We start from the raw sequence: 818,270 nt of genomic DNA, 5'->3' as shown, positions 1-818,270 counted from the left end.
GGTGGTGGCAAAGGTGGCGGAGTTGGGACCCGTTGGGCCGGGCCGGAGGCAGCAGCCCCCCCTGTTGCCAACTGGCTCATCTTCAGCAGCGGAGTGGCACGTGGCTTGCGCGCTGGAGCCGGCGTGTGGTTGAGTCACGTGGTGACAGGCTGCAGCACATGACTGGTGGGCCTTCCTCCCTCTTAGTACCAAAATATGTGTTTCCTGCGAGGCTGAACAGCCTCTCCAGACTTCTCAGGGCCTGAACGGTCGGCATGAGGGACTCTGGGGCATCTCCACCCCTCCGAACGGCACTGCCGGTTGCTCCGCGAGATGCATGAGCCTTGGCTGGGTTTCTCCTCCGCGCCCGCAAGAAGCGTGGGCGGTTGCGGGGGTGCGGCGAGGGCCGAGCCAGTCCCTCCGAGGAATGCCGCGTTGCCGCTCCACTCCCCTCCCACGGGCAGATGAACTCGAGCGCTGGGGTCGCGGGAGGCAGCCTTGGGAGCGTTGGCGTCGGAGCGGGCAGCAGCGTGGGGCAAACGGCGGACGTGCGGCCTCACGTGGAGGGCTCACTTAGGGCTCACCTCTTGCGCCACGATAGGCGCGAAGCACCCACCAGCAGTCGGCGAGGCCGGGTCCTGGCAGCACAGCGGGGCAACACCCGCGGGCGATTCTGGCCCAGGCCGAGGCTCCAGTGCAGGCAGCGCGATCGCCGCACAGACGGCGCCGCAGGACACGGCGGGCGCGTCCTCGGGGGCGAGGCGTGGGCAAAGTACCCGCCTCGTCGCCAGTGTAGTGTCTGGTAGGAGCAGGGATAACCTAAGCCACAAAGTGGGGCCTAACTTTATATGCGCTGTAAAGACACACAGACACTATCTGTAGGTTAGGGGCCGAAGACCACGAGACGGTCTCGCTCCCGTTTATTTATACCTGAGGGCTTGACCCGCCCCCAGGCTGTGTGCGTGCTTGTGTGCGTGTATGGACGGGCCGGGTGGCTCCGTCAGTACACAAGCCAATAGCGCTCAATTGGCTCATTATGTATGTGAAATAGAGGACTATCAAATCTTCTTTAATTAATTCATTGCATTCTTTTATGGATTTATTGCAAGTTTTAATTGTATTACATTTGGCAACGATCTGGAAAAACCTGCTTGTGCTACCTTAATGGATTGTTACTCAAAAAGCTTAAACTACTTCAAGGTAAAGCATCTGCTTTGAAATTGTAACTTGCGTATTAAAGAAAAAAGAAACCGGCACCCCTGAGCCCCATCAGTGACCATGTCATCGGTCGCCCTCTACCCAAGTGTCCCAGTTTCTGCTCGAGTTTCCATCTCTACCTTGTTGCATTGTCCTGTTTTCTTGGGAGTGTGGTGTCACTCCTGCTGCCATGGTAGAGTGTCTCCACTACGAGTAACCAATCTGTTAAAGTACAATTGCCCTATGCTTCCTTACTCAAGGACTGTCATAACAGAAAACACCCGCCATGTCTGTCGGATATGCCTTGCTGCGTGCCTGCTGTTTTGCTGTCTGCCTTTTCTGCTTTCTAGTGTTCTTAAAAGCCACAACGTGGAAGAAGACCTAATGTCCCTTGTTGATCCAACCCAGCTTTCTGCCCTCAGCAATCACATATTACTCATCTTGCCTGTTGTTTTTCTTACACACACTTGCAAGCTCCTATGTGGTAACCACCGTGTCTGCTCTTCCAGTTCTTCTTTGTGGTGTTAACCCGCTTACACCTTCATAAATAGGAGCATTTTGTAGGTATCTGTGGTGACAGGGACCCGTTACTGTCTTCGGAACAACAATTGTGAGTACTATATGTTTTTACATATTACCTCTCTCTGTGCTCCCGTCATGGCAGTTGAACCGCTGCCGTACATTTTAAATTGGCACAAGCCGCTTACAGCTCATATACACATAGAGTGAGCAGCCTTACCTGTGCCACATGTTCCTGCAATACCTCATCATCTTCTTCTGTGACGTGTGCCTGCCAAGTCTTCCTACCATTTGGTGACGTTTGGATGCACGGTGATGCCGGGAACCATCCGTTGCGGCGTCACCAGTGCGTCCCACCATTTTGTGTCAGGCGCCTTCCATCAATTAATCTGCAACTCTCAGCGCGCTACGCGCTCTGCCAACGTACTATGCTTTCCAATAAAGTTTATTGAAGTTGTCTTAGTGAAAGTCATCGCCGCCTGTAGTTCCCCTCAATTCTCCCCTGCCATGCCTTCTTCATTTTCTGAGTCAACTCCGCGTTAATCTACAATTAGCATTTACTTTTGTCTTCTCCATTAACTGATGTTCTGGTCAGTTTACATTGTTACTACATGATACTTTAATTTACAGTGCTTTGGTTCTAAGTTTCAGTAAAACAATTTTCATTGTTTGAGGTTTGCGTTTGATAGCCTGTGACCTTCCACTTATGCGTGGATACGTCACCTGCATTATTACTGTATGTTACTTAATCATGATAATGTTGTTTATACTGCTTTGTTTACAAGTTTCAGAAAGGAATTTTCATTAATTGAGCTATGCGTTGTAATAGCCTACTGGCTATGTGACCTTTCACCTTTCTTCAAATTCTTGCCCATGGATTTGTCACCTTCATTTTTAGTGCATGTTGTTTTATTTTAATTGACAGTACTATGTGATAGCATTTGACTATGTGACCTTCCATCTTTGTTCAAATTATTGCAGTGGATTTGTCACCTACATTTTTTCTACATGTTGTTTAATCTACAGTACTTTGTTCACAAGTTTCAGTGTGGGAATTGTTATTAATTAAGATATGTGTTGCAATAGTCTATTAGCTATGTGGCCTTCCACTTGTGTGTAGACTCATCGCCTACTTTTCCCTGTGTTTTACTTTACTTTACAGTACTTGATTTACAAATCCCCCTTCGTGGAATCTACTGCTTTGATTTTCTGACTGTGTTTTTCACTTTTTCACATGGTATCTGTGCGTTATTTCACACCTACTTACTGTCATGTTGGATTTATTTTATTCCAGCCTACACTCCTTGAGCTTGAGTGCAGTCGTCTCTATTCTTTTTCTGTGTGTGTAAGAATTTCCTTCTTGGTGTCACTTGTTGGGAGTACCTTTTTGTTCTTTTCGTTCTTGTGCTATTCGTTTTCAATGCTTGACATTCTCTGCTTATCATCTCCATCCTAGTCTGGCCAACCGGTGTGTCCTGCTGGTAACTTGGATGTCAAGTTCTTGTATTCTTCTGTTATTCGTTTTAGTATTACTGAGCATATGGTGGGAGATTTCCTTTTCTCACATTCGCTTCTTTGTGTATTCCTCGCTCTATTTTGTTTTTTCTACAACGTTTATGGCAAGATTTATCCTTATTGAAACCATTGTTTGACGTTTGCATTTCCTTATGACCATTCTCATTTGCTTCGTAAAGGGGAAAGAGGTGTCATGTCAATCATCGATAATTAATTAATTGCATTCTTTTATGGATTTATTGCAAGTTTTAATTTTGCTATTGCTATGCTTACTACTTGTATTATTAATTTGTTTCTGTTCCTTAAAGGGAGAAGGTGTGATGTATCTGGGTTTCAGTGCAATACATCTTTCCTGCTTATCTGTCTTGCTGCTCAGTCAGTGTTGATTTACTGTGGAATGTTGGTATGTGTGGTGATGTAGGAGAATGTTGGAATGCCTGTGTGTGGAGTGTCAGTTGGGAGTATGGGCTGAGCAGCAAGGAGGCTGATCTGGTGGGACTGTGTACTGAAGACCTAAACTTCATCAATAAACCTTTATTCCTTGTTCTTCACCTCGGCTAATGTACTTATTATGAGGACAAAATGTTCTAATGTTTCCCATCAATTAATGTGCAATACCGGCTGAAAAGATGGGACTGACTCAGGAGGTCATTACTTTCAAGTCCGAGGCACTAATGTAAGATCACTTATTTATTTTTATTTTGAAATGTTATAGAGTGTGGAGATGGCCGAAGGCATCATAGCACGTTACAACAATAGCGTGATACAAGGGTACAGCAAGTTACAGTTACAATAATTACTTTCCGACAAATTGCATCGGTAGCTGCGACCAGGACAAAAGCAGCAGTTGAACAGGGACCATCAAGCATTGATTAAGATGCCGGTGGGGCCACACAACTAAGGTAGTTTGTCTCCTGGATAGAGTACTTAAGTATGGTTGAGGGTGATTAACCCAGGTATCTGTCAAGTAGGAGGAACTTGATGGGTTAGTGTGTCTCCTATGAATAAAGGGAGAAAGTGTATGTCTGTGCAACCTAATGCCTAGTTTTATGTCTGGTCTGTCAATAGCGATAACCTGTTTTTTCTTTTTTTTTAAAATCGAAAGAATGGTCTGTTAGACTGCCCACTACTTACCATTGGTTTGCTTCATTGTCACTATTATTTTCTTCCTTTTCATTGGTGGGCGTATGTCAGCTTAACTTGGGTTTAACATTATTTCTATTTGTTTGCTTCAATTACTTACAAATAATCTTCATTATCCATAGTCTGTAAACAGTTCTTTAAATGGTCCTCATGAGTACTGGCACTTTTTCACTGCCAAGGAGAGTACTGGTACTCATGACAGGTAGGCTCAGTGGTACTAGCAGGGGTGTGGACTTCATATAACTGCATTACTGACAGTAATTCCAGTATAAAAGTGTGTAGACAAGTTTGAAAAGTTTAACAATGTGAAGCTACTTATGATGCTTTCAGGGTGCTCTCTGATTAGATGCAAATGTATGCAAAGGTTTCATAACAAGATTTAAGATTCTTTGCTTTCAAAATAAAATGTTTATACTAGCAATGCAAACGTGTTGATGCATGCTAGTATTTCCCCAAAATATTCATAATGGAAAATCAGTGTAACCAGTGTCAACAAAATTATAGGAAATGTGGAAATAAACAAGTACTGGGAAAGCCAATTGGTATGACATTGTTTTTGGTTTTGTCAATGCATGTGTTGTTTTGACATGACATTTGTAAAACTTTATTGTTGTTGAAGCTGCCGGGCCCTCATCATTAGGACAAGCATTGGCAAGAGCAAAAAATATTTTTATCTCCAAAACCACACATTGCCACTGTAGTTCCGGGCACCGAATAAAACTATTTTGCATGCCAAAATGCTCCTTGTGAAACATTGATGAAGCAAGGATTCGCATATGAAGCGACTTGCTCGTACTCATGAACCTCAAATAACGATAACAAAGTAACCAACCTGTTTGTTTTACTAATTTCGCACATTAACATTTACATGGGGTGTCCGAGCGAAGCTTGCTTATGTGTTTTCTAATCCTAATATGATTGCAAACTAAAATGGCTGCTGCTACGCGGGAATTTCTACTGCGCATGCATCTGTCATACCCATGTGACGTGACGTACTCGCAGTTGTGGAAGGAAGTCTGTCGCATCTGCGCACTAGTGTTAATATGGCTGTTCTGTGTTCTCATATGCAAGCGGCTTGCACTGCTGCTTTTGCTAAGCTGTTCGGTCTGCTTAATCCTAATGCTATAGTTTATTATAAAGTAATGGGTATAGTGTAGAAATTCATGGTGTACAGTGTAATCATTTATTTCTGCATTCTAAAATGTTTCCTTTTACTTTTCATGTATCGTATTCTTTGGGCCTGGGAGGTGCTTATTACTCCATCTTGGAAGTCCTTTCTGCGCATGACAGTCTGCAGCGAGAAGATGAACCCTGTGTCATTGAACACGCGCCAGATGGCAGCCACAGCCAAGATGCGCCTGGAAAGCTAACCCCTCACCTGCTAGTGAAAGCTGAACTGTACTCAAATTATTACAATGCATTTAATGTTAGATCCACCATTGTTAGATGGAAGGAATATGTAATGAGAACCTGAAATTTAATGGGCGTAAATGAAATTTGAATAGGGAGACAGAGAAAGTCTAAAATTTAGGTGGTGTGATGACCTGTCCTCCTCCTTTGTCCAATCAAAATTGGGGATCCTTACACTTGCAACATTGGGGGGTGGTACACTGACCTGAAAACCAGTATAATTAGCGTAGGTTTAGCTAGAGAAATTGTCCGACTTGTCTGAATAGCTGACCTGTCACTGACCCAACGCACTCAATAGGTGACTAAGATCAGAGGGCTGCGGAGCACGCTGACTGGAGGTTCGAGAACCCAATCGGGGTTTTTGGGAAGTGAAAGTGCTGGCGAAGCACTTTTCTGGTGAAAGCTGAACCCAATCGGGGTTTTGGCAGATTCCTTGCAGAGAGGGAGTAGCGCAGGCGTTGCAACCAAAACTGCGGGTGCTGGTCATAACCTTTGGTGGTCTGGTCCTGATCCAAATTCTGGGGTTTTCCTGTCCTGATTTACCATGAGCTGTACCTGCTCGCCTACTGGCACTGATGTCTTTGGGGTTTCTCCTGCCCTTCCCAACTGACCCGTGGCCAGGGTTGGTCTTCACACATTTCTAGGTAAATATAAGTCTGTGTGGGTAATTGTCAAATACCTTGCATCCCTTTTCTTACCTTCCCTGAATTTGCAAAGTTTTTATTGCATATGTTCATTTTCTTTCCCGTCCCTTGGTAAAAAACCTATTCAATGTTTTGCTGTCTATTGTTTGGCCACCTGAATAGCGTTCTACTGTTGTCTTTTTGTCATGCACTTCTTGATGTCTATGGGACTCGCGCCAAGCTCAATATTCCTCTTTCTCTTTCAGTACTTGTACCATTACAGTGGTGCAGCACTCTCGTCACTTTACCATATTGATAGAGGGAAAACAACTATTAAATTTGGTGAGAACTTGGCCATTATTGTTTGGCCACTTGAGTATTTATGACATTTGTTGCCTTCTCCCCTTCCTCCTTTCTATTTTTACCCTATAATCTGACCCCTTTTCTTCTTTATTATTGTGATGTCTTGCCTTTTTATGCACCCAATGGCGTTGACTTGTGGGGTGAAAAAATTAGCCCTATAGCCAATCAAGTTTTTAAATTCACATGTTACTTTGACTGGGTGCTATGTATTTCCCCTACTTACGGTTGCAATTGCTCATGAAGTTTCTGTGTTGCTATATATGTATATGTTATTCTGTTGTCTTAAGTGCCATCCGGTGTGTTCTTAGGTCCTGTATAACTTGTTTTTAATTTGTGTATTTTTTGTGATGTATTTTGTATATGTTAGTACGTATCAATAATGTATATGTATATTTCACAGTGTTTTCAGCCCTGAGCGAAACGCGTTGGCTGTCCTGTGCACTTTGAAAAAAAACGAAAAGAAAAAGAAAAATCTATTTTTGCACAACTCTGGCCTCTTGCAATTTACTTTACGACTGGTGCTGCCTCCACGCTTTTCAAATTTTCTATCTGGGATTCAGTGGGACCGAACCACAGCAGGTCCTGGAGGTTGGACAGCACAATAAGAGTGAACATTTTTTGGAACTTTTGAAATTTGAGGTGCTTGCCGTGTGATTCGCTGTGGAGACTCTCTCTTTTCTATTATTGATAGTTTAATTGCTATTAATTTGTGGCTCATGACTTTTGATGATGATTAGATAAAGAATATGAACCTACCCTGAGTCTGTGGTTATTATATAAAGACAAATGTTATGGTCATTTTGAGTGCCTTTTTCTTATCTAACTCCCTGATTCATCGTGTTTAGGTATTAGTGACAAGGTTGTGGAAATTCAATGGTATAGGAATTAGTATAATAAAATTATACTGGTAGTAGAGCGTGGGTTACCTGTCTGAGGTAATATTTTAAAATTTTGAATTATGGGCCCAGGTGAGTATTGGTTAAAATCCAAGTCGGGTGACCTGCGTATCAAAAGAGCAGAATGCCGTCCCTCACATTGAAGCCAGCTGGTACATAGAGAAAGCAGAGATAGAATTTTAATAAAAACAAAAATGTCTTGGTTAACACCAAACCTAAATTGGAGTACGATTCTTATAGAAAGTCACAAAAGTGCACCCATGGAATATGTCCTTACATTAGTGCAGATTTACAGCTTTCTTAATTCATAAGAATTTACAGAAGAAGGTCAGGGAATCATACTCCTAGAAAATATTTATGAACTTCATTTTAGCACAAGCAAATATGCATGTGTAGATAAACTCATGTGAAAATTGGCTGAGTGGTAACAAGTTCACTTTCCCACCAACCACTTTTTTCCCCAACCTTGGAAGAAGCTTACTTCTGCCTTTGTTAGGAGAACAATTCCAACATTTCTCTGTATGGGAAAAAATTAGAAAAGAGCTGATGAAATCCCATTAAACATGCAAGTTGGTTGGTTTGCACAGACTCAAAAGGGCATTCCAACCAAGGGGAACTATTGCTCACCAGAACCTCCAGCTCCAGAATTTAGATCTGCGGAAAGTTGGCAAAATAAGGGAATTGCTAGTACTCAGACCCTACTATACCAAGATCTCTATTATAATCAGAGAGGCTATTATATAACTCTTATATAATGACATTGCTGCCATAATTTGTCGCTGCACCACATGGCACCAAAGGGACAAGTGGATTTTGTTACAGGACAAGTAGATTTATGAAGCAACCTCTCCCATGGACAAGTAGATATTTTATTGAATTCCACACCCAAGTACTAGTGCTGGTTAGGATGAGCCTGTGATAGCAGAGACTGTCTGAACGCGTCTCTCACACTCTATAAGTCCAGATGGCTGACTGAGAGTCAGAAAGAAGAAAGCTGTGGGAGGTAAGGATTAAAAACAACATTTTTAATTCTGCTGTGAGGCCTTCGTGTTAAGTGAATGCCTGCTTTTGTGTGTGATAGAGTATAAGGGACAGAGAGAGGATCAGGAAATTCGCTGAAGATATTTAAAAAAAAATGTGAGCACTACTTTGTGTGTACATGATTGCTTCTTCTTGTGCCCGTGTGCGCACGCTTATGGGCATGAGAATGTGAGAATATTGCGTCTAACACAAACAAATAAGGACTGAAGCGGCAAATATCACAAAATGCAGAAACTAAAGCATAACATATTGTTTGGCCTTCATTTAATTTTGTGTAAGGAGTTAACCAGTTTATGTTAATACATTTATCATTTGTTTCGTATATGCTGAAACTGCTGTAACTCATTCTTTTTGCTATCCCGAAGTCCTTCACTGGATGTCTGGAGGTAGCTGTCCATTAACTCAATAGTGCTATTGCTAAGAGGGCGTGGCTGCACTGAAGGTTAAGAGGCTTATTCTCTTCTGGGCTGGGTCCCTTCCCAACAGGTCTTCACAACCCTCTTTAGCATATGTAAAGTTAACCCATTCTCTGTGTCACTGTGTAAAGAAGGGTTGGACCGTGAAAGGCATTCCTTCACACTTTATTCACAGTGTGTAGCTACAGCCTCTTAGAACAGTTTGGTCCATCCCTGTAGGGTGCTTTCAGATACAACAACCAAATAACCAGGGATGCAATTTAGTCAATTTTAATAAACTATTTGGCATATGCATCAAAATTCGGTATTACATGTCGTTAATAGCGAAAAATAAGGAATCGCTATTAAGGACATGCAAACCGCGATGCATCAATAAAATCGGTATTAATTACCGAATCGGTAAAAATCGCTATTAAATAGCGAAAGTACATTAGCGAGACTAGCAAATACCGAATTAGCAAATACCGATTCGGTATTAGTGAATCCGGTATTTGCGAAATCGGTAATAGCGAAAACAGGAAAAATACACGACGCATCGGAAGCAGGCTGATGACATCACAACCAGGAAGTAGGACAGCCCATGCTCCATTCAGTGTCCCGAGGAGCTCAGAGGAGAAGGCAGAGCACAAGAGCTGAGGAGCCAGACTGAACCAGCAGCAACCAGGACTAGGCAAGCAGGACAAGATGGAGAAGGAGGCCCCCAGCAGGGAAAAAACACACAGAAAGAGAAAACGCAAGTTCTCTGATAAGGAACTCGAAATCCTGATAGAGTGTGTGACCAGCAACAATGACAGACTATTTGGGAAGTTGTCGCTGAAGGTGCCTGGGCAGAAAAAAGAAAGATGTGGCTGCGCATCAAGGACAAGGTCAATGCCTGCGGAGTCACCCACCGCAGCATCGACGATTTAAAAAAACGCTGGTATGACCTGCGTAAAAGGGCCAAGGAGAGGATTGCGCAGAGGGTCAAGGATGCTGCAGGCACAGGTGGGGGCACATCCAATGTGACATCTAACACAGCCCTGGAGGACCTAGTGGAGTCTACCATTGAACCGGAAGCTGTTGTGGGGGTCACACGTCTGGACACCTCTGGTGCTGCGGAAGAAGGACAAGGTAAGATGCATGGCAGCGTAACAATGCAGTGTGTAGTAATTCCCTGCTCACTCCCCCATGCCAGACCCAGTGCACATGTAGCCGTCACCAAAACACATACCCTCACCACTGTGTTGCACCATGGGAGTTGTAGTCAATACATGAATTAGTGCATGTCTGATCTCAGAGGTGAATGAAAAGAATACAGCAGCAAAGGGCCAAATGTCTGTCGAAAAAAGTACTTTATAGTGAGACGACAAAGCTATTTTCACATACAATACCATAATAATAACTGTGCACTGTTTCACACACAGATGCATCCCCCATCGATTCTGACGACATTGGCCGCCTCGTCATCTCAGAGACACCAGTGTTGACTTATGCGGAGTGCTCACAGGGACCTGAAGCCATGTCCTCCCCTTCACCACCACCGCGGACAACACCTCCACCATCCTTGCGGTCAAAGACACCACACCACCACCGCCATCCACGCGGTCAAAGACACCACCACCACCACCAGTGCGGCCCACTCCGCAGAGCCGCAGGGCAGATGTTCCCTCCCTGCTCGTGATGGAGTCGGAGCAGAGTTCAGCACCCCAAAATGTCCCACGCCAGGCTGTCGTCACTCCAACCACCCAAACTGCAGCACGTCAGCGTGTCAGACAGAGGGCTGTGCCCCTGGGTAGGGCAGCTGCAAGACCAGTGGATCCGTCCGAAGGGTACGGAGTTGTGGAGACCCGGATGCTGCGTGTCCAGCGCCTGCAGGGGAGACACATGGGCGCTATGAAACTCTCCATGACGAAACTTTGCAACAAATTAGGCAACATGACTGACGCTGTGCGTGAGCACACCACTGCCGTAGCTGCCGGCAACAATGAAATCAAGCTTTGCCTGCAGGAACTGACACGTGCCGTAGTCACAGGCCAACAGAGTAAGCGCCTGCATCACAGGCAGATCATGCTTGCTATGAATTCCACTAAGAAGGCCATCAATAAGCTGTGCAACAGCACAGCTGTGCTGTCCCGCAGGTCCGTGTCCCTGCAAGTGGACCTAGGGCATTATTGTGGGGATGTGGCAAAGGCCCTTGAGAGGGGGACCACTGCAGTGGAGCAACTGCAGCCTGGGTCAGCCAGTGTCAGCAGTGTGGGAGTGGATGAGGGGAGTGAGGCAGCCTCCAGTGTCAGCAGCGTCTCCCTGCCGGAGACCAGCGGGAGGAGGCGCAGTGGGTGCAATGCAACAGCCACTGACACCCAACGTGGAGAAGCGGAGGAGCCACAGGACAAGAGACTGGGGGTACGCGGCAAACGCAGGTAGACATGTGGCAAAGTCACACTGTCCATGGTGAGGTAACCATGGGCCAACTATAGTGCCACAAGCATCACCCGTTTTGGGAAGGGACAATTTAAGTTTGACTTCAAGTGCAGCTGCATCATGTTTGTGTTACATATTTCTGCACCAGTCAGGTGATCATGACCATTAAACCCGTACAAATCTAATCCTGTTGTCAAGGCACTCTCTTACCTGTCTCAGAAATGATGCTGTGTGATGTATGTCCGCCTCCGTTGCCCTTCAGCTGTGTTGGGCACATGCGCCTTTTGGTGTTGGGGGGGGTTGCTGTGCACGTAGTTCATCCTCTCCGTCCACCTCTATGGGTACCCCCCTGCGGGTGGCGATGTTGTGCAGGATGGCACAGACAGCTATGATCTGGCAGCAGGTCACTGGGTCGTACTGCAAGGCACCTCCAGTCTTGTGCAGTATTCGGAAGCGACTCTTGAGGATGCCGAATGTTCGCTCAACCACATTCCTTGTGCTGATGTGTGCTCTGTTGTAGCGCTGCTCTTGCGGTGTAGCTGGGTTGAGGTAGGGAGTGAGTAGATATTCACGCAATGCGTAAGCGCTGTCACCTGCAGGATGGGGAGAGAATGGTCATCAGCATGAATGCAATTATACATGTGGGGATGGAGTGGATGGAGTGCACGATGATGCATCAATATGTACCTAGTAGGTGTCTCTCTCCGAATTCACCGTTGATCAGGCACCTGTGGAGGCCACAGTGACGGAATATGTAAGCGTCGTGTGTGCTCCTGGGGAATTGGGCTACAAGGTCCGTAATGATGTACTTAGCATTGCACACTACCTGCACATTTATAGAATGATATGACTTCCGGTTGCGGAATATGTATTCGGTGGCTGATGGAGGGCTGATGGAGGACAGATGGGGACATGCGTGCAGTCAGCACACCCTATTACATGGGGGAATTGTGCCACCTGGTATAATTCCCGTTTGGTGCGGGTCAGCTGTTGGGGGGTTGTGGGGAAGGTGATGTGGCGATTTATGAATGTCAGCATGGCCTCTAGGAACCGGTGGAAGAAGCGCGATAATGCGCTTTGCGACACGCCTCCAGTCTCAGCTATTACCCCCTGGAAGCTTCCAGACGCAAGCAGGTGCAGGCAGCATAGGACCTGGACATGGGCTGGTATGGCGTTGGTCCTACGGGTCTCGTGCTGCAGTAATGGTTCCAGGTCTGCTATTAGGCGAATGATCATGGCACGGTTGAGTCTGTACTTATCGTACACCTGTTCCTCGGTCTGCCCCAACAAAGTGATGCGCACCCTGAAGACCCTGTCCTGGATCATCCTCCTGCGCTGGGCCTGGGCGTTGATCCTCCTCCTCCTAGCAAGCACGTAGAGGGCAGCCATTTTGGATGACATGTGGGGTTTTCCAGGGCATTTGTGAAGGGTTACTGATTGTCAGCACCTGCTGATAAGGTGTATTTTTTTTTCCTATCTTTCAAATAACTTTACCTCCTGATTGTGATTCCCCTTATTTTGCTCATGCTAAATAGCGATTTTTGGGTTTTTCGGTATTAGCGATTATTCATGCATTCCATTGCGATTCTTTAATTGCGATTCGGTATTTCCGAGGTCAGCTTTGGTGTTCGTTATTTCCGATTGTCTGATTTGCGATTCGGTAATTTACCGAGGGGATTTTTTTGGATTCTTTATTTTTTTCCGATTTTGGGTTGATGCATAGCATTTTCTGGTTTTGCGTTGGGTAACAGCCTGTTTTACCGATTCGGTATTTTACAGAGAGGTATTTTGGTTGATGCATCTGCCAATTAGTCATTATAATAAGAGTTATGTTGTAAGTTCATAACAATTACTGATACAATCAGTGCATTTGGCTTACTGAAATGCTTTTCTGTCTTGAGGATAGATATGCATCTGGTGCCAAAATAACATATTTTGTCACACTATCTATGCTTGGTATACAACGACAGCCTGATTTCACCCACATTCATATATATTTTCTATAGAACGTCACTGGATAGGACATTTGTACAAACAGTAACTATAATAATTCTCCATTTGGAATTAACCATCAAAGACAAAGGCTCTCTTCAAATAGACCAGAGTTGTGCACAGAATCAAGGTGGCACTTTTAATCAGTTAATGAGATGTACAGACAATTCCCTGCACATAATGTTGGTGTATTAAAAGCACCAATCTCAAAACACTGGGGTGGCCCAGTATACCCAAATACACAGAGTAAGGCCAAGGTCACATCGCGTTGTGGCATTATCACAGGGCGCAGGCCTGGCATTACAAAGCACAGCCCCATTATGAAACAGCACTTGATAAATATACATCAATGTCCCAACTTCATAAACCGTCTCACCAACGTCCAATTTTGCAAATTCCTGGGGTTACAAATGCTGTTCTGCAACATTGTGCTAGTGTAATATCCCCACAATGATTTGTGCCCAGTTCTTAATCTGTCAAATTGAGTTTGAGGATCCTTTGGCATGGTCTGGAATGTTACGTCCCGATACACTCAGTGAAATGTACTGGCCACTGGCAAATTTATCACCTCATGGTTGAAAACTACCTTCTCCGGCAAACTCTTCTCCGCATGCTTTGTAATAGAATGAGCACATAGAGCCCTGAGAGGAAACCCCCCGCCCTCCAGGAACCTCCCCTTGTCACATCATTGTGAAGTTTCTCAACTTCCTAGATAGAAACACGATCCTACGAAAAACACGTAAATTGGGAGAGCTAAGTAAGTAGGAAGGCTCGAGGATCATTATCTTCCCTGACTCCAGCCTGGAAGTCCAAAGCCATTTGAGAATGTTTGAATCGGTAAAGGTGTAACTTTGTGCTCTACATCTCCAAAATATGCTCCTCTTCCCAGCTAAACTAAAAGTCCTCAAGGAAAATATTTCATCTTCCACTCCCTGGAGGAGGCCTGGGCCTGAATAGAGGAAAGACCAAGACTCCGACCCGGCCCTACAGAAACTGTGGAGTGACAAACATCGCATCTTCCAGACTCCAGACCTAAAGTCACTCCCTGGTCCGGTATAAAGCAGACCAGAAAAAACATGACAATGGGATGGAAGACCCCCTATATACCTAAACCACAACATCAGATCCAGCATTCGCTGTCCAAAACTGAAACTGATTCAAATCTGAATGTACATCCGTCTCGAAGCTGTGCCTTACGTAACTCCTCACGACCACCACTCGATGGACCATGTTCTTCGTCAGACACGGAGAGTATCCACCCCTTGGTCAGATACATTACTGCTCTTGAACATGACTCCACAGTGACAACACCTTTGGTGCAAGCTTACCCTACGGACACTGAACACCAGCAAGCAAAAGTAACAACTTACTGATTGGTGAAACTCACAACAACCTCACAGAGATTCCTCACTCTGAACGCCGAGAGGACATTCTTTAAGTTGGACTATACCTACTTCCATTAGCCAAAAGGGAGTGGCTTCTTCTGCTACTCTTCTTCACTTACATCTTTACCCTTTTCTTCTCATTTATTTTTTCCCCTATCCCCCATTCTTTTCTTTCTTTATTTTTTGTTTCTCCCTCCTTCCCCCATCTTTCTCCTATATTAGTATTTCCATCCTCCAAACTCTTGCTCCTGTTTGACTTGATTATTGTTATTTGAAAACTTGCAAGGGGGAGGGCGGCAGATCCCCCAAATTGGGCCTGCACTGTGTTTTCTCAGCCGGTTGCTGAGAAGCGCAGAAGTAGGAATGGGAGGATGGGTTGGGAGGGGGTTATGGACTTGATTGCTTTGCATGTCCTTTTTTCATGTTATTATTCCATGGAGCATGGCAAACGAGATGGGATGTTATCGAATTAAACACATGAGGGGTTTAACTCCCCTAATGCCTCCCCAGGCAAATGAGCGCTACTGATTTGGAATCCAAGCAACACGCTGTCCTCACCTGGAATGTCAATGGGATGGGCAGTAAAGTGCCGCCCTCCTGAGTGCTGAAAACATGGCTAGATCCTTGGGTACATATACTACTGTCCAGAACTGTGGGACAGATGTGACGTCACAATAATCAGTGCCTACACCGCAACTCCAAGGCTATACCTTGGCCAAACTCACAGATATCGTATTGGAGACCCCCTGTTCTAGGCACTTCTTAGGGGGCGATTTTAATGATCTAATAACTCCCGAACTCAACCAAACATGGGGAACGCCACGTTTGGGCGGGAACACTCCCCTAGCCCAGTTTGTCACCTTCCTGGGTCATACTGATTTATGGAAAAAGCACCAACCATTGAGGCGAGACTATTACTACTAAGGGCCCCACAAAGTATACTCTCGACTTGCTTATATTTTTACACCAGCGGGCGAATAAGAGCAGATTTATGGGGATGAATATCTAGGGAGGGGCCTTTCAGACCATTCCCCATAGTGGGTGAGTATAGGGCATAAATTCCACTCGGCCACTAATACCTAGAAACTGAACACTTAGTAACTTAGAGACATTAACACGACGCATGAAATTTATACCGAAACCGAACTATACTCCCCGGAACACCTAGATTTAGTTGACTCCGCTGTCACGGTATGGGAAGCTTACAAAGCATTGGTAAACAATATGGAGAGAAAGGGTATTAGTCAGTGAAGGCAGGATTGGGACTCCCAGTCCCCTGGATATATAGTTAAACAACAATAAGGGAGTTGAACCTTATGGGTAAGTCCCAGCCTCAGTAGAGGGAGGGAAGACAAATGTGTTACACACAAACCAAAAAGGGGGACGTCCTTTGTCCTTAAGAAGACCCCTCACTCACCAACCTAGTTGGTGACATGCTTCATCATTGGGGTCCCACCTGGATAGCCGAGTTCCATCCAGGTGTGCTGCGACACCTGATTACAGTGGAGCGGGTTTTCTTTTTATATGTGCAAAGAAGAAAATCGTGTGTTTAAAAAGTATCCAATGCTACCCACTCCAGGAGTTTATTCTGGAGTGTCTCGGGTACTATTAAAATATGGGACACCTGTTGCCCTGTTAGGTGGACTGTCGGTGTAAAAATTAGAGTAATGTGAATTAAAAAGAGGTCTACATGTTTCAACCTATGTGTCAATTTACAGGTTTTCGTCAGGACCAATGGACTACCAGCGGGACGGTATGCGCACGCTAAGGCGCACCCTATCCACGTAGGTAACAGAAGTGGAGTCTCAAAATGAGTCTCACAAATAAAAACGTAGTTTTCTTCCTGTGTTCCCCGGAAAAAAACCTGTGAAAAGAAAATAAGGGAAGGGTTGTGGGTAACAAACATACACGTATACCAAACATACACGTAGAACACACAACGGTAACTAGTCACTCCGTGATAAGTGCATCTCGTGTTATCAGGTGCTGACCCAGTGAAGCTGTTTTTGGGCCGTACTCATGTGGTGGTGACCCAAGGGTATAGGGCCGCATGATTGTGTGGATCCACCCACTGTATCGATGATACTGTAACCGTCTCCGCCCCGTGGTAGGTAAACCTCCTGAGAGGGTCCTTGCCGCGCGGTAGTGGGTACTGTGGGTGTCGTGCCTCGAGATCGAGGTTAAAGCATGGTCGCCGTGATCGTGATGACGACCCATGCGTGATTAAAACTACAAGTGGCACTTTCTCTGAACGTGTCGCACCATCCAGTGAGAGTTATAGTGATATTAATATGTGTGGTTGCTGAAATAATTAATTATCATTACCACGAGCACCACGATAACCAGAGTGGTAAGTGGTTCTTTCTACACCATCACTGACCCAATTGGAGCGTTTTTCTACAGCACGTGCTATTTTTTAACAACTGTTCTATCTTGTTTCCCAACAATGCCCGGCTGGGTACACTGTAAGTCCAATTTAATTAATTCATCACGCATGGGTTGCGTTGAGTTTAGACACCACGAGGTAATAATTCCCCACTTTTGGTCCACACATAATTAATTATTTCAGCAACCACACATATTAATATCACTTTCACCTTTCCCCTAGATGTCCCACACTAGTTAGTCCTGACGAGACCTCCATCAAGCAGGTCGAAACGCCGTCGACGCTATAGGGAAGGAACCCTTTAAGCACAGTGATCTATGATTGTAGATAGTCACTGTTAGCAACTATTGTATTATATTGCTTGGTCATTCCCTTTGTAGATATTCATAACGCAAAACTGTATATATCACTTATTATTTGTGTTTGTTCTGTTTTTTGTTCACAAAATCACTTGGGACGCACTGCACTTTTTGTACATATAAGTTTTTGTATATGTGTTGCTGTTGTAAATATGGACACTTTCATGAGTTGAAATATAAGAAGTCTTTCTTATAAAATTTGCATACGTGTGCTTCTTTCCTTGCCATACCCTCATCTGTTACAAGTTAATACTGCTTATTTAAGCTGTTTTACATTGTATATCGTACAAATTGTTATGCCACAGGAACCATTGTTCTTTGGATAAACACATTGCCCTGGTTCCGTTGTGAGTAGGGTCCCCTTGTTTCCCCTTTTTTCGCAAACAGACATTGTAGCATGCAGTACATTGAGTTCCAATGTGTTGGCACTTCCTGCATGACAGATTTCCCTGGTACTGTATTAGTACGCGGAGTGATGCTCAATTGCTTCCAGGCTTTAAAAGAATGAATTAAATGAATACAGATTCCTCAACAGGTGGCCAATATGTTGCTGACTATGTCCCCTTTTTTTTTAAAGTCCTGCATAATCAGGTTGATACAATGTGTCAAACACAGGACTCTGAAATATCCACCATATGCCATAGCCTTTACTATATTACTGCTGTTGTCCGTAGCAACAAATCCAGTTCTGAGACCTCTGGGTCAAAGCCTTTCAAATACCTTGCAGTTAAATTCTTAGCAGTTTACTGCTGTATGGGATTTCTCCATGGCAAACATTGTTACAGTTGTATGCTGCCAAATGGCCTTAAAACGTTCTTTAGTGCTGAGACCTGCAGATAGCTATTGCCTAACCCCCACAAAAGAGATCCAATGTGCAGCAATACAAATGTAATCAGTTGCCTGACAACTGGTCCACTTATCTGTCATCAGGTGGGTAGCGTGAACAGCACTCTGCTGCATAGCTTGGTCAACCAATTGCAGAACATCATGATGGAGCGCTGGAACAGCAACTTGACAAAATAGGTCCGGCTGGAAATATCCGTTCTAGGATGATCTCTACAAATGCTAAAAATCCCAGTCCTTCCACTAAAGAAGGGAGGAGCTCCAGTGCTGACACTTTTGCTAGCTTCCCATTGTACAAACATTCTGTAAGATGGTTGGGTATGTAGGGTACCTCCTAGCTAAACATGCCCTTAATAGTAGCTTCGATTTTTTTCTTTTGTGATGCTGCTGACACAGGCGACTTCCAAAGCGATTCGTGAGGTGGTAGACTCTATGGCCGTCTGCGGGAATCACTCTATGCGGCAGTGTCTGCATCTGAGTTTTGTGCAATTTGGAGGTTGCTGATGCGGGTAATGCTGGCACGCTACATGGGACAGGGTTGCTTTGTGTAATGTTATCATCCTCTTCTGCCTCATGACTACCTTCTTCTTCTATCACTTTGAAAAGACCCCCCCCCCCCGACACCAGCAACACCTTTTTTTATTAAGGTGATCTTCCCACCGGATTGTGTGATGTTTTCTCGTTTGGCCTTCAGTACCATAGTGGGAACCTGCCTTACCTCGGCAAACACTTGCATTACGAGATGGAGTATATTGCAGTGTTATCTTCCTGCTTGCTAATTGTAAAGAAGTCCTAAACTGGGGAGGATACCTTTTTCCGTGTGCCTCTGCCAATGCCTGAATAACTGGAAGTAGGTGGCTGTGTTGTTTGTCTCTCTGTAGAATGTACTTTGACAGTGGTAGTGGTGGATGCAGGTCTCAGTGGGATCTTACAGATATGGAAGCCGACAGTGGTGATAGTTGAATCACCTCTCTCTGAGCAGGTGAATAGGAGGGGTCATCTCAGTGTTCTATGAGCTGTCCTACATACTGACAATCAGTGGTTCGTCATCATTACTGTCACTTTCCATAATTGTAAGGCTTTCAGGACCTTTCCATTTCCCTTGTTTCTTGGGGCGGGTCTTAGACTCGGCCGAGGTCCAAACCATGTGCAGATCATTGGATGGGAGCTTGTCGAAGTTGGTGAAGTACCCTTCTGTTTCTTGCTGTAGAGCAACATCTTTGTCAGCAGTAAATTCAACTTCCAGTTCTGCTCCTACTTCAGGAAGAACGGCTGCTGTCTGTGGCTCCTGTTGTCCACTTTCCTGCGACGATTGAGTACTTTACTGTTGAGAGAAATCCAGTTCTTAGTCACTGCTTGTGCCATAACTGCAATGGCTACATCACTGAGAGATGTGTGTTTGGGCTTAGCCTTAGTTTGGGGTGGTGCCATTGATGCAGAAGTGCTGCTTCCAGCCTTTTGCTGCCTAGAAGAGAGTGCAGCAGGTATACTATGTTTCCTGAAAAATGTGGAGGGCTACATGCCAGTAGGCCGGAACACCCTTATTTGGGGCCATCTTCAAGTTCTTTCTTAACTCTGGCAGTTGCCACTTAGCTGCACATGTGGAAGTAGAGGAGGACTCATCTGGTGTGTCACTGCCAGTCAACAATTCAGCGAAATATGGCATTTGAATCTACAAACAATATAACATAGTGAGGTCATCACAAATAATTAACAATAGTATATTCATTCCAAACCATAAATAGAAACACAATATTTAAATAACCTATAGATTGAAAAAGTTACTTTATGTCCGTCTAAGGCCTATGAAATGTCTGTGGCTGGTATGGGGTGCTGGGGAGAATGGAATAATTATTTACAAAATTATTGTTGGTGTGCACCTATTGCCTCTCAGACTAGACACCTGGGGGCACACGGGGTGCCCCGACAAAAATGGATTAATCCTAAAAAACCTTATTGCTGGTGTGTCCCTATGGCATATGAGACACTTATGGCACACAGAGAATGCAGGGGAAAATTGAATAATCCTTAATAAATTATTGCTGGTGGGCGCCTATTGCCTGTGAGACACCGATGGAAGGAAGGGGGTGCAGGGGAATATTGAATAATCCATAAAACAGTTATTATTGGTGTGCTCCTATGGCCTATAAGACACCTATTGCAGGCAGGGGGTACTGGGGAAAATGGAATAACCCTTAAAAAGTATTTTTGGTGTGTGCATAAGAGACATGCAAGACAGGCAGCGGGTGCAGGGGGAAATGGAATAATCCTTACAAACATTATTGCTGATATGCGCCTATGAGACACCTCTGACTAGCAAGGCGTCCAAGGGAAAATTGAATAATCCTTAAAAAAAAGAATTATTGCTGGTTTACACCTATGAGACATCTATGCCGGCAGGGGGCGCAGAGGAAAATTGAATAATGCTTTTGTTACACATTCTTTCAGGAGGCAGGGGACTCAAGCTGGGATTGCACTCTGTGATACAAAATAATATTCTTTGCCTCCTTTTAAGACTTGTTCCAATAGTATTACTGCAATACAAGAGTTATCTTCTGTTTAACCAGAATGGTGGGAGGAGACATAATGGGAAGATAATAGAGCTAAGTACACTTTTAGCGTGAATCGGAAAGCAAAGGATACGATTGGCTAGCCAGGCTGAAACTACAAATCCCACGAGCACTTCTCACAGAATGGTGACGTACCGGTGTTGAGAAATGGAAACAATAAAAACAGCTTCCGCTCGCAGCGTGAAGCAGATTATTCGAATGAATACTTCATGGAAAATCGGGCTGCAGTATATACTTGAGTTTACTGATTTAGGGTGCTTTGCACCACTAATATTCTTAACTCCATTCTGATTCTGTTATTAGTAGCGTTGATCGGAGCGTGGAGAAATCGCTCCTTATAAGTAAGGCTCCCTGTTTTCCATTTTTACTTATTTTTACAGATACAAACAGACAGAAAACCATTTATTTTCCTATCTGTATTTATTTTTGAATGTGGATAAATATGGAAATTTCGTGTTTTTTTCAGTGATTCTAAATGCTGTCAATCATGACTACTATACCAATAGCTCTGTCGATCGAAAGATAATGAGGTTAGAAATTTGACGGAATTTTAGTAGAGCCCTCAACAGCAATAGATATGTACAACCTTGATATTAAAATTTGCATTTTTTCTTAAAAGAGCATATTCTATCTTCTGAGTGTGTTTATATCTGTGGGAAGTTAGCCTGACATATGATGTCCACTAGTTCTAGTGGGCACCCTGCACCAGTCTAATCGACCCTCATTGATGGTGGTTGTAAAGTCAACCGTATAGAAATCTATCCTAGGGGTAGCAGTGGCGTGCAGTCTTCAGGCTCAGATTTCAGAGAGCGAATTAAGCGAGTTGTTTTACCAATTATAATCCCTTGAGTACCAAAGTAAAGCACACCACACAAGGTATATATCAAATATATATGTATTTATTCTAAACACAACCCCTCTGCACTCTTTATGCGGTCAGAGGTAAAAGTACAATACAAGTTACTTAATTAGCATACAATAATTTGCACAGTATACTTTTTGCCCTAGGGGCCTCACAAACCATATACTAAAATAGTGGCATAAGAACCACGTGAGAATTAGAAAGCAGGCCTGGGGCCTGTAGAATCGCTGGGGCTACTCTAAACAACCAAAGGTAAGGAGGCCCACGGGAGACGCGTGCAGTGTCTAAACACATCCGCGGGTTACCATTGACATTCTATGGGAAACGAACAAGTTACAAATTTACAATTTAAGGACACTTCTAAATGAACTACGATGGAACCCTTTTAGACTAAGACACTAGGAGGGCCAATACCCTCGAGACTACCAGAGTACTCGTGTTACCTCACCCCTGGAAGCCGGGTGCATAGGTCTCTTTGGGTGTCGGGTTTCGTGGTCGATTTCAATGGAGATCTGCAAAGAAGTGCTGCAGGCGACCAGGGGAAAAGTGTCCAGGTGGATCCAAGGGTGGATTGAAGATCTGAAGAACCTGAAAGCAGAAGGGACAGAGTTTTGGTCACTTGCCAGTGACCAGGGCGCCGATAGAAAGATGCCACCAGATGCCAGCGGAATTCAGGTGAAAAGGTGATGTTTGTCTCTTCAGCCACGAGGACCAGGAGGCGTCAATGACGACCAGGAGCTGGATTCGAGCTGTCCCACGAAGGATCTAGTTGACTGTCGGTGTCCGGATTGGACCCAACAAGCCATGGCAAATGTAACCCACGCAGGATATCGAGATGGGCTTCGGTGCATACCAGCAAGGTCTGTGGAACTTCTCCTTTGCAGGGAAGTTGGAGCAAGCCTAGAGCAACCAGGAAAGCAAGTTAGATTAAAGGATTATCTTCTGGGGGGCTCACTAGCCAACGGACTAGGAACCACAAAGATGAGTCGAGCGGAAATGCACAAAGCGAGCCCACGGGCCACTCGTGGAGTGTGGAGCTCTGTGCTTCGGGGCAAAAGGTGCTCGGGTCTGGGGCTTCAAGCACCCCAATGCACAACTTCGGGATACCTCAGGAAGTCAATGCAGGTAGCAAAATGCAGGTTATCCAGGAGTTCCGGTCCCACGTCTCTCGTGTCCGCCACGGGTCACAGCTTTGCTGTGAGCGAAGGTTAGGGTCAGAGATGTCTGGAAGTCCGTGTCCTGTGTCGCAGATTCTTCGGGATCCGGCGGGAGCCTCAAAAATGCAGACCGGCAAAGATGCTTTTGGTGCCTGTTTGAACAGTGTGGTCACTTCTTGACCACAAGGGAGATATCTTCCGTCTTCCAGTCGAAATGGAATGTCGAAGGTCTAGGATATATGTTTCAGAATTTCGTGCAGGGTAGTCTAAAGTCCTAGGGACTGGGATCCTATACTTATACTAAGTTTAGGGGTTGGACTAACTTTAAGGTCCCTCCAATGGGTGGACCTAGGGTGGGGGTGGTTACACCCCTTACACTTTGTCCAGTCTCACGCCAGAGCTGGGGCTGAGTGCCCCAGCAACCGGTTTGAACTGGGAACTGCATGGAACACCTAGTGTGCCCCAGGCAGTGTCTGGAAAGTATTCACTGAATGCAGCCCTTGCTGCCCCAATACACAAAGAGCCTGTCTGGGCAGGAAACCTATTGTCCAGGCCTCCCCTTCTGGAGTTTCATCCAGCAGCAGGAGGGCAGACTTGTGTCTGTGGCAGCAGCATCCATTTTGTGATGCTGAGGCTCTGTTTAACTTTATCCGGGTAAACCAGTAACTACATGTCTTCTCCCTCTAAAAGGGTGGAATGCTACCCCCGCCGCCAGGACTGGCGGGGGGGGGGGATAGTATTCCAAAGTGTTACACAACATGTTTTGATAAAGCCAAACCAAAGTTAGCATTAACCGCGAAGATTACAATGCACTTAAGAGTATATGGTGTGGCTATATCATAGAACAGCTATAAGGAGATGGTTCCGAAAGCTGCAGAGGGGCTCAGCTCATGCTAGGGCACCCTCTCACATAAAACCAAGCACTCTGCCTCCAGGATTGTTAAGGCCTGCCATAGGAGTGACTTATAGGTGTATATGTGTCTATATGTATATATAGATATAGGTATACTATATCTAAGTAAGGGGTGATTACACCACCTTACCCAGGCTGTGTGAGCAGACCTGTGGTGTCAGTTTGGAAGGCAAACCTTAGGTGGCACAATACATGCTGCAGCCCCTGGTAAGCCTAGGGTGCACCTATGCCCTGGGTACCTATGGTACACTATCGAGAAGCTCACAAGGGCGACCGAGTAACCAATCTGGTGTGTACCTAAAGTACATGGTATCAATTTAGAGAGAGAACAGCTGGGCTGTGGGACTGATTAGCAGGTCCACAGCCCCACTAAAGTCGAAAAACAAGAGAATCACAGCAAAAAGCGGGGGTAACCATGGGAAGCAGCCCCTACTCTCCTACAATATCCATGAAACCTGTCAGTCGTGCAGGCGAGTGCATATTTATCGGTCAAATAAATGTAGAAATATACTAATTTCAGATTCGTTCTTTTCAAAAAACCCAAAATGCATATGGATAAATACAGATAAAATTAGCAAAAAAGAAATATGGATAAATACTTACAGAAATGTAAAAAGAAATACCATAGAACCGGGAGCCCGAATTATAAGCAACAAGGTTCAGTTGCTTATAAGGCCGCATTTGCCAAGCCGTTTTTGCTTTGGACAAAGTCGGAAGGTATTTGGAGATAGGAGTACACTGAAAGTTGCCTTCAAGTTGGTTCAGTGATGACAATTTGTGATCGAATAGCACTGTGGTATTAGAAGTTGATATAGTTTTACAAGGTGTCAAGTACCAGGGTAATAAGCAAGTGAATCAAAAGACTTGGTGACAGTTTTCTGTTTGCTACATTTTTGAGTACTACAGTGAGAGAATCTGGGATTGCTCAGAAGAATTACATTATAATGAATTAATAATCTTTAGCAATCTACAAACCTCATAAAATGAATACCAATGTAATAGATTTATAATTCATTTCATATTATATTTTTGAATTTTTTTTTTATTAGGGGATTTTGAGTCTTTGGTGTTGGTTCAATACCTGTGAGGATAGGCTTGCACGCATGTATGATTGGTATGTATCTATTCTATTGTGGATAGAAATGACTGAATAGCAAGATACTATTGGATAAATAATATTCTCCATGTTTTCTTTTTGCAACATTTTAATTTAGAGAAAATGATATTTAAATATTGAAGATATGTGATCTCTCATTCTCTATGTTCTCCATAATCACCACCAAGTTTTTTTCTTTTAAAGGTAACATAGTAGAGAGTGGGGTGTACTTGTTTGGTTACGGCAAACACAATATCACAGTAAAGGTGTACTATATTGTCTTTTAAGATCACCTTCCCTGCTGTTCCCTTCCCTTCCTACCCTCACTTGATCACCTTAAGATTCAGTGCTATTATAGTAAGCGAAATTAAAGCTATCGGGGTGTGCCTATTGAGTATTGAACCGATCCCGAGGGACTTGGTTACAAGGGCGTTGCAGCTTAAAAAAATGATTGCTGGTGTGCGCCTATGAAATGCCAATGGCAGGCAAGGGGTGCAGGGGAAAATTGAATAATTCTTACAAAGTTATTGCTTGTGTGCCGCTGCGGCCTATGAGACACCTATGGCGGGCAGGGTGTGCAGAGAAAAATCAAATAATTGAAAAAAATAATTGCTGTGTCTCCCTCAGGACTATACGAAATCCTATGGGAGGTAATGAGGCGCAGTGGAAAGTAGAAAAAAATTGATAGAAAAGATGGTACTACAGTCATCCTCAAGAACACTAACCTCAGATCAGGGAAAAAATTAACAAAAAAAGGGCATAGGCGCAACCTCTTTTTGTTTTCATGATGTCAATTTTACAAGGACTATGGTTTCTATAGGTCTTATTCCCATCTGTTACTGTTATAATCCCTTATCTTTTAAGGGTTTGCTTTCGGGTTATAGTCCTCCCGAACCTCACATATAGTTATGTTTTTATTTTATTGAACTTTCTATTATTAATATGCATTGTTGTCGTTACACTATATTTTCTTATTATGCATTGATGATGGTGTTTGACTTGGGCGAGGATTATCCTTTTACTTTTCCTCATCATCCTTGTTTTCTTTCTTCTTTTCTGTTTCTTTTGTGATGTTTTCTCCTGGTGCCTCATGTGGATTCTTAGCTTTCCTCAGCTTTTCTCCCTTGTTTGTTCTCTCTGTGTTTTCCACATCCTGTAGTCCTGAGTTTTGTTGGTTCATTCCTCTTCTGCCTTCTTACATGCCTGTTCTGGCCAGTGGGTATGTTTTGGTCGCAGTTATTTGTGGTTCTTTTTCTCCTTTTCTCTGACAGTGTTATTTTGTTCTTTTTCTTTTGTGTACAGAGGGGAGGATGGTTCTTATATCTTGGTTTGCCTCTCTTCTTTGCTGATCTTATCCTTTCCTGTTGCTCTCTCCTTTCAAAGGTTTCATGTTTCTTATTTCCTCAGTTTTTTCTTGTTTCTTCATTGTTGTATTTTTATATATAGAATAAAGGGGATATGTTGTATCTTGACTTTGATGTTATTCTAGCCCTGCCAATGGAATCTTGGTACAATGACATAACATGGAATACTCACAGTTGGCTGGGCTGAGCAGCATGCTGGCTGCTCCTGATGGGGTCTTGGTCTGGCCTTCTTGTGATCTTGTAACTATCCTTAAAAAACCTCTCTGAACCAACTCTACCTGAATGGACTTGATCACTACACCTCTTCTCTCAATGTCCCTGGAAAATTGCTTTGAAACATGGAAGAAAATGATTTATAAATTGGCTACACAAAATGGCCACCAGCCACACCGCCACCAATTGCCAAAGAATGAACAACGAAGAACACCTGTAGACCTTTGGCAAAAGCAAAGCACACTGGCTACACAAAATGGCTACCCTGCAACATGCAAAACACACAAGATGATGGACGGAATGTTGCACAATGGCAAAACATTCACCCCCAGTCACAGATCTGGATTTAATCCATCGTTATTTTGCTCACCAAGCCACCCCAGTTCAGACATGCCCATATGCAAATCAGTCCTGACCCTGTGCCTCATGGGAACAGTCCAGACTGAACTGCCAAGACCAGTCTTCCCTGGACCGGAATCAAGCATCCTAGGACCGGTTTCTGGCTATCAGCCGTCTTCAGCCGGGATAGCTTGCCTCCAGTGGCCTAGTGAGCATGGGACCCACGTCTGGGCATACCCTTCCCACATAGGGTGAACAGCAAAACACGCAAGATGATGGACGAAATGTTGCACAATGGCAAAACATTCACCCCCAGTCACAGATCTGGGTTTAATCCATCATTATTTTGCTCACCAAGCCACCCAGAAAATTGATAATAAACTAAAGGAAACCCTATGAGTACAGTTACATTAAAACTGTTACAAATTATGATCCATCATCTAATGAACTGAAGAGCTGGTGGGATAAATGCTTGTGAGAAGTTGGCCTGATAGGTAGTGTTTCCAATTCTGGAACCACTGGTTATCAGTCCAAACAAACCCCAAAGATGTCAGGTTGTAAGTCAACCTTGTAGACAAGCTATCCTAGTGGTAGCATGGACTAAGCAGCCTTAAAGGCTTAACTTAAGAGGTCGTGTTAAGCGAGCTGTTTTACCACATACAATCCTGTAATCAAATGAAAGGACACCACACAAGTATATATTATAAAAATATATGTATTTATTTCTAAATTACTCCCCAGTACTCTTTATGAGGAAAGGGGCACAAGCGTTAAATCAAAAGCACTGTTACACATATAAAGTTGCACGTTTATGGATGAGGGCGGGTGGCCACTCAGACCATATATCAAAAAAGTGGTATAAGTAACACTTTACGAACAATGGTTAGGCCTAGGGCCTAGAGATTCGCTGGGAGCAGTCAGGACAAGCAATGAAGAAGTCGGGGGTAGCCCACAGGAGACGGATGCAGCACGGAAAGTGCAGCGCGCACCAATGCACTGTCAATGGTGCGTAAAAGTCAATTAAAGTGAATAAAAAGATACTTCCGCTGAACCTAGGAACACAAAACTTTAGACACAGACCCTAGAGATGTGTACCAGTGTAAAGACACCGGCGTTGCAAAGTTACCTCACCCACAGGCCGTGGGTGCACAGGGTCGAAGTGGCGTCGGGTTCTGTCACGCAGGTTCTGGGTGCTTGGAGCTGTTGCAGCTGCAGGCGCTGTGAAGCAGAAGTGTCCGGTGCGATCCAAGGGTGGATCGATGTAGAAAAGTACCTGAAAGCAGAGGGGACAGAGTCTGGGTCACTCAGCAGTGACCAGGGTGGAACCAGGACGGAACCAGGCAATGTCGGGCGCAATCAGGCGGTTGTCGATAGGCTTCTCTCCGCTGTCACGTGGGCTCTGGGGCATCTGCGACGTCCAGGAGCAGGTCACGATCTGTCCCACGTAGGCTCTCGCCGTCAGCACCGTCGGCTTGAAGATTGTAGCAAACAGCACTTGGCAAAAGCAATCCACGCGGAACCGGGAGATTGCTTATCACTCGAACCAGGAGGGTCAGAGTGGGTGCTCCTTTTCACAGGAGCTGGTGCAGATCTGGAGCAACCAGAAAAGCAAGTCGTATTTCGAAGTTCGTCGGCACAGGGGCCACAAGCCAGCTGGCAAGTGACCGGGCCAACGCGTCGAGCGCACACAAGCAGAAGGGCCCCACGCAGCACTCGTCGAGTGTGGAGGGGTGAGCTTTGGTGCAAGTGGAGCTCGGGGCTGGGGCTTCTCAAACCCCGGTGTACAGCTTCGAGGGTCACTCGTGGGCCGCACGGTCAGCGTCTCGTGGCCTTTTCAAGATGGCGTGCCCCACGCTTCCGGTCGCCTCCACGGGTCTCAGCTCTGCAGGGACTGTGGATCGGGCAGGTAGAAGGCAGGCAAGCTTGATCTCGTTGATCTCTGTCGCTCGAGTTCCGGCGGGAACTGCAACAAAGCAAGGGTCGAGGGCTGGATGGTGCCTGTTTGCACAGGGTGGTCACTCCTTGACCACAAGGGAGATTCTTCAGTCTTCTCACGTCGTGTAGAAAGTCGAAGGGTCCAGATTTCGTTTCTTATGTTTCTTCAGGATGATCTGAGGTCCGTTGGGACTGCTCCCCCTCTTATTCGAATCTAGGGGGTTGGACATCCTGCTAGGTCCCCTCCTATGGGTGGGACCCAGGAAGGGGGTGGTTACACCCCTCTCCTTTGATCCTGGCCGCGCTGGGACAGGGGCTGGGAGGCCCCAGAACCGGTTTGGCCGGATCCTGCAAGGGGCAGCCTTGTGCTCCCCAGGCAGTGTCTGGTTTCATTGAAACCTCCCTACTCCAATCCACTATCTCCTGTCTGGGGTGGTTTGACACCGCCCTGTGACAGGAAACTCTTTGTCCAGGCCTCCTCTGCCGGGTTTCGGTCAGCAGCAGGAGGTCAGACCCGTGTCTGTGGCAGGGGCATCCATTTTGTGGATCTGAGGCTCATTTTAAATCAACCGCGTTTCAGTAAAGTAACATGTCTTCTCCCTCTAGAAGGGTGGAATGCTATCCCCGTCGCCAGAACTGGCGAGGGGATAGTATTCCAATTCGTATGACACCTTACACGACATGTTTTGATAAAGCCAAACCAAAGTTGCTATATAACCGCGAGGATTATAATGCGCTTAAGAGTATATGGTATGGCATTATCCCGGATCAGCTTAGGGAGTTGTTCCCGACAGCTGCAGACAGGCTCAGCTCACGCCAGAGCACCATCTCACATAAAACCACGCACTCTGCCTCCAGGATTGATGAGGCCTTCCATAGGAGTGGCTTACAGGCTATATATGTGTCCAGATATAGGTTTAGATATAGGTATACTATATCTAAGCAAGGGGTGATTACACCCACTTGCCCCAGCTGAGTGATCAGCCAGTTGTGTCAATTTAAGAACCAGCCAGGGGTGGCAAAAGCTATGCTTCAGCCCCTGGTAGGTCTTGGTGGCACCTATGCCCTGGGCACCTATAGTGCATGGTACAGGGGCTGACAAGGAGTCCATTTCCAATTGTGGTATGTACCTATAGCACATGTATTATAAATTTAGAGAGAGAACAGCAGGCTGGGGGTCTGATTAGCAGGCCCACAGCCTCAGTAAGTCGAAAACCAGTGAAGCAAAAAGCAAAAATTGGGGTGACCATAGGATAGCAGACCCTACTCTCCTACATAACCCCCCCCCAAACGCAGGGACATTAAACTTAACCTTGACCAGATAAGTCTTCATGTCCTAAGTGGAAGTACCTGGAGAGACCATCTGCATTACCATGGTCAGTCCCTGGGCGGTGCTCCACTGTAAAGTCCATCCCCTGTAGGGAAATGGACCACCTGAGCAGTTTGGGATTTTCACCCTTCATCTGATTTAGCCACAAGAGGGGCTTATGGTCTGTCTGAATTAGGAAGTGAGTACCAAACAAGTATGGCCTCAACTTCTTCAGGGCCCAAACCACAGCAAAGGCCTCCCTCTCAATAGCTGACCAACGTTTCTCCCTGGGGGTCAGCCTTCTGCTAATAAAAGCAATGGGCTGGTCTTGACCATCTTGATTAAGTTGTGAAAGCACAGCTCCCACCCCCAACTCAGAAGCATCTGTCTGTACAATGAACTGTTTGGAGTAGTCAGGACTCTTCAGGATAGGTGCAGAGCACATGGCCTTCTTCAGGTCATCAAATGCCTTTTGACAGCTAACTGTCCACTGAACCTTTTTGGGCATCTTCTTGGATGTCAAGTCATTCAATGGTGTCACAATGGACCCATAGTTCTTTACAAATTTTCTGTAATACCCAGTCAGGCCCAAGAAGGCTCTGACTTGTGTCTGGGTAGTTGGAGGAGTCCAGTCCTGTATGGTCTGGATCTTGCTCTCCAGTGGTTGAACTTGACCCCCACCTACTAGGTGGCCCAAGTACACAACCTTGCTCTGCCCTATCTGGCACTTAGTAGCCTTGATAGTCAGGCCTGCCTTTTGCAGGGCCTCCAGAACCTTCTTCAGGTGGATCAGGTGATCCTCCCAGGTGGAGCTAAAGACAGCAATATCATCTAGATATGCCGCGCAAAAGTCATCCAACCCAGCAAGGACTTGGTTCACCAACCTTTGGAAAGTGGCAGGTGCATTCTTCAAACCAAAGGGCATTACCACAAACTGATAATGTCCACTAGGGGTAGAGAATGCTGTTTTGGCTTTTGACTCTTCAGCTAGTCTGATTTGCCAGTAGCCAGCTGTCAAATCAAATGTGCTCAGAAACTTGGCAGAAGCCAATTTATCAATGAGCTCATCTGCTCTTGGAATGGGATGAGCATCTGTCCTAGTGACAGCATTGAGACCTCTGTAGTCCACACAAAACCTCATTTCTCTCTTCCCATCTTTGGTATGAGGTTTTGGCACAAGGACCACTGGGCTAGCCCATGGGCTCTCTGATGGCTCAATCACTCCAAGCTCCAACATCTTTTGCACCTCAGCCTTTATACAATCCCTGACATGGTCAGGTTGCCTGTAGATCTTATTCTTCACAGGCAGATTGTCACCAGTATCCACCTCATGGGTGCACCAGCTAGTCTGACTGGGTGTGAGTGAAAACAAGTGTCTGTGGGCCTGCAACACCTGTCTGCAGTCCACCTGTTGCTGCTCAGTGAGGCTGCCTGCCAAGGCTACTCCATCAACTGAACCATCATCAGGGTTCTGGGAAAGCAGGTCTGGGAGAGGGTCACTCTCTTCCTCCTGTTCCCCATCTGTGGCCATGAGGAGACTCATGTCCTCCCTGTCAACAAATGCTTTCAAACGATTGACATGGAGCACCCTGTGGGGGCTCCTAGGGGTGCCAAAGTCAACCAAGTAGGTGACTTCTCCCTTCTTTTCAATGATAGGGTAGGGTCCAGTCCATTGGTCCTGGAGAGCTGCTGGCCCCACTGGGTCCAACACCCACACCTTCTGCCCTGGCTGGTACTCAACCAGAACAGCCTTTTGGTCATGCCAGGCTTTCTGTAATTCCTGACTGGCCTCAAGGTTTTTGGATGCTCTCTCCATGTATTCAGCCATCCTGGAGCGGAGACCAAGTACATAATCCACAATGTCTAGTTTAGGCTTTTTGAGAGGTAACTCCCATCCTTCCTTCACCAAACTCAATGGACCTCTTACAGGGTGGCCAAACAAAAGTTCAAAAGGGCTGTAGCCAACCCCCTTCTGTGGGACCTCTCTGTAAGCAAAGAGCAAGCAGGGTAAAAGGATGTCCCATTTCCGCCTAAGCTTCTCTGGTAACCCTTTTATCATTCCCTTTAGGGTCTTGTTGAACCTTTCCACAAGCCCATTGCACTGTGGATGGTAGGGTGTGGTAAACTTATAGTTTACTCCACACTCTTTCCACATTGCTTTTAAGTATCCAGACATGAAGTTGGTACCTCTGTCTGAAAGAACCTCCTTTGGAAAGCCCACTCCTGAGAAAACTGCAATGAGGGCTTTTGCCACCACAGGAGCTGTGGTGGTCCTCAGGGGAATTGCTTCTGGGTACCTGGTGGCATGATCCACTACCACCAGTATAAATCTGTGCCCAGATGCTGTTTGAGGATCCATGGGACCCACAATGTCTATTCCAACTCTTTCAAAGGGTACCCCCACCACAGGTAGTGGTATCAGGGGGGCCTTTGTTGTGCCACCTGACTTACCACTGGCTTGGCAAGTGACACAGGAGCGACAAAACTCCTTGACATTTTCTGACATGTGAGGCCAGTGAAAGGGTGGAACAAGCCTGTCCCAAGTCTTATTCTGGCCTAAGTGTCCTGCAAGGGGAATATCATGGGCCAAGGTAAGAAGGAAGCCCCTAAACTTCAAAGGTATAACCAACCTCCTGGTTGTGCCAGGCTTGGGGTCTCTAGCCTCTGAATAAAGGAGTCCTTCATCCCAATACACTTTATGGGTACCTTGAGCATTCCCTGCAGCCTCAGCAGCAGCTTGCTGTCTGAGGGGTTCAAGTGAAGGGCAATCTAATTGGGCCTGCCCCAGGTCTGCCCTTGAGGGTCCCCCTGTCCCCAGAAACTCAACCTGATCAGGTTCAAGCTCCTCAGAGACAGTCTCCTCTTGGACTGCAGAATCAGTTTCCTGTGAAACCTGATCCTCAACCTGGGGCAAGTGGGAAGGCACTGCCTTAACCCTCTTGCTCCTTCTCTTGGGTTGTGGTTGGTCTATTGTTTCAAGATCCACCACTGGTTCAGGAAGGCACTTCTTAGCCTGAGACCTTGTCACTGCAAGGACATGAGCTGAAATCCCTAGCATTTCTGCATGAGTCCTGTACTCCACTTCTGACCAAACTGAGCTTTCAAGATCATTGCCTAACAGACAGTCTACTGGGAGGTCTGCACTCACAACAACTTTCTTTAGGCCATCTACCCCTCCCCAGGAGAAGTTCACAACAGCCACACTATGGGAAGTAGTGGAGTTGCTTGCATTGGTCACTAGGTAACTTTCACCTAGTACAATTTGTCCAGGGTCCACAAAGCCAGGTGCCACCATTGTGACACTGGCACAAGTGTCCCTGTAGGCCTGAGCCAGTTTCTCATTAATTAAGGGAGTCTGCCTATATTTGCCCAGGTTACTGGGGCTTACTGCAGTGGGCAAAGATATGTCCACATCATATAGGAGAACTGCCTGTGTGGGGATTCTGACTAGGCCAGATTCCACCTCAGTACCCAGGGTCAACCCTACTAAACCCTTTGGCTGTGTACCACCACTGCTGACTGTACTAGGGGGTGCAGTTGCTTTAGGAGCTGCAGTGGTGGGGACTGGATTTTTCTTAGTGCATTCACTGCCCCAGTGTGAAACTGATTTGCAGGTATTACACCAAGGTTTCTTTGGGCCATCGTTCTTCTTTTTCTTGTTTCCATTTTGGGAACCCCCCTCCTTATTGCTAGTTTGGGGGCCTGAAGACTTCTGGTCCTTTTCTTTATCTTTCTGATTCCCACCCTTCTGGTCTGTTTTCTTCTGGTCACCTTGGTTCTGGTTTTTCTGCTTAATCCTTGTTCTGACCCATTTGTCTGCCTTCTTTCCCAATTCTTGGGGAGAGGTCAAATCAGAGTCAACAAGGTATTGATGCAACAGCTGGTTCTGACAGTTATTAAGGATCTGTTCTCTCATCATAAGATTGTACAATCCTGTATAGTCTGAAACTTTACTTCCCTGCAGCCAACCCTCCAGAGCCTTAGTGGCACAATCTACAAAATCAGTCCAGTCCTGAGTCTGTGCTTTTTGGGTGTCTCTGAACAACAACCTGTATTGCTCAGTGGTTAGGCCAAACCCTTCAATAAGAGCACTCTTCAGAACAGAGTAGTTTTTGGCATCCTCAGGTCTAACAGTGAGGAGCCTATCCCTCCCTTTCTCAGAAAAGGAGTACCATAAAATTGCTGCCCACTGATCCTCAGGGACCTGCTGTACCATGCAGGCCCTCTCAAGAGCAGTCATCCATTTGTGGATATCATCCCCTTCCTTGTAGGGGGGCACAATTTTTGTCAGGTTTCTATTGTCATAGGCCCTGTCTTTTTCTTTAGGAACTTTGCTGCCACCAGTGGCATCTAAGCCACTTATTTTCTGTTCCCTAGCCAAGGTAAGTTTAGCTTGAGCTAAGGTCAGTTTAGCTTGAGCCAGAGCTACCTCCTCCCTCTCTATCTGGAGTTGGACAGCCCTCATTCTAGCCCTATGCTCTTTTCTCTGGGAGGAAGTCATTCCTCTTTGAGATTCTCTTGAGGCACTAGAAAGGTGAGAGTCCCTTGACAGAGATCTCTCCCTTCTATTACCTGGGAGAATTTGGTTATGAGATCTGGAGTGGTGCTGGCCCCCTCCATTCCCATGTAGGTCCAAGTTGGCCTGGTTAAGCCTGGCAACCTGTACCTGGTTTCCCCCCTGATCCTGATCTTCAGGCTCATCTATATCAGAGCCTTCTTCTGGGTCTTCCTCTTCCTCCTCTATTCCTTCTTGAAGATCCTCATTCTCAGGGGAGTTTATCCCTTCCTCTGTTTCTAAGGGAGTCTGACTCACCTTGTCTAGGTCATCCTTTTCTAGGAGAGCTACTAGGGAAGGAATGGTAGGGCCTCTGCCCTTTTTTAGCCCCCTGGCTGTGCACAAGGCACTCAGGTCTTTGTGGCTAAGGTTGTCATATCTGGATGTTGTCCCTATAGGATCAACTATTACAGGAGCAGAGCCTGAGGCTCTTTCTGTATCAGACATGACTGCTAGTGAGGTGTAAGTGGTGCACTTACCTACACTAAGTGGTTTCCTACTGTACCTTGCTAGTGAGTTGTAGTCAGGGTGTGCTAATCCCTTTAATCTACAACTACTAAGTTCAGTAGAACTTAATATGCTAAGCTTTTGATTTATATGTACCTAGAGGTACTTGATGTGATCTTTCAATTTGATAAAGATTGCAATGGTAAAACAAACAGCAAGCTCAAATCCGCACCGCTGCACACCAATGTGAGAAGTTGGCCTGATAGGTAGTGTTTCCAATTCTGGAACCACTGGTTATCAGTCCAAACAAACCCCAAAGATGTCAGGTTGTAAGTCAACCTTGTAGACAAGCTATCCTAGTGGTAGCATGGACTAAGCAGCCTTAAAGGCTTAACTTAAGAGGTCGTGTTAAGCGAGCTGTTTTACCACATACAATCCTGTAATCAAATGAAAGGACACCACACAAGTATATATTATAAAAATATATGTATTTATTTCTAAATTACTCCCCAGTACTCTTTATGAGGAAAGGGGCACAAGCGTTAAATCAAAAGCACTGTTACACATATAAAGTTGCACGTTTATGGATGAGGGCGGGTGGCCACTCAGACCATATATCAAAAAAGTGGTATAAGTAACACTTTACGAACAATGGTTAGGCCTAGGGCCTAGAGATTCGCTGGGAGCAGTCAGGACAAGCAATGAAGAAGTCGGGGGTAGCCCACAGGAGACGGATGCAGCACGGAAAGTGCAGCGCGCACCAATGCACTGTCAATGGTGCGTAAAAGTCAATTAAAGTGAATAAAAAGATACTTCCGCTGAACCTAGGAACACAAAACTTTAGACACAGACCCTAGAGATGTGTACCAGTGTAAAGACACCGGCGTTGCAAAGTTACCTCACCCACAGGCCGTGGGTGCACAGGGTCGAAGTGGCGTCGGGTTCTGTCACGCAGGTTCTGGGTGCTTGGAGCTGTTGCAGCTGCAGGCGCTGTGAAGCAGAAGTGTCCGGTGCGATCCAAGGGTGGATCGATGTAGAAAAGTACCTGAAAGCAGAGGGGACAGAGTCTGGGTCACTCAGCAGTGACCAGGGTGGAACCAGGACGGAACCAGGCAATGTCGGGCGCAATCAGGCGGTTGTCGATAGGCTTCTCTCCGCTGTCACGTGGGCTCTGGGGCATCTGCGACGTCCAGGAGCAGGTCACGATCTGTCCCACGTAGGCTCTCGCCGTCAGCACCGTCGGCTTGAAGATTGTAGCAAACAGCACTTGGCAAAAGCAATCCACGCGGAACCGGGAGATTGCTTATCACTCGAACCAGGAGGGTCAGAGTGGGTGCTCCTTTTCACAGGAGCTGGTGCAGATCTGGAGCAACCAGAAAAGCAAGTCGTATTTCGAAGTTCGTCGGCACAGGGGCCACAAGCCAGCTGGCAAGTGACCGGGCCAACGCGTCGAGCGCACACAAGCAGAAGGGCCCCACGCAGCACTCGTCGAGTGTGGAGGGGTGAGCTTTGGTGCAAGTGGAGCTCGGGGCTGGGGCTTCTCAAACCCCGGTGTACAGCTTCGAGGGTCACTCGTGGGCCGCACGGTCAGCGTCTCGTGGCCTTTTCAAGATGGCGTGCCCCACGCTTCCGGTCGCCTCCACGGGTCTCAGCTCTGCAGGGACTGTGGATCGGGCAGGTAGAAGGCAGGCAAGCTTGATCTCGTCGATCTCTGTCGCTCGAGTTCCGGCGGGAACTGCAACAAAGCAAGGGTCGAGGGCTGGATGGTGCCTGTTTGCACAGGGTGGTCACTCCTTGACCACAAGGGAGATTCTTCAGTCTTCTCACGTCGTGTAGAAAGTCGAAGGGTCCAGATTTCGTTTCTTATGTTTCTTCAGGATGATCTGAGGTCCGTTGGGACTGCTCCCCCTCTTATTCGAATCTAGGGGGTTGGACATCCTGCTAGGTCCCCTCCTATGGGTGGGACCCAGGAAGGGGGTGGTTACACCCCTCTCCTTTGATCCTGGCCGCGCTGGGACAGGGGCTGGGAGGCCCCAGAACCGGTTTGGCCGGATCCTGCAAGGGGCAGCCTTGTGCTCCCCAGGCAGTGTCTGGTTTCATTGAAACCTCCCTACTCCAATCCACTATCTCCTGTCTGGGGTGGTTTGACACCGCCCTGTGACAGGAAACTCTTTGTCCAGGCCTCCTCTGCCGGGTTTCGGTCAGCAGCAGGAGGTCAGACCCGTGTCTGTGGCAGGGGCATCCATTTTGTGGATCTGAGGCTCATTTTAAATCAACCGCGTTTCAGTAAAGTAACATGTCTTCTCCCTCTAGAAGGGTGGAATGCTATCCCCGTCGCCAGAACTGGCGAGGGGATAGTATTCCAATTCGTATGACACCTTACACGACATGTTTTGATAAAGCCAAACCAAAGTTGCTATATAACCGCGAGGATTATAATGCGCTTAAGAGTATATGGTATGGCATTATCCCGGATCAGCTTAGGGAGTTGTTCCCGACAGCTGCAGACAGGCTCAGCTCACGCCAGAGCACCATCTCACATAAAACCACGCACTCTGCCTCCAGGATTGATGAGGCCTTCCATAGGAGTGGCTTACAGGCTATATATGTGTCCAGATATAGGTTTAGATATAGGTATACTATATCTAAGCAAGGGGTGATTACACCCACTTGCCCCAGCTGAGTGATCAGCCAGTTGTGTCAATTTAAGAACCAGCCAGGGGTGGCAAAAGCTATGCTTCAGCCCCTGGTAGGTCTTGGTGGCACCTATGCCCTGGGCACCTATAGTGCATGGTACAGGGGCTGACAAGGAGTCCATTTCCAATTGTGGTATGTACCTATAGCACATGTATTATAAATTTAGAGAGAGAACAGCAGGCTGGGGGTCTGATTAGCAGGCCCACAGCCTCAGTAAGTCGAAAACCAGTGAAGCAAAAAGCAAAAATTGGGGTGACCATAGGATAGCAGACCCTACTCTCCTACAATGCTCCTATCACAGAACTTCGTATGGTTGGATTACAGTTAGTTGGCGTTGACGCGTTTCGATGGCATATATTTCAAATTTCACAACCACCTTCTTCAGGACTTTCATTAAGGGATTTTGCTTCTCATTTTTTCTAGGCGACTTTTTATCTATATATAAAAGGAAAGTATTAAAACAGGGACAGACCCTGACGAAAAACACAAGAAACACTTATTACATGCGCTAACCCGCTTCCTGTGCATGCTCTCAAGTAGCTGGGTCTTGAGTTATTTTAAAAGTTTGTTATCAATTTTGTGTTAGATTAAATTATATTGTTTTATTATAGTCCATCGCTGATGTTTTTAACTCGTTTTTAAATATTATTGGGATTTGTATTAGGGCTAGGGGCAGGGTCGGATTGGCAAGGCGGGCATTCGGGAAACGGCCGAAGGGCCGTTGTCTCAGTGCCCTCTGTGGGCCGGTTTTTTTCTCCCCTTTTTCAGTTCACAGAGAGTGCTCTCTGCTATCTGCTCTCTGTGAACTTGGGAAGGGGAGAAAAAAAAACGGCCCACAGAGCGCACGGAAACAGAGACAGAAATGAAAGCACTTCACTGTGTGCCATGCAGTGATTATTAGCTGTGGCCTCACTTCACCCCCTGCCCCTGAAAAGCAATCACGCCAAGGGTGGGCTGGGGAGCGGTGATTGTCTGCGAAAATCGGCCTCCCTGGGGGCCAGGTGTTGCTCAGGCCTTGAGCCATTTCCACCTCGGCCCCCCTGGGGCCCACGCAGCCGAGAAATGGTGTTAATCTTAACACCTCGCCCACAGCCCCTCAGAGTGGGCGAGGAAGAATGGGTCTGGCTGTGGGGGCTAGGTGATGTTTTGAACTCCCACCATCTTCACCTCAGCCTTCCCCTGTCTACCATTGTGCTCCCCTGCCAATACATTGCCCTGGGGCCTGGAGGGCTGGGGAGGGCTGATTAATTTACTAATTGCAGGGGCCATACTGCTGTTCATGTGCTCTTGAGCTAAGTAGGTTAGTAATAGCAGGGGCTTCCCTTCTTTTCAGGTGCTCCTGCACTGAAGTTCTTGAATAATTTTGTGACAGAAAGAGGCCTTGCTGTTTTTTTAGTTGCTCAGCATGTAGGCCATTGTCACCTTGGGCCTGTGTCCTGTGCAAGAGCAGTGTCCTCCCACTTTCATTCCTTATCTTTGCATAGGCATAGGTGGCCTAACGCCAGAGTTGCAGAGATGGGGATTCAAGTTTGAATCTCAGGGTCTGCTCAACAGCCTGTGATTCTGGGCAGATCACTTCCTCGCCCAGGCCCTTAAATAAAAAATCAGATCATGTGTACTGTAATTGGTACTCATGAATAGAACTCAAATAGCCTTTGTCTTGGGCTGAATTTACACTACATAAAACTGTCAAATGGTAAGAAAATTATAAAAAATAACCATTTGTTCATGCTTTATGATTCTGCAAAGGGACCATGATAATTAAAGAGGACACTTTATAAAAACATGTCCATATTTTTAACACAGCTTTTCCGATACAAAATTTCCATTTCATGTGCCAGTTAACAATTTAACTCTATTTTAAAGGCCTAATCCAAAATGCAGACAAGGGGCATATTTCTCTATATGCCAAAAATATCATTTAGTAAGTTTTGGTTAGTTTTTTTTGTAGTTTGTAGGTCATTCTGACAGTAAACACCCATTATCCCGAATCTTTCTTGCCGCATACCATCACTCCGCATACTTTTATTACGAATCTACTAGGACTCCGCAATGCCGTTATAACCCATGGCATTACATTTTATATGCTTTTACCACGCACACATTTACAACGAAACTCGTGAATGCATGAATGATAAAAGCATGTTTTTTTGTATATGTTAGGATAAGGTAAGTATGGGTATATAGGGTATATGTTTGGGGGTTCTGAGGTATATGTTTTAGGGTGATTGGGTATTTTAAGGGTTCAGGGATAGTTTTGGGGTACTGGGGTATTTTTAGGTTTCAGGACTAGGTTTTGGGGTACAGGGGTATTTTTAGGGTGAAGGGATAGGTTTGGGTTTTGGGGTACAGGGGTATTTTTAGGGTTCAGGGATAGGTTTGGGTTTTGGGGTACAGGGGTATTTTTAGGGTTCAGGGATAGGTTTGGGTTTTGGGGTACAGGGTATTTGTAGGGTTCAGGGATAGGTTTGGGGGTACGGGGTATTTTTGGGATTCAGGGATAGGTTTGGGTTTTGAGGTACAGGGGTATTTTTGGGATTCAGGGATAGGTTTGGGTTTTGAGGTACAGGGGTATTTTTAGGGTTCAGGGATAGGTTTGGGGTTTGGGGTAAAGGGGTATTTTTAGGGTTCAGGGATAGGCTTGGGTTTTAGGGTGCAGGGTGTATTTTTAGGGTTAGGATGGGTTATGATTATGGGGTGCAGGGGTATTTAAAGGGACCATGGTGGGATTAGTTTTTAGGGTATTGCACAACTTTTTCTGGTTGGTTGTGTTTTGTTATCATGCATGTGGGCCCCAGAACGTGCTTCAGAGTTGGTGCTACATAATGTCTTACACATGGAGGACATGCGAAAAATTGTGAGGGATTGTTACACGGTTGGAATATTTAAAACCAATAGCACTAGTTGTTTGCAGGTCTCTTGTACCATGATTCAGAGAACAGAGTGTGTGTATTGCTTCTTCTATATAAGGAGGAAATTATTAGATTTCCTCCAATGGAATGATGAAAATCCTCAGAACATCGCATTGGTTTTCATTGTTGCTGAAAGAATGGCATAAGTAAACATAACTAAAGCTACAATTGCAAACACAATGCCCGTATGGTTTATTGTGATATTGTGTGCTAGCTCACAAACCAACAACCAAATCACCCTTACCACTAAAAATGTGAGAAATAGGCAGGTTGCACACAGAATTCCACGTCAAATGTTGTTGCAATTTAATGTACACAATTTACCCAAGGAATGATTTTGCAGCATTATTCCAGATTGTATTACATTATGATATAGGCCTGAACATAGGTGCTCACAAACATTTTGCCAGGAGCAACAACATCTGGTCTGAGTTATGACCAAGAGCTATGTTGATACCAGATGAGTTGCAGTTGGGGGTAAGGTGAGTGTAAGGGAAGTGAGGCATATACATCTAGTTTCTGAATTGCACAATGTGATACCAACAACTTGGCATTAATACTGGTTTCGTATCTTAATCAGATCATGTGATCCTAGGCAATTGTTTTATTTCACTCCCCATGGCTCAGACTTTAAGGCAGCAACAGATATGACTAAAACTGTGTTTTTTGTATATAGACATCACCTGCTGACTGTGAAATAAATGTATGACTAGATTGTACAGATACATTTTTTCAGCATTCTTTACACCCCAGACTGCCTTTTCCTTGTTTGTGAATTCTTACTTTTGTTATTACATGTTCTATTACCAGAGATTCCAGTCTTACCCTTTCTCCTTGACTTTGTACTAGATTTCTGGTTTATGTGATGATTAGAGTCTAGGACATAGCTGGTTAGGAAAGAGTATCCAACGACATTGTGCAGGGCGTTAAGACTGCAAGTAAGTATTCAGTTATCTGAACTGCAGTGCTCCTAGTCTTTACCAATGTTACTTGCTCTGTAAGCTTTAAAAGGCTTAATTTACTAAATATTTGTCTACAAATTAGACCTCAAAGAGTAACCAAATGGTGTTTCATGAAAGGGCATGCCCCTCGAATGTGGGCCACGCCCCTTAAATATAGGCCACGCCCCTTACATGTAGGCCACGCCCCTTAAATGTAGGCCACGCCCCCTTAATGTGGGCCACTTTTTCGTCAGTGCCCGGGCCAAATTGTGATCCCAATCCGACCCTGGCTAGGGGTATTAGAAACTCCTGAAATGTATTTTTGGTAAATGTATATGTCTTTTCCAAAAATGTATCTTTTTTAAAATATGAACAGCGTGCTTTCAATGATTTTAAGAATAAAATAGTATAAGAACAACACCTTGATTTTCATGGGGCACATTCTTCATATTTGGGGTAGAAGTGTGAATCTTTATTTTATGTATGTATAGAGAATATGGTGTGTTTATACTGAGCGCGGTGTGAGTGAGCGAATAATCTTCCAAGGGAAGTTCTACTTACCACAGAAAATATTCACCAGCCTGATTTTCAAATCCTGCAGAGAATTAATGTATAGGCTATGTTTGCGCACACAGAGGAATTGAAATAATGCATGTTATTATCACAATCCAAGATGCTTATAGTGGAATGAGGTTCTAATTGTGCATTTGCTTAATACTGAACCTAACCCCAATCGGTATTTGCAGGTATGCTATTCAAAACATTTACCATAATGAAAAGAAAGGCTATGCAAATGCCACCACACTGCTTGCTGCACTGAAGAGCTGTGCATGCTGGGCACAGGGAAAGTAGCACCAGCACCTCAGTCAATGAAAACAGTGCTCCCATGCTGTTTATAATAGTAAACAGCATGAGAGCACATCAAGGATTAGCTGGGACAGATAAACTCATCGCTCCATGTATCGAGTCACAAAAGCCACATGGCTCCCCTTCCCTTGAAAACACATGGGGTACAGGAGTATGGGGTCTCCAGGGCCTAATAAGGCTAAAGAAAGGGGGGCACAGAGCCCTCCTCCCCTTTTAAAAACATTTGCCTGTGTGCGGCAGGGGGCTGACTTTACGTAAGGTAATAAAATATTACTTTATGTTAAAAAAGCCCTAGAAGTTCATTGAAAGAAACAAAGGTCAGAGTAATGGTATAGTCAGGTGAATATGTCAGTGACAACATTAACGTTTTGAACTTAAAAAATACACAGAAATTCACCAGTTATAGTTAGCAGAACTAACTATAACCTGCATCCCTGCCATGCGCTGCTTATGACCTCAAATATTACGTCACTCATGACATGTTCTATGAAATCATTTAAGACATCACTCATGACATCTCAAATTACATCATTTATGAAATCACTGATCACATCATCCAACCTTCTTTTGCACACATTGCTCTATAAAAGGGTATAACATTAAAGCTATGAACGTACGTGCAAAATAACTCAGAATAATATAAAGCATCATTACTGCTATCATATATACAACTCCCACAGGTAAGGCAAGCTCATGTCATGTGCAGCATTGACCCTATACTGCACATCATTGGTACCTGGGTTAATGTTGATGAACCACATATAAAAGGTTAACCTATCCTGTACACAGTGTTCAATCTGCGTAGAACTGTTCAGGGAAAACCACGTTTCTTCTGATACTGAAGCTGTGTTACTTAATGAATGCCCTACTATGGACAGTCTTTACCTTTATCAAACCCTGATAGTCAGTGAACCTACATTGAGAAATGAAGTAGATATAGGTTAAAAAAGCGGGTGCTGTTAACACTGTTTACTCTATGGAGAGAGTTTACTATGAACCACCCTGTTTGCAGAAAGTAAAACTCTCATGAGAAATACACCACAGAGTATTAAAAATACACCACAGAGTATTAAAAATTCAAAACGGTGTTACCTCTCGCGCTCTCAGAATCCACTGACACAAAAATCACGTCCTGGGTGCAATCAAAGTGGGGGTTTATTGCAATTCAGAAGCCCGCCGTGACGCGTTTCGCCGCCGTAGCGGCTTGTTCACACAGCGTTTTTCCCGCAACAAAGGACATTTCATACACAATGTTATCAACATAGCAGAAGGACTTCAAAAGTAAATTGCATTCATTAAAAGTATGAGTGCCATCTTTATGTGGTCATCCTTAACAATTAAAAGCATCAAATGTGCTGTTATAAACATAACTGTCATGAATGGGAGTTAATTGCTACATACTAGTATCGCGCGTCAAAAGTAATAGATTAGTACTCGCGCAAAATTGACATTACCCTTCCATATTTTATATTCAAATATTCGATATAAAACACTATGCCAAACATCATATGTACAACTTCATTATATAGTATTTTCTGCTTTCTGGTAAATCATGTGTTATTGTTTTTAGACCTGCTTGACAGATTTTGTTGTGTTTTAACCGCTAAGCATGTTGGGATCCGTAGTTCTCCACAGTGGTGAATACAATTAGTTCATGGGCGTTTACATGGGCGTGAACAGCCTAATGCCAGCGCGACTGTTGTCCTTTACTGATAACCATGTTATAATAGCATTACAATTCTAAATCCCCAAATAGTGGTTTTGCTTTTCATGTCCCAGAACACCATGGTTATTGTAATCAGTCCGTATTGTGTGTTAGACATATTGTCACTACGGGCTTTATTCCTATGGGAATTTTAATGCAAAAATCCATGTTGATTAGAATTGTACTGTGGGCATGTTGTACAAACATCCCTGTTGGTATTTCTTGCGACAAAACTAATCATAACAACTTTTGTACAAATTACACGATTTTGTCCCCATAGTGGGTATGTTAGGCATCTCCCATAAACATCAGATTTTAGTTGTCATCCTTTTTGTATGTCCTTCTACACAAAAATGTAAATGTTCGTTTGTTCAAAATCGCAAATCTCCGAAAGTACTTCACCGATTGCTTTGAATTTTTGACACAACGTTGGATTCGAACACGCGCGTGTTTTTATATACACAACGTTGGATTCCAATACGCATGTGTTGAATACACGCATGTTTGTAATCGAAAGCCCGAACAGAAACATAAAAATGTCAATGTTCGTTTGTTCAAAATCTTAAATCTCCGAAAGTTGTTCACAGATTGATTTGAAATTTTGACACAACGTTGTATTTGATTAAGCGCGTGTTTATATATACACAACATTGGATTCGAATACAAAAACTACAAGGGATGCATAGAGACAATAGTCTACAAATATTAGGTTGGACAGTTGGTCTCAGGATGGCAGACCGGGAATTGGGTGGAGGGAGGGGGAGGAGTTGGTTCACTTGGCAACATTAAGAAAAGACGCATACAGACAATAGTCTACATATATTAGGATGGACAGTTGGTGTCAGAATGGCAGACCGGGAAGTGGGTGGAGGGACAGACGAGGAGTTGGTTCACTTTGCAACATTAGCGCGTGTTTATATATACACAACGTTGGATTAGAATACACGAGTGTCCAATACATGCGTGTTTTTAATCGAAAGGCCGAACAGACCCTATTGATTTGGTTGCTGCGCAACTACTACAAGGGACGCATAGAGACAATAGTCTACCTATATTAGGATGGACAGTTGGTCTCAGGATGGCAGACCAGGAAGAGGGTGGAGGGAGGGGGGAGGAGTTGGTTCACTTTGCAACATTAAGAAAGGATGCATAGAGACAATAGTCTACATATATTAGCATGGACAGTTTGTGTCAGGATGGCAGACCGGGGAGTGGGTGGAGGTAGGGGGGAGGAGTTGGTTCACTTTGCAACATTAGCACGTGTTTATAGATACACAACGTTGGATTTGAATACTCACGTGTACAATAAGCGTGTGTTTTTAATCAAAAGGCCGAACAGACCCTATCAATTTGCTTGCTGCGCAATAACTACAAGGGACGCATAGAGACATTAATCACAAAAACATATTGTATACCCACAAGCATTGTGAAATTAAACATATTAGAAATGTGCGCTTACTCTTTTCTTTCTCTTCCATTTAACCAGACTGAGCCACAGCAACGCCTGGCCGGGTACAGCTAGTATGTATATATAGACATATGTATAATTTTAAACATATATATATATATATATATATATATATATATATATATATATATATATATATATATATATATATATATATATATATATATATATATATATATATATATATATATATATATAAAATCGCCATTCACAACCGCTTCCACGCAGAATAACGAAAGAGCAGAACCACCATATCCGTGCTTCTTTTCAGTGCTTTATTCGTGCAAAGTTCTAAGCCTACAATCCGCCATGACGCGTTTCGCCTCCACCAACGAGGCTTGATCACATGACGTGTCATAGACATAGACAAGGACATTTATAGCTCCGGATATCTAATGGGAGCAGCTGTTGCCATTTATATATTAGCAGAACAACTCAGCAGAACCCCACAGAGTATCCACAGCACAGAGAGTGTCCACAGCACAAGGTAACTTTTTATTTTTCTTCTCTTACACCATGTGCAATACAAAAGGACGGTCAATATATATATATGTATATGTGAGTGTGTGTATATACGCACACACAGACGCTCTTTGCGACTAACTTTTGTAGCTGATCCCATCAGTTTTATCTGTGGCCCTATGTATGCCCCCCTAAAATTCCCTTCTAGGGTTGCCACTGAATTCCAGATGGAAACCCTGTCTTGCAGGCCTTGTAAGTGCATGCCTATAAAGCATGCTGTCTAACCATGGGCTGTTCTGATGAAGTAGAAGAGAATCGTTTGTAAGAGATGAGCCACAGCCAAGCCAAGGGTTGGGTATAGCTCTAAGCTAAGGATGAAGGCACAAGATGAACCGGCAAAAATCATCTTGTGAATGCTGGCTTCAGTTTTCTCTTCCACTGTCACACTATGGGTGTTTACTTAACCTTCCTTTTGCCCCTTTACTTCTTTTACTACCTCTATCTTGCCATTCTCCATTCCTCCCTTTCACTTTCAATGTCTCCTATCTTTGTCTCCTCTCTTTTTTCTTGCTGTTTCTCCCTCCATCTCCCCCTTTATATTTTCTTCACTATCTCACTTTTTAATCCATGTTTCCCACAACCTCTCTTATCCTCTGACTTCTTCCCTTCATGTTTCTCCTTCTGTTTCTTTTCTCTCTCAACTTTTCATCTACTCACCTCCTCCTTCATACTCTGTTAGCCTCTTTATACCCAGAAAATGAAAGAAGACATCAGAGAAATAGCTGAGTGGGATGAGCACTTCCTGCTGTGTGTACAGTAAGAAGGTCCATTTCTGAAGGAATCTCTGCAGGCTCCCTTGCCATTCTTGTGAAAGGTCTAGTAAAGGTTTGTACAGACAAAGAATTTCTCTTCACCAATATGTCATCAATACATAATTATACCTGAAGGTATTTTCGATGGGAAACAGGAGGCCAATCTCTCATAATTTTAAGTTTCATGCAGTTTTCCGAAGGCCAATTTCAGTGTACCCTGATGACATCCAGTAGGTTCATGTTGGCTACTGGGGCTTAGCATACCTTGTACATGAAGACTGGAGAAGTCAGGGCAGGTGTATTAGAAACGTTTATTGAGTGATAATATAATCATTACAAAAAATAATAAGTTCCCTTGAATGTTGCTCTAAAGTGCGAACATGATCATGAGTAGGTGTTGGGTCACAGAGGTGGATCACTGTGGTACTAAGAAGACCAAATGGCCCAGCTATAGCCCAGTGGTAAAAAGGGTATAATAAAGAGACTCAAGAAAGCAAAAAATGTGCCATAAATACTACAGCAGATTATTCAAAGCAATTGTGTTGGCTCTGAAATAGTAACGGAATGAAAATAGTCAGTCCTCCAGTTCAAGGATTCGACAGACAGCCGAGGCTACTACTTTTATGAGTGTTCAGTTGTGACCGACCGTAATGGATGCCTCAATTTGCCTTGATTGCTTAAGGGCTGGTTGCTGCTTGAACTGACGATAAGCCAGATGGAGGAAAGTTGTAAAGCTGATGTTTAGAGCCGGGTTCTCAGGATTCAACGCGGTGATGATGCCCTGCCTGCATGTTATGTACCCCAATATAGGCCTAGGTAATTGTACTACCTTTTACTTACATATTGTCCTACCATTGTTCTGCATAACAGTTCTGGTGCTGACCCTTAACCTAGTTAGATGCCAAATAAATGTTGTGTGGTTTGCTCCAAAAACTAGCTTTATTTATTATGCATGAGCATTCTTAGTATCACAACAGGAATACTATCTTTTGCATAATAACTCTGTGCAAGGGTCACCACTATCGTCATCCTTGGCCGACATGCCCACAGTACCATGACACATCTAGGTAGAACCCATGATGGTACCTTTCAAGTATATAAGTACCACATCTTCGCTGGGCAAGCCAGAGAAGAACAACTTCCATGTTGACAAAAGTCGCTGGAGTCCCTGCATGCAAACACTTCAGCACGCAGCTGTCTGATATCCCTCACGGGGTGTCCACCTCGAGACCAAGAGGGGGTCCTTCATTCTCTCACATCAGGTAATGGGGTTAGCCCTTTCCAAGGGGAATTCTTGGCTAGACACGTACAAACATGCTAGGTACACTTAGTTACATATAGTTAGGGTTTGCATCATAAGAGTACGCATTATTACTGTCATGTATTTATATGCCTGCATATATTCACTGTTTTAGCACTATGGTGGAATTCTACAGTTTATCGACTCTATTGGTGCTTGTAATCATCTATATCTGTTTCTCTTTTAGCACACATATTTTGCACTAGAACTACGCTGGTTCAATAAATGCTTTTTGAAAACGTCCCCACAGTTTATGCTGTGCATCTCCCTGAGACAAAGTGAGCATGAGTAACTGAGCAAAAAGTACTGTACTGTTTCCACAATCCTGGAGCCGACAGGGTTTTCATGTTTGATAGTTGCCAGAAACTATTCGCTCCTTGATAAGAGGGGCATATATTGGCACTGTGAGCTAGCTGGTCTACAGGCGAACATATCCTGTGGAGGTGTCTAGAATCAGTCTGGACACCAATCCCATATTTATGTTGTCTAAACATAGATATCCTACATAGATTTATAGGAACTACACAAAATGGTGCCCAACGTTGGTTTGGTTCTTATTTAAAGGTCAAATTTGAGTAGTTCAGTTGTGCTATCTTAGAGACCTCTACTCATTTATCTCGAGACGTCTGGAGTGGGAAGGGAGAAATCCACGATAGCTGAATAGGTAGATCCTATTTATTGACTGTAGGTATATTAAAGCTTGAAGGTTTATAGTTCCCTACATTATGCATAAACCTTTATCTCTATTTCCTTGAAAAACCTTTCGAAATGTCTGTCCAAGGTGAGGCTGTTGCAGCATTACATGCAAATGCAGCGGAGGACAGAGAACAGGAAGGTGCAATAAACATCTCAGAAAATGTTAGAAATGCCCTTATTTAAAACTAGCAGATTATGGAGTCTCAGTATTAGGTGGGACTGCTACATTCGTGATTGAGGCACATGAGGCATACAGGACAAAGGTGTTCTATTCTTGAGTCAAGTTCCTACCTGCAGATGCACATACACATACATTTCATTGTATAGTGGATGAAATACCAGACAAATACAATCCCTATGAGGACTTAGAAGTCCTGTTAACATACCAGGAACATACAAACTGGTTTAAAGGCGCCCTCCCACAGAAAAGTGAGACTCTGTCCGCTCAGCAGAGACGGAGCAACTTGGCCGGTCCTAGCTGCTTACACACTGCATCCAGAAATTGACACATTACCCGTGGCAGACTTATGTCCACTTCACAAAAAAATAATAAAACTTTTTACAAACCTGATACAGTTCGTTATGAAAACACTCACACTTCAACCTGAAATGTTTATTCCAGTAGGTCAACTACAAGGGACTGCAACTAAATTCACCCCACAAACTCTGAACACGGTTATGGGAAGAATGCCCACCAAACATGCGCAATTGCAATTCTGGATAGCACAGAAAACAGCACAGCTAAAGGCAGTGTTTCCACACACAGGCCTACAGAAAAACAGTTTTCGCTGTCATCTATACCTGGACTCATGGCACCCCTTCAATAGCAGTGATACCAGAGGTATTAAGACAAATACAGAATGAGTACGGGGCAGACCCTGCCCTGAACCTAGGGATGAAATTAATAGGCAATTTTTCCCAGGTATCTACTATTATGTAGGTGAACATAAAAGGGAAGGCAGCAGCGGTGACTATATGCAGACACCTGAGGGAATGCACTCCTGTACAACAGGAGCCAGAATTACCTAAAATTATCGAAGAAACCTATGCTTCATTAGGTAGAGATCAATTGGGATCTAGACCTATGAAACCACAATTAATGGATAATCCTGAAAATGATAACCCCTAAGCAAACACCTGATTCTTCTAAAAAGAACAAATAGGACAGTAAACAACAACAAAAGTAGACAGAATGCATCACAATCACAGGATGGGTCTCCTAAACAGGAGCCCTCTGACAGGAGGTATGACCTTAGGAACCATGATAACATTAAAAAACCTGACAGGTATCAGGATACTGATACACGTTCCTCTTGCTCCTTTCAGGGTTCACCTAAAAACTCAGAGAGGAAATGACGATCAGAACACAGGTCAGAAGAGCGAGTCAAGCCAAGAGACACACTTCAGACAACATTATCAAAAAAGAAGATGAACCCAAGAGTAAACCTCAATTTAAAAAGAAGAAAGTAGCTGGCCTTAAAGTAAGAAATGCCCAGGCTACTAAGGACTCAACTTCTGAACGGGTAATGGGCTCTGACAATGCTAGACATCACCCCAGAAGTAACAGTAGCTCGCCGGAACATGATGGAATTTCAGCAGCATTGAAGGAGTATATGATGGTGGAAACACCTGATGCAAGGGTAAGCGTCCCACATCAGTTACATGAAATAACACTTCAGATGGAGGGGGACTAACCAAGGAAAGTGAAAGGTCTCTTTTGGGCGAACCTGACTTATGGATATAATATCCTTTTGGATTGGCCACCTGAGTTCGTTATGGACTGCCCAAAAGGAGAAATAATAATTTTAACGGCTTTCTCTGACCTTGTTCCAGAATCATTAAAACATTCATACGCTCAGGAGTGGGCGGTAGCACTAGCTCCTGCATTATACCGCAATCATGTAGATTGGGATGCTGAGTCATCTTACCATGTAATACCATTAAAAACTACTCCAACTCCACAGAGACAGTACACAATAAAACGTGATGTGAAAAAACAAGTCAGGGAGATCTTAGATCAACTTAAATACCAGGGTGTTACCGAGAATTGCACCTCTTCCATGAATAATCCTTTGTTTCAAGTAATGAAACCAAACAATTCATAGTTTTAGACTACAGGCATTTGAACACATGCACGAAAACATTTGCAGTACAAAATGCACACAGTTATTAATGCATAACATTGTGCGGAAAAAATACAAAACAACACTAGGTATCTCAAATGGATCATTCTGCCAAAATATAGTGCCTGAGAGCAGATATTTGACAGCATTTTCGGCCCTCGCTTCTCAACATCCATTCAGTAGTTGCCCCAAGGGTATAAGAATAGCCCTATGTTGTTCTCAGCAAGAGTATCAGAGTTACTTCAAAGTTTTAATGAGGAGGCAATGTCCTCTGTAGATGATATTTATCTGACGGATAATTAACTATTGGATCGTTCGGCAAGGGTGAACAACATCATTCTGGGGTTTGCCTCTGAAGGATACAAATGTAACTTTAAAAAAACAAAAATTGCCCACCTCAATGTCCTATTTTTACGATATGAGCTCTTAACTGAATTTGAAAAATCTATAGCCCATTTAGGATTCCATATTTAGGCAGAATATACAATTTGGATTACACAGAAAAAATAGAACCTTTCTACAATTTAAATAGACCTGATTTTTCAGTTCAACATTGAACAAAGGAACGCACAGAAATTCTCAGTTCGTTACAAGTTGACATGATAACTTCGAAACACTTACACACATTTGTAAACATTTGGTGATCTGTGTAATCGCGGGTCAATCTGGGTACACTTACCTAACCTTCAATGAAGGCGAAACTGTACCCATTGCATGCAAATCACATTTGTACACAAATGCTGAGATGCGTTTTGCATCGACAGAAAATTTTTTGACAGCAGTACAGACTGCTGTAGTGATAAAAAAAGCATTGGCTCAGGGGAAACAAATAATTGTCGTAACTCCAGTACCTACCTTAGAGGCTGTTACTAAAGCAAGCTTTCCAAACGCTAAAGCACTGCATCTGCGATGGATACAATGGGCTAATTCTCTCACTGCAACAGATGTACACTACAAATTTGAGTCTACATTAAAAACACAAGCATTTTTGCAGTACGAACAAGAATATCCTCTTTAGAATTAATTTATGCCTCTTGATCAGTATGAATATATTATTTACACTGATGTTTCTGCTCAACCTGCCGTAGGAAGTAATACAGGGCTGCATGCGTGATTGTAAAAGGAAGAATGTGGGATGGTAAGTTCAGTCCCAGCAATACGCAGACACAGTCCCTAGGAGATTGCACGGCACATCCGGCAGAACTAAAAGCCATGGTACTGGTGCTAAAAAATATGGATCGAGAATTCCCCACACTTATTGTATGCGATTCATTTTATTGTATCCAGTCATATAATTGAATATCGTCACTACTGGGGCCAGAATGGGTTTAAAGATTCAAAAGGTTGCACAATAAAGCACAAATTACTTTGGGAACAAGTGACAGAGCTGAAAAAGGGCTTGCCACTGGCTCAAGTGATTCATACGCTTTGGCTGATGAAGCCTTTAAGGCGACAGTGCAAACTGCTGCTGTTGCTGCAATCACTCATTCTAGCATGAGGATAGATGGATAATGGAAGCTGCCATTGCTTCGCGTAAAAACAGCTCAGCCTTGCCAAAAGGTTTTCCACTCAAGTACTCCTACATGTTAGATGCACAAAATATTCTGTATGCTCAAATTCCAGGAGTGGGGGATAGAGTAATACCAAACAGGCTTAATTCTACCCACACACGAGGGTGTGGGTTCAGCGCACGCAGGTTTACTGCAACAGTTTCACTACTGAAACAACGTTATTGGTGGCCGTATCTTACCAAATAGACCAAAAGATTTGTCCTTAAGTGCGACATCTGTCAGCAGATGAAGGGTTTGGTCCCAGTGCTCGGCTGACGCTAGAACTGTTATAAAGGATTTGCGAGTCTTTATAGTGACATGCACAATTGGCACATTACATTCTGACCATGGTCCTGCGTTCAGCTCTCGGGCTTACAAGGAAGCCATGGAAAGTTTGGGTGTTGCATTGTGGTACTTCTCTCCGTATCATTCCAAGGGAAATTCAATTGTGGAGAGGAAAAATCGGGACTTAAGGCAATCCTTAACAACAAGGGTATTAGATGCGGGTAGTTCTTGGGTCAATCACCTATATGGGGTCCAGAGAGCACTTATTACCATGCCAAGGAGGTCCCTAGGAGGCCATTCTCCATATGAGGTCCTGTTTGGGACTAGAATGTGGGCACCTGACATCGATTGTGGCAGCACAGAAGCAGATGGAAAAGCTTTTGACATCAACGATCGTTTGCCTGTTTTACGCAAACCTAATGAATTCCTAGCATTACAAAGCAACGTCCAAGTAAAACGTGAGAAGTAGGCCTGGCATATGCTGTCCACTAATACAAGTGGGCACCCTGTACCAGTCCAAACAACCCTTATGGTGATGTAAGAGGTCAAAAATAACCTTAGAAAGCTATCCAAGTTGTAGCTGTGGAGAGCAGCCTATAGGCTTAGACTTGAAGGAATGTTAAGCAGCTTGTTTTACCAAAATCTAACCTTATAGTATTGGTTGAATGAAAGGAGAACCACACAGTAATTATAAAATATGTATTTATTGTTATAACACATTCCAAGTATGACAAAGTATCTTCTACATGAAGATACTCACAAAGCACACAATGCTGTAGCACAGAAACAATCGTAAATAGCACTAATACACAGTGGGCTCCAGGGGGAGACCAAACCATATACTAAAATAGTGGTATAAGAACCATGACTCGAGTCAAGACAGTGTCTAGAGGATGTAGAATCACTGGGACCCCAAGGAACCACCCACGGTGAGTAAGAAGGGAATAAATGGAGGACGGGTGCAGTGTGAGAACATGAACCCGTGTGCCGTACAATTCTTTGGGAGAGTCGCTGTTTGCAGTTTTAAAGTTTAAGGACCTTTCTGAGTAGACTTTGAAGAAACCCTGTGGAACTTAGGAGGTTGGGGAGCCATCCCACCAGTGGCTACCGTAGTACCAGTGTTACCTATCCCATGGAAGCCGGGTGCATAGGTCTGAAGTGGTGTCAGAAACCGCAGTCGATCTCTATGGAGGACCTTGAAGAAAAGTCACTGCTAGGAAGAAGAAAAATGGCCATCGGAATCCAAAGGGGGATTCTTGTTGAAGAGTACCTGAAAGCAGAGGGGACAGAGATTGGGTCACTCTGGAGTGACCCGGGGCTCGGTAGACAAATGCCCACCGATGTTGGGTGCCTCAGGTGCATTGAGGGAGTTCTTGACTCTGCAGCCACCGGGACAAGGAGACAATGAGGACGACCAGGAGCTGGATATGAGCTGTTGCAAGAAGGATGTTGAGTGCTGAGGGGCCGGTGTCCGGCTGAAGCACCAACTAGCCTTGGCAGCGGCGACACCCGAAGATGGCCGAGAAAGGTTACGGTTCAAACCAGCAAGGACCAGGAGACTCACCAAACACTGGGGAGTCAGGGCAAGCCTGAAGTAACTAGGGGAGCCCAAGGAAAGCAAAGATAACCCTCAGAAGGACCCACAGGCTGGAGTCACGAGGGGACCTTGAGCAGTTTGACAAAGCGACAGCCCGCGGAGCACTCAGGCCGAAGTTCTTTGGTTGAAATGATGCTAGAGATTGGTGCTACTCGGAGCCCAGTGCACGGGTTTTGGAAACGTCAACAAGAGTATGCACATGCAAAAGTATGCAGTGCACAGGGGTACGGGTATTGCTGCCCCAGAAGGATTCTGATCTCAAACTTGGTGAGAGGCCAGCTCAGACCTCGAGGGACTTGGAAACCCACCTCCTGTGTTGCTGGAGCCTTCAGAGTCCATAGGAGCTCAGGAGCAGCAGACCGGTCTATTGTGATGTGGTGCCTGCGGTTGCAGGGGAGTGATTCCTTCACTCCAAGGGAGATGTCTTCAGTTGTCCTTGATGCTCCCTCCACAGGTCCTGCACGGAGGCTGTATGGTGCACGGGCACAGGCAATGCTTTGGAGGGACTAGGAGAGGAAGTCTGACCCAAACAAAGTCCAGGGAAGTCCAGATTGTCCAGACGGTCGCAGTTCTGTGGTTTCTGGTTCAGAATCTTTTCAATGTCAAATCTAGGGTCCTACAGCCAGGTAAGCCCTTTTGTACCCAAGGGAGAGGGTTGGAGAGATTCAGGCGACCCTCCCAGGCGAGGGTCTCAGGGGGTAGGTTACTCCCATGTCATTTGTCCAGTTTCGCGCCAGAGAAGGAGCCGACGGCTCCCAGGACTGGTTTGAACTGGACTATGCCCAAGGACACCAAATGGGCCCTTCATACAGACTTTCGGTCGCTGGCAAGCGCACCCACACAGGCCTAATACACTAAATCCTGTCTTGGAGGTGGTCACACCTGCCTGTGACAGGATGCCTATTGTTCTGCCTTCCTCTGCTCGGGCTTGGCTCAGCAGCATGAGTGCGGAAATGTGTCTCTGGTCGGCAGAAACCCTTTTGGACTGCCCGGAACTAGAAGGCTGGTACTGGGAACACCAGGGACGTCACAAAGCTCGTTTCTGAGGGGTGGAATCATACCTCCCACACTGGATACTGGTGTGGGGGAATGTTTCCACAATGTTTGATTCCAAACACGATAGGGTTACTTTCAGCCGTATTAGAGATGGTCATCATGCAGACGCATAATGCCACTCTATATGTTGTAAATGGTTGCAGCACTAACAACCCGGGAGAATGGTCTCCATAGGCTGCAGGGGTGTCCTGCTCATACAGTGGCACCATCTCACTTAGAACCAAGCACCCTGCCTTCAGGATTGTCCAGGCCTGCTATAGGGGTGACTTATAGGTTTTAAGTGTATTGACCCTTAGATATAGGAAACCTATATCTCAAGTAAGTGGTGCATGCACCAACTTACACAGGCTGCAATGGCAGGCCTGTAGTTCCATTTTGCATGGTCTCTCATGGGTGGCTTAATACATGCTTCATCCCAAGGGAGGACTCTGGGGTACCTATGCCCTGGGTACATGGGGACCATATACTAGGGACTGACAAGGGTACTTTAGTATCCAATCTAGAGTGTACCTAAGTACATGACATAACAGTTTAGGGAGAAAGCAGATAGACTGGGGTCCTGATTAGCAGGATCCCAGTCAGACTAGTCAAAAACAGTGTAACATGAAGCAAAAAGTGGGGGTAATCTTAAGAAGCAGATCCTACTTTTCTACACAGCCTACCCCCCACCCCCAAACATAAGGAGATGAGACTAACCTTGCCCAGGCTTCATTTTCTAAGTTGAAAGATCTGGTGATACAATCTGCATTGGCATGGTTACTCCCAGGTCTATGTTCCACTGTATAGTCCATCCCCTGTAGGGAAATGGACCACCTCAAAAGTCAAAAGTTTGGGGGTTTCACCCTTAATCTGTTTTAGCCATAGAAGGGGGTTATGGTCTTTTTGAACAATGAAGTGAGTGCCAAACAAGTATGACCTGAGGTTCGCCAGGCCCTAAACTACAGCAAAGGCTTCCTTCTCTATAGCTGACCAATGTTTCTCTCTAGGGCTCAACCTTCTGCTGATAAAAGCTACTGGCTAATCCTGACCCTCTGCATTAAATTGTGACAACACAGCCCCTTCCCCCAACTCATATGCATCTGTTTGGACAATAAATTGCTTGGAGTTGTCAGGACTTTGCAGAATTGGAGCAATGCACATGGCCTGCTTGTGATCATCAAATGCCTTCCTTATAGCTAACTGTCCACTGAACCTTCTTGGGCATTCTTTTTGATGTGAGATCATTCAAGGGAGTCACTATTGACCCATATCATGTACCAAATCTCCTGTAATACCCAGTCATGCCCAAGAAAGCTCTGACCTGAGTCTGGGTAGTTGGAGCAACCCAGTCCATGATGGACTGGCTTTTGTTCTGTAATTGATGAACCTGGCTTCCACCCACAAGGTGGCCCAGGTACACAACCTTGCTCTGCCCTATCTGGCACTTAATAGCCTTCATAGTGAGGCCTGCCTTCTGCAGAGCCTACAACATATTCTTCAGGTGGACCAGGTGATCCTCCCAGGTGGAGCTAAAGGCAGCTATATCATCAAGATATGCTGCACTATAGGCTTCCAGACCTGTAAGGAATTTATTCACCAGACTTTGGAATGCCGCAGGTGCAATCTTCAAACCAAAGGGCATTACAATAAATAGATAATGCCCACTACGGGTTGGGAATGCTGTTTTTGGTTTGACATCCGCAGCTAGTCTGATTTGCCAATAGCCAGCAGTTAGATCAAATGTAATCAAGAACTTGGCTGAGGCCAAAGTGTCAATAAGCTCATCTGCCCTAGGAATTGGATGAGCATCAGTCCTAGTGACTGCATTGAGTCCCCTGTAGTCAGCACAAAACCTCATCTCCCTTTTACCACCCTGGGTGTGAGTTGTTGGTACCAAGACCACTGTAGCCCAAGGGCTATCTGTGGGCTCAATTACTCCCAACACTAGCATCTTTTGGACCTCAGTCCTAATGCAGTTTCTGACATGGTCAGGATGCCTGTAAATCTTAGTTTTAACAGGTATACTTTCACTTGTGTCCACTTCATTGGTGCAGCAGGTGGTCTGAATAGGAGTCTGACAGAACATGTGTCGATTGAGGACCTTCCTACAATCAATGTGTTACTGGTCAGTGAGGCTGCCTGTCAAAACAGCACCATCAACTGACCCATCATTAGGGTTCTGTGAGAGGAAGTCAGAGAGTGGGTCACTTTCTTCCTCCTGACCCTCATCAGGTGCCATTAGCAAGCCCATGTCAGCCCTGTCTGTCGGGGTTCTCCTAATGGGGGGGGGGGGGCAAGTTCCACAGAAGCGAAGATGAAAGTCCTCCACACTTCCAAAAAGCAACGACAAGAGTGGGATATATACACACTCAATGCCAACTGCTCCCAAAAAGTGTGGGGGGAATAATCCGAGGAGTGTACCAACTCTCCCCCAGCTGGATGTTGTAGCTGCAGACTTGGAGACAGGAGAAGGCTGCAAAAAATACACAGTGCTTCTAAACTACAATGAAACAACCAGAATTATATACATGTGTTCAACATGAAGTTCCACTTACCCCTCGATAGTGGCAGTCAGACCTTGAATGAAGTGTCACCAGGAAACTCCAGAGTGGAAAATACGCCAGGGAAGTTATGTACCCCAACAGCAGCAGCGGACTCACACAGAAAAGGGGTTACAGCAAGAACGTGTGAGGATATGAGTTTCACCCGACATTCAGAGCAACAGCAGAGGAGTAAAACTCAGTACCAGGGGAATTCCTACCGGCTCAATGCACCAAAGATAGAGCGGGGAGGAAACGTTCTAAACTATGAGTTGAGCAAACCACGTCCGGCTCTTAAACTAAAGACAGAGCGGAACGGGTGTACACAAAACACAAACACGAATGAGAAGCTCAGCCCAACTCTTAAGCTAAAGACAGAGTGGGAAGGGGCTCTCAATTAGACAAAAATGTTACAGACTCACTCGAGACAAGAGGAAATGCTGTCCGGCTCGTAAACTAAAGACGGAGCGGAACGAGCACCTCACTAGACATACACACAATATGACAACACTCACGAACACAGGGGAATGCCAGGTAAAGATGATAGAGTCGTAACCCAGAATAGGGCGGAACCCGGAAGTGAAGGATTGCAGTGTCAAGACAGGCCACCCTTCACGAGAGGGAGAGGGTGTGTGCAAACTAAGAAAACAATCTAGTCAAAATTTAGGCAGAGCACAGTCAAGGGAAATAGGGAATAGACAACAAGGTACAGAAGTTCTCTCCAAAAGGATGGCCAGGAATCAAATATCGGGAACTGGAACAGGAATAAACCGAGAAACAAATGCTCCGGTAGCTTCCACGAAGTACGAAGAGCGAAAGCTAGGTAAAGGGGGCGTGGTCACATTAGAATCAGTAAGCCAAGCGTGGGGTCACGTAAGAGACGTCCTTTTACGCATGTCAGGGAGCGTCTCAAAAGTGCACGTCAGGGTTAAAAAGGAACACAATGCTGAACACACGCTACAGAGAGTCTGCAATGCCGACCACCCCTAACACTGTCACTGTCAATGTATGGCTGGAGCCTGTTCACATAGAGTACCCTATGGGTGCTCCTTGGAGTACCAAGGTCTACCAGGTAGGTGACTTCTCCATTCTGCTCTAGTATGGTATGGGGTCCACTCCATTTGTCTTGGAGGGCGGCTGGGGCCACAGGCTCCAGCACCCAAACCTTCTGTCCTGGCTGGTAAACAGCCAAGACACCCTTTTGGTCATGGCAAGCTTTTTGCAATTCTTGACTTGCCTCAAGGTTTTTACTTACTTTCTTCATGTACTCAGCCATCCTAGAGCGGAGACCAAGTACATTAGTCCACTATGTCTTGTTTGGGAGGTTTGAGAGGTAGCTCCCATCCCTCCTTCACTAAACGCAAGGGAACCCTAAATGGATGCCCAAACAAAAGTTTTAACGGGCTGTAGCCAACCCCCTTTTGTGGGACCTCTCTGTAGGCAAAGAGAAGGCAAGGCAGTAGGACATCCCATTTTCACCTAAGCTTTTCTGGGATGCCCATGAACATGCCCTTGGGAGTTTTATTGAACCTTTCAACCAACCCATTGCATTGTGGGTGATAGGGTGTGGTAAACTTGTAGTTCACTCCACACTCCATCAACATTGCAGTAATGTAACTTGACACCTCTGTCAGTTAAGACCTCCATAGGGAAACCCACTCTGGGCAGGACTCTGGACTGGACAGGACGGCCCTGGCCACGACAGGAGCTGTGGTGGTACTAAGGGATATGGCCTTTGGATACCTAGTGGCATGGTCTACCACCACCAGTATATAACTGTATCAAAATGCTGTAGGTGGGTTCATGGAACCAATGATATAAATCCCAGCCCTCTCAAAGGGAACCCCCACCACGGGTAGTGGTATAAGGGGGGACCTTTGTGGTACCAGCTGACTTACCACTGGCTTGACAAGTGGTACTGGAGCGACTAAACTCCTTTGTGTCCTCCGACATGTGAGGCCAGTGAAAGTGAGGGACAAGCCTGTTCCAAGTCTTACTTTGGCCTAGGTGTCCTGCTAAGGGAATGTCATGTGCTAGGGTAGGAAGCCCCTAAACTTCAGAGGTGTGACCAACCACCTGTTGGCACCAGGCTTGGGGTCTCTACACTCTGAATATAGGAGTACCTCATTCCAAAATATCTTGTGAGATCCACTGACACTCCCAGTAGCCTCAGCAGCAGCTTGTTGTATGAGGGGTTCAAGAGAGGGGTCGGTTTGCTGCTCCAAACTCGTCTGCCATGGAAGGGCCCCTGTCCCCAAGAACTCAACCTGATCAGGTTGCAGTTCCTCTGAGACAGTTCCTTCGCAGGGACTGAGATCATCTCCCTCAAGAGATGCATCCTCACACTGAGTCGGGGGCAAAGACACAGCCTTACCCTTCCTGCTCATTCTCTTGAAAGGTCCTTGGTTCATTGCTCCAGGAACCAAGGCCTGTTCAGTGTTAGCCAGCTTGGCCTGTGACCTGGTCACAGCAAACACATCTGCAGTGATGTCCAGCATTGCTGTATGAGTCCCTAACTCTACCTCAGCGCTGGCTGAAGTTTCCAAATCATTGCCCAACAAACACTCCACTGGAAGGTCTGAGCTAACCACAACTTATTTAGGGCCAGTTACCCCTCCCCAGCTGAAATTAACAACTGCCAAGGAATGATTAGTCATGACATATGTGGGTTACCAGGAGATATTCTGATCTTCTAGAAAATTTCCTGGTTGAACCGAATGCTGCCAGTGACCACAATCCTCTAACAGCCTCACTAAAAATTAAGGCCTCGAAGGGGATGGCTGTGGACTGTCCTATAAAAGATAACTGTAATCAAGGGGTACGGTTGAAATGGGATACTTTGGATCATGTAAAATTTGAGGAGATTTTAATTAAGTCTAACTTAACTGATGTGATGATCTGTTTAACTTATTTAGCTCCCCGGAATCCATTATAGGGAGTTTTGAAATTATATGTGAAGATGTGGCAAAAAATCTGCTGAGACCAGTAAAAAAAAATTAATCGCCCCGAACATAAATGGTTTGATTCGGAGTGCTCAATGGCAAATAGAGCCTTAAAAACAGCTTTAAGCGAAGTACCACAGGATAGGGTCTTGATTAAGGAAGTTAGACGGTCCTACAAAAACACAATAGAGCGTAGAAAAGAAGAATTGAGATGCCAGGCCTGGGAAGATTTAGAGAAGGCAGGAATGCTAAGAGACTCCAGGTCCTTTTGGGAGGTGATTAATCGTCCACTCTTCACGGATGTAAGCAGGAACGTGGAATCATACATAATGGGTTCATCTTGGGAGTCGCATTTTATGAAGATTTTTAACCCAAATGATATTAGTCCACAGGTCAGCCAGCCAGATATATTTTTTAATCCTGAATCCGCCCGGCAATTAAGTGCATCCCTAACTTTAGGCGAAGTGGAGGAGGCTCTTAGAATGGGCATTGCCTCTAAGGCCCCAGGCCCAGATGGGGTACCTTTGGACCTTATTAAAAGAAATCCGGCACTTTGGGGCCCTGTACTATTAAATGTCTTTAGAGCCGTTATAACTGGCCAGATCTCACAATCTTGGAAGAAAGCTGTGGTAGTGCCAATATTCAAAAATGGAAATAGAAAAGATCCGACCTGTTACAGGCCGATTTCCCTTATAGATGGCACATGTTAGGTGATGGGGAGGGTGATTCTGGCACGCTTGGAGTTATGGGCTGATAATGCTGAACTAATAACACATACTCAATATGGGTTTAGGAAAGGAATGGGAACTGTCGAACAGTGCCTCAACTTGTCGATGATCATGGGCAAGTACAGGAAGGCTAGGGGAGCGTTGATCCCCCTGGCTTTCATGGACTTGTCAAGTGCCTTCAACACGGTGTGCAGGAGCAAGTTGTGGGCACTGATGGAAGATATGGGCTTTGAGGAACCACTTGTCACTCTCCTCTGCAGACTACATGCTTCCACTTCTGTAGTCATCCGGTATGGCCCAGGGGGAGAGAAGACAAAGCCCATCGTGTCGACAGAGGGGGTCCGGCAAGGCTGCATCCTAGCCCCGTTTTTATTTTTGGTTTATACAAATGGGCTGGAGCAGTTTCTGTTAAACAAACATTTGGACTTCCCGAGAATAGCAGGTGCCCAAGTACCTTTATTGTCGTATGCTGACGATACGGTCATGATGGCCTTGACTACCAACAGCCTCCAAGGATGTTTGGATACTTTCACCGAATATATGACGTCACTAGATTTGAAGGTGAATTATAAGAAATCCTTTGTCATGGTATGCTGGCCCAAATCAACGAAAATACACAGTAGATGGGATAGCTATTGAGAAGGTAAAAAACTTTAGTTATCTGTGTTTAATTCGAACCTAAATTGGGACCAACTTTTAGTATCTTGGGTGCAACAAGCTTCAAGAGTTACTGAGGGGCTGTTTCGATTTGCGGTCAAACTTGGTCATAAGCCTGTTGCAGAGCTGATAACCCTATACAAATCAAAATGTCTGTCAGGAGCAACTTATGGTGCAGGAGTATGGGGATATCAAAAGAGTACACAGATCCAAATAATTGAGAACAAATTTTTGAAGAGACTCTTATTGATCCCGTCTAGTTCGCCTACCTCATTTTGTCACTCAGAGGTGGGCATGGATTATATTACAGATACAATACACATGGCACCCCTGTTTTTATTGGGGAAAATCTGGTCTTCAGAGGAACTTAATTTCTCCTGACTTGTCTTAAAAGATTGCATGAATCTAGACAATGCACTGGCGGTACCCTGGTTACGCTATGTTAAACAAACCTTTTATAAAATAGGGTTAGAAGATTTTTATGACAAACCTGAGTGTATACCCCTAAACATGAAAATGTCCATAAAAGAAGCTTTTGTATCTGAGCTGAATATATCTTCTAGGTCCTCAGATAGATCGGACCCCCCTTTTTTAAAACAGCAACAATTTAATTTGTCTTTTAGCTTACAGGGAAATGCACGTTTTTTAATGACTAGATTTCGTTTAGGCACACTGCACTTTCTTGTGGCTTTTCCAAAACTGGTGAGGTGGTGTGAGAGGCTACCCCCCTGTCCTTGTAACAACATAGCCCAACAAAATACTATGCACCTAATGTTATTTTGCACATTATATAAAGACCCTAGGGTGCGTTTTCTTAAACCAATCTTAAACGAAAATTGTTTCCGATCCCATAGAGAGGGTTTTAATTATTTACATTCCCTAGCAAACGCTTCCATTTGTAGCTCTGTGCTTAGTTTTATAAAAATTGTTTTTATAATAAGGAAATGATATGCAATGTAAAAGTACATAATTGGGTGTTTTATTGTCTGCAAAAGATATTATTTATGTTTTTTTTGTTGTAAATATTGTTTTATTTTATGATTGTATGTCTTCCTTGTGAACTTTTATGATTCATCTGGAATCGAATAAATGTTTCTGACTGACTGAATGACTGACTGACTGACTAGTCCTGACATTGTTAGCATTGGTAACTTGGTACATTGCTCCAAATATGATTTGGTTAGGGCCCACAAGGACCTCTGTCACTATAGTGACACTTGCACCTGTGTCCCGGTATGCTATGGTCTCCTTACCATTGATCAAAGGCTGCTGTCTGTTTTTGCCCAGGTATTGGGACTAAAACATAAGGTGGCAAGATCCATGCCACCATCACAGACTAGTACAGCCTGAGCTGGAGTTCTGACTAGGCCAGAATCCATCTCAGAGCCCAAGGTTAACCCTACTAACCCCTTGTTCCCTGTACCACCACCTGTACTTGTGCTAGGTTTGCAGTTGCCTTAGGGGCAGTGGTGGTAGGAGGATTTTCCTTGGCTTTTGGACAATCAACATCTTTTGTCCAATGGGTCTTTACCTTACACAAGTAACACCAAGGTTTCTTTTTTCCTTTACCTTTGTTGGATTGTGAACCCCCCCCCCCCCATGCAGGTTTTTGGGGCCCTGATGAAGACTTTTGATTTTTACCTTTGTCCCCACCCTTATCTGAAGTTTTAGTATCTTGCTTCTCTGGTCACCTCTATTGTTCTGGTTTTTCAGCTTCACCCTGGTTCTGACCCACTTATCTGCTTTCTTCTCCAATTATTTTTTATTTATAATTCTTTTTATTAAACATTCATCGGTTCAAGAAAACATTACAGAGGAATCAAACCATCCATGCACTGCAATGACACTGAATGAATCATGGTACACCATTACATGGAGAGGGAATGTCATGGGGAAAGTGGATCATCATGTTCAATACAGTGAAGTGGCGAACATATTTCTCCCCGGTATGTATTCCAAGGGCCCCAAACACGGGACCACTTTTTGGAGCAGCCCCAGGCCAAGTACACCGTCTTCTCCTTGTACATACACCAGTTGAGATAGTTTTCCCAAGCTTCTATTGTAGATGGTTGAGTTGCGCCCCTTAGCTGTGCAATATTTAGTTTTGCAAGCATGAGTCCTAGTGTGGCCCATTGTGTCTGATAAGTGTTCAGGTCAGTTGGTTCCCAAATGTTTAGTACGCATCTGCTCGCCTCTGGGTGGAGACTAACAGAGAGTACTAAGTTTATGATGTTGTGTACCCTGCTCCAGAAGGAGTTTATGGAAGCACACTCCCAGATTATGTGTATAAATGTTCCCAAGTGCCCACAACGCCTCCTGCACTCCCCACCGTCCACTCTCCCCATATGTATCAGACGAGGACCTATAATGTACACTTCTCGCCAAGAAGGGGGACTAGGGGGCTGTTTAACGTGATGAACCGGGCCTGTCGGCGCAGGGCACGCCTGAAATCTTCGAGTTCACCTGCCTTGTTGCACAGAGACACAGAATACTCTGTTGGAGTAGAAAGACTAAGTTTATTAGCTGCAGCTAGGCACAGTTGTCCAAGAAGTACACCAAGTAGGTTCTCAGGAGACTGCCCATTTTACTAAGGCAAGACGTCTCCTTTTATACCCAATATTCACATTATAAATGTACACCCACTGCACAAAATTCTAGCCAATAAGGTACATTTTCAAACAAGTATCACATAGCAAAAACTCAATTTACAGTATCCCAACCCAAAAGTTAATTATTAGAAATGTCCCAAATTCAATCTCCACAAGCCAGATAAACCTATAATTGAAAGCATAACCCATGAAATGAAGAAACATATAAAAGAAACAGTAACAGATGCTGAACAAGATAAGGCATGTGCAAGAAAACTAAAAGTTAACGATGTCCTGAACATTGATTGGCAATCTCAGACAAAGATCGATCAGGGAAATTGGCTTTGCGAGGTCAGTTTCATGTGAAGAGGTCAGTTTCAGGTGAAGAGGTCAGTTTCTTATTATTCATTTCAGAGTAAAAAAAACCTAGTTAATGTGTACATGAACTAAGAAGGCCAGGCCACTATGTTTGCTAGGCTACCTTCACAGGCCTACGTGAGGGCAACACGAAATGGTGGCCCAGAACAAAATGGAGTCAGACTCGAGAATTACAGAACCTCAGACTCTCCTTTTGCCATTACGTAGGCAATAACCTAAGACTCATGTTAATCTGAATCTAGGTCTATATCGATATTCATTAGGTCATCAAGGTGTTGCTGTAGCATCATTTTATTATTCTCTACTTCTGTCGGGACAGGTCTCCGAACACACATAGTAGCACAAAGACTACAAATCGCGGGACCACACTGGATACAAAGACAACAAGAGAAAAGGATTGCTAAAACTATACCAAGGAATGTCAGAATCTTCCATCCCCATTTGGACAGCAGTCCCCAAAACCATCCCGTCAATAACCAGTCTCCTTCGTCTACATGGATAGACTCAGAGATCTTATGCAACCTAGAGATGGCTTGGTACACTGTAGGGGCATTATCTGGTATGTAAACACAGCAACTGGATGCAATCAATTTACATACTCCTCCTCGATCTGCAAGTATGATGTCTAATACCATACGGTTCTGCAAAGTCATAAGGCGGTCCGCTTGAAGCTCAGCTGTAACATTACTAAGAGCACCTGCTGTCTCATTAATAGTAGCTTCAACAACGCGGACAAGCTGTCGAATATGCCTACTATTGATCATAGGACCCCAAAAGGGCAGGAAGCCCTTGAAGAAATCTCCTACTTCGTGTGCTGCAGTATCTTCCTGATTGAAGACACCTCTACCATATCTCATTCTATGATAGTCTGAAGCAGTAGTGCATGTAGGGGGAAGCAAAAACGCCACATAACATGTTCCTGAAAAATCAGGTGGCAACCATGTGTAGGCTCTGTCATGACAACCAAAATATGTGCCTTTAGCTGGCACAAACGGTGGAGAAGTCCGAGATGAATAGACATAAGCTTGAGCACACACACTCTTACCGAGCTGAGCTTTCGGATTCCGACTATTACCTTGCAAACAAAAATGGCCTTGTGGGGTACAATCCAAGTAGGGGGAGACCTTTTTCGTCTCTCCTTCTCTGTCAAGCTGGTACTATATCCAGTCACGTTCCAACCAACGTAAGCCTGCACCTCATCCTTAGGGATAGCATTATATGAATCAATATCTCGGATCATAGCTACTATTCCCCTTATCAAGGCACTATTGCTGGAGTTATCTTTAAGGGAACGTAAGGGGCGTACCTCATTTGCATAGATAAACATGGTCTGAAAAGCCCACACAGACCCATTAAAAGAAAAAGGCAAAACCAAATATGGCATACCTTTATCTGTCGTATGAGGCATAAGACCACAAACCCAACAATTAGTGGTATTTACTACTAACTGATGCTGATGCAACAACTGTATGAACGAGTTGTTGACAAATTCTGATCTCCTTGTTTGTTCATGTTCAGGCAACGTATAAACCTGGTGCAAAGAAACAGTAGTGAAAGAAAGCATAGGTTGGGAGGTGGGTGCAGATGTCTGTTGTGTAACATAGACAATCCAACACCACAAGCTAATGTGATACTTAAAAACATCAAAAAGCACAATATCATAAAACATTTGCTATGTATCAATGTACAAAATCTTGTCTTAAGATCTATTCTCTCAACATCTCTTTCAGTTACAACAGACTCCATCCTCTAACATGCTGCTCTCCGCAATTTTCCTTCTTCACTCAAGTGTGCGTCCAGGCGTCCTAGACGTCCCTAGAACCGCAGACCTTTTGTCAATACGCGGGCCACCCCTTAAGTCTTATACTGCGACCCTGCAGCTGAACCCGGATGGTGGTTCAAAAAAGAAAAAGAAAAATAGTCTCTTGTCTGAAAGAGTGTAATCCCCCAAAAAATTCAGATTTTATTTGTCCTTTTTAGACCTTAAGTTGTAGTGTTCTTTACCAGGCACAGTTTGATCCTGAAAGAGTGTCTCTGGATTAGTTGTGTTCAATCTCAGATGTGGTGGGACAGCTTCTTGCAAGACGTCATCATCTTCTTTCTCAGACTGAGTCCATTCCAGGTGTGCATCGCCAAAAGGTACAAACCGGGGGACCCTCTCTCCTTCACAATCCCCTATACCTTCGTGAACCCACTGATCATAAGGCAAAGGCAAGGGTACCCTTTTGCAATGCACACCATGGATCCAATTCTTTTTCCCAACAACTTTCACGGCCGTACGTGTCGTCAGTAGAACCTGTCTCGGCTCTCGCCAGCGAGGCTCCAAATTCCTCTTCCTTTGAAAAATTTTAAGGCACACCCAGTCGCCAGGTTTGAGGGTGTGCCCAGGATCCGAGGAAGCCTGCGGCAAGGTGTCTTGTACCTGCTGATGGAGCACACGCAATTTAGTGGTGAGGTCATGCAAATAGTCAATCAACATTGGGTATTCTATGTCAGAGTACTTTTTAGGCCTAGGGACACCCCAGACATTAGCCGGGCGTCCAAATACAATATCATATGGGTTAAGTCCCACATGAGAATGAACAGCTGTTCGAGTTGACAAGAGGGCTAACAGTAAAGCATCGGGCCAGGCAAGACCCGTGCTGGCTTGTATCTTTGCAAGTTTAAGCTTGAGAGTGCCATTATAGCACTCTACCAAACCCGCTGACTGAGGGTGGTTTGTCGCCTGGAATTTCTGCTTAATACCAAGACCTGCACATACTTTCTGCATGATTTGACCCACAAATTCACTTCCATTGTCACTCCAGACAATTCGAGGTAAACCAAACCTCGGGAAGTATTCTTTCAGAAGCACCTTAACTGTAGACAAGGCAGTATTATCCTTTAGGGGGTAGGCCTCTATCCATCTAGAAAAGGCATACACCACCACAAGGACGTACTTTAAGTTGTTGCATCTCTCCATGTGAAGGTAGTCTATCTGCAATACCTCAAAAGGATACGTTGGAGGAGCAAAATGGCCTGCTGGGGTTGGTGACCCTCTTCCTGGGTTGTGCATCAAACAAACAATGCAATGTTTAACAAGATTGTATGCACATTTAGGAATCCCTGCATTCTGTCATACCGGAGCCAAAAGCTTGCATATTCCTTTCGCACTGATGTGGGCTGGACCATGCGCCATAGTTACTACTGGAAGTACATAGGTGTCTGGTAACAGCCAACGTTGGTGTTCCAACAATTCTATCCAACACCCCGTCGCATCCAACATTCCCGTACCATCTCTCCACTTACTCAATTCTTTCTCTGTAGCCTCTACCTGAATCATTTTCACACTTTCTATTGTGTCCTCACACATTCCTCCTTGGCTGACCCATCTAGCAGGTCCAGCAACATACATATGACTCGTCACATCTCTCGCTGTCTCTTTCGCTATCTGATCCACAAAAGCGTTTCCTTCACCCACATCATCAGTGATCCTCTTATGCACACTACACTTCACAATTGCTATCTGAGTGGGTAAAGCAAGTGATTCCAAAAGGTCATTCACTAACTGAGCATGCTTTATTTTAGTACCGTGGGAGGTAAAGAATCCTCTTTCTCTCCAAAGGCGGCCAAAACTATGGGCCACCCCAAATGCATACTGGCTATCAGTGAACATATTCACTCTCTTCCCTTTAGCCAATACACAAGCTCTAGTCAGAGCTATCAATTCAGCTGCTTGGGCTGAATTCTGCCTAATGCGTGCTATCTCTAGAACTGTATGCAAAGTGGTAACAGCATAGGCTGCAGTCGATTCACCATTGGGGAGACTGAAGCAAGAACCATCCACCCATAGGATCCCATCCGGTTCTAGGAGCGGCGTATCTTTTAAATCAATCCTATTTTTTGTCTCCTCCTCTGTACGGAGAAGACAATCATGTTGCTCTTGAATGTCTTTCTCTACTGGGATCGGTAACAGTGTAGCTGGATTTAGGGTATTACATCGCTTGATGTGCACGTGACTAGCCAAGAGCGTCAGCTCATACCCAGATAAGCGGGCGCTCGTAAGGTGCTGAGTTTTTGTCCTGTTTAGAATTGTATCCACTGCATGTGGCACCATGACAATAAGCGTATTGTCTAGCACCAATCCAGCAGATTGGCGAATAGCAACTGCTGCTGCTGTTGTAGCTTTCAGACAACTAGGTAATGCTTTAGCTACAGGGTCTAAAGTAGCCGAAAAATAAGCACACAGGCGTTGCTTGTCACCAAATTGTTGTGTCAAAACTGACAACGCGCAACCTTCTCTCTCGTGCACATAAAGTGTGAAAGGTTTGCTGTAATCCGGAGTACCCAACACAGGAGCAGAACACAAGGAAGTATGCAAATCAGTAAATGTTTTCTGGCATTCCTCTGTCCAAGGGAGAGGTGGGGGTGTATTTTTAAGGGTACGTGCTAACAAAGGTTTCGCTAACAAAGAAAAATTCGGAATCCATTGTCTACAAGAGGAGGTAATGCCCAAAAAGGCACGCACCTCTCTCTGTGTGCATGGTACAGACATTTGTGCAATCGCTTGGATTCTTTCTGGGGTCAATCGCCGTCCCTCCTTCGACAAGAGATGACCTAAGTAGGTAACCAAACCATATGATGAAGGTCAGACAAGTGATGCAACAATGAAACAGTAACTTGTTTACAAATTTCTTCAGAATCAGCAGCAACCAACAGATCATCTACGTACTAAATAAGGGTGGCACTTGGAGGCAAAGTGAAAGCATCAAGCTGAGTTTTCAAAGCCTGACTATAAATGGAGGGACTTTCACAATAGCCTTGAGGTGCACGCTTGAACCGAAAGCTTCGGCCTCCTAAAGAGAAACCAAAAATATCCCTACTTTCCTCAGCAATGGGAATGCTAAAGAAAGCATTCTTAAGGTCAATGACCGAAAACCAGGCAGCCGAAGCAGGTATCATTGTCAATAAAGCAGTGATATCTAGGACGACAGGAAACCGGGAGGTCAACAATCTTGTTGACCTCCCGGAGATCGATCACAAAACGATAATTAGGTGGCTGGGAAGAGTTAGTACGTTTAAGGACAGGCAGAACAGGACTATTGCACACATTTTCTCTAGTCTCTTAAACCACACCTTTCTCAACCAAATCATAAATGATAGCCATCAACGCTCTCTTACCATCACTCGAAATTCTGTACTGAGGAATGCAAGGTAACCTAACATTGGACTTGAGGGTGACAACATAGGGTGGAATCTGCAAGAGACCAACATCATTGGGGCCTGTAGCTCAAAGAGTGTCAGGCAGGGAACGTAATTCAGAAGGGAGTTGGTCTCTAGACAAATATGTCGGGGAGGTCAATGTCTTACCTAAAGTAAGATGTACACCAGAAGGAGAACAATGCAGAGTCGCATACAATCTTTTTAACAAGTCCAACCCCAACAAATTCTCAACACAACCAGTCGTTAAAATAAGCGGAGCCTCCAAATCATAAGGACCAATGGAGATAGGCAAAGGACAAGAAACTGGGTTACGAACTGGGGCGCCAGAAAATCCTACAGAAACATTTGTTAAGCCAGACAAAGGTGCCCCAGGGAGTTTAGAGTGGATGATAGAACTCTTCGTTGCACCAGTTTCCAAGAGAAATGGTTCTGACACACCAAGCGTAACGACTTGAAAATAAGGCCCATTTTGGTCCACTGGAACTGAAACGACTCCCTCACTTTGTCTATGGCTGTCCTAGCTAGAGAAACCCTGATTCTCATCTTCCATATAATAATCGTCATTATAATAATGGGCAGACTGAGTATTTTGCTGATCAAAATAGCTCATGGAATTTTGAGGCGGAAAGGAACGTTGATCCTGGGACATGGTGTTTCGCCCCCTCCGCCTAGATGTCGACTGGAAGCCACCTCAGCCTCGCGGCCCAGGCGTACCACCAGCACGCTGCAATAAAACTGGGCAATTATTCTTAAAGTGACCTTCTTCTTTACAATAGGTACATTGATTAGGACCCAGTGGAGGCCGTGGAACAAAGGGCTCAGGTTTCTGCACCAATTTCTGAAACTGGGGAGTCGGCTGAAACTGGCCCTGAGCAGGACGAGGAGGATAAGCCTGTTGCAAAAGAACCTTCGTTTTTAGCTCTTTAGTCTTTTTATCCAATTTGTCCTTCTCTTCCTTATCCCTATTTTCATAATATTGGGCAGTAGCCAATATCTGGGCAGAAGAAGAGACAGCCCATGAACTTTCGGAATCTTTTAATTTATTAGAGAGTTCAGGAAGAAAATTAAATACAAATGTTTCTACAAACAATCGTTGGCCACCTTCCGTGCTCATATCCTGACCACTATGATCAATGAATGTTTCCTCAAACCTAGTGAAGAAATCAGACATACTCTCGTCTTTCTTTTGTTTGCATGCTGCTAACTTGTCCCAATTCACCCGCAAAGGAGGCCTCACAGTTTTCATTAAATTAATAATCCTACTAGGTAGTTCTGCAACTAACTGTTCGGGTTTGGCACCTCCTACCTGCCGACCATCTGCAGTAGTAATATTAACCAACGTATCTCCTAACTCTGGCGCGTGATCCTCGTGACGGATCTTCGCCCGCAAGGGTTGAGGAACTACATTACCCATCAACATATCTATATCAGGTAAATTCATAATACAAGCATCAACAGTCTGAGACAATTCTTTGTAATAACCCGCAGGGTTCTTACGGGGGTCAGGTAAGGACTGCTTAAGGGCCAGAAACTCAGATCTCTTCCAAGGTACATGTACCCTTATACGTTGGAAGTGAGCTGGTATAGGCTGATTACCATCCTGGGCTCCAACCGCTTCTCTCCACACTGGGGGAACCTCTCGCATAGGGTAATGTTTCAGTTTGCGCCTAACAGAAGGATCAGGTTCAGACAAGGACCGGGAAAAGAACATTGATCTAAAAGTGGTAAGTGTCCATACAGCATTCTCAACCTCAGGACCCACAATAATTCCCTTATCAAAATCAGTCCTAATATCCAGAAAACCCTTGGGAGCTAAACCCAATCCTGTATCCTCCCATTCCTGACCTAGAATGTCACACATGGCATTGAAAACGAATCTTTGTACAGGGGCATCCCACTGCTCAAAAGTATTCATGATATCTCGAACAGTATATTCGAGATCACTCAAGATCCTCTTGCGAGCAAGACCCATTAACGCATCTCGTTCTTGGGAATCTGGGAGTGAGCTTCGTGTCTGCCTACGGGGAAGAACAGGAGTCAAACTTACTGATCCAAAGAAAGGAGATAAAATGCCAGAAACGGTATCAATCATCCGTTTACGAACAGAAGCAGAAGGCGACAAACAAACAGGGGATAAGGCATGAGATGGAGCAGGAGAGGAAGCAACAGATAGAAGAGAAGTCGAGGGCAAAGAAGGCTGAGGCAAAGGAGTCGGAGGCAGAGGAACTGGAAACAAGGGAGCAGAAGGCAAAGGAAATGGCTGGAGTGGTAGTGCCACAAAAGGCTGTGGTTGAGGTGCAGGAGCTGGAGCTGGTGGGAGAATAACAGGTTGCTGGACGGGTAACAAAAGCGGGGGTGCATTGGCACCTTGTACATAGGGCGGGGGCGATCTTAACAAGTAAGACATCAAAGGATCCTTCTCAGGATCAACATCGGTATTTGGAGGAGAAGTTGGCAGAACCGGGTAACATTTATCAATCGCCATGCGATGTTGCCTATCTGAAACCTCTATTGCATAATCTATTTCATCATCTTTAAACTGTTGGGCAGCCTGCATAACAGTCATGCCTCTTTCTTTCCTATCTCTTTTTGCCTGTTTAATTTCTTTCTATTTGGTTTCCTTGCGCCAAAGGCGAAAAGAGTCAAACATAGCCGGCCGGGCTTTTCTTTTAAACAAAGTAGCTTCTAAGGGCCAGATGTAGGTAAAATAGATTTACCGATTTTTAATTACTGAATTTTATCGATTCGGTAATTAAAAATCGGTAAATCTAAGGGGTGGATATGTAGGTATTCCAGATGTGCTGGAATCCGATTCGGTAAATACCGAATCGGTAATGCCCATTCATTCCTATGTGTTACAAAAACACGGGTTTACCCAATGAGTCACTGGGACCTGGGTGAATGAGTGATATAAACAAAGTGGTCCCAGGTACTACAAATAGATATTAGCTTCAATGATTTCGAAGACTAAGTATCACAACATTGTTTTTAATCACAACGTGTACAGTTGAACAAAATTCATAAAATACATCAACAATTGATCACAGTAAATGCCCCTGGGGGAATGGGAAGGGAAGGTAGTGAGTGAGAGGTGAGGACACTATATAAACAATAAAACACTGGTCATTATAACCTCAATAAAAATATACTAATAATTTGTTACAGTAAACTGAATATAACAATTCATAAAACAATTACTCCAATGAACTCATGCCTCATCAGAACAGAATCACAAATGATATATCAAGAAAGGCTGAGCAAGAAAGGAAAGTGTCGACGTTTCGACCCCAATCAATGCAGGTGTACGGTGGAACCTTGCTAGAGGGTCTTCATCAGGACGAGGGTGGACAAGGGGCAGGAAATCTCTGAGATAAGAACACTAGCCTGGGATGATTGCCGTGCAGTGACGTTTCAGTAAACTGTATCCGTTTTCTGATGTACTGGGCTCTGATTGGGATGATGTAAGGTGCACGATAGTTTCACAATCTTAAAAAACGTCCGATTCCTTGGAACATGGTTTTCGAGTTCCCAGGGTAAGGTTAACTGGACAGTATAAGGTCTTCAACCTTGGTTTCAGCCGCTTCGGTCAGCCCGATATCTTAGGAATTGAATTTCCGAGCTCCTTGGAGTTTTTTTTTGAAAGACTCAAAGTTGAAAAGACAGCCGCGTAAATCGGTCCAGTATCTGAGCCCGATGATTCTCAAGACTCGTAAAAAGTGTCACTGAGGTCAACGCTAGGAGCTCGGAAATTCAATTCCTAAGATATCGGGCTGACCGAAGCGGCTGAAACCAAGGTTTAAGACCTTAGACTGTCCAAGTTAACCTTATCCTGGGAACTCGAAAACCATGTTCTTTGCTTTGGTGCCCATAGGAATGAATGGGCATTACCGATTCGGTATTTACCGAATCGGTAAATACCGATTTTCACAAGGGTGCAGGGGGTGTCACTTTGACACCCTCTGGCACCCCCAAAACAGGCTCGGGTGCCATGTGGCAGGCATACATGCCCTAAGGGCAGGTCTGCCTGTCACATGGCATAGGTGTGCATGCACACATGTGCATGCACACCGGAATCGGTATTTTACCATCAAATTGGATTTGATGGTAAAATACAGATTGGGGAAGGCCTCTGGGACTCTGAAGAGTCCCACCTACATCTGGGTGCCTCAGAATCGGTAAAATTACCGAATTTTTATTTTACCGAATCGGTAAAATTACCGAATCGGTAATTTTACCGATTAGGTAAAATAATGCCCCCTACATACCTGTCACCCATTTACCGATCGGTAACGGCCAAAAATACCGATTTTTGGCCATTACCGACCGACCTACATCTGGCCCCAGATTGTCTAAAATATCAGGCTCAAAACTACCATTATGCGGCCACTGTAAAATACCATCTTCCTTCGTATAGCGGACCCACACTTTATTAAAGGTGATGGGACCCACACCATGTTTAGAATAGAGCTCATAAGTAGGAGTTCCAACCGGAGGAATTGGACAAGAGTCCTCCTGTCGGGAGTCCATATCGCAACAAAAACAACACCATTTTTTAAACTTACTGAAACCAGGTATCGTTACTTCACTGGCTTCCTACAAACAACAAGGGGATAACCAAAACAGCACAAACGTACTCACCCCTTGGCTTCAATTATTGCAATATTTGAATCAAAGAACCCAAAAACAAAGAAGTGGGCGCTACCCATGAATACTTAACCAAATGTCTTCTTACGCCAACAGAGGTCCGTCTTACGTCTCGCAATACCAGTCATCACCAAAAGGGACCAAGGCAGGACAGCAGTCAGGACAGCGGTCACCAGCAGCCATTGGAAAGGAGAAGCCACACTTCAAAAGACTACTTTTCGACATACAGGGGTCGCTGGTGTGGGGGCGCCTCCTCTGGAATTTTCCTGCGGGGCTCCTCACGATCCTTGGGCTCAACCGCTACCTCTGAAGCCGCCCCACGTTGGTCTGCCAATTGAAGAACCGGGCCTTTGGGCCTGGCGGCTCAGAGCACGCCTGAAATCTTTGAGTTCACCTGCCTTGTTGCACAGAGACACAGAATACTCTGTTGGCGTAGAAAGACTAAGGGCCCGATGTAGGTAATATTTATTTACCACTTCTTAAATACCGAATGATACCGAATCTGTATTTAAGAAGTGGTAAAATAGAGGGGGGGGGATGTAGGTAATTCTGACTCGGTAAATACCGAATCGGTAAGATTCGGTATTTACCGATTCTGTAAATACCGAATCGGTAATGCCCATTGATTCCAATGGGCATTGAAGCCCATAGGAATCAATGGGCATTACCAAATCGGTATTTACCGATTCGGTAAATACCGATTTCAGCAAGGGTGCAGGGGGTGTCACTTTGACACCCTCTAGCACCCCAATTCCGGACTTGTGTGCCATGTGGCACACATACATGCCCTAAGGGCATGTCTGTTTGTCACATTGCACAGGTGTGCATGCACTGTGCATGCACACCTGAATTCGGTATTTTACCACCCAATAGGATTGGGTGGTAAAATACAGATTCTGAAGGGCCTGTGGCACTCTTAGGAGTGCCACCTACATGTGGATTCACCGAATCGGTAAATATACTGATTCGGTATTTTACAGATTCTGTAAATTGACCGATTCGGTAAATTTACAGAATCGGTAAAACATAGGGCCCTACATCTGAAAACCCATTTACCGGCCGGTAAATGGCCACCTACATCGGGCCCTAAGTTTATTAGCTGCAGCTAAGCACAGTTGTCCAAGAAGTACACCGAGTAGGTTCTCAGGAGACCACCCATTTTACTAAGGCAAGACGTCTCCTTTTATACCCAATATTCACATTATAAATGTACTCCCACTGCGCAAAATTCTAGCCAATAAGGTACATTTTCAAACAAAGTATCACATGGCAAAAACTCAATTTACAGTATCCCAACCCAAAAGTTAATTATTAGAAATGTCCCAAATTCAATCTCCACAAGCCGGACAAACCTATAATTGAAAGCATAACCCATGAAATGAAGAAACATAAAAAAGAAACAGTAACAGATGCTGAACAAGATAAGGCATGTGCAAGAAAACTAAAAGTTAACGATGTCCTGAACATTGATTGGCAATCTCAGACAAAGATCGATCAGGGAAATTGGCTTTGCGAGGTCAGTTTCATGTGAAGAGGTCAGTTTCAGGTGAAGAGGTCAGTTTCTTATAATCCATTTCAGAGTAAAAAAAAAACCTAGTTAATGTGTACATGAATTAAGAAGGCCAGGCCACTTTGTTCGCCAGGCTACCTTCACAGGCCTACGTGAGGGTAACACGAAATGGTGGCACAGAACAAAATGGAGTCAGACTCGAGAATTACAGAACCTCAAAAGAGGTCCAGCAACCTTGCCCTATCTGGTCAATAACGCCAAAAAGTGGGTGCTGTTCCTCTATTCGTGAAGCCTAAGCAGTAAGCGTGTACCATCCGTTAAAGAACGATGGTGGTATAGATGGGATACTAGGAGGTATCGGGAAACACAGGGAATCCCGCTCTTGCGGAACTAGGGTCCTCACACACCCAGCAAGCTAGGTGTCATGCTTCATCATCTGGACCTGCTCCTCATTGGATCGGCGCTGCAATACCCAACGGGCACCCGCGAAGGGGCTCTTTGTCGGAGATCTTTTGTTTCTTTGCCGTTTGATGAAGTGGGGGTGTGTGGCCCGTGAAAGTGTAGATACAGTGAAGTGTAGTGAGTGCGTTCTTTAAAAAAGGTTGGATATTCCAAAGGATAATTTTATTCAGGTTGGTTATCTGCCTTATTAAAAAATGTGTGAAGAGTGGCAGCTCCCCTGACATGATGATTCAGTTGAAGCTATGCTCATCTCTCTGTGGTCAACATGTTTCTTGCCTCGTGGTTATAAAATACCATGGCAATTCATCAGGACCTAAGAAGTGAAAATCTATCTACACTTTGTGGTGCTGCTAAATGCTAACTCCCTCTACGGAAGGGCTCTACCTCCAGATTTTCCAGTAGTGCTTGATGAGGACATAGGGAGAAATAAAATGGATGGAAACAGGGCGTGAGTTTATCACAAACAATATGTACCTATCCCTATAAAGATCAGTCTGTGTATTCATACAGCCTCCTATTAGATGCTATAAAAACAAGAAATGGAAAGCAAACACGGACACTGACTTCCTGAAAGTGCACCGTGATTAGCGTGGAAAAGGGGCAAGGATTCAACCCCAAGTGCAGATTAATATATATACAGGTGGCCCACTGTACATCAGGTAATCCTGGTGGAGATCCACCATACAGAAGAAGACTCATCTCTTTGTCAAAGACTCATGTCCAGGGTGCGTGGTTCGTGGGTTTCAACAATCCAACTTTCCACACAAGCAGGCACCACAGAGTGGTGGGGGGCATACTGAGAAGCCACAGAGAAACTCACCTCCCTGTAGTCATAGTAATGCCTCAGCCGGTGCGGCGCGTCAGAAAGACACCTCGGGGGATGGTGTCCTGCGAATTAAAATAAAATGCGCACATGGCATAGGTAGCGTGTTGGACCAAGAACCTCTGTGTATTTCATAGCGAACTGCCCCTCCAATCGTACGGACAGTTGTCAACATAGAACCTCTGCTCCACTGGGCAGAGCCGACCCACAAGTACTGGCGGCACCCCAGCATCATGCGCGCTTGAGGCTATTCATGGGGATGAAATGGCGGCCCTCATACTCACACAGCATGGCACCAGGGAACTCAACTGAGTGTGGGGGGCCGGTATATGGCAGCGGAGAACGTGGCCATGAAGACAAATAGCTCAACGCACAGAAAGTGGCGCGTCATGCTAAAAATGTGGTCTGTCCTGTAATCAACGGTAACCGCCCATAACAGGTACTTACATGTCCGACGCGGGATCACCGTGATTCACCTACCCTCTGCGACTGCACCGGGATGGTGGAGAGTGACTCCCGAGCAGGAATAAGACCTGTTTCCGGGTCACGTGCAGGCTGATGGGGGCGGGCAGAGTATGGACCATGGGACCTGGAATCATACCCAGTAAACTAGAGCACCCTAGCGGCATGTAGCGGCGACAATGTTGGGGTGAGCCAGGGGGTCTCTTGAGTAATCATAGCCGGCGTCATAAGCCTCGAAAAAGTGTGTAGCGGGGTGTTAATCAAGGGGGGTGGCACTCTAGCGTGAACAGGGTTGGTGAAGTAAGGCTCACAGTTAAATAATCGGAGTGTGATTCATTGTACGGGTATTATACAGTATTGTACTCCCTCTGCAGCTCGACAAAAGGCCTGACCGCACCCTTCCCCCAAACATCTTTGATACGTGAAATTCTGATGAGGTCCCACCTATCAAACCCTTTTGACCTCCATAAACCGCCAAGCCTCTCAGAGTTTCAAAGTGGAGTCGCTAATGTCAACCTGTTACCCTACCCAAGTGCGTTAGTAGCATCATGCCAAATCTGGACGGAGTGTTTGGTGGGGCCTGTTAGTGTGTATCGTTTTGGCCGTGAGTATAGTGCCCTGCCATAGTTCCCTCCGGGGAAGAGCTATCTATCCATGGCATAGCTGGGATCATCAGGGCGGCCGTAGATGCCATGACTGATGGCTGCTAGGTGGGCTACCCAGTAATACTTTTGGATATCGGGAAGGCTGATGCCCCCGTCGTACCAGTTCAGTGTCAGCTTATTCAGAGCTATACACGGCCTCCCTTCCCACAGCAGAGCTCTCTGAAGGCCATCTACGTTCTTGAAGTATTGTGCAGGGACGGGGTCTAGGGTGTTGTGTAGGGCATAGAGGAACCTGGGTAATGACATCATTTTAAACAGGGATGCCCTACCCAACAGAGAGAGGGGGAGTGATTTCCAATGGGCGATGTCCCTCCTGAGCCTTTGCAAGGGTGGAAGAATATTTTGAGTATATCGGAGCAAGGGGTCAAGGGAGACAAAGATCCCCAAATACTTGAAGCCAACAGTGGTAATCTTTATTGGGCAGTTCCTGGCGGGATGGGTTGGTCCCCTTTGAGAACGTATAGAAGGGATTTACCCCAGTTGACGGAAAAGCTAGAAAATCTGCCAAAGATAGCCAGTATGTATAGAACCTCTATCAGGGATCTCCGAGGGGTGACCAGGTAGAGCAATATATCATCAGCATTGAGTGAGATGCGGTCTTCCCAATCAGGCGACCATCTAAACCCTCGTATCATTGGGTCCGTATCATTGGGTCTCTGCGGATCCAGGCCGCAAGTGGTTCTAGAGCGAGAGCAAAGACAAGAGGCTAAAGTGGGCATCCCTGGCGAGTCCCCCGGCTGAGTTGAAACGTGGCTGAAAGTTTGTTGTTGACCACCTCCTGAGCCAAAGGTTCACTGTACAAAAGACGGACCCACTGGATATATTTTGGCCCGAACCCCAGCTTAGTCAACACTGCCCAGAGATAGGACCATTCAATAGTGTTGAACGCCATGGTTGCGTCTAGGGACACAAGCACAGTTGGCTTTTGGATGGTAGGCACTCTGCCCACCACGCTGTGTACTCTGCGCAAGTTCAGGGCTGTGTTTCTGTGGGGCATGAAGCCCGATTGATCCGGGTGGACCAGAGTATCGATCACTTTAACCAGGCGAGTAACCAAAAGTTTGGCCAAAATTTTGGGCTCAGCATTTAGGAGGGAAATAGGCCTGTACGAGGCGCAGTCAGTCTTGGGTTTAACTTCTTTATGTATTGCGACTATAGTGGCAATCCTCTGCTCTCTGGACAACGTTCCTCTCTCCCTGGATTCCTCAAACATGGATTTCAAATATGATGCCAAGTTTGTACAGCTCAATGGGAAGTCCATTGGGCCCAAGGACCTTCCCGGAGTTTAAGGATCGGATTGCTTGCGCTATCTCATCCATTGTCAGATCACTATCCATATATGTACGGTCCTCCAATGTAAGTTGGGAATGCCTAATGTCACGCAACAAGTCTTGGGAGTACTCTTCGGTGTGCGAGCAGACAGTCATGTAAACAGTACAAAAATGATTGGCGAAGCTATCCTCTATTTCCTGTGGCTCTGTAAGCGAAGCTTTAAGTTCCGGAACCAGCCTGCTCACCCATCCCTTTTTGTCAAGCCACGCTATAAGTCTCCCTGCCTTGTTACCCAGGTCATAGATCCTGCCCATTTGCTCCCTGCCCAGAGCGTTGGCCCTACCAGTCACTAAGGCCTTGTATTCATGCTGTTTCAGGTTCAGCAAATGGAGCTTTTCAGGCGTCACTCCGATTCCAACTCACCCTCCAGTCTGTGAATTTCAGCCTCAATGTCCAAGACTTCTTTGTGTTTCACTTTCTTCGTTCCAGATATTAAAGACAAGGCCTGACCACAGATTACGGTCTTAAAAGCTTCCCATAATGACTGGGATGAGGACACATACCCCTCATTGTCCAAAAAATAGTTATCTATGGATTTAAGGAGGTCTTTGCAGATTTTTGGGTTTTGTAAATACCATGGGTTAATGGGGGCTAGTCTCCCCACTGCGTTCTGATTGAGGACTATGTGTATCCATATCGGCGAATGATCAGATATGCCCCTAGCCAGATGCCTAATTTCGTGTATGTAGGAAACTTATGCTGCTGGGAGAGGCATTAATCTAGGTGGGAGAGTCTTTGGTGGGCCCCAGAATGGAAGGTGTACTGTGCTTGATCTAGAGGATATGTTCTCCACCCATCCACCAACCCCATGGCGTCTAGGAAGTCAGGCGGACAGTGTGAGGAAGGGCCTACCTCCCACGGGGATAGCAATCAAGCAAGCCTGAAACTACTGCATTCAAATCACCCCCTAGGATTAATAGGCCATCTGGAATGGTGAGTAGGACAGAGCCCAAGTCCGCAAAGGTGGTGTTCTGCAGTCCTGGTGGTATGTATATAGACATAAGAGTGAAGAGGCATCCCTCCCTCATGCCCGACACCCCAATGTACCTGCCTCGATCATCCATCCACGTGGTGCTCACAGCAAGGGGAAATTAATTCTTCACCATGATACCTACGCCCCGTGAGCCGGATGTGAATCCTGCATGTGCCACCATCTTATACCCCCATCTGTATCTCGCCTTACATGAATTTCCGATTAGGTGTGTCTCTTGTAATAGGACAACGTCTGGGGCCTGCTGTTTAATGTACTGAAGCACCACACTGCGTTTAATAATGTCCCCAAGACCATTAACATTCCAATTCAATATCTTAAGAGTTTTGTCTCCCTATGTACCCATTTGGTTAGTGCAAAGATATCAACATCCTCCCACATATAATCAACAGCAAGTACCGATGTGAGAACCTTAAAAACATATGAACATTAACCCTCAACCCATCAACCCCCCACCCTGCTTCCCTGCACTCTGGGCGACAAACTGCCCATATAAAACTCTGCAGAGTGCCTGTCGTCCTGTAGTTGAACTAAAAGTAGAAAGTGTAGGGACGTGACGTACCGCCTCCCTGTCCCCACTGCATAATGACCACAGGGATGCGTCCTCACAGTAGGGCCTCTGAGTGTGTCCCAGTCATATCAGCCATGGGGCTGGAGGGCATTGTCTTCTGCAGCAGAGTGATCACAAGTGGCACGGTCAGTACGGAATTCAAGCCAGTACGCTGCTTCCTCGGTTGTTCAAAGAACCAGGTTCTTCCCTCCGCTTCCACATGAAAGTGTGCTGGAAATAACATGGAGTATTTAAGCTTCTTGTCTCTGAGCTTCTGTTTTACAGCGATGAAGGACCTTCTCTGTTTTTGGACTCGTTGTGAAAAGTCCAGAAAGAAGTAGATGTCTGCATTCTCGTAGCGGAGGGCAGCCCCCGTCCTGGCATTTAGGGGAATTACATCCCTGTGCCTGAAATATAGCACTCTCGCCTATATCGGGCGCGGGGGCCCCCGGCTTGGGACGCCCTCCGGGTACTCTGTGCGCCTTCTGGATAATGAAGAACTTTTTGTGGCCCCTAAGGTCGTAGGTGCTGCAGAATGAGGTCTTCCACAAAGAGGTCAGGAGACTGCCCCTCAACCTTTTCCAGTACTCCTAAGATACGTAGGTTATTACGATGTAGACATCCCTCATAATCATCCAGCTTGAGTTCAGTAAATTTACAAAAAGAGTGTATGTCCTGAATTTCCCCTTGGAGTTGGGCAACATCTCCCACCAGGCTAGAGGTAGTAATGTCCACCTGTTTGACTTTTTCCTTAAGTGTGGTGAGATCAGCTCGGGTCAGGTTGACGTCAATAGCAATGGTGTCCATTTTATGTTCCAGAGAAGTCTTGACGCTGGAGATTGCGTCCATAACATCTTTAAGTGACAGTTCTTGATGCGTCTCCTCCGGGATCACTAGTAGAACTACCCCTCGATTGATGGCTCTGGAGCATGTCTTTAGGGAGGGTATAGCAGTCAAGTTTATTCAATTGCACCGTCTTGGGCCCTTTTTCACCTGCTGTTTTGCCCCTCTCCATTGCTGTCTCAAGCGGACTTCGGGGACTCTTGATACATTTGCCCCCAGCTCGGGTCCCCACCACAGTTCACTCTAGGGCACCGTCAAACCCCAGTCCCCAACCTCAAGACACCAGAAGAATCGATGTAGGGGTGCGAGGAGTGGCGACACCACCACAGGGTGGACCACCAGCGTCAAGTCTGTGTTGTAGTAGCAATTCCGGCAATGGGACCCAGTCAGATATATTCCAGCAGAAGCCAGGTTCACCACCCACCGGGGTGCGCTTGTTATTGAGGATATATGGGCCCTTATTCAGCCGCCCACTGAGCCCCAGGCTGCACAGGAATAGGTCAGGCTTTATGAACATACGCCACATCTGTATCCTGAGGAAAATGGGGAAGGGGTGCCACTCCATTAACTGCCTTGGAGACCCTCCACCTCCTCACCTCGCTCCCGGTGCACTGGAGAGGCAAAGGCCGATTGCGCCTCCCCATCCGGCCCTCGACTCGAATGGTGCATGCGGGCTGCAGCGTCATTCTTGGTGAATCGCCGGGTGCCGCAAGTAATCATGAGCTCTTCCGCAGGTCGGGTCTGTTATCTGGAAGGTCCCGGCAGGCGCTCAGCTCCCAGTGTACAGGCGTGACCAAGGCCGGCGCCGCAGGGCTCCACAGCGGCCTGATGCATAAATTGAGTCCCAGGCTTCACCTGCTCGGTAGGCCGACACTTTGCGGTACTCGCAATCGCTCTGTTTGGCAGGCGTAGGCAATTGGAGGCAGCGCAAGTTGTTCCGCTTGCCTTCCCACAAGTTTCCCGACCTCAGGGAACCGGATACATGTGGCGGATCGTTGTGGGGAGGACAGATACTACGGAGCTAGAGGTTTAGGCATCTCGCTCTGGGTCTTGGCAAACGCCCCTCTTCCCCAATTCTTGGGGGAAAGTCAGATCAAAGTCAACCAGCTACTGATGCATCAACTGATTTTGGCAATTATTAAGGATCTGCTCTCTCATAATCAAATTGTGCAATCCCTTGAAATCAAGGTACTATCCACAAAGTCTATCCAATCTTGATTCTGTGTCTTCTGGTTGTCTCTGAACTTAATTCTGTACTGTTCAGTGGTTAAGACAAAACTGTCAATGAGATTACTCTACAAGATTGAATAGTTGTCAGCATCCTCTTCTCTAACAGTGAGGAGCTTATCTCTACCTTTTTCAGCAAAGGAGAGCCACAAGATAGCTGTCCATTGCTCTCGAGGGACCCTCTAAACTTTACAGGCCCTATACAAAAGAGTTATCCATTTATGGATGTCATCCCCAACATGGTAGGGAGGGACAATCTTGTTCAGGTTCCTATTATCAAAGGAATGTTCCTTAATTCTAGGGACACTGTTGCTGCCACATGGGACTCTAGTCCCATTTGTTTTCTAGCTCTCTTGACTTCTAGGGACTCTTTTTCAACGGCCAATTGCTCTTGCCTGAGCCTAAGCCTAGCTTTCTCTAGTTCAAGAAATTGGTATTCCCTGTCAAAAGAGTAGTCCCTCCTGCTAGATACAGAGGTCCCTACAGACTGTCCTGAGTGATTAGTCTCTGCAGAGGGAGATCTAGATCTCCTTAGGAAACTCTGCACTCTTCAAGGAGGGGTGAGGAGGGGGCCTTCCTAGCGTTCTCCATCACCTCCCTGAAGATCTGGATTACCCAGGTGGGACGCATCTTGGTTCCACTGGTCAGGTATCTTCATTCCCTGCCCCACCCACTCTACCCTGTTCATCTGACACAGAAGTCTTCCTAAGGTCATCTAACAGTAACACCTCTATTAGACATTGAGTGTTGGCACATCTCCTTGTCTAAATCTTTCTAGAGGCACACAGGGCTTTCAATTCTTGGAATGAAAGCTCACTGTATCTAGAGGGCAGAGAGCCACTGACATCTCCTTTAGTAGACATACTAAGTGTGGTGAGGTGTTACACTACCTAACCTAGTCTAGTGGGAACTAAACTCTCTGAGGTTGGAAAAAGGGTGTGCTAGACCCTTGACGTACCTAACCCTAAGTTCAGTAGAACTTACTTATTCTAAGACAGTTTAGTGGTTTTCAGTTAACCAATAAAAAGATGTATATGGTATAACAATACAGGATTGAATCCCAACATCTGCACACCAATGTGAGAAGTTGACCTTGTATATGCTGTCCACTAATTAAAGTGGGCCTCCTGAACTAGTCCAGACCACCCTTTGGTGATTTAAGAGGTCAAAGATAACCTTAGAAAGCTATCCAAGTGGTAGCTATGGAGAGCAGCCTTCAGGCTTAGTCTTGAAGGAATGTTAAGCAGCTTGTTTTTTTACCAAAATGTAACCTAATAGTATTGGTTAAATGAAAGGAGAACAACATAGTAGTTGGAAAATATGTATTTATTGTTATAAGAGACTCTAAGTACAACACAGTATCTTCTGCACGAAGATACTCAAAAAGCACACAATACTGTAGCACAGGAAATTCGTAGCTAGCACTAGTACACAGTGGGCTCCAGGGGGAGGCCAAACCATATACTAAAATAGTGGTATAAGAACCACAATTCAAGTCAAGACAGTGTCTAGAGGATGTAGACTTGCTGGCATCCCAAGGAACCACCCAAGGTGAGTAAGTAGGGACCCCATGGAGGACGGGTGCAGTGTGGGAACACGACCGCGTGCACCGTACAGTTCTATGGGAGAGTCGCAGTTGCAGTTTTAAAGTTTAAGGACCCTTCTGAGTTGACTTTGAAGAAACCCAGTGGAACTTAGGAGGTTGGAGAGCCATCCCACCAGTGGATCTGGTAGTACCAGAGTTACCTATCCCAGGGAAACCGGTGCATAGGTCTGAAGTGACATCGGAAACCACTGTCAATCTCTATGGAGGACCTCGAAGAAGAGCCACTGCTGGGAAGAAGAAAAGTGTCAGTCAGAATTCAAAGATGGATTCTTGTTGAAGAGTACCTGAAAGCAGAGGGGACAGAGTCTATGTCACTCAGGAGTGACCAGGGGCTCAGTAGACGAATGTCCTCCGATGTCAGGTGCTTCAGGTGCGTTGAGAGGGTTCTTGACTCTGCAGCGACCGGTACCAGGAGATGTCGAGGACAACCAGGAGCCCGATACAAGCTGTCCCACAGAGGATGCGAGTGCTGAGGAGTCAGTGTCTGGCTGGAGCACCAACAAGCCTTGGCAGCGGCAACCCACAAAGATGGTCAAGAAAGGTTACGGTTCAGACCAGCAAGGTCTAGGAGACTCACCAAACACAGAAGAGTCAGGGCAAGCCTGGAGCAACCAGAAGAGCCCAAGAAAAGCAAAGATGCCCCTGGGGAGGACCCACAGGCCGGAGGCACAGGAGTCGTGGGGGACCTCAAGCAGTTTCACAAAGCAACAGCCGACGGAGCACTTAGTGCAAGGAGACCAAATTTCTTTTGTGAAAGTGTTGCCAGAGGTTGGGATGACTCGGAGCCCAGTGCACTTGTTTTGGAAACGTCAACAAGCATATGCACTTGCAAAAGTACACGGTGCACAGGGGTACGGGAATTGCAGCCCCCACAAGGGATTCTGACCTCAAACATGGTGAGAGGGCAGCTCGAAGCTCGAGGGACTAGGAAACCCACCTCCTGTTTTGCTGGAGCTTTTGGAGTCTGTAGTAGCTGAGGAGCAGCAGATCGGTCAGTCATGATGTGGTGCCTCCGGTTGCAGGGGAGTGACTCCTTCACTCCAAGGGAGATTTCTTCGATCATCCTTGATGCTCCACAGGCCCTGCACGGAGCCTGTATGGTGCACAGGCACAGACTATGCTTTGGACGGATTGGGCCCAAACATAGGCCAGCGAAGTCCAGAGTGTCCAGACGGTCGAAGTTCAGTGGTTTCTGGTTTAGAATGTTGTCCACATCAAATCTAGGGTCCCACAGCCAGGTAAGCCCTTTTGTACCCACGGGAGAGGGTTGGACAGATTTAGGGGACCCTCCCAAGGGACGGTCTGGACAGGGGGGAGATACTCCCATGTCCTTTTTCCTGTTTTGCGCCAGAGCAGGAGCCAACGGCTCCCAAGACTGGTTTCAACTGGACTATGCACAGGGACATCAAATGTGCCCCTCATGCAGACTTTTGGTCACTGGCAAGCACTCTCACCCAGGCCTAATAAACTAAATCCTGTTTGGGAAGTGGTCACACCTCCCTGTGACAGGATGCCTATTGTTCTGCCTTCCACTGCTCGAGCTTGGCTCAGCATCAGGAGGGCAGAAATGTATCTCTGGTTGGCAGCAACCCTTTTGGGCTCTACGGGACTAGGAGGCTGGTACCGGGAACACCAGGGACCTCACAAAACTTGTTTCTGATGGGTGGAATCATACCTCCCACACCAATTACTGGTGTGGGGTTATGATTCCACAATGTTTGATACCAAACACGATAGCATTACTTTCAGCCGTTTTAGAGTTTGTCATCATGCAGTCGCATAATGCCACTCTATATGTCGTAAATGCCTGTAGCACTAACAACCCGGGAGAATAGATTCCGTAGGTTGCAGGGGTGTCCTGCTCATGCAGTGGCACCCTCTCACTTAGAACCAAGCACCCTGCCTTCAGAATTGTCAAGGCCTTCTATAGGGGTGACTTATAGGTTTTAAGTCTAGTGACCCTTAGATATCGGAAACCTATATCTTAAGTAAGTGGTGCATGCACCAACTTACACAGGCTGCAATGGCAGGCCTATTGTTCCATTTTGCATGGCCTCTTGCTGGTGGCAGAATACATGCTTCAGCCCATGGGAGGCCTCTGGGGTGCCTATGCCCTGGGTACATGGGTACCATATACTAGAGACTGGCAATGGTAACCCAGTATCCAATCTGGAGTGTACCTAAGTACATGACATAACAGTTTAGGGAGAAAGCAGATAGACTGGGTCCTGAGTAGCAGGATCCGAGTCAGACTAGTCAATAACAGTGTAGCATGAAGCAAAAAGTGGGGGTAACCATAAGCAGCAGATCCTACTTTCCTACCGTTCCAAAGATCGAGGATCCGGTCAGAGAAGAAATTGTGGACAAAAAAGAATTTGGGCCCTAATACAGAACACTTGTACCTGTCCTGGCTGTAGAATCAACAAGAACAGTACTTCTTCCGCCTCTTGCCGGCAAGAAAGAAAAGAGATTTGTCTCCATTGATCTGATCAAACCGCACTATGTGGCCAATACTGAATAGCAGGACATGTGGGCTCCTGGGTAGCCACCGATCTCCTCTTCCTACCATACAGGAAGTTCAGACTGAAAGATTAATAACATTTGAAGATTCTACTCTACAAAGTAATAGAGTTACCAACAATGACATGAAACACATACCTGTTGAGATTGAACAGCCTAATACTGACATCTATATCAATCTGCCTCTACAGGAGACTTCAGTCAGTTCAACAAACCCTGCTGAGCTACCAAAGATAGATCAAACTGCATCTGGGTATTTAATTGATTTTTACACCTTTTCTCTGAATCTAAGTGAACACCGTCACCGCCAGCTCCAGTTTCCCGCAAAAAACAATGTCACGATTTCTACCTTTGGCTGAAAGAAACTTACTTTGTTTCACCCTGGCTATATCACTGGATAACAATTGGTCTACTGTTCCTAATCCTCTGGCTAGGTGAAGTGACTGTCTTTTTCTTGCTCCTGAATGGACATTATCTCTCAGAACGCTATGCAGTACAACATGTGAACTCGATCCAGAAACCACATACATCATCTCATCGTGAATAAAGAGACCTGTCCTTTGTGAACCTTACAGCTCCACCAGTTCCTGAAGGAATAGTTTGGGATAGGGTTTCATATAACGTATTTGGTCCCACTGAAGTTTAAAGAATTCCACATTCATTTAAAATTGATTTGCATGATATCATCACCTCCAGTACATTCTCTGATGATTGGGACTTTAAAACAGTGAAAAGTATGCTGTCTGATTTAGAACAATGTGCTGCATTTTCTCAAAATGAATTGAATGATGAGACGTCTGATTTTGATATCATGTACTGTTACCAACACTATGGTCATAATTTTTTGCAAAAAAAAGCAAGTATCCCACGTAATGTTTTCACAGACCACCAATGGGAAGGTTGCACAACACCGCCAAAAGGCAGTTCACAAACGTTTGAACAAAAGTTTGCTTATTTTTCTGGGTTTAACACATCAGACCCACGTTTGTGTTATTGTAAGCTTGTACCTACACCTGCAAAGAAAAATATGCTTACTAAAACGCAACAGATGTACTCTGCATCCTTTATTTCCCAAATGTCTGAACAGGGTTTCGACTTATGGAGAGAAACTATAGACATAAAATCAGTCTGGGGGCAGAAGAATGGCAGGTTTAGGGAACTGATGCATTATTTAGAGCGTGCCTCATACCACAGCAAATTATCTTCCTGAACGAAACTGTGCAACACACTTCCTGTCTTGGGTTAACCAAGATAAAGGACTTGAACACACCTCGGACTCCCTCACCTACACACTTTGAGGGATGGCAGAATTACACACAACATAGTGAGGATACACTTAATGACATTTTGTGTGATGGTTCATACAATTCATCAAACCCCAATTGGATGGGATGGTTGGTTTGGCCTATAGACACAAATAGGTGTCAGTCGAGATTCAGGGGTACAACCAAAGAGTTTTGTATCCATAGGCCTGACCAACGCTATGTACAACGAGAACATCCGGGGGTGGTGACATCCTACAGTGTTGGAAAGTTATGCCTAGAGTGGCTGAAAACCTCAACACTGTCCCAGGTGAAACAACACTTGTCCTTACTATCAGACGACATGGATCTTAGGGATTTCTTTTTAGGTTCCCATAAGCCATGTGAGACATGCTTCCTATAAGCTATTTACAATGAAGTATGGAAAATCTCTCAACAGGAGGCTGCTGAGAGACTGCGTGAAATTTACAGGGTTAACTTAGGAAAGGCTTTAGCAGTGGATGACAATGGCATGACCACACTAACATCCAGGATTTATTCACTGGGCACCATTGTGTCTTTTGCAATTGATATAATCAAACAGGATATGTCTATTTTACAGCATGGGCAATCGCAATTGCTGTCCTTTCTATTGCTGAGATGGATGCTACAATCCTTACAGTCTGGTCACGTGCCCTGGTGGTATATCAACAGCACGTCTCTGTTTTCTGCTATCTAACAGAAAGACAGACTACAATGGTACTTAGAAATGCTAAATATAAATTGCTGCACATTGAAAAATTGGACTAATACCTTTCACTGTGGCAGAGTCACCGTCCACAGAATGGTTAATCCATTGCGACATTACATTGCCTGTGACAACCTTCCAATTTCAATATTTTCTACAGTACCTCCAGGTGGCAGGTAAGAAGCGTTGGGTAAGGAATACATCCATGAATCTTGGGAATTACCATACGTATTTAGATGCAGGAGTAGGCACACTGAAGCCTTTCTCAGCGGTTCAGACTTCGAGAATTTGCTAAGTGTGTCTCTCGTTTGTCATGATATTATGCTTTATGGAGCCTATAATGCTTCGGTTGCAAACGTATCCTGTCACTTAAAAGGTTCCCCATCTGCAGCTATTCATCCGGTTTTTACTACTCTCGAATGGAAGTTATTTAATGCTGAATGATCAAGGTTGTTGTCGGATGCTGCTAGGCATTGCACATCTTGTCACAGTAAGTTCCAGGGCTGCTTTTTGTATGCATGTATTGTTTCCACCGACCCACACAGTCAGGGAGGCGTTGCTATGGCCTTCGTTGAATGTTTCCGTTATACAGTTTGAGCCTCTGAGCAGACTGAAAGCTATGCTTTTACAGAAGTATGTGGCCTTAACCTCAGCCCCAGAGACTTTTGAACTTAAGGTTGCAAGGTCCTCAGCTGCGATACAGCCACTAGTATGAACTAACTTCCCAGTCCATTTCAGGGAAATGGTACATAGTATCTTTAACATATGTGATACAACAGGAATTGTACACCTGTTTAAGATCATAGGTTCTGGACTGTTGAACACCTTTCAGTAGTGATTCCAGCTTTCATACACTCTGTGTTAGGAAGTGTTTTTGGAGGGCTTCCGCGGATCCTGCTTCTGATAGTGGGTATCCTGATTATAATTTTCATGCTATACAATGGACGTCCCAAATAGATGGAAAATCGCTCTTGGAGCGACGTTGCTGTGAACGCATGTTACGCCATCTGGGCATACCTCGGCTTCGGGAGCTAAGCAAGCATTGGTGCCTATCCTTCAGATCAGTCTGGGATGACTACGTCTTCCCTGTACTCCGCTGCCTATTCTGTGGATACAAATGTGTATTGGACCTCTGTCTAAAACTTCCATTGGTTGTGCCTCCGGACATGGATGTACTGCTGGACCCGTTAAAGGCCCACTTAGTGCAGTGTCCTCGGCATATTCCAATGTTGATGTCGGCATTATGAGAGCCACCATAGGATGCTTCAGCTCCTGTTGGAATAGACATTGGCTCTACTGCAAGGACATAGGCTTCGGATATTTCAAATGCTTCCTCAGCATCGGCTGTGGGAACCGGAAAAGATCACCTTTGCTCTGTTGACCTGAGCCAAGAGGTGTTATAGGAATTGTCACCTGCGAAAGCAAGCAGCAGTGATGTTCCGTCTCCCACACAGGACACATAAACATTTGGCTCTCCTTGTGATGGGAACAATTCAGCCTCTTTTCCAAAACAACCCAAATTGGACTTCAACAACAATTTTATTTTATTTTTTCACATTCTTGCTCCATCTGAGCACTATGGCTTTCAGGCATGCTCAGTTGGCCTAACTGTGTATGGACTACTTAGAGGACTTATTAAGCTTTTTAGCAGGTTGCACCATTTTTACACATATCATACTTTTTAGATGTTTTATACTCATATTTTAGCAATGTTTTTATGCTTTTTTTACAGGAACATTTTTTAGCATATGTTAGTATATTGTCTAGTCAGATGAGGAGTGGGTGTTATGAACCCCAATGTACCCCAATATAGGCCTAGGTAATTGTCCTACCATTGTTCTACATAACGCTTCTGGTGCTTGTCTTTTACCCAGTTAGGTGCTGAATAAATGTTGTGTGGTTTTCTCCGCAAACTAGCCTAATTTATTATGCAGGAGGATTATTAGTATCACAGCAGGATCCCCATCTTCTGCATAATAATTCTGTACAAGGGTCACCCCTATCATCATCCTCTTCGCAGCACCTCCCAAGTCGCACTTCCCCGCACAGACCGAGGGGGATAATCTTCGTAGAATGGACCTCCCAGGTTGCTCATCCTCACATGAGCTGCGGGGACTCCAACTCCACAACTTTGCTGTCCTTTTTAAAACACAGCATGGGGTCGCACTGTTGAGCATAAGATCTGGGCACACTTGGACTGTGAGGTGGCTTTCCAGTAGCACTTCAATACGTGGGCTTTGGGGACTTGTCGCACTTAACAACACAGAGATCTCTTCAAGGTGCAGCTCCCTAGACGCTGTTCACCACACAGACTGAGGAGAACTCCTCTTCATTAATGCGGTTCAAGAAATGGACCTCTTCCTTGTTGCTCTAGTGGGGAACACCTCTTAGTGGTGACACATTCCCACGATTACAACAGACCGGTAGATGGAAAGCTTAGCAGGAACTGGCACGCCAGGGTTGGGACCGACCGGTCTTGTGGTCACTGATGGGGCTCAGGGCTGCCAGCTTGCTGTACACGCCAAACTTAGTTACAAGCGGTGCTTCTCCAAGTTCTTCTTCAATTTCAGGTTACTTTAGGCTTCATAGTTTTAGTTTCCATTTGAGTAGCACACGCTGGTTCTCCTTGGTAAATCATTGCCAGAATCTTGTAATCAAACAAAGACCCAACTCCAGGGTAACTTCAGGTAGTATTTATTAAGGTAGTAAGTTCAGGATAAAAGATACAGAGATCCCCATCTGGAGCAGCCTTCCTGCTGCTCAGCCCATACTCCAACTGACAGCCTCACTCATTCAACAGTCCACAGCATTATCACGCACCAATATTCCACACCACACTCACACTGGCTGAGCAGCAGGTATAACAGAACTACAGGACATGCAGGTCCGGACTCCCAGTTTGTTCAACTCAGGCCTCAACTTTGTTCTGCACAGGGCCAACAGAGCTGGACAAATACATACAACATGCTTCAGAGATTTGTCTGATTTGTCACAGCCCCTACACGCAAGGTCAACTGAGTAGTGCTGCCAGGAAGGTAGGTGTTTCAAGAAGAGCCACTCGCCCAGTTTGAGGGCCAAACATCTTTGTTTCAGATATAGGGGGTATGAGCAGGCCAAGTGTGGCAGTGGAGGGGCCAGCTTGTAGGAATTAATTACTGCCCATGCATGCTTACGTTTGGCTAGAGTCTCTCTAGCTAACATTCTGAAGCACAGATGAATTTGCTTCTTGGTGCTTCGTTTGAATGCTTTTTTGGCAGTATTGAGAGATCACAGGTCTCTTGCTGATAGTTGTAACAAGCATTTGTTGTAGTACCAACTGTGTGACCTATTGAGGTTATTGGCACTCATGTCAATCCATAAAAGGCATAGGTTGATAAAGGGCCCCGAGCTATGCAGGGCATAGTATACAAGGCCTAGCTCGTCGGATCTGTGCAGCAGACAACGTTTTTGGCAACCGGAGCACCCTTTTATAGATTTTGATCACATGTTGGTTAAGAGCAATGTTGAACTTGCAAGAGAGATCTCATGCATGTACGACAAGGAGGCACCTATCTTGGCTCGCATCACTTCCAGCATTGGAGCTATACTGGGACTGGTCAGACTTATGTGGAACTTGGTGAGGCTAACTATGAGAGCCATGGCTTTCATGGCAGTTTCATTGCGATGTTCAGTTAGTGTGCCCCTTGGATCGATAAGGATTCCCAGGTGCCTGTAGATGTTGCCAGCTGGAATTTGGACATTGTTATACAACCAGCCACCACCTCTATAGAACTTTCTGCAAAATATAACCACTTGGGTTTTCTTTAGGTTTACCTCCAATTTATTCATGGTGGTGTAATAGTGTAGAGTGTTTAACAGCCGTTGCAGTCTGACTCTTGTAATGCTTAAGAGGACGAGGTCATTGTGGCCCCCGCATATGAAAAGTTGTTAATCTCAGCTCCGCCGATACTGGGGGAGACTGTTTGTTGCATCCAGCTCTACTGACAGATCGGATAAAAAGATTAAAAAGCAGGGGGGCTAACACACATTCCTGTTTCACTCCCCTTGACGAAGCAATTTTTCTGGATAGGTGCTATCCGGTGCCGATCTTTATTTGAATCCTGGTGTTGGTGTGGAGCTAGATGATTGGCTCCATTAATTTGGCAGGTATTCCCCATTTGGTTAGCTTGGTTAGCTTGGCCCAATGAGACTCCCTTGGTACATGGTCAAATGCTGCTTTGAAATCCACAAGGCAGCAAAAGAGTGCCATAGAGACTGTGTTCGCTTGGTCGATAAAAATGGCTAGAGCAAGGAAGTTGGTCAGTGTGCCTGAGTTAGCCACAAAAACATTTGATTTTTGGGTATCAGTCCTTTTGAGTTAGCCCACGTCTTCAGGTCTTCCAGCAGCAAGCCAGCTAAGAACTTCACCTTATTGTCCAGTAATGCAATCAGCCTGTAGTTACTTGGAGCTGATCTTGAGCTAGACTTATAAATAGGCTGGATAATCGTGCTCGCCAAGAGTCGGTATGGTTGAACTATGTAAAGAGTAACCAAACAGGCTGGCTAGCTGCTTGGACAAGAAGGGTATACTCTCATTTCTTTCATAACACTTTTTTATTAAGTCGTAAATTAAATAATCACATTCTTTACAATAGAATATAATATAGATTGATCAATAAGATAACATTCAAGCAGGTGACTTCCGTATGATATTTATAATACAAAAAAGATCATCATTTCTGGTCTGTGAACATCAGCCCCTAACTTTACAACCGACTGTGTCGCATGCTGTATAGTAGTCCACGTATCATAACCATAAAGCCAAATCACACATAGAGTAGTTCTTTGTATCCTCGCTCTCTTCACGATGCATTCTAAGAATGTTCCAACATCAGTAGTTCGTGGTGAAGGAGGTTCCAATATGAGACCCCTGAACTCTGCCCAAAGTTTCCTGATTTTGGGGTGCTTTTGCAGGCAGCCTGTGCTTTAAAACATAGGCTGTTCCTGACTCATATACCAATGAAGACCTGCCTTCCACGCTCCTAGTTTAGGCGGGCCGACTCTTTCCATGCCCTAGCTATATCTCTTTTTGCCAGGGTAAGGCCCAAGAATGTTATAGATGTTTCCCCCTATTTCTTCAGTGATATGCAGTAGGGCAAGCTTAGGATACAGAAGTATTTCCCATCCCAGCACCTCTGATAAACAGTTTGTGACCCCCCTCCAAAATCTACTAAGTGCAGTGCATTCCCAGATAGTATGTATAAGCGTGCCTTCTGCACTGCCACATTGTAGACATGTAAATGTAAATGCCAGCATTTGTATAGTGCACAGCTACCTCCGGAGAGGTGTCCCGGCGCTGGGGGCTGTCGGGAAGATTAAGCAAGCTATTGCCCAGACACATGGTGCGGGCTAACCTGCCGCCAGAGCCGGGGATCGAACTGTGAACCCTGTGGTCCGGAGTCTGTCACCCTGGCTGCTGCGCCACAACTCTTCCACATGCAGGGGAATCTACCAGCCACGCCATTCATAGCCTATATCTGGTCAAATAAGCACAATGTATATATTTAAACTGGCTAAGTCTGAGGTGAGAAGCTATTGCGGGCCCCTCGGGGATTCTAGGGCCTCTGTCCAGTCATCACTATCAAGGGGACCAAGGTCTGTCTGCCATTTTTCTCGGAGTGAATCTAAGGTCGTGGAGAGGTTTGTCACTAGAGCTTGATATATCTTTGCAGTTTTTGTGGTCCTCCAATTCACCCATAAATACCTTTGCCTCTATCGGATTAAACTCAGGGAGAGATTCCAAATGTGCAACATATGGGGTTAGGGCATGCCGTAGTTGCAAGTATTTGTAGATGAATGTGCGGCATAGCAAATTCATTCTTGAGCTGCTGGAAGGATCTCATGGTGGTGCCTCACATCGCATCTCCCAATGTGGAAATGCCGATGGCGTCCCTGTGTCTAAATCCCGGTGAGGTTGACGCCTGCGGCATAAGGCGGCTCTGCCAGAGGGGTGTCTCCCTCATCAGCCGTTTCCACCACCCCATCCTGCGCATCGATTCCTTCCAAACTCTGAAAACTACACATGTGGCAGGCAGAAATCGTCATAGCTCTTTTGGGGTATGTAAAAGCATATCATTTAGCAGCCATTTTTCCAGCAGGTATGTCGGGTCCTTGCTATTTCTAAGAGGTGAGATACTGATTTATATGTTTGAATGTCAGGGGGCGCCATCCCTCCACAATATGTCGATTGAAAGCAAGTTTTAAGCTCAACTCTAGCGGCTTGATCATTCCATAGGAAGCAGCTTAGTCTTGAACTGAGCTGATGGAACCAGGCGGACGATAACTGAAAGGGGTGGTTCTGCAGCTGATAAAGAAGGTGGGGGAGGGACAACATCTTAAATATCGGCGATCTTCCCAGTATAGTTAAGGGCATTCGCGCCCAGGACTCCATCTCGGCCTGTGTGCGTGTCCAGATGGGGACAATGTTTTTATTCCATGACACCGATTGGGAGGACGAGAGGTAGACCCTAAGGTACTTAAACCCGGTTGTGGCTAGCGTTACTTCTCCCACCCAGGTGCCCATTTTTTTTTTTTTTTTTAAACTTTATTATGTAAAGAAAGGACAGTTACAGACCCACAACCAGGGAGGCTGGTCAGTCGAGCATAATAACATCAACATCAAATTACACAGCTCATCAGCCGACAACCCGGGGGTACGGCAGCGATGCTTCATTATTACGTACAGGCCTGTGGTATAGCTAGGATCCGCGAAAGGTTTCACATTTTATATTTTATTTAAATAAAACCACTAACAGAAACACAGAAAAGAAAAAACGAGGCATGGCTATGTATAATCTGGTAATTCCCTATGGCAGTGGGAGACGGGTGAAAAACGTATGTCAATGAGAATGAGGATAAATATCGGGGAGGGCAGGGGGGGGAAACCTGATAGCAACTAATACAATGCAATCAACAAGAGCTGAGTAAAGGGAACGCACGATCAAGGAAGAAGGAGCGGATCCGGAAGGTCGGTGAATGGGGGGGTACAAATCTCACCACAGTATGCATTCCATTGTCTCCATATCCTACCCCATTTCTTGGGTCTGCCGCGGGAAACATACACAACTTTCTCTCTGAACATGGACCAGTCCATATTCTCCTTCCAGCGCAGGAGCGTCGGTGGCCTTGGGGATTCCCATAACTGGGCTATGTCACGTTTAGCAACCATATTACCCAGTGTGACCCATTGAGTCTGAGCAACAGTGCAATCATTCGGTTCCCAAACATTCAACAGACAGCGCCTGGCTTCAGGCAACAACACCACACCCGTCACTTCACCCATAACCACATGCACTCGGCGCCAAAATGCCGCCACCTCCGGGCATTCCCAGAGGACATGCAAAAAAAGTAGCTAGCATACCACATCCGCGCCTACACAACCCGTCCACAGAGAAACCCATATGCATCAGTCGTGGGCCCGTGACATACACCCAATGTAATATTTTAAGTTGCACCTGTCTGAGACGCGCCGGAATCGCAACCTCCTTAGGAGAAGAAATCGCCGCCTGCCAATCCTCATCATCCAGTTCTAATCCGTCCCCGGTCCAGATAGTCTGCAACTGCAAAAGGAGATCCGAGCAGTCATTGATAAGTTTCTTGTAAATGAGAGATATAGTGCTATCGGGGACGTACCCGTCAAGCACCCTATCCTCAAGAGGGGAGGCCTCCGGAATAGAAGCGTCAGCCGGAAAAACCGAGTGAATCGCATGACGGACCTGGAGGTACCGGAAATACTCTCTATCACTCAATTTATATTCTCGCTGTAGTGCCTCGAAGGTCTTGACTGCACCCTTGGCCCAGAGGTCACCCACCCTGCTGATACCAATGAGGTCCCAGCTGGCGAAACCCTTCGATATCCACAGACTACCTAGCGCTTCCGAGGCATACAATGGGGTAGACTTCGTCAACCTATCCGTCCATCTAGTGGCAGCGGTCGCGCTTCCCCAAACTCGCACAGCCACCGCCGTAGGGCCCGTGAGATGCTTGTGGTCGGCTCTGGAATAGAATGCCCGATTGTAATCTCCCCCAGGGAGTTGCCATCTGTCCATCTCAAAACCCGGATTAGGGACGGGGCCATACATGGTGTGGTTCACAGCACTCAACTGGGAGGCCCAGTAGTAGCACTTGATGTCGGGCAGTGCGATACCTTCATCATACCAGGGCAAAGTCAATTTTGCCAGTGCAATGCGTGGTCGCCCACCCCAAACCAACCGCCTCTGCAAGCCCTCGATCTCTCGGAAGTAGCTAGCAGGTACCAAATCAAGTGCATTTTGAATGGTATATAAAAAGCGAGGGAGAGACATCATTTTAAACAGGGCCGCCCTTCCCAAAGGGGATAGCGGCAGGCCACACCACGCCGCAACATCCGAACGAATCCAGGAAAGCGGAGGCAGCAAATTCCGCTCATAGCGGGTCTTGGGGTCCAGTGAAATGTAGATCCCCAAGTATTTGAAACCGTCCCTAGAAACCGGTATCGGACAATGGCGAGGAAGAAGAAGCTCATCGTCCGTGAGTGGATAAATACAGGATTTAGCCTAATTAATAACCAGACCGGAATTCCTCCCAAAGGAACGCAGCACGTCGAACAGAACTCCCAGCGACTTACGAGGAGAGGTAAGGTACAGCAATATATCATCCGCATAGAGCGATATACGGTCCTCTAAATCAGCCGACCAGCGGATGCCTTTAAGCGATGGTTCCCAACGCAGCCATGCAGCCAGGGGCTCAAGGGCAAGTGCGAAGAGGAGCGGCGACAAGGGACATCCCTGTCGCGTTCCCCGCCCAAGGGTAAAGGGCTCGGAAGCCCTGCCGTTAACCACCACCTGTGCCAGCGGCTACTCATACAAGAGTCTAACCCAGCCAATGAATTTAGGGCTGAACCCAAACTTGGCGAGAACAGCCCACAAATATGGCCATTCGACCGTGTCGAAGGCCATCGAGGCATCAAGGGAAACCAAAATGGCCGGTTCCCGAAGAGACCCCGCCCTTGCCAAGACGCCATGGAGGCGACGTAGGTTGAGCGCGGTGTTTCGGTGGGGTATAAACCCAGATTGGTCCGGATAGATCAAGTCTGCTATCACCGTAACCAACCGATTCGCCAGTAGTTTAGCAAGAATCTTGGGCTCGACGTTTAAAAGCGAGATCGGCCGGAATGATGAGCATTGGTCACGGGGTTTGCCGTCTTTATGAATGACAACAATGGATGCCAGTCTCTGATCATGAGGAAGAGAGCCGAGATCTCGTGATGACAAAAACATCTTACGGAGATACGGTGCCATTTTGTCAGGACAGAGTTTATACAATTCTACCGGTATGCCGTTGGGGCCCGAGGCCTTCCCGGACCGAAGTGAACGGATAGCGAGCGCTACTTCATCGGTGGAAAAATCCGCCTCCATAAGCTCAATGTCAGAGTCCGACAGGCCAGGCAGAGTGATATCTCGGAGCAAAAGATGCGAATCCTCTTCCGGTAGATCCGAGACCGGCGCATAAACCGCCTGAAAGTGACGGGCAAATGTTCGGACTATGTCAGTCGGGTCCACCACTCTAACACCATCCACACTCTCAACAACAGGCACCACTCTGTTCAATCTATCCCTTTTATCCAGCCATGCAATCAACTTTCCCGCCTTATCACCCACATCATACAGGCGCCCCTGTTGCTCACGGTGCATCGCCTTAGCGGCATCAGTGACCAGGGTCTTATAATCAAATTGTTTCAGGGCCAGGGAATGCAACACCTCCAGAGTGTCCCCAGTCCCAACCTGTCCTTCCAAAGCAGTGATCTCGTTTTCTAGTTCCACCACCGCGGCATTTCTACGCCTCCTTTCGCTGGCAATGAGGGACAGGGCCTGACCACGAATCACCGGCTTGTAGGCCTCCCACAATGTAACCGGGGAGGAAACCGATCCATCATTCTCAGCGAAATAGTAATCCATACATTTCACTATCTCTGACCTGATTTTAGGATTACGGAGGTGCCAGGGGTTAATCGGGGCGACTCGGCCCTCGGCGCCCAGTTGCACATCAATCGTTAGCAAAAGCGGAGAGTGATCAGAGATCCCCCTGGCCAAATGCCTAACCCCCCGTACCGAGACCATCTGTGCCGCTGGCATAAGAATATAATCTAATCTCGAGAGGCTCTTGTGCGCACCCGAGTAGAAGGTGTACTGGAGCTGACCTGGGTGTAGCTGCCGCCAGCAGTCAGCTAGTCCCAACATATCCAGCAGCTTCCCGAGCCAGAGCTGTGCCGCAGGCAAAGTCCTGGGGGGACTGCGATCCACATCACCACTAACCACTGAATTAAAATCGCCGCCACCACCAACATGTCGCCCGGGAGCCCCAGGATCACATCACCCAGATCAGCAAACGTGGCAGACTGCAGGCCAGGGGGAACACATACAGACAAAAAGGAGACAGTTTTCCCTTCCCACCGCCCCGTAATGGCCGCATAGCGGCCCCTGTCGTCTCGCACAATATCATCTATCTCCAGTGGGAGGGAAGTACGTACCATGACCCCCACCCCTCTCGAGCCAGAGGTGAACCCCGAGTGTGCTACCATACGGTAACCACGTCTGTTTAGTGCACGGCATGCATTACCCACCAAGTGTGTCTCCTGAAGCAAAATCACATCTGGGGTATAACGTTTCAAATATTGCAAGACAACGCCCCGCTTTATTCTATCTCCGAGACCATTAACGTTCCAACTCAGCATCCTAAGCTCCCCCCCCCCCCCATCCCGGCATTGAACACCCAGCCCCCCACGCCCGGGAAGAAGCACACAGAATCGACAACAGGAAATGTAGCAGCCTCGATCAAAACAAGGAGAAAAGGACCCCCCACCACCCCCGTAAACCCCGAAAAACACCACCCCTACCCTGCACCCCTGCATTAGACCAAAAAGCCGCCCCAACTTGCAGTGTGCCTGTCGCCCCATGAAACTAACCTACGAAAAGAGAGAGAAAGCCCCCAGAGGAGGAAGAGGAAACCCGAATCCCCCCACCCCCGGGTACCCACAGTAGTAGCAAGTCTATGAAAAAGCCACTGCTAGAGGTCCAAAGTAACCAGTTCGCCGCTGCAGACTCACTCCTCCTGTTTAGCTGGGCCGCCCTCGGCCCCTTCAGGGCCCTCGCCGCCCTTACGATGTGATGGCAAAGTGTCTAACCAGTCACTGGCCACTTCGGGGCGATCGAAGAAGAAGGCCCGCTCCTCATACTCAATCCTCAACCGGGCAGGAAAAAGCATGGCATATTTTAGACCAATATCCCTGAGTCGTCTCTTCACCCCGGTAAAACCCATGCACTGTTTCTGAACTGCCTGGGTGAAGTCTGGGTAAAAACTGACCGAGGCATTGTCAAATTTGGTAGGACCCGTGGTCCTCGAAGCTTGCAGGATAGCATCTCGGTCACGGAAATTAAAAATCCTGGCAATGATGGGTCTCGGCGCGGCTCCCAGCTTCGGCTTCCCGCCGGGAACTCTATGGGCCCGTTCCACTGTGAAAAAGTTACTGAGGCCCTTAGGCGCAAGATGTTTAAGGACCAGATCTTCCACCAGAAGGTCTGTGGAGACGTCTGGCGGGGTCTCCGGAACCCCCACAATACGAACGTTGTTGCGCCTGGCCCGGCCCTCAAAATCCTCCAGCCGGCGGGCAAACTGGTCGTTGGAAGTACGAAGCGTGCGAACCTCGGCCTGAAGGTCTGAGACATCAGTGATCAAACTCGCAGTTTTGATGTCCAGAGATTTGACCCGTTCGTTTGTCTTACCCAGGTCAGCTCTGATGAGATTAACCTCAATCGCCACCGTATCGATCTTGGCAGCAAGAGTCTCGTACTGATGGCCCATGTCGGTCCGAACACTGGTAATGGTGCCCATGATGTCTCCCAGTGTCGGTTCCTCCGACGGCGGGGTACCGTCCACGGTCCCTTCAAGAGCCTTACTCGCTCCACCTGGGGACCCTTTCGGGCGGGTAAAGCGCTCTATAGTCTGGGTTTGGATGAGGCCCCCACGATGCGTGCCCTTGGTGTTCCATTTTTCGGCATCCAGCTTGCCCGCCATAGTGGGTTTCGAACTCCCACGGAGTCGTTGCAATCTGGTCAAAATGATCACGCTTTCGATGAATCTCAAGGGCAAGAGGGCTAAAAACCAGAGCAGATTCAGGATCCGTAGCAGGGACGAGAAGATGAATGGGGCAGCCGTAGAGCGTTGCGACAATGGCCCAAAACAAAACCGAAAGCACCACAGGGGCTGTGGGCGTGCCCAACTGGCCATTGTTGTTGACTTGCCACCTGGGTACCTCGGTGACTCAAGGCCGGGGATGGTCTACGATGTAGGCCACAAACTTCAGGATGCAGCAAGTCCTGATCACGGCGTCCGATTTCAGTTCTGAAAAAGTCCTCAGAATCAGCAGGGCATAGTCAACAAGTACCCATCGATCAAGTCAGGATTTGTGGCAGGATAGATGCGGGAGGCAAAGAGGGTCTCAGGAGCCCTGTGCTCACGCGTCCATCTTGGATCCGCGCGAAGCTCCTCCCCCAGGTGCCCATTTTCGAGCCTACGCGGAGAGGTCACAATATCGACTTCCCAGCATTCATAAGCAGTCCCAAATGTTGTCCAAATATCTGCATAATGCAGAGCAGTCGAGGTCCCGTCTGATGCGGTTCCATTAGTAAAAGAAGGATATCATCCGCTTACAGGGTGATCGATCTTAAATCCCTCCCGGCCATTCAAATCCCTCAACCTGGGCATCGATTTGGACACACGAGGTTAGCGGTTCCATTGCTAATACAAATAAATAAGGGGATGGGGGCAACCCTGTCGGGTACTACGTCCTATAGGGAAGGGGTCAGGGACCGCACCCGCCACTCTAACTGAGGCCGTGAGGTCGGTATATAGTAGTCGAATGTAGGACATGCGTTGCAGCCCTATATTTAGGCGCTGCGGGAGGGCAAATAGGTACGTCCACTTCAGCGAATCGAATGCCCTATCTCTGTCGGCCAGCAGCAGTGCAGCCGGGCCTTCAAGATGATCAATCGCTGCTAATGCATTATGGGCCCGCCGGATGTTGTGTCGAGTCTCTCGACAAGGCATAAAACCTGCCTGGTCAGGATGAACCAGTTCTGACATATAGGGAAGGATGCGATTAGCAAGGGCTTTGGCCAATAGTTTTGCCACTACATCCAGTAGCGATATAGGGCAATATGATGAGTGTTGGTATGGAGGTTGGATGGGCTTAGGGAATACCGTGATTTGTGCATGCCGCCAGTCCGGCGGGGTCTCCCCTCACAAGAGCCACATGTAATGCCGCAAGATAATGAGTAATGAACTGGGATTGAAACAGCTTATAAAACTCGCATGGGAAGCTGTTTGGGCCCCGGGGCTTTGCCTGTGCGTAAGTCGGCAAGGGCTGCGCTCAGTTCTTGACCATCAGAGCGGCATCTAATTCTGCTTGTGCCTTGTCTGAAATGGTTTTAGGGGGGTAGATCGTCAAGATATTGATGGATCAAGGGTTCCAGCAGAGTGTCTTTGGGGGTATATAACTGCATAGTAGGTTGCGAAGCTGGATGCATTTTGGGAAGGGTCAGTGAGTGTTTGGCCATCGTCGCCTAGGATACCAGGTTTTGTTATTGGGTGGAGGGCCTGTTGGCATAGACAATGCAGGAGAGAGCTCGACTTATCTCCCCACTTGTATATTCTGCTGTGCGATGCCAGCTAAGCCTGCCTGGCCTCGTCCCGCAGTGTGTTAGCATGTGCTTGTTGCATGAGAAGAAGTTAGCAGCGAATCTGACCGCCATCTATTCCCCTACTCCTCCGCTCCAAGTCTAACAACTGACTCTCGGTCTGGAGCAATACCCACCGGCATTTCTTTCCGCTGGGCCGTGCAATAGGATATATCAGCACCCCTGAGGGTTGGCTTCACAGCTTCCCAGATGACCTCAGTGGAGTGTGCCGTGACTATGGGTATATTCTTTTTAAAGAGGGCCTGTGCCCAGAGTCCCTCATGTCTGGCTTTAGTTAGAATTTTGACCAGCTTTGTGGGGGAGGTGGAGATTAATTCCATTTGATTTTTCTTTACTCCTTGCAGATTGTCCTGACTCTCCGGGGTAGGATTTATCACTAGGGATGCCTTCAACTCATCCGCCTGGAAGTGCCCGGCCAGAAATGATGCCCATTCCTGCTCAGCGATATTTGTGCTCCCCAAGTTGGATTTCCATTGGTTTGGTTATTTGCTAACCCCCAGAATGGGCAGGTACTCAGAAATGGAGTGCATGATAGGACCGACGGTATCAGCATGAAAAGATGAGATGATTTCTTTACCAGTGCTCTGCTGCTGAATCTGCCCATGTGTACTGTCCAATTCATCCTTCCCCAACCCACCCACTGACTCGACCTCATTATTACACAGAGTCTTCTTCAGAGTTTATTTACTCAATTATAGCCAAAAGATCACTGATAAGAACCATGCATCGTGAGCATGACCCATAAATCACTGGTAAGCATCATAAACCACTGCCACAGATCACAGACAGGACTATAATTGTTACTCAACATTTGATTGTACACTGGGTGTGCAGCTCCATTGGGATGAAGTCAGCAGAGTCTAGACTTCCCTTCCTACTGATGTTTGACCTCCCACATTCAGGCCATGTCTGGGCTGCAAGTGCCGGGTCTGCTTTGGGACTATCCCTTTGCTTCCTCAGTTGCCTTCTCCTAGTGTCCCTGCCATTAGGCATCCAAAAGCTTACCAGTATGGTGGTAACCATATCCTGCTTTAGGCCTTCGGACCGCCTCAGGGGGTTCTTAAAACAGTTTAATGCTGCAGCTTCCAAAGCATGAATGAGTCTGATGTCCCACTCCAGTCTCTTTGGGTTTTCAGTTGGGTCATCCCCTTTCCTTGCATTGTCCACTCTGAAATGCATGACACATTCATGCTGCTGGGCTTTTGCACATTTTGCCAATGGGCTGGCCTGGGGCAGTTGGCTTTGATGGAGTAAGGATTCGCACATAAAGCGACTTGCTCTCTCTCATGAACCTCATTAACCTGTAATAGTATTAACCAATCCTGTTTGTTATTAATATTACACTTTTACAGTACACGCGGGTGTCCCAGAGACGCTTGCCTATGTGTCTAATTAATCCTAACTCTGCTTGGATACTACAGAATGGCCGCTTCGCAGAAATTCAGTCTGCGCATGCGTCGGTCATACCCATGTGATGTGACGCACTCGCAGTTTTGGAGGGAGAGTTCGCTCATGCGCATTGTAGCATAAATGGCCGCTTGTCTCTAAACACGCTTTCTGCTTGCCCATGCTGCTTTGCATTTCTATCTATTTCCGCTTAATCTTTAACCGCTGTAGTTATTATGAAGTAAGGGGTGCAGAGTAGATTATCATGGTGTACAGTGTATTCATTTTTTCTGTGTTTCTAATTTGTTTTCGCTTACTTTTCATGTACCGCACATTTGGGGCCTGGGAGTGGGGAACGGCGCCATCTTTGAAACCTCCTACAACCCTGTCACGTGAAGAGGGAAAAGCCGAACCGCGCAGAAGCAAGCCCAAGCCAGCTGGCTCCTGAAGCTGAGATGCGCCTGAGAACATCTTCCATGCACTGGGAAGAGAATTCGGCTGTACCTAAAATTGTTACAAATGTATATTCTTATGTGTGCTCTATTGTTTTACACCTTTCTCATACCCTGGGAACTGGAATATAAGGGGTGGGTACTGAAAAATAAATATTAAGTATGGGAACCCAGAATGAATTTTAGGTGGTGACTATGACCTAACCACCTCTCCTGACCAATCGTAAGTTGGGACCTTGCCACTTGCAACATTTGTGGGTGGTCTCGGGACCCAAAAAGGGTATATCTAGCCTAGTTTAGTTAGGGAAAATTGTCCGACTTGTCTGAATAGCTGACCTGTCACCGACCCCACGACTCTATAGGTGATTGATACAGAGAGCTGCGGAGCGCTCTGTCCGAAATTTCCACAAACTCCAAGGGGTGGAAATAGTCTTAAGTGCTGGCGGAGCACTTTGCTGGGAGATTCGAGAACCCAATCGGGGTTACTGGCGGATTCCGTGCAGTGAGGGGGTAGTGCAGGCGTTGCATCCGAAGCTGCAGGTGTTGGTCGAGCCTTTTGGTGAGCCCAGTCCTGACCCAAATCCTGAGGGGTATCCTGTCCTGGTTGTCCGTGAGCTCTACCTGCTCACCTACTGGCATCCTAAATCCAGGGTCCTTGTCCTCGTCTATTCCTGAAGCTGACCCGTGGCCAGGGTTAGTCCTCATTCCTGTCCTAGGTAAATATACCCGTGGGTGTCCGTCTACTATTCTTTCCTTCCTGCTCTTTAATAAAGCCTCTATGCCCATGATATTCTCTCTGTTCTCTCTAATATTGCTTATGCAAACTGTTCATTAGTATGTTCCATTTTTCCCTTTCCTGTAGGGCATATTGAAACTGTTTTTGCTTAAATAAAGTGTGATGAATATTATTGATGTGTAGGATCTAAGTTAGATAGACTAAGATTAGGGTTTGAATCACTTATAGGCTTTAGGAATTCACTGACTAATGTGTTTTAAACTTACCTTCCCTAGTTTAAGCTTGAAACTGAATAGCATGTTCCCTGTTACCCTTACCTAATAGAGTCCCATTCGCACTCAAAGGTGTTTTCCCTTATTCATGGTTATATCATTCTTCTAATCCTGATTATTGATGTTTTGATTTGCATCTGCCTTATACTCTTGTCACTTTGAATTTTACTTCTTATATAAAAACTCTTAAACCCTTCAGGTGTCTGTGGTCTTTTGAAGACTTACAAAGTGTTGTTTAATGAAAAGAATGAATGTTTAGAATTTTGTTGTCACCTATCCTCTAACAGCTCCTGATTCATTAGGAAGAGTAAGCACCTGTGGTAAGTCAGGTGCCATGGTAATAGTGTTACAGAAAACACATATAAAATACTGATAGTAGCGTGTAAACTCGCCCGACTCACAAAATTGTATTTCAATCACGTCATGGGCCCCAGTGCGTGAAAATCTGGCAAACTCAGAGCCGGGTGACCTGCGCGCTCTATCAGTATTTTTCTGGTAGCAGAGATATGGTTAGGACTAGTTAAGATAGGTAGATAAGATAGTTGCTGTTGAACCGTGAAAAATAAATGTTCTGCTGAATAATTTTTGCTGCTGTAATAAGGATTGTTATTGCATTTAAATGTCATAGAATAAGTTCATTATATTTCATGAAATATTAAGTATATATTACTAACCAATTGTGAGTGATTGTTTTCATGTTGTGGGGATCCCCGGGGAAAAGAAATAGCAAGTGGTGAGTAGAATCCACTTGGCTGTGAGGTCACTGGCTAGGAGGGAGATTAGTGCATGGTTAGGCAGAACTGGAAGCGCTAATTAGGATTTTCATAAATTCATTGATGTATAAATGATAGCTACCCAAACCTTGGTGAAACTCCTGTTGTGATATCACCTAGAAAGGGTCACAGACGGCAGGAGTAATAGGGTCTTTGGAGCTTGAATGATAGCAAGGGAGGACATTGGCGAAAATTGACTTAGTATATATCCCGGAAAGAAGTGGATTAGTCAAAAGAATAGCAGGTTCTCTATTGCTTGTGTGGAGAAGGATAGGCAGAAGAGATCTATCCGTAGTGAATGAAAAGTAGACAAAAGTGGTTTACTTGCAGTAAAAGAAAAACCCTCTTTCTTTTTAAAAGCCTCAAGCACAGTGGCAAACGTTTTACGTTGTTAACTAAAATCTGTATTTGCACTTTAAGAAAAATTCAAAGTTTCCGTTACCTTGTGAAGGAGGGAGTCAGTCGCAAGGCTGCACTGACGTCACTCCGTGCCGCGCTGGTATTGGTTGAACCAGCGGGTGTGTAGCGAAGCCTGAATTGTAAGGGAGGGGTGAGTGCCGCAGAGTGAGACTGCGTCTCACGAAGGGGCCGCGCACCCATTGGTTGATAGAATTTGCAACCTCAGTGCTGATTGGTTGCCGTAAGCTGAAAGACGCGCTAGCATTGGAAGTTCATGAGTAAACAAAATTAATCAATCCGAGCTTGAGGATAGTTTGGAGAGGTGTATGTGGTATCCCGAATTCTTACCTAATCCTCAAAACCTAGGTTTTCATAAGGAGCAGATGCTAAGAGGTAGACCTTACAATATGTACGGAGGAAAGAGAAAATTGACTCTTGCAGAAAAGATCAAGAATTATTTCAAGAAAGACAAACCCATTAGAACTAGGGAGGGTGTGATCATTCCACCTCCTAATACTCCCGCATCCTTTATGATGTTTGACAAAGGATACCATACTTGTGTGTGGTTAGAAAATTGGGTAAAGTACACTGAAGATGACGGAGTCCTAGCATTTCCCCTCGATGGTACTTTTAATGGTGGAATCCTGTTTAACTTGAGAACCCGAATGAATGAATTACACCCCCGACCCAGATTAACGGAGTACGAAGCTTTAGAGGAATGGGAGATTGAGGCTCTAGAGCGAGACAGACCCCGAATGGATAAGGGAGTGAGCAAGTGGTATCTAAAATTACAGCGAGAAACAAAAGAGCAGAAGATGAAGCAGTGGAGACAGAATATGATGGTTGAGGGACTGTTCCCGATGCTTGGGGTAACCGAACAAGCAGAAGGAAAAAAGGCAGAGAAAACTCGACACCTAATGACCATGGGGGATTCAGAAGATGAGTATCTGGAGGATTTGTTGATGAAAAATCCACCTCCTTATGCTGAAGCTTCAGGAACTCTAAGTTCGAAAAATCCTTTTTTCACCATCCCAGAAGTAGAAGGGCCAGCGAGACAGATGTAACTGGTACTAGTAGCAGACCCAGTAATAGCGATGACTTTTGCAGACCTAGTACAGCAGTCCCAAATTACCGACCTTTTGGTGAGGATAGATCAGGGTCAGCCATCCCCACTGCCCCGAATATATACCCTCCTTTGGTGCCCCAAATAATGCATGATAACTCGTCAGAAAGAGTTTGACAAGAATGAGAAAGGGATGCCCTGATTAAGCAGCGAAATGATCTAATTCAGACTATAGCTCAGATACATCCCAGTCCTGACGCCCTGACAATCCCTGTAACTATTGGTCCTGCTATACCCCTTTACGGGGATAGGCAGGCTAGTCCTAAAACTCCAGTCATTACTCCAATCCCAGCACCCCCAAGACAAGAGCCACTCATCGTTGATGATCAGGCAAGCGAATGTGAGTCTGTAATCTCCCTAATGGATCTGCCCATAAGGGAGCCTGGGAACAGTGAATCTCGGGCAGGGAGTCAGGCTAAGGCAAGGGAAGTCCTAATCGAAACAACATCAGGGATCCGGAGTGCCACAGTGGTGACTCCAGAGGAACTAGATAGATGGACTAAAGAAATGGACCGAGGAACTTCACCGCTCAAACCTTTGGACATTTACAGGCTAAGGGTAGAAATGGAGGAATTAATGGCCGGAAATGTGGGATTAGACAGATTAAATACTCTTAATGAAGAAGAGTTGCTGTTTGTCAGCAAAAGCCTTACCCGGAATACTAGAGTGCTCCATGAAAAACTAATGGACACTGCTGCGGATATGGGAATTGATGTAAGTCGATCCAAAGTCTTGCAGAAACCCTACAGAGAGGAATTCTCAGACAAAGATTTAGAGAACATGAATGTGTCAGGGAAGAAAACTCAGATAAAGGAATTGCTGAACATACTGCAGAAATGGGGAGATCTAGATAAATGGAAAGCCAGGTGGGCAAAGAAAAAGGAAGATAGTAGGGTAAAACCAAAAGCTTCTGAATACGTGTTAAAAGAAGTAGGTCAAGCAGAAAAACTGTGTCCCATGAGAGAAGTGCCAGGTGGGAAATATGTACATGTCCTGTGGTCACGACAAGACATTGTGTCTTTTACCAATGATTTCCCAAAATTAAGAGAGAAACCAGTTGAGTGGTACAGACAGGTTGAGCGTTTTGTGAAGGTTCAAAAGTGTCTCTGGAAGGACCTGGATGGGTTCTTTGACATTGTAGTACCTGTAGATTTATGGACTGAGTGCAAAATTGCCATCGATTGGCCCAGTGACGAATATGAGAGGGACTCCAAAACGGGAGCTCCCTCGCCAGAAGTAATGAGAAAATATGATAGGGTGATACAATACCTAAAAGAAAAGGTGTCAGCAAAAGAAACTGATTGGACTCGAATAGATACAACCACCCAAAATCGTGATGAAACAGTGCACTCCTATTATGAAAGGCTGCTACAGGTATTCAAGACCTACAGTGGAATCGATAATATTGAAATGAAGGATATGACTCATTTCATTTATCGATTTGTGTTGGGTTTGAGACCGGAAATATCCCAGTGGATTAAGACAATAAAATCTGTTGGCAGGGAAAGCCCATAGATGATGTCCTCAAGTACGCTAAGTACTGCGAAGATGAAATGGAGAACAAAAAGAAGGCCCTGAAGGAAAAGGTGATGTGGGCACAAGTAAAATTGGCCGAGCAACAAGAGAAACAGTTAAGCAAATTGAATAGTAATACTCCAAACACTAACTCTGGGGGGGGGAGGGAAACCTCGAGTAAAAATGAGTAAAGAAGAGGCTAAGAAGAAGTTCCCCTGTAACGGGTGCGGGCAGATAGGGCACTGGAGAGACGAGTGTCCACGTTTGCAGGCTGGTAATGCCCCCATAAATGGTTTAAATCCACAGGTGCAGAAAGAGGGGCCACAAAAGAATCAGCAACAGGTAAATCCACCTCCATTGCCTCGAGCTCCTAGACCTAATTATAAGAGTCAGGCTCAACAGAATGAGAGGGTTGAAGTATGGGAAGGACAGAATGAGAGAAATCCAGCAACTTCACAATTCCTGTTAAATGATACATTCCTCTGTGATGAACCATACTGACGGGGCCTGAGGGGGGAGGAAGGGGAGTGCGTTCTTGGCGCCTCCCTACCGGTAGACAAGACAGGGCCTTACATTGAAGGAAAGGTTGAAGGAAATGATGTCACCTTTCTGTTGGACACTGGTGCTACCCGTTCGACTGTGAGAACAGCGGACGTTCCTAACCTACCCCTCTCGGGAGAAGCAATCCAAGTAGTGGGCGTATCAAACCAGATAATTAGTACTCCTGTAACTGAACCAATGGAGATTTCCATAGGGAATTTCAAAGAAATGCACAGATTTGTTGTTTGCGACTCCAGTCCGGTAAACCTACTGTGACGAGATTTGCTGTGCAAGATGAACTGTACCATCTTCTGCACACCAAAAGGCGTCGAAATTCAGACCCCAGATGAAGACGGCCTGTACAAATTAATGTTGCTAAGGCCTAATGCAGCAGTTAAAGCTCTGACAATCCATGACTTACCTGAAGAACTCCAAATAAGGGTGATACCAGAGGTATGGGATTTCACCGGGAGAGATGTAGGATTAATGGCAAATGTAGACCCAGTTAAAATAGCCTTTAAACCCAATGCTACTTACCCAAAAACTAGACAGTATAAAATGAGTGCAGAAGTAAAAGCTGGAGTTGCCCAGGAGGTAAACCGGTTGCTAGAGGCAAACATAATACAGGAAGTAATGAGCAGTCCTTGTAATTCACCCATAATTGGAATTAAAAAGCCTAGCGGAAAGTACAGGGTAGTGCAGGACCTGCGAAAGGTAAACCAGATTGTTGTACCTTGTTGTCCCATTGTGCCAAACCCTGCAGTGATCCTGTATCAGATTCCTCGGAATGTAGAATGGTTCACTGTCATAGATTTGTGCCACGCATTCTTTTCCATCCCATTGCATCCAGACAGCAAATTTCTTTTCTCATTTGAGTTTGACAGTCATGTCTACGTCTGGAATCGTGTCCCTCAGGGGTATACAGAAAGCCCCTCAATATTTAATCAGATTCTAAAAAGATGCCTTGAATCCTTAGTCCTACCAAAAGAGTCTGTCTTGGTTCAGTTCATAGACGACCTTCTAGTGGCGTCTAAAAGTCAAAGCGACTGTGTTACTGATACCATTGCCCTGCTGAATCATTTGAGTAAAGGAGGACATAAAGTATCACCTGACAAATTACAGTTTTGTAAAAATTCAGTGAAGTATCTGGGACACCAGATAGAAAAAGGTATCCGAAGGGTCACTTCAGAAAGAATTAGGATAATTCGAGATATGGAATTACCCAGAACCCAGAAGGAAGTCAGAATGTTCCTAGGAGTTGTGGGATACTGCAGACAGTGGATTGTGGGATTTGCTGTTCTAGCCAAACCTTTGATAAAGATGACCAAGAAAGGGGCAGATGATCCAGTTAGTTGGGATGATGAAAGCATGACAGCCTGGATAAAATTACGAAATTGCCTGTGCTCTGCTCCTGCACTGGGAATGCCTGATTACTCCAAGAACTTTGAATTATTCTGTGACACCCGAGACAATTGTGCACTCTCAGTCCTAACACAAAAACATGGTCTGACTAGACGTCCAGTGGCCTACTTTTCAGCCACTCTGGACCCAGTGGCTGCTGGGCTTCCCGGGTGTCTGAAGGCAGTAGCTGCTACCTGCACGAGTCTGGAGCAGAGTGAAAACATTGTCATGGGACATCCTGTAAGGGTTTATGTTCCACATTCAGTTGTGATTCTGTTAACCCGAACCAAGACCCAGTATCTCACTCCTAGTCGGCTGACTAAGTATGAGAGAATTCTTATTGGTGCAGAAAATGTGATAATTTCCAGATGCAATATTTTAAACCCTGCAACCCTGCTGCCCCTCACCCAGAATGCAGAAGTGGAGGGTGAGATTGAGCATAATTGCATTGACTTAACTGAGTTTAGCACAAAACCACGTCCTGATATAAAAGAAACGGCCCTTCCCATAGAGGACCTAGTGATGTTTGTGGATGGCTCCTGTTTGAGACATGAGGATGGCGGGTTGAGTGCTGCCTATGCTGTAGTCACACTGGAAACGACCCTAGAAGCATCCTATCTAAGTGAAATAAAGTCAGCCCAAGTGGCCGAGCTAATCGCATTGGCCAGAGCTTGCAAGCAAGGGAAAAATAAACGAGTAACCGTATACACTGACAGTCAATATGGTTACGGGGTTGTTCATGACTTCGGCCAGCTATGGTTACAAAGAGAATTCATGACTTCCTCAGGTACCCCCATCAGAAATGGAAAAGTGGTGCAAACCCTACTGGAAGCAATCCAGTTGCCCAAAGAATTGGCAGTAGTCAAATGTGCTGCTCACAAGTCTGGTAATGACGATGTGACAGCCGGAAACAGATATGCTGACCAAATTGCCCAGTATTGTGCCCGATACAAAATGTCCCTAAAAATCAAATTATGGGGGGGTGGAAACAGCTGCCAACTTATGGTGTTTGAGAATGTATCTACCTGGAGGGAACTGAGAGAGTTGCAGCAAGCAGCAGAGGAGGAGGAAAAACAAAGATGGGAGACTGAGGAATGTCAGCTCAGGGAAAGAGATGGTGTTGTGGTTGATAAGACGGGTGTGCCTGTGTTACCAGATAGCATGGCTGCCCCAATGACCAGGATGATTCATGGAGATACCCATATTGGGAGGGATGCAATGTGCCGAATGTTTCACCAAGTGTTCTATAACTCAAGGTTCAGAAACATTGCGGATGGGCTTTGCCAGAGGTGCCTGGTGTGTCAGCAGTTCAACGCAGGAAAGAGGACTGTGGTAGAGCAAAGTACAATTGGAAAGGCAGAAGGTCCTTTTGTCAGACTACAGGCATACTTTATTCAGTTGCCCATGTGTAAAGGATACAAATATGTCTTGGTAATAGTTTGTCTATTCTCAAGGTGGGTGGAAGCATACCCAGCAAAGAAAAATGATGCCCTTACTGTAGCCAAATTGTTACTCAGGGAGCTAATACCTCGGTACAGTTTTCCAGAGACAATTGAAACAGACAGAGGTGGGCACTTTGCCAACGAAATCCTAAAAGAGCTCTATACAGCATTCAAGATTGAGCCCAAGCTACACTGTGCATATCGTCCAGAGGCTTCTGGAATAGTCGAACAAGTGAATGGCACTATAAAGTCAAGATTGGCCAAAATGTGTAATTCCACAAAATTTAACTGGATAGAAGCTTTACCCCTTGTCTTGATGGGATTGAGAAGTATTCCAAACCGAAAGACAGGCCTGAGCCCCCATGAAGTACTAATGGGAAGAGTGATGGGACAGGCATGGGTACCTGGACACAAACTACTGAGTATTTCTGATGATTTGGTGCTAGAATACTGCAGGCAGCTGGGTGACCAAGTGCGTTCTACCTTTCACCAGATTGGGGAGACTGCTGTCGAATGGCCAACCACTCCAGCCCATAAACTGAAACCTGGAGATTGGGTGGTGTTGAAGAAGCACACCCTGAAGAGTTGTCTTGGACCAAAGTGGGGAAAGCCAAGGCAAGTGATCCTTGTAACTACCACTGCTGTAAAGTGTGCTGGCGTGCCGAAGTGGATTCATGCCAGCCATACCAAGAAGGTAACCGAAGAAGTGGCGGCTGAGGCTGAAGGTGGTGCAGCTGAGGAGACTCCAGATGAGGGTCCGGATCTAGCTGACGTAATACTACCGAGCACCAGTCAAGACGAATGGTTACCGGCTGACGACCTGATTCTTGATCCAATAAGAACCAGAAAGTATTCCTACCTAGATAGAGAGTGGGATAGTGAGGACGAGACAGGGCTAGAAGAAGAAGGTCAGGTTATCGAGATTCACGTCAGACCTGATCAGGAAATAGGTCAAGTAGGGACAGACCAAGTCATCGACACTCCTCCAAAGACTCCAGAGACTGAAAAGGGACAGATAGTGATTAAAGCCGAAGTTCATGCGGAAGAAAATCAAGGGTTCGAAGTGCATGAACAGGAACAGATAGACATAGACGAACGTGTTCAGGAAGCAGAGTCCAAACCAGTTGAAAATCAAAATCTAATACCAAATATACCTGAACAAGGCCAGCTTAGAAACCAGGCAGAAGAAACTGATGAAAGACCTGGAACTAATCAGACAGGAAGGGAAAAGGACACTGCCAAAACAATAGTGCCACAACAGAGCGAAAATAAAAGAGTTCACGAAGAAGGTCAAGTTTCCTCGACCACTAAAAGGCTCAAGAAGAAAAGTGAACCGAGATACATAAAGAGGCTGAAACTAAGATTGAAAACAGTAGAGGAAAAAATAGAAGACCGAAAAAGAGCTGCTAGTGAAAGACAGAAAGAAGGAGCTCAGCAAAACAGACGCAGTACCATAGTGAAAAGACTAAATAAAAACTATCGGAGTCCTAAATGGACCTATTTGGTGTTGGAAGAGATCGATGACCCTGAAGAGAGTGACAGAAGCGATCAAGATTCGATCGAGGATCAGAGTTCTGAGGTAGAAGACCCACCTTGAAAAGTGAAACTGCGTAAGCCTTTTGTATTAAGAAACAAAGAGGGGTTGGAAAGCCACCTGTAAGCAAAAAAATGTCTGATTCAAATGTAAATGGAAGACCTAGAGGGAATTGTTGTAAAACTTGCTGTAAGATATGCTTATGCAGCGTAGCAATAGTTATAGTAGTATGGATAGGACTAACAGTCTTTATACCTTTTATGATAAGTAAAGATACTAACCTGTACCCTACTAAACCGATGACCCCAGATTCAGAAGTTGTACATACTGAAGAAACACCACGAAGTGTAGAAACACGTGACAATTCAGTTAGCCTGAGACAAACACGACCTGACTTAGAAGCACCAGATGAGGAAGGACTACATTTTCACAAAATGAGAAACAGATCACATTTAAATGTCTTTGCAAATCTTTTAGTGCATTACGTAGAAGCTATGGAAATAGAAGATTGTTATGTTTGCATGAAGCTACCTACTTCAGTAGCTGAAGGCGTGACCTATCATCATTTACCCCTGACCTATGGAATTTCCTGTAGTATATTAGCAAGCTTATTTTATAGAAGCACTTTACAGTACTACTATTCAAACACTGACGTGATTTTTTCTGAACTGCCTATTCGGGGACACCTGAATATTGTGCATGTCAGAAGCGAAGTGACTCGTTACATGGGAGAATACTTTCTGACTATAGGTGACATAGATTTGAATGAAGCTCGAAGAGATAATTTGACTTGTTCATTGCATGAGCAAGAGAAAATGTTTTTGAAAATGGCAGAAAAGAGAAGGGAGAGTTTCCAAAGAAATGCCAATGATAAGAAACAGAAAACTCCTAAATGTGCTGAAAACATGGAAGGCACCTCAAATGGCGAAGCAAATCCTGCACTGTTGTTGGATTTTGAACGAAAAGGGAAACTCTGTCTTCATAGAGAGAAGACTAGTTATTATAACAATGTATTCATCGGTTCCAGTGAATGCGAACACAATTACAAGGTAATTGGAGGTTGGGGTTTCAAAAATGGGTCAGAACCTGTGTTTCCTGGAATTTACTATATATGTGGAAACAAGGGTTATTTCAAATTACTGGATCACTGGTATGGAAGCTGCTATTTTGGCATTGTCTCCCCCAAAATATACCATGTGAACAACGCCGCTGGAAGCAATGAAAATACTAATGGTTTAGTGCGTAGTAGACGTGAAAGTGTAGGAGAAATTATAGGTGATATATTTAGTGCACTGATACCTGGAGTGGGAGTGGTTCTGAATACTCACCCTATCTGCAAATTGTCTACAGTAGTGGATCGGTTATCAACTGACACTGCTGCTGGATTTCTGCTGGTCAATACTGAAATGGTTGCGATCAGATCAATGGTTTTACAGAATCGCCTTGCTCTTGATACCTTATTGGCAAAAGAGGGCGGAGTCTGCAGAATGCTGAAGGCGCAACATTGTTGCACCTACATTCCTGATAAAAGTGTAGAAATAAAGAAATATGTACAAAACATAACTAATTTGGAAAAAGAACTCAAACCACTGGAGGTTGATAGTGCCTGGAAGAGACTAACTGATGGTCTCTCCTCTGTAGGTAGTTGGTTTACTAACATAGGTCGCAGCCTTGTAGGGAAAATACTGATGCCAATAGCTGGAATAAGTCTGATTGTGTTCATAATAGTAATTTGCTGCAAATGTCAAAAGTGTAGAAAGAAGTATACAGTAAATAAGAAAGGAGTCAAGAGAAATATTGACGAACTTGAGTTAGAAGAGTTAAGAAACCAGATATATAAGAAAGCCAAGAGTTTCCATCCTAATAAGGATGCTGAAAAGAGGCTCAACAACAAATTTGTTGAAATAGAAATGAGTGAGATGTGAGAAAAACGAAGTTGGCATCTGTTTCCATTAATATTGATGATAGTAAATATCATCAAAGAGGGAATTGATGGAGTAAGGATTCGCACATAAAGCGACTTGCTCTCTCTCATGAACCTCGTTAACCTGTAATAGTATTAACCAATCCTGTTTGTTATTAATATTACACTTTTACAGTACACGCGGGTGTCCCAGAGACGCTTGCCTATGTGTCTAATTAATCCTAACTCCGCTTGCATACTACAGAATGGCCGCTTCGCAGAAATTCAGTCTGCGCATGCGTCGGTCATACCCATGTGATGTGACGCACTCGCAGTTTTGGAGGGAGAGTTCGCTCATGCGCATTGTAGCATAAATGGCCGCTTGTCTCTAAACACGCTTTCTGCTTGCCCATGCTGCTTTGCATTTCTATCTATTTCCGCTTAATCTTTAACCGCTGTAGTTATTATGAAGTAAGGGGTGCAGAGTAGATTATCATGGTGTACAGTGTATTCATTTTTTCTGTGTTTCTAATTTGTTTTCGCTTACTTTTCATGTACCGCGTATTTGGGGCCTGGGAGTGGGGAACGGCGCCATCTTTGAAACCTCCTACAACCCTGTCACGTGAAGAGGGAAAAGCCGAACCGCGCTGAAGCAAGCCCAAGCCAGCTGGCTCCTGAAGCTGAGATGTGCCTGAGAACATCTTCCATGCACTGGGAAGAGAATTCGGCTGTACCTAAAATTGTTACAAATGTATATTCTTATGTGTGCTCTATTGTTTTACACCTTTCTCATACCCTGGGAACTGGAATGTAAGGGGTGGGTACTGAAAAATAAATATTAAGTATGGGAACCCAGAATTTTAGGTGATGACTATGACCTAACCACCTCTCCTGACCAAGTTGGGACCTTGTCACTTGCAACATTTGTGGGTGGTCTGGGGACCCAAAAAGGGTATATCTAGCCTAGTTTAGTTAGGGAAAATTGTCCGACTTGTCTGAATAGCTGACCTGTCACCGACCCCACGACTCTATAGGTGATTGATACAGAGAGCTGCGGGGCGCTCTGTCGGAAATTTCCACAAACTCCAAGGGGTGGAAATAGTCTTAAGTGCTGGCGGAGCACTTTGCTGGGAGATTCTTGAACCCAATCGGGGTTACTGGCGGATTCCGTGCAGTGAGGGGGTAGCGCAGGCGTTGCATCCGAAGCTGCAGGTGTTGGTCGTGCCCTTTGGTGAGCCCAGTCCTGACCCAAATCCTGAGGGGTATCCTGTCCTGGTTGTCCGTGAGCTGTACCTGCTCACCTACTGGCATCCTAAATCCTTGAGGGTCCTTGTCCTCGTCTATTCCTGAAGCTGACCCGTGGCCAGGGTTAGTCCTCATTCCTGTCCTAGGTAAATATACCCGTGGGTGTCCGTCTACTATCCTTTCCTTCCTGCTCTTTAATAAAGCCTCTATGCCCATGATATTCTCTCTGTTCTCTCTAATATTGCCTATGCAAACTGTTCATTAGTATGTTCCATTTTTCCCTTTCCTGTAGGGCATATTGAAACTGTTTTTGCTTAAATAAAGTGTGATGAATATTATTGATGTGTAGGATCTAAGTTAGATAGACTAAGATTAGGGTTTGAATCACTTATAGGCTTTAGGAATTCACTGACTAATGTGTTTTAAACTTACCTTCCCTAGTTTAAGCTTGAAACTGAATAGCATGTTCCCTGTTACCCTTACCCAATAGAGTCCCATTCGCACTCAAAGGTGTTTGCCCTTATTCATGGTTATATCATTCTTGTAATCCTGATTATTGATGTTTTGATTTGCATCTGCCTTATACTCTTGTCACTTTGAATTTTACTTCTTATATAAAAACTCTTAAACCCTTCAGGTGTCTGTGGTCTTTTGAAGACTTACAAAGTGTTGTTTAATGAAAAGAATAAATGTTTAGAATGTTGTTGTCACCTATCCTCTAACAGCTCCTGATTCATTAGGAAGAGTAAGTACCTGTGGTAAGTCAGGTGCCATGGTAATAGTGTTACAGAAAACACATATAAAATACTGATAGCAGCGTGTAAACTCGCCCGACTCACAAAATTGTATTTCAATCACGTCATGGCCCGAGTGCGTGAAAATCTGGCAAACTCAGAGCCGGGTGACCTGCGCGCTCTATCAGCTTCTTTGCGCCATCCTGTCGCCTCCTCCCTTTGTTCTTTGGCCTTCCTCCCCACTGTGTTCTATCTGCCAGGCAGAAATGGGGGGGGGGGGCAATCCTCGGGCTTTGCTAGCCCACTGACTGGCAGCCTTTCTTGGTTGGCCCCTTAGCCATAGAGCGCGTTTGGTTCAGCCTCTAAGAGCCTGCTATGCTGGCCACGCCTGCCATGGCCGACTGGGAACAGCAACCAGCCCTGGCATTCTGCTCGACTGGCCCTGGTAGCGGGGGGGGGGGGTGCTAATGAGAAGCACTGCTCCCACTGCACTGCATCCATTACAGGGGGCCAATATTGCAGCACTGCTGCAAAAGTGGCCCCCAGTGGACAAAACTGGCCCTACAGGTCCAAAACTGGCCCTCATCCTTCCGGCCCACCGTAAAAATACCTAGTGCCCGCTACGGCCAGTCCAGCCCTGATGCCTGCGCTCATTCTCTCTTCCCTTCAGGTGTTAATACATGGTCAGAGGGCAGGTGCAATATTGAAGGCACCTTTAACATTGTCCTTCCTTTCAAATGCCTCCTGCTGCGTCCATTCCTTTGGTAGCTCCAGCAGGGGTGTGTGGGGCTCTTTATGGGCCTTTTCTGTCTGCAATTGGCAGCTAAAATCTCATTACTAAAACTTCAAAGGAATACAGGGTCAATGGAAGAGCCAGTGGGAGCAAGGAAGAACGAAAAGTGGGTACAGAGTAAAGGGAATGAAGAAGGGAATATTGAGTGGAAAAAAGGGGTGAAAAGAAGAAACGGTCAAAGAAAGATAGGGGGAGTGCTAGGAATGATGGATGAATATATGGGTAGATTGATGAGTGAGTGGAAGGAGAAAGGGTGGCCCCAGTGAAAGGATGGCAGAGTCAAGGGAAATTTGAGTGTGGATGGGTGACTTTATTGATGGATGGGTATGTCAAAGGATGTATGTATGTATGTATGCATAGCTGATGGATGTGTGAACGGCTGGATGGATGGAATGGCCTAGGGATGGAATGAGAAAAGATTGAATGATTGATGAAAGAATGAATAGATGACAGAATGTAAAGCTAAAATAGTGGCTATCACCGGGCCGAGGAAGGGTGAAAGGGTGAATGGCTAGATGTTTGGATGGAAGAGACAAGGGAGCTCTTTTAGGGAGGGGGGGCTGACTTGCTTTGCTTGATTGGTGCCATCAGAGCTCCGGTTCAAAGTAAAGTGTGCATTTTCTAGCTACTCTCTTGCCTTCCACTTCCTACCAGACTATATGGGAAAGGGAAGAGAGTTATCAAGTGCAAAAAGCCCTGTCCAGTCCCTCGTCTGCACATAATGGGTTAATTAATTGTGCAGTGCACAGTGAACAATGAGGCCAGCGTCCATTCACAGAAACAGTAATGTGAGTAACAGTTCCTCTTTTCATCACAAGGGGCGTAACTTGATGAATATGATTGGGGGTGAGCTTCAGATTTTCCGCAACCATGCTGGGCCATCGTGTTAATACACATTATATGATAAGCAGAAAAAGTGGGGGCTGAAGGGGCATTGGAAAGAAAGAGGAGTACAGATTGCTAGGGGTACCTAAAACACAATATTTTATAAAGTAATCAGCATTTTTTAAAGCTTTCAAAACACAAGAGAGAGAGGGTTGGGTTTGTGTCAGTGTGGACATGTTAACGTTCCAGGTGAAATCCGACAGACACTCCACATCACCCGACTGAAGGCACTTGTATCCAACTGTTTACTGCAGAATACAATGTCTAGGTGGGTGTAGCATTTTGTTGAAATACAGAACAGCTTCAGCCTGGATACCAGCCTGTCATGGGGCTGTATGACACCCAAACGAAAATGTGAAAAGCCCATTCAACTGTGATGCGACTGAAGGCTCCTAAAACACTCCTGACCTCTATTCCTAACGTGGGGTGTCTGCGAAGGGCAAGTGTTGAAAAATCCGCCAGCGGGCAGGCCTCCTCAAAAACAGTAGCTGCTGCGCTGTTGCAGGAGGGTAGACGCATTCCCCTGGATATTAAAAGATTTTAGAGCGAGTCTGAGGCAAAGCCTAACCAACAATATCACACGCCCACGCCGAAATCTGCTCACCGTGTACCCCACAATCTCAGACCCTCACGAGGGGCACGTACTAATCTGTTCAGTGGTAATTCTTCTGTTTGTTTTCTCCAAAACCAAAATATGTACAACATGTGAGCATAGCTCTTCCCTGCTTGGTCCCTCACTAAGGGCCTTATTATTATGAAGGCCTTACGCCAACGTTGCATCACTTTTCAGTGTCACTGCGGGGGCGTAATCAATGCGCCGTACTGCGCCCTATTTACAAAGTGATGCATCTAGGCAGATGCATCACTTTGTAAATGCCTGCGCTACATTATACCTGCATCGGGTATAATGTATGCAGGATGGGCGTTCCCACGTAAAAAGGCTCGTAGAAGTTATGCTGTGAAATCTGTGAGAGTTCACTGCACCACTTCTATGACTTGACTGCGTCAAATCCTTACGCCTGTTTCAAGCAGGCATGAGGAGTGACACAGGGCCTTTCACATGGGACTCGCCCATGTGTAATGACACCATTGCTGCAGTTGCGTCAGTTGACTGACACATTCCAGCAATACATCATTACTGCGCCACCAGATATGTCACGATTCCTGAGGTATCTGGTCGATCTGGTCGGAGTGCCGTAGTGTACATATGGCACATCCATGGTGTCACAAGAAGGGCACAATGAAAAGTGTTGCATCGCAGTTTTTCCCCAGCAATGCAAAACTTTTGATAAATGAGGCCCTAGATTCACGGGTGAGTACGCTTGGGACCTGTGCCAAGTGCCCCAGCCAACAGAAGCGCCTAAACCAGCACAAGCCCACCATGTCTACTGCCTCTTCACTACTTGGTCCACAGGACAGGCCCTTGGAATCGGATCACTGTTCGCCACACATGCCACTTGCCCCGCGTATCCCTGTAGGAATGCTTCCAGTCAGTGTTCTCTGTCCACTGAGGTGTGTCTCCTGCTCCCATCGCCCCCTGTAGTGCAGGCCCCTACCTCAGGTGCTTCCATCCAGCCCAAGGCAATGAATTATATCAGTGAGCTATATTACACTCAGGGACCCCTCATTCCATTTTGCAGGGAGTCGAGGGGAAAACATATTTATTGTTACTTCACTGCTCCCCTCAATCCCTATGAAACCACTGAAACCTCGAGCAAGTCTTGAGCCGAAGCCTGGCTCCGGCTCAACTCGAGGTCCTGTTGGAACCTCAAGTCTGTAAGGAGCCCTGATTTCATATGGCTTCTACCTTCCTCCCTCTGCCCCTTCCTGTATCAGGGCTTTAAGTCAGCCGGGTCCTGCTTTGCTCAGCACCGGCAGTTCTAAAAAGCAGGTGCAGAGACAGGTCTCTATCGGGCTCTCCATTTTTGCCCTCAGGTTGAAAAAAATAAATCTTAACTCTGCAACAGTACCACCCTTCACTGACTTTGTGGCTTTGAGGTAACTTCAAAGAAACAGTCTCATCACTTTAGAACTGAAGCATTTTCAATGTTCTATACAACAAAGCCATAGTTGTTGCTTTTTTATCTTATGCAACTAACAGCCATTGGCATAGCGAATAACCGTGAATTGTAGGTGTAATGTTACTTGTTGTATTATATATCTGTATGCAAGGACAAGCAGCAAAATACTAGACGGGAAGCACACTATGCTAGGCACAGATTTTTACCTTGCATAATTTTAGGCCACACCATTTATTACATCAACCAGGTCCCTTTGAGTGACCCCATAGTTTTTTTCATTCCACTTAAAGCCCTGCCCTGTACCATGGATGTGGCGTTAGGGCCAGAGCTGTGGACTTTTAACTTGGCAAACCAGGTTTGAGTCTTGACATCACTTCATCTATTTATCTCTCTAAACAATGAATGGTGGATTTACGTAATGCGGGTGCTCATGTAAAGTGCTCTAGTACCTTCGGGTTGTGTTCCTGCTATATAAAAACTGCAGAAAAGTGCACAAAAAGGTAAAAACAAATCCTTACTATAGGGAAAGACAAAAAGATACCCATTTGCTTGCTTATTTGTACAAAGTAAAACCAGAAACCTGGAAAAATTGCGGCTTCCCCGCTCAAACTGTATGATCTTAAGTAAATATTTTATTTCACTGTTAATAAAGTACTTCTCAGTGCAATGCTAAAATGGGACATGTTAATGTCGAAGCTTCGACGTGCTAAAGAAATAAACTTTTTTGAATTTCAAAGAGACGTTATCTTTTTTTTTTTTTTTTTTAAATTTTTGAAAACCTTTATTTCACAAGAGCACACAGCTATTCAGCCTAACATCCCGGAGGCAAGGCAGCATAATAGGCAGAGCATAGTAGTGCAAGTCAGGTACGGCAGGAAATTATAGGTTTATTTTATAATTTTATAACAATAGGAAGAAGACGCCAAATGGCGCCGAAGAGTGGCAATGGGAGAAGAATACAGCAAGGAATAGAAGGCCGGGAGGAGAAAGAGACCAGCAGCTCAGAAGTACAGAAGAGTGGAGGATGATATGAGGGGGGGGGAAAAACAGGATCAATCCGGTATCGTACACAGTCGGTGTCATAGGTCACAGTGACAGGTGCTCATCCAATGAAACAGGCTCGGGCGGCAGACACACATCACCCCGGTAAGAGTTCCAAGCACCCCACACCCTGTTCCATTTGTTAGGTTTACCCCTGGCAACATAGACAGTCTTCTCCCGGAACATACACCAATCCATGTTGGCCTTCCATTGTACCACCAGGGGTGCCGTGTTGGCCCCCCACCTTTGAGCGATGTCTCTCTTGGCCACCATATTGCCTAGGGTCACCCACTGAGTTTGGGCTGTGTTGTGATCTGTTGGCTCCCAAATGTTGAGGAGGCACCTACGAGCTTCAGCCGCAATCCCCACTCCCAACACTTCGCTCATGACCCTGTGAATCCTCCTCCAGTAGGACGCTATGGCCGGACATTCCCACAAGATGTGTAAGAAGGTAGCGAGGGCACCACAGCCTCGACGACAGAGGCCGTCGGGTGAGTAACCCATGTGTATAAGGCGGGGGCCAGTAACGTATACCCTGTGCAGGATCTTAAATTGGACCAGACGAAGCCGAGATGAGATGGCAACCTCCTTAGGGGAGGACACTGCACTCTGCCAGTCCTCCTCGTCGATTTCCAGGCCATCCGCCACCCACTGGTCTTGCAACCCAAGGAGAAGGTCAGTGCGAACATTAATTAGTTTTTTGTAGGACAGTGAGATTGCGCTATCGGGCATATGGCCGTCCAGCACTCTGTCCTCCAGCGGTGAGCTTTCCGGGATATCCTCCCCAGGGGTCATAGCAGAAAGCAAGGCATGCCTCAGCTGGGCATATCGGAAGAACTCCGAGGCACCCAGCTGGTACTCAGTCTGTAGCTGGGGGAAGGTCTTGATAGTCCCTTTGGAAATCACAGTGATGCCAATGAGGTCCCATTTGTCAAAGCCCTTGGTGTGCCATAGTCTGCCCAACATATCGGATTCATACAAAGGAGTGAAGCTGGTCAGTCTGCCCTGCCATCCCTGCACCTTGGTGATCGTACGCCAAATAGAGACTGCCGTCCTCGTGGGACCGGACATACGCCGATCCAGGGATCTGGAGTAAAGTGCTCGGTAATAATTACCACCACTCATAAGCCACCTGTCCATAGCGTAGCCGGGGCTATTCACCGGCCCGTAAAACCCGTGATTGAGGGCTGCAAGCTGGGAGGCCCAATAATACCTACGAACATCCGGTAGTGCTATGCCCCTGTCGTACCACGGGAGCGTGAGCTTCGTGATCGCCACCCGAGGGCGGCCATCCCAAAGTAGGGCCCGCTGAAGACTCTCAACTTCCCCGAAACATCGGGCCGGTACCGGGTCTTGGGTGTTTTGTAGGGCATACAGAAATCTGGGCAAGGACATCATTTTAAACAGGGCCGCTCGGCCAAGCAGGGAGAGCGGGAGCTTACGCCAACCCTCCACGTCGCGTCGAAGGCGCTGCAGTGGGGGGAGCAAGTTCTGGTCGTATCGAACCTTCGGGTTCCCAGAGATGTAGATCCCTAGGTACTTGAAGCCCTGTGTGGCCACCTGAATATTGCAGCCTCTGGGGAGGCGCGGCGTGTCCCCTTTCAATACGTATAGGGAGGACTTGGCCCAATTGATAATCAGGCCAGAGTATCTCCCAAAGTGTCTGAGCACGTCACAGGCAACAATGAGAGACTTGTACGGGGACGTCAGATATAGGAGGATGTCGTCCGCGTACAGGGAGATACGGTCCTCGAAGTCAGGTGCCCAGGTGATACCATGGAGGTCAGGGTGGAAGCGCAGTGTGGCCGCCAAGGGCTCGAGAGCCAGGGCAAAAAGGAGAGGCGACAGGGGGCAACCCTGCCTGGTACCCCTGTGAAGGACAAAAGACGTCGACAGGCGACCATTCACGGATACATTAGCCATTGGGCTGGCATAAAGGAGTTTCACCCAGCTGAGGAAGACCGGGCCAAAACCGAACTTAGCTAACACTGCCCAGAGGTAATTCCACTCGATGGAGTCAAACGCCATGGTGGCATCGAGGGATGCCAGCACAGCTGGCTCCGTAAGAGTGTGTGCCCTAGCCACGGCGCCGTGAAGCCGTCTCAAATTTAGGGCAGTGTTGCGGTGCGGAATAAAGCCCGACTGGTCCGGGTGCACCAAGTCGCCAATAACCCCAACCAGTCGGTTGGCAAGCAATTTGGCGAGGACCTTGGGTTCGGTGTTCAGGAGGGAGATAGGCCGATATGAACGACACACATCCCTTGGTTTACCGTCTTTGTGGATGACCACAATAGTGGCCACCCTCTGGTCAAGGGGGAGAACGCCGGCTTCTCGCGCCTCCAGGAACATAGTACGGAGATGCGGGGAGACCACATCAGGCCGTATCTTGTAAAGCTCAGCCGGGATTCCGTTGGGACCCGGCGCCTTGCCAGATCTCAAGGAGCGAATCGCAAGGGCAATCTCGTCAGAAGATATGTCCCTGTCCAGATCATCGCGATCCGCCTCAGAGAGACAGGGAAGATCCACAGTCGAAAGAAGTTCTGCCGAGTCGGCCTCTGAGCAATCAGAAGTGGAGGTGTAAACACCCCTGAAATAGTCGGCAAAAGACTCGGCAATGGCGGAGGGGTCAGTGACAGGGGTTCCATCTGCCCCCAGGATCTCAGGTACAACCCGACTGGCCAACTCCCTCCTGTCCAACCAGGCCAACAGCCTGCCAGCCTTGTCTCCCACGTCATAGATACGGCCCTGCTGTTCCCTAGCCAGGGTCTGGGCGGCATTCGTATTGAGATCTCGGTACTCCAGTTGCTTTAGGGAAAGCGCCTGGAGGAGGTCTGGGTTAGGTTCAGGATCCAGTTGGGCTTCGAGGTTCAAGATCTCTTCCTCGATACAAAGGAGATCGGCATCTCTATTCCGACGGGCCTCCGCTATTAGAGCGAATGCCGCGCCTCTCAGGACGGTCTTGAACGCCTCCCATAGGGTCGCGGCCGACCCAACCGAACCCTCATTCTCGGAGAAGTAAAGGTCTATAGCCTTGGCCAGTAGGGCACGGGTCTTTGGGTTACGAAAGTACCAAGGATTGACCGTTGCCGGTCGCACCGACAGGGCGATATCGAAGTCAAAGGAGACCAGGAGCGGCGAGTGATCAGAAACTCCTCGCGCCAGAAAACGAGCCTCAGCCACGGCCGTAGCGTGAGCTGCCAAGGTAAGGATGTAGTCTATACGGGACAAGCTGCCATATGCGCTGGACAGGAAGGAGTACTGACAAAGCGTGGGGTGCAAGAGTCTCCAACTATCTACAAGGCCCATTGAATCTATAAACGAGGGCAACCACAGTTGAGAGTGGCGAAGGTCTCTAGACGGTTGCCGGTCCAGAGTGCCAGAGCAGACCGAATTGAAGTCACCCCCAACAATAAATAAGCCGTCAGGCAGAGCTAAAATGGCGCCACCAAGGTCCTGGAACGTGCTGGTCTGTAGGCCAGGCGGGACGTAAACCGAAAGTAGGATGAGGGCCCTCCCCTCCCACCGCCCCGCCACCGCTGCGTAGCGTCCCCTATCATCTATCGTAGTGACGTCAATCTCCAGCGGAAGGGAAGCTCGGACAAGAACGCCCGCCCCCCGAGAGCCTGAAGTGAACCCTGAGTGTGCCACCATCTTGTACCCCTTGCGATTGAGCGCCTTACATGAGTTCCCAATCAAATGTGTTTCCTGTAGAAAAACCACATCAGGCATGTGACGCTTGAGCATTTGAAGCACAATTCCCCGTTTGATTCGGTCACCCAACCCATTGACATTCCAACTGACAACTTTTAGTTTCCTACCCCCCATCATCGTGGCACCCTCCCCCACCCGGCCCGAGAGACCCTTGCAGAATCAAAAGTGCAACAATATACATCACCCATTGCCAAAAGAAAGAAAACAAAATCACACTAAGAGACATTCGAACTTGTCCCAAAACACCCCCCACCCTGCACCCCTGCATCAGACTAAAAAGCCCCCCCAACCAGCAGTGTGCCTGTCGCCCCATTAACTAGTCTACAAAAAGCCCCAAGAGAAGTAAGGATTCCCCGCGGACACCTCCCGCCGCCCCCCATGAAACGACAGGAGCTCAAATTGCTATTACACTGAAAAAGGGACGAATGTCACATTTAGCAGGACCACCAACCGCCAGTGTCCTCGTAGTAGAGCCAGTTCTCACAAATCAGCGCCACCAGCAGCGCCCCCTTCGCTGTTCTCCCGGTCGTCGTTACGCTGTGGTAGGGTGTCGAGCCATTCGCTTACGTTGTCCGGAAAGTCAAAGAACAATGCACGGCCTTCGTGCTCGACCCGCAGCTTGGCCGGGAACATCATCGAATACTTGAGTAACATGTCCCTCAGTCGCCGTTTCACTCCCCCGTAGCTCTGGCGTTGTCTCTGTACCGCCCTGGTAAAGTCAGGGTAAAAGTGCACCTCAGAGTTCTGGTACTGTAACGGTCCGTGCCTCCTGGACGCCTGTAAAATTGCGTCCCGATCCCTGAAGTTGAGGAACCTAGCAATGATGGGTCGAGGTGCCGCGCCCGACTTTGGCGGGCCACCTGGTACCCGATGTGCTCGCTCCACCGAGAAGAATTTGCTCAACCCGGGGGGAGTAAGATGGTTCTGTATCAGGTCCTCAACGAACAGGTCTGCCGATGCCTCTTCCGACCCTTCCGGAACGCCAATGATGCGGACATTCTGTCGCCTGGCACGACCTTCATAGTCATCCAGTCTCCTGGAGAATTGGTCAGAGGCGAGCCGTAGGGTCCGGACCTCGGTTTGCAGGTCCGAGACGTCGGTGGTAAGGCTCGAGGTTTTTAGGTCCAGCGATTTCACCCGATCGTTGGTTTTACCCAGGTCGGCCCTGATGAGGGTGAGATCCACCGCCAATGTGTCCACTTTGTGGGTCAAGACCTCGTGCTGTTTCTGTATTTCAGCTCGGAGGCCCGAGATGGCCCCCATAATGTCACTGAGGGTGGGCTCGGACCCGTCTGGCGAGCCCGATGAGGAGATGTCCCTAGCAGAGGCCCCCGGTGCAGGCGAAGTGCGTAGTTGAGCATATCTATCAATCCTGTTCTGCTGCACTTGGGACTTGCCACAAACTCCTCTGTTCGATGTCTTGTCCGGGTCGCCCTTGCCCGCCATGTTGGGTCCGATGAGACCGTGGGGCCACCACACACAGCTCCGAGCCTAAGGTGCGCCGAGCCGAGGTTGTAGAACAGATGTGGAGCACAGTCCAGTGGTAGGAGACACAGCAGTATCGGAAATTCCGCCCGTGGGGATCACCACCCAGCACTACGCATCCCAAGCATGCGGAGTGACGGAGACCGAGGAGACAATGGCGCTTCCTTGGCAAGGGACATCACACGACGTAGCTCAGCGTAGGAACCTCCGATTCGAAAGCGGGAGGCAGGCTCCGCATCAGCAGTCGGAATCCACCTACGTGGAACAGGATTTCGAGCAGGATTATTGCGGAGGGTCGGAGGGTCTACGGAGCTCCGAGCTTACGCGGCCATCTTGCTTGCCCGCGAAGCTCCTCCGCTAAAAGAGACGTTATCATATTTTACGTGATGTTTGGTCTATGTCTAATGTAGCTGATATTTTAGGGGTCGGCTTCTGCAGCTGCTCTAAAATCCGAGCCACACTCTTGGCTCGGCTCTCGCCATTAATTTAGTGGCTCACCCACCTCCAGGCCTTATCACACATTCTTAAAACTGCTCTGCGTGCAGCTAATGCAGGGTTGACCAGAGCCAGGGACTCCTTGTATTTTGATGAAGAAATGCAAAAAGGCTGTTGGCCACCCCTCGTCCACTCCACCCAGGGTGGCTTTGATATATATCTATATATTTATATATACTTCTAAAACTTTCTTACACAAGAGCATAGGTGGGTACTCCAGACCAGTCAAAAAATTATTTTCTTTTCTTAAATCTCCAACACCATACCTGTCCTGACGCGTTTCGGCTGTTCCAGCCTTTGTCAAAGTCACATTGTATTAGAAGTCAATCAATCATTTTTAAAGGCACAGTCAACCATGGACATAAAAGAATAACATCCATTACCCTCTGTGTCATAATCCTCTCGAGACTGTGTTTTTTAGATACCTATTGCATATTCATATATGTTCCTGTTTCTACAATCATTTTCGTTGTTTACTTTATTCGATAAAAAAATGTCATCATAAAAGTGTTCAATTTATACAGTACATTAAAAATGAAAGAATAAAAGAGTAGGGGCCCACCAATCCTATATAAAAATACATCATCCCAAACTACTCAATTGTGTTTAAAATTACTAAGATATAAATGTCCAGCACATTAAAAAGATAAAAATGCAAGGACCCACCAATCCTATGTAAACATACAACATCACATACTACTTAATTTATACAATTACTAAAATATACAATAGACCGTTGTCATGAGAACCATTAAAAGGCACATCCTGCCTTGGGTCCAACTGGCGGTTGGGTAGGGTGGGGGGTGGGCTTGGACCTCCTTATATGTGTCTGCCACGCACTTCCCAAATATTTAGCTACCCCACACACCATAGCAACGGAGGACGTATCAGTACAGAGGACCCGTAGGGCCATTTTATGACATCTAAGGCCCAACCCTATATACCGGGCAGGCAAAGAAAAAATGAGCCACAGACTCGTTGGGGGCTGCACAACCGGGACAGGCTTTTTGTAGAACACCTGAATCTTTCCACCCAGAAGAAAAGTCATTCACCGGTATGGTCCAGAGCCTCAGTTTTAGGTAAAGTGATCTGTCCAGTGGTTTCTCTATATAATCAAGGAAGGGTTCAAGTTTTCTTGTCCATTTGATCTCAAGGAAACGTTGGGAGAGAGGCCCCCCTTCAATTCTGCGTATGGCCATCTCCTGTACCCAGTCCCAATAGAGCTTCTTGATCACTACCTTGGGAGGCGGTGTTTGGCTCAACCATGCTTCACTTAAGCCCAGTTGCACAACCAGCTGTCTCAGGTTGCACAACCACTTAATCTTATTGCCTGTGTTGAGGAGAATAAGTTCATCTAGAACTGCAGCATAATTATGGAGCTCCTGGGTCCTTCTCAGATGCACCCAAAAGAGTAGTGGGCGCAGATGCACTATATCTTTTATGGGGCGCCTGCCTAGGTCTAACCGTAATGGAATTAATGGGGTGGAGACTGGGAGGGCCACCAGGTCTCTCATGAACTTATTTTCAGACGTGGCTAACTCTGATATATTCTCAAACCCCCACAACTCGGAACCATATAATGCTGCCGGCAATACTTGACCATCATAAATTGCAAGAGTCGGTGCCACAGGTTTACTAAACGACTCCCGCTGTTCCCTTAGAACCACCCCTGAGACACTTTTGTGGTTTAATAACATTTTGGCCAAGTGGTCTTTCCATTTCATCCGGCTGTTTACCATTACACCCAGATAGTCAAAGGAATCGACCAACTCCAAGGGGACGCCGTTAAGTGAAACATTATTCCTGAATCTCTTGGAAGGTGAAAGGGCCATAAGCTTTGTTTTAGAGGTATTTATGGTGAGGCCTCTATCAATGCAAAACACACTAAAGCGGTCCAGGAGTTTTTGAAGACCTGTGGGTGTTTTAGAGATCAAGATGGTGTCATCCGCGAAGAGTAGAGTGGGTGTTTTTTCCCCCGCCAGGGATGGCGCATCTGCCGCTTCCTCCCCCAGATGATCCACCACTCCATTCACAAAGAGGGAGAATAGGGTCGGTGCCATAACACATCCCTGGCGGACTCCACTCCTCACGGGCACCCTTTCTGTCAGTTGTCCCTGGGTGCCCCATCTGATCCTCGCATAATTCCCCTCGTGTAGCTTCACAATAAGACCCAAAAGTGACCCTGGGAAGCCCACCTTCCCCAATATATCCCACAGCCTTGCACGAGGGACCAGGTCGAATGCTGTCTTAAGATCTATGAATGTCAGATAGAGGCTACCCTTGTTGATGGTCACAGCTTTCCAATAGATCGAAAAAAAGCGGAAGACCTGGTCCATCGTGCCCACCTTCTGGCGAAACCCTGCTTGGAAGTGAGAGAGAACATGCTCCTCTTCCATCCAGACACCCACCCTAGAAATGATGACCCTGCCAACCACCTTCTGGATCACGTCAATCAGACTGATCGGTCTGTAATTGGCAGGGTCATCTCTTGCGCCCTTTTTGTACACTGTTACCACCTCTGCTCCCTTCCATGAATCTGGCACAGGATAACCCTTAGAGATCAAGTTCATTATAGGGCAATTAGTTTGCCCCATTCATCAGGGTCATTCAAAAGAAGGTCCCCTGGTATCCCGTCGGGCCAGCTGCCTTCCTAGGGGTCAGATGTCTAATGGCCACTCTTACTTCGCAGGGCAGAAATGGTTCTTCGAGCTCCGCCAGGGTTTGGGTCCTGAAATCTGAATCTGCGAGAGGTGAATCTAATACTTCTCTCCCATCATACAGCGCAGAGAAGTGGGAATACCATTGTTGTTCCATTATGTGGTTTGCGATAGATGGTACACTTTGCTGCCTAGCCTTGTTAATCAGATCCCAGAACAACATGGCATTCTTCATGTTGGCAGCGGATTTAAGATCCTGCCAGTGTTGTTCCTCCCACTCACGTTTAGCCAGCACTATCGCCCTTGCATAATCCTTCCTAGCCGCTCTAACTAGTGAGGGATTCTTTTTAAGCAAGGCGACAGTTAACTCCTTCCGTTTCGCCTTGCACTGGTCTGAATACCATGGATTACTGGAGGTGGCCGGTTTAATGTTCCCTCTACCCGTTTTGCCCTGGACTAGGAAGTATTGTCCTATCTCCTCTATCGTATTCTTGTGAGCCAAGGAAAAAGGCGGCCCCTGGTCACTGCCATTTCTCAGATTGAGGTCCTCCAACTCTGCTGTCAGTTCTACTACATGCGCACTAATCCTCTCAAGATTCCCTTCCTGTAGTTGAACTTTATCCCATTTCAACCTGCGGTTACCATTGCAAGGGACAACCTCGCTAGTTATCTTCAAGGAGGCTTTGTTCCCACTTCCCTTTGATTTACCCCACCTTATCTTCATACATAGGGGGTTATGGTCGCTGTCCTGCGAAGGTATGACCTCCATATCTATTAGGTCAGGCCACAGTGTAACATCCAGTAGGATGTAGTCAATTCTGGACGGGCCGTTAAGCCTATTAAAGGTCATTGCTCCATCACGGTCAGAGGTTGTTCCACCATTTAATGCTCTTAAATTAAATTCCATGGCCAGGGCATTGTTCTGTATTGCCCTAGCTGACCATTTTCTAATTGGAGCTAGTGAGAGGGCTGGGATAGACCATCTAGAGTCCTCCTCCTCTATACCCAGGGGATCATCCCTAGATAGGGGTTCAAATGTACAATAGAAATCCCCTCCCACTAAAATTTTAGAAGTTGTGGGACATTTGGCTAATATCTGTTCTAGGATCGCAAATGTATCTGAGGTTGTGTCCCCGGGAGTCCCTCTAGAATAGATATTAAGAAGGTCTATCCTACTCCCCTTGCTGTGTCCTGGGAAGGAGACATGTAAGATATCCCTGGTCACTGTTTCGTGGATGGTGATGTCCCAGTTCAATCCAATTTTTACCCAGATGTGAAGTCCACCCGCCGGTCTACCCTTGCAACAGCTTGATGCGGGCACGAAGAAGGTTGCATAACCGGATTTGTGCACTGAGAGCAGGCTCCAGGTTTCTTGGAACATGCATACATCGAACTTCTCGATGAACACATTCCATTCTGGTAGAAGCAACTTTTTTTGCAACCCAGCCACGTTCCAAGATAACAAATGAATAACCCTGTGGCCTATAACAGACAAGTCTGAGATGATTCCATTATTCCCACCCTGCTCGCAGGAATCAGGCTCACTAGTATCTTCTAAGGAACTAACTAATTCCAGGGGTAAATTGATATCACCGATACCCCTTGGGATCTTTGTTTGTGGGGTAGCAACAGCCCCGCAGCTATCATAGAAATGGGGAGCTATAGGGTCCACTTTCCCAGTCGCACAGTTGGTCGCAGCTATAGGGATCGTATTCCCCCTGTTTGAGAGTCTTGGTGGTAGTTCATGTCAATCCACCATGTCCAGGCAGCTAAACCTGTTCATGATCGGGAAGCCCCCCAGTTGTCCCTAAAAACTGGCTCTGTGGGAGGGTGCTCCCCCCAAGGCCCCTGATTCCAACCCCAATCATGATGCCCTACTCTATGCCTGTTGGTGTTAACTCTAGGGTCCCGAGTGGGCCCACTCATTGGGGGGTTGAAAAAGGACAGTCGTCTAGTGGCTATACCCTCAAATCTATCTTGTGTGTCCCATGCACAAACTTGAGCCCCAGTGTGTGGCTCCGCAAAATTAATTATCACACAATCTCCCTTGACAGATTTCCTCTGATGCCCCAGCCATGCCACCCTCCTCACTATCAAGATCTTGCTTCTGCGATGTGGGGGTAAGGGCCGGTTTTTGGTTAAGCCAGTATCGGACCTTATTATGGAGCGACCAGTTGGTTTCCTCATGGGGGGCCTCCAATTCTGGGGCCCCCGTCATAACCACCACGTAAGGTGTGGCCTCCGGGGGGAGGTTCACCACTCTTCCTCTGGCCGCTACTCTACCATTTTTGTTTCCCATTGGCGGCGTGTTGTGTACCCTGGGTGGAGTGGCCCCTTCACCGGGAAGATCGAGGCCTGGGTTGGATATACCTCCCTTTTCCACTTTCTTTTCAACAACTGGGGCTGGATTAGGCTTGGTGTTAGCCGCTAATAAAACAGGTTTTTTAGGAGCTTGTACATTAGCTTTTTTACTGCTTGGTGTGTTGCTCCCAACTTTCTGGGCCCCTGGGATTTTTTGGTAGATAGACTTGGAACAGAGATCAGCTAGTTGCTTTTCCATGTGGGATAACCTTTTCTCTATAGGAGAGAGATAACATTTAAAGAGCTCTTCTAATTGCAACAAAATTTGGGTGTCAACCGCTTCCCTACTAGCAATTCTCCCAACCGGGCTAGTTGGACCTTCTAAATTCCCTGCAGTCCCAGACTTTGTTATAACATCACTGACCTGGAGGTCCTGGTTTATGTTTGGTTTAGGGGTGACAACCCTGGTAGTTTTTTTCAGATGTCGTCCCATTCCTCTCAGGTTTTTTTTTTTGTTTTTTAGGGATGGCGCCCTCCCTCCTGCCCCTCAGTGCAGTAACGCTCATTTTTTAATTTTTTAATTTTTTAATTTATACTCTTTTTTTTAATAACATTTATAAAATTATTTTACTTATAAAAAAGCCAGCTTATCATTTCATTACTTCTTATACATCATACTTGAACGTTGGACCCTTGGAGGTTGATGAAGCAAACTCTTGGGCCAGTGCCCTAATTAATATGGTAAAGAGAATCGTACTGACAGGGTATTGTAGGAAGCCTCGGCTTAGACAGAGCATTCAGATCTCCCCAAATACATGCCATAAATCATGAATTATAAAAGCTATTACACAAGAAAGTTATAGTTACTAATTTGATAATGAATCTGACACAATGTAAATCAATCACTATATAGTATTTCTGCATATTTAGGTATATCCATATCAAATACATTATAAAAAGAATCCTTCTATATATACAAATACAATAAATAGCTATAAATGTATAAAACATGTGAAATGTCTAAAGTGTCTGAGTGCAACATTTCGCCAATAAACGGCACCTCAATTTAACATTAGAATCCTAAATTTGCCCATATATAGCACCTCAATTTAACATTAGAATTCTAAATGCCTAAAGTGCCTAAGTGTAAGTGGAGACTGTCTGTCTGTCTGTCTCTGTCTGTCTGTCTGTCTCTGTCTGTCTGTCCGTCCGTCCATCCATCCACACACAAACATGATGAGTGCGGTGGCAGAAGCAACATCAAAGCTCGACTCGATCTTGGCTCTAAAGAACAACAGGTCGCCTGGCTGAGCCAGAGATCTGGCTCGAGCCTTCAGTGGCTCGCCCACCTTTGCCCTGACGTCACAGTCAGAGTTTGTGACGTTCAGGCTCAGCAGAGCCGGAGATTCCAATGGGTGTCTTAGACAAGAGCCTTAGGCGACGGTGGAGGAGGCGCGCGAGAGGACTCCGGAAAGCAGCTTCGCTGGTTCAACCCCCGCTTCATTCCATGGGTGATCAAGAGACAGGTGAGAGAGGCGAGAGTGCAGGGGGTATGGAAAAAGGGGACATACGACACGTGGTTTACAGAACAGGGTCAGGGAGAAGAATCGAAGCAAGCAGGGCTGAACATAGTGAGCGTCGAAGAGGGAGGGGTTATCTGGCACAGAGGAAACGTTCATGGTTTTACTCTGTTTGATTTGGGTTAACAGTAAATAGTCAATTTTAGAGAGACTACCCCTATTTCTTCCCAATGCACCTGATTACTGACGTATTTTGCCTTGTCCCACGGTAGGGCAAGTTAAAAGCGCTAATAAACGAGCAGAGTCACAGGAAACACTGGGGAACGTCATGGTGTACAAGTAATTACTATAAATTAACAGTCAGATTATTAGTCGTTGATGAGATGCGTTGCAACACTCCCTGCAATGGTGACCTGCGTGGCACATTTGAGGTTTACATGTCATTTCCACTGAACACACTACTGCCGGTCAGTTTGTTGGAAGCTTTAGTGGGGACAGGGGCAAAGAGACTTTTGAGAGCCCCGCTCCTTCGGTTTGTAATCTAAGGACCACCTTGTAATGTTCACTGGTTAAAAGAAAACAGGCTGGATGTAGCCCCCCCTATGGCTAACCTACTATCAGTCAAGGGTCTTTAAACCCGGCTCCAGCGCCTCGAGGCTCCCGCCTCGCTCCCCTCTCTCTCCAATCCACTGCCTTTCTCTCTTTCTCTGCTTCTTTCACGTGTTGTGTCCTTGTTCCACTGCGTTCACTCGTTTTTCATCATCGCTGCTTTCTCTCATTTGTCATAATTTTTGCCTCGTTTTTGTGCCTCGTTTTTGTCTTTCTCTCATTTTATACCAATGTTCTTCATTGCTCTCATCCGACCGTTTCCCAATACTATTGTCCGTTTGGTGCCTGATGTTGCCTTTCTCTTATTTTGTGCTGATGTTTTTATTGCTTTCACCCTTTCTCTTTTGCCTGGTATTTTGCCCTTGTTTCAGCCTTCCTCTCATTTAGTGCTGATTTTTTTTTTATTGTTTTCACCCTTTCGCTTTGGTATTTGCCTTGTGTAGTGCCATTGTTTCTGCCTTTCTCTATTTTGTGCCCAGGTTTTCATTGCTTTCACACATTTTACTTTGCGTTTTGCCTTGTATTGCGCCCGTGATGCTGCATTTTTCTCATTTTGTACCTGTGTTTTTCATTGCTTTCTCCTTTTTTGTTTGCTTTTTGCCCTGCATTATGCCCTTGTTTTTGGTCTTCATTTCGTTTTGTGCCAGTTGTTTTCATTGCTTTCACTCGCTATTCTTTGCCTTGTTTAGTGCCCTTGTTTCTACCTTTCGCTCAGTCAATGCTTTCACACGTTTTCTTTGCATTTTATCCCTTTTTGTGCCCTATTGTCACTGCTCCTGCCCTTTCTGCACCCCCACTCTCCCTCATCAATGCTCCTTACCTGCACCTTTTCCCGCACCTACCACCTGTAGGAAAGTGGGTTTCTGTTGCAGTAACCCACCCATTTTTTGCCAGACTACTAATGCACTTTTACTTGGTGTGTCCTGGGTCCCTGTAAATCAGGTAGCCAGGGCCTGTGTTCTATCCCCAAAACTAACCCAATTGGCATCTCGGCCAGGTCAGTCCCTGGTGAATATTACCACAGGTAACCAGGGCACTGTGACCAGAGAAGGCCTCTAAGAGCTGCAACACTTATTGTGCCACCCTTAGAGGTCCTGTCCTACTACACTCACTCACTGCCTTTGCAGGCTGCGTATTTTGGTGCAAAATAAAGTGAAGAGTCAACATGGCAAACTTCTCTGTGTGCCCTGCCTACATCCCACTGCCATGGCATGGGTCAGTCACCCCTCTAACTGGGTGCACTATACCAGTGGTGAGGGTAAAGGGGCATGAGCCCTGTACCCCTACACTGTCTAAGTCCATTCTTAGACATTGTAAGTGAAGTGCTGCCATTAAGTGTATATGATGCTGGGAGTTTGTCATTACGAACTCCACAGCACCAGAATGGTTACACTGAAAACTGAGAAGTTTGGTATCAAACTTCTCACCACATTAAACCCACACTGATGCCAGTGTGGGATTTAATGAAAAATTCACACAGAGGGGATCTTAGAGATGCCCCCTGAAAACTAACCCACCACTAGTGTCCAGGCTTAGTGGCTGCTTTCTACTGCCACTACCAGACATGTTTCTGGACCTCTGGGTCAGGAGCCTGCTGCTCTCTGAAACCTGAAACAATGCACATCCTGGGACGAGGTGCCAATCCTCCTTCCCCAGGATGGGTAGGGTTCACAAAGGGGAAGCTTCAAAGGCTTACCGCCTTTGTGAGCTTCGCCATGCCAGTTGCAGCTTTCAGCAACTGGTCCCCACTGGTTCTGACTCCCACTTTTGGCAGGAGAATCAGCGGGAAAAACAAGTGAGGAAGAGAGGTGTGCCCACCTCTGCCAACTCCCATACTTCAGGTGGGGGAGGCGAGGTGAAGCACAACTCTCAGTCCATGCCATCTTGAAAATGGGGGGACTAAGGCAACCAGGGAAAGGATCATGCCCCCCTCCCACTGGAGGGTGGCATAATGGGGGGTGTACTTACCCCAGGGGAGGGACCCATTGGCCCCTGCCTTGTACCTACCTGTAAAACCCCTAAATCTATTATTTAGGGGCACTCCTGAACCTTGCTTCCTCAGATCCAGACTAGAAACAAGAAGAAAAGAAGAAGAAGGACCGAACAGCCGTACAGCAGCTAACAAGAGGAAGACGCCCACTGACTTGGCCCCCAGCCCTACCTGCCTGTATCCCCTTCGAACCTGCTCCTGTGAAATCTCAGTGTGTCATGCAGCCAGCAACCTCAAAACCCCTGGAGGACCTGCCTGCCTTCACTCCCAAAGACTGCTTCTTCCGAGAAACACCAGATTTGTTCAACTTCAACTTCTGTCAGCTGCCGGAAACCGCAAATCCGCCCCACTCAGCACCCGCCGTCCACGGCCCGAGCTCGAGTGGGCAAACACCACGAGGAGGTCACCCTGGTGATCCTGAGCCGAGATCCGGTGACCCCTGACCTGCCTCAAGCCTCCAGCCGATGCCTGGAGTCTAAATCCAGAAGGCCCCCCTAACTGCGACTAGGAGCTGGTAAGAAGATCTGAACCCGAAAGGCCCCCCTGCACTCGACGGCCCACGGCCTTGTGTGCCCAAACCGACAGGTGCCTAACTAACCCCTAACTTCCCAACTTACCTCTCGAAGTGGTGGTCGCACCCAGAAGTCCTTCGTCTCCCTGCCTGCAGTGCTTTTGCAAACCAGCGGTTCTCCATTGGAAACAACAGGGCATCCGACCTCGAACAGCACCCTGCATCCGGCCGCCCTAGTGTCACTGAGGGTGCACTCTTGGTGCTCATTTGTTTACCCATTTGCTCTGAGCTAAAGTCCAGGGGGCAGATTTACGTTTCAAATCAGCAGGGATGCGCTAGGAAAGATGCGTCACTCAAGTTTACCATTGCGCAACCACAGATACGCCGCATTTACAATGCGGCGCATCATGGCGCAAGGATAAACAGATGCGTGTCTCATCTGCCGGCGTAAGGTTGGTGCAGTGCTGGAGTTGCGTCACCGGCACGACGCAACTCCAGCACTGTGCCAACCCTGCCTAAATCCAACATGGTGCGTCAAGCCTTACGCCTGCTTCAAGCAGGCTCACGGTTTTCACGCAACATAGCTGTAAAAGTGACTCAGTGAAATCTTGTAGATTTCACTGCGTCACTTTTACATGACGTTCCGGCGAGGGGCTGCCCATCCTGCGCCGGAACGCCCACATGAAACCTGACTCAGGTTTCATGTAGCTCAGGGCTTTACAATGTGTCGCATCTCCCTAGATGCGCCACGTTGTAAATAGGGCGCAACGGGGTGCATGGTTTACACCGCAACGGCGGCGTAACAGTGACACAAGGGGCTTGTAAATCTGTCCCCAGGAGCTTTGCTCCCGCAACCCAGTGGCCTGCTTGCCAGCAGCCACCAACCGGAGGCCCCCTATCCCCCATTGGAAAACATTGAGCCTCAGCACTCTGCACCCGGCCGCCCTAGTGCCCCTGAGGGATGTAACAAGAGTGCATCCTTGACTGTGGGGGAACCCTTGTTCTAACCCCAGAATCTTAACTCCAAAGACCGATTACTTACCTAAAAAACGATAACCATATTTTCCTCCATGGGATAGCACTGACACTTTTTCCTAAAAAAAATCTGTGTGGAGTTTTGAAAACTAAAGAAATGCTTTAAAATTGTACGATTTAACAAAAACGCTTTTACTCACCTGTTTACAGGAAATGCCCCAGTGCTACATCCGGGCATACAGCACTGAGTAAGATAAGTAATACAAAAGTAACTTACCTACTATTTTACTGAAAATCTCATTCAAGTCTATGTACTATATTTACAAGTGATTGCATTTCTCTGAAACAATACTGTAAGTCAAGCCATAGTACATTTGCAATTGAACTGTATTACAATCAGCATTTACTACTGTAAAGAATGTATTGCTTACCTACGCCAGGCTTGCTTGGTTCTAGAAATAAAATAACTAAAAGAATATTTTTATATAAAAACAATTGGTCTGAAGTTCAGTCTTTGAGTGTGTGAATTCATTTTCTGACTGAGTGTGTACAACAAATGTTTAACACTGTCCTCTGACACTGCCTTACTGCTCGACCACACTACTACAAATAGAGAGTAAGGTTCTATCTAATTTTACCCCTGCCTACCTTTGGGGTTCCACTGGACTCTGTGCACACTATACCTCACTTTGGTATAGTATATACAGAGCCAGCTTCCTACACCAACTGCACCCCTTCCCAGCCTCAGCATACCGTCTCCCAGAACCTACTAAATGGCAGCTGCAGTGCGGACGTGCCCCTGGCTTGACAAATGCCAGCTCATCCGTTCCTGGACCGTACCCACCACCAGAAACCCTGGTTCCCCATGCCCACCACTACCACTCTGCACTCCTCCATGCCCCCACCTCTGGCTGCCACTTGCTGTGCTGCTGCCTCACCCCACTCTACAATACGAAAGGAGCCTTCATTGACACCTTCTGCCACTTTACCTGCACAACCACTCACCCTACACCCAACACAACCACACCAACAGTGCATAATACCCCACACACCCAAGCACCCATAAACAAAACTCACCCGCACACCAATCCTTGGTCTCATGAATGCTCCTCAGCACCCATGCACTGCAAATCCATCAGGAAGATCTCATCCCCGCTGGATGGTCCCGACTTGGACATCCTTTTTCTTACTTACACATTGCTGATTAAAGCATCGACATCAGATATCACCATAGCCGCCCGAAAGTTACAATATCATCAGGCAAGACCACCAACATAGACCTGGAAGAGGAATTGTCTTCCTATTCAGCTACGCCACCAGCACAGAAGCCGAAACTGACTACATGGAACACCTCAACTTTAAACTGCAAATTCACAACCAACTTTACCCTAGACGTTACCCCGGTCTACCAACCCCCAGCAGCCGAGGCTAACTTCACCAGCATCTTGCCGGTCTTTGTCGCTCCACTAGTCATCTTCTCCTGCACCTACATCCTCCTAGGAGGGTTCAAGTTTCTCCTCGAAGACCTGGCCGACCCCAACTCAATCGCACTTCTTGAAAGCCGCAGATATCTTGGACTCACCCAAAACGTATCAGCCCCCACCCATGATGTTCAAACACATCCTGGACCCCTTTTTTTTACCTCATTCAACTATGTCACAATCAATGCACCCACTTCTGTCACCTAGACTGACTACGCCAGCATCAGCAGAAGAACCACCACAACAGGCACAGAACGCTGACACTGGAACAACATATCTAAGGTGGATTGTGCTTTCACTCTTGACAAAACGCAACCAAAGCATACAGGTCACTTATCCAGCAACATCAACACCATTAACAAGTGGATCACTGCCTGTGCTGATCCTTGGCTCTTCGGAAAAGAAGCCAATTAGCAAGAACACAATGCAGGTTGGCTGGTACACTGGAGAACTCAGAATGATTAAATGCCACTGCAAACAGCTAGAATGGAGGTGGAGAGCAAGCCAAGAAGAATCTGACACTGAAATATTAAGATCCACCCAGAGATGCCACCACCAGCACATCCGTGAATCCTGAAGGAAGACCTCTCCAATAGCAGCAAATACATTTTTGCCATCATCAAGAACTTCACCACACCAGGAGCAACCACCAGCGACATCACCACAACCCAAGAACAATGAAACAACCTCTAAAAATTCATCTGCAACAAAATCACAACCATTTACACAAACTTCGATCCACACCCATAACCCATCAACTTTGCAAGTCATTTGGTATCGAACAAAGGCAACATCCTGACAACATTCAACATTGAACCCCGTCACCACTGAGGAAACAACAGCATCCATGAAGAGCATTCACTCAGGGGCGTGTCAGACCCTTGACCCTACCTTGCCTTTGACAAAGGTTCAACTCCCAGTTATCAAAGCTCTTAATCCCATCTTCAACACCTCTGTTGACAGAGCACCCTTCTTGGAAGCATACATCCATCAACGCCTGTCTGAAGCATCCCTCAGCAGTCCCATTCATACTTGCGAATAAAAGACCAAGCTCCCTTCTACCAAATGTGGCCAAGGTCATAGAAAAATCCATCAACATATGCCTTGCCAAAAACCTTGCCAACAACCAGCTCCTTGACATCAAGCAACCAGGCTTCAGACCTAACCACAGTACAGAGACTGCCCTCTTGACAGAACAGACAACACCCAGATGATCCTTGACAGAGGAGAAACCACATCCCTTATGCTACTTGATATTTCTGTAGCCTTCGACAGAGTCTCCCACTCGATCCTTATCAGACAACTTCACAAGGACCTGCCCTCCAATGTATCTGCACCTTTCTCATGAGAACACACACAGCATAATCCTCAGGAGTTTAGAAACTAATTTGTGGAGTTGTACAGGGCTCCTCACTCAGCCAGACCCTCTTCAACATCTACATGACACAGCTGGCAGACGTCATGGAAACATACAACATCAACATACTCATCTACCCCAACAATGCACAACTGACATTGTCCCCATACAACATCAACATACTCATCTACGCCAACAACACACAACTGACATTGCCCCGTGGACAAAATACCCATCACCAGGAACAACTTTAACTCAGGCATGACAGAAGTGGTCTCCTGGATGAAGTCCAACTGGCCCAAACTAAACAAGGACAAAAATGAATTGACGATCTTTGGAAAAGATACCTCGCGGTGGTACTCCACAGTGTGGCCACAGTAATTGTGTTCTATTAACTGCTTGTTTTCTCTGAGGTTGGGGGTGTCACATGATTGAGACTGTGTAAATTGGTCTCAGACTATCCTATTTGGTGTTTGTATTAAAAGCAATTCAAGTCACAGGCATGACTACCACCCCAGAAGATGGTCGCCTAACCTGTGTGCTCTGCACAGACTGCTTGCTTATCTTTCCTGCAATGTATTGCCCACACATCACAACAGGAAGATGGATGGGTATGTGCTTTTAAATACCCACTGTCCCTAAAACATCTGTCAGGTACAAGTAGCTATGCCAACAGCACCATGCCGATCTACTGACAGCATGACAGCGTGAGCCTCTCAGTCTCAAAACTGCGGTCTACTAGCTAGCAAGCTCAGCTAGCAACTAGTAACCAACACCAGATAGCTAAACTATGTTCAACTGTCACCCAAGAATATGCCAACGCTGGGACACTCCTGATCTCTGGATCAATGGATCCTCCTTACAAGAGAGGTATTACCAGCTTCTGCCTTCACACATTGGTGAATGGCAGCCCGACGCTTGGCGTCATTCCACCAACTGCGGCCATCATACCAACTCGGAGTTTCCGGTTGCCACTTAGAAATGTACGTAGGTGAAACTCAGCTCCAACATCTGGAGGTATCTCACAAGCGGGGACTGTGACCACAGAGTTGCTGGATCCAACTTGCCAAATTATGATAATTCATTACAACAGTGGCCCACCAATCACAGTTCACCTGCTGTTCCGAGTGCAACAAGGCCTAATCCCACTGCAACAAGGTGGATTCTGACAAGCAGTGGTGGTCTCTGACAAGCAGTGGTGGTCTCCGACACACACCTGCCCACTGCCAGCCACTAAACTGCCAAATGAATGGCCTATAAAATGACAAAATACTAATACTATTAAGACTAGACCTTACCCAAAGTGCAAAGCCAAAGACATCCCCAAAGCCAAAACCAAAATCATACCAAAGTCATCATCAGCTCCAGGGTGCTCCCAATGCATGATTACTCAAGGTAAGATGCTCTTCTTATCTATTAACACCATGTTAGCATTCACATTGGATGCAATGAAGACAATGTGATATAAATAATGTACCATCCTAAGTTTTCAAGTCCTATTGTCCTCATAATACCTTCTTATATAATCAACTAAAGTCTACATGAGAAGACATCTGACTCTGCATGCGAGTAAGCACAAGCTAATAGATGCGTAAATTACTTAACAGAGACATCAAAGAAATAACTATTATATCTTAGAGTCACTCAGGGTCATCAAGGAGCTCCTAAGAGCCTCTAAGATATCCTTTGAACAAATTAGCCACCTAGTAGCTTCTAGGGATCACTTGGAGGCATCCAGAAGCCCTAACTCGCACCAAAAGACACCTAGTGACACCTAGAAGCAGGATGTGGCACGAAAATACATCAAAAGGCACCGAAAGGCACTAGAAAGATCTTAAAGACTCCTAAAGTCGCCTATAACTGGGAGCAAGGACAAAGGCTAAGCCAAAACAAAAGATAATGACATAACTAAGACCGAGCAAAGACAAAGGCTAGGGCAAGATTCATCTAATGTAAAGGGGCATGAAGACGGCGAAGGCGGACTCTGAAAAAAAAGAGACTAAAGATTCCAAAGAGATCAGAACTGGCCAAAAAGAACAACACCATACCCACATATTCTGGATTCATCAGTTGAGAGCAAAAGTGACAATTTCTTGTAAATAATCCAGCAAAAATTGAACCCCCTTCATGACCTAGCACAATCTACAAAAACAAGTACGGACCTAATGTAAATAGACCTATCTGCAATGAGAAAGGACCTTGGGTACCCCGGTTGAATGGTGGAAGCCAAACCCAGAATTAGCTTGCTGGAAGACATGAAACTAAAATCTGCATTGCCTGGGAAGTAGTTAAAATTTGAATTTCACAAGACTATTCCAATGATACTGTGGAACTACCGAAATTCTTACTATTGAAAAGGAAAATTCTGAAGGATTTGTCAATTAATGTTTCCTTTGCAGGTGCAGCCTGTCTATATATTTTGCACATTAGAATGGTTTTGGTATTTGATGACACCAAGAGCCCCAAGAACTTCATCTCATCTGTCATGGACTCGTAGAAGAGCGACTGACTAACTGAATTTCTCACTACCTCCATGCCTTTTATTTATTTATTTATTTCATTTTTATAGCGCTACAGCTACCCAACAAAGGGTTTCCCGGCGCTGAAGATCCAGTGCATTGAGAAGTTCAGGTTTTAGATATTAAACAGCCAAGTTTTTAAGGCCTTCCTGAATTTCAAGTGGTTGGTTTCCTGCCTAAGGGTTAATGGAAGGGTGTTCCAAAGGGAGGGTCCGAGGTATGAAAAAGATTTGCCACCCATTCTCGCCAGCCTGATTTTAGGAATCACAAAGTGGTTGGCTGTAGCTGAGTGGAGGGTACGGGCAGGACGGTAAGGATGTATAAGATTTTGCAGATACTTGGGTGCCTTGTTAGTTGCGATCCTGTGCATAATACATAAGGATTTGAATTTAACCCGATTCTCGATTTTCAGCCAGTGCAGTTCGCGGATATACTTGGTGGTAGGTGTGGAGATAGGAATTTTCCACAGTAATCTTGCGGCAGCATTTTGCACTGTCTGTAGTCGTCGGGTTGTGGCCTTATTAGCCCCCAGGTATAGCACGTTGGCATAGTCAAGCCTGGAGGTTATCAGAGCATTGATGACCGTTTTTTGGGTATTTTTGGGCAGCATCCAACAGATTTTTTTCAACCACTTTAAAATCGCGAAGCATGTGGCTGATGTCTTTGCAGCTTGCTGGTTGAGATTAAGTGATTCATCAATGATGACTCCTAGGTTGCGGGCTGATTTGACTGGAGTCGGGGGGGTGCCCATCACATCAGGCCAGTGTTGGGGTCCCCAAAGTTCTTTATTCTTACCCAATACAAGTAGCTCTGTTTTCTCGCCATTAAGTTTGAGAAAGATTTTTCTCATCCACTCTGCAATGTTGGTAAGGCCGAGCTTTAATGATGAGATGTTGTTGGAATCAGAGGATGATAGAGAGAAAATAAGCTGAGAATCGTCAGCATAAGAGAACATGAGTAGTCCAGTCTCTTCTATCATTTTGGCCAGTGGACTCATGTAAATATTAAAGAGCAGTGGGCTCAATATAGAGCCCTGTGGCACTCCATGTTTAAGGATCATAGTGTCAGAGCAGGCGGATTGGTAGAAAACTTGGAAAGTGCGTTGTTCTAATAGAGATTTAATCCAAGTGCATGCAGCGCCTCTGATACCGGTAGCGTAAAGTGTTTGCTCAAGTACAGCATGTGACACAGCATCAAATGCTGCACTAAGATCCAGTAACAGCAGGGCAACCGCTTCTATCCGGTCCAACATTAAACGGATGTTCCCAGTTACACCTAACAGGGTCGTCTCTGTAGAGAATCCTGTGCGGAATCTTGACTGGTGAAGGGGAAGTAGATCATGGGTGTAATGAAATCAGTGAGGACTCTGTGAACATGTTTTTCTAATATTTTCGCAAAGGTTGGTAACAAGGAGATAGGTCTAAAGTTGGATGGCAAGTTGGGATCTGTTCCTGCTTTTTTCAGCAAGGGGTGAATCATTGCATGTTTCCACTGCTTCGGTACGGTTTCTTCCTGTAATGATTTATTAAGAAGATTGGTAATTGTCTCCAGGGCACCATTATTAAGTTTTTTCAGGACAGAGCAAGGTAATGGATCATTTGGAGAGCCTGATTTGATGGAATTTAATAGTTTACGAACCAGGTCTAAGTCTAGCAGCAGCCATTTGTCTAGAGTAGCTGGAGATGTTACGTGAGAGGGGAATGTACAGGAGGACAGCTCTCTTTTCACCGGGATGATGGGGGCTGAAATATTAGTTTCACGGCCAATGTCAGTAGAAGGCAAAATCACCTTGGTGTTGGCAATTTCCTTTGTGATTTGTTCTATGCCCTGGTATATCTTGTCCACTTTCTCTACAAAGAAAGCTGCAAGAGAGTCACATTGTGATTTATTTAGATCTGGTGGAGATTGTGAAGTGAGGGAGCCTGCTAGTTCTCTTACAGTTTTAAAGAGTGCTTTGGACTGGCATAGGGCTTCAGTAATTTTAGTGCAAGCATGTTCAGCTTTAGCTTTTGCGCATAGCCTCTGGTAGTTTGAGAGTTTGTTTTTATAAGCCAATTTGGCATCAGGGCAGTAGGATTTCCTCCAGTGACGTTCTGTAGTCTTGCATGAGCTTTTTTTCCTGTTTCAAGGTCTCTGTGAAGCAAGGAGCAGGGGGGCGATGGAAATTTTGTTTTAATTTAGTTTTGGGCAGAACGGAATCAATGGCTTTTATAAGCCAAGTTTGGACTGACGTTGAGAGCTCTCGTACTGTTGATTTTGTACAAGGGAGATGGCCCTCAAGAAAGGAGTTGAGGTTATCTATATCAAGCTTTTTCCATTTTCTGACTAATTGCGTAGGAACGGATGTTCTATCCCCGTTAGAGAATTTTACCAGAAGGGAAAATTTAGTCAGGAAATGGTCGGACCAGGGCACTGGGAGTGCCGTGAGTATAGATATGTCATTTGAGTTGGAGAAGATGGGATCCAGCAGATGCCCGGCTCTATGTGTGGGGCCGGAGTTCTTTAAAGTCAGATTAAGGGATGCTAGATCCGTTTTGAAATCATTGACTATTGAGCAATCATCTTTCTCCAGGTGAAGATTCATGTCTCCTAAAATAGTAAAGCTAGCCATTTTCATAACTAGAGGTCCAATAAGTTCAACAAAGTTAGGTATCCATTTAGAGGCGGTTCCTGGTGGCCTATAGATAAGAGCTCCTGAGAAAGTAAAGTTCGGTGTAAGTAAAAGTTTAAAAGTTGCGCCTTCACAGCCCTCACATGGGAGTTTATTGAATTCGCAGTTGTAACGGTTTTTAAAAATAATTGCAATCCCTCCCCCTGGTGGTTTTTCACGATCAAGTCTGACAATAGCATACGTTTCAGGGAGTGCCATAGCTAAGTCAGGTCCAGAGCTGTCTTGGAGCCAGGTTTCTGTTAGAAAAACGGCATCGGGAACCTCATCCAAAAGTAAATTGAAGATTTCAGATCGATGCTTAGGTAATGAGCGGCAGTTAATACTAAAGAATAAGAACTGTTCTGAGTTCATCTTAGCATTGTTTGTAGGTTTTCTAACCTGTAGGGCTTTTATTGGTACGTGGTCAGTAGATAAATGGCAACATTGGCATGTAGTTTTCTCTAGATCAGGTTCTATAGTCCTGCATAGAGGATGACGAGTGGGTCGTAGGGATAGTAAAAAGTCAGATGAATATTTTAGGCGAGAGTGGCCGATAGTATTAGCTAATACCGTTTTTTTAGAGGGACATTTTACGTATTCCCTGATACCTGATGGAGATGGCACCATATTTAATTGGCTCGTCCAGGGCACGTCCGAGGCGCGGACGGGCGCAGATGGGTTGACTCTGGTGTGACTCCGGCGCTGAGGAGGCGCGTCCGCATACGCGACCGCTAGCGCGGAGATCGACCGTTTCCTTAAGTACAGGAGACTGGAGCGCTCTCACCGCTCTCGCCCCCTCACCCAATATGGCCGCCGTAGAATATGTTTACTCTGCACCTCGATCTTCAGCCCTAAAGTCGGCTGGGATCGTCAAAACAAGGTGAAAATGGTGCCTAGTAGGTGCCAGGTGTGCTGAGTGCAAGCAGTGTGGAAATTCAGCAATTTAGGAATTAAAATTCGGCCTTTTTTGTAAGAACAGACACGTTGCACGCAGTAGCTCTAAATTGCTCCTAGCGTGATCAGAGAACAAACAAAGTAGTGGCAAAGCGCTGGAATCACGCGCCTGCCTCCTAGGGGCTCCTTAAGTACCCTTTCTGGGTGTGCGTTTCACTTGATGTAGTTGTTGTAATTGATGCCCAAGGCCACCCTGACTTTCTATCCTTTTTTTTGGCTTATAAATCATAGACCAGCTACACGGGTGTAATGACCAACTGATGTTGAAATGTCTCAACAAGCATTTGTTTATACTGGTTTTGTCCTTTCAGTTGGTGCTCTACTTGTATCCATGACATTGTTTAAACACTTTACTCATTTGGACCGCATAACATCACATCACAAAGGCTACGTACCTGCACTTAATCTCATAGTCTTGTAAACACTTCACACCAATAGCCCACATCTACAAAAAAATCAAAATTCTTTTATATCTTTTTCAAATAGTTTACACATGTATTACGACCTGTAAATCCGCTCTCACACTCATCCTCATGCTCACAACCATTCTACACCTACATTAAAACCCACACTTATACATGTGAGAAAATGGGTTGTTGGTTGACTGTGGTGTAAGCCCTGGTCAAGTAGCAACCACAATCCTTGTTAGGGTAAGGCACAAGCAAACCCCAAATTAACATGTGGTCACCCACTTGGTAGCTTGGCACAGAGCAGTCAGGCTTAACTCGCGGGAATGTGTAAAGTGTTTATGCAACATTTCAAATAGTAAAATGGTAAAAACACACCACAAAAGGAGCCCACAACAGATTTGTAAAAATGCTGTAATTTATAATAAATAAAACAAGACCAAAACAACAAAGATCTAATGACTAGAACCAGAGTAATTAATTTTTGAAGAATAAACTGCAAAATAGCGCCTAAAAGCATAAAGCGTCAACCAAGGATATCTGTTCGCGCTGGACTGGAACAAAGTGAAAAATTTGGGCCGACTGTGATGGAACGTGTGCTGGCTACAGGGACCCAGGTAAGCCAGCTGAACAGAGTATCTTAATTTCTAGTTGCAAAGCTTTGTGTGGATTGGCATTGAAGATGCACCACATAGCCGAAGCGATGCATCAGTTCCGAGATGTGGCGAGGCTGCAGTGCGAGGTCCTGTTGTATTGTCATTGAGGATCCCGTCGACTGGGCTTGCAATATGAAGTCCTGGCATCAGGGATGCAGCATGCAGTGGGTGATGTGCCAGTTCCGAAGAGCTGTGAGGCCGTAATGCGGAGACCGTCTTCGTCGTCAAGACTGCTGTCAACAAGAGAAGCAAGGACCTAAGCGGTGGATGCACCACAGTGTTGGGGCGATGCATCTGTTCCGTGGACTACGGAGTTGATGCAGGTCTTTGCGAGGTTTTCATTTCACACAGCAGTGGAGATGCATTAGTCCTCCTCAGGGATGCGCCACTAAGCAGAGGAGATGAGTTGGTTCTGCTTGGGGATGCGCCTCTCAGCAAAGCAGATGTGTTGATTCCACTGGCAAGCATCAGGGGTCCAAGACCGGCATGACACCACTTGGCAGTGTAGACTCACAGATGGCAGAGTCCAGGTACAGGGGCAAATTTGTTGGACGCCTGTTATGTCCATGAGGCTTCAGAGCAGGAGGCTGGCCAACCAGCCCTTTGAGTCACTCTGGGTTCTGGGTTCCAGAGATGCAAGTGCAGTCCTTCTCACCCAGGCAAAAGGGTAGCAGATCAGCATATCAGGGCAGCAGTTCCTTCAGAGCAGCAGTCCAGCAGAGTGGCAGTACTACAGCAGTCATTCATCCTGGCGGACTCTCCACAGGTCCAGAAGTGTACTGAAGTGGTGGTGTCTGAGGTCCTTCTTTTACACACAGTTGTGCCTTTGAAATATCTAGAGGCATGCCTTTCAGATGCACATATGCCCTGCCTACCCTTCTCTGGCTCCATACTAACTACAGGGGGTATGCAGCACTTTGTGTGGAGACAGGACACAGCCTATTCAGGTGTAAATGAGGCTGTGCCAGCTACTTCCTCCGATCCTGCCAGTTATGGCCCATTCAGTCATCCCTAAGCTCCCATTGTGTGCTGCTGCCTAGGAGGAATACACAAAGCCTAGAACCCTTCTTCCTAGTCAGGGTAAGGGGGATGCACTTCTAAAATAACTCCTGCTCTCCCCCTTGGTAGCTTGATACAAGCAGACAGGCTAATCTCTGAGGCAGTATGTAAAGCATATAACCAACAGTAATACAGTGAAAACACTACACAAGGACACCACACCCATTTAGAAAAATATCCAATAGTTTTATATATCAAAAACAAGACCAAAACAACAAACATCCAACATACAGTGCTTTAAAAATATGCACTTTGCTTGAATACTTGAAAAAAACAGTTCCTTGAAGTCTGTAGCTCCAGACGGTGCTACAGCAGTGCTGTAAACAACAGAATCCATCAGTTCCGTCTGACCCTGTCAGTCAGGGGTGTCAAAAGACTCCTAAACAGTGTCTTTTGTGTTGCGGCTGACACCTTGGTGTGGGCCGGTCGTGGCAACCGTCGCGGTGGGAAGTGGAGCGGTGCAGCGTGCGGTGCCCTCAAGTCGTGGTGAGGGCAGCAGCTTGGTGACGGTCGTCCAGCGGCGTCGGTGAGACCAGGGCTGCGGTGCCAAGTGAAAGCAGTGCTCGTTGCTGTGCTGTCAGATCACAGTGAAGGTGACAGAGCCTGTGGAGGGAAGCTGGCGTTGGTCGTTCTGTTTGCCGTGTGGGATGGGGCGGTGCGTAGTGGGACTTACGAGCTGTGCCCCTAAGCCACAATGCGGTCTTGGAGGTCTTGGTCAGAATGCAGCAAGGGCGTCGGTGAGACCAAGGCGGCAAAGTAAAGTGAAGTGGTGCAAAGTGCAGTGCCCACAGGTCACGGTGCAAGCAGCGGTGCGGTGGTGTTAGTCGTAGTTGGTGAGACCAGGGTTGTGGTGCGAGATGCAGCGGTGCCCTCTGCAGTGCCTTCAGGACACAAAGCCAGCGACGGAGTCATTGTTTTTCTCTTTTCTGTGGCAACTGAAACAGTTGTTCTAGTAAGGGTACCCAGAGGTTGGTGAAGTCTTTGCAGTCCCTGAGACTTCAGAACAGGAGGCAAGCTCTACATCAAGCCCTTGGAGATACGCAGCACAAGTAAAGAAGTGCAGTCCAGTTCTTTCACTGCCCAAGGCAGAAGTTGCAACTGCAGGCCAACCCAACAAAGCAAAGGGGCAGTACTCCTCCTGGCAGCTCTTCCAGCTCTTCTTCTGAGCAGGTTCATTGATTCCAGTGAGTTCTAAAGTTCTAGGGTCTGGGCCCCAATATTTATGCTCAAAATTCCTTTGTTCTCTCAAGCAGAGTATCTGAGCTTAGTCCAAACCAGTTTCATCCGCTCTGGCCCAGCTTCCCAGTAGGAGGAGGAGACAGCATTGTCCAAGACAGGCAGGGCCTATTCAGGTGCAAGGGAAATCTCCCCCCCCCCACTCTAAATGCAGACCAAGTCTGTTCAGGTGCTAGTGAAAACTCTTCCCACTGCTCTGAATGCACCCATGTCTATTCAGCCCAGCCCTGACTCATTCAGGAAAGGCAGGACACACATCAACCCCCCGTGGCCGTCTGAGAGAATGCATATCCCAGCCCCTGTCATTCAAAAGCCATACAGTCAATCCACAAACCAGCAGATGCACACTGGATGGCTAAGCGAGAATATATCCATTTTTTAAAAGTGGTATTTTCAAGCACAGAACATAAAAATCATTTTTACTAAAAGATGCATTTTTACATTCTGACTCCAGGCATACTAAACTCCATTTCCCTATCTTGTTCCAATCGGAAGTTATGCTTATAAGATGTTATAAACTAACTCCTATTCTATCCTAAGGGACAGATAGCTTTTCAATATTGAAAAACTAAATTGGTAGTATTTCACTATCAGGACATGGCACACACCTCAGGACATATCCTACCTTTCACACACAGTGCACCCTGCCCACAGGGCTACCTTTGGACTACCTTAGGGTTGACTCGCATGTAAAAAAGGGAAGGTTAGGGCCTGGCAAATGGGTGCACTTGCCAGGTCGGCATGGCAGTTCCAAACTGCATGCAGACACTGCAGTGGCAGGTCTGAGTTACATTTACAGGCTGCTCATGTGGGTGGCACAATCAGTGCTGCAGGCCCACTAGCAGCATTTGATTTACAGGCCTTGGACATACACAGTGCATTGTACTTGGGACTTACCAGTAAATCAAATATGCCAATCATGGAAACACTAATCCATGAAATAATTTACCTGGAGAGCATATGCAATTTAGCACTGAAAGGCCGGGGAAGTGCCCAGAGTCCTAAAGCCAACAAAAACAGGGTCAAAAGCAGGGGGGCCAGAAGCAAAAAGTCTGGGGGTAAACCAGCTGAAAAAGCCAAGTCTAACAACCATAAGTTAGGATTTTAAATTAGGATTCCAGAGACACCAAACTTGAACCATTCATCTCTTCCCATTTGAACATCCCACTTATAAAATGTAATAAGGCAACTCCAATGTTATCCAATAGGAGAGATAGGCCTTGCAGTAGTGAAAAATGGATGTAAGAGTTTTTTACTACCAGGACATGTAAAACATAGAAGTACATGTCCGAATTTCTAAATACATTGCACCCTGCCCTCCGGGATGTCCAGGGCCTACCCTAGGGGTGACTTATATGTATTAAAAAGGAAGGTTTGAACTTGGTAAAAGGTTTATTTTATCTGGGCGAAATGGCAGGTCAGACTGCACACACAGGCTCTGCAATTGCAGTCCTGAGACACGTGTAAAGGGCTACATAAGTAGGTGGTACAATTAGTGCTGCAGGCCCACTAGTAGCATTTAATTTATAGGTCCTGGGCACTTATGGCAACATATTACTAGGGACTAATAAGTAAATTAAATATGCCAAACGGCTATTGGTCAATCTTACCATGTGTAGAGGAGAGAGCACATGCACTTTAGCACTGGTTAGTCCGTGGTAAAGTGCTCAGAGTCCTAAGGCCCACAAAAACAAATTCAGCAGAAAGTGGTGTGTAAAGGCAAAAGGTTTTCATTTGACCCTGCAGAGAGGGCCAGGTCCAACAATACACGTTCTACGTTCAGACACCTAATCAAAGATACTTCTGATTGACAAACTCAATGAACCTATTTATAACTAATGAATTAGTATATTAACTAAAATGCAGTTTGATGTATTGATCGAGTTGACTGCTGATTAATTGCTGACTATTTACTTCCTGATTATTGGTTTGTTAATTAATTGTTGATTAATTGCAGATCAATTCCTATTTTATTGTTCATTATTCAATAGACTACGATATTGATCTGGCTGATTGGTTAGAGATTAATTGAAGACTAATTGCTTGCTGATTGTTTGTTGGTTGATTACTTATTGATCAATTGCTGTTTGCTAATCAGTTGCAGTTTTATTGCACGTTACTTGCTTATTAATTCTTCATTAGTTGCTCATTGCACCACGCATCCACAATGCAGGCTGGCTGCTAAAGCATCAGGGTTCAGTGGATGGATCAGCTACTCAGGGATCCCACTGTGGTTTGTACACATCTGGGAGATGGGGAGGGATTGAGCATGGGGCCCTAATGACCGTTTGTGGGATTGCAAATTTGCTGGTTATTGTGGTGCATTCGATTGAGTTTACCTCACCGTTTAGCCCCTTCTTCTATACTATTTCATCTATGTCTACCCGTAGGCTTACTTTTGTCTCTGTTCTCTTCCTACTCAGGACTGGACCTATAGTCAATCCACTGGCAGCAAGAGGATGACCATCCTCTGTAGCTAGGCCAACGGCTAAACTAGCTAGAGCCACTCATAGACTTACAAATTGACCAACAGCACAAAAAATACTTTGTTTGGGGGCATGTCATATTTATTGATTTTCAGAGGATTGACAAACATTCCAGCATGTTGCCACATGCACAACAGTTGTTTATTGAATTTCACAGGATTGACATACATTCCAGCATGTTGCCACATGCACAACAGTTGTGTATCTCTGTTCCAGGAACAGTACATGTGGGAAAGAAAACAACATCCCAAACTCCCTGTCCCCCGGTGCTGCTCATAAATCCGTACTGTAGTATTATTGCCTTTAAATATATTTCCTCCCCGGAAGCAATTGGTCTTGTCTCTAGTGTCCACATCTGTGATCCATTTACTTTCCCTTTCCATGTCTGCATTCCCAATTCCCCAACATCAGTTTCATCTGCCATCATAGCATGCAGGTCAAACAGTATCTGTGTCCATGAAGCCAAATCATCTCCCAGGTGCTCGTCTTTCCTCACATGTTTCATTCTGATTTCTTCCACCACTGCCCAGTCAGACATTTCAAAAAATCAATCCGGGGGGCTGTGTTACCATCCACTTAATGGCAATACGCCTTTATGCAAGTAGCAAACCCAACATTAAAAATTTACGACGTTTATTTTTCAATGGAGCTGGTATCAATCCCAACAATACAACTTTCTGGTGGCATGGCATCTCCCACCCAGTTGCCTCACTGAGGTTCTGCATGCCTTCTTCCCAGTAGTGAGTCAACGAGGAACAGCTCCACACCACATGCACAAAATCCACAGCAGGGACACCACATCTAGCACACCGATTCAACGTGTAAGGTGGGGCGTGAGATATGCCTGGTGAAAGGAATTATATTGTATCAATTTAAAGCGCGCAATAGTGCTTACCCTATGTACACCCATGTAAAGGTTCTCCCAATCCTTTATGGACAGGTTCTCTCCCAGCACTTCCTCCCATTTCACCTGTGCTTTTGGCACTTTTCTTGATAATTCCCGCTCAGCGCCCAATAATAAATGTAAGATCAGTCTGCTATCTCCTGCCATTTCCAGCAGAGTTGTTAGCACCCACGAGGGCAAAGACTCTTATAAAAAACACTGCCATATTTTACGCGCTGTTGCTGATATCTTGGCATGTTGTAAACATTGGCATGTGCCCAACGTGAATGAATCTACAGCATCGTCTCGCATTATAAATTGGCAGCGGAGGTATAAATCTCCCAGCACATCGCATCCTCCATCTTTCCATTTCTGTACAGACATGACCTCCCCTATCTTTGCAAACAGTTTTACTCCCTTAGTGGCATATCAAGTGCATAAGGCGTGCAACATAATATCTTTGTGACCACTTGTTCCCATACACGTCCCACATCAAATACGGTAAATGCGCCAGTACGCGGGCTCCACATGTAAGCAGTTCAGGTAGTGTAAAGTGTTCACGAGAATCCTCCAGCAGTCTCTTCTCCCAATTGTTCTCCTCGTCCAGCCAGTAAAATGCATGTTTAAGGTGTGCTACTAAATAATAAAGTTCTACATTGGGCAGCGCAATTCGTCCTGGATCCGATATCTGTTTCAGCATTGGTAACCCAATCCGTTTTCTTTTAGCAGCCCATAGTAGATCCACTATTAGACATTTTGGGAATCTTGTACAATGTACCTTGCAGGTTGTACAGGCAATGTGGCAATACTATCATCTTAACGAGTGCTTCCCTGCCCATCAGCGACCAAGGAGAGGTCTCTCCTGAAACTTAGCGATGCTCTCAAGCCCTCCAAAACTCTGCCAATATTTAGGTCAAAAGGTTTTTTTTGACTAGGCAATCTTGAGTCCCAAATAACGTATTCCTCCTACCCCCCCCCCCCCCCCCCCCCCATAGAAGCCCCAATACCGGGAGTGCCTCCGGCCGCATTGCGGTCAGACCACCAACTGAAAATAACTGAAATTTGTGGGCATTTACAAAAAGACCGGACACTGTCCCAAAGGCCCCTAAAAGACATAAGAGCTCTGGAACCGATTCCCCTGGATTATGCATGTATACCAGGACATCATCGGCATACAAGGATACAATATGTGTCGTCTCGTCCAAATAGATCCCCCAGGGTTTCAGAGTGCAGTGCAATAGCACCGCCATGGGCTCCATGGTTGGTGTAAATAGTCGGGCGACAGGGGACACCCCTGTCGGGTTTTTACAATGTAATTGGCAACGAAAAGACTGGCCCGTAAAGCAAAGACAACCTTTCATGCCAGTCCTTGCATCAAGTAATGCCTGATATCAGGATGCTACAGCTGAACACGAAAGTCATAAATTACCCAGTGAAAAGCCAGAAAACTTTAGATTATTGTCACAAATTGAAGAGAGACATAGTATTCCTGCAGCAAGCAAGGATAGGTGGCAGCGAGGCAATGCAAGTGCCCAACAAATGGGTTAACAACTTTGTTACCTCTCCAGCCCAGAAAAAGAAACATTGTCTAATTGCACTGATAGCTAGTAACTCTGGCCTAAAAATCCTAACAGAATGAGACTGAACACTGTGAACATTTATGCCCCAACAAATGACAAGGCTAAATTCTGGACCCAATTGTACAAAAATCTGGAGTACCCTCGGATTCAAATATTGTCTTTGGTGGTAACCTCAACCTTCACTGCAATGATGTAACAAGAAGGCTATCAAGATAAATATATTTTTAGACTAACCAGTCACACAATCAGCTTCTAAACATCTGCAACACTCATAACTAAATAACATTTAGAGACTTTCTACCCCAACGGAGAAGGAATTCACCTTTTGTTATAAACCCCACCATTTTGTCTCTAGCGTTGGTAGTTTTTAAGTGGATGAAGCATATACTTGCAAGGCATATACTTGGAATGCCTCAGAACCTACCCTTGAACCTATACTCATTTCGGACCATGATTGTGTCACACTCCTATACAACTTAACAGAACCGGAGGAAAACAACAAAATAAAGAGAGTGAGCAGCGTATTTACTATGGACAAAACACTCATAGAGTGGATTGGGAAATCAATTTACGAATTCCTTGAAAGAAACCCATGCAAAGGTCAAAATCTAATGGGATGCCCTTAAAGCTTACATAAGTCGTACAACGATCAATTTCATGGCTAAGAAAAATAAAGCTGACAGGTTGAAACTTGATAGTTTAGAAAATAAGGTTAGATCCCTGGAAAAAAGATGAATCCAAAACGAAAATAAATACACCCTAGGTAAACCTGAGTCTCTAAAATGAGATATAACAGAATTATGAGCCCACTTCCTCATTACAAGAGGTGAAGACCGAAGGTTCCTTGGCTAAAATAAACCCGGAAAACTAAAGCAAAGTAAAACAAGGAACAAAATCTGAGCTATTAAAGTTCACAGAACACATCATCTAACGTGAAAGAAATTAGGTTAGAATTTGTAAAATTCTACTACACACTTTACTCAAAGAGTAATTTCTCCAAATACAATGATGACTTAGACTAGCTTAAAAAAATCTGCAATACCCAAAGTAAATACTGAAGCTGGAACAATGTCGGACACAGGAGACTTCCCAGCCTCCTTTTATCAAAGCATGACATCTTAATACACCTGCTTAAAAATCTATATGTTTAGGAGCAGTAACTGGCACAGCCTGTTTTTAACTATCATTGTCATCCCAAAAGAAAGGAAAGACCCCACAGAACACAAGACTTCAGGCTGGTATCTTTATCAATGCAGACTGCAAGATTTACACAGAAATCCTGGACAATAGACTTCAAACTTGTCATAGATAAATCATCTTCCCACCCCAAACATGCTTCATCAAAGGCAGCCAAGCTGCTTTGAAGTAGGTAAAAAATTCACACAGCTGGCTCAAGCTCTCTTTGACAAACCTGCTGCAAGAATCAATATCAATGGCAACCTATTAGACTCCTTTGCAATACAACAAGGCAAGGGTGTCCCGTCTTACCCCTACTTGTATATTAAAACCCTCCTCACTGCAATATGAGAAACCAACAAAAGAAAGGGGATCCCTTTTAAATCTGGCCGAAGAAAAATATGCAGCCTATGCAGACGACATCTTAATTGTTTCTGAGAGATCTAATGAAGCAGCAATCCTACACTCAATAGAAAAATTTGACAAACGTGTCGCGCTACACTTTGAAAAACAAATTAGAATACTTCCGTTTAATAATCTTTGCAATTCCTCTGTAATCAAATCTACTGGCCTAGGATGGGAATATAGGGAAAGTACCACAATCGAATACTTAAGTTTCTGGTTTAGAAAAAAATCTCAAGGACTCCATAAGTTATAATGAAAACAAAACTATTGATACATTCAAGAACCTCTTATCGAACTGGTCCCAAAAATGTATTACCTGGTGGGGTAGACTTGAGACAACTAAAAGGATGATTTGACCACTTATACATTTTTTACTAGGTATGTCCCCCCCTTCCCATTTCTAACGTCTTCTTCAACTAAATAAACAGTCTTAACTTCAACTGTACTTGGTCCTCAAAAATATAAGAATTGCTCTTAAGAAATTAATACCTCCCAAAAGTATAGGTGGGTAAACTAGCAGACGTTTGCAGATTCCAAGCATCCTTTCTGGCCTGACAAGGCTTCCTTTGGTTCTCAGAAACACAGTAAAATACTCCCTCCTGGTTAAAAATTTTGAAAAATGTTATTCTCCTCTCCTCTTTCATCCCCTCTTTCTTTATCTCCCTTTTCTCTCTCTCATTTCTTTTTCTTCCTATATCCTCCTCTTTCCTCACCCTCTCCTCTCTCTCCTCTCCCCCGTACCGTCTTTATCTTTTACAGGTTTGTACTGTAGGCAATGGTTCCATATATTCCAATACATTGCCCATTTCCAACTAGCGATGTACACCAACCTCCACTCACACAAATATTCATGCCACTGTAACTTGGTAAACCCTGTGTCCTATAATTTTATATTGTTTGTCAAAATGAATGGGGCCTACAGCAGTAAGCTATGATTATTTTTGTATTCTTATGTTGTACTTGTTTTGCTTTCTTCCCTTTTGTTTGTACTTGAAAACCTTAATAAAATTATAACAAAAAAGCTATCAACGAGAATTGACATGTTGTATATTTTTTTAAGTGTTTCAGAAATTTGAATTCAAAGAAGACGAAAGTCAAAAGTGTATGACTTTTGGTGAAATCAGTAAATCAGAGGAGAATGTTTGCACCCAAGAGCTGTTGATAATCACACCTGAGGAAGAGCTCAGTTCCCTCGGTAGCGGCTTTCAAGATTTGCCCAATGGTGACTCTTTACTTGAGTATGAAAGGAGTGTTCTCACCTCAGAGTTATCTCAGGTACGACTCTTACATAGCATTATTGTACATGGTGCAGACTAAGACAACTGGTGGGTCATTTTTGTGTTTGGTCAGTTGCTAAAGGATGCTTTAAACAGACTATAACTCAAGCAACTGACTAGCAGTGGGGAAAAACATAGTTTAATATCGCCTATTTAAAGCAGCTTTGACTCATAATTGTTCCTACTAGTCCATATTGAGGTTTGTTGCTCGGATTTGATGCTCAGACCTTCTACACTATTCATTTGATATAATCGTTGCAGTCCAGAGGTCATTGTAGATTTATAATGCTTTACATATGTAAGCTGCTGTTACTCATTCAAGTGGATGAAAAGCTGCATTGTATGTGGCTATTTGCAGTTTCTTTGCATGCTAAAACCACCAGTTTTAACGAAGCTCCTGTCAGTTACTGGCCATCCACAAAAGATGTTTGGCTCCCAGTATGCGGCACCTTACAGACAAATATTGCCGTTTTGAGTTCCTCTTGTTTTTTCTAATGACACTTTATTGCTGCATAATTTGATCACTGCACACGATTTTCTTCAATTTGAGTACATTTACTTTTTTTCTTTTATCTTTTTAACTAATTTATTTTTGTCCACTTTGACTATTTGAATTTAAACTGTATAATTTTTAAGTCGACATCTTGTGGACATTCGCAAACCTTCCCTGGGAATGCATTCTGCCATTTGCTTACCATTGGCTTTGTGGTTTGTAACTCACATTTGCTTGCTTTCTACCTGCTGACTCTATATGATTCATGCTGCCCAGCTTTAGTTCCTCCCCTTCATTACCCAAACCATATTCACTGTATTCTTTCACCACTGCTGGATTTCTGTAAACAGGCCTTTAAATCTTGTTCTTATCTTGTCACATTTGCTGTGCATTCATAGACAGAGGTCAAATGCCAGGCTCTGTCTTCCATGGAGCTTTCTTTGACTTCAAAGTGAGAGGATTTATTTGACAATCATGTTTGCTACTATGGATGTTCTTGAGGAAGGCGGTCCCCTGTTCAGAATATATCAGAATTAGAAAGGCACAAATGAAGCACATTTTTGGGTAATTCTGAATTGAAGTGGAAACAAATATTTTGTAATCCGATCAAAACAAATCAATATACTAGGTGATGACATTTCCACCCATTATCATTTGCGCACTGTATATTTGTATCTGTAAAACTGTATGTCTGTGCAATTGTAATGGTAATTTCAATATAAATTGTGTTGTCTTTAGTGGCAATATGCTACTACACCATGCATACCCCACTCCACTCTATTCTGCACCACCCACACCTCTGCAGTCTACTCTGCTACACTCCACACTATGCCACTCCACACCATTCCACACTGCTCTCTACTCTGTACAACTCCACTGTACACCACTTCACTGTATGCCTCTCTACTCTACATCACTCTACTCTATGTCAATGCACTCTACCCCATCACTTCTCTACTATGCATCACTGACTGTTCCCACTGCATGCTACACCACTTCACTCTGTACCACTCTACTCTGCAACACTGAACTCTACACTTTATGCCACTGCACTATACACCACTGCACTCTACACCATTGTACTCTACATCAGTGCACTCAAACCAATTCACTCTAAGACACTCTAATCTACTCTGCACCACTGCACTCTAAGACACTGCACTCTACGACATTGTACTCTATTTTGAAACAATCCACATTATGCCACTCTAGTCCACTCTGCACCATTCCACTCCACTGCAATCTATCCTGCACCTCTCCATTCCATGCCACTCTATTCTATGCTGCTGCCCTCTACGCTACTTCACTCAATGCTAATGCACTCTACAACACTTTTTCCTCAAAACCAATACACTCTACGCCACTGCATTCTATGCCAATCTACTCTGCACCACTGCACTGTACATCACTATAGTCTACTCTGCAACTCTGTCAGTGCACTCTACACCACTCTACTCAACACCATTGCACTCTACGTCACTTTACTCTGCACCTCTCTACTCCACTGCACTCTACACCAATGCACTCCACCATTCTGTTCCACACTACTGCACTCTACAACACTCTACTTTGCAACACTGCACTCTCCTCCACTGAAATCTGCCCCCCTCTGCTCATCACCAATCTACTGCACACCACTCTATTGCACTCTATGCCAATCCACTCTACACCACTACACTCAATGCTTCTCTAATCTACCATGCACCACTCTACTCAAAGCCTCTCTATTCTACTCTGCACCACTCTAATCTATGCCAGTGCACTCTACCCCACTCTACTATGCACCACTGCACTCTTCGCCACTACACTCTACACCGCTCCAGTCTAGGCTGCCCACACTGCTCTGCAACACTCCACACTGCACCACTCCACTCTATTCTGCAACACTGCACTGTATGCCACTGCACTCTACGCCATGCACTCTACGTCACAACTCTATGGTACTGCACTCTACCTTGCACCACTCCCCACTCCACTCTACACCACTCCACTCTACTCTGAAGCAATCTACTCTATGCCACTACACCCTACTCCACTCTGCACCACTCCAATTCTATGCCTCTGCACTCTACACCACTCTACTCTACTCAGTACCATGCTACACTACTGTGCTCTCTGCCACTACTCTATGCCATTGCACTATACACTGCACCACTCCACTCTAAGCCACTTCACTCTACATTGAAACAACATACTCTATGCCACTGCCTTCTATGCCACTATACTCTCTACCACTCTACTCCACACTATGCCACTCCACTCTACGCCACTGCACTCTAAGCCACTCTACCCTAAACCACTGCACTCCTCCCCACTTCACTCAAGACCAATGTACTCTGCCCCACTGCATTGTATGCCAACTACTCTGCACCACTGCACACTATGCCACTATACTCTGCTCTGCATGCAACACTCTACATCACTGCATGCTACACCACTGCATTCTATGGCACTGCACTCTACGCTTCGCCACTGTCCACCACTCTACTCTACTTTGTACCACTCTACTCTACACCATTGCACTCTATTCTGTGTCACTGCACTGTCAGTGCACACTATGCCACTGTAGACTACTCTATACCACTCAACTCTACGTCATGCTACTGCACTCTACCCACTACAGTCTGTGCAACTACACTCTTCATCCTTTCATGCCACTCTAATCTATGCTGCAACACTGCACTCCAAACCACTGCACTCTACACCATTCTACTCTATGCCACTGCAATATACCCTGCACCACTCCACTGTGTACCACAAGCCCGAGCTCACATAAAATATAATTGGCATGTGTGCAGTAAAATATAGAACATAACAATAGTATATGACAGTCTGTCTTTAATGTTCTTGCTTCTGTTGGTCCAGCCAACACGTTTGTAGTCGCACGGGAGTGGCCCACGACTTTCTCAGGGCTAGTAGACCTTCTGTTAGAACAGTCAGCCTTTGAACCGGTTATAATTCCGTCCTGGCCAAGAGGGAAGGGATAATAGTTAAATTCCGTTCGCTTCTACTTTTCGTTCCCTTGGTAATTGCTAATCCGCGTGAGTGTTCGTGCCATGCGCGTCGGACCAAATCTGTCCCAGCATCCACAGTAAGAGGAATAACACTCTCGTGCTCAGACGTGTTTCCGCATATGGATGCCGGTGAACAGATGCGGAAACACGTCCGAGAACAAGAGTGTTATTCCTCTTACTGTGGATGCTGGGACTGATTTGGTCCGTCACGCATGGCACTAACACTCGCACGGATTTGCAATTTCCGAAGGAAGGAAAACTAGAAGCGAACAGAACTTTACTATTATCCCTGCCCTCTTGGCCGGAATTATAACCGGTTCAAAGGCTGACTGTTCTAACAGAAGGTCTATTAGCCCTGATGAAGTTGTGGGTCACTCCCGGGCGACGAAACACGTGTTGGCTGGACCAACAGAAGCAAGAACATTAAAGACAAACTTTCATATACTATTGTTATGTTCTATATTTTACTGCATAAATGGCAATTATATTTTATGTGTGCTCAGGCTTGTGGTAAATAGTTGTGTGATCCCCTTGGGTCACTTCTGCTGAAGGGTGGATGACCCTTCTTCCTTTGAGCACCAACAGATTTACATATTGTATACTACGATACTGGAATTAGTAAGCGCCACTATCACAGGGGGGAATTTCATCCTATCTAGGTATCCACCTGTGTGCCACTGCACTCTACTCTGAACCAATCTGTTGTACGTCACTGCACTCTACACCAATGCAATCTACTCTGCATCACTCTTCTCTACACCACTGTACTTTATGCCACCGCACACTACCCTGCACAACTCCACTCTACACCACTTATCTTTACTCTGAAACAATCTGCCCTATGCCACTGCACTCTACACCACTGCAATCTACTCTGCACAACACTTCTTTCACCACTGCACTCTATGCCACTTTAATCTATGTCACTTTACTCAAAACCAATGCACTCTATGCCACTGCAGGCTATCCCACTTCATGCTATTTCACTATACACTTTTGAACTCTATGTCACTGCACTCTACACCACTCTTTTCTACTCTGCACCATTCACTCTATGACACTCCACTCTACGCCACTGTCTTTTAGCCCACTAACATTTAGCCATGCTAATCAGCAGCCACACTGGTGTACAACATGGATAAAACATATTGTCACAGCCAATAGCTTTTGCATAGGCGGGATCCATTTACTTTGCCAATACTTGTTTTGGTTAGATGTTGCACATGTATTATATATAGTTTCTTTGACGGAGGCTTGCTTCTTGTGCAAAGCTATCATGCTACCTTGGAAAAGCCAGGAATTCCGAGTTACCCCTGGCAGATAAGGACCATCAATCCATAAGTATTTGGACAATACCAAAATATATTTGAAGTTTTTCGAGCAGTGACATTGACCTTCCTAATGACTTCCTCTCCACCATCCAATCCATTTGACAGCATGTTTGAAGCTCAGGACCTTACCAAACGTGTCTGTGTTCATCATTTGCCACATCAAGCAAGCATAATAACAAACACCACCTTTTCTTCAACTATTTCTTTAGAACAATAGGGCAACCAGCCGTGGAACGCCAATAGGTCCACCTGGAGGGGGAGCCAGGTGGAGCTATTGGCGTTCCACGGCCGGTTGAATGCAAGACAATGCTACGATTGAGGGAAACGAATTCCAGCATTTGAATACGAAATGGAAACATCATGGGTTCACAACCTGTAAGTCAAAAAACGTGGTATATGCGATAATATGCCTGTGCAATAAGATCTACATTGGAAAAATTAACCAACAGGTCAATTTGAGAATCAGCCAGCACAGGTCACGTATAAAAAAGAAAGTCTTGTCAGCTCCTATGGTTGAGCATTTCGTGGAGAAAGGGCACAACGAGAATGATTTCAAATGGTCTATTTTATTTACCATTAATCAGAAGAAATGCCAAACAGATGTGGACAGAGTCTTGTTACAGAAGGAGGCATATCTCATTCTAAAATTCAATAGCACATTAACAGGGCTAAATAACCTATCAGAGATATCACGCCTGTGAGTAACGTAATTCTTTTTCATTAGATGTCTGATAATTTCAGTAGTTTGCCTTTTCTTTGGGGCGTCTGAATACTCAGTCGAGCAACTTATGACAATACCTAACTGTTGTGATAGCCTTGTAATTAGAGCTAAGAGAGTGCTTGGTTGGTTTCCATGCTCATTGCCATGCGAAGAAACTCTGCCGTGTTTGGTTCAAAAGATTTTGCTTAGAAACCTAGCACCTGTGTCTAAATGGCACATGTTCAGCTAGATAGAAATAGAGCCTCAAAGTTGAGAGATGAGGGGGACAATAAAGATTTGAAAGGGCCTCTTTAACTATTAGAAACTACGAGTCCCATAATGCCCGGCCAGATCCACGAGGGAGTAATTATGGGCGGTCTAAGATGGCCCCTGCAACACCAGACTCGCGCGATTTCGTCTTGGTGGAGGTCCTGCGAACAGGTACTTGGCGCTCAGTTGTGCGATACAGCGGGATGCACAAGCAATAATCGCGCTATGCGTGCTGATAATGCGCTCTAGCTTACTAAAGATTCTTGTATTTGCATTTTTAGACGAAAGAGTGAGGAAACGCGCTCTTTGCTAAAAGGAGTCACAAGTGGACTTACATATTTCAGTAACATCCGCGCTGAGAGCGCTTTGAGAGAGGGCGTAGTGAAGATTGATTAATGACATTCGTCCCGTTTCTTTGAAAACAAGGTACGGGCTCTTAAAAACCTCTGGGTCACGTGTTTGAGCATATTCTTGAAAATAAAGACTCTAATATGGCAGTTTTCCTTTACTAGATTCCGCTTTTTAAATTGAATATAAGTGGAGTAACAACTGTGACTGAGACTTTTGAATCCCCGACAAGTGAGGCAGGATACAATTGTTTTCCTCACCTTAATAAGATTCAAACACGCATAGCAAGTAATGCTACAAAGTAGCCTTCATTTCCCATTGTAGGTTGTAACGTCCCTAATTCTAATAGAATAATACAACTGAATACGGAATATTGTTTGCCTAGGCTTGAAGACATCGTAAGGGTCAGGTCTCAGATACTAACAGGTATTTTTTATAAAAATATTTGGTGGTGCAACGTGAATAAGAGGAAAGAATGAGGAATGCAGTTAAATAATGAAAACTTTATTGTTTTTCTGCATTTGATACAGACAAGTGACAAAGCCCTGATGAAAGTCCAGGAACTGGTTTCCTTGGACTAGAAACGCGTCGGCACATCTGAAGGAACTATTAATAACATCAAGCATTTCAACTGGCTGCGGCCAGTTGTTAACCTCATAGATGCTATTAAACATTCCTCCCCAGTGCTGCGCTGTCCATTGGAACTAGTGCTGAATGGACGTCCAATGGTCGTGGGCAGCACTGGGGAGGTAGTGCTGCCGGCGGCCAATGCACCGAGGCAGCACTTAAGGGGTTAAGTTGTTTTGCAACTTAAAAGTGTTGCTCTTTCTTTTTGACTTTGTCCTTTTCTTCTTGTTTATGGATATAGATTAGCTCTATTCAAACATTTCAATCAATTCTTTTTTATGTTGTGTATTATGTGTAGAATGTATGATAACTCTATATAAGAAATGTACATATTGTTGTTTTGTAAATAGTTTTGTATGGGTATAATTGAAATATATTGAATGTATTTTTTCCTTTTCTGTATAATTCATATGAAAATAATTGAACAATATTGAAGTAAAAAGGTATAAATAAAATACCAGGTCAAACTTAAAATTTTTCGTTTGCCCTATTGTTGTAAAGAAATAGTTGAAGAAAAGGTGGGTTCAGGCAATTTGTGTTTGTTATTATATGATAAGGGTCCAGCCTACCCCACCCCTTACATGGACCTAACTCCTTAGCTTTTCAAAACATCAAGCAAGCAAGCACAAGTTCGGGTTTTACTTTATGCAAAGAACTGCAGCTACTTCGCTTGGCAACTACATCTGTAGAGTTCCATATAGACCCAAACCTTGTCATCACAACCAACAGTACAGAGATTTTTTGTACTCCTATCCTTGCTCTGCAGAGTCAATCAATTTCTTGAAGAATTTGATTTCAGGACATGCAAGCGTTAGTCACTGTGTACCTCAATGGAATTGTGTACGCTGTTAAATCTAATTTATTACCAACTGTATCATCAATTCGTTTTAAACACTTCTAATTGCATCTCTTCAAAATTATAGTCTATTCAATTGAAATTAATTGAGTTAGCACTTCTGTGAAAAGCAAAAGTTTGATTTTTTTACCATACAGACTAAAAAGATGGTAACAATCAACAACGCACCTTAAATTAGACCCATCTCTAATGGTGACACTAAACAAATGAAGTCAAATGGGACTAACCCTTTACCTTTAACCCCATTTCCCAAATCCTTAACACTATATCATTTACCCTTTGCCCTTAACCATAACCTTATAAATTCAACTTATACCCTTAACCATATAGTATGTACCCTAACTCCTGTACCACATACGCTCAACCTCATACCTCCAAACGTTTAACCCTATACCCTTTATAAGGGCCTTTCAGTATGCGGCAACACATTTCGCCACAGTTTTAGAAATCTTTGATATGCATAAGCTATATAGTTTTTTAATGTTAAAATGTACAAATTATGAGGCAGATGATTGATTACGTGGCAAATGCGTCAAATCCATAATTATGCGGAAAACGCTGCAGAATTTCATAATTCCAATGGCTCTGCATATACCTTACACCTTCTGTCCTTAACCCCTAATACTTAACCCTTAACCCCTTTCACACTGTCCTTACTTCGATATATTTTAGGACCAAACATTCAGAAGTGTTCCTTTGTTGAAATATTTATCATTAGAACGAATAATTTGGAAGTCAAGCAATGCTGTTCTCACCATCATCCCAGATTCCCTTCTGATACTCCCGAAGACCATCTAGCAACCATGCAGTGATAGGACTGATCAATGAAACTGAAGAAGTACAACAGTATGACACTATGGATGTCGTTTAGCTGTGGTCAAGTTCAGCAGCTGCTACCCTTGGCTTGCCCACCGGTACCTTTGGAATTGCTCTTGCTACACCCTGGTCTCAGGAGGCATGAAGGTAGTGTCAGGAACAGAAAGTAAACAGAGGTCAATCCTATGATGTCAAAAATCATGTGATGTAATTTCGGCTACCCCTGACATTTTGTTGAACTGACATCCATGTACCATGCACAAACTTGAGAAAACTACTGCTTCCTCAGACTATCTACATTAACATTCAAGTCTACGGCATCTCTTCCAAGGTGATGTACACTAACACTGAAACAAGAAGAGAGAGGTCCCACCTCCAATGGGACAGAACACCTAGCCAGACTTTCAAGTAAAAAAACTTCACCTTGGAATCTCAGTATCACACAGTCAAACATTCGTAAAAACCTTGTCATTCTAGAATTTGTTAACTCCCAGTTATACCCCCAGAACAGACACAATTACATACCACAAAGGTATTGGGTTGTGAAGAACTTTAATCACACATATATTAAAAACATGTCCAATTACTTTTCAATCTGAAATTATGGAACACAACACACCATATTATCAATTAATAAATTAACGATCAGGACATGGATTGAGGTGTCGACTACTGGGGCGGCCTGGCCTGAAATACAAAGGATCAGGGGTTCAAAACCTAATGGGGACCCCACATACATAGAAATTCTTTCATGGTGGAATATATATTCTTGAGAATTGTTTAATGGCATATTGGCTGTACATAATATGAATGCCCTGAAAAATTTCACTGGGGTGAATGAAACGCGTTGGCTTTGTTTTGGCTGTAACATTTTGATTTGGGTGACTGTTGTGAAAGTAAAATAAAGACTACCCTTTATCTTGAACTTGATCTTGAACTTGATCTTGAACTTATCAATTCTTTATCTTGAACTTGATCTTGAACTTATCAATTCTGGCTTCACACTTAGCAAGCATTTGCAATGCAATAGGTCTCGCACTTGTGAGAGTTTAAGCTTTTGGCATTTTAAATGACAGTGCCTTTTATTTATCTTTTTTTCATAACGAACATCTAAATAAAAGGCATGGTCATTTAAAATGCCAGTAGCTCAAACTTTTCTAAATGCGAGATCTTGGGTGCCGTTATCCCAGACAGCTTGGTAATTGAAAGCAGGCATGGTGTAGTGAAAGTCGCAGGAAAGTATATCATGCCTGCAGTAGGAGAAAGGCATTAAAGAAAACAGTAAAAAACAAACAGATGGGTAAATATTTCACCTCAATCCTAAATATCTCTCCTTCTCCCCTCTCTCGATGTATTGAGACTGAACTTTTTTGTCTGATGCCCGATGGAGCTACCTGGTTTAGCTATAGGTGAGATGGGCCGTGGATTCCCTCCTTGGTCATCACCTACCCAGTCGGTCTTTAGACAGACTTCTTTTCGTCTCTCTGTATTGTCTCTTCCCTTATCCTTCCCTTTTCACCTCCCCTGCCCCCTCCACTACTTTTCTCTCTCCTTTCTCTCCTCTCCTAGCCGTATTACCTATTTTTTGGAGATTTATTGTGTAATTGTTGAACTTTATCTGTTACATTGTTTATTCTCATGTAAAGCGCTCTGATACCTCTTGGTCTAGCCAGCGCTATATAAAACTCTTTAAATAAAATAAATAAATAAAATAAAGAAGATATGGAATAGTCTTAATTTTGATTTGAACTTCCTTGCATCAGTATTCTCTGTTGTTCTTCTAGATTGCGGCCATATGGCACACCATTGAACAGCGTCTGTTTATAATGTGTGCACATCATGTTCTTGTAATCACTAAATGTGGGATAAAGGGGAGGTGCTGTTCCTTTGCACTCGGTGCTCAGTGAATGCAATTGTATCATAACTGGATGGTGTCAAGGACAGGACTTTGTGAAGGTCTCACTAGGTTCTTTATCCTTATGAGTAAAGGCCCACTTCTCCCAGTAGCCCACTGTATTTAATATACGGAAGTATCTATTTACTCGGCTGCTGGCCAAATAGTATAACATCTCTGCTATTTCCCGAGCTGCCAGCAAAATAATATATAATCTCTGCTGGTTAGCCAGTCATAGACCAAATAGTAGAGAAGATGTACAATCTGACCAGCGGCCAGATAGAAAGTGTAAAGAAGGTCTTTTTTTGGCAGTCCAAAAAGAATAAATGGACTCCAGGCAATGAAAGTTTGGTGGCCATCTTATAATAGGAATGCAACATATGTGAAGTATTTAAAAGTATGTGCACATACAAATGTACAATTATTTGTAAAAATGTAAGTGCATGAATTAAGCTAAGATGTCTAAAAATGAAAAAAAAACTTCAAATTAATTTTGAATAAAACCATTTATGTTTTTTTAATATTTAAATAAGACAGGTAGAAATCAAACAGAAGCTTCAGGATATTGCACACAGATATTTTGCACTATAGTCAAGCAGAACAAGCAGCAACAAACAGATGGAGGGACATGTACTGTAGTTAATTGGTGCTTGGGAGCACAGTGCTTTGGGGCACTTGCAGGGAACAATTGTGTGAGACACTGTAATGGGGCTTTAGTGGAATTTGGAAATGAAAGGAGACAGGTAAGTAATGCATCTGGGTAATTCAGAGAAGGCGTTCTCTTTACTGCCTGTGAATAAACACACTTTTTCATACCATTCACCCAGCAGAGTAGGTTTAGGGAATTGATGCTTATTGGTTCCATGTTTTGAGCAGCCCCTTCAGCCACACTGACATTTTCGTCACCTGCACAATGCAGTTTTGGTAGTTTTGATTTTTTTTTGTCACGCCAACAACCCGGAGGCAGGCCGCTATATCGATGAGTGCCACACAGAAATCAATTAAATCAGGAGGAATCTTACAACAAATCGAGTGATGTGACACTAGGAGAGACATGCAATACAGTTGAGGGCATGTACCAAATCAGTGCAACAATAGCAAGGTAAGTGGTCTCACATTTTTGGGTGCCGTAGATCTTCCAAATTTACCCCAAACTCACGGTGCTGCCTCGCCACCCTGCGGAGTGCAACAGACCGTAGCCTGGTGAAACGGTAGCCTGAATAAAACATGTCTACGGGCACCTTTTTCTCCCACCCCTCCACAACAACCAAAGAAAAAGGAAAAAAACGATGAACTGTGGTGCAGAGCTGAAGAATCAAACATACATCACACCACGCATACACAGGGTCGTGCGCACTCGGGCTGGGCAACTGTACAAGGATGGCAACCGACGACAGGGGCAATGGCGGGACGGCTCCCAGGCATCTCCCGCGGGGAAAAAGGGGGGGAAGGGGGAGCCGAGCAAAACCTTGGGTCGCATGGTCACGGAGGGGTACATAGTGCTAAGTCGGACGAACCCATAGAATTCTCAAAGGAAGGCGGTCGTAGACCGTATCGCAGCCATTAAGCAAAGCCGCTCAAGCAGGAACCACCTGGCCAGAGGGGCTAAGTACACGGTCTCAAGACTTTACCCCATATCGTCAGAAACTCCCACGTCAGGTGAGTCCTCGGAAGCTACAGCATCCGCACGTTCTCTAGTCCACTGTAGGAAGGGCTCCCAAATGTCGTTGGCTCTGGAAGCGGTGGGCATCGTTTCCCAGTAATGTGTGAGCTGTGCATTACCATATGTCACATCCGAAACCCACGCTGTAAGCGTAGGCAAGGCCCTGCGACCCCAGTGTATTGCCACTTGTTGTTTGGCGTAGAGGAGTAGCAACGCATGCAGTTTCCTATAACAAGGTTCCGTGTCACGGACATATCCCAACAAGCCCAGAAGCGGGGAAGGCGTATCAGTTCTTTGCAAGATTTGGTTAATGGCAGTGAAGATGTCCGACCAGTACTCTTCAAGTCTAGGGCAGCTCCACGCCACATGGAGGAAGGACGCATCCACCCCGCCACACTTCCAGCATGATGCATCGGCTCGGATGCCCATGCGATGTAGCAGTATTGGCTTGCGGTAGTACCGGTGCAAGAACTTAAAATGTACTAACCGTAGCCGATAATTCGGAGACAACGCTGTAAGTTGTTTACAGCAGTATTCCCACATCTCATCAGACAGGGGGTCGTCCAGGTCAGCGTTCCAAGCCTGCTTGGCCGTAGGCACAGTTATCGGGGCCTGCTCTTGCATGCAGTTGTATAATCTAGACACCAGTTTTTTGGGGGAGGGTCTCGAGAGTAAATTTTGGAGGGCAGCAAGTTGTGGCGGCTCCTCGGGGAACTGGGGCCATATCTTCTTACATGATTCCCTGAGGGAGTGGTACAGAAGCGCGTCCGAGAAGGATTCAGATTGGCCTTCATCGCAGGCGCCCAACTCACCGAAGGACCCATTGGGATATATGTCCGCAAAGGTATTCAAACGTCACCCACGGATGCTGAGGGCGTCGCCCCTAGCACTTAGGCAAGGCAGCATCGGGTTGCCTCGTAGTGGGATTGCCGGCGCATAAAGCAGAGGAAGTTTCGCTCTATTACATAATTCGCGCCAGGACCAGCGAATCATTTCCACTGTGTCCACATCTTTCGAAGGGCGCGAGACTTTGCCGTACAGTGCCACGCGTAGCGGCGACGGGGCCACAGCGGCCAACTCCACCGCAAGATGCGGTTGATAAGGAGTGGGGAAGACCCAGAAATGCAAAAATTGCGCCTGCGCGCAGAGCGAGTATAACTTCAGATCGGGTGCCCCAAGGCCACCTTGTCGCAATGGGAGCGTCAGCAGGGCCCAAGAAGTTCTCGCCTGTCCTCCGGCCCACACCAGAGTCAGAAGTAGGGACCGGAAGCGTGCGGGAAAGTGCGCTGTCATGGGCAGTGGAATATTGACGAACAGATACAAAAATTTAGGGAGAATCACCATTTTTGCCAGTGCTATCCTCGCCACCAGGGAGAGAGGAAGCTTGTTCCAGACCTCTACCCTCCCCTCCAGCCAGTCAACCGCTCTGCCAAAGTTGAGGGACCACAATTCCTGTACGTCACGACTGATCCATATACCTAGGTATTTAACAGCGTCAGTTTCCCAACGCAGGGGATAGTCCGAGGGTGGCTGACTGGTTGCGTCGGTTAGGGGAAATGCAACGGATTTGGACCAATTTATGGATACTCCCGCCAGACCCTCAAAACGCACGAATTCGCGGAGCAATGGGTTCATGTTATCCGTGGGGTTAATGACGTACAGCGTGACGTCGTCCGCATATAAGGAAATCAGCAGACTACGCGAGCTAAATCCAATCCCCCTCGCCGTGTGGTGCTGGCGAACCCTGGCCGCTAGCGGCTCCATCGCAATAGCAAAAAGAAGAGGAGACAGCGGGCACCCCTGTCTGGTTCCTCTAGTGATGGCGAAGGGCTGAGATATGAGACCATTCACACTCACCGAGCCCTGGGCGTATCATACAGTAGTCTGATGAGAGTTATAAAGTTTCGGCTAAATCCCATCCTGCCCAGAATCCTGAACAAGTAAGGCCACTCCAAGGAGTCGAATGCTTTGGTGGCGTCAAGGAACACCACCGCAGCCTAAACAGAGGGGTGTAGATAATGCAGGATAGAGAAGATGGTTCTAAGGTTGTGTGAGGTGGCGCGGCCAGGAATAAACCCCGACTGATCGGGGAGTGCGATGATCGGTAATAACGGCTGTAGTTTGTCCGCGATGACCTTAGCATACATTTTAGCATCCACATTTATGAGAGATAGGGGACGATAGGAGTCAAGGAACAGGCCGTCTTTGTCAGGCTTCAACAGGGTGATAATTAAGGCCTCACGCATCGAGTCTGGGAGTGAGTTCCGTTCAAGGGCCTCAACAAACACAGAGTGTAGTTTCGGCGCTAATTCTTCCGCGTACGTCTTATAAAATGTCGTTGTTAGGCCATCAGGTCCAGGGGCTTTGTTAGCTGGCATGCTTTTAATTACTTGAATTATATCTTGAACTGTAACGGGGAGGTCCATATACTGTCTGTGGTGATCGTTGAACCAGACCAGGGCAATGGAGTCTAGGAAACTGTCCAGGGAAGCAGGGACTGTGGGTTGTCTAGATGTGTAGAGGGACGTGGTAAAATTCAGTGAAGGCGTGCAGCACCGCCTCCTGGCCTATAACCAGGGACCCCTCACTGTTGTGAATAGTGTGTATGTAGTGTGTTTGCGTCCGAGGGGCTATCAACCTAGCTAGAGTCCTACTCGGTCTGTCCCCTTCACCGTATCTGCGGGACTCGGCCTGTTTCCCCAGGAATTTCACCTCCCGCTGTGCCTCCTCGTGAAAGACTAGCAGCTTGGCCTTGAGGCGACCAGCAATCTCTAAAGTGGGGTTCTGGCAGAAGGCCTGATCTAGGTCTTTCAGCTCGCGTTCCAGCTGGGTTAGTGTCCCACGGATGGTACGCAGTACCCCGGCCTGTCTCGCTATGCATTTGCCCCGGATCACCGCTTTAAAAGCGTCCCATACAATGGCCTCTTAGGAGGCTGAACCCTCGTTTTCTTCAAAATATTTAACAATATCAGCCCTGATTTCTTCAGTGAACACTAAATCTGTAAGGGCGTGAGGGGGCAGGCGCCATGTAAATGCTCTATTTATGGCATTTGGTATGCACAACTCCAACATGCAGGGGGCGTGATCTGAAAGTGATCTAGCCTGGATGTCAACCTCCGCCACCCACGTCGCCACTTCCGGCGACACCAGCCAGAAGTCCAGGCGGGACCAAGCAGCATGATGGCACGTGATACAAGTCCCCGTTCTCACGTCTGGGTGTCGAACTCTCCACACATCTGACAGTAACCCCTCCTCCATCACATCAATTACAGCCTGACGCGCTCTAGCATGCGTGGGTCTACTCACACCCTTCCGGTCCAGTTCGTCATCCAGCACAACATTGAAGTCTCCTCCCACAACAATCAATTGGCAATCGAGCAATGTTATTTGTGCCCAGACGTTTATAAAGAAGTCTGGATCATCCACATTCGGACCATAAATGGCAGCCAGTACCAGCGGCCTCCCTTGCAATGATCCATGCACTATAACGTACCGTCCATCTTTATCCAGCACACAAGTGTGTTCTCGCCAATCCAACCCTCCACGAACAAGAATGGCCACCCCTATAGCATAGTTAGAGTAAATTGCGGAGTATACATGTGACCACCTAGAATGCTTCAATCTGGGCGACGGGGCAGTGTTAATGTGAGTTTCTTGAAGAAAACAAATGTCCACATTATTTCTGGCTAGCATACCATGCATCAACTTAGCTTTCTTATAATCCCCAAGGCCCCGAATATTCCAGGTCCACAGTTTAACCCCCCCCCATATCTGAATCTTGGCAGAAGTACCAGGGCTCCCACCCCGCCCACCCCCACAGTCCCCTTGAGTCCCGCACACAGTACGCACCGCAACCCTCTGCGCAAATAAGAAGACATCTGACAGTCCGCAATGCACCATTTCAGAACTAGAAACAACAAACCTTGTAACACCCCCCACCTCCCCCCACCCTCACCAACCCCCCAATCAGGTTGTGACAAACCCCACCCAGAGGCACGCATAGCGTGTTGAAAAACAATAAACATAAACAGCGGGAGACACCCCATGGGGGCGTGGTGCACCCGGCCTACACCCCTGTATTCGCAGGGTGGCTGCATACAAGTGGGGAGCTCCTGACCCTCTAGGGTAGCCCCTCCGAGGGGTCGACTACCGACACACCAGCAATACCCGTGGAATGTGTAGGGCACAAGCAGCTTCAGATACGCAACAGGGTTTACATTCAGGGCACACCCCCCTTATGAACTGAACCAAGCACAGCAGCAAACAGTGCAGGGGGGGTCGGATCACCCACGCAAAGTGTGAAATATGCAATCAAATTGTGGCACAGCTTATACATCAACAGCCCGCTCAGTCATTATCACTTAGCTGTTCAGAGGCATCCCCCAGTCTCGGCGATTTCCGTCTCGCCCCTGGACCGCAAATGTGTTTTGCAAACTTTAGCGCAGATTGCGCATCTGCGAAGAAGTGTGTGGTGCTGTCGTGGATCACCTTTAGCTTCGCCGGATACAAAAGGGAGTATTGTACACCAGCCTGCATCAACAGTCTCTTGTCTGGTATGAATTCCTTTCGGGCCGCTTGTACCAGGGGGGTAAAGTCAGGGTAGAAGGAGATGTTGTTCCCTTTGTGCGTGATCTTACCCTTCTCTCTGGCAAGGCGCAGGATGACGTCCCTATCCTGGAAATTCAGTAATTTAGCAAGAATAGGACGAGGCGGTGTTCCTACCGGTGGTTTCTTCCCAAGGGATCTATGCGCTCTCTCAACCGTGAAGACCGTCGATAGGTCTGGGTCGAATAATTCGTGCAATAGGTCCGCCACAAACACCTCCATTCTGCCAGTGTTCGCCGTCTCCGGAATTCCCGTGATGCGAATGTTAGACCTTCGGGAGCGTGCTTCCAAATCGTCCGACTTAGCTCGCAGGGCCTCCAGTTCCCTCTCAAGGCCCGTGATGTGTTGCTTGGCCTGTTGTTGGAATTCGCAGCATTCAGTTTGTCTGTTCTCCAGGCAGTCTAATCTAGTTTCATGGGCGTCCACTTTGGTCTTCACCGATTCCTGCTGCAAGGACATGGCATCCAGTTTGGTGTCAATGCTCTTAAGGCTTGATCTGACTTCCATTATCAGTGCCCCAAAGTCAATATCTGCAGTAGCCCCTTGCGATGATGACTCATCCCCCTCCTTCTCAGCCACATTTTGTTTAGTTTGGCGTCTGTTCTCAAAATTGAGCTTGGGCTGCTTTGCGTCATTCTTCCCCATCTTGGTGTCGATGGTGCGACACCCGGCCGGTACACGATCAGCGAGGCTCAGTGGGCTTTATCTGGGATGACTAGCAGGGCAATGTAGCAGCAGCAGCAGAGTGAGGGGGGTCAGAGGTGGACAGGACAGCCAGGCCTCTCAGTCCTCCCACGTGTGGCTCCGCAGGGCTTCCCACCTCCAGCGGTGTGTAGTGCCGTGAGCAGCTCGGTCCCAAAATGGCGGAGTCACCAAAATCCTCAGCGCGCCAGTGCAGTCCCAAGTGTGGCACTCGCCAGTGTTACGTCAAGGAGCAGGGGCACTCAGCTAGGCGGCAGGTTGTTGTGAGCGGTAGGAAAATGCCGCAGGTGGAGGCTGTGTTAGCGTCCCGTTTCGAAGAGCTAGAGCACCCGCCTCATCTACAGGGTGCGCATGTGGGGGGCACTGGTGGATCGTCTCCCCCCCCCCCAGATCCGCTCCGTCCCTCTTTCCTCGCAAGCGGCCGAAATAATCTCAGGCCTCGGCTCTCGAGCAGATTTCTAGGAGCTCCACTCCCCAGACACCAGCCTCGGCAATATGGCGGATCCGCCTCGGGAGCTCTGCCGAAGTCCACTTTCTAGGAGGGAGCTGCCGGGCTGCCCGCACTCGCTGGATCTATCGAGCCTCAGGACACTGCTCCAGAGCAGCGATGACTCACCGGTGTGTCATGGGACAACGGCGCTCCCGGTGTTAGGTCTGCGCGCCCCCTCTCACAGGGCACCCAGAGGCCTCCCAGTCCGCGGGCTTTAGTAGTCTCTGTCGCCCGGGATAGGTCACCTCGGCCGTGGATCGCGGGGTTGGTGTAGCCCGGTCAAATGTTCAACGGTCTCAGCTTCGCGACCCGACGTCCGATGTGCCCCAAAACCTGGTCGCAGGATCAGCTGGGTGTCCGACGTCGACCCACGGTCAGATCAGGGGCCCTCAAGTCCTCGGAGCAGGATAAAGTCAGGATAAGATGATGCAGCTGGCGGAGCTCACTCACAGAGCGGCCATTTCGCTGCCTGGCTAGCCACGCTCCCCCGGTAGTTTTGATTTTTAATGTGTTAAGCAGTAATTTAAGGGGGAAATGTCCTGTCTCTAATGGGCCCTCATTTATAAACTTGACGGTGCTTACCTCAGCAAATAAAATCTGAAAGGCTTGAAGGCTGTACATGACTAAAGTAATTGTGGAGGGGACACAGAGAAAAGAAGCAGTAGGAGTAGGAGGATGAACAGTAGGGCAATAAGTGCCAAGAGGCGGATCACTAGGAGTGTTAGGATGACCAGGCCCACCAGGACCAGGATAAGAAAAACCAGGCCCAGGGAATCCAAATCTATAAGGACCAGGGTTACCAATGCCGAAGCATCCAGGAACAAGACAGTGTAAAACAGCACTGGGTACCAGGACCAGGAGGGCCAGGAGAATGTGTAACGGGGTAACTTGACCCAGTGGGTGGGAACTAAAAAAACTGAAGGACCAGAGGTAGAAGGAACAGAAGGCATTGAACCATAATGGCTAGAAGGGCTATGAGGGACTGTGTGCCCAGACCAGGATCAGAGGGATGAGTACAACAAGGACCAGGAGCAGCAGACTAAAGCAGACCAGGAGAGCAATGGAGAGAAGGACCAGTGCCAGGAGGACCAATAACACAGACATCAGATCAAGAAGGACCAAAGGGCAAAGGGCTAGAAGTAAAAGGACCAGGACCAGGAAGACCACAATCAAAAAGGATCACACCAGCACGATCTGGAGACCTTAGATTAGATTGACCAGGGAGTTATAAAGGACAAGAAAGTCTAGGTCCAGTGGGACCAGGATCAGACGTTCCAGGAGTGTCAGACTCAGGGGATCCTAAACCAGAGTGACAAGAACAACATGAACCAAGGTGATCCCTAGGAACTAAGAGGACCAGTGCCAGAGGGATGAGGAAGGCCAGATTCAATAGGACCATTACCCGGAGGACCATCATAGAGGGGCCCATGGTCGGATGGACAAGAACAATGTAGAATAGGCAAGCCAGGAGACCAGGGAGAGTAGGAGTAGGATGGGGCAGGAGTACTGGAGACAAGGAGGACCAGGGAGAGCAAGGCCAGTGAAACATGCCTCAGAAGACCTGATACATGAAGGCCAGACAAAGCAGTACCAAAACTAAGACCAGGACTACATGGGCCAAGGAGACCAGTAGCAGAAGGATTAAGAACAGACAAACAAGAGGGCTGGATAAACCAGGGGAGTTGTACCAAGAGGACTGATGGACGTGAATCAGGGTGAGGAGGATGAAAAGGTCCAGGACCTGAAGTCTGTGAAACAGGATAACAAGATCCAAATGACTAGGGGCAGAAGTACATGGGAATGACAACCAGTGAAACCTGGAAGTATAGGGCCAGGAAGTTCTTAGACTAGCATGAACCAGAGTTCAAGGAACATATGAACTAGGAAAGACAGGGATGATCTGTGACAGGACCAGTTTTTGCGGAGCCAAGCTAGCAAGGAGGATGAGGGTCAGGAGGATCAGGACCATACTGAAGAGAACTAAGAAGATCAGGACAGGATACTAGGATAAGCATTACAGGGATTAAGAAGACCGAGTCGGGCAGTATCAAGGGCACTTGGAGGACTAGAGCATGAGGACTAGGTAAACTAAAAGGATCATGACAAGGCTGGAAACAGGGCTAAGAGAGTCATGAAGATCAGGAGACCAGGACACGGATTACCACATGGGGCAGAACAATCATTACAAGTAGAAGGACCAGTTTGAGGAGTATCTGAGGTAAGAAGGGCAACCAGCATCTGATAGACCAACTGGAATGGACAGTGGTGGGCTGGAGGAGGACTATGACCAAAGTGACCAGACTCAGGAGGACCCGAACAAGGAGAACCTGTACCAAGAGGAAATGGGTCAATGGCAGCAGTACCAGCAGGACTAATTGGACAAGGAACAGATCCAGGAGAACAAGGACAACCCAAACCAGGAGGACAAAGACTAAGAGTGCCAGAACATGAGAAGAAACATGAACCATGACATGTAGTACCAGGGCTTGGAGGTAGACGTGAGGAAAACCAGGACAAGGTGATGATGACCAAATGGACCACAAAGAAACAGGGCCAGATGGGCCAAGATTGGGGGAACTAGACAGAGCCATGATGGCCCTAAGGCAAAATTGGTGATAAGTACAATTGGGCAAGAAGGACTCAGAGGACCAGGCCCGAGGTGGACAAGACTAAGATAGCAGGTGGGGGAGGTCCAGAAAAACTAGATCCAGGAGAACCCAATCTTAAGGGAACAGGACCAAGAGGGTAAGGGACAACGGCCACAGAATATAAAGAAGGATAAGGACTATGAAAAACAAGAATAGCATTGCCCTGGCCAGGAGTGCGAGACAGCTGAGACCAGGGACACATTCAGCCAGAGTCAGACAGAAAAGTCCTAAGAGGACCAGGAAACAAAGGGCTAAGGGGACCAGGAAGATCAGGGCAAAGAAGTCCTTTAGTACCAGGACCTGTCAGGACTGAGCAGACTTCTGGTAAGGTGCCATCCTTAGCCCCTACCTACAAGATTAAAAGGTTTCAATCTGTGCTTCGTTCCTCCATTAGTTGGAGTCAAAGGGTTGCCAAAGTTCTACACTGTCCAGAATAGCCAGAACACAACCAACATGAGAGCGCACATTGAAAGGTTAGCGTTCTAGTGTATCAATCCTTCCTACCCACTTTCAGCCATTTCGTGTGCGAGCATATTGATTGCTGCGCACTTCAACTGTGGAATTTCCTGAGGTGGATGTCTTCTTCAGTAGCTCGTCAATACCACTCTTAGAAGGTCAGGAGAGTTATCAGTCATTTCTTCCCGACTTTTCAAGCACTGAATTCCGTCTCAGTGAAGTTCGAGACTTCATTCAGGTACCATTTCTCCTATCGTCTTTTCCCAGAGCTCCGTTTTCTGGTGTTCTGCTCTGGAGCCAGGTAAGCGTTTTGTCCTTATTGGTTTGTTCGCATTCACTGCGATAATGCCCGCATTTTTCCTGCACTCGTGAAACTCGGCAATTCAGAGTCAGAGTTATACTTGGGGTTTGTGTAGGCGCTTAAAGGGGTAGCGCCTTTCTAAAAAGACATTCAGAGACTTTTCTAATTCTGGAGTTATTCGATTTTGGTGCCAGAGAGTATTTATGTTTTTTCACATACCTAAAGACTCCACTTGCATGTGCAACTAATCAGTTCTTTGGACTCACTAGCTCCTTACTGCGTAGAGCTGCTGAGACTGTTCTTTTCTCCTAATTCAGTCAGGACTTGGTCTTCAAGTAGACAGACATCTATATATATTTACTTATCTCCGTTTACCGTGAAGCCAGCTTACGAGTTGGAGAACCTGCAAAAAAGAGAAAGAAAGCACAAGACTGTTAATTTTGCTGGTTATTTCAAAACTCTGCTCAATCTAGAGTTCTTCAAAATAGTTTCATATCCAGCACACAGAGAGGCCAAAATCCACACACATTCAGGTAAAGCTTAGTCTTGGGGAACACCTTGAATTACCTGGTAGTTAGAACTGTTGTTACCATCTGTATATTGTTTCAGGTGAACCCACTCTTTTTTGAAGAATAGCAGTGAAGACACCAGTGAGGCAGTCTCTCTTGTTTGTTTTCCCATTCCCCTTCCCCCCTTATCTCTGAGTCCAGAGTCCTCTGGGTAAGAGGTATAGGGGAGTTGGAAAATTTTCTTCGTAGAACATCTTCAGTCGTTTGCTCCCACGGAATCGGGAATTCCATGTACTGCTTCTTGACAGATTGAAGTGCCTTCAATTACCTTCCGTCCGGGCGTAATGGCTGAGGGTTTTGATGTTAAGACCCTGGCCTCTAGCTTAGAGGGGTTGCAGAAGCAATTAAGTGAGACTAGAGAGGAGGTGAGAAAGTCAAATCAGGAGGCTAGTTATTTACGTCAGAGGATAGATGTACTCACTGTTAGTCCCAGTCCCAATTTTGGGGGACAAAAGCCACAAACTTTCACTCCTTCACCTTCTTCCTCTGAATTAACTACTCAAGTAGTTCATGCCATGTCTCCAACCACACCTTTGGTCCCCCCAGAGAGATTTCAGGGCGATCCACATAAGGCACCGGTCTTTATTACACAGTGTTCCTTACATTTTTTGTGTAAGTCCATTATATTTAAGGAAGACCAATCTAAAGTGGCGTTCATGCTGTCTTATCTGAGTAGAGATGCTGCGGCATTATCCATACCATTGGTTTCTACTAATGATCCAGTTTTATATAATTTTGAAGAGTTTAAAGCTGAATTTTTGTGAATCTTTGATCGAAGAACCATCTCACAGACCAGAGATAATGAGTTTCTGGATTTGAAACAAGGAAACAGAGAGTTGGTGGCTTACTTGGCACAATTTAATACATTGATAGTGGAAACCAATTGGCCAGAGGCTAAGAGGGCAGCCATTTTTATAGGGGTCTGAAAGATGAGCTGAAAGATGGACTGGCTCAGATTCCTTAAAGAACAACAGATGTGCCTGAGTTAATAGATCTTGTTCTTCAAATTAATCAGCGACAATCTGAAAGACAAAGTGAACGTCGGAAAGAAACAAGGTAAATCCCACCCAGATTTGATCGGATTCGAACTGAAGGAGTCGAGACTAATGAGGGAGTTACTAATGAAGAACCCATGCAAATTGGCACAGTCCGAGGTCCCCTTAGCAAAGAGGAAAGAGAAAAAAGACTTTTGGGCAAGCTGTGTATGTATTTTGGTGGGTCGGGCCATTTTGTAAAGGAATGCCCTAAAAAGCCAAAGACCAATCAGTGGATAAAAAACAAGCTCCACCAGAAGACGGTTTTGCTCTGGTCAGAGCTGCTAAGGAGACAACTCCAAATCCTCAATTATTGGCAAATACCTTGCAATCTTCTGCCCCTCATTTAGTCATTTCCCATCAGATATCCTTTGGAGACGCTAGGATGGAAGAAGTTGCTGTCATGATTGACTCTGGGGCAACTGGAAATTTTTGTGACATTCAGTTTGCTAAGACTGTGGTTTTTCAGTTTGTGAAAAAGCTGAAACTAGAACCAGTTCAGCAGTGGATGGTACCAACATTTCCTCTGGTCCAATTGCTTTTGATACTGAAGTGATAACTGTGTTGGGCCCAGTAGAACATCGAAGTTACATAAGTTTTAATTTAATTGAGGCCCCACAGTTTCAGTTAATTCTCGGGTTGCCCTGGCTCACAGAACATGACCCACGAATTGACTGGGCAAAACGATCTGTAGAATTGAGTTCAGATTATTGTTTGGAACACTGTTTTCATCCAAATCCTAAAGAGAAAGAGCCGTCTCTGTCATCTTGCCTGGCAAATCAAACCCAGATGATCTGTACAGTGGAAGTTCCAGAAAAACCAGAAGAGTATCAAGACTTGAAATCGGTGTTCAATGAAAGAGAAGCTCAGAAACTCCCTCCCCATCGAGTATACGACTGCAAAAATGATTTGGGGCCGGGACCGTCTTTACCATGTAGTCGTATCTATGCCCTATCGGAGTCAGAGAACCAGCATTTAAAGGAATATCTGGATCAGAATGTATCCAGTGGGTTTATTCAACCGTCAAAGTCCCCTGTCTCCTCTCCTCTTTTTTTATCCCTAAGAAGGATGGAAGTATGAGGACTTGTATTGATTATCGAGCATTAAACCTAGTCACAAAGAAAAATCGATACCCGCTACCACTCATTTCTGAACTTCTGGATCCAGTTAGGGATGCTGATATTTTTACCAAATTGGATTTGAGAGGGGCCTACCATCTGGTTCGCATGGTAGAAGGAGATGAGTGGAAGACGGTGTTTCGAACGAGGTTCGGTCTATTCGAATACCAAGTCATGCCTATTGGCTTGTGCAACGCCCCGGCTGCCTTTCAGCACTTTGTGAATGACATTCTTCAAGAGTTCTTGAATTGTTTTGCAGTTGTTCATATTGACAACATTCTCATTTTTTCCAAGAGTTTTGAAGAACATATTCATCATGTACGAGTCATACTGGAACATTTATTGGAAACCCAGTTGTTTGTCAAGTTAGAAAAATGTGTTTTTCATTCCACCAGGGTAGACTTTTTGAGTTTTATACTCTCTCCAGAAGGAATTTCCATGGATGACACCAAACTGAAGGCAATCAAGGATTGGCCAGCTCTTAAATCCGTCAAGGAAATACAAAGCTTTTTGGGCTTTGCCAATTTCTATAGGCGATTCATTCAAACTTTTTCAGAAAAAGTGAGCCCCATCACGCGTTTGCTCATTAAGAATTAAAATTTTGTTTGGGGAAAAGAAACTGAGGAAGCCTTTCAACTATTAAAAGAAACCTTCATCACTGCTCCGATTCTGCAACATCCTGATCTGAATGAACCTTTCTATGTGGAAGTAGATGCATCAAATTTAGCCATTGGAGGAATCCTTTCGCAACGACAGAAGAACACCGGTCAACTTCATCTGGTCGCTTATCATTCTCGGAAATTATCGGCTGCTGAGGTCAATTATTCCATCACCGATAAGAAATTATTAGCAGTTAAAGATGCGTTTCAAGAGTGGCGACATTATTTGTTAGGGGCAAAACATGTACTCGCAGTCTTTACGGATCACCGTAATTTGCAGTTCCTGAAATCAGCCCTAACTCTTACACCAAGACAACTAAGGTGGTCAATCTTTTTTGCAGATTATGATTTTGTCCTAACCTTCAAGCCCGGAGCAGCTAATGGAAAGGCCAACGCTCTTTCGCGTTTTAATGTTGGAGGAGAGCCGGAAGTCAAGATTGAGAGTTATATCATTCCTAAAGAAAAGATCGTGGCTACCTCAGTGGATGACGAATTGGGAGACAGGATCAGAGAAGAACTCCGGAAAGGAGATTTTGAGAATTGGAAGTTGGAAGGGCCTGGTCGAGAGATCAAGGATGGGAAACCATTCTTTCAAGGAAAGCTTTTTGTACCAGGTGAAGATCTAAGAAAAGAGGTTATTCATTTGTTTAATGATCATCAATTGGCCAGGCACAAGGGAGTAACAAAGACTCTTGAACTTTTGAAGCAAACTTTTGATCGGCCCGGCATGGACACTCAGGTGAGGCAGTATGTTGCCACTTGTGAACACTGTATTAAGGGCAAGAGTGTTAGACAGTCACCTCAAGGTCTCCTCATGCCATTGCATGTTGCCCCTTATCCATGGCATACTGTATCCATGGATTTCATTGTAGATCTGCCATCCAGTCAGGGAAATTCAGTAATTTGGGTGGTGGTCGACCAATTTACAAAGATGAGTCATTTTGTTCCTCTAAAAAATCTTCCTAATGCTTCTCAATTGGCCACCTTGTTTATTCAACACATTGTAAAGTTGCATGGGATACCTAATGTGGTAATTTCGGACCGTGATCCGCAGTTTGTGTCCTGTTTTTGGAGATCATTTTTGAAAGGATTAGGGGTTGACTCTCGTCTGTCCAGCAGTTATCTACCAGAGACGGGTGGACAAACGGAGAGAGTGAATCAGGATCTTGAGCTGTATCTAGGTTTGTATTTGATGGAACAAGAGGGTGAGTGGCCTTCCTTACTTAGTACAGCGGAGATTGCGTATAACAACTCTGTTCATTCAGCCACTGGTTATTCACCTTTCTTTTTGAATTCTGGCAGACATCCCAATATGTTAATTGGAAGGGTAGATGTTGAGGTTCCTGCAGCTGGGAAAGTCATTCAGAATTTGCAAAAGGCTTATCGACTAACCTCAGCAAATCTTACCAATGCTAAGGAAGCTTACAAGAAACAGGCTGACAAGAGTCGAAGAGATGGTCCAACCTTTGAGCTGGAGATCAGGTTTGGATTTCAACTCGTCATATGCGACTGAGTGGGAATCGAAAGTTTCAACCAAGATTTGTAGGTCCTTATCCAGTAGTAGGGATGGTGAATGCAGTGAGTGTCAGAGTAGAGCTTCCTAGTAAACTAAAGATCCATCCTACTTTCCATGTCTCGTTGATTACACAAAATCCTCCAAATCTCAGACAAGTTCTTCCTCCTGCTCCCATCCAGGTTCAATCTGAAGACAAGTTTGAAGTAAAAAGAATCTTAGATTTCAAGAGGAAGGGAGGTAGATTATTATTTTATTTGGTGGATTGGAAAGGGTTTGGTCCAGAAGAAAGATCCTGGGAACCTAGCTACAATGCTCATGCCCCAGGATTAGTGTAAGAATTTCACAAGACACATCCACAGAAGCCTAGAGAGGGGTTTTGGTGGGGGGTACTGTCAGGACTGAGCAGACTTCTGGTAAAGTGCTGTCCTTAACCCCTACCTACAAGATTAAAAGGTTCCAATCGGTGCTTCGTTCCTCCATTAGTTGGAGTCAAAGGGTTGCCAAAGTTCTACACTGTCAAGAATAGCCAGAACACAAACAACATGAGAGCTCGCATTGACAGGTTTGCGTTCTAGTGTATCAATCCTTCCTACGCGCTTTCAGCCATTCCGTGCGCGAGCATATTGAATGCTGCGCACTTCAACTGTGGAATTTCCTGAGGCGGACGTCTTCCTCAGTAGCTCGTCAAGACCACTCTTAGAAGGCCAGGAGAGTTACCAGTCATTTCTTCCAGACTTTTCAAGCACTGAATTCCGTATCGCTTCGCGAGTAGGATGTTCAGTGAAGTTCAGGACTTCATTCAGGTACCATTTCTCCTATCGTCTTTTCCCGGAGCTCCGTTTTCTGGTGTTCAGCTCTGGAGCCGGGTAAGCATTTTGGCCTTATTGGTTTGTTCGCATTCACCGCGATAATGTCCTCATTTTCCATGCACTTGTGAAACTCCGCAATTCAGAGTCAGAGTTATACTTGGGGGTTTGTGTTTGTGTAGGCGCTTAACGGGGCAGCGTCTTTCCAAAAAGACATTCAGAGACTTTTCTAATTCTGAAGTCATCCGATTTAGGTGCCATAGAGTATTTTTGTTTTTTCACATACCTAAAGACTCCACTTGCATGTGCAACTAATCAGCTCTTTGGACTCACTAACTCCTAACTGCGCAGAGCTGCTGAGATTGTTCTTTTCTCCTAATTCAGTCAGGACCTGGTCTTCAAGTAGATAGAAATATATATATATATATATATATATATATATATATATATATATATATATATATATATATATATATATATATATATATATATATATATATATATTCAATGAAAAAACCATAGGTTATAGGCCATATATAGTTAGAAATTAGCATTTACAAAACCTTATTTTACTCGCATAAAACCATTGAAATTCCATATATAGTTAGCTAACTATAAGCGCTAACTATATATCGCGCACCCGCAATCCACTGCTGATGATGTCACATATTACATCATTCATGACATGGTCAGTGACATCACTGATGACATCACTGATGACATCTCAAATGACATCACTGATGACAACTCAAATGATATCAATGATGACATCTCAAATGACATCACTGATGACAACTCAAATGACATCACTGATGACATCTCATTTGTCATCACTGATCACATCACTCATGTGATAATACAATGAACCTCTTCAGACTCTAATATAACCTTACATACACTCAGTATAAACAGACACTCACAGACTGTCACTCATCCATGGACTTACTCACACACCTAGTCAGTCATGCAAAGAATCAATCACACCTCCATTTCCTCAACTATACAGTTATACACATCTTACTTATTCAAACATATAATAACACATATTTACTCTCTTATATAATCCCTGATACAAGCTCACAGTGATCGATACAGCCACTCACACATTCACTGGCTCTTATGTTCAGTTATTTATATATCTCAACTCTCACATGTATTGTGTTTTACATACGTACTTACTTGCACATGTAGCAATGAGAAATCCATTCACTCACCAACACACCCATGCACAGTCAACCGCTCATATAGCTGTTTCCACATGCACTCTTGAACTCATACTCCTAGTGAATCAACTGCTTACACATCTATGCACAGAGTCACGCACCTCCCAGCCACCCACACACACACTCAGCCTCCCATTCAAATATTTGGGCAACCAATCAATAACCCATATGGCTACTCTTATAGCTACTGATCAACACATGCAGCAGCTTACACAACAACAAACATACTGATGCACGAATTAAGACAGTTTAGTCACTAACCCATGTACTCAGTGAGACACATTTAATCACTCACTCATACAGTCAGTCATGCACCTACTAAATTCTTCATCCAGACACTTATACATCCACTCATTCTTCAATATGTGAAACATATTTTAACTTTACAGAAACATACAGTCACTGGATGTTGTAATCAGTGATGTCATCAGTGATGTCACTGACCATGTCATGAATGATGTAATATGTGACATCATCAGCAGTGGATTGCGGGTGCGCGATATATAGTTAGCGCTTATAGTTAGCTAACTATATATGGAATTTCAATGGTTTTATGCGAGTAAAATAAGGTTTTGTAAATGCTAATTCCTAACTATATATGGCCTATAACCTATGGTTTTTTCATTGAATTTTCAAGGTTTTGTAAATGCAAATTCCTAACTATATATCCACTATAACCTATGGTTTTTTCTGTGAATTTCATTGTTTTTTTAATAGCAAATATGAAAAGCTTTAAAATGTCAAGTACGTGATAGATAAAAACATTTTCGTATTTATGCACGCTGATGTGCTTTGAACGCTGCCCCCCCCCCCCTCCCCTCTTTTGCCTTTGTTAGTACTCTCTCTTTGCAGATACAGAAGGGTAGTTAACGCAGGCCTTTACCCCCGTTGTAATCCGTCGTACCTCCTTGTCTCTCCATTTGATTGATTGTTGTCCAAGCATTTACTGTTTTAGAATTGGTTCTCTTTGGATCATTCTCTATTTACAAACAAGCACAAAGTCGCAATACTCTGTTTAGTCTTTGCAGATAGTGAAAAATCGTGTAAAAAAATAAAAGTAATCGAGCAAAATCAGTAGGCCACTAATTGGATCTCTTTTTGACCTCGCTAAAATAGAAATATTAGGAACAACCCTTCTTGAGAAATACGAAAATAGTGAGATGAACTGAGCTCCACACCATGAGGGCTGCAAGACAGCTCGGCTCCATCACCCATCCCGCACAAAATAATGACAAACCCTATGCAAATATTAAAAATATAGACAACACACCAGCAAAGAAATAGGGTAAAACATTTTATTAAAAAACTATTTACATAACGTTGGTTTATAAGATGATGTCAGTAGTGGACCGATGTGTGAATAGATCGAAAACAGCACAAGGCTCCAAGATCCGGATAGCAAGCTCCTGGATGTTGGGTGCCATAGTTTAGAGTTCTGAATTTCAGCCTTTTTCAATGCCTGTGCTTTGTTGAATCAAAATGGCGGCTTGACACAAAGCTGACTCAAGCGTTGTTACTGATGCTATGCAGACCAAAACTGGTTTTCAGTTTGTACATTTTTCTAGATTTTTCAATCCAAGTTTGGTTGACTTTGTAGAACGATGGCTTCAGATTTTCAACATACGGTGTGGTGGCGCTGACTGGGAGGGGGCGCTTCGCTCCTGCCCCCTCCCCAAGTAAGATTTTCATACGTGAAAGTACGTTAATGGTTTTGGTCCCCGAGATGCTTCGATGTCACTACCATTCTCAAATAGCATAAGTTCTGGATGTTGGGTGCCATAGTTAAGAGTTCTGAGCAGCGCTTGTAACACTGTCTGAAGCTTATTTCCTCCTACTGCAGCTTCACTATTCTCAAAGTAAGTGAGTGTCGTTTGTGGACCTGACTGCATTAGAAAACAATATGATATGTTACCTTCCTAAACAGCTTGACGGAGGCCCCTGAGGGGCGCTGTGATGGCCATGGACTCGGAGAAGACGCTTGGCTCCGACACCCTCCCCAAGTCTTATAGCACTGGTGTAGCCTGAGATCGCCCCCGACATAGGCGGCCGGCTCCCGGGGTCCGGCGGTACTTTTTGCCTTTTGATGACTCTTCAATTCTGGACCTTGTCCCACAATCCGTTTGACCTGAAGACAAGCTGTAGTGAGGCGCCCCTTTATCGTTTTAGTTGCCATTCCGCCCGCTTTTGCTACACTGTGCCTCTTCCGCCATTCAGCTGTTTTCCGCCCGCTCTTGCGACTACAGCGTCTCGCTCACCATGTAGTTGAGATGCGCCCGCTCTAGCGGTGCAGCGATAGGCGGCTGCCACAGGACTCTCAAAATGGCGGCCGGCTCTTCGGTTTTGGGCCTGGTCCACTGAAATGGCCCTGGGACACCTTGGAACTCGGACGCTTGTCTGCTAGGGCTTGGATCCCATTCTCGAAAAGCGTCCCCTCAGCCGTGAAGATTCTACAAAAGTCTTGGGGGCCTCCGACTCCCGCAGGCTTCTGGTGGGGAGCGGCTGCCATGATTGCTCGTGGAATGGCCACGACGGAGCTACGAGATGGTAGTGGTCTCATGCTGACGCCAGCTTTAGTCTGAAACATCCAGAAACACTGTAGACTACCAATTCGATCAGTTCCGGTAGCGCCCCAACATGACCCGGAAGAGAAGAACTTGCCCTCCCCTCTTTGACTGATGGTTCTTGTTGCCTGTCCCCTCTGTTGTCATTTAACAGAACTTTTTGGACTGCTGAAAGGGGTTGTGTTCTGAACGCTGGTTGGTGGAGACATTTAGACTATATTCTTGACCTACGTTGTCGCGTAATGCGTTTTATGACACGCCGCGTTAGCGCACCCGGAAGTGATCCGAGGCGCGGCGCGCAGCGCGTAACGTAAGCATAACAGGTCATGTGACTTGTTAATAAAACTTTTCATTGGTTCATTTTACTTTTGTTAATTTAATGATGAAAAGCTTGGTCATATGACCTAAAAATTACGCTTTTTATTATTTTCGAACAATATTTTTTTTTCAAACATATGTTATAATATTCCAGGCTAATGTACTTTCCCGGAAAATTTACAACTGTCTGGCAAGTAAAATATATTCCTTTTTCGAGAAAAAGGGCGTTTCTTCCTTCCATGACGGAGCCGTTGAGTAAAAGAGATTCGGCCTGCTGTCTTAGTCGCCGATACGCCTGATTATCAGATTCTTATCGATCACTTTATGTTGCAGACATGAAAAACACAACTGCCCTTGACCATTTATCTTTACTGCGTTCCTACATATTATACCTTTTATCCGTCATGTAATTGGACTGCTTTATTTCACTTGCCTTTTACTGATTCGAAAACAGTCACTAAAAGTAAAAACTTTACAAATGAAAATACTACTACCGTGTTTTGTTTTAAAAACCTTTATTGTGAAAATGTCAGTATACAAATACGGGCCTATAACCACGTGGGCCGGCCACGGAGCAAACTCAAATCGTATATGATGAGGAGACATTTACACTGTAGAAGAACGTAACGAGCGGGCCATTAGGTGACAAGAACAAAGGTGTCTAACAGTTGCGGTATCGGTGGACGTACATTTTGTAATTAAAATACGACAGGGCCACTTACAATAACATTTTCTAGATATACATTTGCGGGCAAAGAGTTACGAGTCCCATTTATACCGGCGCCATTTTGGGCGAGGCCGGGCAGGTCCAAGATATAGTCAAAATGTCTCCACCAACCATCGGCCAGACCAGAACCCCTTTCGGCCCTTTATGTTACAAGATGATGTCTTCCATTCAGAAAATATTGGTGGCAGCATTTTGAAAGGAAACAGAAACAGCCGTTCTCCTAGTGAGTTTCACATTGTTACATTTAGGAAGAATGTTGAAGAGTAGTATGTGGAAAATCTGAAGCCATTTTTCTACAAACTCTCAATCAGACTTGGATGGAAAAAAAAACCTGAAGAATGTACAAACTGAAAACCAATTTTTGTCTGTATAGCACCAACAGTAACGCTTGAGTCAGCTTTGTGTCAAGCCGCCATTTTCATTCAATCAATAGCGTCCCCCTGCACACATTCAGGGACCTGGTCGTGTCTTCAGATGAAACGCATTGTAGGAAAAGAAGCAGAAAGGAAAAGGAAAAAAGTTCCGCCGGACCTAGTGAAGCTGCAGCAGGTGCAAATAAGCTTCAGACAGTCTTACAAGCACTGCTCAGAACTCTCAACTGAGGCACTCAACATCCAGGACTTGCCATTCGGATCTTGGCGCCTTGTATTTTTGTTTTGTTTTTGATGGAAGGGAAAGAACAAAAAACAGACATTGAAAAAGGCTCAACAGTGCAGGGCGCCTTGTGCTGGTTCCGACCTATTCACACATCGGTCCGCTACTGACATCACCTCATAAACCAACGGGGCACCCCACGCCGACTTTCGGCGCAGCATTGTAGGATGGACACACCAGTGCGGCAATTTGATGGATACCACCTCGGTGCCATCCAGATCTCGGCGCGTTCATTCATTCAATAGCGTCCCCCTGCACACATTCAGGGACCTGGTCGTGTCTTCAGAAGAAACGCATTGTAGGAAAAGAAGCAGAAAGGAAAAAGCAACAAGTTCCGCCGGACCTAGTGAAGCTGCAGCAGGTGCAAATAAGCTTCAGACAGTTCTACAAGCACTGCTCAGAAATCTCAACTGAGGCACTCAACATCCAGGACTTGCCATTCGGATCTTGGCGCCTTGTGCTGGTTCCGACCTATTCACACATCAGTCCACTACTGACATCACCTCATAAGCCAACGGGGCACCCCACGCCGACTTCCGGCGCAGCATTGTAGGATGGCCACACCAGTGCAGCCACTTGCTGGACACCACCTCGGTGCCATCCGGATCTCAGCGCGTTCGAGTCACTGTGCCGGAAGAGTGACCGGAACTCAGCTGAACACGCCGTCTTTCGGCGCAGCATTGTAGGATGGCCACACCAGTACGGCAATTTGCTGGACACCACCTCGGCGCCATCCGGATCTCGGCGCGTTCGAGTCACTGTACCGCAACAGTGACCGCAATTCAGCTGGACACGCCGTCTTTCGGCGCAGCATTGTAGGATGGCCACACCAGTGCGGCAATTTGCTGGACACCACCTCGGTGCCATCCGGATCTCGGCGCGTTGTGCTGCCTTCGGCCTATTCGCACATCGGTCCGCTACTGACGCCGCCTCACGTGCCAACGGATTTTCTACGCTTTTTGTAGCCCTATGTCGCATAACAGGTCATGTGACTTGTTTATAAAACTTTTCATTGGTTCATTTTACTTTTGGTTTCCTAAAGATGGAAGGCTTGGTCATATGACCTAAAAATAACATTTTTCATTGGTTTAGAACATTTTTTTTTCCCAAACGATGAAAGCCCCACCTTGTTTCTGGATCATTCAGACTGAAGCTGGCGTCAGCATGAGAGCACCACCATCTCGTGGCTCCGTCGTGGTCATTCCGCGAGCAATCATGGCAGCCGCTCCCCACCGAAAGCCTGCGGGAGTCGGGAGCCCCCAAGACTTTTATACAATCTTCACGGCTGAGGGGACGCTTTTCGAGAATGGAGCCCAAGCCCTAGCAGGCAAGCATCCGACTTCCAAGGTGTCCCAGGGCCATTTCAGTGGACCAGGCCCAAAACCGAAGAGCCGTCCGCCATTTTAAGAGTCATGTGGCAGCCGCCTATCGCTGCACCGCAAGAGTGGGAACAACTCAACTACATGGTGAGCGAGACGCTGTAGTCGCAAGAGCGGGCGGTAAACAGCTGAATGGCCGCCACCTGGGGAGGCCCGTTCACGCCGCCTCCCCCCCCCCCCCCCCGGGCCGCCGCACGCCAATTTTCGGAGCAGCATTGTAGGATACCAAAACCAGTGCGGCAGTTTACTGGACATCACCTGGGTGCCTGTCGTACATGTTGTGTCAGCCATGTGACACTGGACACAGACCGCTACTGACGAGGCCTCCCCCCGCACCACCCGGGACGCCCCACGCTGTTTTTCTGTGCTGCATTGTAGGATCCCTAAACCAGTGCGGCACCCAGGCGACATCACCTGGGTGCCGTCCAGAACTCTGCACGTTGTGCTGCCTTGGGACTATTCGCACAACAGACCGCTACTGACGAGGCCTCCCCCCGCCCCACCCGGGACGCCCCACGCCAATTTTCGGAGCAGCATTGTAGGATCCCTAAACCAGTGCGGCACCCAGGCGACATCACCTGGGTGCCGTCCAGAACTCTGCACGTTGTGCTGCCTTGGGACTATTCGCACAAAAGACAGCTTCTAACCATTGTTGCTTTTTGTGTTAATAAATGTTTAAATGTTTTTAGTTTTTGTTCTGTTCATTATCGTTAAAAGTTAATAAAGTTTTATAACCTTACTTTGTTGGAGTGTTATCTATTTTTTGAAAAACGGGTGAATGGGGCCTTGAATCGGGTTATTGTCATGTGTGGGCTTTGGAAGTGTGCTGCTGCAGGATCGGACATTTCAAACTCAAATGCACGTTCTTTTTCTTACCTTTCCGAAGCATGGAGCGCAATAGCAGGCAGAGAAAGGGTGATGCACGTGTTGAACACTACCTGACCTGGCAAGTTGCTGGCAGTGCCCCCCCGCCCGCTCCTGAAAGAGGGCACACACACACCGCCGCCCCGAGTACTTCAGAAATCTTTAAAAGACCATGCGCTTGTTCATGAGGCTTAAATGGTTTATCACCTCTTCTAGAACCCCTACATCGACCCTCTGACGTTTCATGGAAAAATTACCATGTAACACAATACCAAGCCCTATCAGCTGAAACCCCCAAGGAATCGTGGGGCATATTATCAAGGGGGTTTATCTCCGCTTTTTTGGCTTTAAAAACCATGAAAGCGGAGATAAAATTATTTCCCTATTATCAAGCTGTCGCTAACACCAGTTAGTGACACCTAAAAGGAGATAGCGACCATCTTGGGCCCGGCTTTGCATGTCAGTGATACTTATCACTAATGACATGCAAAGTGGCGTGCCAAGATGTTAGCGACTGGAAACAGTCCCTAACATCGCTACCTTCTATTACCAACTTTTGGAGATATTCGCACTAAGCGCGAATATCTCCAAAAGCTAACACCTGCCCTGAGCAGTTCTTAGCCATGTTATCCAATGGGAGGTGGATAACATGGCTAAGAGCATTAGGTCGATAATACATGAATATCGCTGACTTTTCTGCGATAATAGCAAGGTTTATCTGCGATAAAAATCGCCGATGTGCGGCGATAATTTTTGTCTCTAAACAAGTTATAGACAAAAATTATCGCTAGTTGTTAGTAATATGCCCCCGGGTTTTTGCTTGCAGAAATCGGGAGGCGGGAGACTAGCACTGAAATCAGTACTCACACGCCTGAATCAGGAGAATTGGCATGTCTGAATTCTCTACAGCTGGGGCCATAAACTACATCCGCAGGGGTAGGTGATAGCCTGGGACCAGCCTGGCATCTAAAATGGCTGCCGTGCACGACAAAATTGTGGCATTCGAAAAAAGGCAAGATGGCGCAGCCGCTGGAAGAGATATATCAACATATATCAGCCTCCTCAGCCACCCTCAGGAAACATAGGGGATTAGGATATGTCTCCCGCACCCCCTTATACCTAGTACTTTAATTAACGAAGCACAAAATGGCGAATTCCCGTTTCGCTACCAGTTTGCGGCCCAGTTCGCGGCCCGTGAAGCGCTTCTACCGTGAAAAATCATTTTTTTTTTATTTTCCCCACGGGACCCTTTAATAACCCCAACAACATTCCTAGGGGGTCAAGAGGGGGATACCTTGCCCCCTTTCATTAAATTCCCCCTTAGTTTTTCACCTTTTCTTCTCTCTCGATCCTACCGAGAGACAAGATGGCGGCCGCTCCGGACTGTCACGCAGCAAAAAAAAAAAAAAAGCTCACGCACAGCCGCTGGAAGAGATGTATCAACATATATCAGCCTCCTCACCCACCCTCAGGAAACATAGGGGATTAGGATACGTCTCCCGTACCCACTTATAACTAGTAATTTAATTTACGAAGCACAAAATGGCGAATTCCCGTTTCGCTACCAGTTCGCGGCCGCGCTTCTACCGTGAAAAATCATTTTTTTTTTATTTTCCCCACGGGACCCTTTAATAACCCCAACAACATTCCTAGGAGGTCAAGAGGGGGATACCTTGCCCCCTTTCCTTAAATTCCCCCTTCGTTTTCCACCTCTTCTTCTCTCTCGATCCTACCGAGAGACAAGATGGCGTCCGCTCCGGACTGTTTAGAATGTTGACAGACACCGGAGAGCCAATCAGCTTTCTGCGCGCAAAGTTCCGATAAGCGAAAAGTAAGCGGACCGGATCGCTGCCCAGAGCGCTGTTACAGATATATATCTTGGTTTGAACGTTAATTTCTCAAAAACTACTGGAGCACATATATTGAGACCTAGCAAAGGCACATCGGGCTAACAGTCCCTACAATTTTGCCAAGTTTCGTGCAAATCCATTCAGCCGTTCGAGCTAAAAGTGAGTCCAACCGCCCTATGGAAAACTCAATGCAAAAAACGCGTTTTGGGACCCCCCTTTTTTCTCAGCCCCCCCTTGACGAAACCCCACCAAATTTTCAGGAGCTGCTCAGAAACAAAATGTGCCATTTTCCTGAAAATTTCAGCCGATTCCATCCACAAACGCCAAAGTTATTAGACATAGAATTTTCAAAAGTCCCATAGGGAAAAAATTCTAACTATATATACCTACTGGCGAACGCCAGTAGGTAATATATATATATATATATATTTACCTCCGTTCCCCGTGAAGCCAGCTTCCCAGTTGGAGAACCTGCAAAAAGAGAAAGAAAGCACACGACTGTTAATATTGCTGGTTATTTCAAAACTCTGCTCAATCTAGAGTTATTCAGAATAGTTTCATATCCAGCACAGAGAGAGGCTAAAATCCACACACATTCAGGTAAAGATTAGTCTTAGGGAACACCTTGAATTGCCTGGTAATTAGAACTGTTGTAACCATCTGTTTATTGTTTTAGATGACCCCACTCTATTCTGAAGAATACCAGTGAAGACACAGGTGCGGCAGTCTCTCTTGTTTGTTTTCCCATTCTCCTTTCCACCTCATCTCTTAGTCCAGAGTCCTCTGGGTTAGAAGTGTAGGGGAGCTGGGAAATTTTCTTTGTAGAACATCTTCAGTCGTTCGCTCCCACGGAATCAGGAATTCCAGGTACTGCTTCTTGACAGGACCAGGTTGAGGAGTGAAAAGAGGACCAGGGACATCTGGAGAACAGGATGGTCACAGCGTAGAGGTCCAGGTCACAGGGAACAGGTTGTCCAGGACCAGGAGGACCATATAAAGGAAGACCATGATAAGTTTGTGTAGCAGCACAAGGACAAGCAGCAGGAAGACTGTGGCCAAGAGGATCAGGACCAGATCCATGGAGATAAGATCAAGGCAAATAGGATTGCAGACCAGAATAAGCAAGGAAGACGAGGAAGTCAGTACCAAGAATACCAGGGGGACCATGACCATAAGAACAGGGCCCAGAGTACCAAGTGGAGCAGAAAGTCCAGGACCGGGGAGTAGGAGGAACAGGGTGAGGAAGATCAGGAGGGCCAGAGCAGCCAGAGATAGAAAGACTAATGGGACTGGACCTGGATGTCCAAAAGGACCAACATGACAAGGATCAGAAGGGTGAAAACAAAGGGACCAGAACCAAGAGGGCACAGACCAATGGGTGCAGTGCCAGAAGGACCATGAGGACAAGGCACAGGACCAGCAGAACAAGGATGATCCAGTGCAGGAAGACAAGAGGTAAGAGAGAAGAGGCGAGATAGACTGAAAGAGCCAGCAGGACCAGGAACTGATGTACTGGAAATCAGATGAGCAGGGTGGATCAGAAGTAATAGGTTAAATGGCTGCGAGTCAAGTGGATCAGGAAATAAAAGAGAGAGCCAGGAGAAGGGGGCCGGAAAGCACCATGATGGCCAGAAGACCAGAACCAAAAGAATTAGGCATGCAAAGACCCATATAAGGTGGACCAGAAATAAAATGATCAAGTCTAGTGGGCACAAAACCCGGAAGAGAACATGGACTATAAGGACCATGAATAAGAAGACCATGTCTAGGAGTGAAAGTAGGACGACTAGGAGAAAATACCCTGAAGAATAAAGAGGAGAGAGCCAGGCGACCAAGTCAACAGGAAAAGAGCTAAGAGGACCAGGATAATGAGGACAAGTGATACCACAACCAAGGAGGAAAGTAAGATCAATTCACAGAGACCCTTAGTATCAGGACCTGGCATACCAGGACATGCAGGACCAGGATGAGGAAGGACTTCAAGCACTAGCACAATAGGGGGGCGATGGAGGCTCCAGATAGATAATATCAGATGAACCCCAGATCTTTGCTTTGATGTTCCGTGTGTGTATGTGAGGTGGGTATGTAGCAAGGGGCAGACTTACTACGACATCATGCAATGCAAGGCAGCAAGACAACTTGCTGTCCTGCGTTGCATGACAAGGAGAGAGCAGAAATGTGCCATATCTACTAAGATGTGATGTATTTCTGCTCTCTCCCTGCAGAAAGGTACATGGGTGTCTGCATTACAAGTAGGATTGTTTTTGTGCGGAATGGGCACCACCCTGTACAAATACAATCCTTTGAGACATTTCCTTCTTTCTATGTGTGCTGTAGATTTCAGCATGCATCAAAAGGAGCAATACAGATATTTTCGTGTGTTATGCCTCACTTGGGAAAACATACAATTTTGATGCAATCCCAGGCTTACTCACCTAAGTAAATCTGGGACTCTATTAATGTCCATACGTGGCTCAACGAGAACGCCCATGCCCCATCCATGGAACGCCTTCTCAACACAGGGTAACACAAGGCAGAGATTTGCACTGCACAGCGAACTCAGTATTTACTCAGCTGAGCAGAGCCACTCAAGGTGGCTTTGCATGGCTTAGTAACTCAAATTTAAGGGCTGTGCTGCCTTGTGTTGCCTTGCCCGATGCAAGGGCAACACAAGCCCTTAGTACATCTTCCCCACAAGTGCATAGTAGTAAGACTCATTGTGTGATGAAAGTCTTAATATGTGGATTAGTGGGATGCCTTTTGAATGATGTGATGGAACGTAGATATCGTTTCCCTACAGACAGAGAGTGCATTGACTGCATCTCTGTGGATAGAGGGCGGAGACCAAGAACTGAAGTGAGGGACAATAGAGAAAAGTCAACAACCAATAAGATCTGTCAGGTCCTTTTTAGCAAGGGGCTGCTGATTTAGTTCTTTGTAGGAGAGTAGGATCTGCTTCTTATGGTTACCCCTACTTTTTGCTGATGTTTCACTGTTTTTCGACTTTAGTCTGGCTGGAGCCCTGCTATCCAGGACCCCAGCCTAGCTGCTTCCTCTCTAAATTGATTGCAAGTACTTTAGGTACACTCTAGTTTGGTTACTGGGGTACCCTTATGAGTCCATAGTATATAGTACCTTAGGTACCTAGGGCATAGTTACCCCAGAGGCCTACCAGGGGCTGCAGCATGAATTATGCCACCCCTGGGAAGCCTTCCAAAATGACACCACAGGACTGCTACTGCAGCCGGGGTAAGGTGGTGCATGCACCCCATACTTAGATATAGGTTACCTATATCTAGCTTAAATCACTACACATATAAACCTATCAGTCACCCCTATGGCAGGCCTTATCAATTCTGAAGGCAGGGTGCTGGGTTTTGTGTGAGAGGGTGCCAATGCACGAGCAGGGCCCCTCTGCAGCCTTCGGAATCTATTCTCTGGGGCTGTTCTGTGATGCAGCCAGACCATATACTCTTAACTGCATTATAACCTCGCGGTAAATGCTAACTTTGGAATGGCTACACAGAAACATGTCGTGTTTGCTGTCAAACACTTTGGAATCATACCCCCCCCCCGCCAATCCTGGCGGCAGGGATGTGATTCCACCCTTCTAGAGGGAGAGACATGTCCACACCCATACACGCGGTACCAGTTTAAAAGAGCCCTAGCATCACAAAATGGATGCCACAGACACAAGTCTGGCCTCCTTCTGCTGGATGAAACTGCCGACAGAGAGGCCTGGACAGTAGGTTTCCTGTCACAGGGAGGTGTAACCGGCTGGGGAGGCCTGGACAATAGGTTTCCTGTCACAGGGAGGTGTAACCACCTCCCAGACAGGCTTTATTGTAGTGGGGCTGGGTGGGTGCACTCCAAGAGTGCTTTGAAGTCTGCACTGGGGGCACATTTGGTGTCCATGTGCATAGCCCAGTTCAAACCAACCAGTTGCAGTGGCTACTAGCCCCTGCTCTGGTGTGAAACTGGACAAAGAAAATGGGTGTAGCCACCCCTCTTTCCAAACCCTCCCATAGGTGGGTCCCCAGAGTATGTCCAACCCCTTCCTTGGGTATAAGAAAGGAACCCCTGGCTACAGGACTTTAGATTACACCTGGACGAAATTCTGATACTGAATCTGGGAACTTAGACAATCTGCACGACGCTGGATGACTGAAGAATCTCCCTTGAAGTAAAGGAGTTACTCCTCTGCTTGGCAGGCACCAAAGACGCATCTGACCGTTTTGCATCTCCAAAACTCCCTCCGGACTCTGAAGTTTTTGCAGCACAGGAGGTAGATTTCCAGACTTCCCCGACGTTGACCTGAGTCCCCAGCAAAGCTGAGACCCATAGCCTTCGTGGGCAACATGGAACTGGAACCCCTGGACCCTGGGCACATTTGCAAGTACATTAGCTTCTCAATGTTTTTGAGGCTGTGCATTGGGTTACTTGTAGCCCATACCCTAAGCACCTTTTCCACCAAATATTGCTGGCCTACATTCCACGAGTGTTCAGAGAGCTGGCTCTTTGTGTTTTTGCTTGAGGTACCTTCGCAATCTCTGGTCTGTTGACTGGTGGGTCGCTGAGAAGGCAACTTTGAATTTCATTGGGTTTCTCTGGTTGCTCCAGACATGCCCTGACTCTCCACCACTTGGTGAGTCCCTCGGACCTTTCTGGTCCGCACCTAAGCATCTTTTCTCTTTCTGCGTGGGTTGTTGTTGCCAAGGCTTGTTGGGTCCAATCCTGTCACTGACACCGCAGCACTTGACATCCTTTAGGGTACAGCTCAAATCCAGCTCCTGGTTGTCGTTGACGCCTCCTGGTCCTCGTGGCTGCAAAGTCAAGCTTCACCTCTTCAACCTGAAAATACCCGACATCTGTGGGCATTCGTCTATCGTGACCCTGGTCACTGGCAAGTGACCCAGATTCTGTCCCCTCTGCTTTCAGGTTCCTCACATCTTTGATCCAGGCTTGGATCACACCGGACACTCCTCTTCTTGACGGCAGCAGCACTTTGCAGCAGATCGCCACTGAAATCAACGACGATTCCCGACACCAAAAGACACCTATGCACCCGGCTTCCCTGGGTGAGGTAACTCGAGTACTCTGGTGCTCCCGTGGATGTTCACCCTAGAACCCGTCAAGTCTAAAGGAGTTTGCTCAAACTCCTCTCCTAAGTGCCCTTATCTTTAAATTTCCAACAGCGACTTTTCCCATAGAAGCTAACGGGGATTCTCGGCTGTGTTCTCACACTGCACGTGACCCCCGTGGGTCCCCTGTGTTACTACCTTGGGTGGTTCCTTGTGGTTTCAGCGATTCTACAGGCTCTAGGCCTTGTGTCTAGTCAAGTTGTGGTTCTTATACCACTTTCTTAATATATAGTTTGGTTCGCCCCTAGGGCCTAACATATATTGTGCTAATTTACTGTGATATATTAAGTGTAACGTATGTGCTTTGACCTCTAGCCTCATAAAGAGACTAGTAGGGTGTGTTTAGAATAAATTCCTATATTTTAAACAAGCTGCTTTACATTCCTTCAAGACTGAGCCTGAAGGCTGCTCTCCATAGCTACCACTAGGATAGCTTTCAAATAAGGTTGTCTTTAACCTATCACCTCTAAGGGGTTGTTTGGACTGGTGCAAGGTGCCCACTATAACTAGTGGACAGCATATGCCAGGCCAACTTCTCACATTCTTCCTGAGTGGCGACATTGAGCAAATGGTAAAAGTAAGCGGTAGGTAATAGGTTTTTGTTGTTAAAGTTTCAAAGCAGGGCTGCCCTTTCATCTCTGCCTAATGACTACTCAGAAAGGCTGATGACTGCCAGGTGCTGAGATCTTATGCTTCATTGTATCCCTATTTTGGATACTTCTGCTTGAAGCCAGTGCTATTGCTGACGCTGTGAGAGACATCACCTAGCACAAAGGCTGTATCTGAGCGACAGCCAGAAAATTATGTTTGAAAGGGAAAGACCCCAAATCAGTTCAGAAACGTCAATAGTGGTTCCACATTACCTGTCTGAAAAATGTGTATACAAATGGAAATGTGACATGATCAATCAGTAGATCACAAGAATGAAGGTGACAAAATGTCTCTGTTTATTCACTGTCTTATTTCTCACAATGTTTGTGAGAAAAAACAAAAAACCCTGAATAGTAAACACATATTTACTAATGACCCAGCGGGACACTAACCTGTGGACAATTATCACTAATACACACACATTCGGACCCATTAAACCATTCTCACTTACAATATTCGGTCGATGAAACCTCACTGGAGATCAATTTTTAAAGTTTTTCTATATGTCCGATTTGCCTACAAATGTAAGCATATTTATTCACTAAGCCTTTTCTTACACCTGGATCTATTTTAGTTGATTAGAATTGATGATTTAATTGAGTAGTATTTACCTGGTTTATTCATTAAATGCAAAACCAGAGGGGATGAACGACGGAGTGTTGAACATTACCAGCACTCACCCCCAGTCAAGTGATCTAGGTTTAATCCATCATCCTTCTTTAGCTCACTCCGCCTCCCCAGTTCAGACATGGCCATATGCAAATCAGTCTGACCCTGTGACTCATGGGAACAGTCCAGCCCGAACTGCCAAGCCATGTCTTCCCTGGACTGCAAACAAGCATCCTGCTACCGGTTTCTGGCTAATCAGCCGTCATCAGCCAGGCTAGCTTGAATCCAGTGGCAAAGTGAGCAAGGGACCCACGTCTGGGCATACCCTGCCAACTTAAGGCGAACAAAGCAAAACCAAAGGGGATGATGGACGGAGCGCTGAAACTTTCCAGACACCCCCCAGTCACAATATGAGTAATTTATTACGATAATATATGAGATGATTTATCCAGCAAGTTGTTTACGTGCAAATCCTTGCTCCATCTATCCCCTCTCTTTTGGCATTTATGCCATCAACAACTATCCATACCCAAATCAAATGCCAACCTTAGCATGTCACCATTCCCTTCTCTATCATATCCATTTCTATTTAATCTTTTCCTTTCATGTTCTTCATTTTCTTATGTAATTCTCAGCTTAATTCTTCAAGTCTAAGTTCTTCGTATTTCCTTTTCTTTCCCTGTTTATTTACGTTATATTTTCTTCTCCTTTTTACACATTTGCACAAGATTATTATTACCAAACTTATCATAGTTACTCCAAGTATAAGTAGTATTACTTTAGCTACAACTCCTTTACGAATATTAGCAAACCATGATCCTATTGATGTTAGACTATTCGTTAATTTCTTCCATACACTATTAACTTTCAGTGGTTTTATTTCTTCTTCCAAATTTGTAATATTCTTAATGTATTTCCCAATTTCTATACTTTTGTCAGGTATGTAAGTACAACAATGTTGTGCTTTCAGCATTTTACAGACTCCACCCACTTTTACCAATAGAATATCAAGGGCAAGTTAATTTTGCAAAACCAATGATCTGATTGCAACTAACGCGGTATTGATCATTAGAAACCCTCCAGCAGTATCAGTTGATAAGAAATCAACTACTGTGGATAATTAATAGATTCTTCTTGTATCTAGAATTACTCCCACTGAAGGTATCAGTGCACTAAATATATCTCCTACTATTTTTCTCAAAACTAGCTCTTTTACTACATATTAGTTCATTATTGTTTTTAGTTGCTTCCAGTGATTCTTTTCACATGGTAAACTTTAGAAAATACTATTACAAAATAGCAATTCCCATACCATCTTTCAGTTAGCTTAAAATAAGCTTTTTTTCCCACATTTGTACTAGATTCCAGGAAATACTGGATCCGTTCCTCCTTTTAGTCCCCATCCCCCAATAATCAAGAAAGTGTGTTCACATTCACTGGAACCAATAAATACATTGTTATAGTCCGTTTTAAACCTGTGGAGACAAATCTTCCCTTTCTTTTCGAAATCTAGTGCCATTGCAGGCTGAGCCTTGCCAGGTGAATAAACTTTTGCTTTTTCCGCCTAAGATGGGATTTTAGTTTTCTTTTCATTGGCCTTCTTCTGGAAATCTTGTCTCCTTTCTTCTACTAAATTCAAAAATATATTTTCTTCTTCTTTTAGTGAACATGTTAAATTATGCTTGTGAGCTTCTGCTATATCTATTGCATTTTGCGCAAAAAACAATTCTCCTATAAACTGTGCAGCTAATCTATTGAGCACTGGATTCATATTCTTTCTAAACAAACTTCTGAAAATATCACATCTAGGTTTGAATAATAATACTGCAATTTTCCTGTTTTATAGAACAGACTTGTGAATACACTACTGGTGAGTATTGATTTAGATTCCGTGTAAATTTCCTGATTCATGCCCTTATAAAGGTGCAATTCACATTGCCCTTATATAGTCATAGAAACCCAGTCCTTATTTAGGCATAGACCATGCTACCCAAATATAGGCCTTGCTACTTACATCCGTTCATCTACGTCACGATGAGTTCTAGGAAAACTAGACTCTTAAGCCACTGGGACTTTCCCCTTGCTTGAATATTGATTTCCCCAAGATCTCATTTATTATGCATGAACATCTATTCCTTAGGGGTTCATTCATGAGGTTCATATGCCCGACTTTAATTCAAAACTGACATTCCTAAACACCTTCAAGGTATCAATATAACTTCACTTGCTGTGACAAGGCACGGTGCGGTTCGACTACCTACTTGCAGGACTCGGCTCGCCACAGCAAGTCCTGAAGGAAGTCATCTCCCCAACTGATGCACTGACCATCCTCCTCGCCGAGAATCCAGCTCCAGTGTTTCTGACTCCCCTTGCGGGCTGTTAGAGAATCGAGTCCTGGGAAAGAGATACCAAACTCTCTCATTCTAAGGTATGGTGCTGATTAGAACCTAGAGAAACCTTTGGTAACTCTTGGCATAACTAAAGACAGCACCTATTTCTTCCCTCATACTAGACTTAGGTTAGGTACACTGGGGTAGGATTATTTTAGAAGCACCAGTTGAGTATTTTAGCCTGTGTTATTTATGTATGTATTTTTATATATGTCATAGCTATGGACCATGCTATTACAGTATTATTTTATATTACTGTTAACGCTGTACGCATTATACTTCACATTCTGTCTTACAATTGTAGCAGTTCATATCTTTTGCATGAGAAAGAAGACTGTTCAATAAACCCTTTTTATTGAAACACCAGTCTCTCTATTTCTGTGCAAACTCTGTAGAAATGAACCATGCATGACTCACTGAGTGAAACGGTTATCTATTGTTTTCACGACTCTGAAGATATTGTTCCGACTCTAAGGGAAACAAAGTTGTCATATTTATGCGGTTGTCAGAGACTAATCCCTTCTTGTTCATTCATGAAAATTCCTAGTGTCCTCTGAGTTAGCTGGCACACACAAGTAATTAAGTTTAATGTACTCGATAGAGACATACTGACCGTAATCCTATGTCAAATCTATAGTGTATATTATTCCAATGCGCAGAGCCTAGTAGGGATATAGGAACTATACTACACTACATGATATGCGATAGGTTAATGGTAGATGGTGGTAGGTGATACCTTCTGCTACTGAAGCTTGTAATTGTATACATACATAGCAACCACTATCCTCCATAGTGTCTACATATTCAAATAATAGCTTTGTGAAAACATTTAAATCTGTGTTATTATCTGTTACTATATGATGTGTTTCTAACACATCTGATGCTTCTAGTTCTACTCTATTTCCTTTCATGTTAGCTAGTCTTCCATCTGTAACTGTAGTATTTTTCTTTTCTATACTCATCAAATATGTATTGCTATTGTTAATCCTAGCCATACTATAATCACTAATAGGATACTACATATACATATTCTACAACATTTCTTTAAACAATTTCATTTTGGTCTTTCAGCAACTCTTTTTTTAGCCATTTTAAGAAAATCACTCTTTCAGAAAATGTTTACTTCTCTTAATTCATCTTCAAGGAGGTCTCACCACTCCCTCACTTTGATCTGCAATTATTTCTTCATCACTGTCTTCATTTAAATTTAAATTTTCAAGGTCTTCGAGAATAATGTAAGTCCATTTAGGTCCTTTGAATTTCTTGTTCAATGTTCTTAGTCTCTGACTCCTTCGCTTGGGTTTCTCGTTCTGTCCTGATTGACTTGATCAGGTTCTTCATCAATAGTCTTTAGGTGATACCTCAATCTTTTAACATATCTGGGCCAATTATCACCTTTTCTAACTCTTTTGGGTTGCACTGTATTTTCACTTTCTTCATCACTTTCTAGTATTCTTTTATTTGTATTTTGTTGGGGCACAACTTGGTTTTCTTCGTCTCCTGAATCCCTCTCTGGTTGAACGAATTCAGGACTTTTTGAAGTACTACCCTTCACCTGAACATGTTCTGCCTTATCTAAGTGACCCTGTGCAGTGTCTTCTTTAACTTGTTCTTCTCCCTGTTCTTGTTTCCCCATTCTTTTCTGGTTCTGCTCATGTTTTTCTTCTTCAGATCTGTGAAAATATTTGCTAAACTCAGTCTGTGTGTATTTTTCTATCCCTATCTATTCCTGCTCGGAATCTTCACAATCTCGTATTCTGTTTCCTGAACTTGATCTTCTGTATTTATTTGGTCCTCACTAGCCCCTAGCTTCTCTGTTTTCGTTCTGCTCCTTGTTCTTATTTATGCACCCGGTAAGTCGATTGCTGGAGCCCAATCCTCCTGACTGGTGCATGTTTTTTCTTGATCAGCTACTTCAAAGTTTGTTATTCTAGGCTCTTCAGCTGCACAAACTTCTGCACCTTCAACTTCGATTTCTTGTTGTTGAATTCCCTCATCAAGAGCTTGTACTCTTTTTCTATGGCTGGCATGCTGGCATCCTGTTAGGCAATCCTGCACATGTCACTGCTGTCGCTGTAACCAGTATGACCTGTTTTGGGGTACTCCACCTGAGGGCTAGACACGTCTCTCGGCTGTGATTCTTCACTACCACCCAGTCACCTGAATTTAGATCATGTGCTTGATCCAGCTGCCTGGCCTCTGCGTCTTCTCCAACCTGGTGAGAGACAGAACACACTAGGTCAGCCAATCTTTTAAAATAGTCCAATACCAGATCATCATTTAAGCTTAACAATCTGTGTCCAGGTATGAACGCTAGTCTCATTGTTCTTCCCATGAGTACTTCATGGGGGGACTCAACCCAGCATTTCTGTCTGGATTGTTTCTGAGTCCCATCAGAACAAGAGGCAATGCATCTGGCCAACACAGTAATGTGGATGGACACCCCTTTGCCAATCTTGATTTTATTGTGTCATTTAATTGTTTCACTATACCAGAAGCCTCTGGGCGGTAAGCACAGTTCAACTTTTGTTCAATCTTGAATGCTTCACAGATCAATTGAATGATTTCATTATTAAAGTGAGAACCTCTATCTGATTCCACCGTTACTGGAAAACCAAAACGTGGAATAAGCTCCCTCAACAACAATTTTGCAACTGTTATACTGTCATTTATCCTGGTCGGGTATGCTTCCACCTATTGTGAGAACAAACACACTATAAAATACAAAAGAACCCAGGGGTCTAGAGTCACAACAATTCTATGCTCTCTAAAGACTGTATTTCTCAATTCTGTCTATATAGTACAAAAGTGAATAATATACCAGTCCTTATTAGTTGTGTACAAACCAACGCAGAAGACCACTAGCAACGGTAGGTGAGACCCAAGATCCAGATAATGGATTACCATCAAAGTTCTTGTTAGTGACCTAATTTTATCATCTGGCCATCCACAGTACAGGGCTGGAGCGTCTCTAGATCATTTGAGACTAATTCCAGTACCGTCTGGTAGGACTGGGGTCAGACCCACAGTCACATGTCGACCATGCGTGGGATCACTAAATGGAAAAAGTGCAGTGCAAAATGTGAAGATGTGAAAAAGTGATATTAAAAAGAATAGTATACTTGATAAATGCTGTAAAGGTTGCTGTGCCTATGAATACCAGAACTTCCTGGTCAGGTAATAAAGTCAGCATAGGCATGTAACAGGACTCACCTCTCCGTCGTTGCCCGAACTGAATCTGAGGTTTGGGGGAGGCGATGCCTTAGAGAAGTGTCCGGTTATTTGTAGAAAAAGGAGTTGCCAATTATCCTATTAGCACTCGTTTCTGTTCTTTTGCGTGTGGAAGGGGCTCGGTTAGTGTCAGCCAATCGGATACTTAAAAGACTGGGCTTCGCGTTTTTCCGTGAGATATCCCGAAGGCTCATTAGCTATGATTTATGTTGTTATCTCATCAAGCTATGTGTGCCTAGCGGTTTTGTCAGGTGAAAGCAGCGATGCGTTGAAAGATCGCAATCGCTTAAACCGGGACTGGAAGCGGTGTATTGCTGCTCCTTCTGTGTGAATACAATGCGTCTTCTCGCGAGAGGTGGCTACTCCTGCGAGACCTCCTTAGAACTACAGAAAACCGGGGACTGTAGTTCGTACTATTCTTCCTTCAGTTCCGAAATTATCGGCATGAGAAAGACAAGATTTAAACGCTGTAAGACAGCGTATTACCATAAAAGCTGTTGCATTCTAGTTGGAAATTATTTTAAAATAACCTGGCCATAAAAATAGAAATGGCGTAATGTAATTAGAGTACCCGTATTTCGAGATTAGTAGCCAGGTATATCGCCAGCCATAGATGTTATATTTATTTCTTTGGCTGTATAGGCATCAATGGGACAGCTAAACCTATTGACACATATTAGTTTAATTGGGATAGTGTATTTACGACTCTAGTGATAGTCAATGATGTAGTCAATGGAGCGAGTCTGAACGAGATCGACCAGACCGAACAAAACAAAACAAAAGCAGTCTCAATTTATTGGATCTGTGGGGATGTTTGTACATCCCTTGTACAAAGGAAACAAAGTCTCTCTAAAAGGAAACAAAGTCTCTCAAATAGAGTGTGAACACCCGGTGCAAGGTCTAGATTGGTACAGGATATTTTAACTCTTCTCCTGATACATTACATCATAAGTACAGATATGGCAGCTAATAACAACCGTGAGGCACTACTAGAAGTCGGCGTAGTAAAACCACCTCTAGACCGACTAACACTGGTGACAACCTATAACACGAAATCTAACCAGTTACAACGTATAGTGAGACAGAACTGGAAAATCTTAAACTTTGGCAGTGAAAAAATTGAACCTCCTCTATTCTCCTTCAAACGATCTACCAACCTGCGAGATCGGTTGAGACACACACGGCCTAGAGAAGCACCTAAAAGACCCCTTGGTACACTCTGGGATACTGCAGCAGTTATTGGTCATCACCCGTGTGGCAATTGCAATGTTTGCCCACAAACCACAAAAACAACCCAAATTGATATAGGTACTGACCGCCCTTGGATCTTGAAAAATTTTACAAATTGTAACACCTCACATGTAATTTATTTAATTACATGTCCCTGTCATGAAAAATATGTAGGGATGACTACAAGAAAAGTACGCACTAGGATGCTAGAGCACAAAAGCGCTTTTCGTTGTAGGAAGAATGTCTCGAAACTCACAAAACACTTCATCGAACACAATCACAATGAGACTGACTTCTCTTGGATAATCCTGGAGAAGCCCTTCATACCCTCACATATTGGAGATAGATCGCAATTTCTATTTGTTAAAGAACAAAAATGGATTTTTAAATTATCCTCAGATTCTCAAGGTCTAAATGATGATATTCCTTGGACCACGCTATGATCCATTATTCCAGAACATATAGAAAGATCATATCTGTACTTATGATGTAATGTATCAGGAGAAGAGTTAAAATATCCTGTACCAATCTAGACCTTGCACCGGGTGTTCACACTCTATTTGAGAGACTTTGTTTCCTTTTAGAGAGACTTTGTTTCCTTTGTACAAGGGATGTACAAACATCCCCACAGATCCAATAAATTGAGACTGCTTTTGTTTTGTTCGGTCTGGTCGATCTCGTTCAGACTCGCACCATTGACTACATCATTGACTATCACTAGAGTCGTAAATACACTATCCCAATTAAACTAATATGTGCCAATAGGTTTAGCTGTCCCATTGATGCCTATACAGCCAAAGAAATAAATATAACATCTATGGCTGGCGAAATACCTGGCTACTAATCTCGAAATACGGGTACTCTAATTACATTACGCCATTTCTATTTTTATGGCCAGGTTATTTTAAAATAATTTCCAACTAGAATGCGACAGCTTTTATGGTAATACGCTGTCTTACAGCGTTTAAATCTTGTCTTTCTCATGCCGATAATTTCGGAACTGAAGGAAGAATAGTACGAACTACAGTCCCCGGTTTTCTGTAGTTCTAAGGAGGTCTCGCGGGAGTAGCCACCTCTCGCGAGAAGACGCATTGTATTCAAACAGAAGGAGCAGCAATACACCACTTCCAGTCCCGGTTTAAGCGATTGCGATCTTTCAATGCATCGCTGCTTTCACCTGACAAAACCGCTAGGCACACATAGCTTGATGAGATAACAACATAAATCATAGCTAATGAGCCTTCGGGATATCTCGCGGAAAAACGCGAAGCCCAGTCTTTTAAGTATCCGATTGGCTGACACTAACCGAGCCCCTTCCACACGCAAAAGAACAGAAACGAGTGCTAATAGGATAATTGGCAACTCCTTTTTCTACAAATAACCCGACACTTCTCTAAGGCATCGCCTCCCCCAAACCTCAGATTCAGTTCGGGGCAACGACGGAGAGGTGAGTCCTGTTACATGCCTATGCTGACTTTATTACCTGACCAGGAAGTTCTGGTATTCATAGGCACAGCAACCTTTACAGCATTTATCAAGTATACAGTCCAGTTGCTCTAGGGTGAGCAAGGAGGGTTAGAGGTTGCAAAGACTTTACCTCTTAGTTAAGACATTCCTAGGGGACCTTTATAAGATAGAAAAGCACAGTTTTGTTTTTGGATCTGATTTTAGGTTCTCCTCTCTTTTTCTTATTCTTAGAGCGTGGCCTCCCTTACTCTGAGCTTGGTCCAGGTGAGGTGAGGTGCCTTCCCCTATCAAGAAGGGTGAGTAATGGAACCCTTGTAGTCCTTTCATATTAATATCAAGAGGTACATTTCCAATGTAATTATACCACTGTGCAATTTGTGTTTTAGGTGATTGATACACCAGCTCACATGGAGGACTAAAAGAATGTATATCCTTTATATTGTCACTGTTTTGTTAGTCATTAATAAGAGCACATTATCACTTGCAGTAGCAATAATATATAAGAACAGAGGCCCTGATGAATGCCTAGAGAGTGAATCCCCGCCGAGGCAGAAACATGTTGGCCCCTTAACAGTCATTTGTTTATACTGTGATGTTGCACTGTTCTGGTTTTTAATAGAAAGAGACTTACAGACATTAAAGTTTTCTTACTGTAATTCCTCTATTCTTTTTAATATCACTTTTTCACATCTTCACATTTTGCACTGCACTTTTTCCATTTAGTGATCCCACGCATGGTCGACATGTGACTGTGGGTCTGACCCCAGTCCTACCAGACGGTACTGGAATTAGTCTCAAATGATCTAGAGACGCTCCAGCCCTGTACTGTGGATGGCCAGATGATAAAATTAGGTCACTAACAAGAACTTTGATGGTAATCCATTATCTGGATCTTGGGTCTCACCTACCGTTGCTAGTGGTCTTCTGCGTTGGTTTGTACACAACTAATAAGGACTGGTATATTATCCACTTTTGTACTATATAGACAGAATTGAGAAATACAGTCTTTAGAGAGCATAGAATTGTTGTGACTCTAGTCCCATGGGTTCTTTTGTATTTATTAATGTGCAAGGGGACTTGAACCTAGGCAGGTCTTTAAATTCCCTTAGACCCTCCAACCCCTGTTTTGTTTTCATTAGTTTGAGCAGCTGCTGGCTGCGGGTCTTCCTTCATTTAACTACACTAACTAGGTAGTTATCTAATTACGGTTGCCGAATTAGTTGTTGTCTCTGCACCCTTACTCTCCCAGTTCCCCGACACGGTTTTTGGACTAATTCACTTGATCTTGATCTTATCATTATGGCAGAACGTCAGAGACGAACCTTTGATGATTCAGTCTCACAAATTATCCTAGATAACATGCCTAGCATTTTAGAGTCTTTACCCGGTCCGTCCTCGGTTCCCACCGATGATTGGGCCAAAGCCCTTTCATTAAAAAAGTCATATTCACGTACAGCAGTACACGGAATTATAATGGCCGAATATCTCAGAGCTAGTTGTGCCCCACCCGGGTTGATTGTTAGAAATGCCCCAAGACTTTTTCTGACGGACAAGGCATTCCTCAAGGACTGGTCCTTAATAGCTTGGCGTTGTACCAGGGACAGGTTCATTTTAATAATCAGCACCGCCAAGAGGGTAGCTGATGCTATCCTCATAGAAATCCAGGTCCTTGAAGGGCAAATTAGAACCACCATTGCACCAGCAGTGTTCAAAAAACAATAGGAAGAATGCAACAAAAACAACAAAGAATTTAATGATTCCATTCTGAAGTCAAAAGTGGATAAATTCAAAAAAGATTTAGAGAAATTTAAAATGGAGGTCGACTCGTATATCCTTACACCAGCGACTCCTACAAAGCACCTGAATTTAGAAAGAATGGCAGATACTAGGGGTCTAGTTACTCAGGGTCTAGCAATGATTCAGGGAGCGACACAGACACGGCTGGTCCTCCTTTCCATCCAGGTAGAGGGCAAGGTCGCCCAATACGTTTCCAACAACAAAGAGGCCACCAATATCAACAACCATGGTGGCCACCCATGCCATGGGGTCACCCAGGGCCCTACCAATACCCCTTACAACCTCCAGCAGGACCCTTCCCAGGCTACCAAAATTTCAATAGTCCTCCTTTTTTAGGGTTTGGTCAACGCCGTTCAAGAGGCAAAAGAAGAAACAACATACAAACCCAGGTACAATGGGAAGACCAAACGGGACCTCACACAGGGACGCGGAGCCAAACGAGAGGGACTCCCCGTCCTTGACTCGTATTGACCAACCCAGCCTAGTATTCAACCTCAGCAGCATGACCCTCTCAACTTTGGAAGAGGCAGTCTTGAATAAAGGCTTGGGATATGTCTTCACAGACAATGGAGACCCCTTCAAACTTCAGGTGGAACTACATAACTTCTTTCGCAAACTGCGTTTGCATTATTTCTTTAGAGACAAAGAAGCCATGAGTGATGAGACAGTTGACAGAAACACTGGACTTAGGATTAAGTCCAATTTTCTCCCTCCCATCCACTCCATACCACCCCAAGTGGCGGTTTTCGAAAGGGCCATGAAGGAGGAAGTAAAGAAACTATGGCACACACCAACCAGAGTGTTCAAAAATCTATCTAACATCGAAGAGAGAGCACTAAAATCTTTGTCACAAGATCCCCTAATTACTATTAAGCCAGCAGACAAAGGGGGCTCAATAGTGGTACAGGACACTTCGGTGTACCGCATAGAATGCCTCCGCCAACTCAACGACAGGAATTCATATGCTCCCCTGGAAGTAGACCCTACTGATAGACTCAAGCATGAGATCAAGATCCTAGTTGAAGAAGCTCTTAATAAAGGTTGGATCACTACACATGAAGCACAGTTTTTGCAAACAGAGAATCCAACAATGCCTTACTTTTACACCCTACCAAAAGTCCAAAAGACACAAAGACCACCACCAGGGCGACCAATAATATCAGGTCAGGGGCCTCTTCTAGAGCCCCTATCGGCATTCGTGGATTTCTTTCTGAGGCCCTTGGTGCAGATGATGCCGACTTATCTTCAGGACACCAAGGATATACTACGAGCTATCCCAGACATTGAATTCAATGTAGAGACTGACGTCCTGGTCTCGCTAGACGTAGAGTCACTCTACACCTCCATCCCGCAGGATGAGACTCTTGATACCATCATGCGGATTCTGGAAGAGGCGAACCTGGAATCTATAGCACCTGTGCCTTTCATTATGTCCTTAGCGAAAATAGCTATGAAAGAGAATTTCTTTAAATTTGAGAACACCATATACTTACAGATCTCAGGCACCAGCATGGGGAGCATTTTTGCTCCCAGCCTGGCGAATCTATACGTCCATGCTTTTGAGCAAGAGTGTGTACTGACTCCTAACAACCCTTTCAAGTCATACATCCACTGGTGGAAACGCTACATAGATGATATCCTCGTCATTTGGCGAGGGGACCAACAATCGATTGTGGCATTCCACCAGTGGTTAAATAATCAGAATCGTTTTCTAAGGTTCACAGTGGAAAGCAACAAAGAAAGAATTTCTTTCCTGGATTTGTCCATTTTCGTTGCCACCACTGGCCTCGAAACTGAGCTCTACAAGAAACCACTGGCCAGAAACTCTTTGCTTTTGTACGGGAGCCAACATCCGAAGTCACTAAGGGACAATTTGCCCTATGGGCAATTTCTACGGGTACGTCGGAATTGCTCCACATCCACTACCTTTCAAAAACACGCCGAGGGCCTATCTAAACAACTTCAGGCACGGCACTATCCCAAGAAGCTGATTTCTCGCTCTTGGAAACGGGCAGCTAATAACCACCGTGAGGCACTACTAGAAGTCGGCGTAGTAAAACCACCTCTAGAACGACTAACACTGGTGACAACCTATAACACGAAATCCAACCAGTTACAACGTATAGTGAGACAGAACTGGAAAATCTTAAACTTTGGCAGTGAAAAAATTGAACCTCCTCTATTCTCCTTCAAAGGATCTACCAACCTGCGAGATCGGTTGATACACACACGGCCTAGAGAAGCACCTAAAAGACCCCTTGGTACACTCTGGGATACTGCAGCAGTTATTGGTCATCACCCGTGTGGCAATTGCACAGTTTGCCCACAAACCACAAAAACAACCCAAATTGATATAGGTACTGACCGCCCTTGGATCTTGAAAAATTTTACAAATTGTAACACCTCACATGTAATTTATTTAATTACATGTCCCTGTCATGAAAAATATGTAGGGATGACTACAAGAAAAGTACGCACTAGGATGCTAGAGCACAAAAGCGCTTTTCGTTGTAGGAAGAATGTCTCGAAACTCACAAAACACTTAATCGAACACAATCACAATGAGACTGACTTCTCTTGGATAATCCTGGAGAAGCCCTTCATACCCTCACATATTGGAGATAGATCGCAATTTCTATTTGTTAAAGAACAAAAATGGATTTTTAAATTATCCTCAGATTCTCAAGGTCTAAATGATGATATTCCTTGGACCACGCTATGATCCATTATTCCAGAACATATAGAAAGACCATATCTGTACTTATGAAGTAATGTATCAGGAGAAGAGTTAAAATGTCCTGTACCAATCTAGACCTTGCACCGGGTGTTCACACTCTATTTGAGAGACTTTGTTTCCTTTTAGAGAGACTTTGTTTCCTTTGTACAAGGGATGTACAAACATCCCCACAGATCCAATAAATTGAGACTGCTTTTGTTTTGTTTTGTTCGGTCTGGTCGATCTCGTTCAGACTCGCACCATTGACTACATCATTGACTATCACTAGAGTCGTAAAAACACTATCCCAATTAAACTAATATGTGTCAATAGGTTTAGCTGTCCCATTGATGCCTATACAGCCAAAGAAATAAATATAACATCTATGGCTGGCGATATACCTGGCTACTACTCTCGAAATACGGGTACTCTAATTACATTACGCCATTTCTATTTTTATGGCCAGGTTATTTTAAAATAATTTCCAACAAGAATGCGACAGCTTTTATGGTAATACGCTGTCTTACAGCGTTTAAATCTTGTCTTTCTCATGCCGATAATTTCGGAACTGAAGGAAGAATAGTACAAACTACAGTCCCCGGTTTTCTGTAGTTCTAAGGAGGTCTCGCGGGAGTAGCCACCTCCCGCGAGAAGACGCATTGTATTCACACAGAAGGAGCAGCAATACACCGCTTCCAGTCCCGGTTTAAGCGATTGCGATCTTTCAACGCATCGCTGCTTTCACCTGACAAAACCGCTAGGCACACATAGCTTGATGAGATAACAACATAAATCATAGCTAATGAGCCTTCGGGATATCTCGCGGAAAAACGCGAAGCCCAGTCTTTTAAGTATCCGATTGGCTGACACTAACCGAGCCCCTTCCACACGCAAAAGAACAGAAACGAGTGCTAATAGGATAATTGGCAACTCCTTTTTCTACAAATAACCGGACACTTCTCAAAGGCATCGCCTCCCCCAAACCTCAGATTCAGTTCGGGGCAACGACGGAGAGGTGAGTCCTGTTACATGCCTATGCTGACTTTATTACCTGACCAGGAAGTTCTGGTATTCATAGGCACAGCAACCTTTACAGCATTTATCAAGTATACAGTCCAGTTGCTCTAGGGTGAGCAAGGAGGGTTAGAGGTTGCAAAGACTTTACCTCTTAGTTGAGACATTCCTAGGGGACCTTTATAAGATAGAAAAGCACAGTTTTGTTTTTGGATCTGATTTTAGGTTCCCCTCTCTTTTTCTTATTCTTAGAGCGTGGCCTCCCTTACTCTGAGCTTGGTCCAGGTGAGGTGAGGTGCCTTCCCCTATCAAGAAGGGTGAGTAATGGAACCCTTTTAGTCCTTTCATATTAATATCAGGTGGTACATTTCCAATGTAATTATACCACTGTGCAATTTGTGTTTTAGGTGATTGATACACCAGCTGACATGGAGGACTAAAAGAATTTATATCCTTTATATTGTCACTGTTTTGTTAGTTCATGAATAAGAGCACATTATCACTTGCAGTAGCAATTATATATACGAAGAGAGGCCCTGATGAATGCCTAGGGAGTGAATCCCCGCCGAGGCAGAAACATGTTGGCCCCTTAACAGTCATTTGTTTATACTGTGATGTTGCACTGTTCTGGTTTTTAATAGACAGAGACTTACAGACATTAAAGTTTTCTTACTGTAATTCCTCTATTCTTTTTAATATCACTTTTTCACATCTTCACATTTTGCACTGCACTTTTTCCATTTAGTGATCCCACGCATGGTCGACATGTGACTGTGGGTCTGACCCCAGTCCTACCAGACGGTACTGGAATTAGTCTCAAATGATCTAGAGACGCTCCAGCCCTGTACTGTGGATGGCCAGATGATAAAATTAGGTCACTAACAAGAACTTTGATGGTAATCCATTATCTGGATCTTGGGTCTCACCTACCGTTGCTAGTGGTCTTCTGCGTTGGTTTGTACACAACTAATAAGGACTGGTATATTATCCACTTTTGTACTATATAGACAGAATTGAGAAATACAGTCTTTAGAGAGCATAGAATTGTTGTGACTCTAGACCCCTGGGTTCTTTTGTATTTTATTAATGTGCAAGGGGACTTGAACCTAGGCAGGTCTTTAAATTCCCTTAGACCCTCCAACCCCTGTTTTGTTTTCAACAACAAACACACTATGACTAGGATGTATTTTAGTCCAATGCATGGTAGTAACTGAATGAAATCAACTTGCAACCTCACAAATGGTCCCTCTACATTTACAATTCTTCCCCAACTGACCACTGTCTTCCTACCTGGGTTATTCTGTTGACAAATTAAGCACCTCTGGCAAATGCTCTCTCCAACAGTCCTAAACCTTGAGTTGTACCAATCCTGCCTAAAAAGTCTGATCTAAGCATCTCTACCTATATGGGTATCTCAATGGTACATTCTTGCTAATTGTGAGAGTAAACAATCTGGCATGACTGGTCTGCAATCTGGATAAATCCAGACACCATTTTCTTCTCTCCTTTGGCATCCTATTTTGATCCACTCTTCCTTTTCACTTACTTCTACCTCATCTTGTAAATTTCTCACTTCATCCCATGTTTCTAGAGCTGAGTTAAGCATAAGTTGGCATCTGATAACTGTAGTTTCAATTTTCTTGTTCTCTGCCATTTTTGTTTTAACACAGTATTGAGCAAACTGGTCAGCATAACGATTACCTGCAGTCACATAGTCATTTCCTGGCTGATGTGCAGCACATTTGACCACAGCTACTTCTTTTGGCAATTGTATTGCTTCTAAAAGCTTTTTCACATATTGTCCATTTTTGATAGGGGTTCCTGAAGAAGTCATGAAATCCCTTTGCATCCAAAGTTGGCCAAAGTCATGCACAGCGCGTAACCATACTGGCTATCAGTGTAGATGGTTACTCTCCAATTATTCCCAATTTTGCAGGCTTTCATTAAAGCAATCAATTCCGCTATTTGTGCAGAACTGACTCCAGGTAAGTAGGATACTTTGACTATTCCAGCCAATGTACAGATAGCATAAGCAGCACTCAACCCTCCTTCCTCATGCCTCATGCACGAGCCATCTACAAATAGTTCATTTTCACGATTAATCAGGAGTTCTTCCTGTATATCTGGGCAAGGTTTTGTACAATATTCTGTTACATCCAGGCAGTCATGATCAACATCATCCCTCACTTCTTCTCCGTACACATCAGGTAATAAAGTAGCTGCATTTAAAACTATACACCTGATTACTGTTACATTTTCTGCTCCTAAAATAGCTCTCTCATGTTTTGTCATTCGACTTGGAGTGAGATACTGAGTTGGAGTTCTGGTCAGAAGAATTTCAACTGAATGAGGGACGTATACCTTAACAGGATGTCCCATCACAATTGGTTCACTTTGTTCAAGACTTTTGCAAGCAGCAGCTATCGCTTTTAAACAACCAGGTAATGCAGAGGCTCCTGGATCCAAAGTAGCAGAAAAATATGCCACTGTACGTCTCATCAAACCATGTCTTTGGGTCAATACTGATAAAGCACAATTATCTCGTTCACAACAAAGCAATGCAAATTCTTTTGTGTAATCTGGCATTCCCAAAACAGGAGCTTCACATAAACATTTTCTTCATTTTACAAAGGCTCCCATGCTTTCATTATCCCATTTTACAGGATCTACAGGATCTTTTTCTCATTTTCTTGTCATTTGTATCAGTGGGTTGGCAAGTAAAGAAAACCATGCAAGCCATTGTCTACAGTATCCTACAGCACCAAGAAACATTCTAATTTCCTTTTGGGTTTGTGTTAACTTCATATGTTTTATTATTTTGATACTTTCAGGTGTCACCCTCCTTGCTCCTCTTTCTAATTGATGTCCCAAATATTTAACTCTATTTTGGCAAAACTGTAGTTTTTTTGGGGACACCTTGGGCCCTCCATCGACCAAATGATTTAACAATGCAATAGAATCTTGAACATAATCTTCTCGTGTTTTTGAGACCACCAATAAATCATCTATGTATTGGACCAACACTGAACTTCTGGGCATTACTAATGTTTCGATGCAGTAAGGATTTGATTAAAGATTGAAGGAATTTCAGTATCCCCTTGAGGAACACGATTCCACACATAGATACGATTTTCATATTTAAATGAAAAGAGGTATTGGCAATCTGGATGTAATGGGATAGAGAATTCGATTACTGCGAACCATCCTGCATTCCATGGTATTTGATACAGAATTACTGCTGAATTTGGCATTACTGGACAACAAGGTACCACTATATCATTTATCTTTCTTAGGTCTTGTACTATGCTATATTTTGCGATAGGTTTCTTAATGCCAATTATGGGTGAATTACAAGGACTGCTCATTATTTCTTTCAAAATGCCTTGTTGAATCATTCGTTCTATTTCTGCGATGACACCTAATTTAATTTTTGGGCTCATTCTATATTGTCTGGTATTTGGGTAAGTAGCACCTTCTTTTACAGTCACTTTCACTGGGTCCACCTCTGCCATCAATCCTACTTCTTTTCCAGTGAAATCCCATACCATTGGATTTACGGTCAATTTTAATTCATCTGGTAGATCATCTTTTGTCATCATGGAGTACATCTCATCTCCCTCTCTTCCTTGTTTTGCTAGCATCAATTTATAGATACTATCTTCATCAGGGGTTTGGATTGTCACACCATCCGGTGTACAATATATAGTACAATTAATCTTGCATAGTAAATCCCTGCCTAACAAATTTACGGGACTGGAATAGCAAACTACGAACTTGTGCATTTCTCTAAAATTTCCTATACACACTTATATGGGTTTTGTAACTGGGGTTCTGATCTGTCTGTTAGAAACTCCAACTACTTGGATGGCTTCGTCTGAGAGGGGCGGGGTTGGGATGTCTGCTGTTCTCACAGTAGAACAGGTAGCACCAGTGTCCAATAAGACAGTAATATCCTTTCCTTCTATCTTTCAGTCAATATATGGACCTGACTGATCTACCGGTAAGGATGCGCCAAGTACACATTCCTCTTCTTCCCTCCTAAGGCACAGTCATAATTCATCCTCTGATGAACTATTATTCTGCAAAAGAAATTGCGAAGTTACTGAATTTGGCTTACCACTTTCTCCTTGAAATCCAGCATCCACACTTTACTTTACTCTGTTCACTACATTTGGCATGGGGCAGATGGTAACTGATTCTGTGGATTTACAACCAGTTGCAGTTTACTCAATATCACTTCATTCTGCTTCTGTGGATTTAAATTTTGATTTGGGCCATTATTAGTTTGAATATTTTTACACTTGTTTTTCCAATGCCCCAATTTTCCGCGCCCATGTTATGTTATGTTATTAAGTCATTTATTGAGCGCACTAACACTGATTAGTTTCTTGGCGCTGACCCATGACAAGGAAACTTCTTCTTTGCTTCTTCTCTACTCAATTCCCCTCTCGGTTTTCCCCCATTATTTTCATTTGGTCCTGATCCTTTATTTTGTTCGTTATTTAATTTGAGTTCTTGTTGTTCTGCCAATTTTACTTGTGCCCAGATTACTTTTTCTTCTAACTTTTTTCGTCTATTATCTGTTTCCTCTCCACAATATTTTGCAAACTTTAAGACTTCATCTATGGGTTTCATTTGCCAGCACAGCATGTGTATTTGGATCATTTGGTAAATCTCTGGCCCCAATCCAGATACAAACCGATACACAAAATGTCCCATACTTTTATCACAAATATTTTCAAATCCACTATACTGCTTGAACACCTGCAACAGACGCTTGGACAGTCTCATTTATTTCTTGTGTGGTTCTATCTATTTTTATGTAATCTGTTTCTTTTGGAGGAATTTTCCCTTCCAAGAAAGTAATCACCTGGTTATATTTCTTCATTATTTCTTCTGAATGTGCACCTGCTTTCTCATCTCTTGGATACTCATCACTAGGCCAATCCACTGTGATTTTACACTCTGTCCATAAATCAGTTGGTACCACTATGTCAAACAGACCATCCAAATCTTTCAACAAACCTTCGAAACTTTCACAAACCTTTCAACTTGTCTGTACCATTCAACTGGCTTTTCTATTAATTTTGGGAAATCATTTGTAAACAATAAAATATCTTGACTAGTCCATGGAACATGTACATACCCCCCTCCGGGTACTTCTCTCATAGGACCCCATATTTCTGGCTTTTTAGGTTCTCTTAATACATATTCTGATGTGGTTTGCCTGTGCTTCCTCCTTCTTCTTAGTCCACCTTGCCTTCCACCTGTCTAATTCCCCCCACTTTTGTAAAATTGTCATCAGTTTTTTAATCTGTAGTTTCCTTAGTGTTTGTCAGTTAATTATGCTTTGTGAGGTTTCTGCAGTACCTTGGATCTCCCTATTTCAATTCCCATCTCCGAAACAAGTTCTGTTAATTTCTCATGAAATATTTTTACATTTCTGGTTATGTTTCTACATATGAATAATAATTCTTCTTCACAGTACATATTTAATCTGTCTGTTCTCACATTTCCAGCTATCATTCTTCTAACTCTATTTTTAATCTATAAATGTCCAAAATCTGGTTGTGGTACTGTTTTATCCACCCCTTGTGCCCATCTTTCTAATTCTTCTGGTGACACTAGGGTAGCACTTCTAGTTCCTGTGGAAGTTTCCATTCTTATTTCCTTTGAACAACTGGGGGTAAATCTTCTTGGAGTCTCATGTATCTGTTCTCTGATTGGTAAGCCCATGAATGATATTACGAACTCACATTCACTAGCTTGATCTTACATTATTATATTCTCTTTTCTTGGCTCCTTTAAAGGAGTTGCCATAACTGGTGGGTTGGAACAGTTTCTTTTATCCCCATATAATGGGACTACAGGACCTATAGTCACTGGTATGGTTAATGCTTCTGGGTGTATACTCAAATGGGTTATTTTCTGTATTAATTCTTCCTTATTTTTATTTATGGCTTCTCTTTCCCTTTCCTGTAATATTCTTTCATTTAATGAATCAAGCAAAACTTGAGGAACTAATGGGGTTTCTAAAGCTGGAGCGCTCAGTATATTTCTATTGGGTCTTTCCTGGTATGGTGTAGGATTCTTGGTTAAAATGTTTTCCATAAACTCATCTTCAGATTTACCACAACCTGTCATATTTCTAGTTTTCCCAGTACATTTGCCTCCAGATTGCTCATCTGGCATTAATACGGGATACAATCCTTCTGTAACCATTGCCTGTCTCCATTGTTTCATCTGATCTTCACACTTTATATGCAACGTTCTAGGATTTTAATAGGTTTATCCTTCTTGAAATAATTTTAAATTCTTTGCCTGAATGACATTTTATTTTTCTCTACGTACATTTTATAAGTTATTCTTTATATGAATTCTTGTCTAGCAAATCCAAATATTTTCTTTCCCGGGGATTTCCTGATTAAGGTTGGATCGTGGCTCCACATACAAATTTCACTTTAAATTAAGTATAATTTGTGTCTTTGTTTACACTCAGTTTCTCCAATCTTATTGCCGTTTTTATTCTTTAATCCAATCAAATTTACTTTGATAAAATTCCTTTTATCCAATACTAGCGCGGCTTTTAGTGTAACATCAGTTTCCACTCCTCACTACTGACCCCTCCTTTACAATCCTTTGTAACTCACACGCCTGCTGTCTCAACCAATCCCAGCACGGCACTTGATGAGGTCCGCGCTACAACTGACCCCTCCTTTACAATTCCTGTCGTGTTACAAAAACCAGCTGATTCGACCAATCCCAGCGCTGCACTTTGTGACGTCAGCGCAACTCCTGCAGCTGACCCTCCCTTCACAAAGGTAAAACAAAAACGTATTTTCTTTTAATCATTCACCAAAATTTTCATTAATAACAACTTAAAAAATTCGCTACTCTTTCGGTTTCACAAAACCAATGGTTAAATTCTTTTACTACGAGTAAAACCTTCTGCTTACTCTTCATGCACTATGATTAAACCCCTTCTGTTTACTTTTCCCATAAGCTCAGAGGAACCTGCTACTCTTTCAGTGTTACCCTTTCTAGGTGATATAACACCAGAATTTCACCAGCAAACTCTTTGCTAACAATCACTCTCACTGTTTCACAAATTAATTTACAAAATCGACAATTAACCTCACAGTAGGGTGATTTCCATTCATCACTTGCTCTACACTTCCCAGGATTTTCCAGACAACATTAAACAATATACAAACGGATTTGTTAATACTTAACTCTATAACTAATAATCACCAAACTCATCAATAGAAACCATACCTCTGCTACCAGCAAACTGATCCAGCGAGACACCAACCTGTGGACAATTATCACTAATAAACACACATTGAGGCCCATAAACCATACTCACTTACAATATCCGGTTGATGAAACCTCGCTGGGGATCAATTTTTAGGGCTTTTCTCTATGTCCGATTTGCCTACAAATTTAAGCCTATTTAATCACAAAGCCGTTTCTTACTCCTGGATCTATTTTAGTTGATTAGAATTGGTGATTTAATTAACCCCTTCGCTGCTAGGCCTTTTCCCCTCCTGTGCTAAGCCTTTATTTGGTGATTTGGGGTAGTGTGCGCTTAGGCGCCTGTAACTTTTTGACCACATAAGGTATCAATGCCAAATTTGCGTCCTTTTCTTCCAACATCATGTGGATTCTAAAGGTGCCCAGGGTTTGTGGATTCCATTGGAGGGGTCCCAGAAATTAAGCAAAATACAGTGAAATTTTAGTTTTTTTTAGTAAAATGGGAAAAACGGGCTGCAAATGAAAGCCTCTGGGTTTCTCCCTGCAAATGTTATCAAAAAAGGGTTTGTGGGGATGAAATCTCCATTTTCTCAGCTTTTAGGGAATTACAGTCTTTTGTCAGAGAGCCAACATTTTTCACACAATGTTGGCATTTTTCTGGGACATAGCCTATTTTTGCTATTTTTAGAGCTTTCAACCTCCTTCCAGTTAATGGTAGAAATGAGTTTGAAAGCAATAATGGATCCTAAAAAGCTATACATTTTCGAAAAGTAGACAACATTCTAAATTCAGAAAGGGGTCATTTGTCCAAATCCATGGAGGTTTCTTTATAGAAACTAACAGTTAAATATTGGAATAATTGAAAATTAGTTGAAACAAACTGCCTTTTGTCTCAACGTTTTCACCTATAACTTCTTGTAATTTTGACAGTTCTTTAAAAGTAATATACTGTTACATCCATTTGACCTTCCCGGTTATGGGGATATATAGGACTTGTAGTTTCACCAAGAACCCGACGAACCCAGAGCCAAAAACTGAGCAGCAACTTGCAATGGTATTTTATTATTTACTGGGTATAGAGCACTTATTCTTTGGAAATGTATACATGGAAAAATAGATATGAAAGACACCTATGTATTTATGAATTGGGTACAAATTGTAGAGTTTAGAAACAGTATATATTTAAACATTTTCAAAATTGGGAATACTCATACTAGCCTGAGAATTATTGGTCATTTTTCAAAAATATTTTCTTTTTACACAATGTCTTTCATTTGGAAGGGAGAAATGCATGAAAACTCAATAGGTAATAACAGTTGATTTACAAATCTGAATTACCCTAAGTCTCCCAATAAAAACGGTACCTCACTTGTGTGGGTCGGCCTTGTGCCTGCGACAGGAAACGGTGCAAAATGCAACGTGGTCACACCTCAATTTTGCAGTTAAAAATTGACCCTTTTATGGTAAAGTGGCTAGCTGTAGTTTTTGCACCCTAGCTCTGCCGGCACCTAGGGAAACCTAGCAAACCTATACATTTGTAAAAACTACACACCCAGGGGAATTCAGGATGGGGTGACTCGACTGCCTCCCACCAGGTTCTGTTACCCAGAAACCCTTGCAAAGCTCAAAAATTGACAAAATAAATGCATTTTCCTCACTTTTCTGTGGTGGAAAGTTCTGGAATCTGCATGGATCAACAAATTTCCACCCACACAACGTTTCCCCAGGTCTCATGAAAAAAATGGTAGCTCACTTGCCTGGGTCTGCCTAGTGCCTGCGACAGGAAACAGCGCAAAACGCAACATGGTTGCACCTCGATTTTGCAGTGAAAACGTGCCCTTTTTCGGCAAAGAGCCTACCTTTTGTTTTTGAACCCTAGCTCTGCCGGCACCTAGGGAAACCTAGCAAACCTATACATTTTTGAAAACTACACACCCAGGGGAATTCAGGATAGGGTGACTCGACTGCCTCCCACCAGGTTCTGCTACCCAGAATCCCTTGCAAATCTCAAAAATTGACAAAAAAATGCATTTTCCTCACATTTCTGTGGTGAAAAGATCTGAAATCTGCGTGGATCAACAAATTTCCACCCCCCCCCAGCGTTCCCCCAGGTCTCCCAAAAAAATGGTACCTCACTTGCCTGGGTCTGCCTAGTGCCTGCAACAGGAAACAGCGCAAAAGGCAACGTGGTTGCACCTCAATTTTGCAGTGAAAATGGACCATTTTTTGGCAAAGAGCCTTTCTTTCTTGTTTGAACCCTAGCTCTGCCGGCACCTAGGGAAGCCTAGCAAACCTATACATTTTTGAAAACTACACACCCAGGGGAATTCAGAATGGGGTGACTCGACTGCCTCCCACCAGGTTCTGTTACCCAGAGTCCCTTGCAAAGCTAAAAAATTGACAAAATAAATGCATTTTCCTCACTTTTCTGTGGTGGAAAGTTCTGTAATCTGCGTGGAGCAACAAATTTCCACCCACCTAGCATTCCCCCAGGTGTCCCGAAAAAAATGGTACCTCACTTGCCTGAGTCTGCCTAGTGCCTGCGTCAGGAATCAGCGCAAAACGCAACGTGGTCGCACCTCAATTTTGCAGTGAAAATGGACCCTTTTTTGGCAAACAGCCTACCTTTCGTTTTTGAACCCCAGCTCTGCGGGCTCCTAGGGAAACCTAGCAGACCTATACATTTTTTAAATCTACACACCCAGGGGAATTCAGAATGGGGTGACTTGACTGCCTCCCACCAGGTTCTGCTACCCAGAATCCCTTGCAAATCTCAAAAATTGACAAAAAAATGCATTTTCCTCACATTTCTGTGGTGAAAAGATCTGAAATCTGCGTGGATCAACAAATTTCCACCCCCCCCCAGCGTTCCCCCAGGTCTCCCAAAAAAATGGTACCTCACTTGCCTGGGTCTGCCTAGTGCCTGCAACAGGAAACAGCGCAAAAGGCAACGTGGTTGCACCTCAATTTTGCAGTGAAAATGGACCATTTTTTGGCAAAGAGCCTACCTTTTGTTTTTGAACCCTAGCTCTGCCGGCACCTAGGGAAACCTAGCAAACCTATACATTTTTGAAAACTACACACCCAGGGGAAGTCAGGATGGGGTGATTCGACTGCCTCCCAGCAGGTTATGTTACCCAGAATCCCTTGCAAAGCTACATAATTGACAAAAAAACGCATTTTCCTCACATTTCCGTGGTGGAAAGTTCTGGAATCTGCGTGGATCAACAAATTTCTACCCACCCAGCGTTCCCCCAGGTTTTTTGAAAAAAATGGTACCTCACTTGCCTGGGTCTGCCTAGTGCCTGCGACAGGAAACGGCGCAAAACGCAACATGGTTGCACCTCAATTTTGCAGTGAAAATGGGCCCTTTTTCGGCAAAGAGCCTACCTTTCTTTTTTGAACCCTAGCTCTGCCGGCACCTAGGGAAACCTAGCAAACCTATACATTTTTGAAAACTACACACCCAGGGAAATTCTGGATGGGGTGACTCGACTGCCTCCCACCAGGTTCTGTTACCCAGAATCCGTTGCAAAGCTCAAAAATTGACAAAAAAAATGCATTTTTCTCACATTTCTGTGGTGGAAAATTCAGGAATCTGCGTGGAGCAACAAATTTCCACCCACCCAGCGTTCCCCCGGGTGTCCCAAAAAAAATTGTACCTCACTTGCCTGGGTCTGCCTAGTGCCTGCGACAGGAAACAGCGCAAAACGCAACGTGGTCGCACCTCAATTTTGCAGTGAAAACGTGCCCTTTTTTGGCAAAGAGCCTACCTTTCTTTTTTGAACCCTAGCTCTGCCCGCACCTAGGGAAACCTAGCAAACCTATACAATTTTTAAATCTACACACCCAGGGGAATTCAGAATGGGGTGACATGACTGCCTCCCACCAGGTTGTGTTACCCAGAATCCCTTGCAAAGCTAAAACATTGACAAAATAAATGCATTTTCCTCACTTTTCTGTGCTGGAAAGTTCTGGAATCTGTGTGGATCAACCCATTTCTACCCACCCAGCGTTTCCCCAGGTCTCCCGAAAAAAATGGTACCTCACTTGCCTGGGTCTGCCTAGTGCCTGCGACAGGAAACAGAGAAAAACGCAACGTGGTCGCACCTCAATTTTGCAGTGAAAACGTGCCCTTTTTTGGCAAACAGCCTACCTTTCGTTTTTGAACCCCAGCTCTGCGGGCACCTAGGGAAACCTAGCAGACCTATACATTTTTGAAATCTACACACCCAGGGGAATTCAGAATGGGGTGACTTGACTGCCTCCCACCAGGTTCTGTTACCCTGAATCCCTTGCAAAGCTAAAACATTGACAAAATAAATGCATTTTCCTCACTTTTCTGTGGTGGAAAGTTCTGTAATCTGCGTGGATCAACAAATTTCCACCCACCCATCATTCCCCCAGGTTTCTAAAAAAAAATGGTACCTCACTTGCCTGGGTCTGCCTAGTGCCTGCGACAGGAAACGGCGCAAAACGCAACGTGGTCGCACCTCAATTTTGCAGTGAAAATGGACCCTTTTTTGGCAAAGAGCCTTTCTTTCTTGTTTGAACCCTAGCTCTGCCGGCACCTAGGGAAGCCTAGCAAACCTATACATTTTTGAAAACTACACACCCAGGGGAATTCAGAATGGGGTGACTCGACTGCCTCCCATCAGGTTCTGTTACCCAGAGTCCCTTGCAAAGCTAAAAAATTGACAAAATAAATGCATTTTCCTCACTTTTCTGTGGTGGAAAGTTCTGTAATCTGCGTGGAGCAACAAATTTCCACCCACCTAGCATTCCCCCAGGTGTCCCGAAAAAAATGGTACCTCACTTGCCTGAGTCTGCCTAGTGCCTGCGTCAGGAATCAGCGCAAAACGCAACGTGGTCGCACCTCAATTTTGCAGTGAAAATGGACCCTTTTTTGGCAAACAGCCTACCTTTCGTTTTTGAACCCCAGCTCTGCGGGCTCCTAGGGAAACCTAGCAGACCTATACATTTTTGAAATCTACACACCCAGGGGAATTCAGAATGGGGTGACTTGACTGCCTCCCACCAGGTTCTGTTACCCTGAATCCCTTGCAAAGCTAAAACATTGACAAAATAAATGCATTTTCCTCACTTTTCTGTGGTGGAAAGTTCTGTAATCTGCGTGGATCAACAAATTTCCACCCACCCAGCATTCCCCCAGGTTTCTAAAAAAAAATGGTACCTCACTTGCCTGGGTCTGCCTAGTGCCTGCGACAGGAAACGGCGCAAAACGCAACGTGGTCGCACCTCAATTTTGCAGTGAAAATGGACCCTTTTTTGGCAAAGAGCCTTTCTTTCTTGTTTGAACCCTAGCTCTGCCGGCACCTAGGGAAGCCTAGCAAACCTATACATTTTTGAAAACTACACACCCAGGGGAATTCAGAATGGGGTGACTCGACTGCCTCCCACCAGGTTCTGTTACCAAGAGTCCCTTGCAAAGCTAAAAAATTGACAAAAAAAAATGCATTTTTCTCACATTTCTGTGGTGGAAAATTCTGGAATCTGCGTGGAGCAACAAATTTCCACCCACCTAGCATTCCCCCAGGTGTCCCGAAAAAAATGGTACCTCACTTGCCTGAGTCTGCCTAGTGCCTGCGTCAGGAATCAGCGCAAAACGCAACGTGGTCGCACCTCAATTTTGCAGTGAAAATGGACCCTTTTTTGGCAAACAGCCTACCTTTCGTTTTTGAACCCCAGCTCTGCGGGCACCTAGGGAAACCTAGCAGACCTATACATTTTTGAAATCTACACACCCAGGGGAATTCAGAATGGGGTGACTTGACTGCCTCCCACCAGGTTCTGTTACCCTGAATCCCTTGCAAAGCTAAAACATTGACAAAATAAATGCATTTTCCTCACTTTTCTGTGGTGGAAAGTTCTGTAATCTGCGTGGATCAACAAATTTCCACCCACCCATCATTCCCCCAGGTTTCTAAAAAAAAATGGTACCTCACTTGCCTGGGTCTGCCTAGTGCCTGCGACAGGAAACGGCGCAAAACGCAACGTGGTCGCACCTCAATTTTGCAGTGAAAATGGACCCTTTTTTGGCAAAGAGCCTTTCTTTCTTGTTTGAACCCTAGCTCTGCCGGCACCTAGGGAAGCCTAGCAAACCTATACATTTTTGAAAACTACACACCCAGGGGAATTCAGAATGGGGTGACTCGACTGCCTCCCACCAGGTTCTGTTACCCAGAGTCCCTTGCAAAGCTAAAAAGTTGACAAAATAAATGCATTTTCCTCACTTTTCTGTGGTGGAAAGTTCTGTAATCTGCGTGGAGCAACAAATTTCCACCCACCTAGCATTCCCCCAGGTGTCCCGAAAAAAATGGTACCTCACTTGCCTGAGTCTGCCTAGTGCCTGCGTCAGGAATCAGCGCAAAACGCAACGTGGTCGCACCTCAATTTTGCAGTGAAAATGGACCCTTTTTTGGCAAACAGCCTACCTTTCGTTTTTGAACCCCAGCTCTGCGGGCTCCTAGGGAAACCTAGCAGACCTATACATTTTTGAAATCTACACACCCAGGGGAATTCAGAATGGGGTGACTTGACTGCCTCCCACCAGGTTCTGTTACCCTGAATCCCTTGCAAAGCTAAAACATTGACAAAATAAATGCATTTTCCTCACTTTTCTGTGGTGGAAAGTTCTGTAATCTGCGTGGATCAACAAATTTCCACCCACCCAGCATTCCCCCAGGTTTCTAAAAAAAAATGGTACCTCACTTGCCTGGGTCTGCCTAGTGCCTGCGACAGGAAACGGCGCAAAACGCAACGTGGTCGCACCTCAATTTTGCAGTGAAAATGGACCCTTTTTTGGCAAAGAGCCTTTCTTTCTTGTTTGAACCCTAGCTCTGCCGGCACCTAGGGAAGCCTAGCAAACCTATACATTTTTGAAAACTACACACCCAGGGGAATTCAGAATGGGGTGACTCGACTGCCTCCCACCAGGTTCTGTTACCAAGAGTCCCTTGCAAAGCTAAAAAATTGACAAAAAAAATGCATTTTTCTCACATTTCTGTGGTGGAAAATTCTGGAATCTGCGTGGAGCAACAAATTTCCACCCACCTAGCATTCCCCCAGGTGTCCCGAAAAAAATGGTACCTCACTTGCCTGAGTCTGCCTAGTGCCTGCGTCAGGAATCAGCGCAAAACGCAACGTGGTCGCACCTCAATTTTGCAGTGAAAATGGACCCTTTTTTGGCAAACAGCCTACCTTTCGTTTTTGAACCCCAGCTCTGCGGGCTCCTAGGGAAACCTAGCAGACCTATACATTTTTGAAATCTACACACCCAGGGGAATTCAGAATGGGGTGACTTGACTGCCTCCCACCAGGTTCTGTTACCCTGAATCCCTTGCAAAGCTAAAACATTGACAAAATAAATGCAGTTTCCTCACTTTTCTGTGGTGGAAAGTTCTGTAATCTGCGTGGATCAACAAATTTCCACCCACCCAGCATTCCCCCAGGTTTCTAAAAAAAAATGGTACCTCACTTGCCTGGTTCTGCCTAGTGCCTGCGACAGGAAACGGCGCAAAACGCAACGTGGTCGCACCTCAATTTTGCAGTGAAAATGGACCCTTTTTTGGCAAAGAGCCTTTCTTTCTTTTTTGAACCCTAGCTCTGCCGGCACCTAGGGAAGCCTAGCAAACCTATACATTTTTGAAAACTACACACCCAGGGGAATTCAGAATGGGGTGACTCGACTGCCTCCCACCAGGTTCTGTTACCCAGAGTCCCTTGCAAAGCTAAAAAATTGACAAACAAAATGCATTTTTCTCACATTTCTGTGGTGGGAAATTCTGGAATCTGCGTGGAGCAACAAATCTCCACCCACCTAGCATTCCCCCAGGTGTCCCGAAAAAAATGGTACCTCACTTGCCTGGGTCTGCATAGTGCCTGCGTCAGGAAACAGCGCAAAACGCAACGTGGTCCCACCTCAATTTTGCAGTGAAAATGTGCCCTTTTTTGGCAAAGAGCCTACCTTTCTTTTTTTAACCCTAGCTCTGCCCGCACCTAGGGAAACCTAGCAAACCTATACATTTTTGAAATCTACACACCCAGGGGAATTCAGAATGGGGTGACATGACTGCCTCCCACCAGGTTGTGTTACCCAGAATCCCTTGCAAAGCTAAACAATTGACAAAATAAATGCATTTTCCTCACTTTTCCGTGGTGGAAAGTTCTGGAATCTGCGTGGATCAACACATTTCTACCCACCCAGCGTTTCCCCAGGTCTCCCGAAAAAAATGGTACCTCACTTGCCTGGGTCTGCCTAGTGCCTGTGACAGGAAACAGAGAAAAACGCAATGTGGTCGCACCTCAATTTTGCAGTGAAAAGTGCCCTTTTTTGGCAAAGAGCCTACCTTTCGTTTTTGAACCCTAGCTCTGCAGGTACCTAGGGAAACCTAGCAAACCTATACATTTTTGAAAACTAAACACCCAGGGGAATTCAGAATGGGGTGACTCGGAGTGAGGTATCATTTTACTTGGGAGAACAAGGGGAACGCTGGGTGGTATGACATTTTTGCCGGCACGGAGATCCCACGCAAAAAAGTTTGGAAAAGTGATTTTTTTACCTAATTTTAAGGTTTGCAAGGAATTATGGGTAGGAAGACATCAGGGGACTCACGCATGCCATACCTCCCTGGACTCCCCCGGGTGTCTAGTTTTCAGAACTGTTTGGGTTTGGTAGTTTCCAAAGATGCCTGCCGAGCCCCGGGCCAAAAACTCAGGTGCCCCCCCAAAAAGAAGGTCATTTTGTTATAGGTTATTTAAATTTCTCCACCGTACGATTTGGACCTTTTCCTGTCGCAGCCACTATGCCTACCCACGCACGTGAGGTGCCATTTTTATCGGGAGACCTGGGGGAACGCTGGGTGGGAGGAAATTTGTGTGAGCCCAGTGATGCCACGCTTTCCCTCACAAAAAAAGTGTGAATAAACTGTTTTTTTCTGCTAAAATTGAGTTTTGCAAGGGATTCTGGGTAAAGGAACGTTGGAGGATCCATGCAAGCCATACCTCCTTGGATGTCCCCGGGTGCCTACTTTTCAGAAATGTGTGGGTTTTGTAGGTTTCCCTAGATGGCCGTCTAGAACGGGGCCAAAAACCCAGGTAAGCCCTCTTGCAAAAGCTGGTGGTTGCCCCAAAGCAGAACAGGCTAAAAATGAATTTTTAAAAAATATAGTGTGCAGGATTGACAAATTAAGCAACTCACCTTAGTCACAGGCCTTTGGCCCACCCACACAAGTGAGATATCATTTTACTCGGGAGATCAAGGGGAACACTGGGTGGTAGGACATTTGTGCCGGCACGGAGATCCCACGCAAAAAAGTTTGGAAAAGTGATTTTTTTACCCAATTTTAAGGTTTTCAATGAATTCTGGGTAGGTAGACATTGGGGGACTCACGCATACCATACCTCCTTGGACTCCTTTGGCTGTCTAGTTTTCAGAACTGTTTGGGTTTGGTAGTTTCCAAAGATGCCCGCCGAGCCCCGGGCCAAAAAGTCATGGGAACCCCCTTGCAAAACCAAATTGTTTTGCATGAATTACATTTTCAATTTGAGAGCGTGCGATTCTTGGGACAATATTGCATGGAAATTGTGACAGACATTTTCAAGTTTGCAGGAGATTGTGGATAAAAAAAACAATAGAATTCACCAGAAAGACATGACCATATACTCACATGGTTTAACAATAATATCTAAATGTAGTAAGTTATTTATAGCTATAATGTACACCTTAACAGAGTTACTCAAAAGTCAAACATTCAAGCCCGGCTATCTATTCCTCAAAGACACACACACATACAGGTTGGATTTGGCACGAGGGCGAGTGATGGTTCAGTACATAAAATTTTATGAACAAGATATTTCAACAAAATGAAATGCTCTGTCAATAAATAAATGCATAAAAACCGAACCAGTGACTCGCAACTCGTGAGCTGTAAAGCCACGACAAGGCACCAACCGCTTTACAGGCCATTCACGCACCTTTCATACCTGATACACACCAGACCATTGACACCATCCGGAAGGAAAAGCAACACATTACAACATTCACAAAAAGGTACAAGGTACACCCTACTTCAGAAAGAGAAAAAAGGCAAATATTACTGCACAGCCATCTAATCCACAAGTACACACACATACTGGTTGGATTTGGCACGAGGGTGAGTGATGATTCAGTACATACAATTGTATTCGCAAGTAATTTCACAAAAATGAAATACCCGGCGTATAATTGAAAGTATGATAAACTGAACCACTGACTCACAGCTCGTGAGCTGTAAAGCCACGTCAATGCACCAACCTCTTTACAGGCCATTCATATACCTTTCGTACATGTGACACATACAAAACATTCACACCGCCAGCCGCGGACCCATTACATTACAACACTCACACCAGCAGACAGCGCCATTCAAGGGCCCATCACTTTCACACGCCCACATTTCTGACACTGCAACTACACAAAAGGATGGACTGCGTAGAGTGTCATTCAACTAGCAGTGTGTGTAGTGACCAACAAAAAGTAACTACTCACACACCGCCAGCCGAGCGCCAGTCCACCCACACCACCATCCAAGCACCAGACCATGCACACCGCCAGCCAAACACCACTCAGCGCACACCGACAGCCAAGTACCACTCCACACACACCACCAGCTAAGCACCACTCCACGCACACCGCAAGCCAAGCACCACTCCACACACACCGCCAGCCAAGCACCACTCCGTGCACAGACAGCCAAGTACCACTCCATGCACACCACCAGCCAAGCGCCACTCCACACACACCACCAGCCAAGCGCCACTCCACACACACCGTCAGCCAAGCACCACTCCGTGCACAGACAGCCAAGTATCACTCCACGCACACCACCAGCCAAGTGCCACTCCACACACACCACCAGCCAAGCGCCACTCCACACACACCACCAGCCAAGCACCAATCCAAACACAACACCAGGCAAGCGCAAGAGCACGCACACCGCCAACCAAACACCAGACCACGCACACCGCCAGGACAGCACCACTCCACACAAATAGCCAGCCAAGCACCAGTCCAGGCACACCACCAGCCAAGCACCAATCCAAACACACCAACAGGCAAGCGCAAGACCATGCCCACCGCCAACCAAACACCAGACGACACACACCATCAGCCAAACACCAGTCCACACAGACCACCGGGCAAGCGCCACTCCACACACACCGCCAGCCAAGCTCCAGCCTAGGCACACCACCAGCCAAGCACCAATCCCAACACACCACCAGGCAAGCGCAAGACCACGCACACCGCCAACCAAACAACAGACCACGCACACCACCAGCCAAGCACCTGTCCACAGACACCGCCAGCCAAGCACCAGTCCACAGACACCGCCAGCCAAGCGCCAAACCATGCACACCGTCAGACAATGGACACTACACGAAACCAACATCATACTTTAGTTTTTTTTAAATACAAATAAAAAACTGAAACAAATTGCAAATTGATACAAATCTACTAACACAACAACTAAATCTAAATACACTACACAAATGCCAACTTTGAAACTGAACAATAAGTTTTAAAGAATAGAGACCAGCCTGTTCACTTTACCACTCATGGATGCTCCCCAAAATTATTTTGTGTGTGGTACATTCTAAAACAAGCAGGCACACACATCCCAGGGTTAGAAGGACAGTCGGGGCAGTACATACAAATCTCCTTCCGCAAACCTCTTCGCCAACAGACTCTACATCTCCGACTGGGAAAGTCTTTTGAGGTTGTAGGAGGAATTTGATCAGGAAAGTGGCGATCTTTCAATCTGGCAACATCCTCCATCACTCCAACTCTAGGAACATTTGCCTGTTCCACTAAAACAAGGCTGCCTATTACAGATTCCTGAAACTTTACAAAAGTCATCTTTGACTGAGGACAAGATTGCACGAACACAACAAAAGCATTAAAGGTTGCCAAGTGGAAAAGATGGATAGCCAACTTCTTGTACCAAATGTAAGACTTACGAAGAGCAGCATACGGTTCCAACCTCTGATCTACTCTGTCAACACCACTCATGTGCCTATTATAGTCCATAATGCACACAGGTTTGCGCACTTCTGCAACCTGACCCCAAACAGTCAATGCTTCAGTGCTTTCATCATGTATGGAAGTCAACATGTAGACATCTCTCCTGTCTGAAAACTTCACAGCTAAAAGCTCCTCACAATGCACTGCACTGTCCCCGAGCAAGCTTTTGACAAACAAGTTCTTTTGGGAAACCTTTATGGTTACAGCAGATCGTGCCACAAGCAACAGTGTCCACTTTGGCCAATTCCCTGAACAACCGCACACCAGTGTTGAAGTTATCTACATATAAATGATGGCCTTTGTTAAAAAAATCCTCTACCAAGTTCCCACACAATTTTCTCAGTCACTCCAAAAGTGGACGGACAACCAGGGGGGTTAATCCTGGATCCTTACCGGTGTACACCCTGAAATTAGAGACATATCCAGTCCGACTGTCACTCAGCATATAAAGCTTAATTCCATAGCGTGCCCTCTTACTAGGAATGTATTGCCTAAATACCAAGCGGCCCTTGAACAACACCAAAGACTCATCCACTGCAATTTCCTTCCCAGGATAAAAGATCTCAGAAAATTGATCAACAAAATGATCAAGGACAGGCTGAATCTTGAAAAGACGGTCACAATCAGGGTGATCTCGTGGCAAAGCATCACCATTGTCAACAAAATGCATCATCCGAAGCAGAAGCAAATACCTATCACGACTCATGACTGCCGGAAATATAGCTGTTGCCATCAAGGGACTAGTAGACCAATATGAAGCCATTGATGGTTTCCTAAGCAAGCGCATCAAAAAAGTTAAACCCCAAAACTTTTTCATCTCCTCCAAATTTGTGGGAGTCCACCGGGTAGCTCGAGCGTGGGGCTTAAGGCTGGCACTGTTCTCCCTCAAAAACTGTTCTGAATACAAACTAGTCTGCTCTACAATCTCTGCCAAAAACACATTATCCATAAACAACTTGAAAAATCAATTGGCAAAAAGTTTTCAGTGTTCACCCTACACCCTGGAACACCAGTAAATTCAGTCAATGCCGGCTGCACCATGCCTGGGGCAACCCAGAGGTCAGAACTTTCATCGACAAGTCTTGCAGCCTCAGGCTGCCGCCCAGCTGCCTCTTGTCTCGCTACACCAACTGGAATTCGAGCAGCCCCAGGCTGCCGCCCAGCTGCCTCTTGCAGCACTACACCAACGTTAAGTCTAGCAGCCCCACGCTGCATCCCAGATGCCTCTTGCCGCACTATCGGCACATCAATGTCCTCCTCTACCACAGGCCCTTCATCCACACCAAAAATAGCTTCATCAGCACTCAGGGTATCTTCATCATCAGACGATGCCATGCGCAGAGAAAACTCACTACCAGAATCTTCACCTCCCACCTCTGCCTCAGAATCAGAGTCACTCTCAGCACCATGGTCAGAGGAAGAATGAAAAAGCATTCCAACAACTTGCTGAGCGGTAATCCGGTGGCTAGCCATTATCCTTACAAATAAAGGAGTCTGCACAAACAACTCAACAACCCCAACACTGTGCAAAGTAAGTAAAAAAATGTAAGCCTTTATCACAAATATCTATATTTAGAAAAAAATATACAATTCACTTACAAGAGACAACTACACTCACCAGCACCTACTCTGAAAAGACACAGCAAATAGGCAACGATATCCCACTAGAAAGAAGAAAAAAAACTTACATCTACAGAAGTACACATCAAAACAAATGCAAAACATGTTTTACAATCACAAAAAACAGAAAACAAACATACTCGTATTACTACACACTTTGCAAAATAAACAATTACATTACAATTGAACAAAAAAAGTCTCTTACCAAACACATGCAACTACAGAAACAGCAGAACAACAGAACCACCAGTAACGGAACCGCACACTGCAACAATCTAAAGAGAAAATAAAACAATATACATTAGAATAAACAAAAACAACACACATTACAACAGGCTATGTCACAGGGTATGTCACAAATGGGGTGTCTGTCCCCATGGGGGGCAGAATATAAATCATTATAAACGAGGGCCCCCTGGAAGCAACCCTACAGAGGACAGAGAGGCCAAATAAAGACCCGGCAGAACATACTTTTGAAAACAAATGGGCCCAAGGAAGCAACCCTTGGCCAAGGGGTCGCTCCCTATAAAAAAAAACAATCCCTGGAGTTTAGTGGGCTTTTCTATACCCCCTGGGTCCAGAAACGGTAAAAAAAAACAGCCGATCTGCCCCCGGGGGGGGGGGGGGCAGAACAGTCTACAATTTTTATATTGCCCCCTGGAAGCGACCCTTGCCCAAGGGGTCGCTTCCTTTATAAATATAATATAATCCCTGGTGTCTGGTGGCCTTTTCTGCCCCCCCCCCCGGGTCCAGATCACGCGCTAACATGGGCGATCTGCCCCCAGGGGGGGCAGAAAAGTCTATACTAAATTTATATGCCCCTGGAAGCGACCCTTGACCAAGGGGTCGCTTCCTTTGCTAATATAAACACAATCCCTGGTGTCTAGTGGGCTTTTCTGCACCCCATGGGTCCAGATTCCCCTAAAAAACGGGCAGTCTGCCCCCAGGGGGGCAGAAAAGTCTAAACTAAAATAATATGCCCCAGGAAGCGACCCTTACCCAAGGGGTCGCTTCCTATCAACAAAAATAATAATCCCTGGTGTCTAGTGGGCTTTTCTGCCCCCCCCCTGGGTCCAGATCACGTGCTAAGATGGGCGATCTGCCCCCAGGGGGGGGAAGAAAAGTCTACACTACATTTTTATGCCCCTGGAAGCGACCCTTGCCCAAGGGGTCGATTCCTTTATAAATATAATATAATCCCTGGTGTCTAGTGGCCTTTTCTGCCCCCCCGGGTCCAGATCACGCGCTAACACGGGCGAGCTGCCCCCAGGGGGGGCAGAAAAGTCTATACTAAATTTTTATGCCCCTGGAAGCGACCCTTGACCAAGGGGTCACTTCCTTTGCTAATATAAACACAATCCCTGGTGTCTAGAGGGCTTTTCTGCACCCCCTAAGGTCCAGATGCCCCTAAAAAACGGGCAATCAGCCCCCAGGGGGGGCAGAAAAGTCTAAACTAAAATAATATGCCCCAGGAAGCGACCCTTACCCAAGGGGTCGCTTCCTATCAACAAAAATAATAATCCCTGGTGTCCAGTGGGCTTTTCTGCCCCCCCTGGGTCCAGATCACGCGCTAACATGGGCGATCTGCCCCCAGGGGGGTGCAGAAAAGTCTACACTAAATGTATATGCCCCTGGAAGGGACCCTTGCCCAAGGGGTCGCTTCCTTTACTAATATAAACACAATCCCTGGTGTCTAGTGGGCTTTCCTGCCCCCCCCCTGGGTCCAGATTCCCGTAAAAAATGGTCGATCTGCCCCCAGGGAGGCAGAAAAGTCTAAACAAATATAAAATGCCCCAGGAAGCGACCCTTACCCAAGGGGTCGCTTCCTTTCATCAATAAAAATAATCCCTGGTGTCCAGTGGGCTTTTCTGCCCCCCCGGTCCAGATCACGCGCTAAATCGAGCGATCTGCCCCCAGGGGGGGCAGAAAAGTCTGTTGCAAATTTATGTGCCCCTGGAAGCGACCCTTGCCCAAGGGGTCGCTTCCTTTTCCGAAAACAAACATCCCTGGTGTCTAGTGGGGCATTCCTGGTGCAGGATCGCGACGCTGTGCGCGATCCTGACCACGAATGCCCTGCATTGGGACATCAGGAGAGAGGAAACAGTGTTTTCTCCCCCCTGATGCCTCAAGGCACCGAGAAACGACCCCCACCGCCCCACCAGAGAGCAGGAAACACACCTACCTGCTCGACGCGCTGGAAGCAAATGGCTTCCAGCGCGTCTAGCACTTCCTGATGACGTCGGCGCGCGCAACAGCGCGCTGACGTCACCTGGAAGTGCGGGGGGGCAGCGGAAAGTCTTCCGCTGCCACCCCCACTACTGCCAACACGATCTGTGCCCCAGGGGGGGAGCGCCAGCGCTCCCCCCGAGGGCTGTATTGATGACGGAGCGGTTCCGTCATCAGCACAGCCCAACCGATGCTGAATTGGTAATTACTTTTAATTAGTTTTTTGTAGATATTAATTTATATTTTTTTAAATAATATATGAAGTATTTACTTTCCCTACTGTTGCACTCTCTGAAGTGGGAATAGTAATTTTAACCCCTACGCTATCCAATGCTTTCCCTACTGTTGCACTCTTTGGAGTGGGAATAGTAATTTTGACCCCTACGCTATCCAACGCTTTCCCTACTGTTGCACTCTTTGGACTGGGAATAGTAATTTTAACCCCTACACTATCCAACGCTTTCCCTACTGTTGCACTCTTTGGAGTGGGAATAGTAATTTTTACCCCTACGCTATCCAACGCTTTCCCTACTGTTGCACCCACTGGAGTGGGAATAGTAGTTTTTACCCCTATGCTATCCAACGCTTTCCCTACTGTTGTACTTACTGGAGTGGGAATGGTAATTTTTATCCCTACGCTATCCAACGCTTTCCCTCCTGTTGCACTCTCTGGAGTGGGAATGGTAATTTTTACACTTCCGCTATTGTACGGTAATAATATTAGATATTATTTAATTATATTATGTTACTATATATATATTTTTTAACAAATAGGATTTAATTTTTTTTTTATAACTTTCATTAATTATTTAATTATTATAAGTTAAGTACTTTTAAGTATATTTTAGTAATTAATTTTTAATAATAATTTAATTTAACATTGTTTTTAATAAAGTCGATATTTTTATAAACTATATTTTTTTAAACAATATTTTTTACTCGATATTTTTGTACTTACCTGTTTGTAGATACTAACTCGATATTCTGTCTGTCGATATTTTGTCAACGATATTTTTGATAGTCGATATTATGTCCCTCGATATTATGTCAGTGATCCCGCAGAAGCAAAGCTTTCCCTCCAAGCGTTATGACGTTATACAGTTGACGCATTCGCAGTAAATTTTCCCGCGTTAGCAGCCCTTTTAAGTCGTACTCGGGTTACTTGTTAGTAGACACATAGGCAAGCTTCCCCCTTTTCTTGTAAATGTAAAATTATTGTTTAAAATCAGTATTACAGACGTTATCAGTAATTTATTACGAGGTTATATGAGAGGATTACATTCGAGCAAGTCGCTTATTTGCAAAACCTTGCTTCATCACTAAGGCATATGGCTCCTGAGCTAGACCATAGTAGGTAGGATGGCTGGCGGATGACCTTGACTAAAGTGTGACTATAGGCACCGTCTCTCCCCGGTATACATGTCGCCCTAGGTGGGAGCAACATGAATAGTAGTGTGAAAAATCTTAAGTTACGAAAAGAGCACTCAATATATATATATGCGTTAGTGAGTATGCTTTCACTATTTAGGGTTTATTGGCCAAAAATACCTTGGTCCTGGAGAAAGCCACTGTGACTTAATCTGCACACACCATTGGCTAAAACATGTCGACCAAACATCAGGATGTAGTAGACCACTAATTTCTCAGATCACATCCACCACTGATTATAATTCTACCCCAGGAGTCCATTATTTAAAATTTACCACTCAAGGACGGATATCCTGTAGGTAGTTTTAACAGTTTCACTCACAAATTCACCTTATCACAAGATAAATACCTGCTTCGCTGTAATCAGGCGTCACAGCACACCTAATGTGTATTCGGCATTTTAGGTGGGAACCCGATGATGAAGAATGCCACCTACTCGGTTGATGGGTGAGGGTTTTTTTAAAAATTCTTATCGTTTTCCCTGCGACGTCAGTTGATTGACATGAATTATAGATGTCAGAGAGCATGCTCCATATTTGCTTAAGGTTAAAGGCCGGAGGATATTTGATAAGATCAAGGAAATTACCCCTTCATCAAATTTAGGCTGTTTGGGTTTGTAGATTGCGATACAGACTCTTTTCCTATTAAAAAACAAATTGTAGATAAAATACAATCAATGGATCTAAACATTCAATAGGTATTTTTCGAATGGGAGCATAGAAAGATAAAAACTAACAGTAGGGAGGCACATCATTTTAATTGTGTCCAATCTTCCCTATCAGGATAAAAATAAAGGAGACCATTTTTCTGTAAGGCAGTTAAGCTTAATTTTGAGTTTTTTATTGTTCATTCGAAGAGTTTGTTGGATAGAGTTAGAATGCCATATCCCAAGACTTAATTTTAGTGACTTTCCTTGAAAATCCTATGCCTTTAAACATATCATGAAAATAATATACATTAAGAGCCATGATTTCTGACTTGTCAATATTTAATTTAAAACCAGAAATATTAGAGAAGCAATTTAGTACTTTAAACAATTGGGGAGGGATGACTGAGGATTGTAGACAAACAGCAAAATATCACCAGCTAATCCAGATAATCTTACTTCACCCTGTGGATATTTATAACATGAAATGTGCTGAGATCTGCAAAAGTTCTAGAAAAGGTTCCTTGTCGATTTCCTCTTTGAAGAGAAAAACTAAGAGGATTGTATATTGTTAACAAAAACTGATTTTTTAGGAGACGTGTATAGTACTTATATACATTGCAAAATTATGGGACCTAAACTGTGCCATTGCAGCGCTTTAATAATAAAATCCCAGCCTGCTCTGTCAGAACACTTTCAGGCATCAAGAGAAATAGCGGCCAAGGTTCGTGAAATTTAGACGCACCGTAAAATATTTAAATAAGTTCTTGAGCTATCAGTAATAAAGCGACCATTGACAAAGCCAGATTGTTCAATGCATAGTAATTTCGGGAATACATGTAGTATTGCACTTTGCCTATATTCTAGAGTTCATTTTACAGTTGGTGTTAAAAAGAGAAATGGGTTGATAATTTTTACAGGAAGATAAATCACAATCTTGAAATCAGAGAAAGCACTGCATCCAGAACTGACCCTCCAGCATATCCCAAAAACAGAAAATGATTAAAGAGGGTAAAAAGTTTAGGAAGAACATTTCTGAGAACTGTAAGTAAAATTCTAAAGGGAATCCATCAGGACCAGGAGCTTTTCCTTTTGGAAGGTGAGCAGTAGCAGCAAGAATCTCATCAAGTTCATTTTCATAATCTAGATAGGTCTATTGTTTGATCAGGACATTTCTGAATTGAATTTAAAAAATCCAATGGATCACTAGATGTAATGTCCTCTGGGGTGTAATGATTCTAATAAAAGTTGACAAAACATTATAATAGATCCATATGATTGTGAAAAAGTTACCTTGTGCATCAGATATTGTGGCGAGATGGGATTTTTGCTTTTTATTTTTAAATACTTGGCTGGCATTATCCCTGATTTGTTTTGCCCGCTATAATATTTGCATGCATTCTAATCAGAGTACCAGAAACTTGTTCAATAGACTACTTGTTAAATTGAAGTTTCACTTTAGTCAGTGTTGTTAAAGAAATAATATGATTTAAAGAATAACAGTTATTTCCAAATTTTTGATCAATTGTAAAAGTTCTTTGGATTTTTGAAGTCCTTCTTTTTTTACTACATAATTATTTATGAAACCCCCAGCAGTTACTTTAAACGTGTCCCATACATTTTGAACAGACGAATATGCTATATTAGCAACAAAAAATTCTTCAGCAAACTCTTTAAATTGTTCGATAAATGTTTTGTTGGATGGTAAATGCAGTATTGGAAAAAAACACTTATTTGACTTAGGGCTCCAGAAAGAAAGCTATAAGGGCCAGATGTATCAAGAATTGCTTTTGCGATTTTTAAATAGCAAATTTTACCGATTTCCTATTTTAGAATTGCAAAATGCAATGTATTATGGAGTTGGAATTTTTTTTGCGACCCCTTAATATTCCCTATCAGTGAATCGCAAATTGCGATTCGCTATTAGTAAATGCCTTCCCATTCATCCCTATGGGCCTAAAGACATTCGCAATATGCGATTACCAAATATGTAATCGCAAATTGCGAATGCAATTGCAAGGGTGCCAGGGGAACGAAGGCCCCCCTGATGCACCCCCAAAAAAGTAAGTGTGCACATGTGGCGCACACATGGCACTTATAAAAATGCAATTTTGTAAATTTTTCTGAGGAGTTGCAAATTACCACGAGCTTGAAGTTGGTGGTAAATTACGATTCCTCAATGCAAAGTCGCATTCTGAGAATGCTTCTTGTATTGCATTTAGGGAATCGCAAATTGCGATTCCCTAACTGCATTCGCAAAATAGGTGATCACAAAAATTGCGATTACCTATTTTGCTAATGCCTTTTGGGTTGATACAACCCAAAAGGCTTTTTACCAATCACAAACGGCTGATACAGCAAATCGACCCGTTTGCGAACAGTAAAACCCTTGACACATCTGGCCCTAAATCAGTAGTAACTGGAGCTTGATCTGAAATTAGAATTACTCCAATCTCAGCAGTCAATAAAGATTTAGATAGATTTCTACTAAGAAGGGAATAATCAATTTGTGAAACAGAATGATGTGCAGGGGAGGTGAAAGTATATTCTAAAAGGTTGGGATTAGAAATCCTCCACAGATCCACAAAACCCCCATTAGATATAGAAAATTGAAACAGTTTTTGCATTTTTTTAGAGATGTATTTAGAAGTTGATTTCATATCCAAAAAGGGAATCAAAAATGTGGTTGTCTGCAGAACATGACATTCATTTTCCCAATACAAACTTTCAAAAGGTATGTCATTACCAGTTGGACCATACACATTAAAAATAGAAAAAAAGGATACAATTAATGTTAATATACGTGAATAACCATCTTCCAATATCATCATGTTCAGTAGATATAACATCTAAATGTAATGTCATTATGAAACAAAATGACCACCCCATTCTTTCTCCCATTAGCTGAAGAACAATACACATGACTGACCCAACATGTTCATAAATAATCAATATCCATGTCAGATGGATAAATCACCTGTAAAAACACCATTTTACACTTTATCTTAGATAATTATGAAATCATTGTCTGCCTTTCAATAGGACTATGTAAGCCCTTAACATTCAAAGTAGTACGTAAATTATGTGTCATATGTAGGAGTTATGCAATAGTTAATTAAGACATAAGCCATAAAAGATATAAATAGAGTATAAGCTCTACACATAAATATCAGGAAGATAAACTAGTTGGGGCAAGAAAAATCGCTATATCTGAAAGGAGCAATTGAGGTTCTTCAACAGACACTGCTTGGAGTGACACCTGAATAGTTAGTCACATATTATGATTTAGCGGCATGAAGCCTGAAATTACCAAGGTCAAATATGCGGGAATCAGTCTCATACCTTTATCCATGAACTGAAGTACTATAAGCCTTTGAAGAAACTTCAAAAGTCCACCTCAGGGACATCGTGCTTGATATACTCAGGTGTTCCTGTAGGAAACGTCATGTTTATTTAATATAGGGTGCTGATAAAGAGAAAAAAAATAATTCCATACAAATTCCTGGATGAAGGGACGAGGTAGAAAACCAGTAAATCAGCATGCACTGCATATAAACTGGTGCAGCGCTTTATGGTAAGGAACTGCAAGTGAGAAAGAATAGTAACACCCTTGTTAGCTGACAGGGCTTAAAAACAAATACTCACAGCACCACTCCCAAACAATTCAACTCAAGAAATCCATCAAAGTTGTCAGGTAAGTCTTCATGAAGCCGACAAGTATGTCCCATGAAGAATGGAAGACCGCGGAGCTCCGCGTTCAAGCCGCCATTTTATGAGTGGTCAAGCACGCTCTAAAAATAAAAAAGGCTATTTTGTAAGTTTAGTTATTGTGATATTTTGGCCAATAAAAGACAGGAGCAGTCCATTCAGTTATGAATTCTCTGGTCTCAGCAGCACTGTCACAATTTTATTCTGCTTAGAGCTAAAATTTGAGAGTTAATTCTGGCGCAATTTGTAATTTCAGGATGAGATTGGGGATCTAGTGAAGAAACACAATCCGAAATGTGCATTCTCTGTAGAAGATCCTCTTTTCCTTGAAGAAAGCATCCCTTTCTACCGTGAGATTGACGATCTGCCGTATGGTATGTTATCTTGTCAAATGATATGCAATAGCAGCGTTCATAATTTTTTTTAAATGTTAGCCCATTACATCGGGTGTGTGAAAGAGTATACACAGCCCTACTCTGTCCAGGTAAGTTATAGCTAAAACCACTGAGTGAAAAATAAAATATACAATTCCAATGGGCCTGGTATGACTCGGTACTTGGCCTTTTGGAATTTAAAGGCCACTCGTAATGAAGAGCTTAAGTAAGAAAGCCTTGTTTTAACTTCCTCTAAAAGTTAGTTCCTTATTACCGGACCAAGAACCAAAAATCTTTGAGTTCTGTGGATTTTCAGGAGCATCTGGCTGTGGGCAGGAATGTTTTCCAGTAAAAAACCTGGGCGTTACCATTTAGATATTTAAACACAAGACATGCCCCTTTAAACATGAATTGCTTGGATGCTGAGTGCCAGTGAAGAGAAGGCAAGCCTTGTTTTGTTGCTGACAGATTTCCAATGATTTAGGACTAGAATTGCTGCCATATTCTGAACAAATCCCTCCTCAAGATCGCTATTAAAGACAGAACTGACTGACACTTTTGATCAACTAAGAGCATTTGACAGAGGCACAAGAAAGCAGAAAGGACCACCAAAAATATTTGGGCCTCCGGGCCGAGATAAGAATCCAACACTCCTTGTTTTCTTCCTGTTTTTGGAAACGTGTTGAGAGGGCCTAAAAAGTTCAAAAGGCTAAGAGAGATTGCTTAGCACCCAGAGTTTGACTGGATCCATTAAAAATTATCGCAGTCTTGGCTTTTTTCAGGTTTAGCCCACTGTGGTTCATTCATTGTGCTACTTTGTCCTGCCCTGATTTTAAGATGAGAAACTCATCATCAGGCCTTTGATAGGGAGATAAATCTTTAGTAATTTAACATTATAAAACTTCATATTAAGGCGCATCCTGCTAGAAGACGGGAACATGAAGTGTGGACATGCATCAGGTTTAAACGTAAATGCTCTAGTCTAAACAAACATAAGAAGCAGACAGGGATAGAAAAAAACGCACCACCTGAAATCGTCACTTACGAATTACAAATACAAAAACAAGTTGCCCACTTCAATGATCAGCTGCTTATTGATCAAAATATAAACATAACTTGAAAAGAAGATGAGAGGCGTCCATACTAAAGAGCTGAATGTCAAAGAATTAACAGATAAGTAAATAAACAATCGCAAAGCTTGATTGATGAATTAGTTTCTTTTCTTTAATACATTCATAATTCTATCTTATTTTTTCTCACAAATGTGCAGCCTATTTACAAAAGACATTGCCAGTTAAAAAAACTTTTTAGAGAAGTCCCCACACACGGGTTTCTCATAGATCTTTAAGAGGAGTTAAGTTAAAGGAAAGAAACAAATTCATCAATCAAGATTTGCAATTGTTTATTTACTTACCTGTTAATTCGTTGACATTCAGCTCTTTACTAAGGTTGCCTCTCATCTTGTTTTCAAGTTAAAACATAAACGCATCATTGGTTGTTATGTAGTTTCCAAATTACTTTCAAGGTTCCAACCATCATTCACAAACCTGTTTTTTTTTAGTTCAAAATAAGTTTATTGATTGCATTACAAGGTAGGAATACAAAATATAATTAAAGAGTTATGAGGAAAAACAATAGGGAGAGAGGAAAAGAAGAAAAAACATAGAAATAATATTCAAAATACATTGCAATGTGAAATGAGTAATAGGAAACATAATAAACTAATCATGGGTATCGGAGAGTAAAAAGAAAGGGTACAGTAACTATAAAATGAAAGCAGAATAAATGCAATTATAAGTATGCAGTAAAACATCTTAGCAGAGAATAAGGAATGAAAAAGGAGCATCAAGGGGGTTTGGAAACCTCCTGCTGAGCAGGTTGTGGGCAGAAAGCAAGAGTTGTGCACTTATCTAAATACATCGTAACAGGAAGCCATAACTCAGTACGCTTGGTTGCCAACTGGGCAGGAAAAACAAAAGCAGTATCAAGTCTATGATTGTGACAAACATTATACCACCATGCTTTAAAGGTAATAGTGGAAGAAGACTTCCAATTAACAGTAATTTGTTGAAATGCAACAGCTAGTAATGAATCAACAATACGAACATGGAGATCAATAGTATCCCAACAAGGGGATAAACTACCCAAAAAGATATGAGTAGGGGAAAATGGAACACTAGTGCTAAAAATAGCATTAATTTGTGCCCAAACGTTTAACCAGAAGGCGTGAACATTTTTGCAAAGGAATAACATGTGGAATAAAGTGGCATTAGGCAGAGAGCAAGACCAGCATGTATCTGGAGTGGTAGGGAAATGCTTGTGAAGAGTAGAAGGAGTGTGAAGCAAGCGGTTATATATGAAAAATATAGATTGTGTTAATGATGCAGCCCTGAAAGTTTTACGAATCTTAGTCCAAATCTTGTCCCAAAGAGCTATTGGCCATGATAAGGAAAAATCGTTCTCCCAAAGCTCCTCTATTTTGGATTTTGGTCTGGGAAATGTATGTGTATGAAGGTGTTTGTAAATGACAGAGGCTTTAGGAAGGGCTCGTAAAATAGAATGAAGGCGAGAAATGGGATCAGGTGAAATGGGAGAAGAAGTAGACATGGACAATCTGTTATAAGTTTCCATGACCGTTGATTTAAGGAGGAGGTATTTGGGAGCAAATGAGAGGGGCAAATCAAAAGTGAGACGAAGATCATGAAAAGGCAGAAAGGTAGAATGTGAGAATAATTGTGATATCCAAAGCAAACCTTTTGGTTCTCCAGGATTTCCAGTAAAAGGGCTTACCTCGGAGTAGAAGGTATTTATTGTGCCAAATAGTGGATGAAAGGAAATCGGCACCATTTGCGGGAGGGGGAGGATTTGAGGATAAGAGGAGTTTAAGAGTGAATTTATGAATAGGAGTAGGGATTGAGGAAGGCTTGTGCGAAAAGGAAATGTACTCAGCAAAGGAGAAAGGGGAAAGGAACAGGCGTTCACCCTTCGTCCACAGAGGGCAAGGGGAATCTGGATCTTGGAGCCAAAAGGAAGACTGACGTAATAAAAAAGCCTTATGATAATCCGGAAAGTCTGGAAAATTAACTCCACCTTCAGAAGCGGGCGGATAAGTTTAGCAAGGGACATTCTGGGTTTATTATTATGCCATAAAAAGGAAGACAGGACTGAGTTAATTTTCTTAAAAAACTTAACTGGAATAGAAATGGGGATATTGGAGAGGGTATAAAGAACAATAGGGGAAAGCATCATTTTAATAGTATCTAGGCGACCCCACCAAGACAGATAGAGAGGATGCCACTTAGCTGTAAGGTCGGATCATTTCTGGATACATTTAGTAAGGCAAAGGGAAACGGTTTCAGGAATGGAAGAGGTAATATGTAATCCTAAATATTTAATATGAGAGGAACTCCAGGTGAAGTTGGAGACACTAAAATCCGGTTTAAAGGTGAATTTCGTTAAGGGAAGGATCTCGCATTTCTCATGGTTAAGTTTATAACCAGAAATTGAGGAATAGGTCCGTACTTCCTCCAAGGAAGCGGGGATGGAGACCGTGGGGTTCGAGATGAAAAGTAATATGTCATCTGCATAAGCAACAAGTTTGATGGAGAGATCTTTGGTCTGAAAGCCGTGGATATTGGGATTTTGGCGTAGTCTAGACAAGAAGGGTTCTAAAGCAAGGTTGAAAAGAAAAGGTGAGAGGGGACATCCTTGGCGAACGCCTCTGCCGAGGTCAAAATAAGGAGAAATTTGGCCATTAGCGTAGACTGCAGCTCGTGGACAAGAATACAATAGTGAGATTAGGGAGATAAAATTAGGGCCAAACCCGAACCATCGAAGAGTATGAAAGAGATAAGGCCATTCGACCCTATCAAACGCTTTCTCAGCGTCCAAGGCTATCGCCGCGAGGGGATGCTGAAGGTGGGAGGATTTTGTTAAAATGTTAAATAAAAGTCTGGTATTGTCGGTAATGTAACGACCTTTAACAAAGCCTGATTGTTCCTCACCTAAGAGGTCAGGGAGCAAATGGTCCAATCTTAACGCTAGTGATTTGGCAAAAATTTTATAGTCGATATTGACCAGGGAGATAGGTCTATAGTTTTTGGAATATTGGACGTCTTTTCCGGGTTTGGGTATTAAACAGATGTGTGCATCTGAAAAGGTTCCTGAGGAAGTACCCAATTCAGCAAAAGAGTGGAGAAGGGAGTGGAGCTTTGGAATCAATAATTTGGAAAAGTGGAGATAGAATTCAACGGTAAAACCATCTGGGCCAGGAGCGTTGTTAAGTTTTAGACGTTGGAGGGCAGTGAGCAATTCTTTCTGTGAAATGTCAGATTCTAAGGAGGAGAGGTCACGAGGGAAAGGCGTGGGTGGTTGAATGGTGGAAAAGAAGTGAGTGAGAGACTGAGGAGAAGATTGGGTGTCAGAAGTATATAAGGTCTAGTAAAATTGGGAAAATGTAGCAAAAATATCGGCATCCTTATGTTGTAAGTGTGCATTAGTATCATAAACCGATTCAATGTTCACCTTGTTATGCTTGACCTTTAAGTAATTAGCAAGAATTTTCCCAGCTTTATTTCTACCACCATAGAATTTGGCACTTGACTTAAGCAAATACAAAGATGCATCTTCAGTAGATTTTTCATTAAATTTAAGCTCAGCAGCGACCAGAGCTGTCAGACTATCTGAGGAGTGTGAAGTGAAATAGGCGTGTTCCAATCGCTTAATGTCATGGAGGAGGGAATTATTGAATTGGCGAGCAATCTTGCATTTTTTAGCGACAAAACTAATAATAAAGTCGCGTGCAGTTGCCTTAAAAGTATCCCAGAGATTGTGTTTCGAAACAGGTGGGATATCATTATAAAGAAAGAATTCATCAAAAAAGGTAGTGAAGGCAGTAGAAAACTTGGGATCTAAAAGGAGGGCATTATTAAAACGCCATCTCTTGGGCCCATCAACTTTAGGGATAACCTCAAGGCTAACTACCACAGGGGCATGATCAGAGAGCCATATCGGACCAATTTCCGCCGCTGTGAGCGTTTGAGCTAGATCGTGGGAAACAAAAATATAGTCAATTCTTGATTGCGATCGATGATAGGGCGAATAAAAAGTAAACTCTTGTAGAGTCGGGTTACATAAACGCCAGGAGTCCACAAGCTTATGCTGGGATATAGCTTGGGTAAAAAGTTTATGTGATTTTGTTGGAATATAAGTGGAATCAGACTTTCTGTCCAAAAAAGGGTCAAAAGGGTGGTTACAATCTCCCGCAAGGATGAAATTCTCTTCCATAAATTGGGTGATGCGTGGAGAAAATTCAGCCCAAAAAAGGGGTTCACCATTGGTGGGACCATAAACATTAAGGAGAGAGAGTGGAACACCTCTAAGTGATAGTCTGACATGTGTCCATCTGCCGTTAGTATCTGATTCTTGATGAATGATTGTAAAGGGGAGCGACCTGCGGACTAGAATTGCAACACCATTGCGCTTACCATCATCTTGAGAGTAAAATACTTCACCCACCCAACCTCTTTTCAGCTTAGCAGATTCTGTATGAGAAAGGTGAGTTTCTTGAAGGAATGCAATATCAACATTTAGTTTTGCTAGGTGGGATAAAATGCGCTGTCGTTTAATTGGGGAGTTGATACCTTTAACATTCCAAGAAATTATGTTTGAGGACATAATTCGTACAGTAAAACAATAAATTTGTTACATAAGAAACCCATGATGAAATCAATGAAAATGAGGAAGTCAAGAGAGAAAAAAGAATTGAATATAAGTGCGAGAAAAAAGAGGAAAGTAAGTTGAACAAGAAGAAGACTGTGCATTGAATACAAATGTAGTTATAGAAGAAAAACCCAAGATTAGGAAGGAAGAATTAGAAGGAAAGAAAGCAATATAGAAGAAGAGATGAAAGGGAGAAGAGAAAGTGGCGAAGATGAAAGTATGTGTGAGGAGAAAAAATAGGGGAAAAAATAGCAAGGAATGCGAAAAGATTGATTAAAGGAAAGAGGAAAAAAGAGAAAAAACACAATGTGAAAAGAGATAGGTTATAACCGCATTATTGACATGAAAGCTGAAATACATGAAGGGAAGCAAAAAAAGAAGGGAACAAAGTAACAAAAGGAACAAGCATTTACAATGCAATGGTTTCGCCTTTGGAAAAGTTAGAGTTATTGGCATTGTAAATGACAAAATTTGTATTTATGTGTTGGTTTTGAAAACAGATAAATAAATGGCATTGTCATTTACATTGCCATTAGCTTAATCTCTGCAGTCACCACTCTGCACTCCCTAGTCACTCCCTAGTCACTCTCCACTCCCTAGTCACTCTCCACTCCCTAGTCACTCTCCACTCCCTAGTTACTCTCCACTCCCTAGTCACTCTCCACTCTCATTTTAAGCCTAGATTTTCATGATGTCCACTTTATTGACTGGTCCGAAGTTACAATTAAAATGAGTACATTTCTCACAAGAATTACAAAGGTATGGAGAATTGTAGGCATCAGCAACAGGTACTGGATATCAGTTTGTGCATGAAGAATTCCGGAAAAGAGTAAGTTAAAACGCTACTCTACTGCCACTGAGAACTGTACCTAAACCAATAACGAGCACTGGCAAAGCCAAAGAGTCTGACTTTATTATCCGGCCTTAGCGCTTTTGGCTTTTGCAATGATGGTTTTGTTTGATAGCACTTTATCAGTTTTCTAACCAGGTAAGCCAAAGAATTGTTTTCAACACGTCGGCCATCTAGGAACAGTAAAATAATTAAGGTACGGGGGAAAAAAACATTAGGAAAACCATTAAAAAAAGACCAATCCTGCATATGTACATACAGACAGCATGCTCTGAATACTTTGCTAACTTTACCATTCTTTACCCTTCCCAAGATGACTAACGTGTTATGGAGCCATGAGTGACCTATCTTAGAACGCAAAATAATTAGAAAGAATTTAAAAAAAAAGTATTCAAAGATAACACCCTATGTTTGCACACCGATGAACAGAGTCTTGATTGCCTGCAGGCATTTCTTCAACAGTAAGCCTTGTCAGCCACTAACACATATGAAGTTGTAAGGCAGTGATCTATTTAACACTTTCCAATATGCCTGAACACATGTCTTTTCACTTTACGACTCACTAGTGTGAGGTATTAACTGGACCACTGCTGCTAACTCCAAGCTGCATTTCAAATAATATTGTAATCTTAAATGTAAATTAAGGAGTGAGGCCAAAAAAACGAACCAGTTATGAGGCTTGCAACCGTAGGATTATTGTGGATCGAGGACAGGACTGATGCAGCCTAGAAATCAGGCATGCTGCTTAATAGAGATGCTAGCATGGCAGTGAACAATCTGAAATGTAGAGACTGGAATGGAAATCCCGAATGCCATGGCTCTAAAACAAACACACAAAAACTATCCACTCGATCTATCAATGTTTTTGATTTGAGAAATAAGCTTTCAAGCGGCACCGATTTGGAAAAATGATACGGTGGTACCGTATTCCTTCTCAACTGTAACTCTCACCCCTCTGAAGAGTTAGTTCACTTTAGTCATGCCGACTATATAACGATGGTAAGGTCTGTACTGTGCGGGAACAGACATTCACTCTCATCAAGGTTCAAGGCTGCCGGCACAGCTTATGGGGTTTACTTGGACATGGGGGAGGGGTCCAATTTTTGTAAGCAAGGTGGTACAGATTCCGGTGAGATGATGCCAATCTTACAAGTGTGTCACTTTCACGCCCTTACATAAGTGTGTCTCATATGTGCCTAAAAATAGATTGGAACACCGAGGCTCAGTGTGTGTACAAACACAGGAGGAAACGCAGCACGCACAAGTGGCGCACAGAGGCAGCAAGCAAGCACACCAGAACGCCCGAGGTGTGGAGAGTGACCACACGCTGGACAGCGCAGACACGGAAGAGGCGCCTGCACACCCTGGGAATAGGGGTCCGACACCACAGAGACCAGGACTAAGTGATACCCTCCGTGCGCGAGTGCTGTAAACACGACACCGGGTTGTGACTGGCCTGTGAGCGGTTGCACCTTTGTTCATGCCGGGACCGTTTGACAACCACAACACAACCCGCAAGGGCATAGACGAACTCCGCAGGGTCCTCCTCTCTGCCAGACAATTATTTATTATACCGGGCAATCTACCCTCTCACTCCCAACCCCCAAAATAATAAAACAGGGGGGCGGGAAAGACACGGACAGCGGGAGTGGGGGCGGGAAAGAAACGGATAGCGGGGGGGGGCGGGAAAGGACCGGACAGGAAAGGAAACACTGACCTGGACTTCCTCGGCCGGCGGTCGGCCGCCAAATGGCCCAAACAAACCTCAACCAGCCAAAAAAAAAGCCCCGCCCACCGCCGCATGACGTGGCCAAAAGAGAAAAATTCTCGGGAACGCCCCCGAATCTGGTCCGGCCTTGACGGACAGATACGGCACCCAATGGCTAGCCTCCATTTATGGAGCTAGCCAATGGGAGCCGGGGGACGTTCCTAAAGCACTTATAGTTGACAATGGATTTCGCCTGCGCCGAAAAGCTGCGCAGAGCGCAGCCTTCGGCAGGCGAAACCCAAAAGGGAGAGAACATACCTACAAAAGGAGAAGACAAAAAGGAGGAGGATGAGGAGGGATGGAACCACACGGGTGAGGCAGTACATCCTAGATCATCCAGGCGAGGAACCGGGGAGACAACATCAGACGGGGGAAAGTTCCTGCAGAAATTGAGAAGAGTAACAAAGATTAGTAAAGAAACAACAGAAATTCGAAAACAACAATAGTGAACAACATCTAGACTAATTAGGGGAATGGAGCAAGAGAAGCAAGCACAGGCAAGGCCTAAGCAAGAACATCAGGGGAAACAAAAACAAGAAACAGCAATGTTCAGCTAGGATGAGACGAAGAGGGTCCAGATGAATCCATGGCTGTGGTCTTGTTCGCATTGATGAAACTCTGTAGACGTACTGGATCTTCATATGAGGTCGTCTTGTTATTGTAGGTGACTTTAAACAAGCAGGGATGGTACAGACCATACCTGGCCCCCATAGAACGAAGGACATCTCTCAAGCCTAAAAAGGCCTTCCGACGATTAGCAGTCGCCTTAGCATAGTCCTGAGCAAAGAACAAGGGGGAACCAGACCATGTTAATTTTGGTAAAGCCTTGGCAGCTGCAAGAACCTTCAGGAGGTCAGTATATTCTAGAAAATAGAGAATGACACCTCTTGGTCGCTGTGACATAGAAGGAGATGTAGGTAAGCGACCCAATCGGTGTGCACGCTGAATATTGAGGGTTGTACCTTCTGGCAAGTGAAGCAGCTTGGGAAGAAAGGAACGGAAGTAGGTGACTGCATCCGAGCCCTCAAGACCTTCAACCAAGCCGTAAATACGAAGGTTATTACGTCTGTTTCTGTTTTCCAACTCCTCCACCTGCCTTTGGAGGACACCAACTTGGGAGGTGAGATGGGAAACCACTGATTGCGTCTCCTGAAATGAGGTAACAGACTGTTCGACTGAAGAGACTCTGGCGTCAATTTGCCACCAATTATCTGTAAGAGTCTGAAGCTTGACATTGGTTTCCTCCATAAAAGGACGCAGAGTGCCTATTTCCTCCAGAAAAGGGCGGAAGGATCTAATTTCCTCCAGCAAGAGTTCCATTGAAACAGGTGTAGAGGACTTGAGAGGCGAAGGAGGGTCTTTCTTGAGTCTTTTGGTGTTAGTTTTCCCCGATGTTGGCTGGGATGGATCCATGGCAGTGTCTGAGCCAGATGAAGTGAAAGAATCCTCTAGTTTAGAAAAAGCTGAAAATACTTTGGAATTCTTCACAAAGGCCACCCTGATCGTAGATTTGGAAGTCATGCGTGACGTAGATTTCAGCCGTCCCATATGAAGTATGAGAAATTATGACAGCCTACAGAACACGCAGTACCTATAAAAGACAAGGGGGCTCCAACACAAGTGGATGTGTGTGAGTATATGGTGATGAAGAAGAAATTAGTCTAATGAGGGCACTGCTGGAGGTGACAAAAATTAGTCTAGAAAGATGCCAAAATGAAAAAATATAACCATTTCGTGTTGGTTAAAGACTGGATGGCCACGTGACCATGTCAACAGAACAAGGCTAACAAGCGAAAGCGAAGGCAGGAGCTGTAAATACATGAAGAGCAAGCGAGCAACAAGTCATGGCAAAGGCAATGCAGGCACGTAATCTGCTGCGACCGTAGGGTGAAAATAAAGCTCTGGGAATCAAAAGTCAAAAGTCATAGGAAGAGCCTTATCCACTGAGGGGGTGAAGAAGTCATAAGACGCGAATTATGAGGTCTGAAAGACCAATGACTCGTTAATGAAATAGGATAGGCTTTGTGGGGTACAAAATGGCGGTTTAGCAATAAAAAACTCACCAAAATGCTGGAATGATGAAATATGTCAAGCAAGGATCGCAGAACACGTTATCATGACCAAGGAAAGCCTTTGGTAATCTTCTTATGCCTCAAAGGCTCTGGGCGGCGATTTCCTGTGAGGAATGCGTGCTCGGTAAAAACAGCATCCAAAATGGCGGCCCCCCCCGCCTCCGCTCCGCTCGCGGCACAAAACATCGGAAAAAAGCCTTTAAATGATGAAGGACATCGTTCAGAGTGGAAGCGGAAGCTTCAGGAGCCCATCCGACGTCGTAACATGAGGTATCCGCAGGGGAAGATGACACAGGGTCGAAGTAATCCCCGGTGCCTCACGGAGCCTCACGCAGATGCCGCCATCACCGACGGGCGCCAAGCCACGCCCCCACAAACCTGTTTTGAGCGGTCAAAAGTATTACAAAAAGTGCACGCATTTGCTAGAAGAATATGTGTTTTGGTGACTCAATTGCTGACCTTGGAAACTGGGGATGGGGCTTCTGGTTAGGAGTGGAGCTAACACGAGTGGATAGGATAAAGTAGGTTAAAAACCTTTGTGCCACGCAGGATGAGATGGGGAAACATGTGGTAGTTAGGAATTCATACCTAAACACATTAGGCATTAATACATCCTTTGTGTGTTTTAAATTTGTAGACGTTAAAGACTACTCCATCAGGTGCATTGAGTACCCCCACCCCAAGGTGTTTTGTAGAAATCTAGAGTGAATTACACAAATATGTAAGCATATTAGGTCATTAACAACTTTATATAATTTGAGGACTACGTTAAGGGGAGCCTAAATACCCAAATAGCCACAACCTGCTACTACTGATAAAATGTTCAGTTTAGTACCCACAGACCACATATCCAGCTCTCTTGAAACTTTGGACTCCCAGGCAGGATTTTTTTTTTTTTTTTTTAATTTTTAAAACCTTTATTGAAAACAGAGCACACAGCTATTCAGCCTGACATCCCGGAGGCAAGGCAGCATGGGCAACAGGAGAGAAGTAGTGCCAAACAATCTTAAACATTATCATCGAAGGTTATTTTTATAGTAAGATGAAAGGTTCAACGAAAGGGCGCCCGAGGGCGCGAAAGTGGCAATAGAGGCAATGTGAAGCTGGGCGTCAGGGACAGGCAGGGGAGGAAAGGCAGGGAAGTAAACATCAAGGATAAGATGTCAGGATGGAAGGGAGGAGGGGGGGGAAAGGACCAGGAGAATACAGTATAACAGAGCTCAGTTGGCGCTACAGGTCAAGGTGACACATTGTCATGCAGGCTGACTGATTCAGGTGGCAAGCACACGTCTCCCCTGTACTCATTCCATGCCCCCCAAATTTTATTCCAAGTTTGAGGTCTCCCTCTTGCCACATAGACTGTCTTCTCCCGGAACATGCACCAGTCCATGTTAGCTTTCCACTGTACCAACAGGGGGGCCGCGGACGCACCCCACTTCTGAGCAATGTCCCTTTTGGCCACCATGTTCCCAAGGGTCACCCACCTAGTCTGCGCAACGCTGTGGTCAGAAGGCTCCCATACGTTCAGGAGGCACCTACGAGCTTCCGCGTGGGCAACCACGCCAGTAACCTCCTCCATGACTCGGTGCACTCTCCTCCAGTAGGAGGCTATCACTGGGCATTCCCAAAGGATGTGTAAAAAAGTGGCGAGGGCTCCGCAGCCCCTACGGCAGAGACCGTCAGGCGAGAATCCCATGCGCATTAATCGAGGCCCTGTCATATACACCCGGTGCAGGATCTTGAATTGCACGAGGCGAAGATGGGAGGAAATTGCAACCTCCTTAGGGGAGGAAATAGCGCTTTGCCAATCTTCATCGTCAAGTTCAAGGCCATCCGCCACCCACATGTCCCGCAAGCTAATGAGGAGATCCGTGCGCACGTTGATCAATTTTTTATAGGAAAGGGAGATCGCGCTGTCCGGCATGTGCCCATCCAGTATCCTGTCTTCCAGAGGGGAACTCTCAGGAATGTCGCCGTCCGGCGGTGAGGCCGCGAGCAGCGCATGTCTCAGTTGAGCGTAACGGAAAAACTCTGTCGTACCCAGCTGGTATTCGGTTTGTAACTGGGGGAAGGTCTTAATCGAGCCTCTGGAGAGCATGTCCTCAACCCTGCGGATGCCGATGAGGTCCCACTTATCAAACCCCTTGGTGTGCCATAGTCTACCCAGGATGTCCGAATCAAAGAGGGGAGTGAACCTAGTGAGTCTGCCTTGCCAACCTTGTGCTTTAGTGACCGCCCGCCAGGTGTGGACCGCCGTACGTGTAGGGCCCGTCAACCGCCGGTCGAATGACTTCGAGTATAGGGCCCGATAGTAGTTACCGTCGCCCATCAGCCATCTATCCATGGCATAGCCGGGACTATCCATAGGGCCATAGAACCCGTGGTTGAGGGCAGCAAATTGAGAAGACCAATAGTAACGGCGCACGTCTGGGAGAGCAATGCCACCATCGTACCATGGTAACGTGAGTTTGTGGATGGCAACACGGGGTCGACCATCCCAAAGAAGGGTCCGAAGGAGGCCTTCAAGGTCCCGAAAGTAGCGCGCCGGGACAGGGTCATGGGCGTTTTGCAGGGCGTACAAGAACCTGGGCAGGGACATCATCTTAAACAGCGCGGCACGGCCAAGGAGAGAGAGCGGAAGCTTACGCCAGCTGTCTACATCACGCTGCAGATGCTGGAGAGGAGGGAGTAAGTTGTGGTCGTATCGCAACTTGGAATTACCAGAGATGTAGATGCCCAAGTACTTGAAGCCGCGTGTGGCAATCTGAATGTTACAGCCTCCGGGGAGTCGTGGAGTATCACCTTTAAGGACATACAGGGACGATTTGGCCCAGTTTATAATCAGACCAGAGTACCGTCCGAAGCGCCTGATCACATCACAGGCCACGATAAGGGATCGGCAAGGGGAAGTCAAATAGAGCAAAATATCATCGGCATACAAGGACACCCTGTCTTCAAAGCCAGGGGCCCACGTAATGCCGCGTAAGTCAGGATGCACACGCAATAGGGCTGCGAGCGGTTCAAGGGCCAAGGCGAACAAAAGAGGCGACAGGGGACAACCCTGTCTAGTACCTCGATGCAGGGGGAATGGCGTCGACAGGCGGCCGTTGACCGTGACATTAGCCATCGGATCCGCATACAATAGCTTCACCCAGCTCACAAAGATCGGCCCAAATCCAAGTTTGGACAGCACTGCCCAGAGGTATGGCCACTCGAGAGAATCGAAAGCCATCGTGGCGTCAAGGGACGCGAGGACAGCTGGCTCTTCGAGGGTGTGGGCTCTAGCCATGACACCGTGGAGGCGACGTAAATTGAGAGCGGTGTTTCGGTGGGGGATGAATCCCGACTGGTCAGGGTGCACGAGGTCGCCAATAACACCAATCAGCCGGTTGGCGAGCAACTTGGCAAGGACCTTAGGTTCCACGTTAAGGAGAGAGATAGGACGGTACGATCGACAGACGTCACGTGGTTTACCCTCCTTGTGGATGACCACAATGGTGGCCAGCCGCTGATCCAGGGGGAGACAACCCCTCTCAAAGGATTCCAGGAACATTTTCCGCAAGTGCGGAGACACCGCATCCGGGCGGATTTTATACAGTTCAACCGGTATGCCGTTAGGCCCAGAGGCCTTACCCGTCCGTAGGGAGCGGATCGCCAAAGCAATCTCGTCAGCGGTGATGTCTCTGTCCAAGTCCGCTCTCTCGTCCTCAGAAAGGCAGGGAAGTTCAATATCCGAAAGGAAAGCCGACGAATCCGCCTCCGAAAAGTCCGAAGCAGACTCATAGACTCCCTGGAAGTAACCAGCGAATGAGTCGACAATGGCACTAGGGTCCGTAAGGACCACACCATCGTCTCCCAGGAGTTCAGGTACCACGCGACTAGCCATCTCCCTCCTGTCTAGCCAAGCCAGCAACTTCCCGGCCTTGTCGCCCACATCGTACACACGGCCCTGCTGTTCTCTGGCCAGGGTGAGTGCGGCATTCGCGGCCAAATCGTGGTACTCCGCTTGTTTCAGCGAGAGGGTATGCAAGATAGAGGGGTCCGGCTCGGGCCCCAACTGGGACTCGAGACGCAGGACCTCTTGCTCAACAGTGAGCAGGTCAGAATCCCTAGTCCGGCGGGCCTCAGCGATGAGCGCCTGGGCCTCACCCCGGAGCACCGTCTTAAAGGCCTCCCACAACGTGACGGCCGATCTAACCGAGCCCACGTTTTCGGAAAAATAAAGATCAATGGCTTTGGCCAGGAGAGAGCGGGTCTTGATGTTACGAAAATACCACGGATTGACCGCGGCCGGTCGTTCCGACAGGGCCACCCCAAAGTCGAAAGAGACCCATAGCGGGGAGTGATCAGAGACGCCTCGCGCCAAGAAGCGTGCTTCGGAAACGGCCGATACGTGCGACGCCAATGTGAGGACATAATCGATGCGGGAAAGACTCCCATGTGCACCCGAAAGAAAGGAAAATTGACGGAGCGTAGGATGTAAAAGACGCCAGCCATCTACCAGGCCCATAGACTCGAGAAAGGAGGACAGCCACATCTGTGGGTTCCGTAGGTCCCGGGGCGGTTGGCGATCAAGCAAACCAGAGCAGACCGAGTTAAAGTCACCTCCCACTATTAACCGGCCAGCCGGCATAGACAAGATGGCACCACCAAGGTCCTGAAAGGTACTGGATTGAAGCCCTGGGGGGACATATACAGAAAACAACGTGAGGGAACGCCCTTCCCATCTACCAGCCACTGCAGCGTAACGCCCCCTGTCATTAATCAAAGTGACATTTATCTCTAGGGAAAGGGACGCGCGCATGAGGATACCCGCCCCCCTGGAACCGGAAGAGAACCCCGAATGTGCCACCATTTTGTAGCCTTTGCGATTCAAAGCTTTACATGCGTTTCCCACCAGGTGTGTCTCTTGAAGGAGGACAACATCAGGCATGTGACGTTTGATCAGTTGTATCACCACCCCTCTCTTAATTCGGTCACCCAACCCGTTAACATTCCAACTGAGAATTCGCAACTTTCTACCCCCCATCCCCCCGCAGCCCGCCCCACCCAGTCCCGCAAGACACCCGCATCAAATACAGTTCAGGAGCACAAATGACCCATTGCCACACAAAAGAAAGAAAGGAAAAACCAACAAATAAGATAACTCTCCCCAACATACCCCCCACCCTGCACCCCTGCATCAGACTAAAAAGCCCCCCAACCAGCAGTGTGCCTGTTGCCCCATTAACTACTCTACGAAAGACCCAGAGGAGTAAGGAATCTCCATGAAGACGTCCCGCCACCCACCATAGAATGAAGGATAGACCGTTAATTAACGAGTCACATTTCTGGCAGTCATTCGAGGCAGGGGTAGCATCAGCTCCTTGTTCAGTCCTGCTGTTCCGCTCCGCCCGAGGCGCCCCCAACTTCATCCTCCTGTTCATCCCGATGTGGCGAAACCGTGTCCAACCATTCACTGACATTTTCAGGATAGTCAAAGAAAAGGGCACGTCCCTTATGTTCTACACGGAGTTTCGCGGGGAACATCATCGAGTATTTGAGACCCAAGTCCCTGAGGCGCCTCTTCACTCCCGCGTAGCTCAGGCGTTGGCGCTGTACCAGCCTGGTGAAGTCCGGATAAAAGTGCCCCTCCGCATTCTGGTATTGGAGTGGCCCATGCGATCTGGAAGCTTGCAGGATCGCATCGCGGTCCCTGAAGTTGAGGAGGCGCGCCACAATCGGTCGCGGTGTCGCCCCCGTCTTCGGCGGGCCACCCGGTACCCGGTGGGCACGTTCCACCGAGAAAAAGTTGCTCAGTCCAGAGGGCGCCAAATAGGTTTTAACCAAGTCCTCCACAAACAGGTCCGTCGCGGCATTCTCGGACCCCTCCGGTACACCAACTATGCGGACGTTCTGCCGCCTGGCTCACCCCTCAAAGTCCTCCAGCCGCCTCGAGAATAGATCAGTGGTCATCCGCAAGTTGCGGACCTCAGTCTGTAACTCGGAAACGTCGGAGGTTAGGCTGGAGGTCTTGATGTCGAGCGCCTTCACACGCTCGTTGGTCTTGCCCAAGTCGGCCCTTATAAGGGTAATATCAACGGCCATAGAGTCCACTTTGTGGTTCAGGGTTTCATGCTGTTGCTGCATGTCGGTCCGGAGGCTCGTGATGGCACCCATGATGTCCACGAGGGTGAGGTCCGATCCATCCGGCGGGCTCGTCGATGGGGCCCCTTTAGAAATGGCCCCCGATGTAGGTGGTGATTTGAGATTCACATATCGCTCAATGCGATTCTGCTGGGTTTGCGACTTGCCATGGCCACCCTTGTTCGATGTCCTGTCCGGGTCACCTCAGCCCGCCATGACGGGCACGAGAGAACAAAGGCAAGGTGTTCACAAGTCCGGGTCCGCAGCCGGAAAGCAGGTGGGGCCAAGGAGGCAAGACCCGGGTGTAGAAGGCACAAGTAGGGACACAATCACTCCACCACTGAGGGCGGCAGGCGGGCACTACGCAGTCCGATCATGCGAAGTGGCGAAGTCCGGAGGGACAATGGCACCGTCACGGAGCGGAGTTCAGCTCGACGTAACTTTGCACAGGAACCACATATTTGGACGCCGATTGCAGTCCCCGCCTCAGCAGACCACCAGCAATACAATTCCACCAACGTGGATCAGGATTTCAGGCAGGATAGTTGCGGTGGGTCGGACGGTCCACGGAGCTCCGAGCTTACGCGGCCATCTTGGTCGCCCGCGAAGCTCCTCCTCCAGGATTTGTTTTTTAATTTGCAGCAGTGCAAGCAGTAGACGTGTTAAGTTTACTGTCTGTGTGTATGTTATTATCTATGTGTGTGTGCTTCTGTGCACACATATTTTGCCTTCTTAGGAAGGAGGCAAGATGCTCACTGTCTTACTTTTAGATGGCATAAACCTTCATTGCACATTTTACCAAACAATTGCTTGATTCATATAATATTACCATGCAACCCCGAGTTTTGGTGTCAGATTGGTTTTCCTGTGAGTTAACCGCAATCTGCACACAGGCACATGAGCCCTAAATTCTTAAATTATGAATATGCTATTTGTGCCTCCAGGGGAGTCTTTTCTATGTAGATCTACGACCTTTAGGGAATATTAGGGGGAACTCAGTGTTGAAAGAGGTCTCCTTGTGAGATGAGTGTTGGTGATTCTTGTGGCGAATGACACTTCAGGATACTGACTTTGGTAGGGTTGGAGAGTGTACCTTCGCTTAGTGAAGAGAACCTCTTGAAAGAGACTCACCTCATTACACACACACTCATATATTGGGAGATATTGCAAATAGTGTGGTCATAAGTACAATTTGGTTGCCCTGACAGATTTTACATCATGAGCCGAAACAGATGGTGCAAGTTACAAGGCAAATTGTATTCTCTCTTTCTTGGGTGGGTACCTTGGGCATGGTAATGATAGATATAATAATAAAATATTTTGCTAATATTGTTATTAACACCTTGGCTGCTAGGGAGATTTTCCTCGGGTGCTGAACTCCTTGAATTCCCATTGTTCATGACGAGCTCAGCTCATCATAAGCACACAACCAGTGTACTGCATGACGAGCTGAGCTCGTCATGAGCATGGAAGGGGTTAAGCAATGCACCTAACATTGCACTCAAGTATGAGTAGTAAGTTGCCAACCAACATAAATTAGAAGGTCCCTATTTAAAAGGATAAGATAGGATATAGTTTTATAGAGTGCTTGATTGCCGAAGTGTCTTGGCGCTAGAAGGTGAGATTAAGAGATTGCAGAAGATATACCTAGGCTTAGAGTACTGGAAACAACCATATTTTTTTTTCGTCTTCCTAAAGAGAAGCCCATTCGACAATAATCTCATGGAGATAGGCAGCTGGTTCCACAGTTTAGCTGCGGAATGTGATCAGCTCCTCCCTCCCATCTGGCTTTACGAATTTTGGAAATACAGATGATACCTGCATCAGTGGATCTAAGGTTTCTGGTGGGGGTGTACCAGGATAAGAGCTTCTGCAGATCTGCTGCCCCTCCGCCATATAGTGTCTTATGGACCAAGCATAAGGCTTTAAACTCCGTCCTTTGCTGAATCAAGAGCCAATGTAATGACCTGATGGCAGCATAAGTGGGGTGACCCCTCGGAATGTTTAGCAGTAGCAGGGTAGCAGCATTTTGTATTGACTGCAGTTTTTGTCCTCTGCGCTATATTTATGCCCATATAGAGCGCATAACAATAATCTAATTGCGAGAGGATTAGGGTCACTACTACTGATTTCCTCAGTAAAGAAGGCATGCACATTTACTATTTCCTGTCCTTCCAATGGTGAAGGTGTGCTTGACGCATTGTTATAGATTATGGAGAATCGCTTAAAGGTAGGCAGAGTCAGAATGGGTTTGATGAACATGGTAGGCACAAAGTTTGTTATGAGGGATAGTCATACACAGGAAAAGCACAATGCACGCTAGGATGTATACGTAGGTGAGCTGGCAGAGGTCTCACCAACAATGGGACTGGAGCAGTGCAATCACTTGCCTGACCCACAATAGGTAGTCACGAGGTTCAGTCAAAACAGTTTTTTTTTTAACTTAAACAATCCCATCAAAGTGGGATTTGAGTGTCCTCAGTGGGGCTGGTCAAACCTTTGGAGGCAAACAACAGGCATGTGAGTAGTCGGGTCTCTGGCACAGGGTCGCCTGGTCCTTCCTCATGCTTTTCTTAGTAGACCTGCATGATCTGCACAGTAGTGCTGCAGTGTGATGTACTCCAGGCCAGTAAAATAGGGACACAGCCTATCTCCTACAACACATTGGTTGAATTTTTAATGTAGGGACGCATTGCTGGTAGGGCACGTGTTTGCTCAGGGTGTACTGTACATGCAGCTATCTGAGAGAAAAGCAGGCACATACATAGAAATCTGGTAAAACAGAATGTCTGGACTTCTCTGTAGTAAAACAGACTTTCTGCACTACTCAGTCTTTTCTCCACAGATGTTGCAAGGAGAACGGCGGTTTTCCACTTCTAAGTGCAAGAAGCCATGAATGTATTCTTCTTTGCGAACTACTACATCATCAGTTAACTCAGCTTGCCATTTTAGAACAGAAAGTTCAAACCACATTGGTGCCATTTTGAAGACACAAAGGGCCTTATTGCGAGTTTAGCGATCCTCCTGTACGACTGGAACCTTTGCGCCCACAGCAGTACCACCAAGCCCCTGGTGCACCCACCTTCCGTATTCTGACTTGAATCCAGGGCAGGCCGGCAAGCGGTGCCCCAGCGGTCTCACAGCAGCAACTGTGTTAGGCTTACACGAGAACCTTAACAGCAGACCACAACTGTGACAGTGCCTGCAGCACTTTCCTACATGGTGTGACATGCACCATGTTGCGCATGCTACACCGTGCAGGAACAGGGTTGTAATTCCGGGGGGCACAGCATGTGCCCCCACCACATGCACCCCAGGCACAGAAGCGGCAAAGGCCATGTTGGGCCCTCCCTAGTTGCATCTCTGCCACCCTTTTCATTGCGGGCTCACCGCCATGAAATGGGCGGTGGAAATGCAACTCGGAATATGCTTGGCTGTGCTGCAGCAACACCTCCAGCATGTTCCTGCCACTTTCCACTGTGCCACTGCCAACAGAACCTGGATCCCGGCAGCGGTCCTGTGGCGGTCCAACCGCCACACTTGAAATATGGCTGTCGAACCTGCAGTGTTGGCTGTGGTCGAACTGCCACCATGAATACGGCAATACTAGGACGCCGTACTCTGAATAAGGCCCATAGTCACTAGTCCTAACGTTTCCCTAAATGCAGATAGAGCTCCTTCCTTTACTGCAGTGTGACATGCCCAAAATCTTTCAGGTTAATTTTTGAGTAATTTCTTCTCAGTTCCAAAAAGCCCCTGCCCGTTATTTCCTGTTTAGAGCCTTCATTTCTACTTTGTTTCTTTTTGCTGTTTCAAAGGTTTTTCCAGTCAGTGTACGGGATTAATGTTTCACAGAGGTTGAAGGAGTGCTGTTCCTCTTAGAACAATAGCCCTTGTGTGCTAAATAACGCATTGTACTACACCCTGGCTAAAACTTATGTCATGGAGGTTCCATTTACACTAACTGAAAATAGTTGACCATTTCAGCACAGCCAGAATAGGGATGCCTATTAGCTTGAACAGTTGACTGGATTCAAGTAACATTTTAGTCTCATAAATTAGAATTTTGAAACAAGATCTCACCAAACTAAGGGCCTGATTTATATTTTGGTGGACGACCCGTCGTACCGCCAGGGGTACGGAGTGGACAGACTACTGCCTCCCCATGGCATAGGGCCCACCTGCCAAATTTATAAATGACTGCCAAGCTGGTGGTCATTTATACTGTGTTGATAGGAACCTCCGTCACAGCGGTTCCTGCCAATGCACTGTTTGGTGCAGGGTTGCGTCAGCAGGACGCAGCTTGGAAGCAAACAGTTTTCTTTTTACTTTTCAAAAATAAAATCCCAAAACAGAATTTTCTTTTTGAAAATAAAAAAGGTAATGCTCTCCTTATCATGAGAGTTATCTCTCTTGGCTGTGGGGCCATTATTTGCATTTTACTGTTCCTCACCTCCAGGGTTTGCCTGTTGGTGATGTTACAGACATTATAAAAATGGCTATATTGCCCATCCTGATTGGTTGGGCGGACATATAGCCATTTCTTCGACAACACTTACCCGTCGGACTCTCTGAGAGATTTGGTGACGGTTTGATGGAGTAGTCACTGTTGTAGTAAAACCTATGGTCTGCCCTCGTCTAAATCAGGTGGGCTGACCATTATGTTGGCGGTATGTATACTCCATCACTGTTGCAACGGAATATGCATACCTCCAACATAGAAATCAGACAATCAGTTTGTATTTATGAATTTCAACTATAGTTACGTATAACTTTGGATCATGCTATATGTAGCTGCATCGACAAAGGAGAAATAATTTTTTTTGATCCAATTCAGATGTTATCAGACACTCAAATCTGAAGGCATGTCTGCGTACATGTATTAATAAATCTGAGAATACATCTGAAAAAGATAGTTGTAAAAAAATAATTCTCTCAGAATTAGCTCACTTTGTTGGATGTACTCTTATCCACATACCTAGGAACACTTTCTATAGCAATCTTTCAAGACAAATAATGTATCTGTGTACAGCTCAAAAGAGGTCACTAGTTTTAGGCGACATTTCTGTTACCCGGATGGCTGTACCAAGCTGAAAACTTTGCCTTTTTAAATAGCAGCACACAAGTGCAGAGGCGACAAGGAAGCCTTATTGCCTAGGGTGGTCCCAGACACTGGTCAGACACGCAAAAAAGTTTGAGTGTTGGCACACAAAAGAGGGCAAAGTGATCTTTGTTTACTTCCTGTCTTCAGACTAGTTCCTCCATAGTTAGCCAGCAACTTTAACTGGTTGAAACTTCTCACTCTTGTGCCAGTAAGGCTGCTAGGCAGTAGGGTAATTCCAATCACCTCTCCCTAAGTGACATTCTGTGGTGAATAAGGTAGAAAACGTTAGACCTAGGATGCTGCCTTAGCTTGATACGCAAGGCACTGCTTGAAGACAAGCTGTTCTCATAATGGAATTATTTGTAAGTATTTAGCCCTTATTGTCCTTGCGGGAAGCACTTCTCATGTTAGCTCCATCAGACATACCTATTGATGAAATACACCGAACTCTGTGCCTATCTGTTGCTTAGCAGAGGAGCATCGCCCCACTGCTTTTAACCCCTTCGGTGCTCCTGACGGAATGAGCACCGAAGTTCCCTCGGGTGTCTAGTTTTCAGAAATGTATAGGTTTGGTAGGTTTCCCTAGGTGCCTACAGAGCTAGGGTTCAAAATCTACAGATAGGCACTTTCCAAAAAAAAAGGGTCTGTTTTCACCTGTGAAAATGTGTTGTGTCCACGTTGCGTTTTGGCCCATTTCCTGTCGCGGCCACTAGGCCTACCCACACAAGTGAGGTACCATTTTTCTCGGAAGACTCAGGGGAATGTGGGGTGGGTGGAATTTCGTGGATCCACACAGATTCCGGAACTTTCCACCACAGAAATGTGAGGAAAATGTGTCTTTTTTGACAAATGTTGAGGTTTGCAAGGGATGTTGGGTAACATAACCTGGTGAGAGCCAGTCAAGTCACCCCATCCTGGATCCCCCTGGGTGTCTAGCTTTAAAAAAATTAATAGGTTTGCTAGGTTTCCCTAGTTGCCGGAAGAGCTAGGGTTCAAAATCTACAGCTAGGCACTTTGCAAAAAAAGGGTCTGTTTTCACCTGTGAAAATGTGTTGTGTCCACTTTGCGTTTTGGCTCGTTTCCTGTCACGGCCACTAAGCCTACCCACACAAGTGAGGTACCATTTTTCTTGGAAGACTCAGGGGAATGTGGGGTGGGTGGAATTTCGTCGATCCACACAGATTCCGGAACTTTCCACCACAGAAATGTGAGGAAAATGTGTCTTTTTTGACAAATGTTGAGGTTTGCAAGGGATGTTGGGTAACATAACCTGGTGAGAGCCAGTCAAGTCACCCCATCCTGGATCCCCCTGGGTGTCTAGCTTTAAAAAAATTAATAGGTTTGCTAGGTTTTCCTAGGTGCTGGCAGAGTTAGGTTTCAAAATCTACAGCTAGGCACCTTGCAAAAAAGGGTCAGTTTTCACTGTGAAAATGTGGTGTGTGTCCTTTGCGTTTTGAGCCATTTCTTGTCACGGGCACTAGGCCTACCTTCACAAGTGAGGTACCATTTTTTTTGGGAGACTTAGGGTAACACAGAATTGTAGAGCAACTGTTATTACCTATTGACTTTCAATGCATTTATGCCTTCCAAATGAAAGACTTGTAAAAGAGAAGTTATTTTGAAAATTGACCTATAATTCTCATGCTAGTATGGGTATTTTGGAAATGTGCAAATATCTACTGTTTCTAAACTCTATATTTTGTTCCAATTTCAGAAATACATAGTTGTCTTTCATATCGATTTTTCCATGTATATATTTTCCCAAATTAATTGCTATATACCCAGTACATAATAAAAACAATTGCAAGACGATGCTCAATTATTGGCTCTGGGTTCGTCTGGTTCTTGGTGAACCTACAAGTCCTATATATCCCCAAACCAGAAAGGCCCAGCGGATGTAAAGGTATATTGCTTTCAAATAGCTGTCATAATTAGAAGAAGTTACAGGTGAAAACGTTGACAAAATGGCTGTTTTTTCAACTAATTTAAAATTTTTACCATATTCAACTATTAGTTTCTATAAAGAAACCTTAAAGGATCTACACAAATGACCCCTTGCTGAATTCAAAATTGTGTCTCCTTTTAAAAAATGTATAGGTTTCCAGAATCCATTATTGCTTTCATACCCATTTCTACCATTAACTGGAAGGAGTTTGAAAGCACAACAATGAGCAAAAATAGGCTATGTCCCAGAAAAATGCCAAACTGTGTTTACTGACCATATCCCCATTTTCCCTGAAAGCTGGGAAATTGTGATTTTAGCACCACAACCCCTTTGTTGATACCATTAGCAGGGAAGAAACCAGACACTTTCATCTATAGCTCTTTTTTCCAATTTTTTCAACAACAATTTTTGTTAGCTGTATTTGGGCTAATTTCTGGGTCCCCTTCAGGAGAATCTACAAACCCTGGGTACCTGTAGAATCTCCATGCTGTTGGAAGAAAAGGACACAGATTTGGCGTGGATACCTTATGTAGTCAACATGTTACAGGTGCCTAAGCGCAAACTACCCCAATTCGCCAAAAAAAGGGTTAGCAGGGCGGGAGGGAGGCCTAGCAGCAAAGGGGTTAAGCAGTGTTAGGAAATTAAAAATAAAATGCTAATAACTTGTTGTTATTATCATTTTATTGTTTCCAGATGCTTTGTGGGCAGGCAGGCGGGGCTGCTCTGCTCTGAGAGCAGGGGAGGTATGGTTCGCCCACTCCAAGTGCGCATAACGGCTTGGCTGGCCCTCTTGGGCCAGCCAATTATTTATGTGCACTTTGTTTGTTCTCCACGCAGGCTGCATTACATCCTGCATGGAGAACATGCACAGGCTCCAATTCCCTGGCTGAACACTGAACCAAGGTGCTCAGCTCAATCACAATGCTGCATTGCAGCAGTGTGACTGGTCAGGGGAGTCTGGGTGTGATTTCTGGTTGCTGTTCGGCCAGAGTCCCACAGAAGGTGAGACAGAGCAGAGACACGGGATGCGACAACAAGGTAAGTGTTTTTTTGTTTATTTTTTAAAATTCGCTTTTCTGCTCCAATCCCCCCGCCACCCCGCATCGCCACCCCTGATCTGTGCCGGCCGCCACTGATCTGTTCATAAGAATATGCATAGAAAGTGTTGATGTTTTAGCCATTTAAGAAAGGGCGTCGTCCTATTTTTAAGGTTTGATAGAGAGGGAGCCCAACTTTGCATAGCTCTAATTCTCCTGCCAGGTATTCAGGGTTTAAGGTAGGTAGTATGGTCAAGCCATAGTGATGTGGCCGGCATCAGACTGTCCGTTGAAGGCTATAGGCAAACCCAATTAAAAAATAAGGTTTTGGCTGCTAATTGCAACCATCTCTAGTTAATCCAAACATCAGTTACTGTGTGTGATGACTTCCCAATTACAAATGGATGGATAGTGAGTTTTGCTTCCACCAGAAGTGGAAGCTTCTAAAGTTTTTGGATAGGCACTACAAAAGTGTAGACACACACAGTTTCCTTGCCTCAGCATCTTTGGAATATGGTCATCTAAGAACTTGGTTATTTATCCTGTTTGTATTTGTCATATCTCTAGGTGGACTGTATTGAAAATGGCCTAGATGTATTTGAACACCACATACTTGAGCCTTTTTCTATCCAATGATGGGGCATGAGCTAAGATACATTATCATTCAACAATAGTTACCCTCGATTTTGTTGACCCCCCTTTATTGACTCCAGGATTTAATTGAGAAGCAACATCTCTCTTTTATAAGCCATGGTAGATCATAGTTGATTAATTGGCCTAAAAACGTTTTAAGGTGTAAAGATATTGCAACCTTTATACTTATGAATTTAGGTGCTCATTGTCTTGCTTAGGCTATGGCCCAGGATGATAATGACATTCTGATCCTGTCTTGCTCTACAAGCGAACACTTCAAGGAAGGCATTTTAAAACATCTGCACACTATATACGTCTAGGAGGTAACAGGCTAATCTTCAAGTGTTAACCTAAATCACCCCTGTTCTCCAGCTAGCAGCGGAAATAAAGTGGAGTGAATATGTAGTACCAGAATATCATTATCAAAATATCATTTGACACACATACTCTGTCCTAATTATATTTTAAATAAATATTACACCACTGTGGTTAACACTATAAAATCTGTAGCTCATGGGACAATATTTTTATTAGATTCCCCCCCCCCCCCCCAAACTTCTGTGTATGATATTCGGAGATACAGCTTTGAGTGAAGCTCTTCAGATTAACATTTTAAGTCAGGAGTTGCAGAACAAAGTAAATGATGCCCTATCTCCCCTTGACCATATAGAACAGATGTTACCATAACATTAGAATGATGTCATGTGAAAGGAAAGGAGCAAAAGAGAAGGTTTGATTTCAGATGTCCTTTATTTTTTACTCCTTTGGAGTTATCTTGAATGTGAGTATCATTATACCCTGATAAAAAAGAGATACAGACGCTTTTGTTTTCCATTGCAGACATGGAGCCAATTTGGTGCTATGATGCTTAAACAAAAGGGAGGAATATCTGTTCAGCTATCAGCTTATCCCTCTTACTGTTACTGTCTGAAACAGCACAAGCTAAATATCACAAGCTAAAAAACACGTGGTAAAAATGCCAGCAAAATACATGCAGGAAAACCCTGCCATCGCAAGTTCAGTGGCCCGATGGAATTGTCAGAGAAAGCCTCATCCAACTAAAAAGAGGTGGGAAATGATAGTAATCAAGAAAACCCACCAAAAAGCCTTTTTGCAAGGTTCAGATTGCACATCAAACGTGTTTTATGCAAGCCTATCAATGTACAACAGTGTCATAACTAGTAAAGTAAGGAGCTCCTGAACACAACCCACATACAGATGAGTCCAAACTACTACACAAGCCCATAAAAGCAGGCCACACACAGACTAACAATCTCCAGCTGAGCACTGCATAGTGCTTCACCAGATCCCAGTGCTCATTCATAATGGCATGCTGCTAAAGAGGGGCAAAGTACAAACCTTCAAATTGAAATACCAATTTATAGAGCCTTATAAAGCCCAGGATGCCCAGGACAAAGGTCAGTCCTTGAGCATGTCAGAGTTTCAGGTTTTTAGAACCTGTCATCTAGCTCTACCCATTACTCCCTCTCTCTGCCCCTGACCCCCCTACACTCGAATAGGCTGCACCCTCAGGAGCCACAGGTCGACCCTCTTCCCTCCCCATCCCCTGTGCCCTCCTCTCCCATTCTTTACTCCTCAAAGTATGCACCCCCTTCATCACTTAAACCAGACCTCTAGCTAATCCGCTCCTCGGCCAATCTGCACTATCCAACCTCATCTCCTCCCCCCTTTCCCTACCTGCCACCCCTCTTTTCAGTCCACCTCTCCTCCAACCTTCCCCCCAGTTAACTTTCCTTACGTCCCCCTTATTCCCTCCTCTTCTCCTCTTCTCTTCCCCCTCCTCCCCTCGTTATGTACCTCAATTTCTCCACAAACCCATTGCATCTCTCTCCTTCCCCCAATACTGTGCTACACCCTTTCCCCCTTGGTAACCCTTTCCCTTTCCCTCCCTCGGGCCTAGCAGAACCACTTCCTTTCTTCAACTTCCCTATCTCCCAACCCCCCTCACTCCGCCAGATGCCCGTTCCCTCACAGCCACCTCACCTAGCATACAGGACCTCTCCAACCCCCTCCCCTCGCTTCCTTCCAAACCTCCTTCCTTCCAATATGTCTCCACACATGCCTCCCCTCGCCCTCCGCCGCCTCGCACCTCACCTACCCCACCTAATTATGTCCTTAATTCCTATCCTTCTTGGAACGCCAACAAAGACAACTCTCCTTTCACCTCTGATGCACAAATGCCTGCTCTCAACCACCACCTTTCCCCACCTCTGAACCCTATACCCCAACTCTCCTCCGGTCCCCCCCTTTCCCCCTGCCTTCCACCACCAATTGCATCCCTTCCTGTTTCCATCGAGCCACCCAACATGCCGTGCTCTGCCCTACTCTCTCCGGAAAATAAGCTAGGCTCTCTCATCACCTCTGTCTCCCAACTTTAAGCTACCATTTCATTTCTAAGCTCCAAGATTTCCACTTTTCCATCCACCCCAATTCCTTTGGAAAACCCTCACCTTCCCACGAGATGCACCTCGCCCCCACACCCAATAATAGCCAAGCATAACCTGTCGTCTGCAAACATCACTAACTCAGACAAGCCCTCGAACGTCACCCTTCTCCCACTTTCATCTCCAAGTAGTCCTACTATCTACACTATTCCGACCATCTTCTCTGTCAGAACAACTCATCCACCTAAACCCTCCTGAGCACCCTCGTTTAAGTACAACATCCCTATCACCCCTCATAGCCCAAGTACCCCAGTCACCAAAACAGTCTCGACAGAGCTGCGCTGTCTGCTCCACAACTTCAGATGTGCAATAAAACACAACATCATACTTCACAATAGTGACATGCTCTTCCTCACAAAGACCTGGTTCAATGATACCTCTCACTCTATGTTTGATCTCCTAGTATCCACAGGCTATTCTATATTTAGAAATTACAAAATTGATAAAGTTGGGGGAAGTGTTGCAGTCATCTTTAGAAACTCCCTTCAACTTAAGGCTTTTCCTAACAGCTCCTTCCGCACTTTTGAATGCCTATCCTGTGAACTTCAATTGCACCACCGCTCACCCCTCAGATTCCATGCCATTTACCGCCCGCCTTGTAGCAGCCCCTCGTTTATGGAGGACCTCACTGACTTCATTAGCGACAAATTCTGGCAAAGTGACAATCAGATCTTTGTGGGTGACTTCAATCTCCACTGGGGCTCGTCTCTGCCCTATTGGACCACTTTGGTTAACCTCTCCCTCTGTCAAGGCTCCCTTCCTGTTTCCTTCAAAACTGGGCAGGTCACCCTTCTGCTTAAAAAGCCCACTGCTGATGCGAACGACCTCAACAACTTCCACCCCATCACTAACCTACCTTTTCTTGCGCAAATCACAGAAAGATGTGTAGCGAAACAACTCTCTTGTCATATCAAGGACAATGATCTTCTTGAAAATTTCCAGTCCGGCTTCATTCAAAACTGCAGCACAGAAACCGCCCTGCTGCAAGTGATTGATGATGCGTGGCAGATACTCGATTCTGTGGAGTCTTGTCTTCTTATTCTCCTTGACCTTACTGCAGCCTTTGACATTGTCATAGGAAGACTTGTATTCAATCTTCTGATTAGTCTAATCAAAATAATGAAAGCAAGAACGTAAAAGTCCAGATCAGTCTCTTTTCACTATGGGGTTCCTGGGGGTCAGGATTATAGCCTCCCAGTAGTTTGTCCTCCACTTCCGGCCGGTTGAGCACAGGTTATCAAAAAGAAAAAAAGGAGAAATTAAACAACTGTCACTCAGGGTCCTTTTGGTATTCGTGTGCACTGGGGAAGGTGTGGGGGAAGAACACCCGAACCGTCACCAGCGTCAAACAAAACGTTTGTGGAGTATAACAAAAGAAAAGGAAAACAAAACGTTCATCCCGGGGATTAGGGATTCAGGGTTCTCCTCCCTCCCCTGGGTTTTGGCCACTTGTTGGAGTCCCCCTCTTAAACCAGCCACGCATCCAGGAACGTACCTCTGGAAGCCACGCTCCCCTGTGAGCGTGGCTGGTGGTCTCGTGGTACTGGAGTGGGTCCGGCTCCCGCTCTTGGTTCTTCCCGGGATTACTGCGGTAGGGCTTGGTTGTCTGAGACTCTTCGCAGTACAGCGGGGCTCGGTCGGCGTCTTCTTTCTGCTCCACGATTCTCCAGCTCCTTCTGGACTCGCAGTTTCCCTGGTCCCAGTACGCAACGCTCTCCTCAGCATATGGATTGGTTAAAAAGGTTGCCTCCTCATCTTCCGGTATCCCTATTGGTGCACGTGACCTCGTACGTAGGATGGCAGCTCCTCCAGGAAGTGAGAGGAAGATGGGGGAAAGGGACCGCTGCAAACCTTGCTGAGCTTGTCCCATGGTGACTGAAAAACAAACACAGGAGAGACGTAAGGGGGCAGTTGATCATTCTCCTCCTCATGCATCGTACTCCGGGAGAGCATGTTGTGACACATCCTTGCCTAGGCAGTTCCCGCTCATGGAATTGAGGAACAATTCAGCATTTGCGTTGCAACTACCCTTCCGATGTAGGATCTCAAAGGTGTAAGGTTGAAGGGAAAGGAACCACCCTGGCATTGTTTCCTTTGTTGCGATACAGCCATTGAAGGGGTGCATGGTCAGTGAATAAAAGAAAAGAAGTCCCTTCCAGATAGTACCTCATTGTATCAATTGCCCACTTGACCACCAGGCACTCTTTCCCAATCGTTTGATAGTTTTTCTCACAGGGGAATAATTTGCGACTGATGAAGGCAACCGGGCGTTCAACCCCGTCTTTTGTCACTTGAGAAAGTACAGCACCCAGGCCTGTGTAAGAGGCATCGGTCTGGACAATGAATGGATGATGGAAATCAGGGGATATTAACACGGGACTAGAGGTGATGTTTTTTTTCTGCTCGGAGAAGGCCTGGAGGGCTTGGGAGGGAGGTGATAGGAGGTCTTTTTCTCTAAATCCCTTTCGGAGTAGATCGGTTAAGGGGTCGGCTATCTGGGAGTAGTGGGGGAGGAACCTGCGGTAATATCCGAGCAATCCTAGGAATGCTCGGACCCCTTTCTTTGTTGTGGGAAACGGGGTATTGGTGATGGCCTCGACCTTCTAATGTTGGGGTTCTATCAGCCTGTTCCCTAAGAGATGACCTAGATATCGGACTTTCTGGTATGCGACTCTTGATTTTTTTTGAGTTGATGTGTAACCCAGCAGTTTGGAGGGCCTGAAGGACGTTCTGACAGTGTTTCAAGTGCTGTTCCTAGGTAGGGCTGAAAATAATGATATCGTCGAGGTACACAGATGCATACCCCTGATGTTCTCTTAAGACAATATCCATTAAGCGCTGAAAAGTGGCGGGTGCTCCATGCAGGCCAAATGATAGAACCGTAAATTCATACAGGCCGGTTGGTGTGGAGAAGTCTGTTTTATGTCGATCCTGTGGAGGAAGGAGAACTTGCCAATAACCTTTGGTCAAATCCAAGGTCGTAATATATCTGGCTTCACCCAATTGTTCCACTAGTTCATCTACTCGTGGTAAGGGGTAGGAATCAAACTGGGTGATCGAATTCACTGCCCTAAAGTCAATACAGAATCTTATGCTACCGTCGGGTTTTGGAACCAAGACAATAGGCTAGGATCCACTCGCTCTTGGAGGGTTTTATAATGCCCGAAGCAAGCATGTTTTGTACTTCATTTTCAACAGATGCTCGTCGGGCTGCTGGGATCTTATAAGGTCTTTGTCTTATGACTGTCCCGGGTACAGAAGGGATGGAATGTTCAATTAGGGAGGTCTGCCCGGGGTTATCAGAAAAGATGTCAGAGAAGGAGGAAAGTAAAGTGTCTAGGGTCGCCCTTTGGTCTTTTTGTAGGTCCCTATTTATGTCGAGTAGGGGTAGAGTGCATTTGGTTTTTATTGTGACCATGTTGGGTTTAGGGAGGGGACCCAGCCTTTTTTTTACAGATTTATGTCGAAGATGTGTGTTTTATTTTTGGAGGGGCGAAGTTTGTATGTTGCAAGACCCAATTTCTCTATTATTTCATAGGGTCCCTTCCATTCAGACCGACCTTTGGGGAGAGAGGAGGGTAACAACACCAGGACCCAATCATGGATTTGTAGATGTGGCCACTTTTTGCCTTTATCATAGAACACCTGTTGTTTCCACTGAGCTTTCTCCTGGTTGCTATGTGCGAACTCCCGTAATTTGGACAATCTCGTTCTCAACCCTCTGGAATAGTCAAGTAATGCTTGGGTTTCCTCCGGGGTCTCCTTTTTCCACGCTTCCTTGGTCATCTCGAGGAGAGTACGAGGCTGTCTTCCGTATAGGAGTTTGAACGGAGAGCAGCCCAGACTGCTCTGTTTTTGACAGCGGATGACAAACACGGCTAGAGGCAGTAACTCATCCCAATCTGCTCCGTCTGTTTGAGAGTGGTAAACGGATGTTCTTATTTAGGTTATATCTAAACTCTTCCACACCTGACCCGTCAAACGTGAGACGAAGGCCTACCCTGATCTGTGAGGATTTCGCAGGGAAATCCTACCCGCGAGAAGAGGTCCATCAGTTTCTCACATATAGTCACGGTGTTTGGTGTTCGTAAAATAAAAGCCTCAGGGTATCGGGTGGCATAGTCGATAATGACAAGCACATATTGATTGCCCTTTCGAGATTTAGGTAAAGGACCAATAAGGTCCACACCTATGCGGTCAAACGGTTTCCCTATGATTGGTAAAGGCTGTAAAGGGGTGGTGGGGGCTGATAGCGGTTTTTCCGCTGGCACACTTCACATTCCTGGCAATATTTGGCTATTTGGGCGTGCATGCCTGGCCAATAAAAATGTTCCCTGATGGTCTGGATGGTTTTTTGTGTACCAGTATGTCCTGCTAGGAGATGGATGTGTGCAAAGAACATAACCTGTTCCCTAAATGTTTGGGGAACCAGAAGTTGGGGGGAAGCAGTCAAACTACTTTTTCTATATAGCAGATCGTTTTCTTTTAGGAAAGCTGGATAAGTAGTAATAGGAAGATTCGCCTGCTGCTATGCTACATGGAGAGTAGGGTCATTTCTTTGGGCATAGTGGAAGTTTTTATCCCCTTGCCATGGGGCCTAAGTAAGAAAAACAGGGTTCTTGTGTGTATAATTATTAACCTTCATACTAAGGTATTTCATAAACTCAGGATGGTCAATTCCTAATATGAGTTTCTCGGGTAAATTTGGCAGGACCCCAAAGATGGCCTGGAGATCCCTCCCGTCGGGCATTCTGACTTTTATGGAAGCAGCTGGGTATATTTTAACGTCTCCATGTACGGGCCTCATGGGTATTTGGCGTTGGGTCATAATATTCTCGGGTTTAATCATGGAACTCTGGACGACTGATTATCGGCACCCTGAGTCTTAGAGAGCTCTGATGGGTACCCCATCTATGACCAAACTTACATAGAATCCTGTACCCATTTTTTCAGTATACAGGACATGGTGGGGAAGGTAGTTAACGTCCATAGGTTCGTCAGTGTTCGATTTCTGGGGACAGAAGCGGGCTATATGTCCCCATGCACTGCATTCAAAACACTGAGGTCCGTTTGTAGTAGGCACTATGGGTTTTGATGGACGTATCTTAGTGACTTCAACTGGGGGTCTGCCGGTAACTTTCTGGTCTTGTTTGCCAGTCGTGGGATGCAATTTATTTTTTCCCTCCCATATGGAGGCCCTAGGTTGTGCCCTAGAATAGGTAGTGGCTATTTCTACGTTCTGTTCCATAGAAAGGCTGGTGTGCTGGTGGGCTTCTAGAAACTGCTCTAGGTAAATGAATGACATTATTTCCTCTTTGGTGTGTTCTTGAGGTTTAAACCATATGTCAGCGGCTATCTTCAGTCTGTGGAAGAGAGTTTTAGGTGTATCTCCTGGGTAGCCCTTTTCCCTCCTAAAACGCAACCGGTAAGCTTCTGCATCAAGCCCCAAGTGGTCTAGGATGACCTCCTTTATTTCTGTATAGCTGGCAGTGCCGGTAGGATTGGCTGCTTGATAAGCGGCCTGAGCTTCTCCTGTTAGTAGAGGAGCTAGAAAAAACGGGCACTTGTTTTCAGGCCAACCGGGTGCTCGGGTGGCTCGCTCGAAGTTTTGGAAGAATGAATCGGGGTCATCCCCAGCAACATATTTTTGTAATACAATGTTCGGAAAGGGCGAGGGAGACCCTTGGCGAGGGATTGTCTCTTGGGTGGACTCTTCTTGCGGGTCGGATAGTTTATAGAGGCCTTCCATTTGCTGATTCATAGTCGTAATGAACGGTTCTCGGTCTGCTTGTGCTGATGACATGTGCCTCTCGAGAGCTCCACTCAAATTTCGTCTGACCGGCGATGGGTTGATGTAGAAGGTTTTCCATTTTGTCTTTACAATGGACAGAATCCGACTTCTGACACCATGTGTGGAAAATCAGCCAATGACAGACCAAATATGTGGCATAGGAAGACTTTTATTCAATCTTCTGATTAGTCAAATAAAGATAATGAAAGCAAGAACGTAAAAGTCCAGATCAGTCTCTTTTCACTGTGGGGTTCCTGGGCATCAGGATTATAGCCTCCCAGTAGTTTGTCTTCCACTTCCGGCCATTTCTACGTTCTGTTCCATAGAAAAGGCTGGTGTGCTGGTGGGCTTCTAGAAACTGCTCTAGGTAAATAAATGACAGTATTTCCTCTTTGGTGTGTTCTTGAGGTTTAAACCATTTGTCAGCAGCTGTCATCAGTCTGTGGAAGAGAGTTTTAGGTGTATCTTCTGGGTAGCCCTTTTCCCTCCTAAAACGCACCCGGTAAGCTTCACCATCAAGCCCCAAGAGGTCTAGGATGACCTCCTTTATTTCTGTATAGCTGGCAGTTCTGGTAGGATCGGCTGCTTGATAAGCGGCCTGAGCTTCTCCTGTTAGTAGAGGAGCTAGAAAATACGGGCACTTGTTTTCAGGCCAACCGGATGCTCGGGCGGCTCGCTCGAAGTTTAGGAGGAATGAATCGGGGTCATCCCCAGCAACATATTTTTGTAATACAATGTTCGGAAAGGGGGAGGGAGACCCTTGGCGAGGGATTGTCTCTTGGGTGGGTTCTTCTTTCGGGTCGGATAGTTTATAGAGGCCTTCCATTTGCTGAATCATAGTCGTACTGAACAGTTCTTGGTCTGCTTGTGCTGATGACATGTGCCTCTCGAGAGCCCACTCTAATTTCGTCTGACCGGCGATGGGTTGATGTAGAAGGTTTTCCATTTTGTCTTTACAATGGACAGAATCCGACTTCTGACACCATGTGTGGAAATTCAGCCAATGACAGACCAAATATGTGGGATAGGAAGACTTTTATTCAATCTTCTGATTAGTCAAATAAAGATAATGAAAGCAAGAATGTAAAAGTCCAGATCAGTCTCTTTTCACTGTGGGGTTCCTTGGCGTCAGGATTATAGCCTCCCAGTAGTTTGTCCTCCACTTCCGGCCCGTTGAGCACAGGTTATGAAAAAGAAAAAAGGAGAAAAGAAACAACCGTCACTATGGGTCCTTTTGGTATTTGTGTGCACAGGGGAAGGTGTGGGGGAAGAACACCCAAACCGTCACCAGCGTCGAACGAAACGTTTGTGGAGTATAACATAAGAAAAGGAAAACAAAACGTTTGTCCCGGGGATTAGGGATTCAGGGTTCTCCTCCCTCCCCTGGATTTTGGCCACTTTTGGGAGTCTCCCTCTTAAACCAGCCACGCATCCAGGAACGTACCTATGGAAGCCACGCTCCACTGTGAGCGTGGCTGGCGGTCTAGTGGTACCGGAGTGGGTCCTGCTCTTGGTTCTCCCCGGGATGACTGCAGTGGGGCTTGGGTGTTTCCGACTCTTCGAAGTACAGCGGGGCTTGGTCGACGTCTTCTTTCTGCTCCACGATTCTCCGGCTCCTTCTGGACTTGCAGTATCCGTGGTCCCAGTACGCGACGCTCTCCTCAGCATCTGGATTGGTTAAAAAGGTCGCCTCCTCATCTTCCGGTATCCCTATTGGTGCACGTGACCTCGTTACCTAGGATGGCCGCTCCTCCAGGAAGTGAGAGGAAGATGGGTTAAAGGGACTGCCGCAATCCTGGCTGAGCATGTCCCATGGTGACTGAAAAACAAACACAGGAGAGACGTATGGGGGCCGTTGATCATCCTCCTCCTCATGCATCGTATCCCAGGAGAGCATGTCGTGACACTCTCTGATAGATCCCAAATGATCAAAATAGTGAATAGTCTTTCATCTCCTTTGGCGGTAGGTGAAGGTGTTCCTCAAGGCTCTATACTTGCACTCACATTGTTCAATCTCTATTTAGAACCATTGGGCAATCTCCTAAGCCAATCCGGGATCCACTATCATCTCTATGCGGATGACACTCAAATCTACCGCAAGGTTGCCTCCACTCACGATCTCTACATCTTAAGCTCTCTCTCGACTCCATTCAAAACTGGATGTTAACTCATCAACTGATTCTGAATCCCTCTAAAACTGAATTTCTCCTCCTCTCTTCCTCACTTTCTCCTCACCCGGTTCAATCATGGATGGATCAGATGAATCTACTTAACAATGAACCCATCATTGTCGACAGCGCAAAATCCCTTGGTGACATAATCGACACAAAACTCAATCTACTCTCCCACATAAATTCCATTGCAAAGTCTACTCGATACCAACTGCGCCTTCTTTGGGGGATCCGTCGCTTCTTCCCGGAGAATGACCTTAAAACCCTGGTCCAATCGCTGGTTTTCTCCAGACTGGACTACTGAAACTCTCCTCTTACTGGCCACCCCAAATCCCACTTGTCCCCCCTTAAATCTGTTCTCCATTCAGCATCTCGTTTCATATATGGGGCCAAAAGAAGTCACCACATCACACCCATTTTATCCACCCTCCGTTGACTTCCCATCGAGGCAAGATCTATCTGCAAGACAGCCTGTATCACCCACAAAGCCCTGCACTCCTCCTCTCCTCGCTACCTGACGAATAAACTGAAACTCTCTGGAGGCTCTAGACCATCACATAATGCGGAAAATCTATTGCTTGAACCTCCCACTTTCAAGAAGGAAAGGTTGATGGCCCAATCCTTTTCAGGCAATGCAGTGAGAATCTGGAACTCACTTCCGCCTCAGCTCCGGACCACCACCTCTTCCCAGGCCTGCAAAACTGACCTCAAAGCTCTCCTCCTTCAAAGACACTGCCAAGTTTAATTCACACTCTCTATTATCTGAAGGAAGTCCTTCCATTATAGGAAATTCTGTTCTACATGACTATAGAAGTGCCTTCCCAATGTGTTCTTGTGGTTTGAGAGTCTGCCATTTATTGCAGTATTATACTTCTACTTGTATTGTGTACTCCTTTGTAACATGCACACATCACTTTCCCTCTTGCAATGTATCGATTGCTACCTCTTGTATTTTGTTTGCTTTTGATACATGTACATGCCACCATTGCCTCAGGTAACGTAACGTTTGTTCTTGTGTTTTGAGTATCTGCCATTTAGTGCAGTACTATACCTCTATTTGTACTTTGTACACTTTTGTAACATACACACATGTCACTTTTTTTCCCTCTTGTAACGTATTGTTTGCTACCTCTTGTATTTTGTTTTGACTTGATGCATGCACAATAGTCACTATTGCCTTATGTAACGTAACGTTTGCATTTGTAACATGCTGACTTGTAATTTTTCCTCATGTTTCACTACTGTTCCTATTGTGAAGCGCTCTGACACCTTTGGTTATAGTCTGCGCTATATAAAAATGCATAAAGTAAAATAAATAAAATAGCATTAGACCGTGGTATGGGACCCCTGGGGTCCCTCAAAGCTTACTCAGGAGATCCATGACTGCTTACAAAATTAAATAATATTAGTAGATTAATAAAGTGTAAATAAATGAAGAAGCAAAATGTAAAATTGAAAATTTTAAAACGTTCTGTAAATGTAAAATAATTTGAAATTGAAAGGCTAAAAATTGAGTTAGTATCCTCAGACTGATTTGCGGGACAGGGCAACTACATCAAACAAAATATATGTAGGATGGATTTTCTTAGTTGAATGTAGAAAAGCTCCTACCTTCTCAGTACAATTAAAATTGTGGTATGTTTGTATTTTGTTTTAAATTAAATAAAATATTCAATTTGTGTAGTGTTTTGTGGTTCAGATCATCAAAATTGCTAAGGCTGGGGGTTTTGGCTTCCAGGAACGTCTCGGTGGGGGCCCAGGATTCCAATAATTATATTGTGGGGGTTACCGGATTCCACTAAGGACTAAGTGGGGGTCCACAGAAGTCAAAAGGTTAAGAAACACTGCCATAATTCACTTCCTGTCCCCCCACCCACCCTCGGAGAGGCATGGAGCCAAAGGCTGGATTATAGACTGCCATACTCCCCTCATCAAATTACTCCGAGCCCTGCATTTTTTCACAACTGGTTCCTACCATCATGCAAGATGCCTTTCTCCTTTCAATTCCCAGGCGTAAGGGCTTTTTCGGTGGCTGTTGTGATTCAGAAAGTCTTTGAAAGCCTGATGTACAGATTTATAACTATGGCTTTTCCTTTACATTATGTACCTGGGCATAAGGGCTAAGGAGTGTCTTGAGAAATGTTGTATTTCTGATATATTATTGACTTGGTGGGACTGGTTAGTGCTAGGTTTTCAGTTTTCTATGTTTGGCTCTGTTTTGGATTGTCATCAGTCTTTTAGTGCCAGGACACTTTTTAGGTATTTTATGGCTTATAAACTGTGATAATAACATAACATAACATGACATAGCATACCATAAAGTACGATGTACACATACGTGCAGCCCATATTTTCTGAGACACTGTCAAAGATCAAGCATTTTACTGCATTTCAGAGTATACACATTATTTTCCCTAAATACCCCTAAAGAGCAGATTCAGTGAAATCTAAATTAATGTGCAGTTCTGGGGTTCCCTTATATCTTGGGAGCCGTAGATTGCTCCTACATACTACTGGTTGCTCAAGGTGCCAGGGAAGACTTGTTGCTCAACCGCAAGATGCAGCACACAATCTGTGTGCTGATGGTTTGTGATGCTATCCTGTGCTTTGCACATTTGTGTGCCAGATATCTGGGCTATTTACATTCCTCTGTGATCCCGAGGAATATTTGCATTCCACAAACCATGGGGGGAAACATCATCAACTCAGGGTATGGGTGTTTGATAAGTATATCATATCCTCCCTTTGTAGTGGCAATTATGCAGTTAAATCACTATTTTGGTGAATGTCGTGGAATGATACAAATAGGCACTTGCATTTTAGTAGTCGTATGAGTGTTTTCATCTCCCAGTGAACTGACTGTGCCTCATATCATGTTTTGAGGTATGTGCTTCCATACTTGTAAATAAACTGAACTGGCATCTGTGCTCCTCCTTGTTGCAATGTGCCAACCTGGTCTCCTCTCCAAGAATGTCCCAGACAAATGTGAAAGTGGACATGGAACATGCAGTGTCACAATATGTCTGCAGGAGAGACTCTTGCCTCTAGACTGCTCATGTGCTGCATCAGCTTAAAAAACACCTTAGCTGTGAGGGCCATATGTTGCATGGAGACAGGTGCAAGGGCAATTGGGTCCACTTTGGATCCAGCGACTCTGTGGCGGTTTGTTGCCAGGCAATTCTAGGGCAGCCCTCTCCTTAGCATCATGACCTTCCTTGGTAATGGAGAGTAACTCCTCTGGCTGCAGATGGTTCAGCACCTCATCGCTTACCTAGATGAACACCACATTGTTGGTGTCAGAGACAGCTGCGGTGATAGCAGATTCAGCCTTTATGGTAGCAGAGGCAGTGATGGTGGTAGCAGAGCCAGCTGTATTAGTAGAGGAAGTAGCTCTACGGGTATCTGTGGTAGCCTTGCCACTGACTGTTGTGGTGGTAGCAGTGGCTGCCCTGCTTCTGACATCAGCGGTGAGTACAGGTGGAGGACAGGTGGAGGGGCACTCATTTCCATCAGATTCCTGTGGCACAGGTATGTACATATCCTTGCGCAGAGAAACTATCTTTCAGACTAATAACTGTAATAATTTTTTTTCTGGATTTGTGGCACCATGAAGGTTCTACCGCCCACTAACCGTCAGGGGCCATCTAGGTGTAATACTTAATGTATATATTTGAGGCAGTGGGGAGCAGATAATAATCATGTTCTTAAACAGTGAAAACCAAATATAATACTTAGGGCCTTATTATGAGTTAGGGGGTCCGACCACCGAAGGACCGTGTCCGTGACAGCTTGGAGACCGCTGCGCCTGTGGCTTTCTGACCGAAGTATTACGAGTTTCTCAAGGGGCTGGTGATGTGGCTACGGTGGTGGTCAATGTATTTCCATATACATCAATGCATGTGTGTACATTCCTACTGCTTTTGTGTCGAATGCACACATGCATGATATATGTGGAAAACCACCACCTACCCATTTCTGGAGACTGACCCATATGTGGGCAGTCCCAGTAATGGGTACATGGCACCAAAGCTCTTCCCTCTATTTTGCCAAAGATGTCATTGTATTCCTCAGGTTCAGATGTTCCTGTGTAGGGGGACCTGGAAAAGTGATCATTGTCAAAATATGCTAGGAAGAACTGGAAAGGGGTGAGTATGCACCCCAAACACTTTGTTCTCACTGACTTTTAGGCAGTGGTCCGACCGCTACAGTCGGCTCATCGGGAAGTCAGCTCGTAGTACTAATGGCGGTGTTGTGTCTCTATACCGCCCAATGGAGCCTGTCTTCCCCCGACAGTGACCCCGACAGTGTGTTGGCGGTGCAGGCAGTCCAGCCGCAGTCTTCTCAAAGCCAATCTGCACAACTCAGAATACAGCAGATGGCTCACTGCCCTCGGATTGCCACTGCCGGGGTGGCAGTCCATGGACCGCTGAACTCATAATACGGCCCTTAATCTAATGTAGCTGAAAAAATATTCAACAAAACAACAGATGCATGATCAAGGTTAAGTCATGATCCTAGCCATCAGATTTTATTTTTTCATTTTTCTTCAAATGCCTAAGTATTGCTGCCTTAGTCATTGGTGGATCTGGCCCTTTTTGCAGGGTTATCCCCACACTTTGTGTCTTCTTCCTTCTATTTTTCAGACGTCTTTTTGTTGGCTTTAGGACTCTGGGCACTTTACCGTTGCTAACCAGTGCTAAAGTGCATATGCTCTCTGTCTAAATTGCATTGACAATTGGTTTATCCATGATTGGCATATTTGATTTACCAGTAAGACCCTAGTAAAGTGCACCAGGTGTGCCCAGGTCCTATAAATCAAATGCTACTGGTGGGCCTGCAGCATTAATTGATCCACCCACATGAGTTGCCTGGTAACCATGCCTCAGACCTGCCACTGTAGTGTCTGTGTGTGCAGTTTAACTGCTATATTGACCTGGCAAGTGCACCCACTTGCCAGGCTCAAACCTTCCCTTTTACTACATGTAGGCCACCCCTAAGGTAGGCCATAGACAGCCCATGGGCAGGGTGGAGTGTATTTAAAAGGGGGGGACATGTACTGGTGTGTTTTACATGTTATAATAGTGAAATACCGCAAATTTAGTTTTTCAGTATTACAAGGACTATCTCTCTCATAGGGAAGCATGGGGATTGACTTGAAATACATTTTAAGTTTAATTTCCCATTGGTAGCTGATAGAGATTTGGATTTTGGGGACTCTGAACTCACAATTTAAAAGTAAATATTTTCGTAAAGTTGGTTTTTAATTTGCATGTTTGAAAATGCCCCTTTTAGAAAGTGGGCATTTTTTGTTGCTTAACCATTCTGTACCTCTACCTGTCTGTAGACTCCACATCTGGGTTAGGATGACAGTTGGGCTCTTGTGCATTCACTCTAGACACTCACACAGAGGGAGCAGAGGTGTGCCTTGCATATCCTGATGGACCATCACCAGGCTGATGGGCAGTCCCGAGCTAGAGTGGTGGAAGGTGTTGCCACTGACTCCTGAATATGGCTGTGCGTGTCCTCACACAAAGCGGCCTCCACCTCCCTGTATTGTTTCTGGAGGCAGGTCAGGGAAAGACAGGGTCTTGTGCACTAAAGACTTTCCTTGAAATGTGCCTACTTCAAAGGCAGAAAGGGGTGACATCTGACTGACACTCTCAAATCAGAACACTTCTGGACTAAAGGACATTCTGCCAGGAAGAAGAACTGGATGCTGTAGGAGGGACTGACAGAATATGGGGATCTGAAAAAGAAAATCCATGCATCGACTCTTAGCACCTGTTTTCTCGACATAACACTGCTGTGCGGCTGAAAAATCAACGTATCTCTGTGGCACGGTGGAAGAATCGAGGCAGGGCCTGCAGGGCGGCTGAAAAGTCACTGCAGCCCATGTCCCAAGCACCATGTCACCGACGTCCGTAGCATCTGCTCTGACCTGCTTTGTGGCTGAAGATTTGATGCATCACCTGCCTCATGGCTGCAAATTCGACGCAACGCCTGCTTCATCGCATCGACACATCGCTTCTGGATTTTCAACGAATTGTCCCTGGGCTCCGATTTCTTCATTGATATCACCCAGCAGTAAGGAACCGAGGCCGCGTGTACGCCGATCAATGCATCACCTCCCTTTCCAGTAGGGAACCAATGCGTCACCTGCCCTGGCAGTAAGGAACTGACGCATCTCCTCCCCCGGCAGTAAGGAACCAATGCATCACCTCCCCTGGGAGTAAGGAATCAACACATCGCTTTCTTTTTCTGGTACCTCACCTCCTCTATTCATGTTTTCCTCTTTAAATTATGACACATGTCAGGCACTTTGTGCTAAAAGTGCACATCCATCGATTCCTTTGACTACAATTGCTTAACATTTGAAAAGTGATATCTTTACTTGTAAATGTCATATTTTTGTTGATTTGGTCTTGATTTCTTCAGATAAATATTAGCTATTTTTCTAAACTGGTGTGGTGTCCGTTGTTAGTGTTTTTACTGTGTTACTTTGTTTGTATGTGCAAATGCTATTCACATTGCCTCTGAGATAGGCCTGACTACTCATGCTGGGCTACCAAGGGGGTGAGCAGGGGTTCTTAGCTGTGTGATACCCTTACCCTGATTAGAGTGAGGTTCCCCACTTGTACAGGGTACATACTGACTGCCACGAGAGACCCTATTTTTAACAGCCATGTTTTCCTACTTGTATTCACTATTCTCAAATGATGTGGCTGTTGAGAAGAAAAAGTATTGATTCGCTTTTCTTAACCAAAAAAGTTCCCGTTCTTGTAGTAGCTGAAGGCCATCTTCTTTCTATCTCATGATCTCAGTCTCCGGCACCTGTGTAGTCCCTTTGTTTCCCTTAAGCCAAATTAAATCCTGTTTGTAAAGTGGTTGCATGGTTGCATGAAGGCCTCCTTGTCGGCCGGTCCTATGATTCACAGATATTTTTCTCTTTTGATAATAAACATTTTCAAACTTCAATTGACTGGTGCACAGTTTTTCTTTGGCACAACCCTGACCAGAGGTCTTAACCTTCAAAACCAGAACTATCATCAATGGTGTGTAAGTCTTTGACACTTTCACGCATTGTTTCAATCTGTTCACAGATACCTACAGCAACACTGGTGATGTAAGTAATGAATTCAGCCCCAATGGTATTACATACAACACCCTTAGCAGCCAGGACAAAATCTACGGCAAGTCCATTTTGTAAAATTACAGTTTGTTAGGCCACTTACTTGGAAGTTATCAGTTCAGGGGCATTCAGAGTTGAATGAGCTACCTCCTCCAACACCTCTATGACTCTATAAATCTCATATATAGAGAGCCAAGTTCCATAGCTTGGGGATAGGATGGAGCAAAATTGATCAGCGTCTCAAATATCACTAGCTGTCACCACCACTATCTAGGGAAGGGGGATGCATAGCAAAATATCTGACGGTATGCACAGCATAAGAACGATAACAGGATCCGGACTAGTCCTTGGGAAGCCCACATAAGGCTTATTGCCGTTCACATAGTAAGTGGCAATCTGCTCAGATGTACTTCTGCGGGTAAACAGTAAATAGGAGGCAAATAGTGTTCTAAGGATCCTATGTTGAGTAAAGACTGGAAAGGATTGGTTCAGTATGTTTAGGTATAGGCATATTGCATTCACTCCGTTCCGGGGAACAACCTTTATAACGCAACTTTTAGCACTCAGTGCTATTACAACGCAGACTTTAAAACGAAAACCAATACAACGCATTACACTGGGGGGGCGCTCTAGGATTGGGAATAGTTTTAATTTACTATCCTACACCTTCCCTAGTGTCCACGGGGACTGGTGTTGGAATAGTAAATTAAAATGTTCACTATCCAGCACCCGACAGTGTAATGCGTTGTAAAACTTGCGTTGTTACAGCATGGGTGGTAAAAGCATACGTTGAAACAACTTACATCCCTCTGTTCCATGTAGACAGGAAATGGCATTTACAATGTGGTCGGCACTACATCTGCCATTACAACACAAGCGTTACCACGCATATGCCTACACCGCACATTGAGGTACAGGCCTATGCCTGGTAAAGGCGGTCAACGCTCTGGACTTGGAGCAACTGGGCGGGGTTGGAGGTATTGGAGACTTCCTGCCCACACTTCCTGCTTCCTTTCTTCCTACCTGTGGCTTGGTGAGTAGTTTGTTTTGTTTTTTTCAGGACTGGGGCCAGGTTTAGGGCTCAGGGCAGGGGGTCCGGGTCATTTTTTGGGTTGGGGCCAGTTTTAGGGCTCAGGGCGGGGTACTGTGGTGTTTTAAGGGCCGGGGTTGGGGTAGTTTTCAGGGCTAGGGGCCGGGTTTTATGGTTCAGGGCGGGGGGCTGGAGTGTAACCATTGCCATGCATATCCCTTTACGAAGCATGCCTTTACAACTAAATTTGTTGTAAAGGCATGTGTGGTAAAGACACTGTTGTGCTAAGACCGCATTGTTAATGCAATGCATGGTTCTGTCATACAACCCATGTAGATATTGCCATTTCTGACTGTACACCAGTCTATGTGTGACAGACGCAAGACGAACCACAGGTACTAAGATCAGTTGATAAAGAAAGGATTTAGATCAGCAAGGGTAACACACGTGCTGTGATTATCATATTCAGGGATGGAGTGCTCATACAGTTGTAGATCATCACATTATTCCCCCTACTTAGAAGGAAATGAGAACCTTGCCATGCCACATTGGATTCAGAGGGCACATGACAGCAGAGCCAACACAAATTATTTTTTTAGGTGTCGATTGAGCGTGTGCTCCATAAATGACAGTGGGCTTTATGCGGCTTACTTTGTTCAGGCCACTATCTGCCCCCTCTTGACATGGCATCCATGGCAATAGAGTGACATGGCAAGGATCAGAGTGAAGACCAAGCAGTGGTGAGAGAGCCCAGGATATTTTCCTTTCTAGCTGCCCTCCTGTCCAGTTGCAGCACATTCTCTTTGAGGAACAGCAACCCGAGCCTGAGTACTTGACCAAAGGCAGGGGTTCATTGATGCTGCCCCACTTGCTCCCCTGTCCACCTACGACTTGCTGGAGCTGAGGATAATGAGAACGAGGCGGACATTATGTTCCCACCACCAGACTCCTCTGCTATTAGCCTCCGGCAGCGCTCAGCTGGCCCCTGGTCACGTAAACCGTTCTCAAGGTCCCTGAAGTTGAGGCAACCAGGACAACATGCAGGGAGGACATCTGACCCCATTCAGAGTTCCCGGATCAAGAAAGTGGCGAGTAAGTGGAAAAGGAGGAGGTGTGGAAGGTGGAGGATCAAGAGATGAGCCCGACGCTGCCCACCTCCATTTTGGTGACTGCCGCAACTCGACAGGAGTCAATGGTGTTCCCCAAGGTGAACCTGCAACTCAGTCGGGTTACCTTAACAAGGCTGTCTCTCCTGCCTCATGCCACCAACACTATTGGCTGCTCGCCCTACCTGCTTGAACTACTCCAGTCTTTCTCCTACATCACTGTCGCCCTGCACACGAGTGCCTCTCTTCCATGTTCTGATCCCCCAACGCCTGCTAACAAACCTTACTGCCCTACAAAACCAAGCTCTTACAGCTGGGCGCCCAGTATGACGCCTTTGCACACCACCACCTGGCCTTCTACCTCTACCGCCAATACCAGTTCAAGAATCCCTCCAGGCACCTACGAACTGACCAACCTTTCAATATTTCTTTTGTGTCATTCTCTACTTTTTTCTCTGTGCCTGTCTCACCTTTGTTCCTTCTTCACTTCCCTTTCCTTCAATTCGTTATTCCTTGTTGCCTTTCTTGTTTCTCAGCTTCATTCCTTCTTTACTTTCCTCTTTTTCTTTCTATTTTTCTCTCCTCTTTTTTCCTCGTTGGTTACTCTTTCCTTATTCTTTCCTGAAGTACTTTGTGTCTTCTCCCTTTCTTATTTTTTCTTTTTCTTTCCTTACTTTTTTCCATATCTCCTTCTTTCAACTTTCCTTTTCTCTTATTTTACTTGCGTTTCACCTTTATTCCCTGTTTTCTTTCATGTCATTTTCTCCTTTCTTCTCTGTGCCTGTCTCACCTTTGTTCCTTCTTTCCTTTCCTTTCCTTTCCTTTCCTTTCCTTTCCTTTCCTTCACTTTGTTATTCCTTGTTGCCTTTCCTATTTCTCAGCTTCATTCCTTCTTTACTTTCCTCTTTTTCTTTCTGTCATTCTTTACTTACTTTCCTTAGTCCATTCTTTGTTTCTTCTTTCACTCCTATATTTCTTTCTACCATTCCTTCTTTCCTTCCCTTCTCTTCTTTGTTCCTTCTTTCAGTTCTTTTTTCTTCATTCTTTTCCTTCTTTCCTCCACTTCTCTCCTTCATTCCTTCTGTCTGTTTCTTTTCTCTTTGCTTCCTTCCATCTCTCTAGCATTCCTCCCCTTTTCCTTTCATCTCCTTATCTTTCCTTTATTTTCTCCTCAATTCCTTTATTCTGTTTCTTTCCTCTCATTCTTCCCATCCTCCCTTTGTTTTTCTCCTTCAGTCCTTTCATTCTGCACTTTCTTTATTCTTTGCTCCCTTCGGTTTGTTTCTTCCTTGTTTATTTACGTGCTTTCTTTCGCTCTGTTCTCACAATCTTTTTCGTTCTTTCATTCTCTCCTTTTTTCTTTTTGTCCTTTTTTAGGTTTTGCCTACCGTTGCAGCGTGCATGCGCTGCTCGCTCTGCGAGACATATTGTGGATGAGGAGATTTCAGAAGGGGAGCCCCTTATTTTCATTGGCTGGCATAATAGTTTATGTAAAACGGTGGCCTCTGATTGGAACTGAGCCTTTTTGGCTTCCGACCTTTCTCCTTTTTGTCCGCCCATGCAGACTGGATCATCTGCGTTTCGGCTGTCGTGAAGGTATTATCTTTAGTAGGCTTGTTTCTTCTCACCCTCGCCCTCCCTTGTTTAGCGAGTGAACAGAATGCCCAGTACCTCCAGGGACACCTTATGTCAGCCCTGTCACGAACCGACTAGCCTGGAAAGGTAGTTTAATTGAGGCGACCTTGGAGTAACACTACCAGAATACATTTGGTTGTTACAGGAAATCCCAGGTCCTGAAAACGTGCAATCATTGAGGCTTGGTTAGTTTTACTTTCATAGAGCTAAATACTGAGATGTATTCTTTAAAAAGTTCGGACACCCGAGGGACATCAGATAGCACAAGATCACACACCCAGAAGTGTAAAAGACAGGTTTTGCATGCCAGTCCCCTGGTTGAATGATCGACAACTTGTTATTTCTGTCTTCTGTTGGTGAAGCGCATTGCTCGCCTATAAGGCGTGATCGTCATTCGAGTACATTTAGTTGTCAACCCACGTCTCCTAGAGACACGCCCACCTCTCTCTTCTCCTGACTTTGTCCAGCGCTGTTGAAGAGACATTAGTCTGAAGGCAGATGCAGACGCTTGAAACTGCCACTGCACTCCTGCTGCAAGGCCTGAGAGTGGGAACAACCTCCTCTTCAGTGTTTTGTTTGGCTTCAAGGTGACCAGAGCTGGGGTTCAGCTCACTTAAGCATGGGCGAATTTTGCGAAACTCGCAATCCGCAAAATCCGCGAATTCCCGCGAATTTGCGGATTTTTTTTTTTGTGTTCGCCCGTGTTTCTGCCAGTTCGCGAGGGTTTTTACAATTTCGCAATTTGCGAACTTACCTGTCGGGTCGCAAGTTTTGCGAACTTGTTGTTTCTACGTGTCCAGCCTGTTTGGGACACTCTTCTTCATCACTGCCACTCTCTGTCACCACTGTCACTCTCTGACTACTCATGCCACCCTCTGGCCCACCCATGCCACCCTCTGTTTCATCACCACACCCTCTGGTTGTCCAGTGTACATTATTTTCGGCAAAGCAAAGCACACCTTCCCTGCCTCAAGTGACCTGAATTAATTTGGGGCTGATTAATGTGTCACAGAATATTTTTTTAGCTGGCACCTGCTTCCTTAGTGCGCCCTGATTAGTGATCTTTTGCACTTGCTAAGTGCTTTCATTGTTGCAAAATTAGTTACAACACCTGCCCTGCCCCAACTGACAATAATGAATTAGGGGCTGATTAATGGATTTTAACTTCCAGCCTGGCTCCTGCTTGTCTCCCTTAGCTGTAATTCAGGACCTTTGTGGCATATGTGTAACTATTCTGAGGTTCAGAGCAGGGTCACATAATAGTTGCAACTGCCAACTGAACTCTGGAGGGGCCCCTCAGGAAGCACTACAGGAAATGGCTACTAATGATGAGCCTGAACTTTTGAACCTGGTAAGTAGTTTCAGTTTTGCTAAGATCGTATTTCTGCAATTTAGCACTTATTCGCGGGGCGCGAAGTTGTACTGGGAAGCCGCGAACTCACGCGAACAGTGCGAGCAGTGCGAGCAAAATCCGCTGCTCGCGGATTTGCGGATTTTGCGGGAGATTCGCGAATCTCGCGGATTGCGAATTTCCCGAAAATCCGCAAAATCCGCGAGCGAAACGGATTTTCCGCCCATACCTAAGCTCACTACAGCACAGTGATATTGGAAGCAGCAGAGAAAATAAAATTAGTCTGAAATACGTTTAAATTAATGGAAAAGGTTCCCATTGTGGCAGCTAAAAATGCAAGCTGAGCCCGTAGTGGCGGCACAGCTGCAGGTCTGTGCAGACACCAGGGTCAGCTGAGGCCGGGCTCTGCATACTAAAGGGCCCAGCTGAGATGTTCCAGAGCCAGCTGCCTTCTGTAGTGCTTTTATCGAAATAACAGGATATATCTTTATTCCCCCTGCCATGCAGGGCTCTTGCATGGAAATCTTTTTTCAGGAAGCCTGTAGTTGTGATCTTTTAATGCACCAGCATAGCACCATATTTTGGTAATTATTAAACTTTTATTACTAGGCATTGACAAAGCCAATAGCCCTCCCCCACATTCAACACCAGGCAGTCGCAGAGTTGAAGTGCATTTCTGCTCTGTCTCTGCACTACTTTTCTATATGTGCGTCCCATGTTCTGTGCTCAGATTTTTACTCTGTGAGCAGGCGGAGCTATAAGGCCCCCTCCCTGCTGGTTTAAGAAAAACTGATGCCATATAGTGACTTCTCAGCCTTGATAGCCGACCACTGAGAGAGACTCTGAAGACCCCTTTAGATAGACATGTTTTGTCGTTTTCACGTCCAGAGTTCATATCCACATATGTTAAAAGGGGGAATCGAATTGCGGTTCTATTCAGTGCCTAGACAGAAATTAATGCTTCACAAAGGGAAAAAAAACAATGACATTTACAATGCCAAAAGCTCAAAATAATGTCATTGCGAGACCTATTGCATTGTAAATGCTTGTTATAAAAGCAGGTAACTTCAAATGGCAATTGCTCCATTCATTAATCTACTCATCTACCCCAAACTTGGCAGAAATAACCCTGACCAGGAACTTGTTTGAATATGAGGGTACCCTGTACCTGCAGACCCATGGTACTCTATGGACAGTGTTTTTGCCCCTAGTTTGGCTGGGATTTATGTGGGGTCCTTCGAAAAATCTGTGATTGATGACATCTCTTGCCCCTGGTCGACCAATATAAAACTCTGGCATCATTATGTTCACGATATCTTGGTGATCTGGAAGGGAGATGAACCATCTGTGCATCTCTTCCTGGAATGGCTGAATCTGAGGAATCCTCTGCTTCACTTCACATCTACTGTAACTAAGACAGGACTACCCTTCCTGGTTCTAATGATCGTACCTAAAGAAGGGATACTCCAGACAAGAGTCTTCCACAAACCAACGGATAAGAACTCATTACTAGGCTTTGATAGCTTCCACCTGAAATCCCTTAGGGAAAACTTACTGGTGGGGCAATTTTTCCGGATACGACAGAACTGCTCTGATAAGGCCAATTTCAACGTGGAGGCTTGTCTTCTATCTGAAAAACTGATGAGGAGGGGTGTTAGACCTGTCTGGCCTTTGCGTAGCCCCTCCTATTAATTATTTATTTTGTCCCCCTTTTGCCCCTCAAACCTTTCTTTTTATCCTTTTTTGCCCACTAGATTTTTATGTGTTGTCCTGGTGGATAGATGCTCTTTTGCCCTCATAGACTTTTACCTCAGGCCCAGGTGCCTATCTTGACTAGAATTCACCCAGATCGACAAAATGGTGGCCATCAACTGCCACAACTACCTTCCCCTGAGGAAAATCCCATAGGATAGCATTGAGGCCTTCTAGAATCTTCTGGAGCCTGCTGGGCCCTGGGTGGTCAGCCTATAAATAGGGCAGGGGCAAGGTAGCCATTTTGTGTAGACAGTGACCAGAGGGAGTGCAAGGTAGACAGGGATAGGAGGGAGGTGACTTTGTAAGGCGGTCAGCGCTATTGTAGGAATAGACCGTCTTGTGGGCCGGCTGTTTCCTTCAACCGACGCTAACCCTCGCGAATTGACTGAACCCTGTCCTGAGTGTTCTAATACCAAGTCGTGGAAGGAACTTTGCATCTGCCTCCCCAGAGTCTGGTGAATGGAGAACTAGTACCCAAGGACTGACCAGCGCTGTAAGGTCATCACCGGGAGATCACTGTGGTCTCAAAAGTAACTACCCCACCCAGAACTGGCTGTGGAGAGTGTCATTTATCGGTGGAGATTGCGCAGTGTGCGCAGGCACAGAACTCACCAGCGGGTGACGTTAGGTGTCGGCTGTCGTCACTTCAGTGAGCTGGTTGCCCCATCGCGTCGAGTCAGTTTCTGACTGCGGAGAAGAGGAAGGCGCAGCTGAGCGGAAGCCGCCTGTGAGGAGGTGGAGTCCCGTGGTGACGTCGAGAGTCAGAGGCGGAGAGACGCTGAGCGTAGCCGAGCGGAGTCCGGGACCTGACCCAGGAAGTCTCCGTCATCGCCTGAAGAGGTGGAGCCGACATCGGAGGAATCCCCGGACGTGAGGCAGGGCTAGCAGGGAGAAGCGGCCCCCGAGAGTCTTAGAGGGGCCTTCCCAACTCTGGCGGGAAAGCGAGTGACCGGAGCATCGGGGAACCTCAAGCCGAGCCAGTTCCTTCGTGAAAAGTAAGCTGGGAACTGGTGGGGAAGCGGGAGGCGGCACAGCGCGTGACCGGGGACCTGTAAACTGCCGGTGTCTAAAGAAACTGCCAACAGACTTACCGGCTTGGAACTTTGACTGTTAGTGAACGGGTCTTTTGTATAAAAGAGCGGCACAGTGACCTGGGTGCTCTGAGAAACGAACCACCCCCCCCCCTCCTCTTCCATGAGAGAAAGGGATTTTTGGATTGTAGGATTACATCAGAGTCCATAGAGCCGCAATTTAGTCATTCCCCAAGTGGTTGAAGTGCTCCGAGGAGCCAGAGTGTCCCCTCTATAAATTAAGTTTAAGTAAAGTCATAAGAATTGAATGAGTAAACTGTTTATCTTCTTTTGATTGTGTAGTTGGCTGTATCTTCGGCTGGGGACGCTGCTGGGGGTAGAACATGGTACTGCTGTAATCAAGCTAACTTGGCCCCTAAGCTCTTGTGGGTAATGTACTTAGCTGGCTACTTGACAAAGAGCCTTAATCTAATGCTGTGAATTAACTAGACTATATTATTCAGGATAAAAAGAGATGGTCATAACTGTGAATATTGCGGTTTAATCTAAACTGAATGTTTACTTTAATGAAATGAAGTAATTGATGAATATTGCCAATTGATGGTACACTTCGCCAATTAACTGAATGTATGTACTTAACTTTGAACTGTGAAAGAAAAGAAAGGAAAAGGTAGAAAGAGAAACTTTTATAAAAGGTACTGGTATTTTTCTACAAAGGTGTGGTGTCTTTTATTTTTAGAGGTGGATCATTGAGTCACTGTGAGTGAATTGTAAGCATTACACTAAAGCCTCGGAGGTTAGCTGTTTCCACTCTGTGCCAGGCTACCCTATGTAACCTGGGTGTTCCCTAGGTCAAACAAGGGGCTACCCAGAACGGGTGATCAAAAGGGCAAGATAGAGAGCGGCCAATGTTAACTGGGAACTCCTCTTGTCTAAAACTATCAGACCTACAACTAATAAACCAGTTAGTTTTTGTCTCCACATTTAACACGGCATCTCAGCAGATTAAAGGCACTGTCCTCAGAAAATGGAGGATTTTAAATTCTAATGGGTTGAGTGTGGAAAAGCCACTATTCTCATTCAAACGGAGTCGGAATTTAAAAGATCTGTTGGTTCATACCAGACCCTGGGGCCTTCAACACGGTGGAGCAAGCATATCTACGACCTTGCCCCCAGTTAGTGGACATACACGGTGTGGTTCATGTAGTGTGTGCCATTTGAACAGCAATACGAAGTGCATTGACGTTGGTCTAGCATACCCCTGGGTTCAGAGATCCCATACAAATTGTAACTCTGAAGGAGTAGTGTATCTGATTACTTGTCGATGCCAGAAGCAGTATGTTGGCATGACAAGTCGCAAGGTGAAGGCTTGAATTATGGAGCATCGGAGTACTATTAGATGTGAGAGATCTAATACGAAACTGACCGCACATTTCCTGGAGCAACAGCACACCACGGAAGATCTCAGGTGGTCCGTTATCGAGAAATTGCTGTTTAATTACTATACTGGGGAAAAGAACAGAGCCCTCTTATTGAGAGAACAGAAGTGGGTATATCGTTTGAAAAGCCACGTTGTGGGATTGAATGATGATATCCCGTGGCATGCCCTTACAAGATAACCCTTTGATATTCAATATTGGGGTTTATTAAGAGTACATGTATGGGACGCGAAACCCTATTTACCTGTTACTTTATTGGGAGTGGTATTTCTGTGTCCACTCCCCCTCTCTCCATCATCCCTCACGCTGAGGAGCTTGAAATGTATCTGAGGGAGAGTGCTAGTTACAGTAGGACTGATATTTCTGGTGTACACTGTCGGTCTGGAGTGAGATGAAGGTTTTTGTATGGTGAGGGAATGCCCTTTGGAATTTTATCTCTGGAGTAGTGGTGCGGGAGGTGGCGCTATTACTATACACTCCATTACACCGAACTCCACCATTAACAATGGCGCATTTAGTATCGGGCTCCAAAAAGAAACCTTCCTTTCCCTCCAGGTAGGGGCAGACAGGCACATACAATCTAGAGCGGCCCTGATTCCAGATTCGCAAATATTGCTCTCAATGTTTTCTCAGCACTTGTATACTGTAGAGGATTCCATCGGTTTGGCAATTTGGGACTGTATCATAGGTGGGTGTGACTATCACTAGCCTGACCACGCTCCCTCTAGCATTGTGAGTATGGACGCATACATGCACCACGTGACCATGTCGGCGTATGCGGAAATAGAACATATAATGCTCCGGCCGGCGTCCTCTCTTTGCACTACACGGCTGTGACATGCAAGCACAACAGGAGAGAATCAACTTCGGAACAGTAAAGGGGATCCACCTGGGGGTTACCTTTTGCTCTGATTACAAACATGGTTATCGCGTATAACATGCTACTGGTGCTTATGACTGTTTGCTTCGCATTATTTCTCTTCAATGCAGGTTGTGTTCTTAAAGGTTCCCCCTGCCCTCCGCCATTTCGAGTTCGAGAAACTGATGAACTCAGTGAGTGTAAATCGGGGCTTTGGGAACGGATCACTCCCCTGGGAAATAATTGTGAGGCTGTTGTAAATATGAGTAGATGGAGAGTAATGTCGTTTGTGTGTGGCAACAGCAAACATACATGGATACCTGGAACTGACAGGGACATACCGGAGGTGTGTATGTAAGAAGGGGGTGATATAATTACATATACGGCCCGGGCTTTGGAACCATTGGGAGGATTGACATACATAAAGAGTCAATAGTGTGTTATCTGTATGGGGGTTGTCTGTTGACACGTGATTGATGGATAGGATGTAAGTTATCAAGCCTATCTCACACTTTGTTTTTTTATGTTTTATTATTCAGTATTTTTAACCAGTGTAAAGGCAATTGCCTCCACACGTTTGGTTCTCTTTAGGCTTTGAACCCTGGGAATTGACCAGATTAAGGTAACGGGGCGAGAGTGACTGGGACTGGTAGAAGTCCTGAGGAAGACCGACTTGACCCTTGATTGTGGGCATATCAACACGGTGGAAACATGTTGACATCTTTGGCAGTTTAAGGAGGGGTGTTGTGGGTACCTAATCACCTCTATAACACGCCCATCCTTCACCATTTTAATCCTGGCCTGGGGACCCTGGAATAAAGGTGAATTATAGGTTACCCACGAGCCAGTTTTAACCACCTGTTTCACTGCACCTGTTCTATCACTGTTCCCAGTCTTTTGTTGTAGCACATATATACACCTTTTTTTGATTTAGTTTTATATTGTTTGTCTTCCCCCTCCCTATGCTCCATCTAGTGCGTTGCTACACTAGGGTGTATTGTAAGCAGACCCGATGATGAAGCATGTCACACACATGTGTGTGTGAGTGAGGGCAGTTTTTCAACAACACGATTTGTGCCACTGCACATGCATCACTTTTGATTTCTCTCTACCCCTCTTGGTGTTAGCTTCATCATTGGCTCACAGGTATACCCATGGGCAAGGTGACGGCTGCAGAGATACGTTTGCTTATTGAGTGTTGTCTAGACAGCATGGGCCTCAATTATGAGGTTTTGACGTAGGGAAGCGCAGCAGGTCTTCCTGCTACGCTTCCCTTTGGCAAAAGAAAAGAGCAGGAAAGCGCCGTATCTATAAGATACGGCGCATTTCTGTCCTTTTCCCCTGCGCCGGCGCACAATGGGCTGCCTGCGCCAGCGCAGGCACCTTTGCACAATGGTGCAAGGGTGCTGGTCTTGCGGGGCTGATTATTTTTGTACAGGAAGGAAAACCTCTCTGCACAAAAATAATCACAAGAGGCTTTTCCTCTTTCTTTGTGTGCTGCAGAATGCAGCACATATAAAAAAGAAAAACGAGGAGACATAAAGATATTTCTCCCCATTGTGCCTCCCATACGTCTCCCCTTCGGAGGCGTAAACTTTTGGCACTGCCTTAGATTTACGATTTCTTGTAAATCTGGGGCAGTGTCAAAAGGCCATGGATGTTGCTGGGAACACCCCCAGCAACACCCATTGTAGGCCCCTTTAACGAAGAACACTGCGTTAAAGGGACTGATATTTATCAGGCAGCAGTACGCCCAAAAAAAAGTGGCTTAGTGCTGCCTGATAAATATCACGCAGGCTTCTGCGCCACGGAACTTCACAAGAAGTGAAGTACCGATGGCGCAAGGGGCCTCATACATGAGGCCCCATGTACCTATTGCTAATAGTCCTAGGGAAGAGTGCATGGTATCTGTTAAAAAAATAACTCTGATTTAGTTGTGTGAATTTATGCATGTTAGGGAATACTTCGGCATCTTTTACTAGGGTACCGAAAACTCTAAGACTGGACTTAATGATAATCTGTGTACTGTTACCACCAAGCCAGTCAAGTTTCTGATCATCAACCTGAGGATTAGTTATCTATATTATGGAAGTCTTCAATGGCCCAGCTCTTGCAAAGAGAGCAAAGTCATCCTATGTGTTGGATGGTCAAGAGACCACAAACCCATGGAGTTGCTCACCTTTCAGAGGTGATTCATAAACAAGAGCAAATTTGACTAAAAGTCCTTGGGCACTTATCATGATACCTCTTAGGTGACATTAATGCTGTGTACTGCTGCAGATTGGGTGCCCAGCGAAGAAGTCACTTAACCTTTATTTACCTATAATTAATCTACCTATTAGGCAGTAGCTTGGGTGGTTTTCTTTGACCAGAGGTAGCTCTCACTATTGAAAAGTTTGGAAACCACTGCACAGCACAGGCTTTTAGCAAAGATGGCCAGCCAGACCCACTGAGAGATGGGAGACTTCCCACTAAATTGGTTGCAGGCCACAGCTGAGGGCAGGAGGGGCTGCATCCTGATGGCGTTTATGAGGTGCACTGGCCAGGACTGAATTAGTTTGTTCATTTGGTCCTGTGTCCTTCGAGACAGAGATGCGCTTACAGTTTGAAGGGTGGGTACAATCAGGTGGTCCTTGGCAATTGATGGCAGTGTAGAGCAGGATCTGGAGGAGAACTTGCAAGTGTGGCTGAAGAAATGACTTTCACTGGTGGACCTAAACATGAACCCAGTCGCCAGGATGTGGACCGTGATAGACTTCAACCAGGGTGGTGGGAAATGCAGATTGAACCAGGGAACAGATGCCACTGACACAGTGAATCCGTTATTCGATATATTCTAGAGTCATATAATTAGATAAATGCATATCACATACATTTGGAGACACTAGATGGGCAGAAGGAAGAATTGTGTCTTCCCATAAATATTTCATACCGATTTAACTTAGCCCTTTGGCTGTGGGTGGCCTGAATTGGCATGAGTGCTATGGGTACTGCCCATAGCCATTAAAGTATTATTTCTTCACACATGTTAGACACTTCTCAAAATCCCTCTAACTGCTCATCTTTCCCTGAGGACTCACGGTGGCATGCACAGTGAAGTGTCGTCAGATCCCCAAATGTTTGCATAGTTATTTCCTAATGAGGGCACAAAGTGAGTTTCTTTGTCGCTTCCCGCGTCAAATAGATCCCCAAAAGGGGTAATTTAGGGTTTGATTTACAAAGTTATGATTTTAGGAATTAGAAATATCTATTTTAACAAACTTCAATTTCCGATTCTCAAAATTATATGTACAAATCATCACTTTCAGCGAATAGTGATTTTCAATATTTGCTATCGCTTAGTACCAGTTTCTAATTTGCAAATGGCTGTTCATTGCAAACTGTGAAAGTTATTGAAAGGCAGCAGAATGGCAAGCCAGGGGCCACAAGAGGAGTTTAGAAAGAAAATGCAGTGATAAAGAATTAGAAGGCAACCCCCTAAAATTGTTGGAAACTTATACAAGACAGAAAACAACTAATGCTTTAATTATAAAATAATTAAATTGTAACAGCGTTCTATTGTGGACGTAACTTCGAACAGAGCCCATGTATAATCCTTGTACAATGAGTCTTTTACTTTTCTAATATAGAAAAGAAAACTTAGTTTATAAATATAAAATGAAACAATATAAAATGTTATTTTTAAACAAATATAAATAAATTGATATGTAAACATTTAATATGAATCAACATAAAGTTGAAAACCATATAATGTGCCCCCAAATAGAGCCACCTTCCCAGAGCACCCAGACACAGACAATTGAAGAACCATTAGTGGTGGAAGACCTGTGACGCAGAAAGTTCACCACTCACAAAGGAGCTGACATTACAGAAAAAACATTGTTGTCCATTCCTACAATGACTTGATCACCTACTGTTAGCACATAACTAGTAATACAAAAGGACATTAGTTTTTAGGCAAACTGGGCAGGGCCTTTAGGCAAGTTGAAATAGGAGGGCCTGGTTTGGAAGTAGTATCATGGGTGAAACCAATTTAACATTGTTATCTTGTGTTTCTGACATCTGTTTTTGGTCCAAGCTGTCTAGCCCTCCCCGACCACTACTTAATGGCGGCTGCACGAAGTGGGCGTGCCGCTTTGGCGCGCCGAAGGCAAGCTCGTCTGAACCCGGCCGCCACCCGACCGCGACCAACGCCAGGAATCCTGGATCTGCGCTCCACCAACGCTACGACCCAGTGGTACTCCACGCACTCAACGCAGGCCGCAACAACAACTGCAAGCTAGCTTTGCCGGACAACACCCACGGACCCTTCAGCTGCTACCGCAGCCATCAAACCTACAGCACCGCCATGAACACGGACCCAGCACAACCCGACCGCAGGAACACACCCAAACCGAAGACCCTGAAATGCATCCTCCTCAACGTCAGATCACTCCACAAACATGCCACCAAATCTGGGACCTCCTCAACAGCACCACCCCGGACGTAGCATTCCGCACCGAAACATGGACCAACACCTCCTCGGGACCGGACATCAAAATCGCCATCCCCCAAGTATACAAGATCTCCAGGAAGGACCGCCCCAACCACCCAGGAGGAGTGATCGCCATCGTTCACAAATCTACCCTCCGCCTGAGCACACTCCCCAACGAGTCCACAGACCTGATGGAACACCTTCACTTCAAGATACTGGCCAGCCCCACCACCACCCTCCGAGGAACCCTCTACCGACCCCCTGGACCCCGCGGTCCTTTTGCTGAATCCATCATGGACATCATCTCCCCGCAGGCCATCGCATCCACCAACTACACCCTGCTGGGAGACCTCAACTTCCACCTGGACAACTTACTGGACCCCAGCACCACATCCCTCCTGGACAACCTCCACAACATTGGACTCCACCAGATTGTGACCGAACCCATGCACTCAGCAGGACACACCTTCGACCCCCTCTTCACAACAGGAAACTCCATCACCTTCAGCCACACCACCGAACTCCCATGGACCGACCATCGATGCGTCCACTTCACCTTCAGATCACCCACCATCCACAAACACCAGCACCTGCTCCCACCAAGAAATTGGACCAGAATCACCGACGACCAGCTAACCTCATCACTCAGCAACTCCACCCCTACCGTCACGAAAAACGACGACCCCAACACTGCATTCGAACCCTGCAAAGATGGATCAGCCACAGCACCAACACCTTAGCCCCCCTCAAGGAAAACAACAACACCCACGCCAAGAAAGCTGGTTTACCACTGAACTTCGAGAGTCCTGACTCACCTGCCACCTCCACGAAAAGGTCTGGAGGAACACCAAATCCACATAAGCCCACAACAACTTCAGAGCCGCCACCAAAGTCCACCACAAACTCATCAGAAAAATTAGGAAAAAAGCGATCGAAGACAGAATCTCCACCCACACACAACAGCAAAGAACTCTTCAACATCATCAAAGAGTTTGCCCAACCTTCCAGCAAGTGCACCAACATCCCACCCTCACAAGACCTCTGCGACAAACTGAGCACCTTTTTCCACCACAAAATATTAAAGCGCATCTACGACAACTTTGATGAAGACAACCAACACACTGAACCCTCACCAACCACCCCCGACACCATGAAGCCAACGATCGACAACTGGACAGCCCTCACCACCGAAGACACACTGAAGACAATGAACTCAATCCACTTCGGGGCCCCGACAGTCCCCTGCCCCCACCACCTTTTCAAGAGAGCTGCGACACCATCGCACCCATGCTCGGCCACACCATCACCGCTCTCTGGCAACGCATCATTCCCCGACAACTGGAAACACGCCAAGATCAACCCCCTGCTCAAGAAACCCTTGGCGGACCCTACCGACCTCAAAAACTACAGACCCATCTACCTGCTCCCCTTCCCAGCGAAAGTAATCGAGAAAGCCATCAACAGCCAACTCGCCACATTCATCGAAGAGCACAACATCCTCGAGTTCTCCCAATCCGGCTTCAGAAAAACCACAGCACGCAAACCGCCCCAACAGACAACATCCGCACCCTACTGGACAAAGGAGAAACAGCATCCCTCATCATCCTGGACCTCTTAGCGGCATTCACAGTCTCTCAGCGCACCCTAATACACAGACTTCACGACACAGGGATTCAAGACAAGGCCCTCGACTAGATCCACTCCTTCCTCTCCGGCAGAACGCAGTGGGTCAGACTCCCCCCTTTTCTCTCGGACCCTACACCAACCACCTGCGGAGTCCCCCCAGTGTTTATCCCTCAGTCCTACGCTCTTCAACGTCTACATGGCTCCGCTCGTCCCCATCGTCAGAACCTACGGCCTCAACAATGTGTCATACGCAGACGACACCCAACTCATCCTCTCCCTATCCAACAAACCCAACACTGCCATACACAATTTTCGAGAAGGCATGGAAGCTGTCACCAAATGGATGAAAAACATCTGTCTTCAAATAAACATCAACAAAAAAGAAGTACTCATCATTGACCCACACCCCGACGCCTGGAACAACACCTAGTGGCCCCCGCCCTCGGAAGTCCGCCCATCCCCTCGGACCACGCACGCAACCTGGGAATCATCCTGGTCTCCGAACTCAAAATGGACCGCCAGATCAACTCTGTCTCGTCCTCCTGCTTCCACACTCTCCACCTCCTACGCAAGACCTTCAAATGGATCCCCCTAGAACACAGAAAGACTGTCACTCACACCATGGTCACCAGCAGACTCGACTATGGCAATGCACTCTACGCCAGAATAAACAAAAACCTCACACGCAAGCTACAGAACATCCAGAACGCCGCCGCAAAACTGGTCCTCAACCTGCCAGGACACTGCCACATCTTAAAGCATTTGCGCACACTCCACCAGCTTCCCATCGAAGCTAGAGTCACCTTCAAGATGCTCACCTACGCTCCCAAGGTCTTCCATGACACCGGACCATCATACCTGAACAGCTGCCTCCAATTCCATGCACGTGGTCAAAGTACATACAAGGTCAACAATAAAATTGCCAAACAACCATCACCCACACCACCAAAAAATTGTGGAGAAAGAGAGTGAGCCCCTCACGGTCGAACCGCCAATGGGGTTATCTGGCTAGTGCCGAGGGAGACTGAACTTCCATGCCCCTGAGTGTTGTTGAGAAAGGTTGCCGGCAATTTCAAGATAAGTTTACATGAATGTAGTTTGAGAGGATGTAGGCATCCTAGAATGTACGGATTGCGGCCATGCATACGACTTGGTACATTCCTGCAAGGGTGCAAGCAGGTAGTGCTATGTGTGGGGAGGTGAGAAGCAGCCTGAATTTTGTGAGATATCCTATAGGGAATAAGTGAGCAACCGCCGAGGGTAGGTTATGTAGTGGAGTGTAAAGAACATTCCCCTTGTTACGAATTTACATATATATCTTTACAGAAACCTGGACTGAGGCGGGTTCCCAGTAGGATACGGGATCTTGTTGGCACGGAAGTCCACCTGAGAGGGGTAGCAGGTATGCAGTAGAGATGCAACCCCCAGGTGATTATGCTCTAAACGATCCGAGTGCCACATCTTGTAACTCTTTTAACTTTTGTCCTTGACCTGTTTTGTCGATTGGCTTATTAGGTCTTGGACACACTGGCTTTTAACACTGTGATTTCTTATTTGTCAATTTTTTCTTAAAACCATCACAGGTCACTATATTTTAGAAGTGGAATTGAAAAGTGGATAACCCCTGTATGCCCTGACGAAGTTGCGTAAAATTCTGCAACGAAACATGTTGGCGATCCAGACTCACATCTAACGTGGTTTAGCATGAGTCTGTATTAATTTGGAGTATTCACAGCCCAGAATAAAGCATGAGTGGCTAGTGAGTTCTGCAATTTTAATTGTGTGAATAAATGTTTCTTTTTTCACTGGGGGTTTTTGTGAATGTGTACACAATAACAGCGATTGGAAGTTATTATTCGCTGTTTCACGAACACTTAGTACATTGCTTGATTGTGGTGAAGCAAAAGGATCATTACATTGTGTTTGTCCTTTTCCCCGTTGTGTTTGTGCTTTTTTCTTTCCACTGTCTTGAGAGTGAGCCACCGATGATGATAAGTGGGTAAACTGGTAATCACTAGCCAGATAACCCCATTGGCGGTTCTACCGTGAGGGGCTCACTCTCTTTCTCCACAATTTTTTGGTGGTGTGGGTGATGGTTGTTTGGCAGTTTTATTGTTGACCTTGTATGTACTTTTACCAAGTTTGACACCTATACATGAACTAAGAGCCTTCACACAAAAAGGGAAGGGGTACTGAGTGTCTTGAGGGATAGGCCATATTCTGATTTGGAACTGTTTGAGTGGGGGGCGGCCTATACCTCTGTTCCCCCTAAGACTCCAAGGGAGTTGATGTTTTGAGTAGGGCGGCCCAGCCGTGAGAGTCTAACTGCGACCGCAGTGAGTCTTTAGTACATTAAAGGTTTTTTAACACTAAGAAATTGATGTGAGCCAGAGTTATTGAGTTGTGGCCTTGGTGACGTTGAGTGTGATTCAGGAGTGGTCCCCCCTTTTTTTCACTGGCTAGAAGATATGAACTGTCTAGCGTTTTCTGATAAACAAATAGCACTAATATTGTCGGGTCCTTCACTCCTGCCTGACGCCCCGTTGGTCTCTAATTCCACAGCCCTGGAAGAATGGGACAAACTTTCCAATCTTAGGAAACGTCAGATCAGGGAATATTTGAGAGCTGGAGCAGCACCACCAAGCCTTTTGGTGAGGTTAGAGCCCAAGATATTTTTGGAAGATAAGCAGTTCCGCCTAGATTGGAGTTTTATTGCAAACAAATGCACAAGGGATTGGCTTATCTTAATTATTAACACCGCCAAGAGACTGAGTGAGGATCTATTAAAAGAAATACTTGATCTTGAAGAGACTCTACAGAACAATTCAGCGCTCACAGATGCTAAGGAGCAGCTAGAAAGGATCCAATGGGAATTAGCAAATTACAAGACCTATATGGTCAACCAGAAAATCAGGGGTTTAAAAAAGAACTTAGATCGATTTACACACTCTTGGGCTTTTCCCTATACTGAGGATCAGTATTACGACACCTCAGTAGATCAATCTAGACAATCCAACTTTCAAAGAACGGGTCAGTGCCCTCAAAGGGGTGGGAGCAGACAACAGCGGCGTACTCCCAACAATTGGGCTTTTGACAACACAAGTAGTGAAGAGGAGGATAGCGCCACTACCTCAGCTCCTACAACCACTAATAGAGTGAATTTCACACCTGACACTCGATCTGACGAGGACCTAGGAGCCCTGTTGAGGACTTTTTTAGGTCACAACCAGAGAGGAACACGGGGAGGAGGCACACAATCGGCGAGAGGCCAAGGAAGGGGCAGAGCTCAATTCCAGCCCACATGGCAACAGTATTCGCCAAGAATAACACGCAACAGGGGCAGAACCTTTCAGTAACTCGTCAACGGGGTACTGATATCATAATGAATGAAATTGTGGTTAATCTATCAAGTCATACACTCACATCAGAAGAAATGAGGGTCCTCAATAAAGGGATTGGGATTCGTCCCTACACCACGACATGATGCATTTACCTGTAGACTTGAATTACAGGAGATGATGAGAAAGATTAAACTGCATAAGTTCTTCGCAGAGAAGAAAAGGTGGATCCCTCCCTTTTCAGTACTAATCTCCACCGTCCTTCTACTTTTTGTCCCCCTTTGGCTTCATTGGGTCCCGAGGTGGCTGTCTTTGAACAGAAAGTGCTCCATGACATAACCCTGCTGGAGCAAGCTCCACAACAAAGACAGGGGTGCAACATGAACAAACAGGATTGGCAGGCCATCAAATCCTTACAAGATAATGGCCTACTGACGATTAAACAAGCAGATAAGGGCGGTGCGGTTGTTGTCCTAGATACTTGTGACTATGAGGCTGAGGTACTAAGATTGTTGGGGGTGCGGACTAATTGCCATCCCCTCGCCAGGGATCCCACTCCTAAACTACTTGATATTATCACTAAAATGGTAGCTGATGCCTTAGAAAAAAAGTGGCTAACACCTAAAGAGGCGGACTTTATTGTCAACAAAAAGTCCCAAATTCCGGTATTTTACATCTTGCCGAAGATTCACAAGCCCCAAAGACCCCCTCCCGGACGCCCGATAGTATCGGGGATCCAATCAGTATTAGAGCCATTGTCTCAATTTGCGGATTTCTTTCTACGTGAGGCTGTGATAACTCAGGAATCTTATGTTCAAGACACCACCGACATCCTGAACAGTCTGGAGGGTGTCCGGTTTGACCCTGACTCTCAGTTGTTAGTGACTATAGACATCGAGTCACTGTACACGAGTATCCCTCAGGACGCCACGCTGGTGGCAGCAGCACGGGCACTGGGGGAACTCGAGTGGTTTTATGACACTCCAGCCACTTTTGTGATGCAGTGTATTGAACTTGCACTGACGAGGAATTTCTTTGAATTTAAGAACCAGCTGTACCTGCAGGTGTCTGGGACTTCGATGGGGGCCACATTTGCCCCGAGCCTGGCCTGCATTTATGTGGGCCAGTTTGAGGCAAATGTGGTCCGCCACCATAACAACCCCTTCAGGGGTCATATATCCCTGTGGCGTCGATACATCGACGACGTCCTCTGTATGTTGACAGGTACAGAGGACCTTCTCCTAAGTTTCCTTACATGGTTGAATGAGGTGGATGATTGCTTGAAGTTTACATGGTCAATTAGTAAGACATCAGCAGTATATCTTGACGTCGCTATTACAGCTAGAGACCAGAAACTTTTCACGACAGTCCATCACAAATTGACAGATAAGAATTTGCTCCTGCATTATCAGTCTTTTCATCCTCGTGCCCTAAGGGATAACCTTCCTGTTGGGCAGTTTTTGCGCTATCGTCGCAACTGCTCCACCACTGAAGCTTTTGTTGAACAAACAGAGGACCTGGTGGGCAAACTCACAGCTAGGGCATACCCCAAAAAAGTTGTGAAACAAGCTCGTAAGAGAGTTTTAAACACCCCCTGTGAGGCACTCCTTGAGAGGAATACCAAGATCAAAGAGGATTGTATACCTGTGGTCACCACGTTCGACCCGATGTCAACTAAATTGAGGCAGATCGTGAGGAAGCATTGGACTATTTTAGACACCAATGTGGGTAAGATGCCTCCTCCACGTTTTGCTTTTAAAAGAGCAGCCACCGTAAGGACAAATTAGTCCACACTAGGACCTTGAGTGTCCCACACACGGATTCTCTACCAGCCGGACATCATCCTTGTACCAACTGTTCACTATGCAGTCTGACAAAAACAACTAAGGCCGTTGTTTTGAGGGATGGTAGAGTCTGGCATCACACGAGGTTTAGTAACTGCAACACTGTTAACGTGATTTACAGACTAACCTGTAGATGCGTTCCATTACATTGGACTGACTTCCAGAAAGGTGAAGGTCCGCATTCAAGAACATTTAAGCACCTTGAAAGCGAAGAAACTAACCACGCGCTTAGTACAACACTTCAGTGAGGCAGGACATGATCCCAAAGATCTACATTGGGTGGTTCTGGAAAGAGTGGTCTGCAATAGCCACAATGCAAAGAACATTTTGGCACGGTAAGAGGCCCAATGGATCTTTCAGGAGCAAGTGGATCAGGTGGGATTAAATGATTCCATTGAATGGAATAAGATCAGTCGGAGATGACCTCCAAACACACATACCTGGCCCCCCTCATTCTATGGAATACCGTTCTTTTGAGCACCTGTGATGTGGAATTGGTTGTCTCTGAAACTGGTTCTAACCTATAATGTACAGAATTTAGATTGATTCAGAGCCCTTAGCGGTTTCCAACTTGCTTCAACCTTAATGTGCAGAGCCCATAGCGAGTTCCAGTGTATGGGTGTGAGAGGTTTGAATATTGGAGATTAATTGCAGGACAATCCAAATTGAGTGTGGAATTATCTTTGTGCCCTTAACGATTGGCAGTAGTCTCTTAGGGTCAGAGTGGAAATGACTGGTTTGTCGACGTGCTTAATTTACCATGCATGACTCCTTAATTTTATTCTACATTATTTTGCGTGGTGGATTGAAACGGCATATAGGAGTGAACGGCAGCTTCTCTAGTAGGTGATTTCACCGCTATGGTAACACTTAATTCTTTGAGTGTTTTTTATAAATTTAAAGTGACGTCTCTATTATTGTATTTGGTAGTGGTATAGGTCCACTCCAAAATGGCCGCCGCCTGTGAGTTGCTGCACTGTTAAACTAATTCGACCCATGACCTTGGGCATCACGTAACGCGGAGCCCTGTGTAACTTAGTCTGCCGTGCGTCAAACGCGCTGAAACGAAGCTGAGTGATTGAGTGTTCACACATCGGCATGGGTAAGACGGACGTGCCGAGGGAGACCGAACTTCCATGTCCCTGAGTGTTGTTGAGAACGGTTGCCGGCAATTTCAAGATAAGTTTGCATGAATGTAGTTTGAAAGGATGTAGGCATCCTAGAATGTACGGATTGCGGCCATGCATACGACTTGGTACATTCCTGCAAGGGTGCAAGCAGGTAGTGCTATGTGTGGGGAGGTGAGAAGCAGCCTGAATTTTGTGAGATATCCTATAGGGAATAAGTGAGCAACCGCCGAGGGTAGGTTATGTAGTGGAGTGTAAAGAACATTCCCCTTGTTACGAATTTACATATATATCTTTACAGAAACCTGGACTGAGGTGGTTTCCAAGTAGGATACGTGATCTTGTTGACACGGAAGTCCACCTGAGAGGGGTAGCAGGTATGCAGTAGAGATGCAACCCCCAGGTGATTATGCTCTAAACGATCTGAGTGCCACATCTTGTAACTCTTTTAACTTTTGTCCTTGACCTGTTTTGTTGATTGGCTTATCAGGTCTTAGACACAATGGCTTTTAACACTGTGATTTCTTATTTGTCAATTTTTTCTTAAAACCATCACAGGTCACTATATTTTATAAGTGGAATTGAAAAGTGGATAACCCCTGTATGCCCTGACGAAGTTGCGTAAAATTCTGCAACGAAACATGCTGGCGATCCAGACTCACATCTAACGTGGTTTAGCGTGAGTCTGTTTTAATTTGGAGTATTCACAGCCCAGAATAAAGTATGAGTGGCTAGTGAGTTCTGCAATTTTAATTGTGTGAATAAATGTTTCTTTTTTCACTGGGGGTTTTTGTGAATGTGTACACAATAACAGCGATTGGAAGTTATTATTCGCTGTTTCACGAACACTTAGTACATTGCTTGACTGTGGTGAAGCAAAAGGATCATTACATGGTGTTTGTCCTTTTCCCTGTTGTGTTTGTGCTTTTTTCTTTCCACTGTCTTGAGAGTGAGCTACCCATGATGATAAGTGGGTACACTGGTAATCACTAGCCAGATAACCCCATTGGCGGTTGTAATGTCTGGATTTTCTGAGTAGGTGGGATCAGCCCCCAGGGGCCCCTCCAACCCAGCCAGAACGTACTCACCTTCCCTCCTCAGGACTCCTCTATATCCAGGCACCTGGTACCTACCTGAGGATGGGGAACTCGCAATATACAAGCTCATATTATTAAAAACACCACTAAATCTATAGGGATACTAAGAATACTCACTGATTACTAGGGATATCCATACCCTACACCACACTTATTCACATCAGTTGGTCTCGCGGCCACCCTGACCCAGACCGTTCTACCCTAGGGCAGATCTGACACACAATCTGGTGCGTCTACACACGGGCCTGCAGAACCCAATGCTCCCTTTTCCAAACTGTTCGCGATCCTGCGAAACTAAGCGCCAGTATCCTCCCTGGCGTTCTCACTTATTCAAGCCACAATCCTGTGGGTATCGGCACTGGTTCAACCCCCCAGTGTTCTCACTAACGCCGCATATCAACGACGACCACATTCCTATGAACACCTATACATATATATATATATATTGGGATATTATCTCAGCTGTCTACTCGGGATGAAACTACAATAATAACTTTGAATATAGTTCCAGATTATCGTGTACTCCCTGCTCTTGGTATCAAAGGTCCACTCACTCCCTATTTATGTGATCACCACTTACCTGATTGGGATTACTCATCCATTCACGTGCCTAGCAAACACCTAGAAGCTATATTTACCTTCAGTGAACAAGAATAGGGGCTACACACCAGTTTGTTATAAACTGGGGGTTGTTTTTATTATAGCAATATAAACATTTATACAGATCTAACAAAGACTATAGATAGAACACACCGCTTGAAAGAGAAGGAATACACATAACAGGAACACTCCGCTGAAAGGGAAAAGATTAGACATAAAATGTAAGTGTAGCTAATGTGATGAAAACAATATCACCTGATTAGTGTGAAGTCTTGTTCTAGCTGTCATCTGGGTTCCTCTCTCGTCTGTGCCTTGGCTCATCTCATGCTCTCTCTCTCTCCTGCACTCTTGGGTACACCTCTGCGCTGATCACTCTGTCTCTGGACTCCTCTCCCCCACACGAACTGTCTCTCCACCTTCCGTCTTCAATCTTAATGGTTCCTGCCGCTCTGATCACCGTTCATTCCACTAGCTTATTCACTCTGTCTCTGCGCCAATGTCCAATTCCATCTGCTCCCATAGGTTAATCCACGAGCTCTTCTCTATCTCTTCTAAAAGGCATTACTTCAGACTCCAGCTATTCACACCTCCTCCTGATAAGCAACTGCTTCTGACTGCTTCCTTCAGTTCCAGCTCACTATTCAACTCAGCTCTTCTCCAGCTTGAACCCTCTCTCTCTCTCTGCCAACTCCACTCCACTGCTCGCCTCTCTGCTGGACTCTCTGGCTGACTCTCTCCTCGACTCCTTCCTGCTTGACTCTCTCCTCGACTCTCCTCTGCTTGACTGCCTGACTCCGCCTCTGCACTTCACAAATATAGAATGCTGTTTCCTCATGGAAAGTTCCAGTCAGCAGCTTGCCGCCCACCAGATCTCTGCACCACTTCGCATCAAGGACACACACCCAGCTGGCCAGCCTTTTGTGGTGTCTTCAACACAGAGAATAATACAGCCTACCGATAAGGGCTGGCCCAGACCGGTTCTCTCCAAGTGAAAAACAGCCTTAACTATAAACTTCGCCTTTGCCCTGAAAAGCCTCCCTGCTTCCATCAAGATGGAGTCTCTCTAGCTTTAGGCCTGTAGGCCTGAAAGGGGTGAAATGCTCCTTAGCTCTGTCAGAATACCTACATAAACCATACCAATATGTCTAATATGTCAAAGCCAATAGGCAATAGACAGGTTAAAGTCAAGAATAAAGGCATATTAAGCAGCTATCCTCTTCTAGGTCTGGAAAAAGGGCTTAAAAGGGCAAACACAGGCTAAGAATACCTATACTAGATGCGAGCAAGACTAATGATCTATATCACTGCTAAATAAAGCCAAAAACTCTGCCATAACATTCCACCCTTAGATCCTTATCTTGCGAGCATCTTATAAACAACAACAACCATCTAAACAAACATCAACACAATCTATCCAACATAGGCTAAGAATACCTATCCTAGATGTGAGCAAGATTAAGATCTATATCACTGCTAAATATCTCTGCCATCCACCCTTAGATCCTTATCTTGCGAACATCTGACAAACAATAACATCTAGATAAACAAACATCAACACAATCTATCAACAAATCAAAACCTAAAAAACTCCCTAAAAACAATGACAACTCAAGGAAAATTCCACCTGAAACTCAATTGTAGGAAATAGAAACCTAAAAATGAATCAAAGCACCCTTGACTTGAATGTTGAAACATATCTGAGATTGGATCTGATAACAACAGAAACTAACCAAAGCATCCTCAAACTAAATGTGCCTCAACTTCTAATGATAACTGGTGAAATATAGTGATGTAGGGACTTATGTGTTGAATGAAAACAGCAAGGGGCCTAAATGGGGCCTACTTCGGACAACTTAAGACTAAATGAGGCCTACCTACTAATGTCAACTTAAGAACTAAATGTGTTTCAACTTCTAATGAGAGAACAAGAAAGGGCCTAAATGAGCCCTACGTACTATAGGCAACTTAAGCTAATGATGACTCATGAAACTATTGGTGTAGGGGCGAATATGTGAGATGAAAATAACAATAGGCCTAAATGAGGCCTACCTGCTGACATTTGTCAATTTAAAGTGAAATCAGAGGAGTACTGTTTCAAGGTCTGGGCAAACATTAATACATAATCATACTAAAAGACACACCACCCAGAACAATCCAAATTTTAAGGTAACCACCCTTTGATCAATCAAGGTGAAAATGTAAGAACAGTAAAAAACTACAACAACCCCAGTTGTACAGAATAGCAGGTGTAACTTTAAAAACACATGTGGGCACCGCTATTCAAAAAAGTCCTTCATTGAAATCACGCAAAAACTGTTTTGAAGAAAACAGAAAAACTATAATAGGTGACATATTTTTTTTTGTTTAAAAGTGGGACCTGCTTGTCCAAGGGATCATGCATCACATTCTTTTATAATACTGTTACAAATAAAACATGTTTCAGTTTTTTGTTTTTTTTTAAAAGTGGGGCCTGCTCGTAGTGATGACAACAAAAAAATGCAGGCTAGGGAATTAAATAACTTAGTCATTGGCAAAAACTGTTTTGAAGAAAACAGAAAAACTATAATAGGTGACATGTTTTTTTTTTTGCTTTAAAAGTGGGGCCTGATTGTCCAAGGGATTATTCAATGTCCAAATTCTTCAGTGTAGGCCACCACCCTGCATCCTCGGTATCCGGACACTTCCTCCAATGCGGCCATCCATCACCCGGTCTGGTCTGGTCTGGTCTGGTCTTGTTCCATCATCCAAAAACAATAAACTAAAATAAAAACATGAAAGTAAAAAGCTAAAACAATAAAAGGAGTGGGAGGGGGGTGGGCAGACGCACGCACCACATCCCAGCAACCTAAAAACAAGAGAACAAGTATCATTATTCTTGTAAAATAAAATTTTCCATTTAAAAAGCACCCCGGGTGCCTTTCATTATTGAAAAGAAAATATCCTAATTAAGTAAAAGCATTCAAAATTTAACTTTTAATAATATTGTGTGGGGCCTAACATACCCTAATCCTTACTAAGCCAGTCCCACCCTTCAGAGCAGGAGCCAGGCTACAGTGTGAAAAAAAAAAAAAAATTGAATTACCGCCAAATGATGAGCTCACAGCCTCAGCAGGGCACTGCAAGCCTCCCAGTTCCCCTGGTCAGAGAAGCCCGCCCAGGCCCGTCACGAGTAACTAACTCCAAGGGAAGAGCCAGGTCACCCCGCCCTTAAATAAACAAGCCGTGCGCGGAAGAAAATTGAATTGTAGCCAATCATAACAAACTGGGACATGATCGAAACTTGCAGAATGAAGGCACAAACCAGCTGGTCTGCCAAGGTCGAAAAACAAGTTTCTCATGCCTTATTTTCTAACTAACGGAAGCTCGAATTTAACAAAAAAAAACAATTCTGTTACAGTGTACTGCCAATTAAAAAAAAAAACTCCAGTTTTGAAAAAGACTTTTGTCCAAATAATACAGCTAAAGGCAAGACACTTAAAATATGGGCACTTATTTAGAAAGGGGCAACTACCTTTGGCACACAACATTATAAATTCTGCATTTGAGAAAAAAAACGAAATAACATGGTCCATTTGTCAAAGAGAAATAATTTGTAAAACAACATAAAATGCAGATACATTTCAACACACATTTATAAAAGCATACATTTTAATTTGCATTTGGGAAAATAATAATGTCACATTTTAACATTTTCTTTCGTCTTTCAAAGGCACATGGTTGCATTCCACTAATTAAAAGCACATGTTACCATGCACCGTCGGGCAAGATTTATTATTTTCAAACCAGCACATTCCTGTCTAGATGGAAACCCCTCACAGAAATAATTAATGAAAACAGCTCGTAGCATGCATTCTAACGGGCTATTTTTTTTTAACATTTCACTCATTTTAAAAGAACACAGCTTTCTCCGTAAGGTTGATTTATAACCACATCAGTTCCAAGGTGAACCCACACAAATACGTAGACGCATTTCAAAAGGAATGTGAAATGAACAGAACCCTTCTCAAAACACAAGATGTTACCTTCCCGTCAAGAAACTGACAAAGCACATGGGCAGACCAAGAAATCAAAAAAGTCAAAATCAAACCATCAAATAATCCACTGACTTTTATAGTCAGGTCAGATAACCATGCATGTTGACAGCATGTAAAAAATAAAGACTGCCATCTCAACTCAAGATATTAACCCTTTGGCAGCTCAAGCAGAATCATTTCCCAACGTCCATGGATACATGGGAAAATCATTAGCACATTTCTTCACGTTTACAGATGACACGTACACATATTTTCAAAAACGTTATCCCCAAGCACCCGAGAGAGATCCAGCTCCCTCCTGCCAAACGTAATGATAACATGCCCTGTCCAAGCCATGACCACATGGCGCTATTCACAAGCCATATTTACAAGACAAGCTTTTCACAAACAATGTTTCCAAGGCGCAATGCACAAGGAACACAGCAGATCAACATGAGAACATGCACCTCACAAGCCACATTAATATGGCGCTATTCACAAGTCATATTTACAAGGAGCTATATTCAAAGAACTTCACAAATCATATTACAATGAACACATTTCACATTGCACAGCATAAGCAGATGCAGCAAGCAATTTAATGGGCAATTTAAAAGCATTTTTACACACATTTATACAATTGGACCATCACATAGATGTAACTGGCTTCCTCATGTAATGCCATCCTTCAACTCTGACAGTTTAAACACCAAGATGAAAACCATTCCTTCCACCCTGAATAAACCAAATGCCATGATGTAATGCAATCTCCTCACGCTGCAACTGTTCAAGCCAATAGGTCTAACAGGCTACATAAACTGCAACATTACGCCAGATGGAACCGGCGTTCAGGGCACTCCTACACAACACATGGGAAACGATCTAAGCACATGGCCAGGCACACAGGCTTCGTAAACTGTCCGACTACGCCAGATGTTATGTCTGGCGCTCAGGGCACTCCCACACGACACATGGGAGACAAACTAAGCACATGGCCAGGCACACAGAGTTCGTAAGATGACGACTACGCCAGATGTTATGTCTGGCGCTCAGGGCACTCCCACACAACACATGGGAAACAATCTAAGCACATGGCCAGGCACACAGGCTTCGTAAGATGACGACTACGCCAGATGTAATGTCTGGATTTTCTGAGTAGGTGGGATCAGCCCCCAGGGGCCCCTCCAACCCAGCCAGAACGTACTCACCTTCCCTCCTCAGGACTCCTCTATATCCAGGCACCTGGTACCTACCTGAGGATGGGGAACTCGCAATATACAAGCTCATATTATTAAAAACACCACTAAATCTATAGGGATACTAAGAATACTCACTGATTACTAGGGATATCCATACCCTACACCACACTTATTCACATCAGTTGGTCTCGCGGCCACCCTGACCCAGACCGTTCTACCCTAGGGCAGATCTGACACACAATCTGGTGCGTCTACACACGGGCCTGCAGAACCCAATGCTCCCTTTTCCAAACTGTTCGCGATCCTGCGAAACTAAGCGCCAGTGTCCTCCCTGGCGTTCTCACTTATTCAAGCCACAATCCTGTGGGTATCGGCACTGGTTCGACCCCCCAGTGTTCTCACTAACGCCGCATATCAACGACGACCACATTCCTATGAACACCTATACATATATATATATATATTGGGATATTATCTCAGCTGTCTACTCGGGATGAAACTACAATAATAACTTTGAATATAGTTCCAGATTATCGTGTACTCCCTGCTCTTGGTATCAAAGGTCCACTCACTCCCTATTTATGTGATCACCACTTACCTGATTGGGATTACTCATCCATTCACGTGCCTAGCAAACACCTAGAAGCTATATTTACCTTCAGTGAACAAGAATAGGGGCTACACACCAGTTTGTTATAAACTGGGGGTTGTTTTTATTATAGCAATATAAACATTTATACAGATCTAACAAAGACTATAGATAGAACACACCGCTTGAAAGAGAAGGAATACACATAACAGGAACACTCCGCTGAAAGGGAAAAGATTAGACATAAAATGTAAGTGTAGCTAATGTGATGAAAACAATATCACCTGATTAGTGTGAAGTCTTGTTCTAGCTGTCATCTGGGTTCCTCTCTCGTCTGTGCCTTGGCTCATCTCATGCTCTCTCTCTCTCCTGCACTCTTGGGTACACCTCTGCGCTGATCACTCTGTCTCTGGACTCCTCTCCCCCACACGAACTGTCTCTCCACCTTCCGTCTTCAATCTTAATGGTTCCTGCCGCTCTGATCACCGTTCATTCCACTAGCTTATTCACTCTGTCTCTGCGCCAATGTCCAATTCCATCTGCTCCCATAGGTTAATCCACGAGCTCTTCTCTATCTCTTCTAAAAGGCATTACTTCAGACTCCAGCTATTCACACCTCCTCCTGATAAGCAACTGCTTCTGACTGCTTCCTTCAGTTCCAGCTCACTATTCAACTCAGCTCTTCTCCAGCTTGAACCCTCTCTCTCTCTCTGCCAACTCCACTCCACTGCTCGCCTCTCTGCTGGACTCTCTGGCTGACTCTCTCCTCGACTCCTTCCTGCTTGACTCTCTCCTCGACTCTCCTCTGCTTGACTGCCTGACTCCGCCTCTGCACTTCACAAATATAGAATGCTGTTTCCTCATGGAAAGTTCCAGTCAGCAGCTTGCCGCCCACCAGATCTCTGCACCACTTCGCATCAAGGACACACACCCAGCTGGCCAGCCTTTTGTGGTGTCTTCAACACAGAGAATAATACAGCCTACCGATAAGGGCTGGCCCAGACCGGTTCTCTCCAAGTGAAAAACAGCCTTAACTATAAACTTCGCCTTTGCCCTGAAAAGCCTCCCTGCTTCCATCAAGATGGAGTCTCTCTAGCTTTAGGCCTGTAGGCCTGAAAGGGGTGAAATGCTCCTTAGCTCTGTCAGAATACCTACATAAACCATACCAATATGTCTAATATGTCAAAGCCAATAGGCAATAGACAGGTTAAAGTCAAGAATAAAGGCATATTAAGCAGCTATCCTCTTCTAGGTCTGGAAAAAGGGCTTAAAAGGGCCAACACAGGCTAAGAATACCTATACTAGATGCGAGCAAGACTAATGATCTATATCACTGCTAAATAAAGCCAAAAACTCTGCCATAACAGCGGTTCTTCCGTGAGGGGCTCACTCTCTTTCTCCACAATTTTTTGGTGGTGTGGGTGATGGTTGTTTGGCAATTTTATTGTTGACCTTGTATGTACTTTGACCAAGTTTGACACCTATACATGAACTAAGAGCCTTCACACAAAAAGGGAAGGGGTAGTGATACTATTATGCACAAACCCTAACGGTTCTTGTAGTATAATTGTAAAATAAGAGTGTCTTGAGGGATAGGCCATATTCTGATTTGGAACTGTTTGAGTGGGGGGCAGCCTATACCTCTGTTCCCCCTAAGACTCCAAGGGAGTTGATCCAATTCCATGCACCCCAAAGGACCCAACGATCAGATCAGCTCTCCTACGCCGTGGTCCCCTGCACCAGAAAGACCAGATCAGGTGGCCGCTCCTTCTCTTTCCTCACGGCCAGAGCCTGGAACACCCTCCCTCTCCACCTCAGACAGACAACATCTCTTCCCATCTTCACAAGAAACCTCAATACCTGGCTCTTTGACAGACCCCCTCCTTGATGGACTGGAGCCTGTGACACCCCCCCCCCCATCGCCTTGAGACCCTCACGGATGAGTAGTAGCGCTTAACAAACCCATGATTGATTGGTTGATTGAAATATGAGCAAGCCCATTGCGCCACTGGTGCTTTAAAAAAAAGTGAAGCACCGGCGACACAATGGGCTTGTAAATAAGGGCCTCCATCTTCAGTTGACTGATACACAGCATACTTAATAGTACTTTCAGCTGCATTTGAAGAGCATGAAATATATCTTGCACATGAGGCACGAGGTGTTTGTGTGCGATCTTCGTCCTTAACTGCATGCTTGTTAACGCCGGTAAAGGAATTTGTGGGAGGCTGCTGAAATCTGCTGTGCCCTGTCCCAGTGAGGCGCTGCTCGCTGCTCCTGCTTGGAGCTTTGTGCTGGGAGATTGGAGGGACTGCAAGTCCCAGGACGCTTCGCTGTGCACACCTGTGCTGGAGATCTGACACGCCCTTTGACTCAGGCGAGATATGACCAACCACCTATCCCTGCAGCGCGGGAGCGTCCCTGGAGAAGCCCGGGCAAAGGGCGGGCCCTCTACGGCCCTCAGAGACTGGAGGAGGCTGGGCCACCCCCCTAACTCTTGACCTGTGAGCTACCGTTATGCGGACAGACTGCATTACAAGGTACAATTAAGCCCACAAGTTTTTCTATTTCGCACCCTGAGTTTCGCCCATTGACACTGAGTGGGTTATCACCCGTGCAACTTAGGAAGAGAACCCTGTTAGGGGAGATAACTCTAAAATTATTGCCAAGCACAGACCCGAATAGTATGAGGAAGGTGACCAAAACTACCAGGATGCCCACGCTACAATCCAACACCAAACAGAAGGCCGTCACACCCCAGCCACTACCCACACTAACAGCGATAGACAAAATGCCACAACAAACCATAGGGGTAGTAACCACTGCAATAGTTAACACGGAACGGAGGCTCTCTATACCACCGACCATAATTACCCAAGATGTACAAGATGTAGGAGATGACCTCTCAGTAGTCACAATAGATGCAACAGATGCCCCAGATATAAGTTTTTGTTTTACCTCCTCCTATGCAGATCTCCCGTGCGCACAGGCCCCTATCGAGACCAACAGAGGTACTGAGAACACCCAGATTAACCCAAGTCCTGCGCGTGTCATAGAAAAGGCAAGTGCAAGTAATCTAGAGCCAAAAAGAGCTAAATAAGCTTGTGTATGCAACAAAAAAAGGGGCGAAGTCACACGACTAACCATAATCTAGTGGCACCAATTACTAACCCTACACCAGGAATGCCTTGTTGGGTGGCAAAAATGGTAGCCAACCTTAACCACTTGGCTGCTAAGGCTTTTCCCCCCCGGTGCTGGACTATGAGTTTTCCCATTGTTTCATGACGAGCTCAGCTCGTCATCAGCACAGCTCCAGTGTGCCTCATGATGAGCTGAGCTCGTCATGAGCATGGAAAGGGTTAAGGCAGACCTAGAAGAAACAATCATTTCCCACATTAAACCCCTTTTGTCAAAGATTGACAGATTAACATCCATATTAAATAACAAGGGGGTAGGAACCGCTAGGCAATTGGGACATGACCTTATACCGGTCAAAGCAGGGCAAGAAGGGGGAATCGTTATTAACACTCCCAAGGATAAGGCAGTACCAGCTAATAAGCTCCCTATAAAGAAACCAAAGAAAGGTACTCAAACTAAAACCCCAAAAGTCAACAAAGCGCCTATTCCGTTGAACCGTAGCACTACTATTACCACCGCACAAGTACAAACAAAGCAAGGAAAGGGAATCCCCTCAGTCTCAAACAATAAAATGGGCCAAAATCCAAAGGATAGTACCACCACAAATAACTCGCTGCCTAAAGCCCCACCCAAAAAAACAAGATCGGCTAGCTTTCATACAATTAACCTTCCACCGGAAGCCTTGCCTTTCGTTTTTGTACTAACAGGAGTTCCCCCCCTGAAAGAGGGGAAAAGGGAAACACACTTTGAGTTAAAAAATAAATGTGTGCAATGGTTAAGGGCAAACAGACCTTTACCCCCAAATATCTCCGGCGAAATACTAGCGGTCAGAAGAGGGGAGTGGATAGGGAGAGGAATAAAAACGATAGCAGGGGACATCATAACAATCAATTTTAGAGACACTGCTGCAGTGAACTATATATGCAATGTACCCTCTAGTAGAACAAATACACAGATCTACCCGCTACACTTATCATACTTCTATCCAATCACACCCCAAAGACCCATGCAGACAAATAGGGCACCTGTGACTAGGGACCACCAGTTAGAACCCCAGCACAGATTTCATCAATGGCAAACACCCTATCAAGGCACACCCATCTACGATCCCTTCCTATCCCAGTATGTCCATTGGAATAGGTTCTGTGCACTGGACGAGGTGGATTGACTCGCACTCGAGGAATCTAGCATCTCACACACTGACATGAGGTTAGCTGGGGAAGGGCCCCTAGGGATGGGAAACTGCACATTAATCACCCTAGAAGAAAGTGGCTGTAGGAGGGCTAGCATAAGGAATGCCCAAGAACAAAAAGGGGGGGACAAAGCACATAGAACCAGCAGGAGAACACAAGAAAACTTGTTCAATAAGGGAACTGAAAGGATCTGCATTGTCGGATACTCAGGATAGTTTTAAAATTATATCATGGAACATTACAGGTCTGGCGGACAAATACGACTCCCAGGAATAGAGGAAGTACATAAATAACTTCCAAATTATATGCCTGCAAGGCACCTGGGCGGTCGACCCTAATCAGTACAGCATGGAGGGGTTTAAATGTTTTTCCGTCCCAGCTGTAAGATCATCATCAGGGAGAGCGATCGGAGGACTTTTAATATATGTAGACCTCCTCATTCAAGGGACCTGGTTCAACTACAACTGGGATTCACAAAACATGCAAGCGATAGGGTACCGCTCTAAAGGGAGCAATTTCCTACTGCTAAATTGGTATAATGCGGTGGGCTTGATGGGAAGAGGGAACGTAATAAAAGAACTGGATTCCCGTCTAGATGGGCAGATATCATCAAATAAGAGAGCAAACTCCCCCAGCATAATACTCACGGGGGATTTTAACTGTCACCTCTGTGAGAACCTGAGACCACTGAATAAGGACTGGTCACGGTGCACTGTCTTAAAAGGCCCACACTTTGCACACACCACAGAGGGATGGGAACTAGAGAAGATAACAAAAAGGCACAATCTGGTCCATACTATGGACTTGATAGAGTTAGGCAGCAATGGAGATCCTAACCCAACATTTAAGGGCAGAGGCTGCCACTCGTATATTGACTTTGTTATGGTTTCGCCCACAATAAAAAGAAGCACCAGTAGCATGGCAATTGACATAAGCATATTTAGTGATCACAATCCTCTGGTTTTGGAACTAAAAGGTATTAATTGCAAGAAACCATCATATAGAACAGACACTATAGAAAAGGCGGTGGATCAGTGGAGGAGGATCAAGTGGGCCAGGACAGATGGAGACAAATTTTATAGAAGCCTAATAACAGCAGGGCAAAATGAAATCGCACGCCATGTAGACGATCTATTAAAGACCACCAAAGGCAGCAATACAGTCCCTACTCCGCGCTGGTTTGACCAAGATTGCACTAAGGCTCACAAAAATCTCAAACTTAGCCTTAAGTCTCACCCCAGGGACAACACTAAAATAGCCCACTTCAGATCAGAATATAAAAAGGCCCTGAAATACCGTAAAAAAAGCTTACAAATACAAGCGTGGGAGGACTTAAGGGAGGCGGCAGAAAAGGGAGACATGTCAGGGTTCTGGAAAGTCATAAATACACTGTGCTTCCAGGATCCTGGCGGGCCCAAATTAACAAACACCATCTTACCAGAGCAATGGTACACTCACTTCCAGAGTCTGTATAACTACACAGGGCAACTACCCCATGATGAAGGACTAAGGCCAAACCCAACTATGCGATTAGACTTTTCCCTGGCAGAAGTGGAACTGACAATCTCAGGCCTAAGTAAAAACAAAGCACCTGGCCTGGATGGCATACCCCCTGACCTCTATCTGAGCAACACAGAGCTGTGGGCTCCCATACTCACGAGGATCCTGAACGAGGCAGTTGTGGCAGGACTGCCTCGTTCCTGGTCAATGGCAACAATTGTCCCAATTTACAAAAAAGGGAACCGGGATGACCCACAATGTTACCGTCCTATATCCCTTATCGACGTGACGGCTAAGGTGCTGGGCCGTGCTATTTTAAATCGACTACAGGAATGGACGGATGACAACCAAATCCTTACAGATATTCAATACGGGTTCAGAGAGGGTAGATCCACCACTGACCAATGCCTGAATCTATACCTCTTGACAGCCAAGTACATCATTGCCGGCAAGGCGGCTATATACATGGGGTTTATGGACCTCTCCGCCGCCTTTGACCGTGTAAACAGAGAAAAGCTATGGGCACTAATGACAAACTTAGGAGTGGAACAAAAGCTAGTTGATCTCCTGAAGGCCCTACATTGGAACACCTCTGCAAAGGTCCGATACAACCAAGAGGGAAGCAGGACGGAGCAATTCTTATGTACGAGTGGAGTGAGGCAGGGCTGTATTTTAGCGCCTTTTTTGTTTTCTGTATATATTAACAATCTGGTCAATGAACTATCCAAATTGCGTGTGGATTCCCCCCAAATAGGACATCGAGCGGTGCCCGTATTGCTCTATGCAGACGACATGGTGCTGCTAGCTAGAACACCGTTGGGGCTCCAGAAGCTGATTGATGGATTTGTCAATTTCATGGCTAAACTTGATCTATCAGCCAACTTGGAAAAATCCTATGTCATGACAGCGGGAGGCAGAGAAAAAAGGAACTTTACATATAAGATTGGGTCACACAAAATAGGCCAAGTCAAGACTTTCTCGTATCTAGGTGTGCTGTTCGATGAACATTTAAATTTTAAACCCCTGATGGATAAACATGCAGCGAAACTGGTGGCGTCATCAGGGGCCATAATGGGCTATGGGAGAAAGCTTGGCAGATGGTCCCCGGAGCAAGTGTTAAATCTGTATAGATCAATCTGTTGCTCCAAAGTAGTCTATGGATCAGAAGTGTGGGGTTTCTCAAACAAACATTTGCAGCAGATCCAGGTGGAGGAAAATAAGTTTCTCAAAAGAATTTTGAAAGTGCCACAGAGTACTCCAGCCTATATCACACATGAAGAACTAGGGGAGCCATATATTGAAGATCGAATTAAAATCAGACCACTTCTGACCTGGATTAAAATTTGGACTAACCCAGAAGCGGGCCTCACCAGACGAATTCTCAAAGACTGTCTGAACCGCGATAAAGGGGGCCACATCCCATGGCTGAAATATGTAAAAGACTCTCTTGAGGCAATTGGCTGCAAAAACGTATTTACTGCACCAGAATCTTTAAACACCCAGAGTAAAACATTGGTCAAAAAACTGTTTACAGAATGGACACTTACGAACAGGGCTGATGCTGAAAAGTGCAAAGCCACTATTTTATCCTATTGCTCATTGAAAAAGACGCATAGAATGGAACCATACCTCACCGTGATGCACAATGCTCAGGATAGATTTTATATGACCCGGTTCAGACTCAACATGTTATACCATCTACTCTCCGTCCCCTCTAGATTTACCTTAACACTGGAGGCGAAGGGTACCTGCGGCTGCGACGGTAGGTCTCCGCAGGATACCCTTCACTTTGTATTGCTATGTCCCTTTTATTCTGTTCCCAGACGCAAATTTCTAGTGGGGATCCTGAAAGAAGCTAAATTTAGACAAGCAAAAATGGCCCTAAAGTTTCTGTAGGAAGCCCCAGATGCTCATACATTGTTTTGCACAGTAAGCTTCATCAGGGTGGCAATGAGGCTAAGGAACACAAGAGAAACAACCGATTGCAACGCCCCATAAACAGAGACTTATTATGGAAATCCCCCTTTTTTTGCATGTAATGAATTGTAATTTTTTAAATCTTTTTAAACATTTTTTTTTAAAGTATTTTTTAAAAAAAACGTAATGTCTATGTACTTTTATGGTGTCTTTTTAAGTGCCGAATAAAGATCTTAACTGAACTGAACTGACTCATTTTTGCATTCTCACCCTGCAGATATGAGAAACCCTCGCTGCAACCAAACAAACTAACAGTCATGGGTAAACCCAAACACACACTTTGAGTTAGTGAAGACAGATACAATTTTCTGATCATCTAGTAAGAGAAATCAGTTCTGCTACTTGAGCAGAGTTTACCTGTGGTACACATTGACTCTCAACAATCTCATATAAACTGCAGACAGCATAGCCAACAACTACTTTCCCTTTATCATCTCTGATACAAGAACCATCAAGATAATTTACAAGAACACAGTTTGGAAAATGTGAGATCTACATAGGGGTTGGTAAGGTGGGCAGTGGTAAGAATGCAGTGTGTGATTCTCCCTAAAGGGTTGTGGAGTTCAGAGAAGCTGGGTTGAACACAGGGCATTATACCAAAGTGATGTATGAAGGATAGAGCAACAATAGATATACTTGAGCAGTCTAGATATGGAAAGGTTTTGAGTTTCACTCATGAACAACAGCCAATTGAATGTGTTCTTTGATCATACCAAGCCATTGCCTTCCGGACAATATAAAGAAGTTTTCTCATGTTTGATGCCAAGTTTATTTAGGAACTCCTTCCTTTCCACTGAGGTAAATTGCACACCATTGTCTGTGACTATTGTTTCCGGAATTCCTTCACTGCTGAACAATTCTCTCAAAAATTCAATGAGGAGAAATGTTGTGGCGCGCGAAACAAACTTATACTTGATCCAATATGAAGTGTAGACAATAAGTACAATCATGAATCTCCTTTGGGCACCCAAGTGATCCATTGGACTGATTATGTCCATGGCCAGTTTGCTCCATGGAATACTTGGCACTGCTACCTGGGATAATGGTACTTTACACGTTATTTTTGTTTTATCGCTCTTAGCACAGCTTATACATTTTTTTACCCTGTGGTCGACCATAGAATCCATGTTTGGAAACCAAATTGTATTTCTTATTCTGTTTTTTTCTTTACTCCTTCCTAAGTGACCTTCATGAGCTAAATCTATGATTTTGTCACGAAGACCAACATATTTTTCCATTGAGTATAGTTAGCTCATGTCTTACTTCCCGGAATGTTCTCAATCCATCTGCAATGTCCTTGCATTGTTCTGGCCAACCATTAATGATGAGATTTTTGAGCATGCACAGATCACTATCATTGCACATACAATTTTCCCATTCGCTTTCAGTTATGGCAGGTAATTGCAGAGCAAAAATGGGAACATCCAGTGGTTCATCTTGTACATCCACTTGTAAGGGTGCCCTGGAAAGATAGACTGTTCCCATGAGGCACAGGGTCAGACTGATTTGCATATGGCCATGTCTGAACTGGGGTGGCTGAGTGAGCTAAAGAATGGTGATGGATTAAACCCAGATCAGTTGACTGTGGGTGAGTGTTTGATTGGCTCAAGCGCTCCGTCCATCACCCCCATTTGTATCGCTTTGTTCGCCCTAAGTTGGCAGGGTATGCTCAGACGTGAGTCCTTTGCTCACTTGGCCACTGGATTCAAGATAGCCTGGCTGATGAGGATTATGAATCCGAAACCGGTCCCAGGATGCTTGTTTCCGGTCCAGGAAAGACATGGCTTGGCAGTTCGGGCTGGACTGTTCCCATGAGGCACAGGGTCAGACTGATTTGCATATGGCCATGTCTGAACTGGGGTGGCTGAGTGAGCTAAAGAATGGTGATGGATTAAACCCAGATCAGTTGACTGGGGGTGAGTGTTTGATTGGCTCAAGCGCTCCGTCCATCACCCCCTTTTGTGTCGCCTGGAAAGATAGTCGCCAATAATATTTTCTCCACCATGTAGGCATTCAATTTTGAATGAATAGCTTTCTAAACCTAGTATCCATTTGGAAATTCTTGGGGAACCACAATGAGTTTTTTTAACGGAGAAAACAGGCGAGGGCCTCTCTTTCGATTACAGAGTAGTTGCGTTCTGCAGAAGTTAAGCAACGTGAGGCAAAGGCAATGATGGTTTCGCCATGTTCCCCTTTTTGAGATAGTGTGTCTCCCAACCCCTTGTTAGAGGCATCTGTGGTGAGGATAGTTTTCTTTGTTGGATCAAATGAACTTAATGCAGGTGACCATAATATTTCATCCTTTAACTGGTTAACAGTAACACTGTGCTCTGCCTGCCATATAACATCATTGGCATATTTAGCCATGTATTCAATTAACCCCAGAAATGATTTTAGCTCTTCTTTGTTTTTAGGGTAAGGGGCATCTTTTACAGATTATATGAGGCTGTTTCTTTGGGGCTGAATCCTTCTTGCGATATGGTGTGTCCCAGGTAATCTACCGAACTGACTTTAAACTTACACTTATTTTGTTTTACAGTCAACCTGGAGTCTAACAGTTTCTGCAATACAGTTCTCAAAATGTAATCATGTTCTTCCGCAGATGATCCATATACTAGGATGTCATCCTGGAAGCAAAAGGCTTTGTCTATGCCATTTAATATCATTTGCATTATTTTCTGGAAAACTGCAGTAGCAGAGGCCAGAACAAAAGGCATTCTCATGAACATGTAAGCCCCAAAGGGAGTGGTTAACGCAGTAAGGGGTCTGGACTCCGGATGAAGGTCTACTTGATGGAATGCCATAGATAAAACAATAACCGAGAATACCTTGGCGTCGCCCATTGTGCTTAGCATCTCATTGATGTGTGGAAGAGGAAATATTTCCACCTATATATTGTCATTTAAGCTGCGGAGATCCATACACAAACGGCTGCCATCCCCACTGGCTTTGGTAACTAAGACAATGGGGGCCAACCATTCAGAGGCTTCCATAGGTTGTATGACTCCCAGTTCGCAGCTCCTCCTTCAAGGGCTCTTTCAACATAAGGGGAACTGGGCGAGGTTTGTGTACAATAGGTTTAGCACCAAGTTTAACCTTTATACGGTGTTGGAATTCTTTAAGTAACTAAAGCTTTTCTGAGAATAATTCAGGATATTCCTTACAAATTTCATTTGTTCCCTCATCACGTTCAATGAGTAGTACTTGGTCCTTGTTATTAGGATCAAGAATGATTCCTAACTCTCTCTGATTATGCCAACCTAAAAGATTGGACCCTTTTTTTACAATGTACACTTTGCCACATGTGGATCTCCCCTAGAAATTTGTAAGCATCTTCACCATCCCAACTAAAGGTATAGTTTCTCTGGTGTACCCTTCAGGTGAGATGTCAGGTTCTGATACGTCAAGGCTAGAGATGTCAAACAAGTCATTTATGTCATCTTGTTCAACTAAGGTGAAAGGGGAACACGAGTCGGCAAACATACTTAGGGGCTTATTGTTTAAATAAATGGTACATTTAGGATATCTATGAGAAGTGTCCAATTCAGTGTTTTTTACTTGAAAAACATACTTAGGTAATTGGTCCCCTTGATTGTAAACCACTTTAACCGGGTTGTTCTCTCCATCTGTACAAACTCTAGCAAGGTGCTCTCTCCTATTGCACTTTTTACATGTCACAATGCGAGCAGTACAAAGAACATTATTCGCAGGGTGATTGCTGCTGCCACATCTATAGCATTTTAAAGTATTGCTTTCTCTAGTAGGTTTATTAACTCTGACTTCTCTTTTTTTTAACGTTTATTTATAAAATGTTCTCATATATAATATCTGGGCAATCAGCAAGGCACTTCATAGTTACATTATACAATCGGTCAAGCAGGACAGTAAGGCAGCGAATGAAGGGACTATCCCGTACCTACAGAGTCATGCAATGGGGTGACATTGTACCAGTGCGTTAATCAACTATCGGTAATAACTCCCGTATATGTTCAAACAGAGTAGGCATTCATTGTTGTCTTGAAAACCAGGGCCCATCCCGGTGAAACATTATTCGGCCCCCATATACTCAAGGGACCATGATATATAATGGCAACATTCAAGTCGATTACAGTCCTTCACCTCCCCTATGTCCCTCCGGGGCTCCAGCATCCAGTAGGCACCCATCTTCCTCCCCTTCTGTCTCCTTCTGTGATGTGTAGGATTGTAGTGGTCCCCAGATATCTGCTGGACTAGATTTTATTGGTAGTGTTTCGACATATATACTGTATTGGTCCTGACTATGCAACATATCTTGGAGCCATTCCTTGAATTTCGGGGCTCTCCCCCTCCCCCACCGGCACGCAATCTCCGTTTAGCCAAAAGGAGAGCAGTATCGATAAACTTCCTGTGTGTTCTGGGTATACGTGATGTGTGTCCCAATAAAAATAGCAGTGGATCCCTGGGCAGCGTGGCAGATAACATACCCTCCAACGCACCGTGTATCTGTTTCCAATAGACTGCAACCTGTGGGCAAAGCCAGGCCAGATGGAAGAAGACGGCCCCTGACTGCCCACACCTCTCACATTGGTCTGAGTCCGCCAAATGAAATCACAGTTTCCGTGCAGGGGTATAGTAGATGCGATGTAGAAATTTATAGTGGATAATTTTAAATCTGCAACTGGACGTTATTCGGCCCGTCAATTCGCAACAATACTACCAGGTCTCATCAGGGATAGCCTCTCCTATGTCTTGTTCCCAGTATCCGCGCGCCTTCCCGTTAACCTCTAAGGTGTGTGTACGTATACTTCCATATAAACCAGAGACCAGGTGTGCACCTTCAGTACTGTTAAGTAGTATGGCCAACGGGGGGACTACCTCAGGTTCATTAGGATATTCAGATAAAAGGTTTTTCATCCCTTCTCGAAGTCGCACATAATAAAAAACCTCCAGGGGAGTGGGGTCAGTATCACTACAGAACTGCTCCCTAGTGCAGAATATTCCATTGAGAAACATGTCTCCCCATGTGGATTTCTGCAGTCGTCTGCACATGAGTTGGAACCCCTTCTCCTGCAACACTGCCAGTTGTGGATGATACATCAAAGGCATGCGTGGTGCATACAGCAAAGGGAGTTGTAATCTGCAGAGTATTCTATACCACGCATCTATCGTACAGGAGACTGTTGTGGGTGCATGTCCAGAACCTCAGCCGGCCCATGAACGATGCCAGTCAGGGCAGCGGGCGCGCAATCCAGTCCTCAACCGCTAGCTGCGGCATATAGCTAGTGGGTCTTAACCAGTGGTAAAGAAAATGTGCCTGGGCACTGAGGTAGTAAGCTTCAAAGTCAGGGACATCAAACCCCCCTTTAGCGTATGGTTGCATCATTACATTCCACTTAAGTCTAGGTTGCCGCCCTCCCCATACCAGCCTGATTAGTTCTGATTGCAGAGTCTTGAAAAAAAAATTGGGATATTTAGGAAGAAATAAAGAAAACGTGGCAATACCACCATTTTGATCAATGAGATGCGACCCGCCATAAACAGGGGCAAAGCTATCCACCGGGTAACGGTGTCTTTCAGTTTCATAACAGCCGTGCCATAGTTCATGCGCAATGTTTCCTCCTTATCTCTGGAGATCCACACCCCCAAGTATTTCAGGTCGTCATCACACCATTCAATTGGAAAATCTAACGGGAACTTGGTCACAGCAGGCGTCAGTGGCATAAACAGGGACTTACACCAGTTTATATTGACGCCCAATATTCTACCAAACACCAAGAATTCTCGCAATATCGCATTCAAGTTCGTCTGTGGGTCTTTGACGTAAAGTGTAACATCATCTGCATACAGCGACACAGATATCTGTCTTTGGAAACAACGGAAAGCACTCTCCTTTTGCATCTGTCGGATCCTGCATGCCAATGGTTCTATTGCGATGGCGAACAATAGAGGGGATAGGGGGCACCCCTGCCGAGTGCAGGTGAAAGATGCCCGTTGACGAGTATCCGCACTGTAGGCGCAGTATATAACAGTTTCACCCAAGCCATAAAGATAGGGGAAAAGCCCATTCTCCGTAACTGTCGTGCCTGGTAGAAGGTTGTCTCGGAAACACCATGCAGTTGAAGCTTAATCCTGAGCTCCCCCACACCGGTTCACTCCACACCAATTATATATATACACTTGGTGATAAGAGTAGATGCCAGTGCCAGGGACACAGGGAAACAAAACAAGGAAAGCTGGGGAAAACACAGGAATCCGAATCCCAGATGCAAGAGAACTGGTCAACACTCGTCTGAACCCATTCTGTTGATAAAGAAAGAGTGATTAGGTGTTCTTTCTATGTTATCAGAAAGTGTTTTATGTTAAAACGCTGAGATCTATGATACCTGGTGATTACTTGTAATGCTTCTAACCGTAATCAATCTTCCTTCTGTTAACTTCACAGTCAGGTAAGTAATGGGGGGTATAAACAAGGTATTCCTATAACATAGAGGATTGAGTTAGCAATAAGGGAGTATTCACAGAATACCTATAGGTGTGCGTCTATTAATGGAGTGTACCTAATAAGTCCAGTGCCTTTCTGAAAGTTGACTCTCTGTTCTCCATAAAAGTAAATCCTGTGTCTTAATAGTGAGTCCCTGTAAATATAAAAGATAATATCAGAACTCTACTACATAGTCTCTTGTCTGTATCTCTATAAGGAATGATAGATACCTGTCTTGCAAATGCGAAGTTCTTAATCACTTCAATCTCAATTCAACACTGAATTGTGCCACAAAGGAAATAAACCTCCTCGAGGTAACTATAAACGTGGACTAGTCTTCCACAATTAACAGTTGTAAACATCAATCGTCTCCGTGTCTACAACCACCAAATAACGAACACGCATAAGAGAAGATAACTAGAAATAATAAATGACTCTCCGACTTAGCTGATCAGAAGGAGAGTGTCCAGAAACGAAGCCCTACGCCGAGACGCGAGGAAATCCGTCGGAGCCCGAAAACGCCACCACCGTGACCCGGAAGCTAAGCTGAAACCCGGAAGGAACGCAAAGCGTCTTCACTATGGAGAGGGGAGATTAAATAGCGTGAAGGCGCATGCGCTAGACTTGCGCATGCGCTTACCGGTTGTCTGCTATCCCGCAACCATGTCTTTGCCAACCACGGCTCCCGTGGATCGGCAGGCATGACAGTAACACTGTGAATAGGTAGCACCACTCTACAGAATCGAAAGCTTTGGAAGCATCTAAAAACACTGCAGCCAAAGGGACCTCTGGTGCCACTGTGTTAACAAGGGAGAAGAGGGTCCTAAAGTTATGACTCATAGCTCTCGAAGGGATGAATCCCGATTGGTCCGGTAGTACTATGCGAGTCATGAGCAGCAATAGCCTGTTGGGTAGAACCTTAGCCAATATCTTCGCGTCACAGTTTATAAGTGACAGCGGCCGGTAGGAGTCACAGATTGAGGGCTCTTTACCAGGTTTCAGGAAAGAAGTGATAACCACCTCCTGCATTGATCTAGGCAGGACCCCCACCTCAAGGGACTCCTCAAAGACTTTGCGTAGCACCGGCGCCATAATATCAATGTAGCACTTGTAAAACTCCACCGGAATACCATCCAATCCCAATGCTTTCCCAATTTTTCAGGGACATAATAGCATCTTTTATTTCATCGACTTCCAAAGGGGCGCCCAGGAATTGTCTGTCTATGTCTCTCAACCAACAGAGGGCCACATCACCCAGAAAGGAATCAAAGTCCGTATTACTCGTGGCTTGGCAGGTATATAGCGCTGTATAGTGACTAGTGAAGGCCTCCCCTATTTGAGCATTGTCCCTCCGCATGTTCCCATTGCTATCAACTATCTCTAGAACAGTGTTGGTTCCTCAGGCATTCCGTATAATGGCGGTTAGTGACTTTCCAGGCCTCTCTCCCTCCCCATATCGTCTGGCAATCCAATATTTACTGCGGAATCGAGTTTCACGCTCCGCCTCATTCTCATATTCCGTTAATTTACTTCTGAACTCAGCTTGCACTCCCTGACTATCTCCCCGCTGCATGCGACATTCCAGATCTTTCAGCTCGCCCTCCAGTCTACTGATCGTTCGTTGAATGTCACGTAAGACCCCAAAGCCCTTTGCAATACACACACCACGCATAGTGACCTTAAAGGCCTCCCATAAATTCTCAACACTCTCAACAGACCCCCGATTTCGCGGAAAAAAATCAACAATGTCCTCCCGCAGTTTCTCCCTAAAGACCATATCTAGGAGCGCCTTGGGTTGTAGACGCCAATGCGGTGTAGGGCAGTCCATGCCCGGAACCTGCAGGGTAACAACCACAGGACAGTGGTCAGAGTACGTGCGAGCCAGGTGTTTCACACTCGACACAGTGCCCACCAAGTGATGTGTTAGTAAACAATAGTCCAGCCGCGCCCAGGACCCTGTATAAGAAGTGAAGGATGTGTCCTCTAGCGTTTGAGGATGTATGTGTCTCCAGCAAGCCTTCCTCCATTATGCCCTGCAGCACCTCTCTTGATTTAGGGTGATATTGTGCCAGTCCATCCGCCCTGTCAAGTGTCGGGACCAGTGCCACATTAAAATCTCCGCCCCAGATTACATGCACAGATCCTATGTCTAGTATCTTACCCCACAAAAGTATAAAGAATTCAGGTGTATCTATATTGGGAGCATAACAATTCACCACCGTGACCGTGGATTCTCCCATTCTACCCCAGACTATCACATATCTTCCTGCAGCATCAATTACTTTACCCTGTTGCAGGAATGGGACATTACGTTTAATCAGTATTGCAACTCCCCGAGCATATGAGGAGTAGGAAGAGAAGTACCTACCATCCCCCCACCGGTTTGCAAATGAGGGAGTGGCGTGTGGAGGGGTGTGCGTCTCCTGTAACAGCACCAGTTGCGCTCCGTGCCTGTCTAAATAAGATAATATTTGCTGACATTTTCTTGGATTATTGAGGCCCCTCACGTTCCATGATAGTATCGTCAACAGCTTATTTCTAGTATCACCAGGCGTCTCCATTGTCACAGTTTGATCCCCACATCAGCAATGTCATCAATTTTGGGACCATCCCAACATCACCACCACTCGCTGCCATCGCATGTTGTGCCTGCATAGTGCCCTGACCATATTGGTCAACCGTCTTCCCCCCCTAGCATCCCATGAGTTCCCACCCCCTCCCACTGAAGCAACCCCAACTTGCCAGTACGTGTAATCCTCCCGCAACCCTCACCCCTTTCCCCACCCCAACATCATCAATAAGAACAGAATACCCCGTAGGAGAACTCCCTTTAGGGGAACCGCCCGAGGGCAGCACGACCACTCTCCCCCCCTCACGCCCTCGGACCTGTTCCACCATTAGGCGTCAAACGAGGGAGGAGAGCGGTCCCCGGAATACATTACCACTGGGACTACTGCAGCACTGCTGTCCTCTGCGCCATGTCTATATTTGAAGCAAAGGCCATCATCCATAACCACCTTGAGAGTTAGATACAGTCAGAAATGTCTGCGGTAGTACAGCAACACAAATCAGTCCTCATTGTCCGTGCCATGCTCTCGTTCTCGCTGAGCAGCATCACGTGCCGGTCCGCCCTTGTTGCCTTTCCGCAATGACCGTAGGAAGTCCTCCCCCTGCTGAGGGCTCGTAAATAAGTGCTGTCTGCCCTGGTGTGTCACCCGAAGGCGGGCAGGGTACAACAGTGCGTAATCAATTTGTGCCACACGCAACTTTTTCTTAACCTCAATAATTTTTCGACGCTGCTCCTGCACCATTGGGGTGAAATCCGGAAAGATAAAGAAGGAGACAACATTGTATGTCAATTCCTGTTTAGTTTGTGCTGCCCTTAGCGCCACATTGCGGTCTCTATAGTTCAATAGGCGTGCGACAATGGGCCTTGGAGGTGCTCCAGGTTTTGGTCTAGGACCGAGGGACCTATGCGCTCTCTCCACTATAAACTGCGTAGAGAACTTCTCAGCACCTATAGAGGTAAGTAATAGCTTCTCAATAAAGTCCTCCATATGCCCAGTGTCTGTGAATTCGGGAATGCTCGTGACGCGGATGTTATTGCGTCACCCCCGAGCTTCCAAATCCTTGTTCTTAGCGGCAATATCCTGCAGGAGTTTGTCCATTCTCACCAGCTGTGTGGTGTGGCTAGCCGTTGTGTCAGCCGCCTCCGAGATTCTCCTCTCCGCTTCTTTAATGCGGTCGTCGTGTTGGTCCACCTTATGGACGAGGGCATCCATCCTGGAGGACATACAATCTACCTTATCCACAACAGTGGCAAAGCCTTGCCGCATTTCTTGCAGAATTTGGCGCATGTTCCGAGGAACCCTCGCTTCCGGCCTGCATATCTGGATTGTCCAAGGAGCTCTCTCCAGCCGGCGGTTTAGACCCCTTCTTCGCAGTTTCAAAAGTCAATTTTGGCTGTCGCGTATCAGGCTTCCCCATCACTCCCGATTTCCGTGAGCAAGCCAGGTGGACGGCACTGGGCGCTCACTACTGCCTCCAGATACACGAAGCCCTCAACAGGGTCAGCTCCCCTGGCAGCGATCGTAGTGGCTCTATCCACGTGGTCTTCCCGTCCCCGTTCCGTTCTCCGCGTCAGCACCACAAGCAAGTACTTGGCGTATTTGCAACTACCTCGGATTAAAACTGTGCACCTTCCCGCCGCCGGACTGCTACCAACTGTGCCACCCTGGCGCTGGCGTCGGTCCCCGTGCGATCTTAACCAGGCCACAGGAGGCGCCTCACTACATCAGCCACAGCTCCAGTGGCCTAGGGAGCAGAGCTAGGCGGCCGCCTCATGCCCACAGCGTACCTCTACAGCCGCACCGGGTTGTTCGCACGATGCCACACAGGTGTCTTCAGATACTGATGCTTCCCACTTCGACCAAAGCAGGGTCATTCAGAATTCGCCAGCACCCCACGCAGTACTCCGCCTCAAATGCTAATTATCGTATGTCGCTCACGTTTCTTTTAATCTGCATGCATGCGTTGTTGCATTCCGGGAGTCCCAGCTCCTAAATCCTTGTTGCCCAGCACAGTACCTCCTGGGGCAGGAACAGCGCAGCTGACGGTTCGCCACTCTGGGGGAGGCCTGGCATAGACGCGCCTCGTGAATTCTCTATGTCCAGCCCCACATTAATTTTCGGTAGATCAGCAATCTCTGTCGCTCGTGGACTTGGTCCCTATCACGGTTTCAGTAGCGGGGCATGGGAAGGGGTGTTACAGGCCTGTGTCTCGGTGCGGTCCCCTCGTCCACGGCTGCCTCTAGGCTTGCGCTTCCCAGCAGCAGCCCTTACACTTCCCCGGGGCCCACTGCACTTGTGGCGAGCCGGGGTCTATCCTGCTCGCAGTTGCCGGTCAGCGTCACCTCTGCGGTTCCAGGCCTGCAGTCGGGCAATATTTTAGAGCCTCTGCCGGCCGGCCCACAGCTTCGGATCACTCCGAAACTTTCACCGATCACAGTTCGAGGTGGCAGCAACAATCGGGTGCAGTGCAGCTTGTTTTCATCCCAGTTTAGGAGGATATTTGTAGGATGTTTGGTCCGGGGAGTAGGAGACTCACCGAATGGCGGCCATTCAACTTGTGCGCCCTCTAGCGCCCCTTTAACTCTGACTTCTCTGGTTCTGACCTCAAGTACTTCCTTTTCTATACCATTGTCAAAAGTACTATTGGTATTTTTAATTCTTGCAACTTCCTCATTGGGTGTTTTCATTTCTTTGATGCATTTAGCTGTGTGTTCTATGGATTGTGCTATGCTAATTGCCTCCCCTAAGGTTGGATTTTTGGCCAGAAGTTTCTCTTGTACATGATTATTATTGGTGCACCTAACTAAATGACCTCTGATAAGAGAGTCATTGAGTTCTCCAAATTCACATAACTTGGTTAGGTGTCTTAAAGCTGTTACGTAGTCAATGACAGATTCTTGTTTCCCTTGGATACGACTAAGAAATTGAGGTCGTTCCAAAAATACATTTATCTTGTCACCAAAATGCGTTTCTTACTTCAAGAGAGAAATTTTGAAAACATCTCGATCATCATCATCTTCTTCCCACTCTGGTTCTGGTAATGTTTCGTATATTATCCTACCTTGGGTACCTAGGTTATGTAATAAGACATGTTGTTTGCGAACTGCAGAAAACCTTTCACCGCCTATGACGATTAAGTACGAATCAAACAACTTAACCTAAATAAAAATACAAAGAATAATGATCTAGTGGCCATTAACCCTTTCCTTGCTGCCGTCGGCCATTGGCCGACGGCAGCACTACCTCCCCACTGCTGCCGTCGGCCAATGGCCGATGCGGCCCCGTCCGTTTTGCGGAAGTGCTGCACTGCGGGAAAATCGGGGCCGCGGTAAACGGGTTAAGCATATATTCCCCCTGGAGTTGGAAATATTGCGTATTGTCTCAAAAAATAAGTGAATTAAGTGCACGACTTGTGCTGACTCTGCCTGAGGCTTCAGATCTTTCGTTAAGGAAACGTGAAGTTTGTGGAGATCTTTATGGTGACCCTTGTGGGTCTTGTAATATACATCATGTAGGCTCATTGTATGATCCTTCTATTAGACCCTATTGACAGATTTTTTACAGACACAGTTGTCTTCTAATGGACCATGCTTTGAATTCTTACTTAGAAAGATCAGCTCCATCAAGGGGTGGTTTAAGGGAAAGAACTTCGACTAGGTTTGTGTGTTGCTCAGAGTGTGTTCATATTGTCAATTGATTTCGTTTAGAGGGAAATGTACAGCCGGTGTTGGTTCATGTCAGTTACTGGCTCTTTAGTGGTTAAGGCTTAACCAAGGGATATTGTCATTGAGTCCACATTCGTCAGTTCGTAAGCGATGGACCGATCTCTGTTCTTTTTCGAATAGTACCCTTTCTGCATTGTGTGTTTTTGTGGCCAGGGTTTCTAGAATCACCCATCTCAGGTCATTTGTCATATGCTTTGCCTCTATGTAGTGACCGCTTAATTTCGTCGTTATTCTTTGGCATTTGACGTTGCTTCTGTGTTAACCTATTCGTTGTTTGAGTTTACGACAAGTCATACCAATGTATCGTAGACCATATGGGCAGGTGAACATGTAAATGACGTGAGTAGTGTTGCAGTTCGTATGGTACCTGATGGTCCACTTAAGGTCTGGTAGAAGTTGTAGAGTTTTTGTTACTGAGGTTAAATCGCATACAGAGCAGGAACCGCTAGGGTAATGCCCCACCATCAGAGGATTGTCCCATAGTTGTGGTCTTAGGTCACCTCGTTTTGGTGGTAGTGGTCGGGTGTGAACCAGAATGTGTTTAATGTTCCTTGTCCTCTTCTTCGCGAACCTAGGCTTCGGCCAGTTTAGTGCTCCTGATGTAATGATTCTCCAGTTCTTGTTAACTATCTTCTTTATTTTGTTTGAAGCTACATTGTTGATGGTTACACAGGTAGTCAAGTCCTTTTCTGTTATTCTAGGGGTGGTACCCAGTAAGCTTTCTCTTGGTTGGGTTTATAGCCCTTTTTTTCATTTTTTGATGGTCTTCTCAGGGTATTCTCGAAGTCTCAACTTGGTGTACAGATCTTCTGCTTGTAACTTATAATCCTGGGTTTTGCTACAGTTGAGTCAAAGTCGTAGAAATTGACTATAGGGTAGATTTTCCCTCAGAGGACGGGGATGGAAACTCTTGTATGAGAGTAGACTGTTTTTCACTGTTGGCTTGAAGTAAGTTTTAGTTTGTAGAGTGCCATTCTCTGCAAAGATATTAATGTCTAGGAAATCAAGACTCTTGCTGTCGGCTATATAGGTGAATTTTAGCCACTCATCTCTGGTGTTCAAACAACTGTGGAATTCCTCCAAGCTAGCCCTGTTGCCTTCCCAGATCATGATAACGTCATCAATATAACGCTTTTAAAACAAAATCTTCTGTTGGACCAATAGAAGATCTTGTTTTGGAAGCATAATATATGACATCATCAGCAGTGGATTGCGGGCGCGCAAGTTATAGTGAGTCCAACTAACTATAACGTGGGAATTTCAATGATTTTGTATGAGTAAAATGTTCAGCTAACTATAACTGGTGTGAAACCTATGGTTTTTTCAGTGAAAAAAAAAAAAAAATATATATATATATATATATATATATATATACACATACATACATACACACACACACATACACATATATATCATCATGTAGAGATGAAATACCACAAGCTTAAAAGGTGTAATGGATGAATTTTTGTTTCTTTGACCTATTATTAATTAGTTAACAATACTTGCCCACAAGGGCTGAATGTATGTAAATAACCTGATTAATGAATGTATTTCCTGGGCATTAAGAAAATGAATTTTGTTTACTCTGTTTGAAATCTAAAAACGGAAGTATTTCTACTATGTTTATCAAAGTGTGAACCTTGCACCTTTAAATGTTTGTAGTGCACTTTATTGAATCACCCTTGACAAAGCAGTGAGGTAACTGCGAAACGCGTCGGGTTTGCCCGAAAGCCTAAAAATAAAGACCGTTCATGAAACGTGGCCACGGCACCAGTAAAGTTATTTATTTTCTTAGACTGGATTTTGTTGGAATCTTGTGGGAGTGGCATTCCCTGCCGTGTTGCCCGCCGTGTTTGGGGCTTGGATTTTGCCAAAACTACGCTGGGATATATATATATATATATACATACATACATACACACACACACATACACATATATATATAGCTTGAATCCGACAGCAACATTGTGATCCGCCAAGCGGATAAGGGTGGAAATGTAGTTTTGTAGCCCCGACTAATGTATATACAGGAAGCGGAGAAGCAGTTACAAGACCATTCCTGTTACAAAAAGAGCAACTTGGGAGCAGTAAGACTGGCATGGGAAGATCAAAATGCCAAGCTTGTTGCATGGAAGAGTGGGAATTTAATTCCAAAGGAAGAATTTGGGTTTCTAAAGAAAGAAATTCCAGTCATACCCTCATTTTACTTGCTTCCTAAAGTTCACAAGCATACAGAGATTCCTCCCGGGAGACCAATAATTTCAGCAATTAACAGTTCCACTGAACACATGTCAACATACATTGAATATTTTTTGCAGGACAGTGTAAAAAATCTTGATTCTTATGTGCAGGACTCATCTGACTTTGTCAGAAAATTGAATGACATTGCTTGGAATGCTAATTGTATACTTATGAGTTTGGATGTTACGTCCTTGTATACGTCTATACGACACATGGACAGTATCAGAGTTGTCAATTATTTTTTGAACAGAAGGGCGATTAACTTTTCTTCCCACAATTCTATGCTTATTGCCATGATCAAGATCTGCTTAGAACAGAATTATTTTCTGTTCAACAATCAGGTCTATCAACAGACTAGAGGGGTAGCTATGGGGGCCTGTTTTTCTCCCAGCCTGGCGTGCTTGCACATGGGCTGGTGGGAGGAACAGGTCCTCATGGTACAACATCAGGCCAGCATGACGAATCATGTTCCCCTCTATTTGAGGTATATAGATGACCTTTTCTTTATATGGCAAGGTACCATGCAGGAAGCACATCAATTCGTAGAACAACTAAATAGGAATTACCTGAATCTTGAATTTACATCCACCATAAGTACATCTCAGTTATGCTTGTTGGACATAGAGGTATACATTGATGCAGGAAAATTAGCGACGAGGCTGTACAGAAAGCAGCAGGCAACACTATCCTGCACGCGGCTAGTCAACATCCCCACCACTTGATACAAAGCATCCCCTTTGGAGAGATGCTTCGTATCAAAAGAATATGTAGTGACGAAAGGGAGTGTGCCAAAGCTATGGAAGCGAGTAAATTACGCTTCCTGGCGCGGGGATATTCTGAAAAAACTATTGCCAGGGCAATGGAGCGCTCTAGTATCATATCAAGAGCCCAGATACTGGCACCTAAACCCAAGCCGGGCTCTATTCATCCAGACACTCTATCAGAATCCTCAAGGGTGGTGGTCACATATAACCAGCAACACAAGGAGATGCGGCGGATCTTCAGTCGCAATTGGAACCTGGTGACGGGGGATCCTGTCATCGGGGGTTTAGTTGGTAGGAGACCAGAATTTTCCTTCAGAAAATCAACCTCTATGTCAGACAGGCTGGTCAAAAATCATCTGGAACAACCTATATCAAAAACTTTTATGAATCTAAGAAAGGGTTTTTTAAAATGTTCCAGCTGCAATGGGTGCAACAAATCACAATACTATACACCATTCAAAGATGATCCTGTGCTCATCACTAAACAGTTATCCTGCAAAACGGAGTTTGCTGTGTATGTGCTGCAGTGCCCCTGTGACCTCCGGTATGTAGGGAGTACCCGGCCTCCGGTTCACAGGAGAATACTGCAGCACATAAGAGCAATTTCCAACAAAGATCAATCCTATCCGGTGGCGCGCCATTTTCAAAATACCCATGAGAGTGACCCAAGACATCTCACTTACTATGTCATTGATTGTATCTTGCCCCTCAAGAGAGGAGGCAATAGGGATGCACTTCTGAGGGTCTTAGAAACTCGTTACATCTTGGAACTAAACAGTCGTACCCCTGGAGGTTTAAACGCTAGTGAGGACCTTTATACCTGTTTATGACTCCTTAATAATTGGCTTTACAAACATGGGCATTCACCCATTTACATTATTGAAGACAAAAAGACATATTTCATACTAAATGGTAGCCACTATCTATACTTCTATTGGGTTTCTGTACCATCGTGTGCTATGGTATGTAGCTGTTCAATAACATCAGTCTGATTTTATAGGGAGAGGCTCCTCCTTTCACAATTTCAGAAAAATTATTCACTTGCACTTAGCACTTTTATCAATTTATTTTGCACTTTGCTACAATGTCTGCTCTATGCCACATAATGGGAATAACAGGTAGATTTGTCCATGTTTACAAAGTTTATTGTTTACATGTAGCACTAGACTCTTTAATAGAGATTCCCACTTGGGATACATTTTATACATATTTTTTCAAAAGTTAGGAAACGTGGTCTTTGGAATAATGAAATCAACACTGTGTTTTTATGTCTTATATATTTATATGTATATATCTATTAATTTATTTATATATATATATATTTATTTATTTGCTCTATGTTGCACAATTGTACATATATTATGATATTACATTATTCATATACCCACTGTGGGTTGTATCCATGACCAGGAAAGCTATGAATTATTTGCATAGTCCCCTGTTTGTTTCCGTAAACTTTTGTAAACTTGTTTACATATGTGGGTGGTTACGTTTAGTCCACCTTTTGTGTCATTGATGTTGTATATTTTTCCCTTGTGGCTTTGCGATCACATCATGTGATCAAGACAGTGGATACTGTCGAAACGCGTAATGGCGGGCATGCTGAGCAAAATTGAGCAGGAATAAAACGCACTTTGTTTGGCATTATTTCTGGGTTCCTCTCTTCGTCTTTTCCAGTCTGTAAACGATCGTGGTAGTGCTGGAATTTCCTTGACGAGTTCTTCTTCCATATAGATATATATATACATGCATACACACACACACATACATATATATATATATATATATATATATATATATATATATATATATATATACATACATATACATACATACATATACTGGTGGTTGCCAGTAGGTAGTTATAGATAGTTCTGGTTTTCCATAGATTGAGAGTTTTTTAGGTTTGACAGTAACATTGGCCCCTTTTGATGAATCTCCACAAAATCATAAAACTTTCTTTAAAAAAAGTTTATCGACCACAGCGCATTTCTGGAAAGTTTCGGGGTGATCAGTCAAGTGGGAGCCGAGAAAAAGAGGGTCCCAAAACATAAAATCTCCATGCATTTTCCATAGACATATTTAGACATGTCTACAGCAAAAACTGCTGAACGGAATTACACCAAATTCAGCAGGAAGTTAGATCTTGTTCCACAGATTGTGCTTTTTGTGATTTTGCATAAATCAGTTCAGTAGTTTTTGAGAGATATAGGGTAAAAAATAATTTTATATTTTGGCAGTTGGGCTTGCGAGAGTCCCGTGGGTGCCCCTCAAGAGCACAAAATCAATCTGGAGCCCTGTGATTGGTCCAAAGGCCCATTTCTCCAATGAGCCTTCACACTCTTGCAGGTGTGAGAGGCTCCCTCAAGAGCGAACGCTCTGATTAGCTGGCTGTTGAAAAGCTAGCAATGGAATAGCCACCATTACTTTTTACCGTTAAAAATAGGAGTTGTTGTGGGAATGAAGTAAAAAAGCTATATAAGAAGGCAGCAGAAAGTTAGAGTTAGAGAGGAGGTGTCTAAGGGATAACTACTGTCAAGATAAGACATGTATAATTGTTTTTAACTAATGTTTTATGATATTGTGGGACTCTCGCAGATTTGTGAATAGTACAAAGGAGTAGAAAAGTTCTCAATACATTCTGTTAGCAGGAATGCATGTTGTGTCCTTGTATTTGAGAGGAAGTGTATAAGAGATAAGTAATGTTATGATTAGATGGTAAAATATTTTTTTAAATGGTACGATCTCGCAAGACTTACAGGATCGTGACAAGTAGGGAGGAGTAGGTGATGTTAGAATACGCTTTGCTATGCACACTTATCACTGTATAAGGAGTCTTACTGGAGGTGGTGTTTATCAGAGTCTACTCTTTATGCTCATTGGTTTGAGAACAGTTGTGAGTAGAGTTAAGGCTCATCCAAATACCCAACTACGCACACCCATTATCTGAGATAAAAGTCTAAAAGGAGAGCCCAGTCCCTCCTCCCACCGTACTACGCCCACCTATCATTACATAGACTGGCCAGTACCTCCACACACCCTACTTCGCATACCCATCATCTGCGACAAAGGTCTGAAAGGAGAGGGCAGTCCCTCCCCACACCCTATCTGCACACCTGTCATCTGAGAGAGTTGTCTAAAAAGAGTGGCCACACTCTCGCCACACCCTATTATGCACACCCATCATTACAGAGAGAGGTCTCAGCAGAGAGGCCAATCCTTCCACACATCCTACTACGAACACCGGTCATCTAAGAGTGATGTCTGAAAGGAGGGAACAGTCCCTCTCCACACCCTACTACGCACACTCATGACTTCAGAGAGAGGTCTCAACAGAGAGGCTAGACCCTCCACACAACCTACTACGCACACCTGTTATGTGAGGGAGAGATCTGAAAGAAGAGCCCGCTCCTGCCCTACACTCTACTAGGCACACCTATCATTACAAAGAAAGGTCTCACAGAGAGACCAATACCTCCACACACCCTACTGTAGGAGAAAACACTCATTACTGCTGCCAGCACACAAACAACTCACTTAGATGCTGAAAACAAGCATAATATGAAACATTGAGCCTATAGCATACACTTTACAGGTAGCATAGGACAAATTAACAATCAACCACAGATATATGGGAAACTCTTATTGACTGCAGTGTTCAATATCTATACAATTGCTGGCACAAAGCCAAAATAGTGAATATCAGTTTAAACAGTTTAAAAACAAATGTCCTATTATGGACAGTTTTTATCTGTATCAAAGCCATGACACTTAAAGAGCCTACATTAAGAAATGAAGTTGATATTAGTTGAAAAAAGAGCACTTTTATCACACTGTTTACAGACAGTGAAACTCGCATGAGAAATGCACCACAGAGTATTGAAACAAATCTACTATGAACAGTCCCCTGTTTTTAATGTCAATGGGTCTTTTGATCCCAAGAAACAGGTGGAACACAAATATGCAACTTTCTGCAGACATGTCACTGGAAAGCTTCATCAGATTGCCCCTTTAAAGAATATTAGGAAGTTGGGTAGACCTTCTGCCCCGTGGTACAATGAAAAACTGAGGACTTTAAAAAAAAGAATGCAAACAGGCAGAGCGGCAACTGAGGAAGGCGCATGCAGAAACAGATAAAGCTACTTGGAAGGAGAAAATAGGTAGCTATAAAAAGGAAATTGGGACTGCAAAAGCAGAACATTATGCAGAAGTTACCCTGAAGGCGCCCAATAGCACCAAGAGTATCTTTAAAATTGTGAAGGATATTGCCAGTCCAGATTGCACTAAAATTAAGATTCTGCCTACTCAGGAGTTATGAAACAGTTTAGCCACCTTTTTCGAGGAAAAAATAAGCAAAATCATTAAAGGACTGAAACTGGATAACCTGGTCATATCTGGTGAGATAAATAGTAGCTCATCACCAAGTAAGCAAGAAGGTTGGGATGGTGGGGATAAGTCAGCGGATCAGTTGGTCTTTTTAGATCATTTTGATCTTCGCTCCGAGGAGGAGTTTAACAAGATAGCCTTAAGAGTTTCCTCTGGCTTCCCTATGAATCCCCTCCCTCATAAAATCTGGAAGGAGTTAGAACCTGAACTCTTCCCAATACTTTGACAGTTGTGCAACCAACCCTTGAGTTGCGGGTTGGTACCGTTAAGCTGGAAGCAAGCAATAATAACACCTCTCTTGAAAAAACCTGCGCTTGACCCAGCCTGCACTAAGAGTTATAGGCCCATCTCCCTCCTAGCCTTTCCAGTGAAGATCACAGAGCGCCTGGTGAGTAGGGCACTCTCTCAGTTTCTGGAGAGTAATAACAAGTTGAAGGACATGCAGTTTGTTTTTCGCCCAGGTCGTGGGACGGAGACAGCTCTGGTGACCATTTTGGATGATCTTCGAATGCGAGCAGACAGGGTACAATTCGCTGTACTGATTTTAATGGACCTGTCTACCGCATTCGATACAGTCAACCATGCAGTTCTTCTAGCAAGATTGGAGAGTAGGGGTGGTGGGCGTAGCCCTGGAATGGTTTCAATCTTACCTGGCAAATAGACATCAGGCGGTGGCTCCCCCCCCTATCAATCGGATTTCGTTGATATTAGGCATGGGGTACCCCAGGGTTCTGCAATCAGCCCAATATTGTTTAACACTTATATGAGCCCTCTGATTGTGGTCATCAAGTCACATAATTACAGCCTTGTGAATTACGCAGAGGATACACAGCTTATTTTATTGCTGGAGCGAGATCAAGCGGTGTCGCTGGGAAATTTCACGCCCGTATGCAAGAAACGGTGCACTGGCTGAGAAATAACTCCTTGCAATTTAATGGCGATAAAACGGAGATACTTTGCTGTGCAGCAAGTAAAGTGCCATTTTCAATTCCATTGGTCTTTTGGCGCATCCTCACAGAGACATCTTTGTTAACCGTTGCAATGGTACGTAATCTAGGGGTTAGCTTCAATGATAAGCTGAACCTAGATACTGAAGTAAATAAAATCGTGGGAAGCAGCTTTTCGCTCATTAGAATACTCTGAAAGATTATTCTGTTGTTACCAACTCAGGCACGAGCACAAGTAGTAAGGAGTGTTTTTCTAAACCGGTTGGACTATGGCAATGCGTTGCTGCTGGAGTTCCCAAGGTATCTGATTGGGAGACTCCAGAGGATCCAGACTGTGGCTGCAAAGCTTGCCCTATCAAGACCACAATAGTCATCTCCATCTCTGGCGGAGCTGCATTGGCTCCCTGTACTCCAGAGGATACAATTCAAATCACTATTTGGGTGGGGCCTAAACCGTTGCAGACTAAGTTCAGCTGGTATGCCCCCACCCACAGTGTACGCTCCTCCTCGGCTAACCTGGTACAAATACCCAGGATTAAAAGAGTAAAATCGGGTGGAAGAGCTTTCAGTTTTGCTGCAGCACAGCCCTGGAATGGTCTTCCAAATGATCTAAGACAGATGCAGGATTTGTTGAAGTTCAGAAGGAAAATAAAAACCTGGCTATTCCTCAGAGCGTATGTCCCTGTATAGTAACTTGGTCCCTGGGAACTATGGCAGCAGTGCACATGAATCCCAGTGCCAGGATACCCGTCGGATTACAGTGCGCTTTACACGTCTGAATAACAATAAAAATAACAGTATACACTCTTTGCAACAGTTGTACAAAACAAAACACTGTTTGCTAAAAATAACCATAATCTGAAGGCTAAAAAACGTACTACCTGCATCCTTCAAATGGTGGTGAACATTTTACAGATAGCTCATCTATTCTACCAAAACTAGCACACATGCATATCTTTGTTCTTGGTACACACAGTCTTCTATGTTAAGTATAAAAGATCATGCTGACAAGATTCTTTCTAGTAACTCAAGGCAGCTTACAAAAGTTAGTATCTACTAAGGAAAAGTCTTTCTCCTATATGAAACTTTTTGTGTAGAACCAAAAAACGTGTGTGAAACATAATGAGCACAAATCAACTTTTATCTGCACACAGAGTTACTTTTGAATAAAAAAAAATGATAACATGTTCAATACCTCTGCACAGCTATGGTGCATTAAGAGCACATGCATTTTGTAAACACACACATTAGCTGAATTCAAGCTGCACACAATGACCCAGAAAAGTAATTAGATAGCTTCTTGCTACTATGTAAACTATAAAATAAACTAACACGCATTGGATGATGTAATCAGTGATGTCATTTGAGATTTCATCAGTGTTGTCATAAATGATGTCATAGAACAAGTCATGAGTGATGTAATAAGCGAGGTCGTAAGCAGTGCATGTCTGGGGCACAAGTTATAGTTAGTATATTTACTACACAACCCTAAACCCTAATACATCCTCTACCTATTATATATGTGGGTAACGATATTTTAGGGTTTAGGGGTGGGTAAGGGTATTGAGTGGTCAGGGTGATTTTGGGGTTTAAGGACGAGTAAGGGTATTGCGTGGTAAAGGTATAGTTAGGGGTTTGGGTTGGAAGGGTATTGGGTGGTAAAGTTGTTTTCTAGGTTTTAGGGGTGGGTAGTGTTAATGACTGGTAAGGGTATATTTGGGTTTAGGGGTGGGCAAGGTTATTGGGTGGTAAGGGTGATTTTAGGGTTGAGGGTGGGTAAGGGTATTGGTCGGTATTGGTAGTTTTGGTGTTGAGGGGTGGGTAAGAGTATTGGGTGGTAAAGGTATTTTTAGAGTTTAGGGGTAGGCAAGGGTATTGGGTGGTAAAGGTGTTTTTAGGATGTAAAGGTGGGTAGGAGTATTGGGTGTTAAGGGTATCCGTAAGGTGTAGGGGTGGGTAAGGGTATTGGGTTATAAGGATATTTTTAGGGTTTTGGGGTGGGTGAGCGTATTGGGGGTTAGGGTATTTTGTGGATTTAGGGGTGGGTATGGCTATGGGATGGTGAGAGTGTCTTTAGAGTTTAGGAGTAGGTACGGGTATTGGGTGGTAAAGTTATTTTTTAGGGTTCGGGTGGGTAAGGGTATTTGGTGGTAAGGTTTAGTGGTGGGTGAGTTTAAGGGTTGATAAGGGAATATATATATATATATATGTACACACAGATATATATGTGTGTGTGTGTGTATATATATATGCATCTATAAAAATAGGGGTTTCACTTACTGATATATGCTTACCATTTCTTTGTAAATGCATTTGTGGTAAGGCATATGCATTGTAAAGACTTGTGTGGGAAAGGCACGGTGTGGTAAACACATTGCATAGTAAAGGATGCTTGGTAAAGGCATGCGTGGTAAAGGCATTCGTAGTAATGTCATACAACCTTTCCACAGCTTAACCACCCTTTCTTCTTCCCCGACTTGCCATGAGGTTTCTGACTATCTATTTCCTTCTTTAAGGTGCACTCTAAAATGGTGGCTGGCAAGGAGGATTTGTATAATTTCTGTTTTACCACAATTACAGTCTGGTTCCTAAAGAGGAATGATTTAATGTTTTGGGGATCATAACTAGATGCTAGATGAATTTCTGAAATATACCAACAGTGAAGATTAATTGGTAGAGATTAATAAATTCTTTCTTTCTGTTTCCCAACTAGATGCAGATGTTGAAGACTATTCCATGAAAAGCAAGTTATCCTCAAGTAAAAGTGACACTGCACCCATCAGTCATGAATCTGACTTTGCATATGGCTGCAAGAAAGTCCTCAGCAACCATACCTTAATACTGGAGTTTGGCATTGAGGAGCTATCAGCCATTGATGAGCCACTCACAGAGACCAAGATTGTTGACCACGGAAAGGAGCAGGATGTAACAAAGCAGGATGTAATAAAAGATGGACCCACCAAAGAGTTTGAGTGTACAGATGTTATCCAGATGCCTATGGATGATCAGATCCTTCAGTGTGATGCAAGTCTACTAACTATCATGCAGGAGCCCTTGCTTGACTGTATCGTGAGAGAATCGCCCAACAAGGAAGTCTCCTCGTTCCTCACAAAATCGGATTCCTCTTTAGTTTCTCCTTTATTACAGGAGCAGAGTTCTTTTACTGATATTGTGAATCCGTTTCGCAACAAAAATGAGTCAAATAATTTTCATGAATGTGAGGTAAGATCCTAGTCAAATAAAATAGGACCCCAAAGAAAGATGAGCTTTATGTTACAAAGAGTGCATCTGTTGCCACACATACTAAAAGACAACGAAAAACATGTTCCTTTAGAGTCACTACTAGTCAACTTCATTCAGGTGGAGTTTGATTGCTGGGCATTATCACTGTTGTATACCTGTGCTGAACTTCTGTACTTGAGTTGCTCCAGAGACCTGAAAATATGCTTGCACTAAGATGCAAAAGAAATGTACGGTTTGGGGAGAACGGGACTGTAGGGAATTGTAGCAGGCCTACCTGAAAGTCTGTAATGTGGGAGCCTTGTATATGGTGCTATGATTGTAGGTGTCATTTATTATAATTTTAGCTCTGTGTGGAACCTACCAAGGTTTTGTTGTAATGGTCAGTTGACTTACTGTCATTGTCAAAGTAATATCTGTTTTGTTGATTTGCAACTTACGTACCCATAAATAAGTTTCCACCCTATAGCTATTCAAATACTTTAAGTTCATAAGTAGAAAGACTCACACATTCCATACTTAACTTTTGAAATACTTTCTTTATTACAAGTCATTGCTTCATTATCCAGTTTCATACAAAAGACAACAATATCAATAACATTATTAATGACATTGATAGAAATACTCTGCTATTGCACCACCCTTCAGTTGGTCAAATCTCCTCGACTGACGGGACTGAAGCACATGCCTTAGAACGAGAAAGAGAGTGGGCAGAAGTGTTGCCCTTCAGTTACACAGGTCTGGTTTCCTTCATGCCTGCTTACTCTCCTATTGTTGGGCAGACACACATTTCCTATTCTACCTAGAGAGTTTCCTCTTAGCTCAACCATGCTCACTTGTACTAATGGAAGACACACTTTGGATCAAAATTAAGAAAGTGCTCCATAGATTTGCTTACAGAGCTTCATCAGAGGTATTATGTTGAAAAGCCTTCATTTTAAGGGCACCTCATCAGGCGAAGTCTTCTTCCTTTACACAATTGTCAGGGCACCTAATCAGGGCTGTCCATTTGCCAGTCTTACGAATCCTTAAGCTTCTTCAAAGGCTGCTTGTGCCAGAGCAGTTTTGCAGTGTATTCAGGATCTACGTGTACATGTGAGATAGATGGTGTCAGCGGGTTACATGACTGCACTCTGAGATGATCTTCCCCTTGAGGGCTTGCTTGAGTGATACTTCTCATGACAAGACATAGTTGTACTGCATCTAGGTAAGGTTTCTGAGTAATAAACATTTATAAACATATATGTTTTGTATTTGACTAGGTTGGCATGGAACAGACTTCCACTAAAATCGCTGAAGCTTCAGACCAGATTCAGATCATGAGTTCTCAAGACTCTTTGGATGAGTACATTACTCTAATTAAGTCATTGATGTGTTCAACACAAAGTGTAAAAACAAGCAATAAGAACAATATGCGTAATCATAACATGAGCATGGAATCTAGCGAGGAACCCTTTCCTGTCAAAAGAGTAAGATATTGTTTGTCTATTGATAATAGTATCCTTTGTAACATAGGTGCTGTAGGTAGGGGCTCTCAAGCAGCAAATATGGTTAAGTTTAGTTGGTTGGCAGGGGGGAGGCTTCTGAATGTATCTTACCAGGTGATGGTTAAGGTATAAATGATGAGATGTGAACACACTTGATAGTAAATTACAGTGAACTTATATCAACTGAACACTAATCATTGATATCTACATTTTGTTGACGTAAGTTTACATTGAGGACACTTGTTTACATTTTATAACGATAGTACAGAGATCGAGGGTGATAAGAATTATGTTGTTATTTTGTTTAATAGTAATGTGGTAATTTTTTATAGTCCAGAAACATTCATGGACAGAGAATGGGAAGAGAATCCTCAGTGTATTCTTCTCAAATGCCTGTGGTCCTGTCTTACCACTATACCTCACATAAAATATAGGATAATCCTTCAATCTTTCAGGAAAATAGGGAGTCTAAATTGAAAATGTAAAATAATTTCCCAAGGGAAAATAATATAAGAATAGATCTGAACAGGGGGTGGAGTTACTCATGCACTTTGGATTTCTTACTTTATAATGTTAATACCTATGACCAAATATATTATGTTTATTTGTAACAAACACCACATGCCTTTGTTGTTGTTATTTGCTCAAAACATATTTAATACTAATTTAAATGTTGCATAGAAACTTAGGGCCTGCCTTATATTTTGGGGACATGTATTCCATCACAACTGATACCCCTTCTGCCTTATTACAAGTGCGTTATGTCCTAATGCAGTTGTAATAAGGTGGATCACGATGTTCGTCTCATTGTTCGGAGTAAGCCAGTTCCTAAATCAGACCTTTAATGTTTATTAATAAAAACTGATTCTCTACACATAGAGATTCTGAGTGATTTGGGAGGAGGTTGAAGTAACAAGAGAATACATTGTTAAATACTGGACATTTATATTGTAATGTGCCCCTGTTCAGTCATGAAATTAGACATAACATTGGAGTGGATAGTGCTTCTATGTCACCTCTAGTGATCACTCCGATATGGTTCTGCAGACACAGATGGTGCAGCACCGCTAGGTGCTCAAGAAGACAAAGGAATCAGCAGAAGGAAGTATTCTGCTGGATGACTGGGAAGGATGTCTATATAAGTAATATGTGAGAGGGTAAAGTACCTATTGGAAAAAAACCTTCACAGATGGGAAGTAGCATTCCTTTATGGCTTTAGAGAAAGTCCTCTTTAGGTTGTCTGTGGCAATCGCCACAAGAGCATCCTTGTTTGCATCTCTTCTCTTGTTCTCTGATGGAAGGTCTGCCCAGATCTTTGAGAGTGCCATTAGTTTATTTTGGATCAAGACTTTGAAGACTACCATGTTATGTTAAAGGAGGTTGAAGTTCTGAGTCTCGGAAAAGTGGAATCGAGCTCAGCAAAGACAGCATCCCTTGATAAAAAGCATTCAATCAAATTAGGGACACTAATAAACATTGTCATTATGAACAATGTGGCCTGTCAAGCAATAGCTGAGTCCTAATAGTGGCGGAGAGGTGAGATACAAAGGGGCATACTTACAAGCCCATATCGCCACAGGAACTGTTTAATTTCTCCTCATTTTTGTTGTTTCTATGTAAACATCTTCCTGCCTATAAACAATCATTCCCTCAGCGCAACCACCCTTGCATTATAGTTGCATTATTTTGACACAATATTATGTCTACACAATATTTTTGTTTTGGATATTCTGTCAGCGATATTGTGCACTTGGTAGTTGTTAACCTTTCCATGCTTGCAACAAGACGACTGATTGCAAAACATTTGTGCATGTTATAAGAGATGGGCGAGCCAACACATTAACTGGGAGAGACAGGGATGAGCCAATTGTTTGGCTTGGCTCTTAGAGCCCATGTACAAGCTGAGCCCTGAAAATGTTTGCTATGTATATCAGCAACACATAAAATATGGTAAAGACTCTTCAAAATTCAAAAAGTCTATTTCTTTAACATGTGGAAGCTGACATTAATACATCACGTACTGCACTGTGAACAACTTATTAAAACATGAACCGTTAATGAATTAAGAGGCAAGACAGTTGTCTTGTAAACCCTGTATGTGACCCAGATTACTATAGAAAACAAAAGAATATGATGGACTGAGGGCTGAAACTTTTCAGACACTCACCCCCAGTCACAGATCTGGGATGAAGTAAGCTAAGGAACAATGATGGATTCAACCCAGATGTGTGACTGGGGGTGAGTGTCTGATAAGTTTCCGTTCTTCATCCATCATATCCTTGTGTTTGCTTTGTCTGCCCTAAGTTGGCAAGGTATGCCCAGACATGGGTCCCTTGCTCACTTTGCCACTGGATTCAAGCTAGCCTGGCTGATGTTACCCCGATACTGGTCCCAGAATGCTTGTTTCCGGTTCAGGGGAGACCTGGCTTGGCAGTTCGGGCTGGACTGTTCCCATGAGGCAGGGTCACAACTGATTTGCATATAGCTGGGTCTGAACTGGGGAGGTGATGTGAGCTAAAGAACGATGATGGATTCATCCCAGATCTGTGACTGGTGGTGAGTGTCTGAAAAGTTTCTGCGCTCTGTCTATCATCTCCTTGTGTTTGCTTTGTTCGCCCTAAGTTGGCAGGGTATGCCCAGACGCGGGTCTCTTGTTCACTTTGCCACTGGATTCAAGCTAGCCGGGCTGATCAGGGGTGTTACCCCGAAACCAGTCCCAGTATGCTTGTTTCCGGTCCAGGGAAGACCCGGCTGGGCTGTTCCCATGAGGCACAGGGTCAAGACTGATTTGCATATAGCTGGGTCTGAACTGGGGTGGCGCAGTGAGCTAAAGAACGATGATGGATTAAACCCAGGTCTGTGACAGGGGGTGAGTGTCTGAAAGGTTTCAGCGCTCCATCAATCTTCTCCTTGTGTTTGCTTTGTTCACCCTAAATTGGCAGGGTATGCCTAGACGTGGGTCTCTTGCTCACTTTGCCACTGGATTCAAGCTATCCTGGCTGATGAGGGAGTGACCTTGAAACCAGTCTTCCCAGGATGCTTGTTTCTTCTGCCTTATGTATTTGTCTGCATTTTTTATAAAGCACAAACATGACCTGAAGGCATTTGAGTAGTTTACATGAGTGCCAGTTACATTACACAAGGCCACATTAATTTTCTGTAGACACAGGGAGATTAAGTGATTTGCCCAGAGTCACACGATTTTGAGCCAACTCCGAAACTCAAACCTGCTTTCCCAGTTTCATAGTCAGCATCTCTGGTTGTAACACCACATCCTGGGTAGAGGGAGTGTGGGAATCAGAAGCTACATGAAAGCTCATCTCATTATGGACTCGAGGTTCCAACAGGACCTTGAGGTGAACCAGATCCAGGCTTCAGGCTCGAGCCCGAGCCTGGCTTGAGCTTTCAGTGGTTAACACTCCTGTTAGTGCTGTTGTAATTTGCAAAGTGGAAAATCCTCCTTTGATGCCCCTTCCCCTTACAATTCTCAAGGGGTTGTAATAATTGATTTATGATTTGTAATAGCAGTTACAAATTGCAAAACACTTATTTGTGCATTGGTCATTGCGAATTTGCATTTGCACAGTCAGGTCCGGTAGCATTGAAAATACAATGGCCCCTATTTTTCTATTTTCTAGGTTTGGTGAAGCGCAACAGCTACCCCAGCAATGGGGCGTCCCGGCGGTATGAGACAAGCACGCACCAGCAAGACAGAAAAAGAAAGGGGGAGAGGGGGAAGGGGGGCCTAGAGAGCAGGGAAGAGGTAGGTCTTGATAGCTTTACGGAAGGCTGAGAGGCAATCTAAGGAACGAATGCTGAGGGGGAGATTGTTCCATAGTTTGGGACCAAGGACGCTAAAGGAGCGGCCTCCAGTTCGGCAAAGCCTAATCCTGGGGACGGTCAGAAGAAGTTGATTGGAAGAACGGAGTGCACGACCTGGGACATAAGGTCGGGCCAGATTCCGCAACAGGGGGGGATTACCTTGTTTGACGATCTTAAAGATCGTGGTAAGAGCCCTATGATGTCCGTTAGAGTTGCCTTCGACCGACACCGTCTTGATGTGAGAACCACCTGACCATAGGTCAGCGGTTCCGAACACCGGTTTAGGATTCGACCGCACATGGTGACACAAAAAATACCTATATTATTATTCTGCTGAACGTCTTTCTCTAAGGCCAACGTGCAGGATGCTTTACCAGTTGAAATGATCTGGGCTTGAAGATGGGGTGATCCTCTGTGAAAGCGTCTTTGCTAGTCAGAGAGTAGGAACTCAACACTAGGGAGTGCCCACTAAACAAGATCGCCAAGAGGAGGTAAAAGCTAGAGTTAGAAGAAAAAAACTGGAATTTGCAAACAAAAACAGTGCACCAATGAAAACTAAATGATCCGGCACAAGGCTAGATTAGACAGACAAGGAAGAGAATGCTGGACAAAAAACAAAATAAACAAGGGAAAAACATAGGGAAAAGAGACAGGTATGAAAACCTGCTAGACAAAAACACACCCAGAAACTTTGCACTAGGGTGTAAGTCTGAATGGATGCTATATATCTTCCTCACTGTGGTGTCTTGATACAATGAGCACTAGGAGCCTTGCGGTTTTAGGCGGACTCTAAACAGGAATAATGTAATCTGCTGGGAGGTGTTAATATGTGGTTGTTAGAACTGGGGTCACCAATTCCACCACGGTAGCTTGGCACGAGGCAGGAAGGTACCGAAGGCTATGTGTAAAGCAGTAGTGCAGCACACACTCACACTGAGACAGGGAGGCACACGCAATAAAATGACACCACACCAGATTGTTGTTTCAAACAAGACTCTTTTATCTAGTCTTCTTCAAGGCAGGTAAGTAATTCCTTCTATATAGTAGGTATCAAGTCAGGCATTGAACATTTCTGAAACATCAGGCAAGTATCTCTGCACATAAATAGGGGCGGTCTAGGTAATAACATTTCCAGTAAACATGGGCATGAACCATAACATTTCACAGGTCTGGTCTCAATACAAGAACATCTCTTTACGCAAGGGAATCATTGGAGTACTGCAACCGAAGGATAAATGGCACAACAAAATCATGTTTCACATTTCCTAACTTGGTCCACACTAGACTAATCAGTTCCCAGAAAAGGGGGTGGTCTTAGGCAGAACACAACAAGCTATCAGGTGGTTCTCAAGCCCAGTTCCCGAGGCCTTGGATCCCTTACACTCCCACTTCCTTCCGGCCTCCTGGGCCAATATGGCCTTAGTAGCATTACATTTGATTATGATTATGATATTTTTTACAGTATAGCTGGTACTTGTCAAATTAGAGACTGATGTAATTCTATGATGTACATGCATTTTATTTTGAATTGTTGCTATGTGGTTGTATTCATACATACCGAATAAAGCACTTTTGAAATTGAAAATTGAAATTGAAATTGAAGCATTACCCAGGGCCAACAGGGCACAGCTGCAGTCTCCGGCAAGGGAGGGGTGGTCACGGGGCTGCCTCTTGGGGTTTCTGGAGCTCCTCGACAGCCCGCTATCCCTGTGTACTGTCGCCCTCCCCCGGGGGGGGGGTAATACTTTTAGTTTCGGCCTCCTTGGAGGCTCTGGCTCCTCAGTGCAGCTCTGGGCAGTTCGGGGGGGGGGCTCTTGCGTTTTTGGAGCCCCTTCGCTGGTATGCGGGGACAAGCCAGAGCCTCCGATGACTCCTCCGGCCCGGGAACCGATCAGGGAGCAGAGGGGAAGAGTTGCGCCTGTAGCCGCCCATCACAGCTCGGCTCGCAGGGGGTGCAGCCGCCTCCACCAATGGCTGTGCGGCTGGCGGGGCGCGGCCTATGACGCGGCCAGTGCCCCATCACGTGACAGTGGTTTTGGCCTCACAGGCCCAGCGCGGGCCTCTGCAATGTCGCCGTGTGCCTCTCCTGCCTTCGGGGACCGCAATGGTGAAGGGGGCAGCAGCGGTGACTTCCCTCACAAGGCACCGGGCCGCAGCGGTGGTGACAGGCCCCCAGGCGCACTCTGGAGCAGCGCCCAACTGCCGCTCAGATACGGGGGGCCACAGACAAGACTTCAGGACTCCCAGCGCCCGGGCCGCAGCGGTGATCCTCGGCAGGAGAGCACTCGAGGGTCCAGCTCTAGAGGGCAGATACTGGGGCAATGGTTGCGCGCTTCCCGCTCGTTGCGGTGAACAGCAGGCAGGGGCCCCACACTAGTGCAGATAAGCCCGGAGCTGCGGCGGTGATATAGGCTACGTAGCACTTCTTTGGCAATAATATAGGGCACAGTTCTCGCGACAACAGTTCTGGGGATAGTGATAGAGCGGTAATTTCTTCTGGTAGTTTCTCAATGCAAAACCTTCATGCTACCTCTAATTTACCGCTCAAAAGGTGTTGGGCCCTTCACACCATGTATTACCTTCAGGAGACTTTAAATAAAGATGAACAGTCAAACATGCAATTATTATTTTAAGCCAATAAAGAGAGTTGTTGAGTATTTAAAGGGTTTTATTTTTTAGTCAAAAGTTAATTTTTCTCTGACCCTTTATTCATTAGTAAAATATCAATCAGGTTACAGAATTTGGAAAACAAGAAAAATAGCATTAATACAGAACATATTATAGTCTGCATATAAGCATTACATATAGGAAAGAAAATGTGGCACAAAATGTCATTCAAAACTTTTAAAGAGTTTCTAAGAAAAATAGTCTTGCAAGGCTGATCAAAAATCAAATAGTTTGCAAAAATCTCCCATTAAGAGAAATAAATGCATAAGTCAAATAAATCTTTTGAGACCTAATTAATTAGTCAAAGCATAAACTTATAGTTTAGCATCTAAATCTAAAAAGCCTTTCTATCTGTTGCTGCTCTGTGCATCTCTGTGTCTAAAGAGCAAAAAGGAGCGAGACAGCCCTTCCTTCACCAGACCTCAAAGGAATGTGGCCTGCAGTGCCAAAATATGACGTGCCAAGACTTGGGAAACAAATTACCAGGGAACACCCCACCTGACTCTCCTCGGACGCCCAAGGCTGAATCCCGTGACGATCTCGTACCTAACCCATAGAATGTCTGGTCTAATCTCTTCCTTCTGTCAAGAGCTCACACACCCCTCTAATGAGCCTAGAAGCCAAAGCCCCCCCCAAAGAGGCTTTTATACTCTAATCCTTAGCAGACTACACAAAATGTTTCATCTTCAGGAAAACATGTACGTGATTGGTCAGTCATGATGGCATGAGTTCTCACTACCCTGACTCATTCTAAAAAACCTGACTTTACCAGTTTTAACAAAAGAAGCATACATGATAAATACATTTTATAAGTTTGCAACAATTGCTAGGGAAGATGTTTCTATAGTTTTCCTTCCTTCCTGCCACAGTGCAGCAGGACGGATACTTTATCAAACTGGTACATTGGCACAATCACAAGAATGTACAGTTCAAGATGACCTTGACTCCTTCCGCAGTTTGAGTCAAGCTGGTGTCTGCGCATGCTCTCTTCTCTTTCAAAGCAAGCCATAGCCTTGCTGGTTTCACAGGCAGCCATTTAATGGTAGGCCCAAAAATAAAACAAACACAAATAGAATATTAATTTCATGTAAATCAGCCCATTATGTTTCCCAACTCCATACTAATACCCCTTATAAATGTTTGCCTAGCCAAGCTATTAGTGTAAAGCAGCTTTTCTATTATTTATGACAACATGCAAAATAAATGTGCAATGTACAACATAGCATTTTTGCGCTTTAGTGTAAAATGTAAAAGCACACACAGTTAATATAGCGCACACAGTTAATACAGCGCACACAGCAACATGCTTTAGTGTTTTAGATAGCTGTTCATGCAAAAAAGCATTTAGCCCCCTGTGTAGTGTTTGGTGCATTATTAATTCACACACATTATAAAATGTGGTGTTATTAACTGAAAATATTTATCAAAATATGCAACAAGTCAAAGTCTTTTAAAACAGGAATAGTGTATTTAGATTACATGGGATGCGCTGGGAAGAGAGAAACACATTCTATTAATCTTCAAAGCTAAAAAGGCCACTTTTCTCTACATTGCAAAAAACACATGTTAATTCAGCAAAAGCATTTTCAGACTGAATAGGCCTCACTTTCATGTTTTTCATGTGCCATGTTTTTAACCTGCACCAAAATGTGCATGGCAATTTAAATGCAGCCTGTCTGAAGCACAAAAAATAAAACAATGCCTGACTGCAGATGAAATCTGCTCTATCAATCCACCCTTCTGATGATTCAAATCTTAATAAAATTATTTATAATTCATCACACAATTTTCATTTCACAAGTGACAATATCTTTTTTTTTTTTTTAAATTGCAAAAGCTGAGCATATAACAATGTTACGTCTATTTCTAAGGCAAACACAAGTTTGGTCTGTAATCAGATCATATATAGCCAAGCTCAAATGTTTTAGTGCAGAGATCTGTAAGTAGGTTCTTGGAACAGTTAGTCTTCTTGAAATAAGTAACTAAAATAATAAAAAAGGAAAATTAAACAGGACAGTTTCAGCATTTCTTTGCTCATTGTCATCAGCTTGCCATCAGTATGGCTCATACAGCGTGGCATTCTCTACCTTTTCAATGCAAATGAGACTACTTAGGTGCTGAGAAATTCTGACAGAGCACCATCAATCTATTGCACCTTTTCAACCAATGCCTTTCACTCTTATTTTCACTTTGATCAGATTCAGATGTTTCACCACAGCATCTCTCAGATCAAAGCCGTTGCACCATCCATTATGCAGATCTTGTGTAGCAGCTGCAATCTGGTGAGAAACTGCACACTGTACATCAACCAGACCTACACAGCAATGGCTAGTGTTCACATCATTGTTTTCCACAAGTGCATTTGCATATGCATTTTCAAGCCACTTTGGTGATGCTGAAGCACCGTCTTTTGCAAAAGGCAACTCTGTGCTGCCATTGTGTTGCTTTATTATGCTTGACTCTTCAGGCAGATAGCTACAATCCATTCTTTGTCCAATCTGTTGTTCTGTACTCATTATCTTTGAGACCACATTATGATCTGATTTCAGAGAAACTGGCAATCTATACCTGGGCATCAGTCTTTGCAATAACACTTTTGCCACTTTGCAGTTTTCACTTTTCCCAAAAACAGTTCTGATACAAACCTGTTGTGCTGCTTCAAAAACATTTTCTTGAGCCTCTTTTAATTCAACTGTGAAGATTCCATAGAATGTACATGTTATCAGAACACAAATGTGTGCAACTTAATTAGCATTTCTCTCTCCCATGAGAACAGTGACTCTCATTTGAGCAGATATACTGCATGTTATGGTAAGGGCAATTAATTTCGAATTTTGGGCTGAGGTAACTACTGAAAGCCATGAAGCTTTGACAACATAATGTATAAGGAGCACAGCATGTGCTGCTTTTAATGTGTCACCTTTCAAACATGGGCCATCTACAAAATGGACATTGTTGGGCTGACTCAGACGTTCATCCTTAAAGTCTGAATTTGGCTTTATGCATATTTTCATGATATTTAGACACTCATATTCAGTTTCATCACAATCCAATTCATTTGCTGACATTTCTGTGAAGTTAGGGTCAAAGGTCATTGGGCAATACATCACAGACCTTTGAACACAGTCATCTTTTTCAATAGGCAATGAGGGAGCGCAGCCCTCCCTCTCACTGCAAATTGGTGTATTTTCTTTCAAATAAACTTTCATTCCTAGTGCTGGGGCGCAACATTCTTTCTCTTTCAACTCTAGGAATGTTTTTGTGCAATTGTTGTCCAATGGAAGCGGATCAGACACACCTTTGTGTGTCAGCCTCAGTAAAGGCTTAGCCACTAGGGAAAGGTTTAGTAACCACTCTCTACAGCAGCTAACCATTCCCAAAAATGTCCTGACTTCTTTCTGAATTTGAGGTGGATTCATCTGGTGAATTATTTTCACCCTCTCTGATGACACCTTTCTACCTCCCTTTCCAATTTTGTGTCCCATGTATTCATCTTCTTTTTGACAGTACTCCTGACTATTGTCATGCATTGGCACTGTGACATGAGCTTTGCAAACATCAATAAAAGTAAGCCATTCTTAAGCACATGGAATGTGAAAAAATATATTGGCTGGATTCGGTACCACAGGACAACATGGAAAAAATATGCTTTTAATCTCCTGCACTATTCTGTTCTTTTCATTTATTTTCTGTGATCCTGTGATCAGAAAGTTACACAAACTTCCAATCAATTCCATCAAAAATCCTTTTATTGGTAAAATTTCTGCAACTGATGGTGATCCTGAATACATGTAATTTAGTTCTAATTTTAATAAGACATGCTCTGCACATTTTATTAATCTGGCATCCTTCTCTGTGAACTCTCTTATTTCTGTTTTTATTATTTTTTCCAAAGCAGAAGGTAATTTTTCAACTGTCTTTTCTAAAAATAATGCTACAGCTGTCTCTTGTTGGGCCATTTTAAAATGTACATCCTCATCAGGAATCTGAAAATTAACATTATCTGGTGTACAGAAATCTGTGCTGCTTAATTTGTAAAATAATTGTTTTCCTGCTTGGCCTGAGTCACAGACAACAGTTTTGTCATTTTCCTCAAATGGGCCTAATTTTGGTTCAAATTCTTCTAGAACTGGGTTTGTAATTTCTTTGTTTAAAACTCCTGCAACTAAATCTGGACTTTCCTCTGCCTTCACAATTAACTTGGTAAATTCTGAATTGTCAGGGTTAAAACTCTCATTTTTAAACACAGCAACCTGTTGGACTGGGTTATGATTTTGTCTTTGGAAATAATTCACATTTGCTCTGGACATCTTATTTAAATTAATTTTAGCATTTTCCATATTTTGTGGGACCATCTTTGCTTTGACAATTCCTGCCATAGGTACCTGTTTCTGAACTGACATTTGCATTTGCTTAGCTGGTATAATTTGCATCTGCATTTCTCCATGTTTTTGTGCATCATGTTTAAATTTATTTTTCTTCTTCCAATGCTCAAATCTGCTATAAAGATGGCAAAAGGACATATTTTCCAGCAGTACAACATCCATACCTGAATTTGCACAAACCAAAACACCTTTACTTCCATTCTGTGTTCTTTTAATCTGTACCCAATCAACATCCTTTGCTGGCACTCCACCCTTCAGGAAACTAATCACTGCTATATTTTCCTCCATAACAACAGGAAATGATGGTGCATTCATGCAAACCCCTTTCATTGTCTCTTCACCTGGCCTCTGCACAACTTTAGATTCAAACCACAATTTAGTCTGCATGGCAATGTAAAAGAACATTTCCAAATTAATGCACAGCTCTTTTAAAATCTCAACAAATCCATCAACTTGTGGGTACCACAGCATAATTATGTCTCTCAATTGTGGGAATGTGTTCAGAAATGCTGCAAGATCACTTTTATTCTGTGGCATAGGAACATGCCCTTCTCCCACCATTTCTCTCAATGAGTAAGCAAAAGCTTCTCCCTCATTCTGCTTATTATTTTTATCAACTAAATCTGGTGGCTTCTTTTCCTTATCCATTTTCCTTGCTAGGTCTGGTGGTTTCTTTTTCTTCTCATATTTTCTTGCCCATTTGTCTCCTAATTTCTCAAACCCATTGCATCTAAAAATATATTTTATTTCTGCAATGTGCAATTGCATTTCTGAAGAACATATTTTCTCATTTGCTTAATCATCCATATGTACCCTAAAGCGTTTCTGAGGTGGACAACTTCCTGAAACATCAATTTCATAATTTTGAGCCAAATCTGTCAGGCCATTATGTGTAGTTAATGCACATGCAACTATTTCCTTATTCAGGGAAATTAATTCTTTTTCCTGACACTGGTTCACATTTTCATTATTTAAACAGCATGGACTGTTATTTTCTCCATGTTCAAGTGCTGAATTTAAAAGACTAAGCTGTTTCTCTTTTTCATGGTCTGTGTTAATATGTTCTCTCATGTTCTCTATATGTTTAATCACTGCTGCTTCCTCTAAGCAGGTTTGAAAAATCCAATTTTCAATTACATTTATTTTATTCTGGGCTGCAGATGTTGTAAATACCATTTTCCCCTTACCTTTCAGTGCTTGGGGTAATTTCTGTTTAATCTGTGAATTCTGAGTTTCTGAAATAAACCCTGCCTTAATCACTCCTTCTGCAGCTCTTTGAACTTTTTCAGTAGGGACCATATTAATTGGGACAGTCATAATTTTTCTAGGCATTATCTGTGCATCTGCAGTTTGTAATTCTTGGACTGAATCAGTCACATTTGAAGCAGTAACATCTGGAGGCATCACTTTCAGTACTGAATCAACAGGTAATGGGTCAATATAAAATGTCTGCACAGTTCTCTCAGTCTGTATTTCTCTCTGTTCAACAGAAGCAGTAGCCCCTGTAGTATTTACTGATGCACTATTTTCAGTATTTTTCATGGGAACCAAATAAAATGGTGGACACTCAGTTAACAATTCATCCATTATTTCATCCCCCGAAATCATTATTTATTTGAAGCTCTTTATCATCATTAATTCTCTTCTCCTGTATTTGGTGCTTTACCTTTTTATCCGCACTTGCTTTCTCTCTTGCTGTCTTTTCCCACAAGCTTAAGGCCTCAAATTGTGCAGCTTTAGATGGTGTCTTTATTTCACATAAGACTTCCCTTAATTTGTCAATAATTTGCAATTCAAAGTACCATCTTTTGGAAACCTCAAAGCACCCTCTTTTTCAGTAATCTTGCACCATTGGTGAACCCACATACATGGATTTTGTCCCAAATTGGTAGAAATAAAATGCACAGGTGTTCCTTCAGGAGCATCACCAATAAAAAACAACATTTTCACTTCACCTCTTAACAGCTTTTTTAAGCATTCAAACTATTTCATTTTTGCAATAGTTCAATGCAATTTCTTTTTTCCAAAGCTGTCAGTCTCAATTTTAGTCAGTTTTACTCCTACTACTGACCCTCCACAAAATCTTACTGCAATATTTCTCTTAATCAATAACTCTGTTAGTAACAACATAAATACATTCGCTACTCTGTCTGTTGTGCTAAATAAAGGATAGATTTATATTCACTGCTAGCAACACATTCCGCTTACCCTTCACAAAGTAAGACTTTCCGTTTACTCTTCAAACACTACAGGTAAATCTCTTCCACTTACCTTTCACACAAGCTCAGAAGAACCTGCTACTCCTTTGGACTTATCCTTCAGGATATATCTTAGGCCAAAGTTTCCCCAGCGAACCCTTTTGCTGTCACTCAAGCTCAGAAGAACCTGCTACTCTTTTGGACTTATCCTTCAGGATATATCTTAGGCCAAAGTTTCACCAGCGAACTCTTTGCTATCAATCACTCACACAGAAAATAGTCCCTAATTTAACACTGCCAGCCCTTCCTAGCTTCTCAGTGTTATTCCAACAGACGAGTAACCTCAGTGCAGTGTGGCTTCCATTTACCAACCGCCATTCATTCCCGGGATTCCACAGGTGTTCATACCTGCGTGTTCAGACAACATAGAACAAGACACTAACTTAACAGTTAAAACATGTAATCAATAACCAAAAAATTATATACTATGAAATTACCAATATAATCAATAACACCATCAATTCAAAATAAGCAAAATGTCACCAACGGAAAAAAAAAACTTAATATTTTCAACACTTCAAAAATACATCCTAGCATATTAACAACATTTCACAACCCTATTGATACTCACACCACTTCTTGCATCACCTTCCAGTACTGCTTTGCCAGTCTTCAGGTTCTGAGCATTGGAGTCAGGAATCAGGACTTGGACATTTATCTAACTTGTGCAATTATTTTACTTCCCTCTTAAGGTCAATGATCCATTAGTTGAGTAGTTGATGGTGAAATCAATAATCATTAATCACCAAACTAATCAATAATGACCATCCTCTGATTACCAAAAACTGATGGAGCGGTAATTTCTTCTGGTAGTTTCTCAATGCAAAACCTTCATGCTACCTCTAATTTACCGCTCAAAAGGTGTTGGGCCCTTCACACCATGTATTACCTTCAGGAGACTTTAAATAAAGATGAACAGTCAAACATGCAATTATTATTTTAAGCCAATAAAGAGAGTTGTTGAGTATTTAAAGGGTTTTATTTTCTAGTCAAAAGTAAATTTTTCTCTGACCCTTTATTCATTAGTAAAATATCAATCAGGTTACAGAGTTTGGAAAACAGGAAAAATAGCATTAATACAGAACATATTATAGTCTGCATATAAGCATTACATATAGGAAAGAAAATGTGGCGCAAAATGTCATTCACAACTCTTAAAGAGTTTCTAAGAAAAATAGTCTTGCAAGGCTAATCAAAAATCAAATAGTTTGCAAAAATCTCCCATTAAGAGAAATAAATGCATTAGTCAAATAAATCTTTTGAGATCTAATTAATTAGTCAAAGCATAAACTTATAGTTTAGCATCTAAATCTAAAAAGCCTTTCTATCTGTTGCTGCTCTGTGCATCTCTGTGTCTAAAGAGCAAAAAGGAGCGAGACAGCCCCTCCTTCACCAGACCTCAAAGGAATGTGGCCTGCAGTGCCAAAATATGACGTGCCAAGACTTGGGAAAAAAATCACCAGGGAACCCCCCAACTGACTCTCCTCGGACGCCCAAGGCTGAATCCCGTGACGATCTCGTACCTAACCCATAGATTGTCTGGTCTAATCTGTTCCTTCTGTCAAGAGCTCACACACCCCTCTAATGAGCCTAGAAGCCAAAGCCCCTCCAGAGAGGCTTTTATACTCTAATCCTTGGCAGACTACACAAAATGTTTCATCTTCAGGAAAACCTGTACGTGATTGGTCAGTCATGATGGCAGGAGATCTCACTACCCTGACTCATTCTAAAAAACCTGACTTTACCAGTTTTAACAAAAGAAGCATACATGATAAATACATTTTACATTTTCAACAATTGCTAGGGAAGATGTTTCTATAGTTTTCCTTCCTTCCTGCCACAGAGCAGCAGGACGGATACTTTATCAAACTGGTACATTGGCACAATCACAAGAATGTACAGTTCAAGATGTCCTTGACTCCTTCCGCAGTTTGAGTCAAGCTGGTGTCTGTGCATGCTCTCTTCTCTTTCAAAGCAAGCCATAGCCTTGCGGGTTTCACAGGCAGCCATTTAATGGTAGGCCCAAAAATAAAACAAACACAAATAGAATATTAATTTCATGTAAATCAGCCCATTATGTTTCCCAACTCCATACTAATACCCCTTATAAATGTTTACCTAGCCAAGCTATTAGTGTAAAGCAGCTTCTCTATTATTTATGACAACATGCAAAATAAACGTGCAATGTACAACATAGCATTTTTGCGCTTTAGTGTAAAATTTAAAAGCACACACAGTTAATATAGCGCACACAGTTAATACAGCGCACACAGCAACATGCTTTAGTGTTTTAGATAGCTTTTCATGCAAAAAAGCATTTAGCCCCCTGTGTAGTGTTGGGTGCATTATTAATTCACACACATTATAAAACGAGGTGTTATTAACTGAAAATATTTATCAAAATATGCAACAAGTCAAAGTCTTTTAAGACAGGAATAGTGTATATAGATTACATGGGATGCGCTGGGAAGAGAGACACACATTCTATTAATCATCAAAGCTAAAAAGGCCACTTTTCTCTACATTGCAAAAAACGCATGTTAATTCAGCAAAAGCATTTTCAGACTGAATAGGCCTCACTTTCATTTTTTCGTGTGCCATGTTTTTAACCTGCACCAAAATGTGCATGGCAATTTAAATGCAGCCTGTCTGAAGCACAAAAAATAAAACAATGCCTGACTGCAGATGAAATCTGCTCCATCAATAGCGCTTAGAGATGACAGCGCTTGGGGAGCGCAGCGCAGGTATAACCTTAACCTTGAGGCTACCAGCAGCAGCAGCCTTCAGAAGTTCAGCGCGGTAGAAGCACAGCAGGCAGGTGCTTCCTGACAGCGCTTGATGGTCCCAGCGCCCTTCTTGGGGGGATGGATGGCAGGTCCTTGTGTAGGTTCCTAGGGGGAAGAAAGGGGGTTGTGTTGGTGGGCTCAAAGACAGGATGGTTCCCTGCAGCACACTGGAGGTGGTTTCCTGGGTTCCCCCTAATGGGCTGGATCGGCAGGCTGGCAGAGTCCCTCATCTAACTTAGAACAGCAGTGCCTAGGCCCAGTCAGTCCCAGTAGTGTAGGTTCCTCCCCTAGGCCCAACCATCTAAACTCCTGCAGAGGTTCCCCCAGGTCCAGTGGTGCCCCAACTAACTTGTTCAGTTTCCCTCCTTTACTCTTATACCCTAGGTCAGGTGACCCTCCTCTAAAGGCGGCAAAGCGTAACCCCTCCCAGGGTTGGAAGGTTCAAGGAGCTTCCACATTCTAGGCTATGGAACAAAAAGGCAGGATGGTGGCGATACTGTATCATGATGTCCCAGCCTGCTTCTGACTACTAGTGCGTGTCTACAGAGGCCACTCCGCAGTAGCAGGTGCCTGTGGCAGCCATGTTGTTGGGAGAGAGCACCTGCACCTCAGCACTGTTTGGCAGTGGTAAGGCGCCCAGAGACCTAGGTCCAACAAAAGACAGTGGCAAAAATAAGGCAAAAGGGATAAAAAAAAATGGAGTAAGACCACCCTAGGGCTGACAGGTCTTACATGCGTCCCCCCTAGCTGAAAGTGGGGAGAGCTACCCAACTTCTAGGGAGTTCCCATAACGAATGCAAAAAAAGACGGGAGAGACCATCAGCGTTGGCGTGGTCTACTCCTGGCCGATGTTTCACCCAAAAGTCCATGCCCTGGAGGGGAATGGACTACCTTAGCAATTTGGGGTTTTCGCCTCTGAGAGCCAAAGAGGTATGGCCTCACCTTATTCAGGGCCCAAACCACAGCGAAGACTTCACGCTCTATCGTACTCCACTGTTGTTCCCTGGGGAGTAGCTTTCGGGAGATAAAGGCCACGGGCTGGTCTTGGCCTTCTTCGTTTAGCTGGGAGAGCAGAGCTCCTATGCCATGATCAGAGGCGTCTGTCTGCACAATAAATTCCTTGGAGAAATCTGGAGTTTTAAGCACCGGAGCTGTGCACATCGCGTGCTTCAGGGTGTCAAAAGCCTCTTGACAGTTAGCTGTCCAGATGACTTTACGTGGCTGCTTCCTAGATGTTAATTCAGTCAGGGGGGGCTAGGATGGTTCCATACCCCTTGACAAACCGGCGGTAGTAATCCGTGAGGCCGAGGAAAGCTCGGACCTCCTTTCGGGTTTTGGGGGGCTCCCAGGCCAGGATGGTGTCAATTTTGTCCTGAGGGGTTGCACCTTACCCCCGCCCACCAGGTGTCCCAGGTAGACGACAGATCCCTGTCCAATCTGGCACTTGCTAGCCTTGATGGTTAGGCCAGCCTGCTGTAGAGCCTATAGCACCTCCTGGAGATGCTTCAGATGGTCTTCCCAGCTGCTGCTGAAGACAGCTATGTCGTCCAGGTGCCAAAAGAACCTGGTTAATCAACTGCTGGAAAGTGGCCGTAGCATTCTTGAGCCCGAAGGGCATCACCTGGAATTGAAAGTGGCCCTCGGGGTGGAGAAAGCAGTCTTCTCCTTTGCTCCGTCCCCCATGGCAATCTGCCAATACCCTGATGTCAGGTCGATAGCACTTAGATTCCTTGCTGCTCCCAGTCGGTCAATCAGCTCATCCGCCCGAGGGATCGGGTGAGCATCCGTCTTGGTCGCGGAGTTCAGACCACAGTAGTCCACACAGAACCGAAGTTCTGGTTTGGTGCCCGGTGGGTCCGCCTTCGGCACCAACACCACCGGACTAGCCCAAGGGCTGCTGGAAGGCTCAATCACCCCCAGCTCCAACATCTTGGCCACCTCACTCTGGATGCTGGTCTTGATCTTGTCGGACAGCCGGTAAGAATTGGTTTTCACGGGTGGGCTGTACCCTGTGTCGACGTCATGGGTACACAGATGAGTGATTCCAGGAGTGAGGGAGTACAACGTGGCGTACTGCTCCAATACCTGGCGGCAGTCCCTCTGTTGTTCAGATGTCAAGGATGGGGAGAGGACCACTCCCTCCACTGATCCATCCTTCTCTTGGGCCGCCATAAGGTCGGGAAGAGGCTCGCTCTCTTCCTCTTCGCTCCCATCTGTCACCATAAGGAGAGCAAGCTCAGATCGCTCATGGTGCGGCTTTAGGCGGTTGATGTGGAACACCCTATGGGGTTGTCGGGGGGTCTTTAGGTCGACATTGTAAGTGGTCTGTCCTCGTTTTTCCACGATCTCGTATGGTCCAGTCCACCGGTCCTGGAGGGCGCTAAGCTCTCCGGGCTCCATGACCCACACCTTCTGTCCAGCATCCAACTCCACTGTCCAAGCGTTGCGGTCATACCACTACTTCATGACGGCTTGACTAGCCTCCAGGTTGTCTGAGGCTTTCTTCCACAGCTAGGCCATCTGGCTGCGGAATGCCAGCATGTAGCTGACCACGTCACGGGGAAGCTTCTTCGAAGTCTTCTCCCACCCCTCCTTCACAAGGCTGAGGGGCCTCCTAACAGGGTGGCCATGGAGCAGCTCAAAGGGGCTGAACCCGACTCCCTTCTGCGGCACCTCTCGGGAGGAAAATAGCAGACAGGGTAAGAGGACGTCCCACTTCCATCTCAAGTCCTCTGGCAGGCTCCGAATCATCCCCTTCAGGGTCTTTTTGTTGCGCTCTATGAGCCAGTTAGTCTCGTAAGGAGTGGAGAACCGGTAGGTCATTCCACACTCCTTCCACATGGCCTGCATGTAGGCCGACATGAAGTTCGTGCCCTTATCCGACACCACAACCTTGGGGAATCCCACACGTGTAAAAATCCCCATCAAAGCCCGCGCCACCACAGGTGCAGTGATGGTCCTCAGGGGGATATCCTCTGGGTACCGGGTGGCGTGGTCCACCAACACCAAGATGAACCGGTGTCCAGAAGAAGTCGGCGGGTCCATTGGCCCGACAATATCAATGCCTACCCGCTCAAAAGCGGTACCCACAACCGGGAGCAGTTCCAGAGGGACCTTCAACTTAGCCACTCGCTGGACAAGTCTTACAGGTCTTGCAAAATGTGTCAGAGGTAACTCGCATTCTGGGCCAGTGAAAATGTGGAACCAACCGTGCAAAGGTTTTGTCCTGACCCAGGTGTCCAGCTAGTGGTATCTCGTGTGCCAATTTTAGCAGGAAGGCTCGGTAGCATTGGGGGACCACTAAGGCCCTTCAAAGATCCATGCACCCGAGCCTTACGCTCACTGTAGAGGAGACCATCCTCCCAGTAAATGTTGTAATTGCCAGTCTCTTGGTGTGTCGCTTGGGCTGTGGCCTGCCGCCGCATGTCTTCAAGCGTGGGACACTCTCTCTGCACTCGACAGAATTCCTCCCGGGTAGGCCCTTCTTCCACCTGCCATTCTGCAGGGGCCGGCAAGTCCCCCACGGGAACAACATCCACCTCCGCGGACTCCGGGGTCACCTCCGCGGGCTCCCCATCCATCTCGCGGTGTGTGTCCTCCACCACATCATTGGGCTGGGCCATTGTTCCAGGCTCCAACCAGGTTGAGTTCCTTGCCGGGAAGCCATGGACATCGTGACCACGCAAGTCCGTCCTGGTAACCCCAACATTTCTGTGTGGGCTTGGAACTCCACCTCCTTCCAGGTGGTATACTTCAGATCGTTCCAAGCAGACGCTCAACTGGCAAGGCAGGGCTTACAGCAACTCTCAACTGGCCCAAGACCCCTCCCCACTCAAAGGGAACCTGAGCCACTGGGTAGTGACCCACACTGCCGTCAGCCAACACGGCCAGATGTAGTACGTTTGGGATCACTTGCTCCGGGGACACCAGCTGTCTCGGTACCATTATCATGCTGGCACCCGTGTCCCTCAGAGCCTCCACCTCCTGCCCGTTAACCCACACTCTCTGCCGGTTCTTGGCAGTGTTCGAGGGTAACTGTGTCTCTGGGACCATCTCTCTATCCCCGAGTGAGACCAGCGTCAAGCCTGTCCACTCCCCTCCCTCATCTAGGGACAACTCCTCCCCCAGCGCTACACTAGCCACCCCAGGCTCCTACCTCCTGTGAGAGCTGGAGACCTCTTGCGACACTGGGGATCCCCCTTGTAGTGTCCAACCTCCCCACACTCGTAGCACTGGACAGTTCTGGGCTGCTGACTCTTGTCAGGGTAAGTGGGTTTCTGGAATCTAGATTGGGGTGGGGAACCTACCCCTTTCCCAGGCTGTCTATTTTGTGGGCCTCTAGAGAACTCCTTCCTTTTATCTCCCCCCTCTCTCCTCTGGGGAAAACCCTGTTCCCCCTCATGGTGTCTCCCCCGGGTCCCTTGTGGGACACCCGAGTGCTCACCCAGGTATTCACCTCCTCCGCAAGTTCCTGAGGGTCAGTCAGCTTGCGGTCCACCAGGTGTTGGCGCAGCTCCGGAAAACATTTATCTAGAAGGTGCTCCCTTAAAAATAAATTGTACAACCCTTCGTAATCACTCACTTCGCTGCCACGCACCCAACCGTCTAAGGCATTCCATGCATAATCAAACAAAATCCACCAAGTTTGGTGTGTGAAGCTTATGGCTGTTGCAGAACCTCTGGCGATACTTCTCTGGGGTGAGGTCAAACTTTCTAAGCAGCGCCTCCTTCATGACAGGGTAGTTGGTTTGGTCCGCTTTCTCTAAAGTCAGGAGTGTATCCATTACCACTGGAAGTATGTACCGCTACAGGCCACCCCCCCAGTAACTCTCCCAAGGACACCTCATACGCCGCCAACCACTTATCAATGTCATCCCCCACACTGAAACTGGCTATCACCTCCTTCGGTAGATAGAACTTAGGCTCTCGTGGAACCTCAGCTGATACACTGCCACCATTCATATTGCCTTGCTCCCCTATCTGAATTGCTCGCAGATCCAATTCTTTTAGGCTAAGCTTGTGCTCAAGCTTTCTCTCCTCCATGGCTAGCCTCTTTTCCTCTCTCTCCTTCTCCATTCTGGCAAGCTCTAATCTCAGTTGCCTCTCCTCCCTCCTGTCCTCATACTCCTCCGGCGATGCACTCCACCCTGACACAATACTGCCTGCCCGAATGTCTTCCTGGCCACACATTCTCACTAATGTTAATGTGCAGTAGGTCTAACTCTCCTGGAGCGCCCCCCTCCCCTTGTGCGCCAAGCTCCTCCTGTCCCTCATCCACTCTCCCCTCCGGGTGAGCCATTACCCATGCCATCAAGGCTTTCCGAAGCTCCTCTCTCCTGGCGCCTCGCGAAACTGACACCCCCACCCCCTAACAGAAGTCCTTCAGCTGCACCAACGTATACACTTCTAGGTTGGCCAGATCAAACTCCATCCTGACAGGTGGGGACCCAGACAACTTAAGGGAAAGAAACACTAGGACGTAGGTAACAGGGCTAAAACAGGAGTCTGCGCAATGGAGGTCAACTTGTTAGGCTTGCATACAACAGGTGTCCAATTGCTGCGCACACTGAATCACTGGAGGGTGCTGCACAACCACAGGTCCTTATCCTGCCGCTGAACACCAATGTTAGAACTGGGGTCACCAATTCCTCCATGGTAGATTGGCACGAGGCAGGAAGGCACCCGAAGAAAAAACGGGGTAAGACCACTCTAGGGCTGACAGGTCTAATAGTGGTTATGAAATTTATGATGCAATGCTTGCAGTATGTGATTGTATGTTGAGGAATAACAACGTCTGTTACAGAGCTCTGTGTGCAGCGTGTTCATTTGTATGCTCCCGGGCTGGAAAGATGCTACAACTGGCAACAAGTAGGGGATAAATGCCCTGAAGAAAGGAGGCTGCTCTCCCTGAAAGTTTGTGAGGGCACAGCAAACTACTCGTGCATGCCACGTGTGCCTCAAATTCATGCAAAGCAGTCTGCAAGTGGCGTATGTGAAGTCAAAGCCCTGCTCCAGTCCATACACAACCATTGAAGAAGTTGAAGGCCCTGCAGAGGAGCACCTTCAGAAACCCCGCCAGAATGCACTGGATAGTCCGAAAGAAGAGACAGTGTGCCGCTCCATGACACAGAGCTATCATTCACACAGAAGTCCTTCAGCTGCACCAACGTATACACTTCTAGGTTGGCCAGATCAAACTCCATCCTGACAGGTGGGGACCCAGACAACTTAAGGGAAAGAAACACTAGGACGTAGGTAACAGGGCTAAAACAGGAGTCTGCGCAATGGAGGTCAACTTGTTAGGCTTGCATACAACAGGTGTCCAATTGCTGCGCACACTGAATCACTGGAGGGTGCTGCACAACCACAGGTCCTTATCCTGCCGCTGAACACCAATGTTAGAACTGGGGTCACCAATTCCTCCATGGTAGATTGGCACGAGGCAGGAAGGCACCCGAAGAAAAAACGGGGTAAGACCACTCTAGGGCTGACAGGTCTAACAGTGATTATGAAATTTATGATGCAATGCTTGCAGTATGTGATTGTATGTTGAGGAATAACTACGTCTGTTACAGAGCTCTGTGTGCAGCGTGTTCATTTGTATGCTCCCGGGCTGGAAAGATGCTACAACTGGCAACAAGTAGGGGATAAATGCCCTGAAGAAAGGAGGCTGCTCTCCCTGAAAGTTTGTGAGGGCACAGCAAACTACTCGTGCATGCCACGTGTGCCTCAAATTCATGCAAAGCAGTCTGCAAGTGGCGTATGTGAAGTCAAAGCCCTGCTCCAGTCCATACACAACCATTGAAGAAGTTGAAGGCCCTGCAGAGGAGCACCTTCAGAAACCCCGCCAGAATGCACTGGATAGTCCGAAAGAAGAGACAGTGTGCCGCTCCATGACACAGAGCTATCATTCACACGAAGCAAAAGCTAAAAGCAGTGACAACCAGGTATGGAAGCACAAACGTACTTATTAGTACAGGCAATTAAAGCACGTACAACCTCAAATCGGATGTGATGACCCAGGCACAAGGTGGATGCATGCAGAAGTTGCAGGTGGCATCCTGTGCAGTGAGCGCTGACTGAACAGAATATACTCTCAAAGGCAGTTGAGGAATGCGCAAAATATACTACAACACCATTCCTGAAGCTGCCACCACTATTCGACAGAGCATCAGTGCCAGGTGGACTTCACATGTTTCAAATCTTTCGATTATTTCATGGATGCACTTGAAGATGAAGAAGAAGATAATAAAATCATTAAACATTTGAAAAACCTTGCCAGTGATGGAGTGAAAGAAGTGCTAAAGAAAGTCTAACAAACTAATGCAAAGTCATACCAAAAGATAATAGCTTTCCATCAGAACCGAACATCACATTTACACACTTTGGAAGCAACTGTACTCCAATTACTCCACACATCACTATTTCTTTATCAGAAAGCACTACATGGAGAACATGCAGGAAATGTCAGCTGCATACTAAGCCCCGAAGAAGTCCAAGGGAGACGAAATGTGTTGGCTATCAATTGCATGATGTGTTTTTAAGAATAAAGAATAAAGAAAAAAATTCAAAGGCAGAACGATTCACACATTGGTTTATTGGGAAGACATCACTTTGTTTTCCCTAGTTGTGGACCATGGACAATAATCTTCATTACTTATAAATGTACCTGTAAAGTTGAGTGCTGAACCACGTTGTATGTTTTTGTCTTGGGGTTCCTCTTTCCTCTTATGGAGTCATATGAGGGTCACGTCTCTGGTTCATTGCACCACATTTTATGTTATTTTCATTACCATCACTGAGTGTTGACAAGTGCAGGACTTGGGTGCCTTGATCCTTCTTTGTGCTATTGCAAAAGATAATGGAAGCATTTGAAACCAAGCTCAATCTGATGCAGTGTCAACATTTTCAACGAAACATGACAACAGACTTGTGAAACGATGGACGACTTTGTTGAGAGACTTGACCCACTTCTCAAACACTGCAAGTTCTGTGACTTTAATGATGAGAAAGAAATGCGCCTCAGAGTCATTGATGGTTGTCTTTCAGGCTCCTTCAGTAGATACATGCTTAGAGAGATACTCAGCTTAGAAAAGATGCTAATGGCTGCAAAAGCAGAAGAACAAGCATATTGACAAGCTGTTGAAATGGAAGCAGGAACAGAGAACAATGATCAGCTTTGAATATGAAAAGTAAGCAGAAGCTGATTGGCAGCAGGAGGACTGGAGTAGTCGTGGCCACACACTTTAAAGTGTACATGTCACTTTGGCCAGTGGTCTTGTGCTCACTTTGAAACTCTCCACCCAGCTGTTTTAGACAGCTAGGCGCAGACCAAACACAGGCCTCTAGGACCTGAAGGAGCGTTAAGCCTACCCACTGCATCCAATCTTGGGGCTGCTCACATGCAGCATGAGAGCAGCGTCTATATTGGTTAGGGGGTTCTTAGTTCAACAGTCTTCGGAAGGACAGCGAGGAGAATACGGAGCCCACGGGTAAGTACAATTTAATTTAATGTTATTTAATTAATATAAAATATGTAATGCATGTACTTTAGTTTGTGTTTGTTTTATTTTGGAGGGAGAGGTTGTTTTTATTTTGGCTTCTAAGGGAGGTTTTTTGTTAGATTGGGCTTTTGTACAGAGGGAAATTCGTTTTTTTGTTTTTTTACAGGTGGTGGGGCACTTTGGTCACCCCATCACTATGTAAAGTAACCAGTCACTCCTGCATGAAGGTAAATGTCAAGCCATAGGATAGATATGCAAAGATTGCAGGAAAGAAAATCACTTCATAATGGTCTGCAAAGAGAAATAGAAATCAAATGCATCACAATGAGCAGAGAAAATGAAAGTCACAAGTTTCAAGAAGCATTCTTGCCACGCTTGCAAGGTCAAAAGGAAACATCAGCTACCACAAGGAGAGACCAAGCAAAGTCGATCATCATGAAGTTTATCATATAAAGGCTCTTCAATGTCATTATCAAGCGGTCGTGAAAAAGACGGATATGTGTTGATGATATCTATTAAGTAACAATATGCATATGTAGGATTAGCTGCTTGCAAAGAAGCCCTAAAGTCAAAGAAGAATCACAGAATGGAGCGACCAAATTCATTTGAACACTGTCCCAACATTACATCAAAGGTGGATTACCCCATAACCTTCATTATAGACTGTGGTGCATTGATTCATATCATGTCAGTAGATACGTTTACAGCTTACATCGTCAAACAAGAAGGTATACACTTGGGCTGCTTCCAAACCACCACAGTGTCAAGGGCCATTTACAGCAACCTTGAGACATAAAACAGCATCAGTGCAAGGGCCTATTCATGCTTTTCAAGGAACTTTATCAAGTGCATGCCTACTTAGCTTTGCCACTGCTGCTGTAATGGGACTGATATCGCTCAACTACAACCTCCAATGTCAGTCTGAAATCACGAGTCAGTTCCCTTTGTTATTTCGTGGCCTAGGAAGACTCAAGAAAATTAAAGCGCAACTTCATATTAATGAGGACATTTACCCTGTTGCCCAATGGCACTGCAGAGTCGCTTTTTTAATTACAAAAATGCTGTTGAGAAGGAACTAGAAACACTGTTGAAACATGACATGTTTGCACCCTCCACCTTTCATATGTAGTGGGTTTCCCCCATATTTGTGGGGCCAAAAATGGACAGAGGAGGAGCAGTGCGCATTTGTGTTGCTATGTGCCAGGCCAACAAAGTAATCTAGAGAGAAAGACCTCCTGTTCCACACATAACAGACATGGTAAAGCCAAAGTCTTCTCCAGTCTTGACCTGAACAAAGGATACCATCAACTTGAGCTCGAGGAGAACTGTAGGTACATCACAACTTTTTCAACTCATATTGGTTTGTTCAGATACAAAAGGCTGAGTTTTGGAGTGTCTTTTGCTGTGGGGATATATCTGGATGTTATTCGCTGAGTAATTCAACCTGCTATGCATGCTTTCAATTACAGTGATGACATATTGGTATTTGGGACAACACAAAAGGAGCATGATAATTACTTTCTGTTGCAGATGTCACTCAGAATGCAGCAAAGTGTGATTTTCACAAAACCAAACTTAAATTCTTTGGGCAAATATTTCCTGATGAGGAAATGACTCCTGACCAGGATAAAGCTTTGTCATCTACTTACCCCCGCAAGATGTAACCATGCTGCGATCCTTCTTAGGCATGGCCAGTTTTGCTCCATATATATTTGTGTCCCATTCCAGTGGTCTCCTAAATGCGACCAAAGTTTGAAAGAAATAAAACATGCAACTGAGAATGCAACCGAAATGCCCTATTTTGACTCCAAGTGATATAATAATGTCACAGTAGATGTGAGCCCGGTGGGGCTGGGAGCAGTACTCACTCAAAACAATGGCATCCAAATACAAAGAGACACATTGTGGCGGTGAACTACCATTACAACGCGGTCATTACAACGCAAACCATTACAACGCATTGCGCTGGGGGGCGCTCTAGGATAGGGAATAAGTTTAATTTACTATCCAACACCTTCCCTAGTGTCCACGGGGACTGGTGTTGGAATAGTAAATTAAACTTTTCACTATCCAGCACCCCAAAGCGCTATGCGTTGTAATGGATTGTGATGTAAAAACCGTGTTGTAAAGGCAGGCGTTTTAATAGCCTGCGTTGTAACGTCATACATCCCATTGTGGCCTATTCCTGTAGAAGTCTGTCTGAAATAGAACGTGCCTACTCTCAGCCAGAAAAGCAGAGCCTGGATGCAGTATGGGCCTGCGAACATTTTCATGAGTTTCTATATGGAAACCGTTTTACTATCATCACAGACCACCAAGCGCTGCTCACTAACTTTGGAAACCCAAAAGCTATGATGCCCTCTAGCATCGAGACCTGGGGGTTGTAACTGCAAGAGTATCTCAACTTTGTTGTGAGGTACAGCATGCCAGCAGCTCTATACATTGAACAGATTGTTTCTGGTACCAATGCAGATAAAGATATGCTCATTCTCAAAGAATTAATTACAAAGCAATCTTGGAAGAAAAGTACTCGACCCTTTGCTGATGATGTGAATTCCAACATTTTTCAAATGTCACTCGGGACGGTATCATATTGAAAAGCTTGAGAATTGTGATACCTGAGAGCCTGAGACAGCAAGTCATTGAGCTGGCCCATGAAGGACATTGTGGCATTGTTGCCACCAAAAGAGATCTAAGAGAAGAGTGTGGGGCACTCGCCTAGATGAACTAGTTGAGAAATACCTTAAAGCATGCCACCTTTGTAACTGTTTATCCCCCAAGGTGACATAGCATACATTAACGATTACTACCTTCTTGTGCATTCCTGGGAGAGAAAATTCGTAGTTGACTTCTTTTGGCCTATAGAAAATGGACATCATCTCATGTTAACAGTTATTTATAGAGCGCACGTTCACCGATTTGTTCCTTGGTGCTAGGTTTAGGAAAGCTGAGGCCATAATAACGGTCCCACATCTAAGTTAATCATACGCTTGAGCAAATAGCCAGGTCTTAAGAAGCCTCCTGAATTTCATGAGTTCTGTGCAAACTCTGATATTGGGTGGCAGAGAATTCCAGAAGCTAGGAGCCAACACTGCAAATCTACAACCACCTTGTCGCTTCCGTTTAAATGCCAGTATGGTTAACAGATTCATGTGTGACGAGCGCACGGGTACATGCCTTTGGATGAGGTTGGAAATTAATTTGGGGCTTGGGCCATGTAGGGAGTTAAAAATCAAGCTGCCCACTTTGAAAGCACAGCGTTGTGAAATGGGTAGCCAATGCAACTTTCTCATAAGGGGGGAGACATGTTCCCACCTGGGTTGCTGTAAGACCAGCCCGGCTGCCTGATTTTTAACCAACTGCAATCTCTTAGTGTGATACAGTGGTATGCCAAAATAGAGTGAGTTGGCATAGTTTAAGTGGGAGATCACCATGGCAAGAACAGCCTGTATTAGTGCTTCTCTCATGAGCAACCTGCTGATTTTCCTAATTTTCCTAAGTTGGTGATGGCAGGTCGAGGTTACTGATGTGATTTGGGTTTTCATTTATAGGTCGTTTTTTTATTATCAACCCAAGACTTTTTGCTGAGGAAGATGGAGTGGGGTCACCCAGCTCACATGGCTAAAACCGTTTTCTGTTGGTGAAAGACTTATCATTGACAGCCCATGACAAAGTCATCGAGCAGCTTGATGACATCTTTGCAGCGTGGGGCATCCCCACTATTCTCATATCCGTCAATGGCCAGCTCTTCAATAGCAAATAATTCAGGAGTTTCTTGTTTAACTCAATGTCAAGTATGAAAAAGTACACCTCTCTGGCCCCAACCCAATGGTGCTGTTGAACGATTCATTGACAGCCTCAAGAGGGTAATTTAATGAGTATTGATGGAAGGAATTGATCTAATCAAGCCATGTGTCAAGCCCATTGTGCCTTCAATCAACTCCTTACTCCACAGCTGGTGAGAGTCCTGCCACCTTGCTATTTGGAAGAGCCATCAGAACCAAATTACCACAATGGACTTCGGACCGATTGATGAATGCCAATGAGGTTCACGTCACAGGCACTTCTCGAACGTGAAAAATGAAAACATATACCGAACAGCGTTATTGTGCCCTGGAAACAGTTTATGACAAAGGGGACTGGGTACTGATGAAGCAGAAATGGTAGTGGAAAATTGACACCCTGTTTGCTGTCAACACTTTGAGGGTTGTAACATGCAAAGGAAACATGGTGACAGCGCATTGTCCAGGAAAGTCCATCATACAGGACTAATCACACCTACCTTAATTTTCGTCAGCTCCTGAGGTCATGAATGAGGCAACCCCACCTAAATGTACAGATCAAGCACCTGAGCCTATGTCATAAGTGTACTATTAGGTTGCACCTCAAATACCTCATACCACCCATACCACCAGTTCCTCAATGACTATTGAGGAACTGTGATGCGATTGCTGTCTGTACATTTTTATTGAACAAACAGGGAAATGTAACGTCTTGATACTATGAGTGCTAGGACCCCTGTGTTCATGGGCGGACTCTAAACAGGAATTACATAATCTTCTGGGAGGTGTTAAGGTGTGGTTATAAAAGTTATTATGCAAGTGTGGGCAGTGTGTGATTGTGTGTTGAGGAATAAAGACACCTGTTATAGAGCTCCGTGTGTGGTGCGTTCATTTTCATGCTTCTGGGCTGGGGAATATGCTACACTAGTCTGGAGGAAGAAATGAGACCCAAGACAGAAAGGTCCACCGTTGTAGATTGAGCAAATTGTCCCCAAATCAAAGAATTGGAGACCATAATCGATTGGGCTGATCTAGGAAGTTCCACCTATCATAGCTCATTAACATCCTGTTTCTGGTATTGGGGACACCATCAAGGGAAGTCCCCAGCCATCTAGAATACCATCTATGGAGTGCCTGTCACCACAACAGTTTTTGAGGCAGAAGAAACAGAAGACCACCACCAGGGTTTAGGTGCAGCACAAGTACATACCACGTGGTGCATGCCTATGAACAGTTTTAACAGTGTAGCCTCCTCCTAAGGCTCCCGATTTCTTGCTATGTAGCCAAAAAGAATTGTGTGCCAGAACTGGGGCACGAACAGAGGAGGCTTAGTCCCAGGACTTATCACAATTTGGATAGTCGTTCCAGCACACCAAAAGATGCAGTTTGCCATGAATGGAGTGAGAATCACAAATGCCTAACACCTTAAATTCAAGGAAGCCTTGTATTTGGACAAGAGGAGGAGGACAACCACAAGAAAAATATTTGGGAATACAGGGTTAACTGAGAGACATGGAATACCATATATATATGCCAAGTTGGTGGTACCTGTAAGTGTACAGCAACAAAGTTGAGAATCAGAGTAATAGAAAAAGGTCAGAGAAAGCATGGACTGAGCTTAGGATGGACCCCCAGGAGTAGCAACAAAATAGCCAGGCTCAGAATGTCTACGTTGATCTGCCTAGTCTTTCTTCTTATTCTTAGCTGACAACAAACTCATCTTAACCTTGTCTCTTACTATTTCTAAATGTTGTAAGAACAAAGGTGAAATCTTTGTAAACAAAAAAAAGCCAAAACTCCAGCTTCACTGTGCATGTTATTGTTTTAGGCAAACTGTGCGTAAGGCAATACAGATGCCCAAGTATTATATGTAATGTAAAATTTAAGAAACTGTTACAGAGTTTGATTGGATCACTGACACACTAGCCTGATGAACAATATCGTTGGCAAAAATATCATGTCAAAAATATCGTTTACCTCAATATTGTGCTACTATACTTATTGCATGTACATTTTTTTTTAAAAGGTCGCCACTCATGTTTTCATAAAACTAACAAAATATAAATGTTTTTATATAAATGCAGTTAAAGTAGTAAATGTTAAATATTTTAATATCTAAATTTAAAATTAAAATGTTAAAAGGTTTCCACACATTGGATGAGAAATCTCAGACAGATTCCCCTGGCCGACCTGGAATAAAGGGTAAGCTCACTCCTTCCCTCCAACCCATATGGCCTTTCTGCAACTGAGCTCAACGCGCATTACAACTTAGCAATGACTTCCATACTAGACCAAATAGCTCCCTTGAAGCAAAAAAGAGTCAGAAACACCATCTAGTTCTTGGTTGAATACAGACCTAAACTCCGAAAAGACTTTGGCTGAACAACCCGTCCACAATCCACCTCGATCACTTCAAGTCTGAATGCAGGAAGTACAAAAAACACACCAAGAATGAAAAAACTTCCTTCTTCTTTGATGCACTAGACAATGCCGAAAACCGGCCCAAAGAACTCTTCAATATCATTTGACAACAAACATCTAAGCCTCCTTCATCCACAATGCAGGCATCCAAAGAGTTATGTGATAACTTTGCCAACTTCTTCAATGAGAAAATCACCAAGATTGAGCCCTCAGTGGATGACTACCGCCGGCCTCCCAACTATAGCCTGCTCCCCGGAGAAGAAAAGAACAACCCACTCTGCCCCCCTCAATAACTGGAAATCTTTCAACCCCCCATCTCCGAAGCAGCGATCATCAAAATGATTACCAGTTCCAAACCCTCGTCACACATTGCTGACTCTATACCGGCCCAACTGGCTAAAAAGCTCAAACTCACCTTTGCCCCGCTCTGGACAAGGATTATAAATAGCTCCCTGAGAACCGGAGTCATGCCAGACTGCCTCAAAATCGGCCAAGTCAAGCCACTACTAAAAAAAACAGGCTCTTACCCAAGCGATCTCAATAACTTCAGACCTGTCTCCAATCTCCCGTTCATAGCAAAAATACTGGAAAGATGTGTTCTCCTTCAACTCAACCAACACATAGACAGCAATAGCCTGCTAGACCCTCATCAATCGGGCTTCAGAAAAGGTTGCAGTACAGAGACGACGATCCTGACTGTCATTGCCGAGGGATTCCTCTCCTTTGCCCTTTCCAGCTCCTACCCCATCGGCTTCTCCATTTATGAAGTTTCTGCCCATAGCTGGGTCTGATACAATGGCCATTCTCAAATCACTTAAGCCGGGTTCCCCGACAGACCCATGTCCGGCTAGAGTTCTGGCGGGGGTTGGTGAGGTGGTCTATCCAGAGGTAAATAAGATAATCAGTCTATCCCTACAGACTGCTACTGTACCTCTGAATTGGAAACAGGCAAAACGTTTGCCACTTTAAAAAAAACCTTCTTTAGATCCGCTTAAACTCGCTAGCTATCTCCCCATCTCTCTCCTCCCAGCACTGACTAAGGTTTGTGAAAAGGTGTTTTTTCCTCAGCTTGAGGCATATGTTGAAGCATCCGGTGCTCTCCATCTGGCGCAATCCGGTTTTAGGGCGTCATATAGCACCAAGACCGCACTGGTGGAAATGGCTGAGGCGATTAGGGAATGCCTGGACGCAGGCGGCAGGGCTGCCTTGATTTTGCTTGACCTCTCTGCCGCCTTTCGATACGGTGCCCCATCAATTACTTCTCACTCGACTCTCAAATATTGGCATCGTTGGCCCCGCCTGGAATTGGTTGAAATCCTTTCTGGAAGAAAGTACTCAGCAGATCTGGATGCCACCTTTCTCATCGGCTGCCAGGAAAATGCCTACTGGAGTCCCGCAGGATTCTACCTTGAGCCCTTTGGTCTTTAATATCCATCTGACTCATTTAACTTTGTCTGGCCGAGGAGTTGGGAGCAAAAATAATAGCTTACGCCGATGACACCCAGCTCCTGTTTACCTGGAAAGACTCCGACTTGTCGACAGAAACTGCCCAGAAATGTCTCTCATCTGTGTTTCAGTGGCTTGCAAATGCCCAACTGAAGTGCAACGAGGACAAGTCGGAGGTCCTTCTGTATGGTCAGTTCCCGCCCGCCTTTAGAGAAACCTTGTGGCCTCCAGACTTCCCTCGACCCAATTTAGAGGGCGTTCCAGCAAAAAACGTAGGGGTCTGGTTTGGAGAAGACCTTCGGTTTTCGGTGCAAATCAAGAAACTCACTGGAGTTTGCTTTGGCACGCTCAAATCATTAAGAAGTTTCTTCCCCTTGCTTCCAAGGCCAGCCAAGGAAATGGTCGCCCGCGCTCTCATTCTCTTCCGCATTGATTATGCCAATGCCCTGTACATTGGCATCCCTGGATATGCGTCCAAAAAATTGCAGACCATACAGAATGCCACGGCTAGACTTCTGTTTAACATCTCAAGAAGATGAAGCGTAAGACAGCATTTACGAGATCTGCATTGGCTTCCTGTGGCCCATAGAGTGCAATTTAAGGATCTCACTTTGGCCCATAGAACCCTGCACGGTCTTGGACCAAAGTATATCAGGAAGCGTTTTGCTTTCAATGTCCCCAGTTGATCTATGCGCTCAGCCACCCAACGACAGATGGCAATCCCCCGATTCCGCAAAATGCGGCTGGGGAGTCAGTCCCTTTCTGTTAAAGCAGCTACAGCATGGAACTCCCTTCCTTTGGAATTACGGTGTATTCAGGACTTCGGACTTTTTAAAAAACAACTTAAAACCTTCCTCAGCCGACTTAATCCTTCGTTCCATTAGGCCACGGTAACTGTGCAGACCAGGACACTTTTGAGTATTTGAGCTTGGTATAAATCCACTATAACATAACATTGATGATGTCTACAAATCCATAGATACAAACCGATGCAGTCTGCTCATACTCCTAGATTTATCGGCAGCCTTCGACACGGTTGACCACAAACTACTCATCCAGGTACTTCAAGAAAGGGTCGGAGCTGAAGAGATTGACTTGCAATGGTTTAACTCCTTCCTGCAAAACCATACCCAACAAATAAAATCAAAAAACTCCATGTCTGACCTACTCCCCATTAACAGGGGCGTCCCTCAATGATCAATCCTCTCCTCACAACTATTCAACATCTACATAGAGCCTCTCACCAACATACTCAAAAAAGCCAATATTCCCTTCCTCCTCTATGCGGATGACACCCAGATCTATCTAGAAACTTCCTCCATCGGTGACATTCAGAGACTAAACAACACCCTAAAAGAAGTTTAACACTGGCTATCCCTCAACCACCTGAAACTCAACCAAGATAAGACGGAAATCCTTCTCATATCAAATAAAGAGCAGACTCCCCAAATCACAGAATGGCTTAAATCTATTGATGCTCTCAACTGCCAGCTCACCCCAACCGACTCCGTTAAATTACTGGGACTCACTCTGGACCCAAACTTAGACATGAAGAAACATATCAAGAACACTACAAAGAGCGCCTTCCTCAACCTAAAACTTCTCTACCAAATAAAACCCTTCATCCCTCCCAATGATCTCAAACAGGCAACTCAATCCCTGGTGTTGACAAGGTTGGACTATAGGAACGCATCCCTCACAGGCACAGCAAAAGCCCACCTTTCTCCCCTCAGATCAACTCTTAATGAGCAGCCAGGATGGTCACTGGAGTAAAGAAATATGAACACATCTCCCCTGCTCTAAGAGAGCTAAAATGGCTCCTAATTGAAATGCGTGGCAACTTCAGAACTGCCCGTCTCACACACAAAGCTCTGCTCACTGGGAAACCTGCCTACCTGGCCACCAAACTCAATAAGGCCAGCCAGACAAGAACCCTCAGCAGTACTAACACTCTACTTCTCCTTCCCCCGAAAACTCAAAAGCAAAAAACCCTATCACGCTCCTTCTTTGGAAATACTCTCAAAATCTGGAACTCCATTCCAGTCCATATCAGGACCATCAGCTCCTTCTTAAAATTCAAAAGTCAGTTCAAAGACCTCTTCCTCAACCATTCTCTCCCGAATGGTTAACTGCCCCCTAACAGGGAATCACGCACACCGCAGCATTTAGCAACATCGATAATGAAGGCTTCCACACCACCTACCTCTCGACGTGCTCCTCTGTCCCCACTCCTTGAACTGGACTGGTCGGTTAACAATGGTAACATAATATTAATAATAAACAATCTTTATTCAGCAGTGAACATAAAAGATACCAACAATTTAAAAATAACAATAATGACAAGTCCATTAAAACCATATTTCATCACAATACCAATCACAGATATCCCTGTCTATCTCGATCATATCGGATATTCTTGGTCTAGTATTCGTGTATTCTGCAAGAATAGTAAATAAAAGAATGTTAGACAAGCATGCCTGAGCCCCATTTCTTTTAAATAGGGTTTAAGAGACAGTCGCCTAAGATGCATAAAATATTTAAATAAAAAGACTAAATATAACATATCCTATTGGATAAACACAACCAAAGAAAATACTGTAGATTAGAAAAGAGAAAAAACAAGGGCAATTCCATCACAACTGTATATCAGCACAGTACAAATCACAACCATCCCTATCTAACTCAATCATGTCAGGAGTTTCTTGATAGCTCTTAAAAATTTGTAACAACAAACAGTGTGCGGGCATTCTGGAAAAGATGCAAATGCAAAAGTGTGATACGAGCGTGCCTAAATCCCATTTATTTTAAATACAGTTTGAGATACAGTCGCTTAGGGTGAGTAAAATATTTCCATAAAAAAAAGTATAAAATATCCTGTGGAGACCTATTGTCGCAGCTATAGGGCCCTCTATCCTCGGCTCGCGAAACAAAGCCTGGAGCCGCGGCCACTAAATGGTGAAACATCTTTATAACAAGTAATTAAAAACCTATCATGGGCACTGGTTAAAATTGCAAGATAAGTCTCCATACCCTGCACCGATTGGACTAGAGCATGTGCTCTTACCATGGGTTTACCAAGCTCCTTCCATTCACGCTCTGCAATACCATTTTTAAAGAACAGATCTTTGATCAATTTTTTATCCTGTCTCTTCACTTTTTCATATTTCGTAAAAATATCTGATCTTCCCAAAGCACAGAATGTTTACTTAATATATCTTAACCAGCATGGTTCAAAGAAAAGCAGTCCAGAATTACTGCTTGGTTAAAAGATGCCTCCTCATTAGCCTAAACATTCACCCAGCACACCAAAGGCTTAACTGCAACTAGCTCAGTAATATACTTGGTCCCACGTTCATCATGTATAGAGTATGCTGGGGCTCCCTGGGGGACTTTTAAAATCGGTCTTAGGAATTTATTTTACAATGTCTGATGTATACCCCAAATCTCACTCCCGTACAGGACCTTTGAGATACAAAAGGAGCGAAGCAATTTTATGATCACCCCTGGGACCATGTGCCCAATCTATGTGCATAATTTGCGATAGCTCCAAGGTATTTTTTCATGTCCCTTATCTTCTCTGCCTCAGGATATTCATTTGGCGTCAAATAAAACAGCAAGCTATGTGAAGGCCGGGACTTTGTATAGACTATGGGTGCATGCCTTCTAAGTTTCACACTAGTCCCTTGGCACCCTAGCTCCATCACAAATGACTTGGAGAAATTAGGCGGCAAATCCAGCCAATTCATTAAGGAAACAAACCCATCAATTAGGACTTTAATCGCTCTGGGAGTGCATTCAATAAGCACAGCCTCGTCCACATACAGCAGAAATGGCACTGATCTGTGACCTATTCTCGCGGTATAGGCCTGCAAGCATATCAGGGCATATTCTAACCCTTAATATATAAAGTGAATAAAAACAGGGTAAGAGTACACCCTTGACGTACTCTTCTTGAGCATTTGAAATTATCAGTGAGTCCCTCCTCTAGGGTTAATCTAACTGTTGCTGTTGCATGGGCATAAAGAGTCATTAAAATGTTTATTATTGCGCGCTCGACTCCTAACTCGTCTAACAGCAATCACAGTTTATAGCGGTTCACTATCGAACGATGCAGTGAGGTCCATAAAACCTAGATAAATAGAACCTGATTTGGCGATTGTGAATTTAGATATGAAAAGGTAGAGGATCAGACATTGATCTACTGTTGATTCACCTGTGCGGAAGCCATATTGAACCTCCGAAATGATTTGGTTTTACTCTGCCCACTCAGATAGCTAATTTAATCAAACCGGACCCAGTACCTTTACAGTAGAGTCGATCAAGGATATGGGGCTATTAACAGTGAGGGTTATCCCAGTCACCTTTCTTAAATATCGGGACAATAGTGGCAGTAGACCATGACGGGGGCCTAGACGATAATGCTGTAGCATTTAATACTCTAGTTAGAACCCGTGCCCACACATCTATATTATCACAAAACAGGTCCGGGGAAATCCCATTCGGATCTGGGGCCTTATATTGGGACAATTCCTCAATTCCAATTCTAACGTCTTGAAGATGAAATATTAATCAGCACCTCGCATGAAAGGGGCTCTAGATCATTGGTACATTGCTCCCCTTCCTCGTGATTATAAACCACCTGGAAATGATCCTTCCATTGATAAGAAGTAATATGATGATCTAGATTGGGTTTATCCAGCTCAGAAAAACAAGGACTATTAATGACCTTCCAGAAGAGGGTACTATCTTTTCTTTCACTTGCTTGTATGAGCTCATTCCAAGCTTGTTTTTGTAATGAGGACCTCCGTTCCTTAAGCGCATTTTTATAGTTAATGGGCAACTGGACACCCGTAATCTTTCAGGGCCATTTTAAGGTTCCTGAGTGCCTTAGAGGACCCACTGTCAAGCCATCTTGGGCTGTCCGAACAGGGGTTGACTACTGGAGCTGTTAGCAAACTAGCATCTGACTGAGCAATTTAAAAAAATTAACTAATTATATTGTCTTCTGAGGGTGATGTTTCTAGGCACTTCAAGATCTCCTGCTGCTGCAATTTAAAAAGAGAATGGTTAAGAGCATTGGTATCCACCTACGACCACCGCAGGCGCCTACCCTGATCAGTTGGCAGTATTGTCCCCACAATCCTGCTGGCTTGTACTAACTGGGAATCTTGTACCACCAGCCACAAAGTCATAAGATTACGATCACTATAAGGACTATGTAAAATTGTAAAAAAAGATATAATACCCCCGAGAGATGATGAGACAAAAATAAAATAAATAGTTATAGCACAACTTCTGCCTTTATAAAATAGTGGTTATAACTATTAGGAGGGCTAGCTGCATTCTTTAATGTAAAAATTTGATCATAAATGTTTAAAACGGTATTGAAATCATAATCTTATGGGGAATGTTCCATATGCCGGTCCTCTGATACCGAGCATGTAGGAGTGTCTCCCATGCTTTTTCCGATGTCAGAACATAAATGACAGTTAAAGTCACCTAACAGAGTAAGATTCTCCTGTGGGAAGCCATCACCCGGTAGCGATTCCATCAGCCCAGTTAACTCCTCCAGGCTAGAGGGGCCCTTTTTTTTTGCATTATACAAACTTATGAATGTAAACCGCATTGCTCTCCCAACCACTAGTTGAAACTTTGGAGTCCCAACTCAGTTGTTTCATGAATGCGCAGGGCCCTAGTGCTATGAAAATGACCAATACTCCCTTTGCATTACTAGAGGTCGACCCTTCTGCTGGCAGGAAGAATGTCTTATATCCTTTCTTAAAATGTTTTATTATTTTCCACCTCCTAGGTCTCCCGAATACGAAAATGAAATTGAATCCACCTGGCGTCTTCAAATTTAGAGGCTAGGCTTGCCACATTCCAAGAGATCAAACTAACATCTCCCCCGGATGCCAAACTAAAAGATGTAGGAGAGGCAATACCTTCCACCTGGGGACCCATTCGGCAGGTGGATTTTAAGCAACTCAGGGAGTGACCTATATTCTCGCTTGGCCTGGCCTCATTAGACAAATTATCCTGTACTTGTATGTCTTTCGATATTATGTGCACTATACTATGTTCAGTGCCCTCTACTTGTCATTCCAGACCATCAAGATCAGACAGGGGTGCATAGACATTAGGAGACACCTCTAAACCCTCCCAAGCATGGTCACCTCCCTGCAGACCTGAAACATGGTTATTTATTGGGGTATTAAAAATAGGCCTATAAAAGAAACCTACGGGAAGGGAAGTGGTTTGATATCAGAGACATGAGAGGGAAACTGTGCAGAATGCCTCAAAATATTACCTGCCTGTACTGGGAATCTAAAAGTGACAATCACAGTATCACCTTCAAATGTTTTCTTGGATCGTCGGATGGTACTACTTATAATATTTGGTCTATTCCTGGCTTTCTCCAGCTCACTTGCGGCCAAATGCTGCTTTCCAGCATCCCTTCCCATACCACCAAATTTGGGTTAGACAATCTACAAGGAGCCTTGCCCTGAGCCATATCACTCATAGACCTTTTCTCCAGCGGGAGGTTATTAGATGGTGGCTGCATTTTAAGTTATTTTGCAAAGGCAATTGAGATTGTACTGACTGTGACTGGGCAATTGGTGGGGAGGGTACCTTGGTAATGGTGTTCAACATACTTTCCACTTTATCAAGTGTATCTTTAATGTCTGATAATACTTTATCCAGTTTGTCCCATAGCTGCGACAACCGATCTGTCAACAAATCTGTAAATATTTTTCTTAGGATGTTCCAGAATTCCCACCATATCTGTTTGGCTAAATGAGATTGCTGGTTCCTCCTCTCTCCGTGTTGGCTCATTGCTCCTCTTTACTTTGTTTAGGTACTGGTGATGCCTCTGGGTCTGATTCCCTCTTTGGTGGCTAGGGTCACCCTGCGACTATTCCCCATTGGGCCATGATAGGGGATGCTTGTGCATTGATCATCCACAACAGGCATTGGAGTGTATGTGGCAGTGACTTGTGAGTTATTAAAATTTGTGGCTTGAGGATTCAAGTTACCATATCTGATGTCTCACCCGACAAAAAAACTGGGGGACCGACAGATCCCAAAGAAAGTCTCTTCTCAGCATTGTCAATCTCCTTTGAGATTGCTCCCACCGCTTTCACCACTAAAGGAGTCAAAGGTAGCCCTCTTATTACTGTTAAAATGATCAACATAAGCAGCCTTTCTCTTCCCCTTAGTGGCACGCTAGTGGGAGGCTCTGCCTATAAAATGAGAGAGTCAAAGTACAAAAACAAAACAAGCCACTGTCCAGTCAATACTCGCAATAAAATGGTCTTCACTAACTGGTATTGGCGATTGAAGAAATCATGTATCCCTCACTCTGCCACCGCACCAGCCTCAGCCAGCCAAGAAGGTAGGCCCAGCCCAGCCTCGGTCAGTTGCGGATGGGCGCAGACGGGCCCGTCCTTGGCAGGCTTCGCCCGCGCACAGCCCGGGCCTGCCTGTTCACATCCTGTGCTGCGGGAGGGCCCCAGGTGATTTGTAGGCTCAGGGAGGACTGGCGCTGAATCCCGCACTGCCACCGAGATTGCTGGGGAACTGATTCCCACCCCAGCGTGGAGGATCAAAGATGCGTCAAGGGCCTCCACTGTCCCAAAAGGTAATGCTTCCCACGCTGTGGGAGAGCCCCAGGTGATTTGTAGGTGCTGGGAGGACTGGCCCGCCTCCTGTGTTGCTGCCGAGATTGCTGAGAGACAAAGATGCTTCGCTGGCCTCCACCTACCCAAAAGGTAATGCTTCCCATAATATATCAGCTAAAACACTTTAAAATATTCAAAAAACTATATTGTTCACAACTATATTACTGACAACAATATTAAAAACATCGATATTATTTACGGCGATTTTACTTACCTAAAGAAACTGTATATTTCTGTCAATTATATTGCTTACAACATGATATTTCTGTATCACAATATTTTATTTCCAATATATCTGCCTCCAGACATCCACAACTCGATAATTTGTCCAAACTCTGTTTGATTGGTGCGTTGTGTCAATCAATTGGTTTGAGAATGGAATCCTGAAGGCAGAGCTTTGGAAGTTCCTAGAACTGAACAGGCTCTTTTCTATAAACTAAAGATATACTGAGGCCTCTGTTAAAACTTAGGATATCATTCATAAATCAACGGGCCATAAGTTGGGCAGAAGGTATCTTCCTGAAAGCTAAATAATGGGCCATTTTCAAAATGTTATACCCTATGACTAAGATAGTAGTATTAGTATGACTAAGATAGTTGTATTACCTTCTGAAACTGCCAGTTCTACTATATTTATTTATTTTAAAAATTTATAAAGCGCGACTTATACCCATGGGTGTCTTGGCGCTATAACTCTGCTTATTGTCTCCGTGATAAACATTATCGGACTTCAAAAGTGGTACAATGAAAATTATTGGTCAAACAACCAAGTTTTCAGCAATTTTCTAAACTGAAGTAATGAAGGGGAAGATCTAATCATCATCGGAAGGGTATTCCAGAGTCTGGCGGCGGTGTTCGTGAAACATCTGTCACCCCAAGTGACCGTCCATGTCCGTGGCACTGTCAGTTGGTGCAGATGTTCAGATCTAAGTGATCTGTTAGGTTGATAGAAAAAAAGCTTCTGTTTAAGAAACACCGGGCCAAGACCGTGTAATGCTTTGAAGGTGAGGCATAAGGTTTTAAATCTGATCAGATTTCTTACAGTTAGCCAGTGGTAGTTCCTGATTACTTGCTTAATGGATTTAAATTTGGGAGTGCCAGATAATAGCTTTGCTGCTGCATTTTGGATAAGTTGTAATTTGGCCACCACCCGAGATTGAGCATTTGCAAATAATCCATTGCAGTAGTCCAAGGATGAAAGAACCAAGGAGCTCACCACTGTTTTTCTTGCATTGTCTGGAAGAAATGGTAAGATTTTTCTGAGAAGTCTGAGTTTGTGGAAGGCTGACGATGCTATTTGATTAGCATGGTTGGCAAAATTCAGCTTTTCATCGAAAATTATCCCTAGGTTCCTAACCTTTTGAACGGGTACTGGAAGAGCTTCAAGTGGGGGGGGGGGGGCACCAGACTGAAGACCACAGAGGAGATAACTTTCCAAAGATAATTACCTCAGTATTCTCTGAGTTGAGTCTTAAACATTTCTTCGCCATCCACTCCTTAATTGCCAACATGCCTTCCTGAAACCGAGCTGCTACTTCTTCACCATCATTCTTTTTTTTGTTGAAAATTCTTTATTGTCAGGAGTTTAAAAGAGATATTCATACCATCATTCTTTAGTTGCAGTGACATAACATCAGTATGCGCCCCCAATAGGGAAAGGACTTAACACAGTTTGCATCAACAACTATCAGTTTCGATTACGGCCTAGTAGTAGAGCAGTGAATAGAACAAGCATACGTATATCATGGCCCAATTTCACCCCCTATCCATAACGAACACCCCGATTATAGGATTTCGATTCATTAGTCTGACATCACCTATATGAGGTGTTAGAGAGAACATATAAGAAAAAAGAAAACAAACCCAACAACGGTCATCATTATACAATTGAGTGTGTTCGTTCACATATAATATCCTACCGGCTCAGACATTCAGCATTTCGCCTTCATTAGCGGTGCACACCCTCCGCCTCCCGGCCCCCCACTTTACTATGCTGGCATATCCTTTGCCACTAGTCCTCGTCCTCCTCTGATTCCGAGTCCTCACCCTCTGGTAATGCCTCACACGGGTCACCCCTATAGTTGTTCCATGGCATCCACACCCGATTCCACTTGCGGGGGCAGGCTCTTAGTACATATACGGCTCTCTCCTTCACCATGAGAAGGTCCATGTTTCTTATCCACCCTGCCACCGTCGGTAATTCCGGGGCGCCCCATCTCTGTGCAATGTCTCGTTTGGCCACTGTCACTGCCAGTGTGACCCACAGTTGTCCATACCTGTTTAAGTCTGTAGGGTCCCAAATGTTCAACAGGCACTTACGAGGTTCCGGCAGGACAGATACATTGATGGCCTGTGAGACTGTGCGCATAATCTGCCGCCATAGTTCCCTGATTTGTGGACATTCCCATAATGTGTGGAGGAGAGTCCCCTCCTCCCCGCATCCCCTGAGGCAGTATGGGTGTGGTGCCCTCTGTATTTTGTGGAGTAGTGTGCGGGTGTAGTAGGTGCGATGTAACACCTTGAGCTGCACTAGGCGGAATCTAGCCGAGATGCCTACTTCCCGCGGCGAGGCCAATGCCTCGTTCCATTCCGTTTCATCCATATCGCCCAATTCTTCCACCCACTTCTCTTTAAGCCTGTGTGCGGGATCCGGCAGGTTGTTAATCAATTTTTTGTACGTGAGTGAGGTCGCTTTTTGCTCCATGAATTCGGTGAGTAGCCTATCCTCTAGTGGCGAGGATTCTGGGAGTGTGGTGTCTGGTGGGATTGCTTGCAGTAGAGCATGCCTGATTTGTACATATCGGTATGTTTCAGTGGGCCCCAGGTCGTATTGTTGTTGGAGTTGCGGGAAGGGAATAACCGTGCCTTTGTCCCAGAGGTCCCCCACCACCGAGATCCCTATGTCGTCCCATCTCGCAAACCCCTTACAAGTCCGCAGGTCACCCAGTGTTTTAGTGTCCCATAGCGGAGTTAGCCTGGTGATTTTGCCCTTCCATCCTAGGCGTGATTGTGCCGTGTGCCAGAGTGTCGCTGTGTGGAACGTTGGGCCAAGCAGGGCTTTCACTTGCGGGTAGTTGTACAGCACCGAGAGCATGCCCTCAGTCCCCAGTTGTGACCAATCTGCCTTATATGCGGGGTCCTCCCGTGAGACGTGGATCCAATGATTAATAACCTTAAGCTGTGACGCCCAGTAATATAGTTGGAGATTGGGTAGCGCAATCCCCCCCTCGTACCAGCTCTTTACCAATTTTGCCTGCGCTATCCGCGCTGGGCCATTACTCCATAACAGGCTGGAGACCAAAGCCGCTACCTGTCGAAAGTACTGTGGGTTAACCACATAAGGGGAGTTTTCGAGCACATACAGAAATCTCGGGAGAGCCATCATTTTATAGAGCGCCGCGCGCCCTAGGAGGGTCAGTGGCAGTGCAGCCCAATATTTGACATCAGCACGCAATCTTTGCAAAGGTGGCTGCAAGTTTTCGATATAGAACTGTTTAGCATCATTCGTCACAAAAATACCCAAGTACTTAAAGGATGAGGTGGTTATTTTGAGGGGACAGTCAGCCGGCAGCACCGGATCCGGGCCCTTAAGGACATAGAGTACAGATTTGAACCAGTTCAGGGTATATCCCGAGGCCCTGCCATGATCATCGCAGACTGCAAACAGGGCGGGGACCCCTTCATTCGGCCCGGTCATGTAGATTAACATGTCGTCGGCATAGAGGGGGAGACCTTGTCCTCCCACCCGTCATTCCAAGTGATGCCCCGGAACAGCGGCGTCGCTCTGAGCAGGATTGCCAGTGGTTCCAGCACTATTGCAAACAATAGGGGCGATAGCGGGCATCCCTGTCTAGTTCCCCTCCCCAGTGGAAAGGTCGACGAAATGTGACCATTTGCAACCACCTGCGCCATCGGTTGGGTGTAGAGTAGTCGCACCCATGCCAGATATTGGGGGCCGAAATCCATTCGGGTTAGAACAGCAAACAGGTACTCCCACTCCACCAGATCAAACGCCATTTTAGCATCTAGGGAAAGTATCACAGCCTGCTCCGTAAGAAGATGCGCCTTCGCCAGTACCCCATGGACCCTCCGCAGATTCAGCGCTGTGCTTCTGTGTGGCATAAAACCCGATTGGTCAGGGTGTATCAGGGTACTCAGATGCTTGGTCAGATGACTGGCCAGGAGTTTCGCCAGGACCTTTGCTTCTGTGTTGAGCAGGGAGATGGGTCGGTACGAGGCACAGTCTGTCGGTGGCTTGGCTGGTTTGGGGATGGCCACGATGGTGGCCGTACGTTGGTCGAGTGGAAGCAGCGCCTTTTCCGCGCTGTCTTTATACATGTTTAAGAGGGGCTTGGCCAGCACCGAGTCCATTGCCTTGTACCACTCCACAGGAATTCCTTTTGGGCCTAGAGCCTTGCCGGACTGCAGCGCCTGTATTGCTAACTGGATCTCTCCCTCGGTCAGGTCAGCATCAAGTTCCTGCCGTGCTTCAGGTGTGAGCACAGGGATGGGAATGTGACTAAGTGACGCTGTGGCCTCCCGCTCAGTGACTGGCCGTGTCGGTGTGTAGATCCCCTGGAAGTGGCGAGCTAGAGCGTGGACTATTCGTTCCGGGTGAGTCTGCAGCATGCCCGCCGCATCGTAAAGCCGGTGTATCCCCCTGGTACTGCCACCCCGTTTGTCCAGCCATGCCAGCATCCTCCCTGCCTTATCACCCACATCATAGATTCGGTGTGCGGTGTTCGCAAGGTGCCCTTTGGTGATCGTAGTGAGGTGTGCCTGGTGCTGCTGCTGACGGAGCTGTAGTTCATGTGCTGTGTCAGGGGTGGGGTCCGCCATGTGCGCAATGTTCGCCGTGTGTGATGCCAATTCCAAATTAGCCAGTTCAGCTCTGGACTCCCTTTTATACCCAGTAATGGCTGATATGGACGCCCCTCGAAGGACCGTCTTGTATGCCTCCCACAGGACTGAGGGTGAGGTGACCGATCCTGTGTTGTCATTGAAATAATGTGTGGTGGTTAACTTAAGTTTCTTCCTGATGTCAGATAATTGGGGTAGATCGGGTACAGTCTAGCTCGCTTACATTCTTTAGTAGAAAGGTGAAGGGAGATCGGGGAGTGGTCGGAAATGCCTCTCGGCAGGATTTCAAGTCCATCCACGGAGCCCAGCCCTACCCCCAGAAAGAAGAAGTAGTCAATACGTGAGAGGCTATCGTGGGGTGCTGAGTAGTGTGTGTATTGCTTCGCTGTGGGGTTCAGGTGACGCCAAACGTCCGTGAGGCCCATGGCTGTCAAGAATCCCGGAAGTGTGGCAGCCCCTCTCTGGCGATCCCGTATGGGAAAGGTGTCTAGTAAGGGGTCTGTGATAGCATTGAAGTCCCCTTCCGGGAGATCGATAAGAAATTGGCCAAGTGCTGGTAAGGCTGTAGAGTGAAGGGCTGGGGGGATGTATACAGATATCACATTCAGGGCCCTCCCCTCCCACTGGCCTGAGAGTGCTGCAAACCGCCCCTGGTCATCTGTCTTGTGGCCAGTGACCAAAAAGGATGAGTTGTTTTTGAGGAGTATCCCGGTGCCCCTGGAGCCTGAGGTGAATTCGGAGTGTACTGCCATGGTGTATCCACGCCTGTTCAGAGCCTTGCAAGTGGTCCCTGCTAGATGTGTTTCCTGCAGCAGCACTAGTTCGGATTTATGACGTTTAATAGTTTGCAGCACCAGACCACGTTTAATTTTGTCCCCCAACCCCCTGACATTCCATGTAAGGAGCTTCAGTGGGGGCACCTGTGTCGTTACAGGGGTACCCACAGCGGGTGTAGCTTGGTCTTGTTGTGCCATTCGAGTTTATGAACCATGATATCAATGTGCAGCAAGATAATGAAGCCAGTGTGCGGAGGTGATGCCTGTCGTCTGTGGTTAGCAATGTACCTGTGCCTTGTAGAATCGCAATGATGATGACCAATAAGCTTAACTTTAACTTTAAACTCGTAACTCCCATCCCTCCACCCCCTCCCTGCTCCCCTGCACCACGGACGAAGTCCCGCCCGCATCCCCAACTTGGCAGAGTGCTTTTGTCCCCCCCCTATCTAGTCTTACTTGCTTGTGGGGTTGGTGAGTCCCCTACAGGCACCGGCCATAACCCGCCCTACTCAGTTCCATCGGCCCGAGGTCCCAAGGGCTGTGTCCAGATCGTGTTGCACCCAGCTCAGTCATTCAGCCCCTGCTAGGCTGACCAGAATCAAACGGGTCCCTCTCAAGATCAGAGTCTAGGCCCCTGGCTGCGTCCTGTTCAGTAGCCGGGCTGGCCGCACGGTGGTCCGTCGTCCTCTCACTGCGGCGGTCTTGGCGTTCCTTGTGCGGGCGTTGGGGCTTGCCCACCGGTCTCCAGCCATCCAGCCACTCTCGTGCCACCTCGGGGTTGTCGAAGAACCACGTCTTCCCCTCAGCCACAATCCGCAATTTGGCGGGGAAGAGCATTGAATAGGGCAGACCCCTGTCACGTAGCGTCTTCCTAACTTCATTGAAGGATTTTCTACGTCTGGCCACCTCGGCCGTGTAGTCTGGGAAGAACGCCAGAGTAGAGTTTAGAATTTTCACCGGCGGCGCTACCCTGGCTGCCTGCAGAATGGCGTCCCTGTCCCTAAAGTTGAAGAGTCTGGCCAGCACCGGCCGCGGTGTGGCCCCTGGTTTGGCCGCACCTCCCGGGACACGGTGTGCTCTCTCGATGGAGAAGAAGTTGGACAGGCCTTTAGGCTGCAGTTTGGTCTTGATGAGTTCTTCGATGTACATGTCCATGGCCCCCTTCCCCTCCGATTCCGGAAGGCCTAGGATGCGGACGTTATTCCTTCTCGAGCGCCCTTCCTGGTCATCCAATTTTTCTTGTAGTTGTTTAGTGGTCTTCTCCAGTCGCTCCATCGCCACCTGAAGATCTGAGGTGTCTTCAATGAGGGATTTTGTGACTACCTCCACTTGAGACACCCTCTCTGACATTTTCTTAAAATCTGCTCGCAGCAGGTTTACCTCGGTGGAGATGGTGCCTACTGTCGCCTGGACCTCAGTGAGGGTTCTCATAATGGCTTCCAGTGTAACTTTCCTAGTCCCATTTGCGTCAGTGGAGGCACCGGTGGAGTGTCGTCCAGGCCCCTGTGAGTGGCCGCTCTGGGATTAGGCAAATTTATCAAGCTTCGCTTGCGTCGTTGTCGTGCTCCTCGTGTTCTTGCCCGCCATTATGTTATGCTTGGCTCTACAGTTTCACCATCATTCTTGATGGCAAGCACCAACTGGGTGTCATCGGCATATGTGGTAAGGCTCATCTGGTAGTTTTTAATAACCCTAGCTAAGTCCGACACATAGATGTTAAAAAGTGTCGGACTTAGAGATGAGCCTTGCGGAATGCCACATGGTAGGGCAAGATCAGCAGATTTAAATGATCCCAATGTTACTGCCTGCGTTCTACCCGACAAAAAAAGAAGCCAGCAGAGCCTTAGTCATTGAGTGAATGCCCATTTCTTCGACACGGTCAATCAAGATGGAGTGATTGACCGTGTCGAAGGCCACAGATAGATCCTACAGGACCAATACCGCTGTGCCTCCTTGGTCCCTGATGGCCCTAATATCGTCAGCGGCCTTAATAAGTGCGGTCTCAGTCCCATGCATTTTGCGAAACCCAAATTGAGAGTCGTCAAGAAGGCTGTTGTGTTCGATATATTCTGACAATTGCTTATTCATTGCTTTCTCCGCTACTTTGGCTAGGAACGGCAGGCTAGCAATCGGTCTATAATTTTTCAATGTAGTTTTGTCTAGACCAATTTTTTTAAGGAGAGGTTTCAGTAAGGTGTTCTTTAACCTATCCGGAAAGACCCCTGATTGAAGCATTACATTGCAGACTTGTGTTATGACTTCACTAACAAGGTCAGTTATTGGGGGAATCATTTTAGGGGGGCAGGGATCTAAGGCTGAGCCCGTTTTTATAAGCCTGATGAAATCCGCTGTCTCCTCCTTCGTTATCTCCCTGAATTGAGAGAATGAACACTCAAGAGGCTTACATGGATACATAGGTTTAGGTTTAACAGGGGTTTTCGTTACTGAGAATTCAGAGTAAATATCATTTACTTTCGAAAAGAAAAAACCTGCTAGTGCCTTGCAGAATTCCTGCGAAAGAGGAGGGCTCAGATCTACCGATTTCCCTGCCAATGATTTTACCACCTCATACAATTGTCTACTTGAGTTTTTGGAATTTTCTATTTGTTGCTCAAAATATTTCTTTTTTGCCTCCTGAATCATTTTTTTTTAGACAGCTAATGTTTCTTTGTATATAGATTTGCTTTTATTATCATAAGTCTTTCGCCAGTTTCTTTCCTGATTCCTGCAGATCTGTTTTTGCTTTCTTAAGGTTTCTGAGAACCACGGGGCCGAAGGCACTTTCCTATTTTTAGAGATGGATTTCAATGGCACATGTGCCTCCACCGCATTGCCCAACCAGGTGAAAAACTGGTCCACTGCTGCGTTAGGGTCTGCCAGAATAACGGGACAGGAATTAGTCAAGGACATTCTAAAGATCTCATAATCAATGTCCTTCCAGACTCTAAACTTTTCCTGTGTTAGAGGGGCCCCTCTAGGGGTAATAACCCGAGTAATAGGAATTTGACACAGAATGACATAATGATCAGACCAGGTAAGGGGCAATACATCACCTATTACTAACTCATTAATGTTAGAGAAAATGCCATCTAATGTATGTCCAGCCTCATGTGTTGGTACATTTATGAACTGATTTAGTCCTAGCATTTCACAGTCTGCTAGTAGAGATAGAGTTTCAGAGTCCTCCGTTTTATCTAAATGGAAGTTTAGATCTCCCAGGGCTATGAAGGTGTCGTCAATTGCCAATGGTTCCATCCATGACATAAAGGAGGACAGAAACTCAGATCGTGCACCTGGAGGTCTGTAAATAAGTGCTCCTTTAAGATTGTATGAAGGAGTAAGCTTGATGGCAAAATGTAACGCTTCACATACTGGTGACGGTATGGGAAATATTCTGACCGGAAAAATAGTCCGGGAGATAATTGCCAGAACCCCTCCTCTTTTTCCCCCCTGTCTATCTATCTAAACTATATGCCATGGTCTGAAGTCAAAGGTCAAATGATGTAGGAGGCCATAAGGAATTGAGTGTGAGCTTTGTATTGAACAGGAACAAACATAACCAACTACCCATCTATTTTGGACTGTGACATAACAAGTGGCCACTCGCCCCACAATATATAGGCAAAGCTCCTTAAGAATGATTTTTGTCTCATTTCTTCTGATAAGGGACCATGAGTGATCTCTATCTGCATCGACTCTTTGCTTGATCATGTTTGAGCAGGAATCTCTGCTCTGTGAGGAAAAATTGACCTTGAACCAAAGGAGGTGGAATGTGAAAAATGTTTTTTGCCTTCCTTATTTCACTAAGACAATAAATCTATTGCCTCACTTATACATTTGGGAGAGAAATCTAGTTTAATTCATCCTTAATTTCTTCTTTTAGGTGGAACAAGGTCAACAAGGTTTATGTTGTTTCAACAGCCAGACTCTTAAAGCAGATAAAGTAGATTAGAAAATCCTAGGCCCCCCTTTTGGAGCTCACAGAGGGACTCCTTAACTGAACTTTTTAAATCTGGTCTCTCAAACATACGGCAAATACTTGTTTGAGTTTGGGTCATTTGAGTTTACCAATGGAGTAGCCCAAGCAAAGGCATTTTAGGTAGGGGTGGGAGGTAAACTCTGCTCCTCTGGAGGAGTTTGCAGAGTTTTGCCCATTTCGTGCTCTAAGAGTTTCGGAAAAATACGACCGTTTGCCATGTGGCAGAGTTTTTTTTGCACGTGCAAGAGAGAAAATCAGGCGCTAGACCACCTCTTAGTGAGATTTCTCAACACAGGCAGTCAAGCAGGTCACTGCTGCTCGCTTGAGAAAGCTGCCGCTTGTAGTGTGAAAGCTGCAGTTCGAGTAGAAAATGTACTCGAGCAGCAGAAAAAAGCTGCACCATCTGATTTTACAGCGCGGGACAAACTCCCGGGGCTACAAATCAATGCGAGCTAAGTGTTGTACTGCAAACTGCCACTCGCAGAACTCTGCAGAATGTCACTGTGTTTTTGACTAACTTTTGGCTTCACCCAGGCCTAATTTCCAGTCAGCAACCAATCAAATACTCAGACCTTCAAACCTTGTCTTGTGGAGATTTGGTGGCCAGAAGGTATAGTAAACCCTTAAGCAATCAAACAATTCCTTTAGTTAATTGGAATTCCCATCAAAGCATACATCTGTAGCAGGAGCTGGAGGAAACCAAGAGGGCACTCTGGCTGCTAAAGTATAAATAAATATAAATTAATGTTGAAAATAGTACATATTTATTATTTAATTATAAATTATTTAACAACCTCTTTTGAACTCAAAATTTTATTTAGTTTTTAAATTCAAAATAGATTATTAAATATTTTATAATTAAATAATATATCAGTGATGTCGTTTGAGATGTCATGAGTGATGTCATGAGTGATGTCACTGACCATGTCATGAGTGATGTTATATGTGACGTCATCAGCAGTGCATTGTGGGCACACGAGTTATAGTTAGCTGAACTAACTATAACGGGGGAATTTCAAAAGTTTTATATGAGTGAAATGTCCAGCTAACTATAACATGTATGAAACCTATGGTTTTTTCAGTGAATTTCCAAGGTTTTTTAAATGCTAGTTCCTAACTATAACGTGTGTGAAACCTATGTTTTTTTTCAGTAAATTTGCAAGGTTTTTTAAATGCTAATTCCTAACTATAACGTGGCTGAAACCTATGTTTTTTTCAGTGAATATATATATGCACTGTAAAACTAAACACCCACTTCCTTTACAAAGAAATGGAAACTTTGCATCTCTGCAACCTCTCTAATTTTTCACCCCAGTCATCTTCCGCTCAATGAACACAACAACCACAAATACACACACCTACTACCATTCTTAGCTGAGCTTATCAATTATTCTTCTTTAATTCAAATTCAAAGTGCAGGCCATTTATTCAGCCTTCTTGATAACTACTACCCATTAATAGCAGTGGGTAATTTGCACACTTCCGTCCTTTCTTGCGCCACTTTTGCATCATATTTCCCACAAGCTTGTAAATCTGCCGGACTGTGTGTACTTTATGCACTAGCTTTCTTCCTTAGATGTGGTACTAGTTTCTCTTGCTCCCACTGCGGAATCCAACACCCTATCTGTGTAATGACCTGGAAATTTAAAGATCCACTTCACTGACAATGCAGTGGGTAGTTTGCGTCTACCAGCCTTTCTTATTTTTCACGTTTTTCATCTTCCACTCAATCTACACATCATCCACACATACACACATCTAATTGCTGCATTCCTTAGCTGTGATTATCAACTTTTCTTCTATTTTATATTCATATTCAAAGTGCAAGCCCTTTATCGAGCCTTTTTGTTGAAACTACTGTTCCAGGTATTCTGCTCATACACAGAACTATGCATAAAGACTTAGGACCTCAGTGAATTACGGTGTACCAAAACCCACCTTACTACACAAACCTCCCACTCATTGTTTCTTTGCCCTAGAGGAAAAACACCAATGACTAGTCAACCCAGAACATGCGACTTAAATTTAATGAAGTAAAGCGGATAACAAGAGCACTCTTTCATTATAGTCTTACACCAGTCCAAAACAAGATGTACGTGCAACTTTGAAATGTTTATTCTAACGCCATAATCTCATGCACAGTACCTTAGATAATACAATCAAACATATAATCAGAAACAAGGTTGTCAGCTTTGTTACTATTCTATCAAATACAAACGGAAAAAGCATCCTATAATGTTAAAGGTAAACAAATTTAAAACATACCTACATTTCACCCTCCCTACCTAGCAGATTAGTTTATAACTACAGAAAGTCTCATAGGATTACATGAGCAGGCCCATACCTCTGGTAGTCAGCAGTAGTGGATCACATTCAGTGCTCCACAAACTGTCAAGATACGAATGTTCTCCAACTGTGTGTAACTTTACCTCCACAATGCATTATGAAACGCGCTAGTATCAGAGGTGGCCACAGCTGCAAAAGTGTTATGGCTCGAACGTGCAAGGATCATTCTGAATAACAGACACAGTATTCAAGATAACCTTGATGTTCCATGCTCTCACTATACACACAAACCCAGCGAGTCAGTTTACAAATCTAGTATACCAAATTATTCTCATATAAACCAAAATACTCAGCGTTCTCTAAACTATATCACAAGTACGTGTTGTGTGCAAATCAGAGCAGGGAGGCAGATAGTGTGTAACTTCTAATAAACCCATGCTAACTTAACAGGGTGTGACTGCAAGGCTCAGCCCCACGGCACCCTTCCTTGATCGAAGCACGTGATATAAACGTGGGCGAATTAGGAACGCAGAGTCCAAGCCAAAAAAGCAGAGTCAAGTTCACATTTCCCCCAAAAAATTATTCGCTCTTTGATAGAAAGCAGGAACTAAATAATAAAGAATACGTAGAAAAATCAAAGAGTCTTAATCCAACAGCGTGTAAGCACAGTATGTAGCAACAGCCTCCAACAGGAAGTCTTTGTTCTCATCTGAAAACATTTCAGCCATCCAATTCCATAGTGGGAATGAACATACAAGTTCCTCAAAAACCGGAGCCTCTATCACCATCAGAGGGAAACTCGAGTCATCTTCAATGTAACTGCATGCCAAAAAGTCATGCGCCGCTGCAAAAACATTTCAACGTCCCATTATTCCATGTATCGCTGCTAAGGCCAGAGCAATTCCTGAGCAACTAAGGGGCTCATCAGCTGATCATAATCCGCGTTGGGAGACACCGTGCTACAGAGACACAAATCCAGGGCCCAGTCGAAATCGCAGCTCAGGCAATGGAAAACAGGTTGAACGCATGTGAAAAAGGAAAATCGAAATGATAATCCATAAACTGCACTCAATGTAGCCAGAGGCAGCGCTCCGTAATAACTAATCATTCGGTTGCGAACCATCAACAGCCGGGACATAGTGTCGTCTGCCACAGGATGCCCATCCATATTTATGCAAACAGATTAATAAAAGCACACCGGCAACTAATGCGATTATTAAGCGCAATCCACCAAAGATGCTGGAAAAATCGAATGAAAAAATCCCTAAAAGACACCAAATATACTTTCTACACAAGTCACAAGGCAACTGCTTCTAACTTTAAAAAAGTAAGGTAACACAGTAGTTAAGGACACATTAAAGATACTCTAAATTAACTCCCCAAAAATTCAGGAACACGTCTGTATTTATTTATTAAATCATGCACTTCTGTGCGGGTGTTTGCTACATGAAGGACAAATGTTTCTGTAACAGATATAACAGCGACCTCTTTTTGAGACAGTAGCGCTCTTATACGACTCATTTGATTGACTCTGCTTTCAAGGTCGAAATCGACAGCCAGATGGAAACATCCAGCTTCCCATGCAGAGGAGTTAACACAACTTCTTTTAATCAAACCACACGCTCAGTTACCGTAATCATGTAAGCTATGACTGCTAACATTGCACAACAATCTCCATTATTTCAAAGTAAATAACTCCAGTTTCCAGTAAACTGAAAGTTGTTATGATAGCAGGTGTCGGACTACCTTTCAAAACTCAGTCCAAATTAGGCACATCTTGTTTACAAGAGCCATGCAATTCTATGTGTCTACAAATTAAGGAGTGATCTGGTACTATTGTGCAATCCTCGCCATTCACATAGACTTCTTTTCCCTCCCTCAGGCACCTATATGTAAATAGTATTAACCAAGCTGCCAAACCATCCATATCTGCCTATCGCATAGTATTTCATGCAAACCCCAAACTTAAACAGGTTAAAAAATAACGTTATGATACTGTGGATAAGCCACACTCCTGAATTGGATCTCCAATGAGTGACCACTTCTAACCATTCTCTTTGCTCTGATTTGACAGTGAGAGAGTGATCACACCATAGTTTTTACTGCTAATCATTCTCAGCATACGCTACGAATACGCTTTGGCGTTACGGTCGCATCCAGTGGCGTCACTAGGGGGGTGCGGTGGGTGCGGACCGCAACGGGTGACACCATGACATGGGGTGACACCGTCCCCATCAGCTCTTGGGCTCTACACTTGTGCAGCCGCACAGCAGCGCCACCTGGCCTCTGCACAGGAGAGGGGCGCACGTGGACGGAAGTCATGAATAAATGTCAAAATCTCCTCTGGGCTTTATTCCAGGCGGAAAGCAGGCGTCCGATGAATCAATTTAATGTTCTGATCCTGGGAGCAGCCGAGCTGCACTCACGTCAGGGGCAGGGGTCACATTTCTGAACAATTTACAAAGCAAACATGTATATTATTTCAAATAATACCTCCTCTCTTTACAAAAACGTAAATGTGAAAAAGAGGTGTGTGTGCTTGGTACTGGTTGCATGATTGTTTGAGGTATTTCAGTCATGGTTTTGTGTGGTTCACTTTGTGATCTCACCCTTAGAACGATGTGAAATTAATTAAGTCTTGCCTTTAAGTACAAGAGTGCATAGCATAGACTCAACGGAACGCAATGTATGCTTTGCAATGCATTATTTAAAATGCTGGTTTTTTTGTGCACATTAGAAGTGGTGCACCCAAAGAAAGGGTGTTTGTTCACAGATATTTATGAGCGCACTAGTGGGAATACGGGAAGGGGAATTCTTGCTGTGTTTTCCGAAATGTCATTTCCTGGTCATACAACTGAAAGCTGCCTTAGATACAAAAGCCTTGGAGCCACAAAACTGCCTTACCCGGGACTGAGCCTACCTTACTCCGTGCTACTCTACAACCCTGACACAACCATACTTGGCACTGCCCAAGCACCAGGAGGCCACGGTACTCAGTATCATTCTGGCCCTTGTGACTAACACATCAGTCTTCTCCAAAGGCACAAAGGACTCTTGTTAAAGGTATGATTTCCAACCCTGGTCACTGCGTAGCTACTAATTTTTACTGAGACACTCCAACAAATCCCTACTCTCGAATATGCCATGGGGTACAGATACACAAATGTTTTTGCACTACCAAAGAACTAATAGACAGACATTATGCAGCGCATTAACTCATGCCAAACATTTAGGATTAACCCAGGTTTCCATCTGCGCCCATACTGCTCCTTTTTGAGAGTTCAGGTACTGCAGTTGTCTAATTTTGAAAGATTTTGAAGTTATTCACTACATAAAATCTTATTGTGCGAGCAATTTAGCCACTTTTTTATGTTATCAGGGTGAAAAGGTTGAAGTCACTCCCACTGAGATATCTGCAGAGTCAGGTGGCATGTTATGTCAATTAATTTGACACTATGATTTTGCTGCAATGATACCTGTGCTGTGCTTTGCTTATCTGTACCTTTATAAGATGTATATTTACAAAGAGATATGGTTGTCCTGTGGATATGACTGAAGGATTGGGTAGAAGTGGAAATGGGATGTGATGGAGTCAGTAATCTTTCCTACTTCTTTAAGAATCTATGTTTTAGAGTAATATTAAAAGTAGAGAAAGAGGACATAAGCTCAAGGGAGTGGGGAGTTAGTTCAAGTGATGAGATCCAAGCAAGAGAACCCACAGGACCCTTTGCCACTGGATTCAAGCTAGACTGGCTGATAAAGGTTGTTACCCAGAAACCGGTCCCAGGATGCTTGTATCCGGTTCAGGGAAGACCGGGCTTGGCAGTTCGGGCGCCTGTTCCCGTGAGGCACAGGGTCAGACTGATTTGCGTATAACTGGGTCTGAACTGAGGTGGCTAAGTGGGCTAAAGAAGGATGATGGATTTAACCCAGATCTGTGACTGGGGGTGATTGTCTGAAAAGTATCAGCGCTCCGTCCATCATCTCCTTGTGTTTGCTATGGATTTGTATTGTGCCCGTTCTGTATGACGTGTATAAGGAAACTACATGTCCCATTGCAATAAACGTGTTCAGGGATAACAAGTTATCCACAGAAAGTGCTACAAATGACATGAACGTATTAGGCAGTGACTTCCCATAAGGGCTGGAGTATCCTCTTTTGATAAAGCATAGGTCTCAACTGCCAGGACTTGCGTGGTGATTTAGCGATGCTTGCTGGGCTCTTGCGTTGCACTGTAGGTTGGGTCCTAGGCTCTGAGTGGTTTTGGGCTACTGCAAGTAATGTCTAGAGTTTGAGATGTCATTGCAGTGCTTGGAGTACCCATTTAAGGCTTCAGTTAATGGGGCTCTACTGCTAGCGTCTAAGTAGGTAGCAGGGGCTCCTCTTAAGACTTGGCATGGGGCTCCGGAGAGAGTGCACTGACTGGTGCCCTCTGCGACGCCAGTCTATGGTCATCAATGGAGTCTTTTAAAGACAGTGCGACACTGCTGGAATCAGGCCACAAGTGTGTGGCCCCACCACATGGGCAGGTCAGCTGATCATGTCATGTGGGCTCTTGGACTGCCCACATGAGGGTAGAGTCCCACCAAGGAAATGAAATGAAATGAAAAAAGATTTATAAAACGCATGGATGCCCGGGAGCGTCCCAGCGCTGGGGTGCAGTGGAAGTCTGAGGGAAACTCACGGGGTTGACAGATGAACTTATGGATCTTGTGGGAAGAGGTGTGTCTTCAGGAGTTTACGAAACTTCATGTAGGTCGGTTCGGTTCGAAGACTAGTCCAACACCAAGGTGATTCTCCGGCGATCATATTTTGCCAGACAGTGGCTGCGGCCCCTAGTATCCATGTAACATCGCCTCCTCTTTACGCCTAGAAGTCTGTGTGGTGCTTAAAGTCATGAGGGGTGACACCATGAGTTACCCGCACCGGGTGACACCAACCCTAGTGACGCCACTGGTCGCATCTAAGCTTCCGTGTGACGTCATGTACGGCGCCCCGTACGCGAAACACGCAAATGTTTTTAATTGTTTAAAAACATATATTCATGCATTTAATGAACATACTAACAAAAGACTTAATCTAGGATAATTACGAAATCTTTTCTTTTTACTCTTAAAACTCCTATATTACTTCTATATTGTATGAGTGGAGCTGCCTGGCCCTCCGCCTGCTGCACTAGACTCCACCACGCCCAGACCCGGTTCATAAGCACGAGTGATCGTCACCACAAAACCCTTAGCACGCATATCGCTTTACAACACATATGCTTTTACAACTAGTATGCATTTACCACACATGATAAATGGATAATCTTAATAATGTTTTTTTTTGCTGACGAACACACGTTGTAATGGCTGTGGCTTACGTCCTTCAAATTAGTTTCTAGGTATACGTTTGACCAAGTCTGATAAGATCGGAGGCCAAGGACAAACACTGTGGTGTCTGTGGCAGGAAATCTCATCGATCACAGAGAAAATATGTGCAGGGTAAAATGAAAGTAATAGATATAATAAAAATAATGGAGGAAAACTACTAAAATGGCGGTTGAACGGAGTATGTAATCAATGTTTGGCGCCTCAACACTACATTTCAAATAAATATACATACAATTTGTTTATTATTATATTACAAAAGTATAGCACCAGATGACACACACGACCTGGGAAAAGAAAGCGGCAAATTTAATACCTAAAATCAGGAGAGGTTTGCTTGGCGAACTTGAAGAAAAAGAAAAAAAAGTGCACTTGCAAACAAGGCTGCGCATGCGTAGAGAGTACAACTGATGCAGGAAAAAAAAACGGAAAGTTTTACATACTGTCATAGAAATATAGCTCTAAAAATTGCCCACGGAATTTGCCCCCGAGATCTAATGAATAAAACGGACTTCTAGTTTTGTTTCCCTTTTCTACCACGTATGACTACCATACGTGTACGCCACAATTTTTTATTTAAAAAAAAAAAAAATTTGACCCTAAAAATCCATGTACGACCCCCTGAGCAAGCCTATAGGGTCAGAATGTTTCTACCCTGCCCCCTTTCCTTATTTCTCAACTTTGTTTTACTGTTTTCTTGTGACTCGCTTCTAGCAAAGAACAAAATGTCTGTCAACACTTCCTGGTTTTAAGTGTTCACAAACAGTTGACAGCTAATCAGCATGCAGCTCGCGCTCGTAATTAAACAGATCTCCGTACACGTGTAGAACTCTGTCTCTAGATATCGCTATGATTTTACTTGTAATTTTGTCAGAAACTACTGAACGGATTTACACCATTTAACAAAAAGCACAATCTGCGAACCGAACTCTACCTCTCTGCCAAATTTGTGTAATTCCGTTCAGCCGTTCGGGCTGTAGCCCTGGCTAAAGGTCCCTTTTAAAAATTGCATTGGGAAAACATGTTTCGGCACCCCCTCTTTTTTCTTGGCCCCTACTTGACGAATCACCCCCAAACTTTCAGGGAAGAAGCGGAACCGAGCAGGCCATTTTCTTGGAGAAATTCGCGAAGATTCGTCCACCGGCGCCAACGTTATTCCAAATAGAATGTTGTGGATTTCCTATGGAAACTAGGTCCTAACTATAACTACCTACTGGTGACTGCCAGTAATTAATATATAAATAAAAAATTACATTTATTCCCATATTACATCAAAACGAAACACACTTTTATATTGCTTGAACTTTTCCGCCCTTTCCAACTGACAAAACTTCCAACCCTTCCCACATTCTACAATCTGCCAGTTACCATAGAAACACTTCACGGAACACCTAACTCAGCACACAGGTGAAAAGTTCATCATACATTGTTGCAAATTAAAACAGCAAGTGTTCTTGACTCCAGAATATACCAATTTATCTTATGTAAAGTTCTTTTCTATCACTTTTTCTTAACCAATAAAAATCAGCCTTTTAAACCCAGAAACATTCAACCTAGCTTACTGCAGAATGTTCTCGAACAACTAATCAATCCTTTTCTTTTACAAAACTACATATTGTCCACCATTTTAGAAAAAATCTCACTTTTCAAACTGCTACTTCATTTACAGAGACCTTCAGAGTGCATCCAGACCTCTCTTCAAGATGCTTACAGTGTGGATTGTGGGACACAGCTATATTTTCTGGAGTCAAAGGTACACAGAACGGAAAGGAATTCACAAAGACCTATGTTTACCAAATGTTGACATTAAATGGATTGGACAGAGAGGGTTAAAGTGGTACCAATTGATGCCATTGGTGAAATCCTTTTTGCATCTCCAACACCCTGACGTCATTATTGTGCACTGTGGTGGCAATGACCTAGGCACTTTGACAGGGGTAGGTCTGGAAATGCTTATGAAGGACACCTATAGAGAATTGATGGCAATTTCCCCCCAAACTGCCTTGGTCTATTCTAATATATGCCAAAGGCAGAAATTTAACTGGTCCAACCACTATTGTCAACAGATTGAAAAAGCTAGGAATTATGTGAATAAATCTGTTTCTGCTTTTCTCCGAGACTATGGAATGGGGTCCATTTACAAAAACAATCTGCGTTTCAATATGCATGGCATCTATAGGAGAGATGGTGTTCATTTTACAGATGAAGGGAATAGAGTCTTCCTTATAAACTTAAGACTCTGCATCGGTACTTACTTGCAGGTACTAAAATTTCCCAATAAACACAAGGGCTCTTTTTAGAGCCACACAACACATAAACAAATACACTTCATAAATATCTAAAATAATTTTTATTTTTCATGCTTAGCTACGCTTATGGGACGACTTTCAATCTTCCAGCTGTACGTCGTCCATACGTGCTTGGTATGCGTACGATAAATCTACCATGAAAACAAATAGCCTTTATCACAAATTTTCTATAATCCCCGAGGACCCCATCTCCCGGGGCTAAAATCTAACGTTCCGGACCATGGGAACAGCCCCAAGGCCTCCACGGTCCCAACCGGCTCCCCACTTCCTGCGGTAGCCGTCATTGCTATTCGTCACAGAAAGCAGCTTACATGCTTCCATTCTACTTTTGAACATGATTTCAACAGTTATACATTTTATAAAATATTATAGTACTACACGCTAAAGCACCCTAAGGCCTCCACGGTCCCAACCGGCTCCCCACTTCCTGTGGGAGCCGGCATTGCTATTCGTCACAGAAAGCAGCTTACATGCTTACATTCTACTTTCAAACATGATTTCAACAGTTATACATTTTATAAAATATTACAGTACTACACGCTAAAGCAGAAAAGTCAGCACAATTATGACTGAATAGAAAATACAAAAAATATATACTTCTACACTCATCAAACTCGTAAGCAGAGTACACAGTTTAATTTAAAAGCAACCTACCACAATTAGTTTTTGAAATACATTGTACAATAAAATGCGTCACAAAATAGGCTACATACATGGTGACTATCGTAACGCAGCCGTGGCCCGTGGAGGGAGTTGCGGTGGGACAGGTAGGCGGGGCGGGGGATGATAAACAAAGGAATCTGGATGATTGCAGGTCAGTAAACAATTAAATTAATAAAACGAATTTCGTTCCGTGCCGTGCATCGCATGGCGCGCTACGAAATTTGTTTTATTAATTGAATTGTTTACTTACCTCTAATCATCCAGATTCCATTGTTTATCACCCCCCACCCTGCCCCTCTCCGCCCACCTGCCTGTCCCACCGCAACTCCCTCCACGGGCCGCGGCTGTCGTAACATCACTTAGAAAAAAGAAAGCCACTCTGACACTACCAGGAAAACACAACAGTATATGGCCCACATTTCCATTGTAGTGATTTCTTAGTTGCAGCTCTAGTTGTCAGATCGACACACACACTCCCTCATGGCTTGTATACACCCACACCACACCCATCCAACACATTCATCACTACACACGTGACCCTACCTATAAAAAAGACTGAGCCCAGAACATGGACTTCTATGAGAATTAACAAGGACGTATTATCAAGCCCATTCTCGCCGTTTTATCAGCACTCTCTGCCAATAAAACTACGATAATTTTATCACCGGTCCTTGAGAATATGCCCCCTGGTTCGTAGAAATATGACAATGAACGTCTATAAAAGCGCGATGTTATCTAACTCCAAATTAATATAGCAACAATTACAAATCATAACATCTTTTTTTTAATTTCTTTTAGATGTACACCTTCTCGATGGATTATCTAACAAGGTCGACAGCAATAGCACAAGATGAGCAAAGAACCTTGTTTCTAAAACAACGACAAGTATCTGTAAAAGGAGACAATCTATAGTAGGCAGCAGGTGCACAAAACACACATTGGCCTAACGAGGCTTCAGCTAGGATGACATACCTTCCTCCGCCGACACACAGTCGCACCCGAGTACGTCACAAGTCTTTTAAAGACATTTTGTTTGTTAATGAGGTATTGATGCCCCCCACCCCGCTTACAGCCCCTGCAGCTCCACTCTTCTTTTTTCTTGAACTTAACCCCCCCCCTCCGAAAATTTTGACTGTGGTTGCGCCTCTGCCTTCGGGTACCAACCCCCCCGTCGTGTGTGTCTCCCATGTTATAATGTCCTTTTTTCTCTTTCTCTTTCTTACTCTCTCACATTGGTTCTCTTTCTTTTTTAAAGTTTTGGACGCTACTATCTCCACTCTGCTGTATACAACCTTATCTGAATTGAAGTAGTTAACTGTCTTGATTACAGTGAAGGCTTCTTCCACACGTAGAGACCCATCTTTCAATCACCCCAAAGGCACACGGTGACAAAGAGTTTTTGGGGCATATTATCAAGGACCGGTGTTAAAATTATCGCTGTTTTATCAGCAGGAAACTGCTGATAAAACTGCGATAATGGGCTTGATAATATGCCCTTGTTAATTCCAATAGGAGACCATGTTAACACAAGAACATGGGCTTCCATGGGAATTAACAAGGGCGTATTATCAAGCCCATTATCGCCATTTCCTGCCGATAAAACGGCGATAATGCTGCCCCTTTGTTTCCAAAACAACAAATTATTTGTGAAAGGAGAGACTAGGTAGTCTGCAGCACCTTCACTGTGTAGAAATGTATAATTACCTCCGAGCAGTGAGAATAGATAGGTTACAAAAGTCTGACAAACATATCTACAAGTTTATTACGCCACTTTTCTGTCACGCTTAACATGGGGAAAGTGACACAAGGAGCTTGTAAATCTGCATCTGACTTTTCAAGAAAAAATCTTAACTCCAAACTCTGCGAGACAGTTTTAATGTTGTTTTCTCTCTCTTTCTCTCTCTCACTCTCTGTAATATCATTTCTCTTTCTCTCTTAAACTTATAGACACTACTGTCTGCTTGGACGTGTAGAAGAATTGTTCAAAAGAAGTTGTGAATTCCACTGTCTGAAGTTTTTGGCCTCAGTGTTTATACAACGGTAAGCACAGAGGCCTAGATCTACAAAGCCTTCATTGCAATGCACTAGAAATAAGTCTGCATCTTTACAATCCTGTTGTGCCACTTTTCTGTCAGTATGCAGTAGACACTTCCATATAGACACCACTTGAATGCGGCACTATAACAGAAGTGAATTGTACCAGGCACACTGCACACGTAAAACCGCAGTTACCTTGACTTGCAATGCTTCAGCTCATTTACTCACATCTACATAATTGTAAACTCTAATTTTCTATTTTGTTTTGCAGATTACCAATCGGACATCTTTTGGAGTCCATTTCACAATTTGTTTATAATATTGTTTTTTTTAAAGTTATTTTTCTAGTTGCTTCTAATATAGTTATAGTTAAGTTTTGTTTACAGTTTTCTTTTAATAAAAGTTAATAAAAAAAACTACATACTTCTTTTATTTTGTGGGGGGGGTATGACGGTCCACAATAAAAATAATGTTGAAATACTATAGTAAAATGTTCAAGATTAGGATTGAAAAGTATTGAGTTATATTTCCTCTGGATAGACTACAACTTAGAAAAGAAATCAAAATAATACAAAACAATGTGTACCACATTTACAAACCTCATGCGACATTTTCCCGTGCAAACCTATCCCCCTACAAAATTAAATGTGTGCGCCTCAATGACGCCCCTCAAACCATGAAAACAATGACCCCACAAAAATGTCTATATTGTATGAGGGACTGCGTTGCCCTCCGCCTACTGCCTTGCCGTCTACGAGGCCCAGACCCAATTGCTGCACTGTCCATTGGGAGGAAACAACCATTACAACGCAGTCATAAGCAAGCATGATCGTCACCAGGAAGCCATTAGCAGGCATGCCTTTACCACGCATGCTTTTACAACTAGTATACATTTACCACGCATGATAAAGGCATAATCATAATAATGTCTTTCTGTTGACGAACACGCGTTCTAATGGCTGTGGCTTACGTGCTTCAATTTAGTTCATAGGTATAGGTGTGACCAAGTCTAATAACATCTGAGGCCAAGGATAAATACCGTGGTGTCTGTGGCAGGAAATCTCATGGATCACAGAGAAAATAGGAAGACGATAAAATTAAAGTGATAGATATAATAAAAATAATGGTGAAAAACTACTAAAATGGCGGTGGACGGAGTACGTAATCAACATTTGGCGCCTCGGCATTACGTTTCAAATAAATATAGATAGAATATGATTATTAATATATTACAAAAGTACAGCAGTGGATGACACACATGACTCGGGAAAAGAAAGCGGCAAATTTAATACCTGAAATAAAGAAAGGTTTGCTTGTTGAACTTGAAGAAAAAGAAAAAAACGTGGGCTTGAAAACGAGGCTGCGGATGCGTACAGAGTACAACTGCTGCACAAAAAAAAGAAAGGTTTTACATACTATCATAGAAATATAGCTATTTTTTTAACCAGTAAACTTAGGGGCATATTATCAAGGACCGGTGTTAAAATTATCGCCGTTTTATCGGCATGAAACTGCCGATAAAACGGCGATAATGGGCTTGATAATACAACCATTTTATTTCCCATAGAAGCCCATGTTAACATCAGAACATCGGCTTCAATGGGAATTAACAAGGGCGTATTATCAAGCCCATTATCGCCATTTTATCGGCAGTTTCATGCCAATAAAACAGCGATAATTTTATCCCAGGTCTTTGATAATATGCCCCCTGGTTCTCAAAAATAACTCTGCTATTTTTTTCTTTTAGCCCCAATGCCCTCACGATCCCAGACAGCTCCCCGTGTCCTACCAATCTGCATTCCTACTTCAAAGAGAGAGCAGATTAACTTTCTTTCTCTTTCAAATAGAAAAAACGGTTTGCTATGGTATACTGGGAGCGGCGTTGCGGCGACGGCACCGCCCTACCATAGTAAACAGCAGTGTCTGGGAGTACGTACCCCAACACACTGCAAGAGCCGGTCCTGGGAAATGGTGCTCCCCAGGATCATCAATGGTTCCACTAAGGGGGCCGTGCCACGCCATCCCAACATTAATAAAAAAAAAATAGACAGTGCAGGTACCCGGAGCTGCAAGGTAATTTTACATATTACTGTCCCAGAAAGGGGGCATTCCCCGCGACGCGAACGGGGAGAGAGGGAGGGAGAGCTCAAAACATTTTTTTTTTAAAAAGCCCCGAGGGGTGCCGCTCCCCGAGACTGTGGGGAGGAGGACCGTAACACCCCCCGCATACTTCAAAATAAAAACAGAGGAGTGGCGTTCCCAGTGCTCGGCGCACCTTACAAGCCTCCCATTATGGACAAAATTGCCCCCGTAATTTACCCCCCAAGACCTAATGAATAAAACGGACTTCTAGGTTTTTTTCACCTTTTCCACCGCGTAAGAGTACCACACGAGTACCCCTCGATTTTTTATAAAAATTGAGCCTAAAGATCCATGTACCACCCCCTGAGCAAGCCTAGCACAAGATGGCCGCCAGCACTTCCTGGTTTCGACTGTTGACAGACAGTTGACAGCCAATCAGCATGCAGCTCGCGCTCGTACTTGAACGGATCTCTGTTCGCATGTAGAAATCTGTCTCTAGATATCGCTATAATTCTACTTTTAATTTTCTCAGAAACTACTGAACGGATTTACACCATTTAACAAAAAGCACAATCTGCGAAGCGAACTCTACCTCTCTGCCAAATTTGGTGTAATTCCGTTCAGCCATTTGGGCTGTAGCCCTGGCTAAAGGTCCCTATGGAAAATTGCATTGGGAAAACACGTTTTGGGACCCCCCTTTTTTCTCGGCCCCCACTTGACAATTCACCCCAAAACTTTCAGGGAAGGAGCGGAACCAAGCAGGCCATTTTCTTGAAGATTCGTCCACCGGCGCCAAAGTTATTCCAAATAGAATGTTGTGGATTTCCTATGGATCAAGGTACAGATGCCTTACTTTGAAAGCGGTTAAAAACATTACATTGAGCTAAAAGTGAAAAAGACGGGACATCATCCTAAAAACAAATTGTGGACCTAGCATGATAACCAATTGTACATTTCGGTGGTAAGTATTCCAATCAATCATAAAATATTGAAGTAGTCATAACAGGGAGAATGAGCAAAATAGCTATCATGGGGCTGTACAAAAGGAGAGGGTTAGCAGGATAAATATGTGCAACAATTCATAAACACTAGATGAAAGGGAGGGAAGATAAGGCAGTTCTCTATCTGGATTCAGATTTGCAGTTGCCTTATTTCTTAATGCCCCAGTGATATACAAGTACTTAGAGATCGCGAAGGCTACGCGTTCTCTAGTGTCACTTTTGAAGAGACTCTCTGCTTCCCAATAGTATCTCTCAGCCATGTGATTACGAACATCCAACAGGCATTTTTTTCGGACCTTCCTATATAAGAGACAAAATAGCATGAAATGGGACTCCGTTTCCAATATGCTCACACTTTTTTGGGGAACATTCGGCTTGGCAAGTAGCATTAGCCCATTAGACAGTTTGTGATCTCAATGGCAGAACCCTGCACCTGTAATGTACATACAGACATTTTAGCTGGTATGGGTGCATTCTGTTCAGATAAGGTTCAAGCCTGGGCGTACTTTTATGATTCAGGAATTTACCTGAGAGAGAGTTGGTCTGGTGCATTTCCCACGTTTGGAGTAGGACTGGCTCTCACTAAGACTATCTTATTTTTAAAGCATCTCCTTTTACTATTGTCTTCAGGGCAGTCCATAGCTCACTCATTCCTATTCTGTGCGTTAATTCTTTGATGTGTTTCAGCCATGGTGTTCTCAGATTTTTATTGAGAGCCAGAAGCTCTGTTACACACTCTCTATAGGCTGCCAATGCACTAGTGGTCCATAATCTAACCCAGTATAAGAGTGGTTTTTAAACAGCTGTTAAATGTATTGGATTGAGAGTCAGGTCTAAACGTAGCGCTGTAGTAGGAGAGCTTTAGGGAAGCTGAAAAAGTGTTTTGATAAACCTGTTTTCTATTTTTGTTAAACTCTCAGCATCTGCGTAGCCCCATATCTCGCCACCATATATTGCTGACGTCACCGCTGAGGATTTCTATACCATGATGACTGGAGAGACAACTCTGCTAGATGCTGCTTTCTACCGCCTCGCTATGGCAGAGGCTTTCTGATGGAGGGTGGTTTTACTTTTCTCCATCTGGGGGCCCCATGCTTGGGTGTAGCTTAGCCTCACCCCTAGATAGTCGAAGTGGTGAACTACCTCTAATGGGACCCCCTCGACAGTCACATTACCTCTGCACCCTTTGTGTGGATTGATCATCATAACTTTTGATTTGGACGAATTTAGCTCTAGGCCCCTTTCCCCGCAAAAAGTAACAAAAACATTTAGGTCCCGATGTACGACCGGCCAATTAGCGAGTCGCAAATTGCATTGAATTTACGACTTTCAATTTGCGACTCGTTAATTGGAATGCGCAACAGTGTCTCAGACTCTGTTTGCGATTCCTAATGGGGTTGCAAATTGCATGCCTCATTAATATTAATGAGTCAGGCGCAATTTGTGACCCCTTTAGGAATGGCTAGCATTCACAGTGATGGTGGCCTGCTGGGGTCAGCAGACCACCATGTCTGTGACTGCTTTTTCAATAAAGCAGTTTTTTTTATGCAGCCGTTTTCCTTAAAGGAAAACGGGATGCATTTAAAAAAGAAAAATGACACTTTTCAGTTTCATTTTTTAAGGGCAGGCAGTGGTCTCTGGGACTACTACCTCATCTTAAAAAAATATTATCCCACATACTCACACAGGGGAAGGGGTCCCCTGGGGACCTCTTCCCCTTTGCGAGTGGCTTACCGCCTATTTGAAGTTGGTGGTAAATTGCTTGTGTTTTGCTGCCCCAAATGCGGCTGCAAAACATCAGTACATAGCATGTTGACTCGCTATTAGGAAGGGATGCCACTTCCTAATAGCGAGAGTCGCAAATGCTATTTTGAAAGTCAGTAACCCTTTTACGTGGCCGCAAACGGGCCAATGTGCTGACCTTTAATCTAAAGCCTGCTTTAGACTCTTCCAAAACATTATTCTGTAGTATCCACTCTTGTAATTTGGATAAAGATTGAGCTATATATATATATATATAGACACAGTTTGGCTCACTGGTACACAGACCCCAAGCGCTTCTGAATCCGGTGCCAAATCCTCGGCAGAGCCACGCCACAACTTTATAAAACAACAATTCCTTTGCTGAAATTAATTAAAAACGCACTCGCAGGCTTCTTGATTTCCCAGGCTTTTCATCTTCCAAATCACATGTGGGTTGAGGAGACAACCGAAGCGTTTCGCTATCCCCGATAGCTTGATCACGGTACCGGGGATATCGGGGATAGCGAAACGCGTTGGTTGTCTCCTTAACCCTGATCTGATTTGGAACATTGAAAGCCTGGGGAATCAAGAAGCCTGCGAGTGCGTTTTCAATTAATTTCTGCAAAGGGATTGTTTATATATGTATATATATATATATATATATATATATATCAAGAGAGATTGAGAGAGAGAGAGAGAGAGAGATATCGATAAAGTTATAGATCTAAGTAGATATATATTTATATATATTCAAGTTCGTTCTGGTTGTTAACCAAAGCGCCTGGGACTTGCACTCGCCCTCCACATAAAGACAATCTCCAGTCCGGTGGTATCTCATGAAATATTTTTTTATGCAAGTTCTGAACCATCCAATTCATTTCGACGTTGAACATGCATTGTTTAGGGATGAACATGGCGTGTTTAACAATGAAACGCATTGGACTATCGGGCTATCTGTGCTATCTCCCAAGGTGCCCACCCTCGGGAGATAGCTGCTTGCTTTTGCTTGGCAGCTCTCGAAAAACAAAAGCAAGCACTCCGCTTCCAGCAAGGGGGAGCTGTAAATCCCCTCCTGCTTGCTGGAAGTGGAGTTTTCATCTCTTTCGCTGTCAGCAGACATACAGGGAGGGAACGAGATGAAAGGATTGCTTTTCCATGCCGGGAGCTGCCTTTCCAGCAGCTCTGTGTGTGTGTGACAACAATGCTGGCTCCTGCAGGGACCATCGGGGCCTTGAGGAATCGACCGGAGTCCCCAACATGCAGTCTGGGTGCCCTGGATGGGCCCAGGCATCCAGTGAGACGTGGTTGGGCCACTGGGGAAGGGGATGCTCAAGAAACAAACACATTGCCAAATGCACACAAAGTTGCTGGAGACACTTCCTCAAGGTGCATCACACAGCTGTAGTATAGAATACACACTGAACATTTACCCATCCATGTAGCATTTACTAAGTAACCAGGAGAAAGTGTTCCATTTGGGTAGAAATGTTGTGCAAAACTGTGGAGTCTTGTTGGATTAATGGGCAGGTGAGCTTCCGTTCTGGCCAGGATGCTCATTTCACAGAAATGTAAACTCAACAAGGAGCACCTAGAAATATAAACATAGCAGTTGACCCAGTTGAAGCTCCACTTCTGTAAAAGACAAATGATCCTTATTCCTGGACTTGGTGAATGTAAAGCAAGTGTTTTTTCTTGGCAATTTCACATTGAAAGATGAAATCCTTCGTGGAGGTGAATGCATTGTTGATCTATTGGAGTGCAATCTGTATGTGACTGTTAAAAGTGGGTTCTTTCTTGTCCTCTCATGGTGCAAGTAGAGTCCATGCTTCTTCCTTTAAAATTACTATGAGTCTGCAAAGATCTTCCAGCCTTTTGCCAGGATGACTGACATCTGACCAAAAGACCCCCCAGAGTGTTTCCCACTGATTTTGGTGGCACTTTCTTGATGCCGAGGAATATGAAGATATCTCCACTAAAGATAGAAGCACTTCATATAGTTAAAAAGAAAGACCCTTGTTTGGTGGAGATTTGCCTCTTTGTTCTTTTATCGTCTTCTCTATAGGAAGATTCATGTTATCACAAATTTCTGGATAAATACGCATGAGGAACAATCACATTGCCAAAGCACACACAAGGTCACTGGTAACATTTCCTTGTGCTCCATTAGGCAGCTGTATTGTAGAAAACATACTGGACATTTTCCCAAGAAGGTAGCACTTAGTAATTAACCAGTAGAAAGTACTCCACTTGGGTGGATATTTTGTGCAAAACTGTGGACTCTTTTTGAATAAAGGAGTAGGTACAGTTCCCGCTCACATACTCAGGCATTCACACACCCACTGACAGACCTACCCAGACACTGATGCACCCACTCAGACACTCACACACCCACTCACTGACCTACCGAGGCACTCTCACACACACTCATAGACCCACTTAGACACTCATGCAACCACTCTGAGACGTACCCAGACACTTTCACACCCACTTGCAAACTCACTCAGGCACTCATGCACCCACTCACAGAACCTCTAAGACACTCTCACAGCCACTCACAGACCAACTCAGACATGCATATCCACTCACAGACCCACTGTGATACTGATGCACCTACTTACAGAACCACTCATATTCTCTCACACCCACTCACATACCTGCTCAGAGTCTCACACACCGACTCACAGACCCACTCAGAGACTCTCATACCCACACACAGACTCACAAAAAACTCATGCACCCACTCACAGACATACTCAGACACTCCTGTACTCACACACAGACTGACTCTGACACTTCTGGAGGTACACATAAACCCACTCAGACATTATCACACCCACTCACAGACACACTAAGACACTAACTCACACACTTGTGAACCCACTTAGACACCCACTCAGACACTCACGCACACACTCACATACCCATTCACTCACCCAGTGAGACACTTATGCTGCTACTACCAGATGTACACAGATACTCACACACCCACTCACCCACTCACCCACTCAGTGAGACACTCACACACTCCCTCAAACACCCACTGAGACACTCATGGACTCTTTCATTCTCAAAGGTTACTGGTTACAGTTAGGAAATAACATTTAAAAAAGCTAGAAAGTCACTTAAAAAAACAAATGTTTAATGAATGTTATAGTTAGGAAACACAATTTGAAAAATAGAGAGTCACTAAAAAAACAAAGGTTACAGGGACATTATAGCTAGCCAACAATATTAAAATACCCTTAGAAATTTACTTGAAAAAGCAAAGGTTACAGGGACGTTAAAGTTAGGCTCAGATTTCACTCATACAAAACCAGTGAATATATCTAACATTCATTTATATCTATTTATATTTTTAACTACATATTTTTTCACAACAGATTTTATTGGGCTTTCTACCATGATGTGGCATGGAAGGCCCAGTACAGATACAGTAAGTCAAAAGAGAGGTGGCCCCTCACGTTCTAGGGAACAGGGCTCTTAATATAATTAGGCAGAGAAATAATCCCTGGAGTTAAGTTTCACACACCATTTACTCTGATAACTTTCACACCATCAACACTTTCAGAGATTGAAGGAAAAGGGGGTTTACACAATCACACTTGTCTACAAGGACTAGCTGGTAAGTTGAATTCCATATATTAAGTTTTATCTAAAGTACAATTATATACCCACAACTGAAATGTAGTGTTTACACTGATTTATTAAAAAGAGAATTATTCTCCAATTTCATTAAAACAATATTTTCACAAGTATAACATGAATTGTTTTGCTCATTAAAGATCACAATTCATACAAAATAAATAGCACCATCATGTGGAAAAATACACCTATTACAGAACTCTGTTAAAAACTTCAATTTGATCCAAAAAAGTTTAGTGATCTTTATGGGATCATTACGTAAGAAAACATTTTCTTTCTTCTCTAGTGTCCCTCGTTATTTTGGATTCTTTAGTTGGACTTAAGCGTCGACGCGTTTCGATGGCAAATTTGATTAAATAAACAAAAATCACCTTCTTCAGGACATGAAACAATGTCGGGTCACTTTTCTTCATGTAATTATTAGAAAAAAGATTGGTATCTACATGGGAGAAAGAAACGTATATCAACCTAAGTATATGTGCAAAACATTATGTCTTAACACCCACCCCTACAATTTTCTGGGCTTATCAATCACAGTTTATACCATAGGTCATCATCTCTCTTTTTTGTACATTGCATTTTTATATTCACATTACATTTCTTTCTACTTGGATACGCTACATTTCAGAATTACTCACCCTCGACCTTGAACCAGAGTAAAAAAATAATAATTCTGGATGTGTATCAGCCCATAAAATGAGGGGGAATGGGCAAAGAGTTAGCAAAAACGGGGATCGGAAGTGAGACTCACTCAACCGTTTCAGACATTTCATTCATACCATTCCAAACAATGAGGTTAATACTAACCATCAGTTGTTGTTAATATTTTCAGTGCGGACTGATGTATATAGGATATTTTCATACTCCTATCTGTGGATCTTTCAGGATGTTTTACCTATTTTAGTATACAAAGAAAGGTAACTGTCTTATTATATCCCAGGTTCCAAGATCTCAGTATGTAAATATATATTTTTTCTCCTTATATGTGGTTACCTCGTAGCAGAATATTTATTTCTTTTTCTGCTCATTCCATTTGTTCATATACTGGTTCATCTTTGTTTGGTATCCTGATCTTCACCATTCTGATCTCATTAAAAACACGTTGTCACTGTAATATAAAGGTACATATGGCCTCCTCTTAATGATATTCCTAAGGTTTGATGATGTAGTCTACATTTATGATCTTTCATCAATACCTGATAGCTTACCTCTTTTTTTATTGGTAGCAATACAAGCACCATCTGGTTGCGGTGGTATCTTGTTCCCCCTTCGATCTCGATGACATAGACGATTCGATAAGTCTATTGTCTTGATTCGGAACACTTTATCCTGTATTTGATGTGGATAAAAGGTAAAGATATATTGGTGTCTAGTACTTTAACTATTAAAGTGGACATGTCTATATTTTTCTACATTATTGGATGCCCCTAGTTTCTAGTGCTATTTCTAATTTGTATGCAGTCCCCTGGTATGGCAAAGTGGCTAATTGTTTGGAAGCAATGCCATCATTACTGATTTAATACCTACATCTTTGATGGAATTGCGGGCATATTGTTTCCCGTTTTTCATAGTTTTTGTATCTAGTATCTCCTTAACTCTCGGCTCGTATATTTTTATAGGATATTCCCCTTTTGAAGTTTCTGCAGCCCCACTGTTGTCTCTAGCATCCTACATTTAGTCAGAGGGCTTTATTTTGTCGAAATTCAAATGCGCTTATTGCGTAATTCGCCCCTATTTGAAACAAACCTACTTTCGAAATAACTATCGCTCGCTTCAGACCACCCTATTTTTGTCTAATCAGGGATCGTCTAACATTTACACGCACATGCCAGAGGGCCACTTCATAAGCTTTAGCATTTACCTAAAGTTCTATTAGGATGTAATCTATTTTGAACCCCAGCCACTCCTAGTCTTACCTTTAATGTGCCGTATATTCAGTCCGTATTGGGGGGAAAACAGGTAGGCTACATGCCGTTCCTTTTTTATGCTGGTTATGCTCAATATTGATGTTGAATTGCCACGAGATATCCAAATCTCGTGTGAGTTACGACGGCAGCCTCGCAAAAGTCTCGTATGTGTGCTGCTGCTATCGCGTGAAGTAGCACTCTACAATCTGTATGTACCTAGTGCGCGTGAATGGCGGCCATCTTATGTAAGGTAGTAAAGGTAGATGGATTTAAACTCCCCTCGATTTATCTCATGGATATACAGGCGATCACCATTTATATTGGCTATGTCTGGTTCCCTCATTATTATTAAAATGTTAGTGTCTAAAAAAGGCACTGTGTGTCATGAATTAAATCATTTCTCCTTTATGTCTTATACTGTAGTGTAGGTCCTATATTCCCAATAGGCTCTGCGCATTGGAATAATATATTCAGCAGTGTAGAGGTAGGACTGAGGTTGACTAGGTCTCTACTGACTATATTAGACTTAAGGTTTGCCAGCTAGCTCAGAGGCCACTAGAAACTTTCTCGAATAAACGAGGAGGAGTTTAACCTCCCTGGATAGACAAGAAGGGATTAGCTTCTGACAACCATATAACATGACAACTTTGCTCCCTCAGAATAAGAGTGTATCTCTAGAGTCATGTGAAAACAATAGACAGCTATTTCACTCAGTCAATTGTGCGTACTTAGTTTCACCAGAGTGCAGAGAAAAGAGAGACGGGCATTTTCAATAAAAGGTGTAATTTATTGAGCAGTCTTCTTTCTCATGCAAGAGAAATGAATTGCCATAATTGCAATACTTAATGTAAAGTAAAGTGCGTACAGTAAAAGAAGTATTATAAGTTAATACTGTAAAAGCATTGATATGGTTTCTTAGCCGTAAGATACTTTAAAATGGATAAAATATATACATACATATATAAATGTCAACGTACAGGAATTTATGTAGCGCAAATCACCGAGTGGTTTCTAAGCGCTTGCTTAGGGAACCCGTCCTGGTATTCCCCTGTGAGATAACCCCAGCAGGGTATCCGCAAGGTGAAAGCCAGGCATCCCGCCGCGAGGGGCCGTTGTGGAGATTAAGCAAGCTATTGCCCAGAGTCGCAGAGTGTGAACCCGTGAATCGAGTAGGCACCGGAGCGAGAATTGTCGAGTCCATGGACATTTTAGGAGTCAAGACCCCGCCGAGCCGGGAATTGAACCCTGGTCCCGGGCTGACCTTTGCTTCCAGGTCTGCCTCCTCTAACCAGCGAGCCACACTTCTCCACTATATACATTGTACTCAACTGGTGCTTCTAAATACGCCTGCCCCGGTGTACCTGACCTAAGCCTAATACGTGGGAAGGAGTAAGTAAGTAGCAGTTTAAGTTAAGTTGGTTTTGCCAAGAATCTGACTCAAGAATTCTCATTAAGGGTTTAGTCAGCTCCGTACCTGGGTAATAGAATGCAGGAGGTCTGGTATCTCTCTTTCAGGACTCAATATCCCAGCAGCCCGTGAAGGCGGCTGAGAACACCGGAGCTGGATTTCTCGGCAGCAGAAAAGACAGCGTCTCTCTCAGTGCGTCAAAAGGGAGGGGCAGCGTCCGTGGGCTCTCGCATCAGCTGGGCTCTCGGGCAAGTAGATGGCTGCTCTGCTCCAAAACCACACCGTGTGTTTGCTTAAGGCAACGTTGGTATATTTATACCTGAAAGGTGCCGGGTTTGACGTAAGGTTGGACATAAGACGTCAATAAAGATGTCACTAAGAACTGGCCATTCTTACAGTGCTTCACAGGAGTTCTAGGATGAAATCAAAACAAAAGCAAATGGGGATTTCCCAGGTTGCTGGAGGTTTGGTTTGTTTAGAGAACTCGTTGTGCTTTCTAGGAGTCCGGGGAAGTAGTGTGCTTAATGTGACTGCATGGGCTACAACTAAATGTGGATATGATTCCTATGCCATTATAGGGATATTATTGATTATAACCGTACAATGGCATAAAATAGAAATATCGATTTAGGTTCCTAGATAAAAACACAATAATACTTGGGCAAGGTTATAGTCTCATTATATTGTAATCCCTTTAGTATATTAAGAGATACAGCATGGGCTCACGGAGATAAAGCATCTTTTTTTCTAAACTAGCAACATTTCGTACTCAGAGGTTAGATATAAGTACGGTGCGGGGACCAGATGTTAAATATTGGTTTCCCAATCCTCCCTACTATTTAAACCCTTTCTGATGGTGTCAAATTTAATCATATACCATTGTTCCTGTTGTTTTCTACGTTTGGTACAGTTACCTACTCTCCTTTGTTGTACGATTTTCTCTAGGATAACCCATCTGATCTCTCCTGCACTATGACCCTTCTCCTTCCAATGATTTACAAGGGGTGCATTTTCCTTATTCGTATTAATGGCTGATCTGTGTTCTCATAATCTCTGCTGCATCTCTCTCCTTGTTTCACCTATGTATCCATATCCACACGGACATAGGATAAGGTATACTATGTTTTTACTTCTGCAGTTATTTAGGGTCTTTGTTTTGTGATTGACTGAGTTTAATGTTATAGATTTAGTAACATAACATAAACTGCATATACTGCAGTTCCCACATTTGTGGTTTCCTATGGCTTTATCGCCTCCAATTGTTAATTGGGTTTCAGTCTTATCCTCTCTGTAGGTGTGTACTAGGGTATTGCGGAGGTTTTTATTCCTTCTATATGCGAAAATGGGTTTTGGTAAGTAAATTTCTTCTCCATCATTTCCAATTTTCCAATTATGGTTAATAATGTTCTTAACTTTATTGCTTATATTGGAAAATTGACTCACCATAACAATCTTGTCCCTATGGTCTTCTTTCTTTTTTCTTTCTAACAGACTCTCCCTGTCGTAGAACCTCGCCGTCTTTAGAGAGTGATTAATTAGATTTTTGGGATAGCCCCTGTCCTTAAATTTAGTTTTGGTAGTTTCAGCATGTCTGTAAAAATCTTCCAAGGATGTGCAATTTCTGCGTAAACGGAGGAATTCTCCAAACGGTATACTCTCTTTCTGACACTTAGGGTGATAGCAATTAAATTGTAATAAAGTATTGCGATCTGTTTCTTTGGTAAAAAGCTCTACTGTTAAGTGTCCTTCCTCGTGTTTGATACTAATGTCTAAAAAGCTTACTCTTTGATTGCTATACTGTGCTGTAAATTTTAGATTCTTATCTCCTAGGTTGATCCATTCTAAGAAATCTATAAGATCCTCCTCTGGGCCAGTCCAGATGAAAAAAATATCATCAATGAATCTGGCCCAGTTGCAGATATTTTCATAGAATAGACAAACCTCGTTGTATATATGTCTCTTTTCAAACAAGCTTACATATATACAGGCTAGGCTCGACGCACAGGTTGCACCCATGCTGGTGCCCTTCCTCTGAATGTATAGATCTTTCTTGAATAAAAATATATTATTAAGAAGTACCATTGATACGCACTTTAAAAAAAAGTCTTTATTTGCTCCCCTAATTTCAGTTGTTTCTAACGTTTCTCTAATTACCTCTATGGTGTCTAGCTGTGGTATGTTATTGTATAGAGCTTCTATATTGAAAGCCACCATGTACTCACTGTCCTTATTGAAACCCATTCCTTCTATTTTTCTAATCATATCACAGGTATCTTTTATATACGATTTTTGGTCCTGTACTATTGGTTTAAAATATTGATCTGCGTACTTGCTAAGTGGTTCTAGCATGAAGTTGAGGCTACTATGGGCCTAAGGGGCGGGTCTCCTATGTTTTTATGGACTTTGAGGAGTCCGTAAAATGCTGGTATTTTGGGGTTGGTAACACTTAGAAACTTATATTCCTCTTTACTAATCTCTTCATTGTCCCTAGCGGTTTGTAGCAATGTCTCTACCTGTTTGGTCAGCTCGTCAAGTCTCGCTTGTGGTACTCTGTGATAGTGTTCCTCATTGTTGAGGAGTTCTAGTGCCCTACGGTTGTAGTCTTCAGTATCGAAGCCTACAACCCAACCCCCCTTATCTGCCAGTTTTATGGTGATAGTAGTATCATTAGAAAGGGTAATGATGGCATCTCTCTGCTCTTTAGATATATTATGTGCCTGAAAATGTTTTTCCTTCAGGAGGTTTCCTACCTCCATTTTAACCATAGTTTCAAACACATCAATATTTTTACCTACCATCCCTAAACTAGGGGTAAATGTCGATTTGGCTCTTAAACCTGAATCCGAGGGAGCCTCTCTTTCTGGCTTATTTTCAAATAACCTACGTAGACGTACCTTTCTGAAAACTGCTCTTAAGTCTTTCTCCATCTGAAATGTATTGACCCCTGTGGTGGGAACAAAATTAAAACCTTTCCCTAATACTTCCTCCTCAATTGTGCCAAGGTTCCTCCTAGAGAGGTTAATCACTGCGGATTGTTCTACTTCCAATATCTCTTGTTCCTTGTCCTCATGTATTCTTGAGAAAATAGAAGGAATGGGATTCAATAAGGACAGTGAGTACATGGTGACTTTAGATATAGAAGCTCTATACACTAACATACCACAGCTAGACACCATAGAGGTAATTAGAGAAATGTTAGAAACAACTGAAATTAGGGGAGCAAATAAAGACTTTATATTAAAGTGTGTATCAATGGTACTTCTTAATAATATATTTTTATTCAAGAAAGATCTATACATTCAAAGGAAGGGCACCAGCATGGGCGCAACCTGTGTGCCGAGCCTAGCCTGTATATATGTAAGCTTGTTTGAAAAGAGACATATATACAACGAGGTTTGTCTATTCTATGAAAATATCTGCAACTGGGCCATTGATGATATTTTTTTCATCTGGACTGGCCCAGAGGAGGATCTTATAGATTTCTTAGAATGGATCAACCTAGGAGATAAAAATCTAAAATTTACAGCACAGTATAGCAATCAAAGAATAAACTTTTTAGACATTGGTATCAAACATGAGGAAGGACACTTAACAGTAGAGCTTTTTACCAAAGAAACAGATCGCAATACTTTATTACAATTTAATAGCTATCACCCTAAGTGTCAGAAAGAGAGTATACCATTTGGAGAATTCCTCCGTTTACGCAGAAATTGCACATCCTTGGAAGATTTTTACAGACATGCTGAAACTACCGAAACTAAATTTAAGGAAAGGGGCTATCCCAAAAAACTCATTAATCACTCTCTAAAGAGGGCGAGGTTCTACGACAGGGAGAGTCTGTTAGAAAGAAAAACGAAAGAAGACCATAGGGACAAGATTGTTATGGTGAGTCAATTTTCCAATATAAGCAATAAAGTTAAGAACATTATTAACCATATTTGGAAAATTTTAAACGATGGAGAAGAAATTAACCAAAACCCATGTTCGCATATAGAAGGAATAAAAACCTCCGCAATACCCTAGTATACACCTACAGAGAGGATAAGACTGAAACCCAATTAACAATTGGAGGCGATAAAGCCATAGGAAACCAAAAATGTGGGAACTGCAGTATACGCAGTTTATGTTATGTTACTAAATCTATAACATTAAACTCAGTCAATCACGAAATAAAGACCCTAAATAACTACAGAAGTAAAAACATAGTATACCTTATCCTATTTCCCTGTGGATATGGATACATAGGTGAAACAGGGAGAGAGATGCGGCAGAGATTATGCGAACACAGATCAGCCATTAATACGAATAAGGAAAATGCACCCCTTGCAAATCATTGGCAGGAGAAGGGTCATAGTGCAGGAGAGATCAGATGGGTTATCCTAGAGAAAATCGTACAACAAAAGCGAGTAGGTAACTGTAACAAACGTAGAAAACAACAGGAACAATGGTATATGATTAAATTTGACACTATCAGAAAGGGTTTAAATAGTAGGGAGGATTGGGAAACCATTATTTAACATCTGGTCCCCGCACCGTACTTATATCTAACGTCTGAGTTCTAAATTTGGCTAGTTTAGAAAAAAGATGCTTTATCACCGTTAGCCCATGCTGTATCTCTTATTATAATACAGGGATTACAATATAATGAGACTATAACCTTGCCCAAGTATGAGACATAAAGGAGAAATGATTTAATTCATGACATACAGTGTCTTTTTTAGACACTAACATTTTAATAATAATAAAGAGGGAACCAGACATAGCATATATAAATGGTGATCGTCTGTATATCCATGAGATAAATCGAGGGGAGTTTAAATCCATCTACCTTTACTACCTTACATAAGATGGCCGCCATTCATGCGCACTAGGTACATACAGATTGTAGAGTGCTACTTCACACGATGGCAGCAGCGCACATACGAGACTTTCGCGAGGCTGCCGTCGTAACTCACACAAGATTTGGATATCTCATGGGAATTCAACATCCATATTGAGCATAACCAGCATAAAAAAGGAACGACATGTAGCGATACCTGTTTTCCCCCCAATACGGAGTGAATATACGGCACAATAAAGGTAAGACTAGGAGTGGCTGGGGTTCAAAATAGATTAAATCCTGATAGAACTTTAGGTAAATGCTAAAGCTTATGAAGTGGCCCACCGGCATGTGGGTGTAAATGTTAGCCGATCCCTGATTAAACAAAATTAGGGTGGTCTGAAGCGAGCGATAAATATTTCGAAAGTAGGTTTGTTTCAAAGAGGGGCGAATTACGCAATAAGCGCATTTGAATTTTGACAAAATAAAGCCCTCTGACTAAATGTAGGATGCTAGAGACAACAATGGGGCAACAGAAACTTCAAAAGGGGAATATCCTATAATAATATACTAGCCGAGAGTTAAGGAGATACTAGATACAAAAACTATGAAAAACGGGAAACAATGTGCCCGCAATTCCATCAAAAATGTAGGTATTAAATCAGTAATGATGGCATTGATTCCGATCAATTAGCCCCTTTGCCATACCAGGGGACCACATACAAATTAGAAATAGCACTAGAAACTAGGGGCATCCAATAATATAGAAAAATATAGACATGGCCATCTTTAATAGTTAAAGTACTAGACCCCGATATATCTTTACCTTTTATCCACACCAAATACAGGATAAAGTGTTCCGAATCAAGACAATAGACTTATCGAATCGTCTATGTCATCGAGATCGAAGGGGGAACAAGATACCACCGCAACCAGATAGTGCTTGTATTGCTACCAATAAAAAAAGAGGTAAGCTATCAGGTATTAATGAAAGATCATAAATGTAGACTATAACATCAAACCTTAGGAATATCATTAAGAGAATGCCATATGTACCTTTATATATGACAGTGACAACGTGTTTTAATGAGATCAGAATGGTGAAGATCAGGATACCAAACAAAGATGAACCAGTATATGAACAAATGGAATGAGAAGAAAAAGAAATAAATATTCTGCTACGAGGTAACCACATATAAGGAGAAAAAATATATATATTTACATTCTGAGATCTTGGAAACTGGGATATAATAAGACAGTTACCTTTCTTTGTATACTAAAATAGGTAAAACATCCTGAAAGATCCACAGATAGGACTATCAAAATATCCTATATACATCAGACCGCACTGAAAATATTAGCAACAACTGATGGTTAGTATTAACCTCATTGTTTGGAATGGTATGAATGAAATGTCTGAAACGGTTGAGTGAGTCTCGCTTCCGATCCCTGTTTTTGCTAATTCTTTCCCCCTCCCCCCTCATTTTATGGGCAGATACTGTCATGATCTGTCTAATTGCGCCTGCATGACTACGACTCCCAGAATGCTAAGAAGAGGGTGGAGTCAAACCCTTAGATTCCCAGCGTTCACCAGGGCGCGCTGTAAGAGATTACTATTCTGAACCTTATTTGTTTCGTTGTGGGTTCCTTGTTGAGGAACTATTGTTCGGAATTCGAGTACAGGAAGCGTTGAGACCTTGAAGGCATTCCTGATGCAAGTTTAACTGCCTTGGATGAGACGTCGGAAATCGAACGTTGTTTTCAGTCCTTTCTTCCCGCGTGCGGCTGCCGCGAGGAAGGATTTTGCGTGTTCTCGGCGGAGACACGTTTGTTTTGGGATTACTGGCAGAGGGAAGTCCTTCCATATCCCGATCCTCCACCCTTATCGCGTGTGGCTGCTGCGAGGAAGGGTACTATGCTCCAGTGTTCCTAACGGAGATCTGTTGGCTTGGACTTTTTACGCGGAAGGAAACCCAGCTCCTGTTTTTTGGCATTTTCCGTCCTTCTCGCGTGCGGCTGCCGCGAGGAAGGATTTATCCTCGTTCTGAGGAGACCATATGTTGCACGGAGTGCGAATACTGTGGAATGGTATATTGACTAACACATCGCATTGGCTACAGGACACTAAAGGTGCATATCAAATCACTCTACAAGCTGGTAAGCCTCGTAGGAGGTTGGATCTATTTTTAATCTTTTTAGTGTTCCATATTTAGTTGGGCCCAGCTAGGAATACTATTTGGTGTATATTTTTGTTCTATCCTTGGATGAACTGATATCGTTCTATTGACTTTAATGAATCCTTATCTTCCAGTGCCTTGAACTGACTTTTATTCATTGATGAGGAATTCCAGCTCTGGGTTACTGGAGAGAGTTCTTATACTTTACGGGGAAGTGAGATAAGGGTATGTGTGGTTGTGTGTATGTCCTTGAACTTATTCTAAAGTATAAAGAACAAACAGTAACCTTTGGTTTACTTACAGGAAGCAAATCATATAGATAATTATCTATGAAACAGAGAGGCAGAGGTCACCTCCTGATTATTGGGGTATGTATAGGTTCATTAGTGCGAATTGAATGAGAGTAGTTAGAATTGATGTTTTAATTCTTGCCTTTTGTCGTTTCAGCTACCCCTTCCGTTGCTGTTCCTTCCCTTACCCTTCCCTGAATTATCCCTCACTTGATTACCTCTACGCTCTGTGTTATTGTTTTAGTCAGAGTGTGGGGAAATCAGGAGGTGGGCCCCTTTCAGCATCACCCTGATCCCGAGGAGGAGCCGATTGTGACAGAATCTCTTACCCAAGAATTATACCACTCCCGGTCAGGGGGTGCTGAAAGATGACCACGTTAGAGGACGTGATGCAGGCATTGTTGGTTGTGCAGCAAGAGTTAATTAATTCTCGTGCCGAAACAGCTGCCCTTAAGAAAAGGTTGGATAGGCAAACCCAAAACCCTTTTGATGCTTCAGTGGGGACTCCACAGATACAGGTTACTGTGCCTCCGCCCAATCCATTGGCCAGCCCTGAACGATATGCGGGGGACCCCCTTAAGATACAAATGTTCTTAACCCAGATAACCTTGCATTTCTCATGTAGACCAGCTTCCTTTCCACTAACCATTCTAGAGTGGCTTTTGCTATCTCTTATTTAACGGGAGACACTGCTAATTGGGCGGTCCCCTTAGTACGCAAAGATGATCCCTTGTTAACTGATTGGACGGCCTTTCAAAGGGAATTCGAGAGAGTGTTTGACAGAATGGCAACCACACTCAGTGCAGATCGTGATCTGTTGGGTCTACGTCAAGGGAGAAAAGACCTTGTGTCCTATATGACTACTTTCAATAGACTAGTAGAGGAAACTGAATGCCAGAGGAGAAGAGAATGGCGCTATACTATCAGGGGTTGAATGAGGAAATGAAAGATGTGTTGGCACAAATCGACCCCCAGCCCACTAGTTGTATAGGTTTAATCAATCGTACATTGAGGCTGGATCATCGTCTCTCTGAGAGGGGAGGCGAGCGTCAGAGGGGTGATAGAACAGGGGATGGTTATGAGGTGGTTAGTCCCCCCAGTAAGAAAGAATCAGGACCAGAAGCGACGGAAGTTGGGGCTGTTCGCCCTCCCTTGACCAAAGCAGAAAGAAAAAGCAAACGAGCCCAAGGCTTATGTATGTATTGCAGTAAAAAAGGGCACTATGTGCGGGACTGTACTATGAAACCTCAGAAAAGGAGTCCTTATTTCCCTGCTAAAAAGGTGGCGGCTGTGTTAGCCGATGGTACTTTTGAAGGACAGGAAGTAAGTGGTAGCTCTGAGAGAGTGCAAACACCTACTAAAGAGTGGAGAATACCTTCTTTAGGGGTGGCAGATAGTGCGGATTCGGAGTCACATATAGTATTGTCTATGTTCCTGGGTACGGGACAACAACAGCATCCGGTAAGCACTATGGTAGATTCCGGTGCTACAGGGAATTTCATTGACTATGGTTTGGTGAAGAGGTTGGGGCTTAATAAAGTGCCCACTCACAAACCCGAGATAGTGTTGGCAGTGGATGGTACCCCTTTGAAATCCGGTACCATAGTGGAGCATACAGAATTGTTGGAACTGTCTCTTTGTGGACATACTTGGGATCATGTGGAAAACATTGTATTGAATATGATAGAGGCACCACAATATGAGATTATACTAGGGATGCCATGGTTATGGCAACACAATCCAACAATGGATTGGAAGTTAAAAACCATCCAGTTTAATTCAGATTTTTGTGTGTCCCAGTGTTTAAGAAGAAACAATGTAGCACACACGCTATCCTTAGCTCAGGTGTTTCAAGTGGCTACAGCAGAAGAGAAATTTATTTTATTTATTTATTATTGAAACTTATAAAGCGCATACGTATGCCCATGGGCGTCTTGGCGCTAAAATTACTGTTAGGATCTCTGGAGGTGGCCGCACAGTGGCAGAAAGGACTCGTTACTGGTTAAACAACCACGTCTTCAGCAGTTTCCTGAACTGGAGAAGGGAATGACACAATCTAATTGTTAGCGGAAGTGAGTTCCAGAGTCTAGCTGCTGTCACTGTGAAGCGCTTGTCTACCCAGGTGGCTGTCCTGGTGCGGGGTACTGCCAGTAGGTGCTGTGACATAGATTTCAATTGTGTAGATGGACAGTAGGCAGTGAGCTGTTCTCGCAGGAACATTGGGCCTTGTTTGTGGATGGCCTTAAATGTCAGATAGAGGGATTTAAATTTAATTCGGTTTCTGATTGTTAACCAGTGGTAGTTTCTGATGGTATGACTGGTAGATTTAAATTTAGGAGTCCTGGATTGTACTCTTGCTGCCGCATTTTGAATCAATTGTAGCTTGGAGAGAACCCGGTTTTGTGCGTTGGAAAATAGGCCGTTGCAGTAGTCTAAAGAGGAGAGCACGAGGGTGCTCACCACAGTTTTGCCAGCGTTTTCAGAGAGAAGTGGGATGATTTTGCGAATAAGCCTACGTTTGTGATGGGCATTTGCTGCCGTTTGGTTGGCATGTGCCACGAAGTTGAGCTTCTCGTCGAAAACTATTCCCAGGTTTCTGACCCTAGCTACTGGTACTGGTACGGCTCCCAAGGATGAGGGCCACCATTCTGCTGACCATAGGGGGGAAATCTTGCCGAAGACCACGACCTCCGTTTTTTCGGAGTTCAACCTAAGGCAGTTGGTGTTCATCCAGTCTTTAATTGCTGACATGCCTTCCTGAAAGCGTGCTGCCACCTGTTCTCCATTATTATTTATGGCAAGCACCAGCTGGGTGTCATCAGCATAGGAGGTAAGGCTCATCTGGTATGATTTAATAACCCTAGCTAAGTCCGACACATAAATATTATATAGTGTCGGACTTAGAGATGAGCCTTGAGGAACACCACATGGCAAGGCAAGTTCTGGTGATTTAAAAGATCCCAGCGTCACTGCTTGTGTACGGCTAGACAGAAATGAGGCCAGCAGATCTTTGGCTTTGGCACCAATGCCCAGCTTTTTGGCACGGTCAATCAAAACAGAGTGATTGACCGTGTCGAAGGCCGCTGAGAGGTCCAACATTATGAGGACAGCAGTCCATCCAAGGTCTCTAATGGTTCTGATATCATCAGCCGCCTTAATTAAGGCAGTCTCAGTTCCGTGGAGTTTACGGAAACCGAACTGCGTGTCATCAAGCAGGTTGTTATTCCCAAGATATTCTGACAGCTGGCCATTTGTTGCCTTCTCGACCACTTTGGCCAAGAATGGCAGACTGGCAATGGGTCTGTAGTTCTTCAACTGCTCTTTATCTAAACCTGTTTTTTTTAAGGAGTGGTTTTATAAGGGTTGTATTGCCTTTAGAATACCAACGGTATAAGGTTGTGTTCAGTGAAGTGGAGGCTGAGAGACTCCCACCTCATTGCGACTATGATTGTCGAATCGATTTGGTGGAGGGTGCAAAGATACCCACATGCCGTGTGTATGCGTTGTCTGACTCAGAAACTAAGCATTTGAAATCGTATCTGGAACATCTTTGTTCGCTGGGTTTTATTCGTCCATCACGTTCTCCAGCGGCCTCGCCTCTTTTCTTTATTTCGAAGGCCAATGGCGAGTTGCGCGCTTGCATCGATTTTAGACAGTTGAACAAAATCACAATTAAAAATCGCTATCCTCTTCCGCTCATTCCCGTCCTGTTAGACCAAGTAAAGGAGGCCAACATTTACACCCGGCTGGACCTGCGTGGGGTGTATCATTTGGTGTGTATTCGGGCCGGGGATGAGTGGAAGACAGCATTTAAAACTCGCTTTGGTTTATTTGAGTACATGGTGATGCCGTTTGGGCTCTGAAATGCCCCGGCGGCATTCCATTACTTTCTCAATGATATCATGGAAGACTACATCGATCACTTTGTTGTCATCTATATCGATGATATTTTGATCTATTCGGACACTCCAGCTCAACACGTTAGTCAGGTTATTCTAATCCTTCAAAGATTGCAGGAACACAGCTTGTACTGCAAACTCAGTAAGTGTGAGTTTGGGGTTACGGAAGTGGAGTTTTTGGGTGTGGTTTTGAGTCCCCAGGGTTTTAGGATGGCTGATAGAAAGGTGAAAGCTGTTCAGGAGTGGCCAACTCCTAGGAGTGTGAAAGACGTGCAATGCTTCCTAGGTTTTGCCAATTATTATCTGAGGTTTATTTCTCATTTCTCATAGCTAGCCTCTCCAGTAACCCGGTTGTTGAGAAAGGGCATTTCCTTCTGCTGGACCCCTAAAGCTGGGGAAGCGTTTGACCAGTTGAAATAGGCCTTCTGTACTGCACCCATACTGAGACATCCACAATCTGATGTTCCGTTCGTAGTGGAAGCTGATGCTTCGGATGTGGCGATAGGGGCTGTTCTGTCGCAAAGAGATAAACAATCTGGTCAACTGCACCCTATTGGATTTTTGTCCACAAAACTGAATCCAGCAGAGGTGAATTATACAGTGGCTGAGAAAGAGCTACTGGCTGTTAAGAGGGCTTTTCAGGAGTGGAGGCCATACCTGTGGGGGTCAACATCCTGTCACGGTGTATTCAGACCATCGAAACCTTCAGTATATGAAGACGGCCAGGCACCTCTCGCAAAGACAAATGCGCTGGATGTTGTTTTTTGCAGAGTACGAATTTACCATCACTTTTCGTCCAGGTGCGGAAAACAGAAAAGCGGATTCATTATCTCGACAAATAGATTCTGAAGCATCTGCAAAAGGAGAGCCTTTATCAATTCTATCTCCGGAGATGGTGTTGTGCTCCACTACAGTTGAGCAGTTCTTTGATGTGGTTCGTAATCAACGCTCTTTAACACAATGGCAGAAGTGGGCTGGTAAAGAAAAGCAACGTACATTGAAACATGGCTTACCAATGCGTAATAACACACTGTTTCTTCCCACACATGATCTGCGATTGTTGGCTTTCAATTGGTGTCATAATGCCATGGTTGCTGGTCATCCGGGCCATCAGAAAACCATTCATGCTTTGCAAAGACAGTTCTGGTGGGCAGGAATGTCAAAGGACGTGAAGGTCTGGATAGACAAGTGTGAGACATGAGCTAGAGCTAAAAGTGAACAAACCAGGAGTAAGGGATTGCTAATGCCGCTTCCTACCCCCTCAAGACCTTGTCAGGTGATAAGTATGGATTTGTACTGGGGTTGCCTTTGAACAAAGGATGTGACGCCATCCTGGTAGTGGTGGATAGCATGACTAAAATGGGACATTTCATTCCATGCCGGAATCTTCCTACGGCTGCACAAACGGCGCAGTTGTTGTTAACACAGGTGGTACGGTTGCATGGTATTCCTAAGGTCATCATTTCTGATCATGGCCCCAATTCGTCGCAAGGTTCTGGCATATGTGGTGTAAGGCGTTACAAATGAAGGATGCGTTGTCAACTAGTTTCCATCCCCAGTCTGATGGTCAAACGGAGAGACTGAACCAGACTCTTAAAAATATCTGTGATGCTATGCTGAAGAGCAGAAGAATCATGTGTGTCCTTGTTGTGGTTGGCTGAACTGTCATACAACAATGCTTGGCATTGTTCTACTGGAGAGTCCCCGTTTAGAGCCAACACGGGATATCATGCAGATACATTGCCAATCACCGTTCCTAGTGATGTGCAGAACCACCCCACCGTTGCTGCTCCGATGAAAGCCTTATTGAAAATCCATCGACGTGTGCAGATGCACTTGGAAAGTGGTAAATCCTCTTACAAGAAGTGGGAAGATCGGCATCGGCAGGAGGGTCCGGTATATCAAGTGGGTGACAAAGTATGGCTTTCGACGAAAAACATCCATTTTTGTTTCCGCAGTGTCTTTCACCCCCGTTTTATCGGGCCTTATGAGGTTCTCTGGGTAATAAATCCGGTGGCGTATAAACTGAAGTTACCTGCCTCCTTGAGGATTCATCTGGCCTTCCATTGTAGCTTATTGAAACCTGCCCGGGCCGGTCATCGTAAAGAAGTTCCTCCAGTGATGAGAGACGGTCAATTGGAGTACGAGGTGAGGCGTATCTTGGATTCACGCTTCCGGAGAGGGCAGTTGTGGTACTTGATATCGTGGAAAGGGTATACATCGGAGGATGATTCCTGGGAGCCGAGTTCAGGAGTACATGCACCTCGTGCAGTGAGGAGGTTTTATGCCCAGAACCCGGGGAAGCCTGGTGCTAGGAGGCGCTAGGAGGGAGGACATACTGTCATGATCTGTCTAATTGCACCTGCATGACTACGACTCCCAGAATGCTAAGAAGAGGGCGGAGTCAAACCCTTATATTCCCAGCGTTCACCAGGGCGCGCTGTAAGAGATTACTATTCTGAACCTTGTTTGTTTCGTTGTGGGTTCCTTGTTGAGGAACTATTGTTTGGAATTCGAGTACAGGAAGCGTTGAGACCTTGAAGGCGTTCCTGATGCAAGTTTAACCGCCTTGGACGAGACGTCGGAAATCGAACGTTGTTTTCAGTCCTTTCTTCCCGCGTGTGGCTGCTGCGAGGAAGGATTTTGCGTGTTCTCGGCGGAGACACGTTTGTTTTGGGATTACTGGCAGAGGGAAGTCCTTCTATATCCCGATCCTCCACCCTTATCGCGTGCGGCTGGTATCGTTCTATTGATTTTACTGAATCCTTATCCTCCAGTGCCTTGAACTGACTTTTATTCATTGATGAGGAATTCCAGCTCTGGGTTACTGGAGAGAGTTCTTATACTTTACGGGGAAGTGAGATAAGGGTATGTGTGGTTGTGTGTATGTCCTTGAACTTATTCTAAAGTATAAATGAACAAACAGTAACCTTTAGTTTACTTACAGGAAGCAAATCGTATAGAGAATTATCTATGAAACAGAGAGGCAGTGGTCACCTCCTGATTATTGGGGTATGTATAGGTTCAGTAGTGAGAATTGAATGAGAGTAGTTAGAATTGATGTTTTAATTCTCGCCTTTTGTCGTTTCAGCTATCCCTTCCTTTGCTGTTCCTTCCCTTACCCTTCCCTGAATTATCCCTCGCTTGATTACCTCTACGCTCTATGTTATTGTTTTAGTCAGAGTGTGGGGAAATCAGGAGGTGGACCCCTTTCAGCATCACCCTGATCCCGAGGAGGAGCCGATTGTGACAGATACATATCCAGAATATTTTTTTTTTACTCTGGTTCAAGGTCGAGGGTGATTAATTCTGAAATGTAGTGTATCCAAGTAGAAAGAAATGTAATGTGAATATAAAAATGCAATGTACAAAAAAGAGGGATGATGACCTATGGTATAAACTGTGATTGATAAGCCCAGAAGATTGTAGGGGTGGGTGTTAAGACATAATGTTTTGCACATATACGTAGGTTGATATACGTTTCTTTCTCCCATGTAGATACCGATCTTTTTTCTAATAATTACATGAAGAAAAGTGACCCGACATTGTTTCATGTCCCGAAGAAGGTGGTTTTTGTTTATTTCATCAAATTTGCCACCGAAACACGTCCACGCTTAAGTCCAACTACAGAATCCAAAATAACGAGGGACACTAGATAAGAAAGACATTTTCTTTCTTACGTAATGATCCCATAAAGATCACTAAACGTCTGTATTAGGTGTATTTTTCCACATGATGGTGCTATTTATTTTGTATGAATTGTGATCTTTATTGAGCAAAACAATTCTTTTTATACTTGTGAAAATGTTGTTGTAATGAAATTGGAGAATAATTCTCTTTTTAATAAATCAGTGTAAACACTACATTTCAGTTGTGGGTATATAATTGTACTTTAGATAAAACTTAATATATGGAATTCAACTTACCAGCTAGTCCTTGTAGACAAGTGTGATTGTGTAAACCCCCTTTTCCTTCAATCTCTGAAAGTGTTGATGGTGTGAAAGTTATCAGAGTAAACGGTGTGTGAAACTTAACTCCAGGTATTATTTCTCTGCCTAATTATATTAAGAGCCCTGTTCCCTAGAACGTGAGGGGCCACCTCTCTGCTGCGGGCAGATTAATCCCAGGTCTAGCGGCTTATAGATTTAAGACCTGCATATCGAAATAAGAGAACAAGATAGAGGAAATCATCAGTTTATGCTAAGAACATCGTAACAGTGCCCTTACAGTGGGTTAGTCCGTGTTAGCCTTATGCAGATGGTTGTTGGTTTGTTAGAAGGCATTTGGAAATCCTCTACTTAGTGACCATTACCCGGCACTATTCAAGTTCTATGATCAGTTTTAATCAAATTGTTGGTTGAGAAAGAGACATAACAAAATACTAGTCTTGATAAAGGTGGTGCGCAGAGAGCAACACACCGAAATGCGTCAAAGCAACTTACTCAAGTTAAATTCACAGAACGATTTGTCAGAACGGATCTATGTGATTCTGACTTTCATGTAAAGATTCCCATGAATTAACATCCCGATGTGTTAGGTTTAACATAATGGGTTTTCAGTCTCTTTCCCCTTTTTAAGATTGTGTATATTCTTTCCACGTGCTAATGTAAAAATTGAATTGTTTTTAATTTTTTTAATTGATACTTGATTTAAATAAATTTACACATTGTGATAGTAGAAATTTCAGTTCTTTTTATAATTGAGGGGTGTTTGTCTTGATAACCATTGTATTCTTGTATTTTACCATTTGAGACCATAGAGTGGAGTGTGAATGAATGACCATAGAATGTAGTGTTAACGAATGATTGTTATTATTGGATGAACCCAAGGGATAATTTTCTTTTGACATTTGTTGGTACCCTGTCCCTTGGATAGTTGGGCCATTCCCTTTTCTCTTATACTTTCTAGTCTCGTCGGCAGAGGCCATAGTGCCTATTCTCAACTTGCATTTTTACAGTTCATTACAAGCTGCAGTAGTGGCGTCTAGTTGGAAAAAGGTCAAAGTAATTTGCTTGTTGAAGAAACTGTCAACCAACCCCTCTATTTTGTCTAGATTTAAATGCTGAAAAAGCTGGTTAAAACTCAGTTAACCAACTATTTGAAGTAGAATTATCTCCTCCATGATACACAATTGGGCTTTTGACCACAGCATAGCATGGAAACCGCCCGGCTTGAGGTAGCGGAGGTTTTCAAGTTTACTCTGGATGAAGGTAAACGTGCTGCAGTAATTTCGCTTGATTTATCCTCAGCATTCAAATCAGTCACCCATCCGATTCTGCTTCAACGCTTGGCAGAGCGTGCCTCTAATTCCACCCGGGTAAGTGGGCTACCACCTTCTTGGCCCGGCCAAAACTTTTGTAAATACATTCCTTGATTTTATATTCATTTGTCACTATTCTAACCTGATTATGGCGGGGATTACAATTTTTGGATTATATCATCCCCACTCCTCACACAATCTCTACTCTTATTGAAGGCATTGCCATCATGAAATTTATTTGAAAAGATCTGGGCCCCACACCTCTTTAAAGCCACACACTGGACCTAATCTTTAGACCAGCTAACACTGTTTAAGGTGTGTAAACTCTATCCCAGGTCTGGTCTGACCACTATCTCATCAAATATATTCTGAAGTTAAAGCCCCATTGTCCTCATTGGCAAGTCAGGTCCTATAGTACCTCAATTTAAGCATCCCTGTAGTAAATGTTTGATTCCCAAGCTGCTACATTGAGGTTTAGAGACTGCAGAATGTTGACTCTGTAAGAAATGGTTACATCATTTATACCCAATGAGATGAGGCTGCACTGGATGCACTATTGCCCTTAATAGAAGTCACCTTGAAACAAGTCAGATCCTCAGCCCCCTGGTATACTACTGCATTATCGGATGCAAAAAAAGGGTGGAAGAAATCAGGAAGAGTGTGCCTAAGTGCCTAGTCTACTAAAATCAGAGTTAACTAACACTTGATTTGACAAATTGTTAAAGATTTTTAGCTTCTGCTACAGTGAAATTCACTCACCATATTTTAGCTGCAGAGAACTCTTTTAAGGAAACCTTCAAAATGATGAGGTCATTAGCTGCCCCTAATTGTGCGGACTTTGTTATTACACATTCTCAAAAGCTAGCAGACAAGCTCTAGAATACCTTCTGTGACGTGCAAGGGCCCTTAAAATATGAGTTAGAGCCTAATCTGGAATGCTTGTCAAAATCTGTCAATCTGCCTTCCGTCACTACTACTCTTCAAATGGGTGGCTCTGGCTCAATATGTGCTCAAGCTGAAACATATTTGGTTCCTTGACTATGTCATGTTGAGTGCCTGACTCGGTAACAGCTTACAGTCATTGCAGACCCTATTCTATCTGTCTCTCTTCTGAACCCTACTCTTCTTAAGTTTTACATGAAGACTGCATTTTTGCAACCTCTGGTGGTGGTTTGCATTTACATTGGTTCCCTGACCAATGGCTGGTTCTAGACAGAATGGAAAATGGCACTAATTGTCCCTCAGATGAAGAAACCTAAAGGGCATCAGACTATTCTTAGCAAATTCTGACCTATTTCTCTCCTTCCTTTTGCTATAAAAATCTTGGAAAAGCATGTTAACTCTCTGCTCTTGGATATCCTGGAACAACATCACATTCCTGAGATAACATAATTGAGATATCATCTGGAACTTAGTACTGAAACCTCACTAATGTTGCTTTTCGATGACCTGCGATTATCTGCAGACAAGGCATATCATGTTGCCTTAGTTCTTCTTGATATGCATGCCGCTATCGACACGGTGCCCTGTTCCATCCTAACTATGGCCGGATTTGGTTAAAGTTCTATTTAGAGGATAGACATTAGACGGCCTATCGCCCTCTATTTGTGTTAGCCTTTAGTGCTCTGGGTCAAGGTGAATGACAATTCTCTGCTCTAAGCCCAACCCAGTATTTCCATCCATCTGCTGGGCCCTTATTGCATGACCACTGTATCTTCATGGTTGTGCCTCAATGCCCTGAAGCTCAACACTGACAAGACAGAAGTCCTCTGGATCTCCCATACCTCTCTGACCAGACATTTTACACTCTTGTTCCGACCTCCATCTTGGGGCCTGATTACGATGTTGGGTAGACCACCACCAGGCGGTCCACCCGACATCTAGGGCAGTGGTCTGAGCCTAATCTCTATAATGAAGACAGTGCCTGTGGAGGCACTGTCGTAGGGATTAGAATGTCAGTTTCCAACAGCCTTTTCATGGTGGTCCCACCGCCATGAAAGGCTGTCAGAAATGGATTTTTATGCCCCTAGTGGGGCCACCATTCCCTGTAGGCCCCTTTGAAGTGACCTGGGGGGCACATGTGGTGCCCCTAAACATCCATGCACCATGTGCCAGGCACCACATGGTGCCTGGCACATGGTGCATAGATGTTAAAAAGTATCCCTTTTTCTACTGCAGCTTCTGCTGTGGCCCTTTTCTGGGCCACAGCACAAGCTGTGATAGAAAGAGAGATGTTTATGACCACTTGAATGGCGGTCGTATCATAATTCGGCTATCGTAATGAGGCCCTTGGTCTCGATGCAGCATGATTATAAAAGTCACAAACCGTGACACATTTGCAAACTGAAAGATGGAAAGTTAGTAGGAGCACCAAAAAAGGCTTGCTTTAAAATGTGAGATGAAGAAAACATATACACAAGATAATGTTAAAACATATAAACAAATTGCACTAATAAATTTCTAATGCACACGTTGCTTATTAATGTATATTGATGAATGCAATGTGAAGTGGCCTAGACATACAAAAGCTTTTTGTCGGGAATTTACTTGTTAGAAAAGTTGGTGCAAAACTTGTAGAACTGAATTACAAGTTTGACATTTTACACAGTAATACTAGAGCTTCTGTAGTTTATAAACAAAAAAAGATTTTTATAGTACGAGTTTAGATTAATCTGCACTTATATGAACATTGTAAAATGTTGTGCCAATAGGCTATTTCTAACATTAGCTATTTTCATGTAATAGTGATTTGTGAAAGTTCTAAAAAGTATTTATATGAATTGAGTTGATATCACTGTATGTAATACTGGTTTAAAGCTCTTTTCATTTAAATGTATGATACTAACTTAAAGGTCTTTTCAAAATGGTTTTATCTAGTGTTGACCCTTCCCCTGATTAAGTACAATGGTCATTTTCCATTAGGGAAAATGGTGCTTTATTTGTCCTGTACATGTGTATACCCCTACATTCCTGAATGTTTCTTCAACCTTCAAATTGAAATACTCCTGCTGGAACAGAATTTCAGCTATTGCTGTAAGTTGCAACTTTGTATTTCTTTCCACTAATGTTAGGTCTATGAGGACTTTCAAATCTCTCATTCTCAAGGCTAGCATGGGAAAGCATCTTGATATTTCAAATATTTCTGGTGACATGATGCGAATATGGACATGTGATGACCTTCCGATGATGGGGAGATGTTACCTCATTGGAACGATCTTAAAAATCTTATAAAAGAAGAAATTCCAAAGGAGGGGCACCAGACGTCCTTCTATTATCTTCCCTGTGCGGGAGGATGTATTGTGTAAATGTATTTGAGCTTATATAGCGCACAGCTACCCACAAAGGGTTTCCCGGCGCTTGCTTAGGGAACCCGTCCTGGTATTCCCTTGTGAGATAACCCCGGCAGGGTATCCACAAGGTGAAAGCCAGGCATCCTGCCGCGAGGGGCCGTTGTGGAGATTAAGGAAGCTATTGCCCAGAGTCGCAGAGTGTGAACCCGTGAGTTGAGGAGGCACCGGAGCGAGAATTATCGACTCCGTGGAATTTTTGAGCCCAAGACCCGCCGAGGCGGGGAATTAAACCCTGGTCCAGGGCCGATCTCAGCTTCCGGGTCTGCCGCCTCTAACCCCTGAGCCACACTTCTCCACGATGGATGCTATGCTGATCGATTTTTTATCTATCCTTTGCTTTTGAACTGCCTCACTGAAGCTACAATTGGTAGCTGATGGACTAAACCTTCTTTTCCGAACCATTACCATATTTTTTATTGTTTATTTTTGGATTTTTGCTAATAGATTCTCCCTTAATGGACTTTAATTTTGAACCCTTTCCCACCTTCGTAGGACTTGAGCTGTTAGATAATTAACTATCCTTCTACCCTAATGGTGGTAGGACTCTGTAACTCTGTGGTTAAATCTTATTATAACCATCCAAAGACATTCTGCTTAAATGTATGGTATATTAAAAGGAAGCTGTGATACACCTTATCTGAACTTCTAGCTAAAAAAATACTCATGGCAGTGAATTTTGAATCTTTAATACAATGACCAAATTAATCAATTATCTCTCTGAGTTTATTATTGAGTACTGTTGATTCTTCAATTCAAACTGTGCTGTTTCCTAATTACTTAATGTGTTGTAGGGAGAATCATCGAGCTCTGACAGAACGTCAGGTATTACTTCTGTTGATTTGAATTGCAGTTGCCGAGCTTTTAATCTGAATAATCCTAACTCGACTTAACTTCTTTAGGAGGTTGGGTCTACCTGTTGCTATTCTTTATTTCTGCATAGCATGGTTTTGAGTAAGCACGGGCAAATTTTGCAAATCTGGCGTTCGCGAATTTGCGTATTTGCAAACTCGCATTTCGCAAAATCCGCGAATTCTCCTGAATTTGCGGATTTTTTTGTTTTTATAGTGTTCGCAAGGGTTTCTGCCAGTTCGCGAGAATTTTGTACCAGTTTGCAATTGCGAACTTACTTGTCGGCACGCAACGGTCGCGACTATGTTGTTTCTACGTCTGGTTCATCATCACATGTTCACAGCACCCTCTGTTTCAACACTGCCACCCTCTGTTTCACCCATGCCACCCTCTGGTTCATCAATGCCACCCTCTGGTTCATCATCATCACTGTAGATTATGGGGGTAAAAAGCAATCACACCTGCCCTGCTTCAACTGACATGAATTAATTTGGGGTTGATTTATTAATGTGTCACTGTTTTAAAATTCCAGTCTGGCACCTACTTCCTTATCTGTATTTCCAGGACCTTTGTGGCCTACTTGTAGCTATTCTATGATCCGGCTGTGAGGGTCAGAGCAGGGTCATACAATTGTTGCAACTAGCAACTGAACTCTGGAGGGGCCCCAGTCAGGAAGCACTACAGGTAACGGTTACTAATGATGAATTTGAACTTTTGCACCTGCTGAGTGCTTTCAGTTTAGCAAAACTCGTTTTTCTGCAGAACAGCAAATGTAATGCCCCAAACAAACTTGCTTGTGAAAGTTGATTTCTGATCCAAAAGTGATCCAAAGAAAGTCAAAAGGCCTCAAATCCAAAAAAGGGCAGCCAAATGTCAACCTGAGGAGTTATTCTGATAAAAATCATCATTTTCAGAAGGTCTATGCTGCTTGCTAGTCGATTTCTTGAGCAGAATTGCAAATTTTGTAATTTCGCGAGTGCGAGATTGTTGCTGTCCGTCGCACCTACATGTTCGCAATTGCGAACTTACGCCGCACGCTGCAAAATTGTATCACAAAGAAAAAAAATCCGCTTCGTGCGAATCTGCTGATTTTTGGTAAATTCGCGAGCGTTCGCGGATCGCGAATTTACCGAAAATCCGCACGTTCCGCTCGCGGATTTTGCGGATTTTCGGTAAATTCGCGATCCGCGAACGCTCGCGAATTTACAGAAAATCCGCAAAATCCGCGACCGGAACGGATTTTCCGCCCATGCTTAGTTTTGAGAGTGGTGTATCTAAATCTGACTTCGAATTTGTGAGTTGGCTGTCAATTAATGGTCCTCACTGCACAGCTAACGTGGAGTTTGGTCACCCTAATTTCCACCTCTCCTATCGGCGGAGAAAGATTCATCAGAGCATCATTGCCTCTGTGATAAAATGAGGTGCTGTACACTCTCTAATAGTAAAGGTCCCAGTACAGTTAGAGTAGTATGGAAAATAAGCGTGTAATAAATATTTTTCATACACTATACGCTGCAACAGTCTGATTCCTCTAACCCGGGAAAATTCGTAAAAAATCTTGGCTTCAAACTTGATGAGAACCTGACCTTGGAAAGACATGCTAATCATATCACATCCTCCTATTTTCTTTTGCTGAGGGTGTTAAGAAAAACTGTTCCACTTCTCCCCCTCAAGCCTGCTGGATAATGGTCCAGGCAACTATTCTCAGTCACCTCAATTATTGCAATTCTTTTTTTTCTGTATGCACTGCAGGGCTTGGTAAATAAGATCCAGCACATTTGAAATGCTGCTCTAGGCCTGGCTCCCTGATGCAAAAAGGATCACCTTTAAGTCTCTCTGCCTTGTCCACAGAGCCATACATAACTCCAGACCACTCCATCTGAAAAAAATGTAACATAACACCTACATCCCAAATCAGTCTCTGCACTCACAAGATGCTTTTCTTCCTATCAGTCCCCAGAGTCCATCGACTCTGCACAGGCGGCAGGGCTTTCTCTGTGGTGGTGGCGAAATTGTGGAATGGTCTTGGTATCATATTGCAGAAAATAATACTGTATTTGCACGTCAGAAAAGCTTTGAAAACTTGGCTATATAGACTATAATGTGATACCTATAGATTGAAGGAGGGCTATGGTATAGGTGTGGCTATGGCTTCCTTTATGCCATTTGTCTAGGTATAGGGACCGGGAATGTTTTCTGATCTCTGTATATTCCTATGATTGTTGTCTTGGGACAGTTCAGCTATTTATTCTTTGTTCATTTTAATTGGTGAAATTCCTGGGTAGCGTTTGGAGTAAGTCTTTCAGTGTCAGGCAGGCGCGATCGGTGCAGGTAAGAGCGGTGTGGTGGGGGGGGGCGGGGCGGGTGGGAAGTCCACAGATGACGGAAAAGGGAAAATAAAAGAATCCACTTACCTTGTGCTCTCTGCATTGTCGAGTCAGTAATGCAATGAGCACAAGCTAAGTGGTTTTCTTTTTTTAAATGTTATTTACCCTATTCTGTTGTCTGTCGACTTCCCCTCCTTAGCCTGGCCCGGCCCGCCTCACCGCTCTTTCCTGCACTGGCCGTGCCTGGTACCAGGACACTTTTTGGGTATTTGTACACTTATAAACTCTTAACATTAAATAACATTGATTTATTTTGACCTGCACATATTGGATATCTAAATTGTTTCTTGGGGCTTGAAGAAGGTACATTAATGAGGAACATGTAGAGGTTCTGATTTTGAATGAGAAGGTTTTAAGTATTATCTGATGGTCAGGAGATTAGGGAATGTGTAGACCAGAATAACATGTTGTTCAAGAAGCAAAAGCCAGACACTGAGGAGTGCCTCTCTCCGCTAGTCTTGCAGTTTGTGTTTTTAGATCTCTAAGATATTGAGGTGGTTTTAACAGAGGTTTCTTGAGGTTATCTAGCCTTTGATTTTGTTCCATATATTTGCTGCTACAGAGCATTCAAGGTGTGAGTCGGTCTTACAGTGGTATCAGTGGAGGTTTCTGCTGTTCTGGGTAAAGTTTTGGTTTATGCCGAATTTTGTGCAGTGGCATCTGCTGACATGATTTTTTAAGTGTGTACTCAATGGACCACAGCAGATAAAATTGGTGGAGCCACCAACAGGCGATCATGAACATTCTGCATATTTGTAAGACCTTTCCACTTCCACAAACCATACTCCCATTCTGCTTAAAAAGTTTAAATTGCTTGCATGTGTAATGTTTTTTAGCTAATGCTTTATTGAAGATATTGTGTGAAAAGAACTATTGTTACACATTGCAATTAGTGAATTTATTAAATATACATTTGATTATGGTTATTGTTGACTTTTTATCAAAACCAGTAGGTTTGCTTTATCTCTGCTGATGTACTGACCCCCTGATAAAGCCAATAGGCCTGCTGCTATTTATATTTTTGTATTCTGACCCTTTGGCAAAGCCAGCAAGTCTGCCTCAATTAAAATGATCAGACCCAACGACTAAACAAACTGGCTTGAAAAGCCTTTCCCCAACCCCTCACCCTTCACCGCCTTTGGCCAAGCAAGGTGAGGAGGTGGGAGCCATTGGGCATTGGGTGCAGGGCCTGGCAACAGGCCAAGCCTAGCACCCAGCCCACGCCACACACAACCTGCGGCGGTACACAGCGGTGGGTTAACTGGCAGTGGGGGGCGGACCGCAGGGCCTGGCCTGTACGCGCTGTGCACGGCCATTGGCTGTGCACAGTGGGGGTGGTCGGTGGTCCATGGGGAGTTGACCTGTGGCTAGGCCCAGCACCCAACCCCATGCCGTGCACAGTGATGGACATCTTTCTTCACATTAAGGAAAACCATCAAAAATCAGTGAAAAATAAAAAGGTTAAAGCCATGTTACAGTTAGGAATTGTAATAATATCTTCCTTTACATAAAAAAACTTTGAAATTTACTGAGAAACCCAAAGGTTAAAGGGACGTTATAGCTAGGTGAAAATGTTAGTTACCACTGAAATTCACATGTTATAGTTGTTATAGTTATAGTTGTTGTGATTTATTGTATGATGTGGTTCTGTAACCTCACTAGTGTAATAAATTCACTACCTATACTGGGTCCATTCAAGATTCGTTTGAAAACACCATAGCTAAATCCTTGGTAGCTGTGGCCCTGGGTAGTCAGGCTTTATCAAAGGAACAAGTGTAAAACAGTAGGAAGTACCAAAACAGTTGAATAAAAAAGAAACAAGACTCAGTAAAAATCTAACACCAATTTATAAAACTAGGTTGTATTTTTATCATTAAATAGAAACCTCAATGGCAAAAATCCACCAGTGGGTTTCAGAGATATGAATTTTCAAATGAACAATAAATCAATGGTTTTCCACTTAGCACACAAAATCATTGTAATGGACCGCTCTAGTGGTTAATTATGCAAAACCTTAATAAAGTTGTAAGCCTCAATAGTCGAACCGCCATGGACTTTATTGGTACTGATGCAAGGGATTGAGGATGCCACCCATCGGTCCATGAACATGGTGGGGTAACTTTGGCCTTAAGGGTCGATATCCCTCGAAGTCCAGTTGAATTCCAGCCAGAAAACATTTGGTTTGGTCTCTGGGTAACTCCAAAATCAACAGCTACCTTTAACTGGCAATAACTTCCATTCTGGATGTCCAATCTGCACTAAGGCGACTCTCTCAGGTCCAGCAGATTCGGATGCAACTTTTGAGGGTTGAGACTTAGTCTTCCAGGCTGCAATTTGACTGTCAGCGATGATCAAGCATTAGTTGCTACTAACTCACCCTGGCAGGGTACTTCAGCTTTTGTGGCCCTGTAATTGTAACAGGAAGTCAGCCAACTGACTCTTGGAGTCACTTCTTCTGTTAGAGGCTCCGGGGGTGACTTTTCCTCCAGAAGGGCACTACAGGCACAGTCCTCTCTTTGTTAGCCCAAGGAGCAGCAGGTACGGTCCAGTCTTTCATTCAGTCTCTCTTTGCTGTGTCCGGGGAACAGCAAGGGAGTCCTTCTTTAGTCCTCTCTTCAGTACAGATGTGGCCTGAGGTCTGGGTGCTCCTTATCTCTTGTCATGTACCGGCCTGTCTGCAAAAGCAACAGAACAGGCCTTCATATGCGTGACTACCATTTGCCTATCAAAGGAGTCTTCTCCTTTTAAACTCACCTTTTGCACTTACACCCTGTTTGGCTTTCCTGCCAGGAGTATGCCACACCTCCTGCCTTAGCAAGTTCTTTATGTTTCTTCCTGAGAGTCATTTGCAATTCTATCACAGGACCAGAGGCTTCAGATTGTGCTTTCTCTTTCTTTACTGCAAATAAAACAGAAGCCAATAGGAAAAATTGTAACATATTGATAAAAGTGCATTCCCAGAATGCTTAGCGTAACCATAATAACAACCATAGAGACTAGCCCTATAAATCACTATTCACACTGGAACACTTCCTCTTTCTTTGCTGCTCGCATAGAGTTAAGTGCTCGGAAACTTTCTTGCCAAAACTCTTGGCTTTGTTGTTTCATTAGCGATATTTGGATGGTTATTAATGCATTATCCTACTTTGTATGAAGCGGTCTGTTTGTACCTTTAGCGTGTTGCTGCTCTAAAATTCTGTGCCTTTTCAAACTTGCTTTTGGACAGCGCGCCGCAGCTGCGCTTAGCAGGCGCTCGGAGGGTGGCGGTTGACAGCCTAGCGCGTTCCATATCGTCCGATTTCCTTTGCCCCTTCCAGATATACAGCGTCTGTTTGAAGCAGTCAGCGGCGCCTTCCCTGGTACGGGCCCGCGTTGTTTGTTGAGCCTTACGTCGCGTAGCCCAATTGGGGTCGTTTTGGGCTCCTTTTGGGCTACCCGATGCCCAAACTCGTTCCTCCTCAATCCGCACGCGTTTTCAAAGTGCAGTTCGAAGCAGAGGCTTGTCTTCTGGTACCCTTGCTGACGCCTTGCCTGGGCTGTAGAAATAGGAAGGCCCAAAAGCAGTGTGCAGGCTTTTATAGACAAAAACAACTCTTGACGCCCGCTGGGCTCGTATAATTGGAGTACAGCTTTGCTGAGGAGCATTATTTTTAGTTCGCAGTGTTTTGCACTGCGGTTGCTCGTTCTTGACCGATTGCTTTGGGAACCCATATATATTTAATACTACTGTCTTCTATTGTGTGTTTGGCAAAGGAGGACTGGGCTTAGTTCGATGAGGATGAGTATGGATACTATGAGGAGGAGCATGGGCCCCCCCTAGAAGACAACCTTGTCAATGCCCTTGATGCATCAATGCAAGACTCCATCAACAAGGTGGTTGAGGTAGCGGTTCCTAAGACCATTGATAAGGCGCTAGCGGGCGCATTAAAATGAATTATGGCGCAATTGAAAAATTTCGCGAAATGCCATGGTATGCTTCAGCAGGATACTGCACACCCTTCCACGTCGTCTGTGGGGGCAAAACCTGCTTACTCTACAGCGCCCAGTTGGCCACATGCGTAAGCCCTTACTAAATTGCCTCCTCCTTCTACCAGAGATCACCCGTACTCAAGATCTTCTACTCCACTCCCTTCGTCATCCAAGGTGGTTACGGTTACCAATACTGGTACAGACACTAACTCCACTGGACACACTGTGTCACCTAAGAAAAATAAGGGTAAGAAGGCTTCAATCCGCCCACAAACCCCTCATGTTTACAGGGCCACGAATCCTTTCCATTTCAACCCACAAGATATAGTGCACCCTCGGTCATCCGATTCGGCCCCTCCTCCGGAGATGGCAGACTACATCTACCAAAATCTGTACCGCAGTTTTGATAGGGAGGTCAGAAACCGGCTGCGGTCAGAATGCCCTCACCCAGATGTACCTGACAAAGTCAAGGAGACGCCTGATATTGACCCCAATATGTTGGCCTTCCTGAAGAAGTTCCAGAAGGACCCCAAGAAATGCATTGATCGAGCCTGGTGAGGTTGCCAGGATAAACTGTTAGGCGCCATCGGCCCCTTGTCGAAAATCCTGGAACTGGCACTTATAGCCAAAGAGTCTGATGATCCAATCGATCCAGATATTCTTGCTGGGTGGACGCAGCATGCTATCTGCTTCTTGTGCAACGCAAATTGCGCCATCTCGTCAGACCATAGAAAATCCCTCCTAATACACATGGACACTTATTTAACGGAGCTAGCATCAGCAGAACCAGGTGCATTGGTGGATGGCTTGCTATTCAGCGTTTGTAAAAGACGTCTCCAAATACGTGGGGACCTTCACCTCCTTAGACAAGGCCCAAGCAAACAGCAAGCGGGTGTTCCACACAGGCCTTTTTGGATGGGTCGGGTGAGGCAGGGGCCGCTTGCCATGCCGCCAATACCAGCAAGGCCCTTCCAGAGGTGGTTACGGCCGGGACCGGGCCGTGGAAAATATCAGGACCCCACCAGAGGCGGAACGTTTTACCCCACAGACATTTTAGCCGCCGCCTCTTCCATTGAAGTGGTCACAGAGGGAACGCCCAACCTCAGATTACAGCAGGAAAGTCTTCTATCTCTGTCTCTATATCCTCTGGGAGGTCGGATTCTCCACTTCCTTCACAACTGGCAGGTTATTACTCAGGACTCCTGGGTCCTTCAAACAGTGCAAGGTTTACACATAGATTTCTTTCAGACTTCCCGGCAAAGGTTCCACCTACCCCTCCGTATTTTTCCCAACAAGATTAGTTTTTTATAGATCACGAAATAGACGACTTGCTGGAGAAACATGCGGTTGCCTATTTCAAGGAAGGAGAGCCTGCGGGTTTCTGCAGCAACGTCTTTCTGGTCCAGAAGAGGGGCGGCAGTTTCAGGCTGGTGCTGAACCTGATGGATTTCAATTACTTTGTACTCTACCATCACTGCAAGATGGAAGGGATACATCTTTTAACGACATCCTGAGACAAGCGGATTGGTAAGTCCATCTCGATCTCAAAGACCCATATCTGACGGTTCCTGTTTTCCCTCCCCATCACAGGTTCCTGCAGTTTCAATGGCACGGCAGGCGCTTGCAATACTTGGTCCTGCCTTTTGGTCTTTCCTCGGATCCTTGGTGCTTCACCAAGTTATTAAATCCGGTGATATCACATCGGGAGCAGGGTAGACGCTTAATAGTTTACTTCAATTACATTCTGATAATGGCTCCCTCTGTGCAACTGGCGGCTCTCCATCTACAAATAACAATGACATTGTTAGAGAATCTGGGGTTTGTCATAAAAAAAGTGAAGTCAATCCTCCTTCCAGTGCAGTCTTTGGAGTTCTTGGGGTTTGTAATCAATACCCAGACAGCCCAGCTTCAGTTGCCCAAACAAAAGCTGAAGTATTTGAAGAGAGAATTGAGGAGGACTCCAGATGCACAGTTGATGTCCTTACGAGCAATCGCACGTCTGGTGGGCCAGTTAGCCTCTTCCATACAAGCGATTTTTTCGGGACCCTTGCATTATTGAGCCCTACAGCGTCTCAAGATCAGACTCCTCCGGGACCCTTGCATTATCGAGCCCTTCAGCGTCTCAAGATCAGACATCTCCAGAAGGGCCTCTCTTATTCGGATCAGGTTCCCCTGATGGGCAAAGTCCGGGCAGAGATTCAATGGTGGTTGACACAAGTGAATGCTTGGAATGGTCGGGCAATCTTTGGATCTCGGCCGGAGCTGATCATAGAGTCTGATGTCAGCAGGTCGGGTTGGGGAGCCCGCTGCAGGAAAGTGACCACGGGGGCAGATGGTCTCTCCAGGAGTTGCACTTGCACATCAATTGTCTCGAACTCCTAGTGGGGTCATTTGCGATTTGCACACTCTCTCCCAGGAAGGTATCATGTTGTATTCTATTGAGAATGTACAATATTTCCCCTGTGCGATATATAGACAAGTTGGGGGGAACCAGGTCCCCGATGTTGGCGGAGATCGCCAAGGATTTCTGGCATTACTGTCTAGCACATCAAATCACAGTGATTGCGGAATACCTTCAGGGTCGACACATTGCAGTAGCGGACTGGCTGTCCCGTCATCTGAAATATTACAGCGATTGGAAGCTTCACCCATACCTGTTTCGTCAACATCAGTCCCTGTGAGTTCCGTTCCACATAGATCTTTTTGCCTCCAGACTGAATCATCAGCTGGAGGCCTTCTTCAGCTGGAGGCCAGATCCCCTGGTGAGAGCGACAGATGCGTTCACACAGGACTGGTCTCAGAGTCTTTACTATGCATTTCCTCCGTTTATCTTGATACCCAGTGTAGCGAATCAAATATCTTGGTAGGAGGCGGAGACTGTGTTGGTCACCCCAATTTGGAAGTCTCAGCCATGGTTTCCATCCTGCTGGAGTTGGCATGCGATCTTCTAATTCAACTCCCTTGTTTTCCATTGATGCTCCAGAACCCTCAGGGAGTGCTCCATCTGCTTGTACTGCTGGGGCAGCTATCCTTGATGGCCTGGAGGCTTTGCAACAATAGTCGTTGCCAGGAATTTCGGCGCAGGCTTCCAGCTTTATCCAACAAGCCTGGGCCCGGTCGACCAGGAAGCAATATGATTTTGCATGGAAAGCCTGGCTGGGTTGGTGTTTGGAGAAACACCTGGATCCCGTGGAAGCAAATATCTCTCAAATTGTGAATTTTCTCTCCCAGAAAGCCGCTGATGGTTTATCCTATAGATCAGTGAACAATTTCCATTCAGCCATTTCCGCAGGCCATGCACATCTGGATGGCAGACCCGTGGGTATGCATCTGGTGGTGTGTAAGCTTCTCAAAGGAATACTTATCGTGAACCCTCCTAAGGCTAAGTATACCTCTTTATGGGATGTTTCTAAAGTGTGAATTTGTTTGAAAACTGGCCTAAAAATGAATTACTGTCCCGTAAACAATTGTCATCTAAGTTAGCCATATTGCTGTGTTTATCTGCATGCCACAGGGTTTCTGATGTTAGAGTGCTGGACTTAGAGGGTAGAATTTTTTCTCCTGAAGGCGTGTCATTTGTAATTACTGCTCGCACCTAGACTTTCTCCAAATCTATTGATTACAATGCTTTTCCTTTGAATGAGAAACTTTGTGTGGTAAAATACCTCAAGGTGTATGAGGATTGTACACGGTCTCTCTGACCAGCTGATTGTTCAAGGTTATTATTTGCTTTGCAGAAACCTTTCAAGCCCTTTACTTATGCTACTATTGCCAGATGGCTTAGAAATCTAATGTCATAAGTGGGTATTTACACTGAGTTATTTGGAGCGCATTTAGTCAGAGGTGCTATGGCCTTGAAATCAGTTATGCTGGGTACCAGTACACAAGATATCCTGATAGCGGTTTATTGGTCTTTCAGTTCTACTTTCAACCAATTTTACTATAAACCTGTGGGCAATGTGTCTTCTGTTGTATTGGATAAGCATTAAATTAGCATAATCTGAAGCCTCCGGTCCTGTAATAGAATTTAAAAAAAATTGCGCCAAGAATTTTCAATTCTATTAAGGACATGGAGGCGAAGATTATCCCGCCTAAAGTGTATATTACGATTCATAATTGTTAATTGTACCCTCCCTGGATTACAGGTTTATGACAGTTATTACAAGTACAATTTTTTGTTTCAGGCGCCAAACAGAAGGGCGAATAGGCCATTGTGGTGGACCTCTGGGACGTCATTGTCTACAGCCTTCATGTTCAAGATCCACAGTTCCTGTTCTTTCAGCAATCTTGTGTGATTTGGATACTTTTATTGATCTGGTTTGGACTTATTACTGTTCAATTTGGACTCTTCTCGCTGGGCAAAGAAAGAGGAAGTGTTACGGTGTGAAGAGTGATATATACGGCTAGTCTCTATGGTTGTTATTATGGTTACACTAAGCATTCTGGGAATGCACTTTTTTCAATATGTTAAAAATGTTCCTATTGGCAGTTGTTTATTTGCAGTAAAGAAAGAGAAAGCATAATCTTCGCCCCGTGTCCTTAATAGAATTGAAAATTCTTGACGCGAATGCTAGCACATTTTTTATTCTCCCCAGGAAGGCAGCAGCTTGTGTGAATCCATAAACAGTCGCGGGAAAATTTGGGGCAACAAAGTGGCAAATTTCTACAGCTGCCATTTCTGCAAGAGTTACAGTATATTCAATTTGAGCAACAAGTCTGGTTTAATGTAACGATCCTTTCGATACCTTGAATACCATATTTAGTAGTCCAATTTAGGAATAGGCACAGCTGAGTATGTCAGCATGTAACCCTGTACTCACCAATGGGGCTACTAACCTTTTTTACAGTAAAAACAACAATGTGGGGATTTTACTGTCTGTACATGTGAAAATGCATGTCCTACTTTTCAATATACAACACCTGGCCTTAGCAGCTGTGAGGACTGCCTATATATATATATATATATATATATATTCACTGAAAAAACCATAGGTTTCAGGCCTTATATAGTTAGGAATTAGCATATAAAAAACCTTTGAAATTTACTGAAAAAACCATAGGTTTCAGGCCTTATGTAGTTAGGAATTACCATTTAAAAACCATTGAAATTGCTCCTATATAGTTAGTTGTACTAACTATATTTCACGCACCCGCAATCCACTGCTGATGATGTCACATATTACATCATTCATGACATGGTCGATGACATCACTGATGACATCTGAAATGGCATCACTGATGACATCATCGAGTTACTGTATGTTTCTGTAAAGTTTAAATATATTTTACATATTGAAAAATAAGTGGATGTATAAGTGTCTGGATGAAGGATTTAGTAGGTGCATGACTGACTGTATGAGTGAGTGATTAATTTACTGAATGCATGGGTTAGTGACTAAACTCTCTGAATATGTGCATCAGAATGTCTGTTGTTGTGTAAGCTGCTGCATGTGTTGATCAGTAGCTATATGAGTGGCTATATGGGTTATTGATTGGTTGCCCAAGTATTTGTATGGGAGACTGAGTGTGTGTGTCGGTGGCTTGGAGGTGTGTGACTCTGTGCATAGATGTGTGAGCAGTTGATTCACTAGGTGTATGGGTTCAAGAGTGCATGTGGAAACAGGTGTATGGGCGGTTGACTGTGTGCATGTGTGTGTTGGTGAGTGAATGGATATCTCAGTGCTACATGTCCAAGTAAGTACATATGTAAAACACAGTGCATGTGAGAGTTGGCATATATAAATGACTATACATGAGAGCCAGTGATTGTGCAAGTGGCTGTATGGTACATTGTGCACTTGTATCAGTGATTGTATAAGAGAGTAAGTATGTGTTAGCATATGTTTGAATAAGTAAGGTGTTGTGTGTATAACTGTATAGTTGAGGAAATGGAAGTGTGATTGATTCTTTGCATGACTGACTAGGTGTGTGAGTAACTCCATGGATGAGTGGCAGTGTGTGAGTGTCTGTATAGGGGTATGAGTGCATATGTTAGTGTTGTATTGATGAGTGACTGTATGTATGAGTGATTCTATGGGTGAATAAGTGGATGTGTGTGTAAACCTAGCAATCAATGAGTGCGTATGTAGTAACTGGTATTGGTGTGTCAATGGTTTCAAGAATGGTAGTCTGGATTTAACACTGGGTGTATCAAAGGTTATATTAGAGTGTAAGGAGGTGCATCATATTATCACATGAATTATGTCATCAGTGATGTCATCAGTGATGTCACTGATCATGTCATGAATGATGTAATATGTGACATCATCAGCAGTGGATTGCGGATGCGCGAAATATAGTTAGTACAACTAACTATATAGGAGCAATTTCAATGGTTTTTTTAAATGCTAATTCCTAACTATATAAGGCCTGAAACCTATGGTTTTTTCAGTGAATTTCAAAGGTTTTTTATATGCTAATTCCTAACTATATAAGGCCTGAAACCTATGGTTTTTTCAGTGAATTTGCAAGGTTTTTTAAAAGCTAATTCTATTAGCGGATAACGTTTAAATATGTTAATATCCTTGTGCGACCACCTGAGCAGCCCTAGGTGGTCAGGGTGTTTCTACCCTGCCCCCTTTTTGCATTCTAAACGTTTGTTTTTCTGCTTCTTTTGTGCCTCAGTCTACCTAGCACAAGATGAATGCCAACACTTCCTGGTTAGAAGTGTTGACAGCCAATGAGCATGCTGCTTTCCTGTGAAAGGCATGCTGATTGGCTGCCACTGTCTGTCACACTCCAAACCAGGAAGTGTTGGCAGCCATCTTGTGCCTCGGTAGAACCAAGGCACAAGAAAGCAGTGAAACAAAGGTGCACAACACGCAAAGGGGGCAGGATAGAAGCACCCTGACCCCCTAGGCCTGCTCAGGGGGTCCCACAAGGCCCCCCTAGGCCCCAAAAAATATTTTTTTCCCCAGAAAATCGTGGGGGTACGTGCACCGTAAGCTTACAGTAAGCTTACTGTAAGCTTACTGTACTCTGTACGGTGCGCGTACCCCCGCGATGTTTTGAATTTTTTTTTAAATTATTTTTGGGCCTGGGGGGGCCTTGTGGGACCCCCTGAGCAGGCCTAGCGGGTCAGGGTGCTTCTACCCTGCCCCCTTTTTGAGTTCTACACGTTTGTTTTTCTGCTTTCCGGTGCCTCAGTCTATAGAGGCACAAGATGGCTGCCAACAATTTCTGTTTTGGAATGTTGACAGACAGTGGCAGCCAATCAGCATGCAGCTCATACTCGGAAAGGTACAGAGTACGGTAAGCTTACGTGCACTTACGGTGTTCCACATATAGATATATAATTTGGGAAAATTCTATTTTCCCAACAACTACTGGAGCGATTTTCACCAAATATAAAAAAGGCACTACTGCATACCAGTCCCTACCATTTTGCCAAGTTTGGTGTAATTCCATTCAGCCGTTCGGGCTGCAGCCGTGTCTAAAGGTCCTATGGAAAATTGCATTGGGCTACATTTCACATTAAATTTTTTTCAAAAACTACTGGAGGGATTTACACCAAACATACAAAAGGCACTGCTGCATACGAGTCCCTACCATTTTGCCAAATCTGGTGTAATTCCGTTCAGCCGTTCGAGCTGTAGCCTTGTCAGAATGTCCCTATTGAAATTAACATGGGGAAAACATGTTTTGGGACCCCCCTTTTTTCTCGGCCCCCTCTTGATAAACCCCCCCGAAACTTTCAGGGAAGGAGCAGAGCGCAGCGAGGAAAGTTTAAGGAAACTTACAGGCAGATCCCTCAATCGGCGCCAAAGTTATTCCCTATAGAATGTTCGGAATTTCCTATGGTAACTAGGTCCTAACTATATATACCTACTGGCGACCGCCAGTAGGTAATATATATATATACAAATGAAGTTTGGGATTTGCCATTACTTTGAATGGCAAAGTGGAGTTAGCAGTTTAAAACTGCTCTATCAGTCGGCAGTGGCAGGCTAAGAGACATGCTTTACTTTGTTATACTTGTTGTGGCACAATAAGTGCTGCAGTCCAAGACAATTTAACTTACAGATCCTGTGTAACCCAGTTCCATATACTGGGAATTTATAAGCAGGGCCACTGGAATTATGGGACAGAACAGCTCCATATTATGTGGCAGGGTTGGGTAAATTATGTGGAAAGAAAAGGCAAATTATTTGGCACATTGCTTGATGGTATTACTTTGTTATTTTGTAATTTTATACATGGTAATACTGTCTGGGCAAATATTTCACTTAATTAGAACCAGTTTAACAACTAATTGCATAAATAAGCAACTGAAAGATGACCAGTAAACCTTTGCGAAGGGTCTTCGAATGTGTGCCAACACACATCACCACGTTTTAGTAACTTTTGATCTGTTTAAGCTTGAAGCACAAAACAATTTGTGTTAAAAACAGATTATGCAACAGATGATGGATTATGTGGGAAATCCTCAATTATGCTGAAAAAGCAGGGGCCGCAGAATCATACAATTCCAGTGGCCCTGCTTATAAGTAAGTTAACCTATGCCAGTTGGGTAGAAGCCAATCAAGTATACACTTTTAAGGGTCAGAGCACATGCACCGAGGCTTGTACCGCATGGTCTAATGCATTACAGAGTCATTACACCAGTACCAAATCGTTAAAAAATTGGCCCTAAAGTGGGGGTAAACCCATAAAAAGTTATTTTCTCACATTAGTTATCTCAAGTAGTTATAACTTGTGATCTAAAGTAACTATCACTCTCACCCTTGCCATGTACTTGTAATTACCTCACATATTACATCTCTCAATACATGTACTATGATATCATTGATAACATCACAGCAACATCTGAAATGACATCATTGATAACAACACTGTGAATACCGGGGGTGCAATCTTGAATTCTGATGACAGGGTGAGCAGTTTCATATTCTTGAGGAGGTTGAGTTGTAGAAATGCACTGCATGTGAATGAACCGATGTGTATTTGCATGTTGAGGTTTATATCCAGGGTAATCTCAAGTGATTTTGTTGATTCAGTGGTGACAGGTTTACAATTGAAGGCACCTACGTTGTTGATACATTCTTGAGTGTCAGGGAGCTGTGGGGTGATGAGATAAGTATGAATTCTGTTTTCATGGAATTTGCTTGAGGTGACAGCAGGTTTAGGGTTTTACTAGAGTATTGTTGTGTTGGAAAAATATCCCCTAGGGAGGATATCTTTAAGTGTAGGTAAGTGTCATCAGCATACATGTGATGGGCAAGGCTTGCTTGTTGGAGGATCTCCATCAGGAGTTCCATATAGAGGTTGAAGAGTGTGATGGAGATAGTGGATCCTTGAGGGACTCCAAGTCTAACAGTGAATACATTTGTTAGTGAGCCACCTAATTTGATTCTTTGTGAGCAATTTTGTTGAAAAGAACTGCACCATTTGAGTATGTTTCCTGACAGCTCCAGTCTGCGTTCTAGTAACTCTAAAAGAATACTGGGCCCGATTCACACAAGTAAACTGAGAAAAATCTTAACTTTATGACTTTCGGTATTCACAAAAGGCATTTAGGGAGAAGTAAAGATAGGATTCCTAACTTTACTACTACTAAATGCTTTTTGTGAATACCGAAAGTCGTAAAGTTAGGATTTTGTCTCAGTTTAGGAGTAGTAAAGTTAGGAATCCTAACTTTACTATTCCTAAATGCCTTTTGTGAATATCGAAAGTCGTAAAGTTAGGATTTTTCTGATATTAAATTTGTGAATCGGGCCCACTGTTATTGACTGTGACGAATTCTGAGAAAAGATCGAGGAGGATGAGTAGGCAGGAGCAATGCTCATCCAGGATTTTCAGTGCATCACCCATGATATGCAGGATGGCCCTTTCTGCGATTTGTCCTGGTCTAAGTCCAGATTGAAGCCTATTAAGAAAGTTGAACTGTTCGATTTGCTGACAGAGTTGTTTTTGTACACATTTTTCCAACAGTTTCTCTAGAAAGGGAATGTTTGACATCAGGTAAAAACTATTTAGATCTGTCAGGAAAGTTCCTGTTTTTTTCAGGTGAGGTGTCACTTGCCCAAAATTCAAGAATTCAGGGCTTATGCCTTGGGTTAGTAATAAGTTTACAGTACTCGCCCAGAAGGGGAAGAAAAGTTGACTGAGACCCTATATGATTGCAGACGAGATTGGGTGGTTGAAATGTGAAGTAGGTTTAATTGACGCTATGATCCTGTGTATCTCCTCTTTATTGAGAGTTTTTAATTCACACCACATTGCTTCATTTTTGGTCTTAGTGGGATGGTCGAAACATTGAGCCTTCTTAATGATTGAATTTTTCTTTTGGAGGGGTGTATGTCCAGTTTCAAATCCTGAATGACACTAGTGATTAAGCTTTCATTATTTTCTCTTCTAAAAAGGTTGAGAATGCTTTACAGTTGTCTGTCGAGGTATTTCTAATGACAGTGGAATTATCAGTCCTGATTTCTTGTTTCAAGTTGGGATCTTAAGAATGATGCTTTTGCACTCCCAATGCAAAAAAGAACAATTGATGGACAGAATGCAGAACAATGTCGTACATTCACCCCAGTACAGAGATTTGGGCCTAAATCGATTGTTGTTTTTGCATACCATGCCATTCCAGTTTAGACCCAGCCATATGCAAATCAGTCTTAACCCAGCGCCCAATGGGAACAGTTAGCCCGAACTGCCAGGCCAGGTTCTCCCTGGACTGGAAACAAGCATCCTAGGACCAGTTGTGGGCTTTCAGCTCTCATCAGCCAGGATAGCTTGACTCCATTGGCATGGAGAGCAAGGGACCCACGTCTGGGCATACCCGTCCCACTTGGGGTGAAAAATACAAAAATAACAATTGATGGACAGAATGCAGAACAATGTCATTCATTCACCCCAGTACAGAGATAGGGACGTAAACCCATTGTTTTTTTGCTCACCATGCCTTTCCAGTTTTTCTTTTGCAAATATTTTCTTTCGCATATGTTGCCCTAAGTGGGAAGGGTATGCCCAGACATGGGTCTCGTGCTCACTACACCACTGGATTCAAGCTAGCCTGGCTGATGAAGGGTAATGCCCTGAAACAGGTACCAGGATGCTTGTTTCCGATCCAGGGAGGACCTGGTTTAGCAGTTCGGGCTGGACTGTTCCCACAAGGAACAGGGTTAAGACTTATTTGCATATGGCTGGGTCCAAACTGGGGTGGTGTGGTGAGAAAAAGAATGATGAATTAAACCAAGATCCTTGTGACTGGAGGTGAATGTTTGCATTGGCCAGCATTCCGTCCATCAATTTTGTCTTTTGCATGTCACCCAAAGTGGGAAGGGAATGCCCAGACGTTGGTCCCATGCACACTACACCAATGGATTCAAGCTTGCCTGGCTGATGAAGGGTGATGCCCTGACACCTGTCCCAGGATGCTTGTTTCTGGTCCCGGGAGGACCTGGCTTGGCAGTTCGGGCTGGACTGTTCCCACAAAGAACAGGGTCAAGACTGATTTGCATATGGCTGGGTCCAAACTGGGGTGGTGTGGTGAGCAAAAGAATGATGGATTAAACCCAGATCATTGTGCCTGGGGGGAATGTTTGCATTGTCCAGCATTCCGTCCATCAATTGTTCCTTTTGCATATGTCGCCCTAAGTTGGAAGGGTATGCCCAGATGTGGGTCCCGTGCTCACTACACCACTGGATTCAAGCTAGCCTGATGAAGGGTGATGCCCTGAAACCTGTCACAGGATGCTTGTTTCTGGTTCCGGGAGTACCTGGCTTGGCAGTTCGGGCTGGACTGTTCCCACAAGGAACAGGGTCAAGACTGATTTGCATATGGCTGGGTCCAAACTGGGGTGATGTGGTGAGCAAAAGAATGATGGATTAAACCCAGATCCTAGTGACTGCAGGTGAATGTTTACATTGTCCAGCATTCCGTCCATCAATTATTGCTTTTGCACTCCCAATGAGCATTTTGTATGAGTTTCTTATCTCCCGTAACTCTTTTATAAGCATTGATCAGGAGTTGTGCCTCATTAAACTTTCTGCGAGTCTGAGACTCCTCTTTCTTTTGTTTAGGTTATGCTTGAACCAGGGGTGGGAATATAGTTTTGTATCCTCTGAGCCAGAGTGGGGCTACTACCTCCATTATGTGTCTCATTGTTTATTTGTTGTGCTAAATTAGTTCTTGGACACTCTTCAATTCACTTAGGGGTGTTATATTCCTCTCGGAATGATAGAAAAGATCATCCCTGTTCATGTTTCTGCTATCTCATGCAGTGTTTGGGTGTGGGCCCTTGGCCTCTTGTTTTCTGTACGCATGCTGTGATGTGGAAAATGATTGGGTGATGGTTTGACCCATCAGTTGGGTTGATAAAGCTCCTTCATTTGATATGGTTTGATCAAGCGCAGCTCAATTATCATATGGGCTAGCACAACATTTTGATTGGTGCAATGTTTTTTAGATTGGAAGCCTGTAGGTTAACTTTGCCATTCCAATGGAGGTTAAAGTCTGCTAAAAAATAGTGTTTGGATATAGGAGGGAGTATACAGTAATTGCTTCCATTAGTTGTTCGAGAAACAACTGGTTCACCCCTGGGCGGTGGTATATGAGTATGCAATTTAGTTAGTGTTCTCCCTGCTGTGAAGATTTCGAATCCCATGTTTTCACATGAGGACAGGTCATCCACTAGGAAGGGATTATTTTGCATGAAGTTTAAATAAATGATTGCACTCCCACTGCTCTGCTGCTGCAGAATATCTAGACATTTGATGGTGAATTTAGGGTTGACTAGGATATCCATTAGGGGGGCAGAAGAGTGATTTAACGAGGTTTCAGTCAGGAATATCCTATTATGTTTGTGATAGAGGATTGGTTTGGGTATGTCTTTGGTATGTTTGTCCATTGATCTGCATTTGTGTAACATGCAATTCAGTGCATCCCTGGCACTTGGAACATGGTTATATGGTCTGGGATAAGTGGGATCAAAATCAGTTTCTCATGGTTCACAGTTAACACTTTGAAATGTGGCCTTCATGAATTGGTGTTCCCAACGATCAGTATATCAAAGACAGGCAATGTTGGGGTCTGCAAGGTTTCCTCGTAGGACTGAAGCAGAGATCTAATGTTAAACTTGGAAGGCTGACTGTGCGATCGCTTGGATTGATGAGTCTCATTTAGTACTGGAATGATGACAAGTCAAGAGTGATAATCTGGCTTTGTGGGCGATTGTCTTTTGGGAGTGGGTAAATACAAGTGATGTGTGAGCATCTTTATATCTTGCATGGATAGAAAAGCCACATTTAGGTTTGTCATGATGAATTTTAGCTGCTCACTAAGCTTGATGATTTTCTGATCTAGCCATTTGAAATGGGGTGCCTTTGTGAGGTAAGGTTCAGTCTGATGTTAAGGATATTCCCAGGGGTTGCCTCATCAATTTTTTCTATCTGGCATTCTATCTGACGAACTGCTCTCAGTGTGTGAGCATCAGACCATCTGGTGTTTAAGTTGGGTATTCTCTGTGGTGAGAGTGTGTGGCTATATTTGTTTGGGAGGGGTGCTGTATAGGACTCTGCCCCTCTGTTTTTTTTAGATGGGCAGACGAGTCATGTGAAGGATAGAGTCTACTAGACTTGCACCAAGCTGTGACTTGGTGGGGGCTGTAAGGGGCTGTATGGGAGACCCATTCAGTTAGGTAGTGAGGTAGGTTCAGGTGTTCCAATTCTATGAGTCCAAATGGAGTTTGGGGGTTACTGCCTGTGTTAGTTTATGGACCACATCAATAGAACGATGATTCAGTGTGGAGAGGTAGCTGGGGGATTTTGCCAGATTTGTTGCCTGGGATGGGAGGAAGGATATGACTCTTACGGACAAGGTTCTGGTGTTGTTGGTTGGGGTTGGTTTAATATGGTTTGGTTGAGTCATGGTAGGCAGAGTATGGAGTGGTTGCTTGATGGTTAGGTTGAAGTGGAGTTGTGAGAAATCAGGCACAGGGTAGCGAGTGATCAGTTGTTCTTTTTAGATTCAGGTCCGATGCTTAGATGAGTATTTTGCTGTTCATGTGGATTGATATGACTGCCTCAGCATTAAAAAAGAGGAGGGGGAGATGGATAATTTGAAACCGTCAGGTATTTTAGTCATGTTAGAGACCTCAAGGAGTGTGTTAATCGACTCTCTCTCCTGGGAAGTATGGCATGAGAAAAAGAGCATGGTAGATTTCAGAGCTCCTTTTTTCATACAGAAAAGGTGTCAGATATTAGAATTACAGGGAGGTCTTTTAGTAGCCCGTGAATTTATTTTGAAGGAGTTTGGGCAGGTTTTTGATAGCTTTTTTCAGGGGTAGAGTGAACTTGCCCAGTCATGCCCTGTCATGGTTGTAGTCTGAGTTGTGTGTCATGAGAGGAGACTTCAATTCAATCTGTCTTAGGATATGTGAGTGATCAGGGTGCTGCTTCTAACAAGACTTCACGGTCTCCTGCTCGCTATTGTTCAGGTTATTGTAGTCTACTTATATGGTCATAATCAAATGATTATATGCTACTGTATCTGGGTATACATATTTAATTGTGAGTCTAGAGAGATTTATTGTTTGCCTGTTGCAAACCTCATACTTTCTTTTTTGATGGGTGCTCCCTATCTCAGGATTGATTGGGCAGTTAGTAAAAGTTTGGATTGTCAAACTCATTTGAATAATTATTGCATCAGATTCTTGAAGACTACAAATATAGATGTCTCATTATGTGCCATGCACACAGGCAGTAACTATGCTACTAACACAATACAAGCTGTAGGGACCAAGGGACGGTTAAATCTGATGATATGCTGATCTGAATTAATTTGTCATGAGAACGTGGCTTTATTAAGGGCATGATTTTGATGTCAGTACGAAAGCCAATGGTTTCAATGCCAACCGCCTAACTTCAATCAAGGCGGTCGGAATTGAAACTGGCTGGTCATTCAGGCTAGCTTTAGATGTGCTCAAGGAGCCCATCGGCCAGTCGGAGTTGGCACGTAATCCCTATATGATGGTTTTTCCGCCGTCGGGATTACAATGTTGGTTTCCGACATGCTTTCCATGTCGGGCTTTCAACATAGAAACCCTGTTGGAAAGCGACTTTGGGGGCCCCTACCAGGGCCCCATTCTCCCTGCAGTCTCCGGTTGGTGGCCGAGGGTGCACCTATGTTGCCCCTGCTAATCCCTGCAGTGTGTGGGAGGCACCTTGCAGGGATTAACAGAATCTACGACCGCACCATGTAATAATTGTCGGTTTGTTCCGAATTCGTGATATTGGTTGGAGGAAACTCCTACCGACATTATAATCAGGGCTAAAGTGTGTAAAACATTTCAGAAATGTTTGGAAGAATAATGCATTCATAATAATATCTTTACTTATTTCATGGATTATTCATCGAGAAACCCCTTTTTGCCTATACCAAAGGCAAAAACGTATGTAGTTTACTAGCCACACCTAAGATTGCTTTGCCTCAACAAGATCAGCATGGGACTCGCAAGTGTAACAGCTGTACTCACTATAACAACGTTACTGTTGGGAACATATTAACTCATCCCTTATCTGGCAAAAAGATCAAGCTCAGACATTCCAGTGATTGCAATTTTTCTAATGTTATTTATTGTATCAAATGCCCATGTGGGAAAGCCTACATTGGCAAAACGGCGCACAAGCTCAAAATTCGGATTACGGAGCACAAGAGCAGAATACGTACAAAAAACATGACATCGAGTATAGCTACTCACTGGGAAGATGCAAAACATTCAATATCTCAATTACGTTTCCAAATAATTGAACAAGTACAGGTGAAACCTGGAATGGATATTAATACAATTTTGGTCCAAAGAGAGATTTATTGGATCCAAACATTAGGCACCATGCACCCTGCAGGTCTTAATGATCGGCTTGACATGAGTTGTTTCCTGTAATCCATATATACTACATTACCAGTCTGTTTTATATATCTACACACCTGGTGAAGGCTTGTCTATCACCCTACTCTTGTCATATTTCTTTTGTTCGTGAAAGTGTTCTTTTCTTTCCTTCTTTCACCCCGTTATGACCTGCATACATTTTGAATTACTTTTTGGATATCCTTCCCCTGTTTCACCTCCTCTGCCACCTTCCCAAGATGGCCCCTGGCCTCTCTGTTTCGCGTCCATTTTTCAGTTTATTTACTTGACCCCTGGTAGTATTCATCAGCATCCATTGAGATCTTGTTGATCCCTCTTTTCAATCCTTTTGCGCCGTTTTGCAGTTTCTTGGTTCCGTTTTTTATGTACGTTAGTGTACATGGTCATTGGATTTAGAAGCAATTCAGTATTGGTCTTAGTAAAAGTTTTTGCCTTCTCCAAGATGAGGCTCATGTTTTAGTTTCTATTTTAGTTCAGTCCGCTTTCTATGTGTATGTCGCGGCGTGTATTTCCGCCGGTCACCGTTTGAGCAGATTTACAGCGTCTTTTCTACGAACACTGCTACTTGAGTCAATATCGTCAGGTGAAGCTCTGGTTTACTTCCCAATCGGTAAGTTGTTGCAGCCATGGCTTTTTGATAACGTTTGCATTTTGAGAGTACATTGTCTCCCACAACGCGATCCCTCAGTGCGGTACAGATTCAGGTTCCCCTCTATTGGGGGTCCCTCACAGCATGGCCCAATAGCATTTCATTTATACTGGTGAGTGCTGTCCATGCATTTTTTGATTCTTCCTATGCTTAGTTTGCCATGAGTTTAACCGCTCGTTGTCATCTCATTACAGCCCTATATTTTGATCGTCTTTTGGCGAAACTCTTGGGTTACAGCATCTGGCCACTACTTTATCGTGTTTTAGGTGAGCACTTAGTGTTTTTCTACCACCATAAGTCTACCTCATACCACACTCCAGCTTTGTAATTATTGGTTTTATTTTTTATGTATTGGGATTCAACCGTTCAGCCAGGTATTTGGAATTCCATCTGGTTCACCATTTAGGTCGAGCCATTGGCTCTCCTTTTGGGTTCTTTTTTATTTTAAATAACTCCATCCACACGTCCAAGTTGTGAATTTATGTTTTACATTTGTCCTCACTGTATCCCTGCACATGGGTGGATTTCATCTTTACTTTAAACTTGCGACTTTCTATTCTTTAGATTGCATTTAGCATTCTCCTTTTTGTACTGGTACAATGGTACCTACATGTTTCTGCCTTTTGGAGACTGATATGTAAGAGTATATTGCAATGATATTCATGTTTGTTTCTACAGGTTTCCCCTGACGAAGGGACGCCATTGTCCTGAAATGCACCGGGCCTGCTTTTAAACATTTATGCATCAAGATTATATACCACAGCATAGCTATATGAATTGATTATTATGCAACAATGATATGATTTTGTTTTTCCATGATGCATTGTACATTTCCTTAATTCCTGTTAATGTTTTCAAATAATCTTTCTGAGTAACTTTGTATACACGAATACAACTCAAAGGATCATGATTGTGTTATAAATTGTTTCATTTTTTGGTGTTATATCACTTAGGATTACAGGGTCCGGTTGGGCTCTAGTGTACAGTGCACAGTGTTTACTACCGTTTGGGTTAGTATCTTATTCCTATTTAACTCATACGCTTGCAGGACAGCAAGCGTTACACTGTAGCACCACTGTTTATAGGTAGTTACATTAGGACTACATGGTCTATTGGTTAGAAAAGGTGTGCGCTTCCTCCCAACATACACTAAATGTACTCCAAGAATGCCACAAGGTTTGTGTGCCAAACTGTGGATGGTAGCCAATCCCAAGAAAAAAGTGTCTAACCATTCTTTGAACTTACTCCTTAAGAACTGGAGAATTTTCAAACAGCTTAGACTCGTAGACCTGCCTTACTCTTAAACTTATTCTACATTAATCCCTGGAAACGAGCCCTTTCTTTAAAATTGCCTTTGTGCTACATGCAAAACAGCACTCCTGTTCAATCCCTTTGTTCTGAAATTGTTCAAAGCTAGTGATAGTTCAAAATAAATGTACACCACTCTTGCCTACAGTTCCAAAATCAATATGCCTTTTCCTGCACCTTCCGTTGTACCCAGAACTGTTCTTTATCCTGGTTCCCCTTGATGTGCCACAATGTGTTAGTCAGATTGCTTCCTTTATTGCTCACCTTGACCCCCTTATTGGAGCTAGTTCAACTGCAACTGTACATTTGGCAATTAAATATCTATATGGCAGGTTAAGAAGTCAACAGGGAAAAAAGAGAAAAATGGCAAGCATGGCTAGGAAACCTAAAATTAAAATGATGGCATGTGTTGCACAAACAAAATCAAACACTGAGACATCAAGAAACAACCACACCTTGATAGGTCCTAACATTCCTGGATCCTCTGAGTACATAAATGAAGCAGTAAACAAGATACCCCTTAGTAAAAATAACCTGAAATCTCAAGTTCCAACTGGGAATTTGATATTGTATCTATTGCAATTGGAAGATCATGTACCCAAGGCAGCTGTAACTAAAGTTTGTTATGGGGACCCCTTTTAAACCGTTCTTGTCAAGTACTTTAAATATTTCAGTGCTTTTCCACGGACAAATGAAAGCTAAATCGAACCCGTACCATACCACAGACTCTAGACATTTTTCATACTGTGCCACAGGTGTCTACAGCAATTGATATTATACGGGGTTTAGACCTGAAAAACAAGCATGTTTCCTGAACAAGGTCTTCATGTGTGAATTTTCCTTCAACTAACTTTATGTTTGACTCTGGGCAACACATTAGAATATCTATGGCTTATCGCCTTGTGCCTTTACTCCTTTGTCCATTTACAATTACTCAGTGCAAAGCTAGAAGGAATAGTCTGGGTAAAGAAGGCTCTAAATCAAAAGGGTCAGTAGTTAGGAACTGTGCTTCTCCATCCACAACGTTTTTCCAATTCTTTATTGTTAGGGACCCTCAAAGGCCAGATACTATCGACTGAATCAACCAAGTGAAATGATGAGTATTGAAGATACTAGAGACTCTTCTGAATTTATGAATATTATGTGATGTTTATCTCTGAAACTGCCTGAGTGTACTTAGTTCTAAGGTTTTCTCCACAACCACTTTCTTAAAATGGAATATGGCTGACTTAGGTAAACTAGATTGCTACAAGTTTCCACCACTCTTAAATATGGATGTCATTACTAGCTCAGCTATACAAACTTTGTAAACATCTATTTGTAATTCATCAATTTAATAATGATTTATGCTTTTAATTGTCATTTGGGAGCTAGTCAGCTATATGTCTGCACGCTATATTTTATTCAATTCATGTTTTTATTTCTGGGATTTATAAGCTTCTGCATTAAATCTTCAGTGTAAATTGTAATACATAACGGCAATGCATCAATTGGAAACTCAATGTTATGCCAGGTCATCTAGATAGGAACAACTTTAACCAAGCTCTCTGTCGTATGGGTTTTCTCAACACTGACCTGCTCGTTTTTCTTTGTTTTCGAATAGCTCGAGATTGGTACCGCTGAATCCCCGGAAAAGCATCTGAATTCCTCATCTTTAGAGCAGGAGAATTTGTTTGCAACAACCCCAAAAGGAGATGCAGAAGATCAAGGCCATGAAAGCGTGGTAGTGATGCACTCAAACAGTGTTTTAAGTGTCAAGGTAGCCAACCTTCAGGGTGACATTGAAAAACTGAAAGAAGCCAACCACTTTCTAAGTGCCTATGAAACCATCCTGAAGATGTATGAACAAAAGAACTCAAGGCTTGTCTCTGAGAAACTGCAGCTGCAGCAAATGACAATAACCCTGAACAACGTTATTAAGAAGTTAGAGCAGGATGAGCAAAAGTGCCAGACTCAAATCTTGAATCTGCAGTACGAGAACTTAACTTTGATGACCAAAATTGAAGCACTGCAGATGGAAATTGTGGAACAAGAATCTTGCGATCAGACAATAAAAAACCTAAAGAGGAGCATTAAAGACCTCACAGATTCAAACAGCCAGATTCTGGTGGAGAAGCAGGCGACAGAACATTCACTCAGCTACTTGCAAGAGGCTTTCACCAATGCTCAGCAGCAGCTGCAGGAGTCAGAAGCTAATAGGAAAGATCTGAAAAAGCAACTAGATAAACTCAGGTCAGATCATATTATGCTCCAAGACAAGCACAAGGCAGGGGTGGAGCAGAGGACCAAATCCATGAACCAGTGCTTAGAAATGGACTACACCATCAGCAAGAAAGAAAAACAAATAGAAAAGTTGCATCATTCCAATGAGAAGCTGGAGAGCGAAGTGAAAGCTGCCACTTTGGCTTTGGAGAGACTTGAAGAGGAGAAGACGATCTTGGGAAAGCAGCTGCTATCTTTGCAGGAGCAGCGTAAGCTAGAGGCTGATGTTAGAATGGCAGAAAAGGAACAGTTTGAAGCAAAGTACTCTTGGCTTGTATCGGAAGTTCAACTTTTGCAAGCAAACTTTGAGAGTGAGCGGGTAGAAACTGAGAATCTTAAGCAACATATGGATGTGGTCCTGAAGGAGCACTTTCAGTTTAAGGAGCAAGCAGCTGAGGCTAAGGACCTCAATCGCCAAATGGTGGCAGAGATAGAGAGCTGGAAGCATCACTATGAGAAAGCCATCGCATCACACCATGAAAAGGTATTGATTTTACATCATGTCAGCAAACTCACACTTATCTATCCCCTTTTATCTCATGTAGAGAATAATGAACACTGATCTCATCAATGCACTCTTATTTTCCATAAACATTTGTTAACTCATGTAATAACTATGGGGTCTATTAAAAAACTGCATGTTGTACTACGTTTTGTAGTACTACAAAGCGTACTACGAAATGCTATTCATAAACCTATGTGGGAAGTTTACGCCTCTGCCTTTCCTATCTTTTTCTGTGCAGAGAGCTCCACCATGAGTGTGGAGTCTCTGCACGTTTGAGTACAGGTTTTAGTAGTAAATATGTGAGGGACAGAAGAGAGTGGCTGGAGAATGGGGAAAACTTTCCTACTGAAGAGAAGGGCAATAGAACAGGTAAGGAGAGGTTTACGGGAGGGTCAGCAAGGGATATAGGGAGGGACATGTACCCTTCAAGCAAAGAGTGTGCCCATTCCTATTCACAAAGTGTACTACTTTTACTACAGCCACAAAGGGACTCAAACAGTAGTAAATTACTCCAGATCCAAGCTGAAGTAAATCCAGTACTACACATGGCCAACCAATAGTAATGCAAGACGCTCTCATAGAAATCAGTGGAGTTAGGGACTTAAACCCCTTAGGGACAAAAATTAACAAAATAAATTAATTTGAATAGTTACAAATATAAATTTAATTTCATGTTAAAAATATATAAAAAGTATATATTTTTAATTTAATTCTAACATTTTTAATAACATTTTTGATGTTTAAAACTAACGTGACAATCATTTTTATTGAATATAATGACAATATCTTTACTGAATTCTGCTCATCACTTTTAACAACTCAATGCATACGAAAGAGATTTTTAACTTTCTGGGGGGAATTTATTTTCTAATTTAAACTTGAGAAAATGAAAAATAATTTTAATGGAATTAAATATTTTTTAAATAATAGCATTTGTAATTCAAAATTGAGTTACTAGTATATGTAGCATTGTTTTCCTTAGTACCACATTTAAAACACATATATAAAATTGATTTAAATTGTTGTTTAACATAAAAAATATTTTTCAAACTTTTTTATAAGTTCAATAAACTGTTTTACTTTGCTCTATACATACCTCAAAGAGGCTCCGTAGTCAGGCGGAGATCTCTGTATGGAAAAGTACATGGGAATGTTCCCTACACTTTACCATAGGGAAATCTCCAACCCAGTGGCAGAGACAGTACCAGGGGTTTGCCATATGTGTTGTTCGACTTACTAATGTTTTGTTTTTGGTAGTAACTTACACTTGTAAATTGGACTCCTTCCCTTATTTCAGGCGGTGAAGACATGTAAGTTTACACTTTTTAATAACTTTACGCTCTAATTTTGTGAATAGCAAAAAGTAGAAAAATTACAAAAAAGTGTAAGAGTAAATTTACAAGTGTAACTTACCCTTATGAATAACCTCAAAAATATTTACAAGTAGACTTTTAAAAAGCAATTGGTATGAACAACATTTTCTTAACTGTTAAATTTGTGACATAAATTCAGTGTCATCGATTTCGTAAATTTTGTCTGAGTGATTATTAAATTCAAGATAAGCAACACTGGGCTAGGTATTAATCTGGTTTGGCAATTCTTTGCCCTAAGGGAGAACGCTCTATCCCATTTGTTAATGTGATAGGACATAAACATCTCTCTTTTTGTACTTTTAAGTTAGTAGTTTGATGCAAAATGATAAAGGAATGAGTTTAATATATATGAGATAAACTACTCACTGCTGCACATTCTAAGGATATTACAAGTCACCTCGGAGGTCTATAACCTTATAAAGAAACGTGGCCTTCTGCCTCGTTCCTCTATATCGTCATGGAACTCCTCAGTGATTAACTATATCCTTATAATTTACTGCAGGGGGTAATTGATCACTTATATAATAGCTGACTTGTGGCGCACCCAATAGGCAATTAAAAAGGAGTTATGTACCGTTCAAATGTATTAACTTATTCAAGTTGCGTTTTGACGTTATACAGCCACTGCTGGAGCCAGCAGAGGAGGGGGAAAGGTAGGTCAGGCCACAGAGCATAATTTATGCAGCAACTTAAGGAACGAAATTAAAATATGTTTTTTTTGTCTTCTGCTTTGGTTTTCCAGCTATATATACAGTGACAAGCAGAAAGGAGATATTTATGACATGTTTATTTTTTGAACTCCTTAGGTAACTATAGAAATGTCTGAATCTTTCTGCATGTTTTTACATAGTCCGAGCTACTGCAGCTTTAAAAAAAAAAACCTGACTAGTATTAAACTGCTTCTAATATCTTTTTGCAACAAACATCAAAGCGGTTTACTGGTTTGCTGTAGAGGGCCCCTAGGTAACCCTCCCGCCCGGTCTGACATCTGTCTAGGTGGAAGGCCGGATTCAGGGGCGAGACATGTATCCAGTGGTTGGTGGCCACCAGTTGCGACGACCAATAGTAAAGGCGCAGGTTAGGCAAGGTGATGCCTCCGTCATACCAACTCTGGGTAAGCTTGTGGAGGGCGATGCGGGCCGCCCCACCATCCCACAACAGAAGTCGCATTTCACTTTCCACAGCATTGAAATAGGAGTCAGGAATCGGGAAGGGACAATTCTGCAGGGCATAGAGGAAGCGCGGGAGCACCAACATTTTAAATAAGGCCGCCCTGCCAGGGAGGGAGAGTGGTAGAGATCGCCAGTGAGCTACGTCACTGTGCAGCCTGTGTAGGGGACCCAATAAGTTCCAGTCATGGAACACTGTGGGATCCGGGGTAACAAAGATACCTAGATATTTAAAGCCATCTTGAGCCATCGTAATGGAAAACCCTCGGGGTAACCGGGGCGGGGGGCCGAGCAGCATGTATAAAGTCGATTTAGACCAATTGATCGAATAACCCGAATATTTTCTGAAATTAGTGAGGACATGGAATAGACTATTAATAGAGGACCGGGGGAAGTAACATATACCAGGATTTCGTTGGCATAGAGGGACATTTTATCGGTTATCTCGTCATTCCATTGGAGGCCTCTAATGGAAACGTCCGTGCGGACCCAGTGGGCCAGGGGTTCCAGGTTGAGGGCAAAAAGTAGTGGTGACAAGGGGCAGCCTTGTCGGGTCCCCCTGTAAAGTCTAAATCGTCGAGACGTATGGTTGTTAACTCGCACTTGGCCCAATAAGTCTGTATATAGGAGTTGTACCCATTGGATAAACTTGGGGCCAAAGCCAAATCTAAGCAGTACCTCAAAGAGATAGGACCACTTGATCGAATCAAACGCCATCGTGGTGTCGAGGGACATAATGGCGGCATCTTGCTGTATAAAAGGCTGCATTCTCAGAACAATATTGACCCTCCGTAGATTCAAGGCCGTATTGCGCCCCGGGAGGAAACCTGATTGGTCGTCATGGATGAGGGAGGGAAGCACGACGAGGAGCCGATTGGCTAGAAGCTTAGCCAGGATCTTAGCCTCCGCACTAATCAGAGAGATCGGTCTATAGGAGCCGCAGTCAGTGGGTGGTTTATTCGGCTTGAGGATGACCGCTATGGAGGCCAGTCTTTGATCAAGTGGCAGGGTGCCCCTATCCCGACTATCTTCAAACATATTTTTGAGATGTGGGACGATTCTGGGAGCCATGCCTTTCAGAAATTCAATGGGGACTCCATTAGGACCCATAGCTTTCCCAGAGTTAACGGCAAAAAGCGCCGTAGTTAGCTCGTCCATCGTAATGTCAGCGTATAGGGTCTCTTTTTCAGTCTCTGAGAGGGTAGGTAGGCGCATCTCCTCTAGGAGTTGTCTGGACTCCTCCGAGGTATAGCGCGCTCCAGCAGAATAAATATGTGCCAGGTGGTCGGTGAAAGCCTCCGCTATTTCCTGCGGATCTACGGTTGTCGACCCATCCGGTCTCACAATGGACGACACACAGACATTTCCCTGTTCGCGCCGTTCCAACCATGCAAGCATCTTCCCCACACGGTCACCAAATTCATATACACAGTGGCGTGTGTGAAGTAATCGGGCCTGTGCCTTTTCCTGTGCCAGTGCTTTATAGTCGAGTTGCTGGGCTTGGAGACGGCGGGCCATCTCGTCCGAGGGGGCAGTGTTGTGGGACATTTCAAGACGCAGAAGGTCAGATTCGGCCTGATGGATCTGTCCATTGTATTTCCGTAGATATCCAAGTTTGAGCGCCAGTGCTTTACCTTTAATGACCGCTAGGGATGCTTCCCAGATTGTGACTGCTGAGTGTACCAATCCAACGTTTTCTGTAAAATAGAAGTCAGTATGCTCAATCAGGCAGTCTTTAATGTCTGGAATCTGCAGAAGCCAGGGATTGATAATTATGGGACCCCGGGTGCATCGGTGGTGGTACACTAGATCCACACTAAGAGGATAGTGGTCAGAGATGCCCTGGGGAAAACCCTTTGGTCATGTGAAGAAGCCAACGTCTTTTGTGGGGCAGAAAAAATAGTCAATCCGGGACATGCTGTTGTGTGCGTTCGAATAATGCGTGAAATAAGGCGTATCGGGGTAATGGGTTCTACAAACATCCTCAAGTCCCATAGCCTGTACAAACTCTGAAGGGTCAGAACTATGCCTGTGTGAGCTGCGCCTAGGCTGTCGGTCAAGTTCGTCACTCATCGTCATGTTAAAGTGTCCCCCAATGAGAAGTGTGCCGGTAGGGAGTCCTATCAGTTGGGTGCCCAAGTCTTGGAGGATATCCCGACCCAGAGTCGGTGGGAGGTATGCCGATATGATGTTCAGAGGACGTCCCTCCCAGGCGGACTCAACGAGTGCAAAGCGGCCCAGAGGGTCAGCCCACGTCTTCGTGTAAGTGAGCGCTAGACTCTTTTTAACAAGAATCCCTGTACCCCGGGACCCAGAGGTGAACCCCGCGTGTACCAATAGTCTATAGCCTCCTCTCTGAAGTGCTTGACAAGTGTTGCCCACCCAGTGTGTCTCCTGCAACAATACTATGTCGGGGGAGTGGCGCCGTAAGTATTGGAGGACTATACCGCATTTATTTTATGCCCTAACCCGTTGACATTCCACAACATTATCATGATGGTTCTAGAAAGGGGCTGCGACATAATGGTGGATGTTGTGGGGTCTGTGTAGGTGTGACAAGAGGAGAACCAACTTGCACAACTGAGTGACCTTGGAACGTGAGACCAGGGGATCTCCGGACCTCTTGGGGACTATGTACTACCAGATGGATCTGATACGCCAAGGTTGGACCCTGAAGAAGATTTTGATTGTAACAAGGAAAGACTCTGCTATAAGGGAAAAATACAATAGTCAAAAACAATAACACACCCCCCTACCCCCCGTCCTCCCACAAACTCTCCCTGCCCCTCTGCCTGCGGACCTAAAACTATCCACTTCCCAACTCGGCAGAGTGCCTGTCGCCCTCCCAATCATGCGCGGGGTATTTGGTGAGCCGTACATGCCACACGCCATAAGTCATCATGGTAAACAAGAAAACAAATTCACAATTCGAACCAACCTGTGCGCGTACATAAGTCATAAAGAAAGGAACATAACATACGTTTAAGATGATCGTCCAGCCCTGTGAACAAAAGGGGAATTAGACGGTATAGAGCAGAAGTGAAGTCTTCAGTACACTGCTCTGAGTGGCATCTCTGTCCCCGACACTGGTGGTCTAGCCGGAGTATTAGCGGTCATCTAGGCCAGCCATCAAGTGTTTGGAGGCTAAATTGTTCATCGGTCTCGTCTTCCCTCGGTTGGTCTTGTCGCTCCGAAGGACGATCTTGGCGGTCTCCCGTCCCAGAGCTGCCACGATTAGTCTGGGGTTTTCCGACCTGGCGCCATCCCTCCAGCCATTCCCACGCCGCCTCTGGTGATTCAAAAAACCATGCTTTGCCCCCCGCTTCAACCCGGAGCTTCGCCGGGTAGAGCATGGAGTATTTGATGTTTCTGTCTCGCATAGCTCTCTTAACTTCCAGGAAACTGCGCCGACGTGCCTGCACTTTAACGGTGAAGTCCAGGAAAAATGTGATATGGGCTTCATCCAGTTGTACGGGGGCTCCCGCAGGGGCTGTCTGTAGGATTGAGTCCCTGTCCCGGAAGTTGAAGACTCCCGCTATGATGGGGCGTGGGGGGGCCCCCGGCTTTGGGCGGCCCCCCGGGTCCCTTTGGGCCCACTCAATTGAAAAATAGGCGGAGAAACGTTTGGGCTTGAGGTGTTTTTGGACGAGCTCCTCCACAAATAGGTCCGCCGCCTGTCCCTCCATTCACTCTGGAACTCCTAGGATGCGGATGTTGTTACGTCTCGCTCTACCTTCGTAGTCATCCAGGAGTTCGCCCATGACGAGCTGTTGTTTTTGCAGGTGTGCCACTTGTTGCTGGAGGGTCGATGTGTTGTCAATGAGAGCAGCAGTCTTGACCTCGACGTCCTTGACTTTAGAGTCTATCTTTTGGAGGTCCACCCGCAAGAGGGTGACCTCGATATTAACGGAGTCAATGCGGGTTTTAAGGGAGGTTCGTACCCCCGCGATAACCTCCATCACATCCTCCAGAGTGAGGGACTTTACTGCAAGCGATGAGGGCGCACCTTTTGGATAACCCTCGGGGGATGGTCCTTGCCTTCACCCATGGAGGCCCAGGTGAGTTTGTTAATCTGTTTCTGGGTGGAGGATCTATTTCCCCTGTTATTTGCCATGGGGAAGGCAGCGACGATCGGAGAGTCGTGAAGTTAGGCAATGCCCACACCCGATATTGCACAGATCAAAAATGTGTGGCCCCTTTGAGGGCGCCCAGTCCAAGCCAGCCAGGTGGGCTCTGTGCGTTCGTAACTCCCCCGGGTTCACCAGCCGGTTGGTAGGGCTCCGGCGCTCACAAACGTCGCCAATTTGAGGGGAGCAGAGGTGACAGCGTCACGAAGGGGAGGATGTTTCGAGGCGGGAGCGGTACCAGTGACCTACAAGGGCAGAACCATCAGGTAAAGGATGGCTGTAGTTCAGGGGTCCCCAGAGACAGTGCCACACAAGACAATGGCACCAGGTCCCAGTAATGGAGCGCTTGCCACTGCGAGGCAAAGTCCTGACCCGCGTCCCCAGATGCACTGAGTCGTGCTCCACAGAGTGGTGGGTCCCGGTCACTGTCTTCCTGGGCGAGCCTCGGGGGTCGGGGAAATCACCCCCTGTCAGCAGGAGGCAGTGTTGCGGCCAATGCGGGAGCTCAGGAGGGTCTGCAAGTCGAAGCGAGCGAGTCCCGGCACTGGGCCCAAAGCCGGGGACTCGCGTAGCCACTCACCCGGTCACCAGGGCAGGACGCGTCTCCAATCCGGGGGCTGCTGTCTGCCTATTATGCTCAGGCGAGACCCATTCTGGCAACAGACAGCTGCCACGCTCAGCTCCGGCATCACAAGACCCCTCCGGCAGCTTCCCTGGGTTCCGACAGCGGTATCAACAATGGACACCGCGGCGGGTCGCGGTCACAGCCGCCATTTTCAGGACGCGAGCCCGTCTCGCCACCTTAAGGTTTTCGCCGGTGTAGTCCGTCAGGGCACCCAGGAACAGGACAGCTCACGCACAGGTCAGCAACAAAGCTGATCCCCCGTTGTCATGGGGATCAGAAGGGCAAAAGACAGAGCAGTGTGTCGGACCAACTGGCGAGGGCCGAGGAGCCAGTTCAGAAAGCGGCCATTCCTCTCGGCTGCAGACCACGCCACCCGCATTACTTGCCTCTTTGACCTTTTTTTTCATTTCCTTTGTGGCCTCTTGCTCTTTTCCCCTTTAGTCCTTTTCCTTTAAACTTGAACTCTCTCAAGTGCTTCTTTTTCTTTTCCCCCCTCTTTGTTCCCCTTGAGCCAGTTTCCCCTTTGCGACGGCCTTTCCTGCCTCCTCTCCTGCGCACCGTTCCTGTTTCCTGCCACTTGCTCCACACCTGCTCCCTACCACTGTGGCTCCGCTCCTTACCTACTCCTATTTAATGGTGGCTACAGCGAGAATGCATGTAGTGGGCTTGCTTCTGGCATATTGAAGGCGTACCAAATCAAGGTTATCTCTGCCCACCTGCGTCCCGCTTGCACCCAGAGACAGGAACTCTGGCCCTCACCCCACCCGCTGCTACCCGCGCCAATACCCTCCTTGCTCTGACACTTGTGCGCACCTCCTAGTGTAGCTGGCAGGCCTCCAGGACAGACGTTGGAGATGCGTTTTCTGTGTTACATTGTAACTGATGCAGAATGACACAATTTGATGCTGGACTATGCATTGCAACAGTGTGCGGCTCCTAATTGGAACCGATGACGAGCGACGTGAAGACTCACATCAAGGACAGAAGGTACAAACCTGTTTCTGGCCCACGCTCCATCACACCCTGCACTATGTACCTTTAGGGCCTACCTTATGGGTGACTTTGTCCTGGTCCAGTACAGCCAGATAACCACGGTTGGTGCTTTGTGCTTTTTGGAGCTATTTGCACTTAAAATTGAATGGGTTTTTGTCATTCGGGTATCATTTTATTTAATAAATGCTACTCTATTTTTCTTTGGGATTTTTCTTGTGTTGTGATTTCGCTTTATTCATGTTTGCGTGCTGCGTAAATACTGTACACATTGGGGCATATTTATATTTTTTTCAGGCAATGCAGCAATACACCTTGCTGCACTGCCCTGTGCTGCACTGTGTGAAAGAGAGAGGGCAGGAATGTGCCATATCTAGTACGATGTCGCTTTGCACAGGTGCACTTTTGGCTGTCTAGCGCCAACACAGGCTCCCTTGCATCATGGTTCAATCATGCTTGCGTTGCAGGCAGGATAGTTTGTGTGCAGGAAGGGAAACCTACCTTCTCAAAAACAATCCTTTGAGGCTTTTTTCTCTTTCTATGCGTGCTGCAGAATTCAGCACACATACAAAGAGGAAAAAACAAGGCAAAATAAAGATATTTCTCCTTTGTATGCCACCCTCTAGCAGGCGTGGCGTTTTGATGCATTTCTAGTTCTACCACTCACTGGAAATCTGGGAATATGCCAAAATCCATGGGTGGATGCGTGGGAACAACCGAGCGCCACCCATGGAATGCGTCCATGGCATTGAAGTGGCATAGTGAGGCTTGGTAAATCTCACCTAGGATTTGCATTGCACTTGCCTTACCTTGCGCGGTGCAAAGGTGCTGCAAAACTTTTATTAATATGCCCCATTGCCTCTAAGTTAAATCTGACTGCTTTGTGCCAAGCTACCAGAGGCCCCTGACAAGGATTATTGTTGTTGCCTGAGTGGGGCTTCCACCTCCCTTAACCAACAACCCAATTTAGCAGTGATTGCCTCACTTTGTTTTTGAGCTGGGGTAACTGCAGTACATGCATGACCTCGAGACATGTTGTGGTATAGGAATGCACTTTAAAGAGTGCAAAAGCAGAAAACATCCACTGAGCTCTGCTCTGAGCCAACGCTTCTGTTCATTGTGAGGATTGTGGTGTATATATGGTATGGTTGTGAAATCTTACCATGAATACACTCACAAAACTGTCTTGGGTCCTTTCAGGCTTATTTTTCAAACCTTTATCTCAACACTCGGTAGCTGTGGCTTTGAGCAGCATGACTTTATCAAATGAACTGCTCTAAAGCATTTAGAAGCACCAAACAATGAAATAAGAAAGTCACACACCACGAAAGAAATCCAACCCCAATTTATAAATATAGAAACCCAAAACCAATTCACAAAAATAGATTATATTTGTATAAAGTTGTAGACACTAAGATGAGCAAATTCCATTGGAGGTTTCCAGAGATATAGATTTGTAACTAACATACAAATCTCAGCAATTTAGTCCCAAGAGCAAACAAGCAGTGCAAACTGTATAGTTTAGAAACTTTTCAAAAGTTTGAAATAGTTGTGTTTTGCTACTCCAGCCTGAGTGGGGTGATCAATTTCAGCAGGGAAAAGTTCAAGGGAGCCAATAAGGAGTATTTGGACAAATACCTGGTCATCAAAGCAGACGAAAGTCCAGTTCCACACTTTATATCAAGACCACCATAGACTTCATTGCAGCAGTCCTGATGTTGGGGATGCAGGATGCTTGGGGGCGGAAAGATGCTCTGGGTGCTGTGCAGTACACAGGGTTGTCCTTGAGGTCATTCCTAAGTCCACGGGTACGGTGGGGTGACTTTATCATTGAGGCCATTGTCTCTCGAAGTCCTCTTTGAGCAAGTAGAAAGCCAGTGGGGGCTGGGCTACCGGTCTCCATACAAAGCGGGTTCAGCGGTATCCTTTGGCAAAAGCTGGTGTCTTTCTTTGGCTACCAATCTGGACTCCGATTACACTCCTTGGTCCAGCAGACTCGGGTGCAACTTCTTCATGTCGAGGATCAGCCTCTTAGGTTGCCCAGCGGTGGTCATTTGTGATTTGAAGAATGCGGACACTGACTTGCCAGAATGGGCTATTTCTGCTTTTCTGACCATGTTGCTGGTTCCGGGGGGAGGGGAGGGAAGTAAGCCATCTGACCCTTGGAGTAACTTCTTTGGTCTACTGCTCATGAGTGATTTTTCCATGAGCCAGGAGCCAAGGGCACAGTCCTCTCTTTTCTAATCGAGGGTGTGGCAGGTGCAGTCCAGCAGTTAGTGCAGCCTCCCTTGCTAGGTCTAGGGAATGTCAGGGCAGTCTTTATTTGGCCCTTTCTCCAGTTTCGTCATGTTCAGAGGTTCAAGGTGCCAGGGGTGCCATATTTAGGCCCAGAAAGTGCCCTCGGGGATGGTGCGGTCACTCGCTAATGGGCTACCAGGATTCCTCCTGCCCTGTGACAACTTCCGGTTCCGTGTGGCATCTAGCAATAACAGAGTGCACTATTCTGCCCACTACCAAGATGTCTAAATTCTTCCTTGGATATTAGGGGCTTGGTAGCCCACCCTAGAGGTGTGGCTACTTGTGGCCTACACGCCCACAAGGAAACTGGTTTGCCCGCTGGTTTCCCCTCTCTGTTTCCGCCGCCAGCCTGTCTACCTAAACAAGGGGCAGCCCCACAAGTGTGTGAATGCCATTTGCCCACTAAAGGTGGCTTCCCCCTTTGAAGCTCCCCTTTTCGGCCAAAACCCTTTGTGGCTTACTTCAAGGGGGAGATAACACACCCTTCTGTAGCAGGCCTCCACTGTTTCTGAGACTGGGAGTCCTTTACAGTAGTTCCCAGGAGGGCAGAAGGCTGTCTGGTGGCCAGCAACTGTGCAAGGCCACCGGACAAAGTGGGCAATGGAGTGGCAACTTTCTAAAAGTTGCCTTGTCTTAAAAGTGACCTTAAATTTGATTTGGGCATCATGTCAGGTTTAATGCTGCAATTAATACCTCAAAGTACCCATTTTAGTAGCTCCATTCAAAAGTTAGATGGACCAAGGGGTCAGCCAGTAACCCTGTGTTAGCCAATGGGATTACTAACTTTAAAACAGCAAAAATGACAATTTGGAAGTTTTGCTATTAGGACATTTTGAAAGTGTATTTTATTTATATAAAGCTCCCTGCCTTAGGGCTCTATAGGTTGTGTATAGGGTGACTTACATATATTGTTACAGGAAGTGGGGGATTTACCACAGGTTTAAATTGAAATGTCTAACTAGCAGTTTTAAAACTGTTCTTCCAGGCTGCAGTGGTGGCAGGGAGCACATTTTGTGCTTTGTCAGATACAGGGTGGCACAATCAGTGCTGCAGCCCTGGGTGGTCACTCTAACTTACATGCCCTGGGTACCGTTGGTACCATACACTTGGGACTTGTAAGTAAGTCAGCTTATGCCAATTGGAAGCAGCCAATACAACATACATTTTGTACTGGGTTAGAGGTGACACTGAGGTCTGGTTAGCAGGCCTCAGTGCACTCTCAGAGTCAAAAAATCAGCAGCCTCTTCCCAAGCTTTTAGGGTGATAATTAAAAAAGAAGCATTTCATTACATTCTCAACACACCCCCTGGCGTGCCAACTAATCCAAGGATAAGCGAGCAGCTGAGGTTCAACTGAAACCAATTCAGATCTAAGAAACAAAGTATTTCAGTACTCCATCCTGGAAATAACAACTCACTGAACAACTGTTGTGCGGTACAAATCCAAAACAAATGCATTGGTCTTCCTTGGAATCCATAAAAGAAGCAAACAAATTAATGTGAGCTTGTTGATGTTCTCTTTGAAGGTGAGCTAGAAATCAAAGGCCATCCATAGATTTAAGGCAGAGTTTACTGGCATGGAGGAAATACTAATATCCTCGTCCAGCAGACCCTATCACAGGGAGAAGAATGGCGTCCAAAAATAAGGATGTCTGTTGTGCCTGATTTGAGTTTTAAAGAATTAGCATCTCTCCAATACTGAAAGGCATTGAGGAAGTCCTTATATTTTTTCTGAATTAAGGCCTTATCTCCGGGAAGACTAGTAATAAGTAACAATGCCTACAAGGGATTTCATTTGTTAAATCTTGGTCAAATTTTTAATAAACTCGTTATTTAGGTGTTAAGCTCCAATTGGTAACTCACCTTGGGTGAATCTAGACATCAATGAAATTGTTCATATCATGAATATTCAACTGAACACTTAAAAACACGGGTATATCTTTTTTTCAAAATTACACAATATTAATGTAAACAAAAATGTATAGGGTACATTCATAAAAAATAAAACACCATGATGGAGGGTACATAAAAGACTATATAAACAAGAGAGGGAGGGAAGAGGAAGTGCCTTAGCGGGCACTGGGAGTGGATACGTGCTCCTCTAGAATTGTTCGAAAAACATATGGATCCACCCCAAAGAGAATGTTCCAAGAAGAGTGTACTCACAGGTCATGCGTGTTTCCTACAGTGGTTGGAAGCACATAGTGTTTGTTTGAATACCTCTCACAAACCAAAAGGGCTCTTGGTGTCATGCTTCATCATGAGGTCTCCCCGCCCTGCTGCGAGATTGGAAAGGGGCGACCATTCGGTCCCCCCGAACGTATGGCAGAGTACCACGATCCCCCCGGGAAGCCATCTTGGGCGGGAGGCGAGACTCGGCTGGTATGCCCGAAGCGGCGTAGCCGGGGCGCGCCTTTTCCCGCCCTGGAGTGGGCTGGCCTAGACACTGACGCGGCCGGGCCACGCCCTCGGGGCAGGCCGGGGCGGGTTTACGCCCGCCCTGAAGACGGATAAAAGGAGCAACAAGCCAAGGAAGCATCCTCTTGTTCCTGTGCTCTGAAGCTGCACCACCTCGCTGCACGTGAGCTCGAGACGGAACGAAGAGCCAATTTTGAGCGTTGTAATCTTCTTGTTTGTTTTGCAGATACTCTGTCGGAGAATGCCTAAGAAGGCGGGAAAGCGAATGACTACCGAGCAGATGCTGCGTGTTCTCATGAAAGAGGTGACCGATCTAAAGAAGCGAATGGCGGAGAAAGACGAGGAAGGGGGGCCGAAACGTCCTCTGGCGGGAGCAGCTCCAGGAGGAAAAGGCAAGAGGCCCAGGAGGGGAACAGCTGGGGGAGACGTCCCAGTTCCCTGTACCCCACTCGAAGCACCCACTCCGGTCCCGGAGGAAGGGAATCCGATTCCCGTAGTGGTCACCCCCGTGTCCGGGGAGGATATGCCGCCCGAGCTGGCAGCACAATTAGCAGCGTGGTTGGGTAAAGGTAGCAAGGGCGCCACGGCTGACGACGCGCAGGTGTTGATGAAGCAGCTGCGGGAAACAAGGGAAGCGACGAAGGCACCATCGCCGGCTGCGGCAGTAGAGAAACCACCTGGGTCAGGTCCAGTCGCAGATACAGCTTCCGGTTCAGGTAAGCGGCCATTGCCGATTGCGAGGGATGAGTCGGCACCCTCTCGAAGGGAAAAGTTGGGTCAACATGTCCCTCTGGCTATCAAGGAGAAGATATGGGCAGGGGAGTATATAAACATCTTCTCGTTGCTTACCGATCATTATGAGATGGAGCATGTTAAGAGTCAGAAGGAGCTCATGCATCCGAGTGTTTGGCGCGCAAAGATGGCCGCCTTTAAGGTAAATGAAAACATTGGTAATTGGGGCAAAGCATGGGGGGTTTTTACATCCATCTTGGGTGAACGTAGGCCCGAATTGCTGCCCGAATTGCCGATTTATCAATCACGGATCATGGGGTATTCAGTATCTCACGAGGGCAACCATTGGTTTTGTTACGACAATATTTTCAGAAAAGCGAAAGAGCATGATAAAAACTTGACTTGGGATTGTTATGATTCTGTGTCCTGGTCCAAAATGGAGGATTCTGGTATGTTGAAGGTGCCATTGGTAGGGAGTAACGTGGGTGAATCCTCCCGCCAATATGCGGGGACGCCCTTTCGACCAGGTACAAGTAACGAAAATCACTCGAGGCCAATCGGCAACACACTTTGCTGGAACTTTAACAGGGGGAAATGTATTAGGCCCCAGGGGTCATGCAAATTTAGGCACGAATGTGGGGGGTGTGGGCAATCATCCCATCCTGAGTCCATGTGCAGAGCCAAAACGGGTGATAACGGGGGTAGAGGAGGCGCCAAACAGGTCTGACATAGTCCGAGGGGCGCCTTTACCTACTCCGATTGATACCATGGCAATGATTCCCTGGCTCAGTGAATACCCGGATCACGCTTCCGCTGGGGTGTTACGGGACGGATTTTCGTATGGTTTCCGCATCCCAGTGAGGGAGTTTCAGGGTATAGCAAAATGTAAAAACCAGATATCGGTCTTACAGCATACGACCGTGGTACAGGAAAAGATCGGGAAAGAGGTGGCTCGAGGTCGAGTCGCCGGTCCATTTAATGTGCCACCAGTTGCTAACTTTGTTTGTTCCCCTTTAGGGGTGGTCCCCAAGAAGGACCCGGGTGAGTTTCGGCTGATACATAATTTATCAGCCCCACGTGGTCTTTCCGTAAACGAGGCAATAGACCCGGAAGTGTGTTCGGTGCGGTACGCATCCTTCGACGAGGCCGTAGCCATATTGAATCGCCTGGGGCCCGGAGCGCTGATGGCAAAATCTGATATCGAGTCAGCGTTCCGGTTGCTCCCGGTACATCCAGACGATCAGCGTCTCCTTGGTTTCATGTTTCAGGGTCACTACTACATGGATAGGTGTATGCCGATGGGGTGCTCTATATCGTGTGCCTATTTCGAAAAGTTCAGTTGCTTCCTGCAATGGGTCTTCACAAAGAAGACGGGGTTTAAACATGTTATGCATTATCTCGATGACTTTCTGTTTCTGGGGGCAGCCGGGGATCCAGAATGTGGACAGGCTTTGACTGCATTTTGTGTCTTGATGAATCAGTTTGGCGTGCCATTGGCACCAGGTAAGACTGTGGGTCCCTCGACTTGCCTTGAGTTTCTGGGGATCGAGCTCGATTCCGAAGAAGGTTGTTTTCGTTTACCAGATGACAAAGTGTTAAGATTCAGGGCATCCTTGCAAATGTGTATAAGTGAGTCTAAGGTTAAGCTACATCAATTACAGCAATTGGTGGGACAGTTGAATTTTGCCCTAAGAGTTATACCGATGGCCCGCCCCTTTTCTCGCTCGATCGCTCAAGCCATGGTCGGCCTGAGGGAGGGTCATCATCGCACAAGGCTCTCGGCAGAGGTTCGCCAGGACATGCGCATTTGGTTGGCATTTCTGGCGGATTTCAATGGTCGAATTGTCTGGAACAAACCGGCCGTGTCCTCTGAGGAGCTAGGGCTGTGGACAGATTCGGCAGGGAGCATTGGTTTTGGTGCCATATTCGGCACTCAGTGGTCGGCACAAAAATGGCCGTCATGGTGGCATGATAGTGGTCTGACAAGCAACATTGCTTTCCTAGAACTTTTTCCCATACTGGTGGCCCTGAGAACTTGGCCCGAGGGGTTCAGAGATCACTCTGTGGTATTCTGGTCCGATAACATGACCGTTGTTGAGTGTATCAATAGCCAGGCAGCACGATGCAAATGGATTCTGAGATTGCTCAAGGAAATTGTGTTATTGTGTATGCAATTGAATGTACTATTTAGGGCAAGACATGTCCCGGGGGTGATGAACCAGGCGGCTGATGCGCTTTCTCGTTTTCATATGCAGGCCTTCTGGGGTTTTCTGCCCACAGCGGACCCGGTGGCAGCACCCTTTCCCGAAGCTCTCTGGTCTCTCGGTGCCCAGAACTACAGAACCTCGTGGGAGAGAGTTTAGCACCCAGGACGAGGAAGGCATATGAAGGGGCGTTCCGTTCCTATTGGGCCTTTTTGGGGGCGGCTAGAGGGGAGCTTTGGGGCCAGGAGGAGTTGGTAGTGAAATTCCTGCTGTCTTTACTTCAGGCAGGCAAATCAGTGGCTACGGCCCAGAGGCATCGGGCCGCCATTTCCTTTGTGGCTAGGGCTCATGGGATCCAGGACCCGACAGCGTCTTTCGTTGTGCAAAAAGCGCTACGTGGGTGGCAACGCCTTGAGGGTCGCAGAGTAGATGAAAGGCGCCCGATAGGTTTGGATAGGTTGGCCATGTTATTATCTAGACTCCCTGCAACATGTTCATCCCAGTATGAAACGGTGTTATTCCGAGCCGCTTTTACGCTGGCATTCCATGGGGCTATGCGAGTAAGCGAACTAGTGGCGAGGAACAAGCAGGACGTGATGGGGGGACTGTGCCGAGAGCACGTTCAGATCAGAGGGGAGACGATGACTCTCTCGTTCGTCAGGTCCAAGACCGATCAGGGTGCGATGGGTGATTGCATAATCATACAAAGGATCCCCGGGTCCTCCATGTGCCCGGTGAGTTGTGTAGAGGAATATTTGGCACAAAGGGTGGCATCATGGGGGGGGACCTTGTTGAGACACGCTGACACCACCCCACTGACGAGGTTTCAGTTTCAGCGGGTGCTTGCGATGTCGATTACTGCTGCGGGCTTGAACCCGGGTGAGTTTGGGACCCATTCCTTTCGGATAGGGGCTGCTACAGAGGCTACAGCCAGGGGTCTGAATGTCGAACAAGTTAAACGTGTGGGGCGTTGGTCCTCCAATTGTTATAAGAGGTATGTGCGGTTGCACATGTTGTGAAGCTGTAATGATGTACTCACGCTTCTTGTTTTTGTTTGGTTTCAGTTGCGCAAGCCTACGAGGCGGGGCGGACTATGCAGTCGACCCAACACCGGGCCAGCGGTCAGACTTCACCGGCTGTGAAAAAGGAGGTGTGGGTCGTGGGCCACTCATACGTGAGGCGTGCCGCGGACGTATTCAAAGCAGGTGACATGATTCACGTGGCTGGGGAATACGGGTACAGTGTGTCCTTCTACGGAAAGGGCGGACTCTGTATTGACCAGTTTCAATCATTTTTTGAGGGTTTGCTAGGGCGGACGAGGTCACCGCCGTCTATAATCATAGTACATCTTGGGGGCAATGATTTGGTCACCACTGGTAGACGACTTCTCCTTGAGGCGATGCTTTCCACTGTAAGTTGGTTGGCGAGGAGAGTACCAGGGTGCACGATTGCATGGTCACATATGATCCCACGAAAAGTATGGCTATTTCTGTTTCTGCTCTGAATCATTCAGTAAGGGAAATTAATAACAAAGTGAGTAGATTGTTCCGTTCCAATACACTGCATTCGATTTCGCATGGTTGTGTTACTGGTGACAGTATGTATTTGGGGGATGGTGTTCATTTGTCCCGGGTGGGGAACGAGTTACTCATAGGGGACTGTATAGCTTGGCTAAAGACTTTAAGACATGACCTTTAGGTAGGAGTGTTGTGGGGGTCCGGATAGCCGGTCAACTATCCGGCCTGTGGCGGTAAGGTCATGATCGGTGAGCACTAATTGGAAGATCCCTATGAGTGGGCGTCACCCATTACGGATGGGAGCACTCGAGGGAGGTGGCCATTGGCCCCTCAACGGGGTAGGCGGTCCCTTCTAAGGATGGGCCGCCGAAAGGAAAGGAAAGGCGGTCAAGGCCCCTTCCTGGGTAGGAGGGGCTACAGCCCCCTCCTGGAGAATTTCCCGGGGCCAGGTCATCTGCGACGGCAGATGCGGTAAGTTGTGTGGGGTTTGGGGGGGGTCTACGCTACCTTCTAGATACCTCACACGAGTCCTCGGACGACCTTTAAGTGGCGTCGAGTTTATTGGGGCCCCCGTCAAGTCAAGGGAAATTGGTAGTTGCACTCGAGGTACACCTCTGTGCGGTCGCCCCTCACAAGTGAGGGGGATATTTCTGGTTTAGGGATCTTGACACCGGTTACGACCTTGCCGTTGGCCCTTAAACGTTAGGATGTACAATTTCAAAATTTCAAGTTAAATGTTTTGTAGGATGTTAGTTCGGCTAGGAGAACCTTTGTATTAGAGAATATGTTAAGGTTAGCCAAACATCGCAATGTGGTAATGAAATTGTACATAATATGAAACTGTTATTTTAATGTTTTAATTTTGTTTCATATTTTAATAAATACGGCCGGGAGGGTCACTCCCTCCCGTCTTCCAAAAGTTCAGAACTGTTTCCGGTTTCCCATCCTTGGGGATTGTGTTGAGAGGGGGTGGCGGGTATCTCAGCCATATGGAAAGGGGCGACCATTCGGTCCCCCGAACGTATGGCAGAGTACCACGATCCCCCCGGGAAGCCATCTTGGGCGGGAGGCGAGACTCGGCTGGTATGCCCGAAGCGGCGTAGCCGGGGCGCGCCTTTTCCCGCCCTGGAGTGGGCTGGCCTAGACACTGACGCGGCCGGGCCACGCCCTCGGGGCAGGCCGGGGCGGGTTTACGCCCGCCCTGAAGACGGATAAAAGGAGCAACAAGCCAAGGAAGCATCCTCTTGTTCCTGTGCTCTGAAGCTGCACCACCTCGCTGCACGTGAGCTCGAGACGGAACGAAGAGCCAATTTTGACCCACCCACCAGCCCCTGAGGACAGCAAGTGGTTTTTGAATAAAGTTTGATGTGATAACTCTTTTGTTTGCAGGTACCGGATTATTATCGTGATAACTTTGAATATGCAATAAAGAAATGGTCAATTGTGGTATGTTTTGCAAATAAAGTAATCCTGCTCTAGTGTTGATCAGTAGCATGCTTTTAATAAAGTGGTTGCTTTTAACTGTCTTTTAAGTAATTTAGTTATTTAGTTTAGAACTGTCGTATTTATTTTGGTCGGGCGGTAAGGTCATGATCGGTGAGCACTAATTGGAAGATCCCTATGAGTGGGCGTCACCCATTACGGATGGGAGCGCTCGAGGGAGGTGGCCATTGGCCCCTCAACTGGGTAGGCGGTCCCTTCTAAGGATGGGCTGCCGAAAGGAAAGGAAAGGCGGTCAAGGCCCCTTCCTGGGTAGGAGGGGCTACAGCCCCCTCCTGGAGAATTTCCCGGGGCCAGGTCATCTGCGACGGCAGATGCGGTAAGTTGTGTGGGGTTTGGGGGGGGGTCTACGCTACCTTCTAGATACCTCACACGAGTCCTCGGACGACCTTTAAGTGGCGTTGAGTTTATTGGGGCCCCCGTCAAGTCAAGGGAAATTGGTAGTTGCACTCGAGGTACACCTCTGTGCGGTCGCCCCTCACAAGTGAGGGGGATATTTCTGGTTTAGGGATCTTGACACCGGTTACGACCTTGCCGTTGGCCCTTAAACGTTAGGATGTACAATTTCAAAATTTCAAGTTAAATGTTTTGTAGGATGTTAGTTCGGCTAGGAGAACCTTTGTATTAGAGAATATGTTAAGGTTAGCCAAACATCGCAATGTGGTAATGAAATGGTACATAATATGAAACTGTTATTTTAATGTTTTAATTTTGTTTCATATTTTAATAAATACGGCCGGGAGGGTCACTCCCTCCCGTCTTCCAAAAGTTCAGAACTGTTTCCGGTTTCCCATCCTTGGGGATTGTGTTGAGAGGGGGTGGCGGGTATCTCAGCCATAGGGGCGTGCTACTACCTACGACTACGTGGGAGCACTGATGTTCAGTACTATTTGAAGTGTAAAGAATTGTGAGTGGAAGGGTCAGGGGTGAGTGAAAACTGTGTTTTAAAAGGTACCTGAGTCTTAAGGACGAACATTTTTTAATAGACCTTTGGAGCTGGTTCCATTAAAAAGGTGGATCGGAGGTGTTCTGCTTTAATGAGCGATCCCTCCTGTGTTTGTCAACATGTTTTAAAGCTCACAGGCTTCTTATTCAGGACAAAAAATAGATCCCTTCTATTCTCAGTACGCTATCGAAACAATGTCGGTATAGTAGGAAAATCGGTGAAGTGATAGATATATACAAGTGATTATATTGAGTGGAAAAGGCACATAGTCATGCACAAGATACAGTACCCATTAGGTATTCTATGTGATAATCTGTAAGAAAATACACCTAATTAAAAATGCAAGACATGCTGCATCCGATTATTATTGTGGTGACCTGTAAGAAAAGTGATATATTTAGTGAAGAAGGTATATGCATGTATTCTCTTAACCTTTACCGTGTAGCAATGCACTAGTGCCATGTCCTACAAGTAAAAAGGACAACACAAGACACACAAACTCTTAACATAAATCACACACTCTATGTTCTGGTTTCCAGGGGTTGTGATTTGATTTTAGCTTCTAAACTTAGGATTTAGCAAATACTCTTAGTAGAGAAGTAATATCAATGAGTACATACTTGTTTTTGTAGAGACATTGTCCCATGAGCCATTTAGAATGGGTGGGAAAGGTACCTACATTCAGATTCTGTAAATGAAGGAGAAAGGGAGTGAATACCAGATGGAATGCCCCTTTGCAATAACAACTGGTCTTCACTACCAGCTATGCCGTACCCACTGACTCCAGGAAATCCCTCGCTTCGATAACACCAGTCCAGACAAAAGTATAAAACATGGTGTGCTAGATCAATGAAGAGAGGTGAATCTGGGCCACTTAACACCTTGCTTGTGTGTCAAGGTGGAAAATGTGTTCTGGGTTTGCAGAGGTATTCTGCGCTTCAGCCTGCTGTTAAACATGATGTGGTATCCACCATGCAATTGGTTCTTTATCATCCAACCTTGTGGGGGGGTCAAGATTGGAGATAATATACGTATAGACATTTTGCTACCTGGGGTGCAATTGGGTATATGTCGGGATTGAAAGCAGCGCAAGAATACGCAAGCGCCACTAACCTCACTCTGATGGCCAGCAGAGACGATAGACGATATTCCTCCCAACTCCGCACCGCACAAACCCCAACAATGGATTATACCCACTATTCGAGTCTGTACTGAAAGGGGCCGGGAGGTGGATTGGCATCGGGGGAATGGTACTTCTGGTATCGTCTGGTCGTTACACCACGAGGTTACTGGTACTGGGACACTGCAGGTAGAGGAGGGGACAGAGAGCAAGAGATTAATGCCACAAAGGTAACTGTATGAACTTTGATTCCCTCCCTTGGATGCAACACTCATCAGTTTCTCAACCCCATGTATCCGAGAATGAATCCAAGAATACGCTCTGGGCACTAGCGAAAAGATTGCCAGAAGTACGGAGAGGTTAGCTTCACTTCTCGACCTACAACAATTTGTAGGTAACAAAGGTATACAAGGAGGGCTAATAGTACTAAGCGTTAGAAGCCACGCTTTGTCAAGTCAAGTCAAGTCAAAGAATTTATATAGCGCACTACATACCCAGAGGGTCTCAAGGCGCTTAGGGAGGGGAAGAGGATTACTTGTCAAATATCCACGTTTTAAGTTGCTTTCTGAATGCTAGGTGGTTCTGGGTAAGGCGAAGGTAAGTGGGGAGTGAGTTCCATGTTTTAGCAGCCAGGTATGAGAAGGATCTGCCTCCCATGGTTGTCTTGTTGATGCGAGGTACAGTGGCGAGGGCTTGGCTGGAAGAACGTAGTTGGCGGGAGGGGGTGTAGAAGGACAGTCGTGAGTTGAGGCATTCTGGTCCGATGTCGTAGAGTGATTTGTGTGCGTGGGTTAGCAGTCGGAAAGTGATCCTCTTATTGACGGGTAGCCAGTGGAGGTCTTTCAGGTGACCAGAGATGTGTTCGTTACGCGGGATGTCCAATATGATCCTGGCTGAGGCGTTTTGGATTCGTTGGAGTTTCTTCTGGAGTTTAGCGGTGGTACCTGCGTAGAGGGTGTTTCCGTAGTCCAGTCGGCTCATGACCAGAGCATGGGTGACTGTTTTTCTGGTTTCGGTGGGAATCCAGCGAAATGTTTTTTTGAGCATGCGAAGAATGTTGAAGCAGGATGAGGATACGGCGCTGACTTGTCTGTTCATTGAAAGTGAAGAATCCAGGATAACGCCTAGGTTTCGTGCGTGGTCTGTCGGGATGGGTGCTTTTCCAAGGGCTTCCGGCCACCAAGAGTCGTCCCATGCAGAGGGGGATGTACCTAAGATGAGGACTTCAGTTTTATCTGAATTCAGTTTCAGACGGCTGTGTTTCATCCATTCGGCAACTTCTTTCATTCCTTCGTGTAGGTTAGTTTTGGCGGTGTTGGGGTCATTGGTGAGAGAAAGGATCAGTTGAGTGTCATCCGCGTAAGAGATGATGTTGAGGTTGTGTTGGCGTGCGATGGCCGCGAGGGGACTCATGTATACGTTGAATAGGGTGGGACTGAGTGAGGATCCTTGTGGTACGCCACAGATGACTTCAGAGGCCTCGGACTTGAATGGTGGAAGGCGGACTCTCTGGGTTCTTCCGGTGAGGAACGAGGTGATCCATTCAAGTGCTTTTCCTTGTATTCCGATGTTTCTGAGGCGTTGTAAAAGGGTGCTGTGGCAGACTGTGTCGAAGGCTGCGGAGAGGTCGAGGAGGATGAGGGCGACTGTGTCTCCATTGTCCAGTAGAGTTCGAATGTCGTCTGTTGCTGCGATGAGGGCGGTCTCAGTGCTGTGTTTTGCTTGGAAGCCAGATTGTGAGGAGTCGAGGGATTTGTTGGCTTCGAGGAAAGCGGCGAGCTGGTTGTTGACAGCTTTCTCAATGACTTTGGCCGGGAAAGGAAGGAGTGATATGGGGCGGTAATTTTTGAGTTCGGTGGGGTCCGCTGTGGGTTTTTTCAGAAGGGCGGTGAGTTCAGCGTGTTTCCAGCTTTCCGGGAAGGTGGCGGAGTTGAAGGAGCAGTTGATGACGTCTCGGAGGTGCGGTGCTATGACGGAGTCTGCTTTGTTGAAGATGTGGTGAGGACATGGGTCTGTGGGGTATCCTGAGTGGATGGAGTTCATTAGGCGAATGGTGTCCTCAGTGGAGATTGGGTTCCAGTCGTTAAGGGTGTTCAAGGGGGGGGAATGTTCATCATATGGTTGGGTGGGTTGGTTACCGGGTTGGTTGTCGAAGCTGTTGTGGATGTCTGCAATTTTGTTGTGGAAGAATGAGGCTAGGGAGTCACAGAGGGTTTGAGAGGGGGTGATGTCGTTGGAGTTGGCCGAGAGATTGGTAAATTCCTTGACGATGTTGAAAAGTTCCTTGCTGTTGTGGGCGTTGTTGTATAGTCGATCCTTGAATGCTGTTTTCTTGGCCTTTCGGATTAGTTGGTGGTGTATGCGGGTGGCGTTTTTGAAGGCATCCTTGGTGCTGGTGGTTGGATCTTTTTTCCAGGCCTTTTCAAGGGAGCGGCAGAGTTTCTTGGACTTCTTAAGATCATCGTTGAACCATGAGGCCTTCTTGCTGCCAGGTTTGCTTTGACGTTTTTTCAATGGTGCTAGGATGTCGGTGCTGTTGGATAACCATAGGGTGAAGTTGGTGGCGGCTTGGTCTGGGTTAGAAGAGTGGGCTGTGGTGTTTAGAAGGAGCGATGAGGAGATCTGGTCGATGGTGATTTTGTTCCAGTTTCTTTGCAGAGTTGGTTGGAGGTGGTTGATGGGTTTCGGCTTGTTGTAGGTGAAGTGAACGCAGCTGTGGTCAGTCCAGAGGAGATCCGTAGTATGGCTGAAGGAGACATGATTGCTGGAGGTGAAGATGGGGTCGAGTGTGTGACCTGCGATGTGGGTGGGGGAGGTGACCAGTTGTTTAAGTCCGAGGTTGTCGAGGTTGTCCAAGAGGGTGGTGGTGTTGCGGTCGTTGTGGTTTTCAAGGTGAAAGTTGAGGTCTCCCAGAAGGATGTAATCTTTGGAGGGGAGCGCGTGTGGAGTGATGAAGTCCGCGATGTCTTCACTGAATTTTGCGCGGGGTCCTGGTGGTCTGTAGAGGAGGGTGCCTCTGAGTGTGGTCTTGGGGTCGATGTGGATCTGGAAGTGAAGGTGTTCAGAGTTGGCGAGGTTGACGTCAGAGCTGGTAGAGATGCGGATGGATTTCTTATGGACGATAGCGATACCTCCTCCTGTGTGGCCGGTACGGTCCTTGCGTGTGATCTTATAATATTAAGGGATGGCAATGGTGATGTCTGGGGCGGAGGAAGCGTTCATCCATGTTTCTGTTAGGAAGGCGACGTCTGGAGAGATGGTGTCTCGTAGATTCCATAGGTCAATGGCGTGTCTGTGGACCGATCGGGTGTTGAGAAGGATGCATTGTAGGTGATTGGGGTCGGGAATCTGTGGTGTGGTCGTAGCGGGGATGTTGTCTGTGCCGATGAATTTGCAGGAGTTGCAAGAGAAAGGTCCATGAGTGTGTCCAGGAGCGGCTTGGACGCAGTTGGGGGCGCGACCGGGGTTAAGGGCTAGGAGGGTGGCGGCATCGTAGGTAATGCGGTAGGGCTGGGGAGCGCGGGGGCAGGGGGTCTGGCGCTGGGCGCGCCCCAGTCGCGCCGGACGGGTGTAGACGGGCTTACCTTTGGCGCACCTTCGGCGCGACTGGGGCGCGGTAGCTGCGCGTGAACGCTGCGCGCGGGAGCAACTGTCATATATGGATAGTGGAGGGGGAGGGGCGAGGGCGGCTCAGCTGGGAGGCGGGGCGGGCTACAGAGGACGGCTTTCAACAACGAGCACAACAACAAATACAAACAAAATGGCAGCGGAGGGGGTGAGCAATGCAAAGCGCCGGGAGTATCGCGCTAAAAGTTAAAGTCACTGTGGCAATTCCAAACGCTAGCAGAGCGAAGCGGCAGTCAAGGCAGTCAGCAAGCAATTATTTTAAAAGGGTTAACAATCTGAATGCAGCACAAGTACAATGCTAAGCGCCGGGAGTATCGCGCTAAGAAGTGAGATACACTGTGGCAAATTCTAAACGCTAGCAGAGCGAGGCGGCAGTCAAGGCAGTCAGCAAGCAATTATTTTAAAAGGGTTAACAAAGAAATTTCAGCGCAACGATACCAAATCTCTCCAGGGAGACTGGGGAGCGTGTGCCCAAGTAGCAGGTAGAGTCAGTAAAACCCAGACATAGAACACGGGAATCCCCAGTATATAAACAATAATGGCATGTGCCCTAATACCAATCCAAACAATAGCAATAAACGAAAGAACAGGAGGCGAGCCCGCACTCCTCAGGTATACATGCACGACAGAATACGGCTTGCAACAAGAATTCTCCTGGAATCCTGACCACGCTGGCTCTTCGTCGGCGTTGATTGCTCCAATGACGACTGACCACGCTGGCTCTTCGTCGGCGTCGTGCAGATCAGATGAATGACCACGCTGGCTCTTCGTCGGCGTCGTGCAGAACAGGATCTCTGACCACGCTTTTTTTTCATCAGCGTAGTACACAGGAAATCCACTTCGAGAGGGAACACCCAAAACTGCTACGAGAGAATACGGAACAAGATTGACAAGCCCCGTTGTGTTCCGGAGGTGGAGTTTATATAAGGTCCTCCCATTGATTCAACCCCCAGCGCCGGATGGCCTTCTGGGACTTGTAGTATTTCCGTAAGGGACTGTCAGTACGGAATCTTTTGCATTTGGCTGTGTCGATGGTTGCAATCCCTACAGAACCCCCTCTCGTGGACCGCCGTCCCGGCGGACGACCTGGCTTCCCGGGATACCGCTCATGGAATTGGTCAACCAAATCGGGACAATGTAGATGGTCCACAGGCTTCCAGGTCCTGTCTTCGGGGCCAAATCCTTTCCAATCAACCAGGTATTGAATCCTGCCACGGACCATGCGAGAGTCCAGGATGGACAGCACCTCGTATTCCTCATGTGCTTCGATTTTCACAGGACGAGGACGTTCAGTCAACCGCATGCTCGGAAGACAAGGACGTCGGAGCGACACATGAAACACAGGATGAATCGTCCACGATACTGGCAACGAGAGTTTCATGGCTACCGCATTTATTACCTCACAAATGCCATAGGGACCAACATATTTAGGCTTCAATTTCGTAAGTCCCTTAATATGCAGGTTGCGCGTAGAAAGCCAAACTTTGTCACCCACCTTATACTCAGGTTCAGGGGTTCGTCTCTTATCAGCAAAATGCTTCTGGGCTGTTTGGGCTTTTTCCAAATTGTTCCGAGCCTCGATCAGAATCGCCCGAAGATGAGCATGATGTTCATGGATGGCAGGAACCAAGGATTCAGCCGGCCATTCAAAGGGAAGCATGTTCGGATGGAATCCATAAAGGCAAAAGAACAACCCAAGGTGGTATGTACAGCGTTATTGTAGGCGAATTCCGCCAACCACAAAAGGATGGTCCAATCAGTGGCGTTCTGTAACGTAAAACATCGCAGGTATTGTTCAAGCGTCTGATTTAGACGTCCGTTTTACCATCCGTTTGTGTGTGGTAGCTTGACGAGAGACGAGCATCTATCTGCAGAATGGTACATAGAGCCTTCCAAAAACGAGAGGTGAATTGTGTTCCCCGATCCGTGATTAACACACTCGGCAATCCGTGTGGTCGGACTATGTGTTGCAGGAAGACTTTGGCTAATTCACTAGAGGAAGGCAGGCCAGGTAAAGAGATAAAATATCCCATTTTTGTAAGATGGTCAACTACCACCAGAACGACCGTTTGTTTCTCACAAGGGGGCATTTCCACAATAAAATCCATGGACAAGGTATGCCATGGCTTGGGTGGAATCGGTAATGGCTGCAACAGTCCCGGTGGTTTGATATGACTGGCTTTTCCCTGTGCACAGATCGCACAGTTCTTTACATATTCCTTAGAATCAGCTCTGACACCAGGCCACCAAAAGGATCGCTCCACTTTAGCGGTGGTCTTGTGAATGCCCATGTGTCCCCCTAAAGCAGAAACATGTGCCCATTCCAAGACTTTGCGTTGCAATGCAGTTAAGGGTACATACAAGGCATGGAAATGATAGGCTAACTGATCCTTTTCGCATCGATTGTCAGGCTCTTCTTGCACCCAAGCTGCTATATCCTGGTCAGTTAGAGCGACTCTAACGTCTTCTAGAAAATCTTCAGAAGTGATTAAGGCAATAGACATTTCCGAATATTCGGTCCCCTTAAGAATGAAAGGGGGTTCCGTAGGAACTACTGCTTCTTCATCTTCCAACCTGGAGAGCGCATCTGCTTTTCCGTTACGGGTCCCAGGTCTATATTTGATTACAAAATCAAAGTCTGAGAAGAAGAGGGTCCACCTCAGTTGAGGAGGTGTCAAAGCCTTTGCTGTTTTTAAGAACAACAGGTTACGATGATCTGTAATGATTTCGACAGTATGTAATGCCCCTAGGAGGTAGTGTCTCCATTCTTCACACGCTCTTTTGATGGCTAAGAGCTCTTTGTCAGTGATGGTATAATTGACTTCACACGGGGTGAGCTTCTTAGAGTAATATGCCACAGGGTGAAGCTGACCTGTGGTAGGGTGGCGTTGGGACAGGACTCCCCCAAGAGCATACTGGGATGCGTCAGTTTCCAACACAAATGGCATCTTAGGGTCCGGATGTCGAAGAATGGGAGCTTGCGTAAACCTCTCTTTTAGAAGTTGAAATGAGTTCTTGGCTGCCTCTCCCCATCTGAAAGGGACATTTTTCCTCAAAAGGGCAGTGATGGGATGAATGACTTTAGAAAAATCTTGAATGAAACGCCGATAGTAGTTGGCAAAACCAAGAAAGCTCTGCACAGACTTGAGGTTTCATGGCGTTTTCCAGGTTAGAATGGCCTTAACCTTACTCATGTCCATTCGAAACCCTTGAGCATCGATAACATAACCTAAGAAGGCAACTTGCTGAACATGAAAAAGGCATTTTTCCAGCTTGGCATACAGTGAGTTTTGTTGTAGCCGTTCCAACACAGTTCTTACATGTGTGATATGGTCTAACAGAGATGCAGAATAGATTAAAATATCATCAATGTAAACCACACAAAATGACTCCAAACAGCCCCTTAACACCTCGTCCATAAAGAACTGGAATGCGGCTGGGGCGTTGCATAGGCCAAAAGGCATCACTCGATATTCATAGAGACCAAACTTAGTTCTAAACGCAGTCTCCCACTCGTCCCCCTTCATTACGCGTACGAGATGGTAAGCCCCGCGGAGATCGAGTTTGGTGAAATAGCGAGCTCCCTTCAACTGATCCATCAACACTGGAATTAGGGGCAGAGGATAACGGTTCTTGATTGTTACTTTGTTGATGGCTCGATAGTCACTACAAGGTCGCAACTCCTCACAGTCCTTCTTGGGTATAAAGAACATGGGTGACGAGGCAGGGGGGGTGGAGTGTCTTATGAACCCAGATGCCAGATTGTCCTCGATATAGGTTTTTAGATATAGCGTCTTCTTTTCTATCAGGGCATACACCCTGCTGCAAGGGATATCCGCACCCGGAATGAGGTCGATCCTACAATCGTAGGTGCGATGGGGAGGCAATTGGGTGGCTTTTTGTTTGTCGAACAAGGCGTGGAAATCACTGTACTCATTGGGTAATGCTGTGGCACAGCAAAAGGAATCAACTGAACATGCACTTGCTAAGAAAGTAGCGGGTGAGGGATCAGGTGGGAAGTCATGGTTTATCCCATCCTGACAATGTTCCTTACAATACTCGGAAGTCATACAGACTGTACGGGACGCCCAGCTTACCAAAGGATTATGCAGCGTCAACCAGGGCATACCTAGAATGAGACGGAACTGTGGGGCATCAATAAGGTCGAACTGGATGTACTCACAATGCTCTTCTCCGAATCTCATTAACAAGGCAAGCGTATGGTACGTGACAGGGCCTGAAGTCAGTACAGTACCATCCACTGTTTTAACGGTTTCAGGTATATGTTTCTTTTCACAGGGGATACCCATGCGGAAGGCATAGTTCTGATCGATATAGTTCCCTGTTGCCCCTGAGTCTAACAAGGCATCGAGTCTTAAAGGGTCCTGATTAGCTACCCATAAAGAAACACTCACGTTCATATGGGCGACTGCAGGGTGTAGGGTATTTGCGACATAAGGGGAGACCGTATCATGTGGTCGTCTCACATCAGAGGTCTCTATCTGATCTGAGACCTTCAGTTTTCCGCCGGCTCACTGAAGCTAAGAGCAACCTGCCCTCGAGGAAGGGGATTTTTCCCTGGAACGTAATTCCTGGCTCTACAGTCATTGATGAGGTGCCCACCTTTGCCACAATATAGGCAAAGTTTGAGCCTCCGTCGCCTGTCCCTTTCTTCCCTGGTGAGAGGACCTCGTATTCTCCCAATTTGCATGGGTTCCGGTCCTTCTGGTGTCTTTGCTTTTTCTTCACCCCCCTGCCGAGGTTTAACCATGGGGTAAGAGTATCTATTATCCCCCTTGTTTCTATCCCCTTTTCGTTCCAGCAACCGGTGATCTAGTTGGACGGTCAAATCTATTAATTCCCCTCAGGTAGAAGGCAATTGCACCACCTGTGCTAATACGCCCTTCAGTTCTCCCCGGAGCCCTTGATAAAACAAGGAAATCCGCTTCTGAGCCGGCCAATCCGTTTCCACGATAAGGCGATTAAATGTGGTTATGTAGGACAACAGATCCTGGGATCCTTGTCTTAAGGTCATTAATTCATGATCTATGGACTACATGTGGGACTTTCTGTCAAACAATTTACGTAGTTCTAGGCAAAAATCGGAAAAATTATGCAAAACAGGGTCATTCCTTTCCAGCAAAGTAATGGTCCAACTGGACGCATTCCCTCCCATGTAGGACATCATGAAGGCTGTTTTGGAAGCCTCATCCTGGAAGACCATAGGCTTACATAGGAAATGTAGACGGCATTGATTCAAAAACGTCTCAAATTTTCGCGGGTCTCCATAAAACCTTTCGGGGAGAGCTAAAGGTATTCCAAGATTTTGGATTATATGGACCGTGGGAGTGGTCTCGGTAGAAGTGGATGGGGCTGCAAACGAACCCCCTGTTTGGAAGGAAGAAGGCGGCTGCAAGGTAGCCGGCCTAATCAACGGTTTCACCACTGGCTCTTTATGTGCAAGGTCGGACATGTCTTTGCGTAAATCAGAGACCTCTTTATATAAAGCCTGGTTCTCTGCACAGGAGGTTTGAACCTCTTGTTGAAGTTCTGTAAAGCTCTCCAACAAGGAAGTGAGAATAGTATTAGTATCCATCGTCTAGGCTGGGCTGTACTCTTGGGCTTGTCAATCTGTCGGGATTGAAAGCAGCGCAAGAATACGCAAGCGTCACTAACCTCACTCTGATGGCCAGCAGAGACAATAGACGATATTCCTCCCAACTCCGCACCGCACAAACCCCAACAATGGATTATACCCACTATTCGAGTCTGTACTGAAAGGGGCCGGGAGGTGGATTGGCATCGGGGGAATGGTACTTCTGGTATCGTCTGGTCGTTACACCACAAGGTTACTGGTACTGGGACACTGCAGGTAGAGGAGGGGACAGAGAGCAAGAGATTAATGCCACAAAGGTAACTGTATGAACTTTGATTCCCTCCCTTGGATGCAACACTCACCAGTTTCTCAACCCCATGTATCCGAGAATGAATCCAAGAATACGCTCTGCGCACTAGCGAAAAGATTGCCAGAAGTACGGAGAAGTTAGCTTCACTTCTCGACCTACAACAATTTGTAGGTAACAAAGGTATATAAGGAGGGCTAATAGTACTACGCGTTAGAAGCCACGCTTTGTAAGAACCACAATACACCTTGTGGAATGGTGTAGCCCAAGTAGCAGGTAGAGTCAGTAAAACCCGGACATAGAACACGGGAATCCCCAGTATATAAACAATAATGGCATGTGCCCTAGTACCAATCCAAACAATAGCAATAAACGAAAGAACAGGAGGCGAGCCCGCACTCCTCAGGTATACTTGCACGACAGAATACGGCTTGCAACAAGAATTCTCCTGGAATCCTGACCACGCTGGCTCTTCGTTGGCGTTGATTGCTCCAACGACGACTGACCACGCTGGCTCTTCGTCGGCGTCGTGCAGATCAGATGAATGACCACGCTGGCTCTTCATCGGCGTTGTGCAGAACAGGATCTCTGACCACGCAGGCTTTTCATCAGCGTAGTACACAGGAAATCCACTCCGAGAGGGAACACCCAAAACTGCTACGAGAGAATACGGAACAAGATTGACAAGCCCCGTTGTGTTCCGGAGGTGGAGTTTATATAAGGTCCTCCCATTGATTCAACCCCCAGCGCCGGATGGCCTTCTGGGACTTGTAGTATTTCCATAAGGGACTGTCAGTATGGAATCTTTTGCATTTGGCTGTGTCGATGGTTGCGATCGCTACAGTATAAGTACATTTATTACTACTAGAAACGGATGGTCAGTTTCTTGACAGGTGCTGCCTGATGGAACCTATTTGACCAGGGGTAAAGCAGAGTGTTTAGAATCCATGGTTTATCGAGAGGGCAGATATAGTGGCCTACTCGGGCTCACAAAAAGTGACCCCAGGGAATATCGTCATTTAAACCAATCATATGGGTACCCAAGTGGAATACCCATCATTGTTCTTTTTCCAACAGGCACCTCTCGCCATGTAGTTGTTCGATTACCGTCCACAGTAAGTCCTCTACAATGTGCCCTGAGGTGAGGTAGTGTGCAGCCATCTTCGTGGTACTCTTCTTACAGCGGACATTGCTGTTATGTTCTCCAATTCGGGTCTTTATCGGTCTGGATGTCATACCGATGTACTCTAAACACCATGGGCATGTAATTATGTATATGTTTTTACTATTGCAGTTGGTAAACTTTCTCTGTTCCCACTCCATTCAGTTTCTGAATTTGATGTATCGTCTCCTTTTGGTGGGTGACATGTACTGCAATTCCTGCATGGTGGTGCCCCTGGACTGGGGAGAGTAGAGGGTTAGTGATATTCATAGGTAGTTCTGTGCGTGGTCTTGTGTGGATGAGCATATCTCGCAGATTTTGGCCCTTTTATGCGAAAACATAGGCTTTGGTAGGATGAGGTTCCCACAGTTCAGTATACTCCAATGTTTGTTCACTATCTTGGGTGGGTGTTAAACGTGGTGACACAAATTGGTCTTCCTTCTTGTTCCTTTGGTATTCTGTCTTCCCAAAGCACATCTCTGTTGTTATTCCTTGCCCTTGTTGATGATTGTTGCTGGGTAGTTACATCTTTCTAGCTTGATTTTCAAGTCAGAGGCTTGTTTTGTGAAATCTTTTAGTTCTGTACAATTACTCTGGAGTCGGAGAAACTGTCCGTAGGGGAGGTTTTCCCGGAGATGGCGGGATGGAAACTGTTGTAAAGCAACAAGCAGTTTTTAGCAGTTGCTTTAAAATGTGTAGTGGCCTTGAGAGTTTCACTGTCCGAATATATGTTTAAATCCAGAAAGACCAGATTAGTATTGGAGGTTGTATTTGTGAATTTTTGGAAGTTGTTCTGTTGGTTGAGCCAGGTCATGAAAGCTTGGGTGGATGAAACATCCCCTTTGTATATCACAAGGACGTCATCAATATAAAGTTTCCTGGTTATGATGTTGTGAAAGAATGGGTTGTCAGGGTGCAAGATTTTGTTGGTCTCCAGATGGTGGCCATTGAGATCAGCTAGGCTAGGAGCGAATGTGCTCCCCATGCTGGTCCCATGCTTTTGTAGATAGAAAATGCCCTCATATAGAAAGAAATTCCCTGTGAGAGCCAGAGATACACACTCCATGACCACATTGCGTGGCGTCTGGTATTCCCATGAGTTGGTAAAGACGATATCCTCAATAATATTCAGTGTCTCATCATGAGATAAGCTTGTATATAAACTATTCACATCAAGCCCCATCAGTAGATTGTGATCCAGATCGAATGTGATACCTTGTAAAAGTTGTAGGACAGCTTTAGTGTCCTTTAGATAGGTCCCAGTTTTTTGGACCAAAGGACGGAAGAAGACGTCGGCAAATCTAGATAGAGGCTCAAGAGTAGTGTTGAATCTGGAGGGATGAAGGTAGACTTTGGTCTCAGTCCTGTGTCGGACCTGTCGTTGTCTGTGGTCTTCACATAAAAGGGGACGAAATCTGCGAGATGTGCTCATCCACATGAGACCAAGCACAAAACTACCTATGAATGTCACAAACCCTCTACTCCCCCCAGTCCAGGGGCATTGTCCATGCGGGAATTGCAGTACATGTCACCTCACCAAAAGGAGTAGATACATCAAGTTCAGAAACGGAACGGAGTGGGAAAAAAGAAAGTTTACCAACTGCAATAGTAAAGATGTTGTATACATGATTACATGCCCATGTGGCTTAGAGTACATCGGTATGACATCCAGACCGATAAAGATCTGAATTGGAGTACATAAAAGCAATGTCCGCTATAAGAAGAGTACCACGCTGATGGCTGCACACTATCAGACCTCCCAACTACATGGCGAGAGGGGCTTGTTGGAAAAAGAACAACGATGGATATTCCACTTGGGCAACCATATAATTGGTTTAAATGACGATATTCCGTGGGGTCACTTTTCGTGAGCCCAAGTAGGCCACTATACCTGCCCTCTCAATAGAACATTGATTCTAAACACTCTGCGTTACCCCATATCAAATAGGCTCCATCAGGCAGCACCTAACCCTTCCGTTTATATTAGTAGTTAATTTACTTATATCCAATTGCACCCCAGGTAGCAAAATGTCTATCCGTATATTATCTCCAATCTTGACCCTCCCAACCGATTGAATGATAAAGAAACAATTGCATGGTGGATACCTCATCATGTTTAATAGTAGGCTGAAGGTCAGAATACCTCTGAAAACCCGGAACACATTTTCCACCTTGACACATAAGCAAGGTGTTAAGTGTCCCGGATTCACCTCTCTTCATTGATCTATACACACTCTGTTGTATACTTTTGTCTGAACTGCATGTCTTTAGGCAGCGGTGAGTCTCATCGTGACATCGTCATGCTGAGCATAACTATATAACTAGTGAGGTCCGAACAGACTAATTTGCTCCAACTACCGGCAGGTTAGACCCAGAAAGTATCATTTACAGTCAGATGTAAGACCATGAGACAGGCCCGGTTTGTCTCGGCCGAGACGATATGGGGTAGCGACTTTTGCTACACTTCTGGCAGTATCCTATTCACGCTACTGTCATCGCTCTAGCACTCAGACACCAAGCGCCAGCACAGGAAGTGCGCGCCTCAGACAACCACTTCCGGGGCACTGACGGCAGTCAGCACAGCACTGCCTGACTCACTCATGGTGGCAAATCAAGCAATTAGAGACGTGATCGACGGAGTCGCGGGATGGTGTTATCGAAGCAAGGGATTTCCTAGAGTCAGTGAGTACGGCATAGCCGATAGTGAAGACCAGTTTTTACTGCGAAGGGGTATTCCGTTTGGCATTCACTCCCTTTCTTCTTCATCTACAGAATCTGATTGTAGGTACCCTTCCCACCCGTTCTAAAGGCTCATGGGGCAATGTCTCCACAAAAAAAAAGTATGTACTCATCTGTATTACTTCTCTACTAACAGTATTTGCTAAATGAGAAGTTTAGTAGCTAAAATCTAATCACAACCCCTGGAAACCAGAACATAGAGTGTGTGATTTATGTTAAGTGTTTGTGTGTCTTGTGTTTTCCTTTTTACTTGCAGGACGCAGCAATAGTGCATTGCTACATGGTAAAGGCTAAGAGAATACATTCATACACCCTCTTCACTATATATATATATATATATATATATATATATATATATATATATATATATATATATATATATATATATATATATATATATATATATATATATATATATATATATATATATATATATATGTATATATATATATATATATATATATATATATATATATATATATATATATATATATATATATATTCCGACAGAACTCCCAACGCGCCACTTCCAACCCTCAGATTGGCGAAGCGCACAAACAGGAGACGGACCACGGAATGGATGACAGGTATTTAATCCAGTTTTAAGAAGTTTCAAGCAGGAAATGCATAACGCGTTTCGGGCTGCAAGCCCTTGTTCACATGCATATATATATATATATATCTCCAAAACACCGTGCCCCATGACACGAGCCTGAACCTTGAAGGGCGGCCAGTGCAAACAGCGCGGGGCTTCTGGACAACATCCCAGTATAACCTCCTTCATACTTCAAAAGAGGTGCACCGACACTTGGCAGAGTTGCGTTTAAAATCTTTAATGGTGAGACAGCACGAAGATAAGAAGCAGTCAATCCCAACGTTTCTGCTCTTGTAGAGCCTTGATCACGGGAGGCAGTCTCATTTTTGAAAATGACCCACGTGGTTTTCCTTTTATCTAAGTGGGCCGTATTTTCACTAAAGATCGCGCACAGGGAAAAATCTTTGAATTGAAAGGTGAATAGTGCTGTCTTTTCTTCTTTTGTAGATGACCATAATGCGCAAACACTTCTTAAATAATGTACTTCCCTGAGCGCTATAGGCCAAGTCTGCCCCCAACACAATTCGTTTTTCAGTCTCACTCACTTTTCAAAGTGCTGATCCAGCCAGCAGTATCGGAAAAATTCCTTCTGCTCCCAACTCGCCACTCGCAGTAAACACGTTCACCGGGGCAAGCAGGTCAGGCTCCTACCAATAAATCAAAAACCCCGTGCCCCACGACACGAGCCTGAACCTTGAAGGGCGGCCAGTGCAAACATCGCGGGGCTTCTGGAAAACATCCCAGCATATCCTCCTTCATACTTCAAAAGAGGTGCACCGACACTTGGCAGAGTTGCGTTTAAAATCTTTAATGGTGAGACAGCACGAAGGTAAGAAGCAGTCAATCCCAACGTTTCTGCTCTTGTAGAGCCTTGATCACGGAAGGCAGTCTCATTTTTAAAAATGACCCACGTGGTTGGGCAGGGATATATATATATGTATATATATATATATATATATATATATATATATATATATATATATATATATATATATATATATATATATATATATATATATATATATATATATATATATATATATATATATATATATGTATGTATATATATATATATATATACAGATTCGTCAACCGACGCCAAAGCGCCAAAGTTATTCACAATAGAATTTTGAGATTTTGCATTGAAAAAACCATAGGTTTCACACCAGTTATAGTTAGCTGGAAATTTTACTGACATAAAACCATTGAAATTCCCACGTTATAGTTAGTTGGACTCACTATAACTTGCACGTGTAATGCACTGATGACACCATCCAGTGAATGTGTGTCTTTCAGATAAATAAATATGTTTTATATATGTATGTTAAGGTCGATGGAAGAATATTTGTTTAAATTATTGTCTTTATGGATGTTTTTAAAAAAAAAATGATTGGATATCTGCCTTATTAAGTGTATCTTAGTGAATACATATATTAGCGAGTGAAAGTAGGTCAGTCTCTCTGTCATCAGTGATGTCATGAGTGATGTCACTGACCATGTCATGAGTGATGTAATATGTGATGTCATCAGCAGTGCATTACACGTGCAAGTTATAGTGAGTCCAACTAACTATAACGTGGGAATTTCAATGGTTTTATGTCAGTAAAAATTTCCAGCTAACTATAACTGGTGTGAAACCTATGGTTTTTTCAGTGAATTTGATAGGTTTTTAAAATGCTAATTCCTAACTATAACTGGTCTGAAACCTATGGTTTTTTCAGTGAATTTCATAGGTTTTTTAAATGCTAATTCCTTTCTATATCGAGTTTCTAACCTTTTTTTTTACAATTTGCTGTTTTTTTGTAAGTATTCATTTTTTTTATATAATTTTTTTCTTTTGCGCTCTGGGTGCGCGCTCCGGGAAGCTTTCAGCTAAGCTCTCCGGAGAGGGAAAGCGGTTGCCACCGATGACCGGCATCGGTTTGACTCTGCAGGCGGACTTCAAAGTGGTCTGCCGACAGCATACGGAACAAGCAGGGATTTCCAAACGGAACATAACATATTAAAAACACCGCCTAATGGAGGGCAGAAAAATTACTGTTGTCAGCAGAACTACGAGATCCAGCATGCCTTAAAACTACGTGATGACCATTGAAGGTCACGACCACTGGGGGTCGATAAATGAAATTGTGGCAATTGCTTGTGGACTGGCAGCAGCGAGGGTGTGATGAGGTGACCTTTGAGAAAGTCCAATGGTTGGACGAAACGCGTCAGGATTTCACCTGCAAAAGAATAAAATACCTGTTTGATTAACCCGTTGGTGTGCGACTCCGTTTCCCGCGTTGGTGGGAGTTTGGTGAATATTTGGCGGTGTGGTTCTGCCGCGGGAGGACGCACAGTCAGCAAGCGCGCCAGAGGCTTTCCCGACTTGAACCAATCCTTTCTGGTCGTGACGAGCGAGAGGGAAAGCGGTTGCCACCGATGACCGGCATCGGTTTGACTCTGCAGGCGGACTTCAAAGTGGTCTGCCGACAGCATACGGAACAAGCAGGGATTTCCAAACGGAACATAACATATTAAAAACACCGCCTAATGGAGGGCAGAAAAATTACTGTTGCCAGCAGAACTACGAGATCCAGCATGCCTTAAAACTACGTGATGACCATTGAAGGTCACGACCACTGGGGGTCGATAAATGAAATTGTGGCAATTGCTTGTGGACTGGCAGCAGCGAGGGTGTGATGAGGTGACCTTTGAGAAAGTCCAATGGTTGGACGAAACGCGTCAGGATTTCACCTGCAAAAGAATAAAATACCTGTTTGATTAACCCGTTGGTGTGCGACTCCGTTTCCCGCGTTGGTGGGAGTTTGGTGAATATTTGGCGGTGTGGTTCTGCCGCGGGAGGACGCACAGTCAGCAAGCGCGCCAGAGGCTTTCCCGACTTGAACCAATCCTTTCTGGTCGTGACGAGCGAGAGGGAAAGCGGTTGCCACCGATGACCGGCATCGGTTTGACTCTGCAGGCGGACTTCAAAGTGGTCTGCCGACAGCATACGGAACAAGCAGGGATTTCCAAACGGAACATAACATATTAAAAACACCGCCTAATGGAGGGCAGAAAAATTACTGTTGCCAGCAGAACTACGAGATCCAGCATGCCTTAAAACTACGTGATGACCATTGAAGGTCACGACCACTGGGGGTCGATAAATGAAATTGTGGCAATTGCTTGTGGACTGGCAGCAGCGAGGGTGTGATGAGGTGACCTTTGAGAAAGTCCAATGGTTGGACGAAACGCGTCAGGATTTCACCTGCAAAAGAATAAAATACCTGTTTGATTAACCCGTTGGTGTGCGACTCCGTTTCCCGCGTTGGTGGGAGTTTGGTGAATATTTGGCGGTGTGGTTCTGCCGCGGGAGGACGCACAGTCAGCAAGCGCGCCAGAGGCTTTCCCGACTTGAACCAATCCTTTCTGGTCGTGACGAGCGAGAGGGAAAGCGGTTGCCACCGATGACCGGCATCGGTTTGACTCTGCAGGCGGACTTCAAAGTGGTCTGCCGACAGCATACGGAACAAGCAGGGATTTCCAAACGGAACATAACATATTAAAAACACCGCCTAATGGAGGGCAGAAAAATTACTGTTGCCAGCAGAACTACGAGATCCAGCATGCCTTAAAACTACGTGATGACCATTGAAGGTCACGACCACTGGGGGTCGATAAATGAAATTGTGGCAATTGCTTGTGGACTGGCAGCAGCGAGGGTGTGATGAGGTGACCTTTGAGAAAGTCCAATGGTTGGACGAAACGCGTCAGGATTTCACCTGCAAAAGAATAAAATACCTGTTTGATTAACCCGTTGGTGTGCGACTCCGTTTCCCGCGTTGGTGGGAGTTTGGTGAATATTTGGCGGTGTGGTTCTGCCGCGGGAGGACGCACAGTCAGCAAGCGCGCCAGAGGCTTTCCCGACTTGAACCAATCCTTTCTGGTCGTGACGAGCGAGAGGGAAAGCGGTTGCCACCGATGACCGGCATCGGTTTGACTCTGCAGGCGGACTTCAAAGTGGTCTGCCGACAGCATACGGAACAAGCAGGGATTTCCAAACGGAACATAACATATTAAAAACACCGCCTAATGGAGGGCAGAAAAATTACTGTTGCCAGCAGAACTACGAGATCCAGCATGCCTTAAAACTACGTGATGACCATTGAAGGTCACGACCACTGGGGGTCGATAAATGAAATTGTGGCAATTGCTTGTGGACTGGCAGCAGCGAGGGTGTGATGAGGTGACCTTTGAGAAAGTCCAATGGTTGGACGAAACGCGTCAGGATTTCACCTGCAAAAGAATAAAATACCTGTTTGATTAACCCGTTGGTGTGCGACTCCGTTTCCCGCGTTGGTGGGAGTTTGGTGAATATTTGGCGGTGTGGTTCTGCCGCGGGAGGACGCACAGTCAGCAAGCGCGCCAGAGGCTTTCCCGACTTGAACCAATCCTTTCTGGTCGTGACGAGCGAGAGGGAAAGCGGTTGCCACCGATGACCGGCATCGGTTTGACTCTGCAGGCGGACTTCAAAGTGGTCTGCCGACAGCATACGGAACAAGCAGGGATTTCCAAACGGAACATAACATATTAAAAACACCGCCTAATGGAGGGCAGAAAAATTACTGTTGCCAGCAGAACTACGAGATCCAGCATGCCTTAAAACTACGTGATGACCATTGAAGGTCACGACCACTGGGGGTCGATAAATGAAATTGTGGCAATTGCTTGTGGACTGGCAGCAGCGAGGGTGTGATGAGGTGACCTTTGAGAAAGTCCAATGGTTGGACGAAACGCGTCAGGATTTCACCTGCAAAAGAATAAAATACCTGTTTGATTAACCCGTTGGTGTGCGACTCCGTTTCCCGCGTTGGTGGGAGTTTGGTGAATATTTGGCGGTGTGGTTCTGCCGCGGGAGGACGCACAGTCAGCAAGCGCGCCAGAGGCTTTCCCGACTTGAACCAATCCTTTCTGGTCGTGACGAGCGAGAGGGAAAGCGGTTGCCACCGATGACCGGCATCGGTTTGACTCTGCAGGCGGACTTCAAAGTGGTCTGCCGACAGCATACGGAACAAGCAGGGATTTCCAAACGGAACATAACATATTAAAAACACCGCCTAATGGAGGGCAGAAAAATTACTGTTGCCAGCAGAACTACGAGATCCAGCATGCCTTAAAACTACGTGATGACCATTGAAGGTCACGACCACTGGGGGTCGATAAATGAAATTGTGGCAATTGCTTGTGGACTGGCAGCAGCGAGGGTGTGATGAGGTGACCTTTGAGAAAGTCCAATGGTTGGACGAAACGCGTCAGGATTTCACCTGCAAAAGAATAAAATACCTGTTTGATTAACCCGTTGGTGTGCGACTCCGTTTCCCGCGTTGGTGGGAGTTTGGTGAATATATATATATATATATATATATATATGTATGTATATATATATATATATATATACAGATTCGTCAACCGACGCCAAAGCGCCAAAGTTATTCACAATAGAATTTTGAGATTTTGCATTGAAAAAACCATAGGTTTCACACCAGTTATAGTTAGCTGGAAATTTTACTGACATAAAACCATTGAAATTCCCACGTTATAGTTAGTTGGACTCACTATAACTTGCACGTGTAATGCACTGATGACACCATCCAGTGAATGTGTGTCTTTCAGATAAATAAATATGTTTTATATATGTATGTTAAGGTCGATGGAAGAATATTTGTTTAAATTATTGTCTTTATGGATGTTTTTTTTAAAAAAATGATTGGATATCTGCCTTATTAAGTGTATCTTAGTGAATACATATATTAGCGAGTGAAAGTAGGTCAGTCTCTCTGTCATCAGTGATGTCATGAGTGATGTCACTGACCATGTCATGAGTGATGTAATATGTGATGTCATCAGCAGTGCATTACACGTGCAAGTTATAGTGAGTCCAACTAACTATAACGTGGGAATTTCAATGGTTTTATGTCAGTAAAATTTCCAGCTAACTATAACTGGTGTGAAACCTATGGTTTTTTCAGTGAATTTGATAGGTTTTTAAAATGCTAATCCCTAACTATAACTGGTCTGAAACCTATGGTTTTTTCAGTGAATTTCATAGGTTTTTTAAATGCTAATTCCTTTCTATATCGAGTTTCTAACCTTTTTTTTTTTTACAATTTGCTGTTTTTTTGTAAGTATTCATTTTTTTTATATAATTTTTTTCTTTTGCGCTCTGGGTGCGCGCTCCGGGAAGCTTTCAGCTAAGCTCTCCGGTAAGCTTTCCGGTGAGCTCACCTGAAAGCGCACCCAAAGCGCTACTGTCGTTCGTGGAAAAAAAATATGAATGAAAAGTTAATAATAATGCAAAACATTTCGTACCATACAAATAAAATCAGTTTTTTTTTATAAGAAAAATGATTATGCATTTCTGTAAAAGTTTGATGATGTCACTTTGGCGCGCAACGTAAGTGCCCTCGGAAGCGCCTACGTTCGCGCCGCGTAAAAGCACCCAGAAGCGCCTACGATCGCGCCACGTTTGCGCCCCGGAAGCGCCTACGATCGCGCTGCGTAAACGCACCCGGAAGTGCTCCGGAGCGCGCAGCGTAAACGCGTCGGGTCATGTGACCCTAAAATAACACTTTTCATTGGTTGCTAACAGTTTTTTTTTACAAAGAATGAAATCCCCACCCATTTCCTTCACTTCTTCTTTCACTTTTGTGACTGAAAGACCTGTTTTTTGCTCCTGGATCTTTCTTGATTTACAATGGCTGCCAGAGAATCCAGCAGTGAGGATGAACCTGAGTTCATCAATGAAGAGCCTCCTACCCCAAAGGTGAAGGAACATTTTATATGGAAATTTTTTAAGATTCCAGCTGACCAGAAGAAGGTGAATGCTCCAAAAGTGGAGTGCAGGATCTGCAAACAGGTCCTGTCACGGGGTGACCCCCCAAAAAAATACTCATTTGGGAACTTTACGATGATCCGACATGTGGAGAGGAGGCACCCCCAGAATTTTGCCCGGGAAAGTGTCAGGGCTCTGGCACAAGAGGTTCCCAGAGATGGGGCCTCTACATCAACCGGAGGAGCAACTTCTTCTGGGAGAGGGCAATCGCAGGAGCAGGTGCCAAACATACAACCTGCTTTTAACCATGGTGTCCTCAGATGCAGATACTGCAATCAACTGCTTACCTATGGGGAGCAAAGTGTCCAGCTCATGGTTCGAGCATTGGAGAACCATCACTGCCCTTCCCACCCCTAATTTTTTTGTTTTTTTTGCTCCTGTTGAGCAGTTTCCATTCCCTGTTTTTGTTCCTGTTCAGTTAAAAGAAGAAAACCAAAAGTTCTTTTCAGAACTACCTCCAATTCTCATCAAAGAGCTATATTCTTAAAAAAATGAAGAGTAAGTGAAATATAGTGCAGTGATAATTGAAAGGAGAATGAGTAAGAAAGAACAGAAAGGTATGAGAGGAAAAAAGAAGTGAAGTAGGAGGACTGAAAGAAGGTGAGTGTTAGAAAAGAAAGTTATGAGAAGAAGAGTGAATATGGGGAATGTTGATATTCAAAAAAAAATGTTGAAAAGGAGGGGTGTGGAAGGGTAAGAAAAGATGCATTGCTGGAGTTGAAGGTAGAAGGCCTCATTTATGAAGCCATGCGTCACTTTAACGCCACCAAAGCATCACTTTTTGTGACACAACATTCCAATAAAAAATGCACCTTATTTATTCATATTTACAAAGTGGTGTTTCTTGGTAAATACATCACTTTGTAAACCCCTGTGCCACATTATTCCTACGTCAGGTGTAATGTATGCAAAAGGGACATATTGACGCAAGAAAGGGTCGTAGAGGTGACACAGTGAATAAACTGGAGGCCTCATTTCTGAAAAGTGACGCATCGCTACGTGAAAACAGCGATGCGTCACTTTTCTGGACGCACTCCTTATGACATTCCAGATATGTCATATTTAATTTATGACTAATCAATTCACAAGGAGTTACAGATATGTCAGTATTTCTGACGTATCTGTAAACACAAAAGTAACGCATTGCTGGAGTGCGTCACAAAAGTGACGCAACTCCAGTAATGTGTCCTTTCACATGGAAAAAGCACCATGTGAAAGGTCTGCTGTGCTCCCGACATCGCCATCCCAGAGGGCTACAAGATCGTCCGGAGGGACCGAAACGCCAACCAGATGGGAGGAGGCATCGCCATCATCCACAGGAGCACCATCCGTCTCACGACCAGCACCGACAACTCCCTGACCACCGCCGAACACCTGCATTTCCAGATCCACACCAACCCGAACACCACCCTCAGAGGCACCCTGATCTACCGACCCCCTGGACCACGCACACAATTCAGCGAGGACATCGCCGACTTCGTCAGCCCACATGCCCTCCCCTCCGCTGACTACATCCTCCTGGGAGACCTCAACTTCCATCTGGAGAAGAACAACGACCGCAACACCAGCACCCTGCTCGACAACCTCACCAACCTGGGACTCAAGCAACTGGTGTCCACCCCCACCCACCTCGCCGGACACACACTCGACGCTGTCTTCTCATCCAGCAAGGACATCAACTTCAGCCACACCACAGAGCTTCAATGGACGGACCACAGCTGCGTCCACTTCACCTTCAAGAAAACAACGACCCACCACCACCAGCAACAGACCGCCCGCAGAAGCTGGAACAAGATCACAGCAGACCAGCTCGCCACCTCCCTGAGCCAGCACCCTCCTGCCAGCTCAGCGAACCCCAGCCAGGCCGCCGACAACCTCACGAAGTGGATCAGCAACTGCGCGGACGAACTCGCCCCACTGAGGACCCCGCCCAGCAGACCCGGCAGCAAGAAAGCCCCATGGTTCACCGACGAACTCAAGAGCTCCAAGAAGAACTGCCGAGCCCTCGAGAAAGTCTGGAGAAGGGAACCGACACCGGACAACAGGACCTCCTTCAAACTTGCCACCCGGAAACACCACCAGCTGATCCGCGCCGCCAAGAAAACAGCATTCAAGGACCGGTTGGACAACAACGCACACAACTGCAAGGAACTCTTCAACATCGTCAAAGAGCTTTCCAACCCCAGCGCAGGAAACAACGACATCACCCCATCGCAAGACCTCTGCAACTCCCTGGCTTCATACTTCCACAACAAGATCGCGGACATACACAACAGCTTCAACAACCAACCAACGCACACCATGACCGAACAACCACCCCCCACCCCCTCCGCGCCTGGACCCCGATCAGCACCGAAGACACCATCCGCACGATGACCTCCATCCACTCCGGATCACCGACCGACCCCTGCCCTCACCACGTCTTCAACAAAGCCGACGCTGTCATCGCACCCCACCTGCGAGACATCATCAACACATCCCTCGACACCACCATCTTCCCCGAGAGCTGGAAACACGCCGAACTCAGCGCCTACTCAAGAAACCAACAGCGGACCCCACCGACCTCAAGAATTACCGCCCCATCTCGCTCCTCCCGTTTCCAGCCAAAGTCATCGAGAAGACCGTCAACAAGCAGATGGCCGCTTTCCTCGAGACGAACGGATCCCTCGACCCCTCACAGTCCGGCTTCCGAGCCAACCACAGCACCGAGACCGCCCTCATCGCCGCCACCGACGACATCCGAGCCCTGATGGACAATGGAGAAACAGCGGCCCTCATCCTCCTAGACCTCTCCGCGGCATTCGACACGGTCTGCCACCGCACCCTAGTACGGCGCCTCAGCAACGTCGGAATCCAGGACAAGGCGCTGGAATGGATCATCTCCTTCCTCGACGGAAGAACACAGCGAGTCCGCCTACCACCGTACAAGTCAGAGGCCTCCGAAGTCATCTGCGGCGTCCCCCAAGGATCATCCCTGAGCCCCACCCTCTTCAACGTCTACATGAGCCCCCTCGCGGCCATCGTACGCAATCACCACCTCAGCATAATCTCCTACGCCGACGACACCCAGCTGATCCTCTCCCTGACCAACGACCCCGCCGCCGCCAGAGCCAACCTGCACGAAGGGATGAAAGAGGTAGCCGAGTGGATGACGACCAGCCGCCTGAAACTGAACTCGGACAAGACGGAGGTCCTCATCCTGGGCTCCTCTCCCTCCGCCTGGGACGACTCCTGGTGGCCTCCCGCCCTGGGCACCGCACCCAAACCGACAGACCATGCACGCAACCTGGGCTTCATCCTGGACTCCTCCCTCTCCATGACCAGGCAAGTCAACAACGTCTCCTCGGCATGCTTCAACATCCTACGCATGCTACGGAAGATCTTCTGGTGGATCCCCACCGAGACCAGGAAGACCGTCACCCAGGCCCTCGTCACCAGCCGACTGGACTACGGCAACGCCCTCTACGCCGGGACACCGCCAAGCTCCAGAAGAGACTCCAGCGGATCCAGAACGCCTCAGCCAGACTCATCCTCGACATCCCACGAACCAGCCACATCTCCGGACATCTGCGAGACCTTCACTGGCTCCCCGTCAACAAAAGAATCACCTTCCGCCTCCTCACCCACGCACACAAAGCCCTACACGACCAAGGCCCGAGCTACCTCAACAGCCGAGTCAACTTCTACGCTCCCAAACGCCACCTCCGATCAGCCAACCACGCCCTTGCCGCCGTCCCCCGCATCCGAAGAGCGACTACAGGAGGAAGGTCCTTCTCCCACCTGGCCGCGCCAAGACCTGGAACTCCCTCCCGACCGACCTGCGCCTGACCCAAGACCACCTCTCCTTCAGGAAGAAGCTGAAGACCTGGCTGTTCGAGCAGTAGCGGCTCCCCCCCCCCCCAGCGCCTTGAGACCCCACGGGTATGTAGCGCGCTTTATAAGTGTCACTGATTGATTGATTGACTGTGAAGCAGGCGCAAGATTTTGACGCAACAGCATCCTAAAAGTGACGCAGTGAAATCTCAAAGATTTCACTGCGTCGCTATTACAAAGCTTTTTGCGGGGGAACACCCCCTCTGCATGCATTATACCTGACGCAGATATAATGTGGCGCAGGATTTTAAAAAGTGACCCATCTACCTAGATGTGTCACTTTTTAAATATAGCGCAACGAGGCGCATTTTTTTACACCACTGGTACGATGCGTCACTTTTCTGTGCGCACTCCTTATGACATTCCAGATATGTCATATTTAATGTATGAGGAATCATGTCGCAAGGAGTTACAGATATGTCAGTATTTCTGACGTATCTGTAAACACAAAAGTAACGCATTGCTGGAGTGCGTCACAAAAGTGACGCAACTCCAGTAATGTGTCCTTTCACATGGAAAAAGCACCATGTGAAAGGTCTGCTGTGAAGCAGGCGCAAGATTTTGACGCAACAGCATCCTAAAAGTGACGCAGTGAAATCTCAAAGATTTCACTGCGTCGCTATTACAAAGCTTTTTGCGGGGGAACACCCCCTCTGCATGCATTATACCTGACGCAGATATAATGTGGCGCAGGATTTTAAAAAGTGACCCCTCTACCTAGATGCGTCACTTTTTAAATATAGCGCAACGAGGCGCATTTTTTTACACCACAGGTGCGATGCGTCACTTTTCTGTGCGCACTCCTTATGACATTCCAGATATGTCATATTTAATGTATGAGGAATCAAGTCGCAAGGAGGTACAGATATGTCAGTATTTCTGACGTATATGTAAACACAAAAGTAACGCATTGCTGGAGTGCGTCACAAAAGTGACACAACTCCAGTAATGTGTCCTTTCACATGGAAAAAGCACCATGTGAAAGGTCTTGCGTCAGTCTAACACCTGCTGTGAAGCAGGCGCAAGATTTTGACGCAACAGCATCCTAAAAGTGACGCAGTGAAATCTCATAGACGTAGATAATCTACCTAGATGCGTCACTTTTTAAATATAGCGCAATGAGGCACATTTTTTTTCACCGCTGGTGCGATGGTGCTTTCCCCTTGTGAAAGGACGCATTACTGGAGTTGCGTCACTTTTGTGACGCACTCCAGCAATGCGTCACTTTTATGTTCACTTTTAGTTCAAAAATACTGACGTATCTGTAACTCCTTGCGACATGATTCGTCTTACATTAAATATGTCACATCTAGAATGTCGTAAGGAGTGCGCACAGAAAAGTGACGCATCGCACCAGCGGTGTAAAAAAATGCACCTCGTTGCTCTATTTTTAAAACGTGACGCATCTAGGTACATGGGTCACTTTTTAAAACTCTGCGCCACATTATATCTGCGTCAGGTATAATGTATGCAGAGGGGGCATTCCCCCGCAAAAAGCTTGGTAATAACGAAGTACTGAAATCTATGAGATTTCACTGCGTCACTTTTAGGATGCTGTTGCGTCAAAATCTTGCGCCTGCCTCGCGTCACTTTTATGTTTACAGATATGTCAGAAATACTGACGTATCTGTAACTCCTTGCAACATGATTCGTCATACATTAAATATGACACATCTGGAATGTCATAAGGAGTGCGCACAGAAAAGTGACGCATCGCACCAGCAGTGTAAAAAAATGTGCCTCGTTGCACTATATTTAAAAAGTGACGCATCTAGATAGATGCGTCACTTTTTAAATATAGCGTAACAAGGCGCATTTTTTTACACCGCTGGTGCGTCACAAAAATTGACGCACAGGCGGCGCAAAACTGGCAGTGCAAGGCCTTCATAAATATGGTCCTGGATTTTCCCCGTGCTTCGCTCCCCGGTGCGCGTACCATGCGCTTCCCCCGCGCAAATCGAAAAAAAAAAAAAAAATGTAATGCCCCGCAGGACCCTATTTTAGCCCCCACATCAAACCTAGGGGGTCAGAGGGGGTCTACTCTTCCCCCTTATGGTCATTTGCCCCTTTTTTTTCAAACCCCTTGTGTCTCGATTTTACCGAGACACAAGATGGCGGCCGCTCCAGACTGTTTAGAATGTTTACAGACACCCAAGAGCCAATCAGCTTTCTGCGCGCAAGTCGCGTGTCGCGCCTGGAGCGCTCTCCGGTGCGCGCACCGGAGAGCGCCCATAGATATATATATTTTTTTGAACCTAAATTACTCAAAAACCACTGGAGCACATATCTTGAGACATAGCAAAGGCACATCAGGCTACCAGTCCCTACAATTTTGCCAAGTTTGGTGTATATCCATTCAGCCGTTCGAGCTAAAAGTGAAATCGACCGCCCTATGGAAATTAACATGGGGAAAACGCGTTTTGGGACCCCCCTTTTATCTCGGCCCCCGCTTGACGTATCCCCCCCAAACTTTCAGGGAAGAACCGGAGCTCGACGAGGCCATTTTCAGGAAATTTTCAGGCAGATTCGTCAACCGGTGCCAAAGTTATTCCAAATAGAATTTTGAGATTTAACATTGAAAAAAATCCTAACTATAACTACCTACTGGCGACCGCCAGTAGGTAATATATATATATATATATATATATATATATATATATATATATATATATATATATATATATATATATAAATATATATATATGTATATATATATATATATATATATGTTACCTACTGCCGGTCGCCAGTAGGTAGTTAGAGTTAGGATTTTTTTCAATGCAAAATCTCAAAATTCTATTGTGAATAACTTTGGCGTCGGTTGACGAATCTGCCGGAAAATTTCCTCAAATTTGCCTCGTCGAGCTCCGGTCCTTACCTGAAAGTTTGGGGGGATTCGTGAAGCGGGGCCGAGATAAAAGGGGGGTCCCAAAACGTGTTTTCCCCATGTTAATTTCCATAGGGTGGTCGAACTCACTTTTAGCCCGAACGGCTGAATGGATTTCCACCAAACCTGGCAAAATTGTAGGGACTGGTAGCCCGATGTGCCTTTGCTATGTCTCAAGATATGTGCTCCAGTGGTTTTTGAGTAATATTGGTAAAAAAAAATATATATATCTATAAGCGCGCCCCGGTACGCGCACCGGGGCGCGTACCGGGTGCGCCTCGCGAGGTGCGCACGGAAGGCTGATTGGCTCTCGGGTGTCTGTAAACATGCGAAACAGTCCGGAGTGGCCGCCATCTTGTGTCTCGGTAAAATCGAGACACAAGAGGTGGCAAAAACAAAGGAGGAAATGACCAAAAGGGGGCAGAGTAGACCCCCCCTGGCCCCCTAGGTTTGATATGGGGGCCAAAAAAGGGCCCCGCGGGGCAACATTTTTATTTTTTTGTTTTGTTGATTTTCACGGGGGGAGCGCCCGGTACGCGCACTGGGGAGCGCACCGGGGAGCATACCAGAATGACAGTTTCAAAAAAATGTAGCTGTTTTAAAAAAAAATCTTTTTGTTGTTTTTTTTTTTTAAGTACCTACATGTAGAGACTTAGGGACAGATTTACAAGCCACTTGCGCCACTTTTGCGTCACTTTTCTCATGTTAAACGTGGCGCAAAGGTGGTGCAAGGGGCTTGTAAATCTGCCCCTTAAATTGTTGTTTTCCTCTCACTCCACTCCCACACTCACCTTCTTTCAGTCCCCCTGCTTTACTTCCCTTCCCCTCTCTTCCCTTCATTCGCTCCCTCAGTAATTCCTCTTCTCTCACTCACCTTACTCCACTTCACTCACTCCTTCTCTCATTCCCTCTGTCCTCTCACTTTCTCACTCCTCTTCCCTCATTCCTTCTGTCTCACCCTCACTCCCTCTATCCTCTCACTCTGTCACTCCCCCTTCACTCACCCTCACTCACCTTGCATTCCTCACTGTAATCAACTCACCTTTACTCACTCCCCTTCTGACATTTATTCCATCAGTCTCTTTCTCCCTTTCATTCAGTCATTTCATCCAAACAGTTATGCAGTACACATTCATTGAAAAAAAGAACAACACAATATGTAAGGAATATAGCTCTTTTTGGAGAATTGGAGGTAGTTCTAAAAATAACTGTTTTTTTCTTCTTTTTTAGTTTTTATTTTTTTTACTTTTTCTGAACGTTTTAAAAAAATGTTGGTATTTTTTTCAGAACAAAAACAAAACTAGGGAATGCAAAACTGCTGAACAGGAGCAAAAAAAAAAAGGGGAAAAATTAGGGCTGAGGGGCGCAGCGGTGTTCCTCCCTCTTTCTAACAATCAGCTCAATGCTCTGCTCCCCATAACAGAGCAGTTGGTCACACTGCTTACAACGAATTGTATTATCTGTAAAAACAGGCTGAATATTTGGGATCATCACTGCTGGTCTTCCTCTCACCGATCATGTTGAAGCTCCGGTGGAAGTGGAGGGGCCATCGGTTGGTGGATTGCGAGCCAGGGCCCTGGTGCTCTCCTGTGCATAATTAATCTAGTGCCTCCTCTCAACATGCCTGATTAAAGTAGCATTCCCGAAACTATACTTCCGGGTGGGATCCCCACGTGATAGGACAGTGTCACACATTTTACAGGTGACTTTGGCTGCATTGCATTTTTTCTCCCCCTCTGGAAAAGAGAAAAACTTCCATATGAAGTGGTCTTTCACTTTTCTCTGTGGGGGGGCCTCAGGCAGGAATCCATCCGAAAGTCTGAGGACTGATCCTTGGAAGGGTTTTGGGAACCAGACATGGTTGAATTAGATTTTTTTGCAGGAACAGACAAGAGGTGTTGTCTCAGCAAAAGCAAACAGGTTGTGAGGGAAATGGGTGGGGTGTTTCCCTACTTGTAAAAAAAAACTGTTATTAACCAATGAAAAGTGTTATTTTCAGGTCACATGACCCGACGCGCTTACGCTACGCGCCCTGGGGAGCGCCCTGGGGCGCGCCCAGGGGCGCGTCACGTAAGCGCATCGGACGCCTACATTGCGTGATCATATTCGCTCGAGTGCTTCCGGGTGCGCTTACGCCGTGCGTATCACGCGGACCCGGCTACGCGATACGTCACGATTATGTTTTCGTTCGGGATATTGGCGCTTACGGGACGCTCCCCGGTGCGCGCCCCAGGGCGCTTCATAAAACTACGCTTTCCGGGGTGCTCACCGGGGCGCGCACCGAGAGCGCTCCAAACAAAAAAAACAAAAACAAAAAATATATATATATATATACAAAAATAAATTTGGCAAAATTATAGGGACGTAGCTTGTCTCAAGATATATGCTCAAGTGGTTTTTACGAATAGTTAGTTGGACTCACTAGTACTTGCGCGTGCAATGCACTGCTGATGACGTCACATATTACATCACTCATGACATGGTCAGTGACATCACTCATGACATCACTGATGACACCATCCTTGTGACAGAGTGACAGACCTCCTTTCACTGTAATGTAACCCTTGAAACACATATTCAAAAATAGAAACTAAATTTTTTTTTAAAATGGAGCTAACCATATCAGTTACAACAATCAATTCAGAAATTCCACCATCTATATACACATCTACTCATTCACAAATAGTTCAATATACTCACTCATACATATACTCACTCATCATATGTAGCGATACACCTATACATCCTGTTACACACTGACAGTCATCCAAAAGTTACTCACACACATACTCACACATGCAAATAAACAATTGAACATCCATTTATTTGCATATAGAGCTATACACACACTACCACCTTACTTCTATTGAAATTAAAACATATTTATTCTCTTAAACAATCCCTTATAAAAACACATACTTATTTAAACAGGAACTCTTACAATCTCTTACTCTCACATATACTCACTGATTTACATCAATATTCACATATACTAGATTAAAACATATGTAGTTACCGATAAAGACAATAGTGAGACAGTCATTCACTCACTAACATACACATATACACACTCATTCACCCATACAGTCCTGCACATATGCTGTCTTCAAAACGTATACAAACAGAGAGTCAGTCAATCATGCATCTATGTGCTAAGTAATATCCCCACCAAACCATATAGACACTCATACTGATACTAAAAAAAATATAATAACCCATGTACATACACATGTAGCTACTTACCAACCCATGCAGCTACTTATACACAAAGTGAAACACTAATACATATATTTAAAAATTTAAACATTACTCACTAATATTTATTTTTCAGAAAGACACACATTCACTGGATGGTATCATCAGTGATGTCATGAGTGATGTCACTGACCATGTCATGAGTGATGTAATATGTGACGTCATCAGCAGTGCATTGCACGCGCAAGTTATAGTGAGTCCAACTAACTATAACGTGGGAATTTCAATGATTTTATGTCAGTAAAATTTCCAGCTAACTATAAGTGGTGTGAAACCTATGGTTTTTTCAGTGAATATATATATATATATATTACCTACTGGCGGTCGCCAGTAGGTAGTTATAGTTAGGACCTAGCTACCATAGAAAATCTGCAACATTCTATTGTGAATAACTTTGGTGCTGGTTGAGGAATTTGCGTGTAATTTTCCCAAATTTTGGCCAGCTCCGCTCCGCTCCTTCCCTGAAAGTTTTAGGTGGATTCGTGAAGTGGGGGCTGAGAAAAAGGGGGGTCCCAAAATGTGTTTTCCCCATGTTAATTTCCATAGGACGGTCTGACAAGTCTACAGCCCGAACCACTCAATGGAATTACACCAAACTTGGCAAAATTGTAGGGACTGGTACGCAGATGTGCCTTTGCTATGTTTGGTGAAAATTGCTCCAGTGTTTTCTTTTTAAAATTAACTTCTAAAACACATATTTATCTATAGGCACGCTCCGAGCGCTCACTGGTACGCGTACCGGGGAGCGCACCCGGCGCGCTACAGGAGTGCGCGAGCAGAAAGGTGATTGGCTGTCGGATGTCTGTCAACATTCTAAACAGTCCGGAGAGTCCGCCATCTTGTGTCTCGGTAAAATCGAGACACCTGAGGTGAAAATAAAAAGGGGGAAATGATTAAAAGGGGGCAGGGTAGACACCCCCTAAACCCCTAGGTTTTCTGAGGGGGGCCTAGAAGGACCCTGAAGGGAAAAACTACTTTTTTTTTTTAATTTTCGCGGGGTAAGCGCTGGGTGCGTTCCCATGTACGCTCTCTGGTACGCGCACCCTGAGGGCACCACAGGGTAAAACGTTGAAAGAAAATAGTTTTAAATAAGAATTTGGATTGCTTAGAGGTAGGGTAGCTCTAAAAAGAGCTGTTGTGTTATGTGGGTGATTTAAGTCTCTTCCCTTCTTTCACTCCTTCACTCTTTTCCCTTCTCTTACTGTCCTTACTCCACTATACTAACTCTTTCTCTTACTCCCTCTGTCCTCTTAGTTCTAAACTCCCTTTCCCTCATTCTCTCTCTGTTAGTCTCATTTTCTCCATCCCCTTAGTCTCTCACTCCTCTTCTGTTATGCTCATACCCTGTAATTCAGCCATACTCCCACACTCACCTTCTTTCAGACCTTCTCCTTTACTTTCCTTCCTCTCTCTTCCCTTCTTTTGCTCCTTCACTCTTTTCCCTTCCTTTATTCTCCTTACTCCACTTTACTAACTCCTTCTCTTACTCTCTGTGTCCTCGTAGTTCTAAACTCCCATTCCCTCATTCTCTCTCTGTTAGCCTCATTCTTTCAGTCCCCTTAGTCTCTCACTCCTCTTCTGTCATGCTCACTCCGTATAACTCAGCCATACTCCCACACTCACCTTCTTTCAGACCTTCTCCTTTACTTTCCTTCCGCTCTCTTCCTTTTCTTCGCTCCTTCACTATATTCCCTTCTCTTACTCTCCTTACTCCACTTCACTAACTGCTTCTCATATTTCCTGTGTCCTCTTAGTTCTACACTCCCCTTCCTTCATTCTCTCTCTGTTAGCCTCATTCTCTCCATCCCCTTAGTTTCTCACTCCTCTTCTGTCACACTCACTCCCTATAACTCAGCCATACTCCCACACTCACCTTCTTTCAGACCTTCTCCTTTACTTTCCTTCCTCTCTCTTCTCTTCTTTTGCTCCTTCACTCTTTCCCCTTCCTTTATTCTCCTTACTCCACTTTACTAACTCCTTCTCTTGCTCCCTGTGTCCTCTTAGTTCAACACTCCCCTTCCCTCATTCTCTCTCTGTTAGCCTTATTCTCTCCGTCCCCTTAGTCTCTCACTCCTCTTCTGTTACGTTCAATCCCTGTAACTCAGCCACAGTCCCACACTCACCTTCTTTCCGACTTTCTCCTTTACTTTTCTTTCTCTCTCTTCCCTTGTTTTGCTCCTTCACTCTTTTTCCTTCCCTTACTCTCCTTACTCCACTTCACTAACTCCTTCTCTTACTCCCTCTGTCCTATTAGTTCTACTCTCCCCTTCCCTCATTCTCTCTCTGTTAGTCTCATTCTCTTCATCCCCTTAGTCTCTCACTCCTCTTCTGTCACGCTCACTCCCTATAACTCAGCCATACTCCCACACTCACCTTCTTTCAGACCTTCTCCTTTACTTTCCTTCCTCTCTCTTCCCTTCTTTCGCTCCTTCACTCTTTTCCCTTCCCTTACTTTCCTTACTCCACTTCACTAACTCCTTCTCTTACTCCCTCTGTCCTCTTAGTTCTACACTCCCCTTCCCTCATTCTCTCTCTGTTAGCCTCATTCTCTCCGTCCTCTTAGTCTCTCACACCTCTTCTGCCACGCTCACTCCCCATAACTCAGCCATACTCCCACACTCACCTTCTTTCAGACCTTCTCCTTTACTTTTCTTCCTCTCTCTTCCCTTCTTTTGCTCCTTCACTCTTTTCCCTTCCTTTATTCTCCTTACTCCACTTTACTAACTCCTTCTCTTACTCCATGTGTCCTCTTAGTTCTACACTCCCCTTCCCTCATTCTCTCTCTGTTAGCCTTATTCTCTTTGTCCCCTTAGTTTCTCACTCCTCTTCTGTCATGCTCACTCCCTATAACTCAGCCATACTTCCACATTCACCTTCTTTCAGACCTTCTCCTTTACTTTTCTTCCTCTCTCTTCCCTTCTTTTGCTCCTTCACTCTTTTCCCTTCCTTTATTCTCCTTACTCCACTTTACTAACTCCTTCTCTTACTCCATGTGTCCTCTTAGTTCTACACTCCCCTTCCCTCATTCTCTCTCTGTTAGCCTTATTCTCTTTGTCCCCTTAGTCTCTCACTCCTCTTCTGTTACGTTCACTCCCTGTAATTCAGCCACACTCCAACTCACCTTCTTTCAGACTTTCTCCTTGACTTTTCTTTCTCTCTCTTCCCTTGTTTTGCTCCTTCACTCTTTTTCCTTCCCTTACTCTCCTTCCTCCACTTCACTAACTCCTTCTCTTACTCCCTGTGTCCTCTTAGTTCAACACTCCCCTTCCCTCATTCTCTCTCTGTTAGCCTAATTCTCTCCATCCCCTTAGTTTCTCACTCTTCTTCTGTCATGCTCACTCCCTATAACTCAGCCATACTTCCACATTCACCTTCTTTCAGACCTTCTCCTTTACTTTCCTTCCTCTCTCTTCCCTTCTTTCGCTCCTTCACTCTTTTCCCTTCCCTAACTTTCCTTACTCCACTTCACTAACTCCTTCTCTTACTCCCTCTGTCCTCTTAGTTCTACACTCCCCTTCCCTCATTCTCTCTCTGTTAGCCTCATTCGCTCCGTCCTCTTAGTCTCTCACTCCTCTTCTGTCACGCTCACTCCCTATAACTCAGCCACACTCCCACACTCAATTTCTTTCAGACCTTCTCCTTTACTTTCCTTCCTTTCTCTTCCCTTCCTTCGCTCCTTCACTCTTTTCCCTTCCCTTACTATCCTTACTCCACTTCACTAACTCCTTGTCTTACTCCCTCTGTCCTCTTAGTTCTACACTCACCTTCCTTCATTCTCTCTCTGTTAGCCTCATTCTTTCCGTCCCCTTAGTCTCTCACTCCTCTTCTGTCATGCTCACACCCTATAACTCAGTTATACTCCCACACTCACCTTCTTACAATCCCCCTACTTCACTTCCCTTCCCATCTCGTCCCTTTGTTTGCTCCCTCACTCATTTTCCTTTCCTCTCTCACTGCACTCCACTTCACTCACTCCTTTTGTATTTGTTAAGAATACTGCTCTTTTTGGAGAATTGGAGGTAGTTATAAAAAGAACAGTTTTTTTTCTTCTTTTTAGGTTTTCTTTGTAAACAAAAACAAAAACAGGGAATGTCAAACTGCTCAACAGGAGCAAAAAAAAGTAAAAATTAGGGCTGGCGACGGCAGCAATGGTTTTCCCTTGTACATACAATGTTCATGATACTTTGTTCTCCGTAACAAAGCATTTCATCACAGTCCTTACATTTTATAGTGATGCCATGAGAAACAGGCTGAATGTTAGGAATCAGCTGCTTAGGTCTCCCTCTCACGTTTGATGTAGTTGGTCCTCCAGTAGATGTTGAAGCACCATCCCTTGGGGGATTTCTTGTCAGGGCCCGGACACTCTCCCGGGCATAGTTCTGGGGGTGCCTCCTCTGAACATGGGGAATCATTGTTGAGTTTCCAAAACTGTACTTCCTTGTAGGATCACCCCGTGAAAGCACAGTTTTGCAAATTTTGCACTCCACTTTTGGAGCATTCACCTTTTTTCACCTGGTGGTATGGTGAAAAACTTCCAAATAAAGTGCTCCTTCACCTTGGGCTCAGGAGGCACCTCCTCAATGAAGCCATCTGAGTCCTCACTTCTGCTGGATGGTCTAGCAGCCATTCTTTTCAAAAAGGAAGAACAGAAAAGAACAGGTCTTCCTGTCTCCAAAGTGAAAGAAGAAGTGAAGGAAATGGGTGGGGTTTTCATTAGTTGCAAAAAAACTGTTAACAACCAATGAAAAGAGTTATTTTAAGGTCACATGACTTGACGCGCTTACGCTGCGCGCACCGAAGTGCTTCCGGGGGCGCCTACGCGGCACGAATGTAGGCGCTTCTGGGTGCGCTTACGCGGCACGTACGTAGGCGCTTCCGGGGGCGCTTACGCGGCACGTCTAAATGACGTTTTGCTAGCATTACGGAAATACGTTTAAAGTTATAATGCCGGTATTTACAATCAAAAATGCTACTTTTATAAGTATGCTACTGAATGTCTTGCATTATTATTTAGTTAAATACATCCTTTTTTGTCCGCACGCGGCAATAGCGCTCTCGCTGCGCTCTCGGGTGAGCTTACCGGTGCGCGCACCCTGAGCGCCCCAAAACAATATGATGAAAAAAAAAAATCTACATGAAAAATATATTGAAAACATTTTTTTTGTGAAAAAAAAAAATTATAGTTATAAAAAACAGGTAATAAAAAAAATCAGTTTAAAATCGTAGGTTACAAACTCAATATACAAAGGAATTAGCTTTTAAAAAACTTTGAAATTCACTGAAAAAACCATAGGTTTCAAAATTGTTATAGTTAGGAATTAGCATTTAAAAAACCTTTGAAATTCACTGAAAAAGCCATAGGTTTCACAATCGTTATAGTTAGGAATTAGCATTTAAAAAACCTTTGAAATTCACTAAAAAAAACATAGTTTTCACACCAGTTATAGTTAGCTAAAAATTTTACTCATACAAAACCATTGAAATTTCCACGTTATAGTTAGCTGGACTCACTATAACTCGCGCACCCGCAATCCACTGCTGATGATGTCACATATTACATCATTCATGACATGGTCAGTGACATCACTGATGACATCACTGATGACATCTCAAATGACATCACTGATCTTATCACTGATGACATTATCCAGTGACTGTGTGTTTCTGTAAAGTTTAAATTTGTTTTACATATTGAAGAATGAGTGGATGTATAAGTATCTGGATGAAGGATTTAGTAGGTACGTGACTGATTGTATGAGTGAGTGATTAAATGTGTCCTACTGAATGCATGGGTTAGTGACTAAACTGTCTGAATGTGGGCATAAGTATGTCTGTTATTGTGTAAGCTGCTGCATGTGTTGATCAGTAGCTATATAAGTGGCAATATAGGTTATTTATTGGTTGACCAAGTATTTGTATGGGAGACTGAGTGTATGTGTGGGTGGCTGGGAGGTGTGTGACTCTGTGCATAGATGTGTGAGCAGTTGATTCACTAGGTGTATGGGTTTAAGAGTGCATGTGGAAACAGCTGTATGGGCAGTTGACTGTGTGCATGGGTGTGTTGGTGAGTGAATGGATATCTCAGTGCTACATGTCCAAGTAAGTACATATGTAAAACACAGTGCATGTGAGAGTTGGCATATATAAATGACTATACATAAGAGCCAGTGATTGTGCGAGTGGCTGTATGGATCAATGTGTACTTTTATCAGTGATTGTATAAGAGAGTATGTGTTAGTATATGTTTGAATAAGTAAGGTGTTATTTGCATAACCTTATAGATGAGGAAATGGGAGTGTGATTGATTGTTTGCATGACTGACTAGGTGTGTGAGTAACTCCATGGATGAGTGGCAGTGTGTGAGTCTCAGTATAGGTGTATGAGTGCATATGATAGTGTTATATTGATGAGTGACTGTATGGATGAGTGATTGTATGGGTGAATGAGTGGATGTGTGTGTAGACCTAGGAATCAGTGAGTGCATATGTAGTAACTGGTATTGGTGTGTCAATGGTTTCAAGAATGGTAGTCTGTATTTAACACTGGGTGTACCAAAGGTTATATTAGAGTGTGAGGAGATGCATTGTATTATCACATGAATGATGTCATCAGTGATGAGATCAGTGATGTCAATTGACATGTATATATATGTTTTGAAATTAAAGGTGTCAATTGAGAAGCCATCAGTGATGTCATCAGTGATGTCATTTGAGATGTCATCAGTGATGTCATCAGTGATGTCACTGACCATGTCATGAATGATGTAATATGTGACATCATCAGCAGTGGATTGCGGGCGCGCGAGATAGAGCCCAACTAACTATAAAGTGGGAATTTCAATGGTTTTGTATGAGTAAAATTTTTAGCTAACTATAACTGGTGTGAAACCTATGTTTTTCTATATATATATGCACGTCCTCGTACTTTACCAGTACCACGCACTCCACACAGGAAATGATGATCAATGCTCCGTCTGTCTCGTCATCTTAGATTTTATTATTAAACCATAAGCCAAAAAAGAAACCCTACGCGTTTCGGCGGTTAACCGCCTTGCTCACGGGTAAAGCCCTGCTACGTGGCCATTGCTTATATTTGGTGCACGTGATTACACACATAAACAAACAACATGAAAGGTGGACTAACAACGTTTTTTTAGGGGTCAGCCATCTTTGAACGGGTTGAGGTGAGTTATAACTCATAAACACAGTGTTGTAAGTTGTTATACATAGTAATTTGACCAAACAACAAAATAATAATTCAAGTTGATCATATGGCAGCATTACATTACTGATGATCATTTTACTAACAGTCTCAGGTTAATTCGTTGCATCAAAAAGGAACGAAAACGCATGTCTCTTGCTGCGCACAAAACTCGATCATTTTGAGCATTATATCGGGAAAAGCCTGTTTACGTTATGCCCGAATTTTTCAACCAATCAGTTCTATACCCCTTATTTATGTTGGTAAATTATGTTAGCCATTCTGGCACGAGCATAGGCATTTTTTATATATACAAGCCATACATTAATGCCTTATTCCAGGTAAGCACCCATACGAACATATTCATAAAACATAAGTTCTGACAATAAATGATTTGACATCTGAAAAATTATGGGCTTATTGCGTGTCCATTAACTAATTCCCAAGTGGGTTAATCTATGAAAGGAAGCCTAAGGTTATATATATATATATATCCCTGATTTCGCCTCCAGTACACAGGATTCCGAATCCAAAGAGACGATGCAGACCCAGATTTCGTGCAAGTATTCCTTTATTTCATAAATCGCCCAAACACCACCGCCATGACGCGTTTCGGTCCCTCTCGGACCTTGATCACATGACAGTGCAATTGTGTAAAGTGCTAGACATGGATGAAAGACTAGATTCCTGCGTAAATGCAGTTATGTCTGTAAAATACAGATCCATACCAGTTTTGGCTATTACAATTAACCTCCTGTGCAAATATTGCTGTGAAATACACGATAAAGTGCAAAAAGTGCTCCAAACTAGTGCAAATTCGCATTTCAAGTAAACATTCACAATAAATATCCACTTCCTCGAATATAAGCATCAATAAATAATTAAATTCATTAATATTGATAAAACCATTCCATCATTAAAAGATGCAGCTCAATTTAAAGGAACCTTGATAAAATGTCAGCATGAAAGAAATCTCTATGCTATATACAAAGGCCCTCGAGGTTGTTTCCACAAAACGGATATAGTTTGCTTGAAAAAAAACAAGGGGGGGGTCACATCTGTGACCAGCACATTTGGAGGACTGTGAACAGCCACTGCAAACAAACAGGTATAATACAGTTGTTCCTCTTGAATACAGCCCCAGTGGGCATATTACTATACATCCATGAACCATAACTTAAATCAAACAGTGTAGTGACTACCCTAAACCCCAAGAAAATTGTGAAAAAATATTTTTATATCAATAAACATCCTAATATACAGTGAAATGGTTAAAAGGATTCATTACTCATGCGGCCTAAGACTTGTTACTAGCAGACGGACACTAGCAGATATTTACAGTTTTAAAATTACTTTGAATGTCATCTACAAAAACGTATAAAAATCTTCAGTTGAATTCAACCCATTAGGGCTCTTAGTGTCCATCTCCAGTATGTATTTCGTTTCCAACCTCCTCAATTTAGCGTTTCTATCTCCACTACGTCTCAGGGGTAAAATGCAATCAATAATGTAATATTTCAACAAGTCAGAGTTTTTATCGTGAACTGCAGAAAAATGACGAGCCACAGGGTATGATTCATCCCCATTCTTGATGGCCCATAGGTGTTGGAGAATTCTCTTGTGACACTGAGGTCTCGTGCTCCCTACGTATTTCAAGCCGCAAGGGCATTCTAACACATAGACTACGTATTCTGATTTGCATGTGAGCTTTTTGTCTATTTTCCTCGGTGTACTGTGGAATGGGCTAAGATATTCAGTCTTATTAATGCCCTGCTTACATGCCTTGCACATTGCACATTTGATGAAGCCCTTACTTTTGGTCAGCCAGTCTACGGAGGATTTGATTTCCGGGCTACTCGAGACCAAGGTGTTACTCATTGAATTGGCTTTTCTAAAAGTCAGATTGGGGGAACGTGACAATCTCTCTCCCAACACTGGATCGTTCTTAATTAGAAGCCAATTCCTAGTTATAATCCTCCTAATGGCCTGATGCTGATCACTGAAAGTAAGAATGAGTCTCATGGGCTGCTCATCAATAGGAGTGTCTTTGGTTCTATCTCTGGTTACCAATGCCAGTGCTCTGCTTTGTGCGTTGCCCCTTCTGGTCGCACTGTCAATGACCTTGGGGCTGTAACCCCTTTCAATAAACCTTAGTCTGCACTCCTGCTGTGCTTTGAGGCAATCAGTCTCCCAACTGCAGATTCTCCTGATCCGCAACATCTCCCCATAGGGGATGCTGCGGATCAGGTGGGCCGGATGATTACTATCTGCATGTAGTACTGAATTGCCCGCCGTGCTTTTCCTGTGTAATCTAGTGTTGAGAAATTCTCAGTCACAAAAATCTCTACATCCAGGAACATAACAGAGGATTTGCTGATATAACTGGTGAACTGTAAATTCATGTCATTGACATTAAGCGAGTTCACGAAATCCTGCGCTTCACCCTCAGTCCCACGCCAGATAAACAAAAGATCATCAATATACCTGAACATATATGCTACATGACTGTTAATAAATGAAAGATCTCCATTTAAGAGTGTCTGTCTTTCCCATAACCCCATGTGCAGACAGGCGTAGCTAGGGGAAAAACATGCCCCCATAGCTACGCCCCTGATTTGTTGGTAAATCTGTTTGGAAAAAAGAAAGTAATTATTTTCCAGGCACATGGTAATGATAGTTATTAACATCCTATTGTGTTCCATGTAGCACATGGGACGTTTCTGAAGGAAATAATCTACAGCCTTCAAGCCGTCCCTATGGTGTATACTAGTATACAATGACGACACGTCCATAGAAATGAGCACCATGTCTTCACTCCATGTCACATTTTCCAGCTTTCTCAATAGGTCACCTGTATCTAGTATAAAGGACGGCAATGTTCGTACACAGTCCTGCAAAAAATGATCCACGTACTTACTGACATTCTCCATCAGGCTGCCACAAGCTGAAATAATGGGCCTGCCAGGTGGCTTCAAAATGTTCTTGTGGACTTTAGGTATCAAATACAGGACCGGTATTATGGGATTGTCGTTTTTCAGAAATTTATACTCATCTCCTGACAATAGCCCCGCACTTCTCCAGGCCATCGAGCAGGAGTAGAATTTGTCCCATGATGCTCTCACCACGCTCAAATCACAACGCCTATAACAGTTTTTATCGGCCAATTGTCTTTCTGCCTCCTCGCAGTACATTTTCCGAGGCCAGAGGACAATGTTGCCCCCCTTATCTGATTGGCGTACCACAATCTCATTGTTCTTATTGAGCTTGGCCATGAGTTTAAAATAGGCATTGTCCTTGGCCGTATATCTCTTTTTAGTCTCATTCTGTTTTTTGTGAAGGGTTTTCAATTCTTGTGTCACCTTATCATGGAAGATATCCACATTGTCACGAATCATGATTGGGCAAAATTTAGATTTTGCCTTAAACGATGTTAAAGGTTTGCGAGCTGTAATTGTTGGCATTTGACTCAGCTCCTCTCCCGTGACATCTCCCTCTTCACGTAATTGATATAGATTTTGCATCAGGCCAATGTCTTGAACTGCGATGTCTGGTATTTCCTCACTTGTATTCATGATTGTATTTTTGTTCTTGGTGCTGCCCTGGAGTAGATGAAACTTTTTAAGTTTAATTTTTCTCACAAATTTAAACATGTCTACTCGACAGTCAGCATAATTAAAGTTGCCTTTGGGACAAAACGACAAGCCCAATGATAGAACAGATGTTTCATTCTCTGTGAGTTGTATGTCCGTCAAATTTATGATGGTTTGGGATTTACCCTGTAAAGTAGAACATTCCATTATTGATTCCATTGCTTTTTTGTTTTCTTGGTGTAGCGCTTTTTGGGAACTGTGCCGCTGTTTCAACATGCAGTTTTGAACCCATAGATCGAGTGAATCAACTGTTCACACATGTATACACAGAGTCACACACCTCCCAGCCACCCCCACACACACACTCACTCTCCCATAGAAATACTTAGGCAACCAATCAATAACCCATATAGTTACTCATATAGCTACTGATTAACACATGCAGCACTTAATAGAACAACAGATATAATGATGCACACATTCAGACAGTTTAGTCACTAACCCATGCACTCAGTGAGACACATTAAATCATTTACTCATACAGTCAGTCATGCACCTACTAAATCCTTCATCCAGACACTTATACATCCACTCATTCTTCAATATCTAAGACATATTTTAACTTTACAGAAACTTACAGTCACTGGATGATGTCATCAGTGATGTCATTTGAGATGTCATCAGTGATGTCATCAGTGATGTCACTGACCATGCCATTAATGATGTAATATGTGACATCATCAGCAGTGGATTGCGGGTGTGCGATATATAGTTATTGCATCTAACTATATATGCGAATTTCTATGGTTTTGTGCGAGTAAATTAAGGTTTTGTAAATGCTAACCCCTAACTATATATGGCCTAAAACCTATGGTTTTTTCAGTGAATTTCAATGGTTTTTTAATAGCAAATATCTGTAGCTGTAACATATATTTTTATTCTCATTCACAAATATTTTTTATATATATTTGTATTATATTTTTTTAATTCAATTTATATTATAGTTTAAATTATTTTTTCTTGTTTCGTTGCCGGTCCGCGAATCGGTAAACGTTCCGTTAGTGCAAATACCGACTTAGAAATGCACATCGTGACGCGTCCCGTAAACGCAACATATCGCGTTACTACGTAATGCCCCTTATGACGTGCTGCGTTAGCGCACCCGGAAGCGTTCTGGAACGCGAACAAAGGCGCGAAACGTAAAGCCCCTGAATCGATCCATGGCGCGGTGCGGAACGCGGAACGTAAGCATAACAGGTCATGTGACTAGTTAATAAAACTTTTCATTGGTTGATTTTACTTTTAGTTTCCTAATGATGGAACGCTTGATCATATGACGTTTAACAAACACTTTTCATTGGTTTAGAACATTTTGTTTTCTCAAATGATGAAAGTCCCACCTTTTTTCCTCACTCCGACTTTCATTTTTATGAGAGAAAGACCTGTTTTTGTTTGCTAAGGCATGGCATTTCTATTAGCTGCAGTTGGTGGATCTCCACCACCTCCACCACCACCAAAGAAGAGAGAACCGACTAGCCAGGTCATCTTCGACCAGGAAGAAGAAGAAGAGGAAGACGAGGAACAGGAGCAAGGGACAAGTGGCTTTCTGAAAGAAATGCCAAGAACGTCCCGTGTGAAAGTGAATTTTATCTGGCAATTTTTTTCTTTTCCTTCTCATGAAAAGAAAGTTAATGCTAGGTACGTTACCTGCCTCATCTGCAAAAAAACACTCTCGAGAGGGACCAAAAAAAAATATAGCTATGGTAATCATACCATGCATTGGCACATGGAGACTTGGCACCCTCTTAATTATTCCAAAGCGCAATTTCGAGATTTGGTGGAAAACCCACGACCGGCAAAAACATCCACCAATGACTTTACAATAAGTGAGTCAGAGGCAAGGGAAACGGTTCCAAATCTGCAAAAGAACTTTGTGCACATGAGATTGACTTGTTTACAGTGTGGAAAATTAATTTCATGCGGAGAAATGAGTATTACTTTAATAAATAGATCATTTGAAAATCATCAATGTCCAAAACGTCCTAGAAAGTAATTTTTTTTTCTTGTTTCTCCTGTTGAGCCCTTTGAAGTAAATCATTTTTGTTTCTCCTTCCTCAAAAAAAATTTAAAAAAAATATAAAACATCAAAAATAATAAAAAAAGTTATTTTCAGAACTACCTTCCCTTTTCAAAAAAAATTGCTAGAATGTTTAGCACTCTAGCATCCTCTATTTCTATTGATACGCTTCCCGGTTAGCGTTCGAGTACGCGAACCGGGAGCGAAGTAAAAAAAATTTTTTTTTTAAAAAGACGAATTAATAAACAGAGAGTAATGTGAAAAGAAAGAAAAATAGAGTGAGTAACACACAGTTACTGTAGAAAGAGGGACTGATAAAAGAAGTGAAAAGAGTAGTATAAATAAGTAATAGAAAAAGAAATGAAAGAAGTAGCAAAGACAGGAAACTAAGGGTTAAAAAAAAGAAGCAGAGGAACTAATAAAAGTTAAATCTGATAGACATGTAACGTAAAAAGTACTAAACGCTTACCTTATAATTGTCATTACCGTACTGTATTGTCATTTTCATACTTTTTATCTGTGTAAGAAAGAACAAAAAAATTTAAATTAATACAAGATGGTAAAAAAAGAGTGAGCATAAGACAAAATGAATGTTAAATGTTAAATGTGGTATACTAGTAAAGTGTACAGCTGACCCAGCAAAGAAGCGTCCCAGCGCTGTATTTTGCTGGGGAACCCATCCTGGCTTTCCCTGTGAGATAAACCCTCCTGAGCATCCCCAAGGTGATGCCAGGCATCCCGGGCGCTGATGGGGCTGTTAGTTGAGATTAAGCAAGCTATCACCCAAAGTTGCTGAGTGGGACCCATGGTTGGAGTAGGCACCGAAGCAAAAATTATCGAGTCCGCTGACCAAGGCCCAAGATCCTGCCACGTCAGGAGTTGAACCCTGGTCCCAGGCCGACCTCTGCTTCTAGGTCTACCGCCTCTAATCAGTGAGCCACACCAATCCATATACATATTACAAAATCACAATTCAAAGTAGAAAATTAATTAAACATATTTAATGGTTTATTTTTGCTGTTATCAGAAAAAATCAAATTTCACTGAAAACAGTGAGTTGAAGGTATTCATCATATAACAGCGGGGAAAAAAAAACACAATCAAAATGATTGTGTTTAAAAAAACCAAATAATATAAATAAGCAGAAATAGGAACTTCTCCAAAGTAACTTACTTTCTATGACGTCAAAGGATATCCTATGAACAGCTTATACTCAGTTGTGCTGTTACTATTTTCTGCCCGCCACTTTCTGAAAGATAAACTCCATTGAGACATACAAAGCAATTTGAAACAGCACTCTAAGTTACAGCAACACCTAGAATCATTGTAGTCCAATTACCTACTCTAAATTCTGACTTCAAAAATCAAGTTAAAAGGCAACATTGCTTCATACTCAATTAGTAATGTTTGATGAAACAATAGCCATTTTTAAAATTTTAAATAAGCTGTGTAATATCCAGATATTGTCAAAGGACCAGCATATTATGTAATAACTGCAATGGAAATGTTCTTCCTGAAATCGATGACTGTGTAGCAAAAACATTTTAATTAGACTGGACAACTTATTTTCTTCTAGTTTATGTAGTTGAAATTGTAAAATGACATTTCATCCATAAGTTTTCAAAAATAATGTGGACAGCATTGCAGACTTACATTTCCTCTACTCCTTTTTTTGATCTGCTGCTTGACTTTGCTTATAAAAACAAATAGTTTTCGCTGTGTACTACAATTATCCACAAGGCCATATATGGAAAGGGGCGACCACTCGGTCCCCCCGAACGTATGGCAGAGTACCACGATCCCCCCGGGAAGCCATCTTGGGCGGGAGGCGAGTCTCGGCTGGTATGCCCGAAGCGGCGTAGCCGGGGCGCGCCTTTTCCCGCCCTAGAGTGGGTTGGCCTAGACACTGACGCGGCTGGCCACGCCCTAGGGGCAGGCAGGGGCGGGTTTACGCCCGCCCTGAAGACGGATAAAAGGAGAAGCAAGATCCGAAGGCATCCTCTTGTTCCTGTGCTCTGAAGCTGCACCTCCTCGCTGCACGTGAGCTCGAGACGGAACGAAGAGCCAATTTTGAGCGTTGTAATCGTTCTTGTTTGTTTTACAGATACTCTGTTGGAGAATGCCGAAGAAGGCGGGAAAGCGCATGACTACCGAACAGATGCTGCGTGTTCTCATGAAGGAGATGACCGAATTAAAGAGGCGAGTGGATAAGAACGAGGAAGGGGGACCAAAACGTCCTTTGGCGGGAGCAGCCCCGGGAGGGAAAAACAAGAGGCCCAGGAGGGGAGCAGCGGGAGAAGACATCCCGGGTCCCAGTGCCCCGCTCGAGGCACCAACTCCCGTGCCGAAGGAAGGGAATCCGATTCCCGTTGTGGTCACCCCCGTGTCCGAGGAAGATATGCCGCCCGAGTTGGCAGCACAATTGGCAGCGTGGTTGGGAAAAGGTAAAGAGGGCGCCACGGCTGTCGACGCACAGGAGCTAATGAAGCAACTGCGTGAGTCACGGGAAGCAGCGAAGGTGTCCACGCCGGCTGCAGCAGTAGAGAAGCCGCAGGGGACGGGTTCAGTAGCTGAGACAACGTCCGGTGCAGGTAAGCGGCCATTGCCGATTGCGAGGGATGAGTCGGCTCCCTCTCGTAGGGAAAAATTGGGTCAGCATGTTCCTTTGGCTATTAAGGAAAAGATATGGGCAGGGGAGTATGTAAACATATTCTCGTTGCTTACTGATCACTATGAGATGGAGCATGTCAAGGGCCAGAAGGAGCTCATGCATCCGAGTGTTTGGCGCGCAAAAATGGCCGCCTTTAAGGTAAATGAAAACATTGGCAATTGGGGCCAAGCGTGGGGGGTTTTTACATCGATCTTGGAGGAGCGAAGGCCTGATCTGTTACCCGAATTGCCGATTTATCAAGCACGAATCATGGGGTACTCGGTATCACACGAGGGTAATCATTGGTTTTGCTACGATAACCTGTTTAGAAAAGCTAAAGAACACGATAAAAACTTAACATGGGATTGTTATGATTCTGTGTCATGGTCCAAAATGAAGGAGACTGGTATGTTAAAATTGCCATTAGTGGGGAGTGTCGTCGGCGAGTCTTCCCGCCAGTATGCGGGGACGCCCTTTCGGTCAGGAGCGGGTACAGACAATTACTCGAAGCCTGCCGGTAACACAGGAAAAAAGGGGGTTTGTTGGAACTTCAACAGGGGAAAATGTACTAGGCCCCAGGGATCATGCAAATTCAGACATGAATGTAGTGGGTGTGGGCAATCATCCCATCCTGAGTCCACGTGCAGAGCCAAAACGGGTGATAACGGGGGTAGAGGAGGCGCCAAACAGGTCTAACATAGTCCGAGGGGCGCCTTTACCTACCCCGATTGATACCGTGGCAATGATTCCTTGGCTCAGTGAATACCCGGATCGTGCTTCTGCTGGGGTGTTGCGGAACGGGTTTTCTTATGGTTTCCGCATCCCAGTGGGGGACTTTCAGGGTGCATCGAAATGTAAAAATCAGCTATCGGTCTTTCAGCATACGACTGTGGTACAGAATAAGATCAGGAAGGAGGTGGCTCGAGGTCGAGTCGCCGGTCCGTTTAGTATACCACCGGTTCCTAATTTTGTTTGTTCCCCGTTAGGTGTGGTCCCAAAGAAGGACCCGGGTGAGTTTCGGCTGATACATAATTTATCAGCCCCACGTGGTCTCTCCGTCAATGACGCGATAGACCCGGAAGTGTGTTCGGTGCGGTACGCATCATTCGATGAGGCCGTAGCCATTTTGAATCGCCTGGGGCCCGGGGCGCTGATGGCTAAATCTGATATCGAGTCAGCGTTCCGGTTGCTCCCGGTACATCCAGACGATCAGCGTCTCTTAGGTTTCATGTTTCAGGGTCATTATTACATGGATAGGTGTATGCCGATGGGGTGCTCTATATCTTGTGCCTATTTCGAAAAATTCAGTAGCTTTCTACAATGGGTCTTCACAAGGAAGACAGGTTTCCGAAATGTGATGCATTACCTGGATGATTTTTTGTTCTTGGGGGCGGCCGGGGACCCGGAATGTGGGCAGGCTTTAGCACAGTTTTGTGACTTGATGAATCGGTTTGGCGTGCCATTGGCACCAGGTAAGACTGTGGGGCCTTCCACGTGCCTCGAGTTTCTGGGGATCGAGTTAGACTCTGCAGAAGGTTGTTTTCGTTTACCAGCTGACAAAGTGTCAAAGTTCAGGACATCCCTGCAGATGTGTATAAGGGGACCTAAGGTTAGGCTGCATCAATTACAGCAGTTAGTGGGCCAGTTGAATTTTGCCTTGAGGGTTATACCAATGGCCCGCCCCTTTTCCCGTTCGATCGCTCAAGCCATGGTCGGCCTGAAGGAGGGCCATCATCGCACAAGGCTCTCGGCAGAGGTCCGCCAGGACATGCGCATTTGGTTGGCATTTCTGGCGGATTTCAATGGTCGAGTCGTCTGGAATAAACCAGCCGTGTCCTCTGAGGAGCTGGGGTTGTGGACAGATTCGGCGGGGAGCATAGGTTTCGGTGCCATATTCGGCACGAGATGGTCTGCACAAAAATGGCCGATATGGTGGCATGACAGTGGACTGACAAGTAACATTGCTTTCCTGGAACTTTTCCCCATTTTAGTGGCCCTGAGAACTTGGCCCGAAGGGTTCAGAGATCACTCGGTGGTATTTTGGTCTGACAATATGACCGTGGTCGAGTGTATCAACAGCCAGGCAGCACGATGCAAGTGGATTTTGAGACTGCTCAAAGAAATTGTTTTACTTTGTATGCAATTGAATGTGTTATTTAGAGCAAGACATGTCCCAGGGGTAATGAACCAGGCGGCTGATGCACTGTCTCGTTTTCGTATGCAGGCTTTCTGGGGTTTCCTTCCCACAGCGGACCCGGAGCCGGCACCCTTTCCCGAAGCTCTCTGGTCTCTCGGTGCCCCGAACTTCGTAACCTCGTGGGAGAGAGTTTAGCTCCCAGGACAAGGAAGGCATATGAAGGGGCGTTCCGGTCCTATTTGGCCTTTTTGGGTACTGATAGGGAGGAGCTTTGGGGCCAGGAAGAGTGGGTGGTGGATTTTCTGATGTCCTTACATCGGGTCGGGAAATCGGTGGCCACGGCTCAGAGACATCGGGCGGCCATTTCCTTTGTTGCCAGGGCTCACGGGATCCAGGATCCGACAGCGTCTTTCGTTGTACAGAAAGCGCTACGGACAACGCCTTGAGGGTCGCAGAGTAGATGAGAGGCGCCCGATAGGTTTGGATAGGCTGGCCCAGTTATTGTCCAGTCTCCCTGCTACGTGTTCGTCTCAGTTCGAGACGGTGTTATTCCGAGCCGCTTTTACGCTGGCATTCCATGGGGCTATGCGGGTAAGCGAATTAGTGGCGAGGAACAAGCAGGATGTGACAGGAGGATTGTGCCAGGAGCACGTCCAGATCAGAGGGGAGACGATGACGGTCTCGTTTGTCAGGTCTAAGACTGATCAAAGTGGGATGGGTGACTGCGTAATCATACGCAGGATTCCCGGGTCCTCCATGTGCCCGGTAAAGTGTCTAGAAGATTATTTAGCACGAAGGGTGGCATCATGGGGGGGGACCTTGTTGAGACACGCTGACGCCACCCCACTGACAAAGTTTCAGTTTCAGCGGGTGCTTGCGATGTCGATTGCCGCTGCGGGCTTGAACCCGGGCGAGTTTGGGACCCATTCCTTTCGGATAGGGGCTGCTACAGAAGCAACAGCCAGGGGTCTGGATGTTGAACAAGTTAAACGGGTGGGGCGTTGGTCCTCCAATTGTTATAAGAGGTATGTGCGGTTGCACATGTTGTGAAGCTGTAGCAATGTACTCACGCTTCTTGTTTTTGTTTGGTTTTCAGTTGCGCAAGCCTACGAGGCGGGGCGGACTTTGCAGTCGACCCTACACCGGGCCAGCGGTCAGACATCACCGGCTGTGAGAAAGGAGGTGTGGGTTGTGGGCCACTCATACGTGAGGCGTGCCGCAGACGTATTCAAGGCAGGTGATATGATTCACGTAGCTGGGGAATACGGGTACAGTGTGTTCTTCTACGGAAGAGGCGGGCTCTGTATTGACCAGTTTCAATCATTTTTTGAGGGTTTGCTAGGGCGGACGAGGTCACCGCCGTCTGTAGTGATAGTACATCTTGGGGGTAATGATTTGGTCACCACTGGTAGACGACTTCTTCTTGAGGCGATGCTTTCCACTGTAAGTTGGTTAGCGAGGAGAGTTCCAGGGTGCACAATTGCATGGTCCCATATGATCCCACGAAAAGTGTGGCGGGGGGCTATTTCGGTTCCTGCTATAAATCATTCTGTTAGGAAGCTTAATAACAAAGTGAGTAGGTTGTTCCGTTCCAAGACACTGCATGCTATTTCCCATGGGTGTATTAATGATGACAGTATGTATTTGGGGGATGGAGTGCATTTGTCTCGGGTGGGGAATGAGTTACTCATAGGAGACTTCTTAGCATGGCTAAAAACGTTACACCATGACCTTTAGGTAGGAGTGTTGTGGGGGGTCCGGATAGCCGGTCAACTATCCGGCCTGTGGCGGTAAGGTCATGATCGGTGAGCACTAATTGGAAGATCCCTATGAGTGGGCGTCACCCAGCACGGATGGGAGCGCTCGGGGGAGGTGGCCATTGGCCCCTCAACGGGGAGGCGGTCCCTTCTAAGGATGGGTCACCGAAAGTAGAGGAAAGGCGGTCAAGGCCCCTTCCTGGGTAGGAGGGGTTACAGCCCCCTCCTGGGGAATTTCCCGGGGCCAGGACGTCTGCGACGGCAGATATGGTAAGTTGTGTGGGGTTTGGGGAGGGGTCTACGCGACCTTCTAGATACCTCACACGAGTCCTCGTACGACCTCTAAGTGGCGCCGAGTTTTATTGGGGCCCCCGTCAAGTCAAGGGAAATTGGTAATTGCACTTGAGGTACGCCTCTGGGCCGCCCCTCACAAGTGAGGGCGATATTTCTGGGTTAGGGATCTTGACACCGGTTACGACCTTGCCGTTGGCCCTTAAACGTTAGGATGTACAATTTCAAAATTTCAAGTAAATGTTTTGCAGGATGTTAGTTCGGCTAGGAGAACCTTTGTATTAGAGAATCTGTTAAGGTTAGCCAAACATCGCAATGTGGTAATGAAATTGTACATAATATGAAACTGTTTATTTAATGTTTTAATTTTGTTTCATATTTTAATAAATACGGCCGGGGGGGTTACTCCCCCCCGTCTTCCAAAGACTTCAGAACTGTTTCCGGTTTCCCATCCTTGGGGATTGTGTTGAGAGGGGGTGGCGGGTATCTCAGCCATATGGAAAGGGGCGACCACTCGGTCCCCCCGAACGTATGGCAGAGTACCACGATCCCCCCGGGAAGCCATCTTGGGCGGGAGGCGAGTCTCGGCTGGTATGCCCGAAGCGGCGTAGCCGGGGCGCGCCTTTTCCCGCCCTAGAGTGGGTTGGCCTAGACACTGACGCGGCTGGCCACGCCCTAGGGGCAGGCAGGGGCGGGTTTACGCCCGCCCTGAAGACGGATAAAAGGAGAAGCAAGATCCGAAGGCATCCTCTTGTTCCTGTGCTCTGAAGCTGCACCTCCTCGCTGCACGTGAGCTCGAGACGGAACGAAGAGCCAATTTTGACCCACCCACCAGCCCCTGATGACAGCAAGTGGTTTTGAATAAAGTTGATGGATAACTCTGATTTTCGTTTACAGGTTGTGGTATTATCGTGATGATTTTGAGTATGTAATAAAGAATGTCGATTTGTGTTACGTTTTGCAAATAAAGAAATTCTGCTTTAGTGTTCATTGGTAAGCATGCTTTTAATAAAAGTATAGTTGCTACTGTATTTTTAGTTTAGTCATTTAGTTAGCATTGTCGTATTTATTTTGGTCGGGCGGTAAGGTCATGATCGGTGAGCACTAATTGGAAGATCCCTATGAGTGGGCGTCACCCAGCACGGATGGGAGCGCTCGGGGGAGGTGGCCATTGGCCCCTCAACGGGGAGGCGGTCCCTTCTAAGGATGGGTCGCCGAAAGTAGAGGAAAGGCGGTCAAGGCCCCTTCCTGGGTAGGAGGGGTTACAGCCCCCTCCTGGGGAATTTCCCGGGGCCAGGACGTCTGCGACGGCAGATATGGTAAGTTGTGTGGGTTTGGGGAGGGGTCTACGCGACCTTCTAGATACCTCACACGAGTCCTCGTACGACCTCTAAGTGGCGTCGAGTTTTATTGGGGCCCCCGTCAAGTCAAGGGAAATTGGTAATTGCACTTGAGGTACGCCTCTGGGCCGCCCCTCACAAGTGAGGGCGATATTTCTGGGTTAGGGATCTTGACACCGGTTACGACCTTGCCGTTGGCCCTTAAACGTTAGGATGTACAATTTCAAAATTTCAAGTAAATGTTTTGCAGGATGTTAGTTCGGCTAGGAGAACCTTTGTATTAGAGAATCTGTTAAGGTTAGCCAAACATCGCAATGTGGTAATGAAATTGTACATAATATGAAACTGTTTATTTAATGTTTTAATTTTGTTTCATGTTTTAATAAATACGGCCGGGGGGGTTACTCCCCCCCGTCTTCCAAAGACTTCAGAACTGTTTCCGGTTTCCCATCCTTGGGGATTGTGTTGAGAGGGGGTGGCGGGTATCTCAGCCATATAGTAGGAGCCATTAGAACCTCTGTAAATTCCTCTAAACAAATCCCAAGCTTCCTTTCCTAAAATTTTGGTTGTAAGAACACCAGGTAAGAATTTTGAAGGTGGAAAGGCAATCTTTTTTTAAAAGTTAAAACAGAATCATTGCAGAATGACCACCCGTTTCCAGATTTTAAATAAGCTGTGTAATGTCCTGAATTAGTTGATGGACCGTTACGATATATAATTGCAGTAGTTTTAAAAGTCCTTCCTGATATTGACAACTGCGAAGCCACAAAATTATTAATTAAAGTTGTCAATTTAGTTCCATCAGGCCTACATCGTTGGAACATTAAAATGACATACTGGCCATAACTTCATAAAATTAACGTGGACAGCATTCCAGACTTACAATGGCTGCACTCCATGTTTTGATCGGCTGCATTTACTAGCTTATTGAAGGATACTGATTTACTGTCAGGCAAAGTTAAATATATAAATCTTTCTGAGTCTACACTAGTAGTACTTGATAGCCTACAGTTCTCGCAGTCATGCTGCCATTGATAAGAAAGGCCAAATAGATAATCTACATCTACACCCTCATCTTGCAATACATCAAGCATATACATTAAAAACTCCTGACAATCCTGCTGAATATTTTCAGAGAATTCTGTTTGACCTGAACATTCGTCTAACAGAAAACGAATTTCAGACACACTTTCTACTCTCGTTTTATCAGCACTACATTTTTCTAACACAGAATTCAACAAACAGCATAAACTTTGTTCCGAATTGATCACAATCTGTTCTTTGAAAGTCTCTAGTGAAAAGAGAACATTAACAACTACATTAGCATAGCAGTTGACACCAGAACTATTTTCAAATTTAAAACCAACAACATTTTCAACAGAATTCATTTTATTCCTGCTTCCACTTTTGGGTTCATCGACTTTTGCTCTTTTTGCTACAACCTCCCTACTATTACTGATATTTATTCGTTTCCGGCCTACCACACGTTTCTCAATCAAAGGATATTGAGGCAAATGTGGCGCATACTCTCTTCTTAACCTATTGTTTTCCTTAACACAATCTAGATCTGCACAAATGTTTGTGACATCACAGTCAATCAAGTACAAACCTGATAAAGTTTTGACTCGTGACAATGCTACATAAGCCATACCCTCTTTGAATACAGAACTGCCAATATTCACTAAAGCAGTGTCTACACTTAAACCTTGCGATTTATGAATTGTCACCGCATATGCCAAGCAAACAGGAAACTGCTTACGGCGAACATATAAGTCTTTAACAAGCAAAAACCTAGCAGATCAACGACCAATTACCTGTACTTCCTCAATGCCATCAAATTAAATTTTTAAAAATTCAATTCCATCTCTATTTCTGTATTTCTCAAAATCAACAACATTACCCATTGATCCATTTACCAGACCTCTTTCAACATGTAAACTCCTTCTCAAAATGATTCGGCAATTTAAGCACACATTCAAAGTCTTTTCAAAATCCGCAGTTTTAGATATAGTCTTCTCTAATGAATCCAATTTAGATTTCAAATTCTCTGACAAAATAATTGTTGCTCCCATATGCTCTATTTTGTCAATAGCTTCAAGTTTTACAATCTCTTGTTTTTCTAAATTCAACCTTTTGTTGTTGAAGATGGAACATTCTGCAAGAGTTGGCATCAAACATATTCCAGATTTCTTCACAGTAATTTTCTGAAAAACATCCTCTGGCAAAACGTCTTCTTCTGGATATAAATTTGACAGTAAGCGTGCATGTAAAGCTTGTTTACCACGCTCAGTCACTCTCCCGATTCTAACATCTTGTAGAATATTCTTGTAATCTTCGTCCTTCGCCTGACGCATATTTTCACGCAGCTCAGCATAACTGAAGTTTAACCATATGTTAACGTTGCCAATGCTCCCTAGGCACTTCTTGGTATCTTCATGTGTAAGCAGTTTAAACACTGGTTGTCCTTTCACTGGTGTCAGCTGCAGAAGATCACCAAAAACAATGATGTGTTTGCCACCGAATAACACATCATACTCTGTTTTAAGAACTTCCTGCATTCTTAAATGCACAAAAGCAAGCATGAGATTGGAAACCATGCTTACTTCGTCAATAATAAGAAGTTTCATCTTCTTCAAAACTCGAGATACTTCACAACAAGCATCTCCAGATAACTTGTGGTATTGTAATTTGTTATCATGCTCCACTGGCAGCATCAGTAGCCGATGCAAAGTAATCCCTTTAATGTCATGAGCTGCCAGTCCAGTTGGAGCGGTCACAACACATGACAGTGATGAATCAGTCCTTTTCTGCATATAACATGAAATTGCTTTAATAAGGAAACTTTTTCCAGTTCCGGCTTCTCCACTCACGTACAGTCGGACAGGCTTCAACGACGTACATGAGCACTCTTTCTTCTCATGACTTAATCCATGCTCAATTTGGTTGGTAACTTCGACATATATTTTCCTCTGCTCAACGTTAAGTTGTCTTTCCAATTCTTCTAAGTTAACCGCATCCTTCTGAGCATGTGCCATGGGTCTTTCCACTTCAATCATGGCAGTGGCAGCTTCATTTTCAATAACTGGTTCTCCTAGTGGATCCTGACTCAATGAAACAGAACTTTGACTGTCCTGAGAACTGTCTCTAGCAATCTCGGCTGCAATTGTTGCTTCCTGCTCAATTTCTGCATTCAACATTTGTAGATATTTTGGAAAAACAGGACATTCTATGGACTCCTTGGCTGCATTGAAAGAGTCTTTGTAACAGAGAAAATCCCCAAGCAGTTCCTCTTCTGCACGCCAAGGCTTGAAAAGTTGCAAAAGAGCTCAATAGAAAAACTCTTTTCTTTCGGGAGATTCGCAATCCAATTTTCGATGATTTATCAATTGACATTTTTTTTGCTTGACCAGACATCCCTCACTTCCAATTACAGCATACACACCTTTATCAATATCTTCTTTGATGTTCCTCTTGAAAACGTAATTTTGAAGAACTTCATACAGACAAGCATTCTCCAGATGACTGCTTCTATTTGGATAATATGTATCCAACATGTTGCTCTTCAAAATATCTGCACTGTTTGGCTCCTTCTCCGCCAAATACTCAATTTCCCGTACAGGTTTCAAAACTCGATTACGCGTTGCAGCAAGACCAAGACTCGCCCAAATGATACTCCTAGATTTGGCATAGAGATTTGCTGAAGATAACCGGTCAGAACATTCGTAAGCTCCAATTTCTCGATGCGACAACATCTTCAGACTGAAACTGTACAACTTCTTACTGAGGCTCTTTTCATGGGAAATATCCTCCCACATATCCTTCAGTTCTGTCTTTTCTTTTTTAGTGATGTAAGACGTCACATACCGAGCTACAGTTGTCAGCCACAAACTGTATATCCATGTTAGCATTCCTCATGGACAAAATCACTGGGTTGCAGTCGTTGATGTACTTGGACTCTTCGTTTCTTTTCAAATTGTATGTGTTTTTAGGTGATTTCCTCGTCACATTATGTCGCAGCGATGACATCAAATTGTTAACTCTTCCTTTTGATAACACCGACCGTGGAAATGCAAAACGACATTTGGTGTAGTATTTGTCCTTGTTTCTGAATTTACGACGACAGTACTTTCCACAACGATGACTTTGAAACCGTAAAACTTGTTCTCTTAGACTTTTGTCTTCATTTGTCTTTGGAACAGCACATGTAGCATACTGTTCTATGAAACTCATCACTAAGTCATCCGGATCTGTTCCAAATTTGGGTGCATCTTTGATCCATAGTAGCATATGTATATGAGGAGCACCTCTTGCTTGATACTCCTTTCTCCAAAAGAAATCCAACACCTCTCCAAGAGGTGGATTTTTCTTGTTCGTGATGAAAGACATCATAGCTTCAAATCTATGATTGAAGTACCTGCAAACATTCACAGGATCCAAAGAGCACAGTTCTCCGGGTGTCTTAAATTCAATATTTTCAATGTTTCCATTTACCTCTCGTAGAAATTCAAGTAAGTCTTCCCAGCCATACTCAGCACAGCTGAGAGTGAGGAACCATGTGGGAGTTCCTAAGTTCCTCAGCATACATTTTAAGTCACCATGACGGCGGTACCAATACTCATTAGTACCACGCTGACAAGCCATGAGATTAATCAGGTGAGAATCCAAAATACTGTCTTGCACATTGACTTTATCCATAAAGTCCCTTGCCGAGATATTTCGCAGTTGTATTCCACTTTTCAAGATGTGGTTCACTGCATAAGACAACCCAGAGAGATCACTTTCAAACAATAGATGAAATAAATAGGGAATGCATTGTCGAAACCTAGGATCTTCTGTATACAATCGTAAAGTCCGGTATTCTGAAGCAGGAATTTGAACAGGTCGCTCATCATAACGTCCTTCTCGACCTGTGGGAAATAACTGAGGGAAACACCGAGCTTCCAAACTTTCCTCCCAAACACTAATAGGACTCCCTTTGGCTTGTTTCATTTGAAACAACTCAATAGCATTCCCCATGACTTCCTTGGAATGCAAAGGATGAACACTATAATGTTCATATATTTCTTCCTTTTTAGAGGCTTCTATTTTCTCAATTTGACCAGGACACAAATCGCTGTCCTCTTCTTCACTTACTTCCTCTTCTGCAACACATACATTCTTGTAGTACTTATTATTTTTTATCAAATACAAAGTTGCCTTTTTAACTTTCCTAACATCCACTAAATCTTGCCAGATTTTCTTACTCTTTGTCAGAACACCATTAACTATGATAACCAGAGGTTCCTCTTCCACTTTCTCTACTCCAATTGTATTAATGTTTTTCTTCAAATCCAAAGGCAAATAAACAACCCTTCCCTTTAATCCTCTCTGTAAATCTGATGGAGGCAACTTCCCTGTCTTTTGCTCCATTCGTACAATAGCCTGGAAGGGATGGACACTTTGAATCAAAATAGATTCATAAGTATTTAAATCCTTCAATTCATAAGGAATGTCATCTAATTCCAGATTATTATAAACCGCTCTAGCAGGCATCTGGTTTTGGTTTAATTTGTTATAGCAATAAGTACACATATGTTGGTCTGCTCCCAAATCAAAACAATTTTCTACCATCAAGTATGTGGCAAAATCCTTCCATTCACTATTGTTTTCCATATCACTCTTTGCATATATATCCACTAACTTAGGGGGTCATTAGGATTGCGGTTTTTCCACATCCTCGGGGCCGGCGGAAGCCACCGCCGGCCCCGAGGATGCGGAAAAACCGCAGCGGACTGACCAAGGACCCACCGCCACATTAGGATGGCGGGTGGGTCCTGGTTTCCGTCCGCAGCTTTTCCGCCGCGGTCGGCTTACAACCGCGGCGGAAAAGCTTTAATATGGTAACGGTGTCTTCCAGACACCGTCCACCATATTAGGTTGGGCAGTACAATATGCTTTTCCGCGGCGGGTTTTCCGCCGTGGAAAAGCATACGGAACTTCACTGCGGGGGCCCGTTGCGGGCCCCCTAGGTAAAGGGGGGGTGGGGGGTGCACATGGGGGGTACCTATGGTACCCCCCTGCATTTGCGTGCACAAAGCAGCAGGCACCGCGCGGTGCCTGCCGCTTTGTGCACGCAAATGCTGTGAATGCTTTTTTAACATTGCGGCGGGTGCAGCTTGAAGCTGCACCCGCCGCAATGTTAAAGATTGAGGATGTGACCGCCACCCTGGCGGTCACATCCTAATCTGCACGGAGGGACCTCCGCAGCCCCTGCGGACGGTCCCTCCTACTCTATGGTGGCGGACGGACGCCATCATAATCGGCTCCTTAGTCTGATTCTAATAATAAGTCCGTCGACAACACACACAAGTGAAATTAGGCCTCTCACTTGATTTTACCATAAACGTGGAAATTTCCTTGTGAAACTTATCTGTACTGAAAATCTGTTCACTGTCTTCCACATTACCATCTTCTAGTGGTTCAATATCAACATTGTTCTCTTTACCAGCAAAATAACAGAACTCAATTTCTTGACAAATATTCTTCACATCTACTTCAGAACCATGCAAAAGAGCTTTGCTTAATTTTTTAAGCATAATTGCTGGACTCTTAGCATAATACAACATTCCAACTAATTTCCTCACTTTATTATGATGCACTGCAAGCATCCTGAAATGATGAAATACACTCTGGCATACTCTCCTAGAAAGACAAGCCAGTGAATGACCACGCAAACCTGTCACTTGTCTCACTCTGCAAGGATCTAATTCTTGCAACAACTTTATTTTTTGCTTTACACTTTTCTTATGAAATGTCCGTATAAAATCACAAAGCAAATTGATGGAATCCTGTCGCACACTGCAAATAGAACTACACTTCCAGGTGTACACTGGTCCCTTAGGACGTCTCCCTAAAACCTCATCACTTAGCGCCTCTTCTGCATCTGCAGACACAAGTATTTCTTTTTCAACCGGATGACCATCTTTTACCTCATATGCTCGACCACTGCTGTCAACTGCATGCACCAAAACATTGTCCTGAAAATAACTCTCCTCATTAAAAAATGCCTCACTATTTGAACTATGCATCCATTCTCCTAAGAAAACTTCACAAAAATTACTCCGTTTAACGTGTCTCTTCCATCTACTATTAGATTTGAAAACATAGATTACCTTGTTTAGTTTCCTAATTCTATTAATTACCAAAATAAATAACTTTCGCTTGATTTCGAAAACCTGATCAATAATTTTCTCTACATTTTTCTTTTTCTTATAAAATGACACTTTCTGTTGACCTTTTTTAAATTGTTTTACCAAATTGACAATTACCCTGTTACGGAACATTCGCTTACGAATGTCCCTGAAAATATTTGCCCTTCTACTGCCATGCACAGAGTTATCTCCTGCTCTAGCACAAACTTTTTTCACAGGCATTTCCTTTCCATTTAAATTGGCTCTCTTTTTCTGGACTAAAACTTGTTCTGTAGTTATACTTTTGTTTCTACAAATGTTTTTAAGGAATGTTTTCGTTCTCTTACCCGGTGTTCTCTTCGTCCGTTGAGTTAATATTAATGTAGAGGAATGCTGCAAAATTTTAGGTAACTGCTGTCTTTGACGTTTTGTAGCCTTTCGAATTCTATCCTTAGACGGCATTGTCTAATTCCCAAATAATCTGCAGTTGAATCTGTGGTGAAATATAATAAAAAATGTTATTAACCACTATGACCAAACAGTAAATCAATAACAGTAAGAACTAGATTCGACAATGCTATAAAAAAAATAAAAAAAGTATTCACAAGGGTGCAGGGGGTATCACTTTGACACCCTCTGGTACCCTCAAAACAGGCACAGGTGCCATTTGGCAGGCATACCAGCCCTAAGGGCAGGTCTGCCTTTCACATGACATAAGTGTGCATGCACACATGTGCATGCACACCGGAATCGGTATTTTACCATGAAGTTTGATTTCATGATAAAATACCGATTCGTTAAGGCCTTTGGGACTCAGAAGAGTCCCCCCAACATAGCAAATTTACAGAATCGGTAAAATTACCGATTCGGTATTTTACCGAACCAATAATTTTTCCGATTCTGTAAATGTAGATTTACCTACATGTGGCCTTGGATTTAGGCCCCTACATACCGATTGGCCATTTACCGGTCGGAAACGGACGAAATCGGCCGTAACCGGTCGGTAAATGGCCTAAAACGACCACCTACATCGGGCCCTAAGTGTGCATGCATTTGATTTCAAACAAAGTTTTTAAACCTTTTATGTAAAACAATAATACACCTACATTCATGGGGGACAGACTTAAAATGCCCTAATACACATGAAAAAGTTTTTTACAGATTCCTTAAAAGTTCGGTATTTACCGATTCGGTAAATACAGAATCGGTATTTGCTATTGAATCCTATGGGCCTTGAAGCCCATAGGATTCAATTCAAATACCGATTCGGTATTTACCGAATCGGTAAATACCGAATTTGTCAAGGGTGCAGGGGGTATCACTTTGACACCATCTAGCACCCCCAAAACGGGCATGTGTGCAATGTGGCACACAGACATGCCCTAAGGACACGTCTGTCTGTCACATGGCATATGTGTGCATGCACAGATGTGCATGTACATAGGAATCGGTATTTTACCATGGATTTATATTCCATGGTAAAATACCGATTCTGAAAGCCATGTGCCAATGGAAAATTGGCTACCCACATTTCAATCTTGCATTTTCAGTAAAATTACCGAATCTGTAAAATTACCGATTCGGTAAAATTACTGAATCGGTAAAATTACCGATTCGGTAAAATTACCGAAAACGCTACATTTAAGGGCCCCTACATGTCAATGCCCATTTACTGGTCGTTAACGGCCGAATTCGGCCGTTACCGATCGGTAAATGGCTATTTTCAGCCACCTACATCTAGCCCCTACATTCATGGGGAACAGACTTAAAATGCCCTAATACACATGAAAACGTTTTTTTTAAGGAACTTGCACCTTTTTTTCAATAACTTTTAACATGGGTATGTAACTCAAACAATCAAAATGAAAATTTGCCAGGCACACATGGGGGCGTATTTACAAGGGCCTTACACTACAAGGAAAATGACTTCAAATGACCAGACACACATGGGGACGTATTTACAAGGCCCTTGAACCCGGGGTAAGTGACTTGAAATTGCTAAGCACACATAGGAGAGTATCTACAATGCCCGTGCAACACTTATGCATCATTTTTTACATGTACACCGTAACATTAACAACACAATTACATCATATATCTGTTCCGCAAAAGCGACGCATTGCAGGAGTCACATCATTTTACCATCAAAAACAATTTCTCCGATTCTGTAAATGTAAATTTACCTACATGTGACCCTGGATTTAGGCGCCTACATACCTTTTCGCCATTTACAGGTCGGAAACGACCGAAATCGGCCGTAACCGGTCGGTAAATGGCCTAAACGACCACCTACATCGGGCCCTAAGTGTGCATGCATTTGATTTCAAACCTTTTATGTAAAACAATAATACACCTATAAATGAAAAATGCAAAATCGCCTTTGAAAGCAGAATGCAAACACTTGACGCAAAACATCATTTTAAATACAAAGCTGACTTTCTTATTTACGCAAAAAAGCATACTACTCTTTAACTAAAATATATAAACGATAACTCACCTTTACAAATTCTTTTTGAAATTGAAAACAGTCTCAGAAACACACCAATTATTCTGTTCCAGAATTAAAGGTATGCACTCCAGAGGCTGGAACCAACAAAGGCACTGAAACGCTGATATTCAACACACATATCTCTCATGTCAGCCAATAAAAACTCTTCCCTCACTTTTTTCAAATCAACACCCTTCCCCCCTCTGCCCTTTCTACCTCTTTTCCATAGCAACTACCGCCTGCCTGACCTATCATGGCCACAAGTTCACACAACAATGTTTCAAATGAACTCTGAACTCTCAGTACACCTGCTAATCCACTGCAATCTTTCATAACTACATTTTTCAATAACCATTCAAAATACCTCTTTCAAAAAACACATCCATGCACCGTAACTTTCTGTTTTCAGCAATGGAAATACACCACTCACTGCTAATGAATCATTTGCACTTAAACTCCACAGTTTTTTACATTACAAACATCACTATTTCAACTGCCATTTCATGCCCACACTTCATCTGACTGCAGCAAAAACTCCTCTAGCCATGTTTTCAGTCTGGATTCTGGGACATAGCTACATCCACTGGGCTCACAGGTATGCTGATAACAGAAATTTACACAACCTCAATTTACAAAATGTGGAAATCAAATGGATTGGTCGAAGAGGATTGAAATGTCACCAATTGATACCACTGGTGAAAACCTTTTTACATTTGCCAACCCCTGACCTCATAATAGTGCACTGTGGAGGAAACAATTTGGGCACTTTGACTGGGGTAGGTCTGGAAATGCTTTTAAAGGACACCTTTGAGCAATTGATGACACTTTTTCCTCAAACTGCCTTGGTATATTCTAATATATGCGAAAGACAAAAATGGAGGTGGTCCAATCAATTTTGTCCACAAATTGAGAAAACGAGGAAGCATGTAAATAAGTCTGTTTCAGCTTACATGAGGGACCATGGAATGGGCTGCATCTACAACAATAACTTGCGTTACTACATGCAAGATATCTACAGAGGAGATGGCGTGCATTTCTCAGATGAGGGAAACAGAGATTTCATACTAAATTTAAGAATGTGTATTGGTTCCTACTTATAACTTTCTAGAACATACACAAAACCCAAAAGCTCTTTTCAGAGCTACCTTAACTTAGTGTACTCTTTTAAAATTTCGAATGAACCTTTTTTTCACTTAATTTCACCTATATTCGCTTCCCGGTACGCTACCCAGTTCGCGTACCTGCAGCTAACCACCCTCAGAAAACTTAGGGAAACAGCATACGGCTAAAGTACCCCAATCTACCCATTCTGAACATTATTTACCCTCCATCTTGTATTTCAATTCTACCGAAACACAAAATGGAGGACTCCCGTAACACTGCAAGTTCGCATACCGGGAAACGCACTGACAAGCACTCGCTCAAAAAAGGTGGGAAAGTAATTTACAGAAAAACCACTGGAGACACTTTCACCAATTAAACAGTAGCTCATACTACATACCAATTCCTACCATTTTCACAAATTTAGTTGGAATACCATTTAGCCATTTAGCATGTAGAACTCTCTAAAATCCCTGAGGTAAATTACTTCACAAAACATATCGGAAGTGTTGGAAATGACAACCAATTAAAATATTACTTTCAATTTCTACTATTATATCATGACATTTGATTGGTTATGTACCTGAACATATATAAACAAAGAGAGAGAAACACAGCCATTTTGACTACTACTTCGTGAAGTGAAGAACAACAAAAAATCAACTGATAACTTCAAATTATATTTAAAAGGTAAGATATTATTTTTAAAACTGAAGTATGTTCTGTACTGAAAGCTAATTAGAAAAACATTTTCAAACAGTTTTATTCTTTCACTCTGTAATACTTATAGAATAAAATAGACTTCTCTGTTTTAGTTATGGCAGGGCCAGTCCAAGGATTTGCGAGGCCCTGAGCTAAAAGGGAACGTGCGCAAGGCCCCCTCCTAATTACATAACTGGCCACTTACAAGGAGAACATGCACAGACACTGTGGGGGCCCCCTTGTCCATCATTTTGACGCCCCCACAGTTTTAACTTTTAATCCACACGCTTTTCTCACACCTTCATAGGTGTGAGAATTGATTGTGGTCTAAAAGTTAAAACTGAGGGAGCGCCAGAATGCTGGACAATGGGCCCCCCACAGTGTCTGTGAATGGTCTCCTTGCAATTGAGGGAAGCGTCTCCTCCTCCCTCCCCTATACCTCCTGACACCATCCATGAGAGGCCCAAGGAGGGGCCCCCGCCAATGGACCTTAATTGCAGGCGACACCTTTCTTTGTGATAGATCTCCAGGAAAACAAAAGGACACATCACCAGTGCGTGGCCCCATGCTGGTGGGCTGAGTGCGAGGCCCTGAGATAAGGATAGAGTTAGACTTCTATAGTATAATTCAGTAGAGTTTATTTGATAATTTTCTCATATTTCTACTTCCAATTTGATACCATACACTGCCCAAAGAAAAAAACACTGTTTAAATAACCAAACTGCCTGTCTGTACTGAAACCCAACAATGCCCTTTCTGTACTGATATATTTTTTAAAAATTCATTTTTCAGAATTCAAAATGGAAGAACAACAAAACAACATGAAAACTGAAACAGAAAAAAAAATTGAGACAGAAGTTGACATGGATTTCTACGACGACACAATAAACAATGAACTTGTGCAATGTGTGGATGCAGTAGATTTTCTACTGAAAAATGAAGAAAAAAATGATCACGATTTTTTAGATTTTCTTTTAAATTTTGAAAAACAATCGGAAAAATAAATTTTAATTTCTTAATTCAAAAATTGTTTCACACATTATTTATTCTTATATGTATATTGAAAACTAGTAGCAAATTGATAAAAACGTGAAATCAGACTTTAAATATACTGTGCAACTTTTTAGTATTACATACTAACTTTATTCATAGTTACTTCCTTTCTCCCACTATATTATCTCCAATGTATATTTAACATTTCTTTATCATCTCCTGCCTCCATGTTGTTTCGACTTTCCAGACAGACTATGGTATGAATTCCATATACCACAATAACTTTTTTAACAACAGGCAAGATATCTACAAAGGAGACGGCGTTTATTAAATTATAGACTCTACATTGATACCTACATGTAGCTACGTAAATAAAAAAAAACAAAAAAAAACAACAAAACGAACAATCAATAAACATACAATAAGTTAAAAGTCAATCATTCTTGTTTCCTTATAGTACGCTCCCCAGACCGCTTTCCAGTACGCGAACAGGGCGCACCCCACGAAAAAAACAATTTTTTTTTAAAAAAAAATTTTGGCCCCGCGGGGCACTTTAATATCCCCCTAATCAATCCTAGGGGGTCAGAAGGGGTCTACCTTGCCCCATTTCCTTCATTTCCCCCTTCGTTTTGGCCTCCTCTTGTCTCTCGATCATACCGAGAGACAAGATGGCGGCCGCTACGGACTGTTTAGAATGTTGACAGACACCGGAGAACCAATCAGCTTCGCTTCGCAAAGCTCCGTTACGCGAAAAGTACACGATCTGGAGTGCTATCTAGGACGCTGTCACAGATATATCTGTTTTTTTAAACGTTAATTTCTCAAAATCCACTGGAGCACATATATTGAGACCCAGCAAAGGCACATCGGGCAAACAGTCCCTACAATTTTGCCAAGTTTGTGTAAATCCATTCAGCCGTTTGAGCTAAAAGTGAGGCCAAAGGCCCTATGGAAAAATGAATGGGAAAAATGCGTGTTGGGACCCCCCTTTTTTCTCGGCCCCCCCTTGACGAAACCCCCCCAAATTTTCAGGGGCTGATCAGAAACAAAATGTGCCATTTTCCTGAAAATTTCAGCCGATTCCGTCCACAAACGCCAAAGTTATTAGACATAGAATTTTCAAAAGTTCCATAGAGAAAAAATCCTAACTATATATACCTACTGGCGACCGCCAGTAGGTAATATATATATATATATATATATATATATATATGTATATATATATATATACACTGAAAAACCATAGGTTTCAGGCCTTATATAGTTAGGAATTAGCTTTTAAAAAACCTTTGAAATTCACTCAAAAAACTATAAGTTTTAGGGGTGTTATAGTTAGCTGGACATTTCACCTATACAAAACCATTGAAATTGCTCCTATATAGTTAGTTGTACTCACTATATTTCGCGCACCCGCAATGCACTGCTGATGATGTCACATATTAGATCATTCATGACATGGTCAGTGACATCACTGATGACATCTCAAATGACATCACTGATGACATCATTCATGACATCATCCAGTGAATGTGGTTTGCTTCGTTATTTAAATATGCATTATATACATAGCAATTTGCATTGAAGAATGAGTGGATATATATAAATAAATATTTGGATGGAGGATTTAGTAGCAGTGTAATTGACTGTTTACTTGACCAATTTATAGTGTCTCACTAAATATAGTGGATAGAGACTAAACTGTGTGAATATCAATATCACTTTGTCAGTTGTCAATCAATCAATCAAAGCATTTGTATAGCGCGCTTCTCACCCGGAGGGTCTCGAGGCGCTTGGGGGGATCCTCTACTGCTCGAACAGCCAGGTCTTGAGTTGCTTCCTGAAGGCAAGGTGGTCTTGGGTCAGGCGGAGGTGGTTGGGAGGGAGTTCCACGTCTTGGCGGCCAGGTAAGAGAAGGATCTTCCTCCCGTTGTGGCTCTTCGGATGCGGGGGACGGCGGCGAGGGCGTGGCTGGTCGATCGAAGCTGGCGGGTGGGAGTGTAGAAGTTCAGGCGGCCGTTGAGGTATCTTGGGCCTTGGTTGTGGAGAGCTTTGTATGCGTGGGTGAGGAGTTGGAACATGATTCTCTTGTTGTCGGGGAGCCAGTGCAGGTTTCTTAGGTGTGCGGAGATGTGGCTGTGTTGGGGGATGTCCAGGATGAGTCGTGCTGAGGCGTTCTGAATACGCTGGAGTCTTTTCTGGAGTTTTGCGGTGGTACCGGCGTAGAGGGAGTTGCAGTAGTCCAGTCGGCTGGTGACGAGGGCCTGGGTGACCGTCTTCCTGGTTTCGGTGGGGATCCACCGAAAGATCTTAAGTAGCATGCGTAGGATGTTGAAGCATGACGAGGAGACGGCATTGACTTGTCTGGTCATCGAGAGGGAGGTGTCCAGGATGAAGCCCAGGTTGCGTGCGTGGTCCGTTGGTTTGGGTGCGCTGCCCAGGGCAGGGGGCCACCAGGAGTCGTCCCAGGCGGAAGGAGAAGATCCAAGGATGAGGACTTCAGTCTTATCTGAGTTCAGTTTCAGGCTGCTGTTCATCACCCACTCGGCTACGTCTTTCATCCCTTCAGGTAGGTTGGTTCTGGCGGTGGCGGGGTCGTTGGTGAGGGAGAGGATCAGCTGGGTGTCGTCTGCGTAGGAGAGGATGTTGAGGTTGTGTTGGCGTGCGATGGCCGCGAGGGGGCTCATGTAGATGTTGAACAGCGTGGGGCTGAGTGATGATCCTTGTGGTACGCCGCAGCTGACTTCAGTGGCTTCTGATCTGAACGGGGGAGGCGGACTCTCTGTGTCCTTCTGGCGAGGAAGGAGATGATCCATTCCAGTGCCTTCTCTTGGATCCCGACGTTGCTGGCCACCGCCCAGACCAGCGTATACGATCGGAGCAACCCGCCATTTACCGACAGGTCAGTTACCCTTCGCTAGCACCTGGATACTTCTCACAGGCGCTAACCTTTCCCATTATCTGTTAATCTAACACGCTCTTTACTACCTTTCACCCACAGAACTAAGCGACACGACAACCGCAATACACGTAAGAATGGTCCAACATAGTTTATCTTCTCACGGGATTGTGGTTCTATTAAGGTGAACCTACTAAACAACACCCAAACTCACCATACCCCATCGACCTGCACAAACCAACGCTTCCCTGACTTAGCTAGTACTTTCACCATATGTTTGACAAACTGTTTTATTGTTGTTTTCTTATGTTTTGATTGTAGTGTCCTTTCCCTGATGAAGGGGTGCACGATAACCCCGAAATGCATTGGATGTGTATAAAGGATTGTGTCATGTGGTGAAAATGAACAATATTATTGAACCAATGTGAAGTTAAATCAAGGAAACTTTGATGAATAAATAACTCATTTAAACTACCACCAAAGCAGCGTGAATCCTCTGTGTTCCATAGAGGAAATATAGTGTGCATACAAGGATGGGACCAGTACTTGCATCAGACCATCTAGTCTCAAAATTGGGCGCAAGTTTTGCCCCTAAAAAGACCCCTGCCATAGTAGATAAATCAATATCGCTCCATGCCTGGTACGCAATCTGTTCCCAATATTTTTCCTTCAAGATTTTCTTAGGCGGGAATGAGACTTTCGTAGGGCTATCCCAGAGCATTTGCATGCCCAGAGCTACCAGACTATTTCCTAGATGACCAAGCCAGCTAATCTTATGGAAAGAGTCTGATTTTATAACATCTATCAACCCTGCGGCATATGTGGAGAGCTCAGGTGTCGACCAGAGCCTACTCCAATATAAAATAGGGCATAGCCTGGTGATATCAACAATAGCTTTCCTGCCCAAATCATATTTTAGTGGCAATAGGGGTGTGCTCTGAGGGAGACTAATAATGTTACGAAAAAACTTGCCAATGGTGCCAACTTCTCAAAGCCTCATAATTCTGCGCCATAGAGCACGGAGCTAACAGCTTTGGATTCGTAGACTTGTACAACAGGCTGGATTGGTTTAGTCAACGACATTTTATGCTCCAAGTTGAGAGCTCCTGCAATTTGGTGATGTCTGAGAGCAGCTATGTCTACATGGTGTTCCCATTTATGATCCTTACCCAAATGAACACCCAAATAAGTAAAAGCCTTGACCAGTTTGAGCGGTTTCCCGTTCATAAAAACGTTCCCCTTAAAAGTAGAATGTGGATTAAAAGTCATCATTTTAGTTTTGGCCACGTTAACTTCTAGGCCCCGAGCGGAACAAAACTCTTCAAAAATTACTAAGGCGCGCTGGAGGCCACTTGGGGTTTTGGAAATAATTAGCGTGACATCTTGAACATTAAAATCGGAACCTTAACACCAGCTAACAAAGGGGCATCTGTATTTACTGGTGACAAACAATCAACTATACCATTAATATACAAAGAGAACAGAGTTGGGGCCATGGCGCAGCCTTGCCTCACGCCGCCCTCAACCGGAAATTGGGTGGTGACCCTGCCATGACCTCCCCATTGGATTTTTGCATAATTGGCCTCGTGCAGCCGCATCACCATAGTTAAAATCTCCGCAGAGAGACCTAATTGCTTTAATATCACCCATAACTGTGAGCGGGGAACAAGGTCAAAGGCTACACGCAGGTCAACAAAGGCAGCATAGAGACTGCCTTTGCCCAAGATCACAGTCTTCCAATGGAGGAGAGTAAAACAAAAGACTTGATCGATAGTACTGTTGTATATACGAAAACCTGCTTGAAAGGGGGACAGTACATTATTCTCTTCGATCCAGTCCAAAATCTTATTCAGGGTCATCCACCCAATTATTTTTTGAATTGTATCTATCAGACTGATAGGTCTATAATTTCCAGGTTGCGTATTATCACCCTTTTTGTACACAGGAATTATCAGCGCCACTTTCCAGGAGGCCGGGACCGGGGCACCTTGTGCTGTAGTGTTTGCCAACCGTAGTATGTATCTACCCCAACGGGCCTTATAGTACAGAAAGACATCGGCGGGACGCCATCGGGTCCCGGAGCTCTACCTCCTGCCACAGCATTAAGGCCAATTAAACATCATTACTATTAAAAGCATCATCTTTAAAAAAAAATGAACTTAAATCTTCCACTTGATTTCCTACAGGGTTACACGCATACTGTGGTCTAAAATAATCAATCCACCCTTCTTGAGAGACATCATTTTCAGGCTGTTCAGATTTACCCCCTCTGCCCCACTTAATAATATTCCAGAATAATCTGGAATTCTTTTTGTCGCTTGCTTCTTTAAGCTCCTGCGATCGACGCTCATCCCATAGTTTCTTAGCCTTATGGATAACTGTTTTATACATTTGTCTGCCACGGCGGACAGAATCCAGATTGCCAGCCCTAATGGCATTGCCCAAGTCGGCTCTAGCTTTCCTACAATCATCATTATACCACCTTGATGATTTTGGAGTAGCCAATTTCTTAATTTTGACAGGCGCTAAAAAATGGGCACTAACACACTTAAACAGGCTCTCATGAATTGGAGTTGCTCAGATCAGTATTAACATCAACATCTTCCAGGGCCAGTAGAGCACTGTCAACCTCCTCAGCTATTTTATTCAAAACCTCTGGGTTGGAAGCTACGTTTAGCCAATTAAGACGCCTCATATCATTGGTAGGAACAATAGTTGGTGGACAAAGCTCAACCCGATCTGTATGAGGTAAGTCCCAATCCCACCAGTCGTGGGTTACACACAGGGGATTATGGTCACTTTCCAAGCGGTCATTGACCACCATGTCAACAATCGTGTACCAGAATTTCAGGCTACAAAGGACATAATCAATTCTGCTTTTGCTACGCCCATTGTTGAATGTAGCAGCCCCAGTCCTATCCTTCGAAGTCCTACCATTAAGTGCCCTAAGTCCCCTTTCATACAGACTGTGTTAATCTGTATGACTCCTCTGTCCACTTCTTAACAGGTTTAAGTTCTACTTTTGGTACCCCCCACTGACTATCTCCATCTTCGTCCGCAAGATGCCAATCAGTAGCTACCAAGGGCTCGAAAGTAGAATTTAGGTCACCCGCAACAATCACATTGGTGTCCTGCGAGTGGAGCTCAATGAGGGATCCAAGGCCACTATGACATGCGATCTACCCCCTCGGACGCCCCTCACATAGACATTATAAATGTCCAAGCGTCCCATAGAGCCCAAATCCAATCTTAAAACTTGAATGTCATTACTCCCTGAGGGTAATTCTTCAATAGCTAAAGGGAGTTGCTGCAGCACCCAAATGGTTAACCCACCCATTGCAAGCCCCTTGACCCCTTTTACTGCAGGGACAAAAAAAATTAAATAGCCAGGGCAAAAATGTGGCTGAGATGACCAGGTCTCCTGGTATAGTTAGACATCAAAACTTCCAATGAACCCTAACCATTCCGGTGATGACACTTTGGCGCCCAAGCCTGCTATATTCCAGGAAATTAGTGTGTCCCCCTTGGGACCACCGCCCACAGGTGATGAAATATTTGCTAATTAAAAAGATTTCCCCTAGACCCCCTATCCGTCCCTATGTCAAAGGAGGTACTTGACTGAGTTAGACTGGTAGGCCTATCCTTGCTAAAAACAGTATATCAGCTTGACCCAATGTCCATATCTGTCCACAGGAGAGTCATCACGCAGTACAGCGCAGGAAAGGGAGGAGAGGGCACCGACAACTGAGAGGAGGGAGAAGACAAAAGAAAGAGCCGGTCGTAGCACTGTTCAGAAAAACACAACCACAGCGCAGGCAGCCACTACACCTGAGCGACCCACCACACCACAGCCTCCGTCACCTCTGCTGTTTGGGTCACAAGAGTTGAGCCACCAGCACTTTCCCCCACACCAACATCACAGTCATCTGCGCAGGGAAGGGCAAGGAGGCTTGATGTGCCCCCTCTCAGGATTCTGGAGACGTCAGATGAGGAAGATGAGGAGGGTGTTACACCAACTAATCCACCTCTCGCTGACAACGCTGGGCAGTAGACTTCATCAGGAGCTGTGCTGGCCAGTGTCCGAGGCCGAAGGGCACGGGAGAGTGGCGAAGGCCAGGATAAGGAGGGGGTCTTATGTGGTCTTGAGGCCACCATGGTAAAAGTCCAGCGCCTGCACGCAAAGGCAATTTTAGCAGTTCACAGACAGGTGCGCAGTTTAAATTGCAAGATGTCAAACATAGACCAGGGTATTGGCAACATGACAGAGAGCCTGCAGTCTATGGCAAAGGGGATGACGGACATGACACAGTGCATGAGTGCTCTCTGCGACAAATTAGATAGAGACCACTCCGAGAGGCGCAGGGATCGTTAGTCCATGTGGCAACAGACAAAAGCCATGCACCGGTTTGCTACAGCAACCTCCCTGCTGTGCCGGCGTTCTGTCGCCATGCAGGATGCAATTGTGCACTGCTGCACGGATTTGTCGAGGGGGATGGGGAGAGTCAACTCTGCCATGGAGCTTATGCTCACACACCAGGCAGCCACTGCTGGAGACACAGGTGTTGGGGAAACAGAAGACTCCACCAGCAGGAGTGGCACTAGCACTCCTGTCCCTGACATTCGTAGGAGCAGCAGGCGCCAATCTGCTGACCCAGGCACCACTGAAAGCGTTGAGACCCAGCCTTGTGCATCCCGCACTGTAGTGCGTGGGCGCAAACATTGAAGATGCCCTCAACCCACAGGACAGGTCACGATGAGGTTAACTGTGACCACCTAGTCTGAAAAATAGACATTGTAGTACCATGGTGTGGTATCATTTAAATGCCGTAGTGACAATTAAACTACGTACTTCAAATACTAAGCCTGTGTGTGTCTCCTTACTTACTTAGAAATAGCAGTGTGTGATCTCTGCCCCTCTCAGTCTCCCATCTGTTGCAGGTGCTGCTCCTGCTGCATAGGGCTCAGCCTGTTTTGTACCATCATCAATGTCCTCATGATGTGTGATCTCAACCTCTGTGCCTTCCTTGGTGGCAAGATTGTGCAGCATGGCACAGGTCGCTATTATTTTGCAGAAGATGATTGGAGTGTACTGCTGTGCACCTCCACTCTTATGGAGGCAGCGGAACTTGCTTTCTAGAAGTCCAAATGTGCGTTCGACAACGCTGCATGTTGCTCTGTGTGCCACATTGTAACGCCTCTCACTCCTGGTAGATGGATTCATGTAGGGGGTGAGGACAAAGGACAGCAGAGCATAAGCACTATCACCTAGGTGGAAAAGAGAGTGCCATTAGTTACATACTCATGGTTAATTCACCTGCATTGACTATCAGGGTGTGTCACAGTTATTTACCTAGCAGGTATCCATCACCAAAATCGCCAGCAACAGGGCGTGTGTATATCCCACTGTTCTGGAAGATGTACGAGTCGTGGGTACTCCCTGGAAATTTGGCCACAATGTCTGTAATGAGGTTGCCAGCGTTGCATATCACCTGCACATTAATTGAGTGCATTGATTTCCGGTTTCTGTAAATGTGTTCTGTGGCTGCAGGTGGGCAGAGTGGGATGTGGGTGCCATCTATGCAGCCTATGACATGAGGGAAGTGTGCCAGTTGATAGAAGTCTGTTTTGGTCTTCGCATGTTCCGCAGGTGTGTCAGGGAAAGTAATGTAATTATGCATTCTCTGCATCATGGACACAAGGAACTTCCTAAAGAAACAGGACAGGCAGCTCTAGGGCACACCACCTGCTGCAGCAATCACACTCTGGTAAATCCCAGAGGCAAGCAGGTGTAGGCTACACAGCACCTGCACATGGGGTGGGATGGTGTACGCCCTTGGTATAGGGTGATCTGGGAGTGGGTGAAGGTCTCTGATCAAGTCCAGGATGGTTTGGGGGTGTAGCCTGTACCTTTGCAGTATCTCTGGCTCAGTCAGTTGGAAGAGCGTTATCCTCTGCCTGTACACTTGCTCCTTCCTTCTCCATACCCTCTCTCCTGCTGCCTGTAGCCGTAGGCGCCTCGCTATGACATTAAATGCCACCATTCTGGTAAAACTGTTGCATTTTGGGACCTTATTTTATAGCCTGCACCTTGTTACCACCTGCTTTCAATCCATGGTATTTACCGACTCTTAAATACTGAATTTCATGAAATTCAGTATTTTTTGAGTTTCCTACATCTCAATAGTCATTTTTTACCATTTCATTTTTACCGATTCGGAAATTAAGAATTTGGTAAATAAGGATTCGGTAAACTCCGAATCGGTAAATACCGACCTGTATTTACTGATTTGGTAATATTTTGACTCCTACATCTCATTTTCCAAATACTGGTCGGTAACGGCCCAAATTACCGAATTTCGTCCGTTACAGACCGGTATTTGGCTACCTACATTTGGGAAACGTGCATGACCGGTGAGTACACTCTTCTTGAAACATTCTCTTTGGGGTGGATTCATATGTTTTTGGGTACATAAAAGAAACTACAAATCATGAGTGTACACATCTATTCCAAATGAATATATGGAGAGAAAATAAATCTAAAACAATAGACAACAATTCCTCAGAAGCAACAAATGCTAGGGAAAAGATGTAACAATCGATGTTTCGGTCTGTTGTGGCAGAATCGTCCGCCAGACCATCTTTAGGACAAACAGTCAAATATTAAAAGAGACTAAATCGTAGTACCGGCTGCTTTTTGGATGCGGGAGACGGCTCAAGACAATGATTTATTCACGACTCGCTCTTTCAAAGTGCTGACCCTGTGCACTTTTTATTTAACCTGGAAAGGAATTATTGCATCTCTATTGGACACGATTAAGTACTTAGAAATTCGTGTCCTTGGAGTACCAATTTGTTTTGCGTCACTCATTTCTATAAATAAACTTGGAAAGTGATTATTTTCCTTCAGAGGAGCCTATTTGTAAGGCCCTTGTAGTGTTTTCAACAACTGACTTATGTGGTTCGAATTGATCACCGAACTGATTATAGGGACTCTTTTAATATTTGACTGTATGTCCTGAAGATGTTCTGACGGATGATTCTGCCACAACAGACCGAAACGTTGACTGCTACATCTATTTTAATAGCATTTGTTGCTTCTGAGGATTTGTTGTCTATTGTTTTAGATTCATTTTTTCTCCATATATTCATTTGGAATAGATGTGTACACTCATGATTTGTAGGTTCTTTTATGTACCCTGCATCATGGTGTTTTATTGTTTCTGAATGTACCCTATACATTTTTGTTTACATTAAAATTGTGTATTTTAAAAAAAAAGATATACCCATGTTTTTTGAGTGTTCAGTTGAATATTCATGATATGAACAATTTCATTGATGTCTAGATTCACTCAAGGTTGATTTACCAATTGGAGCTTAACACCTAAGTAACAAGTTTATTCAAAATTTGACTAAGATTAACAAATGAAATCCCTTGTAGGCATTGTTACTTATTACTAGTCTTTCTGCCCAAGCCTCCAAGGGTATATTGGGTTTCCCACTGGTTTGTTACTTTATCTCCTGTAAGACTACTGATCAATAGGATGTCATTGGTGTATATATAAAACATTACTCTCCACTATCCTGCCAAAAAGGGAGTAAGGAAGTAGACTAAAAACATGGTAACATAGTAGGGTCCATTGTGGATTTCTTGAGGAGAGACACCTGATTCTTGGTTTCTTTTCTCAGAATTAAGTACCATTCCAGTCACTAGGGAAAGGTTACATTACTTAGTGAGACTAGCCTAAAAAAAAGTACAAATTAGTTTCATAATTCTGGCGGGCAAGGATTAAGTGGAGAGCCTGACTAATTCCAAACAACTGTTTTCGATAAAATGTCCTGTTCAGTCACCAGTCAGAGAGTAGTGAAAAGAGAGGAGGGTTCTGGGTTTTCATACAATTCATTGACAAGGAAATGTAGGCTCCCTTATGTAATATGTGCAACTAAAAAGACTCAAAATTAACATCAAATTGGTTTGAAAGAAATTCAAGTAGGTTAGAACATAGAGTCTAAGAAGGAGTAATGAAAGTAGAACGAGCCATGATGTTTATAGATTGACCAATATATGAAAACCTTTGTTACATGGCCCATTGTGACATTGTCGTCTTCTTTAAGTTAGTATGAGCTCTGCAGACAGTCCACGGCTTTGCGCACGTTACCACATGGCTTTATTTTCGCAAAGACTTTGTTTGTAATGGGAACTGACTGCTTAGTGCATTCTCTGCCGGTTCCTGGGATTCATTCTGAACATTATGAGCAAGGTCGATAAACAATGCTCATTGTTATTCTGTTCTAGTCAGGCCCTAGCACCTAGACAAAACATACCAATACAGCTGTTTTTTGGAAATCGTAATTTGGTATTATTGGGATACAAGCATAGGGAGCAGACACTTAGAGAGGGCCCTTTTCCAGGTAGAAAAGCAAGACAACACCTATGATGTAGAAATACCATGTATAGCCTAAGGTATGGGGTCTGCAGACAAAACCCAGAGATCTTCTAACATCTAACAATACTGCCTCTAAGCAAGGGGAAGGAGGTTAGGCTAATTTGTCTTTTCATGATGACATCTCCCTTCATGATTTATGGACTAGCTGCTATGCTGACTGTATTTGTATTATGCATTTTCCTGCTTGTTGTATCATGTATACTGCATGTTAGAGCACAATAGTTAAAATAAATATTTTAAACTGGTTTGTGTATCTGTCAGATCTTATTGTGGACAGGTGCAAGAATGCGAGTGAAAGAGTGTGTTATACAACCGGGAGTCCTGAGAGATTCTGGAGTGTTGTGTTGTGTAATCACTTAATTCTCTGTGAGTGAGTAGGGCACGTGAGACACTATAGCTCATTGGTATTAAGGTGATAGGATGACACAGTCCCTACACACTAAAGTCCCATAATCCTATGCATAGTTCTGTTCTTGGGCAGAATCCCTGCAACATGGCACCGCCAATGTTTGGTCTGGTACTTATTCACGAAACCCCTGAGTAGCGCTTGTGCTTGTCCACAATACCCTCTCACTGGTACATGGAGACGTCCTTGGTGAGGGGGCTTAGATTCCTTTATTCGTAGGTTGACTCTATTTCTATAGGTTTTGCAAGCTTGAAGTTTAAAAGGTATTTTGACCCTATTTTGCACTGCCGTTTTATTTGCCCATTACTTTTTTTTTAACATGGCACTACCAGTTGCTATTGAGGCACATAACGTCGCGGCGGTTACAGCTTACTTAAATCGGCACAGAGTCCCCAATAAAGGGCTAACATTATTTTTGTGGTTGAAGCCGATCCAGCATACCACTTTGAGGTTTTTTATTCTTGGGTTACTTTTCCTGCGGTACATGCAAATGATAATTTGTTTCACTCTTACACAGCTGCTTCTCCACCAGCAGCGTATTGTCCCTATGCATTAATTGAAGCTCTATTGACGTCCTTGGAGCATACCATTTGGTTCAATGACACCCTTCCCCACCCTATCTCTTTTGTTCGAATAGGCCCCTTGTCTATCGATGGGGCTACTTGGCCTGTTTTAGCTGGTTTTATACCGCATCCCAATTATCTCAATGTTACTATCGCAGAGCTCTGTGTACTATATACACAGTTGGTTCATCTTTATAGACAGCTCATACAGCTTATGGCTCATGCACTTCAATATTTACAACAAGGGGTGGTGAGGGACAGAGTCTCAGAATTAAGCAGAAAGCTCTCACCCAGTCAAGAGATCAGGGCTAGATCCAACACCGTTTTTTAGCTCACTGCACCATCCCAGTTTCCGAACCTGGCTGTATGCAAATTAGTCTGTTCCTGTCCCAGTGCATGATGGGAACAGGGCAAACCAAACTACAAAAGCCAATTCTTACACGGGGAAGGAAACAAGCTCCCGGGGACCGGTTTCTGGCATTACAGCCGTCTTCGGCCCGGTTTGCTTGAATCCTGATGGTGCAATGAGCAAGGGTCTCACATCTGAGAATACCCTTCCACGCTTAGGGTGGACAAAAATATTTACAACAAGGGGTGGTGAGGGACAGAGTCTTGATTAAGCAGAAAGCTCTCACCCAGTCAAGAGATCAGGGCTAGATCCAACACCGTTTTTTAGCTCACTGCACCATCCCAGTTTCAGAACCTGGCTGTATGCAAATTAGTCTGTTCCTGTCCCAGTGCATGATGGGAACAGGGCAAACCAAACTACAAAAGCCAATTCTTACATTGGAAGGAAACAAGCTCCCGGGGACCGGTTTCTGGCATTTCAGCCGTCTTCGGCCCGGCTTGCTTGAATCCTGATGGTGCAATGAGCAAGGGACTCACATCTGAGTATACCCTTCCACGCTTATGGTGGACAAAAATTCATGGACAAGAGTTCATCACCACCCCCTTTTCTGAATCGTTTTTGGCCACTATAGGTGTGGCAGGGTATACTCAGACATGAGTCCCTTTCTCACTGCATCATCAGGATTCAAGCAAGCCGGGCCGAAGACGGCTGAAATGCCAGAAACCGGTCCCCGGTAGCTTGTCTCCTTTCTGGTGAAGAATTGGCTTGGTAGTTTAGTCTGCCCTGTTCCCATGATGCACTGGGCCAGGGACAGACTGATTTGCATATAGCCAGGTTCTGAGCTGACATGGTGCAGTGAGATAAATAACGGTGATGGATCAAGCCCTGATCTTTGGACTAGGTAAGAGTGGTCTGCTTAATTCAGACACTCTGTTCATCACCACCCCCTTTTCTGAATCATGCACTTCAAGCCGCTCTGGCTGGAGCTGCTCCTCCAGCGCCGGGTCAGGGTGGAGGTCTTGTGATTTGTCCCGTTATGATTAACTCAGTGATGGGTAAACATTCTCAAAATCGTGATGACTTGCTATATTGGCTTGCACAGAAATTTGAGCAACTTAAGGCTTAAGGCTGTTTTCCCAATTATATCTCCTGTTGAAAAACACAGGAACCTTACCACGAGTTTGCCAAGTGGTCTGATTCCTCCTTTAGCTGACTGCACCACCTGAAGGACGGTGTTTGCTTTGATGTACACACTGTGCTTTGGCAGCCCCTCCATGAGTGTTCTACTGAGTGTTCTACAGAAGGTTCAGGAAGAAAACGGGGCTTGTCCAGCCCAAGATTTGGGAATGAAGATTTGGGAATGAAGTTGGTGGGTATGTTCCCTATTTTCTTGGACATGATTCTGTACAACATTAAAGTTGAAGCAGTTCGCTTACAAATGCGTCAACACCTAGAAGCAGTGGCGGGCGTTGATCGGGAACAACAGTAGCCGATTATTATTGCTGATGTGTATGCATCCTTGGGGCACAAGTTTGCCTGCTGTCTGCCTGTGTGCCGCTTGGCTTGATTTAAACGCGATTTGTAAATTTTGCGCTGTTTTCACTGGTTTTCACTTTGTTAGCGCGTTTCCTTCTAGCGCTCGGCTGTGCTCCCCCCCTCCGCCTCCATTTTGTTTATTATTGTTTGCCCTCGTGAGCCCGACCCGCCTCCCAGCTGAACCGCCCTCCCACTGACCGTAAACAGCGCTCCCCTACCTGCATTCAGCGTGACTCGCTCCTCTCCCTCGAGCAGGGTGGTCGCTCCCAGTGTCCCCTGGAGACATCTGGTATCGTTTCTGCTGCATTGCATTTGAATTGCTGTATAACATTGCCTGCTGTCTGCCTGTGTGCCGCTTGGCTTGATTTAAACGCGATTTGTAAATTTTGCGCTGTTTTCACTGGTTTTCACTTTGTTAGCGCGTTTCCTTCTAGCGCTCGGCTGTGCTCGCCCCCTCCGCCTCCATTTTGTTTATTATTGTTTGCCCTCGTGAGCCCGACCCGCCTCCCAGCTGAACCGCCCTCCCACTGACCGTAAACAGCGCTCCCCTACCTGCATTCAGCGTGACTCGCTCCTCTCCCTCGAGCAGGGTGGTCGCTCCCAGTGTCCCCTGGAGACATCTGGTATCGTTTCTGCTGCATTGCATTTGAATTGCTGTATAACATTGCCTGCTGTCTGCCTGTGTGCCGCTTGGCTTGATTTAAACGCGATTTGTAAATTTTGCGCTGTTTTCACTGGTTTTCACTTTGTTAGCGCGTTTCCTTCTAGCGCTCGGCTGTGCTCCCCCCCTCCGCCTCCCTTTTGTTTATTATTGTTTGCCCTCGTGAGCCCGACCCGCCTCCCAGCTGAACCGCCCTCCCACTGACCGTAAACAGCGCTCCCCTACCTGCATTCAGCGTGACTCGCTCCTCTCCCTCGAGCAGGGTGGTCGCTCCCAGTGTCCCCTGGAGACATCTGGTATCGTTTCTGCTGCATTGCATTTGAATTGCTGTATAACATTGCCTGCTGTCTGCCTGTGTGCCGCTTGGCTTGATTTAAACGCGATTTGTAAATTTTGCGCTGTTTTCACTGGTTTTCACTTTGTTAGCGCGTTTCCTTCTAGCGCTCGGCTGTGCTCCCCCCCTCCGCCTCCATTTTGTTTATTATTGTTTGCCCTCGTGAGCCCGACCCGCCTCCCAGCTGAACCGCCCTCGCCCCTCCCCTCCACTATCCATATATGACAGTAGTTCCCGCGCGCAGCGTTCACGCGCAGCGATCGCGCCCAATCCGCGCCGAAGGTGCGCCAAAGGTAAGCCCGCCTACGCCCGTCCGCGCCTGGACCGCGCCCAGCACCATACCCCCTGCCCCTCGCGCTGCCCAGCCCCCCCGCATTACCTACGATGCCGCCGCCCTCCTAGCCCTTAACCCCGGTCGCGCCCCCAACTGCGTCCAAGCCGCTCCCGGACGCTCCCATGGACCGTTCTCCTGCTTCTCCTGCAAATTTAGCGGCACCGACAACATCTCCGCTCCGACCACACCACAGATTCCCGACCCCAACCACCTACAATGCATCCTTCTCAACACCCGCTCGGTCCACAGACACGCCATCGACCTTTGGAACCTACTAGACACCATCTCTCCTGACATCGCCTTCCTAACGGAAACATGGATGAACGCTTCCTCCGCCCCTGACATCGCCATCGCTATCCCTGATGACTATAAGATCACACGCAAGGACCGCACCGACCATACAGGAGGAGGAATCGCTATCGTCCACAAGAAATCCATCCGCATCTCTTCCAGCTCCGACGCCAACCTCGCTAACTCCGAACACCTTCACTTCCAGATCCACATCGACCCCAAGACAACTCTTAGAGGCACCCTCCTCTACAGACCACCAGGACCCCGCGCAAAATTCAGTGAAGACATCACGGACTTCATCACCCCACACGCGCTCCCCTCCAAAGACTACATCCTTCTGGGAGACCTCAACTTCCACCTTGAAAAGATCAACGACCGCAACACCGCCACCCTCTTAGACAACCTCGCCAACCTCGGACTTAAACAACTGGTCACTTCCCCCACCCACATCGCAGGTCACACACTCGACCCCATCTTCACCTCCAGCAACCATGTCTCCTTCAGCCACACTACGGATCTCCTCTGGACTGACCACAGCTGCGTTCACTTCACCTACAACAAGCCGAAACCCATCATCCACCTCCAACCAACTCTACAAAGAAACTGGAACAAAATCACCACGGATCAGATCTCCACATCGCTCCTTCGAACCTCCCCAGCCCTCTCTTCTAACGCCAACGAAGCCGCCTCCAACCTCACCCTTTGGTTATCCAACACCGCCGACACCTTAGCACCACTGAAAAAACGTCAACACAAACTTGGCAACAAGAAGGCCTCATGGTTCAACGATGACCTCAAGAAGTCCAAGAAACTGTGCCGCTCCCTTGAAAAGGCCTGGAAAAAAGACCCATCCACCAGCAACAAGGACGCCTTCAAAAGCGCCACCCGTACTCACCACCAACTGATCCGAAAAGCCAAGAAAACAGCATTCAAGGATCGACTTGACAACAACGCCCACAACAGCAAAGAACTTTTCAACATCGTCAAGGAATTTTCCAACCCCTCGGCCAACTCCAACAACATCACCCCCTCTCAAACCCTCTGCGACTCCCTAGCCTCTTTTTTCCACAACAAGATTGCTGACATCCACAACAGCTTTGACAACCAACCCGGAAGCCAACCCACCCTACCATCTGCTGACCATCTTCCCCCCGTAAACACCCTTAACGCCTGGAACCCAATCTCCACTGAGGACACCATCCGCCTGATGAATTCCATCCACTCTGGATCCCCCACAGACCCATGCCCTCACCACATCTTCAACAAAGCAGACTCCATCATAGCTCCGCACCTCCGAGACGTCATCAACTGCTCCTTCAACTCCGCTACCTTCCCAGAAGACTGGAAACACGCTGAACTCACCGCCCTTCTGAAAAAACCAACAGCAGACCCCACCGAACTCAAAAACTACCGCCCCATTTCGCTTCTTCCATTCCCAGCCAAAGTCATCGAGAAAGCTGTCAACAACCAGCTCGCCGCCTTCCTCGAAGCCAACAAATCCCTCGACTCCTCACAATCTGGCTTCCGAGCCAAACACAGCACTGAGACCGCCCTCATCGCAGCAACAGACGACATTCGAATTCTACTGGACAATGGAGACACAGTCGCCCTCATCCTCCTCGACCTCTCTGCAGCCTTCGACACAGTCTGCCACAGCACCCTTTTACAACGCCTCAGAAACATCGGAATCCAAGGAAAAGCACTGGAATGGGTCACCTCGTTCCTCACCGGAAGAACCCAGAGAGTCCGCCTCCCACCATTCAAGTCCGAAGCCACTGAAGTCATCTGTGGCGTACCGCAAGGATCCTCACTCAGCCCCACCCTCTTCAACGTATACATGAGCCCCCTCGCGGCCATCGCCCGCCAACACAACCTCAACATCATCTCTTACGCGGATGACACTCAACTGATCCTTTCTCTCACCAAGGACCCCAGCACCGCCAAAGCGAACCTACACGAAGGAATGAAAGAAGTCGCCGAATGGATGAAACAAAGCCGTCTGAAACTGAACTCAGACAAAACAGAAGTCCTCATCTTAAGTAAATCCCCCTCCGCATGGGACGACTCCTGGTGGCCGGAAGCCGTCGGAAAAGCACCCATCCCGACAGACCACGCACAGAACCTTGGCGTCATCCTGGATTCTTCACTCTCAATGAACAGACAAGTCAGCGCCGTATCCTCTTCCTGCTTTAACATTCTTCGCATGCTCAGAAAAACATTTCGCTGGATCCCCTCCGAAACAAGGAAAACAGTCACCCACGCTCTAGTCACGAGCCGACTGGACTACGGAAACACCCTTTACGCAGGTACCACCGCTAAACTCCAGAAGAAACTACAACGAATCCAAAACGCCTCAGCCAGGCTCATATTAGACATCCCACGCAACGAACACATCTCTGGTCACCTTAAAGACCTCCACTGGCTACCCGTCAACAAGAGGATCACTTTCCGACTACTTACCCACGCACACAAATCACTCTACGACATCGGACCAGATTGCCTCAACTCTCGACTGTCCTTCTACACCCCCTCCCGCCAACTTCGCTCTTCCAGCCAAGCCCTCGCCACTGTACCTCGCATCAACAAGACCACCATGGGAGGCAGATCCTTCTCATACCTGGCTGCCAAAACATGGAACTCACTCCCCGCTTACCTTCGCCTCACAAAGAATCACCTAGCGTTCAGAAAGCAGCTTAAAACGTGGATATTTGACAAATAATTCCTCCTCCCCTTCCTAAGCGCCTTGAAACCCTCTGGGTATGTAGTGCGCTATACAAATTTTATGACTTGACTTGACTTGACGTGGTTCGACCATTTACACTGGCACAGAGTAAACCCCCTCCTGAGAAGGAGAGTCATCCAGTCTTTAATAAATAGGCTTGGAATAAAAATGTACGGCAGCAACAACAGAAGCCTGGTTCTCGAGCTGGTTCGCCTCCACCTGACGCTTCTGAACGTAGGTATGATTCTCTTGACAGCTCTGTAATTAAGTCACCAGAGAGGTCTCAGGTTCCTGATCCTCGTTCTCCTCATTCCTTTCAGGAATCATCGGATCAACAATTCGGCAGGGGTAGGCAACAGGATCGCAGACAAGACGAGTCTATGCAAGTGAGACGTGACCTGCAGCACCAGTTTGACGTGAAAGTCAAGCAGGAGGAACCACCTCAATATCGAGCCCCGTTTCAGAAGAAACAAGTATGCCTCAGATGGTGAGAACCCTCCTCCTCGACAGGAGTTGAGCGGTAACTCTCCTCGACAGCGCGGTGGAGGTTACCATAGTGTGGCAGACACTCCGCCCTCCACCATCTGGAGGGGAAAGCAACTGACACTTTTATTATCGTTGAAACAGCAGACCCTTGTGTTGCTCCTCTGGAATGGCATTATGAAGTAGGCCTCCAAATTGAAGGTGCTATTAAATGCACTGTTAGAGCAGTCTTTTGAGACAATCTAACATCTTCTTATGATATTTTACTGGTGGATGTCGGTTGGCCTCCCCCTTTGTCTTTGCTTCCTCTAAAGGGGAGGATGTTATTCTCCCTAGTTTTTCACAATATGTCTCAGAGGGTAGACTTGCTTATGCATTGATGTGTGGGCACTAGCCCTAGCCCCAGCATTATATTGCAATCAGACGGGTTGGGTCAGGGATTTGCCAGGGCATTTAATTCCTTTGCGTTCTACACCGCAGTCCCAACTCCAATACCCAATTAAATGTGATGCTAAAGCGTCCGTTGGTGAGATTCTTACACAGTTGGAAAATCAGGGTGTGATTGAACCCTGTGTTTTGTTGATGAATCATCTTTTTCTAATATTGAAACCAGACAGTTCATATCGTATAGTTTTAGATTACAGACATTTAAACAGTCATTTTCGTACCTTTACGGTACAGAACACCCTTAGCTCTGTGATCCGACGGAAAGGGATTTTGCAAATTTCTATCATCTGGACCCAATTTAAAACCTAACAGTCCCTTTCACGCTGCATGAGTTTAAAGCATTCACCAAATGATCTATCATCTATTTTATCCTCTTTCCTCTCCGATTAATCTTTTTTCAGTGGTTAGGGATTGGTTAAGGATTGACAGAATTCTAAATAAGAGCCTAAATAAAGGAATAATCATTCAATATATTTAATTGACATTAATGAAGCAAACCTCTGTTTTCTTATCAATATGCTTTATCTACAATAATGTTAATGCTCATCAATTAAAATACAGCTCGAATCATAGATCATCACACAAGAGCACAACAATATAGTAATTCATAATTATACATCTCAAATATCCGTGTCATGAGAGAGTAGCTAGGCGAAGAGATAAAAGAGTAAAGACATTTGCAAATAAGATGAATGCAAATTCAGAATATCATACAAACCTATTGCACAAATACTAGAAGCATGGAAAGCTACTCTCCGGCCAAGAGAGTAAGCTGGGGCATCCCCAAGAAGGTATGAGTAGCAAAGTCAAAAAGTCAAGATCGACAGAACAACAGCCAGCCAATTAAGGTAGGAAACAGCAACACAACTCTCTTCTCATGAATGAACGCACGCACCCAACCCTTTTAGTACTAATAATTATACACTAAATTCACTAAAGATCTAATCCCCCATGTATCATCACACAGAAAATTCTTGAATCCCATTGGTTTACACTAGGGGGTGTCTAGTCACTCCACTTTCGATGTGACTAACTTTTCAACAGTTCCTTTGTCTTTAGACAACTTTCGTCATCAACCTTCAGCAGAGGAAACTCAGATAATCTATTCCCCGGCTTGCACATTTCTCTATCCCACTAATGTATCAATCTTATGGTACAAGTGTCCACATACTCCACTCGGCAAGGAAGTTCCATTCATAATGTTCATTGTTTCCTCCACACAACCTTGACCATCAGGGACTCATGAAGGACAGATTACATATTTTGTGCAGCCTACATTCTAATAAGCAAATTAAAAACTAAAAAGACTCTTGCAGCCTTCTCTGCAGAACAGTAAAATATCCTCTAGGAAAAACAAATACACATGTGATTATCATTGTTATTTTACAAAACTCCACCATTACTGCTCTATAAAGGATTTGCTTGCATTTTTTTTACGTTATATACATTATTTTCAACCAGTTTGTGAAAAAGAAACTTCTGGCTTTTAGCTGTTATTTCTGCACTAACCATGCACATTTGCGGCTTACTACAAAAGTACTAAAAACACTAATTTCTCCCAGCACGTGCTTGAGCAATTTTCATCTTTCTCCTTTTTAGTTTTCCACTTTTCATTTTCACACCATTTTGTTATTAATCCACACAATGAAGAGTTCAATCCGAGCAGATTTTATTTTGTGAAAATCCTGCTCCATCGATCCCCCCTTTGATGGCGACTTGAGCCATTATATAAACCCAAAAATCTGATTATCATCAATTTATACTACCTAGAACGCAGTAGTTTTCTTCTGTTTCAACATAGCTCCATCTATATCAGTTACTATTTCATAGTAATTTCCTCTTCTGTCTTCCAACTCTATTTCTTCTCTTTTTCTCTTTCCTGCTCTCCGTTTAGTCTCTAGTGTTTGTTTGTTGCACTTACAACATTTATATATTAATACCAGCGTTAATATCCTTATAGCAACAGCAACTATTGGCGTTAGAATTCAACCTAGTAGCCTTCTAATAGGCACTTCAGAAAATATTAAATCATAATACGAATGGAAATCCTGCAAGCTTCCTATTTCATAGAACAAACATGTTAATACACTACATAAACTCATATGTTAAAGGTAGGTGATGATAGGTCACCCCTAAACAGAAGAAATTTAAATTTAGAATGATTTCAACATTGAGTCACTCTGTGCTCCACTGTGAACATATCCAACATGCATTTTTGTAAGGGGAATTGCAACTGTCATGCAGGGCCATATAGTTTCAAACGTATGCCAGCCATGGCAACCTGAGATATGAAATTCAAAATCACTGTAATGGGTGGGTAAAGATTGCCAGTATAAATATATGCAACTACAATCACTCACATAATATCAGCAATAATTGTTACAGATGTTAATAAAGTAAACGCACAGATGTCCCCAATACCTGGTAGGAGCCAAGGACTTCATAGCAACAAAAAGCTTATCATAATCTCGCTTATTGAGGCAAGAAGAAGGGAACATGCCATATAGACCATCACTGTCCTTGCTCAGTATAAAGTGAGACACACTCACCAACACCACATCTAAAAATCACCTCTGTGAAGCTCAAGCAGAGTGTCCAGGTAATGCAAGAACTGCTAAATAAAAAAAAATGTGGATCTAAATCGTTAAGAATTAATCTGGAAAATGGAGCACTAAAATGGTGCAATTACGGAATAAGTAAAAAAACGAACACTACAGGTCCTGTATTACTGAAAGGGTGTACTATCCCTGTTTGCACCACAGTGCAAGTTTAAGCTAGTGCGGCGGGTACAAACACGTAAAGTGTGCCCTATTATGAAGAATTGGCTTCCCTCAGGAAAGACGCAAAATCATTCAAGAGAACTACGGAGCAGCAGTTTAAAAACTGCTCAGTGTTACTCTATGCAGCCGGCACCCCGCCTGCACTTTCAAAAATTTGCAGGCGGGGTCAGTGAGTGACTGCACCCACCAGCAGGGAGATGTCTGGAGAGTCCATGGGACCCCCTGTTATTGCGTGAGAGGCCTTCTTTCAGGGGGCGCACTGACAGTGCGCCTCCTCAGGGCATGCTTGCCTCTGCGTCCATGTTGGTTATATAGCGTGGGCACACAGCCAAAGTGATTTCCTCATTTGCATGGTGCCACGCCCCATAAAAATTAGGGAATGCCCTTTTGAGATGGTGCTAGTGCTACATGTTCACCAGAGCTATCTATCTAGCACAAGCACCTCGGGCCCCTTCTGCAACACCAAAGTGCCCTGGGGTCAAACAAAGCATGCACAAATGCCTGTTGTGCCTGCTGGGCACTTTCTGTAATAAGGCCCCAAGTCTGTTTTCAGAAGAAATACTGAAAATGATCCTAAACAAATTATATCCTTGTGGAGCACAAACTTGCTAGGAATATGGCAAAAAACGACCATGCAGGTCATACTGTGCACTGTATAATAGCATTATGAACCAGGCAGACTATCCTGACAGCTTGATTTAGATATGCACCTACTTGGTTCTTGACAGTAATGAGAAGACAATTCTAAGCCTACCTTTTAACAGTAGATTCCATGAAAGTTTATACACCAAGCCCTCATTACTAGTTTGTCAGAAAAGAGTGGAGTATTTACCACGCATGGTAAATACTATTACCTCAGGGTGAGGTACTTGTCATGTGTGGTAAATACATAATTTTCTGAGTTTTTAAAAGGAAACTGGGGGATAATATGCAGAATTGTTTTTAACAAACCAGATTTTGCATGTTTTGCATTTTTTTCCAGGCCCTTTCCCCTGATAAATTTTGGCAGGTTGGTCGCCAAAAGTTCTTTGTTATAAGGTAGCTTAATTCTGCTGGGCAAAATATTTGAAAAAAATAGACCACTGGATGTACCAGTCCAAAGTTTTTAATTCTTTTGGGACTAAACTCACCTGGCATTATATGAGGTCTGTCTCAACAATAAATGTAAGCTCGGAATTAAGATGTTCACTCTGGGAACACCAGAATAGTGTTTTTTAAAAAGCTTGGTAATGCCCTACTTCCTAGGGTTACAGAACTAGAATCCCACCCTGAATTCAGTCCCTTGAAGCGAAATTGTTTATGGGGGACTTACAAAACCACAACATTTCCAAAATGTATCAATAATTAGTAACAAACCGTTTCACCACACTTGATAAACTTAGGGTGGCATGGGAGGGAGATATTGGCCCATTAGATGGAGATGATTGGAACGCGATTGCAATGCGGCTCCAATTAACTCAATTTAACTATCTGCATAGGGTGTACTTTACACAAGTCCGGTTGTGGAAGGCGGGTCTGGTGGCATCCCCAGCGTGTTTGGGATGTGGTCGAGAGGATGGCACCCTGCTTCATTCAGTGTGGCAATGTACGGCTCTTGGTAGGTTTTGGCAGGGGGTATTGGCCAGCTTGACGGAGGTCTTGGGGTGGGAGCTCCCTTCTTCTCTTAGGTTGGTGCTTCTACATATCATGGAGGGGATTGATGGGAACATATATAAACTTAATCTACTGCTATTGGGCCTAGTGCTAGCAAAGGGAGATATTGCGCAAAATTGGAAAGCTGAAGCCCCGCCTTCTCTATCGGTATGGAAAAATGGCTTGGACTTTAACATGGGGTTGGAGATACCCATTTTTATAGCACGGGGCTGACCCTAAAGACACCCGAAGATTTGGAGGCGGTGGGCGGAGTATAGAGGCATATATATAGAGACCATTCCATCCAGGGATGATGCACTGTAGAAATTATAGCTTGAGATTAAGATACAGGAGACAAGTGGCTCAAATGGAATTGCTTTACGTGAATTAAAATGCAAGTGGTGTGGGAGAAGCAGAATTAGGACAGTGCAAGTGGGAGCTAATTGGGGTATGTTTAATTGTTCTTCTTCTTTATGTTACAACAGGGGCAAGGGTGCATATAAAATGTCAATGCAAATGTTTAGCGCCTAAAATGTAGCAGACAACCTCTGATTGAAGGGGCTCTGCATTATATGTGCTAATTGACGAAATAAAAAGCTTGGTAAGCTTCTTCAGACTAGGTAAAGGTCACTCTTTAATTAAGAAGTTTGATAATAGGTCTATCTCAGAAAACGGATAGATAAACTTTCTACAAAACTTTGGCAAAGCCTAGGAAACTTTACACAGCCTTTACAGATGTAGGTGTAGACCATGAATTATTGACAATACTTGCTTGTTGTCCATTTTGATTTCTGTGGGTTAATTGTATACCCAACATATTCTGCTGAAGTGGTTTGAAATGCACATGTATCAAGTCTGGTAAGATGATGTCTCTTAATCTTTTCTTAATCTTTGAAATAGTGTCTGGACATGATGCATATGTGTTTCTCGGGTATCAGAGTAAATCAAGATATCATCTAGATACACCATGCAAAACATCCATAACTCCTTGCGATACTTCATCAATAATAACATTGAAAGGCAGCTGGAGCTCTACAAAATCTGAAATGCATGACCTGATATTCAAATAGCCCATGTGAAATGCAGTTATCTATTTATTACTCTTGTACTCTAACCAAATGATTTGCTCCTGTGAGATCTAGCTCGAGGAAAAGTAGGTATTGCTTGTTTGGTTTGATCTACACTATCATGTATCAATGACAATGTAATACCTGTTTTTAACTATAATCAGTACGGAACTGGAAAAATGCAATATGGGAACCCTTAAATTGGGGGACATGGTATGGCAACAAAATTGGGGGTGGAGGTATGAGGGGGGAGACATGAAAGGCATGAGCACAAAGAAATAGGCAACAAGGACAAATGTGACAATATGTCGGCTCTGGCTCACTTAGATGCTGCATATTTAAATGTCGTACAGCATTGAGACACCTGCTCAGACATCTTCATGTACTCAGAAATTTTCTGGTGCTAATAATTACAGTAAGATAACTGTGGTGGTTAATGCACTTCCAGTGTTTTGTCTAGTCACAGTTCTGACTCATAAATGAGTGTAGTGGGTTAATGTGCTTACGCAAAGCAGTTCATGTAACATGCAGAACACAGATTTGTATTTTATGTAGCTAGGTAAGTGGCTCACTGCTTTTGACACAAAGAGCCTTTTGTTACTTGCAGTTTGTAAGCTGCAATCCTTCAAGTATTGCACAGCGAGTTATGAATCAGTTCCAAGGAGCTGCAATCAGACTGCAAGGCATGGGTTTATATCCTTATTGCTTTTTCTCAATATATAATTATTATAAGGTTGCTAAGAAGGGTTCATTTGATAGTAATAAAGTCTTGTTAGTACAGACAACCCCCAACCACTGCATTACATTTTTAGAATCCTGATTTTGTGTTTCCCCTGACCATATACTCTTAACATATAATGCCTATGAAATTGGATGATATGTGACTCCCCTACCTTATAACCCTCATTATCTTTGATTTATTGTATGTGTGGTGTTATACAGAACTCTGACACCCCCTGCATTAGGATGCATTAGGATGAGTAATGCTATAAAAGAATTTCAATACAAAATAAATTAGTAAGTGATGTTTATTGCTCATTCACACAGATACACGTGACATTCTTACAGTGCATGCTTACATACAGGGGTTGAATAAAGTAAAAATCCTGCATCTAAATCCTAATTTCTCTTAATATTGCGAAGTGATAATAAGCTGTGTGCCTTTGTTTCACCTCCTTTGTATTGGTATAAAGATGTTAGGCTCCAGATAGCTCTCTGCCAGGACGATACTCAAACAAATGGAAGGGTGATTGCCCTATTAATTGGGCCTTTGTTTTGGGTCCAGCTGAAATTGAACATACAGCCTGCAGGTTGCTTTTCCAAACTGAAATCCGACAGCATATGGGTGATGCTTCATGTGTTCGGCATTGCACTCGACAAAATCAACATCTAATTCACTGACAGGATATTGGAACGGATATCAGATCCAGCTTGGTTATAGCTGCTGGATCCAGGATCCAGGATCCTCTCATATACTGCCTTGACTTTAATCAGCTTAATTGCTCCATACTCAAATCATGATCTTGGCTTTTCCACTTTTTTGGCCCAGAAATAAGAGAAGAGGCTGTAGACTCTGATTGTCTGGTAACCCCATTTGCTAAATTCCCATCTATGCACTGGCTAAGTTGTTATGTTTCTGGTTCTGTAAGTGCATATGCATGACTACAAGGTATAGACACCCCAGGTTTCAAATCAATCTTGCAATTATATTTTTGTGTGGAGGCACTACACTTGTTTTTTTTCTTATCAGGCACATCATGAAATTTGAATTGGGGTGAGAGGAGCACTCTGCTTTTTAACTCTGTTAATCTCACTAGTTTTCAGTCTATTCAAATTTAAACCAAGCGTGCAGCTGAGGTAGCACGTCTGTCCTGTTCCGTGCCTGACTATAGAAATCTTATCTTAAGTGTATACAGCACTTAACCTCTGCGCACTGTTACTACTTGCGGAAAACCGCTACACGTTTATAAATACTACAACGCTTATAGAATTTCAAAGGTAAGTGTATTTAAAACATATTTCCACAACAAATATACTCTTTTGTTTTACACTGATAAACACAAAGTATGTTATTACATTTCAACACAAATGTATACAATATAAACATAAGTAGATGTTGAATCTTTCATTTCTGGAGACTTTTTCTTTGTTATGCCCAATGCATTTCGAGCTCAATGGAGCTCTTCGTCGGGGGCCTGTGAAACTGAATATGATTTTCAGTTAGTAAATTCATTCAACTCATCATGGCATCACAATCTTAATGGTTTTACAAAGCAAAAAATGTATGGTAACATTCACTTCTAAAATACCCTTCACCAACACCACAGTGTGTGTGGAAAAATCAAAAGACAAACTCACTGAAGTCGCAATGAACCAGAAATCTCCTCTCCTAAAAGAAAATGAAACACAAAAACAACCTCCATCTTTTCTGTCGTTATAAAATCAACTACCCGACAAAAAAATCACAAAACGCTAACACAATCTCTTACCTTGAACACTCAATACACTGTGCTCAAACCAAAATCTCCAACACATCCAGTCGTCCCTCTTCTCCTGTAAATACATAGAAAACATCAGCTATACACCAGGATCCTTAACCCTGAGACACCTATCGGCTCAACCACCAATGTACCAGAAGCTCACCTCGCTAGTAACTCCTGAATGTGCAAACCGTTTCCCTCTCTCGTTCAAACGCTTTCGCTATGGGAACAGCTGACAGCATGGATCAACCACACCCAGATCTTAAAGTGGTAACCAATGTTCAACATTGAAAACGGACTAAAAAACGAACAGCTACGAACCAAACCACGAACGCCATGTTTAAAGAGCAAAATAACCCTAGTGAAACCAAGAATCACATAAATAATAGCTATGCACGTGTTTAAAGTGAAGAAGAAAAAAATAAAGTGAACAGAAAAATGTTACCATTTAGTCGAATAATGAAACAACAAAATGCAGATAAATACAGTTAGATGCAGACATCAATCTCGTACAGCATTAAGTCGAAAGAGGAATCATAGAAAACATGATAAATCGATTTTCTCATTAAGACCTTTAGGTTCTTGTGTGGCAAGATATTTTATCCAGTGAATTTCTCTTTGGAGGAGGGATCTGGATAGATCAACCCCCTCGTGTGTTCTTACTACCTCTAGAATGGATAACCTGATTTGGGCTATGCTATGGTTGTTTTCATTCCAGTGTTTGGCCAAATTACTCTTGACATTTTTGTTTCTTATTGTACTCTTATGTTCAGAAATCCTTGTTTTGAGTTTTCTTTCTGTTTTTCCTGTGTAAATTTTCCCGCAGGGACACTTTATGTAATAGATTAAATTCTTAGAGTTACAATCCCCGTTGTAGTGTAAAATCAGTTCTTTACCCGTTTGAGGATGATGTAGCACTTTCCCTTCAATCACATTTGAACAATGGACGCAGTTTTGACATTTCTTCATGCCTCTATGAGTTACTTCTGTGTCTCTTGTGGGGGTCATCAACAGTTCTTTTAAATTTTTTGATCTCTTGTAGGCAAAAATAGGCTTGTTGGCGAAGATCCCATTGAAGTCAACTTCATTCTTTAGAATGTAATGTAATGTATAGGCATTTATATAGCGCACTACTTACCCGGAGGGTCCCAAGGCGCTTCGACCGCTGCGAAACCCTTCCTGGCTTCCCTGAGAGATGGTCCCTTAATGGGTATCTCCAGGGTGAGACCAGGCATCCCCGGTGGTCTGGTGGGGCCGTTAGTGAAGATGAGGCAAGCTAATGCCCAGAGTTGCCGAGTGTGCTCGCTGATCAGAGTGGGCACAGAGGCGAGAGAATTATCGAGTCCGCTGACCCTGGTCCAGAAACCTGCCGCGCCGGGAATCGAACCCTGGTCCCGGGCCGTCCTCTGCTCTCGGGTCTGCCGCCTCTAACCAGTGAGCCACACTACTTCACATAGAAGGTCCCAATGTTTATGTATGATGGTTTTTATTTTCTGTGATGCGGTGGAGAATTTGGATACAAACACATGTCTGTACTGCGATTTCTTAGGTTTCTGCATCAAAAGGTTATCCCTACTGTAAACTTCTATCCTGTCTCTTGCTTTCTTCAAAACATCATCAGGGTATCCTCTTTCTTTGTATCGTTGTTGTTGCAAATTGAGATTCTTTTTCAATTCATCCTCATGTGAACAAATTCTTTTAATACGCATGTATTGGGAAACTGGTACGTTGTTTTTAAGGTTTTGTGGATGAAAGCTTTGATAGAATAGCGAGTTGTTTACATCAGTGTCTTTTCTGTGTACTGTGGTTTTTATCTGCGAATCTGGAATGTTGATCAAAACATCTAAGAATGGTAGTTCCTTTTCACTGATCACATGTGTGAATTCAATATGCTCTGAACATTGGTTTAGTCTTTCAATTTCAGATTCCAGACTTTGCTTAGTTTGCTTTGGACAGTTTAAATTTGAGAAAATCTAAAAGGAAGAATTTATCAGTTTACGACAGGACAACCATCAAAGGACTTCAAGAAAACCAGAACATCTTCATACAAAAAGCGGATAAGGGAGGTGCCATAACAGTGATGGACAGAACAATGTACAATTCTAAAGTGAATGAACACGTATCAGACACCACAACCTATTTTGAACTGGAAAGAGATCCAACAGTTGAACTACAAACTACCCTCAATGAAATTCTGACCAAAGCCTTGGAATTAGGACACATATCGACTACGACTAAACTATTCCTTACAGTACAAAACCAGAGAAGACCGTCCCTCTACATGCTCCCGAAGGTGCATAAAAACCTTTTAGATCCACCAATGCGCCCCATTGTGACCGGATGTGGTACTATTTTTGAAACACTCGGTCAGTATATTGACAAATTTTTGCAGCCATTTGTTCAGAAATGGCCATCGTACATAAAGGACACCAATGATTTTCTTTTGACATTAAAAAGCATCAACATCACCAGTTCAACAATAATGTGTACAATTGACGTCAAGTCATTGTACACTTCTATTCCTCACCAAGCTGGATTGGAAGCCGTGGAGTGGGCCTTGCTACAACAAACATCGGTGAAAGCAGAGAAGGTATTCATTTTGGAACTCTTACATTTTTGTTTGTATCATAGTTATTTTCAATGGTCATCAAAGTTTTTTCTTCAACAGAATGGAACATCGATGGGATTTGCCGGGGCCCCGGCATATGCCAATACCTTTATGGCTAAATTTGAGGCTGATTATATCTATACCAACAAGTTCTGGAATGATCATGCAACCCTATACAGGAGGTTTATTGACGACATTTTTGTGCTGTGGTCAGGAACTAAGCAAAGTCTGGAATCTGAAATTGAAAGACTAAACCAATGTTCAGAGCATATTGAATTCACACATGTGATCAGTGAAAAGGAACTACCATTCTTAGATGTTTTGATCAACATTCAAGATTCGCAGATAAAAACCACAGTACACAGAAAAGACACTGATGTAAACAACTCGCTATTCTATCAAAGCTTTCATCCACAAAACCTTAAAAACAACTTACCAGTTTTCCAATACATGCGTACTAAAAGAATTTGTTCACATGAGGATGAATTGAAAAAGAATCTCAATTTGCAACAACAACGATACAAAGAAAGAGGATACCCTGATGATGTTTTGAAGAAAGCAAGAGACAGGATAGAAGTTTACAGTAGGGATAACCTTTTGATGCAGAAACCTAAGAAATCGCAGGACAGACATGTGTTTGTATCCAAATTCTCCACCGCATCACAGAAACTAAAAACCATCATACATAAACATTGGGACCTTCTAAAGAATGAAGTTGACTTCAATGGGATCTTCGCCAACAAGCCTATTTTTGCCTACAAGAGATCAAAAAATTTAAAAGAACTGTTGATGACCCCCACAAGAGACACAGAAGTAACTCATAGAGGCATGAAGAAATGTCAAAACTGCGTCCATTGTTCAAATGTGATTGAAGGGAAAGTGCTACATCATCCTCAAACGGGTAAAGAACTGATTTTACACTACAACGGGGATTGTAACTCTAAGAATTTAATCTATTAGATAAAGTGTCCCTGCGGGAAAATTTACACAGGAAAAACAGAAAGAAAACTCAAAACAAGGATTTCTGAACATAAGAGTACAATAAGAAACAAAAATGTCAAGAGTAATTTCTCCATTCTAGAGGTAGTAAGAACACACGAGGGGGTTGATCTATCCAGATCCCTCCTCCAAAGAGAAATTCACTGGATAAAATATCTTGCCACACAAGAACCTAAAGGTCTTAATGAGAAAATCGATTTATCATGTTTTCTATGATTCCTCTTTCGCCTTAATGCTGTACGAGATTGATGTCTGCATCTAACTGTATTTATCTGCATTTTGTTGTTTCATTATTCGAATAAATGGTAACATTTTTCTGTTCACTTTATTTTTTTCTTCTTCATTTTAAACACGTGCATAGCTATTATTTATGTGATTCTTGGTTTAACTAGGGTTATTTTTCTCTTTAAACATGGCGTTCGTGGTTTGGTTCGTAGCTGTTCGTTTTTTAGTCCGTTTTCAATGTTGAACATTGGTTACCACTTTAAGATCTGGGTGTGGTTGATCCATGCTGTCAGCTGTTCCCATAGCGAGAGCGTTTGAACGAGAGAGGGAAACGGTTTGCACATTCAGAAGTTACTAGCGAGGTGAGCTTCTGGTACATTGGTGGTTGAGCCGATAGGTGTCTCAGGGTTAAGGATCCTGGTGTATAGCTGATGTTTTCTATGTATTTACAGGAGAAGAGGGACGACTGGGTATGTTGGAGATTTTGGTTTGAGCACAGTGTATTGAGTGTTCAAGGTAAGAGATTGTGTTAGCGTTTTGTGATTTTTTTGTCGGGTAGTTGATTTTATAACGACAGAAAAGAGGGAGGTTGTTTTTGTGTTTCATTTTCTTTTAGGAGAGGAGATTTCTGGTTCATTGCGACTTCAGTGATTTGTCTTTTGATTTTTCCACACACACTGTGGTGTTGGTGAAGGGTATTTTAGAAGTGAATGTTACCATACATTTTTTGCTTTGTAAAACCATTAAGATTGTGATGCCATGATGAGTTGAATGAATTTACTAACTGAAAATCATATTCAGTTTCATAGGCCCCCGACGAAGAGCTCCATTGAGCTCGAAATGCATTGGGCATAACAAAGAAAAAGTCGCCAGAAATGAAAGATTCGACATCTACTTATGTTTATATTGTATACATTTGTGCTGAAATGTAATAACATACTTTGTGTTTATCAGTGTAAAACAAAAGAGTATATTTGTTGTGGAAATATGTTTTAAATACACTTACTTTTGAAATTCTATAAGCGTTGTAGTATTTATAAACGTGTAGCGGTTTTCCGCAAGTAGTAACAGTGCGCAGAGGTTAAGTGCTGTATACACTTAAGATAAGACATCATGAAATTTGCCATGGCATGACGGCAGGTTAACTGCACAACCAATAACAGGAGTTGCCATTATTCCTGCAAATCACTTTCAAGTATAACTGTGAACTTGTTCACCAGATATTGGGCACTGATTCATACAATAATCAGAATTCATTTGTAGTGTTCTGGCTGCCCAGTTTATACTAGGATTAAGCAACGTTAATCACAGCATACGAAACATCACTTTGAATTGAGGTGCATCAAACAAATCAAAACATACCAAATCATGCGTATATGACTATATTTACTATATACACTCCCTGAAGATAACTCAAAGCTATCTATTGCCTTAACCTCTTCAGAAACCTTTTTCTAGATGACCAGCATCTGTAACGATTGCACAAACTTAATATCCATATACTTCCCTGAGGCACATGAATCTAAAAGTCCTGACATCATCTTATCTTGTCCATCAGTAAAGGTCATTTCATAGTAAAAACCAAATAAGCAACTGATGGCTGCACGGTATCCAGAACACAAATTAGAACTGATTGACTTTCTTCACTTGAGAATGCAGTTCCTTCAGAATTCAAGCAATTCAGTTTTCCACCTGCTGTAATTTCTCTCTCTGTGACATTATTGATATTTGATTCTTTGAAATCTTAGGTTTATGAGACAGTCTATTGCAAAATGTCAAGAACAACCACAATACATACATTCTCTTTGAACACAACACGTCTTTTTCCTTTCGGTCCTTAGAAGGAAGGCCGTTCACAATACCTAAGTGCATAGGCTTAGAACAGTCTTAAGTTTTATTCTCTTCTATGGTAGATCTCGGCTACAAACCCTTGTCATGATCTTACTCTTTTCTGAACCACGTTGAGTTAAATGATATGGTAATTGTACCACTAGATCAATAAGCTCTGCACACTTTATAGGAGGAATAACAACCTTTGCTAGTACATTCTTCAATTCATTTAATGGACCTTTATAAAATAAAGCTGACCTTTTCTCTTCAGGTCAAGCAATTTCAAGTTCCAAGTAACAAAAAGTGATTATAAAACTGATTAAATCTTGATGTCTCTGTTTTAAATTCAGCGAATCCCAATTGAGGGGAAGATTATGTGATTCTCTATCAAATACCCTCTAGGTTTCCTTGCAGAAAGCATGAAAATATATATAGCAGTGCATCATTAATTCCATATGATATAATATTCTGATTGACAGCATTCTGACTCAAACAAGATATAATAAAAACTGCTTCGGTTTGGTTCAGTCATCTGGAAATGTCATAGGTTTACATAGAAAATGCAATTGACACTGATTAAGGAACAATGCACATTTCTTCCCCTAACTCTCTGGAAGTGCTCTAGATATTGTAGGTTATAATTATAGGAATGAGTTCACATAAGACTTTAATTTTCACAGAGGGGTGGTATGGTCCAATGGTTTGCAATCCTGGATTCGAAGATGGGATTTGGCTTGCATCTTTGCTTTCTGGACTCTAAAAAAGAACCTACATCTTTTTTAACTTGAACTAACTCAGATTGTAAAATATTTTTCTCTCATTTCAGAATGGCCTCCAGTTGTGATATTGTTACTAGGTCTAAGATTTCGGACAATGTCATCTCAGAATCTGTTGTATGGGGTGGAATGAATACATGGGTTAGGTAATCTGCCACGTTTGAATTTGCTTGGCAATCTGGAACTGTTACAGAAGCAGTGTCATAGTCCTCACTTTCCAGACCCAACAGTCTTCCTTGCAAAGTACAATATACTGGTCAGCAGCAGATAAGGAGAAAGAGGTTTGAGACAAGAGAGAGAAACAGAGACCTTGGATATATTCACTCTGCCTGCTCGTACTGCTGGGCTCCACCTGTACTGCAGAAACATTGATATGTAAAACGAAAAACTCTCATAGCCTTCCACAATTTAAATTCCAATTCAGTATTCCTAATATGATTTATTATATTTCAGGTGACAATCTCTGTACTCTCTATAAGTGATACTCACAGACTCCATAAAGCTGAAATTCGAATGAAATCTCTATAATTGATAAATATAAATATCTAAATTGCAAAACTTATTTCTGTATTGATCAATACCTTTAGTGATTCAAAACTTAGGACTGTACTCTGAATGATTCTTAGTGTAGCAAGATCATCAGGTGTAACATATTGAAAACACATTAATATTGTACCTGTCCTGTTGACAACAAGCAAACATTTCCCCATCACTGTCAATACCTTAATACATATGTGAATCAAAAGAAAATATAAACAAAGCCAATACAAATAAGATGACTCTCCATTCTCTCATAGAGTTGGTAGTGCAATTAGAATGTATAATCTCTCAGGCTGATGCATCCATCTGTCAACCAAGGTACATAGTGCTTGGGAGAGATAAGATACTCAACTGAACATGTAAAGATCAGATACTTTGCTATTTATGATTTGACTAAAATAAAGAGCCTGGAAATTATTTTGGTGAATAGGGCATTAGTCATAACACACAAAGATCCATTAAAATTATGTGACTAAATGGTTGGAAACACCTTGTTCTGTGGCTTATTTGCCACCAGATTATACTTAAGGAACCCAAAAAAATGACCGTCAGTGTTGTGCTTTAACATTTATGTGTAAATGTGCTTACAAATGTTATTCTGAAAGTGCATGATATGCCAACAGACGGATACACTAGAACAGGGTTCTCCAAAGTTGGTCCTGGAGAGCCGGATCCATGCAAGATTTTTAGCATATCCCCATTTAGATAAATGTAGTTATCTTAAAAATCTGGCATGGATCCGGCTATCCAGGACCGACTTTAGAGAACCCTGCACTAGAACATGCACAAAAGTTACAAGTATGCAGTTGATATGCTCAAATTGTTCAGTGTGTCTCACAATTTCTGTCCCATTTCGCTTGTTGACTAGTGGTGGATTATTCAAACTGGAGTTTGGAATGAAGCAGTCCTCAAGTGTTGGAGAAGGATGGGATTAACAGACCGGTTTAAAACTGGAAGTGGGAGAGCACTGAAGCAGTGTATAGACAAACACTGGGACTCGAGAGTGAGCACCTTCAATGTTGCCCCAATATCACATGTCCTGTATGGATCCATAAAGCAAAGGAGAGGACACATAGGCATTACTGAATCATAGTTTTTTTCCAGGGTTTAGGTCGAGCATTTATTTTTATTTATTTTATTTATTAATTGCGATTTTATATAGCGCGAACATTACCCAAAGTTGACAGAGCGCTTTACAAAAGAACCAGTTGCGATACATAAGGACTTAGGATTACATGAGTGACATAAAAGATACAAACAGAAAAAATTGCAAATGTACAAGTTTTAAAGTCACACAAGGAAGAGATACAAACAGAGAAAATGGCAAATGTACAAGTTGTAAAGTCACTGAAGGGAGAGATACAAATGGATAAACTCTAAGAATCACATAGGAATGGTAGTGAGTACATGGGTCTACTACATATACTAGTGGTTAGAGTTATCTCTACATACATATATATACAAATGGTAAATTTGCTCAGGATTGCATTTTACTAGCGATTAGGCTGGACAAGCATATATCACATATTTACAGAGTTACCTGGGAAGTAAAAAAAAATCAAAAGGGGTAAAGAGCGATAGGTGGGGGAGAAGAGTCGGAGGCTGAGATTGGTGAGAGGAGAGAGGGAGAAAGAGATAAGGCAGTCCAGCAAGAGAGAAATGACTGAAGGTCGGCAGGATGGAATCCAATGAACCAAAGGAAAGAACAAGAATCCACAAAATGGCGGACCCGGGTCGTGGGCATCGACGGAAACCATCTCAAAATGGCAAGATACACCCAGGTCACGACGCAAAAACCATGAGAGCAGAGTTCCATTAAGTGGGGTCGGAGGGGGGACGCAGTCACAGCACCAAGGGAGGGCTGTAGAATGTCTGCAGTTTGCGTGCACAGGCACAGCCCCACAAGGGCATCAGGCTGATGACCCGTACAATAAGGAGTGCCGAGAACTGGAGCGAGTCTCAGAATAGGTAAGGACCACAGAGACAGAAATAGAAGAGTGTCCCACGAACTCAGCAAGCGGGAATCTGACCCGGAGAGTTTAAGGCCGGTGGGGACATGTCATCGGAGCCCCCCACCGTCAATACCAGAACATCTGGGGAAACACCAGGGTGATTCGTCCCCTTCTCCTCTCTCCTCTCGTGGATTGCTAAAGACTTTAGAGGATTAGCCAGTGAGAAAAGAGGACAGATCTGGGGGGGACACAACATGCAAACAGGCCATTGACCCTGATCTGTCAGTCCACGGCCTATCACTGTGACATTGCCCCCTCTATGTAGGTGGTTTGTCTCCTCAGGGCTCAGGAGACAAAGAGCTGTAGTCACAAGTATCTAGGCTGACAACTCACACCACATGGCTGTGTGGCACTGGGCCAGAGTCAATTCTTAATTTTTTGCAAAAGAATAAGTGCTGGTGCTAAGGATTTCCTCAAAAGTCCTCTAATGTCACTGCCGAATGTTAAGATTGCTGAATACCAATACTGTCTATTCTCGATTTGCATCTCATACCTCCTTCATCCTCCCCACACACTCTCTGCCCCTTTATCTTGCTCTGTACAAAAGGGGGTGGTGATGGACGGAGCATCTGAACCAATCAAACACTCACACCCAGTCAACAGATCTGGGTTTAATCCATCACTTTTCTTTAGCCCACTCTGTCAACTCAGTTCAGACATGGCCATATGCAAATCAGTCTGACCCTGTGCCTCATGGGAAGTCTGGCCCGAACTGCCAAGCCATGCCTTCAATGGATTGGATTCAAGCTTCCTAGGACCGGTTTCTGGCATTACAGCCGTCTTCAGCCAGGCTTGCTTGAATCCAGTGGCAAAGTGAGCAAGGGACTCACGTCTGAGCATACCCTGCAACTTATGGCAGCCAAAGTGGTACAAAAGGGGGTGGTGATGGACGGAGCATCTGAACCAATCAAACACTCACACCCAGTCAACAGATCTGGGTTTAATCCATCACCGTTCTTTAGCCCACTCTGCCACCCCAGTTCAGACATGGCCATATGCAAATTAGTCTGACCCTGCACCTCATGAGAACAGTCCAGCCCGAACTGCCAAGCCATGCCTTCCCTGGAACGGATTTAAGCTTCCTAGGACCGGTTTCTGGCATTGCAGCCGTCTTCAGCCAGGCTTGCTTGAATCCAGTGGCAAAGTGAGCAAGGGACTCACGTCTGACCATACCATGCCAACTTATGGCAGCCAAAGCGGTACAAAAGGAGGTGGTGATGGACGGAGCATCTGAACCAATCAAACACTCACACCCAGTCAACAGATCTGGGTTTAATCCATCACCGTTCTTAAGCCCACTCTGCCACCCCAGTTCAGACATGGCCATATGCAAATCAGTCTGACCCTGTGCCTCATGGGAACAGTCCAGCCCGAACTGCCAAGCCATGCCTTCCCTGGACCGGATTCAAGCTTCCTAGGACCGGTTTATGGCATTGCAACCGTCTTCAGATAGGCTTGCTTGAATCCAGTGGCTTGGCAGTTCAGGCTGGAATGTTCCCATGAGGCACAGGGTCAAGGCTGATTTGCATATGGCCATGTCTGAACTGGGGTAGTGTGGAGTGCAAAATGACGATGGATTTAGGCCCAGATCTCTGTACTGGGGTGAATGTATGACATTGTTCTGCATTCTGTTCATCAACTGTTGTTTTTGCATTTGTTATCCCGAGTGGAATGGGTATGCTCAGACGTGAGTCCCATGCTCTCCACATCACTGGAGTCAAGCTATCCTGGCTGAAGACGGCTGATAGCCAGAAACCGGTCCTAGGATGCTTGATTCCGGTCCAGTAAAGACATGGTTTGGCAGTTCGGGCTGGACTGTTCCCATGAGGCACAGGGTCAAGGCTGATTTGCATATGGCCATGTCTGAACTGAGGTGGTGCGGAGTGCAAAAAAACGATGGATTTAGGCCCAGATCTCTGTACTGGGGTGAATGTATTAAATTGTTCTGCATTCTGTCCATCAACTGTTGTTTTTGCATCTGTTACCCCGAGTGGGATGGGTATGCTCAGAAATGAGTCCCATGCTCTCCACACCACTGGAGTCAAGCTATCCTGGCTGAAGACGGCTGATAGCCAGAAACCAGTCCTAGGATGCTTGATTCCCGTCCAGTAAAGACATGGCTTGGCAGTTCGGGCTGGACTGGTCCCATGAGGCACAGGGTCAAGGCTGATTTGCATATGGCCATGCCTGAACTGGGGTGGTGTGGAGTGCAAAAAAACAATGGATTTAGGCCCAGATCTCTGTACTGGGGTGAATGTATGACATTGTTCTGCATTCTGTCCGTCAACTGTTGTTTTTGCCTTTATCTTACTCTTGCACATTCTTCTGATGTCTAATGATTAAAAATAAGTTCTGATCCCCCATAAAAGAGCCCTGGTACGCCCTACCTGCAGGGTCGGACTAGAAAACCAAAAGTAGCCCTGGCAAAATGTTTGAACTAGTCCTGATCCCTTCCTCCTCTCTCATTTCTCTCTTTCCTTCTCTCGCTGTCTCATCTCTATCTCTTCTGAAGCCCCCGTTAACAACCCCCTTCATCTGCTGAAATGACCTGGGGAAGCTGTAGAAAGTGACATAGGTGGCAGCACTGCCTCAAAAAAACAGCATCCACTGGCTCCGGCCCATCGGGGAAATATCTGATGAAAAAAACAATCAATCAGGGCCAGCCCAGCTGTAACAACCGGCTCAAATTAAGCGGCGGGCAGAGCTACCTCCTCTTGTCATCAGCTGCGGGGGTCACATGTACACAAGGACTATGCAAAGCCAGAAGTAAAGGATTGGGAACAGCAGCATTGCCAAGAGACAGGATTGCCTCAACTACCTGGGAGGTAAGTGAAGAGAGAGGGCTAGGGCAGAAAGACTTGTATGTGTGTGTACCTGCATCTGTGCATGTGTGTATATATTGCTGAGTGTGTGTGACTGAGTGTGTCCTTATGTGAATGTTTGCACCTGCCTGCGTGTTTGAATAAATATGATTGACTGTATGGACCGTGGGCATGGAGGGCTGGCTGATTGAGTAGCTGTGACCATCGTAATATGTGGCCCGACACTTGAGGACTTACTGCCTATCCATAAAATATTAGTGGTCATGAATAACATGTTTGAGGCATTTATGGAAACCTTCTAGCTATCCCTGGCTCATCAGTCAATGCTAAATAGAGCGCATGGGAACATTTTGACTCTTCTATGTCTTAATACCAATTCATCCTTGATATATTTGACCATTCTTGGTGACATTCTGGCTATCTCTTGCTTACCTATAGCCCATCCTTGGCATGTAGTGATATTTTCTGATTCCCTTCTTGCCATCCATGCTATCATAGTGACAGTTCCTGAAAATCTGTGGGCATTCTTAGCACCATTCTTGCTATTCTTATTATACGTGAATCCCATACAGAACATATTGCTTTATTCCTGGGTGCATTCTGGCTCTTCCTCGCTTAACAGTGGCCCATTCATGATATGCTGGGGGCACTCATGACACCATTCTGGCTGTCACTGGCATAATGGTAACCCGTTCTTGACATATTGTGTAATCTGATTAAAATATAAATCAGATTTCATATACATATTTTCCAAATATTGACTATTACTCAACCCCTTTGTTAATTCACCTCCTTTCAGAAAACAGTGGCTGTATGCACACTGTTCATTGTCTGAAGCTAAGTTTGAATAATGCTGTTGCTTAAAGTCTGTGATGAAACGTCAAAATGCATGAATTTGCAAGAAACATCACAGATTAGTAATCATATCACCTGTTATCTTCATTCTCAACCAGCAAGGGATTATCACTGCCTAGCAAAATGCGTACAATATAAGTTGTGAACGACTTTGCTTGTGTTCAATTACCTTGACCCTCATTTAATGGCCTGCACACTGCACAGGGACACATTCTTTACACAAATTATTTTCAACTCGTCGTAGACACTTACACACACCCAGTTACATTATCAGGTGCAGAAGAATGTATTTTTAAGTCTGTGACTGCCTTAAACTTTGCTGCTTTTAGCACTGCATGACATTTGTTCCATCAATGACACACGACTCAAACTGAAATGCCAACTCTCCTTAAGGATTTCCATGGCAACTTTGGTTTAATCAGCGCTCTGCTTGTCATTTGATATACTGACATTTTACTGGCACATTGTTTCCTGTTCAATTCAAGTTACTTGAGGCAATGAAAATCTATAGGCAACTCCATGGGCCTTCACATTTATTAACTTTTTGCCCAACAAATGCTTTTATGGCAGTGCATAATGCATCAGCTAAATGCAATTTAAGTACCCTGGGCCTGATTCAAAGTGGTACCTTACACTTTTGAGTAACTTACACTTTTCAATAAGGTTACTATGCCTTGATTATTCACAAAATCCGAGTGTAAGTTAATACTGAAAAAAAAACAGTAGTACATCCAGCACCATACATGGCCTACCGCTGTTACTGCAACACCCTCCCAAAGAAAATAATGGCTCAGGGAATTAATATAAACCCCCAGAGCAAAATAATATTAAATTAAACGAAATTATTTAAAATAGTTAAAATATAAATACATATAATTTAATTTTAGAAATAAATATAAAAAGTGCATATATATTATTTAATTATAAACTATTTTAATACCATGTTTTAAACGTAAAAAACACTTTAGTAATTATTAATGCATAATAAAAAATATTTTTTTCTTTAAGTGGGAATATATTTTTTACTTTAACCCGTTCAGTGCTGCAAACGTCCAACGGTCGTCGCGTGCACTACCTCGCTAGTGCTGCGCACGACCGTTGGACGTCCGGATCCCGTTAGCGCAATCGAACGTCCGCACTGGGGCGGAATTTGCGGCGCGCTTAACGGGTTAAGCGTCAGAAAAATAACTTGAATTGAATTAAATATATTTCCATTATTTAAAAATATATTTCAAAATTAAGTTAATGGTGCTGTAGCATTTCATTTTCATTTTGCTCTACATTTAAAATAAATATAATAAATATATAATATATATATAAATATATATATATATATATATATATATATATATATATATATATATATATATATATATATATATATATAAAATGAATGAATGTACATTCTTTTTTTCACAGAAAAGTATTTTTAACAACAATTCTTGAGTTACATACTTTTTTTTAAATGTTCCATACTCTTTACCATAGGGAGATTCTGCAGTTGAGGTGGAGAGCGCCACTATATTCATGTTTTTTGATTTGTGTGAAGGCATTTCAATATATATCCTGGAAAACAAGCTTGCGATTTGGATAAGCACTCTTTTGCCATCATTCTTTCAAATTATTGCTGGAGGATGGTGATCCCCATCACTTGTGGGAAGTTTATGACTTTCCTGTAACATCAGAGTCATAGGTGTGCATGCTTTTGCTACATGTTTTCACAATGGTCATAATTTGTGCAATGAATGCATTTGGGTGTATGACAGTAGTGTTAGGGCCTAGGATTTAGGTTTATATTAATCTGGTCTTTTTAGATTTCTTCTTATCTTTCTACATATTAGATATTCTCATTTGCACATTTTTCATCTACTTATGCTAGAAAGCAAGAGAGGGATTTTTCAATTCTCTGCAACATTTCACAGTGGCTGAAAGATCTGCAAGAATCTTGACCTTGTGCAAGTTCTGTTCCAAGGGAATTGAAGGATGCAGTACAACAGTTTTCAAGCATTGCTTAAGCAGCGGTTCCTCCACTAAGGCCGGGGAGCGTCGCCCCATAGGAAAAATAAAATGATAATCACACCATGTTATTATCATTTATTTTTTCCCTAGTTGCTCTGTAGGTGCGGGCGAGGTTTGGCTGCCCACAGAGCAGGGGGAGGAGTGGTGGGCACTTAGCATGTTCTCCGCCGGGTTGTATTGGACAGCCTTGGTGGAGAACATGCACAGCCTCCCAGCCCCTTTCTGAGGGCCTAACCAAGGCACTCAGACCAATCACGATGCTGCTGTCATGCTGGTGACAGCAGCGTTGTGATTGGCTAGGGGAGTCTGGGAGCCTGGGTGCTTCCTGTTTCCTGCAACGTGGACAGAAGAACGGGGTAGAGGTGGTCGCTTGGAAGGTAAGTTACATTTTATATTTTTCCCCCTATTTTTTTTTTTTTAGCACTCCCTCTTCCCGCTACTGCGCCGTAGCAGGCGCTACTGCATTGTTTTTGTCTTGTGTAACAAATGTGTTTGCCAGGTGCAAGGAAGCCTGCATTACTCCATTAGCCTTTATCCATTAGAAAGGTATAAAAGACCATAGTTACTAGAAAAGGCCAATCAATCTCACCGGCTGCAGGGGCGAGATGCTGACAATTGCTATTCTGTTTTGAGGCTTCCAAGCACACAGGTGTGCGGGAGACAGTATATATTATGGTAAACTATTATGTTTATCTGTGAACCAGCTTTAATGCTATGTGTATATTTAGGTGTATATATATTGCTTTCACCCTTATTTTATTTTTAACGGTTTCAATGTTTATAACTATGATAATCCTTGTTTACCTGAATTTTATATACATCAATAGCATATACTTAATTCTGATATATTGCAAAATACCATTATTTGTGTGTTTACCAATTTAGTGGTTCAGGTGGGGTTTTGCAATATCCTGCAGATCAGAGGTTCTCTTACAGATAATATTTTTCTCTAACACCTCATGTCATGTTTGCACATAGCATTGGAAGGTGTAAGAGACACCTGACAGTTTTCCTCTCATTTGAAAAGGCCATATTACAATTAGGGGCTAATGCAAATTACAGGGTGTGTTTCCAAAAATGTTGGGGTAAATGACGAAGTATTGAAAACAGTTGATTCAGAACCTCTAGATTGTTATGTAAAATTTGTGACACAGAATGTATTATTTAGCCTCAAGTCACATACAAGGAGTCCGGATCTCTCTCTTCTATTACTTGTTTGATCCTAATTAAGATAGGCACTTACACACCAACACTTTCAAAGTTCATAGCTGCCATTGTAGTTGTTGTGAGTTTTTTTCAAGGAAAACAATTTCAAGCCAGGATACACACCTGCGCATCCTATTTGGGACGGGTTGGGTGGAGTGTAAGAGCAAAAGATGTTGTTGTAACCGACTGGAAGCTAAGGCTAGTGCAGAAAAGTACACAAAATATACATAGCCCTCTGTTCATATGTTTTCTTTAGGGAAAAGTATTTATTCCGTTTTTCTTCATGAACAACAGTTACGAGTGGCAAAGTCTTTCAGAATGACAAAACACAGCAGTGTGTAGCATGAGCAGTACATAGTAAATGGAAACACGGAAATAGTGCACACGAAATAGTCGTGTGCATGCAAAGCCCACAGTTCATACAACGCCTTTGGAATCATGCAGAGGCCATGAATGAGTTGGAATACTCCTGATTCGTGGGTTTAATGCTTATCACTTAGGGTCTGCCCAGGTTTTACAGAGTCTCTTAGAAATCGGGGGTAATCTCATGAGGTCTGAGTATTATAAATGACGTGGGATACCAAACATACCTTTTTAAAAAACTGCAGGAGAGAGTCCCAACATTTTCTCGGTGCAAATGTTGGGGGAAATCTGTAGGTTTGGTGTCTGGGCCAAGAAGGAATTAGCTACAAGGGACGATTTGCAGTAAAAACGGAATCTCAATCCTAAAACAATTCACATGTCAATCACATTTAGTTTGACCTTGATGTGGAATCTGAATACATATAAGAAATATGTTTTAAAGAAAGTGCTTTGTAATTGTTCTTAAACTGTGCTTCTTTGGTGACAGGAACAGACCCATAATCAAGAGGCTCAATCATTCAGGACTGAAATCGCATCACTGAAGGAGGCTTTGAAGAAAAAGGAGGAGGAAATGGAGTGGAAAATGCACATGTTGGGAAGGTTTCTTCTGGTGTGTTTCATTTTATGCAATATCTCTATGCTTACATTTTATCGAACATATAATGCACTATATAAATGTATATCTTATTTTAGCATTAACATTGATATTAAATTAAATGCATGTTTGTGTAAAGCCAACGTTCACTATCTAGTGGATTGCATTGAAAATCAAAGATACTTCAGACATGTAATCCGCATATTGCACTTAATCCTGCTATTTACCCTCAATTTAAGAGGGGGCCCTAAAGCCAGGATCCTTCTTCAGGAGAGTGGGGCTTAGTAAAGAAGAACATTTGAACTAAGGCACCCTTACATCATTCGGAATTAGAGCATGATGAGTTGCTTGATGGAAGGAGAAAAGGAAGAAGGAAAGGTGTTTGGATAACAAGCATCCGCGTAGCCAATAGTTCTGGCTTTAAAGTGCCATTGTATGCAAACACTGGCATTCGCAAATGCTTTTTGCATCTACAAAATATATTTTGCAGGTTACAGCTAGAACAATTAGTTTTCGCAATGGCAGAGAAAAACGTTTTCAAAAGGATTTCTTCTGTATCGAATGCAAATAGGGGATGGAGACCTAAATGTGACATAGATCTATGATTCAGTATTCTTTTCATATGTACAATAGTCCCCCGTGCATTTCAATAGGAGCGCTTCTTAGAGGGTGGAAGGATACATCAAAGAGATGATGATGGATGCTCCTCTGGGTTAGAGGCAAAGCCCACTCAGTGACTGTATTAAAGTGTTGGCAACACTATGTCTTGAAGACAGCTGTGCTGTCAAGCCTGCCTTAAAAAGGAAGAGAGGCAAGGAGCACTGGTTCAAGAGTATGTGAAATCCTTGTTACGTCTGTGTAGTATAGGAAATTCTTGAAATTCCGCTAATACTCCACGTTGCCTAATTTCAAATAAGTTCAGTTAAAAATCCTATTCTAGGTGTACAGGAACAATTTGAACAAACAGAACGTGAGTGATTGGTGTTCATGCCACTTGTTTTTTTGCACTGTTTTTGAATGCAAATTATTTTATTGTGTCCAAAATGGATGCAAGGATGAGTTTCACCCTAAAAGGTAGTGCCAAACACCAGGGGCTGGATCATACAAATGGTGCATTGTCCTTGTTTGCACCGGAGGCACCTTTTAAAAGTGCGCCTAGCGCAAACAAGGAAAATGTGCTGTATTAGGATAGATTGCATTGCGCCAGGGCAGCCGCAAACTCCTACTGCCCGGGGGGCAGCGCAATCATGTGAAAAATAGAGCGGCTGCTTTGAAGCCACTCCATGTTTCACAGTGCAAGCAGCAACCCGCCTGCACTTTTAAGGGGTATAGAGATCCCCTTGCAAGAGGGTGCAGTTAGTGACTGCACCTGCCTTCAAGGGGATGTCGGGGGGGTCCATGGCACCCCCTTCTCCTCTCCAGTGGGCTGCCATAAGGGTGTGTACTGACAGTGAGCCACCTTTTAGATGGCGCACTGTCAGTGCTCCTGTTGACATCTTATTTGCCTCTGCCTCCACATCTGTTTTACGGAATGGATGCAGAGGCAACGGGATTCCCTTATCTACTTTGGGACCACCCCCATGCAAATGTGGGGATGTCTTCTGATGATAGTGCTGGTGCTTTATGTGTGCCAGGGTTATTGGTTTTACAGAAGGGGATGCACACGTGTCTGCTGCCCCTTCTGTTATACCAAAGTGCCTTGGGAGTGCGCAAGGTGGGCGCAAACGCTCCGTGTGTGATGCAACAGCGAACAGCTACGGTGGCGGCATGCTTCTCCGGCGATGCAACAGCAACTGCTGCGGCAGCGACGCGCTTCTCCTCGTTGCGTCACGCTTCCAGCTCCCAGCGACATACAGTCTTCTCAGAGGGCCCAAACGACAGTAGGCACCTCTCTGTAGGTAGAATTTCCAGCAAGGAATTCAGGGGAGCTGGTGGTGAAGTCTTGTATCCCTGAAACTTCAGGCAGGAGGCAAGCACACCTGAAGCCCTTGGAGATTCTTCTTCAAGGTTATGAAAAGTTCACAAATGTCCTTTTCCCCTTTCCTTGGCAAATAAAGTAACCACTGCAGGCCAACCCCAGAAATAGAAAACAGCACAGGGGAAGTTTTGTCTTTCAGCTTCCTTGGTTCTTCTTCTTGGCAAAGGTTCATCTTGATCCCCAGAAATGATCTAAAGTTCTGGGGTCTGGGTCCCAATAGTTATACCAGTAACTTCTTTGTCCTCCGAAGGCAGAGGGTGCCTGTGTCTAGCCAAAACCAGTTCTGTGCAGCTCCCTGGTAGGAGATGGAGACAGCCTACCTTAGGGGTGACTAACGCGTAGAAAAAGGGAAGTTTTAGGGATTGGCAAGTGGGTGCACTTGCCAAGTCGACATGGCAGCCCGGGCTGTACACAGGCTCTGCAATGGCAGGCCTGAGCCACATTTTACAAGCTGCTTCTGTGGGTGGCACAACCAGTGCTGCAAGCCGACCAGCACATTTGATTAACAGGCCCTGGGCACACATGGTGCACTGTACTAGGGTCTGACAAGTAAATCAAATAAGCCAATCATAGAGTCACTAATCCATTACAACAATTTACAATAGGGAGCACTTGCACTTTGGCACTGAACAGCAGTGGCAAAGTGCCCAAAGCACCTAGATCAGCGAAAACACAGGAGGCAACAGCAAAAAATGGAAGGGAGACCCACGCCAATGGTGCCAGGTCTAACAGGTATGCCCAGACTTGCACTTGATTCAAGCTAGCCTAAAACCGGTACCAGGATGCATGTTTCCGGTCCAGTGAGCACCTGGCTTGTTAGTTCGAGTTGGACTTTTCCCATAAGGAGGAGGGTCAAGACTGATTTGCATATGGCTGGGTCTGAACTGGGATGGTGAAGTGAGCTAAAGAACAATAAATTTAACACAAATCTTCTGACTGGTGGCGAATGTTTGATTCATTTAACATTCTGTCCATAATTTGTTGCTGCAGCACATTCATTTTCTTCAGCATTGCAGGAGCAGTCTTGTTCATAGGTGGCCCCCTATGAGGTTCGGTTTAAGGCAAATACAGTACATTTCTGTAGATATTGAAGATGATTTTAGCCTTCTTTCCACTAAACATAATTGTGAGGTTCACTATCTTAAAACAACCAACCTAATTACACATTCATGCCACAAATTCCTGACCTATTTTCTAATTTAGTCTACTGAGTGGTCATAAATGAGCAGATAAAAGGGGGGATTAGTATGGTGATGTAAAATATAATTAACAAATATGTCCCAGGCATTTACAATAGAATATGTTCCAACCCTTGAAATGCACGTCAGCCCTGGGCAGCTGCTGGCTGTTGATACTGTACAGCACTCAGCTTCCCTTTGGCTAGGTTCACGCTATACATACATATATCACATACATGCATTACCTAGCTCAATAGTTCCCATGTTATCGCCCTGATGAGTATGAACTGCCAAACCTACCCTGTCAGTATTCAAGTCTGTTCCTTGTTACCCCAATACACTATCTGCTGTGTACACATAATTCCCTAATACTGTATTTTCATATAATATATTATAGGTCATACTGAAAATAATATGCATTATGTAGATGCAATTTTCCACAAACTCTGGGCTGCTCCCCATTCCCCCCTTCCTCAGTTCCCCCCCTTAAGCTTTTCCTCAGTAGGCTTCGCCTTTGACCAATCAGTCAGTCGTAGTGATAATAATAAGAAAATACGGAAACAGTAACACTAAGAATAATAACAACAACAATAAGAACGACAATTTAACAAAAAAAACAATATCAATAATAATAATAATAATAATAACATTAATAATAATATCTCAAAACAACGTGGGAGATTGTAAATGTAAATGTATTGCGACTTATATAGCGCACATATCACCCGAAGGCATCAAGGCGCTTGCCTTGGGAACCCGTCCTGGCTTTTTCCCTGTGAGATAACTTACTGGGCATCCCCAAGGTGAAAGCCAGGCATCCATCAGCGGGTGGGCTGCCGTAGTGGAGATTAAGCAAGCTATTGCCCAGAGTTGCAGCGTGGGACCCCATGATTAGAGTAGGCACCGAGGCAAGAATTATCGAGTCCATGGACATTTTTGGGCTCAGGACCCTACCGCGTCGGGAATTGAACCCTGGTCCCGGACCAGACCTCTGCATCAGGGTCTGCCGCTCTAATCAGTGAGCCACACTCCTCCAGATTCAGCTTGCCCACCTAAAAAAGCAGGTCTGGGCAGACAATGCAGATTATGTGGCTTATCATAGTAGAGTATGTGGCTCAACAGAGTAGCGGCAACAGCCCATCACAAATTAAGATTTATCCAAAAAAAAAACCGTTTCTGCCAGATGTAGCTGCTAAAACATTGGTTAGTTCTTTAGTTTTATCGTCCCTTGACTATTGCAATGACCTATTCTTAAATGCCCAGGTCAGGGTAACCAATAAGCTTCAGACAATACAGAATGCAGCAGTCCTTCTGCTTTCTAGAACACCCAAGTTTTCAGCCATATCAGACACAATCAAGAAATATCATTGGTTGACGATCCGGAATCGGATCAAGTTTAAATCACTTTGCATAGTATACAAGACACTTCATGATCAAGGACCACATTATTTTAAGGACCAGCTGATACCCTATAAACCTGCCAGACAGCTTCGATCTACTACTCTTAACCAACTAGTGGTTCCACGGTCTAAAACAGTTTCATGGGGTGATCGCCGCTTTTTAGTCGTGGCACCCAAACTATGGAATACCCTGCCGCAGCACATTAGGACAAGCCCCTCACTTTTTTGCAGTTTCGCAAAAGACTGAAGACCTGGCTTTTTAATCAGTAATATCGACAATTAACCTTCAGGAGCCTTTATCATCTTGGGAAAATTATGTGAATAATCTAGCGCCGAGACGCCTGCGGGTATTCGTTCGCGCTCAATAAATGGCAAAAATAAATAAATAAATAAATCATCACAAATAGCGGCCCATTCATTATTGATCTGTAATGCTCTTTAAACTGAAAGTTGCACCAAAAATTGCACCTCTAGTTGTATTGAACCCCCAAAAATTCTTAATTATTTGCTGGCTACCAAAAATTGAAGCGAATGTCTAAAAATCTATGAATTTGCTAAAATTGTCCATGTGTTCGCTTACATTTACTCTGCCTTCACACCGATATATATTTATATATATTTATACGGGAAGATGTTGTGAGAATGTTTATAGAATAAACTAATTGAACCATTTTCTAAATAAAAAAATAGCAACTAGAGGAATGCTTGCTGCACAACAGTCTCATACATCTTAATGCTTAATCTGCAGGATATGAGATCAGTGCATTCCGACTTGAGAAGTCCTCCAAATGAAGCCGACTGTTTCAACTCCACCTGTACGCGAAGAGCAAAACAGCTTCTGTCAAAAATTAGCAGTCTTCTCGCTCTCACAGAGGGCATACTCATCTGCCAGGTAAGGCAATTCCTTTATTTTGTTCTACATTCATTTTATCAAGTTTCACTTTGAAATATTTAATAAAAAATCAGTATTTGTTAAGAACTGGCCATTTGTTTTGCTCTGCATACCTTTCATTAGAACATCATTATTATGTTTTAAAGGATCAGTTGTTTTGTAGGAGGAATATTAGTATACTTTTGCCATTGGGTTAAGAGCCCTGTTTCGTCTTGGTTTACACCAGTAAAAGGCGTTGCGCAAGGAGGGGTTGGGAGCTCGCGCTGAAGGCCATGCACAGTGGGGGCTGGGCTCCCCTCTGGCCATTCTCTGCTGATGACATCTCAAATGACATCATGCTTGAATCTGCTATTCACATTATCCATGAGCCCTTAAATCATTTTAAAAACAGAAGTTATTTTTAAAGGTCCTTTAGTCATTCACAGCATAGAGACACTGTGTATACATATGAGGTTGTGTATAATCGAACAGCATAAGCCTTGTAGGCAAGTGTAGTTGTGCACATTGAAAGTTATATGGTGCCCTATTCACAAACTAGTAAGGTTTGGGGCGCAAGTAGTACTACATGTTAAACAAAGTAGAGGCTCAGCGCACCTGATGTGGGTTACAGATGCAAGTTTAGAAGTAGATTGTGGCTTAAAGCTGAATCCTGTTGCAAAAAATCTGTGAGAAAAGCCAAAGTTTCTGTTGACAATATATTATCCACCAGTAGATGTCTGGGCATGTGCCCGTGTTAAATATTTGTAATACAGTGTGATTGACAAATTCGATGCATTGAGGAAATTGTGTGGATATTTATTTCCAGAACTTCACTGAAGATTTCGAGGCTTTGTAGATTGTTGTCTAATGTAGAATGTAGGCATGACCCACTAAGAAGTGGTTAAACTCACACTGGAGTTGAAAGCAAGGCTCTTTGGTTGTATGCCATTGTGCCTATACAAGGAATATGTGTTACGTATGTTATCAATTACAGAGGTTACCAAAGGGCTTGGTAGAAGGTGTCTCATCATTGGCAAAAGTATACCTGTCAAACGTCTTGACCTAAAATTGCTAGTCGGTGATCCCGTTAAAGTGTTTAGAGCACAAATGCTTTTTGGAGGGTGTTAAAGGTTTAAAAAGGGGGTAATGCCATTAAAGCATACAGAGGCATTTTTGTTAGGTCGGTGAATACATTTATATGAATATATCACAGATAGGCTGTGTCCAGCATGTGGATAAAGGTTATGTCCATCACTTGGTTGGTGTGTAGCTTGTTGAATTACTTCAAGTCACAATGACTGGATGATATCATCAGTGATGTCATCAATGGCATCATTTAAAATGGTTTCAGTTATGTCATCAATGATGTCAGTTAGCAGGTCATGAGTTTTGTAATATGTGAGGTGTTAAGCAATGCATGACAAGTGCAAGTTATAGGTGGTTCTCTAAACTAAAACTGTCATCTATCAGTGTTTTTTGTTTTTAAATGTCAATGTTAATTCAGATTTAATTTCAAAACCTAACTATAACATAAGTTTTACCCTTAGCTCTCTAACTATAACATCAGTTTGACCTGTTTTTTTTGTAAAAAAATTAATAATAATAATAATAAAAAAAAATATATATATATATATATATATATATATATATATATATATATAGTTATATATAAATTCATTGACAAAAACCATAGGTTTCAGGGGTGTTATAGTTATCTGGACATTTCACTCAAACAAAACCATTGAAATTCCTCCGTTATAGTTAGTTGTGCTAACTGTAACTCTCGCGCCTGTAATCAACTGGTGATGATGTCACATATTACATCATTCATGACATGATCAGTGACCTCACTGATGACGTCACTGATGACATCTCAAATGACATCACTGATGTCATCACTGATGCCATCATCCAGTGAATGTGGTTTGGTTCCACATTTAAATATGTATTATATATATAGCAATCTGCACTGAAGAATGAGTGGATATATAAAAATCTGGATAGAGGATTTAATAGCAGTGTGATTGATTGTTTACTTGAGTAATTTATAGTGTCTCACTAAATATATTGGATAGTGACTAAACTGTGTGAATATCTGTATTACTTGGTCAGTTGTTGTGTAAACTGGCGCACCAGTTGGTTACTAGCTGCGTGAAAGTCTATATTAGTTATTGATTAGTTAACTGATTATTTGCAATGGAGAGTGAATGTGTGTGTGCTTCGGTGGGGGATCTGTGACTGCCCAAACATATGTGAATAGTTAATTCAGTACGTATATGAGGTTAAGACTACGTATTACAATACTTGTTTGGGTGAGTGAATATCTTTATGGGTGTGGTGATGAGCAAAAACATTTCTCAATGGTACATGTCCAACAAAGTAGAAAAAAGTCAAAGATAGTGTATGTGATAGTTGTTGTATATAATTAAGTGTACATAAAACTCATTGATTGCATGAGTGACTGTATAGATAATTGTATACTTGTAATAGTGATTTCATAACACACTAAGTATGAGTTACTATTTATATGAATACATTAAGTAATATTTGTATAAATGTATAGCTGAGTAAATGTAAATAAGATACATTGTTTGCAAAATTGATTAGGATGACTACATAACTTAATAGGATGTGTGCTGGTGTGTAATGTTAATATAAGTGTATACGTATATTTGATAGTGTTGTATTGATCATTGACAACATATATGAGTAAATCTAGAGGTAATTGATTAGATGTGTGTGTGGATCTAGGAATTACTGAGTGGATTTTTAGATACTTGTATTGCTGTGTCAAAGGATTGAAATATGGTACTCTGTATTTTACAGTGAGTGATGAAAGGTTATAGTAGTGTATGATGAGGTGTATCTGATTGTCACGTGGATGATGTCATCAGTGATGTCATCAGTGATGTCATTTGAGATGTCATCAGTGATGTCATCAGTGATGTCACTGGCCATGCCATGAATGATGTAATATGTGACATCATTACCAATGGATTGTGGGTACAAGAGATACAGTTAGTACAACTAACTATAATGGAGGAATTTCAATGGTTTTGTATGAGTGAAATGTCCAGCTAACTATAACACCCCTGAAACATATGTTTTTTTCAATGAATTTCTAAGGTTTTTTAAATGATAGTTCTTAACTATAACCTGCTTGAAACCTATGTTTTTTCAGTGAATTTCAAAGGTTTTTTAAATGATAATTTCTAACTATAACCTGTCTGAAACCTATGGTTTTTTCAGTGAATTTGAAAGGTTTTTTAAATGACAATTCTTACTTATAATGTTGACCACTTCCCCATATTTTCAACAAGAAACCAAATCTGCAATGCTACCTAAAAAATCAGGCAATAGTTCCACTTACCAATAACAAATGAACATCAACATTTAACTACTGTAAGAACGTTGAATATGTACTGCGTGAATTACATCCAACTCACACCCATATTTAAAGAGAAATATGTGATAGAGGTTCTAATTATACACTTCCGACACCCAACAAATTCACAATATCCAGCGCCACCACTACCACAACCACCCCCCTGGACCCCTCCCCCCTACTACCTCAGAGGCAGTGCAAAAGAGGACAACAAACCTTTCCAAAATAATATATCCCCTCAACAGCACACTAGCTCAATGTACAGAGATGTGGCAACCAAGTTTGTATAAATGAAAGAACTCGAACATCAACAATAATGTACACAACGCTAACACTACCGGTGAAACACTATACACAATTCACCATACAAACCAACAACTTTCCGTGTGTAGATATACCATTGATACGTGTAGTGTGTTGAATAGTGGACGCAACCATATTATCGCAGACACTGGTGAATATATCCATCATGTAGCTGTGTTCACCCCCCCTTTGAAACAGAAGCGGAGTGGGCTGGTGCAACGTACACAATGTCAACGTAAGACTATAAATAATTAGGCTAGGCCTTGGGCGTGGTTCACTTCTGCAAAGAGAAGAGACTTCGCCACAGCGAAGGTCCGCACACTGCCACGTGGCTGCCGCCATGACCATGTGCCTCCTCGATACAGGCCGATTGCGAACTCACCGCCACAGCACCGCAGACTTATGTTTGTATCGACTACTGCCTTCGATCTACACTGCGGACAGCAGAGTTCACAACTTGAATTCAACTTTGGATCTAAATTTGTCATCAGTATCTGTGCTGAGTACTGCCTTCAATCCACACTGTGGTCAGTAGAATTGACAACTTGATACCAGTTGCGCATCAGCACTACAGAAAACATTGAATTCAGTCTCAATTTATTTAAAGCAGAGACAATTGTACTGTGTCCTCAGATTTTGTTAAAGTATGAACAGTAGGAAATTCAGCCTTCATTCATTTAATGCAGAGACAATTGTACTATATGTCTTCAGATTTTGTTTAAATAAGTGACAAAAAGCATTCATCCATGTCTGTGTCAACAACTGCCTTCAATCTACACTGCGGACATCAGGGTTCACAACTTGAATTCAGCTTTCCACCTACACTACGGACAGTAGGGAATTCAGCCTTGATTTATGTAATGCAGAGACAATTCTACTGTATGTGTTCAGATTTATTTGCCATGAGTCAAACAAATCATTTGTCTATATCTGTGCTGACAACTGCCTTCGATCTACATTGTGAGGGCAAACTTGGAGAAATGGCTACCAATGAAGCATCTTCTGATTCAGAACACTCTGGAAATGAAGAATGTGTGCCTCAACCTCCCCCTCCAGAGAAGTATACATCAATTGTCTGGAAGTTTTTTACTTTTCCTCCGAGGCAGAAGAAGGTTAATGCTACCAAAGTCACTTGCAAAATCTGCAAGGCAGTGCTGTGCTGGGGTGACCCTACAAAAAAAAGTCTTGTGGAACAGCAAGTATGAGGAGACATCTTCAGACAAAACATCCGGGAAACTTCGCAAGAGAGGAAATGAGGAGACTAAAAGACTTCTGCCTTTGATCTACAGTGCGGTCAGTAGAGTTTACAACTTGATATCACTGGAGCAGAAGCACTACAGACAACATTGAATTCAGGTTCAACCTCATATTTTATTAAACTATATGCAGTAGGAAATTCAGCCTTCATTTATTTAATGCAGAGACAATTATACTGTATGTCTTCAGATTTTGTTTAAATAAGTGACAAAAAGCATTCCTCGATGTCTGTGTCAACTACTGCCTTCAATCCACACTTCGTACAACAGGGTTCACAACTTCAATTCAGCTTTCCATCTACACTGCGGACAGAATTCAAGTTAGCCTTGATTTATATAAGGCAGAGACAATTTTGTTAAATGATGCGACAAAAAACCTTTCTCAATGACTGTACTGAGTACTGCCTTCAATTGTACACTACGATCAACAGAGTTCACCAGTTGATACCAGTTCATTAGTCCCGTATGCAACAGTCAATATATGGAGCACATTACAGACAATGCAGTGCAACCTAAGATGTACATTGCAAACAGCAGGGTTCACAACTTGAATTCAGCTTTTTATCTACACTACAGACAGCATTCAAGTTATCCTTGATTTATGTAAGGCAGAGACAATTTTGTTAAAGGATGCCACAAAAAACATTCCTCAATGAGTGTACTGAGTACTGTTTTCATATATACACTGAGATCAACAGAATTCACTACTTGATACCAGAAGCGCATCAGCACTACAGACAACATACAATGTATTCTCGATTTATTTAAGGAAGAGACAATTGTACTGTGTCGTCAGATTTCGTTAACTGTGACAAAAAAGCATTCCTCAATGTTTGTGTCAACTACTGCCTTCAATTTACACTGCGGACAGCAGGGTTCACAACTTGAAGTCAACAGTAGGGAATTCAACCTTGATTTATTTAATGCAGAAACAATTGTACTGTATATGTTCTGATTTTGTTAAAATAAGTGACAAAAATAATTCGTCGATACTTCTGTCTTCGATCTACAGTACGGACAGCAGGGTTCACAACTTGACCATAATCGGTTAAGAAAACCAAATGCTCCCAATCTACAACATCGCCACCAGACATACGTCCCCATTTTGAGAAAGTTACAATGCACTACATGAAGTGCAATCGTTTAATTTGTTATGGGGAGCAATCAGTAGACCTAGTTTGCAGAACAATTGATAACCATTGATGGTAGTTTTTTTCCCCCTCAAAGTACATGCAATCTAGTTTGCAACATTCAATGCTTTGAGTCCAGCCTGTTCAGACCACGCATCATCGCACAATGAGCACCCGCTAAGCACCAGACGTACCACTAACTCAGTACACCATAAATAATCGCCGAGGCTTTATTAAGGCAAAATTCAGTAGTCAAAAAACATTACCCCCAGTGCGGTTGTCCGGACCACGCATTTTTTTATTTTTTATTTTATGTAGTTTATAGAGCGCACAGCTACCCCCGAAGGGGTGTCCCGGCGCTAAAAACCTGAGCCTCCAAGGGAGAAGAGGGAGCAAAGAGCAAGGAGAAGCAGTAGGGTGACTCAAAGTCCGGAGAAGAGCCAGGTTTTGAGTTTGGCTCGGAAGATGGGTTCGGAGGGACAGAATCTCAACTCGATTGGTAGGGAGTTCCACAGTTTAGCAGCAATGACGCTGAACCCTCTGCCACCCATTCTAGATAATCTAAAACGGGGCGAGATCAGGAGGCGGAGGTCATTGGATCTCAAGGATCTCGTGGAACGGGATATCGAGACACGTTTTTTCAAATAGTTGGGTCCGCGGTCGTTGACGGCTCGATAGGTGAGGGTAAGGACCTTGAACTGGATGCGGCTAGCCACTGGAAGCCAGTGGAGTTCCTTACGATACGCAGAGACAGATTGGCGGTAGGGGATGTTACCAATCAGTCTGGCCGCAGCATTCTGGACAATCTGCAGCCGGCCTATCAGATACTGGGGGGCACCAGCATAGAGGCTGTTAGCATAGTCCAGGTGGGACGTGATGAGGGCTTGGGTAACTGTGCGGCGAGAGTCCATGGGGAGATAGGGAAGAATTTTTCTGATCATGCGCAACTTCAGGAAACAGGCAGACGTCACTCTATTAACCTGAGTTTTGCATGAGAGGGAGTCATCAAACTGGAAGCCCAGATTCCGAGCCGAGTGAACGGGAGATGGGGCGGGATCAAGCGCCGTGGGCCACCACCAAGAAGAGGGGATGGAGGCTTTCTGATTGAAAAACAGTACCTCCGTTTTGTCTGCATTCAATCTGAGATGGTTAGCGGTCATCCAGGTGCTGATGTTGTTGAGGCACTGGCGGAAGTTGGCGAATGCGGAGTCAGAGTGGTCCCCAAAGGAAAACACCAGCTGAGTGTCGTCAGCATAGGAGACCACCCTGACTCCGCAAGATTCCACCACGTCAGCCAGTGGGGCAAGATAGACGTTGAAGAACAGGGGGCTGAGGGCAGAACCTTGTGGCACCCCGCATGACAGGGGTTTTTTCTCTGACTTGAAGGGCCGCAACAATACCCTCTGACTTCTTGTCGAGAGGAAGGACTCGATCCAGCTGAAAGCAGTGCCACCAATGCCTGTCTGTTTAAGTCGGTCAAGGAGGATAGGGTGGGAGACCGTATCGAAAGCTGCGGACAGGTCGAGGAGGACCAACATGGCCTCCTCGCCCCTGTCCACGCATTCCCGGATTGATTCGGATACTTCCAGCAATGCCGTCTCAGTGCTAAATCCAGCTCTGAATCCGGACTGTGATTCGTGGAGTAGGGAGTGGTTTTCCAGGTATTCCGTGAGTTGCAGCTGCACGGCTTTTTCGAGGACTTTTGCGGGTTTAGGGAGAAGGGAGATGGGGCGATAGTTAGCAAAAACAGTGGGATCCGCATCCGCTTTTTTTAGGATGGGAATCACCAAGGCCTCCTTCCAGGTGGTAGGGAAGAAGCCATGGTGGAGAGAGGCATTCCAGATGGAAAGGAAGGGGCAGGCATCATCGCAGGTTACGTACACACTCGGTCCCAAAGGTACTACTAACTCATTGCACTATAATTTATCGCCACATGGCCGTATTCAGGCAGAATTCAACTGACTCTTTATTCATTATTTGCCGAGTGCAGTACCAAACTAAATAAAACGTCTATCAAACCCTATACAATATCCCTTTAGTAGCCTTCTTTCAAAAACTTCTTTTATATCAGTTCTAGGTTTAGTTGAAAAACTAAATTCACGCTTCAATTGCAAAGACACATTTCGACAATGCATTCCATACATATTTCCGCTTTTATTTCAATCGTGATTACAGATTATGCGGTCCAGTAGGCAACACGCTGACTACCAGACGTACCACTAACTCAGTGCACCATAAATAATCGCCACGTGGCCTTATTAAGGCAAAATTCAGTAGGAAAAGACATTGTTAGCAGTGCAGTCTGCCTGAACCACACATCATCGCAGGTTCCACACAAACCGACCACAGTGCACCACAACTCATGAACACTTTACGATAGAATCTTCTGAGTATTTTTTTACATGTAGTGCTCTTACCTTTGTACAACAGAAATCATAAACCATTTACGATTGAATATCTATGTATGATATTATAATTACTATTCTACTTGTTACCAACAGCAACGTAATAAAATGGAATCCAGCACACGTGCCCGTACACACTTCAACTATCTATCTGTGTCTGTATTTATTATGTTCGTAAAATGCTGCTCCTGTGCCCTTCCACATTATATTGTGATATAAATAGACTATACAACCATCTTACCTCTGACAGTAAGTGTGGGCAATTCCTCCTTTTTTTTAATTAATTTTTTTAGCATATTTATATAGCGCAAATCAACCCAAAAGTATATCAGCAATTTACATGAGCACCGTATTTACAGTACATTTTCAGGCTCGCGTAGATTACGTAATTTCTCTACAATAACAGGATGAGGATGCAACTCCCAGGCTTGAACACTGATTTACAGCACGAAGTTCGACAGTATACCCGAATAACCACATACGTATATATATATTAGCTGCCCTTCATGTGCCAAAAACTGCTACTTAAACCTTTCACAGCCCTGTATTACTACAGCTACAACACTCCATTGAATGTACCACAAACATTCCTAATCACAGAAATGCGTCATGTCCACCATCTTTTATGTATGCAACTATGAATTAATATAGAGTCAGTGATACCCCGTACCTTCCATGTTGGCCTAGTTGTGGAACTTTACAGATATAATGGCACATTTGCATTTAAGACCCCGGGTGACGTCAGCACTACAAAACAGACAACTGAATCACTTGATTTCTTATATAGCTCACAACGGAACCACGCCCATAGCTCCGGAATCATGGTTCACAGCCTTGAGCAGCACTGGCATACGTCAGGCCAGCCCACTCCACTTAGGCTACCAGGAAAAAACAAAAACGAAACATTGCCCAGATTCCCATTGTACTGATTTCTTACTTCCAGGTCTAGTTGTCAGAACGACACACACACACTCCCTCATGGCTGGTATTCACCCACACCACACCCATCCAGCACATGCATCACTACACACGTGACCCTACCAATAAAAAAGACGGAGCACACGTGCCCTAAGCCATTTTAGAGTTGCTCTCATCGCAAGCGCTGTGATGGCCCATCCTAGTGGTTCGGAGGCCTCATGTAGGCCCGAACCACCGAGTACAAGGGCTCACCACTACGTGTGTGGCCTCTTTGGTTACTGAATTAGTGGTATCGGAAGGATTGAGTGGGGGAGGAACCTGCGATGATGATGAGAGCACGAGTATGTCGTTAGCAATACCGATATCAAGACTCGCACCATATATCAGATTTCTTGGTGGCAGAGCAGGACTGCATGATGTAGAAGGTGTCCTGTCCACGAAAAGGTGAGCAGTGAGGCCTGGGTGCGCATCGGAGGGAGTTGATGGGGTGCAGCAGACTGGATACAAAAAAGCGACGCAGCGATTTAGGCGTACGCAGTCCTATATACCGAATCTTATTGCATTTATATATATTTTTTTTCCAATAACAGGAACATTTTTATAATTGGTCAATTGCCCGGTATATAAACTGTACAAATAGTTTTTTTAAATGCGGGAGGGAAGGTGTGTGAAAGGGCGATGTTATTATACTCCACATTAAGATAGTGACAATTACCAATCATAACATCTTTCTTTAACTATCTTTTAGATGTAGAGCTCTAGGGTGCATTATGTCCCGGCACGTGGTGAAAAACACACCAGTGACAGAAAGGTGAGCTGCAAATATTCTTTTCAGTCGCTCTCTCACTTCCACTCTCCTTTCATTAACAAATGACGCACAATCTTATCTTCCTTTTTATCTTATAGGTTGTGTTTCACAAATTGGCGCCATCCACCCCCAAACACCTCCAAAGCTCTACGTTTGTGGATTCTGTGATGATCTGTGGCCATCGTAACAACGTTTGAGAATGCTGCTTCGACACGTGGTGCACCCTTTTTGAATCACGCCAATGGCACAAGGTGATCAAAGAAGTTTGTTTCCGAAACAACAACAAGTCACCTGTGAAAGAAAACAGTGGGTAGTGTGCAGCAGCTTTACTGCGTAGGAATGTACAATTACCTCTGAGCAGTGAGAATAGATAGGTTACAACAATCTGAGCATTAGATTTACAAGACCCTTTTGTGTCACTTTTAACATGGGAAAAGTGACGCAAGGAGCTTGTATAACTGCCTCGGAGTTCGCAAGAAAAAGCACTCACCTCCGTACTCTGCGAGTCAATGGGGTGCAACAGTCAATATTGATAACTCACCACTGTTCAGTGGGAGTGCATCGGATATAGTACTTTGGAAGAAAAACAACGAACAGACACCTCCTCACAGTGGAAGTTGATGAAATACATTATCCTGAGTGTACAAATAAATAAACCAAATATATACTTGTGCAGTTGTATGTACTATGCTATTACTAACTCTATAAACTATCTTTCAGATCAGTTAGCTGGAGGGTGCACTATGAACCAGCACGTGCTTGGATACACAACGAAGGGCAAAAGGTGCGCTACGAAGATTTTCTCCAGTATTAACTGCTCCATCTATAACTTTCGCTCCCTCATGTTTTATTGTTGTTTTTTCTCTCTTTCTCTCTCTCACTCTCTCTCACATTGTTTCGCTTTCTCTTTTAAAGTTATGGACCCTGCTGTCCACTCTGCTGTGTACAACCAAAGCTGAGTTCAAGTTGTGAACTCTGTTGGTCACAGTGTTTACACAAGGTAAGCAGAGCAGCCTAAATATACAATGCCTCCGATTAAATGCGTTAGAAATAAAAGGGCTTATTTACAAGCCCATTGTGCCACTTTTGCGTCACTTTTAACATGGGGAAAGTGGCGCAAGGAGCTTGTAAAACTGCCTCTGAGTTCGCAAGAAAAAGCACTCACCTCTGGACTCTATGAGTCAATGGTGTGCAACAGTTTAGGTACGCAATATTGAGAACTCACCGCTATGCAGTTGGAGTGCATGGGATATAGTACTTTGGAAGAAATGCAGTGCACAGATGCCTCCCTACAGTGGAAGTTGATGAAATACATTATCCTGCGTGTTCAAATAAATAAACCAAAAATATATTTGTGCAGTTGTATGTACTATGGTATTACTAACTCTATATACTATCTTTCAGATCACTAAACTGGAGGGTGCACTATGAACCAACACGTGCTTGGACACACAACGAGGGCAAAAGGTGAGCTATGAAGATTTTCTCCAGTATTAACTGCTCCATCTATAACTTTTTCTCACGTTTTATTGTCGTTTTTTCTCTCTTTCTCTCTCTCACATCATTTCTCTTTCTCTTTTAAAGTTATGGTGCTGCTGTCCACTCTGCCGTGTACAACCAAAACGGAGTTCAAGTTGTGAACTCTGTTGGTCACAGTGTTTACACAAGGTAAGCAGAGCGGCCTAAATATACAATGCCTCCGATTAAATGCTTTAGAAATAAAAGGGCTTATTTACAAGACCTTTGCGCCACTTTTGCGTCACTTTTAACATGGGAAAAGTAACGCAAAAGTGGCGCAAGGGACTGTAAATAAGCCCCAAAGAATATCGTCTTGCATAATGACTTGATCTCTCACCTAATTCTGTCTCATCTCTGAATCATTTTAAAGACCTGTTGATCCACACTGTAAATCTGACACAGTAGGCACTTCCGTACAGACACCTCTTGAACGCGTGCCCTATTAGAGAGGTGGAATGAATCAGGCACACTGCAGACGTGCAAATTAAAAAATATCGGCAAGTATTACCTTAACTTGTAATGTCGGACCTCATTTAGTTAAAAAAGAAAGAGAGGGGCTCTTAATGACCCAAAGGGAAATAGAGCACCAATATACTTAAAAAGTAAAACAAGAAATTTCCCAATGGGAGATATTGTTACCTGCTCATAAATCAGGGCTCACCTTTCGCACACCATTCATACCATTCATCTATGTGGAACGGGCGAACATTCACCAGAAAGGAAAACCACCCAGTCTGCTAGTACTGTAAAAAATATACACTTTATTCTAAAATATACAAAACCGGTCAAATTTAAAAAAACATAAAAAACACAATGAAATACACAATTAAAAGGCCACCTAATGTGGACGTGGAGAAAATTGATCTAAAGAGACACTTATATCTGTCTTTAGTCTGTCATTTCGGACTCTCATTTGTCAACACTAAGAGGAAAAGTGTTCCTTTTGTTCAGTCAGATTGTTGGCAATGCCGAATATGACTTTGAGGTTGGCGTCGACGCGTTTCGGAAGCTTAAAAACTGATAACGGCTTCCTTCTTCAGGACAATTTGTATACGTATTCTCCACACGTTGGTAGTAAACCTAATGCATAAATCACATAAAATGTAACTATTAGGACCCTTTAACCTTTACACAATTTCCTATATAACAGTACTATGTTGACTACAGGCATAATGTTTATGCGCCATTTTATGAACCTTAAAGAGGGTTGTACAGCCACAATTCCTGATCTCTGTTGGTTTGTCAGTGGTATTGGGGCATTTAAATAAATTCATTTTTTACCCAGTTCCTTATTCCAGTTTAGACACTAAGCATTTCATCTACATCATTGGTTATGCACTCGGTTGCAGTCATGATGAAAATTAGGCTACACATAAATACAGAACAGCATATTGAACTGACCAAAAGATCTATGTATCTAAATCCAGAAGAACTCTAAAAGAACTCTTTTACATTCATTTCATAATATTTAACACTGCGAGATTAACATCAACCACATAGATTACTTTTTTTTGGAAAAAACCCAGATCGGCTCCACATTGGTATTCCCCGTTTGGGACCACATCTTTACATCCTAGGTGATATGCCCTTTATTTACAGAACCTAACTACATGCGAAGGGACCACACTTTTTCTAGTTACTATAAAGATATTTTTTGCTTTCTGGTTCATGTTAAGACCGTTCTCTTGCTTCAAATGTCACATTCATACCTCACCCATGCGCACTGGCAGCAATAGTACACTGACCGTAATCGTTAGTTCTTTCCACAAAGAGGCCACCAGATATATAGCAATCCTCTGTTTCTCATCCGTAACAGTCACCTGGGTTTTCTTTGCTCATCTATCTATAAATAGAGCAGTATCTTATTTAATATTGGCTGGCACTTGTACGCTCATTACGTAGTGTACTGAGATTAGTCATATAATTACCTCAATATGTAGATAGGTGTTTTTGTTGCAATACACGTCTATTTCAATAAAAGTATTTTTCGTCTGTTGTGGGCTTTGCGCGGTCCTGTGGCAATAATGTAAATAAATACACCGTGTTATGGGCCCTGTGCCTCAAATCATAAATGATACTGATTTTTTAAAAAAAGGTCGAAAACAGAGATACCTTGTGACTCGCACAATGCGTTGTTTGTTTTAAAGTTTTTTCGAGTCACACAACTCTTTCAGGTGCTGTTCTTTAATACAATATTGAAAAAACCGCATAGCGTCAGCTTACAGTGGGGGCACAGTTTAACTTATTACCCCGGTATCTTGTGTTTTAATTTTTTTAATCAGGAACGTAGATCCACCCTCTTAATCACGTGACCTTCGCACGAGATTAAAATGCGACGCCTAACGCGACGTGCAAACAAATCCTGAACACAGCGGTGATCGACATTATTGCCACAGGACCGCGCAAAGCCCACAACAGACGAAAAATACTTTTATTGAAATAGACGTGTATTGCAACAAAAACACCTATCTACATATTGAGGTAATTATATGACTAATCTCAGTACACTACGTAATGAGCGTACAAGTGCCAGCCAATATTAAATAAGATACTGCTCTATTTATAGATAGATGAGCAAAGAAAACCCAGGTGACTGTTACGGATGAGAAACAGAGGATTGCTATATATCTGGTGGCCTCTTTGTGGAAAGAACTAACGATTACGGTCAGTGTACTATTGCTGCCAGTGCGCATGGGTGAGGTATGAATGTGACATTTGAAGCAAGAGAACGGTGTTAACATGAACCAGAAAGCAAAAAATATCTTTATAGTAACTAGAAAAAGTGTGGTCCCTTCGCATGTAGTTAGGTTCTGTAAATAAAGGGCATATCACCTAGGATGTAAAGATGTGGTCCCAAACGGGGAATACCAATGTGGAGCCGATCTGGGTTTTTTCCAAAAAAAAGTAATCTATGTGGTTGATGTTAATCTCGCAGTGTTAAATATTATGAAATGAATGTAAAAGAGTTCTTTTAGAGTTCTTCTGGATTTAGATACATAGATCTTTTGGTCAGTTCAATATGCTGTTCTGTATTTATGTGTAGCCTAATTTTCATCATGACTGCAACCGAGTGCATAACCAATGATGTAGATGAAATGCTTAGTGTCTAAACTGGAATAAGGAACTGGGTAAAAAATGAATTTATTTAAATGCCCCAATACCACTGACAAACCAACAGAGATCAGGAATTGTGGCTGTACAACCCTCTTTAAGGTTCATAAAATGGCGCATAAACATTATGCCTGTAGTCAACATAGTACTGTTATATAGGAAATTGTGTAAAGGTTAAAGGGTCCTAATAGTTACATTTTATGTGATTTATGCATTAGGTTTACTACCAACGTGTGGAGAATACGTATACAAATTGTCCTGAAGAAGGAAGCCGTTATCAGTTTTTAAGCTTCCGAAACGTGTCGACGCCAACCTCAAAGTCATATTCGGCATTGCCAACAATCTGACTGAACAAAAGGAACACTTTTCCTCTTAGTGTTGACAAATGAGAGTCCGAAATGACAGACTAAAGACAGATATAAGTGTCTCTTTAGATCAATTTTCTCCACGTCCACATTAGGTGGCCTTTTAATTGTGTATTTCATTGTGTTTTTTATGTTTTTTTAAATTTGACCGGTTTTGTATATTTTAGAATAAAGTGTATATTTTTTACAGTACTAGCAGACTGGGTGGTTTTCCTTTCTGGTGAATGTTCGCCCGTTCCACATAGATGAATGGTATGAATGGTGTGCGAAAGGTGAGCCCTGATTTATGAGCAGGTAACAATATCTCCCATTGGGAAATTTCTTGTTTTACTTTTTAAGGACCTCATTTAGTCACATCGATCTAATTTTAAACACTTATTTTCATTTTTGTTTTGCAGATTACCAACCCTACTTCTATTGGAGTCCATATCACTTTTTTTTTTTTTAAAGTTATGTTTATATTTATTTACCCCCACATGCATCATCCCGGGTGTTTGCGAATTCTAAATTGCGAAAAATAGCGATTCGCAATTTAGAATTCGCAAAACGGGATGCATGATTATTTTCGGTAAATTTATGCGATTCGGTAAAAATCGCAATTTTTACCGATTCGCATAAATTACCGAAATACAATTTGCGAATTCGCTATTCCCATTGGTTCCTTTGGGCCAAAAGGCCCATAGGAAGCAATGGGAAGGCATTAGCAAATTGCGATTTTCACTTTGAAAATCGCAATTTGTTAATGCATTTCATGGGTGCAGGGGGGGGTCCAAAGGACCCCCCCATGCACCCCTGAAACGTATTTTTCGCATCATGTTGCACACACACATGTCCTAAGGACATGTGTGTCCGTAACATGAATGTTTTAAAAATGCATTTTCTGCGTTTTTTACACTTTTTGCAAATTTACCGAGTGGTTCAACCACTCGGTAAATTTATCCCTCTAATTGCGAATTCGCAATTTAAGAAGTAATCATGCATTGCTTTTAAGAAATCGCAAATTTGCGATTTCTAAAAAGCAATCGCAATTTTAGAAATCGTAAAAATGTTGCGATTTCTAAAATTGCTTGATGCATCCAAAAAAGCCTTTTTGGAATCGCAAACGGACGATTTTAAGGAATCGCACCGTTTGCGACTCCAAAAATGCTTGATGCATGTGGGGGTTAGTACATTGTTATCTTTAAGTTACGTTTCCAGTTATTTATTGTTGTTTTAATAAAAGTTAATAAAAAAAGTATATATGTCTTCTTTTTCTGACAACATTTCACTATTATTTAGTGTGATAATCATATAGTTATAAAATATTTAAAAATAGAAATGATATTTATAACTAGAAGTATAATACTGAGGGTAACTCTTTACCAGCTCTTTACCAGAGTCTATAGCTTCGACTAACAGTTCCTATAGAAAACTTTTAAAAATCCAGCACAGTAACTGTTTAGATTAGCAACATTGTGTGGTGAACCTCTAACCTCTAACCTCTGTGCTCACTTAAATGTTCCATGAACTGTTACTATGGTAACAGGCAGTAAGCAGTTTGGGGGTAGGGTTGAAAGGTACTGGCTGTACGGAAACCGTTATATTTACCCAGGATCCTCTACATGACAGAAAGGAAAGCACAGTAAAACAGAACACTGTGTACCAGATTTACAATCCCCTTGCGCCACTTTCGCGTCCAAGCCCCCCCTGCAAAATTAGAAGTGTGTGGGCCGCAACAACCCCCCTCAAGTCCCGGGAACCACCCCTTCCCCCCGGGGATTTGTGTATTGTGGGAGGTAGGCTGTGTGACCCTCTGCCTGTAGCCCTCGAGGGCCCTAGGGACCTCCACTCCCCAGTGTCAGCGCTCCTGTAGTGTCCCGGGGTGCCTACCCCCGGGACACTGCTGTTTGTAATGAGAGGGCGGGATTCTCGCGGCTCCCGCCCCCCCATAGCAACCTTGGTTTGGATTTTGAAAGACAAAGCCGTGAAATCTGTTCTCACTTTCAAAATCCAAACCAGATTGCTTTTCCACATGCAAGTTAGCATCTACCCATGTGGAAAAGCAATGTGGCTTCCCCCACAGTCTCCAACATTTTTTATAAGACCCGGGGGATAGGGTCCCCGGGGATATTTTAAATTACTGATGGGGTTATTTTTTTATGGTAAAATTAAAAGTCGCGCACCCAGCGCAGCGCTCAGTGCAACCCCCTGGTGTGCATGCGCTGGATGCACAACTCATAATCTGTAGGGTGAACGACTCCAGCGCCTTTGGTGCACAACTTCTACGCGTTTGGGAGCCGGCATTGCTTTTCCACATGGGGAGCTACTAACATGCAGCTCCCCATGTGAAAAATCAATCTGATTTAGATTTTGAAAGAGAGAACAGATTTCCTTGCTATGGGAGGGCGGGATGGACACCCCAGGACACTGCAGGATCCGGCCCTCCCACAACACATAAAGCCCCAAGAATTGGTGGTCCCCGTGGCTTTGGGGACCTTGGACTTCTACCCCCCACCATTTTTTTTTTAGCCTCGGGGGGTGACAATTTACGGGGCTGGGGGGCCCAGGGCTCCCCATAAAATGTAATAATTTTGCCCCCGGTATTTAGCCCCCCAGGGGCTAATTATAAAAAGGTCTGTTTTATTTTTATTTTTTACGGCAGAGTCCGCGCACCCTACATGCACCTGCCGGGTCTTTTAAAAAAATAAAAATAAATTGTGGGACCTGGTGGTCCTTCTGGGACCCCCTAAGCAGGTCTAGAGGGTAAACGTATTTCTACCCTGCCCCCTTTCTACGTTTTGCACACATATTCCACTGACTTCTTCAGCCTCACTTCTACAGAGGCTCAAAATTGCTGCCAACAGTTCCTGGTTTCGAATGTTGACAACCACTTGACAGCCAATTAGCATTCAGCATGTGATCGGAAGAATGCGCTTAGGATACACTCACGGTCCACTGATATTCTGCGGATTCTCTGTGTTCATAGATATATAAATGCTTTTAACTGTAATTTTCTCAGTAACTGCTGAACAGATTGACACCATTTAAGTAAATGGCACAAGTCTGAACCGAGGACTACATCCTTGCCAAATTTGGCGTACTTCCGTTCAGCAGTTCGGGCTGTAGCTGTGGCTAAAGGTCCTATGGGAAATTGCATAGGGAAAAAAAGTTTTGGGACCCCCTTTTTTCTCAGCCCCCACTTCACAAATCACAGTGAAACTTTCAGGATAGGAGCGGACCGGAGATGACCGTAAGTTTTGAAAATGTTGCGAAGATTCGTCAAACGGCGCCAAAGTTAATCAAAATAGAATGTTGCGGATTTCCTATGGAAAATAGGTCCTAACTATAACTACCTACTGGCGACCGCCAGTAGGTAATATATATGTATATATTTATTTATGTATTTATATATATATATATATTTTTTAAAGTTTGATTTATTGAGGAAAAGAAAAGGAGGGAAGGGGGATGAGGAAGAAGAGTTACAATAAGCGGATGAAAGAAATAAACAATGTAATAATAAAAATAATTTCATAAAAAGTAAGCATTACAAGCATGAAGAATTATGAACACATCATAAGAGTACAAATATCATAAGTAAAACATAGTATATTAAGACTTAATAATTATAGTTAATCAAGTAAAAAGATAAAACAAGTAATGAGCAACTCACGGGGGTTTGCGAACTTCGACTGTTTCAGGTTCAGGAGAGGGATGAACAGGGGCATAGGAAGAGAGGTATGTTACCAAAGGAAGCCAAATCAGGTCACGTTTGATAGCTAGGGAAATGGGGGATACATGATTGGTGTCTAAACGATGATTGAAACAGACTGCATTCCACCAGGACTGATAAGAAATATTTGCGGCCTGTTTCCAGTTAGAAGTGACAATATGAAAGGCGACAGCAATGAAAAGGTCAAGTAAAGGGTAGTGATTGGGAGAATGAGGGAGGTCTGAAGAGAGGGTGCCAAGAAAAACTAGTGAGGGTGAAAAGGGAACCTGAAAGTGGAAAATCTTTTAAATTTGCCGCCAAACTAACTGCCAGAACTGGGAAGTAGGCGGGCATTCAAACAACATATGTTTAAGATCAGCAGAAGGGCAGATACAAGACCAACAGGTAGAAGGAGTGTCTGGTGAAAAATAGGACAAAGCAAGTGGAGTAAATAAAGTTCTGTGATAAATGAAAAATAAAGCTTGGGTAGTGTTAGCAGCTCTAGAGGTCTTATGAAGTTTAGTCCAAATTTTATCCCAAAAAAGTACAGGCCAATTCTGAGAAAAATCCAGCTCCCATGCAAGTTCAATGCGAGATTTTAACCTATCAGTAATAAAACGGAAAGAGTTATATAGAACAGATGCAGAAGGAGAAGCCTCCAGTAAAAGGGAAGTGGGTCTGCGATCTAAAGGAACATCGTTGGAGGATGAAAGAGATTGGAGATAGGAGAGCAGGACAGGGTAGAGGGAATTGTATTGCAATCGGGCAGAAGCAGGTAAAGAGAAAATAGATTGAAGATCCTGGAAGGAGAGAGGCGTATCCTGAGAGAGTAATTGAGAGATCCAACATATTCCTCGAGAGTGCCAAGTTTTCCAATAAATAGTACGATTACGGATTTTGAGATGAGAGTTATTCCAAATTGGTTGTTCGTGAGTGGAGAGGAGGGATGGATAGGATGAAGTTAAGTAAGGAGAAAGAAGATTTTGAGAATGTGAAAGAATAGGCAAGCGAAGACGAGTTAAAAAGGACGTAAAGGACAAAAATTCACGGAAGGTAAAAGGAGAGATGAAAGAGGATTCCATGCTTAGCCAGACAGGGGGATAGTGAGGCAGAGTAGATGAAAACCAGCGAGTCGATTGCTTCATGGAAAAATCATGGTGATATTGTTTGAAATCAGGAAAACTCACTCCAGATTGAGCTTTGTCTTTCTGCAAAGAAGCAAGAGCTATTCGTGGACGTTTACCGTTCCATAGAAATTTTAGTAATAAAGAGTCAATTTTCTTAAAGAAAAAAGAAAGAGGATTGTGTAAAGGAAGCATGGAAAGAGTATAGAGAAGCAAGGGAGATAGCATCATCTTTATGGAGTTGAGTCGACCCCACCAGGACAAGAAGAGTGGATGCCAACGAGTGATAGCCGTGTCCATTTTCTTGTAAATATAATCAAAGTTTAATTTGAGACTATCAGATAATAAAGGAGCAAACCAAACCCCTAGGTATTTGATTTTAGATGGTTGCCATGAAAAACCTATACAAGAAAAGAGATGCTTCTGACAAAGAGGATTCAAAGGTAAAATTTCACACTTGTCAGCGTTTAAGCGATATCCGGAAACTGTAGAGAAGGAAGAGACCTGTTTAAGAAAAGAAGGAATAGAGGTGATAGGGTCGTAGCAATAAAAAAGAATATCGTCGGCATAAACCGAGAGTTTGACTTGTTGGGAACCAAAGTGAAAACCATAGATAGTGCCATCTAAACGAATTTTAGTAAGGAAGGGTTCTAAAGCTAAAACACAATGTATGGGTGATAAAGGGCAACCTTGTCAAACCCCTCTGTGTAAAGAAAAATAATCCGAGGACATCCCATTAACAAAAATAGAGGCTTGAGGGTCAGAGTAAAGTAAAGAAGTAAAAAAATGAATTTAGGAGGAATACCAATCCAACGCAAAGCCTGAAACATGAAGTCCCACCCAATCCTGTCAAAAGCCTTCTCCGCGTCTAGGGAAATAGCTGCAAAAGGAAGAGTCAAGGAAGAACATTTGCTAAGAATGTTAAGAAAAACCTGGGAATTATCAGAGGAGAGACGCCGCTTGACAAAACCAGATTGTTCTGGGCCAATTATATCTGGTAAAAGGGGATCCATGCGAAGTGCTAATATCTTCGCTAGAATTTTGTAATCAGTGTTAACTAAAGATATTGGTCTATAATTTTTGCACAAGGAGTGATCTTTATTTTCTTTTGGAATTAAGCAAATTAAGGCTTGTTGAAAAGAACCGCTAGATGAACCGGCATCAGAGAAAGTTTGAAATAAGAGTAAGAGTCTAGGAAGAAGGAGAGAAGCAAAGTGGCTATAAAATTCCATAGTAAACCCATCAGGGCCTGGAGATTTACCATGACGAAGTTTAGATACAGCATGAGAGATTTCAGAAAGCGAAATGTCCTGTTCCAAAGCGTGAAAGTCAACATGTGAAACTGAGGCAGGTGGAAGAGATTGAAAGTAAGAGAGGAGATCGTCAGACGTTGGAACCTGTTCTGGGGTATAAAGAGTATCATCAAATTTGGCAAATTCAGTGAGAAGTTCTTTATCTTTAAATGTAGATTCACCAGAAGAAGTTTTGATAGATTGAATTTTTGTGCGTTCTTTACGAATCTTTAAGTAATTGGCCAAAAGCTTCCCCATTTTATTCTTACCCCATAGTATCTAGAGTTAAATTTTAGCAGAAGATTAGAAGCAGCATCTGTAGTGAATTTGTTAAAAGACATTTTTGCTTCAATAAGAGCTTTAAGGGAAGAAGCAGATTTAGAAGCATAATAAACAAGTTCAAGAGCTTTAATGTCAGCCAAAATTTTCTCCGACTTGGCCTCTCGAAGTTTCTTCCGCCGAGATACAAAGTTAATAATAAAACCCCTAGAGGCTGCTTTGAATGAATCCCAAACCATAACAAAAGGGGAGTCAGGGGTTTGATTTAAAAGAAAAAATTCCTTGGCAAAGGCAGTGAATTCGGAACAAAAGGAGGGTTCCAAAAGTAAAGCATTATTAAACCACCATCTGCCAGAGTGAGGAGAGAATGGGAGAAGGTCAAGGTCTACAAACACTGGGGCATGATCGGAAAGTAAGATGGAGCCAATTTCAGAACGAATAGCATGTTGGGACAAGGATTTACTGAGAAATATATGGTCAATGCGGGATTGGGATTGATGAGGATGGGAGAAAAAACTATATTCTTTAACATCAGGATTGCATAGTCTCCAAATATCTACTAAGGCATTGTTTTGAAAGGAGTTCACAAACTGTGTGTGCATTCTAGAGGGAACAAAAGTGACTTTCGAGTGACGGTCAAGGAAGGGATCAACAACCTGATTACAGTCTCCACCGAGAAGTATGTAATCTCCAGAAAGGGAAGACAATTTGGAAGAGATAGCAGGCCAAAAGGATCTATTGATCCCAGTAGGAGTATACACATTAAATAAGGTGAGTGGGATGTTATCGATGAGCAAGTTAACAATGAGCCAACGACCAGCAGCATCACATTCATGGGTAATCGAGGAAACATTTAACTTTTTATGTAACAAAAGTACAACACCATTTTTCCTAGACGTCGTAGGAGAACATAGAACATGACCCACCCAAGAACGTTTAAGTTTCAAAGCCTCCGGCTCAGCAAGATGAGTCTCTTGAAGGAGGGCAACATCAGTTTTTAGTCTTGCTAAATGTGAGAGAACCCTCTGTCGTTTAATGGGATTGTTTAATCCCTTGACGTTCCATGTCGTTACACGGAATGAAACAATTTAGAACAACAGCTGAGTGTAACATGCTCAGTAATGCATAAGAAATACAATGGAGAGAGAATAAGAAAAATGAATAGGAAAAAAGAACAAGGAAGGAGATAAAGAGAAGATGAGAAAGGAAAGAAAAAGAGGATAAAACTAGTACAAAGGTAAGACTGAATCCAAGAAGGGAAAAAATAAGAAAAAGGGAGAAACCATGATAAATGCAAGAAAGAGTTCAAGGGTGAGAGGGAGAGAGAGAGGACAGAGACAAAAATATACAAAAAGACAGTACAAGTCCAAAACGAACGACTGAAAGACATACTTACGAAACGGAAAATCCAGAACAGGAATGGGGATGGTGGTGGCGGGAGACGACGACGACAACAACCAGAGCCGGCATCGAGCCTCAATTACCATAAATCCAATGGGTAAGGTAAGAAAACAGTAGGAGACATCAGGATAAAGATGAGAAGGGACATATCTGAAGAAATGAGAGAAAACATTAGGGAAAATACAAGGATTTATAACAAACGACAATCATTCTAACAGAAACGGTAAGGAAAACATATCATGCCACGTCAATGAAGAAAACAGAACTGCAATGTAGTGAAAACAATAAGGCAATGAACAGCAAAGCTTGCAAGGCCGCAGGATCTTCATACGTGGTTGTTCTGTCTTTATAGGTGACCTTGAAAAGACATGGATGTAAGAGACCGTACCTGGCACCAAGGGCTCTTAATTGCGGCCGTAAGTCCAAAAAATGTTTCCTCCGAACTGCGGTGGCCTTGGAGACATCCTGGGAGAGATAAAGGCGATGACCTTCCCAGATAATCTGTTTTTTGAGCTTGGTGGCTGAAAGGACCTGCAAGAGATCAGTATACTGCAAAAACAGCATAATCACACCCCTAGGCTTGGCAGCAACCTTAGGACCGAGACGATGGGCTTGCTGGATGTTAATGGAAGATAAGGCAGGAGTGTCTAGAATCTTTGCAAGGAAAGATTGGAAGAAGATGGTAGGATTGGACCCTTCTGTAAGTTCCGGAAGACCGTATAAGCGTAGGTTGTTCCTTCAATTTCTATTTTCCAAATCCTCTGTTTGACGCCTTAGCAGAAGAATCTCTGCTTCTATTTAAGGAATGCGGGAGGAAGCAGAATGAAAAGAGTCTGAGGATTGGTCCAAAATCGTGACACGTGAATCCAGAGATGACCATTTCTCCTCTGTTTCAGGCAGTTGTTCTGGGGATGGTGGCGGTGGGTGTTATGGCCCTCTTGGGTGTCCGACCCGGATGTTCAGCGGCTCCATGACATCTGTTGCACTTCAGGTGTGGCTCAGGGCTGGGCTCCCTTTTCTGGTGCAGGCTGACATCCGACTTTGCACCGGTCAGAGCAGGTGTTCGTTTCCAACTTCTAACGCACTTTATCGCATGTTTCGTGGTCTTTTCGCTGATCTGGCTGGTCGTTGAAAATGTTGCGGAGTGGTGTTGTCGCAGCTTTTGGCACGGGAACGCCTACTCTGCATCTCATTAGCGATAGTTGCCGAGGTTGTTTTGGCCAATGTTTTTTGCGGCTGCTATCGCTGGTAAACTGGTGATATCGGCAGTTAGCACCAGCTTGTGAATGGGGTGATAAATGTATTGTGACTTTGTCTGTTGAGAATATGCCCCTCTGAGTTATATGGGCAAATTTCACAGAAGAATCTCACACCTCTACAACAAAATATTTGGGACCCTTGCACAAAGGCCAACAGGGAAACACCGGAAACGTTCTCCTGTCCTCGGAAGCTTGTTTCTGGTCCAGGGAAGACATGGCTTGGCAGTTCGGGCTGCACTGCTCCCATGAGGCACAGGGTCAGACTGATTTGCATATAGCCATGTCTGAACTGGGGTGGCAGAGTGGGCTAAAGAACGGTGATGGATTAAACCCAGATCTCTTGACTGGGTGTGAGTGTCTGATTGATTCAGAAGCTCCGTCCATCACCAACCCCTTTTGTACCGCTTTTGGCCGCCATAAGTGTGGCAGGGTATACTCAGACGTGAGTCCCTTGCTCACTTTGCCACTGGATTCAAGCAAGCCGGGCTGAAGAAGGCTGGAATGCCAGAAACCGGTCCTCAGAAGCTTGTTTCCGGTCCAGGGAAGACATGGCTTGGCAGTTCGGGCTGCACTGTTCCCATGAGGCACAGGGTCAGACTGATTTGGATATAGCCATGTCTGAACTGGGGTGGCAGAGTGGGCTAAAGAACGGTGATGGATTAAACCCAGATCTCTTGACTGGGTGTGAGTGTCTGATTGATTCAGAAGCTCCGTCCATCACCAACCCCTTTTGTACCGCTTTTGGCCGCCATAAGTGTGGCAGGGTATACTCAGACGTGAGATCCTTGCTCACTTTGCCACTGGATTCAAGCAAGCCGGGCTGAAGAAGGCTGGAATGCCAGAAACCGGTCCTCAGAAGCTTGTTTCCGGTCCAGGGAAGACATGGCTTGGCAGTTCGGGCTGCACTGTTCCCATGAGGCACAGGGTCAGACTGATTTGCATATAGCCATGTCTGAACTGGGGTGGCAGAGTGGGCTAAAGAACGGTGATGGATTAAACCCAGATCTCTTGACTGGGTGTGAGTGTCTGATTGATTCAGAAGCTCCGTCCATCACCAACCCCTTTTGTACCGCATTTCTCCTGCATGGCCTGCATATTTTTTGTGGTTGCTTCCATAAAAGGCTTGAAGGCCCGCAATTCTTACAGGATAAGATCTATAGAGGATGAAGCTTTGCTCCCAGGGGATAGCGGATCCTTCTTCAGACGTTTGGATGAGGTCAAAGAAGATTGCACCTTCCCTCCATTTTGAGCCTTAGGGATAGCCCCATGGGCAGAGTCCGACTTCGAAGATTTACCCTCTTCCATTTCCTGGGTAGGTGAGTCGGAGTCAGAACCAACGGGTAACTTCGGTAAATTGGTGAGTTTCAAAGTGCTAAGCTTCCCCATGTAAGGCAGCCAGAATAGTGAAGGTGAAGGCAGAAAGTCAATATTGAGTATGGAGTCTTCCTGACAGGGAAAAGTACATGAAGAGCAGTAATATAAAGAGTTAGCACGAAGCCATGGCTAGAGGAGGGAGTAAACCACAGTTCAATAGCAGGTATTAGGCCAGGCAGAAGATCATGTCAGAGTGATAGAGCAACTCAAACGGACCATGAGGTAAGGTACAATAAATTGATAATGACTATATACAAGGAGAGGAAAGCCGCTGGAGTAAATATAGCCACATTCAGCATCGCAGGAGTTCTTAAAAAGAACAATGACAGTCCTTCAAGCAGGAAATAAGAATGAGAAAAGCCTTATGAAAAAGCGGAAGGAGCATCGCTTAATTCCCTGAGGCAACTCATGAAGGAGAACCTCCTGACGCAGTACTCCAATGCATGACAGGCGAGAGGGTGAAGTCAGATACAAAGGAGTTTTGCATGAGCTGAAGTCAGATCAATTCAAAGCTATGACGTAGAAAGGCAAAACAGTGAGGCAGTGAAGCAATGAAGCTGGAGGGCGATGAGGTGAATTGCCGCAGTCACAAAATGGCGCCAGAAATCATAATGGGAAATGCGCGAGATATAGAGCGCCTTAGAAATCAATTCCCAGCTGAAAGGGGCTCACCATTGATAGACCGTGCAGGAAGTGCCATCCGTTGAAGGAAGATGAGGCAAACAAATTCAAAGGCATATAAGCCGGCCGCCTCCGGGAATCGCGGCTGGCGCACAAAATGGTGGCCGCAGCCGCGAAAACGGGACTCACTCGCAGCCACCGAGTAAAGTCACGAAACCGGGAAACAATGAGGGTGCTAGGCTCTCCTCATGTTCCGGTTCACAGGACACGTTTCATTTCAGCTGCAGACACAGGTAAACTGTCCCAATTGCCAAATGTATCGATGTTGAGGAACGACGCTGGAGCTCCCGGATTACGCCGCCATCTTGGCCAGCGTCCAAGCCACGCCCCCATGTATTTATATATATTACTTACTGGCGGTCGCCAGTAGGTATTTATAGTTAGGACCTAGTTTCCATAGGAAAAGTGTTTTTTGATTTACCAATATATTTGGCGCCGTTTGATGAATCTTTGTAAAATTTTCTAAACTAATGGGGCTCTCCGGTCAGCTCCTGTCTTAGAAGTTCTGGGGTGATTCGTCAAGTGGAGCACGAGAAAAAAGGGGAGTCCCAAAACACGTTTTCTCTATGTTAATTTCCATAGGAAACTTTAGACAAAGCTCCAGCCCGAACTGCTGGACGGAATTACACCGAATTTGGCAAAAAGGTAGGTCTTGGTTCAGAAAGCGTGATTCTTTCAAATGGTGTAAATACATTCAGTAGTTCCTGAGAAATTAAAAAATGAAAAATATTGATATCTGGTGGCCGAGGAGGATTCGCGAAGCCTCCCGAGCACAAGCTTTATCCTGATTGGCTGTCAACACACCAAATCAAAAAGTGTTTGCAGCTATCTTCTGACTCGGTTGAACCGAGTCACCAGAAAAAGGTAAATAAAAGGTTAAAAATGAAGTAAAGGGGGCAGGGTAGAAACACACTTACCCCCTAGGCCTACTCAGGGGGTCCCACAGGGACCCATAGACCAAAAAAAAGCTTTTTAAAAAAAAGAATCTGCAGAATTTGCTCTGGGTGCGCTGAAAAATGGAGAATAAAAAATGAAGCGCTGTCTCCTACGCTTCATTTAAATCAGCCCCTGGGTGGGCCAGGTTCCGTGGCAATCAAAAAATATATGTAGCAGGGGTCCTTGGGCCCCACAGCCCTGGGGACCACCACCTTCCCAGGGCTTTGCTCATAATGTGCGGGTGGCATGAGGCACATCGCAGCCCCGGGGACCACCACCTCCCCCAGGCTTTTATTGAAAAATTGCTGGAGTGGCTCTTGTCCCCCACCTCCCTGGGGCTTCAATGTATTTGAGGATTTGAGGGGGCCTCAAGGCCCCCCCAAGCCCCTGGGACCGCCACCTCCCCGGGGCTTAAATTTAAATAAATATGTGTGGGGGTGGCTCTCGCCCCCCCCCCACATTGCCCCAGAGAAAACCACCTCCCCGGGGCACTAATTAAGATAATGTGGGGTCTGTTGCGGCCACCCAGCCTGGGGCTTTTTACAAGTTGGGAGGGGGGCCGCACGGCCCCCCTCCTGGAACCCTAGATGGCCCTGGGGACTGCCACCCCACCAGGGCCGGCTCCAGTAATGTCCCGGGGTGCCAACCCACGGACTGTCATTCCAAACTCTGCTTTGCTTCATGGAAGCAAGAGCAGGAAACCTGCTCTTGCTTCCATGAAGCAAAGAAGAATTACATTCGAACAAGGGGAGCTGCATGTCAGCAGATCCTCTTGTCCAAAAGCAATGCTGGCTCCTGCAGGAGGCGGGAAGCAGGATGGGGCAGCGGGGGCATTGGGGCTCCCCCGCGGTCCCTAACGTAGAGCCAGGCCCGGGGGATGGGGTTCTGGGTCCATAATTGGCCTCAGGAGGGGGCCACGTGGCCCCCTCCCAAAAAATAAAAATAAAATTATGTCTCTCCAGGCCCTAGGGGATGGGGTCCCCAGGGCCAATAGTGGCCCAGGGAAGGGAGGGCATGTTGCGCCCTCCTTTATACATACATTTATCTTTTTTTAAACCAGGCCAGGCCAGGCCCTGGGTATGGGGTCCGTGGGGCCAAAAGTGGCCCAGGGAAGGTGTCCACACAGCCCCCTCCTGTTTTAATAATAAAAAAACTAATAAATAACAAGTCCATGCCCCAGGGAATGGGATCCACAGTGCCGAAATCAGCCTCGGGAGGGGTCCCGTTTCCGGTTATAATTTTAAAAAAAATGTTTTAAAAAGGCATAGGCCCTGGGTGATGGGATCCCCAGAGCCCAAAAATTGCTAAGAGAAGGGGGGCCACACAGACTCCCTTCTAAAAAAAGAAATAAAAGAGAAGCAGCATCTCGCCAGAAGCCCTGCCCCTTCCCTTTACCATTCTGCAAACGCACCTCCTGGAGCGTTCTGGGTTGGGGGATTACGTCCCCAAGAATGTAAAGGGTCCTTAGGGGCCAACTAGCCCACCGGGCACGTCCAGTAAGCCCTAAACAACTGGATTGCTGAGAGTGGTCCGAGGCCACTCCCCCCTTTTTACACCACTCTGCAAACGCGCCTATTGGCACACTGCTGTAAGGGCGATGAGGTCCTCTTGTGTCCTAAGGACCTCAGGACTGAAGTGGACTTCATCCCCCAAGCAGCAATGCGCCAGGTGGCACGTTTGCAGAGTGGTGTAAAAAGGGGGTGTGGCCTTAGACCACTCTCAGCAATCCAGCTGTGCGGGGCTTACTGGAGGTAGCAGGAGGGATAGTTGGCCCCCATGGACCCTCAGGAGAAAAGGGGACTTCATCCCCCTACCAAGAGCGCGCCAGGAGGCGGGCTTGCAGAGTGGTGCAGAAAGGGGGTGTGGCCTGTGTCCACCTCTCGGCAATCCAATTATATGGGGCTTTCTGGAGGTATCAGTTAGGCTAGTTGGCCCCTAAGGACCCCCAGCAGCGAAGGGGACTTAACTCCCCATCCAAGTGTGCGCCGGGGAGCACGTTTGCAGGCCGGTGGGCACAGGAGTCGTGGCCTGCTTTGAAAACTTACCAATGCTTCTGTGTGGGACTTACTGGAGGTAATAGGAGGGGTAGTTGACCCCCAATGTTGTCCTTGGGGGCCAACTACCCCTCCTGTTCCCTCCAGTATGTCCCACTCAGTGGTATTGCTAAGATGTCTTTGGAGGCCACGCCCCCTTTCTCCACCGCTCTGCAAACGTGCCTTGTGGCACACTACGGATTGGGGGACCACTACTCATGAGGGACTTTGGGGGCCAAGAAGCCCTCCTGGTACCGCCTGTAAGTCCTTCCCAACGGAATTCCTGAGCACCCTTTGTTCACCATTCTGCAACGCAACTACTACGTTACAGTTAGAAATTGGCATTTAAAAAACCTTAGAAATTCCCTAAAACAAACATAGGTTTCAGGGACGTTATAGTTAGGAATTAGCATTTAAAAAACCTTAGAAATTCACTGAAAAAAACACAGGTTTCAGGGACGTTATAGTTAGTTGGACATTTCACTCGCATAAAGCCAGAGAAATGTGGCCGTTATAGTTAGTAGAGCTAACTATAACTCGTGCCCCTGCAATGGACTGCTGATGACGTCACATATAACATCACTTATGACATGGTCAGCGACATCACTGATGACATCCCAGTGAATATATACACACACACACTAATATATACAATTTTAAATGTCAAACAAATTTAGTTAATTAGCTATATATATATATATATATTCCAAAAGAAAACACGTACAATTTAGTAACGTGATGTAGGCCACACCAACAGTGCTTCGTAAAATCCTTTATTTCAAGACAAATAGGAGGCATAACGCGTTTCAACTCATGCGAGTCTTTTTAAAATTCTCACATTCATTAGGCAAGTTCATTGGTTCTTTTAAATATTCAAAGCTGGAAACATTGAGAATGGACTGATAGCCCACATGTTGGATTTAAAGCAGCAGTGGGTAACATTTCTCGAGTTTTAGATGAATTCCTTTTGGCCACAAAGGAAAGTTTTCTTTTTAATTTTGTGTACAGGCTCATCCTTTATAAATATAGTATTTTCATGATTCAATTTTCCATCATAACATGCCTTAATTTCTTTGTTTAGTGTTCATCTCAACCACAACTACCATAATGCTCCATTCCTGCTGTTCGTGCATTTTCAGTCATTTAAAATTTGTTCTCAATTCAACAAGCTTGTTTTCACTTTGTGCCTTGTGTTTTCATCACCCGTTCATGGAAAAGTTCCATGTACTGGCAAAGGTCACAGTCATAACGAAGACAGAACCGCTCCAACTCAGTTTTTAATGAATTCATACTTGCCTTGAAAATAATGTTCATGGAAGCACTGCGTGCGCATGAATTCCATACTCCTAACACTGGCTGATTAAAAGTCCATTTTCCAAAATAGAAGCGGGCCTCTTCACAGTGGCCCTGCCATCAATACTCTGTTCATGTCCTGATTTACAGCCAGCGAGTGTTCACGTTCAAGGAAGTACAAATGCACAGGAATCCAATCTCAAACCCTGGCTGATTCAAAGTCCATTTCCCAAAATAGAATATATGGGCCCGATTCACAGAACTAACTTAAGACAAAATCCTAAACTTACTACCATTTTGGTATTCACAGAAGGCACTTACCCATTTTGGTATTCTCAGAAGGCACTTACTCATTTCGGTATTCACAGAAGTTAGGAGTCCTAACTTTAGGACTCCTAAATGCCTTCTGTGAATACCGAAAGTTAGGATTTTTCTCAGTTTAGGAGTAGTAAAGTTAGGATATATATATATATATATATATATATATATATATATATATATATATATATATATATATATATATATATATATATATATATATATATATATATATATATATATATATATATATATATATATATATATATATATATATATATATATATATATATATATATATATATATTACCTACTGGCCATTTGGTATATTTAGTTAGGACCTAGTTACCATAGGAAATTCGGAACATTCTATTGGTAATAACTTTGCCGCCGATTTAGGGATCTGCCTGTAATTTTCCTCAAATTTGCCTCGTTGCGCTCCGGTCCTTCCCTAAAATTTTCGGGGGGATTGGTCAAGCGGGGGCCGAGAAAAAAGGGGGGTCCCAAAACGTGTTTTCCCCATGTTAATTTCCATAGGGACATTCTGACAAGGCTACAGCTCGAACGGCTGAACGGAATTATACCAGATTTGGCAAAATGGTAGGGACTGGTATGCAGCAGTGCCTTTTGTATGTTTGGTGTAAATCCCTCCCAGTAGTTCTTGAGAAAATTGAATTTGAAATTTTTCAAATGGCATTTTCAATGGGACCTTTAGACACGGCTACAACCCGAACGGTTGAACGGAATTACACCAAACTTGGCAAAATGGTAGGGACAGGTATGCAGTAGTGTCTTTTCTATATTTGGTGAAAATCCTTCCAGTAGTTGCTGAGAAAATGAATTTGAGCAAATTATATATCTATATGCGCTCAACATTCTATTGGGAATAACTTTGGCGCCGATGGAGGAATCTGTGTGTAATTTTCCAGAATTTTGGCCAGCTCCGCTCCGCTCCTTCCCTGAAAGTTTCGGGGGGATTCGTCAAGCGGGGGCTGAAAGGAGGGGTCCCAAATCATGTTTTCCCCATGTTAATTTCCATAGAGACCTTTAGACACGGCTACAGCCCGAACGGATGAATGGAATTACACCAAACTTGGCAAAATGGTAGGGCCTGGTATGCAGTAGTGCCTTTTCTATATTTGGTGAAAATCCCTCCAGTAGTTGTTGAGAAAATGGAATTTGATCAAAATATATATCTATATGTGCTCACCGTACGTGCACCGTACGTGTACGGTAACCGTACCGTACCCGTACGAGCGCATACCCTTACGTGCGCGAGCAAGTTTCTGATGGCTGGCAGTCGACTGTCAACATTCCAAACTGTCCAAACCAGGAAGTGTTGGCCACCATCTTGTTTTTCAGGAGAACTGAGGCACAAGAGAGCCCAAAACAAGAGTGAAAAATACAAAAAGGGGGCAGGGTAGAGACCCCCCAACCCTTTAGCCCTTCTCAGGGGGTCCCAAAAGGACCCCCAAGCGCAAAAAAATTAAATAAATTGCGGGGTATGCGCACCGTACGCGTAGGGTACGCGTACCGTGCGCATACCCCGCGATTAAAACAATTATTTTTTTGCACTTGGTGGTCCTTCTGGGACCCCCTGAGAAGGGCTAGGGGGTCATGGGGTCTCAACCCTGCCCCCTTTTTGCGTTTTCCACTCTTGTTTTGTGCTCTCTTGTGCCTCACTTCTCCTGAGAAACAGCTCAGGTGGTCCCAGAAGGATAATAACATATATAAACGTTATCCGCTAATAGAATTAGCATTTACAAAACCTTTGAAACTTATTTTAAAAAATATAGGTTTCACGCCTGATATAGTTAGCAATTAGCATTTAAAAAACCTTGCAAATTCACTGAAAAAAACATGTTTCAAGCCTTATATAGTTAGGTATTAGCATTTAAAAAAAATTGCAAATTCAGTTAAAAAAACATAGGTTTCAGGACTTATATAGTTAGGAATTAGCATTTAAAAAAACCTTGCAAATTCATTTAAAAAACCATAGGTTTCAGGCCTTATATAGTTAGGAATTAGCATTTTAAAAACATTGCAAATTCACTTAAAAAACCATAGGTTTCAGGCCTTATATAGTTAGGAATTAGCATTTAAAAAACCATTGAAATTGCTCCTATATAGTTAGTTGTACTAACTATATTTCGCGCAGCCGCAATCCACTGCTGATGATGGCACATATTACATCATTCATAACATGGTCAGTGACATCACTGATGACATCACTGATGACATCTCAAATGACATCACTGATGACATCTCATTTGACATCACTGATCACATCACTGATGATATCATTCATGTGATAATACGATGCCCCTCCTCACACTCTAATATAACCTTTGATACACCCAGTGTTAAATACAGACTACCATTCTTGAAACCATTGACACACCAATACCAGTTACTACATACGCACTCACTGATTCCTAGGTCTACACACAAATTCACTCATTCACCCATACATACAGTCACTCATCAATACAACACTATCATATGCACTCATACACCTATACAGACACTCACACACTGTCACTCATCCATGGAGTTACTCAAACACCTAGTCAGTCATGCAAAGAATCAATCACACTTCCATTTCCTCAACTATACAGTTATACACACACAACACCTTACTTATTCAAACATATACTAACACATACTTACTCTCATATAATCACTGATACAAGTACACAATGATCCATATAGCCACTCGCATATTCACTGGCTCTCATGTATAGTCATTTATAAATGCCAACTCTCACATGCACAGTGTTTTACATATGTACTTACTTGCACATGTAGCACTGAGATATCCATTCACTCACCAACACACCCATGCACACAGTCAACCGCCCATATAGCTGTTTCCACATGCACTCTTGAACTCATACACCTAGTGAATCAACTGCTCACACATCTATGCACAGAGTCACACACCTCCCAGCCACCCATACACACACTCAGTCTCCCATTCAAATACTTGGGCAACCCATCAATAACCCATATAGCCCCTCATATAGCTACTGATCAACACATGCAGCAGCTTACACAACAACAGACATACTGATGCACATATTCAGACAGTTTAGTCACTAATCCGTGCATTTAGTAAGATACATTTAATCACTCACTCATACAGTCAGTCACGCACCTCCTAAATCCTTCATCCAGACACTTATACATCTACTCATTCTTCAATATGTAAAACATATTTAAACTTTACAGAAACCCACAGTCACTGGATGATGTCATCAGTGATGTCAAATGAGATGTCATCAGTGATGTCATCAGTGATGTCATTTCAGATGTCATCAGTGATGTCATCAGTGATGTCACTGACCATGTCATGAATGATGTAATATGTGACGTCATCAGCAGTGGATTGCGGGTGCGCGAAATATAGTTAGTACAACTAACTATATAGGAGCAATTTCAATGTTTTTTTAAAATTCTAATTCCTAACTATATAAGGCCTGAAACCTATGGTTTTTTAAGTGAATATATATATATATATATATATATATATATATATATATATATATATATATATATATATATATATATATATATATATATATATCTGGAAACCCTCAAACCACTTCCTGAATTCTCCCAGCGGCAGTCAGGCGAGAAAAGAGACACAGACCTCCGGAGTTTACAAGTGGGCAGTATTTTTATTCAGTGACCCAACACAACGCGTTTCAAGCCCGTAAGCCCTTGATCACGTGTCACAGTTTGAATACACCATGATTTCAATTTAAAGTGCAAAAAGCGCCCCTCCCACTGTTTGCATCACAGACCACATGTGTAGAAACATAGAAAAAATACTGTGTATTATAGCTTTCTTCTATTATATCCATATTACCGCTGATAAAGAGGCATATTTCATTTGGCACATTTAACATATTTATACAAGTAATATGTAACTTGGATTTCATTTGTTTAAATGTGCCACTGAACTTATAAAATAATAAATACAGTTCATGTTTATTTAAAATATCTTCTTACCAAAAGGCAAAATCCCTTTTCAATCGCCATATTAAAAGCAGTAATACAGGGGAAATAAATAACCGGTTAAATCCGTTTTATCAAAATACCCTGTAAAGGATAATTAGTTATCAGATGTTAATACAACTATAGAACAGTTTCTTTAGTTTGTACACATTGCATAGTCTATAGTAATGGAGAGGTTTCAAAAAAGTGCTTAGAAGTGCATCCCATACAAAGTAGTAAAGTGCTAGTGCAAAAGTGGTGTAAATTTCTCAAAATAATCAAATGTAATTGTAGGGTCTAATTTACCGTTAACCACAAGAATAAATATTGATTAATTCCTGGATAATACAGGTATTAGTAATATCTTAAAAATCCCAAAAACATTTGAATGTAAAAAACAATTATTTAAATGTCATTGTTTATGAGAATGAGAAATTCTTAGTGAGGGAAAGTTATATATGTACATACTATATACATATTGTATTTACAAGGACAAGTTCATATATTTACAAGACTGAAATGTTTGAACCAACGTGTTAAGACCATGCTGTATTTAGCTAGTACTACAGAAAACTCCGCATGTCTTCCGTCGTGTTCAACCCATTGGGCCATTTGCAATCTAAGTCCAAGATATACTTGGTCTCTAATTGCCGGAGTTGGCGTTCTCTATTGCCCCCTCTCCTCTTTCTGTTAACAGCGTCTATTACATAGTAAGAAAGGCAGTTGATGTTATTGGCATGCACTTTCTTAAAATGTCTGGCAACAGGATATGTTGCATCGCTGTGCAGGATGGCCCTAATATGCTGCAAAATCCTGACGTGCACCTGTATCTTCGTGCTACCCACGTAGCGTAGTCCATCACAGGCGATCGCCAGTAGGTAGTTATAGTTAGGATTTTTTTCAATGCAAAATCTCAAAATTCTATTTGGAATAACTTCGGCGCCGGTTGACGAATCTGCCTGAAAACTTCCTCAAATTTGCCTCGCGGAGCTCCGGTCCTTCCTTGGAAGTTTCGGGGGGATTCGTCAAGCGGGGGCCGAGATAAAAGGGGGTCCCAAAACGTGTTTTCCCCATGTTAATTTCCATAGGGCGGTCGAACTCACTTTTAGCCCGAACGGATGAATGGATTTGCACCAAACTTGGCAAAATTGTAGGGACTGGTAGCCCGATGTGCCTTTGCTATGTCTCAAGATATGTGCTCCAGTGGTTTTTGATTAATTTAGGTTAAAAAAATATATATATCTATGGCAGCGCCCCGGTACGCGCACCGGGGAGCGCTCCAGGCGCGCCAGGCGACTTGCGCACCGAAAGCTGATTGGCTCTCGAGTGTCTGTAAACATTCGAAACAGTCCGGAGCGGCCGCCATCTTGTGTCTCGGTAAAATCGAGACATAAGAGGTGGAAAAATCAAAGGGGGAAATGACCATAAGGGGGCAGGGATAGACCCCCCTGACCCCCTAGGTTTGATGTGGGGGCCATAAAAGGGCCCAGCGGGGCAAAAAACATTTTTTTTTTGATTTGCGCGGGGGGAGCGCCCGGTACGCGCACCGGGGAGCGGACCGGGGAGCGTCCCATGGGGAAAAATGAATAATAGAGTTTTTAAAAAATGTAGCCTTTTTTTTAGAAATTAGAGGTAGTTCTAAAAAGAACTGTTTTTTTCTTCTTTTTGTTGTTTTATATTTTTTTTATTGTTTTTTGAACATTGTAAACTTTTTTTGGGTTTTCTGAACACTTTTATATTTTTTTTGGTATTTTTCATGGGGAGAAACGAAAAAACAGGGAATTGAAAATGGCTCAACTGGAGCAAAAAAAAAAAGAAAAGAAATAATTAGGGTTTATTCGGGCATTTGTGGTTGTCCCCAGCAAGGACGATGAGCTTTACGCTCTGTTCTCCGTAGGAGATGGTCTTCCCACAATATTTACAGATAATTCGGAAATCTGCAAATCGTGGCTGAATGCAAGGCATCGTCTCACTTTCCTCTGGTGCCGACGGAGTGGGTTGCTTTCTTTTTGAGGTGGTGCTTGTGAATTGGGGAGGGTTACTGGCCAGTTCCCTCATCTCTGCAGCAGAATAGTTTATTGGATGCTTGCGCTGCATGTGGCGAATCATCGTGTTGTTTCCAAATGAATATTTTTTATTAGGGTTCCCCCTAGAAAGTTCAATGCCACAGATTAGGCAAGTCACCTTGGCTGCATTTACTTTTTTCTTCCCCTGTGGGATCGAAAAAAACTCCCATATAATGTGTGGTCTTGGCTGGTATGGGGTATTTTGTTCTTCAAGCCATCTTCTCCTCCCCTCTTCCTCCTCCTTCTCCTCTTCCTCCTCTCGTTGACCACCAATGATATCTTGTGGTGGTCCTCTTGGTGGTTGTGGTGGTGGTGGTGGTGCAGATGCACCAGCTGCTGCTGCTACTGAAGCCATTATAAAGATCAAAAAGGTACAGAGAGGTACAAACAGGTCTTCCTAAGTCAAAGGACAAAGTCAGAATAAGGAAAAAAGGTGGGGTCTTTCATCCTTTTGAAAAAAAAATGTATTGAACCAATGAAAAGTGTTATTTTCAGGTCACATGACCAGGGGCTTCTTTCATTATGAAACCAAAACTGTTATGAACCAATGAAAAGTGTTATTTTCAGGTCACATGATCCGACGCGCTTACGCTACGCGCCCCGGGGCGCGTCGCGTAAGCGCGTCAGACGCCTACGTTGCGCGATCGTATTCGCTCGAATGCTTCCGGGTGCGCTTATGCCGTGCGTATCACGCGGACGCGGCTACGCGATACGTCACGATCATGTTTTCGTTCGTGATATTGGTGCTTACGGGACGCTCCCCGGTGCGTACCCCGGGGCGCTTCATATAATTACGCTTTCCGGGCGCTCACCGGGGCGCGCACCGGAAGCGCTCCAAGGCAAAAAAAAAAAACAAAAAAAAACAAAATACAAAAAAAAAAATTGGCAAAATTGTAGGGACTGGTAGCCCGATGTGCCTTTGCTATGTCTCAAGATATATGCTCAAGTGTTTTTTACGAAAATTAACTTTGAAAAAATATATATTGGGCTACATTGGGCTATATATATGTTAGAGCCCAAATGTAGCCCAATGTAGCCCAATGTAGCCCAAAGATGGCCACCAGAGACAATAAAAACCAAATGTAGCCCAAATATCAGCCAGATGTAGCCCAAATATAGCCCAATGACAGAATGTCCCAGAGTGTTCTAAAGAACAACTAGAGTGCTAACAGTCTTACTTATAAACTGAGACTTATAGTTAGGAATTAGCATTTAAAAAACCTTTGAAATTCACTGAAAAAAACATAGGTTTCACACCAGGTATAGTTAGGAATTAGCATTTTAAAAACCTAATAAATTCACCGAAAAAACCATAGGTTTCACACCAGTTATAGTTAGCTGTAAATTTTACTGACATAAAACCATTGAAATTCCCACGTTATATTTATTCGGACTGACTATAACTTGCGCGTGCAATGCATTGCTGATGACGTCACATATTACATCACTCATGACATGGTCAGTGACATCACTCATGACATCACTGATGACACCATCCTTGTGACAGAGTGACAGACCTCCTTTCACTGTAATGTAACCCTTGAAACACATATTCAAAAATAGAAACTAAATTTTTTTTTAAAATGGAGATACCTATACCAGTTACAACAACCAATTCAGTAATTCCACCATCTATATACACATCTACTCATTCACAAACAGTTCAATATACTCACTCATACATATAGTCACTCATCATATGTAGTGATACACCTATACATCCTGTTACACACCAACAGTCATCCAAAAGTTACTCACACACATACTCACACATGCAAATAAACAATTGAACATCCATTTATTTGCATATAGAGCTATACACACACTACCACCTTACTTCTATTGAAATGTAAACATATTTATTCTCTTAAACAATCCCTTATAGAAACACATACTTATTTAAACAGTAACTCTTACAATCTCTTACTCTCACATATACTCACTTATATACATCAATATTCACATATACTAGATTAAAACATATGTAGTTACTGATAAAGACACTAGTGAGACAGTCATTCACTCACTAACATACACATATGCACACTCATTCACCCATACAGTCCTGCACATATGCTGTCTTCAAAACACATACAAACAGAGAGTCAGTCAATCATGCATCTATGTGCTAAGTAATACCCCCACCAAACCATATAGACACTCATACTGATACTAAGAAAAACATCTAATAACCCATGTGCATACACATGTAGCTACTCACCAACCCATGCAGCTACTTATACACAAAGTGAAACACTAATACATATATTTAAAAATGTAAACATTACTCACTAATATTTATTTTTCAGAAAGACACACATTCACTGGATGGTGTCATCAGTGATGTCATGAGTGATGTCACTGACCATGTCATGAGTGATGTAATATGTGACGTCATCAGCAGTGCATTGCACGTGCAAGTTATAGTGAGTCCAACTAACTATAACGTGGGAATTTCAATGGTTTTATGTCAGTAAAATGTCCAGCTTATTATAACTGGTGTGAAACCTATGGTTTTTTCATTGAATTTATTACGTTTTTAAAATGCTAATTCCTAACTATAACTGGTGTGAAACCTATGTTTTTTTCAGTGAATATATATATATATATATATATTCTCGCTCCAAGGTTGTCCACCATTGAGTAGCACACGAGCAGCAGCTTAATTTATGCGTAGGTGAGGACGGGAATCCGCTTGCAGATGCCGCTCCGTAATGGATCTGCCTGACGCGTTTCGAAGCTCCATATGCTTCTCTTCAGGGGCTTTAACGTAAGCGGCGTAAATGACTGCCAACCAACTTCTCCATTTTCCATATGCCACACCCACCATTGGGAGGCTCAGATGAGACTGTGCGTTATGGGAAGTATGGTGTGGAAAGCACAAATCAAGTCCTGTATGGACCCCGCATAAATTAAGCTGCTGCTCGTGTGCTACTCAATGGTGGACAACCTTGGAGCGAGAATATATATATATATATCCATTCTTTAACCTCTTCGCTGCTCATGACGAGCTCAGCTCGTCATTCATGAGGCACGGTTGAGCTGTGCTTATGACGAGCTGAGCTCGTCATGAATAAAGGGGACTCTGTGAATCCAGCACCGGGGGGGAAAACCGCTAGCAGCCAAGGTGTTAATCACTCCAAACCAAATAGCTGGAACAGGCTATTTGGGTGGGCGCAGGCCACTATACAGACACAGATGGAAGCTGGGTGACATAGGGGACACGGAAGCTGAAACCAAGCAAGGTAAACATACGCATCACCTTCAACCTCCGACCTTGAGCCCCCGGCCTCAACAGCGGGTCTCGGCGCGCGGGGACCGGAGCACCTCGCTTAACATCCACAAACACCTCCTTTGTAAACAAAAGAAGAGAGCCTAAACCAGACTCTGCAAACATGCGCTTTTATTCACGAAAACCTCATCAAGGCAGCATGGAAATCCTTCTGCGTTTCAACTCATGTAGAGTCTTGGCCACATGTGAGCCTTTTTTTTCATTTTTTTTTAAAAAAAAACATTTTTTTTTGTCCTCATTACGCAACAGGTTAAAGTTAGGAGATTCTCAGGGTCCTTTCTCTTAGTCCAACCTTTCTCTGTTTGTTTGTGGGTCCAGGGCCACATCCTTCTGGTTTTTCAGAGAATAAGGAGCCCCTTACTTCCATATACTTTTAAGAAGAAGGATTCTTTTTCCAATGGGGGATGAGCTAGCCATTATGGCTACTCTTGTAAGCCTTCATCTGAATTGTTGCATTCACGTAATCATTGGACTTATAGATGGACATAGCAAGCCAAAACAGGTGTGTGCTAAGTCGTGATCAAGACCCCACTATTGAACTAAATTAAACCTTGTGGAACTCTTCCCATATCTCCCAGAATTTATATTTCTTAGAAAAGGGTTTCTTTTTTCTATCCAAATTATAAACCTTTAAAACTGAAGCTAGCCATTCACTGTGAGTCGGTGGGGTAGGAATTATCCATTGTATACAAACCTCCCTCCATGCCAACAGGATCAACATAAATATTAAGTTTTTCTGGGCTTTAGTTAGTGATCTTGATGCATCCACTCCCATTACCCCAAAGATAACAGGGTCTGTACTTACAGTTAGATGTCTTCCCGTTACCCCATTTAAGGTGTTACCCACGACTTTCCAGAAACCATCGAGACTGGGGCACGACCAGAACATTTGCAAGTCGTCGGCCTTCTGCAAACCACATTTTGGGCAGCTCTTCACTGTGGCCCCGTTCAGTTTAGATAGTCTTTTTGGGGTCCAGTAGGCTCTATGGATGGTAAGTAAGTGATTTCTTTTAAGAGCAGCAGAAGTTACAATCGACCAGCATTTGTTCGTAGATACTTGCCATATATTATTCGTATCCAGCGTCGGCAGATCTTTCCCCCAGATACTCTCCGTAATCTGGAATCCTCCTCTCCTGCTGAAATTAGGGCCCAGTACCAGTAAGATACTTCTTTTATGAACGGTTTCTTGTCCAGCATCTTTACTTCTAGGGAAATGTTACCTTTTCTGGTTTCTTTAAGTGACTTTGTCCAGCTCAGAAGTTGATAGTATTTAAATTTCAACAGTGTGGAGTTCGTACAATCTGATAATATTTCCCAATCGAGAAGCTCATTCTGAAACAGGAGTTGCCCCCATTCCAGTATTCCTGCTGATTTTAGGGGTGTCGCTAAACTGTCCTTGAGGCAATCCGGTGTAGAAGGGAGCCCCAAATCGGTGCCTTGTCACTATATAGTGGAATATCCAGTGTAGATCTAACACAGAACCACAACCTAGCGGCTGACTTCAAGGTCTTCCATTTGATTTTTTTTAAACATTTCGGGTGGCCAAACTTATATAAGAAATGGCTAGTGTTGTTAGTCATTTTCTGTAGAAATATTGGGTAGTTTTCATAAGGGCCCAGCATTGTCCTGCTAGTTTTGAATGGAAAGGCCCTACAGTATTCTAGGAGGTCTGGACTAGCTAGGCCTCCCTGCTCCTTTCTTCTCCTTATTTTATGCCAGGCGGTTTTTGTTTTTCTCTAGGACCAAATAAAACTAGAAAGGTCTCCCTGTATTTTTTTGATAGTTTCTCTTTTAAACTCCAACGGAATGGAGCTAAAGATGAAAGTGAATTTCGGCAATATTGACATTTTTATGATGTTCGATTTTCCTAAGAATGTTAGTGGTAACCCGCTCTATACTTTCAGTAGCCTTTTTACCTCCACCTCCACCTCTATTCTATGAATATTAATTTGAGATATTTTTTCGATGTCCTTTACGAGGTCAATATCCAAGTATCTTATTTTTTCCTTACAGTATGGGGTTGTGAATTCCTCATTCCAGCTCATGATTTCAGTTTTGGATTGATTTATCTGGTAGCCTGATAATTTACCAAAACTAATCAGAGTCTCCTTTGTAGCCTTAAGGGCCACTTTTAAGTCAGAGGTAAAGATCATGAGATCATCCGCATAAAGAGCGACTTTTTTATACCACCCTTGATATTGAAAGGGGGAGATTAAGGGTTGGTTCCTAAGGCATTCTGCCACCGGCTCAGTATAAAAATTAAAGAGCAAGGGGGAAAGGGGGCATCCCTGGCGTGTTCGTCTGCCTATCTTAATGTTTTCTGTAAGCGTGCCATTAATTAAAATTTTTGCTTTGGGGGAGTTATAGATGTTTTCTACCATTTTTATTATGTTTTCCCCCAAATCGAATTTTTTTAAGACCTCGCTTAGATAGCTCCAATTTACTCTATTGAACGCTTTAGCTGCGTCTACTGTAATTACCGATAGAGGAAGTTTCTCAGTAATGGCAATATCTATTGCTCCAATCAGCTCATGGGTAAGTTCTTGAAGGTGTCTTCCTGCCACGAAGCCCTTTTGGTTGGAGTTTATCAGAGCCCCCGCAATTTTCCCTAGTCTTTTGGCCATGATTTGGGTGAAGATCGTATAATCACAGTTTAAAATGGATATTGGGCGATAGGACTCGCATTTTTTCGGATTTTTCCCCGGCTTTAAAAGAATGGAGATGGTTGCATCATTTCAAGTCTCAGGGATCTTACTATTGTCCAGAAAAATTTTGTTGAAGAGGACTGTTAGATGAGGGGCCAGTGTGTCTTTTAATTTCATATAAAAGTCATTTGGGAGGGCATCGGGACCAGCCGCTTTACCTCTTTTTAGATTTTTTATAGCTCCATCTACCTCTTGAATTGTTATTTCTGCGTTTAGAATGTCAGAGTGACAGGGTGGGGATATTTTGCGCGTCTAAGAAATTTTTTATTTCCTCAACTTTCGGATTACAATCCTCCATATACAGGTTTGAAAAGAAGGTAGAGAATTCCTGTTTTATTACTGCCTCCTAAGAACCATTTAGGGAAGAGTTGGCTGGATCTATACTGCTAATTTTATTTCTAGTTTGATCTGTTTTAGTCTTCCAGGCAAGCATTTTCCCACAGCCCTCTGCATATTCATAGTGGGCGAGTTTGCTACAGTACCATCTCTCTCTAATTTTAACCTCTAGTATGGCCGTTAAGCTGTCTTTTAATTTTAGCCTTTCCTTTTCTAGTTCTTGCCCTCTCGGGAATGAATTATCTAAAAATATCTGCCGATCCAATATTTTTAGGTTATCTATTTTCTGAATTTCTCTTTTAAGTTCCCTTGATTTATGTATAGTTAGACCACAGATCTTTCCCTTTGTAAGCCTCCCATACCACTTGAAGTGGGGCGGATTCGTTGTTATCCTCAAAGTATAGCTCTGTCTCTTGTTTGAGCTGGTCAATAATTTTAGAATCCAAAAGGGCTGAACGATCCAGCGTCCATGTCGGTATCGTTATGTTATCTTTTATTTTTATCGTAATTTGGAGGGCGGAGTGGTCAGAGAGGTGTGCGGGAAGGTGGACTATGGTCTGAGTATTTTCTAGTAATCCTTGGTCTGTTAGAAAATAATCGATTCTCGATTTTATTCCAAGTTTCTTATTTATAAAGGTAAAGTTGCCTTGTTTATCACCCTTCTCTTTCCATACATCGATTAGACTTAGGTCCCTTTTATAGACTCCCAACCACTCTCTTATTTTTGGCAAACTTGCCTGTTTGCCTCTAGGATACCGGTCCACTTTTGGATCTAAAATAATATTGAAATCTCCACCCAATATCACAGGAGATGTTGCAGAGATCAGCTGGGAGTAAAGAGACTGGAGTGGGGAAGGATCGTCTATGTTAGGTCCATAATAACCAACCACCGTAAAGGTGTCGCTAGGTACACTGATATTAGCGATCGCCCATCTACCCTTTGGGTCTGATTTGGTCGATGATATTCTTACTTTCAGGGATTTTTTAAAGAGGATCGCTACACCTTTTATAACACATTCTTGGTTGGTACATGTATAAGAATCAACCCAGTGAAGAGATTTTATTATCTCCTCCCACTCTTTTTTTAATAGGTGAGTTTCCTGTAGGATTAGTATCTCACTATCAATAGATTTCAGGTTTTCAAAAATGTTCCATCTCCTACTCTTAGTTCTTAGCCCGTTGATGTTCCAGGAAGTTATTTTTATATCTTTAAGGTTTTTTCCCATCTCTTCCTGTCTTTAGCGAGTTCCCACAGTTATTAAGCTCGACTCTAATTACCCCCTTTCTTCCGGAAGTAACATTTTGCTGAGGACATTTTTTATTTTTTCCCTATTTTGCTCCCATCTCCCCTGTGCCCCCCCTTTTCCCCTCTAGTGTACATATTAAACCAACTGGTATTATGTGACGTAGAAAATAAAAGAAGAAATAAGAGGACACGGGGGGACTCCCTCCCACCCTGGGGAAACCTCCCTTTCCTATGGGCCTTAATTCTAGCCCTCTTCGAGCTCCGTGCCTCGGTGGTTAATTTAAATAGAGGTGCTGCAGCTACTATTTCCTCACTTATGTTTTAACTTTATGCTTGGATCTTAGAGTGTATCTGGATCTAGACGCGCATCTGTTCTAGAAGTGACTTGACTTCCTGAGGGTCTCTAATATTGTACATCTTGTTCCTCCACATGATTCTAAGGGAGGCCGGAAACTTCATTTGAACAGTTGCCTGTCTTGAGTCAGTCAGTCAGTCAAAAGAACTTTATTCGAATGTTCATAGTAACATCCATAAAAGCACATTTCAATAAAATTTTACAATTAATTTATATATAACTAGAAATCACAAAAAGTATCAGTTTACAGGCAGAATACACAGTTTAAAAACATTCAGGTTTAAATAATTAAAAGAAGACCTCTCGACAAGAACACAAAATATCCCTCCATGCTTTTCCTAAATTTGATCGCAAGTTTAAAAAAAATTACATACAAACAAAGTGCAATCACTACTTAGTAGTTGGAGATAATAAAGTGCTGGTCGAATTTGTGCAAAGTTCAGCTTTTTGAGTATTGGTTTTAGGTATAGTTTCCGTGGTATCAAATAAAAAGGGCATATGAATAAAAAGTTTGCCAGATCTTGCGGAGACTTATCGTCGCAGCCGCAAGATGGCAACACTTGGCCCCGATGGGCCCCCCTCGGTACTGCCAGTAGAAGATGGAATAAATCTAGGCGGAACCTCAAGAGTAAAAAACGGTCATAGCCTGTCAGGGGCCATGACAGGTACGGTTCCATATGTACAGAAGTTTTTACAAGTACATGTTTCCGTACACTGTCTTTCTTTAATTCGGCCTCCTCCCGGGCTAAGTACCTAGAGGAGAGAAATAACTTCTTCACAGAGGTAACATCAGTTTTTCTAATGAGTTCAGGGCGCCCTAGTTCAATTAAACATTTTCTAATATATTTAAGCCAAGGGACTTTAAATCCGTTTTTTCAAGTTATTGCTTCTTTTAAAATTTCTTGGGTTAAGGGTATTGCAGTATTTGTCCAGCAGTTTAGCCAACAAAGTATGGGGTTTAAGGCTAGACTGTCGCTCAAGTATGACATACCTAATTCTTCATGAACTGTGAAATTACCAGTGCCCCTTGGTACCCTCAGAACTCTTTTTAGGAAGTTATTTTCTGCAATTTCCAGGCCTCTGGAGGAGGTAAACCCCCATAGCTCACTGCCGTAACACGCAATGGATATACTCTTTGCTTTATAAAGTTGGAGCATTGCTGCCATTGGTGTATTACCCATTTTCCTTGCAAAATCAAGTATGGCAGCATTAGCCCTTGTTACCTCTCCAATTTTCCTCTGTACAGCGGGTCCCCAATTCAACTGGTGGTCCAAAAGGACACCCAGATAGGAGAATGTCTTGTCACAGGAATTTTTTCCCCATCTATATTAAAGGTATTTGATTTTTTTATACCCCAGGCCTACCTTCATGACATAGGATTTTGAGTTATTAATACTCAAGTCCCGGGATTGCATAAAGTCATGAAATGCTTTTAGCAGAGTTTGTAATCCCGCTGCTGTCCTGGAGATCAGGACTGCGTCGTCCGCATAAAGCAGTATCGGCAGTCCTTTCCGGCCTACATAGGGGTAATCGACTCCCGTGTCTAAGAGATACTGTTCTAAGTCATTGATGTACAGATTGAATAGGAATGGGGCTAGAATACACCCTTGGCGAACACCACGATGTATTCCAAATTCCCTTGTTATTTTTAAATCTTGTGTATATCTGACATTAGCTCGTGTGTCAGAATGCATGTCGGCTAGGAAATTTATCAGATTCTGCTCTATGCCCATTTTTGCCATGACATCCCATAATCTACCCCAATCTACGCAGTCGAAAGCCGACGATAGATCCATGAATGCCATGTGGATTTTACCTTCTCTGGCCATAGTATATTTCCCTATAATCATATATAGGTTCAGGCACTGGGTAATCGTTGAATGGCCGGGCCTGAAACCATATTGAATTGGGGAAATTATATTATTTTCATCTGCCCAAGTTGTTAATCTATTTAAAATTACGCCCCCTACCACTTTTGCTATGGAGTTAATTAAAGATATTGGTCTATAGCAAAGTGGACTACTACGATCACCTTTTTTAAATACAGGTACTATAGTAGAAATCCCCCATGACGATGGACAACCAGACGATGCCGCCGCATTGATTACAGCGGTAAGAACTGGGGCCCAAAGTGATGGCAGGGATTTAAAAAGGTCCGGGGGGAGGCCGTCAGGCCCGGGGGCCTTGTTACAAGTTAGGCCTTGAATACCTATTTCAATCTCATTAGCTGTAAAGTGCAATAAATTCTCCATAGGAGTAATAGAAGAATATTCTGCCTGGGGCTTATTACTTTTAAAAATGACGCTGAAATGAGTGACCCAGTCTTCCTCAGGAATATTTGTGCCAAGTGCCGTATTACTTGGGTCGTCGAATAAAGGTTTATTAATGATTTGCCAAAACCTGGCACTCTTACCCAGGATTTTCGGGTCTAAAAGAGACTCCCAAGTACTTGCCTTAACCTCTCTTTTCCGTGTTGCGAGGCATTTTTTATACTGTATACGCATAGCTTTAATACAGGCCGGGTCTCTAGGTCTAACTTTTAGGGCTGTCTTAAGGTCTCTATTGGCCTTGGAGCAAGAGTGATCAAACCATTTTGGATTGTTTCCAATACTCCCTCTCACTGGCACAGTTAATAAAGACCCCACTGTTGCAACGACCCCCTCAAAAGCAGACAAAGTTTGACCGGGAGATGATGCAGGTGACACACAGGTTGAGAGATCCGAGCTGCAGAGGTTATTTATCGCTGTATACAGGTTATCACAGTCCACCATAGTCCATTTTAATCGGCGCTTTCCATTTATAGATTTTATAGCTCCACAGCTTTCACTGTTCTTTCGCAATTCAAGAATACCTCCACCAACGTTAATAGAAATCGGATTATGATCACTATGGGTATTCCATTGAATGCGAAAATCCGAGACAAAGTTCACAAGGTCTGTAGATAATAAAATGTGATCTATGTATGAGCCTTTTGAGTTGCCTTTAAACGTAGGAACTTGAAAGAGTGTATGCTCCGCTGTCTCGGACATGGCAGCAACTAGATTATACTTGTCCATCATATTATTAAGCAGTGTTCCGCGCCGCGAGTGGTCAAAGTGAAATCCTTTTATGCTGTTGCACCCTAAATATCCCATGGGTGTCTCTCCAGGATTCCCACAGGGGTGTGTATTAAAGTCTCCGGCAATCAGCAGTTTACTCGGCAGTTTCTCCTTGTTATCGCTCAAAAAGTCACTCAAGAGTAATAGATTGCATTCTCCAAATTGATTTGATGCATTATAAAAGTTAATCAAGGTCAGAGTGGATTTACCCCTTTTTAGCTCAAGTACTTGTAGATTCCTGTTACCTGTGTGACGGATGGTTTTATGGTGTGTAAGAGCCAGACTTATGTAAATGGCCAAACCCCCCTTTGCTCTCCCACTATTAGAGGGTTCAGCCTGATTAAAAAAACTTTGGTATCCCTCGATGTGAGCAAATTTTTTATACACCAGCCAGGTCTCTTGCAGGCATATCACTGCATACTGTTTAACAAAGGACAGCTAGGTGGGGTCACAAATTTTATCGGCCAGGCCTGCCGTGTTCCATGATACCAGACTTGTAGCATTTAAGTCTATGTTTGAAGTTACGGCTGTAACAGCTTTTAGAGAAATGGGCTCTGTTCTAGCGACTGCCTGTTCTTCAGGTACGTTATGCTGTTGTTTTACGTTGGATAGTTCATAGCTGGAAGCTTGTTCGTTATTTATGATCAGCTCTGAACTATTTTGTGGGGGTGAACTCTCAACTGGAATTCTTATATCAATGCCCATTTGCTCAGATGTTGAGAGGCTGTTAGTAATATCGAAAACATTAAGACCCTTTATACTGTTACTTTTGTCTAGTATCAACTCACAATTTTCCGTATCCTTATTCGCGCTGGAAGTTTGTAATTCGGGTAGTCAGTCAACCCCCTCCAAATCACACTGGTCATAAAAGGCATGAAATCTATTGGAAATAGGGACATTGTACTGGTTGTTTATATTAGGGAAGTAGGGGTATTCCTGTTGGTGTATCTGGTATGAGCCTTCCCTACTCTCTGGGTACATTGCTGAATAATCTATAGTTCTATGATTCCAAGGTATAGCCTGGCCTGGATATAATTGTTCACCCATATCGTGGTGGCTGTTTTTGTCAATATTTTGCCAGTGTTGGTATTGATTAGTGTGAGTATAAGACCCTATCTGTTCCCCAAGGGGATGGGGATACCTGATATTTGGCCCAGGACCATTTGAGAGGTAGAAATAACTAAGATCCTTTGTATGGATCAAACTATTTGTGAAACTGTCCCTCCATCTGGTAATGTACCTTGCCACTCTGGTGTCATTAAATGTGACAATAATGCAGTCTCCTTCTGTAGATTTAAATCTATATCCCACCCAGTCTACCCTCCTAACATGAGCTATGCGGCCGTCAAGATGAGGTTGAAGTGGCCTATGGGTAGTTAACCAATGAGACACCTTATTTTTTAACTCCCCATATGTTTCTGTCTTTTCCTCACCCAATTTAGGAACACCTATCATCACCATTGTGTATGGGTGAGACTCTGAGGAAAGATTAGTGTGTATTGGTTTTTTAAGCGGTTTTCGAGTTGAATTTACATTGGGGTCATTTGTTGACACCTTTTGTGCTACCAAGGGCCTTGAGGATCCATGCTGGACAGTTTGTTTGTCCAGACATAGACCCTCAGCTGCCCATTCGCTCTCGTCGTTTTCCACTAGAGGCGACTCAGGAGTGGCATTAGTATCTAAAATTACTGCAGGGGCACTAATATTATTGTGGACAGTAGAATTTTTATTGGAAGCATCCAAAACAGTACCTGTCACGGTACCTGTCAGCAACAGAGGTGGTGGCTGTTTAGCATTGCCAGTAACAGGAGGATTTTTTGATTGTACAGTCTTTTTATTAGACGATTTGGGTGAGCATTTAGGTAACGCCTCTTTTGCTGGTAAAGATTCAAGTTTTTCCAGTATTAGTGCTGTGTTTTTATTATGTATGGAGTTGGATTTCTCCGTCATTTCTTCCAGCTTGATGATTCTTTCTCTTATTGGTAACAAGAGAGACCTTATTAGGTGTTCTATATGGTCCAGAAATATAGTATCATCTAACGGTGATGGGTCAGTTTGACATGACCGGTGAACACTGCCCAATGTGTTATTTGATGGAAAATACTGGTAGGTATTTAAATTGTTTGTCTGTTTGGTTAATCTAAAAGTAGACCAAATGTCTTTAACAGAGGATTTATGTTTACAAATAGGTCGTGAGATTTGTCTCCTATTTATTTTTAACTTTTTCCTGTACCGACTTCTAGATTTAGTTATCGGACTGTCCTTTTCACTCACGGGGGTATTTGAGGATGGTAATCCCCCTGTGTTTACTTCGCATGATGAAGTTAACGGCATGTCCTTCATTGGGGAAGGGGTACCTTGATGTATCTGTAGACTACAGTTTAGTGGTATGCTACTTTCTGCACTGTTACAGATTATTGGTGTGTCTGTATCTGGAATAGAGGTTTCTCTTGCCTGAGTATTAGGCAAACCTGTAAAAGATTGCATTAAGCGTGATTCCTGCGAATTTGTACTAAGATCCAGTGTGTTAGTAACAGGGGTATTGTGTTGTGATAAATTAGGGAAACATAAATTAGGGGTTAGAGAAAGACGTCTCTCAGTACTTTGAATGGCATCAGCCACGACATTTATGGTTTTCTGCAGCATTATGTCAATTGCAGTGAGGGTGGGCAGAGGTGTAGTAGGGACCACTTTGTTCCTGGTTGAAGAGCTAGTAGCGATAGGTGTCTTTTTAACTTTCATCATGCTGTGATTGAGTTATCCTTAGACAGACAATTTATCTGCCACAGTATTGTACAAATGCCTTTGCTTCAGGTCGTGGATATTAGTCACTGTACAGATAGGCAGGTAATATGTTGAAGTCTCTCACCTTATGCAGGAAAATTTGAGCCAAAATCAAAGGGGGGTAGCCCGTCCCGTCCTCCTTGGGTCTCAGAGGGCCACAGAGGGCCCGCCCTTTGCCCGGGCTTAGCCCCGGGCACTCCCGCGACGCGGGGGTGACTCGCTCTTTATGCGCCGCGTGGCGCGATGTCAGTGGCGTCTCCCGCCGCTAAGCAGGGTGGGAAATGTAGTCCTGTGCCCCCCTCCACTCGGTGCCGCTACTGGTTGTCGGTTGCGGCGGCGGGAGGGGGACAGAGACCAGCAGGCACCAGGGTCCACGGGGAACAAAGCTGACGAGGTAGGCTCTCGCTAAATCGGGGGTCCTGGTTATTCTTTTGGCAAGGTTTCCACAGCGTCACCCGCTCCACCGGGGTGACGCACTCTTTATGCGCCGCCTGGCGCGATGTCAGTGGCGTCTCCCGCCGCTAAGCAGGGCGTGAAACGTAGTCCTGTGTCCCCTCCACTCGGCGGCCGCTACTGGTTGTCGGTTGCGGCGGCGGGAGGGGGACAGAGACCAGCAGGCACCAGGGTCCACGGGGAACAACGCTGACGAGGTAGGCTCTCGCTAAATCGGGGGTCCTGGTTATTCTTTTGGCAAGGTTTCCACAGCATTACCCGCTCCACCGGGGTGACGCGCTCTTTATGCGCCGCCTGGCGCGATGTCAGTGGTGTCTACCGCCGCTAAGCAGGGCGGGAAACGTAGTCCTGTGCCCCCCTCCACTCGGCGGCCGCTACTGGTTGTCGGTTGCGGCGGCGGGAGGGGGACAGAGACCAGCAGGCACCAGGGTCCACGGGGAACAACGCTGACGAGGTAGGCTCTCGCTAAATCGGGGGTCCTGGTTATTCTTTTGGCAAGGTTTCCACAGCGTCACCCGCTCCACCGGGGTGACGCGCTCTTTATGCGCCACCTGGCGCGATGTCAGTGGCGTCTCCCGCCGCTAAGCAGGGCGGCAAACGTAGTCCTGTGCCCCCCTCCACTCGGCGGCCGCTACTGGTTGTCGGTTGCGGCGGCGGGAGGGGGACAAAGACCAGCAGGCACCAGGGTCCACGGGAAACAACGCTGACGAGGTAGGCTCTCGCTAAATCGGGGGTCCTGGTTATTCTTTTGGCAAGGTTTCCACAGCGTCACCCGCTCCATCGGGGTGACGCGCTCTTTATGCGCCGCCTGGAGCGATGTCAGTGGCGTCTCCCGCCGCTAAGCAGGGCGGGAAACGTAGTCCTGTGCCCCCTCCACTCGGCGGCCGCTACTGGTTGTCGGTTGCGGCGGCGGGAGGGGGACAGAGACCAGCAGGCACCAGGGTCCACGGGGAACAACGCTGATGAGGTAGGCTCTCGCTAAATCGGGGGTGCTGGTTATTCGTTTGGCAAGGTTTCCACAGCGTCACCCGCTCCACCGGGGTGACGCACTCTTTATGCGCTGCCTGGCGCGATGTTAGTGGCGTCTCCCACCGCTAAGCAGGGCGGGAAACGTAGTCCTATGCCCCTCTCCACTCGGCGGCCGCTACTGGTTGTCGGTTGCGGCGGCGGGCGGGGGACAGAGACCAGCAGGCACCAGGGTCCACGGGGAACAACGCTGACGAGGTAGGCTCTCGCTAAATCGGGGGTCCTGGTTATTCTTTTGGCAAGGTTTCTACAGCGTCACCCGCTCCACCGGGGTGACGCGCTCTTTATGCGCCGCCTGGCGCGATGTCAGTGGCGTCTCCCGCCGCTAAGCAGGGCGGGAAACGTAGTCCTGTGCCCCCCTCCACTCGGCGGCCGCTACTGGTTGTCGGTTGCGGCGGCGGGAGGGGGACAGAGACCAACAGGCACCAGGGTCCACGGGGAACAACACTGACGAGGTAGGCTCTCGCTAAATCAGGGGTCCTGGTTATTCTTTTGGCAAGGTTTCCACAGCGTCACGTCACTGTCTTGAGTCACTTTAGCAATGTCGGATCTAATCTTAAAGGACCAGTCACCGTTACTATATACCCCACTCTTCAGGGCCTCACTCAATATTCTCTCTTTGAGGGTATATGTTCTAAAATTTATTAGAATCTTTCTCTGATTTTTCCTTTCCTTAGGTTTCCCAAAAGGATCCTGATGCACCCGCTGGATGTCATCTTCCAAGCCAAGGGATTTACTCCAAGGAAAATGCTCCTCTAAAAGTGAGATTATAAATTTCTTTATGTCTGACCCTTCTCGCCCTTCTGGGACATTTAGAAATCTGAGGTTACACCTTCTCGACTGATTCTCTAAAGCTTCTAACTTTTCGTCAATACTTTTGTCCTTTGCTTTCAAAGTTCTTCTATCCTTCTGAGTTAGCTCTACTTTCATAGTTAGGCCCTCAACTTCTGCTTCCACTGAAGAAACTCTGTCATTTAAGGCTGATAGTTTGGAGTCCAAGGATTCAAATCTTTCGTAGAACTTGTTCTGGTTGTCTTCTGATATTTTGAACCTTGACCTCATTTTGTCCAGCATTTTTTTCAAACATGACATCCGTGTTGCTTCGTGGATCACCCTGCGGATTCATGAACTCCGTGGGGAGATTTTTAGGCGGGCTGTTAGGCACGCTTCTGGCGGGGTCCTGAGGTGAGCCTTGAGCCTGGCTCAGGTTCTGGCTGGGGGGAAGCTTAGGCTTAAGCTTATGTTTTGAGTTGGGGTCTGGGTCTGGGTCGGAGTCAGAGTCTGGAGTCCTTCCTGTTCTGTTTCCCCCCCCCCTGGTAAGGATCTCTGTGGGAGCAGTGGTTATAACGTCCTCCAATGCTTCTGCCAGGGGGACGGAGTTTTCCATTATGATTTTATGGCTACTGACTTCCTCCGCTTCTCCGGATGGGTCACGACTTTGATTCTGTGCCTGTTCCTGCACCTTAAAATAAGACCTTAACGAGGGAGTGACTTTTATTTTAGCGGATTTAGTCCCTTCACTTGACTCCAAGTTATCTCCTACCTTGACTCCAAGTTATCTCCTACCAGCCCCTATTTGTTTTTATTTAAAGATTTGTCTACTTGCAGTTTCAGGGTTTTCCGTGAGATTCTTTTTGTAATTCGCGGGATAACAGGTTGTTTAGGTGCAGGGGGTAAACTAGCGTTAAGGAACTGCCTGTTCCTTAGACAGTACGAAGACCTTTCCCTCACTTCAGGGTCTACTATAACTCCCTTTTCCGCCCTTAATGTGATTTCTCCTGCTTCTTGAAGATGAGTTTTGTCAAAAACTAGGTCTCCTTGGTTAGATGTTAGCGGGGTTGTGCTATCTATACTTCCTTTTACCCCCTCCACTTTTGCTAGCAGTAGTCTACCTAAGATGTGTTTTGGCATGACGGGATGCAGAGCGTGGGGCAGAGTCTCTTCTCTATCACATCAATCGGAAAATCAGCCAAGTCAGCCAAGCTAAACTCTCCCTGACTATTTGACCTACTCAGGGGTTCTAAATAACACAAAGAGTTAACTGTTTGTTCACCTTCTCGAAACTGAAAGCACAAATTTAACTGATCTCCTGGAAAGACCGTTAGATTTTTGTGACGATGTCCAGAGTATAGAGCCAGGCTATCCCTCATCTCAGCCCCCCCGCCTTACCTCTGGAAAATATCGAGATACGGCTTACTGCTCTCCTGCTGTTATGCCGAGCCCGCGACGCCGCCTCCCACTGACCGGTGCCTGTTTGGATTGCTCGGATTGCCGAATCCACAATGAGAGAGCCCTGCTGCAGAGATCGAGGATCCTCCCCCAGCTGTAGCGCTACGGCAGCCTCAAACGGGACTTCGGGGGAAATAACCATCTCGTCCCACAGCCCCCGCCTTGATTAAATATTTCACCGTAATGCCAATTGAGCGCGAGGCACCCCACCACCACCCCCCGCCCGCTGCCACGCCATGCAGCAGGGGTGTAAGCGTCGGGAAGCGGAGAGGAGACGAGGGCCAACAAGGTGCAGCGGGTGCTAATATTCTTTTTTTCGGGCTTATTCTGGCTCCTCAGACAAAGTTATGCTTTCAGAATGCTCATAGTCACGAAAAGCATGAAATCCGCAACTCCTCTCTTCTCATAACGCCATTCTGTAGAATCCAGGCACGGAGCTCCCGACCGGGCTTATCGACCGGCCGCCATCTTCCCTGCCCCTCCACACATGAGCCTTCTGGATAATTGAGGGCGTGACCTTCCTCGTGCCCCCTTTATCTAAGACTGCGACGTCACTTTGCAGTCCTAGTGTACTATCATGTCCATACTGTTCTGGGAAGTTCATAATGTATTTCGGATCCAGTCATCAATTCATTTTCACAAGTGTTGATTATTCCAGTGAAATTGCAGGCTGTGCGATCTTTTTTCTTTTTTCATTATTCCACATGTGCACAAAAACGGCTCAATGTTGTCATGCTGCCCTGATTATTGCATTGTTCCAGCGTTAGTTTTTGAAGTCTATTACAAACTGACGTGTGTCCGTTCATTTTCCCTTGCTGTGCTGCACCATTATATTGGTTGAGCATTTCATACCTTTTGCGTTGGTGTCTAAAGCAGGCAGGTCGGACTCTTGCACATTTCAATCCACCTTCAACCTCCGACCTTGAGCCCCCGACCTCAACAGGGCGGTCTCGGCGCGCAGGGACCGGAGCACCTCGCTTAACATCCACAAACGCCTCCTTTTGTAAACAAAAGAAGAGCGCCGAAACCAGACTCTGCAAACATGCGCTTTTATTCACGAAAACCTCATCAAGGCAACATGTAAATCCTTACGCGTTTCAACTCATGTAGAGTCTTGGTCACAGGTGAGCCTTCTGGATAATTGAGGGCGTGACCTTCCTCGTGCCCCCTTTATCTAAGACTGCGACATCACTTTGCAGTCCTAGTGTACTATCATGTCCATAATGCACTGGGAAGTTCATAATGTATTTCGGATCCAGTCAGCAATTCATTTTCACAAGTGTTGATTATTCCAGTGAAATTGCAGGCTGTACGATCTTTTTTCTTTTTTCATTATTCCACATGTGCACAAAAACGGCTCAATGTTGTCATGCTGCCCTGATTATTGCATTGTTCCAATGTTAGTTTTGTAGTCCATTACAAACTGAAGTGTGCCAGTTCATTTTCCCTTGGCTCTGCTGCACCATTATATCGGTTGAGCATTTCATACCTGTGACCAAATTGAACTTAATTGAACAAATTTAAAGTTGTATGTAAGAGATCAAAGGTCGACAGCCGATATTAGAATGTCAACAGGTCTGCAGAGGCCAAGGCGTCACGGCAGGGAACTTAAAATTGAACTGATACAGTTTGAGTCTGCTGCATACAATATTAGGGCGAATAATTTGGTGCTTATGTGGCTCAATCGGACGATCACAAGCAGGCTGACCCGATCTAAGTTTACATGCGCCCTTTTGCCTGGGGGCTACATCCTCTCTTTTAATACCTCATTTGCCCTTGTATAGAAGCTGAACTACTAATTGATATTCAGTTTCAGTGTCGACCGTCTCAGGTGTGATCTTCCGTTTTTGCGCCATTCTGCGCAATCGACGTTGCCCCTGCATTGGATTTAATTGATACTTTTACTCTCTGTGTCTATTTAATTTTAAGGAAGGCTAACTGCACACTTGCCACTAAGTATTCTTGATATCTGCGATTGACATATAAGTAGTTATTCTGGTCATTCCTTTGGCTTTGTCTCTTCGTTGTGACTGACCTCTGCAAGTTATCAATGCCCTGAAGAAGTCCTCTAGTAGGACGAAACGCGTTGGCTGGTTCACTGTGAAAACTGATGTTTATGACCAAGTTTTTTTAAAGAAATCAGAAAATTGGAATAAAAGAAAAACTTGGAATAATACCTGTACTGTATACAGTTTATATAGTTGCTCGCTTAGTCTTTTTAATTGATGTGTGGTGCACCTGTGCTTATGTTTCTAAATGTTATGATCCTATGTGGATTGGCACTGTGATGGTGGGTGTTTTTCTGTGTGCACACAAACCCCATAAAGTATAGAGGGGTAGGAATACCAAAGGGATAGCAGTTCAGGTGCTGTGGCTCTGAGGGTTCCACTGGCAGGCTTTTTGTTTATGTTAAAACCACAATGTTAATGGTGTCACTTGACTAAACTGCTTGTCTGCAAAGGAAAGTGTGCATTCATGCTCCTACCCTCCCCACTCACGTATTGCATTGTGATAATTACAGCTGCTATTTGAATAACACAGATTGGTAGGACAACTATGAGATGAACTCTAGAAAGATACACTTGCAAGGTGTTAAAAGCTACTACAAAAGACCCTAGATGACTGGTTCTATGTTTAATACTGGACGTTATTGAGTAACCAAAGGGACTCCAACTATACCAAATATGACCAGCGTGATCAGATCGCATTAAGACACACCCTACCAATAATTAACCTCCTTATTGAACTGAGATAAGACTCAACATCTTGCCCAAGCATTACCTGCAATCGTGTTAAACACTAGTTAGCAAGCTCTAAATTCTGAATAAAATATACTGCTGAATATGACACAACAAATGTGATGAATGCACAATTGAAAGTTATGAAGTGAACACATTTATGTAACTGATTCATACAAACGTTATTTCTGTGTGCATGGGTATTGATGTCCATGAAATTGGTGTAACAAGTACTTTCCAGATCCCTCACTAAAGTATGTATGGCCGTCTCAATGATGGTAAATTGACAGAACCTTTGGTGGAAAATAGAAGAGCATAACCTGATATCACGACAATCTCAAAAATAGTTGTGGTACCCCAAATGGCTTCTCTTTTGCATCCATCTTCATTCTCTGCTGCATGTTACTGTCTATTGAAGTGATATTTACCTTGAATAACAGACTTTACAACATATGCCTTTACAAGACATGTCTTTAAAATGCATGAGATGCTTTGCATTGTTTAACATCGTTTTATATTTACAACTAATTTGTCTTTGTAGAGGCCAATATCTATCTATCTATCTATCTATCTATCTATCTATCTATCTATCTATCTATCTATCTATCTATCTATCTATCTATCTATCTATCTATCTATCTATCTATCTATCTGTCTGTCTGTCTGTCTGTCTGTCTGTCTGTCTGTCTGTCTGTCTGTCTGTCTGTCTATAGACCCATCCATCCATCAATCAAACTATGTCTATATCTATAGCTATATCTATTTCTATAGCTATAGCTAAATCTATATATATTCACTAAAAACGTTAAAGTTACATTTTTGTTAGGATTTCACCTACCTGCCATGCACAGTGTTGTATTCTATCATCTCATTTCAGACGAAGCATAGAATGTATCAATGTTGTCATAGGACATGTCATGAGCGATATATGTGAAGTAAATAGCAGTGCATGGCGAGGGTGCGACTTATAGTTATTTTAGGGCATGAGATATAGTTACTTGAGATATTTATAAGTTGTGAATATCAGTGTTTTTGTTAGTTTACAAGGATATGTTTTAACTTACATTTTCACCTAACTATAACGTCCGCATGCCCTTTGTTTTTTTCAGTGGATCTTTAAGGATTTTTTTAAATTATGAAGCAAGATACTATTACAATTCCTAACTGTGACCTTTCTATATTTTTTAACATAAAGTAAGATGTCCATTTCCGTGTGTGGTGTGGATTTGGGCGCCTGAGGCCAGGCCCTGCACCCAAAAATCCAGGAAGAGCCAAACCCCCACTACCCCCCTGCCATGCAAGGCTGCCCATGTCATGTAACAATATAAAGGATGCCATTTTAAGTAAGGCAAACCTACTGGTTTTGCCAATGGGTCAAAACACCAAAATATAAACAGCGGCATGCCTATTGGCTTCATCAAGTGGTCAGCACATCAACATTTATAACGCAGTCCTATTGGCTTTATCAAAAAGTCACCAATACTTATAATCAAATGTATATTTAATAAATGTACACATTGCAATGTTTAATAATAGTTATTCTCACAAAATATGTATATGGGTTCCCATGGGGTTCCTCCACTCCATCTGAGGAACACACATCTCCAGCTCGGAGTACTTAAAAAAAAAGGATAAGCTCTCCTGGGGTCATGGATTCAGGAGATTTAATTATTTTAATGTTGCTCGAAGGCTGTTGCACTCTCTGCAGCCCTTTACAACATAAAAAAGGGGTTGGTGGTGGCCTTCGCCTCAAGGGGTGCCATCAGGAACACAAAATATAACATAAAAACCCTCGCAGGGGATTATGGAGGGCTCCTTCTCTGGAATAGAGAATAATAAATAATCCTACGAATTTTCATGAAGCTTTCCAAAAAACTGTTCATCCACCTGAGCCCCTTCCATGAACGTTTCGGGTGATTGTCATTCATCAAGCGGGGGCTGAGTAAAAGGGTTTCCAAATGCAATTCCTCCATGCCGTTTCCATGGAGAAAGTCAGACTGTGATACAGTGAAAACGGCTTAAAGAAATTACACCAAATTTGGCCGAAAGTTAGATCTTTACAAACAAAGTGTGCTTTTTGTGATTTGATGTAAATCTTTTCAGTAATTTTGAGGAAATTAAGGTTAAAAAATTGAGATATATTGACAGTTGGTTTCTTGGGTGTCCCCCAGAATTCTTACCAGACCAGGAATAAAAAAAGATAGCATTGTGATAGGCCAAGCAGGGTGTTTCTCCCTACAGTCATTTCGCACCTGCAGTTCCAAGAAATGGTGAGGACTTGGTCCCTGTGTCCTGAAAATGCTTACAAAATACCACATGAGAAGGATGGATAGTGGTACCCTCATCCCCTGGCCATTGTGGAGGGGTGTCCCTGATGGACCTCCTCGGGGCACAACATTTTTTTAAGTATCTGAGAGGAACCAGGAAAATGAATTATGAAAACAAAAAGTGGGGTGGGTGTCCATAGGAGGTTGGCCGCCCATGAAGGGATTGGCCCACAGGCAGTCCACAGAAGAGACCCTGCTTCTGACCCCATACCTCGCACGACCTTTGCCAGTGCACGGCTGGGGGTTAGTCGCCAGTGGGGGGCAAGGTGCATGCAACCTCATGCTGCTCACAGCCGAATCAGCAACCCAAGGCCGGGCGGTTGCAGGCTTTGCACCCGGCGCCACCCCATGTACAGCCTACGGCTTGCACGGGGTTGGGTATGGTAAGAGCTTATTTTACTTTAAAAGGAACCCTAGAAATTCACTGAAAAAACAAAGGTTAAACTGACATTATAGTTAGGAGGGTAATGATATCTTACTTTATATGAAAAAAACTCAGAAATTCACTGATAAAACAACGGTTAAAGTAAGTTACAGTTAGGTGAAAATGTCTGTTTTTCACCTAAAATAATTATGTGATCATGTTTAGAATTTAACTCCTTTTCTAAAGCAAATTAATTTTATTTGTATGATGGAATTGAACACCACAGAAGGTATTATTAGTCTGTTCTTCAGTTTTATGATTTTACGTGTCATGTGATGTGTCACATGGCACTAATGCACTTTAAATGTTGTTTGTCAATTGAAAACTTTATTCGTGACCAAGCCTGCTGGGTCAGGCGAAACGCGTTGAAAGCGGCAAAAATAGAAAATAAAGAAGTTTTCACCACATTGTTGTCGTCTCCTCTCCAGACTACGTGTTGAGGTTGAGTCCGAAATATATATATATATATATATATTCACTGAAAAAACCATAGGTTATAGACCATATATAGTTAGGAATTAGCATTTACAAAACCTTAAAAATTCACTGAAAAAACCATAGGTTATAGACCATATATAGTTAGGAATTCGCATTTACAAAACCTTATTTTACTCACACAAAACCATTGAAATTCCATATATAGTTAGTTGCACTAACTATATATCGCGCACCCGCAATCCACTGCTGATGATGTCACATATTACATCATTCATGACATGGTCAGTGACATCACTGATGACATCACTGATGACATCTCAAATGACATCACTGATGACATCTCAAATTACATCACTGATGACATCTCATTTGACATTACTGATCACATCACTGATGATATCATTCATGTGATAATACGATGAACCTCTTCAGACTCTAATATAACCTTAGATACAATCAGTGTAAACAGACACTCACAGACTGTCACTCATCCATGGAGTTACTCACACACTAGTCAGTCATGCAAAGAATCAATCACACCTCCATTTCCTCAACTATACAGTTATACAAACTTTACTTATTCAAACATATACTAACACATATTTACTCTCTTATACAATCCCTGATACAAGTTCACAATGATCCATACAGCCACTCACACATTCACTGGCTCTTATTCACAGTTATTTATATATGTCAACTCTCACATGTACTGTGTTTTACATATGTACTTACTTTGACATGTAGCACTGAGATATCCATTCACTCACCAATACACTCATGCACACAGTCAACCGCCCATACAGCTGTTTCCACATGCACTTTTGAAACCATACATCTAGTGAATCAACTGCTCACACATCTATGCACAGAGTCATACACCTCCCAGCCACCCACACACACACACTCAGTCTCCCATACAAATACTTGGGCAACCAATCAATAACCCATATAGTTACTCATATAGCTACTTATCAACACATGCAACAGTTTACAGAACAACAGACATAATGATGCACAAATTAAGACAGTTTAGTCACTAACCCATGCACTCAGTGAGACACATTTAATCACTCACTCATACAGTCAGTCATGCACCTACTAAATCCTTCATCCAGACACTTATACATCCACTCATTCTTCAATATGTAAGACATATTTTAACTGTACAGAAACATACAGTCACTGGATGTTGTCATCAGTGATGTCATCAGTGATGTCATTTGAGATGTCATCAGTGATGTCATCAGTGATGTCACTGACCATGTCATGAATGATGTAATATGTGACATCATCAGCAGTGGATTGCGGGTGCGCGATATATAGTTAGTGCAACTAACTATATATGGAATTTCAATGGTTTTGTGTGAGTAAAATAAGGTTTTGTAAATGCGAATTCCTAACTATATATGGTCTATAACCTATGGTTTTTTCAGTGAATTTTTAAGGTTTTGTAAATGCTAATTCCTAACTATATATGGTCTATAACCTATGGTTTTTTCAGTGAATTTTCAAGGTTTTGTAAATGCTAATTCCTAACTATATATGGTCTATAGCCTATGGTTTTTTCAGTGAAAATATATATATATATACATATATAAACATATATCATCTGTATATCTATATAAATACAAACATAAATGCATGCATACATATACTTATATGCATACAGATGCATGTTATTTACATGAAAGTTGAAAAAACACTAATAAAAGAAAAGCTAAAAAGCCACCTCATTACAAACAGAATGGCTTTAACTTAAACAAGGGCGAGATCTATTGCATTTTCAATGCTTGTTTACTTTGGTTCCATCAAGAAGGCATTCAGATGTGTCACACATTTGCCATAAATTCTGAATGTTAGCACTCTAGTTGCACATTAGATCACTGTAGTAAAGCTACTGCTCACCAGGGACGCCTGCTGCTGGTATTCAAAGTGGATGTTTCAGTCTGCATGTCAGAATTTTTTTAATGAAATAGAAGAGGATTTGAGAAGTCACTCAAAATGATCCCTAATTTTTCTTTCTGAAGCACTAATCATACTTTCTATGGCAAAATTAACCCCCTCATGTTGTTCCTTTTTAAATTGAGTGTTTTCAGACTTACCACTTCATTCCAATCAAGATGGCTTCTGGTGTGCCATACTTTTGTCATAAGTAAGTCTGTTAGCGCTCTAGTTGTTTTTTAGAACACTCTGGGACATTCTGTCATTGGGCTATACTTGGGGTACATCTGGGTGATATTTGGGCTACATTTAGGCTCTTTTGTCTCTGGTGGCGATCTTGGGAGACTGTATGTCAGAATTTTTTAATGAAATTGAAGAGGGTTTGAGAAGTCACTCAAAATGTGCCCTAATTTTTCTTTCTGCAGCACTAATCATAATTCATATGGCAAAATATACCCCCTCATTTTGTTCCTTTTTAAATTAAATGTTTTAAGAGTTACCACTTTATTCCAATCAAGATGGCTTCAGGTGTGCCATACCTTTGTAATAAGTAGGACTGTTAGCGCTCTAGTTGTTCTTTAGAACACTCTGGGACATTCTGTCATTGGGCTATATTTGGGCTACATCTGGGTGATATTTGGGCTACATTTGGGCTCTTTTGTCTCTGGTGGCCATTTTGGGAGACTGCATGTCAGAATTTTTTAATGAAATAGAAGAGGATTTGAAAAGTCACTCAAAATGTGCCCTAATTTTTCTTTCTGCAGCACTAATAATACCTTCTATTGCATAATATACCCCCTCATTTTGTTCCTTTTTAAATTAAATGTTTTAAGAGTTACCACTTTATTCCCATCACGATGGCTCCAGGTGTGCTATACCTTTGTAATAAGTAGGACTGTTAGCGCTCTAGTTGTTCTTTAGAACACTCTGGGACATTCTGTCATTGGGCTATACTTGGGCTACATCTGGGTGATATTTGGGCTACATTTGGGCTCTTTTGTCTCTGGTGGCCATTTTGGGAGACTGCATGTCAGAATGTTTTAATGAAATAGAAAAGGATTTGAGAAGTCACTCAAAATGTGCCCTAATTTTTCACTCTGCAGCACTAATCATACTTTCTATGGCAAAATATACCCCCTCATGTTGTTTCTTTTTAAATTAAATGTTTTAAGAGTTACCACTTTATTCCAATCAAGATGGCTTCAGGTGTGCCATACCTTTGTAATAAGTAGGACTGTTAGCGCTCTAGTTGTTCTTTAGAACACTCTGGGACATTCTGTCATTGGGCTATACTTGGGCTACATCTGGGTGATATTTGGGCTACATTTGGGCTCTTTTGTCTCTGGTGGCCATTTTGGGAGACTGCATGTCAGAATGTTTTAATGAAATAGAAAAGGATTTGAGAAGTCACTCAAAATGTGCCCTAATTTTTCATTCTGCAGCACTAATCATACTTTCTATGGCAAAATATACCCCCTCATGTTGTTTCTTTTTAAATTAAATGTTTTAAGAGTTACCACTTTATTTCAATCAAGATGGCTTCAGGTGTGCCATACCTTTGTAATAAGTAGGACTGTTAGCGCTCTAGTTGTTCTTTAGAACACTCTGGGACATTCTGTCATTGGGCTATACTTGGGCTACATCTGGGTGATATTTGGGCTACATTTGGGCTCTTTTGTCTCTGGTGGCCATTTTGGGAGACTGCATGTCAGAATGTTTTAATGAAATAGAAAAGGATTTGAGAAGTCACTCAAAATGTGCCCTAATTTTTCATTCTGCAGCACTAATCATACTTTTTATGGCAAAATATACCCCCTCATGTTGTTTCTTTTTAAATTAAATGTTTTAAGAGTTACCACTTTATTCCAATCAAGATGGCTTCAGGTGGGCTATACCTTTGTAATAAGTAGGACTGTTAGCGCTCTAGTTGTTCTTTAGAACACTCTAGGAGGCTGCAGTAGAACACAAAGGAATCAACTGACAGTCTCTGTCCTTGTTGGATGTACATGTTTTACTGAGAATGTCAGACTTCATTTTCACATGACTGAGAAAGTTAATGTGAATGTACAGAAAATATGCTTTCAGTTTAGCTTATAGATCCCCTTCCAAACCACTGTGGGAAAATCATGAGATATTAGTTTTCTTTCAAACAATATTCATGATATCACAGCAGAAGGTTTTTTCACATGGTAAAATCACCTTAGAACCCACCACAATTCCTAAAACGAGTATGGTACCATCAACAAATGATTTATAATGTAACTAAAGTACTAAAACCCTCTATTAACTACAATGCTTTTTAATGAGGTGCTATCATGTATATTGGTCCCAAGATGGCTGCCAACACTTCTTGATGAAGTGCTGACAGCCAATCAGATCAGATGTGTGGTTAGGCTCCGCCCAGATATATATCTTTTTTTGAACCTAAATTACTCAAAATCCACTGGAGCACATATATTGAGACCTAGCAAAGGCACATCGGGCTAACAGTCCCTACAATTTTGCCAAGTTTCGTGCAAATCCATTCAGCCGTTCGAGCTAAAAGTGAGGCCAACCGCCCTATGGAAATTAACATGGGAAAAACGCGTTTTGGGACCCCCCTTTTTTCTCGGCCCCCCCTTGATGAAACCCCCCCAAATTGTCAGGGGCTGCTCAGATACAAAATGTTCCATTTTCCTGAAAATTTCAGCCAATTCCGTCCACAAACGCCAAAGTTATTAGACATAGAATTTTCAAAAATCCCATAGAGAAAAAATCCTAACTATATATACCTACTGGCGACCGCCAGTAGGTAATATATATATATATATATATATATATATATATATATATATATATATATATATATATATATATATATATATATATATTATCCTTGAAAACCTCTTACCTCCCTTTATCCTATTATCCTTTTAACTCTATAGGCTCCTGAACCCTAAAAATCCTTTTCTTTGTTTACCTCTACACTCCCCTGAACCCTAAAAACCCTTATCTCCCTATACCTGTACCTCTAGCCGCCCCTCAACACTAAAACACCCTACCTCTACCTCTACCTCTACCTGCACCCTAAAACCTCCTCCTCCTTTACCCACTCATTAGACCGTAATGCTTCATCCCTTAAACCATAAACCCCCCCTTTTGTAAGTGACATAACAATGAAGTTATTTAAAAAAAATACTTGCCTGTGTTGTAAACTGTCTAAAAAGGCCCTTCGTTGTACTTACCTGTTAGTGGAGGTTACGTTGTAACCTCCACTATGGTAAACACCACATTGTAAACTTTACATACCATGTCATTTCTGATACTTAATACACAATTGGAATGTGTGTGCACATTTCATTTTGCCATCTTTTCTTTAGGACATGGATACTTATTCATTCAACAGTCCTCCAAATGGAAGTAGCAAGAATGAGACCATCAGTGCACTAAAGGCAAAAATAAAGAGCCTGAGCAATAAAAAGGAATCTTTGGAAAATGAGGTATGTCAGAGTTTCTTTTTCCCTTTGACTGTTTTGAGACCATGTTAAATCAGGAACAAAGGAAGAAAGATATTACTTTTTGATTGTGTGTACCTAATGATGCATATTATGGTATTTAAAACCACACACCAAGATTACAGGCAATGCTGCATTGTACATACTAGAGGGTGCCCAAATGATCCAGGATTGTGTTCATAGGCAAAAGGGTTGCCTTATTAGGAACCCTGTACTAAGAGGAACTCGTAGGCCCTGATTCTGAAAGCTGTCAAACATTGCAGCACAGCACCCAAGAATGCTGAGCTGTGTTGCATAACTGGGTGGGTGCAGGAAAGCACCATATTCACATAGAAATAGCTCTCTCCTCCCCTCTCCCTAGCACCGGCTCTGATTTCCGCTGCGGAGCGCTACGCACACACCTTAGCACCATAGTGCTAGTGAGTGTGTGTGTGTAAGTCTAGCATAGGTTTTGTACAGGAATAGCATCCTTCCTGCACAAAATACTATGATTCGACAAGTGAAAAAGCTTGTCCTACTTTGTATATGTGCTGCACAGTGCAGCACGCAAGCTAAGTCAGAAAAGCATGGAGAAATGGAAACATTTCTCAGTTTAATGCCTGCTTTTCAGTGGTGTTAATTGTTGGTGTTAAACGCTTGCTACTGATGTTTGAGAATAAGGTTTAGCATCAAAAAAGCTTGATTGGCAGTATGGGTACGACCATGTACCAACCATGTAACCCTCCCCCCATTGACGCAAAGTAATGCAAAGCAGCGTTTTGCTCTGCTTTGCATTACTTTTCCATACAAACCATCACAAATACCAACTGGTAATATGCTCGGCTGTGCTGAAGCCGCACCACCAGCATGTTGCTCTGCCTGACCACTGCTCCACTGCCGCAGGATCCAGGATCCCTCAGACACAGTGGACTAGTCCTAATAGGGCAGGCAGACCGTTACCATGGATTTCATAATATGGCCCTTAGTATGAGAACTATGGGGCATATTACCAAGCAATAGCGATAATTATCGCTATTGCTTGGTTAGAGACAAAAATATACCGCTGAGCTGCGGCGATTTTTACCGCAAATAAACCTTGGTATTACCAACGTTTATCACAAATGCGATAAAAATCGCCGCAATGCATGAATATCGCTGAAAAGTCAGCGATATTCATGCATTACCGAGCTAATGCTCTTAGCCATGTTATCCACCTCCCATTGGATAACATGGCTAAGAACTGCTCAGGGCAGGTGTTAGCTTTTGGAGATATTCGCGCATAGCGCGAATATCTCCAAAAGTTGGTAATAGGAGATAGCGATGTTAGCGACTGTTTTCAGTCGCTAACATCTTGGCACGCCCACTTTGCATGTCATTAGTGATAAATATCACTGACATGCAAAGTGGGGCCCAAGATGGTCGCTATCTCCTACTAGCTGTCGCTAACTGGTGTTAGCGACAGCTAGGTAATAGGGAGATAATTTTATCTCCGCTTTCTTGGCTTTTAAAGCCAAAAAGCCGAGATAAACCCCCTTGATAATATGCCCGTATGTTTCTAGCATGGAGAGATTACTAATGCACTTGCTTCAAATATTTTAAAATACTTTAAAATGTTTACCTATATGACCACTGTTTTGTATGACATTTGAAAGTTAGGTCCTTTGTGGAATACAGGGTTACTCTATAATTGCTAATGCAATTTGTCACTAAACTTTACTTTGGTTCTGGTCCATGTGCCAATTCAAAGGAGTAACAGCCTTAAGAACATATGTACATATTATGAAAAGAGCTGTCTGCTTAAAATGCTTATTATCAGATTTTGAGTACTGAATGCATTTCTAATGAAATTAAATGAATCTGAGGAGGAATCCATACATGGAAAAGATAATATTATTTACCTTTACCGATGGATTATGAAAATATTATTTACCTTGTTTGATGGATCTTCATTGGGGCTATATTCGCCATATTCATGTCCGACTCACCCAGCCATCACTTCACTTCTCCTTTTCTGAGTTTCATGCACATACCTAATGCTCTTAATGTTAAGACTCTTGAGCTTCAAGTCTACCATAGGCAACTGGATGGACAGGCATTGCTTAAAATTAAACTCAGATAAAAAGGAGGTGCTTCTTTTTGGATCAAATCCGTATTTCTGGAATTCCTCCTGTTGGCCTTCTAGTTTCGGCCCTCTTCCATCACGTGTCCCCAAGGTAAAAAATCTTGGAGTGGTCTTTGACTCTAAACTTATTTTTACAGATCAAATAAATCACTAGACCTCATCCTGTTACTATCTTTTGAAAACTTTTAATTTTTTTGCCATTTATTTCTATTGATCTTCAAGTTACAGTAGTGGTCTCCTTGGTGCTTACGCGCCTGGATTACTGTTATGCTATCTATCTAGCCGCCTAACAAGATTTCTTAAAACATTTCATAGGGTGCCGTTTGTGCCAGTCCAGCTGTTGAAAAATCAAAAAAATATGAGTCTGCCAATAGTGGACTTTAAAGAGCTCCATTGACTCGATTAAGAGTAGAATTGCCTTCAAATCGCTTTGTGTGGCACATAAAGCCCTTCATAGAACTATCCCTGAATATTTACGGGATTAAAATGAGATTGTATTCTCCTAATTGATGTTTGCGCTCAGCTTCATCTAGGACTATGGTAGTGCCTAGGATTTATAAAGGTTCTTAGGGCGGTAGAAGCTTTGTACATGCCATGGCTATACTGTGGAATCAACTGCCATTGAACCTCAGGTCTCAGCCAAACCTGATCAGTTTTAGAAAACAACTAAAAACCTGGCTTTTCTCCTCCCCTTGCTAATATTTTCCTTGCTAATCTTTTCCTTCCTTTTCTGCTTTTTACTTTGCTGACTCTTGCTGTTTTTCTGCTAGCGCCAAGACGCCCTTTGGGCAATCAGTGTGCTTTATACATTTTAATCTACATCTAAATCAAGTGAGCCGCCATGATGTCTGGGAGTATTGCTGGCATTGAAATTAGAGAAAGGCAGAGGTGCTGAGGCCTGAGACTCATGGACATAGCATGAGTCTTAAGGTCTGGTAGCAGTCGTCATAGTTTTCCAGTGGTGTCATCTGTATTCCAGACCTAATCGGAAATCAAAGAAGCCTCTGCTGTTCTGTGATCCAAACACTGATTCTAAATGTTAGACTAGAATTAATCACTGTGGACCTGAGCCTATCAAGTATATGCTCATTTACAATCAACAATCGAGAGGTACATTAGCAAATAATGTGACTCAGCGCTGGGATTGTCAGCAAAGAGCATCACCAGTTCTATTCAGGCATCTAGATAGTAAAATTAAGTACATGACCTTCTTGGAAACTATGGGCCCTATTACAAGCTTGGAGAATGGGATACTCCATCACAAACGTGATGGTGTATACCATCTTCCATATTACAAGTTGCATAGGATATAATAGAATTATAATACGGGGTATGGGATATCCGTCACATGTGTGACGGAGTAACCCTTTCCCCCAAACTTATAATCTGGACCTATGTCATGTTAATATTTATGTATCACATATGATTACAACTGTAATAGAATATCAGAAATGCAATGACTATAAATAAGGGCCTGACATATCAAGTGATTATACGGTCAAAAAGGTCAGTTCTGAGCCTTTATGACTGCAAAATGGCTTTTTTTAAATTTAACAAACCCATATTGCGATTCAGTAACATGGTACAATTTGGGTTATAGACTATATACAGTATTGGTATTTAGAAGGGGTGTGGAAATGATGTCCCTGCCAAATCAAATACAGATTTTTAGGCTATGTATTTATTAATGATCTACAACCAAAATACGATTGCAAAACATTAATTTTTTAACACCAATTTAAAAGTCATGGTAAGCATTCACAAATGAGAAGGGGTCCCCAAGGGACATCATCCCCATTGTGAATGTCAACAAAAAGATTTTTTACAAGCAGGTAGTGGTCCTTACACCTACTGTGTGATGTTCAATGAAACCACCACTTTTCAGGCATATTTACAAGGGGATATCGCCACCAGAGCATCACTTTTAGCAAAGTTATGGTGGCGATATCCCCTTCTACCTAACGTGTCTTAACATCGCCTTGTAAATAAGGCCTGTTTTCACGCTGCACTTAGTGTGAAAGGGGCGTGCAATGGGTGTTGCAATGGGTGTTCTGCTGCAACACCTATTGTTTTTGGACTCTGCCCCATATTTATGAGGCTGCGCCAAAATCTAAGACCAGGGAATACCTGGTCTTAGTCTGGTGACACGAGGAGAAATTAATTTCTGTAGCACACATCGAAAGAGAAAATCACCTTTCAAGATTGTTTATGTTCAGGTATGTGTCCCTTCCTACACACAAGCAATCGCCCCCAAAGCGCAGGCACTCTTGCATTATGGCGCAAGGGTGCCTGTGCTGGCGCTTGGCAGTTTTATTGTTTTAATCGCAGCAGCAGTAGGGAAACAAGAGGGGTGCATCGTATTTATGTAAATATGGGGTATTCCTACCTTTTAAAAATGTTGGAGCGCAGCATTACCAATTTTGGCGTAATCATACTCTTGGACATTTTGTTTCAAGTATCTCCTTCAGTGTCTTCTAGTGCTTCTGAACTTGAGGAATGTTTCTGGGTACTTCTTGGGTTTGTTATCGACATTCCTGTTATGAGCATCAGGCAAAAGCAAAAAGGGTATGGGATGCAATTACTTACCATCTACCTTTATCATAATAGTCTGTACAGGTGGTGTGTGTGAATCCTTTAAGACACCCAGGTAAGAGAGTAAAAGTTGTGAAAGAACTCACACACCTGAGAGGCATGCCATTTACTTGTGCTCTATGTAGCAGCTTTTGATACTTCAGAAAGTGCTGATCCATTGCAATGAATCTACAAACATGCATTTCAGTTACAACTGAGCCACTATATTGGCAGTCACAACAATACAGATCTGTTTTTTCTACCATTACATAAGGAATACCTACTTCGAAACGACATTACAATGCAGGTAAGTATATCATTTTCTAATTGCATAGTAATTTTAGTTATGAAGTAGTGACTCCCAATGTAGTTACTTTGTTATTACTCCCATTGTAATTGTCTTCCTGGCAGTGACTTACAACATTTAGAATCCTTGCTGTGCACTGAGGTACGGTGGTTGTAAGTCATTAGTTTTCAATCAGGCTCGCTATGTGTCCGGTGTACTAAGCATCACAAATCACTTCCATTGATGGATGAAATTTGTTCTGCCAGGTTTTCTGAATATGAAACTGATATCTGCATTCCTGGTAAAATCATTTGGTAAATAAGAACGTATGCAACTGCAGTGTATAATATAGCCTTAGAGGCCATCCTTTAAGAAGGGGGCGGACCTTTGGTGGCCGGTAGAGACGGCTACAGAGGACTCTAGGGCTATAAGAACATTCCGCCACTAGAGGGCAGAATGTTCTAATTTGTAAAACAAAAGTGTAGTATCCTGCATATGTATTGTAATGTATTTTCCATCACCTGCTCAGCCAGTGCCTGTGCTCTGAACACAATAGAATGTTGGAGTCTGATGAGCTTCGGAATGTTGGGACACAGAGAGGTGAAGTGACAGTTGGACATGGGCTGAGCAGCAGACAGGCTGCTCCTGGTGGGGCTGCTCTCGATAATGTATCAACTTGTTATTCTGAACTATCCTACGTGTTATCTACCTGAATGAAACATCTTAAATTACAATCTTCCTGCGTGGACCTCCTCACTACACTTATTTGGCGACGAGCTGGCGAAGAACCTAAGTGATACATGCAGATTTCAGGAACCTGGAGAGAAAAAAGGACCTGAAAATGGCGCAATCTACAAAGACTTCTGTGGCTACAACCACAATGCACCCAAGAGGAGACATCCACAGGAAAGGAAAAACTACGTAACAATGACTCACCAAGGAAACCAAAGAAGACAACAAGAAACATAGGAAAATGATGCACTACGCCTTTCAGCCCCACCAGTGTCCTCACCATCGGACAGCCCTAGTCTAGGCGTGTTGTGCTTCTACTATATTATTTATAATGGACTTTGTTATACCCAGTTTTGCTTGTGTCACCAAGACTACCAACATTCAGCTTAAAATTTCATCATGGTCACATATGTGCTGTTCAAGCCTCATTCTGCATGCACCTGAAGACAAACAGAAATGAAATAAGAAATAACTTGCGGAATTTGCTACACATTTCTGTCTACATGAGTAGTTGTGCCTTTGAAAGAAAAGTTCTATTACCTTTTGGTTTCTTCAGACTTGAGCTGTGGTGCCTTTGAAAATATAGAAGCAGTCATTCTGTCATCAAGCCTACTACCTACAGCTTGAAAATCCGTTTTCCGTGGAAAAATGCTAATTTTTCATCTAGCCTGCCATCATTTTCCATTCTATATTACACGGCTTGTTTCTAAGCTGTATATACCACCTGTTTGCCTGACGGCGCGTGGATTACATTTCTGTGAGGATTTGGCTTAATTTTACATCTCACCTGCAATTGGATTTGGTGACCCTTTGTGCTCAATTAAATTCCAATCAGCCTCTTCTTGACAAATATATGGGTTTATTGGTATCCAGTTCTTTTCGTACTGCTTTTACAAGCTGCACCATTATCAATGGTTCGTACGTTTGGACTGTAACTGTTAACTGCAGTGTTTTTTTCAGTCAGATTGCTTGTGGAGTCAGTTTATTCTCATCAGGCATTTTTCTTTCTCCACTTTCTTCGCGTTAGTGATGCATGGGTGGTCGGAGGGGACAAACTTTCTGTGTGTTTTTACACAACCTGTGGTGAGTTTTACATCTCAACATTCGCTGCGTACTGGCAGTATATCGGCAGTTTCAACTGTCAAATTTATGTTTAAAATTACCGCGCGCAGCTCACCTCATCTTCTTTGCCACCCGGATCTCCTCAGGAATGCTGTGTGATGTCACGCGCTGAAATTTTGGCAGATCTGCTGTGTGACACTTTTTGGCACCCGCGCGCACAGTGAGCCACCTGGCATAGCGCACTGTACGTGCTGCCATGCTTTGGTCATTGTTTTTGTTACGTGGATCCAAATAATCGGCGCTCACAAATGGCTCAGTCTCGTTTTTACAGAATGCCTTGCAGCTAAATGGAATGAGGTAGAACGTTTTGTTCTTGTCTCTTTTGTCTTTTTGATTCCAGTGATACGTACTCCTCAACCGGCTGGTCTAATTACTCTAATTAATCGCTCAGTGCACACTGTACGCTGCCGAGATGGGTCCCAAGAGGCACGTCCTTCTATTTGGTGGGTTTTCATCTTTGCAATCGGGAAGAGGCAAGCTTCTCTTCTTACGTACTCTGGAGTTTTGACACAGATTTTCGTTGGCAAGCTCACCCTAAATATTCACCTTGGACTTTTGTCTTTCTACAGCAGTCTGGAGTACACTTAGTAAAACTTTCTGGGATCTGTTTACATTCAATTTAATACTGTGACATGTAGCTTTTTATGCTTTCACCCTCCATAAGATTGTTTTATGGTCTCATTTTGCATGCATGTACATTACACTTTACTCTCACATACATGTAGGATGGGAATGGGTATTATCCCCATTCTTCCACACTATGTTTTCCTCTGAGGGGGTTCTCTCCCATTTACTCTGCATCTACTTGCTTACTCTCACACAGAGTACCTCTTTCTGGGTTTTTGTCCTATCTGCTCAGAATACGCATGCCTACATGGGCCCCACGCGGTTCTTAACCTCACATAGGGCACCGTAGCATGGGTCATAGTCCCATTTTCTTTTAAACAGGTACCCTTACACAGGGCACCGTCTTTTGGGTCACAGTCCCATTCACATTTACACTGTCACCCTCACACAGGGTTATTGTCCCATCTTTACAGGGCAGTACTGTTTTCCTCTTCTTGGGGGTTTACTTTACACAGCCTACATTGCTCCTCACTCTTTAACATTTGTGTTGGGGATGGTCATGGGGTTTAGTCCCATTTGACTGTTATTTACTTTCATTGTAATCTTCTATGATTTTGCATTGCTGGTTTATATACGCAATGCTACACTTTTATCTTATTTGAATTGTCCATTTGGAAATTGAGAGGAACATATAGATACTGTTTGTGTCTCTTCGCTTTCTCTCTATTTCCCTGGTTCAGATTTCCTATTGATGTTCTTTTCCTCTTCATCTTTGGAATCTGCACTATACACATTTCGCTGTTATTTCTTCTTTGTGTTTCAGTCTTTCCCTTTCTGTAATGTTCTTCTTGTTCTTCCTTGTTCAGGTGGAATCTCCTCCTTCTCTTCTGCCGTTGCTTGGGTGTTCTTCTGTCCTGTTCCCGTCGTGCCTTGTTCTTCTTTCCTTGCTTGCCTGCCTGGCCAGTGGGTGTGCGTGGGGGTTGTCGTTGGTACGTCTGTCTCTCTATTTCGTATTTTCTCTCTTCCGCCTACTGTCCCCTTCTTTCCATTTCATTGTTTTAGAGGTTGGGTTTTCCTTTTGCTAACTTTCAGTTTACCTTCTCCTCCTTGTCTTCTCACTTCTCTTACCTCGTTCTGCTTTGTTTGCTCTTTTTCTGGACGTTCTCTCTATTACTTCGTTGTTCCTTCCTTAGTATTTCTCTCTTGTTCACTTTTGTTATATTTTATCATATATTGCATTTGTTCTTCTGTTGGAAGGAAAAGGGATATCCTGCATATGTATTGTAATGTATTTTCCATCACCTGCCCAGCCAGTGCCTGTGCTCTGAACACAATAGAATGATGGAGTCTGATGAGCTTTGGAATGTTAGGACACAGATAGGTGAAGTGACAGGCATGGGCTGAGCAGCAGACGGGCTGCTCCTGGTGGAGCCGCTCTTGAGAATTTATCAACTTGTTGTTCTGAATTATCCTGCATGTTATCTACCTGAATAAAACGTCTTAGAATGCAACCTTCGTGTGTGGGCCTCCTCACTACAAAAAGCCTCAGGGAGCCTGAGGGGATTGAATTGAATGTTGGAGCTCCGGGCTTCTACCAGCCGTTAGAAGCCCGGAGCACTCCTTTGTTGTCAATGGAGCTCCCAAAATTCCAATGGTCTCATACTGTTTATTTCTGAGCTACTAATCTCTCGTCACACATTTTGCACCTTCGATCAGTATGGCACAGCAAAAATCCAAGGAACAGTTGAGATGCTTGAGTACTTCTGACAGGAGACAACTGGAGTCTCCAATTTAAAAAGTGAAATATAAGCACTGAAATTCTCATACACATCGTTTCACTTTACAACATAGTTTCTGCAGTCAGTTCCCAAATACTACAGAAAAGGGATATCTATTAAGCTTATTTCTACCTTGATCAACAACAAAGTATAGGAGACATTCAATAGTTTATTGCTGAAATTTAATGACACTCACAATATCAGACAGATTTTAAACAAGTGAAAATTGCCTAATGTTTTCCAGCAGCCAGTTAATGTAAGTTTTTACATAATGTATGCATCATTTCATCAGAATACCAGAACCTATGCAAAAACATTATTTAGTTTTCTGTAAAAACTTTAGAATCTGTTTTTCATGAATACTGGCACCAACTAATGGAGGAAATGCACACATTTATTTATTTGTCTGTAGGTTAGAGGCTCCCCCGAAGTCGTTAAAGACACTAGCCAACCAGATTTACTGACAGAGACGGTGGAAAACTATAGGAATGAAAAAGAACAAGCCCAAAAACTGGTAAGTCAAAGAAAAGCACAATTGTAAGTAAAGTATTCAATACATGACATGCATTTGTGCTGATTTAGTAAAACAATTAACTAAAGACAACAAGGGAACCCAAAGGAGTCAGCAAGGGACCTTGGGAGTCAATCTTATTAAGGCGTGGTCCCTTACAAGCATTGAATACACAAACAATGGAATATAGACACAGTCGTTTCTATATTGTAAATGACATGCCCAGCCGGGCAGAGGTCTAGTATTTACTTTTCAAACGATGGTAAACAGAATTCACAAACAATAAACAAGGTGGGATACAAGCCTGTACCCGTCTTATCACACACTTAAACATCAGGGAAGAGGGAACAAGTGGAGGGAAAACATACAAAAGGGCTTTAAGGCAAAAGCTAAGCGTTCTGTTAACCTTGTTAATTGCACAGTTATAGAACAGAACAATACTGACACCTATACACATTTAAAATAGGTTTTTTTCTGTGTTTAAGGTATACATAGTTGTCGACGGCGTTTCGATCCGTTTAAATCATTATTCGGATCATCATCAGGACATAAGATGAATGCCTAATAGTAAGTAGCCTCATTTGCCTATGGGAAGAAAAGGGAAGGAAAATACCAGAGAAACAAGGGTAAGGGAAATGCCGTAAATAAGGCCAAACACAACGAGAAACATTGGTGGGCATGCACTCTTGTGATCAACCTTGGAGTGCTGCTGGGCTGAGAAGGAGTGCTGAGTGTATGAGGCATATCGAGGGGGAACCGCAGGCGGTGCCAATGATGATCATGAGTGAAAATCGTGAGTGAATTTCGGCACATCCGGGCGATGGAACTAAGAGAGACTGACAAGAAAGGGGGGTAGGGGCGGGGGGTAAATACAAACGGCGCAAGTGAATTAAAAAGGGACGCGATGAAGACTCTTGCATAGGTCGGGTAAGTCCTTCCCATAATTGATTCTAAATAATGAAACTGAGGCTTACCATATTGAAGCCAACGGGATCAGGGCTTCGGGTGGGCGAACACAGGGGAAGACTAAAAATAAAGGATGGGGCGCAAAGTGAGTGGTGCACAGGAGTGAGGGTACAATGGAGGGTAAGTCTGGTAAGAATTAGTGGCTTACCGATTGAAGCAGACCCTGGATATGGGTGTTTCCAATCTGATGATGCTGTGTTACGGGGGAGCAGTCTGTACCTCAAAAGGAATCGAGGAAGCTGGTCGGAGAGCCTAAAAGGCAGAAATGAATTGTAGCGGGGGACTGGGAGATGGGGGGAGAGAGAGAAGAGCCGGGGAGCGGGTGAGAGGGAGTGGCTTACCGTTAGCTCGGATGCAGCAGGAGAACGCCAGGAAAGCCGTAATGAAGGCAAGATAAGGGTCGTTCAGGATGTACCAGTACAATGACCTGTTGGGGAACCACAAGGGCGGAGGGAAATGAGGTCAATGCGGAGTTGCCCAACCGAGGTTAGGTTAGGAGAGAAGGGGGAGGGAGAGGACTTACCGGTAAGATGTGCTTCGCAGGCTGCTCAATCGCGTGTGCCGGGAGGACTTGGGAAGTGTCTATGCTCGACTCTAAGTACAGGAAGTGTGTCTCTGATTTGTCGGTAGAACCCATGTGATATAGTAGACATAGAAGGGGTGTGTATAGGTGGTGTCGAGGGTGGCGGCCATCTTAAGAAGGTGAATTAAAGTGTAGTATGAGTGAAAAGGAGAGGTTCAAGGGCATTTGGAGCGTACATAATGACAATTCCGCCACTTTATATTTATTTGACACAAACAGGAACTTAGGACCCATTAACATAAGGAAGACTAGTGAAGTATAAGGTTTTTAAAAAGATCACTTAGCTTAGAAAAACATTCTTTTACAGTGAAAAAATTCAGTAAGGTCGTGGTCATAAGGAACGGGCTTCAATGTTCATATCAGCGTATTCCAGTCCTCATGTAAGTTCAGTCCTGTTTGAAGACTATCAGTCTTTAAAATCCATTTCAACTCTTCCTTATTGAGGATCCATGTGAGATCCCCTCCTCTTGGGGGAAGTTTGACAGTGCAGATCACCGTCCAACGAATGTCGTTCTCAGTATGTTCTTTTTCAACAAAGTGATCCACGAGCAGGGCATTAGCTGTTTTACACCGAAAACGGCTGCGGTATTGTGAAATGTGTAGCCGGATCTTTTGCTTGGTTTGGCCAACATAAATCAAATCACAGGGACAGAAAATGTAGTATATAATGTTGCATGTATTGCAGTTACTCAAGGATTTCAACAAATTTCTCACCTCTTTAAAAACAAACTCCTTCGTCTCAATGGTAAAGTCACACACTACGCAATTACCACATTTGGTATGGCCCTTCAGGGGTGTTAGGGACCACAAGTCATGCAGTGTTGGGTTAGGGTTAAGGGTGGAATGTAGTGCCGCCCGAACCAGATGATCTTTTACATTCCTACTTCTCTTAAATGAAAACATAGGTAAGTCCAAATTAAGTGTGCCCGCATTCAGGATATGCCAGTTTATTCTAATAGTTTTGCGGACAATGTTTGACACTGAGGAGAATGTTGTAACACACACAAGGCGTTCTGTTACTGGTTTAGATTTAGGTTCGAGTAGGCTGTCACATGGGCAAAACAACGCTATCTTTAAAGCATTTCTCACCAGACGGCGGTGGTACCCTTGGTGGTGAGTTTGGTGGAGAGTATTTTGGCCTCAGAGAAATAATCAATTTTGTGTGAACAGTTTCTCCTTATTCTAAGGAATTGGGAGTATGGCAGACTATCCCTGAGTGCCCTAGGATGACAGCTCTTATAGCTGAGCAGAGTGTTGCGTTCAGTTGGTTTGCGAAAGAGGGATGTGAAGAGAGCGCCGTCTTGATGTTGGATAGGGAGATCTAAGAATGGAATGCTGTTCTTGTTATGTGTGAGAGTGACGGTGAGGCTGTTACAGTTGTTATTGAGCCAATGGAGGAAAGCGTCAAGGGTATCAGTTCCACCAGACCATATAAGGAAAATGTCATCTATATACCTTTTCCATTTGATTATGCCGGTGTGGAAGGGGTTGCTATGAGGTAGAATGACATTAACCTCGAGCGAGTCCATATAGAGAATGACTAGGGTAGGGGCAAAAATAGCTACCATTGATGTACCCCGTACCTGTTGGTAAAAGTGGTCATCGAAGGCAAAGAAATTCCTTGTGAGACATATCTCGAGTAATTGTAGGATAAAGAGAGTTGGGACAGTATGGGGACGTGGTCTTTTGTTGAGTATGGATTCCATGTCCAGTAGTGAATCATGCTGGGGAATGTTAGTGTAGAGAGATTCTACGTCTAATGTGCATAGAGTCTCAGTGATAGGGTCAAACGGATGGTCTTCAATAAAATGTATCATTGACATGCTATCTTTGATATAGCATTCAATGATTGGTACAAAGTCTTTCAAGAAGAAGTTCACATAGTGGCCCAGGGGCTCAAGAATTGAGCCACAGCCCGACACAATGGGGTGACCGGGGGGTGGGGGTTCAGTCAATCTCTTGTGGACCTTAGGTAGTGTGTAGATGACAGGGGTACGCGGGTTGTTGATATTAAGGAAGTTGAATTCGTGCTTTATGAGGAACCCTTCATTCAAGCCTTCCATAGTAAATGAAATTGTATGTACTGAATAACATAAAAGTTTTTTTTTTGCTGCTGAAATAGTGGTAATGCATGCTGTACACCAACGAATGGAGAAAATATATGTAAATTATCCAATGTTCCCGATCAACATTTCCTATGTGTGTGTAAATGAGTTACTTCTTGGAGCACTTTTCTTTTCCTATGCAGAGCAAAGAGGAGCAATAAGCCACAATATGGATATTGCAGTGAGATACCCACCACTTCTTGTGGTGGGAGAAATTTGGCCAAAAACATTTTTAAAATTCTTCCACCAATAGCGTATGTCCTCTATTACTCCTTATACGGGTACAGTTGTGCATTTTGATCCTGAGTTTTGGTGCAATTACCTTACCCTGCAAGAGTTTATGGGGCACATTTACAAGGCCCCTGCGCAACTGGAGTGTCTCTTGTTTGATGTTTCGGTGGTGCACAATACTGAGCCATATTTACAAGGCCACCCTTCACAGCTTTTTTAATGGCCTTTTAAATATTACCCCTTCCATGCATTACTCTGCGTGAAAGGGGTGCTCCATGGGTATTGCTGTGGGTGCTCTCATGCAACACCCATGGATTCTGATACATTTGCAGATTTACAAGGTTTTGTAAACCTGGGAATGCATTTGATTCTAACGCCTCCCCAGGGAAGCCTTTAAAGTGGCGCAAAGAGAAATACCTTAATTTCACATTGTTTTTTGCTCTTTCTATGTGTGCTGCATTCGGCAGCACACTCAGAAGGAAGAAAACACCATCAATTATTGTTTTTGTGCAGGAAGGTGTCCCTTTCTGCACAAAAACAATCATCCCTGCAATGTAGGCGCCCTTTCACCATGGTGCAAGGGTGATTGCATAGGCACTAGGCAGCCAATTGTGTGCCAGTGCTGAGGAACGCACTGGGATGCGTTGTATTGCTGTAAATACGATGCATCCTTGCACTTTCCTAATGATGTAGCTCAGCGCACTAAGATGGCTTGCAGCGCATGGCTAAGTAATTTTCTAGTAAATCAGCCCCTATGTTTTCAGCGTAATCATCAATGTGGGGCATATTTATAAGGACCAAGTGCTGCTGCAGCGTAATTCTTTTTGACACAGCATCACACTGCTCCATATTTACAAACTAATGTGTCAGTTTGTAGGGGCCTGTGTCACATCATACCTCTCCCAGGTAAATGTATGCAGGGTAGGTGTTCCCATGTTAAAAGCCATGTAGAACTGATGCTCTGAAGTTTATGACATTTCACTGCGTCATTCTACAACTTGAGTACGTCAAAATCCCCATTCTTTCTCAAACCAGGTATGAAATTTGAGGCAGGGCTTTTAACATGGGACTTTCCTCTGTGTTATGATGCATTGCTGGAGTCACGTTAGTCTTATGACCAATTCCAGAAAAGCATCGCTTTAACCCTAAAAGATGCTGCATCAGAATTTCTGACGCATCCGTGAATCCTTGCGCCATTAAGCACTGTATTGTGAATACAGCGCATCCATGGCATTGTTAGGGCATTTGCAGCAGGTGCAAGAAATCTTACATATTGATGGCGATGGGCCAGTTCTCGTGAATATGCCCCCATGTCTGTGCAGACACTATGACATTTCAAGATTTAGAAACAGACCCTTGTCGTCCCCGGAACTGTTAATTGGGTATGTGGGAATATGCAGTAAGAGCGAGAACCAACTAGAATATTTAAGCATCCAATGAGCATATTTTGTCAAAAAGAAGCAAAACAAAAACTAAACACCATGGTAAATTAATGGTAAATGTTTTGACTAAATAATTCATGTTTCTGAAATGCAGTATGACTCTAAAACTGCAATTGTTGCAACACACTCCACAGCAGACCTAGCCACTCCGCCAACTTCCTCCACACAAGAAGACAAAAACCACCTTTGCTTACTCTGGATAACTTGGTGAGCAGCTAAATCAATATAGTGAGCCCATTTTAGTGCAGGGCTTTGTGGGTCATGCTGCCGGATAGCTGGTGCCGGTATGACTGCGGTTCTGAATAGCAGGTACTGAAGTACAACAGATGTTGTTATGTGGGAACCATGGCTTAGTTTCCTGAACATTTGCGTATCCCGGGAACCATAAAGACAACTCTTCGACAGCTCACAGGTCCCAAAACTTTGTGGTGTGGATGGGATTTCCAGCATGTACAAAATAATAAGACATCAGCATGGACAGGATGATTGTGTCTACCTAGTTAATTTTGCTGTTAAAAGATTTCTTCAGTGAGGAGATGGCATTACTGTGCACATACTCAATCATCCTAATCAAAGGGAAGGGTCTAAATAGAGTATAGATAATATGTTTATGGTGGACATATTTGATTCCACCTGTTACATAAGCTTTTAGGGCAGAAACTGCGCTACCAGTGTACCCTGTGGAGTAATAAACTTTACTTGCAGGCACATCATGTTAACTTTAGTGAAATGAACAGAGAAGAGTGAGTGGCACCGAAAGCCAGTCTTGCTGTGTTTGATAGGGTTGTGAAGGATGGAAAATCCACTGAGGTAATGGCCAATCATTTCAGGCTTGATTTCCACCTGGTTGAAAGTCTTCTCATTTTACCCTCCCACCATGCAGCCCACCATCTCAGAGTGAATGATCAGGCTGTCCAGGTGAGGCTTCATCATTTCTGGTTTTTGGTTTTCTGCTCACAATTCAGAAGGGAGTGCTGTTTGAGGTGCATAGCCTTGTACAATCACTGACATAGGCAATATCAGTACTCGTACATGATTGGCTCCTGGAACATCAGTCCAGATCCATGCTTTACTATGTGAACTTTCAAAAGGTTTGCTTTATCTTCTGCTAAACCAGTGTAGCAAGGGTTGGTGTCCGCCTTGGGCGGCAATAGTTTTGGGGGCGGCCCTCTTGCTGCTGTCGCGGGGTGGCCGCAAAAATCACCAGCAGCCCCCCACTCTTCAGATGGACGCTGCGGGGTGGCAACCTCAGGGCTAGCTATGCCACTGTGCTCAACATATGCTATTCATCTGGAGTTCTTTGGAAAAGACAAGGTACCACATGATTAATTAACTCACCAACTAACAGGTAAAGCAACAGATATAAATATCAAATCCCATGCTCAAAGCTTCAAGGTTCTCTCAGAGAAAAGGTATGTCAAATATTTTAGTGAGACCAACACAGCATTAAATTTAATGAACCAAACAGTAAAATGCAGGGTAATTTGATGATTGAAATGACACGGAGCAATAAGAAATAGTAAATGGCATCAGAATCGAATCAATTTTTAATGTAAATGCAAAACGCTGCCATGAAATCTACTGGGGCACTCAAAGTCTCTGCTAGTGTATGTGGATCACCAAAAGTGTCTTATTTAGACCACATTTAAAAAAAATTAAAATCAGTTACCCACTAACTGCTGGGAATCACACTGGCTAGACAAGCAAGGTTAGAATTAGTAGTCTTACAGCATGGTATACAAGAGTATTCCTAAATCTCCAGGAATTCTTCTTTGGAGATCTCGTCATGGTGGAGATATACTTGTTGACTTCTCTGATTCATTGCCTCAGTCAAAAGATCATATCAGCTTTGTCAAAACGCGCGTAGGCCCTTTTACCAGTCCTCCAAATGAGTTCCTCTGCAGGATCCAAGACTCAGATCCAACAGAGAACAGAGATTTCTCCATTACTGATTATGTGTGACCACAGCCAAGATTCCAGTCTCACTGGGCTTTCTGACTCCTTTTTCCACAAGGCACTATTGCCCTAGAGTTCCATGTAGAGCCAAGGTGCCCAGCTAGTCCTACTTTTTTATAACAACTTCCAGAAATTTGGTTACTTGAGGGGCAGTTTGCAAGACCTCAACCTTCTCCAGGGCATCAGCAGACAATCTTGTTCCTCCACGCATGTTTCTCTCCTGTTCGGTAGTGTTCTCATTTGCAGGAGGTGGGAGCGCACGTTACCACAGCAATGGATACTAATGATTCTGATACTCATATAATTTCTATGCTCTTCCATCCACTTAGATACCCTCTGAGCTGCACTTCCCTGAATTAGAACAGTCAGAATGTCTGAAGGGGTTTACATCGCAAGGCCTATCTTTGGAAGGGGCTGGAATGAGAAGAGGTTACCTGCCATGCTATCTGACTGTAGGAGATGAAGGTCTGTGATACAGGTCTGTTTTCCAAACAGGGGCTTTCTACAGTATTTTCAGGGCCAGAGCTCTGAGTTCAGATGGAAGACACATACCATTTCTGCAGCATGATACCTAGGCTGCTTGAAGTGGCCAGATATGCTGTAATCTGTATCACATGAATATTGAGTCTTGCTAGAAATAATAATATTAGGACCATTGATAGTGCAACGCTATGCTCACCAATGAATTGGATGCACATTATATAATACAACTCAGTTTTTTCATCAGATTTCTTTCACGGATTTTACTGGGCTATGTTAGTTTCAAGATCATGGTATTAATTGCCATAAACCTTGGGTCTGCTGAAGGTGCCATTATTAGAAGTGTAATGAAAGCCCACTTGAGTGGTTTGGGGATACAACTTTGAAGCAGGAATGCATTAATCATGCGATGAGATGATGGGAGGCTGGGATTATGTTTTTCAAGTATGGAGAATGGCACTGTCCTATTGACCGATTTGATGTTTTGGCCTTTAATACTAAACTCATTATCTGGAGGCAGAGCTTGCCCACCTTGTCAAGGAATCTTCCACCAGCACTTCTATGTGTTGCCTCTTGATATTTCCTCCTCTTTCTTTTTCAGAGGTTGAATGCTGTGAAACACACTTGTAGAGATGGTGGGGAAATGTAACTTTGTTGGACATGATGGCCTCTCAAATGCTTGTGATTTTTAGGTTTAAAGCATTTTATTAAGACAAAAGAACACGGGGAGAGGGAACAGGATGTTAGGGTTACATACAGTACAATAAGAGAAAAATCGTAGTATCAGGAGCGTGCTCGTGGAACAGTTCGTTAGGCCAGAGGAGAAGCAATAGCAGATGAAAGAATGAAATGCCATTTATATCTCCACTCTGCGCATATCCAGCACCCCAAACCTGATCCAAGAAGGCAATGAAATTGACACAAAAAAGCATAGCCCCTCCCCCTCTAGAACCCCCGCCCCAAAGAAAAAACCAACTCCCCAACTCCCCCCAACCCCCCCGTCCAATGGCCCATCACCAGTACTACCCGCCCCAGAGCCACACCCCCACTCACTAAGAATCCGCCCCCCACTCATTCTAGTCTGCTGGAGTCGCCGGCGGCGTCAGCCTCAGAAGCCTGAGGTACCTCGGGCAGGTGAGCTCCCTGAATTCGGTGGTTAACAGCGCAAGGAAGGGTTGCCACAGCTCATCAAATTGATCTATCTCCCCCGCCACCGTGAGCGACAGTTTCTCCATTCCCAACACGTGCCAGAGTCTATGCAACCAACCCGTGATGGAGGGGACAGTGGTAGTGCGCCAATGGATGAGGATATTCTGGACCGCAGACCCCAGCGCGATTGCGATCTGCCTGCCCCTGCGAGACTTCAGCGGATACATTAGGCCATTAGGGAGGCCCAGCAATACATACGCCGGAAAGCGCGGGAGCTCAATTTCAAAGTGCTTATCCACCTCATCCCGAACCTCCTTCCAATAGGCGGCCAGCAAGGGACAATCCCAAAGAATATGTGAGAGGGTCCCCACCTGCCCGCAACCTCTCCAGCACCCCTTATCAATGTGCCTATTCATCTCATACAGTCTCTCTGGGGTGTAGTACCAGTACGTGGACACCTTGGTAAATGTCTCCGTAAGGCCGGTATGGTACGCAGAGTGTTTTGCCCGGTGTGCGATCTGGTCCCATTCCTTGTGGCTGAGTGTCCTGCCCAGTTCCCTGTGCCATTGTTCCCTCCCCGGGTTATAATAGTGGAACGGTGGGGGCTGTAGATGCTTATAAAGATCAGTAATCAATTTAGCATCAGAGGTTCGGGTCACCAGCCACCGCTCATACGGTGTAATTTGACGATCAGCGGTGTCCCGCACCTGGGGCTGGAGGGCCCAATGTCGGACCTGCATGTAACGTAGTCTATCCAACTCCGTCAGGCCGAACTCCTGCTGAAGCTGCTGAAAGGGAACCACGCCTTCCGGCCCATAGACCTGGAAGAGCGCCCGGCAGCCCGCAGTCCTCCAATGGGAGAAAGCGCCCGGCTCCATCCCCGGGGAGAAGTCAGGATTATCCACTATGGGTGTAAATGGTGAAGGGAAAGTGGTAAGGTCCCGGGCTTCGCAGACTGCGTCCCACACCCTCAATGGAACCCGCGTAACGAAAGAAGCGTAAAGGTTGGGGGGGCGGTGAGCACGGCGTAAGAATGGAACCTCCTGTAGGGTGCGGCCCGCCACCGCCTGGTCCTGAAAAAGCCAATGTTTATCGGACTCCCACCTGCTCCAATCCACAAGGTATCGTAGCTGCGCCGCCTGAAAGTACTTACGGAGGTCCGGAATACCAAGGCCCCCCGCCTCCGGGGCAAGCGTGGAGAGAACCTTCTTCATCCGCGGCTTGCGGCCTTGCCAGACAAAGCGGGAGATGTCGGCCTGCGTTGTCTAATCCAGCCTACTGGAGGCTGGAGAGGTAGGGGCTCGGAAAAGATATAGTATCTGGGGCAATACCGTCATCTTAACCGCCGCGATCCTTCCCAGCCAGGATAGTAGGCCCTTACTCCAGCGGCCGAGCTCCTCTCTGATCTTTTTACTGAGAGAAGTGTAATTGGCCGTCACCATCGCTGGCAACGTGGGTGCCAGTAGGATCCCTAGGTATGGTACAAGGGATGATGACCACTGCATAGGGAAGAGTCGCTGAAGGTCCCTTCTAGTGTCCGCAGCAAGAGACACATCTAAAGCCACCGACTTGCTCATGTTCATTTTAAAGCCGGCCACACGTGAAAAGGCATCCAACTCGTGGATGCAGGCGGGTAAGGACCTCCTAGGGTCGTCCAGGGTCAGCAGGACATCGTCCGCATAGAGGCTGACCGTGTGGACATACTCGCCCATCCTGATCCCAATAGCATCCGGATTGTGGCGGATCCTTTGGGCGAATGGCTCCATGTAGAGAGCAAAGAGGAGCGGAGAGAGGGGGCAGCCCTGCCTCGTGCTGCGCTCGATTGCAAACCCACGGGAGCTGCACCCGTTGACTCGCACCGACGCTGAAGGATACTTATAGCAGTTGAAGACCATTGTGCGAAACTTATCACCAATTCCCAGTTTCCTGAGGACCAGCTCGAGATACGGCCAATGAACTCTATCAAAGGCCTTCTCAGCGTCAACTGCCAGCAACATCCGCTCCCCCGGGATCCGCGAAGCCTTCTCTAAAACGTGCGTCACCCGCTTGGTATTGTCGACCGTCTGCCTGCCGGGCACAAAGCCAGCTTGGTCCGCCTCAACCAAACCGGGGAGGTGCAGGGCCAGCCTGGACGCCAGAATCCCCATGTACAGCTTGAGGTCGACATTTAGGAGCGAGATGGGCCTATACGAGCCGCACAAGGCCCGGTCGTTCCCGGGTTTCGGAATCACCGAGACCGTCGCACTCAGGAGATCCGGTGGGATGGCTCCCGGGTCGGAGAAGGAGTTAAATAGCCGAGTTAAGACAGGGGCCACGACCGGGCAAAAGGTCTTATAAAACAGGGACGTGTAACCGTCCGGGCCCGGGGCCTTCCCGTGCTTCAACCTAGCTATAGCGGAAATCACCTCCTCAACGTGAATATCCCGCTCCAGATATTCCGCCTGAACGGGATCCAGCGCCGGAAGGGGCACCGACTCTAGATATTCCTCGGTGTCCCGCGGTGAGGAGGGCTCCCCAGCGTACAGCGCCTCATAGAAACTGCAGAAGGTTTCCGCCACCTCCGCGTCTCCGGAAACGGCCACACCGTCTGTACTCAAGAGTTCCTTCACTATGTTACGCTGTTGCGCGACCCGAAGCCGATGCGCCAGGAGCTTGCCGCACCTGTCCCCCCTGTGTAGTAGGCATGTTTCAAGCGCAAGGCAGTGTATTCTGCTCTATCCAGGTCCAGTGCCGACAGGAGCTTCCTTGCCGCCTTCAGCTGTCTCCAAACCCTCGGAGCAGCCGTACGGCGGTGGACCTGCTCAAGCTCCCGAACCTGAGTAGTCAGTTCATCCCTCTTCCGTTGCCGCTCCCTATTTTCTGCCCAGGAGATGGAGATGAACTCCCCCCGAAGAACCGCCTTCAATGCAGCCCACTGTGTCGCTAGTGAAGTGTCTGTATTACTATTGTGTGTCTGATAGTCCTGTATGACCTCTTCAATACGTTTCACCACCGTTCTTTTGTGCAAAAGGGTGTCCCTAAGGCGCCACACCCCTCGAGAGGGGGAGGCCGCCGGCCACGCAAACGCGCCAGTAACCGGCGCATAGTCAGACAGAGTCAGGACCACAACCGGGACCGCTCGGTTACTTAGAAGAGTTGGCGGATCTGGCCCCGGTCTCAAGTCGATCATCCTCCAGCCCCGGGACCGGGGCTCTCACCATGCAGGAGGCCACCCCCTCAAGTCCAAGCACCAGGGCACGTACTCAGAGTCCCCCGCGTTGCGGGCCCCCCAGCCGGTAGCCCTCTTTCGACCTCTGGCGAGCGCCGGGACGGTCTCCACCCAGATCGCCAACTTTCAGCACTAGGCCCAGCCGAGGCGCATGGACAGCACTCCGATACGCTCCGCCTCCCGGGCGCTCCGTCGTCTCTCGATCTTCAATCGGTCTTTTGAGGTGCTTCCACCGGAGCGATCAGGGCCAAAGCGGTATCAATGCGTGCACCAGGTTCTCCGCCACACTCCTCTCAGCCGCTGAGCATCAGCGGGGGGAGAAAAGCTGAAGAAAAAGGGCTCGAGCCTAGTCGGGCTGGAGGAGCTGCGGGAAGAAGCGTCCGCTCACCCGCCATCTTGGCCACGCCCCCATGCTTGTGATTTTTAAGTCAAAAAATGGCAAGAGGTCATTGGAGAGAAGTACAGGGGAATCTTTCCAAAATTCTGAAATTACCAGTCGTTGGAATATGCCAAACACATTTGACAAAATGCAGAGCGAGCTGTTCATATAAACACAGAAGACTCCAGGTGATATTGCTTTAACAAATAAGATGTATAGATGTTTCCATCCCTCTAAATTTGACCACAACGTGGTTACAGTTATTTTTTTCACACTTAAAAAATGGCTAAAATGTCCCTGGACCATTAGCAGTACAAATATAAATTCTATTGAGGATGCTAAAAAAAATCTCAGAAAGATAACTGATTAACTCAATGTTCTAAACAATAGAGGACTGGAAGTCCTTTTTCAGAGGTAATGACAACAAGTGAAAAAAGAGATCGTCTAAAATTGAATTTAGACTAAGCGATCTAAATCTATTAAGGTTTTGCTTATTTTGATCCACGCTGGTTTTAGTAGATGGTCACAGTCCTCTGGTAATGTAGGAATTGATAGGTTTAAGCACAGCAGATAAGGCCATCACTGGACTTGTTCATTCATGTTGTTCTAGGCATAAAGTAATATTGTATAAATAAATGTTACAACCAAATGGCCATAGCTGAACTCAGGTCTATACTCCTAGCAGAATCCTTGCATGGCCGGTGCTTTGCTAATCTTGCAACTAGTGTGACACATGGTCTCCTGGTAGGTGCCAGTGATGCAGTCAAATAAAACCCTTAACAAAGGTACAGCTAAGCATGAAAGTCAGTTGTAGACTGGTAGCATGTAATAAATTTGACCCCCAAGAGTCTTCCTCTGGTCCATAACCTTTCCAAGACAAAAGGTACCATAACTTCCCTCTAATTCGTTTGCTATCCTTAATGCAGCGAACCTCGAACTCTTCTTGATTGTTCACGACTATTGCGGGTGGACGAGGTCTCTTTTTGGTGGAAGCTGGTTTCAAGAGAGAGGTATGAAACACTGGATAGATTCTCATAGTCTTTGGAAGGAGTAACTTATAAAGTACCGGATTTACACATAGTTCTATTTTATAAGGTCCGATGAACTTTGGATGGAATTTATAACGTCTCCTAAACTGAAAGTTTTTAGTAGAAAGCCAGACCATGTCTCCTGGTTGATACTCTGGGGCTTTCTTTCTTTTTCTATCCGCAAACTTCCTATAAGAGGCTTTGGCTTTCAGTAAATTTTTCTGCAATGATTCAGTTACCTTTCTCATGATGTAAAAGAAGTTGTACGAGTTGGGAAGCTGTAGGAAGTTTCTTGCAAGCTACAAAATGTGCCATCTTTGATAGACGATCCACTACAACTAAAACAGTTGTCATTCCCTGATCTTCTGGCCAGTTGGTGATAAAATCCATTGCAATATCTTCCCAAACCTCAGTTGGAGTAGGAAGAGGAAGTAACAAACCCTTTCTACTTCCATGTTCTTTCTTGGCTTGAGCACAAATGTCACACAGTTGAATAAAAGAAGTTACATCTCTACTCCAGGTTGGCCACCAGAAATTTCTTCGTACCAGTTCTTTGGTTTTTGCAATTCCTGGATGGCCAGCTAATTGTCTTGTATGACACCTCTGCAAAACCTGTGTTTGTAGACTTTTTGTTGGTACATATAGCAAATCTGAGTGAAAGGGTAAATGTTGATGGATGGATCTATTTGGTTCTTCTTGGACCCAAGATAACAGTTTTGGTATTGGCATAGCTTGTCTTATTTGGTCAAAAAAATAACCTGGTTACTAAGACAGCATGTTCGTAGGTTTGGGAATAGGAAATGCATCATCAGGTTTTATGTCATACCGCGATAATTAATCAGCTTTATTGTTCTTGATCCCTGGTCTAAAGGTAATTACAAAATCGAATTCTGCAAAAAACAATGTCCAACGAAGTTGTCTGGGAGTCAAAGCTTTTGCACATCGTAAGAATTGTAAGTTCCGATGGTCCGTATAAACAGTTATGGTATGTTTGGCCCCAAGTAAATAATGACGCCATTCTTTGAAAGCGTGTCGAATAGCTAGGAGTTCTTTTTCTGCTACAGTATAGTTGACTTCCGCAGGTAGAAATTTTTTTGAAAGAAAAGCAATCGGATGTAATTCATTGCTTTCTACATCCTTCTGCGACAAAATTGCTCCAATGGCGTAGTCAGAAGCATCGGCTTCAACTATGAAGGGTTTTTCAGTGTCAGGGTGTCGTAGAACCGGTGCTTGTGTAAAAGTTCTTTTGAGATCTTGAAACGATCGTTCTGCTTCCAGAGTCCAAGTGAATTTCACATTCTTTCTCAAAAGATGGGTTAAGGGAGTAGCCAAAGTTGAAAAGTTTTTATTGAATCGGCGGTAAAAATTAGCAAATCCTAGAAACCGTTGGATGTCTTTCACTGAGGATGGAGTGGGTCACTCCATTACTTCTTGAATTTTTCTAGGAGCCATAGTTATGCCAGATGGTGAAAGAATGAAACCCAAAAATCCAACTTCTTTAGTGTGGAACTCACATTTTGACAGTTTACAAAACAAACCATGTGTTCTTAGAGTGGATAAAATGGTTTTGACATGTTGTACATGTTCTTCCGTGGAAGATGAAAAAATTAAGAGGTCATCAATATAAGCAATGACAAATCTATCTAGATAATCCCTAAGGACATCATTAATGAAAAATTGAAATGCGGCTGGGGCATTGCATAGGCCAAAGGGCATTACACAATATTCGAACAAGCCAAAACGAGTTTAAAAGGCCGTCTTCCACTCGTTGCCAGGTCTTATGCGGACTAAGTGGTAGGCTCCTCGCAAGTCAAGTTTGGTATAGATAGTAGCTGATCTCACTTGGTCCAAGAGAACTGGTATTAATGGTAGTGGATACCGATTCTTAATGGTGATATTATTGAGCGCTCGATAGTCTATGCAAGTGCGTAATTCTCCACTACTTTTGGGCACAAAAAAAAGAGGCGAGGCAGCTGGAGACTTGGAGGGTCTAATAAAGCCATTTTTTAAAAATGTATCCAAATATTCTCGGAGATGTTGGTTTTCCTGGTCAGTTAGAGCGTAAATCCTGCAGCAAGGAATTTTGGCCCCAGGCACTAGATCAATAACACAATCATAATCCCTATGAGGAGGTAATTTTTCTGCTTTCTGCTCGCTAAAGACATCAGCAAAAGATTCATAAACAGGTGGTAACTCAATATCTTTTTCAGCAGCAGTGGATACAAAAAGAGCTGAAGCACTACGCAACAAGGCACTTGGAGTATCTCTAGATTGTTTGTTTGAAAAAAACACTCCTGTTGGCACCACTGAGAAGAGAAATCAACAGCACGGTTTACCCAGTCTATTGCCGGGTTGTGTAAGGTTAACCAGGGTATCCCCAAAATTATTCCAAACTGAGGTGCGTCAATCACTTCGAATAAAATACTTTCTTGATACTTTTTACCATTTGTGTCACAAGTCATAAGAAGAGCATTAGTACAATGAGTTATCATTCCTGATGTTAACTGTGTCCCATCTACAGCGTACACCAGTTCTGGTTTAGATTTTTCTAAAATCGGTATGTCTCTTTCTTTAGCAAACTGGGTATCAATAAAGTTCCCGGTCGCCCCTGAGTCTATCATGGCCGCTACCAGCAGACTTTTCTGCTCAGTAATCTTGATTTGGACATTAAGAATTAAGTGTGGTACTGTTAACTGTAAAGTATTAGCAATCGACTGTGCAGGAGAGGGTAATGAACTCGAAAAAGCCTCCTGATCCAATTTCGAGTTTCCTAGTTTTCCGATTTATTCAAAGCTTTATCACGGGGCCAGGAACCTTTTGGCTTAAGAAGACAGTCTCTGACAAAATGACCTTTTTTCCCACAATAGAGGCAGAGACCGCTTTTTCTTCTATTGTCTTCTTCCTCTGTGGTTAATGGTTTTCTTAACCTCATAGATGCTATTAAACATTCCTCCCCAGTGCTGCGCTGTCCATTGGAACTAGTGCTGAATGGACGTCCAATGGTCGTGCGCAGCACTGGGGAGGTAGTGCTGCCGTCGGCCAATGCACCGAGGCAGCACTTAAGGGGTTAAACTACCAACTTCCATGGGTTCTCCACCGTCTTGGTGTGATTTTTCCTTTGCTCTAGTAAAAATCCTAACATCAGTTTTTCTTTTATCACCTTTGCGATCCGCAACCCGATGATCCAATCGTAAACTAAGGGCTATTAAATCGGCGCAAGACTGTGGTTGCGGATCTGTAGGGGCAATGAGATCTTTAAGTTCATCCCTAAGACCTTGATAGTATAGGGCTGCCCTTTTTTCCTCGGGCCACTCAGTTTCTGCTACCAGGCGGTTAAACTGTGTAAGGTAATGAACAAGATCCTTATTCCCCTGTTTTAGTTCAAGTAACTCTCTATCAGCAGATCCTGTAATAGTCCTTCTGTCAAAAATCTTCTCAAATTCACGTTTAAAATTGGTCCAATTATAAAGCAAAGGATCATCAGCTTGAACCAAAGGAACTGCCCACATTGCTGCATCCCCACTAAGATAGGAAATTAGGAAAGCTATACGGGATTGAGCATCAGGAAAAGAAGCTGGTTTAACCATAAAATACAATTGCACATGAGTCAAAAAGGTCTGAAATTTATTTGGTTCCCCAGCAAATCTCTCAGGTGGCGCAAGAGGAACAGGTGTAGGTACTGACACAGAAATAGACGAAGAGGAACCTGTAACATTTGTTTGGGAAGGGCTTGCGGTATGACCAGAATCCAATCGAGTTTGTAATTGGATTACTTTACCAGCTAAGGCTGCAGTTTCTTGACGGCTAGCCGTAAGCTCCTTCTGGAGATTATTCATCAAGGCACAAAGATCGTTCATGGTGGCCATCCTTTGTGTACTGCTCGGGAGGAACTGAATTCTTGGGAGGATTATTCTGTCAGGAACCTAATATAAGGTTCGCAGTTTTTTTTGTTTTGTTCCTCAGGAGCAGTACCCAAAAGCCCACCTTCCAGCAGCTCCGACTCTGCACTATGAGTTCCGCAGAGGATCGAAGTGGCTAGACGAGGGGAGGTAAGGGAGGGTACTGCGGGGAGGGAGATCTGGAACGAGATAAACACAAAAAACTGGAACACAGGAGCGTAGGTCCACTGTAGTGTCTAAGTTGGAATTCTTGACTCTAAATCCCTGGATTCCTGAAATAAAAGCTAATGGTTACACTTTAAATAATATGTTCTACCCCTAATGATATTCTTCTATTCAGAATAATGAGGAAAAGTATTTAAATAGACTCTTGCAGTTCAGATCTACTACATAGGTTTATGCAATTAAATGACATCAAATAATCACATTTGTTTATATTTCCAATGAAACTGAATGCTAAAAGAACCCAAAGATTACTTGTTCTTTGTTTGAATAGTTTGTTCAAATAGATACTTCTTGAGTAATTAACCTCTGCCAAAACACTGCCTGCAAAGATTATGTCAAGAGAAATATAAACAAACCAAAAACTTGCTTGTGGCAAAAGAAATCTCGATGTAAAAGAGTTTCACAATTGTATTGCATCAATTATTTCTTATTAACAAGTAACTTCTAATGTTTAGCCTGCTAGTAATACTTTGACTGCCAAAACATGAAATATATGTAAACTCGGAGCTTTCAGCCGAAAGACATCCATTCTGAAATAAACTCTTGCACAGGACTGATTTATTGCACCAAAATGTAAACTCAGAGCTTTCAGCCACGTTCTGAAATAAACTCTAGCACAGGAGTGATTTATTGCACCAAAACACGCAAAATGAAGGTCTAGATCGGAATTGCACCAAGACACGCAGGTCAGAAGGTTTCTTCACGATGGGGGCGAAAGAAAATAGGATGGATCCTACCTGCGGTGTCTTCTAACTAATCTCTGTAGTAGGAAACCACCAAATTGCAGGAAACTGGAAACGAAGTCCTCGGAAGATGACCGGAGCCTCAGGAAGCAGAGCAGGGAGAAGTCACCTCTGCAGAACACTCCAGAATAATCCGCACTTATCCAAGGGCGTGGTCGCTTTTTATAGACCCAAGAGCAACTATGGTGGCTGCGAAGGAACAAAAGGTCCTTAGCAATAACTAACTACAAAACAAGCATTGGCCCAAGTAAATTAACGAGTAAGCAATGATTCAGTGAAACAAGCATTGGCCTAAAGAATAAACTAACAGTATTAGTGGGATAATATGGCATACATTGTTATCAGCGAACAAAAGGTGCATACATAAGGCAAAATGTCATAGGCAAACAATAGTAAGGCCCAATAAGATATAGATCAAATCAGCAAGGTACAACAAGGCCAAGGAAGGTACTGAGAAAGGTCATGGAGCTTGACAGATCCTGACAGTGGGGATATATAGGACTTGTAGGATCACCTAGAACCCGAGGAACCCTGAGCCAATAACTTAGCAGGGAAACACACTTTACGACGCAACTTTTACAACGCACTACCATTACAACAAAACTTTTACAACGCAACATCCATTACAACGCATGCATTTACAACGCAACCATTACAACGCATGACACTACAACGCACACCACTACAATGCATTCCATTACAACGCAGTCATTACAACGCATACCATTACAACGCATAGTATTACAACACATAGTACCCTTACACTATCCAACACTTACCCTTCTGTTGCACCCCCTGGAGTTAGAATGGTAATTTTTACCCCTACACTATCCAACACTTTCCCTACTGTTGCACCCCCTGGAGTTAGAATAGTAATTTTAACCCCTACACTATCCAACACTTACCCTACTGTTGCACCACCTGGAGTTAGAATAGTAATTTTTACCCCTACACTATCCAATACTTACCTTACATGCAATGTAATGTTATGCGTTGTAATGGTATGCATTGTAAATGTAGTATGCGTTGTAGTGGAATGCGTTGTAAAGGTAGTTTCAAAGAATTTGTTGTAATGGCATGCGTTGCAATGGTATGCGTTGCAATGGTATGCGTTGTATTGGATGTTGCGGTGTAAAAAATGCTTTGTAAAAGTAGGCGTTGTAAAAGTATGCGTTGTAACGTCATACATCCAACTGAGCAGCGTCTTGCAATACTTTTTTATTTTTTTACCGGGTATATAGCAATTAATTTGGGAAAATATAAATAGTGAAAAACCGGTATAAAAGACACCTATGTATTTCTGAAATAGGAACAAAAGATAGAGTTTAGAAACAGTATATATTTGCACATCTCCGAAATTATGGGCACCCATATTAGCATGTGAATTATAGGTCATTTTTCAAAGTGACTTCTTTTTTACACATTGTCTTAAATTTGTAATGCGGAAATGCATTGAAATTCAATAGGTAATAACAGTTGCTCTACAATTCTGTGTTTCCCTAAGTCTCCCAATAAAAATGGTACCTCACTTGTGTGGGTAGGTGTAGTGCCCACAATAGGAAACGGGCCAAAACACAACGTGGACACACCACATTTTTACAGTGAAAACTGACCCTTTTTTGCAAAGTGCCTAGCTGTAGATTTTGAACCTTAGCTCTTCCGGCACCTAGGGAAACCTAGCAAACCGAGCCACCCGTCTGCCCCCGGGGGGCAGAAAGACTGGAATTTCTCTGGGGAGGGGTGGGGGCATTGTCATGACCATTTTGGTCAGCCCCCACCTCTACATCATTACAAAACAAATCCTGGTTTCTAGTGGTCTTTCTGCCCCCCCCCGGCGGGGGCATATTGGGGGCTACTGACCCCATCTGCTCCCCAGAGGGGCCTGAGAAACTGTATTGTCCAAAACAATTTTAGGGGAGCAAAGGCCCTTGCCCAAGGGGCCGCTCCCCCCTCCCTGGTGTCTAGAGGGTGGATCCCTGCTTGGGGATCACCCCCCTGGGGTGATCTCCAAGCAGGGATCTGCTAGCGAGGGGTACCATTGGAAAGGGGGGATTCTCCCCTTTCCAATGATGCCTCGCCCATCTTTCTACATGCTCAGGAGCTGCGATAGCCCCCTGAGCACATCGAAAGTGAAACTGAAATGAACCTGAAGGCTCATTTCAGTTTCAGGCTCTTCCCCAGCTCCAGGGGCTGTTGGGGGGAAAGAAATCCCTCTGGTGCCTGCCCCAGAGGGATTTCTGGTGCCATGTGTGAGGATGGCTGGGAGCCATCCTGCGCACATGAGCAGTGTGGCGCACGACGGCTGCGACATGCACGCTGATCATCATTTCACACAAACCAGGGGAAGAGCCTCTGGAGCTCGGGCAGCTCTGCACCAGCTCCGGATGCTGTTGGGGGAGGGAAATCCCTATGGGGATTTCAGGTGCCATGTGTGAGGAATGCCGAGAGCCGTCCTGCGCACACAAGCAGTGTGGTGCACAAGGGTTGCGCGACGTGCACGCTGATCATCAGTTAACAGAAAGCAGGGGGAGAGCCTCAGGAGCTGGTGAAGCTCTTCCCCAGCTCCCGAGGCTGTTGGGGTGAAAAGGAAATCCCTCTGGTGCCTGCACCAGAGGGATTTCCGGTGCCGATTTCCGGTGCCATGTGCGAGAATGGCCGGCAGCCATCCTGCACACACGAGCACTGTTGCGCATAACGGCTCCTGGTCGTCGTGTGCATGGAAATGGGTTTACAGACTACTATGTCATATGACAGGGTATCAGTGATATGAAATATTTCTTAAATGATTGTCTAAACCTCACTCTGAAATTTAAGAACAATATCAAACTCATAAAGCATATGACGCAATGAGAGCTGGCATTCTGACTACAATTTCAACAATTAGAAGAATCTGAAAGTTTTGTATTAAATCACTTTAAAAGAGTACATAAACAGTTAAATATTATAAAGGAATTAGTTTGACATAGAGTGACAGCCAGGCCTCCAGAAATAGTATTCATCCAAATTTTCTTCTATGTGTCTTGAGATATTGATAAATCTAATTCTGCTTCCAAAATGATGAGAGAATTTTAAAATTGTCCCCTTTAGAATGAATCACTTTTTTGTAAAACAATGATACTGCATGTGATAATTAAGTTTATTGTATGAATGTATGTTTCTAAATCTGAAACATTCTTTAGGATGAAAATTATTTGGGAATGTATCCTGGACTGAATTATACAAGAGTTCATATTTATAAATGTCTGATGGTTGCAATGTAAATTTTTCCTGTAATGCATCAAAGGTCAGAATTGCGTTATCATGTTGACTATCTTTCAAACAAAAATTGCCAGCCTTAAACCAGGATTGCCAAAATTTAGGGTGTTTAGCTAATTTTAACGCAGGATTATACTACAATGATACACTTAAGGTAAGTGAAATCGAGGACTGGAAAATCTGATCCAAATCTTGTAATACTAATTTTGTAAACGTCAGCATTACAGTTCTTTTGAGCTATACAGTGGAGTTAGCTATAGTGATTAAAGCAGGTATAGGAAATGGAGAAATCAGAATTTGTTCAACAAGAAGCCATGAAGGTGGATTAGGAAAATCTGAATGATGGGACTGTAAAGAATTTAGGGGCCGATTACGATTTTGGCGGCGCTGCACTGGCGCTGCGCCGGCTCTCTGCCAACACAGCACCCCCAAAGCGACGCAAAAACTGTCAGCCATATTACGAGTTGAACTCCTATAAAGAGGATGGTCCTTTGCCATTCCCATGCCAGTGCCTAGAACACAGGCACTAACATGGGAACAGCAAAACAATTTCCAACACGGTATGGATGGTGACGTCCATGCGGTCCTGTAACTTTGGGGGAATACAGACAGCACATGTTGTACCCCCTTGAATGTATCCCCCTGGGAGGGGATAGGGGCCCTGTAGGGCTTCCTTTGATCCTGCACTGCCAGCCTTTGCACTGCCAGCCTTTTGAAATGGCTGGCGGTGCAGGAACTCATAATATGCGCAGTGGGACTGCACCAGTCCCACTTAGCATCTTACATTATGACTGTTCCCTGATGCAGCCAGTAGTCCTCTGCAGCAACAACTTTTAAACTCGTAAAGCGATAGACGAACTACAGCTGCACTTGTAATCAGGCCCTTGGTTTTAAAATAAATGCTTTATGATAATTAAGTAACTCTGATGAACCCAAACCCCCATTATAGTTAGTTAGTTACGTTTTTTAGAACTTATACAAAGAGATGTATTATTCCAAATAAATTTAGAAATAGGTTTATCTATATTTATTTTATAAAATTGAAGAGGAAGTTGAATAGGTAGCATAGAGAGAAGGTAGAAAAGTTTTGAAGCAATAACCATTTTAATATAATCCATTTTTCCCCACCACGATAAATGCAATGCTGTCCCTTTATGAAATTTGTCTTTGATATGATTTACAATATAATCACAATTCAATGTAACTAACTGTTTAATGGTCTGAGAAAATAAAAAACCAAGATATTTAAGCTCTTCCTTTTGTGTCTTTGTTAGGTAGCATATCAGGGGTACAACAAACATTAAAGGAAAGAATTCTGTTTTATTAGTGAGAATATTGGTTTATTAGATTTAATAGAGGAGGTATGGAAATTTCAGGATTGCCAATATATAGGAGTACATCACCAGCATAAGCGGACGTTTTGATAGGATCATTATTTATGAGTAGGCCTAGAATTTCCACACTTTTCTAATGGCAATAAGAAAATTCCTCAGCGAGGGAGTATCCTTCCACGTACCCAAAAGGAACCTCCGCTCCGCCGACCTCGCCCTGGCAGAGGTCCCCACATCTGCAGAAACTGAACAGGCAGTAGACCCTTCTCCTACATTGCAGCCAGGACCTGGAACTAGCTCCATGTGAACATCAGATCCTCTCCAACCCTGCACACGTTCAGGAAGGAAATCAAGACCTGGCTTTTCGACTGATCCGGAGCCCCCCCCCCCAGCACCTTGAGACCCTTGCGGGTGAGTAGTGCGCTTATAAACTCCTGATTGATTGATTGATAAGTAAAGGTTCAATACCAAGAAGAAAAAATAAAGGTGAAAGGGGGCAACCTTGTCTGGTACCTCAAAGAAGGAAACATGTATTAGGAATTTGACCATGATTTAAAAGTTTGCCCGAAGGACCAGAGTACAGAGCTGAGATCCTACGTATAAACGAGCTGCCAAAGTTAAAAGCAGATAAGGTAGGGAAAAAAAATTGCCAATGGAATTTATCAAAAGCTTTTTCCACTTCTAGAAAAACCCTGATCCATGCACTTGTTACGTCAAGAATGGACTACAGGAATGTGCAGCTCCTGGGTGCAACAAAAAAGGGTCTTCAGAAGTTGCAATCCATCCAGAATGCAGCTGCCCGTCTGGTTCTGAACCTGCCGAGAAAGGCACCTTCTAAGAATGCACTGAAACCACTACATTGTTTGCCTGTTCAGAAACGATTCAAGGCACTGTGTTTTGGCCATCGTATTTTGCGGGGGAAAGGCCCTGCTTACCTGCAAAACTCCTCCTGCCATCTAAAACGGAACACCAGTTAGGATCTAGATCACCAGGTAAAAGTCCAGAGGATAAAAAGAGTGCACATGGGTGCACGCTTTTTTAGATATTTGGCAGCAAAAAACTGGAATGAGCTTCCCATGTCCCTTTGAGAGGAACAATCACATATAGTTTTCGGCAAGAAACTAAAAACATGGCTTTTTACACAGTAAACTGAGATTAACACAAACTGCAAACAAATGAATTTTGAAATTGTCAGTTGGAATTGAAATAGCGTGGGGACACACCAGCTGGTGTGACCAGGCACTTCATAAACCCAAACTAAACTAAATTAATGCTAAAACACCAAATGGTATCTGAAGAAATGGACCAGTTTCAGTTGTATGGAATAATATTCTTACATTATCTAGTTTTCAGGAAACTAGATTGATCAATATGAACAATATTATCGAGAACAGAGGCCAACCTGGTTGAAAGAATCTTTGCACAATCTTTGCATAACGATTAATTAAAGAACACCAGTGGGATCCTTATTAGGTTTTGGAAGAACTGTAATCAAAGTCTCAATAAAGGTCCCAAAATTTGATCCTGTACTTGCAAAACGAGTAAACAATTTGAAAGTTGAGGTGAAAGGTAATTAGAAAATTCTTTATAAAATTTAGCAGGAATACCATCAGGACCGAGAGATTTAAGCAACTTAAGGGATTTAATAGCGGACTTTCCTTCTTTTAATGTAATCTGTAAATCCAATTTATTCTTATCTGACTGATTAACCTTGGGCAAACCACACATCTCTAAAAAATGATCAATACGCAACAGGTCAGAAGAGGGAGGTTATTATATAAAGTTTAATAATTGATAAATTCATTAACTTTTACTTTGTGAGCTAAAGCAATTAGACCATTAGCTTTACAGATTGCTTTAGTTTGATTGCTATCTTTCTTAATACAAAGATAACTAACCAAACTTTTTCCAGATTGATTAGGAGTCAAACAAAATGTAGTTTTGCTATTTGAAATTTGTATGCCAGTTCTATTTCTTAATGTTGAGTTTAATTCGTAACAAAGTTTTTGTAGTTGTAATTTATATTTAATGTCATTAGAAGTGACAAAAAGATGTTCATACATTGCTGTCTGTTTACCTAATTCTTCAATATTGGAATTAAATGATTTGTTGCTATGTGCCATTCTACAAATTTTCGCCCCCTCTGATATATGGCATAAATGCATCCCATATATTTTTTCATTATGGACAACATTGGTATTCATGTGCAATCGACCTAGAGATAGGTGAGAGGAGCTAGGTCGTAAAACATATGAAATGGGTGCATGATCCTAAACACCGACATTATGAATAGTAGAATAAAAAATGGAAGGTGTTACGGGATATTAGGAAATAATCTATACAGGAGTATGAATTAAGGAGTAGAAAAAGAAGTGAATTGTTTGTCTGTTGGATGATGAAGGAGCAAACTATCCACTAATTTGGTGGTTCTAAAAAAGAATTTTAGAGTGAAAAAAGCCTTTGGAGGACAATATTTGGTTTGAGAAATTCTATCCAAATTTCTGATATGAAAAGAGACTAAAAATTAGGGTCATCAGATGTTGGATCGTACATGTTAATCAAATGCAAAACATAATTTTAATTTGAACAATGAGGTAACGTCCTTCTGAGTCTTAACTTAACGTTTGTTTAGAATTTGAAGATTTTGTTTGCAAAAAAATAGTGACTCAATTTTTCTTTTTAAGTGCAGGAGAAGAAATAATACTACAAACCCATTTTTTGTTCATATAAGACAAAACTGTATCATCTATTTGAGTCTCCAGGAGTAAACAAATATCGGCTTTATGTCTTGCCATGTAATCTAAAACCTTGGTACTTTTAACAGTGTGTCGTAAGCTTAACATTGAAAGAAAACATTTTAATACATTTGAAACTATCCATTTTTAAAGAAAAGTGAGGACAGTAAAGGAGAAAAAGCTAACTAGAGTAAAAGAACAAAAAGTACCTCTAACAAGGAATGAAAGGAGGAAAAAGGGAGACGCAGACAAACACTCAAAAGACAACATAGACAAACATAAAGAAGCCCACATAAAAACATAAATTGTAGCACAGAATTACACACAAGCACATGAAAGGGTGACCTGCCTAAGTAAAGCCCTAATAGATTAAATTAGACAAATAGGCACGTTATTAAGCAGAAAGTATAACATAGAAATCAAGTGCCAGACACATTTGTGTCCATTGAGAGCGGTACCCGCTGATCCAGAAAAAGATAAGGATCCTTAGGGCACTGAAAGGACTTGGAAAAGCCATCTATCCACATGCTCATAGTAGATGGCTCAAAAAGGCCATATTTAAAACCACAGCTTCTTAGTCACTGTCTGAGAATTCTTTGTGCATTTTAATAGTTTCTTTAGCAAAGTCTTGGTGTATACAAATGTTTTGACCGTTGACCATCAAAGATGGGATCTCTCTTGCTGCTTTCCGAATCATCACCAAATGATAATGAAACAAAACTTTGAAAATCATTTGATGTGGTTTGGTATGACTCAGACTATTATGTGAAGGAATTCTATGTGCCTTATCTATATTGAATTTTTCTTGGAAAGTGAGATGTAAAAGACCAGGTAACAGTTTTTTCTAAGTATTGTCTTCAGTTATTGGCTTCAACATCCTCTGGTAAATAAAAATTATGCAAGTTGTACTGTCTATTGCAATTATCCAAATCAAGAAATAAACTACTCATGGGCAACATTTTTGCTGTATTAGGCAATTAACCGTTGATGTTGAATTTATTATCCTGAATTTTCGTTGCATTATCAGAGACCTTCATAGAAAGACTAGCCATGTCTTTGCATATATTTCTAATTTCTGATGCAATGCTTTCTGTATTGGAACAAACTGCTTGCAATTCCTCTAATAAAATGGATAAAGAAGTTTCCTCAGACTCCACAATTTTTGACTTGACTGGTGGAGGAGGGATATTTTGTTTTTGTTTGTTAGGCACAATGTGCAACATTTTCCCCCTCCATTTTGCTGATAAATCTGCAACAGGGACAAACTACAGCTTAAAATAAAGATGTAAGAATAAATAAATAATAAGCTGTGTAAAAATACCCTGTGAAGCAGCTAAAGCCAGCTGTGGGTGTGACTTAGGCCTCAGCCGTGCCCTTTGCTTATTGTAGCTCCGCCCTCCCAACAGGAAACTTCGACAGCAGCCTACTTGTATGACCGGTAGAAGGCTGAAGAAAGAAAACACCTGATTAACTGCCCAGCACATCTCAGCGATGATACCAGCTTAAAAGAAAGCTCACCAGAAATGCAGTAATTACTCTGCGTTAAATCTGGCTTCATCGAGGGTTACCGGGAGGCGCAATCTGCTGAGTGATATTTTTGATAGCAGAGCATTTAGCATTTTTGACAGTAGAGCATTTAGGATTTTGGGTGCTCCTCTGTACGGAGCCCAGCAGTAAAGTTGAGTGAAGGAGACTGAGTGAGAAGTGCAAGGTGTAGGTGGCAGGGGAAGATGCTATACCGATTGCGGGGATGGAAGACAAACATCATGGATACGTGAACATCGCTTAAAATACACAAATCCTATCAGCTCCCAGTGTTACAAGGGGAGATCGTCCGGACTTAAGTTCCTCCATGGTCTACCCAAACATGGATAATCACATGACCGCAAATTTCCGTTTGGTCCGTTTGTAAGCAGACAACAACGGGCGAGAAGTACGAGTCCTACAAATTATTTGGAGAATTCTCTCAGAAGCTCAGACCCGGGACCTTAAAAGACGTTCATCTTAGTCTTTTAACTAATTCATCTGGAATCCTCGCCTTTTGAGTTGCCTAGGGGGGTGTATCAGAGACATACTCCAGTTAAATCATCGGAGTTATTCCATCTACTAGACAGTATCAACTTGTCACATAGAAAATACAGAATTCCTGTGGAAGGCAAATCGCCGAAACGCATTGAAGAGGAATTGGTTCTGTATTCCAAGAAATGACTGATCAATTTTATGTAATTTATTTGTAATTGTAATTTATAAATAATTGTACTTGGTTATATGCTACATGATGCACTTTGCAAAGACGAAAAATATGTAATTTTTAAAAAAAGATATAAAAATGTGAACCAAAATCTTTTTGATACAATGATTAAAATTAAACTAAGAAATATATCATAAAAACATTTAGTAGTACCTGACTTATTGTTCAACGTCTAACTTTTGTTGGTTAAAATTTATGCACGTAACCCGGTGCGACTTCTCTTTTTTCTAAAAAGCTATACACACATACAACATTTCATACCTATCATTAGAAGGACTGACCACTGATGGTATTGAAGTATGTATTTGCAATTCTATCTACAAGCGCACTTTGATACTGGGATAGGTTATGAAGCAGACTGAGGCAAATATAACTGCACTTTTAGTTTTTTGACACACTTGCTCGAAACTATCTAAACATACTACAGGGACTGGTCCTCATAATGCACTGATCCTCACACAGATAGTGTTTGTTAGGAGCAGCCAGGGTTTACCCACGCTATGAGGACCGATCCAAACACATACATACTTACATCCAGGTACTGTGAGCAGCGTTTCTAGGCACACAAACTTACAGATACACACAGATAATACCTCAGGGGGTGGGGCTCTCCACACACACCTCTAGCTCTCCTCTTGCGGTGCAAGACCAGGTAATCAATATAGCAGGAGACAACTGTAGGCATCAGATTCCTCATGAACAGGATTCTCTGTGTCAACTTAATATTAGCTCTGACACACCCTGCCTTGCAGTGCTCCTCTGAGATTTACAAGATAAGGGGCATGGGGTCTTAGCAGACACCTGCCTCAGAACCATTCCTCATTACTCGCCACCATTTGGGACAGGGTTTAGTTGAGTTCTGTAACCGTCACTTTCCAGCGAATTGAAGCAGTGAAGGAAGTTCTCACTGCTGTTGCATGCTATGCCTTTTTTGTGGATGAGAGTGCGTGCATTAAAGTATGCAAAGTTACCTTCTGTGTTTAATATGTTATGTGTGTTTTTGACAGAAATTTGTTGCTGCTGCCAACTGCCTGTTACCTCTTATTTGTGTTAAGGAAGCTTGCACTACTCCTACTTTATCTGTTTTGTGCGACACGTAAACTTGTGAAAGTCCTTTTCACCATACAAGAGGCAAACAATTGGCATTGATTGACAAAACTAGTTCAGGTATTATATGGTCTACTTTCATTCATAAATATAGAAACATGATAAGAATATCCATTGGTTTCTTGAACTTGGTGTTTGATAAGTATGATTTACCCAGCAGTGGCCAATAAAAAATATCCTTACGTTTCTCTAGATAAAGAAATTGGAAGACCTTCTGCACCTGAAGTCCGAAGAATGCTCCACACTTACAGAAGAAAAAAGGAAACTTCTAAAAGATCAGAATTGCTTAATATGTAAGGTACTGTACTGCACCTCCCACTAGAGGTTTTATAGGTAATATGGTCTTTCAAATATGAAAGTGCAGAGAGTGCCCTAGAGTGATGCAGTGGGCAATTGTAAACAGTGGACTAGCATCACAGATTGTAGTTATTCAGTTACCTCGCAAATTTCTGCAGGATCATGTAATCCAGTAATTAAAGTATAATTAAATTATAGTGGTATTCTTTTTGGCAACCAAAAGCATCAAGAACTTGCTGGGGGAATGACAGTGATGGCATGGCAGATATAGCACTAGAAAAAGCAGAAATGGCCTCTGCCATCCAAGGGACCTTGCATCCTGTGCAATCTAGTGCCCGGGCAGTTCATTCAGCCAATCATAAATTGGCTTCTGTTCCATGTGTTAAGAGTGGGAGGCAGTTCTTTCTATGCTAAAGCCCTAGCCCTTTGGAATGCGCTATCTTTGTCCATTAGGTGTGTTCAGAACCACTGGTCTTTCAGGAAGATCCTGAAGACCTGGTTATTCTCTTCAGAACTGCTTCCTGCGGCACTTTACAAAAGGTCCCTTTATGCATTGTGCTCTTTTGGGGGCAGCGCTGAGAAGCCCTGCTGCTGGGGCAGCTACAAGCTGTATAAATCTTTTAACATAACATATATGGCGTACGCACAGCCCCTTTCATAGCTTCTCTATGAACCTCTACATAGAGCTCCTCCAGTATCTCCTGATATGCAGAGCACACAGGAACTTTGCAGTTTTTTAGAGCAAAAGTGATAGTCCTCCCATGATAGCTTCTTTCAAAAATGGAAACAGGATTCCCATAATGGATACATCCCGCCATAGCTTCTCATGGCATGACATACTGGGCCATCATGTCCCCTGAACAAAGTAAATAGGCTCGTCATAGCCTCATGTGGAAGGATATAACCTCACTCATAATTTCTTAGAGAAGAGCACTTTGTTTTGGGCCTGGCTCCCTAGCGTCTCCCATAATTCCACAGGGAAGCACATACCATTGAACTGAGAAAGGAATCATGGTCAATGTCACAGAGCACAAGCGGGTAGGTGGTAGACAATGGATGTGTCCACACAATCATTGCAAGTTCTGCCAGCAATACTTGCTGGAATCCAGGGAACCCACAAAACAAAATTAGGTTTGAGGGTAAAAGAATATCATAATCTCGACTGACAGTTTTTATTTATTAGAAGCTTATAAGCCATATGAGACACAATGAAGTCTACATTATGGGTATGTTTAACTTACCCAAATCAAATATGTGTGTTCAGAAGTTCGTACAGGTTTTGCTAATATTGACTAAAGTGATATTGTCGATTGTGTGTTGCCATTAATGTTTTGTGCAATACTTTGGAGATTGCACATATGGAAATGAATATGGAGGAACCTCTTTATTCATCCAAGTCATATTTTCAATATTCCTGGTAACCATAAAATTCCCAGAAAGGGTTCTGGTCATGTAGCAGACCTTCCGTACTGTCCCTTCTTTGAGATTTATTTTCATAGATATAATGTATTCATCTGACTTTCTTTGACATAAAGGAGCAGACGTTCTATCCCATTGTTAAGTGTGCTTCTCTATGCCCTTAAGGGATTTATTTGCTCCTGTCTTCTGGAGTTTTGTTTCCTCTTCTCTTTCCCTTTGCTTGCCTTCCTCCTTTGTGGTCAACTCTTTATTCTTTGCTGTCATCTTGTACAGACGTTCTCGCTGCTCAGGGTTGATGTTGAAGCCAAGGATGGTAGGACCACTGCAGAAGTGGGCATCTATCTGTGTGAGCTTCACATCAATACTGACAACTTTGATGTTGTCCCTGATGTCAAAGGAAGAGTGGACATTATTGTTGACATTGAGAATGTTTGCTCCCAATAGCTGATGTTGACGGTTGTGCAATAAACTGCATGATCTTTGAAAGAAGAGTTGTAATGATCAATGCAGTATCCCTGTGTTCCTCAGAACCTAGGCTAAATGTAATACAACAATATATGCTGTTCTGTCGGATTAGCTTTTCACATTTATGAATTCGTGAAAAGAGTTTAAGCAATTCCCTTATACTTAAAAATAAACAGTTCAAGAACACACAATAATGAAACATATATAGTTTATATCATGAGTATGTTATGTTATAGGATAACATACTGTTTCAATCAACAATACAGTTATGTACAGTGCTCTGTGCATATTACATTCTAAAAGTGCTTGTGAAGTGCATAGAAGTGAGTTATTGGTGAAAATTCAGCACTTTGAATGCTTTGTAAGTCTGGACACACAATTGTTATAGAGGCTCTTAAGTTTAAGTCAGGCTGATACGACAAAACGCAGGGCTCATCCGTTACAAACTATGAGCTAATTATGTATTAATTTGAGTCTTCCTCATGATAGTGATATGGAACACCCGAGTCATAGGAATGACAGCTTGACTGTTGCATAATTATTGTTAAGTGAGTTGATTCCATGTTTTGGATTTCCGACTTTTCTTGAGTCAGATCGAAGAACTCATTTGAAAAATGAGTTCCTGAAAATGTTGTGTGCAGCATTACAGGTTGAGCAGAAGCTCCATTGCAGTTACCGTCCAGAAGCTTCTAGATTGGTGGACCAAGTTAATGGCACATTGAAATCAAGATTGGTGAAAGTGGGTGCTTTAATGTTGCCTGATGCATTGCCTGTTGTGTTGATGAGTTCGAAAAGTACACCAGACAGGAGGACAGGATTGTCGGCGCATGACGTAATTATGGGCCGAATGGTGAGATTGCCATCTGTTCCTGCTAATACATTAGTAAACATAACAGACAACCTTATTTTGAGTTACCGCCAGGGACTGGCTGATGTGGTATGTTCTGTGTCTCACCAGGTTGGCGAAGCTGCTTTTGCGGTTCAACAGGAGCAGTGCCATGACCTCAGTCCTGGTGACTGGGTAATGGTGAAGAAACATGTGCACAAATCGTGCTTGGAACCTTGCTGGAGAGGGCCTTTCCAGGTGATATTAGAATATTGGGTACACTCAAGTCATACTTGCAGAGTCCCATGTCCCCTCGATGATACAACAGCACATGTTCCTGATGTACCAGTGGTTATAATGAGACAGAGGGATTAGGTTAGTCAAGCTGTTGGGAACCAGCAGGCTGCTGGGTCAGCACTCATTTCGCCTCAGGGGGTCCAAGAGAGTCAACTGTAGGTACCGAAGGGCCTAAGCCAGCAAAGTTGGTTGCAAGAGATAATGACCCTAGTGAAGGGCCTAGTGCAGCAAGAAAGCGAATAGTACCTGGCGACTGTTGGCCCAGAAGAGGTGAGATTCTGAGAAGTTGTCTGACAGCAGGATGAGTACCACCAACTGTTCCCGAAAGTTCTGAGCAGTCTAAACAAAGTGATTCCAACGATGAGCAAAAAGCAGTGAGGAGATCAAAAGAGCAAGAACACCCAGTACTCATCTCCTGAATGGACTTTTCTAGCATCAAATGAATGGGAACGTGACTTTATTACCCACTGTATTAGCAATACGAATCCACCTGAGCCTCTTTGACACTAACTTTGTTGTGGATCTATATTTCAACCTTGGTGTACGTTTTGAAGGACTTACACAATTGTTCTTGAATATACTCATCAATTAACCTGATATGATAACCTTCTGTATTGAAGGAAACCATAGAACTATGCCTTAAAAAACATTTGTGCCAAACTTAGCCAATTTGCTTAAACAACTGCTGCTATTTTTTTAAATTTTTGAACTGAGAAAGCCATGGGGTACAACACTGAAATCTCCTCTAGATGTAAATGTCCATATATCCTGGAACCTTCTTTATTATTTCTCTGATATTACTTGCTTTGGTTATTGTTTTACATTTTCCACACTAAGTTCCTGCAAAAGATTCTAAACTTACAATTTCTTCTGAAACTGCAAAGATTATTGACAATAATTGTATCACTTTGAATGCTAAAGCTTTACATAATAAGGTTACCGTAACTGGGTTGTCAACAAATATATATCCTGGATTCCTAAGTGAACATGTTAATGCCATGAATGTTGGTAATTACTATGTATGTCTTCCAATTCAATCACTTGGTCAAAATCTTTGAATTGGTAAACACCAAGTGATTGAATAAAAAAAGAACAATATAAACATCAAATGATTGACTTTGATTGATGAATACATCTTCACAAGAAAGCTAGTAAAGAAACCATCGAGTTTCATGTTAAAGGAGCGCGCCCTTTGTGATAATACTATCACACAACTCACTCGTCCGCATAAGATGCCATTTGGAGCCCGAAGGATCTAATCAGGGCTGCCAGCGGGGACACATACACATTAAAAAGTGTAGGACTGATGGCTGACCCCTGTGGCACCCCAAACGGAAGAGAAAAAGGCTTAGACCTATCCTTACCCACGTCAATTGTTTGGATTCTGTCAGTAAGAAAGGATTTCAGGAGACCCCAGGCCTTGCCTTGAATCCCCCCTTCAGCTAGACGGTCCATCAAGATTTCATGATTGACCCATCGAAGGCTGCCGAGAGATCCAACATGATCAGTATCACGGCGCCTCCCTGGTCCAGAGCCTCTCTTACCTCCTCAGTAGGTTTAATCAAAGCCAACTCAGTGCTGTGTTCAGCACAAAAGCCATATTGGGTGGGATCAAACAGCCCATTGGTCTGTAAATATGTACTAAGTTGGGAATTCAGGGCCTTCTCAATCATTTTTGCCGGCAGTGGGAGACGCGAAATGGGTCTGTAGTTATTCGGTCCTTGGGATCCAGGTTTTTTTTTTTTTAGCAGAGGGAGAATTGATGCTGTCTTCCAAGTTTTAGGAAACTGGCCCAAATTAAAGATGGCATTAAACAGGGGAGTGAGGTCCGAACCAATAGTGTCAGGGATTTGTTTAATTATGGACGCAGGACAAGGGTCCAAAGGTGAACCAGATTGAATCCCCATCAGAAGTTTAATGGAATCATGTGTCTATAATGGCGTAAAGCCATCTAAGATAGGTGTTATTTTGGAGTCTGTAGGCACCTTCCTGTCTGGAATCTCGTATTCATCTTTCTGCACATGAGTAAATGAAGAACAAATGACTTCTACCTTATGCAGAAAGAAGGAGGCAAGTGTTTTACATAGCTCGGGCTGCTATGTGTTTTGGGCATGGTGGGGATCGTGAGTCTGGTCACGGTTTTAAAAAGTTCTTTAGGGGAAGATTTGGCCTGATTGATCTGCTCCGCAAAATATGTCCTTTTAGTATCAAGGACTAATTTTTCATAAAACAAAAGACTTGCTTTATATGCCTCTTTATCGGTGTTATTTCACTCTCTTCTCCAGGCTTGCTCTAGTCATCTACAGTTCAGTTTATAATTTTTTTGTTTTTCTGAGAACCAAGGGGCTGATGGAAGGGCCCGGTTGGGAGTAATCATTCTAATCGGGGCTAATTTACTGCATGCGGCATCTACCCCTTCCGTATAGGCAACCGTTGCTTCCTCTTTTCTGGAGGTTGTGGGCTGTTGCTTCCAAGAGATTACCAAGATCTAGGCTGCTGATGTATTTCCAGGCCCTAATAGGTATCTTATCCTTAGGCTCTACTTTATGTTGATGATGAGTTGGCCGTGATAGTTCAAAGAATATAGCGCCATGATCGGGCCAGGCGATTGGAAGTACCCCCATACAAATGAGGCTGGGGTTATTGAAATAGATACCATCTTGTGTATGTCCTGCTACGTGTGTGGGGCCTTCTACATGCTGCTTAAGATCCCCTCCACTCATAACTTGGTACAGCCTCATATTTTCGGGGTTGTTAAGGTCCTCAAGATGAAAATTGAAGTCCCCCAGTACCGTGAAGGAGTTAGCACAGAGCCCCTCCTCTAGGAGCATCCCAATGGACTTTAGAAACATACTTCTAGGGCCCGGGGTGGTAGAGGAGGATTGCCTTAAATGTGTCATGGTATGAGGTATGTACACTTAGTGACAGTGCTTCATTGGCCAGGTTAGAGGCTGTGATGAAGGAGGGCTCTAAGGTGTTATGATAGCCCTCCACCCCTCCTATTTGGTCTGTCTAGCGTGTAGCAAAAGAATCCTGGAGGTGTGGCTTTGACGAGGTCGGGTCCTGAGGCTTTGTCTGACCATGACACAGTTATAAAAGCCAACTTAATTTTATGTTCCTCACTAAGCAATGCACATTCAGTGCTATGCTTGATCAGCGACCTAGCATTAAGAAGTAGGCATTTAAGGGGGGCGGGGTTAACTTGCTTTGTTGTCTCCCCTTTCTGGTTAACCAAATGATTAATTGGATGGGCCATGATGTAAGAAAAAGACAGATGGCATTTTGGACACATACCTGCCTGTTTTTGCCAATTTACATCAGACTTGATCCTTGGGCACCTTGCATCACCACCCTCCGGATGCAGTGCCATAAGACTGTCTCTAGAATAAGTCAGTAAGTCTGACCTTGGAGAAGCAGGGAGACAGTCCCTGAGCCCGGTCCAAGCGTGGATGGGCACAGACGGGCTTGCCTCAGCGTGCCTATATGTAGGTAGCGGCTGAGAGCAACTAGCCTGCTAACCTGTTAATGGCTGCCCTGCTCCTTGCCCCTAATTCCCTCCAGAACAGAGAAAATCACAGAGCAGTGACGGCCATTAAAGTGCCCCGTGAAATTAGCTACACAACCACAATGAAGTGACCAGAACAGAGCTGGTAAAAGCAGCAATAGCAGGTAATCAGATTCCAACAGATATTTTCAAAGTAATAATTAAAAGAATATGGAATGGAATTTCATGCAGCGTATTAACTAGCTTATTCTATGGTACTGGTCAATTACAGTATTATTACTCTAATCAATATCGGACCTTTTCTAAAATTCTGGTGTTAAAACACTTAAATTCACATTATGAAGCCTCAAACGCTGAAATTAAGGGCTACATATTTAGACCTGCACAATTTTTTGGACATGGTTTATGCACATAGAAATAACTTAACATGTAAATTAGTAAATGCTGAGAAGAACGTTATAAACACTAATGCATTGCCAGAATGTACTCTTCGGAAACTACCACATGAAGAAAAGAAAATACTAGAAGCAATGGCTTTATTAGCTTTAGACTGGCATCACAAGATAAACTTTGTATATGAACTGGGGAAAATACTTTAGAGTGTGTTGATCCCATCGTTCCTGGAGTGTATTATGTTTGTGAAAATAATGCTTTTTGTAGATTACTGAGTGGTGTGAAAGTTGGAATATGGCAATACGTTTTCCAAAAATGTATCATATCAAAGATTTCAAAGAAGAAAACACATTTGAGAATGGGAGGATGAAGAGAGGTGCAAGTGCAAGTGAAATAGTAGGTGATATTTTTGGAGTTTTAAAACCTTCAGGAGGAGTAGCATTAAACTCAAATAAAATTAGACAACTTTATACTAAGCTACCAGTAGAGCTGGGGATTTTCTGTAGAAATGATTTCAATAAGATCAATGGTGATTCAAAATCGACTTGCCCTTGATATCCTTCTCGCGAAGGAGGGCATAGTCTATCAATTATTAAAGGTCCAACATTGTTGCACCTATATGCCAGTTAAGAGCAGAGACTTAGAGAGTTACATCAAAAACATCACTGACTTAAATGAGGACTTAAATTATTTAAAAGTAGATGGTGCATGGGAAACGATAGCTAAGGAATTGTCAACTGTTAGCAACTGGTAATGTTACTCAGGAGACAGAGTGGTAATTTCTATCTTGAGACCTTTAGTGATGATTTTTTTCTGCATAATGCTGATGACATTATCACTCAAATTTTGCAAATACCGAAATAACAAATGAGAAGTCATCAAGAGCGGAAACATCAACAGAAATATGACTACATTATTAATGTTTACAATTTTGCATGTGCTAAAGGCTGTGTAATGTTTACAAAAATCCTTTGGGTTTGATTGAGGATGTTAGGTGGGCATTCCCCCTTTAGAGCATCGCATTACTTAAGGGACATCTAAAAATACAGTGTTGTTATATTCCACATAGGTACCCTGATATCGGCCCAGGTAACTTCACAACCCTTCACCTATATTCTTCCCTTTGTTACACTTATAACGGTTTACAGGGACTGACCTTTTACCCCGATACCACACTGCATTCAGAACGCTGGTTTTCCCTAGTTCGAAATCTCAGCAGGACTACCATCTCCTGCATAATATCTATGTATAAAGTTCATGCCCGACGTCATCCTAAGTCCGAGACCTATGGGTATATATACATCACATCTTGCTAAGATAGACAGAGGAAACCAGGACTTCCCGGCCGACACACTGACCAGAGAAGCTGAGGTTCCTACATGCAGAAACTCCATACTCCAGCTCGCAGTGATCTAACATCCCTCGCACGGTGTCCAACTCGAGACCAGGACGGGGTCCCACAGTCTCTCACTTCAGGTAATGGGTTTGACTTTATCCTAGAGGGATTCTTGGCTTAACACCTATACAGATGCTAGGTACACTTATCTACATCTAGTTAGGGAGGCATCGTAGGAGTACACATCTTTTATCATGTATTCTATATACTTGTATATATGCATGATTACTTCAAGATGGTACAACTTTACCATCCATTTACTTTCATAGTACTGCTAATCATGTATATCTTTTACTGTCTAACGGTTGTTGTTGCTGCACATCTGTTTTAAACCAAAATAACAACTCTTTAATAAATACTTATTGAAACCCCCCAGCCTGTTTATTCTGTGTATCTCTCTAAAACAGACTAAATAAGCACGAGTGACTGAGCAAAAAGTGGTATATTGTAAGTATGGGCTGAAGCTTGTTCCGCTCGCGGAATTTGCGAATTTTTGGCAATTTTGCAATCCGCGAATCACGCGAAATTGCCAAGCAATTCGCGAGTTGGCGATTTTTTTTGCTTGGTTGCGCTTCAAAAATACAATCTTGCGCGTGCGGCGTTGACTTACTCTGATTCTGAGTTCGCCGAGATGTTTTCCTCCCGGTTTGCGTGAGCTGCGCCATTTTGGATCTGGCTGCGTGATCGCGCGAGACTTTTCGCCAGCGAGTACGTCATGGAGTCCCGCCATCTTGCACTGCGAGACTTTGAGAACGCGAATACGTCATAAGGGCCCGCGATGACACATCGCAAGAGTAAACAATAGCGAATACGTGGATGCGACGCGCAGCTGACATCCGGCGGGAGATTTGAACAGCTTGCTTTCCCGAAGTCGCAAAAATTGCAATTCTGCCCAAAAAAATCTATCGCTGGTAGCATAAGCCTTCTTAAAATGATGATTTGGGTCAGAATAACTCCTCAGATTGACATTTGGCTGCACTTTTTGTGCAAGGAGTCCATTTATGGGGGGGGGTGGGAGGCAGGAAGTGCCCCAGAGTCTCCAACTTCCTGTTCCTGTCCAGCAGGCTCCTCCCAGTGCTTTGTCCATGTCCTGGTCACTTTTCATTTGGATCTGGAGCTGGAAGGATTACTCTTTGTGGCTGCTGCTGGATATTTGTATTTGAGGACTTTTTGTTTGGATCACTTTTGGATTTGAGATTTTACAAGTAAGTTGGTGTTCTTTGTTTGGGGCATTGCAGTTGCTGCAACTACAATTTATAAACTTTTTCACAACGTAAAAAAAATATATATTGTGGGTAGCCACAGTATCCAGTAGGCCCAGGGTTAGTCTTGGGTGCATGATACAACTGTTTCTGTGAGTTTTGTTGAATTTAAACATCATTTAGGGCATGGATGGCATTGGATTGGGGTGATTTTTGTGTGTATTTCGATTTTTTGGGTGTTGTTGGGGCCTGGTCCAGGGCCTGGCCATGTGGGTGGGGGGCATTTTGATGCCTGGTCCAGGGCCTGGCCATGTGGGTGGGGTCTAGGGGCCATTTTGAAGCCAGGCAGTGTGCTTTGTGCCATAGGCCTGCACCCAGTCTGCCTTGCTTTCATCCATTATGCCCAGGGGCACTCAGTGGGGCATGGACCAAGTCTTTCTGTGGGGTCTCTTGAATTTAAACATCATTTAGGGCATGGATGGCATTGGGTTGGGGTGATTTTTGTGTGTATTTCGATTTTTTGGGTGTTGTTGGGGCCTGGTCCAGGGCCTGGCCATGTGGGTGGGGGTCATTTTGAGGCCTGGTCCAGGGCCTGGCCATGTGGGTGGGGTCTAGGGGGCATTTTGAAGCCAGGCAGTGTGCTTTGTGCCATAGACCTGCACCCAGTCTGCCTTGTTTTCATCTATTATGCCCAGGGGTACTCAGCGGTGCAAGGACCAAGTCTTTCTGTGGCATCTCTTGAATTTAAACGTCATTTAGGGCATGGATAGCATTGGTTTGGGGTGTTTTTTGTGTGTATTTAATTTTTTGGGGCGTTGTTGGGGCCTGGTCCAGGGCCTGGCCATGTGGGTGGGGCATATTGAGGCCAGGCAGTTTTCGCCATAGGCCGGCAAGCTTGCGGGCCAGTAGGCCTAGAGTTATGAATGGGTGCATGAAACAACTCTCTCTGTGTGGTCTCTCTTCTATTATTTAAACATCCATTTTTGATTAGAAGTGCAATTTTTGTTTTGGGTCTTTCCGTTTTTGGGTGTTAATAATAATAAATGCCTAGTTGCAATAGTATTAATTGGACCACGACATATGCAATATTTATTTAACTGATGTTCCTCAGGCTTCTTTGCTTTTAGGTGCACAAAGACTGAGAACCAGGAATCAGCCTCATCATCATCACTTGTTGTAGTGCAAGGAAGAAGTCCTGTTCTGACATCTGAAGAAGATGGGCTCAAAGAAAGGTGGCCGTAGCTCCTCTACCAAGAACGTTGTTAGAGCCACTGCCTGTAAGAAGGAGCAGAAGAAGCAAGTGGCACCACTTACCAAGGAGACTGGTGTGCTGAACGACACTTTTTTGGGGAGAAAAAACTACGCCTGCAGCAACGGTGTCTGCCGGGGACCAAGCTGGGAGCAGCACCTTCGCTTCATTGGTCTCAGTGCCACCACGGCAAGTTAGGACCAAGCCCATGAGTGCCGCAGAGGCAGCCACTTTAATTGCTCATTCACCATTGACCAGTGATGTTGGCGTTGAATCATCGCAAAGTAGCATCCAATCAACGCAGGGTGTAACTAATCTGACGAATGTTCAACCACAGCTGCAATGACAACCACAAGTGCAACAAGGAGAGGCGTAAGGAGAGGCGCAAGGAGAGGCGCAAGGAGAGGCGCAAGTAGAGGTGCAAGGAGAGATGCAAGGAGAGGTGCAAGGAGAGGTGCAAGGAGAGGCGCAAGGAGAGGCGCAAGGAGAGGCGCAAGGAGAGGCGCAAGGAGAGGCACAATTAGAGGCGCAAGGAGAGGCACAACTGCCCACAATACTTGTTCCTCCAGAAGTAGCGGCACATCAGGAAATCGAGATTAATGCGGAGGTATCAGCCGAGCAAGCCACTCCTGATGATCCATTGTCTTCCAGATCCCAGGCAAGGAAAAGGAGGGCTAGTACAACTTCTTCTTCAAGCCCCCTTCCTTCATATGGTCTAGATCTTGATTGGCACCCACCAATTCAGTCTGAGAGGGAGGCACACCATGAAACGACAAAGCTAGGTAAAAGGAAAGTTCTCGCAAGGCTTTCAGTTATGGGTGATGATGAGTCTGACGAAGAAGAAGTAGAAGTGGTGTATTCTGCTGCTGATGAGAGTCTGACGATGACGACCCAGTCATCACAGTTGTCACTCCAGCCCCAGCGGGTATGTAGCAGACAGACATTTTTACCCTATCCCGAAATGCTGCACGGGATGTGGGCGGCGTGGAACTGGTACCACCACCAACACAGGTAACTACTACACCAACACGACCTGCAGCTTCCATATTTTCTCTTCAGAAGGGACGGCAGGGACCTCCATCCAGCTCGACCTTTATTACCTCAAGTAGTGGTGCTGTAAGTGCACAACAGAGTCAAATTCCACCACGCCCATCCTTCACTTCATCTGGCATTGAAAGTGGCACCTCCACCCCCACCAGAAATCTCAGCTCCCCAGTTTGGGACTTCTTTAGTATTAGCAAAAAGGTGGAAAACCAAGTTATTTGCTCGATTTGTAAACAAGTAGTTAGTCGGGGTAAGCTTGGTACCAACTATGGGACAGGAGGCCCGAGAGGTCATCTCCAAAAACACACAGCATCCAGTGGGAGGCGCACCTAAGTAACATCCGGAAAGCCAAAAGTACAAATCCAAATGTAGCCATTGATATTGCATCTGATGATGAGGAGCTGATCGTGCAGGGGGGAGGTGAATAAGCAAGAGACATTTTTTCTGTTACACACTGTACCCCTGGCAGCAGCACTGCAGTGGTAGCACCCACACCCTCTACCCCAGCAACATCTAGGAGGCACAGTAAGAGTCTGGTAGAGACACCAATGCGAAAAAGTACATCAATGAGCCTAACTGAGTTGAAGTCTGGATCATCATCACATATGAAAACGGTCCAGACCACCATTTAAAGCATGTTTTGGTCGGAGGCGCCATTTGAACGCAACCACCCAACTGTGTAATGCAATGCTGGCTAAAATGTTAGCGCTGGACCTTCTCCCTTTTTATTTCGTGGAAGGGGTTGGTTTTCTATAATTTGTGGCAACAGTCTGCCCTAAATGGAAGGTTCAGAGCCGGTCCTATTTTGCCAGAGTTGCGGTTCCAGCACTACATCAAGATGTGCTGGACGTGATTGTGGCTGCTTTGCTTTCTGTGTGTCTTACTTTGTTTTGCAACTTTTAGCACAACAAAACTCTAATCACAACAAATCCATCAGCAGCACTGTCTTCTTCTTATTTCCATATTGAAGGTGCCGCTGTCTGCATTCCTGAAGTTCACAAGTTCACAACGCAGTCATGCTCCTCTATCCTCCTCCTTCAGACTCCCCGATCCATTTCCCTCACGGCAGATGGCCGGATTACGCAGAATCAAGAAACTGTTGCTTCATAGACGAGTCCCCTCAAAAGAAGTGGGACTGGAATGACTGACTATGCTGACTGTTACTTCTGAAATTGACACGAGAGGCTGCCCTGTGGCCCTTCACTTAAGAATAAGATGGTGACAAAAAGTGGAACAGGTAATGAATGATGAGATGGCATGCAGTGGACAACACTGGCTGTCTGGCTCTGATGAAAGCAATTGCTGTTTGTTTGTTGTGCATGAAATGAATCCTATGTGTTCTGTTATTATTTAATCTTTTACACACTAAATTTAACTCAAGTCTACTCTGTTTACCTTGTTTAATGCAAATTGTACTTCTACTGCAGGGGCCACTACGTTGCATAATTTTTTAATATAGAAAATGTCCTTGGACTCACTGTGTGTAGACTGTGACTGCATGAACAACATTGAGTTTGCCAACACCATGATGATTGATGATGAGTCATGATGACCAAAGTTACATAATATCTTTACAGTCACTCACTGGATGGATCGCCGATGGATTTACGGAAGAACTATGGCCATTTTGTGAGTGGCAAACAGGTAAACAAGTCAACAACAACCACATCAGATTTACATGTCTATCTAGTCGTGGTATGGAGTGGTCGAGCCAGTGTAGTGTTATGTCAGAGGCCAGACAGCGATTCATGTAAAATTGCGGTTATGTGGCTTGCTGTATAAAATTAGATCTGCTTTGTCTGTCTGTGTCAAAGAGGTATGCTACATGGAGGTTGGTTCACTCAGTGGTGCCTGCCTTGACCGTCTGCATGGCCCTGGCCTGCTGTGTGCTAATTATTATCCTGGAAACAGAGACTCAGAGTAGGCACTTTAGAAATGATGTATGTATGTAATACTGTCGCCTCTGAAAGTGAAAGTGTTATTTTTGCACTACACACCGTACCTTATATTTTTCCTCCGGGGTGTTTTAATATCCCTTTCTGTTTTTCCATCGACAATTGCAGGCCGGCACTTACCCTGTGCGATGGGAAAAACATTAACTCAGGCTTACCATAGCAATCCGCAATTCCGCATCCGCCAGGCAGGCAGTGGATAGTGTTGTCACCAAGATTGATCGATGGACTGGAGGAGTACTGCGAATAAGAGAAATGGCTGGATGCATGCAACTTCCCAATTTGACCAGGACAACTACAACAGACAGTTACAGTATCCACTTCACTTGTCTTTATCTTTTACTCTGTGCGTTCGCTCGCTGCTTCAAATTCATCCCTACAGCTATTTGATTAGTTTCTTTGCTATTTTTAAAACTAATGTAATGTACTACTAAGTGTTTATTTTCTCTGAGGGCAGATAGGCAAGTGAAATTGCGTAATTACTGCAACCCTGTACTGTCTAATTGTTTAGTACTAGTTAGTAAGTTGTAGTAAGTACTACTTTTCAGTAACCTAACCATCCATTTAGTAAACAACTTCATGCATGCACTTCCTTTATGTCCCTTAAAAGATTTATGGATATCTTCGTATCCAAAGATTTGTTTTTCTTCATTTGTTGTGTTTTTTTTCTCTCTCCAAAAAACTTTCCCAAAAACCCCCATTCCCATCCATTTTTCAAAGCCTAACCCTCGGGCTGTGTGGTTTTCATTGAGGTGTGACTAAATGACACCAATAATTCCACACGCTTGCTGGAGAGGATAAGGTCAAAAGCAACAGAAAATCAATTTCAAGGCGGTCAAGGAATCCGAGGATATATTCTTATTCTGCTTGACATCGAGTGGATTCATCATCAACAACATCCTCCTACACGTGATGAAAGCTTACGCTGCTGTGTCCTTCAGTACTAGTTCTTGTAGTAGCCATAATCCACGCAACTAGTAGTTAACTTTTGATTGAATACTTTAGCATTGCCTAGGCTACAATTTATGGCACTGTTCTTGTGTACTGTACTATCGTACTGTTCTAATGCTCCTCTCAGGCCACTCAATGTCTAATTTCCTTTTTATTCACATGCTACTACTGCCAGTGTGTACCACTACTACTACCACCACAACGATGCCATTTCATCCGTCCAGGATTCCATAGCCAACCTTAATCGCTATTTGCCATGCAGCCAGCCAGCCTTGTGCCTAGCCCTATTCTCAAACACGAATCACAGGTAAGATAAGCATTTTGGGGGAGGAAGAATAATGGAGTAGGAGGAGAGGAGAGACTGACGGTAGTACTAGTAAAGTAGTAGGGCAATTGAATTCACTGACTCTGTCAGTGCCACTTTTGTACAAATTTGGGCGATTACTTAGACAATATGAATCAACCAGCCAGTTAAGTTTCAGGAAAACAAACGTACAGTTAACCCCCCCCCCCAGACAACAGTAAAAACGCGTATGCTATGTTTATGTGGAAAATAAATAATTATTTCGACCCTAACAAAAGTAAACTATCCCACATAACCCGACCCACCCCCCTCCCTAACCCCAACCAATGTCCATGAAATGTCTAGAAATGTTCCAAAACCCCAACGCCCAATTCCCACCCCCCCAAAAGTCTTTAAAAAAGGGGCAAGGGACAGTCCCTACTTTGGCAGGCGGTGTCCTGTTTGCCAGGTGGTAACGCATCTCTCTCCGGAGGGCTTTGAGCAGGACTTTCTGCCTAAGGCGGTGCACATGTGCCTTGCAGGTACTGTCGGGGGCAGCTATTGGTTTCACTGCTCGGCGGCGGCGGGTGGCTGCCAGACCACGGCACCGTACCGCTGGAGGGTTGCGCTTGCTGTATGACCCAGGGGCAGTGGAGGAGGATGCAGCTGTTGTTGTTGACTGAGAGTCATCCTCCTCCTCCTGAGCCACCAGCCGCCGATATTCGGCGACAATTGCCTCCAGCTTCCGTCACCTGGCCCGGATAGCCAACTCCTTCCTTGATAGTTTAGAAGGAGTATCTATATGAAGAAAGAAAAAAATACTGTAACCAATACTCTTTAAGATTAACACAAAATAATTCAACAGAAAGTTGTCACAGTAGCACTAGCAACCTGTAAGCACAGTACATAACATTTGTGGCATGTATCTATCTAACCTCCTACTTCGTCGGCCTCTGTACATTAGTGGGAGTTTCAGGAATTCTACTAGCACTATGGACTCACTACAATAGACTCAGACAGTACACCAGTCTTCTTCTTCTCTACTGTTTAGCGAAATTAGTACGTAAACTTGTGGAAGCCGGCATAATGCCAGCACAGTCAGCTTGCACCCAAGAAAAACAGACGCAAGCCATGATGACGCAGACTCGCGTTACTGTTACCAGTACATGCAGGTGGGGAAGCTCTTACCTTTCTATTACGGGTGGTACTGGCCATACTCTGTTACAAGGGCTACTGCTCAATTAATTTAACTTTCACCCTGCCCTGCCCCTGACTACTACAAAGGGAAAATGAAGAAGATAATATGATCATCTATCCCTTCACATGACATTTGCTTATATAAGGGATGACTTTAGATGCTTTGTTTTTATTGATTGAGTGAACACCAATAGGCCACACATGAATGACAGAGTTGAAAAAAAAATTATTAACATAGGTAGGGAGTGGTCCCCGTAATCGCCGGAGGAAGGCACTTGTGACTTGACTTGATAATGTGAACTATACAATATAGATACACAATATATGCTGTGCTTGCAAACTACTGTTAGTCAAGGGAGTATTCTGAAAAATTACAACTTCTACTTTCCTCAGCTTTGCTACTCTGGCACGGGCGTGCGGTGTTACATGCTCTTCAAACTAACACTCTTCATCCAGTGACCGTCTACTCTGCCTACTCTACATACACCTATGCTATCTATGAGGAAGATACCATCCAGGCATCCATCCATTCAAAGTAAATGTCAATCATTCTTCTTAATGTCTCAGCTGGACAAACCTTACTTTTTCTCACCGAAAAACACCTTTTTAATTTTATTTTGTAAACCGCCACCCATGCATCCGTGCTTGACTTGCATTTGCATTTGACCCAAAGGATATATTGCGCACACATACAGTTTCTGTTTCACCCACCCAGACAGTCCTCTTTTCTTTTTCCTTCCACCCATCCTTGCTCCTACCGGCCATGCAACAGATTCCTACCAGCCGCCTCTGCCTGCATTCAAAAACACGTATCATTCTTTGCCAGTCATTAATTTAACTCGCTCATCCTTCTTCCCTCCTTACACCCTTCTTTCCCTTTTCATTCATCCCATCCATCAAGTTCATCTCTGATCTGACTTGGCTTCTGGATAAAACTTTCACAGCTGAGTTGAAGTCAAATTTAGAGGAGGCCATTGGTTACTCGTCAACTCCCGCCGCTAATGTCATTGCTAATGCGAAGTCAAGGGTGACTGTCTTCTACCTGGTTGACAAAAACGTAGTTCTAAATTTGTAAGTCTTCTTAACAGTAAAGTGTTCTTGTACTGTACAACATACACCCCTGCAGCGAGCCTGCTCTGCAATCTCAATAAGTAAGGAATATAATAGCTTACCACTGCCCGCCACTACTGAGGCATCCCCCACAGCAGTTCCTGCGGCCACTGTGGCACCGCATCCGCCCCTGGAGTGACCACCTCCGCGCTGGCCCCGGCACTGGTGTTTGTCTGTGCCGATGGTGTTCCACCTAGAAAAAACATTTCATATTTTTAGATGCCATATACACCACTGCCTATTTTGTCTAGGAATGAAAAAAAATGTTACTACAAAAGAAATTTAATTATTTGTGACTCTCTAGTCTAAACTATAAATTCCCCTTTCGGAAGTTTTTATTTATGCTTAGTCATAACATGCTACACTTTTTGGCACAACTGATGAATGCTTGCTTTTTAACGCACACCTTTTTTCTCATAACAGACCGAAGATTCCCTTCTACGAACAAGATCAATATGTTACTCATCATCATCACCACCAGTACTTTTCCAACCAGGTGAGGGGTCTCCCACAATTAATGTGTAAATCAGCCACTGTTCAGTTTTCATGAGTTCACCGTTTCTCTTCTATGAAGTTGATTTTAATAAATGTTTTTATATAATGCACAATTGAACATTAATATACAGAGTACACACAGAGCTAGTTGTTTTACTTTTAATAAAGCTTTAAAACTTACATAGACTCTGTTGTTTTTGGTCTTGAGTGAGTGAGCGAAAGGGTTTGCAATTTGCAAGCATGATTCCGTGACTCTGAGAGATCGGGACTCTGACTCCGTAGTCTTATGTTCTGGGTTGTATAGTCATTGGGGATCATCGCTGCATTCGGGAGCTAAATAATGACTGTGACACACTAGCTAGTCAGTAAGGAGATTGAGGGTTCAACTTCTGTTATGACTGAGGTATGTGGAAAGTCTAACTGCGCCTATTATCACCGATGCCCTATTTCTTGTCAATAGTCCTGTATGTGCAGAATAGTCCCTGCAACAGTAGTAGTATGTCCTCCTATCCAATCAAAAAGTAAACTAGTATCTTATTCTTGGTGGCCATTGACATTTTATTGTTGGGAATTGTCAAAGCATAAACATTAAGAAGACTTCAATAGACATTATGGACAACACAGAGGACTGCAGACAGTGCCTAGAGCTATTACTGAATAGGAGTTTTGTTTAACAACTTTTGCCAACTGTGCAAGCTTAGCTAGCTACACAGACAGACTAATAATAATAAATAGTAGTAGCACAGAGAGTCATAGTAGAGGCAGGATAAGAATTTAGAAACAGTCTACAAGAACATCAAAGACGATTTAGGAAAAAATAGAATTATGATGAACGTTTGCAATAAATAGGTGCTGTAAAAGTTAGGGAAGTATAATTATTAATATTAACAGGAAAACTTACTGGGGCCAGCAGAAGGACCGATCCTGGCCTTCCTGCTCCGCCGACGCCGCCATCGCCACCTCTGTCCTCTTGCCCCTGGGAGGAGCTGATGCACATGAAAGAAAGACACAAACATGGATGATTGTTGTCAACGAAATCAAACATTTAAAAAAAACAATAACAAATTATTTTGGGGAAATAAACAACAATTGCACTAAATTTATTGACCTATCTGATGTGGTCTACTAGGATATTAGTATTGCTGGATTCGCGGACCGTCTACTTGGAAAGTTATGTAACTCACTAAACCAACTACAAAAATGTTCTACTAGGACTGGCAGCACTCAGCAGCACGCGAAGTGACAGACACAGTCCGTCATGATTGCAGACCACTAAAAAATGTCCTACTAAATAACAAGTCATAATATACTCAACCTATCAATCCACCACCACTATCTCTTCTTAGTGGCAGGAGTACAAAGGAAGGACTGCCTTGAGTCTCTTGTCTCTCTAGCATTACGTAATTCTGTAAAGTACACTCATACATAATCACTCAGGCCAAATGAGCACAAAATTGAAAACAAGTAAGCATACTAGTAGCACCGCCACTGAGCAGGCGAGCACCTGCAATCACAGAAGATTTTGAAACATAGTTTACCTGAAATTTAATCAGCAGCATTCTTGCTCTTCAGAAAAAACATATATTTGCAATATAACACAGAGCAGAAGAAAACAAAGTAGTTATTAAATAGCTACTAGTACTCACCAAGCCCAGGGATCTCGACGCCAAGCAGGTCGAGCAGGTCTTGTTCCCGGTCCAGTATGTCGGACCACCGGTGCGTCACCTGGTTGTAGGTGCGGCGGACCCCTGACTCCCGATACATGGCCCGGCACACCTTACCCCATAGATGGCAACGCTCCCAGAGGCCGTACCCGGTACTGGGCCTGCCGCCTGCTGCGATGGTCTTCGGGAGGTGGCGCTGCACAAAGAAGACCAGTGCGGCCACCTCCACCACGCTGAAGATCACCCTGGTACTTACAGACTCCCCCCTTAAACTCCCGCAAGGGATTCGGCTGCGGGGTGCGGGACTCTTCCCCTTGGACTTGCCGGCTCCCTTTGCCATGGTCCTGGGTTAAAGAAAGGAAAAATAGAAAGAATAGGGAAAAAAAGTGAATAAAAGAAAAGAGAGAGCTAAAAAAAAAGTAGTTATTAAAGTAACAAAAAGTAGGAAAAAACACAAAATATAGATGCATGAAAATAGAGAGATAGATAATGAGTAAAAAAGATTAAAAAAAAGTTCAAACAAACAAAGGATTACAAAGATTGAAGCAGGATAGGCAAGGCATGCCCAGAACCATAGTGGGTAAGTTTGCACAATATTTTCCTCGTGAGCACGCAAAAACGGATGCGAACACGCAATTGCGACCCGGAACAGGAAATGCACAACGCGAGCATGCAACTAGCAACCGGAAACGGAAACACGCAACGCGAACAGTGAAAACAAGATGGCCGCGCCCATATACGACCGCATGGGTAACTTTGCGGAAGCCGCGGTGGAAAAAAAATCCTGCGAACTCGCAAAAAAACAAAAATACACAATCTCACAAAAGTTTGCGTATTTTGCGGACAGCGAGTACGCTTTCGCAAAAAATCGCGTACTGCAAATTCGCAAAATTCGCCCATACTTAGTATATTGTTTGCATGGTCCTGAGGGATCAGGGTTATCATGTTCAATGGTTGCCAAGAACTATTTTCTCCTTGGTAAGATTACGTTATAGTGGCACTGTGAGCTAGCTGATACAAGAGGCCAACATACTCAGTGGGGGTGTTCAGAATCAGTCTGACACAAATCTTACAGTGTATGCTATCTGAACGCGCAGATCCTGTATAGTTTTATAGGAACTACAAAACAGTGTTGATAATTAAGTGAGTGACCAGAAACCTTGAATTCACCCGCCTATATTTCTGCAATACAGGTCAGGCAGCCCTTCAAAACACACATGAACAATAAACACAGCACTGGCCCAGTGGGTCAGGAACAGAGTCAACTTTAGGCCCGATGAAGTCATGAATACGAGATAATACATGTTGGCTAGAACAGCTTAATTGAAAAGATTCAAGATATGAAATCATTCATAACCACCGAGAGTGGAAACGTCGACTAAAGACTGATCACATTATTTCTGTTTACAATTTTGTGTGTTCCAAAGACTGTGTGATATTGATTCCAATTAAGTTTAATTCATTTAAAGTGGATGAATGCATTATTTGTTTTGTGCATGTTTAATTTTGGATACAAAGGACATTCTTTCGAAGTTCACTTTGAGATGGCTCGGTGGGGCAATCAACTCTAACCCCACATCATAGTCTGTTACATTGTACATTCCTTACCATTGACAAACCTGTTAGGCCTGGAAAGCCAAGTTGTTCACACAAAGTGCTTGGGAAAGAATATAAGAGTAATTAAAATGTATTTGGTGAATACAGACATAAACTAATGATACGATAGACTGAATAGTGAAGCGACACCGCGTCATTAAGGTGCCATATGGACTATGTAGGAACTGGGTTCGCCAGGTCCCCAGGGGGTAGCTTGGCTCGAGCAGGTAGGCACCCGAAAGCTTAGGTGTTAAGTGACTACACAGCGCACACATCCACTGAGACTATAAGGGCATGCAAAGACTGGGACCACACCAGTATGGTTGATTCAAACAAATAAGTTTTATCTAAGATTCAGATGAGGGCAATCAAAAATCACAGATGTAACAACTTATTACTTTCCCTTAAAAGCACATTTCTTGCATTGCTCGGCCATAAATACTTAAATAAATAAATATTAAATATTAAATAACTGTAGGCCTGGCATCAGCCTTGCTCCTAGTCAGCACCTGCAAAGAAGTCATGGGAGAGACATTCAAGTAACAGGTCATTAACCCAGCGTAGAACATTTCAGCATATACTGGTAGGCGTTCAGGAACCCCTGCACTAGACAGGAATAAAACATGTCATTTAAAATCAAGCAACATTTCATTAGGCAAGATTATAACCTTTCATTAGATAGGGGGAGAACATTTCACTACGCATGACTAGACATATCATCAAGCAAGGATGAGCCTTTGACTGGGCATAGATAAACAATGCATCAAGCCAAAATGAGCATTTTGGAAGGCAACAATAAACAGTTCCCTATTCAGGAATAAACCTCTCTTAAGGCAGGTATCAACTTTCCCTGGAGTAGTGAAGTATTTCGGGGTTCCCAAGGCCTACACGCTCCAGAGATTACCCACTTACACAAGAACTGTTGGCACGGAAACTGTAAAATGCAAAGAACAAGTTTATTAAGACCCCATGGGGTGGTGGTACACTCAAACAGCACCCTTCGGTAATGCAAGAGGTATCACACCGAATACCGGTGTGACCCCGTTTATATACAAGTTTGGGGCAATAAAAGATAGGCGGCACAAGTTAAGACACAGTTTTAGAGACATATATGGTCATGTTTTGGAATACTGCCAGCTCATTGGAGAGTTTCAAACCCACTGGTCAGTTAGCGGCACATTCCTGAAGGTTTACGGGTCAGTGAGAACTGCGCATGTGTGGCTTGACCAGTACTAAAAATAGCCTGTTGCTGGGCAGATGAGAGTGGTCAGTGGAACGGACAAAGGACTAAAGGGCACGTCGGCCATGAGGCCGCTCATGGTCTAAGATGGCCGCTGCAACATTCAAAATGGCGTTTATCGTATATAGCCAAGTTAAGGAGGACAACGTGTAGGTTCAGCTAATAGCTAATCCGAACGGGCCAATTACGACAGACGACCCTTTTAGCGTTTAGCTGAATCTACCTCATAATGAACATAGTCTGGATGTTCGTCCTCGATGTCTATTAACATAATTTGTGTCACCTCTTTGTGTAGCATCATTTTGTCATGGGCAAGAGCTCGCCTCGATGGTAAGCAAGCAGATAGACATATTGAACATAAGGCAGGGCCACATTGGATACATAAGCATATAAAGAACATTGCTCCCACAAGTATGCAGAGAATTGTCAACAGTTTCCAGCCCCAAGTTGCAATCATGGACCAGAACCATCCAGAAAGTGTCCAAGTTCCATTGTCCGGGTGTATTTCGGCAGCTATTTTATGCAACTTGGAAATCGCATCATACACAGATGGAGAATTATCAGGGACGTAAACACAACAGCTGCTTCCGATGATTCTACATGCCCCCCCACGATCAGCCAAAACAACGTCCAGCACCATCCGGTTTTGGAGGGTGACAATTCTGGAAATCTGCAGTTCTTCGGTAATATTCCCCAGGGCAATAGCAGTGTCATTCGCAACAGCCTCGACAACGCGAGTCAGCCGTCTGATTTTCCGGCTGTTCAATGCAGCCCCCACAAAGGAGAATAGTCCCAGATTGAAATCCACATACTGTTGTAATGCAGTGTCCGTTTGATCAATGTCCTCTAGAGCAACAGTTCGCTTAACTCTGTTCAAAACAAAATCGTGGTACAGAGTATAGTCGTTGTGGTACATCGGAGGGGCAATGAATACAGGAGGTAGCACAAACGATACATAACATGTGCCCAACCACCCCACTGGAAGCTGATGGTACCCCTTCGTTCCACAGATGAAGTAGGTGTTTCGAGATGCAACAAATGAAATGCCATTCGGGCTATCAAACGTGAGAGTAATATTACATTCGCTTTTCCCAACTGCAATCGTGCCCTTGTTTCGGATACATAAATCGGCTTTTGTGGCAATAACATTTATGACATGAGCACTGGATACATTCACATTTCGCTGATTGCTATATATTCGTGGAGCAGATACATTATCAGGCCTGTATTCTTCCCACTCGAAACGTGTACCCTCAGCCCGGGGAAACCCATCCTTGTCATGGGAACATACTTTATTCAAACGGAAAAGCACCCCCCCTTTGGTTGGCCATCTCAAAGTAAAGAGGAGGGTGTACCAGGCATTGCATGACCCATTGTGCGAAAACGGGAGTGGAATAAGTGGGGTGCCCCCTCTCTTCTGGTGCCCAGGCAACATTCCACACACCCAGCAGTTAGAGGTATTGGTCATATTATGCGTGTGGTGAAGAATCTGAATGAAGCTGTTATTTAAGTACGTTTGGCGATGGCGTTCTTCATGGAATGGCAATGTAAAATGGAAATGTTCAGACGGTGCCGGGGTAGTCGGCAGCAAATGTTCTCGTACAGGCACCACAAGTTCGACTACCCAGGCTATAACAGCTATCACCACAATAGTTAGAACAAAGAGAAAGGCACCCAATATTTTCTTGTCACGAGATGCCGTTGATGCCATAGTTCAAGAAAGTTTGTACAGAGTCTCAAGTAGCACGAATTGTTCACAAATTGTTCACAAATTGTCCCAGATACACGTGCGTGTATACCTAAAAAAAAAAGAAAAATGCGGTGCTGAACTCCGAGGTAGCCGTTGTTTTTTTCTCCGGGCCAAGACGGGTGTCGCTACTCTGGCAGAACTGATCCCCCCCCCTTGGAATTCCCGGTTTCCGTTTCACAAACCTGGAGCGGTAACCAACCAGTCATAAAAAAGGAACAAAAATCTTCTTATCGCGGGCGTAGATTGTAGCGCTCTCTTCCGGTAGCAGATTGGTCCGGGAAGGCTCCCTCCACTTCGGCCGACGTCACAGCTGGACTCTTTTCTTTCTCCAAGATCTCCTTATAGTCAGTCAGCACAGCAGGAGTCACCAGGTCCGGAGAGACACGGCGACAATGGGTCGAATGCACCCACCGCTTCCTATTCGTCACTCGTACTGCGGTGCGGGTTGCCAAGAGGACCTGCTCGGGGCCTTTCCACCTGGGCTCCAAACTGCTTGCTCTCTCAAACGAGCGGATCATCACGTGGTCCCCAGGACGAAGATCGTGGCCTTCTCCAGTGGAGTTATCAGGGAGCGCTTCTCGAACCTGTTGATGAATAGAGAGCAAATCATTTGTTAATCGTGCCAAATAATCATTCATCATAACACAAGGCACATCATGTATTAATCGCGGCTTGGGCACCCCCCAGATATTCATGGGGCGGCCAAACACCACCTCATAGGGCGTAAGGCCAGTTCGTGAGTGGGGTACTGATCTAAGAGAGAGCAGTGCTAGCGGCAATGCATCTGGCCACTTCAACGATGTAGACGCCACGATTTTGGCCAGCTTAAGCTTCAAGGTGGCATTGTACCGCTCGACCAAACCTGCTGACTGAGGGTGGAATACAGCGTGGAACTTTTGCTGAATCCCTAACCCCTTCAGTACATATTCCACAATCTTTCCAACAAAATGGGGCCCATTATCGCTCCACAGAAATTTACAGACTCCAAAGCGAGGAAAGAATTCCTTAAGCAACACCTTAGCTGTAGTCAAAGCCGTATTGTCTTTCGTGGGGTAGGCCTCAACCCATTTGCTAAAAGCACACACCACCACTAGGACGTACTTCAGGTTATTGCAGCGCTCGAGTTGGATGTAATCCATTTGAAGCACTTCAAACGGTGCAGAAGGTGGAACGAACCCTCCTTTCGGAGTATGGGCCCCCTTCCCAGGATTGTGTTGTAAACACACCAGGCAGGTCTGCACTACTCTCTTTGCAGTATTTGCAATCTCAGGATGTTCCCAGACTCGTGTTAAAAGCCGAGTTATTGCAAGAGCTCCGACATGGGCCAGTCCATGAGTCATCTGGACCATCGCCTCTAAGTAAGCCGCAGGCAATTTCCACTTCTCCATGTCTTTGCTTCTCCAACAACCTTCGTCATCTAGCACCCCATCTGCTGCCCAAGCCGCAAGCTCAGATTCTGTAGCTGATTTTTGAATATCCCGTATCTCTGCTCTAGCATCACTCCATCTCTCAGCCTGTGATTGTACCACGTACATAGGGGAGCTAGTTCGGGACATAGCCGTCTGCCTTGCTATGCTGTCTGCAAAGGCATTTCCTTGACCCACTTTATCCGTGATCTTTTTATGGGCACTGCACTTCACTATCGCTACTTTCTTGGGGCAAAGCAACGCGTTTAGGAGATCACGCACTAACTCTCCGTGCATAATGTGCTCTCCGTGTGATGTCAGAAACCCACGTTCCCTCCAGAGAAGTCCGAAGTCATGGGCCACTCCAAAGGCATACCGGCTGTCTGTGTATATGTTCACACATAGGCCAGCACTCAATTCGCAGGCTCTTGTTAAAGCTATCAGCTCTGCTGCCTGAGCCGATTTTTGTGGTATTCTAGCTGTTTCAACCACCGTCTTAAGAGTCGTGATCGCATATGCTGCGGAAGTCGTACCATCTGGTAGCCTCAAACACGATCCATCAACCCACAGTTCCCCATCCACATCAGGAAGTGGCACATCCTGTAAGTCAACACGACCCTTTGTCTGTTCCTCAGTCAGGAAAACACAGTCATGATGTTTTTCTTCCTGACCCTCCTCGGCCGGATAGGGCAATAAAGTCGCGGGGTTCAAAGTAGCGCATCTTTTCAATGTTATGTGTGGCGCTAAAAGTGTCAGCTCATATCCTGTAAGTCGTGCGCTCGTGAGGTATTGGGTCTTTGTTTGGTTTAACAGGGCATCTACTGCGTGAGGAACTAACACCAACAGTTTGTGTGATAACACTATGCCCTCACTCTGTCGTATGGCTACTGCTGTTGCCGCTACCGCTCGAAAACACCCAGGCAACCCTCGTGCTACAGGATCCAAAATGGCAGAGAAGTATGCACATGGTCTCTGCTTATCCCCGTGTAACTGCACTAACACTGACAACGCGCACCCATCATTCTCGTGCACGTACAATGTGAAAAGTTTCGTGTAATCGGGTGTTCCTAGCACGGGTGCAGAACAAAGGGCCTGTCTCAACTGCTCAAAGGCTTTCTGACATTCGTCTGTCCACTCAAGAGGCATCGGTGTAGTTTTGGACAATAATGCTAGCAAAGGTTTTATGATATGTGAAAAACCCATGATCCATTGTCTACAAAAAGATGTCAACCCTATGAAGGCACGCACATCTCTCTGCGTGCGGGGGACTGGTGTGTCTAAAATTGCCTGAATTCGATCAGATGTTAATGCCCGCCCCTCCTTAGACAACAGATGACCGAGGTAGGTCACCTGGGGTCTACAGTATTGAAGCTTTTTCTTGGAAACCTTGTGATTGTTTTGTGCCAAAAAGGAAAGCAACGCAAGCGTACTCTGTTCACATTGTGCATAGGAGTCGGCGGCGAGCAGAAGGTCATCCACGTACTGGATGAGTGCCACACCAGACTGCAATTTAAAGGAATCTAGTTGACGTTTCAAAGCCTGGCTGTAGATGCTAGGGCTCTCAGTATAGCCTTGGGGAACACGACAAAATCTATACGATTTATTATTGAGCGTAAAACCAAACAGATATCTGCTATCTGGGTGAACAGGGATAGAAAAGAACGCATTCTTTAGATCAATAACGCTAAAAGTGGTGGCTGTCGGTGGAACCAAAGTAAGCAAAGTCGTGATATCAGACACCACTGGGTATTGGGGAATGACAATTTTATTTATTTCACGCAAATCAATAATAAATCGATAGATCTTGCCATCTGAGTCTCTTTTAAGAATCGGTAGAATAGGGCTGTTACAAACATTATAAGGGACCTCCTCCACCACCCCTGCAGAAATCAAATCCTGAACAATATGCGTCAGTGCAATTTCACCTTCCTTCGAGATCTTATACTGTGGCACTCGTGGTAGAGGGGCCCCCTCCTTAACAGTAATGTGTATTGGTGGAATGCGCATCTCTCCCACATCCGTATCTGATGTCGCCCACAACGTGTGCGGCAGAGAGGCCAAAGCGGGAATATCTAAAATGACACAAAATCTGTCAGGGTCAGGGCAATCATCAGGGTCAGGGTAGTTGTCATTCAGAATAACCCGCACTCCCTCTGGAGCGCAGCGTATTGTTGCTCGAAAATATTTAAGCAAGTCAATGCCCAAGATATTATCTGGGGTATGGGGCGATAACAAAAATTGGCCAAAACTAAAGTATTTGTCAATGCATAGTGCAAGGGGCTTGGACAATGGGCTGGGGGAGGGTGTGCCATCAAACCCTACACACGTAATCATTTCGCCAGACAGGGGAGCCCTCGGAACCAAGTTTTTCGACAGGGCGCTACGAGTAGCTCCTGTGTCGACTAGACACTGATCAGTAGAACCCAAAATACCCGCTGTTACATATGGACCTTGCTGATCTACTGGCACTTCAACTGATTCCTTACCCCATCCTACGCAATCCTATGCATGCACATAATCCTGATGTTCCACATTCTCTCCTTCCGAAATCTGATATTGATTCCGTCTATCAAACGTATTTCGTTCGTCCTGGCCACGGCCCCGCTCCTCAACCTGTCTACGATCACCTCCGCCACCTCTCATTCCAGTATAACCTCCTCTTGACCTTCCACTACCTCGACCACGCTGACTACGCTGCTCACGAAGTACCGGACAATCGTCGGCCCAATGCCCAAACTCCTTACAATAAGCACACTGATCCTCCGCAATGTCCGTACGACCATACGATGCGTTACCTCCACCTCGTCTACCTCTCTCATTCCCTCTACCCTGTGTTCCCCGAACCTGCGCCAACATCACCTTCGTTTTCAATTCCTTCGTCTTTTTCTCTACACTTTCTTTAGCCTCCACTTCCTGCCGCTCATAATACTGAGCCATAGTTAACAAGGACGCAGGGGTCGCCGTGGCCCAGGAACTCTCACTCGACTTCAATCGCTTTGCAATCTCTGGTAGGAGATTAGCCACATACTTATCTACAAACAAATGCCGACCCGTATCGTCAGTTAAAGATTGACCACTGTAATCATGAAATGCCTCCTCGAAGCGTGTAAAGAAATCTGAGACCGTTTCATCGAGTTTCTGCTTGCACGACGTTAACATGGTCCAATCTATCTTTTTGGCAGGGACAAGCGTTTTCAATTTATGCAAAATAGCTGCCGGAAGATCTAGAATTAGCTGACAATGCTTACATGCTGGTTCTCTATCTAAATCTGCAGCATTTATCTCTTTCCATGTCCCCCCCAAAATCGTTTCGTCATTAGTTTTACGAATTTGCCTCCACATATCAGGTGGTAAAATTAGCCCAAAAAACAAATCTATATCTACAAGAGTCATCACACAAGACGATATAGCCCCCTCCACCCCTTCATAAAATGCCGCCGGATTCTTCCGAAGGTCAGGTAAAGAATTTTTCAAGGCCATCACATCTGCTCTATTCCATGGCGTATATACCCAATTATACACAAAATACCCTTTCGCATCCTTCGACAACTTATCATCATCCGTACCTTCCCCTTTTGGTGGAACATACAAAGGCGCGGCTTCACGCATAGGCATAACATGCAACGCAGAATTCTTATCTGAACCACGAAGAGAACACTCCTTAGCCTCCCCGTTATTTCCCGGCTCGGACTCCTTTTGCCTCCGTTTTCGTTCCTGTCGCAACTGGGTTGTCTCATCCCGCAGCTTGATCAATTGCTTGAATAGGTCGTCAACATCTGAAAGATCAAAATCGCCTTTAGCTAAATTCTCACGGTACACTGACAACACTTTTGGCTCTAACGTATCAGAAAGATCTCGATATGCGCTTACAACCTCATCAGCCAAGGAAGACAGAAAATACATCACTTCAAGATCCGTCCACCCTGTTTTCTCTGATATCAATTGATCCTGAGTAACACTATGCTTATTCACTTTGCGAGCCCAACTACGTAAATGAGCGGACCTCTCCGCAGTAAACCTGAGAGCCGATACACCCTTCTTGCCCAACTTATCCCGTCCGTCATCATCAGAATCCACAGCTGGAGCCGTCGGCGTAACGTACGGAGGCGGTGACCGATCTAACAAAGAGAAATCATCAATTTCATTATTAAGGACAGGATAAAGTGGTCGACGAATAGGAAACTGACCAGTCGTTTGCAAATTACGCTCCCGTTCCTCCCTTTCTTTCTTCTCCTGAGCCTCCTTTTCCTCAAGCTGTAAAGCCTTATCCCGAGCAGCCTTCTTCTGCTCTTTGTCCGCCAAGGCAACCTCACGCTTCATTCGTTCACGCGCCGCTTTCTCCCACATTCGCACACAATCAAACATGTTTTGTCTAGACCTGCGCTGAAACATACATTGCTCCACAAATTGGATTTTACTCAAATCGTATGACCCGTGTAGGGGCCATTGCAATTCGGGATCGGCCTTAGTGTACTTATGCCACAATTTACTGTACATAATAGGGGGGAGGCCAAACTTAATATACATTTCCCTATTTGGAGTCCCCTCTGGGGGAGCCGGCTGTGATTCCGCTAACCTAATTGAGGCACCTTCTCCAAAACAACACATTCCTCGAAGTGTGCTAAAAACAGGCATGTTCGAAAAGTATCACGAAAGCGTGACACCAGACAAAATGGCACTTACAGTTCTCCACACGATTGTGCCACTCAAGGGAAAAAAAACAGAGTTAGAGAAACATCTCTACATGCCTGCCTATGTGAAGTGCACTACACATATAAGTTCAAAGATCACAAATTCACAATGTTAGCTAACTCAAATCAAAGTTCATAGAATTCGGCAAGCGTCCTCACCGATCACAAAGCACAGATTTTCAGTAAGCGTCCGAAGACTACCTTACCGAACACAATTCGTAGGACTTCAGTAAGCGTCCGAAGACTACCTTACCGAACACAAAGCTTACCAAATACTCAACTGTCCAGGTTCCAACTGCCAAGGTCTTGTAAGCCAAATCAGCCAAACGGCACTCTCTCAGTGATGCGGACACTTCGAAAACTCAGTCGGAGACCGGCGCCACCTGGAAGGTCAGATCGGAAGGAAAGGAAAAAACACCGTGGCAGCCAAGACTCGGGTCACTCGTGGCAGCGCGCGCCCATGGCGGATTTCCAAGCCTTCGTCACGACCTCTCCTTCGGGCATCCGAGTCGCCGATGAGTCCCTTCGTGGTCGCCAATTGAAGTATTTCGGGGTTCCCAAGGCCTACACGCTCCAGAGATTACCCACTTACACAAGAACTGTTGGCACGGAAACTGTAAAATGCAAAGAACAAGTTTATTAAGACCCCATGGGGTGGTGGTACACTCAAACAGCACCCTTCGGTAATGCAAGAGGTATCACACCGAACACCGGTGTGACCCCGTTTATATACAAGTTTGGGGCAATAAAAGATAGGCGGCACAAGTTAAGACACAGTTTTAGAGACATATATGGTCATGTTTTGGAATACTGCCAGCTCATTGGAGAGTTTCAAACCCACTGGTCAGTTAGCGGCACATTCCTGAAGGTTTACGGGTCAGTGAGAACTGCGCATGTGTGGCTTGACCAGTACTAAAAATAGCCTGTTGCTGGGCAGATGAGAGTGGTCAGTGGAACGGACAAAGGACTAAAGGGCACGTCGGCCATGAGGCCGCTCATGGTCTAAGATGGGCGCTGCAACATTCAAAATGGCGTTTATCGTATATAGCCAAGTTAAGGAGGACAACGTGTAGGTTCAGCTAATCGCTAATCCGAACGGGCCAATTACGACAGTAGGACCTAGACATTGTCTGTAACAACTAATTTTCCCAACCAGGGATTTCCGGTTCAGAATTGATGCCCCCAAAGGAGTCTATGGGGCCCTTGCCCAGTTCTAGGGGCTGAAGGGTCAATTGGGGCCAATGGGGCCAACTACAGCTTTCTCCCAGGGGAGGGGCGACTCAGGGCCTCCTTTGACCTTCCGCCCTCCTCCCCCGGGGTTACCTCGGTCTTCAGCCCCTTCGGGGCCCTTGCGGTGGTTCAGTTTGCTGGGGGGAGGGCTCGTGCACCTTCGGGAGCCCTCTAGTTTTCCCTGCGCTGCCTTGGGACCGGTCCCGGCTCCTCTGGCCTCGGGACCGGTCGGGGACACAGCACGGGCAGCAGCAGCAGCTGGACGGGCCCGTGCGTCTCTCTTGGCCTTGCTCGGGCCCCAGAACCAATCACCGCTGGCTTAGGGGAGGCTCGCCCGCGGCCGCCATTGGCAGCGCGACCAGCAGGGGCGTCACAGCCTCCCCTCCAATGGCTGAAAAAGAAGGCGGGGGCACGGCCGATGACGCGGCACACCCCCCGTCACGTGATGCTGGGTTGAGTCTTCAGGCCTCGTTGGGCCTAGCGCGGCCTGCTGCAGCGTTCTCCTCAGGGGTCCTTCCTCACAGGGCTGGGCCGCGGCGATGACCAGAGTTCCCAGGCGCACTGGCGGGCAGCACCTTTCCCGATCGCCTTCCCGGGCCGGGCACGGCCCACAACGACACGGTGGTGGCCTTCTCCTGGCACCGAGGGCCACCGGGGGCAGATGACAGCACTTCACGGGGCTGCTGCGGTGATTTCGCGCTAACTGAGGAAGCGCTTGGGGGGCAGACTCAGCTGCGGTGAGTGGACCGGCCACCGTTTTCTTTCCTGCAGCGCTCGCCCGGGGGCACAACATGTGGGGACAAGTGGCGCCTCAGCACTAACAGTCTTTGGGTCCACACAGGGTCTCTGCGCCGCAGCGCTTAAGGGGCATACTTCGCTTGGGCCACAGGCAGCAGGTACATCGCTTGGGCCACAGGCAGCAGGCCAGAGTTCTAGCGCTACGCAGAGGGAGCGCTTAACAGACAGTTCACTTCAGGCCGCAGTTCAAGGTGGGGATAGTGCTCAGAACGAAGCACCCAGCAACTCAGTTAAGCGAGGGGGATGAGGCCGGACAGCGCTGGGGGCCCAGGTTGAAGCAAGGGGCGCAGAAGTGACACAGCCCAGTACCTGGTTGATCCCCAGCAGTTCTGGTCAGAGCAGATGAGCTTCTTCTTGGCGCTTATGGATTCTGGCGCCCTTTGGTTGAAGGAGGTTTTTGGTTTCTTTAGAGGAGGGGGGGTTGAGTTGGAGGATTTCCTCAGCAGGTCACTTCAGGTGGTCCCTGGGTTCCCCTCCCGCCGGGCCAGATCAGTGGGCTAGCTCAGTGTTCCTTACTCAGCTTGATGGGCAGTGCCTAAACCCTGTCACCCCCCCAGTGGTATAGGTTCCTGACTAGGCCCTACCGCCTAAGTCTCCTGCGTAGGGTCCCCCAGGTCAGTGATGCCCCAACTGACTAGAAAGTTTCCCTCCCTTTTCTTTTATAGTGGTAGTTGGCAGTTGGCAGTGGGCAGTTGGTGACCACTCCCCTATTCTGGAAGGTTCCAGGAGCTTCCTCACGCTAGCTATGGGCAGGCAGGCAGGCTGGTAATGCAACAATGTTTAAGGGTTCCAGCCAGCTCCTGGCTACTAGAGTGGATCTAGAAAGACCACGCTGCAGTAGCAGGGGTCAGTGGCAGCCATATTAGGGGAAGAGAGCACCTGCACCTTAGCATTGCCTAGCAATGGGAAGGTGCCCAGAGACCTAAGGCCAACCAAAAAGAAGGTGGGAAAAATGAGGCAAAAGCGTAAACAATAGGGAAGGACCACCCTACGGCTGACAGGTCTAACATGCACCCCCCCCCCCCCAGCTGAAAGTGGGGAGAGCTACCCAACCTCTAGGGAGTTCTCGTCACAAAGGCGGAAAAACTGGGAGAGACCGTCAGCATTGGCGTGGTCAACTTCGGGCCGAAGTTCCACCCGAAAGTCCATCCCCTGTAGGGAAATCGACCACCTTAGCAACTTAGGGTTTTCGCCTCTCATCTGCATGAGCCAGTGAAGGGGTCGGTGGTTGGTTTGAATCAAGAAGTGAGAGCCAAACAGGTAAGGCCTCAACTTCTTCAAGGCCCAGACCACAGCGAAGGCTTCTCGCTCGATGGTACTCCATCGCCGTTCCCGAGGGAGGAGTCTTCTAAAGATAAAGGCCACAGGTTGGGCTTGGCCATCGTTGTTGAGTTGCGAAAGCACAGCGCCTACGCCGTGCTCAGAGGCGTTCGTCTGCACGATAAATTCTTTTGTGAAATCAGGTGTTGCAAGCATCGGGCGGTGCACATCGCGTGCTTCAGTTTTTCGAATGCCTCTTGGCAAGCAGCCGTCCAGATCACTTTTCGTGGCTGCTTCTTGGACGTCAACTCAGTCAAGGGGACTACGATGGTACCATATCGCTTGACGAACCGGTGGTAATAGCCAGTGAGGCTGAGGAAAGCTCGGACCTCAGTCTGGGTTTTGGGGGGCTCCCAGGCCAAAGGAATTTCATGCCCCAGTTCCAATAGGAAGGCCCGGTAGCATTGGGGGAGCACTAAGGCCCTCAAGGATCCATGCACCGGAACTTTAGGCTCACTGTAGAGGAGGCCATCCTCCCAGTAAACGTGAAAACTGCCGGTCTCCTGATCGGTCGCTTGGGCTTCGGCCTGTTGCCGCATGCCTTCAAGCGTGGGGCACTCCTTCTGCGCCCGACAGAATTCCTCCCGGGTAGGCCCTCCTTCCACATGTCACTCGGCAAGGGTCGGTAAGTCCCCCACGGGAACAACCTCCACCTCCGTGGACTCCGGGGGTACCTCCACAGGCTCTCCATCCATCACACGGGGTGTGTCTTACACAACATTCTCCTCTTCAGGACCAGCATTGGGTTGGGCCGTTGTCTCAGGCTCCAACCTGAGTTGAGTTCCTTGCTGGGCAGCCATGGACCGCGTGACCACGCAAGTCCATCCTGGTAACCCCAGCATCTCAGTGTGGGCCTTAAACTCCACTTCCTTACAGGCGGTATGTTCCAGGTTGTTTCCTAGCGGACAGTCCACAGGCAAGGCAGGGCTTATTGCAAATCTCAACGGGCCTTTCACCCCTCCCCACTCGAAGGGAACCTGAGCCACAGGATAGTAGCTCAGAGTGCCGTCAGCCAACACGGCTGGATGGAATACATCAGGTACTACTTGCTCAGTGGACACCAGCCGCCTCACTACGGTGGTCATGCTGGCACCTGTGTCCCTCAGAGCCTCCACCTCCTCCCCGTTAACCTTCACCCTCTGCTGGTACTTAGCAGTGTTCGATGGTAAGGACGTCACTGGGACCATCTCTCCGTCCCCAAGTGAAACCAGGGTCAGCCCTGTCCACTCCCCTTCCCTATCTAGGGGCAGCTCCAACCCAAGCGCTACACTAGCCACCCCGGGACTCTTGCTACCTGTGGGAGCTGGAGGTCTCTTGCTACACTGGGGATCCCCCTTGTAGTGTCTAACCTCCCGCATTCGTAGCACCGGACACTTTTTGGCTGCTGACTCTTGTCAGGGTAAGTGGGTTTTGGGGTACTGGAATGAGGTGGGGTACCTACTCCTCTCCCAAACTGTCTAGTTTGTGGGCCTTGTGAGAACTCCTTCTTTTTATCTCCCCCTCTTTCTTCTGGGGGACTCCCTGTCCGCCTGTCGGACCATCTCCCCTGGGGCTCTTGTGTGACACCTGGGTGGTAACCCAACTACCCGCCTCCTCCGCAAGCTCACGGGGATCAGTCAGCTTGCGGTCCACCAGATGTTGGCACAGCTCCGGAAAACACTTATCCAAGAGGTTCTCTCTCAAAAATAAATTGAACAGGCCCTCATAATCGTGCACCTCGCTGCCACGCACTCAACCATCCAGAACCTTATGGGCATAATCAAAGAAATCCATCTAATTCTGCGTGGACAGCTTATGGCTGCCACAGAGCTTTTGGGGATACCTTTCAGGGTTGAGGCCAACCTTTTTAAGGAGTGCCCCCTTCATGGGGGAATACCTAAACTGATCTGCCTTATCTAAGTACAGGAGGGTGTCTCTGCCATTGGGAGGTATGTAACGATACAGGCCACCTCCCCAGTGTTTCTCGAGCACCCGATGGGCTGTCAATGCTACTTCATACGCCTCCAACCACTTGGTGATGTCATCCCCCTGAGTGTAGCTCGCTATCACCTCCTTGAGTAACCAAAATCTAGGCTCGTGTTGAGCCCCTGGTACGCTGCCACCATTGGGACTTGCTGACGCACTCAATTGCAAGGCTCTCAGCTCCAACTCCTTAAGCTGAAGTTCGTGCGCCAACTTCCTCTCTTCCAAAGCTAATCTTACTCTCTCCCTCTCGTGCTCTCACTTGGCAAGCTCCCATCTCAATTGCCTCTCCCCCCTCCTGTCCTCATATTCTTCTGACGGCCCACTCCTTCTAGATCCACTACTGCCCGCCCTGGAACATCTTCCTGGCAACACATTTTCAGTAACATCAATACCCAGTAGGTCTAGCTCTTCTTGGGGGGCCACTTCCCCTGGTGTGCCCTGCCCCTCCTGTCCCCCATCCCCTCTCCCCTCTGGGTGGACCCTTACCCATGCCCTCAAAGCGGTACGGAGTTCCTCCTTTGCGGCTCTCCGCCCAACCGGCACCCCCATCCCCTGACGAAATTCCCTTAACTGCACCACCATATACTCTTCAAGGTTGGCCAGCTGGAACTCCATTTTGCCAGGTGGGGACCCAGATAAATTAAAGAGAAAGCACTAGTACGTAGGTAACAGGTTTAGGTCAAAACAGGTCTCTACACACTCAGGTTAGACAGTGGGGGTCAGTTGAGTAGGCTTGCATGCACGATAGGTATCTAGTCTGATTGCAGCTCACTCTGTCCCACTGGAGGGTCCTGTATAGTCACAGGTCCTGGATCCCACCGCTTGCCACCAAATGTAGGAACTGGGTTTGCCAGGTCCCCGGGGGGTAGCTTGGCTCGAGCAGGTAGGCACCCAAAAGCTTAGGTGTTAAGTGACTACACAGCACACACTTCCACTGAGACAATAAGGGCATGCAAATACTGAGACCACACCAGTATGGATGATTCAAATAAATAAGTTTTATCTAAGATTCATCTCAGGGCAATCAAAAATCACAGAAGTAACAACTTATTACTTTCCCTTAAAAGCACATTTCTTGCATTGCTCGGCCATAAATACTTAAATAAATCAATATTAAATATTAAATAACTGTAGGCCTGGCATCAGCCTTGCTCCTAGTCAGCACCTGCAAAGAAGTCATGGGAGAGACATTCAAGTAACAGGTCATTAACCCAGCGTAGAACATTTCAGCATATACTGGTAGGCGTTCAGAAACCACTGCACTAGACAGGATTAAAACATGTCATTTAAAATCAAGCAACATTTCATTAGGCAAGATTATAACCTTTCATTAGCTAGGGGGAGAATATTTCACTACGCATGACTAGACATATCATCAAGCAAGGATGAGCCTTTCACTGGGCATAGATAAACAATGCATCAGGCCAAAATGAGCATTTCAGAAGGCAACAATAAACAGTTCCCTATTCAGGAATAAACCTCTCTTAAGGCAGGTATCAACTTTCCCTGGAGTAGGGCCTAGACGTTGTCTGTAACAACTAATTTACCCAACCAGGGGTTTCCGGTTCAGAATTGATGCCCCCATAGGAGTCTGTGGGGCCCTTGCCCAGTTCTAGGGGCTGAAGGGTCAATTGGGGCCAACGGGGCCCAGCTACAGCTTTCTCCCAGGGTAGGGGCAACTCGGGGCCTCCTTCGACCTTCCACCCTCCTCCCCCAGGGTTACCTTGGTCTTCAGCCCCTTCGGGGCTCTTGTGGCGGTTCAGTTTGTTGGGGGGGGGGATGGTGCACCTTCGGGAGCCCTCTAGTTTGCCCTGCGCTGCCTTGGGACCGGTCCCGGCTCCTCCGGCCTCGGGACCGGTCGGGGACACAGCGCGGGCAGCAGCGGCAGCAGGACAGGCCCGGGCTTCTCTCTTGGCCTTGCTCGGGCCCCAGAACCAATCACCGCTGGCTGAGGGGAGGCGCACCCGCGGCCGCCAATGGCAGCGCGACCAGCGGGGGTGTCACAGCCTCCCCTCCAATGGCTGGAAAAGAAGGCGGGGGCGCGGTCGATGACGGGGCACACCCCCCGTCACGCGATGCCGGGTTGAGGCTTCAGGCCTCGTCGGTCCTAGCGCAGCCTAGCGCGGCCAGCAGCGGCGTTCTCCTCAGGGGTCCTTCCTCACAGAGCTGGCAGTGACCAGAGTTCCCAGGCGCACTGACGGGCAGCACCTTTCCCGATCGCCTTCCCAGGCAGTGCATGGCCCACAATGACATCGCAGCGGCCTTCTCCTGGCACCGAGGGCCGCCGGGGACAGATGACAGCACTTCACGGGGCTGCAGCTGTGATTTTGCGCTAACTGAGGAAGCGCTTTGGGGGCAGACTCAGCTGCTGTGAGTGGACCGGCCAGCGCTTTCTTTCCTGCAGTGCTCGCCGGGGGGCACAACACGTGGGGACAAGCGGCGCCTCAGCACTAACAGTCTCTGGGTCCACACAGGGTCTCTGTGCCGCAGCACTTAAGGGGCATACAGCGCTTGGGCCACAGGCAGCAGGTCAGAGTTCTAGCGCTACGCAGAGGGAGCGCTTAACAGACAGTTCACTTCAGGCCGCAGTTCAAGGTGGGGATAGTGCTCAGAACGAAGCACCCAGCAACTAAGTTTAGCGAGGGGGATGAGGCCGGACGGCGCTGGGGGCCCAGGTTGAAGCAAGGAGCGCAGACGTGACACAGCCCAGTACCTGGTTGATCCCCAGCAGTCCTGGTCAGATCAGATGAGCTTCTTCTTGGCGCTTATGGATTCTGGCGCCCTTTGGTTGAAGGAGGTTCTTGGTTTCTTGAGAGGGTGGGTTGAGTTGGAGGATTTCCTCAGAGGGTCACTTCAGGTGGTCGCTGGGTTCCCCTCCCGCCGGGCCAGATCAGTGGGCTAGCTCAGTGTTCCTTACTCAGCTTGGTGGGCAGCGCCTAAACCCTGTCACCCCCAGTGGTATAGGTTCCTGACTCGGCCCTATCGCCTAAGTCTCCTGCGTAGGGTCCCCCAGGTCAGTGATGCCCCAACTGACTAGAAAGTTTCCCTCCCTTTTCTTTTATAGTGGCAGTTGGCAGTTGGCAGTGGGCAGTTGGTGACCACTCCCCTATTCTGGAAGGTTCCAGGAGCTTCCTCACTCTAGCTATGGACAGGCAGGCTGGCTGGTAATGCAACAATGTTTAAGGGTTCCAGCCAGCTCCTGGCTACGAGGGTGTGTCTAGAAAGACCGCGCTGCAGTAACAGGGGTCAGTCGCAGCCATGTTAGGGGAAGAGAGCACCTGCACCTTAGCATTGCCTAGCAATGAGAAGGTGCCCAGAGACCTAAGGCCAACCAAAAAGAAGGTCGGAAAAATGAGGCAAAAGTGAAAAAAATAGGGAAAGACCACCCTAAGGCTAACAGGTCTAACAGACTATAAAAAAAGAAACCGCAAAGGAGGGGAAACAAACACAACACAACAAAACACAACACTGATATTTTTTTCTTTGGTACACACATCCACTTAACGCCATACCTTTTTCTTTTGATGCACCACATTGGTTTAAATCCTCTCTTTTCTTGGTAGAGAATGGATCTCTTTTTTTATGATTTTAGTATCATCCTTTAATCGCTATCTTGGAATATGTGCGTTAGCTAATAATCACCTTTAGGAAAGCACTGAATGCCAACCCCAAAAATCGGGGACTGATTGTAGATTTTGTCAGTGTGTAGAAAGCGGGCCTTATAGAAAAGAAATCAAAACGTGCAGGCCGATATTTGGCACTATCTTGTTTTATTTTGCGAAACTTGAAATACTAGTTTGTTCTGGCATGTAGTTAATCATAATAAGCTATCTACGAGCACCAACAATAGAATTTGTGCCAATATACACTCATATCAATTTGGTGGAGCATTTAAAAACAGAAACGTATAACCCAACTAATTGTGTAGCCATGACCACTGAACACCCATCCTCCTTTTCTCCTATTGATATTGCTTGGTCATTATGGACCTATATAAGGCAAATTTAAAACTTTGGGCACCTTTACTTGCTAACTTTATAAATGCTGTGTGTGAGTCCAGTTTCCCTCATTCTTGGCACTGTGCAATCATTGTTCCCATTTCAAAAAAGGAAAATTGTGTGAGTCTCAACTGCTGTCACCCAATCTCACTATAGGATGCTGTTGTGAAGATTATGGGCAGGATGGTGCTTGACTGTTTAAATGCCTAGATGGATGAGAACAAGTCGTATCCTTGTGGTCCTAAGTACGATGGTTGTACGACATTACAGTGCATGCATTTACAAAGCATACATTTACCACACATTTTTTACAATGCATGCCTTTACCACACATGCCTTTACCATGCAGGTAAGTACAAATAAGGTGAGTGATACATCAGGTAACTATAAATAAGGTAAGTAATATATATATATATATATATACATATATATATATATATATATATATATATATATATATATATATATATATATATATATATATATATATATATATATATATATATATATATATACACTCCAACCAGAAGATTCGTGCAGCGCCTTCGCACAAAACCCAGTACGCAGACACAGGTGAGTAAATCCACAGCCAGTCTTACTTCGATATTCTTTTCCCTTTATTGCATTTTAAAGTGCAGAGGTGCAACACACTGCCAAACAGACGCGTTATATAGTCTCTCCACTTTTTTGTAAATGTTAGTTTCTTTTTTTGAATATGCGTTTCAACGGTTACATTACACTGAAAGGAGGTCTGTCACTCTCTCACAAGGATGGAGTCATCAGTGATGTCATGAGTGATGTCACTGACCATGTCATGAGTGATGTAATATGTGACGTCATCAGCAGTGCATTGCACGTGCAAGTTATAGTGAGTCTAACTAACTATAACGTGGGAATTTCAATGGTTTTATGCGAGTAAAATTTCCACCTAACTATAACTGGTGTGAAACCTATGGTTTTTTCAGTGAATTTAATAGGTTTTTTAAATGCTAATTCCTAACTATAACTGGTGTGAAACCTATGGTTTTTTTCAGTGAATATATATATATATATATATATATATATATATATATATATATATATATATATATATATATATATTTATATATATATATATATATATATATATATATATATATATATATATATACATAATAAGCTATCTACGAGCACCAACAATAGAATTTGTGCCAATATACACTCATATCAATTTGGTGGAGCATTTAAAAACAGAAACGTATAACCCAACTAATTGTGTAGCCATGGCCACTGAACACCCATCCTCCTTTTCTCCTATTGATATTGCTTGGTCATTATGGACCTATATAAGGCAAATTTAAAACTTTGGGCACCTTTACTTGCTAACTTTATAAATGCTGTGTGTGAGTCCAGTTTCCCTCATTCTTGGCACTGTGCAATCATTGTTCCCATTTCAAAAAAGGAAAATTGTGTGAGTCTCAACTGCTGTCACCCAATCTCACTATAGGATGCTGTTGTGAAGATTATGGGCAGGATGGTGCTTGACTGTTTAAATGCCTAGATGGATGAGAACAAGTCGTATCCTTGTGGTCCTAAGTACGATGGTTGTACGACATTACAGTGCATGCATTTACAAAGCATACATTTACCACACATTTTTTACAATGCATGCCTTTACCACACATGCCTTTACCATGCAGGTAAGTACAAATAAGGTGAGTGATACATCAGGTAACTATAAATAAGGTAAGTAATATATATATATATATATATACATATATATATATATATATATATATATATATATATATATATATATATATATATATATATACACTCCAACCAGAAGATTCGTGCAGCGCCTTCGCACAAAACCCAGTACGCAGACACAGGTGAGTAAATCCACAGCCAGTCTTACTTCGATATTCTTTTCCCTTTATTGCATTTTAAAGTGCAGAGGTGCAACACACTGCCAAACAGACGCGTTATATAGTCTCTCCACTTTTTTGTAAATGTTAGTTTCTTTTTTTGAATATGCGTTTCAACGGTTACATTACACTGAAAGGAGGTCTGTCACTCTCTCACAAGGATGGAGTCATCAGTGATGTCATGAGTGATGTCACTGACCATGTCATGAGTGATGTAATATGTGACGTCATCAGCAGTGCATTGCACGTGCAAGTTATAGTGAGTCTAACTAACTATAACGTGGGAATTTCAATGGTTTTATGCGAGTAAAATTTCCACCTAACTATAACTGGTGTGAAACCTATGGTTTTTTCAGTGAATTTAATAGGTTTTTTAAATGCTAATTCCTAACTATAACTGGTGTGAAACCTATGGTTTTTTTCAGTGAATATATATATATATATATATATATATATATATATATATATATATATATATATATATATATATATATATATATATATATATATATATATATATATATATATATATATATATATATATATATATATATATATATATATATAAAATTTCTATGGCAAAATGAAACCCCTCATTTTGTTCCTTTTCAAATTAAATGTATTAAGTGTTACCACTTTATTCCAATCAAGATGACTTCAGGTGTGCCATACTTTTGTCATAAGTAAGACTGTTAGCGTTCTAGTTGTTCTTTAGAACACTCTGGGACATTCTGTCATTGGGCTATAGTTGGGCTACACCTGGCTGATATTTGGGCTACATTTGGGCTCTTTTGTCTCTGGTGGCCATCTTGGGAGACTGCATATCAGAATTTTTTTAATGAAATATAAGAGGATTTGAGAAGTCACTCAAAATGTGCCCTAATTTTTCTTTCTTCAGCACTAATCATAATTTCTATGGCAAAATGAACCCCCTCATTTTGGTCCTTTGCAAATTAAATGTTTTAAGTGTTAACACTCTATTCCAATCAAGATGACTTCAGGTGTGCCATACTTTTGTCATAAGTAAGACTGTTAGCGCTCTAGTTGTTCTTCAGAACACTCTGGGACATTCTGTCATTGGGCTATAGTTGGGCTACATCTGGCTGATATTTGGGCTACATTTGTTTTTTTTTGTCTCTGGTGGCCATCTTTGGGCTATATTGGGCTACATTGGGCTATATTGGGCTACATTTAGCCCAATGTAGCTCAATATATATTTTTTCAAAGTTAATTTTCGTAAAAACCACTGGAGCATATATCTTGAGACATAGCAAAGGCACATGGGCTACCAGTCCCTACAATTTTGCCAAGTTTGGTGGAAATCCATTCAGCCGTTCGGGCTAAAAGTGAGGTCGACCGCCCTATGGAAATTAACATGGGGAAAACACGTTTTGGGACTCCCCTTTTATCTCGGCCCCCGCTTGACGAATCCCCCCCAAACTTTCAGGGAAGGACCGGAGTGCCGCGAGGCAAATTTGAGGAAATTTTCAGGCAGATTCCGCAACCGGCGCTAAAGTTATTCCCAATAGAATGTTGAGATTTTGCATTGAAAAAAATCTATAACTACTCAAGCAACAGAGAAGGTTTTGACCCGTAACCTTTATTATTAGGTACAAACTGCACACGTAGGTGGGCGGGATATGCAGATACTTCGAATCACCTGACGCGTTTCAATTGCTATCTTCCTCAGAGGCTTTCACCTCGTGAATACACAGTGGCAGCCCAGCCGCGAAGGTGCACCATCCTGTGTAAAACGGGGGCCATGAGATGGGATGTTACCTACCTCGACTGTGGAGCAGCGGAGCTGGATTAAAATTGCAGCGTTGGTGGAGGCTCATCCAGAGTCTAGGGGCTCATACAGTGCAGCAGCTAATACAGTGCGTTCATCTATGGACTTTAATGACTTCAACATCCGCAATGCTCAGGGGCGTGGAATGGCCCAATCAGTGAGCATGTGGGAGTGCCGCACGAAAACTTCGGTGAAAACCTCTGAGGAAGATAGAAATTGAAACGCGTCAGGTGATTCAAATTTTCTGCATATCCCGCCCACCTACGTGTGCAGTTTGTACCTAATAATAAAGGTTACGGGTCTAAACCTTCTCTGTTGCTTGAGTGCTCCTTCATTTTTGTGGTGGACCCAGAAGCGTGAATATATATATATATATATATATATATATATATATATATATATATATATATATATATATATATATATATATATATATATATGAAGGCTCCTCGTTCAAAGCACGCACCACACTCACGGAGGTTACCAGGTCAGTGCTTTATTCACAGCAGCGTGCACAATAGCTTACAGGCACAGGAGAGAGTCTCTGATGTATTCAGGGACCAAAGTCCGTCTCGTATGCAGTCCGACACGTTTCGATGGTCTTGCCTTCTTCTTCAGGGAAAAGACGAGCAATACTTTAAGTGAAGCAAACAAGTCCATTTTATATAACACGCCTCATGACAGGCTAGGCTTATGCCGCAGTGTCTCGTGGAAGTTGTAGTCCAGCAATCAATTTGCATGTGGTGTCTCCCGTTAATGCCCTGAGCCGCTGTCTTCAAACACTCACAGGGCACCCCATCGCCAACCACGCGGCATCCTGTTGAACGGAGTAAGGAGCGGACTATTCGCGCAATCTTAACAGCCTGGATGGCTGCCGTTTCACGGCTCCGTGTCAGGGTGTCTCAATGGCGGTGCTGGGCGTATGCAGTGCTGCTGCTGGGCTCCTAGGTCCACCAAAGTGCCTTCTGCACTCTTCAGGGCGGGTGCGGTGAAAACAGCGGTGGGTCCGTTAAAATATGAAGGCTCCTCGTTCAAAGAACGCACCACACTCACGAAGGTTACCAGGTCAGTGCTTTATTCACAGCAGCGTGCACGATAGCTTACAGGCACAGGAGAGAGTCTCTGATGTATTCAGGGACCAAAGTTCGTCTCGTATGCAGTCCGACGCGTTTCGAAGGTCTTGCCTTCTTCTTCAGGGAAAAGACGAGCAATACTTTAAGTGAAGCAAACAAGTCCATTTTATATGACACGCCTCATGACAGGCTAGGCTTATGCCGCAGTGTCTCATGGAAGTTGTAGTCCAGCAATCAATTTGCATGTGGTGTCTCCCGTTAATGCCCTAAGCCACTGTCTTCAAACACTCACAGGGCACCCCCTCGCCAACCACGCGGCATCCTGTTGAACGGAGTAAGGAGTATATATTTATATATAGTGTGCTTTTATGATTGTTCTTTTGAATAATGCTTAATCATTCATTCAAAACAAGAATTGCGAAAAGGCTGGTGGCCAACATCAGATCTAATGGCTTTGTCAATGCTTGTTAAGAAGTGGCATTTATCCGTCTGCAAATAGCACATTTCACTTTGGGGCACTCGTAATAGAAGTCCCAGTTTTCTACACATGCTACTTTTGGTTAATCATATTTCGGAGTCATAAAGCGCACTGGGATCCCTTTAGGTTGAGTTAGTGCTATTTAAAAAATAAATAAATAGAATAATAAATAAAAGGCGTTTAGATCCAAACGTGTGTAATACATTCTTCTCTCTATTTTTAAGGTGAATCGCAAACCTTTCAATATTATTTACAAATATGGGAGGTGTTATTCTTAAGGCAGACAGCAGTGAATACATTATTATAAATTCACTATTTCACATTATCAAGCAAAACAAGCCCTTTGTAAGAATATTGTCAATATAATTATTTATTCAATCTTATACATTTTTTCTTATTTTACAGTTATCCAAATTATATGAAGCATAGAGAACACCTTTTGAAATAGACATTTCTCAGTAATCTGTTTTATAACACTAATTGTATTCCTCTAATTAATTGTTCGCATTATTTTAAAAGGTAGCATCCTTTGAAGAAATCATTCAGTGCGCTGACCATAGGCTGGAGAGGTACAACACCCATGTTTTAAAGTAAGTTCTCTTTTACGAATCATAATCATTCATTTTTCAAGTTCATCATGATTTATTTCCATGAAGACTCATGTTTGAAGCTAATTCATGAACTGGAGGATTTTTGAAGTGAGAAAAATGCTTCTAAAAATGTTTGAAATGCTTGACATCACCTCAGTCATTGGTAGTTACTGTGAGTTCATTGCATGTCGTTATTTTTTTAACTTATTTGTGTCCTTACAGAATTGCAACAGCCACATAACACATTAGACTTGGCCCTTGCTTCTAGGAACAGCCCAGCCTGAATTGCTTGGTCAAGTTCCCTTTGAATTGGAACAAAAACAATCTTAGTCCAGTTTCAGCCTTGTCGGGCCTTGTCTTCAATGTACCACTTGCATCCCTAAGACACAGTGATCAAGGGACCCAGGCCTTGCCATGCCCACTTCGTTCAGGGGAATTTACTTGTGCAGTGGCACAATAGACCAAAAAACAATAGACTGGAATGTGGTCCAGAGCAGTTGGGAGTGCCTGAAATTAATTTAAGCATTCTATGCACCCCCTTTTTGTCTAGTCAGGGCAAATCACTTTTGTTAATAGACAAACTTCTCCTCTCACCAAGCACGGCACATGGTTATAACCCTCCTTAAAATATGGTAAACAGATCAGGCACAAATTCAAAACTTCCTGTTTCCCTCACCCAGACCATACCTTGCCCACATGCTTCTTTGTGTGCCAATGGGTTATCTGCTTTTTACAATGCAATGGGGCAAATACATTTCGTTCATTTGCTATTTGTATTTACTGAGAAAGTCCTTTTGATTCTATTATATGCCGTAGGGTCCATAAATGTATCAAAATGGGAATTTTTTGTTAATTGTGTAATTTTACCTCGTCCGTTTCTACCCTAGCAATGAGGCTGGAATTTGGGCTGATAATTGATTCGGTGGGGCTTTCAGCTCAAGAATAGTGAAAAGGATTCATTGAGGGATTTTATGGATCATCAATTGTTTTGCACAGAGCTGGGAAAATAGATATTTTCCTGGGTTTATGACTTGGCACTAAATTATCTTGAACTGCAGGATGAGGTTCTGGTATTTCCTTCTCTCCCATATCATTTAAAAGCTACCTAAAGGATGCCTCTAGTTCTACTAGCTATTGGACAGATATTATGTGATGTATGTCAAAGAAAAGGCTGGAGGTGGTAACTACGTCCTGCCGCCCCAAGGTAGCTCAGCAATACTTGACCTGGTATTTGGACCATGGTCTCTGCTGTTTTGTTTAACACTATTTCGAATGAACTTGCTTCCGCTAAATGCGCTAACAGCAAATAGGTCCTATTCTGAAAAAACAGGGAAAGAGTACAACTTGTGTAATCCAGGGAGCCAGGATTTTAATCATGTACTTTTTGTTGGTCCCACATTGTCTCTCTGGTGTCGCCACCTCTTAAGGCCAATGTTCTTAAAGAATAATATCAAATCAGCTGAGGTGTCTCTTGAATTTGTATTCTGTCTGAAACATTAAGTAATATGTACCAAAGTGTTTAAATATTTTAAAGGCTTTATGAATATATTTGAACTACTATTCAGGATTGCTGCGGCGCTATGTGAATCTTGACTGTTCAAAACCAGAGTAATTTGCACAAAGTTTAAATGTCCTAAGCGTTTATGAATTTATATCATTTTGCATCCAGGTTGCTGCTACAGAGGATCAGTTTATGGGTACTATATATATAATTGTTTTTCTTTTATAGTGTGTGGTTTTACAGGTCTTATATTTATTGTCATGACGTGTTTCATGGACTATAATATTTGTCTACGGGCTTTAAAACTGTAATAATATCAACCCTAAAAAGACATTTGCCTTTAGCATATGCTTATCGCAATAAATAAGGCTTACTGCCTTTATCATAACTTTTTGTATTAAACAGATTTTACCTTTGGCATCTGAATTAACTTTTTCCAACAAGCCAATCAGGCCGGTTGCCTTTATCATTGGCTTCTCATCATAACCAAATCAGTTCTACTGAATTGAGCATAAGCTTTCACAAGGCAGCCATCAGGTACAGATATACAATTACAAGTATGTCAAAAATGACAGTTGTCAGAGCAATATACAACAATAAGAAACAGATCAGTCTTGATTATTGGCTTGTCACCATACTCAACTCAGGCTAACTGGATTATGAGTAAGGTTACTTACAAAGCAAAAAGTGCAATAAAAACACCCTTTTCAGCAAAAGGATAAGCCTCCTGCCAAATTAAAATTTGTAGAGAGGAAGATCAACATGTGGGTGGAGTTTTAGCCTATCTCTCTAAAATGCTTCTTAAACTCTTTTCTACACAGTGCCATCGACCCAGAACTCTAAAACACATGACGTACATCATTTTGAAAGTCTTTTGGGGAGGTTCAGATGTTTAATGAATTAGTTCACTGAGTGCATCTGCATTTTGAAATCACTGACACAATATCATAGTAAAAAATAACATTGACAAAAATATATTGTCAAAAATATCATTTACAAAAATATTGTGCTCCTATACTTATAATGTACCAAACTATTAGGAAAAAATATTGTTGACACGAATATCCTACAAAACAAAACAAAAATATATATTTTTTTTAATGCAGAGTTTGAAGTTGTAAATGATAAATATTGTAATATGATTTGATTTGATTTATGAATTTGTAGAGCGCACGACTGCTCATGGGCGTCTTGGCGCTGTGTAGATTCAGAGAGACTCGGGATCTTACAGGAACAAATAACTAACCAGCGGTAAATAGCCACGTTTTTACTTTTTTCCTGAAGGAGATTAGTGATGGGCTATTTTTGATGGATAGTGGGAGGAGGTTCCAGGCCCTAGCTGCATGCTGCAGAAAGCTTCTCCCCCCACCTGACCTTATTGTGCTTTGGGACTTGAATCAGTTTGGCATGGCTGGATCGTAGATTCCTTAAAGGCTCGTATAGTTTTAGATGAGTTCTTAGAAACTGGGAGCCATATCCATTAATAGCTTTGTAGGCCAAACATACAGACTTGAACTTTATGTGAATTGGAAGCCAATGGAGGGAACTTACTTTGTGTGCAATTGGTTCATACTTGGGGACATCCAGCACCAGCCTCGCTGCTACGTTTTGCAGGCGCTGCAGTTTTGCTAGGTGCTGGGCCTGTACTCCCGCATGCAGGGCGTTCCCATAATCTAGCCTTGATAAGGCCAGAGCTGTTACCACTGTTTTCCGGGAATCAAAGGGGATAAATGGCAGGAGCTTCCTTATCATTTTCAGAATGTACCACACTGAAGATGCCAGTTTGTTTGACTGGGTGTCAAAAGAAAGTTTCTTGTCCAGTGTCATACCTAGGTTTTTCACCTTGTTGACTGGGGATGGGCAGTCACCCAGACTATCTGGCCTCCTTTCCGGGGACCAGATATCTGGATCTGACCCTAGCAACATTACTTCGCTTTTGTCTCCGTTTAACTTTAGGCAGTTACTCTGCATCCATTGATTGACTTGCTTCATGCAGTTTTTACATTTGTCTGCCGTCTCTTTTGCATTTTTGGCAATAGATACCACTATTTGGGTGTTGTCGGCGTACAAATATATAAATGTAATAAAATGTAAATTAAATACATTTCATATTTAATACTAAATGTTAATATATACTTACATAAACACACACACATATATGGGGTTGTAGTTATATAAATATATATATATATATTAAAGGGAAAGTGTCCCTTAAAAAATTCCGGCCACATCCACCATGCAGGGCTGGTGCGGTTTCACAGGTACGTGGTCCGTTGTAATCAAAACAACAGTCGCGCCTCCATACATCCAAAGTACAGCGCTGGCCTGCATACAATAGAATTCAATCAAGGAAATTTATTGTGTAAATATCCTGATACGTAATTAATGGTTACATTTTATTATTCTTTTAAATATTTTAAATGTGTAACTATGAATATATATATATATATATATATATATTCATATATTATAAATTTTTAAATGTATTACTATGAATTTATATATATATATTCCTATTTATATGTATATTCATTGTAATGCATTTAAAATATTAAAAGATTATTATAAAATTATGTTTATTATTTACGTTACACTATATACACACACACATGTGTGTATATACATATATATAAACAGGTGGTGAAAAATCTGGGGGTCCGCCTTGACCACGACCTCACACTTGTGCATCACGTCAACGTCACGGTGGGGTCTTGCTTCCATGTCATCAGCCTCCTTCGGAAGGTGTTTCCTCTCCTCCCTGACAGCTCGAGGAAGACCTTGGTTCAGGCCCTCGTGTTGAGTCGCCTGGACTACTGTAACGGCCTTCTTCTAGCGGCCAATGAAGGCGTATTAAACAAGCTCCAAGTGGTACAGAACACCGCAGCACGCCTGGTGACAAATGCCGCCCCCAGAACTCCATCCCGGCCCCTACTTAAACTGCTCCACTGGCTGCCTATCCGGAAACGGGTGGAATTTAAGACCTGCTGTGTGGTGCACAAAAGTCTGCACAATCTAGGGCCGCCCTATCTAGCTGAAAAATTTGTCCATCATTGCCCCTCACGCAACCTGCGCTCTAGTAACCAGTTGTTACTGCAGATTCCCCGATTCAGCAAGACCAGACAGGGAGGACGTGCCCTCTCTGTTATGGGTCCACGTCTGTGAAACAGCCTTCCCTTTTCCCTTAGGCAGTGTACCAGCCACTCAATCTTCAGGAAGAGTCTTAAGACCACTCTGTTTCAGTACTAGAGCCTCCCTCTCCTTGCACTCTCAGAAAGCACCGCGCGGAGATACACTTTCGGGTATGATTCCGGCGCGTTACAAAACCATAAATAAATATATATATATATATATATATATATATATATATATATATATATATATATATATATATATATATATATATATATATATATACATACATATATATATATATATATATATATCCAAAACACAACAGGTAAGACCCAAGGAGTGCACGCCAGCCGGAGGATCATAGTTCAAACAGGTTTGGCATACCGATTAATTGTTGCAGGGAGCCATTTCTGTGTCTGCTGGCAAGACTTCATTAAACCTGTTTAAACTATGATCTTCCGGCTGGCGTGCACTCCTTGGGGCTTACCTGTTGTGTCTTGGATATATATATATATGTATATATATATATATATATATATATATATATATATATATATATATATATATATATATATATATATATATATATATATATATATATATATATATATAAATAAATACAAATAAATATCTAAAATCCATACAGAAGAAAACCATACAAAATATAAACAAATCAATATGAAAAAATATATTAATTAATGTACACAATAAAAAAATATTAAAACTTAAAAAACCCCAAAACACATTAACTCAAAATACTATAGACATTAAAATAAATGTAAAAATAAAATCTTATAATTTACAATATGCAAAAATAAACAATTAATGCAATGAAATCTATTTTACTCATATTGTGAAAACTATTGAAGTCTAACAGTATTAAATATACTATTCCCTCTCTAGTTTATGCAACAATAGGGAAAGTGTTGAACTAATGAGAGCTTAGATTTAGTATTCCTGCTTCAGTCACTGCAATAGTAGGAAAAGTGTTGGACTTCAACTGGGTTAGATTTACTATATCCACTCTAGTCTAAACAACAGCAGGGAAAATGTTGGACTTCACCAAGGTTACATTTACTATTCTTACTCAAAACAGCACAAAAGTAGGGAAAGGTTTAGACTTCGGAGAAAGTAAGATTTACTATTTCCACTCTGATCTGTACAACAACAGGGAATGCGATGTATTTTGGAGGAAATACATTTGCTATTCCTACTCCAGATAGGACAACAGTTTGGAAAGTTGACTTCAGAGGGGTAACATTTACTTTTCTAGCTCCTGTCTGCGCAACAGTAAGGAAATCGTTGGACTTCAGATGCACTAAATTTATTATTCCCACTCCAAACTGTGCAACAGTAGGAAAAGTGTTGGATTTCTGGGGGGGGGGTAAAAGTTACTATTTACTCTGTGCAACAGTAGAGAAAGTGTTACACTTTGCAAGGGTTACATTTACTATTCCTGCTCCAAACAACACAACAGTAGGGAAAGTGTTGCACTACGGAGGGGTTACATTTACTATTCCCACTCAAGTCTAAACAATAGTAGGGAAAGTGTTACATTTACTATTTCCACTCAAAACAGTACAACAGTAGGAAAAGTGTTGGACTTCAGAGGGAGTAAAATGGACTATTCCCACTCCAATAAGTGCATCAGCAAGGAAATCAATGTATTTCGAAGGAGGTACATTTACTATTCACACTCCAGACAGCAAAATAGTAGGGAAAGTGTTTGACTTCAGAGAGGTAAAATTTACTATTCCGGCTCCTGTCTGCACAACAGTAAGGAAAGCGTTGCATTTCAGACATGTTAAATTTATCATTTCCACTTTAAACAGCGCAACAGTACGAAAAGTGTTGAGTTTCGGGGGAGTAAAATGTACTATTCCCACTTCAATCTGTGCAACAGAAGGGAGCGTGTTAGACTTCGGAGGACTTATATTTACTATTCCCACTCCAAACAACACAACAGTAGGGAAAGAGTTAGACTTCAGAGGGGTTAAATATACTATTCTCACTCCAGACAGGGCAACAATAGGGAATGAGTTGAATTTCAGAGGGGTAAAATTTACTATTTCCACTCCAAACAGATCAACAGTAGGGAAAATCTTTGACTTTGGAAGAGTAACGTTTATAATTGCCACACCAGTCTGTGCAACAGTAGGGAAAGCGTTTGATTTCAGATGGATGAAATTTACCATTTTCACTCCAAACAGCACAACAGTAGGGAAAGTGTTGAACTGTGAAGAGGTTCATTTCACTATTCCTTTTGCAGTCTAAACAAGAGTAGGGAAAATACTTCACTTCAAACACATTACATACAATAGTAACCCCATGAATACAGAAACATTTTTGCACTCTCACTCTAAAATTATTAACATGAAAAAATATATAATTATGTATATTTAAAAACTAACAACAATTAATCAATGTACTTCATAACTATTTAATAAATTACATTATTACAATTAATAAATGTCATTCAATTATTAATTTATGAGCTTCTCACCCTATACCCCTAAAAACCTAGCAGCCCACACCTAAAATATAACAAACAAATGTATTCCATAATTTACTTATTTAAATTGAATGCAATAATTAATTAAACATTCATATTTGAATGTTAATCAATTATTGCTTAATTAACTTACTTGCCTTGACCACTACAAACCGAGTAGCCCACAGCTCAAATATAATTAAATTAAAGAAGTATTCCCTAAATGACATGTTTAAAATTCAATTGAATAGTTAATTTACAAATAATAATTAATTAATTAATACATAATTAACTTACTACCCTACTTAGCTCAAGAACTGATATTCTTGTAACAATATTTGTGCAACATGATATTTGTGTGTCATGATATTTCATATCTGATATTTCTGCCTCCCAATATTTTTGCTCAATGTTTTGTACAAACACTGAATTTGGAGAACAGAAGGCTGACACAGCAGAGCAGTTCACTGCTTTGATTCACAAATAACACTAGATGGAGGAACAGGGGAGTAACACAAGCTCCTGCGGGGGGACCATTACCCTTCAGAGAACTCCTTGAAGACCAATGAATAAACAAGGGGAGACCCAGTGGCCTCCCCATCCCATTCTCCAGGTTGGCCCTGCCATTTTGCGTTATCCCACTAGTGAGGAAAGGCACACATTGGCAACTTTCAAAAGTCAAAATGGCTGTGCTATTAACTAAACATTTAGTCATCATTTTGGTTTACCAACTACTTCTGAAGGCTAATTCATTTAAATGAAGTGTACTATGGGGTGGGCGGGCTGGGATTTCTGACATGAACGTTTCTGGTCACCTTATAATGCACAGGTCTCATTTTGATAGGCTAAGCTAATTATTCTGCTTTATAAATTACCTCACATGTCGCAAAGAGAGCAGCACATTCTCTTTTCACTGCTTCTTTACCTCATAGATGATTAAAACAGTAGACTCAGAAACCTATGAACTTATCTGGAAATTGTGATTTATTTACAGTCTGGAGAAAAGAAATCAGAATTTAATAAACATGATCAAGAAATTAAGCGAGAAAAACAGAAAGCGCAGGTACATGTTGTTCTTCAAACGAATAGAAATGTAAAATGTAGTGTAATATATTTATTGTTCAGTCATGATTATGCAGAACTTTAGTATTTAGAGCTCTCTCAGTCTTTCCTCTATATCCTGTTGTGCTCCATAAATGCACTGTGCGGAGGGGTTGCATAATATCATTATCTTTGACAATGCACTTTTCCAAAAACCGCATTGTTTGTGAGTATTTAAAAATGTTGAACACAAGATTGTTGTAGGTTGCTACAGCAGCATCAGCGCCATCAACATCATCTTCACCAGGACCTTTTACTCTGCACTAAATTACACACATGGCTCACTAGAATCCAAAGCAGCTCCTAAAAATGTGTTAAAATCAGCTCCATATTGCTGCAAGCCATAATCTCTTCAGAGGGATCCGTGGGGTTATGCCACCATGTAAGAATTGAAAGAATTGGGGCAAACAGTGCATTTTTAGTACCTTTTTAATTACACTGGCGGATAAGTGTTCTAGTAGAGTTCTTAATTGGATTTCTTAAAACATTCCAATAATTCAGATGCTGGCACTTTAGGACTCTGGGGTAGTTTCTTCACTGTAGCAAATCATGCATGTGCCTATGAGAAAACTGTATGCCTGACAGAACAAGAATATGCTAGTACTATTTGGTATAAGATGTTGTTCTCTTAATTTCTGCAGTCAAATGCTTGCTTATTTATGCTGGAAATAGGACTCTAATCCTAAAGATGCATCGTTCTGTCAGAGGCATTGAAACAAAAAGCGGTATCTCTCATATATTGAAACAATATCCCCGGCCCTGTGGTAGACCTTAAGGCAAAATGGGAGTGTGACTTGGGTGACTTTATGGATGGGGAGTGGGAAAAAGTGATCCCTGCATCGAGAGAGCTACCCAAAGAATACTCTTCTGTATGGTACAAATAAAGATCCTGCACAGGGTGTATCTCACTAGGACACTACTGACCAGGATTGTTTGTGCTTCAACTTGATCGCTGCCGACGCAGGTGTGGTCAGAAAGGAACTCTCTTACATACAATGTGGCAATGCCCAATGCTGAAGGACTTTTGGTCTGGGTGGAAGAATGCCTGGCAGGACTAGCCGGTAAACAGGGAACCCTTCAAGCCAACCTGGTGGTACTTGATGTGTGGGGACATGTAACTAGACAACAATATGCAAAAAATGTCACACAGGTTGCGTCTCGTGGTCACCAGGAGACGTTACACAACATTGGGGCTACCCGGTCAGAAATATATCTATATATATATGTGTGTGTGTATGTATATATATATGTATATCCCAAGAGCCGCTTAGGAAAGTCAGATGCAGTGTGATGTCTCCAGCATGCAAACGATAAGCAGACACGAGCCCAAGTTGAGTGCAGAAAGTAGTGTTTATTCTTTTCAGTCGGCCATAACGCGTTTCACCACCGGAGTGGCTTGATCACATGACAACGTTCAAGCGTTGAATGGACCATTAAAAACAGCTAGCACCCTATGCACGTGACTGTGATAGTGATAGACATAGAAAAAAGTGAAATGCAACTTTTTCCCTTCATTTGATAAAAGCGTTGCTGTACAAGAAATAAAGCAATTTTAAAGCGACGCATCTGCCATCTGGTTTAAAATTTAGAGTAACTCAGTAAAATAAACGTGTAAATGACTGAAGTTAATAACCATCGTTTTTACAGGAAAAGAAACTCGATGCTTAAATGCATGAATAACAGTATGAATACCTGTTCAATTGCATAAAATTGAGTTCAAAAAATTTAAGTATATGCATATATAAAAATATATAAATATATATTCTTAAAATTTCATACAAAAATATATAAATTCAGCATAAAAAATAATTTCATATATTTACACAAGGATTTTGACCCGATGGTAGAAACCTATACGTCATCTCACAATTATTGCATAAATGCTTGGTCATAATATGCCTGAGTGTACAATATAATTACAAAAACCTCTTGGGTATTTTAAGAAACCCATGGTCAACACAGATGGTAGTGGGGCGGAAAATATAGATTAAAGTGCCATTGGTGCAAAGTGTGAATAAAGTGCGAATGTTAAAAACAAAAACCCCTAGGTAAGGGTTCTGGTTTTTAGAGAAGGGAATGGCGGCCACAAGGGACGAAAAAACCAATGGAAGTGTATTTTCAATATCAATACATACTGCCTGACAATCTGATCTGACAAGGATGTTGGGTCTATAAGCTAATTAGTCACAAAGAAAGCAAAGAGGAGAAGGACGTAAGGGGCAGGTTACCAAAAAAGGGGGAGAAGAAAGAAAGTTACAACTCCTAGCAAGGCTCAGTAATGTAATTATAAACATGTGTGTAAGTCTTCAGTATTGTTTAAACCTCCGGGGCTTTTGCTGTTGAAGTTTAAGATGTCCTTGTCTCCAACTTGCGCATTTTTTGTTCTCGATCACCACCCTGTTTGGTTTTCGGAATCGGGTCGATGACATAATATTTGAGATCCACTAGGTTATTATTGTGGACCCCCCGAAAGTGTCTCGCCACGGGGTAAGTAGGGTCAGAGTTGGTGATTGCCCTAATGTGCTGCAATACCCTTACACTCGCTGGTAGTTTGGTACTTCCCACGTACCGTAAGGGACACGTACATTCCAAAATATAAATGGCGTACTCAGTTTTGCAGTGGACGGATTTGGAGATTGTGATATCTTTTTGACTGAAGGCAGTACGGTAACTGGTTTTGTTAATACCGTAAGTACAGGCTTTACAGGATTGACATTTAATGAAACCCCGTGAGGATTTCAGCCAATCCTTAGAGGGTGCAATTTAGGGGCAGTTGGATACCAGGCTGTTATGTAAGGAAATGGCTCTCTTGTACGTAATACTGGGCTTGGCTGGCATATTTTGGCCTATAATAGGGTCAGAACGAATAAGGGCCCAATTTTGGTTGATGATTTTACTAATCGCACCTTTTTGGGTGCTGTAGGGCACAATAAGTCTGACAGTACTGGAATCTTGTGATTTGGTAGTTTGAGATATAGGTAGGATTTTGGATTTGGGGACAAGGAGCAGGGTTCTGTCCAGTTACGCAGTTTTGTTGATGGCTGTTTGGATGATATGGATAGGATAACCTCTGGCGAGGAACCTTTCCTTACGTTCATTTTGTGCCATCTCCAAATCAGTGGAATTACTGCAAATCCTTTTTATTCGCAGCATTTCCCCATAGGGAATGCTGCGAATAAGATGTTTAGGATGGAAACTGGTGTAATGTAAAATAGAATTTCCCGCTGTCTCCTTTCTATAGAGCTTGGTTTCCAAGGTGTTGTCAAGAATGTATAATTCTATGTCAAGAAAATGAATACTGGTATGGCTCATAGTGCTAGTGAATTCCAAGTTGATATTATTGGTATTCAAGAGGTTAACCCACTCCTGGGCCTCTTCTTTAGTGCCATTCCAGACAAAGATAAGGTCATCTATGTACCTATAATACATTTTGACATGTTTGTGATACCACTCACCAAGAGTACCTTTGAGGACCAGCTCCTCCCACCAGCCCATAAAAATACAGGCATAGCTGGGGGAGAAGCTGGCCCCCATCGCCACCCCCCTCATTTGCTGGTAGAAAGTTTGATTAAAGGTGAACATGTTGTGATGTAATCAGAAAGTCACCATGTCTAGCAGGATGTTACTGTGTTCAGGGGAAGTTTGTCTGTTCTGGGTGAGAAAATAATCCAAGGCTCTAAGACCGTCCTTGTGGTCTATGCAGGTATAAAGAGATGATACATCCAAAGTAAGTAAAAGAAACCCAGGATCCCAAACAAAATCCTTAATTTTGCCAAGAAAATCACTAGTATCTCCTGAGTAGGAAGCCAATCCAGTCACACAGTCCTGTAAAAAAAAGTCAATGTAGTTTGAGGTATGTTCCAGCAAACTGTTCCTGCCGGAAATAATGGGCCTTCCCGGCGGATGCAATGAGTCTTTGTGTACTTTGGGTATAAAGTAAATGTTGGGGATAGTAGGATAATCAGTTTTCATATACAGATATTCTTCTTTGGTAATTAAGCCAGCACTTTTCCAAGCCAAAAGTTTAAAAAGAATTAGAGGTTTCTTTAACCGCTGAAGCACTGCTAATTTTGTAGCATTTGCGATCGTTGAGTTGGGACATAGCTTCAGTCATGTATTGGTCTTTGTTCCATAGTACTACATTGCCTCCTTTGTCCGAATTTTGGATGACAATCTGATTATTTTGCTGTATTTTGGCCACCAGGTTGTCATACATTCTGTTGTGCCTGGATGTTTTGTTTTTCATGGCACCTATTTTACAGTTCAGTTTTTTAAGTTCATTAATTACATGTTCATTGTAAATGTCAATTCCATCTCGTGGCATGATGGGGTTGAACTTAGATTTGTTCTTGAAAGGAGTGGCAACGAACGCTTTAGAGGTTTGGCTAGGAATTTGACTGTTTGAAGATAGTTGTGAAAACTCAGTGCGATTTTGTGCATGAAGATCCGTTAATATGGTAAGCAATGTTGATGGTAGCCCTGTAGGTGGAGGAGTCCCAGAAGGTACCTGGCTTTCCGTTTGAGCAACATTATCATTATCAGATTTTTTCAGTTCATTTCTGGTATGGAATTTGTGCAGTTTAAGTTTGCGAATGAATTGGTACACATCCATACGAGTGGTAGCATAGTCAAAATTGGATTCTTTGCAGAAAGAAAGTCCTAAAGATAGAATTTGAGTTTCAGCTTTAGTTAGGACTGTTTCAGTTAGATTAATGACCGTTTTTGCTGAAGGACTGTTAGGGTTTTCTTCAATGTTACTGTCATTGTTAACTGTCGGATTACAACTGTTTTGTGCCATTACCGGCGATTCCATCGGCCTTTTCCCTTCCCCCTGTGGTTGTTGTTTGCTGGCACGTTTTCTTGTTTTCCGCCTTTGGCCGCGTTTGTAGTTTCTCCGCTGGCGGCTTGTGCCTGCCGATTCAGGGGCCGCAGGGTTGACAGTCGGTCCATGGATAAAAAAACAATTTCGTCCCCTGGAGACGGAATTGCCTTAGGGTCGGTAGGTGCTGTTTTGGTGGTGTTACCTTCGTTATCGCTTTCTGCGGCAGAGCTGAAATCCGAAAGCGTTGATTCATTTGAAGCATTTGAAGTACCAGCTTGCGCTTTGCTTTTATTTCTGCCAATCGGTTTGCCAGTTTTGATGGAGTCAAATTTGCGCGCGAAGGTGAAAATACGCCCGCATTCGTAATCTGCAAGATCACGCTGGAATTTAAAAGCCTTGCATGCTTTAATTTTTTCTTCTTCTTTCCGAAGGCGTGTTGTCATTTCTGCATTTAGTTTATTTATTTCCTCAGGTGTCCCCATTTGTGCAATTTCGTCGGTTAAAATCACCACCTATTTTTGTAATTCGATACGATCAATTTCTGCATATTTGACAAGTAGAATCATATATATATATATATATATATATATATATATATATATATATATATATATATATATATATATATATATATATATATATATATTCACTGAAAAAACCATAGGTTTCAGGTCATATATAGTTAGGAATTAGCATTTAAAAAACCTTGCAAATTCATTGAAAAAACCATAGGTTTCAGGTCATATATAGTTAGGAATTAGCATATAAAAAACATTTGAAATTCACAGAAAAAACCATAGGTTTCAGGCCTTATATAGTTGGGAATTAGTGATGTGATCAGTGATGTCAATTGAGATGTCATCAGTGATGTCATCAGTGATGTCATTTGAGATGTCATCAGTGATGTCATCAGTGATGTCACTGACCATGTCATGAATGATGTAATATGTGACATCATTAGCAGTGGATTGCGGGTGCGCGAAATATAGTTAGTACAACTAACTATATAGGAGCAATTTCAATGGTTTTTTAAATGCTAATTCCTAACTATATAAGGCCTGAAACCTATGGTTTTTTCAGTGAATTTCAAAGGTTTTTTATATGCTAATTCCTAACTATATATGACCTGAAACCTATGGTTTTTTCAGTGAATTTGCAAGGTTTTTTAAATGCTAATACCTAAATATATATGACCTGAAACTTATGGTTTTTTTCAATGAATTTGCAAGGTTTTTTAAATGCTAATTCCTAACTATATATGACCTGAAACCTATGGTTTTTTTAGTGAATTTGCAAGTTTTTTTAATGCTAATACCTAACTATGTAAGGCTTGAAACCTATGGTTTATTCAGGGAATATATATATATATATATATTTAATTTAATATATATCTAATTTTTATTTTCAAGTTTTTTTTATATGATTACAGGGTCCACGCACCGTAAACGCTCTGAGCTCTTACCCCGACAAATTTTTTAAGTTTCTAAAAAATAATATCTATGTTTTTAACGTAGATTTTAAAGGTAGACAATATCTGCTTTAATGTAGAAAATGTTTTTTTTAAACTTTTAACAACAGTATATTACTTTTTAAAGTAGTAACAAATCTCGCGAGGGTAGGTCACACGTGCACGCAACGTAAGAGCTCCATCCGCGCACTGGGAAAGCTTCGAGCTCTTACCCCCGAAAGTTTTATAAACTTTAAATCGTTATATTTACGTATTCATTGCACAATATAAAGGTACACATTATCTGGGATAATAAAGAACATGTTAGTTTAAAATTTTAAAGACCATATATAACTTTAGGCAATTATAAATCTCGCGAGGGTGCGTAATACGTAAACGCATCGTAAGATGATGTCAGCACTCCGTAAATAGAGCGTAAACGCACCGTAAGCTTACGTAAGCGCTCCGTAAACGCAACGTAAGCGCTCCGTAAGCTTACGTCCTACCATGTGACCTCAAAAGAAAAGATTTAATTGGTTTATAATACTTCCTACTCCAAATGTTAAAGACCCCTCCCATGTTCATCATTCTTCTTTGGCTTTTAGAGAAGCAACACCTTTTTTCTACAGCTCCTAGCTACAGAAAAATACTTCCAAATGGCTGAACATCCAGAGTCTGACCATTCTTCTAATGATGATTTTGTGGAAGAGGACCCTCACCCAAGTAAGAAGAAGGAGTCCATAGTCTGGAAATTTTTCAGCATACCAGAACATCAAAAGAAGGTAAATGCACCACTGGTCACCTGCAAGATCTGTGACACAGTGTTATCAAGAGGAAATCCAAATAGGAAATATTCATTTGGAACCCACAGCATGGAACACCATGTAAAAAATATACACCCCAACAATTGGAGTAGAGCTGTGGTGGCAAGATCTCAGGAGGAGGACTCTTCTCCTAGTACATCTTCAGCAACAACCGGAGTACCACCAATGCCATCTTCACTGGTGGTGAACATTCAGCCAGAACTGAAAAATGTAATGGTGCAATGCATACATTGCAGTAAATTAATATCCTTCGGACAACAGTCCATTGAAGTAATTTTACAGAAGAACAGGAACCACAGATGCAGCAAATAATTTTTTTATTTCAATTTCATAGTTTGTTCCTGTTGAACAATAATTTTGTGTAAAAAGTTCATTTTTCTACGTTTTTCAAGCAAAAAAAAAACAGTTCTTTTTAGACTACCTCTACAGGTTAAAGAAATAACTAAATTTCTATGTTTGTATGTAAAAGTTTGTCATAGTGAATGTCAAAGTGCAAAACTATAAGGATGTGGTACAGCATAAACCTATAAGGTGTTTACCTATAGTATACTGTACTACTTCCAAAGCACTGAAATGTAACATATGTATATAAATATGTTACAACTCAATGGGCCAGATGTACATAATCTCGATTTACCTACTCATAAATAACGAGGGCCCGATGTAGGTAATCCCAGATTACCACTTCTTAAATACCGAATCATACCGATTCAGTATTTAAGAACTGGCAATGGGGATATAGGTATTTTTACCAAATTAATTACAGATTCGGTAAAATTCAGTAATTACCGATTCGATAATTACAGAATCTGTATTTGCCATTGATTCCTATGGGCCTTGAAGCCCATAGGAATCAATGGCAAATAACAATTCGGTAATTACCGAATCAGTAAATACTGAATCCTGCCAGGGGGAACAGGGTGTCACTTTGACACCCTGTAGCACCCCTGTTTTTGGCTTGTGTGCAATGTGATACACATACATGCCCTTAGGGCATGTATGTGTGCCACATGGCATAGGTGTACATGCACAGATGTGCATGTACACAGGAATTCCTTATTTACCACCCAATTGTATTGGGTGGTAAATAACGAATTCTTAGGCGCCTCTAGCACTGTCAACAGTGCTACCTACATTAGAATTGACAGATTTGGTATTTTTACAGAGTCTGTATTTACCGATTCGGTAATTTTACCGATTCGGTAAATACAGAATCGGTAAAAATATCAAATCTGTAAATAAATGTCTCCTACATAGGAAAAGGCATTTACTGGTCAGCAACGGCCAAATTCAGCCGTTACCGACCGGTAAATGCCTACCAACATCGCGTCCCAAATCATACCACTTCAATATTTAAGAGTAAGTAAATGGGATATAGGTAATTTGTCTTTTAAAATTACCGAATCTGTTTAATTCAGTCATTTTACCGAATCGGTATTTAGCAAATCAGTAATTGCCATTGATTCCTATGGGCCTTGAGGCCAATAGGAATCAATGGCAATTACTGAATCAGTAAATACCAATTCGGTAAAATAACCGAATTGTCAAAGGGGCCAGGTTATCACTTTGACAGCCTGTTGCACCCCTGATTCTGACTTGTGTGCCACGTCACACACATACATGGTCTTACGACATGCATGTCTGCTACATGGCACAAATGTACATGCACAGATGTGCATGTACACAGCAATTCATTTTTTACACCCGGAAATTTTATCGTTATATCTCCATATTTATTGTACAATATAAAAGTATACATTATCTGGGATAATAAAGAACATGTTTATTTTAATTTTTAAACAACATATATAACTTTATTCAAGCAACTTTTAAACAACATATATAACTTTATTAAGCAACTTTTAAAAAACATATATAACTTTATTTAAGCAATTACAAATCTTGTAAGGGTGCGTACCAAACAGTTCTTTTTACAACTACCTCTACTAGTTAAAAAAAGAACTACATTTTTATGTTTGTATGTAAAAGTTTGTCATACTGCATGTCAAAGTGCAAAACTATAAGGATGTGGTACAGCATAAACCTATAAGCTGTAACAAGAACATGTTTATTTTAAACTTTAAAACAACCTATATAACTTTATTAAAACAATTATAAATCTCATGAGGGTGGTAAATCATTATATCTACATATTCATTGTACAATATAAAGGAACATATTAACTGGGATAATAAAGAACATGTTTATTTTAAACTTTTGAACAACATATATAACTTTATAACAAAAGATTTTATTGGTTTATAATACTTCCAACGCTAATTCTTGAAAGACCCCTCCCATGTTGATCATTCTTCTTTGGCTTTCAGAGAAGCAGCACCTTTTTTCTAGTCTGGAAGTTTTTCAGCTTTCCAGAACATCAGAAGAAAGTAAATGCACCACTGGTCACCTGCAAGATCTGTGACACAGTGTTATCTAGAGGAAATCCTAATAAGTAATATTCATTCAGAACCCTCAGCATGTAAAAATATGCTCCTTTTTTAAAAGTGCCATGTGCAATTTTTTACATGGGTGGAAGCAGTGAATGTATGGAGAGGGATAGGAATAGCATATAGAAAACCATATGAAATGGTGTGAGAGATGTGTAAAAGATTTTACTAATTGCATCAATTGAGATACAATATACAAAAAAGAGAGTCATATTTTCAAGCCTCTTGCACAATGTTTAACATGGATACAAGCAGAAAATGCATGCAGAGTAATAAAACTGGCACACAGACAAGAATACACATTACGCATGGGGTTTGTAAATATGCCAATGAAACCATTACACTTTCTCTATACCAGCATTAATGTCAAACATTGCACAAGGGGCTTGTAAATATGCCAATGAAATCATTACACTATCTCTATACCAGCATTAATGTCAAACATTGCGCAAGGGGCTTGTAAATATGCCAATGAAACCATTACACTATCTCTATACCAGCATTAAGGTCAAACATTGCACAAGGGGCTTGTAAATATGCCAATGAAACCATTACACTATCTCTTTACCAGCATTAATGTCAAACATTGTGCAAGGGGCTTGTAAATATGCCAATGAAACCTTTACACTATCTCTATACCAGCATTAATGTCAAACATTGCACAAGGGGCTTGTAAATATGCCAATGAAACCATTACACTATCTGTATACCAGCATTAATGGAAAACATTGAACAAGGGGCTTGTAAATATGCCAATGAAACCATTCCACTATCTCTATACCAGCATTAATGTCAAACATTGCGCAAGGGGCTTGTAAATATGCCAATGAAACCATTTCACTATCTCTATACCAGCATTAATGTCAAACATTGGAAATATGCCAATGAAACCATTCCACTATCTCTATACCAGCATTAATGTCAAAAATTGCGCAAGGGGCTTGTAAATATGCCAATGAAACCTTTACACTATCTCTATACCAGCATTAATGTCAAGCATTGCACATGGGGCTTGTAAATATGCCAATGAAACCATTGCACTATCTGTATACCAGCATTAATGTCAAACGTTGCGCAAGGGGCTTGTAAATATGCCAATGAAACCATTACACTATCTCTATACCAGCATTAATGTCAAACATTGCGCAAGGGGCTTGTAAATATGCCAATGAAACCATTACACTATCTGTATACCAGCATTAATGTCAAACATTGCGCAAGGGGCTTGTAAATATGCCAATGAAACCATTACACTACCTGTATACCAGCATTAATGTCAAACATTGCGCAAGGGGCTTGTAAATATGGCCAATGAAACCATTACACTATCTGTATACCAGCATTAATGTGAAACATTGCGCAAGGGGCTTGTAAATATGCCAATGAAACCATTCCACTATCTGTATACCAGCATTAATGTCAAACATTGTGCAAGGGGCCTGTAAATATGCCAATGAAACCATTCCACTATCTCCATACCGATTCAGAAAAGGGGGTGGTGATGAACAGAGTGTCTGAATTAGGCAGACCACTCTTACCCAGTCCAAAGATCAGGGCTTGATCCATCACCGTTATTTATCTCACTGCCCCATCCCAGCTCAGAACCTGGCTATATGCAAATCAGTCTGTCCCTGGCCCAGTGCATCATGGGAACAGGGCAGACTAAACTACCAAGCCAATTCTTCACCAGAAAGGAGACAAGCTACCGGGGACCGGTTTCTGGCATTTCAGCTGTCTTCGGCCCGGCTTGCTTGAATCCTGATGGAGCAGTGAGAAAGGGACTCATGTCTGAGTATACCCTGCCACACCTATAGTGGCCAAAAACGATTCAGAAAAGGGGGTGGTGATGAACAGAGTGTCTGAATTAAGCAGACCACTCTTACCCAGTCCAAAGATCAGGGCTTGATCCATCACCGTTATTTATCTCACTGCCCCATCCCAGCTCAGAACCTGGCTATATGCAAATCAGTCTGTCCCTGACCCAGTGCATCATGGGAACAGGGCAGACTAAACTACCAAGCCAATTCTTCACCAGAAAGTAGACAAGCTACCGGGGACCGGTTTCTGGCATTTCAGCCGTCTTCGGCCCGGCTTGCTTGAATCCTGATGGAGCAGTGAGAAAGGGACTCATGTCTGAGTATACCCTGCCACACCTATAGTGGCCAAAAACGATTCAGAAAAGGGGGTGGTGATGAACAGAGTGTCTGAATTAAGCAGACCACTCTTACCCAGTCCAAAGATCAGGGCTTGATCCATCACCGTTATTTATCTCACTGCCCCATCCCAGCTCAGAACCTGGCTATATGCAAATCAGTCTGTCCCTGGCCCAGTGCATCATGGGAACAGGGCAGACTAAACTACCAAGCCAATTCTTCACCAGAAAGGAGACAAGCTACTGGGGACCGGTTTCTGGCATTTCAGCCGTCTTCGGCCCGGCTTGCTTGAATCCTGATGGTGCAGTGAGAAAGGGACTCATGTCTGAGTATACCCTGCCACACCTATAGTCCACCATAAGCGTGGAAGGGTATACTCAGATGTGAGTCCCTAGCTCATTGCACCATCAGGATTCAAGCAAGCCGGGCCGAAGACGGCTGAAATGCCAGAAACCGGTCCCCGGTAGCTTGTTTCCTTCCCAGTTTAAGAATTGGCTTGGTAGTTTGGTCTGCCCTGTTCCCATGATGCACTGGGCCAGGGTCAGACTAATTTGCATATAGCCAAGTTCTGAGCTGGGATGGTGCAGTGAGCTGAAAAACGGTGATGGATCAAGCCCTGATATTTGGACTGGGTAAGAGTGGTCTGCTTAATTAAGACACTCTGTTCATCACCACCCCCTTTTCTGAATCACTATCTCCATACCAGCATTAATGTCAAACATTGCGCAAGGGGCTTGTAAATATGCCAATGAAACCATTACACTATCTCTATACCAGCATTAATATCAAACATTGCGCAAGGGGCTTGTAAATATGCCAATGAAACCATTACACTATCTGTATACCAGCATTAATGTCAAACACTGCACAAGGGGCTTGTAAAAATGCCAATGAAACCATTACACTATCTCTATACCAGCATTAATGTCAAACATTGCGCAAGGGCCTTGTAAATATGCCTCTCTTTTTTGGTATATTCTATCTCAATTTATGCCATTAGAAAAACCCTTTAAGCATCTCTCAAGACATTTCATATTCTTGTCTGTGTGGCAATTTTATTACTCTGCATGCATTTTCTGCTTGCACCCATGTCAAACATTGCGCAAGGGGCTTGTAAATATGCCCCTCTTTATCTTATATTCCATCTCAAATGATGCCATTAATGAAATCCTTTAGCATCTCCCACACCATTTCATAAGGTTTTCTATCTGCTATTCCTATCCCTCTCCATACATTCACTGCTTCCACCCATATAAAGGTTGCACAGCGCGCTTGTAAAAAAAGAGCATATTTACAAGTCCAATGAAACCATTACACTATTATTTATTTATTTAGAGTTTTATATAGCGCGTAGTTACCCTGGAGCATCCCAGCGCTTGTTCCAGAAACAGAAAGGTGGCAGTCACACGTACTCAAAGTCAACAGTTAACAAAAAGATGTGTTTTAAGGAGTTTGCGGAAACGGAGAAGACAGGTCTCAGAACTCAAACTCAGGGGGAGTGAGTTCCAAAGAACAGCAATATTAACTGAGAATCTTCTTCCCCCTGTATGTGCCTTTTTAACTTTGGGGTTCTTGAGCAGGTGTTTCTGGTCTGAGCGTAGGGTTCTATTGGCCTTATAGGGTATAACTAGATTCTTCAGGACCGGAGGACCTTTATCCTGCAGAATTTGGTGCGCAAGACAGAGGGACTTAAACTTGACCCTTTCACGCACCGGCAACCAATGCAGTGCCCTCAGTGCAGGTTTAGCCGACCGTGACATTGGAATGTTCTTAAGTAACCGTGCAGCAGCATTTTGAATTTGCTGTAGTTTGTTGAACGTTGCTTCAGGGGCACCAAGATAGATAGAATTGCTATAATCCAATCTTGATACAATCAGCCCCTGAATAAGCAACTTCCTAGATAACGGTGGGAGGAGGGGCAGAACTTTGCGCACGGACCGGAGAAGCCCGAAACAGACTCCTGCCATTTTTTTTTGCCTGAGTCCTGAAGGAGAGATCTTGCTCCAGCCATACCCGAGACTCTTGATCTCCTCCTTAGGGTCCGGGAGAGTGCCCAAACAACTGGGCCAGATAGTCGAGGGGAGTGAAGAACCTTTATACCCCAAAAGCATTATATTGGTCTTAGAACCGTTCAGTTTTAGTGCTGACTCACACATCCAGGTGTAAACTTTGGGCATGCAAGAATGCAGCATGTCTGGGCTTTTGGCAGACTGGGATAGAGCGACCACCAACTGGGTATCATCAGCGTAGCTCACGATTTTGATATTAAATGGAGCAACCACGTCCTTCAAGGGGGCCATATACACATTAAACAATATGGGGCTCAAGGAGGAGCCTTGTGGCACACCGCATTGGAGGGGGATTGATGCTGATCGTGCGCTGCCTTCCCAAACCTGGTAGGTCCGGTCGCTAAGAAATGACCAAAGCCATTTCAATGCCGTCCCAGTCACCCCTACCTCTGACAGCCGTTGAAGTAACACTTGGTGATTAACAGTGTCAAAAGCTGCACTGAGGTCCAGGAGGATCACTGCCACTGAACCTCCCGAATCCAAAATGCTTCTAGCTTCTTCAACGACAGCCAGTAGGGCGGTGTCAGTGCCCTGTCCTGGCCGAAAGCCTGTTTGCGAATTTCTCAGCAGGCCATTGGACTCAAGGAAGTGTGATAGATGGAAATTCACCAACCTTTCCGTGATTTTGCTGAGACCAGGAAGCAAAGAGATAGGCCTGTAGTTCGCCATGTCCAGAGGATCTAAGTTGGGCTTTTTCAAAAGAGCTTTTACAACTGCTCCCTTCCAGTTTGGAGGGCCAGACGCCAGAGAAGCGTTGATCAACTCGGTCACAGGATTAGCGATAGTGGATCCTACCTGTTTCAAGATCCTCATGGGGACTGGGTCACAAGGTGAGCCGCTTTTAATAGTGGCCAGTACCTTGAGGACCTCATCCACAGATACTGATCCAAAAGCTTCTAAACAAACAAGGGGTCTAACTAGTTCACTGCTAGACTCTGCTCTCTAGTTCATCTGGGGCAGGACACTTAGAATGTTCACTATTTTTGTGTGGAAATAGTTTGCTAGGTCTTTACATTTTCCTTCTGGATTATCGTGGGCTGAGGACGGCTCGGGAACCCTCAAAAGCTCCTTAACCACTAAAAAGGTTTCTCTAGAGGAGTTCGAAGCGTTTTTGATTCTCTCCTCAAAGAATTGAGCTTTGATGCCCCGAAGAGCAAGTTTGTATGCCCTTATCGCCGAGCGATATTCCGCCTTACTGGTCTCCTCCCAGTCCTTCCTCCAGGCACGTTCAAGCTTCTTGCAACCCTTTCTAAGGGTTCTTAGCTCAGGTATATACCAAGGAGCAGAGCTCATTCTCTTCTCTCTTTTTACAGCAGGTCTTTTTGGGAGAATAGAATCAAGTGAGCTGGTCAACCAGCTACTGTCTCTATACCAGCTACTATCTCTATACCAGCATTGAATCCAAGCATGATAAACACTTTAAAAAGAAGTCTACCCTGTAAACTAAAAGATACAAATTGTTAGCACACACAGCTAACATTATGGAAAAAGATGAAAATATAATTCCTTAATTCACATACACACACAGTGTGACCCTTGTCAAAAATCTTTAAGCCACACATTTTATCAAAAAACATTTAGCATGGAAAATCATTTTACACACAGAGCACAACCCATTTAAATGAGCACTTCACTACAATGCAGAAACCTGACTCATTCTCAAAATACAACAGTAATGAAGCCCAATATGCGTGTTATGCTTCCAAATACTGCAAACAGCACTCTCTCTATATTACTCACCTTTAAAATCGCTTTTGAAAATGTAGAACAGTGTGAAACACACACCAAATTTTCTTAAGCACAATCCCTGAACTGCAGCTCAGACACTGGAAACAGAAATGGCAGTTTCCCACTCATTCTTCTCACTTATTTCTGCTCATAACCAATGGAATGTCTTCCCACACTATTTCAAAACTAAACTAACATTTCAATTGGTTCTACATTTTCACACTTTCAAACTCACATAATATTCACCCATACCCCTACTGCTAATTCAACCAGTTACCATGGTAACTCCCACCTAAGGAAGAACAAAGTTTAAAAGTTCATCATACTATGTTGCAAATGAATCCATCAAGGTTGTTAGAGCTTTCAATATAACAGCTAATCATGTGCAATGTTCCTTTCAAGGACCTTTTCTGAACCATTAGAATTGCTTCTTTTAAAAAACAAAACTATGCGCCCTAATATGCTCTTTTGCATTTTCAAAAAGCACCAATCATTTCTTAAGCTTCAAGTGCAGTGAATATCCTCCTCTTTTTTCTAAACTGCAAGCTTTCCAACTGCCATTTCATTTACAGCCCTCGTCTGAGTACAACCAGACCTGCCTTGAACATGCTTTCAGTATGGTTTGTAGGACACAGCTTTGTATTCTGGATTAAAAGGTATGCAATAAACAGAGGAATTTTAAACCTTGATTTACCAAATGTGGATATTTTATGGATTGGCCAGAGAGGATTGAGATGTCACCAATTGATACCATTGGTGAAATCCTTCATGCATCACCCACATCCTGACCTCATAATTGTGCACTGTGGTTGAAATGACTTATGCACTTTGACTGGGGTTGGTCTGGAAATGCTATTGAAAGACATCTTTGGACAATTGATGTCACTTTTTCCTCAAACTGCCTTTGTCTATTCCAATATATGCCAAAGGCAAAAATGGAATTGGGCCAATCAATTTTGTCCGCAGATTGAGAAAGCAAGGAAACATGTAAATAAATCTGTTTCTGCATACATGAGAGACTATGGAATGGGTTGCATATACCACAACAACTTGCGTTACAACATGCAAGGCATCTATAGGACAGATGGTGTACATTTCACCGATGAAGGAAACAAAGTCTTTCTCTGTAACATCAGACTCTGCATTGGTACTTACTTGTAGGTACCAAAAAAAAAAACAATGAACACAACGGCTCTTTTTAGAGCCAACTAACATGTAAACACTCAAATATGATTTTTAACTTAATTTTTTTAATTCATTTTTACCGAGGTCCGTGCACCGAGCACTCACTGAGCACTCCCCGTGCGCGGACCTATCGTGTTTTCTGGTATTTTTTAAAAAAATAAACATTATTTTTAACCTTAGGAGTCCTTGAAGAACCCCCTGAGAAGACCTAATGGGTCAGGGACAGTCTACCCTACCCCCTTCCCACGTTTTTAAGTTATATTTTTCACTCTCTTCTGAAACCACAAAATGGCGGCGAAAGGGTTCGCGCACCGTACATGCACCGAGCACTCACGGTGCGCGGACCTATTGGAATGAAAAAAAAAAAAAAAAGAAAAAAAAATGGACATCGTCTCCTCTGTAGATACCTTGAAGGTTGTAATACAAGTTATTATGGCATATCGAATCTATACTGTAGTCTTTCAGGAAAGCAGAAACAGATTTGTTCACATGATTCCTTCCTTTCTCAATGTGTGGTCAGAATTGGCGTAGGAGGTCATGAGTTCCTACTCTGGTGAAACACACTTGCTATTCTATATACTTACTTATGTTGTAAACTAGTGAATCAGAGACAGTCAGTAGAAGAACATGAAGAACACAAAATTGTATCACTTTACTACTACCTCATAAATTACATTTAAATAAGTATAAAAATTAAAACAAATGTTTCATTAATAAATTAAAATTTATTTTTCAGAATTTTCAAAATCTAAAAGAACTTGGAGCATTTCTTCATCAGAAATTTCATCCATCAAAGTGTCTTGAAATGATTCATCCAACTCAACAATGTCTACACACTCCATTAATTCCATGTCCAGTGTTTCATCCCAAAATTCTCCTTCATGTTCTCCATGACTTGGCTCATCTATACAATCAATAAACGTTGCTGTGATTTCGATGTCAAATGACACTTCATTTTCAGCCATTATTGAAGTTAGTGTACTATTAAAAGAAAGAGAAAGACAGTGAGATGTTGCAGGGTAAGAGTGACATAGGGCAGAGAAAAACTATTAAATTCTATAAGAAGAGTTACTACTGTGTAAAACACACACCAGAAATTGAACACCAAAAATTCCACACAAAAGTACCTCAGACACAATAGTCACAAAATGGCCGTATTTCCCTGGACAGTGTACAGTATCAAGCAAGAATTAGAAATATAAAGCACTGCATCTGATGTTGCCCTACTCAATCCATAATTATAACAGAAAAACATTAAATAACTAACAGAAAACATTTTTCCTATTAACTTAAAGTGAACAACAGAGTTCTCCTTACAAATTAACAACTCACCTTATAGAAAACTGTTGTACAGTAAAATCTGTCTCAATCTCACACCTCAGAAGTATACCTCAAACACTAAAATCTCAAAATGGCTGTGTTTCCCTCTCATTTTTCATACATATTCAAATACCCAGCCAATCACATATCATCACACACAAAATCAGAACCAAAGTAAAATTTTAATTGGTTCAAATTATCAACACATTCAAACTCACATAATCTTTAACCTACCCCCAATGCTCTCTACCAATTACCATACTAATTCTCCACAAAACACCTACCAAAACCCAAAGGTGAAAGAGTCATCACTCAATGTTACACTCAGCCAACATCTAAACACTGAAACTTGTTATTTTAATGTATTTCTTTTTTGTCTTTTTGAGCAGCGGTCCGCGCACGGTGCGCGGACCCCGCGATTTTAAAACACTTTTTTTTTTCAACCTTCGGGGTCCTTTACAGACCCCATGACAAAACCTAGGGGGCTCAGGAATCTCTACCCTGCCTCCTTGTCAACTATTACACTTCTGTTTACAACCACTCTCATCTGCCACAAAAACGAAATGGCGGACAACACTTCCTCATTTCGACTGACTGGAATGTTGACAGGCGTCCAACAGCCAATCAGAATTCCGCGCACTCACGCAAAGGTCCGCGCACGTGCAAGGACAGTGCAAGGGCGGAGCATGCCCGTGCGCGCACCGTGTCCCGCTCATAGATATATAATTAGAAAAAAGTCGATTTTCTCAACAATTACTGGAGGGATTTTCACCAACTATACAAAAGGCACTTCTGCATACCAGGCTCTACAATTTTGCCAAATTTGCAATAATTCCATTCAGCCGTTCAGGCTGTAGCTGTGTCTTGTGTCCCACAAAAATAACAAAGTGCATGGTGTCTTGGGTGGAAAAATGATCACAACTACAGGGGGGGGCTAGTTCAGGTTTTTCCCATATTTTAAAATTGCCCAAATAAAAATGCAACAAATTAAACCTGAACTTAATTAGAAGGAACCTGTGAAATGGGATCGTGACGAAACCAAGATAAGGTGCTAATGCAAATGAGTTTACAAGTAAGTAGTGTCTCCTCACTGCTGGTTTCGCTAATTCCTTTTCCTCACGACATGCTCTTGCCCTCCACATGAATTGCTTTTTAACAATATCAATGTCCTGAATCTTGATGTCTTGGGGGGAAGTAAAGCGCTCTGGTCGTCCCAGATCTGAGAACGCCTTCATCAGATAGGCCAACCATGGAATCCTTTTAAAGTGGTCTAAAGACAAAACATCAGCCATGACCTTATGGTTGAGTGGCAGATCTTCATTAAGCCAGGTATTCAACCAAAAGATCAGGGGTGCCATGTTCAGCCCATCGGTGAGGAAGTCTAAGCCCACCTCCATATGTATGGAATAAGTCGGTGTAGACTGAGGAACAGACAGGAGGGTCCGTATAAATCTGTTCTCCGCTTTCTGAATTGGTTCCAGATTTACATAGCCCCAAAGGGGTGAACCATATGAGGCCAGGGCGACTGGTTTACTTTTATAGATTTTCAAAAGCGCTTCCATGAGCCTAGCGCCTAACCTGCCCGCAAAACCCATGAGGGCTGCCGATGACCTAATCACCGCCAACCTCTTTTCCCTCACCTGAGGTCCCCAGGATCCTCTCTGATCGAAGAGAACCCCCAGGTAGGGGAAAGTGGAGACTCTGGAGACAACCTCGCCCTTACACTCAAAAATTTTTGTTTTCCTCTTGCTACTTTGTCGACCCACAACCATAGTATGCGACTTATTTGTATTAATTTTTAGGTCTAGCTGGTCCATGAATGTACCGAAAGCGTTTAGTAAGCGTTGAAGGCAGACGCCAGTGCGCGCAATCAGCACGGCGGCGTCTGCATACAGGAGCGCGGGGATCTTAACTGCTCCTGCACGCGGAACGTCACCCTCAACCTCCTCCAGATAGGCGCCCAGTCCATTGATATAGATGGTAAAAAGCAGAGGGGCTAATATACAGACCTGCCTGACCCCCCGCATGGACTTAAAGAGGGACGTACACCTTCCTTCGTTGGTGACCCGCACCGCAGCAAAGAGCTCTTGGTGTAGAGACGCCATAAATTTAACCAATGCCTCGTCGATCCCCATCTTCAGCAGGGTCATCCATAACTTAGACCTGTTCACCAGGTCGAAGGCCGAGGAGAGGTCCATAAATGCTAAAAACAAGGACCCCTCCTTGGCCACCGTGTATTTTGAAATCAACAGGTGTAAGTTAGAGCATTGCTCGATCGTACCTTTCTTCTCTCTAAAGCCATACTGGATCTCAGCCAGCACTCCACAACTCTCTACTTTGTCCCTCAGTTTGGACAAGAGGACTCTGTCTAAGATCTTTACTGCAGAGTCCAAGAGGGATATGGGCCTATAGCACCCAGGATCATCCCGCTGGCCCTTCTTAAAAATAGGGACGATAGTAGAGATGGCCCAGGAGGAGGATGTGGGGTTGCCATTAACGGCAGAGAAGACATTGGCCAAAACCCCCGCCCATAGCTTGGGGGAATGTATGAAGAAGTCAGCCGGCACCCCATCTGGGCCCGGAGCCTTGTGCTTGGTTGTAGCCAAAATAGCTTTCTCCACCTCTGAGCTATGAAAATAAATAGGAGTGGCGTCCAAAGTCACCAAAGGCCCAACTTGACCTGCTAGATCATTATCTCCATACACCTTTTTAAAATGGTCAAGCCTTTTATCGTCTGGGATAACGCAGTCCATAGCCTCATTATTTTGGTCAGAGAAGAATGGCTGTTTGATTATTTCCCAGAATTTCCGGCTATCCTTCAGGACAGCCACGGAAAGGAGGCTCTCCCAAGCTTCCCGTTTGATGTTCTCTTGTCTGGTTTTTATGGCTAATTTGTAATTTTTCCTCAATCTGACAATGTCATCCCTTATCCTAGGTGTTTTTTCAGGGCTGACATCAGACACCTATGTGCGTTTGAGCAGGAGGCGTCAAACCAACGCTGCTTAATTGGCACTCCCTTCTTGGGTTTAGCCAGAAGATCCTGCGACACCAGCCCACAGACCGTCTCAAAGGCCCATATAATTTTGCAGTCCTGGGCGTGTGGATTTTGGCACACTGCCACCTGAGCCTCAATTTTCGGGAGAACTTCAGCATAAAAGTTCTCCGGGATCACCTTAGCCCATTTGACTCTTCTGCCCTGGTCGGAGATGCTCCGTCCATCACCACCCCCTTTTGTATCACTTCTACCGAGGCACAAGATGGCTGCCGCTTTTGGCCGCCATAAGTGTGGCAGGGTATGCTAAGACGTGAGTCCCTTTCTCACTTTGCCACTGGATTCAAGCAAGCCGGGCTGAAATGCCAGAAACCGGTCCTCGGAAGCTTGTTTCCGGTCCAGAGAAGGCATGGCTTGGCAGTTCGGGCTGGACTGTTCCCATGAGGCACAGGGTCAGACTGATTTGCATATAGCCATGTCTGAACTGGGGTAGCAGAGTGGGCTAAAGAACGGTGATGGATTGAACCTAGATCTTTTGACTGGGTGTGAGTGTTTGATTGGTTCAGATGCTCCGTCCATTACCACCCCCTTTTTTATCACTTCTACCGAGGCACAAGATGGCTGCCAACAGTTCCTGGTTTAGAGTGTTCACAGCCAATTAGAATGCAGCTAGTGATCTGTAGGGTGCACCGATCCTAATGTGTAGGGTGCGCGGATCCTGCGCACCTCTAGATATATATATATTGTTTTCATTTTGATTTTCTAAGGAACTACTGAACGGATTTACACCATTTACCACAAAGGACTCTTTTTGAACCAAAGGCTACCTTTTTGCCATATTTGGTGTAATTCCGTTCAGCAGTTCGGGCTGAAGCTGTGTCTAAAGTTTCCTATGGAAAATTGCATGGGGAAAATACATTTTTGGACCCCCCTTTTTTCTCAGCCCCCACTTGCCAAATCACCCCAAAATTTTCAAGATTGGAGCAGACCAGAGCGGGCCATAAGATTTGAAAATTTTGCGAAGATTCATCAATCAGTGCCAAAGTTATTGGCAGTAGAATGTTGCGATGTTCCTATGGTAACTAGGTCTTAACTATAACTACCTTCTGGCGTATATATATATATATACTGGGCCATCCGTTCCTGACTCACAACTGCATTCTGGGACTTGCAGTCAATTCGACACTCCAGGTACTATGAAGGCGGAGCGAACTTCAACTATTTCAGTTGGGACAAGACACACCTTTGAGATCACATCTCCCTTTACTGTTTCATTCTGGGCGCTGAGGAGGCCACTGTGGCCAAAATGCATACGCCCTTTGCTGCATAATTTTGGAATAAAGACTTTCCGGTTTGCTCCCCTACTGCGGCCTCTGCCTTTCATTTCTGGAGGGGTTTCTGGATATTAATGCAATGCCAGCCAGCGGCGTGCTACAGAGGTCCCTGCACACAAGAAGGCTAGGTCTACACTGGCGTTGGTGTTTCGGCAGAAATACTTAAAATAGTTTTAAGTTATTGAAAAGACCCAAGTCCACCTCTCTATTCAGGCGGAAACAGAAGCGGTGTCGGAGTCACTGTATTCCGCGCTGGGTGAGATGCATTGCCATTCTTACCCCCGCTGAACAGATACCTGGAAGAGATGGTTGTGCAGTCACGGGGCTCGAGGAGACGACATATTCCTGCAGGCAGCGCAGGACCTAATTACCAACCTGGATGCCCTACAGCTACGCCTACTCCCAATAGGCCCAACCCACATAGCTGGCCATACTCTTGACCTTGTCTGCACCAACTCCCCAAAGGTTGTGATCACACAGATCGACCCAGTCCTTTGGTCCAACCATTTTATCATAAAATGTGCCATCAATAGCATACAAGCCCTGCCAACCTGCCCGACCAAACCGAAAAAGAGCAGGCCATGGAATAAGAACACCATGGACGCCTTTGCTGCCCACTTCACTCCTCCTACCATCTCTAAAAACACCAATCCTAGCCTAGCTGCCATGAAATTTGAATCAGCAATCACTCTTGCATTGGATGACATCACCCCTGCACGCGTATTTAAGCCCCCTAAGAACAACTCACCATGGTCTACGCCAGACCTGAAGCAAATAAAATTCTCTACCAGGGTGGCAGAAAGGAAATGGCGACATTCAAAAAGTGTCCAAGATAGGGAAACCTATAAAGCTGCACACCGGCTGTATATGAAGGAAATAGCCGAGGCAAAAAAAATCTACCTAGGTAATAGGATCACGTCAGCAGCCAACTCACAAAGAGAACTCTTTAACATCGTTAAGGAATTCACAAATCCATCAGGTTCTCAGCTGGCACCCCCTGATACCAAGGAGTGGGTAGAATCTGTAGCCTCTTACTTCCATGAGAAAGTTAATGACATCCACAAACGCTTCCCCCAGTCGACGACAACTGATCAGACCACTGTTCCAGACGTCAATAGTGGCAATGATTCCAACCATTAGACTGCCACGTTAAGAGAGTTTTCACCTTTCTCAGAAAAAGAGGTGGACCAAACCTTGCTGAAAATGAAGTCTGGAGCCCCAGGAGACCCTGCCTCTCCGCAAGTTCTATCCAAAATCTCCTCGGCACTGATCACTGTCCTAACCATGATCCTCAATCAATCCCTACTTCATAGTTCCGTCCCCAAGCACTGGAAGGAGGCAGAAATACGGCCTATTTTAAAAAAGCCATCAGCTGACCCAGATCAACCTGTCAATTATCGACCAATCTCCCTTCTTCCACTATTTGGAAAAATTATGGAGGCCATAATAAATAAACAGCTTGTCACCTACCTTGAGTCCAACAAAGTCCTTGACCTTCCCAGTCCGGTTTCAGGGCATCCCACAGCACTGAAACGGCCCTGTTGGAGGTAGTGGACAATATCAGACTGACTTTGGACTCTAAACAATCGGCTATATTGATCTTGTTGGACCTGTCTGCGGCCTTCGACACCATCTCGCATCGCGTTCTATTAGAGCGCCTTGCAGAGGTTGGTGTCGAGGGCGCCGCACTTCAATGGCTGACAAGCTATTTAGGTAACAGGAGGTCCAGGGTCCAGATAGGCTCGCACTCTTCCATTTACTATGATAACGATAAGGGTGTTCCGCAGGGATCCATATTGAGCCAGACACTTTTTAATTTATATGTTTCCCCCTTGGCAAAGGTCATCAGAGCACATGGTTTTGGAACCGTATCCTATGCCGACGATACTCAAATCCTTATCAACATCAATCAGAACCCTGACGACATCAAAAGGAGGTTCAAAAACTGTATGGTCGACATACAGGAATGGATGACCAGGAACTACCTCATGATGAGTGCAGGAAAAACCGAGGTCATATTGTTCGGTAAAGCCGACAAAATCTGGTCGCCAGACTGGTGGCCAGCATCCCTCGGTCCATGCCCAGCCCCCAAGCCCTTTGTCAGGAATCTTGGATTGATTATCGATGGGTAACTTACTGTTACAACGCAACTTTTACGTCGTAATGCTGTTACAACGCAGCTTTTACAACGCTGGTTCCATTACATCGGATGCTATTACAATGCAGGATATTACATAGCAGATGCTATTACAACGCATACCATTACATCGTAAGTATTGGTAAGTATATAATTTTTTTTTAATTTTATTTATTATTTAATTAATTTAATTAATATTAATTATAAATAAATATATTTATTTATGTTTTTTAATATTATAAATTAAATATATTAATTTAAGTAATTTTTAAAATAAGTATGAGTATAGGAGTATATGTTTTGGGGTACTGAGGTATATGTTTTGGGGTATAGGGGTATTTTTAGGTTTTAGGGCAGGGGTTGGGTTTTGGGGTACAGGGGTGTTTTTAGGTTTTAGGACAGGGTTTGGGTTTTGGGGTACAGGGGTGTTTTTAGGTTTTAGGGCAGGGTTTGGGTTTTGGGGTTCAGGGGTGTTTTTAGGTTTCAGGGCAGGGTTTGGGTTTTGGGGTACAGGGGTGTTTTTAGGTTTCAGGGCAGGGTTTGGGTTTTGGGGTACAGGGGTGTTTTTAGGTTTCAGGGCAGGGTTTGGGTTTTGGGGTACAGGGGTGTTTTTAGGTTTTAGGGCAGGGTTTGGGTTTTGGGGTACAGGGGTGTTTTTAGGTTTCAGGGCAGGGTTTGGGTTTTGGGGTACAGGGGTGTTTTTAGGTTTTAGGGCAGGGTTTGGGGTTTGGGGTTCAGGGGTGTTTTTAGGTTTCAGGGCAGGGTTTGGGTTTTGGGGTACAGGGGTGTTTTTAGGTTTTAGGGCAGGGTTTGGGTTTTGGGGTACAGGGGTGTTTTTAGGTTTTAGGGCAGGGTTTGGGTTTTGGGGTACAGGGGTGTTTTTAGGTTTTAGGGCAGGGTTTGGGTTTTGGGGTACAGGGGTGTTTTTAGGTTTTAGGGCAGGGTTTGGGTTTTGGGGTACAGGGGTGTTTTTAGGTTTTAGGGCAGGGTTTGGGTTTTGGGGTACAGGGGTGTTTTTAGGTTTTAGGGCAGGGTTTGGGTTTTGGGGCACAGGGGTGTTTTTAGGTTTCAGGGCAGGGTTTGGGTTTTGGGGTACAGGGGTGTTTTTAGGTTTCAGGGCAGGGTTTGGGTTTTGGGGTACAGGGGCGTTTTTAGGTTTTAGGGCAGGGTTTGGGTTTTGGGGTACAGGGGTGTTTTTAGGTTTCAGGGCAGGGTTTGAGTTTTGGGGTACAGGGGTGTTTTTAGGTTTCAGGGCAGGGTTTGGGTTTTTGGGTACAGGGGTGTTTTTAGGTTTTAGGGCAGGGTTTGGGTTTTGGGGTACAGGGGTGTTTTTAGGTTTTAGGGCTGGGTTTAGGTTTTGGGGTACAGGGGTATTTTTAGGTTTTAGGGCTGGGTTTGGGTTTTGGGGTTCAGGGGTATTTTTAGGGTTTATTTTTTTTAAAGTACGACTTTAATTAAATTAAATTAATTAAATAAATTATAATTAATTAAATTTATTAAATCAAATTAATTACAATTTTAGGATTAATTCAATTATATTAATTAAATTAATACAATTTAAATAATTACTATTATAAAATTTATTAAATTAAATTAATAATATTATTTTAATTTAATTAAATTACATTAATTCCTATTTAAAATTAAATTAAACTTATTTAAATAAATTATATTAATTACATTTTTACAATTATTTTAATTATATTAGTAAAATAAAATTAATTAAATTAACTTAATTACATTTTTTTTTTAAAGTTATACTTACCTATACTTACGATGTAATGGTATGCGTTGTAATAGCATCTGCTATGTAATATCCTGCGTTGTAATGGCATCCGATGTAATGGAACCTGCGTTGTAAAAGTTGCGATGTTACAGCATGCGTTGTAAAATAACGCGTTGTAACATCATAGATCCCTTATCGATGATAAGCTAACCATGTCTGAGCAAATCAGAAAAACCGTGGGTACCAGTTACGGTTTGATGCGTAGTTTAAGGAAGATATTCAAATGGATCCCACTCTCAGCACGCATGCCCCTAATTCAGGGACTTATTGTTAACAGGATAGACTATGGAAATGCTCTCTTTTCAGCCATCAATTCAACACTTCTAAATCGACTACAGGTCTTCCAGAATACGGCCGCCAGGATAGTACTTGATTTACCCCCTCGCTCCCCCTCAGTCCCTTGCCTTCAGACTCTGCATTGGCTGCCCATTCAAAAACGCATAAAGTTTAAACTATGCTGCCTAGTCCATAAATCGGTTAATGGTCATGGACCGTCCTATTTTGAGTACAAGCTCAAGACCCACGTTCCAGCCAGAACGCTACAATCTTCCAGCAAGGCCCTTCTCCCTGTACCCAGAGTTCGGACAGTCAGAAACGGTGACAGAGCTTTCAGTAAAACCGCCCCAGAAGCCTGGAACTCTCTTCCCATTCAGATCAGGCTAGAGCCTGACCATGTGAAGTTCCGGAGACAGCTAAAAACCTGGCTTTTCTAGCCGTATGAGCTGCCCTCGCTCTTTTGGGGCTGAAGGTCAAGAGGTTCCTTGCTTGCTAGCGCTCTGAGACCTTCGGGTGATTTATGCGCGATATAAATGCAAAAAAATGGAAATGGAAATGGAAAGGACATCGGCAAAGGGTTTCACAGAATCCTGAAGTTCGCGCAACCACTGGGCCGCCCGTTCCTGACTTACAACTGCATTCTGGGACTTGCAGTCAATTCGACACTCCAGGAACTATCACAGGTGAATCACCGATGAAGGCGGACCGAACTTCAACTATTTCAGTTGGGACAAGACACACCTTAGAGATCACATCTCCCTTTCCTGTTTCATTCTGGGCGCTGAGGAGGCCACTGTGGCCGAAATGCATACGCCCTTTGCTGCATAATTTTGGAATAACGACTTTCCGGTTTGCTCCCCTACTGCGGCCTCTGCCTTTCATTTCTGGAGGGGTTTCTGGATATTAATGCAGCGCCAGCCAGCGGCGTGCTACAGAGGTCCCTGCACACAAGACAGCTAGGTCTACACTGGCGTTGGTGTTTTGGCAGAAATACTTAATTGTTTCAAGTTATTGAAAAGACCCAAGTGCACCTCTTTATTCAGGCGGAAACAGAAGCGGTGTCGGAGTCACTGTATTCCGCGCTGGGTGAGATGCATTGCCATTCTTACCCTTGATGAACAGATACCTGGAAGAAATGGTTGTGCAGTCAGGGGGCTCGAGGAGATGACACATTCCTGCAGGCAGCGCAGGACATCGGCAGAGGGTTTCACAGAATCTTGAAGTTCGTGCAACCACTGGGCCGCTCGTTCCTGACTTACAACTGCATTCTGGGACATGCAGTCAATTCAACACTCCAGGAACTATCACAGGTGATATGAATTACCGATGAAGCCGGAGCGAACTTCAACTATTTCAGTTGGGACAAGACTCACCTTTGAGATCACATCTCCCTTTCCTGTTTCATTCTGGGCGCTGAGGAGGCCACTGTGGCCGAAATGCATACGCCCTTTGCTGCATAATTTTGGAATAAAGACTTTACGGTTTGCTCCCCTACTGCGGCTTCTGCCTTTCATTTCTGGAGGGGTTTATGGATATATATATATATATATATATATATATATATATATATATATATATATATATATATATATATATATATATTCAATTAAATATATATGTATGGCAGACACCAGTAGGTAGTTATAATTAATGACAACCAAGTTTTCATTGGAAAAGCGTGTCCATTACTTCGGTGCTATTTGATGAATCTTTACAAAAATTTCCAAAAATAGGGCTCCACTCTGTCTAGTTGCGCTTGGAAAGTTTCAGGGTGATCCATCAAGCAGGGACTGAGAAAAAGAGGGGGTAAAAAAAGTGCATTTGCTATGTTAATTCTCATAGAGATTTTAGACAAGACTGCAGCCTGAACAACTGAACGAAATTACACCAAATTTGGCAGAAAGAATGATTTAGGTCCAGGAAGCATGCTTTTTTGTGATTTGGTCCATTCAGTAGTTTTTGATATATTAATGGAAAAATAAATATAGAGGATCAAACCCTCCACAAATCCAACAGATCTGATGCTGAGATCTGATTGGCTGCCAACACTCAACCAGGAAATGTTGACAGCCATTTTGGCACTTGGACTCAGCCGAGTACCAAACAAAAAAGGTAAAAAACATAGGGCAGGGTAGCACTACCCTGACCCCTACGTCTGGTGCCGGTGACCCCAAGAGACCCCAATAGGACCAAAAATCATTGTTTAAAAAAAAAATGGTGGCAAAAATCACGAAGGTTCAGAAATCCTTGAATTGTTCTTTTTTTCAAACTAGCGAAGTCTTCAGGGCTTCTTTGAATTTGAGCGCCTGAGGGGGCCAGGTCCTGGGGGCATATTGATTTATATATTATGGGGAGGGGTGTGCATGCGGGCCCCCGTACTCATGGCTGATATGGGCCTGGGGTACGCCATCTCCCTGGGGCTAGGCTAATGTGTAAATATAAGAACAGGGCTGCTCGTCCCCCCTCTGTAGGCATTTTATGGCTCCAGGAACCACTACCTCACCTGGTCTTGGACAAATTCTGAAAGGGAGAGCAGGGGCCTCATGGCCCTCCTCTTGGGCTGCTTTCAGCCCCAGGGACCATGAACCTCTACAGGCCCTTGAATAATAGAGAAAGAGGCCGTGCAGCCATCTCCTGGAGTTAGCACTTACTAATTAACTAGTAGAAAGTACTCCAGATAGGTTGACCTTTTCTGCAAAACTGTCAACTCTTGTGAGATAAAGCTGCAGGTGATGTTCCATTCTGGCTCAGTCACTCACACAGCTGCTGACACACCCACACAGACACTCAGACACCCACTCAGCAAAACCCTTACAGTCACTCACAGTCCTACAAAACCACTCACAGACCCATACAGCCACTCACACATCCACTCACACACCTACATCACTACTCACACATCCTCTCACAGGCCCATATAGCCACTCACACGCCTACAAAATGACTCACATACCCATACAGCCACTCACTCACACACCCACTCGCACACCCATACAGACAAAAACGGATACAGTCACACAGCCACTCAGATGACATATGTTAGAAACGGATGTATGATGTAACAGCGCGATCACTTAGTTTGCGGTACATTACATCGCTGTTTTTACAACGCAAGGTTTTACCACAACCTGCTCATGGGCATTTCTTGCAAGAATGATTGTCATCTCTTCGCAACTCTTCAGAAGCACCCTCAAGAGAAGAGTGATAGGAAGGAACACATAAAGGACACCCTTTGGAAAGAATACTGAGAGGGCATATTTCCCCAAATTTCCTGGCACTAATGCCCCATACAGAACTAGGAAAGGAGGGCATTGAATGGAGAGACAAACAGATGTAGCCAGGGCTGGCTGTAAATACTATGAGCTGTTGAAATTCATTCTTCCCCAATTGAAAGTTAACAGAAGACAGGAAATTCCTGTTCAGGCTGCCCACCTGAAAGTTCTCTCTTTCCCTGGAATGTACAGCACTTTAGGGATATCAAAGCTAGCTGTGCCAAAATTCAAAGGGAATGTGCTACTTTTGCTAGGGGTCTTACTTTAGTTCCTTCCTCACGATTGACAAAACTACGGCCTACCTCTTTGTCTGTGCAGATTGCAACTGGCTTCCAATCCACTTCATTAGGAAACTCTTGAGTGCATTCAGAATCACTGACAATTCCCTCCAGTTCAATGATTGTAGGGCTTCTGATTAAGTCTACGCTTCCCACCCAGCCCAGACTGACTGCCATCATTCATTAAGATTAATGGCACAGTAGATACCAACGGCATTCCCTTTTCCAGATTCTCTGACATCAGTCATCAGCTTAGATTTTGATCTATTTTTTGTGAGACAGGAATTAGTGTTTCATAGAATTGTGAGTCTGGGGGCTAATGGTCTAAAATAAGGTGAAGTTGCTTCAGATGGTGATGTGCCCAGAGGACTATTCTGCTGCCATCAGACCCTGGACCCTCAACCAGAATCTGGTTGGGGCATGTGGGTAAAGATAGAAAATAAAACAGGATGTCGGGCAGTGTATTTCTCCGGGACACTAGTAGAAAAATCCAACCCAGTCTTGTGTTGAACCACACCCAGAAAAACAGCTTCTCCTGTACGTGATTGTACTTTGAATTATGAAGGTTGTTTATAAATCCCAGGTCCTTCTGACAGTTGTAACTCTACTTCATGTCAGTCTCCTCCTTAACAAAAGAAGAAGCAGGAAGCAGATACTGTCGGGCTCAAGATGTGTCCAGGCAGAAAATACCAATACCCCAGAAGCGAAGCTATGCCTCCACGTTTCCCAAAGGGGTTTCCCTCTCTGTGTCACAGAATACACAACAGTGAGGAAAGAACATCTTCAGAAAATGAAGAGCCCAAGTCAATATGTCCGCAGCTAAGAGCCTTAAATCAGGAGGGGTGGTGTAGCTCTCACATGAATAGGGAATCTCTGCAGAGGAGGAGAACACAAAACAGGAAATAATTATAATGCTTATCAAGGCAGGATATAACAAAAGGAGTCAAAGTTACTCTCCCTTACTATGTGCTATCCCATACTCGCCAGCGCACATAAGGTAGGAAAGCTGGATACCTAAGGTTGTGGTCTCTTGATTAAACCAAAAGGTTTGTGCAAATGTTGCACCAAAAAGAAAAAGGTCCCAAAGTAAACAAAGAAGGGAAGATCCAGGAATCCTTTAGTGAAGACAAGAAAAACTCCACAAGTCTTTCTAAGGGGTTCGTAGAGCAACAAAGTAAAGTCAGTAACAACCCAAATATCCTGGTAAGACTTTGGCGAAGGAACGATGCGTGATATTCAGGAATCTCTTCAAGTAGGTAAAAGCACCCAGCGAGTCAAACGCAAAGGATCAGTGCGTGTTATCCAGCTGCTTCGGCTCACAATGATTAGCACACGCGTTTGTTCTCATAACATGAGTTTGTTCGCGTAAAGTTCTCAAACAACAAAAAAAAGAAATGGAAGGAAGCGTCTACCCGTTTCTCCACGGGAACGGCCAGTATCAAAGTTCAAGGCGCGTACACTTGATGCCGGGACAGGCAGCGCACATACGGGGGAGTGAATCACTCAAGTTCTCCAGGTAAGCCAATGTCAAATAGCAGGGACTCAGGGAGAATAAAGGAAGGGGTGATGGGAGACAAGACTCGGCAGAATGCCGCAACGGCAACAAACAAACACGCCGACACACAAATCAGGAAGTTGCCAAACCAGGAGAGAAATCCGTAGTCCAAAGGTTAAACGTATCTCCCAAAGTAACGAGGCAGGAAAACAGGGAATCCAAAACAGGATACTGCAGGACTGAGCTGGAAAGCCAAGCGCCGCCATTACGCCTCTGATAGCTTATGAACCTCCCCTGACATCAGGTGACTCAGCACAAAGCAGTATGGGATAGCACATGGTTCAACCCCTTACAAGGCATTATGGTCTTTGTAGTGTTTGTTGTGTGGCCCTGGTTCGAGGTCTAACACATACTAGCCAGTCATCCAGATGAGGATAACTATGAATTCACCTTAAAAGCAATATGGCAACTGCTGGAGCTTATTCCTTTTCAATCACCCTTTATATTGATTCAAGACTGAATGGAAGGGCTTTGAACTTGAAATGTTGACCATTCAGTGCAAATCGAAAATTGGACTGACTACTCGCATGAATGGGAATGTGGAGGTATGCATTCTGAAGGTCCAAGTCTGATACCTTCCATTTTATTTGGGAACCAGATATACAAAGAAATACATGACTAGATTCTTTGAGTATGTGGAACCTCCATGATTACCTCCTTGTCTAGAAGATATCATTGTAAAAGAGCTTTACCCTTGATCTCTAACTTTGGTGAAGGACGTTCATTAAAAGTGGTTCTGGAGGCCACTCTTTCAATTTGACAGAATAGCCAATTCTGATGACAAACAGAACCTATCTAATCTTTTATTCAGAGTTTCACTTTTCTCCAAAGTTCATTAACCTCCCCCTAATGGACCTTCCGTTTCATGTTCTTTGGGGGTGGCAGGTACGCTGGTTGACATCTGGATTTTTCAGCCAGCAGAGCCCCTCAGCCATGGCCAGGGATGATGATATTCCTATACCCCTTGCTTGGTTTGTTTCTGGAGAAAAGCCTTTTTCAAAGATAAATACCCTAATGATTGTAGGATTTTTCTCTCCACCGCAGTCTTTGAAATAAGGTAATTTTTTTCTGGACCAAAGAGATTTGAGCAAAACCTCCAGATGTGAGTTTAATGCTCCTAGTCCAAGCTTGGATTTCTTAGTTTCATCTACAGTAATCTTCTGTCTGCTAAGGAAGACCATGTGGAAGTAGCTGAAGACCACCGAGTATCAAAAGTTGCATTGGAAAGAAACTTCCCCAAATTGTTTATATTACACAGAACTGTGGTTGAATCTGCCTCTTTTTAGAAGGCAATCAAACAGAGATTGAAAGTCTTTTCAACAACATCTGATCTACATATTCTGCATAGGCTTGAGTTGTAATTGTGAAATTAGAAACTATATAGGATCTTTTTAGAGTACTTTCGACCTTCTTATCCAATACATACAGTTTACAATGCTTCTTCAGAAGGTACGGATGAAGAAGATGCTATGCTGGAAAAAATTGAGTTCACTTTTGGAATTTGTGGGAACTCTTTGTCAACTTTTCATAAAACTCTGATTGAAAAATCTCTGGAATTAAAAGTTTTCTATGACCATCTTCTGTTTCTAAAGAATATTTCAATACATTATAAAATGGAAGTTCACCCAAAGGTTTGAACATTATATAGGGAATAAAATCACTCGTCTGACATCTGTGGAGTGGAATCAAAATTCAAAACCTCTTAAATTTGTTTCTTCATCTCCATGAATTGCTGCCCCTGAATGTAGTTCCCTTTTACGGCTATTTCTCCATCCAAGGGCCAGATGTAGGTAAATCTCATTTACCGATTCTTAAATACCGAATTTTACCGATTCGGTATTCATGAATCGGTAAATGAGATGTAGGTAAAAAATCGGTATTTTTTACCGAATCGGTAAAATTCGGAATCGGACGTTCGGAATTTACTGAATCGATATTTACCGAATCGGTATTTACCGAATCGGTATTTCCCATTCATTCCTATGGGCCAAAAGGCCCATAGGAATGAATTGGAAATACCGAATCGGTAAATATCGATTCAGTAAATTCCGATTCGGAAAGCAAGCAAAAGTGAAACTTAAGAAAACAGCCAATCAGGTGCTACCACCCTCCCCCTCCCTACCAGGAAGTGGCTACACAGGCAGCTGCAACTAATTAGAAGCTTCTGGAGAGGCAGTTGGAGCAGAGAGATTGGGAGCAGCAGCAGAAAGAGTTTGTGCAGTTTAAAACCTGTAAAATGGCAACTAGCAAACACACAGAGCAGACAAAGAGGAAGAGAAAGCTGAAATTCAGCAGCATGGAGCTACAGGTCCTTGTGGAGGAGGTGGTGAGGGTGCACCACAAACTGTTTGTCAGGCAGTCCCTAACTGTGGCTGAATCTCCCAAAAGGAAGATTTGGCTGGATATACTAGACAAAGTAAATGCTGTGGGAGTGACCACCAGAGACACAGAGGACTTGAAAAAGAGGTTCTATGACCTGAGGAGCCTGACAAAAAAACATTGGCAGACCACCACAAGCAGGCATCGCAAACTGGTGGAGGAAAGAACACAGCACCCCCCCTCACTGACCTGGAGGAGATGGTGAGGACCTTAGAGCCAGAAAGCGTCTGCGGACTGGGAGAAGTGGACAGCTCAGCCAAAGCTGCAAGCAGAAAAGGTAAGATGCATGCACAGCAATCCCCCTCACACCCTCATCCCTCCCTCACCCCTTGAAGCTAAGTGACCCCAGTCCAGGTGTGCCAGCACTATACAGTAGCAATGCATCATGGTACATGTAGTCAGTTAATGAAAGACCATGTCATACAGCACAGCAACCACCAAGTTAGGCAAATGATTGCAGACATAATGAAGGGCAAGCAACATGTACATTGTGCAATTTCAAAGGATTTAATTGTAGTGGCTGTGAGACATTGGTGCTTAGCTGATATACTCTCATTTGTCCACAGCTCACACATCCAGAAGGCAGTCACAGGAGACTGAAGGCACGGCACCCGAGAGGGATGAAAGTCAGGAGCCAGGTCCCAGTGCATCACAGGACACAGGTGTACCGAGTAGCCAGCCACCTTCCCAAGACCCTGAAATCACTCAAGAGTTGCAGGCATCCCCACGACATTCACAGTCCCCTCTGTTAATGTCTTCACCAGATATGCCAGCATCACTGCATGTTGAAACACCTGCAGCACAACCAAGCAGGAGGCATGTCGTTGCCCCACTGATAGAAATGGACACATCTGCCGGTGAAATGGAGGTGGAAGACACACACACCTTGCCTGGAGATAATATCTCTGCCACACTGCAGTCCAGTGCAGAGGTTGTCCGTAGTAGCACAAGACGCCGCAGAGTCCAACAAAGGAGTGTAGGTGCACGTGGGGAGGGGTCCAAGGTGTTCCAAGGCCTGGAGGGGAGCATGGTGAAGATCCAGAGGATGCAGGGAAAGGCCATCATGTCCTGTCACTGCCAAATGCGCAACCTGAATAGCAATATGGAAGAAATAGGAAAGGGCATCAGGGAACTGGTGGAAGTGAACAAGAACATGGCTACAGGGATACATGAAATGACACAATCGGTGCAGCTACTGTGCACCAAACTGGACACATAGATAGCATCAAGGCGCAGGGAGAAGCAACGTGCCCATCAACAAAACAAAGCAATTCACCGCCTGGCCACAGCCACATCCCTGCTATGCAGGCGAAGCATAAACAGTCAGGAGTGTTTGACGCAAAACAGCAATGAGGTGACAAGGGGCATAGCCAGGATGACCGGTGCCCTTGAGGCGCTAATAAATGCTCAAACTGCACAAACTTCTGCTATTGATGTGCCAGAGAGTGAAGGGAGCACAAGTAGGAGTTAGCATGGCAAGCCCCCTTGTTGTAGAGACAAGGAGGAGCAGCAGGCGACAAGGTGAGGCTACAGCCCAAACACCCAGCGAACACAGTGAGCCACATACACCTGCCACTACTAAGCGTGGATGCAAATGAACAGTTGATAATTATGGGGAAGTGACCCAGGACATACAAATTGGAAAGTTCAAAGTTTGTGTTGCACATTTGTGCCTTAGATACCTGCGTAGTGACAAAATTAAACTACGTTGGGTGCATACTCCACCTGTCTGTGTCTCTTTACTTAAAAAAAGTTGCGTGTGATCTCTTCCCGTCTGTGTCTGCCATCTGTTGGTGTTGCATGTCCAGCTGTGTGTGGGTCAGGCAGACCTTGGTCATCATCATGATCCTCGAAATCTGACAATTCCACTTCAGTGCCCTTCTTAACTGCAAGGTTGTGAAACATTGCACAGGCTGCAATCATTTTGCAGCAGGTCACTGGTGTGTATTGGCGTGCTCCTCCACTCTTGTGCCGGCACCGAAACCTGCTCTTCCACAGTCCAAAGGTGCGCTCCACAATGTTCCGGGTGGATTTGTGTACCCTGTTGTACCTCCTCTGGCTGGGTGTTGAAGGGTTGAGGTAGGGTGTGAGGATGAAGGACCGAAGGGCATATGCACTGTCTCCTATTTGTAAGAATAGAAATACATTACTCACATGCACATATCCACATACAGCTGCAATATGTATCAAGGGAGATTCACACAGTGTATTACCTAGCAAGTAGCCTTCGCCTAATTCCCCCGCTGTCAGCCGTGAGTAGATGCCACTGTTCTGAAAGATGTAGGAGTCGTGGGTACTCCCGGGAAACTTGGCAACTATGTACGTGATGATAAATTTGGAATCACAAATTACCTGTACATTTATTGTGTGTGTGGATTTCCTGTTTATATAAATGTACTCTGTGGCAGCAGGTGGGCATATTGGGATGTGGGTCCCATCTATGCAGCCAATGCGGCTAGGACTCCCTCTAAGCCCTTGTTGGATGAGCTGCATTGGCTCCCTACACGGCAGCGCATCAGTTTTAAGATATGCTGTACGGTCCACCAGTGCTTATATGGGGATAGTCCTAAATATCTCTCTCAATCACTGGAGCTGTATCAACCTAGCCGGTCACTCCGCTCAAGCAACCAAGCTCTTCTGAAACCCCCTGCAACAAAAAAATCCAGACAGGGAGACCGAGCATTCTCCTCAGTCGGCCCTGCTTTATGGAATAAGCTTCCAACAGATTTGAGAATGACCACCAACCGTCTGTCCTTTAGAAAGACATTAAAAACCCTCCTTTTCCGGGAAGCATTCCAGTTCCACTAACCACTCTTACTGACTCTGTTAATGTTCTGGCTGGCAAAGCGCGGAGATACCCTTACGGGATTGATTCCTGCGCGATATAAGAAATTAAAATAAAATAAAATAAAATAAATGACATTGGGAAAATGCGCCATCTGATAAAAGTCAGTCTTGGTCTTGACCAGTTCAGCGTGCGTTGCAGGGAAGCTGATGTACACATGCATTCTCTGCAACATGGCGTCAAGAAATTTTCTGAAAAACCGGGACAGGCAGCTCTGGGACACCCCACCTATAGATGCAATGACACTCTGGTAGCTCCCAGAGGCAAGCAGGTGTATGCTACAGAGCACCTGCACATGGGGTGGGATGACATGGGCCCTTGGGGTTGGGTGCTCCAACAGTGGGTGGAGGTCCCTGATTAGCTCCAGGATGGTTTGGGGGTCTAGCCTGTACCTTTGAAGGATTTCAGCCTCAGTCTGTTGGAAAATGGTGATCCTCTGCCTGAAAACCTGCTCCTCTCTTCTCCATTCCCTCTCTCCTTCTTCCTGGATCCGTAGCCGCCTCGCAATCACATAGAATGCCACCATTCTGGTCAAACTGTTGCATTTTGGGCCCTTTTTTATGGCCTGCACCTGGTTACCACCTGATATCAATCCATGGTAAATACCGACTCTCAAATACCGAATTTCATGCAAATTCGGTATTTTTGAGGTTACCTACATCTCAAACTTCATTTTTACCATTTCTTATTTACTGAATCGGTAAATTTACCGATTCGGTAACTTTTCCGAATCGGTATATTTACCTATTCGGTATATTTACCGATTCGGAAACGTTACCGATTCGGTAACTTTACCGAATCGATAAATTTACCGATTCGGTTGATTTTCCGTCCCCTACATCTCAAATACCAAATACCGGTCGGTAACGCCCGAAATTCGGTATTTTCGCCCGTTACCGACCGGTATTTGGTTACCTACATCTGGCCCATTGTCTCTTAGCAGGCATCAAAATAAAAGAGGCCTCCACTAGCGAGTCAGTTAGCTTAAAATGTGGCCCATGTTTGCAAATAAGGGCAGTTTTGAACTTGTTAAGTCACAATATATATGTGTTTTGCAAGGAATCAAAGACTACATGCATTTGTGCTTAAAATCCACATTAAAAACCAGCACACCAGTCATAAAACATGCCTTTAAACACCCAGCACTGACAGATTGCCTTATAGGCTAGTCCATCCCCGGCTGGCTCTTTTAATTCAGAGGCCAGTCCCTGGAGTCTGGAGGTCCGACCTCGATAAAGAAACTATCCCCTCCTCTGGACAATAAGTTTTAGTTTTTCTCAGCTCTTCTGCGCTTCGAAAGCTGTTGCGCTAATGCCACAGACCTTTTTTACAAAGGGGTTTCTAAAGATAAAAAATCTCTTATTGTGCAAACTTGTCCTGCAGAGAAACTCCTGGTGCAGGACTTTCTTTTTCCTGCACTCACATTAAACACTGATGACGGCCATCATACCCCAATCTGAAGTGCATAGACTACGATGCAGCACGCTTAGCAGACATCTCGCCCTCCCATCCCAGCACATGGACTAGGAGACAACCGAACGGATTGCTGCACCTCCACTGCACCGCAAAAGCAAATCGCTCAAGATAATGTCATCAAAGTGTAACATGCTTACCAGAAAGCTGCTCTAGACAAGACAGAAACATGCAGGAGGTGTGAGGGAATGAGGGGACTAATAGGGTGAGGTGGAGACACCTCATGGAGGAAGGACTGGGATGAGGAGAATGGGAAAAGTGGTAATTCACTGTTTTCTCATGATACGGCACACTTTCTTATACCGTAGTCTTTGAAAGGAGATAGCATCAGAAACACAAACCAAATTACAGTGAAACTGATTTGGCTCCACAATGATAACAGAGAGGATGGTTTCAACCAGTAAAGGTTTATTAGCAAGTTAGTCAAAGTTACAGACTTAAATTAATTGGTAAAACAATGATGAAACAAACATGTACATATTGATTTGGTTGTACAATCTGAAATTACATATTATATAGATGAAAAAGCAAATCATAATCAAATACAATATGCAAAACAGATAATGTATTGGTTCCATAAAGGAACTTCCTTAAGCATCGAAAGTGGCAAGGGGAAATTCTAAGTGGAAGGTGTCAGCATCAGTTTAACCAAATTAAGGGTTGTGGCAAAAGGAAGAAAATGCTCAAGAGCCTAACTTTAGAACTTAGGAAATATGGGGTCTCCAGCAGCAGGTAGGGAAAGGTCTTCCATCAGCAAAGTCAGGACAAGATCTGCTAATCTATTCTAAAGAGCTCACAATTATATCAACACAGAATCTCTACATGTTTTTTCACCAACTCCCTCCAAATAGACCAATCAGGATACACTGTTTTCTGGGAGCAGGTAGACTACCCAAGTTCACAGCACCAAACAAAGAAATACACAGCTGTATGGCCTTGAGAGTGTCTGCAGTCCGGTGCACCTGGTACAGGAGGCACTCTCCCATTCCCAAGCACAGCACAAATTATCTCCAAGCTTCAATTCTCTTCTCTAGTCTAATATTTTCCCAAAGCTAAAACATTAACTCATTCTTCTAACTAGCAAACATGATAAGGCACTTGAAATGAAAAGAGAGATGTGAGCATCATTGAAATCAACAATACATGCCTTAACAGAATACTTTGAGCGGCTCAGGCCTTCTTGAAGTCTGGCCAACATTAAGAAGCGTATGCCCAGGCCTGGGTACTGTGCTCACTGTGGAACTGGATTCAAGCTAGCCTGGCTAATGAGGAGTGATACCCCGAAACTGGTCCCAGGATACTTGTTTCCATCTAGGGAGGACCGGGCCTAGGTGTTTGGGGTGGACTGTTCCCATGGAGAGCAGGGTCAAGACTGATTTGCATATGTCTAGGTCCAAACTGGGGTGGCATGGTGAGCAAAAAAAGATGGGGGTGAATGTTTTACAGTGATCAACATTCTGTCCATAATTTTTTTGTGTTGCTAAGATTAAGATTAAAATAAATAATAATAATAAAATTAATGCACAATATTATTAGCAGTCTGTGGATTATATGTATAACTGAATGTATAAACCTGACGATGTTTGCGTTGCTCGCATCGTTTCAACAGAACATCAACAGACACATTAGACACAACATTACCACACAGCATATGTATGTCTGCTAACTGGCTGTCTCTGCTCCCAGGAAGACATGTCACAAGCAAACGTTCAGCAGAGCAATATATATTTATATATATATTATATATATATATATATATATATATATATATATATATATATATATATATATATATATATATATATATATATCAACAGTCTTTAACCCACAAAGTTGACGCTGGCGCTCAGTGAGTAAGGGGCGGTGCATTTCTTTTCCGGCAGAGCCAAGCCGGTGGTAATTTTCAAAACAAATCCGCCTTGCGACGAAAAATCAAGATGCACTCTCTCGTTTTTTCAGGAAGAATTCAGGCAAGTTTTATTTTTGCCATGCCCTTCGCGTTTCGGTCAATCACTTTGACCTTGATCATGGGATAGTGACATACAGGGAAAACAATCTTCTTTTATTTCTACAAATGACAGTTACTTCCTGTTTCTAGTGCATTGTGGTTAGTGTAGTCCTTATATAAACAAGTGATTACTTTTGTGATTTAGTTGTCCCTATAACCAAATTTCCTGAACAATAAATTATTTCTTTACTGTTATGAAGGCAATTATTTGCATTTGTGTCAATTTTTAGAGTCATTTTATCATTTTCTCTTTTTACATATTGTCCGCTCTCTGGTGAGCCAAGTAGGTAGTTACAGTTAGGACCTATTATCCATCGGAAAATCGTAACATTCACTTCCCAATAACTTTGGTGCCGGTTGACGAATCTTCGCATAATTTTCAAAACTTATGTCCCGCTCCGGTCTGCTCCTATCTTGAAAGTTTTGGGGTGATTCGGCAAGCGGGGGCCAAGAAAAAAGGGGGTCCCAAAACGTGTTTTTTCCATGTTAATTTCCATAGGAAATTTTAGACACGGCTACAGCCCGAACTGCTGAATGGAATTATACCAAATTTGGCAAAAAGGTAGCCCTTGGTTCAGAAAGAGCTCTTTTTGTTAAATGGTGTAATTCCATTCAGTAGTTGAATCAAAATAAAAAAAATATTGATGTATAGAGGAGCGCTGGATCCGCTCACCCTGACGATCACAAGCTGCATGCTAATTGGCTGTCAACACTTCAAACCAGGCAGTGTTGGCAGCCATTTTGTGCCTCAGTAGAACCGAGGCACATGAAAAGAGAAAAACGAAGGCGCAAAACAAGAAAAGGGGGCAGGGTAGAAACACCATGACCCCCTAGGCCTGCATAGGGGGTCCCACAAGGACCCCCAGGGCCAAAAAAAGCATTTTGGTTTTTTTTAAACGGTGAAATGCGCGACGGATCCACGGATCAGGACACCAAAATAAAAAAAACGAATCGTGGGCTTCTGCGCTTCGTTATTAATTAGCCCCCTGGTGGGCCAAGTCTCGGGTGCATCTTCAAAAATATTTGCGGGGGCCCTGGGGGACCACTGCAACCCCGGGGTTCGCCACCACTGGGGCTTCTTTTATTTAAATTAAATACCTGTATGGTGGTGTTAGAGCCCCCCACACGCCGGGGACCGCCACCACCCCAGGGCACTAATATGTAAATTTGGGGGTCTGTTAAGGACCCACGAGCCCCGGGGACCACCACCTCCCCAGGGGTCTGCATGTAATGGGAGGGGGGCCGCGTGACCCCCCTCCTGGAGCCTGTGATGGCCCTGGGGACCGCCACCCCCCAGGACCGGCTCCTGCAGTGTCCCGGTGTGCCCACCCCCGGGACACTGCTGTTTGCTATGACAGGGCGGGAGCATCCTGCTCCAGCCCTCAGGCCCCCCCTCCCTTCACTAGTGTGCAAATGTGCCCTGATCATCCTTGTGATAGAGTGGCAAACATCCTCTCATCCTAATATAACCTTTGATACACACACTCAAAAAAAAAAACTAACATTTTCAAAACAATGGACATACCAATACCAGTTACATCACACCTATTCAGTAATTCCAAGATCTATACACACATCCACTCATTCACCAACAGCCCTATACAGTCACTCATACATGTACTCTCTCATCTACTCATATACCTATACATCCTGTTACACACCGCCACTCATCCATAGAGTTACTCACACACATAGCCACACATGCAAACAAAGTATCACACATCCATTTACTTGCATAAACAGTTATACACACACCACCACAATTACTTCTACAGAAACTTACACATACTTACTCTCTTAAACCATCACTTATGAAAACACATACTAATTTATACAGGAACTCTTCCAATCTCTCATCTCTCACATATACTCACTTATATACACCAATACTCACATATACTAGTGTAAAACATATGTAGTTACTCAAAAAGACACTGTTGAGACATTCACTCACTAACACACCCATACACACACTCATCCACCCATACAGTCCTGCACACACACCGTCTTCAACACATACAAACAGTAACTCACTCATTCATGCATCTATGCACTAAGTAATACCCCCAGCAAACCACACAGAAACTCACACGCTCACACTGATACTAAAAAAACACCTAATAACCCATATAGACACTCATGTAGCTACTCACCAACCCATGCAGTCATTTATACACAAAGTGAGAGATTGATACAGATATTTACATATTTAAATATTACTCGCAAACCCATGTATTCACTGAGATACACTTAATCAGTCAGTTACACAATCAATTTTACAAAAAAATGATCCATTTAAACACTTATATACCCTTTTATTCTTCCATCGAACTTAAGATATACATATATAAAACATATTTAATATCCAGAAAAACACACATTCACCGGATGATGTCATCAGTGATGTCATTTGAGATGTCATGAGGGATGTCACTGACCATGTCATGAGTGATGTTATATGTGACGTCATCAGCAGTGCATTGCGGGCGTGCGAGTTATAGTTAGCTGAACTAACTATAAGGGGGGAATTTCTATGGTTTTGTACGAGTGAAATGTCCAACTAACTATAACACCCGGGCACACAGGCTCCCCTGAGCCAATCAGCATTGTGATTGGTCTGAGTGCTCACGATTGACGCTCAGACAGGGACAGGTAGCCTGTGCATGTTCCTCACCAGGCTGTGTAATGCAGCCTGGTGGGGTACATGCAAAGTGTGCATGACTGTTTGGCCGGCCCAAGAGGGAAAAAGCACTCCTCCCCCTGCTCTGGCCAGCCCCACACTGCCACTGACTGCAATAGGAAAAATAAAATGATAATAACGTTATGTTATTATCATTTTATGTTTCCTTTTGAGCAGTGGGGCGCCACTCCTCCACCTTACCGGAGGAGCCGCCACTGCCTGAGACATAGTCTGTCAATAAGGTTTCATTTTCACATGTTACGAGTTACGGGGGAGGTGGGAGTTAAGGTTAAATAGTTTGTTTTATTTTTTTTTTATTGTGTTTATAAGAAATTTCCAATGAAAGAAAAAGCCAATAATGGTTACAAACACAGCATTGCGAAATCAGGGGTATAAACATACACTTACGCTCCAGGTATCAATGGAGTACATTGAGGTATAACAAGTAACAGCATGACTGCGTCGTAAAGTAAAAGAGCTGACAACACCTGTAAAATCAAGCCTAGTGGCCTGGTAACACATGTAGCACCGTAGGGCAACACTATCATGTCCCAAACCTTTACGAGGGGCCAGGGAGGAAGCACCGCCCATATTCTTCTAGGAAGGGCACTATGCTTCAGAGTCAACGTCAGTAGGGGGAACTACTGTCCGGGAGTCCTAGTCCGAGCCGTCAGGGCTGTCCGAGGCATGCCTATTGTTGACATAGAGGGACCAAACATTTTTGGGTCTATTACGTGGGGGAAGCAGCTCGCTGTAGTTTTCGGTTTGGGTACAGCAGTACATCATGTTCCTCGACCATTGCGCCAAAGTGGGGGTTGGGCCCCGCATCCAACAGATAGCGATGTAGCGTTTAGCCAAAAGGAAAGTCATGTCTACCAGCCGCCTGAGCGACTTTGGGAGCGGTTTCGAGTAACCCAGTATCTCCATTAGCGGATCAGGAGTTAGATCCAGACCTGAAGCACGGCAGACCTCCGCAAAAACCGCCCCCAAGAACCGAGCAACCCCAGGGCAGTTCCATGCGATGTGAAAGAAGTCTACCACCAGCCGACCGCATCCCTTCACAAAGGCCATAACGATGGAGCCGTTCGGGGTGTAGTACACCCTATTAAGATATTTAAAATGGACCAGTCAGTGTCGCCCATTAAGTGATATTCTTTTGGAACTCAGACAGCAATACCACCATATATCATGTGAGAGTTCCGTTTGAAGGTCCCGCTGCCACTCGAGGCGTGGTTTGAAATAAGCGCAATCCCTGGCCTTTAATATAGTCTGATAAAGTCTGGACACCAGTCTGGACGGGGAAGGAGCCTTAACAATCACAGACAAGGGTAGCACCTCCAGGGGCTCAGCCATATCCTCTCCAAGGAGCGTCCTATGAGCGTGCCTTGTTCTATGTAGTTGGAACTGCGCCAGAGCTGAAGGCGACTCCGCCTCACTCACAATGTCCTCTGCAGATCGGGCAACCCCATCGAGAAAAAGATCCCCAATGGTATGCACTTTAAGCGACCAGAGCGCTGCAATAACACCTCTATCCCTGCACTGTGCCATCCAATAGCACCACTCCAGGCGGGCCGATGGGGTGTATAGTAAGTTAGCAGCAAGGGAGTTAAGTATACAGTGCAAGGCGTGGGTGACCGAAGCAAGCAAATCCAATATGCCTGTGCGTCTATCCTGCGGGTAGAATAAAAGAGACGGGAGAGGCTTAGGGTCAGCCACTATGGATTCTAACTGCAAGTGCGGGACATCAGGAGGGTTGTGTATCCAATGGTATGCATGGGAGCTCTGGGCCACCCTGTAGTACAATTCAAGATCAGGAGCACAAAATCCCCCATCTCATAAGGTAAGGATAGTATCCTCCAGGCAACTCTGGGCTGTTTACCCGCCCAGGCCAGCCGGACCATCAACGATTGTAAACGGTGAAAGAATTGTTTCGAGAGGACCATAGGGATGTTTAGAATTAGAAATAGGAAACATAGTAGGACGATCATCTTCATCAGGGATATCCTACCCATCATAGACAGCGGGAGGCGAATCCAGCCATTGATGTCGTCTTCGAGTTTAGAAATAGTAACCCCATAATTTTCCCTTAAGACAATGTCCGAGTCGGTGTGGAGCCGAATGCCCAGATAGGGCATTGAATCCGTGGTCCATACCAGTGGATATTCCAGATCAAAGCGAGCCGGGGCAGGAGTTAGAGGGAACATTATAGACTTATCCCAATTGACCCTGATGCCTGAAAGTGAGCCAAAAAGCACTACCTCCCGCAGCACAGGCGAAAGATTAGTTTCCGGGTCTCTGACGTATAACAATGTGTCCTCAGCGTATGTAGACACAAAAATCCGATAATTTGGGAAGCAGATACCCCTGTGCCCGTGATACTCCCGCAGGGCACAGGCCAGAGGCTCAGCAGTTAGGGCATAGAGAATGGGGGATAGCGGACAGCCCTGTCTCATACCTCTGAATATGCGTATGGGGTCAGTGACCAAAGTGCCTATCCGGATCCGGGCCGTTGGTTCATAATATAACGTCGCGAGTAGTTGAAGAAACACCGCCCGACACCCATACTGCTCAAGACATGACGCATGAAGGGCCACTCAACGGAGTCGAGGGCCTTCTCCATGTCCATAAATACCGCAATCGCTGGGACCTCCGGATGAGTATGTTGCCGTATGAGTACCGTTCTCAAATTATAGGTCAGATTCCGAGAAAGCACAAAGCCCACCTGTTCAGGGGCAACTAGGGTAGTGACCAGAGGGCTGAGTCTATTTGTGAGGATTTTGGCAAAAATCTTCATGTCAACATTCATGAGGGAAAGGGGCCTATAAGAAGCGCAATCTCCCGCAGGCTTCCCCGGTTTGAGTATGGCCACCAGGATCGCCTCTCGCATGGTCGGTGGTATGGTGCCTGAAGTGCAAATATCGTCGAATAAAGCTAGTAGATGGGGCAGCAGGAGGTCCTGGAAAGCCTTATAAAAGGCAACTGAGAGACTGTCGCTACCAGGGGCACTCCCCGCTCTCATGCCATTAAGAGCAAGAGCAATCTCTTCCCTGCCAATAGGCCGCATTAAAAACTTGCGATGGAGGTTGGACAGCCACGGCAGTTCTATGTGTGTCAAATAGTCTAAAATGCATTCCTCCGACGCAGGCCCCCTCGAGGAATAGAGAGCAGCGTAATATTCCCTAAATTTTTCAGCTACCTGAGACTACGATAAAGGCGAGTCCCCCTGAGAATCGTTCATAACAGGGATAGTGGTTTCATCCCTGCGGCGCTTTGCAAGCTGGGAAAGGACCCTACCCGGTCTTTCACCCTCGCCATAAACCCTGGTCGTAGCATATTTCCCGAGGTGCTTAAGCTCCGTATCCGCCTCCTCGTGATAATCACCCAGTGTACAAGCGAGCTCCTCATCGATGGAGAGGGTCCGGCCGGGCCCGCAAACGGATTCAAGTTCCCGCAGTCTGCACTCCACTGTGGCCAGGCGAGAACGTACAGCCCTGAGTACCCCCAAGTGCTTGGAGATAGTGACCCCCCTGATGTATGCCTTAAAGGCCTCCCAGACAGTCTGAAGGGAGTCAACCGAACCCACCTTGGTCTCAAAAAACGTTTCAATTGACTGGGCCAGCTCCTCTTTAAACACGAAGGGAATATGGTGGAAAGCGCCATAAATATGGAGGGGGACGGGCTTTAAGGGACAGTAACGAAATCAACATCGGGGAGTGGTCCGAAAAGGTGCGTGGCAAAATCGTGCAAGCGCAAAGCGTTTGTAATAAGTGTTGGGAGGCAAACCAGTAATCAATTCTAGTGTGAATGTTGTATTGTGCTGATTAATGTGTATAGCCACCCTCCAAGGGATGCCCATGTCTCCAAATGTCCGCCATGTCAAACCTCAAAAGAGCAGCCTCCACCACAGGCCCAGAGGCCGTAGGGCGCCTGTCCGGACCATCTGACCTGTCCAAGGCGGGCTGTCTGGTGAAATTGAAATCCTCACCCCACAGGATATTATCTAGGGAATAAGGTGTAACCAACGCAGTCAATGATTCGTAAAAGTCTGGATGATCATAGTTAGGGCCATAAATGTTGAAAAGAACTGAATACAGCCCTTTCCCAAGTACTCTAGAAATTGTGTATCTTGGTCTGACCCCAAAGGAGTGAGAGATAATGAGGATTTTGGGTTAACCCAAGTCCTGACATCCCTAGCATGTGATGAGAAGCCCAATGCATAAATTTTATTTATTTTATTTTATTTATGCAATTTTATATAGCGCGGACTTTACCCGAAGGTGTCAGAGCGCTTCACAATAGGAACAGAAAAGATACAAACTGAGAACATTACACGAGCAACAGATTGCAGAGGCATACGTTACGTTACATACGGTAAAGTGATAATTGTGAGCAACCAAGAATACATGAGGTAGTAAAAATTGTGAGAAACCAAAAATACATGAGGTAGACAAGGTCATTGTGACACTTGTGAGCAAACAAAATACATGAGGTAGTAAAAATGTGGGCTACCAAAAATACATGAGGTAGTAAAAAGTGCACAGGAGGAAAAAGTGACAAGTGTGCAGGCTACAAGAGAAAATAGAGTATAATTTGTGGTATAATACTGCAATATATGTTACACACTCAAGCACAAGAACAAACGATTACGTAGGCAAAAGTGGCACTTGTGCAAGTATCAAAGGTAAAAAACATGTGAGAGGAAGCAAACCGTGTGTTACAGGGGCAAAGTGGTGAGTGCAAGTTGCAAGAGGGTACCAAACACAAGTACATGGATAATACTGCAATAAAAGGCAAACACTCTAACCGCAAGAACACACTGGGAAGGCACTTCCATGGACATGAGAAGTAGAAATTATCAGTAGTGGGAGATCTTCCTTCAGACAAAAGAGAGTTACTTTTGGAGGTGTCTCTGGAGGAGGAGAGCTTTGAGGTCCCTTTTAAAGGCCTGGGAGGAGGCGGTGGTCCGGAGCTGAGGCGGGAATGAGTTCCAGATTCTCACTGCGTTGCCTGAAAAGGATTGGGCCATCGTTCTTTCCTTCTTGAAAGTGGGAGGTTCAAGCAGTAGATTCTCCGCATTGCGTGAAGGTCTAGAACCTCCAGAGAGTTTCAGTTTATTCGCCAGGTAGAGAGGAGAAGAGGAGTGCAGGGCTTTGTGGGTGATACAAGCGGTCTTGTAGATAGCTCTAGCCTCAAAGGGAAGCCAGCGGAGGGTAGATAACATCGGTGTGATGTGATCGCTTCTTTTGGCCCCATAAATGAAACGAGTTGCTGAGTGGAAAACAGACTTAAGTGGGGACAAGTGGGATTTGGGGAGGCCAGTAAGAAGAGAATTGCAGTAGTCGAGTCTGGAGAGGACCAGTTCTTGCACCAGGGTTATAAGGTCCCGCTCCGCGAAGAAGCGACGGATTCCCCAAAGAAGGCGCAGTTGGTATCGAGCTGATTTCGCAATGGAATTGATGTGGGGAATTAGATTACGTTTTTTGTCTAGTATGACACCAAGGGATTTGGCGCTGTCGACAATGATGGGTTTATTGTTTAGTAGATTCATCTGATCCATCCATGATTGAACCGGGGGAGGAGAGAGTGAGGAGGAGAAGAGGAGGAATTCAGTTTTGGAGGGATTCAGAATCAGTTGATGAGTTGACATCCAGTTTTGAATGGAGTCGAGAGTGGAGCTTAGGATGGAAAGATCGTGAGTAGAGGCAATCTTGAGGTAGAGTTGAGTGTCGTCAGCATAAAGATGATAGTGAATCCCGGATTTACTTAGGAGATTTCCCAGTGGTTCTAAATAGAGATTGAACAGTGTGGGAGCAAGTATCGAGCCTTGGGGAACACCTTGACCTACCGCCACAGGAGGTGAAAGACTGTTCGCTATTTTGATCATTTGGGATCTGCCAGAAAGGAAGGATGCAAACCATTTAAGCACAGTGCCCTCCATGCCCATTCTCTGTTGAAGAATATTGAGGAGGGTATTGTGATTGACAGTGTCAAAGGCTGCGGAAAGGTCAAGGAGAATTAGCAGACAGGACCCCCCTGAATCGAGTATCCTCAACGCGTCATCAACCACTTGCAGTAGGGCTGTTTCAGTGCTGCAGTTTTGGATGAAGCCGGACTGACAGTGGTCTAGAAGGTCATTGTCCTTGATATGACAGGAGAGTTGTTTTGCTACACATCTTTCTGTGATCTTCGCCAGAAAGGGAAGGTTAGTGATGGGGCGGAAGTTGTTGAGGTCATTCGCATCAGCAGTGGGTTTTTTCAGAAGAGGGGTGACCTGCCCAGTTTTGAAGGAGGCAGGAAGGGAGCCTTGCCAGAGGGAGAGGTTGATCAGAGTGGTCCAATAGGAGAGGGAATGGGTATAGAAGTCAATGGCAATGGCACTGGGGATAGGGTCAAGAGAATGGTTGGATGGCTTCGTTTCTCGTATGCACTTGAGAAGGGCATCTTCAGATATAGGGTCAAAGCTCTGCCAAATGGCTAAGGATTTGCGCTCCTCTGGAGGGGTAGGATGAGCGACCTGATCCACAAGTGATTTCACTTTTGCATCAAAGAAAATAGCAAAATCCGCTGCTCTCTTTGTAGAATCATCCACCTTGGAGGTTGGGGGAGAGCAGTTAGGCATTTTGATGAGATCAAATAGTTTTTTGGGTCTATTTTTGGCGGAGTCAAGGAGGGTATTGAAGTGTGTCGCTTTCCCAAGGAAGATGTGCTTGTGGTACTTGGATCTTGCTGAGCGAAGCTTGGCCAAATTGTCGAAGGAGGGCACTTGCCTCCATTGTTTCTCCAGGGATCTTAGCTGCTTCCTTTCCTCATAAAGGGATTTGTTGAACCAAGGTGCTGAGGGAGTGGGCCTTAACCTTTTGCTTTTGAGTGGAGAGACTTTATTAATTTCAGCTGCAAGAACTGTGAGGCTTTGAGAGGTGAGTTCGTCAACATCTATTTATTTATTTATGGGCTTGTTACGCGCCGGCATCACACCCGAAGGTGTATCTCCGCGCGGTGCTGTGAGGTGGACAGGTCGAAGCTCCTCCTAGAATAGTAC

At 44.1% G+C, this 818,270-nt stretch overlaps 1 protein-coding gene across 1 annotated transcript; it reads left to right on the top strand.

Moving 5' to 3' along the window:
* Positions 1-160,311: 160,311 nt before the first annotated feature.
* On the top strand, positions 160,312-693,103 carry LOC147722654 (uncharacterized). The gene is given in 13 exon segments (XM_086967342.1): positions 160,312-160,330; positions 160,467-160,681; positions 246,642-246,759; positions 351,296-351,836; positions 353,105-353,291; positions 442,817-442,847; positions 445,503-445,507; positions 473,585-474,694; positions 604,311-604,433; positions 609,723-609,866; positions 675,545-675,664; positions 685,249-685,350; positions 692,960-693,103. Coding segments are annotated over 13 exon segments (2,859 nt in total).
* Positions 693,104-818,270: the final 125,167 nt, after the last annotated feature.

Source organism: Lissotriton vulgaris, chromosome 4_1, assembly GCF_964263255.1.
Source record: "Lissotriton vulgaris chromosome 4_1, aLisVul1.2, whole genome shotgun sequence".
NCBI lineage: Eukaryota > Metazoa > Chordata > Amphibia > Caudata > Salamandridae > Lissotriton > Lissotriton vulgaris.
This window is presented reverse-complemented; position numbering and strand designations above follow the sequence as displayed.